Source organism: Lacerta agilis, chromosome 14, assembly GCF_009819535.1.
Source record: "Lacerta agilis isolate rLacAgi1 chromosome 14, rLacAgi1.pri, whole genome shotgun sequence".
In the NCBI taxonomy this organism is placed as follows: domain Eukaryota; kingdom Metazoa; phylum Chordata; class Lepidosauria; order Squamata; family Lacertidae; genus Lacerta; species Lacerta agilis.
Window position 1 is genome coordinate 28,712,181 of NC_046325.1, and position 1,088,684 is coordinate 29,800,864.

At 45.8% G+C, this 1,088,684-nt stretch overlaps 20 protein-coding genes, 2 long non-coding RNA genes and 1 pseudogene across 47 annotated transcripts; 17 read left to right on the forward strand and 6 right to left on the reverse strand.

Annotated features, from left to right (window-relative positions):
* The first annotated feature begins 447 nt into the window (after window positions 1–447).
* LOC117059001 (corticotropin-releasing factor receptor 1) lies at window positions 448–72,493 on the forward strand. Of its 3 annotated transcripts, XM_033170441.1 has the most exons (13): window positions 448–569; window positions 22,997–23,081; window positions 40,399–40,518; window positions 46,695–46,780; window positions 53,278–53,384; window positions 53,702–53,822; window positions 55,186–55,339; window positions 55,956–56,016; window positions 61,129–61,201; window positions 66,875–66,960; window positions 69,248–69,383; window positions 70,438–70,479; window positions 71,387–72,493. In XM_033170441.1, exons 1-13 carry the CDS (start codon window positions 543–545, stop codon window positions 71,525–71,527), a joined length of 1,239 nt encoding a protein of 412 aa, XP_033026332.1. In that variant the 5' UTR covers window positions 448–542; the 3' UTR covers window positions 71,528–72,493. The 3 variants fall into 3 exon arrangements, with proteins under 3 accessions (XP_033026332.1, XP_033026333.1, XP_033026334.1); XM_033170442.1 differs by lacking the exon at window positions 70,438–70,479; XM_033170443.1 differs by lacking the exons at window positions 448–569; window positions 22,997–23,081; window positions 40,399–40,518 and adding exons at window positions 44,283–44,442; window positions 44,482–44,535.
* Window positions 72,494–75,325: 2,832 nt separating this feature from the next.
* Window positions 75,326–87,179, reverse strand: LOC117058375 (zinc finger protein 774-like). 3 transcript variants are annotated; one of them, XM_033169519.1, is made up of 5 exons: window positions 86,853–87,179; window positions 82,178–82,294; window positions 81,619–81,693; window positions 79,386–79,631; window positions 75,326–77,536 (listed from the first exon to the last, which is right to left on the reverse strand). In XM_033169519.1, exons 2-5 carry the CDS (start codon window positions 82,209–82,211, stop codon window positions 76,023–76,025), a joined length of 1,869 nt encoding a protein of 622 aa, XP_033025410.1. In that variant the 5' UTR covers window positions 82,212–82,294; window positions 86,853–87,179; the 3' UTR covers window positions 75,326–76,022. The 3 variants fall into 3 exon arrangements, with proteins under 3 accessions (XP_033025410.1, XP_033025409.1, XP_033025411.1); XM_033169518.1 differs by lacking the exon at window positions 86,853–87,179 and adding an exon at window positions 84,815–85,060; XM_033169520.1 differs by lacking the exon at window positions 86,853–87,179 and adding an exon at window positions 84,815–85,053 and having other exon boundaries at window positions 75,326–77,533.
* Window positions 87,180–90,189: 3,010 nt separating this feature from the next.
* Window positions 90,190–143,395, forward strand: SMARCD2 (SWI/SNF related, matrix associated, actin dependent regulator of chromatin, subfamily d, member 2). 3 transcript variants are annotated; one of them, XM_033171029.1, is made up of 13 exons: window positions 90,190–90,411; window positions 127,819–128,006; window positions 134,070–134,112; window positions 134,698–134,820; window positions 135,053–135,172; window positions 136,185–136,280; window positions 137,213–137,314; window positions 137,955–138,116; window positions 138,221–138,318; window positions 139,242–139,446; window positions 140,816–140,938; window positions 141,941–142,042; window positions 142,432–143,395. In XM_033171029.1, the coding sequence occupies exons 1-13, from the start codon at window positions 90,235–90,237 to the stop codon at window positions 142,483–142,485; spliced, it is 1,593 nt and encodes a 530-aa protein (XP_033026920.1). In that variant the 5' UTR covers window positions 90,190–90,234; the 3' UTR covers window positions 142,486–143,395. The 3 variants fall into 3 exon arrangements, with proteins under 3 accessions (XP_033026920.1, XP_033026921.1, XP_033026922.1); XM_033171030.1 differs by having other exon boundaries at window positions 90,235–90,411; window positions 139,311–139,446; XM_033171031.1 differs by lacking the exon at window positions 90,190–90,411 and adding an exon at window positions 116,169–116,201.
* Window positions 143,396–144,747: 1,352 nt separating this feature from the next.
* On the reverse strand, window positions 144,748–153,617 carry PSMC5 (proteasome 26S subunit, ATPase 5). Its single transcript, XM_033171033.1, has 12 exons — window positions 153,477–153,617; window positions 151,785–151,856; window positions 150,830–150,899; window positions 150,144–150,241; window positions 149,343–149,399; window positions 148,932–149,162; window positions 148,195–148,321; window positions 147,044–147,234; window positions 146,558–146,656; window positions 146,293–146,403; window positions 145,755–145,841; window positions 144,748–144,901 (listed from the first exon to the last, which is right to left on the reverse strand). Exons 1-12 carry the CDS (start codon window positions 153,522–153,524, stop codon window positions 144,848–144,850), a joined length of 1,245 nt encoding a protein of 414 aa, XP_033026924.1. The 5' UTR covers window positions 153,525–153,617; the 3' UTR covers window positions 144,748–144,847.
* A 625-nt stretch (window positions 153,618–154,242) lies between these two features.
* FTSJ3 (FtsJ RNA 2'-O-methyltransferase 3) lies at window positions 154,243–177,296 on the forward strand. The gene is made up of 21 exons (XM_033169202.1): window positions 154,243–154,350; window positions 157,385–157,490; window positions 159,357–159,403; window positions 161,053–161,132; window positions 161,746–161,845; window positions 162,898–163,092; window positions 163,644–163,759; window positions 165,423–165,527; window positions 165,855–165,955; window positions 166,929–167,009; window positions 167,122–167,283; window positions 168,177–168,312; window positions 169,339–169,544; window positions 170,744–170,861; window positions 171,245–171,338; window positions 171,780–171,939; window positions 173,833–173,921; window positions 174,824–174,926; window positions 175,514–175,697; window positions 175,890–175,984; window positions 176,772–177,296. The coding sequence occupies exons 1-21, from the start codon at window positions 154,284–154,286 to the stop codon at window positions 176,968–176,970; spliced, it is 2,544 nt and encodes an 847-aa protein (XP_033025093.1). The 5' UTR covers window positions 154,243–154,283; the 3' UTR covers window positions 176,971–177,296.
* Window positions 177,297–180,623: 3,327 nt separating this feature from the next.
* Window positions 180,624–198,457, reverse strand: LOC117058196 (1-acyl-sn-glycerol-3-phosphate acyltransferase alpha-like). Of its 2 annotated transcripts, XM_033169203.1 has the most exons (8): window positions 198,356–198,457; window positions 197,532–197,722; window positions 195,905–195,975; window positions 186,345–186,478; window positions 185,345–185,520; window positions 184,573–184,668; window positions 181,181–181,262; window positions 180,624–180,830 (listed from the first exon to the last, which is right to left on the reverse strand). In XM_033169203.1, exons 2-8 carry the CDS (start codon window positions 197,613–197,615, stop codon window positions 180,676–180,678), a joined length of 798 nt encoding a protein of 265 aa, XP_033025094.1. In that variant the 5' UTR covers window positions 197,616–197,722; window positions 198,356–198,457; the 3' UTR covers window positions 180,624–180,675. The 2 variants fall into 2 exon arrangements, with proteins under 2 accessions (XP_033025094.1, XP_033025095.1); XM_033169204.1 differs by lacking the exons at window positions 195,905–195,975; window positions 197,532–197,722; window positions 198,356–198,457 and adding an exon at window positions 189,546–189,829.
* A 10,040-nt stretch (window positions 198,458–208,497) lies between these two features.
* Window positions 208,498–595,254, reverse strand: LOC117058281 (acid-sensing ion channel 2). 3 transcript variants are annotated; one of them, XR_004427853.1, is made up of 11 exons: window positions 594,309–595,254; window positions 274,131–274,281; window positions 248,842–248,969; window positions 227,475–227,625; window positions 224,973–225,029; window positions 224,126–224,279; window positions 221,095–221,186; window positions 216,900–216,979; window positions 212,895–212,963; window positions 211,142–211,205; window positions 208,498–208,779 (listed from the first exon to the last, which is right to left on the reverse strand). XR_004427853.1 is itself a non-coding variant. In XM_033169345.1 (10 exons), exons 1-10 carry the CDS (start codon window positions 594,888–594,890, stop codon window positions 210,931–210,933), a joined length of 1,566 nt encoding a protein of 521 aa, XP_033025236.1. In that variant the 5' UTR covers window positions 594,891–595,253; the 3' UTR covers window positions 209,967–210,930. The 3 variants fall into 3 exon arrangements, 1 of the variants encoding a protein (XP_033025236.1); XR_004427852.1 differs by lacking the exon at window positions 208,498–208,779 and adding an exon at window positions 210,924–211,032; XM_033169345.1 differs by lacking the exons at window positions 208,498–208,779; window positions 211,142–211,205 and adding an exon at window positions 209,967–211,032 and having other exon boundaries at window positions 594,309–595,253.
* A 12,845-nt stretch (window positions 595,255–608,099) lies between these two features.
* Window positions 608,100–649,933, reverse strand: ATP6V0A1 (ATPase H+ transporting V0 subunit a1). Of its 8 annotated transcripts, none has more exons than XM_033170763.1 (23): window positions 649,862–649,933; window positions 647,384–647,551; window positions 646,623–646,701; window positions 645,611–645,708; window positions 644,859–644,987; window positions 637,862–637,965; window positions 635,781–635,907; window positions 633,783–633,865; window positions 633,546–633,639; window positions 630,875–631,087; window positions 629,528–629,678; window positions 627,846–627,985; window positions 627,026–627,183; window positions 626,648–626,738; window positions 625,555–625,673; window positions 625,129–625,342; window positions 624,515–624,622; window positions 623,545–623,619; window positions 620,793–620,900; window positions 619,349–619,366; window positions 616,105–616,222; window positions 615,394–615,565; window positions 608,100–608,504 (listed from the first exon to the last, which is right to left on the reverse strand). In XM_033170763.1, exons 2-23 carry the CDS (start codon window positions 647,498–647,500, stop codon window positions 608,411–608,413), a joined length of 2,610 nt encoding a protein of 869 aa, XP_033026654.1. In that variant the 5' UTR covers window positions 647,501–647,551; window positions 649,862–649,933; the 3' UTR covers window positions 608,100–608,410. The 8 variants fall into 8 exon arrangements, with proteins under 8 accessions (XP_033026654.1, XP_033026653.1, XP_033026656.1 ...); XM_033170762.1 differs by having other exon boundaries at window positions 647,384–647,545; window positions 649,830–649,933; XM_033170765.1 differs by having other exon boundaries at window positions 637,862–637,944; window positions 647,384–647,545; window positions 649,830–649,932.
* A 266-nt stretch (window positions 649,934–650,199) lies between these two features.
* Window positions 650,200–685,682, forward strand: CAVIN1 (caveolae associated protein 1). The gene is made up of 3 exons (XM_033170770.1): window positions 650,200–650,315; window positions 657,146–657,616; window positions 683,771–685,682. The coding sequence occupies exons 2-3, from the start codon at window positions 657,191–657,193 to the stop codon at window positions 684,452–684,454; spliced, it is 1,110 nt and encodes a 369-aa protein (XP_033026661.1). The 5' UTR covers window positions 650,200–650,315; window positions 657,146–657,190; the 3' UTR covers window positions 684,455–685,682.
* Window positions 685,683–699,898: 14,216 nt separating this feature from the next.
* On the forward strand, window positions 699,899–743,343 carry STAT3 (signal transducer and activator of transcription 3). 4 transcript variants are annotated; one of them, XM_033168937.1, is made up of 24 exons: window positions 699,899–700,017; window positions 718,531–718,680; window positions 722,769–722,913; window positions 723,613–723,711; window positions 726,386–726,481; window positions 726,617–726,698; window positions 727,704–727,798; window positions 728,245–728,396; window positions 729,103–729,261; window positions 729,455–729,547; window positions 730,597–730,656; window positions 732,298–732,327; window positions 733,000–733,093; window positions 733,213–733,260; window positions 733,732–733,815; window positions 734,934–735,032; window positions 735,171–735,306; window positions 737,884–737,936; window positions 738,038–738,132; window positions 739,102–739,241; window positions 740,236–740,451; window positions 741,089–741,131; window positions 741,621–741,733; window positions 742,698–742,756. In XM_033168937.1, exons 2-24 carry the CDS (start codon window positions 718,553–718,555, stop codon window positions 742,754–742,756), a joined length of 2,319 nt encoding a protein of 772 aa, XP_033024828.1. In that variant the 5' UTR covers window positions 699,899–700,017; window positions 718,531–718,552. The 4 variants fall into 4 exon arrangements, with proteins under 4 accessions (XP_033024828.1, XP_033024830.1, XP_033024829.1 ...); XM_033168939.1 differs by lacking the exon at window positions 699,899–700,017 and adding an exon at window positions 708,419–708,753; XM_033168938.1 differs by lacking the exon at window positions 699,899–700,017 and having other exon boundaries at window positions 718,553–718,680; window positions 742,698–743,343.
* Window positions 743,344–781,011: 37,668 nt separating this feature from the next.
* On the forward strand, window positions 781,012–797,684 carry LOC117057947 (annotated as a pseudogene).
* On the forward strand, window positions 797,341–854,832 carry LOC117059475 (signal transducer and activator of transcription 5B). 3 transcript variants are annotated; one of them, XM_033171246.1, is made up of 18 exons: window positions 797,341–797,557; window positions 831,996–832,091; window positions 838,063–838,200; window positions 840,089–840,245; window positions 840,427–840,516; window positions 840,724–840,898; window positions 841,680–841,810; window positions 841,912–842,063; window positions 844,237–844,392; window positions 845,362–845,541; window positions 846,557–846,644; window positions 847,124–847,546; window positions 848,340–848,434; window positions 848,582–848,712; window positions 850,688–850,843; window positions 852,059–852,110; window positions 852,884–852,991; window positions 853,748–854,832. In XM_033171246.1, exons 3-18 carry the CDS (start codon window positions 838,073–838,075, stop codon window positions 853,872–853,874), a joined length of 2,349 nt encoding a protein of 782 aa, XP_033027137.1. In that variant the 5' UTR covers window positions 797,341–797,557; window positions 831,996–832,091; window positions 838,063–838,072; the 3' UTR covers window positions 853,875–854,832. The 3 variants fall into 3 exon arrangements, with proteins under 3 accessions (XP_033027137.1, XP_033027138.1, XP_033027139.1); XM_033171247.1 differs by lacking the exons at window positions 797,341–797,557; window positions 831,996–832,091 and adding an exon at window positions 803,317–803,373; XM_033171248.1 differs by lacking the exons at window positions 797,341–797,557; window positions 831,996–832,091 and having other exon boundaries at window positions 838,063–838,204.
* Window positions 854,833–869,865: 15,033 nt separating this feature from the next.
* Window positions 869,866–905,664, forward strand: LOC117058201 (inactive phospholipase C-like protein 2). 3 transcript variants are annotated; one of them, XM_033169209.1, is made up of 6 exons: window positions 869,866–870,200; window positions 891,650–894,133; window positions 897,601–897,810; window positions 899,828–899,903; window positions 900,362–900,471; window positions 903,429–905,664. In XM_033169209.1, exons 1-6 carry the CDS (start codon window positions 869,976–869,978, stop codon window positions 903,612–903,614), a joined length of 3,291 nt encoding a protein of 1,096 aa, XP_033025100.1. In that variant the 5' UTR covers window positions 869,866–869,975; the 3' UTR covers window positions 903,615–905,664. The 3 variants fall into 3 exon arrangements, 2 of the variants coding, with proteins under 2 accessions (XP_033025100.1, XP_033025101.1); XR_004427843.1 differs by lacking the exon at window positions 899,828–899,903 and having other exon boundaries at window positions 903,429–903,555; XM_033169210.1 differs by lacking the exons at window positions 899,828–899,903; window positions 900,362–900,471; window positions 903,429–905,664 and having other exon boundaries at window positions 891,650–894,141; window positions 897,601–897,762.
* Window positions 905,665–908,117: 2,453 nt separating this feature from the next.
* HCRT (hypocretin neuropeptide precursor) lies at window positions 908,118–915,294 on the forward strand. Its single transcript, XM_033171035.1, has 2 exons — window positions 908,118–908,178; window positions 914,732–915,294. The coding sequence occupies exons 1-2, from the start codon at window positions 908,119–908,121 to the stop codon at window positions 915,161–915,163; spliced, it is 492 nt and encodes a 163-aa protein (XP_033026926.1). The 5' UTR covers window position 908,118; the 3' UTR covers window positions 915,164–915,294.
* Window positions 915,295–923,007: 7,713 nt separating this feature from the next.
* KCNH4 (potassium voltage-gated channel subfamily H member 4) lies at window positions 923,008–973,687 on the forward strand. Its single transcript, XM_033169903.1, has 16 exons — window positions 923,008–923,176; window positions 936,072–936,305; window positions 941,046–941,177; window positions 944,036–944,163; window positions 948,450–948,693; window positions 951,788–951,945; window positions 955,418–955,619; window positions 956,295–956,489; window positions 958,222–958,421; window positions 958,937–959,186; window positions 960,569–960,783; window positions 968,742–968,780; window positions 969,222–969,586; window positions 970,495–970,601; window positions 971,804–971,880; window positions 973,130–973,687. Exons 1-16 carry the CDS (start codon window positions 923,101–923,103, stop codon window positions 973,661–973,663), a joined length of 3,156 nt encoding a protein of 1,051 aa, XP_033025794.1. The 5' UTR covers window positions 923,008–923,100; the 3' UTR covers window positions 973,664–973,687.
* Window positions 973,688–981,681: 7,994 nt separating this feature from the next.
* RAB5C (RAB5C, member RAS oncogene family) lies at window positions 981,682–993,531 on the forward strand (the record flags this gene model as incomplete). Its single annotated transcript, XM_033169493.1, is given in 8 exon segments — window positions 981,682–981,746; window positions 985,722–985,905; window positions 985,907–985,958; window positions 988,896–989,031; window positions 989,976–990,114; window positions 991,829–991,922; window positions 992,754–992,801; window positions 992,804–993,531. Coding segments are annotated over 8 exon segments (780 nt in total), but the record flags the coding sequence as incomplete, so codon positions are not given.
* A 3,726-nt stretch (window positions 993,532–997,257) lies between these two features.
* On the forward strand, window positions 997,258–1,023,192 carry KAT2A (lysine acetyltransferase 2A). Its single transcript, XM_033169602.1, has 18 exons — window positions 997,258–997,556; window positions 999,475–999,598; window positions 1,001,650–1,001,795; window positions 1,003,721–1,003,810; window positions 1,004,105–1,004,286; window positions 1,005,212–1,005,403; window positions 1,006,395–1,006,501; window positions 1,007,804–1,007,914; window positions 1,008,844–1,008,980; window positions 1,010,201–1,010,409; window positions 1,011,079–1,011,205; window positions 1,012,682–1,012,792; window positions 1,016,062–1,016,205; window positions 1,016,729–1,016,843; window positions 1,018,589–1,018,625; window positions 1,018,768–1,018,831; window positions 1,020,020–1,020,104; window positions 1,022,363–1,023,192. The coding sequence occupies exons 1-18, from the start codon at window positions 997,311–997,313 to the stop codon at window positions 1,022,554–1,022,556; spliced, it is 2,421 nt and encodes an 806-aa protein (XP_033025493.1). The 5' UTR covers window positions 997,258–997,310; the 3' UTR covers window positions 1,022,557–1,023,192.
* Window positions 1,023,193–1,027,779: 4,587 nt separating this feature from the next.
* On the forward strand, window positions 1,027,780–1,041,671 carry NAGLU (N-acetyl-alpha-glucosaminidase). Its single transcript, XM_033170089.1, has 6 exons — window positions 1,027,780–1,028,408; window positions 1,033,442–1,033,589; window positions 1,033,726–1,033,872; window positions 1,036,465–1,036,550; window positions 1,038,073–1,038,329; window positions 1,039,840–1,041,671. Exons 1-6 carry the CDS (start codon window positions 1,027,993–1,027,995, stop codon window positions 1,041,054–1,041,056), a joined length of 2,271 nt encoding a protein of 756 aa, XP_033025980.1. The 5' UTR covers window positions 1,027,780–1,027,992; the 3' UTR covers window positions 1,041,057–1,041,671.
* Window positions 1,041,672–1,046,419: 4,748 nt separating this feature from the next.
* Window positions 1,046,420–1,050,770, forward strand: LOC117059041. The gene is made up of 3 exons (XR_004427887.1): window positions 1,046,420–1,046,709; window positions 1,048,960–1,049,147; window positions 1,050,563–1,050,770. It is a non-coding gene; the product is annotated as an uncharacterized LOC117059041 (long non-coding RNA).
* Window positions 1,050,771–1,052,707: 1,937 nt separating this feature from the next.
* On the forward strand, window positions 1,052,708–1,062,068 carry COASY (Coenzyme A synthase). 3 transcript variants are annotated; one of them, XM_033169490.1, is made up of 5 exons: window positions 1,052,708–1,052,794; window positions 1,055,370–1,056,037; window positions 1,058,655–1,058,869; window positions 1,060,392–1,060,523; window positions 1,061,528–1,062,065. In XM_033169490.1, exons 2-5 carry the CDS (start codon window positions 1,055,371–1,055,373, stop codon window positions 1,061,981–1,061,983), a joined length of 1,470 nt encoding a protein of 489 aa, XP_033025381.1. In that variant the 5' UTR covers window positions 1,052,708–1,052,794; window position 1,055,370; the 3' UTR covers window positions 1,061,984–1,062,065. The 3 variants fall into 3 exon arrangements, with proteins under 3 accessions (XP_033025381.1, XP_033025382.1, XP_033025380.1); XM_033169491.1 differs by lacking the exon at window positions 1,052,708–1,052,794 and adding an exon at window positions 1,052,933–1,053,079 and having other exon boundaries at window positions 1,061,528–1,062,068; XM_033169489.1 differs by lacking the exon at window positions 1,052,708–1,052,794 and adding an exon at window positions 1,054,690–1,055,122 and having other exon boundaries at window positions 1,061,528–1,062,068.
* An 808-nt stretch (window positions 1,062,069–1,062,876) lies between these two features.
* LOC117058359 lies at window positions 1,062,877–1,064,428 on the forward strand. The gene is made up of 3 exons (XR_004427855.1): window positions 1,062,877–1,062,984; window positions 1,063,509–1,063,592; window positions 1,064,345–1,064,428. It is a non-coding gene; the product is annotated as an uncharacterized LOC117058359 (long non-coding RNA).
* Window positions 1,064,429–1,069,081: 4,653 nt separating this feature from the next.
* LOC117058482 (coenzyme Q-binding protein COQ10 homolog, mitochondrial-like) lies at window positions 1,069,082–1,075,854 on the forward strand. Its single transcript, XM_033169669.1, is given in 6 exon segments — window positions 1,069,082–1,069,313; window positions 1,070,800–1,070,982; window positions 1,072,380–1,072,492; window positions 1,072,495–1,072,571; window positions 1,074,571–1,074,675; window positions 1,075,653–1,075,854. Coding segments are annotated over 6 exon segments (717 nt in total). The 5' UTR covers window positions 1,069,082–1,069,233; the 3' UTR covers window positions 1,075,812–1,075,854.
* Window positions 1,075,855–1,076,279: 425 nt separating this feature from the next.
* CISD3 (CDGSH iron sulfur domain 3) lies at window positions 1,076,280–1,080,612 on the reverse strand. Its single transcript, XM_033169670.1, is given in 5 exon segments — window positions 1,076,280–1,076,710; window positions 1,077,874–1,078,103; window positions 1,078,105–1,078,142; window positions 1,078,461–1,078,589; window positions 1,080,434–1,080,612. Coding segments are annotated over 4 exon segments (393 nt in total). The 5' UTR covers window positions 1,080,512–1,080,612; the 3' UTR covers window positions 1,076,280–1,076,710; window positions 1,077,874–1,077,955.
* Window positions 1,080,613–1,088,684: the final 8,072 nt, after the last annotated feature.

A 1,088,684-nucleotide genomic window follows, 5' to 3' on the forward strand; every position in this document is an offset into this window, starting at 1 on the left:
AAGAGCGCCACTGCCCACCAGTTTAGAGACAATGCTCCACTAGATGGGCCAGCGGTCTGACTCAAGCAGCATCCTTTGTTCCTACGCCTGCAGAACAAATGGGTCCAGGTGTGTCAGGTATGAGCTAGAACTTGAGTAGTTTTACTGGGGCACAGTGGGGTGAAATGAGAGAGACGGAGCTCAAGCCCAAATCAGATGGCATTCAAAAGCAGGTGGTCGTGGGTGACCGCAGAGCGGTGTCCCGGGCTATGTGAGCATCCTCGCCTCCAGCTCAGGTGTGCGTAGGAGAGGGGGGAGTGTCCCCGCCTGCTACTTAAACTGCAGGGGCCCTGCAATCTGCTGGGGGCGGGGAGGAGGCCACCCGAGGCTGCCTGTAGGCAGACCCTTCCCAAGACATGAAGTGGAGGCAGGTGGGGGCGGGGCAGGCCGGGGGAGGAGGCTGCCGCGGCGGCGGCGGAGGCTCGCCTGGCTCTTAGCTTAGTTTGGCTCGTCTGCTGCAGGAGATTTCTGGACTGGACGGGGACGACTTGAGCTGCAGAGCGATGGAAGCCCGGAGCAGGGGGCTGCAGGTAAGAGGCTGGGTGCGGTTTGACCTAGAGTGGGCAGAGAGGGGTGGGGGGAAGGTGCTGGATCCCTCCCTCTCCTCCTCTCCTTTCACTCCCCCTCTATTCAACTTTCCACTCCCCGGGGTACGCTGGTGGTGCGTTGAAGGGAAGGGGGGCAGAGGCAAGAGTGGGGACATATACACACCAGACTGGCAAATGTGAGCGTGGGGTGGGGGGGGGGGAGAGAGAAGATCCCCTCTTCCTTCTCCTCTTCTTCCTGCCCCTTCTCTTCCTCATTCAGCCTTCCAAGCCCGGGGTGGGCAGCGAAACCGGGGGTGAGTTAGGGGTGTTCTGATCCGGTATGGGCAGTGGAGACTGGGGGAGGAGGGGGAGTCTTGCCTCTCTCTCTTTTTAAATTTCCCCTCCCCATTCTCCTGGATTCACACACCACCCATCTGTGGGTACGGAGTCTGTGTGTTTTATTGTGTGAAGCCGGGAGTAGAGCCTCTTCCTCCTTTCCCATCACTGTCGTCCCCCCCCCCCCGCTTTTTTTGCCTCTCTGCTGGAGCGCCTAAAAAAAAACGCCAGCCCAGCTTTCGAGTCCAAGACTCCCTGGCCAGCTTGCTTGCTTGCTTATGTGTGAGCAAGTAACCCCAGCCTCTGAGTAACCCATGGAGTGAGCAGGCTGAGGAGTGAAGTGCTGTTCATGATGGGATCTTTAAAATAAATAAATAAATCCTGGTTAATTAATCTGTGATAACTGCTCCATTACTTAATGATCCCTAACACAGATTAGAATCTCCGCTCAGCCCCCCTAAACATGCAATGTCCCTGATTACGAGGAAGCAAGTGTAGTTGAAGATATCAGGGCAACTGATAGCTCTCTCTCTCTCTCTCTCTCTCTCTCTCTCTCTCTGTGTGTGTGTGTGTGTAGCTTTGTTCCACACAGACCAATAAATCTGTGTAGCATTGTAGGAAAGGCAAAACCCACGGCAAACTGAAAATTCAGATACTGTATTTGGAAACCAGCAATATTACTATGTACTTTCAGAATTTTGACCTTCAGGGAATGCCTTTTTTTCTTCCGCACAGCTTCCAAGGAGCCCTTAAGAGCAGGTTTGTGGGGGTGGGGTGGGGGTGGGGGCTCTGGGGGAACCTTGTTTCCAACAGAGGAGACAGCCGCAGTACTCTGAGCAGCACCGGGCAGTTCCATATAGCTGCCCTGTTAATTTCCCACAATGCCCTAGACATAATAGGACTCCAGAGCATTGTGGGAAACTGAAACTGTGGCTACCTGTTTTTTTTTTTTTTTTAAAGAGGTGTTAACCGTGAACCCTGGGGGCCTGGCAATTGTGGAAAGCCGGTGGGAGCTGTTTCCAGCCATTATTAAGTATCTGTTTTATGACCCCTGCACACTGCAGAGGATTTGGGGGGCACATTCTAGCGATTCATAGTCTGGCCAGGTGAGCCTTGCCATGGTTTGTTGGGCCAGAGACTGTTCATAAGTGGTGAACCGAGGGTCTGCCCGTCGGTTGTACGTCGACGGGGAAATTGGCATTGGTGGGCAAGCTGCCTTTCAGCAAAGCATTGCAGGGGGTTGGACTAGATGGCCCTTGGGGTCCCTTCCAACTCCACAATGCTATGATTCTATGAAAGCTCAGCTGCCATTACTGAGCTTCCCATTGGGGAATCCTTGATAGACTTTCGGCAAAGAACGTGAGAGCCACTGCTCTGCTCAGCATTCCATGCAACATAGTTGGTACTGGAATAATGGGATGCGACATTGTGCAACTCTTCAGAAGTATTGGGACGTATTGTACCCAATAAATAAAATAAAAAACACTATGCATTTGCAAAGTCTCCCTAGCTGGCTTTTGTTTGTGCTGACGATTTGAATATTATATTTTTATACTCCTCGGAACAGTCCCCCCTCCAGGTCATTGACTGGTGGTCCCACTTTTCGAAGCCTTCCCCTGTAGCAAGTAGCTCGACTCAGCTCATTCTTCCGAAATTATTTGCTCTCCGGGCAGCTTTGGGCAATGCAACAACTCTCTGCTTGTGGCACAAGGAGGACTAGAGCAGGACCGGTGTGGGGCTTGGGAGGACCCTTGCCAGGGTGCCCCCACCCCACAGTCCAACACTTGCACACACAATGAAGGGCAGGCTCCAGTCCTGCTTGTGATGGTGACAGCACCCCTGTGCTTTTGCTGCTGCCGCTGCTGTTTTAATGGCAGTAGAGGTGCTCCCTGCCTCAACACCAAGCCCCGGGCAGAGGCACTTTTGAATGGGAGATACGCTTCGCTGCCTTCCATGGTGGTCGCCTGTCGTTGTAAGTTACTCCAAATGGAGTGCCCTTTGCGGCTCACAGATCTATGAAATCTGCACGTTTTAGACTACAGATCAATGAAATCCAAATCAGGGGTGCCAACTTGAATAAAATATGGGGGGGTAGATAAGCCCAGCACTGTATAATCGAACACAATACACCATTTGAATGGCAATGCCCATCAATGGCGAGGCAGCCTTCTCAAATATTTTATTGGGAAGGGACCTTGGCCCCTAGGAGTTGGCTCCTGTGACCCATACTATAGGCTGGAGCGTTACCTTTTCGACGACTTAAATTGGCTGTTGGGAGAGGAGTGTGGCTCCTCTTCAAAAGTGCCGCAACTCCATCCGGAGCTGAAGAATATCCTTGTTGAGAGCAGTAACAGTGGCAGAGAAATCTGCAGTTGCCATTGCCACAAGCAAAACTGGACTCTGATGTGGTGGTGGTGGTGGTGGGATTTAGGGGAAGTGAGGGGCCCCATCACCAGCCCTGTGCCAAGGTCCCTGCAAAATCTGGCATTGGCCCTGCCGCAACCCTCCGTTTGCCACTGCCCACTGTTGAAAAGCGCCTGGGGGTTGGATCAGTGGGGAGGGTGGTGAATGACTGGTTCAGGCCAGTGAGGGACCCTTCCAAATTCTTGTGGGCCTTGGCCAGTGACTGATATAGTTGACTGCTGGCACCAGGCATGGACTGATGGTATGCCTTGATAGGGCTGGTCAGATGGGTGCAAAGTGTTCAAAACAGGAGCCTTGCATTTTATTCCACACTCTGTAACGTCTAGGACAGCTTACCCATGTCATGACACAGTGGTGTTGTGGTCTTCCCATCCCATGTCATTAGTGGGAAAATGCACGGCACTGTGACATCCAGTTACAGGTAGATTGTCCTAGGCATTATGGAAAGCAGGGTGGGCAGGGAACTGGACAAATCGTTGTCATTGTTGGCTGCAACTGTGCATTTAAGCTCACTTGTAGTTTTGGCGTGAGGCACCGTCACAAGCTATGTTAAAAATGCAAAGTCTGAATTGAAATCAAACCAATAGTTTTCACAAAAGGAAAGCAAAAGGGCATTCTTGTCGGATGAGCTTAAAACAGATTACCACTGCTGAGATTGGAGCACGTTTCTGCTATGTGATTAGGTATAACTTTAGTGCATGAAAAGGATCTCTCCATCTCTCAGACACATTCATGTTTCCCTGGTGATGGTCGTAGTAGTGGAGGACAATAATAATTGTGGAATAAATACAGGACACAAATTGCAGATGAGGCATTCTAGTAGCCACAATGTCCATGTTCCACCTCCTCTCTTTTTTATATATAAGAACATTTATTAAATTTTCCATTTTAACAATCCAATAAAACCACATTAAAAATATTCCAAATCATAATACAATTTTAAAAACCAAATTTTATGCCAATTTTTATATATTTGGGTGACTTCCCATGCTCTGAAGTTCAGGTGAGGCATGCTAGTAGCCACAATGCCCATGTTCCACCTCCTCTGTCTTTTTGTATTCTTATGCTCTTCTGCAGTATGTTCCCCACCCCCATGCTCAAGAACACACATTTCTCCAGAAAATGATGTGTCCTGGGCATGGTTTGAAGTTAGCCAGGCACCAGGTGCATTTTGCAACCGGGGATTGGCTAAGATTGCAAGCACTTCGAGAAGTCTTGGCACCACATGTGGCGACTTGAGACTCCAGAAGAAAATTGCCACCACTGAGGGCACAGGAGGAGAAATGCCTCTATGCCCTGCATGCAAGTGAGGTCGCTGGCTGCTCCCTTCCCTTTGCTGCTTTGCCTCCCCACCCCCCAAAAGCATGTAAGTTCAAATCTACCACAACACTTTACATAACAATAAAATAAAATAAAATAAAATAAAATAAAATAAAATAAAATGAAATGAAATGAAATGAAATGAAATGAAATGAAATGAAATGATATGATATGATATGATATGATATGATATGATATGATATGATATACAGTGGTACCTTGGTTCTAGAATGTCTCCACTGACAAACTTTTCGAACATGCCTCAGAAGTCAAACGGCTTCCACTGCGTGTCTTTCCATTTTCTCAATTGAATTTGAAGACAGCCCTTTGCACCTCGGTTTTTGAATGTGTTGGAACTCAAACGGTCTTCCGGAACGGATTACGATTGAGAACCGAGGTACCACTGTAATTATAATATAATACAATATAATATAATGGCAGCATTTGTAAATATTAATTATTCAATTTACTTATGGTTTTGGCCACTGTTGCAGGGGCTGAGCCCCATTTACGTCTGTGGTGTCCAATTAAGAATTGCTATTAAAAATGTGATATTAACAATGTGTTGCTGATGTGAACTGTGTATTATTAGTTCATGTGTTGCAAAAATATAAATAAAAAGTGTGGCAGAATTGGGGGGAGGGGAATAATGCGACTACACATTGTGTTGTGGTGCCCGTAACCTAGGTTCCAGAGGCCAATAGCTTTTCAAACACTGGCCTGGGTTATGCCACTGTATTAACATCTGGAATCTGGAAGCAGTAAGGACAGGGCAGATCCCATGAGTTCTTTCCACTTGGTTGTCAGGCACTTTCCAGGCTGAGGCACAATTGGGCAGAAAGGACCCAAATATTTGGCTCTGGCTATATGATTGGGGACGCGGTGGCGCTGTGGTCTAAACCACTGAGCCTAGGGCTTACCGATTGGAAGGTCGGCGGTTCAAATCCCTGCAATGGGGTGAGCTCCCATTGCTCGGTCCCAGCTCCTGTCAACCTAGCAGTTTGAAAGCACATCAAAGTGCAAGTAGATAAATAGGTACCACTCTGGCGGGAAGGTAAATGGTGTTTCCATGCATTGCTCTGGTTTTGCCAGAAGTGGCTTAGTCATGCTGGCCACATGACCCGGAAGCTGTATGCTGGCTCCCACGGCCAATAAAGCGAGATGAACGCCGCAACCCCAGAGTTGTCCACGGCTGCGACTGGACCTAATGGTTAGGAGTCCCTTTACCTTTTATGTGATTGCTGGTATTCGTACATATGTTGTAGCAGCACAAGAAGACTGTTGGGGAAGTGGATCCCACAGCGATGTAAGCATGTGTGAATGGTGTCCCTCTTGTTTGGATGACAACTAAGTATAATATGAACATATGAATTAACAATGTGCAGTCTCCCTCTCCCTCTCCCTCTCCCTCTCCCTCTCCCTCTCCCTCTCCCTCTCCCTCTCCCTCTCCCTCTCCCTCTCCCTCTCCCTCTCCCCCTACCCCCCTGAGTGACCATAGTCTTTGATGTGCCCTGATACTTCTGGGGTTTAGCGGCAACATCATCCAGGTCAGAGGTATAGCTTTCAGGCAGACTGAAGCCCCAGCACCTCTCTCCTTCCTCGAGATGAAAGCAGCAGGCAGCTCCCAATTTCCACAGACGAATTAATACATTTTGTGGTCTGCATAATCTGCACACATCCATTATTCCTTTGAGCAAATATAGTTGGCATAATTTCCCCCAACATATATTCATTCTGAATTCAGACAGGAATTAATGAATGCAAATCAACAATGGCAGTTATTTTTACACCTTGGGAAAGATACCCTTTTCTTAGGAGAACTTCCCATCCGATGCTGTCGAAAGCATGAATATGCGAGAGGATGATTATAGTTTGCAGGCCCCCTTGGCAAAGGAATGTGGCAAAGTGCCTGAAGCAGCCATGAGTTAACTTCAGGTCTTGTGCAGTCAAGTTTTTTTTGTGTGTGTGTGTTTTTAAAAGAATAGAATTCCCCCTGTGCTACCAATGTGCTTTATGTTTGCAAAAGAACAATGCATATTCAGGACCTCTTACTAGTTTATTTGTATTAGGTAAAAGGTAAAAAGATAAAAGACCCCTGGACGGTTAAGTCCAGTCAAAGATGACTATGGGGTTACGGCGCTCATCTCACTTTACTGGCTGAGGGAGCTGGCATTTGTCCACAGACAGCTTTCCGGGTCATGTGCCCAGCATGACTAAACCGCTTCTGGCACAACAGGACACTTTGACGGAAACCAGAGTGCACGGAAACACAGTTTACCTTCCCGCCGCAGCAGTACCTACTGTATTTATCTACTTGCATTGGCATGCTTTCGAACTGCTAGGTTGGCAGGAGCTGGGACAGAGCAACGGGAGCTCACCCCGCCATGGGGATTTGAACCGCCAACCTTCCGATTGGCAAGTCCAAGAGCAGGCATCCCCAAACTCGGCCCTCCAGATGTTTTTGGGACTACAATTCCCATCATCCCTGACCACTGGTCCTGTTAGCTAGGGATGATGGGAGTTGTAGTTCCAAAACATCTGGAGGGCCAAGTTTGGGGGTTCCTGCCCAAGAGGTGCAGTGGTTTAGACCACAGCGCCACCCACATCCCTCATCTGTATTAAGTGATCCCAAGTGTTCACCCTGGCTTAAGAATGTAGGAAGTACTTTCCTTATCAGATCAGAGCAAAATCCAGAATTATTTGCAAGAATACCCCACAAACCGCACACATTAGATAGTCCACCATAAATTAGTCAGTGGTACACCGGTGCATCAAAATCACTCATCACATGTGTGTATGGCTATTATTTGCACACAGACACACATACAAAAAAAACCCCAACAACCCAGCTTTTAAAAACTGGATGTGGATCATGGTTGGGAATAGGGGCTGGGGCATTTTCAAGGGAAGGTATTATAACGGAAACATGGGATGTTGATATTCTTCACGCGTATTATCCCAGAAGTCCTTACCACATCTCTGATAGGTAGATCGATATTTACAAATGCGGCAGATTCAGGGGGCTGAGGCCAACAAAAAAATAATGGCTTCCCTAAGTCCACTGAATGGGTTTTATTCGTGGCTGACAGCACAAGATGCTGATTTTAGTGAGATACTGATTTTCATATATGCACACATACTTAAGTGTGGTGCTGTGTAAGGTTAATGAAGTGTAAAGGGTGTGTGTGTGAAATACAGATGATGGACTCCAGCTCCCAGCATTCCTGACCACTGGCTGATAGAAGCTGGAGTCCAACAGTGTGGTTTTTGCCACTGATGCTCCTTTGGGAACAAGGAGGGGACATAAATTTAATAAATAGAATTAAGATATCTGGAGGGCCACAGGTTAGGCGTTTCTGCCATAGATTCTAAAAGAAATGCTTGAGCTGTAGCTTGCTTGTTTGTGGAATTTGGGGTTAACCCAATACACTTTTTTGTGTCTTGAGGAAGAAATGTCAAACTACGGCCCCTCTCCTGCATGTGAGCAGAATCTGCTGCAAAGTTCTCTGTGGAAATCTAATGGAGAGGAATGAGAGCTGGCCAAGAACGAATGTAGTAGCAGATTCTCCCTCAGGGGTTCAATCTCCCTATCTTTATTAATTTATTGCATAAAATATATTTAAAATGCCCTTCATCCTTATGGATACCAAGCCGGTATGCAATGGGCATTGTTAAATTCACTATGCCAAGATAGAACAACTGGATAGCTCAGTTGGTTAGAGCGTGGTGCTGATAACACCAAGGTTGCGGGTTCGATCCCCATACGGGACAGTTACAGATTCCTGCATTGTAGGGGGTTGGACTAGATGATCCTCAGGGTCCATTCCAAACTCCACAATTCTATGATTCTATGAAATGCACTAGTACAAGGAAAAAACCCACAAATCTGCCAGTAAAACAGATTTTGAAATACCTGTCTTCTCACTCTGCTGACCTTAATGATTCATAGAAAGTCAACTGTGGATAGACTCTGTGGCCTGAGGTCAGTCTCCTTTAGTACCGACATTGCCTGTTCTGGTTGCTGTTTGCCTCTCATTCACTGGCAAGCTGTAACTTACGAGCAAATTGATTTATTATTTCCTTTTTACAAAACTACCGTAAATCTCTAGTGCCCTTTTCCTTTGTTGGAAGAAAACTGACAATTCAAAAATGCTCTGAAGCTAACATCCCCCGAAGAAGCAGAGCGCAGCAGAGCCACATCTCTGCTTTCCATGTTCAAAAAAACTACAGTGGCTTTTCCTCCTGGGTGGTTACTGAATATCCCTCACAGGCTAGTGTAATAATGGCAGTGGGTTGCGAATTACCGGTCTATTCCATCTTAATGCAGGGGAGAAGAGAAGTCTAAAAGATTTATAGTTGTTTTAGAGTCATGGTGATTTGCAGTTAAATGAAACAACTACATCCAATGATTATAAATCCCTATAACTTTAGACCAGGGATGGAGAACCTGGCTGTTGCCATTCAGATGATGATGGACTCTAGATCCTATAAAGTCATTTCCCAGGGTGTGGCTGCTGTCAGCTACTAGGAGCCACAGGTGAGAGCTGAGCACCACATAAATAACATCAACCTACCACTTCCCTCCCAAATCCCTTCTTCTCACTTAAGCATATATTGAGTGGTCTCTCATAACACAGTTAACGCTAACCTGTTCCAAATTGTTCAAGGCACAGTTAAGAAAATGCCACCAGCTGTCTGCTTGTTAGCAAAATTACCTCAGGAAGACTCGTGCCTCGCAGTCGTTCTGCTGCCTGACTTCTGATGGTGGGACTCGAGGCAAAAGCAGATGCCCAGAATTGCTCTGGAAAGCTGAGAACAGTACAGGGTCTTTTGTCAATAAACATCAGAACTCTTGTCTTCCATAGGTAGTATCCAAACATATGTGAAACTGGGAACAGAAATGCACCGTCACTTTTAATATAAGAGCAGACAGGACGACATTTCTATATGTTATGGGTGGGTGTGGGCTTAAGAGATGCCCAGAGCCTACATACATACATACATAGCAGGATTACTGATTATATGGAAAGAAGCCAGCATCTATCAGGAACCCTGCTTCTCAGTTGTCCGTGTACACCAGCTTTTGCCAACTTAACGCACTTCAGATGTTTTGGACTACAACTCCCATCAGCCATTAAGGGATGATGGGAGTTGTAGTCCCTCCATAACTGGAGGACACCCCCTTGCCTACCACTGAACTAGGGCTTGAGTTCACTTGTAGATCTTGCATCATGATGGATAGTGCCCTCTCAAGAACTCTGCATGTGTGCCGAGAGAATTGTCACCAAAAGATAGGCTAGGGAATGTATAATGAGCCGTTCTGAGGTAATTTTAGTCTGTGGGCAGTCAGTGGTACCACCAGACAGCATTCTGTAACTCGTCCCTGAACAGTTTAGAACAGATTAGTGTTAGAAATGTTGTGGGAGATTTTCAATGTGGGTTAAATAAGATCAATGGTTTATTGAGAAACGTGTGCATTTATTTGAGATTGTATATTGGCGTGTTGTGTTCTTTCATCCTGGTGGAATGTTTGATTTGGGTGGGGCGAATTTGAAGTGTGCACTTTGCATAGCACAGTGACAATAAGCCTGTCTTCAATAATCAAAACTGTCCTCATTGTTGGACAGCTGTTTAGCCCAAACATATGGGCTAGCAACCCATACCCCTAAACTGTCCCAATTTAATTGGGACATCCTGTTTTGAGGGGTCGTGCTCTCACGTGAGATTGCAGCCCCAAAATACCTTTTCTTGCACTGTGCTCTTGCATGGGTCCCTTGACTCGCCTGGGAGCACGGCCCCAAAAGACACATGTCTTGGAGAGTGCGGCAAGCATTGGATGCTGCCCCACTGGGGCAAATGGGGCATTGCCCCATCAACCTCTGCCTACTCTCAGCCTGCTGCCACCTGTCTGCTTTCTTATTTACAATGTGGGCAGCCCTGTCTGTCAACTGCCTCCTCTTTCGTTTTCATGTTGCCTTTGTAGAACTCAGCAGGGAGAAGAATGGGGACCAAACTAGAATTGGTTGGTTCTGCCTCTTGTTGGCTCTTTGCCTTCCTTCCTACCCTACCCAGGAAGCACCAGTCACTAGTGCAAGCAAGTAAGCACCAAAGAGATCAGAACTTAACTTCGGTGTGAATATGCATAGGACTGTCAATGTTCAAGGAAATATAACTTTTAAAGCTCATGTGCAGAGTTACAACAGATCTCTGCTGGTCCTATAAAGGCACTGTCACTGTGAATGATGAGAAGTTAATAGGAATTAGCTTCCCTTAGAAGAAGAGATCACTAGAGGGTTTTATAATATTTGGATAAGCCTGCAATTCAATTACTTGGAAGTGCTGTAAGCTCCACGGGCCTCAGTGGGACTACTTTCTGGGTAAAGATGCGTAAGACTGCACTACTGTTCAGTGCCCAAGTGCTGACTGTTGAAGGACAATTTGAAAGCCCCTCCTGTTCTCTCTTTTTAGGGTTTTATTTTTACCTTTAAACCAGATATTGGCTGGACAGCCCTTCAAACAGAGGGGCTATCCTTTGCAACACCTGGCCACCCCAATGCTTTCAGATCCCCAGAGAGTCATTCTTCTCCTCAAGTTGCTTTTATCATTTAGCTCACACTCCGCCTCTCCTCTTCAGTCTGGAGTCCGAAAAATGCTTCTTTAGTTACGTCTCACACAGAGACTTTCCAATCAGCTTCATTCTCTCCATCCATGGGAGTCATCTTCTGGTAGCTCTCTGGTTCAGAATATTTCAGAAAGATCTCCAATAATTTCTCTACCATTAGCACCATTAAGGAGCCATCAGCCACTCATCTCAAGTCATCTTTTGTGCAGTCCTGTAGCTGATTGTGTGTGTGTTTGTTTCTGCGTGAGAGAGAAAGGCTTGCTGGCCCACTATGCTTCCATGTGGTCTAAAGGTAAAGGGACCCCCTGACTGTTAGGTCCAGTCGCAGATGACTCTGGGGTTGCAGCACTCATCTCACTTTACTGGCCGAGGGAGCTGGCATACAGCTTCCGGGTCATGTGGCCGGCATGACTAAGCTGCTTCTGGCGAACCAAAGCAGTGCACGGAAACGCCATTTTCCATCCCACTGGAGCGGTACCTATTTATCTACTTGCACTTTCATGTGCTTTTAAACTGCTAGCTTGGCAGCAGCAGGGACCGAGCAACGGGAGCTCTCCCCATCGCAGGGATTTGAACTGCCGACCTTCTGATCGGCAAGCCCTGGGCTCTGTGGTTTAGACCACAGCGCCACCCGCATCCCTCCATGTGGCCTACAGATCTGCAATTTTGGACGAACGCAGCCCAAGATGTCAAATTATTATAAAAATCTGGAAGCTGGGCATGTATACACTTCTACATCGATTGGGGTCAGGACTGTTAGTGTATGTCATAAAGAAACAGTAGCAAGAAATCTGACTCGCATATAGTCTGAACCACTGAGATTATAAGAAAAAGTGGTACCTGGACTTTTCAAAAAGCTTTCAACAAAGTGTCTCACCAGAGAGTCCTAAGTTTAGCAGTCATGAAATAAGAAGAGAAGTCCTCCTTATTGGGAATTATGTGGATTGGGAATTGGTTAAGTAGCAGGAAGCAGGATTTGGGTGATACTAAATTGTTCAGGACTGTTAAAACAAAAAGAGATGATGAAGATACCCAAAAGGACCTCACCAAACTGAGTGAATGGTCAAGTGATGCATGTCTAGGGCAAAAAGGTTCAGAAAAGGGCAACCAAAATGATCAAGGGGATGAAGACATGTTTGGGACTCTTTAGTTTAAGGAAAAGGTGCAAGGTGACATAACAGAAGTTTATAAAATTATCAGGAATAAGGTGTGGTTAGAACCTTTCCCCAGATACCATTTTCTGTTTGGAGCAATATTATTAGCAGTACCAGGAGCAAAGATAGTACGTTTATATACTGCTTAATGCCAAAATAGGTTCCTAAACAGTTTACAAAGTGAGGAAGAGGTAAATGCACTGAGATCGTCTGGCCCAAGCTCTTTCCCTCTTGATCCTGGAGTTGGTAATGATGGGCTAGGATTTTGGGGAGGGGGGGGGGCAGAAAGGAACAGTAGACACCATGTATCTCTTTCTTTTCTCTCTCTCTGATGCTGGCATGCAGCTTAGAAACAGTGACCTCTTCTGTGAAAGAAATTATCTTCCAGCAGTAGAAAGAGAGATGAAATGTTGTGGTGGAGGAGGGAATGATTAACAGGGTAAAAACAAGTTATTTGCCTCCCCCTCATTCTTTCCTGGAGATTTCTGAACAGTTACAGCTTGCTTACAAGGCAAGCAAGATGCTTAAATGTTGCCTGCACTGCCATCGTGAAAAAAGATCTAACATTTTTGCTTCTGAATGCAACGTTCCCTTGTTTCCCCCATAGAGTATGCTTCTTTGAGTCTCGCCCACAGTTGCATTTGCACATGCTTCTGAGGCATTTCTTTCTGTTTGGGAGCCGAGTTAATCCCCTTTTTGCCTCTGTCCTCCATTTTACTGGGTGGGTGGGGAGAGTTGTTTTAAACTGACTGAAATATACTCGGAGTCAAGTGTGAATTTCATGCTCTTTATTCAGCTCATAGTAGTGAGGAATGCAGTTTCCCCAAAACGTTTGCTTTATATACACTATTTACACAATGGGCCCCACGTGATTGGCTAATTCCGGGATACTCCTGTATGCCAATCGGGTTGCGGATTCACGTCCACCTGGAGCTGGATTGGGTGGCTCCTGCGGACCAATCAGACTGCTGCATTTTGGACCCTATTCAACTCAGTACATAACACTGACACAGGAACAAGTCTTGAAACTGCTCTCAACCACAGACTCACACATGCCGGCATATTGTGTTATGCACCTGAATGGGGTTTATGTGGTGCCTAGGGGTGTGAAAGTTTTTAATAAAGATTGAAAACAGGAACCTAAAAATGTTGCCTTCACGTTTCTCCTGCACCTCTCTGTTCACTGGCTCATAAAACATAGCAGAGTTTCTTCTATCTCAGCAGCCTCTCTGTGTGAAAAGTTCTCAGCAATACAACGTTGACACGGTTTATTCCAAACTGATAACTTTTATTAATAACATAATATACTTTGAGGAGAGCTTTCTGACATTGCTTTCTCCTGGCCAAAAGAAACCAGTAACTGTTTCCAACTGTCAACTGTGAACAGCCCCACCCAGTGGCCAGAGCGTCATAGCAGAGCTGTTAACTCTTTAGGCTCTGTTATCCTTCACAAGGGGTTGGGAGTGGGAAATCTGGCCCTACCCCTGGTATCAGATGGCTGCCCAGGGTTATCTGCTCAGTGACTGCAGGCATTTGAAAAGGAGCTATCTGCACAGGATCAGCTATTCATGCTTAGAAATTCCAGGTCCACACTCAAAACAAGAGTGCAATGGGGCTCTTCTTCATCAGAGGTTTTAAAACAGAGTTTGGATGACCATCTGTCAGGGATGCTTTGGCTGCCCTTCCTGCATTGCAGGGGGTTGGACTAGATGGCCCCTGGGTCCCTTCCAACTCTACAGCTCTATGATTCTATGTTGCAAGTGAGGCTAACTCAGTCATGTGACCCTTCGGGCATGTAATATACATATGAAGAGGGTTGCACTCTGTCTGATTTGTGATTTCCTGAGGCCTCCCTCCTAAGATCACGGTTTCGGTTCCAATTGTTTTTTAAAAGTGAATCACTTCGCAAACTCAGGTCCCATTGGAAAGCTAGAGTCTTCCCCCAAATATGTAGAAGACACTGACTGATTTTGGAGGGCTCTGCTCCACCTCCAGGCTGATGTAAACTCAACCACCTAAGTAACTTAGTAAACAGTATATTGTCCTTTGTCTATTGACCTGCACTTGTAAGATACAATACGCTTTCTTCTTCTTTTTTAACATCTTTATTAAAAGTTCAAAAAGTACATAATTATATGTGCACTAAACATGGTGAGACTTAAATAAAAAAGAGAAAGAGAGAAAGAGAAAAAGAGCCTGAGTAGAAGGAGAAATAAAGGAGGGGGGGACCCAAAACTGTATATTTTACAAGGTTGTTATTATACTTCATCAGATCTTAACCTATTACAGTATTTGTAAGAATGGATTCCAAATATCATTGAATTTGTCCATGGCAAGTTTGTATTTACAGTGGTACCTCGGGTTAAGAACTTAATTCGTTCTGGAGGTCCGTTCTTAACATAAAACTGTTCTTAACCTGAGGTACCACTTTAGCTAATGGGGCCTCCCGCTGCCACTGCGCAATTTCTGTTCTCATCCTGAAGCAAGGTTATTAACCCAAGGCACTATTTCTGGGTTAGTGGAGTCTGTAACCTGCAGCGTCTGTAACCTGAAGCATCTGTAATCCGAGGTACCACTGTATATGCAAGTTGTTCATACGTTGCGAGTTTGTATAAGTCTTTTTTATTTTTCCATTTCATCAGTATCAGTCCTTTTGCTGTGGTATGGGCACGGAGAGTCCACTTATATTGTCCTTTTGTAAGGTTCCATGTACTGGGTATATAATTCAAGAGGATATTTTGCTCGGTAAATGTAAGGTTCTGTTGATGGTTTCAGTTACTTTCTGCCAAAAATCTTTCAACATAGGCATATGTTTTAAAGAAGCATTATCCCTATTGCATCTCCAACAATGGGGTCCAGTATATTCTAAATATTATTATTTTGTTGTATGAGCCTCAATTTAAGATTTAAGCCCAGTGACTCACAACCTGGCCAACCCATCCATGGAAAGAGCTTCAGAAAGGCGGCCTTATCATTCAGGCAGGTTCATGTGGGAGCAAGGATATGGGAAGATTCTTCTTAGAGGTTTTATGTTGCTGGGAGCAGCCTTGGTTAACAACTTGTGACCAGGAACTGCATGCAGATGAGTGAGTGGGCTGGCAGAGGAACGGAACGTTGTGTCCCAACTCCAACATCCTGCTCGGTTTCCATGCTAGCTCTGAAGGCAGGAAAGTCTCTTCTTTCTCCATGACCAATATGGAAATGCAGAGCGGAGGGTGGGGGGTAGGGGGTGGGGGTGGGGAGTGTGGTGACCTGATCCTTCTCTCCCAGCCCATCTGGTGGAAGTCAGCTTTTTTGTTTGTTTGCTTGCTTGCTAGCCTAGTACAGTGGTACCTTGGGTTAAGAACTTAATTCGTTCCTGAGGTCCGTTCTTAACCTGAAACTGTTCTTAACCTGAAGCACCACTTTAGCTAATGGGACCTCCCACTGCCTCTGCGCCACCAGAACACAATTTCTGTTCTTATCCTGAAGCAAAGTTCTTAACCTGAAGCGTTATTTCTGAGTTAGCGGAGTCTGTAACCTGAAGCGTATGTAACCCGAGGTACCACTGTAGATTGCATTTCAGTGCTGGGCATGAAGAAGGAGGAGGCTTCACAGAAGCTAAAATGCTCATGGACACTTCAACAAGTAATAAAACATTCTGATCTCCTCTTCCCTGTACATTTAAGGCAGCCTTATATCACTTTAACCAGTTGTGGCTTCCTTCAAAGAACCCTGGGAACTGTAGTTTGCTGAACTTTGTTGGGAGACTCCTCTTCCCCTCACAGAGCTACAATTCTCAGAGTTCTCTGGGAAGAGGGGTCAATTGTTAAATCACGCTGGGGGGACTGTAGCTCTGTGAGGGCACTAGGGGTCTCCTAGCAACCCTCAGCACCCTTAATAAACTACAGTTCCCAGGATTCTTCAGGGGGGGGGAGCCGTGACTGTTTAAAGATACTGCTTGAAATCTCTAGCACAGACGAGGCCTTAGTGGGAATCACATTTTTGTATGTGGTGCTCTCTGTATTTGTGTGTTATCTCTACTTTTTCTACTAGTCCAGAGCACTATCTTTTTAAAAAGAAAGAAAGAAAAGAAAGCTCTTAGGACTAGGACTAAAAGCCTTAATTGCCACGATTAATTGCAAATTAAAAGTGTAGGCCGTTAATCACAGTAGTACCCCATGAGGTGGGGTGGGGGAAGGAGCTAATGGCAGTGTTGCTAAACAAGCGCTATGCATTGCTTGGCTGAAGGTTTCCCACACAATGAATTATTTTCCTGTGCCACTTAGTAAAGAGAAACTCTTCTCTCCATCCACGCCACTAAATAGCTTGGAAATATCACCTGAACTGAGGCTGCACCACAATACCTTTGAAGCATATTCAAGGCACGTTCTTTACCTCAAAGGATTCTGGGCACTGTAGTTCATTAAGGGTTGCTGGGGATTGTGACTCTGTGAGGGGTAAACTACATTGCCCAGAATTCTATGAGGGAAAGAATGTGCTTTAAAGATATGGTGTGCCTATGGTACCTGAGATAGTTGTTTGGAATCTCAGGTGAGATACCCACACAGTTGCTCCCAGTACCATTCACCACAAGGAAGCAGCTTATGTTCCAAATTAATGTGGCAGAAGATAAAGCTCAATAAAACAGTTCTGGACATAGATACAGACATATACAGATACTTACAAGTGCAAAGTATCTCCGTTGCTCCAAATAAACCGCAGTAATTCAAGATGTAACATGGACAGGTAATACCAACAGAGTGACAAATTGATTTTTAAGCAGATAATTAACTAAATAAATAAGCATTTGTTGTGTACAACTATGGGCCAGTGTAGATGGTACAATAAATATGTGGCTGCTAAGAATGTTTTCTGAATATAGGGACAGCCAAATGTGTCGCTTTCGATTTCTCATATTTCTAATCTTAAATTCATTCTTCCACATTTCCTTGCCAATCCTGGCTCATAAAAGCGAGCCAGGAAGGGCTGGGCGATAGGCTCCGCTGGGTGGTGAATGCCTCCCTCTGGGAGGGAGTCTTCCCAAATCTGCTTAAAGAAGTGGTTATTAAACCGCTTCTTTAAAAACCATCTTTGGACCTGGCCAATATGTCCAACGATCGCCCAGTCTCAAATCTTCCATTCTTGAGCAAGGTGATTGAGCGGGTGGTTGCTGAACAACTCCAGACATGCTTGGAGGATGCGGACCACTTGGATCCCTTCCAATCAGGATTCAGGCCTCATCATGGGACTGAGACTGCTTTGGTCACTCTAGTCGATGATCTCCGGTGGGCCAGGGACTGCGGTAAAAGCTATGTTCTGGTCCTGCTGGATCTCTCAGCAGCCCTTGACACCATTGATTATGAAATCCTTCAGGACCATCTAGAGGAGTTGGGAGTTGGGGGCACTGTTTGTTATACAGTGGTTACACTCCTTCCTCCTGGGCCATGTCCAGAAAGTGGTGGGGGGGGAGTGTTCAGACCCCTGGGCTCTCACTTGTGGGGTGCCTCAGGACTCTCTTCTCTTCCCCATGCTTTTTAACATCTATATGAAGCCACTGGGAGAGATCATCAGGGGGTTTGGGCTGCGTGTTCACCAGTATGCAGATGATATCCAGCTCTACCTCTCCTTCAAATCTGAACCTGTGAAGGCAGTGAAAGTCCTGTGTGAATATCTGGAGGCAATTGGAGGGTGGATGGCAGTTAACAGATTGAGGTTGAATCCTGACAAGACAGAAGTACTGTTTTGGGGAAACAGGTGGCGGGCAGGCATGGGGGACTCCCTGGTCCTGAATGGGGTAACTGTGCCTCTGAAGGACCAGGTACACAGCCTGGGAGTCATTTCGGACTCACAGATGTCTATGGAGGTGCAGGTCAATTCTGTGTCCAGAGCAGCTGATGTTTTAGTATGTTCTGATATATGCTGTGAGCTGCCCAGGGTGGCTGGGGAAACCCAGCCAGATAGGTGGGGTATAAATAAAATCATCATCATCATCATCATCATCATCATCAATGGTTGCTACCAAATACTGACAAATACTAACTGCCATTACATTGTTGTTGTTGTTCAGTCGTTCAGTTGTGTCCGACTCTTCGTGACCCCATGGACCAGAGCACGCCAGGCACGCCTATCCTTCACTGCCTCCCGCAGTTTGGCCAAACTCATGTTAGTGGCTTCGAGAACACTGTCCAACCATCTCATCCTCTGTCGTCCCCTTCTCCTTGTGCCCTCCATCTTTCCCAACATCAGGGTCTTTTCCAGGGAGTCTTCTCTTCTCATGAGGTGGCCAAAGTACTGGAGCCTCAACTTCAGGATCTGTCCTTCTAGTGAGCATTCAGGGCCGATTTCCTTGAGAATGGATAGGTTTGATCTTTTTGCAGTCCATGGGACTCTCAAGAGTCTCCTCCAGCACCATAATTCAAAAGCATCAATTCTTCGGCGATCAGCCTTCTTGATGGTCCAGCTCTCACTTCCGTACATTACTACTGGGAAAACCATAGCTTTAACTATACGGACCTTTGTCGGCAAGGTGACGTCTTTGCTTTTTAAGATGCTGTCTAGGTTTGTCATTGCTTTTCTCCCAAGAAGCAGGCATCTTCTAATTTTGTGACTGCTGTCACCATCTGCAGTGATCATGGAACCCAAGAAAGTGAAATCACTCACTGCCATTACATTGCCACGTATCAAATACTAAAGAAAAGGCATTGCTTGTCAAAGATAGCACATAAGCAGTGTATATATCCAGTAAATATTCAAATAATCAGACAACAGATGGTGAATATTTGACCTTGAAATTTCAAAATGTAGAGTTCTGAAAGCATATTTGATTCAGATCCAGATTTAACCCTTTCGTAATTAGAAGATGTCTACACAGTGCACTTAAATCAACAGTTTGGATATGTGAATACCGTAATAGAATTGTAGGGTTGTAGGGTTGGAAGGGACCCTGAGGGTCATCTAGTCCAACCCCCTGCAATGCAGGAATCTCAACTAAAGCATCCATGACAGATGGCCAACGTCTGCTTACAAACCTCCAAGGAAGGACAGTCCACCACTTCTCATGGTAGTCTGTTCCACTGTCAAACAACTCTGATTATCACCAGGTTGGGCACTGCATCCACCAAACTTACTTCCCCCTCCAGGCTCCTTTAGAACATGAATTAGTAGTTCTCTTTAGGAGGTTAAATTTCAAGGGAGAATGTGTTTCCCCCTGTAATCCCATTTAATCACCCCAAAGGGGCTGTGAAGGCACAAATCCCTTTCAGCTTAAAGGATCCCATAGAGAGGGAGAACCAGACCCATTCCCTGACCTCATCAAGTGTGCAACTTATAACACCAACTTACCTTCTAAAAGTAGAAAGGGAGTTGGCTTTCCCTAAAAGGCTTGCGTGTTTCTGAAGTCTGCCGCCATGCTCTGCCAAGAATACTTCCAGGGAATTTCAGGTTGTACAGTTAAATATGATTTTGAGTTCTTGGAGAACCTGTCTACCCAGAGAAATCTGATTTTCTTTCCTCTCTTTTTTTTTAACTGTAAGGAAAGTGATGGGGAAATGCACTTGAAAGTGTGGAGATAGAAATGTTTGATGTGATGACATATAACCTTCCCACAAACAAAGAACAATGCATAATAAACAGGTTGTCTGGAAGTGAACTAAGGTACCCTGGCAACATGCACATGTTCAACTCTTGGTGTTGCCATGTTGGGTTCCCTCCTCCCTTTTAATTAAGTGTTAAAGGCCAATTTGTCAGCTGTATTAGGTGACCTGCCACCAGCCTTCTACTGATTCCTTTTCCTAAACAAACCCATCATTTTTAATCCCTGTTCATAAGAACAGAAGGTACTCTTCTGCAAAGGCCATTTAAAAAAAGCATTCAGTGAAAGCTCATCATAACTGAGCCATGGATCAGTGAAGAAGCATCATACTGAAGAAGAGGACCTGGGGTGGTGTTCCTTTTTTGTTTCCAAATTGCTCAAATGAGTTAATAACTTTTCAGATTCACCCTACAGTTCGTGCGGCATGTGGACGACACTCCAAAGAAATCAGCTTGCCATTCATGTGTTCAATCAATCAATCAATCTCTCATGTATACCCATTAGTGGTTCTGTCAGATGAAAAAGTGCAGGGGATATAAGTAGGTGATGATTTAACCCATCATTGCCTTGTTTTCTTCAATTGTTTCACCTCCAGAATACGTAAATCTTCATTCTTGGGTTTTATCTGAGCTGGGGCTTGACTCCAGCCCTGGAGTTTATGAAATAGCAACAAGGAGAAGGAAGATGAGCACACAGAGGCTGTATTTGGACATCATGGTTAATGATAGTTTGCTGTAATGGGAATTACCGATAACTAGGATCCTTCCTATGCTTGCATGCGCCTTGCAAGGTGTAGATCAGAAGCTTTCACTTCTTATTTCAGTTCAGCAAAGTTTTGGATTAGTATGAATCCTAAATATGGTTAATGTTGACTATTTTTGGGGTTTTGTTTTTTAAAAAAAGATGGATTCAATAACCATGGTTGGAAGTTGGCTTCTTTCAAACAAACCATAGTTTAGATCAAACCCAATGTATTGGGTTCAGTTAATGGGAAATGGAAGCAAAAAATTCCAAATTTCTCCCTGTGGCCATGCTAAAAGAGGTAAACACCGTAGTTTACTGTGGTGCCTAAACACAGCCTGTATATGCTCAGATACCCTCTTTTTCTTTATTACTGTTTCACATACTCCTGGGCTAAAGCATGTTTAAACCCATAGTTTATCCTGACATCTAAACACAGGCATTATGTGCTCAGTCTCTCCATTTTCATTATTACTATTTAATACACTCCAGGGCTAAACCATGGTTTATTGTGCAGTCCGAATGCAGCCGCATAGACCTCAGAGATTACAAGAGAGGGTCTCCTGGTCAAAGGGCATGCATTTCAGAGAGTCTTGAGCTGGGACATTTTTCCTTCTAGAAATCAAATTCTGCCTTTTTAATTCAAAGTATCTCTCTCCCTCTCTCCCAGAGACATTGTTCTGTTTGGCTGTAAACAGCAGGAAGAATTATTTGCCCAATAAAGTGCGGCAATTATCTTGTAACAGGAGTGTCCAAGCCCTGTTGGCGAATTCTTCCGAAGCTGCAGCCCCATCCATCTTCCTTCTACAGAGCTGTCAGGGCACTTCCTGACACAGCGATCACATCTTGTCGCAGACACTGAAATGTCTGGACCAACAGTGTACCCTCTCATCAGCATATATCTGCATGCGTTTCTTAGGCTGAAGGAAGGCATCCTTCTTTACATTTGCCTTTCAGATGTCATAGCATCTTCAAGGTTTACCCTGAGCAATATAGGTGCCTACTCACTCCACAAGCAGGTAATTACACTATCAGAGGACAGTGCTTTCATTTTTTTTTTTAATACGATGCATTATAAACAGGAGCAAAAAAAAGGGGGGGTGGAAAGATTTCTCCGCCCAGAATCCAGCAGACCTGGCAAACCCTACTTACAGCAGGCTGCTGTCATCTTCTCGCACTGCTTGTGAACCTCACTGCAGTTTTGAAAAGGAATATTCATTGAGGGGAGAGATGGCACTGTACTGGTGATCAGTGGGTGATGAAAGAAAATGGGTAGAGGAATCCCCATGCTGAAAATACTCTGATTAATCAAATATGTCCCAGGTATAACGAAATATTGGACATTTACATGAGCCTTCCTTGTTAAGTGGGGCCTGCCAAAGCAATTAAAATATGCCAGTATATATGAAGCCCATTTAGTACCTTCAGAAACACTAGCTCATTTTTTGTTTTTTTGTTTTAAAGTCACCATTCAGCGTTTAAATTACAAGGTCTCCTTATTGCCAATTTTGAACATTTGTGGATATTTGTTTCAGTTTTTCTCACTGTTCTGCTCTCCAAAGTTTGTGCTGGTGATGTGAAAAACCACATTACTGCAGTCTTTCCTATACTCCACTCAGCCTTTCAGAATGAGCTGCCATAGACTCATAACATTACTGAATTTTAAGAGTTGGAAGCAGCCTCAGAGGTCATCCAGTCCAGTTATCTGTAAGCCACATTTTCCACAAATGCATTGGATTGGCTCCAAATTAAGTTAGTCACACTTCAATTCAATCAATTCAACAAGCTAGTCATGACTTAATTTTAAGACCCATTGATTCCAAAGGGAACAAAGTACAACTAGCTTACAGCACAGTCCTACATGATTACTCCAAAGTGTGCTCCACTGACTTCTATGGGACTTGCTCACAGGTAAGTTGGTTTAGGAATTGCAGCCTTACTCTGGTTCCAATCTATTGCACCCAGAGCAGTTCACAGAAAATAGCAGAAAATGCATAATACATAAAAATAACATTTTAATACCGCTACAACATGACAATTCTAGTTAGCAAATCAAAGATTTGACCATACTAATGTGTCAGTTTAACAACCTACAGAACCCCTCAATAGAATACATCTGGCAAAGGAGACTGCCTCACCTCTGGAGGACCTTGCCCCCAAAACTATCAATTGAGAGAGGGAAGCGGACAGAGAATGGAAGGGTATAGAGACCATTTCCTCCCCGGCAGCCTCACAGCATTAGCCTCTCCTTCTCACGCAGGTTATTCTCTGCTGGATCCACCTTGCTGCAGCTTCCACCCAGGATGAACACTGTGAGAACCTTTCTCTGGCCACCAACATCACTGGTAAGTAGGCTCCTGCTATTTGGCTCTTGTCTCCAGAAAACCACAACATCATCCTGCTTCGGGGGCAGGGGAAATGCAAGCACTCACCAAGGTTTTGAGACTATGAGGTTGATCTCTGTGTTTTGAGACTAAGGTTTGTGCCCAGTGGCCTGGCTTCAGTAAATGTCAGGTTCTGGTTGGCAGTGGGTAACCTGGAGGTCTTACCTGGCTCTTTAAGACCAAGGGTAGGGAATTTCAGGCCTAGAGGCCATGAGTGACATGTTTTCTTCTTCTTCTTCTTCTTCTTCTTCTTCTTTTTTTCTTCTTCTTCTTCATTTTATTTTGACAAAGTAATAATTATAAATAAATAAGAATAAAAATGTGCACCCCACCACTGAGACCATTCCATTATAACTATCCAACCTTCCAAAATTTCAACACCTCTTGCGATGGTTTGACCCTTTTCCGTTTTAACGGTACAAATTCTACAAACACCCTCCATATCTCCTCAAAATAATTGTTCCTGCATATTCCCCGTCTTACCTTAATGGCACATGTTAATTTATCATTAACAGCTATATCCCACATGTTATGTATTGAAGTTCTCACCTTGGCCACCAGGGGTGTGTGTATATACCGTGTTTCTCCTAAAATAAGACACCGTCTTATATATTTTTTCGCTCAACAAAACACAGTATGGCTTATTTTCAGGGGATGTCTTATTTTAACTGCGTCGCATCGGCACGCTGCATAGCCACGCCTCTCCAGGCTGTTTTAATGGGAGGTACCATGTCACTATGGCTTATTTTCGGGGTATGGCTTATTTTTGAGGAATGGCTTATATTTCGCAAATGCATAGAAATCCTGCTATGGCTTATTTTACGGCTATGTCTTATTTTAGGAGAAACAGGGTAGTTTATTCTGCTGCGGTTTTCACTCAGGTCAGCTTATGCAAATGAAGGATTATAAACTGACACTCAGGGATTGGATAGCTGCAGAATATGGTTACTGTTGCGTTGTGGCTGAGTTCTATATAAGCTGGTGGCTGAGGCCTCCAGCTCAGTTCTGTTCCAGTCTGCTAATAAACAAGAGCTGTTTGGAGATCGCTGTGTTGTCTGCTGTGTCCACCCACAACTTAACACCACACCTCTTTATGGGATGTGGGGGGCGCTGTGGTCTAAACCACAGAGCCTAGGGCTTGACATTCAGAAGGTCGGTGGTTCGAATTCCCGCGACGGGATGAGCTCCTGTTGCTCGGTCCCTGCTCCTGCCCACCTAGCAGTTCGAAAGCACGTCAAAGTGCAAGTAGATAAATAGGTACCGTTCCGGTGGGAAGGTAAACGGCATTTCCGTGCGCTGCTCTGGTTTGCCAGAAGCGGCTTAGTCATGCTTGCCACATGACCTGGAAGCTGTACGCTGGCTCCCTCGGCCAGTAAAGCGAGATGAGCGCCGCAACCCCAGAGTTGTCCACGACTGGACCCAACAGTCAGGGGTCCCTTTACTTTTACACCTCTTTATACCATTCTTCCATTTTATATTCTGCTTGTTCTTTCCATTTTCTAGCTACAATAATATGCACACACACCCTTCTTCCGCCCCTGCATCCCGGTCCTGATTAGGTTCTAATCCCCTAAAGAATAGGGAATGGGGCTGATATTGACTCATGAGTGAGGCAGGAGCCATTGTTAGATGAGCCATCTTGGCATCTGAGCATCATGCTTCCTAGCCCTGAGGATAGTTCAGTGATTTGTTTGGAGTGGGGTAGGAGACCCGAAGGACACAGTATGGATAAACTCCCTTCTCCTGCTTGTGTTTGACAACGCTGGGCTTAGAATCATGCTAGTCAAGACTCTCCTCCACCCAATCCAGAAATGCCCAGTGTAAATGGCATTCATTAAATTCATATTAATTAACTTGCAAGTTAATTTCCTGCCTAATTAAGGAGCACGCTTTGCCGCAGCTACTCCTTCGTGTGGATTGCATTTGCCAAGTCATTAAATCATACTGAGTAAATTTATAAAGCATGCTCACATGAAGAGTTTCTGATTTGGGTCATGGGTTAAGTGTAAAGGGAAAGGAGAGAGTTCTAGGCTAGCCAGGAGACAGAAAGCGAGACCTGTTTGGCTAGTTGCTCCTCCCCAGGGCCTTATACACCTGTCAGGGCTCCTTTGATAAGCACCGGACACCTTCCGCTATAACTGGCATTCTATCGGATTTGCAGCTGTGGCTCAGCGCCCTCTCCTTTTCCTCCTGGAGGCCTCACGTGGAAATCCATCGCAGGTAGAATGAATGTTTGATGGTGCCCTCTGTTTGAGGGCTATCCGGTCAGTTTGAAGATAAGGAACTAGAAAAAGGGGAACCAAGTCGCCTGGTGTCTTCGCCGTTATAGTGAGATGTATTGCATTTCTACCGAAATTATAGTAATTATTTCTAAATCCCCCATCTATGCATATGAATTCTCATGTGCAAATTAAATGCAAATTGGTGACATCTCCCCCCCCCCACCATTATGGGAGGGAGCTGATAAAAAGACCTTCTTCTTTGGCTGTGCATTACTGGTCACCCTATTGCTTCTGCTTCAATGGTTCTCTGTCCTGGTATGCAGAGGGGCAAAGGCAGGTGGGTAGGGAAGGAAATGGAGCAGGTGGGTCAAATGCTCTTCACCCAAAGGCAGTATTAAAACCCACAGTTTTCAAGCGTCACCTAATACAGGTTGAGGGGACCCCGCTGAATGCGTCTTGCCTAAGGATCCCCAGATTTTTGGAGCCAGCATTGCGGCCAGGGGTCATTTTCCAGAATCTGAAGAACGCCAGAGCCAGTGTGGTGTAATGGTTAGAGTGTTGGGCTTTGACCTGGGTTTGAATCCCCACTTGGCCATGAAACTCGCTGGGTGACCATGGGCCAGCCCACCATCTCTTAGTCTAACGTACCTCACAGGGTTGTTGTGAGAATGAAATGGAGAGGAGGAGAACTATGTACACCACCTTGAGATCCTTGGGAGATAAAAGTGGTATATAAATGGAATAACTGACTAACACAGGAAGCTAGCTTAGAACGAGTTAGACCATGCACCCCCTTAGCTCAATGTTACCTGCACTGGCTGGCAGCAGGTCTCCAGGGTTTCTGGCTGGCACTTTCCCCCACTCTATCTGGGCACACCAGTGGATTGAAGCTGAGACCTTCTGCATGGAAAGCAGATGTCGTAACTCCAAGCTACAGTCTATCCTGGGATTCCCAGGCCCTCTGTGGATACAGGTTCCAACACACGCATCATAATAAGCACAAACGTTTTCTTGCTTTTCCTCCCTTGGTTTCATATCCATTTTACTCACTTATCTATGAGGAAGTGGGTTGGGTTGGGTTGGGTTTGGTGGGGAGGGCAAGGGCAAGGGCGTTGTTGTTCAGTCGTTCAGTCGTGTCCGACTCTTCGTGACCCCATGGACCAGAGCACGCCAGGCACGCCTATCCTTCACTGCCTCTCGCAGTTTGGCCAAACTCATGTTAGTAGCTTCGAGAACACTGTCCAACCATCTCATCCTCTGTCGTCCCCTTCTCCTTGTGCCCTCCATCTTCCCCAACATCAGGGTCTTTTCTAGGGAGTCTTCTCTTCTCATGAGGTGGCCAAAGTACTGGAGCCTCAACTTCAGGATCTGTCCTTCTAGTGAGCACTCAGGGCTGATTTCTTTGAGAATGGATAGGTTTGATCTTCTTGCAGTCCATGGGACTCTCAAGAGAGAGAGGATAAAACTCCGGACAGTGGCAGCCAACTACATTTTTCTCAGAATAAACTCATTGAAGCAAATGGACCTAACTGACTCCTACTAATTCTTTTGAGTCTGCTGTGAGCAAAACTGAGTTGAAGACCAACCAAGGGCATTGCAGGTATGCAGCCTGCTTAGGCCAGTTCAGTAGAAAGACCAGCGCTGGGGAGGAGAGACAGAGGGAGAAGAGGATGTGTCCTTGCAAACACCTGGCCGAATGCTGCCACTGGCCGAGGAATCCTGGGTTTGTTTTTGGGGTTGATGGATGGGCCTTACGAATTGCGGATGATAGATGTCTCTGCCAAGCTGCTCATTTACACGGCTTTGCAAAACTACTGCCTGAAATTAAGTATTGGCATTTTCAGCAGGTGAGTCAGTCCTGTTTGGAAGAGGCTGCTGGGAGAACTGTAAGGCCACCCTTTCCCTGCCTCCATTTCTCCAGATATAATTTAGCTCTGGCCTGCCAAAGGTCAGCTGGCCTCTCTGTAGACCAACATCATTAGCACTGCCGTGTGGAAGCGAGAGTGTTAGTAACAAATGGCTGGCTAGTAACTTTTCTGTCTTTATTTACAAGGCATGCCATAAGTGAAAACCAGGGCTGTGGGTAAACTGTGATTCTGCAGGTGCACAAGAAAAAAAGGAGCATAAATCCAGCTTCCTAAGCATCTACTTGCTCTATTATTTTCTCCCCTTAAAAAAAACAAAACACTGGATGCCACCCTTAGTAAAAAAATTTAATCCCTCTTTAACTTACAAAGCAAAATACAGCACTTTTTGAAACCCATACATTAAAACTCCATAATACTGCTGGGTCATAAACTGGTGCAGGACCTTATGCTATCTATTCGTTACTTTTTTCCTTTTGTGACTTGATTTGTGTTCTCCTTCACACTTTTCCTTATTTACCCCACACAATAGATTCATTTTATCCGAATTCATGTATCAACCCATTTGTATATATATCCACCGATCAATGATTACCGAGAAGAGGGAGAAATATATCCGTCTGAGAAAAGGCAACGCTTTTTAAACGTGGCTTGCAAACGCTTCAGACGCTGAACACATTATATTAGATTAGTATTAAAGAATGTGATAGGATATCAAGATCTGGATTGATGATGGAGGGAGTCACCGCTGCATGGAGGGTGCCCCTGCACCAGCCACCCGTCACTCACCACTGTTGATGTACACAGTGGGAGTGGGATCAAATTTTAGCATAAAAAGGTGTGCATAAAAAGGTAGCTAGGCTCTCTACCCTCTCATATCTTGCCTCGCTACAATCCGTCACTTGGGTTTCTTCTTCTGTCAGAACCCTGGCACCTCCTTCCCAAAGCCCGAGAAGCTTCTGCCTGGCTAAGGGGTGGAGGCGCGATGCTCACATGCATGGTGCCAGGGCGTCAATATGTCACATGCCCCTTCCCCAATCTTCTGGCCCTAGGGAAAAATTCAGCGCATGCCACTGCTACCAACCTCTCTACCTAATTTATATCATGGCTTTCCTCCGAAGAAGCTTAGGGTGGAATGCACAGTTCCACCGCAACTGGAGGTCTCAGAGCTGTGAATTTATTTCCAGCACATTTTCAGCCAGGCAGACTCAAGAGGAATACCTCTTAGCACGCACAGTAGCGGAAAACCACCTAGACAGAAGATGCTCACAGTCAAGGGATGCAGCTTCCCAGAAAGCTCTAGAGCTTCTAAACTAGAGTCATCTGTCCAGTAAAGATGTGACGAAATGCTCCCCTCCCCTCTTTGGCTGGGGCAGGAACCTGCCTTGTTGTTTCTCATTTGTTTTCCGCCCTAAAGGACCTCTTTCCTTTTGCTTTGGTAGCTGCCGCGTGCCCTTGGGTGCCAGCCGTGATGGATGGCTGCTGCTTTCCGCTGCCATTTGTCATGCCCCAAAGCTGTAGTGCCAGCGGGTTCTTGGGCTCCTCGTCCATTAATATCCTACAGAGTGTCTGGGTGATGCACTGTTTGCTTGCCGCTTGCTACACGCCTGCCAAGATTGATACAGCAAAGAAAGCGGCAAGCAGATGGGAAGATGCGCAAGCAAGCCAACCCATAATCAAACTGTCCGTCACATGGCAGAGTGGTGGTGCTGGTGGGAACTATTAGCAAGATGTTCAGCACTGGGGGTCCTTAGTTAAATCAGTGGTGCTGTTATGTAATTTTAGACTCTGGACTTAATGGTGCCACTGGTTTTTCCAGTCTTAAATTATTTCACAGGAGCATCCCCCCCCATTAGATGATTGTGTGTTTTATTCCACTAACTTCATAATCAGGTATGCCGACCCTGCTGTGTTTAGGGGCCTTCCTGCTCATTCTGCTGAGTCTTGCTGAGTCCCAGTCCTGCTCTTGTGGCACCACTGAGTTCAGTTAATCGTGGAAGCGCTCCATAACATCAATGGAGGGAAAACAAAGGAGTGCAGCTCTTGAACTTTGTTTAGAACAGGAGTGATGGCATTATCTTCTGGAGCGCCAGGGCAAGTGGTTTGACAAGGGAATAAGTTGACCATGAAGCTTTCCACTTTTACTATTATTAAGACAGATTAATCTAGAGAATGAGGGAAACAGCCAAGCAGAGGCTAGGCACTTCTTTCCTTTCCTTTGATGGAATCCCTACTTCAGGCACGGAGTTTTAATGATAACCTTTCTTTACAAAACTGTTTGCGTTTCTAATTAAAAGCTAAATGTTGCATTTCAGCTGCCTTAAAATCTTTTGCTCAATATCAGTGTGTTTTACAAGGTGCATCTGTGCTGTCAGAAGCAAGCACCACTGAGTATGTTGCAGCAGCAGCGTACTCCCAGAAAACTATACAATTACATCCAACTATTTTCCCAGGGTATGTACATTTCATTGTTTGCTTGTTTTGTAACACAAGAAAATCCTTAATAAAAAGGAATTATAAACAAAGCAAAACTATACTCCGAGGAAGCTATATGATTACCTTCATGCTGATCCTAATGAACTGGGTATTGTGCTATGTACTGCTGCTCATGTGTCTGTTTGTAATTGTTATTATTTTGTTATATATTAATTTATGTACCGCTAATATGCCAGAATGGCTTCTAAGGTGTTTACAACTATGAAATCAATACATAACTAAAATACCCAATTACAAATCCATTGGGGCACTAAAACATCCTTAATTTAAATATATGGTAAAGCAAAACATTACAATTAAAACGTCTTTTTAAAGAGTTAAAATAATTTTTGCTGTTTATTTATATACCATATTTATTTATTAATCTGTATACCCATAATGGTATAAAGGATCAAGACAGCAGTCTATATTGAGTGGATGAATGCAGCTGCCTGTATTTTTTTAGTCTCTTTATGGCATGGTTATGGGTTCCAGGGGGGAAGGGGGTATGGGGCCTGTAATCTTATTTCTAGGTTGCTTACTATAAAAACATCTCTAAGTGGTGTAGAGCAGGAATCCCCAAACTCTGCTCTCCAGATGTTTTGGGACTACAACTCCCATCGTCCCTAGCTAACAGGACCAGTGGTCAGGGATTATGGGAATTGTAGTCCCAAAACATCTGGAGGGCCAAGTTTGGGGATGCCTAGTGTAGAGCAAACTGAAGCATATCATAACAACACTGAAAGCCGGTCATGAAATACAAAAATAAAATACAGCCTCTTAAAATACAAAAGGGCAGTCTCCACCTTTAACAATCCAAGGAAGCCTGAGCAAAAAAAAGCACATCTTCAAGAGACTTTGAAGCAGGGAGTGATGGAAATCGCACAAGAGAATGTTTGAGCGGTATTCCCTATTGTTTTAGTCTTCAAACATTATGTCAGTAATTACACTATTTCCCGCCTTCTTTTTGGCATTTCTCTTCCATTGAAATGCATTTGAATCAATTGTGTGATTCTTTATGTAATTAATTTCGTTAGTTTCGGCCATAGTGGATAGGTTTTAGCAGGAGCCGGAGAGAAGCCGAACAGCAGCAGAAGGGAAACAGCACTGATTGTGACAAACACAGGACAGCAGAAGAAACTGCTGCCTCCATACATCTCTAGACACAGGTGACACAATAGCGCATCCCAACTATGAATTCCTGGACTTCAGAATTTACCATCACACCACTACGTTGCATTCTACTGGGGCTCTTCAGCAGCTCCTGTTTATATTGGTGGAGGCTGTGTAGCTGAAGTCTTTGTGGCTTGTGGCTTGCATGAGGTCAGCATAATATCCCTAACTCTGGGTTGTTGTATCAGGTCGTGAAAAGGGCATTTACCGGAAGTGTCAATGGAGTTTTTTGGTTTTTTTAAATAAATAAATAAATAAATAAATGTTTAATTCTCAGGCATTTACCGTATTTTCCGGCGTATAAGACAACTGGGTGTATAAGACGACCCCCAACTTTTCCAGTTAAAATATAGAGTTTGCGATATACTTGACCGCAGATTCTCCACCTGGCATATAAGACGACCCCTGACTTTTGAGAAGATTTTCCTGGATTAAAAAGTAGTCTTATACGCCAGAATATACAGTAATCAATAACTTTATCTGTTAATTGATCCCATTTGAAAAACTGTGATTGACATTAATCAGTATTCCTTTGGAGAGGGCCCAGAAGAAAGGGGACAGTCTTAAGTTGAGGTGACTTGGTACAGTGGTGCCCCGCTAGATGAATGCCTCGCTAGACGAAAAACTCGCTAGACGAACAGCATTCGTCTAGCGGAAGCTGCCCCGCAAGACGAAAAAGTCAATGGGGCTGCTTCGCAAGACGAAAAAATTTCGTCTTTTTTTTCCGTTTAGCGGAGCGGGGCTGTCATTGCCGCTTCGCTAGACGGAAAAATCGCTAGACGAAAAATTCGTAGAACGAATTATTTTCGTCTAGCAGGGCACCACTGTATTTTATAAGCAAAAGCTAGGACCCACTATGGGGGGGGGAGTGGGGGCAAGCAATGAAATGTTGCAATGTGGAATGCTCCTGCTCAAGGGTCCATCCTATCATGTCCTGTTCCAGGATACTCCATTACATTCCTCCTGCCTGCTGTTTTTCCCACCCCCCTCCCTTGCTGCCAGCACTCTGCAGCCAATGAGGCATACTTGGTCCACACTGGGCTGTTTTTATCCCCACACGCAAACACTTTCAGAAGGATTCTAACGGACTTTTTGTACTTCTGCAAATCTTGGGGTTCCTCCAAGCCCGCTGGCTGCCAACCTCTTTCTTGTGCATGCATAGTGCCATTCTGACTACATAAGGATCCACACTCAGAGAACTGCATTTCTTTGATTTTTTTTTTCTCTTTCATTGCGCCTGGGAAATTTTGAATATGGAGTCATTCTCCTGTGGTCGTAAATTGCCAAACGGTGTGACCGACAGGCAAGGATGGAAGAAACTCTTCAATTTCAGTTCCCCATGTTTTTCATCATTCCACTCTTAAATTTGGTTCTCCGCATTTCTGCAGTATGTTATGATTTATTTATTTTAAAACTTGTCTGTATTTTAGTGTGTGTTTCTTCCAATATGCAGCCTTTTTAATGTGACTTTGACATTTTTGCAAGCAGTGTCTCCTAATACAATGCGCTTTGCATGTTATTTTCACTCCCATGTGCATCTTTAGGTTACATTTCCCCCTAATATTATTCATTTTATACTTTCTGTTTGGCTGGAGAACCGCCTTGCAAAATTTGGAGAAATGGAAATTTCAAAGGATGGCTGTGTTTCGATTCTCATATTCGTTCCGGAAATGCAAATAAGGTACCGGTAGTTTCATGTTGCAGGACACAGGTGGCACTGTGGGTTAAACCACAGAGACTAGGGCTTGCTGACCAGAAGGTTGGCGGTTCGAATCCCTGCGACGGGGTGAGCTCCCATTGCTCGGTCCCAGCTCCTGCCCACCTAGCAGTTTGAAAGCACATCAATTGCAAGTAGATAAATAGGTACCGCTCTGGCGGAAAGGTAAATGGCGTTTCCGTGTGCTGCTCTGGTTCGCCAGAAACGGCTTAGTCATGCTGGCCACATGACCTGGAAACTGTATGCCGGCTCCCTCAGCCAGTAAAGCGAGATGAGCGCCGCAACCCAGAGTCGGACACGACTGGACCTAATGGTCAGGGGTCCCTTTACCTTTACCTTAGTTTCACGTTAAAATCAAACAACAACAGTTCTCTCGTCCAGCCCAATGACAAGCTACATGGGTGTGCTGCTGGAAATCAATTAAACTGCTGAGGCTGCAAACAATGTCATGCTTAGCTGAGAGCAAGCCCCAGCAAACTCAGTGGGGCTTGCTTCGGAGTAAACATGCATAGGCTTGCTCTGCAAAAGCTGTTGTCGTTCTCAAGTATCCAGTGGTGCAATTAGTTAATTTTTATCACTCTGGACTTTGTGGACTTAATTTTTTGGGTGGCGGCGGGGGGTGTCTTTAGATGGTAAATGTGCATTGTTTCACTTATTTCAAAATACAGTGGTACTTTGGTTCTCAAACGCCTTGGTACTCGAACAACTTGAAACCCAAACACTGCAAACCTGGAAGTAAGTGTTCCAGTTTGCAAACTTTTTTCGGGAGCTGAACATGCACCATTTTGAGTGTTACACTTCCGATTTGAGTGCCACACTTCCATTTTGTGTGCCACACTTCCAATTTGAGTGCCACACTTCCATTTTGTGTGCCACACTTCCGTTCTGAGTGTTATGGTGAGGTCTGTCTAGTTTTGCTATTTATTTTGCATTTTTGTTTTTGTGACTTTTTTGTTTTTGTGACTGTGTGGAACCCAGTTCAGCTACTGATGGATTGTGTGACTGCAATACATTGTTTATCGCTTTCATTTTATGGATCAATGCTCTTGTTAGATAGTAAAATTCATGTTAAATTGCTGTATTAGGGGCTGTTTTTAAAGTCTGGAACAGATTAATCCATTTTGCATTACTTTATGTGGGAAAGCGCACCTTGGTTTTGGAACGCTTTGGTTTTGGAACGGACTTCCGGAACGGATTAAGTTTGAGAACCAAGGTACCACTGTATGCTAAGCCAACTCTACTGTCCAGCTGTCCAGCTGCCCTAAAGTTCTGTCCTAATGGCACGACTACTAAGTCTCACTGTGCTTTAATGGGGCTTATCCCCAAATAAGGTGCCAAAGTTTGCAGCTTAAATTATACCTGAGACTGGTAGTGCCTGCCTGGACACATAGAGAATCCTTTGCCTACTACAGAAGGTGGTGGTATGGATATAAATGAAATTAGAGTTCAGAATCACTTTTTACAAAGAAAAGTGCTAGAGAAATGGCTACGAATAGGTGTTTTAAAAATACATCAGGGCCCAGAGCTGTGGTTAATGGATATTTTTATTCCTTATCGTCTAGCTTTCTTCCAGCAGGATCAGAATCCAATTTTGACAGGGGCAGGTGCTCAAAAGCTTTCAAAGGGCACAGGTTCTTTTCCTCCCCGCCACAATGGCCAGTAACAAAATAAACACAGCAGGGACTTAACTTAAAAACCACAGCGCCGGTTCCAAGTAAAATATAAATGCTACACCCATACAATCTGCTTAATGGAACTCTAAGTACAATGAAGTTAAAATGATTTCATGCAAGCTTTATTTCATCCTTTAGCCACAAAGCATTTTACCTCTGTTCCTTTTTTGCCTTTTATGGTGTGAAATACAGAAAAGTCGTGGGCATCTGTGACGAGCTGGACAGGATGTGTATGACAGGCCCTGAGAAACATGACATTACTCATGTTTGTTTGTTTTTTAAGTGTGCTTCAGCAGGTCACATTTGCTTTGAAGGAAAAGCACACCTATCTGGAGCATGCTCCTTGTTTCTCAACCTGTGCCAACTTCCGAGTCAAAATTGCGCGCGCACTCCTCCCAGCAGCCATTTGTCATTGAAGGTGATGATTGCAGTAAAAGTTCGGGGCTAAGAGATGTTACCCAAATGGGGTTCTGCCCCATGATTTCTAGGCCCATGAGAGTCTTTTTCCTTTTGTCCCACCTCTTTCCCTAGAAAAACCTGCGGTTTACTGCAGAATTGGAACATATGTCAATCGGGTTTTCTGCGAATTGACATTTGTTCTGATTCAGCAGTACGTCATGAGTTTTCCCAGGGAAAGAGGAGGGACAAAAGAAAGAAAAAACTTCTTGGACCTGTACCTCGAAATCATGGGACAAATGGAATATATCAAGAGATAAAGGGCATGTGTGGATGTGTTGGGTGTTATGTATTCAGTGGCCTGTGTTCGCCTGAGCTTGAGTCTGGACTAAGGATTCTGAGCCCCTGTGTTCTGTTTCGACACATGATATCCAATCACAGAACATTTCAGGATTTGGGCCTCTGCCATTGGCCCTTAAACTCTGAGTCACAATTTGCAGCTTGGAAGTTTAGACAGCCAATCAGGTTGGGAGTGGGAGTGGCCCAGGCCTTCAGAAATGTACCGTATATAAGCAGTTGCTTTGCCCCTGTTGTCTAGTTCAATAAAGGTTTTTGCTGTTATCAATGTGTCTTGTCTCATGGGAACCCACCTACACTTCTTTAAGAGTCTAGGTAAATCCAAAAGTACATGTTTCTGCTGCTCCCTTTCATTTACATCTTGTAATTGCTATGGATTTTTCTCATGCAAGGTGTGGAGGGATGTCCTCTGCTCTTGGGCACAGGGAAGCCTGTCGGATGACAAGGACAATCAAAGTTGATTAAGTGGGCAATTAGTTGCGGAAGGAAGCCCTGCAACAAATCTGTCTCCAGCCACCAAGGCGGCATATTGCTTGCAACATGCTCTTTTAAGTAGGAGCATTTGGTGGAAAGAGAGCCTTTCCCCTAGTGCTGACTTGGTTAGAGGCACCAGTAGCTTTCTGCACCCTCAGGTTTGTGTAGAAGCAGGATTCTTTTAGAGTGTTGCATATATGATTCTTCACAGTGTTGCAAGTGTTTCAGAAGGACCCAGGTATTGAATGCTAAGTGTGTGTCCTCCTGGCCACTGAGCCTCGGAAGCGACATAGAAATTTTCCAAGGAAGCAATTTTGTAGCATGATAATTAAGAAGCAAGCCTGCTATCACACGATAATTGTTCTCTTCCAAACAAATGTGTTTTGGACTGGAAACCAGTTAATTTTGAAAGTTCCCTAAAATCAAAGAGCATGGCAGCAGAACAGATGAAGTATGCATGGGATCTGAAATGAATAACGATTAGATTTTCAACATCCAACAATCCAGCTGTGTATTTGAATATACTCTGGGAGTTGTGTTGCTGTGTTATGAAAAGTGGCTTTCCATAGTGGGTGGGTGGGTGGCTTGCTGCCTAATGAAGGACTAGGTGCATTGGGCTGCTCCAAATATCTTGAGTGTGCCTCACATCTACCTATTTTGGTGAGAACTGAAACTAGTTTTTTGTTTTTTACTTAGGTTGTGCACAAAGAGATCTGAATCCCAGCAGCAGCTGATCTGGCTGGTACCAAAGCATATTGGACTGGGGGTGGGCATGGGCTATAGAATCATAGAATTGTAGAGTTGGAAGGGATCCCAAGAGTCATCTATGCCAGCCCCCTTGCAATGCAGGTTATGTTTATCTATAGGCTGAGTGGCCGTAGCTCAGAAGCAGAGCTCGTGTTGCATGCAGAAATTCTAAATCTCAGTCCCTAGCATTTCCCACTTAAAAATGGATCTCAAGAGGCAGGACTGGGAGCACCCACTCCCTGATTTAAAAAAGTAGACAGTACTGAGACAGCTGAACCCATCTGGTATGAGACGGTTTCAAGTCTTCACTGTACTTGCACGCTTGCACCTGTCTCTCTGTAATATCTGCTCAATTGGTGTGCTACATCCATACAGTCATCCATACAGGGATCTGTGCATTCTGACTCGGATGAATGGAGTGGTAAATCTGATGCCAAAAGAAAAGATCACCTTCTGCCAGTTGGCTCCTTATGCGTACGCCATTTCGACGGTTAGAAGAAGGAAGGCAGGCTCAGAAATAGATGTGCCAGCCTTATGTTAGCAATTTTGGGCACAGATAATTAATCAAGAGCATGAATGGAAACGGGATAAACCGCTTCTGAATTTGATCCTGCCTACGTACAGGCTGTACTTGAACAACACACAGCCACATATCTCTTATAAGTGAATCCATCAAATCATTATCAAACTCCGTCCTCTTTTTTTGCCCCTGTTGCAGTGACCTAGCTGGTCTTCCAAAGAAATGCGCCAAGGGTTTTCCAAGGCTCTGTAATATTATGAAGATATCACCTGGGAGGTACCAAAAGGTTAATTTCAACACTTTGATTGAACACCAAATTCCATACTGGGCAGTTTCACTAATTAGTCTTATCCACAGAACTGCAAAAAAGAAAAAGGCAGAAGCAAGGGTGTCTCCGTCTAGGTCAAGACCATCTAGTTGCGTGTAAGTTATCCCTTGGGGATAAAGCACAGGGTTAATAGGCAGGTATGGTCTTTTCACCCTATGCAGAGCTTTTTCTTATGAATATAATGCAATAGTCATTAGGTGGCTACTCTCCAAATATTTATCAACATCTTTTCCTTTGCATTGCTGAGGGAGAAGATGAATGGTGTACCCCTGTGCTGTTTCCCCCATTTAAATCTGTCCCTAAAGCTGCTATTTCCGTAAAGGAGGAGGGATGAAAGGCAAGGTATATTGAGGTGTATCCAAAAAAACCATCAGAATGTGTGAGCTGCGAAGATAGGCCACACATAGAAGCCAATGAACAAAACCTCTGGTCAGCCTCCTGCTTGAGACCTAGTGTTCCATCCCTACAGTCATCCATACAAGGATCTGTGCGAAAGACTCATTGACCAGTGGTGCAAAGGGGAGGGTTGTGGGAAGAATCTTAGGTCCTGTCAATCAGTGGGTCCAGGGAACCGCCAGCAGGCATTAAGGCAACAATGTTGGGCAGAAGGTAGAAGTCAGGTGTGTAGGATGGCAGGAAGGGCATCAAGACCTTGGACAGTGAAGGCAAGAGCCAGGAAACAGTTTATTTACGTCAGTGCTCCAGAATGGGACACGGGCTTTCTGAGGCCAGCATGTGCAAAGGGAAGGCTCTCCCAATTTGTTTAATTATACACCAGTATCTAGAATTACATAGCTTCTGCTTAGAGATGAAAAATTATGATGAACCAAACCAAAATTGTCATATGACAACCTTGTGTGATGAAATTGCATGCAACAATTTCTAAATATTTCTGTTTTTGGTGCCTCCCCCCCCCCAGATCCGGGGGCTGTCATGCACCACATGTCTTGTGTGCCTGCCACTGTTCTGAGGGCACGCAGGGTTGTCTTGGTCCCACCTCTTTAGAGATCAGCACAGCTGGGTTGCATTCTGGTTTTGAGGAGTGTGCTCCAAATATATTCACTACTTTCCCTTTGGGACCAGTGTGGTGAGGTCTGGAAAGATGCTATAAATATGTGGGGATATCAGCAGGGAGACAGGGAGAAAGCATGGCCTCTGAAGGGTAATTCTCATCTGTGGATATATTGGCAGAAGGAAGCTCTGAAGGCACTTTTTTCTGTGTTGGTCCAGGGAGAGGGTCATAGGGTTATTTATATCTTAGTACTACTCCAATGCATGGACTCCTGATTCCAGGTCATTTTGAGTTATGCATGGCTCAGTCTCTGTAGGGTCCAGGGTGAACATTAAGTGGCCCAGGACCACCCAAGTCAGCATCAAATCATGTTAAACGTGCAAGTCTTGTTGATGCAGCTTAAGGAAATAATATCAAGTTGCTGAACTCTGTAGTTCAAATCCTGTTTTCTAAACTCAACAGCATCACACACAAACACACAATTTGAATGAATATCATGCATCTTTGCAAACAATCTAGGTGTTAGAAACACTTCCCCAAATTAATTTCATCTCAGAGGTCTTCACCTCCCTCTCCTTGCTGCCATCAGGCACAGGGTTTTAGGGAACTATTCTTCCGATTCCTTATCTCTTTCCTTATTATGTCTCTTATGAGAATAAGAAAAATTGTGGTGGCAAAACAAAACAAATGTGGTGGTCCAAATAGAGATAATTATAGTTTTGAATCTCTCCACCCCCAAAGCGGGTGAATGGCTCCATGTGGGATGAAGTTCAGAGATGCAATGTTCTTGGCAATGGATTTTATAATTTTATTTTTTAAATTAACCCCCCCCCTTTTGGAGAACTGCCTGTTCTAGGGCACACCGGAGGAGAGGCTGCTGTTTTCAGCATGGTCTTAAGTAATTTGGAGGAGCTAATTCCAGAAGCATTCAGAAATGACTCACTTAATAACAGAGACCACAGGCTAATTAGGTTCAGCATTCCAGAGGGAGGGAAGGAACCACGAAATGACATTTATTAAACAGTAGGACCAGGGTGCTTTCTGCAAATGTGACAAGCTGCATGCTGCCACCCAACCCCTCCAGATGTCAAACCAAACAAGGGGGAAAACATGCAAGGCACAGAAGTTGCGTGGGAAAGTCATCGGAATTCATAGAATCCTGGAAGAGACCAAAGGCCATGTAGGCCACATTAAACTACCCTCCTCCCTGCTCCAGGTTGCGCCAGCCAGGCTGTGCTGTTCCACAAGCACAGAGCAATTGCCCTTCAGAAATGGTGCTGGCAGCAGAGCAAATTGCTCCCGAGATGTTTCAAGCAAGGGAGTCAAACCGCACACCAGTCAAGTGGCAAACAAACCAAGATTGCCAGTCAATGGACAGAACTTTTCTTCCTAACCCCCAATATGGCAGTCGTCCTGAGCAAGAACAAAACGAAACCTCATCCGCTGAGGGTTGCTTCAAATCCTTCAAACCTTTCTCTGCAGGAGACACTTTCATCTAGGAATTACAGACCCTCCAAGTGTGCGTATTTTCCAGGGACAGTCCCGGGTTTACAGAAGCCATCCCGGTTTCTGATTTGATCCCGGAATATCCCACTTTTCCTTAGAACATCCCTATTTTCATCAGAGAAATGTTGGAGGGTAGGGTCGGCATATGTCAAGGCGGAAATCGCTGAAATGTCCGGGAAAATCTGGCAACGAAAGCTCGACAAATTTGCCAAAAAAAGCTTGACAACTTTTCTGTCTGGATTTTCAGTCTTTGAAATATGGCAACCCTAGTATGTGACCCCTGAGCCAAGGAGATACCTGAGCCAAGGTACAACCTTTAGAAGACATCTGAAGTCAGCCCTGTGTAGGAAAGTTTTTAATGTTTTATTATTTTTTATATACCGTATTTTCCGGCGTATAAGACGACTGGGCGTATAAGACGACCCCCAACTTTTCCAGTTAAAATATAGAGTTTGAGATATAGTCGACCGCAGATTCTCCACGCGGCGTATAAGACGACCCCCGACTTTTGAGAAGATTTTCCTGGATTAAAAAGTAGTCTTATACGCCGGAATATACAGTATGTTGGAAGCTGCCCAGAGTATGGAATGGGACACCCCTGTTTTCATTGGAGAAATGTCAGAGGGTATGTCGTGGTGGTGGTGGTTTCAAATTCTTCTCATTAGATAAGTTCTGCATCCATGCAATTGTCTCAGTTACGCTTCTTTGGCAGTGTAATTCTAGCCTACTGGGCCTCTGGATGGTCTTGTAAAAAAAAAAAATTATGATGTCATTGACTATTTTGCTAATTCCTCTGTGCTTTCTTCCCTGTAGGTCCCCAGTGCTATGCCTTGGTGGATCTGATAGGGACATGTTGGCCTCGCAGTGCAGCAGGGCAGATGGTGGCCCGCCCGTGTCCTGAGTATTTCTTCGGAGTGCGATACAACACTTCAAGTAAGCCGCAAGAGGGTGGGGCTGCAGGGGGGCACCTCGGCATAGACAGATCAGCCTATTTTTATTTGTGGGCTGCAGATTCGACATGTTGCCTTCAGTTCCTTTAAGCAAAAGTTTGCAAAAAGTACTCGGTGGGCTCACATTTTCCCTGCAATTTCTAGGCACAGATCCAATAGGTTTTTTTTCCATTTGTCCCACCACTTTCACTGGGAAAATCTGTGGTTTACTGCAGATTGGCTTTTGTTCCGATTCAGCAGTAAATAGCAGAGGGTTTTCCCGGAGAAAGAGGCAGGACCAGGGGCGGATTTAGGTTTGATGAGGCCCTAAGCTCCTGAAGGTAATGGGGCCCTTTATATGTCCAGCTGTCCTTTGTGTTGAATATATGCTATATAGTAATTTATGGACCTAAAAGGTATCTAAAGCCATTTTCACATGCAGAATGTAGGCACCCTATATATAGAAATGAGCAAACCAGTGATATTTTAGGGAGCAGGCTAGCAGGCAGGGCCCATTACTTACATTATAGGACCCTACACAACACAAAACACTGCTGCTGTGTGTAGTTTTTATTTTATTTGCTTTTTATCTTATATTTTGGAAATGTACATCCAGGGTTTTTTCCTTTAATTTTTTTGGGGCCCCCAAGAGAGTGGGGCCCTAAGCTATAGCTTGTTTAGCTTACTGTATAGGTAAATCCGGCACTGGGCATGACAAAAGAAAAACCTCATGGACCTGTGCCTACAAATGATGGGGCAAAGGGGAGTGTGGGTGAGCCCAATGTTGTCTCTTAACAGAGATGAAGAAAGGGAAGAACCCCAGTTTGCTCAAAGCCAGGTTGACGATAGTGTCAGAAGCTCAAATTTTGCAGTTAAATGTGGAGATGGTTATGAATCCGAATGACATCTTGCCCTTCCTGGATAAGATGCTAATGTCTCTGATGCCCATGGTCTTGGGTGATTTTATCTAATGGTGCTAAAAAGGATATTTTGTCATCTTGGCTATTCCTCATGGGGATTTTTTTTAGTGAGAATCCTTTTTGTGAGGCTGACCGAGTCGAGATTTGCAGAGTTTTGTCCTGGGGGCAATTTTCAAGGCTGGGAAAGATGTCTGGATTTGTTCCACATTACTGAACTAAACGCTACGTACGCATTAGTGGCTTGCAACTCAGAGAGAATGTGGGGATGTCTTCACCTCACGTGCATTACCTGGTTTGTTTTCCCACGCTTGCAAACACACACACCCCTACACAAATCCTATTCAATAAAGCTGTCATCGGCACATGCACAATGGTTGCCTCGAATTGTACACACCTCAGCATAACTGCAAAATGAGCGCGGCAGACGTTTTCGAGTTGGATAGAATCTAGCTTGAGGGAAAGCACATCAAACAGCAGTATTTCTCAAGGAACTACACGATAGATGTGGCTTGTGACTAACATCGTGTGCATGCCCTTTCAAATACAGTCATACCTCTGGATATGTTCGCTGTGGGTTGCGTTCGTCACGGGATACGAACGCGCCAAACCCGGAAGTACCGGAACAGGTTACTTCCGGGTTCGGCGATTCATGCATGCGCAGAAACGCTGAATCGCACCGCACGCATGAGCAGACGCGTCGCTTCATGTTGCATTATACTCATGTTGCGAACAGGGCTCCAGAACGGATCCCGTTCGCAACCAGAGGTACCACTGTACTAGCAGTGAGAGTGCACAGGAGCCAGAATATGTACACAACCGAAGTACTGTATCCAGTCTTCTTTCTTTTTGTTGGTGGTAAACATGTAGCCTTGCAGCTGTTTCAAAAAAGAAAGAGCCATATCTCAGGGGAGAGGGAATAATAATAATAATAATAATAATAATAATAATAATAATAATAATAATAATGAATTTTTATTTATACCCCGCCCTTCCCAGCCAAAAACCGGGCTCAGGGCGGCTAACACTAATTAAAATCACAGCAAAAACATAAAAACAATCAATTTAAAATACAGATTAAAATACAAATTTAAAAATTCAAAATTAAAACTGCAGTCTCATTTCCAAATAGCCCACCAATAAAAGAATGAAGCATAACTATCAAACAGAAACCAACCCAAAGGCCAGGTGGAACAGCTCCGTCTTGCAGGCCCTGCGGAAAGATGCCAAATCCCGCAGGGCCCTGGTCTCTTGTGATATACTGTTCCACCAAGTCGGTGCCAATACCGAGAAAGCCCTGGCCCTAGTTGAGGCCAACCTAGCATCATTGTTGCTCGGGACCTCCAAAATATTATTATTTGAGGACCTTAAGGTCCTACACGGGACATACCAGGAGAGGCGGTGACCAGGAACAGAGAAAATGGGGGTGAAGAGTGGCATGCTTAACTCAAAGGCAGATCTAGGGGAGTGTAACCGCTTCGGTTGCGCTGTGTGCAAAGCTTCTGGGGCGCTGCAACAGGTGTCGCAACCATGATGTCCAATGAAAGGCAAGAGGTGGGGGCGCCGGATTTTGGCACACTGCACAGGGCGCCATTGAAATTTGAGGAGCTAAGGTCCACCACTGCTTAACCCTTTCCACACCTACTCCCCCCCTGCTGCCGCTCATCACTGTAGCAGGGTTCAAATTGCATCTTTGCATTGGGGGTGCCCCTGGTGTGCGTGGGGGTGGGGGTTGTGCACAATTTAGGACAGGGGAACAGCAAGCACAGAAAGGTGCTCCCTTCTTCCACCCTTCCTGCCCCGTACTTCTGTGTTTTAATTTTCCACCTTAAAAAAAAGAGGTCTCTGCGTTACCATTAACACTTAACGTGCAGTTTGAATCGTGGGGATCTTCTATGCTGCCTCCTCAGTGCTTGGCTTATGCTGACGTCTTTGCAGACTTTTCTGCTTGATTTCCAGCTTGTCAGGAAGAGCCATGGTCCTGTCACAACCCTGAACATCATGCTAGGGAAGAAAGCAGGCCATCTTTCTGCTGTCTTTGGATGGTGTCCTATTTTTCCAGTTCGGTTCTTTTGCACTTTGTTGTGTTAAACTCTGCTAGGAATTGGGGTGGCGGTGGAGCGGGAATAAAAATTAGGAGGGACAGGGAGCCTTGGCAAGCCTCAAGGGTCTGAGGGTGCCATGTTGTCCACTGCCACCATCTTGGCCACCAGCATCACATATCCTCCAACATGTTGCGTCCCAAAACCGGGGCACGCGTCTTCCTGTCTGTGCTCCCTTTGCGAGTCACATGGCCCGTGTGAGATCACAGCCCCTCCAAAGCGCTTTTTTGGTGCAAGATCTCGACATGAAATCATGCAATATCATAGCACACAAAATGGCCACCATCCTCTGGTGGGTGGGTGGGATGTCCCTATTTTTCCAGGGCACTTGTGGGATATGCCATCAGGGGTTCAAGTTGGTTGGGTTTAGTGGCAGGAATACTGCCTGCCACACGCTTCCTTTGAGCCCAAGCCCAAGCCCTTGCCAACATTGTAGGAGCTAAATGGCAGAGGCGGCAGGATACCTCACCATCCTGCTTATTTGAAGTCTATCCACATTTTACTTGGCTTGCTCTGCCGAAGCAGCTAGGGCTTATCACCCTTCCAATCTGACCTGACAGCTTTGATTTGAAATGAGTGGGAATAGCTTCATAGTTTCTGAGGGGATGAACAGCCAGCGATGAAGCTGTAATGTGAGGGAAAACGAACCTGTCACACAGTTTCGACAAAGGTTTAGCTATCCCCTTTCCCTCCTTTCTCCTGTCAAGAAGGAAAAGCAGTGCATGTGTGTGTGTGTCCGCCCCCCCCCCCCCCCGCAAATCTCATTCTCCAGGGGCTAAAGCTTATTAAGACCTTGACTTGCCACGGCCATTCCCATCTTTGCTAAGGTTATCTGCAGGACTCCTGAGTAAAATAAAATGGGCCAAGAAGCTCTGAGGAATTCACCAAAGCTGGGAGAAAAGCACAACCTCAAGAGGCTTAACTAGGGGTTAGTGAAACCAGCCCCTGCCAGGAGCGCAGGCCCAGCACAGATACAAGAATCACCTCAGAAATCTGTCTCAGGTTATCTGTCTAAGATTCCCTGTCTAAGATTGTGAGTTTAGACAAGAGCTGAAAGCTGAGGGTAGGAGAAATGGCAAGGTGATGTGAAGATCAAATGCAGGAGAATGCAAGGTGGAGAGTTCAATTGCAGGAGAAACCTCCTGTCCTTCTCTCACTGCAATATAAAGGTTTGCAGTTTTTTCGCCCTTCCTCCTCACCTTCCCCTCACTTGGGACACTTTGAGTACTTAGGTTGTGTAAAATGCAGTGATTTCTAATGTGGCTATTGCAGTAAAGTGTTTTGTTTTTTTCCAGGGGGAGGGGCACCAATACAGTTCCTTGCCATCCCTTTGCTGCCACCACAAGTTCATCCCAAAGTCTGAAAGCAAGGTCAAGGGTGAAGCCAGCAGGCGCAAATCCAATTTTCTCCATCTTATCCATGGTTATGTCACAGGGCAATTGTGTAAGAACTTTGCCCGATTTGAAAACACCCTCTGATTATGTGTAATCCAATTCCGCTGTTGCTCAGACCACCTTTGTCCTAAAGAACGCTAGATTGGGCCAAATTACATGTTCTGTATCAACTGTGTTTTTCAAATTGCGTTCTGAAGGGAGAGGGCGGCACTTTCAGCAGACAATGACTGCCGCAGCATCAAAGACTGACTTGGCTGTGAAAACTCATCAAACATCAGAGGCTGGCCTTTCACATTATCTCAGGAACAATACTTTTCGCTGAGTGCACTGCAGCTGAGTGGCTCAAGTTATGAGACACTCAGGGATACATGCGTGTTTAAAGCCATAAGTCTTCAGCCTGAATTTGTAACATCTTGTTTGATTGTTTGGGGGGTGGGTGGGGAATGATTAAGAAGGAGCTTGATTTGCAAATGGGTGAATGAGATAATCACAAACATGTCATTGTCAGCAATTTTATTTCCTTATTGGGTTTTCCATGGAATGGGTCGATCAGGATTATAGGGCGCAGGGATACGGGCTGGAATTTTGAGGCCAACATTGTTGTGTGGACAGTACAAAAACAACCTTAAAATCATAGACTTGTAGAGTCATCTAGCCCACCCACTTGCAATGCAGGAACCGCAACCAAATAAACAGAATCAAACCTGCATGCATGTGAAGCACTGACCCCATAAACACCCACCTGGAAATACTTAAATACCACAGTTTGACACAGGTGGAGCGTGTCATTCAAAAGCTTAACTTCTGTAACAGGGTGGGGAATCTGTGGCTCTCCAGATGTTGTTGGACCCCAACTCTACAAGTAGCCAGCAACGCCAATGGCCAGGAATGATGGAAGTTGTAATCTGATAACATCTGGAAGGCCAAAGGTTCCCCACCCTTGTTCTATAGACTAACAAGACATTCCTCAGCAATGAGGAACCTGTAGCCCTGAACTACATCTCCCAGCATCCTTCACCATTGGCATCACTGGTTGGGGCTGATGAGAGATGGAGTCCAGCGACTCTGTAGAGCAGAAGACTCTTGATTTCAGGGTTGTGGGTCCAAGCCCCACGTTGGGCAAAAGATTGCTGAATTGCAAGAAGTTGGACCAGATGACCCTCATGGTCCCTTCCAACTCTATGATTCTATGATGATGTTCCCCACCACCTGCTACGCATGTTTATTCATAACAAATCCCACATTGTTCAGTAGGGCTTCCTCTCATTTTAGTGTTTACAGAACTTCAGGCTGGTTCAAATAAGAAACCCAGGGATTGTTTTGCTTGTTCTGTCAGTGTATTTGTTCTAGCCCTCTTACTGGATAGAGAGAGGCAACTGAGGCCTCAGGCAACTGATTCCGAGTGTCACGAAATGGCAGCAAATTATTAGTTGTTTGATTTTATTATCATTGTACTTTGATTGTCAGGGCCAGGGAAAGATTCCTATGGGACTTTATGCCTCAGGTACCAAAATAACTTGACTAACCTTGAGTACTTAAGGTACACGAGTTAGAAATGCTGATGATTAAGCAGTATATAAATGCCATAAATATTATAATAATACCTAATTAAAGGGGTTGGGCAGAGGTGCCATTTGCTGTTGACCTCAAGCAGCCAAATGTCCTGAAGGGCTGGCCACCGCTGCTACTTCAACGAGTCTCTCACATAGCTTGTGTCACACTCCCAGGACGTCTCTCAATCTCTTTGTCTGCATTTTTCTTTTCCAGACAATGTGTACAGAGAATGCTTTGCAAACGGGAGCTGGGCAATCCGTGTGAATTACTCCCAGTGTCAGGAGATCCTCACCGAGGAGGTATGAACTGCCATACGTTTCAAGTAGGGCTATATTTCATTATAAAGCGGCCATACCGTGCCTCACCCCCGGCAGCCTCCCAAATATATGCTGCAAAAATACTACCCTAACTTACATATGGATCCCAGATTTGCAGTTTTAAAAGCTCCGCTCCTTTGGAGGCATTTCAAACCAAATTCTTTCACAGCCTGCTAGGGGTCTCCCCCCCCCCAGTGTATCCAATATAGCAGTCCGCTTAGAAGTTGGACAAATTCCGATTACTGTGCGGCTGTGGATTATGAAGATCTAAATGGAAAGATACTTTGTATGAAAAGTTGAGAAGTTTGGGGTTTTCTCCACAGACCCTGATAGTGGCAGGATATGAGAAAGCTAGAAATATAGTTTGCCAACGTTATTTGGGACGTGGAGTTACAATGCCACATGAGTGAAATGAACAGACATGCAGTAATAAGAGATTATGGAAGAGGGTTCTCTCCTGCAAACCATCTGTCAAAATTACAAAAATCTAAGTATAGACACTCCTTCACCCTTGCCAGATTTAATGTGATACCCTCTGCCCTGTTACAAGGCAGATATGAGGGTAAACCTTATGTGGCACGAGTCTGCCCATGTGGCTCGCCGGAAGTCGAAACAAATTTACATGTGCTGTTACACTGTAGTTTCTATGAGGACTTACGGTTGACCTTCATTACACTGGTCCTACAAAAGTTCAAGAACGAACCTGAATCCCAACGTCTAAGAGCCTTGGTAGATGACAAGGACCCCGAAATCACGATCAATGTAGCTAAATTTTGTGTATCTGCCATTAGACGTAGGAAACAAGAGCTTCTTAACGGCTGGCCCTTTTAACGGCAACCAGTGGGGGGCATGCCAACATTTAATCTTAATTGCTGTTTTACTTGCACTGTAATGCACTTTGTATCCCTCTTATGTTTTGCTATGTGATTTGTTGTATAAGCTGGAGCTGGTCTGAGACCGTTTTAATAAATTATTATTATTATTACCGTGCCTCACCACCACCTGAGTAACACAGTCCCTGGGATTCTCTGTATAAAGGGCCAGATTAACTTTCACAATTTCTCTCAAAGAAATTGCCCTACTCAAATGCTAGTCCTACTCAGACTCATTGAAATCAAGGAGCATGGCGAACTTGGGTCCATTAATTTCAGTGGCCCTACTCCGAGTAGGACTATTATTGGATGCAATCCTCTGAGAGTACCGTATATCTTTCCCTGGGTTCTTATCTTGTGAAGTGCCCTGAGCTCTTCGAATGAAGGGCAGTATATAGACGGAATAAAAATAAATAAATTTCACCCTGGCTTTTGAAAGTTAAGGTATTTTGCTTCCTAGGATCCACCTCTTTTTTTTCCTTTTCCTTTTCCTTTTCCTGTTTGTTTGTTTGTTTAATCTCCACACCAGTGTTTCCCAAACTTGGGTCTACATCTGCTTTCAGACTACAGTTCCCATCATCCCTGACCACTGGTCTTGCTAGCTAAGGATGATGGGAGTTGTAGTCCAAAAACAGCTGGAAACCCAAGTTTGGGAAACACTGCTCTAGACTCTTCCATTTTTGTTCGGAACTGTTATTTGTCTTCATAATTGTATGACTATATTGTTGTAACCTGCCCTGGGACCTCATGATGAAGAACAAGTAAGAGATCTTATAAACAGAATAAAGTTGAAGCAGAGGTTACACCTGCTGGATTTGTTTTAGCTCTGGAGCTGAATGACCCACAAGTTGGGATACTCATTCTGATTTTATTGATGCCTTTTAATCTCCGTGGATATATCAAGTAAGTATGCAAAGGAGACGTTCCCAATGAACTAAGCTCTACAGATCAGATCTGTCGTCTTCTCTCTCTGCTGCTCTTAATAGTACCCAGAATGTACCACCTGGCCACACCTCATAGTGGGGTCAATTCGGGCTTGTGGTCACATTCTAAACCTTCTGATTTGGGTCCCTGCTCTCAAGCCTGGCCCATGGATTCTTCCATGGGGCAGAATGTCACTGCAGCTACATAGCAACAGCCAGTGGCTGGTGCATATATTTCCTGACTATGCAGCTCGTGCGTGCGCATGTGTGTTTAGCGGAGGGGGACAAGAAGGAGCTGTGCAAGGAGTTTTCATGGTGTAGCCATTATCTGGAAAATCCCAGAAGGCTGTCACTTAATTAGAATTTAGCAAAGGTTCCTGGAAACATGATATATCCGCAGCGGCAATTACATTTGACTGTCCCTTGGGGCTTGGGTTGAAGTCGCAGGAGAGGGCGGCTGGATAATTAAATTAGCCAACTGTCTTGCTGTGAAGCTTGCATCCATTCTGTGAATTAGCAATTAATGGGGAGGGTGAGAGAGAGAAATAGCTGTGCCCCCCCCCTTTGTGAGAGGACGGTAACATCTTAAACATCAGAAGGCTGCGAGTTGTTTTTCCCCACGTAGCACTCCGTTCCACATCTCTGAGGATCCTTCCTACAACAGGATGGTCCAACTCACAGCCCAGGCACCACATGTGGCCCTTGAGGCCTGTTTTGGTGGCCCTCAGCAACATTTGCCACCCCTGCCCAGTAGTGCTGGGCTTTGGTAAGTGAGTGCTGGGCTTTGGAAAACAGGCATGAGGCTCTGACAGGGTTGTAGGGCCTTCTTGCCTCCTTCCCAAATCCTAGTTAGCACTTTCCAAGCTTTGGGAAGTAGGTGAAATGGTCTAGGACCCTGCCAGAGTCTTGCACCTCCATCCCAAAGCCCGGCAACCTCACTTAGCCAGCTTTTGAAAGGTGGCACAAAGGCTGGGGGGGCATCCAGTTTTGGCCTTGCTTCCCCTTCCCCTGGGATGCAGGTGGCACTGTGGGTTAAACCACAGAGCCTAGGGCTTGCTGATCAGAAGGTCGGCGGTTCGAATCCCCGCGACGGGGTGAGCTCCCGTTGCTCGGTCCCAGCTCCTGCCCACCTACCGCTCCGGCGGGAAGGAAAACAGCATTTCCATGCACTGCTCTGGTTCGCCAGAAGCAGCTTTGTCATGCTGGCCACATGACCTGGAAGCTGTACGCCGGCTCCCTTGGCCAATAAAGCAAGATGAGTGCCACAACCCCAGAGTCGGACACGACTGGACCTAATGGTCAGGGGTCCCTTTACCTTTTACCTTACCCCTTCCCCTGGTGTGACAAGGCACTGTGTGGCTCTTGCAGCCCACTTGGCATGAAAATGCTGCCCTGTTCTACAACCACTTTCATGTGACAAGACATTATGCCAATAAAGGCTGAATGAATGAATGAATGAATGAATGTTACAGACCAACCCTGCTGACCAGTCAGCTCCTGGGCTGCTTCCTTTCCTATAACTCTCCTATCAAGTCCAAATGCTGCTCTTAGAAAAACATTGCAGACCCTCCAATTGTCCCTATTTTCCAGGGACGTCCCTGATTTAGAGAAGCCATCCCAGTTTCTGATTTGATGTTCCACTTTTCCTTAGGATGTCCCTGTTTTCATTGAAGAAATGTTGGAGGGTATGGAGTTATCCAACCCCCGAGCCACCTGAAGGCAATCCTGTTTCGGGAAGGTTTTTTTATTTAAAAAAATGTTTAATGCTTTATTATGAACAGGAAAAACGGTTGTAGCTCAGTGGTAGAGCACATGTTTTTCATGCAGAAGGTTCCAGATTTCAGTTCTTGGTGTCTCCAAGAGGGCTGGGAAGATGTCTCACCTCTGAAACTATAGAGAGCTGCTGTCAGCCAGTATAGACATTGCTGAGCTACGTGGACCAATGGTTGGGCTCAGTGTAAAGCAGCTTCTTGAACTAACTACCACTTATGCTGCTCCTTATAAAAGATCGTTAGCAAACCCAGAGGAGGAGGAGGAGGAGATCATTTCACAGATGATCTAAAGGTTAACATGACGATAAAGGAGCTAAAGGAACCTGCGGCTTTTAAAAATATATATATATTTTTATTCATTTTATAAGAAAAACAAACAAAACATATATAAAAACAAACAAAACACAAATGAGTCTTATACAATCTTCACATTTTTCCATTAACATCTTGGGGTGACTTCCCCCGATCTCTCCCTTCTGAATTTCATTTCCAATCTTCCTTGAGAGATTCATACATTAACAAAACACCCATTATTATTTACTTAATATATTTTAAATTATATAATCACTTGCACCTTATTTATAACAAAAAAACCTATAGCAACTTCCCTAGGGGATGTAAAATTTAAACATTACAATATTTTTTCAAATAGATTTTAAATTTCTTCCAGTTCTCCTGCACCGTCTCTTCTCCTTGGTCGCGTAGTCTCGCTGTCAGCTCGGCAAGTTCCATAAAGTCTATCATCTTCATTTGCCATTTTTCTGCTGTTGATATCTCTTGGTTCTTCCAGTTCTTGGCAATTACCCGGTAATATTCTTTCAGCTGTTGTGGCATACAGAAAGAAAGTATTGTCCTTTTGGGGGATTTCATCCCCTATAATTCCCAATAGAAAGGCTTCTGGTGTCTTTTAACACCTTTTTCATTTCATTATACATCCTTTCCCAGAAGTCCTTTATCTCGGGGCACGTCCACCACATTGGTAAAAGGTACCTTCTTTCTCTTTACATTTCCAGCATTTTTTTATCTGATGTATGATACATTTTTGCAAGTTTTACAGGAGTTAAATACCATCTATACATCATTTTCATCATATTTTCTCTCAAGGCAGTACATGCGGTAAACTTACAACCTTTTTTCCACAACGTCTCCCAGTCTTTCAACATAATATTGTGCCCCACATCCTTAGCCCAATCAATCATCACCAATTTCACTTGTTCATCTTTCGTATGCCACTCCAGCAATAAATTATACATTCTAGAAAGATTTTTACTCTTTGTATCCAACAATTCCGTCTCCAGTCTGGATTTATCTGTTTGAAAACCTGTGTTTTTATTATCAGCTTTGAACATTTCATTATTCTGATGATATTGCAGCCAGTCACTTAACTTATCTTTAAGTTGTTCATATGACTTTAATTTAAATTTATTCTCAACTACCAACAACAAATCACTATATTTCAACCACTTAGTTTCCATATTTAATTTTTCTGAGCCTTAGCTTCCAAAGGGGAAATCCACCTAGGTGTTTTCCTTTCTAACAAATCCTTGTATCTAATCCAAACATTAAACAATGATTTTCTGATCATATGATTCTTGAATCCTCTGTGGGCCTTTATCTAGTCATACCATAAATAAGCATGCCAACCAAAAACATTGTCGTGGCCTTCCAAGTCTAGCAAGTCGGGTTTTTTCCAGCATGAACCAGTCTCTGAGCCAGCAGAACGCTGCTGCCTCAAAGTATAACTTTAAATCTGGCAGGGAGAAACCACCTCTTTCCTTAACATCCGTTAGTAATTTAAACTTAATTCTCGGCTTTCCCCCCTGCCAGATAAACCTAGGCAATACCTTTTGCCATTCCTGAAAACACTTCACATTATCAATGGAAGGCAATACTTGAAACATAAACAACATCTTTGGCAATACATTCATCTTCACTGCAGAGATTCGGCCCAACAAAGATAACTTTAAATTTGACCATACCTCCAAATCTCTCTTAATTTTATTCCATAACTTTCATAATTATCTTTATATAAATTCAGGTACTTCACCTTTTTAACAAAACTCAAACCAGTGGTAACCTCTAATCTGGCTATCTCATCTGTTGTAAGATTTTTACACAAAATTTTGGTTTTACTCTTATTCCATTTCAGGCCTGCAAACTGACCAAATTCATGTATCAAATCCAGTGCTTTACTTGCACTGGTATCTGGATCCTGAAGTGTCAACACCAAATTGTCCGCAAAGGCGTTTAACTTATACTGCTTTGACTCTACCACAATACCTTTTACCTCATCACTGTTCCTTATCATATTCAGGAGTACCTCCAGGACAGAAATAAAAAACAGGGGGGAAAGAGGGCACCCTTGCCTGGTTCCTTTTTCAATTCTAAATTCTTCTGAAACCACATTATTAACAATAATTTTAGCTTTTTGCTCAGAATAGATCGCATCAATACCATTTAGAAAATTTTGGCCAACCTCCATGTTATGCAAATTCATCTTAATAAAACTCCATGAAACATTATCAAAAGCTTTCTCCACATCTATGAACGTTAAAGGGACCTGTGGCTTTCATGATGTTGCTAAAAGTCCGTTTCCCGCCAATTGCAACCAGCGTTGCCCATGCTTAGGACTGATGGGAGTTGTAGTCCAGCAATGCCTAGAGGGCGCCAGATCCCCCCCCCCAATCTCTGGTTTGAGGAAAGGGAAAGCATTTGATTTGAGGTAATTGCTAAGCAGATTCTGGTTGTCTAATGGAGGCTGCTTCCACTACTGGCTAGTGAAAGAAAGTAAGACTATTGTGGCATTCTCTTTGGAGCATGGTTGAAAAGGTCTGAAGGAATTGGACTACAAATGACAGTTACTATACTATTGTGGCCCAATGCTGAACCTTTTCCTGCCTTTCCCCCTACAGAAGAGAAGCAAGCTGCACTATCATGTTGCTGTCATCATCAACTACCTCGGGCACTGCATCTCCCTGGCAGCACTGATAGCTGCTTTCGTCCTCTTCATGCGCCTGAGGTGAGTCAGGCCAAAGGACCCACAAGATCATTTGAAGCAGCCTTTGCCTGCTTGGCGCTGGCCAGATGTTTTCAGACTACAGCTCTCTCGTCAGACCCTGCCAGCACGGCCATGCTAGCTGGGGCTGATGGGAGTTGTAGTCCCAAAAGCATTTGGAGGGTGTGCCAGGCTGGGGAAGGATGAGCTAAAAGTTAAAGAGAGGTAGGGGCAAGGCAGTAACATGTGAGGGGAGGTGTTCTGCCTTGAGAGTGGGGCAGTTCATCCTTTGGGCCGTGCCTGTGCTGCCATTTTGCACGCTCTTTCCTTTTCTCCTCCAGGAGCATCCGGTGCCTACGAAACATTATCCACTGGAACTTGATCACTGCCTTCATTTTGCGGAACGCCACGTGGTTTGTGGTCCAGCTCACCATGAATCCAGAAGTCCATGAAAGCAACGTGGTAGGTTCTCCTCAGCCTGGCCTCAAATCTGGTGCTAGCAATTTGGCTTGGATGCCTGCTGGACTTTGGAAAAAAAAAAAAAAGCAAGGGGGATTGAGAAACTTTCCCCACGACCTTTGAGGTCAGTGCTTCTTGACCTGTTATATGAAAGTCAAGCCTTGAAAACATACATCTATATCAGGGTCTCCAGCTGTTTGTGGACTACAATTCCCAGCATCCCTGACCACTGGTCCTTCTAGCTAGGGATGATGGGAGTTGTAGTCCAAGAACAGCTGGAGACCCAAGTTTGGGAAACCCTGATCTATAGTGTAAAGCCCTAAGGTATTGTGAGCTGGTGATGATAGGGCTGCCATATTTCAAAAAGTAAAAACCAGGACACCCCAAAAGTTGTTGAGCTTTCCCCCCACAAAAAATGCCAAAAAAAACCCAACGATTTCTCGATTGACTTGCCTAAGATCCAGAACATAATGCTGCCTTTTGGAAATTCCCCCCGGATGTCAATTTGAAATCCCTGCCTTTGAAATCCCAGTAATGTACGGAAAAATCCAGACGTATGGCATGCCTAGGTGATGAGGCCTCTGGCAAGGGACTGGAGCTGAGTGGTAGAGCATTTTGCAACATGCATAAGGTTTCAGGATCACTTCCTGGCTTCTCCAGGTAGGCCTAGGAAGAAATGCTACCAATTGGTATATAGACCAACATGATCGTGGTCACTTTGCTTTAGCGCCTTAAAAAACGTTGGCATGTCTTTAAGAGTTTAAAAGAGCCAGCCGATCAGGCCCATAAACCTGTCAGATATCTGCAAGTTAAACTGCAGGTATTTCACCACGACTGGTCCTAATACCAAAAATGAAATTCTAATCCAGGTATCTCCCTGTTAGACTTGCTCGCAGAAGCTAAGGCAGCCTGGCTGAGGCTGGCTGGAATTGCCACCCCTAATTTCTAGAGGGTGCCATGTTGCTGAAGGCTGAGCTAAGGAACAGTTTCAAGCCTGTTGATCTGAGCTACCTGGCAGCTGAGGTTCAGCCAGCGTCTCCTTAGTGTGAAAAGGAAGCTGAATTTCCATGAGCTCTAGCATCTTGAGTGCGGTGCCGTAGCTTATTTGCAGATGAGCTGAGCTATCTTGCAGTTGGCTTTGCTTCGATCTGAAGGGTTGGGATTTTTAAAGCCAAAGGATGGAGCCTCAGCCTCACTGTTTATGGATGTTCAGCCGTCAGCAGGCAAAAGGGGACGACGCTGGGCTGTTCAGAAGCGGCAGAGTAGCCTTGTCCTCATCGAGGTAGGGTAGGGTTGCTTGTGGCTAGGATTTGGGGGGCTGTTTCCCCTCAATTCATCCATTCTGCCTGTTCCTCACCCCACACAGCCCTGGTGCCGCCTCGTCACAGCTGCCTACAACTACTTCCACGTCACCAATTTCTTCTGGATGTTTGGCGAGGGCTGCTACCTTCACACGGCCATCGTCCTCACCTATTCGACAGACAAGCTGAGGAAATGGATGTTCATCTGCATTGGCTGGTGTGAGTGGCAAGGAGAGGGGTGGCTGTAGCATATCCTGCAGGGTAGCCAGGCGACAAAGGGGTAGCTCAGTCGGTAGAGTACTCTCCACCTCAAGGTCATGGGTTCGAGTCCCATGTTGGCCAAAAGATTCCTGCACCGCAAAGTGGTTGGATTAGACCCGGAACTCCACTGGTGTTCAGGAGCACTTTTTTGTTTATCATGTACGCATTTTCAGAATCTGAAAGCACATTCTGGAGTTAAGCCATAGGGACTGAGTGCGAGTAAGCCCAGTGTGCCTTTGTTATATGCTCAGAGGCACCATCATGCGTTCTAGTATGGGCAACAGGGCCTGAGGCTGAGCTGTGATGATTCCAGGGGCACAAATTAACCTATTCGCTCTGCAGATGCTCAGAAGCACTCTCGTTCTCACTCAGTGTAGGAACACTGAGCAAGAAAAAACAGGCTCTGCGTCTGAGCTTAGGAAATAGCACCGTGATAGTTTCGCTCGGTATGGGTGGGTACCTGAGCTGACGCCAAAATATCCCATTTGCTCCCCCAACTACCACAACCCCTTGCCTTAATGTTAGGTCATTCCTCACTGGATGCCCTGAGACTTGTCTTTGCTTTCATCCACAGGCATCCCTTTCCCCATCATCATTGCTTGGGCCATTGGGAAACTCTACTATGACAACGAGAAGTGAGTCAGCCCTACTCTCTCTCTCTCTCTCTCTCTCTCTCTCTCTCTCCCCCCCCCCCCATCCTGCTTTTCTGCTGCTATGGTAATGGCTTCTAGAGCAGGCTTGCACAGCCTTGGAGTGGGTGCTACTTCGGGATTTGGGGGTGGGAGGAGGGAAGCTCTGCTGGCATTTCTCTGCTCTGCACAAAGGCAATTAGGAGCAGATTTGGGGGAGATTTTAGCAGACTAGCAAGAAATCAGGAGTGGCCTCGCTTACAGGCAAGCAGTGTTCTTCCCCCACTCTGCCAACTACCACCCCAACCGCCCATGAACCAAACTAAAAGCTGTTTACCTGAACCAGAATGTGGATCAGTGGCTCCCAAACTTTTTGGAGGCCACCGCCCCTTTAGTTCCATAAACTCACCCCCAGGGCCCCCTAACCTATAAAAAGCACTACTGATAATAGTGAAATGCACCACCTACTAAGGGAGATGATAATGCAATGAAATTTGAAACGGTGGCAATTAATTGCACGTGCATTCAAAGTCCAATTACTTAGTTTAATTAATTAAGCAAAACTGATGAATTCTTGATCCAGTGATGCCAGCTTTTCAAAGTCTGGTAGTCATTTACATCTCCATCACCCCCTGCTACCTTTTGGTACCCTCCTAAGTAATCCTGCCATTCCCCCTCCGGGGGGGGCAGTACCACCCACTTTTGGGAACCTTGGATGTAGGTGCTTAAATTTCAGGGATATCCTAGCCCCAATGGATAGGATTAGTTCAGGGAATGGAAACCTCTGACCGGTGGGCCAGATTAGGCACTCCCCATTTGGCCCATGAGGCTGTTCTGCCAAGCCCACCTGCCCTAAACCTGATGTCACATGTCAGAGGCGAGGCAGGTAAAGCAACAGCTGGGCCGAAAAGAAGCCCATAGGATCAGTGGCACCTGCAAAGACCTGTGTAGAGTGAGTGCCCTGCTTGGCTCTCTGCTAGCGCCAACAACCAGCTGGTTGTCAAGGCTTCGAGGGCCGTGTATCCACCCAGGGCGAAAGCAACTCACCTGACATGATTATGAGTCACCTAGTTTGGTCGTCCTAGGGGATTTTAACATCCATGCCGACACGACCTTACAAGGGGCCGCTCGGGACTTCGTGGAAAGCATGGCCTCCATGGGGCTGTCCCTGAATAAGTCTGGTCCAACTCATAGCCGAGGACATGCCTTAGACCTGGTATTCATCTCTATGGATGTTGGTGATCTGACATTAAAAAAAAGTGAAACTAAAGAAGTGCCATGGTCAGATCACTTCCTGGTGCAACTGGACTTCTCCGCAACCCTTCCCCTCTGCAGGGAGGTGGGACCAATTCGGATGGTCCGCCCCTGCCACTTAATGGATCCAAATGGTTTCCAGAGAGTGGTAGGGGATACTTTATCCCATGTTGATGGCCTTTCAGCCGATTCCCTGGTGGCCCGCTGGAATGTGGAACTAACCAGGGCTATTGACTGTTTGGCTCCGAAGCGCCCTCTCCGGTTGCATGGAGCCCGGACAGCCCCGTGGTTTTCCCCGGAGCTGAGGGCGATGAAACAATCGTTGAGACGGCTAGAGCGCCGGTGGCAGAAAACCCATTCTGAATCCGACCGAACACAGGTTAGAGCTCAACGTCGAGCCTACCAAGTGGCGATAGCGACGGCAAAGAAGACTTTCTTCACCGCCTCTATTGCATCTGCGGAAAATAGCAGCAGGAGACTCTTTCAGGTGGTTCGGAATCTATCGGAGCCACCTTCGTCATCGGGGCCTGGTAGGGACCCCAAGATCTCCTGCAATGCGTTTGCAAAGTTTTTTGCAGATAAAATCGCTCAGATTCGGAAAGAGATAGACTCCACCGTGGGAGCAGGGCCAGGGCGGGAGAGTGCCAGAGTCCTGTCTAGTCCAGTTGCGTGGGATCAATTTCAGTCTGTTACCTCCGAGGATGTGGACAGGCTGCTTGGACGAGTGAAACCAACCACCTGTCTCCTTGATCCTTGCCCATCCTGGCTTATAAAAGCTAGCCGGGAGGGGCTGGGCGATGGGCTGCGCGGGGTGGTGAATGCTTCCCTCTGTGAGGGAGCCTTCCCAGCCCCGCTGAAAGAGGCGGTCATTAAACCGCTTCTTAAAAAAACATCTTTAGACCCGGCCAATATGGCCAACTATCGCCCAGTCTCAAATCTACCATTCTTGGGCAAGGTGATTGAGCGGGTGGTTGCTGAACAACTCCAGGCACGCCTGGAAGAAGCGGACCATTTGGATCCCTTCCAATCGGGATTCAGGCCTCACCATGGGACTGAAACCGCCTTGGTCGTGCTGGTCGATGATCTCCGGCGGGCTAGGGACAAAGGTGAGAGCTGTTTCCTAGTTCTGCTGGATCTCTCAGCGGCCTTTGACACCATCGACCATAACATCCTTCTAGACCGGCTAGAGGGGTTGGGAGCTGGAGGCACTGTTATACAGTGGTTCCGCTCCTTCCTCCTGGGCCGTGTTCAGAAAGTGGTGGTGGGGGATGAGTGTTCAGACCCCTGGGCTCCCACTTGTGGGGTGCCTCAGGGTTCTGTCCTCTCCCCCATGCTTTTTAATATCTATATGAAGCCGCTGGGAGAGATCATCAGGGGGTTTGGGCTGGGTGTTCATCAGTATGCGGATGATACCCAGCTCTACCTCTCTTTCAAATCAGAACCAGTGAAGGCCGTGAAGGTCCTGTGTGAGTGCCTGGAGGCGGTTGGAGGATGGATGGCGGCTAACAGATTGAGGTTGAATCCTGACAAGACAGAAGTACTGTTTTTGGGGGACAGGAGGAGGGCAGGTGTGGAGGATTCCCTGGTCCTGAATGGGGTAACTGTGCCCCTGAAGGACCAGGTGCGCAGCCTGGGAGTCATTTTGGACTCACAGCTGTCCATGGAAGCGCAGGTTAATTCTGTGTCCAGGGCAGCTGTCTACCAGCTCCATCTGGTACGCAGGCTGAGACCCTACCTGCCCGCGGACTGTCTCACCAGAGTGGTGCATGCTCTGGTTATCTCCCGCTTGGACTACTGCAATGCGCTCTATGTGGGGCTGCCTTTGAAGGTGACCCGGAAACTGCAATTAATCCAAAATGCGGCAGCTAGACTGGTGACTGGGAGTGGCCGCGGAGACCACATAACACCGGTCCTGAGAGATCTGCATTGGCTCCCAGTACGTTTCCGAGCACAATTCAAAGTGTTGGTGCTGACCTTTAAAGCCCTAAACGGCCTCGGTCCTGTATACCTGAAGGAGCGTCTCCACCCCCATCATTCAGCCCGGACACTGAGATCCAGCGCCGAGGGCCTTCTGTCGGTTCCCTCACTGCGAGAAGCAAAACTACAGGGAACCAGGCAGAGGGCCTTCTCGGTAGTGGCGCCCACCCTGTAGAACGCCCTCCCATCACAGGTCAGGGAAATAAACAACTACCTGACATTCAGAAAAAACCTGAAGGCAGCCCTTTTTAGGGAAGTTTTTAATGTTTGATATTTTTGTATTTGGTTTCTGTTGGAAGCCGCCCAGAGTGGCTGGGGAAATCCAGCCAGATGGGCGGGGTACAAATAATAAATATTATTATTATTATTGACAAGTGGGCGGCCCCTTGTGGGAGTGTTGCAAGCAACTTAGAATCAGGAAAACAGGGTGGGAGTGGAAGGGGATTAACGCACCCTCTTCCCAAGCGCTGCATTTCAAACCCAGCTTGCTTCCCCACCCACCCACCCCCTGCAGCTACTTTTATAAGAAATAGAATTTGTGAACAAGCTAGAGTCCCCACCCCAAATTTCCTAACATCTCTGCATCCTCTGGCGCTTTGTAGTGGGTTGAGCAGAGGTGAAGGAACGAATGTTTAGCGCGCTCCCCAATTCTCTGTTCTGTAGCTAGAAAAAGCATTCTAAAATAGAAAATTCAGCAAATCTAGACAAATTTGCAAACTTTATGGAGGTAGCAGAATTAAACTACTTGGTGATTTGTTTTTTTAAAAAGTGTAAACACAGCACTCGGCATTGCTAATGAAACACCATAGTGGGAGGTCCCACCCAGCTAAACCAACCTGGGATTTAATGAGATGGACTTATGGCCTTTCCCTCTGGGCCCTTGATCTTGCTTTCCCAGTGACTTGCTAATGGAGGACATAGCAGCCCCCTGGCAAGTTGCTTCCATGGCCATTAATCACGCAGGCGAGCAGGATTGATTTGGGCTGGCCGCCATTTGCCTTAATTATCAGCCATGGCTTCTCGCTTTCAAGCTAAGTCCTGGCTGTGGCTATGGCTGAAACCAGTCACCCACCCTCTTGTTTGGGATTCCTAGCCACTTAGAAACGTCTTCTTGGCGGGTTTTTTTTTTAAATGTTCTTTTCCCTGACACCTTTCCCTGCCTTTCTCAGCAACTACAGTCTTGAGGGGTGGTGAGTGATGACAGTGACTCAGATGTGACTTAAAGAAAGAAAGAAAGAAAGAAAGAAAGAAAGAAAGAAAGAAAGAAAGAAAGAAAGAAAGAAAGAAAATAAATAGCAGGAACAAGACAGTGGGCCTGATCAGGGTAGGGGTACCATGCATGGGTGGTTTCATTTTCTCTCCCAGCTCCTCCTTCCCAACTGCACTGGTTTCATTTTCTTCCCCAAAGCTGCTATTTCTTTTGACAGGGAAGCCTGACATTGGTGGTAGCAGCTGTTTCCCTCTGGGAATAAACAGCAGTATTGGGATGGGGGGGGTGATTATTTTCATTGGGACCATGGCATGGGAGGAAGGGTTAAAAACTACCCCTTCCCTTGCACCATGTTCCTGATCCTGACACTTACCTATCCCTAAATATGCTGGCTGTTTGTTTTCATCAAATAGATGTGTGGGAAATGGGCGGTACGTTTTTCATTTTATCCAGTTTAGGTCACGGTCTTCCAGTCTTGAAGCTCTTCTTCCTCATCCTACATGTGTTAGGAGGAGGTTTTGGCCAAGGAAAAGCACTCTGCCCATGCCCAGAGATGCTCTTTCTTTATTATATCCTGCGTCAGAAATGGATTTGAGGCCTGGACTCTGGTTCAGCTTCAGCCAGATGAAGTTAAACCCTCACTGTGGTTTCTTTGTGCTCTGCATTCTGAATTACAGGTGCTGGTTTGGAAAACGAGCAGGGATTTATACTGACTACATCTACCAAGGTCCCATGATACTGGTGCTGTTGGTAAGAGCGGAAGTTCCTTCCTTCCCACTCTCAATACTTTTTCGGGGTGCAGTGCGGGGGGTGGAACAAAAGAGGCCAAGACTTCAGTACCTTTTCATAATTGTGCAGGAATGGGAGCGTTGGCAGCAAAAGCTGATCATGGGGGCTGGGCCAATCTGTCAGTGGGAAATTCTGACCTAAAATTTCCTATTCTACCCAAATCTCTCTTGCATCTGGTCCTTCTGGAAGTAACCCCCTTGCAGTTTTGTGGAGTTTTTTTTTGCAGAATGCTTAGGAGGGACACTTTTTTAAAAAAAATTCAGCCAAACTAGATGTGATGCAAGCCGTGCATGAAGTTAAACCAGTCCTGATAGTTTCATCTTCACACATCTTAGATGGGAGGGAACCAGAGGCGTCACCTTGGGCTGAAGATTAGGGGGGCCCAGCAGCGTGGCACACACGTGACATGGCATGCCTGTGACATCACATGCCCAACATGCGCATAGTGGCGAGGAGGCCTTGCCCAGTGCCGCGCAGCTTCAATGGCCACGGTTCCTCCTCTCTCACACTCAGGAGGAGCCTGCCTTTGATGCTGTGCTGGCTCAGCTGTTCAGCCTCCTCCACCCCCTCAACATTTGCATGGCTGAGACCCCTGCAAAGGAATATTGAGGGGCATGACGACAGTCGGCCCCCTAGAGTCGGCGCTCCTGGAGGGGACTCTGTATTTGATCACTGCTTTTTTCATTTTTTGTAATAAAAATTGTCCAGACTCGTAATTATCATTCAAAGCTTTACTAACCAAACTTCTTCAAAAACAGGTACAAAAGAATCAATGGTACACCCAGAAAGTCGTATAAAGCATGTACATATCCAAGCATAGTTTCTTAAATATATAATTGCAACCAAAGCTGAGATCAGTGCTCTGTCTTTCCCATAGCCTGCATTACACTGCATCCAGCCTGGAGAGGCTTCTTATCACATCCTTCTCTCACTATGCCTGGGAACAAAAGGCAACCCCCTTCAAAATGGCAGATTTGCAATTGAATATCATGTGATCTAAAGTTAAACACTCACGTGAGCACTAGCAAAGAACAACAACAGTTAATTATCAACCCAGCTAGAGGCTGAGAGAGAGCTTCCTTCTAGCTGAGTATACGCCAGTGGAATTTTCCGACGTTAAACGCTTACCAACCTGCATACAGGCATTCTGCATTTCAGTGTGCTATTAAACAATTATGCTTAGCACTCCACACCTAGGGTGGCCCAGTGCAAAGAAGGGGACTCTTGCACCTTCAATAAGTTGCATAGCAAAGGGAATTTTCAGCTGATAGAGCCTATGTGACAAGCTCCACCTGCTGAAATAAACAACTATTAAAGGTGCTGGAGCCCGCATCCCTGTTTTGTATTTGACCACCTGATCCGCATCAAATTCAGATATGGTTTTTAAATTTAAAAAATAATAATTCCAAAGGTTTCCTGCATCACATCTAATTGGGCTCTTCCTTCCATCTATCCCCCCACTCTTCCTTTCCTATTGCTTTTGCCATCTTGGCATACTTTCTATCTTTCGTGAGCTCAACACTACTACCGGCACCGCTACCAACTGAACACAGCACAATTCGCACACCTCCCCTACCTCCAGCAAATTTGTTAATGATGTTATTTGATGAGGATAATAGCAGCCGCTATCAGGCAGCCTAGGCTGATGCAGAGGCCTGGGGGGAAAGTCTGAGGTGATTTGTCTAGTTAGAGGGCCTGCCACACCGCCTGAGGAGACTGCTGCCGCCTCTGCCCTCTGGGCAGCCACTTTGTAACCCTTTCTGAAACCTCATGCCTAATTTCCCTCAGGATTAGTGTTTCTGGAGGAGGCCAGAGAGAGTGAAAGAAGGCATGAGGGTTCCTCACGTGTTATCTGTACAAACGTTAAAATCAAAACAGCCTTTCTCTGGGAGAACTTTCGGCCTGAGCTGGACTCGATCCCATTCTTCCAATGTGATCTCATTCTCTCTTTGTCAGAGACAAAGTAAAGTAGAACAAACGAGAAACTCCACGTAGGTGGGGGGGGGCTGAAGCAGGAAGACAGATCCCTCCTTCTCTCCCTCTGCTCGTCTGCTTGATAAACAGGACCGGTGCTAGGGCTTCTTGCGCCCTAGGCGAACCACCTTCTGGCGCCCCCCGCCCCCCCACCAAAGCCTGCTTTAGCGGGAGGGGGGGTGGAGAGGCAAGCAGCAGTTTCTCCGCTGTAGTAGAAAAGCTGCCACTAGCCCGACCCGCCCAAGCGTGGCCAGCGCCCCCTCCATTTTGGCGCCCTAGGCAATTGCCTAGTTCACCTAAATGGACGCGCCGGCCTTGTTGATAGACAGCAACTTTTGAACGAGCCCACTAAGAGGCTAGTTTCCATCTTGGTTGCAGAGGAGGGGCATTCTACTGGCCTCTTAGCTGACTAGTAACTTTGGCTTATTGACAAGGCTGGAGTAATACTACAGTGCTTGCTATAATAAAAAGCAAGCCAAACGCATAAAAACACTCCTGACGGGTTTTGTGGCATTACTATAGAACTCAGAAAGCTCCATTTCATATATACTGTAGGTGTGATCCATTTCACATGCTGATCTCACTCCCAAAACACAAACGTAAAAGTGTCTGTGTGGGGGGGGGGGGTTGTGTGTGTGTATAATCTTGTTATGAAGACATATGGAACATTTTAAGAACTTTCCCAGCAGGGTGTGGCAGCATAACCCTAACCATGTCTACTCAGAAGTAAGTCCTGCTGAATTCAGTGGGACTTACTCCCAGATAAGTGGGTTTGGGATTCTGTAGGGTTTAAACCCCATCGTGTGAACCACACTTGAGAAGTACAAGGTGAATGAAATGATGGAAATGACGGCTGCATCTCAGGTAAAGGAAACCACTTCTCAAATGTTCCTCTCTTCCCATGGAAGGAGGTCCCCCCCCCCTTTTTTTAAGCAAGAGATGCATCTTTCCTGTGACATGCTTCCCCCCCTAAATTTTTTCCAGTGTTTTGAAAACTGGTTTAAAAAGTGCTGCAGGGATTTGTTGGGGGGTAGGGTGGTAACATATGAGTTGGTGATGTTGAGGCAATAGTCATTGGGCGTCCCCCATAACCAGCTTCTCCCCAGTTCTCTCTGGGGATCTGCAAAACCATTTTTATTTATTTATTACTCCTTAAGACAGGAATACACACACACACACACAGCATAGCTGTCAACCTTCCCTTTTTTTGCGGGAAATACCCCTATCAGTACTATACTATAGTAGGCCTACTGTTAGGGGAATTTCCCACAAAAAAGGGAAGGTTGACAGCTATGATACATAGTGGTACCTCAGGTTAAGAACTTAATTCATTCTGGAGGTCCGTTCTTAACCTGAAACTGTTCTTAACCTGAAGCACCACTTTAGCTAATGGGGCCTCCCGCTGCCACTGCGTCACCAGAGCACGATTTCTGTTCTTATCCTGAAGCAAAGTTCTTAACCTGAAGCGTTATTTCTGGGTTAGCGGAGTCTGTAACCTGAAGCGTCTGTAACCTGAGGTACCACTGTATATGATGCTGTCAAGCCCACCCCTGCAACTCTTAAAATGTTAGATCTGTCTTTACTTATAGCTGTGGGCCAAAACAAGAGGGTTCGACATATACAAAACGCTGCAAGTGGAATGAAATGTCATTGACCTAATTTATCAGCAAAACCATCAATCACATTTGCTTTAACAAACTGCTCTGCAACAAGAAGTAATTCAGCATTTGCTGGCAGGCCAATAAAACAACCCAGCTTGGAATGGGAGGAAACCCTCTACATTTCTAATCTTCGCAAACAGTGGACAGCCCAAACTGTAAGGAGAGATGGAGCTTCTGCAGCCAGTGAAACAGATTGCAAATGGCCATATACAAGTTGCTGTGGCCTTGATCAGTAGATAATTTTACTGTACATACCGGTACCTACCTTGCTTTTCGTAAAGGAGCTTGGCATATTTTGGGGAGACAGATCAATTATCTGAGAGGGTTTATTTTGCATCACTTCCAGAATTTGGTTATCACTATCCCCCCCCCCTCCTTATTTCCACTTCTGAAAAGAATTGAATCTGAAGTCCAACTAAGCCCTGAAGACTTTTAAAGCAAGATTAGATTTCAGATTAATGTTATTCTGTCAGATGAAATAATGGCCATTTGTTTTTGCAATAACTGAGAGAGTAGCTCCCCCTAGTGGAAGAGAGAGTAAACCGGACTGCAAATGTTACTTCTGTTGAGATCCACCAGGTGGTTCTCAAGCACAGACTGATTTTGAAAACTTGCCCTAGAGAACAGGTGTGCAGGGGCGTACGAAGGGGGCGTGGGGGTGCGGTCTGCCCTGGTTGCCACCCTGATGGGGGGTGACAAAATGGTGGGCGGCACTCGTCACCGCGGGGCCTGCAGCACGCACGAGCCAGCGTCTTGGCGCCTGCAGGCTCTGCGCTATCTGCCCGCCTCCCCTCCCCCAGCTGAAGGGACGTGGCACCCATAGGGACGTGGCACCCATAGGGATCTGTCCCTATGTGCGCTGCGTGCCCCGCCCCTATGGGTGGTTTGCCCCACCCCAGGGGCCTGAAAGGCTTCCTCTGCTGCTGCAGGTGCGTTTTGCCTCCACCTTAGAATCTTTGTTGTTAGCATGTGTCAGGTTTTCTGGTCATCACAGGGTTAACTGTTCACCAGGAGGCGTTCTGATCCTGGGTGCCTCGCCCACAGCTATTTGAGGCTGGTTATCCCGAAAGTTGGCTGATACCTCGCCCTGCCCCCTAGGACACTTTGCACTCACCATACGGAGCCAATCGTGTGTACAAGTTGTGTTCATCGTGAGCCATCATATAGACGGGGGGGGGGGGGGATGCCCACAACCTGAAGCTTCTTGAACATTTGTACTGGTTTGTTTTTTAATGGAAAAGTGGGATAGAAACATTTTAATAATCAATAAAAGTAATGTATACAAAGGGCTCTAGATACCTGAAATCCAAATAAGTAAGGCAGAGCTACTCCGGGGATGGGGAACCTGTGGCCATCCAGATGTGGGGTTTTTATTACATTTATATCCTACTTTTCTTCCAAGGAGCTTCAGGTGGTGTGTGTGTGGTTTCCCCCCTCCCCTTTTTATCCTCACGGAAACCCTGTAAGGTAGGTTTGGCTGAGAGACGGAGACTGGCCCAAGGTCACCCAGAAAACTTCATGGCTGAGTGAGGATCTGCACCCTGGTTTCCCAAATCCTAATTCAGCACTCTAACCACTACGCCACACTGACTGTCAACACCTTGGACTCCCAACTCCCATAAGCCCCAGTATGGCAAATGGCCAAGCAATTATAGGAGTCCAACCTTATTTGGAGGCCTACATGTTCCCCATCTCTGCCCTACCTCTAGGACTGGGTTAGCCAATTTGGTTGGACACCAGCTCCCATCATCCCTGACCTTCATCCATGATGGTTGGGGCTGATGGGAGTTGCAGTCTGACAGCATCTGCAGAGCAGCACCTTGACTACTTCTGCTTGGCTTCCTAGTGAATGGAACTGGGGGGGGGGCAGGAGGATACACCTGACTTACCGGTAAGCTACAATTCACAAAGCAAGCATAGGGTCATTTTGCATTGGTGATGGAGGCATTTCTTTATACACTTACCCCACCAGTTAATCTTGTTTCTGTGTCTATTCCAGATCAACTTTATCTTTTTATTCAATATTGTCAGAATCCTGATGACGAAGCTTCGGGCCTCGACCACCTCAGAGACGATACAGTACAGGTATCAATGCAAGAGCACTGATGGGGAATGGGTGGCCAGAGTTTATGACAGGGGCTATGCTAAACCACTGTTCTGACTCCTCGACTCAAATATATTGTGCAAATTGAGCAGGTTTCTATTATTGCTTTGCAGAATTTATTGATTCTGTTAACTGTAAGAGTACTGAAGAGAAGGCCCACTTGGCCTCCCTAGCTACAGAAAGCTCTGTTCATCAGCCCTTTTAACTTTTAAAAGGCAGGAGTCTGGTAACCCAGACGCAGGAAGTAAGGCTCAGGGCTTACTCTGAGCCAGGGGTCAATACTAGAATCTGCTCTTAAATTATGTTTTAACCCAGTGGGCATGGCCCCCTTGATACTGAGGGATGACTTCCAATCATCGTGGGGGAAAAGAGACTTTAAACGAAGTGCAGACCTGCGGACTGTCACATCTCTTCCTGGAGTCTATGACATTCAGTCAAGCTAAAGTTGTGATCTCTCAAAGAATGAGGGACGTTGCTAGACAAGAGGATATTGCCCTTGTGAAACCTGGGATGTTTTTTTGGGATCAGATATTCCAGATTTCACCAGCCCCTTATCTGGTGGAAATCCACTATGTGGAATACCGCAGACTCCTCACAGCCGCTAGGTTAAATGTTCTGGAATCGGTGGTTTTGTGGGGAAGTTACAGGGGAGTTCCATGTGCCCAGAGATCCTGTCCCTGTACCCAGGGAGCAGTTGACTCAACTGAACATATACTTTTGACCTGCCCATTTTATGCAGATCTTAGACAAAAACTTATAGCTCCATTCCTAGGCCAATTTAGCCTAGTAGACAGAGAAAGACAGGTTTTGTTTTTGTTGAATAATTTCACTGGTACCACAACTTTCTTGGTGGCCAAATTTCTTTTTTTGGCCCTTATACGCCGTAAGGTTAAAATCGACAGTATTGACATGGGTTTAAATGTATAATCTATTTCTCATTGTATGTTTTAGTGTTAAGCTCCTTGAGATGTTTAGACGTTTTAATCTTTGTATGGATAATGATTGTGTACTGACTGACGGTCAAATAAATTTTATTGATTGATTGAGAATCTGCTCTGAGCCCTCTCCCGCTTGGACTACTGCAATGCTCTCTATGCGGGGCTGCCATTTAAGGTGACTCGGAAACTACAACTAATCCGGAATGCAGCTGCTAGACTGCTGCCTGGATATATCATTATCAAATGTTCTTCTTTGTGGAAGATTCACTGCAAGTGGAAGTCTAAGCACACCAGGAGAAGAGGTTCTACCTATCCTTCTATTTGCTGCTATAGCTTCCCATTTGCAGGAAGTGGCTTTGGAAAATATATACAGTAGTACCTAGGTTTTTGAACAGCTTAGTTCCCGAACAACTCGGAACTCAAACACTGCAAATCCGGAAGTAGGTGTTCCGGTTTTCGAACTTTGCCCCAGAAGCTGAATGTGCTCCTGAGCTTCCGTTTTTACTGTTGCACAGCAAATTTGAGTCCCCCGCATAGTAATTAAGCCTTTTTTCCTCCCGCTTCTGCCCTTGCGCCGCTCGTTTGAGTTCCCCCAATCCTAATTTAAACCTTTCCCCTCCCGCTTCCGCCCTTGCACTGCTTATTTGAGTCCCCCCCCCATCGTAATTAAAGCCTTCTTTTTCTGATTGCAGTGTTCTGAGGTGATATTTGGTGCTTTTGTTTTTGCTAATTTTTTGTGTTTTTGTTTGTGTGGCTTTTTCATTTTTGTGACTGTGGCATGTTTTTCGTTTTATGATTGATTGATTGTGTAACTGCGGAAATGGATAAAAGCCCCCCATTCAAACAATGACTATCATCAGTGTAGGTAAGAAAAAATAATAATTTTAATTTTTATCATCTACAATACTGTCTTATTTATTTTATAGTACAAAACATTGGTTGTTGCTTTCATTTTATGGATCAATGGTCTTGTTAGATAGTAAGATTCATGTGAAATTGCTGTTTTAGGGGTTGTTTTTTAAAGTCTGGAGCGGATTAATCGGTTTTGTATTACTTTCTATGGGAAAGCATGCCTTGGTTTTGGAACGCTTTGGTTTTGGAACGGACTTCCGGAACAGATTACGTTTGAGAAACAAGGTACCACTGTATATATTTCAAGATGAATTCAGGAATGTGATCCTCGCCTCAGTGTCCACCCTTTGGACTCTACCCCCCTCATTCCCACTTCATTCTGCTACATGTGTAGATGCAACCCTAACCTTTGGCGAGGGGACACTGGGGTGCTGGTCTGGAATTGGCTTGGATTTTAACTCCTGTGCTCTTCCTTCAGAAAAGCTGTGAAGGCTACCCTTGTGCTCCTTCCTTTGCTGGGCATTACCTACATGCTTTTCTTCGTCAACCCCGGTGAAGATGAAATATCCCGGGTAGTCTTCATCTACTTCAACTCTGTCTTGGAGTCCTTCCAGGTATGGAAAACCTCGTGGAAAATAGAGCTCAAATGCATTTGGGGTTAGGGGTTATGAAATCCATACAGAATCTTATAACTCGAAATTGCTTGCAATCACTTCAGTGTATTTATGTACTTATTTTAGACGTTAAATCGCATTATCCCCACCCACTGGCGATTCCAAACTAGGGCTTCTGTTGGACATAGATGGGTTTTAGAAGGGGGGGCGGGCGGACCACACTGAGATATCGAAATCGGCAGCATGAAACTGCCTTAAAATTCACTTGCAAGGCTTATCTCCCAAGGCTTGACTTTCATATGGAAAATTTGTAGCAAAAAAATAATAATTCTTAAATCTGATTTGAGAATTTGTTTTGTTTTGGCTCTGGTAGAATCACTGCATGCCAAGCTTCAGGAACCATTTACTAACCTCATAATGTTCCTCCTCCTCTTTCCAGGGCTCTAGGAAACCTGTTTGCATGGTCCAGATCTCAGCATTGTCTTTGCAAAGTACAGTGGTACCTCGACTTACGAGGGACTCGACTTCTCATGTTTTCGACTTCCGAATCAGTTCCGGAAGTGAAAAAATGGCCGCCGCTTCCGAAATTTTCGAGTTATGAAGGGGAAGCGGCAGCATGACACCTCGACTTACGAGGTTTTCAATGTGTTTTTTTCGGCTTGCAAAGTTTTCTTCCGTTCCAAGATGGCGCCTTCGACTTACGAAATTTCAACTTACGAGGGCGCCTTCGGAACGGATTATCTTCGTAAGTCGAGGTACCACTATAATGAGATTGTGCTGTTGAGCATGCAAATATTTCATTATGTGAAGATTGCATCTCATTCCCCACTCTGTGTCTATTCTCTCTTTCTCTCCCCCCCCCCCCAGCCCATCTCCCAAACATCTTGGATTATAAGGCAAGGTTTACAGATCAAAGCGTTGAGCCCTGGCACTTGCCTTTTAAAAATGGAAAATAGCCCCATAGGAAGTGCCCACAGGAAACACGGTGCAAAAGGCTGTGGTTATTTCTCTCTTTCCCAAAGCTTGACTATGCTATTCTTTCTTCTCTAATCAGGGTTTTTTTGTCTCTGTCTTCTACTGCTTCCTGAACAGTGAGGTGAGCCAGGGTTGGGGAATGAGTGGGCAGAGATGGGGAGGCTTGCTGGGTCTCGTCTTGTATGCTGCCCAATCTATCATACAGCCTTTTGAAAAACAGATGAATCGCCAGATCAAGGGGTTGGCACAGGGGCGAGATCAATTACTATGGGCAGAGACAAATCATCCCAAAGCAGAGGATGAAACCTCATGCTCAGGAGAACAGAATGACAGCAGAACTGGTGCTTCTGCATATGAAGCAGTACAAACTGCCTCTTTGTCAAAACATCCCTGCAGGGGAAAACTCAGGAAAATGACCAGGCTACTACATCTCTCCCTTTGAGCAATTTTTCTATGACCAATCCATTTCAAATTGAAGAATTTTTTTGTTGCCCCCTCTCTTGCTGCCTGTAGCACTCAGATGGAATAGCTCCAGGAAAGTTAAGATTTTACACTGCATGGTGACACTCACATTTTTTAATATATTTTTTTACATATTCATCCTTCGTGACCCTATGGAATCAGAGGTGGCCATTAGTCCTGATTAACTCACCAGTAGCCTACTAATATAAAGTGCAAGAAGGCTGCTGGTCCTACAGATTCACAGAGGCACCCCTATGCTGTGAATAACTTTGGAAAAGGATATTTTCAGTGTGTACAGCCTCTTCTACCGCCGGGAACAATGCCCCAAAGTTCTTCCACCTGCTGAAATTTTCCTGTAGATGTACTTGGGACTCGCAACTCCCATCAGCCACAGCCCAATGGTCAGGGATGATGGGAGTTGTAGTCCAGCAGCATTTGAAAGGCTGCTGGTTCCCCCCATCCCTTCACAAGCCTTGTTCTCCATTAAATCTGTCACCCCTTTTTAATTGGCAGGTGACCCCTTTATTTACAGTACATTTATGGGTATCTGTGGCGTGTCTCCCCAGGTTCGCTCTGCAGTCCGGAAGAGATGGCACCGGTGGCAGGACAAGCACTCCATCCGAGCCAGAGTCGCCAGGGCCATGTCCATCCCCACCTCCCCAACGCGCGTCAGCTTCCATAGCATCAAGCAGTCAACGGCTCTCTGAGGCTGCTGCTCTGAACCATGGGGCCAATACCTTTTGCTGAAGTTGTGGGACAGGACAGGACATGACTTGCCAGCTGCAAGAGACAGGATTTTCGTGGTCCCCCCTCCCCTGGAGTTCTGGCTCAGAAAAGTCCCTGGAGATTGTTCCCTGCATTCTGTTGGCTGAAGCCTCATGTTCTACGTGGATAGAATTGCAAGTCTTGGGAGGTTCTGGTGGCTCTGAAGCGACAGGAAGTTGGAGGTGGCAGCCCCAACATTCCGTCCTTCGAAGGTGTGGCTTACTTCACTTTCCCATGCCGCCTGGAGCTCTTTGGTCTCTTCGCTAACAGATCGGGGAAAGGGTTATGAAATCACACAGGTGCTGTGGAAAGAGCAGAAGGATGGGTGGTTCGCTTTCCAACTAAAACAAAACAAAACAAAACCCTCCACTGCAGTTGATAGATAAGCAAAACCAAAGGAAGAGGTTCTTTTTGGGAACTCCCTAGCTACAAGATGCCGAGTTGACCATTGACATATTTTATGGGATCTGAATGGTTCAGGAAGGATACATATGTGGCAATAGCCAAAAAAGAGCCAAAAGCACAAACTCTGAATTCAGGGCTGCCGACTACCTGATCCTGGGGATTGAAAAGAGCAGGTGGACATCCCCATCACACCTGCTTGTCACCTTCCTTCGGACATCTCTTTTAACCATTTGTGAGAATGCTGAGCAGGAGCCAACAGTGCCATTCCAGTGTTCTTCCTCATTCCAGCTGCTGCAGCCGCCGCCAAAACAGGAGCCAATGCCTTGTAAATCCTCTGACCTCAGCAAGGCAACCAATCCAGTATTTCCATAGTCTGCTGAATAGTTGTTTTGGTTTGCACCAAACTTATGCCCATGGGAAGCCCCCTTGAGCTTCAAAGTGGAATGAGGGTATTCATGCGTTTGTTTTGATATCTCTGAATAAAGACCACCACCATCCAAGTCCCTGCTTGCACTTTTCTGATTTTTAAGAACTATATGTTGGAGAATTGCTCTGAGTCAGGCCATTTCTCCCACCCAAGGGAACTGAGCAAGGCCTCTGCATATTCTGTAATAAGCACCACAGACGTGTATATAAAATAGCACTGGACACAAAATCCAGCAACCTGAGAAACTCAGCTTTTTGTTGGTTTTTAATCTCAGCTTTTTGTTAGTTTTGAGTTTTAGAAGCCAGCTTCTAGTCCTTATACATGTCAAGGTAGATCTGAAAATAAACGAGCATGATATAAGAACCAAGTGAGATCTCAGAAGCCAGGGAGCCTGAGAAGGATTCCTGTGCTGAGGAGGAAATGCTTTGTACGCCTTTCCCATGATTAACCAAATACAGGCCAATTTGTATAGCTCATACAGGTCACAGCATCTGAGAATTCAGGTTGTAGCATAATTTGGGTTTACTTGATGTAGGAATCTTATTTTGAACACAACATATGGTCTCGTGTCAAGTTCCTCATCAGAGACACAATTGATTCATCACGAACATTTCAGTTGAGGCTCACTGGTCAAACCCTAGATCTACTCATGCCTTTTGTGGGATGTATTTGCTATGGTGGTTTATCTTGGTGACTGTACTAAGTACCCTTACCAGTGAAGTGCCCAAAACAGCCTTTAGAAATGGCCTGGTTATTTGTCAGTAACTTGGAAGGGTGGAGTGTATGCAAATGAAGCCTTGGTGCTATCAGGAATTGATATTGAATCCCTCCATCAATGGTCCACTACCTATCTAGACTCTTCTAGGTGGCTACCAAGAATACCTACTCTGTATCACCCAACTCTCCAAGTTTAAAGCAGGCCTGTATAACTTATGACTCACCATGCCTAAATCCCAACCTACCAGCAAATCACTAAACTGTTTTTGGTGCCTGTGATTGCAAAAGCAGCTTGGAGCCTAACCTAAGTCATGTTTTAGTCGCACTGAAATCAATGGACCCAAGTAGGACCTTGGGTTTCTCCTCCGCTTCCCCCCCCCCCCCCCGGTTCTTTCACCATGTCACTAATGAGCTAGGTTCAGCTTGGTAGCCACAAGTTGCTTAGACCTGGAACGTTTCTATTACTTTTATCAAACCATTCAAGTACTATCCCAACTGAATGTAAAACTCCTTTGGCAATACCGCCTTGCAGCACCAAAGCCTTGTGTGAATATGTTAAGGAGGGCCGTGAACAATGACCCACACCCAGTATCTTAAAAATAATAATAGTTCCTGTACATACACACAGTTCCAACTGTTTGGAGGTCTTCTCCCTCTCCATAGCTGAAATGAATGCTTTTCCCTCCCCAAGAACCCTGCAAAGCCTAGCTGATCAGCACCACTTTTTTTGCTATATCTGACAAGTTCACACTAAAACGCAAATATAAGTCTGTCAATGCTCTGTCACAGCATTTCCATTTCCCCACTCTTGTAGATCAGTTAAAGGACAGGAGAATTGAGCCTATCAGAATGGCTTTAGCTAATTGGTGCAGACCAACTCAGAAACTCCTATTTGGATCCATTGGGGATTACTCCCTGATAAGTGGGGTTAAGGTTTGCAGCCTAACCTTTTAAACTCTTCCAAAACAATGGAATCCAAGATATGTGAACAGAACCCAAATTTTCACTTTTTATCAAGCTAGCAATGCCATTCTTGTAACTGTGCTTAGGACCACTTGTTTCCCTATTCATGTTTTTAAAACGCACACAGGTCAGAAAGTGCCTGAAGATGTGCATTACAGCTGCAACTGTAATGACAACTTTGACCCCCTCCCTCAAAAAAAAGAATGAAAATTGCACAAATTCAAAAAGTGACACATTTCCCCACATCCAGACACTTGTCAAATGGAGGCAAATGGCCTTGAACCTAGCAAAACCCGGGTTCTGAAGATCTGTCCTCACCAAACCCAAAATACTTGTACAAAATTCACATTTAAGTCTTGAGAGGTGCAAAATATCTTCTTTGGGGGAAGGGAGTTGCAAAATATTCTATTGGATTCATTTACATCTACAGTTTTGGATTCATCGTTTTTCTGTGTTGGTTAAAGACACTCCATGCTAAGATTTGATAAAACAAAGTTCTACTGTATTAGTCCTAAATCAGTTATTATTAACCCCCTCCCTACTCTAGAGCCCTCTGTTCCCACCCCTAGCCATGAAACACCAGTCCAAAAGGTACCAGGAATGTACAAGCAACTGGAGAAGTAACACTGGTCTGGTAAACTACCATAGAGCTGGAAACTGTCCTAGAGAGTGGTGCAGGCCAGGTGGGGTTAAGCCCAACTCAGCATCAACTTTACCATTCTCACTAGAGCTGGAAAACATGAGGCTGTAAAAACCAGACTCCCCAACCCCCCTCCCAACTCTACCATTGTTCTAGTCCATAATTCTGATCAAAGCAGATGCCTCCTGCTTCTCCTCCTCCGTCAGCCTGCTTTCTCAGGAGCTAATGGTGAAGGAAGCACTATAGCCCCTTTTGAAGGCACCAGCCGTTTTGTCCCATATTCAACAAGCAGCAACCGAGTTCAAATCCTGACACAACTCAATGGACCATTCTCTGCTTCTGAATTGCTCTGAAGAATCAGTGAACATCCTCCTTGCTTTTTGGCTTGTTTCTTGCACTGTGGTCCCAGATCTTCCAGAGCTTGGCCTTGCCATGAAACTTCTTTGTAGGCAGAAGAGAGAAGCACGAGCTGTGTTGGGTCCCACAAGCTGCGCACACAACCCACTTCCCAGCTTATGCCACAGTCAGCTTTTTTTTCTGTGAGAGGGACTCAACAGCATGGCCAAGCGTGCCATCTTGTCTCCGCAAAAGGAAACAAAGGCAGTCTGGTCAAGGAGAGACAGTCAGCCAAGAAGACCCAGGGCGAGAGTGTCAGGAGGAGCCCTAATGACATTTACAAAATTATGGGGGTGGGGTGGGGTGGTGGTGAGGATAGGTGACCATGTGCTTGGACGATGTCAGGAGAGCAAGTATCCGTGCGTGTTTGTCTCAGAAGTGCATGCCTGTGATCCTACTGTGACTCGCAAGCAACAATGACAGCTTGCAACGGTTAGCTGAGATCAACCCGGGGTGCTTCCCATCCCAAATCCACAAAGGTAGCCTACCTAACCCCTCTCCCGCAGACTTTAAATAATGTGCCCAACTGGGTCACACTGATTGGTGCTAAAGAGCCCAGTCAAAAGTCCAGGGAACGTAACTGACATCTCACCCAGGGTCTTGGCGTGCCCACCTTACTCCCTCCATCTCACCCACAGAATCGGGGCCCCACGCAGAGCCTAGCAGGCTCCAAGGAGGAGAAAAAAGCAAAAGAAAATCACCAGGCTTCCTAGCAAACAAGGGCTGGGTCCAAAAATACAAGCTACTGCCAGCTGCCTCCCCTGCTCCTTTGGAAACTGGTCTGCCCCTACTGCATCTACCCAGAGCTGGGCCTCTGAGGTTCAACCGAGGAGCCTGCTGGTCGCGAGGGAGTGACAAAGGGCAGGGATACAGGAAAGCTACCGCAAAATCAAAGAGAACTGGAACAGAAGGGGAGGCGGGCGGAGGAGGTCACTGCCCAGGGAAGGCCCAGCGAAGCAGCACCCACAGGACTTCGGCCTGCTGAAAAGACAGGCTCGGATGCTGGTGGGCGTGGGCCTGTAGCATGTGCGTTGGAGCAGGGGCGTGACTCCAAGGCATCGGGCGCCCCTTCGTGTTCAAGAAGGGGTGTGGTATCTGCTGCAGACGGGGCCAGCAGACGGGCACTCTGGTGACGAGAGGCAGTGGTTGTGGCAGGCACGCTGCCATGGGTGCGCTGGTGGCGTTTGAGGTGTGCCCGGCGAGCAAAGCGCTTCCCGCAGGCTGTGCAGGGGTAGGGGCGCTCCCCGGTGTGAGCACGCTGGTGGATGAGGAGCTCGGAGCGCTGCAGGAAGCGCTTGGCGCAGACCGAGCAGGCGTGGGGGCGCTCCCCGCGGTGCATGCGCCTGTGCTTGCTGAGGTTGGAGCTGACGCTGAAGCGGCGGCCACACTCCGTGCACACGTAGGGCTGCTCCCCAGAATGCGAGCGCACGTGGATGGTGAGGTCGGAGCGCTGCAGGAAGCGCTTGCCGCACTCTCCGCAGCCATAAGGCCGCTCCCCTGAGTGCAGCCGCCGGTGCTTGCTGAGCGCCGAGCGCTGTGTGAACCGCCTCCCACATTCGCCGCAGGAATAGGGCCGGTCGGGTTCCGGGGGCGGGGACGGGGGTGGAGGTGGCGTGGCCAGCCCCCCACCACACTCCACACAGCGGCGTGACCGCCGGTGGCGCTCCAGGTGGCAGCCCCAGCGGAAACGGCGCCCGCAGTCACGGCACTGGTGAGGCTTTTCCACTGCGTGGCGCTGCTGGTGCCGCTCTAAGTTGGCAAGGATTCGGAACCGCTTGCCACACTCCTCGCAGCCGTGGGGTTTCCGGGGCTGGGCTGAAACAGAGTTCCCGCCTGGCGGCTGGGTAGTTGCTGCCCCTACAGAGTTCAGAGGCAAAGCAAGAGAAGAGGCAGAGGCAGAATCCAGGACAGGAGCCAAGGCGGAATTTGGAGGTGAGCTGGATCTCTGTGGTGGGACAACAATGGTCCTCCTGCATGGCCCACAGAGGTGGGGTTTCTCTCCTGCAGGTGGGCGCCGGCGTCTCTGGGTGAAGCGTGGTTTCTGCCATGCCGAGAAGAACTGGGCTCTTTCACCGAAAGGCGGCCAGAGTCTCGCGGCATCCTGGGAGTCCCGGCTCATGCTGTGGAGCGGGCTGCAGCCAACGCTCTCCCGGGGCTCAAGGCCTGTCCCCCATCTCGTTCCCAAAGGGCTCTGCTGGTGGACAAGGCTGTTCTTACACCCTCTGGCGTCCCCATGAAAAATCTTCCCTGAAATGGGTTGCTTTTGCCCTGCCACCAGCCCTGAGCACAAGAGGGGCACCTGCAGCTCATTCGCAGCTGGCTTTCTAGACAGGATGGTGGGTGCTTCCAACGTTCCAGCATGTGAGGCCTCTGAGTTGTTCTGCCCACCTGCTTCATCACCTGCTGAGACAGAAAGGTGGATAAATTTCTGCACCTTGGGGCAGGGGGAGAACACAAAAATGTCTACAAGGGGGAGCTGGACTCACTCTTCCATATTCCTGAGAAGGCGCTCGTGGTCACTTTACAGAGTGCGCTGTGTCAGATCGCAAGAGGGGCTCTGCAGCAGAGTGAATGCTTTGCATGTAAAAGGGCACAGGTTCAATTTCTAAGCCCTCCGACAAAATATCTCAGGTAATAAAGATGTCCAGCAGAGACCCTGAAAACCTGGCACCAACAGAAGACAGGCTGGACCAGGGGTAGGGAACCCTTTTCACCCTGAGGGCCATTTTCTCTTCTGGGGAATCCTACAGGGGCCACCTGACAGTGGTTGTCTGGGACAGAGAAAAACTAGGCAGAGCAACAAACACTGATTTTACCTTTGTACAGCAAGTAAGTACCTCTTTACCCTGGCTTCTGACACTAGAGATGCCTGTTTTTAGGACCTACATTATTTCTGTGAAGGTAAGCTGTTTTGAACAGTTTTTAATATTGTATTTTGATTGTAACTCACCCTGGGACCTTGGGGTGAAAAGCAGGTGATAAATTATAGTAATAATAATAGCCTTCTTTCCACGCACATCACACCCAGCTCTATCCTTCGTTATTAGAGTTCAAGGATACTTTCTAGCCAGGCAAACACTCTCACGGAAGGTGAAAAGCAGGGCTAGTGACGTGTGTGGGGATCCCAGGAGGAGGAGGGGTGGGGTCTAAGGAGGGTCCTTTGGGACAGATAGGTCTGTAGGGCTGCATTTGTTCCCATGGCCTGAGGTTCCCCATCATAGCAGAGATGGGGAATGGTTTGGCTTGTTTTAAGACAGCTCCTTCGGAATGTGTGGAGGAAGTTGGTACACTGGACTCACATCATTTAGGCCCCATGGGTTAAAACCAGCCCTTTAAACTGCATTTAACATTAACTGCAACTTTTGCATGGGTGTCCATACCCCTCAGGGCATGAAGCCCTATCAATGAAGGCATTTTTCCACCTTCTCCCCACACTGCAGGAGAAGACAGAAATTAGTGATATTTTTGTTCTGAATTATTATTGTGATTCTGTTTGTTTGCTTAAAAACAAAAACCAAACCAAATCAAAATTTGACCCCAAGGCAGGTTAAAAGTCAACACATTTGCAGTAAATTTGGTGAATCTGAATATATCTGGAAGTTTTCCACTACAGTCGTAGCTTGGTTTTCAAACAGCTTAGTTCTCGAATGCCACAAACCCAGAAGTGACTGTTCCAGTTTGCGAACTATTTTTGGAAGCCGAACATCTGACGGGGCTTCCGATAGGCTGCAGGGGCTTCCTGCAGCCAATCAGAAGCTGCGCTTTGGTTTCTGAACATTTTGGAAGTTGAACGGACTTTCCGGAACAGATTCCATTTGACTTCCAAGGTACATCTAAGTTTTATTTGAGGGCCGAGGTGCTATGCAGAAAAGAAGGGTTTAGGTGGCAGGGAGCGGAAGGATCGGTGTCTTAAGCAGAAAGGCTAAGCCAGAAAAAGCTCACACTGTACACGATGGCAGAGGGTTTTGAGCAATTAGTAGGAAGGCAGAGAGAAAGAGACAACGCCTGAAGACTATGTAAGCCAGGGAGGCCAAGATGACTGGAGGGGTCAGGAGGGTGGCCCTGAATATCACATCGTGGTTTGAAATAAAAGCAGGCAAATCCTTGGGCGCAGATCTTAAAAACAGTTAAGAATTAAATGGTAGCGTCTGATTGCTGCAAAACTCGATCCTGCCTGCCATACCCCTTTTCAGCTGCCCAAAGCAAGGTGGCGAGGCCTCAGCGCTCCACCTGCCCCAGCTGATGCCCTTACCTCCAAGGCGGGGGCTCCGGGTCACCCTTTTGCGCCTCCTGACTCTCCCCTGCTGCTCCTGCTCCTTCACCAGCTCCCTCAGCATCTTTTCCACTTGTGCCTTGCCAACAGTCTGCAGGATCACCCCGAGCTGCCTCCGGAAGTCCGGCAGGATCCCTTCTTCACTCGAGCCGGCTGTAGCTGCTGCTGCTGCCGCCTGCCCCTGCAAAGGTGCCAATTGCCCTTGCTCAGGTTCCATTTCTAGCCCTGGGAAGAGGGAGATAAACAAAGTGAAAGGAATGCCAGATTTCGCTGTGAATGGAGGGCCCATTGCCTATTCTAGGCATGAGCTAATTTACACGGGGGCAAGGCCTGCGAAACGCTGCAGGATTGTGCCCTTGGAACAAATGGCGTGAGTTAAGACAAGACAGCTGTCTTTGTCTGCTCCAGGGTTGCTGCGATGGGACAGACGTTCATGGCAGGGAGGAGACATAGCCAATCAGGAGAGAGTGAGGATGGTAAAGGGAGAATTTGATGGCTTAGCCAGGTAGCTCAGAGGCTCTGCTCTAGGTGCCTTTCTCTGCTCTCGCAGATTACAAAAGGAATAGCAGACTTTGCTGTGAGCGCTTGTCACCACCTGTGTCAGAGTACCTGACAGTTTGTAAATGAGGCTCCATCCTTTTTGCAGCCAATGTTAGAAACTCAAATAAACCAAAGTTACAGTCGCCAAAATGGAATGTCTAGTTGCCATTTTGAGGCAAGACGGCTCTAAAGTCTTATTTTTCCAAAGGATTGACTGACTGTGATTGATTATCAGTTAAACATCTGGCTAGTTCAGATGACAACCTTGAGCTAGATTAACTTTGAGAACTTAAGTCCACATATATTCCTGTCCCTGCCTCTTTTTCTTAACAGTGACATGGACCATTCATAACATAAGAATATTATTCACAACTGTGAGCAGGGCGGTGGGAGTGGGGTAAATGAAGACAAGCTAAAGCGGTTAACTGTAATGATGGTCACTGCTCCTGCTCAGGCTGCACAGAAAAAGCATTTTGGTTCCTGAAATTCATTCTGATTATACAGATAAAATATAACAGGATGGGGTACTAGTTTGTGAAAACAGTCAAGATCCAATGATCCCCAGGCATGCACCTCCAGATGGTGGAGATGTCAGGCACCATCCTGGCACCCAAGCATCTTCACTTGGTCGCTAGTGACCACTTGTTGTTGTTGTTGTTGTTTTGTTGTTTAGTCATGTCTGACTCTTCGTGACCCCATGGACCAGAGCACGCCAGGCACTCCTGTCTTCCACTGCCTCCCGCAGTTTGATCAGACTCATGTTGGTAGCTTCAAGAACACTGCACAACAATCTTGTCCTCTGTCATCCCCTTCTCCTTGTGCCCTCCATCTTTCCCAACACCAGGGTCTTTTCCAGGGAGTCTTCTCTTCTCATGAGGTGGCCAAAGTATTGGAGCCTCAGCTTCAGGATCTTTCCTTCCAGTGAGCACTCAGGCCTGATTTCCTTAAGAATGGATAGATTTGATCTTCTTGCAAATGTACCTGGCACCTGGCTAATTTCAAACACTGTCTACAGCTATTAACAAATTGAAATATTTAGGACTGTGATTGGAAGAAACTCATACAACAGAACACAGGTGGGGAACACCAGGACCCTTGAGCTCTCTCTGGGCTTTCAGGAATTTTCTCAGGCCACACTACCTCTTCGCAGGCCCTCTTTCATGTCCTCTTTGAATGCGTTTGCCTGGCTGGAATGTGCCCGTGACTTTTAATAAGGACTCTTGTTTGCCTGGGTGGAAAGATGGGTGTGGGGGTGTGCTTGTATAAACTCCTGATTTTGTTCTGTCCGCTTCTCCCTGGCCCCCACCCACTACCGGCATGTGGCCCTCAGAAGGTTGCGGCCAAAAGTTCCTGCTGCCCAACAACGTGGGAACAAATTCTAGTTTCCCTTTCAGTGCGGTTTGAGAAGGGAAGGCTTACAGCTCACAAGGGAGAAATGAAACAAAATAGAAAATTCTGTCCAGTAGCACCTTAGAGACCAACTGAGTTTGTTCTTGGTATGAGCTTTCGTGTGCATGCACACTTCTTCAGATACCAACAGACCAACACGGCTACCCACCTGTAAAGGGAGAAATGAGTTCCACTCTTTTAGGTAGTTGAACAGAGGAAGGATTTGTAGCCCGCTCTGTCATCACACACAATTTCTTTAAATCCTCTCGAATAAAGGACTTACCAGGAGCCAAGCCTCGGCGCCCTCGGGTCTCTGTGAAGGCAGTTATCCGGGGCCAGTTAATGGCAATTTCTTCCGCTAAGAGGAGAGGAGCAGAAAACAGGTTGATAAGCCAAACAAGATACTTCTGGAGGATAAAATGTTTGGTTAGGCAATGGCCTTTGGATGCTATAACCCTGACCACTGGTCCTGCTAGCTAGGGATGATGGGAGTTGAGGTCCAAAAACAGCTGGAGACTCAAGTTTGGAAAACCCTGCTATATAGGGGAGAAGGTAATGACTTCTATATGGCCTTAAAAATCAGCAGCTCTCCCCCCCCCCCAGCAAAAAAATGTATATAAACCAACGTGCAGTCCCCACTATTTTGTTGACATCCATCTGTCTTGGGAGACAAGGGAAGAGTGTGCCATTGGAAGTAAAGTCAGTGAGTGAGGCAAACTGGCATCACGACACAATTTCCATGTGATCACTTGAGATGCCACAGGGCTTTTTTTAGTTCTGGGTAGACAAGGTTTGAGTTCAAGTCCAGAGGCACAGACATTTTAAGCAGTGGGGTCCCTTACCCAGCGAGATCACTGTTTCATAGCTCTCCTGCATCTCGGCACAAACGGGTACTCTCTCGCCAGAAATGCCTGGAGTCCTTCTTCTTTCTCTTGGCAAAGGAGGCTCCTGACAAGCACCTAAATAACAGAAAAAAAGAACCGAAGGAGTTTGTGCCACGTCACATTGTAGAAACCTTTCTACAGCAACCCAGTGTTCTTGATAATCATATCCATGTAGCAATGGGGTGAGAGTGGAGGCAGGTGGGGCAGAAAGAGAAAATGATGTTGTGAAAGGGGCAACTCTGTCGTATTATGAGATGGGGACAGGTCTGATGAAGTGGCTTGGGCCTTGCAAAACTTTGGGATTGCATCCTTCTGTACATTTTCTGGGATATGCTGGAAGGGCCCTATTGTGGGTGCTTTCCTCTAGGGAGGTGAATTCTATGGCTGCTTGGTGCCAGGTTTTCTCAAGAGAGGAGTCATAATTATGGAACAGCATTCCCAGTGAGGCCCACCAAGAAGCAACTCCAATGTTAGTCGAACACAAGAGTAGACCCACTGAAATGAATGGGCACCACTTAGCAATCTGTTCTAAGTATGACTAACACTGGATTCAGCCATGCCTTATTTCTGTCCCCAGGTTTAAGGCCTGTTTATTCATTTGAACAATTATATTTTTAATTTTGTTGGACTGGCAGAGCATATTTGCACAGTGTTTCTAAGCTACTCTGTGGCTTTTAGGTTTTTCATTTTATAATCACTATACCATTTAAATGGCTCCTGAAGAGTTTACAGAGCACTTCATTAACCTCTTGGTAATCCATGTAACAATGCGGTAATATAAGATCAGCTTTGTTATCCCCATGTTGCAGATGGGCTGGGGGAAGGACTGAGGCTGAGAGGTAATAGCTTGTTTAAGGGGATCCACTGAGCTAGTGGACAAGGGTAGAGATATAAATTCAAATAAATGACTGCTCAGCATGGGAAACCGGTGACTTTTACTGAGGTGTGTACACCATACAATACACCAAGAGATTTTAAAATGTGAATGGAACTGAACCAACTAATCAACAAGCTATTATTACACATCTTGTATTGTGGCATCCTTGAGGAAGGACTGGGAAGAGCATGTTACACTTCGTGATGTGATTACACATTTGACACACCTACATGTTGTTAGATGCTCTTTGTTATATACACAGTGCACTATCTCACTGTACAGCAGTCAAACACTACAAAAGTCTGTGTTGTCTCTAGCTGCACCAGACTGTAAGGTAGCTGAACCATGAACATGTCCATATATCACTACCGATTATTAGTCCTTAGAAAATCAGACCAAGGGAAAGTTGCAATAAGACACAAAGTAATTGCAGGGAATAAGTTAGTTACCGGTACCTAAGACTTGTTCTCCGTTGTTTACATTTGTTTAAAAAAAATGTCTGTAAAGAAACCTGGGCTACTTTGAACATTATATCCAACCACGTTTTGTTCACAATAGACCCAATAATTAATGGACTAAGTCATGTTAATTAATTTTTATGAGTCTGCTCTGAGTATGACTAAAACAGGATACAACCCTGTGGTTTTTAGGTATACACCTTAAAAAAACACCTAAAAACATCTAAAAATCGAAAGTGTAATGTGATGAACTGTTTAAAAACACACACATCACACACCTTGTTGTTGAAAAGCTTGGACTGGCCACAGCTCCCTATGTGGGGGGGACACACACACCTGGATTTCTGTGTAATGTGCAAAACAGCTCTACATTTCTCTGTACTGTTAGTACTTTGTGTCCCCAAAACTGTTTGCTTAGTTATATTTTAGATCATGGTTCAAAATCCCCTCCAGTCCAGTTGGCCTGTCTGGTGGTGAAAGAACACATGCACATACAAAGGACAAAATATGAGCAAATGCCAGAGGGGCAGCGGAGTTTGTTGTGGCAAACCTAAGTCCTGTTGCATCCTAAAGCCAAAACAATTATATTAAGGTAACACAAGCTTTTGTGGATTATAAACCGTTTCCTCGATTACATGGAGTGTTATCCCAAAGGGCCCAAGCTAGTGTTAAATGTCTTCCAACTCTCTACGGATACTTTAAAAATAATTTTTAAAATGCAGCGTGGAAACAAAACTACCTCACTATGAGAAGAAGCCCATGCAAAAAGCTGTGCGGGTGTTACAGAGGAATCGGGGTAATTCCTGGGGGCGAGGTGGGAGTCGGAGAGAGGGAAAGAACCCATAAATTATGGGGAGGGACGTACTTTGTTGGGAGGTAGCATCTTTTGAAAATCGAGGAAGGGGGACATGGGCAAATGGGTGCAAAGGTTACAAAAGGCAATCGCAATGAACTGGGCCCTCCTTGCCACCCTTCAAGCTGACTCTCTTTCCCACATTGCATGAAACATCGCCCCCCGCCCTCCTAAGTCCGGGATCTTCGTGCAATGTTTTAAGTCCTGGCAGCAAATGGGGAAACGGCTGCATCGAAATGCTGTTACCACCCCGCACCCTCCACCTCGGGGTCCATCTATGTCCTGCACAGCCTCCATTGTTTCCTCCTTGTGAATCGGACCTTGCAAAGGCGGCGACGGGAGGGTGGGGGCAGAGGAGATCGAAAAGGCCGGGTTGATCTTTTGCACCCCGCTCCCCGATCATTTACCTGCACCTAGCCAGGGACTGCAACGTGCGGCCTGCCTGAGAATGGTGAAGGCCGATTACAGAGAAATCCTCGCCCCCTTGCAGGGAGCTGGGATGAGAAGGGGGGGGGGGTCTTAGGGGAAGCAGCTGCAAGCTGCAAAATCCAGGAAGCTCAATTCCACATCCTGGCTAGAGAAAAGAATAAAGAGAGAAAGACCTCCCCTTTCTCCTTCGGCAGCTAAGCAGGCCCTCTTGTGGCTGATGGGGTCTGTCTCCTGCATAAGGGACTAGGTGGCCGGCGCTCTCTCTTTCTGCTTCTCAAAGTTTCTGTCCTTTTTTTTTTTTAAGAAACTGGTGGATTAAGGATTCTACCAAGTCATTTTGTGTTCCACATACTGTATAGATACTCAATGCAAAATGTGGATCCGAGTGATCAGGAGCCGTGCTGTAGCCGCTTAATCCTTCTACAGTACTTCGTAAAAAAACAAATATATCCTCCACAAAAACAAACCCATACCTGCCGTTGTTTTAAGATGTACAATGACTCTTTAACATATAAAGTATGAAAGTATATGAAATATTATTGTTAAAGGACAGTCCCCCATCTTTGGTAAGAATGTCTCATTAATCTGGTCGCAAGTTTATCAAGAAATATCATTATTAATTATTAAGCGTAGCAGCTGGTTAGGAGCATGGTGCTGACAAAGCGAAGGCTGCAGGTTTGATCCCCATATGGGGCAGCTGCATAGTCCCACATTGCAGGGGGTTGGAGTAGATGATACTCAGGGTCCTGTCCAACTCTACGATTCTATGATTCTACCTGTTCAGGTTTCTCCACAACTGTCATTACTGAATATGCGGACTGATATCACAAAAGCTTGGCACTCTAAAGAACCTTTGACATCCATGCTAGCTGCTGCTGGGATTTCAATAGCCCAGCAATGGAAAACTTTGTGGTATAAGAACTTACGGACTTTGGCTATTGTGGGGAAAAAATAACACACCAATTGCAGGTCTCCAGAGGGATTGGAGACCCAGAATGCTTCTACGTCATCTGGCAGGGTTTTATTTCTTATGCTTTGGGCATATATGGCCAACGTGCACCATCTACACCAGCTCAGGAAAAATGAATGTCTTGGTTTATATTATAGAATCATAGAATCATAGAATTGGAAGAGACCACAAGGGCCATCCAGTCCAACCCACTGCCAAGCAGGAAACACCATCAAAGCATTCCTGACAGATGGCTGTCAAGCCTCTGCTTAAAGACCTCCAAAGAAGGAGACTCCACCACACTCCTTGGTAGCAAATTCCACTGCCGAACAGCTCTCACTGTCAGGAAGTTCTTCCTAATGTTTAGGTGGAATCTTCTTTCTTGTAGTTTGAATCCAATGCTCCGTGTCCGCTTCTCTAGAGCAGCAGAAAACAACCTTTCACCCTCCTCTATATGACATCCTTTTATATATTTGAACATGGCTATCATATCACTCCTTAACCTTCTCTTCTCCAGGCTAAACATACCCAGCTCCCTAAGCCGTTCCTCATAAGGCATCGTTTCCAGGCCTTTGACCATTTTGGTTGCCCTCTTCTGGACACGTTCCAGCTTGTCAGTATCCTTCTTGAACTGTGGTGCCCAGAACTGGACACTGTATTCCAGGTGAGGTCTGACCAAAGCAGAATATAGTGGTACTATTACTTCCCTTGATCTAGACGCTATACTCCTATTGATGCAGCCCAGAATTGCATTGGCTTTTTTAGCTGCTGCATCACACTGTTGACTCATGTCAAGTTTGTGGTCTACCAAGACTCCTAGATCCTTTTCACATGTACTGCTCTCAAGCCAGGTGTCACCCATCCTGTATTTGTGCCTTTCATTAGTGTGTTACTATTCCCGACCTCTTTTTTTAATATGGTATGGTATAATACTCTGCTATTGTACTTTTACATTGTCAGTAATGGTCATTACGCTTCAATAAAACTTTTTTTTTAAGGCTATTTTTAATAGGACAGGGATACCAGGGTACAGTGGCAGAGCAGGAGGGGCGGGTAGTATTGCATACCTGTCTTCCCAACGTGGAGGCAACTGGTCAGGGATGGTGTCTTGAGACAGTGATGACTCCTCACTTTCAGTTTCTATGGAGTCTCATAGACACCTGGCAGCTTCAGCTCAAAACCTCCTGAAGGAAGGAATGAAAATACAAATACTGTACGTACTGACTTTGAGCCAACGTCACCATCACATTAGGCCGCTGCTGAAGGAATTGCACTGCCTGCCAATGACCTACTAGGCTAGGTTCAAGATGCCGGTATTGGTGTACAAAACCCTATACAGCCTAGCAGGATACCTAAAAGATTGTCTCATCCTGCACATACCCAGCTGGTCACTGAGTTCTGTAGGAGTGGGCACAGTGTCAGGGTCTCCATTCCACATATCAGACAGCACCTACTCTATTGGCTTTTCAATGCCTGCTAAATATGTGGTTTTGCATGCAATTTTTTTTTTTTTGTGTGTGTGTGTGTGTGTGTGTAGATTTAAAAAAATGTTTTATATATGTCATTATAATGCCAGTTGCTTTGAGGTCCCTCGCAGGAAGTGATTCATAAATTATATAAATAATAATAGCCAACCTAAAGGGTCTGTAATGTAGGCAGCAGAAACATGGAGCACATGTGGGGGTAAATAGAATCAAAAATAATTTTGGAAAGGGAAATTATTTGGACAGGTCAGGAAGGAAAATTAATGGTTTGAGGATGAAATTGATTGAAAGGGACATAAGGGTTTTTTATTTTATTTTTATTTTAAATGCAGTGAGGCTGTTCCCACCTCTGCCTTGGACTCTGTTCATGACTTTGGGCAAGTAACTTCTCTACATCTAGTCCAGTACTCTGTGTACATCTGGCCAGCCTTCCTGTTACCTGCGCTCTGCCATCTGGTAGGTATTCAGATATACAAATATTCCTCAAGGATGAGGCAAAGGGATTCCAATCTACCACTCCCAGTAAAGCCACAACGTGTGGCAATGTCATAAACTTTATTGGCCAGCATCCGGGATGCAGGAATTTGTGAAAGGGAAAGACAAATGTGTGACGCTGTCAACCAGTCACTCTAGCAGTGCCTTATCCTGAGCCTTTGACAATGAGAGAGAAGAATGAGCGGTGCTTGGTGTCTCAGCACACCCACATAAGTGAAGGGAGAGGCTGCAAGAACTGTGATCATACAGAAGAACTTGGTGTGTGCAGGAGCAGCTTATTCTGCTGCCTGTATCTGAGCTGTGACCCCACAAGGCCAAAGTGCTCAGGAGTTTATGGCCAGCAGTGGTTGAAGCAGAGTGCCTGGCATTTGCCAACAGAGAGCTTACCTACCCGTGATGGTGAATGCTTCCTCTCTGTGTAAGAGACATTGCTCCATGCTGTTGGAGGAAAAGAGTGTTACAGCAATACCGTTCAGACAAGACAATCACATACTGTAAGGCAAAGGTGGTCTGGGAGGTAGGGGAGACATTTACATGCAGCTTGCAAGCTTCAGCTCAGCAGGAGCTGACTGCAAATTAGAGCATAGACACTCAGGGTGGCTGGGTGTCCTGCCGCTACCCTCTCCCAATTAACCTCCATCTCCAGGGCCCACCCAACATTATATCACCAGGTGTCACCCTAAGTTTCAGGTTTGGGGCCTGAAATCTTAGAGTTTGGGGTAATCCTGACCTGGCAATCCTAATTAAAATTGCTATTGATATAAACATATACATTAGATATCAGCCAAGGCCACTTTGAGTGGGGATTTAAACCTTGGTCTACCTAGCCCAACACTCTGACCATACACTATATTGGCTCACAGGGTCCTCTGGGTCCTCCAGCCATCTGGGTTGAGGCAGAGAGCAATGACAGAAAGGGCCTGCTGGTGGCATGGTCTCCTCAAAGGTGCTTGCCTGACATCTGCTTTGGCCTTCTTGTTTCCCTAGACAAAAAGAAATGAGTACATGGCAAAACGACAGAATCATATCCATTCTCAAAACTGAAATGGTCATGTAGTATGTGAAAGGCCTACAGTCCTTGTTAGATGCTATTTACCTGTTTTCCAACACCTTATTCAATAAATAATGAAAAGAAACGTGATGAAACACCAGTAGTGGCAATGTTTTGCCTCATTGGCACGTTGGCACAGGTAAGCAGGTGGGCCCTCCGTTAATTTGCTAGGTTGTTTATTTATTAAAAATATAGACTGCCTATTTATGAAAACATCTCAAGGCGGTTAACAGTAAAATTCATTAAAAATACCAAACAAAAAGCACACCAGTAGCCTTAACAGCCAGTACGTTTAACTGCATTACGGCAAATAGCTGGCCTCAGTGGTCACCAAAGGCCTCAGTAAACAAGTACGTTTTCAACATGCGTATAAACCACATCCTAGTTGGCACATCATGCAGCCTCACATGCTACCGTGGGCACCAAAACAGAAAAGGCCCTCTATCCGATTGATGGCCATGAGATGAACTTTCACAGGCTCCCCATGACCTTAGTAACCAGGCAGGTTTGCATGGGAGGTTAAAAAGCAAGTCCCGTTTCTGCCACTGGGAATTTCCAAGTGAAGCCAGATGAGAAAACTGCCTGGGGTGGCTCAGGCTTAGCCAGCCCTTTACCTTTACCCATCTTCCTGTCAAAGGGAGAGGATTCGTTTTCATTTATTTAAATTATTTTACCTCACACCAATTCGATGTGTGGCAGGGTAGGCTGTGTTTAGGTGCATTCTCATGTGTTTAAAATGTTTGAAGTTTTATTCTGTTTTTAATGTTCTGTTGAAAGCCGCCCAAAGTGGCTGGGGGAAACCCAGCCAGATGGGTGGGGTAGAAATAATAAATTGTTGTTGTTGTTGTTTACTTATTCATTTACTCCCCAGGAAATGTGGCAACGTTCATCTCCCCCAGGCAGTGAAGTGCGAGATTGAAAGAGTCGCTTCCGAAAACACACGATGCTCCAGCCAGGGTCGTGCGGTCAGCACACTTGGAACTTGGAAGGCTGTGAGGTGGCACCCTCCCCCGTAGGCGCACTTTCTTGAGGGTGCGATGCCCCTCTGGATGTGGAGTTGGGAGGGGCGGGCTCCCATGTGAGAGAAAGAGGAGAAGCGAGCCCGCCCAGCCCCGCGCGACTGTCTCTCGGGAGGCGGTTGCTCGGTAGTGGCGCCTCGCGCGCAGTGGCCCGAAGGTCCCGAGAGGCGCTTCTCCCGCTCGCTCGCTCGCTCGCTCCCTCCCTCCCAGGCTGGGTTCTGGCGGTTGGTTGAGAGGAGGCGGTCTCGGAGGAGGAGCCGGGCAGCTCGTTGAGAGCCGCCCCGCTTCGTCAGCTAGCCAGCCAGCGAGCGAGCGCCGCTTCCTTTTTTTTTCTGTGGGGCGCGCTCAGAGCGCCTGACGGCCGTTTCCTCCTCTGCAGACTTCCTCACTTCGGCTCCCCATGGCCGGCCGCGGGGGTTTTCCTCTCACGCCGCAGCCGCCGCAGCCCGGGGCCCCCCCTCCGGTTGCTTCGGCGGCGCTGTCCGCCCTTCCTCCACCGGCTCCGGGGCTTTTGCGGGGACCCAGCCCGGCCGGGGCCACCCCGTACCGGGCCATGGGGCACGCGCCTCCGTTCCAGGTAAAGCGGGGGCGGCGGGGCACGTGCTCGCGTGTGTGTTGTGTTGTTGTTGCGGGTCGCTCTCGAAAGTGCCGCGGAAGGAGCGCGAGGTAAAGGGGAAAGCACGTGGGGACCTCGGGATTTCGAGACACGTGAAGGGATCGCGGCAGTTTGTGTGTCAGAGGGAGGGAGCAATGCAGGTGGGGGATACACGTGGAATAGCTAACTCCCTGGAAGGGAGTCGTTGCCGTTCCAGGAGTCGGATATCGGGGTTCAAGGGGGGTGGGGCTTGCGGTGAGGAGAAAAGGAACGTGTGAATGGCTGGGTATGACTGAGGTCGGCGTGGGGAGCAAATAAGAAGAGGTTTTTTTAAAAAAAATCTAAAAGGCCTCCTGGCAGAAGCGAGTTTAGGAGCTGTGCGTGCAGCTACATGGAGAGGGGCTGGACTGTATTTGGCAGGGACGTCCCAGTGTTGGGATGGTTGCTGAGTCCGAGAAGTTGGAGCAATATCAGATAGCGTCTGCTGAGATGGGAAGGCATTTGGGGGTTGTGGGAGAGAAGTAACTGTGAAACTTCCGGCTGGAATCTGAACTTGTATTTTTTTCTTTTCTTCTTCTTTTAAACCCAACATGTTTTGGTCAGGTTTAAGTTGCCTTGTTTAATGTACTTTAAATATGTGCTGTGCTTTTAATTTGATATATTCTAGCCAGTTAGTTTATGATGGCTTAAGTAGTTCATTTTAAAGTGTTACCTACCCTCAAACTCTCATAAAAAGGTAAAGGGACCCCTGACCATTAGGTCCAGTCGTGTCCGACTCTGGGGTTGCAGCGCTCATCTGGAAAAGGGTAAAAGGCGGATCTAGACGGATCCTCATGAATTCATATGATTTTTTCATTCAAATGAAAAAAAACCACCATGATACTGTAGACCACATCTCAGTCTATATGTAGCATCAAAAAAATCATGCACCCACTGTTTTGTGGGGCCACAATGGTGCAAAAACTTGTTTAAAAAACACGGATCCTCATGGATCCTCATGATTTCTGCATTGGGACACCCCAAACTCACCGTCAAATCACATATCATGTCCAGGGGCACAGCCTGCACCACAAAAATCTGGGATCCATGGCTTCCTCGTGACAATATGGCGCAAAAACTTGGTTTTGAAGCACAGATCCTCACGGATCCGCACCCTTTTTGCATTGGGCCACCCCTAACTAACCGTCAAATCACACATAATGTCCAGGGGCACAGCCTGCACCACAAAAAACACGGGTCCACCGCTTCCTGGCGACACCACGGCCCAAAAACGTGGTTCTGAAGCACGGATCCTCACGGATCCGCACCCTTTTTGCACTGCGCCACATCAAACTCACCGGCAAATCACACATCAAAGCCAGGGGCACAGCCTGCACCACAAAAAACACGGATCCAACGCTTCCTGGCGACACCACGGCCCAAAAACGGGGTTCTGCACCACAAAAACATAGATCCGAGGCATGGATCCACATGAATTCATATGATTTTTATATTGAAACAAAATAAAACCACCATGATACTCTACACCAAATACTAATCTATAGGCAGGACCAAAAAAATCACGTTTCCACTATTCCGTGAGGCCGCAATGGCGCAAAAACATGGTTCTGAAGCGCGGATCCTCACGGATCCTCAACCTTTTTGCACTGGGCCACATCAAACTCAACGGCAAATGACACAACATAGCCAGGGGCACAGCCTGCACCACAAAAAACACGGGTCCACCGCTTCCTGGCGACACCACGGCCCAAAAACGGGGTTCTGAAGCACGGATCCTCATGGATCCGCACCCTTTTTGCACTGCGCCACATCAAACTCACCGGCAAATCACACATCATAGCCAGGGGCACAGCTTGCACCACAAAAAACACGGATCCAACGCTTCCTGGCGACACCACGGCCCAAAAACGGGGTTCTGCACCACAAAAATATAGATCTGAGGCATGGATCCACATGAATTCATATGATTTTTATATTGAAACAAAATAAAACCACCATGATACTCTACACCAAATACTAATCTATAGGCAGGACAAAAAAAATCACGTTTCCACTATTCCGTGAGGCTGCAATGGCGCAAAAACATGGTTCTGAAGTGCGGATCCTCACGAATCCGCACCCTTTTGCACTGCGCGACATCAAACTCACCGGCAAATCACACATCATAGCCAGGGGCACAGCCTGCACCACAAAAAACACGGGTCCACCGCTTCCTGGCGACACCACGGCCCAAAAACGGGGTTCTGAAGCGCGGATCCTCACGAATCCGCACCCTTTTGGCACTGGGCCACATCAAACTCACCGGCAAATCACACATCATAGCCAGAGGCACAGCCTGCACCACAAAAAACACGGGTCCACCGCTTCCTGGCGACACCACGGCCCAAAAACGGGGTTCAGAAGCGCGGATCCTCACGAATCCGCACCCTTTTGGCACTGCGCCACATCAAACTCACCGGCAAATCACACATCATAGCCAGAGGCACAGCCTGCACCACAAAAAACACGGGTCCACCGCTTCCTGGCGACACCACGGCCCAAAAACGGGGTTCTGAAGCGCGGATCCTCACGAATCCGCACCCCTTTTGCACTGCGCCACATCAAACTCACCGGCAAGTCACACAACATAGCCAGGGGCACAGCCTGCACCACAAAAAACACGGGTCCACCGCTTCCTGGCGACACCACGGCCCAAAAACGGGGTTCTGAAGCGCGGATCCTCACGAATCCGCACCCTTTTTGCACTGCGCCACATCAAACTCACCGGCAAGTCACACATCATAGCCAGGGGCACAGCCTGCACCACAAAAAACACGGGTCCACCGCTTCCTGGCCGCACCACGGCCCAAAAACAGGGTTCTGAAGCGCGGATCCTCACGAATCCGCACCCTTTTGGCACTGCGCCACATCAAACTCACCGGAAAGTCACACATCATAGCCAGGGGCACAGCCTGCACCACAAAAAACACGGGTCCACCGCTTCCTGGCGACACCACGGCCCAAAAACGGGGTTCTGAAGCGCGGATCCTCACGAATCCGCACCCTTTTGGCACTGCGCCACATCAAACTCACCGGCAAATCACACATCATAGCCAGAGGCACAGCCTGCACCACAAAAAACACGGGTCCACCGCTTCCTGGCGACACCACGGCCCAAAAACGGGGTTCTGAAGCGCGGATCCTCACGAATCCGCACCCCTTTTGCACTGCGCCACATCAAACTCACCTGCAAGTCACACAACATAGCCAGGGGCACAGCCTGCACCACAAAAAACACGGGTCCACCGCTTCCTGGCGACACCACGGCCCAAAAACGGGGTTCTGAAGCGCGGATCCTCACGAATCCGCACCCTTTTTGCACTGCGCCACATCAAACTCACCGGCAAGTCACACATCATAGCCAGGGGCACAGCCTGCACCACAAAAACACGGGTCCACCGCTTCCTGGAGACACCACGGCCCAAAAACAGGGTTCTGAAGCGCGGATCCTCACGAATCCGCACCCTTTTGCACTGCGCCACATCAAACTCAACGGCAAGTCACACATCATAGCCAGGGGCACAGCCTGCACCACAAAAAACACGGGTCCACCGCTTCCTGGCCGCACCACGGCCCAAAAACGGGGTTCTGAAGAGCGGATCCTCACGAATCCGCACCCTTTTGCACTGCGCCACATCAAACTCACCGGCAAGTCACACATCATAGCCAGGGGCACAGCCTGCACCACAAAAAACACGGGTCCACCGCTTCCTGGCCGCACCACGGCCCAAAAACGGGGTTCTGAAGCGCGGATCCTCACGAATCCGCACCCTTTTGCACTGCGCCACATCAAACTCACCGGCAAATCACACATCATAGCCAGAGGCACAGCCTGCACCAAAAAAACACGGGTCCACCGCTTCCTGGCGACACCACGGCCCAAAAACGGGGTTCTGAAGCGCGGATCCTCACGAATCCGCACCCTTTTGGCACTGCGCCACATCAAACTCACCGGCAAATCACACATCATAGCCAGAGGCACAGCCTGCACCACAAAAAAACACGGGTCCACCGCTTCCTGGCGACACCACGGCCCAAAAACGGGGTTCTGAAGCGCGGATCCTCACGAATCCGCACCCCTTTTGCTCTGCGCCACATCAAACTCACCGGCAAGTCACACAACATAGCCAGGGGCACAGCCTGCACCACAAAAAACACGGGTCCACCGCTTCCTGGCGACACCACGGCCCAAAAACGGGGTTCTGAAGCACGGATCCTCACGAATCCGCACCCTTTTTGCACTGCGCCACATCAAACTCACCGGCAAGTCACACATCATAGCCAGGGGCACAGCCTGCACCACAAAAAACACGGGTCCACCGCTTCCTGGAGACACCACGGCCCAAAAACAGGGTTCTGAAGCGCGGATCCTCACGAATCCGCACCCTTTTGCACTGCGCCACATCAAACTCAACGGCAAGTCACACATCATAGCCAGGGGCACAGCCTGCACCACAAAAAACACGGGTCCACCGCTTCCTGGCCGCACCACGGCCCAAAAACGGGGTTCTGAAGAGCGGATCCTCACGAATCCGCACCCTTTTGCACTGCGCCACATCAAACTCACCGGCAAGTCACACATCATAGCCAGGGGCACAGCCTGCACCACAAAAAACACGGGTCCACCGCTTCCTGACCGCACCACGGCCCAAAAACGGGGTTCTGAAGCGCGGATCCTCACGAATCCGCACCCTTTTGCACTGCGCCACATCAAACTCACCGGCAAATCACACATCATAGCCAGAGGCACAGCCTGCACCACAAAAAACACGGGTCCACCGCTTCCTGGCGACACCACGGCCCAAAAACGGGGTTCTGAAGCGCGGATCCTCATGAATCCGCACCCTTTTGGCACTGCGCCACATCAAACTCACCGGCAAATCACACATCATAGCCAGAGGCACAGCCTGCACCACAAAAAACACGGGTCCACCGCTTCCTGGCGACACCACGGCCCAAAAACGGGGTTCTGAAGCGCGGATCCTCACGAATCCGCACCCCTTTTGCACTGCGCCACATCAAACTCACCGGCAAGTCACACAACATAGCCAGGGGCACAGCCTGCACCACAAAAAACACGGGTCCACCGCTTCCTGGCGACACCACGGCCCAAAAACGGGGTTCTGAAGCGCGGATCCTCACGAATCCGCACCCTTTTTGCACTGCGCCACATCAAACTCACCGGCAAGTCACACATCATAGCCAGGGGCACAGCCTGCACCACAAAAAACACGGGTCCACCGCTTCCTGGAGACACCACGGCCCAAAAACAGGGTTCTGAAGCGCGGATCCTCACGAATCCGCACCCTTTTGCACTGCGCCACATCAAACTCACCGGCAAGTCACACATCATAGCCAGGGGCACAGCCTGCACCACAAAAAACACGGGTCCACCGCTTCCTGGCCGCACCACGGCCCAAAAACGGGGTTCTGAAGAGCGGATCCTCACGAATCCGCACCCTTTTGCACTGCGCCACATCAAACTCACCGGCAAGTCACACATCATAGCCAGGGGCACAGCCTGCACCACAAAAAACACGGGTCCACCGCTTCCTGGCCGCACCACGGCCCAAAAACGGGGTTCTGAAGCGCGGATCCTCACGAATCCGCACCCTTTTGCACTGCGCCACATCAGACTCACCGGCAAATCACACATCATAGCCAGAGGCACAGCCTGCACCACAAAAACACGGATCCACCGTTTCGTGGTGATACCACGGCCCCAAAACCTGGTTCTGAAGCACGGATCCTCATTGATCCGCACCCTTTTTGTTTTGGGCCACCCAGAAGTCACCGGAAAATCACACATCATAGCCCGGGGCACAACCTGCACCACAAAAATCATGTTGCACCACATTAAACACAAAAATACCCTCTCCTGCACTGTTAATGTGACCACTGGAACGTTTTTATTAGAGCCAAGAGGAGAATGTACGACTATATATTGTACCAAGATATGGTTCGTCTTCAAGAACAGATCAAATTCATGCTGAAGTATTAAAGAAGAAGAGAAATATGAATCTGCTTGTTGTTGTTGTTGTTGTTGTTGTTGTTGTTCAGTCGTTCAGTCGTGTCCGACTCTTCGTGAACCCATGGACCAGGCCACGCCAGGCACGCCTATCCTTCACTGCCTCTCGCAGTTTGGCCCAACTCATGTTAGTCGCTTCGAGAACACTGTCCAACCATCTCGTCCTCTGTCGTCCCCTTCTCCTTGATCTTTCCCAACATCAGGGTCTCTTCCAGGGAGTCTTCTCTTCTCATGAGGTGGCCAAAGTACTGGAGCCTCAACTTCAGGATCTGTCCTTCCAGTGAGCACTCAGGGCTGATTTCTTTAAGAATGGATAGGTTTGATCTTCTTGCAGTCCATGGGACTCTCAAGAGTCTCCTCCAGCACCATAATTCAAAAGCATCAATTCTTCGGCGATCAGCCTTCTTGATGGTCCAGCTCTCACTTCCGTACATTACTACTGGGAAAACCATAGCTTTAGCTATACGGACCTTTGTCGGCAAGGTGATGTCTCTGCTTTTTAAGATGCTGTCTAGGTTTGTCATTGCTTTTCTTCCAAGAAGCAGGCGTCTTCTAATTTCGTGACTGCTGTCACCATCTGCAGTGATCATGGAACCCAAGAAAGTGAAATCTCTCACTGCCTCCATTTCTTCCCCTTCTATTTGCCAGGAGGTGATGGGACCAGTGGCCATGATCTTAGTTTTTTTGATGTTGAGCTTCAGACCATATTTTGCGCTCTCTTCTTTCACCCTCATTAAAAGGTTCTTTAATTCCTCCTCACTTTCTGCCATCAAGGTAGTATCATCAGCATATCTGAGGTTGTTGATATTTTTTCCGGCAATCTTCATTCCGGTTTGGGATTCATCCAGCCCAACCTTTCGCATGATGAATTCTGCATATAAGTTAAATAAGCAGGGAGACAATATACAGCCTTGTCGTACTCCTTTCCCAATTTTGAACCAATCAGTTATTCCATATCCAGTTCTAACTGTAGCTTCTTGTCCCACATAGAGATTTCTCAGGAGACAGATGAGGTGATCCGGCACTCCCATTTCTTTAAGCACTTGCCATAGTTTGCTGTGGTCGACACAGTCAAATGCTTTTGCGTAGTCAATGAAGCAGAAGTAAATGTTTTTCTGGAACTCTCTAGCTTTCTCCATAATCCAGCGCATGTTTGCAATTTGGTCTCTGGTTCCTCTGCCCCTTCAAAATCCATCTTGCACTTCTGGGAGTTCTCGGTCCACGTACTGCTTAAGCCTGCCTTGTAGAATTTTAAAATTTAAGCCTGCCTTGTAGAATTTTAAAATTGTAAAATTCTACAATGAATCTGCTTGCTTACTCTCAACTTATAACCAGATTCAAGAAAGACAGTTCAATCATTGAAAAGACAAAATTTGAGTCCATCATAATAGAGGTCTACCTTTTGGGTAAAATTTATAAACTATTGGACTTCCGGTGAGCGCCATTACCGATCGGCAGGGTTCCTTCCCAGTCTGGGGGGTGCCAACGTTGCCAGGCTTCTGGGGTACCGTTACTGCGATACGGCCCCGTTTAAACTGCAGATTGAGAGTTCTGCAGACTTGGAGATTCGGCTGATGCCCTTTGCGCCTCCTTTGCCCCCCGGTAAGCTCTAATAAGAGCTGCCGAGAGCGGGTGAGGTGGTAGGCGCGGGCGCTTGAATCAACCGCTTGCCTGACATTGTGAAGCAGCGTTGCCGGCGGATTAAGAGCGCCTCATCCTTCCTTAAATTGGATTTGAAAGTTTTGGACTCTGTAAGTAAGGAGCATTCATTATTTGAAAATTTTAGAAGATTTGGTTCGGAGGGAGACGTAAAAAGGAAGTCCGTCTCCCCCTGCTTGCGATAGGACTGTTGTAACGGGACTTAATGTACAGCCGAGAACTTTTTGAAGTTTATAAAAAGTTTAAAGTTTGGGAAAAGCAAGCCCCCTGAGGGGTAAAACCCAGTGGGGGGGGCAAGAAAGTGGGACTTAAGAGTGTTTTTGAAGGCGAAATTGAAAGAGGAAGCCCCACGCGCCCTCTGGAATACGGAAGCCGGGTCAGTCTGTGGGCAGCCATTGTGATGCAAAGAACTGAGTATACTGTTGGATACATTGTTTCCGACTTGAATTTACTGCTGCTTTGAAACCTGTGGAAGCCCTGGGAGGACTTTGAAGGGTTAGAAGGAGCAGAAAGCCACTTTGAAACACTTTGGATTTGTACAAAAACTTTTGGTAACTCTTTTGACTTTGCCTGAAAGTGAAACAAAATAGAAAATTCTTTCCAGTAGCACCTTAGAGACCAACTGAGTTTGTTCTTGGTATGAGCTTTCGTGTGCATGCACACTTCTTCAGATACCAAGCTCATACCAAGAACAATCTCAGTCGGTCTCTAAGGTGCTACTGGAAAGAATTTTCTATTTTGTTTCGACTATGGCAGACCAGCACGGCTACCCACCTGTAACTGAAAGTGAAACAGTACGACTTCTGTGGTTATCTATTGGGATTACAGACTGAACAGCAAGGGTCCCTCTAGTGGCCATAAAAATAGTGCTTTTGACAGTTTAAAGTGATTTTTGGAGTTCTCAGAGCCTAGGAAACCATCTGCAGCTGGGTGACCTTGAGAATGGATGATGATAAAACAACACCAGCACAGACAGTGAAAAGAAGGGATCAAAGAAAAGGCTCTGTGAAATCTTTTGAGGAGCAAATTTTAGCACAGCTGGCAGTATTGACAGCAAGTGTGAATGCTAACACAGAACAATTGAAGCAAAATTCTCAGGAGGTGCGTCAGAATACACAGACACTTGACAGATTGGGTAAGGAGGTGGGTTCTATGAAAACAGAAATAAAGCAAACTAAGGAACAACTTACAGAAGTGCAAGTACAAGTCAATACTATCAAAAATGTCAAATTAAAGGCAGTGGATCAACAGCAGGAGGAATTGCAGATTCGGATGGCTATGCTGGAGTTGAAGGAGAGACAGACTAATTTGAGGATCAGATCGCTACCAGAACTGGAAAAAGAGGACTTTAAAACTTTTTAAATTGAAGAGCTGGCAGAATTTTGGGATCTGGATGAGGAGGAGCTGAATAAAACGGTGGTGAGAGCATTCAGATTTGGTGGGAAAAGTAAGAAAAGGAAACTGTAAATGACTGTATGATCGAATTTAGAACCAAGGAAGATAGAGATAAAATATTGGAACTCCATTACGCAACGAATTTGGTGATTGGCAACCAGCAATTTATACTTTTTAAAGACATCCCTCAACTCCTCCTTGACCTGAGGAAGAGATATACTGACGTGACCACAGTTTTGAAGAAAAAAGGAATCTTTTTCCGGTGGGAGTTTCCATAAGGCCTTTCCTTCAAGTATAAAGATTGAAAGATAAGAATAAGATCAGTGGAGGAGAAACAAAAGTTTCTGGATACATATTCAGAGGAATTTGACGCAGGAAAAGAACAAGAAGCACTTCTGGGAAGGTTGGGACTACCGTCATCAAGACCACCAGCTAGACCTGAACAGGACGACGACAAAGAGCTATTGGGAGCAACAGCACCGATACCTGACAAAGAGTAAAAATGGCGCTAAGGTTTTTGACGTGGAATGTAAGAGGTCTTAACTCAAAGGCCAAGAGGAACCAGGTAAATCATATATTGATTAAACAAAATTTGGATGTAATCTGTTTGCAAGAGACTCATGTTGTGAGAATCCACAGAAGAGTATTACAGAACAAAAAGCTGGGACAGGACTTTATTTCATCAGACAAAGTTAAAAAAAGAGTGGTGATATACGCAAAGGAAAAGTACAATCCAAAATTACTTTTCAAGGACAATGAGGGAAGATACGTGGCAATAGAAATAAACATGCAAGGAGAAAAATTCTTAATTCTGGGAATCTACGCACCGAATGATGCTAAAGTGGACTTTTTTAAAAGAATCCATGATACTCTATTGGACTATTTGGATTACAAAATTATCTGCATGGGAGATTTGAATGGTGTGGTCTCCACATTAATGGATCGGTCACAAAGAACCAAGTTTTCGAATGAAGGAAGACTACCAAAATCATTTTTTGAGATGACAGATAACTTGGACTTAATCGACTCATGGAGACTGCACAATCCTCTGGAAAGAGAGGCAACTTTCTTTTCAGAGGCGTTGTTGGCTTGGAGCAGACTCGATTATATATGGATTACAAAGGATTTGGCACCAAGAATCACTAAGGTACAGATAGACCCAAAATTCGGTTCAATTGGAATTAAAATTGACTTTGCAAGGTTCATTCAGATGGAGGATGAATGATTCGCTTCTAAGAAATGATAAAATTATTGAGAAGGCCCAAAGAACCCTAAAAGACTATTTTGAAATCAATTTAAATATGAATTTGGAAAAGAGGGTGATTTGGGACGTGAGCAAAGCCGTAATGAGAGGTTTTCTGATTCAGCAAAATGCGATCAGAAGGAAAGAACAAAATGAAAAGAAAGAAAGAATCTTGGCAAAAATTAAAGAGAAAGAAGAAAAATTGAGGAGTAAACCAAAAGACCAGCAGATACAAAAAGAAATCAAAGCGCTAAAAGTTCAATTTTCAAATTTGATAAATTTGGAAATAGAGTGGAAAATTAAATGGCTGAGACAGAGAACCTTTGAGTTGGCGAATAAATGCGGAAAGTTATTGGCTTGGCAATTGAAGAAGCGTCAGAAACAGAACACTATTACAAGTCTAAATTATGAAGGAAAAAGCATCGAGGATCCTAAGGATATTAGGAAATGTTTTCAAAAATTCTATAAGCAATTATATAAGAAAGAAAAACAGGATAGTGATTTGATCCAACAGTTTTTGGAGAAAAATGGAATGCGTAAGATACCAGAGGAAAAGAAAACTATGCTCAATCTCCCCATCACAAAGCAAGAGATAGAAGAAGCAATAAAGGATATGCAGTTGGATAAGGCTCCAGGACCGGATGGACTTACAGCAAAATACTATAAAGTTTTAAAAGATTGGATGATACAACCAATGATGGAGGTTTGCAATGAAATAATACAGGGGAAGAAGGCACCTGAGTCTTGGAAGGAAGCTTATATTACTCTGATACCAAAGCCGGACACAGAAAAAACACAAGTTAAAAATTACCGACCAATCTCCTTATTGAATGTAGACTACAAAATATTTGCAAGTATTTTGGCCAAGGGACTGAGAGGAGTGTTGAAGGAGTACATCCACAATGATCAAGCAGGCTTTTTGCCAGAAAGGCACCTCAATGGAAATATAAAGAATATAGTGGATGTGCTGGAAAGGTTAGAAAAGAGAAGCAATACAAGAGCTATTTTGATGTTTGTAGATGCGGAAAAGGCCTTTGACAACATATCTTGGAACTTTATGAAACAAAACTTTTATAAAATGGAGATGGGAGGTAATTTTTATGAACGGAATAAATGCAATATATCAAGAGCAGAAAGCAAAAATCATTGTTAACAGTGTGGTTTCAGAGGAAATAAGGATTGAGAAGGGAACAAGACAAGGGTGCCCCCTATCCCCATTACTTTTCTTTACGGTCCTGGAAGTCCTTTTAAATATGATCAGGCAGAATGAGAATATTAAAGGAATAAGAGTGGGAGAAAGAGAATACAAAGTGAGAGCGTTTGCCGATGATCTGGTCCTAACCCTACAGGATCCTGAAAATAGTGCAGTGTGTGCACTGGAAACAATTCAACAGTTCGGGCAGGTCGCAGGCTTCAAGTTAAACAAAACCAAGACTAAAGTTTTAACCAAAAATATGAGTAAACAAGAGATTATGAGATTGGAATCACAAACAGGGCTTAGCTTTGTGAAGAAAGTAAAATATCTGGGTGTTAATATGACTGCTAATAACATAAACCTTTATAAAGACAATTATGAGAAAGTCTGGAAAGAGATAAAGAGAGATTTAGAAATATGGACTAGATTGAAATTGTCATTATTAGGAAGGATTTCTGTGATAAAAATGAATATTCTGCCAAAAAAGCTATTTTTGTTTCAGTCGTTGCCAATTATTGATAAGATGGAATGTTTTAAAAGATGGCAAAAAGATTTAACGAAATTTATCTGGCAGGGAAAGAAACCCAGGGTTAAATATAAGATTTTAATAGATGCAAAGAACAGAGGGGGATTTTCCCTGCCAGACTTAAGAACTTATTATGAAGCAGCTGCTTTTTGTTGGTTGAAAGAATGGTTTACATTAGATAATGCTGATGTATTAGATTTGGAAGGTCACGACAATGTTTTTGGTTGGCATGCATATTTATGGTATGATAAATGCAAAGTAAATAGTGGATTTAAGAAACATATAATTAGAAATTCTCTGTTTAAAATTTGGATGAAATATAAGGTTTTCTTAGAAAGCAAAACACCCAGATGGTTATCACCCTTAGAAGCTAAAGCACATAAAAGAGCAAATTTGGACCGACAATGGCCGAAATATAAAGACATTTTGATACAAGAAGGTCAGAATTTTAAATTAAAAACTTATGAACAATTGAAAGAACAAGTCACAAATTGGTTACAATATCATCAGATCAATGAAACATTTAAAGCAGATAAGAAAGTTGGTTTTCAGATAGAAAAATCCAAGTTGGAGACGGAATTAATAGAGCCGAAAAGGAAAAATCTTTCCAGAATGTATAATCTGTTATTGGGGTGGCATACACAAGATGAGTTGGTAAAATCGGCAATGATTGAATGGGCAAAAGACCTGGGGCACAACATCATGATGGAAGATTGGGAGAGGTTGTGGAGTCAAAATATCAAATTCACAGTGTGCAGTTTATTAAGAGAGAACTTTATGAAGATGATTTACAGGTGGTATCTGACACCTGTTAAATTGGCAAAAATTTACCGTGGTTTAAGTAACAAGTGTTGGAGATGTAAGCAATCAGAAGGAACTTTTTTTCATATGTGGTGGTTGTGCCCTAAGGTGAAAGACTTTTGGGAAAAGGTATATAATGAACTGAAAAAAATTCTTAAATATACCTTTAAGAAAAAACCAGAGGCCTTTTTATTAGGCATTTTAGGTAAAGACATTTTGAAATGCGATAGAAATTTAGTTTTGTATGCCACAACAGCAGCGAGAGTATTAATAGCCAAGAACTGGAAGTTGGAGGAATTGCCTACTATTGAACAATGGCAGATGAAGATGTTGGAGTACATGGAGCCTGTAGAAATGACCGGGAGAATCCGTAACCAGAGAGACGACGTGGTGGAGAAGGAATGGGGAAAATTTAAAATGTATCTAAAAAAGTATTGTAAGATTCAAAATTAGATTTTTGTTTGAAGGAAAAGGATAGGCTGTCAAATATATAATGTGAATTAACAATACGAATTTTAGGAGAGTATAGAGTATAGAAATAGATCTGGAAATTGTTTTGCATTTACTAGTGTGTATAGAATATGTGATAAATTTAAATTGGGAAGTTACGTGAAATATTTTTTAAGGGACGCAAATAAGGGGAAACAGGAGGAAGTCCATGTAAAGATGTGAGGAAAGTGGAGCTTTTTTAATACGAAAGTTTGTTTTTTGTTTTTATTTTTTGATAGATGTTTTGTATTGTAGTTTTAGTTTGTTTGTGTATTTTTTTGTATCTATTTTGTTGTTGTTTGTGGCGACGTCACGGCGCATGCGCTATGGAGCACAGTCTGCTCTTTGGCCGCCACACGCTTTTCTTCTCCCTTCCTAAAAAACGAAAAAAGAAAGGGAAGCAGCCGCTTGTGCTGCTTTCCTTTCCTTTTTCTTCTTCTTCAGGATTTTCTTGGCGCTGGCCCATTGCTGAGTGCGACGCACAGCGCATGCGTGCCGCGCCATAGTGGCGCTGGTGGGCGGGTCCCAGGCAGGCCGCGGGGTGGAGCGGCCCCGCTCCGCGGCTTGCTTGCAAAAAAAGAAAACAATGCCCAACCTGAAAAATACGGAGCAGATGATTCAGCAGGGGAAACACAGCCCAGAATAAGTAAGGAGGTAGTACAGGAATACTTGGCTAGTTTAGATGTATTCAAGTCTCCAGGGCCAGATGAACTACATCCAAGAGTATTAATAGAACTGGCAGAGGTGATTTCAGAACCACTGGCAGTAATCTTTGAGAATTCCTGGAGAACAGGCGAAGTCCCAGCAGACTGGAGGAGGGCAAATGTTGTCCCGATTTTCAGAAAGGGGGAAAGAGAGGACCCAAAAAATGACTGCCCAGTCAGCCTGACATCAATACCAGGAAAGATTCTAGAGCAGATCATTAAGCAAATGGTCTGTGAGCACCTAGAAGGGAACGCTGTGAACACTAAAAGTCAGCATGGGTTTCTGAAAAATAAGTCATGTCAGACTCACCTGATCTCATTTTTTGACAGAATTACAAGCCTGGTAGATGAAGGGAACACTGAGGATGTAGCCTATCTTGATTTCAGCAAGGTCTTTGACAAGGTGCCCCATGATATTCTTATAAAGAAGCTGGTAAAATGTGGGCTAGACAATGCTACCATTCAGTGGATTTGTAACTGGCTGGCTGACCGAACCCAAAGGGTGCTCATTAATGGCTCCTCTTCATCCTGGAGAGAAGTGACTAGTGGGGTGCCACAGGGTTCTGTCTTGGGCCCAGTCTATTCAACATCTTTATCAATGACTTGGATGATGGGCTTGAGGGCATCCTGATCAAGTTTGCAGATGACACCAAATTGGGAGGGGTGGCTAATACCCCAGAGGACAGGATCACACATCAAAATGACCTTAACAGATTAGAGAACTGGGCCAAAGCAAACAAGATGAATTTCAACAGGGAAAAATGTAAAGTACTACACTTGGGGGGGGGAATTATAGGTACAAATACAGGATGGGTGACACCTGGCTTGAGAGCAGTACATGTGAAAAGGATCTAGGAGTCTTGGTAGACCATAAACTTGACATGAGTCAACCGTGTGATGCAGAAGCCAAAAAAGCCAATGCAATTCTGGGCTGCATCAATAGGAGTATAGCATCTAGGTCAAGGGAAGTAATAGTACCATTGTATTCTGCTCTGGTCAGACCTCACCTGGAGTACTGTGTCCAGTTCTGGGCACCACAGGTCAAGAAGGATACTGACAAGCTGGAACGTGTTCAGAGGAGGGCAACCAAAATGGTCAAAGGCTTGGAAACGATGCCTTATGAGGAACGGCTTAGGGAGCTGGCCTAGAGAAGATTAGGTTAAGGGGTGATGTGATAGCCATGTTCAAATATATAAAAGGATGTCACATAGAGGAGGGAGAAAGGCTGTTTTCTGCTGCTCCAGAGAAGCGGACACGGGGCAATGGATTCAAAGTGCAAGAAAGAAGATTCCACCTAAACATTAGGAAGAACTTCCTGACAGTAAGAGCTGTTCGACAGTGGAATTCGCTGCCAAGGAGTGTGGTGGAGTCTCCTTCTTTGGAGGTCTTTAAGCAGAGGCTTGACAGCCATCTGTCAGGAATGCTTTGATGGTGTATCCTGCTTGGCAGGGAGTTGGACTGGATGGCCCTTGTCGTCTCTTCCAACCAGGGGCGTAGAGACGGGCGGCGGGGGGCGGTCTGCCCCAGATTCCAGGGGAGGGCAGGGGTGACACTTGGGCCAGCCCCGCCGCGCCGGTGGCCCAGAGAAAGCCGCAGAGTGAAGCCACTCTGCCCTGCGGCCCATCCGGGGTCCACCCGTCACTGCCGCTATGGGGCTGCCCTGCGAGATCGGCGGCTTGTGGGGCTCCCCCACCCGTGCTGCTACAGCACGGACGGGGGAGCTACAGGAGCCAGCACTCGCTTAGCGGGTCGCCCCTGGAGCAGCAGCGCCGGCTGAGATGGACTGCGCATGCCCGGATTTTTAAAGCAGCATAGACAGGGAAGCCCCAGGAGCCAGCGTTCGCTCGGCGGGTCCTGACGCATGCATCATGATGTCATGACGTCATGGCGTCATGATGTCCCGCCCCCAGGGGGTGCCTCCACAGCAATGCCGCCCCTGGATGCTACGCCTCTGCTTCCAACTCTGATTCTATGATTCTATGAATGTCAGCTTGCTGAGTTATTTTGTACCATTGTGATTCAATGTTATATTTGTGCTCAACAAGGGAAACCCACACGACCTGAAGGTGCTGCTGTGCAATGCTAGGACAATGATTCATAAGACCACTGCCATCCCTGACTTGATTGTGGATGGAGGACTTCACCTGGCATGTATAACAGAGATTTGGTTGGATGAAGCAGATGGGCCTGTCTTAGCATCTGGTTGTCCACCAGGTTTCTGTTATGCACAGCAACCCAGGTCATGTGGGTGGGGAGGGGGGGTTGCAGTGATTTTTAGGAAGTCACTAGCTTGCATCAGGTGTCCTACCTGAAATACTCAGTTCTCTGAGTGCATGTTCTGGAAGTTGGGCAATAGGGGCAGTACAGGATTCCTTTTGGTGTACCGACCTCCCCGCTGCACCAAGGATTCCCTGCCCGAGCTGCTTCAGGTCAGGTCGTGGCGGATGTTCTCCTGGAGACACCTAGTTTGGTGGTCCTAGGGGATTTTAACATCCATGCCGACACGACCTTACAAGGGGCTGCTCGGGACTTCGTGGAAAGCATGGCCTCCATGGAGCTGTCCCTGAATAAGTTTGGCCCAACTCATAGTCATGGACATGCCTTAGATCTGGTGCTCACCTCTATGGATGCTGGTGATCTGACATTAAGTAAAAGCAAAACAAAAGAAGTGCCATGGTCGGATCACTTCCTGGTGCAAGTGGACTTCTCCGCAACCCTTCCCCTCTGCAGGGAGGTGGGACCGATTTGGATGGTCCGCCCCTGTCACTTAATGGGTCCAAATGGTTTCCAGAGAGTGGTAGGGGATGCTTTATCCCATGTTGAGGGCTTTTCATCTGATTTCCTGGTGGCTCGCTGGAATGCGGAGTTAACCAGGGCTATCGACTGTCTGGTTCTGAGGCGCCCTCTCCGATTGCATGGAGCCCAGACAGCCCCATGGTGTTCTCCAGAGCTGAGGGTGAGGAAACGGTCGCTGAGACAGCTAGAGCGCCGGTGGCAGAAAACTCATTCTGAATTGGACCGGACACTGGTTAGAGCTCAACGTCAAGCCTACCAAGTGGCGATAGCGACGGTGAAGAAGACTTTCATGCCTCCATGAAGTTTTAAATTTATTTTTCTGTCGAAAGAGTGTGTTGGTAATAACAAGGTTGTGCGCTGCACATATCATCAAAAGTAAAATTCCGTTCTGGTTGCTGTTGCCAACTCCTTCTTTCCCAATAGTCCCAGGCCACAGATCGAAATCTCGCCCAACTCTTGCATTAAAATCACCCAGGAGGATAATTTTATCTTCCTTAGGTGTCTCTGATAGGATGGTATCCAGCTGACAGTAAAAAATTTATTTCACGTCTTCATCAGCATCCAGTGTTGGTGCATGAGCGCTTATAATAGTAGCCTGTTGGTTTTTGGTGAGCTTTATTTGAAGGGTTGAGAGTCGCTCATTAATACCGGTAGGGACTTCTGACAGGAGCTTCACAAGGTCGTTTTTGATAGCGAAGCCTATCCCATGTATTCAATGTTCTTGTTCAGATAGACCTTTCCAGAAGAATGTGTAGCCTCCTTTTTCTTCCTTCAGCTGTTTCTCGCCTGCTCTTCGAATCTCTTGAAGCGCTGCAATATTGATGTTAAAACGCTGCAGCTCTCTTGCAATGATGGCAGTTCTGTATTCAGGACGCTCGTTATCTGTATTATCTGACAAAGTCCGTATGTTCCATGTTCCAAAGTTGGATTGTCTTTTACGACCACTGGGTGGTGACCTCACTGGGTGCAGTAATCCAGACAGGGAAAAGGGGAAGCAGACTATGTTTAGGCCACCTTTCCTAGCCCCTCCCCCTTTTCGGGGTGAGCAGAGTGGATCCTAAAAGGGCTGCTCAGTCATGGATACAGCTGCAGAGCTGCTCAACTGCCTCGTTCCTTGAGTCAGAACAACTGAATCTGTATCTACCGCCCATGTGCCAGTTCATGACTAGGGGCTTCCAGATTTAATGATCCTGCCCCCGTTACCATTTGCCAATCACCATGGGACTTTTGGGGTTTGGGTTGGGTTTTTGGAAGATGCCTGTGCGTGAATTTGTTTTAGGTGTGTAGATCAGTGCACAATGACCAACGCAGTGTCTTTGCAGTAGGGCTCTGTTCCAATGGCATGAGTAGTCATGACAAACTGGTAGATCTTATCTGCTGCAGCCTTCATCTGCCTTCACAGCCGTTGTAACATACCGCTTGTTTACATCCGCCTATTCTGCCAATGAGGACTTCTTGGATCATTCTTTGTCTAGCTCCTTCCCTTTGACCTTACCGCCTTGGGAGGCCCTGCTTCGCTCACAAGGGCCATAGGAATGTGCAAGCCCACTCACCACTGTAAGGTGACGACCCAGCGAGTGAGATAACTGAGATACATTGCGCTGAGCCCTGGTCTCATTAGACAAAGCGTTCCACCAAAAAGGCTCTGGCTCTGGTTGGGACAGCTGGATATGTTTTGGGCCAGGAACCACCAGTAGGTTGCTGTTAGATAAGCATCACCCTCTTTGGGGGATGTATTGGAAGATAATTCCCACAGATAAGAAAGGTGACAGACTGTTTAGGCTTTAAAGGTTAGCACCAAAACCTTGAACCTGATTTGATACTCCACCTGGAGCCAATCCAGCTGATGAACCACCAACTGAATGTGGGCTCTCCACAAAGTCCGAGTAAGAACTCATGCACCTGCATTTTAGACCATTTGGAGTTTCTAGAGTAGTCTCAAGAGTAGCCCTGCGTATCTATCTATCTATCTATCTGTCTCTCTGTCTATCATCTGTCTATCTATCTATCTATCTATCTATCTATCACATTTATACTCCGCCCACCCCAGCTCAGGCGTAGAGCAAGTTAAAGTAGTCTAGACTGCAGGTGACTGCTTCATGGATCACCATGGCTAGGTTGGAAAGAGACAGGTACAGTACCAATTGCCTAACCTGTAAAGATTTTAAAATGCCAGTTTGGCTACATTTGTGACCAGTGCCTCCATAGAGACAAAAGCATCCAGGATCACACCCAGACTCCTGATGGCGGGTACAGGTGACTATTGTGCATCATCAAGAGCTGGGAGCTGGCAAACCGAACCAAAATCATTCCGGCCAAGCCATTGGACCCCCATCTTTAATGGACTGAGATTCAGCCGACTCCATTTCCTGCACCCCAGCACACAGACCTAAATATTGGCCATTATATCCAGGGCAGCATCTGGCCAGGACCACGAAGCAGTAGATCCATGCTTTTTGTGGTCAGATCTGTGGTTATGTACAATATATTTGAATTAAGGGTGAATTTGGGGTCCCAGAATGCAAAAACCATGAGGATTCGCGCTTGAAAACAACATTTTTGGTCCACGGTGTCGCCAGGATGTTGTGGATCCGTGTTTTCTGTGGTGCAGGCTGTGCCCCTGGATATGATATGTGATGTGACAATGAGTTAGGGGTGGCCCAATACAAAAAGGGTGCGGATCCATGAGGACCCGCGCTTCAGAACCCGGTTTTTGGGCCGTGGTGTCGCCAGGAAGCGGTGGATCCGTGTTTTTTGTGGTGCAGGCTGTGCTCCTGGCTATGATGTGTGATTTGCTGGTGAGTTTGATGTGGCGCAGTGCAAAAAGGGTGCGGATTCGTGAGGATCCGCGCTTCAGAACCCCGTTTTTGGGCCGTGGTGTCGCCAGGAAGCGGTGGATCCATGATGTTTGTGGTGCAGGCTGTGCCCCTGGCTTTGATGTGTGATTTGCCGGTGAGTTTGATGTGGCGCAGTGCAAAAAGGGTGCGGATTCGTGAGGATCCGCGCTTCAGAACCCCGTTTTTGGGCCGTGGTGTCGCCAGGAAGCGGTGGACCCGTGTTTTTTGTGGTGCAGGCTGTGCCCCTGGCTTTGATGTGTGATTTGCCGGTGAGTTTGATGTGGCGCAGTGCAAAAAGGGTGCGGATCCATGAGGATCCGTGCTTCAGAACCACGTTTTTGGGCCCTAGTGTTGCCAGGAAGCGGTGAATCCATGATGTTTGTGGTGCAGGCTGTGCCCCTGGCTATGATGTGTGATTTGCCGGTGAGTTTGATGTGGCGCAGTGCAGAAAGGGTGCGGATCCATGAGGATCCGTGCTTCAGAACCACGTTTTTGGGCCCTAGTGTTGCCAGGAAGCGGTGAATCCATGATGTTTGTGGTGCAGGCTGTGCCCCTGGCTATGATGTGTGATTTGCCGGTGAGCTTGATGTGGCGCAGTGCAAAAAGGGTGCGGATCCATGAGGATCCGCGCTTCAGAACCCCGTTTTTGGGCCGTGGTGTCGCCAGGAAGCGGTGGACCCGTGTTTTTTGTGGTGCAGGCTGTGCCCCTGGCTTTGATGTGTGATTTGCCGGTGAGTCTGATGTGGCGCAGTGCAAAAAGGGTGCGGATTCGTGAGGATCCGCACTTCAGAACCCCGTTTTTGGGCCGTGGTGTCGCCAGGAAGCGGTGGACCCGTGTTTTTTGTGGTGCAGGCTGTGCCCCTGGCTTTGATGTGTGATTTGCCGGTGAGTTTGATGTGGCGCAGTGCAAAGAGGGTGCGGATCCATGAGGATCCGTGCTTCAGAACCACGTTTTTGGGCCCTAGTGTTGCCAGGAAGCGGTGAATCCATGATGTTTGTGGTGCAGGCTGTGCCCCTGGCTATGATGTGTGATTTGCCGTTGAGTTTGATGTGGCGCAGTGCAAAAAGGGTGCGGATCCGTGAGGATCCGTGCTTCAGAACCCCGTTTTTGGGCCGTGGTGTCGCCAGGAAGCGGTGGATCCATGATGTTTGTGGTGCAGGCTGTGCCCCTGGCTATGATGTGTGATTTGCCGGTGAGCGTGATGTGGCGCAGTGCAAAAAGGGTGCGGATCCATGAGGATCCGCGCTTCAGAACCCCGTTTTTGGGCCGTGGTGTCGCCAGGAAGCGGTGGACCCGTGTTTTTTGTGGTGCAGGCTGTGCCCCTGGCTTTGATGTGTGATTTGCCGGTGAGTTTGATGTGGCGCAGTGCAAAAAGGGTGCGGATTCGTGAGGATCCGCGCTTCAGAACCCCGTTTTTGGGCCGTGGTGTCGCCAGGAAGCGGTGGACCCGTGTTTTTTGTGGTGCAGGCTGTGCCCCTGGCTTTGATGTGTGATTTGCCGATGAGTTTGATGTGGCGCAGTGCAAAAAGGGTGCGGATCCATGAGGATCCGTGCTTCAGAACCACGTTTTTGGGCCCTAGTGTTGCCAGGAAGTGGTGAATCCATGATGTTTGTGGTGCAGGCTGTGCCCCTGGCTATGATGTGTGATTTGCCGGTGAGTTTGATGTGGCGCAGTGCAAAAAGGGTGCGGATCCATGAGGATCCGTGCTTCAGAACCCCGTTTTTGGGCCGTGGTGTCGCCAGGAAGTGGTGGATCCATGATGTTTGTGGTGCAGGCTGTGCCCCTGGCTATGATGTGTGATTTGCCGGTGAGTTTGATGTGGCGCAGTGTAAAAAGGGTGCGGATCCATGAGGATCCGTGCTTCAGAACCACGTTTTTGGGCCCTAGTGTTGCCAGGAAGCGGTGAATCCATGATGTTTGTGGTGCAGGCTGTGCCCCTGGCTTTGATGTGTGATTTGCCGGTGAGTTTGATGTGGCGCAGTGCAAAAAGGGTGCGGATTCGTGAGGATCCGTGCTTCAGAACCCCGTTTTTGGGCCGTGGTGTCGCCAGGAAGCGGTGGATCCATGATGTTTGTGGTGCAGGCTGTGCCCCTGGCTATGATGTGTGATTTGCCGGTGAGCGTGATGTGGCGCAGTGCAAAAAGGGTGCGGATCCATGAGGATCCGCGCTTCAGAACCCCGTTTTTGGGCCGTGGTGTCGCCAGGAAGCGGTGGACCCGTGTTTTTTGTGGTGCAGGCTGTGCCCCTGGCTTTGATGTGTGATTTGCCGGTGAGTTTGATGTGGCGCAGTGCAAAAAGGGTGCGGATTCGTGAGGATCCGCGCTTCAGAACCCCGTTTTTGGGCCGTGGTGTCGCCAGGAAGCGGTGGACCCGTGTTTTTTGTGGTGCAGGCTGTGCCCCTGGCTTTGATGTGTGATTTGCCGGTGAGTTTGATGTGGCGCAGTGCAAAAAGGGTGCGGATCCATGAGGATCCGTGCTTCAGAACCACGTTTTTGGGCCCTAGTGTTGCCAGGAAGCGGTGAATCCATGATGTTTGTGGTGCAGGCTGTGCCCCTGGCTATGATGTGTGATTTGCCGTTGAGTTTGATGTGGCGCAGTGCAAAAAGGGTGCGGATCCGTGAGGATCCGTGCTTCAGAACCCCGTTTTTGGGCCGTGGTGTCGCCAGGAAGCGGTGGATCCATGATGTTTGTGGTGCAGGCTGTGCCCCTGGCTATGATGTGTGATTTGCCGGTGAGCGTGATGTGGCGCAGTGCAAAAAGGGTGCGGATCCATGAGGATCCGCGCTTCAGAACCCCGTTTTTGGGCCGTGGTGTCGCCAGGAAGCGGTGGACCCGTGTTTTTTGTGGTGCAGGCTGTGCCCCTGGCTTTGATGTGTGATTTGCCGGTGAGTTTGATGTGGCGCAGTGTAAAAAGGGTGCGGATTCGTGAGGATCCGCGCTTCAGAACCCCGTTTTTGGGCCGTGGTGTCGCCAGGAAGCGGTGGACCCGTGTTTTTTGTGGTGCAGGCTGTGCCCCTGGCTTTGATGTGTGATTTGCCGGTGAGTTTGATGTGGCGCAGTGCAAAAAGGGTGCGGATCCATGAGGATCCGTGCTTCAGAACCACGTTTTTGGGCCCTAGTGTTGCCAGGAAGTGGTGAATCCATGATGTTTGTGGTGCAGGCTGTGCCCCTGGCTATGATGTGTGATTTGCCGGTGAGTTTGATGTGGCGCAGTGCAAAAAGGGTGCGGATCCATGAGGATCCGTGCTTCAGAACCCCGTTTTTGGGCCGTGGTGTCGCCAGGAAGTGGTGGATCCATGATGTTTGTGGTGCAGGCTGTGCCCCTGGCTATGATGTGTGATTTGCCGGTGAGTTTGATGTGGCGCAGTGTAAAAAGGGTGCGGATCCATGAGGATCCGTGCTTCAGAACCACGTTTTTGGGCCCTAGTGTTGCCAGGAAGCGGTGAATCCATGATGTTTGTGGTGCAGGCTGTGCCCCTGGCTTTGATGTGTGATTTGCCGGTGAGTTTGATGTGGCGCAGTGCAAAAAGGGTGCGGATTCGTGAGGATCCGTGCTTCAGAACCCCGTTTTTGGGCCGTGGTGTCGCCAGGAAGTGGTGGATCCATGATGTTTGTGGTGCAGGCTGTGCCCCTGGCTATGATGTGTGATTTGCCGGTGAGTTTGATGTGGCGCAGTGCAAAAAGGGTGCGGATCCGTGAGGATCCGTGCTTCAGAACCACGTTTTTGGGCCCTAGTGTTGCCAGGAAGCGGTGAATCCATGATGTTTGTGGTGCAGGCTGTGCCCCTGGCTTTGATGTGTGATTTGCCGGTGAGTTTGATGTGGCGCAGTGCAAAAAGGGTGCGGATTCGTGAGGATCCGCGCTTCAGAACCCCGTTTTTGGGCTGTGGTGTCGCCAGGAAGCGGTGGACCCGTGTTTTTTGTGGTGCAGGCTATGCCCCTGGCTATGATGTGTGATTTGCCGGTGAGTTTGATGTGGCCCAGTGCAAAAAGGGTGAGGATCCGTGAGGATCCGCGCTTCAGAACCATGTTTTTGCGCCATTGCGGCCTCATGGAATAGTGGAAACGTGATTTTTTTGGTGCTGCCTATAGATTAATATTTGGTCTAGAGTATCATGGTGGTTTTGTTTTGTTTCAATATAAAAATCATATGAATTCATGTGGATCCATGCCTCGGATCTATGTTTTTTGTGGTGCAGAACCCCGTTTTTGGGCCGTGGTGTCGCCAGGAAGTGGTGGATCCATGATGTTTGTGGTGCAGGCTGTGCCCCTGGCTATGATGTGTGATTTGCCGGTGAGTTTGATGTGGCGCAGTGCAAAAAGGGTGCGGATCCATGAGGATCCGTGCTTCAGAACCACGTTTTTGGGCCCTAGTGTTGCCAGGAAGCGGTGAATCCATGATGTTTGTGGTGCAGGCTGTGCCCCTGGCTTTGATGTGTGATTTGCCGGTGAGTTTGATGTGGCGCAGTGCAAAAAGGGTGCGGATTCGTGAGGATCCGTGCTTCAGAACCCCGTTTTTGGGCCGTGGTGTCGCCAGGAAGCGGTGGACCCGTGTTTTTTGTGGTGCAGGCTATGCCCCTGGCTATGATGTGTGATTTGCCGGTGAGTTTGATGTGGCCCAGTGCAAAAAGGGTGAGGATCCGTGAGGATCCGCGCTTCAGAACCATGTTTTTGCGCCATTGCGGCCTCATGGAATAGTGGAAACGTGATTTTTTTGGTGCTGCCTATAGATTAATATTTGGTCTAGAGTATCATGGTGGTTTTGTTTTGTTTCAATATAAAAATCATATGAATTCATGTGGATCCATGCCTCGGATCTATGTTTTTTGTGGTGCAGAACCCCGTTTTTGGGCCGTGGTGTCGCCAGGAAGCGGTGGACCCGTGTTTTTTGTGGTGCAGGCTGTGCCCCTTGCTATGATGTCTGATTTGCCGGTGAATTTGGTGTGGCCCAGTGCAAAAAGGGTGAGGATCCGTGAGGATCCACGCTTCAGAACCACGTTTTTGATCCACGGTGTTGCCAGGATGCCGTGGATCCGTGTTTTTTGTGGTGCAGCCTGTGCCCCTGGACATTATGTGTGATTTGACGGTGAGTTAGGGGTGGCCCAATGCAAAAAGGGTGCGGATCCGTGAGGATCCGTGCTTCAAAACCAAGTTTTTGCGCCATATTGTCGTGAGGAAGCCATGGATCCCAGATTTTTGTGGTGGAGGCTGTGCCCCTGGACATGATATGTGATTTGACGGTGAGTTTGGGGTGTCCCAATGCAGAAATCATGAGGATCCATGAGGATCCGTGTTTTTTAAACAAGTTTTTGCACCATTGTGGCCCCACAAAACAGTGGATGCATGATTTTTTTGATGCTACATATAGACTGAGATGTGGTCTACAGTATCATGGTGGTTTTTTTTCATTTGAATGAAAAAATCATATGAATTCATGAGGATCCGTCTAGATCCGCCTTTTACCCTGGACCCGCTCATCTTGCATTACTGGCCAAGGGAGCCAGCGTACAGCTTCCAGGTCATGTGGCCAGTATGACTAAGCCGCTTCTGGCGAACCAGAGCAGTGCACGGAAATGCCGTTTACCTTCCCACCGGAGCGGTACCTATTTATCTACTTGCACTTTGACGTGCTTTCGAACTGCTAGGTGGGCAGGAGCTGGGACCAAGCAACGGGAGCTCACCCCGTCGCAAGGATTCGAACCGCCGACCTTCTGGGTCATTGAAGGAAACTGAAGTCTTAGGTTGTGTGAACAGGACACTCAAAAGTGGGTGTCTCTGAATAGAGGTGGGAAAAGTTTGCGATGCAAACTTAGGGTTTCTCAATGAAATCCTGTGTATGACTCTGTTGGGTGGGTGGGATTAGCCTGTGAAAGTCTTGTAATGGTTTTGTGCAGCTGGAGGCTTGGATTGGGTGGAGATGTAGAAAGCATACAATCAAAATGCTGGTTTTTGTTCTCTAAGCACCAGGTGTCACAACTAGCTATGAAGGCAGAGCTTGTATCTGTTGATTGAGTTTATCAGAACTTGATGTAAAGAGCCACATGGGCTTTCTTAAGCAGGTAAGCAGAAGAGCTTTTTTATTGCATTTATATCACACCCTTTTCTCCAAAAAGTCCACACACCCCTCCATAATCTCCATAACAACCCTGTGAGGTAGGTTAAGCAAGAGGTAGTGACTGGCCCAAGGTCACCCAGTGAGCTTCATGACTGAGTGGTATTTAAACCCTGGTCTCTCAGTTCCTAGTCTGACGCTCTAACCACTACACCATACTGGCTTCCTAGAGTACTTCTGCTATAGGGCAGCTATATAAATTAAGTAGGGAAATAAATATAGGGAAAGCAAAATGTCACTTAGAGAAAGATCTGAAATATTTTCCTTGAAGCTTGAATTTGTACTTTTTGGCTTGTGACTCGGTCTGGAACAGAATTCCCAGCTGCATTCTGCTTTCCCCACCACCCAACCTTTGATTATAAAAGTCTTTGTATATTAGAAGAGCTGTATTCTCAGCAGTTCTTGAAGTAAGGAGATAGTATTACAATCTTAGGTGGCAGACTGGGGAGCGGGGGAGGGAAAAAGGACACACAGCAATAATGACAAAGGCAGAGGGACTTCTGGAGGTTAAAAATATTTTGTTGGTTTAGAGAAGCACACTATGGGTACATCTTCAAGACTGACAGATGTATATCAGTTGTCCTTAATGCAGCTTAAAGCACTCTCCTGTGCTTCCAAATGGGATGAAAAGAGTGCCAAGAGGGATTTTGTCCCATGCTTTAAAAGCATACTGCAAGCATAAAAGTAGGGATTTTAGTACATCAAGCCTATACAATTTCTAAACCACTAATCTAAATGCAGCCCACCAGCCGTGCGTAGCGGCCCTCCAGAGATTTGCCAGAGCACCTTCTCCTACTCCCTGCTTTCAACTGCAAGAACTGGCGTGGTGTAGTGCATACCTGCCCGGCTACAGTTTGGGGGGGATGCATTCAGCTTGGTGGGCCATCAGTTGTGTAGGCCTGTAATATGTGTTAGTTGTTGTTAATACAGAATCAGGAAATGGTAGTTACTGCAGATTAATTTGCCCCAAATACAAAAGTATGGTCCAGGGTGCTTTTTGATGCTTTCCTTTTGGAATTGTGTTAGTCAATTCCATTTTTTAAAAGGCCAGAAAAGATGCCCAAAATCACCCAAGGGAATCAAAATAGCAGCAAATAAAGTAGGAAAACACCATATGGTTCTCTATACAATGTTTTTACATTACAAATGTGTTGAATAAAACACTTTTTAAAAAGGGGAAATTTCTTTACAAATCCTTTCAGTGCTCATGGCTAAAATATTTCTTCCTGTCTGAGATAAGTCAGTAGGACCTGTTCATAAACCACCTAAAAAGGTAAAAACTTGTCATTCAGACAGTCACAGTTTTTGAGGTCGTTTTGATCTGTGCTGCTTTATTTTTTTTGGGGGGGGGGAAATCTGGCTATGATAATAAAAGGGAAATACTGTCTTGTCTTCTATATCAGCACTTCACACACAACCACATAACTGCTTCACAGAGCAATCCTATGCATGTTTAGACAGAATTAAGTCTTACTGATTTTGTCGGGACTTGCTACCTAGAAGGTATGCACAGGATTGCAGCCTTAGTTTGACAGAGTCAGTGTGGGCCACAGGGTCAGTTGGACTTGGATTAAAAGACCCTAATTTCATTATTTGCTTCTTCAATTAATCCATTGTGTGGTTTTGGGCAACACACCCACACACATCCACACTCACACACTGAGCTTTAGTTCCTCTTCTGCAAAATATAAATTGTAGGAGTGAGCACAATACAGTCGATACAGAATTTAGCAAATTAAGGATGCAATATAAATTTGTAGTAGGCCAACTATCATTTGCTCCATTTTGTTTAAATTATTTTCCTATTCTGTAATTACTAGTGGTATTAATAACAAAGGATCTTGTGTCACTTTAAAGACCAACACATTTGTTGTGGTGTAAGGCTAAAAGCTTTCACGTGCCACAGTCTATTTCATAAGATGCATGAAATGCAGTCCTAAAGTGGCAAGCATATCTACCCATGGTTGGCATGGCAGTGAAGTCGAAGGAATAAAATGCAAAGAGAGCAGTGGCAGTTACCTAAAAGCAAAATAATTGTAGTGACCAATTAACTAGGTAGTATTTGTGATAACACAGTCGCCCTGACATTTGTTAGCTAATTAACATATACTGTGTGTTTCTTTTTTTAAAAAAACCCCAATCTTGAGTCAAGCCCCAGGTAGCAGGATTGAATTGCCTGATAACTCAGAATTCAGCAGTTTCACACTGAACCTTGTTCAAGGATAGCCACCTTAAGGTCAGTTAAAGAGTATTCTGATAGGTGAAAATGTTTTCTAACTGGTTGGTGGATATTGCCATTTCTGATGTTGGATTTGTGTCCCTCTATTTTGTTGAATAGAGATTGAACTGTTAGTCCTATGTGGAATGCAAAAGAGCATCTGTTCAGACTCACTTGCAATATGCAGATTTGCATTGAGACTGCAATAATACTCACCCAGTGAAATAATAATTTAAAAAAGATTAATGAAGTTGGACTGGTACCCAGGAATAAGACAACCTAAGGCAGCTATTTACGAGCAGCACCAGTCCACAGACACAATCACAGGGGTCCAGACTGCAGCAAACGTGGCAATTGTGTCCTAATACCTTCCCAGGAAACACTGTTATAGGGCCTAATAATAATCTATAACATAATGGGTTCATTCATTTGCTCAGCCTCTGATGTGATATATGGCACCAGCTTTTTCAAGTAATGCTCCTCTGAATGTTTATTGCAGTCAACGCATTTTGGAGTGGAACTTCCTTCTTCAGGAGCAAACTTAGACTGTTTGAAGCAACTTACACAAATATTGCCGCCTATCTGGCATCAAAGGAACGATTTCCTTATGGTGCCAGATAGACATCAATATCTTTGTGTAAGCTGCTTCTGAATGTCTAAGCTTGCTTCTAAAGAAGGAAGTTCCACTCCAAAATGTGTTCACTTAAGGCAGCTTACAGATAAAAATAAGAACTGCTAAAAGCATAGAAGAAGCAATGATTAAAAAACAATTAAACATGGATAGAATCTAAAACCATATACATATATGAAATATAATAAAACCATAATATATTAAAACCAAAAGAAATAGTAATAGTGCCTAAAAGTCTGCTAGGCACTTCTGCAAAGATAAACAGGTATTTGTTCGAAGCAACTTTCATACAAAAGAAAGAAGGAATGGCAGAAATATGCACACAGTATCCTAGTTCATGCATAATGGTAAGCCATTGTCGGAAATAAGCCATGGTTTACTGTGGACAAGCAGTGCAGGTGCTTGCTGCTCTGTTGTTCCGCTTTGCTCTGCCCTGTCTGCCTCCAGGAGAAACAAACCACAGTGCTTGACTTAGTGTTATGTGTGAACCGACACTCAAGGTTGTTATTTTCCAAACAACCCACAGGTGGAAGCCAAAGTTTGTTCATGGCTCACCACCACTCATGGTTTGTTACTCCTGAACAAACCATAAGTGCCCGGTTCACCTAATGCCAGGTGAAGCCTCGTGGTTTCCTATGATGTGGGGACTAACGGACAACAAAAGTAGATCATCTGAGCCCTTATGGTTGAAAAGATAATTATATTCCAAGGCTGGAAAGATAAATACACACCACCCATTACTCAGTGGTGTGAAGATCTTACTGCCCTTTCTGCCTTTGAGCATATATTGTGCCCATTTATATATTATATTGAATTGTCTATATTTGTACTGCATTTAGGAATGGTGGATTGTTATTGTGGCATTGTGTGTTTTCTTTCTGTTATTACTTTTAAAAAAAGAAAGAAAGAAAAAAGAGCAGCAACTGCCAGCAGACTAGTCCTCATGGTAAGCCATGGTTTATTTCTGACCATGGGATAGTGTTGTGTGCTTTTGAGGCCAGTTATATGCTTCAAACTCTACAAGCTGTTTTCAGTTATTGTTGTTTTTACTTAAAAGAGAGAAACACTTCAAACCATGAAGCAATATTGTTTTAATTTTAAAATAATACAGTGTAGATGAAAAGTATAAAGTGTTTTGATGGAGGAAGAATGACATGGAACGAAAAAAGATAGAATAAGAGTTCTGGGGACTTGTGAGTAGCGTTGGATGACAGAATGAGTTCAAACTAAAGCATTATGGAAGTAAAAAGATAAGGAGTTGCCGAACTTGTGCAGCGCTTGTATAGCAAGATTATTACCACAAAACACTGAAGGTAAGAACCATGGGGTGATATCTAGCCAAATCATACTTGGAGCAGACCCACTGAAATCAATGGACTTGGGTAATTTCCATACCATTGATGTAAATAGTTCTGTGCTGACTGTTGACTTGGTTGGATATCACTAATTAGGAACAGCCTTCAAAATGGGTAATTAGGGAAACAAGACCTGCATTTTCACAAAGGTAGCTCAAAACATTTATGTATGAGTGTTGAGTGGGCCATTTGAGTCTCCAGATGTCCTCTTGTTGATAGGACTGGAGAAAGGTCCATAATGACATTTCTTGACTCCTTGTCTCAACCCTCAAATATATATATGCAATATGGATATATTAGACACCTAGGAATGACAACCCTTCTCTGGAGTTGTCTGCCTCCTAAAAATAAACCATTTTGTGTTGGGGTCCTATTCCTCCCCACTCCCACCGCACATAAGCCCATTCTGCCCCACTCTTCCAGGTCCTAAAGGACCCATGCGTTGGCAGCCGCACATCAATTGGACACACGCAAAATGGTCACCACCTTTGCAGGCAAGTAAGAATAGCTGCCTACACCCCACAAACCTTAAAACCACCTTGTCTTTAAGCCCTTATTCATTTGTAAAAATTGCAGTGCAGTTCCTTTTTTATGTTATTTATTTCATTCAGAAATAAATTTCTGTCTACCATAGATCATGGGTCCTACCCCAAGATCATCTGAATTAACACTGGTTGCTGTTAGCTTAACTCCAAGCAAAATCCTAGATATGTCCCAATAACTTTCTTTTGAGAGTGTTGAATGAATTTAAGATTTGGATTTAACTTCCTCCAAAAAGCATTTTTCTGCATTGTGATGCTGCAGTTAGCATTCGGCTTACCTAGATGGCACTTTTTGTAGTACGCTGTGTGGTCTCTCCTGATTTTATGCTTGCATCCCATCATAATGTGAATTATTGTGCATGGGGTACTGGGGTTAGGGAATGGACTTAATGGCCTGCTGATCCCTTCCAGCCCTATTCTTTTGTAACTGGAACTGGCTTCTCAGCAGTCCCTTCATGCACTTGCTGCTGTGAAAGTATTAGCAAAGACCAGCAGACAGGCAGCCCTAGTGGTTAGAATTTGAGGACATTGGCTTAGTTGTTGCATCAGTTTCAGACAATGGGAGGTACACACTTTGTGAATATTGGGTGCATCCCATGTGAGTCGTCTTTTCAGATGAAGACTGTTTCAAAAGTCTGGTGTGGATTTTTTTTAGCAGTGAGAGAAACTGTGCCTTCAAGTCCCTGCACTTCCTTGGGAGGTGGTAATGCTTCTGTAACAAGGAAGCCGGAAGCAGAAACAGCCAAGTACAGCAGTTACAGCAAGTATCAGCTTGATGAACCTGCTATGTTTTGCTCTGCAAGCCTGTGACTAGAGGGATGGAGCAGGAAATAAATGTACGTGGGATAGGGGAGATGAATTAGTGCATGCATTAGGGGACGTTTCTGAAGGCATGGGTGCTTCTAGAAGCCTTTAACAGAGAGTATTTGCATATTTTCATTATGAGGGCCGGACATATTAAGTCCCAGCTGAAATTCACAAGATGCAGTTTTGTAAGCAGAATCTTGGAAATGCATTTCCTTGGATGAGTTTTAAATATGACTCAAATGTTTGATACCATACACAAGTGTCTAGTAGGCTAACCTTTTAATGTCAAGTATTTTATTTCTCTTCTTTCCTTCGTCTTCCTGCTGTGACTTTGAATTGCATTAAACCTGTGAAAACCGTTAATGGCAACTGAATGCTGACTCACCCATGTTGCTACTTAAGTAAATGCACAGGGTGGCAATTAGATCAGATGGCAATTATCAGATGGCAAGCAGAATCTCTGGCTGTGGTTTTGTGTTGGAGAAGGACTGAGACTTACCTACCATGGGATTGCCTGTTACTGCTGTGTAGATGCACCTTCTAAAGAAACTTGAGCATAAAGCACTTTGTGTGAAGTTTGTGTTCAGTGTCTTTCACACTTTCTAACTACTTGCAGATGAAAACAAGAGTTGTCTTGACTCCCTGTTCTTCTATCAATGATTACATGTTCCAGAAACTAGAGGGAGAAGGGAGCTGAAACCTTAAGGACGCTCTAGAATTTTTTCACAGGCTTCTTCAACATCACTCCCAAAGACAAATGAAGACAGTGCTGTGTGAGAGACGGGTACTGAAAATAGAGATACCGGTAGTCCTCAGTAATCGGGGCAGTACGGTAGTTTTCTTTCTGTGCCTTTTAAATCCTATCTCTTTCCACTTTCCCTCTGATCAGTGTTTTCAATACTGTAGTTCCTCAGTAGCTGTGCTGTCATATCAGATGCTGTGCTTGAGATGGTATTTGTGTGTGTGTGTGTGTGTGTGTGTGTGTGTGTACTTTTACACAGAGAGGAGTGGACGAGTGACTTATGGTCACCTGCAGCCCTATGATTCTGTGGCCAGAAAGGACCACATTCTAAGCCAAGGAAATGGTCCTAAGCATTTGCTGTAATCAGAAATGTGTATAAGAAAGTAGCAGCTCTTTTAAAACTGCAGGTGGTTGTCTTAATTCCTTGGGGGAGATGTGATGGCAATTGAGACCTGCACCTGTTTGAACTGAGTGTTCCTCTTAGGGGTAAGGAAAAACAGGCTGCAGCTGAACACGTAACTAAGACCGTTGTTTCCCAGTGGATGTTTGTGGTTTTGAACAATAACAAGCAGACAAATATATAAATTGCCTATGTACGTATAATAGCCACATCTAAGCTACCTAGGCAGCTGTGCAGAATACTTTCAAGTCCATAGAATTATAGGAGACCACCAGATTCATTTTCTACAGAAAAAGGCAGAATCATCCAAACACATCTTGCTATGTGTCAATTCTCACATTCCATATTACAAGGAGAAAACAGATAAATTGTAAATGGTTCAAGCAAGTGAGCCACACATTGCTGGGAAAGGTACCGGTACATATGCACTGGTACATCCTTTCTCTTACTGTTTCAAGGATTTCATTTGACCTGGGGAGGTTCCCCCTCCAGCAAGTGGTAGCAATTGGTGCCATTTCACACGCTGCACAGTTTGCCACATTATATATTCATTCAGCTTACCTATCCAATGCAGATGTTTGCAAACACATGTTTATCACACTGACACTATACATGTTAAGATGCACACTTAAAATTTATTATTCCACGTGCCCCTAAAATTGAAATATGTGCAGAGCCTTTTTCCTGCCCGTGACAGAAAACCATCTGCAAAGTCTTCCCAAGGAAATTCTCTCATTGGTGTGGAGGTATGGGATGTCAGCAGGATTTCACAGAGCGTGACCCTTGTGTAGCAAATAGGAGAAATCGCTTTTTAAAAGCGTGTGGATGATACAAAAGGCATCTATCATAAATGACCACTTCAAAGGGTCCGGTTGCCTTTAACTATATGTATGTGGGCAGTGATGTAGCTGATAAAAGAGGGAGTGAAGAGAGAATGTTGCATATAAAATGGCACAGCCAAGCAACAGCAGAGTAACGAATATTGCTCCATTTGTTTGAAGAATGCTGGGGATTAACTGCACACCGTCCTTTTCCTCAGCCAAAGTCAACACTGGCCCAGAATATGTAGTAATTGATTAGAGAAAGGAGGGAAGAAATAATTGTGTTGAGGGAGGAGCCTCTTGTTAAGAGGGGCAGTCTGGGAAGTTGTGAGGATGCTGGTTATTTATGAATCTGGTTGCTAGAATTGAACCTCAAAGCTCCTTGGAGGGGTAACCGATGCTTGGTTGTTTGTAGCCTATTAACATGCTTTATAAATCTTTGGTAGTAATTGGAGTTTATTTAACAGCAAAATAACAGTCCAGAGACTGTATACATGCTGCAATTTCTATCTGGGAAATCTGCAAGGAAAGTGATTCCACAATCTCTCTAGGCAACTTATTCCGTTACTGACTTGGTGCTCCTGTAGTTTGGAAGTTTATCTCCAGTTGTAACCCATATCTGCCTTTTGGTGCTTTACAGCCATTGCCATTTGTAGCATCTTCCGTGGATGGCAATAATCAGCATTTATGTAGCATGTTTCACATACATCATCGTCATAATTTTTATGACAACCTTGTTAAGTAGGCTAATATTATTAGCATCGCTTTTTGTAGAGTCTACAATACCCCTGTTGTAGATAGAAGGAGGGAGGGAGCTGAGGCTGAGACTGTGGCTTAATCTGACCCACAGAGCGAATTCATACCCGAGGTGGGATTTAGTTAACTGTGGCTCCCTCCTGCCTGACAACATTTCAGATGCTTGAAAACAGTCAACATATCTCCTTTCATCTTTGTTTCCAAAAGTGAGCATACCCATTTCCTCCAGCAGCCTTTCTATGCATGACTTGTCTCCTGCCTGTTCTCGTGCTCATAATGTTCCCTTTGAATTTGTTTTTCTCCAGTATTCTCTGCTGTGGGCAATCCTTTCACTATTGGACTTGTATGGTGCTGCCCAACCCCCTTTGCCTGAGTTCTCTTTGGGAGTGGCAGTGGACTAGAGGCTCTGCCTGGGCCTGCTGGGGAGGGATGAAATGTTGCCCTGCTGGCTTGGTGGCTTTGGCAGCTGCGTTAGCTCCTTGGCAGCAGACGCTTGTTTCAGATCCCACAGGGCAAGGGAGTGAAATCCCTTCTGAAGCAGGCTCAAGAGGGCAGGTGTGTATGTGTGCGCATACACAATCAAATACCCCTCAAAGGACTTCATAAACAAGCCCTGTGCACAGGTAACCTGAGCTAAGTGCAGCTGTGAATCATGACAGATCCAGCATGTGCTTTTCCAATCAAATTAGCAGTTGCCCCCAGATGTCGGGTTGCTGAATTCAGTCCTACACAAGCCTTTAATAATTACAAGGGCAGGAGAAATGTGAGCAGTGTAGCTTCTTTTGATAATGAGTCCAACAGTTGGCAGAGTCTCCTTTTTATGCAGTTCTGCATAGAACTATTACCGTAAGTGTGGAAGAGCCAAGTTTTGTCTGGTGATCCTGGGCCTAGTCCTTGGAGAAATGGCTCCATGGGGTACTGGTGGGAAAGAGTGGCTCAGAGATTCTGCCATTAAAGCTGTGGATGACAACAGGCAAACTTACCTAAATGTAATTATAAGAGCCAGCATTTTTGCTTCTGCTCCTTAAATCACCTGGCAGTCCTAGATTGCTGCCTTGCAGGACATCTCCGGGAGAAGAAAAGACTAAGGAGTAAACCCAAACAAATCTGGAGTGGAGTCCCTAAGGTTGGATGGTATCTTGTCATCTGGGCAGCCCAGGACCTCCATACACACTGCCTAGGACAGGCATAGGCAAACTCGGCCCTCCAGATGTTTTGAGACTACAATTCTCATAATCCCAGACCACTGGTCCTGTTAGCTAGGGATGATGGGAGTTGTAGTCCCAAAAAATCTGAAGGGCCGAGTTTGCCTATGCCTGGCCTAGGCTGTCCCAGGGAGGTTGCTTCAGTACTGCCAACACAGCAAAAACAACATGGGAGGCAGCAATTATGAGTTACCAGTCCCTGCAGCCGTAGCAGGCGCTGTGATTCTCCAGCAGTTTGACTTCACCCTCAAGGGGCAATCCATTGTCTCTTGAAACAGATGGATGCCAACAAAGTCTTAGACAGGGTACAGCATGCAGACAGTGACCTAATTTGCATATAATGCTAGACTAAACCATAGCATAATGTTATGTGTGAACCCTACCAGGGAGCTATGGTTTGTTTACCACCAGCATACTTTGGTCTGAAGCTATTGCTTGTTGGCTTATGGGACCTTGGTTTGTTTTAATGAAGACTTAAGGTCATGTGCCTTGGTAGAGCAGAAAGTAAAAAAGCTGATCCTCACTAGATGCAAGAAACAAAGGGTGATGATTGAGGCTGGCCAAAATCTGTGATGGTGAATTACTGTACAATGTTTTGCCAAATGGCCCAAGCTTGTTACAAGCACCTGATGTGATTCTGCTGTTTGACTTGTGTAACATACAGAAGATCCTGGTGGTATTGTTATTCTCTGTTAGTATGGTTGGCAGTTTCTATTGTGCAAATGTTTCAGGGGAGTTCAAAAAGCTTTGGAATAAGTCTCTGCAATATTAACTTATAAAGTGCTATAGAAAGTTGAAAGTGCTTTGTGCATGTTCCTGGGATTCCTTAAAGTAGCCATTCAGAGTAGGTCAGTATGACACACATACTGCAGACAGGCTATTGACTTTGTGGTTTGAAATGAGATTTGAACTGGGGTTTTCCTAGTCCACAGCTCAGGCTCTTAGCCAGTATGCTACACCCACAGTGTGTGCATCTCCAGGGGTTCTATGGGAATGTCTAGGCAGTGGAAACCTGTAAAGGAATCTGCAGAGGGACTTCTCTTGTGCAAGAGGAATAATCTCACTTGTTGGGTAGAGGGGAGGGTCTTGCCTGCAGTTTTTGTTTGGCTTTGGTTCCATGGTAATGTTCTTGGGACACTGGAAAGTGTTACGGGTGTGAATGTTTGTGGAGGAAAGTTCATCTGAGTGCATTCAAGAATAGTAAAGCATTTTAGACTTTTCTTCCCAAGTATTACCTGAAATTGGAGCTAGGGGGCTGTAGCCTCTTGCACTCACCTTTCCATACCATCCACTAATCCATCGTTAGACGTAAATTTTGCTTTTATCTGATCAAAACAAGTTAATCTGAGATTCTTAAATGTGGGTTAACGAGCCAACTGATTATTTATGTTCTTATATTTATAACTGTACCAACAGCAGCAGAAAGCCACCAGATGTGCCAGGGGAGCGAGGTTGTTCTTCTCAATAGAAAACTACTTTTTCTCCATTGTCCATGTACGCCACCAACTTAGAATAGAGGTTAAAAGCTTCCTCTATCATGTCATTCTTTTGAGCACAGCAGCTAGGCTTTTCTGCTAAATTCAGGAGAGGGTTCCTATACCTACTCCTATACACAGAAGGATGAATGCTGGAAAGTGCAGCTTCCCATGGCATATCATGGTGATGTGAGAAATATACCTACCTCAAATGTTTGCCACCTGTACAATTTTTAACGGCACAAAGTAAATGTGGCAAAGGTAAGTACAGCTGTTACTTAGCATTCTTGCAGTCTTCCATCATTTCTTCATACTCGTCTTTAGTACAAACTTAAAGCTGGTTTAATTGCCATGGATGCTCTAAGAACTATAGTTTCGTAAGAACTCAGTGAACTATCTTTAAGGTGCCTGTCTTTCCTCACTGTCCGTGATCTACATTCCCAAGCGTTTCTTTGGAATACCATTAAAACAGTTTGAGTTTTTAATGTGCCTCTGCCTGTTGCACTTTGCCCTGCTATAGGAAGTAGAGTGACTTCAGCCAAGCTGCTGTCAATGAACTCTGGTGCGTACAGTGCCTAGTTTCCTAGAATGTCTTTTGTTTTCTCTTGCCAGCGCCCTGGGATTCTGCCTGGTGGCCGGATGCCCATGGCAGGATTGCAAGTGGGGTCCCCCTCAGGGCCTCTGTATGGATCACCTTCTCCAATGAGACCAGGAATGCCACAGTCCATGATGGATCCATTCCGGAAGCGCCTGCTTGTTCCACAGACCCAGCCGCCTCCATCATTATCCCAAAGGCGAGGGTAAGTGCATATGTGTCTAAGTGACTTGAGGGAGGTGGATGTAGAATATAGGGTGAGACTGTATTCTGATTGGTACTATTTGCAAATAAGATCAATTTTCTAGCCATCCTGTCTCTACAACATACGTAAAGTAGCCAGCTCCCATTCTTCATTAGACAACTTCCAGTGTCTCTACACACACACACACGGTACTTTACCACACCACTGCTTAATATTTTGGGCTTGTGTTCAAGAAGAGAGATTGTTTTATGTCCCTGACCACCCTTAATAACCCCTGGTAATTCCCTCTCAGTCCATTTTGGAACTTGATTATATTCCTGGCCATTGTGGTATGCTGTTGCAGTGAGTTCCAGAAAAATCTAAGAAATTCCAGGGTGCAAAAGTGTTTCCTTGTTGTCTTAAACTTGTTAGCTGCAGTACAGAGTTTAGAAAGAGCAAAAATACACTTCTCAGCCAGACGAAACAAGAAGGGAGTGTGCAGTGTGCTGTGTTGGAGCTACCAGACCTTTTGGTATCTAGAACAAAGAGGGTTGTTGCAAACCATAAGATGCTGGTGCATATTAAAACACACACAGTAATGTTATCCACTAGCCATGTGTCAAGATCGTGGTGCAGTTTTGGCTAGCTGTTATGAGGTATATTAATATAATTGTTGGCACCATGGTGGGTCTTAACTGAGGCATTATCAGCATTTATACCAAGTGCAGCTCTAGTGGTAAAAATATAATGCTGATATTACTCTTCACTCCTACATCCTGGTCCTCCAAGCCTGTCTTGCTCTCTGGTCTTGACTTCCGATTTTATTCCTCTGGTCTCTGGCTCTTGATGGCTTGCTCATCTCTGGTTACTGCCTACAGTTCAGCCCTGGCTCTTGCTGACACGCAGCCCAGTTATATATGCATATATGCTTGGAAGTAAATCCCACTTACTGTAGTTCATTGGGACTCTCCCAAATAAGTGTGTGTAGGATTGCAGATTTGACAGCAGAAGTACAAATGATACACAGGAGAACCAACAAAATCAAATCTGATTATTTGGGCACCAAACTAACAACCTTTAGAGAACTCCACACATACCCTCCTCTCCTTCCTTGAACACCTTTTTCTTCTTTATCTTTCCACTTCTTGCCTTACAGCTTGCAGTTGATAATTTATTTTTTAACAGAAGCAGGCTTGGATGTTTTCAGAGAAAGGTGTGTAGGACCCAAAAGGAAAGGATTTAACCCAGGATGTATGGAAAAAAAAATCCTGCAGCTTCTATGTATTATGTTTTATTCAGAACCACTTGGAGAAAATATAAAGATTGAAATAAGAGGCAATAAAACCAGTAAAATACCTTTAACAGTACAAAAATAAGTAATAATGGCAAGGTTTAAAATGGTCTTGCCCAGATCCTCTAGTCATCACCAGTTCTGCTGCTGACAGAGAAGGCAAAAACTACCAGCAGCTGAAAGAAAGCATTTGGGGAAGGAGCAGAGCCGGGGTGGAAAAGAATTTGCTGGATTGGGAGCTGGCTCTACTGCCAGTGCATGACTGCAAAGAGCCATATCCATTATCCAGGCTTCTTTGCTGCGCCAGCTTGGGAGCCAATGTAGCCTACACACTGGGGCAAAACTACCACCTGAAATGGGTTCAGAAAGCCATTCTAAACCAGAGAATCTGAGCTGAACCACCATCACTTGTTCTATAACATTGTTCTAAAAGACATGTCCCAGGCAAGTAGACAATTTCATAGCTCCAAGGAGGGCATCTTTTAGGAGTGATTGTAATATAGCCTTGTGAAGAGGACCAGGAACCACACTTTGCACAAAAAAGTGTAAACCAGAGGTTGGCAGCCTAAGGCCTATGGGCCAGAAGTGGCCCATGAGGGTCGCTTAACTGACCCATGAGCCGCCCCCAAACCGAGCTACCCGCTCGGTGAGCCCCCATGCGCTGCACTAAACCAGTGCAGCATGGGGGCTCTCTTCCATGGCTCCAGAAATCGCTTCTGCGCATGCCCAGACACCAAAAATCACTTCTGCACAGATGTAATTTTCGGCGCCCCGGACATGTGCAGATGTGCTTTCCAGTTGCGCCGGCCTGGCCCACAGAGGATCTCCGCTGGAGTGATCTGGCCCATGCCCGGTAAGCCTTGCTGACCCCTGGTGTAAATGGTCAGTCAGATAGGCACAGCTGGGCTCCCCCAGTTAGCTAGAACTAGCCAAAAACATCAAGGTTCCAAAGCACAGATCATTTGTTGGACTGCTGCAAGGATCTTGACTATGAACTCTGCTTACACCCACTGAAATTCATCCAAGCAAGAACAATAAGACGAGACTGAGGGCAGCTTGGCTAGGGGCATTGTCATTAAAGGGGATTATGGATTGGAGTGGATGTGGGAAATTCTGTCTTCTAAATGCTAAGCAAACATATCAATAGCTTACAGAGCAGTCAAGGGTACAGGATAGAAGCCTAGGACTAATTAAACCACATATTGCTTGGAATGACTCCACTAGACAATACTGAGCCAATGCAATGAAGATGGAGAAGAATGTGTGCTTTGCTGTCCTTGTTGCCACAGAAGGTCCTCATATGGACTGTAATTAGTGCTTTGTCTAACCCAGCCCCAGCCTGTTGTCTTCACCCCTGCTCAACCTTTATCCAGACTCTTAGATTGTCAGTGATACTCAAGAGCAGCATGTTGGGAAAAACAGAGTAACTTTGAGCATCTCCACAAAAAGCAATTTTTTTTTCAATTTTGGGTAGAACAGACCATTTTGATGAAGCAGCCGAGGATTTCCCCCCACAATAAAAAAAAACCTGGTTGCTTCTAGAAACAGCAGCGGAGGAGTCCAGCAGTGTCCCACCTTCATTTTGAACAGATTACCCCAGTAGGAATGATACTGAGACCTAATCCTCTACCTGTTCATGATAGCAGCAACTGAGGTGAACCAAAAGATTTAGGGCAATGTTCTTTGTGTGCAAATTGCTTCTCTCCCTGGATGTCCGCTTCCCCCGTCCCCTGGATACTGTATGTGACTACAAGTCCTCAGCACTGAAGGGTGGGACTTCTGAGACATCATGATGTGGTTGGCCTGGGGGCCTTGAATCCACCCAAGTTCTGTTTTCAGTTAGTTAGAACCAAGGTCACTTGCCAGGCCTTTCCAACCCCTTCTAGGCCCCTGATCTATCTTGGAATTGAAGCATGTTTAAAATGGAATGACTCAAAACGAGAGTGAGAAATGCACTAATGACAATCTGAATTCTCTGTGACCTATCTCAGGAGCTCTGTAGTACAGTATACCCGTTTCCAGCCTAAGCCTAGGGAGACAGCTATGTGCACATTTTCTGCCTTTGTCTTTTAAGCTCAGTGTTACTGTGAATAACGGCAGCCCGGGCTGCCTGCTTTCTTCAAGATAGCCAGCTATTTCTACATACTTGGAAGACTTTTAGGTATGCAGAAGTATGTAAGCTTTGTCAATGAAAGAACATAAAGTTCCCCCTCCCCTGGCAATCAGCCCAGTGTGGACCAAGTATGCTCGTTGGTTTCAAGGAGTCATATAATTTTAGTTTGTCAGTTGGAAAACCAGGGGTGAAGTGAGGGAATTGGCCTTCTTGAACCCTTAACAGCTAACAGTTTTTGGGAGAAAGCTTGGTTTGGTACTTCTCTTAGGGGGTGGGGATACTTTAGCAGTTTCTTTGCAGGTTTTACTTGTCTCCACCAATTTCCTGACCTGCACACAGTTTTCAAAAGCAATAACTGTACTTTCCCAAAAAAAGCTGAAAAACAATATATGTATTTGGTATTTATAGGCTACATTTCCAGTGTTCAAAGTGCTCCTTACAACTTATTTCAGCAATCCTTAAAATAGCCTTGCAAGGTAGCCCAGCATTATCCTCCTGTTACAGAAGGGAGAGTGGAAGAAGAGTGGCTTGCGTAATATTATCAGCTCCTGGTGGGTCCAGATTCTGTGGCTCTTACAGATGTTTTTTTGTTGATGGAAAAGCAGATAGCTAAGATTAAGCAGCAACCCATTCTCCCCCATTCTCATTATGATATGAGTTTTTGACTCCCTTCACTACTATAGCCTCCACTCCCCTTATATAAGCTACTTCTGCTGAGCTTGACTTTCATCTGTTCTTTTCTCATGCTCCTCACAAGTCCTGCTTGGCCTGATTTTACCAGCTGTTTTTAAAAACAAATGGGATGCAAATGACATTCAGTTTCTTGGCAAGTCCTCCTCGGCCAGCTTAATCCAAGGAAGGAGATGCATAGAGAAACAAGCAGCTGCACACATCTGGCATCCAGGCTTCAGGGGCCGTGTTCTGCATGGTAGAAGTGGGGGAGTAAGTCTATTGTCTTGTTGGATTGCCATTTCAGATGCCAGAATTTGATCCCTTTGTTAATTTGAGCTCCGTAGCTGTTCCTTTCCTTCTGTGGTGGGTTAAAGGCGCAGTTCTGTTCTGTGGTGCTGCAGGCAGGGTTTCATTTCCCACTGTATGGGTCTGAAACATGCTCTCTCCTGCCTTTCCTTTCCCCCCTTCTTCACCCTCTTGCAGTAGAGGAGAGGTTAATCATTTCCTTTCGAATAACACAACTCTGACAACAGCCACAAAATAAATTGCACACACCCTGAAGCTATTTGCCCTGGAAGGGAAGTTGCTCTTGGTATCTAGGAGTTCTCCTCTAAAGGAAAAAAATCAACGTTGGGGGCAGTTTTGTTGGAGCTGCAGTGTGGGTGGGTGGGTAGGTTGAAAGCCCAACTGTGCTATGGTTGTGATCCAGATCAGGATGCGGGTGGGAGTAGCAGCAGCTATTTTATTTTTTAAAATATAAATGCACACATGGTGAAATGTGAATGCATTTTTTTAAAAAATAGTTTGGTCTGTTACAAAATAGAGTTTGAAATGTGGCAGTGAGTCTTCAAAGAGTATCTTTCTCACCACAAAAACAATAAATCAGCTGAAATCTGCATACAGCCAAAGCATATGACCCTTGAGGTATTTTTGAGGGAAGGGTAGAATTGGCACCTATTAGGAACATAACAAAAGCCATAAAGTTCTAAGTTAGATGGTTCATAATATGAATTTGAACATCTCATAATACTCAGATATGTTATGACGCAAACCTTTTTTCTGACATTCCACTCCACCAAGGAATGTACAATGAGATTCTGCACATGTGCAAAAAGTATGTTTAATGAAATTGAACATTTCACTGAACATCCAAGCAAATCGCACAACCGTTGATGGTGGTTTCTGTGCTTTTAATTCAAGTGTTGTTGTTCCTTCCAGTCTTAGACACTAATATTAGCTCAGACAGAAGTTTTCAACATGCCATGGCCCCCCCCCCCCATTTTTTAAAAAAGGCAAAGCTATGGGGAATGGTGTATTACGGGTCCACAAAACACAATTTGGGGGGATTGCCAAGTGATGAGAATAGCGAAGCTGTACAGTCCCTGGGTTTATCTGACTAGGCAACAGGAAGCACCTCAAATCTGACTGACCTGCTGCTTAAGCAAAGGACCTTTCTTGGCTTGCTAAATCATCCTTCCTGCCTCTGTTTTCCTGATTTCCCCCCTTATTATGAAGTTTAAAACTATCACTGTTGATGACATAGCTACACATTTTTCTGGAGACAAGCACAGAGATTGGTATCAAGTGTATTCTGTTCCCCACTCCCTGCACAAATGGTCTTTGTCTGAGTTTCAGGGTTAAATCAGATGCTTTTGCTACTAGAGCAACTTATTTTTATTTTTATTTTTACTATTTGTGCTGGTACTGGAGCTAGGAAAGAAGATGCATTGAAAATAATTTCCTTTTATGCCAGTTGTTTTCCTTGCTTTGCAAGCCAACTCTGAATCGAGCTACATGGAGTTTGTTTATCACTATTTTTAAAGCAAGGAAGATGTTTTAGCTGATACAGATGGAGCTATATTATAGAATTCCCTGGGACACACAAGTTATATGTTTGAAATTCATTCCAATTGCATAGTTTGGGCTTTCCATACATGTGGATCTTAGGCACTGGATTCTAGACCGTTTTTGGCCTCTAACAGCTTGCTTTTTTGCACAATTCTTGCAGGCTCAAAAGGAGGAAGATGGCAGACAAGGTCCTGCCACAGAGGGTAAGTGAGACAGTTCTCGGCTTCAATGAAGGATGCAGGCAGTGAGAACATGTGGTGGAAATGGGTAGAAACAGATTGCAGGGCTCAAGGCCATGCCAGCTCTTTCTAGAATAATTGTTCGGGTGTGCAGTTTTTTGGAGTGAGCTGTTCCTATGTAGTTGTGCAATAGGAGGATAATAAACCCAGTATTTTAGAGGTGTTGGAAGATTTTGTTGCATATGTCACAGCTGTTCCCACTGGGCTGGCCAATCTTTCAAGAATTCCAGTCAATCAGTCCATTATTACAATTGTTAATCAACTTTAATTTGCAAAGTAATTCACTGATTATCCTCAAAAAAATCATAGAAAGGGCAATAGTGATTGTGAGATGGAAGGATATTGACCCATTGCTAAGGGGGATAAAGCTTTATTGTACCCTTTTCCCAATGATATGCAGAGCAGGGATAGGTCAGTCTTTGTGCTGGGAATGATGGGGAACATGATACAAATCTTGGATAATTGTACTCATTGAAATTCCCCTTCTGTCTAAGGCAAAGGATGCTTGTCTTGATAGAGATGGCATTCTGATAGACTCTGTTTTCACAGATTCGTGAACTAGTCCCAGAGTCTCAGGCCTACATGGATTTACTGGCCTTTGAGCGCAAGCTGGACCAGACTATTGCCCGCAAGAGGATGGAAATCCAGGAGGCAATCAAGAAACCTTTGACGGTGAGGAGGGATGGAAGGAGACTGAATTAGTCAAGTCCTTCAGGGATGGAGAAAGCGAAAGGATCAAGTCCTTCGGGGTGTTCCTTGGCAGTCTGAGGCTTCAGTTATAGAAGCAACTTACACTGCCAGCTCAGGTTGCCTTGGGAAGAAGGACCGACCTGTGGAAAGGAATTGGTGTGTGGTTGAATTGATCCCATGCTGTCCTTAGTGAATGTTTCTCTCCAAACTTCAGCAAAAGCGGAAGCTTCGCATTTACATCTCCAATACCTTTACGCCTGGCAAGGAAGAATCTGAAGGCAGTGAACGCATAGCTTCGTGGGAACTTCGTGTGGAAGGCAAACTCTTAGATGATGTAAGGCTGAAACATCCCTGCTGATAGGTAGCTTCGTGGAAAGTGGCTAATGAAGGCTTCCCTGGGGATCGGTTCAGGGTAAACCCCCTATATCACTCATATTTGCACACATGGGCGCACTCAATCATCTCAGCTAGCCAGCTCTGCACCCTCAGCTCTTGTCCATACAGGAGAAGACTGATCTTGTGTGTCTTCCCTTCACCTTGTCCTGCTTGTGCAAACCAAAGACCTATCTAGTTCAACATCCTGTTTCCCACTGTGGCCAACCAGATGCCTATAGGAAGCGAACAAGCAGACATGAGGGCAATAGAGCTCTCCTGCTGTTGTTTCTCAGCAGGAGTTTCCTGGAACCTGCCCCCTGCCCAGTCGTCTTTTGTTGACTGCAGTAGCTGATTTCAGGGGCAAGTTAAAGTACTTTTGTTTGATCGTATTTGAGTTCCTTAAGAATTCTTGGGTAGATACTATATGGACCTGATAATTTGCTAATTTTAAATTGTCAGTAAGACCTGGAACGTCATCTCTTGACACAGTTGTTTGTTTTAGTTCTTCTGAGTCCCTTCTGGGAAAAGACAGTTTGATGTTAGCACCATAAATCTCCACCTCCCAGAGTTGGATTGAAAAATCTAATTGAAAGGACCCAAATGATCTCATTGCTGAAGAACATAGCAGAAGTCCATTATTTCAGACTCCACAACAATAAGGACTGTTCCTCATTTAACTGGCAACCTTCATGGAATGTAGACTTTATTAAATTCCCAGTTCTTCCAGAGCTTCTTTCTCCCCAGTCTCATAGAAAGGCCCTCATTTTCTTCAGAAAAGCACAATAATAGTGATGATGTCAGTAGTGGCTGCATCACTCCTAACATTGCGCAAGTTAAATGAAGTCCCTCATTGGCAGAGTTGGCCCCGCTTGTTTGTCCTTCACTTTTAGAGACGTGTTTTTGGCAGCAGTGCTGTCTGTGTGCTTCTGGGAAAGGCGGGGCTCAGTTTCTCCTGTGTCTTTCTATCTCAGCCAAGTAAACAGAAGAGGAAGTTCTCATCCTTTTTCAAGAGCTTGGTCATTGAGCTGGACAAAGAGCTGTATGGCCCAGACAACCACCTGGTGGAGGTAGGTAACTTGGTGCATGTTTTGTGCTAGGAAATGGGAGGCAGCTCAGAGGAGCGGAAATACACAACTGGGGCTGAGAACAGCGCTGTTGACCAAGAGGGATGATTGGCCTCATATGCAGATGATTGGCCAGGTCCTGGAATCATAATTGGTGGAGAGAACAGTTTCCAAGGACAGGTCAGGTGGTGTTCCTGGATTTGGTTTAAGATGAGCTATGTACTGGCATCATGGGGTTGTATCCAGCTAAGTTCTGTTCCCCCCCACCAATAACCAGTATTCATTTCTGCAGAACTTTCCATTGCATACAGAATGCTTCCAATGTTGTCTTGGTTATCTTCACCGCAAACCTGTTTGGTAAACTAGGTTCTGTGCTACCTTGGGAGCTTAATGACTGCATCTCCCATGTCCAAACCAACAGTTTACTCACTGTCTGCATGGAGCCCTGTGCTAGTATTCTTAGAGAAGCCTATGCATATGTTGATTTCCACCACTTCACACAACATAGACACATAACAGCACTCTTACTTTAGTTAAAGTAAAATAAAAAAAGAACTTTCCTTTAGCACAGGTGCTACTGAAGTGTCTTCAGTGCCTTTTTATGCCATTGCTAGAACTGTGATATTTGGCAGTCTCACTGACTTCATTTAAAGTGTTTTTGGATTAATTTAACAGCATTGGAGAGGCTTGCATGGTTCCTTTAGATACTGGGGATGGAGTAAGGGTAGTGGATAAGGCTGGGCTGTTGCCCATCTGTGTTCTGTTGATATTTGAGATGATAATAGTATAAAGACTTCTGTAACCCCGCCTGATTACAAGAGCAAGGATAAAACATGAAAACTAACAATTAAAATATCAGCTACTGCGTGGTAAAATGAACCAGTTTGTTCCCCATGTTTGTCTTGCACTATCTCATAAGGCTTTTTCCCTCTCAGTGGCACCGGATGGCCACAACCCAAGAGACAGATGGCTTCCAAGTAAAGCGCCCGGGCGATGTCAATGTGAAATGCACCCTTCTGCTCATGCTGGATCATCAGGTAATGGAACAAGTGCCAGTAGGTGGTGAGAGCAGGCGAGTTGTAGTGCCCTGAAATTATCAGGTTCCCATTACTTCCATGGCACAATCCAGCTTTGAGATGAGAGGAGATACAGCAGTACTAAATCAGAAGCTTCTTTCTCCATATTTTATTATCACAAATTGTGTGGCTTTACTTCCTCCAGCTATATGTATGGCTCTTCTCCTTCTTGAGGATACCATAGTATTGTGCTGAATTTGGATTCCTATTAATCTCAGTGCTTGTGATTTAAAAAGTAAGTTTCTAGCCCAAGATGAAGATACAACTGAGAATGAGAAGGCACTGGGTTCAGAGGCTGGTACTCTTACAGACTTTCTGTTGACTAATTCATTTGGAATATGAAAACAGACTTCCTTTTCATGAACATTTCTGCTTATGGATTAGAACTGGTGGGTGGGACGGGGGGTTTGGAGGCCTGGGCAGAGTCTGCCTGGGGTGCCCACTTGGCTATAGATGGTCTCTCTCTTGATGGTTATTCAGATGAGTCCCATTAATCATTTCTGATCTGGAGATGCAAGCAGGTTGCAACACTCAGATTGGTCTGAGGTTACAGAGGGCTCTACTTCAAGTGCATGTTAACCAGGCAATATTGCCCTTGCAGCCTCCCCAGTACAAGCTGGATCCCCGTTTGGCTCGCCTTCTGGGCGTTCACACCCAGACTCGGGCCAGCATCATGCAGGCTCTGTGGCTCTACATCAAACACAACAAGCTCCAGGACAGTCATGAGCGAGAGTACATCAACTGCAACCGATACTTTCGCCAGGTCAGTAAATACATGGCTTGCCTCCCTGTCCCATCTCTCCTTCCCTCCCACCCCACCCTTTGCATCAGGGCTTATTCATGGCATGCTCTCTTGATCCATTCTAGATCTTTGGCTGCATCCGCATGCGATTCTCTGAGATCCCCATGAAGCTGGCTGGGCTCCTGCAACATCCAGATCCCATTGTTATCAACCATGTGATCAGGTAGGGCTGGTGTGGCAGGAGCTGAAACTGAGCAAGCTCTTAATTCAGGGGTGGGAACCTGGGGCTTCCAATGTTGGTGGCCTGTAACTCCCATCATTCCTGGGAGTTGATGGCTGGGGCTGATGGGAGATGGAGTCCAGCAACACCTGGAGGGTTTCAGGTCTGAAGAGGCTCCTTATCTGTGCTCTGATTGGTTGCTATCTCTCTGGAATGCAGCTTCCATCAGAGAGAGAAAGGGGAGATAGTATAATCTCAATCATAGTAATATGTGGGGGGCATCCCACCTCTTCTATAGACAATCATATTTGGCCTTGCTTCCTGAGTTACCATCTGTGGAATGGGAATAATGTTGGCTTGCTTCATAGAACTGTTTGAGAAGATAAACAATAAATATTTATAAAAATTAGTATCGGGGTAGGGTGGAGTATTTCTCTGGGGCATCTGAAGGAGATGCTGTTGATGTATCTAGGAAGTGATGGGTGCTTCCTGCCACTGAAGCAGCATATATAAATGTGGCTTTTACGTGTGCGTGTGTGTCAGAACTAGTTTCAAGCCTAAAAAAAGATGAGTTCTTCTGTAGTATCCTTTTGAAAAGACTGAGGTCCATTTATTTTACTTTCTGAGGCTGATGTGTTTTTCTGCTTATGAAATTTGCTATGATGTGGTTTCATTGGCTGCTTTAATTTCTGTATTATAATTCTTCCTTGAGTCCAGGAAAGGCAGTATATGCATACTTCAAATAAATAAAAATATTTCTGGAACATGCTATATTAGTTTTCTTGGATTCATATGTATTTGTGCATCCTAATTTGGGTGTACCCCTGCCATCCAGATTATTCTGTTTCTCCTCTGCTGAAGCCCTCAAGGGCAGTTGGGTATAAGAGTCAATTCCTAATCCTAATATTTGTGGGGTGCTGGTGAAGGAACAGCTCTTGGGGAGATGTAGATTCTCAGCCCTCATCCCAGCCTCCTGTCCCTACCCACCCCTCCAGTGTGGACCCTAATGATCAGAAGAAGACTGCCTGTTACGACATTGATGTGGAAGTGGATGACCCCTTGAAGGCCCAAATGAGCAACTTCTTGGCCTCCACTACCAACCAGCAGGAAATTGCCTCCCTGGATGTCAAGGTAGGTCCCTGGTGACCATTGTGCCAGGAAGCAGAATCAAGCATACCACCTTCCATATTTGGGGGTGCTGTGATGCTCACTTTGCCCTGCAGGGGCACCCAGCTTATCCCAAATATATAAGCAGGAGATGACTACCTGCTTTCAAGGTAGTGTGGCATTTACCGATCCAACCTGGCTTTGGCGATCTAAAATTTTGTATTAATTTCAAATTCTGTACTTGCAATAAACAGTGCAAGTAAAGCAAGGTTGTGCAAGTCGTCCCATTTTTGTTGAGTAGGCTGCATGTCTTGTTTTTCTACATATTGAAGTAGTTTTATATAATCTGAAATTCTGAATTAATTTCTTTTTGGAATTAGAAAAGCATTGACTCCATTAAACAGCAAGTAGGTAGGATTTGGTCTCTTAAGAGCAGGGGGAATAGGGAGGAAACAGTTGGCATGCTGTGAGAAGACTGGCATCTGGAGAGTTGGAAGTCTAGGCAGATGGCTGGCTTTCTTCTTGCTGTCTGTAAACAGGTGGGCTAGGAATCTGCATGCCAAGCAACAGAACCCATGACAGATTGGATTCAGAGTGTTCAGAACATGGAGTTGATTTTGGGAGTGGGATTTAAACAAGGTTGCTAGCCTTTATGATTGTGGAGAGAAGAAAAGGTGACAAGAGGGGGGCTCTGACAAACAGAGACCAGTGACGGCAGCAGAACATCTCACCTCCAAGACCATCCAGTCCTTCCTCTATACATTTTCTTCCCGTATCTTGCTCTCTTCCTCTCACCTTTTTTATACTTTCTCCCATCTGCAAAATTATGCAGACCCATTGCATAATCAGTGCTGACTAAGCATGCTAACCTAATTTGCAAAAGTATTGTACTGCAAAAAAGCAGGGATCCTCATTCTGGAACTCTGGTTGCATAGCTTGCTCTAGCCTAAGGGGTTAGTACAAATTACAGTGAACGCACATAGACCTTGGGGTGGGGAGAGACTGTGCCTGAAGGGCTGGCTATTATGGAGAAACAAAGAAAGGAGGGCAGGCTTGAGTGGAAGTTAAACGATATAGAAAACTAGGCACTTAATCTTTCCAATACTTTGTGTCTATATCTGATACTCCTTTCTCTTTAGGTCTTCCTTCTCTACCCCAAATTGTCAGGCCACATGAAGCCATTGCTTTATGGTGGGAAGTGCTTCCATGCTTTCCATTACTCTTATCTTCAAATGTCATCCTTCTGTCTCTGCTGCTTTCTTCCCTGTTGCCCTCTGCTGGTTTAAACCTGCAGGTCCCTGAATCAGTAGTCAGGACTTATTCTGGCTTATTCAGTACGGGGAGCACTTCCTTTCCTTCATCAAAACTCCCTATATCCTTTATTCACATTTAGATCCATGAAACCATTGAGTCGATCAACCAGCTAAAGACACAGCGAGATTTTATGCTGAGTTTCAGCAACAATCCCCAGGACTTCATCCAGGAGTGGATCAGATCTCAGCAGAGGGACTTGAAGGTAAATGTAGGGACTGGGCTCTGAAGAAACCAGGTAGGGGTGTACAGAAGGACTATCAGCACAATCCTATCATGTCTGCCCAGCAGGAAATCCCAGTGAGTTCAATGGAGCTTACCCCCAGGGATGTGTGTGTGTAGGATTGTAGCGTAAGGGTATCCATGGTAGTGCTGGGGCTCCTCTTGCATGACACAGCTTCAGTGCTACAGCTTCTACAGCTTCACATGCTCCAAGACCACTCGCTACACCCACAGTCATTCATTTATTTGCATCTTGCTTTTCCACAAGATTGTTCCCAGGGCACCTCATGACATAACAAATGAAGAGCAATAAATATAATTCAGATATGAACAGTTGCAAATAATCAGTGTTAATATGTAAGCACACTAATCCATGGAACGGGGGGGGGGGGGATGGCCAAATGCAACAGCAAAAGTAAACACAAAAGCAAATAAATCCTAGCACAGAAATAAAAATAGCACAAATGCAAGGCCAAAGATCTCTCTGTTCCACAAAAGCAACACTGGGTTCCCGTTAACTTATATACATTGATTTGCAGCCACACTTCCCACTTGTGACCCTTGTAGGACAAGACAGTGGGAATGCCCAGGCCTTTGATGTTAGTCTCTCTCCATGCTCAGCCCAATTCCCTATATGTAAGCCATGTCTAACATGTTCTCTGTCTTTTGTCCACCTAGTCTATCCCTTCCTCCTTTGCCAGTTAAAAGAATTCAGGAACGTTTTGATTCTTGGAAATAAATCATTGATGTATTCCAGCTGGAGATGTGGTATTTTGAAAAGGTGCGAGTGCGCCAAACAGATGAAACTAAGAGAGATAACAGTGCCATGTTTGTGAGCATCTCATTGGCCTCTGTCGCACACATTGCTGGGTTATAGTGACACTCAACAAGGCAGTTTTAGTAATCTTGCTACAGTCTGTTTTGAAACTCTCTGAACATTGGCAGCACAGGAAGTAGCTTCCCCTTTCCCCCCATTTTGCTCTAGATCATCACCGACGTGGTTGGGAACCCTGAAGAGGAGAGGCGTGCGGAGTTCTACCAACAACCGTGGATGCAGGAGGCTGTTGGGAGACACATCTTTGCCAAGGTTTGGAGAGGCTATTTCTGCAAAGTGTTTATATGGCATTCCGTTATTTGAAGTCACGCGGCGTCTTCCCAACCTGGACCTGGCCATGGAGGGAGGATGTTATTTTCAGCCCAGCACACCCCCTCAATCGCCTTTCTGGCTTTCTTTTTCCCCTTCCCTGGATTCCTTTTGTACTGCTGCTTAACAGCTGGTCCCAGCAAGTGATCTACAGCCCACACTTGCTCAATTCTCCTCCCAGTTACTTTCCTGTGATTGTACACCTGAGAATCAGGCTCTTGCCCTTGGAGAGCAAGGAAGGCCTCACTGTGCTTCTGGCATGGGAGGCAAAACGTATGCCTGGCTGTGCTTATTTGCTCCTGCTCATCACTGTGACTGTCTTGTATCTCCAGGTTCAGCAGCGCAGACAAGAACTGGAACAAGTGCTTGGCGTTCGCCTTACCTAGTGCTGCCACCTTCAGCACCCCTTCTGCACCTTGTGGTACTTTGGAATGGACCGGCAGCCAGGCAATGCTTGTCCAAAATCCTCTGCCTCTATCAGGGCTGGGGGAGTTCTGCCTCCATTGTCTCATTTGGGGATTGGGATGGGGGGAGCTTATTCAGTATCCACCTGGGTATTATATAAGGCTTAAAACCTCCTTTAGAGAGAAAAGTGAGCTCTCCTTCCTCAGACCCCTTACCCTTCCTATGCGCTTTGCCTCTGGGACACTGGGAATTTTTGAGTTGCCTTCTACCTCTTAGCTGAGTCTCAGCAGCCTCCCTTGCAATGTCAGGTGGCTGCCACTGCTGCTCAATTTTTAACCAAAGCTTCATCCATTCCAAACTGTCAGCCTTGCTTGCTGGCATTTAGTCTTTGCACTATCTCTTTTTTTGGGAGCAGGTTTGGTTTTTTTTTTTAACGGGAAGTTTGTTGTTAATATGTATTGGTGCCCTTCCTCCCTCTGAAACTGTGGTTCTGAAGAGGGGTTTGTTTGTTTTGCTGTTCTGTTAATGACAATCAGTTGATATTTCTTCCGTGGTTCTCCAGCATGAAGTTTAAAAAGTGAATAGTGGAGACCTGTTCCTCTCTGGTCAGGCCACATGTGCTGTAGGAAGCATTTGAGGCCGCCAGCCAAGGAGAGATTTGCTTGAGCCTTCTTGCCGCCCCACCCCCCACCCCAAGTGCCTTCAGTCCCCAAGTTCCTGGCCCCTCGGCACTTAAATCTAGACTATATCCTCCTTGCTCTCTGGTCCTTCTCTTGAGATGTAGTTGGCCAAGTAGGAGCTGATGGGATGTTCACTCACTATGAACAAGAATGTTACCAGTTTCTATGTTGAATGTTTTCTAATAAAAGTACTCTTAAGCAGCAGCTTGAATTAAGCTTGCCTGATTTCTCTTCTGCCCTACAAAAGGAGGCTGTTCTCAAGGAGCAGATGTACCTGTCCGCTGTAGCAGGATGAGGGAACTGTGATACACCAGGTGTTGTTGGGCTACAGCGCCCATCATCTCTGGCCATGATGGTTAGGGCTGATGTGAATTAGGACGCCAGTGATATCCAATGGACCACAGCTGCCACATCCTTGCTTTGCTTATGCGAAGTTCACTTTCATGCTATAAGTGACACACAAGTAACTTATAAGCTCTTACACTCAAGGTCCAGTTGAAAAAGTATTACATGGAATACCAAATTCATTGCAAGAATCTCTACAAAGCAGACAAGTTCTGTTTACCACAGTGATGATTTTTTTCCGTAATTTGAAAATTTCAGACAACCAGTTCTTTAGAGTAGGTCCTCCAGCTAATTGCTGCACCCTTGCCACCCTTCTGCGCTCTGGCTTTTGGAGGTGGAAGACTGGAGAAAAGTAGGCCTGCTGTCTCACGACCAGCTACTTTAAATTTGCCCACTTTGAAGCACTTGGGAACCTAGTATGAATTACTTTTTCCCAATATTTCTTTTACGCAGCTTCATTTTAGCACTCAAAATTATATGTAACAAAATCTAGCTACTGAACGCGCTTTCTTTTTAGCTGTATAGCAGCCTTGTAGTGGTAGCCTGTGGTGCTCCAGATGTTGGACTCCTCCTTTTGAGGCATGCTGGCTGGAGCCAATGAGAACTGCCACTCAACATCTGGAAGGGGACAGATTCCTCACCCTTGCACACATTTGTCTAAAATGACACAGAATTATAGAAATATGTGATCTGAGTAACAGTCCGAGGCCAGCAAATTTAATCAGTTCACTTTAAAATTTCTCCTGGTCTAGGTTTCTAGTTGAGTGCTTCAGAGACAGGCTTCCTTGAACAATAACCCTGTTTCATACAGATCATGATAAATCATCTCTCAGCAGTTCTTTTTTCATACCAACCCTATAAGGGTTCTAGGACAGAGAATTGATATTTGATGGTCGAAAGACTCACAAGCCCACTCATCATGATTTGAGGAAAAGATACAATGGGAAATACCAACACTTAAGGTGTTTAACATAGCATTAAATTAAGAATGGCATTAAAGATGCTTTTTCAAATATAGCTATTTGACCTTGGGCCTTAACAGTGCTTCAACATGTTACCTTCCCACAGTCAGCAGAGTTAAATCTACTGTACCAAACGACGTCTCTGCTATTCATTCATGGCTCTAGGAGCTAATTTTCTGGAGAACTGGAGGAATAGATAAGTCTTTAAGCACAAATTTCTGTGCTTTCTTCTCCTTCCTCTATTTACAAGCACATCTGTTAATATTAAGTTTTATTAAGGGGGGAAAGGACATTGGGGTGTAAAGATTACAGTGGAGAATGAGGTCGGAATTCACTTGCTTGGGGAGGGCAGCAACTTATTTCCACAGCTTCTTGATAGACATATTCTTCTCACTGTCTTTTTGCATAACCTGCCAAACAGAAATAACATTAGAAGTAAAGTCAGAAAGGCAAAAAGGCCAATAGCAGAGATCAAACTTCCAAGCAATTAAATGGCTACCCAAATTCTACACAATTTAGTAACCTTTTTGTATACTACCTGTTGGACAAGATGAAGTCTCAGCTCTAATCCCACCCTGAATATATGCATTAAACTCTCACTATTCCTTCCATATCCCTCCCACGACAAAAATGGATGTGGGCTTTTTTCTTTTTATAAACAAACCACATAGGCTTTCTCTGTAAAAGTACAGTCTTAATGTAACAAGTGACTAAATTATAAGATCCCCACTATTGCCTACGCCTTCATTTAATCTCTGCAGCACCTTAGGAGCAAGGCAGTTACCTGCAAGCAAGCTCTGACACAGACACTGATGACAAGAGCAACAAAATGCAAATCCCCTACATCAGGGGTGGCCAACTCCCAAGAGACTGTGATCTACTAACATAGTTAAAAACTGGTGGTGATCTACCCCCTTTTGGGGGGGGGGGTTCAGGTCAAAGTTGTTGAGCTTTTTTGGGGAGGAGTAAAGCCCTGTTTTTTAGGCATTCAGGACAAAGTTGTTGCTGAGCTTTTTTTAGGGAGAAGGAAAGCCCTGTTTTGGGGGGTACAGGGCAAAAAATTGAGCTTTTTTAGGGGAGCCAAAGTTGTTGAGCTTCTTTGGGGGAGCCAGTGATCTACCAGTGATCTACCACAGACGTCCAGTGATCTACCGGTAGATCACGATCTACCTGTTGGACGTGCCTGCCCTACATCTTGGGCTCTTTCCAGTCTTCCCCACCCTGAAAGAATAGCCTTTCCCTCATAGCCACTACCCACAATACCTTTGCTACAGCCATCTCGAAGTCTTCTTGAGTTACGTGTACCCGCCTCTCCCTCAACGCGTACATTCCAGCTTCTGTGCACACGCCCTGCAAAACAAATCTGTAAGGGACCCACCTGAGCTGCCCCACACAAATGCAAAGAGAATATACAGCTCAGGTAGGCTTGCTTCTGCCCCACCAAGGATAACAAAATGATAGCTGTCAAAGTGGATGTGTGTGAGATTAGTACATATGACTAGGTACTGAACCTCTCCACTGATGGGAAATGGTTGGTCAGGACAACCCAAGAGTATCAAAACAGTATTTGAATGTGCGGGTGCACACACCACCACAAGAGTTACTGAAATCCTTGATTTTTAAAATCTTTGTCTGAAGTCCCTTCTACTCACTGATGCAAACATACAAGCCTCAGAAAGTGTTACCAAGAATTTCTAGCAGGCCTTGATAATAAAATGATCCTTAATGCTGCTTGTGGTAGTTAGAGAAGGGGTGCCAAACTTGGGTAGCAGAATTCTCAGATGCAAATTTGCTACTTTACCTTGACCTCAGCCCCTGAAGCCCCTGGCATCAGCTCCGCAATTTTCCGCAAATTAATTCCCCGGGTCAGGTTCATCTTGCGCGAGTGGATCTTCAGGATGTCAAGTCGAGCCTGTGGAGTGACAGGAAGGAGAGAGGAAGCGGCAGTTAAATGACAATGCAGTTTAGCAAACAGGGACATTGGCTGCCAGGGTAAGAGAAGCTATCGAGGGAAAGCCTACTACAGGGAGAAATACCACGGTTGTCTCCCACCAAGTCTCCATTACCTCTTCATTTGGTGGAGGGAATTCAATTTTTCTGTCGATACGCCCAGGACGAAGCAGGGCTGAATCCAAGATGTCTATGCGGTTGGTCGCCATGATGACCTAAACAGGATATATATAGCATTTCACTAGAAGCCTATATGCAGTGTTTTGGCTAATAAATACCAGCAGATGCTACATCTATCCCCGCTTCCCATCAACAGACCACAGTATACGTTCTTCCCCAAGCCACCCATTCTCTTCCTCCTGCAGCCGGAATCCTCACTGCCTCTTCCTCCATTTCTGCCCCTCTACAGTTATGTACATACGGTTGGTAGCAAGGTTTCATAGCCTAAAGTGCAATCTAGGTTCAAATTAGGTATTTCTTTTAAAAACAATATGCCAAGAAGAGTAACATTCTTCAAACTCCATCAATTATACAAACTACGTTCCTGTGCATAATCCACAGAATGATGAGAAAGTGTGGATTCTGTTCCTTTCACAACATACCTTGATGTTCTTGGTGGCCTCAAAACCATCAAGCTGGTTGAGCAGTTCTAACATGGTGCGCTGAACCTCACTGTCCCCACCAGAGCCACCCTCCAGACGGGAGGAGCCAATGGAATCAATCTCGTCCATGAAGATAATGGAGGGAGCATGCTCCCGGGCCATGACAAAGAGCTCACGCACCATCCGTGCACCTGCCACCAGGAAACAAGTCAAGATCCTTTAGCAATTACTGCAGTGCCCCCCAAGAGCTAGACAAGCTTGTCCCCCAAACATACAGCCCTATCTAAAAATGCTCCCTTACCCCTCTATCAAACACGAACCGTCCCGCCAGCCCCAAGTCAGAGCCTAGTTGCATTTTTAAGAGATGGGTACAATAGTGCTCAACCAACAGGCATACCCTGGAAAAATTATGACAAAGGGCCAACTTGATCACAGAACTGGAATCTTGTGACCAATTTTGTGCTTGGAGGACCGTAGAACTCCCGTTTTCAGGATCTGCGAAATTGTAAACAGTCTTTTTCAAGTCATCCGCCCAACTGTACAGGCAGCTCTTTTTCTAGTGGGAAAAAGAATACATGGATCCCCAGGTATGGTCTAAGGTACATGAGCTGCCACCTTACTGAAGCTAAGGAGGGCTGGGTCTTGTCAGTGCCTGGATGGTTGGGTCTCCTGAGAACAACATGCACACTGCCTAATAAGGTTTGAATGGAATGCCATGGAGAGATGGACTGGAAAGTCCTAAGAGAAGTGACTTGTAATGGTTAATGTTTTATATATGTACAGTGGAACCTCAGTTTTCAATATGTAATCCGTTCTGGAAGACCGTTCGACTTCCAAAACGTTCAAAACCTGAAAGCGGAAGCCTCAATACAGTAGAGAAACTCAAAACGGAAGCTGCGTGGCACATTCAGCTTCTGAAAATCGTTCGGAAACTGAAAGTTACTTCCGGGTTTTCAGTGTTTGAAAGCTGAAACGTTCCGACTTCTGAGATGCTCGAAAACAGAGGTTCCACACTCTATAAAACTTGTGGGAAATGTATAATATTTTTTTTTAAAGCACACTGGCTTAAATTCCAGGCTAGAATAAGGGAAGGATAAAAATGTGATAAATAATAAAAACTTTCTCTCTCCCATCCACCCCGCCTCACTCACCTTCCCCAATGAACTTCTGCACAAGCTCAGAGCCAGAGACACGGATGAACGTGCAATCAGTGTGATGAGCCACTGCTCGGGCCAGCAGAGTTTTCCCAGTCCCAGGAGGTCCATACAGCAGCACACCCTGCAATAAGTGTAACACGAGATTAATATGGGGAGGGAACTAAACCAATTTAGTGGAGAGGAAGAAAAAGGAACTCATGGCAGCACAGCACATCCGACAGCTTCTCTTGCAGACTGTCTAGTACCTTGATGGTGCCAGTTGGGGCGATGAAACAAAAGGTGTAGAAAATTTGCATCCCTTTGCAGGCTTTTAATACAGAGACCTGCTGCTTTCTACCCACCCTCCATTTGTTGTGGGCATGGAGTCCCAGGAATCTGCCTTATAGCATGACAGACCCTTGGTCTGCCTAGCCCTGAACAGTAGTTGTTTTCCATTCTGAGACAGGCTATTTTCCTTGAACTGGAGATGCCAGGGGCTGAACCTTGGCCTTCTGAATCAAGGCATGTGCTATAGCCCCTCATACCTTTCAGATGCACCCCTCCCTAAAGAAGGCCCAGGAAACGGGGGCGATGGCAAACGGGACTGCTTCTCTTCATGGGGGATGAATATTTCAATACTTATTTGTAGTTAATATCAAGTGTGAGTAATCATCTATCCATTTATCTGAAGTCTGGTCTAGTGAGAAAGCGAGGCATGATATGGTGGGGACACCACATCTCTTTTCACTTGCCTTGGGTTGAGCAATGCCCAAAGCTTCAAAAAGCTCTGGATGCTTGACGGGCAGCTCAATCACTTCCTTGATCTCTTTGATCTGCTTGTCAAGGCCACCAATCATCTCATAAGTGGAGTCTGGCACTTTCTCCACCATCATCAATGAGACCAGGGGGTCCACCTTGTTTGGCAAGATCTTGTGGAGTGTGTAGCTGTCATTCCGTAAGGCAACACGGCAGTTCGGGGTTACCTGCATGGTATAGAGGTATGTGAGATGCGTGTTTCACCCTGGGTTTCCCCAGGGGCATTTAAAAGATAGAGCAAACCCAGACACAGGAAAGAAAACAGCACACATGCAAATCCAACAGAGACATAAACACCACTATTCCCATGTCTGTGGAATACCAGACATGGCCCAGCAAATACTCACATCATTGATGTCTATGTTTTTATCCACATCAACAACAAACTTGCCTTCTGGATGAACCTGGAATAGAGGGCCAGTTATTACCGTAAGAATCAAACACTTGCAGCATCAATGGCAAAACAAGTCAAGCCAAAGAAATCAACAGTCAACATGGCTCACAGGAAAAATATAACCACTTTCACCTGTTTGGCAAAACACTTCTAGCTTACAGTGCAAAGCAACTTGAAGATATTATTGAGGAAGATTACCTTTGCAAAAACAGTTAAAATACAGTTTTGGAAGCCACACAGGATACATTAAGCACCTAGATATCCAATCATTTTTGCTACTTCTGTCCAGAAACAGCAAAGTGCCAAGAGAATGAGTTGTGAAGCAGGAAGACTCTGGTTAAAATTCTCACCTCTACCATGAAGTAATTAGGGGCCTTAGACATGCCACTGTCTTCCAATCTCAACATTACAGAGCTGTCCTTTTAATACTGCTCTACCTCCAAGGAGCTCAGAGCAGCACACATGCATCTCTTCTCAACCCCCATTTTCTGCTCACAAATTTGTGGGGCAGAGGCTCAGGTGAGAGATAGCAACTAGCCCAAGATCACCCAATGAACTTCACAGCCAGGTTGGTATTTGAACCCATATTCTTCTCAGTCCTAGTTTTAACACTGTGCTTTGAATATTGAAAAGTGCTGTTTAAATGCCAACAGTTATTATTCCCAACTCACAAACATAGCCTGTTTGAAGAACAACCCCCCTCTACACACAGAGATGTACATATCTGATACACACGTGCAGGGGGTGACCATACCTTGACAAGCACTTTCTTTTTGTCCATAGCCCTCACCACTTCACCCACGTAGGAACCTTGTTCCTGCAGAAGTTGCAACTCCTCGCGAAGCAGGCGCACTAGGGTCAGAGGAAACAAAAAAGCATTAGCATTAGCAGTGGAGAGGAAGTCTCCCAATTCAGCATCATCTTGGACAACTCAGGGACTGCCCCTCCCTAGAGAGGCAACATTTCCAGAAGCAAGGGGGGGGAGGTTCTCGGGGGGGGTTCATAAAAGATAAGGGAAGTAAGAAAATAAGTAGCATATCTATTTCAGAACAGTTCAAAAGCTTAGTTTACCACCTTAAGGAAACAAAATGCTTTATATAGGAAACAAAACAACTTAGTAAACAAAACTCTGCTGCTTTCTATTTTGATAACATTTAAAAGTATTTACATCTCAAGTTATAAATATACCCAGTGTTTTATATTCTACTTATGAGATTACATAAAGTGACCACAGATTCTTAACATAAAAGCATTACACTTTATAAAAATATAATCAGTAAAGCAAAGTTGCTTCAAATTAAGGTAGCAAACATATACTCGTTTTTGCCAGTGGGGAAAATGTGGGTTTAGGGTAGAAACAGAATTTAAAAACAAAAGCCACCAAACCTCTCCCAAAACACAAAAGCAACACTGCAGAGAGCTGAACAATTCCCAACTTACCCTTGGCATTGAGTTCATTCCGCTGTGCCTGCAGCCGTCTGAGATTCTGGCTCTTATCGTTGACTATCAACTTGAAGAAGAAATGGAGAAAGATGACACCTCACCCCAAAATAGCATAGTACCCCATCAACTAAGGGTGTTTGCTCCCCCTACGCCAGCCAGTCATCAGATAATTATTCTCTGGCTACTAGCTGGCAAACATGGGTTGATTGGTAATTGCATTATCTTTTCCTAAGGAGTGGAAAAGCAGCTAGCTCCAAAGAGGATGTAAACACCAGAGGAATTTGGTGGTTAGAGTGTTGGATTAAGGTCAAGGAGACTCAGGCTCAACCCCTAACTTTGCTGTGTAGCTCTCCAAGTAAGCTTTGGTCAGTTACTGTCTCAGCTCACCTACCTCACAGGGCAGGAGTTGGGGGGGGGGGGAGAAGAACCACCATGTAAACTGCCTTAAGCTCCTTGGAGGAAAGGTGTGAGATAAAAGTAGCAAATACGCAACTCTCTCCCCACCCCCACCCCCGCAGTATTGTCCAAGAGATCTCGCTTTGCCTTCCAAACGCCTTCCTTTATGTGTCACGTCTTGTCTTTTACAGTAAAAAAACAGACATACTGTGTGTGTTGAAAGATATTTGAAAACACACACAAACACACCATAGCCCGGCAAACTTTTTGTCAAAAGCACATTATAGTACGCATGCCTATCTTCATCCATTAATTATAAACCTGAGAGGGCCTATATCTTGCGCTGATCTTTTCAATAGCCCTTAACATAGGCACTATAGAAGTAAAAAAGCGAGCCAATAAAGAGACGAGATCATCTAAAGATCCACTAGCCATAGTGTCAAAACAACTTTAACTACCTGTGTGTATGAAAGTTGTGTTGTCTGCCTTTGAGAAAGGATTTAGAAAGTGAGAACTTATATTGATCCTCCCACTCCAGGAAACAAGAATCTCTCACCTGTAGCTCTTCAATCTTGGAGAGGTAATACTGGCGCAGCCCAGTCCCACCTTTGCCTTCATCCAACTCCATCTGCCCAAAAAAAATTGGGACAGAAAAGAGAAGAAGAAAGACAGATAAGCTCAAGGACAAGAGGCACAGCTCACCCCCCCAAGTTAAATTACAGCCCACTACCCAAACCATGGGGACCCAGGTGGCGCACGGAAACACTGTTTACCTTCCCGCTGGAGCAGTACCTATTTATCTACTTGCACTTTGACATGCTTTCGAACTGCTAGGTTCCATGCGTTGCTCTGGTTCGCCAGAAGCGGCTTTGTCATGCTTGCCACATGATCTGGAAGCTGTCTGCGGACAAACGCCGGCTCCCTCGGCCTATAGAGTGAGATGAGCGCCACAACCCCAGAGTCGGACACGACTGGACCTGATGGTCAAGGGTCCCTTTACCTTTACCTTACCCAAACCATGAACTGTCACCCCTACCTTACAATTTGCTGTTTCACTCCTCTCCCCAACCCATAAGCTAGCACACCTACTATTTAGAAACAGGCACACTTTAAATGTTGTAAATAGGTAGTAACAGCCTTTTCCAACACCTAGAAGTGACAGCAAGCAAGAACAGGCCTTTTCTGCGATGGCTGCCGGTTTGTGGAATGCCCTCCCCGGACAGTCCTGTCTGGTGCCATTGTTACATATCTTTAGGCATCAGGCAAAAAAACATCCCTCTAGTCTACACCAAAGGCCTTTAGGGTTGGTTAAACCAGTGTTTTTCAACCTTTTTGGGGCAAAGGCACACTTGTTTCATGAAAAAAATCACGAGGCACACCACCATTAGAAAATGTTAAAAAAAATTAACTCTGTGCCTATATTGACTATATATAAAGTAATTTTCCCACGGCACACCAGGCAACATCTCGTGGCACACTAGTGTGCCGCGGAACAGTGGTTGAAAAACACTGGGTTAAACAATCTATGGGCTTTAAAAAAAATGTGTTTGTGGGAGGAGAAGCTATGGGCAGCAGTCCTTTCGATGTTTTATTGAGCTATATGTTTTGTGTCTTCATTTTGCATTAAACCACCCTGCAATCTTCACGCAAAGAGGGTGGTACGTACATTTAATAAATACCACAATCACTACTAGTGCAGTACTGGTAACCTTTCACATTACATTACAAGCCATCTCTCCACATTTCGTGGACCCTCCCATATTATCATTTTAAGGCCGACAAAGGAGGACACACCTTCCCCACTTTATAACTGTGAACCGCCTTGAAACCCCCGGGTATAGGGCGGTATATAAATTCAAATAATAATAATAATAATAATAACGCAGCTGAGTAGCAACTACACCCACCCAGATTGGCTTCATACCACCAACCGCCTCTTTAGGATCAGGAGCCCTTTAAGGTCAGGCCACCTCCTTCCCCTGTTGCCCCGCCAACATCGCCGTCACTTTCGCCGTTAATTTGAATCCACACACAAATGAACTTCCTCCTCTCTCCCCGTTTATAGCGCCCAAGCCCCATTTTTAACGAAAGCCTCTCCGCCATCCCTTTCCCCTTTGGCCAGGCAAGTGGCAGACGGACCTCCCTTATCTCTCGCCCACTTTTACAAACAAGACACCCCCGTGAGAACAGCCGCCGGTGAGGGAGAGCGGAGGCCGGAGTGACTCAGCACTCGTGGGAACCCGCTTACCTGCTCTGGCCCTTCAACCGCCATTTTACCCCTCGCCGGTATCCACATTCACTGAAAGGCGCATGCGCTCACTCCACGGCGGAAGCTGCGGGAAGGGAAGGCCACTTTCCTCCTTCCGGTTGCTCGCCCTCAATCAACATGGCCGACGCTCGAGCGCCCTTCTTGGGAAAAGGAAACCGTTTCCTTCCCCCCGCCCTTTCCGCTCCAAAGAGATCCGGTCCACAGTAGGTTTAATTGGTATACTTCCGGTTCTAGATTGCCGGGTTCTGTATGTGGCGGAGCAAGAATTGCTCCCCTCCATATGATGAGTTCTACGAATTTACGATCGAGAACCGGAAGCGACGTTTGTGAACACTTATTGTTTTCATATCTTAGTTTTCTTGTGGCGTTTAGCCGCTGCACATGCGTACAGCTGGGGGGGTGTTCCTTTCCCCCTTCCGTCTCAAGTTATTTTTGACATACTTTTGCTGCCATGTTGGTAGGGTCCTTAGTACCTTAGATGGAAAAAGGGCTAATCGAATGACAGTTTGACGTAGTTGTCTTTCGGATTCCCTATGGTCCCTTAGGAGGTAAAACGGGAGCTCTGCATAGCTTCTTGTCCCGTTTGCATTTGGCGGGCGAAGGGGGGGGGGTAGGCGAGGGACTTTGCCACACTCAAGATGGCTGTGATGATTCCGGCCAACGTAATTATACAAACCGGTAGAGGAAGTGCTACGGACTGCAGGAAGGATCAGATCAAGTTCCGAGCACGTGTGCGCGCAGTGGCTGCTTTTCTGCGCCGGAGGGGCTGCGGCTGTTTATTCCAAGATGGGCAAGAAGCCCAAAGTGGGGAAGACCCGAAGGGACAAGTTCTATCACTTGGCCAAGGAGACTGGTGAGAAAACCGGGGTGGAGTTCTGATTTATTTGTTTACTCGCTTAAGTAATAAACGACCCCAATGTATGTCTTGCCCTCATTCCCAGAAACGCGGGGATAGTTGCTCGACAGAGATGAAAAGTCACTCTGTGTGGGTTCAGAGACACTCTCTCCCCGCTCTTTGCCCTGTGAGATAGTTACTGTGGCTTAAGTCTTGGGCCGGGTTTGATTTGTGCATTAACGGGGAGGGGTGGTTGAAGTTGAAACTGTTCCACTCCGGGATAGCTCAGTCGGTGCCTTATGAGACTTATGATAATAAATAAATAAACAAATCTCAGGGTCGTGGGTTCAAGCCCCACTTTAGCTGAAAGATCCATTGCAGGGGGTTGGACTAGATGACCCTCGTGGTCCCTTCCAACTCTGCAATTCTATGATTCCCTGAGGAGGCAGGCAAGACCTAGCTGTAAGGTTCCCAACGGGAAGGAGGTTTTCTGCAAATCCAAGGGCAGAAAGATTTCTCCTTTTCTGCTGAGGATAGGGTAAACAGTAACCGGCTTAAACTAGTGGGATGTAGAATTAGAATGATTAAAGTTTATATTGGGCATCGTCAACCTTTCCAAACCCAGGTTCCACTTTGGGGACCCATTTCTAAATCTTTTACCATATATTAGCAAGGTGGCAGTGTTTCTGTTGTGACACGTCAGATCAGGTTCTGACCCACCTGTTGAAGACCATTGCTTTACATGCCTCTTAAAGGTAAAGGTAAAGGGGCCCCTGACCATCAGGTCCAGTCGTGTCCGACTCTGGGGTTGCGGCGCTCATCTCGCTCTATAGGCCGAGGGAGCCGGTGTTTGTCCGCAGACAGCTTCCAGGTCATGTGGCCAGCATGACTAAGCTGCTTCTGGCGAACCAGGGCAGCGCACGGAAACACCGTTTACCTTCCCGCTGGAGCGGTCCCTATTTATCTACTTGCACTTTGACGTGCTTTCGAACTGCTAGGTGGGCAGGAGCTGGGACCGAGCAACGGGAGCTCACCCCGTGGCAGGGATTCGAACCGCTGACCTTCTGATCAGCAAACCCTAGGCTCTGTGGTTTAACCCACAGCGCCACTTGCATATGGGGGGTTGTGTAATCTTCTTGCAGGGGGCAAAATAACAACAAACAACAAAATAATAATAATAATAATAATAATAATAATAATAGCAGCAACAGTTGACATTTGATGAGTGCTTTCAGGTGTTCGAAGTGTTTAACAGTCCTGTGAGATAAATAAGTGTTATCCCCCATAATGTAAATGGAAGGGACTGAGAGGAAGTGGCTTACCTAAGACCACCTTAGTGACTTTATGACAGAGGAAAGATTTGAACTGGGGGCTTCCCGATTCATAGCTTAGTCTCTTTAACCACTACACTATGCTGCTCTTACGATCAAGATTTGGGTGAGTATCCATTGGGCTTGCTTTAGATATAGGGTGTCCTTCTTCAAGGGAAGGACCATAATTCAGTGGCAGAAAATAGGCTTTCCATGCAAAGGTCTACCCTGACTGACACAAACACTCCCCAGGGTTTCAGAAAAGCATCTTCCCCACTCCTACCTGCAGATGCCTGGTTCCATCCTTGGCATCTTCAGGTAGGGGTAGGAAAGATGTTTGTGTGAACGATGGGCACGGCGGCGCTTTTTCCTCCCACGCCATTGGGCCCACTCTCACTTAGATAAATTGCCCCCACCTCACTGAACAACCCTTTACTCAAAGGTTTCTTTTCCTTTCCTCTTAAAATTCTAGCCCAGAGTATCCTGCGGGGGACCTTTGTGAGGGGATATTTAGTAAGCAGGAGTCTCAGACAGGTTTTCTTTAAATAAACAATAAAGATTTATTTAAGGCAAGATAGTATATAACACGAATGGATTAAACTTAGGTTACTTCAGCATACAGTATGATTACACTTTAATTCGTCCTCAGTTGTTTTGCGTTATAGGTTTGGTTCCGGTGATAACTTTCTTTCAGTTTTCCACCCCCTTTAATAATCCTGCTCCTCAGGTACCTTAAGCAATAGACCCAAGGGCTCTCCACACCCCCTCCCTTCACTGGGTTTGGGAGTTTCTTCTTTTCCTAAGAAGAATCTCTCCCCTCCAGACTAGATTTGAGTGCCAAGCAGGCTGTTTCTTTCCAGCTCCTACTTCTCCTGGCTCAACCTCTGCCTCCCAGTAAAATTCTGGTCTATACAATACACTCAGAGGGGATGTTGTCTTTTTCCAGAACCAACTCTTTCTCAAATTCACTCTTTCTACCTCAACCTGTCTCCCTATCTCCCAACCTACCAACCTCTATTCCAGCCCACTCACCCAACCTCACAACTGGTCCAGCAAAACCAACTTTTTCGTCACACCCCGGATAGCTGGTTTTTTGTCAGTCAGTGTTAATGGAATCAGCCTTTTGAGTCCCAAGACTTTCCTTTTGCACAAACACGCATCTGGAGACCCACTCTTTCAATCTTAACTATTATATTTGTACTGTGGTAGAGCAGCTGGTGTGGCCAACCTTGTTAAGTTACAACCTAGCAGCCAGTCCCTGCCAGCTGGTTGAGGTTGGGCTAATGATGTGCAAAGGCCAGTGCAGGCTGTATAAAGCAGCTTCCTATGTTACCTAGGTTGGGCTAGCTAAATGATATCTGGGCCACATTCTTTTCTGGGTTAAAATTTGAGGCACATTTCACTCTTGCACTAAAGGGTATGTGTATTGGATTGACAGTGAGATAGATAAATTGTTCTTGATCAGCCCCTGGAACAATGAGCAGCCATTCTCCTTACATCTCCAGGATAGCCCATTAAATACTACCGGTACTCCCAAGTGGCCCACCCTCATCTTGGCCAAATAAGACAGTGCTCAAGAATAGGATTTTGCCTTCCAGGGTTGTTCTGGGGATTAATTGGGGAGAAGAACCACCTCAAGTTCCATGGAGGAAAAGGGGGGATATAAATGGATGGATGGATGGATGAATGAATGAATAAGGTCTAACTGGGCATGGCATGGTGTTCATGCATCCCTTTTCCAGGATTCCGTTCCCGTTCGTCTTTCAAGCTCATTCAGTTGAACCGCAAATTCCAGTTCCTTCCAAAGTCTCGGGCGCTGCTGGATCTGTGCGCTGCTCCTGGAGGATGGTGAGTGACTGGCAAGCAGGGCAGGGGGCATGTGGAGGATGTTTTTTTCAGGATTAGAGAAGTCTTGCTACTGACATGTTACTGGTACAGGTCACATATATGAGACTGTGCGGTTCTGACAGCTGGGGAAGAGCTTCCGATAAACAACAGCGAAATATGTTCAGTATAGGCCAGTGAAAATGCTGAAATTTCAAGATACTCAGATTTCAAGATACTCATTTGCTTTGGTCCTGTGACTTGTCCATGAAAGGATCCCCACCGTGGAGATATTTGGGGAAGTCAAGATGAAACGGACTGCCTCTGAGGCTTCAGAACCACCCCAAGTGGACTTGTAAGGTTTGCAGCTGCCCTTGAGCTGTCCATTAATGAAAAAAGCACCACCCAGAGAGGAAGTGGGGCTAATTCTGTGAACGACAACACTGGCTTCCAATCAAGAAATGCCTTCACCAAGGCTCCATTTTTTACTTTGAATCGCTGTGCTTTTGGGAGGGGCAGAGAAAAGACCCCCACAGAAGCAGAAAACATTTTTAAAGAGAAAAAGTATTTGGTCACCAGCAGCAATAATATTTATATATTGCTTAATATGCAAAACCCCTAAGCTGTTTACAGAACATGCAGTAAGATAATCTTAAAAAGAAAAATGTACGCACGACGTTTAAAACAAAAAATGCAATGACATACATTAGTAAAAACAGAGAAGTCATCAATAAAACATTCAGTTCAATTCAATAAATAGCAAAACAGAACAATGTGATGAATGGCAGTCTTTTAGTCATAACTTCCTAATCTCTGCATTTACCCTGCTGTAATTCCGTTGTGGCGACCGTAACCCAGGTTTAAGGTGACATTTGGCAATTAGCTTATATACCTGAGTTTCTAAAACTGGTCTAGGCGTTTCTTGGTCTCTACACACACACACACGCCCACGCCCATTATAATCAGTAGGGAAAACATCCAAAGGCTTTCTTTTGAAACCATAATTTTATTAATCTAGATTTTCAAGATAACCTACAAAACAGAACTATAAAACGGATCAAAAACATCAGAAACAAAAACTATTATCGTAGCAACAGTAAAAATAAAAAAGCAGAAGTTATAAGATCAGTTAACTGATCTTATATCCAAAGGCTTTTGAAAAGGAGGCAAGGGTGCCTTGGATTTGAGGTGAAGCACAACATCTGTCTCAGCCAATACAAATACTTGCTGTTTTTCTTAAGGGCACAAAATATCTTGCATTGGTAGCCTGCCCAACATTTGCTTGCTTTGGTCCAGTACAGAGGAAGGGGCAAGCAGTTGGCTTGATTTCAAGTTGTGCTTTAGATAAAGGGTTCCCGGGAAAAGGGACTCTCTTGCCCGGCTCTCCAGTTCTGAGAAGAGAAGAGAAGAGAAGGGCGAGGACTCCTCCCTGCTGGACTAAGTCTCTTGAGGCTCTCCTCAGGGGCTGCATGCCTGCAGTGGGCCAGAGCCAGAGCCAAAAGTGTTTGGAGCTACCCTTCTTTTATTTCCTTTTCTGCCACCTCTTCCTCTCCTTCCCACCCAGCATGCTGCAGGAGGAGCGATAGATTGCGAGCTGTCAGTTCAGGTTTCTGGGAAGAGCGGAGGGCTTTTGAAGTTAGGCCCAGGCCTGCAGGTTGACCACCCCGTCCTGAAGATTCCCTGACTCTGCCTTTGCAGAGCATATTTTGTAGGCCCGTGTTTGCACAGATTATCAGTAATCTTCGAAACAGCCCTATAGAACAGACCGGAAAGAATATTTTTGTGGGAAGACCCAGTTCTTTTATCAAATGAAGAACCAGCTTTGTTCTCGCTCTTTGGGTGTCATTGTTTACTCGTTCAAAGGTAGACCTGATTCTGTTCTTCCAACAGGTTGCAGGTGGCTTCGAAGTTTATGCCTGTGTCCAGTCTTATAATTGGTAAGTAGCCTTGTTGCGGGGAGAAGAGAGTGAAGATACTTAGAGCAAAGCCCTAATCTAGCCTAGCTTCCCATTTCCCAACCCAGATGTATCTGGGGAGCTCACAAGAAGGGACACGAATCAGAGAATTGTAGAGTTGGAAGGGACCCTGAGGGTCATCTAGTCCAACCCCCTGCAATGCAGGAAACTCGGCTGAAGCATCCAACCTCTCTGCCACTGCTGCTCTCCCAGGTGTTCAGAGACACACTGGCTAGAGCCAAGGTAGGGAGCCCATGATTCACTCGAAATTAATGGACTACAACTCCAGCCAGCGTGACCAATGGCCAGAGATGATGGGAGTTGTAGTTCAGCAGAGCCTGGAGTGCCACAGGTCCCCCACCCATGCAAGAGAGGGAGGATGTGGGGATGATGTACACAAAAGGATCATGACTTTTCATTTACATAGTAGAGAGCATTGTGAACTCCCCACATACATGATCTTTTTGCACATCCTCTGTAAGGTAAGAAATATCCCTGACGAGAGGCTGAGAGCAAGGGGCCTGCCTAAAAGGATCTCCACTACGATTCCTGCATTGCAGGGGGTTGGACTGGATGACCCTTGGGGTCCCAACTCTACAATTCTAGGATTCTATGTACATGGAAGAGAGCACATCTGAAGCAGGTTCATTTCCTGGTTCAGAGCCATTGTTTCTTAATTGCCAGGTCATGCCAGCTCTCCTGAGCAGGCGAAGTAAGCAGTGGGAGGGGGCTGGGTGTGCATTGAGCAAGTTGCCCTACAGCAGGGCTGGGGAGCCAGGCTTTGGTGGACTCCAGATCCCACCATCCCCCAGCCAGCATGGCCAGTGGCCAGGGCTGAGGAGAGTTGTTGCCTTCCTATGACCTGGAGGGCCACAGCGTCTTCATCGCTGCCACAAAGCATAAAAGGGGTTTCCTGATGCTTCACATGTGAAAGCAAAGTACATTGGTAGAGTATGTGCCTCAGGTCCCAGAGTCCATCCTTTGTTCAGAAGGATTTCTAGCTGAAGGAAAGACCACCTGCGGTAGGGCTTGGGAAGCTGCTGCAAGCCAGAGTGGGCAGCACTGGGCTAGGTGCAGTAGCAGCCCTGCGGTAGGGCAGAGCAGCCCTCCCAACGCAGGTGCCACTGCTGCTTCCCTGGATGGGGTGGCAGCAGAATTGGGCGACGTGGCTTCTCCTGGGGGGGGGGGTCTATCTAGAGCAGTGTTTCCCAAACTTGGGTCTCCAGCTGTTTTTGGACTACAACTCCCATCATCCCTAGCTAGCAAGACCAGTGGTCAGGGTTGGGAAACACTGATCTAGAGGCGCTGATTGTTGTCTGCTTAGGCATCTTCCCATGTTGCACTGAAGACATGTACGCCTGTGCTTATTGATCTGTACAGCCCGGCTGCCATGTGCTGAGACTGTGCCCTTGTTGAATGTTTCAGCTGAGTGTATAGCTCAGCTAGGGTGTACACAGATCGCACATTCTTTGAATGCGACGCATTAACATCCTCTGTATATAAGGCAGTTTTGCCTGCAATGGGCTACGCTGCAGAAGTTGGGCAGTGAGATTCCTGGCACTGTTTTTCCCCCTAAAGAAACTTCTTCCCCATATTTCCCTCCCTGCTTCCTCCCATGTCTTTGATTTCAGGGGTTGACCTGGTTCCCATAAAGCCCATTCCCAATGTGGTAACAATGCAGGAAGACATCACCACGGAGAAGTGTCGCCAGGTAACTTGCTCTCTTTTTCCGGTACCCGTGCCCTGATTCCCTGCGCAGCTAATTTTAGTCTTCTGTCTCACCCGCCTTTACCATCCTCATCTCTCATCTGTTTGTTTGTTTGTTTCTTTGTCTGTAGAATTTACATACCGGATTTCAATGAATAAATCCCAGGGCAGGTAGCATTTAAAAATGGCAATAAAAACATAAAACGCAATAAGGTCTAAATACACCAGAACAAAATGCCAAGTTAATAAAGCAGATTGAGACTCTTCTGTGTTCTTTTCTGCTCTCTCTACCTCACTCTCTGTTGCTCTCTCACGCACACCAAGAACATAGCAGAAGAATAGCCCTGCTTTTTCAGGCCCATGGCCCATCTAGTCCAGCATCCTGTTCTCACAGTGGCCAACCAGATGCTCATGAAAACCCTGCAGACAGGATCTGAGTACAATAGCCCTCTTCCCACCTGGCAATTTTGGCTAGGAGCCTTCCTTTCCCAATGACATCCAGTCCTCTGCAATGAGGCAGAGATGATTTGTCTTGGTGAATTCTGTCATGTACTTCTCTGCGTTATACTCAGCTAGGTATTGCCCTAAATTCAGTCTTTTTCTCCCCCCCCCCCCAGGCCCTACGCAAGGAGCTGAAGACGTGGAAAGTGGATGTTGTGCTGAACGATGGGGCTCCCAACATGGGAGCCAGCTGGGTACATGATGCGTTTTCCCAAGGTGTGGGGCTTTTCTTCCAGGGGTGCTGGGAGGGAGTAGGCGGTCTTCTCGCCGGCGGCACATGTGTGCTCTGTCTCCTGAAGGAGAAGCGGGTGGCTGAGCTGTATATCCAGAGCTGCGTGGATAGAGCGCCCGGCCTGTCTTATCACTGTGGGGTTACAGAGCAGCAATGATTCTCGAGCGCACAGGACAGGCCGTGCGATTCCCAATGTGCATGGAGTGTCAATTTTGCAAGAATCCCCTTGGCCACATTGTCCATCTGCTGCAAACAAAGTGATATACACATGTAGCCATCAAATCATATAATACATGGTGGAATTGTGTTCCTGCATTTGACATCAGTGAGAACTCAGCCTCAGATGGGATTGTAAAGTCACATTCTTGTGCTGCCCTTCCTTCCTTCCCCTGATCTTGGCCGTTGAGAAAGAGAGGCCAGCATAAGGGATGTGCCAGAGCCACGGGCCTTTTAATCTTGCAGTAGTTTTAAACCCATGCTCTGGCTGCTTCCAGGTTAGACTACTGCAGTTTTGGAACTCCCCCTGCTACACTGGTCGCTCCCTCCCTGTCAGCACTGTCCTTTTTTTGGCTTCCGTCTAAAGGTGCATTTGTTTATTCAGTCATTTGGAAGTGAGGTTATGGGGCTCTGTAGAAAACTGGAGACCGTGTACGACTTTATTCATCACTGTGTGCTGCCGTGTGGTCATTGGATGAAGGGTGGCTCAGTCGGTAGAGCACGAGACACTTAATCCAAAAAGTTTAGAAAGCCAGTTAATAATGATAATATTTGGGGCTGCTTTTAAAGATTTATTATTGGCCGGCTGAATGCTAGGCATTCGAAGCGTGCTTAAAACAAATTTCTCTTGTAATCTGTACAACCACCCTGTAAGGTACGTATTATTATCCATATGTTGCAAATGATTGCAGGGGGTGGGGCTGAGTGTTTTCGTGTGCAAACGTGCTGGTGGATTGGGCTAAGCGCCAAGTCAGCAGCCCATGCCACCCATTTCCCTGGCACCCGTCTCATTCCCTTCCCCCCTCTGCTCTCCTTTTAGCGAACCTCACGCTGTCGGCGCTGAAGCTGGCCTGCGACTTCTTGTCCAAGGGCGGTTGGTTCATCAGCAAAGTCTTCCGTTCCCGGGACTACCAGCCCCTCCTGTGGATCTTTCAGCAGCTGTTCCGCAAGGTCCAAGCCACCAAGCCCCAGGCCTCGCGTAACGAGTCTGCCGAGATCTTTGTGGTCTGCCAGGGTGAGTCCAGAGAGAGGGGGAAGTGGGCACAAGGCGGACACAGAACAAGATGAGCAGAGGGAGGCTTGGTAGCATCATGGCTTTAGCCTCGCAAACTGCATTGATTGATTGATCATTTCATTTCTGTATTGCTTAATACGTTAAAAACATCTAAGCGGTGTATACAGAAAACCGAAGCGACAACAGACAACTTTAAAAATACTGCAAAAATACACAGTTACGTATAATCATGTTAAGTTAATACAAAGTTACTGATACCTAGAAATCAATATATAGTGGTACCTCGGAAGTCGAAAGGAATCCGTTCCAGAAGTCTGTTTCACTTCCAAAATGTTCAAAAACCAAGGCGTGGCTTCCATTTGGCTGCAGGAAGCTCCTGCAGCCAATTGGAAGCCACATCGGATGTTCGGCTTCCAAAGAACGTTCACAAACTGGAACACTCACTTCAGGGTTTGCGGCATTTGGGAGCCAAAATGGACGAGTACCAAGGCATTTGACAACCAAGGTACGACTGCAAATTCATTTTCTCTCCTACCACTTTCCCCCTCCAGGCTATTTGGCCCCAGATAAAATCGACAACAAGTTCTTCGACCCCAAGTTTGCCTTCAAGGAAGTGGAGGTGCAGGCCAAATCAGTCACTGAGCTGGTGTCCCAGAAGAAGCCCAAGGTTAGTTGACAAGCAAACCTTAAGGAGATCAGTTTATCTTTGTTTTGAAATAGCTAACTGGCCGAAACACTGCCTCCAAAGCAGCTTTCTCCACCACCTTGCCTTCTCTGATTTTGCTCCGGAATTGCCCTTCTCTGACCTTGCAAGGATAAGGAGCTGCAAAGGAAGTGGAGTAAGGCTGGGCCATATCTGGTTTGCAGCATCGCAGTATATTGATATATTGCAATGTCTGAAATTAGGATGGCTTTTCCTGCATGGTGAATTTTGCTGGAGCCTGCTCTTGTGATTCGCTGCCCCCCACAGGAGACAGGGGAGAGCTGGGCCAGCAGTTAACAGGAATCGAGAGGAGTATTGGCTAGCCTTACGGTTTTTCCCACATTGCGATTTTTGCACAGCACAGCACGCACACACACATCGTGATTTGATATATATCGCCAGGTCAAAATTTATAAAACTAGTATCACAATATCAACTGCAAACTGGTTTGGGATGATATATCACCCAGCACTAGCGTGGATTGCTTACGAAGTCTGTCCGTCTTGCTTTAGATTTCTACATTGGATACTGACTGCAAATTTCCACACTTTTGCTTGGGCACAGTGGTAACCTGTGGGAGCAAAAGAATCCCGTAGTTAAACTATGGAACTTATTCCCACAAGAGGCAGTGATGGCCACCAGCTTGGCTGGGTTTAAAAGAGGATTGGACAAATTCATGGAGGATATAGGGTTATGCTCTACTGCTGAAGTCAAGAGGCAGTTATGCCTCTGAATTCCATTTTCTGGAAACAGTAGGAGGGGGTGGTGCTGTTGTGCTCAGTTCCCAATTTTAGGTTTCCTACAGGCATGCAATTGGATGCTGAGAACAGGTTGCTAGACTAGATGGGTCAGTGGCCTCATCCAGCAAGGTTCTGTTAAAATCCTTGGCACCTGTGGTGGACCTGTAAAAGGGTAAAAGAGTATTGGGAAATAATCAATAATGAATTGGACAAAGTGTTTAAAAGTACTTTTCCAAAAAAACAAAAAAAACAGTCTTTTTTGTTGGGGATAATTCAGACGGAAATTCCCAGGTGTCAAAAAAGGTTATTTATGTATGCCACTACTGCAGCCTGTGTTTTGTTAGCCCAAAAATGGAAAATGAGCGAGGTCCCAACCAAAGAAGAATGGCAACTTAAGTTGACAGAATATGCACAGCTTGCAGACTTAACCTATAGAATAAGAGAACAAGAAGAACATACATTTAGAGAAGATTGGAAAATGTTTCTTGAATATACGTGGGGAAATTTGTGTACACTTGAAAAGGTTGGCAGCATTAAGATATACTCAACAGTGTAAATAAATTTTGATGGATGTAATAATGGAATACTGAATGTTTTAGTTTATGTAAAATATGCAGGGATTTTTGATACGCAAAATGAACTATGGAAAGAGAAGAAGGGAAGTTATTGATATTTTATGTTTAAATGAGTATTCTACATTGTAAAACGGAATGTAATAAAAATTATATATAAAAGATAAATAAAATCCTTGGCACCAGGAAAGTCAAGAGAAAAAAGAGGTAGAGGTTGAGGTGAGTGGCATGGAGGCGCACGACTCTAGCCCAAGTCTCTGCTCCATAGTCCCATGGGTTTTCTCTTCACTTTTATCTGCTGTTCCTTCCAACTAGGCAGAGGGATATGAAGATGGCACCACAATTCTTTATAACCGCTGCACACTGACGGACTTCCTGAAGGCTCCCAACCCTGTGGACTTCCTGGCAAAGGCCAGTGAGGTGAGTACCCAGGTGGCCGTGACCAGAGAGTTGCATAGCATAGGGTGGGGAGGGCTGAATGTTGGCAGCAGCAGCTGATTCATCAGGAGGGCGGTAGCAGCATTAGACACCGGAGAACCTGGAGGTTTTGAGTTGGAGGGGTTACTAGCTGCAAGAACCTGAAAGGTGCTGCAATCCTGCCATTGCTTATGATATCTTACTATGACTTCAGTTTGGTCTTCCTGTGCAGGGTAAGCAGGTTCTACTGAGGAGGCTCATTAACATAGGGCAAAGTCCTTTGGATGGATAAAGCAATTGGTGCCTCTCTCATCCCCTTGCCTTTCCTAGATTGTCTTTGACAGTGAAGAGCTGGAACGCCACAGCGCTACCACCGAGGAAGTGCGTCACTGTTGTCGGGACATCCGTGTTCTGGGCCGTAAGGAGCTCAGGTATGGTCCTCCTTTTAAGGGTAGGATTTGGGGTGCAGGGAATGAAGGAGGAACAAGGCCCACCTTTCATTGGAGAGAGAGGTTTTGAAGAGAGATTCCTACTCTCTAGCAGAAGAGTGAAAAACAATGGCAGTTGCTCCAAAGCACATTAAAACTCGGTTAGATTTGCATCTGCCTTCATCCACCTGTAAACAAATATTCTCCATGAGAAAACTTAGGCTAGAATAAATCACAGACACTTAGCTTTGCAAATAAGTGAATGTTTTACTCACAATAGTTTCTCAACATTACAGCAAACATCTCCATCCAATGGCAGTGAAGTGAAGATGAAAAAAGTTTCCAAACAATCTTTCAGTTAACAAAGATGCGGGCTTTAAAATCTCATTTTATTTGCAGAGAGCCATGGCTGCATGGCTTCTTGCTTGTTCCAGAAAACTGAAAGAGAGAAGGGAGGGGGGTGAACCAGCTGAGAGCCTGCTAAGCCACGCCCACTTGCAACCTGAGCTCAGGGCTCAGGTTAACTCTTTCATGTGTGCAAGTGTGAGTCAGTATATATTATGGCACCTTTCACGTCCCAGCCACAGAAGCAGCCTCCCCCGAAACCATGGGCAGCAAGAGCATGCAAGCGACTATGCTACATCACCCCACCTCTAGTTTTCCAAGACATTGCCAGGCATTGCCCACATACTTCCAGTTCACATTCATAGGAAACTGTTTTGAAAAATCAAAATTGAACTCTGCATCCTGTGTCCCATTATGTGCTGCTTCTGCACTCCAGCTGAATCGTGGCACAAACACACACTCAGCCCTGCAAACTAGGACAAAAGTAAGCAGAGGGGACCTTCTAAATCTCTCACTAAAAGTCCCAGCTCCATAGTAGCTACTGGTCAAGGCCCTGCGATCATCATTGACTGTGCCAGAAAACAGGTGGGCAGGCATAGAGTCTGACTGTCGTCTTCTTTGCGTTGCTCAGGGGCCTGCTGAACTGGAGGACGAGGCTGAGGCGCTTCCTTGTCAAGAAGCTGAAAGAGCAAGCCAAGGAAATAGATATCAAGTAAGAGGGGCGGGGAGGGGGCCGGCGACGTTCAGCTTGCGGGGCAGCCAGCTATATAGGCTGGGGGAGGAAAGCGGTCTGGATTTGCATAGCCTCTTTTCCCTGTTTTCAGCTTGAGCTCTGGCGAGGAGGGCGAAGGGGAGGACGAACCGCAGCCTGAGCGGGCGAGTCCAGAGACCCCGAGCAGAGAGGAGCCAGACGAGAAAGAAGAGGAGGAGGAGCTGGAGCTCAAACTGGCAGAACTCAAGGCCCAAGAGATGGCCGAACTGAAGAGGTGGGTGGTTTTTGCAGCCCCAAATTGCCAGCTCCATTTGTGCCTGGTGATAAAGGGCTGCAAGGAGAGACCGCATGGCGTTCCGGAACTTCTAGGGGAAGCCATTTGACAGGTGGGCGGGGGCTGTGGGAAGCCTGGAACGGAAGAGATGGCACTCATGCACAGGCCACCGGAGAGCGGTGTTAGAAACTCGGATATATAAGCTGGGCACCCTTATGGCTTCTTAAACCAGGGTTACAGTCGCCTAGTTGCCATTTTGGGGCCAGACAGCTCAAAAGTACTATTTTTCAATATGACTTATTGGTGCCTGAAATTCATTCTGGTTGTGCAGATAAAATATCATGGATATGATTCCATGGGATGTGTTGCTACTGTATGAAAACAGTCAAGATCCAAGGGTCCCCAGGCATGCACCTCCAAATGGTGGAGACATCAGGCGCCATCATGGTGCCCAGGCATCTTCACTTTTTCGCAAGTGACCGATAGCCAGGTGCCAAGTGCGCCTAGGGAATTTCAAACGTTGGCCCAGGGGGTGGGCAGGCTATCCATCTTCCTCTGTCTCACTGTTGCCCTTGTAGAACTCCTTGTCAGCCTGGATAGCTCACTTGGTTAGAGCATGGTGCTGATAACACCAAGGTTGCAGATTCAATCCCCGTAGGGGACAGCTGCAAATTCCTGCATTGCAGGGGGTGGGACTAGATGATCCTAAGGGTCCCTTCCAACTCTTCATTTCTATGATTCTATGAACTCAGCAGGGGATGAAAATGGCATTAGTTGGCTCTGCCTGCCATTGGCTCCTGCTCCAACTATTACTTGGGCCCTCTGCCTTCCGTCCCACCCATTCCAGCGGTCTCCATCCACCACGTCACCATCTTTTTCTTCGCCAACACCAGGAAGAAACGCAAGATCCTACGTGAGCGACGGCGGCAGCGAGAGCGCGTTGAGCTCAAGATGGATCTTCCCGGTGTTTCTGTCGCCGATGACTGTGACACCAGCATGTTCTCCCTCCGGGCCATCAGCAAAAGTCAGGTAAGCAGGAAGCGTTGCAAACATGCATTCAAAGTGCGGGCCCTGGAGGATCCGTCTTAGTCCATCTTTCCACCACCTGGTGCCCTCCACATATTGTTTGCCTGCCACTGCCCCCCAGCCAGAATGGGTGATTGCCCGTTCATTGTTACTAGCAGGTGAGGCCCACTCGGTGGCTCCTGCTCTGAAGAAGGTGGGTGGCGCGGGGGCCTGTGGAAGAGCCTTTTTGGTGGCGGCTCCACAGCTGTTGTGCCTTTACAGTGTCTTTGTTTTGGCAGCGGATGGAGACGCACCTCTTTCATCGAGCTTCTAGAGGTGGAGAGGTGTGATGAGTAAAGCCAGTTCTAAGTATGATACAAGTTCCTCCTAATTCACATATCCTGTTGAACCTATATGATGCTTGACCCACCCATGTGCTTGGAGGGAATACCATAATTTAGGAGCTGCCATGGGGAATGCCCACTTCTGAGAGCGGTGGGACTACCAAGAGTCCCTCTCCCCCATTTATAACACACAAAAGGGTCTGTAAGGATGGAAGTGATCCTTCAGATATTTGGGTCCTAAGTTTTAATGATTTTGCTATGTATTCTGTTTTGTTGCGTCTTGTTTTGTTGCACATCGCCCTGTGCCTGTTGCAATGAAGGGCAGTATAAAAACGCCTTAATAAACAAGGAGAACTTCTGTCATTCATATTTGTCTATTTAGTACATTTATACGCCACCAAGGAGCTCCAAGTGGTACACATGGTTCTTTCTCACCCTACCAAAAAAAAAAATACCCTCTCAACAGCCCTGGGGCCCAAGGTCACCTGAGTGGGGGTTCGAACCCGCATCTCCCACATCTTAGTCTGACGCTCTAACCATTGCACTACACTGCTTAGGGTGAGCAACATCCAGAGGGCACCAGGTTGGGTAAAGTTGCTTGGAAGAGTGGCGGCAGCTCCCAGCGGTAAGGAGAACTGCCCTCTAAGACGGTCCTGCCTTCCTTTGACACATCCTGTACACACACCTGTGCCTCTTCCACTTCCAGTTGCTGAATGAGGTGTTCCAGGGAGACATGGCGGCAGCAGATACCTTTGTGGCGACAGCAGCAAGTGCAGATGACGACCTCTCGCTTTCGGAAGGGGGAGACTCCGACGATGACATGTCTCTGGCCAGCGAGCTGGACGAGGAGGAGATGGCGGAGGTTGAGGAGCGGTCAAGGCAGATGAAGCGGGCCGAGGCCCCACAGCGGAGGTACTAAAGGGAGTGGGAGGATGCAAGGCGGGTTGGCTCCAGTAATGAGGTTGGCTTGGTGTTCTGGAGGGAGGTGGAGAGAGACGGTCTCCTCACCGCCTCTCTCCACCTCAGCAGCACTAAACCTGGGGGTGAAAATTACTTGAAGATCCCTTCCGTGGAAAAGAAGGATCCAAATGGAGAGAGAGAGAGTGCAGGACCCTGGAGGGCTGGAAAATCAGGTGGAATTACTACCTTGAGGGTCTGAAGACACCACAAAATTGCTCACCTCGAAAGCTGTTATCTATTTGTGATTTTTTTAAAAATGCCTCACACAAATAGTTGAAGATAAAACTCTTTACTTGTCAGGTTGGCAACATTTGAACAATAAGTGTTGTTTACAAGTTCCTCCAAGCAGCATCTGCATGAAGTCCCCGCACCTCTCACCTCATGTAACCAAGTAACTGTCAACTCCCAACTGTCAACTCCCAACTGCCACCTCCTTTTCGCAATATCATTTATTGAACATGAATGCAATGTAGTGGAAGATCATGTATCCTCCTTCTGTAGAAAAGAAGGATCTGAACTCAGAGAGGGAGAAAGAGAAAGGGGGGGCGGAGGAGCAGGACAGGAGCTGGGGGGCTGGACAGTCAGGTGGAGTTATTACCTTGAGGGTTTGCTTTCTAGAACGATTGCTAGAAACAGGGAAAATAGACACCATAAAAACACTGACCTAGAAAGCCCAGCTTGCCTTTATTCTGCTCCCATCACTGGAGATAAAGAAATTGTTGTTTGTTTGTTTTTAAAGCTGCTTTAAACAGTGTCAGACCATTGCTCCATCTAGCTCAGTATTGTCTACACTGACTGGCAGCAGCTCTGTGGGATTTCAAGCAGGGGACGCCCCATCCCCACCTGCCGATGCCAGGGACTGAATCTGGAACCTTTTGCGTGCAAATCAAAAGCTCTTGTCAACGAGCTACAACCCTTTCCCTCCCCCCAAGTGCTCAAGGCAATAGGGTGTGGGCAGATGTTCTTCATTCGCCCGTTAACCCTCAATATGCCTCTTAGGTGGGATTTCATTATCCCTCCCAAGTGGGAGTTCCTAGTCCTCCAACAGCAGTAGGAATACACCTGCGAGTCCAATCTCCCTCCCATCCATTGTCGGTGGGCTACAAGTGGGTCTGCTGTCCACCTGGGATTTCTGGCCAATGTGTTTACAGGGTTGCCAGGGAAGAGGAAGAGGAAGAGGAGAGCGCCGAGGCAGAGAACCCACTTTTGGTGGAGCTGGAGAGCAAGGAGGAGCGGCAGGAACATCAAGCGAGTCTGTGGTTTGGCAAGGTGAGCATCTCCCGATACGCTTCTTTGGCCTCCTCCATGACCAATGATGGCATAGCTCAGGACTAGGTGACCTCTGGCTCTGCCCAGTGTTGCTGAACTGCAGCTCCGATAGATCCCTGACAACTGGCCAGGCTTGCTGGGGCTGATGGGAGTTGGGAGTTCAACAACAACATCCAGAGGGTGGCAGCTTCCCCACCCCTTGGTCTAGTGGGAACGCTAAGAGCATCATTGTTTGAGTGTCATGTTAGATTGGCTCAGCTTTCCAGACGGGTGCCCTGCAGCTAGATTAGGCAGCTAGCTATTCCAGGAAGCAGCACCTTGTTTGGGCAAGGGATGCTTCCAGCTGTGCCCTTGACTTTTGTTTTGTGTTTTCTGCTGGCCAGGAAGCTTTTGCTGGGATTGACGACGATGCTGACGAGGCACTAGAGATTGGGCAGGCGCAAGTCCTGTCCCAGAACCAGGCAGAACCTCCCCCAGGTAAGCCACATATTTGAGCCTGAAGGATGACAAAATCTATCCGTTCTTCGAGCGACTAAATGCAGACTTCCATTGTCTGCCGATTCCAGGGGTGACAGCAGAGCTAGCATCTTCTTGAACAGTGGTAGGATTTACATTGCCTTCAGTAACCAGAAGAGGTAATATTGAATCCAGGATTGAAGACTGATTTGCAATCGCAGAAAAGCCTGTGAATATAGACTGCCGATAAGCTGTTGGTTTTTTCACACTCCCACCATATATGAAGGGATTTCGTATACCGAGCTTGGCATCCATGTATGAGAATCTTGACTCTCTGGGGCTGAGCCTCCTCCTTCATTCCCTTCCCCCACTCACGTTTGCCCCAGGCCTGTTAGTTCAGGATGACTGATGGAAGGCGAGGGATAGATTTTCTCACCCTGTCTATGGTTTTCTCTTACACAGCCTCCAAAAATACAAAGAGGAAAAAGATGCAGCCCCGATCTGGTGCTGCGCTAGAGACAACACTCGAGGTAGGCCCAAAGCCTGAAGGTCCTAGAGGTACAGCTGAGGGGAAGAGTTCTGACACGGGGGAGAGCGACAGCAGCGACAGCGATGACGAAAGGTGAAGTCCTTTTTAAAATAAATGCATAATTTTTAAAATTAATTTTCAAATTTTACGTCCCACGTGAACATCTTTCAAAATACCAACCACACTGCTCTAGAAGATGAAGTCACATTCCTGTGTTTTAGTCCAGAAAGTCCTTCTGCATATTGCCACAAGATTTCGGTGGATTGCACATACTGTCCTCTATTTCTCTTGTGCTGCTGCTCTAGGTTTCTTTAAAAAAAAATATCTGTTTTTAAGCACTCTCTTTCCATTGCACTCTCTTCCTTAATCCCTGTTGCCTCACTTACACAAATCCCTCTTAGGATCGCCTTCATCGCCTCCCACAATGTTGCAACTGAGATCAAAGTAGGATTTTAGTTTTGATGAAATGCATCCAGCTATTAAACCATGCTGTGGTCAAGGATCAGTGGGGTTGCTGCTGTTCCCAACTGTCTTCATCTGCTGCTATATTGTTGTTTGGTTTTGGTATTATTGTGTATTGTGTTTTGAGCTGCCTCAGGTTTTTTTTTTTTACAAGTAAAGGTGAAGTATAAATATTTTCAGTTAAATTGAAAATATAGCCAGGGAGTGCTGTCTGTTTAATTTGGTCAGTGAGACTTAACCGCTCTATTCATTATTTCATTATTGTTTTGTTTTGTTTTTTTAATGCTGCCTTACCTCTGAAGAGGGTTAAACATTGTGCAATGGCGCAGCTGCTAAACATTTAGTTCTCTTAGGTCACAAAGCTCTTTCTCCCCTGGAAGCTCTGAGTGTATGTGCTGCTTGTCAACCACCATATGCAGCATGTAATGAGATCAGTTACAAAACAGCACAACAGACAGCGAGTTTTAAAACAATACAATACAAAAAGGGGGACACCTACTTCAGAGACCTACTGCTCCAGCCCGGAAAGCTTGTTGGAACAAAATTGTCTTCAGTTATTTCTGGAAAGTGCCGATCGTGGGGACCTGTCATATCTCAGCAGCCATGCTGCTCCATGGAACAGCCACACCGAAAGTTTCTGTGGAGCAGGCTGCTGATAACCTTGGAGCTGGAAGGAGAGGCTCTCCGGCAGAACACAGTGGCCCACTGGGTAAATAAGGGATGCAGTATTCTCTCAAGGTCCCTTGTCCTAAGCTGTACAGGGCTTTACGTGTTAGTACCAAAACCATTTTGACTAGGGGTCAGCAACCTTTTTCAGCTGTGCACCGGTCCACCATCCCTTAGACTATGTGGGGGGCTAGACTATATTTTTTGGGGGAAAGAATGAATTCCTATGCCCCACAAACAACCCTGAGATGCATTTTAAATAAAAGTACACATTCTACTCATGTAAAAACACGTTGATTCCCGGACCATCCGCGAGCCAGATTGAGAAGGCAATTGGGCCGCATCTAGCCCACGGGCCTTAGGTTGTCTCCCCCTGATCTTGACTGGATCAGCTGCCAGTGCGAATCGCACAAGCGAGGTGTATTATGTGTCGGCAGTAGTTTGTCCCCACAAGCAACCTAGCCACCATATTCTTCACCAGCTGCAGCCTCCGGACCAACCTCAAGGGTAGCCCCACACGGAGTGCATTGCAGTAATCCAGCCTTGAGATTAGCAATGCATTTGCAGCTATGTTCAAAGGATCCCAATCCAGCAACAGTGACAGGTCATTAAAACACTCCTAGCCTCCAAGGACACTTTAGCCTCCACCTAACACAGCTGGATTCAGGAGCAGGAGCGTTGGTGGAGATCCCAGAGAAGTAAACCCCAGAGTTCCTGGGAGTTCCTTTCCAGCTGTCCATGTTTAGATTTTGGTGAGCAGTATGCCTAATGTGACATATTTAAGGTTTATTTTGGAAGACTTGGATGGGACGTGGGAGCGGAGGCGTCTCATAACTCCCTTCTCTTTCCATGTTTCAGGGAGCTGCCAGCCTCGCGCACCGGATCAAAACGGCTCCGGTCAGAGGAAGAGCCAAGAGGCATTGAGGTGGTCCCCATTGACGATCCAGGTGAGGATGAGCCAAGAATTGGGGGCTTTCGTATCCTGGTTGCTTCTGCTTCCTCTCTGAACCTCGGAGCTGGAGAAGCTGCCTGGAAGACAGTCTGAAATGTTGTTGTTGTTGCAGCTGCTCTCACACGGCTGTTTGTTTTCTTTCCCCTACGGTTCCCCGAGTGTTAATTTTTGCAGTATACTCGAGCTTTCACACAACTTCTGTAAAAAAAAAATTGTGGACTGTAGCACATGTTTAGCACCTATTTCTATGCTGTCAGATTTTTTTAAATAAAAAAAATCCATTTGCAGCCTACTTAACCCAGAAAAATTCAGGAGTAAAATGATGAGATTTAGAGCAGTATACAGCAGTTCTTTCCTGCTGTTTTCATGTGGGGATCTTAGAGGAACAGAAGCCCGCATATGCAGAAAGTGCATAGTGACAATGTCCAGTGATCTGAATGAAATTTAGGTATGTTTAGCCTGTGGAAAAGGAAGTTTGAGAAGGTGATATCACAGCCATCTTCAAATATGTGAAGATGGACCCTGCTTGTTTTCTGCTGCTCCAGAGGGTAAGACCCAGACCAGTGGATTCAAATTGCAGGAAAGGAAATTCCAGTTAAGCATTAGGAAGAACTTCTGTGGCAATAATTCAACAGTAGAACAGACTGTTTCAGAATGTGATAAACTTTCCTTCACTGGAAGTTGTTAAACGGAGGTTGTGTCACCATCTGTTAGGGATTCTTTAGTTGCGATTCTTGCATTGCACGGGGTTGGACTAGATGAGCATAGGGGGTCCCTTCCAACTCTACAGTTCTCTGATTCTAGTGCTGCGTGGTGGTTTATCGGTCCCAAAGCCACAGGGAGGACTTAACACAATATTCCCCACGTCTTAATGCACCCTTTGTGCATTCACTGCAGTGAAGCGAGCTAGGATTCTGGACCCCGAGGGCCTGGCACTGGGATCCGTCATTGCCGCCTCCAAAAAGGCCAAGAGGGATTTGATTGATGACTCTTTCAACAGGTAATGGAGAGTGGGAGGTGTTGGCAAGCTTCTGTGTGTCCCTCATCACCTTTTAACACAGAGATTTGCATGTGAGCATGTGTCACCGCAGAAGTGTGATACTTCAAGACCTTGCACCCAGAGCTGCAGCCTGACGCACAGATGCTCTGCTACACTTTAATTACCAAGGGAGATCACCAGTACATCAGAGCCCCAACTGGAGTGAAAAAGCAGATAGTTTATTGATACTAAAAGCCAAGTAGAAGGTGGACAGTAAAGCCTGCAATTTGTGGGGGTAGGGGGGGGGCGCCAACTGCAGTTTTAACTGGAGCCGGCTGATTTGATCTTGACATATTTCAGCTACTTTCACCTGTGAGCAGGTAATCCTGCTGCGATGGGGTGCTCCAGTCATCCCCAATGAGGCAAAGCTGCAAAGAGTCCCCGCAAGAGTGGTTGTTCTGGGAGTGTGCCTCCTTTGAGCTAGGAAGCACACTTGAAACGTTCCCCTATCCTAAAAAGTGAATTGTGCCTCCAGTTTCAATTTTAGGGAGGGGAGGGAAGCAGACGCTTGTTTTGATCTGCCTGCTTACTGCTCTTCCTGCCCCCAGATACACCTTCAACGAGGAAGAAGGCGAGCTCCCTGAGTGGTTTGTTCAGGAAGAGCACCAGCACCGGCGCAAACCGCTGCCCTTGGATCGGCAGACGGTGGAAGAGTACCGCCAGCGCTGGCGCGAGATCAATGCCCGGCCCATCAAGAAAGTGGCAGAGGCCAAGGCCCGCAAGAAGCGGCGGGTAAGCAAGAGAGCAAGCTGCCCGTTCACGCACACAGAGTGGGAAACAGCCCTTTTCCAGATCAGAGGATCTGTTCATCCTTATTGCCTTCTCTGACTGGCAGCAGCTCTCCAGGTTTATTCCAAACGCCACAGGAACCCTGCTTGCCGGCCCTCTCCCTCAGTGCCCTGACTGCTCTGTCCCTCTCCACAGATGCTGAAGAAACTGGAGCAGATGAAGAAGAAAGCAGAGTCGGTGGTGAACACCGTGGACATCTCTGAGCGCGAGAAAGCTGCTCAGCTGCGCAGGTAGGTCTTCAGCTTTGGGGGGGCGTGGGGGTGCTTCCTGTGGAGAACAGCAGGGTTGCTACATGAACCGCACAGGACTCACAGAGGGAGATTCTGCTTCCTCTTGAGGTCTGCAGTGTGTAGTTATCCCAATATTCTTCCAACTGCAGGGAGGGATGGGGAACCTGTGGCACTTCTAGATGTTACTAGGTTACAACTCCCATCAGGCCATGCTGGTGGGGCATGATGGGAGTTGCAGTCCCACAGCAGGGCGGCTAGAGCCACTGTTCCTAACCAATCACAGAGCGGCTTCTGTAGCGTTCCCAAACGAATGAACCACCCAGGCTCTGGGAAAAGCCTGGCCTGCTGTGCTTCAGATGTAGCTAAATTAGTCCCCTTTGAACCTGATAAACTAGTTATCTTGTGCTGATAACGGTCTTTGTTGGGGCCAGGCTTCTAGGGTCTGATTTACAAAGATTGGAAAGCTAGCATGGTGCAATGTCAGCAGTCTGGGAACTCGGAGACCATGGTTCAAATCTCTACTCTGCCATGAAGGTTGCTGGGTGACCCTGGGACACTCGCTGTCTCACAGCCCAAACTTACCTCACAGGATTGTTGTGAGGAGAAGAAAGGGAGATGCAACAACCTCCCTGTTTCAGAGGAAAGGTGGGATATGAACTGAATAAGTAAAATAGCAACTAAATAAACACAAGAGACACTGGGGCAGTTGGACAGGGTTCCGAAGAGAAGCCTTTCGCTTGTAACCCCCCACTTTCCCTGTGTGTCCCCCCCCCTTCTCCAATAACAGCATTTACAAGAAGGCAGGCATAGGCAAGGAGAAACGGCAGGTGACCTACCTTGTGGCCAAAAAGGGCGCTGGGCGGAAGGTCAGGCGCCCTGCTGGAGTCAAGGGCCACTTCAAAGTGGTGGACAGCCGCCTCAAGAAAGACATGCGAGCCCAGAAACGCAAGGAGCAGAAGCCAAAACACCGGCAGCGGAAGAAGTAAACCATTTTGTCCTGCCGCTTCGTGGTTGCTAAGCGAGCAGATCTCTTGCCACCCTTGAACATGTCAGAATCTCGTAACTGCGCCCCAGGAGTCTCCAAGCAGCAGCTGACCAGGTTTGTTGAAATGTCACATGGAATTTCAGAATTCCTGGCGCTTGGTTTGGTGGCGTGAGCTGTATGTGCATTGGGACAACGTTGCCTGGGCTTATTTTCATGCTATCCTGGCCCACTTGCAACTCACCAGGCATGTCCATGGAGAGGACTCTTCATGAGTTACCTCCCTTCAAGGTGTCTGCCCTTGGTTATTAAACATTGTTTTCTCATGAACTATTCTCTGGCTGCTTTTATTTTTCTTGTCAGCAGCGCTGACACTCTTAAGAGTGGTAGGGTGTTCCTTGTATTGCATCAGAGACAAACACCCCTCTCCCCTTTGTTCATAGCCCTGATTGACATTCCCCTGATTACAGACATGTGGCACAAGATCCCACGCATGTTGGGCGTAGGTGATCCTTAATGGATCAAGTTGTTTAGGGCTTTAAAGCAGGCGTGGGGAAACCTGTGACCCATTATTATCATAAATCTTTGTTTACATGTGTTTCACCAGCAGGTCCCTGGTCAGGTTATAGCAATCAAAAACCAATTACCGTCCCTGGAATAGGGTGTGCCAGGAAAACAAATGTTTCCAGTGTCAAAGGCCAAGGTAAAGAGGCATGTCTTCAGCACTGTCTGAAACCTATATAATAAAGAAGTCAGATTCACCTCTTTGGGGAAAGAATTAACAAAATTCTGAGGGAGGTGGAAATGCCAAGTGGGCCGCCTCTACCACACTTAGCATCAGGATGACCTGTATGCTGTCTTTCAGGTATTTGGGGCCTCCCCCCAGAGTTCCCTGAAAAATAGAGTTGATTTGCTAAACCACTGTAGCTCTATGAAGGGAACAGGGGCCTGCTAACAACTCTCAGCAACCTTAACGAACTACAGATCCCATAATTCTTTGGAGGAAGTTATACGGTAAATTTTTAAGCGTCATGCTCCTTTAAATGCATACTCCTCCACCAATTAAATTGGAGCATCCAGTTTTTGGGGGCCCAGAACGATGCACATCCCTGTTTCTTCCTGGAACATGTTGGAGGTTATGGAAATGAATGGCGTGAGTGTAGCCTCAGCCTGACACACAGACAGCATGGATTGGCACTTGCATATTTTGAAGCCTTTGGCTGTGCTTCCCAAATTCTCACATTTGCTCTGCATTTGTAGAATAGTTTCACAGCTTTCCCTAGCCAGGACGGTCTTAATTGCCACTTCCAGCTTGCACTCACTTCATTGGCACCAGGCTGATAGCTCCATTGGCATGCAAAGTTGGGCCATCTCCTGCCCGTTTGCTTCAGGTTCAAATCCAGATGCCACCTTCCACGCTCAGCTATGAGATCTTCCGATGAGGGCGAAGCAGGCTTAACTGCTAAGTTAACCTTGCAGAAAGTTTCAGCTTATGTTATTCAGGCACCTTGGACTGCTGCAACATCTGGACAGATGAGTGGATGTGGCAAATCTCAAAACAGGTTGTGTTCACCTGATGCATTCAGGTCAAGTCCATAAATAAAGATGGTAGAGTCCATTTGTTAGGGCTTTGAAATAAAATCTGGAGAGAGAAGGACCCCCACATCTTGCTCTTTGAAGGTACAGGGCAACAGCAGTTCTTGAATATAGGAGAAGCATTAGGGTGTTGGACTAGGATGTGGATGACCAGGGTTCAAATCCCAACTTAGTCATGAAGCTCCATGGCTGATCTTGGGCTAGTCACCCGTCTCCCAGCCTAACCTACACCACAGGTTTCTTGTGGGGATAAAATGGTCATGAACTGGCAGGACACCAAGGAAGGAGAAGAGGATCCCAGCAATAGGTGCAGACACGATTAGTACACACCAGGATAAGCAGAAGATGGGGAAGGGGAGGTTGGTGCTTTAGGAGGTTCACAGGAGCCAAGAGAAGGGGACACATCACCAGAAGCAGAGTTGCCCCCGTCTCTGCAAAGAGGGTGAGCTCTGAGGCGTTAGGAACAGTGGGAAGTGCATGAGAATGAGGTGGGCAAGTGACCACAGCCCAGCTTACTAGATGATCAGGTGAAGATCATGGGACTTGTTAGGTCTGTGGGGGACGGGGGATGGCTGTGGTCACTCAGCTTGATTAAGCTCAGGGCAGGTGAAGATCACATGCTTTGTTAAGTGGAGAAACACAGGTACAGTGGACCTTTGACTTATGTACCGCTCTGGATACGTAACTTTCCGGTTGCGAACATGGCAAACCCGGAAGTGTATACTTCTGGGATTCGCCATGTGTGTGCGCGCAGAAGCAGCACCTCCAGTTACAGACTTTTCAGGTTAAGTACAGACCCCCAGAATGAACTTAATTCGTATCCGGAGGGTCCACTGTACTCAGCTGGAGCAAGCTCAGCTGCATAAATAAGATTGGAAGGAATAAGAGAAGGCAGACACACTGTGTCTGATCAGCTTTCACTGTAGGTGGAACATGGCTGCTCTGGGAACTCCTCTGGACTGTGGTTTTGGGACTGACCTGAGGATTCCAACTGTGGATCTTGTGCAGAGCTCGAAACCTGGCATTACATGTGAACCTTTCTCATTGCATTGGACCAACCCTGTATTTGCATTGCCTGACTCCTCTCTAGTGTTGCCCTTGGGACTGTGTGTACTATTAGGACTTACCTCAGAGTACACCGGGGTATCACCTTGAGCTCTTTAGAGGAAAGGTGAGATATAAATGAGAGCTAACAATAATTGCAGAATTGCTGGGCGACAAATCAGAGCAACCTTTCCAACTCTAGGAAACTCAGCCCAAGGTAGCACCTGCCAATGGCCAGGCTAAGGGAGGTTATGCTTCTATAAGCAGTACACTTCAGTGTGAGAACTACCACATTTAGAGCTGACAGAAAGCGTTTATCTCAGACTTGCTGGAGTAAAGACAGGGCCAATTCCAACAACAGTACAAGGAGAAAATGAAACACTCAGGTCATATTCTGTTGAGATCAAATGCAGGAACCAAAATGTTCCCCTAGACAGTACAATCACCAAATGCACAAATAGTGCCTGAAAAACCATGCTTATCCTCTGAGCCTTGTAAGACCGACAGCGATCTTACTATTCATATCATCGGGAACAGCTCTAAAGATTCAGAGATGAGTGACTGAATAGCAGAACTATCAAGATGTTTCAATAGTGCTGCTATATAGAATTGTCGTTCCTTTAAATCAGGGGTGGCCAACTTCCAAGAGTCTGCGATCTACTCACAGAGTTAAAAACTGGCAGTGATCTACCCCCTTGGGGGGCAGGTTCAGGCCGAGGTTGTTGAGCTTTTTTTTAGGAAGGAAAGCCCTTTTGGAGGGGCTTCAGGGCAAAGATGTAGAGCTTTTTTAGGGGAGCCAAAGTTGCTGAGCTTCTTTGTGGGGAGCCAGTGATCTACCACAGACGTCCAGTGATCTACCAGTAGATCGCGATCTACCTGTTGGACATGCCTGCTTTAAATAAAAGAGGTGTGGGCTGGAGAGATGCATGGGTCATGTCATCATATAGCTGAGCCACTAGGTGGCCCTGGTCTTGGTTGTGTCTGGGTGGAGTGAGGCGTTTCTTCTGTCCTCTTCTTGTCTAGCTCCCTGGTTGGTGGGTCCTCCCAGGCTTCCATGATAAGGAGGCACTCACTCTCTGGTCTCTTTCTCTAAAACTATATGCCCATTGATCTCATTGAAAGTATCCAGCATCAGTTTCTGTGTGCTGTCAGCAAGTGCAGGAACATCTTCTGGGCCAAGGCCTCGTGTTTCTATCTTGGGCAAAATCTGGATGGTCCACTTATCTGAAGGTGGCAGGGAGCAGCAGAGAGAAAGAGAGACAGTGCAACTTAACTCTATGCAGAAATTGCCTTGTAAAGCCTATGCCTTAAACAGTGGTCTATACATGGGTATATAAAGGAATAATATATAAATAAATTTCAGAACAGGTCCAAAATGGCAGTATTTTATGGAGGAGGAGAAAGGAGTGGCTAAACACACGCACCCCGAAATAAGACATAAGTGATTAAGGTAATCATTTTTATACAGCATTCAAATTCAAATTAAAGCAAGGCTTTCATGCCACATAAGTATTCACACTTCACATTGAAGTGTATAAACCAAATAAGCAAGACTGTCATTTAGACTCACTCACCTCTACAAAAAAAAGGCCTCTGGCCATCTTTGAGGTTGGGGGGTTGTTGATAATAGGAGGTCACAACAGGGATTATGGGGATCTGTGTAGCAAAAGACAGTAGGAAATTAAGAGACCCAGAAGGCGCTAAGCAACGTTTTAACAGGGAAGGTGAACTTTCAGGGATGGTCTTGCCTTTCAGAGTTTGACTCTTACCTGAGGTGGAACAAGGGTTCTATTTGGGGCTGACCCAACCAGAGCCAGCCCAAGACATTTTGGTGCATGAGGCAAACCACAAACTGGCGCCCTCAGCCCCCCAGGGAAGAAGGGATGAGTGAAGATCAGGAGCAGGAGAGGGGTGCATTGGAGCTAACTTTGAGAGGCCGATGTCCCTTATTCTCCCAATAAAATATTTGAGGGGGCTGCCCCCCCAGTTGACAGGCATTGCCATTCAAATGGTGTGTGTGTGTGTGTGTGTGTGTGTGTGTGAGAAATTTGGCCCCAACTTCCTACAAACCCTTATTCCCTCTCCTCAGCAAAATGCAGAATTAACAATATAGACTCAAATACCATAGGAATCCAAAGAGGCACAAAACATGGGTGCCCACTGTCTCTATTCATCTTGGCCCTGGAACCCCTAGCAATCCAACTCCAAGCAGCTCCAGATATCAAGGGTGTGGTGAGAAGAGGTGAAACCTACAAACTAGGGCTCTTCGCAGACGACCTGATGATCACAACACCAGACCCCATAAACAGCACAGCAACCACGCTAACTAAATAACACATTTGCAATGGTGTGGGGCCTACAAGTAAACTTTGCAAAATCTGAGGCTATATGCTTCAACCCCCCCCCCCCCCAATCCAAAAGGTACTCACCAACCACAAAGATAAAACTGCTGCACCAAATTCAGGTACCTAGAGGTTCAAATAACCAGAAACCTCAACAAACTATACTTCCACAATTACAAGCCCCTGTGGTGACAAATCAACAGAGACTTCACCTTCTCGGACAAAATAACCATGATCAAAATGATCACCCTCCCAAAACTAACCTATTTATTCCAAACCCTCCGAATCTGGATTTCCCCAACCAAACTCCCAAAGTGGCAGAAAAAACAACACTTGTTGATTTCCACACACAAAAAGCCAAGAATAAGCCCCAAATACCTGCACCTCCCCTCCTCAGGAGGAGGATGTGGAATCCCCAAAATAGAATCATATTATATTGCCAACCCATGTACATCACATAATCCCGTATATTCTAGAAGACGAGTCAAAACAATGGGTCCATTTGGAGAGAGAAACCATTGAAAAACATACCCATAACAACATACCCATTTCTCCCAAACAAAGTAAAGAAAATCCCCACAGCACTGAACAAGTTCACGCAGTCCATGCTTAAAGCATAGAAGGGAAAAGTAGGCAAACTATCACCATCCCCACTAACCCCCCTGTCCTACCACCCACAAAACCTCCAGATAAAAACCTGGCAAGCCAAAGGCCTGCACTGTTTAAAAGACTTCTACAAAAAAAAAAAAACCCCATACCAACACAAGAAATACAAGACAAACTAGGATACACCCAAATACCTTGGCTAGCACACCATCAACTACATGCCTTCTTAAACAATCTAGCAGTAAAATCAGCAGCCACTAGGCCCTTGACCACCTTCGAAAACCCCCTGACAACAAAGGACATGGCAAAAGGATGGTATCCACAATACACAAAATACTGCTCCAAAATTCCACACACACACCCCCCAGGACACAATCAAAGAACAATGGGAGCACAACATAGGCTATGAAATTAACCCCACCCAATGGACTAGAATGTGGTCTAAACCTCCCTTTAAATCCATCTTAGCCAAAAGAAGGGAACTTGCTTTGAAACTCATCTGCAGATGGCACTTAACACCATGGAAACTGGTGCTGATACTCCCAGGAACCTCAAAGATGTTGAAGAGGCTGCACCTCACAGGCACATACCTCCACATGTGGTGGGAATGCCCCCAAATCCAACCCTTCTGGACAGCAGTCCTACAAGAGATATGCAAAATAACTAAACAGGTTTTAGAATTCACCCCAGAACTGGCCCTACTGAACATCCTCCAATATCATATTGGCCACTCACATTATACAGTGGTACCTCAGGTTACAGACGCTTCAGGTTACAGACTCCGCTAACCCAGAAATAATGCTTCAGGTTAAGAACTTTGCTTCAGGATGAGAACAGAAATCGGGCAGCGGCAGCACGGCAGCAGCGGGAGGCCCCATTAGCTAAAGTGGTGCTTCAGGTTAAGAACGATTTCAGGTTAAGAACGGACCTCCAGAACGAATTAAGTATGTAACCAGAGGTACCACTGTACATAGTTTATGCCCCACCTACTCTCATACCAGACGCCTCATAGCCAGACCCTGGGAGGACGTGTCAGGACTAAACATGGACCAATGGTATCAAATTGTATGAGAAACAGCCTTCCTAGAAAAGCTAACCAATAAACTGAAACTGACACAGGGACAAATAGAAGAGGACACACAGCCCAACAAGAGAACAAGAATCCACCAACAGTACAGTATACAAATCAATCTGACTTACCTGACCCAACAAGCCCCCCCGCAATGCACACAAACCCCACTGCAGACAACCAACCACGCCTTGCCCCCCCATACCTCTCACTACCAAGGAAATGTAATAAACGAATAGAAAGAGAACCTACCCAGTTGACGCTGACACAAAACCCCACACATACACTATGTAAAAGAATATAAGCCTCACCAAACCACCCCCCTCTTCCCTCTCTTCTTCCCCAGCCTTACTTATACTGTACTCAACACCAATGTCTCACAACAAATGTAACTGACAGTACAACTTGAAAAAAGAGATAAGGCATGTACTTTTGTAAACCAATATATATATATATAGAGAGAGAGAGAGAGAGACGATGGATAGGCTGCACTGTGGTGACATGAGGGGGAGATGTCAGCAGCAGGGTTCAAAATTAGCAGCTTGCCAGGCTCATTTTCCACCTAAAGATTCTCCATTTGTGAGCACCTCAAAAAGTCTGGATTACTGAAATATATGTGCTTTGAAGTCTCAAAGTATATGTTAAGGATAGACAATATGTTAAGGAGTTTAACAATAAAGGGTAGAGTGCTTTGAAAACTGGAAAAAGGTGTGTGTGCCATGTCTTGTGATCAGTTCCGTAGGGCAAGGCTCATCTGGGCCTCCCCCAATACCCAATATTTTATTCAAGTTGGCACCCCTGGTTGGGCAGGGGGTGGGATCAATTTGATCTGAGCGATTAATCAAGTTTTGGCACCAAAAATGTAGCATTGATTGACTCATGGAAGCCCATGAGTCAATGAAATCCACCAGCATGAGACAAATAACTATTTCACAATTCACATGTTTACCTGAGCCTTCACAGCCACACTGAAGACTCCTCGCTTGAAGGGAAGCATGGTGGCCATCCGGTTCCTGGTGCCTTCTGGGTAAACCCAGACCCTCAGCTGCATAAGAAAGGGGGAGAGAAAAACGGCCACAGATTAAAATGTGTACACAGACCACATCTTTGGAAATCACAGTGAAATGTTACTATTTCCTCACTCTTTCTGGTGTATTTCGGCCTGACACTCAAGCTGCTAACGGTCTAGCTAAGAAAGCAGTTAGAAAATAGGAGACTGCATCAGGACGGAGGATATGCATACCCCTGGGTGCCCCCAGGAATGGCTGCAGTAGGGCAGACTCTTCTCTCATCTGTTTCCTGGGGCGGATGGCTCTAAAGCCGCATTCTCCTTATAGTCATGCATGGCACACATCCTTTCTTTACTCACCCACCTGGCAAAATCCTCTTCCAAGTATATGGTGCGCAGAGCACAATATTTCACCGCCCCAGAGCCCAGGAAGCTGCCTTCTACCAGGTGAGGATCTCTCCAAGGGCTTGGGTACAGAAACTTCCCCACCACATGCTGCTACTTAAATTAATATTTCTCAGCTGGAGATGCCAGCGGCTGGAGCCATCCTGTTTACAAAGCATGCACTCTACCCCCACCCCAAGCGATGGCCCCTCCCAGGGGCTGCTGCGGTCTCTCATAGGGTCCCTTTTTACTCCTCTCCCACCAGCCATCCTTTCCAGGCTACTCCCCTCCCAGAGCTGCATCCCTCTCAGCATGTGTTTACTCTCACGTTCTGCTGCAGCAGGGTCCGTGTGATGTGATCCATAGTGTCTCTGGCTGAGCGCTTATTATTGCGATCGATAAAAATGAATTTGGAAATCCACAGGGTGAGGCCCAGTAGGCCCATGTACATCAACTCCTTTTTGGCAAGTACCACACAGTGGTCGGGACATAACTCCGCTATCACTTGGGAAGGAAGGAAGGAAGACTTTGTTAATGGGGCTTTTGGGTCATTTGCATTCTGACACTTCCCGGGTGGAGAAGGCTTTGTGGCTAGAAATTATTCTTCCTGAATCTTCCCTGCTCCCTAGAAAAACAGATGCGGATCTCGCCATGAACACCTCCATTGTTCTCCTAGAATGGCAATTATCTTTTAGTTAGGAAATATCCACCAGCACCCTGGCACCAATTTGATTTTGAGCTGTAAGCTCACATCTTTTGCCTCCTCTCAAATGCATGCTGTGCTTCTATCTTGCCTCCTCCCTGAGGCTGGAGATGGAGCACAGCAGTGCCAGATCTACAAATTTTGCCACAATGGGCAAAAGTCCACGCTGCCACCTTCCTCTCCTGCGGGTGGGTCAGAGACAACCATTCTGTTGCAAACATACAGACCTTGGGCAGAGCCCTAAGCAGCCGTGGGCAGGGCCAGGACAGAAGGATGAGCAACCAATGCCCCTAGAGGACCAGTAGAGGGATAAATCTGTGGTTAAGATGGTGAGGCATTGAGGGAGGTGTCCATGAGGGCCTGTCCACATCTCAGTGATGAAGGAGGAGACAGGGCAGCCCTGAGGGGTCCTGGGCTTAGATAAGCGGATGGAGGGGGTGTATGTCCTGCAGCGCACCCTCCTTTTCCTTCTCCCACACCTCATCTGCATCATAGTCAGGAAGCAGAGCAGGATGTTGACACCTGCCCCTTTGATCTGGGCCTGGATTATGCTCCTAATAAAAGTCACATCTTTTCCAAATAAGTTTCAACGCAAAATTCTGAAAGCAACAAGCTAGCAACATACCCAGAATATCAAGAACGGACTGATGGTTGGCAACAACCATATACGGCCCCTTCGTATTCAGATTCTCGGAGCCTTGAGCTGTGATCTTGATGCCAAGGAAATATTTCATTTGCCGCATCATGAAGCAAAGAATCCTGCAGGGGGCAGAAAATAGGCAGGCAGGCTGGTCAGTGTGAACAAGGAAGACCACGGAACTGCATTTATTTCAATGTTTATACCTTGCCTCCTAAGCAAAATTCTTGAGGAAGCTTACACTGTGTAGAAAATACAATAAAAGAGACGAATTAATGGGAAGAAGGAAAAGGGAATGCAATCCCCTCCCTGCTCTAGGTCACCCAGCGGGTCTCTGATGAAACAGTCCCAGCCCAGAAATGGCTGCTAAAGCTGCCGGTTGTTAGTTTCTCATAGACTAAGATAGAGATGGAGACCCTGCAGCTTTTCCTTGTCGCTGGACTCTGACTGCCATCAATCCCAGGGATGCTGGGAGCTGTAGTCCAGGCAGATCTGAAGGGTTTCAGCTTCCTCACTCCATGTTGTAAGCCACATTCAAGCTCACATTTTGAGGGAGGGGATAGGATTGTCCCCCACCCCCCATTGCCCCTGCATATAACCAGTATGCATATTGTTGCACCCCAGCCCAATCTTACAGCAGAGTGAGATTTCAGGAGTCTCTGCACTTACCCAGGGTTTGTGTTTCCTTTTGGGATTGAGGTAAAGTGGAGACTGTGGTGTCTTTATGACATATAGTTTATTTACACATATATACAACCTGAGTTTGGGGAATGGGATTCCCAGCATTTACAGCCCAAGAGAATCTCACGCGTCTCCCATATGTGCAAAGTCTGTCTCAGACTTAAAAGAAACGGCGGCCATGGCTCTGCGTCTCTCCCTCGCACTTGCAGACTCGAGAGGACGTTTCTTCCCTATCCCCCACAATGTGCTCTGATCCCACCACATTCTCAAGCTTGCAAAACTTTTCCCACCCCACCCCAACTGTTCACTTAACATCAGCCCCATGGCAATTCAGAAACTGTATTGTCTTTGCTAACAAATCCCTATTTGCGGCTGGCACAGCTTCTGCTTTGCGGAAGTCCGGTCTTTGTTTCTTAATGGCTTATCTCCCGGGGGTTCCCTGGTCGGGGGGGGGGGGGACGACGACGACAAAGCATCCAATGGTTCACCTTAATACTCAAAGCACTGGCTGAAACCCAGAACCCAAGAATTTAAGGGAGGATCTGTTGGGAGAGCGCTACGGGCAGCCCCCCAGATCTCCAAGCGTCCTCTGGTGAGCATAGCTCTGGAAAAGGCATCCCCTTCTTCTCCCGGGCCACATAAACCAGCGACATAAACCAACTTGATTTATGGACACTAGCCTTCTCTCTTGACACATCAAAAGGAAAGCGGCATCGTAGTTCTAAACTACTATTTATTTACAGAATATTTACAGACAACAGCATTGTGGCGTCTGTTCTCTCCAGCTCCGAGAACAAACAGGGCAATGTAAAAGTGAAAGCACAGTTTCACAGACACACGCCGGAAGAGAGGTAAGACAGTCTTCCTTTCTCAGGCTCTACTCAGACAGGCGTGTGAAATATACCAATCATAAAATCAGCATCAGGGAGCTTGAAATCCTAACAGGATCTGGCACCCAGGAATTCAGGGGACTCATGGCACCCCACACAACCACAGAAGTATGTATGTCAAGGGTGCAAAGGACTCTCAGGTGCATAGAACTCTTTTGTGGGAGGGGGATCCTGGGCCAGTTGGGACTACATTTGTGTTTAGGATTTCCATGCACATATGTCTTTACATGTGCCTGCCTCCACCTCACATCAGGAGTGTGGGGGTGACGAAGGGCAGGACACTCCACCCAGGCCTCTGACTCCCTTACTTATAATTACAGGGAGGGTGGCTGATATCTGCCCATGGCTTTCTATGCCTTAGGCTGCTGTTCGTGGTCCAGGAACAAGGCTGTAAACAAAGGTGATGGCACCAATCCTACATGTGGAACACTGAAGTATTGCAATGGGTTTGTAATACTGATTTCTAAATCAGAGTAGTTGCTTGGACGAGGGTGTGTGTCTGTTCTGGAGAGGCAACAAGGTACAGGCGACAGGGAGAGAATGGTGAACCAATAGCAACACAGAAAGAACAACGAACACACTTAAATAGCATTAACACATAAGTCCAGACCACAGAAGCAGTTATGACCAATAAAATATTTATAATTTTTGCTGCAATAGAAAAGAATACACTGAAATAAATATAATGTGAAGCCACATGACGAGACGCCAGAACAGCAACAAAAATCCACACAAATCTGTCACAGTGGACATTGAGATGAATAGCACGGAACTGGTAAGAAACAAACTTCTGTGAAATGGAATCAGTCCAGGTTATGATGAATATATGTTGCAATGGACTTTCCTAGCTTCATATATCCCTACCTGACATTGGCATTTTTTAAGTGCCCTCCTGCATCTGTTGTTATTTTTTTAACGTTTAAACGTTTAATTTGTTTACTTTTTTGCAGCAGCTGTTAGCAGTGTTTTACTTTCTATATCTTTCCTAATTATCCCTGGCATGGAATTCATGAGTATGACCAAACTGAGGGAGGCAGTGGAAGACAGGAGTGCCTGGCATGCTCTGGTGCATGGGGTCACAAAGAGTCGGACATGACTAAACAACAACAATGGAATTCAACCTCAACTGTATTGGCCGTTTGGCTATGAGATTGTTTTTCATAAAGTCATATTTTAAATTGCTTTACACATGGTTCAGATTTGTTTTTTATTCATGGGCCATCTTGACTTTGCTTTGCATGTACATTATTAATATTATACAAGTGAGCATGCCCAATATAAAGAGACTTTTCCGTGTGCAAACTGATCAAGAGTTCTACAATTTTCATTTGAGTAGGCTACATTCTGTTATCAAGTATGATTAATGGCTTAATTTTCCTGAATTCGTTGATCAGGGAATCTGGAAACACCTGGAGGGGGTAATGCAGCCTATAGTGAAGAATACATTGTACTGTACTGAAGAACTAAATCCTTATGTTATTCCTGAAGCTAGTGCCAATTAATTTAATCAAGTTCCCAAGCAACTTTAGAAGGGAAAACCCTGTCTCTTAGGCTCAATAAGTTGGCAATCCCTAGCCTGTTTCAAGAGGAGGTGAATGTGCCTGGTACCAAGACTCACCGTGCTCCCAAAGATGTGACCATCCCCAAAAGTTGCAGATAAAAAGCCAAGGCTGCCTACTCACTTCATGTTTTCCACTCTCTGCCCCCAGATTAGAGCTGCCCAAGGGGACAGTAGAGTAATTACTGTAATCCAGCCATAGAAAAACACCATCTTGCAGTAGACATTGCAGGTGGCACTCCTTTGGGAAGAGAAAAGGACCCCAGTTAGCAAGACGATGAGTAAAAACAGGGTCCATTCGAACAGCTCCATGATGGTGCCAGATGAAAGCAGAGCAAATGTGGAGATTTACTGTATAGCCCTGAAGAAGAAGGAGGAGTGATTTTATATTCTTAGTGGTGCAACATATAAAGGCAGCTGAACCTATCAAGGTGAAGATATCCTGAAGCGCAATTCGAACAGCTCCCTTGATGATCAAGGGCACTAATAGCAGGATTAAACATGTGCAATGGCATGGCTGCTAAACATTTTGTTCTCTCAGCGCTTTGTCCCCATTTCCAAAAATATTGGAAACTTGCCCTGGAAGATGCTCAAGTTCTGAGTGTATGTGCTGTTTGTCAATCACCATATGAAACATGTAATGAGATCAGTTACAAAACAGCACAACAGACAGCAGAAAATGAGTTTTAAAACAATACAAAAAGAGGGACACCTACTTCAGAGACCTACTGCTCCAGCCTGGAAAGCTTGTTGGAACAAAATTGTCTTCAGTTATTTCTGGCAAGTGCCGATTGTGGGGACCTGTCATATCTCAGCAGCGATGCTGCTCCACAGAACAGCCACACTGAAAGTTACTGTGGAGCAGGCTGCTGATAACCCTGGAAAAGAAGAAGAAGAAGAAGAAGAAGAAGAAGAAGAAGAAGAAGAAGAAGAAGAAGAAGAAGAGGAGGAGGAGGAGGAGGAGTTTGGATTTGATATCCCGCTTTATCACTACCCGAAGGAGTCTCAAAGCGGCTAACATTCTCCTTTCCCTTCCTCCCCCACAACAAACACTCTGTGAGGTGAGTGAGGCTGACAGACTTCAGAGAAGTGTGACTAGCCCAAGGTCACCCAGCAGCTGCATGTGGAGGAGCGGGGACACGAACCCAGTTCCCCAGATTACGAGTCTATCGCTCTTAACCACTACACCACACTGGAGCTGGAAGGAGAAGCTCTCCGGCAGAACGCAGTGGCCCACTGGATAAATAAGGGATGCAGTATTCTCTCAAGGTCCCTTGTCCTAAGCTGTACAGGGTTTATGTGTTAGTACCAAAACCTTCATCCAGAGGCGTAGCAAGGTCAGGTGGTACCCGGTGCAGATTTTTTTTTTTATAACCCCACCCCACACACATTGAAATTATTCAAAGAAGGAAAAATAAGATACTTACAGTTGCAGGTGTTATTTTCTGGTTTATTTACTTAACGCTGTGAGCATAAGCAATTAAAACTCCCCCCCCCCAACTTTGTTCTCACACCCCACCTCTCCTGTGCGTTCCAGGGTTTGGGTCCTGAGTTGAGGGAGCTTTTGCTTCTCTCCTTCCTTCCCCCCTCCGCTTGTTTGTTCGCCTGCCTCCTTCCCATCCTCTCCCTGCTTGCTTGCCTGCTTGCCTCCTCCAGCAGCCCGGGAGTGCAAGGCAACGGCGCGCCGTGCACCTGCAACTCCCAAGCCTCCCCCAAACTGTCAAAACAAAGGGGCAAGGCCGCTGGCAAAGCGGCACAGCTCCCCCCGTTCCCCCGACGGCTTGGGGTAGGCTTGGCAGTCACGGGCGGGCGGTGCACTGAATGTCACCCCCCTCAGTGATGACACCTGGGGCGGACCACCTCCACTACACACCCCTTCCTATGCTTCTGGTGAACTCCAAATCTTCAGATCTTGCTAAGTTTCATCTAGGTCAGCCTGGTCCCCATTGCCCACTAGTGGGCATTTCAGGATTCTAGGTTGGTGGTAGGGGGTTTTATGGCACAAGCTGAATCCTCTTTCCATCGATCACTGGTGGGCGGTAAGGAAATTTTACCATCAAGAAAGATGCATATGTGGAATAGTTTCACAGCTTTGCCTAGCCTGGCCGGTCTTAATTGCCACTTCCACCTTGCACTCACTTCATCTCCATTGGCATGCAAAGTTGGGCAATCTCCTGCCAGTTTGCTTCACGTTCAAATCCAGTTAACACCTTCCACGCTGACACTCTTTTAACTGCGGGAGGCAGTGGAGGGTAGGGGTGCCTGGCGTGCTCTGGTCCATGGGGTCATGAAGAGTCGGACATGACTGAACGACTGAACAACAACAAAGGGTGTTCCTTGTATTGCATCAAAGAAAAACACCCCTCTCCCCATTATTCATAGCTTTGATTGACATTCCCCTGATTCCAGACATGTGGAGCAAGATCCCACGCATGTTGAGCATAGGTGATCCTTAATGGATCAAGCTGTTTAGGGTTTTAAAGCAGGCGTGGGGAACCTGTGACCCATTATTATCACAGATCTTTGTTTACATGTATTTCACCAGCAGGCCCCAGGTCACGTTTTAGCAATTAAAAAAAGGGTGTGCCTGGAAAACAAACGTTTCCGGTGTCAAAGGTCAAGATAAAAAGGCATGTCTTCAGCACTGTCTGAAAGCTGTATAATGAAGCCAGATTCACCTCTTTGGGGAGGGAATTAATGCAATTCTGAGGGGGTTAGAAATGCAAGTGGGCCCTCTCTACCACACTTAGCACTCAGGACGACCTGTAGGCTGTCTTTCAAGTATTTGGGGCCTCCTCCCCTCCCAGAGTTCCCTGCAAAATAGAGTTAATTTGCTAAACCACTGTAGCTCTATGAAGGGAACAGGGGCCTGCTAACAACTCTCAGCAACCTTAACAAACTACAGATCCCATAATTCTTTGGAGGAAGTTATACGGTAAATTTTTAAGTGTCTTGCTGCTTTAAATGCATACTCCTCCACCGATTAAAATGGAGCATCCAGTTTTGGGGGCCCCAGAAAGATGCACGTCCCTGTTTCTTCCTGGAACACGCTGGAGGTTATGGAAATGAATGGTTACAGGAAAGTTTGCCCATATTGGAACTCTTTTTACAAATAACATGCAAATGACTATGAATTCACCTGATGAAAAGGTTGTAAAATCGTGCAAAATTACTGAAGGAAAGCAGGGCTACAAGGATGAACAATCAGCAAAACAAGAAGGGCTCTTTAAGTGTGAGAGGCTTGGAGCCCAGAAAGTTGAAAGATTAAAGAGCTCTTGGAGTGAGAGACCAAGAGTTCAAGGACAACAACAAGGAAAAATGCAACAAGCAACAGAGCACAAAGAGGAAATTTTTTATAGCTATTATAGATTACTAGCCAATAAAGAAGAAAAGAGATACAACCCGGACAAGAAGAATTCACAAATAAAAATGCCATTTTTGCGGGGGGGACAGGACAAGAAATTTTCTGCACTGGGTACCACCTGACCTTCCTACGCCTCTGAGTACAGTGGTACCTCTGGTTACGTACTTAATTCGTTCCGGAGGTCCATTTTTAACCTGAAATCGTTCTTAACCTGAAGCACCACTTTAGCTAATAGGGCCTCCCGCTGCCGCTGCGCTGCCGCCGCCCAATTTCTATTCTCATCCTGAAGCAAAGTTCTTAACCCGAGGTACTATTTCTGGGTTAGCGGAGTCTGTAACCTGAAGTGTCTGTAACCCGAGGTACCACTGTATGGAGGCAAAGGCTCTGGTCAGTCATCGTACTTATCCAAAACTACATGTGAAGAGTATGTGAAGTGGTATCTGAAGAAGTGTGCATGCACACAAAAGCTCATACCAAGAACAAACTTAGTTGGTCTCTAAGGTGCTACTGGAAGGATTTTTTTAATTATTATTTTGTTTTGACTACATGTGAAGAGGTTATGCAGCTGATGGCTAACACAGTTTGAGAAGCAATACTGAGTGACATCAGACAGGCAGGTTATTTTAGATTATCACTTGATTCAACGTCTAATATTTCCCATGATGATCAACTTGCTGTCATTGTTAGCTATGTTTATCTTAGTGATGGATTGCCAGTTGAATGCTTTTGGAGTTTTTTTGAACTGAAAGATCACACCGGTGAAAGCACGACTGAGATGATACTGAACTACTTCAGTGAACTTGAAATAGTTGCCAGTAAATGTAGAGGACAATCATATGACAATGCAGCCAATATGATCGGAAAGTATAACAGTGTTAAACAAAAAAATCTGGAAAGGAACACGTTTGTAAAGTTTATTCCATGTGGTGGACGTTCCTTAAATGAGGCCGAGAGGGGTAGGCTGCCATACGTCTGGAATTTCCCGGACGTAGTTGGCATTTGTCTGTTGAAAATAGTCAGAATGTTCAAAAATTGGTTAAAATGTCCGGGGAAACCCAGGGAGGTATCCCCCCCCCTTTTTTTACAAGATGTAGTCCATTGGTCCTCAGTTGGTGAGCTGGGACTCACTATAGCAGAAGTGGCTAAACTTTTTTTTGAGCAGAGGGAATGTGGCCACCCCACATTCTGCATGCACATTCACTTGCACACATAACACACACACACACACACACACACACACACACACAAATACACAGAAGCTGGATACAAATGCACCATACACACAGCCCCCACTTCAGCTGATCCTTATTTTCACCCCTCCTTAATCACCATTTCTTTTTTTGCTGCCGCCAAAATCAGCGCTACCACTTAAAACAGTTATGGATCTCCCCCCCCCCAAAAAAATAATAATTCTGGAAACAATAGTTTGTGAAGAGTGCTGAGAATTGTTCGGAGATCCCTATTCGCCCGGCAGAGCTATAATTCCCAGAGTGGTTTAACTGTCTGTCCCTCTTCCCAGGGAACCCTGGGAATTGTAGCTCTGTGACGGGAACTGGGCAGATTCTCCCATCTCCACATAAGGCATTGGTAGGAACATGGCACCCTCCCATTGGTGATGGACTCCATTTTCCATCAGCCCCAGCCAGCATGGCCAATGAACAGGGATGATGGGAGCTGTAGTTCAACAACATCTGAGGGCACCAGGTTGGCTACCCCTGCCTTAAGTTTTGAGGAAGGATGGTTATATAAGTTATTCAGATAACTGGCACTGATCTACAGAGGGCTGTTGCTTGTGGGTTTCCCACAGAGCTTCTGGTTGGCTGCTGTGAGAACAGTCCAGGACTAACTGGGCCTTTGGCATGACCCAGCAGACTATTCTTATGTTCTTATGATTGACTGCAACTCAGACAAATTGATAAAGTTTATTCCAAATGCACACACTCAGAGGTCTCGATCGAACAAGGGGAGGAATATGCCACCAAGTTATCCACGTCACAGCAGTGCTGTTTGCTCAGTCTCTGATGCTGAAGGGACAGCCAGGCAGAGTTTGAGGCCTGCGTCTTGTTCTGTAAATGCTCAAGCAGGTTAGACTTTCACCTCACCTTCGTGCCTCAGTGTAGTCATAGTATTCTGGAAGGAGGAACCACTTATGTCAGCCTTGCCGGTGCATAAAGGCAGCCCCAGATCTCCTCGCCCCCCCCCCCCCCAGCACTGTCTATCTTAGATATATTTAATAGCATTGTGAGTTGAGCCATCTTAATCGAGGTCCTTAAACGAAAGAATTGCAATGGACTTTAATGGCCAGTAATGTCTCTGGCAGGGAATCTCTCTACATCCCTGGATTGTAGACACCCACCAGAGTTTAGGAAGGTAGCATCCTGCTGGTGGGAGGAGGAAGAGCCAATTTAGAAAACAATTTGGCAGGGCTGTTTTTGTATTGCTTTAAAAAAAAAAACTGAAGACAGAATGCTGAGTGAGCTGTGAATAAGCCAAATGGAGAAGCAGGGCTGATGGATTTGCCACCTGCTGTGGAAGTGCCTGTTTGCCTCCACATCCTTCTAGGCTCTCCTTGTATATCTGTAGATGAAGCAAATATTATGAAAGTAATGTATTTCCAGTGTTCTAAATCCTGTAGTGCTGCTCCAGGACTTTGGGGGAAGCAGGGAATGTGTAGTAGTAGTAGTAATGAACAGGTGGAGGTGGTGGGAATATGTTAGTGTAGAGCAGCTGCCCCCAAGCTGGTTTCCTCCAGGCTTTTAAGACTACAACTCCCATCATCCTGTTGGCTATGATGACTGGGGCTGATGGGAGTTGTAGTCACAAAACAAAACAAAACAAAACATGGACAGCACCAGGCTGGGAAAGGGTTGGCGCAGTAGACTAAAATGACACAGGACATTAAGTAGGTGGCAAAGGTGCCATGGTGTCAGCATTAGGAGGTCTGGGACAAAGAGATACCAAAAGCCCACTTGTTTGGAAAGGCTTGGGGAAATAATAGCATTGCCTGGAGATTTAGGGAAAGAGCTGCTTCAAAGCCTGCAGCACCCACCCTTACCTGAAGCTGGTGGGACATCGGCCATCACAGTTCCAGTGGCGCTTGGTGGTGGGGGTGGAGGGACTGGTTCCCTATTGGGACAAGTCAAGATGGGAGAATTAGTAAAAACTGGGGTGCGGAAATCTCCACTGGAAATTCTGTGTGCCTCACAGGACTGCTCAGTGCAAGTAGGAGAATCGGCTTAGCTAATGCAGATGCCTGCACCCCAAAGTATCATATTTCATGTCTTGCTCCCCACCCCCAGTCACTTTTCTAGGCTTTATTATGATGGCAGCAAAAATTAAGTTTGGACATGCTTACCCTGTTTCTCCTAAAATAAGACATAGCCATAAAATAAGCCATAGCAGGATTTCTATGCATTTGCGAAATATAAGCCGTTCCCCAAAAATAAGCCATACCCCAAAAATAAGCCATAGTGACGTGGTACCTCCCATTAAAACAGCCTGGAGAGGCGTGGCTATGCAGCGTACGGTTAAAATAAGACATCCCCTGAAAATAAGCCATACTGTGTTTTGTTGAGCGAAAAAAAATATAAGACGGTGTCTTATTTTAGGAGAAACACGGTACTAGTGTGGTGAAAATGCTGGAGGCCAAAGGAAGGCCTGCACAGTGCAGAGGTTTCAAGGCTCTACAGACCTCCCTGTCCTTCTCCAGAACTGAAAGAAGGGGGCTAGATCATGAACAAAAGGCCCCATATCCATATCTGTGCCATTTATTCAGGCAGCAGAACTTTGGATGGGCAGGGTCCTGGCTGTACCATTAGGTGGCCACCGCAGGCAGCTGATTTTAAAGCAGCAAATGGTTAGTTATTAAATTTATTGTCTGTGTGATTTTACTGCTAGGTAGGGAGAGATGTTCCTAGTGGGATTTTCTGCCTGACGTGCCAGAATAACTTGGCTGGCCTTGGTACTATGCTTACCTTGACTTTGAGGTGTCAGGGGCAAAGCGCTATTCGCTGCAAAATCCCTTGGGCTGGCTCTGCCCTGCCTGGTGAGAAGTTGGAGATATTGGCTGCAAACACACGACTCCCCCAAACAACAAAAAGAATCCTGGGAACTGTAGTTGCTGTTGGGAATTACAACTCTGTGAGGGGTAAGCTACCGTTCTCAGGTTTCTTTGGAGAAAGTCATGTGCTTTAAATGTATGGTGTGTACATAGCCACTGAGTCTAGGAATGCCACAGAGCAAGAAGCCATAGCCATGACACTGCTGGGGGGTGGGCGATCCACACAGCTATGTTTCACTTGTTACCTTTTCCTCCTGGTGATTATTCTTGTGAGGGCTCCATGAAGCGGCTCATCTTTGTCCTGGAAGTCTTGTGGCGAGTGTCTATTATTATCTCACTACTTGTGCTAGTGCAGGCATAGGCAAACTCCGGCCCTCCAGGTGTTTGGGACTACAATTCCCACCACCCCTGACCACTGGTCATGTTAGCTAGGGATGATGGGAATTGTAGTCCCAAACATCTGGAGGGCCAGAGTTTGCCTATGCCTGTGCTGGTGTTATATTTTTGAATGCAACGTTTGGAGTGTTGAGTTGCAGATATGAACATCTAAGTGAAGTTCTGTGCCCCTCCACATTTGATTGTGTTATCCCTTCCTCCTAAACCCACCTCCAGCTATACTCACCTGTCTTGCCTCCCTGCCACCTGAGGGTCTGGGCCTACATGGCGAATGGCAGGTTGTTGCTGAACCTGAGATGGAGACTGCCATCCCATGAACGGAATAATGCTTGGGTAGGGGGCATAATGATGGTGGAACACAAGGGGGGCTGGGTCATCCTCTTCCTCTTCTTCTATCTGCCAAGGGATGTGGGACACCTGCAGGAAAGAGAGGGTGAAAGGCTTGAGAAATGTCCACTGGAATACATCGACCCCACCTGCTTCTTCCAGGGGGACCTGGTATATTTTATCTCTTATGGAGAAGAGTCGTTGGGGCAGGGTTGAAGCAGCTAACCCTCCACTCTGCTAGGCCTCTGCTCCCAAACCCTGCTTTGATCTCAAGTCCTCCAACCCCATGCTAGATTGCGATAGGCTGTGCAAGGCAGAAGGATTATTTAGGAAAGGAGAAAATGTCAACCTCTTTTCCCACTTAAAATACGAATGTATGTATCACATATGTTTGTTCATAATTTCCACATTAATCTGCATTTTTTTAAAAGTGCAGATGAAAATTCATATTTAAATATTACGTAAATGCATATTTTAGCTCATTGTATGCAGTTCTAAACTTATTTTACCCTAAAACAAACAGGTTAAACACAGTATGGTTCTTTTATGAACTGAATTGCAAAATTCAGAGAAGTGTAAAATCCAAATTAGATTCCAACCTACATATTAGTCTGGTGCAAATTAAATGGGGTGTAAATTAGGTTCCTTTGCTTAAAAACATGGACCAACCAAAATTTTCCTCCTCCATCCGTGAAACAGAGCATTTCCCTTCCAGTTACCTACCTGTGCCAGAGACTGGGCCGGGCTGTTTTCAAAGTGTGCCACTGCTGACATGGCCAAGTTGTTCATTATGACTTGGTGCATCTGAGCATTCTGTATCATCATGAGATCCATTAAATCTGCCAGAAAGAAAGGGTGCAATGAATGTTCTGGGCCATAGATGACACTTTGCAAGGATAAATGGCAGACAGAAGCCTTGTAAATTAGCTGGGTAGAAAAATACTCTCTCCACTTTCAGTGCAGTGAAGTGCTGGACAGCCAGCTAATCAAGTGAAATTCTACAAACAAGAGAAGCAGCTTAGTTAAGAAGATGCCAATGCTTAGATTATGTGAACTAAGTTAGGAGCTAATATATGGGAATACAATTTCCCTGCAGTTGAAATAATAAGGGAAGTTGACATCACTCCTTTTTAAGTTTCTCAAACAAGGATTGGGTATATCACAATGACAGACATCTATGCACATGGCAGTCTAAGCCACAACTCTTACCCCTGTAAAGTCATAATCAAACTTCAGGTTTTCAGAAAGGCCTTGAAAACCCGGTTGAGGCAGGTAGGTGCAGTCTGTGGGGCGATATTTCATCGTGATATTGTGCTCCTTTTGGCTGGTGGATTTGTAAAACCTGTTTCCTTTCTGGGCTACAGGACCAGCAACAGGCTTCCCTCAGCACAGGCCACCAATGCTGCGGCCCCGAATACACTCTGGCTGCTGCCCCCACCACCAATGATGTGTCCACATAGTATTTCTGCTGCTGCTGCTGCTGCTATTACGCTGGTGGTATCAGCAACTCTACTCACCACCTTCACTGCAAATTTAGTTGTAGATCTTTGCCCACAGAACGAAATTTCAGCCAACATTTAAATTGCACATTTAAAGGTCTGAGTATTTAGAAAGGGTGGGTAGGTGGAGAGGTTGGTGCATTTATTTTTTGCCTTCCAATCTGCAGTAAAGCCTGATTTGGGATGCAGATGATTTACATTCAGCCCTACCTTTCCGGATCCTTGGGGTGGGGTTTCAGCGCAGAATTTTAAACACTCCTGCTAATGGCAGGCATGGCTTTCTTGTGCTGGGCTTCCTACCTTCCCTGATGTGTCCTGCCTTGCTGGATGTAGGAGGAACAGATGTAGCCCAGGGCAACTGCTGGAGAATTGTCACCTCCGGCTGTTGCGGAATCTGAGAATTAATGTCAGAGAAAAGAATCAGTCTGCGCAAATAAATCCTGTCTCTTCTTGAGGAGGTCATTTCCCCACTCCCTCTTGGGCCAAGATTTCCTCTTTTCTTTTCTTTTATACATTCAAGTTTAATGAAAAGTCTGATGCAAGAGCCAAACTGGATATAGCAGCAAGACAGACATTTTCCTGCAACCAAACGGAGGATGATCTCCAAATGTGATGAGGGGCAGCAGTGGGCAGGTGGGGTGCTTAAACCTTTCCTCATGGACTGTGTGCTCACTCAATGGCAGAGCACATGCTTTGCATGCAATAGGTCCCTAGTTCAATCCCTGACATCTCCGGGTAGGTCTGGGAGAGACCCCTCCCTGAAATTCTGGAGGGTTGCTGCTAGTCTGTGTATAGTGAGTTTGATGGGCTAGTCGTTTGACTCAATATAAGGAAGCTTCCTATTTTTCTTTCCTAGTAATCCCCCCCGCTGATTTTCTCCTAGCCGGGGAGGGGGGGGGGCTTACCATGGACCCAACATTGTTTCCCCTCTGCGTGGGGAAGCACAACAAGGTGGGTTTTTTAATTAGAAAATCAGCCTTGGGAATGGATTAAGCATGCCATTTCCAGTTGAATTCCTTTTGGAGCATTTGGCGACAGCACCAACATTTATAAGCGCGCTTGTGTGTGTGTGCGTGCACACACAAAACATCAGGAGACACTTCGTGTGTCCCCTACATCACCTGCCCCCCTAGCTTTGTGTGTGAGAGGGCCCCCTTTTGCCAAGTACTGGTCTGACTGTGCAAGCAACTCAAGCAGCTGTCTGGGGAGGCAACATATCTATTGGCACTAAGTGCAGGAGGCTGTGACTCCGAGAGTTGTACTCTGTGCAAGAACACCTTTTACAAAGATTCTGGCCTTGGTTTGCCCTTGGATTCCTCATCCATTCATATAGAAGAGCCTATGGAATGAAGCACAGGCTCTGCTCTGCAACATTTGGGGTGGCTCCAAGCCATACTTTTATGTATCACACACACACACATATCCCAGAAACTGTAATTTGTCAAGGTTCTGGGAACTGCAGCTCTGTTAGAGTGAAAACCACACTTCCCAGGGTTGTTTGGACAAAGTCATGTGCTTTAAATGTGTGTTGAATGAGCTTTAAAATGTACTGTGTGGCTCTCCCCTTTGCCTAAGGAGAATGTGTCATCCTATTCCTTGGGGGGTTTTCAAGGCAAGGGTGGTGGTGGTGGAACCATTTTCCCCAACCCATAATTGCTGTGTGGGGTCAGTTCCCACATGTGAAGTCCAGGGCGGAAGGAGGGAAATTATTTGACAGGATCCAATGAGGCAGTTTGTGGACTGGCTCCCAACAGGGTCACAGGGTTTATCTCTGAGACAGAAGAAGGCAGGAGGATTTAACTGCTAGATGATCCTGCAGAATCCCCTCCAAAGGTAATTAATTAACAACAACTACTACTACTACTACTACTACTACTACTACTACTACTACTACTAATTATTATTATTATTATTATTATTATTATTATTATTATTATTATTATTATTATTTCATTAATTTCCTTAGCACAGGGCAACTGACCCAAATGTTTCAATGCCCCAGAAGCACCAGCTCCCCAACCCTCTCTGGTTATTCTTCCAACCTCCATGTGGAACTGTGGGGATTATTACAGATTTAGCAATGACACACAGCATAAAATAGTCTGTTCCAGATATTTTTAAAAAGTTTTTGCAACCCCCCCCCTGCAGCCAGCATCCTACTGCAACCTAGGGATTATTTTGTGGGGTGTGGGAAGGATAAATCAGATCTTTCAGAGTTCCAAGGGATTCTCCTCTCTGCTGCTCATGCAGGGGTGCAACTCTGGCTCCCTCTCGACTCCCCCAGCCCGCAACAATGACTTACTGGTTGCTGAATGAGATGCACTGGTGGGGAGGCGGTCCCTTGGCCCCTCCGATCCATTGCAAGGCCCTGACTGCTTGGTGGCAGCCAAAACAAGCAAGAGAACAAAGCAAGCTGGTTGCTAAGGGAGCTATGCTCAAACACACTGGCCCTGCCTGCCTGACAGGTGGCTTTTAGTTGTTCAAAAAGTGCCTTGTCAACACAAGCACCACGGGGCTTGGGGTGGGCAGGGGTTGCCCAACAACAAAATTAATGTAGTAATAACCCCACAGTATTACCACATACATAAAGATTCTAACACCTCTCTGAGGCACATACTTTTGGTGACTCAGCAACAGTACCAGCTTGAGTGGTCACTTTTGCAGTTAGGAAAGTGATGGAGAAACGTGCTGAAAAGAACAGTGGGATTTGTACCCCAGTGAGCTTCGTGGCCTGGTTCTAGCCTGACACTCTATTCACTACACCTTTCTCTCTGTGTCTCTGGTAGCCCTGTATTGGGAAGGAAAGCAAGCACGTAACTACATACTCTCCCAACATTTTTGTCCCCAAACTTGGCGTCATGCCAGAGCACCTTCCGGTCTGGGTCTTTGGTGTGGCCCTGCTGACTCGCGCCAGACCAAAATACAGGACATTCTGGGATGCAAACAGAAGCAGGAATTGGCTTCTGTGATTTCAGGATGTCCCGCTTAAATTGGGACAGTTGTGGGACATGTGAGTGTGACCTCTCATTTCCATGAATATTCATCTCCCTCGTTATCACAAACTTCCACGGGAAACAAATCATTCTGTTATGTCCAATGCTATCAACCTCATCAAATGAGGCTCCTGTCACTCTCTTTAGAAGACTGAATGGAAGGAGGGTGGAACAAGCCTCACATGCTGAGAAAATTGATGTTTTGTAAGTCCAGGGGCTTTTAGTTGCAGCAGCTGCTGCTGTTGCTGCTGTCAAGAAGGATGGGAATGCGACATTTAGGCCATGATGAGGTCAACCCGGAACGCGATGTTGTTCTCTTTTCTCAACCTCACATCACACAAGGCTTTCCTTTGATTATCTGTGGTTTTCATAGGAACAATGAAGAGGTGTGGGAGAGGAATCTGCAGTGTCAGGCAGCCTTGGGCACTTCATAACAGAGGATTGCCAAGCAACTGAAAACAAATCAGCTTAGCCAGACAGCAAAACAAGAGAGCAAGGAGACGAGATACGGAAGGAGAGAAGACTGCTGAGTGTTGCAGTATGGAGCAGACTAGGCATAGGTGAAACTCACAACCCAGGTCCATCCCCATCTGGCTCCAACATAGAGCCCACAAAGATAACCACCCTGTACACTTCAGGTGCCTTCTCCCATGTGAACCTAGGGGCACAGCCTCCTCATACAGTTAAAGCACCTCTAGACCACGGCTTCCCCCAAAGAATTCTGGGAACTGTGGTTTGTTAAGGGTCTTGGGAATTGGAACTTTGCAAGGGGTCTCCTAATCAGGGGCAGAGGAAGGGGGTGGTCCGCACCGTGTGTCACCGCCAAGGGGGTGACAAAATGCTGGGCAGCACTCACCACAGGGCCTGCAGTGTGCCCCCAGTCTCCGCCCTGCCCCAAACGGTCCACCCGCCACCTCCCCCTCAGCTGTAGGCCGGCTACGTGGGAGGAGCAAGCAGACTCCTTGAAGGCTCCGCGGAGTGTCCTGTCCTGGCTCGCCCCACCCTGCGGGTGGCTGGCCCAGGCGCCAATCAGCTTGCTCCGCCACTGCTCCTAATGACTCTCGGTACCCTTAACAAACAGTTAAGCAATGGGTGTGACTCGTCTTTAAGCAATAGTCTGCATTAAAGGCCCACAAAAGCTGCTATCTGCAGGAACTGGCTCTGTGATCGAGTTCATTGAGCCTGATCTCTACCTGCGCCACACCTGACGTCACATGTCAGGGGTGGGGCAGGTGGGCATGGTCTGGGGGAAAACTGTCTTGCAGGCCCCAGCTGGGACTTGTGCAGGGCCATGAGCTGGAGGCTCTGTTTACTACATCCTATGGCAGAAGGGGCTAAAATGGTGCCCTCCAGATATTGCTGGACTCCACCTCCCACCAACCTCAATGGTCACAGATTATAGGAATCACAGTCTAAAGCAGGCATAGGCAACCTCGGCCCTCCAGATGTTTTGGGACTACAATTCCCACCACCCCTCTCCACTGGTCCGGTTAGCTAGGGATCATGGGAGTTGTAGGCCAAAAACATCTGGAGGGCAGAGGTTGCCTATGCCTGGTCTAAAGGGTACCATTATGGCTACACCTTCTTCTTCCCCTGTTGCACCATCTGCTTACCTGGTGAAGTGACCTACCTAGATGCTCTCTAAGCCTTTGATTTGAAGGAGATGGACTAAGAAGCTCTTCCTTCTGCTTCAGAGTTCCCAGTATGAGCAAGGTGTCCACACATCACCACCTTCCATCTCACTCTGCTCACTTCCAGGTCATGTAGTGATCCCACCTTTCCAACCTAAGAGGCTCACCCCACAACAAGAACCCAGGCAAAAGCATTGTGATAGCTGCTGACAAGTATAAAAATAATAATATGGGGAGAAGAAGCAGATCATCCTAATCCAAAACTGTGGATAGCTCAATTGGTAGAGCACGTTACTCTTAATCTCAGGGTTGTAGGTTTGAGCCCCACGTTGGGCAAAATATTCCTACATTGCAGGGGGTTGGATTAGATGACCCTTTGGGGTACCCACCAACTCTGTAATTCTATGAAAAAAGCTAAAATTGCCTGTACAAATTGTTCTGGACCACCAGGGGGAGCTGTAAGCTTTTGATTTGTAGGCCTAAGTCATTTTCTTTTTAAAATTCCAGGTTGGGATTGTTCGGCCTTTCAAACATACCAAGAGCATCATAGGAACACAGGAAGTTGCCTCGTACCAAGTCAGACCATTGGCCTACCTAGCTCATTATTGTCTACATGTATATTCAACCTTTTCAGACCCAGGGCTCACTTTTAACCCAAACAGCATTTGGGGACCAATTTCTTCATCTTCCACCATATACTTTCAGGGCGGTATTGCTCCTGTTGTGACCAACCTTCGATTAGGCCATCAGCTGATGACCAGGGGTCTACATACACAGGCTAGCGGCAGCTCTCCGGGGTCCCTCTGGGCCCTACCTGGAGAAGCTCAAGGTACAAAAGGAACCTGCCCATTTTAGCCTCTGACCCCACACGCTGCTGGCATGTGTCTGCCTTCCTGAAGGGAATGTGGCCCTCAGGTTGAAAACAGTGCCCCACCATGGCTCTCCATACTGATCTAAAGGACAGGAATCGAGCCTCTCCACCTCAAGAGCCTGCCTGCCAGCTCCCAGCACCTGAGAGCTAGTGTGGTGGTTATAGAGTGTCAGAGAAAGGTGAGGGGAGGCCAGGGTTCAAATCTTGACATGGCCATGAAGCTCACTGGGTGACTTTGGCCCAGTCACAGCCTCTCTGCCTAAGTTGACTCACAGGGTTGTCACGAGGAGTAAATGATGAGAGGAGAACCACGCACCCTACCTTGAGCTCACTGGAGAAAAGGTGGGATATAAACGGAATAAATAATAAATAAATAAATATTAGGGAGAAAGGAGGCTCCCCGGTTGCCACTGCAGTCAATGACTTGAGAGACACACACCCCACCCCAGGTTGGAGAACCTAGGGCAGAAGTGAGGAATCTGTGGTGCACCAGATGTAGCTGGACTCCAACTTCCCTCAGTCTCAAGCAGTGTGGCTCAATGGTCAGGGATGATGGGAGCTGGAGTCCATCACCATTGGGATGGCTACAGGTTATTAGGCATTAGGGCATTAAATCCTTTGCTGCCAAGGGGAGGTGAACGGAGTCACCTGTTCTGGCCACCAATTCCTGAAAGGCTTGTCTCAACAGGAAAGCTTTACAAAGAGTTAATCAATCCACCCACCCACTCACTCACCCTAGGCTCTGGAACCAGACCAAGAAACCTCACAACCCCTACGGCGGGCTTGTAACTTACCTAGAGAGTTACTTTGTCTTCTCTGAAAATGAAATGTCTCCCTGAGACAGAGAAAAATGTCCTTGTAACGTTGAATGATTGGGCACAGAGATGGGTCCTGTTGTTGAAAAGGGGCAGGAGATTAATCCAGCCCCAATGGTACTTCGTTTGCTTTATGATGTCCCATACATCAGTGTCACAAAAGAGCGAGCCGATTAGCTGGACCTCACAGCTTCCTTGAAGCCTAAAGCCTCTTGAAAGACGCAGCAAGAGGCTGGCAGAGGGAGGGGGAGGCAAGTGGGAGCCTTAGATCATGCGTGGCCATTGGAAACACACTGGGCACAGAAACACACAGCCAGTCCTACCATGAAATAGGCCAGGGGTCAGCAAACTTACCACACCTTAGGCCGGTGTCTCCAGCGCCGATCATGCAGCGGGCCGGAGGGCGGGGGAGCGCGTGCCCATACGCGTGTGCACACGCTATTTCCGGTGCACTTCCGTGTCGGAGGAGCACCGGAAATAGATTGTGTGCATTTGCACAGGGCTCCTCTGACCCAGATGTGCACCGGAAATAACCTTTGCGCATGTGCACAAGCTATTTCCGGTGCTCCTCCGACCCGGAAGTGGGCAGCCGCACAGTGCAGCACCAGTAAGAACGGGTGGCAGCAGTGGGTGGCAGGGGTCACCGCAGGCCGGATAAACAAGTCCCTCGGGCCTTATCCAGCCCACGGACCTTAGTTTGGGGACCCCTGAAATAGGCAGATTCACACCACACACTGTCCAACCATCTCGTCCTCGGTTGCCTCCTTCTCCTTGTGCCCTCCATCTTCCCCAACATCAGGATCTTTTCCAGGGAGTCTTCTCTTCTCATGAGGTGGCCAAAGTACTGGAGCCTCAGCTTCAGGATCTGCCTTTCCAGTGAGCACTCAGGGCTGATTTCTTTAAGGATGGATAAGTTTGATCTTTTTGCAGTCCATGGGATAACAAGTTAGCCACCCCTGATTTAGATGGCACATCACCCCATGAAGACTAAGTTGAGCCTATCTCAAAATCTATGACACATATTCGGCACTGCAATGCAATTAGAGCAGATGCAAACTAAATTTATCGGGCGTGCCAAAAGATACAGTAATTAATCTCCAAAAGTTCTGCATCTAATAAATCCCTAATTAATTCCTAACATAGAGAAAATGACATAATTATAATCTTCCCTTTGACCAGGGGCGAGGAACCTTTCTGGCCAGGCAGATCTGCCCCCACTTTTGACAGGTGAGGTGGGCAACCCACCTGTCAAAAGCCCTCTATACAGCACCAACCGCTAGCGGATTGTCGGGCACATGGGAACTGCAGTCCAAGAGGCTCTGTAAAGCAGTAAAATGCTGAGCATAGAACTGGCGAAGATGCTTTCTGCGGGGATCAGCTGCACAACTGACTTCTCCATTGTGCATCAACTGATGGGTGAGGATTTCAGCCTTGCTTTTGGAATGGATGGCTATGAGAGAAAGCTCCCCGTGAGGAACTTGAGTCTTGTAGCCGATCCACCCACCTGATGCCACATGTCAGGTGGGTACGGTTTGGGGAGGCACCCTTTCCTTAGGCCCTCAAGTTGTACTTTTTTTGTCAAGTGAGATCAGCAGCTCCCATGCAATTTTGGAATAGGATTAAAGGTGAATGCTGATAGAATGCCTGTTAGTTATAAATAGGAAAGGAAAAAAAGATACAGTGGCTAATGAGTATCTGGGATATAGCGTGTTATGATCAATTTAACTCGTTTTGTCTAGGTCAGGGAGGGAAGGTTGATGACATACTCAATGATGAGTGGAGCACTTTTCTTATGTATTGGAACTCAAATGTACAGGATCATACGCATGTTAGGTGCAATTAAATAATTTTAGGGTTTCTTTTTGTTATATATTCATTGTTTTAGACAGGGTGAAATGATAATAATAAAAATTTGGATGTATAAATGTGAATGTCAACAGTAAAGGCAGAGAACAATAAATGCAAAAAATGCAATATAAAATAAGGCAGGCACCAGGACACAGGTATACGCGGAACACATCTGCCAAAGGAAGTAACTCCTGATGCTTTTAATCTGTGAACTGCCTCGAGGCCTGTGGGTATAGGGCAGTATATAAATTCAATAATAATTCCAAGTGCAGTTGCATAGCCACAAGGGAAAAGCACTTATATGTGCAGAGGTTCTTCATTATATATTGCTATGTTGCATCCGGGTTTTTTTAAAAGGAGCAAGAAATGGCAATTCATCACTCTTTGGCAAAATCCTACATACCTGTACCTTCAATGGAGATAAGCAGATGAAGTCCTCTTGGTGGCACCACAGCGTCAATGTTCCACTTTGAATCCACTTGTAAGAGGCCTTTTCCAGAAATGACACACCTACCCTTTGGAACAGCCTCCCCCAGGGAGACGAGGCATGAGAAAGACGTACTACATTTTCGCCACGTGCTGGAAATATGTTTTGTTCATACAGGCATGTGCTTACTTGCACACAACACAGCCCATCAGCTGGGATTGCATATGTATTCCTGCTTTGCTTTGTGTCTTTATACGGATCTATTGTTTTGATTGCGCTTCACTGTTTTGTGTTGCACACAGCTTTAAAACATAAAGTAGTATTTACAGAGTTTTCAAATAAATAAATGGAGGTGGTGGGGAGCATTCTTGGTGAAAGGGTGTTTCAGCTTTGCTGAAGCTGCAGGACACTCTGTAAGGCATGTTGTGTGTAGTTCTTGGGCATGTTTTACTGAGATTTAGGGCTTAAGACCTGGAAGCTAATTGTAGCTTGAAAAAAGACTGACTAGATACAGAAATGCTATCCACTTAGGCTGCAAATCCTATTCCCTTGTATAGGGGAGAGAGCCTCATTGAACTCAGTGGGGCTTTTGAGTAGACAGGGATGGAATTGCACTGTTCATTTCCTTACTAGCCCTTTTGCAATTGTTAAATTAACTGCATTAGAGAAGCTTGCTCTTTCCACAGCTGGTTAGGCACAATGCACAAAATCCCTTCTCTTCCACTTTCCCCATATTCTTCTGGGCACTCTATGAGGAATATGTGTCATATTTACTAGGAAATTAACTGTAGACAATCTACCCACCTTAGCTGCTTCCTGCTGCAATCCTTCCCCCACAATCCGTAAAAGCTGTTCAGGCCAGAGGTCTCTTTGGAAATAGATCAAATAGCATTTTATTCCTGGAACTGCTCCCTGATACATTGTGCATCTTCCAATGAGTATTTATAATGTGCTAGCACACCTTGTCCCACAATGGCACATTATCTGTAGACTTTCTAGCTTAAGCAACATGAGAGGCAAGCAGTTTTCATTTTGTCCAGACATTCCCTCCTAAACAACTGACCTAAAAGGAAAAGGAAAAAAGGGGTTTCCTGCATTACTGTGTTGCTTTCTTACTGAAATTCAAACTTCTAATGGAAGCCAGAAAAGGAGCTTTAATGTGTGTGTGTGTGTGTGTGTGTGTGTGTGTGTGTGTGTTGAACTATTGTTTGGGTTGAAATTGGATGCTGTCTTTCCACAGCAAATCCTATCATGTTCTGTTTTTTGTTCAAAGACATCAGATTGGAATGCTCACAAAAAACTTCAGAAGCAAGAGCTCATGGGACCACAGAGTTAATCAAAACATCACACATTTAGAAGGGATGCTGTGACACTGGATGCCATCAAAGTTCAGTAAGGAAAATGACACTGATCAACACACTAAGATATCACACAGCCAAATGATGCCATTCCTAAACAATGGTTGGTGTGGTGGTTTGACTGGTTGTGTTAACACATAACACTAAGCCATGGTTTGTTTCAGCCATGGAAGAAATCACATGATTTCAAGAAACCACATGATCCCACAGACAAGCAAACAGGCCACAGCTTGTTGATACAAACTGTGGTTTATTTTCCAGACACTATTGCCTAGTGCCCCTGTATTTTGGCAAGTATCTGCAATGCAGTGGCGAAACAAACCACAGTTATGCAGCGTTAATGGGTCAAGACGAAAAGTCAAGCTACTGTTAAAACAGGCCATGGTTTGCAAGCCAACAACAAACCATGGCAGTTTCTTATCAGAAAACAAACCCTGGTGAGTTTGCTGGACTGGGTCTGGACATTCCAACAAACTACAACTTAGCTAAACGAAACTAAGCAATGTAGCTACGACTGCAGGTAGTTCAGTTGGCAGGTAGAGCACGAGACACTTAATCTCAGGTTCATGCCCAACGTTGGGCAAAAGATTCCTGCATTGCAGGGGCTTCGACTAGATGACCCTCGTGGTCCCTTCCAACTCTCTAGTTCTATGAAACAGGAACAAAGCAGGCCACTGCGTCCAAGTGTAGGACTGCTCACTTGGTCAGCAATGGATTAAACCCAATTAAAATGTTAAGAGCATTTTGACTAATAGTCTGAACAGAGGACCATGCTTCTCTTTTTGGTATTAAGAAAAACAAAGAATGTCTGCACCCCTCCCCCTTTCTGCAGGTTCCAAGCTCCGGTCAAACATCCGCGACGGTGCAAATAAACAGATGCAGCACAAACTGGCCCCTTCCACAAGACCACCTTTAATAGAATGAGGAAGCAGGGTAGGTCAGAATGTCGATTGAACACAGCCTCCCCCACGCCCACCCTCAATCCTGAGACACACATGTTGTATTACACACCATTCTGAACAAGACGGTAGCTGTGGCTTACGAGTGCCAACGGGGCTGGTGTGTTTGTGGGTGCCTGTGTGTAGGGGGGTAGGGGGGCAGTCTGCAGCGGTAAGATGAGGGGAGTCATTTTGCAGCTGAGCCTGTTCACCTTGGTGGCCAGTGGCCGGGTCCAAATAAAGGATCTCAAGCAGGGCTCCGAGACCCTTTCACAGATTGAGACGAAGACAAAAGGAACAGTGGCTTTTCGAAAGTCGGCCAGGCCTTTGATTGTTCCTAACTCAGCCTGTGGTGTCATGTAATTGTGAACTCTTGGGCGGGGGGGGACGGGACAGAAGGGGAGGGGTAGGGGATGTCTTCTGCCATGGCCTCCTCTTTTGTCGTGGAAAAAAAAGTAACAGCTGTTAAGACACGGCTTGTAAAGAAAGAAGAAAGTGGGGGAGATATTGCCATCAAAAAGACTGGCATGCAGGCTTCTTTTGTACAGTCATTGGCAGTTTATGAAATGATGGTTCCTTGGTTGTCGGATTTGTACAGTTCAAAAAATAAAACCACAAAAAACTGAGACGCGGCGTCCGCTAGCGAAGACGACCCTGCCCTGCCCCTTCGCACACCCTCCTCCTCCTCCTCCTCCCCTCCCTACGTGGACAGAGGGACATGACTGAGTCCAAAGCGCCTCTCGCTGGATTTTGGCAAGAAGAGAAAGAGAAGAGTTGGATGCATAGCAAATTCCTCCGTGGTCGTCCACACCCCAACCCACCCTGTGCGGCGAACCTGAGCAAGATTCCCTGGCTTCTGGGGGTGGGGGGGATAAGAGTTTCTGCCATCTGGATATCCATGGTGCCGAGGGGCTGCTGTCAGCACGCAATCTCATCCAGCGTGCCCAGGGTCGTCTGGAGGGGGACCGTCACAGTGTGGCTGATGGGATCGGAGTGGTTTGGCAAGGGCTCACATGTGCTCTGGGGAAGGAGAGAAAGAGAAAGAGAAAGAGAGAGAGAGAAAGAAAGGAAGCATGGTGTGCAGTGTAGGGGCTAAAGTAAGCGTAGAAGGGCTTTGTTCAAATCTCACCTCACTCATGAACTCACTAGGTGGCCTTAGGCAACCAATTCTTCCTTCAGTCTCAGCTCTCCATCTGCAATATGGGGATAACACATTGGCCTACCTTCCAGGGGCATTGTAAGGACTGCTGAGACAATGCATGGGAAGTGCTTGGACCCGACTGAGAAGCGATATACAAATGCAAGGTTTTATTTTAGTATCTGCCCTGGGGGCTGGGAGGATCCAATTCCTCATACTATTAAGGCACCTAGAACTGATGCAGATTAGGAAAAGAAACTTGGAGCGGAGGGAGCTTATGTAAGATTAGCTTCCACTTTAGATGAAACAGCTGCACTTGTGATTTTCAAACACTGAATCCTGAGATTCCAAAGCAGCACTGTGGCTTTCAGGAAGGCAGTCAAAACCCAAAAAACAAATCTAGCGGTAATGGTCATGGCAACCATGTGTGTGTGTGTCGTGTTTGTGTGTGTTGTATATGTATAAATGTATTTGTTTGTTTGTGTCTGCAACAAATATCATACTATTAGTGTCAAAATGTACATTAATATTGGCCACGAGTCACAAACATGCTTAAAGCCTGTTCATTCCACTAGAGGTGAGTTAAGCACTTCTTTCAATTTCTCCATTAAAATGAACAGAACCTCAAAGTAATCAGCTTGTGAGTCTTGACGTTTGCACCTTGAAACCATCATGCTTTGAAATCTGAAACAATCAGTTTTGAAATGTGCATTTTGTGTGGGCGTTTGTGTGGTGTCAAATTTGGAAAAGCAAATGTCTTTGGGGGTTTCAACAGCTACAATCTGAAAATATGCAAGTAAGTCTTACTGAACTCAGAAATATCTCACACTGGGTAAACATGTTCAGGATTCTGCTTTAAACCTGACAGCTCGAACTGAATCACTGGCAAAATTTTAAATCTGAGGGAGCGGAGAATCTATAAAAATATGGAACACCATCCAAGTTTAAGTGTTGTGCAATAAGAAGCCAAAGAATGTTTATTCCAGGGTTAAGTTCCACTTTGTTCTGTGGGTCTTATTGTCAGCTAATATGTACAGGATTGCAGATTTAAAGACCCACTGATTTCAGTGGGATGGATTTAAGAACATAGTTCTTAACACTCCATAGAAATATGTGCTTAACTCTGGCTGGATCATGTCTGTGATTGATTGATTGATTGATTGATTGATTGATTTACTATATTGGGACCTGCCTTGAGGTAGGTGATGATATAAAATCCATACGCACAAACACATGTATTTAGCTATCATCTGCTTTTTAAAAAATGTCAACAAACCAAGATTCTTTTGAATTGTGGGAAGGGTCTAAAATAATAACAATCTAAATAAACAATGCACACAGGGCTCTGATGCAAACAGTCCCATCCTCCAGTGTGTCCCTTAAAAGGTCTAATCTATCTTTTATTTCTGTGGCTAACAACTATTTTGCTCTTGACACAGCATGATGGATGTGTCTGTCTGTCTGTCTGTTTGTTTGAGCTCACAAGGACCTGAAATACCTCAAAGCTTTTGCTCTTTACTTTTCTTGAAAGCCGACAAACTTTTAAAACCCCATCAGGACCAATGAGTCCGTGTCAGGTAAACTCGAGCCTCAAATGCCTCATATTGCAGAAATGAATCACAGCTTCAGTTCTTACCCACCCATGGAAAGTGAGCATTGCAGGGTAATGAACCAGTCTGGTTTGCAATGGCTTCTTGTATACCCTACACCTGCTTTAGGCCCAGGAAATCTCATGCTTACTTACCACATTCTCATCGTGGCTTCCTTCCTCCTCTTCCTGGCCAAGAAGATCTAACAACTTCTCCTTGATCAGCTAAAAGAAATGGGAGAAAAGGGGAAGCTCTTAGTCCCAACAGAACCTTGGCAGAGCCCAACCATCTGCAGATGCAGGGAAACTGGTCCTGTTTGCTTTATATGAGACTAATGATTTATCCTGCTTCTGCTAGTCCACGCAGATAGTTCATGTCATATTGCGGATATGGAACTGAGGCTGAAAAAGTAGTTGCTCACCAATGGCCACCCAATAAACTTATCAAGGAGGTGAGATCAAAAACACCCCTGTGCTACATATATACTTCCAGCCTATATCTCCTTCTACTTTATTTTTTTTAGATGACTCTCTTTCTACACCCCCCCCCCCCCGGGTGCTGAAATTTTGCTGATTTGCTACGGTTTCTAAGACCCCAGCATGTGTGCTGGAATGAGCAAGCTTGCCCCCCTTTCTTTGCCTTCTCAGGAGCACATGTTCCAGGTCAGAGGACCACTGATAAATATCTGGTGGTATTTTTTACAAGTGGCCACTATGGATGGGAGATGGAATAACTTTTGCTGAATTAAGCAGTGGGTGCCTGAGGAGGGAAGGAATTCAGAGGCCACATTAACCCCATTGTTCAATGCTGTCAGCACTGTAAAACTTGCATCACCTCTAAGAGGAGTAGCTCTGGCACTAGAAGCAAATTTTCAAAAGTGAGGCATGGAGTGAAACCACAGGAATCTGATCTATGCTTTAGAAATTGTAGACATGGGAGAGAAAGGAAGAGAGATGAGAAGGTGCAGGGTCATCACGGTAAGGAGAAGGTTGGTTTTCCCTTCCAACCTTGTTGCCACACAGGCCTTTGAATTAAAGAGTGGATGCCATTCTTTTGCTTAATTTTATGTAGAATCTAGATTGCCAACCCATTTCATTCCAGCATCTGTTTCTAGACCTCATTTGGGGAACTGTATTTTTTTTGTTAAAAAAAAAACCAGTTGCAGTGCCAACTTTCTCAGGAGGGACTGGCAAAATGTCATTGAGGCTTCTCAGGGTGTATGTCCCTTTAATCTCCCCCTTTACATGTTAAAGCTGCTTCTGCCCCTTTAATTAGCGGCTTTCTGTTTACTCACATGGTTGACATTCACCACTTCAATAGCCGGTTCTTGTTCCCTTTTGGGGGGGAGAGGGGCAGAAGGGCATTAATGATAGGTTTCTTCTTAACAGCCAGAGCAATTTCACTTTTATTTCTCCCCTTGTTTTATAATTGCAATTACACACACAAGCTGCAAATAAGAAAGCAGTAAAGCAGATCCCCTCACTTGAAAGGGGACAGGAACCAGCTAATCAAAAGATGATTCAGGAATTCAGTCATATGAGTGAACAGGAAAAGTTTAATTAAAGGGGCAGAAGCAGAGAGGTAGAAGCCATTTTAAAAGAAAGGGGCAAGGAGGGAGCTACTAATAAAAGAGACTGTTGCAGGATTTTTATAAGGAATGCAGGGCTGTTTTAACTGTTTCAATTATGCTTCCAGCTGAAAGGTCCCTACTGTGAAAGCAACCCTTTTCTCAGTTGCTAACAACTCTGAGTAAATGCCTTTCTCATTTTCCCATCAACATCAGGACTAGACACTTGCCCCATTTTTTATTTTTATTTTTTACAGAAGACAGGTTATCAGACAGCAGTGGAGGGCACCAAGCTGTGTGCAGAAGGACCATAATCCACGTTCTGTGGCACGACAATGGCTACCCAGACCTGACTGCCTGGGGAACTGGGAAGCAAGCGCTGGAGGAGCTGAAAGGTGGCATGCATGGTGGTTGCAGAGCTCATATTTGGCGTGTTTTACTTTAGGTTTTGACACTCGCTCGACCCGAAAGGAATCCCAAAACGTAGCCAGCAGTTTTACACTTAAAATTAGGGTCCCTGGGGGAAGAGAAGGAAAAGGATGGTTGCTGTTGGTGTGCATGTGTGAGAGAAGCTTCCATGAAGCATGCCTGCTTCTATCTTTAGCATCTGTGAAAGCTGCTCTATTAGGGCAACTGGGGCACTACCCCACCAGCCTCAGTGTGCCCCCCCCCCAAAATCACAGAACTGTGCAGTTGGAAGGGACCCCAAGGATTCACCCAGTCCAGCCCCCCTGCAGGGTAGGAATCACAGCTAAAGAATCCCTGTCAGATGTCCACCCAAATGCTATTAAAAAACCTCCAGTGAAGAAGAGGCAGACCCCTCTTATCTGCCTACTTATTTACACCTAGTCCAGATGCTGTCCCTGGCTGTCAGAGTCCTCTTCCTCCTCCATAGTCTCCCTGTTGCCCTTGTAGAACTCAACAGGGAGGGTAATGGGGACAAAACTAGAATTTGTTGGCCCTGCCTGGCTCCTCCTCCTACTGCTGGCTGACCCTACCAGTCCCAATGAGCACCAGCCGCTGCTGTTCCCAATCCACCCCTCGGAAAAAGCTGCTTTAAGAGAGAGGCCTGCTTCTTCCAGAGCACCTAGCCGCACGTGCCGAACTCATGAGCTGGCATCCAGCTGAGCTGAACGAGGCCCCTGGCTAAGTGGCTCTGACAGAACTAGCACACAGCAAAGGTAGCTGGGCAGAGCGTATTTTAAGACAGGGGCCTCGCAGGTGATCCTGCATGCCCAAATTTATCTACATGCAGTTCCCTGTATTTGGAGTTGCGGCACAGCAGGGTAGGCCTTATTTAATTTCAATATGTATTATTAAATTCTAATAGGTTATTGGATATTCCTTTATTTGATATAAGTTGTTTATTTTAAAGTTATATTTTTATCACAACTTTTTTGTATTGGATCAGATTGTTATAAGGTGTGCGTTCTTTGCTGTTTCTTCAGCTTGTAAACTGCCTTGCATATAGTTATATAGAAAAGCGATATACAAATTAAAAGTACTCTTATTATGCTCACTTTCTCTCCCCCCCCATTTTTTTTTAAATTAAAACAAAGATAAAACAACTACAGTGGGGGGGGGGGGTCCATATCCCTCTTCTCTCCTGTTGTGATCCAAAGGGAAATTGTTCACTGAAGCTGCTATTTTCATTGGCCAAAAATCCCCCCATTGGTGGCAGCTGTGCTTTCTTATTATCTTATTATCTTTGCTATAAGACTGGGACCAGGGGGTGGAGGTGGGAGTTCCTTCCAATACAAATAGCAGCTTTGAAGAAGCATTTTCCATTAGGGCTGTGGTAGGGGAAGAAAGGGTTAAATCTCCCCATCACGCCTATTGCAGTCCTGATAATTATCACACACACCCCACACACATGGAGGCTCATATTTGCATTTAATAAAACATGCAAATATGCATAATGCAAATATGCATTTAAACAGCACATCTATTTGGGTCATACAATTTTTAAAAAATTGTAAATCTGACATTTGAGGGAGCCTAATTTAAGTTTGGGGGCTATTGTCCTGCAGCCCAGATTTATTACACAATTTGGTCTTGGTAGCACACAAGACCCAGGCTTTACACTTCTCTAACCTGGTTCACCATTTCTGAGTTTATGGCAGAAACCTGAAATGTGGGTTTGGATTTTGTGCTTCAAGTTTTCCAAACCTGCATTCAGGAAATCCCAAGAAATGCAGACATCAGAATTTCAAATGCATTTTGTCTTGGAAGGAGAAGGCTGGGGAATTCAGGGAATGCATTTTGTAGACAGCTGGGAGGGAATCAAAGGCCAGGAGAGGCAGAGAGAATGAAATGGGGCACTTCACCCCAGTCATTTATTACGTTTACAAGCTGTTCTCTCTTTTTGTTAGCCAGAAAAAACCCTCAAGGCAGCTTCAAAAGAAAAAGAAAATACAAGTGAGCCAAAGGAAGCTTAAGTATCTGGGCGCCTGATGGGGTCAGAGAGGAGGGGCTGGATGGCAACTGTCAATGGATGGGGGCCCACGTCCTCTCTTTCATCCTGCTAAGGTGCACAGCACCTGGATGCTAGGGTTACATAAGTCACCACAACAGAGGGAGGGCCACAACTTACCTCATAGATGTAGTCAAATATTTCCAGAATGGTGAGGATACTAGCACCAATAAATAGGCCCATCTGACCTCCAATATCACCTGCAGAAGAAAAGGGAAAGGAAACCAAAGCAGGCGTTTTATCCACACACTATTTAAGGGTGTGTAGAGAATAACACAGTTTGGACCTATTGCGGATCTGTGCTCACCAGCTTTTGGGGCAAAACATGCTACCCTCCTTCAAGCTGTCCGGTTCAGGAGCAACAGGCTTCCCTGGTTTCCAGCAAAAGCTTTGCAGAATGTGGATTGGCTGGGCTTTGCCACTATCACAAAACCAGGCTTTGCAGGCACCAAAGCATGTTCAAAGCAGTTCCCCACAAAATCCTGGGAACTGTAGTTTCCTCCTCATAGAGCTATGGTTCCCAGCATCCTTTTTTTTTTTAAATGCATTTAACGTAATTCTTTTTTGGAGGAAGGCAGGTGTGTGCTTTGAAAATGCTTTAAAGGTCTTGTGTGGTGTTGTCTCAGGGAGCTACTGGGAACTGTGTGTACTTGGGCCTCAGAGTCCTCTTTAGGCACCAAACAGAAGGGCATTTGCAGTATCAGCTCCTGTGGTTAGCAGGCAGTAGCCTCTGAATTGGTCAAAACTAGCATCACTCCTGGGATCTTGGGCTCCTGGCTGTATGTGATCAGCAGAGCAATACAAGTTGCCTATTACAGTTCAAGAACCCTTCCTCTCTCTCCCTTTCTTTTACAGTGAAATAAACTTATTTCAAGAAATCTGGCAATTAAATCTTCCCCATTGCCAGTACTGTGGAAACATAAACTGATGATGGAACAAGTAGGAGAGGTTACTCAAGGAGGAATTAGTACACCATTGATGGCTAACCTCCATTCACACTCATCAGGAAGTAATAAAATGGGTTCCACCTGCACACAGGAAGTGTCTAATTAAAAGCACAGCAGCACTTTAAAGACTCTCAGTAGCACTTCATCTGTCCACACTAAAAGGGGAAATTCTACAATTGTGCTTTATTATCACACACACACACACAGCCCAAATCCCTCCACTAAAACTCTGGTCTTGGGGGGTGGGGAAAATCTGAGGACCACACAGAAAACACCAGAATGCAGCAGAATGACAGGGGCACCTGTATCCTCCATGAAAAGTGAATGAGTAAAGAATGACCACTCTGTGTGTGTTCGGTGGGTGGGTGGGAAGTCCTGATGCAGAAGCTATGTTTGTGGTTGAGGTGAAATTTGAATGAGGCTTCCCAGCTCAGTTTTGATAGTAGTGGATATCATAGTGAGGTGGTGGCGATTACCTGATCCCCCAGCAGATGAGTTACTGCTGCCACTGAGAGTTGGTGGGGAGGTCGGCACAGGGCAAGTGCACTGGTGCAATCAGGTCAGCACTGCCACTGCACTCACCACCCACTGTCCCTAAGCCAGCAGGCCGCACCCACCCTCTCAGATAAAATTAGATTTGGCAAGGGTGATCAGTGGCGTACCGAGGAGGGGTGATGGGGGCGGAGCGCCCCGGGTGCCAGCCTGGGGGGAGGGTGACACCCCCCCACTCCCAAGCCGCCGCCCGACGCCTGTCTGTGCTGCTGCTTGCGCGCTGCAGCCTTAAAAGTTGCTGCTGCTGCATGGAAGGGGTGCCAGCCGCTCGCGCCACTGAGGGTGATATGGACTGTCACTCCTGTAAGCTAAAGCACCCCTACCCTTCACTCAGTTCTGATGGCTGAGCTGCTTAGAGAAGAGTTATCAACTTCTCCCAAAACCTACCCTCTGCCTGGAGTTTCCTTTCATACTGTCAGTAAACATGTTAAGCACCCGTGAGGTGCCTTCTTCCTCTCACAGCTTTCTGATGCTAATTTAAATGCAACTTAAAATGGCATTGGCCATTTCAGCTGTAGCACCAGACTGCTGGTTGGTAAGTACCTCTTACTGAATTCAACAGAGTTTATTTCCAGGAAATCATACACAGGTTTATAGCTTTAATTCTGTTGCTATTTGCTATCTGCCCTACCTCTCTGATTCCTTGGTTCTTGGGAACTTTTAGCCTATACCTCAGAGTATTTGCAATCTCCCACAGCTGTTGCTATTGTTATTAATGATTATTGATTATAATAATTATATTTCTTGTATCCAATCCTTCTTCATAGAGATCCTAGGGTGGAAAACAATGTTTATAAAATACAGCATAAAAAAATTAAAACCACAATTTACATTAGAGAGGCCATTGGAGCAGCACTGGGAAGGGAGTGCCATAGACCTGGTGCCATCACCAAGAAGTCCCTGCTGTGTACTGTTATATGCCATCTATGAAGATGATACAAGGATCAAATTCCTTTTGAAGTTGCAACCTGCCTCATAGTTATTGTGCTCTTGCAAATCTGGAGTCTCTCTTCTATTGGCATTTTTTTAAAAATGCAATTGTTATATTTGCTTACTTCTGCTACTCTGATTCAGGTTCTTGTTCAACGTCCATGAAGCATCTAGGGATGAATATGTTATTGAACAGATTATCCTTTCCCTGCCAGTAAAAATCATAGTTGTTCTCTATATAAACTGGTAAGAATCTCTCTGCTTATTGTTCAGAAAGAAAGAAAAGGCTTACATCTCCATGACAACAGGGTATATGCTTAAATGCTGCTTACAAAGGCCTTGAGACAAACAGACAGACATTAAACTCTCCTTCCTTTCATCTAAATAACAGACGGGCTGGATTCTGACTTTGACAAGTCAGGCGAGCCAATAATTCTTCATTGTGATGGATAGAAAGGCAAACTCCTGTCGACAGGGTAGGGGCGGGAGCAGGAGACAAACTGAGGCTACTGGTCTACAGCCGAATGGAAATTAACAACCAGGCATACGTGGAGGAAATAAACTCTAATTTAAATTGTCCTAGCTTGCTTTCAGATATACATTTTTCACCTTTTTAAATATTTCTAATTACTGGTGGTAATTCTACACACTAAAGATTTGTTGGCAGAGTGTGAGGAGAATGACACATAGGATTGGGTAGAAGCCTCACTATGCTGGAAAAACAGCAGCTAAGCCACTGTCATGACAGCTACACCTCTGGTGGAACATGCCAGGTAGGCTGGCAGTAAACAACATTGCTGGAGCTGTTCTACTGGCAAAGATATGCCAGCAGAGTGACTGAAACAGGGCTTGGGTGGCACAAGGAAACACAGGAAGCTGTCTTATACAGAATCAGACCATTTGTCCACACTGACCAGGGATTGAACCTGGGGCCTTGTGCGGCAAAAGGAGACGCCCATATATGTTGGGCCCTATAAACCTTTTGATCCATGGGCAGGCCACATCAACAGCCCAACTTTACACCAGTCCACGGACATGGCACAAAGCGTTTCCCTCCCGTTGACTTTGATGAGAGAATGGAAAGATGGAAACCTGCAAATCGAAGGCTACCACAGCAGAGCATACAGGATATAGGATGACTCAATGCTAAATCACACAGTACGCCACCAGTGGCAGAATATAGATGCCACATAGGGAGGTGATAACTCAGGTGGCGACGGGAAGCAGCACGGGACTGCATCTCTCTGGGTAAAGGGTCTTGCATGTGTAATGGGGGGGGGGGAGAAGAAGAAGAGTTTGGATTTGATATCCCACTTTATCACTACCCGAAGGAGTCTCAAAGCGGCTAACATTCTCCTTTCCCTTCCTCCCCCACAACAAACACTCTGTGAGATGAGTGGGGCTGAGAGACTTCAAAGAAGTGTGAGTAGCCCAAGGTCACCCAGCAGCTGCATGTGGAGGAGCGGAGACATGAACCGGATTCACCAGATTACAAGTCTACTGCTCTTAACCACTACACCACACTGGCTCTGCTGATGGGAAACAGAGAGAGAACAGCGCTTTGCACACAAAGGAGGAGATTTACACAAAACTGATTGGCCTTGCAACCCATGCTCTCAGCTGCTCCTTGTTGAGGTTGGCAACGTTATTCTTCTAAGCATGCTGTGGACATGCCTGCAATTGGCATTCAGAGGAAGAGTGCCTTTGACCCTGGAGGTAGGATATAGCCATTGTGACTAGTTGCTGGGTGATCTCCCTGCCACCGTTAACCTCATTTCCTCTCTGCCTCAAATTGCCCACCACCACTGGAAGGGAGCTGGGCCAAAACCCCCAAATTCCATTCATTTTACACCACACACACACACACACACAGGATTCTTACTTACCAAGTAAAGCTGCCACTTCATATGCTTTCTTCTGCTCAATGGTCTCATAGTTGAGGGCTTCGAAGAATATATCGAGCACAAGAATATTCTCCCTGAGGAGAAAACAAAACAAAACAACACGGGCAGCCAAGAGACAGAATCAAAAGGAAGGAGCTGCATCCGTGAAAACAAATAAGCTTTCTGCTGCCATGGCACGTTTTTGAGTGAGCGGCGATGAGAGAAAACTCATATTCCAAATGGGTAGCCTGAGGGATGTGTTATGCCTGAGCAGGGGGTCAGGCCATCCCAAGGGAAAGAGATATTATGTAATCGGTAGGGAGTCTGTCATTGCGCCTTGCGGCTTCTAGACAACCGCAGCGTACTGCTTTTACTTACACCTCCTCCATCCTCAAGGCTCTTCCCCACCGCCCACCCAAAAATAAATAACAATATTCGGTTCATTAAAAACATAAGCTGCTTGTAAGCTGCTACGCTGCCAGCTCCTTCGGGACTTGAAAACCAAGGCACCAAATATTCCAGAGACGTTAACATACACAAGAGCCCCACCAGATCTGACCAGAGGTCCCTCTATAATCCTTTTTTCCACAGCAGCCAACCAGGCACTTCTAGAAGTCTTCCAAGCAGAGCTTGAAGGCAATAACACCCCTCAGCTGTTTGCTTCCTTCCTTCCTTCCACCCACCCACTGGAATTCAGTGTTGCAGTATCTCTGAAACAGAAGGATCCATATGGCCGTCGTGACTTTTAGCTCCTGACAGACCTCTCCTCCTCCGCAAATTGATCCAATATGGTTTGCGGGTTGTAGTTCTTTGGGTCTTTTTATTACTCTTTTTTTATCTTGTATTTTTATGCTTGTGAACTGCCCTGAGATCTATGGATGAAGGGTGGTATACAAATTTAATAAATAATAACATAAAGTCTACAGAGATCTCACGGCAGCGTGTCCCAAAAAGAAAGATGTGTGTTTTGTGAAGCGGTAAAAAAGGTAAAGGTAAAAGACCCCTGACAGTTAAGTTCAGTCACGAACGAATCTGGGGTTGCGGCGCTCATCTTGCTTTACTGGCTGAGGGAGCCGACGTTTGTCTGCAGACAGTTTTCTGGGTCATGTGGCCAGCATGACTAAGCCGCTTCTGGCGAAACCAGAGCAGCGCACGGAAAAGCCGTTTACCTTCCCGCCGGAGCAGTAACTATTTATCTACTTGCACTTTGATGTGCTTTCGAACTGCTAGGTTGGCAGGAGCTGGGACCGAGCAACGGGAGCTCACCCCGTCGCGGGGATTCAAACCGCCGACTTTCCGATCGGCAAGCCCTAGGCTCTGTGGTTTAGAACACACCTTAAAAAAAAACCCAAAACAGACCTGTCCTGACAATCTATTAGGAGAAATGTTTCTCTCTAAATTTTCTCCACACCTTGCATAATTTTGTAAGCCCCTGTCAAGCACCCCACCGCCAAAATGTATTCATGGGTCCGTCCATCCCCCGCCACTACACTGACTCCTCCAGCTCACTCCCAATTTCCAAGTCTTTTCTCATAAGGAAAGTGTTCCAATCCTACGAATATCTTGGTTTCCGTTTTCTGCCCCTTGTCTAACTAGTTTGAGTCGGGAGACACCAGTTGCTCGCAGCTAGGACACACCATACATTTAACCCCTCTCTCCCCACCCTGCCCAAGAATCCTGGAAACTGTCATTTACCCCTCACAGAGCTACAATTCCCAGCACCCTGAACAGACTACAGTTCCCAGAATTCTTTGTGGTAAGGATGTGCTTTAAGTGTATGGCATGTACACAGCCATAGTGCAGATTTCTCTTTAGGCCACCTAAGGTTGGCAGTATTCTCCCTTCCACTCTCCGGCTGCTCATCTGCCCCATGATAAACTAACAGGGCACAATTCCAGGGGGGCAACATGCATGTAGGTGTGTGTGTAGCTCTAGAACTCCCAGATGTCAGTGCCATTGGCGCTCAGTCCCTATGGTGAGCATGCAATACCAGCATCCAGTTGGCTGGCTGAGCAGACCACACCTGAAGAAGCTCAGAGCTCAGAGCTAGCTCCTCAGCCTCAGCAACTTGCTCCGAGTGTAACGACTGCACTTAGCTTCTGTGCCGCTTGCCTCGTCGTTGCCTTGAATATTGTGGCCTCCGCCTGCCTTTTGACAATGCAACTGCTTCACCAGAAGCTTTCTTATTAGGAATTATAGGTACCGAGATTCCAAAGGACCAGAAAAGACTGCTCATGTACGCGACAATGGCCACACGGATACTACTAGCCCAGAGATGGAAGGAAGAGACAACCCCGACCAGAGAAGAATGGCAAACCAAGTTGATGGACTATGCCGAAACGGCAAAACTAACTGGGAAACTCAGAAATCAAGAAGACAAGAACTTTAAAAAAGAATGGGAAATGTTTATAATTTATATACGAGATCATTGTAAGCAGGTTAAGACAATGGCAGGATTTTAACCACACTTGTAATGTAACGGAATGTATGGATAATTTAGAAAGACAAAAAATCGGAGAAGTATTGATATGCAATTGAAAATATTATCAATAGGACCTGTGGAAGGGATGGGGGGAAGGTAGGAGATTCAGAGTAATTTTGATATTTGGATTTTGAATTTGTTTTTGTTGTATGTTTATATTAAAAAAAAAAAATAACAAAAAAAGACAATGCAACTGCTTCCGGACCCTTCTGTTGCTACGTTGGATCTTGACTACTGCCAGCCTTTGACTAGGCACCCTGCCTGGGCCACTGGAGTGGATGGGCAGCCAGCTCCCTGACTTTCCAAACCCGACAGCCTAGAGACTGACCTAGTTGAGGCCTGGGAATCAATCATCATGTACATGGAGTTCCATGTGGAGGAGACCCATTAAAATTACTGGACGCAAGGCAGTCACGTCCATTAGCTTCAACGGGTCTACTCTGAGTAGGACTAACACTGGCTACAACCCTGTGTGTTGGGACACCACAAGCAAGAGCCTCTCATTGGGCTGTGTAGCATCATTCTAGCCCCGACCGGAATGGGCCTACTTACGATATGTATTTCTCTGACTTGTTGAACTTTTTTTCAAGGTACTTGGCCGAGGTCTTGCTGGGGATCTTCACCATGGAGAGTTCCTTGTTGTAGCGCGTCAAATTGCATGGCATTTGGCACACACAATAACTGCTGTCCTTTTCACCAAGAACCACTGCAAGGCAAAGTGGAGACCAGATAGATGGGTTATCTGTGGAACTACCAGCTCAGAGATGCAAGCGTAAGGGGAGTTTTTGCTTTGCTTGTCATCATCAAGGGTGCATTCTAGGCTGGTGTGGGGGAACCTTTTAGACCCAATGGGCCAAATTGCTGTCTGTTCCCCTTCTCACAGGCCAACTCTTGACACGTGGGCAGGACAAGTCATCTGTCAGAGTCCCTTCGGCAAGTGGCTGCTGGGCGCTTCGGAACCGCAGCACAAGGGGCTTTTCGACAGCCCTGTGCTTGGCATGCTTCTTCACCAGCCGGATTCATCTCCTCTCCTGCTTCAGCTTCTGCCTCTAATTCTTGACCTTCCTCTGCCACAGACTCTCCCAAGCTCACTAAGCCCTGCTACCTCTTCAGCTTCCTCCGCCTCCTCCAACCAGTCTTCTCCCTCTGACCACTCATCCGTCGTTCCACCACCACCAATCCCCAGGCTCTGAGCCTTCTTCCCGGAGGGTTCCCCCCACCCTTCCTTTGCGTCCAACAAGTCCATGACAAGTTGTGCTTTTTATCCCACTGTTACTAGAACACAGGCCCCTGAAAACGCATTCCTGGCTTGAAATGAGATCCTTGGAGGTGGTGGTGGGGAATAATAATAATTCTGAGAAACTGACAGTGAGAGAATCCTTTGTCCTTCAGAACTTACCTAGCGCAGGCTCTGCACACTCTTTATACTGCTCCGGCGTGCAGAACGGAGCATCCCCTGCACACAAAGAAAATAAACAACACACAGGGACATTATTTATGCAAGCTTTGCAACAGTGAGTTTCTTTCTGACTAGTTTAGGAAACTAGTCCTTGCTTTACAGGGACTGGAATAAGGATTACTGGCTGGGGTTGCCTTTAGAACTCGTATAACCGAAAAAGCTTCGTTGCCTGCCAGTTCATTTCTGGACCAAATTCAAGGTTCTCACAGTAGTGTTTAAAGCCCCAAACAACTTAGGTCACAAAGATCTGAAAGACCACCTCCTTCCCAGGTGTTAAGATCAGCATAGGGGGCCTCTTGGTAGTTCCATCTCTCTCAGAAGTCTTTTTTTGGGGGGGGGGGTCCTAGGAGAAGGCATTCTCGATGGCAGCCCCTAGGTTTTGGAATTTCCTCTCCATAGGTACATATGACACCTTTACTATACAGCTTTCACTATACAGCAGATGCTGAAGATGCACTTTTTCACCCTGGCCTTACACATCTGAGATGTGTGTTTTCGGGTTGTTGTCCCGTCTCCCCTATTCTTGTGATGGTAATCTGCTTTGGCTGATTTTAATCTTGAATTAGAAATTGTTGTGACCTGTCCACCTGCCCCTGCCTGATGAAGGGCAGGTAATAAATCTGATACGAATAATATAGTAAGACTGAGCAGTTACAACAATATATCAGGAAACCAAATCCAGTTTTTGATAGTTGGTTAGGACCTGAGAGTTACTACTCCCAGGAACGCCCTCCTTTCACATGTCAAGGAGATAAAGAATTACACAACTTTTAGAAGACACCTGAAGGCAGCCCTGTATCTGGAGGTTTTTAATGTTTAATTATGTTTTTAGATATGCTGTAAGCTGCCCAGAGCAGCTGGGGAAACCCAGCCAGATGGATGGGGTATAAATAATAAAATTATTATTTATTATTATCACTAGGATCTGAGAAAACCAAATGACATAACAAGTTTACTGAGTGATCCTATGCATGCCTACTCAGATGTCATTCCCATTGACTTCAATGGGGCTTACTTCCAGGTAAATGGGCATAGGATCTTACAGCTGAAAGCACACAGATTTTCACCAAAACAGTGATTTTGCCAATTTGCCTCCAAAAGTCAAATAAACTGATAAACCAAAAGAGGACTCCCGCTATCAGGAATAAAGGTTCTGTAGCTCCTGGGTGCAAGAGCCTTGGCTTCGATTTATTGAAAGCAGGCTTCTCTCAGTTTAGTGTAACAGAATGTTTACTTTCATTCAAATTGTTTGGGTTTGGGTTTGTTTGTTTGTTTTTTTAACTCCTAAGCAATCTATCAGCGCACTAGACCAAGGGACCAGATGGAAGGAGGTAGAACTATCACATCAGTAGCCATCTGTTTGGCAATGTGCGAAATGTTATGTGTGTGAGAGAGTGGTACATGAATTAGTGGTTGAGTATGAGTAGGGTTATTTGTGAGGGAGTGAATGGGGAACAGGCACAGGAAGCAATATCCATGTGTAATAGCATATTTTTAAGTGATCATCATATGCATTATCTCAGCAGTTTCTACTGTCTTATCTCAGTGCCCAAAGGCAGGATGCTGAACCCAGTACATTTCTTTTCCCCCAGATGAGTCTTAGTAGATAGAAACACAGCACTGGATATCTATAGTAAGTTATGCACAGAAGGTGATAGAACAGTATAACTGCAGGCCACACTCATTAATTACCTATGGCAGTGATGGAAAGTGTGGTGGCGACCACAAGTGGCTTCTTTCACATATACATTCATCCCAGAAACGGAACATCTTCTTCAAAAGGCTGGTTTAAACCAGGACATGATCCAAAATGACACCAAAGCATTAAAAAAGGGCTAGTTCAAAATAAAACCTGAGCAACTTCTGCTGAAAGAGCTCGTCTTCATAAAAGGATAGTGTAAACTGAGGTTTGTAGTAGGGGACAGGTGTCAGGACTTGAGTCCACATGTTGTCCACAATCTGGAGATGCCAAGGCAGAGATTCAGCCTGTACACCACCATCAAAGTGAGAACAAAAAACATGCTTGGCCTGGCCATGAAAGAGGTTTCTTGAGCATCCATGGGCTAGAGATGAGCATGCAGTAAAGAAGAGGGTGGCATGTGATTGTGTCAGGCCCCGCCCACTCCCAAAATGCAGCCCCTGGGGGATTTCTACACGGGTGATCTGGGCCATCAGGCTGCACAAGGTTCTTCGCCCCTGAACTAACCCAATCATGTCTCAATGACTGGCAGCAGATCTGCAGGGGTTCATACAGGGATCTTCCTCAGCCTTACCTGGCAATGACAGGGACTGAACCTGAGGCCTGTTTGTGTGCTCTGCCCCTGACCTATGGCCCTCCTCTTTGCTCCACACCCAGGACTTGGCCCCTTGACAAGAGCCAGCCCTGACACCAGGGAAGAAGCACCTGGGGAGGCTGTTTCAACTCACCCCTGAATACCTTACCTGGCATGTGGACCATTCTGCAGTTGCAATTTTCCACCACATAGCGGGTCTCACAATCTATCCTGCACGCAGTGATGCTGTAGATGGGAAAGAAGTCCAGGCCAAAGTCTGAGGAGCGGCACTCACCCCATGGAGGCGGAAGGTATGTCAGCTGCAAGAGACAGAATATAGAAGGCTGTCTTTATTTCTTTTTTTTTAAAAAAAAACTATGAGGTGTAGAGGAGTGTTTTGAAATTGCGTTTTTCTATTAGACCAATACAGCTACCTTTGATTTTTGTGTGTCCCAGAGAATGATGAATCAAGCCATTCAGGAGCAGGGAGCAGATGTTTTATTACCTGAAGGTAGGATTTTGCTTTTTGAGAGTTACACTCCATCCAACCTGTGCAGACCTTTGGCTATATAGAATCAGTGCTCCCCCCCTCAAAAAATGTTTAGGGGGTACTCTCCTTTTCCTTCTCATATTGAAATACTGCCCCTCAATGAGGCCAAACTTAGATTCACAAAATGTTTAGGGGTATGCGTACCCCTGTATTCCCCCCCCAAAAGCACTGTATAGAATAAACTGAATTGAACATTGAACCTTCCATGATGACATCAACTGCATCCAACCATTAGGCAGTCCTCCCCACTTTGGCTTTTATTATTTTTTATGTCCTAAAATTAGTCTCCAGTTTTGCAAACATAAACCCTCCATGTTTCTCTACCTAGATACCTACCTAACAAGGAACATGCTAGGAGTACAGTATTGCCTAAGGTAGGAGACTGATCCAGGTAACTTCTGGGATTTATACTTTCCAAAATGGTGGATCTCTGCCCCAGCAATCTACAACCTGGCACAATGTTAAACTTGCATGATACCTACTAGAGCCTAAACCATGTCAAAGGTAAGTCCCACTTTCAGTAAGCTTACTCCCAGGAAACCTGCTGTAGGAGTGCAGCCCTAGCCTGTGATCTGTGATCTTTACACTCTGTCTAAAGATTGTGACTATTATTATTATTATTATTATTTCCTTCTAAAGCACTGCTTTAAGGTGATTTACACTTAAGATAATTATCAACAATTAAAAACCCATAAACGACGCTAAACACCTAACAAGTGGACACTCGTAGTCAAGATCCGTTTTTCCAGCTGGGAAAGCCTATCAGAACAAAAATGTCTTTGACTGCTTCCAGAAAGTGCAGGTTGTAGATGCCTGTCATATCTTGACAGGATTGCTATTCCACAGGCAGCCTTGCTAAAAGCCTTACTCTGAGTCACTGGGGAGTGTGGGGGCTTCTGAGATCTTTGGAAGCTGCAGGAGAAACTCTCCCACAGACCACAGTGTTCTACTGGGTGTATAGGGGATAAGGTGTTACCTGAAGTAACCTGTTCCGAGTTCTATGTAACACCCACAAGCAGGGTGATATATGGCAACCAGTCTGGGGTAGTGGTTAGAGTGTTGGGCTAGGACCTGGGAGATCAGGGCTCAAATCCCCATTCAGCCATGAAGCTTGCTGGGTGACCTTGGGCCAGTCACTGCCCCTCAGCCTAGCCTACCCCCTCAGGGTTGTTGTTGGGATTAAATAAAGAGGGGAGAACCATGTACGCCACTTGTTTTGAGAAAAAGGTGGGATATAAATGCAATAAACAAACAAATAAATGAAATCATTTACCCCCCACAAGCAACCTAACCACCACCTTCTGCACTGGCTGTAGCCTCCTGACCAACTCAACAGGAAGCTCCACAATGTGTTATTTGTGACTTCAATATCAAGCTGGATTTTTAAAAATCTCTCTCCCTCCCTCCCCACACCTTACAATGCTTAAACAGTGAGCCTGATGAAAGAGAATTTGCTCACTTTTTTTGCAACATATTGGTTTAACCCATATTAATGGTGTTGCCTGATGGTAGGATTTGAAAAGGACATAAATTATATAATGTAATCCTCATAAGCTACTATATCAACGTGGATCCTGGATTTCAAACGAAGCGTTGTTTTTAAAACACACACTCTCTCACACAAAACTCACGAGGTAGTGCTGAAGTGAGCATTTACACAAACTTGGATTCAGACTGGACCCAATGCATTTTGCTGCCTGAAGTGGAACAGGAAATGGCACCCCCCCCCCCAAAAGGTCAGGGTGCATACTAAAGATCAGGCAAATTAGTTTGGTATTTGATGCAAGAAAAGATCCAGCCCTGGGATTTTTTGATAAATGGTGGTGGTGGTGGTGGTGGTGGTGATAGCAACAAAATCCCATATGCGCTTCTCTCCACAGAAGTAAAAATATGCACAAAAAATGTGGCAAAGGCCACATCCACACCATACATTAAAAGAACATGTAGACTACTTTTAACAGTCATGGCTTCCCCCAAACGATCCTGGGAATCTAAGTTGGTTAAGGGTGCTGACCTCACAGACCTACTGTGCCCAGTACCCTTGTCAAATTATGCTTCCCAAGAGTCTCCATGACTGTTATATTGGTGGAAGTGCACTTTCAATGCATGGTGTGGATGTGAACTCAAAATCTACTACCTGAGGCAACTGCCTCACTCTGTCTAACAGTTGGGTCAGCATCATCCCAATTCCTCTCAGCTCCATAAATATGAGAGTTACTTCACCCCCAATTTCTTAAGGGCTAGAATGGCAGCCCTGGGCCTGTAATGAGACACCCCGACACCCCACACTTCTGGTTGGCTCAAGGCTCAAAGCCTGAATGTTTCTGGGGAGTCTCTTCAAGATAGAAGAATCAAGATTTTCTTTACGACAGTGACAAAACACCACCGGAGGGCCTCCACACCTCATTTGCGTTTTTCCACCAAGCTAATAGTGTGGCATCTGCCGTCGTTTAGTCATCTGGAGTGTGGAGCGACACCCATATGTTGCAGACAGCATGATAAAGGAGAATAAATAATTGCCATCTCTCCTGACCTCAGCGTCTGCACCAGCCCTGCTTCCACACAAATCTTCTAAGTTGTTTAAATTGCGCTCACAACATAGGTGATGGGATCGGAAATGATGGAATGATCACATATTCAGTTTCTGTGTTTCTCGCTTAGCCAGCCTTGGCTTTGAGCCACATCGCTTCCGAGCCGGCCCAATGTCTGTGGGGAAGGCGTAGATTGAATGCTTAATTACACGCCTTGATTGACAGAGGTGGGAAGAACAAGGTGTTTGCTTTGCTCTTGTAGCGAATGCACTGATGCACATGGTTCCTGGCGTTAGGCTGTGCCCAGGCCTGCACTTGAAGTGTGTATCCTTGATGTCCCTGAGGTCAGTTGCTCCCTGAGCTGGAGTAACAACCTGTCAATCAGGCAAAGGTAAAAGGCCCAGCCAATCCAAATGTTTCACACTGGCTGCCAATCAGAGGAGTTGGTACTGCAAAGCCCTGCTTCCTTCTACTCTATCCTCTACCTGGGCAAGCAAGAGGTCTTAAGAACATTCTAGTCATTCAATGACGATCTAGGAGGATGCAAATTAAGGGTGGTGAGGAGACATGGGCTGGGGAGAGTCCTGAGGTTTGGAGGGCCATTTAGTCCCCAGGCACAAGGTTCCCTCACCCTGTTACAGTGGGCCAAACTATGTGTCTCCCCTGACTGGCAGTGAATCTTCAAGGTCTCAGGCAATGAGAGGCCCTTCCTATCACCAACCTACCTACCACTTGGTAGGTAGCTTTCTGTATGAAACAAAGCATTAGCCTCTACTACTGCTGAGCTACAATTCTGAATATGTTGGTGGCCAAGCCTCACTGCCTTGGCCCAGCATTTTGGCCAGCCCTACCATTAGGTAGAGTTAGGCGGCCACATCAGATGGCATACACAGTGGGGTAGGGAGTGGCAACAAGGCAATGGAGGATAGAGTGTATATATCACATGGCCTGTCCTGGGTTCACCTGCTGCATCCAGGCAACATGAAAGACTCTGCTCCAACCCCAATATTGAAGGATGATTCAAATGGTCAGCTTCAGTGCATGGAAGGGGAGGGCTGCCAACTTGTCCTTTGCAAACTGTGTTGGCAAAATATCTTATCCTTGCTGCTAATGGCACTGTGGGTTGGATCAAGGGCTGTAGCTGGAAAGCATCTGCTTTGCATGCAGAAGGTCACAAATTTAATCCAAGGTATCTCCACTCAGTGCTGGGAAAGGTACCTTGCCTGAAACCTGGAGAGGTGCTGCCAGTCTGTGTAGTCTACAAGGGCCAGTGGCCACACATAAGGCAGCTTCTTGTTCTTATCAACCGAATTTGGAAACTTGCTATGGTGGCATTGTGCAAGTGGGATAAAGTAAGTAATCCTCTCTGCAGAGATAAGCCATTGAGAGGAAGGGGAGCATCACATCTCAGTTCTCACAGCCTCCAAGGTAGGCAACTTTTCCTCTGCTGACGGCTATCTACTCAGCTGCTTGCACGGGGAGGGAATCACACTGCCAAGCCCCCAAATAATTACTTTGCTTTTGCCATTGTGCTCCGATCAATGGGCCTCGCCATCTCCCTTGTCGTGTCTCAAGCAATCGCATTATCACCCGAGCGTGTCTCCATTAGCAGCATCTTAAACAAGCTTCGCGGAAAGAGAGATGAGAACAGAGACACACTTCATTTCCCTCAAAGCCGCTAGCTGGGGCTGAAGTGCTCTGTTCAGGTGGCATTTCAGGTGGTGAGGGGTGTGAGAGAGACCAAAGCCCTAATATGCTGGCTGGGGCTCATGGGAGATGCGGTTCAAAACATCTGGGGGGCACCAGGTTGGAAAAAGGCTGCCCATTTCCCAAGGCCCTTTCATTCTCCCTTCTGAAGAATTACACATTCCCATGGCTGGGCTGGACGACAGCTCAGTGGGGTCCTTAAAATAATAAGCAGTAATAACAAGCTAAATGGGACCTGCAACAAAATGTTGCAGCGCAGAGTGCTGCTGTTCAGGATTGTTAGCCACTTTGTTGCAGTCACCCTTCCCCATGCTCTGTTCTCCACAAATAGCCAGAGAGCGGGCCTTCTAGGGCCATTGAGCACACTCAGTTGTCGTGGGACAGTTGTTGAGGGTCATCAGATTGTGAATCTCTTTTAATATTTTTTTGTGCTTCTGCAAACCTTGAGGCTGCCCGAAGTCTGCTATTATATGTGGGCAGAGCCATTTTGGTTACACAAGCAATGGCACTCACAGCCTGAACATCAGCTGCAGCGGGGAAGACAAGAAACTGCCTTATACTGAGTCAGACTCATTATATCTACCTTAGTGCTGCCAACAGCAGGAGCACAGAACCTTTGCCCCTCCAGATGTTGCTGAACTACAACTCCCATCAGCTCCGCCATGCATGGCTGATGGCCAGGGATGATGGGGGTTGTCCTTCAACAACCTCCAAAGGGTCAAAGTTTCTCCATGTCTGGTTCATGTTGACTGGCATCAGTTCTTCAGGGCTTCCAGCAGGGGTCTCTCCCAGCCACTCCTGGAGATGCCAGAGAATGAGAACCTGGGGCCTTCCGCATGCAAAGCAGAAGCTCTGCCACTAAGCTATGAATAATAAAATTATAATTATACAATTATAATTACTTAGCATTTATATGGCTTATCTTAACACGTTCAAAGTGCTTTGCATATGATAAAAAGTAGGTGATAACCAGTTTGTGGGCCATTGACCAGCCTTGCCGCTTTCTCTGTGGGATCTGGCATCAGACCAGAATGTGACACCCACTGCCCAAAAGGCATTTCCAACACCTATCAATTCCCCATCACACCAAGTGTCAACCTACTAAATCCAGGACTCACACACACTGTGGAGACATGGCCTGCAAAGCAAACTACCGGTAACTTCAGATGACTTAAGAGAGACTCTGAAAACACTGCAGCACCTCTATACATCTGTCACTTATTTGGCTTCCCTGGGGGTGAGTTGAGGCAATGAATAAATAATTTATTTATTTTTGAATACCGACTGGCGAACAGCAGCCCCTTACTCTGCCCACAATGGCCCAAGTCCCTGCCTCCTTGGCTACCCAAATCTTTCTCGAGATTATCATCCAATCCTATTCCAAAGTCTCTGAGCGGTTTAACATTTAAAAGCAAATTTCAGGAGAGAATAATACAGGACTTCTAGTGCGTTTACATCCTACGTTTTAATTACTGTGTTGTTTTAACAGGACTGTTTTGGTGTGCATTTTAATTACGGAGGCTTATATTTTAACACTTCTGCAACTGGGTTTTTATTCTTGCAAACCGCTTAGAAGCCTAACTGCATATTAAGCAGCACATAAATAAATAACTAAAGCAACAACAACCCACAGATAAATAAGGCAAAATTTCCCTGTAGAAATAATCCAGTATTAACGTCCCAACTCTTCCCAAGTACAACCCCACACTATCTTCTGAGCCCACATTAACATGGACCTTCTCTCACAGTCCTGGAGTCGTATCTCTATCTCATAACACCCCACCCATTTCTGCCCCTCCAGAGTTGAGGCCCTCTCTCTCTCCTTATCAAGTTATCTTAACTGCATGCTGTCCACAAACCTGTATAATGTGCCTCAATTCTTTTTTTTTCTTTTAATAAGGATGTTCAGCTTTGGGAGAGGGCTACTGGGTTAGGTCTCAGTCCCTGAGTTAGGCTGGGACAAGACCACACAACATGGTCCACTGCAGGCTCAGGTTCACAACATGATCACACCAGCGGGTGGCGCTTTGGTCTAAACCACCGAGCCTCTTGAGCTTGCTGATCCTAAGGTCAGCAGTTTGAATCCACACAACAGGGTGAGCTCCTGTTGCTTTGTCCCAGCTCCTGCCAACCTAGCAGTTTGAAAGCATACCAGCGTGAGTCGATAAACAGGTACCGCTGGTGGGAAGGTAAATGGTGTTTCTGTGCGCTCTGGCTACTGTCACAGTGTTCCATTGCGCCAGATGCGGTTTTGTCATGCTGGCCACATGACCCAGAAAGTTGTCTGAGAACAAATGGCCTGAAAGCGGAGATGAGCGCTGCACCTTTACTTTTTACCTAGCACCAGACAGTAACAAGGGTAGTCCCAAGTCAAAGTAAAATTTAAGGCAGATGTCAGCAGTAGGAAGATCTGTCAGAAGACAGGGCAAAGTCAGACTGAAGGAGTAAGGAGCTGTACCCTGCTGACCTCAACTGAAGGTTTATAAGGCCTGGGCTCCCAGATCCCACCCCAATTCAGCTGCAGGTGTTTTGCAATAATCTTTTACTGTTGATGAATGCATTTACTCCCAAGGAACCCAAGTAGAGTGGTAAATAATAAAATAAAATAAAATAAAATAAGAATAAGAATAAACAACACTGTGCTCTTTCACCAAGCAGCTGCCTGAAACTGGACCTTCTGTAGCTGATTCTCTCCCTCTGGCTTGATCAGAGGCTCCTCTGCCAACAGGTGAGATAGGAAATAGCTTGAGAATGCTTCTGGGGCATCTCCTGGAGCCAGGCCTGGTCATGTCTTCCCCTGGAAAAACCTGGGGTTTTCTGGATCAGTGCTGTAGTTTGGGGGCTCGGTCTGCTCTCCTAGGTCCTCTGGCTCTGGGCAGTCTGTCTCTCCAATGAAGTATTTGTTGTCTTGGGCTGGGTCAGGAAAGCTTTCAATTAACAACAACCGCGCCTTGGATTAACCTCATTGGCTACCATGGGGCTCAGCATGGCAACTCTTTTGAGTTGAGAAGTGGTAGTGATGAGGTGGTACTTAACCCTTTCCCCAGCCACATTTCTCTGCATGAAGCTACCTTCCACAAGTGACTTCTCCCACCCCTGTGCTCCGGGATATTTCATATGAGCACCTGCACATAGTGTGCAATAAGCTCCACATCCATACCACCCCCATGAAGAGTGTTCTCATCACTTTCCCACACCCATTCACAGCACAATCTCGGCTCATTCACAGCACATTAGCTTTTCACTGAGAGCGCTACTTCTCACCCTCTTCATTACATGCCACCTTTTGTCATGATTTCAGGGTGGTTCAAAAACAACCTCTGTCCTATACATTATATGCAAACGTGTGTGTTACAGCCCAGAATTCAATTTTTTTGAAAAAGGAAAGAAAGAAAATAAGCTTCAGGAGGGAGCAAGTGAGAGCGGAAGAGTGATGCTGCTCTTTCCATGCTCCAAATAGCTTCTGTCTTGCTGCTCCTCTCTCCAACATTTCTACTGCAGCACATCCACAGAACAAATTTAAAGCACAAGCCTTCCCCCAAGGAATCCTGGGAACTGCAGTTTAAGGGTACTGGGAATTGTAGGTCTGTAAGGGGTAAATTACAGTACCCAGGACTATTTGGAGGAAGCCATGTGTTTTAAATGTGTAGCGTGGATGCCAGGGGCGGAGCAAGGGGGGCGGTTGGGGCAGGCCACCCCGGATACCGCCCTGGGTGGGTGACACTGTCAGGGCGGGCCTCACCCCCGCGATCGGCGCTGGCGCGGGAACTTTTAAAAGGCTGCAATGCGTGAACTGTTCACACACTGCAGCCTTAAAAGTTGCCATGCCACTGGTTGGAAGGGGTGCTGGCTGCTCGCGCCCGCCATCTTGGGTGGACTGCGCATGTCCACCCAAGATGGCAGGCGCGAGCAGCCAGCACCCCTTCCAACCGGCGCCGCGGCAACTTTTAAGGCAGTACACTGCCGGCGGGCCAGCTCCAGACGGGCTTGCTTGGGGCTCTCCTGCTGGCGGCCTGCTGCTGGCAGGCCCTGAGCAAGCCCATCCGGGGCTCACCCTCCGGCAGCGAGCCGCTCCCAGCACGCAGGCTCACGATGCATGCGTTGTACGCTGCGCCTGCGCACTGGGAGTGGCGCCCTGCCAGTGGGCCAGCCCCGGACGGTCTTGCTCGGGGCTTTCCTGCCGATGGCGCGCCACTATGGAGCGCTGCGTGCTGATGACGGGCTCTGAGCAAGCCTGTCCGGGGCTCACCCGCTGGCAGCAAGCCACTCCCAACGTGCAGGCGTAGCGTGCGCACGCCACATGAGTCGTATGCTGCACCTCCACACTGGGAGCGGCGCTCTGCCGGCGGGCCAGCCCTGGACGGGCTTGCTTGGGGCTTTCCTGCTGGCAGCGTGCCGCTACGGAGCGCTGCGCACCACTGGCGGGCCCCGAGCAAGCCTGCCCGGGGCCCACCTGCCTGGGGCTCACCCCCGGGTGCTTCCGGGTTTGCCGCCCCGGGTAGCCGGGTGCCTTCCTCCGCCCCTGGTGGATGCAACCTGTATGTTTTCAAGCTGGTGGGTGGAGGGGGGAACTTGGAACAAGAAAATGATAGGCAAGGAATGGGTTAATCACCCTTCCTCCCTGCTTCTCCACTTTCAATTGCCCACCCCCTCCTGAAGCTATTTTTTCCAAAAACAGTAACAAGCATAAAGGATCTAATATGCATGTTCTGCATACCACTGTGCAATTAGCTCCTTCACAAGTGGCATGTTTCTGCTGTAGCCCATCATTCTTCACCCCCATAGAGAGTTATGATTCTGATGCCTCTGAACACCAATTGTTGGGAACTGCAGGTGTTGTTGCACTCATGTCCTGCTTGTGGGCTTCCTATAGGCATCTGGTCAGCCACTGTGAGAGCAGGATGCTGAACCAGGCAGGCCATTGGCCCAATCCAGCAGGAGCTTCTCTTATGTTGTTGGCTTCTGCACGCTGCCATGCCTGGACCACAGAAGGGAGCTGTTTGCTTGTCACTCCCTTCCCTCAAAGTTGCGAGCAGACAGCCTTTGCCTTTTGCTCAGAAGTGAAATAATGGTGAGAAAATTGTGTTCGTTAATGAGACACTGGATGGGATCACACAAGAAGCGTTGCTTCTGCGCTTGTTAAGGCATTCAAAAGCATCCTTCGCACACCTCTCAGCATGCCGTTCAGGCTGTCATTCTCTGTGGCACAGAGCTATTGGAAGCAAAGCAAGTTCCCTCTTCCTCTCTTCTAAGCATCTCCCAAGGAAGGCAGCTCACGAGGTTCTTTTGAATTTGCTCCCTTCACACCTCCTTCTCTATGGGGAATTTAACATAATGTGTCTTGCCAAAATCAGCTTTGCTGCACAGACCAGAGACGGCCGGTTTATACAAGTTGCAGAATCAAAGTGGTGACCGGTTCTTGAATTGAATCACTGCAGGATGCAATGGGGGGTTGTGTGCCTGAATGTTCCCCCAACCCAAAATATCTCCCCACAGATGTAAATATAGCATGTCAGAGAATAGATTCATGCCCAAGATGTTATTTTTCCATGTACAGATACATTTTTTCTTTCTTTCTTCTTTGCAGGATGCCATTCAAACCTGCCCCAACCTAGTACACACCTTGAGATGATATAGTGTGAGAAAACAATATGATATTCTGCCGAGGGTCTAAACCAGGCATAGGCAAACTCGCCCTCCAGATGTTTTGGGACTACAACTCCCATCATCCCTAGCTAACAGGACCAATGGTCAGGGATGATGGGAGTTGTAGTCCCAAAACATCTGGAGGGCCAATTTTGCCTATGCCTGTTGGAGATGATGGATAATGGAGATGAGGATCACAAAGGAGCTTGAGGTAGATGAAAGGCTCTCTGCCCCTGATGCTGATGCAACACCTGTGGCCTGGCAGATGCTGTTGGACTCCAACTCCCATCAGCCCCAGCCAACATGGCCAATGCTCAGTAATGATGGGAGTTGGAGTCCAGCAATACCTGGAGGGCTACAGCTTCTCTAAAGCTGCCTTGCTAAGAACACAGGAAGACCCCACTGGACCAAGCCAGTGGCCCGTCTACCCCAGCATGTGGTTCTCACAGTGGCCAACCAGATGCCTGTGAGAAGCCTGCAAGCAGGACTCAAGCACGAGAGCACTGTCCCCTCCCGTGTTTTCCAGAAACTGGTATTCAGAAACACTGCTGCCTCCAAATGTGACTGGCTGGTAACACCACTCATTTTACCCAGTCCTTCCATTGCTGCTGCTTTCCCCAATCCCTGCTTCTCTGCCCTTCATTATGGTTTGTCCTGTGCCCCACAGCATCCTAGTGAACTGACAGGCAGCTGCTGCTGTCATTCACTCCTCTTCCACCACCGCTGCCCTTGAGCCAATGTGGCAGCAGCAATGGCAGCTTCTCCTCCTTCTCTTTTTCTCACTGTGAGGAAGGGGGTCATTCCTCAAAGTGTGGAATGAGGGTGCAGGTGCCCTGGGGAGCCCTGCAGGAGCTGGGGCGGTGGAAGCCATTGAGTTAATGGGCTAGTGAGTGGGTGTCTTGCACCACCCCCATTATAATCCACCACCCTACTGTTTGAGGCAATTGCCTCAGTTTGCCTAATGGCCCTAGCCTCCCTCCCTCTATTCATCTACCGTCTTTGTTCTTTTCTTTCAAGTCCCTCCTCTCAAAGGACAATGCACACATTATGTAAGGGAGGGGTGATGTCATGACCCCAGTGTCAAGACACAGAGTCGGAAGCTGCAGAGTCCCGGGCTAAAGAGCCAGACCAAGTATCTAACCCTGAGCCTGGTGCTGGTGAGCAGAGGTCACCCGGCATGCTGAGTGAGGCTTTGAACCAGGGATTAGCAAACTTTTTCAGCAGCGGGCCGGTCCACTGTCCCTCAGACCTTGTGGGGGGGCAAGAGTATATTTTTTGGGGGGAAATGAATGAATTCCTATGCCCACAAATAACCCAGAGATGCATTGTAAATAAAAGCACACATTCTACTCATGCAAATACACCAGGCAGGCCTCACAACTACTCTTGTAAAAACAGGCTGATTTTTGGACTGTCTGCAGGCCAGATTTAGAAAGCAATTGGGTCAGATCTGGCCCCTGGGCCTTAGTTTGCCTACCCATGCTTTGAACCCTGGTCTACCCAGGTCCTGGTCTGGCCCTCTATAACCACTGCCCCACACCAGCTCTCGTCTGCCCAGTGTAGGCCTTCTGGGCCAGAATCCCAATTTCCACTTCTCTCTCTCCACCCCACCCCCAAGAAATCAGCCCGCAGCATCCCAGGATCTTTTCCTTTTTTCCTCAGGACCTGAACATTCACCAGGATGAGTCTCTGAGGCACACTTCAGCCATCCTCCCCAATATTGCCACAGCATCTCTAACCTGTTGCTTAATTGAAGCCTCTTAAATTTTTATGGCCAAATTGGCAGAAATGGCTGCTTTAGGGAACATTTCATCTTCTTTAACATGCCTGCCTTTGGCGGAATAACGAGGAGCAATAGAAGAAAGGTTTCCCGAGCCCAGGCGTTCGTTCCTTTTGTAACTGGTGTGGACAGTTTGCACCCCCAACAACGTATTTGTTTTGTTTTTGAGCAGGAGGCTTTTATCAGCATTCTTCCTTAGTTGCTTTTATCAGGCAAGCCCCGTGGGCTGCTTTGCTCTGGTTTGTGGGTGGTGGAGTAGGAGCACTTAGCGAGGTTTACACACACACACACACACACACACACACACACTGCTCCTCCTGTGTGGAAATTGTTTTGTCCTTTTCTGCCCCCCTCTCCCCCTTGTTAGAAGTAATGAGGACAAGCTGTGCCAGGGACAGAAGAAAACAACAGCCTCACACAGCATGCCAGACGCAGCCCAGACACGACTTGCTCCTCGTTCTGCATGTCCCTGAGCTGGCCATGAGAAGACAGAGGAAGCCAGAAGCTCTTCAACGTGATATACAGGTAGGTGCTGGAGAGAGAGTACACTGGAAACTTGGGGATATTTTCACATGAAGGTTACAGCAGTCTGCACCTACATTTCTTGAATTCATCATCATCATCATCATCTTCTTCATCATCATCATCATTAATACTTCAAATCTGAAAATCTCTTTATAACAAAAATGGATTGGTCAGAACACTCGTTCTGCCGCAGGTGCCTCTCTTGTGCTTCCTTCCTCCGTGTGATCACATGAACATAAATAATGAGAGGCTCAAAGGCAGGGATGGGGAACCTGTGGCCCTCCGTAGGTGTCAGTGGACTCCAGCTCCCATCATCCCAGACCACCCTGGCTGGGGCTGATGGGAGCTGGAGTCCAACAACATATGGAGCAGGATGGTGCAACACATGGCCTCAATTTTTTGGTGGTCCCTGGCAACATTTGATGCCCCCGCCTCAGGCTGCTTTCCCAAATCTGGGTAAGTGAAGCGCTGGGCTTTGGGACAGAGGTATGAAAGCTCTGACAAGGTCCTAGAGTCCTCCCTTTCTCCTTCCCAAAGCCTAATTAGTGCTTTCTCAGCTTTGGAAAGAAAGTGGGAGGGCTCTAAGACCCTGCCAGAGCCTTGTGTCTCCTTCACAAAGCCCAGTGCGTTGCCTTAAGCTGGCTTTGGGAAGGCAGCACAAGGGCTGGGGCTGGGGGTGTCAATATTTGCCCTCCTGCACCCCCACCAAACTAGGCAGTGTGGGTTACGTGCCAAAGAGCAGGAAGCTCTTGGGAACTGCAGCTCTGTGAGGGGACTAGGGCTCACAGAAGAATTCTCAGTACCCTTAACCAACTGCAGTTTCCAGGATTTTTTGGGGGGGGGGTGGTGGAGTTGTGGCTGTTCAAAGTGGTATGATGCTGCTTTAAATGTATAATGAAGAAGGGGTTTGGTCATTTCCTGCAACAGAGTACAGCTTAAAGCTTTTCTCGAACATTCATAGCCTCATCTGCCATTGTCTTTTCCTGGTGCCTCTTTCTTCCTTCTCTGCTCTCTTTGCCTGGGAAGCCTCCCCGCTTCTCATATCACCCAGCCCCTGCACTGCCCCCTGTTGTGCTGGCCCCAAGGGTTTGTCCATGAAGCGAGGTCCACGTCCAGTCCTGGGTCTAGGGGTCCAAAGGAGGTCAATCCGGCGGGGAGCAAGGCAGGGAGCAGGTCAAGGTCCAAGGCAGGTTCAGGCACAAGGTTGCAGGTTGAGCACACGCTTGCAACTAAGTTGCTCACGCAACTTGGGCTGGGTCTGGCTGGCTTTTATCTGGCCCTATGCTTAGGGCCGCCCCGATCCTCTGGAGACTCGCCTCTCCTCCGGGCCTGGAGGCGAGCACTCCTCCTGCAGACACTTAACTCCCTTCGCCTCTCTGCCCTGAGCCTCTGTAGCTCAGGAGAGGCTGGTGGGTTACTGGACCCAGGGGATGCCTCAGCTTCCTCTGAAGAGGCTGGGAGTGGAGCACCTGCAGGCAATGGGTCCTCCCTCCCATCAGGAGCCAGAGCAGACTCTGCTGATGCCTGCACCTGGGGATCCAGCACAGGTGGGGATCCTTCAGGCTCAAGCCCTGGCCCCGGCTCAGCTGGTTCTGGAGGCGGGGAATCCTGTGCAGGCTGGGATCCCTCAGGTTCAGCATCAGAGTCTGACTCCCAGGCCATCACACCATCCCCCCTCCCAGGCCTCCCCCTCAACTGAGGGGCCGGACCAGGCTTGCTGGGGTAAGCTGCATGGAAATCACGGAGGCAGGCAGGTGCGTGGACGTTTTCCACTGGTTCCCATGAACGATCCTCAGGCCCATACCCCTTCCAGTCGATGAGGTATTGGAGCTTCCCCCTGCGGTATCGTGAGTCGAGAATGCGCTCCACCTCGTACTCAGGCTCCCCCTCAACCAAAACTGGCTGCGGTCGTGGATTGTCTGGGTGGAACTCGTCGGGCGGGGCGACTGGACTAAGTAGGGACCGGTGGAATACTGGGTGAACCTTGAGTGATGGAGGTAACTGGAGGCGAAACGCCACCGGTGACACCTGCGCAGTGATGGTGAATGGGCCGGCAAACCGTGCATCCAGCTTTCGTGAGGGCCGAGAAGGATGCAGGTGACGGGTAGAGAGCCACACCCGATCGCCAACATGGAGTTCTGGCCCCTCCTGACGATGTCGGTCAGCTTGGGCCTTGTATGCGTCCTTGGCCTGGCGCAGTTGCTCCATCAATAATTGTTGCTGGGACTGAAGCTCCTGAAGCCAGTCTGTCACTGCGGGGACCGCGGAAGCTGGCAGCACGTCCGGGAACAAACGTGGATGGTAGCCGTAGGAGGCCTGGAACGGGGTCTGCTGGGTGGAGGCGTTCACTGCATTGTTGTAGGCGAACTCCGCCAATGGCAAGTGATCGACCCAGTCATCCTGCTGGAAGCTGCAGTAACACCGGAGGTACTGCTCCAGCACCGCATTTGCCCGTTCCGTCTGGCCATCGGTCTGCGGGTGGTGGGCCGAAGATAGACAGACCTCCGTCCCAAGGGTCTGGTGCAGGGCTCGCCAGAAGTGGGATGTGAACTGGACGCCGCGGTCAGAAACCACACGCTCGGGAAGGCCATGCAGGCGGAAGATGTGCTGCATGTACAGTTGAGCCGTCTCCTTAGCTGTGGGTATGGACGGGCAGGGGGCACAGTGCACCATCTTAGTGAAATGGTCCGTGAAAACCAGGAGGCAGGTACAGTGACGAGATGGGGGCAAGTCTACCACAAAGTCCAGTGAGACCGTGTGCCAGGGACGTGGTGGGACTGGTAATGGCTGGAGCAGACCGGGGGGTCGCCCAGTAGGACCCTTGGCCCGCCGGCAGACATCGCAACCAGCAACATAGCGTGCCACATCAGCCTTCAGGCGGGGCCACCAGAACTCCCGGCTTACCAGATGAGTGGTCCGGTACCGCCCAAAGTGCCCTGCTGCTGGGGCATCGTGGGACATCTGGAGAACCTCAGCCCGCAATGGTCCTGGTGGGATGTATAGACGACCCTGGTGCAGCAGTAGGCCCTGGTGCAGGGCCAGCCCTGGATATCGAGGGCATGACCCGTCAGACAGTTCCCGGAGCCGTTCCTGAGCCCAAGCGTCGACCCGTTGCTGTTCTCGCACCCGAGCCTGCAGTGGCTTGGCCTCCTGAGTGGCCAGGAATGTGGCTGGTGGTAAGATAGTCGTCGGTACTGCCTGCTGTACAGTGTCTGCGACGTCCTCGGGTTTCCGGGACAGGGCATCCGCTTTCCGGTTTTGGGAGCTAGGGATGTAGCGGATCCGGAACTGGAACCGGGAGAAAAACAGCGCCCACCGGATCTGCCTTTGGTTTAACTTGCGGGTGGTCTGGAGGTACTCCAGATTCCGGTGGTCCGTTCTCACTTCCACCGGGTGTCGTGCCCCCTCAAGATGATGGCGCCAGACCTCAAAGGCCACCTTGATGGCCAGTAGTTCCCGCTCCCACACGGTATAGTTACGCTCCGCCGGAAGGAGCTGCCGGGAGTAGTAGGCGCAGGGTAACAGCGGCGCATCGGGTCCGTGTTGCTGAGACAGGATGGCACCGAGAGCCGTACTGGAGGCATCAGTCTCCACCACGAAGGGACGAGAGGGATCAGGATGCTGTAAAATCGGCGCCCTCTGGAAACAGGCTTTCAACCCCTGAAATGCCACTTCAGCCTCCTCATCCCAGGAGAAGGGTGTCTTGGGGCGCAGCAGTCGGGTTAATGGGGTGGTGCGATGAGCATAATCTGCAATGAAGGTCCGGTAATAGTTGGCGAACCCTAGGAACCGCTGTAAGTCCTTGCGGTTCCGGGGCGCTGCCCACTCTCGAACCGCAGCCACCTTCCCAGGGTCCATCTGCACCCCGTCAGGGGAGAGTCGGTGTCCAAGGAAGTCCACTGACCGCTGGTGGAACTCGCACTTGCTGAGCTTGGCATACAGGCGGTGCTCCCGCAAGCGCTGCAACACGGACCGAACATGACTCTCGTGACGGGCTGGGTCACGGGAATAAATCAGAATATCATCTAGGTACACCACCACGTATTTGTCTAGCAAGTCCTGGAACACGTGGTTGATGTACCGTTGAAACACGGCGGGTGCGTTGCATAATCCGAACGGCATAACCAGGTATTCAAACTGCCCATACCGGGTCCCGAATGCCGTCTTCCACTCGTCCCCGGCACGGATCCGAATCAAGTTGTAGGCCCCTCGGAGGTCCAGTTTGGTGAACATCTGCGCCCCCTGCACCCGCTCCAGCAATTCTGCAATAAGGGGCAAGGGGTACCGGTCTGGGATGGTGATCTTGTTCAGGGCCCGGTAGTCATGGCAGAGGCGAAGCTCCCCACACTTCTTCTTAACGAAGAGTACAGGAGCGGCAGTGGGTGAGGTAGAGGGCCTAATGAACCCGCGTTCCAGGTTCTTGCGAAGGAAGTCCTGCAAGGCTTCACGCTCTGGCTCCGAAAGAGAATATAGGCGGCTTACAGGCAGGGGCGCCCCAGGCTGGAGGTCTATGCCGCAGTCGAAGGACCGATGAGGTGGCAGCTGGTCTGCTCCCTGTTCCTCGAACACGTCTAAATAGTCCTGGTACACGGCAGGGAGCGTTGACACAGCCTGCCCCATGGGGGCAGCTGCTACTAACTCGGACTGAGCATGGGAACCCGGGTCTGGGAAGCGTACAGTCCGATTGACCCAGTCGATCTGAACATTGTGCGACTCCAGCCAGTCCATCCCAAGCACCAGGGGAAACCGGGGCATGGTGGCAATGTCCAGGGTTCGCACCTCCCGGTGCTGCTGGTAGCACAGGACCAAGGGCTGGGTCTCCCGAGTAACCGCGCCCGAGCGTAGGAGCCGTCCGTCAATTGCCTCCACCTGTACTGGTTCCGGCTTGTTCTGAAGCGGCACCTGATGCTGAGTGGCGAAGGCAGAATCCATATAGGAGCGGGTTGCCCCCGAATCCACCAGAGCGTGGGTGAGAATCCAGGGCCCACCGGGGGGGTATAGACGCACCGGTATCATGAGGTGTTGCAATTCCACTGGTGAGGGCCCATCATGCGATGCTTGGGGCCCCAGGTAGCCTGGGCCATCGGCTACTGGGGTTGGCCGTTTCACCTGCGGCTGGCGTTTCTCAGGGCAGGTTCGGGCGTAGTGTCCACTCCCACCGCAGTAGAGACACAGGTTCCCCTCCCGACGCCGAGTCTTTTCCGAGGGGGAGAGGCGAGGCCGCGCTGCCCCGAGCTGCATCGGCTCCTCCAATGACTCAGCTCTGGCCACGGAACTGCAGGGAAGCACCGGCGCTGGGAGCCCGGAGTGCCGGCGGCCCCGGGCCTGGCGACGGTCCTCCAACCGATCATCTATCTGCAGACTCCGTTGGATGAGGGCATCCAGTGTGGCAGGGCGATCCAACGTGGCCAGCTGATCCAGTACCTCGTCTGAAAGTCCCTCGAGATACTGGTCCCGCAGTGCAGAGTCGTTCCAGGTCAAGTCCTGCGCCAGCAGCCGAAATTCTGTGGCGTAGATGGCCACTGTGGACTTGCCCTGTTTCAACCGCCGAATTGCCCGATTGGCTTGACTCCCCTTCTGAGGGTTGGCAAACGTGGTTTCCAGAAGATTGCAAAACCCCGTATAGTCTGTCAGCAAGGGGGAGTCTTGCCGGAGCAGCGGCAACGCCCACTTGGCCGCCTGGTCCTTCAGCAAGCTGATCAGGAAGTGCACCTTGGTGCGGTCGTCGGGGAAATCCCGAGCTCGCCCCTGAATATACAGCTTGGCCTGGGCGAGAAACATGGGAAAGCTGGCTGGGGACCCATCAAATTTCTCTGGCAGGGCCACGGGGTACTTGCCAGGAGCTGGGGCGGCGGCCCCAGGAGCCGGTAAGGCATCCAAACGCTGCTGAAGCGCCGTAACCACATTGCTTAGCTGCTGCACGGTGTGGGTCAAGGCCTGGTTCTCCTGGGCCAATGCCACCAGCGCAGCCGCCTGGTCAGCCATGGCTATTAGTTCCTCCCAAACGCACCCCAGCGAAGGGGGAGTGCGGGTGTGGCGTGAGCAAACTGTGCTGGCCCCAAGGGTTTGTCCATGAAGCGAGGTCCACGTCCAGTCCTGGGTCTAGGGGTCCAAAGGAGGTCAATCCGGCGGGGAGCAAGGCAGGGAGCAGGTCAAGGTCCAAGGCAGGTTCAGGCACAAGGTTGCAGGTTGAGCACACGCTTGCAACTAAGTTGCTCACGCAACTTGGGCTGGGTCTGGCTGGCTTTTATCTGGCCCTATGCTTAGGGCCGCCCCGATCCTCTGGAGACTCGCCTCTCCTCCGGGCCTGGAGGCGAGCACTCCTCCTGCAGACACTTAACTCCCTTCGCCTCTCTGCCCTGAGCCTCTGTAGCTCAGGAGAGGCTGGTGGGTTACTGGACCCAGGGGATGCCTCAGCTTCCTCTGAAGAGGCTGGGAGTGGAGCACCTGCAGGCAATGGGTCCTCCCTCCCATCAGGAGCCAGAGCAGACTCTGCTGATGCCTGCACCTGGGGATCCAGCACAGGTGGGGATCCTTCAGGCTCAAGCCCTGGCCCCGGCTCAGCTGGTTCTGGAGGCGGGGAATCCTGTGCAGGCTGGGATCCCTCAGGTTCAGCATCAGAGTCTGACTCCCAGGCCATCACACCTGTCCTTGTCCTGCTGTTTTCTTCTTCTCCTTCAAGTCCTGTGCCAAAGCCTTTCATTCATCATCTCAGCCCTCCTGCAATCTGCCTCTCCAGCTGCCCTGTGATCCCCACCCCTTTTCCTGTCTTGCAGATGTGCAGTTTTCATCAATATGGCCATAAAGGTTTCCTCCAAGGCGGAGAGGGACGCAACATTTCAACTTGACAGTTTTCATGGTGAATGTAATTGGTCCTAATTGGGACCAGAGTGATCTTACCTGCCCCCCAGACACATATATCCAAATGCTTATTATTAAAAATTTGCATGTGGATGAATGAATAAATGGTGTAGAATTCAACAGAGTCGGTTTCTCTCCCTCCCTCTCTGTCTCTATGTGTGGCTGGTAAAACAAGTTTAGTGAAGAGGTGGTAACATTACATTCACAGGTCTTGAGACTCAGAGGTTGGCTGTGGGCTCACAGCACCTAATACTGAGTGCATAGGGATAATTATGGGTCAAAAGCCCCACTGTTTGCAGGGGAGGGCCCTGGTAATATGGCGCCCTGTGCGGGCAAGACTCTGAAAAGATCCTAGGCTCTGGAAGGATCCTAGTAAGGGCTTGGTTCCCAAAGCTGAGCAAGCCCTTACTAGGTTTTGGGAAGGAGGCTGGAAGGCACCCCCTTGGTTTGGCACCCTGTGCAAGGGAACCTGCTGCGCTGCCCTCAACCCGCATCTGCTGTTTGTAATTGCACACCTGCTTCCGACAATGCACACAGTGGTTGCAAAATTTGTTAACACTTCTAAGTAATTTCATTTCACTGTACTGAATGCTCCACGGTAAGGATTGGACCATTCCTTATCCTCCACTTGAATTGCTGAGCTCTTCTGATGGGGCATGTTTGGTGGTCCCACATGTTCCTCAGGCTCGGCTGGCATTTACCTGGGATTGACCCTTAAGTGTGCTGCAACTGCCCTGCAGTAGAATTCCTTGCCACCCTGCTCGCTTTCAGGCATCTTCTGAAAAGTGTGTTATTTAGGCAGGCCTCTCAAAGCCAAGATCCTCTGCCAACCAGCTTTTGCTAACGTGTCAGATGCTTTTATTGTTCCAACTGTAGTGTTGTGGGTTTTTTTTAAAAAAAAATCGGATGTATACTGCCTTGTGATATTTTATATGACAGCGTGATCTATAAACATGTAAATAAAATTTTAAAATAAACAAAACGGTTAAACATTTTGCCATCTGAGATGGGAACTCCAAATGACATCCCCTGCTGTTTGAAGGGAGTCGTGCAGAACTTCCTAAAGGATTGTAGTGACTCCCGGTCTGCCTGTTTTATTAAGCATTCACCCTGATTTATTCGCACCAAATTTACAGGGAAGTTAGATGACAGTTGGCTATTTATCCATTCTGTCTGCAGGGTGGGTAGATGACATTGTATCAATCAAAAGTTATCCCACACTTTCAAGTGCATTTCCTGTCATTTTCCTTATTGCGAAAAAAGGTCAAATTTGTGTTTGTGTGTTGCACCAGACCTTCATTTAAAATGTTAATTTTGTTATTGAAACCAGGTTAGCTTATTTCTACTCTTTTACACAGTTTTGCATGGACTGGGTTTTTTCTGTTGTCTTTTTACTTATTGATATGCGATTATTACTTTCTTAAAAAAAAAGAAAAAGTATTCAAAAGTTACAATACAGCATTTTCAATGAATATATCCCCTCCATAGACACCTCTGTGGTGGTGATGATGATGATAGCATTAAAATATCCTGTTCTTTCTATGTAATTGTTTCTCATTTGCTTTGAATTGTTATTGTACATTTGATACACTGTGAGTCGCTTTGGGCACAATTGAGTGGAAAAGTGGCATACAAATAAACTGAGGATGATGAGGAAGGACGATGAATTGCACAACCTGAATTTGTGGTTGAATGCCACCCGAAAACAGCAACAGTTTGGAAGCATTCTAAGTCTCATCAGCCAGACCTCTCCCCCATTCTGCCACTGTCCATGGTACTAAAAGACCTCCCACTTCAAGTGGCCACATCACCTTGCCTTATGGATAGTATTCTCTCAAATGGCATCTAACCAAGGCAGCCTCAGCCTCTCCTCTCTTTGCAGCCTTAGAAGGAATAACTACAGAATGCAGAAATGTATGAGAAAAGCGGGACTCACTCTTTGCTCTTGCGTGGCTACAAAAGTCTGGAACCCAGGCGCCACGCCAAACCCAAGTTCCTGAACAAATGGCGGCTCAGACTGACTGTGGATCTGGACTTTGACTCCTGCTTCAAATGTTGTTTCATCTGCAAAGAGAACAATTTTTTTAATTAGTCAGTGACGATCTTGTGCTTTCAACACTCAGAAAGGCGATAAGCTTAATCACTACCATAATCAGCACCCCTGCCATCAGAAATGGCAATATCCAAAATTGTCCAAACAGCAATTTTCCAATCTAAGGAACTTCTTTGTAGCTGCTGGCTACATTTCTCTCTAGCTAGAGTCCACATATTCTTGTCCTGTAATGTCTTCCATTTCTGGGCCAGATAAGTTCTATTTGGCCCAGAAATGGAAGACATTACAGAACAAGAATGTGTGGACTCTGGCTATCACAGAGGAAATAACTCAAAATTACACTTTTCTAAGGGTAAGGAATCATTGAATCATTTCTGTACCATACTGCGGTGGGATTTCATCTCTTAGGTCTCAAATTCAGATATACAAAACTCTCTTCCCCCATCAAATTGTGAAATCTGGTTTCCATCATGTGTTTTGCTGCTTTTATTCTTCTATACCATCTGCTCTTTATTTATTTGGAAACACAACCTCTGTATTGCTCCTATGTTTTGCAACTTTAGGTTTTGTCATTTATTTGCATTTATTATTTTTTGTTAATAAAATGATTCCCCCCCAAAAAAAAACTGAAACAAAAAACCACACTCAAAATGTTGTGAGTTAATCAATACCATTATTATCCCTGACATCAGAAATGTTAATATCCAAAATCAGGTAGGGGGTATGTTTCAGGCCTCTAGGACACTCAAGTGTTACTGACCTTAAAGCTACTATCCTTGAATAAAGGCAAGTCAAAGGGAAGCTGCAGCATGAAACTGTTGAATTACAATTCAATCAACAGGTTCCATGCTGAAATTTGTGAACTGAATCGGAACAGAGGTTTTCTTTCACATCACGTGTCAATACAACCTGGGGTTTCCCCAGCTTACCTTGCAAGTAGCAGAAAGTGAAGCGGAGGAAACCCTGGACAACTTCACACCATGCATCTTTTTCGCTAGACATTACCAAGGAAACATGGTTATTAGCCTTCATTCACACATCCTTTCTCCACTGCACCACCAACACCAATTTGTCTGGTCGGAGCATTAGTCATTCTTCTCAAAACTCACTAAGCTGTGATTTGTACATAAAACTTCCCAAAATTGGTCTCAGCCTTAGCTGAGTGTGTGTGTGTGTGTTAGTGTAGATTTCATGTTGTGCTTTTGGATTTGGAGGAAGACTTTTTTAATGCCTGCGTTCACCTCTTGCAGTCCCCCAAGTTGCTCAGCTGTCTCCCTGCATCGCAGATGGCAGAGTTGTGCAAGCGATTCCACAGTTTCTATTTCACATTCTGGCAACAAGGATCCATGTTTTTTTTAAAAAAAAACCTCTTCCAGATCAATGTTTGTTCAAACCCCCTTGACACCCAGCCTGTTTCTCATTTGGATAATTCCAGCAGTGTGCTCACGAAATGCAGCAATGAGCTGGCTGTAGTGGTGGGTGTCCGCCACTAAACTTCCTTCTAAAAAGGCTTTTACAGATGTGTCACAGAGGACAGCCTATTAAAACATAACCTTTTCAGACTCTGCCTTTCTGTTTCAAAAGCACAAAAACAGCTCAAAGATAAATAGGACACACACAAAATAACAATAACACTCCCTTATGTAATGCTAAACAGCCTCTCCAGGAACCTGTTGCTTCTGTGAACAGGATCTGCCAGCTGGTGGGATTTCTTTGGGGGGGGGAGGTTTTCAGCCAGTCAGGGTGGTCAAGCTGATCGGTGACAGCTGGCTTGAAAACTAAGCCCCGTCGGAGCAATACTTTTTGCAACTAGGCCGCTCCTTCTGTTGAGAGTCTCACTCTGCGTGCATTTGTAAAAGGCGATACACCTTTTCACTCAGGTTGGCAAAAGCCTGACTGTTAAGACGCATGGATTTATCATTACAGCTTGCCATCATTATTTTTTCATGGTGTTATTATGGCTCTCCAGTGTGCAAACATATAAATATTAAAGCCTGAGCCCATCCGTTAGCCAGCCGAGGAAAACAGTTGTGAGACATAAGGATGAAGCATAGGAGAGGTCCAAGTAAGGGAAAGGAGAAAACCGGGATGAATGAATGCAGCTGCGAGTGCTTTCCTTCAAATCTAGGATGTGTCAAGGCTTCAGTAAGGGGTATGTTTTCCCCCTCTGCCACACCAGGATTCAGCCCTGGCACATTTAACAAGATAAAATTAGCTAACATTCAGAGTGCATTCACCCCACAGAACTGTGAAATTACACCTTAACTCCAAACATTTTTGGAAATGGGGAGGGGCTTTCACATCACACTGAAATGAGGGTGGCCAACCCCATACTTCCAAGGAAGGTGAAGGGGAGAAGCCAAAAGCAATGCCACCAAGCCTCACTCCAACTGCATTTCAATGCTTCCCTTTCCATCTTTGAGTTGGCAACTGCGGGAAGAAGTCCAGAACTAGGAGAGGGCTCATTTAGATTGTGAGCTTGCAGACAGCAGCCTGGTTATTTTTATTTATGTATGGTGTCTAATAAACACGGGGATCGTTGCAAATGATAAATGACAAAGATGACAATGACAACTTAGTTAACGTCCCAGAAAGACAAAGTGCCAAGTCCCTCGTGAATCTTCCACGCTCTGTTGCTCCCATTTCCTTTCAATGCTGCTGGTGCAGGAGGAAGAACTTTCCCAAAGGATTGTGCTCTCTTGGGTCAAATCTGCCTCTTGCTCCACTGCCCTTAGGAGAAGATGTGAGCTGAAATGGAGAGGGCATGTTTCAAGCACACAAAATGTGCCCTCTCCTGTGACAGGTTTTTTTTTTTTTTTGCACTCCTTTGTGAAAGGAATCAAAGCTGTTCACAAGCGGGCATCCTGTCGGTGGAGAGAACTGGGCTGGCGCTCTGTCAACCTGATGCCTAGCTGAGGCAGAAGGTGACTGGGGCGTGCATTTGGATGCAGTGATGGCACCAACCTAGATGGCTTTAAAAGAGGATTAGATGAATTCATGGAGAATTAGACCATCAGTGGCTACTAGCCATGACAGCTATGCTCTGCCTCCACATTTCAGGGCAGCAATGCTTCTGAATACCAGTTGCTGGAAACCACAGGAGAGGCAGAATGCTCTTGTGCTTGAATCCTGCTTGCAGGTTTCCCATAGGCATCTGGTCAGCTGCTGTGAGAACAGGATGCTGGACTAGATGGGCCACTGTCCTGATCCAGCAGGGCTCTTCTTATGATCTTAACACATGCATGCATATCTAAATGTGGATGCCACCCATCCTCATAACATTACTTGCCTAATAGGATTCACACCTTTACCCCCCATCGAGCCCCTGCTGAAAGGATTCCCAATCAATGCTGGAAGCCATCAGCACAGCATGACAAAACAAGGAGAACTGGCCTGGTTGCCTGGGCAATGGGGAGGCATTCAACAGGAGGGAAAGGCAACAGGTAGGTTTTCTTTGCTATCAATAATATAACCACACAACTAAATACGTGGCCCTTTGAGACATCGTGCTCACTACGGGAGTCCTGATTGGCTGGGATCACATGGTCCAGAAATCCTTTCACGCACAGCCAAAAATGACACTGAAGTAACAGCAGATACAGTGAATACAGGGGCTGTTTAAATATGGGCACAAAAATATGCAAAAGGGTAGAGGGCAGTGTTCTTGTCCAGGCAGTGATCTCAGTTGGGTGAGGTTCTAGCATGGGAAGAGAGGGGGCTGCAAGGAATGAGTTCAAGTCCTAAGATAGGGAGCAATGTACAGTCAAGCAACTCCAAGTTCCGGTTCTGGTAAGCCTGTCAGGTTCCAATAAAGCCAAAACAAAATAAAAAAATAAAAAAATCCTTCCAGTAGCACCTTAGAGACCAACTAAGTTTGTTCTTGGTATGGAAGGATTTTTTTTATTTTTTATTTTGACTATGGCAGACCAACACAGCTACCTACCTGTAACTGTCAATAAAGCCAAGTTAAGCAAAGAGGAGGTCAGCATCTAATGAGGCAATATCCAAGCAAAACTGGTAGCATCGTGGATAGCTGCACAAGAAGCCCAGGCTGAAGAGTCACATGAGCAGAGATAAGTTGGGTAAAATGTCAATGAGGCCTTGTAGGGCTTCCAAGACAGAGGACCAGACAGCCATGGGCTGCAGAATCTCTCTTTTTAGAAAATTAGGTACGGCAAGGGATAGACTCAAAGATATCCATTGGAGACCAATTGGAGACCAATTTGATGTTCACTTAGAAAGAACATATTGGCTTGTGGCAAGGCAGCTGATTTGGGCACATGTGCTACTATCATGGTGGGGAGGATCTGCCACCCCTTTACATCCTTATTTGCAGCTGGCTGGTCAGCAACTGGGGTGGCAGTAAGGCAACACTGAAAAAACAGGTGATAGTTGGGGAGATCAAGGATAAAGGTAATAGCATCACTGGACTGCTAGTGTACATAACACACACACACACACAAGTGGCCCCATCTGCTGTAAGCTAAGAAATTGAAGGCAAGGCCAGCCTTCATCTTCTCTGCTTCAAGCCACTTTGTAAAGTGAAGCTGTGATTCCTGACTCCCTGAGTAACAGAAGGTGTCGCAACTAACTGCATTACGCATGCCAGCTATTTTTAGCTGAGCAGATTGCTCTCACAGCCAAAATCCAGAGGCCATATGCCTCGAGGTGTATTATTAAAAAGCACATTATGTAATATCTAGGACAGGAAAGGTGCTGTCCCTGGAGCCTTATGGAGAACTCAAAAACCTCAGTAAAAAAAAAAGTCAACCTTGTGGCATCACACCCATCTTGCCAGAAACCAACATGGCAATTATGGAGACATACAGGGGGGACAGATGGATACCATCTCCCTGAAGTCCTTGACTTGGTGCTGTTGTCCATGAGTGTGGGAAGTGTGCTGGGGAAAGGCTTGCCGTCTTTCCATGGGAACACCCCAAGCTCACTGAGAGAAGGCTGATGTGTGAAATGCAACTATGTGATTTTGCATTCTCTTTGCTTCCTGCAAGCCTGGAACTCCCTCCCAGAATGCTCCTTTCAAATCCCCGCCTTAAGACCTACCTCTTCTGTGCAAAATCTTTGGCTTAGCCCCTTAACCCCTATCCCCAAATGAAATCCAAGCAAAGTGTAACTGCACAAGCTCTCAAGTGCCCCGGGCCACCTGCTTCTCTCCCAGTCTCCTTGCCCCGTTGAAATTTGGATTGTAAGCTCCTCAGCGCAGGGAGAGTGCTGTGCCTTTTCATGGAGGCCAGTTGTGTTGAACACCTAGTTGTTGAAAGTGTAGTGTCTCAAAGTGCTGAGGTTCAATACAGTGGGTATAATTCAGCCAAAGTTAAGAACTGTGGAGCATCACTGATTTCAACTGGAAAACTAAGCATGGGCTTAAACTTGCTAAGTTGAAATCAATGGTGCTTGATTTTGCCTGAATTGTGCACAATGTATAGATAAACAAATACTGGATTTCATTTCACAGCTCCTTCAGTGCAGGCACCGGATCTACCAAAAGGTATATGTCCCGATAGCTCTTTTGTGTAAACAGGTGCACCATCTAGTCCTTGAATTACAAGGCAACACCACTCAAATGGGCTCCTACTGACTTTTTATGTAGCGTGCATCCTAAAACAAATAATCTTTGCCAATATAAGGACTACTTCGCTTGAATTTTGGCTCTCCAACAGATTTGCAAGTCACAAGCAGACGTGGATCTTAAGGCTGTATGGTTTTTCTACAGTTAAGAAGGTGTCCTCTCTAACAACAACAACAACAACAACAACAACAACAACAACAACAACAGGTACTTAACCAGGGATAGGCAATAAGGTGCCCTCCCGAGGCTGCTGGATTTCAAACTACCATTGGTCCCAACAGGGGTGGCAACTTGAATATTTTTTTGGAGGGGGAGTCCAGGCAGGACTCTTCCCGCATAATCAATCACAAGATGCAGCGTACACACACCGTTTGAATGGTAATGCCTATCAACTTGGGGTGGTGGTGGTGGTCTGCTCAAATGTTTTATTGGGGGGCTGAAGGGACCTTGGCCCCTAGCAGTTGGCTCCTATGGTCCCAGCCAGCATGGCCAATGGCCAGGCATGATGGGAGTTAGAGTCCAGCAACTTCTGGAAGGCACCATGTTGGCTGTCCTTGATACAGAGCATTTCAAGTATATTTCATATGCATATTCTCCCGCCAACCCTGTTAGTTAAGCCAACCTTAGTGTCCATGTACTGCAAACAGATGGTTGAGGGAGAAAGGCTAAGTGGCTGGATTAAGGCCACTTGGTGAAATTTGAATTTCTAGCTCACAGCCTTAGCTGCTACTCCACACCAGCTCTCATTCCTCAGTGCTGCTTTTCTGAGAGTAGTCAAAACCACAGCACTTGGCTGAGCCTTACCCTAAACATGTCTGCAAGTTCTGCTACTTCTTCCATCTTATTGCCCCCTTATTCTTTTTTTTTTAAAAGTAAACTGGTGGAAATCCAGCCTAAAATAAGAATTCTGAAAAGCTCATGTGCTGCAATTTGAATGCTGGTTGGTGCTAAAAACAGAGCGTTTTTCGGTTCATTGAATCTCAGATTTTATTGTGTTGTTTTGCATTTTATAGTTCAATAAATACTGTACTGTATCAATATTTGATTTTTTTATGTACAATGCCCTGGAATCCATGTCTGGATGAAGGAATAGAAATTAAGTTCAGATTAGAAAATTTGAAAAATAAAATAAATAGTTCACTGACTTATTTAGGGGAGAGAGTGAACCCCACTGTGTAGATGGCTTCGATCTACATTGGACCCCTGCCAGTCTCTACACATTTGGCTTCTCTCAGCTGGGTCTGTAATGTCTTGGAGCTTTGCGTAGAGATCCTGCACAGTGGTCAGACAGCAGATTAAGGAGACAGATGGGCTGTCACATATTTTGCGCCTAAAGGGCTAATGTATAACAGAATTTCAATGGACTACACAAAAATGTGGATTTTAACGAGCAATGCAAGAATGAAAAACTACATTGTCCAAAACTCACAGGAGAAAATAAAAAGCACATGATATGTACTATACACACAAAAATAACATACGCTGCAAATATATGCATATTTACGCAGGAGTCCTATTGAGGTCAATGGTGCTTACTCTCATTGTAACTGCAGAGACTGCAGCTTACAAGGTGTTATGTTACAAACATGTTTTCATTAAAACTGAGCATAATATAGCCACTTACTTCACAGACAAATTGCATCAAAGGGCAGGGATTATGGTAATCACTTACTGTTCAGTTTTGGCCCTTTGGGACACTTCAGCTGCCTGCTGCCCAGATAATTTTGGGATCTTTGTAACGCAAACAACATAAAACGGGGCAGGCAGGGGAGGAGAGAGGGCAGTGGCACCTTTATTAGGACCAATCAAAGTGTTATAGGAGCAAGATTCTGAGTTCTCCAGTACCCTTCATCAGGCCAGAGGCTAAATAAACTGGCAGAGAAACAGCAGGGACAAAAGACAGATGAGACTGATACTTGTCACACCCAATGCAGGCATAACTGGAATACAGTGGTGCCTAGCAAGATGAAATTAATTCGTTCCGCAAGACTATTTGTCTTGCGAAAATTTCGTCTTGCGACTGCTGTTCGCTCTCTGCAGCCTTAAAACGCGCTGCCACGTGCCTCCGGTGCCAGTCGGGAGGGGAGCCGTCGGATCGTGCCCGGCCACCCAAGATGGTGGGCGCGATCCGACAGCCCCCTCCCGACCGGCACCGGAGCTGTGCGGCTCCGGTGCCGGCTTACAGTGGTACCTCGCCAGATGAATTTGTCTTGCGAAAAACAGCCATAGACGAATTCATCTCGCGAGTCAACTAAAAACTCGCAAAACCCTTTCGTTTTGCGAGTTTTTCATTGTGTGAGGCATTCGTCTTGCGGGGTACCATTGTAGTCTCACCAGGTACAAACCAGACTGCAGTTGCACCCAGGACTATAGGAACCAACTAGCAATCACAGCAATTCCCCCATTTTTGAAAATACAAAACCTTGGGAGTCACTCACAACTTTGTGACATTGTAGTTAAGACTAATAAAGGGGGTTGTGGGTTTGAATTCAGCCCCACCCTCCAATAATGGACCAGAAGAGCCACCAATGATATGCTCAGTATTTCCTTAGCTGTCTGTTAAAAGAATTCAAAATGAAATACTGCACTGTATTGCTTTGCTTTTTACCTAACTTGGAAGATCACCTCCCTCTCTAAAATGCTTAGGTGTGATTCATAGCTTATTTTGTAGAGAACTGGCCTCTTAGTTTTTGAGTAGGACAGGCTGCACTTTGCCAGCCAGTCAGTTAACATTTGGAAACATGACACAGACTGCCCTGCCAACCATCTGTACACATAAACAAAAAACGAGACACATGTTACCTACTGTACTAGGTACGGTTGGAGATGACGAATCAGGGCTTTAAGCTTTTCTAAACCCAACCGCCACAATCCTGCATTTGTCTGCGACAAAGGCTTGGACAGAGAAAACCATCTACCAGCTTTCATTCAGCTTCGAAAAGTGGATTCCTTGATGCACAACCTTCACTGCAGCAGCTCTGAAAGTCTTGAAATATTCAACAGTCAAAGACTGATGGGCAACCCAGACTCATTAAGAAGCCAGCTGGAGGTAAATGTCATGCTCAAATGCTGCCCTGCTGTCATTGCTCCTCGGCCCCCTTCCCAAATCTTTCTTGTATTAAAAAACGTTTGTTTTAAAGGTTTTATTGATTTTGTCTTTGTTTTTAATGATGATGGCTTCATGTATGTTTGTTTTGAATTGGTTTGTGGCCTTTAGCCATGTTGTACCTATAATTTTATTTGTACAACACTTGGAGAACTTGTGGTTTATACTTTTTCTAAAGAAAGAAAGAAAGAAAGAAAGAAAGAAAGAAAGAAAGAAAGAAAGAAAGAAAATCTCTTCTGATTCACTGCTCAGATGCACACCTGAGGTTGTAGGAACTGTATCAGGAAAAAAGCAGGTACTGCTCTCTCCAAAGACACTTGCATGTTCAAAGGTTGGGTGCGTTTTAATTCAATTAACATAGCATGGTGGTGTGTTCTGCTTTTCTTGGCACCAAAATTTTAATGTTTTACACACAAGGTACATGCAAGCCTGACACTCACCTGTGTTAGGGGTGGGAAACATTTTTAACCCAGGAGCTGCATTCTCTTGTTGCCTACCCTTTGAGGGTCACACAGCAGTGGCGGGCAGGGCCAAATGGTGGGTAGAGCCACAGCTGGCAGTAGGAAGGATCACATTGTCCCACACATACATGCACCACACCTGCATGCAGGATGCAGGTTGTATATTGCAGGAGATTTTGGTCAAGCCATCCGCTCTCAGGCTTCTTATCTAGGAGTGGGAGGCCTACACACGGCAGACTTAAATAATTTCCTCTCTCCTGGGAGTCATAGTTCAGTGAGAGCCTAGGGATGTCTAACGGAGAACTTTCATCACCCTGCCAAGATACATTAAAGTGGTGTAAAAATGATGTTTAAGCTATGCCTTGGGAATAATAGGTACCTGTCTTGCAGGATTCTTCCAAGGATGAATGAGTTAATTACTGTAATAGCAGCAGCTCCAAAGCTCTCTGCTTTCAGAGATCCCTTTCAACACTGAAATTTGTCTGCTGAGAAACTCATGCACACCGTAGAAAATTCTGGGTGGTTTAAGTCCTTTCAGGTGGAGCACTGGCCAGGGCCGTTGAACCTCATTACTCCCTCAGCTGAACCATGAAATCACACATTACTTCTTGGCAAATGATCTGCCCACCCACAACCATTCAAGTGTCCCCAGCAGTCACCCGTTGTGGCGAATGCCAATGCTACCACTTCATGACGTGAGAATACCTCTGATGGAGCCAACCAAAGGCCGATCTAGTCCAGCATTCTGCTTCCCACGGTGGTCAAGCAGATGCCTATGGGAAACCCACAAACAGTAGGTCTCTCCTCCTGCTGTTCCTCCCCCTGGCATATGGCATTCAGAGGCATACAACTTGAAATATATCCAGGTAGAAAACTGGGATGAAAAATCTCCATGCCAAAATGATGGGATAGCCATTAATCTATGGCTGTCTTCCCCAACCTGTAGCCCTCCAGATGTTGTTGGACTCCCAACAGCCCCAGCCAGAGTGACCAATAATCGGGGGTGATCATTACAGCCACAGCCCAAGGTAAGTTAGAAAGTGGAAGCTATTTCCAGTGATATTTGGAGCGAGCTCTCTATCCAACTCCAAGAGTGATTCCTCGGCATACTCAATAGCCTCCTGCAGCTGTACACTGCTGGGGAAGATAAGCAGTAGTGAGCAAGTTGTCTTTTGGGAAATGGTCATGGCTCAGTGGTAAAGAGCATGCTCTGCATGCAAAAAGGTGCAGGCAGGGCTGGGAAAGATTCTAGCCTGAAACTGCAGAAAGCTATTGCCTGGCAGTGTTGGCAAAACTGAGCTAGATGAGCCAGTGAACGCAGCTTCCTATGTACAGTTACTGATTTTCTCACAGATTATTCCAAGGAACCCCCATAATACAGCTGAGCAATCAAATTATGCAGGGACTTTTCTTGGGCTGGCGGTACCAACTACAAGGGAACTTTTCACTTGCTAAGAAACTCCCTAAGCTGTTGCATGAGATATCCCAAAGTATCAGAGGCATGCTCTTTAAAATGGCTATCCCTTCATTATGAGTATTTGCAGAGGACAGTAGCCACCAGCCACTCGTGGAAAATTTTCAGCCACTCATGGCAGCTATGTGGCAGCTATGTGGAAATATATTCTGGGTTGATAGCTAAAGTAACGGGACTGACAGGTACTTGAAAGGAAATGATCCATAACAAATTGAAATAGATGTTTAAAAGTACTTCTGCTCCCCCCAAAACAGAGTCCTTTCTGTTGGGGATAATTCAGATGGAAATTCCCAGGTGTCAAAAAAAGGTCATTTATGTATGCCACTACTGTGGCCCGTGTTTCGTTAGCCCAAAAATGGAAAACAAGCAAGGTCTCAACCAAAGAAGAATGGCAGCTCAAGTTGACAGAATATGCGCAGCTTGCAGACTTAACATATAAAGTAAGAGAACAAGAACATACGTTTAGAGAAGATTGGAAAATGTTTACTGAATATATGGGAAATAACTGTGTACAGCTGAAAACGCTGGCAGCATTAAGATAAATTCAACAGTGTAAATAAAATTTGATGGATGCAATAATGGAATATCGAATGGTATAGTTTTTGTAAAATATGCAGGGATTTATGATATGTAAAATGAACCATGGAAAGAGAAGAAGGGAAGTCATAGATATCTCAAGGATGTAAAAAGGAGTACTTTAAATTGTAAAACAGAAAATTCAATAGAAATATATAGAAAAGAAAAAAGAAAAAGAAAGGGAAGATGTAGTGTGCTTCATGGAAGGGGCTCATGGCACTGTTGTTTTTATTGTAGTTGTGGTTTATTATTAATTTTAAAAGTTACCCAAAAATGAGAACAACCAGTGACCAAAGGAGCAGAGCCGCACCAGCCATTAGGCCAGATGACACTGCAGCCCAAGGATACCCCATGTGCCCTGCTACCTCTGCCATTGGTGGAGAAGCGCCGCTGCCATTGGTGCTGATTTTGGGCAGGATCAGTGCGATCGTGTCTGAAACTGGCACCAGTGGCAGTGCTGCTTCTCTGCCAGCAACAGATGTGCCAGGGTAAGCAATGATGGAAGAGCAGGCGGCAGCAGCAGCAGGAGCAGGTAGGTAATAGTGGGATGGCAGCAAAGGCAGGCAAGGTGGCGCTTCCCATTTTGCCTCAAGCAGCAGCACACGATGTGCTGCCCCTGATAAGGAGTTATAGGATTGTAGAGTTGGAAGGGACCCTGAGGGTCTTCTAGTCCAACCCCCTGCAATGCAGAAATCTCAACTAGCTCATGCATGACAGATGGCCACCCGACCTCTGCAGAAAGTAACCTGTGTCCATACACTTAGGTGTTCCATTGCTGCTTGAAGCAAGGCATGTCAATGAATGGGTAAAAAGGTTTTCTTGCTTACGGAACAATCTCCTGTTTAGGGAAGTTCACCAGCAGCCTGCTCTAATGTCCTTTCGGCTCCTAGCAAAGAGCTTTTAATTTCCGCAGATTTAAAAACCTGCGGTGGAAACTGTTTTAATTGCTCCTGTTTTTCTTCTGCTGTCTCACTTGGTGCAGTCTCAATCTTATTTATTATTGGTAATTTGTTGCTGTAGTTTTAGAATTTGCAGCTACAGTACGATTTTGCAGGCCACCCTGGAAACGTTTCATGCTGAAGGGCAAAGTTAATACGTTTATAAATTAATTCATAAGAACAGAACTGCATCTTGGACAGTGCTGCTCAGCAGATGGAACTGAACTCATACCAGGGAACTTTCAGCCAGTGATCTGGCTATTTTGATCATCAAAGTCAGTTCTTCTTGTTCCTCAAAACCCCTTCCCCCCAGCAACATATTGCTATTCCTGCTCACAGCCTCTGTGTTAGGTTTTTCCCCACTATCACTGAGTGCTCTCCCTGTCACGTTCCCCAGAACACTCCTCCTTTCTGTATTCTGCACCTCCCAACAACTCTACTTTTTCTCGCAAACAATCCCACACTTCTGCTTAGGAAATACTGGGGAATGGTGGAGGTGGGGGATATTGTGCAGGAGAGCATCTATGCCCCAGGGTTGGATTGCAGCAGAGAGGCGGACAAGCTGGGGGATGGGGAGCCACCCACTCTAGCATGTAGCTCCTGGCACTTCCCATTACTCTCCCCTGTCGTTTGCGTCGCGGCAACAATGCTTAATTATTCTTGCAGCAAGCTGAATATTTATAGAAGCTCGTATAATATCCATGTAAATAACCAAATCAGCCGGTTATGATTGTTACGGATATAAATACCCGCTGCTGGCGGCTTTCAAGATGAGACAGAGAAGATGGATTGCCGCCGGCACGTTAGAAGCTTGTTTGGATAAACATTGACATTTGTCAATCTCTCCCTGGGGTCTGAGATACGTGAAGGGCTTGTGCGGGATGGAACACCACGGAGGAAGAACCTCAGCAGGCGTTTGAGCCAGTAGCCAGACCCTCAGCCTCAGTTTTGCTGTCACGCTTCTTGTTCCTAGTCCCTACAAACCCATGGTAACCGGATGATGCTTTAGGGTGCTTTCATGTATTATGACCCAAAGACTGCCATCCCTAAGCTCATGTACACAAAACTCAATGGAATTTGCTTCTAAGCAAATATGCTAAGGATCAAAGTATAAAAGCATGTTTGAGCATATCCAGTGCTATAAAGAGGTGTGTGGGTGTGGGTGGGTAGGTTGTTAAAGTTGGACAGAAAGTAGAAGAGACGCATTTTTAAACTAAGTGTACCATGTAGCCAAATGCACATTACACATTAGAATTACAGATACAGGAAAAGCTAAGGGCAACGTGAGCACCAGTGTCCCAAACTGTGAGATTCGTTAATGTAATTAATTTGCACAAAGGGAGGCAATGGGGGCTTGTGACTTCTTGGAAACCACACACAGTTATCTGAATTTCCTGATCTCAGATGCCATGGGTACCAGCTGTGGTTACTCCATGCTGAAGGGAATGCACTCTCGACATGCATAAATACCCTCTCTTCATTATCACTCTACGGATCCAAGGTTTGAATCCTGGTGCAGAAAACAGATTGTGGGGCTTAAGATTTGGTGACCCTCTATATCAAATTAAGCTACGGATGCCACCTTCCCCATCACCACTCCTGCACAACTGACAATGGCTCCTGAAATTTTAATATACCCCCCTCAGGCAACCCAGAATGAAGCAGCAGAATTCCAGTTGCTAGATCCAGGAGGAAAAGTAACAGAAAATGTACATCATCATGCTAGGCTTGCAAAGACCTCAAAGGCACCTGGCTGGCTGATGTTGGAGACCAGAATGCTGGACCAGATGAGCCTTTGATTTGATCCAGCAATTCTTGGGACAATAAGGAGCCTGTTATTCAAGGATGTTGCTTCCTGCACAGTTCTCTCTATTCCGCTCCTCTTTCTCTGCCCCAACCCTTCCTCCCTCTCCCTCCCCCCTCTTTCTGCCACATTGATTTTCCCCTCTCCTTTTTAGTTAGCTGTTCTTTCAGAGCCCCGAAGCACCTTTTCAGAACTTCAGCCGCCTGCCTCTGCGGCTTCTTGCCCTAATGCTGCTGTATGGAACATTTCCCTGGGCTGTAGGTTACATTTCCTTGGAGCCTGATCATTTCCTCCCTGCTCCTGCCTCCTCAAAGCCTTTTCCCCAGGCCCCTTTCTTGCTGCACCTCAATCCAGTGCAGTGTTAGCTCCAGCTCCCCCCTGTTGGTTTCCTTTCGTAAGACCGAACAAGATTTTAAGTGATGCAAACAGCCGTCTCCATGGCAGCCCTGTCAGACTCACTCCCCTTACCCCTTTGGGCCAAGAGCCACGGCTGTTCATCACTTGTGTCTTGTGCGCATGCACCAAACAGCAGATCCCATCCAGGTTCTCGCCACTTGCCCGCAAGGCACCCTGGGTGAGCTGTCTAGGGCCCCTTTCCCTGCTGCTCCACAGATCCATCACTGTCGCCAAGCTTGCTCTCAGCGGCTCAAGCTGGGGGGAAAAACACTATCAAGAGTCGCAAGCCTTGGCGCTGCTGAATGTACCAGGAATGTGGCTCCCAACCTCTATTAAGCATCGTTCAACAAAACAAGCCTGGGAACAGAGATTAAAATTTCTGGGAAGAGAGGTGCCAGGGGCCAGGCTCAATTTCGCCAGAGAGACATGGCAGCTGCCACAACAGCTCTGTTTCCAGAGACTATCTGAGGCACTGGCAGGCTGTGGTTATGCTAGTAGTGTGGATGGGTGTCACAGAACGAGAACACAATTTGGCCTGGTTCGCACATGCTTGCTTCGCCATCTGATGACACTATTAAAGGCATGCCTTGTGTATGTGAACGGGCCATATCGCAGATAGGATTTTCATCAAATGCAAAGCTTTTCAATGGAATCATATTCGCAAACATACACACACACATTCAGCCTCAAGTAATAAAGGGTCCAGTAAGGCAGGCCTCGTCTATGCATGAAGAATTTGATATAGCCGAGACAGTCCCGAGGTGGCAAAATGGGACTGTACCACTTCACACCATAGGAGGGTGATCACATTTCAGAATGTTCCCCTGCAACAAAAATTCCTTGACTGCTGTGCTTATTTTCTATTTGCAGTGAGCAAAGATAACCCCTCTCTCCCTCATTTTTTTTAAAAGTGCAGCAGTTTTTGTACATGGAATAGCATTCACAGTCAAAAGCGGGATCCACAGTCATCCTACCACCTGATTCCCCTGCATCCCCTGCATGTGTAAGACCAGGTCCAAGTGCAGAGCAAACAAGAGAGGGGCATGCATATGCCAAGTCAGAAGGGTTGCTGATCCACTCTGTGGATTCATGGTGACATACCCAACACTTCAGCTCAAAACAGGTTTTGAGGCTAAGCCCCAATAAGCCTTGGCTGAAATGAGATCCTGCCTCTCACACAAGTGCTACTCATAGCAATGTATTCCTTCCCATCCCCTGCACTTGGAAAAAGCAACTTGTAGGGAAGCAGGCATAAAAGTGCTTCAGGCATATATGCCTTTGTAACACTGAAAAGACCAGGCATAAGTATTCGACCTACAACCATTCCAAAAATCCCTGAATCATTGGGAGATGTAGCCCTCACTCTGAGTCCTCTGACATGACAAAGGCAGGGTGATTCTAGATACTCTCTGAATGTGTCCCTTCTACATCCAGTTATGCAATATGAGGTCAAACGGTACCCCAACTACTGTATTTATTTATCTGAAAAGCAGCATCAGAGGCTGCAGTCAAGAACAGAGGAGTGATACTTGGGAGGGTGCTTAAACCTTTTTCTTCACCCTGTTTATCTCCTCAGATTGCCCTCCCCAAACTGCTTTTCTCTCAGGAGAAAAATAACACAGGAGCCATATATTTTACCCTCTCAGAGAAAAGCAGCTTGGGGGAGGTTGCTTGCAAGTGGATAAGCAGCAGGTAGGGAAAGGGGTTAAGCAGTTTCACTCCTAGTGCTCTCCAACTCATAAATGTGGCTTTCCAAGACTGCCTAGTTGTTGTTTAAATAGAAACTCCTATATGAAACAAAACCCTACCATCCACCTCCAACATAACATCTAGTTTGCACACATTTAGAGAATGTACATGGTTAGCGGGATCTGTCCAGGGTTCTGATCTGGAGCATGGCAAATCTGGAGGAGGATGATAGGTTAGTCGTTCTCAATGCTCGTTGGTCAGGGTATACCAAATATATTGTGAGCTATGAACCCTAAAGTATCCACCCACAGATCTGCCCCCCTGCATCTCTGCACTGTTTGATGGGAAAGCAGAATGCAAATTTAATAAATGCATAACTAAATAGCAGTGAACCATGCAATCAGCTCTAGGAAACTGCATCTGACATACAGCAAAGTTATCATCAGAGAAAGCACATCCAGTTCAGTAACATCTAGCAGTTCCCAAACTTATTTTTCCTCATGGACCACTTGAAAATTGCTGAGGGTCTAGGCAGACCACAGAATAATTTTCTTCTGCCTATTGTAGCAACTGTAATACACTGTGCTAAGTGCTGTATGGTTTTTAATTATAGTTTTAATGCTTCTTTTATTTCTTATATATTGTATTCAATTGTATTACAGTTTGAATCCCGTAGAAATAAAACTGCAATACAATAAAACACAATATAAGAAATAAAAGAAGCAATAAAACTACAACTAAAAATCTATATGAATATTCAGTGCGATGGATCATCTCCTATCTTCAAGCACAACTCCACAGGCATGCTGTAGTCCACATGAATGCTTGTGGGCAATAGGTAGCATGCAGACAACAGTTTGGGAACCCTAGTTCTAGAGAGATTAAGAAGGTAGGTGAGGATGTACTAAAACTATTTAGGTTTATAAGGCTGGGCAAGAATTAAACATCAAGTTTTGGTTGCAACAAACCCATTAGTATAAATCTGTGTTCTTTGAACCTGGGTCCCCAGATATTGTTGGACTACAATGCTCATCTTCCCCAGCCAGCTTTATCAATGATCAGGGATGATGGGAGTTGTAGTCCAATGAAATCTGGTGCCCTCAGGTTGAAGATCACTGGTATAAATTGTATCATCATTGTAAGGCAGAGACAAGGCTTTTCTGGAAAGTGTGGGCACGAGTTCAAGTCCTCTGAGGATGAAATACTGCCACTTTTAATTCATGTTGCAATAGAGATGTAGCCCTGACTTAAGCCTTGAACAGTTATCTACTTAGACAGGTAAGCAGGCATTTATGCAATACTGCAGCGGCAGGTGGGCTTTAACTTTGCATTCCTGGTCAGCAACTAGTATGGCAATTTTGAACCACTGTCTTAGTACCCACAACCTGAAGTGGCCTGCCTGCAAATCCTGTTGCCATAAATGCCAATTTCTTCACACCTCTTTTGCCACTAGGTCTGAAATGTTGTAGAGGAGAGACAGGGAACATCTCTAAGCATGATGGATCTGACCTATGACCTTACATGTTAAGCTTAGCCATTCATGCTGGGGTTCCCCAGGAAAAATTCAAGTGGGTGCTGCCACTCATCTCATCTCATCCCTCCCTCCCTTCCTTCTTTTTTTAAAAGAAAACTTCTCTAGGAAACCACAGGGGACTTTCCGAATAGCTTTTTTTTCTGCTGGGTCTGCTGAAGGAAGTTCCACTGCTCTCCAGAAAATATTGTGGTGTCCCAAAGACAACGTGCCCATAATTGAAACTGAGTGCCACGGCCTGTGGCCTGTGTGGCAGAATGTATGGGAGTATTTGGCCTGGAATATCCGGTGCTCCAAAATGTTTCTGACACTCACACTCAGCCGAGCAGAGCAGAGCAGGCAGCAAAATGGAATCAATGCATGGAAACGCAACTGGCAGGAAAGAAAACAACATTGAAAAATCAAACAGCCCAGGGGAGTTTTCATGCAGAACCCTTTTCTGCTGGGTTTGGCTGCCTCTGGTGAATCGCTAGCTGGCACATCAAGCAGCACCTTTCAATTAGGGATGTGCAGGGAAAGGAAAGAGTGGGAAAGTGAGAGAGAGGGAGAAGAAAGAAATCTTTCATGTCTGGCATCGTGATGCTGTAAATTCCACTTTCATGCTTAATAATAGGAGCACAGAAATGTGAGCTGCAGGAGGTAAATGAGCCTCTCCGTTTAGCACTGATATCACCTGGCCATACCTTTCCTCTATCTATGAAGCCACTTTTTTACTGCAAGTCCTTCTCTCTAGTGTGGTGTAGTGCTTAAGAGCGGTAGACTCGTTATCTGGGGAACCGGGTTCGCGTCTCCACTCCTCCACATGCAGCTGCTGGGTGACTTTGGGCTAGTCACACTTCTCCGAAGTCTCTCAGCCCCACTCACCTCACACGAGTGTTTGTTGTGGGGGAGGAAGGGAAAGGAGAATGTTAGCCGCTTTGAGACTCCTTCGGGCAGTGATAAAGCGGGATATCAAATCCAAACTCTTCTTCTTCTCTCTAGGCTTGAGTTCTCAGCAGAGGCATTTCCGAACCACTTTGTTGCCTGACTCTGCCCTGACCCCACCCCAGCTACTCTTTTGCCAGCCCCCGATCTGCCCTATGTATGCTGATGGTGCTAAGTAAGTGCTCTGGCTACCATCCTGCAAATCCTATTGCAGCATGATTTCTCCAAAACTTCCCTCATCCCGTTAACACTGCGCAGCTATAATGTACACAGAAAGGTAGGGAAATCATGGCTGCTTGGCAGCCACTAGCTGAGCAGCTGCGATGTCACAGAATGTTTGCAAACATTCCAAATGCAGACTTGGGAGTTCTGGAAGCCTTCTTATAAAATATTAAGGTTGCACTCTTAAGTGAACACCACAACTCATACCTGTGCATAGTCATCATGTAGGAGAGAGCTGCCATCTAATCTGGTAAGAATCCAGTCAGATGCCAAATATTCTCATCACCAGAAATGAAATGCACTCTCCACTCCATTTGAGCTCCACTGCTTCTTCCTAGGACCCATGAGAGTGATACAGAGCTGCATTATGTTTTTTTAAAAAAATTCTTATTTAGATTACCGGTACCTTTTCCTGCCCTGGAATAAGGAAGGATACCTGCTGCTCCCAAGGGAAGCGGAGGGATTCTGAGGCCATAAGAGAAGATTGGTAGGAGAAGGAGTGCCAAGCCAAAGCATGACTCAGTGGGAAGAGGAATCGGCTAAAGGGCAAAACAGCTTTAGCAATGGCTGCATTTGCTCAAGTACACAGGAGAGGCCGCCCCTTGCAGCTGGAACAAATCATTTTCACCGTAATACAATCAAGACAGCTGAAACCCAACTGACCTTTGCAGAACCCTTTGTTCCTAGAGAGATGGCTTTCAGAAGAGGATTAGACAAATTCGTAGAAGAGAGGTCTATCAGTGACCACTATCTGTCATAGCTAAAATAGGCTTCTGTGTTTAGCAGCAGGGCACCTCAAAACACCAGATTGTAGGCGCAAAGTATAACAAAAAGGGAAAGACTCAGGAGAGCCTGCTTAAGCCCCTTCCTTGGAACCTGTCTCACAGAGTAGGCCAATTGTGCTTCCCAAGTATAAAGTAGAGCTGCCACCACTTCCTACAGCCCTTCCCGCCCCCTCAAGACATGAAGAATTTGGAGAAGGCTCAAAGCAGTTGCTTTCAAAGGGGCTCTGAGTCAGTCCACCCTGCACTTCTTGGGCCAAACTTGCCGCTCCTTTCTGGGGTATGTAGGGCTAGATTCCAGCTGTTTATCTCACCCTGGAGGTCAAAACATCTTCCTCATTTCCCTGTCAGACGTATCCAGTCTCTCATGTAGAATAGAACTATGTGCTGGTCTTTCGCAACCCTGATCCTAAACTCCAGCAGCATGAAACCGAATTGATCTAGACAAGTGGGGGTTGCAAGAACCCTGAGGTTGGCAAACACACACACACTCCAGACCCCAATGGCCAAGATTTAAATAAACTTTATTTAGAATAGAATCATAGAGTTAGAAGGGACCCTGAGGATCATCTAGTCCAACCCCCTGCAATGCAGGAATATGCAGCTGTCCCATAAGGGATTCAGACTTGCAACCTTGGCATTATCAGCACCATGCAATAGAAGGAAAGAAAGAAGGCAATGAACAAGGAGAAGACTGAAATCCATTGGAGTTCTGTGGATCCTTATCTACACTAATAACTTTTTGGCATCCACCTGTCTGGAGATACCTGACAGAACATGGGATGTTTTGCACACAAAACATGTGCTCTAACGCTGAGTTATGGTTCTTTTCCTGCTGATCACCCCCTCCTCTGTGATTTGTAATCCCCCTTTAAAGGCCATCTAAGCCAGGTACCATTACCACATCTTCCAGAACCAGCAGGGAATTCTTTAAGTCAATTATAAACTGGGTAATGCATTTTCTTTTGGTCTGTCTCGAACCTACCAATGATCAATTTCATTGGGTGACTGACCCCAGCTCTTATGAAAGCAGGAAGAAACAATTCCCTCTGCCCACTTTCTCCAAACTGCACACACTTTCATAAAACCCTGCTGCGACCTGAGTTTTCTTTATGCTGTGCTTGTGAGCAACGAGACGCATGCAACTGGCTAACACTGGACTCGACAGATTTAAAAGCAAGTCTCTGAAAGGTCTTCCGTTTGCGGGGAGCCTTGGATAAACCCTTTGCTCAGGGTTGTTTAGTGGGTAGTTCCCTATAGGAGGTTGCCTGCTCTTGATGGGGCTACACTCCCTCTGAATGAGCGGGTACATAGCTTGGGGGTACTTCTGGCTCATTTGCTGAGGCTCAGTTGGCCTTGGTGCCACAGAATGCCTTCCTTCAGCTTCGGCTGATGGCCCAGCTACACCCGTATCTGGACAGGGATAGCCTACCGGTAACTTTTGTCACCTATGCTCTAGTAACCTCTATCTTAGATTGCTGCAACGTGTTAGGTGTAGGGCTGCATCTGAAAACAGTTCTGAAACTTCAACTGGTGCAGAATTCAGCAGCCAGGTTACTCACCAGGGCAAAATGGTTTAAGCATATTTCACCAATCCTGGCCTGATTGCACTGGCTGCCAATTAGATTCAGGAACCACTTTGATTCTCAGCTACCACCCCTAAGTCTCCATCACTGTGGGGTGCTTGCCTCACAGCTCAGTGTTCTGCAACCCTGGGCCCTTAGACTTTGTTAGACAACAACAGACCATTGGCTATGTTGGCTCGGGATAGTCACAGTTGCAATCCAACATCTGGGCAGCCAAGGTTGAAGAAGACTGGAAGTAGAGTGTGCATTGGAGGATCATTGGTTGGATACGTGTGGGGGCCGCATAATGAGGGATAGCCAATGGGGTGCCCTCCAGATGTTGTTGGACTCCACCTCCTATAATCCCTAACCATTGTCCCATGGTAGCTGGGTCTGATAAGAGTTCAACGACATCTGGGGGACAGCTTATTACCCCTGCCTTAAGTTTTGTGTGGGAGGGGTGGGCCCACCAGTTCCTCTCCTGTATCGAAAGGCCATCAGCAGGGCAAGTCTTGAACCAGCCCGAAGTGTCTCATTTCTGTGGTTGCTGGGCTATTGACAGAAGAGGGGGAACATCCCTGACCTTTTCTCTTTGTGAAAACACAGCTAATTGCCTGTGTTTCTCCATTCATTAGGAAAAGGTCCAAGATGCAAGGAGATGAGAAAACATTTGCATGCTCTCCTCTGGGTGACATCTCTTCTTGTCCTCAGTGAAGGTCAAGGGCAACCAGGGTTGGCTTGGAGACAAGCTTTCAAGCTAACACGTTCCTCCCCCTCCTCCCCCCAGGGTTTATTTATCCTTCTGGCTGCTGGCACTTTTAAGGATGTTATTCATCCAGTAGGACTTTTTATGTTCCCAGAAACATAAATCAGGAACCTTGTCACTTTTTTACGGCCACGACTAAATATTGCTACCTGGTAATGCAGCCTCTTAACAGCATTTAGAAGAGAACCACGTCCTTCCTTTTGTAAGGGCTGCTGGCACCTTGGCTGAGGTTGTTTTATGGAGGAGTTTAATAGAGGAGCCAAACATGAAGTCCTACTTAGAAAGGAGGGAGCTGCCACAGAGATTTACAAGCTAAAGGACCAGCTTCTACTGGCAGAGAGAGGTGGAGGACTCCACCACTCAGTTTACGCAGCAGAGGAGTATTCTGGCAAAGCTATGTGTCTCATATCCACACTAACATACACACACTACCCCAATAAAAATGCTGCATGAAGAAAACACGGATTCTCTGTAATGGATTAGTTATGGAAATTTAGCATCTGTGAACCACTTATCGTTGCAAGTTTTGGTCAAGCAAATTGAGGCCCTTGGCTTTCCTCACCTTTCTGGCAATCTCTATATCCTTGCTCATTACACATTACCTTCTTTGAACACCTGAGATGTGTTCACAGCACAGTTCTGTAGGCACACAACAGAAGAACGCCTGAAAAGCCGCAACACTTGTTATGCAAAGTCCCCCTTGAACATTGATCTTTTGCAATGATACCTGATACCTGCAGTTATATATACACTTCTTTGATTAGAAGGTTGAGTATCATCTTGATCTCCCCATGCCTAGTTTTAAGAGGAGGTGGAAATATGCAAAATACATTGCCATACAATAGCTGAAGCCAAATCAACTAGTCTTTGCATTACTTTTTTTCTAATTTTGCCTGTCATGGGAGGAAGTAATGTCCTCATAAGGCAACAAAGGGATACTCCAAACACTGGAAACAGCATCAGCTGCACTTCTGAGATTTTAGCAGGCATTGCTTACACACTTCTTAGCATATCTGTGCAACCACAGGACTAGAAACTTATGTGTCTTTTTAAGGAAGCAGAAAGCCTTGGGAAACATAATTCTGCTCGATATATTTGTTGAGGGGGAGATTCACTACTTCAGGGAGGCAAGGTACCCTTTTCAGCAGGAGGGTCACATTTCCCCAAGGGCAACCTTCCAGAGGTGGGTGAGGCAAACCAGGCAGAGTAACAGATAGGACTGTTACCTTTGCATAGTAGGCTACATTTCAGATGAGCTAAAGTCAAGAGATTTCTACAAACACACATATTTCTAAAGCAGTCCTTAGCATTCTTTATCAACAACCCATAAAGCGGACAAATATTATTCTCTCCATTTTGCAGACAGAGGTGGAACATGGGCTGCGACTGAGAAAATAGCCCTAAGATGGGTTAATGGCAGAGGTAAGATTTCAACTGGGACGTTCAAGCCATAAGGGGCTAGTAGACAGTGAGGTTTTTTTGTCACCCCAAAGCCCCAGTAATTTCATTTTTATTCTTTTTTAAAAAACTTTTATTCTTTTTTAAACAAAAAAGGGGCTGTATCTAACTAGGTTCTACTCATGACTAACTTTTGGTAGATATGTCCATTAATTTCAATGAGTTTACACCAGGGAGGTCCTGATGGGGAACATCTTAGTGCTGCCAATCGTAGTTGGGCTCACTGTCAGTACCGGTCAGTGAGCCCTGCTTGCAAAACAGGAATTGGGAGCTCACCTGAAGCTCCCAATTATTTCTCTGGAGCCACACCCTTACCTATTCCACAAATGACATCACATATGACATCAGGTGTACGGCAGGTGGTTGTGGTTGAGAGAAAATGGCCTCATGGGTCAAATTGGGAGCCATGCCGTGCCTGATTAGGCATGGAGGTCAGAGGTTCCCTTCCCCTGAACTACAATTCCCATCGGCCCCAGGCAGCATAGCCAATGCTTAGGGATAACAGGCGTTATAGCCCAAACCCAGAAGGCACGAGGCTGCGGAGGCCTGCTGTCACCTATGCTTCAGGGAGAGTTTAAATCTCCAGCCTTGACCCCTGCTTTCTATCTAATGTTTTTTGGGTGTGGGTGGGTGAGGAAGGCCTTAGTTTTTAGATACCAGCCCCTGCCTGAGTGGATTTCATACCAAAAATCCACTTCGGTATTTTTATGCTAATATTTGGACATCCTCAACTCCTTTTTATCTTGTGCGCCAAGAGCCAAATTAAGTGTTGCTATGGCAACCAATATAGCTGATCCTCATTACGTTTGTGTGTGTTTGGATAGTACCCAACAGTGTTTCAAAGCTTTGCTATGCTGTTCAGAAGCGGGGCAGGCGGGCTGCCCTGAGATATAGATTTGCCTCAGCTGTGGCAATTCTGGCCCTTTAACCTGGCAGGATTCTTTTACTAAGCTGCGTTCGGAGAATGCTCTCAGGAGAGTCACATGCTGGGACTGAGTGCTGGGAAAAGTTCATCGCCTCAACCTCAAAAATGTGGCAAGTGCCTGGAGCCGCGGGGGGAAGGCAGTTCAGAAGCAAGGAGGGCCTCGCTCAACAGCAAGCTGCTCAGGCTGAGGGGGTGATGCAGATCTTGGAGAGCCAGAAGCATGCACTCGCATGGGATTGGTCCTGACTCCCAGGAGCCATAGGATCAGTCTCCTCCAAGTTGCAGATCTCTCCTCCAACCTAGGTGCCAAGGCAGGGGTAACCAACACAGAGCCTTCTAGAATACAACTCCTATCACCCTTGACCACTCACTGGCCTAGCTAGCTGAAGCTGATGGGAAATGGAGTCCAGCAACACCTGGAGAGCAGCACATAAGGAATAGGGGATTGGTGCTTTTGCTGCAGAGCTTCTGGTGTGAGTCCCATTGTCAAATCTTGGTTTGAGCAGTAAAGCCTGCTCTAAAGCAACAGAAGACATGGGAGGGGGCTACCCAAGGAGTTGAACGGCGGCTTAGAAATAAGTGTCTGACAGCCTTGGGACGAATTTGGCAATGAAAGTCTGCTGAATGTGCTTTGGATCTGATAAAAAGGCTACCGGCAGGAAGTTAATACAGCAGGGTATGCAGAGGCCCAATAATAAATCCACAAAATTTGATCTTTGTACTGATATAGATGAAGATGTTCCGGAGCTGTCAGACAAGGCCGAGGAGCATGTCATGGCCAGGGGCAGTTCTTTAGGCCGAAAGGGCACAAAATTGACATGCCTAATTGATGAAGATGGGGACTCATACCAGTATGTAGATAAAATCCTGTTTCTGATCTTGGTGAGCCACACATGCTATAAATGAATAAATGGGTAGATGAAGAACCTGGCAATCAGACAGGCAAACACAATGAGTTTTCTCCTTACCTGTTTCTCCCCATATTGGCAAGTACTCATCCTGCTGAATGTCCAGCATTATCTCCAGGCCATTGCCTGTCCCACCCTTGAATGTGGTCAACAGAGGATGCCCATCATCTCCTGAGTTAAACATGTAGCACTTCCCATATTTCGTAAACACCTAAGAAAACAGAGAGGAAGAAAGAGATTCAGTGACACTGTTGGTGGCCTATAGGTCCTAAAAAACCTGATTCTACAAAGAACCGTCTCAGCAATTGGTTTGCAGGGGAGGCACCTGTGTAGCCCCCTTCCGACTCTACAGTTACAGTGGTACCTAGGTTGTCGAATGGCTTGGCTTCCGAACAAATATTTTTTGGAAGCCAAATGTCCAACATGGCTTCCGTGGCTTCCGACTTAGTGCAGGAAGCTCCTGCAGCCAATCGGAAGCCGTGCCTTGGTTTTCGAACGGTTCTGGGAGTTGAATGGACTCCCGGAACAGATTTAGTTCAACAACCAAGGTACCAATGTATATGAAAACTGGCTTTAGCCTTGAACAGGAGCACTCTGTGGGTGTGTTACACACAACAACATTTTATCGCGAGTCCCATTTGTGGAGCTTTTACATTCAAGACAGTTTTGCTACACAGTACAGGCATATCTCTGTATTTTTCCATCGCTGCTTATTTCTAGCTTCTCCTAAATGTACCACCTCTTAAGCATTTCTAAAATCCACACCTTCCACTGGGGCTTCCACATGTTATTTTCCTTTGTGGAAGGCACTTGACTGAGGTAAACTAATTACTCATGCGTTTCCTCAGCACCATTGATCTGACAAATCCCTTGTGTTTCTGGCGGATCTGTGAACACCTCAGTTACTTTGTGAGAAACATCTTGCAAATGTTTGGGGGGTTAAAGGTAAAGGGACACCTGACCGTTAGGTCCAGTCGCGGACGACTCTGGGGTTGCAGCGCTCATCTCGCTTTACTGGCCGAGGGAGCCGGCATACAGCTTCCGGGTCATGTGACCAGCATGACTAATCGCAGTGCTATTTTCCTAGAAAAAGAGGTGCTGGAATTCACCATAAATGGCGCCCACCTAAGAGGTTCCAGAATTGAGTTCTGGGTGAAAAAAAAGCCCTGGGGTTAGGGTTTCTAAAGGAGAGACAAAAAGCAGCAACAGCAGCGACCAGATCTCTCTACATGGAGGTGCCACTCATACTTGAGTAAAAGGGAGTCTGTCACATAGCACCCTAAAAGACCTCTGGAAGCAGAGAAATCCATCAAATAAGGAGAGATATGATGTGGCAGCTGCTGCAAGGAGGGGGGGGGGGGCTGAGCTGCTGTAGATACTCTCAGGTCTTTGACCCTGACCCTGCTTCCATCTCAAAAAGGACACACCAGAAACGTGGGAAGCGTCTCAAGCCTGGATGTCATTGTCACATTTCCACCAGGCTATTGTTTACCTCCCAAAAAACAAAACAGTGGCTTATGCCACTGAACTCCAGAAGCATTCTCCATATCAACACATAACTCTTAATATCCTTTTCAATTGCTGCCTCACCACGCTGCGGAGAAGAGGGTCTGGGGAAGAAGGGAAAGATTTCACAGCACTAAGGGTTGGGTCCTCCTTAACGAGGCTGTTTGCGATTTCCCTCAGCCACTGAGACAAAAAAAGGCTGTTTAATAAGTCTCTTGGCTTCCCTGGTTCCACACCCCAACCAAGCCAAGCCAGAAAGATCCTCTTTGCACACTTTACGTAGCAATTGAGCCCTGCTGCAGCTGCAGCGTTGTTTCCTGCAGTAAATGCATAAAGCGTGAAGGGTAGACTTGTGCCTGAACACTTGGCGGGGGGGGGGGAAGATGCGCTACAGAGCCCCAATTGGCCATGGCTCTTCGGCGCGTGTCCACTATGTGTTTAGCAACGCATGCCTGCCCTTCACGCACAAGTTTCCCTTGCAGGTTTTTCTCTCAATCTGTTTCTTGTCTGTCAGGGCCATGTGTGATTAAAAAGGAACACCAAAGACCAAAATCCCGCACCAAATATGTTGGATTTTGCCAGCCTGCACTTAGTATGCAAATCAGGCATATCTGCATATTTTTCTTTTTTGGTTTGAAAACATGATTCTACGGTCCTTCACAGTACAGTGGTACCTCTGGTTAAGAACTTAATTCATTCCAGAGGTCCGTTCTTAACCTGAAAGTGTTCTTAACCTGAGGTACCACTTTAAACATAATTTATTCTGCTTCACCTAGTGACTGGGCAGGACTGTTAGGATTCTTGCTCTGTGCTTGCAGTCATGGGATTATTGTCTATCACATGATGTTGTATGTTTTCATTCCACATAGTGGGAAGTAATGGAGACAGGATGTTTGGTATTAGTGTGTTTCTGTGATGTAGGACTATTGTCCTTTGTTCTTTCTCTTTGCTGTCTGATGAGAAAGAGGAAGGAGCTAAGTCAAAATGCTCCAAGTGTATTATATGTATATAAATGTAGTTTAGCCAAAATGCTGTGCTACTGAGTTCTGTTACGCAAACTGCTAACACTTTGCAGGATCCTAAGCGTGCTAATGCCACTTGGTATCAGTCGCTGTGATGTTCAAGCTGGAGAAAGCGTTTGAAGCTCACGAATGACCGACCAGGAGGGAGAGAACATGCCAGTCGGGCATGTGTCTCTACCAGGGTCATACACACAAGTAGGACGATCCTAACAGGGACAATGAGTTGTGGGGGGTAGGCACTGAAACTTTATCCCTTGGCCACTGGAATCTTGTTCAGCTTTAATGAGAGTATGGGTTTAGGATTGCACACTTACCTTCAAGCACACACACACATATATGTACTTGAAAGCTGCTTAAATAAATAATGGCAAACAGAGAAAAGCTGAGATTCTCAAGAAGTCACATTTTATGGTTCCCTGCCTCTCATCCAAAAAGCTGCTGCTTTAGCAAAAAATACATAACAAGGGAGTTGTACTTATTATATTCTGATGTATGCTTGTTTTTTTTTTAACAGAATTTATTAGCATTTTCATAATATAACACAAACCCAACCCCACACCTACAAATACAAAAACAAATACAAATACACATAATGTCAGGATTCTTCTTCTTATCTATATACCTTGCAAAAAAAAAAATTTCTAGTTCTGAATCTTGACGTTTGACTTCCCCCGCCTATACACCTTCGGTTTTAAATCAATATACTATTTCCTTAACAACTTTTCTCTGTAAAAAATTTAACTTTACTTAAAAAGAAAAAACACAATTGTCTTAATCTTTGCATTATAACCTAGATCTTAACCAAGTATTCTTATAGCTAAACTTATTTCTTCTATCCTTTATCATGCTGCTTTTGACTTAAGATTCAATATCTCCTTACTTATTTAAAATAAACTTGTAATTAACAGACTTCACACTCCGATTTCGGATACCATGGCAGACCATTTGGATTATACATTTAATATTTCAACCCACTCCCCCTCTGTCCATTGTCTTTTTCTGTCTTTCACCAGAACCAAATCTCCAATTGTCTTCCTCTAAGTGTCCACAGGTCCAGGCTGCATCCACAACAAACCCCGCATCGAGCCTCAGGGTGTTCATCCCCTCCATTCTGGGTTTCTCCGTTTCTTTTTCTTCTTCTTCTTCTTCTTGTAGAAATCTTAATTCCTTGTCCCTTGCCCCCGAGCTGCCACCTCGGAGTCTGGATATTGTAAATTTTCCCGTTCCAGGGCTGCCACCCCCAGAAACCGGCCCCCCTTCCTTTCGGAGTTGCCCAGCCATCTCAAACCATCCTTCAAGCGCCCCTCCCAGCTCTTTGCCAAGGTTTGTTTCCATTGTGTAAAACTTTTGAAAAGCCTCTTCTGTGGAAAGTAAGTCCTTTTCATTTATAATTCCACTCAAAACTTGTAGTTTTCGATTAAGCAGTTCCAGTTGCAAGACAGTAAGCATTTCCTCATCCTCCAAACCAGAGTTCAATACCAGTGCAAGCGCAAAGTCCAGCATTTTAGGAGGGAGGGTGAGTATCAAGTTTCAGTTCCTGTCTCTTCCTTCCTTTGTTTCAGTTTTTTCCCACGAAAGTCCAAGTCGTCGCCATTTCTCCGATGCCGGAGTATAAAGACCAAAACTTCAAATGGGGATATTTTTTCCCCAGTTAACCCCCGAAGGGAAATCTCAACAGTCTCAGTTTTCAAATTCCAGATACTTTCTATCGATTGTTGTAGCAGCAGTCACTTAAAGAGTTAATTCCTTTCATCTCCCGAAGGGAGGGAGGCGGGCTGCCTTTCTTCTTTCCCCCAGATCGTTCCAGGAATACAAAGAGTCAATCAATTACTCACCGCCTCTGGGTTCTTAACAGCTCATTAAGGACAGGTAGAACTTAGACGCTCATCACAGGCTTTGTCGCCGCATTTACATCCCGGTTGGGGCATGTCCCCTATAGCCCGGCTCCGTCGTCCCTTCACCCCCACTCCCCCTTTACAGGGGGAGCGGGGGAAGGGTTCGGAGCCACAACGGGCACAGCCGGGGAGCCCAGGGTGCGGGACGCTCTTCCCGCACCCCAACCGGAGCCCCGCTTTGCGGTAGCAGGGCTCCTAACCCCCGGGATGGACTGGGTGCTTCGCAGCCGAAGCAGCCCACGACCACCCGCAATGGCGTCAGCCGCCGGAAGTATATTCTGATGTATGCTTGATCCAGGAAACCCCATATATTCCTAGAGAACCCTTTCCAACTTGACTTGTCCTACAGCTCTTATAAATCAGTCACAATGTTTTTCTATATATTGCAGAAGATTCTGAGGTCACATACTGGGTCTCAGTCTCAATGTGAGTCCCTGCTGGCCAGGCCTGTTGAACCTAAATGCTGCATTCCACAAACAGAGAACAAGCAAGAACATACCCAACACCCCTGTCCCTCCCACCCCTTGGAAGGACAAATGTGGAATTTGTCCCCCTACGAGGGGAATAAGGGTCTTTAAACAACTCTCAGCACCCTTAACAAAAGATATTTCCCAGGATTCTTTGAGGGGAAGCCATGACTGTTTAAAGTGGTATCAAAGCACTTTACATGTTTGGTGCAGGTGGAGCCTGTTTTTGTATTATGAGACCACTTGTCGACATATGTCCAATCCACATTTGTCCATCCACGGGGTGGGAGGGACAGGGGTGTTGGGTATGTTCTGGCTTGTTCTCCGTTTGTGGAATGCAGCATTTAGGTTCAACAGGCCTGGCCAGCAGGGACCCACAATGAGACTGAGACTCCTATTCCCCTCATAGAGCTACAGTTACTTGAGTGGCTTAATTATCCATCCCTCTTCCCAGGGAGCTCTGAGAAGTGAAGCTCTGTGAGAGGGATATGGGCTTAAGGACATCTTTTGTCATGGTCTTTGCTCAAAGGCAATAAGGGGATTGAAGATGGCAATTATGAGCATCGGCACTGGATGCTGTGGTGGCACTGAGGATGCTTCCCTCTCTGAAGTGAAAGTGTTACCACAACTCCAGGCTGAGATCTTGAGAAAAAAGCCCACCCCTGATTTTCCTAACATAGGTTTAGTCTTCATTCTAGGCAATTAGCACTTTGGGGAAACATCCATGACTACAGCGATTTGTTTAATTTACAACCTCATGCATGTCTTAGCTGTTCAGAGCCTGACCGCTAGCATTTCTTCAACTGCTGCCTGAATATTAGCTCCGTATTTCTTTTTAAATACCCACTCAAGCAATGCTAAATTGTGCTGATGGTAGGAGAGGTGATTTAGCACATCTCTAAAGGGCCCTCTATAGCAATCAGCAGTCAAACAAAGCCTTCTGCTGATTTGCTGTTGTTTTCCCAGACATCCCAAGTAGGTGAATGCAAGGCTCCTTGTTTTCCAGCCATCCCTTGTTTTCCAGCCATGGGGTGGAGGACGGAGGCTCAACCACTTCTGTTCAGGGCCAACCTCACTAGGTTCATTCTTTCTTTTCTATTTCCCTCTCCACTCAGGGAATAGGAAGTGCAAACATACCCTGAAAGCACACATCCAGACCAACAGCTCCCTCTGAAGGAGTGGGTATGTCGTTTGAGGGCACTTCTGGATCCTTTGCTGTCACTTGAGGCTCTGGTGGCCTGAGTGGCACAGAGTACCTTCCATCAGCTTTGGCTGGTGTCCCAGCTGCGCCCCTATCTGGACAGGGATAGCCTAACTTCTGTCATCTATGCTCTGCTAACCAATAGGTTAGTTTACTGCAATGCGTTATATGTAGGGTTGCCTCTGAAGACGGTTCAGAAATTGCAGCTGGTGCAGAATTTGGTAACCAGGTTGCTCACCAGGGTATGATGGTTTGAGCATGTTACACCAATCCTGGCCTGACTGGCTGCCAATTAGTTTCCAGGCCTATATCAAAGTGTTGGTTTTGGCCTATAAAGCCTTAAATGAATTGGGAATACAGTGCATCAATAACCACCTCTCCCCATATGAACCAACTCAGATCCTGCAATTATCACCTGTCCTGAGGCCTTTCTTTGTGTGCCTCCTCCACAAAATGTCCAGAGGATGGCAATACAAGAACGGGCTTTTTCTGTGTTGGCTCCCTGTTTGTTGAATGCTCTCCCCAAGGAGACTCACCTGGCTCCATTATTATATATCTTTAGATGCCAGGCAAAAAAGTTTCTCTATAACCAGGCCTTTGGCCGATTAATCATTCTCTGGCATTTTAACTGTATTTGTGGGAGGCAGGTGGTTTGTTTTTGCTCTTGTTTCTCTATGACATTTTGTGTTTTCTCGTTTTGTATTTTGATGTTGTGAACTGCCCTGTGATCTTCAAATGAAGGCCAGTATACTTACTTACTTACTTACTAAATAAATAGATAGATAGATAAGATAAGACGATGTCCCCCCCCTTTCAATTCCAGATGTTTGGTCACTGATTATTATTACTCAGAGGAAGAAAATGCACTCTAATTTTTTATTTATTAAAATTTATATGACTTGACTTTAGGGGGGGAAAGCCCCCTTTCTCTCTTCACCACAAATGGCTAGACAGAAGGTGGGACATGGCAACAGACTAGCAGCCCCCGCTATTCAAGAAGTAGTCGGGGGTCCTGTTTCCTTCTGCTCCAGAAAACCACTGGAGAGCTGGCAGAAAATGGCCCTTCTGGCAGTGGAAAAGGCTCTTTTATCCCTCATGAAAGAGTCTGTATTTTACAACCACTTGTCTGGAGTGCTGGACTAGGTTTCAGGCAAAACAATCTTAATGGGAGCCCACGCCTCTCTTTGCCTCAGGCACTGTCTGAGGCCTTGATGAGCTCTTACTTAAACAAAGCTCGCTTCGTTGGCAACAACATCCTTCCCGACAAAACCCAAAAAAGTATCTATAATTGATTCAGACACAACATCCCATAGTTCCTTGACAAGTCCCCCCAAGGGACGGCTCAGTCACAAACACAAACACACACACACCCTGTAAACACACCCACTTCCACAACTTTATGGGCTCTGCTGCTCTCCACATCTCTGACCTCATCATTTCTGTCATGTTCTGGAGATTAAACCTGCCATTTTGAATCCTTGATAATATTGGGCTTGGCAGACATCCCACCCGGCTAGGTCAAAGATAAATACAAACCCAAGCACCGCACTGTGGGGAAATTGACAACTGCACTTCCTAGAAAAGTCTGTTTTGTGGGGTGAGGGAAAAGACTTTATTACTCCAAATCAGCACTTTCTAGCTTTTATGATTGTCAAAGCCAGCCAGCGAAAAAAGGGCACTGAACAAGGAATAGAGCTGCATAAAACCCCTAAACAACTCTCTACTAGGAAATTAAACTAGATATATTGAACTGTGGCAAAACAGGTCGGACACACGTGCTAAACCACTTGTACCCAGAAGACCACGTTAACTTTGTTCTCATAAAAGTTCTCTTTCACAAGCCCAGTGCTAGTACAGTGCATTGGCCACTATTCAAGGTGCTACTTTTAATCCACAAAGCTATAAATTTTGTGACACAAAGGAAGAGCAAAAACACATTGGGGACACAAAGATTACCCTAACCGAGGTTTTCTGGAAGAAACCTGAACACTATACTGCAGCTAGAATGCTACTGTATGATGCTGTTGAGTGAAGTGATAACCGTTTGTAGGTTTATACAGAACTAAGAGCCAGAGGTGTTTCATCAATGACTTCTGGTGGCTGGTGACTACTGGCTACCATATTTATTCCACCTAGGAACGTGAGAACAGTTCTGCCTATGGAAAGCCACAAGACTCCAGCCTTATCCCCTCCTGTGGTTTCCAGCAGGTGTTTTTCAGAAGCATACTGCCTCCAACTGTGGAGGCAGAGTATAGCATTCATTGCTAGTAGCTATTGATAGCCTTATCCTCCATTAAGTTTGTCTAATCCTCTTTTAAAGCTATCGAAGCTGGTGGTCATCACTGCCAATTCCACAGTTTAACCAGGCACTATGTAAAAAAGTACTTTCTTCTGTCTGTCCTCAATCTTCCAGCATCCAACCGCATTGAATGCCCACAAGTTCCAGTGTTATATGAGAGGGAGAACAACTATTCTCTATCCACTTTCTCCATGCCATGCACAGTTTCATAACACTTCTATCATGTTGCCTCTTACCTTTTCTCTAAACTAAAAAGCCCCAAATACTGCAGCCTTTCTTCACTTTCTTCACAGGGGAATTTATTCACTCCCTTCATCATTTTGGTTGCCATTTTTTGAACCTTTTCCCAACTCTACAATATCCTTTCTGTCAGGAGTGCGTGCAGGAGCCAGGCCCCATGACCAGAAGGGCTTTGCAGGGCTGGGGCCTTCCTAAGTTTGTTCTGGAGAGGCAATGCGTGGCCGCACAGGTGAGGCCACTTCGTAACTCACTGCACCTGGTGGCAAGAGCCGGGAAGGGATCACAACATGCTTCCTGCCTTGCTGCGTCTGGCCTCCTGATTCCTGCCTCCTGCTTCCTGATCCCTGGACCTCGGCTTCTGGACTCCTTGCTTCTCGACCCTCGCCTTCATGACTCCTTGCTTCTTGACCCCCGGACCTTTGACTTTGTGACTTTCTGCTTCCTGACCCTCAGACCCCTGGTTTCTAGACTCACATTCCTGCTCCCACCTCACCATCTTGCCCCCGGTCGTGACGTCCTCTGCTGGGACTTTGTTCACCCGTAGACCGGACCGTGACACTTTCTGAGGTGAGGCAACCAGAATGGTACACAGTATTCGGGGCGCCATCTGCTAGGGGCTGAGCCCTCCCCCCATACTTTTGAGGAGAGTGCTGCTTCTCCCCCCCCCCCAAAAAAAAGTCCAAAGCCTTCCTGAGGAGGCCAAGCATGCAGCCGAGTGTGGCACGGCTTCAATCTTCTCCTCCTGCCATGAAGGAGGCTGGAAGCAGCTCCAGGCCAACAGTGGCAGAAGCAGCAGGAGAAGGTACGACCATTGAAGCTGTGCTGCTGCTGCTGCTGCACTTCCGCTGATCTCAGCTCTGCCTCTGACATCCCAATGTCACTTGTACCACGTGACATCACACATGCGATATCATGTGCTGCATGCCACCAGCCCCCCATTCTTATTTGCCAGCTGGCATGTGTGACTGCTTTCCAAATGCAGTTGCACAATAGATTCGTATAATGGCGTTACGGTATCGGCAGAAAACGCAAGGTGAACTGTGACAGCACTACCATCTCCAGCTTCTGCTGCTAATGCTTTGCACAGTGTCCCTCCTTCTCACCTCAGAAGGATTTAAGGACAGACTATACAGTATACAAAGTGAGATCTTTCTATATATGCCCATTCTGGAGCAGAACTGGGGCAGAATAATAAAACTTAAAAGTATATTGGAAACATAGGTGCACTTTGGAAGAGGAGGCATGAAAGGCATGTTTAATTAACTGGTTTGGTTTCGTTGCTTGCTTGCATGCCCTCCTTTGTTTCCTAAAAGGATTTATGATCTTTGGTAAATTAGATTATGAGTCCTTTGGGGATAGTAAGGACAAGTCCTTGATGACATTATAGCATCCTGCCCTGAACTAGAGAAGAAGGTAGGCTGCAAGTATAATAAATATACAAGGAGATGTTTAATAGCTGCTCAGATCTTCAGACAGAGACCTGGACTACCTCACATCTGAGGAATAGGAGGATGCTCAGAAGTCTATGCCACCAATCTATTATTTCCAGGCATAAGTGGTGCTGTGTTAGGTCTCTGGCTTGACATTTTTGCAGGCTCTTCCTCACAGCAGAGAAGGGAATTGGATTCCTCCTGAGAGAAGACCTCAGCAGGAGGCAGTGCCTGTAACCTATTTGCTAATTGGGGAACCCAGGCCTGGGTCATGGTGCCATTCTCAGCAAGCTACACTTAATTTAACAAGGCGACCTTCTATGGGACTATTGTTTTCTGCCTTCACAAAATGTCAGAGGTCAGAGTGACGGACATTTGCTTAAGGGTTTCTTACAGCAGCCTCTGCTGATCCTCTGCTTTGAGGCTCTTTGCAAACCTGATTGATGGCAAAGACCTTCAAGGGAAAGAGGTTTAACATTTTAAAGAGCAGTTTTATAAACGGATTCAATTATACATGGCCCAGCGTGTGGATGAAAGCAAAGCATGCCCACCACACAGGTCAGTTTTAATCCAGAAATGTGAGATGGGGAGGGTGCACCCTGCTTTTCATAAGTTCAAAGATGTCTTGGTTTGGATGAAAACATAGAAGCTATCCAAGAACCAGAGATGGGCTATTGAGAGATCATCCAACCCACGGCCACCACTGATGGTCAGCAAGATTCTGAAGACTTAAAATCAAGTGGATTTCTAAGGGCTGGCTCATACACAATACACACACTTATATCAAATGAGTACTGTTCATATGATGACTGGCAGCTGAATGAGTGAACTGATCCCATTTGAAAAACACTATGTTGAAATGATGTGAAAAGTTATCTGTGTCATTATTCCTGCTATACTGTATTTACACATACATAAAAGTTAGGTTATATCGTTTCCATCTAGTTGATATGTGTTCATGTGTGAAACAGTCCCAAGACGGGACTTTGTAAGCCTGTTTCTTCTCCTCTGTTTGGCACAGCTGCTTTGCTAGGCTCTTCCAACATTCGTGTTAGGACCACAGCTACATACTGTGCACTACAAAGTAAAAGAATCAAGGTTCAACATTAAGGCAGTTCAAGCTTGCCCCAAGAAACGCTGAATTTTCTATAACCTGTGTGTGTTAAACTGCCAGAAAATGTATTTATCAGCACCAATAACTGGGAAGATTTGAGATATTATAGTCAAATGAGGACAAATGTACCGTACATTTTGCAAGGAAATAAGAAAGTAGGATTTTTTTCTTTCCGAGAAAGTAATTTCAGTTCTAGAGGAAACCGAAGTGGGGTGGGTTAAGGATTATCAGGAATAACACAATCTTGCTTTTAAGGAGCTTTAGTCAACAACAGAAGCGACTGGGAAGTCAGAGAAAACACCTAGTGAGGTACGTAGGGTAAAAATTCAACTCTGCAAAGATGCTTAAAGAATCTAATTGGGAAGCCATTTTCTTACCTAGCTATCTAAAGAGTTCTAGCAGCTACCTTGCTGAAATTCAAACCAAAGTCTGAGACATCAATAGGTATCAGCAACTCTCCCAATTTTGGTTTCTCAATTTTCCATGCTTTCCATTTCTCCACATTTCCACATCAGTTTGTGAATTATTTTAAAAAGCAAGTCCTCTTGAAGATTCAGCAGCATTTCAGTGTTAATTTCTACACATATGCATATATTTCTGCAAAATATACACATTTTTGCAAAGCAATTTCCCTGTTTTTAATGCATTTTTGTATGATATTTTCAGTAATATAACATTTTTAATCCACACTTTCCCCAAATATATGCACTTTTGTACACATTCCTTGACAGGAGAACTGCACTGCATATTTTTTTATCAGAAGTGCAAATTAGGTAGGGTCGCCTATAAATGTGAACTGAATGAAATTTCTCTCCCATCCCAAGAGATAACCAATCATAACTCAGATGGACTCTGCTCGATTTGAAAAGTCCACTAAGAAAGGGGTTTCTCATTTACAAGTAGTTCACATCATCCCAGATTATGAGGCCAAATAGCAATAATTTGAAATGGTACTATATAAATAAATCCAGTTTCTAAGTTATGATTTCTATCAGAGCCAAAAAAGTACTCTTGAGAGTAGATTAAGGTGGGGGAAATTATACCCAACCTGCTTTATTCAGTCAGTTAAAAGTCAGAATGAAAGAGGAATGACTTGACAAAGATTCCAAAAGTCACAGGAGGCAACTGGTTGGAGTGTTCTATTTCATAACCTCAAGCTGCCAGTGACCAGCTCGCATGCTCCTGCAAAGTGCCAACTTATTAGCCCCATGCTACAAGTAGCTGCTTGCATTTTGGCATTCTCAATTGGAACCTTCCAAAGCCCAGCTGCCAGTGTTCTCCAAGCTGCCACACAGACAACTGTCACACCAAAGGTGATGACGATAGCAGACTGTCATCCTTGGAGTTTGGACTTGGTTAGAATTCAACATTTGGGGCCCCAGATCTGAACACCGAGAAGTGCTTTCTACAGCCAAGGCATTGCAAAACGGTAAATCGCCCAAATCCAAAATGTAGATTTTCATGGCCTATGTCAGTGGTTTTCAACCAGTGTGCCATGGCACCCTGGGGTGCCTTGAATGGTGATTAGGGATGCCCACAGGCAGCACTGGCCTATGTCACTCTTTCCTTCCATCCCTCCTCTGATGCCCTCTTGCATCTCTGCCTCCCAAAGGTTTGCATAGCTGCATGTTGCAGTGGCCCTGGCCACAAGACCGGCAGGCAAATTGTGCTTCTGGGGTTGGCCGGGGGTACTGATTGCCAGGAGCTGAGGCAGCCTTGGAGTAAACAAGCAAGCGGGCAAGGGAGTCCAGCCAGCCAGTCCACAAGCCTGCTGGGAATGGACAGACAAGTCCCAGCCCCTGTGGGGCAGTGTAAGGAGGACCTCTCTTTGGGGAAGGGAGGGCAGCTCAGAGATCAGTGGTGGCAACAGCAGCTGCCCAAAGGACTCCCGAGGGGAGAGGAGGCTGAAAGAACCCTCCACAAGGGAGGGTGTTCGAGAAAGGGCGAGAGGCTGCTAACTCTGCAGGCAAGGGGTGATGTATCTGGGCTCCTGAGCCCCACAAGGGTGCTGCAGAAAAAAATGTAGTTGGTCAAGGGAGCCGTGGGCTCAAAAAGGTTGAAAACCTCTGGCCTATGTCTGCATCAATTTCCCTCAAATGTTTCAAAATCTGTAGTTGGCACATGACCTCTGATTATCTTTTGATTCTAATCGGCTTCTTTGGCAACCAATCATCTTATCAGGGTAGGCGCTCAGCAACAAACTTTCTTCTGCTAACCCCCTGAATGTGATGGGTGTTGAGAGCTGAGAACGCTGCCCTGAATAGCAAACACCTTGAGATTAATCCTTTAAAATGGAGATCAAGTCCATTCTCTTTTTTCAGTGAGCTATTTTCTATGCAAATGAAGTTCCAAGGATCCTGAGTTTGTTCTGTAATTAGTGTCAAGTTAATTAAAAAATAAAGCCTTTAACAGGTGTTCATTTCACATTTGGTGAAGGGACGTTGAAGCCTGCCCATCACTGCTGCCTGTCTGCCGTACAGATTTGGAAGTGAAAAATGTGGGATGTATTATTACTAGAGCAGTCAAGTACAACATTTTCCTGTTGCCTAGAATGGACACACAGGGGAATGTGGCTCCACGACAGCGAGGACTTCATGTCCTACCTGCTCTGGAGCTTCCTCCCTCTGTGTGTGACCAGGTAGATGGGCGTGACCCTAGCTGACCAGATAAAAGGGCTGGCCACGCAACCATCTCTCTGTTAAAAAATTATAACTAAAATTGGTCCTCCGAAAGATAAGCAGCGCAGTCCTGTGGCTGGCTTGGGGCCTCCTGCTAACCTGGACAGAATGAAGGACCAGTGGGGAAAGATCAGTCTCACACAAACCAAAAGTGAATTCCAGAAACCCAGGCAAAAGAGCAAAGGATTCTGGGACACTCTCAGCATGTGCATGATGCTTGGTGATGGCATGAATGTGCATGCTTCTTTTAACCAGAAACCAGATTGAATGTTGCTGCCCTAGATAGCTGCTTAGTTTGCAAGTATGATTCTGTGAGTCCTGTCAAAAGTCTGGGGCAGGACACCCTTTACCTATAGAAAAAAAAATATTTGACACTGGCATACCAAGACTCTTATTTCTTTATCACTATACAAAAACAGTGCCAGATGCCAGGAACTGCTGTACAAAACACCGTGGGAGCCAGTGACAAATGGCTGCCATGTGGGCATAGCAAGATTCAAAATGGCTGCCATCCAGGTGTGGCGTAACACAAAATGGCTGCCCTATCTAAGAGCAGGAAAAAGGGCAAGGTCATGAAAAGTGGTGTAAATTCCCACCCCTCCCCATAAATGAGAAAAAGACACCGACATAAGTCACCACTGTGCTCACTTCACACAGAGAAAGTATTTGTGCCTCTACTCTGTTCAGAACAGAAGAAGAAGAGAAGAAGAAGAGTTTGGATTTGATATCCCGCTTTTCACTACCCGAAGGAGTCTCAAAGCGGCTAACATTCTTCTTTCCCTTCCTCCCCCACAACAAACACTCTGTGAGGTGAGTGGGGCTGAGAGACTTCAAAGAAGTGTGACTAGCCCAAGGTCACCCAGCAGCTGCATGTGGAGGAGCGGAGACGCGAACCCGGTTCACCAGATTACGAGTCTACCACTCTTAACCACTACACCACACTGGCGTGCCTAATTCTGCCATTCAGTGAAATGTGGACATGTCTGGGGTGGGGTGGAGACTTCTTTAATGTAGAAGAAGCCAAGTCATTAAAAACAGGAACCAAGCAGGAAGAGTTAACAGTCTCTTGTGCATTGTGGATTGTAGAAGGGGTACTGGCAGGGGCGTCGCAGGGTGGGGGCGGGGGGGGCGGGCCGCCCCTAGGTCAAGGGGAGGTGGGGTGACACTTTGGCCGGCCCCTCTCACCCCGCCCCGCCCCGCCGAAAGGAAGCAGAACAGGCGCATTGAAGCGCTTGCTCTGCTTCTTTTTGCCCTTTCCTCCGCTTTTTTTCGACGGGGGGGGGCGACCAGCGAGGGGGGGTGTCAAACCTGTCACCCCTTCCTCGCTAGCCACCCCCCCCCCGGCTGAAAAAAACCGCTGGGGGGGCCGGGAAAAGGAAGCAGAACAGGCGCATTCAAGCGCTTGCTCTGCTTCTTTTTGCCCTTTCCGCCGCTTTTTCCGGCGGGGGGGGGGGGCGACCAGCGAGGAGGGGGTGTCACGCTTGCCACCCCCTCCTAGCTGGCCACCACCCCCCGCCGAAAAAAGCCTCGGGAAGGGGGAAATTCCCCCTTTCTGCATATACGTGCATCGTGACGTCATGATGACGTCACGACGCACACGTCGTGCCCCTCCCCCAGGGGGGTGCCTCTGCGCTGCCGCCACCCCCAGCAGCACTGAGGCTAGCTACGCCACTGGGTACTGGCAGGCATGCTGGAGCTCAAGGGCTTCAAATTGGCAGCGCCGTGTATCCTACAATCACGCGGTGCTTGACCTGAGGAGCTTACAATCCTCATTTCCACAGTGAGGGAGACAATAGGCAAATCGGAGGGATGGGAGGAAAGAAAGAGAAGAGAGCACCTGTCTGAACAGCAACAAGGACACTGACTTTTATACACTATGCTTTCATCCCCCAAAAAATAAAACCTAAGGGGTTTAGTCAAAGGCTCCAAAGAATAGAGGAGTTTAGAGGACAGGCTTTAGAAGAAAGAGGGAGGGAGGGAGAGGTGGTGGTGGTCATGGAAAGTGTTGGCAGGTAAGGGCAAAAGGGTAAGAGTAAGACAAACCCACAGTGAGCTTTGAAGGGAAAGACAAAGAGGAGTTTCTACTGGATTCTTCCCACCCAGTGCGTTCCCCCCCAAGAAAAACAGGTGCCAGAAATCACCATGAAGTTGTTACAATACGTTGCAGGGTGACTTGGGGCAGCCCTGAACAGATGCCAGTTTGACAACAGCCGAATTCACCGCCCGTGGAGGTGCTAAAAACTACAGCAAAATTGTGTGAGATCTTCTGCGCTCTGCAAGATCTCGGGTGAAATCTTCCTGAAAATGGATGCAATATTCCCCTAAATCAGTGCCGCTGCTGGCAGATGGGGCGGGGTGCCTGCAGAAGTGCTGCATGGGAGTTTCTGCCACTTGAGGCAGCAGCCTCACCCTGCCTAATGGCCCAGCCCCAAATTCACACACCCAGGTATGTATCATTCTGCCTTTATCTTCACAGCAACCCTGTGAGGTAGCCGAGGGTGGCAGGTGGTGACTTGCCCAAAGCTTCATGAGAATGTCACTCTGGCCTTTCTGTGTTAGGCCTAGGGCTTTTTCTCAGCTAGAAATCACCGGAACTCAGTTCTGGCACCTCTCTGGTGGGCGCCATTACCATTCTAAGAGAACAAGGGAGGCATTCATGGTGAGTTCTGTCACCTCTTTTTCTAGAAAAATAGCACCTGTTAGGTCAAACTCTCTCCCTACTGCCACAGCTCAAGCCTTTTGTGTCTCCTATAACCCATTCCCTCCCACTCTCCCAGCAGAGGGGAAGGTTTCGGTTAAAGGGTTTGTATGACTGCCTTGATAAAGCGCACCTTGATAAATTGGCACTCTAGGCTGCAAGCAGGAAAATGAAATTCAGCAAAGACAAATGTAAAGTATTACATGCTGGAAAAAGCAGACCAAATATATAAATAGGAAACTGGGGGATAGGACGGGTAGGACAGCAAGGAACTGGCTAGGCTCCAGAATAAGTGAGAAGGATTCAAAGGTTTAGGATTATTCACAAGTTCAGTGTGAGAATCTTGCATTGTAATGCTGCTATGAAAAATACTGTTGGGGTTTTGAGGGACAGGGAAGGGAGAAGCTTGGTTGTATGAAACCTGCCTGTCATACCATTTGGCCCATCCAGCCCAGCATGATCTTCTACTCTGCCTGACAGTGGCTCTTCCAAGTTCCCACACAGAAGCCCTTCCCAGCCAAGCTACTTGAGATCATTTTTAGTTGGAAATGCCAAGAATGAAACCTGGGACCTTCTGCATGCACTAAGCCAGGGGTCAGCGAAATTTTTCAGCAGGGGGCCGGTACACTGTCCCTCAGACCTTGTGGAGGGCTGCACTGTATTTTGAAAAAAATAATGAACGAATTCCAATGCCCCACAAATAACCCAGAGATGCATTTTAAATAAAAGGACACATTCTTCTTATGTAAAAACACGCTGATTCCCGGACTGTCCGCGTGCTGGATTTAGAAGGCGATTGGGCCAGATCCGGCCCCTAGGCATTAGTTTGCCTACCCATGCACTAAGCTATGTCCAGCAGGCAGCAGCCAAGGATGCCAGCAGTAAAATCGTTTTTGATGAACTAGACTAAAAACTTTTAGTCTGTTTCCTTATGAGATAAGTAGTCCAGGTAGCAAAATACGCAGGTTAGGAATCTCCATTCTCCTTCAGATTAGAAAAACTCATAACCATTCACTGGAGTAAAAAAAAACTGAGAAGCAGCATGCTTAAATTCTGCAGCGCATATGAAACTTATGGAACTCATCACCCACAGTATGTTATTACAGGTCCTAGCAGAAGTGGCTTTTTAAAGGAGTAATAGATACATGGAATGCGGGTCTACTAGAAAGCTACAAGCCTTGATAGCGCCTAAAAGCGTCATCTCTATTTCTGCAGTTTTTTTGCCCCAGCAGGTGCTGGCAGAAAACAACAGAGAACAGATATTACCATCATGCACCATTCTCTTTTATGAATTTTCCTTTCCCATCTGGCTGGCCGCTGTCAAACCTGAAGAGGGGCTGCTTTCTCTGACTCAATACTGCAATTCTCATGTTCAAACCAGCCTAATCTCAACTATGGCTGAAGCACAGCTGGGGTGTGTCATCTGCACTAGGGATATTTTGACCACTGATGGTCCCAGGTGCTGGATCTGGCCCACAAAACAATTTTATCCTAGGCCACCTTACTATGTTTTACTTGGAACATGAAAAAAGATTTTCCCACAGTTTCAAGGTGAGAAAAGTGTTTTGTTTTCAGAGACAATTCCGTTTCAACATTCTCTCTATGGCTCAAGTTGTATTGCTGCCTGAGGCAAAGATGGCGTCTCCTCTCTGTTCCACATACAGAAGCTGACTAGACTGGCAGCTGACCATTACTTCAATAGTTACGAAATAGCATCTTGAGGCAGAGGGCTAGCTTGCACAGGAGGGGCAGGACAGATCATGTAGCATACATAGCTCCGTTCTCCAGTAAGGGGGCAGGAATAGCTGACAGGGGGTTAGGAGGAACAACCAGGGGGTGGCCACCACTGCTCCCAGCATCTGCCTGAGGTGGTAGCCTCTCTTTACTCAGTGGTGGAGTCAGCTCTGCCCCCTCTCTCTGGGCCTTGTATAGAAATCCTAATTGCTAGGTGGTGTCATCCCTATTACATATACAGCTTATCCATTTCTGATGGGGTCTGGCTGTGTGGCAAAATAACATCATTGTTTGGAAAACAAAGTTATCCCCTTCCCTTCCCTACCACAGGTTCACCTAGAAGGCCAGGAACAAGAATACAACCTTTTAATGTTTAAATATTAGCGAGGCTATAAACTTTTAAAAGGCTATTTGTTGCCTTTTATAGCTGAAATAATGTGTTTCTTAAAATCTGGGCCTGTACAAAGCAGTCAGGATTTATTAAAGGTATATTGTAAATACCAGCAAAGCAATGCTACCTCAGCCAAAAGATCGAATATATGCTATATCTTTCTGTCTGCAACATATGTTCTGTTGTCAGTGACTATTATTAAAGAGGAATAATGACGCTTCAGTTCAATCCAGTGCAAAGGCAATTCTTTTTTAAATCAATGGAACTTAAGCACGGGTTAACAATGCTTTCAACTGCACCTTTTAATTACACTTTGAAATGCACAAAATGCAATAAATGTGCATTGCCTCCCTTAGTCATTAAAATCATAGGGCTGGATAGAATTCCTTTAAGCCCAGCTCTGTACCCAATTGGGGGGTGGGGATCCTAGGGGGAAATTCTACAAGTTGGTCTCTTGCTGTCTTCTATCCTTCTTGTTTCCCGGTCAGCTCACCTGCTGAAATACTCGGACCACATTATGTAATATCATTTCCTATCTGCATGATATTTCACTTCCTTCTTCGGAGAAGCTAGACACTCTGTGGGGTCCCCCCCCCCCCCCGCCACCAAATAAACCTCACTCTTTCCTCACTGAAACTGCACTTAGCGTTCATTACTCCAGCCCCTCAAGACCAAAACATAAAAGTGTTCATAAACATTCTGTGACATCAGAGGAACTCAGCCAATAGGAAAGGTAGACTACACATATATTCAGATTTTGGAGCTATTTCTCCCTCACAATTCTTGAGAATGCCAGAGTCAAAATATAGAGAGTGAATGCTTGCCTTCATTAGCTTTAAAAATTCAGAAGTCACTCCCTCTCCCTTCTCCTTGGGCTGTCTTATTAATATTTAAGAGCTGGCATGAACAGTTCCTGCTGAACAGGCTTTTTCCATAGCTGAACTTTGCTTAGGTTTTTACAGCTCAAATACATCTTGCCAAACAGAAAAGCTTGCCAATTGACAGTGGCACCAACAGCCATACCACAGCCTTCCTGAATCACTGCTTGCAATGGCCATTTCCGGCCTCCCCTAGTGATGTTGCCCAATCCTTGCTGAGTCAACCAACCACTGCCGCATCTTGTGGCAATGTACTCTGAGCGTTAATTACCGGGTATGCAGAAAGAAGTAATACTTCTTCCTTTGCCTTTGACGAGTCCTGAGCCTGCTGCCAATCAATTTTGCCAGATGACCCTGAGTTGAGTTCTCACGCTGAGAGAAAATAGTCTAGGTAATGTTCATAATTTTACAAACTTCAAACAACCTTTGCCTCTAATCACCTTTCCTATTATTATAATAAACTGAAAGTCTCAACTTATAAAGCACACAGCCTGAGGCTCTCCACACTCGTCAGGGCAGGGTGGAAATTGTGGACCTAGTTCCTGAGAAACAGCAGCCTCTCTCAAGGGAAGGCGTGAAGAAGGCAGTGGTGTTGCATGTGCAAGCAGGAGACCTTCAGCTGAACACAATCAGGAGCCTTCATACAACTGGGAACCCTGAGTTGTTAGGGTTCCTGATCATGTGGGCGTCCTGATCATGTGGTTCATCTGACCACACTGAGAAGCCCCATTCAGCCGTTGCTGTTGGGATGGTGCATGTAGGACAGGAACAATGGAAATGAAGCTGGGACATACACATCTTAGGGAAGGTGTCTATAAATGTGAATGAATGTCATTTTTGGTTTCAATCCTGGAACACTGGATAATGAATAATGCCAATGGATAACATTTTTAAAAAGTAACAAATAAAACCGGGGCGGGGAGCAAAGCAATATTGCAAACAATAAAAAGACAGTTTGTAAAGAGAGCAATGCTAAGTAGGCGGCAGCCCATTCTCCAAGCATCATCAGCTTTATGGCTTCATGGAATATTTGATAATATTTAGTCAGTCAATTGACAAAACTGACCAACCAATAGACCTATAAGCTTATCCTTGTTTGCACCCAGACTTCCTGAGATCGTCGTGAATTCAGATTGAAGATAGTGATATTTAAAAAAAAACAACAACTGTGAATAATGCTGCGATTTGCACAGTGTTGTGGTTTTATATACACTTTGCTATCTTGGGAGTGAGTGAACTCGTTTAAAGTGACTTCAAGCAGCACATATATGCAAGAATAGCCCAACACACACACTCAAGATGTGAAAATAAATCTATAAAAAATACTCAGTTTTTCATTCCCTATAATTCAAACAGAAGCTGTAAATCTAAACAGTATCTGAAGGGTTTTTTTTAAAGAGATGATCTTGCACAGCTCTTTCTAATTTTGGAATAGGTCGTAGAGGATTGCTCAGCAATAGATTGTGCCACGTATCAATCAGTAAGGATGTGGATGGATTGGTGCCATTCTGGATTTTATATCTCAGACACTACTATCTCTTTGGCCAGGAATGTATGACCTAGAAAAAAATCATTCCTTGATCTCTAGGAACATGGGAATAAGCTGCCTTATACTAAGCTGGACAACTGATCAGACAAGCTCAATACTGTGTACACCGGCTGGTAGCAGCTCTCCAGGGTTTTGCATAGGAGTTATTCCCAGATCTGCTTGGAGATGTTTAGGATTGAACCAGCATAAACAGCATGTGCTCTACCACTGAGTTATGGCCCTTCTTGTAAATAATAGCAACCCCACAGAGAAAAAGACTAAAGTCAGGAACCATCATAGTCCTTAAAAATACAACTGGTCTAAAACAGACCTATTTTTTGGTACTCTAATCTCCAATGCAAAGTAGATAGGGATTTCACCATAGAGTGGTCAAGTGACAGAGTGATGCCCCTTCAAAGAAAAAGAAATCATAGTCAATGGTAGCTTTCAATTTTTACCAGATGTTTGGGCCGTAAGTCATTCTTTTTTGACTAAATCTCTGTGGAGCAATCAGTCAAACTGTGATCGCAAAACCTCTCCATCAAGTCATTCAAAGGGAAAATTGCTTGAGGGATGCCTAATCCATGGGACCCAACATCCCATGTGCAGTTCTAGCAGTCATCAACCACCAGAAGAAAGCTGAGTGGTGTGTGTGTGTGTGTTTTATCCTCAGTGGTCCATTAGAATAAAGAAAGGGGGTGGAAAATAACAATTCTCCTTGAAATGATTTCATGTTTTTCATTCATTCAAAATCAACCCAAAGAAGACCAACTGGGAAAGCAAATTCATACACACACATGAGCACATGCACAAGGCAGAATACTTACAATGCACTTAAATTAAATTGAGCGAGAAGGGACCAATTTGTAGGAAACAGAAATGCAGTGTTACCACTATGAAGCGAGCTTACGGCTGAAGCCTTTGCAATAGCCAATAAAGCATAGAGGGGTTTTTTTTCCCTTCCTCTTTCCTTCCTGAAGACTTTCCCCCTTTATTAGTGAATAAGAGAGCCAGGAACTGAATATCTCCCCAAGGGCCAATAAAGCTGCTCTTCTTGGAAGACCTGAAGACTGACTGCGAATTAAAGACTTTGCACGATGTATTACAAGCCTGTGGGTAACATATGGAATCTACTTGGCCTAATCCGCTCTCAAGCTGAGCACAGCATTGATCTAGAAATTTAACAGGCGATCAATAATTAAGGAGATTGGCTTTCCATTTCCTTTCTTCTCCCCCAGAGCATTTCCTACCTGAGGATTTTTGGGAAGCCTTGGCAGCATTTTCAGAATGGGGGGGGGGGCTTCCATCTCATCTAAGGACTCACCCACACTTCTGCTTGTCCCGTGCCTAGAAAGCACAGGGCTGAGTGGTTTTCCACTCATCACACACTTTCTAGGTATAGAGCTGAGTGGTTTTCTATTTGCCCAGATGCTTTCCCTGAGAAAACCTGGCCTTTAGAGCTGAACTGGAACAAGCACCAAACCATGGAAACCCTAATCAACATTTACCTTGATTCAGTGGTAAAGTGAGTTTCTCCGGGGGAAAGTGTTGGGGCAAGCAGAATTCTGGATGAGCCCTAAGTTGATCGTTCTAAATAGGAAGCACTCAAGCTCTCTAAAACCTGACCTCTCAACCTTGTTCTGCTTGGGTTCCCTTAGTATCAGCCATCCTCACCTGCAGATATAAAAGCCAGTTCCCGACACCCTGCCCTATTCTAACATGGCCAAGCCCCAAGATGGTTTATGTAGAGAGAGATTGGCTGATTTCTCAGTGGCTCCCACTGAATCCTAAGGGAATAAAAAAGTCATACCATTGGCAGAGAACTTGCAGCCCTCCAGATGTTGGATTCCAGCTCCCACCAGCACCAGTCACACTAGCCAGCATGAACAATGGTCAGAGATGTTGGGAATTGTATTTTCTCATATCAACCCTCCTAATAACAAACTCAGATGGTGTGTGCTGACAGGAATGGTGCCAAAAGAACCACAAAGAAACAGAAGGTATCAGCATGCTGAGGAAACCCTGAGTTTGGTGTCATGGTCCCAGATCAAGAATCCTCTGATATAGCATCTCCATAAGGGGGTGGGGGGAGAATGCACACCCTAATCATTCTAGCATTCACCTGCAGACATTAATGCCTGCATCTTGCCCCTGAACCCAAAGCAGAAATCTCTGCCCGAGGTCTTCATTAGGCCCTTGGAAGTTCAACAGGGGTGTGGGGGCTGCTGACACAGATCCCATGGTGTGTAAACAGAGGTGTACAAAATGCCAGAGTTGTGTTCAGACTGCACACATTTATTCAAGGACAGGCAAACACAATAGAGCTTACCCCTCTTCGTAGGTTAGTGAAACTTGAGCGGTACAAACACAGAACTAAACTTTGCCTGTCAATGCAAACCACTTACAGCCACAGTTCAAATATTGGCATTTGTTTCATATTTCCATTTTTTAATAATAACAAAATGTGTTTCATCCACTGCCAGTCCTACTCAGAGTAGATCCATCAACATTAATGAACCTCAGTCAATCATGTCCGCTAACTTCAATAGGTTTCCTTTGAGGAGGCTTAGCATTGGGCACAGTCTTATTTTACTTTTTATACCTAAAGTAAGGCCACTTTACACTTTATTGTAGAGTACCGATAGTTGTTTTTACTGGTTGTACACAATCTCTTGCAATCTATCTATCTATCTATCTGCCTGCCTGCCTACCTACCTATCTAATCACCAATCTCAAAAATTAGAACTGGATCCCAAATGAATTGAGGGGTGGGTGAGGCAGGTTTGAGCCCTAAAAAGCTGTGAGGACAAACTAAAATTATAAAGTATAGGCTAATTTTCCTGCTTTGCATAATTCATCCCAAATTGAGAATGAAGATTTGCAGCTCCAAGAGGAGGAGGATTCAACCCTGCAAAAACCTCCTCGACAGTCGTTTTTCTTGTCAGCTATGCTCCCGATTATGGCTCAGCTTCTTAATCCCAAATCTCCCATCAATTTATGCTAAAAATAAATCAGCTCTAAGTACTGACCCAACAAGTTACTGCGAGTCAATTATGTTTTCGCTGATGACAGATTGAGTCTCCCTCTCTTCTCCGTTCTGGCTCCTGTGCCGGCAAGCGATTGCTTTGCCCGCTCCAGCTCCCTTTACAAGAAGCGGGGGAGAGAAGTGGGACTCCATTAGCCACCAAGCGATGTACCAGGGAAGCATTACGCTGATTAAATAATTGCAATAATAATAGCTCCTGCACGTAAGGCAATGTTTAAGATGGCAAAAGGTTGCTACGTTTCACCCTCGTTGCTTTCCCCAAGTTGCGACAAGCCTTCAAGGAACCACATCTTCACCATCAAAGCTTAATTTGACCCAGGTTGCCTTTATTGTAGTGTTAAGGGCTCAGCCGGTTGGGATGCATGTATATATGTTGGTGGAGCCGGGCGTGGATTTGCATAAAAGGGCCAGGAAAAGTAAGACAGAAAGAGCTTGGGCCTACAGGCTATACACTGGATGGGTCCCGCAGGAAATAATAAAACACAATAATTATGCACAGACCTCACTTCCTTCAAAAGCCACCATTTGGGCGTCAGGACCATGGCGTTAGAGGGCAGAAGTTGCTTTACTCCACCTTCTCTATGGAACAATGGCCTATTCGCCAGATAATGGCTGCCACCCAAATGGTCCAAATTGAAACAGGAAGCACCAAACTGCACAGCGACTGGGTTCCCTGTGGGCTTGGACCTGCCAATCTCCACCACCAGGATAGCACCCAAAGTAGGATATAGCATGGGGGGGGGGGGACAACCAGCCCACACATCCCTGTGACAAGACACACAAACGCTTCAAGATTAAAATCAGTATGTGTTGTGTCCTTGGTCTATAAAAAGATGTCACTAATTGTTGTGTTCTTGTTTTTAAATAAAGGTTTAAGTGGTTTAACCGTGTGTCTTCATCTGTGAATCAGTATTCTAATTAATTAGTGAATCGGGATTCTAATTAATGGAGACAGCGGTCGCATCCCCACAATACATTTGAAGTGCAATTTTACCACTTTAACAGACATGGAGAACCCTGGGAACTGTAGTTTGTTAAGGGTGCTGAGCTACAGTTCCCAGCACCCTTAACAAGCCACAGTTTCCAGGGTTCTGCATTACTATTAAAGCAGTATAATAGTGCCTTAAATGTAAGGTGTGGGTATTACCAGTGTCCAAGCTGAACGAAGTGCCTTAAAGCAGCCACGAGGAACCAGTATCCCCTCTAGATGTTGCTGTGCTACAACACCCTGGGGCTGAGTTGGAGTCCAACAGGTTCATGATCGGAGGGAGGGGCCATAGCTCAGCGGCTCTGCATCTGCTTTGCATGCAGAAAGACCTAAATTAAATCCTTGACATCCCCAGTGATCCAGATCTGGTAGCAGGTGAGGGAAGACCTTGAAAGGGACACTGCCAACCTGAATAGATTATAATTGGCTAGACTGATGAATAGTCGAACCTGACAGGCGGCTCCTGTGTTAATGAAAGACATTCTGACTTTAAAGTGAAGTGAGGAAAGACTCCATTACTTTAAAGGAGAGTTCTGTTCCAAAACACACAAATATTTCCAACATTAAGTGGACTGAAATGGGTTTTGAACCAGTTTAAATGCCATGGCTCATAACACCATGTAGTATTTATGAGAATTTTCTTCAGTACCAGTTGAGTTGAGAGCCTGCAGGGGCACCGAGAAAAGCTTGAACACGACTCAGCTTGGAGCTGGGGTTTAGCAGTTTGAGCTGGGGTTTAATATGGATTAGGAGCTTTCAAGTACTGTAGCTACTATCAGATTTTGAGGAGCTGTCTGAGCTCAACAGAGCACCTAAGTAGCAACAAAGCAGGCCTACTGAAGGTTCAGCCCCTTAGCTAAGTACCTAAAGGAATTTAAAGGGTCAGAGCCATGCCTTCTTGAAGGTTCCTACTCTGGCCTGTCAGGCAAAGAAGCATCAGACAAAAAAGAGAGAGGGTGTATCTGGTGTGCCAAATCTTGGTTACTCCACACAGGTTACAAAACATGTCTTCACATCTCCATGTCTGGGCCATTAATGCAGGCCTACAGTTGAGTCCAGAGATGGGGAGCCTGTGGCCATCCACTAAAGTTGGAGTAGGATTCCCATCACCCCCAGCCAGCATGGTCAGAAGTCACGGTTGATGGGAGCTGTAGTGAAACAACATCTGGTGGGCCACAGATTCTCTACTCCTGGTCCTAGTTTAGCGAAAGGAAGGAAAGTGGGAAGACAGGAGGCTGAGATGTTCGCAGTTAATTCACTGTGCTTAAACAGAGTACACCTGGATGTGGAATCTGATTTCCTGTTTCCAGAGAGACCTGAAGACCCAGCCTTAGCAGAGACAGGTGGTCTCTCTTGGACTGGACCCTTAGGTCCTCCCTGAAGCAGCTTAATTGCTTACCCACATCTGCAGATGCTCCATTTGCCTCAGAATTATTCCCTGAGGTGAGGAGTGGGCCATGGCAGGTATTCAGAGCTTTCTTATTGAACCATTGTTGAGTTTCCCTGGAGGGCAAGGGGCAAAGCCCATGGAAGCCAAGGCTGTTTCAAGCCAGTCTCCTTTTGCAGCCAAGTCAGGCAAAGTTTGAAGCCCTTGTTGTTTACTAAGCAAGGCTGTGTTGACGCTGCAGAATTTGCAGCTAATTCCTTTATTTCGCAAACAATTTCATCCGAGCAGAGAGGCTGCTGGTGGGGGGATGAGCATGAAATTTGATTTCTCTGCCTGAGCTGCAAGCCCATCAGCAAAGGCATCCAGCAGGCAGGTGAGGGAAGTTCAGGATCAACAGGCGGGCAGCTGCCCATCAAAATGCTGATGGGATTGGCTTGTCCCTAAAAACACAGATGAAGTAACTGTATGCCTTGGCACTTAAAGAAACCCAGGTTGCAGGAGGTAGAAACTCCACAGACATCCAGCCTTCAGCCTCACCCTGAAGCTCGTTTGCAATCCCCCAGATGTGAGCAAGGCAACCTTAAAGGGGCTCCATTCTCAGAGGCTTGAACCCTATTAGGGATGCTTGAAGAATGCTGCAGGCCCAAACTCCAAAGCAGACTTGCCTGAAAATAGAGCTGCAACCGCTGCTGGGAGTGATGGGACTAATAGAGGCTGGTGAAGCAGAAGGCATGGAGACCAAACAGTAGGTGGTGCCAGAGTCAATGACAGGCAGAGACAACTAATCCTGGTTTTGTCCGCATCTTCCTCCCTGCTGAGCTGTACATGGGCGACAAAGAGACAAAGGCAGAGAAGGAAGCTGACAGTGTCACCCTCCTTGGACTGGTTATTAGTAAGAAGGCAGGCAGGTTGAGAGCAGACAGAGTCCCATTTTATAGACCAGTATCTATTGGATGGGACAATTGAGACATGTTTTCTCTACCTTCCCAATGGCCAAGGGCTGATGGGAGCTGCAGGCCAAGAAAATGTGGAGGGCCAAAGGTTTGCCACCCCTGTCCTTGGAATATCAATCACAAGCAGAGTCTTCCTCTCTTTATTTTAGAGGGTTTGTAGGGTCTTTATTGTCCTGCGTAAATGTGGGTGACAGGGTGATGAGCTGGGAGCATGGTCTTCAAAACAAAATGCAAAAATGACCCTTATACTCATGACAGGCTCACTGTTTTCCTGAAGATTGGAGGCAGGACTTTCTTGTGGAAGTGCTGGGTGGAAAGGGGTCTGCGCCTGCCAGACCAGCTGACTGGAAGGGACTGAGAATTTCTCCCCTTCCTGAGCTTGCAAGGCAGGTGTGACCTTTCTAGGGCAGCGCCCTGGCACCACATCAAGTTGAAGAATTTGTTCAGTATCTTATCAGCTCCAGTGTTGCTTCATACACACTGTGTATGATGGGGTGTGGGGGGGCATACGAGTGTCCATCTTTGGTAACAATGTAGTACCATCTTTGGTAACTCTTTGTTACATAAAAGTGCTGATTGATACTGAATAAAAATTATACATACATTAAAAAAAATTTTTTAAGATGAGCAGGGTTCAGGTGTGCCTTTGCTTCCAACATGCAGGTGCAGAGAAGCCTTGTATGTTTAAGAGGAGGTCAGTGATTCATTCAGTTTTCTCTCTGATGTAACCAATTAGTGGTCTCATTACCCAGAGCATCACAATGCACCCTCTGTGCTCCCAGCCTCAGCCGAGTACTGAATTCACCACCACAACAGCAGCGAATAAAACAGAAAGGTATTCCCAGTCCAAGCGCAGTTGTATGGAAAATGTTTTACACCTCAACTGAAGCGGCTGCATTTTTGATCAATTAGTTACACATCCGAGAACGATGCTGCTTTCCTTGGCACCAAGGTGCTTGAGGCTCATTAAAATGGCACCTGCTTTGACAGGAACTCCCAGCTTAGTGAAAGGGGGGCACACACAGACTGCCGTCTCTCCCCGCCCTTCACTCTTTAAAACTCTTCCCCATAGCCCCTCTTCTCTGAAGCTGGAGACTGAGAAAAGTGCATGCGCAGAAAACATTGCTGTTACCTGATCGCCTCTATGAGGACTCTCAGACAAATATTAAACATGTCATGGGAACTTAAGAGACTCATTCATGTATCACACCTTCCACTGGCAACAGCCTTCTTCATTGGACGCATCAGAGATAGAGACAAACACACACACATACGCATGGACTAGAGACTCATCAAAGATCACTCATCAGCCTACAGCATTCACTTTTATCTATGACTTGGGGATAAGGAGATTAAAGGGAAAGGAACGGGACATACTCTTTACACATGCTTTGCAACCTGCTCCAAGTTTCTAGGGATGAAAAGGAAAAGATTTAATACTGCTGCCATTTATCTCATTCATTATTGTGGTTTTTTATTTTATTTTGCAGAGTGCAAAATAAATCATTTGTCAAGCAGCCTAACTATACGGTGTACAGTTAAATACTAAATTCTCCCATTTTACAGACAGGAACATGAGGCTGAAAGGGGGCTAGGGTAGGGCTGTAGGTTAAAGTTAGTCTATGTAGTTCAGGCATAAGCAAACTCCGGCCCTCCAGATGTTTTTGTGACTACAATTCCCATCATCCCTGACCACTGGTCTTGTTAGCTAGGGATGATGGGAATTGTAGTTCTAAAACATCTGGAGGGCCAGAGTTTGCCTATGCCTGATGTAGTTGATGGTGGTGGGTGGGATTTTAACCCAGATCTAAGCCCATTTTCTGGACCACCAGGATCAGAGTGCCTTGTTGCCTACAGTGCACGGAGGAAGGAAGAGAGCCAAAAGAGGTACCAGAGCAGTGAAAACAAATGCCTACTTTCCTCAGCAATCAACCGCACACTATATATTGTGGGATGTAAACACAGAGCAGTCAAAACACAACATCACTAGAGTGGACATGAAGGTGTCTCAGTCCTCCAGCCTTAACTTCCTGTTTACCTGGACTGAGACAACTTCCTCCATCTAACTGGAGATGGGTGTGGCTTCACCTAGGCAGGTTTACACAAAACCACAGGAAGCAGACTCCATCTTCCTCTTTTTGCATCGTCTTGTGAACAAGCAATATCTTAGGAGAAGATGCTCTCTCGGCTCCCAGCCAAGAGAGCACAAAGAGGCTTTCCTCCCTTATGGAGTTAGCCTCTACATGTAAATACATTTATCTAAGCCTGTCTGCTTCTCTGAGCCTGTACTGTAACTCATGGATGACTGTAAGTAAACTCTTTTATATCTTATAAATAGTACTGTGTTGTGTCTTTACTTTTAAGAAAGAACAAGGGGAATATACCAGGAATATATACTTCTTCTAGAGGCTTTAGCAAGCCTATGCAACCGTTTTCTGCTGTGTTTTAAAAGGGAATGTAACTCTGCTAAGTTTGGAGCTTGTTAATTCAAACGGGGATGAGATATATGAAGTAATATATCATCATCCACACTCCTAAACATTCCCACCAATAACAGCAAAGAACTTCAGCCCTTCTTGGTACACAAGGGTCCATTGTAAGGGTACCATGGCCTGTGTAGCCATAAGAATATATGAGCCTGCTGGATCATGTGAATGGTCCAAATAGTCCATCATCCTGTTCTCACAGTGGCCAACCAGAAGCCTGTGGGAAACCAACAAGCAGGGTTTGAGTGAAAGAGCACTCTCCCCTCTTGTGGCGTCCATAAATTGGCATTGCTGCCTCTGACTGTGGAGTTACAGCATAGAAGAGGGACAAAATGGACATTTCCTGAAAAGTCAGGTTGCACTTTGTGGGGATAGTTCATGGAAATCTGCACGGCGCTGCTCTCTCAAGTCCAAACCAGTTGCAAGCACAATTTGGAGATACAACAATTGAAAACTTTCCTGTGGCACAGTTCCCTGCACACAGAAAACTAGCACCGTCAGGGAGAAGACTAGGATGGAAAAGAATGCCTGAGGCAGGGAGTTTTTGAATCCTCCACCATCAGCTGCACTCTGAAGCTATACAGTCCCAGGATGCCTGTGACACATTACTCCTTTGGAACATGAAGAGGAGCTATAAGCATACAGGGAATTGCTTTCACTCTTCATTTTGAAAATTTATCTTCCCTTTAGCTTTATTATTATATTTGTTCCCTTGCTTGCTTGCTATAAACAAGATATATAATATCAATCGATCTTGATCTCCCGGTGAGGGCAGCTGCGGCTGCTGAATTGTGCAGCCTGGGATATGGGGAGCCGATTGCTGGGCCCTGGAGAGTTTGCATATTTGCTTGAGGCGGGGGGAACTGCAAATGAAATAAAAAAAACTTAAAAAGAATATCCCATATTTCTACAGAATACTAGAATGCAGGCATGTTAGGAAGAGGCTGGAACTCAGTGGAAAGCACATGCATTTGCATGCAGAAGGTGCCGGGTTCAAATCCATGGACATCTCCAGGTAAAAAGGTTAGGTTGCAGGTGATGCGCAAGACCTGTGGCCAATATCTTGGATAGCTATGCCAGTCAAAATAGACCAGAGATGGGAAGCCTGTGGCACTTCAGGTTTTAGACTGAATCTACCCCATTCCTGGCTACTGGTGATGCTGGCTGGGGCTGATGGGAGTTGAACAATATCTGGGAGGGCCACAGGTTGACCATCCACAGAGGAGGCAACACAGGGGCACCTATCCCTGTTCCTATGTAATAAGAGCATATACGGGTATATGGAACTGTGGAACTGGCATGCTCTTGCAGCACATTAGAGCTAAAATTTGTGTGTGTGTGTGTGTTGTACCGTAACTTTAGCATCTGGAAACATTTCCAAAACTGGCATTTTTATTTGCAACAAGTTTCATATTTTGCTTTTGAAACTCACTGTTGAGAGAAATACTGTCAGAAGAACTGAGGGCTGGAGGCTGAGACCTACCTTAGGACTCTGTACACACAGAAGGGAATAGGGAGATGAAGAGGGAGCTTCCGTACCCATCGGTACTCCTCTAATTAACTCACAATGAGGAGTGGTCCAATGGGCCCCAGTCTTGGGGCAGGGAATCACCCTATAGTTATGCTGGACTTCTTTTATATTCCATGTGCTGGACCACCATGACAACCTAAAGACCTCCAAAGCCCAGTACATCTCCAAGAACAATCCTGCCCTGCTCTCCTGCTGCAACTCAAGGGGATGTGATGGGCTCTTTTTCTGCTGCTGGGTTGGAGAGTCATTCAAATGGTTTTGACAGCTCAACATAATTACAGACACAGTTTCCAAGCTTGGAGCTGGAGGGCAAGCCAAGGGAGATTTTCTTAGATAAGAGGTCAAGGCTAAGATGCCAGCTTCTAAGGCCAGCCATTATTTGTGGGATAGGCCCATCCATCCCATGATTGGCAGGCATCTGCAGACTTTTTGATTGGCTCCTGTTGTGGCCACCCGTGATGCTCGTTACTGCTTTCCTAAAATTTAAATCTTAAGTCTTTTTTTAAAGCCACTATGTAATAGTAAAGTATCATATTTGCCAACTTGTTTATTGTAACCTCTCTCTCTTCCTAAATGCATCATCACCCACAAACCAGGAAATATTGTGTTTGGGAAGGAGGGGAAATCTCAATAAAAAGAAGGGGGTTAGAATCAAACTGTTCGCAAGCAAATTCTTATCAGTAGATTTTCCACAAGAATCTTGCCCCCTCATTCATCTCCCGTCTCTTATCAAGTGTCCTCCAACAGTTTTCTCCGTGAAGCACTTGCTAAGTGTGAGTTGTCATACCACATATACATTGTCCGCCTGAAGCTGCCAGAGAGCTGCCTTGCTTCTGCTGATTGGAAGAGGCAAAACTGACAAGCTGGTTGGTTTCAGGCTCCAAGGTTGTTTTAATCTGGCTCAGTAATAACTTGGACCTGACCACTTTGTCAGTTTTGCTCTATAGCACAGCCTTCTGCTGGGAGCTCTGCCTTCCTCCAACATGTGTTCTGGCAGCTTAGCCTCGCTGACTCCCATGGGGCCTAGTGGGCATGGGCTTACATGGGGCTCCCCATGCTGCACATACCCACCCACCCACCCACCCACCCCTCCATTGCGCAATGCACAGTAGAGTGCATATGAGATGCCTGTTGAACGGCTGGGAGCCACACACTCAGCAAAGCTTAAGCATATGATGTGGTTCTTGGATCCAGGGCAGGGTGGTGACTGCCTGGCCAGAGACTACCTGGATCTACTCTAATGACTGACCCCTCTCCACCCCTTTTCAGTGTGTGCACAGGCCAGCAGTAAGCCAGAACTTACAAGAAGATAACTACCTTCAAAATATCGCAAAACTAAAATTTCTAGTAATAATGATCGAACGAGCAACGTTCAACAGAATCAATAAAACAACAACTGACGTAATGGAGCCTGGAATGAAGTAGGAGACCTAGAGAAGGAGGTAAACAGATGATCGAAAGGAGGGAATAAACAAGGAACAGATGGTCCCTTTCCTGCCTGGATCCAAGAACTCGGCACCACACATTCTTAACCTTTGTTATGTATTAAAGAAAAGGCCCACACCTCAGTGGTACAGCACATGGTCTGAAAGCAGAAGATCCCCAGTTCAAATCCAGGACATTTCCATATAGGGTTAGGGAAGATTCTTGCCTGAAAAAGTGGAGAGTTGATGCCAGTCAGCACTGACCAGGGATGGGGAACCTGGGGCACTGTGGATGCTGTGGGACTACAATTCCCATCATCCATGACCACTGGCCATGTTGGCTGGGGCTGATGGCAGTTGGAGTCCAACAACAACTAAAGGAACACAGGTTCCCCATTTCTGACATTGACAGTCCTAAGATAGATGGACCAGTGGTCTGACTTCTTCCATTCTTAAGGTTCCTTCACAGTCTTTTCAGCCCTGGGCTTGTGAGCAAATAGGAATGGTGACTATTTTCAGAGTGGAGATCTTGAATCCTAAAGGATGAGGAGGAAGATCATCTACTAGCTCCACAAGTCAGATGCTGATCAGCTGCATTACTTAAAGTATCTCCCTCAGACGGGATGGATGTGGCTCAAGAGCCAAGTCTCTCAGGTCTCAGTTCAAAGCCACAGCAGGCTCCTCTATAAAAAGTCGCCAAAGCCCAGAAGGACTGAAATGGGGAAACTGCCTTGAGAGGAAACCCTAGTGAGATGTCAGGAACCACGGGGACTATATTTCCCATGATTCTTAGCACCCAGGGTGTGTGACATGGCCACTGCAGAAGCATCTAGGGCAGGGATGGGGAACCTGTGGTCCTTTAGAGGTTGTTGGACTCCAACACCCATCAGCCCCAGCCACCAGGGATGGTGGAAGCTGCAGTCCAGTAGCATCCAGAGGGCTACCAGATCTCTAGCCCTGATTGAAAGCAGCAATTTTCAACCTTTCCAGCTTTTAGCGCAACCATATGTTTGAGGAACCCACTTCTTAAACGTTCAACCATATGTTTGTGTGGAGGTAGTACTGGTTTGTGACCTATCCTAGATTAGACTGTGATGAACTATGTCCTGACTAATGTTGGACCAATGATCTAGGCCAGAGTTCCCAAGTTGGCACCTCCTAACTCCATTAGCCTACAATTCCCATTGCCCCAGCCAGCCTAGAAAATGGTCAGGGATGGTGGGAGTTAGAATGCAAACATACTGAGGATGCCAGGTTGGGGAAGGCTGATCTAATGGAGGCCCTGGTCATGAGCCCCCTTCTGCTGCTGCCAGGAGGTACGTTTGGGTGGGAAAGGAAAGAGGGCAAATGTCTGGAAAGCTCAAGGGAGGGTCAGCCTGTTACAAATCAGGCTTGAACCCTGAAGGCCCATTTACTGATATCCTTTAAAGTGCCATGCATTTTCCTGGAGCTAAATAAACAATGTTGAGCCTCTTTGTTTTCATTTGTCAAAGCCTCTCATGCATTTTTAATTAATTACAGATTTACTGCAGTGCTTCTGGATGTACTGAATATGTAAGCCACCAGGATTTCTTTTGTAAAAGGGTTGGGATGATATGAAACTTTTAAAAATACAATGAATTAAAACCGAGGCGGGCAACCAGAGCAAGCACAGGCAACCTTGGATTGGGGGAACTCTGTGGAAAAGGACTGGAGCACAGCACATAGCAGCTTCCACCAATATTTAGCCCGAATGCAATCCTTTGCTTCCTGCCTGGGCTGGTTGTGTATCCCAAATCAGGGCTAGCATTTCCCCTCCTGCTTCCCACCTCACCCATCAATCAAAGCAGAAGTCGATAAAAGGGGAGGAAGAGGAGCTGTGGGAGGATGAGGCTTGGCAACCACAGGCCGCAAAAGCCAGGTCAGTGGCCACAGTCTGGTAGAGTCTGCATTCTGCCTAGAAACACAGGAAGCTGTCTTATACAGTCAGACCATTAGGCCACCTAGCTCAGTATTCTTGACACTGAGCATCAGAGGCTCTCCAGCATTTCAGGCAGGGGACACTCCCAGCCCTACCAAAACTGAACCTGGGGCCTTCTGCAAGTGAGTCAGATGCTTTGCCACTGAGCTATGGCCCTTCTGCTGCCAAGGAGAGGGGCAGCTATGGACGGGCCACTGCAAATCACAGCAACAGCAGCTGTACCACCTCTTTACTAGGAAGGTGCAGCTGGCAACGTCCCGAATGCAGGCTCCCCTCTCTCCACCAGGCGCATGGAGGAGGGTGGCTTGGCAGAGGCCCCTCGTTGGCAGAGATGCTATGAGTCGCTGCCCACCCTGCCAGATCCAGCTATTTGGAGGCAGCTTCTGTGCCAGGGCTCTGATGAGCAAAGCAAGCATTGACAATGGAATCACTGAGCAGCCAGGGATTAATAGGCAGGCTGCCACATCGGAGGGAAGGGCTTCAAGCTAAGTCCCAGGTTTTGTGGGCCATCAAGCATGTCGGATACAACCAATGGGGTGGCAGTCATGCTTTGAGAAAGGTCTGGCCCTGGGGTGTCTCCTGGCTGACATACAGCAGAATCTTAGGTACACTCTCATTCTGAGTCTCTCTCTCTCTGTGTGTGTGTCATTCTCAGCTTATCATCAGCACCACTGTTTTATTTTGTGTAGAAGATGCTTACACTGCCCTTCATCAAAACATATTGATTTTTAAAACACTTTTGTGCACAGTCCAATATTAATAACAATATATAATATTAATAACAAAGAATGTTTGCATAGCAAGCAGAGTATTTTGACAATATATTCAGAACCTAAGCTTCTTTCCTTAGCTGTTTGCCCATTTCTCTATGGCAGGCTTCTCCCACCAGCACAGCCATGCTTAGATGCCCTCTAAATGCTTTGGACTGCGATTCCCATCATCCCTTACCATTTACCTGGTTGGCTGGGGCTGATGGGAGTTGGTGTCCAAAACATCTGAAGGGCACCATGCTGGGGACAACCCAGTGTCCCAGTTCTTCAATGTAACGTGTGTCAGTGGGCAAATTTTCCTTGGCTTGCCTCAAATGCCACCCACTTTTGCAATATTTCCTTGCAAGAGCTCACCCCCAACCACCCTCCACCAAACTACCTTTGAGTCTTTTCGGGCATTTGCAAGAGAAAGAGGAACAACTGCAAAAGCTAGTGAATTGGATGATTTCCAAATATGCCATTTATCTCTGCCCCATGAACCCCTTAACACACATTCCCCACCACCCCTCTCCTTCTCTCACACTTAACTAGAGACAACGGTTGCAGTAAATGCACCCTCTGCCTTGCAACACATTTCACCTAAAATACATGTTTTTGCACACACTCCCCCTCATAAAATATGCACTTTTGTGTTCTTGGTCTAAAACAAAAACCTGAAACTGCATTGCAAAATTTGGAGAATGTGGGCTCTAACAGAAAGCCAAGTTCTGGTCTGCATAAAAATCCAGGAGTGGTGGATTTGATTGGTTTGCTTAAAAATGTGGTCCAAACAAATCTCCCCGTCATCCGTACTTCTGTCCTATGTGGGTTTCTGTATTCGCCAGCTTCAGGTGGCACTTCCCCATTTCAGAATTCAATCTCTGCCTTGTAAATGTTTCATAGTGCTTGAAAAACACACACCCTGGCTCATGGCACTTGGGAACTAAAAAACTCCGGTGGCAGCAACACGAGACTGCACTAAAAATATCTGTAAAAGCAGACTTGGTTTCCCCACCCATCCCAATTCACTCCCACAGTCTGACTTTGTGTTACAACTCAATCCACAGTTAAAATACAACCATACATTTTGACTGTGCTGAAGATTTAATGCAAACCTTTGGAGGAAACCTCTCATTCCTCTCCCTTAGTTCAGGGCAAATCTTTCACTCAGGGTATTTGGGGTGGTGCTCTTCCTTGCGAGAGCCCGCATCGGCGCTCCGAGAAAAACAGAAAATCTGCCTTTAATTATGCAAATCCAACACAACACATGCAAATGCATTCTTTTACATATGCAATGTAAATGAATAGTTTGGGCTATATGTGCAATTAGGAGAAAGTGGGCAAATCCATCCCAAACAAATTGTCTCTGCTCTTTTGCAGAAGATATAAGGAGAGACCTCATAAATGAATCAAAGCCTTTGTCCAGAGCAGTGGAGGCTGGTCCATTTAAACAAATGGGGCACTGCCTCACCAACCTCAGTTTGCCTTCCCCTGACCCCTTCTGCCTTCTTTACTCATAACTAGTCCAGAGGGTGGTGCTGCCTGTCTGTTTCCTTCTCCTTAGCCTCAGTTTTGCCCTAGCAAAACCCACTAGCTCCATCTACTCTTGGCCTCCCTTGTCTTCTGCCCCACCAGTCCCAATGGGCACCAGCCCCTAGTGCTCTAGTGGTGGGGGACCTTTTTCAGCCCGAGGGCCTTGTTCCATCATGGACAAGCTTGGGGCACAACAGATGAAATTCCAGCCACATACATCTCTTTCCGGGCAAACAAGAGGCATGGTCATAGTTCCATGACACACTCCAGTCAGGCTCAGGGCTCGTCCAGACTTCCGCTTGTCCCGTGCCTAGAAAGCATGGGTCGAGCGGTTTCCTGTTTGCTCTGCTGCTTTCCCCAGGAAAACCCGCTCTTTAGTGGGGATTTGAACCTGGGCCTTAGCAGTTGTAGCCAAGCAATCTAACCTCTTTACCACACTGCCTCTTATGAAACTCCAGTTTTGCCTGGCACCAAGCAAGGATATGACCTTGATGACTACAAATATCAAATAATCATCTGTATGTATGAATAGGCCACCATTCTTGAGCAGTCTCTGTTCATTTCAAGGGGGCATGTGCAGGAGAACTTCCCAGTGGAACATGCTCCATATTGATTTAAAACAGAGGTTTCCCTGACCTTTGACATACCATTCCCTTGGAGTCACTATGACACCAGGAGGCCCATTCTACTTGGTAGCTGCTATACTAAAAAAGGAAAATCCAAGGGGTGGGGTAGTGGGTGGGGCTTGACAGCCAATAAGCTGATATGCAACAAGAGACAGACAGGAAAAGAGGAGAGATTTTTAAAAGCTGAGTGGCTCTTGCATCTTTATTCCCTCTACAACCAGGGATCTGGGCAGGATGTTCCATACCATCTGGAAGCTGACCATGGCAGCCTACTTGTAAGTAGACTAAAAGCATTATATTGTAGTGGATAGGCTAGGATCAGCCCAGTTTTAGAGCCAGAGTCCTCTGGCTTATTTTGACCTCCTGACTGCTTTCCTTTTACTTCTTATTCCTAATCAAGTTTCACAATCTGACTCCTGAAGTACACTATGTGCAATTGCCGGCCTTAGTATTCTAGAATCCCCAAGTGTCCAGACTACAGATGCTTAGAATTCATGTTACTGAAAGTTTAGGTTCAAAGTAGTAAGAGACCAGCATATTTTACCAAACCCTGAAAGAGACTTGGGAAGTGGGGGCTGCCTTTACACTGGAAGGGGGCTGTCTGGAAAACACAGGGTATGTTGAGCTCAAGAGTTCCTGGTCTTTAGATTTTTATTTTTATTTTTTGGAGGGGGGGCTGCCAGGGAAATGAGCAAACTGCTTTGATATTGGGGTAGGATAAGGCAGCTGCACACCAGCCCTGCTTTCCCCAGCAAGTTGTGTGCAGGTTGAGCCAAGGAGTGCATCTCTCCTGGTTCTTCGGCTACAATTTTGTCTGGGTTTGCCATGTGACATTTTTGGACTGGAGATATCAGGAATCAGCCGCCGGTGGTAGACCATGGACAGAACGTGCCTCACAACACTCCGCAATGGGAGGTATTCCTTCCCGAGCTTCGGTGGCTATTCAGTGCCCATTAAGTGTAATTTGAGTTATTAGTTCTACAACACACACCCTGAAAACAAATTGATCTAGGAACTATAAAACATTTAGAATGATGAAAAGCTCTGAAAGAAGCAGAAGATCGCATTTGCATGAAGTGGTGTACTTTGTATAATGAAGCTATTTTCTCTGCTTGTGGTGAATTTGTAGGTATTAATTTTCATTTCTGGCTTATAGTAAATCGGAGTCCCCCAAGCACAAAAGAAACAGAAAATTCACCCAAACACACCTGCAGCTGCTGCTAAGAACCAGAAAAATGATTCAGATGTAGCAGCCATGTGCACCTGCCTCTTTAAGCATGTGCTGGGGCAGGAGGGGCAGGAGAGATTTTGTGCTGGGACCATTAAATGTTGGTAGCTTAATCGACAAAAGCTGTAGCTTATTCAGTCAGTAGGGACAAATGTTGCCTTGCTGGAGCAAAGACCTTAGAACACAGGCCACATTTATACCATACAAATAAAGTTCTATGGCAGGGGTCAGCAAACTTTTTCAGCAGGGGGCCAGTTCACTGTCCCTCAGACCTTGTGGGGGGCCAGACTATATTTTGGGGGGGAAATATGAACAAATTCCTATGCCCCACAAATAACCCAGAGATGCATTTTAAATAAAAGCACACATTCTACTCATGTAAAAACACGCTGATTCCCAGACCATCCATGGGCCGCATTTAGAAAGTGACTGGGCCGCATCCGGCCCCCGGACCTTAGTTTGGGGACCCCTGTTCTATGGTATCACTTTAAACAGTCATAGTTTCCCTCAAAGAATTCTTCCGAGTTGTGGTGTGTTATGGGTGCTGAGAGTTTTAGGACACCCTTATTTTCCTCCTGAAGTGCTTTAACAATCAATTCCTCTTCACAGGGAGCTTTGGGAACTGTAGCTCAGTGAGGGGAATACGGGTCTCATCTTCAACGAACTATAACTCCTGAAATTCTTTGGGAAAAGCCATGACTGTTTCATGTGGTATTATATACGCAGTGATATCATTGAGGTTTGGGTGTATGTGACTGCGTTCTGATGTTATCGTGGCTTTGTTGCTGACGCCTCCCCCCCCCAATCCATTACTGTTCTTTTTTAATTATGGCTTCTTGGGATATTTGGGGGAAAGCCACCTCAAGCATATGGAGAGGCAACATGGAAATGCTTTACGAATGGCAAATAAACATGAAGCCACGGCCAATTCTTGGTGAACAGGTGTGCACCTGTATAATAAGCACTCCTGCAAATACGGTTTTGTTGTAATCGCACTGTGGTTCCAGGTGTGCATTGAAAAACATTTGGAAGAGGTTATGCGTGAAGCATCTCTCAGAGGAGGTCAAGGCAAAAGGAAGAGGACAGTGATTGTTCTGAGTGATAATCGCTGTCTTTCTATACACTGAGTGGAAAGGATTTTGACATAATAACGTCTCTCTCTCTCTCTCTCTCATGCACACACACTCAAATGGGAGGTCAAACACAACAGACATCAACCATGCTGCAGAGTCTATAAGTTTAACAGAATCAGCAAAATGGTATGTGATGGATGACAGACAGGTGGGACCTTTTCCTTTCTTTCGGCTGCTTGAGAGATGGTACAAAAAAAAAAGTAAAAAGCAAATGTATACTAGGGTAAGTTGGTATGCAGATCACTAAGTGGAAAAAATAAGATTATGGGAGAGACCATAAGTATTGTGGATTGCTCCTCAACATCTCAGAGACTCATGGGTTTTTTGGGGGGGAGGAGCTGCTGACCACAAGAAGGCAGCTTGCTGTTGTACACTTTACCGCCAGGCATGGCCAAACTTGCCCCCCCCAGCTGTTTTGGGACTACAATTCCCATCATCCCTGACCACTGGTTCTGTTAGCTAGGGATGATGGGAGTTGCAGTCCCAAAACAGCTGGAGGGCCAAGTTTGGCCATGCCTGCTTTATCGCCCACAATCCCAGGGGATTGAGATAGACTGGAAATCTCCTTAGGAGCAAAACTAATTGGAGAGAAGCACACCACACCTCTTCAGCTGCCGCTGCCTGCTGCTTTTAATAGAACTGTTAACTTCCCTTGCTAAAGTAGGATTGAATATTTTTAATCACGGAGGTCTGACTTTATTATTTTTTTTAAAATGTGACACTTAATAATCTGTAATTTATTTATGGATGCTACTGGGCTTATCAGAGAGCTGCAGAGATAGGTTACCAGATGGACACCAAACGTAATGTAAGCAAGCCACTCCATCCAACTTTCTTCTGACCCTTGAAGGGTCAGGAAGTCCTTCAACCTTACCCACAATTTCATGTTACATTCAGGGCTGTGAGTATTCTGAGATTGCATTAATGCATGAAGAGCATTAACACAAATAGAAAGAAGGAAGGAAGGAAGGAAGGAAGGAAGGAAGGAAGTTTCTAACCCTGTAAGCTGTAAACACAGACAGACTTGGAAGTGTGTGGGCAGGATCTTCAAGGGCAGGCTTCTTCAACCTTGGCCCTCCAGATGTTTTGAGACTACAATTCCCATCATCCCTGACCACTGGTCCTGCTAGCTAGGGATCATGGGAGTTGTAGGCCAAAAACATCTGGAGGGCCAAGGTTGAGGAAGCCTGTTCTAGGGTATGTGCAGATCTTTGCCTCTTTCCAAGATTCCCTCCCTATGGAATTTACTCATGAAAAAGTACTGTATGATCTGCCCATTGCAAAATCTTCCCTTCCGAAGGTCTTTGGAATGGCACACTGGAGCTTTAGCAAGTATCAAGTATACCGATACCGTTGTATGGCTGGGGGTGCTGACTCCTCCATTTGTTTCAGCTCAGGTTTGTAAATACTTTATTTATTTATAGATTTTTTATTTTAAAAGAAACCCAACACATCCTACCCATCCATTGTTAAACACTGTGCTCAGAGCGGCTTGCAGTAGGTTAAGAGCCATCACAACTCCATATTAAAAATTAACAAAGCCATTAAACACTAAAACCAAAGGCAGGCGCAACAAGCAAAACTCACATAAAAACAAGGCATCAGCTGCTGAAATCTTTAACTTGGGAGGCCAAATGTCTTGAATAGATGGTGGAAGGCTAAGAAGAGAGAGGTGGCCAGGATTAGGGAAATTTTAAAAAAACAAAACGGTCTTGGCACAACCACATCACTCACTTGGTCACCTGTGGTAAGCATGAATTACCACCAGGTGATGAGACAGAAAACAATTTATATGGTTTTGAAAACCATTTAGCTGTTTCGGTGTTTTTATCTGTCCTATTAGGGCAAAAATGAGTAACGCAGGTACATGCAAACAAGCAGTTTTCAAAACATTTGTACGCTAGAACTATTTGCAAGACACAGTTGCAGGCTGTTTTTTAGCTATTAAGGTCTCAAATTAGTTTTACTTGGTTTTAAATGCCTTACACTGTATCGTGGCCTGTATTTAAATGAAACTCTAGTAAGCTGCCTTGGAGGTCCAATGTTGGTCTGAATGGTTATGAATTCAGGGGGGAAAACAAATAGCAGAAGCAAAATAAATGGCACAAAATATAGGAGCTTCAGTTGTCAAATTTCAGCAGGTTCCAGAATTAAGCCTGCAATGCCACGGAATATGGATCACTGGAGGAATTTAGGATACGCCTTTCTTCCCCACCCCCTCAAGCTCTCTATACCAAGGTAGCTTACAACACAGGAAAATGCACAACTCCTCCAGGACCATTTCAAAGGGACCTAAACCAACAAAAGCAGCCATAATTAAAAAGAGCAGTACAAGAACAGCTTACCAAAGAGAGAGAAAGAGAGATAGCTCAGCCATTCATTTCCTAGAAAAGCCTACTGAAACGATACACCTTCTACTCCCCTCCTCCCACATCACTAAAAGCCAGCAAAAAATATGACAGATGTTTTCAGACATCACAAGAAAGCAAATCCCACAGCCTCCATCCCTATAGCTCCTCATATTTCTTTTACAGATAGGCCTTTTAACCAGGGCATCTCCAAGAGATCTTAGTAATAAAAAATATGCGGCATTTGTATTGCACTTTCGAGTTCTCAAAGCACTTCATATACATGATTTATTGGTTTAAAACATTTAGATCCCACCTATTACCACAGTATTCAAAATCTGTAATGAATAATTGAAGGTGTGTGTATGTGTGTGTGTCTAACAACAATCCAGAGATTCTTAACGGAGTCCGTTAAAAAACACCAGCTTCCTCATTTACCAAAAGCCTGAATAAAAGAAAGCAAATTCCACTTTGGCTTGGGGAAGATTAAAAGGAAGGATGCAGCACACCACCTGCCTGGGGAGGGTGAACTGAGGTGAACTTAAAAAGAATATCCCATATTTCTACAGAATACTAGAATGCAGGCATGTTAGGAAGAGGCTGGTACTCAGTGGAAAGCACATGCATTTGCATGCAGAAGGTCCCGGGTTCAAATCCATGGACATCTCCAGGTAAAAAGGTTAGGTTGCAGGTGATGCGCAAGACCTGTGGCCAATACCATGGATAGCTATGCCAGTCAAAATAGACCAGAGATGGGAAGCCTGTGGCACTTCAGGTTTTAGACTGAATCGAAAAGGCTCTGCCTCATCAGACACTGAGGCAGTTGGCACAAGGCCTCATTTGAAGAAAGAAGCATGCGGACACATACGGGTGCAAGTTGCCACACACACACACACACACTGGATAATCCCCAAATTATATACGTATATTTTAAAAGTTTGTTTCTAGCATTTGTAGAACCTGAGATATGAGGTAAACTGTGTATAGGCACCATTCCTCTCATTTCTCATTGCTGCAAAACTAGCCCCCCCCCCCCAAAAAAAACCTGGAAAAGTCCCTGTGGACATCCTTGCAAATGGGCAGGACAGTTCCGTCTCTTCAGTCATTTGACCACATATTTCCTCATCTTTTCAAGTAGGAAATTCCTAGTCAGCACACAGAACAGACACAGAGCCTTATACCCACTTAGGCCCCCATCACAGTACTGAGGCAAACTAAATGCACTTGGGAGAAGCTTGAAACAGTTCCAATCTCCCACATTGTAAAGCCCATCTACACCAATCATACAAATAAGATTGTAAAAGTTACGAACCCCAACCTGCCTATGCTAGTCATTTGCGGTCCTATCAATGACTAAAGAAGAAAATCAGAAAACTGGCAGACTTTCTAATGTACAAAACGTTTCTCTGCCAGGCCACCTGGAGATAATTCCTGCTCACGCCACCAGCATTCAAGCAGCAGCTATTGAAGCGCTTGACCTAAACAAGCCTCTGGGTGCCTCTCCAATGTACGTTCGCTCTCTGCTTGTGGGGCACAACAGTCTGAATCATATGGGGTCAAGGGGGAGCTTGAAGGTGTTGATGGAAGGCAAGGAACCTTCTGGTCCCTTCTGTAATGTCGAGTGTGCGTACACACACACACACACACACACACACAGCCTCAAAAGAGAAGCTGATATTTTGGAGCAGAGAGAGGGCCGATTCAAAAGGGCCGCTGACTGCTCTTGCGGGCAAGGAGAGGGCAACCAGAGCAAAGCGGCTGTCAGATCATTTCCCCTGCATTTCCCTCTCCCTTGTTTATCTGCAGGATGTTGCCGCTAGTAGGAAGCAGGTGCACCAATGCTCATTGGGTGCACCTGTGGCAGATTCTCCCATCTGCTCTTCCTGCCGCCCGCACCCCCACCCTGGTCGCTTCCAGTGGTCTGTTGAGAAGTCATGAAGAAAATAATTGCAGTCCCGGGTGGGGAATCCGGGGGATGGCAAAAAGACCGAGCCAAGTATTAAGGCTGAGTGCAAAATTTAGTAGTACTATGTACAGGGTGTGGCAATGTGGAGGCAGTATGTTTAGTGCTGGCATAACCTCAGCTTTATTTAGTTTCATTACTTACTCGCAGTCCAAAAGCTCAGGTGAAATAGCATCTTTATTTTTATTTAGAAATGCCCATTAAAAAAAACAACCAACCTAGAAACAGCTAACATTAAAACTGATAAGGCAAACTACCCTTGTATAAACCTAACCCTGCAGACTCAGAATGAGCTCATGTCTTACATGTTTCTCCAAAAGATGTCCAGCCTCTGGCAAGTGTCCGATGGGAAGGGGCTTTATGGTTGATAGGCATCCCCAGAGAAAGTCCCTTTGTTTCCTTTCCCAAGAAGAGACACATACTGCCTCCAGCTGCTTTGGAGCCTCCAGTCCAGACCCAGGACTGGCAGAATCAGCAAAATGGGAAGTAAAACCCCATTTGTATTCCCCTTATTCCTAGGCAAGCATCTATACAGCCTCAGTCAGCCTAGGCAAATTGAAAAGAGCAGGTTGAACGAATGGGTTTGCTCCAACAACATTAACAAGCTGGCGTGTTTAAAAGAAGGCCTGCCACCTTTTTCTGGCAGGGATTATCTGCCATTACTAACAGCTGCATGACAGGTAGAAGGTACGGATGCAGACAAACTGTAACAGGCTGAATTTCTTTGTGCTGATCACAATAGCTCCCCCGGAAACAGAAGAGGGAGGATGGGAGTTGGAATCCAGCAACATCTGGGAGCCACAAGTTTCCTCAACCCCTGCTATGCACACTTACCTTGGGATCAATGGGATCTCATACATGACTAGGACTGCAGTGTTAATCAACAGGGCAAACGCCAAATAGTTTAACTGGCTAAAAGATCTTTAAATCAGGTGACAGATAAGCTCCTACAGCCCTGGAGAACGAAGGCAGAGAAATCTATCGCAACAGCCTCCATTGAAGCACCACGAGGAACTATTTATGAAGAGAACACTTCTCCCAGAGAGTCAAGGGGCCTTTTAGATCTTCAGCCACAACAGAGACAATCAATCCTGCCTCTCACAGACGCTCTGCTTGCATCCTTGTTCTGCTCAGCTCTGGCAGGGAACTTGCTCAGGCAAGACTCGTAAAGGCAACTTGCCCCGCAACCCGAGTGGAAGCAGACAAAAGACAAAATCCTCAGTGGCACCTCTCTAAGGAGTCACATTTCTTTTTGGTCTGGAAATGCAACTCGCTCATGTGTGGAAAACTTGGAATTGACAAAAATGAAGCCTGCCTTGATGCCTTTTGCAAGTCAGCTGCAGAACTTCCTGCTCCCTCGCCCAACCAACATGAGCAAAAACTGAAAGATAATTATTTAGACAGGACTTTGAGGGTCCCACAAGTCTTTTTACAGTAAAAATAATAATAATGAAGTATTGGATGCAGAAATCAGCTTCCTGGAAACCTAATCTTTCTTTCCTCTCTCTCCCTTTATTATTAGAAAGCAACTTTCTAGACCATATGATTGAAAATATAGACATGAGAGTGTTTGGGTAATGCTTGAAACAATGGCAGAAGTCTAAAGGATTTGCCCTTAAGCACTACTTCCCTTTCGAAAGGAATCTCTGCTATATTAATAAATAATAATAATAATAATAATAATAATAATAATAATAATAATAATAATAATTTTTATATATACCCCACCCTCCCTGGTCAGAACTGGGCTCAGGGCAGCTAACACCAATAAAATTACAATAAAATGTAAAAGAAAAAAAACAGTTAATTAAAATACAGGTTAAAATACAATTTAAAATGCAGCCTTATTTTAGTAGTAGCCCATAAATCAAAACCATAAGGGGAGGGAAACATAAGGGTCAGACTGAGTCCAAACCAAAGGCCAGGCGGAACAGCTCCATCTCGCAGGCCCTGCGGAAAGATGTCAAATCCCGCAGAGCCCTGGTCTTGGTTCCACCAAGACGGGCAAGTACTGAAAAGGCCCCGGCCCTAGTTGAGACTAATCTAACCACCTTGTGGCTCAGGACCTCCAAAGTGTTGTTATTTGTGGACCTTAAGGTCCTCCGCGGGGCATATTACCACTCACTTGGTCTAGCCTTAAGTATTTAACATAACTATTGTTAAACATTTAAATAAATGTTTAATAGATTAATCTCATATCCCCAAATGTTTATTAATAAATAACATCTGGCCTTTCTGAGAGAATGGCAAACCTCTCTTTTAGTTCTGCTCTAGATGAGTAATTTTAAGTGCTACTAATTTGCATCTGATCTCTTGCAGAGTTTACCCTCTTGAACCTTTTTGGCAAACTGTTCAAAGAACAAACTGCATGCCTGAGAAGCTTTTGTTGCTTATCTTCATAGTTGCAGGGGGGGGGTGACTTTTCCAGCAGCTCTTGCAAGGAGCTTAGGTGTGATACAATTCATATTTCGCAGCTATAGCAATGCATGCCTGGTTTTATTCATTTTCATCCTTGGTAAGCATGAGGAAACTTCTGGAAAGTTCAATGATAAGTATTCTTTAAATATCTTAAGATAGCTTCTGATGGAAGCGGTAGCCCAACAACATCTGTGGGGGCCACAGGTCCCACAACTCTGTGTAGAGGATGTTATGTGCCATACTTTTAACACAAGAATACAATATGGGAAAATATTTCATTTAAAGAGATTATATAAAGGGAATGTACGATCAAGACAAGGTTGGAAATGAAGAAGAAGAAGAAGAGGTGGAGGAGGAGTAGTTTGGATTTGATATCCCGCTTTTCACTACCCGAAGGAGTCTCAAAGCAGCTAACATTCTCCTTTCCCTTCCTCCCCCACAACAAACACTCTGTGGGGTGAGTGAGGCTGAGAGACCTCAAAGAAGTGTGACTAGCCCAAGGTCACCCAGCAGCTGCATGTGGAGGAGCGGAGACGCGAACCCAGTTCCCCAGATTACGAGACTACCACTTTTAACCACTACACCACACTGGGACATATTGAGAGGTTAAATTTGTATAATCCACAACTAAAACACTGACTCAAAATATTAGAGAAATGTGACACTACCCAGACATAAAATGTGTACTAAAGATGGGAGGAAGTGAAAATATGAAGTAGAGGTTAGGGGAAGGGCTGTTGCTCATTGGTAGATCATATCTTCCTTGCATGCTGGAGGTCCCAGGGTCAATGTCTTGCATCTCCAGGGAGGGTTGGGAAGAACTTCCTGAAAGCCCATAGAGCCTCTGCCCTTAGTGCAGACAATACTGAGCTATATGAACCAGTGGTTTGACTCAGTGTAAGGCAGCTTCCGACATTCCTATGAACTTGGGAGACATTTGGTAGCCCTATTTCAGGCTTTCCCAACCTGGTGCCGTCCAGATATTTTGACCCACATTTCTTGTTTTTATGCTATCTGATGAGGAGTTGAAGTATCAAAACAGCTGGAGACTGCCACGTTGCCCTATTCAGTCACTGATGGTGCATTCCCATACATCAGGGTGGGGGATGTGAGGCCCTTTGGATGCTGTTAGAGCCTAATGTGGAGCCTAACTGTTGGAGCCTAATCAGCCCCATTGTGGCCATAGTCCAGCAACATCAGGACAAGTCCTATATATGTCTATGGAGATCTAAGCTCCACTAAGTTCAAATGCGTAGATATGTAAAGGGACCATAGCCTGAGGAACATGCTTAATTTCAGGAATATAAAATAAAAGCCTATTATTTAAATCGTGACCCAGCCACAACTTCATTAGGACGTGTTAAGCAAAGCATGCAAATAAACAGATTGTGATTTTGTTTTATATCTAATGACAGCTGGTAGGCTGGCAATTGTTTGTAATTAAGGGGAAGGTGGTTCTAGAATTAGCAGAACGGTGCATAAGGGAAATAGTTAAAAAGGAAAAGTGTCTTCATGAGCAGAGACAACATGTAGGAGCTACTGAGAAATGGTCTCTTGTCCATTAGTTGAATAAGTGGACTTGTACGCACTTTTTTCATAGATTTTTTTGGTATGATTTTTTTTAAAAAAAACACACACCATCAAACATTTGGTAGCAATTAAAAGATGAAACTGAGCAGAACAAATGCAAATTAGGAGATATTAGTTGGTCCTCTGGGCCACTTTCCAATGCAATTTTATTATTCCAGCAGCCTGATCCTATGTGTGTGTACTCAGAAATAAGCCCTGCTGTGTTCAATGGGATTTACACCCAAATAAATGAGCACAGAATTCAAGCCTGTATTTTCTTTTTAAACAACCATTTTTCTGTAGTTAGTACTTGGACAAATCCCCAAATCAGAAGACAGCAGGAATTTTGTAGTAGGTGAAAGTCACGCCTCTCCTTCATCACATGGAGTAAAAGAACCTCAGTAAGAGATTATACCCTATGCTGTATGCATGTAAGTACAGAAGCAGAGCTTTGTGTATTGTGATTCTGTGGAAGATGCAAAATAAGACACTGGTCAGAAAATCACTTCCCAAGATCCCAGCTTTCATTTTATAAAAAGCAGGTTTTGGACTACATTTCCCAACAGTCCCAGCAAGCATCCAAAAAATCTGGAGGGCACTAGGTTAATGTAGAGTGATCTACAGTCCATTCTGGCACCAATAGGTGGTACCAGTTATCTCCCAATGACAGGAGATGACTGAACTCAAGATCACCTAGAAGTGCTTTAATACTGTGCTATGATTATTTGCATGATCACTGCAGATGGTGACAGCAGTCACGAAATTACCAGTAAAAGATGCCTGCTTCTTGGGAGGAAAGCAATGACAAACCTAGACAGCATCTTAAAGCTATGGTTTTCCCAGTAGTAATGTATGGAAGTGAGAGCTGGACCATAAAGAAGACTGATCGCCAAAGAATTGATGCTTTTGAATTATGATACTGGAGGAGACTCTTGAGAGTCCCATGGACTGCAAGAAGATCAAACTTATCCATCCTTAAAAAAATCAGCCCTGAGTGCTCACTGGAAGGACAGATCCTGAAGTTGAGGCTCCAGTACTTTGGCCACCTCATGAGAAGAGAAGACTCCCTAAAAAAAGACACTGATGTTGGGAAAGATGGAGGGCAGAAGGAGAAGGGGACGACAGAGGATGAGATGGTTGGACAGTGTTCTCGAAGCGACTAGCATGAGTTTGGCCAAACTGCGAGAGGCAGTGAAAGATAGGTGTGCCTGGCGTGCTCTGGTCCATGGGGTCATGAAGAGTCAGACACGACTGAACGACTGAACAACAACAAAGCTATACAGTATAAGGGAAAGCATTGCATATAAAAGTTTTAGGTAAAGAAAATGATGGCTTAGAAATAAAATAAAGGGATCCTAGTCCAACCTCCTGCAATGTAGGAATCTTTTGCCCAACGTGGGGCTCAAACCTACAACCCTGATATTAAGAGTCTCATGCTCTACAGACTGAGCCTTGCACATCCCTGCAGGTGGCACCCCTGAGCTCCCTGACTTGAAACCACATTTCCCAACCTGCTGTCCTCCATACCTTTTTGGGACTCTCAACTGATGGGGAATTGGGAGGCAAACAATACCTGGAGGACACCAGACTGGAGGAAGGCTGTCTTGGAGCATTTGTCCACCAAACTTGTACCTTTTAACACTTCTGGTGGCAGGCAAAGATTCAACAGGCAAAGCCCCCACCCAAATCTGTGAGACATGGTCATGGGAATATTTTCATCCAGCAAATTTCCGTCTGACATGGGCCTGTTCAAAGGCACTGGAGCCCTGCTAGGAAACAAATTGATAGCAGCCCTACAGCAGACAAAACCCGGCGGCCACTCCCTGCTGGGAAAATTGGCTGGTTTTGACCTCTCTGCCTGCGGATAATTGTCTCTTCCCTGCTGCTTCACACTTCCTCATGGATCTCCCTCTTTCTGGCTGTTCACTTTTTGTCTAGTTAAGCTTCCCAATTAGGAAGCCATCAAACTCTCCCATGTTGTTAAGTGAATAATATAGACACACACTTACATCATGTTAAGGCTAATATTCTTCTCTTCCCCGCATCTCCCCACAACTACACTGATGGTCCCTAAACAAACTCCAATAGCTGAGTTGGGCAAGACACACCAAAGAGAGGAGGAGTAATGCAGTGTGGATACAGTGCTGAAGTGCAACCACGCAAGGAATGAGGCATAAATATTCTAATAAACATATCATGTTTATAAATACATTGTGCTGCATTTGGGGAATGGCTGTAACTCGGTGGTAGAGCATCTGCTTTACATGCAGAAGTTTGTAGATTCCGTCCCCAGCATCTCCAGGAAGGACTGGGAGAGCCCCCTGTCTGTGATCCCTAAAAGCCGCTGACAGTCAGTGCAGGCAGTTTTGAGCTAGATGGACCAGTGGTTTGAATTGGTATATAAGGCAGGTCCCTATGTCATGGATTTAGTTGAGATTCCTGCATAACAAGAGGTTGGACTAGATGAGCCTCAGGGTCCCTTCCAACTCTTTGATTCTGTGTTCCTAGCCTGCAGACTGGAAGGAGCCTAGGTGTATGCATGCACAATAAATCTGTATACAAACACACAATACATCCCCACTGTACACTGTTGGTGGGTCTGGGTCACCAGGGGTTGTGGGCAGGTTTCACTTACAGATTTGTGCACTCAGACTCAGCACTTTTTTCTCCTATAAGCAAATATTCATAATTTACTAATGTGGATGAAAGTAAGGACTCAAAACCTGCTACTTGCCACTGAGTCGGAGAAAACATCAGCCAGGTTTTCCATGGATTGGTGTTTGCTCCAGTTGAGCAGTAAAGAGCAGGTTTTTCTGGGGAAAGCAGCAGGGCAAACAGAAAACCTGCCTATTTGTAAAGTGTGGATGAGCTCTAAGATGTGGACAACGATGGGCTCAACCTGCCCCCTGCTCCTAGTGAGTGACGCAGCAGACAGGCTCCAGCTGTGTTCCAAATGGAAAATCCCGCCTACTCTGTCCAAAATTACTTCCATGGAAACCCTTCAGAATTGAGTCTCAGCATATCTTCCTGGAATTCAGATTCTTGCTCAAGCTAGCAGGTAGCATATGACTGGAGAAGGAGCCATGTTACGCATTGGTTACAATACCATCAGTTACATGAAATGTTTAAATTAGATACCGTATATTCTGGCGTATAAGACTACTTTTTAATCCAGGAAAATCTTCTCAAAAGTCAGGGGTCGTCTTATACGCCGGGTGGAGAATCTGCAGTCGAGTATATCTCAAACTCTATATTTTAACTGGAAAAGTTGGGGGTCGTCTTATACGCCCAGTCATCTTATACGCTGGAAAATACGGTGTATATATATATAAAAGTTTTTTGGACCAAAGCTCACAATTCAAAAAAAGACCTTCTACAAAACAAAGAGAAACTTTTGTCTAAGATGTATAATCTGTTATTAGATTGAGAAACAAAAGATGAGCTTGTTTAAACCTCAATGATACACTGGGCAATAGATATAGGACACAATACAGTATATGAAATGAAATTTATTACGGCCCCAGACCAGATTCACATACCGTACTAAGCGAACATAAAACACAATAGAATTAAGTTTGAATTAACAATCAATATAACAATAAACAATATGAATATGAGGACACAATATGCAGGTAGATTTTACCCTCTGGGAAAATTCTGGGAAAGTGACTTGGAAGTTTACAGTATGTTATTCTTTGAAGGAGAACTATCTGAAAATGATTCACAGATGGTATTTAACTCCAAGTAAGCTTGCTAATGTGTATAAAACTGAATCAGATAAGTGCTGGAGATGCAAAGAGGTGGAGGGAACGTTCTTTCATATGAGGTGAACTTGTAAAAGGGTAAAAGAAATGATCCATAATGAATTGAAAAAAATGTTTAAAAGTACCTTCCCCAAAAAACCAGAGTCCTTCCTGTTGGGGATAATTCAGACTGAAATTCCTAGGTGTCAAAAAAAAAATGTTATTTATGTTTGCTACTACTGCAGCCCATGTTTCGTTAGCCCAAAAATGGAAAACGATGAGGTCCCAACCAAAGAAGAATGGCAACTCAAGTTGACGCAATATGCACTTGCAGACTTAACATATAGAATAAGAGAAGAAGAACATACTTTTAGAGAAGATTGGAAAACATTATTGAATATATGGGAAATAACTGTGTACAGCTGAAAACGGTAGCAGCATTAAGATAAATTCAACAGTGTAAATAAGTTTTGATGGATGCAATAATGGAATACTGAAAGGTATAATTTTTGTAAAATATGCAGGGATTTATGATATGTAAAATGAACCATGGAAAGAAAAGAAGGGAAGTTATTGATATCTTAAGGATGTAAATGAGTATTTTAAATTGTAAAAGAGAAAATCTAATAAAAATTTTTATATATGGATGGAGTATTGTCTAACAGTGTTATGTACACAATGTGCCCCAGTAACTGGCTCAAATTAAGCTCTGGCTCAAATTAAGAACAGGGGATTCTTCTTCTTTGGCGATCACCCGTAACTGAGTAAGATGGTCTTCCATGAACACGGTCTTAATGGTGTGTCCATAGGTGACTATGGAGGCGAATTCTGGATCCAAACATCCTTCCACTGTGGGGACATACCTGTAGGTTTCCAGGCAGGAGTTGATCATGGTGAGGGTTCGCCAAATATGCCTTCCTCTTAGCTCATTTCTCCCTTTCATCCTGAGTTCGAGCATTTTCAAAGTCCTTTGGTGAAGGCTGTTCTCCAATTGGAACGCTCCCAGGCCAGTGTTTCCCAGTTGTTGGTGTTTATGCTACATTTTTTTTTTAGATTTGCCTTGAGAGAGTCTTTAAACCTCTTTTGTTGACCACCAGCATTACACTTTTCCTTTTTAAGTTCGCAACAGAGTAGTTGCTTTGGGAGACGATAATCAGGCATCCAAACAACATGACCAGTCCAAGAAATTTGATGTTGAATAAACATTGCTTTGACACTGGTGATCTTTGCTTCTTCCAGTACACTAACATTAGTTCGCCTGTCTTCTCAAGTGATATGTAATTTTTTTTTGAGACACCGTTGATGGAATCTTTCAAGGAGTTGGAGATGGCATTTAGAAGTGGCCCATGTTTCACAAACATACAGTAAGGTTGGTAGTACAATAGCTTTGTAAACAAGCATTTTCATTTCCTGCGAATGTCTTGGTCCTCAAACACTCTGCACTTCAATTGGGAGAAAGCTGCACTTGCAGAGTTCAGGCAATGCTGGATTTCGGGATTAATGTCAGCTCTTGTGGAAAGATAACTGCCCAAGTAGGAAAAGTGATTGACAATTTCCAATGTTACACCGTTAAGTTGAATTTGTGGCACTGCAGAGGGGTTGTTTTGTGCTTGTTGGTACAACACTTTGGTTTTTTTGGATGTTGAGCGATAGGCCAAGCTTTTCGTAAGCTTCTGTGAAGATATTTAGGATGGTTTGGAGGTCATCCTCTGAGTGTGCACACACTACATTGTCATCAGCATGAATGCAGTATTGTCTAACAGTGTTACGTACAAAATGTGCCCAAGTAAAGGTAAAAGTAAAGGGACCCCTGACCGTTAAGTCCAGTCGCGGACGATTCTGGGGTTGCGGCACTCATCTCGCTCTGTGGGCCGAGGGAGCCGGCATTTGTCTGCAGGCAGCTTCCGGGTCATGTGGCCAGCATGACTAAGCCACTTCTGGCAAACCAGAGCAGCGCACAGAAACGCCATTTACCTTTCCGCCGGAATGGTACCTATTTATCTACTTGAACTTGACGTGCTTTTGAACTGCTAGGTTGGCAGGAGCAGGGACCGAACAACGGGAGCTCACCCCCGCCGCGATTCGAACCACTGATCTTCTGATCAGCAAGCCCTAGGTTTTGTGGTTTAGACCAGTGTTTTTCAACCTTTTTTGGGCAAAGGCACATTTGTTTCATGAAAAAAATCACGAGGCAACACCACCATTAGAAAATGTTTTAAAAAAATAACTCTGTGCCTATATTGACTATATAAAGTAATTTTTCAATTTTTCCCCACGGCACACCAGGCAACATCTCGCGGCACACTAGTGTGCCGCGGAACAGTGGTTGAAAAACACTGGTTTAGACCACAGCGCCACCCGCGTCCCAAATTAAGCTCTGGCTCAAATTAAGAACAGGGGGTACAGACTGCAGATGCTGTTGGACTCCAAATTTATAGTTGCCCCAGCTGGCAGGCCAGCAGTCAGGGATGGTGGGAGTTGTAGTCTGGTGGGGCACCACGCTGCCTGTCCCTGGCATAGGTCTACAAAAATGAAAGGTAGCCGGGACAATCCACTCACTGCTGGAAGCCCTCTTCAGCTCAAGGATTGATAGGCATGACACTAAGATAATGCAAATGCAAATCTTGCAAAGAGTTCTAGGTTTGGACTTCAGGCGAGACAGATGTTCCTGCTACTCCAGGACAAATGACTCCTGATTGTGTGCAAAGTTCAAAGGTGGTACCATCCCAGGGCATGATAAGTTGGCCTTTACCCATGGGAGGTTTCTAAGGCAGGAGAGCTTCCCTGGGGTGGATGCTGTTAGAAACGGAGTGACAGGCACTCTTGGGAAATGTGGAAAGCTTTCATTTATCAACTTATTTACCAAAAAGAAAAAGAAAAAGGAAGAAGCCCTCTACATGTCATTCCACGGTAAATAATGCTGAGCTGGATGTTAGTTAGAAAATTTATTCCAGAGAGGCAGAGAGAGACTGTTTTCATAATCTGCTTGTTTTTTCTGATTTGTATAAAGTCTGTGTGCAGAAGAAAAAACTGGGAGTGGATGAGAAACACGCCCCCTGCCTGCACACATCCCCCCTCAGAGTCTGAATCTGGGGGATTAACAAATCACTCTGGTTACAATCAGCAAATCAATATAAAGGAGAACATTTGCAGTGGAAGGGGTGAGTGGGAGATTTGAATGCAGGTCTTTTCCGGCACACCTGTCCATTATGGCAATCCAAATCGTTTTCTTAATCCTGCAGGGCCAAATGGTGGCTGTTATGTCCTACTGAAAGGATGGGCAACCTGAGGCACTCCAGATACTGCTGGACTACAACTCCCATAATCCCTGACCATTGATCATGCTGGCTGTGGGGAGCGATTAGGGGAGTGAGAGCCCAACAACCTCTGCAGTGCTGCATTAATCTTTATTTTGTTTGGTGCAGCGGGGGAACTGGTGCAATTTGCTCTCCAGGAGCATTTGTACCCAGCCAAGGGCCTTATGAGCATCTCCAATTAGCACACAGTGACCAGAGATCAGCCTCGGTACAAATGTTCATGTTAAAGGCCAGTGGCAGCGATGGCCTGTAAACCTGGCCGCAGGGCTCCAGGGCAGTGCTAAAGAGGCATTTAATTCTGGCTGCGTTGCGCTTGGCACAAGGTCACATCCAGCTCTTGATGAATCAGAGCTGAGACCCAGACTGCTCCCTGCCCCTCGGCAGTTGTCTCTATCGTTTGGTTAATCAAATGGAGCCAACAATGGAGGGGCAAAGCAGCGGTTATCACCTCTGCTTCCAGGTTGCCACACGCTCACACTCTGCCCTGGAGTGTAGATCACAGAAGTTTCTCAGATAGCCTCAAAAAGCCTTCTTTTAATCTTAGGACTCTGATCTGCCTAGGAAGTGTACACTTTTAATAATCTTTGTAAAAGGTTTAAAAGGTTCTGAAAATGGCAGGGGATTGCTGCAGGGAAAGGGTATGCTTATTTTCTTACTCTTTCCCTTAAAAAATGAAACAACTACATACATGCTTATATGGAAGAATAAGGAAGTCTTTAACTTCTATTATTTGATTGATTTAATATCTGTGTTCCAACAAACAAGCTGAACTCAAAGCACCTCACAACAATAACAAATAAGTATATGAGAAGGGCCCTGCTGGATGAGGCCAGTGGCCCATCTAGTCCGCATACTGTTCACAGTGATTTACCAGATGTCCATGGGAAGCTCACAAGCAGAACCTGAGCGGAACAAACATTTCCTGCAGATCCCAGCAACTGGCATTCAGAGGCAAAATGCCTCTGGACCATGAGGTAGAACATAGTCGTCATGGCTACTGGCCATTGATAGCATTGTCTAATCCTCTTTTAAAGCCATCCACATGCTAGCTATCAGTGCCTCCTGTGGGAGCAAGTTCCATAACAATGCAGTGTATAAATAATAATAATAATAATAAATAATAATAATAATAATAATAATAATAATAATAGAAGTACTTTCTTTGGTCTGTCCCCAATCTTCCAGCATCCAACCTCATTGAATGCCCACAAGTTCCAGTGCTATGAGAGAGGGAGAACAACTCTTCTCTATCCACTTTCTCCATGACACGCACAATTTTATAAACACTTATATCATGTCACCTCTTACTCACCTTTCCCCTAACTAAAAAGCCCCAAATACTGCAACCTTTCTTAGGGGAATTTATTCACCCCCTTCATCCTTTTGGTGGCAATTTCTGAACCTTTTCCCCAGCTCTACAATATCCTTTTTGAGGTGAGGCAACTAGGGCTGGATCTAGACATATCAAAGAAGCGTTTCAGTTAAAGCATTGTGAACTTTGTATGGGGAATCAGGTTAGCAAAACAGAACTCCATGGCACCATCTGGTGTCAGTGTTAGAATGCATAAACAACGCATCTAAAGTATTTTCTTTGCCAATGTCCCAGAACTGTACAGAGGATTCCAAATGGGTTGCACCATAGATGTGTATGTCTTTCCATAATGTGTAAAATAGCCAAAGGGCAGATTTTCCAATCAGTTCCCTTGCTATGAATAGATGCTGCTGCATGCTCCCTGTTGTCATCAAATATCTGGATCAAGGGTCCCTAAAGTGGTGCCATCGAGGTGTTGCTGAACTACAATTCCCACAGTGCTGCACCCGCATTTTGATCCGCCTACACCCAATTGACTGTGAAAGAGTTAAGAACTCACTTTGCTACCATAAGGCCTCTTAGGCATCACAGCTGGATATGTCACAACCGCCCTGTTACTCTGATGTGAGGCAGTCAGGAAATCTGCGATTGCAAACTCTGAAAGGCGGGGAGGAGAGAGAAATTATCAGCTCCACCAAAGACTAATGTAACTGCAGGGCACAGTTATTTACTCATGCCCAATGGCATATGTAGGTGCATCTGAAGATTTGCAGGCTGCAATATGGAGATTTTGAATCGTTATATTAATTTATTACAAAGCAGCTAATGAATTCCCTATTGCTTTCCTACTCCAGCAGCTGAAGCAAAGTTGGGGGGAGGGGAAGACGATTTTAAAAAAGAGACAAAAGTGAAGCAAAATTGTGTTTCCCGGTTTTCCCCCTCCTTCCCAAGCTGTAAATCCTGTTTGAGAACTGTAGCTCATTATATCATAATATGCAGCTCTTCCTAATTGAATAGTGTATGAAAATCAGTGCGCCTGAGAAAGTGTTTGTGAGAGTGTGTTTTCAGGAGATTAGCAACTGCTTTAATTTTTAATTTGTACCTTCTTTCTATTATTATTTGAAAACTCCAAGAATCAAGGGCACTAAATAGGATTTTTGGAGGTTGAATTTCTATTATTCGGAAAGTAAATTATTAAGAGGTCGGGGGGGGGGGGGTGACCCAAACCAGATTTGGGAGCAGAGGGGCGAGGGAAGAGAGAGAGAGAAAGAGAAATTGCGAGTTTCCAAAGCCAAAGCATGAAATTGTATTCTCTGGAGTGGATGATTAAAACAATGTTTTCTCCCCCCTGAACTGTGACAGATAAATAAATGACTAGACCATGTTTGCTGAATTTTCACACAGAAAATGGGTTCTTACCATCTTCAAAAACAAAGGTGGAAATGGGGAGCCATAAGCAATGATGCTTCAAGAGCCTACATTCAGCCCTGTTGCAAAGTCGCTACTTTAAAGCCCAAGCTTCAGGAACCAAGCCCATTTTATTAGTTTAAGTTTCTAGCCCTCTTCGGTAATGAGAAAAGCAGCAGGAACTGCTTTCAAGTGCCTCCCCACAAACATGCTTTTTCAGCAGTGCCTTTCAGACACCACCCTGGCCTCTCCTCCCCTAATGCTTTACTGCAGGGATAGTCAACATGGTGCCCTCCAAACTCCCACCAGCCCCAGCTTGCATGGCCAATGGGTGGTGGGACTTGCAGCCCAACAACTTCTGGAGAAGAGGACCCAATTTTGGCTACCCCTGCCTGCTCTACTCCCATCTTGACTCTCCTTATCTGACCTTTGTGTCTCACTTGGACCACCCCAGACCCATTCCCCAACTGAGTCTTGCCTATCAACACACAGACTGAACTTCCTGCAGGCAGCACCCACATGGCTTCTGTATCAGCATAAAGCCTTTCTCACACACGCTCATTCCTTGTCAATTCTTGAAATGCAGAGCCAGTACAAAGAGCTCAAAAGCTGGCAATGTGTCAGGGGTTTTGGAGGCTCGAACCAGCAACCTCAGAGACTGGGGCCTGGCCTTGTGAGTTATGGGGCTTTGTGGACTGAGAAATCAGAGCCTTTTTCAGGTACAGAATGGAAATGATGCACACAAAATTGGTCCCTCTGATTTTGGTAGGCAGTAGGGAGCTTCTGAGCCTATCATAAATACTAGAAGAGCATCTACTCTGGTCAGCAGCCTGCTGCATCTCAATTGCCTAGCTCCTACACCCAGCTGCAGCTCCTAGGGCACAGCCATAGCTCCACAGTAAGGTGCATGATTTGCATCCAAAAGGCCCCAGGTTCAATCCCTGGCATCTCTGGGTAGGGCTGGGAAAGCTTCCTGCCTGAAGCCCTGGAGAGCCATTTCCGGTCGGTGGACTGTAGACAATTCTGAGCTTCAGTGACCAACTGGCTTGGAATTAGGCAGCTTCCTATGATTCCCCTACCCCTTCCAAAATCCCTTCAGGGATTCCTGAATAAAATAATAATTACTTGGCTTGATCGGGTCAATCAAGCCCATCATTATCTCTCAAACACTGACCAGACAGAAGCCCGACAGAAGCACAGCAAACCAGAGATTGTCTATTACATGCGTCTAGAATTCAGTCATCAAACATAGGTACCCATTCCCTGAAGCCATCTTCTCCAACCTTATCCCCACCCCCACCCAGATACATAGAATTATAGAACTGGAAGGGAACATGAGGCTCATCTAGTCCAACCCCTTGCAATGCAGGAATCTTTTTGCCCAACATGGGCCCCCAAACACACACATATTTGTTTTTCCTATTGGATGTTAAACTTTTTTTACTTGCCCTAATATCATTCAAGTTAAAGGGTGGGATAGAAATTTTATAAAATGAATAAAAACTTTCTGGAGGGCACCAGATTGGGGAAGGCTACCCTGAACAATAGCAGCCTATTTCATTGTTTTTGTAAGAATGAGGAAGAATGGGTGGGAAGGCCTGCTCACAGAAAACAAAAGAAAAACACTAGCAAAGCCACACAAGAAATCACAAATCAATTGGATTTGATGGGGAAATACAACTTATTAATATGCAGTGGGGAAGTCATAAATCCTTTCCTTCGGTGGCTCTGGAGCCTTCATGTGTGTTCACATACACAGGAGGAGTTTGCATTGACTTACAAATATTAATTAAGACTCACTACATCCCTGAGCGGATGCAAGTGGTATTATACACCCCTAATCACAACCATTATGCTCCAGGGCTGTAAATCATTATTTGTAATCTATTCTGGGACCAAAACAAACCTACATAAATTGCACATTCAAAAAACAATGATGAACTCTTCGGTAGTTTTGTTTTTCCACACTTCTTCCTGACAAGTGTGAGAAAATTGGGAAGGATGTCTTCTTTTCTTGTGTCATAAAAAACCCCTGCAATTCTATCTTTAGAAACTCCCGGGCAGCACATAACCGTTCAGGGCCATTTAGTGAAAACACAGCAAGCCCCCCCCCCCCCAAATCCTAGCAGTGGGAGATAAAGTCCATAATTGGTTAGCCAGGAAATCAATAGACCAGATATCAGCTCAGTCACGGAACTCACAGGTGGCTTTAACAAACACATTATTGTCCCAGCCTTAACCTTTCATTAGAAATTGGGGGGGGGCATTATATCGGTCTACCTTCTAAGATTGTTGCACTGACACAAACTTGTCCTTAGTACTGTATTTACTATTCATTTAGCACCTTTTCAGAGTACTGCCTGTCCTGTACCACATATCTAAAGCAACAGTGGGCAGATCATATTCTCTTGGTGCACCATGGGTCAATTCCTGGTGGTCTGCCTCTTAGTGGCTGGGATTCTTGCAAAATAATAGTAATAATGTTGTGCTGAGTATGTTTGATCTGATCCAGCAAAGGGCTTTGGAAGTCCTTGCTCTTGAGTGCATGCTCCAGGTCACGTAACAGAGATTAGTTACGCCTTCTTTGTTAAAGAGATCCTATCGGCATCATTTATCTACACTTGCACAAGCTGGTGGATCATTTCTAGTGTTGAGCAGCAGGGGAGAGGAGAGAAAAGGAGCTGGCTAATCCAGAGACTTCGTACTATCTACCAATCTTAAGAATCAATGTTGCCCACCCCTACTAGCTCTTAGGTCTGAAGCAAGCCTCTGAGCACGCTCCTGTATGTGCATAAGTTAGTTTTGCTTCCTAGACCATGAAGCTCCGGGTTCAAGGTAGCCTCCCACCCGCCACTGGCCAGGCCAAAAGTGGGGCATTCTCCCATTTTGAGCTGAAGCTGCCTGAGTTTGCAGCAGTGTCGTGGCTGGACCTGGACCACCCTCAGCTTAAGATGGGAAGAGTCTGACCCCTGCACAGTTGAAGAAGCCCCTATCCCAGCACTGAGGCACAGTCCCAAGAAGAGCCTCATGTAGTGGAAATATCAACCCCCCCCCACCCCTTTGCTATTACCTGCAAGGAGGGAGGAAGAACACCGCCACCTGCAATACTTCACCCTGCAGCAAATTAACACAGAAGGTTTCCATCCGATTATTGTTGAACGATCTCCTTACTTGGGAAGTGGATGAAGATGGCATAAAAACAAAAAACCACTTTAGTAGTTATTGACTCTGGAGTCTCAGAAGCTGCCCCATTAATCACGTCTTTTCGCCATGCTTTGCTTCACAAACGGGTAATAAGAAAACAGTGCGACGCCTCCCCAGCCCCCCAATGCAATTTGCGCCTCTTTTCCTGTGCCACCAAGTTCATTTCTGGTTGTAATTTTCCCTGCCCTGGGTTGTCACAGGCTAACTTCCCTCACACAGGTCCCTTTAATCGGGGCAACAGAATGGGGGCTTCCAAGAATGCTGCACAAGTTAAAACAGAATGTTTTGTTTTGTTTTGAACAACAGATCAAAAAAAAAAAACAAAATCAATGAATCCAGGAAAAGGACAGACACACCAAAAATATATCAGAGAGGAGAGCAGCCAAAAGTTACATGAAAGAATTCAGAACTTAACTCTGGTGGCAGCACAGTATACGCAAGAACTTTGAGAACTCAGTGTTAAAAATAAAATAAACTTCTGCAACAAGGCCTGAAAAGTTGAATTCTGCAAGCTGAATATAAGTTAAGCAAAAGTGCACATTCTCTCTCTGGCTTGCATGTTTTGTTTTGTTTTGTTTTGCTTCTGCTAATCATGGGCAGAAGCAAAGCACAGTAATACAAAACACCGAAGCCCTATTCTCAATCACTTAAAGCATTAGTCAGCAAGCACTATGCACATCCAAGCAGATCTTTATGATTTTAAGGACTAGAAACTTGCTTTTTAAAAAATAGAAAGCAGAGATTTCTCAGGAGCCCAATCTATGCTCATTTAATGTGCTTCTACAAAACATATGTGTATGATGCCAGTCTCGATTATGGGTAAAAAACTGTGGCAGGGGTGGGTGGGAATAACCTTGGGACAGAAGAGGAGGCTTACATTATTAGATATAGTTTGGTGCTTGTAATACAACACTGTAAGCAGTCTGGAGAATCTTGTACAGAAAAGAAGAACAGAGAGGTGGAAAGGAAGGTTAGTATGTCTTTATCTTGGCTCCTGGTCTGATTAAAGTACTCAGACTTAGATTATGGTTTCCGCCAGAAACTTTAATGATCAAAGCAGTACAGTACATAGGCAGAGCAGAGATCAAAGACATAACAGGTGCAAGGCATGGCTGCACCAGCTAAGAAATGGATGAAGCAATGGGATGAACTTGCATGAAGCATCTCTGGAGTTGGGAAGCAAATGGAAACTCCTTCTGGTGCATTGACTAGGAGGAGACAAAAAGTGATCAGGGAGGAGACAACAGGAGGAGAGGGGAGGGCTGACTCATGCAGTGGCAGTGCTGAGGCTGTGGGCTAGAGCTACTGGGTGACAACCCAAGAGATCCCTACCTAGTACCAGGCTCTTCATCATCCACATCCTTTCCAGGCTTCTTGGGCATCCCAAGGGGATCTGACATGACCACCCCAGGACATTGGGTCCCTCCCCAAGGTGGTCAACCTCCATCCCACATCCTGATCCAACCAGGCCCTCAAAGTCATCTCCTCAGGGCTCATAACTGCCTTCACAATATAAAAAAATAAAAAATCATATCCTTTGAAGATACTTCTGAAGGATTATTAAGTTGTGTTCTGAAAGGTTACTATCACATTTCAATCTCTCGCTCCCTCTCTCACATACAATGTCCATTCTTTGCTGAAAACGCAGGTTGTTTTTTAATAACTTCTGGAACTTTCACATCTCAGCACGATTGAGGCAAAAACTCATCCTCAACCTCCAAGGCAACCCTAAAAGGTTATTGAAAAGCAAGAGCTACTGAGCTGGAAAGAAGTCGATGATGGAATTCTTCCGGGATCATTCTTAGGAGACTTTGCCTCTCCTGCCGTCATTATAGTCTTTGGCTTTTTTAAAAAAGAAAAATTGAAGCAGGCAACGCTAATGCAATTTTGCTGATGACAGGGCTGGGAAACATTGTCAATAAAAGCAGAGGACTGGATTTTTTTTAAGGGAAAAAAACACACAGGAAGAACCAAACGACCTTGTGGATGAGGCTAGAAGCAAAGGGATGAAAATCAATAGTACGAGGTTTAAGGTTCTGCACTCTGAAGCTAATAAAAGCAATAACAACTAAGATGATGAAGGGGTCGGAATGTAAGTCATCAGGAGAAGAGCCTAAAAGAAACAAGCGTGCTTTATTTAAGAGGCCACCGCAAGCAGCACTGAATCCCCATATTCCCATCTCTCTTCCCCATTGAATGGGCAGAATCAGCTAATGCACATTAATGCAAAGCTGGAGCGGGGTGCTAGGCAGAGAGAGAGAGAGAGAGAGCAGTCTTTAAATTATAATCTATATCAGGGGTGTCAAACTCAAATTCATCGAGGGCCGCATCAGCAGTTTGGTCACCCTCAAAGGGCCGGTTGTATCGTAGGACTATGTGTCCACTCTTTATTATCATAAATTATTGTCACTGCATTCAATTATGACTGTTTTTGTAATAATGTAAGTAATAATGTCGCGCCTGCGCACTCCGCTTCCGCAGCGACTTTGTGAGCCCGCCGGATGAAAAGGCGGCTTGGGGGCAGCTGCCGATCGCGCACGGCAGCCCCCCCAAGCCGCTTTTTCACTCAGAGGGCTCGCAAAGTCGCTGCAGAAGCGCAGCAGCAGCGGGAGCCCAGCAACGGAGTGCGCACGTGCAACATTTGCGCGCGCGCACTCAGCCCTGACGTTGCGTCGTGACGTTGCGTCGTGACATCACACACAACGTCACGACGCCCCGCCCCCAGGGGGGGTGCCTCCTCCGCGCTGCCGCCCCAGGCGGCGCGGAGCCTCCCTCTGCCCCTGCGGCGGCTACACGGGCTACATGATGAGGTCTGGCGGGCCGGATTCGGCCCGCGGGCCTTGTGTTTGACACCCGTGATCTATATTGTGATAACCTAAATGAATTTGTGGTGTTTGACAGTGAAGTCTTTGCCAGTGATTGCTTATTTATTTATTTGCTGCTAGCGTGCATATCCTATATTTTTCTCCATAGAGCTCAAGGTGGCTTACCTGGTTCTCTCCCTGCTCATTTATATAATCCCCACAACCACCCTGTGAGGTACCGGTAGGTTAGGCAAAGAGGCAGTAACTGGCCCAAGGTCACCCAATGGGCTTCATGGCCAAGTCTGGTTTTCAAACCTGGTCTCCCAGGTCCTAGTCTGACACTCTAAACACAACACCACACTGGCTAGGGCAACCCTAATGTTACACAGAAGATTGGCAGGCAGAAGAGGCTGCCCCCAAATAGTCAAAAGCAGCGGAGGCCCCACTCAACTCACTCCACCCTCAGTCAATCCCCACATTAATCTATCTCCTTCTTTACATCCAGTCCAGGTGGGGTGGCCCTGCCTGTCCAAATGTTGCCAGTCTGATCCAAATGATGCTGGTGCGCTGAACTGGTGTTTTATTTTTGGTATATTTTTTAATTCTAAACTCTGGCCTGCTTTCTTCGTAATTCCCCCTTGTATAAGGAGGCTTCCAAATGGAATTTTATTGTGGGATTGGTGCTTCTCGTGCACATAAGGGTTTTTTGTTTTGTTTTGTTTTGTTTTTTCAGTGTCTATAGATCATCATAATCCAAACGCCAACCAAAAATGCCAACCTGGTAAGAGCTGTTCAGCAGTGGAACAAACTACATCAGAAGCTGGTGGTTCTCCTTTTTGAACAGAGGTTGAATGACCATCTGTCAGGTATTCTTTAGCTGTGATTCCTGGATTGCAAGGGGTTGGACTAGAAGACCACTGGGACCCCTTCCAACTCTACAATTCTATGATTCATGTTTTTTTAAATAATATATACATTTAATCTAGATTTCCTCTTACTGGGGAAAAGCTAATTGTACATCTACAGTCACACTCTGCTGGAGTGGAAGCTTGTGTTTTGGTATTCTGTTGGGAGCTGCCCAGACTGGCTGGGGAAATAATAATAATAAATTATTATTGCTATGTATCATCATCAGTCATCATCATCATATGCACTTTCCTTCTCTCCTTTTAGTTGGTGGTTTTTCATGCCTCTAACCCCCACTTTGGCTTCCACTGGCTCCCCACCCAAGTAAAACCTAGCTGTTTAGTTTCCCCAGGTGTGCAGACATTACGCCATGATTCTTCTGCAATATGCATTCTACCTCTCTCCTATTTCATAGGTTCTTTGAATGAATTCCTACCAGCACTGAAAACAAGAGCAAGGCCTAGGGTTGGAAACCCTGGTGCAAAGTGGGTGATACATTCATTGGAGGCCAGACGGATGCCTCTGACTGATGCCACCTGAGGCAGTTGTCTCACCTTGCCTCATGGGTGGGCCGACCCTGGAGGGAACAATCCAATGGCCACAAGTTATTACAGACGTCCATCTCAAAAAGAACATCCCTGCTGGATCAGGCCAAAGGTCCATCTACTCCAACATCCTGTTTTCACAATGACCAACCAAATGCCTGTGAGAAGTTCACAAGCAGGACCAGAGTGCAAAGCACCCTGTCCACTGGCCCACTTTTGATTCCCAGCAACTGGTATTCAGAGGCATAGTGCCTCTGAAAGCAGAGGTATAACATACCTATACTGTGACTAGTAGTCATTGATAGTCTGTGGTCTCCAGGAATTTATCTCATCCTATTTTAAAGCTATCCAAGCTGGTGGTGATGCCTTGGAGTTGAGGGCCTTCTCCACAGGCAGAGGAGATCTGTTCCTAGAGGCCTCCTCATTGTGACTGTAGAGATGCCCAACAGAGGTAGAGGTAGAAAAATGATGTGTCAGGTGAGGGCTAAGGGAGGGCTTAGATCTACAGCCATCCCGATCTCCCCAAAGAGAGGAGAATCATGGAACTGGTTCTCCCTCCAGCTGCCCACAACCACCTTTCACTCTATAGGTTCCAGGAGGGTTTGGATGTGGCAGTTCCTCCACCATGGATTCTCCTTCTCTCTTCTGTGGAAAACTCCTCCCTCAAAAATAATTGGCTCAGCACAAACATTCCTTTCTTTTGGGCACTAGTTAAAGGCATTTTTAGTTTACAGCAGTGCTTTTTTCTTTAAAAAAATGTTTAGGGGTATTCTCATTTTCCTGCTCATATTGAAATACTGTCCCTCAATGAGGCCAAACTTAGATTCACAAAATGTTTAGGGCTCTGCGTACCCCTGTGTCCCCCCAGAAAAAAGCACTGGTTTACAATAACACTATTTGAAGTTACGTTTTGACTTGATTCCTGTATTTTATCTTGTTCTGTAAACTGCCCTGGAATCGATGCTTAAGGGTGGTATATCAGTTTTTAAAAATAAAATAAAATGGGAGAGAGAAACTTGCTATATAGAAAAGGCCTTCTCTCTCTCTCTCTTCTTGTGAAATATTTTAAAACACCAAAATATGTTAGCAATTAAGCTGCAGTAAAAGGTAAAGCTAAAGGGACCCCTGACCATTAGGTCCAGTCGTGTCCGACTCTGGGGTTGCGATGCTCATCTCGCGTTACTGACCAAGGGAGCCGGCGTACATCTTCCGGGTCATGTGGCCAGCATGACTAAGCCGTTTCTGGCGAACCAGAGCAGTGCACGGAAATGCCGTTTACCTTCCCGCCGGAGCGGTACCTATTTATCTACTTGCACTTTTGACGGGCTTTCGAACTGCTAGGTGGGCAGGAGCTGGGACCGAGCAACGGCAGCTCACCCCATCACGGGGATTCGAACCACCACCTTCTGACCAGCAAGCCCTAGGCTCTGTGGCTTAACCCACAGCTCCACCCGCGTCTGCAGTAGGAGTAAACCATTACTTCATATTAAAAAAATCTTAATGAGTGATTATGCATTCTATGTTTTTGTGGTGGAAGATGCTTTGTGAGGGTCTGGCCTTAAAATGGCATAAAAATCCTTAAATAAATGCAAAAGCTTAAGAAATTTGTCTTTAAGTGGAAGGTAAATGTTGGAGGTGGAGAGGAATAAATTGCTTCAGAATGCTTATTTCTTTTTAAAAAGAGGCACATGTATGCTAAAGAATCCATGTTAATTCTTCAGTTTTCAAAACGCCCCCCACAAAAAATTCCACAACTTTTTCAAAACCACAGCAGGAATGCAAGGGGTATTCCTGCACCATGGAGATGATAAGGTGCTAGCCAATAGATGCCCACAAGCCATACACAACTTGTTGACTCAGCATTCGCTCTCACTTTTTAGGAGGAAGAAATGGCATTCTTCCAGTTCATCTTGGAAGACTCTGCCAAATATCTACAGAACCTGTCTGATTAAAGCCTGCAGGAGGGGGAGGGGAGGAAAGGAGGGGAAATGAAACATTCATGTATATTTCAGGCAGTGATGGGGTTATCAAATCACTCCCACTGCTCCAAACATGTTGCATCTCTTTGCTACTGGACTGTGTTGACCCCATCACACCGAATCTCTCTCCTCCTTCACAATTCAGATAGGTAAGGGGGCAGAGGGAAATGTCTCTTTCTTCTCTAGCTGGGGTGGGGGTGGGAAGTCTGCTGCAATCATCTCAAAGGAAAGGTCACCTCTGCCCCCCCCCTACAATTCTGGAATCCCATTTTACTTGAGGGCTTTCTGCTCCAGATTTCTCAGGACTGCAATCTGCAACAGCAGCTTTCCCCTGCTCTCCAGCACTTCAATAAGGCCTCCTTTGAAGCAACAACCAGGTATGACGGCAGAGTAAATTTCAAAGCAACCCAGCTAAATGGAGCCCGATCAAATGAAATTTTCACAAAGAGAAACGCTAAACTATTACATGCTAAGTGGAAACCAAATGCATAAATGCAAGATAGGGGAGAAAACTGGCTAGGCTCCAATGCCACCACCGGCTAGGGCTGTTGATGTCGTAGGGATTCAAAGAAAAACCACCATGAGAAACAAGGAACCCCACAAGTTTCAGCAAGACAGAACTGGCAGCTGTCCTGGAACATTTCCTGGTTGTTGGAGAGGCAGGTGTGTTTTCCTCTCCCACTTGTAACTGGATGCCCAAATTAGAACACTGAGGCTTGGAGCCAAGTTTTGCTTTGACCTTTTAAACTCAGGTACAAAAAGATATCACAGGAGACAGAGCAGTAGGCACATCAGGAGAGCTGGGTCCATCCATGTCCATCTTGAATAGCACACCACTCAGAATAAGCCTGGAAGCTGATCTTCTTCAGGGACAGAGGGCCAGTAAGACCCATGCACTGCAGTCCCCCACCAGGTAGGCATGGAGCAGAAATACAATTCGGTTTCCATTTAAAGATGTATTAGCACAAACGGAAGCACATCCTTCAAGAGAGGCAGGGAGGGAGGGAGGGGGGAAGCCGAAACTTCTCCAAATTTTGTAATCAGTTCTCCCCACCCAGCCAAGTATTGTGTATAAGAATATGTGTACTATCATCAAGTGTGCATAAAACAGCATATGCTGGTACAAATAACATACAGCAATGCATTTTAATAGGGATCATTGCTTTGCAAAAATGTATACTAGGGGAAACGGCACACAAACATGTGTCTATTAGGAAAACTTTGCACTAAAATGCTGGTGAATTTTCATGAGGACTACACACACAAACAACACAACTGATTTGTTCTGAAAAAAATGAGAAACTTAGAAAACCTAAATTGATATATTCAACAGGCCATGAGATCAGCCCAGGAGCAGCACCGAAGGGTCAAATCAGCCATGACATGAGAGTTCTGTCCCCATTTCCCTGTTGTTGCTGTTTTTTCAATGAAAGGGTGCCACCAGAAACGAAAGACCAGGAAGGAGGTTGTCAAACCCTTCCACTCCTGCAGTTTGCGGGGGGGGGGATCACATTGAAACTGCTTTTCTCCTTAAAGGCAGGGAGGCTGACTTTTAGCAAAAGAAACAGCAGGAAAAGGGATAAGAAGTTCCTTCCTACCATTTCTGATCAAATGATCACAAACTTCCAAAGGTTGGTTCTCATTTTTTAAAATAAAAAAGAGGGAGAATTGAAACTCCATGTCATGTTTTACTTTCACCTTAAGGGCCAAATCAGATGTATAGGGACAACCACCTCTTTAACACTAATTATGTGGCTGTCCCCCTGATTTTAAAGCAAATAACGTTGTGTGTGTCAATTTTTGCAACAAAATGTTTTAAAAAACCACATGAAAACTATTCTCTGCAGCTTCCAAATTCAGAGCTAGGCTGGGTGAGAAAAGCGCTTGGAGCAAAGAAGCATTAATGAGGCAAGGCAAGGTTCAGCAGAACTCACCTTACCTGTGTTTTGTTGTAAACACTGGGTTTGCCATTATATTTCAGACATGAATGATTGAACAAGCGGGTTGCCCTATCTTGTCCCTTTATGTCTGTTTAGCTCCTAAGAGTATCTGAGTTGAGAGATCTGCTTGCAGGTGATTTGCACTTATCTTAGTCTTAACACCTTGTCTTCCCTTCCGGCTCTGTGTCCTTGGAACATAGGAAGCTGTACTGTACTATTTCAAGTAAGACCATTGGTCTGTCTAGTCTCTAGTTCAACTATGTCTTCAATGGCCATCACTGGCTCTCCAGGGTTCGGGACCTTCTGCACACAAAGCAGGTGCTCTACCACCAAGTTACAGCCCTTTACCTAACATACCAATCCTTGTTCCCTACCTATGTATAACAGCAATACAACACTTTGCCTCTCCACTGAGTCACAGCTTGGCTTTGACTTGGAAAGGCTGCATAAATGAAAGTATCAGTGTGACCATGGACACAGACCTTTGAATGCTCAATGTGTTTAACAGCCGTTCTACTGCTCTCTCACAAATGGCCTGCTTTGTACGTCACACCAACCCAAATCATGGCTTAAGGCAAATGTGCAGACTCTAAGAAAGGAGATCACAGTAGGTACTTTGCTCCTCTCTTTTCATCCCACTGCTTTACTTCACTAATTTGTACCTTGCCTTAGTACTTGGTGGGAAACCTCTGGCCTGTGGGACAAGCAGGACTCCTCAAGAGAGTTCATTTTGGCCCATGAGGCCATTTCCCCCTCACCACACCCACCTGCCAATCAGTTGATGCCACTTTCCCTGGCAGGTAACGTTAGCTGATGGGTGGGGTTCATTTCTGCTATGGCTTCACCCATCAAGGGAACTGATGTACACAGCCAAAGCAATAGGATTTGCATGTGGTTGGATCCTGCTCAGACCCCTGCAGAGACCAGGACAAAAGTCTAGACTCATCAGCTTATGAGCTGAAAGTTCAGGCCTGCTTGGGGCTGCTTCCCATGGGGAACGCACTGGTGAAGCAGACCCTTCCCCTCCCTGCAGGCCAACTTTAACAGGTGAATGAAAGCCCCCCCCATTAGCCACCTGGTGTCATAATGACACCAGGTGACTGACAGGTATGTGTCCCCCACTCCCCTGTCAAAGTTGGCTCATGGTAGTGAGGGGAGATGAAGATCTGGGCAACCATGCCAAAAATGTTCCCTACTCCTGGCTTACTGTGCTGTTTGAACCTGTGCTCATGATTTAGATCTTTCCTGACTAGCCACAAACTGTAACCAAAGTTTGCTCTATGGTTTATGGCTCATGGCTGAACTGAGCCAATTCAGATGACACACTGGCCAATAGCAACAGAGCAACCAAGGAAAGCCAAAACCTGGGAAAACCACACATCCCGGCAAAGTCATGGTTTGGTTTAGCATAATATGCACACCAAGCCAATGATTGATAAGGTACACAACACCCCCCTTTTTTACAGGCAGGAAGTGTGCCTGGCTCAGTGAGTGAGGACAGGGCTTAAATAGGGATGTGAAGCCAGGTCATCACTCGCTCTGCTTGTTCCGCCATTGTGGCAGAGCAATGTCTGATACAAGAGCTGCCTCCCATCTTGATCACTGTGTTGCAAGAAAGTTGAAAGCCACCAAGGCTTCAAGCAAGAACACCAACGGTTACGGAAATGCAGAGAAAAGCAGATGGAACAAGGCACACCGCCAGTCACCACTGCCCTCCAACAGATCAACCCACACAATCCAGGCCTGACCATGCCACAAGCAGCAGCAGGCGGGCTGCAGGAAAAACAGCACCTGCAGAGCAAACAGTGCCAGGTGACTCAAGGAAGCTATCAGTCACGGCTCTTTTTCATTAAGAGACAAAGCTCTCGGGTTTCCGAAAGGGGAGGAAGAAACAGCAAAAACCCAACGCTTATCATTCTCCATCTCTCTCTCTTTCTGTTCTTTTAATGAACGCTGGAAGACATTTTGCAGGGAAAGCAAAGGAGCTGAGCTGCAGACTTGGAGCAGCTGAAAAAGTGGAAGCTGAGCATTCCCTCACCCTGGCCTCTCCAGGGTTACTATAACATCATCATAGCCCTGAGGCATAATGGCTACCGCCAAGTTGAGAGTTATGGCTCCCCCTTGAAAGGGAAGAGGGTGGAATTAACAAGCAGGTGCGAAGAAATTGCTTCATTATTCGTTGACCTTGCAAGTGCAGCCTCGCTTGCACCAAATGCTCTCTCCAATAAAACCTGTCGGTATCTAGATTTAGCTACACACAAAGGGGGGGGGGAATCACAACCTCGCCATGACTGAGAACTGAGGGAAGGTAGCAGGTAGATGTGTGGAATTATCACCAGGAACCAGTTACTTTTGTGCCAGGTTCTACCCAACCCCAGGCCTTGCTCCTGTTTTCAGCACTGGTAGGAATTCATTCAAAGAACATGTGAAAGAAAATAGGAGAGAGGCAGCCTCTGAGTATATGCAGAGAGCATATCAAAGAAGAACCACGGCCCAACTCCCGCACACCTGGGAACAGGGAGGAGGGGCCTTCAGCTCAGATGACAGGAGGACTTCCAGGCAGGCTCAAATCTCTGCACTTCTCGTGTTCAAAGCTAACCAGGCCTCACTTTGGTTCTGCCTTTTCTTCCACTCAGGAGCAGCCACCAAGAACACCTCTTCATGTATTACCTGCAGGATTTTTATCCCACTCTTTAAAAAAATCAGCATTAAGACAGTTCCTGCCCTCACACTTACAATCTAAAAGGCATAAAGAAAAGGGAGAAAACAAACAAACTCAGGCACTTATTTTAATAATGGCTGGCTGGAATGGAAAACAGTTCAAGGAGGAGCCAAAACTTGATGGTTCCTCAGCTGATGTGATGGAGAGGCTCTGCTTCCCTTCTCACCTTTTGCTGCAGCATGATGGAATGGAAGAAGGCATTAACTAACCAGTGGCTGCTCTTAGCAGATGCTTCCACAATCAAAATGGACGCAATGAAGGAGGTGGACCATGGTGCTTTGAACTTGAAGGTATGTTATCAAGCTAATGATGTAGCATTCTGTGTAACTGTAAAGGTTGCATACTTTCACTGATAGCGGGTTCTCTCAAAAGGACCATCTTTGCCTACTTTCTTTTTCTCAGTCTCTGGAGCTAAAATATGCAAGCTGCAAACACTCACCAAGCAAAGTCACCGCCCTTTCATACAACTGCGGGAGACAGAAAGATAAGGACTTGCAATGGGGCTCACTGCTTGCTACTGGCATGTTTGGAGACGAAAGAACAGTGGTCTAACATAGAGGCCTTGAGGCCAGAGCAATAGCTCCCCTTGCCTGGTTGGTGATCTGGGAACAGAGCCGGTCTGTTTCAGAGCCTCCTTACTCCTCACAATGCTGACCAGAAAGATTGTGCTGGCCACACCCCTTCTCGTGAATCTTAATACTGATCAGCCACAACTACACATAACTTCCTCATCAGGCACTTTTCCTCATTCCTTGTCTTCTGCACCCATTACCAGTCAATTCACCCTGACCTACAAATGTGGGTGGATGGGTGTACTTCACACACTGCAGTTTTAGGTGTACATCCAAGATTTTTGAAGCATGCTCTTAAAAATGCAGACATGTGTGAACGCAGCTAACAAAAAAATCCCATAGGTACACTTCCCAGAAAGCAACAATTGAGTACAGTTCCCTGTTGAGCATTTACTGGATTGGCAAACCCTGGTTTTAGGCTACGGAATGTATGAAATGGCTCCCAGGGGCTCCTTTTATTTTCACATTTCTCTGCTTGCATTTTAAAAAGCCTCTCAGCCAAAGCTCTGAGACTCTGACCTCCTCCTAGTCCCTGTCACAAAGTCTCATTGTTTTCCTGATCTCACAGGCAGGCCCACTGAACCACTTCCGAAACCTGGCTTATCCCCATGTGTGATCTTCACATAGGATTTTGTGAAGCAACTTCCAAGCTTGGGACTCCAGCTGAGCTTAACCTGTATTTCATATGAACAAACTTAAAGCACTACTTGGGAAAAGCAAGATATTGCCTCACTAACAGGAAAGGGGGACCTGCTGCCTTCTAGATGTTGCTAGACTACAACTCCCATCATCCTTGATCATTAGCTATGCTATCCGGGGCTGAAGGGAGCTGCAGTCCAATAGCATCTGGAGGGCCACAGGTTCCCTGCCCCGGCCTAGTCTGTACCATTCACAGTACTGCACTTAGACACAATCTCCAGATTTCATGCCTAAAAAAGGATTTTCCGTGATATCCCATGAGAACTCACCAGTTATCCTTGGCTTTCATTTTTATGTAGGAAGCTTCAGGTGGCACAGAGTATGTTAAGAAGGGGTGAAAAAGGCATTACGCTGATAACCCTCTCATCAACAGAAATACTGTGTAGTCTTCCTTAAAGACTTTTAATCCTGCTTCTACCTCACTGCAATCAGAACAGCAGTTATTATGGAAGAACAGAAATTCCCCAGTCTCTTTATAACCAGCATGCAGAGAGGCTAGTGTAACTAAAACTGCAGTCCTATAACAAACTGTTACCTGGGAGTAAATCCCTTTGGAAAACAATGTGGCTTAATTCTGAGTAGATATTGCATTGCACTGATAACAGCGGATAAAAAGACAGAGCTGTGAACCAGTTTAAATCTTGTCTCTGTGGTCTTAGGGAAGTCACTTTCTCTTAGCCTCGGCTATCCTGCCCCTCATCCCACCAAATCTCCAATGTGGGAATAATAACCATCCAATGAGGTGGGCAATTAAGGAACACTTAAAATAATATGCGCGAAGGTTTCTGATTATGCCTCCATTGCTGGACTGCCATTCATAGACTCACACACGCTAACATCTTCATTGAGTGATGCTAAGGATTTGACAAGCGACCACCTCTGAACCACCTGCTGCTGTGGGGCATTGCAGCTGGCATTAAGAACACACACATCCTCCACAGTTTGCCTTAAGAAGCACACTTGCTTTACGCAAGGTGAACAAGGAAGGTTTTAAAATGTCAAAGTTAGCAAGCCACCCTAGACAGAAAGAAGCATCCACCGTTGGCAGCATGCCTGCCAAATAATTTTTGAAATACGACTCTCCAAGCATAAACATATCCCTACGTTCCAGAAAGCACATCATAAAGCATTAAGTGCCCATTGTTGAAAAGTGATCTTACTCCTAAAATAACCATGTTTCCCTAACTGCTGCAACTACAGCCCAGAAGAGAGCAGACCTATCCAGATTCACACCTAGCACAGCTTCTATTTCGCAGCTGGTTTCAGGTCTCCCTCCACCCACTTGTTGGGGAAAGCCATTTATTCCAACTGCTACCCTGTTCTGACTGACAGCAATCCTAACCCCTCTGAACTGGGAACAAGTCCCACTGAACTTACTTTTGCGTAGGCAGGGTTACATCTGCTGTTAGTTTCTTTTCTCCAGGACTGCTCTTTCCCCATTACAAACCTACACAGCCTCTCTATATATAGCCTTGTCTCGCCTTCACACATTTCAAGGAATTGAAAGCCCCTCTAACTTCAGGCACTTGTGCACCAAAAGGAAATAAAGAAGAGGTGAGAGTAAGGATGAGTCTTTCCTCACCCCATCCCCCCAAAAACTCCCAGGAACTTAAAAAGGGCGTTTCTCTGCCACACATCTGAACAGAAGCTTATTTCACAAGTCACCACCTCTCTGCAGACACAGTCAGCACCTGTGAACTCCAGCACTAGGTGAAGGGGTGTAACACACCCACAACCTACTTCCAGAAAAGGTCAGGATTAGGGTGCTTTCCCCACCTCCTCCCCATCTAAACAGAACCACCCACCCGTAGTTCATTCCCTTAGGGCTACTGTTTTGTTTTCACACTGGCAGGGCAATTAATTGCCCCTCTAAGACCAAAATTTTGTGACAGGAATAAGTTCAACAGGCATTGTTTTTCCTGGTATGAAGTCACAGTGTACAGAGAAAGCTTCACCAGATAAATATCAGGTGTTGTCACACAGCTGTTTAAGACACAGGAACCATGCTAGATAAATACGACTGGAATCCTCACATAGTGTCATTGGAAGTGCAGTACATGTGCCAGACAGCTGCCCTGCGTCCAACTTTCCCCCTTACTTTTAATAACCACTGTCCATGCAGAAATTCAGCAGGTGCTGCACTGGCGGGAGAAGAGTATGCTTTCACCTGCCGGTTTCCTGCTTCTTTCAGCCCTTAAGGAGGAGAGAAGAGGCAACAATCTTCTTCCCAGTTCCTCCAAGTAGAATGATGAACGTGTACTTTCAAGAGTTCCCTGCCCCACAGAAAGAGGTAGGGTTAGGACCCCCCCCCCCCCAAAAAAAACGGTTTTCAACTTTATGTGTGGGTCAGTTTCAAACTGCACAAAGAAGGCTCTGGAGAACTGACAACTGCATGAAACTCAACAGGTGCCGCATATCCTCGCATAACTGTGGTACAGGAGTCTGGAGCCACACCTGTTGAATTTCTGCCTGCAACGCCGCTTCTAAAGTTTTTTCCTGGCGGAGAGCCGCACACGAGGGCAGGATGCTTCCATTGCCGCCCCTGTGGAGCCCACCCGCGCCGCTGCCCCCCTCCCCCTTTACTCACGGCAGAGAAGTTGTGCGGGCCGCACTGTTCGCCGCGGAACTTGCAGGAGAGCAGCATATCGTCGAGGCGGTGGCCGAGGCGGTCGACGAAGTCCTCGCTGATGCCTCCGAAGTGGCGCGGCGGCAGGAAGAGCCGGAAGTCGGCCAGCTTGGCGAACCAACGCAGGCGCTCGGGCTCGGCGCGCAGCAGCTCGGCCAGCAGCGGCCGCGCCGTCCGGTTGGGGAGCAGGAGGCCGAGCCAGTTGCCCGCGTAGTAGAGGTCGCCCTTGGAGAGGCGCGGGAAGCGCAGCGGGTTGTTGTTGCACAGCGTGACGGCCGGGAAGGCCAGCTGGCGGCTCCACTCGGTGCGCACCGTCGTGTGCGACGGGAAGGCCAGCCAGTGCAGGAGCCGGTTGGACGACCACGCCAGCAGCAAGCCCAGCGAGGCGCCCACGGCCAGCAGCCACAGCGCCCTCCGAGCCGGCGCCGCCCGACGCCAGCGCACCGCCCGCAGTCCCGGCAGCCGCGGCCGCAGCGGGCGCTGCCTGGGCCGCCCCCTCGAGCCCCGCCGCCGCTGCTGCGCCGCCGCCATGCGCGCTCCCCGCCTCCCGAGCCCTCGCAGGGGGGCCAGCCGCGGAGCAGCAGCAGCGGCAGCATCCAGAGGAGGGGCGGCGGGAGCGCCTGGCCGAAGGGGCGGCCGCTCCACTCACTTCAGACTGGCGCCGGCATCGGGGGAGTCCTCGCGACGGCTCAAGGAAGACCGGCGCTCCGGCGCCTTCTCTCCCACCAGCCTTGCCGAGCCGGGCGTCGCTCCCCAGCGCGGATCATCTCCGCAGATCCAGGCGAGGAGGAGGAGGAGGAGGGAAACGCGGGCGGTGAGGGGGGGGGAGAGAAGAGAGAAAGGGGGCGGCGCTCAGCTCCGCAGCCGCTGCCCTGGCCACCCCTCCAGCGTCCTGCTCGGATCTCCGAGGTGGGTTGGGGAGAGAGAGAAACAGAATCAAAAGATGGACCGGCAGAAAAAGCAGGGAGAGACGCCAGCCGCGCGCTCCGCCGACGGAGCTGCACCTTGCGCCTGCAGCAGATCCAACACCGTAGTTGGCCCGCAAATATCAGCCTCCCTCCGAGAGGCGACCGAGGATGCGCTACGGCTCCTCCTTCTGGAAGCGGAGGGAGGGAGCGCAGCGGAGGGAGATGCAAGGCGGGGGTGGGGAGGGAGTCCGCGCGATTAAATAGGCGCAAAGGCACGATTTTTCGTTGCAACTGCCTTCCGGGTTGCACCCTTGAGATGAGGCGAGGTGAGCATCGGCTCTGAAAAGGCAAAACACCAATCCTTTTCGCCTTTAAACTCTGTGGTGCATCTCGTCAAAATCGCACCCACCTCCAGCCTCCGTGGGTGGCAAGGCTGGTAGCGCCTTTCCTAAAAGTTTGTAAAAGGAGTGGGAACCAGGATTCAGAAAGGATAGTCTTGCAATCACAACTCGGGCCCTCCACAGCCATTATCCCAGGTGTATAACTGCAGGTTCAGGATAAGTCATTCTATGGAACCGTCAAGGAATTTTGCACATGCTCATAGATGCAATTAGTTTGCATGTTTCTGATACCAGAAATGTGTTTGGGATGCGATTCAAATTAAGCAATTCCCTGTGGAGCACAACATAAAAATAATAAAATCCCAGAGACTGAACGTTCTGAATGCATAAAACTCCCCTGATGAAGGGCCATCTGTGCCCTAATAAGAGTCTAGTCCTTTGAATATCTCTGCCAGTTTCTTGAATATTTGAACACATCTGTCTCTGCACCCCCACCCCCGTGGTCTGTTTTTGCATGGTGTTCATTTTGAGAGTTTGCCTTTTGCTGGACAGGGATTAGATTAAGCCCTGCATTCTGCAAATGCTTAAAAACGCACTCTTTGTTTCCTTGAAGGGTTGTGTGCGTGTGTGTGTGCACCCATTGCAGATGAGCCACACAGGAAGGTGCTTTATATCCGATCAGGCAATTTGACCATCCAACCCAGCAAGGTGTTCTCAGACCAGCACCTGCTCTTCAAGATCTCTAACCTAAGGTTACCAGATGTCTCCGTTTCCCGGGGACAGTCCCTGGATTTACAAATCAGCCCCCATACAAAATCCATTGAAGTTGAAAAGTGTCCCCGAGTTCATTGAAAAATATCTGGTAACCTTACTCTAACCAAGAGCCTTCAATCCTTATTAAACCAAAGGTAGCATGGATTTCACCTGGGAGCTTTTGCATGCAAAACCTGTGCTATGCCACTGAGCTGGGTTCCCTGATTACTTATTGTGCGAGCGCCATACTCCTGCTGAGACACTTCCTTTTCTTTATTTTATGATTCCATATGTTTGAGGGTGGAGTTGTGGCACTGAAAATAGCTGCCGGAGATCAGCTGTGGGTGAGTGCGCTGGTTCAACTTCTTAGCACATTAAAAAATAATGATGACAATAAGGGCGCACCTGAGCTTTATAAAATGAGCGGGGGGGGCGGAATTCTCTCATAACACTAGAATTTGGGGTCATCAGCAGCTTCAGGACAAAGAAAATTAGGCATTCCTTTCATGCAACACATGCAAGGATAGCTCATTGCAAGCACATGGCTTCCCCAAAAGGATACTGGGAACTGTAGTTTGCACACACAGCTACAATTCCCAGCAGGGGTGCCAATTTGAATAAAAGATTGGGGGGCAGGTAAGCCCCATCCCACATGCTCTGGTAAAGAAGGCCCAGCAGAGACTTTATTTCCTCAGACTTTTAAAGAAGAACAATCTGAGTGAGAAACTGCTGGTGTCCTTCTATCGAGGCAGCATAGAGAGCATTCTTACATACTGTATCTGTGCTTGGTTTGCCAGTTGCACAGTCACCAATTGGAAAATGCTCCAGAAGGTCATAACCACAGCCCAAAAGATTATCGGTCATCCTCTCCCATCTTTGGACGAACTATATAGCTCCCGTTGTCTCAAAAAAGCAAACAACATTTTACAGGATTCATCTCATCCTGGATGTAGTCTGTTTGCACGGTTGCCTTTGGGCAAGAGATACAGAACAATTAAATCAAGAACGAATAGACTAAAAAAACAGTTTTTATCCAAGAGCTATAACTATTTTAAATGCTGTAACTAAATGATATGATCTTGGGGAGTCGTGATGGATGGTATGTATGTGTATGTGTGGCTGTAAATGTATAAATGCGTATATGTGGCTGTAAATGCAGGATGGCATTCAATTTCGTTGTACTATGTACAATGACAATAAAGTATCTATCTATCTATCAATCATCGATCACAAGATGAAGCACATGCACACCATTTGAATGGTAATGCCCATCAACTTTGGTGGCACCGACCCTCTCAAATATTTTATGTGGGGGGCCTGAAGAGACCTCAGCCCCTAGGAGTTGGCTCCTATGATTCCCACTATCTTTAGCAAAGTACATTTCCCAGCATTCTTTGAGTGATGCCATATGTTTTCAATTTGTTTTAAATGTATGGTGTGGATGTGACCTGTGTCAGCCCCTCATAAAATGGCTCTCTTCTGGGCTCTTTCTTGTATCAAAGGCTACTGGCAAGTTTACCTGGTGATGGTGATAGCAACAGCAGGAAACCACAGCAAAACTATGAATCAGTGCTGGGTGGATAAGAGCCACCAACTTAAATTTCCCACAATGCCTCAGAGTGACTCTACATGAAGTGGATTGCGGGAAACCTAAATAGCACTTCTTGAAAGGATTGGCCAGGACAGTTGACAGCTGTGGCCCATGGTATTGACAGCCACCCAAGGATGCCACATGCTTTTGCCTGTTCTGCACTGTTGCCTGATGCAACAAGGGCCACTAATTTACAGCTTTAAAAATAAGATTAGACAGATTTATGTAGGAGAAGTGTATCATTCCCTCTAGTTCTGATATTCCGACTATGACTGAGTACTTCTTCAGCCTAACACTTGCACACAACAGGGAGATATTAACAGACGAGATATAGATATATATCTAGAGAGAGATATATATATAGTATTACAAGCCTTAGGGGCCTTCTGCCCCAAGTCTATTAATATCTCCCTGTTGTATGTAGGTGTTAGGCTGAAGAAGTAACATCACTCAGTCACAGTTGGAATATCAAAACTAGAGGGAATGATAAGCTTCTACATAAATCTGTCTAATCCCATATATATATATGGAGTTGAAAACAGTGGGAGCCTCGAAAACAGCCCAGAAAGTGGCCCAGTGAGAACTAAGCATGCTCAGTGGCCACAGAATATTGACTAACTTGGGGAGAGAGGAAGGAGAGAAAGGGGGGGAAGAGATCGGTGGAATACAATGCAGTGACTGGAATCCTGAATGGAACATTTCATACTGCAACATTTGGTTGCAGATCCCACTGGTCACTGGCTGTTACACATGATCACTAAAATGGGAACATTCACCTTTAGGATGACCGAATAGTGCAGAGATAAGGAACCCGTGTCCCTCTGGATGTTGCTAGACTACAACTCCCATTATTGCTAGACTACAACATCCCAGCCATTGGCAAGGATGGCTGATGCTGTTGGGTGTTGCAGTCCAATGACATCTGAAGGGACATAGTTTTTTCCCACCCCTGGTATTGTTGAACCTGGGGACAATCAACAGAGGCCAGCTCTCTCCATATTCATCATGTGAATTTCCTGGGGGCATCTATAGAAGTGAGATGGTCCAAGTATGCCTGAGCATCGTAATTGTTCTTTCTAGAAGGTTATAAAACTTTGTCTATGAAAGCTTCTAAAGATAAACTGCATGTGGATGGTAATACTATTCTGCTGTAAGAAAAAGAAGGATAATAAATAATCTACTTACCTACTTATCTAAAACCACCCAACATATTTGTTTTCCAAATTAATCTGAAATGCTTGGGTTTAGGTGGGCTTCACTGCCACATGCCCAGTATGTGGAAGTGTGCCCCCATTCCCTAAGTGGAATTTGCTTTGTGTCGTACCTTCAGTAGGCTATGTTAATCTAGTCTGCAATCCTATATGCACAGCACTTGGGACTAAAACTCATTTACCCTATCAGGACTTTAGTTTCTTCCTGACATCCTGTCTCTTGAGCATTCATCTTGATTTGCTTGCACAACAATACTTGTGGGGAGGTTAGACACCAGCTATTTATGGATGGTTAATTTGGATTTGTTTGTGAGGAGGTTAGATGATGTCAGGCATTCATTCATTCATTCATTCTGATAGATTTGCAGGGAGGCTAGATGATGTTGCATCAAGCAAATGTTACCCCACACTTTCCAGTATATTTCTAATCACTTTCTTATCATACAAAGGTTCAATTTGGGAGGGAAGTGTGGAGGAATGGGTTTGTTGCAGAAGAGCTCCAAATCAACTTTAATTATGCAACCTAAATTTGCCAGAATGTGATGGAATCCCACTCAAAAACATCGACCCTTAAAGCATCCTTACATTTAAGTAACTCTGTCCAGGGCCGTACTGCCAGCTGACTTCCTACTTCTCAGCCATAAGCCACTTAGGGCACACATTGGGACTGTTGTTATTTTTGGGAGGTGGTAGTAGGGGACACTGACATACTGGCAAATTCAGGTGCTCTTGTGCAAGAAACCTGATTCCTCATGAGATCGGAGGAACAGGTAAATGCACTGGAAAGCATGGGGTGACACTTGTTTTGACAAATAAGGATGAATGGTCAATAAACAGGCCATGTGTATGTGTCCTTACCTTGCAATTTTCTCACTGACCATTCTCAACTAAATGAATTCCATCCATGGATAGCAACCTCTTCATAGCAGGTCTCTTCCAGTGCTTTGAGCAGCCACAGGAAAGACAGAAGCTTAGCAGTAGAAGCTTTCCGCATCACTTCATCTGCATGTGTGTACACACACACACACACCATACTAAGAAATGCTATGCTCTCAGAATTTCTACCTATTCTGCAGCACAGGCTCTGTGCCAGAAAATTTTTTGGCAATTGTAGGTTCCCCAGTAACCTATGGCATCTTCTGCCTAGATATAATACCTGGCAAATGGCTAGCCTTTGGTTTTAGTCATTCCAGTAGTAAAACGGGGACTGATACTGTTACCGGTAATTCATTATTTTGAATTAATGGTGGGGTTTTAAAAAAAAAAATAAAGGAGTTCACATAATAAAAGCAGGAATACTGAGGGCAAAAAAGGAAGTGATATACGATGGACAAATCTTAGAAACACAGGAAGCTGCCTCACATTGTGTCAGACCACTGGTCCACCTCAGCTCAGGATTGTCAACACTGATGGACAGCCACTCTCCAGGGTTTCAGACCAGGAGATTTTCCCAGCTCTAGCTGGAGATGGCAAGGATTGAACTTGGGATCTTCTGTGTCCAAGCAGATGCTCTACCAGCGAGCTATAGCCCTTTCTCTCTGTAGCACTTTAGACTAAGGAGTTTTGCAAATAAATTCTAGCTTCATTATGTACTCATTTGATGGCTTTGGGAAAAGCTCCCCTTGTTTCTCAGCCTCATAAACCCTGCATTTAAAATGGGTGCATTATTAATCTATCTCACAAGAGAAGTCATTTGTTATGTTACAAATGATATAAAAATGATACAAGAGAACAGAAGGATATGCATATATGAGTTTACTGACGATGGATATGCATAGAAGAATTTACTGACGAACTGAAAGGTTCATAGCAAAATTTGAGGACAAAGTTCTGGTTCACACATGCTTATTTTCCCCTTGATGGCTACATCATCGGGTAGGAGCTTGCATAATGTGTGACACCCAGTGAAAAATCCAACAGCACAGATAGAATTTTCATGCCAACTATCATCAATCCTAATGCAACACTTTTCAGAAGAGTCAATTCAATTTCACACATTCAGCTGCTAGCAATCAAAAGGATTGAAATGCACATGTGAACGGGCCAATGTCTCTTCTTCCACCTCTCCTCCCCTTTCCTTTCTGTGCAAAGACCATGATGCACATTTACTATCTTTCCCCCTGCCAATATAATGGATTCTGCTGTATACAGCCCTCTAGTTCAGCTAACCATCTGCTTTGTATGCTCTTTCCCCACGGGGTTTTTTTTTTTTTGATCAATGAGACTGTATTGAGCATCATTTCATTGTCTAGTAATCATGTACCAAGGCTTTTCACATCGCTCTCCAGGATTTGCAACACTGGGTAGGTATCTTCCCAGCCTTCCTACTCATTAAAGCTTTTGTCGTAAGGTTTTGTGTGTTTTTTTCTATGAGGTTTTGCCGATCCTAAAAATAACAAAGATGAAAACCCTGGAATTTAGAGCATATGTTGGGGTGCCACTGTTCCTGAATACTTATTCACAAATTCAGGAGGGCATCACAAAATTTGTCATGCTTTTAATTAAACTACCAGTAAGTCAAGCTTGCCGTGGAGCATGTGTGAGAACAGTTATTTGGGCAGCCTTAAGACTTCAAAGCCCAGGATGCAGTGTGATTGTAAGGGGGGAGGGGATGGCAGATGGTACCCCCGTGCATTCAACCAACATGTAGGGGGGTGGGTTGCAGGACCTCACAGGCTAGCTCCTCCGCCATACCCCACTGTTGATTGCATAAAAAGCCAATGAATAGTGTGGCAACTGAAAGACAAAGCTGGATACACCCTTATTAGGAAGTGCTTTTACCTGCGATAGAAGCAGTGATAACAAGGCCAGGCTGAAAGTGGATTAAGTACCGGTAAAATGTCCAGGAAGAGCAAATGAGCCATTTAGTTTAACACTACCGTTGCTCCCTCTGACTCAAAGGGAGCTCAGGGAAAGCCAAGAACAACCTGAAGGGCTTCCTGACTCTCTTGTCTTTCAATCCAGGGCTGTGACCATTCAAAGAAAACCAGAGCTGTGAGCTCCTATTGGCAGAGCCCACAGTTCCTTGATTGACCCAGGGCAGCCATCAAATAAATGACCTGAAGGTCCTTGCCTGTACAGGTGGGGTTTGCTTCCCAAGATAAACACTTGGGAAAAGGGGGGAAGGGGTCTTCTGAATCACGCTTGTGCAACCAAGCCCCTGCGTGATCCACTTGCTGATATTCCCTTCTCCTCTTCTGTGACTCCCCACTTGTGAGGCAGGAAGACCGCGAGATGGCTTTTTGCTCCGCAAAGCAGAAACTCTTAAGTAGGTTGCTGCAAACACTGTGATTGTGCCCGAGGCCTAGGAAAATGTGTGCAAAAGCTGTTATTTCAGCAGTTTCGTAGCAGACACACGGGGCTTGTCCCCGGAGAAAAGATTGCAGCAGAACAATCAGAGACAGCAGGTGCCACTTAACTTCCCCACTGGACTACCCAAACATTATCCAAGAGCAGGACATGGGAGGAGTAGAGGCGGACAATGGAGGACACTGTGCCCTGTAGGATAGGAAGAGAAGGCTGCTGGCAGCCCCAGCCACAAAGCTCGAAGGGGTGCTTTTGAAAACAAGGGGAGAGGGGTTTTAGAAAATGACTGCCTGTTAGACCTGACCAACATTCCCTCTGTTGCAAAGGTCACATCTAGGGTTTAATCTGAACATGACAGCCTGAGGCTCTACTCTGAAAGGTGAGACGCAGTCAGAAAGGTGTGTGCTTCTGAGTATGTGCAGAGTGTTTCTCCTCCAGCACAGGATGCTTTCCTGCCACCCACATGTTGATTTACAGCTAGCCAGGAGTTTTAGTACAAAGGAAAAATGGGAGTCTCCCCCTCCAGGCTGATCCCAAACATGCCACATTCCTTGGCTCCTTCCCCCAACCCCCACCACCACCACCCACCCTTTGGCATCTTCCCCATTGCCCAGATTTAGATCTTCAGGCTCCTTGAGCAGGAGGAATATGTCATTTTAATTTTTCTTTCCTGATGTTCCTGTGCAAAATATGATGTAAACCAATGGCTCTGCATAAAGAAGAACATCTGTAGCATTCTAAGCCCAAGGTGACTGAGTGAGCATCCTCTTTAGGCAGATTCATGGGCTGAGTTTTGGGATGAGTGAATCAGTCTATGGCTAATCCATGTTACTTTCACATCTGTTCATTCATAAGTCTTCCCATCCTGGTTCTCTATTGGGGGGGGAATATATTTTTCACCTCACAAAATATGTATTTTAAATGTATTGTGACACTTTTCCAGCAACAATTGGAAGCTTTTTTAAAAAAATGTATTAAAAAACTTTTTTTAAAACATCATCCTGCCCCTTCAAAAAATTCACATTTAAGAAGTGGAGTTTGGTGTACATACTTTTTGAGCCACCAGCATTTGAACTCTCTAAATGTTCTATGTTCCATTCTGCCTATTAGCACTGGAGGTGCAGACCAGGACAGTTCACAAAGACTGAATTCCTTCAGTGCCCCTAGCTGAGTCTCAAAAGCCCTCAAGAGTGGAGCCCCTCCACAGATTTATAGATTGAGCCATTCAGGAAGGCAGGGTGTGTGAAGAACGGCAGGGTGGACCTGGGGCTTAATCTGAGCCAGGATAGAATCCATTTTCAGGGACGTGCCTGGTAATAATATAGATGAATGCCCTTGAGCATGCTCAGAGTCCATCTCTCATTTCTCAGAATGGCATTGTCAGGAGGAAAAGCTTCCAAGTTTGACTGTAGCACTTTTTGTTTTTAACTAACAGTGCGATTCTATACATGCCTATTGAGAAATAAATTCCATTAAGTTCAATGGAGCTTACTCGCAGGTAAAAGGGTATGGGATTGCTGCCCAGCAGCATAATCCAATACATGTCTACCCAGAACTAAGTTCAATGGGGCCTGCTCCAAGAGAAGTTGTTACAGGTTTGCAGCCTTTGTGTGTGCCTGTGGATCCTTTCATTGGGAACCTTTGGGCCTCCTGTTGTTGCTGAACTACAATTCTGATCAGACCCAGCAAGTATGACCAGGAATGATGGGAGTTGTAGTCTAGCAACATCTGGAGGCCAAAGGTTTCCTATATCTGTCTTAAGAAACGGAGAAATGTGGCTGTGTATTTGTGCTATCCATGCCACCTGCAATCTCATAATGTTGACTATGGAATTTTGGAATGTAATGCAGATTGATCTTTGTTCCTGCCTGCCGGCCACAAAGGAAGACTCAGAATGTGTAAACAACATCACCTTAAATTTCTGCAGAATTGCAAGGTAGTGGATGCACACACTTTCCCGGTGTATTGTTGTGAGCGTTATGAGACTCTTTTTCTCATAACCCAGCGCCAATTTTCCCTTGTCCCATTCCTGCCTGTGAAGCCCACATTCATCCCCAGCATTTATGCCCTTCCGTCTTCTTTCCTTGGCCCTATAATTAATCCAGATTTGTTGTAGATTTGGCTTTTGAGGGGAGCATAATGTGTTTACTTGGCAATATAAAACCGGTATATGCAAATGTGATTTATTTTACCATTTATCCTGGTGGCAGAATTGGATCCTTTGGGCATTAAATCTGGAGTTTTAGCAGCTGAGTACTTATTATTTATTACTGTCGTTATCATCATCACCATCTCCCTTTCTGTTCGGTTCATGGGACCCTCCGCAGCCAGCGTCACAGGAAAGCCACAAAATAAAATCACTACAATAAAAGCCACCCGTAAAATCATAAACACACAATAAAAATCCCAAAGTTATAAAATCAAAAAGGCCAGCTATATAACCCACAAGGTTCCTGAAAGCAAAAGGTCTTTACCATCTTTCTGAAAGGGAAAAAAAAACCCACCTGGAGGGAATTGAGCCTTGCGGCCTCAAACTGCTCTAGGTTCAGCATTTGTGGCCAAATATTTCCAATTCTAGTCACCCCATTCAGAAGAAACGACAAAGCATCAAGTGATTGAGATGAGATTGAAGGTTCCGCTGCAGCTTTCCTCCTAGTGCTGCAACTCAGAGAGCCCTATAATAATGCCATTTTGGTCAGAAAGGTAATTGGATAGCAACCACACACCGCTGGGGTCTGTCAGGGGGGCTGTTTCAGATCTCCCAAAGCCCTGACTTTATTAGAAAACATTTTCACCCTTTCTGTATGTGGAGTTGGCTTCCCCTCCTTCCCTCTCTCTGTTTCTGTGTGTGATTGTGTAGATGTTGTCAAAATGGCAGCAGGAAAACTCTCCTGTTTCATTTGCTATTCTTAAAGCAGACAGCCCGCAGCACTAAAAGAGCATTATCCATACTACAGGGAATTGATGTTTTCATTTCCTTTTCTCTGTTTCTCCCACCTCTGCTTTTCTTTTCTGCCTGTATATTTGTTTTCAATGCGTGGCCGTGAACTGAGGGGAGGGGAGAAACAGGTGGAAAGCTTGTTGATATGTGTGTGTGCACATAAATAATCCACTCACGCCCATTGTCAGAAGAAGTGGGGCAAGACTTTGGGCCTTTGATCCTTCCAGGACTGGCACAGGGCTGCCAGCCAACCAGGACTTTTACAAGCTGGACTAGTAAAAAATGTGCTGTTTTGTCAGGTAACCAACCGTGTTGAGAATCTGAAGAGGAAGGAAGGAGAACTCCAGGTGTGCAAGAGAAAATTGTATTGAGCCCAACTTTTCTTCAGGCTGACCCTGCCAATAGTCAGCAACCTTTTTCAGACATGGGCCAGCCTACCATCCCTCAGACCATGTTGTGGGCCGGACTATATATTTTTTTGGGGGGTGAAATGAACTAATTCCTATGCCCCAGAAATAACCCTCAGGTGCATTTTAAATAAAAGCACACATTCTACTCATGTAAAAACACCAGGCAGGTCCCACAAATAACCCAGAGATGCATTTTAAATAAAAGGACACATTCTACTCATGTAAAAACACGCTGTTTCCCAGACCAACTGCGGGCCAGACTGAGAAAGTGATTGGGCCACATCCAGCCCATGGGCCTTAGGTTGCCTACCCCTGGATTAGACTGAGTGAGGCAACTGTCTTGGGCAGAAGATATATAGTGGGTGGGTAGAAGGGCAATGGCAGCCAACCCCCTAACCATTCCTCCTGAACCTTTCCCTCCCACTCCACGCCCCCCCCCCAAGAGGCATTCCTATACTATTGACCTGGCTCTCCAGTGCCAGTGATGTGTATTGCTGTGCTGGTGGATTGTCTCACCTAGCCACTTTCTCCCTGCACAACACAGACAAATGAAAAAGCCCATTGACTGAGGGAATAAGCAGAGAATCTGTCAGCCCAGGCAGCAGACACTGCACGTCTGCAGCTCTGCTCCCATGACACATAGACGCATGCTGCTGTATGAAAGCATTTTGAAGGGGGAGCAAGAATCTACCAGAATGAGGTGGGCCTTTTCACTGGTGGCTGGAGTGCTATGGAGCATGCTCCCTGCTGCAGTACAACAGGCATCATCTCTCATAACTTTCAGGGATAGGAGAGATTATAACCTCCCTTCTTGGGTCAACAGAGTTTCAGCAGAGTCACAAATTTGAAAAATGAAAGAAATGTGGCCTGGCAGCTGCTTCTCTATGCTGGCCACTGAGTTAACAACAACAATAAATGTCAGGATAGGTGGCTGACGGGAATTTTAAACTGCAGTCCTTCTAGGAGATGGGAGGGAAACCTGTGGTCCTCCTAGCATGTCTGACCACTGCTGGCTGGAAATGACAGGAGTTGAGAGTCCCAACGACTTGTGGATGGTCAGTTTCCACTTTTCTATTCTAGAAGGGCTGGACCACTGTATTTCCTTTCAGATGCATGAATGAAATGAGCCCCATGTAGCTCCATTAAGTCACTTCCTTTGCCCCACAGCTCATGAACAGTCACTACATCTCTACAGCTCTGTTTATTTAGCTGTCCCGTCCTTGCAACATGGATCGCTCCTACATATTTTTCCTCTACTCCTGCCTTTCTTCCCTGGTTAACCTATTGCTCTCCATCTTAGCTGCCCCACAGCTCATTTAATCCTTACTACTACCCTTTGGACGGATCCCTCAGATCTGAATTTGGACTGCCTATCTGTCCTCGAGACCAACACAGTCCCCGTTTCCCACCAACCTCAGCCAGCTCCCACCTATGTGCCTTCTTACTTCCAACCAGACCAGTAGGTTACATTGCCTGCCAGCCTCCTCCTCTTCTGCAGTCTCATGGTTGTCCTTTTAGAACTCAGCAGGGATGAGGAGGTTGGGGACAAAAGTAGAAGTACCTGTAGTTGGCTCTGCCTGTCATTGATTTTGTCGCCACCTACTGTTGGGCTCCCTGCATTCTGCCCTACCACTCTCAGTGGCCACTGGCCACTACTGCCCATAGGAAGCCTGTACTGCATATTACCTATCTTTCTTTCCAATACACAACTTCCATAAGCTCCAACTCTGCAGAGTTTAAAATATCCTCAGGCTGCACCCATGATCTTGCAGGGAGATGTCAGATCCACTGAGGACATGACAGCCACGTTTACAGGCTCCAGTGAATAATAAAACACAAGCTAATGCAAGGGCTAAAACCCTCCACAATCCCAAATGACAACAGATGTACATTCATCAAAATAAAAATGTCACAGCGCTTAAGGAAAGGAGAATACATTGCCATTTCTAGGAGCATTGGTTCTATATTTCCCGTTCTGATATGATACAAATGGTGACCATTTATTTTGAAGCTGGTATTCTAATTGCCTGATGAGCCATAGCTCAGGAGTAGAGCACCGCTTTGCATGCAGAAGATCCTGGGTTCAATCTCTGACACCTCTGGGTAAGTTAAGAAGGGGGGGGAGACCCCTGCCTGAGACCCTGGAGAGCTTTTGCTTGTCAGTATAGTCTAGGGATAGGAAATCTGCTGTCATGAGTCCAGTGGAGATGTCTTCGAGAAGGTGGTCTAATGCTGAGAAGGAATGGGAGAAGATCAGGGAGTTGGAGCTGGATAACTCCAAGGAGAGTCCTAGTGAGATGGAGAAGAAGGAACTGGGACCCCAAGAGTAGTCCTACCCAGAGGAAGGGCCAAGCAGGCCGGGAAGTGGAGATCTGGATGCCAGAGAAGGACTGACAGGGCTGTCAGAAGAACACGTCACTTCTCTGATGCTGGATACCCCAAGCCCAATGTCACCAGTCAAAGAGCAGTGTTTGGGGCCCTCTAAACCACAGAGCCTAGGGCTTGCTGATCAGAAGGTCGGCGGTTCGAATCCCCACGACGGAGTGAGCTCCCGTTGTTCGGTCCTAGCTCCTGCCCACCTAGCAGTTTGAAAGCATATCAAAGTGTAAGTAGATAAATAGGTACTGCTCTGGCGGGAAGGTAAACAACATTTCCATGCGCTGCTCTGGTTCGCCAGAAGTGGCTTAGTCATGCTGGCCACATGACCCGGAAGCTGTCTGCGGACAAACGCCAGCTCCCTTGGCCTATAGAGCGAGATGAGCGCGCAACCCCAGAGTCGTCCGTGACTGGACCTAACGGTCAGGGGTACCTTTACGTTTATCTAAGCAGGGAACAGCCATCCCCTTCTGTCAGATGTTGAGCTGGCTCTGGCTCTGAGGATGCATTGAGGATGGACACTGTTTTAATGTCATAACCCAACCTGGAACCTTAGAGTGAACGGCAGGTAATAAATGATATAATATAATATATTAAAAAGTGGATTTTTCACTCATAGTTTAAGCCCGACATCTTCCCAGCTATGGAAAATGCACAATTGGCTTACATACAAACGAATAAAGTACTGATTCAGCCATACAGAATGATCTTTCCCCCATAGGTTGATTTTTATCTACTGATCTTAAATTTGTGCAAGCGGCCTCGCAAAGAGTTCCAAAAGGCAGGTTATAGATATAAAAAAATAGATACATATGCTTGTTCATTCTTCACCTTAAATTTTTATTTAATTTTTTTTGAATTCCTAGTTCTTTTAAGCATCATAAAGCAACCACAGAGATAAATTTTTGGGAGCTAGCCAGTTGGTGTCAACCATGGGTGGACTTTCTTCACTCAAGCTGCACGACACTGAAAACTGATGTGATTTCCTTAAAGATACTGCTGCTGAATAGACACAACAGTTGCTTGCTTATAAAGCAGTGAAACTACCTCTGCCACCCTCACAGCAGTATGTTTAAAAGTACCCTCAGAGAATGAATTCTAGTTTTAAAAAAGTCAGCTTCATTTGGGGGTTTGGGGTGTGTGTGTTTGCAGTTCACTTGACATATCTCGATAAAGTTTATTTGGTATTGTATATATAGGACTTTGACAAAAGCAATCCTATGCATGCCTACTCAAAAGTAAGTTGCACTGTGTTCAGTTGGGTATACTACTAGGTACAGAATTGCAGCCTAAATAATATGCAGCACCTTACCTCTGAAGTCCTTCATTATGGGGCACAACTACATGTCTCTGTATCCCCCCCCCCCAAAAAAATATTCCTATCTAGCTTGTAAATGCTTTTATGATTCTTTGGAGTCTGGTACCCAACAGTGCAATATTATATAGCATGATTGCTTAACCATTCGATTGAATACTTCTATTCTGACTTGGAAATGCATTGTCATGTCTTCTTCCCCCCACCAGCCCCACAATACTTCATAAAACTTGTTGTTGTTCAGTCGTTCAGTCGTGTCCGACTCTTCGTGACCCCATGGACCAGAGCACGCCAGGCACGCCTATCCTTCACTGCCTCCCGCAGTTTGGCCAAACTCATGTTAGTAGCTTCGAGAATACTGTCCAACCATCTCATCCTTTGTCGTCCCCTTCTCCTTGTGCCCTCCATCTTTCCCAACATCAGGGTCTTTTCCAGGGAGTCTTCTCTTCTCATGAGGTGGCCAAAGTACTGGAGCCTCAACTTCAGGATCTGTCCTTCTAGTGAGCACTCAGGGCCGATTTCCTTGAGAATGGATAGGTTTGATCTTCTTGCAGTCCATGGGACTCTCAAGAGTCTCCTCCAGCACCATAATTCAAAAGCATCAATTCTTCGGCGATCAGCCTTCTTGATGGTCCAGCTCTCACTTCCGTACATTACTACTGGGAAAACCATAGCTTTAACTATACGGACCTTTGTTGGCAAGGTGATGTCTTTGCTTTTTAAGATGCTGTCTAGGTTTGTCATTGCTTTTCTCCCAAGAAGCAGGCGTCTTCTAATTTCGTGACTGCTGTCACCATCTGCAGTGATCATGGAACCCAAGAAAGTGAAATCTCTTACTGCCTCCATTTCTTCCCCTTCTATTTGCCAGGAGGTGATGGGACCAGTGGCCATGATCTTAGTTTTTTTGATGTTGAGCTTCAGACCATATTTTGATGTTTTTTTGATGTTGAGCTTCATAAAACTAGTACCCTATTTAGACTGAAAGTCCATATGAATATAATAATACATCTCTAGAAGAGTGCTAAAGGAAGGCACAAGGCAAATGAAGCATTGGGGATGTTCATTTGATTTGTAACTAATTAAACTGAATGGAATGGGGCCCATTTGGTTCAACTTTCACTCATTATGAAACTAATACCAAGAGTAATGAAGTGTGTGGGGGAAGGCAGGTATTTTTGTCTGGAAGCAGCAGCTGATATGGGTGACCACCCCTTGGTTCTTCCAGAATGTCTCAAACATTGCATTGTTCCAGGGCATTCCAATGAGAAAATGGCTGTTGTTTTTTTTCCATCCTCTATTTCCTTCCTCTCAGAGAGCCCGGGAACAATACAGTGTCTGAGGCATTCTGGGAAAAGAAAATGGCAGCCAATTGGAGATGGCAGTCAAAACAAAACAGTAAAAGAAGAGGGGAACTACAGTGAAAGCTAATGTAACAAAAATAAATTTACTTTTAAGCAAATGAATAATTAAGGAAATGGGTTATTTTTTTTTAAAACAAAACAAACAGAATAACAACAGAAAATATGCACAGCAGCACTAAATAAAGCTGCTTTCACAGATTGTTGAGACTGAAAATTAGACGACCCTAGACAGGTCACTGTGATGAAAAAACTACAGTCCACTGTGGCTGCCAGCCAACTATTCTTTTATGGCAAAACCACACATTATGCAACTATCATTGGATCTCCTTACTTACTTTCTTCCTTTCGTTTTACTGAATTGCTGCTACAAGAAGCTGTCAGTTTGCTCTCAGAAACAATGCAGGGAAATGGCATGTTTCCCAATTAAAGGCGGCATCCACACTATACCTTTAAAGCACATTCAAAGCACATACTTTCCCTCGGGAGAATTCTGGGAACTGTAGTTTACCCCCACAGAGTAATTCCCAGCAAACACGTTAGGCCACCTCAATTCTGGTTGGTTTGTTAAGGGTTTGCTGGGAATGTGGGGGTAAACTACGATGCCTAGAATTCTCCCGAGGGAAAGTATGTGCTTTGAATGTGCTTTAAAGGTATAGTGTGGAAAAGCAGTCGGGAAGCCCCCTGCCCCTCAAAATGTGGGGGCTGAGTCACACACTGCAGTTTTAGGTAAGCCAGGAACCAGAAGCCATTGGACAAGTCAGAAGTCAGGACCAAAAAGCAAATTAAAAACTGATAGGCAAACCAGGAGGCAGGCTCAAGGAGCAAGCCACAACTCACAGCCAAAGGGTAACCAAGGACACAGAGAACATGTCCAAACTCGTGAAGACCATGTTGCTTAAGCACAGCTCAGTTAGAACAGGAAGCTCTTCACAGTGTTGGCTGATGCCTGCTTGGGACTTGTAAGGTGGAAGGCAGGGAGACCAACAGTAGGTAGAGCTAGAGCCAATGACAAGTAGAACCAACTACTTCTGCTTATGTTCATCTTCCTTCCTACTCAGTTCTACAAAAGCAACACTGAGATTAGGAGGGAGCAAACCGGCAGCCAGGGCCATCCCCGTGACTAGTTGTAAGTAAGCGGGTAGGCTGGTGGGGTAGTTCTCTGTTCACCCTAATGACCACACATTTATATACTCCTTCCAGGTGATCTAGTGGCCAGACTCAATCTAGATCCTGAAGGCACTTCTTTAAGGAAAGCTGCCGGCTGCAGTTTGATGGTTCCAACCAACATTTGGCAATCTAAGCACCCATCTGCCAGGTAACGTATAGAATCCCTATAAGGAAGAAATGGGCAACCTGGAACCCTCCACATGTCAGACACTAACTCCTATCAGCACCAGCCAGCATAGTCAGGGATAATGGGAATTGTAGTCCAATAAGATATGGAGGGCTTCCATCCCTATTCTATGGCAACATCTGTTCATCCTTTGGGAAGGCCTAAAATATAAGCACTTCCCCCTAGTAATTCTGACAGAGTTCAAATGATGCCAAGGGAGATATTTTGGGACTCAAGTAATATTTAAATTTATTCCAAGTGTTCAAACTGGCTAATCTGTATGGATTATAAAGTTTTTGGGGTCATTTTTGTCAAATTACTCTGAATATTTATACAGTCGTACCTCGGGTTACGTACTTTTTGGTTTATGAACTGCACTACCCCAGAAGCGCAACCCGATGCGCGCACAATCTGTTCATGCGCAGAGTGTTTTTCGTGTTTTTTTCCGGGGTTTTTCGGGTTTTGCACAGACCGAATTGTTCGGGTTACGTCCTTTTCGGGTTACATACTGTAACCCAGAACGGATTAAGTACATAACCCGGGGTACCACTGTAGATTATATAATTGCTTTAACTTTTTAAAATTCTTTGCTATCTCCACGGCATTTGCCTTCTCAGCAATGTGCTGGAGCAGATTGCCCTACCTTATTTGACAGTCTGGGCAAGTGAGACATTTCACAGATGAGACCTGAACCCAGGACTCCCAGATTCAAGCCCAATAGTGTGCTGCCCAGAGTGTGCTGGCTCCCTCACACACACACTCTCCATACCTCGGCAAACCACTGTTCCCAAGCTTCTTTTGAGGAAGCCTTGATAGTTAAAAGTTGCATAGCAATTATCTTTGTAGTATATAGATGTGTGCTGCTGGTGAGGGTTCATAGAGATATTCTTGGTGATTGTGTTTCAGAGATCTAACGAAGTCTGAGCCCATTTATCTCCCTTGAGCAACGTAAGACCTTTTTTCATTCAGGAAAGCATTCTGGGGCTGGGGTTGATCAAACAACTGTTAGTAAAAATATCTGTGCATATGTTTAAGAAAGAAGGAAGGAAGGAAATAAAGAAATTTTAAAAAACCTGGTATGATGGAGCTTTCTGCTCATCAGCTGCTGAATGGTGGGCCAAAAGTTCACCACCCCTGCTGTAGCCCTCTCTCTCTCTCTCTCTCTCTCTCTCTCTCTCTCTCTCTCTGTGTGTGTGTGTGTGTGTGTGTTTCCTTCACATAGGCAGCAATCTGACTGTTGTAAGTTCTGATGTTTACCTGTGTAGAAGAGAGTTCCCCCAGTACAACTTGATCAGGGGCATTTGTAGTTTTTGAAGGACTCAGCTCACAAGCTCATGCTCTGCTGGGCCAGAGAGGCAGAGTCCTTGGTCAGCTGCAGCTCTGAGGAAGCAGTAGATCAGTGCCTTAGTCCAGCCGATGTGGGTCCATGGGCAGACTTGAACCTATCTCCATTGAGCTCCAAAGAGACCCCTCTGCTGCCACAGTCTAATGGCTGGTCTGGGGCATATGTGCGTGTAAATGATTTCCCAAAACTCAACCAGCAGGCTCAGAATCCTGGAGATGCTGATTCAGCTGGAGGAGCGCTATCTGTGGTCCTGAACCTTGATTCCTTCCATGGTGTTTATTTTTGCCTAGAAGCTCTATACACTCAGCAAAAACAAGACCTGGAGCTGACTGTGGCTCTGATCATCAGCTTCTTATAGCAAAATTCCAGCTTAAACTGAAGAAAGTAGGAAAAACCACTGGGCCAGTAAGATACAATCTAAATCAAATTCCTTATGAATACACAGTTGAAGTGAAAAACAGGTTTAAGGACTTAGATTTGGTGGATAGAGTGCCTGAAGAACTGTGGATGGAGGCTCGTAACATTATACAGGAGGCAGCAACGAAAACCATCCCAATGAAAAAGAAATGCAAGAAAGCAAAGTGGCTGTCCAATGAGGCCTTAAAAATAGCGGGGGAGAGAAGGCAAGCAAAATGCGAGGGAGATAGTGAAAGATACAGGAAATTGAATGCAGATTTCCAAAGAATAGCAAGGAGAGACAAGAGGGCCTTTCTAAACGAACAATGCAAAGAAATAGAGGAAAATAACAGAATGGGAAAAACCAGAGATCTGTTCAAGAAAATTGGAGATATGAAAGGAACATTTCGTACAAAGATTACCACAATTAAGGACAAAAGTGGAAAGGACCTAACAGAAGCAGAAGACATCAAGAAGAGGTGGCAAGAATACACAGAGGAACTATACCAGAAAGATATAGAGGTCTCATACACCCCAGGTAGTGTGGTTGCTGACCTTGAGCCAGACATCCTGGAGAGTGAAGTCAAATGGGCCTTAGAAAGCCTTGCTAACAACAAGGCCAGTGGAAGTGATGATATTCCAGCTGAACTATTTAAAATCCTAAAAGATGATGCTGCTAAGGTGCTACACTCAATATGCCAACAAGTTTGGAAAACTCAGCAGTGGCCAGAGGATTGGAGAAGATCAGTTTACATCCCAATCCCAAAGAAGGGCAGTGCCAAAGAATGCTCTAACTACCGCACAATTGCACTCATTTCACACGCTAGCAAGGTTATGCTTAAAATTCTACAAGGCAGGCTTAAGCAGTACGTGGACCGAGAACTCCCAGAAGTGCAAGCTGGATTTCGAAGGGGCAGAGGAACCAGAGACCAAATTGCAAACATGCGCTGGATTATGGAGAAAGCTAGAGAGTTCCAGAAAAACATCTACTTCTGCTTCATTGACTACGCAAAAGCATTTGACTGTGTCGACCACAGCAAACTATGGAAAGTTCTTAAAGAAATGGGAGTGCCTGATCACCTCATCCGTCTCCTGAGAAATCTCTATGTGGGACAAGAAGCTACAGTTAGAACTGGATATGGAACAACTGATTGGTTCAAAATTGGGAAAGGAGTACGACAGGGCTGTATATTGTCTCCCTGCTTATTTAACTTATATGCAGAATTCATCATGCGAAAGGCTGGGCTGGATGAATCCCAAACCGGAATTAAGATTGCCGGAAAAAATATCAACAACCTCAGATATGCTGATGATACAACCTTGATGGCAGAAAGTGAGGAGGAATTGAAGAACCTTTTAATGAGGGTGAAAGAGGAAAGCGCAAAATATGGTCTGAAGCTCAACATCAAAAAAACTAAGATCATGGCCACTGGTCCCATCACCTCCTAGCAAATAGAAGGGGAAGAAATGGAGGCAGTGAGAGATTTCACTTTCTTGGGTTCCATGATCACTGCAGATGGTGACAGCAGTCACGAAATTAGAAGACGCCTGCTTCTTGGGAGAAAAGCAATGACAAACCTAGACAGCATCTTAAAAAGCAAAGACATCACCTTGCCAACAAAGGTCCGTATAGTTAAAGCTATGGTTTTCCCAGTAGTAATGTACGGAAGTGAGAGCTGGACCATCAAGAAGGCTGATCGCCGAAGAATTGATGCTTTTGAATTATGGTGCTGGAGGAGACTCTTGAGAGTCCCATGGACTGCAAGAAGATCAAACCTATCCATTCTCAAGGAAATCGGCCCTGAGTGCTCACTAGAAGGACAGATCCTGAAGTTGAGGCTCCAGTACTTTGGCCACCTCATGAGAAGAGAAGACTCCCTGGAAAAGACCCTGATGTTGGGAAAGATGGAGGGCACAAGGAGAAGGGGACGACAAAGGATGAGATGGTTGGACAGTATTCTCGAAGCTACTAACATGAGTTTGGCCAAACTGCGGGAGGCAGTGAAGGATAGGCGTGCCTGGCGTGCTCTGGTCCATGGGGTCACGAAGAGTCGGACACGACTGAACGACTGAACAACAACAACATCCTTCAGCACTCCCTGGAAGCTGTATAATAAAGGTGCCAGACACACCTCTGTAGGGAGGGAGTCATTCCTGCCTGGAGAATAAGGAACATAAGCCCTCCTTGGTGGTAGACACTCCTGTGATTCATGACATACACACAAATTTGCTTCAGCTAATTTATTTAAATAGTTATTTATATAATGGCAGTTGGCTGTGGTCCCACCAGCACTGTGCTTTCCTTACAGGGTGGCTGGGTGCACTGCAGAGTTAAAACAAAGGTTGAAAGGGGGAAGGAACAGGAGAGGGAATTCATAGCTCAGCACAGAAGACTTGGCATTTGGACCCCTTTGTGCAGCCCCTAACAAAATCCCAGGACTTGACCCATCTTCCTGAGGAATCTGTGGGTTGTCATTGCCTGCCTCCTCTTGATTGAGCCATGGAGCTGTTACAATAAGAGCAGCTGTCCTTCCTTTCATATGGAGTGGTATGTGTTCCATGACAAAAGAGTGGTTGCTTGCAGGCTTTCTCTCTATTTCTGCTACAAGGAGATTCAGATCTGTAGGGAACCTTGGAATCTGAAGCTATAGGTGTTGGTTGCTGAACACCTGTTCACTGCACCACAGGAATTGGGGAAAGTGGCTTTGTGGCTGCTGGTTTTGTTCTGCATGCGTACTTGATTTGGGATCATTTGTCTGCTGCTGTCCATTAATTGGTTCTTTCTGTCCATGGTAAATGGGGGCATCATTGGCAGACGAAGAGGTGATTGATGGGTGGTTGTGGAGTTGCCATGAATGCTGAGAGTCTGTTGGAGCTTTCTGCTTTATCTCTTGTTTGAAGTTGCATCATTTTGCTGCCCATGTACGTATAACTACACCACACTCATATTATGCCGATCTCAGCAGCTAAAAGCACAGCAGCAGCATAAGGCCCACTATGACTATATCTTCTGGAGAAAAATGTCTTTGTAATAAGCTATTTTAAAATCCTGTGAGCACTATAGGAGGGCAGATGCAAGCACACAGGATAGTGTTGGTTCCAAAGCAGCCTTGGCCTCAACAGAACAACAGCAACAACAATAAATCTTCTTCCCCAAAACTTCTTGGCAGTTTTTCCCAGATCAGGTGAAAAATCCAATTAGGCACCCACTTTGTGTGTGACTCAAATTTCAAACTGAAATTAAGGCAAGAACAGTCAAATTGCCCATGAGTGACCCTCATCCTCTCTCAATGACTATAAGCTCTACTAAAGCTCAGGAAATGAGCCATTTCTCTGCTCTGCATGGTCAAGTTACAGCATAGGTTATTTAAGCACCCTGAAGTTGTTTTCCTCATTGTTAACCCACACAACTTTCAGGGAGAAGGCAAGCTAAAAAAATGTAGTGAAGCTGGAGTCCGAGAACAAAAAGCTCTCATTTTGGCTCGGTTTGTAAATGAACTCATATGTCTGCATCCTGCCATGTGCTGAGAAGGTTTCCAGCAGAGAAATCTCTCTGCATTGTCAAATTAACAAATAAAGAATTGCAAACCGTTTGTTACTGTCTGCTATTCCTCCGCACAAGATTTTGCTGTTCTAGCTCATCTCTTTATTATTTTGAAGAGGCTGCGTTTGCGAGAGGGCTCTGCTTGTTTAATCAACCTCCAAAGCTTTTTTATGGCTCTATAGACACTGTCATAGGAGAAATCCAGGCTTAATTAAAAAGCGCCTGCAAAATTGTGGGCCTGTTTTTCATTGTAGAAGTCCATGTAATTCCATCTTTCTTGCCTGCTGGTTCAAAGGTGCCTTGAGTGGAGATGAGACATAAAATCCTGGGGATGGTGTTCATGCAGTAATGCAAAGAAACAGTCACGGGAGGGAGGAAAACTTCAGGATGAACAGATTACATGTTTTTGGGGATTGGAGAGGGCTCCACCCTAGAATGTCTTTCCAGTGATGCATGAAATATCAGGTGCATCTGAGTATGAGAAAAGTGTGACCCTCAGCCCCAGCTGCTGCTTTCAAATCCACTGATGTCTTAAATAATAGTACAGATGAGTGCCTCTGAGCATGAGGAAACTTAATTTGGAACCAACACAGTAATGCACATGCATGTATGAAATCAGCCTAAAGAGTAATGAATGAATCAGCCTTGAGCTGCTGCTGTCGGGTGGTGTTAACTGGCTAATTCCCCAGAAGCCACCAAAAATGAGTTGGGGAGGCAGTTTCCCCCTCCTTTGTGGACTAAATACCCCTCCAAATCCTCTCCTCCCCACCACACACATATACACATCAGTATCCCTCCATGCAGGCTCCATGCAAATCAAATCAGCAAGCAGATTATGAAAACAGACTCACTCTCTCACTGCCCTTCTCCCCGAGGAATAAATTTTCCAGCTAACATCCAGCACAGGATTATTTACCATGGAATGACACATAGAATTTTTGTTAAATAAGGTGATAAACAGAATCTTTCAACACTCCCTAAAATGCCTCAAAAGACTAGAATGTCCCCACACTGCATAACATCAACTGCCAATCATACCCAACAGCATCTGCCCACCCACCCCATGAAGTTGAAACCTCCTGTGTGAGAAAAAAGGCTTAATATGCCCTGGGGTGCACGACTTGCCTTATGAACTCTGCATGCAGTCTCAAAACAGTGACCATGCTTTCTCTGGTGTAGCAGGGATCTTAGTTCACCCTAAGATGAAACCCAGAATTCTTGCAATATTTTGCTTTCCCTAAAGAAAAATAAGTGTTTCAGATTATGATGAGAAATCTCTGCATCATTTTATTTTATCCATCTGCTGTCCAGCAGTCATCATGGAAAAAATCTGTGCACAGGACATATTCAGTGATGAAAGGTGGAAATGTTTCCAGTGTTAATTATTCAGTGATTTTTTTGTTTTGTTTGTACGTTCCTTAGTAGCAGTGAATGTATGCCAAACAAATATTAGGCCAGCTTGGCAGTTTCAAATTTTTTAGATTGTTTATTAAACACAAGTAAAACAAACATGCTAAATCAGATCATTCTCTCTAGGGTATCGGGGAAATTCAATGCAAACTAAATCTTTCCATTCCAGATTTTCTAGAAAACCCACACCACCAAATATCCAGGGTCTAATCTGGGCCAGATTTTCTCCGTCTTAAACTATTTATAGTTTCTGGGGCTCCATAAAGTTCAGGGCACCTTCTACAGCAGGGGTAGGCAACCTAAGGCCCAGGGGTCGGATGCAGCCCAATCGCCTTCTCAATCCGGCCCATGGATGGTCCAGGAATCAGTGTGTTTTTCCGTGAGTAGAATGTGTCCATTTATTTAAAATGCATCTCTGGGTTATTTGTGGGGCATAAGAATTCGTTCATAATTATTTTTTTCAAAATATAGTCCGGCCCACCACATGGTCTGAGGGACGGTGGACCAGCCCATGGCTAAAAAAAGGTTGCTGACCCCTGTTCTAGAGGGCAACCAGAGCATTGCAAAAGGCAAAGCTTGCAATCTGAGGCCAACTACAGTTGCAACTACATGCAAAGAGCTGGTGCTACACATCGACATGCGAAGTGCAAGCAGCTCTAGTTTTTATTCAAGCCAGATGCTACAAGGAACACACGTACACAGACTTCTGGCAATATTTGGAAAGAAGGCCAAGGAGGGCAGGAGCTAAGGGTCAGGGAGCAGAGGTCAGGCAAGTCAACAAGTCGGTAATTCATAGCTAACCACCAGCAAATATTTAAGATTAAGGTAAACTGTAGCAGAAGAGGGGGAATAGCAGAGCAGATGCTTTGCATGTGTTGAGATCCCTGCTTCAGTCCCTTGTATATGGGGAACTAGCAGTACTCTAGTTTGGGCATGCTCCTAGACTCAGCCCTGAAGATGGATGCCCAGGTCTCTGTGGTGGCCAGGAGTACATTTGCACAGTTTAATCTTTTGTTTATGTTTTCAAGACCAGGCCAGGCCAAGGACATCTGTAACTTTTTATCTGTAAGCCGCCTGAGTTCCTTTCAAGGGAAAAGGTGAGGTATAAATCAATATGATAATGATAACAAAGCTAGTGCACCAGCTGTGCCCATTCTTTGAAACTGTCTGATTTGGCCACAGTTACACACACCTTTGTTACATCCTGTTTGAATTACTGTAATGGGCTCTACATGGGACTGCCTTTGAAAAGTGCTCAGAAACTTCAACTGGCTCAAACAGCTTTCTTGTTCCAACAGGCTTTTGGGAACTGACTGCTTTTAAAGAAAGGGCTGGTGCTGTTTTTATTGTAATTATTGGTTTGGTTTTAACAGATTTTATATATTTATATAGTTTTAATTCTATCAATGTTTAATTGTTTTTAAATTATTGTTTCCCCCGTGTTTTTAGCAGTTCGTATTTGTATCTGTAAGCTGTCTTGAGTCCTGTCGGGGGTGGGGGGGAAGGTAAAGGTAAAGGGACCCCTGACCATTAGGTCCAGTGGTGGACAACTCTGGGGTTGCGGCGCTCACCTCGCTTTGGGAAAAGTGGGGTGTAAAAATTTTATAGATTTCGTTGCACTCAAGCTCCCATCAGCTCCAGGCAACATAGCCAGTGGTCAGGAACAAGGAGAGTTATAGTTGCAACGATACCTGAATTGCCATGAATTGTCTATTTCTGCCCAGCACTTCTAGCCCAAAGGGAAAGGGGGGAGCAGAGGAACAGACCTGTGTCAAAGGCATTAGAAAGCCGCTTACACTCAGAGACAGTCCTAGCTTAGATGGACCCAAACGTCTGACTCCATCTCAAACTGCTTCATCCAGGAAGCATCAGGAAGGAAAGCTCAAGTGTATGTGCTTTCTCTTTCTGCACTATTTGATGATACATTCAGAAAGGGAGCTTGCAAGACAGGAAGGATGAAGACATTTCCACATCTGAAGCCAGCACATTCCACACAAGTTTCTTTTGAATGCTACACTGGAAGTCTGATAAAAGGGAGCGCCGCTTGTGTGTGCTTTCTCTCCTGCTGCTTCTTTACAGCAATGAACTTCACATTGTGTTCCAGGGGTCTCTGGGGTTTTTTGGATCTGCTGATCGGGGGTTGATCAATGAGAAGATCAGCAGCAGCAGGCAAACTTCCCTGAAAGGCAGAGTGCAAGAACCACTCCTCAGCTCCCTCTGCAGTGAGCAGCAGTCAGAGAACAGACAGAGTGTTCTAGGTAGTGCTCTCATTTCAGGCCAGGCAACTGTGTGGATTCACAAGTGTGTGTCATAAAATACACCCCCATAATCCTCTGCAACACATGGTTTGGGGAAGTGTCTCGGAAAGCGATTCAGTTATAGAAAAGGTGTCCCAGAGAGAGAACATTTGATCACCTCTTCTTTAGAGAACCTGGTGGCATTCTGAGAGTGATGTAACAAGGAACAGTCCCTCTGCCACACACACATTCCATGCACAAACGTTGACCCGACTGACAGCTGAATCTGAGTTTTGCATGGGTGAAAGGACAGCATCCTCCACCACACCTGAGGGCAGGAGGCTAGCTTAGGCAGTGCAGGGCAAGTCACGTGGTGCACGCAGACACAACTCTGCCCTCCAGCCCCTCACTGCCACTCCCCAACATCTGCTGCCTGAGGCAGCCACATCACTCTTGCCATCCCCGATTCCGCTGCCAAGGACAGCAGAGAAATTTCCAATGTTTGCTAGCCAATGTTGTGAGGTTCCTGCCTGCAAATGCAAAGGCTGACACCAGTGATGCAGTGCATCTGACCTATGCAGAGCAGAAATCAGAGCCGGGTACAGGGAGGAATGACTGCAAAGAAGCACCGAGAAAGAAAAGGAAGCAGAGCAAAGCTCCATAGTCCGCCTGGAGCACTTTACTTGCCTGTGTGTAATTTAAGATGACATTGGGTTGTTTGTTTGTTTTTAAGTGACTACTTAGGACTGAATTTTGCTTTCTCCAGTTTAGATGCAATTGCCCAGATTCCACCGACCTCATTCTCACTTGCTTCTCGATCTACATCTGAGCAAAAAGGAGGCCAGGATCTGGCCCATTTCCTCTCTTGCATATTTCAATCAGATTGTAGAGAGAATAATTCCTTAAGAACATGAACTGTTGTCACTCTTTTAAAAAAGTATATCCAACATTAGGGGCAAAGCAGCCTTCTTTTAAGCCCAGTTACTATGGCGACAGTATGGTGTATATTTGCATACCCTCCAACATTTTTGCAAGAAAAGAAAAGAAAAGAAATAGGGCTACTTATGGATACACCTAACACCCCTGTTCCTGTGAATACCTCTATCACCCCTGCTCTCCTCTGCCTGCCAGGTGCCGAATTCATTGATTCTGCATTTATATCCCACCTTTCCTCTAAGAAGCTTGAGGTGGTTCACATGGTTCTCTCCTCCCCATGTTATCCTTACAATTAGCCTGTGATGTAGATTAGGCTGAAGGACAGTAACTGGCCCAAGGTCACCCAGTGACTGGCAGAGTGGAGATTTGAACCTTGGTCTCCCAGGTTCTAGTCCAACACCCTAACCACTTACACCCACATTAGCAGCCCATTGGTTCTTACTGACTTGGCCTGGCCCTGCATACAACCAGGCAGTGCTTGGGGCTTTTGCCTTAGCTACAACCTTGTTGTGGCTTTCTGGTCTTGCTCAGAGTACTGATGTTTGTCAGTTCTACTATCTCCTTGCCTGCCTCTCAGTTTACCAGCATCAGGGGATGGTCCAAGGTATTGTGCCACCCAAGGATAGGACAACACTCCACCACCCATTCACATACAGGAGCTGACTGGAACAGCAGTCAAATCTTACTGCCAAACACTGGTGATGAGAGATTGTCCTGTCTACCACAAGCTAGATTAGGGAGCTCAGGCAGGTGCTCTGTTCTCCAATACTACTCTCAGTTCCCACACAGAATTTGCCAACAAAGACCTAAGAGCAAAGCTGGCCCTAACCAGTTTCTTTATCCACTCACCAACCCTTCTCCATGCTCTCTGCTTTCATTCCCATTCTAGATCCACTGTGATGGAAATAACCTATATTGGCTGGAATTCTATAGTCTGGCCAACTTAACTTGGCCACCTTCACCTTTTCTAAAGATCCAAACCTCTCACTTCCATCCTAAGCAGCCTGTATCTGCTGGGTGTCTGTGTTCAAAATCCCAGGTAGGAAACCACCAACGAGTGTAGGAAACCATTGACAAGGCTATCAGTGGTGACTAGCCATAATGACCATGTTCTCTCTCTACTGTAGGAGGCAGTATGAATACCAGTGGTTGGGAAGAATCACAAGTGGGGAGAGTGCTGTTGAACTCAAGACTTGCTTGTGTGTTTCCCATAGGCATCTGGCTGGCCACTGTGAGAACAGGATGCTGGACTAGATGCCCCACTGGCCAAATCCAGTAGAGCTCTTCTTACAGTACGTCCCATGCAAAGAGGCAGGTGTGGATTCTCTGCCTGCCATTCAGGTAGCAGCAACCACTCCCCCTGCGTGGTTTTGAAGACTGTCTATTCTTTTAGCCAGAGACCTTGCTGCCAATCCCAATGCTAGCAAAGAGGCTACACAAGACTTAGATCTGCCAAGAGCCTCCTCCAGTGTCTTGCAGGTCCCTGCCTTGAAAGCTTACCTAGCCAGCAAGAAACAGAAGGAGTCTCTTGGCAGATCTGAGTTCTGTCTAGCTACTTCAGGCATATAGTTGCCTAGCACATGGCAGCCCCAGGTAACCATGTGGCTGACACAATTCTGAAATTACTTCAAAGCAAAGGACTCTTGGGATCAAGTCAGTTTTGAGGAAACTGCTGGGCCAAACATCTTGTGCCATACAGTAAAGAGAAATAGTATTTGCCTAAGGAATCTTCCACTTGTCTGAGGTTTTTTGGCAGGTTATAAGCATTTCCCTCCTTTTTATAGTAGCATGCCAAGGAAATTCCCAGTTTCACAGGGACACCCAGGAAGCTGTCTTCAACCAAATCAGACTATTGGGACATCTTGCTCAGTGTTCACCGCCCTGACTGGTGGAAGTTTACCAAGATTGCAGATGGGATCTCTTCCAGCTCTACCTGGAGATGCTGGGGGTGGGGGTGGGTGGGCTGGGGATTTCCTTAAATAAAATCAATCGCCTTCTGTGCCTTGATTCCCCCCCCACCAGCTGGCTGCCTACTCACACTGCCACTACAGCACAAGTACCAGACTAATATGACACCCAGTTAATTTGCGGGCTTTCTTTTTATAGGAGAATGTTAAGGCGTTCTCTGCTGTCCTCATGAACAGCACAGGTGGGTGGCAGGCTACAAAAGGCTTTAAAAATGATTTGTTTGGGGAAACACATGGGGGCACACAGGCAGAATGTTGGGGGGAAGCTAGAAACCTAAAACAGCTAAAAACACGAGAAGCTGCCTTATGGCAAGTTGTAGCAGCTGGGGTGGGGACGGGCAGAGCCACAGAGTTGCCCTCCCATCACAGGCATTGTTGCAGCTTACCTGAGCTGGGGTTGGGTGGGGGTAAGGCAGCATCAAGGTCAGGACTGTGTGGATGCACCAAGTTGGTCCAGCTCTTGCATCTGCATGCCCCCAATATCATAGAATCATAGAGTTGGAAGAGACCACAAGGGCCATCCAGTCCAACCCCCTGCCAAGCATTCTTGCCCTAGCCTGCCCCAGCCCTGCTCAAGTTGGCTGCAGCAACGCTGGTGACAGGAGAGCTGCTCTTTGGCTTTGCCCCGCCACACCGGCCACTGCTGATGCTGAATTAGATCTCTGGTCTCTCTAGCTCAAGTCTGTCTACACTAAAATGCAATTGCACTTTCCCAGCTCCACTTAGAAATGCTAAATACTGAACCCAGGACATATTTGCATGCAAAGCCCATGGTCTGCTGCTCAGCTATGGCCTAGCCCCCCTTCATGCCCCTCCCTATTGTTCGAACACCCCCTCAATTCGTGTGGGTATCACAATCCAGGCTTTTGCCCCTTGGCTGACCTTTACTTGGGCCGGCCCCAGCACTCACTCCAGATTTCATCCAAATCCTGCAAAGACTCCAGCTCCATTGAGCTTGGTTGCCTGCACCCCAGCACGAATGGTAACAAATGCACCACAAATGTTAATTAGTGGTCATGGTGGGTTTCTGGATTCTGTAACGGATGAATTGCCTCTTTGCCTGAAATTATTTTTAATGAAGTTGGGGGAAACACGTAAGCATTTTGCTGTGTTGTGAAAACATTGCCCACTCACCACCACAGCTACTTACAATTGTTGTTCCATTCTTATTTGCATAAACACTTTTTGGGGCTGTTTGTCTGAAGCACTGTGTTCAAAGGATTGATCGAGGCACGTGACTTGCAGTTCTGCTAGCAGAGAGCTGGCAGCTGCAGGTTTCGTTTAGCGATAATCCTTTCCCTCTGTTAACATAATTGTCTCTTTAAAAGAGCTCCCAGTGTGACCCTGAATTAAAGATTATCATCCTAGATTCAGCAAGAGTGGTTTTATTTTATTTTGTTTAGAAGTTTACCAATTATTTAAAAAACAGAAACGAGGGGGAACCTCACAAAGGCGATGCACAATAAGCAAGTAGTTATCACCCTCTCCTCAATTCTTTTTCATCAACATTATCATCTAAGCCCACTGACCAGGCACAAAGCTTTGTCTTTGTCTTCGACTTCTTCCCTCATCTTATTTACTTTGCTACCAAGGCATGCTGCTCCTCCCAACATTACAAAAATCAGACTTCTTCCTCCTGGATGTGCCTTCTCTCGCCTCATCTCAGTCTTCGCATCTCCAAAATAGTTTACTTCTGCTGTGTGACATTCCTCCTTAGGTCTCTATGCTGACTTCCTTTTCTGCATCCAGTTCAAACTCCTTAATATATATTCTTAATTTTAAGCCCTTCTGAACATAGCACCTCCTCCAGCCTCTCTCTGTACCTTTACTTCCCATCATGTCCTTACTGGGACCATAGCTCCTCTAATTCTGTCACCCCCGGCCTCTCAAATCCCTCCTGCTTCCATAAATGAGTTTGGTCACATTCAACTGATATCTGGCACTCTCTTCCAAAATAAAGGAAAATGGGCTCTCTCAGAAGACCTAGTCAATGAGCATTCACCCTGATTTGTTTTCAGGGGTGTTACATCAAAGCAAGTGCTATTCCACACTTTCCACCAATGCATTATCGTATCCTTTCCTTATTGCAAAAATAAGGAGTGGGGTGGGGGGCTTATTGTGTAACACCTTCCAAGGAATTACAACAGACCTCCAAACAAGGGACAGCCCACCAGCCCTCTAGACAATCAATTACACTGTCAAACTGCTCTTACCATTATCTTCCTATATACATAAAAAGGCAAGGCTGTTGTCATGCAGCAGTCTACATGGCTACTGATTAGGTGTTCTTAAACTTTAAAATATATTCAGTAAAACTAACAAAAGCAAAAAAAGAAAGAATAAAATTATACTAATATTCAACTGGAATGTATGCCCCAACTTCCCTATAACTTAAGCCCATTCAATTTAGGCCTGTCCTCCAGGGAAGCAGGGGATAATTGTACACTCCCTGTTACCCCTGCCTCAGTATCCCTTCCCCCTCGTTGTCTCCATATCCAAATTAAGCTTTTAAGATCTGTGGGGCAGGGATCTGCCTTTTGCCTATGTTACTCTGTAAAGTACCAGGTATGCTGCAGATGTAGTGATAATCAAAATTATCTTCACTAAAAATCATTACGTTCATCTCTGTCAGCACTGCTAATATAGTGGATAATGGTTTAATTTATGCCCCACTTCCCCTTTCAACCTTCTAAGGAATGACTGGTGTTGTCAAAACTCACAGCACCAGGCCACTGTTGGGTGAGTGTGGGTGTGCAGACATCTGTATACATGTCTGTATCTATATACACAGAAGGCTCCGCTGCACATGAGGATCCATATGCCAGGGTCTATCTGATCACCATGAACTTGGATTTCACATTTGACAAGCCTTTCAATAAACTAAAACAAGCTAGAAAATCCATTGTTAAGGTACACTGCATTCCATTTGCTCAATAATAAACAGGTAATGAACAAATTGACAAACACAGCACAATACAATGAGGCATATATCAGCATTTTGCTCCAATTGCCATGGATTTCATCTATCAATTCTGTTCATTTCACTTACCGGTTTTGCCCCTACAAAGACATATGTTTCCTCCGCTATCTAAGCCCTTCCAAGTTTCAATGCTAAGCATGCCTTTGTTCTCTAGGCATTCTAGGCTTTTCACTAGAATGAGATCTAGAAACTTAATGGTGAAATAAGGCTCAACATTTTGGGTTCATGTTCTGGTTGCAATTACTGGACATATGGTAAGATTGGACCCCTGTAATGTCTTATTGAATAACTTGGACAAATAAGTTCATTTTTCTCTTAGATTGTTTATTTTGAACCAGCTGGCTACAGAAAAAAATGTTTTTGCTAGACTTTGGAAATGGTCCTTGCCACCGCCTATAATAGAATGTCTTGTTAAAACTCCTGAGCTGGGTGAGATGGATAAATTAATAGATTGTGCTTGAAGGAGAAATTAAATACGTTCACCTGTTTCATTATTTGAAAAATGGAGGCCATTTATAGCTTATTGGATTGTGCATTCTAACTTTTTCTTTAGACAGAGAAAGTTACTTGTAATCTTTTCTATTTCACTCCTATTTTTGTTGAAAGTATTTTTTAAAAGAAAATAAGCTTGGAGATGTAAATGGGCCAAGGTGCACAGGGTTTTCCTTTAAACTCCTCTGCGGCATTTTTTTACCCTGCTTATCTGTTCACACCAGTTCTGGCATCTCTGTGTTCTGGAAGACAGAGATGAAGTCATTGCTGGCTTAGCATCCTATTTACTCTGAAGCAGGCTCTTCACTTACAGGGGAAGGCACCAGGGGCAGCTCCACAACAGGAGAGCTCTGACTAGGGGTGTCCAGTGTTACCAGAGAATAACACCCTTCTGCTAACCTGTTTGCCCTCTCCCCTGGATCTAGCTCTTCCTCCTCAAAGCTACCAACCCCTTCCTTGGAATACTGACACTTCTTGGGTTCCTACCAACACTTCCCCCATCCCACAAGGACCCTCCCCAGGTTCATCCAGCCCCAGCTGTCTGAGCTCCTTCATTCTCCCTCTGGTTTCGCAGTGGCCCCATTTTGGCTCCATATTTATTGGAGCCAAATACTCCCCTCTTGAGTTTGCTGTTAAAGGGAATGGTATTGAATTGATCAAGAGAGAAATCTAGATATACATAGCAGTTTGAAATAGAAGGAAGAAAATAATTCAAAACAAGGGAGGAGAGCATAAAAAGTAGCAAAATCCAGCTTTCAGTTGTCAAAACAGTAGACCCATACTGTGTGGCCCTGAGTGTTATGGTCAAAAACCTAAGGAGTCATTTGTTTAAGTCATAACAAAATGTTGTCTGTCACGTGTTATCTGCGCTGCTGGGCAGACCTTGGTGGTCTTGGGCTTTGTTTAGGCTTTATTTTTAGTAAACTAATTGAATGCCTTTTGAAAGAACCAGAAACAACTTACACCAAAGGACCCAAGGACCTTCTAAGAGAACAACTCCTGTAGGTTCTTTTCTTAACCTTCAAAGCTCACCCAATTAGGATTGGCAGCTGTGGAGGCTGGTGCTTTCTGGGGCTGGTATGGGTGGAAAGCAAGGAAGCAGTTGGCAGAGCAATGACAGGCGGAGCCAATGAATTCTAGTTTTGTTTCCTTCCTGAGGGCAACACCAAGACTATGGAAAAGGAAGCTGACAGCAAGACCACTCCTAGATTGGTTGTGAATAAGCAGGCAAGCAGAAGGCAGCTGGTGGAGGGCAAGCTGAGGTTGGTGGGGCAGTGCCCTCATTCATCCTAATGGACAGGAGCGCTGATTGACAGGGCTTTTTAGCCAATGAAGCAAAAAAAAAAAAAATCAACAATCTTAGAAGATAAGGCTAACCTGACCTAGGGAGAAGTGACTACATCTGTTCTAAATATATTTGAAAAGTTAACAGTAGTTGCATTGGCCTATAAGAAAAAAGAAATAAAAAAAATCAGCACTAGGGTTATGAGGGTGGCAACTAAAATGTCACAAAATAGTGTGCAGGTTTTCAAGTTCTGATCTGGGGACATCTCAAGAGGCCTTTTTGGGTGTTATGCATGTCACACCAAGGACTGCTGGGAAGGAGGAATGTAGAATGGTTCATACCCTCCCCCCTCCATCTTTGGGAATATAAAATCCAGCTGTTAGTCGTTTGATTTCATAGAATCATAGAATCATAGAGTTGGAAGAGACCACAAGGGCCATCCAGTCCAACCCCCTGCCAAGCAGGAAACACCATCAAAGCATTCCTGACAGATGGCTGTCAAGCCTCTGCTTAAAGACCTCCAAAGAAGGAGACTCCACCACACTCCTTGGTAGCAAATCTGCTACCATTATGTGACTGCCTGTTTGAGATGGATTTCCTACACAGGGAACTGAACATACACTTGTGATGGAGAGATCTTGGGTCATCCTCCTGGAGATCTTGCAGCCAATCATGGCAGTGTGGAGTTACAACCAATCAAGAGGAAGGGTTAGAAACTGCCAGGTGGAGCCTGGATGGGGAAGTAGCTACATGGTTAGGAGTTTGTTAGGCAGGACAAATCAGTTCCTTACAGAAAGGAAGACATACCAGAAAGGGGCCAGAGACATTTTACAGGAAGGATAAAACATACAGCCATTCTAGGAAGATTATAAATAGTCTTATAGAGGAGAGTTATAAGTAAAGTTCTTTATTACATCTGTAATGAAGTTTTGACTGAAACTAAGTACTGTGCCTTTATTAGTGAAACCGCTAAGCTTTATCCCTTGTTAATAAACTGCCATTGTGCCTCATCTTTAATTCATTCCCAGTTCAAGAAATAAGTGGTCAAAGGACCCCCCCCCACACACACACACACAACAGTAAGAGCCAAGCCTTCAGAAAAGATGGATACGGAGAACAGCCTGAGTGGCTGTTTCTTTTAGAGATCCCCAAAACTTTCATGATCTTCCTACTCCATTTCCCCAAGCTAGTGCAATCACATCAAGGCACACAGCCATGGGCACCCAAGTTCAAACTAGCAGGCAGCATAGAGAAATCATCCTTTCTGCTGTCACCTGTTACCTTTACCCCCTTGTATGCTAATCAAGGGTCACATTTCTTGCATCTTGGTTTGACAAGTGTTGAGCTGCATATGGGGGGGGGATTTTTTGACACAAATCATTTTTGCTGACTCCTGAATGTGACATTTCCCAGACCTGTCAAGCTTTTCCTCTCCTGTTCGCACTGGATAAAAGGGGAGAGGGCCGTTTCCTGTCTTAGGTCAGCTCATTTGTTGCTTCTGGCAACAAAGATGGTATTTTGTAAACCTGTCTAGAAGAGAATAATTTTGAACTGTTTTATTTCTTCCTTATGGCTACCTCTTATCTCTCCTGCTTTCTTATATTCATCTTAAATCAACCTTTCCATTTAGATTCCATGGTTGACCAAGCCCTTTGTCTATCCCAAATTCACCTCAATATGCCTAGCTGAATGGTTCTTGCTAAAGGGAAAGTTAAAGCATATTCACAGATTGGCCGCTCAACCTCCAACCTGGTGACAGTGACCAGCAGGGCTTGCTAACTGTATGCCTCCTCTTAGGAGGCATAAGCAAATTTGTCACATTTCAGCTTCTCTGTTTCTCAAATTTCCACTCTTAAGTTCATTTCTCCATATTTCTACATTAGTCTGCAATGTTGTTGTTTTTTTTAACCAAGCAGCATTTTAGTGCAAATGTATCCATACATCTATGTCTTATCTGTATCCAATTATGTACACTTTTTTTTTGCAGAACCCCTTTTAAAACATTTTTTGTCTGCTGTTTTCACTAATATATGCATTTTTATGCACACTTTACCCTAGCATGTGCATTTTTGTATGTGTTACTTGGCTGGAGTACTGCACTGCAAAATTCTGAGAAGTGCAAAGTAGGTAAAGGGTAAAGGGTAAAGGGGACCCCTGACCATCAGGTCCAGTCGTGTCCGACTCTGGGGTTGCGGTGCTCATCTCGCTCTATAGGCCAAGGGAGCCGGCGTTTGTCTGCAGACAGCTTCCGGGTCATGTGGCCAGCATGACAAAGCCGCTTCTGGCAAACCAGAGCAGCGCACGGAAACGCCGTTTACCTTCCCGCCGGAGCGGTCCCTATTTATCTACTTGCACTTTGACGTGCTTTCGAACTGCTAGGTGGGCAGGAGCTGGGACCGAGCAACGGGAGCTCACCCCGTGACAGGGATTCGAACCGCCGACCTTCTGATCAGCAAGCCCTAGACTCTGTGGTTTAACCCACAGCGCCACCTGGGTCCCTGCAAAGTAGGTAGGTTCATCTAAAAATATGAACTTATCACATTTCTCTCCCTCCATCCTCATCTCAGGTAATTAAAACAAGTTCACTTCACCAAACTTTAGAAATCCAGCTGATTTCCATCACAGGTAGTTTTTTAAAAGATGAAAATGAAAAATGGATGTTCTCAGGATTCTGTAGGGGACCATGTACCCCAGTTTACAGAGGCAGGGGCAGAGGAAGGCTCTGTGTTACCCGGGGCAGCAAAACTAGGCGCCCCTAGACGGAGTGTGCCTGCATGAAATGTTGCACAGGTGCACTCCATTGGCGGGCCGCCGCTTCCACAGCTCCCCGCCGATCGCGCATGGCAGCCCCATGAGCTGCCTTTTCGCTCTGCGGCTCAAAAGGGGGCTGCGGAAACAGCGGCGGCCTGCCAATGGAGTGCACCTGCGTGACATTTCGCGCAGGCGCACTCCGTCGTGACGTCACGACGTGTAGGTGCACTCCATCGTCGGGCCGTGTGCTCCCGGGGTGACGGAGCTGCCGCTTGTCACCCCCACGTGCCGCCGTTCGCTCCGTCGCCCCGGGAGCAGCACCATCACACACGCCATGCGCTGCTGCTCCCGGGGCGATGGAGCGAGCGGCTGTGCGTGGGGGTGACAAGTGGCAGCTCCTCCCGCCACTCCCCACACACCGCTGGTCGCTCCGTCGCCCCGGGAGCAGCAGCACTGCACAGACAGGGTGCCGGGCGGCAGGGCTCCCCTTGGGGAGTGGCGGGAGGGGCCGCCACTTGTCACCCCCCTCCCCTGGCACCCGGGGCATACCGCCCCCTCCCCCCCCAGCGATGCCCCTGTACAGAGGGTTAATTCTCTGTTGGAAGGGCTATCCAGTCCAGGTCAGATTAAAGAACCCTAAGTAGAGAGAGCAGCAGGGGCCCTGAAGCTGCTCATCAACATTGAGTACCTGGACCGCAAACTGAGCAGGCACACAGCAAGCCACCTGGTAATGGTCTTCCCCCCTACTGTAGTGAGATGCATTGTGCTGCTATTTAAATTATAGTAGTTATTTCTAACTTTCCTCTGTGTGTGTTAGCATAACAAATGTTATGCAAATATGTGCCCTTGGTGTTGTTGTTTTTCAAAGATACATCAATGGCCACCTTTGGATACAACACCATCTACTGGACAGGTTTTAATAACCAGTTGGAACATAGCCTGGGTCAGACTTACTAGGCATTCATAGTGATGCTCAACACGCAAGAGATCATAATAGTACTTTGCCTTTGCTCTCTGCAGTGAGATAATATTTTTGTTTGCAGACTGTTGCTGTGTGTTTGCTTAGAGCCCCGAGACTCAGGAGGAGAGCACCAAAGACATCCGTTAAATGCTCAGGCACTTGGATGAAGCTTCTTAGTTAAACACTTGAAATAGAGAGAAGCAAATCCTCTAAAAGAAAGCACTCTCTATTTGGGGTGGGGGGAAACTCATTGCCTTTGAATTCTGCTGAGGAATGTGAACAGCCCAACAAATGTTTCAAAGGGGGAAGCTGGCGTTTGAATCTCAGGATACGTGCATGAAACACCCCCTGTTGTATCCTGGTCTGGTGACCTAAGCAACTCTGAAGCAGTGGTCTGTGCACATCCAGATTTGTAAGCGTCTGCCTTGGGGATTGGACATTTCTCTGTGGGGCCTGAAGTAGGGGCTTGGACACTTCAGACTCATTAGGAAAGGGTCCCAACTCCACAGCTGTGCTGGCTGAATAGATACCTAAAGAGTCTTCTTCCTCTGCAGTGGCCTTCCAGATGTTGTTTCACCACAGCTCCCATCAGCCTTAGCCAGCATGGCCAATGGTCAGGGATGGTGGGAGTTGGAGGCCAACAACATCTGGAGGGCCACAGGCATCGTCATCCCTGCTCTATTCTAAGTTGCCAGCTGAGAATGCACAGCTGGGGAGGAGCATCCAGTGGCCCCATGTGTACAGCTTCAAACAAGGCTCCTTCTCCTTTTTTCCAGTCTTGCTAATTCTCAGCAGGAGGGTGCTACAACTCCTCAGTTTTAGTACTTAGGTGCTTGGCTGAGTCCTCCTGGCTGTTTCTGGAGCAATACCTCCTTTGACTGGGAGCTCTCCCATGTTCTGATAAAACCAGATTTGTTTTGCTACCTGGAATCTACTACTTGCAACCTGCTGCCAGACTAATCCCTCTCCACTTGGCCCCATGCAATCTTTGCTCAGTGCCTTATGGGCTCTCTGCCCACTCCAGAATAGGACAGCCATCTTGATGAGTTTTCTGGCAAAGGAATCCTCGCCTTGCAAGTTCTCCTTGCGGAACTTTACATTTTAGCTAAGGTGCTGATGTGGTTCAGCAAACTTAATTTCAATTAACTTGGAAGGGGGCTATAGTCTGTTTACAGAATCTTTATCTTAGCCATGCGTCAACTAAGGTTAATTCATTTGGAAAGTACAGCCTGTTTGCAAGACTTTAGATATAACCTACTTAGCAGGCCAGTTTCACCAAAGGTACCATGATTTTCTTGCAATGGATCTGAATTATTGCAAAGTGATTTCTTTTCATCGAGAAAGCTCTGCTTTTGTTTAGCTTCTCCTAATTCCCACTAAGATTTGCTTAGGAAATCTCTGAGATGGTGGAACTGACCTGGATGAAGTCAGGAAATCATGGGTTGCTTTTAGCTGGGAGAGGGGGGAGTCTTAGGGCAGATCCACACATTTTAAACACATTCGGTGCACATTTAAAGCACAGTATTTCCCTCCAAAGAATCATGGGAACTACAGTTTATTAGGAGTGCTAGAAATTGTAGCCCCTCAAGGAGGAAACTACAATGGGAAGACACCATGTACACTGAATATGCTTTAAATGTGTGGTGTGGATCTGCCTTTAAAATGAAGGCTGCTCTACACAGTGTGGATGAGCTGGCACAACTTCACCAATTTAAGCTTGCTGAAGCATGCCAGTAAAATGGGATGCATATGGATCAGGGCCTCTTCGTGCCTATTTGTTCGATTCAACAGCTTGATATGGATTAAAAGTTGGATTTACATTCTGTTCCATTTGGCACAAGTCATGTAAATGCCAGCAGCATCTGGAACAGGCTGCAATTAGCAAGAAATTATGCACAGGGAGGAGATGTTTCCAAAATCCGGGCAGAGAATGTATCTGTTTCTCCCGGAATGGCACGGTAGTATCCGCTCTTTGGGCTGGCAAAAGACTAATGATACTCCCCCCAAAAAAGATGTAGGAATAACTCAGGGCAGAAGGCAAACAGGCAGGTTGTCAGTGTGATTCTCCAAGTAATTATAGAATAATACATCTTGAACTATTAGAAGATAATAATATCATGTCAGTCTAAGATGTACATTCATAAGATTCTGGGCAAGCGTGGATCATTAGGACAATTTACATGATCCTCCTGCTTCGGGTCAAGTCACTGTTTTGTTTTGTTTTTGCACTGCTGTACTTGATCAAAGGTAGAACAGTGGACAGAGTATTACACTTGGACTTGGGAGATCCGGATTCAAATTCGCTCCCTTAACTTCAATGCTCACTACTAAGCCTTTGCCAAGTTACCAGCTCCCAACCTAACATACCTCACTTGATGAAAGGGCCATAGTTCAATGGTAAGAGCATCTGCTTTGCATGTAGCAGGCCCCAGGTTCAATCCCCAACGTCTCCAGCTATGGTTGAGGGAATCCCCTACTTGAAACCCTGAAGAGCTCAGTGTAGACAATACCCACCTCATTCTTTCTGTCTGATATGAATAAATATGGCACTTATAATGAAGTGCATGGTCATTGCTAATTTCTCCTAGGCAAATTAGATATAATATTGGCAGTAATTGTTTATTGATAATTCCTCAACAGGTAGGGTTGCCATATGTCCTCTTTCTCCAGGACACACCGTCTTTTTCATGGGTATGTAAAATGAGAGTCGTCTTAGCGAACCACAGTTAAAAGCAGAAGTTGGCAAATGTGTCCTCTTTTTTTTTGCTCTTCGAAATATGGCAACGCTAAGTACAATTATGTCTCTGGCACATGATTGTCTCCAGCAAAGACCCCAAAATCAACAGTTTGGTGAAGAAATGTGTAAGATAAGAGGCCATGAGAATGGACATGTGAGCAGATCAGGTATCATCCTGCTTGGGATATTCATCAATCTATTGTGATCCACTCCAGTCCTTCAAGATGGGGCAGTCTATACATTGAACTGCAAATGTAAAATATAACTTTTGTCTGCTCGGAGCAAATGGGATGGGATGGTGGGGAGGGGAGCAATTGCGTGATATTGCAAGTCAGGCCATTTGTTAGGAAGCAAATTGCAACAATTCCGGCGTTTGAGTCATTAACTTGGGAGGCAGCCCACAGCAGGGGGTGCATTTTAAGCAGGCAAACCAAGTCATTTCGGGAGACGTCTCTCTGCAAAGGTTAATATCCTAAATGGACCTTAAATAGCGAATACATAATCAGATGGCATCAAAATGGAAATGCAACCAATGATGAATTTTTAAGACAAAACTGGATGTGTTTCATGCAGCCACAGAATGCTTGTTGCACTATGATCATTTGGAAGGCTAAGAGCAGATTCCAAGGGGTTTCCAGAGATCTCTCGCATCCAGATGCTGATCAAGTTCATGTACCTTAGATTCACGAGTGTTACCGGTGTTTCCAGAATGGTGACAGGGTTTATGCAATGTACCGAACACTAATAAATCTGGTTTGACATGCCAAAATACACCGAAAAGGTGAACTCATTGTCATAACATCATAGTGTTGGAACAGACCCAAAGACCACTTAATCCTACTGCTACTGTACGACAGGGCTAGGCAGACGTCAATTTCCCACCTAAATAAATATAAATCTTTGAGAGAGAGAACAAGCAAGCGACACTCAAATCAAGAAAAGGGAATGATACCAAAATAGCTTGCAGAACTCACAGTTCCAAATGATCCAAGTAAGAGAGATTGGTGGACCAGTGCTCTGACTCAATACAAGTTCTTATGTTCTATGTCCTTTGCTTTCAATGGGAAGGGCTGTAGCTCAATGGCGAAGCATCTGCCTTACATCCGGAAGGTGACAGGTTCAATCCCTTGCAACTCCAGCTAGAGCTGTGAATGCAACCTTTCTGAAATCCTGGAGAACTGATACCAGGCACTATGAGCAGTACTGGGCAAGATGATTCAGCATGAGGCAGCTTCCTCTGTTCCTAAAACACTGTTGGAGTAGACGTGGGTTTTAAGCAGATGGGTATGCCGGCTGTCATTTGAACCAGCAGTGTCAAACCAAGCAGCCTAGCAGTGGGTCTTCCTCTCTGAAACACCTACCTGACATAGGAAGAAGTTGCCAGCCTTCTCTCTACCTGACTTCTTGCCTCCTGACTACGACACCTGACAGTGTTACCCACTCACTACTACTACTACTACTAAACACACACACACACACACACAGAGAGAGAGAGAGAGAGAGAGAGAGAGAGAGAGAGAGAGAGAGAGAGAGAGAAATTTGAGGTATGCATTGAGGTTCATGCAAAATTTTGTTTGAGTTCTGTGCTGTATCAATTTCCTTTGGGGGGGGGGGGGAATTATACAATTTTGAGACATCAGAGCCTTTTAATGCCTTTAAATAAAAGGGCCATTCCCTATGCATTAGCAACAGGCACACGAGAGCAAGAGAATTAAACGAAAAACCCTAACGTTAAATTAGTCAGGACTAACTTATAATTAATTTAAGATGAATGGGAACCACTGGGTTAAAGATCTTTTCAAATCATTAGCTGGCAAATTACAGTAAAAAAGAAAGAAAGGCGCAACCGAAGGTAATTATATGGAGAACACGCATCTGGATCTGAAACTGCCATCCCATTTGGCAAAACACCAGCTGCGTATTGATATAGATCTCGTTCTGTACAATGAGAGAGGGCTTGGGGAAGGTGGCGAAGGCAGAACAGAGCTCATGGTTGGGGGGAAGGACTCCTTCAGCATTGCACTGATTCACCAAATCCCTGCTTTTAATGTTTGATTGCATTATTATTATTATTATTATTATTATTATTATTATTATTATTATGGGAGCTGCCAAATGGGCGGGGTATAAATAATAAATTATTATTATTACATCAAGAGAGTGAGAGCTAGATCACGGCAACAAAAACAGCACTCCTGGTGTTGGCTGTGGGGAGCTAAGGTTGCAACCTGGAGGACTGTGTTGTACTTGTTAAGCTTCCAATGCAGCTGGAGATGAAGCAGCACCCATGTTCTCCTGCTTGTTCCTCTGGTCCTACCGTCTCATCCTGGTGTCCATGCCACAGTCCAGGAGTTTCACTTGCTCCAGCCAAAACTGAGCGCAAATGGCCTTTGGAAATTCCCCACCACATTTAAAGGCAGGGGATTTGGGGAAACTCTTTCACCAATTTGTTGGGGAAACTCTGTCAGCTTCATCTCTTACTGCATTGGGGAATTTAAAGGTGCACTCTGTTCTCTTGGTTGCAGTGTAAGGAGAGGATATGCCCATTTCACTCTCTGCAGTTCAAATGCTTATGCTTTTTATCGCTGATTTACTATGATGACAGTTACAGTGCCATCAGCTTGCAGAACGTTTGGCAGAGCACAAGAGGACAGCCCACCGCCCCAAGGAGTTTACAATCTAACATTTGAAATACCGTATTTTTCCGTGTATAAGACAATGGTTTTTTTATTTAAAAAATAGGTTAAAAATACGGGCTCATCTTATACATAGGTAGTGCAGTGAGGTGTTGGGCGATTGGTTGCAGCCGTGAGCAGGATAATCTCAGCGGTGAAAGTACAGGCTATTGGTGGGGCTGTGTTAAGGGTGGTTGGTTGCCACTGCAGCAACAGGGTGCGGGACTTCTGCGACACGTGCGATTACCAGTAGCGGGTGAGCAATTTCTGGCACCCCCCAAAAAAGCTCAACAACTCTGGGCAACCCTCCCCCCATTTTCTTAATTTGTAGTCCCCCAAAATAGGGGGTGTTTTATACATGGGGGTGTGTTACACACGGAAAAATATGGTAGGTAAAAGAACAGAAGAAGGGGAGGGAGTTTGAGGTGGAGTAAACAGGGAAGCAACAGGGACATGTTTCAGACACATGTAATTTAACTTGGTTACAAGGTTGGTTGTTTTAGAGCAGGGATTGGGGAACATCTGGCTCTCCCAGTGTTGTTGGACTATAACTCCCATCATCCCTGACTATGGACCATGCCAGCTGGGACTGATGGGAGTTGAGAGTCTAACAACATATGCAGGGCCACAGGTTTCTAATCCCTGGAGTAGTGCATGGTAACTAGGAGACCATGCCAAAGGTTATATAAACCACATTTCTATCCTGCCTTTTCTCCCCTGCCCCCATGATTCCCACACTGGCATCCACCTCGCCAAAGTATTATTAAGCATTGAGCCAAGTCTGGTGAGCTTTCTTTGCAGTATCAGAGTGGATAAAACCAGCACAGAAATCGTATACAGCAGAATAGGTCGTAACACAGTCCACAGAGGCCAGGTTCAAATCCAATAGGATCAGGCCAGTCAAAAATGTCTAATTGGAAAAAGCGATTGATTATTCAAAACCAGAGCCAGACCAGACAGAAGTCAAAACTCAGGCACAACACAGCAGTCCAAGGAGATGTGGGCAAAGCAGCAGAGCAAATGATATTGCTGACTAGCCTGATAATAGCCTTGCCTTCTGCTGACGCTCCCAGATGACCTATTTAGTGAGCCTTCATTCTGATAAGTTTGCAGGGAGGTTATATGCCATTGCACTGAGCAAGTGTCACCCCACATTTCCCAGTGCATTTTCTCATCTCTGCTTATAGAAAAAGGTCAGGTCTTGGGGGGTGGGGTGGGTTTGTTGCACAAGACCGCTTGAACAACTATAATTGTGCAATCTGAGTTTGTTGGTATGTGACTGGATCCCACTTCCTGCCACCTCAACATTTGCCACCTGAGGCAGCCGCCTCACTCTGTCTCATAGTATAGCTGGCCCTGCCAGAAAGCTTCTAGCTAGCCATTTTTTGAAACAGGATACTGGGCTAGATGGAGCTTTGTTTTGATCGAGTAGGGCTCTTTTGTTGTTATGAGAAAGAGGGAAACTTGTCCCACATGGAAGTAAAAATTCATTTTTCTCAGCATCCTGAAATTGCTCCACTGTAACTTCCTTGCCTTGCATTTTAATGAACACACTTCTTCCCCCAACCTACCCAAGCTCATACAAAAAAAAGTTTTATTGTTGAAACTCCCTGGGTTCATATTCTGAATTTAATTGCATTGGGTGTTTGTTTTTTTCCTGACGGGAAAAGGAGTCCCCAGAATAACAAAACACTGATTGCACTTTCTGCTTCAAAACTCCTCCACACTGTATTCCCCCCCACACACACACACACCCAAAAAATGTGGGGGCTTTGCTGATCAAGTTGGCCAGCTGGGAGAGTGGAAGGGGTGAGACTTAATTTCTAAAAGTAGAAATAAGAAGTCTCAAGCAAGCAAGAAAAGTACCCGGTATCTTAACTAAGAATGGGCAAATATGTCCATTTCGTTTTCTCTTGTTCCTTATTTTTCCAGTCGTGGATACCAGTTTTCCACATTTCCATATCTGTTCACGATAATTTTTTAAAAACACAGGAAATTCCATCAGTACTAATTTCTCCTATACATTTTCTCAAAACAATTTCCCCTAATATAATGCATCTTTGTGTGCTAGTTCAACTGCTTTATGCACTTGCACAGAAACTCTAGACCAGCACAGGCCTAGAGTAGACATGCATTTTTGTACACACTGCTTGGCTTGAGAAATGCACTGCAAAATTCAGAAATGTGCAGTTTTGTTTTGTTTCTTAAAAAGATGTCTGCTTTGGTTTATGTATCATTTCAGAAAGTGTGGATTAGGTAAATTCACCTTTAGCTGCAAACTGAATTGATTTCTCCCCCAACCCTAGTTTTAACTATCAACCCCTGCTTTCAGATTCCAGATACATGGTTACCATCAGTGGAGGCATTCTGCACATGTGCAAAGGCACCATGTTTTTATTTATTTTTGAAAACCAAGTTCACCTTACATAAAATAAAATATATTGGACTGCAAAAGTTGCAATGCAACGCAAGAACAAAGAAAATAGAATTACCAATAGGGGGTCCCTATTCTTCTGTAAGTAAAGGTCACAAATTGCAGCCTCAGACTGTGACAATTTGCTATAATAATTATAAGATATCACTGTGAGTTCATTCTGTCAAAAAATCCAGAACCTTAGTTCTATTCTGAACAAACAGGATGGAGGAGATGTATTAATTGTTATAAATTACAGCATTTCTAATGTTTTAGGTCGCTCAGAGTACTTATTCAAAGGAGCATCTTTCTGAAACCTGTTTTGGCTTATTGTGCATTTCACTGCACACATTCAGCTTTGCAAAAGTCTGAAAATTGAGCTATACTGTGATTACTTGGCATTATACCACTTACCCAAGCATAAACCCACTGAACTCTGAGAAGATATGTATAGGATTTTCTGCTTGTTGGACACTCCTGCCAGATGAAGAGGGGGCAGCTTCTGGGGCTTAGTTCTAGATCAAATGAAGCCTTGATGGAGAGCACCAAAGCCCTCCTTTTAGAGCATGGCTTTGCAAATGACAAGATCCCCCTGCTGAAATTTCCTCTTCTGTGCAGCTATTAAGGTGATGTTTGACAATCCTTGTAGGCAAAAAGTAATATACAAGGCATAACTGAAACCACCACCATCAAGTACACATATCACAGCACTGTAAGATAAACAAAATTTTGCACAAGTACACATTTTGATTAATTCACACACTCCAAAACTAAACATTTACAAATCAGAAGTCAGGGATGTGCCGAATGTTTGGAGAGAAATATATTTTGGCACAAAGCCCATGAGCAAACATTGCACATTACAGTCCCTCCAGCAGGTCACACAGTCTTCCTCATCTTATGCAATGGTTCAGAGTGTCTTCACAATTCCAATCATATTCTGCTGCAACATTTAAGAACATTTACCCTAATAAAATACAAATAGGGTCCTCCTGCACCCAGGAACAAGTGAGTTGTCATATACCTAATCAGATTTTGCTATATTAGGACATGACTGAAGGCAAACAAAGACAAAAGCCATTAATTCATATTCTTTAGCTCATGTCACCATTATTTGAGTATGTCTGTCACTCCCCTTTTGAATCAGGCAAGCTATTCCTAAATTTCTGGAGACCCCACCATCTCTCTTTTGCACCTGGCCACTCTAATTACAGTGCACTCCTTTAATCAACAATTTAAACAGATCACTGAATAAAATGGATCTAAATAGTTTGTTGGAATTTTTCTTCTTCTTTTTGAGAGAGTGTTCTATTATTCAGAACACTGAAGACATTTTCCATCTTCTTCAGATGTTTTCATAAATGAAGATAAAGCTACAGTTCTATGTACAGATGCACCACTGTAAGAGAGGTGGAGCAGGCATATTTATTTATTCTCTCCCTGAGGTGAATTCTAAAACAACCAAGCAAAATGATTCTGTGTTTTTGTTTACCTGGTTCAGACTTAACAATATAGCTCCAAGAGATTAAGAATGTGTAATGTGCCCAAGCACTCTCTTGCATATCTAAATGCAATACTTCCAGTGTTCATTAAATAACCATACCCTGTTAAGTCTTGACTGGGAAACTGTTGTTTAAGCTCTGGCTGCAAACCAATATTGCAAACCATGGTTTGATCTTGAACAGCAAGCTCAGATTGTACCCACTACTTAAACCACGGTTTCCAAAGTAAATCTAACAGGAAACCATGGCTTAACAAACCAATGCATTAAGTTGCACAAGAGGAGGAAAGGAAAGGAATAAGAGTGTGGACACAGTATTTGTTCTTAGTATAAAGACCATGTTCATTGTATCCAAATTAAGTGCATTGAAAACAGGTAATTCCGATGGAACTCAAAAGGACAGGATCTGCCTTTGGGAGGGCACTTAGTGGGTGGCAGCTGTGGCTACACAAGCGTCTCCCTCCTCCAATGGAAATGCTTATGAAGCCCACTCCCTCAAGAGAAAAAAAAGGTCCCCGGGATTGAAAATGCAGTTGGGAGCCTTAAATCTACTTATTTGACATTAATGGTGACAAGACTTGGCATTTGGATGTTTCTGCTTCTAATATACCATTGGAAAGAAGATTCCAATGAATGCAAATATTGAAGTATCTGTTTTAATCATGTTCACATAATGGGAACAAGGGGTGGGATTTCAGAAACCTTAATCTCTTTCTAGTGGGTTTTCTAAAGTTGGTAAGCGAGCACATCATGTGGTTGCTAGGAAACTACAATATTTCTCTTGTCCTGGAGTGGGAGAAACAGGTGTCTTGTGAGCTGAGGGTCATCTGTGCTGGAACAGGGCAGCCATAGGGGCAGCTTTTGGCCACACAGTATTCTATCTGTAGCTCTGAAATCCCAGACAAATGTCCATGTTGTCCATCGCTTGACACAGATCATAGCACTATTAAGAAATGGCCCTTTCATTTCAGCTACTCTTCTCACTAATTATTGCTGCTTTCTTTCAGAAGTTTTTCCCCCTATCAAAAGCCAAGGATAAGCATACCTTTGTAGAAATTAGTGCATTCCATTTTTATTTTTTTATAAAAGTGGATAGCCTGCCTGATTCAGAAGAACAGTGGCAGACATATTCAAGTTATGATGCTAAGTGTAGGATAGGCTCACGCATCAGGTGAAGAATATGAATTCATCTCTCTTTAAATGGTACGTGTGCCTACTTGGCAGCAAGCCACACAGAACCCAGAATAAATAAGGATAGCACTGAGTTGCACGAGGTGTCTTTGGAACACTCTCAAATGCATTTTGAATGCATGTGTGAATTTTGTGATTGTGGGACAGGATGCAGGAGTGATTAAAAACCCACTGTTGGTTTTATTCAATGTGGGGTTTGCAATTCAAATGACACATTCAGAAATTCCCGATTCATTTCCAGGCACAATTCAAGGTGCTCATAATCACCTTTAAAGTCCTTCAATACTTAGAAGTGGCACCCCCAAAATGGGACCCATGGGCACCACGTTGCTTTCAGACAAACCTCCTTAGCACCTGCCAAGACCCCAGGTCCTTTTTTAAAAAATGATGGGGAGGTTGGCTCTGTGGGGATGTATTCTCCTGGTGCCAGTTTTGGGGGAAAGTGTTGCCTGATTGATTTTGCCTATGTTTGGAGGGGGAAGACACCACCAGTTGTTGTTTTTTATGTGAAATGGGCATTTTGTGGTGCCCATGACAGCTCCTTGGATTTCCAAATGTGCTCAAAAAGGTTCAGGATCCCTGGCTTAGGCAGCCCTTCAGGTGTTCTGGACTCCAGCTTCTATCAACCCCAGCTAACATGGCCAATGGCTATGGATGATGGAAGCTGAAATTCAAAACATTTAAAGGGCCCCAGGTTGTGAAAGGCTGGCTTAGGACAGCTTCAAGGACAGCCTCCCTGCATATGAGTCTACCTGCTCTAGTTCATATTGGAAGGCCATTTTGTGCATCCTTCTGCCTTCTCAGGTACAGCTGGTGGGGAAGCAGGAGAAGGCCTTCCCACTTTTGGTACTCAGTAGGTGGAACATCCTGAGCCTGGAGGTCCAGTTACCACTCTGCCAGAGTGTTCCATCACTGCTTGAAGATGCTTAATTTGTCTGCTGGATAAGGTATCCTTTGTTTAGCCCTTGATCCATATAGTTTGACATTATAAAGTTGCTGCTATTTACCCTTTATGTATTTATTTGATTGACATGGATTTATTCTTGTTTTTATGGGTATTATTGGGTTTATGGGTTTTGTTGCATAAGCCACTTTGAGTACATTTAGCAGGGAAAAAGTTTTGAGTGTAAGTCTTTTAATAAACAACCTTACATAACGTATAGGGAAGCTTTGGCCCTTCAGATGTTGTTGGACTCCAAATCCCCACAGTCCCAGCTAGCAAAGTCAATGGTCAGGGATGATGGGAGATGTAGTCCAGTGACTTATGGAAGGCCAGAGGTTCATTTTTTTCTTGACATAGTTCTTCTCCCCACCCCCACCCCTGCCTTACATTTCAGGGTTGCTTAAAGTATATGCAGTTTACACCACAATGATAATAGGTTCTAGAATCAGCATCTGTTGGGAAACAAACACACAGGCCTTCCTGTTAAAACTCTTTGTCAGGTAGTGTGGAAAAGGTAGCTAAATTCTCTGCAGTGTGCAGAATCATACTGCAAACACATTACTGTAGTTAATTCACTAGAAGATGCTCTCAAGCCACAGGCAGTCAAGTATTTAGGAAGCCGCAGAGGGAGGCAATCTTAAAATTGGTGCCGAATGAAGAATTTATTGGAATAAATAAAAATGTCCAGTGTGTTTCAGCATAAGCTTTCCTCAGTGCAGAGAATTCTACATCTTCTGTTTCAGAAAACTACATTGTCTCAAAGTACTGCTTCTCAAAGGGAGACATGCTCTGCCAGGTGTTTAACCAAGTAGGAGAGGAGTGTGGAACCCACAGTTTTCCAGATGCCATTGGACTCCAGCTCCCATCATCCCCAACCACTGGCCATGCTAGCTGGGGCTGAGGGGAGTTGGAGTCCAGCAACACCTGGAGGTCCACAAGTTCTCCAACTCTACTGATATAGTTTAGTAACTAAGAATGCTTTTTAGCAGTCATTGAAGACCAAGAGATGCTTCTTTCAATAAGCATTGATGGTGTTCAGTGTCTGGTGCTTACTAGTCATGGCACACACACCACCTTCCAGTAAGGGCTGGAGAGAAGTTGTTTGACAAGTAAAATGTAGCTAGGGAAGGAGAACAGCTTGAGGCATTGCCGACTGGCTGGTAAGGAGGAGAGGAGCTCTAAAGAATGGCTGATACATTTTGAACGATAATGGCAGCAGCAAGGCAAGGCTACCAAAGTACCATGGACAGCTCCACGCAAGGCTCAGGCTGGTGCCTCCATACAAGTAAAGCTCAGTTGTTGCTTTAGCAGCAGCGCCTGAAGAGGGTAGATTTCAATTGAACATTAGAACATCAGAAGGGCCTTGCTGGATCAGACCAAAGGACCACCCAGTCCAGTATCTTCTTCCTGAATTGGCCAACCAGATCTCTATGGGAAACCCACAAGCAAGACCTGAGTGCAATAGCACTCTCCCTGCTTTTGATTCCGAGCAACTGATATTCTGAGCCATGTAATGCTAAGGAAGCCAATTATACCCCTTAAGATACTGAAGCTCAAGCTCCGGATTTCCTGAACTGAGGATGAGCTAGATGGCCTACAAGTCCCACTCCACCTCCAGAATTCTATGTTTAGGCTGAGATTGCAGCTAGATTTGATCAGCTTCAGCAAAAGGAACAGCTTGAAGGCAAAACTGGCCAGCAGAAAGCTTGCATTCTGCAACAGCTACCACACCTCCAAAAACAGATCCAGGTACAAGCAGCTGGTTACTTTGCCTTGCATGTAAACAGCTCATAAGTATTCAGGAAAGAGACCCAGAGTGGCGGTTAGCGAAGGTCAGCTTTGAGCTTTCATCCACAAGGCACTCAGAGAAACTGAATGCATATGATTTGTTCAATATGTTCTGGATCTGAGGAATGCTACTTTAATGGTACAATATTTATGATAATCCACTTGTGAAATGAAAGGCTGCCTGCATGGGGGTGGGGAGGCAGGCTGGGAAATATTTTTTTTCCAGCAACAGCTCCGCTGTGCTGGCTTTTCCTAATAGAGTTTAGCTTTGAAAAGTTCAATCTTTCTATAACAAGAAGATTAATGCCCCTGAAACTTGCACCGGTAGAATGCCAATTCCACCAGAACTGAGGCTAGCAGGTCAGAGCCCTGAGGGAAATGCTAAGGGTCAGCTTATACATTCAGTAGAATAAATGGTAAAGCTTTTTCCAGTACCATTGTAGGCAACAAGTGGACACACACACACACACACACACACACACACACACACACTTTTTGGGAAGCTCTTTCTGGAAATTAACACTCCACACATTGGGAGATGGCACACTAGGAGGAGACTAGGCTAATCCATTGTCTCTGCCATGCAGGAATTTCTACCTATGGAGAGGTTTCAAAAACCCACAGAGGACATTGAAGCGTTCAGCCCCTACCCTTTCAGCCTGAAATGGTGAAGTCCAGGGAAAACTTTACTGCAAAATTCTGTAGTTGCCCACATAGGTGCAGACAATGAGCATAAGAAGATGAATTCATTCCATGGTAGTTCTGAATTAAAATGGGGTGGTAGTAGTAAAAGATGTAGCTATAGTTTTGTATGATCCACACACGAGAGAGGGGGGAGAGAGAGAGCGCCGGCATGTGTAGATAGACTCTGTGCCAGAGAAAGCCAAATTCTGCATCAAGGAAAGCCAAAGGCTCTTCCCAATGACCTGTTTATTCAGCATACATCCTGATTTGCTTGTACAAGGCTTATGTGGCGCATTTCCCTGTCATTTTTCTAACTACAAAGATTATAGAAGAAGAAGAAGAAGAAGAAGAAGAAGAAGAAGAAGAAGAAGAAGAAGAAGAAGACCTAAGATTCCACTTGGATCTCTCCCATAGAACAGTGACAGCCCTGAGGGACCTTAATTCTGTAAGTTGTATATAAATAGGTTGGGTAATTGAAGCAAACATGCACGTGCGGGCTGATTTTGCAGACTTTATTCTGCATCTGCTTCACATGCAGATGTAGTGTGATCACCTAAGACACACACAGAGCCCATAGGCCGTATTCCCAGGTTGATGGGAGCTGTTGCTCAGTAGGAGAAAGAGCTCGTGGTTTGTATGTGGAAGGCCCCAGGTTAAATCTATGGCATCTCCAGATAGGGTAGGGAAAGACCCCTCCTTAAAACCCTGGATATTGGCTGCCAATCAGTGTAGACAATGCTGAGTTAGATGGGCCAATAGTCTGACATGGAATAGGGCAGTTTCCTACCTTCCTAAAAGTCTAGTTCGGGCAACAAGTGGATCCAAAAAGAATGGATTTCAGCTGCAGGTGGGGAAATCCATGGGAGATGCTTGCAAGGAATTGGAAAGCGGCATCCAGGGACTGTGACAAGCACATGAAAGTCCCAGCCATTGTTATCCCACTGTGTGTTCCTTGCCTTGCATACATAGCCTTAAGGCAGATCAGCAACTCCTCCTGCCCTTGCTGTAGCAGCAGAGATGACAAACCTGTCACAAACAGTCCCAGCCGTCAGCTGAAGCACATGAGAAAAAATCTGTACACAAAGAGTCCGTTAATAAATCTGCCTCTGAAATCAGAAGATGGCTTCTAGGTGTGAGAGGAGTGACCATGCAGAACAGCCTCCCTAGAACGATCACAAGATGAAAGAATCTCCCTTGATTTAAAGCAGAGCCGGGTGCTTTGCTTTCTTGAAGAGAACTGTGTAAATCTGAAGCCTACAGCATAAATGTTTCCCTCTCTCTACAGTGTGTGTGTTTAAATTCTCTGCAGTGATTAGGGCTCTGCTTCAGAGAGCTTTCTTACATGCATGTGTGATGTACATGTGAGCGTAAAATTGAGTAACACCGCTTTTGCACTTGCCCAAATTCATCACTGTCTGCTTTTAGGGTTGAGAGATACAGCATCTGGGCAGATGACATGAGCCTGTGCTGTGTGCTAGCTGGGTCAGGCCCCAATGGCTGGAGACTCCTCAGCCCCTTCCAGACACCTCTCTTCTGGTACATTCATGATTATTTGTGGTCATGATATAATCAAGATGATTATACACAGTCCCACTTTTAATACTTTTGTGCCTGCAGACTTTTGGGATGGAACATGCTGTTTTGTTTCCAATCACTGCATGTCCTGTAACATCCTGCTGAAACCCTCTAACTTTTTATACCATGAATGAGCTGGTTTATTGTTTGTCCCACTTTTATTGCTATAGTGCAAGAGGACCCTTCTAAGATGGCAATAACGTGGTGATGTTGAGAAAGCATTGCATAACAACTAATAAAGCAGAATGATGTGTGGATGGCCCACTATAAACCCAGCAGTAATGCATCAATGGCCTGTTGCAGAACACACCCCAGGGGGAAAGCATCACCAGACTAGAGGGGCCTCTGGAAGCAGAGGAGGTAGGATGGAGCTGGGATCCTGGAAAGGGTTGCTAGATCTCACTGTCAGATCTGAAGTATCAGGGTTACAAGGCCTCTCAGGGAGGACTAATCTCAGAATATAGGGCCAGAATAAACAGAGGAAGGTTAATTTTACACCACTTGCAAACACCATTCTAGGGGGTAACTGAACATGTGAGGAGCTGCTGTAAACAATTGCTACTCCCTGCTGATGGTTCAAAGACTACCAGACTCCAATCTTCCTCAGCACTACCTAGTTGACAAAAGGTCCTGGCATTGGCAAACTTTAAAGAACTTGTAGGGGATACCAACTTGATTCAAGAATGATGGATCAGGCCAATGATCTTGCTTGTCAAGGAGTGGAGAACTATTTTTTCTGCTGAGAACCACATTCCCTCAGGGGTAATGTCTTAGAGGCCACACAATGGTGGCTTTCTCTCTCTCTGTCTCGTCACCACCCCGTACTTTCTCATGCACAGAGAATCAGAGCTGCCCCACACTTATTCTTTCTTGCACACACAAACACTCCATCCATCCATTCATACACACAGATCCATTCATTCATCCACACCAATTCACACTCCACAGCCGATGGGCAACACTCCACTGCAAACAGAAATCCAAGCCTCTGGAAAACTTCTAATGGGGCATCAGAGTGAGGCTCTTCTCCTGTTTGTCTCCAGCATCTAGTATTGAGGTCTTAGTACATGAAAATCCTATTGAGCTAGCACAGTTAATAGCCACTGACAGACCTATAATTTCCATGAATGTGCATAATCCTTTTTTCTCTTTTTAAAGCCATCCAAGATAATGGACATCAATATATCTTGCAGTGGTGAATCCCATTAATTTAAACCATGTATTGTGTGACTTCCTTTTGTTAGCTCTGAACCTACTGCAAATCAATTACTTTGGGTGATCCTGATTTCTGAAAGAAAGGGGGAAAGTTTCTTCTATCCCTCCCCCCCCCACCGCCCCAAGAAACCAAGAAACCCAGCCAGGACTCTCTCTTGCATACACGTGTACACACAGCAATCTTTTTTTCTAAACAGAAAGGTTCAATCTCTCTTTATTCAGAAGGTGTTTCAATACCCTGATTGTTTTGGTTGCCCAAATGATCAGGGTGTTGGAGCATCTTCCACTGCTACTCTCAAGGCTGTGAAATGGGTGCTTCTGTGTCATTGCTAGGTGGTGACATTATTTTGGGGAGTTAGTTAAGTATGGGGTGTATGGGGAGGGGTAGTGCCTCTGGTGGAAGACAGAATGTGCTCCTGCTGGGGTAGTTTGTCCACCTTTGGTCCCCACGCTGCACTCAGTTCTCACCTGTGGCCACTAGAAGCTGTCAGGGAATGGCTTTAACTGGCAGCAAAATCAGGCGAGAGTAGACAATGGGTCTCAAACCCTTGGTGACTTAGGGATTTCCCGTGCATACAAAGACAGGCTCCACCAGATTGAGTGGATGAGACCAATAGTAGGTGCAATGGTTAAGAATGATTTCTGCATGTGGCAGAGAGGGAAGTGGGGGTCAGATGGGGCGCATCAACCTGGGAAGGTAGCCCATTTAGGAGAAGGAAAACTCTGATCCTAAACCTCCACTGCCTTGTGGGATATCTTCAGGAGATGTAAAGGCTAAGGAGTAATCCCTACACAAATCTGGAGTCCCTAAGAAAGTTGGATGGTGCCTTGTATGCCTCCTTCGGGCAACTCCTGCAGTCAAGATGGTGCCAAACATATTGCTCTGCTTTCCTTTGGACTACATCAGTGAGGCCAAGATGAGAGTCCAGCCCAGGACCTCCTTACACACTGCTCAGTCTTGTGCCCTGGGGAGGTCACTTTGGTGTGGTTTGAAATCATTGCTGGAGGTGCACTTCATTGTCTTTCGAGACGAATGCTAACAGGGAGTGAACTTAGGGAGGGGGTGCAGAAGTACCCCTCCCTGTTGCTCCACTGAAGCTCTGCAATGAGGGGTGGTGCCATCAGGGCAGGACTTTGGCGCAGAGGTCCAGGGTCCCACTCAGCTGAATGAGCAGGAGGGACCAACAAACACAGCAGGGCTGTGCATTACTATCCATGCTGGAGTCTGCTCAGAGGTGGTTTACAAGACCTCTTTGAGGAATGAGGGACAGCCACTGGCCCATAAAGCAATGGTCTTATGGGGATGGCTGCATTCAGTGACATGTAACACACATTACCATCTAGAGGCCCCCCAATATGACCATTAAGTCCAGGATTTAAAATTACCTCACTACACAATTGTGTGTATTTCCTGAATGACAACACCTTGACTGCCCCTCTCTACCGCAGAGAATGAGGCCCAATGATTGTCCTTCATTCTCCAAAGAGGTCCTGTAAACCTTCCATGATCAGACTCCAGCAGAGTCCCATTCCCAGCACAACTGGAGTTCTAAGCCCATTATCGTAGTAACCAGCTCAGCTGGCGTCTCTGTGAGGATGTTTGTAGAAACGGGACTGCAGGAAACGAGGAAACAGTCATAGGCATGTCCTCTTATTCTTTATTGATGATTTGCAGGCATGGGAGCGGGGAAAGAGGAGAATCTGAAAATGGACAAAACCCAGAACTGTAGGCAAATGAATTAATGATAGATGGATTTGTGCTTTGTGAGGTTGGGCACATATGTGGAAAGAGAGTCACAGGGAGCAGGAGTGGGTGAGGGGCAAGGACCTGGAACCAAGCCATTCCTTCCAGCAGCCCAAAAGCTGTCACAGTGAGCTGAATGAAACCACCTTCCTGTTCCCAGAACATACATAATGAAGTGTGTGTGTGCGTGTGTGTGTGTGTGTGTGAGAGAGAGAGAGAGAGAGAGAGAGAGAGAGAGAGAGAGCGCAAGCATGAATACCTGTGTGTGTACATGCTTGTATATATGGGTGTGTGTGATAGCCAGATGGCAGAGGAAGGGATGCAGAGGAGAAAATATTTATTGGCATACTGTTAAAGAATCAGTTGCTCATGGGTGGCCAAGCAAGAAGAGGACCATGTAGGTCACCTCCAATAGAAGCCAAAGACGCCAAAAATGCCATTGCATCCCTCTCCCTCTCCCTCTCGCCCTCCCCCACCCTACTCTGCACTCTTTTGGTCTGCAGACTGGAGAACAAATCAGCATTTATGGCATTTGGCTGCAACCTGGATTCAATCAATCTGCTTTAGCCAGGGCTTAAATCTGCACCAAGACCCAGCCTGGAAAATGTTTTCAGCTCCAGAGAAATGCAGAACAATAATAATAATAATAATGGCAAACGTACCCTGTGAGTGCATGCATGGTGCAGGACTCAATGGGGATGGTGGTCAACCTCGGGATCATTGCCCCAACCATTAAATACAGAGGCAGAGGAGCTAGGTAGGTTAGGAAGATCAAGAGTACACTCTGTGGGGGTGCTTAGCTCAGAACTGAGCCCCAGCACTAAGCCTGAGCACAGCCAGTCGGCCAAGAGCTCCTTGGGAAACAAACCCCCTAAACTGGGACTCCCAGAGACAGCACCTCCTAAGCAAGATACTTCTGAAGAACCAAACCACTTTACAATTTTGGGGGAGGGGAAGAAGCTCATGCTCCCCAGTGCCTGCTCACAGGTGGGCGCTGGTTGCGAGGCCATACAGTTCTAGGCTCCAGGGCACAGGAGAACCCTTTAAAGTTCTCTATTTTTCTGGAGCAGTCTGGTAGGGACTGTCTGGCCTAGGGTTGCCACTTTCAGTGGGTCTCTAAACTGGTCTGTGGTCTGTGCCCAGCAATGCCAGCTACGCAAACACATAGAGTGGAGTAATGGAGAGTTTCATTTATTTTCTAATGCCACACAGAGGTAGAAATTTCAGGATGAGCAACACAATCCCCTCTGGAACTTGCCACTCCAAACAACTGCTTCATGGTAAAATCTGACCTTGGTTTTTTAATCCCTCCCAACACTTAGGACTCTCATCTGCTTGCCCTGTGCCTAGAAAGCAGGGGTCTGAGAGGTTTTCTGCTTGTCCCGTGCTTTCTAGGCATGGGTCTGAGTGATTTTGCCTTTGCCCCACTGCTTTCCCTGGGCAAAAACTGCTCTTTAGTGCTGAATCAGAACAAAAAGCAATCCACAAAAACCTGATTGTCATTTGCTCTGATTCAGCGGCAAACCATGGGTTTCCCCAGGGGGGGGGGGAGTGGTGGTACAAACAGAAGTGTGGATAAGCCCTTAGAAGCACAGCAGGAACATAGGGTGGATGCTGTCTAATAGTATCAGACCATTGGGTGATCTAACTCAGTATTGCCTACACAGACTGGCAGCAGCTCTCCAGGGTTCCAATGGGATTGAACCTGGGACCTTCTGCATGCAATGCAGGTGCTCTACCACTGAGCCACGGCTTGTCCCTAATAGCACATCTTTGGTCACCGCAACATAAAAAACAGATGCGATTCTGCATTTTTGGCAGTGCTGTTAACAAACATGTTATCACACTATTCCACACATTTGCCTCTTGCTGTGCAGCAGGAGCCCCGTGCAGAGACAAACCCATCATGGAAATGTACATGCAGAGTTGCCCCAATTTAAGGTGTGATCAATGCATCTTTCTGCCAGTACTTTAATTGCCTAAACTCAGCTGTATTCTTGGGCTTTGCTGTGGCTCAGTGTCCTAATGAAGGGGGGAAACCTCAGTTGCAAAGTGAGTATTTGCAGATGCTAATTGCAAGTGTGTCTTTTTCAGATGTCACTTTGGGGATCCCACAGTGATGGGTTTGCTTTTATGCTAGCAAAGGCTGATTGTGAGAACAAGTCTTTTTGCTTAAATTGTAAAGGGGGGGGAGGTTAAGTGCTGTTCGGAGCCACCTCCAGGGCAGAGTACACAACTGTAATTATTTAGTAATTGTGACTGGCCAGATGTCTGTGTGGGAAGGAAAGAGCTTTCTCTTTGCTCAGAGACAGCCAGGTAAGTATGCATACAATGCAGAGTTTATTGTCTGTGGGGGCTGGAAGATACCCCTACCCCAACTTGCACTGAGGCCCTAGGATGCAGAAAAAGGAACCATGCCAGAATAAAGGTGAAGGAGACAGAGGGGAAAACTGAAGGGGTGCAATGCAACCTGTAGAGACAGCAACAGCCTGACTATGGCAGGCAGCCATGTCTTCCCAACAGCAGACATCGGAGGAGGGAAGCACAAATCTACTGCACTGGAAATGATCCACCCAGCAAGGAGCAAAAGCTACACTCTGTTTGGGATCAGGAGTGTAGTGGCAAATTCAGAAGTGCAAGCTCCCTTTATGAGAGCCACAGCTACGCATTCTGACACACATTTGCCCTCACATCCACACCCTCTTCTAAGATTATACAAACTTCTATAGCAATCTTATATAAGTGTACAAAAATAATAATTAGGGGTGCGTTGTAATGATCAAAGCATGTATTGCCTTTCAGCTAGATCTACTATTTCCTGTGCCACATACATGGACAAATGATTTGGGGGGTGCTTTAGTATCCTCTTTTGCAATGACTTAGGTTTTGCTTGAAGTCTCATTGTATGCAACATAACTTGCAAACCGTTACTTTGAAACTGAAGCACCTTGTGTTTTGAGTGTTCCTAAACACAGCACAACTCCTCCTCAATGATCTTCCTATGTGCCTTCTCCAGAGTGAACCCAGGAGCCAATTCTCAGTGGTTGACTCATCTCCTTTCTTCTCAATGGCTAAAAATCTCCCCATTTCATGCTGATTGTGTGGTTCTAAGATGCTGGAGACAGGGACCCTGCTGCAGAAATAGTAGCTATGTGAACTCACATCACTGCACCTCTATTTGGGATTGAAGACTTAATTGTATAGAAGAGGAGATGGAATAGGACTTAAGTGGGGCTTGGCAAGCTGCCTATAAGGAGCAAAAGGAAGGAATGGCTAAGGAGGATTTCCTGAGTGCCATTCAGACTAGAGGATTACCAACTTCCTTCTATTTCAGGCAACCACTTGGGGAGGGAAGTTTTAAGAATCCCTGTGAAGGAGCAAATGAGGCACACCTGCCGCCCTCCCCCTTGCACATTGCCACAGTGAAGGATCACACAACTTCGTAATCCGACATATTTTGCATACATCCACAAGTGCTGTGCCAGGCCGCAAGTGAAATTTAAAGGCATTTGGAGTTTAAATGCATCAGTAGAAGTTGAACTTAATCCTGAATCACTGTTGGAGGAGCACTGCTGGATGAGTGCACTGTACCCTTTATAAAATCACACTCAGTGTGTAGGAAAATAAGAAAGCTGCAGCCCCACACAGAGGGCATTATGGTAGTCCAGTCTTGAGTTTACCAGAGTGTGGAGTACTACAACTGAGCTATCTCTGTTCAGGAAGGGACACAGGTGGGAAGCCAGCCAGTTGAAAATAGGCTCCTCTAGCCACTCAAGTCACCAGGGCCTCAGCTGGCAATGCAGGGACAAGGAGCACCACCAACCTATGAACCTGACCTCTCCAGAGGAGTACCACCCAACCCAGAACATGTCATCTAGCCACTCCCCATACCCAAGAGATTGCAACACAGAGCACTTGTACCTTGTCTGGATTCAATTTCAATTTATTCGGCCTATTACCACCTCCAGGCAGTGGTCCAACCCTTGAAACTGCCAGTCTCTCTTCAGCATGGAGAGAAAGATGTGTGTATCATCTGCTTACTGATAGTACCTCACTCCAAAACCCCTTATGACTCTCCCCAATGGCTTCACATAGATGTTGACTAGCTCAGGGGTCAAGATCAACCCCTATGGGATACCACAATTAATTCATATGGTTTTCGAGTAATAGTTCCTCATTGCTACTTTCAGAAAATGGCACTGAAAGTAGAAGCAAAACCACTGCCATGCAGTGCTTGCCACCCAACCCACAGAGCTGCTCCAGGAGGATGCCACATCCATGGTGTCAATAGACACCAAAAGATCAAGGAGAATCAACAGAGTTGCACCCCCCCTGTCACTCTTTCCAACAAAGGTGGTAAACATGCATATCAAGCAGAAATTTTAGCACACTACTCTTGCTGATTTACCTGTTTACAACATGAAAGGAGCTTTTTGATAGGGAGAAGGTCTCAGCAATTGACTCCCTATTATGTGCACCTGCAGTCCAGCATTTTGCAGCCTCATCCTGCACAACATTCAGCACAATGGACAGAAGCTTGAGGTCACATTGGACACAATGCTAATGCACTGAATAGACACACTGATCACGCTATATAAATAATAAATAGTCATTTTCAGCTGTGAGTCACCAAGCTTGGAGAGCTCCAGTTATGTGATGCACACGCATGTGTGAAATGGCTCTTAAGTCTCTAGGCTGCCACCGCACACTTTGTCTTTGGCTGCTCATGCAGTTAGTTGTATGCTGGGAATTTAATGTCAATTATAATAGGTGACCTCTTTCCAACTTGGAGATCCTTCACCCAAGGACAAAAAAAATCAAGAGGAATGAAAGTTATTCAACTTTTCGCCAAAAGCAGAAAAGGCGTTGAGGATATGAAACAACCTTCTAGCCAGGGTTAGAGACCAAAAAAGGGACTGCCAGCTATCAATAGACAACCCCAGGAAGACGTGTGCAAAGGGACAAGTCCCAGCAGGCAAAGGGGTTACTTCCCAGGCACGCTCTTGAGCAGGTGCTAAAAAAGAAAGTGACTGTGAAATATATTGTCTGGTGGCATTAGGGGGATGTCTGGTGACATGGCTTGCATAACAAAGAGGAGGAAGAAAGGGCCAAAGTGCTCAGTGATGCCTGAAGACAAGGATGGTTCTCAGGGATGTGGAAGGCAAGCAGATTGGAGGGGCCACATTTAAATGCAAGACTTACATTGGACTGCCTGTTTCTTTGAATGTTGACAGTGCAGGAACTCCAGTGCTGCCCAGGAAGACTTGGTGGCCCTGCTTCCATTAACTCCCAGAAAACCTAAGGCCGTCCTTGCTGCAGTCTATCTAACTGGCTTGTTTCCAGTTGCCTAGCAAACACTGGATGGTTAAGTAAGGAAACCACTACCCCATCAGGATCAGCTAGCAATAGCTGGGAAGTACAGTGGTACCTCGGGTTAAGAACTTAATTCATTCCGGAGGTCTGTTCTTAACCTGAAACTGTTCTTAACCTGAGGTACCACTATAGCTAATGGGGCTTCCCGCTGCCGCCGCACGATTTCTGTTCTCATCCTGAAGCAAAGTTCTTAACCCGAGGTACTATTTCTGGGTTAGCAGAGTCTGTAACCTGAAGCGTCTGTAACCCGAGTTACCACTGTACTTGTAACTTTATCCCCTATCCCTTCCCAGCAACTGGGACTAGTGCAACACCCATGAGGCCCCCTGTTGAATTGTGGCAAGCAGGAGGGGGAGGATATGGTGACTGCGGACTGCAGACAGATGGTCCATTTGCCCAAAGGGTGGCTCAGCCACAGATTTACTACTAACTTGTGTAAGCCATAAACTAGCTATGAGGGTGCTTTGGTTTGCAGTGCAGATGGGTGTTTTATCACAGCAACATAAAGTCGTGGAAATTCTTAGAGCAACAAGCCTTACTGTTTTATATCTTGCCAAGGTTTCTTTGTGCGCAAAGAGGGGAGAGGGAGATAAAAGTATGCTCCAGTTGCTCTTTGAAGATGTGTTTGCAAAGAATTCAGGGTTCCATTCACAGACCCTCCTGTGCCGACAAGGGACAGGGGACATGGAGTTGGACTCAGATCCAAAACCCATAGTGATAACCCCTGTGTGTATTACCTCCTAACTTTTCTGTGGCTTCGCCCACTTTGTCATGCTGGTTACAAATGACACATATGAAGTGTACAAAAGCCAGGTTTTAAAGACTGTAAGCTGTTCCCACAATCTGTCTTGGCTCTCGCTGGATGAAGCACTTGAACTCAGATTTCGGTTTCTGCCAAAATCTTTCATGCTCAAGTCAGTGCGGTACATGGGAAAGACACCTCCACTGGACTCCTAACACAATCCTTTGCCTGGCCAAACTGACTGATGCTCCCACACCTGGCTGAGCCAAAGCATTAGTAAGTAATATCCCATTAAGGTCTTTCTGCAAACTCAGCCCCTCAGCCTGGAGAGGGCATCTCCAGGTATCTTTCTTATTGTGCATTCATGAGGATTTGCCCTCATGTTGGTAGAAGGGGTAGCTATATGCAGTCCTGCTTTCAACACAGTTTGCACCAAGCATTTTGGGGCAGATAAGACTGCTTTGATTCTAACCAGTGCATATCCTGTAACTTTCTGCTGAAATCCTATAACTTATCATAACCACAAATGTTCCAGTTTATTTTTATTTTTTTAAATCCCACTTTTGTTGTGCTGTAGTGCAAGGATGCCCCCTCCAGACAGCAACAATGTGGGGACATTGAGAACATATAAGCAACCCTGCTGGATCTGGCTAATGGCCCCTTGAGCCCTGCATCCTCCTCTCACTGTGGCCAGCCAGAGTCCTGTGGGAAACCCGTAAGCAGGACCTATGAAAAACAGCACTCTCCCCTCCTGTGGTTTTCAGCAACTGATATTCAGAAGCATTTCTGGCTCTAAACAAGGAGGCAATAGCATAACCATCATGGCTAGCAGCTATCGATCATCTTGGAAGCATTAAGGAAGCATTGTAAAGCAACTCATAAAGCAGAGTGATGTGTGGACGGTCCAGTATGAATCCTTCATTGCTGCACTATTATTGTACTAATAACATGTTGCAGCATTCACTCAGCAAAAAAACCAAACAACAACCTACCTGTCACGAGGGACCCTAAGAACAGCCTCTTATAGCAGCACTCTCAGCTCTGACTACAGTCATATGAGCTGATACAGGGAGGGAGAGAAGCTGACACAGGGAATTTGTCCAAGCCAGGAGTCAGCAAACTTTTTCAGCAGGGGGCCGGTCCACTGTCCCTCAGACCTTGTGGGGGGGCCGGACTATATTTTGAAAAAAATATATGAACGAATTCCTATGCCCCACAAATAACCCAGAGATGCATTTTAAATAAAAGGACACATTCTACTCATGTAAAAACACGCTGATTCCCGGACCATCCGCGGGCCGGATTTAGAAGGCGATTGGGCCGCATCCGGCCCTTGGGCCTTAGTTTGGTGACCCCTGGTCCAAGCTTTAATTCAGTTTGAGAGGAAAGAGGAGGCAGATTATCCCCACATGTGATTGGTCAAGTTGAGGGACTGCACAGCTCTCTTGCCCCAAGAGTCAAGAACTTCTATGAGCCTGAGGACAGCTTTACTAAATCTGTTTATAGATAGCCACTGTTTAAGGACCTACTATTTTTTTCATGTTTGCAGCTAGAAATTTATTAACACAATAATGGAAAACGGGCTAAAGGCATGATGGGACAGGCTATGGAACATAGCTCTTGGGAGAAGCTAACAAAGCATCTTGGAGCATTAGAAACACAAAGGCCAAAGGCAATTTTGAAACAATATGGTATTGTGTCTATTCAATACACTGGAAAGGACGTTGTAATCCTCCAGCTACCCACGACTCACTCTGGGACAATCTGTTAAAATGGGGAACAGGAGACACTTACGGTAACTGGTACAATCAACTCTATAAACTATTACATAAGTCTGCTTAATATTTGACTGTATAAATCACATTTCATATGCATGGAATATTTCGGGGGAGGGGGAGGTAGGTATATACAGAGATTCTTTGTCATAGGTGTTTTCACAAACAGAAAAATAAAATGTGATGGGTTGTTTTTTTTAAAAAAAGAACTATACTCTGTGGGCTAGCTCTGGGATTGGATAATTCCCTGGTGGGGTGTTAAAAATCTGCCTTTTGGTAACTTTTGCCTGTCTTGAGTTGTGCCTATGGAGTTGTACAAGCAACAGAGAAATGTTTTCCGTTTTCTTACAATGTGCTCAGCTTACAGAACAATCCTATTCTCAATGGAACTTGCTCCTGCATATAGACATGCCTAGGATTGTGCTCCTCATGTGCTCCCAGAGAACTACTAGTGAAAACTGAAATATCGTACATGAGCACTGAAATGAAAACTGAAGCAGAGTGAATCAGATGAAAAAGGAATCCAAATGAAAACCAAAATCCACGGAAATGTAGCTTGTCCCTAGGAAGTGCCAGCCCATGAAGTGTCCATGGGCCAAGTTACTTATTGTTATAGGCAGTGCTATGTGCCTCATCACAAGGTAGCTCTGGGCAAGCTGCTCTTTTTCTCCTTCAGCTCCCATGAATCTTGGTGGAGGGATGATAGCTCAGCGGCAGAGTGCTCGATTTGCAGGCAGGAGACTCTGAGAAAGCTCAGTTCCCCTAGTGCCAAAAGTATTTCAGGTAGCAGGTAATGGGAGAGGCTTCTGCCTGAGTCCTCAGAGCTTCTGCCAGTCAGAGAAGACTGCACTGGGGTAGATAGCACATATGAATAAAACACATTTAGTTAAAAGGCACCCTACCTGTTGTATTAACATATTCACAAGCAGGCCAGCAGAAACGCCATTGTTAGATGTTCTCAGCATCAGCATTGACAGTTTCCTGGGATGAACCTAAATTGCACTGTCAGTCCATGCAAATGTCGGATATTTAGCAAATTCCAGATGCTAGTGGATATCTGCAATGTCTCCTTCACTCCTTTTACTGCTTTTGTTGCTGCGCGCATATTCCTCTTTTTAGCTGCAGAAATCTCATTTTTGTTTCCCAGCGATAATGCAAGCTTTAAAAACGACCTCATCAAGCTGACTCTGTGCAGTTTCCTATTCCCTTCTCGTTTCTCTATCATTAAGATGTCACTCGCCTAGTCTTCCGTGATGTGTATGAGGAAATTAACTTGCTATTTTGCCTTACAGTTTGCCAGTCCAAGTGTCACTCAAACCTGCTCAGGTTGAGATACTTCGGCTGACTCGAGTTCATCAGCAAAGCTACATCCATGGCTAAGTCTGCTTTGTGCTGAAGCATAACATAAAATTTTAACAAGAAAATTTTGTGCCAGGCAAAATGAAAAAAAATTCACATAACCAAGAAAATAAAGTTAATGTACACGCTTACTTTTGTGTTTTGCATTATCACACACCCATTTCAGGGAGAAAGGGTGGGGAACTGTAGGGCACTGAAGCTCTCCTGTCTACCCAAAACCAAATTGTGAGCTCAACTTTTCATCCGGTTCCTGAAATAGAGGGCTAGAGATTCACTTGTGTGCTAAGGGCTGAAACAAGCATGACATGCAAGATTGTTTTGACTATGGCAGACCAACATGGCTACCCACCTGTAAATGCAAGATCCATGATAAGACTTCCTGATGTTTCCCCCCTGCTAACTTTGTAGCACCCACAGAAAGCCCAGTTGGAGCAAGCAGGAGGGACCTGACAAAGCCTTTTCTTTTGCCACACAATGTTGCCCTGATTTAAATAGAAAGTGGAAAGGAGACAAGCACAATACAAGAATTTGTATACGCCCCCCCTTTTCTTCTGCTGCAGTTGCAATAGCAGCTTTGGCAGGCTAATTCTGTCAAGGAACTAGCAAAGGGCCAAACCACGGGTGGGGAACCTCAGGTCTGAGGGCCAAATGCAGTCTCCGCCCCACCTCCCTAACTGCCCCTTGGGTTTCTGTCCAGCCCGTATCCTTCCTCCCTAGGCCACATTTCTCACCAGCCTTGCTCCATACTAGTGGAAGCAGGTCCATTAGGGCTAATGGAGCACTGCTGCCACCAGCCAGTCTGCTGTCACCCATCCCTTACTTACCTTTCTATAGAATTGTAGAGTTGGAAGGGACCACAAGGGTCATTTACTCCAATCCCCTGTAATGTCCAAAGTAGGGCTCAAACCCATAGTTCTGAGATTAAGAGCCTCATGCTCTACTGTCTGCCTACTTACTTAAAGCCAGTCCAGGGGGAGGCACTGCCTGGCAGCTTCCTACTCCTTAATCTCAGTGTGGCCCTCGCCTCACTCAACAGGGATGAGGATGGGGGCAAAGACAAAATTACTTGGCTCTGCCTCTCATTGGCTCTAGCTCCCCTTTCTGTGAGGCTCTCTGACTTCCACCCTGCTAGCCCCAACCAGCCGCCACCGCTCCCAGCCCTCCTGAGATGCTTTTGCATGCTCTTGAACTGTGATCAGGCGCCTCGCTAGCCTGCATGGAGAGATGTATGCATGAGTGTGCAGATAAGAATGTCTGTTTGAAAACCCTGGTATCGAAGAGTGTGGTGTACAGACCTCACTGAAAAGCTAACACACAAGTTACGACTGGCAAGAGGAATAAAACATAAGGACGCTTTTGCTGGAGACTGGCGGAACTTTACTGCCTTTACAAATACAACAGAAAGTGGAAGACTAGTCCCCAGGGTTTATACTAACATATGAATTTCATGACAAATGATTTGCAGTTAGATAGATACTCCTGCTTGTACAAATGCCTGCTATTATTGTATGGGAATTGTTATTATCACAAGGGTGAAGATATCTCCAGAGTTGCAACCTTGGCTCTGCTCACTTTTGCCTCTGTCCCCACCCATCACTGTCCCTAAAGGTTGCCCATGAGGGAATGTGGCCCCTAGGCTAAACAATTCTCTCCCTGCCCCATTACTCTTATAAAAATTGTGACCTGCCAGGCCAGACACAGCCTCTCAAGCTTTGATTAGCCTCTATCTATATGGGGATTCAGAAACAAGAGTTGGGGTGTACGGTTTGCAAGGCCCCTGGCAGGCCACCACAACATAGTGCTGGAATGTGTGTATGAGTTGTGCAGATGCAGCTTAATTTGCCTTGGATCCAAGAACACTGACTGACTTAGGTGTCTCATAGATCAGAGCAACAAAAAGAGGGGGGAAAGTACATTTGGAGAATCTAATTTTAAGGAATGGCGGATGCTGATAACTGTGCAAGGCGGCCCCGGAGCCTCCTGCTGCAAGTGCAGAGCGGTTCTCTTATGCGATTCACTCTGGCACTTTGTCTTGGAGTATTTCAGGAGCCTCTGGTGATGGAGCTTTCAGTGCTTCATGGAAGAGATAACTTCACAGCAATAGATCTTACTGCTGAGGAACTCTCTTGGCTGTTCGCCCTCAATTTTCCTTTGTTATCTCCTTCCCATTATTCTTCACTCTACCGTGGCTGCACAATCCTCCCCTCGATCCCTTTCCTTCCTCGGGTGCTGTGCTCCATGCCTTGCAATGTAGCCAGAACCCGCAAGCATTCTAATTACTCTCCCATCTGTCAGGTGGCAGCAGGATGGGGCAGAGGGAGGGAGGGGCAAGGCTGTGGGCTTTCATTTCATCTGGGAGAAGGAGGAGGGCAATGGCTAGTTTCAAAGAGAGGTGTTCAAAGGATTCAAGCCTGCCCTTCAGCATGGATGCAGGGTATCAGACTTCTGATCGGCTCCTGTGAGAATAGGATCCTAGACCAGATGGGCCATTGACTTGATCCAGCAAGCTCATCTTATGTTTTTAAACTTTAGAGGTGAGAATGGGCTGTGGCTACCCATTGTTGAGAGAGACACTGCATGTTTTTCAGAGGGATTCTTCTGAACATTGTACCATCCAGGACTGAGCCCTGAAATTCAGCCCAGGCCTCTGGAATGAGACTTTCCTCAAATAAAGACTGGGATCTAAATCTGGCTCTCTTAACTCTAGATACATCATGACCCTAAATATGCCAGCGAAACACTTTCAAAAACAACAATAACCAAAGCCTCACATTTTAAAGGCTCCTCTTGCACAAACCCCCACACCTATCTGTCTTAAATTTGTCAGGTTCCACCGCCCTCTGAAAAGGCAACTAAATCTGCAAATTTAATCCAATTCTGAAAATAAATAAAAAGACAAAAGGCTGTAGCCTATTTGTCACTCTCCATTTTAGTCAATGGACTGACCTGTGAAATGTTGGGCTTTCCAAAGTGGGGCTATGTGTGCTTGGAATGCATTTCTGATCCAAACCAAAGTGAGAGGACAGCCTGAACTAGGAAATCACCTATTAAAACAGTGAGATGCTTCTTGCTACAATTTTTATGTCTGTGTCTCTTCCTTTGACCTTTTTTTACCAACTATTCAATCTCTCTCTCTCTCTCTCTCTCTCTCTCTCTCTCTCTCTCTCTCACACACACACACACACACACACACACACACTTTCCAGGCCCCCTACTCTTAATCAATCAGCAAACCATGGCCACTGATTCTTCAATGGACATCATCAGACCTTTTTCTTGGTTACCCCAAGTCTGCTGCTACTTCCCACATGTGGGCAATGCCAATTGGGCTACATTTGCACAAGAAGACTTCAATCAGAAACAGAGGAATAAGATACATAAAAGGAGAAAATAGAGACTGAATATGGATAAAGGGGATCTCTTAGGGACTAGATAAGCCCTCCCCAACCTAGCGCTCTCCACATATTTTGGACTACAACTCCCATTAGGCCTGGCTAGTGTGGCCAATGATGAGGGATTATGGAAGATGTAACATCTGGCAACATCTGGAAGGCACCAGATTGGAGAGGCTGGGCTAGAAGGGGAAGAGAGTAGAGAGAGAATCTTTTCTCGCTCATCATCAGCTTCTTTGTATGTCGTTTCTCAATGCTCAAAGCAGCTCACAACTTCAGAAGGAATGACATAATAAAATATAGCAACCTTTCAAAATAATTCACCAACAATTACAAGACAATTACAATACTTAAATAGCCATATGAATGTTTACAGTTTAATCAAAACATCTCATATTAATAAATAGACGCTAAGATTACACAGTCTGCTAATACTCCATCTGTCCCTCTGCCTTGGGCATCAGCAGCTTTTTCAAAACTTCTGAGAAGATGGAATGTTAATGAACACACCACCACCACACCTGAGCCAATGGCTAGGGAAATTTCCTTTTAAACAACCAAAGCCATAGTATCAGAACTGCAAGTCCAAGATGAATCTGACTGTCAGCAGAGCCTCACAGGTCGGAAGCACTTGTTCACACACTGTCTAATTAACTTAAGGAATTCACTGTTGTAAGAGGTGATGATGGCTATTAGCTCAGATGGCTTTTTATAGAGTTATTAGAGACACTCATGGCGGAGAGATTTGTCAAACACTAAGCAGTGATGACTGTTTAATGGAACCTCCACAAGCAAAGGAAGTATGTCTGTTATTGGGGCTAGGATTACCAACACCATCATGTTCTGCCTGGGATCTCCTAGAGGTATTTGATGAGCTGCAGACAAAATATCAAACTGATCTTGGCCTGATCCAGCAAAGCAAATGTTCATGTTTCGATAAAGGTTTTAAGTACCCAAGAGCCCTAGTAAAGGCCTCTTTGCTATTGCTGCCAGGGCATTAAGTGGTATAAATAAAGTGTTTCTCTTTGTTCTCTTTCATAGTTAGTTGGAAATACACAAGGAAAACCAGGAAATGAACTGAAAATAAAACTGTGTATACTTCTGGTCACCTCACTCCCTGAAAGGATATTATAGAGCTGGAAAGGGTTCAGAAAAGGGCAAGCAAAATGATCAGGGGGGTGGAGTGACTTGCCTATGTGGAAAGGTTACAGCATTTGGGACTTTTTAGTTCAGAGAAAAGGCAAGTAAGAAGCGAAATGGCAAGAGGTGTATAAAATTAGGACCCCTGGATGGTTAAGTCCAGTCAAATGCGACTATGGGGTTGCAGCGCTCATCTTGCTTTCAGGCCGAGGGAGTCGGCGTTTGTCCACAGACAGCTTTCCGGGTCATGAGGCCAACATGACTAAACCGCTTCTGGCGTAATGGGACACCGTGACGGAAACCATAGTGCACGGAAATGCCATTTACCTTCCCGCTGCAGCAGTATCTATTTATCTACTTGCACTGGCGTGCTTTCGAACTGCTAGGTTGGCAGGAGCTGGGGCAGAGCAACAGGAGCTCACCCCGTCACAGGGATTCAAACTGCCAACCTTCTGATCGGCAAGCCCAAGAGGCTTAGTGGTTTAGAGCACAGAGCCACCGGCGTCCCTCAAAATTATGCATAGTGTGGAGAAAGTGGATAGAGAAATGATTTTCTCCATCTCTCATAACACCAGCACCTGCGGACGCTCCATGAAGCTGAATGTTGGAAGGTGCTGCACAATCAAAAGAAAGCAGTCCGTCACACAGTGCATAGCTAAACGATGGAATTTGCTCCCACAGGAGGCAGTATTGGCTACCAACTTGGATGGCTTTAAAAGATTAGGCAAATTCATGGATGATAAGGTTATCAATGGCTACTAACCCTGATGACTGTGCTCAGCCTCCACTGTTGGAGGCTTCACTCAGGTCCTGCGAGCTTCCCATAGGCATCTGGTAGGCCCCTGTTGAGGGAAGGTTGATGGACTAGACGAGCCTTTAGCCAGACCAAGCAGGACTCTTATGTTCTTATTTATGAGTGATTGCCCCACCATTGTGAGCAGTCACAGCCAGCCTGCACTGCACTCACATCTCTAAGCACCAGTTCCAGGCAGTCCTGAACCTCTCTTGCTATAAATTAAGCATTCTCTTCTCAACTTCTAGGAGCCAAGCAACATCTTACACATGTAACTCTAGACCAGGGGTGCCTTTGTGCAAAGCCACTTCCAGAAAGGGTGATACAAAGCAGAGATGGCTGTGGGGAGGGGATTCTTAACCCTTTCCCTGCTCCAAATTATAACAAACAAAACTCCTTAACAAGGTTTTCCATCCATGGAGTTCAAAGCCTTCTGTGGAGACAGGATTTTGAGTGAGGAAAGGGATATTCACCCCCCTCCATACACTCCACTAGTCCACACGCCAAGCTTCCTCCTTATAGAAGCAGCTCTTCTCTTCAGAAGGGGCTGCTAGGCTGCAGCGCAACCGATAGCTTGGCCCTAGTTTATCAGTGTCCTACAGCGTGACCATTTCTCCCTATCATCCTTCCAGCAAGCCGAATCCTTTCCAGGGGGACAAAACACTCTTAGCCTTCTTAAAATCAGGAATCTCTAAGAGGCTGAAATCTTATCACCCGTATCATCCTCGCACTCGACATCCTGAGAACATGTGATAGGCAGAAAAGCTTCTCACTTCCACCTGGCATTGGAGGCCATCTTATTTTGTTTGTTTCAGAAACACGGCAAGGTTATCAGCCAAAAGCTAGAGAGCTGTGCTGATAACCTCTCTCAGATTTATCTCTGTTCCTGAAATAGCAGGCCGGCGGGGTGATGACGGTGCCAGCTGTCATTTTCAATGAAGCACCTGATGACTAGAGAAACCTCACTGTGAAGGAGGCAGCCAATTGCTCCCTGGCTGGGCGTGGAAGTAGGAGAGCAAGCCACATCCTGGAACTGTTAGCCATCTGAACTTTTGGCAAAGCTTCAGATGCCCTGTAGGGAATACAGTCTGCTGTGTGTATACACGTACACACACACACACACACACACACACACACATATTTCTGATGTATTTTTATAACAACAGATTGTGGGGTTTATTTATTTCGCTTCTCTTTCCTCCCCCCCCCCCACCATATGCTCAACTATTCTGAGTTAGCTGATAAAATATGACTGCCTCCAGAATTCACTTACTGTATATTTACTGCCTGCCCTCGATGTATGTACGGCAGCATGAATGGAAGGGAATTAGAACTAATCTAGTTAAGTGGCAGGGGGACGGGTTCAGTGCGATGTTCACAAGATTTGATGCTACATAAAGGCATGTCGCCCTGAGGTTGAGGCACAGGGCAAAGTGTGACCACCATAAAGGCTACTGATTGATAGAGGCTGGCCAGTGGTCTCAAACTCACCAGGATTTTTCTAAAACAACCACCACCACCCTTTGGCTTCAAAGAAGAGTTAAGATACTTACACATTCACTCATGCACCGAAAAGCATGGGAATGATAAATTCAGGTGCTCACTTTACATTCTGCACCATTTACTGTAAATGGCAAATGTGTTCTACTGTCTAAAATAACGCTCTGCACTGACTGCCAGTTGCCCCAGGACCACAGAGTGGAAAGGAAGCACACTCTTGTCCTAGTGAGTAGATTGGAGGTTGTGTGTGCAAGACACCTTGAGGGTTGTTCGATGAAAAGAAGGAATAAAAATATTCTAAATTAATCATTCAATGAATGTTTTAAAAATACTTCCTCACATGTTGTGCTTGCTTTACCACTTAGGCTGTGTCCACGCTCGTGTTTACTCTGCATCCACTGCAATTCCTGGTACTGGTTTGGGAAGTGAATGTCAAAGAATCATAGACTCAAAGAGTTGGAAGGGACCACGAGGAACATCTGGTCCAACCCCCTGCAATGGTATTTTGACCAACGTGTGGCTTAAGCGCAAACCCTGAGATTAAGAGTCTCATGCTCATTTGTAATATTTGCCACAATCCATATTTGTCCTCCATGATGTATCCACCCTGTTGTTTCTTATGAAATAAATCTTCTGGTGCATCTTTCCCTCCCACACTCTGCCGGGCACCAGCTTGGATCTGAATTGAGAAAAATAATGACCTAGCTTGGTTTTAAGCAAGTATTGTGCACACAGTCATAGCCTCCACACTTCCCTGAGTCACTTGGTCCCTTTCCTTCTGCAGCACAAAGATGCACAACATCACAACACTGTGCAGACATGTGCAGCAGCATCTCATGCAAAAGGACATGCCACTCACGTGCACATACAGCAATATGCCATCTACAGATATTGGTAGCAGCATGTCTCATGCAAATACACACAGATGCGACAATTCCTTTCTCCCCCACTCAGATATGCAGCGCTGCAACCTGCTTGCTCTGGCAATAATCATTTTTCTTTTGGGATGCAGGCTCCCCCAAGGAAGCGTCAGCATGACAAATGCACCATGTTGCACTGACTGCCCTTAATTTGGGGGTGCAGAAGCTGTGGCTCTCTGGATGCTGTTGGACTCCAATTCCTATGAGCCCCAGCCAGCATGGTCAATAGTCTGGGATGATGGAAGTTGTAGTTCAGCACCCTTGCCTTAGTTGAATGACTAGTCTAAGGGTTTATCCACACTTAGCTTTCCTCCACACTTTCCAGGCACGGTCCATGCTTTAAAGCCCAGCGTCCAAGCACTCCCTCTTTTTGCTCCAGAGCTTTTGCACTTTTCCACTAAATCAGAGCAAATGGCAATCCTTGAAAACCCCAAATTGCTCTTTGATGTGGCTTCAGCTTTAAAGAGCGGGTTTTGGTGGGGAAAGCTCTGGAACGGAAAAAAAGAGTGTTTGGACACAGAGCTTTAAAGTACAGACCTGCGTCTGGAAAGCACAGGGCAAAAGTTCAGTGTAGATAAGCCCTAAATGACGAAAAGCTAAAATTTAAGATACATTTTAAGTGAGCAGAGAAAAACAGTTACAAACATGGGGTGCTGGCTTTTCAATACAATACAATACAATACAATACAATACAATACATAAATACTGGTATAACTTTGTTATTCTTCTGCAAAATTTACTCAGATTTGGTCACTGTACCCTCCTCATAGGATAAAGCCTTTGCATGGATACAGCAAATCCTCCTGATATAAAATAGTCATCAATCATGTATGATTTAGCTGAGATTCCTGCATTGCAGGGGTTGAAATAGATGGCCCTCGTGGTCACTTCCAACTCAACAATTCTATGATTCTATCATTCTATGTGTGGGATTTATAATAACAGAATACTGAAAAGGCTACTGGCCTTAACTCAGGGGTCTGCAACCTTTAAGACAAAAAGAGCCACTTAGACCCGTTTCCGAAGGAAAAAAAAAACTGGGAGCCGCAAAACCATTGCGACATTTAAAACAAATATAACACTGCATTTTATTTTTAAAAATATTATATTTTTTTTAAAACCATTCATTTTTATCCACCCTGGGGACCACTACCAGGTCACAGCCTGATCCAAGGTGGGTTGCAACAGCATACAAATATTTGATTCGTTGTTTTTTTTTTAAAAAAAATGAGTCCTCAACTGCACACTTGTGTTAAATGTTTGTCCCATGTCTAATTGAAGACTGCTGGCTTTTGCAATAATCTTAGTGTCTTTTACCCTTAATATTCCAGACCAGAGGCTATGCTCACCTCTTCCAACCTCCTCTCTTGCTAAATAAAGCACAGAATTGCACCAGAGAAGCCTGTGATGTTTGTGCTGACTTGCATACAGGTGGCTGTAGTAGTTCATAGTGTTCAAACCTTTTTAGGGGAGTTCCCTGTCCCCTTAATGACAATGGTGATAGATTTTGCACATGAACACAGATCCAAGTTAGGACTCCTCTCTTCCACGCCAACAGGTGCTTTGTCAAGGCTCCCCTAACACACACTCAGGACAGAGGAAAAACTGCAACCTTTTGGGGCGTCCCGGCCTTGCTCCGGGGCGGAGAGAGACGCGCACCCACGAGAGCGCGGTCTGAGGCTGCGAGCGGAACCAGGAGCGAAGGAGGCAGCGGCAGGGAAACAGGCGCCGCTTCCTTGACCATTTTTAAAAAGAGGGCTTCCCCCCTCGCCCGCCGCCCCTGGCCCAGCCCGCAGCTGCCTACCTCGTCGTCGCCTTGACGCAGCAGCCAGCAGCAGCTCCACGCCAGCAGCAGCAGCCACACCTCCAGAGGGAAACTGCTGCTGTCTGCTGCTGCGCCTGCGCTGGCAGAAATGAGGCACGACGCATGAGCACAGCAGCACAGCAGCAGCGCCCTCAGCCTCCGGAGGACGGGCCGCCGGCCAGCTGGAGGGCAGCTGCTGACACTGGCCAGCTGGAGAAGTGGATGGGTGTATCTGCCCTGGAGCCCCGGAGCCGCGGCAAAGGTGTAAAAGAGCCGCATGCGGCTCCGGAGCCGCGGGTTGCTGACCCCTGCCTTAACTGCAGAAGTGTAATTACAGTGTGATTAAAACAATAACAGTTTACACCAATAAGAGCACCACTAAAGTGCATTATAAAAACAGTCATGGAGCCTCCCACATCAACCAATCACAGTAATGGTTAATATCACAAAAATATCTGGGCAAACAGACCAGTTTCTGCCTGGTGTTGGAATGCCAAAAGCGCCAGCGTATTGTGGATTGGCTGCATGCAGAGGAGTGGGGGGGGGGGGACCAGCTAAAGAACTCCCAAGGGAACTCCCAGGGAAAGAAGGCTCAGAACCAGGGGATTGGTGATGGGACAATGATGAGTGGTCAGAGGGAGAAGGAGCAGAATGGGAGAAGGAATGGTCAGAAGCAAAAGAGGTAACAGGGTTTAGTGAGCAGGAAGAGGCTGTTGCAGAGAGCAGTCCAGGGTCAGAGACAGAAGTGGAGGCTGGAATGGAGTGGGGCAGGCTGCTGAAGAAGCCAGGGAGTTTCCCATTCCTGCTGCAACCAGCTTCCCTCCTGCCTGGTCTCCCAGAACACACAGAGCAATGCAGAGGGTAGAACAAAGAGAGACAAGACGAAGGAGTCTCAGGTTGCTGGGGAAGGACCTGAGGGAGGAGTCTTAGAGAGTGGTGGAAAGGCAAGGACCTTCAGTCCTTGCAACAGTCTCATTGGGGCAAGGCCTACTGGAAAGAGCTGCTGTGATCACTAGGTTGCACTGTTTTGGTTTCTTTGAATAAAGAATTAACTTCACTGACACCGGGTGTTTTATTGCTGACCTGCTCCTGACTCTGGCTCCTGACACAGTGCTTTCAGATGGAGGGCATGTCACAGTGCCACCACAAGAGAAGTACTGCACCTGCAATTCTAAAATAAGAGATAACTTGCTGGAGTCCAGCACTCTTTGCATTCATAGTGGCTGACTCAATGATGAAGAAGAAGCAGATAAAGAATAAATTGCTTAATAAGCATCCACCAAAATTCAGGTGAAATATAATTTGCAGTCAGATTTTGCCAGGGAAATTCACCCTGAGAAATTTGTTTCTGCTGCATCAGAAATAAATAATAGAGCATCTAGCGGAAAAACCTTCTACGGCCTGAGGAGTTAACCCTTCATTCTCCGGCAGCAAAGCCCCCTCTCCAGATGAGGACTGCTGGAGGATGGTCACGAGAGAGCTTGTCTTGCTTTCAGACCTGTCACATTCAGTTGAATAAGAATGCAAAGTTTGTTCTTTCTTCCCCCTGCCTCGCCTGTGCGAGGTCAGCAAAGGCCTCTCCATGTTCTCACAGCCTTAAACAGAATTGATTGGCACTGCTGCCAAAACAGGCGGGAGAGTCTTAGCCAGAGATGGATGGTGCATATCAAAGCAACGGCCTGCAAAAAAAATATCACTGCGCTGGATCTGTGTCACGCTGCAGAATGACAATGCATGGTTATGACTGCTTTCTAAGCAGAGGATTTGCAAATGTTAGGGCATGCTATTCTTCTGCTGCTGATTCACACCTGCAAACACCAAAATGAAGGTTTTCTGCAGGCTCCCTCATGGCTTCTGACTTGTCCAACACTCTGAGCTTGTCTTCTCCCACCCCTCCCTCCCCACCCCACCCCTCTCTCTTTCTCTCTCTCTCTTTTTTTTACTTCTCATTAGAGGAAGCCATAAAACACAGATGCAGATTTCCCTCCAAGGAATTGTTCAGGGTTTCAGCATTTGTGAAAGGAAGGCCTTGATGGTGTTAATGAGAGCAAATATAGGCCCCAAGGCACATGACTCAAAGCTACAGTAAGCCACTGTGATAACACAACAAATAAATGTGAGGTTTGAGTGAACAGTGTCTCAGCTGTCAACACACAAGTTACATCATTCCAGAGCACAGTCTTCCCATCTAGTAGGAATGGGCAAACTTTGGAAGATTCAGGACGGATTGATGAAAATACTTTTTTCACACTTTGCCCCCACAAGAAGTAGTGATGGCCACCAACGTGGATGGCATTCAAAGCAGCTTAGATACATTCACGAAGGATAAGGCTCTCAGTGGCTACTAGCCACAATGGATGTGTACCACTGCCACTGTCAGAGGCATTAAGCCTCTGAATGCCACTTGGCCACTGTGAGAACAGGGTGCTGGGCTTGATGGGCCTTTGGTCTGTTCTTACGAAAGGTGGAAATAGAATGAGGCCAGGATGTGTTGGGAGAGGAATGCCTGGTGGATCTATTGTGACAGATAAGGAAATATTTTGGTCAAGAAGTAGGTAGCTGGGTATCCACTTCTGGATACTAGCAAAGTCCAACACTAAGGCAGAAGGCAGTGGAGAAAAGTAACAGCATGGCAGAGCTGGCACAAGAGATTTTGCTAACTGGGGCAAAGGACATAATGGCACCCTCTCAGCATTCAATAAAAGAGGCTGACTGGACCGGAAGAGGAATATAAATGTCAACACAAGCAATGGGACATTATCCAGCGCCACTCCTGAGGACAGCAGGTTTAGGGGGCATACTGCACCCACAACAGAGGGGAACGTCTGGTTACAACTCTGAGGTGTTGGTTTTCTGTGCCCTAGGAGGGTTTTCATTTACTGGTATTTACTTATTTTAAAGTAGGAAGCCATTCAGACATGCAATACTTCACCCCATCTGCAGCCTGAGGTAATCTAGCCGAGCAACAAGCATATCATGTGAGGCTGCTGATAGTGTAGCTTGGCCCTCTATTATATGGGAACACTTTGTGGGAAATGGAGTCCCGAAGTCAGTGTACATAAATTTTTACAACATGGTAAGGTAGCAGTGGTGGATTTCTAGCAGAGAGAAAGAAGGGAAGGCGAGGGAGAGAATGTATACATTCATTTCTTTGCCATTTATTACTTTTTCATCAAAATGTAAATCGAGACCCAGGCAAAGGAATCAGATAGATAAGGCTGCAGCAAAGGAGAGACTAAAAGAGAAGATAATTACAAAGTGCCTCTGGGAGGGGGGGGGCCTTCCTAATTCTTATTTAATGGCAAAGGGGACCATCCACAGATGTCAATTATACAGAAATGAAAAACTGTCTAGCTTCACGATCAATCTGCTTCCAGAAGAGGCAAGCAAAACAATTTGCTTCTCGTAGACAAACGCAATAAAATTAAAAGGGGTGGTGGTGGTTAAATCTTTTGAAATAACTGTGTGCATGTGTGTGCACGCAGTTACACATATATACATACACAAGAACAGACAAATCCAATAGTTATATTTACTGAGTAACTGAAAAGAAGCAAGATAATGTGTTAATTTATCAGTCAACCTGATTTGCCTGAAAGGAGGCAAATTCAATTTAAGATAAAGTGGCACTTTTATCAGCTCTGTTCCCAACCCCCACGTGAAAAAGCATTTAGAAAGCTAGGAAGGCCGGTGCTTACATTGATCCTCTTCCATGGAAAAAGACTGAACATATGACATTGCAGATTGCTTTGCCCTGAGCTAGACCATCAATCCATCTGGCCCAGGGCTGCCCACTCCAGCTGGCAATGAGGTTTCTTTTAAGCCATGCTACTTGAGACCCTTTCAAGTGGAGAAGCCAGAGGTTGATCCTGAAGCACCCTTCACACAAAGCCAAGCTAGGATCTGGCCCTGAAGGTATATCCCTCTGGTGCCAGGGGCCAGGGGCCTGGGTGGGCATGCTCTGAACCCACAGCCCCATGAGCACACCATGCAAAAAGGCACAGTGCTCTGTCACTGTGCAACATCACCAGGCATGTATTCACTGCAATAAGGACTGGTGGATGAATGATCAAAGTGTTGGCATGGAAATATCACCCTAGCCTATACCTATACAGTATTTAAAGATCCCATGGGTTGTATTCAGCTAAGTCCTACTCATAGTAAATCCACTGAAATGAATAGACCGAATTTTAGTCATGTCTATCAACTTCAATGTGTCCACTCTGAGTAGAGCCAGTAGGTAAAAGGTAAAGGACCCTTGGTCGGTTAAGTCCAGTCAAAGGTAACTATGGGGTTGCAGCGCTTGTCTCGCTTTCAGGCCGAGGGAGCCAGCGTTTCTCCACAGACAACTTTCTGGGTCATGTGGCCAGCATGACTTAACCGCTTATGATGCAACGGGACACCGTGACGGCACAGCGGTAACTATTTATCTACTTTGTACTGGCATGTTTTGACCTGCTAGGTTGGCAGGAGCTAGGACAGAGCAATGGGAGCTCACTCTGTCACGGGGATTTGAACCGCCATACTTCTGATCGGCAAGCCATAGGCCCAGTGGTTTAGACCACAGCACCACCCACCCACTTTCACTACAATACATTTATGTTGATGTCATTCTTGTGGCAGTTCCAGAATGATGAGGTGCAGTCACTCTATACATGCCCATAAATACTGGGGCAATGATCAGTGCATGGCTAAAGGAAGAAGGGAATGGGAAGCCATGTCTGTTTAAAGTGGTATCATGGTGCTTTAAATGCATGGAGTGAATGTTGCCGCTGTGTCTCAGCACAGCTGCCTTCTGATGGCAAGCACCTAGCATTGGAAGGTGTTGCTTTGCTGGAAGGGGACAAGACCTCTCAATTGGTCCCTTACTGCAACAGAGTAGGAGAGTCTCTGGTTGGACTGGGTCTTCCAAGAAGCCCCCAAGTCCAATGATGGCAGTGCCAAATCCTCAATGGGGGTGATGGGGACAATACTGGTCCCACAGTCCCATTGGGTAGCAGGGCTTCTAGGGCTGGCCCAGCATCCCCTTCTCCTTCTGTTTCTGAGTCCTCTGCATCATCACCTGATGAGGAATCTGACCCCTGGTCCCTGACACCCAACACATTAGCCATGCTGGCTGGGGGCTGATGGAGAGGGGAATAATAAGGGGAAAGAAGCCCCCATGAGCAAAAGGTCACACACAAAGCAAACACAGGCTAGTAATTCTTTTTCCTATGAGCTTCACAAGCCAGGGCTGGCAAAGTGATTCAGGTGAAGAAGTGGAATGACACCATGTATAACTGTCTTTCCCAGCCTGGTGCCCACCAGATGTTTTGGACTGCATCCCCCATCATCCCTAGCTGCTGGCCATGCTGGCTGAGGCTGATGGAAGTTGTAGTTTATAAGTGCTGTAAGGCACCAAGTTGGGGAAAGTTGATGAAAATATCAGGCAACATTAGAAAGGAGAAATTTGAGAGTCAGATGCAACTGCTCTGGGGGAAAGGGGAACCTGGTTAGAACAGAATGCATGCTGAATTCACGTGAGCAAAAGATAGTTCCCATTTTGACTACTGTGCCAGAAACAGAAAGCAAATATACCTTCTGTCTCTGCAATGGACTGGCAAAGTTACAATCTACTGCAAACGGGGACCGATTATACTTTGGAGAGGAAGCAGGGGAGATGAGCCTACAACCATCTCCTTTATGAGCCTGTGTTATTAACTTCTGTCCCCATCACAGCCTGCTGGTTTCCTTCATATTGCAAATAATCATTTGTGCATTTTAACGATGCTGTTTTGTTTTTGTCTTTGCAATTTCTCATTTTCAGTATTTGGCCAGAGGAGGGGAGGGAGACACGGGAAGGAACATATCCTCCACAATGTCATAATTATAAAATTGGTTTATTAGGCAGCAAGGTACTGATCCTGGGAAATGTGCGGGGAGAGATACTTACTGGGATGAAGGCTATTCTCGAAACAGCTCTCTCAATTTATAGAATTTGTTAAGCACTTGAATGCAGAAATGCAGGTGCCTTATAGAGATTAAAAGGAGACAGTTACTACCTGGAGGCTTACCATTTAAGAAGAGGGAAGGGGCATCAAAACAGAAGGGGTAGAGGAAGCAAATCAGCTGAGAAGCAGATGTGTCTTTAAATACCCCTGAAAATGATGTTGGGTGATAAGGGGCAGTAAAGGAAAATGCAGATAAGCAGCACTAAGGTGGAAATTGTGAAATTAAAGGGAAGATGGTTGGCAGAGGAACAAAGAGGATGAGGAGGCAGAGACAGCAAACCGAGAGAAGGCAGGTAGGATGCAACAAGAGAATGGAGATACTTGAAAGGTAATCAGGAGAAGCTTGAGATGAGCACCGTAGCAGAGTAGACAAAGCCAGCACTGGGAAGTGAGATAATTAACATGATATGCAAAGAAAATGAGATGCCAACAGAACTCAGATTAAAGGATCTTGAGAAAAGAAATAGGGAGGTTAACAAGCAAGCAAAAAGGTCTGTTTCCAGATAGTATTTCGTGGAGGTCAGTGCAGCCTCCTGCTCATTTTTGGTGTCTAGCCAGGGGAGGGAGGAAGAAACAGGAAGGAAGTCTGTGACTTCCCAACTTCACAGACACACAGAGCTGGAAGAGGTCTTGAGGGTAATCTAATTAAAGTGGTACCTTGGTTTTCAAACGTAATCCATTCCGGAAGACCGTTCCAGTTCTGAAACATTCAAAAACTGAAAACTCAATAGCCGACAGCTAGGCCTCAGGATCTTGCACTCAGCGGAAGCCGCGTGGCATGTTCGACTTCCAAGGCGTGTTCGAAAACTGAAGCATTTACTTCTGGGTTTACGGCATTCAAAAACCAAAATGTCAACGGAGACATCTGAAAACCGAGGTACCACTATATCTAGTCCATAATCTAGATACACTAGATACACTGTTTGATGGTAGTTGTTGTCTAAAACATGGAGCCCACCAGGTTGTCAAAGGCTGATATAGATTTCCTAGTCCAGCCTTTCCCAACTTGGGGTCACAAGATGTTGTTGGACTACAATTCCCTTTGTTCCTTACCACTGGCCATGTTGGCTGGGGCTGATGGGAGTGGTTGTTTAACCACATCTGGGGTTGGGAAAGGCTGATCTACTCTATCCCCTAAAATCACTGGCAGATGGCATTCCGGATCTTTTTAAATACCTACAGGCGAAGAAGACATTCACTCGCTCCTGAGACAGTCAGTTCCATGGTTAATCCGCTCCTACCATTAGGATGTTTCCCCTAATGTTTAGCTGAAATCAGCTTCCTTGCACTTTCCTCCCATTGGTTTTAGTCCCGACGACTGGAGCAACAGAGAATGAGCCTGCTCCATCTTGTTGAGTGGGTCATCTTAATGATTCATCACAACTCCAAACTATATTTTATGCATACCGTGATTAGGCTTCCTAGCTCAACACGAGGAGTTGCAATTTGGGTGCTGTTCAGACCAGGTGCTCACTGCAAGCAAACATAGCCATTGGTCTGCAGCTAGGTCTGTGAATGGCAACTTTGCCATGATAGCTAAATGGAACCAGCATGCACAAAGGCAGCGTACCTGAATGTCAGGCACTGGGGGACAAGCAACAGGGGAGACTGCCACTTTCAAACCCCAGCCATGCTTGGCAGCATCTGGCTGACAACTGTTGGAAAAGGGATGTGGGACTAGATGGTCCTGTGTTCTGACCCTGCAGGGTTCTTTTATGCCCTTGGGGTCTAGCTGCATGTCATGTTAATGGTGTGATTAGCAATCCTGACACAGGTTTTAAAAAGAATACATTAAAATAATAAAATTAAATGATGTGATGATCATGATCATGTCATGATGAGTTTTTTAAAAATTAAATACTGGGGTGGTGGATGGGTGGGAATGTAATTGGCATTGCAGGAAGGGAAATTTGAGTCTCTTCGTAAAAATCATCCCCCTCCCCTTACATAGCAATTAGCATTACGGGGGGGGGGGACTTCCCATTGGTGCCAATTAACTCCAATAACAAACTCCAGATTCACTTCTGCAACCAAATACTAATTTTTGTGGGGATGGGTTAGCCACAGTGGGGGGAGGTAGCAAGGGAAAGGGGGTGCTTATAGTAATGCATGAATTGTTCCACTCACCCTCAAATGATCTGCACTTAAGAGGTTTTACCCTGCTACACAGCTGGTCTGCTATGGGTAGCTGCAAGTGAGAATGAGCTGCCAATTTGAGTTAAAAATCCCTGTTTCCTCTCATCCTGCCCTCTGTCTGAGAGCTGATCAAAGTTTGCTGCCCACCACCAACTGCTCTGCAGAACCCAACAGGGTGCATAACTTTCTGCGATCCACCATTGTCTGGATTGGAGCCAGGAAATATAAGCTGTTTAACACACTAAACTGGGAGAATGTTGTGGCTTTGCAAGCAAGTTTGAGTTGGGAGTGTTTAAGAAGTTTCGTTTCCCACAACAGCTTCACAGCTGTACGACACACACTAGCAGTATGAACCTCTCCTGAGTTCTTTGGGGTTGAACAAGGTTGCAAGTCTCATGGCAGTGAGTGGAGAACACAGCTCCAAGGGCAGTGGGCTGGTTGCCTTGGTTAGGTGTGGCTGAGATCTGTCCTCTCCGATTCATCAGGTCTCCTTGTATCTCCCGAGAGAAACTATACATAATGACATGCCTGGATTATCCACCTTAAACTGGCCAAGCTGCTGAAATTCTGATCTAGTCAGGGAGAGCATGGAGTTTAACAAGGATGATTTTAAAAGGTCAAGCAACACATAGAAGAATCAAACACACAGGTCCAGATTATTTAGGGGTGGGGCTGACTAGGTATTGACATTTCGGAGAGAAAAAATTAAGTGCCACGCAGGGGAAAAAACCTCTGCATGTGATCAGAGAAAGTCTTTTTCATTGGCTCTTCTTCTAGTCCCAGTGCCAAGCTTTGTCTCAAACTTAACCCTACACTTGCATCTGATCTGGATAGGGTTCCTGCATGGCTGTCATAAGGCTTCTTGGAACAGAGTGTGGCTTCCTTGGATTGGACTGGGGAAAATAGAGTGAAAACCCAAACAAGCTCAATAAACTGGGCAGCTGAGCACATAAGCACAGAATTAAATTCAGCAAGGGAGCATGAGAGGGACTGCGGCATTTTCTCGCTTGCCATTAAAATAGTGGTGTGTCTTTTTTGCCTCTGTAATATCATTTGAATACAAACATTATTTGAGCCAGGCTTCATGCCTGCTGGGCATAGTCCCATCTTAAGCCATGGTACTGGCTACAGCATTTGATAGGGGCAATGCAACTGCCCTGTAGGTGTCCTGTGGTTTGCTCAGGGAAGGCGAAAAGCTCCCCATGGTACATGTAGAGGCTCACAACCCATCTAGAAGAAGAAGAGTTTGGACTTGATATTCCGCCTTTCACTCCCCTTAAGGAGTCTCAAAGTGGCTAACAATCTCCTTTCCCTTCCTCCCCCACAACAAACACTCTGTGAGGTGAGTGAGGCTGACAGACTTCAGAGAAGTGTGACTAGCCCAAGGTCACCCAGCAGTTGCATGTGGAGGAGCAGGGAAGCGAACCTGGATCACCAGATTACGAGTCCATTGCTCTTAACCACTACATCATGCTGGCTCTCTCTACCTATTGGAGTTTTAAGCAGGAAGCGCCAAAAGAGCTGGCCTCAGGGATGTGCCAGTCAAGTGCTGCGGAAACATCACATTCTGATTCTTCCATGCATAAAATGCACGTTTTGTTTCAAAACAGCCTTCTTCTGCTTTCTGTCCTGATTCAAAACCCATTTCTTCACACATGGGCACAAATAACTAGTGAAAGACTCAAAGATTCTTTTAGTGTCATGGGTGCAAATAACCTTGCACCAGGAAAAGGACAGAATGGGTGGAGAATAACTGACAGGTGGCAGCAAACCATCAGAGCAAGGTTTAGGATAGGGCTGGGGAAACCAGAGGCCCTGAAGCCTCATGCGGCCCTCCAAGCCTATCTGGCCTTTGGGACCGTCTCTGAGCTACACTGCTGCCAAGACCACAGATGTCACTGCCCATGTTTACTTGAACAGTAAAAAATGCTTCTTGCTTGCCTGGTTAGAAATGAAGAGAACAGGGTGGTGTGAAATGCATGGAGACCTCTGACTTCTGTATGCTGAAATGTAGATAGTTCATCGTTTTTCCTGGATCCATAACAGCCCAAGGCAGAACACAGCAACAAATCACAGGGCTTGGCAGAGGGGGTGTGGGCAGTCAGCTAATTCATAAAGGGTTTGATTATCAGGCTTGCTATATTGTGTGTGTGTGTGTGTCTGCCTCTTCCAACCAGCCAAAGTAAAATCTATCTAAAAGATTCCAAGGCTTGTCAATTTCCAGATAGTTGAAATATGAGCAGTGACTAGGTCAATTGTGGAATAAATGAAAATGTAATATATGTGCCGTTGAATTTCTTTGTGAAAATGAGTCGCTCGCTCAGTTTTAGCCCGTTTAACATAATTGCCCAATTTAGTTCATTAGCCCTGTTTCTACCTAATTGAGGTGGAACAGTATGGAGCTTTCTGAAGCGATTTAGACTCTGCTCCCTGCCCCCTAATTTCAGCAGAATTAGTCCAAGTGCTTATTAAAATGAGACGGTGGTAACGTCATGTCCAGAAGGCACTTTCCTGCAGCATTTGTGGGGCCAATCGCTACTCCCTACCAAGGAGTCTGTGGCTTTAATCAGAGACCTTATGGACAGAGGCTAGTGAGCTACTTGGGGCTGCATCAGCTCAAGCCTCTAAGCCCCCTTCAAGGAACAGAGTGGGTGTGAGTGTGACTAGATTCAGATTACATGTCTAGATTATATGCCTAGATTCAGGGAGACTGAGTCTAGCCCAACCACTTTCTTGGCATGCTAGCTTTCTAAATGCAGGGCTTTCTCCACCATGTGGAAACACCCCACCCACAGAGCCCCCACCTATAGTCTGAAATTGTACCATCCATTTCACAGGTTTACCTCATCAGCTGTTTCAAAACATCCAGACCTTGCACAGGACAATTTCCAATTGATGAATACATCCTGCTGCAACCCGCTTACAGCAAAGGGGAAATAAGGCAAAATCATTTGCTGCTGGGTGATTCACCCAGTTCTGTTAATTAAATGACTCATCCAATTCCCCTTGCTTTTATTGCCCCAATGGCTCATGCCTTGGACATGGGAGGTTAATACTAGCCCTAATCATCCAGAGGAAATAATAGATTTTGTAATGATGGCCGGCAACCTCGAGCAGCAGTTTTCTGAAATGAAATGGTGTGCATGTGTATATGTTAGGAAGAGAGTGCTATTCAAAGGAACTCAAAGACAGGAGAGCACACACACTGTCTTTTCAGTAGAAAATCTTTGTGGGGAGGAAGAAAAAGAGATTGTATCAATGACAAATTTTCCTGAAGACATCAAAGTGATCTTCCCACTTCTCTCCCCCACCTCCTTATCACAACAGGGGCTGCTTCTCCACTTCAACTTCAGTCCAGGGGCAGCTCATTCTGGCCAGCAAGCAAGCTACCTCCTTGCTACTTGCTGTTTCGCAGAAAACTAGGTGGCTGAAAGATGAATTGCCAAAAGGTCCCAGTGGTCAGAGGGGGCAGGTTGATACTGTACTGTCAAAGCAAGAAAGGGACATTCTCAGGAGGAGCAGGGCCTGGTTGAGCTTTTCACCTCCACAAAGTCATGTTGGATGAAAGGCAGTGTTCAGAACTTGATATAGGCCACAGAATATGAAGGTAAGCCGGTTTTGTTAAAAGTAGAATTCAATACAATTTCAGCCTGCCTTCTCTCTCTCTCTCTCTCTTCCTCTCTGGGCGAAAAAATGTGTCCAGTCTTAACTTGGGGGGACGGGGGACTGGAGACTTCAAAAGCATTTATTGCACAGCCTGAATACATATTTTGCCTGGTGAAGAATTATATGGAACTGTAAGAGAGTGGGTGCAAGTTCTACCTCTGCTGCACTGGAACCTGGGATACAAGGGAGTGATGCTTCAGCAAAAAAAAGAAGGGGGGGAAGCTAATGCTATTCTAGACTGCATCAACAGAAGTTTAATGTCCAGATGAAGTGAAGTAATAGTCCCGCTCTACTCTGCCTTGGTCAGACCACACCTGGAATACTGTGTCCAGTTCTGGGTGCCACAATTTAAGAAGGATATTGACAAGTTGGAACGTGTGCAGAGGAATGCAACCAAGATGATCAAGGGTCTGGAAAACAAAGCCTTATGAGGAATGGTTGAGGGAGTTATGATAGCCATTTTCAAATATCTACAGGCCTGTCACATGGAGGATGGGTAAGCTTGTTTTTTCCTGCTTCAGAGGGTAGGACCAGAACCAATGCATTCAAGTCACAAGACAGTAGATTCCAACTAAACAGCAGGAAGAACTTTCTGACAGGAAGAGTTGTTTGACAGTGGAATGGTCTCCCTTGGAAGGTGACTGACTCTTATTCCTTGGAGGCTTTTAGGTGGAGGTTGGATGATCACCTGTCATGTATGCTTTAGTTGAGATTCCTGCACTGCAGGGGGTTGGACTAGATCAGTGGTCGGCAAGGTTTACCTCACCTGGGCTGGTTCACTCCCGTGGAGATTGCTCCGTGGGCCGGATCGCATCTGTGCAGACGTGATTTCCGGTGTCGGCTTCTGTGCAGACGCGATTTCTGGCACCGTGGAAGCGAGTCTCCATGCTGCATCGGTTTAGCACAGTGCATGGAGACTTGCCAAGCAGGCGGCTCGGTTTGGGGGTGGCTAGTGGGCTGTTTAAATGACCCCCATCGGCCGCTTGTGGCCCATGGGACACAGGTTGCTGACCCCTGGGCTAGATTATCCTTGGGGTCCCTTCCAACTCCACAATTCTATGATTCTAAGGTGTCAGGAAAGGGCTTTCACTCCGGGCCTGTAGCAGGCAACCTCCAGGCCCCTTATCTCCTGCATCAGTGTTACTCCAGACAAACAGACAGACAGGTTTCCAAAGGTCAATGGTGCATTCTAGTTCTGAGTGCTGTCAGTTGCTCAATGGAGAGACACAAAGACCTTAAAAAAAACCCTCTTTCTCTGAGGCTAGTTTGAACAACTGACCTATTATGTAACAATACAGGCTCTGGCTGCATTCACATGGGAGTTTATTCCATTTTCCTGACGTTTCCCTAACTGTTAATTTCTGAATTACACCTGAGCTTTCGCACAACATAAAATCCACTTCAGATAAACTAATGGAATGCTGTGCATATTTAGTGCTCATTTCTGTGTTATTTATTTCCAGAAAAAAACAACTGTCTACAGCCTCCATAACACCAAAAAATGGTAGAGTAAAGTGATAAATTTTGGGATGAAATATCAGCATTCAGTTCTTTCCTGCTGCTTTCATGGGGGAACAGAAGCACACATTTTTGGAAGGGGTGAGGGAGTAGCAATGTTGTCCAATGACATCTGTTTTTTGTTTTTGTTTTTTTGCAAATCTTTATTACTAATTTAAAATACTTACATATATACATATACATACACAAATATCGATTTAAAACATCACCAGCATCCACAAGAAAAGGACAAAGAAAATACATAGAAAGAATCACAGAAGCACACATTTTTGGAAGGGGTGAGGGAGTAGCAATGTTGTCCAATGACATCTGTTGTTGTGTCACACCATGCCCATTGCTGTGAATGAAATTTAGCATGCCATGGCAGTATATTGATCAGAAAGCCGCAGTTCCATAATGTTATCAGGTTAGTAAATGGGACAGATGTGCTAGCATTATAACAAACTAACATAATATTCCCCATGGCTGAATGTACTCTGCCTGAGACCCACTGCATCTATCCTGTCCGATATTTGCCCTCTAACTTGTCTGTGACTTTATCTCCTGCTTCTGATTCTGTTTCCCTGATCTGATACCTAATCTCCAGCTTCTGCATGACCCAAGCCTCCTGTCACTGGACCCCAAACCAGAGGCTACAGTGTCACCAGGTGAGGTGCCAAATCAGATTCCCAGCTCTGAGTCTGATGCTGGTTTTTCAGGGTCCTCTGAGCCCAAGGCTGACAGGTGAGAACCCACTGAATTAGACGCTCCAGCACCAGTGTTTGAAATGAATATTTTAAGCTGTCTTCTAAACCAGTGATGTATCCTTTCCTCTAGTACCGGTAAGTGGCATATAAGGTAAACTTTGCTAAATAAATAAAATTAAAAATTAAGGGGAGGAAGTGCGGTGAAAAAGAAGACACGTTTAATAACTATTTTTAATAACTATTAAACATGTCTTCTTTTTCACCACACTGCCTCCCCTCTCTTCCCTAAATCCCTTTTGGGGGCTCCCTGTCCACTCCCACAGCCTGCACAAACTTCTTGCCCTTGCTTTCAACTCACCCACAGCCTTGCCCCTCATTGTCTCACTGTCCTTATTTCCTCAAAACATCCCTTCCTGAAACCTTCTCTAGTCCAGTTCCACCACTGTGGCCATCCAATGTACTCTTGCTACCTGAAGTGACTCTGCCCATTTCCCTTTGCTTCTCCTTATACATGAAATTGCCTCCAATCATACTTCTGTGCGACCACCTCCCTCATTGCCTTTCCTTTCCACAAAAGGTAAAAAAAAAAATCTTGTGATCATCCCTTATTAGTGCAGCTCCCATCATTTACCTAAGAGCAAAAGGTCCATGGGTTTTGTTTTGTTTAGTTTGTTTGTTTTTTGGTTTTTTAAGTGGATTTGCTGTATCAGAGCAACAGAGTGCTTTAATCCACTTTAATTGTGCAAATCTAAATGCCTGGTATGCAACTGAATCCCTCCTGGAAAATACTGAGAACCAGAAGGCAACCAAAGTATGTTTACTTGACATCCTAAAGTATTCATTCCTGGCTTACCTATGCCTCCAGTTTCTACCTTCCTGTGTTGTTCCCTTGTGTCTATTTTAGACTGGAAGCCTGTTGGGGGAAGGGATCTGCCATACCTCCTCTTTGTAATGCTCCATCGACATGGCTAGTTCTCTATTAATAATGATAAAAAATAACGATCTAAATATACTGTTAAGACATCCATCCATAGTATTGACAGAACGTTTTCTACAAGTTCCTGGTTCTTTTAAATAAATTATCCCTATGACTGCTCTCATATGGGAGTCTTCTGTATTCTATTGTTATTGTTACCATTTATACATGCCAACAATGTACACAATGTAACAACAATTGGACAAGTCCCTGCCCCAAGGAGTATGCAATATAAAAAATGACACAGAGGAGATGAGGAGAACAGATGGGATGGTAAACAGGGGAGAAAGATACATTTAGTTCAGGTATGTACTTAGGCTGCAATTCAGGGGTGCCAGAGGTGGCTCCCCGCTTGTGGAACGCTTTCCCCAGGAAAGCTCATCTGGTGCCTCTGTTAAATATCTTCAGGTGCCAGGCAAAATTGTTTCTCTTCTACCAAGCCTTTGGCTAAACTTCTGAGTATAGGATTGCACTGTTCTACTTCTGTACAGGAGTACACTGTTAGAATTAGTTTCAGTTGAGGAAGGCTAACCAGTACTTGAGGGCCCTTCTGTAAATTATGTATCAGGTGGAAAATGAACAGACCTGAATTTTTCATGCTGCTCGCCCCTTTAAGAGCAAAGGCTTGATCCGTCCTCCCCAAAACACTGGGATCCTAAAATTTGCTGGATTGGAAACAATTTGTATAGCAATTTTTGAAATCTAAATTCAAAATATCAAATTTTAAAATTTATATTTCAAAAATTCCACATCCCAAACAGCTAAATCTTAAATCTAAAACCACCCAACGTCCATGAGCAGGAATGTTTGCTTAAAACTGGAGAGAATGTTAACTCTAATTGGAATGTTTTGCCCAAGAATATTGAATCTGCTGGCAAAACTCCCCCTCTCTTAAATTTAATCACTGCAATGCGTTGCGCCAAGGCAAGCCTCTCTCCTTCCTGGGCTCTGCACTCACAGCACGGTGCCACGCGATAAGCATGTTGCATATCCCGTTTGCCTGGCTTTTAATTAAGCTGTCAGGCTGAAACAGAAATATCTCCTGGGAGGTGAGCAAGCGCTTCATGGCCATTTAATTTTTGTTTAGGATTTAAAACTCAAGCCTGTCCTGGTTGAAATTAACAAGAAGATTCCTGCTCACTGTCACTCTCAGTGATGAGATACTAATCACACGCCTTAATGAGAATGAAGAGTGTGGGGAGGCGGGGGGAAGAGAGAGAATCAAAGAGCTACATTTCACAGTATGATGTGGTTTCATTTCATTTCTTAGAGTTGTGAGGTTGCAGCAGGACTTGGCACCAAACTAGCAACACTCCACTTGAAGATATGTTCTGTGTTGGGCTTAATCTGGGGCAAATTTACCAGTGAAACCCATTTTTAGTGATGGAGCTCAGCGCTAAAACCTGAGGATTTTTCATCAGGGTAACTGCTGTTTGGAGCATGTGCATAATTTAATATGATTCCAGGGCCCATGGCTGCTCAACGTAGGAACACTATTTTAACGCTTTAATTGAAATGTGTGTAACAACAACAACAACAACAACAACAACAACAACAACAACAAATGCATGTGTAGAGAGCAGCTCCTTTCCACTTAGGGAATCAGGGAGGATGGTCACATCCACATCATACATTTAAAGTACTCTGACACCACTTTAACAGTTGTGGAGAATCCTGGGAACAGTAATTCAGGGAATTCTAGGTCTGTGAGGTCAGCAGCTTTAAGAAACTACAATTCCCAAGATTTTGGGGGGAACTCACAACTGTTAAAGTGGTGTAAGAGTGATTTAGATGTGACCAGTGACTTGCAGGCAGACACCTCTGAAATGAAGCAATGTTCCTTCTTGGATGGCCAAATGTGCTACGCTACTGAGGATAGTCCTCTATTTGAAGGACCTTCAAACAACAATCCTCTGTCTAGTCTAAGTCTGCCTTAAAGATAAAAAGGAAGTCTGAATCTATTGAAGCGGCATTTCAACAATTAAAACCTGGGCGGCAGACTGAGCAGAAACACAGCAAGACATCTGATCACAGCTTCCCACGTCATGGCAAGATATATTGCATTTCAATTTAAATTGTTCCAACTCCTTCTAAATTTGCATCTATACATATAAGCTTGAATGTGCAAAACTTATGCAGATCTGTATCCTCTGTTCCTTTTGGGGGTGTGGCAAAAAGGTTAAGTGGTCACCCTACCACCTTCCCTTGCTAGTTATTATTAAAGCACCAAGCTTGCTGCAGTTTTTGTTATCAGTGTCCTGCAGGTTACATGACGCATTGACAGGCTACAAATTGATGAGTCGACAAATGGGAGTGAGGAGATCATACACCACAAGGACACAAATCATGCCATGAGAAGTTTACTTTCTTCCTCCCTGCAACTTCACTTCATGAGCACATGGGCTGAGGGATTCATCTGAGGAAGAAATGTCTGCCAAACACTAGAATTCTGGGAAAGATTATGTTACTCGCAAATATGTGTTTAAAAGCCCTAATTTGTCTGTTTATTAAATGAAAAGCAGTCTCTGGGGAAGCCAGCAACCCGTTTACTAAGCATTCATCCTGATTTGTGTACAGGGAGGTGAGACAGCACCAGCTTTTCCTGTTTCCTGCTTGGCAGGGGGTTGGACGATGGCCCTTGTGGTCTCTTCCAACTCTATAATTCTATGATTCTATGATTTATTGCACATTTGTCCTGATTTGGTTGTGGGGAGGTTAGATTATGTGGCATTGAGCAAGTGTTATTCCACACTTTCCATAGCATTTTCCATCACTTTCCTTATTACAAAAATTCTGTTCTTTGGGGGAAGTAGACCTGTTGCACTCCCAAACAATGCAATTGTGCAACTGGAATTTGCCTGTAAGAGCTCATCCACACTTCTGTTTGCCCTGCAGCTTTCCTCTGGGAAAACCCGTGGATTGGTGATGAATCAGAACAAATGGCAACTGGGTTTTCTGCAGATTGCCATTTGTTCAATTTAGTGCTAAATAGAGGGTTTTCCAAGGGAAAGCAGTGGTGCAAAGGCAAAATTGCTAGGACATGTGTCTGGGAAGAATGGGATAAGCAGAGTTATGGATGTGCACTTACAGGCAAATTCAGGTTGCATAATTATAATTGTATGAGAGTGAAATAAATCTACTTCCTCAAAACACTGAACATTTTGTGGTAAGGAAAGTGATGGAAAATGAAAAAATCCCAGTCAAAAGTGTCCTATGACTGTGAATGAAGAATTATTGGGGGGGAGGTGATACTTAACCTTTTCCCTACCACAATTTACTTAATTGCCTTATTTCTGATGGGTGAGAATGTGGGGAATGGAGAAGATTCCCTTTCTTAGGTATGACTACTCACAAGGCCCAGAATTCTACTAGTGCATTCCTTTCCCCCTCTGTCTAGATCTTGGCAGCTCAAAGCCTGAGTTCTGATTGAATAACTGCATCTTTTTGTTTACATGGCCAATTAGGGCCAAATTAATGAAGCATCAAGTGGGAAGAACACAACTTGCTCTCTCGCCGTAGTAGCAGCTCAATGCGCTCAGACTGCATATTTCTTTGGATTTTAGCCCCATTAAAAGTCAGTGGGACTCGCTTCAGGTAAACATGCTTATGACTGAGATGTTAGTTGAGTGTCTATCTGAATTGGGCTCAGGTAAGTCACAAACTCCATGCCTCTCCTAGGCAGCCCCAAAGAAGTCAAGAAATGGCCACCTCTGAATATAAACAGCCACAAAGCCCAACTAGGTGCCCTCCAGCAGAGGTGGATTTAGGGGAGTGTGGCTGCTTCAGTCGCACTGGGTGCTGAGCCGCAGGGGTGCCGCAGGGGGCACCATAACTATGATGTAGAATGGAAGGCGAGAGGCAGGGAGTGCCAGATTTTGGTGTTGCATAGGGCACTGCTGAAATTTGAGACCCCAAGGTCCGCCACCGCATCCAGATTTTACTGGATTACAACTCCGACCATCCCTGACCGTTGGTTGGAGAGTTGGCACAGTATGGGGCTGAGCAGGGTTTTTTGGAGGTTAATGGGTGGCCCTCCTTGAGCACACTCACCTCCTCTTCCCTGCCACTGTTACCACTCTCCATTCCCTTTCTCCCTCTCTGGGTGCAATCCGCACTACCACTTAGATAAAGGGAGAGAGAACAAGGCATGCAGAAGTTACTGCTCCTCTCCCCACTCACTGCTTGCTCACGCAGAGAAGCCGGGTGAACAGGCAATAATACTGACAGGGAAGAAGAGCAACAACAACAACAGGGGAAAAGGCTCCACGGATTGGCAGAGCCCTTGGCCCCATAATGGGGTTTGGTCCTCGGCAGCTGCCCAATGATGCCAACCTCTGACACCAGCCCCAGTTTAAAGGCCACGGTGGGGGAAATCTCTGAAAGAGTCTGAACTCCCTGCTGGCTGCCTTTTGGAACTTCTGATGTGAATTCAATACCTGACAGTTGGCAAAGAAGTGCCTGCAAATCCAATGCATCTGGCTTTGTGTGTTCTGCAGGCTTTTCATGCCTCCTTCCGATTAAGTTCCCCGTTAATCTACTGAGCCATTATTATGTTCAGAAAAGAAAAGCGCAATTAAGGTGGTTTAAACAATGCAAACGAAAGGGGGGGGGGGAGATCCCCCAGCCCTTGCAGCAGGGAAGCGAGGGAAAATGCCTAGGGTGATGCCACAATGGCAAGCCATGACATACATTACACCGCAGTTAAATAACGCCTTTAAATAGGTGTGTATGGGAACTGTAGCTGAAGGATTCTGCCCTCTTGTTGACAGCTACCCAACCCAAGCCACCATGACAAATCATACATCATGGTGGAACTCAACATCCATTAATAGCAATATTAAACAATAGTAGTAGTAATAATAACTATCATTATTAAATTTGTATACTTCTTACATGCCAAAATGCCTTCTAAGCAGTTTACAAGTCTAATCACACCACATCACCAAACCCCACAAAGTGAGACTCACAGGGCACGTGGCTTATGGGACTTTGCCCTCAGGGTCTACACACAAAGGAGGAACTTTGATGGTGGGAGATAGAGAGGAAAGACCCGTTTCCTCTCCCCCACCCCATCCTCCATTTCAGGGTGGCCATTTGTTTCCCCCGCTATTAGGAGATATACTGTATTTTTATGTGAATTCTAGAAATTATTTGTATGCCTCTGTCTATACATATAAATTAGCATGTGCAGATTTCATTCAAATCGTCTCAACTTTTGATTGAGAAGATTTCATTCAAATCTTCTCAACTACCTCCCCCCCCCCCAATTCCAGCATCCCTGGCAGCTCTCCTTTCCAGCATTCTGGACCAGCCTGTTCCTAGGGCAAATTAAGCGCTGCCCCATCAACCTCAGTCTGCCCACAGTCAGCCCTCACCTGCCTGCCTTTCTAATTAACAACCAGTCCAGGTGGACTGATCCTGCTTGTCAGCTTCCCCCTCTGCTTTAGTCTCAGTGTTGCCCTTTGAGAACTCAGCAAGGAGGAGGAGAGGGACAAAACCAGAATGAGTTGGTTCTGCCTGCCATTGGCTCTGGCTCTACCTGATGTTGGAGTCCCTGCCTTCTGCCCCACCAGTCTCAGTGAGCACCAGCCCCCACTGCTCTGGAGTCTGGAAGGTCCCCGGAGTACCTGACCCCACCGCAGGCAATTAGGCATTGAGTTTATATAGTCTGCATAACTTACTTTGTTGTCTGAAAGATTTGCAAGTGGCTTTTTTTTAAGGGGTTGGGGGAACCAGTAGCCCTCCAGCTGTAGTTGAACTACCTCTCCCACCATCCCTGATTACTGACCATGATAGGTGGGGCAGATGAGAGCTGGAGTGCAACAACATCTGAAGGGCGGCAAGCTCTCCATTCTGCTTGTTAAAAGTAACCTTATACTGAGTCAGACACAATGATTTATCTTGGCTACTCCTGTCAACAGGCCTTGCTACTCAAACCTCAGCAGTGGAACGGCTTGAAGGTGAAAGCCGTCCTCACCACACCACCCGCACTGAAGCATGCCAGGTGTTTTAATTCATTAAACTCTAAGGAAGTCCAGGACAAAACATGCATGGAAGAGTCTGCATCATTAGCAGCGAAAGAAGAGCTTCGCTCAGGGTGTTTTATCTCCCTGGCGAAACACTCTGAGACTGGGCTAATGAGGCAGTGACATGCCGACAGAGCAATGGGAAAGGTGACATGCAGAGAGCCAGGGAGATAAAACAGGTCAGCAGAAGACAGGGAAGGACCACAAGTTCATCTGACGCACACTCTTTGCCCAGAAGCAAGACAACCCACCCGCTACTTATCTCCCTGCACAGATTAAGCTGTATTGATAATCCAATTACCCAAAATGCCACAGGCACAGAGTGGGTATATTGAAAAAAAGTTGTGGTGTTTGTATGTATGTATAGATAGATAGATAGATGATAGGTAGATAGATATAGATGATAGATAGATGGATTCCTCCCTCCAAGTTTTGAAAAAGTTTGGATGTCCAAGGCTATTCACCCAAGAAGTGGCAAAACTTTCCATCCCTCTAGGCCAGGGATAGGGAACCTGATGCCTGACAGAGGTTGCCAGACTCTAATTCCCATCAACCTCAAACAGCATGGCTAGTGGTCCAGGATGGTGGCCTTTGTAGTCCAATAACACCTGGAAGGCCACAGGTTCTGCACCACAGCTCTAGACAGTGGTAGTCACAGAATCTCATTCAGGGTGCCTTCCCTGCAGGTTGCTTTCACCATTTCTTGGTGGTCAAACAGTCGGTTATTTATTATATTTATTGAAATATGTTAAATTTGTATCTCTGCATGCATTTTGTATTTCTATATGCATTGAATTGTAGTAGCCTGCTGCTCTAAGCAATAAAGATTTGGCTGGCCCTCCACCGTGAATCAAGCCCCACCCTTAGCAAACAAAATAGAGCATTACGAAGAGCACAGTGGATCAGCCTCTCTCTATATATTCATCCTCCTCTGTTGGTCTTGGAAACCTGCCTGGAAGGAAGGGGGGGGGGAGAGACAACCCCAAACATTTCTACCATGTAAGCTGAGGCCGCAAACCTGGTAACATCCACTGGATTGAGGTGTCATGGTATAAAACTTAATCTACCAACAAGAAACGTAGTCTACCATAAAAGCAACAGCGCCGGTGGCAGATATACAAAACCACGGGCGCCCCGTGGGATGATTTAATGTTCTACAAACAAGGAAGCGGCAAGCCTGTGCTCTGCCACAATGCGCGGGGTGACAAGGGCCATGATTACACTGCAGCCAGCCAGGCGGAGAAACACACAAAATGCACGTCCAACTGCAACAAGCAAGGCCCCTTGTTTTCTAAAGAGCTAAATGCAGTCCTTGGAACTAATACGAGGAGGTTGTGTTTCTGATGTGGGGGCTATGAGGACGCAGGAAGGAAATCCAGCACTAGGCTGGATTCGCTGAACCCAGTGCAAAACTGTACCGTGATGACTACCCAATCTCAACCAATATTTCCATGTTTCTCAATATATTTTCTTAAGGCCAGAACATTTTTCCTTAAATTGGGGGACATTTTTCAGTGCAAGGGCCTCACTCTCTTGTGAGCAGCCTTCTGAGGGCATATGTGTGCATGCCAGTGGTGGGTGGAGCCGAGGACCACATTCACACCATACATTTAAAGTGCAGATACCACTTAAAGCAGCCATGGCTTTCCCCAAAGGGTTCTGGGAGCTGTAGCATATTAAGGGTTTTGAGAGTTGTTAGGAGACCCGCCCCCTATTCCCCTCCCAGAACTGCAGTTTCCAGAGGGGTTTAACACTCAATCCCTCGTCATAGGGAACTCTGGGAATTGTAGCTCTGGGAGGGGAATAGAGGGTCTCCTGAGCTCCTTGGGGGAACCAATAGAAAATGTGTACTGCTTCTGCACAAGAAAGTTGCACAGAATTCCCCATTCATGACATATTTACTTCCACTTGGTAAAACTAGGGCAGGGTGTGAATTTTTATTAAGGCTAGTAAATTATTGCTATTATTGTTATTACCACTATGTTCTGGTAAAAAGCCCTCCCAGGGAAGCTTGCATAAGAATGCAACAGGAATACATAGGAAGAGTCTGACTAATGGTCCATTTAGCTCAATATTGTCTACACTGATTGGCAGCAGCTTCCCAGGGTTTCAGGTAGGAAGCATTCCCAGCCCGACCTGGAGATGCCAGGGATCGATCGAACCTGGGACCTTCTGCATGCAAAGCAAATGCTCTACCACTGAGCTACAATCCTTAGGTATCATCAGACTATAAAAATACAATATCAGTAACGTGCTGTCACTTAGGACAGTAGTTAGAAACATCTCAAACAGTCCACAAAATTTCCATAAGGGTGGTCCTGCTAGTCTGCTTCAGCAAAAATAAGACTCCTTAAAGGTAAATGCTACAATTCTGCACATTTTTGCCTGGGAGCAAATGCTGCTGAACTTGGGAGCTTACTTCTGAGCAGACATACAGGATTGCGCTGTAACAAATTTATTATGGCATAATAATTTTTTGTGGACAGTATCTGACCACATGTATTGCCCACTTACTACATCTGATTAAATGGATTGCGGTCCACAAATGTGGATGCCATAATAAACTGCAGTCCATAAAATGTCTCCGTGTGGCCATCTTTTACCCAGAGGATGAGACTGAATGAAAGGAGAACTTATTTATGATGAGGACAGCTGCTGTGGTTTATATGAAATAGAAACTGCATTTATGAGCGAAATACCAATATTGATGTTTCCAGAGACATTTCTAAAGTGCGAGATCAATAGGAATATATGCAGTGTCGGGGCTTTGCTCTGTTGAGTTGTGGTGTGTGGATTTGAAAGCAAACAGGAAAAGTGGCCAGATATATTTGCCCTCGTTTCTCGCACCTCCCACTTCCAGAACAGTTAAAGAGCTTAGCCATGTTACCCCTGCAAAGCACACCCCCAGCCACATTCTCTCTCATCTTCCACACAGATGCAGCTCTATATCAGACACATTTGTGGAATAGGCTGCATATTCACCATACTTTTAAAGCACAGCCTCAAAGAATACAAGGAATTGTAGTTTGTTAAGTGTGCTGGAAACTGTAGGTTTGTGGTGGGTAAACTACACTTCACAAGATTCTTTTTTGGGGGAGTGCTGTGCTTTAGATGTATGTCGTGTACACAACCACAGGTGGAGAAGGATCCTTGTATGTGGGCGGGGAAACGTAGGCTTCCTAATAACAGAAAGCAGGAGAATTAATATATCATGTAATGTAAAAACTATACAAAGATCACAATATACTGTTATCAAATACAGTTCATTTATGGGGGGACGGGGCCCAAAACCTTGTACTCCTTCATAGTTTATTAGCCCTCACAATACCACATCAAGGCTGGTAACATGAGCTGGACATCAGATCTGCTTTTATGCTCTGTAGTTTTCCATGATTAATTCTTTCTCAAAAACCATGTCAGGCTATTAATGGGCTGTGTTCCAAATCTGCTTTTGATATTCCATACATCTACTTTCCTGTGGCTCCCCTTCAAAATAGAAAACTTTGTTATATTAATTAGTCTCCTATTTATTGCCAGCTAGCTCCCTGCTTTGTTAATTCTGGTTTATAGCCTAGGGAACCCTATTTTTCGCTACCGTTATTTCCTTTCAAAGGAAAGGGAATGCCTCGCCTCTGAAGTCTGTCAAGGAAAACAGGATGTGGATCAAGACAGATTAAGGATGAAGACAAACAGACATGGCTCCAGTGGTGCACTCATTGTGGTTCCATGCTCACCCTTTACGGACAGATGTGCAAATTTCCAAACTGAATCAAACTGTTTACCCCAGGTTCTAGGAGAAACTGGCTGCACAGTGCGCCTATTGATTGGCCCGTGTAGCAATCACAAATCCAACCCACCCACCCAACAAAACAATGTTTTTAAGGGCTCGTCCATGCTTTACTTGCCCCATGCCTAGAAAGCACAGGGCCAAGTGGTTTTCTGTTTATCACACTACTTTCTCAGGGAAAACCCAATCTTTACCACTGAACTGGGTCAAACATCAGTCTGCATGACACCCAATTGATGCTTGCTCTGATTCAGTGGTGAAGAGCAGGTTTTCTAGGGGGAAAGCAGTGGGCAAATGGAAGCGTGGATGAGCCTAATTCACCCACCCCTAATGGACTGGCTTAAAAAAAAAATTAATGCATGTTCAAGTGGGTGAACATTCCAACGCCAATTAAAACAAGGCTCATGAAAGCCAAAAGCCTACCCAAATATTAGGGATGGAGTGGAAAACCATGCCTGAGTCACAAGCAAGTACATACAGTGGAATCTTGGGTTACGTACCGTCCTCCTTACGAACGCTTCGGGTAACGAGCTCCGCTAACCCAGAAGTAGATGCTCCTGGTTCTGAACTTTGCCCCAGAAGCGAGCGGAAGTTGCGCGCTGGCAGTGCAGCGGCAGCGGGAGGCCCCATTAGCAAAAGTGCGTCTCATGTTAAGAACGGTTTTGGGTTAAGAACGGACCTCCGGAACGAATTAAGTTCGTAACCGGAGGTACCACTGTATGTGAAACAGCCACAGAAGTCAGAGCCAAGCAGAGCTTGCCCCACAGCCAAAAACCTGCAGCAGTTCCTGGGGGAAAGTACATTTGTCTTTATCCTAAGGCAGATAAGCACTCACAGTCAGCAGGGAAATCAAGGAAATATAAAGCACAAACCAATTCCTACAACCTCACTGAGCGAAATTTCCCCCTAGTAGAAATGAGTACATTTGTTATATTTTACAGCAGGGTGTGGGGGGAGGGCAACATTTTTGGCCATCCTTGGCCAACCCTCCAGGAGACAGAATGCCGGCGGTGGGTGTGCCCACTCACAATGCTGGGTACACACACAATGGACATTGGCACAAACCTCCCTTCCCACTCCAGCACTGGGCCTACTTTATGTATTTTGTTTCATTTTGTTTTCTACTGCCACCAGCAAAATCGGTGAGGTCTTAGGTGGGTAGGGGTTTAGGAAAAAATGCTGCGAAGACCAGATTGAGCACTTAAAGTGGTGGTTGGTTATCCCTAGTGCTTTTTTCAGGGGGTATTCAAGGGTTCCAGCACCTCTTTTTTGTTGTTGTTAAAAAGTGTGGCACTTACTGTAACAACTTCATGGTGAGTATCGGCACCTATTTTTTTTGGGGGGGGGGAGCACTGGTTACCCCTTGCTCTAGATTTAAATGCCTGGCTTTGAGGGGAACAGAGAAGGGCCTATTCACCCCTAAGACTGATGCATTCTCCAATAAATCAATAAATTTTGTGATTACTTGGTAATAGCACTCTGCAGATGTTCAGCGACACTCTTCCCTTTATTATTATTTCCCAGGATCCAGTGTTGGGCCTTGCATTGGAAATAACTTCTATAAGAAAGCTATTGCAAGAACTGGCTCAGATCCAGTCCTCTGGGGACAAGACTTAAGCCCGGATGTGAAGGGGCTGATCTTGCTTAATGGAGATGGACAAATACAGTTGGACATAACTCAGGGGTGGAGCATCTGCTTCACATGGAAATGGAAATGGTCCCTAATGCAATTCCCGATACCCCCAGTTAGGTCTGGGAAAGGCTCCTGCCTCAAACCATGGAGCACTACTGTCTGTACTGAATTAGATGGACCAATGTTCTGACTTGGTGCTACAAAGCTTTCTATGTTCCTAATAATGCACTAGAAAGCTTTCTATGTTCCTAATAATGAACTGTCCCACCAACCCCAGTCTACATTCCCATATTCCTGCTTACCACCAGCCCAAGGAGTGGCACTGCCTGCCAGCGTCTGCCTCCTTATTCTCTGTGTTGCTGTTTCAGAACACAGCAGGGAGAAGGATGGGGGCTAAACTAGAACCAGTTGGCTTCCACCTGTCATTACTCTGGCTCCACCTACTGTTGACCTCCCTATCTTACACCTGACTAACCCCAACAGGTACCAGCAACTACTACAATGCACATTGGGGTTTCCCCGTTTCCTGCCGTTTGTAATTTGTTTGTACCAGGCACCATATATTGCACTTATTCGTATTCATGTTTGATAGCAGCACCTATCCCTTTTCCTTCTTCCAACCCCTCTCCACCGGGTCTCCAACTGTGTCCTCCTCTGTAAAACTGCAGTTAGTAAACACAGTAATATAAACATAAAGACAGTGTGTAGATTTGGGAGGTGGGCTAGATAGGTTTTTTGATCTTGTCTAGCTTTATGATTCTGCATTTGAGGGCTTGAGCCCTGGCATTGGGGTGGGTGAGTGGGTGGGGAGAAGGATTACAGCCTTGGTGAGATCCCTGATCAAATTAAGCCCTCTGGAGAAAGGCATCCTGATTCACAAAGAATCAAGAAGGAATGAAGATCAACATTTTCTCTTCTGGCTTTCCCCGAACTGACACCACAAGGGAGGGAGGGAAGGAGTGGGGAAGAAGAAAAAGAGGAGGAGGAGCTGAATTCATTTTCTTATGTCTCAGAGATGGGCCTGTGGGTAAGACTGACAGCTTTAATCTTCTCTTTTCTCTTCACTGCCTTCGTTTTCTTGCCCTCTTTTTCACTGGGGATAAAATAGGATTAGAAGTTGCTGTGAAATCTCGCAAAAAAGGGGAAGAAAAGGGCTGTTGGCAGGATGGACCAGGAAAGCACAAGCAAGCTCCACATTGTTGATTGCAACAACATCTGCAGAATGGATAATGTGGGTGAGGGTGGTTGGCTCCTTAATATTCAGGTTTCTCTAGTGGGGAGGGAGGGGTCCACTACCACCCTACTACTGTGCCAAGTAGGGTGCAAGCAGATCCACTACATTAGTTAGGATGCTTGGCATTTTTGTGCATGTTTAATTGTTTCCAACCTAGCAGTAAAGTGCCTGGGTTAAGTTTAAACCCTGGACTGAACCATCTGATGGGGGAAACCCATTCTGTAGATGGTTAGGTACTGTATTTCGCTTCCTTCAAATGGCCTTACAAGGATCCCCACTCCACAAAGGTTCACAGCCACACCATACTTGTAAAGCACTTGAACAGCCCAAAGAATCCTGGGAACTGTAGTTTGTTAAGAGTGCTGGGAATTGTAGCTCTGTGAGGGGTCTCAGCTGCATTTTCTTATCAAGCGTCTCCAGGGCTCCATCTAAGTCACTGTCCATAACCTCCAAAGCCCTATACAGCTTAAACTCTGACCAGATGAGTCTTTTTTCTTCCCTTTCTCCAGTCGCAGCCTTAGAGATTGATTATGTATTCCTTACTATAATGCAGGCATCCCCAAACTCGGCCCTCCAGCTGTTTTGGGACTACAACTCCCATCTCTCCTGACCACTGGTCCTATTAGCTAGGGATGATGGGAGTTGTAGTCCCAAAACAGCTGGAGGGCCGAGTTTGGGGATGCCTGCTATAATGGTATTTATATATTTGTTTTGATTTTTCACATTGTATATGTATTGTGTTATGGAGTACATAGGTGTTGTATGTTATAAACAACCCTAGGTCTTCCGACAAAGGATGATATACATACAACATTACAATCGCCCCAGCTCACCCCCAAAACTGTGGCACCCTGCCATTTTAAACAATAAGCACCTATCTGGCTCTCAGTCTACATGGATAGATAGACAGATAGGCAGGCAGGCATCAATTTGATGGATGAGAGAGGAGTACTTTTGGCAGGAAGGAAGGGGTCCCTCTTCTCATCCTCTACATTCCAGCTGTGCATTCCTTGCCCCCGTGCTCAGAATTTTTTCTCTCCTGCTCCCATGAGCAGCTCGCATCCTGCATTGAGGAGTATATTCCTGTTAGCACCAAGGGCAGTGAATTATGTCACCACATAAGGTGACTGAGTAGGAGGGAAATGGCAGCAACAGCACCTCTAGCAGGGACACCCTTAGGGCGTAGTCAGCAACTGATTCGTAGGAAGGGTAGTCTAAGGAGAGGAGGAGGGCATTTTCAGTCAGTCCAACTGCTGCAGACACTACTACTTTCCTACAATTCTCTTGCTTGCTTGCTTGCTTGCTTGCCTATTTGTTTCTCTATTTGGAGGTAAGTTGTTTTTTTTACCCAGATCTTCAGCCAAAAAAAAGGGGAGGGGCGCTGCCAGATATATACTTTTTTGCAAATAAGATCACATCCACACCATGTGTTGAAAGCAGTCTTATTCACGTTAGCAGTCATGGAGAATCCTGGGAACTGTTATTTGTTAAAGGTGCTGGGAATGGTAGGTCTGTGAGTTCAGCACCCTTAACAAAGTACAGTTCCCAGGATTCTTGGGGAGTGGGGATCCATGCCTATTAAAGTGGTATAAAAGTGAATCGTAGAATTGTAGATTTGGAAGAGACCCCAAGGGTCATGTAGTTCAACCCCCTGCAATGCAGGTATGTCAACTAACGCATCCATGACAGATGGCCATCCAATCTCTGCTTAATATAGGCTTTCAAAATGTGGTATAGATGTGACCTATTATGCAATATATATTGCATCACTGAATTCAAAACGTGTTCTGCCAGCCCTGCTGCATTTGGAGCAACACTTGCTCATTTTGCTGAGTGTGGCCATCGATGTCTGTCTCAAAGCCGGCTACCCTGAAGGCACCACGGCTACCTAGACCATTTTCATCAGTGATGCCCTGAATGACTTCTGGTCTCTGGCACACCCATCTCGTAAGCTTAAAAGGGGGAGATTTGCACTTACTTGTCCTGACTCCTGGCCCTGAAGTCCTTCCCCTCTCCCTATTGACCTTGCTACTTGATCCAGGGTGAAATCTAAAGCCACAAAACCCAGGATAGAGACTGTTAACATCTTCACTCATGCCAGGCACATCCACAAATATATGCTAAAAGCAACCTCATTACAATGCTTCATAATAACTACCATGCTCGAAGGTTTGTGCTTGTAGATGCATATCTTTATCATACTGCGTTGTGCTTGTAGATTTATATCTTTCTTATGTTAGGGTGTTTGTAAATTCTTAATCCAGCAATCTTCTATTTTGCTTAGCTTGCTGGCACAGGAGTTGGCATCCTGGAAGGTCTTGCTTGGGAAAATATTGCTTAGGTTTTGAAAAGCTGCCCTGAAGTTGCTGGCAAAGGAGGAGCCAAAGTATTTCAAGGAGCTTGGATTTGCTACATAGCCGCTCAGGCTTTTGAAAGCTTACCTTAATTAATTAATGACCTAGCTTAGAAAACTTTTGTGAACATGAAACCCATTGAAAGGAACATCTCCATCTCTGAGATCAGATGCTAAAGTGGAAAGGAAGGAGAGTGGCCTTCTTGTGAATATAGGTAACTTTAATATGCAACATGGCAAAGAGCCATTTCTCACTTGCAGGATAGCCCCTGCGATCTACCAAGTGTGCTTTATGCAGCTCCTGAAAATGAATGCAGAATTAGAGCCTTTCTCAATGAAGTCTCTCTAAATGATCAGTGTATAGGTTAAGAAATGTGTAGCTGTTGCTCCTTTGTGATGTGAGCTGCATGCATCTTCGCATACTTTTGCTTCAAGGATACTGCAAGGATTCCTTAGCCCTCAAAAGGCAACATATTGTTCTGAGGGGAATTCAATTATTTCCCTAACTAGTGGGGACATTGCAACATGGGATGCTGTGTTGAATACTGGGGTTTGCACACATGTCACAGGCACCTATTGAACAGTGCCTGTGGCATTGCCAGTGACATAACTCTCCATGCCTTGTGCCAGTGACTGGCTTGAAAAGAAGTAGGTCTGAAGCTGACTAGAGCCCTATTCCCACTTTACTCATGTGTGGGGTATTACTGTGTATACTTTGAAGTAGGACCACACTTTTAGACCCACCACTGACACCATGTCTTCTCTTGCTACAACCATGTGTTATGTGCAGTTGTCTGTAGAGAACCCTCAGGGCACAATCTCCTGCTGACAGCCTGAAACAGGATTAGCCAACTTGGAGACCTCTAGATGTTGGTGGTCCACAACTTACATCATCCTTGATCATTGGTTATGCTTGCAGGAGTTGATGGGAACTAAGGCCTGATCTACACACACAACAGAATGAGGCGGTAACTGCTTAAAATAAGCATGCTAAGCTAAGGCTCAAGCTTACCTAGAAGTTGTACTCCTGAAATTAAGATCTATAGAGGCTGCACAGTAGCGGCACAGGACACTGTACATTCTTAGACACACACTCTACATATTATCTCTACATGTGTTCCTGAGCTAGAAAGGTTTGGGTGCTAAACATCACTGAAGCTCAAATTATTACCTCATACATTTCCCCCCTCACCCAAAAACAAAATTTTAAAAATCATTTGATCATCCTCTCTTCTCCCCAGACATGGTGAGGAGAGATTAATATTCCAATTAGAAATGCAATAGCAATGGAGGAGATTCACATATACATGTGGAAGTGGAAGTTTTCAGCAGTATGGACTGACTAGCACCTGCCTACAAGCCTCTAACATGCCCTACCAAAGGACCTTTCAGTTTTCATCCAGATCAGATGGGTTCAAACCATTCACCCACAGGACAGTTCCTGGCATTTCAAAATTGATCGCCTGCTGTTTTCAGACAAATTAGAAGGGTAATCGACGAGCAAAAGGAATGCCAATGAGCTCAGCATAAACACTCAGCTCTTTTCGGGCCTGGATAGATCCGTTCACAACCCATTTCTGCTGAAATATTTTAAAGCCAAGGTGGTTCCATTCACTTCAATGGAATGCTGGTGTTTTAAAGATCAAGAGTTTTGGCTCAACTGTGTTGTGGATGGGCTGGATGGGTGTTAATCAGGACCAGCAAAAGATGTTTTGGTGCCTGTCAAATGGCCCCACCCATGCATCTGATAATTCCCCCCCCCCTGCAAGCCTCCAAGTTCTATTATCCTCATTTGCAGCTCCCAGGAAAACTGTTTCCAGAAGGAAGTGCTCTACAGGCCAGAACTGTCTCCTGTCTCACTGTCAATAACGGTCTTTAAAACCTCCAAATGGGTGGATCATGGTACCCTCCCTCATGGTAGGGGCTGCTTCAAGAATGGAAGTGGGTCTCTTATTTGTATAACCAATGGACTTTAGGGCTGGGATTTGGACAGGAAGATCATCAGGCAACATTGTCTTTGTAGACCTTGCTTAACTTTTCTTCCCTAAGTAGCATTACACCTCCATACTGATTTGTTTGCTGATTTGGAATCCCTCCCATCACTGCATCTGCCAAAACGGAAGAGTGAAATTCAGTCCCAGACTCTTCAGAGGCAGATATCAGAAGCAGAATTTAGTTCCACACCACCTGTATTCCATAGAGGTATGCAGAGGTTAAGACACGGACGCTTAGCAATGAGAACTGAAATGGACAGCATCTTCTTAGCCCTTCATCCATAGTATTCCTTCTCTCCCACCAATAGTTCTGTGAATATATTAATGCCAAAATAAATCTTTCACCTGCTCTAATCCTCCCCAGAATCCACCACTGTTGATTGTGCTGTCAGTCACATGTTATAAGTTTTGTATTTGATATCTGGCATTCTCCATTCAAGAACTGACATTTGACAGAAGGTAGCTGTGCTGTCATTTCGATACACCTCTATCAAACTGCTTCCCTAATTGGCAGGTGAAAGCTGAGTTTTAGGAGGCTAAAAGACTGAGGCCTGGAGGAACTCCAATTCCCCCACACCTTTGCTGTATGAAAACTCACAATTCTAAAGTAACACATTAAGGGGGGGGGGAGACATAAGCCTTTCTAGGATGTCTGAGCATTGGGGCAAAGTACAATAAAACACAGTTCTACGACACTGAGAAATTAGCCAGTCTAGGAATCCTGTGAGGCCCATGCTCTACAGCAAAAGCCTCAGGTATGTGCAGTGCATGTGGTGCCTGCATTTGTTTTTCTCATTATGCACTCTGGGTGCCATTTATCCCTAAAGTGTAAGGTCTGGAGCAGAGAAGAGTCTTCCATGAGTGGCACATATTATAAGAATTCTAAGGTGTCAGACATAAAATGAATGTTCATAAGTGCACAAGGTAAAGATACATACTTAAGTACCTAAACCACATGTCTGAAATAGTACAGGAGGGCAATCCTCAAAAGGTTTCAACAGATAATTGGACACTGCTATCCCAATAGCCATCCCTGAGCAACCAGACTCCATTCCCTAAGGGCCAAACTACCTATGAAATTATTCTTACAATCAGCAGCTGTGTGAATAGTTTTCAAACAAGTAAATAGCAAGGGAGGGGTGCAAGTGGGCATGTGGGTGTGGGTGGCTGTGCATTCTGGATCTTGACCATAGTCCAGGGCAGAAGGGGGGAGCATTGCCACCGTTGTCATGATACCAGTCCAGTGCTGGGCATTGTACATTATCCTGCCTGCTATTTATATCAGGAGCAAAGACCCCCATTGAGCCTCAGGAAAGCAGGCAGTCCTACTACCTCTGTACTTTCAATAGCTAACATGGCAGTAAACAAAGTTCAACAGGAACAGGTTTTTCTATGCATGGAGAGGCAGCCACCCCTACTGAATTTCTGCCTGTTACTGAGCTATAAATGAGACAGAAGCCCTACTGACGGGAAAGATGGCAACCTGCCTGAGTACGCTTTGACCAATCAGTCTCTCACAACAGCCATATCCCACTTTGCAAAGTTGTTAATGAAAGTAAAAAACAGAACGGCACTTTGTGTGTGGAAGAATGCCGAGGAACTTGTAAAAACAATTTATTATATGTTCCTCATTTCTGTTGCTTCTATCCCATAGCCACAGCAGGAGGCTCTTTAATTACAGGGATTAAAGTCATCGCTGAGAACGCAACTGCTAATCAAACACTAAACAATATTAATGAGCCTGGCAAGATGCCCAGAATGCGGTTTAAACTGAAGGGTAGTGGGGCAGTTTCTACCAGGGGGCCTGGAATCAAACATGGCAGCTGAATGAACTGGCTTCCTGTCTCTGTGAGTATTCTGTTTGGGAAACTGTAGTCAAATATAACTAGCAAGGTTAAGGCTAGTTAATGGATGAAGGGGTTAAGACCACAGAATTGTAATCCTAGACTCAGGTCATGACCCCTCACTTCTGATGAAGAAGGAAGTGAAGCTTCTTTCTTCATTTTCTTCCACCATATGAAACTACTCAGGCAACATGCCTGGGCTTGACTGCTTCAAACCCAGACTGTGTGCTCAAAAATATTTTTCTGTATTTTATAAACTCATTATTTCTACCTGTTTTCTTCTTGCTGCTACATGGAATAATGCATCAACCGGACCTTTGAAGTTTGTAAGTAAAGTACAGTATTTAAACTCACTAAATGGTGTGGTCTATTCATTGCAGGAGGGATAGAAGGGAAGTGGTTAACTAGACTGGAATGAGATATTTAAAAGGTCTAACAGCCTATTAATCGCATACTTCTAGGGACCCTCTTTTGCAGGGGAGTGTGTTTAGCCCCAAGCTTTGGATCTAGGGATCCAGCCAATTCTTTTATTAATTACCCCACATGGGTGATCTATATCTGTTTTTCTCCCCACACTCCATTCATCAACTCTTATAGATGTATTGTAAATCTAAGACTGACCTGCCCAATGGTGTTGCATTCCTGCGATTGTGATACTTCAGAACCCAGGAGTGTGTATTTGGAATGTTCTCTCATGTTTAAAAAACAACAGCAAACCCAGTCCTTCACACATATGAAAAATTAGCATGTGGGAAGGCTAACCTACAACCCTTATTTCTGAAATGTTAGCATTATGTGGGCAGGGAATTTTTACTGTGTGGAGGAGCCAAATGTGCAGAACCCATTCATTCTCTGAAATGGTATCACCCCAGTAGAAAGATTGTACCATGTGCTCTTTCTGAACATGTAGCTTGACCTTAAGACTTGCTGTGCCAGGGAATAGAAACAGGGGCTTGATTTTCCACAAATGCATCTCTTTGATTTTGAAATTAAATGTACCGGTATAATATTTGCTTTACTTTTATCATGGGTCAAACAATGGGGACTTGTGGGCTAATAGGAAGAGGTCAAGAAATCAAATCCCCCCTTTTAATATTAACAAATGTTGGCAGACAAGCAGGATCTTTGATCAGGTCTCCTGGTATCAACAAGGTCTTGCTCCTTGCATCTGTAGTTTTGCCTGTTTCATTCTACCTTGAATTGTGCAGGCAAAGGAAGCAGGGGTCAGGGGATGAAAGCTGTAAGGCAGATCTTAACACGAACCTGGGCTTCTCTTTCCCCTAAAACCCGTTCATGTTGCAACTCAATCCTAGAAACATGAAAACATTCTACAGACCAGAGTGTCTCTAAACATGTTCTGTCTTTCTTTCATTGTGGTCAACCATATGACCAATTTGCCTACTGTACTTAGGGAAGATGCATCCAATCCAGGGCTGGCTAACCTGTGGCCCTCTAGATGTCGTTGGACTACAACTCCCATCATCCCTGACCACTGGCTATGCTGGCTGGGGCTAATGGAGTCTGACACCTGTTCTAGCTCCAGGAAAGAGAGAGAGAGAGAGAGAGAGAGAGAGAGAGAGAGAGAGAGAGAGAGAGAGTCTGAATCAGGACTGAACCCCATCACCCCCTTTAGAAATTAAATAGTGCTGTGCGGTAGGAAAGAGTGATCGGGCTGTTTAAGAACTGTGCAGCACATTCTCTCCTTGCTGTGCAATCAGGAGGCATCTTGTTCAAGCCCTGAGGTGCCTACAATTCACAGCAAACCCTAAAACTTCTTCAACCAAGTGCCAGAATTTCAGATTCGCAGCACAGACCATGCCAGGTTCTTACATGTCCCTCTGCAACACTTGGGCCTTCTGACCACAAACATCCTTTAGTTCGCTTGTAGAGCTGGGAGGGATTAAAGGAGATAAGAATGTAAGAACTGCTATGCTGGAGGAATCAAAAACTCCATCTAACCCAGCACGCAGTCCCCAGCAATGGCCAGTCACGAGCCAATGAGAAGTTCACAAGAAAAGCCTGATGGAGAAAACCACTCTCTTTCCCACCCCCGTTTATCCTGAGCATCTGTTCATCAGAAGTATTCAGCCTCTGAGCCTGGACAGTCTATTCTTAGCTATTATGGCTAATAGCTATTACTAGACATATCCTACATGAATCTGTCCAATCCTTTTAAAAGCCATCTGTGCTTGTGGCAATGAATGCTGCAACTTTGTTGTGTGTTGTGGGGGGGGGTATTGCCTTTTGTTTGTCCTGTACCTGCTGCCAATGCATATCACTGGAAGACTTTGAGTTTTAGCACTTTAAGAGAGACTTTCACTTTTGAGGACAGAGTGGCCAGACTCTAAATGAGGCCGCACCACAGACTTACATAATCACACCTAATACTTGCCTCTTTATTTTGAGTCCCTTCCCTAATCTTTCATACTGAAATGGATTTGCCTTTTGAACTACTGCAGCGTCCAGAGCTAATGTTCCTGGTAAGATTTTTACAGTGGCCACCTCTGCTCCCACACTGCCTCTGCTCTGCTTGAATATTTATGCCACCAGGGGTGCATTCAGACATGGCGAATATTATGTTAGTCTTCCTGATTTTAATGCCAGTGGTTCTGTCCTGTTCCTTTAACACTGCCCGTACCTGTTGCATTATGGAGCTGTGGCTTTCTGACCAACATATTGGCATGTCACACTAAATTTAATTCATACCAAAGGACATCGTTGGGCAACACCTTTACTCCCTCACCCTTTCCACTTCTGTTTCCCCATGATTCACCCATGAAAACAGAATCATATGCTGGAATACCACATCATATTTCATCAATTTACTTCTAAAATTTTCTGGGTGGATAGGGTTGCAAGCAGATTTTTTTCTGGAAACAATTAACACGGAATGAGTGCTAAGCTCCAACTATATTCCACTATATTTCCAGCTTTTACATTGTGTGAAAGCTAAAATATAATACTGGATTTTTTTCTTTTTTATATAATACAGAAATTATCAGTTAGAAAAACAGAATAAATTACCATGCGAATGCAGCTGAAGGATCTTTAAATATATGGTGTGGACACTGGCAAATTGGGTGAGATTTTGCAGAACCCAGGTACAAATTGCACAGTTCAGCTTTCTGGGAATTTATCATTTTTTAAATCAGAGGCTCTGCACACACCAGGAACATTCAAAGTACACACAGCCAAGAATTCTGGGAACTGCACTTTACAGACTTACAATTCCCAGAATCCTTAGCAAGCTAAATTCCCTGGATTCATGGCGGCGGCAGGGGGGGGGGGCTTGAATGTGCTTTCAAAGTATGGTGTATATGTGGCCAAAGAGGGGCCCAATAAGATTTCAGGGGGTTTGGGCAGGGGGGGGGATATTTCAATGCTCTGAAAAGCTCCTTCTGTGGCAAGCAGATGCAGATCAAATTTTGAAACCACGTGAGCTGTTGTGCAAATTTGCGTAATTGCAGGAATTAGCTTTGCTGTAACCATATTTGGACTAAAGGTAAAGGTAAAGGGACCCCTGACCATTAGGTCCAGTCATGTCCGACTCTGGAGTTGCGGTGCTCATCTCACATTACTGGCTGAGGGATCCGGCATACAGCTTCCGGGACATGTGGCCAGCATGACTAAGCCACTTCTGGCGAACCAGAGCAGTGCACGGAAACACCGTTTACCTTCCCGCCGGAGCGGTACCCATTTATCTACTTGCACTCGACGTGCTTTCAAACTGCTAGGTGGGCAGGAGCTGGGACCGTGCAACGGGAGCTCACCCCGTCATGGGGATTCGAACCGCTGACCTTCTGATCGGCAAGCCCTAGGCTCTGTGGTTTAACCCACAGCGCCACCTACATCCCATATTTGGACTACCTTGTTGCAAAACCATGATTTATTTAAAAATCCACCATATTGTATATTTACAAGGATTTGCAATGGTTTAAAGCAGCAACTTCAGCACCCCTGCATCCTGCACAACACTTAGCACATATTCGGCACAGTATGAATGCTAACTAGGCACATCGGAAACCTAATGAATAATGCTATTCTGCAGGTCCCTTTGCTTATTCTGAGCAGTGGGTTTCAACAGAAAAAATCCAGTTACCATTCTGAAGTTGTACAAGGTTTGGCTTGCAAGTCAGCTTATTAATTATCAATTTCTCACTGTGAAATGACCCCTTTTCACACATGTGCGTTTTGTCCGCAGTTGCAGCACATCATGGGTTTTGTTGTTCTGAGGCTGCATAAGCAGTCAGCTGTCCTCAGACTTGTGTGTTTTGGTGATGACAAGATCACCCTGTGAGAAGAAACAGGAGAGGAAGGCAGGCAAAGAGTACCTCCTGCTTCAGTGGAACTGTCCTGTCCCTGTGGGAAAGAGCAGGGAATTGAGGGAGGCGAGTGAAGAAGACAAAAGAGCCAGCAGAGGGGACATCACAGCCTGCTCTTGCTTCAGCTGACTGTCCCCTTTCCCCACAGGACCATATCCCAGCAACTGCCCTGTGCAAAGGAATATCAGATGTGGGCTTCTGCTCCACTGGCACTAATTTTTTTTGGAAAGTGTGTGGTTCTTGGTTTATCCATTTTATTTAATAAATCTTCCAAGTCTGAGAGTCAAAACAAAATAAAAAATAAAAAAAAAATTCCTTCTAGTAGCACCTTAGAGACCCACTAAGTTTGTTCTTGGTATGAGCTTTCGTGTGCATGCACATTTCTTCTGAAGAAGGTATCTGAAGGTATCTGAAGAAGTGTGCATGCACACGAAAGCTCATACCAAGAACAAACTTAGTTGGTCTCTAAGGTGCTACTGGAAGGAATTTTTTTATTTTTTATTTTGTTTTTTACTACAGCAGACCAACACGGCTGCCTACCTTTAACTGGAAGTCTGAGAGTGGGATAAAATAGCTTTCACGAGAATGTAGATGGTTAGGCACAAGAGGGTTGGAATATCACGAGTTCACTGCAGATTTCTTAGGAATACATAATTCATGTTTATGTAAGTGTGATTCATCGAAAGCACTGTGGAATTGAGGCATGAATATCAGAATTTTTGGATCAGCATTCAGAAGTGAAGAGTTTCAGTATTCAACCAGGCAGGTGTGAGGGTGGAAGGTTCTGAATTACGGGAGCAAACTAAAAGAAGTAATAGGAAGAGAGAAGTCTTGACATGAAATTGCAATGGCTTTTTACCAATGTATAGTTGAACAATGGGGTTAGGGAACAAAGTTGCCCAGCATCTCTTTCCAACCACTGAGACAAGTCCCAATAAACATTATACCCAAAATGGGACTTTTGAGAAATACGAAGAAAGCACCAGCATATTTGGAAGAACCCCAAAGTTTGCATAAACAGAAAAAGTACTGAAGAGACAAAAATCCCACCCATTCTCCAAACAAGAATGGAGTATCCTGAAAGAAGGTGTGACTAGCTGGCTTGAACACCCAAAATAACTCCATACTGCAACCATTTGTTCCAGGTCCCATTAGTAATTGTTCCTATATTGCAGATGGAGGCTGAGAGAACAGCAACTTGAACAAGGTCACTTCATGTTGGTAGGATCCACACTAGCTGATTTCAGTGGGACCACAGCATGACTTAACACAGTCAGAAGTAGGTATACCTGTAAGTGTGGTCTGTGGAGATGAGCATAGATAGCTTTGCTCCCTCTTTGCCATTGCTGTAGGCCTCCATTAATTGTAGGGTGAACTTGTGAACTGTATTCCTGGAGACTCCCTAACCATTTTAGAACCCTAGAAAATCAGGATTCTAAAATGTGCATAAGTATAGGATGCACCCTCTAAACTCACGGAGTGGGAAGGAGATGGTGACTGGGGTGGTGTGGGAGCTATTGCACTTGTCCCCCCAAGGTTACCCCTCCCCTTGCATATTTAACTCCATTTCAAAACAACTGAAGGTTGTTGTTGTTGTTGTTGTTTTAAGGGATTCAACCCTATGTGAAATTCAAACCAGATACTTTCTAGCTATCAGATCACAGCCCTTATAGGCTCCTCCAGACAACTTCATTATTGAGCATTCATCCTGATTTGCTTGTACAAAGCTTACGTGGAAGTTAGACTATGTCCTGTCTTTATTGAGCATTTGTTCTGATTTATTTGTGGGTGGTTATACAACAATGAGCATTCATCCTGATTGGCTTGTGTGGTGGCTATACATCTTCTTGTTAATCATTCATTGATCTCACCTTTTTCAATACCCTATCACTTTCCTAACCATGAAAAGTCAGTTTTGTGTATGCATAATGTGGATTTGTTTTTCAAGGGCAACACAGCACTTTAATCCACTTTAACTGCACAAAGCCAAATTTACAGAATGCCCATCAATTTCTCCTGCAAAATATTGACAGTCTGGATGCAACCTATTGACAGCTGTCAAGCATGTCTTCTGAGGATAATATTGAGCGAGACCTGAGCATAGCTGAACCTTCTTCCTTGACATGCTCTTCAACCTCATAGCTGAGCAGGGATCCCTTCAATCAAAATCCAGGCCCTCCCTGTCCACTTCCTCAGTCTAAACCACTGAGCCCCTTGGGTTTGCTGATCGGAAGGTCAGTGGTTCAAATCTGTGTGACAGGGTGAGCTCCTGTTGCTCTCTCCCAGCTCCTGCCAACCTAGCAGTTCAAAAGCACACCAGTGCAAGTAGATAAACAGGTACCGCTGCAGTGGGAAGATAAACGGTGTTTCCTTGCACTCTGGCTTCTGTCACGGCATTCTGTTGCGCCAGAGGCTGTTTAGTCATGCTGGCCACATGACCCAGACAAACAGCAGCTCCCTGTTTGTTTGTTTGTTTGTTTGTTTGTTTAAAAACAAAAAACAAAACAGCAGCTCCCTCGGCCTGAAGTGAGATGAGCGCCACACCCCATAGTCACCTTTGACTGGACTTAACTGTCCAGGGGTGCTATACCTTTACCTTACCCTTTCCTTAGTTTCAGTGTAGAACTCATTGGTTCTGGCTCCACCTACTGTTAGCCTCCCTATCTTACACTCTTCCAGCCACTACTGCTGCCTCTCCCCTACAAGGGAGTTTTGATGCTAAGTGGCGTACAGAACTGCCATCATCTAAAAGCACAAGACAAACATTGTACCATATCAGGCCAGGCCCCTTATGCCTTCAAGCCTTTCCTTCAATTTGTTGCAAAATTAAAGAAGTGCCAAAACTAACATTCCCAACCTCGTAGAATTGTGGACACAAAAAGTCCATTAATCCTGGAGTACTCCAAAAGACATTATTTTTAGAAAATCATTTTCTTTTCTTTTCTTTTTTTGTTCCCTTCATTCCCAGCAGGCAGTGAGAGGAAAGTCTTGTTCAGGCTGATAGCTTGTGTCAGCTGTAGTGACTCAGGAAGGCAGGCGGATGTCTGCTAAATGCTGCAGGGCTTGGGGTTTGCTCCAAGCAGAGGCAAGGACTGTGGAATGCAGGAGGTGAATAAATAATTCAGGGCTTAAGAAAACAGGATTTGCCATGTTCCTCCAGACCAAAGAGCCATCTAAGCTCAGCAGTCCATCTCTGACACTGGCAAGCCAGGTACCTGAGGCTGAGCAAAGTAAACAAGCAAGGCTTGATGGATGGTGAGATCTATCCCTTGTTAGTAGCATCTGTTAGTCAAAGGCCTCAGAACATGGTGGTTCTGACTCTGTATGGCTTCCTGGGAAACCTTCTGCGGGCCACATGCAAATGGTGAGTGGAGATACAGGGGGAAGCGGACAGGACAATGAATGTAAAGTTTACTTGTGTACAATAAACTAGATTTGATCACACCTCTCTAGCCTCCATCCAGACAAACAAGAAGCACTGTTAGAGTTCAAGGGCACATCCAAACAAGGTAAAACGTTCAAAGAGGGTGCAAAGCAGGGTCAGTGAGGGGTATGGCCTGGAAAAAAATCCAAAGGGCCAGACAGAGAGGCCTGAAGGGCCACATTTGCACACACACCCAAACTGAGGTTCCCCACCCCTGCTAAAACAGAGCTTTTTCTAACCATTTCCTCTAGGGGTTGCTAATGGAAAGGGTGATTTGGAGGGTCTCTACAACCTCTCCCCTTACTGTTCCTTAGTCACTCATTAAAGAGATAGAGAACTCCATTTGGGGCAAAGATGTAGCTCAGTGGTAGAGTTCAATCCCTAGCATCTCCAAGGCAAGGCAGAGAAAGCAGGTCCTCTGCCTGAAATCCTGGAGCGTCCCACCCATTAATGTGCAGACAAGATTGAGCTAGATGAGCCTAACAGTCTGAATTGGTATTATGCAGCTTCCTGTGTTCCTATTCATTTCCCAGTTCTCTTAGGACGGTGTGGGGAGGCACACTGCACAGGTTCAGAGGCACTCTCATTTTTAAAAGTTGGCAGGCATATTGCTATCATGGAGTGAATAAATAAGAGCAGTTTGCAGTTGCTGCCCTCTGAGTCTCCCTTCCGTACCAGATTCTCTATTCCAATTTTTCCCTTAATGTCTTCCATGATGGCTTAACTAATCTTGCAGGCTGCTTTGCTGCACACAGCTTGGAACAATCGAGCTAATCGCTTCACTGCTGCACATGATATTTTCCCAATCTGATTTCAAAGGAAATGCTATTGATCACTCCTGTCCCGCCAAGACCTCTGGGTGCACTGCTGTACCAGAGAGCTGCTTTGCATTCTGCATGGGCTTGTGCTGCACAGAATCAGCAAGGAGGGAGAATTAATCCCACCGCGTACAGAAAAAGTACTGTGGGTTAGCCTGGGTTAAGTCACAGAGCCAAGACAGGTATTATATTTGAAGATAAGTCATAGCAGGTTGCTTCTTCACCAGCATTAGGAGCTCCTGGCTCCCAATAATTTACACAACAGATGTAAACATAGGGGTAGCTGTCAGTCTTGTTCCTGCCCACCACCACCCCGTGCTTAAGGTAGACTGTTCCCATCCCTTTTCCACTCTCCCAGTGCATTAAGATACTCAGGTGAAGCTGCAAGAGAGGTGCATTATGCATCCACAAAACACAGGGTCTTTCCAGTGGTGGTGCCATAGGTTTGAAACACCCTCTTGGGGAAAAAAGTCTGGTGCCAACATTATATACTCTTCAGCTTCAGGTTAAGACATAGGCTTTCTGAATTCACCATAATGCCATAGCTGGTTGAATATGTTCTTGTTTATTATTTCAAAGATTGTATTAATGTTGTTTTGATTTCCCCCACCACTACACTGTGTTAATATTAGGTTACAATTTTGTTGCTCTTCTGCCTCTGGCCCTGCCTACCACTGGCATGTGGCCCCCAGAAGGCTGTCCAGGAGGGGCTTTGGCCCTCAGGCTGAAAAAGATTTCCCAGCCCTGACTTACAACTCTGAAAGCCGAGGCAGGGACTGGGGGCCTGAACACTGCTCCAGTGGTACACCTGGAGATGTTTGGAACTTGGAGGTCTAGTCCAAGTTCACCTCAAACTCAAGCTAAACAGCCAGAGGACTGATCTGAACTGTATCTACAGGGGATACAGGTGGGCTTCCCAGATCCAGGTTAAAAGGGGTGTGTGCATTTCAGTTCTAAGATTCTGTGAATAAACCCTGTAGAAAAGACCTAGCTGGAAGCCTACCCATGCAGAAGAAGGAAGCCTTAAATCTACTACTCTGTGACAAAACACTGCATCCTAATGTTCTTGTTACAAATATGATTTGAATGAAGGCAAATATTAAAGTATCTATTCTGGCTCTATTGTGTTCACATAATGGGGACAAGGGGTGGGGATTTCAGCAACCTTAATCTCTTTCTTATGGGTTTGGCAGGTAAAAACATGCTGTGGTTGCTAGGATACTTATCTCCTGCGCTGAAGTGGGAGAAACAGGTGGCTATGAGCTGAAGGTCATCTGTGCTGAAGGAGGGCAGCTGTGGGGGCAGCCTCCACACAGGCTCCCCTTTACAGGCCTGGCATCCTGGACAAATGTCCGTGTTGTCCAACGACCTAGCCAAGAGCTATGTTCTAAATTGCTTGTTCCCCCTTGATAGCAATCATGGCCCTGTTAAGAGTCAGTCCTTTCATTTCAGCTCTTCTTCTATCAGATTAATTAAGTTTTATTCAAACACTATCTGCTCCGTGCCTTCATTATGGAAGAAATGGCTATCTGGTGGGTCCCCTCGCAATCAATGGCCTTCGGGTAATGTTGCTTAATGGCACTGTGGCCAAAAGAAAATCAATAGCAGACTAATATCTGTTGGGTCCATGATGAAAGGGAGCAGATGTGAAATTCCAAAGAGCTGAGAAGAGATTTGTAAAAGGAAAGTTTATATGGCTGGGAGAAGATTTCAAATACACTAACATAAGGTTCTAATGGAGTCTGATAAGCAAAGGAGAATAGGTTGCATGTTAGGAAAATTAAGGTTGACTTCAAGAAATGTGCCTTAAAGTCAGGATTAGTCAGACTCAGGCATAGGCAAACTCGGCCTTCCAGATGTTTTGGGACGACAACTCCCATCATCCCTAGCTAACAGGACCAGTGGTCAGGGAGGGGGGAATTGTAGTCCCAAAACATCTGGAGAGCTGAGTTTGCCTATGCCTGGTCAAACTCAATCACCATCATCCATATGGTTTTTTTTTTTTTTAAATCACTTTCACAGAGTTCCATCTCACTTTAGTGCAGCCTTCCCCAACCTGGTGCCCTCCAGATGTTGTCAAGACATCTGGAGGGCACCCAGTTGGGGGAGACTGCTTTAGTGTTGTACCAAGAAACAGAACCCAGGATCGTGCTGTGCCTTTGGGTGCAGCAGCATCCTTGAGGACTTATCATGCCATCAATGAAGCCTCTGAAATCATGCCCCCTTAGGACATGAGGTGGTGAGGGTAGCTACATCTCCCCTTCCTTGAAGGGGAATGCTCTTCCCCCACTTCTTCTTACAGCTCTAAGTGGTTTTCAAGGCTCAGATCGGCACCCAAGCTGAAGATCAGATTCTTGAAAAGAACATGGAGGTGAAAGAAGAAATGCAAAAACGTGATGCTTCCTCGTACTTCAACTCTGTTGATCACAGCTGAACAGAAATCAGACCTATCAAGAGGGAGAGAGGAGAGAAAGAAGAGCCACCTGGGAGGAAAGCAGATAAAATAGGGTGCTGCAGGAGGTGGGGTAAAGAGAGGGGAAGAACAGAGTGCCAGGCGGAGGAGAATGGGAACGTGTGAATGAGTTGCCGGAGTGAGAGAAAGTGTGTGTGTGTGTGTGTGTGTGCACGCACGCATGAATGAATGAATGAATGCACACATACACACACACACACACACACACACACACACACAGAGTGGAGAAAGTAAAATGGATCCTCCTGAAATTGCTTAGTTTTTTTTCATGGTTTCCACCCCTGCCAATTGCCAACAGATCAGAGATCACATCTATCTCCATTGACTGACCCATCAAAATTATGGAGACAATGGTTTACTTCAGTATCACAAAAAACATGGACTGTTGGGGATCATTCTTTTTAATAGTTTTTTTTGGGGGGGTTATAAAAAAATAGCAACCCCCCTTTAAACAGAAATCCCAAGATATACAATGAAAAGACAGCATAAGATTACAAAGTCATATGTCTAAAGCATAGGATATGATTTAACCTAGAACAAACAACATCTAGATGTCTATGAAAGTTCTGTGGGAGATTTTAACAGCCAGACCTTACAAATGCATATTCTTGCTAGTTAGCATGAAAAGGGGCTAACACCACAGAGCTATATTGCTGATAGTCAGACACTCAGCCCACAGAAATACGATTGGTAGAGAGGGCTCTGTGTGATGTCATTTCTCCCTCCACTCCTGGAAAGGATGGAACATAGAGTAGTTCCTGTTCTTCTCTCTCTTCCATTGATCAGCATTGGATGCAGATATGCCTCTGCTTGTTTCAACTCAGGCAGGTGCCTGAAGTTGGTTATACTGTAAATATACCGGTAAGTATTTTGCCTGCATAGTTTTTACCGCTGCCTTTGCTGTGACCCATACATGATTATAAAGTAAGTAAATTTTATTTTTAAATTTGCTTTGCAAGTTGTTGCCTGATTCTTTAAGTGGGATAAGAAGGCAGAAGCCAGCATACTTTGTAGCTAGACTTGCTCAAAAGGAGGCTTTGCAGCCTAATTGCTATGCATTAATTTTGCTGCAAAGGATGGGACTTTGAAACTCTGTTCAACCCACAAATGTGGGAGAGACTAGAGGGATAAATTTCAATTAATACATCCTCTCTTACCCATTAAAGCCCATCCCACAAATTCAGAATTGTTTTTCTTATTTGTGTACAAAGAAAATACAACTAGCTAAAGGTCAGAGACACAAAGGCTCATGTACAACTGGCTGGTACTGTTAATAAAGCAAAACATAGATCCTCATTTTTTTTACATGATATTCTCTGGTTCCAGGGACTACAGATGTGTTCTTGTGAGTAGTTAGCAGTTTTGTTATTGTCCTATGTAAAAATAACAAAGATCCATAAGGATCTGCAACTTGGATTGATGTTTTTTCTGGTGCTGACAAGCATTGCATCTTTAATTTTTACTGAGCAGTGTACCAATGTAAAATTCAATTTGATTATGGTTTTAGGAGACTCTATGTAAAACCATGCAAATTCAAGAAGATCCATTTTAATTCTACTGGATTTGGAGGGGAGAGGCCCGAAGAGGAAGAGAGAAGCTGCATACACACCACACATTGAAAGCGCATGAGTTCCCCCAAAGAACCCAGGATACCGTAGTTTGGTTACAATTCCAAACACCCTTAACAAACCAGTTTCCAGGATTCTTTGGGGGAAGCCATGTGCTTTAAATGTGTGGTGTGTGTGCAGATGGGGGAAAGCTATGTAATCTCGCACTGTTGAAAAGCCCACCCACAACTGGGTCTGGCCTTGTCCACTACACCTAAAGGGAATACGACCCTCAACAACTCTGTATTAGGGCTTTCTCTGCTGCTGCTGCAGCATGTCTGCAAAATTCCCTCCCCAGGGATGCCTGCCTGCCCACCTTGTTGCTTGAGCATCAGTGAGCTGTGGAGCAGTTTAAATTGCTAGTCGTGTTTCAGATATTTTTTGCTAGTTGTTGTTTTTCAAGGGAGAGTGGGTGCTTTTATTGTATATATCATCCATTCTAGAATTGTGAGCTACTTTGAAGGGGTAGGCATCAGGGCTGAGAAAAGTGGGATATATATGGCACTTGACTATCTACACCTGCCAAGGCAAAGTCAGAATTTCTTCCCAAACTGCTGCCAAGCCACACTGTGGAGTTTAGCGTCCCTCCATCGATCCATAGCTCACAAAGTCAAATGAAGTCTGGCCTCAATTGAGTTGTGCTGCCCTCTGAGCAGAATCAAATCTCTCACCTGTCTGTGAGTGTCATTCATCTCTATAGAAATGGGGCAGTGACCGTGAGCCCCTTCAAAAGCACATTCCTCACCCTTCCCTTTGAATGGTCCTTATGGCCCAGGGTGCACCTCTCATCTTAAAAAGGAAAAGCCCAAGAAAGGGCCTCCCAAGTATTTAGGGGAGGTAGAACAGAAGAGAGCAGGAATTCACAGTTTCTTCCCTTCTTCTGTCTTAGTGAGAGAAACCGAGATGGAACATCCTGCTTTGACAGCTGCTGTGATGATAATTAGTTAATGTGTCTTAAGTGCTTTGAAGTTCTAAATTGTCATGTGAGTAATTCTTTACTTTATTAGTTCAGCAAAGAGGCATGGAGGAGCGAATACTATTTACAAACATACATGAGGTTTTTTCCTCCTCTGTAGAAATCGGGGAGGGAGGCCATGAAATGGGAGGCATCTTTTGTGGGATGGGGGGAAACAACCCTGGCTTGAAAGTGTGGCCCCAATGCTGATGTTACAATATAACAAAAACATACAAAATAGTTACACATATAAAATGTTATATACGGATATAAAAACAGTTAAGACAACTGCATGTGTAAAAAATAGTTTTAAAAGACCAATTATCTATCTATATATTTGTACTCATCGGTCGTCATGCAGTAGTTTGCATGGCTGCCAGCAGATGGCACTTGCCTGCAAACTACAGGTGACAATAAGAGGATGAAGTGGTGGTGATTATGATGAAGTGCTGCTGAAGAAGGAGAAGCTTTAGAGCTGCCACTGTTCAATGGGGAGGAGGAAGGGAGGGTACCTGGGCCAACTCTTCATCCTAATCAGCCATGATGGCACTAGCAGCACCAGCAGATTCCACCATCACTTTCTCCTCACTATGCTACTTCTCCTGCTAGGCCATAGCAGTAGGCAGCAGCAGCGACCACTCAGGAATAAGAGTCAGCCCAAGCAATGTGGCAGCAATGGAAAACAAGAGAGGCTGTGTGTGGAGAAGGGGAAAGGGGAGTTATATTTGTAGGATTAGGGTGATATACAAATACCTTAAGTGTATAAATAAATAATAGAGCAATCACCATGCAATTGGATACTGGTCAAGAGGAGGAGATATTTAAATATTTAAGAAAGGGGTGAAGCAGGTTTTCCAGCCCAATGGCAACAGGTGGGCAGAGCAATAGATATGACTTTGATGTTTATAAAACAGATTACATTCCAGCTGTAGAAAACTCAAGAGGTTTCTACTACTTACACATACTCTTCTCTCCATCAGCCAAGCAACAGGCATTCTCACATAGGTCAAGGATATGTTCCAGCCAGGCAAAAGCACTTGAGGAGAGCATGGAGCAGGACAAATGAGAGGCATGGCCTGGGGAGACGGGTTATGGCCTGGGGAGAGTCATGAGAGCTGGGGAGAGAATCATAGCTGTCAACCCTCCCTGCTGTTCCCCACTGCTATTTTAAGGGCTGCATTTGACCCAGGGTCTAAGACTGCCAACCTATAAGGCTTAAAAATGGGCAAGCCAATTAATATTTTTCCAGAGCTCAACTGGTTGCTTTGCAATTTGAGCCCAGGCAGGAGAAGGGGGGGAAGGGTGCTGTTTAACCCCCTTCCCTCAGTCAGTCTGAGGCCTAAGTGGGAGCACCAAACCAGAAATCTTGTATTGTCTTCAACACCCTTCTACATTCCCCAGAATTCCCTTTAAGAAAAATGCTTAGCTCGACTGACACGTATAATTATCTGATTAAAATATCTGCTTACTAATTGTAAGTCTGGCTTACAGCTAGCAGCAGGATGTGTATATGTGGAAGCGCCTCTACTTGAGCACTCATGTTTTCCAAACTTCAGAAAGCTAAGGCAAACTCCCCCCCCCTCCAATAAATGTGGAGGCATGCTAGTGGATTACTTCTGAATAGCTTTTATTACTCACAGAATGTTTAAGAATAAAAATTACCTGCCCACAGAGGAGGTCCCCACCTCCATTTTCCTGCATGAATCAGTGTTCTTCCTGTTTGCAAAGCAGGCAACACCAGAGCAATGACTAATGCAGAGAATCAACAGGCAAACTCCTCTGGGAGAAGGTAATTTGCTAGGGCTGAGATAGTGCAGTGGTACAGCACAGGTTTAGAATGAAAAAGATCCCAGGGGCAATCCCCATTGTCTTCAGGTAAGGTTGTGAAATACCCCCATAAGAAACACTGGAGAACTGTGCAGATAATGCTGAGTGCTGCTGAAGTCTGACTTGCAATAAGGCGACTTCCCTCCGCCCACTGGAGATTTATTCGAAGGAGACAAAACCACAAGAGTGTGAAATGCACAAAGACTGCAGTGGGCAGCCTCCTCCTATTGGTGGTTACTTTGATCTCATGGGAGGCTTCCTTCCTTTCATTCATTTATTTATTGTGGCACACCAGCAGTTCTCTTGTGGCATGTCAGTTGTGATGAGACACACAGTTTGGGAATTTTTGACAGAGGTAAATAAATGACAAAGCAGAGAATCAGGATAAAATTGTTGTCAAATATTTCAGCTTCTGCCTTTGGGATTTCCATACTTGGAAATAATTCCAGCAAAAGAACACTCACATTCTAAAACATTACAAACAGGACAAAACAGGTATGCCTGGTGCCAGTAAGGAACTTATGCATTGCCCACCTCCAGTACTCTGACAAAATGGAAATACATCACCAAAGGCAGGGGGGGGGGAGAGAGAGAGATTTACATAAAATTTGCATGTGCTAATGTATGTGTGTGCATATTACAAATTCAGAAATAATTACAGTGGTACCTCGGGTAAAGATCGTAATTCGTTCCGGAGGTCCGTTCTTAACCTGAAACTGTTCTTAACCTGAGGTATCACTTTAGCTAATGGGGCCTCCCACTGCCGCTCTGCCGCCAGAGCACAATTTCTGTTCTTATCTTGAAACAAAGTTCTTAACCTGAAGCATTATTTCTGGGTTAGCGGAGTCTGTAACCTGAAGCGTATGTAACCTGAGGTACCACTGTACTATAATTTAAATAGAAATCTAATGCATCTCACTATTGTGGAGAAGGCTGTGACTAGTGATGTCAGAGAATTCTGATGGAAACAGAAGTTTCCGATGGAAACAGAAATTGCCAGTGTTCACTTAATTGTCTCATGTTCAGAGAGACAATACCCCATTTGGTATTTGCTGCTACTGTTGTTCTCAGCCTGCAAACTGTGCATAATTGATGATGCCCCCCCAATTTAAATTGCATTTCCATTGCATTGTAATGAATGGTGTGGAAATAATTACATCATTAATTAAATTAAACATGTAACTTACATAAATTATACAGGTACAAGTAATTATATAAACTACATTAAATAGAGGACTGTGGGGTGAATAACATGGTATATGGTGGCAACCAAAGTGCAACAGAACAGAAACAGTGCTGATTATGATGAAGACAAGCTTGGAATGGAAACCACTGCCTTCTAACATCTATAGCTGTAACTTGGCAAGCTGCTGTATGCCAGCTGCTGACTGCTGACTCTAGGGCCCCTGCTGCTCTCCCTTCTAGGCTTGGACTGAGCAATCCTTCAAACAGAGGACTCCTTCCAACAAAGGACCATCCTCTCTAAAGTAGGACAAATGGCTACCCTAGGTGTCAGGTGCCATGGTCCTGAGCAGCTGCCAGAACTCTTGACACCATCGGGGAGGAACCAGCTGGATCAGGAAGACAAAAGGTGCAAGCAACAGAGGGGCCGAACCCAAAACTCGGTCCTGACACTGAGTGAGAGCTTGTCAGCCTGGATTCCCTTGAGCCAAACTGAGACCTTTGGAGATGGCACCCCTTAGGCAGAGTCCCTTGAGGAACCACCATTCCCTTAACAACAAGGTCCTCATGCTTCCTAGTGCCTGATTACCAGTGCAGGCAATGCAGCTAGTGGAATCTGGCTGAAGTGTGATGGAGTGCTGAGGCCCCAGGCCAACAGACTACCTCTTTAAGTCTCTCTGCTGTTTCTGGCCTAGTTGCATACATGCATACTTCATTTTATTTGTATGCTTTTTTCCTTAGTTCAAACCATATTCAAGGCAGCTTACAACATGAAAAAACCCCATAATTATATACATAACAAAAGTAGTCATAAAGAATAAATAAGACATCAAAAAGTACACGACCAAATTAAACAATATTAAACAAGAAGACAGCCTAGTTCTCCCTTGAAGTGGCAAACCTGTGTCTGAGTCATAACACTTCAAAGTGCATTGGGGGCAAGGGTTTCCAAAAGCAGGGAAAGTTTTCCCCCTCCCCAGGTGAAAGGTGAATCCCCCAGCTCCCAGATTTACTTTTAAAATGAAGAGTACCTTTCTAACATTTGTAGATCTTGAGAGATGAGGTAAAATGTACAGTGGACAATGTCTCTCTCTCCCTCTCTCTTGGTGAGAAACCAGCCCACTTCCCCCCGCCCCCCCCCTCAAAAAAGGTTCCTGCAAACAGACATGAATTGGCAGGGCTTACAGAATAGGGCAAAAGAAGAACCCTGGTGGACGAGACCAGTCAGGCCTCCAACCCAGCATCCTGTTTGCATCTGAGAAGCCCACAAGAAGGAAAGAAAAGGAATATCCCTTTTCAATTACTATGGCTTTTAAGCAGCTATATTCAGTGGTTCCTCTGGACCTGAAGATTGTATGTATATCCATATTTTTGTATCGAAGAGCATGAGCAAATGCTTCTCCAAACAACCTCCCTGCCCACCCACTGCAAAGTCTCTAGATAAAAACTAGCATGCTGGGAAGAATCATGCCTCCTCCTTAGGTAAGGTAAAGGTACCCCTGACTGTTAGGTCCAGTTGTGTCCAACTCTGGGGTTGCAGCGCTCATCTTGCGTTACTGGCCGAGGGAGCCGGCGTACAGCTTCCGGGTCATATGGCCAGCATGACAAAGCCGCTTCTGGCGAACCAGAGCAGTGCACGGAAACACCGTTTACCTTCCCGCTGGAGCGGTACCTATTTATCTACTTGCACTGGCATGCTTTCGAACCGCTAGGTTGGCAGGGGGCCTTCTCCTTACATACTAGCATTTTCAGTGCAGGGATCATGTTTTCTCAGTGTAGGGAGCAACATTCACTCTTTCAGTTCTCTGAAATGCTCCAGCCCAGACACTGGAATGCTGCCTCTGTGAAAAATGGGACCTCAGAAAGAGAGGACTTATGGCCTCACTTAATTGAAACTCTTGCAAAATCCCCTAAAGCCAGATTTGCAGCATTCCTCCCAGATCCCCACACCTACAACAAGCCTTCTACCTTTACAGACTGCTTTCCTAGTTAGCCACTCCAAAGCTTGCCTACTGCTAAGACTGGTCCTAATAACATGCCAACAGTGGGAGGTTACTCACTACAGCTGCATTTCATTAAAATGGACAACTCCAGGCCCCGTTCCAGCTATGTCTGTCTAGAGTACATATCTGGCAGTCAACGCACGCATTCTGGACTTACTTCTGGACAAATGACTGAGCGAAATGTGTCCCTTGGACACTAAAGGACAATTGGAAAATAACAGCAGCAACAATAATAAATATTAATAATCAACAGTCAAAGCTAAGAGCTAATGGACCGCTAGCTCAATGTAGCAATAAAAGAAGCGACGGTGCCATTAAGTCAAATTACACCTGCTATAAATAATTCCAGCACTACTGCTCAAATGGGGGGGGGAGAGGAACCTTTATGGAATATCACTGCTGTTTTAATTAAGAAGAACAGCTCTTCTACAGCAGGACAATCTTCGACAGGTTAATTAAAATGTTATTTGTTAAAAAGCCCGTTTATGGTCTCCTCCTGAAATTGCTTGGCTCACTTCCTTTTTCCACAATGCACAGTATGCAATGCCAGTTTTTCTTCTGATCAGTTGTACAGCAAATCTGTCCACCTCTCTGATAGCTCAGTAGGAATCAAGTAGCACACAGTTGCACTATATATCAAGGCATGTACCAAATTATGGGAGAGGGGGAGGAGACATGTTTTGTAAACGTTTTCATGACCCCAGAAAAAACAACTCCCATCTTAAGCTATTGGAGTGAGTGCTTCCAATGGCATTAAAGTATTCACATGACAGAGAGAGGGAACATGTCCACCTTTCATCAAATCACAGCATGCACATGCACACACCCAAAGTGGAAAGTAGAAGAAGCAGGGTTAGAAATGGTGATAAATCTATTGAAGACAGCCAAAGTAACTGCTGATCCTTGTTGGAAAATTGCCTTTATTGGAACAGGTTTTCTTTCTCCAAGGTACACATTGTAGCTAAATAACTAATTTTATAAAAGACAGAGGAGGGCATCTTAAAGAGAATCTTTGCTCAGAGATGATCTGCATTCATTATGTTTTGGAACAATACAGTTCAGAGCAATAACTGCACAACAAATTTTGAGGTGCTGAGCATTAATATTATGACAATGAAAACACAAAATTGACTACTGTTTCTTAGTGATCCACAATAGTTTATTATATAATTGAAGAAAATATACATATGACATGTACCAGTAAAAACCAGCTTCTACATCCGACACCGCTTTGCCTGTTGCTTGTATAGCTGCTGTGGATCATCTCTGGCAAACATCTAACAGTATTCGGCCAACAGGGAAGTGGATTGCTTTCCCTGGAATTGTTTCAATATCCTGATGAAAACGTTCACCATGCTCATCACTAACCATACCACAGTTGTCATGGAAGAAATCCAAGTGGGAATGGAGAAACTGGATCTTTAACAACATGTTCCTTGTAGCTTTCTGCCCTGACATTCCTGAGGAAATCAGTTGACACCAGACAAAATGCATCCCAAGATTATTTCTCGTCACCCTGAATCAGGTTGTCAGACATCTTGTCTTTGAAGAGCTCGTGGATCTGAGGACCCACACAAACTCCCTATTTAATTTTCACTTCACTGAGTCAAGGGAATTTGTCAGCCAGGTACTTGAAAGCTGATCCAGTCCGGTCCATGGCTTTTACAAAGTTTTCCACTAGACTGAGTTTGAGGTGTTGGATAGCAGCAGGGCAGTAGTGGGATATTGTGTGTTTCTGCCAGTGCTGGGTGTTACACATTCTTCTCTCTGACCTTCAGAAATTTCCTCTGAGGCCAGTCTCTTTTCACGTAGTGCAAAGTCTTTGCTCGGCTGTCCTATTCATATAAAAAAAGCAGTACTGCATATATTCCAGCTGCAGACCCATCAACACTGTCACTGCCTTCAAGTCACTACAGAGATGTCAGCCATACTTGCTGGATTGAGGACAGACAGCTGTTTTCGGTTGTCTTAGGTTTCTTTCATGTAGACAGTATGTCTGACTGGAATGGAAGGAAGTCTGTTTCCATTATGCAGCAACACCACCTTGAGACTGAATTTCAAGGAATCTGTGAATAGTTGCCATTCTTGCTGGTTATGTGTGATTCTGAGGACATTCATCAGGCCATCTACATTGTAGCAGAACACAAAGTCATCTTCCTTTCTGAAATAAGGTGCAAACTGCTCATGACAGGCGTGAAATGAAGTCACCCAGACACTTTCCTTAAGAAGATTCCATTGTTGAAGTCTTGATTCCAGTAACTCCTCTTTGGCCTTGGACAGCTCTAGATCATGAACAAGATCATTTGGTTCTTCTTCTGTAAGAATGTCTGGTGCAGATGACTCACTGTGGCAGACGTATGGATCATCATCAGACACCGAAGGCAGAGAAGAACCCAACATCAGTTTGCAGTGCAGGCACAAGTTTACCACCTCAATGAGAAGTAGGCATGGGGAGACATCTATGCCTTAGACATCTATGCCTTATGTAGAAACACACAGGATCTAGACTACTAAAAGTTCTTCCCACCTCTCCCTAACCTCAGCCACTGCTGTGTAGGACTGTGGGCCCTGCTATCCATTTCAAATTGTTCCCCCCTCCTCTTCTTATAATTATTGGTTTGGGAAGGAAGGGAGGCATCCCAAACCACCCTAAGAAAACCCTGAGTCTCAAGGCCCCAACTAACCATTCGCCTTCTCATCTGGGTCTCCATGCTCCCCATTGCTGGATGACCAGCATAAACAATAAGGCAAGAGGGCAATGATGGGGGAAAGATGGAGCACTGGACTCCAAGTTACTCTCACCACTTCCAATGAAAGAGGCAGGAGCTAAAGCAATAGCCTGGGCATGAAGGCATGGAAAGCCTCATTTGCTCCCCAGAGCTTCAAAACAAATTGCTCACCTGGATCTCTCCAAGGCCCTGCAACTCCAACCTTAGCTACTAGACTGCATTGTCCTTGGGTCAGGAGCAGGAGAGCTCTGGGGGCTCCTGCTGGAAGTCAGAATGGAACAGAGACTCATGCAAATGTATGCATGTGCATTTGTTCATACTCTGTGTCCATCTTCTCTTCTCTCTCATACACTTGTCTGGGCCCATGCAATGCTCACTGCAAAGATCAGAAGGGGTATCCATAGCCAGAATTACCACACAAACAGTGGAGTTTAAAAGACTGCGGTCCATGCTCTCTCTCTCTCTCTCTCTCTCTCTCTCTCTCTCTCTCAGGACACTTACCATCATGATAAGTTGGGGAGGGGGTGAATGAAGGGGAGGGAATCAAATTAAGTCATGGAATTTCTCTCTCTCTCTGTGTGTGTGTGTGTGTGTGTGTGTGAGAGAGAGAGAGAGAGAGAGAGAGAGAGAGAGAGAGAGAGAGAGAAATTCCATGACTTAATTTGATTCCCTCCCCTTCATTCACCCCCTCCCCAACTTATCATGATACTAAGTGTCCTAAAAGGTTGTCCAAAGCTGGCTTTCAATTTGCAAATAAAATAAAGAAGTAATTATCTGTGAATAATTTGCTTCGGGTGGGTGCAGCCACCACAAAGCTCCTCATGGAAGAAAGCTTGGGGGAAATTGGGCGTGAGGATGTCAATTCCTGCACCACCAACACTCCCCCAGGATAACTTCAGCCATGAAGGAACAGTCTCACTTTTCACAGAAGGATCTGGGGAGATGGGGGTAGGGTGGGACTCTGGGTTGCAGCTTGTGTTGTGCTGTCTGTCACTTTGGTTCCCTGAGATAATAAAAAAGGCAAAGAGTATGCACTGCCCTATGCCTCTATCATTTGGGGGGGGGGCAGATTGGAGGGGAGGATGAGGTTATTCTGACACCCAGGTTTTTGCAAAGGCAGGGGATCTCTGTCTTCCAAAGAACCACTTTCTTACTGTGTCTCTCCCTCCCCCACCATTTAGGCTTCTTAGATATCTGCATACAGGGCCACACTTCACAAATAGTGGGGGTGAGAGGTGTCTGTATGAAAGCGGGGTAGGGAAGAGTGGGGTGCTGGGGAGCTAGGGAGGAAGCCTAGAAATAATATGTGGTTGTTAAAACAATTAAATCCTAAACATCTGCCTGGCTGTGAACCACCATAGACACGCATGCTTTGCTTTGTGTTTTTTCTCATATAACCAAGGCACAAGCACCCATCAGTAAGATAGAGTGTTTATACAAGGCCCATAAATAAATAAGCAGGACAAATCCTAATAATACTTTTATTTCTCTGTTTCAACAACTAATTGTTGAGAGGGGAGAATCATCTTAGGTCTCTGTTGTGCAAGCAACATGCTTTAATGAATCTCTCTTTGTTTTCCGAAGATTAATAATTAAAACCATGAATACTTGTGTTATGTTCCTAAGGAGGATGCTCGAGTGGGAGGCTTAGCCAGGAATCAGATGCTGTAGCTGGGGGCAGAGGTCAGAGAGGAGGAAAACATTTGGAAGAGGCAGCCTGGTCTCCTGCCAGTCCTACCCTGAGACCTCCTTGGGCTGGAATGGATATTGGGTACTGATGGGGTCAATTGATGGACAAACGAGTAGATTATGTGGGCAGGTATCTGAACAGTTTTCAGACCTTTCATGATTGACTGATTGTAACAGAAAAATGAGCCATGAGAAGGATGGCAGGAAGGAGGGACTACTTAACCCCTTTCCTTCCTGTGGTTTATCCTCTCAAAATTGCCCTCCTCAAGCTTCGCTTCTCATCACAGCAAACAAGTTATGAGGGAAGTAGATGGGGAGAGACATTTTGAGTGAGAAAGGGGTTAAGCAGCCTTGGCCTCCCACTGCTCTTCAGCTCCTGATCACAACCTTCAGTGCTGCTTTTCAGATTAAACAACATCAAACAACAGCAACAGCAGGCTTTTCCACAAGCTTCCCCTATAATCAGGCCCTGAGGCTTTTGCTGTATGTTGCATGTTTGCATCATGTCTCTGCTCCAAGGGAGAAAAGAGATGGGCTGAGAGATCACATACAAGATAGCTTGAAAACGATGCAGACAGACTGCAATCTATTTTTTAAACCATTTATTCTGCCTTTTTTGAGTTTTTGAGCATTATGTTCACTTTCTAAAAATTCTGTGCGTTTGGTTAGATCTGTAACTTTTTTTTAAGCTATATGGTTGCAAAGCCTAAGAACCTGCATGATTGCCACGGGCCACCATTGTCATATTCTTGTATAAATCAATGGACCAAACCAAAGCCTCCGTGGCCATCTTGATAGCCTCTAGTGGCGAAATTCAAGGCACCTGGGGTTAGACCTAGGGACTGACTGGCAAGTTTGCTTATTTGCATGCCTGCCTTGTTCCTTGATAAAGTGGTGTGGGTGGGTGACAAAGAGAGGGGGTTACGGGTAAGGAGAAGTGAACCTTCCCCTCCCATTCTGCAGTCCATTCTCCCAGCCTGGCTCCAATACTAGAACAGAACAATAGAGTTAATGGAATCTTCTAGGAAATTCATAACTGGAGCATTCCCAACAGATGGCTGCCCACAAGCCTTTGTTAAACAGAGCCTATTTGACCTCCAGTGAAAGAGAGACCGCCATTTCACTAGGAAATTGATTCTATTGTTGAGCTGGCACTATATGCAAAGGGGGCAGGCAAAAGCAACAACAGGGCCCTGCCCCAGTCAGACTCTCCCCTCCCTTCACAGGGCCAACATTACATTATTGTAGTATTTTAGAACTAACTCTCTCTCTCACTCTCACTCTCTCTCCTGTTCCCAAAGTGACCAGCCCAGCCAGATGGCTATGGGAAGCACTCAAACAGGATCTGAGCGCAACAGCACTCTCCCCTCCTGCTGCTTCCAGCCACTGTATTTCAGAAGCATTACTGCCTCCAACTGTGGAAGCAGACCATATCCATCGAGGCTAGTAGCCACTGATAACCATATCCTCCATTAATTTGTCTAATCCTCTTTTGAAGCTACCCAACTTGGTGGCCATCACTACTTCTCGAAGGAGCAAATTCCAGAGTTCTGCTATATACTGTCAGGGGTTCAAGTCAGGTGTAGGTCTCTAAGGCTCTTCCCTCAGGCCCTTCCCTACAGCAGCCTAAGGCTTTGTCATCTTGCCTCTCATTGCTCTGCCCTCTTCATTTCTCTCTGTGTTCTGGGAGACCAGGAGGGAGGGAAGCTGCTTGCAGCAGCAGGAGGAGGCACCATGGATTCTTCAGCAGCCTGCCTCAACTCTGTCTCCTAACTCCCCTCCTCTCCTGCTTCTGGTGCCTCTCACCATTCCTCTGTGTCTAGCCAGTCCATGACATACTAGGGTGTGTGTAGAATTTTCTTTTATTTGTCCTGAATCTTCAAACATACAGCTTCATTGGATGTCCATGAGTTCTAATGTTATCCATTTTCTTCATGCCATGCCTGATTTTATAAACCTCTACCACGTCACCTCTTACTCGCCATTTCTCTAAACTGTCAAACCTGTTGTTACCTTTCCTCATAGGGGAGTTGTTCCAGTCCCTTGATCATTCTGGTTGCCATTTCCTGAACCTTTCCCAGCTCTACAATATCTCATTTGAGGGAGTTGCGCATTAGACTATTATCTTCGGAACCAAAGAATTACAGGGGCTACTGGCCTAAATATATTTGGTTAGAAAGCTAAGAGAGAGTTCAAGGAGAATAAAATAAAATAAAAAACGTGACAGAAATCTGAAAGTATTAAAGGATTAGCACACTTTGACCCTATGCAGATTTCTTAGTCAAAATAATGGCAAAATTAAAAAGTGGAGTAATGAGGAGAGGATCACAAAGCAGGCAGCAGGGGGGCAACAGGGAACAAATTGTTAGGAAATTTAAACATTAATGATTATCGCAGAGTCTCAGAGGAGAAGCTTGAGGAGAGATTGAGAGAAAGACTGAGCCAAACAATCAGAGCAGGCATCATCTCTTTTCAACAGGAATCTCAGACTATAGGTCCCCACAAATCTATTCACCAGAGATCTCTCATCTGTGCAGTTTATGCTTTGGGACTCAGTTTCTCACAATATACACACACATGCTGCACCCCAACCAGGGTCTCTAATACACATGGTTTCTGGTGTAAAAACAATTTTTTTTCCCAGGGGCAAGATCAATCTGTGCTGTTCTTATAAAAGCCGATTAATTCTGCGGGCAGGAAACTCACTGCTTGCTCCCCAGCAAGGATAATGACAGCAAACTGAAGAGCATAATGGAAAGAAGGGGCACTTTTCTCCAGGCCACACTGCTTGTTGGTGATTAACTTGATGGTCCATTACCACGAGGAAAGGTCTCACTGGGTCAGACAGTCTCATTCCTCATGCAACAGAGCAGCAACAAGACAGTACAGTATTGAGAGATTGGTATTCTGGGTTAAAAAGTAGGGGCTGGGAGTGGGGAATACCATTGTCAGTAATTAGTTCAAAGTTCACCCTCCAGTCTAGAAACTCTCCTTAATTTATCCCAGATATGCATAAAGGCTAGCAGTTCCCAGTACTCTGCACATGCTCAGCTGACCTTTCATGCACATTTACTTTTTGGAGAGAGGCAATCCTTGAGGTATTGAGGTCCTGAGCCATTTAAGGCTTTACAGGTCAAAACCAGCACTTTGAATTGGGTCTTGAAACTAATTGGCAGCCATTGCAGCCTGGCCAGGATCGGTGTAATATGCTCAAACCTTCTTGTCCCAGTGAGCAACTGGCTGCTGAATTCTGCACCAGTGATTTGGCTTCATGGCCCACGCCCGGCCCACTATCAGTCCTAGTGCTGCTCCTCTTCCTAGCTATGCCTTCCAGATCCACACCATCTTTTTAAAGCAGAATAAATGCCCATTTAAAGTGCATGGCTTCCTGCAAAGAATCCTGGGAATGGTAGCTTGTTAAGGGTACTGGGAAATGAAGCTTTGTGAAGGTGGAAAGTACAGTTCCCAGGATTCTTTGCAGGAAGCCATGCATTTTAAATAGGTGTTGACAAGTAAGGAAGTAATGAGAAGAGCACCAACCACTGCATACCTTGTCCAATCTCTCTCCTAGGGCAGTGGCAGTAAGTACTGGGCCTAGAGAGGGAGAAAGGGAGGCAAATGAATAGACTGCATCAACAGTGCCAAGGAAGATGAAGTGGGTGCATGCAGAGAGAGGGACCCGCTAAAATCAACTGTTCAAGAGTCCTGGAAACAGCACCGATGCCAATGTTCACAGTGACAATTTAATCTCTTTAAATCTTGTCAACAAGGAAAGACCAATGGGTTATCCCAGCATTGGGACAAAGGAGCTGCCCCAGGTTGAGAGTGATCAAGAGTGTGTGTTGGGGAGGGAGAGAGGTGAGGGGGGCTCTGGCTGAGAGGTGCGTCTCACAATCATGTAAGAAGAAAGATGCTCACGGTGACAATTTAATCTCTTTATTATGTATTCAAAGACCCAAACAAAATAAAAACAATTACCATACAGGTAAAAATATCAGAACATACAATGTACATTAAAATGGCTGTAACACATTTTTGAGATGTCTGGAATATCTGAAACATATCTAAAATATGCCATGCAATCCAATACCTTCCAATATGAAAGGTAAATGTAGGTTAAAATGAATAAATAAACAGGTTGAAATTAGTAACAACAGCCGGACAGGATAGGTTTAATCAGGGGAGACTTCCTTTTGTGTTTTTGCAGCCAGGAGGATAAATCTAGCCACCACTCACAGAAACCTCTGTGAAGTGTGACAGGGCAGACAGGCATGCCCATAAGCATACAATGGGTCCGTGCTGCATCCAGGCATGCCCCCCTGATGGGAGCCCGCTATCCCCATGTGCTTACAGAACAGTCTCTCTCCAGCACACGAGGGGAGCATGCCTGCCGCAAGAACTGGTTCTCATTTCAATTCATTTCAATTCCCTCCCCTTTTTGAACCAGGCATTTCAACAAAGGATGCCGTCTGATTGGTTCCCCCCCCCCTTTTCTTTCTACACTGCAAGGCTTTCTGCAGTCCCCGAGCAACAAGTCCCTTGATTATCAGCTCCGCAGAAAGGCCATGTTTCCAGGAGCTTTTCATGCAGAGCATGAGGCGCAACTGTTAAGTGGTGCTTTGTATTCCGTGCAGACACGCGGCTGTAGGATGTTGGCGCTGAAGGGAAGCATTTGATCTCTACAGAGGGCCCAGCAGGCAAGGAGCTTATAATTATAAAGGTGGTGTTTGCAGGAAGGCCAGGAAATATTGGGGTGGTGCAGGGGGCATTCAGAGCTTGCCAAGCCAACTCCTCCCAGAGCACATTTTCCTCCTCAGCACAAACCTGCTGGGGACCAGCTGTCTCCATTGGGTTTGTTCTTCTTGAATCATACACTTGGAAAGTAGAAAAACTACTCTTTCATGCATGGGGTGGGTGGATCCCAGAGTGTGGCGCACAGGCCAGTGGGGAACAGGTGTAAATGCCACCCTCTACATCTCCTTGATTACACTAAGGCAGGGCAGACAACAGGCAATGTGGGCAAAACCCAACAAACATCACAGAGCACTTTTAAATCCCATTGACTTGAAATGGTGATTTAAAGTAACAAGTTTAAATGTGTCTTCTTTAAATGCATGAGGCTTAAAGGGGCTTAACTTTGGCTCGTAGTCATTCCATTTATAAAATTACTTGTGGGCATGTGGAGGGAGGGGATTGTGTGTTGCAATGATTTCTGGGAGTTTTACACACAGTTGCATTGCACCATGTTGTGAATCTCTGCCAGGGAGGGCCAGGCCACTGTGCATCAAAGGTGACAGAAAGGATTTGGCCTCAATGCTAGAGAGCCCCAAAATGCTGGGCTTCATTTTCTCCAATGGGAGTGAAAGGCTGCCATGCACTGATGTGGGAGAATATAAAGAGGAAGCATTTGGAGCAATGTTAGAAACTGAGATATGAAAACTAGGAGCTAAATGGCACCTTAAACCTAGGTTATGGGCACAACAATGAAATGTCTAGGCACACTTTTTTAAATAACAAGGACACAAAGCTGAAAATGAATGAACTGCAGCCAAAATATTATGTTCATTTTTCACATGGTCTAGTCCTTCCCCTGCCCACCCCCATAATATTCTTAAGAGGGTCTCTTCTCCAGTCTTCAGATAGTAGCTGGAAGTGGGGAGGCAGAAAAAGGTCCTCCTTTCTTTCCACTTTGCAGTATTAATCTGAAATCTTAGGCACAGTACTACGTCCAGAGCTCAGAAACTGCTTGCACTAATGAAATTCCCTGTCACACAGTGCGCCTAGAACAATGGGAGTTTCAAACATTTATTTGGAGATGTCACTGGGATGGTAGTTAAGCTTGTTCTCTGCACCCAGTGGCCCAATCCCACAGGGCTTATACCTTTTCTCACATCTGCTTATATAAGCTTCTGTTATATAAGCTTCTGCCTCCTATCTCTGCATATGTTTATCCTCCATTTAGTTTCTTGGTCACAGTAACGTGTCACAGAACTTCAGGAACTGTTGCATCCATCCCTCCACCTCTCTCTTGCCGCCAATCTGTTAATGCATCTTTCCCAGTGCAATCCTCAAAGAATCCAATACAGGCTTGGACACAAGGCAATACTAAAACAGTCAGTCTAAACCTTTCATGGCTTTGAGCAGGAAGGATGTGCACTCGTGTTCACAATGATCAACTATAAAGTGAAGCTTCATCAACTAGATTGAGGGGGAGGGCAGTGTTTTCTGTGATGGTTTACCTTATGTATTCATTTTTACGATATTTATATACAGCTTTTCAGGCCAATTTTACAAAATGACTTACATAAAAGGATTAAAGTGATAGGCATACAATGAAATTATATAACAGGTCAGCAAATACAACATCTGGACGGGTAACCCTGCAAAGGGTTGTGTTCAATAAGCCCTACTCAATAATAGACACACCAAAATTAAGTACCATCACTTAGTCATGTATATTAATTTTAATGGATCTACTCTGAGTGGAGCTAACATTAACTAGCACCCAGAGCCTGTAGTTTGGAACCAGAATATGAAATGTGTAGTGCTGTCCAAGGTGCTGCAGAGAACATAGAAAGAGACCAGCTGCCCATCTGAATGGTTTAATCATCTCTCCTTTGGCTTCAGGTTGCAACTGGGAGTTGAGCTGGTATTTTTGATCATAGTTTGAGATGTATCACACCTCCCTTGCCTGCCCACTATAGCCTCTATCACCCTCTTGTGCCCCCAACTGCTGCATGCCAAGAGCCAGAGAGTACTTAATAGCAGGCAAATTACAGATAGGCTAACGATGCAGTTGAGGTGAAGGGTAACTGTTGTATATTGATCTGGCTAATGAGGCAGAAATGCAAAATTACAGTCATTCAGACTATTTATGCATTAAGTACCTTCTGCCCTAAAGGGAGTCCAGCTTTGCCCACAGTTCACCCTTCCCATGCTCTTCAAGGTGGTAGTGCTCCTCTGAGGAGTTCTTTATCTACTGGTTTTATTGGAGCACAGTGAGATCAGGAACGCTTTCCCTCTTAAATAGTGGCGTATGCTTTGAGACTGAAGGCAGGTGGTTGAGGAGGGAGTTATTCAGTGGCAGTGAAAAATTACTCTGCACATGATCAGAAGACCTCTCAAACTATTGCTTACAGTACAGAGCTTTGACGATTAAAACAGTTTATGTGTCCAAGCCATGAAGAAGCACAGGTTCCCCATCTTTGATCTCCTAGGACATGAACAGAGAATTCCCAGTAGCAGGTCAATTCCTTTATCTTGAAGGTTTGCCAACATTCATCTGAACATCTTCTCTAGAAAAGCTGTAAGGCTTTCTTGTTTGGACTAGGTTAATGTCTTGAGTTAAACAGGAGCCAGGTTTTATTTATCACTGCCCCTCTTTCAAGTAGCTCAAGCCGTACAGTTATGCCATGTTATTCTCACAACATTCCTGTGAGGTAGATTATGCTGAGAGTTATGCTGAGACTTTTTGAAAAATGTACCAGAAAAAAAGAAATAAAAATGTACCAACAACTGGTTATTTTAGCTTGACAGGGTTTTTTTTTAATGTTGTAGCAGCCTTAGAGATGAAGTAGATCAAAAATTTAGACAGGAAACAAGAGGTTCTGCAGTAAAGGCTCAGTGCATCTTGGCTCAAATTCATCCCTGTGCTCCCAATCAGCATATAACAGCATGGTGCTTCTACAAAGAAACTCTGCTTGGGTTTTTCTCAAGAGCCCTTTGCACTCGCAATCCAGGATTGCATCTTACAGTTTATTTGGAGCAATAAAATGATCATCTGGGAAATGCAACAATTTTTAGAATGAGCGCAAAACCTCTTGGAGAAGCATTCTTGTACAATGACAGCAAATTATCTATCTATCTATCTATCTAATCTATCATCTTCAAAACTGTATTAGTTTTAAAACAGAGATGGAGAGCCTGTGTCCCTCCAGATGTTTCTGAACTACAACTCCCATCATCCCCAATCGGCCATGCTGGCTAGAGCTGATAGGACTTGGAGATCAATAAGAGCTACCCAATCCTAGGTTTAAAATGTGACACTGCAATACAGCCTAGTGAGCCATGAGCCAGGAAATCCTAGATCAAAATTGACATCATTCAGGAACATACTAGGTAAGCTGGGACAAGGAACCATTTCAGCCATAGCATCTCCAATACATTAGGGTAATACTAACGTGAGGGTAATAGTAATACTAATTTAACATCGTCTTTGCGAGAATTACTAATTATTATAAATATTAAGAACTGATCATTTGTTTATTTCCCAAGGGAATCTGTGTCTTCTCTGTAGTAGCAAGATAAATATCCCTTATTTGCATTGACCATATTTAGCATTGCTGTGGTGACTAATGCAGTTAATAAACCTAAAGGGATCATAAATAAATGGAAAGAGGCCATCGCCTAGCAAAGCACATGTTCTGTATTCAGAAGGTCACAGGTCGAATCTCTAACATCTGCAGTTTCAAAAAAGAAAAGGTTATCTGGTAGCATGGCTGGAAAAGACCCCTGCCTGAAACCCTGGCCAGCTAGGAGTTGATAGCATTGGACTAGGAACAGGGATGGGATACCTGTGGCCTTCCAGATGTTGCTGCACTCTAGCTCCCATCAGCCCTAGCCACTGTGATCAATTATTGAGGGTTAGTGGGAGTTGTATGGGTTGTTAGGGGAGGGGTGGTATCTGATGGGGAACACATTGTGCTCCTTCTGGTGTGGTTTGTCCACTTTTGGTCTCCACCATGTACTCAGTTCTCATTTGTGGCTCCTAGAAGCTGTCCACACGTAACAGTGGCTACACACTGGGAACAGCTTCAACTGGCTGGCTAAACCAGGTGAGGGTAGTCGATGGGTCTCAAATCCTTGGTGAGTTAGGGACTTCCCCCGCATGTGAAGACAGGCTCAGTAGACTGAGGGGATGAGAATAATGGTGGGTCCAATGGTCAAGAAGGCAGTTACTGCATATGCTGTAGAAGGAAGTGAGGGACAGGTAGGGTTCACCAACTTGGGAAGGTAGCCCATCTAAGAGAAAGAACACTGATGCTAAACCTCCACTGCCTTGTGGGACATCTTCAGGTGATACCCTGACTCTCCTCTGGCAAGATGAAGGATACCCATGTGGTGCCCTCAATACATTTGTACTACAACTCCCACCAATCACCATCAGCATGGGCAACGGTCAAGAATTATAGGTGTTGTAGTCTAGCAACATCTGGAGGTCATCACGTTGACTATGCCTGCACTGGATGCTGCTGCCTGGCCGCTGATCTCATTGTCCTCCCCCCACTCAATAAAATGAGCAAATATAGTCATGCTATTTAAATAGACCCTTATCAAGTGTTCAGGCAGCACCCTCGTGTGGCTAAAAGGAACAAGAGGTAAGCCTCTTGCAACAAGCTCAATGGCACTGAGACGTGAAGCTCTAGTCACCCCCCATCTCAGAAAAGACAGCACTGAGTTTGAAAAGGTGCAGAAAGGAGCAGCCACAATAATGAAAGGGTTGGATAATCTTTCCCTTCCAGAAAATACTAAAGCTTCAGGAGCTATAGATCAGAATAAATTTTTAAAAGACAAGCAAGAGGGAGGCATGTTATGGAGAAAGTGGATGGGGAGAGAATTATTCTCCCCCTTTCCATGATTGAAATTAGGTCCACCTCATTAAGGTGCTTGGCGGTAGGTTCAAGCAAGGCATAAGCAACAAATAACAAAGGAGATTTGGCTGGTTTGCCAGCTACACCCCCATCTGGAAAAAAGAAGGATGGTTTAGATGGGTCTTTGGTTTGGATAAAATGCAATATACTCCATTTCTTGATTCACTGTCACTATACCATACTGTTAAACTGGTCACTTCTCTGTCCATTTCAAGAATGGGGAATTGAGGCTAAGGGGGCCACTGACTGGATCCCTTCCTCACCCCAAAGCAACAGCAGACTGGCGATCAATAAAGCCAAAGCCTCCACCTTGCAGCCCATAATTTAGGCAGCTGCTGTGGTGCAAGCAAGTGAATGCCTGGGGTTGCCCTACTCTTCCCTCAGTCTGAGGCAGCAGTGGCTATAAGGGAGTAGGGTGGTGAGAGGCAGGGAAGTAGTAATTTTGGCAGGTCCTACTTGTCATAAAAAGGTGAGAAAATCTGCACTTTCCAAACTCTCACTTTCTACACAACACTTAAGATTCAGGAGACCTGTCCCCTGCTAATTTGCATCTGCAGGGCTGGGACCTGCCTGCCTCTCCTTATAGAAAGCATTACAAAAAGCTGAGGCCATCACTGAGAAAGCCCTTTTATAACCACAACCAACTGCATCTCCAAAGCCATTTTCTAGCTGGTACTTCCCATGGCTTGTAATCAGAAAGGAGGACTCATATAGGAGCTGACCTTGAATCTTGCACCTGTGAACTCAGAACCTGATCAACAGTATCCTGCCGGGAATTCCAAAAGTGTGAAATCTATTATCTTTATTTATTTATATCCCACCTTTTCCCCTGATGTGATTCAAAGCAGCTTGATGGGACTCAATCTTGTTGGCATGGGATCTTGCCTTAATTTTAAAATTATTAACACCTTGCATTTTTTACCATTTTAATATAATTATTTTATATTTCTCATTTTTAAAAATTGCATTGTTTTTAATTCTTTATTTAATAGTATACTTAACATACTGTGTTGTGTTTTATGTGGTCTGTTTTCTTCCTACCTTCTCTACTGGTTATTACACACACACACACACACACACACACACGGGAATCTAAAGTTTGTATCAAACTTTATATCATTTATCATTGGATTTTAAGCTTTGTCACCTACATCCTGCTGGACAGCAGTCTGAGTTCAAAGCCCTGCTCAGCCACTGATTTACATAGATTAATTATTTTATATGATCTCTCTGACCCACTTCGTCACCTGTAAACCAGGTGAGCAATGATTGGGCTAAAGAAGCAATAGAGACATCAGTGATGTCATAAAACACCTGCCAGTGTGACAAAAGAGGAGGCTCTGAATAACAGAATCTAATAGACAAGAAGATAACATGCATAGAGAGAGCACAGGTAAGTGTCAGGGGGGTGGGACAGGGCGAAAGATTAAGAGTTTAAAATAAAAGAATTGCTGGGCCTCAAATCTTTGTAGAAGCTGTGTCTGATGGTCTGGAGGTCCTTCCCCTAATCCCAGGAATATGGCGCCCAGTTGTGATTATTCAGAGGTTAACAAAGGCCCTTTGCATTTTCACAGAGGCACTCTGTTCTATTCTCAAGGTTCTAGGTCTGAGCCCAGGTATTTAAAACAGATTCCAAGGTGAACCCCCAGTGAAGCTAGACTCTAAGAAAGGAGAAGCTTATGTCAGGCAATGGTTTCAGATGCTGCTGGTTACAACAACAGTGCTGTGTAGTGGTTAGTGTGTTGGACTAGTGTGGTTCAAATCCCCACTTGGCTATGAGGCTCACTGGATGACCTTGGGCCCATCTAACCTACCCTCCGTCTAACCTACCTCACAGGGCTGATGTGAGGATAAAATGGGGAGAACTATTTATACTACCTTGAGTGCCTTGGAGGAAAGGTTGGATATAAATGCTGGTGATGATGATGATGATGATACAACTTCCATCATCCCTGGCCACTGGCCATGCTTGCCATAGCTAATGAGAGCATAAGTTCAACAGCATCTGGGGGTGTTAGCTGTCCCTGGCCTACCAGATTCCAGAGTCTGCAGTAAAAAATGAACTTTTAAACCCACTAAAATGAAGCTTTTTTTAGTGCCAGCAAAGGGTTTGTAATCTATACCCACTGCTCTCAAAGATCCTATTAGTACTAGAGCCAAATAACAGGCAAAAGGTTCAGACTCTTCCATGAAGACAAAAAGGATAATGGTATAGTGGTGTTAGCTTTGAACCAGGTTCAAATCCCAGTTCAGCCATGGATCTCACTGGATAGCCCTAGGCAAACTGGTCTCTCTCTCTCTCTCTCTCTCTCTCTCTCTCTCTCTCTCTCTCTCTCTCTCTCTCTGTGTGTGTGTGTGTGTGTGTGTCTGTGTGTCCCCTCCCCCCTAGCCTTCCCCACCTACTATAATTAACAGGCTGTATTTATAAAGCAATCTTGAACTCTAATGGTCATTCCTTCTAGCCAGAGAATCCTAGAGTTTCTAGTTATTTGGAGAAGGTCTAGAGATTTCTGACCATAAAGAACATTGAGAACTAGAACTACAACCCCTATGATTCTGGGGGTGGGGTTAGAATGGCATGCAATGTAGATATGCTCATTATGTTGCTATTAGGATAAAATATGTCCTGTCTTTCAGTCAAAGACATCTCAATCTGGATAACATTAAAAGCAATCACGTAATCGTTAAAAGGACAGCAGCATAAAATCACAAGGGGCACAGTAAAAAGACCGTCAGTAATAATAAAATTAGCAGCACAGCCAACAAAAAACAGTTTCCCTTCTATTAGTAGCAGCAGCAGCAGCAGCAGTAGTAGTAGTAGTATACAGCCCTTCATCCATAGATCTCATGGCAGTTCACAGCATAAAAATACAGAATAAGACAAAATACATAATAAAAACAAAACAAAACAATAACCCCCTCCCTTTCTAGCCCAAGTGTGTGTTGGAAGAATCAGGTCTTTGCAGCTAGCTGAAAGCAGGCCCAGTGTGTCAGCAGGCGACATCCTTGGGCAGCTACTAAGAGCCTGATGATGATGATGCCACTCTCCAGGACCCCCTTTTTCCAGCTCTCAAACTAGCACTGAGTGGTAATTAGTGTAATTGCCCTCAATGCTGTGGAGGGATGTGACATGACCTCAGAGCATTGTGGGCAATTATGGCAGCTGCCTGTGGTCAGGTCTCCTACCTTACAGAGGGACAGCCGTCTATTCAAAGGGCTGTCAGAGGAAATATCTGGCCTAAGTCCTGTTTAAAGCTAGAGGAGGAGGAGCTGGCAGGGAGGGGCACCATTGTATCCCTGACCTCTCAGCAGCAGTCACTGCCTGTTTTCAGGAGAGAGCGGAGGGCAATCTGGCACTCTGCCCTCATTTGTTGTCTGTTTTGAAGATACATAAATGGCCACCCCAGTGTGTCTGGTGGGAAATCATGTGGGGGGGGGGAGGTTGCTGACTGTAAAGAAGAGGAGGGAGGGTGTACACTAGACCCCACCACCACCACTTCTGTGAAGCAGCTCTGAAGAGAGGCAGAGTGCTCCAGGGAGGGCTACCTAGGCAAACTTAAAGGGCTCGTCATTCTTCTGTTTGTGGATTTCTAGTCACAGGTTCAAAAGTTTCTTTTTTTTTGTCCTGCCATTTTCTCCAGGAAACCCCACGGTTTAGTGCTGAATCACCAAAAAGGTCAGGTTTCTGCAGATTGACATTTGTTCCAATTCATCGGTAAACAGTGGGGTTTTCCAGGGCAAGTTGCACGACAAACAACAACAACACCACACTATTGGACCCATGACTAGAAATCATGGGAAAAACTGAAGTGTGAGTGAGTCCTGAGAAGGCCCTGTATCACATACCTGTCATTGTGTACCTCCAATGGAAGTATGGTACAGCTTTCAGCATTAATGTGACTGCCTTGGCAGGTTTGCATGGAAGGAGGTGGTCCTGAAGGTATGCTGCCTGGTCCCAAACAGTTTAGTGCTGGAGTGAGGAAACTTTTGCAACCTCAGGGCCAAACTCCCTTATGGGCAACCTCCTGGGGGCCACATGGCAGGGATGGGCAGGGCCAGAGGAAGAAGCGGGCAGAGCAACAGGTGTGACTCTTAGCTTTGTACAGTCAGAGCCAAAGGTTTCTACCTACAACCACATCCTGCACATCTCTCTCCATCAATGCAAGTACATAGTCCAGCCGGGGTGTGTGTGTGTGTGTGGCACAACTAAAGCAGGTGTGGGGAACCTTTGTCCCTCCAGGGCCCACCATCCCTGGCCATTTGCTGGCACTGATGGGAGCTGCAGTTTAGCAATATTTGGGAGAGTGACAGGTTCCACATCTCCACACTAATGGAAGGCACAGAGCAGAGCCATTTAAGGGTGCAGCCTGGAAAGGGGTGTGGTTGGATAAGAGTCCCAAGGGACAAACAGAGAGGCCTAGAGGCTGAGGTTCCAAATCCCTGGTTTAGCGTCCTAAAGGTTTGAAGCTAGCCCTGGATTTGGCCGGGAATTCAAATAGTATGTTGGTTTAATATTCAATTTACACTGCTTCTGAGCTCTGTTGTATCCCTCTGAAACAAGATAGGCTTGGGGGAAGGGGGGTGGTTTTGATTCCTACCTACCATAACAACAACAGGGTAATAAACACCCCTCCCATAAAACTTTGCTCTTTTCTTTGATTTTGAATATGAAGCATTCACCACCCTAACAAGAGTAAAAGGCCACATTTTGAAGCTGAAAAGCTTTCATCGCCTCTACAAATACCAAACTTTGCACGGGAAAACTTGAATCTGAAAACCAGGGGTGGTAGGCACATTGAAATGAATGAGCATGACCAAGTGGGGGACCTTCAATTTCAATGGGCCTACGCCAAGTAAAACTTAGTTGACTACCACTGCAGATGCTTAGAAAAGTTGGCCCCATTTCTCAGTTTAATCTTTGCTGTTTTCCAAGATGCCAGGCACAGAAGCAAGCCATGGGAAAACTTTTTTCACCAGGAAAATGGGGCCCCTCCAGCGCCAGCTGCGCCAGGGGGAATACGGAATGTTCCAGTTTTCCCCCATGTTTGAAAGTGACTTTATCCAGGTAAGCCCCTGGGAGGTTTGGTGCAGGTATAGGAGGCAGGAATCTAAACAGGTACAAATGAGAAGTGCAGGCCAGCAAGGCTAGGTACATGGTTTCATTCCTAAAATGATAGGTTCCTGGGCCTTAAAGTTCTGATCTTGGTTAGTTTATCTTTATTCCAAGGGGAGCCAACGTGGCACCCTGAAGAGGTGTTGGACTACAACTCCCCTCAGTTCCAGCCAGCATGGCTGATGATGATGGGTGTTGTGCTCCAACATCTGGAGGGCACCAGGTTGGCTACCCCTGAATTATTACCCACACTTCACAGATTAGTTGTGATTGGTTGTTTGGGATTAGTTCAAGCCTGCATGATTTGTGACGCATCAGGCAAATGCAGCTCACCAGCTATAGGCACTTGGTAACGTTCTACCATTTTTCCTGTTCCAAGCCAGCAGCACATGTCTGTTAATGGATTTTGAGGCAATTATGTTAAATACCAAATAATAATAATATTAATAATAATAATAATTTATTTATACCCCGCCCATCTGGCTGGGTTCCCCCAGCCACTCTGGGCAGCTTCCAACAGAATATTAAAATGAAATAATCTATTAAATATTAAAAGCTTCCCTAAACAGGACTGCCTTCAGATGTCTTCTAATAGTCTGGTAGTTGTTTTTCTCTTCGACATCTGGTGGGAGGGCGTTCCACAGGGCAGGTGCTACTACCGAGAAGGCCCTCTGCCTGGTTTCCTGTAACTTGTCTTTCAATCCGGACTTAGTTGCACTTAGGTCCCACTGAAATCTCATATGAAATACATATGATACTGTAAGGGTGGTATTTAACTAACTTTTAATCAGAGTACACCCACTGAAATGAATGGATTTAAGTTAGTCATGCTCATTAATTTCAATGGATAAGAACCTAAGAAGAGCCTACTGGATTAGGCCAGTGGCCCATCTAGCACAATATCCTGTTCTCACAGTGGCCAACCAGTTGCCTGTGGGAAGCCTGCAAGCAAGACCTGAGCTCAAGAGCACTCTCCCCTCCTGTGGTTTCCAGCAACTGGTATTCAGAAGCATTTACTGTCTCCAACTGAAGAGCATAGACAACATAGCTAGTAGCCATTGATAGTCTTATCCTCTGTGAATTTATTTAATCCTCTTTTTAAAACCATCTAAGCTGCTGGCCATCACTACCTCCTGTGGGAGCAAATTCTATAGTTTTAACTATACGTTGCATGAAGAAGTGCTTTTTTTGTCTGCCCTGAATCTATACTGGTTAAAAATTAGTTGAATATCACCCAATGAAAATAAAATTTTAAAAGGTAGGCAGCAAAGGAAAGTACATGTAATTTCCACTGTAGGTTAGTCCCTCTCCAAACACAAACACTAGCAATAAGGATTCATCCAGCTTTCCCCAACCCAGTGCCCTCTAGATGTTTTTCTACTGCAACTCCCATCAGCCCCACCAACAGCACGGCCAACCATCTGAGATTATTGCAATTGTGTTACAAAACATCTAGACCAAGTTGGAGGAGGCTGGTTGAGATACTGTACATTTTTAGAAGGTGGTAAACTGTGCATTAAGTCTATCTTGTACCCTCAGATCAGCAAACAAGGTGGCCCAGTTGAGATCCACAACCAGGAGCATATTGTGACTCTTGGCATTACCTCTACAAGCCCTGTCCTGCTGATCCCAAACATCCTGCTCCTGGCACGGCCCATTGCCCCATCTGAAGAGCACACTACAAAGGCGAAAGGCATCTTCCACCGTCACCCACCACCAAGATATGAGCTAACCAGGTGAGTCTTTCTGCAGTGGCATCAGGGGCATGACGCCCAGGTGAAAACATTCCATGCTCAGTGAATTTCCATAGCACATAGCAAGAAGCAAGGGAAGTGGGGCTTAATTTGAGTCACAGGTCTCTATGGCTCAGCCCAGGAACCTATATTCACCTGTTCTGGTTGTTCTGTATTTGCCCAAATGGCTTTAGTGGGAACTGTGTGTCCTCATCACCAGCAAACCTGTGGCTGAACTGAAGGATATTGTGGGAATGCCTCCCTGCTTGAAACGCCAACAGCCATGTGGTTTGAGGGTGATTGTTTTTGTAAAAGGTTGATGGCAAAAGTTATCATTGTACTAGCATGACTTCAACATGAAAAGGATGGTGGCGAAAGCAGACACTTTTTCTCCCTATACAGTTCAAGCACTGGAGGTTTGTTGTTCCTAGTACTTTTGCTTCATTGGTGAAATCACAGATGAGTGAAGAGTAAGCCCCAGGTTCCTCCCTATCCTTTTAGCATCTGAGAAACCAACCCCGGAGTAAGGCTAACTTGAGGGGGGGAATCGGCATTTGCATCCTAATGCAAATTCTGTGAAGACAACTCCATGAAATCGCACAGCACTGGGCTTTTCGAAATGTGTATGAGCAAGCTTATAACAAGTATTTCAAATTACTAGTCCACATGATTCATCCACCCATGCTATTAAAGATACAAATGAATAAATTATCTTGGATTGCAAAGAGTACACATAGAAACATAGGAAGTCGCTTTGTTCAGATTCACATCAACAGTCCATCTAGCCCAATGTTGTTGATATTGACTGGCACCAGCTCTCCGGGGTTTCAGACAGAAAACACTCCCAGCCCTGCCTGGAGATGACCCAGGATTGAACCTGGGGCCTTCTGCAAGCCAAGCAGATGCTCTGCTGCTGAGCTACTGAGACAGAGCATCTGCTTTCTTACAGATTAACTTTCATTGCTTTCTTCCTTACAGATGATCATTTCAGTGGTGCAGAACAGTAAGCTGCAGTTTTTAAAGCCTTAACTGTTCCCAATCTCACTTCCTCAACACACACACCTATGCAGGTTATTCCCTTTGCGTTACGTCAAGATCAGCATCCACAATGCAGAGAAAAAGCAGCTGCGGTTCAAGCTGGTGAGTGGCCGCACCTTCTACCTCCAGCTGTGTGAGTCAGACAAGCGAGGTGATCTCTTTGATGCCTGGGTCAGGATTGTCCAAATGCTGCGGCCACCCTCCGAAGAAAACCTTGATGAGCATCCGAAGAAGAAGAAAGGCAAGAAGCCTAAAAGCCTGAAACACAGTTCGTCAGCTCCATCACTGCCTGTCAAAGGCAAAGTGAAGAACGCTCTCAAGGTCAGTAAGCTCTGGCCCCTGGGAATTGGTGGGGAACAGAATGGGAAGAAGAGGGAAATGGAGCAGGCCTTATATATCTGGGTTTGCATCCTGGGGAAGAGTGGGTTAAGGATGAGCCCTGTACCTGTGTCTGAGGTGGGACATCAAGGGCTTCAAAGCCTAGCCTCCTGCTGCCTAGCTGGTGGTTTAGAGAACTAGAGCAATATCTGTACATGGAGGGTGGGAGAGGTTTGGAGCTGAAAGTCATGACTCTTTGGTTATCTTTCTCCCTGGCTGAATGCCCCATTCTCCATTTCCCCAGAGCTCATCTCCTAAACATGCATCTTCAGGAAAGCGCAATTGGAATATTCACACTGCTACCAAAATGGCCAGTGCCCAGGAATTTGAGACCAAGAAAACAAGTGAGCCAACCATATCTTCAGACAGCTCGGGCAGCCTCCAGCCTCTAACACCAGCACTGCCTTCCAGATCAGAGAACACACTCACGAAGGATGCTCAACTGCCCCTAGAGGCCCAGGAGCTGGCTGAGAAGTCAGAAAAGGAGGCCGCTGAAGTGAGCCCCAACCAGAAGAGCTACACTGGCGAGAAAAGTGGCTCCCAGACTAAGAGGTATCAAGAGGGATAGCTTGCATGCCCCCAGGTGGGAGTGCATAGCTGGGAAAGTTTTGCAATCTCTCGTCTTTCTCCTACCATTGGGAAGAGTAAGGCAGTGGCTTCTGAGGGCCGGGAGGTGGGATCAGCTGCATCAGCCCCCTGGCCATTACAATCTGATGGAAGACAGAGCTGTGTAAGCTAGCCTGTCAATCTCAACAGTGGTGGAGGATACTGTTACAAAGTGTTGAAGAAAGATTCAACCTGCATGGGGAATTGGGCATGGGCTGCACAACTTTGTCCTTTGTCTCAGTCGGAAAAATGTCTTGCACTTACCCTGCTCAGAAAATACTGGGCAGGATTCTGGGGAAGTTGCTATTGTTGCATGGGGGATATACTACTTCCATGGTCTCCCTTCCTCAATCATGAACATGATGATTGGAGTCATTCCATTAGAACAAGGATGGGCATACTGATGGCCTCCAGATGACAGTAGACTCCATCCCCCAGCCCAGATTGTCTGAAACCACAGAGCATCAGGATTCCCAGAGGAATTCCCAGGATCCCCAGTCCATACCCTGCCTGAGGAGGCTGAAATTTTGGAGGACCCAGCAACCTCCCCAAAAACCCACCCTAGCTCTGGACCTGCCACTATCACCCTTGAGGTGCCAGAAACAGAGGACACACTGAAGCTCAGCATGTACACTATTTAACTACAAGGGAGAGGGCTTTCCCCTACCCTCCTCAATTACAGAATCCCCTCCAAAAAGATGCTCCCCAGGTGCCTATGTTGCAACCATTTCAGCAGAAACTTCCAAGTTTTACCTTATCCTTAACCTTGCTCAACTTAAAAATGTTAAGGAAAAGAACTGTATCAAGTTTATGTAACAAAAAATAATAATTTTATCCCACTCATAAAAGTAAGGGTAAAAATATTAAAGCAAGCATTCATATCACCTTTATAAAGGCAAAATGCCCATTAAAAACATATGGAAACGAGTGTTCCTTAATAACAATTTGGCCAAAAGCTTTTCAACAGAGCCTTCTTCAGTGGCCTGATATTTGCTTAGGCTTTGATGTAGATGAACTTCATTCCTGAAATGAGAACAAGTTGAATCTAAACACAAAACACTTACCTCCCCTCAATTTCTCGTTTTAGCGTTATCATCAGGAAATAATAATAATGTTGGGAGACATCAATAAGCCATAAAAGAGCAGAGCTATGTGCTCTTTTCAGAGCCAGGCAAAAGCATTTCTGTTCACCCAGGGATTATAAATTGTTACAGCTTGGTCTTGTTTTTGTCACTTAAAAAAAAAGAGGATTGCATTCTTATATTGCTGCTGATTATGTTATGATAGAAATGGATTGGTGATATTTAAATGTTTCAAACAAACAAACAAAGGGCTCATCCACACTTCCATTTGCGCTGTGCTTTCTAGGCACAGGTCTTCACCTTAAAGAGCACTTTTTCTCTTGCTCCACCACTGCCCCTTTGAAAACCTGCTCTTTAACGCCGAATATGAAAAAACAGCAATTCAGGTTTTCTGCAGATTGCTGGGGTTTTTTTTTTCAATTCAGAGGTAAAGAGCAAGTTTTCAAGAGGAAAGCATCAAGGCAAAAAAAAAGAGAGCAAGCACTCGGACATGGTGCTTTTTATAGCTTTATAGCATGAGACTGTGCCTAACCAAAAGAAGTCTGGATGAGCCCAAATACTCCAGAGGAAGAGGCAAGCAGTGGTATGAACTGCAGATCAGGATCCTGCTGAGTTACCAGGAAGAAGCATGCTAGCCAAGTCTAATATAAAGCTCTTCAGTCTCCAATGGATAGCTCCTGGTACAGTATCTTTGATTGAACAGCTCCTTCACCAGGCCCTTGCAAACTCAGCAAATTCAGATGGACAGTTCCCTAACTGCTCCAGCTCACCACACACTCGACCTGCTTTCACAGCTCAGATACTGCTGGACAGCTCCCTGGCTAATCCTGGTCTTGCTCAAATATCTAGTCATGCTGCTTGGGTCTTCCCCTCAGAGTTTAGGGTTGGTGAAGTTGGACATAGGAGTGGTGGGATGCAGGATAGGATGGTGCCCTGACACAGGTGAGTGTCCTGAAACACTTAAAGGTGAAGCGATGTAGAGCTTGGCAGCTCAGCGGTAGCAGCTGGAGTAGTTCTGGCCGCAAATCTTTTTTAGCTTGAATAAGGCCGCAACCCCAGAGTCGTCTGCAACTGGACCTAATGGTCAGGGCTACCTTTACCTTTTAAAGTGCAGTACAAATAGAAAACCAACAGAAAGTTCATTTATTTTCTCTTTCTATCTCAGGTTAACATGGAGACGTGTCTCAATGGCATTTTTATTTTATTTTTTACTGTCACGTGCATATGTTAAATATTTGTGGCAGAGAGAGGAGAGAGCACACTTTGGGCAACTGTACAGGAGTGCATGCATATTTGTGCATCTTATTTCACTATGCAGACAGTTAGAAATTGGGGGGTGGTGTTATGGAGTCAAATAACATGGGTTTCTAATGAGGGGCACTATTTTTATTTCAGGAAATCTGACACAAAAACCCATCGAAGCAGCTCAAGAGAGAAAGGTAGGAAAGATATCAGCACCACTGAACAAAATCTCACTTCTCTGTGACTTCCCCACCTACCCAACCCCAGTGCAAACACATAAACCTGGGCAACAACCACCACATATGGCCAGAGCGAAGAGAGGACCAGGCTTTGGGAAGGAGGTGTGAGGCTCTGGCAGGGTCCTAGAGTCCTCACATCTCCTTCACAAAGCTGGGAAAGGACAAACTAGGCTTTAGGAATGAGGCAGAATGATTCTAGAACCCCATCAGAGCTCTTACGCCTCCTTCCCAAAGCCCAGCACCTTGCTCACCTGGCTTTGGGAAGACAGTGCAAGGGCTGAGAGGGTGGCATCAAATGATGCTGAGGGCTGCCAAAAAAAAAAAAAGGCCTTGAGGGCCACATGCAGCTCACATTTTGCTCAGTTTCAGCTGATGTGCCAATTGCAGCCTCTTCTAGAGAAAGCTCATCTTGCCACAGTTTCTATTTTATTTTTTAATTCATTTAGAGCATTTGCACCCCACTCTTCAGCCAAAAAGGCTCCCAGGGTGGCTCCTATACAGTCATTTAAATGGCTTAGTCATTGCCTGCAAGCTTACACTCTTAGGTATTTTTTTTAAAAAAAACCAACAACAACAACAACCTGACAGGGAGAGGAGGAGGAGGAGAAGAAAAATTCAGGCACCATTTCTTAACTAGTAGTTCTTTTAACACAGAAACAGTGCAGGGGCAGGAGGTTTCTGCTGGTCTTTCAGCAGAGCTGATGGGATGAGTCCTACTTCCCATCTCTTCCGCTGATGGAATGGCTGCTGCCAGCTGACAACTAAGGGAGAAAGGAGGCCTGACAGAGCTGGTATTCCAGCACGTACTTTGGTTGCTTTAAGACTAGAGTTCTGTAATGTGCTTTATGTGGAGCTGCCCTTGAAACACATTCAGAAAATGCATAGGCACATAGGAAGCTGCTGTATACCAAGGCAGTCTATTGATTCATCTAGCTCAATCTCTCCAGGGTTACTTTCCCAGTCCTACCTGGAGATACTATGGACTGAACCAGGGACATTTCACATGTGTGGAAATGTGCTCTGTCACTGAGCTACATTCATTTAAGCAGTGCAAGTTTTTTTAAAACAAAAACAAAAACCAATAACCAGCTTGTGAAAGAAATCTCTGCCCATTAGGTAACACACTAGATTCCAGAAGCACCCTGTTTGTCCACTATGCTATACAAATGCAATACTGCAGCAGCATTTTAAACATATATTTAAACTCGCTCTCTGAATGCCCTACCCACTCTGAAAAGACTGCATTAACCCCTCTGCTCTGTCATGGGCTTCTAGTCCTGCAACAATCCGTCTGTTTCTCCCTGAGCCGTATATTCATTCTTCCTTTCCTCCATTTATCCTCTGCCTCCGTGCCTCTCTCTTCCATATTTGTTCCTTTTTTTAGCAGAAATGGCCCAAGGCATTTTGGTGTCTGAGGCAGAAAATCAAAATGGCACCTCTCGTAATGAAAATAATTGGCAATTTTCTCCCCCTTAATGGTGCTCCAAAAGCTGCTGCCTCGCCCTGCCTAATGGGAGAGCTAGCCCCGCTTCATAGCAGCCTTCATCTTTCCTGCCTCCCCTCCACATGCCTCCCTCCCTTCACGTGTAAAGATCAGCACTTCTCACCCAAGTATCATTTGCTTCCAGACCCAAACGAAGGATCTGTGCACTACCACGAAAAGCTCTCGATGGCCTGGGCCCTGCCTGCATTAAATAAATTCTTCTTCCATGGGTCCATCCTGCCCCTGAACATGAGAACCTTCCCAGTCCCACCCCCCCACCCCCATTTTCTGAAATAAAGCCTGTGAGGAAGCAGAAAGTTACTTTGCAGGAGGAGAACCTCCACTTTGGAACTTCCCAACCAGAGGAGCATGCCCAGGCTGGGCTTTCAGAGATGTGTGCATCTCGGCAACTTTTAAAATACACTGTGGTAGCTCTTACTGGGTTGGCCCTCTGCAATTTTATTATTTATATATTTTATTTATCACATTGATAACTGTTTTTCCTCCAAGGAACTCAAGGTGGCATGCATAGTTCTCTTCCCCACAACAACCCTGTAACGTAGGTTAGGCTGAGAGACTATGACTGGGACAAGGCCACCCAGTGAGCTTCATGGCTTAGTGGGGATTTGAACGCTGGTCTCCTAGGTCCTAGTCCAACACTCTAAGCACTACACCATTCTGGATCTCTTTTAAGTGTACTTCTAGGCTGCATGTTTTCTAAAATAAAAATAAAAATTCAAGGCTCTGATTACAATTACTTACTTAATAACTACACACACACACACACACACACACACACACACCACCACCACCACCACCAATAGCTAGCATTCCCTAAGTGGTGCACAATGCAGTTTAAATGCCATAACCCATTAAAGCAACAACAAGCAAAACAAAAGCAATCACAATTGAAAGAAGTGTTAAAAACCAGCAGTGGCAAGTCATAAAAACAGAATTATAAAAAAAAACCTAGAATAATTTTTAAGAATTTCTAAACACCTGGGGAAATAATAATTTTTAAAAGACCTTCGTGTAGCATTAAAAGAAACCACCATAATGAGGGCATTAAGCCCAGCCTTTCCTTGAATGACTGGGAGCAAGATAACCTACAAATGGTTAGTACCCATCCCTCCCGTCCTCCATTTAGTCTTTACCTTAATGAAGAAAAGCAACACAGTGGCAGAGCACAGGCCTCCCCCTCCACACACACACCCCACCCCATTTTTTTTTGCACACAAGGTACCAGGCTCAATCTAGGGCAGTTTTGGCTAAAGCTCTTGAATGTGAATGGGTCCTTCCTTGCAAACAGAGAAAGAGCCCTTGCCAGTCAGAGAGAATCAGAGCAAGCTTCTCCTCATTCTTTGTCTCAGGGGCTCAATGCTAGTCATGGGCAGGGTCAGAGCAAAAAATAAGTAGGGTACAGCCAAAGGTGGATGGAGTCATCCCCTTCCCCCCCTCTCTCTTTGCCATCACCTTTACTCTCTCTCTTTAAACTCCTTGTGTGTGCCCCCCCCTGCCCTTCCTCTCTCTCTTTTGCCCCCCCTCCCATTTTTCCTCTTTGCCACACATTCAAAATTAAGCCAAGGACCATATGAAAACAGACCCAGACACTGGCGCAGGAAGGGGGTGCAGGGGTGCGGTCCGCCCCAGGTGTTATCCCTGGGGGGGGTGACATCGCCACACTGCCCCCCTGGGATGCTTGCCATGGGTGGTGCCCCCCTGGGACGCTCACCCCGCCCCCGTGGTACAACATGTGGGCCACTCAGGGTGCTGGAGCAGCTACAATTTGCTATGCGGCAGCTTTGTGCACCACATACTCCTCTCCTTCACGCTATCAGGCTGCAGGGCAGAGGGAGAGAAAGTGAACAATAGGGCTCTTCCACCATCTCTGATGAGAGGCCAGCTGCCTTTGGTCCTCCCTCAGCTGCCACCTACCAGCAGCCAGTCCATCAGGTTACCTGAACTATAATATTTATTCATTTGTTCTTTTACACCCCACCTTTCTTCCAATGAGCTCAAGTTGGCATGCATGGCTCTCCGACCCCCCGTATTATCTCCCATAAAGTAGATTAAGCTGAGAGATGGTGGTTGGACAAGGTCACCTAGTGAGCTTCATAGCCAAGTGGCGATTTGAACCCTTGTCTCCCAGGTCCTAGTCCAACACCCTAACCACTATGCCATACTGTCATTTATTATCAGTCGTTAATTCCTGCTGGTAATTAAAAGAACTGTAGCTTTAAAAACTGGTGCCTGAGACTGTTTCTAGACAGCCTAGAATCATCCTGATTTGTTTGCAGGGAGATTAGACAATGTTGACTATTTAATGAGCATTTATTATCATTTGTTTGTGGGGAGGTTAGATGGCATTGCATAAATAATAATTTAAGTTATCTTGCCCTTACACTTTTCGGTACATTTTCCTATCACTTTCCTTATCGCAAAGAAATCTGAACTTTTGGGGAAGTGGGTTTATTCCACAAGACCCCCCAATCAACTAAAATGGCACAATCCAATTTTGCTGGTACCCGTGTTTCTCCGAAAATAAGACACTGTCTTATATTTATTTTCCCTCAAAAAAACCCACTATGGCTTATTTTCAGGGGATGTCTTATTTTTATTACCACAGATTTATAAACGGACTAAGTGAGAGCCATGAGAAGTACTAAATGTGGGTGCAGGCTGCCAAGACTGCACAGCTTATGTACGTTCTTTGCTAAACTTTTTTTTTTCTTTTAACACAAAGGAAATTCAAATACAATGGCAAGTATTTTTTTGGGGGGAGGAGTAATTTAGTCCCAATCCCAATAGTTTAACCTCTTGGGTTCTCTGCTGGGTCCCGCTGGCTCGGGGCTCCACATGGCGCTGCTAGGTGTCTCTCTCACACTGCAGCAGCAGCCGGTTGTTGGTGCCGTGCCGGCAGACCTCGGCTGAGCCAAGCGGAGGCGAGGCCGCTGGCTCGGGGCGCTCCACACAGCGCTGCTCGGCATCCCACGCGGCGCTGCAGCAACAGCTGGTTCCGGGTGCCGAGCTGGCAGGCGGAGGTGAGGCCAGGCGGAGGCGAGGTCACTGGCTCATGGCGCTCCGCGCAGCGCTGCCGGGCGTTATGCTCGGCGCTGCAGCAGCAGCTGGTTCCAGGCGCCGAGCTGGCAGGCGGAGGCCAGGCCGCTGGCTCAGAGCGCTCCGCACGGCGCTGCTGAACGTCCCTTGCAGTGCTGCAGCAGCAGCAGCCGGTTCCGGGCGCCGAGCTGGCAGGCCTCGGCCGGGCCAGGCAGAGGCGAGGCTGCTGGTTGTTCCGCTCGGTGCAGCGCTGCGGTAAAGAAGATGGGCAGCAGCTGGAGGGCAGCTCCTCCAGCAGGAAGGAGGCTTTAAGGTGCGGGCAGCCTCGCCTCTTCCTTGGTGCCCCCCAGAACTGCGCCCAGCACTACGGCTTATTTTCGGGGTATGTCTTACATTTCGTAAATGCTTGAAAATCCTGCCATGGCTTATTTTATAGGGACGTCTTATTTTATGAGAAACAGGGTATGTGATTGAATATCACCCAAAAATAGCCACAGTCTAGAAGCACCCTGAGCTTGCATTTCTCCTCTCCTGCGCACCCTTTGCCCTCCCCATCCCTTTTTCCTTATGTGTCTCACTTCTGGTTTTGTAAGTGACTGTGAGAAACCTATTTGACTAAATGATCATGGTATAAAAACACTTTACATGCATAAGTATATCACTTCCCTCCTCTTCCACATGTATCCATCTCTCACAAAATATGTTTTTGTCCACCCAGACATCATCTCCCTGCAATCAGTCCTATCCATTCACCCCTCATTCTCCTCTGGCTCAGTCCCATCTTCCTGGACCTGACTTTCAGTACTTTGGTTTTTCATCAGGGAGGAAGCCAAGCAAAATTGTCTCCCTCATCAGATCCTGCTCCTGGGGAAGCACAAAGAAGGACAAGCGGAGTGCCAGAGCCCGGGCCAGAGCAAGGAAACGCAGGGGGGAGTGAAACCAGAAGCTAGAACTAAGAGGTGACAAGAAGAACTATAGAGGTTGGAGACTGAACAAGATGTTACTGAATGATGAGAAAATAAAACAAAAGGCTCAAGTATTGCTAAAGGAATTCTTTGAAATTAATATGGCACAAAATACGGATATTAGAATAATATGGGACGCCAGTAAGGCCTTCATATGAGGATTTTATATCCAACAAAATATATTACAAAAAAAGAATCAGAGAAGCTAAGTTAAATCAAATTAGACAAGAAATTGAAAGGAATGAGAAAACATTAGCGAAATCTCCCAAAGATAAAATAGCAAACCGAAATATTAAATTATTACAATTACAACTCTCAGCATTATTAAATAAAGAAATAGAGAACAATGTTTTATGGATGAGGCAAAAAAAAATTGAATTATCCATTAAGCTCGGGAAATTGCTGGCATGGCAGCTAAAAAAGAAACAGAAGGAAATGCAAATTAATAAACTATTACAAAATGGGAAATTAATAGATACTGAAGAGGCTATAACCAAATCTTTCCTAGATTATTTTAGAAACCTCTATAAGGCAGGGCCGGAGGCTGAGCATGAAATTATAAAATATTTGCAAGGGAAAGAAATCCCTAAAATCAATGAAGAAAAAGTAGACCAACTTAATGCACCAATTACTAGAATGGAATTGCATCAAGTAATTTCAGATCTGAAATTGGGCAAATCGCCAGGCCCAATAGTTATACCATTCCAAAATATGATGAATACAATAATGCAGTACGGAAAGACCCCAGAGAGTTGGCAGGATGCAAACATAGTGCTGATCCATAAACAAGGTTCCCCCCATAAGCCAGTAAGGAGTTATATACCAATATCATTGTTAAACAATGATTACAAAAATTTTATGGGAATCTTGACCAATAGATTAAAATTACATCTAAAAGATATGATAAATCAAGATCAAGCAGGGTTCTTACCAAATAGACATATGAAAACCAATAAGAGAGCTGTAATTGATTTAATTGAGTATCTGGAATTAAAACCTAGCAAAAAAGCTGCTTTCATGCTAATAGACGCAAAGAAAGCTTTTGACAACCTCTCTTGGGGTTTTTTACAGAAAGTTTTGGATGAATCTAAGATGGAAAAAAGGTACATCAGAGGTATAAAAGTGGTATATCAGAAACAACAAGCCTGTCTCATAATTAACGGAGGGAAGTCAAAACATTTCTCAATCGAAAAAGGGACGAGACAAGGCTGCCCCCTAACTCCTCTTCTATTTATATTAACCCTGGAGGTTCTAAATTTGGAACTGAGAAGAGAACAAGAAATAAGAGGAATTACAATTGGCAAAAAGGAATTTAAGCTGAGGGCCTTTGCAGATGACATGATTTTAACATTGGAAGATCCTGGAAAAAGTATTCCTAAAGCCATAGAGAAAATAGCAGAATTTGGTAAGGTCTCTGGTTTCAAGTTAAATAAAACTAAAACTAAAATCATGGTAAAAAATATGCTGGAACAAGAGCAAAAGGATTTACAAACTGAGTCAGGTCTACAAATTGTGAAAAAGCAAAGTATTTAGGTATTGATATAACAATGAGAAATCTTAATCTATTTGAAAATAATTATAATTTTTTGGAAAGAAGTAAAGAGAAATTTAAAGACATGGAATAGGTTGAAACTATCATTTTTAGGTAGAATCTCTATAATCAAAATGAATATTTTACCTAAGATGTATCTTTTTCAAATGTTACCAATAATTAATTGAAAGGGTATCATGTTTTGAAGATTGGAGGGAGGATTTGTAAAGATTCATTTGCCAGGGCAAGAAACCACGTATAATATAATTTATTAACGGACAAGAAAGAAAGAGGGGGCCTTGCCCTGCCAAATCTGAAACTATATTATGAGGCGGAATGCCTAATTTGGATAAAAGATTGGAAAACATTGGAGAGAACAGACATCTTAGAACTAGAGAGCCACTGTAACAGATTCAGATAGCATGCCTATCTCAGTTATAATAAAGCTAAAGTACACAGTGGGTTCACCAGTCACATTCTTAGAAATGCTTTAATTAAAGTCTGGACCATTCCAACCATTATTGGAGCCACAAACTCCTTGATGGTTATCCCTGCTGGAAGCACATGCTGTGAAAAAACTGAACATGGAAAGACACTGGCCCTCGTATAGACAGTTGATAACAGAAGACCAGGTATCAAAAGAAGTTTTGGTAAAGAAGATTCAAAATTCCAATTGATATTATTAAAAAAATAAATATCAAAAATGTATGATTTCCTATTGGAGTGGGACCTGAAGGATGAATTTGTAAAGGAGGTGCAGATAAAATGGGCCCAAGACATCGGCAGGACTATCTATTTAGAACAGTGGAGGAGGCTATGGCAAGTAGATATTAACGTTACAGCCTGCTACTCTATTAAAGGAAACTTCTTTATAATATATAAAAATATACTTTTATATAATTTTTATAATGTTCTTTAGGTGGTACATTACACCAACCAAACTCGCAAAAAATTACAAACTAAAGTCTAACTTATGTTGGAAATGCGGAAAAGCTGAAGGAACAATGATCCAGGCTTGGTGGAGATGTGAAAAGATTAAAACCTTCTGGCGTATAGTACATGATGAGTTAAAAAAAAATGCTCCGGACTTCCATAGAAAAAAAAACAGAGGCATATCTATTTGGCATAATAGGGAATGATATCCCACAGAATAAGAAAATAATTTTTTTATATGCCACAGCAGCAGCTAGAATAGTTCCAGCTAGCAAATGGAAAAGTGAGGCAATACCCTCTAAAGAAGAATGGATTTATAAACTAAGTGAATAAACAGAGTTGGCAAAACTAACAGCAGCCATAAGATCCCAAACAAATCAAAATTTAAAACTAGAATGGAATTGTTTTGAAGAATACATGGAAAAATACTGTTCTTTTAAAAAAATGTTAATATGCATAGATTAAATATGTAAAGTAGATGTGAGAATATGAATATATGCCTAGTAAGTATGGATTAAGTAAGTAGGTAAAGCAAAGATGAAAATGAAATCAGGAATAGTTGTAAGAGATGAAGATTCTTAGAAATGCAATGAAAGAAATTAAAATTTAAGGAAGTCGAGCTGTGGTGGAGGGAGGTCACTGGGGTGGGTAAGGTGTCTTGTTTGAGTTTGTAGGGACTATATGTATTATATGTATATTTTTGTTATTAGTTTTGAGGTGTATTGGTGTTACTTGCATGTATTATTAGTATTATTATTTTTCTCAAAAAAAATTAAAAATAATAATAATATTTTTTCCCCCAAAAAAGGAAGGACAAGCGGAGTGCCAGAGCCCGGGCCAGAGGGAGGAAACGCAGGGGGGAGTGAAACCAGGAGCCTATTGGTGTCTCTGCCCCACATGAAATTCTAAATGTAATAAAGATGTTGGTTGGTTATAGACAGTGTCTTCATCTGACATTTGTGCATGCCTGAAATGTCTCTACTCACCACAGATGTGGTACAGTACCGTGTTATTCATTAGCCTTCTGTATCATGACGAACCATCACCCTGACAATGTAAACTACACCCTTACTAGTATCAGGCCCATATATTGAGGTTACAACTCACACTTTGCCCTTTCCAAGGCCTCTGGTTGTTAGGTCAGGACAATCTCACCCTCTGTCACCACCACACACTCCCCTTTGCAAGGCCTCTGGTTAATGAGTCAATTACACTCTTACCCATGCCTGCAACATAACTGATTTTCCTGGCGGCTGGGTTCCCCCCCCCCCACCTTCCTCTCATTGCTTCAGGCCCACAGTTCAAAGACATGCCTTCCGATCAGCTCTAATCTGAACCTACTGCACAGTGACGCACACACCCTCTGTTAAATGGTATTATTAGATTAATGCTTATAAGAAGAGAAAGGGCAAAAAGGGGTCCACATGTTGTAGCCAACAAATTATTTCTAGTAGACTTCAAGAAAGCTTTTGGGGTTTTTCACATCCTGCTCTGAAGAGGCAAAGTGTTGTTTATCTAAGATGTATTCAAGAGGAGACCCACTGAAATGAATGGACCTAAGCAGTGTGATTTTTCTAGAAAAAATGGTGCTGGAACTCACCATGAACCTTGTTCTCTTATAATGACAATGGCGCCACCTGAGAGGTGCCAGAACTGAGTTCCAGCAAGTTCCAGCTGAAAAAAAGCCCTGATTGCCATATTTGTGAACCCCTGTTGGAGAATGCTGACAGTGGTAAGGATTTTCATCAGTATAACTGGATGTATATTTCTGTGCTCTACGTCCTGGCAGCTAGTGTTTTAAAATGGCCAAAACATGACCTCTTGCCTAGAAGTCCTGCCCCCATAACCTTGGTTATGTATGGCTGACTATGGCTACAGTACTCGCCAATAGGGAAGGGAGACATTCTGCACATGCTCAAAAGCACTCTTTTATTTATTGGTGGGTTCTTGTTGTCTTGTTGGGCTGTGTATGTAATAAAGGGGAGCCAAGGCATACTCTTTTATCTGTCCCCGTGTCAGTTTCAGTTTGTTGGTTAGCTTTTCTCTTTACTTTCTTTATTGCTTCACTTGCTCCAGCTACTGGGAAAAGGCTCCAAGGCCTGGTGTATCCAAGCTAAGGAATACTTTCTGTGCATGTGATCAGAAGCACTTCACTTTATCATTCCTTTCCAGACCCTTGCAGCACACACCCTCTCCTATTCCTAGGCTCAGTTTGAGATTCCACACCAACCCACCAGCCAAACCAAATTTCCATTTATTCCAGAGCAGTGTCATCACAGCACAGAGGTCTGTTGCTGCTCATCCATTGGAATGTCTGTCAAAAATGCATGATGTCACAGATGCTCAGCCCGTGGGATACAAATGTGGGGGTTGACAGAAGATTTTAGCCGTTTTATGTGCTCAAAGTCAAAGTAGGATAATGGTGTACCACGACAGGAGCTTAGAAACAAAATTAGTAACTCACCATGTTACCTAAAGGTAACTGACATTTTCAGGTTTCTGAGCACCACTTCAAATCTTACACATTTCAGACAGAAAGCACTTGTTTTGCTTAAGGCATGAAAATTACATCATACATAATAATTACACCTGTGTTTCCATTAATTATATTGTAAACTGCCCTGTGATCTTTGGATAAAGAATGGAAAATAATTTAATAAATAACAATAATAACTGTCCAGATTTACAGATGTACTTCATGCATCCTCCCTTACCCTCTCCATAAAAAATCCCCACTGCTTTGAACACAAATTGAAACAAATTGAACACAGAAAATGCAAATATTTCGTGCTTCAGTGAATGATAAACATATCTGCATGCTTTACTGTGTAACTAGTAATGAAATCTCCTGACAGGTTAGTGTATTGATCAATTTTCAATCAATCCACCACTCTGCTTAAAAAACAGACAAAAATGTGCCGTACAGACCTAAACTTTATTTAATGCATTTATAATGCACTCTTCCATCAAGGAGTTATAGGTTATTTCACAACAACCCTGTGCAGTGCCTTAGACCAAGACCACCAATATCTCCTGGTAAACTTCACAGCTGAGTATGAACAGTGTTTACCCTAAAGGTTAGGAAGAAAGTAAAATAACTTTCATTGACCCAGCTGAGGCAGTCTTCTTGAGTTTCATACTCATGCAACAGAATGGAAGCAGCAGTCTGGTACAAACAGAACAAGGGAGTGAGAAGAACATTGTCACTGCTGATCATGGGCTAGTTAAAAAGCTGGAACAATAATGGGCTTTGTACAAAGTGATCAAATATGTTACTGACAAACAGCATTTAACTAAACATTCGACAGCCGCAATCTGCATTCTTGACCCAACTTCCATCCTCTGCTACTCTGTGCTGGATATTGCACTTCCAGACCCACATTTGGGCTTCTCTCTGTATAGGGTTCCCCATGCTGAGGCATATAGTCTACCCTCCCAAGCTCACAGCAATGCCATGGTTGGCTCTGCAAAAGGAGACCTTTGCTAAAACCTGTAAAATCCTCCCCTTTACAAATATACTTGTGGATAATGAAAATAAGCCAAGAGAAGACATGCAAAACTGCCACCCTAGGAGGGCTTTCTGTTAGCATTGCCATTTACATCACATATGACATGTCCCAGGTTCTCTCTCTCCACAATTCTGTATGTGCACACACTATAGGTTTAAAGCATATTCGAAACACAAGCTACCCCTCAAAAAATTCTGAGCACTATAGTTGAACCCTAAAATAATTACAGTTCCCAGCAACTCTTAGCAAACTTTTATAAACTTCTTCGGTTGTTCTCTGGTCCCTTTCTGCCATCTAGTGGAAGACAGAAGTAAAACATAGCTCTCCCCCGCCTCCCGCACAAACACACACAAAAATCTGGTGCACTGAGTGATGCTGTTTATTTCCTGCTGGTAAGTCCTTGGGATAACCTCTCCCCCGCCATCTGCTCAGTCCTAAGGAAGGACTAGATATGGGATGTTTGGACTGACAGCTACCTCAGACCAAATCTGGAAGCTGCCAAGAAAAGGAACAGCTGATAATGCCCACATAAACTTATGTTGGGCAGGGAGGACTGCAGCAATAAATAGGAATTGTTATAGAAAGCACATCTGTCACTGGAATCTGTGCCTTGCTGCTGCAGACTTAGATTTGTAATAACATAAATCCTGAGGCCCAAGAAATGGAATAGGAGCCTTGTAAACTCATAGCTGAGTTCAAATTCAGTGCTGGCACTGGAGTTTAGGTTTTGAACAAAGGGTGTGAGTGTCCTGATTTTGCAGGAACTGAGTTGTAACAAATTCAAACTTTGGCTCCAAACTATGAGTTCTATCAGATATTTCTATTTTTAAAAAATCAATTGTGACTTTTAGATTTGGAAAATTCGTTCTGATTTTGATATTTTGCTTTGTCTCTACTGACTGGATAGTAAAATCTCTCTCTGTGGATTTGCACAGGAATTGGATTGCTTGGATTGCTAGTGAAAGAAAAAACATGATACACACTGTGTGTGTGTGTGTGTGTGTGTGCGCGCGCACCTTCCAAATTGCTGCTCAATCACCTTCTCCAATAGGATGTTTCAAGATCCTGATTCCTGATGGAGCCAGAGTTTTCTAAAGACCCTTTAAGAAAAGAATAAGCAGCAAGGTAGCAATGGTAGCAACAGTTTAGGTGCTCTGTGTTGTTTCATGTTTCACAGCAATTGCCTTGAAATAACAATCCCTTAACTCAGCTGGAAGCTAAAATAAAATGGAAAGTGAGGATAAGTGCCCCTGGATATTTGGTCAACCTTAGAAGATAAGCCACTATAGAAAAAACAGGAATTATTATCTTGGAGAAGCAGAGGAGAAAATTTATTATTCGCTGCAAGTACACAGTGTCATGAGAATGATCCCAGCAAGGAGATATAACCAAAATACTCCAGGATTTCCAGCTCATGTAAAGAATTCCAGATGACTTGTATTGAATCAACAATGTTGAATAGCCCTGCTTTTTTGCATATATGCCTGCATGTGCAGATCATGATAAGGTTCAGGCTCTCAACCTCATTCGCTTGCTGCATTTCTTATTGGCCAAGCAGTGGCATACGTGGAGTGAAATGGGGAGGGGGGCACACTGGATCGGCAAAAGGAGCTGGGCTGTCGCATCTCCTCAGTCTGGCTCGCTGACTGTGCCACGGGCAAACAAGCAAGGCTGTCACTGTGGATCACCATCAGCCCTGCTCCACAGATGTGCGAGATCTTCTCAGCAGCTGACCTGAAAACTGCCCGATGTTCAAGACAATCCTCACCCCACGCTCCTTTAAGGTACCACGTTCTTGGTCTACATCACCCCTCGCGTACCACTGCTGCCGTTGCCATGTCACACAACTCTGCAACACACGTAGGCTGTGGCTTTCTGCTGCTGTCACCAAAGCTGTGCTCATGTGGCAATTCCCAACCAGAGGCGTTCAATTGGCTGGTTTTTATAGACGTCCTACCTGCTACCTCTTTCTCCCTCTCCATTCTCCCTTCCTTGAACCCAAGATGACCAAGGGATGCTTTTTCCAAGACCCAACTAGAGAGTAATGCATCTCCCATTTGAAAGGCTGTTGGGCAAGTTTTTGAGGGGGTGGGGGTGGAGAGACATGATATGCTACCAACCTTGGCCATTCTGGCACAAAAGGAGCCCTCTTGCAAAGACAGCCGTCCCTTCTCCTAGGATCAGAATGGCAGAATTCAGCAAACTGCCTGGTACTATCACGTGGGCAAGGGCTACATCCTACCTCCAGTGGCAGAGGATGTATGGCTGTGTGTACCAGTTGTTGGGAACTGCAAGTGGGGAAAGTGCTACTGTGCTCAGGTCATCTGCTGTGTCATGGGCACCTGATTGGCCACTGTGAGAACAAGATGCTGGACCAGATGGGCCACTGGCCTGATCCAGCAGGGCCCTCCTTAAAGGAGCAGGAGTCATAAAGAAAGTTTAACCCTTTCAATATCTGGGAAAGCAACTGCTACATGTCCCCATCCCTTAAATTAAGAACTGAAGATCAGTCAACGCTGTTTGCAGATCAGAGATGATGTTTGCAGATGACGCAGTCCTGATAGTGCAAGGAAGCTCTACAGAGTCTCATCAACCATTTTGCCCAAGCCTGCATGGAGATTCATCTTATCAGCCTGACGAAAACAAACATCCCGGGTCAGGATGTCAGTCAGCACTCCACGCATTAGCATTGGTGACCACATGCTTGAGGTGACGATTTCGTCTACCTGGGCTCCACCATAATCAGCAACCTCTCCATCAACGCTGAGCTGGACTAGCATATTGCCAAGGCAGTTACAGCAATGGCCTGCCTCTCCAATAGGGTGTCTGGAAATGTGATGCTAACAACCAATACCAAGATGAAGGTCTTCCAGGCTTGTGTGCTGAGCATGCTGCTTTATGGTAGTGAGAAAAGAACGACTTACGTTCTCCAGTAGTGACACCTCCATGTTTTCCACAAGCGCCCTAGATCAGGCCCTCCCCTAAGTTGGAGGAGACAGATGAGTAACCTTCCCAAAGCTGATGGCTTTCAAGTTCCAGAGAGATCTCCCACAGCCCCTGAGAAAACATCAGCTACCCATCTTGACCGATTAGCTAGTCATCTGTTTAAAACAAAAAGTGGCCAATAAGAATGGGAAGACTGCCTTGTTGGATGAAACCAAAGGTCCACCTAGTCCAGTATTTCGTGGCCAACTGTGGCAAGCTGCTGGGAAGCTCACAAACAGGCCTCCTCATTTGTTTGCGGCATCGGATACTCAGGGGTATATTGCCTCTTTACATGGAGCTTCCTTTCAGCTAGCATGCCTGATTCAAGCAGGCAAGCCAAAATGCAGAATAAATGCAAAGAGTGTGAGGAACCACCAACCCTTCTGATGAAGTCTAGGCACTCAAACTGCATCCTGATGCATTCCTCAGCAAGATGTTCTGCATACAAAAGCTGACTGCTGCATTTCAAGAACATAAATATGAACAGCTTCAGCAAGTGAGCCAAGCTACACTCAGAAAGGTTGTTGAACAGTTTTTTTCTAATTTGCTTACTCAAAGTTTATGCAATGGTTAGACTATGCTCTATCTTTGTCTGATTTGTTTACAGAGAGGTTATTCAGCAATGAGTATTCTTCCTGATTTACTTGAGGGGTGCCAATGCGTCTTCTTGTTATTCATTCCAGTCACCCCAAACATTTCAGTGCATTTCCCCGTAACATTCCAAGCTGCATAAAATCTGGGATTTCTTTTCTTAAGTAGGTTTGTTGTGCTTGGGTGACACAGCACTTTAATCCATTTTAATTGTGCATATCTAAATTACTGGTGTGTACTTGAATCCCTTCTGCAAAATACTAACAGTCTGGAGGCACCCTCCCCATTTTGACCATGCGGCTTATTTACATTACGTTTTGCTACTTGCTCGCCTAAGACAGTACATATAAACAAAATATTTGAAAACACATAAATCATACAGGTTCACTCTTCATAGATTTGGGAAAGGCTGCATCGCTCAGTATATACACTCCCAAGTTTGCTGCACTGCAATGTGTGAAAATCCCCTTAGTGTAAAGCGAAAAACTATTCAGAGTTTTCTAATGCTATGTGGGGGAACCAGCCACCCCTCAAGCCATGTCTGGAACTGGTGGGAACCATAGCGCTCTGAAGGCCTAGTGAATTAGCTAATCCTGTTTTCAATCAAAACCCAATTGTTAAGCTGCTCCAGTTCTGTATCCCTGGTCAGCATCCCTGATCTGTCACCATGGAAACCAAGCATCCCTGTATCTGAGCCACCAAAAACTCATTCCACGCTAAGACTTAAAAATGGAGTGGTGGTGAGGACTTTTAAATTCCCTCCATCTAAGTGCCCAGCTAAAACGGTTTCCCAGGGCACTTTAGCCCTATCACACACACCTGCTCCCGGCTCCTGCTGAGGCTGTGCTTAGAATTAAAACCCATCACCTTTTTAAATCCAACTGACATGAATTTAAATCAAGATCATGTGTTACTGCAGCCATCTCAAACACCTGCTTGGGAATGACGAATGTCTGGGGAAATGCCCTTTGTCAGCAGTGCAAATGTTTTCAGTCGCTCTGCAAAAAGCCCATTATAAACTAAATAAACATTTCCAGCTTTGTAACTATCCCATTATCATCAATGAAAATGCTCTTCTCAACACAGCTTGCTCTGTGTACACTGGGGAACTGCTGCCTTTCCACCCTGTGAAATTAAGAGTTCTGCAGAAATCCAGTGCCTGTGTATTCCTATGCCAGAGTTGGGGAACCTCAGGCCTGGGGCTTAAATGCAGCTCTCGAAAGTCTGGGGACTTCCCCCACCCCACACTCTCTCCCCACTGGCCCTGTTTCACACCTTCTTCTTTTTTTTTGGACTGGCTGGAATGTTTCCTTGACCCCTGACAAATGCCTCCTGCTTGCCTGGTTGGAGAATAGAGAGGGGTGTGTGAGCATGTGTAGGAACCAGCCTCCTGCGCAAAGATAAAACCTGCATCTGTTGCCTGCCCCCTTTAGTCGCATGTCCATCACTGCCACATGGCCCATGAAGGTTGCCTGGTATGGAATGTGGCCCTTGGCCTGAAAAGGGTTCACTAATCATGTCCTACATCGGCTAATGTTGATCCAATAATAAAAATATGGTCACAGATCAGTGCAGCACCTTCAGCTACCATCTTTTGAGCTATTGTCAATGGATATGCTAGCAGGAGCAACAGCTGGAGCAAAACAAAATCAGAGCCAGGCTTTAAGGTAGGGCTGGGGAAACTGTGGCCCTCCAGATGTTTCTGAACTGAGCTCCCACCAGTGCCACCCAACATGGCCAATGGTGAGGGATGAAGGAAGCTGTAGTCTAGCAACATCTCAAGGGTCACAGGTTCCCCAGACCTGCTTGAAGGACTGAGAGTCCTGTCAGAAAAACCCGTCCTAAAAAATTCACAGAATTATGGATGGTGGAAAACACTAAATGCTCTTAACTCTTCTCACAGAGAAGCATAAAATGCACTAGGAGCCAGCCAGCCAGCCAGGATGCTTTAGGGTACCTTCAGGTTCACATTCTGCTATTGAGGCACAATATGGGCCATGGGTAAATCATTCTCTCATTCTTGGACCATCTGCTGGAAAAATGCCATGATATTGACTGACCAAACTAGGTTTATTCATTAATTAATGTGTTTCTAGTCCATCCTTCCCCAAAGTGATTAGCAGTTAAGATAATAAAGATCCACACTATACATTGATACGGTTCTTGTAAAACGAATAAGAGAAAGATTACTACAGCTTAAAAATACAAAATAGCAGTCATAATAAATTAAGCAGCAGAAAACTAGCAGAACCACTGAACATAAATTTGTCTTGCATATCCTCATAAGCTAGCTGAATTAAAACAAGCCTTGCCTGATGCTGAAATCATAGAATCATGGAATTGCAGAGTTGGAAGGGACCCCCAAGGCTCATCTAGTCTAACTCCCTGCAATACAGGAATCACAGCTAAATAACCCCTAACAGATTGCCATCCAACCTCAGTTTAAAAACCTCCAATGAAGGAGAATCCATCACCTTCTGAGGTAGTCCATTCCACTGTCAAACAGCTCTTATCATCAGAAAGTTCTTCCCAATGTTTAGTAGTAATCTCCTTTCATGAATTTTGAATCTATTGGTTCAAGTCCTATCCTCCAGAGCAGCAGAAAATAATCTAGCTCCATCTTCCATGTGACAGCCCTTCAGTTATTTGAATAAGGTTACCATATTACCTCTTAGTTCTCTCTTCTCCAGGCTAAACATGCCCAATCCCTCAACCATCAGCCAGACGGAAACAGAGCAAAAGTCCCAGTGAAGAGAGTCCCACAATCCAATCTCGGTACCACAACTGAAAATGCTCTGCCCTCAGTTAACTACCCATTCATCATATGTCAGATAATAGGGGTGAGTTTAGGGAGAGAGATTGAAGCATGGAGTTAGGCCTCTGAGGAAGATCTTAATATGCAAGCAGGTTAATATGGGACAAAGCAGTCCTTATAGCATCCCCTTTGTAAAGGTAAAAAGGTAAAGGACCCCTGGACGGTTAAGTCCAGTCAAAGGCAACTATGGGGTTGCGGTGCTCATCTCACTTTCAGGCCAAGAGAGCCAGCGTTTGTCCACAGACAGCTTTCCGGATCATGTAGCCAGCATGACTAAACCGCTTCTGGCGCAATGGAACACCGTGACGGAAACCAGAGCACACGGAAACACCATTTACCTTCCTGCCACAGTGGTAACTGTGGTATCTACTTGCACTGGTGTGCTTTCAAACTGCTAGGTTGGCAGGAGCTGGGACAGAGCAATGGGAGCTCACTCCGTCAAGAGGATTCAAACCGCCGACCTACTGATCAGTAAGCCCAAGAGGTTCAGTGGTTTAGACCACAGCGCCACCCGCGTCCCTTTGCATCTCCTTTGTATTCACCCCTTCATCGATAAGAAACAGATTCTAGTAATTCTCAGAGAGCTTTAATTATAATCTCCAGTCACATTCTCAGCATATTCATATTGACTCTTTATTCTTCCTCTGCCCCTCTTTCTCCTCCACTACTGGATGCTGCCAAAAACAAACATCTAAAATCCCAAACTCGTAATTAACAGAATGCAATGAACTCCTAGGCCTAGCCTACTTAGAGCAATTATGGTTGCAGCCAGAACTCTGAATCAGAAACTAATTGAAAGCCAGCAAAGGATTGTTGTGATTTCAACAAGACACAAAGCATAAACTGTTGCAAAATACCCACATGTAACTCCACTGTATGTTCTGTAAGCATGGATATATTCCTGCCTGCCATTGGAGACCCCCATATTCTCTATTTGGGGGTGTCTTTGAAAACAACTGGGAAACTTCAATTGGCTCAGAATGCAGCCCTAAAGAGGTAGGCTCTGGGGACTCTTCCCTGCCTCTCTTGCCCACTCAGCCACTTCAGTTAGCTTAGATGGTTTAACTGGGCACCTGGAGAAGACAGCGTCTTTGAGCATGTCCCAACATGCATGACCCTCTCATCCCAGGGATGTAGTAGGTCTCTCTCTTACAGAACCATGAAGAGCCAGGCACACTGCCTGAAGCGTTGTTCCCCGCCTACAGCCGCTTCCAAAACAGCTTGCTGCAACTTGTCAATTTCAAAGCAGCGCTTCATGCTATTAATCTCCAACGGCATTATAGCGCGCGGCACATTGTTTGTCTCGCCCAAGCTATCCTTTGGAGAGAGATGTGCTGGGTAATTGCTGCCCTCATCGATCAATGTGGAGATCTTTAAATATGCAGGAGGTTAGTTTATGCATTCAGACTTCAATTTCTGCAGAGCGCAAAGATGATGATAATAATAATATTTAAAAAGCTGAAGGGATTCTTGTCATGCATTTAAGCTTTCCTCCAACTTTGCAGGTTTCAGCCAATTGCATGGGCAAAAAAAAAAGCTTTTACTTTGGACAACTCTCTGGACCACAGAACTATGCCAAATCACACCCTGGGTCTTGAACCAGAAGCCTTGAACAGGGCCAGCCCTCCCATAAGGCTTGGTGAGGCAGTTGCCGCAGGCAGCAGGCTCAGAACAGATGGGAGGGGTGGCAGATCCAGGCCTGCAAGGAGTGTGTCACTTGACATCTCCTGTGCTTGTTGCCTGTTGTCTCCTCCTCCACCCCCCTGCCACCAACTCCTCCTCTACCACTGGAGACGACTCCTCTGCCTCCTTCTCCATCACCCCCACAGCCTCCTTTTTCCTCTCCTGCCCCCTTCAACACACTGGGGCTTCCTTGGGTATCCTCAGGTGGCAGAAGTTGTAGTGGCAGCGGGGCGAAGAGGAACTGTAATCAGTGGCGGTGGCAAGGGGCCACAGAGGTGGAGGAATCTGCTTTGTCCTGGGCCAGCCCTAGCCTTGAGACTCTAGTCTAGGACCTAGCCTGGACAGCTACCCCCAGCTCACTCTTTAGGGATGGGAAACCTGTGCCTCTCCGGCTTTTGCTGGACTCCAACCATATCAGCCCAAGCTAGCATGGTCATTGGTGAGAGAAGATGGGAGCTGCAGTACAACAACATCTGGAGGAGAGCATAAGCCCCTGCAAATGGAAGGCAGAATGAAGCCTGATCTGGAACAAGCATAAAGTTCATGGTGAGGGGGGTCAGTATCCAGTGCAAAACAAACAGATCTTAAACATAGGCAGCCCTCAGTGTGTTAATGTTATTTTGTAAAAAAAAGGGGGGGATATAACATAAACAGTAATTTTAGCACAATTAAGTTACTACTAATAACATAAAATTTATTCTATAGTATTTTTAAAACCCTGTTAGTAATCTCAGGGGTTTTGCTGTTGAGGAGGAACATTCTGCTCTTTCCTCAAAAGAAAGCCAAGGCTGCAATCCTGTAACCACTTCCCTGGGAGTAAACCCCACTAAACACAGAGACTTACTGCTGAGTAGACGTGTAGACCATCCTATTGTAAATTAACTACAGAGTGAATTCTTAATTACTCCATGGACTTCAGATACTTGTTGTATAGTAGCATTTGCAGAAAATAGCTTGAAGGGAGTTACTTGATCTCAGATGAAATCACCAGAAGAAAGATGCATCTTGGTTGTTAGGAACAAAGAGAGGGCAAAAGAGGAATCCAGTGGGTCTTTAGAACTAAAGAAAAGTGCACTAAAGAGTAGGGGAGAAAGCAGCTCTTTAGGGCCCCAAGGATTTCTAAAGCCTTGTGTCCAAATAGCTCATTCATTCATCCATTCTGGCTCCACTTACTGGCTAAAAACATTGAAAGGTGAAAGAAGTCTGGGTACCTTAGAAGGGTATGTTCACATTTTGCTTCATAACTTTAATTCTAGTAGGGCTTGTCAATATGTCAATCCTATGCCCACTTACTTTCCCCCTTTTTTTAAATGAAAGCTCAGAGTCTGCCCCACTTTGCAGCCATGGGTCCTGATACTATTGCAGTACCTGCCCTGTTCTGAATCCAGCCATGTGCTGAAGAACCCCAGAGTTTGAGACTCATTTGCTTTGCTGCTTTCTGCTCATTCCAGCTGCAGCCAGCAGAGGCTTTTTGCACAGCCAGACCAAAAGCAGAACAGCAGACTTGTCTGTGCAAAGCCCCAATAATCTTTATTGTTATTTAAATCAGCATCAAATCAGCTTTGGCCACCCCCTTTGCCTGCCCTGCTGCTGGAGCACGGCTAATGGTATTACAACAGATTGGGCACCCTGGTAAAAAGCAGCAGCAGCCGCCACTGCTGGAAGCTAGCAGACGAGGAGATGTCAAATGGAATAATGCAATTTCCTGGCACGAACGCACACTGGAGTCTTGTTCTTCTGTTTATTGTGCGAGGAAAGGCAGCAGCAGTGCTGGGAGGGAACTAGCATTTGCACCTGATGGAATCCCAGCATCCACCTTAGCATAATTGATCAAATTGTTGCTCCTTCCCTGTTGGACTTTTTGTCGTTTCCATCCCAGCATTGCCTGTTCAGTCATTCTGAGATCAGCAGGACAAAATTCTGTCTTATTACATGAAACATATGCAGCAACCAGAAAACCAAATAGGCTGGTTTTGTTGCTTCATTACTGTAAACCTGGGTCTGATTTACACACACACACAATAGCTGAAATATTTGCATGTGTGAACGGACAGTTAAAGATATAACACCACAGACAGAACTTTCAAATCAAAGGGTGCTGTTTGATGGAGGCAGTTCACACATTCAGTTGTTGGTAATCAAGGCTGGCAATGAATGAACATGATTTGATTTCTCTGTGCTTGGTAACTGGCGCCAAATCTGTGAACTGACTCTTGATGATTAGCAGCTCAACACATGACAAGGAACATAGTCTGACTTGATACATGACAGTTTGCTTCCTATTTGATATCTATCTCACTGTACAATTGACAGGCAGCAGCTCTCCAGAGATTCGTGTGGGGAGCCACTCCCAGTCCCATCTAGAGGTGCCAGGTATTTAACCAGGGACCTTTTGAATTTGAAGTATGTCTGCTGAGCCAGGGCCCTCCCCTGTGTGGTCCTGGGCCGGTCCCCGGAGTGCACTCAGTTAATATCCATGTCCACACAACTAATTTAAAGCTAGTTTCAAACCTGTTTCACTGTTGCAACACCCAATCACAGAAGAATGGCTAATTCCTACCAAAGGGGGTGGGAGGGAAGAGAAAGTCTGCTGGAAAACTTTGCCACCTGCCCAGGAAGCCCTGCTCCATAATAACCACATAGGCAAAGGCTGGACTAACTTAGTGGCAAGGTAAAACACCATACACGTGACCAGAGGCATTTTCCCTTATTGGTTCACATATTGCGTTATACAATTATGTACTGTATCATACATAGTTCTATCCATTTTGAAACAACAAACTTATTGAAATCACAAAAATGGAAAAAGAAACTAGACAGCTTAAGCCACAAATCCTTCCATTAGGAAGCTCGATCTGAAGGCCAAACAGCACCTTCGGGGGCAAACAGCAGCCAAGTCGGGAGTTGAGGCCCTGTGGCTGTTCCCCCCCCCCCCCCCGTAAAACAAAAGCAGCAAGACACATTCAGACCATGCATGAAAAGCACATGGCCTCTCCCAAAGAATCCTGGGAATTGAACTCTGGTCTCCCAAATCCTAAGCACTATACACCACTGTTGTTGTAATTCAGCAGCATCCCAAAACTCATGCCTGCCGTTAGCTTCTGCTTTATTAGAGTCTAGCTCCCCCAGGGAGGTCCATCATGGCCAGCTAGGGATATAAATGTGCTTTAAATGTACAGTGTCAGTGTGATGTGCAACTGATGCCAGGGATCGTTTGGACATACATTTCGTGGAAGGGGCTGTAATAAAACCTTAGGATGGAGGTGACTATGTCCTGGAATACGTCCTCTCTTTAAGGTCAGCCTTAATACCCATTGCAAATTCACTCAACAGGCTTTGACTCACCAGCTGATGTGCTGGATGTGAGGAGCTGTGTGCAAAAGAATGAAAGATTATTATAGCCAGAAATATGTTTGTAAAGGAAGATACATTTAAGATAAGTTAGGTCATTTATCTTTCTTTCCCAGCAGAGGTGCATCTCTGTGCAAAATGCTGAATAAGAAGCAAGATGAGAATGACACTAAGCTCGTGCCGTATTGTGCCTGGGAGGAAAGGGGACTGTGCTGGAGACAGGGGGGCACAAATACATCATACATAATTGATTCAACAAATGTCGCCTCTTTCTATCTCACAGCCACTCCATATAAGACACATGAAGGGAAAGCATGAAGGGGTGGGGGGAGAAAAGAACAGTAAAGGCATGTTTAGCTTAGGAAAAGAAGATCAAACTAGGCCAGTTTACAAAGGCACAAAAGGCTTTGAAAACTTGGGGGAGGGGTATTTGCTAGGGCTGCTGAGGAAGGACTACAAAGCAAATGAATCCCTTTCTTCTTCTTCTTCTTTTCTCTCTCTCTTTTAGTAACCCCTGTCCCTCAATTCTTCAAAAAAATGCAACAAATACACAACAACAACAACAAAACTTTTTTTAAAAAAAAGAAGAACATGTTGCTATTGCACATGCAAAATGTGTAGGAGCTCAAGAGAAATTAGTGTAAGAGCATAAAAGTTAGCAGAGTCATATGTCGAAGGTATCTATGCCACCATCGGGGGCCACTCTCCACTTGTGCCATAAACAAATAATTAGAAAGCATTAGGTCAAGACAGATTGTGCCAATTTCAGCCGCTATGTTTTGTGTTTTTTCCTATGCAAAAAGCAACCTCACATTCCAGACCCCAGCCACCATACCAGTCTTCTCTAGCCTGGAGCCCTTCAGATGTTTGGGGCTACAATCCCTATCAGCATGACCCATGGGCAGAGATTATGGGAGTCACAGTCCAAAGCAACTAGAAAGCACACAGATCCACACCATACATTCACTGCACATTTAAAGCACCTAGCTTCCCCCAAAGAACCATGGGAACTTCAGTTTTCCTCCTTGGCAAGCTACAATTCCCAGCACCCTTAACAAACTACAGTTCCCAGGATTAGGGAAAACTAGGTGTGTTGAATGTGTTTTAATGGCATGGTGCATATATGCCCTATTGAGGAAGGCCACCTCAGGCAGTGATTCAGAGGCAAAGGGGTCATAGGGATTATGGGTCAGGTCCCAAGCAGGCCCATATGAGGAAGACTACCTGCAGATCACTACTATAAATCAATAGATCTAGGGCTTCATTCTACCCTGAGGCTGGGGGTTCACTACCCTCCAAATTCCAACATCTCAGCACACACGCAAAGTTCATTGCAAGCTCCCAGCACAGAATACAAAGTGCGACTCTAGACAGGGGTGGTGTGTCCCATTTCACTGCTTGAAGCAAGACAGGAAATGGCATTCTGCCCTGCCACCCCTGCCAAAGCATCCCTTATCTACGTTGCGTGGCATCAGCGTGAAGTGGCAGCTGTGACAGTAGGTTCCAGCAAAATGTGGCCAGAGGCCATACAGTGAAGCTGGTGTCCACAGTTCTACAGACCTTTACATTTCTGTTCACTCCCAGCTAAAAGGCAGGAATTGGGTATTCTGTAAACCAACTGTGCTGTTTAGCTCCTCAGGCTCTTACTGATACAATAACATTCCCCTATGGGTGCTGCATCTGGTTCTGCATAGCCTGACTCAACCCTGACTTTCTGGAATTCTACTCGGGACTGGATCCCAGGATTAGTCTTCTTCAGGCCTTATTCAGTGCCCCACAGACTCACTGCTTGGGCAGAATGGAACACCAGCACAAGGCAAGGCCAAAGGAACTCATCCAGGAATTGAAGTTTGAGTGCCATGAATGGATGGCAGTTGGCACAGAGAAAGGCAAGCTGATCTGACTCATGGAGGATGATGGTCGCGGATGATCTCCAGTGCAACCTGTGCAGAAAAACTGCTGTGCCTGGCACTAATTACTGACCATGGATTGTGATTTGGATTTCTCGTCTCAAGTCCTCCAAATGTTTTCTGACAATATAACAGCCTTTTCGCTTGCTCACTTTATTTTTGCCATCTTCTCTCGCTCAGCCAAAATATGCATGAATGAGAACATTTGAACCTTTTAATTGAAACTATCAATTGAGAACAAGCAGCGCAGTCATAACCATCCAAAATGCAAATAGGCAGATGGATTTTCGATGGAAATCATCTGCTTGAGGCTAGGAAAAGATAACCGAGAATAGAATTTTGCCTGGGGTTTTGCAGACCCCAGAAAGGCCCATACAACTACTCCATCCAGCCCCTTAACATAGGCATTACCATCCAGCCCTCTCTGTCAACTCACACAATCCAAATAAGAACACAAGAAGAGCTGAATCAAACCAAAGGCCCATTTAATCCAGCATTCTTCCCTAGGATTGCCAGACCTCCAGGGCTGACCTGAAATCTTCAGGCCTGCATGCCATCCTCCAGGTGGCAGGTGGAGTGCTTAATTCTGCAAGAGTGACTTAAAAAAATTAATAAGGTGGCTGTGCATGCAGTTTTCAAGCTTCAGTCTGGCAGAAGCCAACTGCAAATTTTAGCAGACTCTTTGGGGGGGGTGTCTCCCTCCTCCCCTCCCAATTATCCTCCACATCCAGGACACAGTGTTGGAAGGAGAACTGAAGAAGAAAAAGAGTTTGGTTGGGCTTGGGGAGGAGAAGGTTACGAGACGGTTATGAGTATGTGTACATGTCTGGCTGTGAGATGAAGAGCTGCAGAAACAATGTGTCATGTTTGCTGACATCACTAGGGCTCACCCCCCGTGACATCACCAAGAGTCTCTTCCAGGTCTCAGGTTTTGGCCCTGATATCTTAGGATCTGGGATGTTCCTGATCTGGCAACCGTAGTCTTCCCTCACTGTCCATCCAAATGCCTATGGGAAGCCTACCAGGAGGATATGAGCTCAATAGCTCTTTCCCACTGTTATTCCTCAGCACCTAATAGTCAGAGGTACACTGCAAATGCTATAGTTCTGTGTAAAGAATTATTCCATTCATCTGTCCTGAATCTCCCGTCATTCAGCTTCACTGGATGACCCCATATTCAAGCATTAACATTGAGAGAGAAACTTCTCCCTGCCCACTGTCACTATACGTAATCTTGTATGCACACCTCTATCATGGTCCCCCCCTGCTTTTTTTCTAAACTTAATACCCCCAAACATTCATACTTTCTTCATAAGAGAGTTGCTTCAGCATGTTGATTATGTTGCTTGCCCTTTTCTGCACCTTTTCCAGCTCTATGGTGTCCTTTTTGGGGTGTGCTGACCTCAACTGTTCCTGCCATTGCAAATGTGGCAGCACCATGGACTTTTATGATATTGATTATTATTATATTGGCATCAGTGTGTCCCTAGGAGAAAGCCATGGACAAGCCATCCACAGATCAAACATTTTTTATTATTGCAGTGGTACCTCAGTTTACAAACTTAATCCGTTCCGGAAGTCTGTTCTTAAACCAAAACCGTTCTTAATTTTTTTTTTTATAAAGAGTTTATTGGTATTTTTCATAACAAAGAATAATCCCACACCCACACCTACATCTACCCACACAATTACCCACCCACATTTATACAAAACAAATACAAACATAACCAAGATTCTTCTTCTTGTTTACACATTAAAAAAAAAAATTCTAGTTCCGAATCTTTACAAATGACTTCCCCTGCCTTCTCTCCTTCGGTTCCAAATCCAAATTCTACTTTAATAACTTCACCTCTCTATTAATTGAATTCATTTAAAGAAAATTCCAATCTAAACAATCATCTTAATCTATAATAATTAGTAACAGAACTTTATATCTTAACATATTATTCTTAAATCAAATCTAAGCAGACTTCTTCTTTCCCTTAAACTGCTGCTAATAACAAAAAATTCAAAATATCCCTTTTCTTGTTAAAAAATAAAATAAAACTTAATGTCTTAACTTTCCGATTTCAGATTACCATAACAAACCATTTATATTTTACACTTAATGCAATTCATCCTATGCCCCCTCTATCCATTGTCCTTCTCCATCTTACACCGGATCCACTCCTCAAATTGTCCTCTTTTCTTGTGCGTCCACAGATCCCGACATAGTCCCCAACAGTCCTTGCATCAAGCATCAGGGTATACTGTTCCTCTTCTTTCAGCTTCTCCGATTCAGTGTTGCATTCTTCTTCAATTTGTAGATATCTTAATTTTTTGTCCCTCACTCCCGTGCTCTCACCTCGGGGGCTGGATATAACAGTCTTCACCGTCCCGGGGCTGCCACCCCCGAAGGACGTTTCTTTTTCCCGGAGTCGCCAAGCCGTCTCTCTCAGTTCTTCAAACATCCCCTTCAGCTCTTTGCCAAGGCTCTCTTCCATAGTATCGATAACCTGAAAGGTCTCCTCTGTGGGAAGCAATTTTTTCTTCATGTCCCCACTCAAAACCTTCAATTTCTGATTAAGCAGTTCCAGTTTCAGAATAGTAATCCTTTGTTCATCAGTTAGTCCAGAGTTCAACACAAGTTCAAAAACAAAGCCCAACATGGTAAGAACGGGCATAGGTATCAAATTTCAGTTTCTATTTCGATGTTTTCCATCTTATACCAGTAGTTTTCCACTCCGATTCAAACTTTTCGCAGCCATTTTCCCTGAAACCAGGGAGCAAAGACAATACCTTTAAAAAGAGATATTCTCCATCCTCTTCCTCCCCAAAGGGAGATCAAAATAGCCTCACTTGTGAAAAAATCCAAACATTGTAACCATCTTGGTAGCAACAGTCTATCATAAACCGTTATTTTCTTGCCCCCGAAGGGAGGGAGGGAGGCTTCCTTTCCCTGAAACCTCCCGGATCGTTAAGTCCACAAATTAATCCAATCAAGTACTCACAACCACCGGGCTTCATTTCCTTTCATCTTCTGCAGGGAGAACGTTGTCGCTCGTCACGGCCAGCACTCGCCGCTTTTCCGCCCGGTTGGGGCATGTCCCCTAATGGCCCAGCTCCGCGCTCCCTTCACCCCCACTCCCCCTTTACAGGGGGAACGAGGGAAGGGTACGGAGCTTAGCGGGCCCGCCGGGGAGCCCGAGGCGCGGGACGCTCTTCCCGCGCCTCACCGGAGCCCCGCTTAGCGGTAGCGGGGCTCCAACCCCCGGGCAGGACTGGGTCGCCTCGCTGCCGAGGCAACCCACGACCGCCCGTGATGGCGACCTCACCGGAAGACCAAAACTGTTCTTAAACCAAGGTGCGCTTTCCCTAATGAGGCCTCCCACCGCCAGTGCCCTTCCACTGTTCGGATTCCGTTCTTAGACCGAGGTAAAGTTCTCAAACCAGGACACTATTTCCGGTTTTACGGAGTTTGTAAACCAAATCGTTCTTAAACCGACTGTTCTTAAACTGAGGACCACTGTATTACTACTACTACTACTACTACTACTACTACATTTATGTCCCATCTTTCCTTCAAGGAGCTCAAGGTGGTGTCCATGTTTTTCCCTCTCTCCATTTCACAGCCCTGTGAGGTAGGCTAGACTAGGTGCTTACTGGCCCAAAGTCACCCTGTGAGCTTTATGGCTGAGTGAAGAATTGAACCCCAGCCTCTCAGGTCCTAGTCCAACACTCTGACCACTGCATCACAGGATTTAACAGGATAAGGATTCAAGCAAGCAAGACTTGCCACATACCAAATGGGACAAACACAACCCACTACCATTGCTCAAGCAGTCTGTGGACAAAATTCCTTTCAGGCCTCCACTGTGGAGACCACCAATGCTATTGTGATAGCCATCTCTTATCTTGATTGCTTGCTGATTGGCACTGATGGTCAACTGATGTCAACAGCTGCCTAAAGATGTTTCCTCAAATATTGTCAGTGGCTAGAAAATGTTTCTTGAATATGCACAGATACATGGTAGCTAGCTACAGAATAACTGGTTGTGTTTTATATCATTTGAAAAATTATGTAACTTGTTATTGATGCTTGCTTTTATTAGCATTTTTAATGAATAATTCATATTGCTTTCTGTAAACCACTTAGAGATCATTTGTTTAAATGTGTTATTTTTTTATTAAATCACATTAATTAATTAATTAGCTGTTGTTACAGTAATATCCCACCTTTATTTCAACAAGATCCCCATTTTATCTCCACAACCCTTTGAGGTAGAGTTCATGTCCACCAGGAGCCAAGTGCATTCAGTATGCCAAGCCCAATTTTGTGCAACTCTCTTCTGGTTGAAATCACAGGCCTCTCACGTGTTGAATATCTGGCACCTACAAAAAACCTTTTAAAATTATAGTTCCAGCAGGCATTTTATAGGTTGTGGTTTTTTACCTTTTCTGTATTTTATTTCTTGTAATCTGCTTTGAGATTAGTGTAGCTAAGTGGTATATAATTTTTTTAGAGAAATACGCAAGTTAGGCCAATATATGGTTAGTGGCTCAAAGTTTCCCAGAGCTCTCAAAGGTCTCTCAGTCCAACTCTCTAACCACTATACCCTAAGGCCTTCGTAGGAGACTGAGAAATAGCAGTTTGGAAGTTAAGCTGTAGCCGGTAAAGGGGGAACGACTCTAAGTTTTTAAGCTGGGTTGGAATCTTTCGAGGGTTCACACTGGATACTCCTTGATTTTGGGGGAAGTGATGCAGCTTTTTACTGACTGGCACTAGACAGTGTACCAGACTGTGTGGGTGTCTGCCTGCTCAACACATGTGTTTATGAATAAATAGATTGGAAGAGCACCGTAAGGCTCCAGTGCTCTCTCTCCTCCCAAACGAACACACACTGTGCAGGGTCTGCTGCTGGAATAATCACCTACTACTGGGTGAAATGGGAAGCTACCCCCTCAACACACACACACACACACACACACACACACACACATGAAGGAACAATAAAGACCATGCCTATCTGAGATTTCGACAAGGACTAGAACCTCCAGACACTTTTTATATGAGTTGGCATTCCTTTATGACTGAGCATGTGCAGGGGAGCCAATCCAATCCCCATTGAGTTTAAGGGAAAGGCCTTCTAGGTTAGCCTGTGCAGTTTCTGTGCAGATCAGATCCTCAGCCCAACAAACTACTGTAGCCTTTTGTCACTCACACTCTGATGTAAAAAAAAAAAAATCAAGTAGAGGAAGAATAAGATGAAGTTATTGTTCTTCAGGAACAAAATTTGCCTCACATTTATATTCATGGGAGCTCCCACCTTGCAGTGTCTGGCCAATATCGGAACATTATGGCTCCAGCTTCAGTGAAGCCATAAATAGAGCACAATTTTTAGCAGCTTTGGATGAAAGGGCCATTTGCTAGGAGTGTCTCCTTTTGAAACAACTCCTCCGCACTATGAGGGTGCAGGGCAATCGTGAAAGTGAGCAAGTAAAGGACAGAAAACTGGAGTAAAGTTGAGAGGGGGGAGAGGGAGGGAGGGAGAGAAAACAGACCATCAAGGGAGGTGGTGGGAGTGCTAGAAAGAGAAAGGAAACCCTGCCCTCTGTCCTGAAGCAGGGATAGGGAGCCAGGTAGAGTTGAACTACAGCTCCCATCATCCCTTGCCACTGGCCATGTTGGCCAACCTGGTGCTTCCCCCAGTACGTCTTCACCGCACTAACCTTGCCACTACCCTTCTACCTCCCAGTAAGCAGCAGTGATGCAACTGACTGGAGATCAGGTGAGTACTGCTGACCAAGCACACCATCTGTTTCACAGGGCAACACCACCAATGGGGGATGGAGAAACATGTGGGTGTCAAAACTTCTGACAAAAGCTGGCGCTTGGGCTGAGAGAGGTCCCCCACTCTGGGTCCTAGATGGAAGCCATGTTTCTTCATTCTAAGGGCTTATCCACACTTCCTCTTGTCCCACTCTTTAGCGCTCGATGGGGCAAATGGCAATAGGTGTGTGTTCTGATTTAGAGATAAAGAGCAGGTTTTCCCTAAGAAAGGAGCAGGCCAAGAGGAAGAGCACTTAGACCTGTGGTTTTCTAGGCACGGGACAAGTGAAAGTGCAGACGAGCCCTTAGTATGGGTAGAGACAGGCTGCAGTTGCTCACTGGTGATAAAAATACACACTGCATATGTTCAGATTTAAGGCTCTACCACTCCATGTAGTAGCACCAGCTTTCCTCAGAAATATCAGCCATCCTTCTCCATTTCTCACATCTCAGCATACTGCAAACAGAACTTTTAGAAGCTTTGCTGAATAAGAAGATGAATTTGTCTGCGGCATAGTTAAGCCATAATAATTACGTGAGTATAAACATATGCAGATTACCTCCCTCTCCTCATTATTGCTGAATGAATGCTTGGGGCCATAAGTACTATTTAAAAACTAGATAGCTAATCATATTCATTCACACACACATAAATATACACACATATACACACACACATTCTCTATACATTAGCCTGGATGATCATCATTGCCCTTAAACAAACTGATTCTCAAGAAATAGTCTGTGCATGGGAATGGAGAAGGCAGGCAGAGTATATTAATAAAAAAATTGGTTATACACTGATTGCTTGTGTGATGCTCTGCTAATTGCACTGAGGCAAGATTTATCTTAGAGAAAGGTACTCAATCTTCACTAGCCAAACAGATTCAGAAAGTATTTTATTGAGTCCTGTGTTCACAGCTGTCAGAGTCAATTAATTTTTGCCAGGGGCATTGCTCATAGAGAGGTCTTTCTGCATGTCAGAGGAGGGACAGAGGCCTGTGAACAGAGAATCCTTAAAAGTAGAAAGTGTGTCAAACTGGGTTCTTCTCCTGTTAGCCTCTGCACTAGTGTGGAAGCCACTGCAGTGCCACTCTTTCCCAAGCCACTTGGTTAATATGAGAATCCCTGTACCACAAGAAGAGCCCCATACCATGAGAGGAGCCCCACACCAACATCCACTCCTAGAAAAATGGGTTAAAACAGATTCCTCCTACAAAGTCTTCTCAAATTAACCAAGTGACATGGAAAGGAATGGTGCTGCTGCGGTTCCCCCCATTCCACCGTGGCCAATACAAGGCCAGTCTCACAATATCAGTGGTGGCTGGTGCCCATTGGGGCTGGTAAGGCAGAAGGCAGTGATACCAATAGTAGGTGGAGTCAGAGCCAATGACAGGCAGAGCCACCCCCTGATTCAGTAAAGAGAGAATCAAGTAGGAGCAGGCTGAGTTTAATGCAGCAGTGTCCCATTCAGCCTAATGGACCAGCCTCAACTGCAGGAATATCACACACCAGCACCCCACAAGCATCACAGGGTGGGAGTAGCACTAACAGGGTGCTCCCTGCCAATCATAACAACCAGGCAGGCTTGTATGGGAGGACATGCTACTTCAGATATTTGGGGACCAAGTCATTTCAGGCTCTGTATATCAATGTATAGGACATAGTGGGGCACATAATATGCCATGACCCATATAAAAAGCATTACTTAACAAAAGCCCCTGCTACTCTGCAGATATGCTTCCTGTGACACCAGCTGCCTTGCTTCAGCATCACACCCTGACACACAAGCTGGGTCTAGCAGAAACTTAGATTCCTGCACTATCTCCTCTTCTACAATGTCAGTGTGAGGACTTGGACATTTCCCACCAAATTATCCTATATTTCCCATCTCCAAAAGGTGAATACTCTTAAGAGGAACAAAATAAAATTTAAGCACTTTGCTAGTGATCTGGAAATAATGAGTGCCATAAAAATGGCTGAGTGATACAGTCAGCAGGACCTAGATGAAGGTGAATACAGTTTGATTTTAAAATCCACAATGCAACAACTATGGCATGGTTTATTGCCCAAGTTCCTCTTACAGATCAGAACAGGTTAGCAGATAAGTACCCAAGGATTAGTGCAAATGGACATTTTCATGATTGAAAAGGCACGCTACACAGGGAAGGATACTAGGGTGTTTCCAACACACCAATTCTAGGGGAAAGCATGTTGGAATTTGCAGGTGCGGCTCAGTTATTTTGAAAAGAGGAGTTTAAAGTTCAGTGCCAAGAGCAAAAATTACAACCATGTATTTACAGTATGTATATTCCATGATAATGCATTAGCTTTACTGTTGGGTACAGAATTCAGCATCCTTATAATCTCAGCATTAATGTCGAGCACCTCCAGACTGGTGGTTTTTATTTTGCAACATGTCACTGAAGCAATATTAATGCATTAGTATTGGATTTATACTGGAGCATCCACACGTCATTCCTCTTTATTAGTTGTTCTGCAATGTTTCCCCAGGGCCACCACATGACTGCCATCTGCAGGGACACACTTGCCCTAATCTAGAGTTGCCATATTTTGAAGAGCAAAACAGAGGAAACATTTGCTGACTTCTACTTTTAACTATGGACCGCTACAACGACTCTCATTTTACATACCCATGAAAGAGAGGACGTGTCCTGGAAAAAGAGGGCATATGGCAACCCTACAAGTTGGCCAAAAGCTCGAAACAAAGCCCATAACATTTGTGGTTAAAAAAAAAAAAAGTTACAGGATTTCAGCAGGGAGCTACAGGACATGCAACCAACAGGAAATGAAGTACATATTATATCCACCCCAAAAATTTTGCAGGCACAAACTTTACTGAAAGCAGTAGGGCTAGGCAATATCAACTTTTCAACATCGCAAATTAACACACACCATACTTTATACGCTAAGTGACATACTAATAGCATATTCACCGTTTTTTATGCTATTGGGTAAGGCTTGAACAAGATACTGATTTTTCCCATTTTCCTCTTGCTATCTATACTCTATTCCTCCCTCCTCTTTACAGCTGGGTCTACAGTATATCCCAGGGTGATGGAAAGATCAGAAGGTTCTCAATCTGTGCCCCTGGAATACAAAGGATATTATCAACGCAGCCAAGCTGTCTCCATGAATTTCCTCCAAAAGTGGCACACTCAGTTCAATATATTTTCATAGCAGAGGCAGACACTCCTCGAATTTGAAAAACATAAATCCACCTGTGAGAGTCTCATAAGAACAGCCTGTAGAAGAAATGACAGCTAAATTATATCCAAATAGTATCAGTATTGTACTAACATAAGTTTTCAACCAGATACAAAAAGAGCAATAAATACTGCAGATCACTGGGCAAACCATCTGTTTCAATGAAAAGTATTTTTTAAAGATCCTACAAATGAATCAAAACTTCTAATTCCTTGGGGGGTCTGGGGAGTTTCTTATCAGATTCCAGCTTGTAATGTTATTATAACTCCACTGGCCCAAGGAAACTATATAACGGAGTTGTAATAGTATTTCAGAAAAGCTTGTTTTGTATACTGAAGCACAGATGGAAATGAGAAGTAGTTTTCCTATAAAAGAAGATTCATCAAGGTGGAAGGATTACAATACACAATGATCTTGGAAAGACTAGCACACTTCATCATTCAAGCTGGAATCTGGTAGGATGCCTCACACACCTACCCCCACATACCCAAAGAATTAGAAGCTGTTGTTCATCTACTGGAATTAACAAAAGACTATTGGTTGAAACAGATGTTTTACAGGCATCCCATGCTATTCATTGTTATTTCTGTATATGGTTGAGAACTTGTATTAGTACAATACAATACATTTAGCCATAATATGAGTCTCTCTATCTGTGGCAGAGAATTTTGGATTTTTGGCAGTCCAGGAAGTTGCATTATTTGCCCTCTATGAATGGGCCAGGAAAAAAAGATAATCCCAGTGGACAAGGGGTGACATTTTGGTGCTTGCATGAAACCTTACCCCTTTGACCCTCTCCCTTCAGTAGGAAAGGTGGAATAAAATGGGGGAAGGAGACAAATTTGAGTAATTCTGTATATATATTTTAGCCTGCCCTTCATGAAACATGTCTCCATTACTTTCCCTACACTTCCAACAGTTGTTTGCTATGTTTTTGTACATCTTTGAGAGCTTTGATGGGGTTAGATACCACCTATATTGCATCTTTACCATGTTTACCTTTACCATGTTTAATGTTATAACATGCCGTAAACTTCAACCTGCCCTTCATGAAACAAATGATCCCAGGGCAGAGTACATTGAATATAAAATCAAACTATCAAAACAATAATTTCAATAAACACAGTAATGTAATTCCAATAAAGGCAGTGAGTAAAACAATATAAATCAATCAGTATAACCTATACTCAAATATCAGTGACTCAATACATCAATAAAAGCCTGAATAAAGAGGGATTTTTTTAGCTGCTGATAAAATGTTGGTGCCAACCAGATTTCAAGAGTAAGGGCTTATCAAAGCTGGGGAGCTACCACTAAGAAGGCCCTTTCATGAGCTGTAGTGATACAAATGTTAATCAGAAATGGTCTAATAAGTATAGCATCCTTAGCACATCTTAACGGCTGAGATTATCTTTTCCCCAGGCATTTAATTCTGATTTTAAACAAAACATGGAATAGTTTAACTGAGCAGAATGTCAAGTATACTCTTGCAGCATGAAGCTTCAAATTGTTGCTTCTTGGACTCTGGCACCTTCCTGTCCCTTGGGCACAACGGGTGTTCTGTGCACAAGGCAGGAGAGCTGGACTAGGTGGCCGCCCTGAGGATTCTGCAGCTGCTAAAATTCTATGATAAAATTCTATCTCTTTGCTTCAGCAAAGCCGCTCCTTGTCTATCAAGGGCAATTAAGCAGAGCTCTCTGAGGTTCTTTTGGAAGGATTTCATTGTTAACAAGCAGATAATAATTCCTTTGTTCATTCCTCCAAGTCTTTGAATATTTGTTCTCGGCTCATCCTTTGCATAGCAGAGAAATGAGAGTTCTTTGCTCTGCTGGAGGATGAGAGCTCTGGGGGGTGGGGAGGAAGGCGGAGGGAGGACAACGTGGAAGCTTAGATTAAAGAGAGCAGCACTGGCTCTTGATTAGGAAAATGCTTTCAAACAGGCCTGACTCACCAAGCTCAAAAAAGCCCATCAGGTAAGCATGGCATAGGAAACTGCCATATAAGACCACTGGCCCACCTTGCTCAGTACTGTCTACACTGACTGGCAGCAGCTCTTCAGGGTTTCAGGCAGGAGTCTCTCCTTAGCCCTACATGGAAATGCCAGGGGACTTGTACATGCAAGGCAGGTGCTCTACCACTGAATTATGACCCTTCCCTCAACACAGCAGCTTCACAGGACTCAAGACACCTCATTTTTTTTTCTTACCCGGAACTACAAACGGATGCATTTGTTTGTTAAGCCCTGGGCAGATCACAGTGGCCTGCTTCGCAATTACTACTAAACCAGGGGTGGGGAACCTCCAGCCTGCAAGCCAGTCTTGGCCTGCCAATTTGGTCTGTGAGGCCTTTTCCTCCAAACCACGCCCACTCCCCTTTCAGCTGACAGTGGTGTCAGGTGATGGGCAGGATGACAGGTTTTAATCCTGCATTGGCGGGAACAGGGTCACAGAGCCAAAACAGCAGGATTTCATTCCGCACTCATCAGCTAATTAATGGGGCTTAAAGCACTTCTCAAGAAGCAGCCTAGACCCTGTGATCATCATCTGAGGCGCTTCTTCGTGTCCACAAGAAGACCAGAAGGCAGCAACACAAAAAAAGACCTTTTCTGAAGTGGCTCTCCACTTGTGAAAAAAAGAGAAAATGCATCACCAAAGAAAGAGAGCAAAGTCACAAATTTGCAAAATATGTTCATTTATATGCATATGTGCAAATTTAGAAATCAGCACTATAATTTGAATAGAAACACAATACACCTGTGAAGCAATGGGTCAGTGCATCTGGCTGTTAAGCAGAAGGTTGGTGGTTGAAGCCCACCCAGGGACACACTGCACAGGATTCCTGTATTGCAGGGGGTTGGACTAGGTGACCCTCAAAGTGCCTTCTAACTCTACAATTCTATGATCTCATAATAATGGTGAAGACTGTGACCAGGTGACCTGCTCTGTGCCTGCTCAGCCTGCTGCCAGGACTATGCTAACTGTGGTGGGCAAAGTAAAGGCTCCAGCTTGCTCTCCCAGCTTACGGTTATCTTTAAACCAAGGAGGACTCCTTCAAAGAGAGGGCTGTCCTTTGGCAGCCTTGCAGATAAGAAGGCCGCTCTATGCTCCTTTCTCGTCCCTTTCCTCCTCCTCCACTCAAGTTAAGTGAAGCTATCTTTGTTTCACAAATCAGTTTCTCACTAATGTCAGAACTTGGAGAGTGAGTTTTCAGAAACTAGGAGACTAAAGATAGGTGCACAAAAGGAAGAAGGGAGCTGACAATAAACCATGGCTCATAGGAGGTGTGTGGAACCTTTGGCCCTCCAGCTCACATCATCCCTCACCCCTGGTCTTGCTTGCTGAGGGTGATGGGAGCTGTGGTTCAGCAACATCTGGAGGGCCAAAGGTTCCCTACTCCTGGTTTATTGGATCAGGATCATTACATCTAAACAAGGCCTCTGTGTGCTTCAGGCACAGAAAGGAACAAGGGTATGCAACACCAGCACTGATGACTGACAGAAAGAGGCCTAGATTTTGTTACAGACACCCACATTTCCAGGCCTGTATGCACCTCATTACATGCGATCACTGAAATGACAGCTGCATGCAATGTGACCTTAAGAGAACATGCCTATGCAGCAGAACACAAACACTTAAATATGCAAGAACAGATCACTGATGGTTCTTCCCCAGATCACTTGTAATTTTCATTTCTTTTTAAGTAAATATTTTGGGAGAAAATGTCAGGAGGGGTGACATGGAGAAGCCAGGAAGTGAAAAATAAATCTAATGGGGGACCATATGAAACGTTCCAAACTGCCAAGAAGTATTTCTGTCTCTTCCCCTGTTAGAGGATTGTACAAGCAGCACAGAGAACACAGATCAGTCCAACCTAGGGTTAAATTAAAATCAGCAGAAAATCAGCAGGCATGGAAAGGACTGAACACACACACACACCCCTTCTGTTTTTTCTATATTCCCCCTCCTAAAGCTGCTTTGCCATAAACAAAAGGGCCATAAGGTCCTGGCAGAAGGTAAATTGTGATCCCCTTGGTAGATCTTGGGGTGATTTGTAGGAGATCAGTAACTTCCAGCGGTTTAACAACGGCATGAACAAAAAGGGCTCCCATGCCTACCTGTTCCATGAAAATTAGGTAGCTGAAATAAAGAAAGTTTGCAGATAAAGGACAAACCAGGATGTCATTTGTGCATGGGAGGGCTGTGAGATAGTTCTGGTCCCCAAAACAAATTCCAGCACTTAGTGTGTGTTCAGAGGCATCTTGGTCATTAATTCTAAGTATGGAGGTCCCCCTGTGCCAAGGTTCTGCATCTGGCTCTGGCTGGTGGATCTCAAGGTTCTAGTAAGAACATAAGAAGAGCCTCGCTGGATCAGGCCACTGGCCCATCTCGTCCAGCATTACTGTTCTCACAGTGGCCGACCTGATGCCCATGGGAAGCTCACAAGCATGACCTGAGCGCAACAGCACTCTCCCCTCCTGCTGGGAACCACAGCATAGAGGAAGAGCACAGCATAACAAAAAAGAAGAAGTAGGTTCATTGAGCCTGAAGTCTGACCACCCTTGTTACAGGGATTTTACAAAACACAGTTTGGCCCTGAGAGGGCCTGCTGTGAGCCCTACAAACTTCAGGGGAGCCTCTGGCTGTATAAACCAGCCTATTAACTACCTTAACTGCCCATTGATCAGTAGGCCACTAAACAGGACAGCATTTTGTTTATGAAAATATTCTATCAGATACTTTGATATATTTTTTCAAGCCACTCCTGCTTATCTCTCCCTCATCTCCCTCCTCCACATCCCTCAGTCACATGCAATCACTCCCCCCAAAAACAAAATTGCATCCTGAGCCGATTTGTTCAGGTCCTTTTCACTAATTTGCATTCCCTCCTTTGGCACAGGGAGCTGAACTCATCACAGCCTTCCCTCCTACTTTACAAACGCATCCCCCATAGTGACAAAGCAGTCAGATATGTTCAAGGGATTGCAGGCTATAAAGGCAACCCTGTTAGAAAGGCCAAGGACAGCTCCTGCAAATTATACGGCAGAGGCTTGCTACAAATCAATGGCTGATTAGGTCTGGGATTTGGATCCGGAAAGCTCCTATTTGAACACTGATGAGAAATGGCCCGTGCGACATGAGAAACAACCATCCTTTCTCCCCAGCTCTGAATAGCTTTGGAGGCATGAGGATGCACTAACAGCTTGGCTAAATCAGCCTAGCATAGCGTGGAAAAATCATTTGATACACACTGGGTGGAACTGACTCATTAACGGGGAGCTCGTCAGGTTACGTCCCCATGTAGCTGCACGAGGGAGGCTTTGTATCCTAATTACAAGGAAGCTGCAGCCAGTGTAATTAAGTAGAGATAAGCCCATGAAGATAGAAAACCGCTAGAATAACACACAATTCTGTACTTCTAATTCCCACTTGAAAGCTGCCACTTCCATAGGCTGTAGATCTAGAAGATAGATTTAAGGTATATAACTGTTTGAATAATTGATAAGGATATTAGATAAGAAGAGATGTTAAGCCAACTTGGCGAAACAAGGATTTTAATCTGGATAACCTTGTCTACTGTTGGGAGTGGTGAAACTACTCTCTATCGCCAGACTCCTTAGTGTTTTGTACACCTGTCGAGACAGCGACATCCCTACATATTTGATTGGCACGACCACAGCAACCATCTCCTTCTACTTGAAGATCCCAAAGACCGACAGTGCTGGATATGAGTTCAGCAAGTTATGGACTTCTAGTAGAAGAAGTATCCTCCTGCATGTTTTGCAGATTCATTTTGTTTCATTCTAGATTATATTATTGGTGTGAGTAAAATATATGTAGGTTACGATAAAAATGATGCAATATTGATACTATTTTCAGCCAGTTACGTTTGGTGTATGGTTATTATGCATGATACGTAACTTAGGTTTTTTTGGTGTTTGATACTAATGTATTTTATAAGGCTGGTTCACAGCAAGAACCTAACAGGCTGCAACAAAGTCTTGTTCACAGTCTGTATCTGTAGACTGTGCCCACAGTTCTGGATACCACAATTTAAGAAGGGCAAGCTGAAACATGTGCAGATGAGGGCAACCATGATGATCCAGGGTCTGGAAACCAATAATAATAATAATAATAATAATAATAATAATAATAATAATAATAATTTATTTATACCCCGACCATCTGGCTGGGGTTCCCCAGCCACTCTGGGCGGCTTCCAACAGAATGTTAAAATACAATAATCTATTAAACATTAAAAGCTTCCTTAAACCAAGCCTTATGAGGAACGGTTGAGGGAGTTGAATAGGTTTAGCATTTGAATGAGGAGACTGAGAGGAGATATGATAGCCATCTTCAAATATTTAAAGGGCTATCACAAAGAGGATGGAGTAAAATTGTTTTCTCCTGTTCCAGAGGCTAGGACCTGAGCCAATGGCTTTATACAAGAAAGGAGATTCCAGCTACATATCAGGAAGACCTTTCTGACAGTAAGAGCTGTTTGACAGTGGAACAGACTCCCATGAGAGGTGATGAACTTTCATTCCTTGGAGGTTTTTAAGTTGAGGTTGGGTGGCCACCTGTCATGTATGATCTAGCTAAAATTCCTGCATTGCAAGGGGCTAGACTCTCAAAGTTCCTTCCAACTCTACATTTTATTTTGTTTTTTGTTTGAAAGATTTTCATGAATAACAATGGTAAAGACAATGTCTCTATTTGCAATTCATAGAGTCCTTTCTACAGGTCAATTATATTCAGTGTGAGACACTGCTGTCATAGGCATTGTGAGGTTGTGGGAAGGGAGAAGGGGGAGAAAGAAGGGGAGGATAATAATACGTGTAGCGTTTTGTGTCTGTATCATGTGGGTAGGTTTTGTTTATTTGTTTTTGTTGGTGGTGTGAGAGAGCCCAGAGCATGGTTGATTGCATTCAGTTGATTGCAGTGAGTTTAGTTTGAGTGACCAAATCTACAATTCTATACTATGATTCTAACCCTGCAAAGGAACATCCAAGGTACATCTTGGTCACTGGACTGGTTAGGGGGTAGGCCTCCTTCCATTAGCCTTTCTGGCTTAGTACTGTCTACATTGACTCCTAGTGACTCTCCAGACAGGGGTCTCCTCTCCCAGCCCTACCTGCAGATGCCTAACAATGAACTTGGGACCTTCCGCGTGCAAAGAAGATGCTCTACCAATGAGCTATGTCACTTTCCCAGTGGTAGTGGCATCATCAGGGGGTGCATATGGATATGGAGTAAGTGTACTTCTCCCCTGTGCCACCCATATCCAACCCACAACTGGTATGTTCGGACAGTGTATGTGAAATGGTGAAAGAGTAGTGAGGCATCCAACATCTGCTGCTGCTCCTCAGCAGATATAACCTGAGCACAATATTGCTTATTATACAACTTTTCCTCTTTCTTTTAATAGAATTTTCCTTCCATGCAACCACTTTCTTAATACATCTTATTCCAAAATTCTTTTTGTCTCAAGATCTTAATTTATTCTCATTTGCTGCGACAGGGTTCTTAAAGAGCAGCCACATAGCTTGCACTTTTTTTTTTTACTTAAGGTACTCATTTTTAATTTTCTTTTCAGCCAGCTTCATCAGTTTTGCTGTGTTCCTGTTTTGAAGGGAATTAAAATGAGAAATAAAGCAGCAGGTGTGTGTGTGTGTAAGTAAGTAAGTAAGTACCGGTAAGTAAGTAAAGGAAACAACTCTACACAGCAGGAGACCATGAAATAGGCAAACTCTTTTCAGAACCTCAATATTTCAGCAAAACAGCACAAAATCCAGCAAGAAATTTCTCTTACACAAGCCCTCTGAAATTCAATGATGCTTGAGCAAGAGAACTTCTCTCTGGATTGTCTCCAAGGTCTGCACCTTCTTCCACACTTTATGCGATACTAACAGCAATTAATACAGTCCCCTTCTTATTAATAGCCACAGGCGTCATCTCCAATTCTCTGAAGCAAAAGAATTTAAAAATCACATATCAAAATCTACATATCGTAATTGAGAGCACTGCAACAGATTGCAATCTTGGAGAATTATTGCATAGCATAGCTGATCCTAAAGCTGCCTGGGGTATCAGAACTCCATCTCCTTCCTGAGCAAGCACTGGAACTCTCAAGAAGAAGGAAAACAGCAATACTTAATATTTATTTACCATATTTTATCATAATCCTTACAACAGCCCTATAAGGCAGGACAGTATTGTTGTCCCCATAATGCCTGCCTGGAAAGCCAGCTGTTTTACATTCCTTTGCCTGAGCAGCACTTGGAAACGTTTAACTCTAAATTAGCAACTTCACTTCTAAATAAGGGATGTCTCCTGAACCAGTGTTTTTCAACCTTTTTTGGGCAAAGGCACACTTGTTTCATGAAAAAAATCACGAGGCACACCACCATTAGAAAATGTTAAAAAATTTAACTCTGTGCCTATATTGACTATATATAAAGTAATTATCTTGAATTTTTTAATTTTTCCCACGGCACACCAGGCAACATCTCGCGGCACACTAGTGTGCCACGGAACAGTGGTTGAAAAACACTGTCCTGAACAACCCCAGCTCTCAAAACTCAGTCTTTGTAGCCACCATACAACAGTAGTGCTAATCAGAAGTGCTTTCCCTGTAGGAAGTCCTAAGAAACATAAAATGTCTGCTCCTTAAACAATGCAACCCAATACACAAGGTGAGTCACTTTGCTGGGGATTCTGACATACACTTCACTGGGGCAGAGGGAAAAGGTGGATATTTTGGTGATGCTATTAAAAATGGCATTCGCATGGAGGGCTTTTCTCAGAAACTGGATGCGCCATAAAAACTCAACAAAAATTAATTTCACTGTTGGTCTCAGCTGTGCATCAGCTGAAGTATTGAAAGTATATATCTGAGCAGGTGCAGAGTGCAGCTATTTATCTGAGGCAGTGCATACCCCAGCAACCTCCTTTTAATGGCAGGACTCATGCTAGGAACATATGAAGCAATAAGAAAGGAGTGCCTTTGAGCATGTGCAAACTATCTTTTCCTATATTTTCTGAGGAAAGCCCCTTGCTAGACTTGAGATAAGGGAACAAATTCTTCTGAGTGTGAAACATCTTTTTGGGCTTGACTCATAAAGCCTCACAGTTTTAAAAATGCAGGTGGTGTTCTAACTCCCAGGAGCACAAAACCCAACACACAGAGCAGTAAAAAAAAACCCCCAGCATTCTATCCAAAGCAAAGGGAAATGGCACCAAGCTTAAATCTCTACAATGCAAAGGTTGAATTGCAAAATGTATTTTAAAGTGTAAGGCTTTGATCCTGGTACATGTGGGAGTAATTATAGGGCATGTGCCCCTGAGCATGCTCAAAGTGCACTAATCGCTAAGAAACCAGCAGAATGCCAAACACACTTAGAATTAGGAGGTAAGATTTGCAGGAGAAAGCAGGTGGTTTCAGACAGACTCCAGTCCCAGCACCTCCCATTTCAAAAAACTATGTGCTGATTACAGAAAAAGCCAGTTTCCTGAGCCTCCTGCTAAGTTCAAGGATGTTCCTGCAACACAGAAATCCAGCTGTTTCTGTACCGTGTGTTCTTTGCTATCATGTTATCCAAAGCTGCCCAGTATCATGAGAGGTGAAGCATACAAAGTGACACGAGAAATACCATGTGGTTCTTATTACCACAAAGACAGAGCAATACCCCCTCCCCCTGGAATGTGGGGTGCAACATTCCTACTGGGGTGTAGGCACCAAGCAGCACACACACACTAAGGAAAATGTTCTATTCAGACTAGCATGCTTTTCATCCCTTGGTAGCTGCCAGGGACATTTCCTGGAGGTCAGCAGTTAAGGCAAGCTTCATTTGTGCTCAGCAACTAGTGGTTCCTATTAAGAGGGATGTTCATTTCCTTCAGCCAACTTTGATCCATCTTCCTTCCTTTCCCCCACTCAGATCCTCCTGTAAAAGAAATGCACTGAGAGAACCGGCAACACTAACAACAAGCCTTCTGAGAGGAAGGCTAAAAACTCTACACACAGTAAGAGGCACTCTCTTATTTCCTATTTCATGCAGGTTCCTAAGTTTTATAGTTACCTAGTGAGTTAAATTAAGGGACCCAGGTGGCGCTGTGGGTTAAACCACAGAGTCTAGGGCTTGCTGATCAGAAGGTCAGCGGTTCGAATCCCTGCCACGGGGTGAGCTCCTGTTGCTCGGTCCCAGCTCCTGCCCAACTAGCAGTTCAAAAGCACGTCAAAGTGCAAGTAGATAAATAGGGACCGCTCCAGCGGGAAGGTAAACAGTGTTTCCATGCGCTGCTCTGGTTCACCAGAAGCAGCTTTGTCATGCTGGCCACATGACCTTGAAGCTGTCTGCAGACAAACGCTGGCTCCCTCGGCCTATAGAATGAGATGAGCGCCACAACCCCAGAGTTGGACACGACTAGACCTGATGGTCAGGGGCCCCTTTAGCTTTTTTAGTGAGTTAAATTATAGTTGGAAACCAATTATTGATCTTACATTAGAGTTTCCAGCAATGGCTGGCTCATTAAGGGAAATAGGGTTCTGCCTCACCAACCCTCAGCAACTCTGTCTACCCTCAGCCAGCGTCCAACTGCCTGCCTTCTTATTTACAACCAGGCCAGGTGGGGTGGCCCTGGCTGTCATCTTCCTCTTCCTTAGTCTCAGTGGTGCCCCTTCTAGAACTCAGCAGAGAGGAGGATGGAGACAAAATTAGAATTAGTTAACCCCTGCCACTCATTGGTTCTAGCTCCTCCTACTGTTCATCTCACTGCATTCTGCACTACCAGTCTCAATTGGCACCATCCACCATTGGTTTCTAGTGTTGCCACTGAAATTCACCAAAAGCAAAATTCAGGCTGAGTCATGGGGGGGGGGTCCTTAAAATTCAGTATGTTGTCTAGCATTCTTCCCCACCCCCACCCCCAACTCTGAAATCTGTAACGATTTTGACAAATCCTGCTAGGGATCACAAGTGGGAAAAGTGATGCTACGTTCATGTCCTGCTGGTGGACTTCCCACAGGAATCTTGTTGGTCTCTGGGTGAACAGGATGCTGGACTAGTTGGGCCACTGATCCAGCAAGGCATATTCTTAAACTGGCTAGGACTTTTTTAAAAAGAAAAAAAGCAGGAGGGGGAGGGCTCAGCCCTGAAATTGTTTTCAGTGTTTCATCCGCTTAGAACATACGCAGAGCACATTTCTCCCTTAAGTGTAGGAGCTGCCACTTCACTCAGGTTTTGAAAACCTGGTACAAAAACAGGCAGGTGATTAGTTTCCTGGCAGCAGTTCCTTCTCTCCCTTTCTTTTCAGCACTTTCTGTACCTCTGTCATCCTTCCGCATCTTAAAAGCGAGGGCTTGTTTTTAAGCAACATGCTTGATATGAGGAAGTTTTGTTGCTAGGAGATCTTCACAAATTCAGGGTTTACTTTTATGTGCGCATGTGAGTGTGTGTTTCTTTCCTGCTCAGCCTGAAACAAGCACACACAGAGGAAATGTTGCGGCTGGCTGTGAAATTGGATCTGAGGTTTGAAATTGCAGGAGAGAAACATCCATGCGAGTCTGCTACGGATTTTGGCAGGCAGTGAACCAAGCATGCTCCATAAAAATAGAAGAAGACGCAAAGAGAATGGGATCAGTTTACCTCGGAGTTGACTGCCAGAGCACGTTACTTGGGGCGCAACAGTCCCATTTGCGGTGCCTGGAACCATTTGTGAGGATTATTAGCAGCACACAGGGGTACTTAGTCTACCAGGAGGGATGTATTTGCTTCGTATAGTGCGTTTGCAAGGTGTTTACCAGCTCTGTCAATGGGGAAATGGACATTGGTTTGCATGCATGTCCATGGGGACAGAATGTCTCATCAGTTGTTTAACCACCAAGACATAACGGATGGTCACAGGATGCCTAAGCTCATAGCATTCCTCCCTCCCCTCAATTAATTATACCTGGTTTAGAATTCAATAAAATCTAATGTTACAGATGGAGCTTGATATAAACCAATGCTCATCAGAGATGTGCTCCCAGACCATTTTCAATACTAGAAGAACAAGAAGAAGAAGAAGAAGAAGAAGAAGAAGAAGAAGAAGAAGAAGAAGAAGAAGAGGAGGAGGAGGAGGAGGAGGAGGAGGAGGAGGAGGAGGAGGAGGAGGAGGAGGAGTTTGGATTTGATATCCCGCTTTATCACTACCTGAAGGAGTCTCAAAGCGGCTAACATTCTCCTTCCCCTTCCTCCCCCACAACAAACACTCTGGCTTAGCTGGAAAATAAGACGAGAATATCTCAGAGCATCCTCTGTCCCTGCATGCTGAGCAATTGCAGCTGCCCCTTGAACAACTGAGATTATTTATTTATTTCCAATATCTTTAAACTTCCCCAAAACGGGGCAATAAACAAATACGAACATACCAAAAATACAATACAATAAACATCGAAGTATCATTCATAGCATCATAGGCATGTGAAGGTCAGTGAAAACAAGCCAAGCAGACTGTGAAACCAATTTCAAACTTTTAAGTGCCTGAGCAAATGAGCATGTTTGTAAATGGTACTGAAACAACTGCAGTGTCACCATCAATCTTACTACCAAAGGGGTGTTCCATAAATGAGGCACCACCACAAAGAAAGCACTTTTTCAAGGATCATGAAAAAGACACCCCCCAGAAAAAAAATCAGAAATTGACAAGTTGATACAGGGAGAGGTGGTCTTTCAGATACTTGGGTCTCAAGCTGTTTAAAGCTTCAAATATCAGAACCAGCACCTTGAACTGAGTTCAAAAGGGAATAGGCAACTAACACAAATCTTTCAAAATTGGTGTACTATATTCTGGCAGCTGTATTTTGTACTAATTTAATTTGTTGGGTCATCTGCAAGGCAGCCCACATAAACACATTACAGTAATCAAATTGGGAAATTACCAGATCATAGATCACTGTGGCACGACAATCCCTGTCCAGGAACAGTTGTAGCTGGCAACCCAGCTGAAGCTAATAAAAGGCACTCCACTCTACCAAAACCATTTGGGCTTCCACTGACACTACTGGATCCAGGAGTATCTCCCGAGATATATATCTGTTTTTTGAGGGGGGGTGAAACTCCTGCCAGAACAGACTGTACACCCAATTCCTGGACATGGGAACCGCCTGCACACAGTGCCTCTGCCTTGTCAAGATTCATCCTCAACTTACTGGCCTCCATCCAGTCCATTATTGAATCCAGGCACTGGTTCAGCCTCACCTTATTCTGATGACACAGAGAAACAGAGCTGAATGACCCCACCCCAAACACTCTGATGTCGTCGCCCAGCAGGTTCAAATAGATATTAAAGAACATGAAAGACAAGATGAAATGTTCCAGGGCTCCATGTCACAAGTGTCATGGAAATATGCCAAACTCTTCCCTCCCCACCCCACACTTAATTCATACTACTTTCTGGATCTCACTCTGCAGGTAGGAGAACCACCATGCCCCCAATTCCTATCCTACAGAGTCAATCCAGCACAATATCATGTTCACCAACACCAACAGTTATACCAGCAGCTATTAGCCATGATATCCATATCTACAGGTGAAACTCGAAAAATTAGAATATCGTGGAAAAGTCCATTTATGTAAGCAATTGTTTTCATTAGCTACTGGAGTTGAATATATGAGATAGACTCATGACATGCAAAGCGAGATATGTCCAGCCTTTGCTTGTTATAATTGTGATAATTATGGCGTACAGCTGGTGAAAACCCCCAAGTTGAGATTGTGAATTTGGGGTTCTCATCAGCTGGACGCCATAATCATCACAATTATAACAAGCGAAGGCTTGACATACCTCGCTTTGCATGCCATGAGTCGATCTCATCTATTAGTTTCACCTTTTAAGTTGAATTACTGAAAGAAACGAACCTTTCCACGATATTCTAATTTTTCGAGTTTCACCTGTATATCCAATCCTGCTTGCTACAGCAAATATTAACAGAAGAGGGCTGTTGCTTTCATGTCCAGTTTGTGATCTTCCCAAAGGCAACTCTGCTGGAAATGGAATGATGGACTATGAAGGATCTTCAGACTGATCTTGCGCAGCTTTCCCTATATTCTAAGTATAAAACAGGGGTATAGTGGTGGGGGAAGATAGAGGAGCACTGCTTTGGGATTTGTTTTCAGAGCTTTGGGATTTTTTTTCAGAGCAGAAATTATGATGTCATCTGCAGGAGTGTCACTGTAATTTCCAGGCAAGTGAATGAGCAAGAGGCTTTCAGGCTTGTTTACAACAAATTAACATAAGAAAAGTCAAAATAATTGATGAAATGATCACACAGAGGCTTGATGCTTCTTTCTTTTTCTTGAAATGGTTCCTATTTCCAGCTATTTAAATGGTGACCTTTCTTTGTAAGATTGTTTGTGCTGCTAATTAAAAAGTATGCATTTAAGCTGGATGAATGTGTTTTGCGAAAGCTCAGAATATTTTCCAAGCTGAATCTATGCAGTCTAAGTAGCACCCAGTTCAATGGAGCTTAATCTCCTAGGGAAACTATATGCCTAGGATTGCAGTCATGCTGATCCTAATAAATTAGGCATTATGCCTTGCTCTTTGGTCAATGAGCATATGTGTGTATAACAATGGATTAACATAGCAGCCTGCATTTTGGGGCTCTCCTTGGGGACATGGCATTGGGATGAGCTCCTGCACTGCGAGATTAACCACTACACAACTGATGTGAAATTGATAGAGAGCAACACAGAGCAGGGATCAGATAAAGCTTCTCAGGTTTCCCCTGTCCCTCTCAGAATCTGCCTTACTGCAGAAGCCAGACTTGGCCCAAGCAACTTTGGGTTTTCTTAAACGCTCACAGCAGGGACATAGAATCTCAGGCTCAGGGTCCAAATGCAGCCCTCCACACCTCCCTAACTGGTCCTTAGGACTCTCCCTAGGCCACACCATCCCTTTCCCAGCTACACCTGCTACTGGCCCTGCTTCATGACCTCCTTGAGTACTTTTGCTTGTCTGGGAATGACTCTTGCTTTTCTTGATGGGGGACAGAGAGGGCTATGTGAGAGTGGGTAATGCTAAGAACACTCCACAGCCACACGAATGCACAAGGCAGATAGTTACTGGTAACTCTTTATTGTCAAAGCTGACAGTCATTTTCATGACTCTGAATACCCATGCATACCAGCCTAGCATCCTAGGCAGCTATTCCCAGGTCCTCACTCTATGGAGCACTTGCAGCAACGGGAGGGTGGGGGTTTGCAGCCGAAGTCTTGGAAATTATTTGCCGTGGGGCTATCAGGCTTCTTCTGATCCGTACCAGATGGAGGCAGTTGCTACGACAACCGCTAGAATCTATCCTCTCTGCAGCAGCCTATATTCCTTTCAATGGAATGGCTTTGAGGCTCCACAGGCCAAGCCCAGAGGGCAGAGGTGAGACATGTTGGCTGCCTGTATCTCTCGACTGTCTTCTCAGTCTCCAGTGTGGAGTATGACGTGAGGTGTTTCATCATGTTGTCATCAGAGTCTTAAACAGTTTAGCCAATGATTACAGCAGAGGAATAGCAGACTCCTGGCTATCACAGAAACACAGCTGGAAATTCCCTAGCACAAACATACCCTCCAACGTTTCCTAGATAAAAATAGGTAGTCAGTGTTTTCCATGAAGGAATCTCTGCACATTAGGTTAACACTGTTCTCAAACTGCTTCTTTCTTCCGTTTTTCATTTCTTTACAAACTGTTTCGGCACCACTGGTGCAGCACGGAGCATTTATCACTCCTCAAGATACAGTACTGCCTTATACCATGTCAGACAACAGGTCCAGTGACTCTCCAGGGCGTCAGTTAAGAGGCCATTCCCTGTTCTACTGCCTGAGATCTTTTTTTTGGCACCTTTGGCAGGCAAAAAGATGTCTCTACCCACTGAATGATGGCATCTCTGCTTGCTTCAAAACACGCCTGCCCACATGCCCTGTGCCCAAATAGATGTTGCTAGCTCAATACATTTTGCAGCCATGAACAGCGGTATCTGAAAGGCAAGCCCCAGGATCTATAGCAGAGGATGTTTGGTGGAGGGGCTCACCTCTCAAATCACATGCTATTTTAGCACTCTTAAAAATACTATAACCCCCCCCCAAAAAAAAACCAAATTGCCACTCATACTGCAATAGTAACTGCTGCTTTTTGTACTACCAGAGATAGTGCCTCTGCTTTTTGTACTACCAGAGATAGTGCCTCTGCCTCTTTTTGTACATACTTCAAGTAACTGCTGCTTTTTGTACTACCAGAGATAGTGCCTCTGTGGCTTCTACATCCCAACATGCCTGTCACCTTTATTTTTTGCAGAAAGTCTAATTAGCCAGCAAAGGAATTCCTCCATTATCATCTTAAGACTGAAAACAAATAGCAGCATGAGCTCTGTACCATGCCCGCTCCTAGAAACACTGTGGGTTGTTGTTGTTTTTTTAACATCCAGTGAAAGAAAGAATTCTATGCAACTTGAACACACATTGCATATAACCATCAGGAAATGATGAAGAATATGGGCCAAATTATAGACACATTTCTCATTTGTTAATTTTTTAAAAGAGGAATTGCGAGGGGAGGGTAATCAACCAGTGCATGATAATGGTTAAGCTTTTTTCTACACTCTCACTGAAAATCCGCTCCCAGCTGCTATTTGCTCTCCCATGTTAAATTTATGCTTTTGAATTATGGTGCTGGAGGAGACTCTTGAGAGCCCCATGGACTGCAAAAAGATCAAACCTATCCATTCTTAAGGAAATCAGCCCTGAGTGCTCACTAGAAGGACAGATCCTGAAGCTGAAGCTCCAATACTTTGGCCACCTCATGAGAAGAGAAGACTCCCTGGAAAAGTCCCTGATGTTGGGAAAGACTGAGGGCACAAGGAGAAGGGGACGACAGAGGATGAGATGGTTGGACAGTGTTCTCGAAGCTACCAACATGAGTTTGACCAAACTGCGGGAGGCAGTAGAAGACAGGAGTCCCTGGCATGCTCTGGTCGATGGGGTAACGAAGAGTCAGACACGACTAAACAACAACAACCCATGTTAAAATGCTCATGCAGTTTAGATTCTAGCCTGTAATGGAAACAGCAAGAGCCACCATTTTGTGGCAATTGTTAGTTTCATTATTCACTTTTCAAATGTATTGCACTGTGCAAGGGGCTCTACAAATCCCAACATATTCTTACAGTCAAGGACTGTAGTTAGCCTCTCAGCAACTTTCACATAACTGCACTGAAATCTGCAGTGAACTGGGGGTCCCTGAGAAGTCTGAATTTACATCTGATTCCACTTTTAATTACAGAAATCGAACTATTCAAGTATGAGTGTGTACAAAATCAGGCATCCTAGTTATGTTATATTTATTTTGGTAAAAAAAGAAGAAGCAAGTTTCTGGTTCTAATGGTTCTAAAGACAGGCCTGAAAATATGCGGGCAAAATCCTGATAAAATTAGAGTAGCTCAATAAGCTAGAGATGTTGGGAGCAGGAAGCTGAGTAGTTATGAGATTGGGCTTCTGCACCTTACATAGCTCCTTCCCTATGACTAGCAGGAGGAGAATCAATTATGCAAAGTAAGCAAAAATGTGTGCACATTTGCTAAGATTATCATTTACACAGTTGCAGATTCCAGTTTTTCTTGGCACATCATGGTTTTTTCCTGGAGCACTGAGCACACACAACCCTGTTTATATTACAGCCAACTGGTAATATAATTTCTGTATTTACAAACTGAAACAAGATTGAGGAGGCTCTTTGATGATTGCCAGTGCAATAAGCTTCCCCCGCAGTCTCTTTCAAGCGACTCAAAGCTCTGTTATGGAACTGAGCTGCCAAGGCTATCCCCATCCCTGCCACTTGCCAAACAATCCCACACAGAGTTTGGCTCTGTGGTACACAACAAAACCAGTTCAGATAATTGAGGGCAGGCAGGCTAGTGAATCTTCAGTTGGGCACATGCACATCCATGTTTAAACATGACACTGTGGTCATGGAAACCACCTGTCATGTTAGGATTCTTGTAGAGTTGAAATAATGTTGGACCGTGGAAATTTTCCAAGTGGAACTTGCATGTAAAAATATGACTATATATCCTCCTACTTTGATTCATCCATGCCCTCCCCACTCCCAGCATTCCCATTCATGCATTGTGCAAACTGGATTTGGGAGGTAAGAATGCAGTTCAAAAGCTAGGGCTTGTGTTACAAAAAAGGGGGGGAGGGGAGCTTAAAATTAATCAGTGAGAACTTGGGTGCTATTAGTATCCCTCAGAGCAAAATTTAAAATCCTATTGGAATTCTGGAATTTTGCCCAGTTTGAAATTTGTGTGGAAACTTTATTGCAGCTGCAGTAGCTCAGCGGCATTTTGCACATCAGCTGAAATGCCAGTGTCTAAGGCTTTCTTGGCTGCGTATACACCATACACCATACATTGCTTCCCACCCTGCCAAAAAAGAAAGAAAGAATACCATGCACTGTAGTTTATCCCTCACACAGCTACAATTCCCAGCAACCATTAACAAACTACAGTTCCAAGGATTTTTCAGGGTGAGGGAATGCGCTTTAAATGTATGTTGGGTACATAGCCTCTGTCAAGTTAATTCACGCCATCATTTTGACACAGTGTCTGGATTATCTGGGATTTGGCCTAGAAAACATCCGGTCTGAGGAAGAACATCTGGCCTGTGGCCCATTGCCCCTTCTGTTGAAGAACATGAAGCTACAGAGTGGACGAGGAAGCACTGTGAGGGGAAAGAGAGTGTAACGACTTTTCTCCCACCCTAGGAGCGTTCATAAAGGAGCTGTTTCCAGAGGAAGAACTGTGAGGGGAGAGAGACTCTGTTTGCCATCAAGGGGTGCTGGGTTTCACATGTGCTGCCCCACCTCCAAGCTCAAGGAGCCTTCAGAAGGCAGTTGCTGCTATGGGCATTGTGTTTATGTGTACTTTAATGAGCTGAATAGAGTGAAAGATTGAATGGGGGGGGTGAAGAACTTAACAGTGTATAGTTTAACACTGTTAAGTTCATACAAACACACTCCACACCCCCATCACTCAATCATTCACTCTATTTGTTGGTTGCTACTTTGTTAATATTAATATTGGTCTATAGAATATAAATGTTGTGTTGATTTGTTAATAATACAACATGACTTTTGCATTTATTGTGATGTTTAGCATATTTTTAAAACAAAATAAAAAATAAAAAATTCCTTCCAGTAGCACCTTAGAGACCAACTAGAATGATTTTTTTTTTTTTTGACTATGGCAGACCAACACGGCTACCTACCTGTAACTGGAGCATATTTTTAGTTATTGCTTGGTTAACGATGTTTTATAGGTTGTAATTGTTTCACTGATGATTTGTTAATTGTTTTATGTAATTTATGATGTATTTGTGATGTTCTATTATCTGTATTGTTTATAAGCCGCTTTGGGATTCATTTGAATAAAAAGCGGCATAGAAATGTAATAAATCAAATCAAATGAGGAAGGAGCAGTAATCGTTCTCCCAGATCCCTGCATAGTTGCATCACTCCTCTTCCATCAGCACCTCCAGGCAATACCACTAGTTCCTCCTGACCTGGTCTGGCTAGAAATACTTCAGGGTTAAGGCCTGATTCTTTGCCCAGCCGCAGCCATTATTTACTGTGGCTTTCTAATTTTGACACGGGCATCAATATTAATCACCTGCCTTCCCCGTTCCCCATCCCGGACTGCCCAGTGTGGTAAAGTGAATAGTGTTGAGACTTGGAGTGGGGGGAGGTAGGTTCAAATCCTCATTCCATCATGAACAGGGTGACATTAGGTCAACCCCTATGCCAAAATACCAGCACACTTTCTCATCAGATGGAAAAAGGGCCCTAAGCTTTCAAATGGGCACAGAGCACAATGCATGCCAATATGCCACCTTACAGCTCACAGTTTTCAGCTTCTGGGTTTAGGCAGCTGCAGACAGATTTTTTTCCAGAATCAAGTAACATGGAAATGAGCTCTAGATTTGCACTATATTGTGGGCTACAATAAGACTCAGCCCATTAACCAGTTTTCTTTTTATTTACTATATTCCACCAATAAATGGCATCATATCCCACAATACAGTCTCATTTATATTGTTACATGTGGCCATCCGATAACAAGGTATTCGTATTAAAAAAATAGGTGGGTTTAAAAAAACAAACAAACATATAAACAAACCACTAATGCTTAAAAAAACTGCAAATATTCACATCATTCAAAATGTATGAACAATTAAATTTTAAAATTGAACAGGCCATTGAGAAAAATGCAGGGAATGCAAGCTGTTTGCTAAAAGATAAAGCTAGACATAAAACTCTATAGCTTAATAGGGAAGTACCTTCCCCACTCAATGAGTTCTGTCATCCATGGTAGTGACAACCAATTCAGCAAGTCCTTACTGTGGTGAAACTGTATTGCTTGGTAAAGCATCCCAGGGCCCCTCCAGACTGTTGTTTTATTGTGGGTGTATTCAGCAACATGTTCTAGACACAATAACAGTGCATTAGTGGGGGATTTTATTCTGCTTTTGTTCGTTCTGCAAAGGCATCCCCGGTGTTACCACATGATTGCTGTCCAGAGATGCCATAGTATAGCAAAAGCAGGATAAAAATAAAGCAAAAGATTTGTGGCATAAAAAATAACGGGATTCCAGCAGGAAGTTATAGAATACATGCACTGACTGGCAATGCAAATGCCCCCAAAACTTTTGCAGGTAAAAACAATATTGAAAACAGAATTGTGTGTGACCACCCTGAGAGCGTAAGGAGCACAAATCATCAGGAACAATAAAAAGAATGTCTGGAGGGTGCCACACTTTAAAATCCGTGGCAGGAGAAAAATCTTAACACTTTCATCAACACAGAGAATGAAACAAATCCAATGTAGCAAACCTTACCACCCAATGACATCTTCTCTCCCACAAATATATTTTAATCACTGCCTATCACTAAAAATGACATTTGCATTCATGGTGTCCAGATTAGTGAGACTCAACACCCAGTTGGAAAAAGTGGCTCTCTTCTGCTTTCTGTTCCTCACAAACAACCTTCATACATGGTTGCAAATAACAAAGGAGAAACTCAAAGGCATTTGTATTTCTGACAACATCATTAATCATCCAAAAACTAAGTGACAGGAAGAAGGTTTTGCTCGATGGGCCTTGAACTTGCAGCGTTCTCTAGGCTCACATCCAAGAACCAGTCCAAGCCCTCTTCACCTTCAGCCTTTTCATGTCTGGCAAGCTGAAACACTGGCCTCCAAGCGGCAACACAGAAACCTAGCCAGCAGCTGATGTGTCTGAATCAGCAAAAGCAAACATAACATAAAGCCACATGTTGAAAGACATTTATTAATCTGATTTCCCCCTTTATCCAGACCCAAGAATTTGGAGAGCATCCCTTGAAATTCCAATGATGGAGCTCTGTGTTGAAGAAAATGAAGCATTTCTTATTACAATAAAATAAAACTCATAGAACATATTGCCACAACATATTGAATGGCCACTAGCACAAATAAGCAACGGATTAATACATTTTGTGATTTTCAGCTACAGTCATAATAACCAAAAGAATAATCTTCATGGTCATAAACAGGATATCTCTGATAGCCAAAAGTTGGGAGAGCATCTGGTATACAGGAGTATCTCTCTCTCTCTCTCTTTCTGCAAGATGGCAGAGGATGGAAACTATTATCATGAACTAACATCCCTTTGGAATATGATTGCCTAAAGTTGGGACAAGGGATGTATGAGGGGATAGACTACTAGCCTGACCCAGCAAGCAACACATACTGCGGGTGGAGGATACCATATGTTGATTCTCCACTATGTTAAAAATTCATTGAGAATAAAAACATCAACATAGTGAGCAAAGGACTACGCTAGACCATACCTCCCTGATGTGTTTGTTTTCTGCTCAAAGGAAGATTTTTTTCCATGTCATTTAAAAATGGCAACACCCCACCCACCACAGTCTGAATTGGTTTGCTCTACCAGCTCAATTATTGTCCCATCTTATTACACTGCATGTGTAGCCTAGGCCTCTAAAACAAAACAAGGAGTGTGTCTCTGTAACTTGGTGCTGACTCAGTTTGATGCATATAGAGACCTACATTTTGGCTAACAAACCAGGCTAGGCCTCTCTGATTGCGTTTGAGCAGCAGCCTTGTCCCTATTGTTTCTATAAAGTGCTTTGCCTTGTGAAAGCAGGTTCCAAAGTGTCTGCATAAGAACGGGATGATTTCCTGTCTCCACACTCTAAGAGGTGCCTTTATTCTTATTGTACCATGAACGGCCTTGCTCTATCTTGTTGATACACACTCCTGGAGCCCCTGTTCTCTCAGGCATACCCATATATAGAAAGGAATGCAAAGAGATCACGTGTCCGACTCTTCATGACCCCATGGACCAGAGCATGCCAGGCACGCCTATCTTTCACTGCCTCCCGCAGTTTGGCCAAACTCATGCTAGTCACTTCGATAACACTGTCCAACCATCTCATCCTCTGTCGTCCCCTTCTCCTTGTGCCCTCCATCTTTCCCAACATCAGGGTCTTTTCTAGGGAGTCTTCTCTTCTCATGAGGTGGCCAAAGTACTGGAGCCTCAACTTCAGGATCTGTCCTTCCAGTGAGCACTCAGGGCTGATTTAAGGATGGATAAGTTTGATCCTTTTGCAGTCCATGGGACTCTCAAGAGTCTCCTCCAGCACCATAATTCAAAAGCATCAATACTTCGGCGATCAGTCTTCTTTATGGTCCAGCTCTCACTTCCATACATCACTACTGGGAAAACCATAGCTTTAACTATACGGACCTTTGTCGGCAAGGTGATGTCTCTGCTTTTTAAGATGCTGTCTAGGTTTGTCATTGCTTTCCTACCAAGAAGCAGGCGTCTTTTAATTTCGTGACTGCTGTCACCATCTGCAGTGATCATGAAGCCCAAGAAAGTAAAATCTCTCACTGCCTCCATTTCTTCCCCTTCTATTTGCCAGGAGGTGGTGGAACCAGTGGCCATGATCTTAGTTTTTTATGTTGAGCTTCAGACCATATTTTGCGCTCTCCTCTTTAACCCTCATTAAAAGTTTCTTTAATTCCTCCTCACTTTCTGCCATCAAGGTTGTGTCATCAGCATATCTGAGGTTGTTGATATTTCTTCCGGCAATCTTAATTCCAGTTTGGGATTCATCCAGTCCAGCCTTTCGCATGATGAATTCTGCATATAAGTTAAATAAGCAGGGAGACAATATACAGCCTTGTCGTACTCCTTTCCCAATTTTGAACCAAGCAGTTGTTCCATATCCAGTTCTAACTGTAGCTTCTTGTCCCACATAGAGATTTCTCAGGAGACAAATGAGGTGATCCGGCACTCCCATTTCTTTAAGAACTTGCCATAGTTTGCTGTGGTCGACACAGTCAAATGCTTTTGCGTAGTCAATGAAGCAGAAGTAGATGTTTTTCTGGAACTCTCTAGCTTTCTCCATAATCCAGCTCATGTTTGCAATTTGGTCTCTGGTTCCTCTGCCCCTTCGAAATCCAGCTTGCACTTCTGGGAGTTCTCGGTCCACATACTGCTTAAGCCTGCCTTGTAGAATTTTAAGCATAACCTTGCTAGCGTGTGAAATGAGTGCAATTGTGCGGTAGTTGGAGCATTCTTTGGCACTGCCCTTCTTTGGGATTGGGATGTAGACTGATCTTCTCCAATCCTCTGGCCACTGCTGAGTTTTCCAAACTTGCTGGCATATTGAGTGTAGCACCTTAACAGCATCATCCTTTAAAATTTTAAATTCAGTTGGAATATCATCACTTCCACTGGCGTAGCCTAGGATAGGAGGAACTTATACCTCAGTTTATACATATGTAGTACTTTAACTGATAAGACAAATGTACAGTGGTACCTCTGGTTGCGAACGGGATCCGTTCCAGAGCCCCATTCGCAACATGAGCAACATGTAACATGAAGCACCAAATCTGCGCATGTGCGCAACGCAATTCGGCACTTCTGTGCAAGCGCGAAGTGTGATTTAGCACTTCTGTGCATGCATGATGTGCCGAACCCGGAAGTAACTCGTTCCGGTACTTCCGGGTTCGGCACGTTCGTAACCCGTGCCGAACGCAAACCTGCAGCTATTGTAACCCGAGGTATGACTGTAGGCCCCTCACTTTTGGGGCTCACTTAGACTTTGGAGAACAGCCAAGCAATAAAAGCCTTTTGTTTTTCCTCAAATTTGCGTGGAGTCTTTTCCTTTCAGCCCAGACGCTATTGTTTTGCAACAAGTTCTCAATAGTTACTACTGAGTCCCATGGAACAAAATTAACAGACAGCACTGTGAGACACAGCAGTCACTGAAGCCACACCTCATCCAAAACATGAGGGTCTCCCAGAGTAGGGGGAAGCTTTAGCCATCCCCTCAGTAATTTCTCTATGTACACCATGCAGGACTTTCTCCCATGGCTGGGGAGGTCTTCAACCACATCACTTTAAATATTCATATTGCTTTTTTTTAATTGTATGCTATTGCTTCTTTCATTTTTACTATTGTGTTTCAATGTATTGCAATCTGAACTGCATGAACTTTAAACTGTAATGCAAGAAAATACAGTACATGTATATAAAAGAAGCAATAAAAATACGTACTATCAAAACCTCGACAGCATGTAGCACAGCACATTACAGTTGCCACTACAGTGCAATTCACTTGCCACAGTAGGCAGAAAAATCATTAAGTGGTCCGCCAAGACTCTTCGCAATTTTCAAATGGATCTGGGTGTGTGGAGAGTTTGGGAAACACTGATAGAGTATTGCCCTTGAGGGCAATATAATGGCTGGGACAAATAATAACTACAATCCCCTGTCAGCCTGTGGTGAAACGCACTCCACACCCACAAGGTCTCTGCAATAAACATAACCATCCCCTCCACATCATTATTATGGGTATGTCTAATAACCACAAACTGCAATGGAAAAGGTGAGATATACATGGAACAAACAAATAAATAACCACAATTTTTAAAGACTCCTTTGGGTTTTCCCCCCCTGAAACATTAGTCCCTTGTACACTATATTTCATTATCCACAATAAATCCACACCCCTGAACATATTAATGATGGAGGGATTTATTCTCAAAGACCCAAACAAAATCTAAACCATGACATTTATGTGCAAAATGGGAGACTCACTCTTCAAACAACAGCAGCCTCCGTTCCAGTCATAAAGCCCAAACACTCAACACTGGTGCTAGCAGAGTGATGTTGTGGCCATAAATCTCCCATCATTAGAGACTCTTTGCTTCTCATTTACAGCAGCAAGTGCTCAAGGGCCATAAATCCCCACCCTCTTTTCTGAAAAGGCCCATTTGAGATGCTTCAGTGAGGCCGGGATTATTCAGCAACAACTTGGCTTCCTTAGAGAAAATGTGATGGTCAATCTTGAAAAGGGAATAAGAGCAGTTAGTTACTACCAGCCATTCCCCTACACAAGATCAGTATGAGAACAGACAACCTCATTTTTCCAACAGAATCACTGGGTTGGGTGAAAACAAGTCACTGGAGTGGGGGGTTATAGCTCAGTTGCTGAGCGTGTGAGTTGCATGCAGATGATCCCAGGTTTCAACCTCTGGCATTTCTAAGTAGGTATAGGAAAAAGACCTGTCTGAAATGCTGGAGAACTGCTGCAAGCCAGTGTAGCCAATACTAAGCTAGATGGACCAACAGTCTTGCTTTGTACAGGTATAACTCAGTATAAGGGATAAGGTACCTTCCTAAGCGTGGGTTACCAGATAAAAAGTACCAGCATTATTGAAACTAAGCCAGTGTGGGCTTGATAAGTTTCTCAGATAGAAACAAACTGGAGCCTCACATAAGTATTCTGTGCTTTCCAAGGAAGAACAAGCTATAAATACAATGCATCACCTGAAGCTGTGTTACTGGATTTATTTTTAAAACATGTAAATAGCAGGTGCTATTTAACACACTATATTGAAAATAAAACTGCCAATATCATCTTCCCTAAGCACCTCCCCCCATACCCTGCCACTACCAGACTATGGCATTCCTATACATAATATTGTATATATCTTGCTATATAATAAAGTTGGAAGGTTGTCATTACACTGCAATAGGCAGCCATGGCAACTCTGTGACAACAGAACAACAGACAGGCAAACAGTACAGGTGGCAGACAACCCAGGCAAGTTGTTTAAAGGAGCGGGGAGGTGCTCAAAACCTTTGGTGAGACAATACTGGGAATTCTGTGTACAGTTCTGGCCACCTCACCTCAAAAAGGAAATTGTAGAGCTGGAAAAGGTTCAGAAAATGGCAACCAAAATAATCAAGAAGTTGAAAGAAGTCCTCCTATGAGGAAAAGTTACAACATTTAAGGCTTTTTAGTTTACACAAAAAGTGAGTGGGGGGCATGATACATTTATACATGCATGCTGTGGAGAAGCAGATATGTTTTTCTCCCTCTCTCAAATAATACTAGAACACAGAGCCATCCAATGAAGCTGATTGTTGGAAGATTCAGGACAAAATACTTCTTCACTTAGGCAGTGCTGGGCACCAGCTTCTCTGTCCACTTTCTCCATCCTTGTTCCTCTCCCAGTTAGTCTGAGTTAGCTTTAGTACTTCAAACAAACTGTTTGTTACTTGGTAAAAGGGGGTAGGAAAGGGGAATGGTGGAAAGGCAGGTTTAGCCTTATATTTTATTAAGAATTTGTTATATGTATAGACTGATGAGGAAACAATAGAAATTGGATTTAAAAGGGGGGAGGGAGCTTCTCCTGACTGGCAGCAAGCTCCCCCTCCCCACAAGTGCTGCTACTCCCAAACTGCTATTTTCTACCATGAAGAATCATTCAAGAAAGAAAACATGACTTCAGGAAGAGGACTTCACTGTCAGAAGTTTGTCCTCCTTCTGTAAAAAATTTGCAAGTTACCCCTGAAGGTAACTAGAGTGCAGGCAACATTGCATTGAGTCAGCTTCCCCAAAACAGAATCATAGAATTGTGGAGTTGGAAGGGATCATGAGGTCAACTAGTCCAACCCCCTGCAATGCAGGACTCTTTTGCCCAGAACCCATGACCCTGGGACGAAGAATCTTATGCTCTACCGACTGAGCTATCAAGGGGATAGTAATAACCCTGACAGAAGTACCTGATGCCAGTAGCCTTTAGTTAAGTCAGCATAGGGAAGGTACAAAACTGGGCTATGGAGCACAGTAGATTTATCGTTTTATTATTTATTTTTACATTATAATAAAAATCTTAGCATGATTTTCAGGAACTGCTTGTCATTCCTCTGGCATAAACAAACACCCACCTTGATCTAAATCAGGCTGACACCCAGGAAACTGCCTCAAGCCTTACTCACTGACAAAGCAACTTTGTGGAGAGGCGGGAGAAACACGGGAACAGAATGTGGAGGTGTAAAAACTAGGGGAAAGGGTTGTGACCTCAGCAATAGGAGGATGAAGTTGGAAATATATCTAGACACCAAGAGAGGGTCCTCCTCAAAGAAGCCCCAGGCATTTGCTTTGCCAGCTCACAACACTTGGGCTCAAAAGATCCCATTAATTCACTGTTTCCTTACATTCGCTTAACTGCCTTAGGTGTTTCCCCTAAAGATATTAAATTGTTGCTGCAGGGGGAAAGAATACTGGCTTTCCCCTTTGGGAAGCAGAGAATGCCAGCTGGAATAATAAAAGCAAGACAAAGGAAGGGAACTTTAAATTAATCTTGGGACTAATTACTGAAGCATTTGAAAGGCACATTCCAAAAGTTATCTGGGCTGCAATTAAGAGCTGCTCTGAGCTGCTTCCCGCTTCAGACTACGCTGTCAGGCTGCACAATAGGAATAATAATAGCATTTACCATTTGTATGACACTTTGAACTCTCTAAACTTTAGTCTAAAGTGAATCACATATATTATCTCAGTAATCCTTACAATGGAGCTATAAGGAAGGCCTGCATTACTATATTATTATTCCCATACTGTGCATAAGAGTCTGAGGCAGAGAGATCTTTGTTTGCCTAAGGCAACCTAGTGAGTTCATGGCAGAGGCAGGATTCAGCTTCCCATTTTAATGGGTGCTTCCTGGTTTCTAGTTGTGCTTGTCAGTCACTAGTGCAGTAAGAACACACTCCCTCCTCCCTTCTCTCATGCATCTGAATGGGAAACTTCCAGGTTTCATAAACAACAATTTCCCATGATGTTCAAATCCAGGAAACTGTGGTTTAAACTATTGATTACAAGCTAGAACAGTTTAATCCGAGTTTTCAAGCCAAGATGATAGCCAGAGTTTAAAGCATAGTTCAATAAAGAGATTGTGGTTTAACAGACCCTAGATGGAAGAGAAAAGAGAAGAGGAGGAAGTTATGTGGGCAGAATTCATCAGACTGATATTATGAAATCTGAATTGGGTCTAACAGGAGTTATTCCAAGGCTCTTCTCCAAAGACAGAAGGAACCTCCATGCCTGCCCAAATACTGAAAAGGAAGGGAAATTTTAAGGGCTGCCACTATACATTTAAAGCACACAACTCCTGCCAGAGGATCATGGGAACTATATTTTGTTAAGTGTGCTGGGAACTGTACATTACTATTTCCAGAACTATCCCCATGTGCTTTAAACGTACTTTAAATGCACAGCGTAGATGTAATGAAGTATGCACATTAGAGCTAGTACCAAACAAAGACCTCCACCCATGTATGGTGCCTCACAAGGGACTTCACATATCACCTGTTTTTGCTGCCTACCTGGGACTGGATTGGGGGAAAGGGAGTAGTGAGTAACTGGCAGGCCACAATGTATGACTGCTGGGCTGTGTTCTACTTGGGGGGGGGGGGCAGTCACAAATTCTGCATGTCTGAGTAAACACAGCTGAGCAGTTTGGTCCACAAGGCTGCACAATGTGTGTGGGGACAACAAGGCCCAGCTCCCTGGAAGTTTGTATCCACAAGGTGGGATTGCATTGGTCCCTGTTCCACACATCCTTGCAAGCAGTTAGCAAAGCTTCACAACCTTCTCATGACAGCAGTTCCTTTAGGAAGCCTGTATTGTCAAAGGGTAGGAAATGTTTCAACAGCAAGAGGCCAAACTGAAGGCAAATCAGGACTTCCCTTGCCTGCAAAGATGCTTCTGCAGCCTGCCTCTGAGCTTTGGGGAGCTTTAAAATCCATCTTTAGTTTTTTTCCTTGACTGAACATATGCCAAGGAAAAAAACACCCAAAAAACACTTTTCAGCCTTGAGATACAGAATGAAAAATTAATCCCCAATAGAAGACAAATTTCCCTCACTGCTCTCTCTCCCTCTCTTCCTTTCTCTCTTCTAGGTTTAACAAGGGTTTGAAAGTTTTCTCTCCCCCATGCCCCCGCATTGCTGATGCTCAGCCTGAGTGAAGCATTTAATATCCTGCATCCTGCAGTTGTTCAGCAATTCCATGAACCTGAGTTGTAATGTAATCTTGTGGACCTTAATTGTTGAGCTGTGAAACACAGATTAATAGCATCTTAAGGGAGTTCTCCTCAAGGGTAGAGGTGGAGGGGGGAGGGCAGATGTCAAGCTCTTGTATTTGGAATTCCAAGCATTTTGCCACAGCGAAGGCAGCAAGATACCAGACACATTTTATTTTTACATGGGCCAGTTCATGGATAATACCAAGGACTGACACTGAATTGTGATAGCAATGTTGAAAGCAATGGCTGCTTCATGAATTTATAGTGGGTTGCTCATAACCTCAAAAATTATTAGAATTTTGGCTGGCAACTTCAGATCAATGTGAAATTCATTTGAACCTGGGTAGCTCACTTTCCTGGCCTTGTGCTGCTCCGTTTCCCTATCCAGCCCCCTTCTTACCCATAACAACTGATCCTTCTTCACCTTACAACTCAGTGATACTGTATTTCCTTGAACTCCAGGCTTCCACCATCACACACATCCTTCCAAATCAGGGTGGAAGCAAGTAAATAAAAGGATGGATCCCTAGAAGAAAGTCACAGCAAGTTTATTACACAGAGAAACCTAGAGGAGTAGACACTGCATTCTCCAGAGAAAAGCACTAAAAGGACCTGGGGACGGAGCCAACTGTGCCACTTGTTTGCAATGTACTTGTTTGCAATGTACACAGCTGAAATGCAGCAAGTCCAAGGCCCGTGTGTTCTTGTCCATGATGACAGCCACCATTAAGGGGAAATTCTGCCACAAGAAAGGCAGTGATCAGTATGCCCATATTTCTGGGAAAGACTGGAAAGCAGGGCAAGGACATTGGATAAGGACCAAGGTGTTGGCTTCAGGTGCTGCAATTGATGCCTAAAATAATAATTGTCTCAAGGGTGTCTTTGAGCAACCTGCAAAGTTTTGTAGTCTGGACTAGGGTGCCAAGTTGGAAGCCCCACACTCCGATTGTTGTATTTGGCCATTAAAAGGACTATTGGCTTTTTCTAGACAGTGGGGTTTCCAACTGTGGGGATAGCTCTGCAGAAAGCTCCTCAAGACACTCCTGATCTTCGAGGAGTCTACAGTCATCAGAAGCTGGTGGCAGAGGTGTTTCCTCAGCATTCAATGTTGAGATGAGGGCTCCAGTGCTAGCAGTGGATGGGAAGTGGATCTGCTGTTGTTGGTGCACTTGGCTTCTAAGGATTTCTGGTCCAGAGCCATAACACCAAGCAGCCTGATACAAAATGTGATCTTTCCATCTTATGCAATAATTCAGCACCACAGACAGCAGCATTTCATACACCCAGCCTGCCTTGTGAGGCCATGTCCCCTCTTCCAAGTTCATTTTGCAAGCTGAATCCTGAGCTGGGTTGGGCGACTATGACTCAGTTGCAGGAGATCCAAATATTTTCTCTCTTGCTAGCTTGACTATTACCTTTTGTGGGGAAATCACATTCGCTAAGCATTCATACCACAATATTTGGTCACTGGGAAAATGCAATTTTTCTGTTTCCCCAGCATTCAAGGCATGCTTTGTTGCTGCAAATTTAGATCTGACAGTTTGTTCCACCCTCTTTTCCAAACCAGTACAGCTGCACGTTGTGCTGTTTTCCAATATAAGCTTATCAACCAGCTAGGATTTTACTAGTTCATTACGATATATGCTTTATCAGGCAATGGGGTCTGAAAAGCTTATAAATCTCAGATCCTGACAGATGCTGCCCTAACTTCTCCTCAAACCCTCCTGGTTTTGCACCACTTTCACCTGCCTTGCTGCTCATACCCACCTAGGCGACTCAGAGAGCCAGTATCAAACCAAAGGATGCTGCCTAATACTGAGTCAGACCAATATACCATCTTGCTTAGCATTGTTGATACTTACTACCAGCAGTTCTCCATGATTTCAGACAGGTTGCATTCCCAGCCCTACCTAGATATCCTGGGGATCGTCTGCCTGCAAAGCAGATGCTCTACCACTGAGTTAAAGCCCTTCCCCAATAACTGGAAACCCTATTCTGAGCATCGGTTTAGGAGAGTTATTAACAAGTTACCAAACCAGTAAGACCAGCACTAGCAACCTGAACCTCTGGGAGGCTAAGGAAGAGAAGTCACCATCAGCATCCTCCCTGGGACTTCCCTTTTTCTACTGCCAGCCTCCTTTGGAGGACAGATGAGGAGACCAACACTGATTTATCTAGTGGCCTGGTAAGAAGACTTTACTCCCTCTGTTTACTGTCAGTTAAGTCCAGAGCAAAATGAAAGCTATGCATTAAGTGTAGGTTATTTATTTGTTATATATAATTTATTCTGTGTTTGTTGAATTGTTGGTTTTTTTCCTATTTGAAAACATTGGTGTCTCCCCCCCAAAAAAGTATTTTGATGGTAAGTGTGAATGTGGTAAGCTGCTGTGGGCACAGCACACTGTGGGAAAGCAGCATGTGAATAGAAAAAAATAAATAAACCTAAGTAGTTTCAGCAGGAACTAAGTAGTTTCAAACCGGAATTAAGATTGCCGGAAAAAATATCAACAACCTCAGATATGCTGATGATACTACCTTGATGGCAGAAAGTGAGGAGGAATTAAAGAACCTTTTAATGAGGGTGAAAGAGGAAAGCGCAAGATATGGTCTGAAGCTCAACATCAAAAAAACTAAGATCATGGCCACTGGTCCCATCACCTCCTGGCAAATAGAAGGGGAAGAAATGGAGGCAGCGAGAGATTTCACTTTCTTGGGTTCCATGATCACTGCAGATGGTGACAGCAGTCACGAAATTAGAAGACGCCTGCTTCTTGGGAGAAAAGCAATGAAAAACCTAGACAGCATCTTAAAAAGCAAAGACATCACCTTGCTATGGTCTTCCCAGTAGTAATGTACGGAAGTGAGAGCTGGACCATCAAGAAGGCTGATCGCCGAAGAATTGATGCTTTTGAATTATGGTGATGGAGGAGACTCTTGAGAGTCCCGTGGACTGCAAGAAGATCAAACCTATCCATTCTCAAATAAATCAGCCCTGAATGCTCACTAGAAGGACAGATCCTGAAGTTGAGGCTCCAGTACTTTGGCCACCTCATGAGAAGAGAAGACTCCCTAGAAAAGACCCTGATGTTGGGAAAGATGGAGGGCACAAGGAGAAGGGGATGACAGAGGATGAGATGGTTGGACAGTGTTCTCGAAGCTACTAACATGAGTTTGGCCAAACTGCGAGAGGTAGTGAAGGATAGGCGTGCCTGGCGTGCTCTGGTCCATGGGGTCACAAAGAGTCGGACACGACTGAACGACTGAACAACAACAAGTTTCAGCAGAAAAGGAGAAGAGAATTGAAGTGAACTAGAAAAATCAGCACAGCAGCCAACTCAAACCCAGTAGGGAAGTTGCTTGGGTATTGGTCAGTGCTTGGAACGATCTCATTTGGTTCAATGAATTTCACTAAATTATCAGTAGTTCAAAAATATCTGAACTACCCCTGAAAGTAGTTCCCATAACTGCTGCATGAACTGAATGTGAATTAAGTTTTGGGGTAAAATGATGAACAATTTCTTATTCATCTTCAAATTAATTCTCTTGCATGTGCTTTTTTGGGTATGCTTTTAGACTCTTTGGGCATTTACAGCTGAAAGATCATAATTGTTGGGGGGACTAAATTAAGCAACCCACATCCCCCCCCCCGGCGCGTGTGTGTGTGTTTTAATGTTCTCTTACTTTATACTCCAGGATAGCTGCTTGTAACATTCTAAATGCTGAGAAAAATATTGGCAAAGATCATTTGGATAAACATTTTAATTGAAATGTGAGCCAAACCAGTTTGTTTTCTAAAGGGTTGAACTATTATTCTATGAGTCTACAAACTGGAATTAGTTGAGGGGTTTTTCATATTGAAATAGAACCAGTTCCTTTAAAAAAGAAGAAGAGCTTCCCAAGTTCTGGTACTGGTGGTGCTGGCCAAAGATGCAGACCCACTTTAGTGGCAGCACTCTTTCCTGCCTCTGCTGGCTGGTTGAAGGGGCAGCTGCATTTCGTGACATGCCAGATGCCTCATTTAGATCTTCCTCCTGCTTCCAGGCCATCAGCCTGATAAGTACAGGCTGGGACACAACACTTGGAAGAGCCTGTCAGTGGGGTTGATGTGGTGGAGAAGGGGCGTCTCAGGCTGCATTAGAGAGAAGACTCCCTCCCGGGCATGCCATCCTTTCTGCTGCAAACCCACCTCCTTCGGCTCCCTGTCAAGGAGACAGCAACTTAGATTTCAGAAATAGCCTTGCTGTTTTGCTTATGGGTAGCACTATATAGAGAGGGGGGGGGAGGGAGAGAGAGAAAGGTTGTGGGTATCCCCTGTCCCAGTGGTCCAAGAGATCCTGCCCCCTGCAGCTCCCTCCAATTCCATCAGGGTGTTCAAATGTCAGGACTGCCTTCAAGCCATTAAGACATAAAGCAGTTAATAATACTCACTTATGTATTCAAGCTTCGCAAGCCCAAGAACATACAAATTCAGGCAGCCAGGAGGACTAATAGCTATGACACCCACCCATCAACATGCACACTGACAGGGAACAGAAACAATATTTCAGCCCCACAGCGCCAAGCTGCCTGGAAGCTGTACATCAACCTTTTGGCATAAGTCTGCTTGGGGAGGGGTTGTTATGTTTTCGTTAAGTGGTTTTGTATAGCTCCTAAGCAGCCAAGAGCCTAGATAGAAGTTGGCTTTATCTATACAAAGGTATAATCAGGGGCGTAGCAAGGTAAATGGTACCCGGGGGGGGGGAATTTTTGTCGTCCCCCCCGGAGGCATGGGAAGGTCAGGTGGTACCCGGTGCGGAAAATTTCTTGTCAACCCCCCCATTTATTCCCCCCCCACAAAAATGGTTTTACGTTACTTCATATTTTCTTACAAAGGAATAATAACAAGTAATAATATTAATAAACTTTTATTTACATCCCACCCTCCCCGGCCGAAGTCGGGCTCAGGGTGGCTAACATCAGATACATAACATTGGTATAAAATCAAACAATAATTAAATTACCTCCTAAAGACATCTCAAAATCAAATTAAAGTCTAATTAGATGGCTTTCCACAGGGTTAGGGTTGGGAACAGTAAGTGCTCCACTGAACTGAAATTTCAGCCTTCATGACATAGGAAAACAGCCAAGTAAACAGCTATTTTGGTGGAGCAGGATCAAGATATTAACTGATATGCATGAAATTTCATATATAGCTATATAATCCCTAGTATAGTAAGATAAGACCTTCGGAGCAGGCATTTTCAAAAAAATTTTTCAAAAAAATAAAAAATAATTGTTCCTTGCTAATTTGTCACCCTCTCCATTATGGAACATGGGGCGGCCTGCCCCCCCCGCCCCCCTTGCTACGCCCCTGGGTATAATGAAATGATAGTACACAGAGACAGAGCGTAAGGTGAGGCAAATGGGCTCCCTAACAGAGTGTCTGCATGGAGACTTCGTGGATGGGTTTCATTTGACACTCAGAACCTTCTTATATTCATGGAGGATAAACTATCAATGGCAATTAGTCATGACTGCTATATACTACCTCCAGGATCAGAGGCAGCATTCCTCTTAATGTCGGTTACCAGGGAGAGGACAGGATGCTGTGCTAGACAGACCTTTTGACTCATGCAGCTGGGTTCTTATGTACTTATAGTAATAATTACACGAGAGCATAATAATACATGATGCTATTAAAATGCATAATATCATACATAATCTCTTATGTACTTAAAAGGCATAATTACTGTTCTGTACTTATTGTGCTCTTATGCACTGATTATGCTGTTATGCACATATGGTCTTAGGTGCTTAAGACCACCTAAGGCTGATTGTTAAAAACACAGAATGTTTAGGGATAAGAAACTCATAGGGTGGTTAATGAGTAGGAAAACCAAATTACATTAATGTCTGTGAGTGAACTGGGGATTTTAATGTACATTAACACTTGTGGCCACAGAACCAATAAAACTTTTCTGCACAAATGAATGTGAGGTACCTGATATCTTGCGTAGAATCAAGATGCAGGCAAGTGTCCAATAATACACCAACCACAATTGTTCTGGGCAAACGCTGTGGTCTCTTGATTCATGCTTGAGGCATGGAAACCCTGGCATTACAGCTGTGGAAGAGAGCTCATGGTGAAAGGACACCAATTTTTGTTTTATTTTTTGGGAGGGGGGGGAGAAGAGCTGTGAAATGTCACTGCCTTGGGCCCATGCACATTGCCTAGCCTTCTCCTCGCAAAGGTTGCCATGGAAACACACCTCACCCATATCTAGGCCTGAACTTGTGCTCCCGGCATCCTATTAAGCCTTCCCTTGGGGTTTGGTAGCCTGGGAAATTAATTCCTGCATCTGAGGGGAAGCTCGGGGCTGCCGAAAAGGTTACAGTAACCAGCTGAGATTGGTTGGTAGTGTGGTGCCCATTTGCTTGATTTCTAAAATGAAAGGTCCACAAATCTAAATTCCACAAAGAAATTGGTTTCTTTTCACATTAGAAGCACAGGAAGCTGTTTTACACTGAGTCGCATCATTGGTCTATGTAGCATACTACTGCCTACACTGACTGGCAGCATCTCTACAGGGTTTCAAGCAAGGAACTCTCCCAGCCCTGCATACAAAGCAGATGCTCTATCACTGAGTTGCAGACCTACATCTTCACATCTTATTCCAAATTTGAAGGGGGTTGGCTGTGCTTACTTAGTAATGAAAACAAGGTACACTGAGCGTATACCAGAAAGGCCCTATTTGTTGCATTATGAAGTTGCAGGCTGAGCTCTGGGATCAAAAACAAAAGCATGGAGGAAGCTCAGGAGTTGTTTTCTGCAACTCTGTCCAGGAAACATGCTCATACCAGGAAGAGGGGAAAATAGGTGGAAATTGAATGCTTTAAAAACAGCCTGAAACTGCATCATGCCAGGGCCTTGATGGAGCAAATTATGACAGTAACAGAGGCAAGAAGAGACAATAGTTCAGGGTGAGTGGACCAGCTGGCACCAAATGGATCAGATGTTATTAGTATATGTAAACACCAGTTAGCGCAGGAATATTTGCATATGCCAACTCCCCCAACCCAACCCAAGAGAGGATTAAGCTGTATGATCATTTAGATGGAAATGACTTGTAAAGTAAACAGATCTTGGTCCATGTGGATTTGAAGCATCTTGATACTCCATAGTTAAGCTGTATGAAGCTGTGCCATAATTGCTAGCTCAAAGTAAATGGATTCGGCTTTGAACTGTGGGTGCTAATCCATCCAGGGCAAGTGACCTCTCTGAGCTTCTCTCTTTTTAAGGATCACAGTGCTGAAAGGGACCAAAAGATAATCAAGTACAAACCCCTAGCATGAATATTCACCCACTATCCACACCCACACCCACACCCAAGGCAGAGGCTTCAGGATGCCACCAGCAGAGAACAGTTGCACCACACAGAACTCGAGTGAATGAACCAATCTATGTAGTACTAGGAAAAGTAAAAGTAAGGCAGAGCCATTTAAGTCAAAGCAAATAAGCTAAACCACATTGTATACAAGAAGTTAACTCCCCCACAAAAAAACTGTTCCTCTTCACATACCCTCTCTCATTATATAATGGCTAGTTCTATGGAAACTTGTTGTGATCAAAACTGCATCTATGTGCTCAGTGGCACACTTCTCTCCAGCTGACCAGCATGTGCTGAGAAAACTGCCCCACAAAATTATTGCAAAAAGGTTTTATTAGATGTTGGTTTCTTTGGGGAGGCATTTTTGTGAATGGATATTCTTGAGTTCTGCTGCCTGGCTGGCAGCAAAGTAAATTCAGAGTATGGGGTCAAACTCCTTATTCATCTAAATAAAAGTTACACAATCTGTATTCCACCCTCTACCCTCCCCAAATCTAGCCACTACTTTCCCCATCATTGTTCCATTGGGGGGGGGGCAGGCACCACCCTAGAGAAGGACATTCTCTCTCTGCCCTCAGCCTGGGATACAGTGTGGAAAAGAAATTAATGGTCTATAGTGCCCTTTGGGCAGGTGATAGGAGATGAGAATAGCAGACTGTTAATTCATGACTATTGAACCTTACTGTAATGCAACCTTCTCTTTGGCTTCTTGCAAATGTCAAGAGAAGGGTGACACAAGAACCAATCTGTGGGCACTGTGCTGAGGCAGAGCACACAAGGGTCCTTCAGCCAAATCAAAGCCTTTCTGTGAGATGCAAGGGAGGAGCCCATATTCATGTCCAGATCCTGTCAGAATAGAACATTCTTTTAAAATCTCTTCTCTAGCACTTGCAAAAAAAATAATGCTTTGCAATCCTTGTATCAATGATGCTCACTATGAACCTGTTATCACATCCATCTAGAATAGCTCAGTTGGTAGAGCATGAGACTCTTAATCTCGGGGTTGTGGGTTCAAGCCCCAGGTTGGGCAAAAGATTCCTTCATTGTAGGGTGTTGGGTTAGATGACCCTCATGGTCCCTTCCAACTATATGAGTCTATGATAGATGGGAAATCAAGTCCAAGAAAGAATCTGACTTGCATAGGTAATGCCTGATTAAATATCAGAAGGTGAAGATGAACTATTCATATTTGTCAAGCTGAGAACGAGCCCATGAGGTAAGAAGAACTACTATCCACAAAGAGACCATGCTAGTTCTAGCGTATATATATTATTTTTTGCTTAAGTCTTGACCCAGTTGACCCTGGTGACTGAGAAGAGAAATATTTTGCTGCTGAAGTGATCATGGGAAGGAGAAATGTCACCTCCAGACAACTATTCTATACTGCCACATTATCCACTCTACTCTGTCCTCGTTTGACGCCACCTAGTCCTTTGTTTCTGTTCTTGCCATCTGTCTTCCTCTCCATATTTCTTTTAATGGAAATTAGTTGCACTACGATGGACTACCACCCTGCATGCTCTTTAGAATGAGCCATAGTGCTATATCACCCTGGCTGAGATTCAGCAAGATTAAGCCCCAATTTGTAAAGTTTCCGAAAGTTATAAGGAAACCCCCCTGCTTCCAGAAAAAAATATGTTTGTTTTATTTGTAGTTTGTGATGTCTTCCTGCCTTGTCCCCCACCCCATGCAGCATTCACACAAGAAGCATTCACACAATTACTGCACACTCCCCCTCTTTTTTCAAGCTGGAAGCTAGCTGTACTATGGTGCAATGCCTGCTCCCAGAGAACTTGAACCACAGAATGGCTCCCAGAGCATACTGGAGAGAGGAGGAAAGCACGTGAATGATGAGAGCGAGAGTGAATTAGTCAGCATGGACAAGAGAGATGAAAAAGCAACTAGCGGGAAGGACCAATGGAGCATGTTTGTGTGTGTGTGTGTGTGTGTGTGCGCACGTACGTACGCACGTGAACCTACTCCTGCCTCTTTTAAAAAAGCAATTTTAACTGAGTAAATTGCCAGGATGCGGTAGCACAAACTTCTCTCCCTTCCCCACTCCTTCAAGTGTAGTCAGCTGTGCACCACCATTACACTTTTAAACAGCTTTAAGGGCTATGATTACTGTGCTAAACCTTTGCATGTTTCCACCCCTAAAAAAAGAATGGCAGTATTCAGCATCACCGTGAAGTACACCACGAAGAAGCAAAATTAGTTCAGCAAATTGCCAGGGCTATAGCACAACAAAAGCTGAACCCACACCCTCCAAAAAAATAATAAATCAGAATGTTTGTGGTACAAAATCTTACAGGTTTCCTGTAAAAAGCTACAGACCATACATGGCTTGTGACAGATGCCACGAGACCACCCAGAAAGGTATTGGCGGTGCAAATTGACCTGGAACATACGAGCACATATGACCATCCTGATACCGTGAAGAGTCATCTTGTGCATTAACAGTCCTATCCAGAAGGACCCTGTTACTGTTTGCAGAGTCCGCTGTGGTCATTAAAGGGCAAGAACACTTCATTATGTTAGAAAATAGTGGTTTCCTCTTTCCACCCTGACAGCCTCCATCTTCCAGCACTACTGTGATCCAGAAACAATTTTAACCAGCAGCCAGCAATCTGAAATCTACTCTGCACTAGCCAGATTTAATGTGATTGTGGCTCCTGTTCAATAGCAGAGCTGGAGAATAATGCTAGTCAAATTTGACAACTGAGGAACGGTTTTCAAGTTTGACTTGCCTGGAATTCCAAAGATTTTCCAAATTCTGCTTCTGAAATTTAAGTAGCTCTGGCAAACGGATGTTTGCCTTTGATTATTTATGTTTTCTAGTAGTATCCCTACAATGATTTTACATCTTATTTCTTTCTTTTTCTTTAGATATTATTGAAAATAACTTGAAAAGTGGCACTCTAGTGTACTTTACTTTAATACAAAAGGTCACAGTCATTTGGCATGGTGCACAAGACTGCAGGAGGATACCATGAAAACCAAAACCTACAACCCCCATCCCGCAATACCTGTATTTAATAGCTTACCCTAATAACTGTTCACTTCCCCTACAATGGTAGGTATAAATAAAACATTTGTGTCCTACATCTGTTACTTAACAGAATCCATAGAAGGAAAGGTTGAAAAGGATTATCTAGTTAAGAAAATATAAATTAAGACTTTTTGCAATGTGATTCTCAAGCAAATTCTTTTCCCCAAACCCCGTTCAGCTCAATTTAATGACTTCAAGAGTGCTAATGCTGCAAGCACTGGTCCTGCTGTGAGTTGCAAACTAGGGAGTTTCCTGGCTACTACTATTTTGTGGGTGGGATTCAATCACATATCAGCAAATTCAGGTTGCACAATAAAAGTGGATTTGGTGCTGTTGTGCAACAAACCCACTTCCCTCCCCCAGCCCAAAAAACCCTGAACTTTTTGCAGCAAGGAAAGAGACAGGAAAGTGCACTGGAAAGTGTTGGATAGCAATTGCTTGTTGAAATATATAACCTCCTCACAAACAAATCTCAATGAATGCTGCATAAACAGACAACGTATAAACTCCCACAAACGTCGTGCAAACTAATCAGAATGAATGCTCAACAGGCAGTTAGTTTGGAAGCTGGTGGTGGTTTCAGGGTGGAATAGTGGAAGCACACATACTTCTCAAAATTGAGTATTAACTAGTTAGTTAACTAGTTTTCACACAGTTGTATTAGTTGATGTCACTGGCACCTCACAGTCTGAAGGGCTGACACAGTCCTAGAGGTAAATCAGGGAACTGCCTGGGGCACCATAAATGGCAGGGGCTCTTGCCTCTGCTATGTTAATGTCTTGGAGAAAGAACTAGATTGATCAAGTTTTCTAATGCATGCTTATATGTGAAGTGAATTGTCTAAAGTATGTTAGCTGATGGTGCCTAGAATTTAATCCAAATGTGTGGAGTAGAGTGGTATGATCAGTGCTATTTTTCTAGAAAAAGAGGTGCCGGAACTCATCATGAATGCCTTCCTTGCAATGCCTGAGAGGTGCTGGAACTGAATTCCAGTGAGTTCTGGCTGAAAAAAAAGCCCTGGGTATGATGGTCCATAAACAAAAATAACATCCCAGTCAACTCATGCCCATTTGATGCTTTACTGTTATGCTGCTCAGCCTAAAGTAAGTCGCAGGGGAAGGGAGGATTTTAATTGACCTAGGGTTAAAAAAAACCCTTCAGCTGTCCCTGTTAGTCTATACTCAATAATGCAGCACAGCCTAGCATGATCTTTATGTCTGGTAGTTCCAGCACATAAAAACAACCACCTCACATCTTGCTTCCGAGTCCCTTAGCAACAGTTATTTAGACAAACAATTTGCAACACCTTCTGTCCTGTCCCATCTTGTGAGCCAGATTTCTCTCCCCCACCCCTCTAAGTCTGCACATGTTGGCACATTTGAGCATCTTCAAAAAGCCCAGTATTCCTCCACATTAAAAACAAAACAAAACAGCATGCAGGCTGTGGGTACAGAGCAATTGTACCATAGCGCACACACACCCTGGTTTTTGTTCAGCAGGCACACATACAGTGAAAACTGTACATACATCAAAAAACCTGAGTGTCCTCTGAAAGCCCTGCTCCTTATACCAAAGTGGCAGCTCTGTATGCATCTTTGTTTGTACACTGACATCAGAAGCCACAAATACCATAAAGTGTGACTTAGAAATGTTTGCAGACACACACAGAGGGACATGCACTAGACACGCACAAAGGAGCCCTGATTGCATTCAGCCCCCTTCCCTGTGTACACTTATGTGTCTCTTATCAACATTTTTCTGAGTTTTACATCTAATGAGTTTCACACTGAACATCAGCATGCATGTGGCAAATTCTCTCAGTGCATTATTTATCAAATAGCCGCAAATGCTACAGATTGTTTTGGACTGCAGGGGTGCAGAACCAGCATATAGGCACAATGAGTCTCTGACGACCTGAAGCAAATCTACCTGATAAATAGCTGAACTAGTTCATAAGACAAGGAAAAGATCCTCTGGACCTGCTAGAAAACGTCCCTTGAGGAGGGCTCCCGCCTGCCTGACGCCATAGCTGGCATTATCTGCAGCCTGCATTTAAATGCACTGCAGCAGATCTGCAGTCTTGCCCTCTAATACAGCAAAAGATGAAATCCCAAAGTATTTTCAAAGAAATCTAGCTGTTAGAGACCAGTTTCGCTCGTTTGGATCTGTTACGTTCCAGTGCTTAATTTGATACCATGCTCAAGGATGGACAATCGCATATCATGATATAGACAACAGCTGTAATTTTCCTCATGACTATATATCACAGCTGGTGATGCCACCTTTCTCCTGTAGCATGTAGCTGGGCTCACTTGCCAGAGTCACTTACTTTGCAGACTGTACCTGCTCTCCCTGTTTGAGGTACACTTTGGTCTCCATAAGCTGTTATGTGGATGGATACTCCTGTTTTTGTGTGCTAGGGGTTAGCTAAATAACATCCTGAGGCCTTAAAGTTTCTGCACTGCATTTCACGCAGCTCCACAGTAACACTTTAATTCACCAAAGAGCAAAAAGATCTTAAATCCATCATTCCTCCCCTTGTTTCAGTCCATGTGCTTATTCCTTTAGAAGAACCTATACTCCAAGCCATGTTATCAGTTCTACACAGTGAGCGGCTATTGTTACATGTGCTTGATATATGGCAAAGGCACAAATATCTTGACTTAAAAGGAAAGGGCGACTGCTTGATTTCATTGCTATAGTTACTATGAAGTATATATATAAAAAACACACAACAAACAGTCTTAAAATACACTGATTTTCATTTTCTCCCACTTTTTTGAAATTTAGTCTGCAATATAGCTAAAAGGAGACCATTGAAGTTTGCTGAGAATCTTGTCACATTCATCAAAATCTCTTCCTCACCCACCTCAACCTGAAGTCTGATCTGACATGTCTAAATCTCAATTGAAACGTTCGGTTTGAAATTGTGTCACAGAAAAGTACTTTTTATTTAACATATTTGATCCAATATACAGAACTACAAGAATATTCCAATACTCTCCAGGCACATACTACTCATCTTCCAAGCCACACTGCAATTACTTTACAATCAATGTTCCCATCACTGATCGCAAATAATCCTGCTTGTACCTTGTACTTTTTTCTTCACTACTAAGAATTCACTTACCCAACACAAGACTACGTGATCAGGCTTCACAATAAAAGGGCATGGATCACAAACATTTAGTATCTACCTGAACATGCTGAAAACAAAGACTTGTTTTTACGCCACCTAAAACAAGGACTGGCAGGAACTGAGGCTGCTTATGTAGGAAATAGAAGTGTGGCTACTCCTCCCTAAGGATGGACAAACCCATCAGTTTCAGTTTCTCATTTTTCCAACCTTAAGTTCAGTTTGCCCTGTTTCCACACACTTTTTGCTCCTGGCCCCAATCATCACTGGCATGTGGCCCCCAGAAGGGAATGTGGCCTTCAGGCTGGAAAAGGCTCCTCAGCCCTAGCTGATTGGTTCAGGAAATGTGAATTAGGTAGGTTTGCATTAAAACGTGAACTGAATGAATTTCTTCCTCAATCCCTATTCTAGATGGGAGGAGCTGCAGCAGATCTAGCTTCTAAGAGCTGAGTTATAGCGCAGCTCCAAACTTTAAATGTATGGTGTGGAGGTGACCTTTATCTGGTCCTTACTTCAGCTTGACAGGAGACGGGAACTGACACAGCCCCCGCAAATCAATCCAAGCCAGATGAAAGGAAAGTGTGCTGCCCACAGAAAGAGTCTGCAAAGCAAACAGTCCCCAGTGTCACCAACTAGGAAGCCTAGCCACAGAGGACACTCATAACTAAACAGATTCGAAGTCACTAATCTGAACAGGGGTGGTGGTAGTAGACTATTTTCTGACACCATATAAATGTATGATCCATCAGATCCTGAATGGGAAAGAAAAAAACAATATGCAAGGCTACATTATATGAGGCTGTGTACACACCATACCTTTAAAGCATATTCAAAGCTCATTCTTTCCTTCAAATAATTTTGGGCACTGTGGGTTGCTAAAAGTTGCTGGGAGTTGTAACTTTGCTACCTATATTGGATGCAAGGGTCAAGGGTCAATGCAAATCAACCTTAGAAAAACCCGAACACCAGTGGGTTTGTTCCCGTGACAGGCTTTCTGGGTCCTCCTACATGAGGAGGGCAATCCTCACCTAGGAGCTCACACGCAAAAGGCACCTGCCTTTCTGTTCGACACCTTCAAGGACATGCTACTGCTGCTGCCAGGAATAGAGTCCATCAAATATTCATAAAGCCCAGCTCCACTCCCAAGCCAACTTCGGCAATCAGGATTGACCCAGAATAGATTCACAGGCAGCAACCTTGTCTTCCTCTCAGCAAATAAACTACACACACTTTCTCAAACCAGTGCCAGGTTTGACTGCCAGGTGATTATTTTGAAGACAGCTCCAATCCACAAGAAAAGGTTTAGGACATCATATCACCTGGACTGGGAACTGTGGTTAATCTGAAATATGATTAAGTCCAAACAAGCTAACTTCAAACCACAATTGCTGAAGCTGTTATACAGACAACTTACATTTTGCATGCGTTTAAAGCACACATGGTCACGCATGTGTGTGCCGTTTGCAGTGTACACTGTACATGGTTCTCCCTTCCTCATTTTATCCTCACATTGTGAGGTAGACTAGGCTAAAAACCAGTGACAAGACCCAGTGAGTTCCATGGTTGTGGGGATTCAAACCCTAGTCTCCCAGGTCCTAATCTCACACGCTAACCATTACACCACACTGAGTTCCTCCCTGGAGCAAATAGAAGCATGGTGGACAGTAATCAGGATCAGCACCCCCACTCACCCAAGGTTGCTATTTACCAAAAAGAAGAAACAAAGACACAACTGCCTATCACATTATTAACGTATCTAATTTGTCCTTTAATACCTTATTTTATAGTTCAGGCAAAATTTAGCTCTGGGGTACATCCTAATGGGAGGGGCTCATTTAAAGGATATGTTTCTCTTTGGAGCGTGGAAGAAATAAGATTCATGGCCTTGAAGGCACATCAGGCAGCAGGGCTGATCAACATCAGGGACCCAGTGTATGTTGCCCTGAGCCCCATCATAGAAGAAGAGTGTGATATAAATTAAATAAATAGGTTGCTCTTTCAGACAACCTGTTAATTGAGCAGTTACAGCATTCACCCTAATTCACTTGCTGAGAGGTCTGACAACCTGATATCGAATGAGCATTCATCCTGATTTGCCCTTGTGTCAAGAAAGTGTTATCTCACACTTTCCAATGCTCCCCCCCACCACTTCCCTTATCACAAAAAGCCTGTTGTTTTTTTTTAGGGAAGCAGGTTTGTTGCACAAGGGTTCCAAATCAGATTTATTTGCAAGACCTGTATTTGCCAGGATATAACTGAATCCCACCCCAAAATAGTGACAGCCTGGAAGCACCCCATATTAAGCCAGTAAATTAAATAAAGTCACTAGGCTTTGAGTGTGTTGTCGCTTGCGCAAGACTTACTTCATAATAAGCATGTTTAGGATTTACTGTGTCCATTAAGTAGATATGAGTGTTGTTTTTTTATATGCATTGGAGGGCAAAACTGTCCCCAGTCCACCTATACCAGGCTTCCTCTACCTCAGCCCTCCAGATGTTTTGAGACTACAATTCCCATCATCCCTGACTAGCTAGCTAGGGATCCTGCTAGCTAGGGATCATGGGAGTTGTAGGCCAAAAACATCTGGAGGGCTGAGGTTGAGGAAGCCTGACCTATACTCACCTATATCCAATGGACACTGGGAAACACAAGCCAGCAGGATGTTCTCCTGCACAAGCCCTACTGCAAGTGCAAACCATCATTCATTTCATCCCAAATATGGTTAGTGCAGGATAACATCCTGAGATGCACTGTGCCCTTGGTGGCTTTCTTTGAATGGCCTCTGTGTAAAATTGCAGGAAAACCCAACGTGAATCAGCTGGGAAGAATGGCAAATTGTAAAGCATGCTCATGTTTATTCAGTTGCAATTCATCCTCATTGTTTTGACGGGACACAAATTCATTTGTTATTCACGGGAATGGCACAAATGCTCCATCAGCATTCGCCGTTAGTTAATAGCCACTTAGGGTACCGATTTTCATGTAAGCTCTTCTAGCAGACACTATGAAAGGCTTCATTTGTACATCACAGGACACTTCCTTCCCCCATCAAGAACTGGACAAGCTCTTTGAGGCACTGCATCTCTACCTGCTCACAAAGAATCATGGGTGCTTTGATTTTGTGATCACCCTTAAAAAAAATGCATGTGTCTGCAGTTTGGGTTGCCAACTTTTTTTAAGCTCCTGTGTTTTAACAGAAACTTGATATGCAGGATTTACCAGGTGATGGGTGCTCATCTCTATACTGTGAAAAGCTTTACCAGGTGACTTTTTGGAAGATCAAGTTGCCATTAAATGCACAGGAGCAAGCCTATTCATTTCCCCACCCTAATCAGTTGGCAATCATGGGAGTTCATATTTAGGATTTTCTTTGGCCTTCTAATATATCCCAAGGCATGGCGGGGGGGGGGGGAGACAGAGACTCAGTTTGATGGCCTACAAACAGCACAACTGCAATGCAAAGCACCACCAGACCCCAATAGGCTGTGTCTCAGCATGGTCCATCTCATCCACTTCTCTCTTATTCTAAATTTTTCAGCTCTGAGCAATAATCCTGCTAGGGAGAGGCTTCCTTTAACTACCACATCTCCCCATTCTAGGTCTACTCACACCAGCTATCGGCAGAGAAATACAGGCAAGCTGTCTGACAGTGACACCAGTATGAGGAAGTTACACAGTAAGTGCCTGGCTGTGGCCTAAGCTCCCAACGCCCCATAGTTCCCTTATTGTTTATTTATTAGTAGTACATTTATATTCCACCTTTTGTCCAAAGAGCTCTAGGTGGCACACACTCTTCGCCCATTTTATTCCCACAACCACCCTGTAAGGCAGGTTAGGCTGAGTCACAGTGACTGGTCACCCAGTGGGACTGAGTAGGGATTTGAACCCTGGTCTTCCAAGTCCTAGTCCAGCACTCTAACCACTACATCACATGGGCTGCATGTTATGGGGGAGCCATTAAAACAGAAGAACAGGGTGCAGTAGAGGCTTTTAAGAGATGTTATCATATTTGCCTCCTTCATGGATCACTGCCTTGTCGTGGCGAAGGGGCTTGAATTACTCAGGGAAGCTATGAGCTATGCCGTGCAGGGCCACCCAAGATGGACAGGTCATAGTGGAGAGTTTGGACCAAACGTGATCCACCTGGAGGAGGAACTGGCAACCCACTCCAGTATCCCTGGCAAGAAAACTCCATGGACAAAGACAACAGGCATATAAAAGATATGACGCTGGAAGATGAGCCCCTCAGGTCGGAAGGCGTCCAACATGCTACTGGGGAAGAGCGGAGGACAAGTACAAGTAGATTCAGAGCTGATGAAGCGGCTGGGCCAAAGCCGAAAGGACGCTCAGTTGTGGATATGCCTGGAAGCGAAAGGAAAGTCCAATGCTGTAAAGAAAAGTATTGCATAGGAACCTGGAATGTAAGAACCATGAACCTTGGTAAGCTGGATGTGGTCAAAAATGAGATGGCAAGAATAAACATTGACATCCTAGGCATCAGTGAACTAAAATGGACGGGAATGGGCGAATTCAGTTCAGATGACTATCATATCTACTACTGCGGGCAGGAATCCCGTAAAAGAAATGGAGTGGCCCTCATAGTCAACAAAAGAGTGGCGAAAGCTGTACTGGGATGCAATTTCAAAAATGATAGATTGATCTCGATACGAATCCAAGGCAGTCCTTTTAACATCACAGTAATCCAAGTTTATGCACCAACTTCCAGTGCTGAAGAAACTGAAATTGACCAATTCTATGAAGACTTACAACACCTTATAGAAATGACACCAAAGAAGGATGTTCTTCTCATTATAGGGGATTGGAATGCTAAAGTAGGGAGTCAAGAGATAAAAGGAACAACTGGCAAGTTTGGCCTTGGAGTTCAAAATGAAGCAGGGCAAAGGCTAATAGAGTTCTGTCAGGAGAACAAGCTGGTCATCACAAACACTCTTTTCCAACAACACAAGAGACGACTCTACACATGGACATCACCAGATGGGCAACATCGAAATCAGATTGATTATATTCTCTGCAGCCAAAGATGGAGAAGCTCTATACACTCAGCAAAAACAAGACCTGAAGCTGACTGTGGCTCTGATCATCAGCTTCTTATAGCAAAATTCCAGCTTAAACTGAAGAAAGGAGGAAAAACCACTGGGCCAGTAAGATACAATCTAAATCAGATTCCTTATGAATACACAGTTGAAGTGAAAAACAGGTTTAAGGACTTAGATTTGGTGGATAGAGTGCCTGAAGAACTGTGGATGGAGGCTCGTAACATTATACAGGAGGCAGCAACGAAAACCATCCCAATGAAAAAGAAATGCAAGAAAGCAAAGTGGCTGTCCAATGAGGCCTTAAAAATAGCGGGGGAGAGAAGGCAAGCAAAATGCGAGGGAGATAGTGAAAGATACAGGAAATTGAATGCAGATTTCCAAAGAATAGCAAGGAGAGACAAGAGGGCCTTTCTAAACGAGCAATGCAAAGAAATAGAGGAAAATAACAGAATGGGAAAAACCAGAGATCTGTTCAAGAAAATTGGAGATATGAAAGGAACATTTCGTACAAAGATTACCACAATTAAGGACAAAAGTGGAAAGGACCTAACAGAAGCAGAAGACATCAAGAAGAGGTGGCAAGAATACACAGAGGAACTATACCAGAAAGACATGGAGGTCTCATACACCCCAGGTAGTGTGGTTGCTGACCTTGAGCCAGACATCCTGGAGAGTGAAGTCAAATGGGCCTTAGAAAGCCTTGCTAACAACAAGGCCAGTGGAAGTGATGATATTCCAGCTGAACTATTTAAAATCCTAAAAGATGATGCTGTTAAGGTGCTACACTCAATATGCCAACAAGTTTGGAAAACTCAGCAGTGGCCAGAGGATTGGAGAAGATCAGTTTACATCCCAATCCCAAAGAAGGGCAGTGCCAAAGAATGCTCTAACTACCGCACAATTGCACTCATTTCACACTCTAGCAAGGTTATGCTTAAAATTCTACAAGGCAGGCTTAAGCAGTACGTGGACCGAGAACTCCCAGAAGTGCAAGCTGGATTTCGACGGGGCAGAGGAACCAGAGACCAAATTGCAAACATGCGCTGGATTATGGAGAAAGCTAGAGAGTTCCAGAAAAACATCTACTTCTGCTTCATTGACTACGCAAAAGCATTTGACTGTGTCGACCACAGCAAACTATGGAAAGTTCTTAAAGAAATGGGAGTGCCTGATCACCTCATCCGTCTCCTGAGAAATCTGTATGTGGGACAAGAAGCTACAGTTAGAACTGGATATGGAATAACTGATTGGTTCAAAATTGGGAAAGGAGTACGACAAGGCTGTATATTGTCTCCCTGCTTATTTAACTTATATGCAGAATTCATCATGCGAAAGGCTGGGCTGGATGAATCCCAAACCGGAATTAAGATTGCCGGAAAAAATATCAACAACCTCAGATATGCTGATGATACAACCTTGATGGCAGAAAGTGAGGAGGAATTGAAGAACCTTTTAATGAGGGTGAAAGAGGAAAGCGCAAGATATGGTCTGAAGCTCAACATCAAAAAAACTATCCTGGCAAATAGAAGGGGAAGAAATGGAGGCAGTGAGAGATTTCACTTTCTTGGGTTCCATGATCACTGCAGATGGTGACAGCAGTCACGAAATTAGAAGACGCCTGCTTCTTGGGAGAAAAGCAATGACAAACCTAGACAGCATCTTAAAAAGCAAAGACATCACCTTGCCAACAAAGGTCCGTATAGTTAAAGCTATGGTTTTCCCAGTAGTAATGTACGGAAGTGAAAGCTGGACCATCAAGAAGGCTGATCGCCGAAGAATTGATGCTTTTGAATTGTGGTGCTGGAGGAGACTCTTGAGAGTCCCATGGACTGCAAGAAGATCAAACCTATCCATTCTCAAGGAAATCAGCCCTGAGTGCTCACTAGAAGGACAGATCCTGAAGTTGAGGCTCCAGTACTTTGGCCACCTCATGAGAAGAGAAGACTCCCTGGAAAAGACACTGATGTTGGGAAAGATGGAGGGCACAAGGAGAAGGGGACGACAAAGGATGAGATGGTTGGACAGTATTCTCGAAGCTACTAGCATGAGTTTGGCCAAACTGCGGGAGGCGGTGAAGGATAGGCGTGCCTGGCGTGCTCTGGTCCATGGGGTCACGAAGAGTCGGACACGACTGAACGACTGAACAACAACAAATCATATTTGCAGGCAGACAAAAGCACCTTGTGGACAATTCAGAACAGGGCTCCAGGAAGGGTATGGACTGGAAGCAGGGGAAGGGAAGGGTCTTGAAGTCTGGATAAAGAAGAGTTTGGAAGAGTTTGGATTTGATATCCCGCTTTATCACTACCCAAAGGAGTCTCGAAGCGGCTAACATTCTCCTTTCCCTTCCTTCCCCACAACAAACACTCTGTGAGGTGAGTGGGGCTGAGAGACTTCAAAGAAGTGTGACTAGCCCAAGGTAACCCAGCAGCTGCATGTGGAGGAGCAGAGACACGAACTCAGTTCACCAGATTACGAGTCTACCGCTCTTAACCACTACACCACACTGGCACTCAATAAAGTGTGTGGAGGACCGCATTTGGTCCCCAAGTTTGAGGTTTGTCCACTTCTGAAGGGATGTGGGGCCATCAACAGTTAATAGCCACTACAACAGTGACCTGCAACACAATTTTGCAGAGGTGTGGCGTGTTCTTCTTCAGGGTTCCAGCCAGCTAGCCATGTTCTTTTCCAGTATTCTCCATTCCACCCACCCTGTTTCTCTATCTATTTTCTAGTTCCCATTCCCCCAACAGTCAATGAGAATTTCTTGCCCACTGTTATTGGGTTCTTTTGGATTCCTCCCCACCTCCCATTTAAGATTTCCCCTGTAAAGGTTTTTTGTACTTCTATCAAGGTTCCCTCAACGCAAACCATTCCACCCACCCTGTTTCTCTATCTATTTTCTAGTTCCCGTTCCCCCAACAGTCAATGAGAATTTCTTGCCCACTGTTATTGGGTTCTTTTGGATTCCTCCCCACCTCCCATTTAAGATTTCCCCTGTAAAGGTTTTTTGTACTTCTATCAAGGTTCCCTCAACGCAAACCTATTGACATGCATGGATTGGTACTGTTCTGGCTGCCTGGGAATTCAGGAAACAGAGGAAATGGCAGCTAAACGCAACTTCCATGTTCAGAGTCAATATATCTCCAAGTACCAGGTGTAATATGAGCAGAAAACGGGGTGAGCCATCACCTTCATGTCCCTTCTTACAGGTATCCAGAAGCATTTCGCAGTTGCTATTGGAAGCAGAATGCTGGACTCAGTCTGATCCAGCAAGGCCATTATTCTGAAATAACCTCTCGCTGATTAGTTGAGTCTTATTGAGATGGCTTATTAAGGCAGCTTCCCATCTGTTTTTGTTGTTGCTTCCACAGCAAATTAACACCAATTTGCACAGAAAGCTATGGTGGGCGGCAGCACATTGAACGGCAAAAGGGCTGTGCACATAAGTTCCTCTCCTAAACCAGTTCCATTGCAGATCTTTGTAAACACGCTCAGCACCTCAATGGGAGAGTTTCCTGGCGCAGAGACTGAGAGATTGCAGAAGAAACCTCACCCACCCACTCAAAATCAATTGGGTATAGAGCACACTTGAGTGGAAGGACAGTCACAATTACTGTTTCTTTCCAAGAAGGCTCCCAGCCCATGAGCACCCATGAAAAGTAGAGCAGAGCATTCACCACACCAACCTCAACATCCTCCTCCCCTCCAAGGCCCAGCTCCTGCCCCATCCCTGTCAGTTCAAAACAATCCCTCCCACATACAGACGTATACACCCTGCAATTTAGCTTTCGTAGGATAGCCTTGCAAGTGTTGATTCCCAGGCAATCACACTGCATCCTGTCCATATGTTACAGCAGACAATTAGTATGCATGCTTATTCTGGAAATCCATGAGATATAAAGTTTGGAGACCAGACTGAAACCTATGGTTTAAACTGGCCTTTCTCCTTGGTGATATAAAAGAAAAATTCAAATCCGAAACATAAAACCACCACCTTGATTTACATCAATCTATTTACCTTGGTTTGTTTGGGCTGATGGGGGGGCAGAATCGGGGTTAAATTGTAAAAGGTTGGATATACAGTACATACTTAAAGGGAACATGATAAAATTAAATTCTGTTTTCCACCAAGTTGTTTTTGTGTGTGCTACTTTTGGTTCACTCTCTAGAGGGGCTATTCACACTCAGGCACACCTCTCAGAAGCTCTTTGTTTTAAGATGCTACAGCTGAAGCAAAATTTGTGCTTCCAACACCCTTTTAACACCCTGTCATATTCAAGATCAGCATAAATGTGGACAGCTGTTGAGGGTCATGAATAAAAATGCTGGTATTTTTCATATGCATATTTGAAGAGGTTGCTTTGTGCCTATCCTCCTTTCACTATTTGTTCACACACACACACACACACACACACACACACACACACACCTCTACCCCTCCTCTTTCCAGGAGGCAAGATCTCATTTACCTCCACTAAGACCCAGAGAGGCACAGGCATGCACTTTCGTGTTAGGGAAAGCAGCCCTATACTATAGAAAGCAACAATGGATTAGGGGCAGGAGAAGCAGGATCAGACAGGCAGAAAACAAGCTAAGTTTAAGGAGCAAGACTTAGATTCACTGCAAGCAGCAATCCAAGACTGGAAAAGCAGTGAGATGCAATCAAGTAGTTCTAAACAGCACCTGTTGATCTGCTGGTTAGCAGCCTCTTCCTCCTAGTATACAGTGCATAATGCTTGAGCATGTATAATGCTTCCTCCTAGTATGTATAATGCTTGAGCATGTGCTGTACAATTCCTCTGTTATGCTGGCCTCTCTATGCTTGCAAGCTCTTTGGGGGCAGAGGCCTATTTTCATCACTAGCAGCGCTGTTCAGGTAATCTTGGTCTCTGAACCTACCCTTACCCCCAGACCCTACTTAATGCAGTCTCACATATAAGCCAACAAAAGTCACTAGCCTACAGATATTTGAGAGCTACACTGCCTACACACGTAATCATTGATAGCAGAGAAAAAGAAAACTTCTACAAAGCTACCTTATTATTAAATCAGATCATTGGTGCATCTAACAGCATTGTCTACATCGAATGGCAGTTGTTTTCTCAGACCTCAGCCCTGCTGCATAAGATCCTTTTAATTGGTGATGCTGAGGGTTGAACCTGGGATTTTCTGCATGCAAAACATGTGCTCAACCACTGAACCACAGGCTCTCTCTCTCTCTAAAGCAGCCTTCCCCAACCTGATGCCCTCTAGATGCTTTTGACTACAACTCCCATCAGCCCCAGCCAGCTTCCCTGCCTACTGGTGTTTTGTACTCACCAGGGGCAAGCAGGCACCTCACTATTTGCAAGGTAACCCTAACACAGAAACACACACTGATCCAGAAAGATTCTTGGAAATTTGCCAGAATAGTTTCTTAAAGGGAAAATGCTGTGTATGCTAATTCTCCCAAATACACACACCCCTACACAACTACTCCACAAATGTAAAAGCTTCTGCAACCACCCCCTCCAAACAAGCTTTGGGAGTGGGGGGTAGGAATGCTATAGAATGTGTGAATTCTATGGAGCATCATGAATGAGGAACCCTTCCCCCTTTCTGGATGACAATCAAGGTTCTCACAAATTCTTTCATCAGGTTTAGAGTGGTTTCCTTCAGCGAGTTCCCGTCAATCAGACCAAACTTTCAATCCTGGGAGTCTGCTCCTAGCACACATCCAATATCTGTGGTTTAGCATTCCCAGGCATCAGGAAAGTTTAACATTCTTTTTCTATGAAAAGAATCAGTGTGTGTGTGTGTGTGTGTGTGTGTGTGTGTGTACGTACATACCACCACCACCATCCCAAACATCAATAACAATTGAGAGCTGGTGTAGTGCAGAAGCTAAAAGCCTAAGTTAGAGACCAAGAAGTTTCCAGTTTGAATCTCCCTTCTGTCATTATCGTACTACATGACCTTCCAGTGTTTCTCAAACAAAGGTCCCTAGCTGTTGTTGGACTACAACTCCCATCATCCAGCTAGCTAGGTATGATGGCAGTTGTTGTCCAACAAAAGCTGGGGCCCCAAGTTTGAGAAACAAGCAAAGGGATGGACCTGCCACGCAGAAGCATGAAGAGACTTGCTTTAGGTGGCTTGGTGGGGTGGGTGGGTAGAGAAAAATGAAGGCAGGAACTGTGTCTGAACAGTGCAACAAGACTTTGTAAAATATTGCCCATGCGGGGGAGATGGACTTTTGGAGTCAACCTCCAACAGCAAAATGCTTTTGCCTGGTACTACATGGCTACCCATGGGGATCATAAAACTGACCTACCATACAGGATTGTTGCAAGGATCAGTGGCGTAGGAAGGGTGGGGCGTAGGGGGCGCTTCACCCCGTGTTCCAGGGGAGGGGGGGTGACACTTGGTGGCCCCTCCCGCCACCCCGTCTATGCTGCTCCACGGACGGACGGGGCAGCCTCACGAGCCACCGCTCGCCTGGTGGCTCCCCTGGTCGCCGTGAGAGCAGCAGCGCCGGGCGGGATGCACTGTAGTGGCTCGTGGGGCTGCCCTGTCCATAAAGCAGCACAGGCGGGGCAGCCCACAAGCCGCCCATCTGCCCGGTCGTCACAGGAGCAGCAGCGCTGGGCCCATGGACTGCGCATGCACAGCATTTCCGCGCAGGAGCAGCCCATCATGACGTTGTGACGCCCCGCCCCCAGAGGGGTGCCTCCGTGCGCCGCCCCGGGTGGCGCAGAGGCTTCCTCTGCCACTGGCAATGATTCTAAACAATATAATGTACACGAAGTGCTTATGGCTGTGCTCACTATACATTTAAAGGCCCATGGCTTCCCCCCAAAAAAATCCTGGAAAGTGTAACTCACACCTCTCAGCAACCTACAATTCCCAGTACCCTTAACAAATTACAGATCCCAGGATTCTTTGGGGTAAGTAATATGCAGGTGTGTACACATTTTTGAAAGTGAAATGAATTGTAATTAATTGATGCCCCCAATCCCTAGCCTCGTTGCAATCCACCAGCACCCACTTGAGTGCAACACTCTAACCTGCAACTTCCCTCAGAGGAAACTCGTTCCTTTCCATGTGAGCCCTCATCCAGGTCCCAACCAAGAGGAGAAGAAAGGTTTGGTAGGTAAATAAACTTACCTCCCCCCCCCAGTCCTACTCCTGGGGGTGGGCATCATAATAGTTTGATAAAGAGAAAGGAAGTGGGTGAAGCTTCTCCCACCCTGCAATGCCACCCCAGCATTTCCCCACCTTGGGCTGCTGCTGCTGAAGACAGAGAAGCAGGTTGGGGTGAAGCAGTCTCCCTAGAGGACAAGAAGTTTGCTGAACAGTAGCATACAGGAGGATATTATGCTACACACATTCAAACTCCCACCCACTTCTATGCCCTGATGTTGTCATCTTATCTTTCTGGCCTGGCTCCAGAGTCTTTAATGGCAACTAGTAACAAAGACACAATAAAGTAAGTCAATTCACACCACTCTCCTTTCCAAGCTGGGAAAAGCTTAACTGAGACTGATGTCTATGTTTCCAGTTGCTGTTCAAAGCATACAAGCAGGGTAATAAAACTGGTTCACACATGCATGTTGCTCCCTTGATGACACTGCACCCGGTGGCTTAGCATGGGAACGTGTGAACCAACTCCACTGAAAAGCACTGTGTTGGATGAGATAGATGGGAACATGAATCTTCTATCTGCTGTGACTCATGCATGCACATGCACACAAGCCACAGTCATCAAATGAGAAACATGCATGTGTGAACGGTTCCGGGAAAAATCAGGCAATCCTACTGTCCACCACACAACAGTCACAGAAGAAAAGCTGGAACAGCCAGAACCACCAGAAAGTGACAGTCTTCCTTATCTCACTGCGCCCCTTGCCACCCATCAGCCATACATCTCTCTGTTTCTCCTAGGGCCAGGAGCAGCTCAGCGGTAGGACGCATGCTTGGTTCAATCCTCAGTCACTCCAGTAGAAGCATCTCATGCAGGTGGGCTGAGAAAGACCAGTGCTGTGGAACTTGTGGCCCTCCGGCCATTGCTGTCTCCCAGCTCCCATAAGTCTCAACCACTAAGGCCAGTGATTATAGGAGCTGGAATCCAACAGCATCTGGAGGACCACATGCTCCCATTCCTACTGGAACATGAAATCTTGGATGACTGTTACCAGCATAGAAAGCATTTAGATTAGATGGACCAACAGGCTGACTCTGTCCAATGCAGTTTTGTACGTTGATCTGAACCATTATCAGCAAGAATGCACAATGTCATGTCAACACTTATTTGCTGTCACGCACCATCCACGCACTGATCTCTACATCTTCCATTAAGCCATGAATATAATCCTCCTCCCCACCCCTCCTGTCCTGTACTTCCAGGAACTGCAACAACCAACTGTGCCCTTCCAAAGGTTTGATGAACTCCCATTCCCATCAGCCCCAGCAAGCATCGTCAGAGGTCAGGGATAATGCGAGTTGCAGTCCAGAAACATTTGGAGGGCCACAGGTCCCCCAACCCTGCACTAGAGAAAGTAGAAACCTTAACAGGCCTTACACTCTTCACAACCCAAAAAGCCCATTGGCCACAAGAATAGCAGACAAACCTGCTTCAGTTCAAGACAGCCGGGTCACCAAGATATATCAGCCAGGGTCTCCCACCCAATTTTCACTTCTTGGGTAGTCCCCATTGTTACCACCATCACAAAAAGGAAGACAAAACTCTTGCTTGTACTCACAGTTGTGAAGTTCTTCTCGCCGCACTCCTGCCCCCGGAACTTGCAGTATAACAACATCTCCTTCATGTCATGGCCCACACGCCCCATGAACTCACTCATGCTGAAGACTTTGGCTCGGTGATGCTGGAAGTTGGCCTTCTCTCGTAGGATGGCCAGGACTGCTGGGTCAGCGAGATGAGGGTGAAGGATCTGGAGGTTGACGTCCAACAAGGCCAATAGGTCGCCAGCGTGGTACAGGTCATTGGTAGTGAGGCGGGAGAAGCGGAACCCGTTGAGGTTGCAGATGGTGACAGCTGGGAAGACCAGGCTGTGGGCAACGACCTCATCCACCCTGGTGACATGCTGGTAGGAGAAGTAGTAGACCAGCCGCTCGGAGCTCTCCACCAGGAGGAGGCCCAGGGAAGCCACAAACACCAGAGCCCACAGGGCCCGCCGCACAGTCATAGGTCCATAGACAAAGATGTGGCGGATTCCATGGAGGGTTGAGGTGTTGGCAAAGATCTGGAGGCTGGAGGGCTGGAGGCTCCCCAGGCTTCCCTCGCTGGTGCTCTCCTTTAAATCCATGGAGAAAGGATTGGTCATGAAGGTGCCACTTCCCTCCTCTGACTGCAGCCAGTTTCTCGTGCACTCCAGCTTTCCCTCATGGGGTGAAAGAGGCAACAGAAGCAGCCAGCAAGCAGGGCAGCTGCATGTGAGTGTTTGGGTGGCAGTGGGGAAGGTGCTTGCTGCGTGCTCTCCCCAGCAGCCTGGCAGGGACAGTGTGTGTGGGGAGGGGGAGTAAAATGTTTATTTAAAATCCATTGCAACTCTACCGCTTGATTTCCTCGCTGCGATAAGGAGGGCTGGTTTTATTTAGGGAGACACCAAGGTGATGTGGAAGAGATGTGGGTGGGAAGGCAAGGAGCAGCCAATGGAAACAAAGCCCTCCCCTTTCCCTTTCTCTCTCTCTCTCTCTCTCTCACACACACACACACACACACACACACAGCTAGTGATGAGATTACCAGTGTGTATGAGTGTGTGTGTGTGTGTGTGTGTGTGTGGTGTGCGCATTTAAAGGGGAGCAGTTCAAGCTGCTTGCAACCCATCTGCTAAATAAGTCCAAGCTGCTTGCAACCTATCAGCTAATGTTTTATGTGGAAAGATGCTGCTGCCTGCCTCTGGAGCCAACACACTGCAGAACAGAGCAAGGTTCCTGAAGGAGCGGGAGGACTAATACCACCACCGCCCCCACCCCCTGCTGATGATTTTCCAGGCTGCTGGATTCCAGCATCCATCTCCTCTCTTCCCTTCTCAGGCTGTGTCCCCTACCCATGTCTTTTAGTCTGGGAGCTCCTCAGAGATGAAGCCAAGAGGACGACAGACAAAACTCGCAGGACAAAGGGCTGAACATGACCAGGCCTTCGTGTCACAGCAGAGCATCTGGCAAAGATTCGACAGCTGTACCCCCAGTAGTTGCTGGTGCAAATGAAGGAAAAACAGCCAGGGCTGAGCTCCAATGATGCCTGCCAAGAAGGATTCGCCGGAGAACGCACTGGCAGCAGCAAATAAGTTTGCCTCTTTTTTTGCCCTTTAATGTTTGCCATCTGTCTTGACAGGGTACCATCGGCTCCATGAACCACCACACTTCCCTCCTTCCTCATCTGATCCCAGGCTGACAAGCTGCAGGAAAGAAGAGTTTATCATCAGGGTATGTTACAATGCCAGCCAGATTCATTCTAATTTCTTATAAAGCTAATTCTATGTTACAGGGAAAAGGAGTAAGTGTCCAGAATTTAATGAAAGCTTAGCCACATTTTTGTCAATGTCTTAAAACTCAGAGATAGACAAGTAAATGGCAGCAGCATTTTAAATGTGTTTATCAGTATACACTTGTGTGTGTGTGTGTGTGTGTGTGTGTGTGCCGGCGGGGGGGGGGAGAGAGAAAGAGATTTACCACATTGATTAGAGACTGAGAGCATCCATATGTGAATGCCAATATTTGGCAACCTTCACTGTAATATGTGTACACACACAGTTTTAGCCAAAGTTAAGCACTGTAGGGCTGCAGTCTTTGGTGCACTTACCTTCAAGTAAGTCCCATTGAATTAATTGGTACTTCTGAGCAGAAATCGTTAGGATATCTCTGTAAGCAGTCCCACCGAATACAGTGAGGGTTAACGTCTGAGAAAACATGCACAGGATTGTGCTGTTATTCCCATTCATTTCAATGGGAGGATTAGGCACATAATTAAGCCTTGCCTGCAGGAATGAATGAGACATCGAAATGCTTAGCTTTAACTGGATCATGCTCTGCTCATGAAATACCCCAGACTTAATCCAAGGACCTCAAAGCAGCATATGTGGGGTTCTTCTACAACAGGGGTCAGCAACCTTTTTCAGCCGTGAGCTGGTCCACCGTCCCTCAGACCATGTGGTGGGCTGGGCTATATTTTTTGCGGGGGGGGGGGATGAACAAATTCCTATGCCCCACATAATAACCCAGAGATGCATTTTTATTAAAGCACACATTCTACTCATGTAAAAACACCAGGCAGGCCCCACAAATAACCCAGAGATGCATTTTAAATAAAAGGGCACATTATACTCATGTAAATACACAATGATTCCCGGACCATCCATGGGCCGGATTGAGAAGGCAATTGGGCCGCATCCGGCCCACAGGCCTTAGGTTGCCTACCCCTGTTCTACAACCACAACAATCACGTGAGGTAGGTTTTAGGATGACAGAAGGTGACTAGCCCTAGGTCAATCCTGTGAGCTTTGTGGCTGAACAGGGATTTGAACCTAGGACTTTTCCGCTCAAAGCCTAACACTTGATTCACTACACCAGTGTTTTTCAACCACTGTTCCACGGCACACTAGTGTGCCGCGAGATGTTGCCTGGTGTGCCGTGGGAAAAATTGTGTTTATTTGATTCCTATTCAAGAGTATTACTTTATATATAGTCAATATAGGCACAGAGTTAAATTTTTTAACATTTTCTAATGGTGGTGTGCCTCGTGATTTTTTTCATAAAACAAGTGTGCCCTTGCCCAAAAAAGGTTGAAAAACACTGCACTACACCATGGCTGCAATCCTAACCATGCTACTTGGAAGTAAATCTCATTGAGGTCAATGGGACTTGTTTCTAGGTAAGTGGGGTTAGGATTGCAGCCTTGCTCCTCTATGAAAATGCAGAATAAGCACCTGTGGGTGAGTGAGTATATTTTAAATGAGTGTCCAGTTATGTGGACAAAAGAACTACTTCCAACCTCCACAGTCAGTGGCGGTTTAACTCATTATTACTTATCTGCTGCAGATACTGATACCTATTTTCAACTTTCCCTCCACCCTCTCAGGTCTGCAAAACGTTTATCAATTTTTACAATTCCTTGCAGAAGTATTTTATCAAACACTTTTTTCTCTCATTTTATTTCATGCACTTGTACACACACATAGCAGCGAATAAAGGGGTCACGTAAGCAGATTTTACATGTCTTGTAGTCCACTTTTATGCATGTCAACTTGAAAATAAATTTCACTTAGATAATGTGGCTTATTTATTTATTTATTTATTTAATATACTGCCCTATAGCCTGATGTCTCAGGGCGGTTCACAGAATGAAATCAGTTCTTGGCTTAGTCCCAAGTGTGCACAGGATACCAACTTTAAAATAAATTTTTAAAAAACATCAGCAGGACACACCATGGGGTGGGAGGTGAAAAGCTAGACTGATCATCTGAGGAGGAGGTGGTAGGCCTTTCATGGGATATAATGCTTACATGCATGCATACTGAAACAAAACATATTCAGGGTTGCGCCAGATGTGGAAGAAGATTCAAAGCAAGAAGCCAAAGTATTACCATAAGTATTCCCGCAATTTTTATTTTTATTTTATTGTGAGCACAGGAGGAACAAGATTTACCACCACAGCAGGTTAGTCTGTGTGTTCCAGTAGTGGCTGTCACCTGTTGGGAGTGATAGGGTGGAAGGGGGGGAGCCCAGGAGCAGGTGGCACCAGAGCAAATGACAGGCAGAGCCAACTAATTCTACCTTTGCCTCCATCCTCCTCCCTGCTGAGTTTTACAAGAGACTAACAAGAGGAAGCTGGCACAACTAAGGCCACCCCCTGCACTGGATATTAGTAAGAAGGCAGGTGAGTGGGTGCTGGCTGATGTTGGTTGAGCACTGACCCATTCACCCTGATACACCAACTTCCATTGCCAGTGTGTACTTGGTCTCCAGCAAACAGAAGACCAGCTGAATGTTCCTCTTCCGCTCCCTCCCCCTCCCCACCACTCCATTTTGTCTGAATGGCAGCAGAGATGAATCTGCTGGCAAGAGATGCCTATGTGTTCTATGGCACAAAGCCACTTCCTTTGCTACCCTAACAACTCATACTTAGGGGGTCATTAGTTTACCAAGAAGCTGGCCTGGCTATTCCAACAACTGAATCCTCCATTTGATCTTAAGTCAGGCATAGGCAAACTCCGGCCCTCCAGATGTTTTGAAACTACAATTCCCATCATCCCTGACCACTGACCCTGTTAGCTAGGGATCATGGGAATTGTAGTTCCAAAACATCTGGAGGGCTGGAGTTTGCCTATGCCTGTCTTAAGTATTGCTGGATCCAGGAATTACAGCAATATTGATTCTGCTAAGAGCATGCATAGGTGCTGCTTCTGACCCTATTCAGTAACCCCTGCTTTCCAGGGCTCAGTTTATGCAAGAAAATCCAAATGAAACAAAAAAGCAAGGGGGACCTAGAAAATCCTGCCCCCTCCCCTTCATTGGCTAATGCAATGGGGAAGCATGGTCTTCACTTCTTCTTACACCTAGCCATCATGCCACTATTGTTGCTTTAATTGGCAGAAATTGTTCCTAGAAAGGTAGAGGGCTTGAATTCTTGCTCAATAATATTTGGTCTTATATTGTTTTATTTCTTCATTACTACTTGCATATATGATGTGATTATCATACTTATTATATATTCTCTTTAATAAAATATTTTGTGTTAAAAACGCTTTTTCAAAAAGAACAGTGCTCACATAATGTTAAGGAAAAGAGAAGGTTACGGAGAGGCTTACTAGAAATGGAATTCACAAGCCTCAGTCTCTCCAATCTTAGCCAAATCACGATGCCTCCTGCAACCTCCACCTCCCTTAATTCAAACATTAAGACTAGGAGCTGCAAGTCTCTAGTTCAAATCTCATCCCAACTAGGCTGCTGCTACTGCCCAGACCTGACATCTATAACACAGGGGAAATAACCACTCTAGTCTCCTTAAAGTGATATTGCAAGGCTGTGACGCTCTATACCTTTGAGTACAGCACACACACCCCTCAAATAATTCTGGGTACAGTAGTTTGCTAAGGGTTGCTGGGAATTGTAACTGTAAGAGGTAAACTACAAGGACCAGATTTTTTTTGAGGGAAATAAATGTGTATCTTTCTCATAGCAGAGCTTGTGAGGATAAGCAGCTTTTGAAATTTGGGCCCAGTGTAGGGCAGCCAGATGTAAATGAACAACAAAGTCACAGGAACCAATTAATAAATATATCGGCAAACAGTAGAAACAAAAACAGGCAAATATGATAGGCTAACCGATAAGATTCACCATTGACAAGAAACTGAAATCATTCAAACAATACAATACAAGCAAACAACAAATCAATCCTCCGATAATTATAGGACAAGTTTTCCAGGACTAAAATGCATTTCATACTTTTTTTAATCAACTAAAAATGCATATGAATAGCAAATGACTCCTTGGTGTCTCAGATTTCTTGCAATTTTCTCTTCATTCAGGAGAGCACCAATATACTATAAACTTTGAAAACAGCTTTTTAAAGTCACTGAAAGATCACCCACTATATGAAGTAGAACATATAATGCAAGACCACCAGGCATAATATACTGTAGTTAAAGATGCCTGTTGATTGATTTCTGTTAGGTGCTATCATGCATCTGAATACAAACACCAGAGATATAATTTTGAATTAATGCAATATACCCGGTACAAAATTAGAACATACTGTACAGTCATGGGAAAAAGAAAGTGCGCCCTATTTGAATTCTGTGGTTTACATATAAGGACATAATAGCAATCATTTGTTCCTTAAAATGCATAACTAATTAGTATTTAATTTTTCACACATGGCTTCTCCATTTTGGCTTTATTTCTGTTAAATAAATCATGACATAGTGTATTATGCCATGCGTCATTGTTCACCTGAGGTTGTATTTACCTAATTTTAAGACCTGCTACAAAAACAGAGGGTTGTTATTATGTCTTCATATGTAAAACCACACAATTCTAAGAGGGTGCACTTTCTTTTTCCCCATGAGAGTATGAAATTACATTATGGCAAAAAAAAAAAACCCAACTCACATGCTTACCTTCAAGATGAAATCTTAAGCTGTGGCACATTTTCTTTCCTCAACATAAGTGAATGCATAAACGGTACTAACTCCAAAAACCCCAAACTGAGGCCTTCTGTGGGAGTGAAATTACCTACTCATGGGTTAACACAGCTTAACAGGTGACTCCTCAGCTTTAATGAGGAACTGGCCTTAAAATACAATTAAAGAAACATGTGATAACCTGCCTAACAAGGTCCTGGTAGCAGCTACTGTTATGGTCTTGGGACATGCCTGAACCCACCTACACTTTAGCTACAATTCCCAGAGTAGCTAAATAATCAATCCCCCTTGCCAGGAAACTTTAGCAATTGACACTGTTGAGGGGAATAGGGGTCTCCTAAAAACTCTCAGCACCCTTAGCAAGCTACCGTTCCCAGGATTATTTGGGGAAAGTCATGCCTGTTTAAAGCGGCATGTTTCTGCTTTAAATATATTGCAAAGATGGGGCCTGAGGCCTTCCTGGAATCTGAGGCACAAGAGGGCAGGGCCTTTTTCCTCAGAGGCACTAGAGAAATTTACCTGTTGCTTGTATTCCAAAAGGCACTTAAACCCTCTTTCTTTCAGAAGGTTTTTTAAAAATGGGATTTGCTGCCACTGCTCTGAAATGTTTTATAATTCTTTCAGAGCCTCAGTTTTAGTTTGACTTGGACCGTTCAGGATAAATTGTTTTAATTTCTGCCTGTCACTGTAATGCAAAATCCCGCCTTCGGCATTTTTTACAAGAAGTCAGGATACAAATGCTGTGAATAAACAGACGAACAAACAGACGGTAATGAAGAGATTATACTAAAGAAGCTACGTGAAAGAATATGTATCTTGTTCTGGAAGCCTGGAGCCGGTGACCACAATCTGACACCCACACAATAAATGCCCTCCCTTCACAGGCCTGGTTTACATAGCTAGGAATTATGTTTGGGGGAATAAATAGGAAATTCAAATAGGGGGAGAGTGGAGGGTTGCTACTGCAGAACGTGATCACAAGATGGCGGCAAAGAATTAGAACTGGGAAATACATATGCCTTTGCGAAATGTCTGGGGCCTGTGTTTTATTAGTTTAAATGTGAAGTCTGGGTTGTGACCAGTTGCTATGCTGGAGGAGGAGGAACAGTAGACAAAGTGCCCAGTTGCCGAAAAGCTCTGACCGGTTGAGAGAGGAAGAAGCTCAAGGTATTAATTTACAGGACGGGGGGGGGGGATTTAGTTGACTAGCCTTGTTAGAATTCAATTGGGCAGGCTTTCCCCCCTTCAATACAGACTTTAAATCCCTGAAGCAAGAGAGCATAGGGCTATACTAACAGGGCTCCTCTACGTGGCCCTCACAAATGCTTGTTTGCTGTGCCCACCACCAGGGAATGATTTAGGCCATGCCATCTTCCCCAGTTTTTATCTTGCATTCGTAATATTCCAATACACAGTTGACATTCAGCCAAAATTTTGTGTAGGCCTCTGAATGTTATTTTCTCAATAGGAGATTCTTCTAGCCGGAATTCGCCAAAACTCAGTTCCGGCACCTCTCGGGTGCGCGCCATTGCCATTATAAGAGAACAAGGGAGGTGTTCGTGGTGAGTTCCGGCACCACTTTTTCTAGAAAAATAGCATTGCTCTCGATAAATAAATATACAGCTCAAGTGTCAAAAGCCAGGATAAAGAGGTACGTCTTCAGCATTCTCCATAGGCTGTTGTAGTGAAGGTGACGGGCACACCTCTAATATGAGCACCATAGGTGCCAATTCCCTGGGTGCCCAAGTACCCACAAAATTCCACATGAAGGGGCTAGGCACCCACAAATTTCGGTGCCAGGGCCATGCACACTGCATGGCACCCATGGCCCCAGGCACCCATGGTCATGGGGCCAAGTTGGCACTCCTGATAAGCACTTTGAGTTGGGCCCAGAAACAAAATGGCAACCAGCACAGCTGTTTTAAGACAGGGGCTATGTGAGATCTAAACAGAACCCATACCAGTAATCTGACTGCTGCAATTTGGACCAGTCGAAGTTCCTGAGTCGTTTTCAAGGGCAGCCCCGCATAGAGCCCATTGAAACAATCCATTCTGGAAGTTACCAGAGCATAGAGTACAGTGGCCAAATCATCTCTGTCCAAAAGTTGTCATAGCTGCAGAATCAGCCACAGCTGGAAAGAAGAACTCCCAGCCACCTAGGCCATCTGAGACTCCAGGGCCAGTGTTGAATTCAGAAGCAGCTCCAAGCTGCGAACCTGCTCCTTGCAGGAGAGTGCAACCCATCCAGGAGAGGCCATCTCCCCACGTCCCAAGATGTGAGAATTCAGGATGCATAACACCTCTGTCTTCATTTTTTATTTCATTCCACAAAACTGAAATTGTAATTATTTAAATATAGAACATAGAAAATAAAAATACAATTAAAAACCCAGCATGAATGTTTAATGTGATGTATCTCCTGTCTTCAATCATAAATCCACAGATGTGCCATGGATCACCTGCATGAAGTTCATTACCACTGGGGGTCCATGGACCACAGTTTGGGAACTCCTGCATTAGCAGGTTCGGACACTGTTTGCTTTTATGGTTTGCTAGAAACATTGTTTGGTTTGTGATTGTTACTTTGCAAATGCTACCCAATATTTGAGGTGGCAGTCTTACATTCCATCAGTGTTATTTATGAATGTACTGTACTGTGTTTTTATCCAGCTTTTCAGACAATTATCATCTCCCGAAACAGCTCACATCAGTTAAAAAGAGAGAGGCACATCAGGCATGCAAACAAAAAAAGACCACACGGATGGACAAGGAAAGGGATCTGGAAGGAAAAGGCAGAGGAGCCATCAAGGCCCCCTCCAGATATCATTTTTATCACCAGCAAATTTATTACCTACCCTTCACTAGCAGGTTCCAGGGCAGGTTACAACAATATAAAATAGCAAACAGTACAAACCGATTACAATCACAGGACTAGGGCAGGCCCTAAAAACAGACATCTCAGGTGCCAAAGGCCAGTTTTCTTGGTGCATTATTATTCATGCTCATTATGGTATCAGGGCAAGTTATTCATGGTTCCACTTTCAGTACTGTTTGTCATCGTCGTCGTCATCATCATCATCATCATAGACTTTTATTGCGCTAGCCATAGGCCATGGCATCATTCAGAAAAATAACAAAAGGAAAAACAGCAATAACCATAAAAATAATCAGGCACCACACATACAATATAAACCACAGTCACAACTACTAAGATTGTTTGTTGCATAAAATAGAATAGCAGAAGATTCTCTAGTAAAATGTGCCAAATTAAATATCCGAATCCCCTTTGCAGTTGACCGCTATTTTATCTAGTTCTTTCCTCCTGATCTTCTTAGCAGTACTGTTTGTACAGACAAACCTTTTTGGAGCGGACACACTGCTTTGTTTCAAATCAGTGCATGCCCCTGAAACGCCTTGGTGACACCCTGTGATTTTTGTATAACACAAATTTCCTGGTTTATTTTTTGACCCACTTTTGGTGCTCTGTAGTCCCCTTCTACTCTGCAATAATACAGCAACACTGGGAAAGCATCCCAGACCAACTAACAAGGCAGAAGGATGTGCGGACTGTCCGGTCTAAATCTACCACTAATGCACTATCACTGCATCAATGCCATGTTGCAGAATACATGCCTCATTTAAATAATAATAATCATCATCATCAGCCAGTTCTTTATTCTCAGAATTTGCTCCAAATTTACAGCAAGTAAGTGGCCCGTAAGGGAGTGCTGTCCACTCTGACTGCAAACGTTGCCAGGGGAGAAAGTAAATAAAGTGTTGTTGCTTTGACTTACCAGCAGAGACAGTGAAGCACCAGGATCCTGAGCAGTGGAGGGCAGGGTGAAGAGACAATAGTACAGACTGGAGTGTGCCAATTCAATGTTAAAGCAGAAATGAGGAACCTGTGTTGTCAGACTCCTAACTCCCATCAGCCCCAGCCAGCACAGCTAATAAATCAGGGATTATGGGAACTGAAGTCCAGGAACATTTGAAGGGCTGCAGGGTCCACCATCCTGGCTTTAAAGGAACACAGAAAAAAAGGGGGGGGGGTGTACAGCAAACTCATAAGAGCCTTTGTCCAAAGGAAGTTGCATAATACATCTATTCCAAAAGAGGATGGGTCAAGTCTGACCACCAAATAAATTTGGGGGTGGGATGACAGTGTGTGGAAAACTGAGCAAAGCCTGGCTCAAAGGAGTCTTTTCCAGCTCTCAACAAAAATGCCAGAGTATTCAACCATCTTGTCTCCTATCCCTTCCCACCCACACTCTCTTGATTGTGCCAGCTGCCACACAGATATTTATACCCACTGCCCCCCAGCTGTGACTTTCTTCTCTAAAAAGTGCTAAGAGTTTGAACTTTCACGGAAACCTTGCTTCCTCTTTCTGCTACCAAAAGCGGAAGTGCACATCACTGTGGTTAGGCATTAAGAGATGTTCTGATTTGGTGCATTTTCAAGCATTAATAGCTCACTTTCCTTATAGTGACAAAGCTGGTTCATCACCAGCCTTAGAAGGGATTTGCATTCTATGATTTCCAACCAGTGCCCTTTCTCCACCCTCACCCCCACCCCAAGGGAGAGTCTCTCCATCACACTTAAAATCCCAGCATGCACATGTGTAACTTGAGATGTTATCCGCAAAGCATCTTGCTCATCTTTTATTTATTTAGGACCATCAGTGTGCATTGTTTTTCACAGAGTGGCCGAAGAGTCCCCTGGTACACTAAAAGAACATGCAAATTTAATGGTAGCAGAAGTCACATAAGGGAAGGAGGAGCATGCAAACCTGAGGTTTGCTGCTGCTCATTTGCAGCTATTACAAACAGTATGAACCATTGTGATTGAACTGCAACATCATTTGCACTGAAAAATGAAGAATCATGTGCACGTTTGGCATGCCTGGAAGAGGCTAGGCAAAAACTTATCCCAGATGTGCTAGTTTTCAATGCACAAGGGAGTTTTGTTTGCCTGGAAGGAACATAGGTCTGTGCCAACACCATCGACCCGCTCCTCTCATATCCCACGTGGCTCTTCTCCCCAGGCACCGTGTAACAGATCCAGAACTTTTGCAGAGAGAAAAGGATAGCACATGATGCTCCACCCCTCTCCCAGCCCACTTAGTGTTTCTTCTCATAATAAGGATGGATCCATTGACAACAGGAAGCTCCCTGCCCTGAATTCTGAGTGAGCATGGTTAGGATTGTGCTGTAAAGACACTAAACATCCGATCCTTTGCAGGCTGCGTGCAATTTTAGGGAAGAAGTGAGCAATTCTGGACCAACCATAGCCATGCACTGCAAAACACAGAAGGGAAAACTTCCTCACAAGAAGCTGACGTGATACAGCTGTCAAGGGTGGTTTATAGTGCTGGCTGCAATGTAAAAGGTAATGGACATTTCAAGTATCAGCACAAGTTTTGCAGCAGCTGTGAGAAAGGATAACTTGCTTCCTTCACCTCTCCAAGGAAGCTTGTGCTGTTGAGGAATTACCCTAAACCCAGTTATGCCGGCGGGAGGGCAAGGGCATATCTTCCACCTGCATCACGGAGAAGGCAGCAAGCTCTGGAGTTTCTCTGGTATAAAACAGGGTGTAGAGCCTTTTTTGTGGTCTTAGGCCTAGCTGAAAGACCACCCACAGGAGACAGCAAGCCCAGCTGTGTGGATTCTGGGATTCCTTGGAAACCATGTGGTATTGAGCAAACATTCAACTTTTTGCAAATCAGAGGGTGTTCCCCTCCATATTTTTTTTAAATGAAGTTTGTGGCTGCAAATATTTGTTGGACTTGCACAAGCCAAGGGGGAGGCTGAAAAAGCTTGCCCATGCAGTCGCTGGCTGGAGGCAGAACTTTGCTTCTCCCATCGGCAACACAACCGGAAGCATGCAAAGTGGCAGAAATGTGGAACACACCCTGCAAATTATGAAAGGCAATCCCATCTGCATCATTCATACCAATCCCAGAATTCAGTTTTTAGACTGCATGGGTGCAGAGTTAATATTTATTACTTCGCACAGCCTAGCCAACCCCCTTCCATTAATCCTCCCCACTCCAGGCACAGTCAAAGAAGACCAGGACACACAGCAGATGAGATGAACTAGTTTAATAGACACAGTGACTGACTGTTGAGGACCAGCAAGGGGGGGGGGGAAACTTCACTTGTCCAAAACAGCAACAGTAAACACAATGACCGATTGCTCTCTATTTCACACATACACATGGCAGCACCTGATATTTCAGAGTCTCTACTCAAGAGCAAATAAGGGATTAGCACCTGCCCATAAAGTTGCCACACCAGTTCCAGTGCTCTTGCCTTTAGTGCTCAACACAGGTGGCCTTATACCGAGACACTTCTAGAACAGTGCATGCTTAAGTCACACAAATACACGTGAATCATATAAATACTCAGCATACAGAGGCACAGAAAGCCCAGCCTCTTTCCTATGCCAAAGGGAAAGCAGATGCTGCCCGCCCTTGGGAGATTCCTATTTTTCTAGGGAAGCCCACCCTAAAATACACAAGGGCTGCTGTGGATGGCTTTTACAAATGCTCAGTAGTAATTGGGGCGTGCAGGTTTCCCCACCCTGCTTCTTCTTTCCATCTAGTAATGTCAGGGTTACATAGGAGCTTCCTGGAGGTGAAAGACCCTCAGTTTCCTTGGAACAAAACAAGCCATTCAGAGTTGCAGGCAGGGTGAGTCAAAGTTTCCTTATTAACTAATCCTGCAGAGCCAGGCACAGGTCGGCTCTGCAATGGGGCAGGCAAACAAACACCCCCCCCCTCGCCGGCCTGCTCTTGTCCAGGGAAGGGCAGTTCCAAAAACATCCAGTTGTAATGCCATGTGGGGGGTCACCTTTCCCAAAGAATCCTTTGCTTTCAGTCAGAGTTTCCTAGAGGATTACGCCCACACACAGGGGCGAGGCAGAGAAGAGGGGACAAAATGTAGCTTACAAGTAGTGGAGCAAGAGCAATGAGAGGGGGAGGGAATAGCAGCCAATGCTCTGCTCAGAGGTCAAGCTAGGACGTGTGGCAGGCGCAGGTGGGATGGGAGCTCTCTTGCCTGTCATGTGTGTTGCCTTTTAAGCAATTTTATGATGGCAATTTAACTGAGGGTATGGCAGAGCAAAAGTGCCAGTAAAAGAGGAAAATCTGCCCCCAGCAAATCGCTGGATAGGCATAAAGCTGGAATACAACTTTTGCACAGGGCAAATATGGGACTTGTTGCAAGTAGTCCAGTGTGCTGCTCTAGAGGTCAGGAGAGATAAGTGTGTGTGGTTGGACTGAGGAATAATGGCCCCTCTGGCAAGACAATTTGCCAGAAGAAGCTTATACAAGTTTCTAGTCCTGTGTGTTTTTGAACTGCACTTCACTTTCTGGTACCAAACTGGCTGCAGGTGGTTAGGATGTGCTCCTCCGCGGTAGTCTCTGTACAACTTGAAGGACACTGCCCCACCCCAGGACCTGCCAAGGTGATTACAGGAGCAATATTTTCTTATGATTCTTATGTTTTTCCTATTATTCCCTTTCTCTTTTGAGTGGGGTTCTCATGAGAAAAGCAAGATATTGTCACACTAGCAGCTCGACTACACAACAGGAGAGCTATACAACTTCAGATTTATCACACACACAGGCAAACACAAACACATGCAGGAGGGAGCCAAGGTTTACTGCCACACATCCGTCCAACTGGCCTCAAGAGGATCATTCATCAAATCCCCCATCACGGATGGTGTCAAATGAGAAAGGGAGGAACTTGAACCCGGCGCCCATGTAGAACTTGTTCTGAAATTCCACCCTAGTGAGAAACAAAAAAGGAAAACAAGAAGCAAACAACCATCAGCTCAGGAGGCATGTCGAAGAATTTCAAGATACAAAAGCGGCAGTGACCTTATCCTTTCTATGGCATTCATGTTTTACTACTGCAATGTACCGTTTCAGATATCCCAATTCCCTGTCCAAGTTTAAACCCTCAGCCCCCCTCTGGTTGCCTTTGCAGGAGGTTCAAATTGCAGCAAATGCAAGTGGGTATCAGTGCAAGGACTCAGGCATACAAGCGATAACAGTGCTCTATGCCCAAACGTAGGAATGGGAAACCTCAGGTCTGGTGGCTGAATACAGGCCCCTCTATCCATCCCTCTGGACTCTCACTGGCCCTGCTCCACGCCTCTCAAGCACTTCTGGGTGGCTGGGATGTGTCCTTAAAGTGTGACAATTCATATACAGGTAAATGTAGAAACCTTCGCCTTTGCATGGCCCCGCTGCTCCACCCACTGTTGCCTCTGGCCCTGCCCACCACTACTATGTGGCCACTGGAAGGTTATCCATCACAGCATGTGGCCCACCCATACCCTAACACTTAGAACAACCTTGTAAGACTATCTCTGGACCTTTTAACTTTGCACTGCTCTGACTTTTCCTTTTAGTAAGTACAGGACAGCAGCCTCTTCTCTATTACCAAGAGGGCCAGGAATGTGCTTTTTTAGAAAGAAAAAAAAATACAGGTTAATATGTAGCAGGGCATTGTGTCTATGTGCGGGTGAAGTATGTACTTGACTTGGTGTCAGCTGCTCTTATCAACTGAAAAGATTTAAGAAAGACACACTTTCTCAATTCTCCATTCCCCCGTTTTCAAGAAGGAATCAGCATGGATCTGGCTCCCTGGCTGGATGAAACTAACACCATTTACAGCACACACAGGGTGCTTCTTAAGGGATGGTGTTATAGCACAAGCAAGAGAACACCCTGCTGGATTCGGCCAAAGGCCCATCTAGTCCAGCCCCCTGTTCTCACAGAGGTTAACCCCATGCCCATGGGGAGCCCCAAAGCAGGACCTGAGCGCAACAGCACTCTATCCACTCGTGAGTCCGAGAAGCGGGCATTCAGGGGGCGCACTATCTCTGACAATGGAGGAAAAACACAATCATTGTGGTTATGTCTCTCTGTGCTAAACCATGTGTCTAGGAGGCTCAGGGCAAGGGGCACACCTGGACTGAATACCCAACACAGCAGTACTTAATAATAATAATAATAATAATAATAATAATAATAATAATAATTTTATTTATACCCCGCCCTTCCCAGCCAGAAAACCGGGCTCAGGGCGGCTAACATCAATTCAAATCACAGCAAGAAAACATAAAAACGATCAATTTAAAATAACAGATTAAAATACAAATTTAAAAATTCAATTCACTTTAGACTCTCTTCCGCACCTAGTTTAGCATCACATCAGGAAACCAGGCACCGAGGCAGCTTCCATGGATATACCCCAGAAGAACCATGAGTGAAGACCCCTGCAATAACAGTCTCTTTAGAATTCTGGACTGTCAGCCTGACCTCAGAGATGAGGAAGATGATTCTGCATGACTCATATGATGCATCGTTTGAGCGATGCAGAATCCTATTCCTCATCTTTGAGGTCAGGATGATTTGATGGTCCAGAATTCCAAAGGGCATTCTGCATCCTCCCACAAATGATGTTTTTCCCACCTCAGATCCAGCCAAGATTCTAACACACACACACACACACACAGAGAGAGAGAGAGAGAACGCTTCATGTGGGGTATACTGTATTTGTATTCCACCTTCCTTCAAATTGTTCAGGGCAATACGTAGAGGTTATCACATTTTATCCTCGCCATCCTCTGTGAGGCAGGCTAGGCTGAAATACAGTCACTGATCCTAACGCATCATGGCCGAGAGGGGTTTGAACCGAGGTCTCCCATACAAAAAGCAAGATCACAGTTTGTTTCAGATCTGTGTAGCTCACCTCAGCTGCACTCCAAAAACTATTCTAAATGCCCATCTAAGCCATGGCAAGAGAGACGTCTTCCTTTTGAACCAAAGCAGTCTGGAGCCCCTCTTCTTCCATCACCAACTTCAGGGTGCCACAGGGAAACACAGGAGAAAGGAACAGAGGCCTGCATTCCAGGATCGGTTTGTTTCTTTTGCTGTTTTGCTGTTTCCACTAATGAACTCAAAATGTAAAGGGAATGGTACTGGAAGCCTGCCCAATCATAAACAGGCACCAAACATGGAAAGAAAAACCCCATGATTCATTAAGAAAACAAACCCCGTGCTCTTCTCTTGGCTCTGTGGTGAGAAACATTTTCCATCCCCTTCATATGCCAGATACAGAGAAAAACGGAGTACGAGTTGATTTGCTGCCGCTGCTCCTCTAGGGTGGAATGTTTCAAGTGCAGGATTCTTTTTAAAGACTAACATCCATCTTGCAAACCCAAACACACCAGAAAACACAGAGAGAAACTGCATTTAACTCAGGGGCAGAGCTAAGTGAGAAGGCATAATGGATCAAGCAAACTCTCGTACACTTTTGCAAGCAAATGCAATGCCTTCCCCCAAAAGGCAAAAGGCGCAGATGGAATTTGTCAGCTACCAATATGAACTGGCCTTCTCTCCCTTTGCAAAATCTCCAATTTCATGATTTGCCTGCCAAACCCACACGAGCAAAATCCCTGCACACAGAAGACTAGTGCATCAGGGCAAAGGTGATGCTAGAGCTCTTCTTCCCGATACACCACCTTTCTACAAGCAGAGATTTGTGCGTGTTAAGGAGGAGCGCTCAGTCACGTGAACCCCCCCCCACCCGGTAGCCTGAAGCGATATACCCCAGAAGCAAGCAAAATGCAGCCTCTGATAAGCTAAGAAGGGAAAACCATTGCAGAGCGAAAGGGCAGAGGATTGCAACAGCCTACCACCACCACCTCCGCTCTCTTCGCTCCCACCAGCATGCCCATGTCCCTTGGAAAGCCAACAGCTCCCCCCTCACTGAGAATACCAGTTGCACTGCCAGACCGCCAAGCATTCCCAGCATATCCAGGGTGTGCCAGCTGCACTTACAGACTGGAAACAGCTGCGCACTCTGCTCCTCTCCACTTGTTTCACTAATTGGCAGGGACATGGGGGCCAGCAGGAGGGAGGGGTGGCCATATTTCAAGCCTTTTTAAAAAGAAGTTAGCAAGATTCAAGACCCATGTCTCTGGCAACAGGCATTGCGTGATCAAGAGGCAGGCAAGAAATTTGTGGTTCACATCCAAAGGGGTGGGGTGGGGGAGCTCCTTGGTCTCAGTTTCACTGTTCTCCAATGGACACACAGCAATTCAGCCCAGGAACTTTATGAATTGGCAGCCGCCGGGTCCAGGGAACACAGTGTCTGGAAACATTACCTTCCACATGCCCCCAAGCAGCGGCGTGGAAAGCGGTTGGAAGGGACTCCCATTTGCAGGATTAGATGGTGGATGGAGAAATTGCAGGTGGTCAGCAACAAAAAAGTCCCACATCTCCACCCCCGCCCCCGCCGGCAAGAGGAGGAGGAGATGGGTAGCAGTGCACCGAGTCAAAAGATTGTAACCCCAGAAAGCCTTGCATGATTTCAAGAGAGGAGCTGGTGATAGTATCCTACTGCTAGACAGGAGCACATACTTGGAGGTCACCTCCCTTCTTTGAAGACTGCAGGAGCAGAGGAACACAATCCCTCTCCCCTTCTGAGTTCAGTTCAGATTCTACTAAGGCCTGTATCAAATTAAGTATATACACAGAGACACACACAGTTCCACAGAACATCCTCCCTCAATGGAATGTTCCGCTCCTTCCAGCCATGGAATGTGTTGCTCCCCATTGCCACCTAATTACCTGAGCCTCCCCCCCCCACCTCCTGGCCCAGCCATCTGGAGCTAAGGTGGTTCCTTGCTTTTAGCCAAAGATCTCGCCCTCTCCAACTGGAACAAGTCTCACCTCCTGTGGATCACGCAGCGCCGGCCAACTGGATAACTTTCATTCTGTTTTCCTGGCCCCAGTTATCTTTTTTGGAACTCAGTTCCCTAAGGCTGAAGGGTTCTACTGCATGCCAGTTATTAAGACGCAGAAAGGCAGAGAGAGGAGGACTGCATTGCCATCGCTCTCTTTTCCATTCCATTAATTTTACGTCCAAGGTGTAGGGAAACTCCCATTCCAGCTGTGAAACCCTCCCCGGAGAACATCTCCATCCTGCCCTCCATCTCAGCCCTCTTAAGGTCTCAAGTGACAAGACAATGAACCCCGACATTCCTTTGGCTGCAAGCTAAATGTCAAAAGGGCCCTTTGTGCAGCTAAGGAGGTAGAGTGTGATCAGCCAATGTACTGGCAGCGAGATACACACTTGCTTCCCACACAGCCGCGGAGATAAGGAAGCCCCCACTTTGCAAAACTATTTGTTTTTCAGCCCAGGCAACCATCTGCTTGGAATGTATTGCTGCCTGAAAAGTTACGAGATAAACCCATCCCAGCTGGGAGAGGCCGGGCTGAGGAAGGAGAGATAGAAAGCATTTTTCCAGCAAGAAAGAAGATTCACTATTCTTCCTCCCCAGCGAAGGCTGACACACCCTCAGCTTTTGAATTCTAAGAGGAAGCAACAAGGCTCTGTTGTAAAGCAAATCGTTTGCATGCAGATGGTTCAAGGTGCAATCCCTGGCATCACCAAATCAGATGGGTTCCAGGTTAACAGAGCTTGACAAGGTAACTTGTGAGGGTTGGTGCCAACTGGGCTGGATGAACCAATGGTCTGACTCGGTATAAAGACCATTTGCTGAGGCCAACAAAATCTGCCAAGTCTCCTCCCTCCACTCTACCTTCCATATGTCTGCGTCACCACCTTGCAGATTCCACTGCTAAAGGGAAGAGATGCAGGAGCTGCAAGTTCCACATCTTAGCACTGAATTTAGTCACCTCAGCAGTCAAACTCCCTAATTTATTCCCTCCTTAAAGAACTTTGCCATATGCCTTTTTTTAAAAAATGCACATGCACAACAAATCGAATATATATCATAATAATTATCTAATTGAGTCATCCCCCAATGGAAGTGAATTTTGCAATCTGGAAAGGTATTTATATTTGAGGAGCAGAAGGTTCATTATTTAGCACCTCTGAATAACCTATGTGCAATTTTTCACCCTTTGCGAAAACCTCGCTGAGAATGGTTTAGCCGCAGCTTATCACCGGCTATCCAAAGTATGATCAGTTGATGCAACAGGGAACCTCCCCCTCCACTTGCTCTGTATTGATAGAAAACAGCACCCTGAAAGAACTCCAAAGCCCAGTCTTTCTGGCTTTCTCCTCAAAGTTTTCAGTCAAGAGTCACTCAAATCAGCAGTGGGGATTCCTGTACACTCCCAGATATTGACAGCAACTCCTGCCCTACAGCAGAATGACTCAACCGCTCCTATCTCCAGACACAGCTGGCCCTTGCTGGAAGCTTATTTGTTTTGAACTTGGCACAGAGAAGAAAAGGCTGGGCCAGGACAGCAATCCCTGGCCCCTAGCACAAGATCAAGATAACAGCTGATGTCATGATTGCTTGGGGTGCAGCTGCTATTGTTCTGCTAAGATGGGCTTTCCTGACAAGGAACGGAGCCCAGTCAAACCAGCCACATGAAACTTAAGTAGGGTCATGAAAACAAACGTCACAAGCTGGGCCTGGTTAGGAAAAACCAAGCTGGATTCTGGAGGGAGCCTATAGCTCTAAAGTGTAAGAAAACTGTTACTGCACATGGAAGTGTAGACACAACATGGTCATCATCATCATTCATCAACAGCATACAAACTTACTATATCTGTCCATTCATTTAAGGTTACACTATTCTACTTCTACAGCAAAATGATCCTAGAAGCTGATGTGCCTTCTGCAAGAACTGGGAATTTTTTGTTTAGAAAAAGGGACAGGGTGGTACAAGTTTATGAAATCATGGTGTATAGATAGTGAATATTCTTTTTATAATGTTGAGATATACCAGGCACCTTTTAGTTGTACTTTCCAGAAACAAACTGAAGACATTTTTTTTCTGACAAGCTTTTCCAGCTACATGTAAAAATATCTGCCTTGGGTTTAAAGAACAAAACAAGATGAACTGCCATCTTCAGTTTTGTCTATTGTACTGTCCTTAAAACTATTTTAGCTGTTTGCATGATTCTGCAAATGGATCTTCGTTCTGATCCAGTAGTGCTATGTCTATAAGCTTAGTGAACAGCATGGAAGACTTTGCATGTCATCCTTTTTGCAAACTACAGAGGTTTTCTATGGGCAGCTGGCTAGGTTTATGCAAGGGCCTTGCTGGTTAATTGACCAAAAAGGGACTCCTTCATATTTGGTTTGAGACCAGCCAGTTTCAACCCCCAATTGAACCTATCTGCAGGTAAAGAACTCTCTCACTCATTCATGCTTCACAATGCACATTGACCACTCTTTAAGATGATGATGTTGGCAGCACAGCTAACCCCAGCCTCAATCTATTCTATATGCACTAGCTATTGCACTAGATATTTGAATGCAGGAGGGACACCCTCTTTGAACTTAATGCCTAGAAAAGCCCCCAGAAAGTAAGCTGATGCTTGCCAAGGAAAGAGCACAATCACAACAAATAACCATACATCTGAGAAATATGGATATTAGCTTGACTAGACCTGAACAAATAAAGCTGTCCTCTTCTCCAGCCTAAACCTGAGTTCCTCTGGCCCAGCAATGTCTACTCTGACTGCCAACAGCTCTCTCGGGGCTCAGGCAGGAGCACTTCCCAGCCATGCTTCTTGAGATACTTTAAGTAGAGATGACAGAGATCAAACATGATGCAAACTTTGTACCCACTGTGCTTTTGTTTGTTTACAGTGCAGAGCTGTACCAGATGACACTTACCAGTGCAAGCGGAGGGCATGCAGGAAAGCAGAGAGGCCCTCCATGATCAGCAAGATGGCCACTGTCAGGGTGGCAAAAGCAGCAAACACGAAGAACATGCCGAAGCCACCAGCCAAGCTCTTTGCACTGAGCCCCACGCGCATCACCATGGACCAGAGGACCTCAGAAAGCTCTGTAAAGAGAAAGACAGGAAGAATAATCACCGATCAGCAAGGGCCACAGCTCTGGAGGAGAGGGGATTGCATGCCTGCCTTCATTCTAGCTGCTATTCTTTAGTGCCCACTGGTCTAATAAGAGTGAGATTTCAGAAGCTGGATGAGTTCCCAAAGTGAGCTGTGCCCCTAAACCACATCCCAGACCAATTTTCCATTTAAGAAAAAACAAAGCCTCCTCCTGCTTAGGATCCAAATTCTGCACTCTGTGGACATTTTTAACTCATTATCACAAGCTACCCAATGCTCCCCTTCAGAGAATTCAGAAGATTTCAGTAAGAATTTGGGTGGGCAAAGAAAGATATTGGGCACAGAGGAGACTGCTACACAGTCTTCTAGCCCTCTCTACATGACATGACCTGGAATGTGAGTACACAAAAGTCATTGGCTACTACCACAGGAAAAAGGGCTTGTGACACCTTCCCCCTGTTCTCACAGCTCCGATTTCCCCTTCCCCATCCCTGGGCTCAAAAGAGCCAGCCATGGTGAAGCTACTCACGTGCATGTGCCAGGCTAAGTGCCCAGAGGCGAAGGTATGACGCTGTGTTGGAGACGCACCCCAGGCAGTATTCGATAGTATGGATGGCCTGGTGTACGGCCGTGTCCCCAAAGTCAAACTGCAAGAGGAAGTAATAAAGCCAGTTCTGAGCAGTGGGCAGAGCGTGCAGCAATGACTAGGCAGCTAGAAAGCAGGAACAGCAGCAGTAGCAGCAGCAACAGCAACTAACTATTGCAAGGGCACTCAAAGCTCACAGCTAGAACGCTGGCCGGACTATTTCCCTCTCTGGTCACCAGGACTTGCCCAACACAACTCAAAACTGCAGGACACTCAATGTACAAGTTTTCAATGGCTTGTTCAGATCTAAGACTCAACTTTAATGTTCCTCAGCCCTGCCTTCCTTGGTGGCAAACTGAAAGCTAAGATTTGGTAGCTGGATCAGGCACAGACAGCAGGAGTCACTCTATCCATGCATCTATGACAAAATCCTTATTTGCCTGGCATTAACAGGCACTCGTGGCCTTGGAAACCAGAAGTGATAGACTGCAAGGGAACTGGACTTAATTAGGAACAACTAATGTCGGCATACAATCAGGCGAGGCTCACATTTCCATTACAAAACTGGGTGCCGGACAGGACCTTGCTTGCCTCTGCTGAGATTTGGTTATGCCTGCTGTCCCCTCTTGCTTGCCACCCTGTTGTCCTCCCCCACCCCACCCCACACCCCCAAATCCTCTTAGGAAATGTTGCTTAAGTCACTGAGGCAAAGGTTTTAATGACAACTAGGAGGAGGAGAAGCGACCAGAGAGAGATTAAGTGTTGCAAAATCAAAGTTGTGAAAAATCCCATCTTAGTATTTTGTCTGCCACATCTCAGAATCTCTGGAGTCTTCTAGCAATCAAACTGACTACACCCAGCTAAAGCTGCCAAGTTCCAAAACTGTTCCAGGATAAAGGTGAACCGAGTGCTCTCTCATTCCCCTCCAGTATCCAGCACAGCAAACATTTCAGGGTGAGGAAGGCAAGCTACTTGTTAACATTTAGGCCTCAAGCTTTGGAACCAAGAAACAAAAATTCTTAGCAAAAGCTGCCCTGATGAGAGTGTGCCAAGCAAGCTATGAAATTACTAGACTCCAGGGATGCACATGCTCTGCATCAAAATGATCCGAATTTGCTTGGCCTCCTTTTGGCATAATCGAGTCTGCTGGGTTCCCACCCCCACCCCCACTACATTATATAACTGATCCTGGTTTTGCTAGTCATGCGGGGGGGGGGGCAGGGCAGGATGACAAGAAATGGTAGCAGGCAATGAATCCCCACCTGCAATAAGCAGGGCAGTTTATTCAGCCACATCCCCTGTCCCTCCGGCTTCTGACATTTCAGTAGGCATTTGCCCATAAACGTTCAGGCATACCATCACAGTGAAGAGGGCTAGGAATGTGTTAGGGGGCGGGGGGAGAAGCGGAGTGCAAGTGAAAACTGACTTTTTCAGGTGGCTGAATTCTGTGCCCAAAACCTCATTCTGCACTCCATCAGAACTGCAGGACACTGTGCCCTGCCAATTTCCAGTATGTATTTGAAGGGCAAGCAACAAAGCACAATGCTGTAAGAGCTGGCAGGTGACTGAAAGGATGGCTGCAGCAGCAGAAGATAGATAAACCAACATTAAAATTATAAGCAATATTCCAGTTCTTTCAATGCACGGCTTACTCTGCTCATTTTCGTACTTTTGCAGCCTGGCAACAGAGCCCTCAGGACGGCACCGCTCAGCATTTCCATGGTTATTGTACAAAGGCAATGGGGGCAATTCAAGCGTTGCTCTTTTCCTATGCAGAACCTTCTGGGCCCATCCAGCATTTCCCATCACTGCATTGATATCCATTATCAGAGCCTCTTATCAACTGACTGTGATGTGGAGGTTGCTGCATTTTCTCTTGGCAGAGGCACAAAGATAAAATGTCTATTTTTAACTTCTGCTATCGTTTGCTGCCAGGGAGGTGGCTCTCCACAAAAGCTAAATGAAGTGACGGGTCATTCATAAAGAAGTCAACGCAAGGAGCAAATATGCTGGAATCCCAATCCACCAACTCCCCCTTTTACTGGTGGATTGTGTCCAGACCTGTTGACTTTGAGTAGGTGGCTAGCGAACATTGACACCCCACCTAATCTGAATGTTTATCAACTGATTGGCTCAATTTGCACAGAACAATAAACCAACTTGGGGAGAACGCAGCTGGAGAGGCGAGCACTGTCATTTTGCACCTTCTCTGCACTGCTGTGAGCTAAGCCACAGTTTGGCTCAGTGTGTCATCTGAACCCAGGCTCGTGGTTTGTCTTCTCTAGAAAAACCACAAGCTGTAAAACCAACAAACCTTGATGATAGCTTGCGGCTTGTCTAGAATGGCATGAACCAAAAGTCCAGGCTCTGATGACACTCAGGCCAAACCGTGGCTTAGCCCACAGCACTGCAGTAACAAGAGGATGGGAGCAGAAGCAAATTGACTGTGATCTCCTCTTCTGGAACCTGCACGCTCAAGTGTTCATGCTAAGCCATGGTTCAGCTTAGCTCAACCATAGGTCAATGCCAGGTGGGGTTGGTTCCCCCCCCCCCCAGCAACTGTAACAAAACTAACCTCAGTGTGTCTGCAGTCAGCTCTCTCAGTGAAGCTGTTGCATGAACAGTCCAATGAGTGATCCTGTTGTAAAGTCTTGCCAGAATTTTCAGGAAACGGCCATGGGAATAAACAAAAGACCCAGGAGAGCAGAGAAAGGCCCCAGGGATATTGGCAATTTGGCAATGAAGGGGCACGCCGGAGTTCAGGGGATGGAGGAAGTTAGCTTTTAAAAATAAAGGTACAAACATGTCCACGTCCCGTTCCAAAGGCCTCTGCTACTTTGGGATTCTAATCTACTAATTACTGAGGTGCACAGGCTGTGCATGTAACACTGACAAATATGCAACCCACACCACAAAGGTAAGCAGCAGGCCCCAATTAAGCACATGCAGCTGTTCAAACAAACATTCTTTTGTTTTTAAATGAATATGAAGCTGTTTTCTATGGAAATGGGTATTAATGACCTCTGATTACAAGAAGAAGGAGCCATCACAAAATGAGATGCTATGAAAAGTTGAAGAAAGAATTTCAAGTCACAGATGCAAATATGCCTAATTCTACAAAATGGTTTATACTGATGGGAGCAATGATATGGATAAAGACAGACAGAGAAACTGGCTACAGGCTTACCACCTCCTCCACGGCAGGCTTGAAAACACAAGGGAATATTTGGTTTGGTCATGCATCATTTGATAACACAAGAGCATATCCTCTTTCAGTGCAATATCCTAAAATGCAACTGTGCTCAATCATTGCTGTTGCTGCATTCCACTTCATGTTGCATTGATAACAACTGTGACTTCTCCCCAAGGGAGAGAAGGCCAAGACTGATTTGCAAAACCATCAGCTCTCAGTTTCAGCCCTATCATCACAATTTGAGGGATATTAGTCTAGTTTGCAGTGCTTGTTGTGTACCAGTTGTGAAAAACTCTGAAAGCTTGTAGTGTACCAAGCATTGTAGGAAGGGTGTGTGTTAAAGCTCAAAGTTAAGAGCACATATTCTGCATGCATTAAGGACCCACATTTAATCCCTGGCATCTCCAAGGGATTCTCCAAAGGATCTCAGGAAGTAGAGCTAGGAAAGACTTCTTAACACTCTGGAGAGACACTGTCAGTCAAAAGTAGACAGCACTAAGGCTAGGTGGAACAACAGTCTGATTCAAGATATGGCAGGTTCATACATTTGCACCAATGGCAATGCCTATTCTCTGAACTTAAAACTGCTTTCCAGCAAGAAACCCTGAGAATGCTCATTTTATATTGAGGCCAAAACCTCTGTTAGGACAGCAGCCCTCAGGACAGGCCAAGACCCAATACACTGTTCAACTGGCTTAAATTTTGAACTGCCACATCACCAACTATAACCAGAGGTCCTGTATGCTTGAGTTTATATTAATGTTTCAGGGGTCTAAGCCCATCTCAGTAAGATTGCCTTGTACACAAAGGTAGTGTACAAGGCTGCCCTCTTCAAACAGCAGATAACAAGAGCCTGCACAGCTAAGATGCACCTCCCACCACCCTGAGACATAGTGGTCTGCCTGGAAAAATCGGAAGACCTTCTCCCATGCAGACAAGCAAACTGAATGGAAGATCCCTTGTTCAGCTCTCTTTGAAACAAGGGCAGCGGTGATGTAGCCCATTCAGAGATTTCCCATGGGGAAGTGAGGAGATTGTAACAGACCCTCAAATCTGACCTGAAGTCTTTAATACCCGCCTTGAAAGGGACCCCCATCCACCACAAACTATTGAGAACTTAAGACACAGCCTCAGCTTATTACAACCACCTTTTGAAGGGGGCTGCCCACAGATTTTTCCAAGTGCCAGAACAAAGACACTACAGGAAGTGTTCCCAAGTGTCAAAATGAGCTTCCCTAGTCTTAAGAAAAACAGTTACTGGGGCAACACAGTTTCCAAGCAGTCTGCTTTGGCTAGTTTGAGTAAATGCCAGCTGCAAGAGAGGGTAAATGGATACAGGACTGGTTTGATCTGGTAATATATGCAAGGAGAGTCATAAAAGGTCCACCCCTTCTTGTAACATCTCCCACATTAAAGTACAAAGAACGGGAGGTCTTACCTCCTCCCCCTCCTCTGAATGGGTTGAGAGCTGGTCGTGCTGGATTATCTCTGCATCTTCTTCAGTTGGGCCATTGCCCACACGGATCCCACCAAAATTGAGTGTCCCCTAAAGGAGGAGAAACAGAGGAGAAAACAAAAGGAGATACACAATCGGTTTGTGTTTTAGTATGGAATTGGCATGCAGGGCCATTAGCAGAACTGGCCCTACCATATGAGAGAGAGAGAGAGAGAGAGAGAGAGAGAGAGAGAGAGAGAGAGAGAGACTTGCCTCAGGCAACAAATTATGGGTTCCGATAACAGTAGTGGCACAGGAGACAGATCTGACCCATGGGGCACAACCCACTGAGAAGTTCTCCATTGAGTTAAACAAGAGTTGCATGATAGCACTTCAAGCAACACAATGTTTTGGGATTGAGAGACTGCCATTTAGATCCACCTCGAGTCTAGCACAAAACACTGCATTCCCTGATCATAAGCACATGCTTCATTTTCTGCTGCTTTTGAGCATCAAGAACTGAGTAATTTGTTAAAGTGTTTTGGCTACTAAAGCATGCTTTGGTCTTGTTTTCCAGGGCTCCTCCTCCTTCGGAACAGCCTAAGCTTATTCTGTTATGAATCCAAAGGCAGCAAAAGCTGGCACAACAACATTGGTCTAAAGTAGAGAGCTTACCAGACACTGGACCTCTCAAAATGGGAAACTAGGGGTTAGGGGCTGGAGGGGTGGGGAGAGAGGAGAAGTGAGAGAAGGAGAGCCAGGAATTAAGAATCTCAAATGCTTTAAAAAAAAAAAGCTATATGTTTGCCACATCAGCAAGAACTCTCACAATACTCCCTAGAGAAAGATGCAATCAGTGGCCTATGAAATAAATAATCTGTTAGCAAGTGAAGAAATGGACGCAAAGCCTCCTGAACTCTGCTGCTGGGTATGGTTGACACTGTCTGGCTCTTTCACAACACAAGCAGGGAAGACTAGACCTGCCCTTACATGGGGAGCCTGGCCTGGCCAAGCCACTCCTTTTTGGGGCATACATTCAGCCATTTGAGACTCTCCAATGTCTGCAGCCTTCATCAGATGCTAGGAAGGAATACATTAACAACTAGATAGTTCTTAAAGGCAACTTACTTTGATAAGTCCGTAAGGGATTCTTTGTAATGTAGATTAATCAGTGTTTATTTATTTTTTAAAAGAACATAGATCTGCCTGTGTGTACACCCTTTAAGAAATAGATTTGATATGTTCTGTAAAAATTCGGCAAAAAGGAAACCCATGTTGTTTCTAAGTCTAACGGGACATACTGTGGAATCTGCAGGCTGCAGAGCACCTGACCACTAGAAACCCACACCCTAGCGATATTCCCATACCACTGGCTTCCGATTTCACAGATAGTTACTTGAAAGTCAAATGGGACACCCATACTCAGTGGCAGTATACCTCTGAATACCAGATGTTGAGAAGGTTATCAGCTTCAGGTTCAAGCATGCCAGCTCCAAGAGGCATCTGGAAAGAATGCCGGGCTAGATGGGCTTTCTGGTCCTAAGTTCTTCAACCCACCTTCATAGCCTTGAGGGTTAAAACCATTTCCCACATGAAAGCAAAAAATTCTCACGTTACCAGATTTTGCATGAGCAGCAAATTCCATGTTCTCGCAGCAAGACTGTAGAACACACAACTTTTTTTGCCGGGTTAACTGCTAAATAGCACGCCCAATTTCACAGCACTAATCACGTTCTTTGTTCCAAAAACCTGGCATGCCATTCAACTGACAGCAGAAGACTTTCTGGAGTGCAACAGCATCCAGAAATGCAAACAGCTGTTTAGCTCTCCAGCAATCGTCGGTAGGCTACAACTGTCACAACAGCACAGAGAGTTGTGGGCGCAACTAAGAACAGCACTGAAGTGGGCGGCCAGCAACTCAGTGCACTGCCACAAGGATTCCCAAAGTGACCATTAGCTAGCAGGCAGCAAGAAACTGGTGAAGGCCATAGACGTGAACTCAGAAGGGATGGGATTGCTGAGGAGACACCACCAATTATGGCACTCTGAAAACATGGGATGCAAATTAAAAACGTACTCGAGAGACAAAAATCCTGGGGAGGACTGTGAAGAAAGGGAGGGGAGGAAAGCCACAGAAGTGGCAGCTATGCAAAAGCCAAGGGCCTTGGCATCTGGAAAGAGGGGGCTTCCCCCGGCATACACACACTAGGGCGAAGAATCTCTTTGTGCTGCAACCATGGTTTTCAAACTGTGTGCCCCAGGAACTCTAAGGTTCCTTAGGCACTTAGCAGGAGTTCCACAATAACATTTATAATGACAAGGAAGCTGCCCATAAGGCAGCTTTGTCTATCCTTGCCAATTTCCCCTGCAGTGTGCATCTACAGAGGAGAGACATGCGCACATACAACTCAGTTTGTGAAGAACGGCAGCTGGCCCCAACAAACCTGGACAGCACTCCAAGGAAACGAGGGCAGCACACCCTTGAGCACTGCCTAGAGTCCTCTGCCAAGCACAACTGCAGGAGACCCTTGGCATACACACCAAAGTTTGAAATCCAGCCACATTATACGGTTGCGTTGTGTCCCCTGAGCACGTGAGTGTAGGGTTTGGAAAGAATGAGATTTCTTGGAACGTATCTTTCCGAGGAAAGGGCTGCTGTGCCGTTCCTTCTCCTCGGGGCAGATACTTTCCAAGGCCCCTGGGCACCTCCCGTTCTCGCCATGTGCATCCTTTTGGCATCTTTTAATCCACTCACTGTTGCAGCCGCCGCTGCTTCTACTGCCTGCGGACTCTGGGCTGGGCTGACAGGGGGTTCCACGGGCTGCCCTTCCTGATAGCGAATGGAAGGAAAGAAAAGGGGAAAAGGAGGAGAAAAACAAAGAGAAAAGAAGGGAGACGAATGGAGGGGTCATGGGGAGATGAGATGGTCAGAGAAGGAAGAGGGAGCGTCTTTAACCGAGCTGCAATTTGAAGGGCTGTTGCATCTTTAACAGCTTGCCACAAGAACACCACAGCCGCCAAGTCTCTGGAGAATCACGGCAGCAGGTTGGTGTCCTTAAAAGCTAAACGTCACCAGCTGCACGACGGGTTTTAGGACTAAACCATTCTGAATGTCTCTGCTGAAGTGTTTAGGTTGCTTAAAGCACCAATTCAGCAACATCCAAGGAAGGCTATTTGCCTCCAGTAGAACCACATCAGTTCCGTACTCCCAAGTGGCTGCTTGAGCTCATGCTCCCTTGACCAGCAACGTCTCACTCTACATGGGCAAGCTTCTTCCAAAACCAAATGGGAGATTCAAAAGCCTCTTGGTGAAATAGGGGCCGGCTGGTCAAAAGAAAGGTTTTTTTTTTAAAGAAAAAATCCCAGTGGGTTGGGGCACACTTAAAGCAGCTCTGTGGATCCCAGCCATGGGTGTCAAATGTATGCGTATGAACCAGGATTTTGGATGGATCCAGAAAGCGACCAGTGGTCATGAGAGATGCTGCCTGTTTGCTAAATTACAGCTGTGCCTCTGCCTGCAAGCGGGATTTAAACTGCAATCCTAAACCTGAAAGTAAGTCGCAATGATTCCAGTACGTTTTCATTATAAGAAAGTATGCTTAGGACTGAAGTGCTAACATAGCTTCACCTGGATGCAGATCTCCGTCGCAGAAATCCAGACTAAGCCTCTAGTATTTGAACAAATAAGACCTACAAAGGAAAGAGGGCAAAACAGATTCACCCACCAAGTGCTTTCTTCGCAAGTACTGCTGGCGAAGGACCAGAGGTTTGGCAACCAGCATCCACGGCACACACAGCAATGCTACCACAACCAGGAAGCACTGGAGCCCTTTCTGTGGGGGAAAAGAGATGAGGGAGTGACGTTATCACCAACAGGCAAGCACATCCAGTTCCCTAAGCCCTCCTGCCTGCATTTGAGTGAAGAACCCTTTCAGATTCTTTCAGGAGAACTTGCCCACACTTCCCTCTTGCCACAGGGTCTAGAAACTTGCTCTTAAATCAAAACCCATATTCTAAATAATTGCATAAATGCTAGCAGATACAGATGTGTGTGCTCCTGCACAAACTTCACAACAAATGGGAACTTCTGCATGTTTTCATGTGGTTTGCACAGGAGTAGTTCTTGCTGAAATGCCATGGTTGCAGGTTCGATCCCCATACGGGACAGCTGCATATTTCTGCTCTGAAGGGGGTTGGACTAGATGATCCTCAGGATCCTTTCCAATTCTATGACTCTTGCCCCTCCCAGCTCAGCAGTAGATTCTCCCCATGCTTAAAGCCAGAACAAGGAAGGCGCTGCTCTCTGCAAAACAGCTCTTGCCCTCACCAAACCACCTACCTGTCCCTTATAAAGCATCTTTTCTTTGGGATCATAGGAGAAGAGAAACATGTTGATGAAGTGGATGAGAAGACTTGGTGCATCCATGGAGTTCTTAGCATCGTACGCTATCCACTTATAGAAAATGAGGATGACCAGATAGCCAAACAGCGATGTCATGAAGATTATTTCAGGGATAAACCCGAGGTAGATGTTCAGAGGTTTCTTAAAGTAGCTAAAGGATATGCAAAGAAGGAATTTAAGACCCTGCCTTCAATCAATGGATACAAGAGATATGTCTCTAACCCTGGAGAGCTGCTGCCAGTCATTGCAGACTGTACTGTGCTAGGCACACCAAAGGCCTGGGCTCAGTATAAGGCAGCTTTCTATGGTCCTGCATTTTCTCAGCCTGTCTACTGACTACTAAACTAAAATGAGCACACTCACATGTGATTGAGCAGACTGAGAGAGACGCCAAAGACCATGTGGATGATGCCCAGAATGACAGACATCTTCATCTTGAAGGAGTTGAGGAAGGTCAGCTTGTTGGTGGCGATATTCCAGATCTAGTGCAAAGTTAAGACCCAAGGGCGTTTAGAACCAAGGAAGAGGACAAACAGTGAAACAGCTAACTAAGTACAGCCAGACCCATAATATCCTCAGTAACACCCCAAATAATCTGCTCTCTGTAGGAACATTCCTTTTACTTTATAAAGCATCCTTGAGACCAAGCATGACGTGGTGTGTCTTTTAGTTTAAAAAATGTTAATTGTGTGTTCAAGGCTACAGGAACAACTTTAAGACGGTTTCTGTGAAAGGCTTTGAGTGTAACTCTTTGAGGATACTCCAAGGATCTGGGTGGATCTCCCTCCCCTGTGTTCTCCACATAATTGAAGGCCTGCCTGTCCCCACTGTGAACTTTGGTCTCAACCTTACTGCCCACTAATATACCCTGATGTCAGACTACACAATTTGCACTTTAGGGGTGAGTAACTTCGAGGGCATTTCCGTTCCACAGCAGTAGCATGCCACATTTGACTCTAGCGAATCTGCCTTTCATGCAGAAGGTCCCAGGTTCTCAACCCGCAGCTTCTCTAGGTAGGGCTAGGAGAAATTCCTGCCTGAAACCCTGGAGAGCTGCTGCCAGTCAGTGTACGCAGTACTAAGATAGACCGACCAATGGTCTGACTCTGCATGAGGCAGCTTCCTATGTACTTAATTTGCGAGGCAGAGCTGTTCTATAGAAAGAGGTACTAGAGTAATTCAGGACTGTAGCGCTTCAGCCTTTTTAAAAAAATACTCTCCTACGTAAAGAGCTCCCTTCATAAACCAACATCAGAAGGGGAATGGTTCAGCACAGCCTCCTCTCTGGTTTACTAAGCTTACTGTATATGCAGGCAGTTCTTTACACAGTGGCTTCCCAAAAAGAGACTTAAGAGGAAGTGGCACAGTTCAGAACTCTACCACCTTGATCAGCTCTTGCTGTTCAAGAAACAAATAGCTCTACTCATGTACAGAAGCTGCAAGCAGGTGCTCTTACCGGATCTATGCCAAAGGGGTATGCCCCGCCGAAGACACCCTCGATGGCAGGATTTAGCTGAAGGCTAGGATATTCCTTGAGAAGATCGTCTCTGTGGGCAAGAGAGCAGAAAGCTATAAACAAAGAATGACTGGAGGAGTACAACACAGGCACAATAGTGGAGCGATCTTTGGCACAGCTGGGGGGCAGAGGAGGCAGGGCGGGAAACAGCTCTGGTTCTTTAGTTCCACATAGAGAATGCGCTAGTCACACAGGAGGTGCTGCTGCATCCCTGCCGTGTCCTCGTCTTCCCACCCACCCATCCCGCATTAGCACACTGCTCAGAGCGAGCATTTCACAGGCCTTCCTTGTGCCTTTGTGAGCATCTCATCAACTTACGTCCAGTTGGATTTTATGAACATTGGCCGGACGCTCCAGGATGAACCAAACATATTGAGAGACTTTGAGAAGCAGTCGTTATAGATCAGGCCGGTATAAATGGAGAAAGTACCCATCAGGAGAATGATGTACCGGCCGCAGAAAACGGTGCTGAACATCTGGCCAGTAAACAAGTTAAGAGAAGGAGAATTTGGGGGCGGAGGCGCGGTGGGTGGAGAGGGAGAGGGAGAGAGGGAGAGAGAGAGAGAGAGAGAATGAGTTGCATAATCAAGACATTGTTGTCTCCCCACTGCCGTCACCCCTCGGAGAAGGACATTACGACCAAAGACAAGGGAAATCTCTGTCCACCTTATTCCAGGACTTGAGAGGCCACAGGCCTGATCCAGGAGGACAGAGAACGTACTGAAAACGCCTGCCTGCTCTGCCCAGGGAAAGGAGGCAGAAAAACACCAGAAAGTGCAAAGCTTCCTTCCTCAAATTTGAATGCCAAACAAGTTCCCAGTAGATGTGACTAAATTAAGTGAAGCTTATTTGCACCCCTGCCATTCTCCAGAACAAATTCTAGTACCTCTCAAAGCTTACTAGCCTTATGGCAGCATGTGAAGCTTTTCTCTGGTCGCTTATTAAAGGCTGCAAAAGTCGCAACTCTGCCAGGAAAGGACCTTGCTCATTCTTGCTATTCTCTAGATTGCAATGAATTCTTCATATTGAAGATGGAATCAAATACTTCGCAAGGAGCTGAAGACTTATCTTCCACTTTCGCTTTCATTCCCAACCCCACACCCTGCCCAAATTTGGGGGGGGGGGTTGCCGTCAATACCTCGTTGTCACCCTTCTGTGACAGGATACGGCTCTCCCGGATCACCATCCACACACCAAACAGCGTCATGAGAATTCCGTGGCCGACATCCCCAAACATCACAGCAAACAGGAACGGGAAGGTGATGATAGTGTATGGAGCTAGGAGGGATGCAAGTGAAGGTAAGTGCATGATGGACAACGCAGCCCAGTTCTGGACCGCTAGCCCTATGGACTCCTTACATGAGCTGGCTTAGCGCATTCTGAAAATCTACTGCCTCACTGGCCATTTGTTTAGGCGATGAATGCAATGAATACTTGAAATCTGGGCAAATATCAACCATATCCTTAGATATATCAAAGTGGATAATATTATACTGTGTAGTAGACTGCTACATGTACCTAACTAAATAGCCTTAATACAGTTGTTCTGCTCGGGCTACTACTCTATCTTCTTTTCATACCACTCAGGGCTGTAGGATGCTACTTGGCCATTCTGCTGAACTCTGCACAACTGACTCGGAAGACTACACGTTCTCTCTTTCACAAGCCTATGCTGCCCTGAATAAAAAAGCCACCACACATCCAGCTTTACAATATTTCACAGAAGTCCTTGTGTAAGGAAATGAGCTTCACGCTCATTTAAATTGGATTAAAAAGTAAGCCGACCTATCAGCTCACTTGTTTCCCCTTCTCGGTGCTCAGATCCCTCTCTTAACAGAGCCTTCTTTCTCTCTTGACCAACCCCCCCCCCCAACCCTTGTCCTTCTGCTCTAGAGAAGTTGCTTAGTTTTCATGAAGGAGATGCTGTGTTAAGCTAGCAAAGGAGAAATTCTGCTTCTGAGGTAAGGGAAATTAACTAGCTTGGGATAAGACAATGTATTTCAAACCTAATTATTTTTCAAATGCTAACGTATCCTGTATGAACTAGTACAACTGCCTATTTCCCCAAGAAAGGATTTAATAACTTCATGGAGATGTCGTTTAACAATGAATGTTAGACATGGCAAGTGAGAGCTACAACAAAATATTGCAGTGTGGAGTGTTCCTATTCAGGGTTCCAGCCATCCACATCCTTTTCCAATTCTCTGTTTTACCCTGCCAGCCAGCATTATGTACCTATTGTGCAGGCTCAGCCCTTAATTAACTGTGGGATTTTTTTTGTAGGGATCCCCTAAATATTTTTCCAACTTTTACAAATCTCGACTTTCCCATGAGCCTGCTGATACCTCCCTTTCTATTTTATGTATTAATTTATGAATCACCTTCTACACGTGCCTCAAGAAGATTGACAAGCATACCTTAAAAGCCATAAAGTTTTGTGTCTTTTTTATTATTCATTATACTTCCCATTCTTCCTCTGAAGGAAGCTGAGAAGCAGCTTACATGGGGTTCCCGGCGGCCTCCCACCCAGACACAGAATAAGTCCCATGCCTCCTTGGCTTCCTTAGTTCTATATGGTTTTGGTTCACTATGTTCATAAATTTGTTGAGTTTCTGAGGGTGGTGGTGAAGAGATCTATGCTGCAGTCGTATTTGCTAAGAGTCAACCCTCCCCCACCCCAAGCAACATCAGTTCCTCTCCACATAGGTTTATGCAGATGCACAAGCCAGAGAGAACAAACAGATCAAGCTTCTTCAACAAGCTTCTTCTTTATCAGGTGCTAGAAGGAAAGGCTGCTTTTAGTAGGCCAAACGCCATTACCTGGATTGATCTCACGATAGGTTCCAATGCCATAGGCATCCACGAGGTTCTGAAACCCAGCCGTGAACTTGTTTGTCTTGTTGTATGTGGGTGGCGTCTGGTTGGTCTGCATCCTATTCAGGATGGAGGGGACAGTGGATCCGCTGTGCTCCTGTTACACACAAACACACTGGAGGTTAGAGAGACTGGCTTGTTGTGGAGCAGAAACCAAGATCAACTTATCACCACACACTTTTCCTAATCGTTTAGAAAGCTCTTGTAGGTTGCCACTCTGCAGGCTCCCTGCACAGCTACGTTTTGTTTCTGACGGATGCAAATTACATGATCAGGCATGTTTCCGAAAGTAAGAGAGATCGCACTGGATTAGCTCCTGAGCCTCTAACAGTAAATCATCCCAGTCAAGTGCCTTAAGGCAGGAAGGTGTGTGTGTATTAAAATGTCCTGTGCATTATGTGAAAACATACAGCGTCAGACAATCTTTTAAAACCCAGTGGAAATAATAATAATAATAGTAATAATAATAGTAATAATAATAATAATAATAATAATAATAATAATAATAATAATAATAATTTATTCGTACCCCGCCCATCTGGCTGGGTCTCCCCAACCACTCTGGGCAGCTTCCATCAAATATTAAAATACATTTAAATATCACGGATTAAAAACTTCCCTAAACAGGGCTGCCTTCAGGTATTTTCTGAATGTCAGGTAGTTGTTTATTCCCTTGACCTGTGATGGGAGGGTGGGCGCCACTACCGAGAAGGCCCTCTGCCTGGTTCCCTGTAGCTTTGCTTCTCGCAGTGAGGGAACCGACAGAAGGCCCTCGGCGCTGGATCTCAGTGTCTGGGCTGAATGATGGACGAGTCCAGAACTAGAAGAATTCAGTTGTTCTGACGCTACAGAGTCAGAAAGGGGATCCAAGCTGTGGGTGTATCTTTGTTATAGGCTAAAAATTCTAGGAGAGTCTCTTCCCTTCAGAAAGAAGTGAGGAATGTGGGCCAAAGGCCATGTTTGTTTTCAAAGTCAGACAGATTTCAAATGAATGCACTGTGCTCTTCTCCCATTTTGAGGGTGGAGACAAAAAGGGAAAGAAATAGATTGCCACTGAAATATCCACACAAGTATCAGGGTTGGAGAAGAAGCACATTTGTCAAGGCCAAAACAGTACTTTGTGTCCACACACGAAACTAGCCACGGCTATTCTGCAGTCCTGTTTAGACTCAGGACACCTGTATCCAAAAACCAAGCGTCTTTTGGGAAAAGCAGCAGATTTCACTGGAAGTGTGCACCAGCAGCGTTTTCAGGGCATAGCAGTAGAGTCAGAGTGGTATGAATTGTACTTACCGTGCCCCGCCTGAGGGCGAACTGGATGGAGTCAAGGTCAGCAACGGGACACCAGACTTCGGCAATGAGACATTTCTGGGTCACATCAATGTTGCAGAGGTTCAGGGTGTGGTAGATGGCCTTCATCTTGCGCACCTTTATGAACCAGACACGGACGTTCTTGGCAGCAGCCTGCAGGACCCTCTGTCGGTGATCCTCAGTTTGGTTCAGCACCTGAAGGGGAAGAGGGACTGTGTCACATAAGGCCAAGCTCGAAGATGCTGAACTGCATTCCAACACTGTCTAATTCTGAGATGTTCTGCTGTAACAGAAGATATAGGAAGCCTGGAACAAAGACCGTGGTTGTGTATATTACAGATTTTGCATCCAGAAAACAGGGAATTACGTGCTCCAATTAAAATAAATGCAATTACCCATAGTCTTAACATGCAATGTTTATTCTGCTTTGCATTAACCAAGGAAAGATGAGACTCAAATGGGGCGTTCATCATTCTCTCCCCTATCATCTATGGAAATTTTACTTAGCCCACTCTAGCTTGAGACTTCACATATTTTCAGATCCTATTTTTGCAGCCATACAGGCTACAAACTTTGTATCTTCCCTCCCCCCCCCCGGCCTTCTCCGGATGTTTTTTGTTGTGCAGCAGACAACCATGTCCAAGCCTCCATGGTGCAATCCCACAAATCCCTTCCATCCCAAGAACACCAAGATATTTAGCTGAAGGCAGAGGGAGGGAATGGTAACTACGCAGTGGTGAGGAAGACTGAAAAACGGGGGTGGATAGGACCACCCCTGCTCACGAACTCTGCAGTTCCAACCGTGTTGTTGCAGTTACATATGGTACATATCCCACAGCATCCCTGCCAAGTACGCCAAAAGAACAAATTGCTTGCATTCCCAGTAAGAGAATGTTCACCCCTGCCCCACCTCTGCTGGCATTTGATAGAAAAATGCAGCATGGGGGGTGGGGGGTGGAAAGACTGAGTGGGGAGTTTCTCAACTTCGGCAGATTTCTTGTGAAAAAGACCAGATTGCTTCAAAACTTTACATCTGAAAAATGACCATATACACAGAATAAGTCTACGAAAATGACTAAAACAATATAACCACTCTGGAAGCTATAGCAAAGCCGCCTTCTGACAGTACCCAAAAACCAACAAATGACCCACAATTAGTGCTTTACAGAGGGCTAAGCAGAGCTGCATTTGTTACCTCCACAAGAAGTGCAGCCCATTGCCTCAGGGCAATGGCTGAGCCCAACGTACTGTGTAAAATTCCACCTTTTTTTATTTCATGGAAAGGATCTTCAGTAGGGCCTTTGCTTAAAGAAAAATATGTCGAGGCAGAAGAGGGGCTCTGCAAGACTAGGATATCTCAGGCTAAGTTAGCTCCTTGAATTGGGCCAAGAAGCTAGCCAGCAGAGTTAATGGCTAGAGACAAATGCAGCCCCTGAATGCAAAATAGCCAGTAAGCAGATGGCCTGGCATTCTTCGAAGGTTACTTTCTGAAATCATTCAGAGAAACCAAAAGCAACTCAAGGCTGGCATTGAACACCCGCTAGAAGCTCCAAATCAAGTAACAAGATGTGGTAGCTTACAGTGCCAAAAACGTCCAAGGTCTAAGAGAATCAGCAAGTAGAAATTCGCCCTGCCAATTCCCAGGAGGAGAGAGTCTACAAAGGCTACCGAAGTTGCATACCCAGCCAGGGAAGCAGATTGAAATGACTTAGGAAAGGATGTCTCATTCAGGGAAGCTTAGTCAGGTGTCACAAGGAACACTGGAAAAGTATTGGGACCAGGTTACCTAAAGGACCTTCTTCATCCATATGATCTTGCCTGTGTATTGAGATCAAGTATTTTCAGTGACCCCACCTCTATGCATTCTTTACCCACTAAGATAGGTATTAACGTTTTTAAGCAGGATTTTAAAAAACCATCTATACCACCTTGCTTTTTTCCTGTTGAGTGGTACCGGTATTGCAGTGCTGAAATTTAAATTGTTTTGAATCATGTATACTATTACCCAGAGCTCCTTAAATAGTTGTTTTTATTTTATCTATTTTCATTATTGTTTACCATTGTAAGCAGCCTTGTGAGGGTGTCTACCCTGAGATATGGCCTAAAAATACTTCATTAAGAAAATAGTTATAGCCTATGGGGTTGTTGTTGTTGTGGACCAGAGCCAACATGTCAAAAGCAGGGAATGGTTGCTTAACTGGACCGTTACTGGGAAGAAGGAATGGTGTGTGTTCTCTGGTTTGCTTGATGCCCAACACTCATATATAATTCCTGAGATGCTACTTGAGCATGTGAACTTCACAAGTGCAGCACAGAAGCTTGCCAACAGAAGGAGGGACAGTTTGCCCCTCTTGTCCAGTAAAGAAATGTGCATTGACAGCAACCGCAGCCTAAAAAGACACTGGAAAACAGGCGCAACAGGAGGGTGCTTAAAGCCACATCTGATTCTAGGGACACCTGGCAGTTAGCTTTCACAGCCAAATTATCTGTCCGCTTAGATCAATGAACACCACACCCCCTATTAGAGTATACAAGTGAAGATAAACATCCCCAAGGGAAGGAAACCACAATAGAGAACAATTCAAAGCTCAGGAGGAGCACCAAGAGGAAAAAACCTGATCATTCCCCACCCCCACTCGTGCATCTTTCATACCATCTGAAGGTCATCGATTCTGGTGTTGACTCCAGCAGCCATTTCCTTCCTTTCCTGTGGAGTTTCTGGACAGGGGTAGAGAGAAGCCCGGAATCTGAAAGGCACAGAGTCTGCTCAGTGACAAAGTGACAACACAGCTAATATGATGGAGTGCTCACCACTTGAAAGCCAGCTCTACATGAATTTAGAATGAGCTGCCTGAACTCCAAGAACCTCCCATATTTCCAACTTGCTTACCCTTCACAGATCTTCTTGACTCGGTTTTTCAGCTGGTCACCTTGGAAGAAAATAATGAACACCGACTTGTGCACATAGTCCCCCTAGAAGAGAGGGGGGAAACCAATGCAGGGAGAAGCCTTCAAAAAACAGTGGAATAAGCTTCTAGGGTTAGCCCTTCAAAACCTTTAACACTAATATGGAGCCATTTCCTGGGTCTCAACTACACACACACACCCAGCAGCCTGCCAACATCTTTAGCATTAGGGAGCCTTTCAAAATGTATCCAGTTCCACCTCAGACCCAGCAAGGCTCTCATACGTGTTCCAGGGAGAGGCTACCGAGTAAACTCATTGTGCTTTTGCAGAATAATTGAGGGGGGCAGGGGAGGAGGAGAAGCAGCAGAGATTAATAACCCTATCTAATTAAGTTTGGCTGGTATAAAGAGGAATTGCAATGTAACCAGAGAACCCAGGCAGATAAGCCTAGCAGCTGACCAAGGACACGATCTGCAGTAAACAAGCAGAAGGAAAAGGAGTGAATGGAAAGGAACTGATGTATGCGGTGGACTTTAGAGTCCAAACCCTTGAACTCTCCGGGGAGGCCAGCAGTGCATTCTTCAGGCAGCTGGCTGGGCTCAGATAGCGACTTCCCCCCCTTCCTGCATTTGTTCAAGAATAAGACACCGGGCTACCTCCATTAGGAAACTTTTGTGCAGCCTTGATATGAGAATAGGGGCATTGGGTGGGTGCAACCTTGTTGTCCATTACACTTTCCTCTGCTAAGGATGAAGGCGGCTGATTGCTATGATTCCGACTGCCTTCTCTAAGACAAAGACATTCTGAATCCTAAGCTGGGGTTGTGCTTTAAAAATATATATCCCACCCCACAAACAGCTAGTTTCTGTAGCATATACAGACATGCAAATGAAGGAAAAATGAGAAGATTTGCTTGTCTTGGACATTAGTAGACAGGTGGTAGGAACAAAAAAAAACTTCGACTGGGGGCTTTAAACTGTGTTGTGGGAGGAAGAGAGACCTCTTTTCTGCCTCTCACACACCCATCTGAACTTTTCACAAATCCTAATTTCACCTTCACTGTAACTGATGTTTGGTTTCTCAAACAAGACACCCAAGAGTCAAGCCTGCCTGGAAGCATTTCCCAAGACAGGGTAACCCCCAAGCCCAAATTCTAGAGTAGCTGGCATTATTCAAGCTCCATGCTACTTACTACCTTGTATAATAATACTAATACTAATACTAATAATAACAACAACAACAACAACAACAACAACAATAATAATAATAATAATAATACTGTAATAATAATTTATTTTTTCTACCCCATCTGGCTGGGTTTCCCCAGCCACTCTGGGCAGCTTCCGACACTCAAATTAAGATTAATACCATTATTTGTCCTCATTACTAACCCTGTTAATACCGTTAGTTGTTTAAGTTAACAAAAGCCGGTCTATGTGTGTCATTTAACAGTTCATTTCAGGATCCGTTTTGATTACATTTTAAAAATGTGACAAATTTAATTATTATAGCACACCTATATTAGAATATGGAAATCAAGTCTATCCAATATTTAGAGAGCATTTGGTTTTTGAGCTCATTCAGCTAGCTTAATGTTCTTCTTGAGTGGAATAAAACCATACATAGCCAAAACTTCAACTGAGAATATATATTTTAAGGATATTGACATAGAACTCTTTTGAGGATGTCTTTGAGGGTACTGAGATAAAAGGTAACTTCTATAAGTGAATTGTACAGCTGTCAAAAGAAAAGACCACTTTTAAAATTTCACGATCCTACACCTCCACATAATGAGCGCGTTATCAAATGGCTTCAAAGCAAGCGGGCAGTTATGTTTCAGATCCAATTAAAATATGACTTCTCCCTGATCCACAATAGAAGTCAAGCTTTTGTTAAGAAGAATACACTGTAAGAAGTTAGGCTGCAAGCTTTCATCTCGACAGCCCACAGCAGCCTGCGGCTGCAAAAGCAGTCCTTATACCGTCACAGGGTCCTCCAGCGGATTTTCAATTTCAGCCTGACGCAAGAAGACATTTCCACGACACACCCTCCACAGCATCCGCTCAAAGGTAGGGATCCGCTCACGACTGATCACACCAGCCACAAATCTGAACACAATGGAAGTCATAAAAAAAGAAAGAAATTAGTACGCATTCAGCAATGTTCCGTTCAGTGCAGGGCCTAGAAGACACACAGACAGATACTGTAAAAACAACAGAAAGCAAGAGAGGGCCCCAACACGAATGGTTTGGTGAATGTGAAAGGGAAACAAGCCACTGTCTATGCAATTTTAGTTAAAAAAAAAAAAAAAGAGGTAGGATTCAAACTCTGTTTCTTCCAGCGTTAAAAACTATGTGACTTCTAGAAAACATCTGAAGGCAGCCCTGTTTAGGGAAGTTTTAAATGTTTGATTCTATTTTTAATATTCTGTTGGGAGCCGCCCAGAGTGGCTGGGGAAAAATATATTATGATTATGATTATTAAGAAGCCACTTTTGCTCTTTTGTGCTACACCTACAGAAACGCTTGACACACTGTGGCTAAGGAAGCAGAACTATGGTTTGGCATGAGATATAAACTGGCAATCCTTGTTTTGCAACTGACCAGCAAAGCAAGATGGGAAACTGTGCTTTGAGGTGGATTTGCGAATCGGTGTCTGAATTGACCAGCTATACGTTACAGTCTACTCCCAGAGACTGCTCCACCAAGGATGCTGAGTGTTGAGACAAAGGAAAAACAAGGCAGCCAAGCAATGTACACACCACATATTATACCTACTGTATGTTCGGAACCTCAAACCATTATGTGTTCTAGATAGTTAGTTCAAAGCGTGGTTGGCATTAACATCTGAGCTGAGGCAAAAATTAGCAAATGTTATAGAAATAAGACCTAAAGAAGCTACATTCTCAAAGAGCTGGAAATTTGCTGCAGGACACTATTTGTTAAAATGGTCCATATAACATGATTCATTCTTCAGCAATTATATAAAAAAAAAACTAAGATGCACTACATAAAATAAGACAAGTGAATATCAAGTACAATACTACGTGAAATCAAACATGAGAATGGAAGCTGAACCAAATTAATGCAGGCAGAAAAACACATAGGATTTTCATTTGGCCTGATTTTTGCACGCTAATATAAGGACAAATTTTAAAAGGTAAAGGTAAAGGGACCCCTAACCATTAGGTCCAGACGCGGACGACTCTGGGGTTGCGTCGCTCATCTCGCTTTACTGGCTGAGGGAGCCGGTGTACAGCGTCCGGGTCATGTGGTCAGCATGACCAAACCACTTCTGGCGAACCAGAGCAATGCACGGAAATGCCATTTACCTTCCCGCTGGAGCGCTACCTATTTATCTACTTGCACTTGATGTGCTTTCGAACTGCTAGGTGGGCAGGAGCTGGGACCAAACAATGGGAGCTCACCCCGTCGCGGGGATTCAAACCACCAACCTTCCAAACGGCAAGCCCTAGGCTCTGTAGTTTAGACCACAGCGCCACCCACGTCCCTAAGGACAAATTTAGTAGATCTTTAACTGAAAATCATTATTTCCATGTCAGCCTTTCGGAATCTGAACAAAATCCACTTTTGTGTAAATCTAGAACTCTGTTTATCAATTGTTGGTGCACATAAAAGGCATCCATAGCAGCTGTCAAGACTATCCAAATATCAAAGCAACACTACAAGGAGATAGAGTGAAGAGTGAAAACTGATAAGCTACAGAAATTCTACATTATCTGCACCGCTTGGGGCCAATATTTATTTGGTTCTTTACATTTCCAAAAACACAAAAGTGGAACTGCTGTCGGTTAACTGCTTTTCTGTCAACAATCTGGCACGAGATGCATCCTGTTCAATCAGATCTAGTACTGAGCAACTTAATTCAAATTCAGCTAAATAATATTAACACCAAGAAATAGCTTGCTCTCCTCAAAGGAATCAAGAATAGTACGGAAGAACGCAAACCCAAGTCCTACGGCCTTAACCAATCGTGCCTGACATGCAGAAGAGATCCTACAGAACACAACTGATGCTGCTGAAAAGTGAAAGTTGCACGTACCCTAATCGTAGTGGGGTTCCTCTTCCCAGTTCACTCGGCTCCAGCAGAGACGAAGACTCCTCCAACAGGTCGGGATCCGCCATCTGCTGATGATGCAATTCAGCCTGAATTCACAAATCAATTAACATCTAATGAAACTAGTTAGTGGCATGCAGGGGGATGAGGAACCAGGAGATGGATGGAGAGAAGCAAAGAAATACCAAAGGAGGAAAAAATGAAAGAAGAGAAGGCTCTAGGAGGATGTGAAGAAAAGGTGAGCAAGGCATCTCCACAAAGCCAACAGAGGGAGAGTGACAGGATGCTTGCGAAACACAGACCTTCCAAGCTGGACATAAAAACTGCAAGTTAAGCTCCGAAGAAATATGGTGGGAAATGGGCAATCCCTCATTCAAGCCTCTGCAGACTTTTGAAAAAGGAGTCTCCGCCCCCCCTTTTAAATGCCACCGTGCAACTATGCAGCTGGTCTGTACTGTGGTGCATGCGATCAGCCTCAGCAAAGATGCTCCAGGCTCAATAGAGAGAAGCAAACATGTACATAGAAGCTGGAAGAAAGGCAAGAGGTTGTCTGGCCAAGAACTGGATGAAATATATACCAGCTTCCTCAAACTTGGGTCTCCAGCTCTTGTTGGACTTCAATTCCCATCACCCTAGCTCGCAGGACCAGTGGTCAGGGATGATGGGAGTTGTAGTCCAACTGGAGACTGAAGTTTGGAAAACACTGCTATATACCCAGGGCTATGTATACTGTGAAACTTAGGGAGAGGATAACAAAATATCAAAATTCAGCCAAAAAGTAAACCATGTTCTACACTAAACAAAGTTAGGTGTCAGTAGGTTATGATCAAGCAAACTAAAGTGTCTACCTACTTGTAATTTATTCTGCTTCTGTTACTAACGGGGAATAGCAAGAGTTATGTAGGCACTGAAGCTCAGCCCTGGAAAGCCTCCCAGCGCCTATTCCATTTTCTGTGATTTCAGCAGGCATTTCCTATGTATTTTTCCTGCCTAGTTTCACAGCCAGAGGAGTCTAAACCTTTGCTTTACTTACTTACTTACTTAATAAAATGTATATACTGCTTGATTGGAAAAAGAAACCTCAAAGTGGTTTATGAAAGATGAAACAGTAAAGTCAAGAAAACTTTACAACCCTACTTCAAAACATACAAAAGTTTAAAGTACTAAAACAGATTAAAGATTGCTTTAAGAATTTTAAATGTGGATTTTAGGGTGCTTATACCCAACACCAGGGCCTAAAAATTTGAAACAGAATTCTGCAAGCTGAATCAGAACTTAGGCAAGTCATCATAATATCCTATTATGAATGATTTATTATGAAATGTGATTGCTCTGTCCAATTTATTCTGCTTTTGCAAAGAACATGGAGGACCCAGCTACAAATAATAGAAATCTCATTAGCAATCCTCACTGGCTTCCGAGATTTCAGCAGGGTTCGCCCACACACTTCCAAGAATACTCTGCCATAATGGCTAGGAAAGGGCTTTTATTATTTCTTCTTATTTCAATATGATCAAGAAGCCAGGTTCTAAAGTTACAGCATAATCTTGTCTTATACCAAGTTCTGTGCTTGCACAGAATATACACAGCCCCGATTTATTTGAACAGATTGACCTTGCAGAAAGATTTGGAGAGGAACAAGGTAATTTTATATCCCCCAAATGCTAATAACTTGCTATTTCTGCACCTTGGGTGAACCCCACAAAGGGGACTTTTGACACCCTTTCCCCCCAGCATGCTTTATTTCAAACAAAGCATGCATGACTTAGAACACTTGCACACATTTGTTTATTATTTAATTTCTTTTATGAATTGTTTCCCCTAAAACATCTTTTTAGCTGGAATTCACGACTTAATCATTTCCCCCTGTAACTTGCTGGCTAAGACTTAATGGAAACTTAACTTGCGCAAGCGCTCATGATATAGCTCAGGAAGGATGTTGATGCTACACCCTCAGAGGCAGCATTAACATGACAAAACAGTTTAAATCATTTCCACCTTGACACAGCCCATTCGGTAAAGAAAACACTTGGAGAAAAGAAGCAGATGTAGCTTTAAAATAAGACATCGCCTTCCAACACGCATGCAAGGGGCTCCTGCAAATGAGGGGCATGAGAATCTGAAGACACACATATCAAACCAAGCAACTGGCCATGAGAACAGACCACAGTCTAGCAGCACAGGCAGACTGATTTGCTATTCAGAACACAAAGGGGCTCCTAAGATATCCCTGAAATTGTAAAATGCACAAGCTTTCAGCAACAGGGTAATAAGGTGGGAGCGTGCTGAAATATGCTCCCCTGGTCTTCCAATTCCTTCTCCGATCTATAGCAGGAATGTTGAACTTGTGACCTCTCCCGATGATATTGGATGACAACTCTCATCATCCATGCCCATTGACCATGCTGACTTGGGCTGATGCGAGTACAACAGCATCTGAAGGGCCACAGGTTCCCCATCCAATCCACAGTTACAATACTTCAAGGAGGAGAGGACAGAGAGTGAAGAAAGAGCAGTGAGTGGAGGGGCCCCCTGTTCCCCATCCTTTGGACCTCCTGGGAAACTCAACAAACTTGCTGCACCTGGAACTGGGTGTGGAGAGGACAGCTGAATGGGTCACAGCTGTGGGCAGCCTGAGGAAGTACTATCCACCTTGGCTCTGCCCATTAAGAGTCTAGAGTGAGAGACTAGGGTAATATCTTCACCTATCTATTTCATTCTACATGTAGCAAAACAGATGTGTGGGGTAAGTCCCACGTAAGAAATGCGTTGGCAGGATTCACATGATATCCTGGCAGAAAGCAGTATCATGCAAACTAGCCCTAATTCTTCCATTTTCAACTCTCCTATTCATGATACCATTTCACAAAGATAATCTGCTTTCAATGCCTCTTTGCTCCCTCCTAAATCTCCCCTTGTTGTGCCTACCACCATGCTGAAGTCCCCTGCCTGACTGTTCAAGGAATGCAACAAAGAAAGCAGGAAATTAAATGCCAGCATACTCTATAAAACACAGCTCCTCCAACATACGTACGTGGAGAACACAAATGGCTGGGGTTTTTTTAAAGCCAAAGATCTTGAACTGCATTTTCAAGTACAAAAATGTTTATTTCTGTTGCAAAAGGTAAAGGGACCGCTGACTATTAGGTCCAGTCGTGGACGACTCTGGGGTTACGGCGCTCATCTCGCTTTACTGGCCGAGGTAGCCAGCGTACAGCTTTCCGGGTCATGTGGTCAGCATGACTAAGCCGCTTCTGGAGAACCAGAGCACTGCATGGAAACGCCGTTTACCTTCCCACCGGAACGGTACCTATTTATCTATTGTACAAGTCCTCAAATTATGTTATAGGGAGCCTCCCCGTGCAAAGGAAGGAAAATGGAAGTCAGCAAGGGGCAGGGAGGTAAAGACTTGCTTCAAACCTTGTGTCACTTCTGCCTTCAACTTGATGACAATGTCTTAGCTTTGGTTTGTTGTTTGGGATGGCCAAGCTCAGACCCAGTGATAGTTCCTGCTAAAGAGGACTGAATTTTATCAGCATCTCTTATACCAGCAAGCAGCAACCACCCCACAACTTGAAGAAGAAAGGCACAATCAGAAAGCTCTCCTACAAGAGCATCCTTTTTATGGCATTTTATGTTTTATTGTACTTGCATATTACTTTTACACCACCTTAGATTTTTTTTTTTTAATATGAGAGGCACTCTATAAATACTTTAGCTATTGTCCAGGGTGTGCAGCTCAAGGTCTTTCTGCAATGGATACACAAAACATCACACACACACACACACACACACACACACACACACAAGCTCTTGAGCGAATGGCAAGAGTAAACACAGATACAGTTTTCACAGTCCGCAACAACTGCAGCAGGGACCACCAAAAGGAGGAACAGATGACAGACGGAGAATGAGAACTAAGGACTGAAGATGATGACAGAAAAGAAAGAAACCAGAGGAAAGAGATGGAAACTGCATGCCATTAACCATTACTTTTCCAGTCTTCTTCCAGTCTATTCTGGGGCACTTATGGTTAATAGATCCAGAGATATTTCTCCAGCTCTTACTGTTCTTCACAAAGCAAAAATATGAAGACCGAGAAAAGAATCATCACCATTTTAGCAGAATCAAAACCATTGCATCCTTTTTCATTGGCAAGAAATGGCTACGCTGGCATTGTGGTCCCATTCATTAATTGTCAGGCCCCATCTTCCCTCCTGCAGCTCCCACAACTGAATTCAGGGTCCACAGATCAAAGACTTGCCTCGCAAACCATTTCTTGCTGTCAAGTTATGAATATTTCACAAACTCCCCCAAAGTTTTACAAAGTCTTCAAATGTTGAACTGCAGCAGCAAGTTTCTCAGTGGTTTAGGGGGGGGGGGAAGATGATTGAGCAACAGTTCTGTTGTGCCATCTTAAAAACCGCTCCCTAAATTAGAATCACTGACAGGACCATCATCTATTTATGTGAAGCTCTTTCAAAGAACAAACATGAAGCAACTCATGACTCTGAGGAAACTACATTTCAGTGGAAAGTTACACAGTACATACTATTCACCATGGCCTGTTTAGTCTAAACAGTTGCTCAGATGGGCCCTCAATCCTAAAAACATTAAAAAGAGACTTTGTAGAGGCAACTGCACCATTCAGCAAGCACTACTATTCATTATACCCTGTTTAGATTTTGAAGTTGAAAAGCAGTGAAGGCCTAGCTCTCTTAAGCAGCAGAAGACGTGGCCAAACCTGTGTCTGGAATGTACTACTTCAGACCACAGGTGGAGTTCCAGTGATGGGATGTTCCACCACACAAAATATCCTGTATGCAGAAAACAGGCATGCTGCTTAGAAGGGATTGTTCTTTTATATGAAGAAGCTCGCCATCATGTGATCCTGCTGTAAATGTTCACATTTACACTACGTATTTAGTACAAGTAAGCACTTGGAAGAACTACAACTGCAGCAATGCCCAAGTGGGAAAACCTGGAAAAAACATTTGCTGGACAATGCGCTGAAAACAAAAGTTCAGCTGTCATTAAGGGCAAAAATCAAAATCATCACATAACTGACCTAAACTCAATGTTAGGTAGCTGGTGTTGTGCAGTCCAACATAAGGTTGCTCTTCTGCTGGTATGACACTTAAGTTGGCCATCAAACAACACACAAAGCTCAACATTTACACACATAGATGCAGGTTGCCGAGCCAAAGTAAAATTAACCAGCACTTGTTGCACCAAGATTGGACACTTCCCCAAACACTACATGTTCAAGTGTTTTTCCACAACTGTGAAGGGTCAGGAACTTCATTTTTATTTCAAAGGTGGAAGTTGAGCATATATCCACCTAATCCTAGCTGTCACATTTCTAAGTGCTCCAGCTGCTTCAAGTATTTCTTGAGGACCAGTTGAGCACTGCACCTCAGACAGAACAAGCTGTCCATGCAGCCCCCTGCCTTAGTGTTAGGTGGATGGTTAACAGCAAAGGATCATATCAGAAATGTTAGAAAGGCCCTTTCACCATGGTCAGCAATTAATTTTTACCAGAGGCCACATTTGTAACTAAGCTAGGTTATGGCTATCGATGCTCCTGACAAAAAAGCAAATTTTTGCTTATATATTTGTTTATCCTGTAACATTTACTCTCAACATTCTGAGATTTCACCAGACACTGCCTTCAATCCTACCTTGGCACCCTTAACAGGCAGACACTCAGTTTAAAATATACACATGCCAAGATTCCTCAGGATGCTGAATGTCACATCCAATACCAAATTCCACACTTAGATGGCAGCTGCAAAACCCAAAGCACAACTCATGTGTGTGATGTGTCCAGGAGGCACCACCCCAACCGACCACAGCTTACAAACTGCTTTTCAACACTTGAAGACAAGGAGCTTAGACCCATTATTGATTATATTCCCCAAGCACCCACATTATCATCCACAAAGCAAGAGCAGAGGCAGCAAAAAAGTGTTGTTGTTTTTCAAAGAAGGAAAGCAAGATCCCATTTTGTTTACCTAACTCCATTTTTCTCTGAGTGCTGAATTAGAGGGAGGGTAGCACTACTGGACCATAGGCTTCAGGCCTCTACCAGGGCTCCAACTATCCAAGTTGAACATGAAATATCATGATCTGTTGCAAAAAGCCCCTTAATTGAGTCAATAACTCTAGAGTCTTGGAAACATAAATCTAAACATGTTCAGTACCATCATATCACCACCTGGAAGCACAGACTTTTTGAAAGCATTTGTTTGGATTTGCTAGTGACATTATTTTAATGGTGTGTCAAAAATAGTTGCTGATCCAGATTTTTTTAATTTCTGCCACTTTCTCTACTACCCTTCCTAAATGACTAACAGGACTAGAAAAATCCTAGCCAACTGGCTGCCCAGGTGCCTAGAAATCTGAAGGGCATGAGCAGCAAGTCCGAAACACATCAGGGCCTCCCAGCCTGACACCTAGGTAAGGCTTAGATTGTGCAAAGCTCTTGTTGACCTGCTCTAACATTGTGCTATTCAAGAGAGGGAGACAGATCACTTGCATCCATACTTTTCTTTCTTGTCTAGCTAGCAGAAACGAGGCTGGAAATATCCTAGCATCCAGTTTTCCTTATTACTGAAACTTTGATCCTAGCAACTGGGAATCTGGATAGGTGCTCTGCTTTCCAAGCCCTTTTCCATCATGCCCCCAGGAATCTTTTGGGAGTTCTACATGATCAAAGGTTTATACACCCTTCTGACAAGTGTCGGAGGAATATTTTACCTAGACATGAACACTCAGCAATTGCACATAATGTAAGCCATGGGGTGGCTAGCTCATATGTTTGCATGAATGATGGAAAACAACTTGTAGAAGTTTCTTGAAATCAAGGGGAGGCACTGCTGCCCAAAACTGCAACTTAAACAAGCGTTCTCAAGAAGAAAAGTGGAAGGTTGTGATGAGCTGGCCCAGCTGCATAAGAAGCAAAAACATCCGATATTCTGACCTCATCAAAAAACTGCTGAGTTTTGCGCAGTATAAATTTTAATTCCGTCAGCTCCAGGAAGTTCCTTTTCAGGGCTTCCTGGTTGGTATTAATCTCTTTGAGCTCATTTTCAATCTTCTCAAAGTTTGCCTGCAGAGAAAAAGAGAAGAGAGCGAGTTGATTATTAGCTATCAATATGCTGTAGCAGAGGCATCTTTTCCTCGATGTATGAACTGTCAGCTCCTTTAATCTCTCTATAGCCAAATTCAAATCCTATGCTATAATAGAGATAATCTTCTACATTAAAGAACTATTATTTTTACCTTTTACAGCCAGAGATGCCCTTGAACAAATTATATAAATCAGTAACTAAACTGTCATTGGCTGATGCATTTATGATTCCCTTTATTGGTAAACTAGAGACCTATAAAAGCTGGGCTCCCATCAAGGCTGCTTGGATGATTGCTTATGAAGTCATGAACAACTGCTGGAGCAAAACACTTTATTCCCTCATCCCCTATTGTGCACCACCTTCAGAACAAAGACCATGGCTAGTATTAAACCAAAGTTCTTTGTTGATGTCTGTACTAAGGAACTCTGGCTGAACAATGGTTAACAAACCAGGAAAATATGTCAGGGTACTCCCCCAGACTTTTCTGTAAAACTCTATTCAGCATCCAGTTCTAGCTATTTCCTCTGCAATCTGATTTTCCCACTCAATATTCACTTTTCACAGCCCTGTATCAAGAGAAATAAGCCGCAGTGTTATTTACCTCCAAATCAATCATGTCTCTGGGGAACGGCACCTCTGGATTCTCGCCAGTGTCTGTGATGGGAATATTGGCCTTCTTAATCTCCTTTTCCACAAACCCTAAAAAGGGGGAGAACTGTAATGAGGGGATGATTTAAGAAGAGCATGTAATATCATATATGTGAGAGAAGGCCTCATGGATCTGCATAATTCCCTTGTGCAACTGATCATCTGATGCCCCATTCCACTAGACCACACAAACACCTCCACTATGAACATCTCTTCTCACTTAAATAATCTACAAAATGATAGTTTAAAAGAAAATAGATTACTACCATATATATATTTTTGTTCTGATTTCATGATACCGGTAGTACAATGGATGCAGCATGCCTTAATAAATTACAATTGCAGGAGGACTAGATAATCACATGTCACTCTCCCCAGATCTATACTAAGGAATTTTGACCTTATGGGTTCATTTGCACACAATAAGGATATCTTAGACTTTTGCTAGTTGCTATTGGCATCTATTTTCCTTCTATATTATCTGTTATGCTGCTAACTATCATGTCACGTTCTATATCAGGCATAGGCAAACTCCGGCCCTCCAGATGTTTTGGAACTACAATTCCCATGATCCCTAGCTAACAGGATTAGTGGTCAGGGATGATGGGAATTGTAGTCTTGAAACATCTGGGGGCCCGGAGTTTGCCTATGCCTTTTCTATATCATATTCTTGTGGTTTGGATCCTGTTCTAATTTCTGCAACAATGTACAACATGCAGATTATTTAGCATAGCCACAGAAATCTGGGGATAGGTTTAATGGATCCCAGACTGATTTAGCCCCATCAGCCTATGCCAGGCATAGGCAAACTCGGTCCTCCAGAAGTTTTGGGACTACAACTCCCATCATCCCTAGCTAACAGGAACAGTGGTCAGGGATGATGGGAATTGTAGTCCCAAAACATCTGGAGGACCGAGTTTGCCTATGCCTGGCCTATGCACATGCAAGAGAAAGCAATGACATACTAAGTTTCCTGTCCATCTCTTCACACCTCCGGACTTCATTGACAAATTTACGCTGGAACACATTCACATCAGGGTTTAGCTGTCAAGAAGAAGAAAACATAATTTCTCACATGTGTGCAGTGACTGAAAACCAGTTGTTGCCCATCTCCAAACCCTTCTGTACCATTAACTATATTGGTGTGATGTCACAGAAAGCTCATGAACATTTTAACTGTTCAAAGAGAAAATGCAAAGGGTTGCTTCCTGATCAATAAAAGATCTATAAAGAGCCCATTTTTAGTTCCACCACCCTCAGAAGTTCAGAGAGCAGTGGCAGCCCAGGAGAGGGCATTCTCTGCAGCAGCCCCTTTGTTATAGAACTACCTATCTACAGTGGTGCACCTCGAACCTTCACTGTATGATTTCTGTTGTATGCTGAAGACATACCTCTTTCGTCTGGCCTTTGACATTTGAGATATCTTTTCAGGACCCATCCTATTCTTGCGATTGTCATTTGTTTCATACTGTTTTAATATTTTATTTTTAAATTTCTGTAACCTGTACAGGGACCTTATGATGAAGTCAAGTATGAAATTGAATACTTGATCATTGGAGGGCACAGAACAATCACCCACAACAAAAGGCAGCAACACTGATAGTCACAGAATATAAAGATGCTTCAGTTATATCCTAGTATGGGGGGGGACGACCCTTGAGCATAGGTAAGTTGTCACAAACAACAACGCAATAGATTGTGTGGACCAATAGGGCCAGATACATACATCTCGAAACTGGACCTTCCCAAGTTCTCCCAGTTCACTGACACAGCAATACGCTGCTTCAGACTGAAGGAAAAGTTGCGCAAGGGTCATTTCTTCACTCCGGAAGAGCTCCCCCATAGTGAGAGGGAAGAGCGAGACAAACTAGGGTGAGAATCCTTTTGCCTTTAAGAGAAAGAAAAAGGAGGATAAATGTAACTCACCAGAAAGGTATCAATTCTGTTATCTACCTTTTGGGGTACATGGAAGGCATATATTGTAGATTAATTTATATCTCTCTCATGAAGATTGAAAACTAGGACTGGAACACCTCAAATTGAATAAGAGAAGAGCATAAAAATTCTGAAAATATTACTTAAGGATTGTAAAAAAGGAAAGGCTATTCCATGGTGTCTCATTTTTATGTGCCACACACAACTAACTGCTACATTGCAGCACTCAAAGAATGCTGTTGCCTCTGAATTTCACCTCTCAGCTCAAGCTTCATGACCAGCTGCCCATCATGTGGCACTTCTGCAAGCTACTGCCCCAGAAACACAAGCAGCAGCCTATCAGCTGACAGCCATCTCCAGGGAAAAACTGTTACATAGCACTGCAGCAGATTTAGCTGGTTGCATAGGGATTCAGAGCTTATTTTCACTAAGGGATGGGAGAACATCCGGATGTCATAGTCCACAGGGATTATCCAGTGAAAGTAAAGTCTGGCTGGTTTTGCAGTCTCCTCAATCATGCTGATAGAAAGTGAGCCACTGTCAGGCTTGAGACATAAGAAATGCCACATCAGAATATGGGCCTAATCAGAGTCCAGAAATATTTCAACTTATTAACATATAAATGCAGATTTATTTATTTTTTTAAAAAAAGTGAATCATTTTTTGTTCTGCTTGGAAAGTCTCTTTCAAACAGTTGAGGCAAAACACTATGTAGAGATTTATCCAGTCCATACTTTTGTCTTGCTTACTACTGATGCTGTAAGTATTAATGTATCAATGATTGGAATGGTGTTCCTACTGCCCACTTGGTTTTTGATCAGTGGGCAAAAGAGAGAGGTACTTGGGAAATACATGTGAAAAGGGGTTAGTTTAATCTCCAGTTTGCTAGTAAAACTGAATTACTGTGTTGTGAAATGATGCATGTCTAAAAAGTGTGTCACCAACATGAAAAGTTTTGAAAGCTCTGACATAATTAATTCAATGAAAATAACGCACGGACATTGCTGCTCACTGGTTAAAAAGCAACACACATTATCCATGCTGAATGCTAACAATTACTGAGACTAGGAGCCTTTCCAAAAGATAAACTACAAATTAACTCTAGCATCTTACTCCAATAAGCCACTCAACAAGAGATGGGGGCATTGCAAGGGCACCACAGCAGCAGTATGACTGAACTTTGAGCTTATCTGCCCAAATGCCTGACAAATTTGTAAGGCCCAGCTCCAAGAAAAGTTGCAATTAATATTTTATACAAGCTAAGGTGCAACAACTGAATCAAATGTCATGTTCGATCACATGCTTTCACGTCAGAAGGATAGCATTAATGCATTAATAAAGTTAATAAGTGCTGGACGACAGGCGTCTGAAGAATCTTTAAGACTAGAATTCCCATTTCAGTTTATTGTCTGTTGAGCTCCCCCACCTCAGTTTTTTTTTAAGTGAAGTACATTCTTTCCCCTTCACAGAATTCTCCATGAAGGGGAAGGTGACCTCTCCATTATTGTAACTGACTTTAATGCATCTCCTCGCTGTGTACCAGAGCCCAAAACTGGGGCAATTTCTCATTATTTCACCCCCTTGGCAAGCAGGAAAGTGCCTTCCTTCTTATACCTAACACAAAGGCAGGAAGCTGCTGTCACCCCACATTACAACACGAACAGCAGCCCCCACCCCACCCCAAAGAGGGAACAGATGACAAGCAGCAGGAGACATCTACTTCTCAGAGACAAATGGGTTAGCAAGTGGCTCCTCCATCACCATCCTATCATCTTATCCATCCAGCGCCGCCTACCCACAAGACAGCAACGCCCCAGGTATCACTCCCAACATGAAACCGGCCTCCTCCCCACACTCTTAAACGTCCCCATAGGTGCTGGAGAGATCCCTCTCCTCCTCCTTTCCAAAGGCACCCATGGGAGAAACCAGCTCGCCCCCTGGGGCGCCCCTGAAACCCAATGACACCCCCCCCCACATTCAAATATAATACCTTCTGCTTTCTCCTCCCACCTGAGGACCTTGGATTAGGCGTCCTACCGACGCAGTCCCTTGTCTCCTCTCACTGGCCCTAAGCGGAGTATCACGCGCCCCACTCCCACAACCGCAGAGGACAGGGCAGACCCTTTCCCTCCTCGACTAGGCCCCGTGCTCTCCCATGACGCATTGCGTTGCTTCCCCGTATTAACCGTCTTTCAATGCCCCTTGCCCCGCCAAGCCGCCTTCCCCCCCCCCCGCACCTTGAAAAGGGCTTCGCCGCCGCAGACCTTAAACGCCGCACCAAAAACAAGCCGCGGCACCTGCTCCGACAAAGCGGCAACCAACACCCCCCTCAGCTTCCGCTGATGACGCCACTGCGTAGGTGCGCAGCGCCCGCCTTCCCTTCTTCCGCCCGGCCGGGTGGCGCTGCTTAGCAACAGGAACCGCGCCGGCGTGGTGCGTTCGGGCAAGGTTCGCTGGATTGCTTGCCTTAAGTGGCCGCCATTTTGGCGACCGCTTTCGTAAGTCGCGGCGGCGGCGTGCCATGGCCGGTGACGTCATGCCCTGGTGTGTTTTTTTGTGATCGTGGCGGTTGAAAGGGTTCGCCTCAGAAAATGGTTTCTTTACCCCCACCCCCTGCTCCAGTGACTGATGTATCTCGAAGGGTGTGTGCCTGGAAGAACACAAATGGATTCAAGTTACAAGAAAGGAGATTCCGAGTCAGCATCAGGACGTGCTTTCTGAGAGTAAGAGCTGTTCGACAGTGGAACAGACTCCCACGAGAGACGACACTCCTTCCTTCCTTCCTTCCTTCCTTCCTTCCTTCATGGGAGATTTTAAAGCAGAGGCTGGATGGCCGTCTGTCATGTATGATCTAGTTGAGATTCCTGCATTGCAGGGAGTTAGACCTGCAGGATCCTTCCCAACTCTACAATCCTATGATTCTCATTGATTCATAATTATCAGGGCTGTTACCTGATAAGAGATTAGTTGTACTGAGTTTCAGCTGATTAATTAGAGAGCCAACCTTTTTTGCGTTAACTAAGTGGCCAATTCACTAAACATTGCCGTCCTACTAAATTCTTTATAGCGTAAAGAAATGTAGGAAAGTCCCAGAAACATGTGCATCTTTTTAAATCGCACTGGGGCTCTGAGGTGGGGGGAGAAAGGAGGATAGTGTAAGAACTTGAAAGGGCACGGGAAAACGGCTGCCAAAATGTTTAGGGAGATCTGGTCTCGAGTAATTTCCCTGTGAGGAAAAGCTACAATGTTCGGGAGTTTTTTTGGTTTAGAAAATAGCAGATTAGAAGGGTGGTTTATGCTGTGGAGAAAGTGTTCAGGGAGAAAATCTCCTCATAGTAGAATGTAGAGTTTTAACAACAGAAACCAATGAAACGGAGCGGTGGGAGCTTCGGGACAGAGAAAGGCACACTTCTTGACCGCAAGGTATAGTGATTGCTGCTGACTTGGGCGGTTTTAAAGGAGGGACTGGACAAGATAAGGCTATTATACATTGCCTACTAGTCATGATGGCTATATTGCTCCCAGAATTGGAGGCAGTGTTCCACTAAACATCAGTTACTGGGAAGAATTCATAACCTTGTGGATTTCCCACTCATGAGGCAAGGTGAGGTGACCACCTCTGGCAGCAGGATTCACTGGAGCAGCAGATCCCACTGTTAATCTTTCTCCTTCCTGCCCTTCTTCTTGATACAGTATATGGCCCTTCTTCCCTCCTTCCTTGGCAGGGAAGGGGGTGCCATTTTGGGATCTGCCTTGGGTGCCAAAATGTATTGAGTCAGCCGTGCCCATAGGTATACAGTGGTTCCTTGGTTCTCGAATGGCTTAGTTGTCGAACAAATCGGCTCCTGACCTCCGCAAACCCAGAATTAAGTGTTCCAGTTTGCAAACGTTTTTCGGAAGCTAAACATCCACTTGAGTGCAGGAAGCTACTGCAGCCAATCAGAAGTCGCCCCTTGGTTCTCAAACGGTTTCAGGAGTCGAACCGACTCCCGGAACGGATTAAGTTCAAGAACCAAGGTACCACTGTATTTGTAGTTTTACGATAAGCGAAGAGAGCAATAAACACGATAAAGTGTTTGATCTGCTGCATCTTCCTAATGATAAGTTTAACTCTGTCTCTTGATACTGTACAGCTCAGGTTATAATCCCCGCCCCCCCATTTTGCCACCATTTTCCTTCAGTCTTATCAATCATTTGGCATCAAAAGGAGGCCATGTCCTTCTCCTGGTGAGTCCGTACAGGCCCCCAACCTGAAATAATAATATTTATATAGCATGGCTCAGATGCAAAGCTACTGCACAATCATCCAGTTAGTCTCCTTCATGAAAAGCTCGTGTTTCCTGTGGGGAATTGGGTAGCATAGGCCTTGTTAAGGTGCAGGACAAAAATCCCCCCAGGAGAAACTATGGAAGCTGTAAAAGTGAGGGAAGTCCACAGAGACGGAACACGATACAGAAAGGAACAAAAGATCACTTCATCTTCTGTGCATTTGGAGATGCCTGAAGACCTGTAGGCAAAAGGACTTCTTTGTGCTGTGAGTAGAATTTATTTTTATTACTCTTTTTGTCCTCATGGTTACTTTTGTTAATTGGGGGCACTGTGCCTAACAGCAGTATATTGAGGAGAAATTAGTAGGTGCAGCTTCTCCAGCCCTTCCTCGTTAGCAAAGCTTTGTAGGTTGAATTTCTGCCTGTCATGAACCTGTAAAGAGTATAGAGTTTCTGTCAAGGAAAAACCTTAAATATTTTTTTGTATCTTAGATTTTTATCCAGCTGCTTCTCAGAGGAGTTTAGGGCAATAATGTGCACCGTGTGTGCGTTTCTCCCCAAACCTGTGAAATAGGTTAGGTTGAAAGTATTACGAGGTCAAGATTACTCAATGAGCTTTGGGGTTTAGCAGACTTTAAACTCAATTCTCTCCAGACCTAGTTGTATACTTATTACACTATAACCTTTGGAGAAGGAAGATTTTTATTTTTTTTAATGCTTGCACATTAAGGCATAAACATCTCACCCAACAGTGTTTTGTGGTGTGTGTGTGTGTGTGTGTTTTGTAAAAAATACTTCAGCCTTCTAATCAGAAATGAGACTTCTAGAGCTTTTTGTAAACATTCTGTACTTTAACAAACATTTTAAAGTCCATACATCTTGGCTCACGTCCAAAACAGCACAAAACTTTAACTGTTTTGGAGCATCTCTGAAGCAGATGTCATATGAGTAATAAGGGCAAATGCCCTTGCTTTGCTCCTGCTTGAAATAGAGACTTTTCATGCAAAACTGACTCATCACCCTCAAACACTGGGAACATTTGCTTTTCCTCTGCTTAGGCGTGCCTTAGGAAATATTTTTCTATAAAATTGTCTGCTATTTTCGACATATGGCAAAAAAAACCCCAAACAAACAGGAGGGGCTATTGTTTCCACTTTATGAACGATGTGTGGTGGGATAACCTGATAAAAATATAATTGTTCACTTGAGGGTGGGGGATGCTGGTCAATTGACTGCCAGCAAATCTCCTGTGTAGTTAAGAATGCTCTTGGGTATGGAAGCAGCTCTCCTGGCTCAGGGAGGTTTTAATTGGAGTTTCCGAGGACTGAATTTGAGATTGCCTGCTTGCAAATGCAACTGAAGTACCCATGAGCTGTGGCCAGAAGGTTGGAGAATGCTGCTGAGTTATCTGGGTACATGAGGATAGCGACTGAATTTCTAATGTATTCCACTGCATACTTGATGAAAGCATTGTGATGGAAAATGCAAAGGCATGCAGACTATGCTGCTCCCTACGTCTCCACCCCTTAATAAGAATAATCCAGGAAGTTTTGACAAATGCACCTTGCAAAATGTTGGTGTGTTTTTGCACATGCTTTTCTGTTTGTCTCCAATGTCATGCCAGTCAGGCAATCTTTATTTGTATACAACCATAGGTCATTAAAAAGCAAAGCTTGAATTAGACAACAAGCAACAGAGATATATAAATAACCTTCCTAAAAATATTCATTCGTTGACGGTTCAAGAAAACAGGGCATCATTGTTAGAAATATGAACAGATTTGCCAAAGAGCAGCAAAATGATCAGCTTATATTCAGTGACCTTGCTTACATTGGTATCACAATAGATGTGACAGTGGGAAAAATGGGGGGGGGGTGTTCCACTGGGTGGTTTCTGGGCCTTCACATCTCTAGGCCTGGCTACTCAAATAATGCTAACTTATAGGTAACTTATTTGTCTAGTTCTGATACCAAAAACAACTTTTTAAAAGCTTCTGTTAATCTAGGTGTGCTTTTTAATGATCTACCTGTATAATTTTATCCAGTAATGGATAATTCAGGGATAGAGCCCATGTTTCACATTCAGAAGGTTCTAGAGTCTGTCCCTGGCATTTTCAGGTGGCACTGTCCCTGCCAATCAGTGCAAACAATATTGAGCTAGATGGATCAATAAACTTACTCCATATTAGGCAGTATTCTCTGTTCACAAAGGATATATGGAACAATGTTCACCTAAACTGTAGTTAGGCCATGTACACATAACTGCTGATTGATTAAGGCTTGAGAATCTTCTATCAAGATGTGCCACTGCTTGAAAACACAATTGCATGAGAACAGAAAACTGCCTAGTATTAATACATGAAACTACCTTTACTGAATGATTTTATGCAAGCAGATAATACCATTTGGCAATGCAAATAGTTGGAATGGTTCTCAGTTTTAAACAGGAGCATTTACCAGAAGGATTTTATTTTCTTAGCACTTTAGTCCACAGTTTTCTACACCTCAGGAGACAATCGTACTCCAAAATTAATGCTGTTGGAGTTCGATCTATTTCTTGAAATGCTGACAACTGCAGCATATGAAAGCTGTTTATGTCAACTTCAAGCAAGTAAACGTTCCACTGAGAATTTGAGGGAGGGGGTAATTATCTGGCAATTTCTGTAATTGCAGCCAATAAAGAATGAATGCCAGACCTGCCTCCATTCTCAGTATAGCAGCTGGTGCACTGCCTGGTAAACATAACGGGTTCGAAATTTATTCTGGATTACGTCTAGAGTACATAGAGTCTGTAGACGCAACATCTGTAGCATATATAATTGGAACTGTAGTCTATCTCAGAAATCTCAATACTTGAGAGCACCAAATTTCTTCCATTTCCTTTTGAAAAAGCCATATGCCATGTAAGCAAACCAGCAAGCTCAAATGAAAGCTCAGATTTCTCTCCTGTCAAATGACTGCACACCATGTGATTCCCTCAGGCCTCATCATTGCCACCCCCGTGCAGGGCACCAGATTGCAGGGCACAGGACAGTTGAGGAGGCATTGGATCAGGCATAGGCAAACTCCGGCCCTCCAGATGTTTGGGACTACAATTCCCATCACCCCTGGCTACTGGTCCTGTTAGCTAGGGATGATGGGAATTGTAGTTCCAAAAATCTGGAGGGCCAGATTTTGCCTATGCCAGCATTGGATGCACAAAGGAAAAGCACTCTATATGTGAGGTTTTGGAAAGTATTTTTTCCTTGTGAGAGGGTGCAGGAGAAGAGTACATACTTGGAGCTACTCGGACCTACATGCCAGAATATTTATAAAGAAAAGGTCACAAGTATTCAGCAGTTACGACTTGTAGTTTACATTTTCTGTGGGGGGAGTGGGAGAGTGGGCATGGAGTTCTGTAAAACTTCAAGGACCTAGAGCCAGTAATTTCTGCAAATAGCATAACTTCCTCTGACTTTAATTACCATCCCAAAGTGTGTGTGGGTATTTGGTCAGATGCCAGCTATAGGTGAGGTACATCATTCTGCTGAGATGTGCAGCAGAAACAGTGATTCTGAAGTTCTTTGCTTTGAACACGGTGCCTCGGGTGTTTTGTCCAGATTTAAAATCAAACGAGGCTGTGTTAAGATGTTCCCTAGTAGGGTTGTTCTCACCATTGTGGTGGCCAGAGGACTGACCCATGCTAGGGTTTGTTGACAGCAGCAGTTCATTCTCTCTTATATCCGTTGTGGAGCTGGGATGCGGACCTGGAGCCAGATGTGCAGTGGGTAGGTGCTTGCTATATTGTGCTTATGCTGTCCTATGCTGCTACACTGACTGTGCACATAGCAGTTTACATAAGGGAACCCAGCAAGCTTCATAGCAGCTGACTAGGGATGTGAATTTCGGATTCCCCACATCCAAGCCCTATGCTGTGACACTGCACTGCTAACAGCTCTCACATTTTATTGTCTCTTAAGGAGAGGCTAAGGTGCAGAACACCAAGGTACGTAGACAGAACCAAAAAAACCCCCCAGCTTTATCAGACTCGCTTGCGAAACAACTAATATTGTTATTTTGCTTCACAATGGGAGACTATTATATGCTAAAAGATAGGTTTTCCCCCTTTCTTGATTATTTGGAACAGACATTGGTATTTTCTTCCCTATGGTTATACCACAGAAAAGCAAAATTAGCTGATGCCGGGAAGATGTCGCCCTTCCATCAAGCATGTGCCTACTGCTGTTCCTTTAAAAAAAATTACTTTGCTGATATATTTTTATTATTTTATTTTATGCCTCTTCGGAACAAAGGTGGTTTAGTAATTAATGCATAATAATCTACATTTAAAAATAAAAACAGGGCATGCCGCCTTCATTGACAGCACCAGAAAACAGCCAGAATCATCCTCAGATAGGCCCTTTGCATCTGTTTCACAATCAGGATTTGATTTTTCACACTGCAGAATATGACAACTGTTGGTTGCCACCTGCAGCAGATAGTGTGCTCATGATCTTCCCTTGCCTACTCCCTCCACATTATATACCAAATAACTCTCCTTTTAATTCAGATTGGGTTTCTGAAGTGCATCTGAACTGAATGTGCCTGCTCTTGTGATCACATCTCTGCAGTATAAATGTGCTCACTAACACAGCCAGTTGCGCTTGGTGAGTGATCCAAGCCACACGTGCCCTAAACTGTCACTCTGTGACTTTAAAAGGAAATGCTCAACTTTGTGCAGACCTGGCTGAAGGCAGGCATCCCTTTGGGTTTGTCCCAGCCACACTTAAACATTTGCAGTTCTGTTCAGGGCTGTCAATTTCTCATCAGCAGCTTTGCACAGAGCTTGTTTTGTTTTGTCTCCTGTCACCGCCGCCCTGGATTCCCCAGAAATCTTGCTAGGAATCCCTGCCTTCGTCCTGTCTATTAAAATCAGAGGCTGTTGAAGTTTGGAGCGCTGCATTCCTCTGTGAGTGAGTGAGCGAGCGAGCAAGCGAACCCTGCCTGTGCTCGCATGCTAAAGCTGTTGCCTCCTCTCCAACTATTTTAATCATTTCAGAAAAAAGGGGTGGGTCTGCCAGGCATTTGGCAAGAGGCTCCTTTCCTCCAGTTGAGGTGGAGTCAGCCAATGGCCTGGAAGCTTGGAAAATTTTGCAGGACAGTTTCTCCGGACAGCTTTGCAAGGGTTGTGCCATTTCAATTGAAGCACACATCCACGCACTGCGCTCTTGGCTTCTGGCTCGCCTCCCAGATCTGAGAGATCTCAGATTCAGTCTCCCCTTCTCTCTCGCTCTCTTGTCCCTGCAGTGTCAAACTTCTCCAGGCTCTGCTAGTTAGGACTCCTGAGCAACCATGGCAGACACCACCCTCCAGATCGTTGAGCAGCCAGCAGTCTCTGAGGCTTCGGAGGAGCCAGCAGGTGAGACCGAAGAACCCATCAAATCTGACCAGATCAATGGCGTTATGGTTCTTACCCTTCTGGACAAGATCATCGGAGCTGTTGATCAGATTCAGCTGACCCAGAGTCAGCTGGAAGAAAGGCAGCAGGAGATGGATGGGGTGGTGTCCAGCATCCAAGGGGAACTTACCAAGCTCACGAAGGCCCACTCCACCACCAGTAATACGGTCAACAAGATGTTGGAAAAGGTTCGCAAGGTCAGTGTCAACGTCAAAACTGTCCGGCAGAACCTGGAGAAGCAAGCTGGCCAAATCAAGAAGCTGGAATCTAATGAGGCAGAGCTGCTGAAGCGCAGGAACTTCAAAGTCATGATCTACCAGGTAAGGCACCTTTTGATCTCTTCTGCTCGTGTCTTTTTCGGTTGGTGCATAAGACCGTCCAGCATGATGGCGCCTCTTGCCTTCTATATGGAGCTTCCCAAGATTCCCATGCTACAGCATGCCATATATAGGATATTCAGGACTTGTGTCATCACTGGAATCCTAAAGAGAATAAATGTATTGCCCAATATATTGTGAAGATTCCAGAGTTCGCCTTAAATGCTACACCAGTGCAAACTTTGCAGGAATTTGCCAAAGAACCGTAGAGGGAGTCAGGGGCAGGAGAAGAGGGGAATAATCTGTTGTCTCATGGCAGTAGAAAGCCAACCAGTGTCCTTAAAGCTACAAAGCCTGGAAATCCTTTTTTCGGTTTGTAAAATGTGCTTATTGGGGCAATCATTTGGGAAAGCAATCTGCACATTTTCACTGTTGTCTGTTAGAGAAGTAGCATTGCAGGGAGCACACTCCTACTCTGTGGGTTTGGTGCTAAGTCAGAGCTCTCTGTCCCATGGGTTTGTGCTTGCTACTTTCCCTGCAAAACTAAATCTGATGCAGTGTGGGTTACAGATTCTTTTGGCCCTGACTTTTCAGGCCCTGGAGCTTTTTCACTACTTCAGTGAGAGGTTGCTTTGTTCTGCTGTTTGCAGTCCTCTTTCTAACACATTTGCTGGCTAGCCTTACAGATCTCCTAATATCAAACAGTTCAAAATAGGCAGTTCTGAACCATGCTTCCTATTCTGTGGTGGTCTGGCCTTTAATACCTGTGTTGGAGGAGAAGTGGGACATCATGAGATAGGTTGCCCAGTTCTGTAAGGACAAACACACACACACACACACACACACACAGCTTAGAACAGAAAACCTACAAAAATGTAGCTGCGTTTCTTACTATCGCAACATGAAAGGGGATCTAGTTATGTCTGGTTGAGGAATCTGGCAAGTATCTGACAGATATAGCCCTCTGATTCACAGCTTGAGCATTCTCAATTATATCATGCCTCAAAGGCGGGAATACTCCAGTATATAAGGGTTATGAACACCACCAAACCAGATTTATAAATACACTTTATCAGAAGCCTTGTAGATTATGTTGAGGGAGTTTCAGGCCCCACCAGTAGGAAAATTGTGCAGGAGTGAGGAGAGAGAAATGGAACATGCAGCAGCCAACGGAGGAGGGAATAGAAAGGAAAATCTGTGCTGTTTTATTTTGCAGGGCATTTTACAAATATGAACACAGATACTATTTTGGTTGAGATATTTCCTCTCCCCTTTCACTGGAGTCTAAACAGTTATGAGGTGGTGGCAAAATGCTCTTGGGATTTTGTGGAAACCAGATCAGCAACCTGATCTTGAATAGGTTCTTGAACAATGGAGCCTGGGGTTCCAAGTTGTGCAGGTGCAGGGATAGTAAACCTTGGAATTCGTAAAGCACTCTCAGGGTCTGGTTCCCCTAGAATGAACTCAGTAGGGAACATGGAGGTGGTTCTGTTAGATGTTGGATTACTGTGGTGCAGTATAGTGGTTAAGGGAATGAGCCAGGAGCTAGTTCTAATTGCAGCTCATCCCTGGGGGAACTAGGTGACAATGCACAGGTAACAAACCTTCAGACCTGCCTCTGTCATATTGGAATAATATTAGCTTGTAGTACAGGATGGTTCTTAAGAATTTCTCAGAGAGTCCTGTGTGCAATAGAGAACGCTATCAAAAGTGCTATATAAATACTAAGGCTGCAGCACTATGTGTCCTTACCTGGAACTTGAAGTGAATTACCTTAAACTCAGTGGCAGTTGTTTCTGACTAATCTGCATAGAATTGGTTTAGCATTAGCATTATAATGTTATTTTCTCAGTGAATACCAGATATTGATCAGATATACAGGAGGTAAATTTCTCAGACCATGCAGATCATGGGTTTTCCACCCACCTTGCCATTTTTCCTTTGGCCATTCAAGATATTTAAGGACATCCCAGTAAGCTGACATGTCTTGAACCACAAAAAAGATAAATAAGATGGAAGGGGTCCTACCCATGTTGGCCCATAAGAAAAATCCCAAAATCCACACTTACTGAAGTGATTATTCAGTGATCCTGGTATCACACCACTAGACCAAATGGTATCTTCATTTTTTATGATGATCATGTTATTTTCTCATTTCTACCTCATGGTTGGAGACAACAGGGATTTTCTTGTGTTTGGGGACAATGGGAGGCATGATAAGGATAGAAGCACTGGAAAGACATAAGCCATGCAGATGGAAGCCATTAGTGCCTTTCCTTGTACCTCCACGAAGCAGCATTCCTTATATGCAGTTGCAATGCTGCCTGCTATTTCTATTTGATATGTATTAGATTTTATATCTCACTTTTCCTTCAATGAGTTCAAAGCAACATGTTAACCTCACAACAATCTTGTGTAAGAGAGGCTGGCAGTGGAAACCTGCTGGCATACTCTGAAGTCTCATTGAGTTCCACAGGGCTTACTCCGAGGACAGCTTGTATAGGATTGCAGCCTGAGGGATGGTGACTTGCTGCAGCCACTCAGAGAGCTTCATGACTGAGCTAAGGACCTGAATCTAGGATTTCCATTTCCAGATATCACAATCTAGCCAGTGCCCCACCATGTTGGCTATTAGTAGGAGTAGACACCTCATAGTTGCACATTGTGGAGTGTTGGCATCTTCCAGCGGCTGAACCGTTGGCTGAAATATTGTGAGTCTGGAGTTCGTATCCCAGCATTGTGCTTAAGACACATGCATATTGTCTCACGTAAACATCCTTTGTTAACTTATCTTTGAAATGGGAATAACGATGTCCAACTCTGCAGGCCTATAGTAATAATGAAGGAAATGTAGTGATGGCACAGGGTTGTGGTAGTGCGAAAATGAAATTAGAATCATGAAGGACTTCTGTACGGCACAAAGGGCTGCAGAAACAATGATTAAATGCTGCCCTTTGGAGCAAATAGAGAGCAAGCGCTTCCCTCACACATAGCCCCATAACACAGTGATTAATCACAATGGACTGTAGGGAGCCCAGGAAAAGCTGGCAGTGTATATACCAGAACCTTGCCCTGTTGCAACAACTTTTCAAACAATGGGAGAAAATAGATTTGCTTTCAAAGGGGGATTTTTTCTCACTGAGGTCAGCCCGTACTGTTGCTGTGGATGCTTCTGGCACTGTTTGTTTTGTTTCAGAATTACTCTTGTCTTGCACACTGAACAGAGCTTGCCATCTGGGGCGAGAATTGGGTTGCGCTGCTAAAATACTAACATTCCCTGTCCTGCAGCTATAGGACTAACACTCTGAAAACCCTCTGGGCAGCAGAGTTTTCAGCCTTCAATCTATGCTTTTTGATTCGAGCTTTCAGAGAATTCCGTCTAGGTTGACTGACTGGGGTGGAGGTGGGGCACTATATGAATATTGGGGAGTGGGGTGGCTGAGCAAGTTTGGCGCCATGATCTGGATGAATTATTACAATCAGCCACATCAGAGGTGAATGATTTCCTCAGAACTTATTAAAGCAGCTGCTTGCACGGGTGTGACTGTGAACACTGCAGGACGCACTTTCATTGTTGCTTCATGCCCTCATCAGATTTAGCAGATCAACATGCACCAAGCTCATGTGTCCTGAGTATGGCCTGGTGTTTGCTAAGGCTACTTGAGTACAGTGAGGACTGGCAGGTAGGAGTGCCAAGGTCTGGCCCTCTACTTCTACTGTGTTCTGTCACCATCACTTTGGTTGTCTCTAAGGCCCAGGCCACCTGACCTTGCCTACACAACTCACACTGCAGCTGACAATGATTCTGTTAAAAAAAAAAAAAAGAGTCTGAAGCATTAGGCAATACCTAGAGCACAGTAGACAGTCCTGAGGATCCTTTGTTTACGGTAAAAACTTTGAAATAACTGCTGTCTGCATTTGGGCATTTTAATGCATTACACACTCAGGCCTGAGAGTCAAATGCTGGCTGATTCTCCTTAGGCCACAGCCCTCACTGGCTCTGTTTTGCACCCCAAATATTTTTGCCTGGCTGTAACATGCCCTACAACTCTGCTAATGCCTCTTGCTGGCCTGGATGGAGGATAGAGAAGATTGTGTGATGGTGTGTAGAAACTAGCCTAGCATACAAAGGTGAAATGTAAATTTGTTCCCTTGCCACATTTGATCCCACCCACCATTGCCATCTGGCCCTTGTTCAGAAGGGAATGTGGCCCTCATGCTGAAAGTGCAATTACACAATAGCAAACTGGTTTATCACTGAACGCAGGTTTGGCATTCATGTTTTTGGCACGATACATCTTTGCAGAGTCTTTTCAATTTGAAGGGTGCACACTTAAAACATTGTAGATAATACTCCAAAATGCAATGTGTGAATTGCTCTTTGTGAAAATAGAATCAGGGTGTGGTATTTGTTCTGGATTTATTCAATCTGGAATGAGTGGGTGGTGTTATGAGTACCTCTTCTGCTGACTCCTTGGAAATGCTGCTTGTTTTCCTGCCTGAATCATTTGGAATTCCAGATCATTCACAGTCCTTGACTCCTGTTTTTAGTAGTGCTGTTTAGATGCCAATGAGACAGAATTATTTTTCCACATCTTTCCATTATCCCTTGCTTCTCCCCCCTCTGCATGTGGTGGTGGTGGTAGCATCCTTGGCTTACAGTAAAACAGAGGGGCCAACCCTTTCTCATTTTCAAAGGCAGTGGTAGGAGATTGAGGCAAGTGGGAGAAAGAGTTTGTCTTTCTAGATCTCTGTCTACATGTCCTCCTTGTTCCGGCCACATGTAATCCGACAGTCGTACTTACAAACACTCCTATGATTTTGGCAAGAATGCCAAAGAAGCTTTCTTTGGTGTAAACACAAAAGTGTAGGTGGGTGAGGGGATGACTTTTTCTGCAAGGCGATTGCCATGAATCAAGAGGAAGAGAGAACGATAGGGGCTGCCGAAAACCCATCCTTGATCACCAGAAGCTGCACCCCAAGTCTTGCTTGGGCTGTGAACTACTGTCGGGCTGCCGGCACCTCTTCAAACTTTCCAGCAGAACCACAAGGCAGACAAAATTCTTGGAGATTTTCAGGGTTTTCTTATCTACACCGTGTATTGAGTTCACGCACACAACCTTGGTGACAGTCATTCTTTACTCCTGTATGCAAGCCCTTCATCTGTTCTGATATATTTACTTCCACACCAATTCCACATGAGAAGGTGGTTCTTCATATGTCCTATATGCAACAGGAGCAAAACTGCAGAAAGAATCCATGATTTGGCCCAACCTGCATATGGACTCTGTGGTATACATGTGCACCCATGCTCACACGCTCGGGCATGTGGTTTGCAGTGTCAAAGGCTACTTCACCCCACCTATTCTCCCCTCCTCACTTTGGAGTTTACTGTAACACAGCAGCCTCTCTTTGTCAGAAGAACAACTGCAACTCCTGGATGCTGCAACGTGCTTTTGACGAATGAGTTTTTGTCCTTCGGTCGTAAAAATCCATCCCAGTTAGAGCCGCAGAAGGCCCTATAAGGCCATGGCTGCACCCTCTCCTGGGAGCCAGCTGTGGGATTGTTCTATCTATTTTCGGACTCACTCGTGGCCTCAAAGCTGCAGTTCCCCAGTGACACCCAGAGAATTCAGCTTCATGGTTCCCATCGGCACCATTTAAACAGCAGTATCTCATGTTAATCATTGGCTGCTAGCAAAAAAGGTTATTTTTTCAAATTTCTAAATGAAGAAAATGCTCTGTATCTAGATGCATAGCGTTGTTTCTCTGCCCACATAGAATGCAGAATCTGAAGGATTTATTATTAACATGTTGCTGCTTTTGTTGTTTATTTTAAAGTAACTGAGGCTGGAAACATGGCCTTGTTGGAATGCTGTTTGCATTGTTGAAACAGATTGTGCGGTGCAGCAATAAATTGGCTCAGAACAAGGCAGCTTGATGGAAGGAAGCAACATTTCCCATTGGTATTCGAGATAAGATAAAGTTGGGAAGAGGATAAAAGTGGGGCATGGTGCCATAGTGGTACCTAAGTTGTAATGACAGCTACAACAATAATAGTACTTGTGGGCCCACAGAAATAAATGCAGCACACTTTTCAGTTGGAAGTAATTACATCTCATTCCCGCCATGAATAAAGTTGTATCCTTTGCCAAACTTTAGACATCAAAAGGGCTTGCTATCAATCTCTTACCCATAAATGAAATATTTATAGAGCCATTTTATTTCTATCCCCTCAATCTGCATTGTTTATCAAGTTGCAAACTCAGCAGCCCTTTCTTGGGAACAGGGCAAGTCGGAAGCCTTTACATGAAGGATGGGGGCACTGTGGCCCTCCAGATGTTGTTTGCCAACATCTCCCATAATCCCTGACAACTGTCCATGGTGCCTGAGGCTGATGGGACCTGGAGTCTAGCAACATCTTGAGGGCCACATGCCATGCCTTTTTGCAACCACTGCCATGCCAAACTGATTTTCAGCCCCACCACAATTTTATAATTGAGTGTGACATGACTTTAGACAAAGAGCAGCTGCATTATCTATTAAGCAGGCACCTATTGTTTGACATCAACTGACAGGTTATAACAAGAGAAAGAGGAGCAAGAGACAGCACGCACATGCACACACTCTTCGCTGTGCTCTCTGGCTATAATACAGTTTGGGACAGTGAGAATTCATCACACTGAGGCTGTACTCATGGGTTTAGCTCCATGATTTATGTGAGATGGAGAAATGAGAAAGCAAAATGCACCAGAAGTAGAGAAAAGAAACAGGGAAGAAAAGCCATTTGGGGAAGAGATTTGTTACCGGAGGAAATGGGCAGTCCAAAAAGTACTTTTGCATAAAAACAGACTGTCCTGAAAAGTTTTATTCTAGGTGCATTTGTTACAAAAGGGAACCAAGCCTACCTGTGGTCCCTTCTCAGGCTCCTGGAATAAATTCCAGAGCTGACAATGCCTGCAATACAGAACAAAGACCAGAGCAGGAGGCTTTTGTTGATTTTGTATCTGGGGGGGGGGGGCAGAATAAACATTTAGAACAGAATGCCACAGGATGTTTAGTCTGCACCTTGAGGCAGATATGGCTTAGGTTGGGGAATATGTGTGTCTCACTCCACCTTCTGCAGGCTGTCTGGTTGTGAGTTATGGATAACTTCAGGGAGAAGGAGAAAGAAACTCTGGAATCAGTCAATTGGCCCGTTTGCATTGAAAGATGGGGTAGACATTTGAAGCAGAAAGTGCATTAATTTTCAGAAGGAAAGATAAGTTATTTTTAGGGTTGCAAGTTTTTAGGGTTGCAGCACAACCTCTTTACTTTTTATCCCCAAGACCCTCCCTGCCCCTCCAAGCTGAGAAGGTCTGATCGAATGTCCAACCTTCAGTATCTGACAGATAAAAGCAGGCACAAATGTGGTCAGGTGAAATGAGAAAAAGACTAGCATATACTTCAGTAATGAGGAAGGAAGGCACTTAATAGTGGAACATAGGAAATTCTGAAAAATATCAAATCACAGGAAGGGAAGCCTCTTGTTTTTGCACCCTGCAAAAATCAGGGTGGGGTTCTTAAGCACCCGACAGGCCATAACTCATGGGTGGTGTGTTTGTGGTTACCTTGGGTGAATCACAAGTTGTTCAGACCTGGAATAGCAAGTCACCTGTGGCGAGTAAGAACGGTCCACAGCGAGACAAGAAAGGAAGCTTTCATTTCTTTGTGGGCTGAAAATGCCTATTAACATAGGTGTGTGAGAGCAGGGGGCCTGTTACTTTTTTGGGGGATGAGGGAATTCTTTGCCCGGCTGCTATGGGCGCCTTTGCTTACGCAACATCCTTGCTGCTGTGATATTGACTTGGCCTGCGCCTGGCGGCTGTGGCTGTGCTTACCAAGAAGCCTTTGGATCCCTCGATGGTGCCCACTGATCATTCCTTTTCCTCATCTTAGCCTAAGAGCATCCATGGACCGTCGCCGGAGAGCATGCCCTTTGGCCTTTCACCGGAGAGCATGCCCTTTTTGGAAGACAGTGAGCCTTCTGAGCCTTCGGAAGAGACTTTCCCTTCTGAGAATGGGCCCTGGCCCCAACCAGCACAGGATGAGAAGGGAGGCAGCCACTCTGGCCCAATGGAGGCAAAGCCATCCACGGATCATACTGAGCCCCCCTCCTCCTGAGACTCTGAAAGTAGCTGACCAGGCCCCTGTGTAACGGCTGCTGGCCTCATTGAGACCCAGGGCCCTGCTCCTTCTGCTTGCAGAGAGGCCTAGCTTCTTGGTAGACCAGAGGGTGGGGTGGAAGGCTTCTGCTGTAACCATTGTGTGCCTTTTTGCTGTGTTTGCCTAGCCGCTTCCGGAAGGGAAGGAGAAAAGGAGAGCAGGATACTCAGAGCTCTTGGGTGCTATGCACTGTTCAGTTTGTAATGCAGCTTATTAGGAGAAAGGGGGAAAGAGAGGAGGGCCAAAAGCCCCACCATTGTCACCCACCAACTTTAGTCAAATCATGGCTTCCCATAGCCTTCTCTTAACAATTACAGGGCTCTCACAAAAGATCCCTCTGGTACTCCCCCCCCCCATTTTTCTTACTATAAAGCAGTATAAATATTAATTATTAATTATTAATAATAATTTTGAGCACTGTTTGATAGTCATGAACAAAGTGCAGCTTCTCCTGGTGCTTTAGCTTATCTTTCCATGAAAGTGGGAGTCTGCAGCCATTTTGAAGCTCAGTGGGAGCGGATTTCGGGAGTGAGGAATTCAGAGTAAGATCCAAAGGGCTGCTCAGGGATACAATCAAGATTGCATTGCTCCCTCTTTTTATGATGATTATTTTTATTCCTCATACTCACTGTAGAAATGATAATGATCAAAACAATGCAACTAAAGAACTAGGTTTCAATCCACAAAAGCTGACACACCCTCTTTCCTCAAATGAATATGTGCTTTTTCTTGCATGCCTAGCCTATAGTTGGCTACAAATGTAGATGCTCCTGAGAAATAATTCTATGTGGTCTAAAACCCAGCGGGGAGACTCCTCTCTCTCCACGCCACCTGACTGGCACCATTCCTTTGATGAATTGTTGTGCTTTTCATCCCACTGAGCTTAACACAAGGATGTATTATATCTTCTTGTACTCCAGAAAGACCCTTTCAGGTCCTCTAGAGCTTCTTTTCTCCTTTCCCCCCATACATGTTCCTGAATATCACCATCTGCTTTACTGCTTGGTTTGGCTACTGCAATCTTAGGAAGCTGGCAGAAGATGAACTAACATGTACAAGCAGTTTGAGAATGGCCACAAGCTCTGGACACTCCAAGTAGACAGGGCACATTTCCCTGAGGTCAGTGCATGGGAAGGGGTCCGAGTGTTGGTGCCGCCTTGCTTCATGTGTGCTTTGAGCCTGGCAACAGGATCTACCTGCTGTATGTTAGCTGGCAAGTGACGTTTTCAAATCTGCCTCACTGTCGTGCAAACTAGCTCGCCCTGGCAAGGTGGCACATCTTGGCAGAGTCCTGCCCAAAGCAATGTGTGTGCCAAGGGGTCACATAAATGGAAATCAGCTCCTCTAAGTTTTTGGACAGCATCAAATTCAAGAGGTAGCAAAATTAAAACTGGACAAATCATGGGTCATCTGAAAATCTTAGGTGCATTCTTCATCAGGGATTGTTTTGGGTCCTCAGTATGAAGTAACAATGTATATTTGGCAGCATTTGTACTTGGGCAAAAGGTTTGAATGAAAGTAATGCTCCTCTTTAACTCAGCTCCACAAAATAAATATTCCATGGGATTTTGAGAGACATCTCTAAAAGATTTTTTTTTCCTAATCCACTGTTGGGTAACCCCACCCCAGAACTATTCTGGTTCCCTAAAAATAACCATATTTGAAATACTGTGGGTTGGAGTTGGACTGTTGGTTCCTATTGAAATCATTGGGACAGATTGGGCATGTCTTAATGTAAGACTATTGACTTCAGTGGGAACTAAGCTAACAAACTTTATCAGGAGCCTGGTGTTTGTGCGTGTGTGTGTGTGCGCGCGCGTGCGCACCAGCCTTCCCTACCTTGGTGCCCACCAGAAATTTTGGACTTCAAAGGTGAGCCATCCAGCTGTCAAAATTTAAATGTTGGCTCCTAAGAGCAGAGGCTTGTCTCCTATAGCTTAGGTTGCCTTGCACAATAACAGTGACTGGAACCATAATAGTAATCCAGCAGGAAGTTCTCCTGAGCAAGCTCTTGTGAAGCTTCTGAGCTTATGCAGGAGAATATTCTGCATTGTACCTTTTATCTTTGCTGCGCAGAAGTCAGCTACTATAAGATTTTGCTTTTGTTTGTCTTTTTTTAAAAAAGAATGCTCTGTTGAAAGCTCAAAATAGGCCCAGCTTCTTGTCCGAAGAAAAGTTTGGGGGCCCTAGATCTCTTGCAGCATTTTAACGAACTCCTATTACTAAATCAGCTTTGTAAACAAACCCACAAAAAGTTACTAGCCTGTTTTTTTTAATTTTAAAAACCCCTTACTAGCCTGCTGGGGACTCACAGAGAAAGCTGAAAAGAGCCCTGCCCCTCCCGCAGCTGTCCACTGCATTTTTATGGGGTGTAGGGAAGAGGAGGGCATCTCCCCTTTGCCAGCCTGCTTGGTTTCTGTGCTGCAAAACATTAAACCTAGGTTACGTGGAAGCATTCACAAATACTGTACACCACAAAGACGTAACTGGCTGTAACAAAATAGTATTCATGCAATATATTTCTCTCTGTATCCAAAGTTCTTCACAGACATAGTCTACATGTAGAGATCAACAAAGTTCAGCAAAGTGACGTAATAGCAAAATGAATGAAAGTCCCAATGAACGATATCGATCACAAAGTCCCAGATATGAACTTATCCACATATGTCTGTGTTTGTGTGGTCCAAACAAAAGCTATATAATGTGTATCAAAATATATACGACTCTCATGACATAGTGGTTTCTTGCAAGTCGTATATATTTTGATACACATTATATGAACCATGCACCTCTGATGAAGTGAAACAGGGTTACTATTCTGGAAAACCTTGTCTGTGAACTGTGCAAGCTCTTCTTGGGAATTGTGCAAGCTTTTGTTTGGACCACACAAACACAGAGACATAGGTGGATAAGTTCATATCTGGGACTTTGTGATCGATATCGTTCATTGGGACTTTTATTCATTTTGCTATTACGTCACTTTGCTGAACTTTGTTGATCTCTACATGTAGACTATGTCTGTGAAGAACATTTGATACAGAGAGAAATACATTGCATTAATATTATTTTGTTACAGCCGGTTACGTCTTTGTGGTGTTTTGTGAATGGTTTCTGTGCTGAGCACAGAGGAGGGAAAGGGTGGGCCATTCTGCCTCAGCCAGCCCACTCATTGTGCTTCATCGAATTCCATGCCTTTGTCTGCATGCAGCTCCTTGTCACTTATCGCAGCCGGCAAGTGTTTAAACACAAGGCTGTATTAAACGTAGGTGTGTCCTGCTCTTTTCACACTCAACGACTAGGAATCCTTGCGTTAGCATTTGCGTCCCCTGAAAGCAGGGCCCAGACTGAGGCTGACCCCATACAGGTAAATGAGTGGGCTGTTCTTCAGGGGCATGACACCACTGTGACTTTTGACAGATGCATATCAAGCAGAAATTCACCCGGATAGGGCTCTTTTTAGCCTTGAGGTCTAGCAATGGGAAAAGGAGGATCCTGTTGAACCTCAAGCCTGCTGTGCAGCTGTTAAAGGCATATAGAGCCCACGTCAGGTGCAGCAAAGCTGGCAACTGTGTGCTGGATGGACATCCCACATTCCATTTGGCGAAAAGAATGAGCAACCTCATATATGCTGTTTCTGGGCAGATCATCTTGGTAAACTGGAGCGTTTCCTGACCTACGGCTACATTTGCTGCTAGGAAATAAATTTATCATCTGCCTGATCCCAGTTGTATGCTTGTTCCAGTTTGGAATTTTAGCTGTTCAACCACACCCTCACTGAGATAGGAACGCAGATTTCAGATGCTTCTGTAGAGTGAAGAGCTTCATTATTTTTCCTGGCTGGGCATAGGAGGCCCCCTCCTGGTGTATATGTTTCAAATTCCTGCCTTAATCTCTCCCTCCTGAAGCCGCACCCACCTAGCGGGCAAGGCCAGGGAGAGAGGAGGGAACATGTGGAACAATGAAGTGCTTTGCTGTGACTAAGAAGTACAGAATTCACACTCTGTTCCTTTGGAGGCTAGAGAGGAGCCAGGCTCCCAAGCAGATTTCTGTTGCTTCCAAATGCACATTTAAGAAGTCTCCCATACTCTGCTGGTCTGGGATTGGCAAGAGTAGAGTTAGGCAGATGAATAGCTAGATTGTACAGGTGATGAGATCTGTGTCTGTCTAATCTTCATCAATATTTTAATCTGGAGAAGAGATTGGCCAATGAGCTTGCTTTAGTCCCAGAAATTTTTTGTGTAGTATTCACCCTTGGGTTGGATTTTAAAAATGCCTAGTATTCATCACTGTTGTTGTTCTTGTAGAGAATTTATGGGCTGCCCAAGCTTCCAGGGCAGCACATAGATAAAAGAATAAAACATTACAATAACATTATCTCTCCAGGATGTGTTTCTGTTTCTAGGGGTGATACCTTTCCCCTGTACTGCACGTGCTATATTTTCTTTCTGGGAAAATCAACTTTCCATTTGGATGAAAGAATGCATGACAAACTATAAATAAATTGGTTTTCTTTCCTGCACCCTCCAGAGAACAGCACATCTGTTGCTGCTGTGATTGTAGTAGAGAACCTGGTTGTATCAAATGTCACAGGCATAAGTTTGATATTTGTGGCAGCAAGCAATGTCACTCTCCCACAGTCCCATCTGCAAACCTTGTGCCATTTTTTTTTTAAAGTTTGTATTTTCATTCATTCATAATGCAATTAGGGATGCAGTCATATGCCTACTAATTTAGTAGGCATTACCCAACAGCATTTCTGAGTAAACATGGAGAGAATTGAACTACAATACTGTGCATGCTTACTTGGAGTAAGCCCAAGTGAGCTCTATGTAACTTGATTAAAAAACTACGTAAAGAAAAGTAATGCAGCCGAGGTGGAATCCTAAACATGCTTCCTAGGAAGTAAAAGCCAAAGTTGAATTTGCACAGTAGATATAACAGTGCACTGATTTTCTTTTTAAAATTAAAAGCATCTATAGAAAGTTACAAATTTGATCTGAGTAATATAGGATGGGAAAAGGTACATGACATTTAACCCTCCAGCTGTTTTTGCACTCAGAATACCCTCTCCCCCAGCTGCTGTTCCCACACAGATTATATTTGGCATACCAATTTACATTTTGTATAGTTTTGGTTTACTAATGAAATAGGGATGAAAGTAGTGAAAGGTTGGTTTTTCATTGGAAAAATGGATAGTAGCTTTTGCTTATTAAATTTTAAGTTATCCTAAACTTCAGGTTTTGGGAAATGCATACTGATTTATTAATTGGGTTAAAGTCAAGCAATGGGTGGCATTCAACTAAGTTTCATTCTGAGTAGACCCATTGAAATTAGTCATATTCATTAATTTCAGAGCAAAACCTGGTTGAATACCATCCAATAAATAAAACCCTTTCGATCAGCTGACAGCTCATTTTACAGGTCAAGCAGTACAACAATGCACCAGTCCAGTATAGGAGCTTTTCTTTAAAAAAACAACAACGGGGGGGGGGGGAAGATGGTGAACACAAGCAATGTTACTTCTCCACCAAATCTGTGCCATGCCATTCTTTGACCCTTTTCTTTCCCATCCATTATTATTATTTGGAAGCTGAACACTCCCCCTCTTCAGTGCCAGAGTGCACAACAACCCTGGTTCTTTATTTTACTTTCTTTCTTTCCCTCTCTGTCTCTCTCTCTCATAATAAATGGCAATACAACCATTCTCCCCCTCTCAGCTCCACACAACAACTATTATAGGTAGATTTGGTATCACACTGTCGTCCTTGAATGGAGACTTAGGATACCATCACTCAAAGGATGGAGAGAGACAAAAAACAGCACCCCACAGCTGTGGTACAAGTCTGGATTTGCAACCCAAATGACAGATGTGAATACAGTCGAACCTCCATTTATGTAACCCTCTGGTTACATAAACTTCAGGATGTGCGCGTGGCAAACTTGCAAGTATTTTAGCGGGTTTCGCCTGCACATGGATGCACAGAAGCGCTCCTCAGGTTGCAGAAACCTCGGGATCTGAACGGACCTCCAGAACAGATCCCATCCACAACCGGAGGTACCACTGTATACAGTTCAGGCAACTCTTTGCATGAACTTTAAATGTAAAATAAAAAGCATTTACATATTCATTCATTACATTTAATCTTTTTTATTTTACAAAAAGGAAACTTCTTTTTAAAGTACAAAAAACGGGTGGCGGGGGAGTTTATTGGTGGCATCATTGGAGGTTCAGGTTTGCAGAGCTGTGTCATTGCCCACCCCACCCCAACAAAACCACGGTACTGTAGGAGAATATGCACGTTTGGCTCGATCTCATTGAGCCAAGTGCTTTGAAAACATCATTTTCTTGACCCAAATATTAAAATATGGTAGTGACGTAAGTTCACTGGCTGTCTGGATAAGCCCTTATTTATTTGGAGCTTGAAACCATGCCCCTTCCCTTCTCTTGAAGCCTGAATTGGGCTGACGGTGCTGTTGTTTTTGCTTCTTTCATGCAACTGCACTCTCAGGCCTTTAGCTGTTCCCTATGCCTCCGCCACACCACCCCCAGTTTCATAACGCCAGGCCCCACCAGGCTGGGAACATCACTCGTCTTTGTGTCTTGTTGGCCTTTTATACATGAAGGGGAGTGTTTATATGTGTTGTAGCAACCAGGCGGTTTGAGTGTGCCCATAAAGACTGCTGGATCAGTGACTCACTGCTCAGGAACGTGGACTTGGATGGGGAACACATGGAGGGGGAAGCAGGAAGGAAAGCTGTCCTGTGGAGTTCGCAAGCTGGGAGGGAGCGATACACAGCTGAGCCCTTCTACTTTGCCTCCTTGCACCTCCCATAAAGATGTACCCAGCCTTCCCAGGACCTGGAAATCAAGGATTTTGGAGTGCACACGCCAGACTCCCCTCTTTCCTTTCTGTGTGCGGCAGAAAGCAGAGGTGGGGTAGTGAGGGTCGGCAACAGCACTCCCTTTTGAGTCTCTATTGCTTCCAGGACAAAGGAGCCAATTTGCTCTTCCTTGTTCCTCCCAGTAAATTCCAGTCCCCTTTCGTGCCTTTGGTTGTGTACGCACACAAACAGCAGCCGAGGAATTCATGGTGGACTAGCATCCTTGCTTGCTAATTTTTAAAGTATGCTCTTGCCAGGGAATCCTGCATTCCTCATCCTCAGGAGCAAGTAAGTTTCCTCAGTGGGGACATTGTTATGAAAACTTCCCGCGGGGGCAAGTTGAGAGACTGACCCCAAGGCGGACGAAGCTTCTGTGCCCTCTGGCTTCTGGAGTCCAGGGGCACAATGTAATATGCGGTTGTTCCCAGCTTGAAAACAACACACACAACAGCCATTTGGCTAAGATCTACTTTATTGTAGAATTAGAGCAGAATGTCTCTGCGTAGCAGCTCATAATTCAGAGCTGTGTCTTAATGCGTCTTGCATCTCCTGATGCAAAACAGAAAGGAGGCAGTACAATAGTAAAATACAATGACATCACATGTGTGGGAGCTGGTATGCCCAGTGTAATTCCCACAGAGAGGAAACATGACTCTTGAGTCTTGTGACCTTGCTGCAGCGTTCGCAGCTCGTCATGTCATAATATCACAACATCCTCCCCCGATATTAGACAATGTAAGAGCGGCGAAAAGTAAGGCATCATTAAGAGAAGCAAACAAACAGTTATCATATACACAGTATGAATCTGTTGTCTTTGTTCCATCCTTGGAACTCTCTGAGACTGGTTCTACCAGTTGAAGCCTTTGATAACCAACTCTCCAGGGGACCAGAGCACTTGCTCTGTGTGTGTTGGTAGGAACAGTGTTGAACTTTGCAACCTGTTGATGTGGCTTTTTCACACCTGTGAAATGAGCCTGAGTGCAAACTACAGCTACATTTGCAACAGCTGAGATTGCAAACTCATTGGAGTAACGTTTGGGCGCCTGACCCTTTGTCACTCTCTCAGATCTACGCACAAGATGTAGATCTTCTTTGCTGAGTTTCTCCTGAACAGGACTTTTTGGAGAAACTTTACCAATTGTAAACAGTGGCTCTAAAGATTCTAGCACATCATCATCTGTAGATGGCCTGGTCATAGCATGAGTTCTCTCAATGACAGTGTCACCTGTGTCGGAACTAGCCGTGGTTGAGCTTGCACTGCTACTGCTGGTGTCAGTGTCCTCATATGTATTGACATCAATGGGAAAGCTTTGGAGAATCTTTGTCTCCGGCTTTACAGTAGGTTCTACCTCCTGAGTAAGAATTACTGTGTTTGAGGAAGGCAATAGAATTCTGTATTGACCTTTCTCATAGCCCATAAAGATGCCTTGGATGGTTGCACCTTCAAGTGATTCCACCCACATCCGAGAACCAAAAACCTTAAGATGCTTAACAGAAGGCTTTCTGTTAAACAGTATCTCATAAGGTGAGCATTCCATTCCTTTTGGAATACTCCTGACCCATGCATATGTGAAGGCAGATAGGCTTTCAGCCCAATTCTGTTCAGACAGCTTTGCACTTAGCAATTGCGCCTGCATACCCTCACGTAGTATTGTGTTAATTTTAACACACAAATCTTTGTTCCATGATGATTGGCTGACGGCAACTTTGTGCCGAATGCAATGTTGACTTAGGAAGTCCTTGAACTCCTGTGAATCAAACACTGGTAATTGATTAGTATACAAACATTCAATTTTGCCATCATGCATGAAATCTATCTTAGCACAAAATTCTGTGAACTTGGCCAAGACTTGCTGCGGACTTTTCATAGTATAAATCCAAGAGAATTTAGAGAAATGATCAGACAGCAATAAATAACAGGTAGCTCCGCCTCTAGATTTTGGCAGAAGTCCTATTACATCAGCAGAGACCTGCTGGAAACATTTTGTGACCTTTTCTCTGCGTGGCTGTTTGGTAGTCTCCTTGGACTTAGCAGCACCTGCAAAATAAGAGTCAACAACATCATAACAACAGTCAGTAGAATCAAAAGACAGCAAAAACAGTCCATCTTTGTTCTTCTGAGCTGTAAAGATCACCTGTCCATCTTTAAAAATTGTGCATTGTCCTTTGCGCAGTCTGAGCTCGCAGTCCTTCTCGGTGAGCTGCGGTACACTTAGCAGGTTGTAGGCAATTTCTGGCACATAGAGAACGTTGCTTATAGATAGCTGGAGACTCTGAAGATAAACAGTTCCAACTCCAGTCGATTTCAGGTGTGTTCCACTCACCTGCGACACGGTGGATTCCAGCTTCTTAAAAGTCTTAAACAAACGTTTGTTTGCGGTCATGTGGTGCGAACAAGCTGAGTCAATAACCCAGGCTAAGTCAGTATGCTGCTCCTGCACGCCTTGTGTAAGCAATGCCACTGTGCGCCCTTTGCAGACTTTGGCTTGCGTTTTGCCTGTAGATCCACCTGCTTGTTGAGTAGATCCTTTCTTGGGCTTTCTGCAGGTCTGGAAACTGTGTCCTCTCATTCCACAGTTTGTGCAGCGTATGACTTTAAGAGCTTGCACATGCTCAGTTGGACCACTAGGTGGGGTTGAGGACGCTCTTGCTTCACTCCCCCTTCCATTAGCCTCATTTTGAGCAGCACAACGATCTTGCTCATTTAGCAAAGTTGAGAAGACTCTGGCAACGGTTAAGTTTTGAGCATCCTGGGCACCTAGCTGTGATGCAATAGCACTATAACCGGCATGGAGGCTATTCAAAACCATGAAACAAAACACATCTTCGTTCAATTGAACGTTGCGTTGTGCGAGTTCACTTCTTAATTCTTTCATATGGTTAAGATGCGAACGCAAATTGTCTCCCTCCTTTAACCTTAGGTTGGTGAGACGTTGGAAATGCAGCATGGAACTTCCTGCCGCAATCCTTAAATGTTCATTTTGCAAAACAACCCAATAATCATTAGCGTGGACCAAATCTCTGACGTGTATTAACTGAGATTGGTCAAGATGCAAAACAATGGTCGCCTTCGCCTGATTATCCCTGTTCAGCCATCGAGGGCCAGGGAGCAGTGGAGGGGCATTAGTGACCACATCAAGCAAATTCTGCCTGGTAAGCACAGCTTCCATTTTAATACGCCATGTCTGATAATTTTCATCAGTGAGAAGTGGACAAAGGGAGCTGCTGCTCTGCTTGCTATCCTTTGCCATATTGGCGAAAAAGCAGGCTTTTCACTCTCTGTCTTCAGAAAGCAATTTAAGCAAACAAACCTAGCCTTCTGAGGTTTATTGCCTCGTAAATCAGTCCGGCTACTCACAGTCCAATTAACGCGTCTTCTTCTCACAGCGGGAAACGGCCGTCTTCAGCACGAAATAACTCCCCCGGAACGAAGCACACAGTTTAAGGCTGCTTTCTTTGCCGGCAGATAAACATCAGGCAGAAGTCAATCAGAGGTCCGATGTTCGGAAACCAGCCAACTGCTACCAATGTTATGAAAACTTCCCGCGGGGGCAAGTTGAGAGACTGACCCCAAGGCGGACGAAGCTTCTGTGCCCTCTGGCTTCTGGAGTCCAGGGGCACAATGTAATATGCGGTTGTTCCCAGCTTGAAAACAACACACACAACAGCCATTTGGCTAAGATCTACTTTATTGTAGAATTAGAGCAGAATGTCTCTGCGTAGCAGCTCATAATTCAGAGCTGTGTCTTAATGCGTCTTGCATCTCCTGATGCAAAACAGAAAGGAGGCAGTACAATAGTAAAATACAATGACATCACATGTGTGGGAGCTGGTATGCCCAGTGTAATTCCCACAGAGAGGAAACATGACTCTTGAGTCTTGTGACCTTGCTGCAGCGTTCGCAGCTCGTCATGTCATAATATCACAACAGACATCACTATCGGCAGGTAAGCTTCCCTAAAAGGCAGTCGGCCCATCTACTCCCTAGCTTCATCTTAATGCACAGCCACAGGGGGAATGTTGGATGCATTCCAGGGCACAGTCTCAGGTCACACAAGGTAACAGCTATGAGACCCAATCCAGGCCCCGTGTGAACTAAGTACAAGACCTGGAACAGGCCCCAATTTCCTTCTGCAGTGCACTGGGGGTTTCATGGCATACATGCAGAGGTTCCTCAGCAGATGGGTCTATGTGGAAAGGGTACCCTGATGGCAAAACATTTATTGTTTCCGAGTGGCAGGCTGTGGGGCTTACTCACAAGTTGTTGGTGGACTGACTGGGAGGGTTCCAGGCTGCCACTTTACAGGCCAGGCCAGGCCATGCTAGACCCTTTGCCTGGCAAGCCCATCCTTTGTTTGGTCAATTTCACTGCTAAAGAACAAGGAGTCGTTTTGAAATCACTTCAGAACTGAAATGGACTATGCCAGGAATTGCTTGACCAAAACGAGCTCGAGTCTCTTCAACAGATCTGCTTGCCATTTGTAACATCATCATCATCATTAAATTTGCACCCTTAGATCTCAGGGTGGTTCACAGCATAAAAATACAAGATAAAACACAGTCTAGGATGCTCATGGATGTGCTCATGTCAAATGTGCCTTAGCTCAGCAGTTTCAGTCACAAATGCCTCCACTCAGAATCCAGTGTGAAATGTACCAACTGTTCCCAGAGCATATCGGGGGGGAGGCATGGGGGGCAGATTATTTCAAACATACCATCCAGTCATCCACCCCTTTTCCTCCCACTTCCACCACAAATTTAAATGTGGTAGTACAGTAAGCCCCACCTGTCCATGCCAGTTTTGAGAATACTTCCGTTGCGTTATTGTGTTAGAATCATAGAATTGTAGAGTTGGAAGGGACGATGAGGATCATCTAATCCAACCCCCTGCAATGGAAATATTTTGTCCAACATGGGGCTTGAACCCATGACCCTGAGATTAAGAGTCGTGCTCTGCTGGCTAAGTGCCCTCTCCAGCGTTTGTTTGTATGCACACTGTCAGTGGGATAAGTCTATATTCTTGCATACTTTGTTGAATGCTGAGTATTGTAGCTGCTGTTGGTCATAGCTCACTTCCATTTAAGTTTAAACAGTAGAGCTTGACAGCTGGATGGTCTTGAAACTTGCAGGTTTGAAACCTTTAGGACTTGAAACCTACAGCTCTTTAAAAGAACAAAAGCTCAGAATCAGGATTCTGCTCTGCATGGCAGACCATGTTCCATGATTTGTGGTGTAGTAGTTCATCATGTGTGCCATAACCTGGGGGCAGTCAAGACGGGACCTACGTGCAATAGAGGGGGTGTTTGTAACTCGCCCTTCCTTGCACAAATGTTGTGAAGCCAAGAAGGAGCTGATAAGGATCAGAGCCGTCCGGATATGGCCGGCTTCCAGGTGTAGCTATGCCACTCTGGAGAGGGGGGCAGCTTTTGTTCAGGCTGTCATTGTGTGACTTCCGGGGGAAGGAAGTGATTCCTGGTGTTGCTGGTCCACCAGTGGCAAGAGTCTCTGGGAGATGAGGAATTGCCCTTGCAGGTGTTGTTGTGGAGAAAATGACTGCCCTTGCTGGATTTGGGGGCTGGGGTGGTGGGATATCCTGATTCCGAAGAACCACCCTTTCCCCCCAGAGGCCACATGTGAAGTTTGTCCCAGATTTGCAGACTTTATTACTAAAGCAGATGTTGGCCCTACGTATCCAGTAAAAGACTGGAAAACCAGCACAGCAAGGCAGCTTGTGTGAGTAAACAGCAGAAGGTTTGGGTTAGAAAAATCACTTCTGCTTTGTTTGATTGCAGAATGGGTGCTCTCAGTGCCAGAAACTGAGAATCCAAGATTCACAATCCCACTAAATAACTATTTCTAAAGTTTCAGTTGTTGTTGTATGATGGGGTTTTTCTTTACAAGCCTTTGCTAACCTGGTACTCTCTGGTGTTGGAATACAACTCCCATCAGCCACAGCCAGCACAGCCATTCTGTACAGTTCAGCACTGGACCTGGTTTTTCTCAGGCGTTGCACTGCTTGTCTGGCAAACACGGGTCACCTGCAAACCTTAAAATAGCAATATCTGCCTGATACCTGACAAGGACAACACCAGAAGTATCACCAAAAACAGTTTGTCAGAGCATGTTGACCTGGGTAAGAAGGACTGCTGTAGCCATTTTATTACATGCCAAATAGATAGATTATTTGAGATGTCTACCTCATAGGGCTGTTGTTATTGCGATAAGTGTTTTTATCACTGTGTTAGGGCTGAAAGTTCATGGTTTAGCCATCAGCTAAACCCACACATAAGAGAAAAAAGGTCTGAACTACAAGTTCAGCACATACTGTTATTGCTATGCTACTTAAATAGCCAAAGTCCGTGTTAGAACCAAATTCTGTTCTCATTGGGAAAGCAACCAGCCCAGTCCTCTGGATGTTTGTAAAATGGGTGTCACTGTAGCCACATATACACTGCTGAAAGCTACTTGTTGAAAGTTACTCTAGGTCTAGAATATTTGACCAGTGATGCTAATGCCCCACCATGCCTCCTTTCTTCCAGCAAAGACCCTCAGGGGATTGCCTTGTGCAGAATGGCTTCTACCATGACTGCCCCTTTAAGGAGGCCCCAGTCCTCCTTTCCAAGAGACAGTCAGGCCAGCCCAAAAGAAGAGCAGAGTAGGGAGCAGCTGGCACCACCAAGACTTAATGAAGGGCTCTTGGAGCTCAGAAATTTAAATAGCCAAGAGGTAGTAATTAGGAGAGGAAGAAGTCTGGCTTGATGGAGAAGGAAAGAGAGAAACAGAGGCCTGAGGGACAGCCATCTCTTGTATCTAGTGCAATTTCTTTCTCAGCCAGGGCATGGGGGACCTGACAAGAGGCTCTCCCTACCACCCTAGTACTCTTGGTAGCGGATATTGGGGAACCTGGACATTTGAGTGCCCATTGGGTGTCCTTAGAAGACACCAACAAGAGGACTGATCCCTCCCTATATCCCATAGCTGTGGGGAAGGGGCTATTGGTGTGCCCCATGCCCCACAAGCTAGAAATGCCCCAATGTGAACCACCCAAGATGATTGGGACTGGAGTGAACTCCTGGTTTCTACAGCAGATATCATTGGAGAGGACTCAGGCATGGAGAAATGTGAGAGAACTTTCTGAGAAGGTATTGCTATTGCTTTGATAGTTAGTAAAAAAATGGGACTGTATTACCCAGGAAAAGGTGTGTGAGATTGGGGGCCTTTGCTTGCAGCAAGGGCCGCAGCTCAGTGCATCTGGAGCTGCTGCACTTTGCCTGCCTTGCCTTGAGTTAGGTGAGCATATTCACCCAAAGATTGTGGGACAGTCAGTGTGCCAGTCCCTTTGGGCAATGTAGCTCTGTCCCAGCTTAACACCTCCATGCAGCACCTCAGTTGCATTGCCTGCCACACCAGTGCAGCTCTCTGGACATTTTGCTGTATTGGTGCAACCACACAAATTGTAAGCTTTTCTTTGTCATGTTTGGACCCTGTCCTTCCTCTGAGGAGCTATTCTCTAGGGCTAACTCATTTTATTATTGTAACCAACGTGTGAGGTTGTGAGACTATGACTTGCCCCATGCAAGCCAGTGGTCTTCAGATGCATGGGGATTTTCAGCTTGGTCTTTTTCTCACATGTCAAGCCTGCATTCTAGCTACTGCTGCAAAACAAGAAGCCCAAACCAGTCTGTTGAAACACTGCCGTTAGCCACATTGCTTGAAAGGGTGGTGACCAGAAATGACTTCTTTAAAAAAATCATTTATAAAGCAATCATAGCAGTATTATGGTGTAATAGCACTATACTTCTCTTTCATTTAAAAACAGTATAGCTGGGAAAGCATTTTTGCACTGATTAAAAGATTGATTAAAAAATAAATGGGGTCATAAAGTGGCATAAACCACAAGGGCTATAGTGGATGTGTGCTGAACTTCAATTGTGAACCACCCTGTGATCTTTTGATGAAGGGTAGTATACAAATTAAATAAATATAAATAAATAAAATGGTCTCACCCACCACTGCTAGAGTGTACCCACTGTGTTCCAAATAGCATGGCAACTGAAAACTCAGTTGCAGTTCTGATAGTAGCTTACAGCAAAGGAGAAGTTTGGGGTGAGTATGCAGGAGTCATAACACCCTTCAACTGCTTGAATTATGTTGACAGAGAAGACCATAATACATAAGTTTTTAAAATTTGTAATATCCTAATTCATTATTTTCGGCATTATAGCAATCAGATAGTGTGAATGCCTGATGGCTTAAAGAATGAAACAGACAAATTACCAGCGCCTAACTAGGAATTCCAAGCAGGATAGAGTTTGCTTCGTTCAGGAATTCCCTCTGCAAAAGGCAGGGACAAAGGACAGTTTGGGCTTTTGCTGGACGGACTTGAGGAGGATCTTAAAATGTTCAAGTTTTCCCAAATCACAAGATTCTTCATCAGGCAGAAAATTTTTCTGCGTGGGAAGCTGGAATAGTCAGTGTTCTGTCGCCTTTCCTCCTGTGCCTCGTTCCCCATTTTCCCTTGGGCTTGGCTCGTGACTTTTCCCAGCAATTCCCTGCCTTCCCCACCCCCCTCTACTTTTCAAATAGTACCATTCCAGGAGTCATAAATCTGCCTATCTTTCAGCCCCAGTCCCAATGCTGTGTACAGCAGTGGCTATTTCCAGCGTGTCCCAAGAATGCCAAGCGGGGGATGCACGCTATGTGCTGCTTGGGTGAAAACCAATATCAGTTCCAATCTGCCCCCTCCTCACCCACATGCCTGCCTGCACGCTTTCCTTCTGCATGTAGGCACATCATGGCTGGGCCGGGCTCTGTTCAGAGTGGAACAAGAAGTTGAATTAACAGCAGAAGGCTTGGTCTAATTCTGATCTGAGGTGGCCAATGTCTAGGAGGCACCACTTCAAACTGCCTTGTGGAGGGTGGGGGCAGCAGAGGATAACATAATTGTGAGTTGCTTCATACAAAAAAATCTTCCCATCTAGAAGATCGGCATGTCCAGGAGACCAAGCTAGAACCTTTCCCCCTGAGTTTACTGCATAAAGGGATTATTATTTTTTCATGGTAGAGTGTACATGTCATGGAAGCCCCCACCCTGAAATGGTACAGTCCTGACTTAGGATGACCAATGCAGTGAGAACTAGGTCTGTCTGCAGCTAGAAAAGTGATGGGGAAATGCATGGATTGAACAAATGGTTAATGGGAAGATGTGTATACTCCACAACAAGCATATCAGGGTGAATGCTCATTGTCATATAAATGTCCCGCAAACAAATCAGAATGAGTGCAAGCAAATCAGAGTGAATGCCCAATAAACAGGTTGTCTGGAGGAGCCCATTACTATTCAGGGCCTATTACTGAATTATTTACTAATCATAGCATCCAACTTTCATTTTTTGCTGTTCTGGGCAAGTGCCATATCAGACTATATGCACCAGAGGGCAGCCTTGACTTTCAGCATTTTTTTCAGGCAAGTGCCTGAGAAACTTATTATATTAGTCATGGTGTCATTCTCCACTATGAACATCTTTTCTGACAATAACAATAACTTACTGTAACTTAAAGCAAAGTACATATGCTTTGAAATAGTCACATACTCTTCTTTGGCATAGGCCTGCCTCTATTTCACCTCCTTTCTCTGTTGTTTCCCTGTGCTTATTATGGATTGTAACTTCCATTATGCAGGGACCTGTCATGCCGGTTTCCTTAAAGTGTCAAGGACATAGATGGTGGCAGAGAGATGTAACAAAAATGCAGGGGAGGTGGAAGAGGCTTATGGGGGGGGGGTAGTTTTGCTGCTCTTAGCCACTCTCAAAAGTTGATTATAGTTCCTTATTTTAACAATTTCCCCCTATCTTTACTGCACCTTAGTAACTCATAATCCAATTACAGGCTGACTAGATCATGTCTGCTCACACTGTGAACTATCAGTCCTCATGAATTAGTGTCCAATCAGGATTAGCAAAGTGTCTGCTTTTGCAGCATGCCTAGGACGACAACAACAAACTGGTGAGGGTTTATGTCTAGCGGGGCACACAATGCAATATAAATTGGCTTGTGCCCCCGAAAATTGTACATCGGAAATAAAGGAAGCTCTAAAAAATGTTCACAAAATGTCACATGATGAGATGGACATTTTCCCAAACGGTGCCACAAACAATAAGTAGTAAGTACCCACAAAACTTGTGCAATCCCATTCTTCACAGCTCTTAACAGTAACAATTTATGCAGGAAGGATAATTATAGTTTTGCCAGGGTCAAAATACTGCATTGGACTGCTCTGAAAATGTGTCTTAAAGGGAGAATGTCCTTTAGTGGTGGGGCCAGTGCTGGGTTGGAGAAGGTTTCTGCAAGGTAGGCTTCTTTCACATAGGCAGGCCCTATAATTAGGCAGTGAGAAACAGTCTCAGGCAGCAGCAGTCCCTCCACTATTCTCAGTGAATCTCCTAAACCAGGTTTAGGGGACTATTGACCTTCCAGATGTTGCTGAACTAAAAGTCCCGTCTGCCCCAACAAGCATGGCCAACAGCCAAGAATGATGGGAGTTGTAAGTTCAACAACATCTGGAGGGCCAAAGATTCCCCACATCTGTCCTAAACTAGCCTGCCACCATTAGGTTCAGTGGAGGCTGTTGTCCCATCACCAGTGTTGAAATAAGATTCAATTGCCAGTGCAGGATGTGGAATGAGGGGTAACACCGTCTCCTTTGCCCCATTCAAGGTGTGGGCCCTGCAGCCCAAGAAAGCAACAGTTGCCCTGGCCACCTGCCAGAATTGGCCCACATCAACTTCTGGTCACAGGAGCTAAACCGTTTCCCTACCCCTGGTCTACACTGACTGGCAATAGCTCTCCAGAGTTTCAGGTAGGGGATGTTTCCAGCTTTAGCTGGAGATGCTGGGAATTGAACCTAGGACCTTCTGAGTTCCAGCTCTTCCTCAAGAGAGAAGAGACCCTGGTTAGTTGATGTAGGGAAGAATTAAAGACTCCTTCAGTGGGGATTGCTTTCTCCCCACAGCACAGGGAACAGGGCAGCCAGCATTAAAAATCTCATGATTTCATCCTTGTGTCTTGCAGGACGAGGTGAAGCTACCAACCAAGCTAAGCATTAGTAAGTCTTTGAAAGAGACAGAAAAAGAAGGGGAAGAGGTTGTGGTGGATGAGGAGCACCCTGAAGACGAACATATTGAGCTCTCCTCAGATGAAGAGGTGGAGGTGGAGGAGATTATTGAGGAGTCACGGGCAGAACGCATTAAGAGGAGCGGTATGAGGAAAGTGGATGACTTCAAGAAGGCCTTCTCCAAAGAGAAGATGGAGAAGACCAAGCTGAAGACCAGAGAGAACCTGGAAAAGACCAAGGTGAGGACCAGAGAGAACCTGGAGAAGACCAAGCAGAACCTGGAAAAGACCCGACACAACCTGGAGAAGAGGATGAACAAGTTGGGCACCAAGATTGTCACCAATGAGCGCAGGGAGAAGATGAAGACCTCCCGGGAGAAGCTGAAGAAGTCCTTCACCCCCGACCACGTGGTCTATGCACGCTCCAAGACAGCTGTCTACAAAGTACCACCTTTCACGTTCCATGTCAAGAAGATCCGAGAGGGGGAGGTGGAAGTGAAGGCCACTGAGATGGTGGAGGTTGGTGGGGATGAGGCAGAGAACACAGATCTGCTGAGGGGAGAAAGCCCTGAGATGAGCACCCTCTTGCATATTAAAGAAGAGGCAGACACGATGCTGGCAGACAAGAGTGACAGCGAGTGAGGCTAGAGTGGCATTGGAAGACCATCAAGAGCTGACCATGTAATCTTTCACGTTTCCCCTTTTTGGCCTCACATGGGTGTGCACACACACACAATATATATATATAGATCTTGCAGCCCCGCCCCCCAAATGTGGCACCAAGGTGCATTTTTGTATATTTCTGTTTCAGCATATAGAGCACAGGACTTCATAGCAATCCATCAAACACCATTCCTACGACTGAGAGCTTGCTTTGCCTGCCAGCCTGCTGTGGCAACACCCCCCCCCCCCGCCCACCCAGCCCAAGGTGCTATCAGCAAAGTAATCTATTTGCATGCCAAATAAGCATGCTGCCTCTTAACTATTCTCCTTGGGGTTCAAGAATGCTTCCAGGGACCAGAAGACAAGATTGGACAGACAGAAGGAAGAGCAGCGTGATGCAGAACTGAAAGAAAGGGGGGTTTGGCACAGTACTTTACTGAACTGGGGGAGGAAAAGTGACTGGGGAGGGGTGCAAATGTGATGCCATGCGATGGTACAAGAGGGAGGTCTGTGCACCCCGCAAACCATTTTTCAAGAGATTATTTTTTTATGCAGTCACACTCAAAGGGCCTTATATTTGCACACATGAAAGAACAGCAGCTGCCGCTGTGCATGCTGGAAGGAGGAGAGGAGAGGAAAGGAAAGGTGTCCAGGCAGGGTCCCCTCCAAGCTATTTGTACTGTTTGCTGGGCCTGGCCAGGAGCCACCCTTGCAACATGGCTCCAGTGGTCAGTGCTCATTTCCTGGGTTAGGGCATGGTGGGGAGTAGCAGACCAGTAGGTGTGGCTGTGAAAGAGGACAGAGAGCACAGAGAAAAGGTGGATTGTGAGTCTTTGGCTGCCAGCAAAGTGTTAATAGCAAGAGCCAAAACGAAACTCTTGTCCAGTCAACCAGCCACCTCAACCCCAGTCCCTGAGCTAGATCCTGTGCACTGAAGGTGGCTTTCTGCAGTGCCTGGGTTCCAGGTCAACATCTGTGCCATCCTGCTAGGCTGACTTGCGGCAGCTCATTTTTAACTCGGGCACTGATATTTGGGTGCTCTCCAGTGGGGTACCCATATGGGTTTGCTGTCGCTATATTGACTGAACTTGCTAATTGGGGAGGGCTGTGGGGAGTGGCGTTCAGTGACCCAAGACGTCTTCGTTGTGTGGGTAAGGTGCTTCTCAGCAAACTCCCCACACTTCCTTATAGCTACCTCTTTGGGCTTTTTTTATTATTTGTGGGTGAGCCTGAAACCTCTTTTTTTCCCAAGCACCACCAAAAAGAGGCTTCTTTCCATGGTGTTCAACACATGCAGCTCCCTACACACAAACATCTCTGGTCCACCAATTCCCCCTCTTCCCCACCTCCTGCTGCGATTCTCCCAAGCTCCCCTGTGGGATCAAGGAGGTAAAATGCAGCATGCTCAGTCCCAGCAGCAAACTCTGCCAGGGTTCCCTTGGCAATGATGCCAACAGGGCAAGATTTTGGGGCAGACATCTCAGCAGATTGAGCAGGTGGGCCCCCAAACCTAGCAAAGGCAGCTTTATTGTATTTTGAAACAAGTAATGCACATTGCCACCTGCAGCAATGAAGTAGTAATGCATTGCCATATAAGCTAAAAGGCCAAAAAAGGCCATTAAGTCCAGAGCCTAAAACAACCTACCAGTGGTATCTGAAGAAGTGTGCATGCACACGAAAGCTCATACCAAGAACAAACTCAGTTGGTCTCTAAGGTGCTACTGGAAAGAATTTTCTATTTTGTTTCTACCAGTGACACTGTACCTCCACCATTCCATGCCCAGCATTTCCACCACAATGTATACCAATGCTGCCTGCTCCAGCAATTCAGCCAGTAGCTTGGCTGAGCCATCCATAGCCCGGTAAGGAGGTAGAGGGGTGTGTGTGTATAGGGATGTTCTTAATCATGGAGTGTGCAAGCTGCCATCACACTACAGTTTCCAGGGAGCCTTTCTGTTCTTGTTATGTTGCTGTGGATCTTGCATCTGGGAGAAGACAGGAGTTCCCAGAGTACCAGATATGCTTGGACTTTTCACACATAGGGCAGAGACCACACACCACTCTGGGGAGAGCAAGGGGCAGGGGGAGGGTTGTGCCAAGCTGCTGCATTGTTCCTTTTCTAAGACTGCATCCTGGTGAGCAGCATGACTAATAAACTTCCTTTTCTAAAAGAACAGGTGTGAGGTGTTTGCAAGGGGCAGGGGGAGAGCTGCATCAGGCAGGTCACTTAGGCAGGTGCAGCGCAGCACTAAGCCACACACATTAAGGGGACTTCGAGGCTTGCTTTGTTTCAGGTGGGATTCAGTCACCGCCAAATTCAGGTTGTGCACCAAAAGCCGATCTGGTGCTCTTGCTAATCATACTTTCTGTGCTGTCAGGAAAGCGACAGGAAAACACACTGGAAAGTGGGGTAGTGGTTTCTTGACACAGTATTGTATAAAGTCACTGCAAACAAATTAGAATGAATGCTCAATAAATAGCCAACATCATCTAACCTCCCTGCAGACTTTGTGCACACAAATCGGAACAAATGCTCAATAATTGGGGTATCTGAAAGAAAGCATGATTATTATTTTTTATTCTTTACTTAAAGGCTACATTAAGGCAATACCTTTAACAGGCCAAACTCACAAAGTAGGTGTGCAAGGTTTAAAGTTCTCCAGAACTCTTCATAGCAAGCAAAACGGGGGTGGGCACTATTGCTGAAACCATGGAACCTGTATTTAGCACATGAATTGGGGTGGGTAGGGTCAAGTGTCCTTAACAGTGCCATTTTTTTATTTTGAAGGGAAAGCAGCCAGTTGGAAGCTGTTGCTAGGGAGGAGAGGCTGGATGGGGAAAGAGGCCTTCTAGGTAAGAAGACACAGAGGGTGGTGCTGCTTTCCAGCTTCCTCCTCGTTCCTCTTAGCATCACCCTTTGGGAACTTTGGTTGGGAGGAGAATGGAGACAAAACTAGAATTAGCTGGCTCTGACTCTACTTCTTGTTGTCTCTGCCTTCTGCCCTACCTGTCCCAATGGACACCTATAAGCGCTGGATGAGAGCTGTAGTCCAGCAACACCTGGAGGGCACCACGTTGACTAACCTTGCCCTGGGGCAGTGCAGCGTAGATAACTGGTTGCAGATGGAGCAGCCATGTTGTTCTCTCACTTGCTCACCTGCATTCTCCTAGGTGAAGCAATGGTGGAAATTCACCACGGTGAGCTGAACACCTGTTATGCCACTCCAAGGAAGGAGTATAGGTAAGAGGAGAAAGTTATTCCCACCTCAGCATGATGGCACCAAGGTTGGTTGCTACCACCCCACTGCCTGTGATTGCAACGCTTTACCTGTTTGTGCACATTCTCTTTGGGTGGCACAGCAGGGTCATGAAGAGGGAGCAGGCAAAAGGAGCAGCCTCTGCATGCTCGCTTACCCTCTCTCGCTCCATGGCATGATGGAGACAATTAAATTCACTGGGCCCAGTCCCTGTGCCACCTAGTAAGGTAAAGGACCCCTGGGCAGTTAAGTCCAGTCAAAGGCAACTATGGGGTGTGGCGCTCATCTCGCTTCAGGCCGAGGGAGCCGGCATTTGTCCACAGACGGCTTTCTAGGTCGTGGCCAGCAGGACTAAACCGCTTCTGGCACGATGGGACACAGTGATGAGTGCCAGAGCGCACGGAAATGCCATTTACCTTCCCAGTACAGCGGTATTTGCACTGGTGTGCTTTCAAACTGCTAGTAGAGGAGTGGCAGCCTCTTTTCTAGGCTCTGTTGCAGGGCATAGAATGGCCGGGGACTATCTGAGCACCTCTCTTTACACCACCACCAACTGCAGATTGGCTGCTTTTATTTCAAACAAAAAGCATCACTTTAAAGTATACCCCTTTTAAAATAGTGTCGTTTGTCCCTCCACAAGACAAGTCAGGAGACATCACTCAGAACTATTTCCACCCAAGTAGTTCATTAGCCAGGATGTGGAAGTGTGACTTCCATTTTCCCCTCCAGGTGGCAGCAGCTCCCCTTCAGGTAGGAGCATTAAAAAAAACACACACACACACACACACACACAGAAGGGCCATTACTGGAGCACTGACCCAGTCCATGCTTGTCAGCCTAGTTTCTTAGAGCCCCCAGACATCAGCGGAAGATTAAGGCCTCTGCTTACAAATTGGATAGGAAAGAAGCCTAGCTGGATGTCATCAGCACCATTCTTCCCCTCCTATGGAATCTTCACCCACCCATTTGATCCCATTGGGGAGCATCCAATGCTAATCCTACTCAGAGTAGACCCGCTGAAATGAGCACGACCAACTTAGGGCCATTCTTTCCAATGGGTCTACTTTGAGTAAGACTGGCACTGGATATGCTTTGCACAGAAGAGGTCGGGTTTAATACCAGGTAAGTTTGAAACATCCCACAGGTTTGTTCAGTAAGAGTTGCACAGCTGCCTCCTTCAACAACCAGGGGGGTTATGTACACCCTTTCGAGGTGATAATGCTTTGACCTGTGAGGCATAGTACCTCGGGGTGTGGCAGTTTCAATCAGGAGAATGGCAGAGGGGAAAGGGTTAAACTACTCATCCATTAGCACCACACCAGCAGTTCAAATTTGAGAGGTGGGGAACCAGCATTTAGCTCTTTAAAAATTGCAATCAGATTATGGATCGCCTATTCTGCCTAGTTGCACCTTTATTTGTTCCAGTGGTGCAGCCTTAAACTCACCCTCACCCCTCCTATCACCCCCCAACCAGCTGGCCTTGGCTTAGACCTAGCTGAATCTTGGGAAGTAGCAGGGCCGGCCCAGGACATTCTGCCACTTGAGGCAAAACAGAAAAAAAGCACGCTGTACCCTCCTCCTCTGCCCCCAACCCCACAGTCGCTGAATGGAGGCAACTTATGGAAGCCCTGGCAGGCTGAAGGTGGCAGGAGAGGAAAAAGTAAGAGGCCGGAGAGGCACAGGTAGAGGCAGAGATGGGCACCAAGCACAGGAGGTGGTTGGCATGCTCCCCAGGGCCTGGATCTGCTGCCCCCCCCCAGCTGTCCCCAGCCTGCCACCCAAGATGATTGCCTCTTCAAACCTCCTGATTGGGCCAGTCCTGGGAAGTAGCTGCTGGATGCAACATTCAACAGGAGGTTCTTGGCAAAGCCATCACTGATACCACAGCACATCATCGTCTGTTGCAACTTGCTGGGAAGAGGGACTTGCTTTTCCAGAGTTGGCCCCTCCTCACTCTGTAAGTGGCCCCCGTGACATGGAACACAGATGATGGTGACAGAATGAGTGGGTGGGTAATTGATACATTACTTTGGAACTCCAGAATGGAATCCTCCGTTGAGCAATGAATAAGGACAAAATGATAATGCCAAAATTCCACAGCTGCTCGCCCATCTGTAAATACGGATTTCCCATTCTTCTGACTTTGTGCATTTCACTTCCTTCAAAAAAGAAAGCAAGATAGTGGTGTCCTTATCCTGGAGTTTCCTTTGATGTTACTGAACATGATGGGAAATGCTAAGGGACTGGGCTGATCTACTCACCCATATCAAGGCTGAGTCAGAAGTACCACAATAATATCTTTGGCAGCTGGAAAGGACATAACTACAAGCAAATCTTCACTGGAACAGAGAGAAAGAGAAAGGAAAGGAAAGGGAAGGAAAGGAAAATCTTCTGGGTGGTATACAACCAACTTTTACTCAGAGTAGACTCAATGAAACATGTCCACAACTAACTTAAGTCTATCAGTTTAAGTGGGTCTGCTTTCAGGGAAAATTAGTTGAATACAGCCCTCTGCACAGATAAGCATTTGCGTGGGATTCACAGGGGAGAAGACAAAAGGGCAAGACAGACCACAGCAGAAGACCTTTTATAAGATCAAAGCCAAGGCACAATAACCAGAAGTTTCAGTTGTCACTGCGGCATTTATTGACTTGAAAGCAAAGGTCATCATTGCCCAGTGACATCACAGCATATGTGGGTAACTCCGAAAAGATTTCAGATTAGGATAAAAGGCATGTTAAGAAATAAAGACATTTCACAAAATTGTTTGCTCAAAATAGGTGGGTACCACAACAAGGTGTTGCAACAAGACCATACACACTTGCTTTCCCCCACACAAACACTCCCCAGCCACAACACCCAACAATGCTGTCATATCGTTTACATATCTAAGCCAACCCCAGGAGCACCAGATCTTACCCAAGTCTGTAAAGCCTCTGAAACCACTAACAAGGTCTGACCGGAATCTCTCTTGGGATGGCTCATTAAGTGCAACTGGGGGAAAATGTTGCAGGGCAGAGTGAGCCTGATCCAAATTTCTGCCAGCCAGTCAGCTAGTCATGCTCTTTCCCAGGAAACTACATTCCATCCCCCTCTGCCACCCAAAAAAGCAAGTTGGAATTTCCTGGCTATAGAGCACGCTCAGTCTTCATTGATCTGTTTTGGGTCCCCCTCCCTTTTAAGGGTTTTGTCCCCAATTGTTTTTTTGGGGGGGGGGTAGTTCTGCAAATCTTCGGCTTTTCTTTGAACCTGCTGATACCTCCCCTCGTGTGCAGATGGAGCCATTTTGACCACACAGGGATCCATAAATGATAATAAAACATATTGGCTGCCCACAACTGTGAGTCTCCCGGAATTCTACTCTACCTGTCATTCAGATATGCCATAGGCATGAACTTAAAGCATAGTTGCATAAAAGCATTACTCAATGAGTGGCAAGTTAAGGTTTTTGAAAAGATCACTGCTGGCTGTGGGTTGTTTTCATACGATTAACGCTGCAAGCTTGCCAAAAATGATACAACAGCCATGTCCAACTGAGAATACTTGCCACAGGTGGTCTCTATCAAGACATTTCACAGTCTGGCTTGTCCACATTCAGTTGTTAATCCACTTTCCCCACATTCACATTTAGACTGGAATTGTCCATGCCTGCAGCTATTTGAATTTGCATATGTGAAGCAGCTTCAGTACCCATCCCCTTTTGTGTTTGTCCCTGCCTTCTAATTTATTAACTCTGTTATGCCAGTTAAGTACTGTACCCAGGGCCGGATTTAGGTTTGATGAGGCCCTAGGCTACTGAAAGTAATGGGGCCCTTTATATGTCCAGCTGTCCTTTGTCAACAACAAATTGTCACTGTTTTTTATGTTGAATCTATGCTATATACTTCTGTTTCAGTGTATCTGAAGAAGTGTGCATGCACACGAAAGCTCATACCAAGAACAAACTTAGTTGGTCTCTAAGGTGCTACTGGAAAGAATTTTTTGTTTTGTTTTGACTATGCTATATGGTAATTTATGGACCTAATAGGTATCTAAAGCCATTTGCACATGTTGCCATGCAACCAGTCGATGCAGAATGTAGGCACCCTATATATAGAAATGAGCAAACCAGTGATATTTTAGGGAGCAGGCTAGCAGGCAGGGCCCATTACTGTACTTACATCATAGGAGCCTACACAACACACAACACAGTTGCAGTATATAAGATTTATTTTATTTATTTGTCTTATATTTTACAAATGTACATCCAGTTCCCCCCCCCTTAGTTTCTTTGGGAGGCCCCCAAGAGAGTGGGGCCCTAAGCTATGGCTTGTTCAGCTTATACGTAAATCCGGCACTGGCTACCAACAGGGCATGCACACAGATACCTTAAAAAAAAAAAAAAACACGAAATCCTCACCAAAGAAGTGTACAAAAGCGCAGTCAGCCAACTGTAAATTTGCTTGTGCAGTTTTCTGGTTTCATGCAAATCTGAGGATCAAAGGAAAGCTGGATAAGAAATGAACACACTGATGAAGCAGTGGGTGTAGAAAGCAAAGTAGCAGAAAGTGGTAATTTATCCAACCACCCCCCCAAAAAACAAAACAAATTGTATGCAACCCTGGGTAGAGCGGTTTGGAGCCCCATCTCCCCCAACTTATTGGATTAGAATTGACGGGGGTCTGGATTCAGATGGGTGTTGCTTGATGGTAATGTCATTTAGACAATGCAAATTAAATGGGAATGCAAACAGCTGCCAACACACAGTAAACTCCAGTGTGGACAAGCCCTTGGACTCAACTCTGGTTAACATGTCTACATTCACTTCATATTAATCAGGTCTTAAATTGCACAACCTAGCTGAGTAGCCCACCAGGAAAAAACTAGCTTAGCCAGTGCACTTCATGGTTTTAAAAAGATTTCTTCCAAGGTCTGCTACTACATATAGGATTGTGCCCCACTCACCCATGCAACAGAGTCACTGTGTCTCCAACAGCTGCAGGAGTTGCAGCACTTCAAAAAAGTGCCACTTTGCAGCATGAAGGTGCCACAATGGTGAATACATTTATTCCTATATACATACACGTAAGGCTGTCATCATGCAGCCCACATTGGAATACTTGCATCACAGTCCTGGAATTGTATGAAGCTAGACTGCATGAATTGTATGAAGCTACTAACATGAGTTTGGCCAAACTGCGAGAGGCAGTGAAGGATAGGCGTGCCTGGCGTGCTCTGGTCCATGGGGTCACGAAGAGTCGGACACAACTGAACGACTGAACAACAAGAAGACTGCACATATGATCTGGATGTTGGAACCAGCTGTGAACTATTTTGACCAACTGTCACAGCCAAACTATACAGGATACTGGAAAATGAGTTATCAAATCTTGCACCGTTTTTTTTTGTCGTCAGAACAAAGCAGCTGTGTGGTGTGCGAGTGTTTGTGTGTGCATGAGAGAATTGAATCAAATAATCCAGTTGGGGCAGCAGCACCCAGCCCTTTCCATCATGTTGTTTTCCTGATGTTAAAGAGCCTCTTCCCCCACCTTGGATACCTGTCCAATTGGTACCTGTGCAGTTGCCAGTAGTTTGTGGGAGATTTAGAGCAGGGAAGCAGCACAGTGGAATGCGTTGATTTCTCCATCCCTCAGCATCATGTCCTAATCCAATTCACTCTTCACTGCAAAACTTCTTCTAAAACTTTTGTTCCTGGATTTCCCAGCATCTCACTTGTTTATCTCTCAGTGGGGCTGCTAAACCCTGGCCTGTGGATTCTTATATACAAAATAATAATAATCCTGCACATTGATTAGTAGCATGTCAGGGAGAAGGCTAGGCTGACAGTTAACCCAGTTAGTTTTGTCACAGCCTGATCATTGACTTGAGGTAACATGGAGTTAGTTATTTTCACTGGAGGTACCAGTGTTATGGGATGCCCTCCCTGATGAAATACTAGAGGCTCCATAAGTATTGGCATTCTGCTGGCTCCGGAAAACATGCCTGTTGAGATAATCCTTCCCCTGATTTCCTGGTATGTTGTTTTAACAGACTTGTTTAGGATATATTTTAATTAGGTATGTTTTTGTACTTTGATGTTACCGTTTTACTATGTATTTTAATGATTGGCAGCTGCATCATTATCTGTTTTATACTTGTTATTTTGCTGTTGGCTTTTTCTGCTTGGGAAATGCATTGACACTTCTTCTCAAGATGAAAGGTGGTGCATGTAAGAGGAAAATTGACCTGACCTGTGTGTGAGTAATTAACAAAAGAATCAGCTGGGCACCTAGATTCCAAATATGGGGCTTTGCACAACCCTCCAGCAGGGGAGAAACCCCAGCAGGATTAAAAACAACCTCAGAATTAAACAGCATTATTGCTAGTAGGTTGCTCAACTTTTTTGCATATCCCGTTTAATCTACTTTAAATCACCTGCCCCCTCTCTCTACCCCTGTAGCAATGAACAGACCGTGTTCTGCCAAGGGCAGGGTTCTTTCTGGATCTGGAGCCAATAAGCTCGCTGGTGGGTGAAGGAAAAGCAATGCTTTAGTTGTGCAAGGGCAATAAATAACAGCAGGCATACAAAGCACAAATTATAACATACCAGACAGGAGTTACACACAATCTCCCCTTCAGCTATCCGGAGCCCCAGGTAGAGCAGCGAGAAAGACCCCGGCCAACAATCTCACAGCATCAGGTACCTCAATCTGTGAAGAAGTTCACAGTTCCTTCAGCCTACAGCTTTTATAGCCAACTTTGATGTAATTGAGTGCACCTGGTTAACAGGCATTACTCATGGTCAGCCCAGGACACTGGGTGCGACTAATGCAGAGCAGTTGAGAGTCTCCCACTCACTGGATATCCAATCAGCATTTAGAACACAGGAGACCCAGGAAACCCCTGCCACAGGTGTGTGAAACACAAATTATACCAAATTATATTAAAAAAGGGGGGATGTTAAAGGGAAAGAGACATATCACCTAACTCCTCGAAATTACAATGGTCTTCCGCATTTCTTCTACAGACCACAGTTAAGTAAGTTTTAATTGCTTAACTTACTAAATCCAAAGGTCCGGTTCATGTGTTATTTCATGCAGCAGCAAAAAGAACATAGGTAGATTACTTTTGGGTGCAAAATACAGCATATAGTTTCAAACATTCGTCCTGGTTGATTACATGGCACGGAGAGAGGTGAGGAACAGAAAGAGAAGCAGCTTCACTCCCTCCCTCATGGGGGTAAGGGGCATGACCTAGCTGAGTCTAGGAACTCTGTTGTCTTAAACCCTTCATGCACCAACTAGTATGTATGCATAGTTATGTTTGACTGCAATTTCCCGAAGTGTATAAATTATTTTAACAACAACAATCCAGTTTCCTTTTGTTTTTTGTTTTTGTGTCATGTATGAAAAGAATTCAGTACATGTAACAAAAACGGGTTTCAGAAATTGTTGGTTTGTAAGCCAATCAAGAAAATGAGTTACACGAAACAGAGAAACACACAAAAAAGAGGAAATTGGCACAACAGGGACAAAGGTGAACAAGTGAGCTTTCCAACAACCTTTGCTACGCAACGCAGAACTCATTAATCCAGACCAAATGTGTTTTTCCTTCTGGTGTACACACCACCTGTGCACTAACAGCACTCATCCCTTCCCAGGGTCAGCTGCAGAGGTCACATAGCACCTTAGGAGGACCGGCTAATGCCAACCACCAACACACCTCAAGGAGGTTTGGGACTTTCTGCTTCGTAGCATACTCAGCAGTAGCAATGCTGCCACCTTCAACTCATACAGAGACAGACTCAAAGGGCAGAAGCTAGACACTCATTTTCCCATGAAAGTCAAAGGGTGATTATTGTTACACAACAACAACAACAACAAATTACCGAGCCCAGTTCAAATTGCTGGTTTTGACTTTTAAGTTTGGGCCCGAGCTATTTACTGGATCACCCACACCTATACCAACCAGCCCACACCTTAAGATCTGCTTCAGAGGCTGTCCTGGTATGCCCACTACATAGATCAGTAATGAAGGTAGCCATTAGAAGTCCTTTTGGTGGCCTGCCTCATCTCTATGGAACAATGTCCTATAGGACTGACACCAAACTTCCATGCTGCAGGCTTTTCAGGAGCACTGATGACTTACCTGATTGGTTTCCAGGAATGATATTCAATATGCAGATGACACCGAGCTCCATCTCTGTGTCCCATTTGACTTAGGAAGGGCTATAGAGGTGTTAGACCAACACCTGGAGGTGGCAATGGGCTGGAAAGAAAACCTAGGAGGGGAATAAAAATTTCCCCATAACAGCCCAATGAGTGCTGCAGACAGGACAGAGCCTTCCACTGCACCTGAGGGCAGCAGGTTAGCTTAAAGCACGTTTGGTCAATATGGTATCCTCCAGATGATGTGGGACTGCAACTCCCATCAACCCCAACCAGTATGGCTAATAGTAAGGAAAGATGGTAAACGGAGTGCAACATCTGAGGACACCACACTGACAACTCCTGGTAGATGCATTCACTGTATTCTTTCTGGTGCCTGCTGAAGACATTATTATTTAGGCAAGCCTTACTCAGATGTTTGGAAAGTTTATATGGGTTTTAATTTGTTTTCGGTCTATTATGGTTTTAACTTTGTGTATCGCGTAAATTATAGCTGTAAAAGTTTTAGTGATTTTTTTTGTTTTCTATTTTTTTGTAAGCCACTTTGTTTTTTCCGACAATCAAGAGGTATATAAAATTTATGAAATAAAAATGAATATATAAGGAAGGCCGCAGAGAACACCACAGCTGTGTCCTCTCACCACCTCACTGCCACTTCCTGCCTCCCAGGATCTGCTGCCTAAGGCAACCACCTCACTCTGTCTGTAGTGTCTCTCAGGGAAACTCTGGACCTCGGCAATGAGGAGGAGTAGTCTTCACTGGGCAGCAGCAATAGTTTATTAAACAAATACACAAAGCAGCGACATTGCGCCACAAGGAGGATGAGAGGGAGTAAAGAGAGAGTCCTGGGGAGGGGAATAGAGTACAGCTTAAATACCTGTATCCCAGCTAATGGGATACAGGTGTGCACAATGAGATTCTCCACTCATTCCCCACTTAAAGATACATACATCACATCTCCCTTTTACACAGAAATTAAAACAAATCAAAATTACAATGATAAACAGACATATTAAAATTACAATGATAAACAGACATATTAAAACCAAGGTCATGACATATATCTTTGAGGCATATACACACACCTGCCATATGAGGTCACATACCTGGGTTGCCTTGCATCTATTTGCGCATCAGGTATTCTCCCAATTCCTTCTCCATTATTATCTCTTTGCCTTTCTTTACTATTCTCAATCAGTCTACCTCTTCCCTCCTCAGTTTGTACACTCCTAGGCCTTATTCTTCGCCTGTTACGCCTATACACCCGTCCTGATGAAGTGACTACCCGGTATGTACGTGGCTGATCACACTTTCTTGTGACTACCGCTGGGGACCACCCTTCTGTTGACTCAAACCATACTGGATCTCCCTCTTCCAATGGCCTAAGTGGCCTCGCAGTGCTATCATAAAAATACTTTTGCCGTTCTTGGTTCCTTTTGAGGCTCTCCCTCGCCCCCACAGGTATTTTAGGCCGTAACACTTCCTCAGTCACTGGCAACTTACTCCTCAGAACTCTACCCATCAACAACTGAGCAGGAGAGTATTCCAATCCAGTCACCGGTGTGTTACGATACTCCAATAATGCTAATTGGGGTTCTTTGTGTGTTTGCTCTGCCTTTTTTAGGAGTAGTTTTATGGACTGTATTGCCCTTTCCACCATTCCATTTGACTGTGGGTATCCTGGACTACTGAAGCGCTGTTCAAACCCCCAGCCTTGGGCAAATTGCTGGAACTCCTGACTTGCAAATGGCATGTTATCAGTGATAACTATCCTTGGAATACCATGCCTCGCAAACACTGCTTTCAGTCTACTAATTACTGCTCCTGCTGTTTTATCTGGGAGACCCACCAGTTCCGGGTATTTTGAGAAATAATCTATTACCAGCAGAAACGGTTGCATCCTGTACTCAAAAATATCTACTCCCAACTTTTCCCAGGGCAGTTCTGGAATTTCATGTGGTATGAGAGGTTCTTTTTGATTTTTTGGTGCACATCTCGCGCATATTGAACAATTTTCTATGAATGTTTCTATCTCCTTGCCCATACCTGGCCAGTACATTATTGTCTTTGCTCTCATTTTTGTTCTTTGCATGCCCTGATGTGACTCATGAAGCTGCTCCAAGACTGTCCGTCTTTGAGATACGGGAATAACCACCCTTTCATCAACATATAGCACACCATCCTGACAGCGCAGCAAGTCCTTTACAGCCCAAAATGCTTTTGCTGCTGATGGTACATCTCTCAAATGCAGTGGCCATCCACGTGATATTAAAGATGCCACCTCCTGTAACTGTATGTCTTGTTTTGTTGCTTCCTGTATAGCTCTTACCCCTGTAGGGTGCATTACTATTTCACCTATTTCATATATTACTTTCTCATCATCTATGGGTTCCACATCACTCTCTGGAGGATCTACCGTGGCCCGAGATAATGTGTCTGCCAAGTACATTTCTTTCCCTGGCACATACTTCACCTCCATCTGATATCTCTGCAATTGTAACAGCATCCTCTGCAGGCGAGCAGGTGCACTGCCTAAAGCTTTCTTACATCCTCCACTTCTCTGCCAGGTTTCCTTGGAGCACAAGAGGACACGGGGGTCGAAAAGAATCCCACTTCTGACACCATGTAGTGTCTCTCAGGGAAACTCTGGACCTCGGCAATGAGGAGGAGTAGTCTTCACTGGGCAGCAGCAATAGTTTATTAAACAAATACACAAAGCAGCGACATTGCGCCACAAGGAGGATGAGAGGGAGTAAAGAGAGAGTCCTGGGGAGGGGAATAGAGTACAGCTTAAATACCTGTATCCCAGCTAATGGGATACAGGTGTGCACAATGAGATTCTCCACTCATTCCCCACTTAAAGATACATACATCACACTGTCCAATGGTAGAACCAGCTGTGGCAGCTACTCATGCAAATTGTTGTTGTTGTTCAGTCGTTCAGTCATGTCCAACTCTTCGTGACCCCATGGACCAGAGCACGCCAGGCACGCCTATCCTTCACTGCCTCTCGCAGTTTGGCCAAACTCATGTTAGTAGCTTCGAGAACACTGTCCAACCATCTCATCCTCTGTCGTCCCCTTCTCCTTGTGCCCTCCATCTTTCCCAACATCAGGGTCTTTTCCAGGGAGTCTTCCCTTCTCATGAGGTGGCCAAAGTACTGGAGCCTCAACTTCAGGATATGTCCTTCTAGTGAGCACTCAAGGCTGATTTCTTTAAGAATGGATAGGTTTGATCTTCTTGCAGTCCATGGGACTCTCAAGAGTCTCCTCCAGTGCCATGCAAATACCAGCCTCCTAATCTTCCTCCTTGCTCACTTGCCATTTTCTTCTGGGTGGCACACACAGCGGAGGGGCTGGGTCCCAGTAACTCCTATCTCTCCCCCCCCCCCATACCTACTGCTTCACCAAGAGAGAAGGCAAGCAAAGAGGTAGGGGAGAGTCTGGGCCAAACGACCAGCTGATGGAGGCTCCTTGCAACTAGGCAGTCGCCCTCCTGGCAGGAGTAGGCAGAGATAGCAGCTGCTGTGGCTTCCTCCTGTCAAGACTCTCTGTCAGCACTGGGAGAGGAAAGGCGGGCTCGACTTCTCTTTGCTGAGCAGGGCAGGGCAGGGGAGAGGGCTGAGCCCACTAGGGGAAGGTGACCCAGCAATCCCCCACTTCACCCTGCCTACAAGCAAGCAGCCCTGCAGCATCCCCGCTGAGAGCTCCCGCCCCCGCCCCCGCCCACTGGGAGAAGCGCAAGAGCTGGGGCTGAAGCGAACACTCCCTCCCGCTCAGGAGAAAGACAACAGCGGCGGCGGCGGCGGCGGCGGCGACGTCACGCGCTGCCCGGAACTCAGCTGGGTTTCCAGCAGAGCGGCGGGAGGAGGAAGCCAAGCGTGGAACAGCCGGATGAATAATGAAAGCAGAGTCCCGCGCTGATTGGCTAACAGAGGCGCCTCCCGGCGAAGGGACTCGCGGAGCTCGCCGGCGATTGGTCGGCGGCGGAAAGTGTCGACAACTAGGGGCGCGCGGGCGAGAGGGAGGGGGCGGGGTCAGGCTCGCAGCCAGCAGCTGGGGCAGGGCTAAGAGCGCGGCGACGGGAAGAGGCCGGATCGGTCCCAGCAGTGGGCAAGGGGCGCAGGGCGGTCTGCAAGGTAGGCCGGGAGGCACCGGGGGGGGGGGGCGAGCCGGACGTGCCGGAGCCTCGCTTTGGGGCGGAAGGGCTCCGCCGCGGCTCAGGTAGAGGTTACCTCTAAGCATGTGCAGAGTGTCCGCTCCATCCGCCGCTTGAAGGGTGACAGCTGGGGGCGAGGCGCTGCTCCGAGGAACAAATGCTTCCCTTGGGGAATCAAAGGCCGAGTAGGCAGAAATGCTTTAGTCAGGATGGGGTCGGCGAGCGGCTAGGAAAGAGCAAGTAGGTGGGAGGAAGAGGCTGAGAAGTGGCTCATCTTGGTTGCGGGGAAGAGGTGGCTTCGTGCGTGCTGGTGGAGGTCTGCTTTATCGTGCCAGCTCTATGAGCCTTGGAAGGAGTGGTGGGTCATGGGAGCGAAAGTTGCCTCTTGAAGGAGCCGGGAAGTCTGCCGTCATGTATAGAAGGGGTGTGTGTGTGTGTGTGTGTGTTAATGCGTGTTCGGTTTCCTGGACTTCGGATTAACTCAAGGTGTTGGGTCTGTTTGCTCTCCGTGCTCCCTCCAAAAAGTGTGAGGACTAGTCTGCGCGCGCCCCTGATATAGGTTATTGCCCCTGAAGTATTTATTAGGTACACTTTGCAGGCCCTGCCCCAGTGGCGGGGAGCGTCTGGAGAGATGCGGGGAGCGTCTGGAGAGATGCGGGAAACGGAATAATTGTAGGGCTGTTGCAGGTGGGTTGGAAACCCATGCTGTTCCCTCAACTACAAGGAAAACGGCTGCTGAAAGCTAGGGTCCCATCTGCACTATGAATTTAAAGCGGTTTTGTACCGATTTAAACAGTCCTGGTCCCCTCCCCCTTCCGCCCAAGCATCCTGGGAAGTGTAAGAGGACTTGAGAGGACTGAAAGTTGTGAGGAGAGTTGAGCGTCAATTCCGGGAATTTTCTGGGAAGAAGGATTGATTGTTAAACCTCTCTGAGATTGTGAGCCGAATGTGTATGTGAGGGGGGAGGGGTGTCTCATGACAACTCTCAGCACTCTTATAAACTACAGTTCCCAGGATGCTTTGGGGGGGAACGCACAATGGTTTAAGGCATTCTTTAAAAACTGCTTTGAGGTTTTTTGGTTTTTTTTTAATCAAGCGGTGTATGGCAGCTGTCACCTATGCAGAGCTAGCTGATACGGTGTTATCTGGGGTGCATTGTTCTTGGTTCTTCCTATCATTCAACAAACAAGGAAGGGTTGGGGCATGGCTTGACATCCACATGCCTCTTTTTTGTGGGGGTGGTATCCCTGTTGCTGGAAGTTATAAATTGGGAAATCCCCATTTTTATTTCTCTCTTCTCTCACCCCCCCCCTCCCCGCATCATTTCTTTATCTGGCAATACAAACACAGTGTCCCTGAACTTGAGTCTTCATAAAAATCAGATTTAAAAACAAAGTAGAACTGGAGCCAGCCTCCCAATGGGCTGTGGGAGATTCTGACCTGGTTTTGTAGTGAAGTGATGTTTTGCGAGGTTGACCCCCCCCCCCCTTCTCACTGACTTATTCTGTTGCTAGCTAAATTGGGCGCTGTTGTGTAGCAAAAAAACAAACAAAAAAAAAACACCACTAAACTTTTAAAAAGGCTGACAGGAAGCTTCTGTTTGCACAAGTGTCTCAGTAGGCCAAGTGTGGGGGAGGTTGCGTTATGGTGCAAAAGCAGCTCTGCTGCAAAGCTGGCCAGTCCAAGGGTTACGATCTGGCAGTGAGGCCTTGAAACTTCTGTCGATGTTTACCTTTCTGTTTCAGAAGGAAGGCCTTCACTACTTTCGAGGTACTTCGGCTTTTGCTCTGGATTGCATTGCCAGGTTTTGATGGGGACAGGAGGTGCTTGGCTGCAGGGGCGAAGCAAGGGGGTGGGGGCAGCTCGGCCCAGGTTCCAGGGGAGGGGGGTGACACTTTGGCCGCTCCTCTGTACCCCGCCCCACTGGGCGGGCCCCGAATTGGGGCATGCTGCCTTTCCCCCCTTCCAGTGGCTTTTTTTCAGTGCGAGGGGTGGGCCAGCAAGGAGGGAGCGTCATGCCAGCGACAAGCGTGACGCCCCCTCCTCGTTGGCTCGCGCCGAAAGAAGCAGCCGAAAGGGGAGAAAAAAGGAAGCAAAGTGGGCGCGTTCTCCCCTTTCGGTTGCTTCTTTTGGCGCGAGCCAGCGTTCAAGCGCCCGCTATGCTTCCCTTTTTTTCCCCTGCGGAGGCATGAGCAGCCGCGGCACGAAGGGGTGCCGGGTGGCGGCTTCGGGAGTCTCTGTAGCCTGCAGAGACTCCCGAAGCCACCACCCGGCATCCCCGGGGTGGGGTGTCGCGCTGTGCACGTGCGTCATGATGTCATGACGCACGGCCATGCCGCGATGCCCCGCCCCCAGGGGTGCCTCTTGGCTTCCCGCCCTGGGCAGCCAAGGGGCTAGAAACGCCCCTGCTTGGCTGCTTCCAAGGTTGCCTGGGATGCCTGCTGGAACTTGCAAATTCCCAAATTGTCTTTAAGAAGCTTCTAGCAATAATTTAAGAATGTGCTCCTTCCCCAGAGCATTCAGATCTCTCAGGGGGGTTCTTGCATGGCTAGGGAAGTGGCTGAAGAAGGAGCTTGCTCTTTTGACTGTGGGTTGCACAGGCAGGTTCCCCCCCCCCAATTAGTTTATCTGACCCAAGTATCCCCTGTATAGACATTACAATGGCTATTTAATTGAGGGGGCAGGTTAAGCGATGATCACTTTCTCCTGCCTACGGCAAGGTGCTTGCTTTCTTAAAAAGGGATGGGGAACCTGTGGCCTTTAAGAAGTCTGTTGGCTCCAAGCTTTATCATCATCCTGTACCATTGACCATGCTAGCTGGGGTTGATGGGAGTTGTAGTGCAACAGACCCTGGAGGGCCACTGTCCCTGGTTTAGGCATTGGGGCATATTTCTTGTTCTGTCCTCCAGGATAACCACAGGGAAATGGAAGTGAAGAGCAGAAGCATAGGCTAAGATCTTGCAAAGAAGCAGGAATGTCCTGCTGTTTTCAACTTATCTGGGCACTTAAAAGATGCAGTAATGTCGCATACACTCCAATGTTTTCCCGATGAAAATGGGAACATCCTATTCCATAATAATAGTAATAATTTATTATTTATACCCCACCCATCTGACTGGGTTCCCCAGCCACTCTGGGCGGCTTCCAACATATATATAAATGTTTTAAAACTTCCCTATACAGGCCTGCCTTCAGATGTCTTGTAAATAGGTTGTACAGTTACTTATCTCCTTGGCTTAGAGATCGCATACCCTCCAACATTTCTCCTATGAAAATAGGGACGTCCTAAGGAAAAGTGGGACATTCCAGGATCAAATCAGAAACTGGGTTGGCTTCTGTAAATCTGGGACTGTCCCCGGAAAAAAGGGACACCTAGAAGGTCTGATATTGATGTTCCAGTGCCCTGACTTCCATGTTGTTGACTGTGAGGTGTTTGCTGCGAACCAGTATTCTTTCTCTGTCTCTTTCTCCCTCGCTTCCCCACCCCCTTCTGGTTTGCAGTAAGTCAGTTTTATGATTCCTGGCTGACTCCTGTTGCTGCTGTTCTCCCAGCTGGCGTCTCCAATGTCAAAACCACAGTGCAGTGTTTGTCTCTGGACTGAGTTTATAGAACCCAAGGTGCGAAAGAAGCGACATCTTATACAGGAGCTTGGTTATAAAGATCAGGACAGCTATTCTGTAAGCGTAATAATCCATCATGATCCAGCACAAAGCCCTTGGCTATGTGGAACAAATTGAAACTTGTTAAAGGTCACACATGCAAAACAACTTTGCTTTCATTTTAATTCTTTCCCCAAAATAAATGGAAATGAGAGCATTTATTTGACCGGTGGGGGGGCACTCAGTGTGTCAAATCTGGCTTTTAAAAGTCTGACACAGTGCCAGCTATTAAGAACTGGTCCTGCTTGGAAGTCAGGATTTCTGATGAGTCCTTTGTCAGAGGCATGTCTGTTGTAGTAAAGAATTTTGGCCAGTTGAAGTGAGGCCCTTGAGTTAAACCAAAAGCTTTTGCCCCATACGTCATGTGATAATCCTGCAAACAGATATCTGTTAGGTCTTCTTTAAAATGCACATGTATAAAATGCAGCAAAATAACATATCTTTACAATAATTAAATTTATCTTAGCCCAGTGGTTCCTAATTAGGGGTCCAGTGACCCATGGAATGCACCCAGGGAGTCCGTGCCCCCATCCCTTACCTACCCCCAACTAATTTTTTTGTATTTTTTGCATAGTAATATCACAAATTTTATTGTCTGTTTTGGTGCTGTATGGTTTTTCTTTTTCTTTTGTAATACATTTTTATTAGTTTTCAATTAAAGTCCAATAATAGCCTCATTATAACAATGCCAATTTATTATACATTTATTAATACCAATCATTCTAATACTGGGTACCGAATTATATAATTTAGTTAAAGTGGCCCCTGGGTGATAGATTTGATGGTTTGATGATTTTCTTTATTTCTGCGTTCCAAAATCTTATTAGTTTCAATTACATTCCAGTCATAATGATAATCCCTTATACAACAACAGCAATATTAATAACTTTTATTTGTGTTGGCACATTAAATGATTTATAAAACGGCAAGTGAGGAACTCAAGCTATATCCTTATTCTTGCTTTGTGTGGCAATTATTTTGTCCATGGTGTTTCTTCCTGTCCTTGTAAGATGTTATGTCTTTCTTTCCTCTGAATGTTGCTGTTATCCGTCATGCCATTGGCAGAGCTGATATTCCATTGTTGTTTCAGAAATTTCTCCATTGCTCCGTCCCATGCTTCGTTGTTTTCCACCGAGAACTTTTAACAACAGCTGCAAAAGTGACTCTGTCCCAGTAAATAAATTGTTGTCACCATTTTTCTTCTTAGCCTGTGAAGAAGAGCAGTCTGTCGAACTGCAGATGATTCAATAAAGAACCTTAGCAGCCACTTGGCAGTTCACAGATTCCTTTCATCCTTCCTTCCTGCTGAAGATATATGAGCAATTATACTTCCAATAAAATAAAATTCCATGTCCTCTTAGCATTATTCACTTCATAAATAATAAAGGATGGGGAAGAGTCAGCTCTAAGTTTCCATCGTAAACCTTTTACAAAGTAGAGCTTCCCTCCCTTTCCCCCTTTTTTTACACACACAGTTACATTTGGTGTTATATTCCATGTTTATACAGTAATCCTATTTCTTCCATCCTTGCTTGAACAAATATAATTTGAACTAACATTCAGAGGACAGTTGCCAAATCATAAATGTGGAGAAGAAAACTTTAAATAAAGAAACTGTAAGCTCCCCCCACCCCCAGTCTTTTGCCCCAAATGAAGTCTTATCTCAAACCTTAAATCCTTGCAGTTGGTTTGTTCCGCCATTTGTGATCTTATCTCTTCTAGCACGCGCCTGTACTTTAGTCCAAATTAAGCTCTAATTAACAGGAGAACCTCTGCTTCTTAATGGCGGCAGCGGAGGGTTTTCGGCAGGTGAAGTGCTTTTGCACTCAGTGTCTCCCTGCCCCTCGCATTCCATGCACTGCTTTATTCTACCTAACTCGTAGAGTTGGAGAGTGCCTTCAAGTCCACACACACCCTGCACCCTACAGGATGTTCAGAGCTAGAGTGTCCTGTATCTCAGGTGGCGCAGTGGGTCAGTATGCTTGGCTCTTAACCAGAAGGTTGGTGGTTCGAGCCCACCCAGGGACATCTGTGGGCAGGATTCCTGCATCGCAGGGTGTTGGGCTTGGTAAATCTATGGGTACCTTCCAATCATACAGTTCTATTATTCTATGAATAGGTGACTGCCAAGCCGCTGATTGAAGAACTCAGGCTGACAGGCCAGGAGAGGGCATTTTCTGTGGCAGCTCCTCATTTGTAGAACTTCCTTCCCCACAGGTGTGTGTCTGGCACCTTCAGTATGGAGCTTTTGGTGAATGCTGAAGACATGCCTCTTCACTGTGGCTTTTGACACTCGACATGTCTTATTTTTAGGGACGCGGATGGCACTGTGGTCTAAACCACTGAGCCTGGGGCTTGCCGATCAGAAGATCGGCTGTTCGAATCCCCGTGACGGGGTGAGCTCCCGTTGCTTGGTCCCAGCTCCTGCCAACCTAGCAGCTCAAAAGCACGTCAAAGTGCAAGTAGATAAATAGGTACCACTCTGGCGGGAAGGTAAATGGCATTTCCGTGCCCTGCTCTGGTTTCGCCAGAAGAGGCTTAGTCATGCTGGCCACATGACCCGGAAAAACTGTCTGCAGACAAATGTCGGCTCCCTCCGCCAGTAAAGCAAGATGAGCACTGCAACCCCAGAGTCGTTTGTGACTGGAATTAACTGTCAGGGGTCCTTTACCTTTACCTTTTTATGTCTTATTTTTTAGGACCCAGCTTGTTTCTGTGATTGTAGGTGGTTTCGAACTGCTTTTAATGTTGTGCAATACTTTGTTTTAATATCAGTATTGCATTTTAATTGTTGCACCATGGCCTGACCCCTTAGGGTGAAGGGTGGGTAATAAATTGTAATATTTATGATAATATCTCCAGAGAGAGAGAGAGAGAGAGAGAGAGAGAGAGAGAGCCAGCCCACCTGCCAGGCAACAGTTTCCAGCATCAGACTGATCTAATCATGAAGAACTTTTTAATGTTAATCCAAAATCTAATCCTGCCCTCTGGGGCGGAGAGAACAAGGCTTTGTCATGGCACTCCTTCATTACCTGAAGCGATTTCACGATGCAGCCACCACACCCCTCAAGTCTTGGCTTCTCCAGAATAGATATCCAAGTCTGTAGCATCTTCTTTGACAAAATGTCAGTATTTAGTTTGCATTCTGAGTTTCCCAGGGTGCTCAGAAAGGTGTGTCATAATGTTTCTCGTAGAAACGGTGAGAATCCCAGAGTCCATCCCTTCAAATGAGTGGAGAAGTGTCACTCAACTAGGAGAGGCAGAAAGTTCAGTGGCCGTCTTTATTTCGAAACAAATGCTTTCAGTTTTCTTTGCTTGTTGTGGCTCTCCCAGCACTTTGCTTTTAGTGGTTCCCTAGCCATGTGCACAGGAAATGTTTCTCAAAGTGAGAAGTGGCCAGTGCATTCAAAGCTGCATTATTTTCCTCCACGTGCAGAAGTGCTTTCAATTGTTTCTTGGTGTATCTGGTTTCTGTTCTCTCTCTCTCTCTTTTAAGCCTATGAAGAGTCCTGCTGCAGCAGGCCAATGGCCCATCTCGTCCAGCAGCCTATTGTATCTCACATTTATCAGCACCCTCCCTCATCCTGCTCCTTCAACCGCTTGAAGAAAAGCATGGGGCAAGTTGACAGATGGGACCCCTGCAGATTCAGATTATTAACAACCACGTGCAGAAAGCTCACACGGCCTGTAGCCACTGTTAGAGGTGGTGTTTGTCTTGGGGATCCCATCTTTGTGGACACCTTCTAGCTCACTGGCCTCGTTTGCTTATACAGTGGTACCTCAGAAGTTGAACGGAATGCGTTCCGGAGGTCTGTTTGACTTCCAAAACGTTCGGAAGCCCCGTCGGATGTTTGGGTTCCAAATAACATTTGCAAACCGGAACACTCACTTCCGGTTTTGCAGCATTCGGGAGCCGAAACGTTCAACTCGCAAGGCGTTTGGGATCCAAAGTACGGCTGTAATGCTAAGCCCAAACCATAGCTTAGTGAGCAATTGCAACCACTTCACTACCCTCCACCCCACAGTCCTGCCGCTGAACTACCTGGCTGGACTAAGCCATTGTTTGGCTCAGTGTGTCATCCAAACCAGCACTCATGGTTTGTCTCCTCCAAACAAACCATGGGCAGTTAACTAAGTACCTTGGAGCCACTTGGATTCACATGCAGCACTGAGCCAAATCACGGCTTTGCTCTGGGTAGCCTGACAGCATCAGAACCAGGGGAGTAATGAAGCAGTCAGTTTTTTCCCCTAGGCACCTGTACCTATGCATGTTCTTGCTGTGTTACATCCAAACCAGACAAGGGACAAATTTCATGCATATATATATATTTAAAACAAAATAAAACATGGCAAGTGAAGTGTCTTAATTGCGCTTTTAGATTTTAATCGTTTTTGTTTGATACGGTATTTTAATAGTTGTATTTGTTTTGTGAGCCACTCAAGAGAATTTATATTATGGATTGGCTATGTGCCACCAGCCTTTCCCCAGCCTCCCAGTACTTTGCACTACAAATCCCATCAGCCTCAGCCGGCTGGGGAAGTCCTGCTTCTTTAAAATCTTTCTCTCGGCCCAGCTTGGCTTTCGTGCAAACATGATGAGTCTGCTGCTTGCAATGTGGAATCAAAAGCATTTCCGGATCCACTGTGCAGACTGCTGGCTTCTTTCAGTTTCCATTCATGGTTTGAAAAAAGAAGACCGCTCTGAATTGTGCCGTGGTGGTGGTTGTTCTTTGAGACTGAAATGTCTACCCTCTCCCTTCCCTGCTGCCGACTTATTTCAAATGATTCTTGACCCTCAGGAAACTGAAAGATTGGAACAGACAAGTAACAGTTCTTTCCTCCTGGGCTTCATTGCTAGCTTCCAAATGACTTGTGCGTGGAACAAATCCGAAGGCAACTTCCTTGTCTCTGGGGCAGTTCCCAGCAGAGTCTGCCTCCTGCATTTCCCGTAAGCCCCTTTCCTGCTTTCCAAGGGAGTTGCTGGAGGCTGGCTTTGGGGGCGAATGAGTACAGAGATTGAGAATTCATCCCGTGCTTACCGGTCAGGACTGTAAAGGTACAGTGTTGTTGTGGGAGGGGTGTCCTGTGAGTTTCGTTTTGTTTCATGCTCCGAGGGGGCTTTTTGAATGTGGGTGAAAGTAAACGTGACTCGGTGAATATGGTAGGTTTGCCAAAAGTCCTTCAGGTCTGTTCTGCAGATGTGATGGAATGAGGTGCTGGCGTGAATCGCACCACAGCAAAGAGCTGGTGGGGAATTTCTTTTCTTTTTTAAAAAAAGAACAGCTATCTCATTTTAATTCTGGACGACCTGTCGTCCATTGTAAAAGCCTTTGGCTATACAGTATACAAGAAATTTATTTAAATGGAAATATTTTAATTCCGTAACTAGAAAACTAGAACTGAAAAATGGATGTGCTAGTTTGTTTACTTCCTAGGAGGTATGTGTGGAGGAGCGTCTGTTTGGTGTAATGGTGAGAGTGTCTGATTAAGACTTGGGAGACCAGGGTTCGAACCTCCACTCAGTTATGAAGCTCACTGGGGAACCTTGGGCCAAACACTCACTTTTAGTCTAAACTACCTCAAAGGGTTGTTGTGCGGTTTAAATGAAGAGGATGAAAACTTAGGGTTGCCATATGTCCGGAATATCCCGGAAATATCCAGAATACTGCAGTCGAAAGCAGTGTCTTTATAAGCCACTTAATCAAAGAGCTCCCTAAAGTGGTGTACAAATAAAATTCAGCTAACCCAGCTAAAATCTGCAGAACAATTAAAAAAACAAACACACAAAAAATAATTATTAAAGCACAGATAAAGCCAGACAAACTTTTAAAACAAATACATTATGGGTAACTGAAATAATGTATCTTGTTAAGCAGCCAAGGCCAGCCAAAATCTGTTGGCATCTTAATACAAACAAACAAATGAAGTTACTTGTTATTTGCATAGCATCTTTTTTGCAATTCAGCAGATTAATTAGTTTATGGGGGTTGACTATGGCTTCTGTCCAGAACAGATGCAAGCAATTTACTCTGTGGCTGATAACTTGCAAATTAGGCAAGAATTATTTTGTCACTCCAGACCCACAAATGCAAAATATGGCCTTCCATGGGCGTTTGAGAATAGCGGCTCTTTTTAAGTCAGTTACCTGCATAAATTGAAACCAGAGGACACTTACCGAAACCATGACCTGTCAAATAATTTTCCAAGCAATGCTGCCATTTTACGAATGTGGTTGTGTTAAGGGCATTTTGTCACTTGAATACGTGCCAAGTGATCCTGTATCTTCTTACCTTGTCACCTCTGCTCGTTTTAATTTGTAACTTGACAGGAGGAGCAGGCTAGCCAAAATGAAATCATCATTGCAAAAAACTGCTGTACTGGAGGAAGTAATTGCATAATTGCCTTATGTTGCGCTTTTTTACAAGTATTCAAAATGCCACACACGCACATTATTTCTATACAATCCTGTGGGGTTTTTTAAAATGTATATCAGCCTCTCTCTTTTTTCTTTTCTTCCTTGTGTAACTCTGAAAAGCAAGAGGCAAAGGTGTTGGGTCAGTCCCAAATGCTATTTATTTGAGCCAATAATGGTTAGTGCTACTATGAACTCTTAATGGCACCTTAAAACTCCTCCCTGTTCTTGTAACTCTGGACTTTTTGCTTATATTCCATAATTAGTAATTCCTGGGGTTTGGGTTTTTTTCCGCCTGAGAATGAAGGCTACAACCACACACAGGCTGCGTTTTTCAGATTTTTTGATGCTACAGAGAGAGAAAGAGAACAGGAATCGAGACTTTTCTATGAAAGAAAAATATTTACGTATATGTTTATGTATATAAGATAGGATGTGTGTCTGTGTGTATTTATTTGTTTATATGTGTGCTTGTATATGTCTCTGTACACACACACACACACACACACTGTCCTCTCAGTTGCTCTCTCACATTCTCTATATCTGTGACACTATATTCCTGTATTTACTCAAAGTCAGAGCTTGTAATCTCAGGAAGGACCACAAACCAACGGCACCAGACCCACTGCCCCTGTTTGTTAGCCTGGCATCACTCAAGCTGGAGTGGTGCAATTGTTAGTGTTGGACTAGGACCTGGGAGACCAGGGTTCAAATCCCCACAAAGTCATAGAACTCACTGGGTGACCTTGGGTCAATTACCGCCTCTCCCCTTGTGTCCCCTTGAGCTCCTTGGAGAGAAAAAGTGGCATGTAAACGTAACACCAAAACAAATAAGGGGGCTCACAACCATTTCTGATTGCAACAATAAAATATGGTAAATATATGCCGTGCTCGAAGCGTGGGTTATAAATTCATAAATCAATTTAAAATAAATTTTAAAAAACTACATTGGGCAGCTGAGATTTCCTCCCCTCCCCCAACTACTAATTTAGGAAGGAATATCTGATGGAACAAAATATCAGAAGAACAGACTTTAAAATGATCTCAGAATTCTCAGCTTTTTTAAAAGCCCTTTGCATGCCAGCTCTTTTGTGACTGTCCCCTACACATTCTCCAACCCAACCACAGGTGTGTGTGTGGGGGGGTGATGCTCAGGCTTTTGTGAACCAGGTGGTTCATTATACTTCATTGCCACCTCTTTAAAAACATTTTTAAGAGTGTCACAGCAGTATATTTTCCCCTTATTTCCCCATATGGTTCTGCCCTAACCCAGGACTTCCAGCATGTAGCCTCCATGCATCTCTCCCCCCACCACCACCCACAAACTTCTATCATGTCCTGCGTTTACCATGCTCCTCTGCCTGTTTCCACAGTTGGCTGTTGCAACAACATACAGCTGCACAATGGGGCATTGCCCTCCCCCCACTTCTCAGCTGGCCCTCACCTGCCTGTCTTCTTACTTGCAAGCAGTCAGTGGGTGGCTGTGCTTGACATGGGCTATGTCAGGCATAGGCAAACTCTGGCCCTCCAGATGTTCGGGACTGCAATTCCCATCATCCCTAGCTAACAGGACCAGTGGTCAGGGATGATGGGAATTGTAGTCCCAAATATCTGGAGGGCTGGAGTTTGCCCATGCCTGGGCTATGTCTACTGCTGGTCTCCCTGCCTTCCAGCCTACCAGTCCCAATGGGCAGTAATACCTACCACGGGACCCAGACTTCGTGGGAGTGTTACCAGGACGGGGTCCACCTCCAGGCTGACTTTAGCTGCCACAGAGGAGAAAGACATCTTTAGAAATCTGAACTCGAGAGAACTCTGGCTGGCATCCTCTCGTGAGATTCTCCGTGTGGGGAATGTAAATGGTACAGAGACTATATATATATATATATATATATATATATATATATATATATATATATATATATATTCCTGGGGAGGAAGGGTTGTGGCTTCCTCGGTAGTGCATCTGCTTGGCCTTTACAAGGTGTCAGGTTGAATCCCTGGCATTTCCAGTTAAAAGGGGGGAAACAGGTGCCCTGGAAAGCTGCTGCCAGTCAGAGTGGACAATACCAGGCTAGATCCACAGGTATTCTGAACTAAAATTAGGCACAGAAAACCCTGCCCCCTCCTGTTTCTCTTCTTTCATGGAACTCAAGGCGGCATACGTGAGGCTCCTCAGTTGTCTCCCATCCAGGCACAGGCCAAATGCTCAAAATATGGTTAGCTTCAGCAAGGCAGCAGTATCATTTGCCCTCAAGCCATGCCCTGAGACCTGCCTATGTTTACCTTCTTCAGAGAAGCCTCAGTATGGGATGCCCACCTAATGCCGCCTCCCTTTGAAAACAAGACTAGGTTTGTTACCTCACCGAATTTCGTGCCGTTGTTCTGAAGTGTGAGGTAAAAAGAGTTAAATACACACACTTGGAACATTTTATGTCTTTTTGGGTAAGGAGCACAAGCCTGTTTGCTTAGCTCCTGGGAAATCTCCGGTTCAGATTCCACCTCGACACCATCTAGCTTTCAGAAATAATAACGCTGACCTAACTTGTTGAGAAACTGAGAGAAAATATGTTGGGCTGTTTGAACACTTGAAGTGAGCTCCATAAATGCTAAATATAGAGCGTAGTGGTTAAGAGTGTAGCACTTGGACCTGGGGGACTTGGGTTCAAATCCCCTGAGTGACCTTGGGCCAGTCACTGCCTCTCAGCTTCACCTACCTCACAGGGTTGTTGTGGGGTTTAAATGAGGAGAGGGCAAGTTGAGCCTTGAACAACGCTTCAGTTTGTCATCACTTATAATGGGGGTGGCTGTCAGGCACCTTTTCCAACAGTGTTCTCTCTTGTGTTATGAAACAGAGTGCCCCACCCCCACCCCGTTACACTCTGATTTCCCATTTATTTTTCAAACTGACACCCTTGACATTTTGCAGCTACAGTACTGGCTTTGGTTTCCCCTTCAATTTAAAAGAACAGCCTCAAAAATAGATAAACTTCTGCAAACCTCTGTGTGCCCACAAACATTATATTTCTCTCTTGCTTTCTAGTGGCCCCATTTTGGCTCCATCCACCATGGTATGATTCCTGATTAGTATCCTGGGGCAGCTGTTTGGTCACTCACTTTTTGTGTTGATTGACAATGCTGGCAGTCGATGAGGCAGTGCCATTTAGGAATACACACACTCATTTCTGCATATATCTTTTCAGTACCTATACACATACACCTGTCTCCTCCCCCCCCCAGTGTTTCTCTAAACTCTTTTCATTGTTGTCTGGCTATGTGTGTCGGTCAACAATTAGTTTTGTCTTTGATTTGTTTTATTTGCCCTTTTGGTGATGGCAGTGGGCGGCTTCCTTAATCAGCTTGCAGAAGAGAAGCGGAAAGTTGTAGCAGGACTACTTGAGCTGCCTGCCATGCAAAGCGGAAGAGAGAACTGCGTTGCCTATGTTTCTTGATGACAAAATTATTTCCAGGCCTCAGACCTGGGGGGGTTTGGTGCTGTGTCTTTTACTTGACCCTTAACAATTAATTAATTAATTGTGCTTCACCCATCTGGCTGGGTTTCACCAGCCACTCTGGGTGGCTCCCAACAGAATTAAAAGCGCAATAAAAAATCAAACATTAAAAACTTCCCCAAACAGGGCTGCCTTCAGATGTCTTCTAAAAGTCAGGTAGTTGTTTCATTTCCTTGACATCTGATGGGAGGGCGTTCCACAGGGCGGGCGCCACTACCGAAAAGGCCCTCTGCCTGGTTCCCTGTAAACTCACATCTCGCAGGGAGGGAACTGCCAGAAGGCCTTTAGAGCTAGACCTCAGTTTCCGGCCTGAATTATGGGGGTGGAGACACTCCTTCAGGTATATACTGGGCTGAGGCTGTTTAGGGCTTTAAAGGTCATCACCAACACTTTGAATTGTGCTCAGAAACATACTGGGAGCCAATGTAGGTATTTCAGGACCGGTGTTATGTGGTCTCGGCAGCCGCTCCCAGTCACCAGTTTAGCTGGTGGTTGGCATGGCTTGCTGATGGTTGTGGCATGGCTTGCTTTGAGGAATCCTCTCTGCTGCTTACTTTCTGCAGCATGTGTGTCTTTTTAGGGTACATGGAGACGAGTCTAGATAGTATTCTGATCGTGGAGTTTGGGTGAGAGAGTGAATGGGACCACATGAGCTCCCTTGCTCTCAGTCAGTTGTGATTCCAGTTTAAAAGCTATGGCGACTACCAGGCATATAAAAGTTGAGCATATGTTGTGCACTTAAAAACTGACACACAAAAACCTGCCAAGAGTCAGAGGACAATGTGTGGTATAAATGTTATTTTTATTTTCACACATACAAGAAGGAGGCAGGAGGGAACGCCACCGGTGACATACCACAAATATTAAAAATAGCTCTGGGTGAAAAATGTTCTGCTACCAAAACAGGGGTGGAACAGAAAGCTGTCCAAAATGGAACATATATTGACAGCTTCCATGAAACTTTGTAGCACCAGTCAAAGGAATTAGGGGAAAAAATGTTATAGAGGCCACCTAAACAATTTGATAACACTTTAACATGGTTTCCAAATCTGGTGCCTTCCAAGGATGGTATTCAGTTTTACTCAGAGTAGACCTGTTGTAATTAATGCAACTAACAGTCATGTTCCATCAGTTTCGGTGGGTAATTTGAATGAAATTAGTTGAATACCACCCTGTAAATTTTGGATTACCAACTCCAATCCTTCCTAAGCGTTGGCCATTCTGAGTGGGTTTGGTAATAGTTGGGAGTCTGGAGATTGGAGGAAAGGCTATGTTAGGCTGAGATCTCTATCAGGCCTAGCAGTTCAGACTCACCTTGAATTACTCCAGTAATTCCAGAGGTCAAGCATTTGGGATTTCCCTAGTGGAGTTCACGCAACTCTGCTCTTTATCACAGTTGGTTTGGCAAATATTTGCTTGTTCCGCATGTGTCATGATCTTGGTTTTCTTCTACACCAAGTTCTGCTTTCTGAAGCAATTGCGATCATTCCGCGTTGCCTTGCCACAAGTCCCCAATTTGTTCTTTGAAGCAAAACGGGGTTTCCTGTGTGCTGCCTTGGCTTGTTTCCTTCGTTAGAGGGAAGTGGCCGCTGGATGCAGCAAATCTGATTTGCGTCGGGAGGAAGGGAACCTGCTTGCTGCATCAGGGCAAGGGGACAGTCCCTGATCACTAAGAAACCACTAAAAACAAAAGTCCCAATTTATGAAAGAGAGGCCTGTGAGTAAGTATTAGCCTTGGTAAACCAAATGGAGACTCCATGAATAGAGGCAATGTACTGTATATTCTGGCGTATAAGACTACTTTTTAATCCAGGAAAATCTTCTCAAAAGTCGGGGGTCGTCTTATACACCGGGTGGAAAATCTGCGGTCAAGTATATCTCAAACTCTATATTTTAACTGGAAAAGTTGGGGGTCGTCTTATACGCCCAGTCGTCTTATATGCCGGAAAATACGGTACCTCTTGATTGTTGGCAGCCAGGAACAGGGCATGGCTGTTACATTCTGCTCAACCCATGCGCTTCCTATGGGATCTGGCTGGTCACTCTTGAAAATGAGTGTTGAGCTAAGTGGCCTAACCCAGCAAAGGAATTTTTGCAGTGCACATCTGTATATCTGTATTCAGAAGTATGTCCACTTTAAATTCAGTGGGGATTACTCCCAGGAAAGTGGATATGAGATTGCAGCCTTAGTCATCTTGCATGCAGGAAAGCAGGAGGGGTAGAGAGAATCAAGATTATTCGTGCATCTGGCTATGGATTATTGTTAGTGTTTCCCACCTCATATGTCTTCTTCTTCTTCTTCTTCTTCTTCTTCTTCTTCTTCTTCTTCTTCTTCTTCTTCTTCTTCTTCTTATCATTATTTATATACCACCCTATACCTGGAGGTCTAAGGGCAGTTCACAGAAAAGATCAACATAAAAACCACCATATATACAGGGTGAGTCCTTTAAAAGAGGCCCCAAGGATACAGAGTACACATGTTCCACGAGGCCTCTTTTAAAAGACTCACCCTGTATAAACAAAATAAAAACAACCCAATAACACCCCCTGCTTTATACATTGTATAAACAGAGCAACATGCAGAGACAGCCTCCAAAATTCTGCACTGATAATTCTGTGCTAAAGAAAGTGAATTCTGGGATGCAAATAATCAAATGTGTTTATTATTATCTAGTCAGACACTTCTTGAAGGCATACAGTAATTTTCCATTTCTCGGAGGCTCGCGTGGCTTCTTTCTGTTGTTTTCAGATTTGCGCACCAGATAGCTGTATCAGATACAATGTAGTACAAATTAACCTCTTACGATGCTTCTGGGGAAACGTACACCATATCTGTGGTAATTACTTCACAGACATTAGCACCGAGAAGAATAGGAAAGGAAGGAGAATGCAACAATGTATAAATTGGCACACTCCCACCACCACTAAGAAACCCCCTACCAAGTAAAGATTAAGCAGGACGTCATGCTGATGTGTTAAGAAGCCACGGTTTGGTTTCATACTTTCCTTGAACTAATCATTCTGAGCCACTAGGACAGGGGAGGGGCATCTTTTTCCACCTGAGAGTTTTTGCAGAACCTTCCAGGAGCCACAAGCCAGCACTGGGTGATTCTAAGACAAAAGTGGTTAGAAACAATGGAAGGGACATTTATCTAGATACAGTAGAGCAGGGGTCAGCAACCTAAGGCCCATGGGCCGGAAGTGGCCCACGGAGGCCATTTAACCGGCCCACGAGCCTCCCCTGAACTGAGCCACCCACTCGGTGAGTCCCCGCGCACTGTGGCAAACCAGCACAGCACAGCACAGCACAGCGGAGGGACTCTCTTCCGCAGCTCCAGAAATCGCTTCTCCGCATGCCCAGATGCCTGAAATTGTGTCTGCACAGGCGCGATTTTCGGCGTCTGGGCATGCGCAGAAGCAATTTCCAGCACCGCGGACATGCGCAGACGTGATTTTCGGCGGCATCCTGCACCAGTTCAGCCTATGGAGGATCTCTGCGGGAGTGTTCTGGCCCAAGTCTTACACACATCTCCCTTTCCATCCTCCATCAAAACAAGGAAAATATATTGTCATAGTGCAAGGACCCATTCTGGCAGGGGAAGCACTCTGTACAGAGCAGGGCTACTGAGGGGGCGTGGCCAGGAAGAGTCCCAAGGACCAGTGAGAGGGGCTACATTTAGCCCCCCAGGCCCAAGTTTCCCCACACCTAAACTCTGAGAGAAAGAACTGGATGTAGTTTAACTTGACATGAAAAATGCATTTATGAATCACTAATAGGAATGTCTGTCTATTTCTTTATTTCTTTATTTATTTAGAAACCCTTTCTGTTTTAAGTTTAGGTTGGTTTGCAATTGCAGTTTATGGATCTTAAAGGAAGTGTCCCATCTTGGTGGAAATAACATGGTGCACCAATGTCGGGGTTTGGGTGCTGGAGCTCCTCGTGCACAAACTTGGACTGCTCATGCACGAGGTACCAGTAGCGGGGAAAGCGGCCAGCGTTCCGCGTGCTTTTGAGCACGGGCGCCGGCCAAGTCTCACAATCCGAAGGAAACTGAGTAAGCCGGGTAATGACTCCGAAGGTGCATGAGTTCTTAGTTGCCTTCTAACCAAAATATTGCCTCGAGAAATAGAAGATACCCTGAATCTGAATAGGTAGATTAACTCAAGGAAAATTAAAAATTTTACCTTAAACCTTTTACTCCCCTTTTGCCCCAAAGAAAGACAGACACCGGTTATATCTTTAGTGGCTTTGGCAGAACCCGCGTAGGCTCGTCCCCTAAGCTAAGTTCTCCTAAGCTCAAAGTCCCTGCGCGCCCAATCTTCCGCGAGGCTAACTAAATAAACTAAAACCGAAATATCTTCCGCAAACCTAGCCCTAGGCTAAACCTAAAAGAAACCTAACTAAAGCTAAACCGAATGATCTTCCGCGATCTAACTCTAACTAAAGGAAAAACCCATCCAACCCATCCAGCCCGCTCCTAATACCCTTAAACTAAACTTGACTTCAACTAAAACAGAACGGAAAGAACGTCGTCGACTAACCCAAACTGAACGTGCCTAAGCGGGGAGCCTCAGCCTTTTATTTAGGAACAAAGGTGACATCATGATCAATGCCTCAACCAATAAAATCACTGTTGCTGCCCTCTAAAAAGGCGGGAAGCAAGTTTAACGCTCATTAATAACTTTGAACATGACCGGAACTACAAAATAAAGGCGGATTAATCTCATTGGTGAACCAAACTATTCATTCTTACTTTCGCGCGTAGTAATACCAAAAGTAGTTCCCGAAAACTTCATTAAACAATTAAATAAATGTGGGTCCTATGGCGGATCCGTGCAACGTATTCCGACACACCAACTTGCTTGTAAAATATATACCAGTATATATATATATTCTGTTTGTTCCTAGGTTTCCAGAGTCAGTGGCCAAGATGGCACAGTGGAACCAGCTGCAGCAGCTGGACACCCGGTATTTGGAGCAGCTCCACCAGCTCTACAGCGACAGCTTTCCGATGGAGCTGCGGCAGTTCCTTGCACCCTGGATAGAGAGCCAGGACTGGTGAGCCTTTGTACTTTTCTCAGTATTTGTGCCTGTGTACACCCACACAGAGAAATTGACTGGCTGGCTTTGAGTGAGATCCTTTCCTAATGCCAGAGCTCTGCAAATCGACATAGGAAAAACTAAAAGGGGGTGTTCTGATGAAAATGATTTTTGTTGCACAGGGAAAATTCCATTCTTTAGTTGGTTGGTCCAGGGGTGCTCAACCTCTCTCTTCTTGGAGACCCAGAACGTGGCCATGCACGTATTGCACTATGCAAATTGACCCCCATATGCATGATCAAGCTAAGAGGTTTTTTAGTGGTGGAGGGTCACCACTGAAGCAAGGTCCCCATCTCTATAGAGTCCTAATGCTACCCCATCAGCATGAAAGAGGGAGCTTTTCAGCCACTGAGAAGTGCTAGATTGTGAAATTGGGTGTTCCACAATCTGTAGCGTTTACCAGGGTCTGGCAGGCTTGCGTTGCGTTGCTTTGCTTTCTGTGCCTGCCCACTCCTGGCTATTAGCAGAGTTCAAAGCCCCACAGCAAAAGCTTGTGTGTAACTGCCAAGGCAGCACAGCAATAATTCACAGAAGCATTGTCTTCTTAAGTAGCTGAGTTTATTTACAAAAACAATAAATCTTTTCCCGGAGTGCTCAGTTCCATGACTGCTCCAGTCGGTGAAAACGAAACCAAGAAAACAGCACACACAGACAAAGACCAAAAACCCATATGTGTACTACCCACACAGTGACCAGTGCATCACAGCAGAGCACTTAACTCTTTAGGCTCTGATACTCTCCACACCCCCTCTCGCGCTGGCTCACTGTGGAAAACAAGTACGTCAACTTATACAAGAGATAATCCTTTACAAAACTCCTCATGTCTTTGAAAGGTTAACGGTTTTGTGAAACCATCAGCTAAATTTGCAGTACTCGGACAATAGCTGAGTTTCACCAATCCTAATTGAACACTTTGGCACACATTTTAAAACCTGATATCCAAATGCTTTGTTCTGGCCTTAAATTGCGCTGACTCCGCCAATTTTAGACAAGGTTAATTGTCTTCCCAGATGACAATGGGTAAATCACAAACACCGTAGATTTCTTGTACTAAACATTTGTAGAACTCTACCTCTCTGCACAAATTGGATAGAGCACTAAACTCGGCTTCGGTGGAGGAGAGTGCGATTAGACTCTGTTTTTTCGACCTCCAACCAATCAGAGAATTTCCAAATTTTACCACTGAACCAGATATAGATTTCCGATCTTCCAAATTGGCCCAATCACTGTCTGTGTAGCACGTAAGTTTTGGCTCACCCTATGCTGACAGCTTGAGACGGAAATCTTTAGTGTCATGCAGGTATCTTAACGCTCTTTTCATACCGTTCCAGGCATGGACACTAGGTTCTGAAGCTTCTCTGCTCAGCAAATTGACTGCAAAAGCTATGTCTGGTCGAGTCCACTGGGATAAGTATAACAAACTTCCCAAAGCAGACTGGAAGACTTCGGGGCTTTCAAAAACAGCTTTATCCCCGACTTGGGAATCTTTTATGAAACTTGCTTCCATGGGTGTTCTAGCACCCTTGCAATCAGACACCCTAAATTTTCCTAGTATCTGCTCAATTTTGCCTTCCTGCGTTTCTTTGCGTCTTGCTGCAGCAGCTGCATTTAGCTCTGCCTGGGTGGCTCCATCAGGAGCAGGCACTGGGGGGGCTAATGTACAATCCCAAAGATCCTTCCCCAAAAGCCAAAACCTTGCACGTTGATGCCATTCCTCCCAATTTTGGCCATTCAAGGGTGCAAAAGGTGGAGCAAAGCTGTCCTTATTGCCATCCATCTCCCAGCTCCTTTGGGGCTCTTAGCATACTCACTCAGTAGCTCTCCTGGCTCCCTTCCTGGGCTGGAACGATGGCTGCTTTCACTTCTGTGTCCGTCTTCTGCCAGCGAGTTTCACTGCCTTATGCCAACTGCATCAAAGCAGGCTTCTCCAGCTGGCTGCGTGGGCACCTTGCAGCTAACACTGTGTTATAAATCAATTCCATAACCTGCTAGATTGTGAAATTGGGTGTTCCACAATCTGTAGCGTTTACCAGGGTCCGGCAGGCTTGCGTTGCGTTGCTTTGCTTTCTGTGCCTGCCCACTCCTGGTTATTAGCAGAGTTCAAAGCCACAGCGAAAGCTTGTGTGTAACTGCCAAGGCAGCACAGCAATAATTCACAGAAGCGTTGTCTTCTTAACTAGCTGAGTTTATTTACAAAAACAATAAATCTTCTCCCGGAGTGCTCAGTTCCATGACTGCTCCGGTCGGTGAAAACGAAATCAAGAAAACAGCACACACAGACAAAGACCAAAAACCCATATGTGTACTGCCCACACAGTGACCAGTGCGTCACAGCAGAGCACTTAACTCTTTAGGCTCTGATACTCTCCACAAGAAGAAGTCCTCTCACACTTTGTGCTGATTGGAGCAAATCAAAGTGAAAGGAGAGGAGTCAGCCACTGAGGATTGGCTCCTAGGGTCACTCTGGAGAAAGCTGAGGTCACTAAGGAGGAGTTGCGCTGTTTCCTCCTAAGGTAACATGATGTAACATGAAAGTGTGGAGTTATTTCTTCCCTGCAAACTTTCTTTCTTTCTTGCATTTTTTTTAACACCAACTTGAACAATATTTTTGCAGAGAGACATTGAGGTCCAGGCAAAACTGCTCTGAGGATTGAACCTAACCTACAGGCTGTTGGTTTAATGATCTAGATCAAGGGTGGGGAATCTTTGGCCCTCCAGATGTTGTTGGGACTCCCCAATTCCCATCAAGCACAGCCAGCACAATCAATGGGCAGGGATGATGGGAGTTGGAATCCAACAATATCATGGGGGGGGGGGCACACACACAAGCTCCTAATCCCTGACGTACTGGTAAATGCGCAAAACATCATGACCTTCCAACTGGCATCCTGTAAATTCTTCATTATTATAAAGCGATGTGGCTTGTAGCTGAAATCGTGAGATTTCCAAGAACCTTCACTTTGTGGGCGTATTCTCTTGAGCGAGAGTTTGCTCTTGATTACGTTCTTGCAAAACTCGCTAGAAATTCCCAGAAACCTTTTTCCCTCTTGAAAAACATACAAAAGCTTCCTGGTATTAATTGTACTTCCTGCTTCTAATGGAAGAAGCGGCATTCGTGGAATGAAACCGAGAGGGAATTCTTGGCCTCGGAATCGCCTCCGTTTCCAACATTATGGCTGAGAGGTTCTGTTGCTTATGAAGCCAAAATGGCACTACCCAGGCACAAGAGGGGAAGTATTGGCTTGGGGAGGGGGAGAATATAAAGTTGTGGGTTTTGATACCCCAAACCAGCCCGATGAGGACCTGAGAATGCTGGCTTGTTGGGGCATAGGAGGATGGGAAGCCCACTCTGATGCCATTTTAGACAGTCATGACTTCTCCTAAATAATTATGGGAGCTGTAGTTCGTTAGAGAGTTGTTAGTAGCCCCTATTCTCCACCCAGAACTACAATTTCCAGGGTTCCCTGTGAAGTGGGACTGACTGCTAAACCATTCTGAGAATCCTATAGAACTGTAGAGCTGGAAGGAGCCCTGAGGATCGTTTCGTCCACCCCCTGCAATCCAGAAATATGCAGCTGTCCCATACGGGGATCGAACCTGCAACTTTGACATTATCGGAACCAATGGAAATATCCAGAACTGTAGCTCTGTGAGGGTAATAGGCATGGCTGTGTTAAAGTGGTGTAATAGTGCTTTAAAATTGTCTTCATCTTTCTTCTTTGGCATAGCCGAGTAAGAAATGTCTTCCATAAACACGGTTTTAAAAGTGAGTTTGTAAGTGACTGTGGAGGCCAATTCTGGATCCACGCATACTTCCACAATGGGGACATAGCTTTCTGGGCAGGAGCTGATCATGGTGAGGGTTTGCCAAGCGTGCCTTCCTCTTAGCGCGTTTCTCCCTTTCGTCCCGAGTTCGACATGGCCTGGTGTGACTGGAATCCTGAAGAGGGAGCACTTGGCACTGCAGTGTTGTTGTTGTTTTCACACCCTGGGAGGGGGGCGGCGGCTGTTTTTGTTTAAGTCTCTTTTCTTTCCGATCTGTACAGGGCCTATGCTGCCAGCAAGGAATCCCACGCCACATTGGTGTTCCACAACCTCCTGGGTGAAATTGACCAGCAGTACAGCCGCTTCCTACAGGAATCCAATGTCCTTTACCAGCACAACCTGCGCCGGATCAAGCAGTTCCTGCAGGTGGGAGGAGCTGATAGGTCCTGCGCTTCGGAGAGTCTTGTGCTTTGTGGGCACCCGCACGCACGCACACACACACACCCAAAAAGTGCCAACCCAAGTCATAAAACTCAGGGGATATCTGGGAATGAAGGTGTTCAATCCACTCTTGACAGGAGGCAGTGATGAAGGTCACCAACTTAGATGGCTTCAAAAGAGTTTATGGCAGATCCATAGAGGAGAGAGAGCAATCGACGGCTGCTACTCTGGATTTATAGGAATTAATACAAACTATTTGAAAGAGTAGGAAGATGGGAGAGCGTTGAATTTTGTCCTCACAGACTGCTGCTGAAATTTGCAAGGCCAGATTTGATGGAATAGTTTGATGGTTTAGGGAACTCTTAATAGCACAGATTAAAGAGAGATGTTGAGCCCTGAGCTTGGGAGCTGTGCTCACGACAGGCTTATTTTAGCTTTTACGGTGGACATAAATTCCCGGCTGCTCATGTTGGGCGCCCAGCATATATTTTCACCTGCTGCCCTGAATCTGAAACCAGCACGCAATACTTTTTTTTACGTGCTCCCATAGAAGTGCCCAGCTGCCGCATCGCTGCATTCCTCCAAACCAAGGCTGGGTTTCTTAAGAAAAGCTTGGCGTCTTCACCTAGGTTTTGCTCTCTCTGTGTGGCGGTCATTCATTCCATTCCTCTTCCTCTCTTACAGAGCAGGTACCTGGAGAAGCCCATGGAGATTGCCCGCATCGTGGCCCGCTGCCTCTGGGAGGAGAACCGGCTGCTGCAGACGGCAGCCACGGCAGCCCAGGTGAGAGGATGCTGACGGGAGCGGCTTGTCCCACTGTCGCCATCGGTTCCCATGAGGGACTGGCCGGCCATGTGGGTGTTTAGAACACGAGCCAAGCAGTGAATCACATTGACAGCTCTTGGTGCAAATACACCGTGATCAGTGCATCCTCCTGTGTCCATATGCTGCTACTGCTGTTTGCAGCAGGGAGGGAGAAACCTGGGACCCTTCAAATGTTGTTGGGAGTACTGCGCGCACACCATCCATTGAACACGCTGGCGGGGGCTGACGGGAATTGGGAGTCCCAACCTGTTCCCTTCCTTGGGTTATAAGGGGCAAAAAGCTTGACAACAGGCATTTCCTTTGATGTTTCTTCCAAAGCCTACATCTTTGCTTGCCAGGAAGCAGTGCCTCGCAGCTTTGCTTGCCAGGAAGCAGTGCCTCACACCACCCAAAACGGGTCCCTGCACGCTTCTGCCTCGGTTGCCGCAACACGCCTTGAGCTTTTCCCTTGTCAATATTTCTTTTCTGCGTTCAGGTTTCAAATGCAGCCATTTTTTAATTCTGTGGCTGGAACGGTTGAAAGACAGCGTGGTTTTGCAGGTGTTGCCCCCCCCCCCCAGGGTGGATCATTCAACACAATATTTCCTTTTGCCACAAGACAAGCCTGCGCAGCTGTATGCTACCGAGTAGAGCAAATGGCTCGCTGGCCTGTGCCAGCTTGGAGCTTAACCAGGGGGGGCGGGAGGAAGCAGCACCGAAAGAGCTCCTGCGCTGACATTATCCTCTTTCTTTGAGTGAGCACACTCAGAGGTAAGTGAGTGCAAGCAACTAATGCTAGGCAGCCCTGGGTGTTCAGTCAACACACACACACACACACCGTGGCTTCTTGTCCACCCTTTTTTTTATTATGCAACTCAGCTGCTTTCTCCTAAGCAAAGTCAAAGAGGTCTTTAAATGCCACCCCCAGCACTCATCAGGATTTTCCCTGTGGACACCTCAGGGCTTACTCTGATTTGCTAATGTCTCAGTCTGGATCAGAATGTATTTACCATGTGATAGTCTCTCCCAGGTTTGCTCTTCTTAAAAAGAATGAAAGAAATTGCAGCCGTGAGGGGGCTCAGTCTGGATCAAGGCAGCAGGAGGCTGGCTTTCCCTCCTTCTCATTTGCTGTTTTCTCCAGAAGGTGTAATTTGCTGCAATGGCCCCTTCAGAAGCAAATAGCAGGGGTTTTATTGGGGGAGGGAGGGTGCTTACAGTATGAAAACGGCACAGGCGGAAATGTCAGGTGTTCCTTTGCTGTGTGTTGTCGTCCCAATCTGTGTTGGGGAACAGAACTCCCTGCAGATGCAGGTTGAAAAATGCATGAAAAGGTAGGATAGATGCTTAATAAAAGGAACCCCCTGCCTGCCTCACACCATGGGTCAGACAGAAGCCCTTTGCCTTCATCTCAACGGATACAGGGACAAGTTGGTGGAACCAACACTGCTGGCACTTCCACCTCTGCTTAACTCCCAGCGTGTCCCCTGTTTTGACAAGACGTGACAAAACGCTGGCTAGACAATTCTATGGACCCCGCCAGGGGAAAACGCTGCCTCCTCTAAACTGGCTGGCTTGCTGCGGTGTTCAGGAATGAGGCGGGTGCCAAGGCATGCTAGGACCCTCGTACCTACGGGACCGCCTCTCCTGGTATGCCCCGCGGAGGACCTTAAGGTCCACAAATAACAACACTTTGGAGGTTCCGAGCCACAAGGTGGTTAGATTGGTCTCAACTAGGGCCAGGGCCTTTTCAGTACTGGCCCCGACTTGGTGGAACGCTCTGTCACAAGAGACCAGGGCCCTGCGGGATTTGACATGTTTCTGCAGGGCCTGCAAGACGGAGCTGTTCCGCCTGGCCTTTGGGTTGAACTCAGTCTGACCCTTATGTTTCCCTCCCCTTATGGTTTTGATTTATGGGCTACTACTAAAATGAGGCTGCATTTTAAAATTTAAATTGTATTTTAACCCATATTTTAATCAACTGTTTTTTCTTTTACATTTTATTGTAATTTTATTGGTGTTAGCCACCCTGAGCCCGGTTCTGCCCAGGGAGGACGGGGTATAAATAAAAATTTATTTATTATTTACCTATTTATTATGCTGCTTGATAGCTCCTGCTTTGCACCTTCCCGGCAGGAACTGGGATAGGCGAGCCAGGATGCTTCCTGCTAATGCCCAAATGTTTTGTTTGGTTTGATTACCCGAAGCCATGTTCACTTGTTGATTTGTGGCTTGTGTGGGAACAAAAATTCAACCAGTCCCAGATTCGGATGTAGCAGGAAACCACAGATCCTCCGGGGTTTTTTTTTTATCCTGTTCACTGGGGAGGAGCAAGGGAGGAACAACCTGACAGCGTGTACTCGGTAAAGGGACACACAGCTCATTGGAAGAGTAGGCAGTCCAAGCTCTGGCGGGGCTGGGAATGTTCCTTGCCTGAAATTCAGGAGAGCCATTGCCAGTCAGGCAGACGATACCGAGACAGGTGGACCGGCGACCAGAGCTCAATGTTCATGTGTGTGTTCCTGATAAGTCGCAGTAAGCCGGAAAGTCTGGTTTATTACATTTACACTCGGCCAAAACTGATTTATGAACTTCTTTTATATGGCTTAAAATCTCTTAATGTCTTACCTCTCTCCTCCTCCCCGCTTTAATACAGCAAGGTGGGCAGGCAAACCACCCTACAGCTGCCGTGGTGACGGAGAAGCAGCAGATGCTGGAGCAACACTTACAAGATGTCAGGAAAAGGGTGCAGGTGGGTGGGAGAGCTGCTCTCTCTCTCTCTCTCTCTCTCTCTCTCTCTCTCTCTCTCTCTCTGCTCCCAAGTTTCAAGCTTGCCTAGAGTTTGTGACTGCTCCCCAACCTCCTATTCCTTGGCATTTTCTTGCAGGACTTGGAGCAAAAGATGAAAGTGGTGGAAAACCTCCAGGATGACTTTGACTTCAACTACAAGACCTTGAAGAGTCAAGGCGGTAGGTGGGAGCTTGCTGGGAAAAAGGGGATAACAACTTTTCCATCATGGCAAATTCATGGATGGGGAGATGCCCTTCTGTCCTCATCCTTTGGGGAGCAAGGGAGCTCATACAGCCCAGGTGCTTAACTTTCCTTTTAAATCAGGGGAGCTTCTGGCCTGCAGACTTCACGAGGCACGCCTGGCCTCAGCATTGGGTCTGCCAAGGCATTTCTCCCAAGCCACACCGGCCTGCGTCACTCCCGATGTCATGTACGATGTCAGGTTGCGGGGCAGGTAAGGATGCGCTGAGCCAAAAGGGGCTTGCAAAGCCCTCTATGCAGCGCTCCAAAATACGTGCCAGCGAACTGATAGCCCGGTCATCACACTTTCATGTGAGCTCTGCAACTTTGTGTGGGCAAATGCCATTCACCTGACACCATTGCACACCTGTCACACTTGGCATGCAGAGGGTGGGTGGGTGAAGATCTGCTGGCCAGATCCAGTTCACCAGCCCTGTTTTAAATAAAAGGAATGGGAACCTTGCTTGTACACTGGTTGCAGATCTCACCAGAAACCTGATGCCCATCTTCTCCCGAATCTGTCCTACACAGGGCTGCTAAAGAGGAACAGGATGCCCAACTGCCTGAAAGATGAATTAGGCCAGCCTTTCTTAATCTGGTGCCCCTCCATCTGTTGCTTTAGACCAGGCATAGGCAAACTCAGCCCTCCAGATGTCTTCAGACTACAATTCCCATCATCCCTGACCACTGGTCCTGTTAGCTAGGGATCATGGGAGTTGTAGTCCCAAAACACCTGGAGGGCCAAGTTTGCCTATGCCTGCTTTAGGCTATAGCTCCTACAATCCCTGGCCATTGGGCCATGTTGGCGGGGACAGGTGGGAGTTGGGAGTCGCCAACAGCATCTGAGTTAGGCTGACCAGAACAGGTGTGCAGAGGGGAAGAACTAAGAAACTCCAGGAGCCTCTGACATGTTTCCCTGCCCCTCTCCTGCTGATTTTCTTTAGACATGCAGGACCTGAACGGGAACAACCAGTCGGTGACGCGGCAGAAGATGCAGCAGCTGGAGCAGATGCTGACAGCCCTGGATCAGATGCGGAGGGTAAGTAAGGCCGGCTCCTTCCCAACCCCACCTGAACTGCTAACGAGTAAGGCAGAATGATGCGGGATATGCCTGGTTTTGCAGCATGTGGCCCGGGAGAAAAGCATCCAGCTTTAGCATGGAGCTTCCTCCATGCTGAACATTGATGCTTATAGCAAGCCAAGGGGGCAATGCCCTATGGGCATTGGCTTTCTGTCTCTAATAGGGACGAGTCACACACCCATGATTATTTAACTCCACGTCTCTTGGTCAGGTGACTTGCTGCTGGATGTGTGAGCTGGCTCCATTTCAGACAACGACATTTCAGATTTCCTTACTTGATGCAAAAGTCTCCGCCTCTGGTGTTCGCCTCTATCATACTTGAAAACCACAGAGAGGCAAGTTTGCATGTAAACAGGGGAAGCGGAATGGAGTCCTGAACGTTGCCTATTTCCTTCCTCCCCTAGGGGATTGTGAGCGAGCTGGCTGGGCTCTTGTCGGCCATGGAGTACGTGCAGAAGACGCTGGTCGACGACGAGTTGGCTGACTGGAAGAGGAGGCAGCAGATTGCATGCATCGGTGGCCCACCCAACATCTGCCTTGACCGCCTAGAGAACTGGTAAGAACCGAGAGCCCTTGGCTGCCCACTTACCTTTCCAATGCTTACAAAGCGAGAATCTGGTTGAGAGTGGATTGCCCTTACTTTAATACACCTCAAAGCAGAGGAGGGTGTTGGGAGCCACAGAGCTTAGAGCAGCATCAACCTAATGTGGAGGACAGAACAGGCAGGGCAAAGACCAAATTCGACCCTCCAGCTCTCTCTGCCTGGCCCTTGGACAGGCTGCTGCCTGTCAGAGCAACTACTGGGCTTAGCTGAGCCACAGTGGTTCCCGCTTGCATAGATTTGGATGGAACGTGGCACCGGTGAGGTTTCCCAAAGGGGAGGGCACAGCTGTTCAAAAGCATTATCAAGACAATGTCCAGTTAGAAGAAGAAGAAGAGTTTGGATTTGATATCCCGCTTTATCACTACCCGAAGGAGTCTCAAAGCGGCTAACATTCTCCTTTCCCTTCCTCCCCCACAACAAACACTCTGTGAGGTGAGTGGGGTTGAGAGACTTCAGAGAAGTGTGACTAGCCCAAGGTCACCCAGCAGCTGCATGTGGAGGAGTTGAGATGCGAACCCGGTTCCCCAGATAACGAGTCTACCGCTCTTAACCACTACACCACACTGGCTCTGAGTAGTGTTGTTTTCTTTTTAAGACACGTGTTTGTGTGTGTATGTGTGTGTGTGTGTTCAGCTCACTTTCTTCTCCCTCGCCGCAGGATCACGTCCCTTGCCGAGTCACAGCTTCAGACCCGCCAGCAGATCAAGAAGCTCGAGGAGCTCCAGCAGAAGGTCTCCTACAAGGGCGACCCCATCGTTCAGCACCGGCCCTTGTTGGAGGAGCGCATCGTGGAGCTATTCAGGAACCTCATGAAGAGGTATGTTGGCCTGCTGCCCTTGCGTGTATGGGAGAGGTGCCATCCCGTGAGGCTGCGGACTGGGATGCTGCTACTGAGAGCATGTTCATCTGGGAACCTTCTACTGAGTCTGGAAGTTTGGACCAGCACCCAATTCCCACCACTGACCCCCCCCTCTCTCTCTCTCCCACCACCACCACCACCCCACCCACAGTGCATTTGTGGTGGAGCGGCAGCCCTGTATGCCAATGCACCCGGATCGCCCACTGGTTATCAAAACTGGAGTACAGTTCACGACAAAAGTGCGGTGAGTTGTTGGTTTTGTGTGTGTGTGCATGCATTGTATGGGGAGGAGGGTCAGCTATATGTTGCTGAGTGTTGCAAAGCTTAGGGCAGATAAAATAAAGTAGTTCTAAACGTGGCCCATAGTCAAACTGTGGAACTCACTCTTGCAGGAAGCAGTGATTATGCCACCAACCTGGATGGCTTTAACAGAGGGTTGGGCAAAGTCATGGAGGAGGAGAGGGCTGCCAATCTAGCTAGGGTGGCTGCGCTCTGCTTTCCACAGTTGGAGGCAGCAATACTTCTGAATACCAGTTGCTGGAAACTACAGGAGGGGAGAGTGGCTCTTGTGCTCGAGTTCTCCGTGCGGGTTTCCTCTCGGGGTATCTTGTCGGCCACTGTGAGAACGGGATGCTGGACTAGATGGGCCATTGACCTGATCCAGCATGCTGTTCTGATGTTCTGCGTACCTTCTACACTTAAAATCCTGTGCCAGAAAAGAGGCATTCTGCGACAGTATAAATTATACAGATTTTGCATATATGTGCTTGACTTTTCAAATTTTATTCCACTTCTGCTAGGCTTGGGGAGAGGGGCAAAGAGGAAAAAGACTGGGAACCCCACGTGCTGTCGGGAATCCTTCTCAGCCTCTCTTTCCTCCCTACCCACAACCACATCCCATTCTAGCTTCTGAGGCTTAAACTGGGCATTACCCACATATTTTCAAGTTTGTTGGTAGAGCCTACAAACTTTTTTTTTTTTTGTCTCCTCTTCCCACAGAAAGGTGTAGATGGGATTCTCAAGCACAGTGCAATTGAGCATCACAGTGGTGACATAATGAAGCTCTCTTGTCTGAGGGGCATCTGCACACAGTGAAACTAGTTTCAGTGGACATGGACTATGTTCTACTTGTTAACCTGGTGCCCCTTCTCAGGGGCAGCAGCTGCCCAGCTGGTTCCCCCTCCCCCCCCCAAAAAGTAACAACATATGAATAGTATATGAGGGATAGGGGTGCATGGAGAAAGGGTGAGATTTGTGTCTTTGGAAGCTAATGTGAACTTTTGACTTCTGCAGGTTACTGGTTAAATTTCCTGAGCTGAACTACCAGCTGAAAATCAAAGTCTGCATTGACAAGTAGGTCCCGGACCCTTTTCGTGAACAAATTTGAGGGCAGGGATTGTGGGCAGAGGTTCCTTTAAATGTATATAACAGACTTTCTGGTTCACATTGGTCAAACCATGGCTTAGTGCTGGCTCCTGAGGGTTGGGTAGATCATGATTGCTTTGCTCCACCTCTGATCCTGCTGTGCTGCTGTGAGCTAAGCCTTGGTTTGCCTGAGTGTGTCACCTGGATCCATTCTTATGGTTTGTCCCGTTTCAGACAAACCATGAGCTGTAACAAAGGTTTGTCCTTGGATCTTTTGCAGCTCATGATTTGCCCCTGGGCTCTTTATAGCTCGGAGTTTATCTAGAGGAGAGAAACCACCAGTCCCGGTTTGAACAGCGCTCTTATGACAAAACTATGTCTTAATTCATAGCATTGCCAGAGGAAGAGCACAGTGACCACAGCGTCCTATGTAGGAATGCCTTGGTACTGAGCCAGCTCTCCCTGCCCCTCCTTCTGATCCCAAAGTGTGGCAATGATCTTTCCTGGAAGGGGAGGAGAGGCACAGCCCAAACCTGTCTGGTGCTGCAGCTTGAGAAGCCTTTGCAAATATTATTCCTTTAATTATTAATATTGATTTGGCTCAGGTTTTAGGTTTGGAGCCTAACCTTCAGCTGTCTTCAGCCTGCCTACCCACATTCCCTAAAAAGTAGAGAGGAAGGCCCTTTCTTTGCACCTCTGCCCCACAGAGCCCCAAGACCTTCCCCCCCCAAATACAGGGGTGAAGAAACCTCTGGCCCCTCCACTTGGACCCCAGAGCCTGCAAGCTTGGCCAGTAATCGGGGTGGGGGGACGACAGGAATTTGTAGTCCAGCAGCAAGCGGAGAGGGCCTCAGGCTAGCCACCCCTGCTCTAATACTTTCCAGTGATGGCATAGTTATGATGATGACGACGCTGACTTCTCTGCCAATTGAGGAAATTGGAGTTCTTGGTAGAATAATGCAGGAAAAAAAGCGAAAAGGACACCAAGGACTCAGGCCAAAATAACAATTTGATAATAATTTGGTACACTTTGACCTGAAAACTGTAAGACACTAGTAGCTGAGGAAGAATACCGAAACCAGGCCTTGTCCTGGCGTTGTCATCTCATTCGTATTACAAACCTCAAGGAATAAAACTTACAAGAGACTTGTATAATTTATATCTTATTGAATCGTTATTTTGGCCTGAGTCCTTGGTGACTTCTCTGCCAAACCACACCCTGCCCCTCCTGCTGCAGGGGGTGGGTAGAATTTAGGGCTGTTCAAGCGGTGTGCACACACTGGGTGCTGGGCCAAGGGGGGCAGCCATCTCAAAGTCCAATAAGCCGGGCACTGGGCATTGGGCCTCCCACCTCCATCCCAAAGCCTAGTTAGCACTTTCCCAGTTTGGGGAAGGAGATCAGAGGGCTCTCGGAACCTGTCAGAGCCTCACACCTCCTTCCCAAAGCTGGAAGCCTCCTTACTTGCCTTTGGGAAGACAGTTGTGCCAAAGGTGTGTGGGTGTGCCAAATTTTTGCCTGGCACAGGGCCCCCTAGTACCCAAGTTGGGCGCTGCTGCAAGCCCTTTCTGATTACTGCGTACAGCAACCTAATCTGAACCTGCCAACTCTTGCTCTTTTTCCTGTAACAGGGATTCCGGTGAAGTTGCTGCCCTCCGGGGGTAAGTTAAAGGCACTGCGCCCTGTGGCTTCCTCTCTGCTGAGATGCATCTCGTGCGTTTGCAGGCAGCTGTACTTTGTTGGGGGGGGTTGTTTCATTAGTAGTAAGATAATTTAATTTTAAATAAATTATATTCAGTTGCTCAATCGCCTTTTGGGGCACAATGGCTCCCCATCACGACCGCGTTCAAGGCAATAGCTGTAAAACGCAGAGCAAAACAATCATCCGGTTAAAACCCATTAAAACCGAGCCCCTAATAAAAAGCAGACTGAAAAAAAATCAATTTCCAAAGGCTTGCAAAGAAGGAGACCACTTGTGTTTTCTGGGGTGGGCTACAGCTATGGGATCTGCTTCCGCAAAATGACCACAAACTTGGATGGCTTTTTAAAAGGGGGTGGGGGGTTTAGGCAAAATCAGGGAAGATGAGGACGGTCAGGGGCTTTTATGTGCCAGAGGCTGGGAATTGCATTTCGGGAAGAGTGCTCTAGTGCTTGAAAGCTGTTGCAGCATCTGGCTGGCTGCAGTGAGTACGGGTCACTAGTCTGATCCAGGGCTGCTGCTATTAACATTCTCAACGATGGGTTTGGTTATGGTTAATAATGGTATTTTAAATGCTAAAACACTCTCAAGGCATTCCTCCCATTTCCCCCCCCCTCCCACTTTGCCCATCAAGGTCCCGGAAGTTTAACATCCTGGGCACAAATACCAAAGTGATGAATATGGAGGAGTCCAACAATGGGAGCCTCTCTGCAGAGTTCAAGCACCTGGTGAGCGGCACAGCATCTCTCCCCTCCCTTGCTCCCCAAAACACTCCCTGGAAGCACAGTGTGTCTAATTTATCCCTTTTTTATCTCTCTCTCTTCCCCACCCCTACCCCCCATCACAGACACTGCGGGAACAGAGGTGTGGTAATGGCGGAAGAGCAAACTGCGATGTGAGTGACCCAACACAGCACTGCTGATGTAAAATGAAATGTTTGAGAGCAGGAGTAGTTACTTCTCTTGCTCCACTGGGAAGTGCTAGTGGCAGAAATCTCTGTTCCGGGGATGTCCCTTCTCTCTCCCTCTCCCCCTCCCTACTCATCACCCCCATTCCGCTAGGTTTTCTAAACCATGCCCCTAAATTGTTTACAGCCAAGTATCTCCTGCAAAAGAAAAAAGACCAACCCTTGGGAATGGGGAAGTGGTCTCTTTTAGGTTTGACTTTCTGGAAGATCAGTCCTGTAAGTGCCTTTTCAAAGGCTGATTGCTTTGTTTGTCTCTCCGCTTTAAGCCTAACTCAACAGAACTAAAAACGAAACCAAAATTGCAAGTTGCTGCTGTGTTTTTTTCCAAAGGGACAAAGAAAAATATACCCTAGAGAAATATTTATCTTCCCCCGCATTTACTCTCCACTTCCTCCTCAGGCCTCCCTCATCGTCACAGAAGAGCTCCATCTCATCACCTTTGAGACAGAAGTTTACCACCAAGGCCTGAAGATTGACCTAGAGGTGAGCCCTGGTTGTGCTGATTCCCCACAGTCCACCCACTTTACCGGGGGGGGGGGGGGTGTTGCAGCTGCACTGGGAATCTACCCTGCCAGAAATCCTCTTTTGTAGTACTGGTGTGGGCGTCTTGTTGGGAGTTTGCATTGAGCAGAATGCGGGGAATTTACCATGTCAGTAAAGTACAACCTACAATTTGCATCCGCAACTATGCTCAAGGGCAGCAGCTTCCAGAAAAATGGAGAGGGGAGGAAACTGACAACTCCTATTTTGATGGAGGATGCAGAGCTGTTTGCATATTTCCTTTCCTGCTCCCTCTTTCGAAATAAGTGGAACAGCCCGTTCATGAGCTGCCATTGACCAGAATCAGAGCATTCGCCCAGTTAGCTCAGCATTCCCTGCACTAGGAGTGGTCAGTGTGATGTTCTCCAGATGGTTGTTGAACCACAACTTCCATCACCACCAGGTGGCATGGGATCATGGGAGTTCAAGTGTGAAGCATCTGGAGAGTTGGCTGCCCCTGGTCTACACCGACTGGCAGTGTCTCCCCAGGGTTTCAGGCAAGGAGTCCTTCTCAACCCTATCAAGAGATGCCAGGAATTGATCCTGGGACCTGCATGCAGTGCAACTGCCACACCACTGAGCTGTTGGCCATTGCACTATGCATTGGAATACTTGTGATGGCTCCAAATTATGGTGTTGCCTTGTATCCAAAACGTGGACCCCAAATCTTGAAAACCTAGACTGACATCCATGAAAAAGAACTCAGAAGAACCGAACAGACCAAAACAACGATGACAAACTCTAGAGATAAAGACTCTTGTTAAGTCCCTTAAACCTAACTAATTGTTGCATGCCTTCATCCACCTCCCTTTTCCCTTATGGACATACCAGCATTTCCAGCTTGCTTCACCACAAGAGAGTTGGAAAGGGGTCCCACAAGTCTCCCTACCTGAAGACAATTAACTTCATAACGATGCATAAGGACTAGAAACTTGGTGGTTTGGTTAACTGTGGAGCAGGAGCCGGGGGGGGGGGGTTTGTTTCTTGTTGCCCAGCAGAGACCTGAAAAAGAGAGGGGCTAGTCTGTGTGCTCAAGAGCTGCTGTCTTTCCTTCCCTGTAGACCCATTCCCTCCCTGTGGTGGTGATCTCCAACATTTGCCAGATGCCCAACGCCTGGGCATCCATCTTGTGGTACAACATGCTGACAAACAACCCCAAGGTACGCCGAGTTTCCCAAACCTTGCATGGACGAAAGAGAGGGAGAGAGAGAGAGAGAGAGAGCAGGAGGGTGTTTTATTTGTTTTTCGTCTGGGTGTGTTGTTTGTTCCTGATTGTGACCGAGTCCCTCTCTTGGCAGAACGTCAACTTCTTCACCAAACCTCCCATTGGCACTTGGGACCAGGTGGCCGAAGTGCTCAGCTGGCAGTTCTCCTCCACCACCAAGCGAGGGCTCAGCATAGAGCAGCTGACGACACTGGCAGAGAAACTGCTTGGTAACTTAACAAGCTCCTCCCCTTCTTATACGTGGGCCAACAGCAGGGAACCTTGGTCAGCAGCGCAAGGGCCACATGCCCTTCCAGGCAACTTTCCGGGGGCCACATTGCCAGGGGTGGACAGGGCCGGAAGCAGAAACAAATGTGGATGTTTCCTTTGTGCCGTAAGCTTTCACCTCGGAACAAGCCCATCTCTATCCTCCTGTCCAGGCAGCCAGCAAACATTATCAAACTTTGGTGGCACATTCTCGTCAGGCAAAAACACTCAAGGAGTGTGAAGCAGATCCTGTGAGGGTTGTGGCCTTGGGGGAAGTCCAGAGAGGCCTGGAGGGGCAGCATTCAGGCCCTCAGCCTGAGGTTCCCCATCCCTGATGTGGGTCACAAGGAGTTGCTGTCTTCCCATCTGGGCTACCCAGCCTAGGGGTATTGGCTCTTAACTGGGAGAGAAGCCTTGCCCAGTACACAACCAGAAATCCTTTTTTAGCTCAAGTTACAGGTAGGTAGGCAGGCATGTTGGTCTGCCGTAGTCAAAACAAAATAAAAAATAATAATAAATCCTTCCAGTAGCACCTTAGAGACCAACTACCCATTCCCACCACCCTTCTGAGTCATACCCCTCCCCACTCTCTCACTATATATAAGGGTCTGGTGACTCCTGTTTCAGTGTATCTGAAGAAGTGTGCATGTACACGAAAACTCATACCGAGAACAAACTTGGTTGGTCTCTAAGGTGCTACTGGAAGGAATTATTTTTTTATTTCCTTTTTTAGCTGTGGGATTCAAACTTGGGACCAAAGCATGTGCAAAAAGTGTTGGCGTGTTGAATGCCTGGAAGCCAAAATACCAAATATTCAAGTTGGCGTCAGTTTAGAAATGCCCGGGCAAGCCTTTTAAGAATAGCGTGTCTGTTAAACTTTGCCCCCCAGTGTGCTTCCTTTTAAAAATGCCTTTCCTCCAAGGAACATGAGGTGACAGACATGTGGATGTGTGTACACACACACATACACACACACACACACACACACACACACACACACTTATGCTCACAACAACCTTACGAAGTAGGTTAGGCTGAGAAGCAGCAACTGGCCCAAGATCCCCATTGTACTTTGTGGCTGACAGGGGTGCCAACTTGAAGAAAATATGGGGGGGCAGGTAGGCCCCCTCCCCATAATCAATCACATGATGTGGTGCACGCATACCATTTGAATGGCAATTCCCAACAACTTTGGGGGCAGCCCCCTCAAATGGGGGCCTTGGGGCCTTGGCCTTGGCCTCTAGGTGTTGGCTCCTATGGTGGCTGAGGGGTGGGAATGAGTGGGATTTGAACCTGGCGCTCCTAGGCCCTTGCTTGAGGCTCTAACCACTACACCAGCTCTCTTTAACGACTTTTCTTTTCTTTTCTTTTTTTATAAGATTTTTATTATTTTCCATTAAAACATAAGAAAAACATAACATAAACACCAACATTAATACTATAAAAACACAATACATAAACACAATCAAACAATAACAATAAAAAGAAAAACACATACAAACCTTAAACTAACACTTATCTTCTTACTTTCCTTGTTACTATCTTCTCTATTTTGGGGACTTCCCCCATTCCCTCCACTGTCTTCAAAATCATATATATCTTCTAGGTAGCTTTGTATCTTATTCCATTAACATTTGCCCAAATTTTGAGATGCTTAACTTTACTTAATCAATTGCCTAGTCAACTATAAATCTTATCTTAACATCAAATCTTAACACATTTCTAACAAATAAGTCATTTACCCAAAAATTTCGTCTTAACAATATTAGCAAACATAAACCTACTAAAGCCGATCATCTATTTGCTTCTGCTCAAATATTCAATTTAACTGTTTTGACTAAATAGTCTTTAAATTTTTTCCAATCCTGTGACACCATCTCCTCCCTCTGGTCCTGGATTCTGGCGGTCAGTTCTGCGAGTTCCATGTATTCCATCATCTTCATCTGCCATTCTTCCACCGTTGGTATCTCTTCACCTTTCCATGTTCTTGCCAATAAGATTCTGGCTGCTGTTGTGGCATACATAAAAAACACTCTATCCTGACTGGGTATCTCTTCATTAGTTATGCTCAGAAGAAATGCCTCTGGTTTCTTGCAAAAGGTAACTTTCATTACCTTCTTAAGTTCATTATAAATCTTGTCCCAGAAAGCATTTACCGCTGGGCACAACCACCACATATGAAAAAAGGTACCTTTCGCATGTTTGCATTTCCAACATACATCTGACGTTTTGGTATTCATCTTAGCTATCTTAACTGGTGTCAAATACCATCTATATACCATTTTCATTATGTTTTCTCTTAAACTATGACAAGCAGTAAATTTGATACCTTTCTGCCATAATCTCTCCCAGTCATCCATCATGATATTATGTCCTACATCTTTCGCCCAATCTATCATTGACGATTTAACCAGTTCATCTTTCGTATGCCACTCTAGCAGAAGATTATACATTTTGGAAAGGTTCTTAAAGTTCGATTCTATCAGTTCTGTTTCCAGTTTTGATCTCTTTAATGACTTTTCTTCCCTCTCACTCTACAGGCCCTGGTGTCAATTACTCCGGATGTCAGATAACATGGGCAAAGTTCTGCAAGGTAAGGGCTTTTGGAAAGCTTAGGTGCAGCGTTGGGTGGGGCCCCAGGTGCGTCTGCTGTTTTGTTCATGCGTTGGGGAACCTTTGCTTTTATTGCTGCAGGAGAACATGGCAGGCAAAGGATTCTCTTTCTGGGTCTGGCTGGACAACATCATCGACCTGGTGAAGAAGTACATCTTGGCCCTGTGGAATGAAGGGTGAGCATCTGCCAGAGACATCTTCACAATCGCCAGCATCTCTCTCCCCCCAAGAGGCCACTCTGCCTATCCAGTAAAAAAAGAAGCCCTAACAAGTTGGAGAGCAGGGATAGTGGCTGTTGAGCTCGTAGCTCCCATTATTCCTGATGGGAACATAGGAAGCTGCCTTTTACAGTTGTACCTCGGAAGTCAAATGGAATCCGTTCCGGAATTCCGTTTGACTTCCAAAATGTTCAGAAACCAAGGTGCGGCTTCTGATTGGCTACAGGAAGCTCCTGTAGCCAATTGGAAGCCGCGGAAGGCCCGTCGGACGTTCGGCTTCCCAAAATAGTTCGCAAACCGGAACACTCACTTCTGGGTTTGTGGCATTCAGGAGCCAAAATGTTTGAGAACTAAGCTGTTTGAAAACCAAGGTACGACTGTACTGAGTCAGACCATTGGTTCTGTGTTGTGTTGTGTTGTGTTGTGTTGTGTTGTGTTGTGTTGTGTTGTTTTGTGTTGTTTTGCTCAGTGTTGTCTATACACGGAGAGGTAGTGGATTTCCAGGAAGGGGCCTCTCTTCCAAGTTCTACCTGGAGATGCTGGGGATTGAACCTGGGACCTTCTGCATGCAAGACAGATGCTGTGCCCACAGCCCTGTAGATCAGGGTTTCCCAAACTTGGGTCTCCGGCTGCTTTTGGACTACAACCCCCATCATCCCTAGCTAGCAGGACCTGTGGTCAGGGATGATGGGAACTGTAGTCCGAAAACAGCTGGAGACCCAAATTTGGGAAACCCTGCTGTATCTGATGCTGATTAAGGCTGATAGGAATCCATCCTTACCTGGAGGGATGCAGACTCTCCATCTCTGTGCTAACCTTCCAGTGGAACTTCTTGGTGGTTCTTGACGTTGGGGGCTAGGCTTGGTGGGCCAAGGAAAAGGAAAGGAAGCCAATAAAAACCTCATATTTCCATTTCTTCCTCCTCAGATATATCATGGGATTCATCAGCAAGGAGCGGGAGAGAGCGATCCTGAGCACAAAGCCCCCTGGCACCTTCCTGTTACGATTCAGTGAGAGCAGCAAGGAGGGTGGGATCACCTTCACCTGGGTGGAGAAGGACATCAGCGGTAAGGAATGCCACTGCAGCTGCCTTATGCTTAGGGCTGGAGCCAGATCTTCCTTTTTATCTATTAATTATGTTTGCCTGTGTATAAAAGCTGCGTTCTTCTCAAGCCCATTGTCCTTTTTTTGATGATGCACGCACATATCGTAGCAGGCAAGAAAAGGACACATTCTTCCTTGGAAAGAAAGGCCTCTGTGCTACCAGCAGTTTTTGTTAGCGCTCGTATTAAAAATTGTGTTTTTAACAAGATCTGCCCTGTTGATTGGGTGCAGTTTTTTAGCCAATTAAACATTTTTAGAACCTGGTTAATTGCTCACACGTTGCAGCCCTGCTTATACTAAATCAGGGTAAATCTCAGAGTACTTGGTCCAGACTGTTGCGTCAGTCAACGAAGGAATGGAGAACGCTGCCTTATACAGAGTCAGAGCTGTGGTCCATCTAGCTCAGTAATGTCTACACTGACCAGCAATGGCGCTCCAGGTACGTCAGGTGGAGGACGTTCCCAGCCCTACCTGGAGATGCCAAGAATTGGACCTGGGACCTTCTGCACAAAAAGGAGGTGCTCTACCGCTGAGCTAGGGCCCTTCCCTCTTACACAAAGGTCTTTCTCAGCCCTGCAGAGATCCTTTAATCATTGGGACAGCATAGATTGAGCCTACATCGTTCTGCAGGCAAAGCATATGCTCTGCTCCTAAATTACCCCATACTGACACCTCACTTCTTGCAGAAGTTGTACCAGTCATCAGTTGCACACTCTTAAGTAGCATTATTGAACATTCACTGACACCACAGCAGCGCAGCCAATGGCTAAGGGACAGGCCCATCAATGATGGTCAGTTTTTAGTCTTGCCTCGTGATTTTTTTTTTTAAAAAAATTCAACTACCTTAATTTGGTGAAGCTTTGCTGTTGATGTGACTCTGGCTGATGTGACTCATGCTATCCTTGCAAATAAAAACCGTCCCCTTTGATCAGATCTCTTGTTTACCCTTTCCCACAGGGAAGACACAAATCCAGTCAGTGGAGCCATACACGAAGCAACAGCTCAACAGCATGTCATTTGCTGAGATTATCATGGGCTATAAGATCATGGATGCCACCAACATCCTGGTCTCCCCACTTGTCTACTTGTATCCTGATATCCCCAAGGAGGAGGCTTTCGGAAAATACTGCCGCCCTGAGAGCCAGGAGCATCCCGAAGCCACTGACCCAGGTAGTTGTTGGCTTTCCGCGCTTGCTCCAGCCCTTTGGTTCTCCACTCTACAGGGACTTTTTTGGATTTTGGCTTTCTCCACCAAAAGGTCTCACACAGCTAATAAATGTGACTAGCATCCTCCACCACCCTCTCCAAAATGCAGGGGGCTTGGCTTGTTTATTTTGATTACGTTCCCAGCTCTTCCTTTTGTGACCATAATGGGTTGGTTAAAAAAAAGCGAACAGATGGGAAGCCAGGAAAAAAGCCCATATGAATTGTTGCCAATTGTCATTGTTGGCTAAAGTCTGACTCGCAGCTTGTTAAAAACTAAAGAGAAGTGAAGGCAAGAACTTTTTCAAATTGAAGTTTGGCATGGCCACTGTGAGTTTTGTATTGTTTGCTGATGCTTCTGGAAACAATATGCATGTTGCTAGCAGTTAAGAAGGCAAAAACAAAAACACCAGCAGCACCCCTTTGGCTCCTACCATAGTTTTGGGGCAGTTCTCAGTTCTCCTCTTTTCCCCCTCTCCCACCTTCAAATCCTCTCTATGGGGAGGGTTTCAGAGTCATAGCATATTGAAGAGGAGATGCCCCTGCTGCTCTTCGGCACACACCAGCTTATCAAATACCTTCTCCTCTTTCTCCACCCCAAAAACAGGTGCTGCTCCATATCTGAAGACCAAGTTCATCTGTGTGACCCCGTGAGTATTTCCCTCTTTGAAAGGGTTGGGTGGGACTCCAGAGGTCCTGCACAGCAATTAGCTGGGGCTTGCTGAGAAGCCGAGCTCCCTCCCTTACCTGTGCTTTGGAAACAAGAGGTCTCTCTTCATAAACAGCTGAAGCACAGGTAGAAAAGTGCCCAGAGAGGAAGTGGTTCAGTGCACCGACCACCACGCCACTGCACCCGGTGCACAAGTGAGGAACAAAATCCCGCAGGCACCTCCTGTTAAAGACATAAGGCATAGAGAGAGAAGGAGGGATCAAAGTTTCTAACACACACAGCCACACACGTATGCATAAAGATATAGGTTGGGTTTTATTTCGTTGAGAATCAAAGCTCAGTACTCCATGGTGCACAGCAGAGTTTGGTGGTTCTGGAAACCTTGGGGCTTTTACAACTTATAACTTGTACTTCCTTTCTGTACCCTCTCCTCTTTTTCTCCACCCCCCTCCCCACGTGCCTTTCCCAGAACCACTTGCAGTAGTACTATTGAACTGCCTATGTCACCCCGCACCCTCGAATCTCTGATCCATTTTGGCAGTAATGGTGAGGGAGCAGAGGGGAACGCCAGTGGCCAGTTTGGTGAGTGTGTGGTCTGCAGTGCTGTTTTGTTTGCTGGAAGTGGGCGGGCTCTGCTCTCGTGCATCTCATTATGGAAAAGACAGGCCGAGGCTGCATCCAGACTGCCCTCTAGAAGCAGGTTACTGAAACTTGAGCTTTCAACCCTTGTCAATGTAGATTCCACAAGTCCGAGCGCCTCTGATTTCAGTGGATCATGAACAAGCAACTTTCTCACACACACCCTCCTCCTTCTCCTCCTCCTCCTCCTGCTCCTGCAGCTTAATTCATTGCCTTCCTGTTTTAATCAAGCCACAGTTTCTTATTGCGTCCAACCCAGAGAACTATTGTCTCAGTGCTCCATTTGAACTAGAATTGCAAACCCCAATTTGATCCCGGCCAGAAAGGATTCCTCCAATGGTCGTGTTGTTGTTGGGGGCTGCACTGCCTTCTGTGCTGCCACCCAAGAGCTCAACAGCAGTGGTTGGTGGGAGAAGACAAAGCGACGAGTGCGGATTTTTACCTTTGTGGAGTAGGCTAGTTCCTACACCGACTCCATCCAGGCCAGCAAGTGGCGTTATTAGAGTTCAAGGACATGTTACAGTCATGCAAAAATATTTGGGGTGCAAAGCATAGCCATCAAGGGGTATGTCCTGTGGAAAGGGGAGACGGGGAGAGATAAGAGAGGCCATATCTGACCCTCAGGCCCAAGGTTCTCCAGCCCGGCTTTAAAGACAGTCCTTGCAACCATAAGGGCTAGAAACTTGGAGATCTCAAGGAGTGGAATTCTACAGCCATATCCTGTTCTGAAAGGGTTTGTTTTGCTTATGCACGTTATTGACGAATATGCAGAACCTTGAGTGTGCTGCAGGCTGTGAATCTGTCCTCTGTCCAGGAGATGTTGAACCATCTCAGACATCGGCAGGGACCCCTGCTGCTGCAGCAACTGGATCACAGCCATTCAACTGTCTTTCCGTATCTCCCGCAGAGTCCTTGCAAGTCTTCGACATGGAGATGACCGCTGAGAGCGCCAACTCTCCCATGTGATTGGATTCCTCCCGGTCAGCTGATCGGTTCTGCATTTCCCTGGCACAAGAAACACCATCTTCCTCTTCTTGCATTGTCGGACGAGCCTGATCGACCCCCCAGGCTCTGCCTCGGCAGGAGATGTTTGATTGTGGGTCCGTCATGAGCCGCTTTCGAAAACACCGTCGCCGGCAGCTCCTTGCCTGAGCTCGCGTGACTGGAGGGAAAGCCCTGCTTAATTTTAGATGGGCTTTTTCCCCTCCAGAAGAAAAAAAAAATAGTTCTCCCTCATGTATAAAAGCTACTTGTATAAGGGGTGTTTCTGTTTGTCTTCGCTAGACCAAGTGCCTCTTCATGTCCACATAGCTGGCCTCCTGTACATGTTTGCTGCATGCCGCAAAAGGCTGCTTGTGCAGCTCATGCCAACTTCCAAGGTTTTTACCCAGTCTATTCGACAAGCCGTGTTGTCAAGTCTAGGCAGGAGGGCAAGGAAGAAGAAATTGTGGGGGTATCGTTCTTAGATATCAGTGCAATTTTTTCTCTTTCATTGCCCACATTAAAGCTCCATTTCCCGCCCCCCTCCTCTCTCGCTGGCCCACCTCGGTTTTTTTTTTTTTTAAACTTGCCAAATGCTGTGAAGGTGAACATAGGCCTAGCACAGCAACCCTTCAAGGTAAGATACCTGTGTAGAAATGCCAGGGGCATTGGACACCTGTGCACACTTTGCACTTGGTTGCCAGCTCTGGGAATTTCTATTTTTAAAATACTTTTTTTCCACCAGCACTTGGCTAATTCCAATTTCACAGATAGGGAACGAAGGTTGTTAGAATTATGTGCTCACCATTAATGGAGCAATCCGTGGCGGAAGTGGGGATTTTGACCCAGGTCACCCAAATTAGCGCTCAGTTCCCTCTCCTCTCTCTCTTAGGCAGGGCTTCAGGTCATTGGGGACGGCAGAGAGCTCTTCTCTTCAGCCCTTAAGCCCAGATGAGGCAACTGAGCTGAGTTAAGAGCTCAACTGCTAGATTCACACTTGGAGATCTGTTCACTCCAGTTATCTTTTAAAAAAAACAAAAAAAAATTATTTATTGCACTTTTATCCTGCCCTTCCTTGTAGGAGCCCCGGGCAGCATGCACACCTCCACCCCTTCCTTTCTCCTCATCCTTTTATCCTCTCAACAACCTTGCAGTGTAGGTTAGGGATGAGAAGAATTCCTCCTGTGAGGTAGATTAGTGGCAGCAATAGGCCTGAGCTTTCTGGCTATGTCAGGCTTTGAACCCGGGTCTCCTGGTTCTAGCCACTGCACTCTCATCTTAGCTGTTGCGTTAGGAGCAAAGAGGCAAAAAACGTTCCTGCCAGCGTCTCTCCTCTCCTCCCACCCCAAACCGGGCTTTGTCTGGCTTTCCCATTTTTTTAATATTCTCAGCTGTAATATTTTTTACTATCTGCCCAATCATGCTCTCCACCTTCTGGGGCTTAAACCTGAGCTGTACCTGATGCTAGTCGGCTGTTGCTTGCCTGAGATAACAATTGGCAGTCTGGCATAGGAAAACTAGAACTCAGATGCTGATAATCTAGTTGTAAATCTCAGCTGCTGGGCTTGTGTGAGTTCATAGAATTGTAGCCTTGTAGAGATGGAGGAATCACAGCTACAGATTCCTGCTTTGCAGGGGGTTTGGATTAGGTGACCCTTAGAGTCCCTTTCAGCTCTGCATTTGCCCAGTGGGCTCTCCCGGCACTGAGAGAGAATGATGCAACAAGTATTTTCCAGTATTACTTAGAGGTGTTGGCTAAACAGGAGGCAGTTCGTGGTCAGAGCTGTCGGACTGATCTCTTTCCCTACACCAGACTTCCTCAACCCGGAGTGCTGGCTGGGGCTCCTGGGAGTTGTAGTTCAGCAACCTTTGGAGGGAAAAGCAGGCCATTGCTGTTAAGAAGAGAACTTGCCTCCTTCAGAAATGCCAAGCCTTAGGAAGCGTTCCAACTAGTGCAAAGCTGCCCTCATTCCAAAACAGCTTATATACCCCAAATTCTTAGTACCAAGCTACTCCCCCATGATCACCGCCAAAAGTTTCCTATTTTTTCCTTCTGTAGCTAACTGCTCCCCGGAGCGTAAATATCTTAATAGTATGTTTTGTATATTTTATTGCTGTATCTACAGGCTTAAAATTTCTCTTAAATAAATAAATGTCCTTAACACCACATTTCTCTGCTGGAGATGAAGCATTGGATACTTGGTGTGTTTGTTGAGCTGAGAAAGCAGAGTGGCTTGTGTGTGTGTGAGAGAGAGAGAGAGAGTCTGTTTGAAATAAATTTGACTTGGAGATGAGATGAGTCTGATCTTTTGTCCAAATGCATAGATGAGAGGCTGGGTTTTTTTTTCTGTGCTGTGGGGCCAAAACTGTATTCAAGTGATGAGTGGAACCTGTCCGCAGTTACCCGGACGTAAGTCCCATTGAAATTGCCAGGGTTTACTTCAGAGTAGTCGTATAAACAAGATTGAACTATTTGGTGCAGGTGTTAAGTTTTGTTCGTTAACTATGTTTCTTGTTGTTGTTTGGTCGTCTTAGTTGTGTTTGACTCTCTGTGACCCCATGAACCAGAGCATGCCTTGGAAATTCTCACTTTTTTCTCAAAGCTTCTCCTTTTTTATGTCCATGGAGTTTTCTTGGCAAAATACTGGAGTGGTTTGCCAGTTCCTTCTCCAGGTGGATCGCATTTAGTCTAAACTCTTGGCTATGACCTGTCCATCTTGGGTGGCCCTGCACAGCATAGTTCATAGCTTCTTGGAGTTATTCAAGCCCCTTCGCCACGACAAGGCAGTGATCCATGAAGGGGAACTATGTTTCTATCTCACTCCATTAACTTTTTACTTTTTAAAGGTGGTGGGTTTGTTTGTTTTTTTGGAAGAAGTATAAATAAGGTAGAGGTGTGTGTGTGTGTGTGTGTGTGTGTGCGTGCGCACATGTGTGCAGAAGATTTGGGGCACATCCACACCACAGACTTAAACTGGTTTAACAGCCAATCCCTCTTCCCGGGGAACTCTGGCAATTTTAGTTCTGTGAAGGAGATCAGAGATGAGGGGAGATTAGGAGGCCTCCCCAACAACTAAACTGTGCAGCCTGTATTTGTTGCTATGGGACTGAATCCCTCCTGAAAATAGCATCGGTCTGGAAGCACCCAGGATCCCACCCTTGTGTTCGTTGCATCATATTTGAAAAAGATGCCTCAAGTTTTTCATGCTGAAGCTGTTCATGCATCCTGCCAGGTAGGGTCTGAAGTACTAGTCCATAAATAAGCAAACATAGGTTACTAACTTTTAGGGGGGACGCTGTTGGCACATTTGAAATTGTGAGACAGTGCTATGGGTACCACTCCCTCTGGTTATTTCTCTTTTCCTAATCCTATCCCTGGGTCATGCTGTCCCAGGTAGATTGATGAAATACACGCGCATGCACACACACACAGAGTTTTTCCTTCGGGGGGGGGGGCAGGTAAAAGATGAATCCAGCAGAACAGTAGTGAGGAACCTTCTTTGGCCCAGGTCTTTATCTCCCCTCCACCACCATGGACCAGCTTTGATATTTGAGGCTGCACAGGTCTGAATACAGCACCGTAGCGTGGGGCAAGCTTGGTACATGGGTTCTTGGGGGCAGTTTGCAGGTGTTTGTGTTTGCTTGTCTGAAAAATTGCAGGTGTCCACTACTGGGGCAGGGGGAGAGTAGAGAACCTGTAATAGGGTAGTCACACAGTTGTTTGGTGGCTATGATGCAAAAAATAGAAAAGGCTTTGTAGATTCATCATCAACATCATCATTTGTTATTTGTACTCTGCCCATTGGACTGGGTTGCCCCAACCACACTGGGCGGCTTGCAACAGAATATAAAAATACAACAAATAGAAAGGATGTCCGGGCCCCCCCCCTTAGGTGTGATCTGATAAGGGGCGTAGCCCCAGTCTGGTTTATTATAAGTGTCTTCTTATAATAAACCAGTTTCCCATCCTGATTTCCCAAGCTGTCATTGCCCACCAATTTTGTAATAACCACTATTTTTGGATGAGGTGAAGTGCTGCTCCCGTGTGGAGAGCTGGAATCACTGCAGCTATAATTCTTCGGTTGCTTCCAGGCAGACTGTCAAGCTTTAAGGACAGACAAATCTCTTCTGTTTTCAGTTCCTCATTTTTTCAACCTTAACATTCAGTTCTTCACATTTGCATATCAGTCTGTGATTTACTTATTTTTAAAGAAAAGCCCTTGTGGAAATTCTTCAGCATTTCATTTCCCAATCATTTTCCTTATTCCCCCAAAACCTGATTTTCTGGGGAAGTGAGCTTGTTGCTGCATAAGAGCCCATAAATCAGCTTTAGTTGTGCTACCCAAAGTTGCCAGCATGTAATTGACTCTTGAAAATACACACACACACACACACACACACACACACACACACACACATGCAATAATGTATCTTATCTATCTCGCTGGCTGTGCACCCAGTCCCTAGTTGTCAATGTGATGTGTATCCTGTCTGTCAAGAGCGGGTGTCATAAATACATAAAGTAAACTCTTCATTAGAAGAAACAAGGTCAGTTCAAGAGCGCCGGTTCCAATGGGCACAGCAGCTCTTCTCAGTAGGTCTTGCCCCTATGAGGCATGTGTGGGGGCTGAAGGTCCCTGCCTTCCCACAGCTGCCTAAATCACCCCCTTCCCAGGTTCTTCCCAAGCAACCTGAGACAAGGCCTGCAAGTCTGTGTCTGTTCCTCCCTCTTCATACCTCTTCTGGTCTTGGGAGCCCAGTGGGGAGGGGAGCTTGTTGCTGCAGGAGGGGGAAACTCCCTGGCTTCTTCAGCAGCCTGACTCATCTCTGCCTTTTGGCCCTTCTGCCTCTGATTCTGGACTTCTTTCTGCCACAGACTCCCCCTGCTCACCAAGCCCTGTTACCTCTTCAGCTTCTGACACCTGCTCCTCTCAGTCTTCTTCCTCTGACCACTCATTGTTGTCCCACCACCAACTCCCTGGCTCTGAGCCTTCTTACCTTGGAGGTTCCCCAGCTGGTGTCTCCCGCCTTTCCTCTGTGTCTAGCCAGTCCATGACATCACCCCCTGCAAACCAGTCTGGTCTCCTTTTCCCTGAAGCAGGGTGGGAGCTCTGTTCTGGGGAAAGATGAAGCATTCTCCTTCCTCGTGACGAATGGGATTAATACAACCACTATTGCAATGGAGCTTCAGCTACAAATGTGACTCGCACACCTAATACAGTAGGAGGATGCAAGGCAAGGCAAGGAGCCCTTATCACTGCATACATGCAGCTCCCCAGATAAACCCTCAGGCACCTGGGTTAGATGCAGAAAGGATAAGTAGCACAGATGTCTAAGGTGCAGCTAGTGCAGACTGCTGCAGCAAAATTGCTGAAGGAGGTGCCCTGTCTATGCTGAAAGAGCTGCATTGGCTGCTGACCACTAGGCCAAGTTTAAGGTATTCCTATGGGCATGTAAAGGCATGATCAACTTAGGGCTTCCGGGATCCCCTTGCCTTGCATACCACTGCCTGATCACTTTGATCCTCAGGAGTGACATTTATTGTCTTATGCTACTGAGGTTCATCTTGTATCCACTCAGACCAGGGCCTTTAGTGTGGTGGTACCTGCCTTTTGGAATGCAGTTCCAATAAATATCAGGAAGGCACCTACTGGCATTTTGACACCTGCTTAGAACTCACCCTTGTTAGTGTAGTCTAAAGATAGACTTGAAATGATCCTTGCATAGTTTTGCCCCTAGCAACAAGTTTTCTCCCAGCAACAGGTCTTCCCCCAGCAACAGGGTTTCCTTAGCAACAGACTTCTTTATTAGATAGACTCCAAAGGGGAGAGAAGTGATGTGGCTGTTACTTTGCCCAGATGGCTAAAGAGCAAAGAGGGGAAATAATTATCTGTTACATAGTTTTACTTTATTTTCCTTAGACCAGTAGTTGTATAAGTTGTAGTAATTATTCAATAAATAATTTAAGCCTGTGGTTTTCAATCAGTGTGCTATGGCACCCTGGGGTGCCTTGAAGGATGGTCAGGGGTGCCGTGGGCAACACTGGTGTCGGAATACGTTTCACGGATCCGCCATGGATTCATAATTAATTGGTTATTTTATGGGTTTTTCAAGGTCTACTTTTGGTATAATTGCGCGCAAAAGTGAAAGTGAAAGCATGAATGAATAGTGTGATTCACTTACAAGATTAATCCGCCTTTATTTTGTAGATCCGGTCATGTTCAAAGTTGTTAATGAGCGTTAAACTTGCTTCCCGCCCTTTTGGAGGGCAGCAACAGTGATTTTATTGGTTAAAGTACTAATGATGATGTCACGTTTGTTCCCTAATAAAAGGCAGAGGCACCCCGCTTAGGCAGGAGGAGTAGCACGAGACCGCACGTTCTTCTTATGTTCTTTTAGTTGGGTTTTAGTTGAAGTCAAGTTTAGTTTAAGGGGCTAGGAGCGGGCTGGACGGGTTGGATGGGTTTTTCTTTAGTTAGAGTTAGATCGCGGAAGATCATTCGGTTTAGCCTTAGTTAGGTTTTCTTTAGGTTTAGCCTAGGGCTAGAATTGCGGAAGATATTTCGGTTTTAGTTTTATTTAGCTAGCCTCGCGGAAGATTGGGCGCGCAGGGTCTTTAAGCTTAGGAGAACTTAGCTTAGGGGACGAGCCTATGCGGGTTCTGCCGAAGCCACTAAAGATACAACCGGTGTCTGTCTTCCTTTGGGGTTAAAGGGGGGAGTAAAGTAAAATTTTTATTTTCTGTAAATTGGTCCGTCTATTCAGAGTCAGGGTATATATTTTATTTCACGAGGCAACTGTTCATTAAAGAAGGCAATTAGAAACTCACACTTCATCGGAGTCGTCAATTGGCTTACTCATCATCCTTCAGACTGTGAGGCTTGGCCGGCGACCGTGCTCAAAAGCACGCGGAACGCTGGCCACTTTCCCCGCAACTGGTACCTCGTGCATAACCAATCCAAGGCCGTGCACGAGGAGCTCCAGCACCCAAACCCCGACAAGTGGTGCCCTCTCTGAGGCAAAGCGTAGTCAAAAATCGCTTCCACGAAGACTCCGGTTAAAGGCAACATATCGGAAGTGGCTCGGAAACAGACATTGAGAGGTGAGGTATAACGGCCCGGTTTATCCAGGATTTCGCTGCAGTAGCGCGAATCCACCGCTTGCCCAAAGTAGTGTAAATAGAAGTCGCGCGCGTATATTTTGCCCCAAGGGGTCCCCGGGTAGAGCGGCAAGGAGTTTAGTGTAAGCCTACGGGCAGAGTAAGGTCTTCCCTAAAGCCTACGGGTGGGAAGGGTTCTGGCAAAAGCCTACGGGTGCCAGGGTCTGGCAAAAGCCTACGGGTGCCAGGGTTTTCGGTCAAAGCCTACGGGTAGGGCCGGTGTCTCCCGAAAAAGCCTACGGGTGGGAGGGAAAGGTTTTCTGGCTAAAGCCTACGGGTGCCAGGTTTTTCGGTCAAAGCCTACGGGTAGGGCCGGTAGCCCCTAGTAGAAGCCCACGGGTGGGGGTGGAGGTTTTCTGGCTAAAGCCTACGGGTGCCAGGTTTTTCGGTTAAAGCCTACGGGTAGAACCGGTGTCCCCTAGTAGAAGCCTACGGGTGGGGGAGGAAAAGTTTTGGAAAAGTGTAAAAAAAATGGGCTCCTCACTCTCAACTGCTCAAGTAAAATTTTGTGAAGATTTATTGTACCTTTTGAAAAGAAATGGTCACCCTGTCTCTGAATCAGAAGTAGAGCTTTTAGTTAAAACCATTGGGGAAATTTGTCCCTGGGTCCCTAAGGAGGGAACGAAAGATTTAGCCTCATGGGAAAGGATCGGGTTAGAATTTATGGCCAACCCGAAAATCGGAATTCCTGTACAATTAGTATGGAGCAAAGTAAGAAACTGCTTTCAACAAATCGCTCCAAGAAATGTTTTGCTTAATGGAACAGTGAATTTAGGAAATACTGCTTTTAATAGTGCCCCTGTGCTGCCGCTTGCGGTTGTGCCATTTTCGGCCCCCTCGCAGCAGCCAGTTCAGGCCCCGTTGTCGTACACGCACTCGCCCTTGTCCAATTTGTCATTGCCAGATTCATTGCCGCCTGTGCCGGTGCAGCAGACGCCGTCGGCCTTTCAAGCCCCGCCGCGGACTGCCCCACCGCCAGTCGCTCAGCAGTCATCGCAGGCCTTTTACCAGCCAGCGATTTCAAGTCAGCAGCAGCCGCGGACCTCGCTCCAAGCAACGGTCCCGCTTCCTCCATCGCAAGCCGCGCTTTTGCCAGCGATCCAGCAGCAGCAGCAGCAAGCAGCCTTTTTGCCAGCAAACCCTGCTGCCCTGCAGGCCGCGCTCAAGCCAGCAGCTCCAGTTTTGCAGCAAGCTGATTTCCAATCAACAGCAATCCAAGCTTCAATGCAAGCAGCACAACAGCAATTTACCAACCCTTCAGCACCTCCAATGCCAATGCAGATTCCAAGACAAGAGCAAAGCCAAACAATGATGATCCAGATGCCAGGACTTGCAGTACAGAGCCAACAACCTTATGCTCCAACTTCAAGTCAGCCATCTTGTCTTCATCCAACTTCAAGTCAGCCATCTTGTCTTCATAGTCAGCCATCTTCAAGGCATCCAGATGTCAAAGACTCTTTAGCACCATCTAGTGGCTCATCATTTGGAAAGCATCAAGAAGATTTAAACTCACTGATGCCACCTACAGATCCAACAGCAATGCAGCCCATCTGCAGAACCCAAGCTTTGGAAGCAGCTTTGGGACAAATAGACTTTAGTGCTGATCCAATGCACATCTTTCCAGTGATTCGTGCTAATGGAGGACAACCTGCAAGATATCAAGCCATTCCTTTTGAAACACTACGTGAACTGCGAAAAGCCATACGCGAAAATGGACTTCAAGCTCCTTATACTAGAAGTTTACTTGAAGGACTGTCCACTAGTAGACTTCTGCCATCTGATTGGAAGTTGATTCTTCGCACCTTCCTGTCGCCTACAGATGCTCTTCTGTGCCTGCAAGAGTGGAAAGAAGTAGCAGCCAGACGTGCAACGCCACTTGCCACAGAAGATATGCTCACAGGATCAGGACATTACTCCAATCTCAATCAACAGCTAGCCATACCTGATGCTGCACTTGTCACCATAGCAGACATTGTAGTCAAAGCTTGGCGCAGACTACCCAATCGCACAGATGCTAGCTCAGTATCAGGATTCGCTGCAGTTAGGCAAGGTCCAAAAGAACCTTATGGGGACTTCGTGGATCGCCTGATTGTTGCAGTGGAACGCCAGATAGAAGATCGTCATGCCAGAAACATGCTGACAAAACAACTTGCCTTTGAAAATGCCAATGATGACTGCAAGAATGCCCTAACAGCAGTTGCAGCTCGTCCAGATGCCACATTGACTGAGATGCTACGCGTCTGCCAGAATGTCGGTACCCACTCCTACAAAGCACAGCTCTTGGCAGCTGCGGTACAGATGCCACGTCAAGACAGCTCTACGCCAGTCAAGAAGTGCTATGGGTGTGGAGGCGATGGGCATTTCCGGTCGCAGTGCACAACAACGCCAAGGCCTTCTGCCAAGCCGCCAGAGAGATGTCCCATCTGTCAGAAAGGATTTCATTGGGCGAATGATTGTCGCTTGAATCCACAAAACACATCACCTACCTCATCTCCAGTTCAGGGAAACGGTTCTGCGGGCCGCGCCCCGGCCCCGGTAAAACAATAGGGTGCAAGTTCAAGAACATCATGAAGGTCAACCATCCCAGAAAGGTGAACAACGCTACTCCTTATCCAGGTCATCAGGAAAAAAGAGTGATCCAGAGAGATATCTACTCTTCAGATGTCCAGAGAAAAGATGTGACCTCATCAAGCATTCAGGTTCCAGAGGTTTCATCATCTGCCTTACCTATTCAAAGGGTTCCAGTAGAGAACACAGCATTCAGTTCACCTTCTGCTGACCGCCCTTCAGTTCCTGCTGATGTTGATCCTGCTTCACAGCAAGCAATCACAGTCAAGCCTCTGATCGCAGAATTGCCTTCAACGTTGAGAAGACATCCTACTGAGATCAATCTCGCAACTCCTGAGCTTTATTCATCTTCAAATCAAGGTCAATCTGTCATTGAAGGACATTTGCCCTTGATGAAACAGCAGTGTTCAAGTTGCAACCCAGCTGATGATCACTTTCCATGTGGCCAAAGAATGCAAGTGGGTGGGCCAGCTCCCTCTTGTGGAAGCTTAAGCATCACTCCAGTTAACAATGTCCACACCTTTGTGTCACCTCCAGCTTTTAAGCTCAGCCCGCCACAACCAAACAACTATCAGGAACAACAACTTCTACTGCCTCGTGTCAAAGAAGAAGTTCCATCCTGCCAGTTTGATGCACAACTGACTGAATGCCAGCAGGTTCAACAGCATCAGCAACTTTTACCAACAGAGGAACCTCAAGTTTGCCAACTCAACGCCAAGCAGCTTCAGAGTTGCCAACTTCAGCAGTGCAAAAAACCCGAAGCCAAAAAGATATCTTCAAACACTGCCAACGAAGAACAAGAAGAATCTTCTGTCCCAGGTATACCACTCTTCTTAACAGAGGACTGTTACTTTTCAAATCCATGGTTTGCTCAGCAATTGCCAACATCCATTCGTGGTCCATTCCCAGACACCTCAATTTGCCTTATCCTGCCTAGGATGGATCGCCTCCCTGCCACAGTCACATTGACTGCAGGCCTAGTTCGAATCACAGATTCATCGCAGTTGCTGATTCCAGGATTTTCAACTGTTCCTTGTGTCCTAACAAAAGGTTTGGAAATTGCCAGACTCTATTTGCTTACTTCTACGCCTACAGCTCCTGTAGACTCTTTGCCTCCTCAGACAGCAATGGCGCTAATCAAGATTACAGAAGAACGCCCTCATCTCGTCTTAGAAATGGGTGGACGAAAGATCAAGGGTCTTCTTGATACAGGCGCAGATGTCACAGTGATCGCCAGAAAGGATTGGCCTGACCAGTGGGCAACGACTGTCACCCAGGAAGTCTTCGGAGTCGGAGGTTTCGAACCCGCCCACCAGAGTGTGCATCCGATTACCTTCCAGTCAGACTCAGGCTCCATGGTGCAGCTCCGTCCACTTGTTATGGATGTGCCTATCACCCTTTGGGGTAGAGACTTATTGTCTAAAGCAAGAACTGTTGTCCATACACATTTTTGATGTGGGCCTTTGCATCAGCGCCAGTACATGCTCTTCCACTCACATGGAAGGAAGGACCCCCTGTATGGGTCGACCAATGGGCGCTGACGTCAGAAAAGCTCGCTGCAGCAGAGGCCCTAATCAAAGAGCTGCTACACCAGAATCACATGCAACTCTTTACTCTCCATCAGTACCTCATGGATAAAGCTCCACAGTCATTGACTTTAGAGTGTTCCCTTGATAGTCTTCAAACTGTCCCTTGCAGAAAACCTATTGCAAAGTTCTCCTGGAGAATTTCACTGCTTGGTAAGGTGAATTCTCCTGTCTACAAGTTCTGTTCAGCAGCATCTTCAAGCACTCTCACGCCGTTGAAACTTTCCTTTGTCTCAGTGATCCAATCGTCAACCATGGGACGCTCCTTGCTATGTTCCGTGCTGTCTTTTGCATGGGCATTCTGTTGGCTGGTTTTGAATGGTACTCACCGTGCCTACAGATTGCTGCCATCACTTCTTGCAGCATACCTGTTTCCAACCAAAACCGCAAACCCTTTTCACCTGCTTTCTGTTGCTCTCTACCTGGTTGCAAATATGCTCCGCATCTCCCCAGGTATTCTTCTGGAGTATCTTTTCCTGCATCAACCAAGTTGAGAATATCCACCTCGTTGTTTGACTGCACTAGTTTCCAGTGTCAAATGCAGCAATTCTTCAAAAGTGCTCAACTAACAGCACCAGTTGAGTTCTGGGCAGTTTGCCTTACCCTCCTACTGCCTAGGCCTTTTGTTTGCCTCTGGGCGGCCTCTGGTTCCTGGCTGCCTGGATTTGTTCCAGTTACTCTCATACCTGCATTCACTAGCAGATCACCTTGATTTGCTTGCTTAACCTCCTTTCTTCTACAGGTATCGTTGTTTCTTCAGAACTCGATGTTTCAGTACTTTCCTGAGCTCCATGAACTTTTCCTGAGTTCCAGGACTATTTCTTCTACATGGTCATGTGTAGTCGGAGAAGAAGACGACCGGCAACTCATTCATCGTCTTCATCCTCCTCTCCAACACCATTTTGCAGTTCTAAACCTGTCTTGTATTTGTAAAAATTGCATATTTACCTTTGTATGCTTCTTGAAATATCCGCCTCGCATATTACATGTGTTTTCCATATAGCTTGGTAATTAATGATATGGGTGTTTATATATATGATAATTTTTCTGAAATGGTTTCCATTTAGAGCGTCACAATTTTGATGATATGGAAATGTTTATGTAAGGTCAAAGCATCGTCTTTGTGCAGTTCTAGTCATAGACATATTTATACATATATGTTTTATTTCAATAATCCTAAATCTCCACGTTGTGCTTGCAAAAGTTGTAGTTCAAAATGTGGTAACACTTATATGCCTTATTTGAAATATTTCCTTTGGTCAAAGAATTGGTCATTCTCGGATTTGTTCAAGATATATGTGTCAAGTCTGGTGGCGTCCTACCCTTTTGGTACCCCTATTTTCTTTGAAGAATACCCCTCTATATGCTACCTTTGGCAGTAAACCAGGTTCCCAGCTTTTCCCTTCACTCTGTTTCCTGCTGTTGATGGGAGACCCTTATGTAGTTGGTTTAAATCCCATCTCGTTTCGCTGGAAACCCTTGCGTAGATGGTTTAAATCCTCATCCTGGCTGGGACACCTTTATGTAGGTAGCTTAAATCCCCTCTCTGGAATCGGACCCTAGTTCCCCGTTACCTGTGGTCGCTGTGGTAAGTCCAGAATCTAAAGTTCCCTCGATTCTGTAGCCTCAGAGCCACAACCCTTTTATGTTTCCTTATCCATTTTCCTTAGTTTCCAAATAAAAAATTTAAAAAAAATGGGGGAGGGGTCTGGGTAGGCCATGTAGCCCCAGCTCTAGTTATACTTTAATTTTGGGTCCCGGATCGGGACCTCTCTTATGTTTGGGCAGTCGTTATCCGTTATTCTTAATTTTGGACCTGTATCAGGTCCTCTCTTGTGTTTGGGGAGTAATTTGTTGTTTTACGCTGCACGCGAAAGTATACATGCTTATGAGGTGATTTGTTGTGTTATACTACATATTGAAGTATTTATATATGCCTAGAAGGTTTACAGTGTATCGGATCGATCATTTTTTATGTTCGGCTAGTGGTTTGTTATTTTCATGACTTTATTGCTACATTATTGTACAAGTATTTCCTCCTATGAAAGGGGTGGATGTTGATGGTTTTGCTGGTGTTTATATCACAGTCTTGATGTGGACACTGTCAGCACTGTTGACGCTTTGCCCTTTCATGTCGAGTTCTATATCAAAACAAATGGTAATGTTTATGTCAGATAAATGCTTATGATATCTCTAATTTTTTTTTATATAACTAAATCAAAATTAATTTAATTTAAAACAAAAAAAGAAAGATGATATGTCGGAATACGTTTCACGGATCCGCCATGGATTCATAATTAATTGGTTATTTTATGGGTTTTTCAAGGTCTACTTTTGGTATAATTGCGCGCAAAAGTGAAAGTGAAAGCATGAATGAATAGTGTGATTCACTTACAAGATTAATCCGCCTTTATTTTGTAGATCCGGTCATGTTCAAAGTTGTTAATGAGCGTTAAACTTGCTTCCCGCCCTTTTGGAGGGCAGCAACAGTGATTTTATTGGTTAAAGTACTAATGATGATGTCACGTTTGTTCCCTAATAAAAGGCAGAGGCACCCCGCTTAGGCAGGAGGAGTAGCACGAGACCGCACGTTCTTCTTATGTTCTTTTAGTTGGGTTTTAGTTGAAGTCAAGTTTAGTTTAAGGGGCTAGGAGCGGGCTGGACGGGTTGGATGGGTTTTTCTTTAGTTAGAGTTAGATCGCGGAAGATCATTCGGTTTAGCCTTAGTTAGGTTTTCTTTAGGTTTAGCCTAGGGCTAGAATTGCGGAAGATATTTCGGTTTTAGTTTATTTAGTTAGCCTCGCGGAAGATTGGGCGCGCAGGGTCTTTAAGCTTAGGAGAACTTAGCTTAGGGGACGAGCCTATGCGGGTTCTGCCGAAGCCACTAAAGATACAACCGGTGTCTGTCTTCCTTTGGGGTTAAAGGGGGGAGTAAAGTAAAAATTTTATTTTCTGTAAATTGGTCCGTCTATTCAGAGTCAGGGTATATATTTTATTTCACGAGGCAACTGTTCATTAAAGAAGGCAATTAGAAACTCACACTTCATCGGAGTCGTCAATTGGCTTACTCATCATCCTTCAGACTGTGAGGCTTGGCCGGCGACCGTGCTCAAAAGCACGCGGAACGCTGGCCACTTTCCCCGCAACTGGTACCTCGTGCATAACCAATCCAAGGCCGTGCACGAGGAGCTCCAGCACCCAAACCCCGACACACTGGCCTCTGTCCCTCTTTCCTTCCTTCCCTTCCTCTGATGCCCTCTCATGTCTCTGCCTCCCAGAGGCTTGCACAACTGTTTGTTGCAGCTGCTCCCGCTACAAGCTCCCCATGTAAATGGTAACTCTGGGGCTGGTCAGGGGGTGCTGGTTGCCAGGAGCTGAGGCGGCCTCGGAGTAAGCAAGCAAGTGGGTGAGGGAGCCCAGCCAGCCAGCCCACCAGCTCTTGCTGTTGGGAATGGACAGACAAGTCCTAGGCCACTGTGGGTCAGTGTGAGGAGGCACCTCTCTTTGGGGCAGGGAGGGCAGCTCAGAGACCAGGGGTGGCAACAGCAGCAGCTGCCCAAAGGAGGGGAGAGGAGGCTGAGGGAACAATTCACAATGGAAGATATTCAAAAAAGGGTGAGATGCTGCCAGCTCTGCAAGCAAGGGGTGACATAACTGGACTCCTGAGCCCCACAAGGGTGTCACAGAAAAAAACCTCTGCTGGAATGGGTGAAGAGTTTATTCCCATGTGAGAATTCACCAACAGATGAGCTGAACTGAGACAGAAGATTCTGGAAGACTTTCTGGGTGACTGCTGACTGAAAAAAGAACCCCCAAATGATAGACATAGTGCCCTGGCAACCCTGCTCACCCATGCTTCCCCCCGAGGGGTGATCTAGCTAATTAAATCTGATTTTTCTGGTGCATTTTGTATTTGTTTTGTGGGTGTAATTTTATTGCTGTTCGCTGCCATGATATTATTATTTTTCTTAATCTGAGAATTTTGATTGATTGATTGAATGAGGGCGCTACTCCCTCAGTAGTGCGCAATTTGCTGGGGTACAGGCCATTTACTTCCTGGGGTGTTGTGGTAATGTCTGACAAAAAGCCATCCTCTCAAGGGCCCAACTCATAGGAGCCAGAGGAGAAGAGGCCACTTCACTCCACACAATTCACCAGTTGCTGCATTTCCCATATCACCAGAATAGCATGCAGAGATGGACAGCAGCCCAGCTGCAGTGAATCCCACTCAAGTCGTGTGTAAAGTCTTAGGCCATGGCCATCTCTGGCTATCTGAGGGAGCCATTTTGGAAAACAGTTCTCAGAAGAAAACACCCTGGGGCTCACGGTGGTCCTTCCCACATCCAGGTTTCCTGCTCTGAGCTGCTCCCAGGCATTATGGTTGGTGCCTGAGGTAGAAAATGCACAAACGGCAGCTTTCCTCAACTAATTAACGCAGGGCCCAATCCACTAGGGCATTCCCACCCACCCACCACATTGGAATGAAAAAGAGCCATGCGAAAGCTCCTTAGTGCCCTTGTGCAGACTTAGGCCACATTCACACCATAGTTTTAAGGCACCACGGTACTACTTTGAACAGCGAAAGCTTCCCACACAGAATTCTGGGAACTGTAGTTTAAGGGTACCGAGAGTTCTTAGGAGGGAGACCTGCTATTCCCCTGCCAGGACTACAATTATCGGGGGTGGGGGTGTAACAATCAATCCCTCTTTACAGGGAGCTCTAGGAATGGCAGTTCTGTGAGGGGAATAGGCCTTTCCTAACAACTCTCAGTACCTTTAACAAACTACAGCTCTTGGGATGCTTTGGCAGAAGCCATGGCTGTTTAAAGTTGCATGGGAGTGCTTTACATGTGAATGTGGGCTTAATTCCTTTCGATGGGGCTTGCTCAGGAAGAACGCCCCAGCTCATTGCATCCCGCAGGTCCAAACTGTCTGGATCCCGCTACAATGCCCTCACCTGAGGCCACCTGAGGGAGAAGCTGCCTTGTTTCACTGCTGCCTTTGCCTTCCTGCTACAGTGGGCAAGGTGGCTTAGTTCACAGAGGGCAGTCCTCTATGTAAAGGAGCCCTCTATGAAAGGGCTGCCCTGGTTCACGTCCAGCTTAATGATAAAGAACGCTAAGAAGGGAAGAGCAAGCAGGAGCTTTGAAGCTGACCATCATTCGTTAGCATCTGGCGAGTAGAGTAGGTCACCAGCTCACCAGCTCACAGTCTTCCCCACTACGGTAAGATGTATTGTATTTCTATTTTTATTATACTAATGATTTCAAAGTTGGCATCTATACATGTAAATTAACACACACAAATGCTAGGCACGTCTCTGTCCTCTTTTGTGGCTTTTGTTCTTCTCTTTGTTCATGTATTTGTTCTGTTCGGCAGATAGGTAAATGGTCTTTTGATTAGATACCAGATCAGCTTGTTCTAGCTGATCTGGACAAGGACAACCACCTCTGTTCCCAGAGACAGCAGCCCTGTTTCCAAGTAAAGCTGCCCGAGTATATCCAAACCGGTAAGCACAAAATGGCATGGAGAAGGCAGGCAGAGAAAGTCTGGTCTTCCTCTCTCGTAACACTGGAACTTGTGGACATCCAGGGAAGCTGAATGTTGGGAGATTGAGGACAGATAAAATATAATAACTTTTCATGCAGTGCATGGTTAAACTCAGGGTCGGGTTAAACCCCTGTGGATCCCCCTAGGCAGCTGAAATTTCAGGGGCCTCCCCTCATAAATTATCTCCTAATATGTTTTTGTAATTTTCTTTCAAGATCAAATCAATATGATTTTGATCTGTTGTCACGGAGCCCCTAAAAGGCGTGAGGGCTCCTAGGCCAGTGCTGACTCTTGCCTGTGTGGTAATCCGACACTGGTTAAACTGTGGAACTTGCTGCCACTGGAGGCAGTGATGACCACCAACTTGAATGGCTTTAAAAGAGGATGAGACAAATTCATGTGGGATAATGCTTATCATTCCTATATGGAGAAAGGTGGCAACCCAGTTTAGCCAACAAATAGAGCACCACCGCTTAGCAACAGCTTTAAAAACAAAACAAGCAAGTCTTTGCTTTTGCTTCTTTTCTTCTTCTTCTTCCTTGTTATTCCCACATGCAAAACCCATCTGGCCAGGGCCGTCTTAAGCCCAGTTGGTGCCCCGGTGCGAAGATCCCTCCGGTGCCCCTCACACTCCGCTGGGCAGGGCTAGGTGTGGTGGGCAGCCGGAGGGCATGGCGCAGCAGGCGGGGACACCGGGCAGGGCCAGGCTGAGGACGCGGGGAGGCCGTCGGCGAGCCTCCTGTCAGCGCGGCAGCCAGGGCGCACGCGCAAGAGTGCGCAAGTGAAGCCCACGCGCAGTGCAGCACCCTGGAGCAGCGCAGCAGCCGCCGCCGCTGCTATCAGCTGGGTCCGGATTGGCCGAGCTGCCCGGAGAACGGCGTGTCCGGGGCTGAGAAACGGGAATTGCTGCTCCAGGGTGACTGGGTGGGGAAGGAGTGTGGGGGCGGGGAAGGAGGAGGCAGCAGCAGTGGGTGCAAAGTGTGAAGCCGGAGGTGGAGGCACGGCAGGGGCGCATTCAGGCAGGGCGAAGGCAGCAGTGGGGCGGAGCTCAGAGGAGCTGAGGCGGAGGCGGGGGAGGGAGCCAGCCTCTGCCCTTGCGCGCGCCTCCGAAAGAAAGAGGGTCTCTTCTGGACTTGGAAGGAGAGAGGAGGGCTCCCTCTTTCTCATACCGGAGCGCCCCTGAAGTACTAGTAGTTCAAGGGAAGAGAGGACGGGTTTTCCAAGCCCCTTTTCTCTCCCCGCGAGGGCGGCGCTGCCGGCGGGGCTGGGGGGCGGAGGCTGCTGGCGGGGCTGGAGGGCAGAGGCGCCCTCCAGGCCCTGGCGCCCTGGCGCATTGCGCCAGTAGCCTCAATGGCTAAGACGGCCCTGCATCTGGTGACTCCACTTTGCATCTCAGAGTATTTAAGATGTTTCTGGTTACAACTCTTCTCAACTAAATCTAGGCGGTAAATGCTAAATGAGTCTGGGGCTCTGCCAAAAACAAGCAAACAAACAAACAAAGAAAGAAAAAAGAAACCACCTTCCAAAACCAGCTTTTCCCAAACAGCCCCACCTTGGCTGTGCTAACCAGTCACCCACGCTCTTGGATCTTCTCCATGACCCAGCTGAGGAAAGAGGATGGATTTCTCAGGACTAGACCTAAATGGCTTGGAAACTCACCAAGCCCACTTCCTTGGACACTTGAATTGTATTATGCAATTTCCTAGGGCATTATGCAATTTCTGCACTGCTGTTTGCCCAGATTTACATGGATGGTTTAGATTTCAGACAGTGAAAGAGCCAAAGGCCAGGGGAAAGGGTGAGCTGTTCTGTTTCCATTTTCTTGGGACCCTCCTGTCCCCATCTCATGAGTTCCTGGTTGCCATGGACCTCAGCCTTCCGAGAGATGGGCTGGAGTCTTGCTTTCAGGCACAAATAGTAGCACACTAGCTAGGGAAGGGCTGTAGCTCAGTGGCATAGTGCTTTTCTATGCTGAAAGTCCCAAATTCAATCCCTGGCATCTCCAGGAAGGGCTGGGAAAGACTGCCCACAGTCAGCGTAGACTGCTCGGAACATAGGAAGCTGCCTTATAACCACCTGTGATGGGTACATGGTACATGTGTCCATTAAAATATTCCTGCATTGCAGGGGGTTGGATTAGATTACCCTTGTGGTCCCTTCCAACTTTGCAATTCTATGAAATGTATGCAGCTTGTAGTAGATCCCACAGCTTGTCTGCATCTCTCTTTGACTGGAACGTCAGCTGTTATATGGTCACCTAAGTCCTTCCCATTAATGTTAGTGGTTCTCTTCTTTGCCAATCACTCGTAGCCAAGTAACATTGTCTTCCATGAACATGATCTCAACAGTGAGTCTGTAAGTGACTGTGATGGGCCAATTCTAGATCTACACATCCTTCCACAGTAGGGACATAGATTTCCAGGTGGGAGTTGATCACAGTGAGGATTTGCCAAACGTGCCTTCCTCTTAGCTCATTTTTCCTTTTCGTCCTGAGTTTGTGCTTCTTCAAAGTCCATGACACCTTTGGTAAAAACAAAATTAAAAATTAAAAAATTCCTTCCAGTGTTACCTTAGAGACCAACGAAGTTTGTTCTTGGTATGAGCTTTCGTGTGCATGCACACTTCTTCAGATACCAAGAACAAACTTAGTTGGTCTCTAAGGTGCTACTGGAAGGATTTTTTTATTTTTTTATTTTGTTTTGATTATGGCAGACCAACACGGCTACCTACCTGTAACTGGAACCTTTGGTAAAGACTGTTCTCCAGTTGGAGCGCTCGCAGGACAGTGTTTCCCAGTCACCAGTGCTTAAGTTACATTTGTTTAGATTTGCCTTGAGACCGTCTTTAAACCTCTTTTGTTGTCCACTGGTATTTCGCTTTCCGTTCTTGAGTTGGGAATAGTGTAGTTGCTTTGGAAGACGATAATCAGGCATCCGTACAACATGACCAGTCCAATGAAGTTGATGTTGAAGAATCATTGCTTTGACACTAGTGATCTTTGCTTCTTCCAGTACACTGACATTAGTTCGCCTGTCTTCCCAAGTGATGTGCAAAAAATTTCGGACACTGTTGATGGAATCTTCCAAGGAGTTGGAGATGGCATTTATAAGTGGTACTATAGCTTTGGAAAGAAGTATTTTGGTTTCCCTGTGAATGTTCTGGTCCTCAAATACTCTGCACTTCCATCGGGAGGAAGGTGCACTCGCAGAGCTCAGACGATCTCCTTTCCCCTTCTTCTTCAGCTGTACAGGATTAGTATTGGAGTTTTATTGACCTTCACACAGAGCTTCTTAAAGCACATTATATGCCTGCTAAAAACAATCACTCATACACCCACCCACCCACACTGTTTCTCTCGTGAACTGGTGCGGATCTCCTCATCAGCGGAGTCCCACACAAGGTCTTTCATACAGACAACAGCAATAATCTTTCTTGTAGCTATTTTATCGAGCTAACTCTGTCCCGCTCAACCCCTTTTATCATCCCCATTTCCCCGTCCTAGAGCATTGTTTTCAGCCTTGTTATAATAACTGGCTTTGATAGTTGTTATTCAATGTCGTTTCTGTGTTTTTTTATTTATAGGAATTTATTAAGTTTTTGATAATACAACAAAAACAAAACACTACAAAAATTTTCAAAAAACAAACAAAAATAAAATACAATTAATACGAATACAAAAATACAAAAGAGAAACAAAAATAACAACAAAAACAAAAACACTTATTTAATTATAATCATACTATTACTTAGCATTGTTAAGTGACCTCCTCACGTCCTCTCTTTCTGCATTCATTGCATATCATCTTTAGTAATTTCGACACATTATATAATCATCATTCTCTTTTAATCTTATTTCAAATTATAAAAAATTCAATTACCTAATTCTTATCTTCTATGTTAAAACTAACTAGCTTCCCAACTGTAACCTAATATATCTTCTGATTTCATTCTCAGATAACAATCTTTGCGTAATATTTCAAATAGTCTTTAAATTTCTTCCAATCTTCCTGCACCACTTCTTCCCTCTGGTCTCGGAGTTTCCTGGTCAGTTCTGCGAGTTCCATATATTCAATCATTTTCATTTGCCAGTCTTCCACCGTTCATTTGCCAGTCTTCCACAATGTCGTTTCTGTGTTTTAATCCTCCGGGTTGTTTATTGTTAAAGTCTCTGTAAGTGGCTGCTAGATTGCTCCCTCTTCCAGATTGCCTACTCCATTCTAGGGCTGCCATACACCTGTAATTTCCCGGACATATTTGGGACAAAAGCTCAACAACTTTTGTGTCTGGATTTTCACTTTTTGAAATATGTCAACCCTATTCAAGCCTATATGAAACGCCTTTAGCCTACTGTTGGCTGCTAACATCTTGCTCAATGAAATCAGGTTTTACACGGTTTCTAGAAATGGCATTTAAAATTTCACAGAAAAATGCAAATAGCTTACCAGTCGCTCAGGAGTGCTGTGTGGATACTTCCAGACTGTTGCTATTTAGCGGGTAGGAGTCAGTCACATCCCAGCAAATTCAGGGTGTAGATTTGGTGATTTTGTGCAACAAACTTGCTTCCCCTTTTTGCAATAAGGAAAGGGAATGGGAAAATCCATTGGGAAGTGCAGGATAATACATGGTGGTAGGGCAAGGCTGACCCCAGAATAGGGGAAGGACAAGATATACAACACAGTCCATATTCCATCTCCTCCTCCTCCTCTGAGGAGCTCAAGGTGACACACAATGTTCTCTCCCTTCTTATCTAATCCCCACAACACCCCTGTGTGGTAGGTTAGGCTGAGAGAGAGTGACTGTCCTGAAAGTCACTCACTGAGCTTCATGGCCAAGTAGGGATTTGAACCTGGGTCTCCCAGGTCCTAGTCTGACACTCTAACCACTATGCCAGACTGGCCCCAAGCAGGCTCCTGCACCCTTGCAAGCTCCATGACAGTCATTCAACAGGTAAAAGTGTTCTTAACTTGGACCTGATGCCCTAAGAGTTATAGTACCTGCTGCCCTGTTGGTTAGCATCCTCACCTATAAAGAAAGAAAGAACCAAAGGCTTATTGCTTTTGCAATAGTAAAAGTAGTCTTGCAAGTGCACCTTTGGCGGTCAGTTTTAGTCAATTTGCTTGCGTTGCAAAAAGGAAGTTTATTCTTTAAAAGGTTGCCGTCTGTGGCTTTATTATTATTACAATCTTTCCGATAGAAAAGAACCTTGAAGTTCAAACCCATGATCAGAAGTACAATGACCAAAAGGCTACAGTAATCATTCCAATGCAGCCAAGTACCAGGCAGAAATATAATAACCCAAGTTGTTGTCTTCTTTTTAACAGCTGTGTCTCAGCTGCTGCCCATTGGGGCTGGTAGGGTGGAACACAAGGAGGCCAGCAGTGTCACGATGTGATGGGACTCGCAACATGGCGGGTCATGATGTCAGGATATGACATTGTGATGTGACTGTGTGGTGTGTCGTGTTACGACATCACGTGCTGTGTCACAACTTGGCGTGTCATGCCATGGCGGGTGTCACACCGTGGTGGGTCGTGATGTGACGCGTCATGACATCATGACATGGTGTGCTGTGGCATTGTGACGTGATGTGTTGTGTCGTCGTGACGGGACGTTACATTTTCTTTTTTTTAAAAAAAAAGCAAAATCTAGCATAAAACAATAACGGAAAGCAGGTGTGAAATATCTGCACCACCAGCCTGCCCAGTGTGGACAAGCAAAACACTATTGAGGCCTTTCAGGGCTCTTTCGCCTTTAACAAAGAGAATCCTGTTTGCCAGTGTGGCCTCTTTTGTAGCTTTCTGTGGGTTTAAGCTGAGTGATGAATAGCAGTGAATACCCTCTTGCCTCCTGAATTGCTCCTGCTAATTTCCCCAATTTCAGTTTCTGTTACCGTGGGAGGATGAAAGGCTTTAATTGCTGAGCTTCTCTTCCTCTTACTCTCTGCCCCCCTTTTTTCTGAAGAAATGCCATTTTTCTGTTAAATAATGGAATGGAAAGAAAAGAAAAGGCAATGCAAATAAATTAGTAATTGAAGTCACCCCCACAGAACAAAAGCGGACTGGGAGGCAATTAAGAGAGGTTATTCAAGGGGCAATTAAGGGGCAATTCTTCATGCATCCCTGACCATTGCTCAATATATTAATATAAAACATAAGAGCAGCTCTGCTGGATGAGTCCAAAAGCCCTTCTAGTGCAGGATCCCACTGTGGCCAGCAAGATGCCTGTGGGAAAGCCTGCAAGTCGGGCATGAGCACAAGAACACTCTCCCCTCCATACTTTTTTTGATCAGAAGCATAGGTGCCAGCTCCTAGGGGGCGAAACACTTTGGGCCCCCTCAATGTTGTTTTTGAGGGGGGCCGCACATAATTTGTCAGGGCAAATATGGAGACAGGCCTGGAGTGGTGTCCGTGTTTTTCAGAAGATGGAGCCTTTGCTCAGAAGTAAGCCCTTCTGGGTTCAATAGGGCTTTCTCTCAGGTAACTGGATATAGGACTGCAGCATCAGTCTATCCTGAGGCAATTTTTGAAAATAGTTCTTCTTCTTCTTCTTCTTCTTCTTCTTCTTCTTCTTCTTCTTCTTCTTCTTCTTCTTCTTCTTCTTGTTTTGTTGTTGTTGTTGTTGTTGTTGTTGTTGTTGTTGTTGTTGTTGTTTTTAAAGGCTCAGAAACAGCTTCTAGTGTGGGTTCAGCTATTTGCAAAGGCTTCACCACAACCATTGTTTTCGACCTTCAACCTCCTTATTTTCTCTGAGCAGATAAAAAATGAAGAACTAAAGTTGTGATTATGTTATAAGCTGTGTTTATGTTAAAGATAGTAAATATATACCAAATATATATCAAAGTGCAGTAGAAGAAGAGTATATTAAGGAATATGTCGACATCAGAGAAGAACTCAGAGTCATATGGGTGGGAAATAATTATATGTTAAATAAAGAAAGCTCATTGTTCTATAAATCTCTCTCGTTGATTATTTGATGTTTGCCTCTAATATGTCAATGTACTCACTAGAGCAATTTCCCATATTTTCTGTAACCTTTCTTATAAAGATGAAGTTCTTCTTTCTTTCCAAACTTGGCCTCGTTCCTGTTAAGAAACTGGGAATAAATTGTATACCTGCTTTTAATATACAAGAGCAGTTTTAGGACTTACTTAAGGTATTGTATCCTGTCATTTCCTGTCGTATGTTTACGACCAATGTCTGATTTTCATTTTTACACTTCCACAAAAATGTGTAGATAATCCGCTCTTCATCTCCTACGCTTCCAACAAAACAAAACAAAACAAACTGGTATATCTTGTTTAATTGATAAGATGTAAGGGACCCAGGTGGTGCTGTGGGTTAAACCACAGAGCCTAGGGCTTGCTGATCAGAAGGTCGGTGGTTCGAATCCCTGCGACGGGGTGAGCTCCCGTTGCTCGGGTCCCAGCTCCTGCCCACCTAGCAGTTCAAAAGCGCGTCAAAGTGCAAGTAGATAAATAGGTAGCGCTCCAGCGGAAAGGTAAACGGTGTTTCCGTGCGCTGCTCTGGTTCACCAGAAGCGGCTTATCATGCTGGCCACATGACCCGGAAGCTGTACGCCGGCTCCCTTGGCCAGTAACGCGAGATGAGCGCCGCAACCCCAGAGCCGGACACGACTGGACCTAATGGTCAGGGGTCCCTTTACCTTTTAAGGACCACTGATAAACAGACTTGAAAAAAAAAATCTCACTTAGATTTGTGCTTATTTCTATTTTCGGTATTTATCTTCAAAAAAACTAAGTCCATTCTGTTTGTATTATAGTCATGTTACTGTATCCCCCTGCATTTTGTTTTATATAGGGTTGTCAGCTGATCAGTCTTGATATTGGAAAAGAGGAGGCATATTCTTCACTTACCGCCCCGCCCCCCGTCACCTTGGATTATCACTAAATATTATGTTTTCAAATGTGGTCTTTTGCAGTCCATAGCTTTCATTTGTTCTATGCCAAAATCGAAGATATTGGAAGAGTGGAGGTCTTATTTTAATTAATAAAATGGTAGCTTGGTCTAGTGAAACTATATAGCCATGTTTTAGCCAGTTGACTAAATGCATCATCTTTAGTTGAGGCCAAATTGATTAATTTACCATTGAATGTTGTTGATTGTATGTGAAGTGATTTGTTAATCTGGAGATCAAGGGGTTATGGCAGAGACGGTTTCTTGTATTATTCCATAGTTTTCAAAACAAGATTTCGTTGAGGAAAGGCATGTGGGTGGAGAAATGAGCAGAGAAATCTGTATCATTTAGTAAAATCCATTTCATGCTTGGATTTTCTTTCCTTAACTAACACTTTTGCCAGTGGCCCCTGGTGTTGTTCAGGCAGAGATTGGAAGCAAACTAATCTGAACTTAGTACAAGGCCACAGTCAAACAGAAAAAAAAACTTGGCAGTCTCTGAGTTGGCTGCCTATCACTCTTGGTACAGAAAGCAAAATGTGGGGTGGGGTGAGGGAAAGATGCTCCTCACCTTTCCCACATTTCTTGGAAGAATGCTAGTAAATTGAAAAAGTTCATCACATGAGCTAGCCAGGGATTCATCATGTTCACACTGTAGGTATACATTATACAGTTGTACCTTGGAAGTTGAATGGAATTCTGTTCAGAAAGCAACACGCGGCTTCTGGTTGGCTTGCAGAACCCGTCGGACGTTCGGGTTCCAAAAAACGTTCGCAAACCGGAACAGTTACTTCCAGGTTTGCGGCATTTGGGAGCCAAAATGTCCAAGTACCAAGGCGTTCGGGATCCATGGTACAACTGTATCTGTGTGTGCTTTCACCAAGGCTTTGTGCAAATTATTTGTGGGGTGGGTGGGTTGGAGGGGAGCATACACTTTGGAATTCCCTGCCAATTGACATCAGGAAGGCACCTGCACTCAGTCTTTTTGGGGCCTGCTAAAAACATTTTTGTTCAGGCAAGCATAGATGGGCTTATAGAATTTGGATATGTGTTTTAATCTGGTTTTTAACTTTCCAGTGATTTTTAATTAATTTTTGAAGGTTTTCGAACATAGTTTTTAACTCTCTCTCTCTTTTCTTTTTACTGGTAATTTCATTGTTGTATTCATTTTGTATGTTGCTTCGAGGTTTTTCCACAATTAAGTGGTGTATACAATTTTATGGCAGTGGGGGCAGGGAGACATACAGGACTCTCAAGTAACTCTTCAACCCAACCTAACCCATTTTAGCCAGAGCCTGCCCTGCTGTGATCTTCTAAAATATTGGCTACATGGACCACTCAGGCCACATTGAAATCCAACACTGGACCCAGGGTCTTTGTGCTAGTCTATAAACTCCCCACTGACAATCTTATGGGATAACTAGCCTCATATAACCAACATGCTTAAGTCTACTTAAAGCGTGAAGGGGTTAATACCATAGAGTCAGCTGTCCTGCCAAGCTTAGCTATATCCACTTCCCCTCATCTTGGGAGGAACTAGGTAATCAAGCCTTTGTTCTTCCAGTCCACATGTGAACTCTGGCATATGAGGAACTCTGAGCTGCTGCCTCCAGCTGCATGGCTTTAGCAAGCCTCTGTTGAGTCCCAATGCCAGCAATCTAGGTAGGAACAATTAATGCTTTCTGGCAAAGCCAAGTTATATTGGCTGTGCAACATTCTGACTGATTTATGGAAAAGCACGTGAACCTGACTTTTGAAGAGTTTGAAAGTAACCAATTTTTAACTTGCCAACACATGGTTTTTTTTTCCTATGCTGGGGGAAGATGGATGTTTTGGAACTCACAAGAGCATATTTTGAAAGGTCTAGCAGCCTGTATTTCCATGCTTTACTTGCTGCATATTTTGTTATTTTAAATATCTACTGAGGTTTTTTCACCACAGAGTACTGGACCAAGCTTGAATCTTGGCATCCAGAAATTTTCCTTTCTGTGTGTATATACCTGTTTTTCATTTGCACCAACAAATCTCACAAATATTCTTTCCCATGTTATCTTTGCTAGTGAAGCTCCTGAATGACTGGGTCTGGGGGGGGGGGGGAGAGGGATTGGCAAAGGTTACCCTGGCAACTGGTCACATCAGCCAGCGGGTGACAAGTACACTGAGCCTCAGGCAGGCTGTGCTTTCTGCATAGCAGGAATGAGGAGCTGGGCGAAGGGGGGGGGAGGCAGCTGTTCAGTTAGTCACCATTTGCATATAACCTACAGCCAGAAAACCATAAATTCCCTTTGTTAGCGACTGCTTTCCCCCCAATCGATTAACTGTGGGAAGAGGTGCAAAATGGTCTCACTTCCTCCAAAGTAGCCTGCAGGAAGGTTTAGCTAAGGCAGAGCCCATCCTGTCAGTACCTCAGCCTAATGGGATTGTGAATCCTATGCAACTGAGATTTCAGTTCAGTTCATATGCAATTGATATGTAGCTCTCCTGTTTGTAGCTGAAGGGGTTTCTCCAGATTTAGAGAGGAGAAAGTGTCTGTGGGAGGGCAGTGATAGTTGGAGGAGGACGTGGGTGGTGCTGTGATCTACACCACTGAGCCTCTTGAGCTTGCTGATTGGAAGGTTGGCAGTTCGAATCCCGTGACAGGGTGAGCTCCTGTTGCTCTGCCCCAGCTCTGCCAACCTAGCAGTTCGAAAGCATACCAGTGCAAGTAGATAAATAGGTACTGTTGCAGCAGGAAGGTAAACAGCGTTTCCGTGCGCTCTGGCACTCGTCACGGTCCTCCGGGCACCAGTAGAGGTTTAATCATGCTGACCACATGACCCAGAAAAACTGTGGACAATGCCGGCTCCCTCAGCCTGAAAGCAAGATGAGTGCCGCAACCCCATAGTTGCCTTTGACTGGACTTAACCATCCAGGTGTCCTTTACTTTTACCTTTACCTTAGTTGGAGGAGAACACTGCATGGACAAACCCACTCACCCTTTTCGTGCAACAGCATTGCAGGAGGAGGCTTCACTGGGGCCCTGATGAGAGAATTCAAACTGGCTCTGGACTGCTCCCTGCTTTGGCAAATGGGGCTGCAGGCCAGGGCTTGGGCTATGCTGTGCTGGGGGCAGAGCCAATGGAGCTAATGGTGGGCTTCCCTCAGATCCACCCCCTTGCTCGTTTAAGCAGCCAGCACCTGGGGCTCAACCTGTTTGTTTCTGTGCCGGGTATCCCTGCCCACCTACCCTCGGTTTAAGCTGATAGTCAATGACGTTGCTGTGGCTACGGTGGTCGCCGTCCTTTAAGGGGTGTTATGTACTGAGATGAATAGGATCCAAAATGCACCAGTCTGATTGGTCCTAGAACAATAGGATTGAGATTGCAGCAGTCTGACCGGTCCCAGAACAATAGGATTGAGATTGCAGCAGTCTGATTGGTCCCAGAACAATAGGATTGAGATTGCAGCAGTCTGATTGGTCCGCAGGAGCCACCCAATCCAGCTCCAGGTGGAAGTGAATCCGCATTCCGATTGGCATACAGGAGTATCCCGGAATTAGCCAATCACGTGGGGCCCATTGTGTAAATAGTGTATATAAAGCAAACGTTTTGGGGGGAACAGTATTCCTCACTACTATGAGCTGAATAAAGAGCATGAAAGTCATCTGGACTCCGAGTATATTTCAAGGGGCCTGATAGGAATTTGCCCATCAGACTAATTGGCACTGACCCAGTGGTTTTGCCTGCCTCATAGCAATTGTCACAACTGGTTGGGCATTGGGGCAATACTTTGTTTAGATGGAGGGGTGGTTGTAGTCTTCACCTGCCCCTCCAAACACTGGGGTATCCCATTAAAGGGATCGGGGGAATGGCCATGTCCATGTCCATGTGCCCAGGTGGGGCCAGGGCGAAGGTACTCCCCCAAGCATGCGGTCCCTGCGAGGGTCACCCTATTGAATATAAGTCTTAGGAACCCCCGCCTGAATTGACCACGCATCACTTCCGGCGGGCAGTATTTAGATTGCCCCTTGCCCAAGCCAAACCTCTTTCATCTGTATTCAATAAAGTTGTGGCTTGTTTTGACCCAAAAGCAGTTTCACTTTGGTCTCTTATTATTCAAGTTGGGGTATGGGAAGTCGATGCCTGGTCCTGCAAGTGGGAATTAAAGGAGGTCCATCCCTCTCTTGCTCCCAATCCTGAACCACCAGGGAAGCTTGCAAGCCAAGGGTCTCCCAGCCTGGTCGCTGCTGCTCTTCACCATCTCTAGCATCATAATATGGGCTGAGGTGACAGTGAGTCCTTTTGAGTCTAGTATAACTGCTGGCTCCTCCTAGTTTCACTGCCCAATGCAACTAACAGCTTCTGCTGGCTCTTCTTTCTGGTCAGCCTTTTTTTTACTTGGTGCAGGTGCAACTGGTACAGACTGCCTGAACCCAGTGAGCTGCTGGACTTCATTGCTAGAAAGGCGCACAGAGGAGGACAGGGGCCTGGTGTTGGGTATCATAAGCTGTTTGCCTTTTTCCAAAGTCTGATTCCCCTCCCTGCCTTTTCTTCAGATGAAGTGAGCACTTAAGAAAAGCTCTTTATAAATACAGTGGAACCTCGGTTGTTGAACGCACTCTGTTCCGAAAGACCGTTTGACTTCTGAAACGTTCAACAACCGAGGTACAAAGGGCCGCCAGCAATTTCCATTGAGAAAACCGAAAAACATGCAGCGGAAGCCATTTTACTTCCGAAGCACATTCAAAAACAGAAACAAATAGGTACTTCGGGTTTGGAAACGTTCAGATTCTGAGAATGCTTGAGAACCGAGGTTCCACTGTAATGCGACGTAGAAAAGCTAAAGTATCACTCTTACTGTTACTGCACATGCAGCCCACGGCCTCACCAATACCTTATTCCCATTTTACAGATTGTGAGGAATAAGACTGAGGGGGATACAACTTGCCCCCAAAGCCATACGATGCAACTCAGTACTGCGAGGGTACATCTTTTCACCCTCTTAATTTGGCCAGACTGATTCTGCTGGTTTAGACTTGGTGATTGGCAGGGGTCCACAGATTCCTTGTCATGATGGGAAGCCAGAAAGTAAAAAGAATGGAAAGGACACGTTGTTGTCTTTGCAATCCGGGGCATTCCAACAATGCAGCAAAACAGGCCCTATAACAGGGTGGTGGTGAAACAAGGACATGGGTGTGCCATGTCTGGGAAAGCTCATGTAACTGTCTTTGTTCTCCAATACTCTGTTTTTCCCAAGTCCAAAACAATATGATGTGGGAGAGATCAATGACCGGAGCTCTGAGTTTTTATTTTGTAAATAACCAAAATGTAATTGAGTAAAAATCGGTTGTGCCTCCCACATTCAGGTGCAAAATAAGAATGCATTTGTTTATTCAGGCTTTGGGAACATAACTACTTTAATTGTTTGTGGTGTCATATTTAATCCTTGATTCAAATCATAGGTTTTGCTGATGCTAACTGTTTTATTATGTTTGTATTCGCTGGTTAAACACCTTGGGCTTCTGCAGGAGGAAGGGTGTGTTGGTAAAGTGCATTATACAAATGGACACTAGACGGCGATGATGAGCTATGGCAATTCAATATTTTTTTTTTCAAACGTTTCTTAAAAGAGCATTTTCCACATTTTTTAATATGTGTCTAGATTCCACCTAACTTAACATGTTCAGTGCTTTTTTTTTTTAGTTATATAATCGGCAGAAAGATTGCACAGATAACACTGCATTTCCTTGGTTTCTAAAAAGCAAACAGCCACCGCTGGGCCATCCGGCTCCAAACAAGAATTGTGCAGCAGCTGGAGTCTCGAAAACTGAATTGCACTTGATGGAAGCAGCAACAGGCATGGTAACAGCAGTGTTTGTGGCATGACCCCTATTCCAGATTCCCACCCAGGGGGGCCTATGCAATAATAAGAGCAGCGGGGCGCTGGAAGAGAAAGCATATGACCCAGGCTTGGGAAATAAACGGCTTAGTGCATTCACAAAACGTGTTTGGCAGCAGGAAGAAGTGGGAGCATTCAAGGAGCCTCATTCTCTTTCTCTCTCCCTCTCCCCCCCCCCCGCCCCACTGTCTCATCTCTTGGCTAAAGAGGTGCTTGTGCTTTAGAAGGTAATTGCAGGGTACCGTTTAGAGGGAGAAGGGTTACCATGAAAACTGTCCACTTTAGTGCTTCTCACGCGGAATGAGGAGGGGACAGCTTTCTTGGGAAAACAATTAGAGATCACCACCACCCTACTGGTCATCTGCATTCAAGAGCCTTTCAGGAGTGTTTGCCTTGGCATGGCGGGGTTAGCACCAGCATTTATGGTAAAGGGTAGTTTGAAAAACAGAGCAAGGGGTGGGAGGCTATGGTTTTTGCCACCAGAATGAGAGGAGTTGTGGCAAACATCTGCCTGAGCCACACATATGGTAGGCTACTTTCAAAGGTTCTCTTATGACATATCCCATCAAATAACATTTTCTCTATTCCAGACCCTCCAAGTGTCCCTATTTTCCAGGGACGTCCCTGATTTAGAGAAACCATCCCGATTTCTGATTTGATCCTGGAATGTCCCACTTTTCCTTAGGATGTCCCTATTTTCATTGGAGAAATGTGGGAGCTATGGAAGTTATCCTACCTACCTGGTCATCTGAAGGCAATCCTGTATAGGAAATTTTATTTAATGTTTTATTTTATTTTATTATCATTGTGGGAAGCTGCCAGAATGTCTGGGGCAACCCGTAAGATCGTGAGGTATAAATAGTAAAATTATACTATGGAATGGGAGTTCCCTATTTCATGTGAGAAATGTTGGAGGTATGTTTTTCTACTGCAATTAAAATGCATTTGGTTACTGGTATTTTGCCAGTCGCTGTACAGAGCCACACAAACAAGTGCAATGCAGGTATTGTGCAGAAATGGTCACCGGCTCCTTACATTTCAGGAAATGCATTTTCCATATTCAGGTGTTCCTAAAATGTATGCACTATATTTATACTGCCATTTCTGCTTACCTATTTGTTCTGCCATTTCTAGACATGGGCGTGAGAGGTTTTTCTTTCATTCCTCCACTTTCCCTGGGGAAAGCCGCTGTGTGCCGCTGAATCAGAACAAATGTCAATTGGGTTTTCTGCAGATTGGTGTTTTTCCAGTTCAGCAGTAAACAACAGGTTTTCCTAGGGGAAAGGACAAAAGAAAAATCTCTTAGACCCATGCTTGGAAATCACAGGACAAAACGGAACAAATCATGGGACAAATGGAAGTTTGGCTGAGCCCTGATTTGTGTGGCTTCCTCAGTTCTGTGGAACAGCATTCCCACTGAGATATGACAGGTGTCCACTACCTGCACACTTTCCGGAAACTAACATAGACATGTTTCACACAAGCTTTCCCAGCTGGGTGACTAGGTCTCTACTATGGGTGTCTCATTTTAATTATTTTTCCAATTCATTTGTTGTTATTTTCTGTGTTGTTTTGAATGTCTTATTCTTAGCTGTCTTGTTACACAGTGTTCACACTATGTCTTTAAGCACATTAAACACCCCCCCCCATTCTTTCCCTCAAAGAATTATGGGCACTGTAGTTTACCCCATTACAGAGGTACAATTCCCAGCAACACTTTAGCAAACCACAGTGCACAGGATTATTTCAGGGTGGAAGATGTGCTTTTAATGTATAATATGTACACAGCCATTGTGTGTACATCATCGTGAGCGGTATCTGTGGAAGGTGATGAATAAGCAACACTAACAATAACAGACCAAACAGTATCGGCACATTGCCAACACTGTAAACTGCAGCCTAGCAGGATTAGATTGATTCAATACAACAGGAGAGTGACTGTGTTGAGAAGAAGGACTGCTCTTCAGGGATCTTTTCCTTTATGTACCTCATTCATCCACTTCAGTGCTGTGTTGGCCATGCAAGAACCTGCTGCCTGGATGCAGATGTAGCTTTGAGCTATGCCAGCAACTAGTCCTCGAAATGCAGGAAATGTTGCACTGCTGCTATATTAAAACAAAACAAAACACATGCATGCATGCAGCTGGAGGAATATGTGTTAGGGCAGCAGATTGTGCTCCAGGAACCAGGCCAAAGGGGGCCAAAGGTTCCCGGTCTAATAAGGAAGGGGGTGAGTCCCTGAGACAATCCCATCCAGTGACTACGCAGGGACAGAATGTACTGGAGGTTTAGTAACAGGAGCTTCCCAGTTCTCTCCCCCCCCCTGCCCCCGCAGAGTACTGCACTTAGCAAAGGATGGGGAAGTGACACAAGTGATTTTCTGGCTCATTAGCAGGTTGAAGGGCCAAAGGCCCAGCCAGACTCTCACATCACATGTTCATCGGTTCATTATTTGCAGATTAACCTTTTCTGAACTGCCTTGGTGCATCTAGCAGCCAGAGGCATATCTAGGCTGGCCAGGTGGGTGAAATTATTATTATTATTATTATTATTATTATATTATTATTATTATATTATTATCATCATCATCATCATCATTATCATTATTATTATTATTATTAATACCCCACCCATCTGGCTGGGTTTCCCCAGCCACTCTGGGCAGCTTACAACACATATAAAAACACAATAAAAACATCAATCCTTAAAAACTTCCCTAAACAGGGCTGCCTTCAGATGTCTTCTAAAAGTCAGATAGTTGTTTATTTCCTTTACATTTGATGGGGGGGGTAGTTTCACAGGGTGGGTGCCACTACCGAGAAGGCCCTCTGCCTTGTTCCCTGTAACTTCGCTTCTCACAGTGAGGGAACCAGCAGAAGACCCTCAGAGGAGGACTTCAGTGTCTAGGCTGAGCGATGAGGGTGGAGACAAAAATTGCATCTCTCCACTCTGGCTTGGAGTGCAGATACAGCTCCTTGCTAGGTATGCCTCTGCCAGCAAGCCCCTTGTATTCACAGTTGGGTGACAGCCCCAGAGCCTGTCTAGATGCTGGAAAGGGCATGTGGAGGAGAGACATAGCAATTCTGCCTCAGTGTTGCACTAGCATTAGTCGCATCAGCCTTGCCAACCTGGTGCCCAGCCACTTAGGGCTGATGGGAGTTGTACTCCAAAATATTTAGAGGCCACCAGGTGGCCAAAGACTACATGAAATGGTATCTCCATCCACATAATGGTGGAGGCAGATGAGGGCCTGGGTAACCAAGGTTGAGAAAGACTGAAACACACACACACACACACACACACACTTTGGAATTCCAACTGATCCTTCGTGGGATCTTGAAGGATTCCTTCAAATCTGGAAAATAATTATGAGGTGGGATTTTAAAAAGACGCTGTTCCGTGAAAAATCATTGTTTTTGCAGTTGTGTCCCCCCTCCCCCAAGGACGCAGGTGGCACTGTGGGTTAAACCACAGAGCTTAGGGCTTGCCGATCAGAAGGTTGGCGGTTCGAATCCCTGCTATGGGGTGAGCTCCCATTGCTCGGTCTCTTTACCTTTACCTTTACCCCCCCCCATTTTCCCCAAAGCATCTGGTATCACATGCATCACTTTTCTACTGCTGTTTCTGTCTTTCCATAGGTACGCATAAGTCCTCTGACCTGTGCAGAAGTCAGTCCAGAATAATGACAGCAGCTCCTGTGAGTTCTGGCCAAGCTTCTCCCATTTCTCTGTGTTCTGATCCAAGGGAAACTGAATACTGTGGCAAGGTGTCTATGTTTCAAATGCATGACATGAAATTGTGTCCGTCCTCCTCACCCTTCCTTCCCACAGAGGAATGCAGTTTCTGTACGTAGGATGCAAAAAAAGCAATTGTATCATTACTGTAGGTATTATTGGTAGTAATCCTTTCTCTACCACACACACTTTTTCAAACTGCTTCTCAGCACTTTTGTCATTTTGACAATAATTGCTGCTACTAATAGTGAAAGTCCTTACCATATTATTTATAATTCTGTAATGCGCTAAAAAAAAACAAAAAAACAGGTGATGAAATGGCCATCACTTTCATCTATTTCCACACACACAAAGCTCCTGGTATACAATTGGTGGGTGCTCCACAACAGTGATGGGGAACATGCAGCCTCCAACAGCATCTGGGTTGGCCACAGGTACCCCATTAGTGAAGATGGGTACAGAGTCAGCCCTGTCTCTGCAGGTTGAGGGTTATAGCTAACCCATGAAGCTTCTTACTTGACCCACAGAATAACACATGCACACTGTGTGTTCTAATGATCGATGTTTTGGTTTACACCCAAAACAGATGTGTGCATTTGCTGCATTGTAGTCATGTACAGAGTCGACCCCCTTCCCCTCCCCAATCTACTTCTCCTTCAAAACGTAAACAGGTACTGCTGCAACACTGCCAAAGGGGGCACAAGCATTTTTGGAGAACATATAACACATTTTGACAAAGGAGCGCAAGACAGATTGGACGTTTGGTGTGCCTGAGGTGTTCCTGCAGCAGTTAAAGGAGGAATCTTTGAGAACAGTTACTGATCATAGGAAAAAATGGAAGAGTCCCTCCAATGTGTGGACAGAGTTAGTTCAGGCTTGCGGGAGTTTCTTCCAGTGTTGGAGGAAGATGCTTTAGAATGCAGGGAGGATAGAAAAAAAGTATCAATCCTGTGGGTGAAAATGATGTCGTGCTTCATACTCTTGTTAAAGGGGGCGTCAGGGTTAACTCAGGCCCCCCAAAAACCAAAAAAGTGGCCAGCTGCCATTATAAGTGCAGACATACTTGCAGCTAGTACAGGATCACAACCAACCAGGTTGTGAGCCATGACATGCAGTGCAGTCTCCATCCAAATGACAAGAGACTTGCCGATATAAAAGATAGCGGTGAGAATATTCCTGCAATAATAACAGTTGCCAACCCATTTGTGTGCCAAAAGAGGGTAATTACAGTGGCAGCAATGCTATGAGTGTCGATAAGATAAAGAAAATTATTCTAAATACTATGTGTTCTTGGGCCAATAAAAGAAGGCAAGCATGGGGGAGTTTTACAGTGTGAAACTGTAAGAGTGTGAGACCTGCAGAACTCCACCTTGCATCCTCAACGTTGCTGCAATGTACCGCTCATGCACTTAAGCCTCCTGCAAGATGCAGACTGTAAGTACAGTAGTCGTGTTCAGACAGTCACCTAGAAGGTGCTGCTGTCTTGTTAAAAACACAAGTAGACTAGGACAAAGTATGCTTTTCCAGTGCACTCTGAGAACTTGAGTGATGTCCACAGTTCTGCTGGTGGTGTTGATTTTAGCTGTGGCAAACTCATAATGAAAGAGATGTTTCAACATAAGATGTTGCTTTTTTTTTTTTTTTTTTTTATTTTTTTTTTGTTTGTTTTTTTTTATTATTGGTTTCATTTCCCCCCCTCTTGGTTGCATTTAGTACCAAAAAAAAAGGATATTTGCAGACAAAAAATAAACTGATACTAAAATGTAAATTTCCATAAGAGTTGAAGCTTTCCATTCTAAAACTAAGGTCTCTGTTTCAGCACAGAAATCCACAAAATCTCGTGTTTGTTTATTATTTATTTGTAAAAGGAAAGGAAAATTTAAAAGGGAATTTCAGGTATACACCTTTGCTGTTCCTTTGCAAACTGAGAGTTGGCAGGCTTCCCGTGCTCAGTGAATTGTACTGCAAAGGAACAGCAAAAGTTGGCTGTGATTCAGCACAGAAAATAATACAATCTCTGTTCAATGCACACCTTTTAAATATTGATGCTTGCTAACATGACAAAGAGCTAGTAAGCAGTTCCTACATTTTTAAATTAAAGCCTCTGTTACTTGGCACCACCTGCGGAACATGTTTAAATAAAAAGTGACATTATTAACACTGCAGTACATTGTCAAGCTTGAGACAAGACAAGTAACATTAAATAATTCCTGCATCTGCCGAAATTATCTGTCCTTCTTGAACATAACCTTGAATCTTCAAGATTTCCAGCTCTTTGCACAGATCCAGTATGTCCTTATTGCAGAGTCCATGAATTCAAATGCCTTCATCACTACATTACAAGAAAAGTCAGTTAATGGCTATTGTTTGTAAACTATAGCACAGCTTGTAAAGTTACATCTCTGGTGATTCCCACAGTTTCCCACTTTATTCATTTTCCTCTCTATCCCCACCACACTTGCAAGAACCCCTTCGATTGTCCACGTTTGACTTTGGCTGCCTGTGACGGGTCCTGCCGCACCGCTATGTCGAGTGATCTGTTCTGTAGCCCATGGTTTTGAGAATCTAACATTAAAATAGAATACATAGCACTTTATGTGTCTTACACTGTGACATACATGTGAAAGGCCCACGTGCAGTGAATTACCGTAGTACTCTTTGCAGAACATAAAATCCCCAACTGCCTCTTAGAGGGCAATCACATACAAACCTGCATTTCCATTCAGTTCAGCATCCTCTTCACCCAAATCAGAATTGTTCTCCTCCTCTTCCTTGCCTGCTTCCTCTGCCTCATCATTTTCCTGTTCTTCCTCTAGAAGATCCTCCTTATCTTCCTGCTGTTCATGGATGGTAATGTCTGAAACAAGTTGTGTGGGTGAAAGAACAGAGCAAAACTTAAGGCTGGCCAATTGAGTCTTATTTGTGGATTACGAAACCCAGATAGCACAAATACTGCAGGAAAGTAAATGCAAAGCTCTTGTTATAAAGCTTGTGTCTGATTGAAAGAGTTTTGTGGCACCATAAAAAGACCAATAGATTTATTATGGCAGGAGCACCTACGTCATTCATGTGTTATGGGTATAGTGTTAGTAGGTATATGAGTATGAATTATACAAGTTACTCATACATGACGTATATGAGCTGCATGTGGTTGGAGACAGGGGGAGATCAGATGGAAATTATTGTTCTTGCTGCTGTTGAATGGTTGACTGGTGTATTTTAAGGATGGGTTTTTCCCTCTTTTCCCAGTACAGTTCAGCTAGCTAAATAGCCTATGTTCCAAAGGCTGATGGTTCCCTGCAGCAGGAGAAGTAGAATTTCTCCTCAACCCTGCCCTCTCAACAATGGTGATTTCCAAAGACAATTTATATCAATAGCTACTTGTTGCACTCTTTTGTTAATGGAACCTATGTGACAAAGTTCACAACTTTTGCTAGTTCAGACTGACGCATGGTTACTTCCCTTGGTTGGGTTGAACTCAGCAAGGTTTACTTCTGTGTTTTTGTTTTTTACTCTTGCCCACTCAATTACCAAATTTTAATTTTTGTAGACTTGCTGTGCCAAGTGCACACTCCTGGAAGTCATTTCATGGTACTTTAAAAAACAAACAACAACCCACCAGATGTGTTATGCTTTATTGAATCAAAAAAGCAGTTCTGAAACTGCAGAGTCTTGAAATCGTAGCAGTTGTTTTATGAATAATCATTTTCAAGGACAGTTCTCCCCTCTCTAAAATGAATGTTTCGGTTGTCTGTTCCTAACAGCTGCATTCTTGAACCCTTTGAGCTTGAGCTTTGAGCTTGTTCTCAGAGTACCGTATATGGCTGTGGTGGGTTCTGATTCCAATTCCGAAATGGCAGACTTGCTGCAAGGACCCCGGGATCGTGTAGCCACAAATCAGTTGGCGCAGTACATTGGGAAGCCCGTTTGCTTTGTGGGGCACCTGGAAAAGATTCATCTATCTGGGAAAATTTTCTTCCTATCTGATGGAGAAGGGGGGGGATGCAACCATGGAACTGAACATACCTCTTGAAGAAGAGATCTCGGAATCACTGAAGCAGTAGGAAGAGTTACAAATCAAGTAAAAACATGTGTGCGTCATATATCAGTTCAGAGAAGATAAAAAGCATTGATTTAGCACTATATAATGAAGCTCTGAAAATTATCCATGAATTCCTGTCTACTACCCTTTTTAGTACTAATGCATGATTGGTACTTTTCATTACAATTTCAGAGTGGACAATTTGGTGATCCTTACTGAACAGAACTATTCAAGAATTCAGTGTGAAAACAATATTGCTTAAAGTGAACTTGGGACAGTCTGGTCACAGGTAGGTAGCCATGTGGTCTGCCATAGTCAAACATAATAATAATAAAAAATTCCTTCCAGTAGCACCTTAAGAGACCCAACTAAGTTTGTTCTTGGTATGAGCTTTTGTGTCTGAATCTGAAGAAGTGTGCATGCACACAAAGCTCATACTAAGAACAAACTTAGTTGGTCTCTAAAAGTGCTACTGGAAGGATTGTTTTGTTTGTTTTGTTGGGACAGTCTGCTATGCCTGAACATAATACAGAATCCAGAAGTTCATGCATTTGTATCCTAACTGGTGATTCTATCCTGAGGGGGGGAAAACCTGTGTTCTAGTGAGATACAATATTCTCAATAGATAAGCGTTTTAATATTAAGCTGTCACTTGGGTAACCACCTTATAATAGGTAAATACACAACACAGCGCTTATGCTTTTATTTATATTTAGGTGATCTTTTGCACAAGTATCAGAGAAATCAGTGTATGATAATAAATGCAAACTATCCTAATACTGATGACACCTAAAGTAAAAAGTGTTTGGTTTTATTCGAAGACTTAATTGGAGCGTGTAGTCACCTTACCCAACCAACATATTATAGCAGTTCAAGAATAACACCATTTATCTACCATATATGATATATATGATTGTGGTGATCAGCAGATGGCTGCTTTGTAACACAGTGCTGGAAGGGCTATTTTTGTGAAAAAATATAATAGAATCGTAGAATTGTAGAGTTGAAGGGGACACAGGGTCATCTAGTCCAGCCCCCCTGCAAATGCAGGAATCTTTTGCCCAATGTGGGGCTCAATCCCACGACCCTGAGATCAAGAGTCTCATGCTTTACCAACCGATAATCCATCAACCTTGCCCATCTTGGCTGCTCCCAGTACTGTATTATCGTAAAGCTCTCTGAAAACTTCAGATCACAACAGTTCTGTAAGATTTGTCAACTTTAAAAAACAACAGCAACGAAAAAATAATTTTGATCAATGCACGTTACAAAAGGGTTACGTTACGCCACAGATATTGGGTAACTGATACACTCGGCAGGGATAGAGCGCAGCCCAACTTCAGTCCCACCCAAAAGTGTGCTGCATTCTCGGAAGTGGTTGCGCCGGAGTCTGAGCTACGACCTGAAAGTGAAAGTACAGGAGGAAACTCCCAAGAGGCAGCCCAAAAGCACTGAAGCGCAGGCAACTGCTCTGAATATTGTTTCCTGCGAAGAGTCTGCCTCAGAGCACACAGGATTCATGGAAGCTGCTTTCAGAAAGAGAAAAGGTGCAGGCTGCCCCCTTGATGTAGGCCCCGCTGCCTTTCTCTCCAGAGACAGAGGTGCAGCCACCGTTTTCATGATTCCGCTCACGCTATCGTTCTATCGGCTGTGGTTTTCAGAGAAGTTCTAAGGCGCACTCTCTGAACATTCCAATAGTAATAGTAGAACTTTCTGTTTGTTAATCATTTCGGTAGCAGCTCTCAGTCTGCAAAGTGCTTTCAACACTTTTCTTTCAAGCCTCCTTGCGGGGGGGGGGGAGGGAAGGGGGGCAGGGATCGCTCAGAGTTTCAGCAACACCACCAATGGCAGAAAACCAGTCCAGGAAAGTACTTAGTAATTTTCTCTCTCTCTCTCTCCAGCAAGTGTCATTGACTGCTGGTTAGTATTTGCCCTCCCGACTTCCCTTTCATGAGGTGGGCAGAAGAAGACCTACGAAAACTGCAAAAAGGATTGCCGTGAACTTGTTTAAGGGCCTGACAGAGTCCATAATGGTCCAGGAATTCATGGAAGGTCAAAGGTCAGGATGGGCCCATCCAGTGTTGCTCCTGCTAGACTTACTAGCTGCTTGTTGCCTAAAAATTCCACAGCTGAATTAAATTTAAAAACATAAACATAAATACATCATGCCATAGAAAGGTTCCTGTAAAATGTTAGTATTTTCATATGCCTATGTCATTAATACACATACATACACAACACATACACACGTCCATGCATACCCACATTTATATGTACAACAAACAAGCACACACAAACACCCTCATAACAGCCCACAGGAAGCCTTGGCAGCATGTGAACAGTAGAATCATAGAATTGTAGAGTTGGAAGGGATCCAGGGCCATCTAGTCCAACCCCCTGCATTGCAGGAATCTTTTTGTCCAATGTGAGGCTCGAGCCCACAGCTTTGAGATTTAAGAGTCTTGTGCTCTACCAACCGAACTATGTAGAACAAAATCAGGTGCAGGGGAGGCAAGTATTTACCTGGCCCTGAAAAGATGGTAACAATGGTCTCAGGTGGACCTCACTGGGGGAGAGCATTCTGCAGATGTAGAAACACAACTGAAAAGGCCCAAGGGAGAGGCATGGGCAATGGCCAGGGGCAATGGGAGTTGTGGTTCAGCAGCATCTGGAAGGTCACAAGACTACAGTGGTACCTCGGGTTACAGACGCTTCAGGTTACAGACTCCACTAACCAGAAATGGTACCTCAGGTTAAGAACTTTGCTTCAGGATGAGAACAGAAATCGCGTGGTGGCGCAGCAGCAGCAGCGGGAGGCCCCATTAGCTAAAGTGGTACCTCAGGTTAAGAACGGACCTCCAGAACGAATTAAGTTCTTAGCCCCAGGTACCACTATATAGCTCTCTCATTAGATAAAGGTAAAGGTACCCCTGACTGTTAGCTCCAGTCGCGGACGACACTGGGGTTGCAGCGCTCATCTTGCTCTGTAGGCCGAGGGAGCCAGCATTCGTCTGCAGACAGATTCCAGGTCATGTGGCCAGCATGACTAAGCCGCTTCTGGCGAACCAGAGCAGCGCACGGAAACACAGTTTTCCTTCCCGCCGGAGCGGTACCTATTTATCTACTTGCACTTGACATGCTTTCGAACTGCTAGGTGGGCAGGAGCTGGGACCGAGCAACGGGAGCTCACCCCGTCACAGGGATTCAAACTCTGATCGGCAAGCCCTAGGCTTTGTGGTTTAGACCACAGCGCCACCCACGTCCGAGCTCTCCCATTATCCCCTTTCTATTTTACAAGGGTAGGGCAAGAAGAGTAGCCCATCATATTTAAGACACCAGAATGAAACCCTTGTCCTGACCCACAACAGAAAATATTACCAGGGGGAAATGTAAACTCCCCCCTACCCCCCAAAATCTAGTTATCTGTGCTTCTGTTGCAGGAATAGCACATATTCCCAATGCAATATTTTGTCAGGGAAATATGTTTCCCCAGAGCTGTTTGGGTAGTTGTTATGTATACAGAGGGTGGGTCATGAGTCTTGGGCAACTATTGGGTAATACCTGTGACATCACTAGCAAAGGAACAACAGCATACTGACTTGGAACCTTTCCACTCCCTGTGCAAACATGTGGGGCTGTTTATGGGTAATAAAGGGTGATAGCAAACCATTCTGCACATACTCAGAGGCACTCTTCCCACCATTACTTCGCTTGTTCCATAAGTTGTCCCTAAGGAATTCCTTTTGTGCCAGACTTCTAGGCACAGGTCTGAGCTTTAAAGCTTTGTGCCCAAGTGGGGCATTTTTAATGTTTTACTGCTGAGTCGGCACAAATAGGGTTTTTCATGTGGACATGTTAGGACACATAGTGCTACAGTGCAGTCTGCATAGCCACCCAAGACAGAACATTATAGTAATGGGTCTGGGGGCAAAATGGATTGGAGAAAAGATATATTGGCCTTCCTACTGACCATTCAGATCCTCTGTATCTAGCCAGCTTCCTAGCTGCCATCCTATCTATTAAAAAGCGGTGAGCCAGATCCCATATGGTTGATTGCTGATACAGTTTTTAGAGCAATGAAAGAAGAGCAATGAGAGAAGAAAAGAGAAGAGAAAAAGTTGTTTGCCAGTTTTGTGTTAGAAGTACCAAGTCAAATTACAAATTTATATAGGAATACTGTATGTTTCCTTTTTGTAATGAGCTATTGGCTATTAGTATTGTTGAACTGCAGAAGGCTGGGTGTGATGTGCTTTCAAAGTTCTTTGTATGTGTTTTGGGTGTGTGTGTGTGTGTGTGTGTGTGTGTACAGTTGGTGGCTCTTGGCTAAGTAATAAAGCCTTTGACTTTATTCCAGAGCTGAACTCTAGTACTGAAAATAGGGGTGAACTCTAGTGATCCCAGGCTGAGATTAAATCCTGAAGTTATCCCCATGGGCAGAAGGAAAGCAGCTTGCTGATCTCAGGGAAAACAGAAGCATCTGTCTTCATTATTCATCTGCATCATCCTGGCAGCATAAGCATTATTTACCATTATAATAGTTATTGCAATGTTTGCCACTGAGTACTTTCCCAAAACTGACAATGATTTTAACTTGTTAAAATGGGAAACCTTACAGCAGTGAGTTCTACAGATGAGTAAGCCTCTTCCCCCTAGCTATGTCTGCTGTGGGCGTTATATTTCTTAGAAGGGCTCCTTGCTCTCGCAAGTTGGAGAGAAACTGATACACAAGCTATAACAAACCAAATTATTACATAGTTCCTTTGTGTGAGGGGTGGGACAAGTGACACATTCTGCAGCCATGAAACATTTGGTGCTTACCCTGTTCTCAACCAGAAACCAATATATCAGAAATAGGGAGGGCAGGAAGAATTCGAAACATGGCCAAAATTATTGAAAATGTAGTTCATCAGCTAACTGCCAGATGCTTTGGGTTCCTTCAGCATTAACAAGACTTTGGTACAGCATGCAAGTAGGGCCTTGATTTTGTTATACAAAGTGCAGGTGAATTTTCTTCTTGCCTCCAAAAACTCTGTGTGCCTTAAGGAGGCTCCACAAATCATGGCAACCTCCCTTCTTCTTCTTCTTCTTCTTCTTCTTCTTCTTCTTCTTCTTCTTCTTCTTCTTCTTCTTCTAGCTTACGAAAAGCTTGGCCTGTTGCTCAACATCCAAAAAACCAAAGTGCTGCACCAACAAGTACAAAATAACCCCACTGCAGCGCCACAAATCCAACTCAATGGTGTAACGTTGGAAAATGTCGATCACTTCTCCTACCTAGGCAGTTAGTGTATCTTTCCACAAGGGCCAACATTGATGGTGAAATCCAGCATCACCTGAGCTGTGCGAGTGTGGCTTTCTCCCCAACTGAAGTGCAGACTGTTTGAGGACCGGGACATTCGCAGGGAAACCAAAATGCTTGTTTACAAAGCTATTGTACTACCAACCTTACTGTATGTTTGTGAAACAACCTCCCTTAAGATACTACAGTCATACCAATATGATTCTGAGCCAAGTTAAGTGGGTGGCGTTCAACTAAGTTTTATGTGGAGTAGACCCATTTGAATTAATGGACGTAACTAAGGCCCGTTAATTTCAATATACCTGCTCGAAAACTTAGTTGATTACCACCAGACGTCTGCTGTTAGCATACAAAGCCCTAAACAATTTGGTACCAGGGTATCTAAGCTATCACATTTTCCACATCTTTGCCAAGTTGCTATGGTCATCTGTGGGAGACAGCTGCCTTGTCTTTGCCACATGATGTGCCAGAGGTTTGCTCTGTGGCTGTTTGGAACATAGTCTTTAGTGTAGCAGTGCCAGTGCTGTGGAACATGTTTCCCTTCAAAATCAGACAAACACCGACAATCTGTACTTTTAATTATGTTCTAAAAAAGAAAGAAAAAAACAACAACATTTCATTGCTGCAGGTCTTTCACCAAGCATGAACCTGCTCACTTCTAGGAATTTGTTGGCAGTTTTTGATTAAAATGATTTCATCTGTTTTATGATATTTTATTATTGCGTTTCTTGCAATACTTAATTTTTTATAGTTTTTGATTGTATCTCTGGCGAGTTTAATGTTGCAAGCTGCTCTGTGAATACTTCTTCTTCTTCTTCTTCTTCTTCTTCTTAGTGCTTAAGTTCCCAAATAAACAAATAAAGAACCAAAAGCACTACAGAAAAATATACTTCTCTACTTCTAGCTTTCCTAAACCTCTGTATCCTTCAAATAAGCAAACTAATCTCAGCAGCTAACAAATCTGATAATATAGAGAGGCATGTGGAAGTAAAATAAAAACTGGCAATAAACCTGGCTGTTGCTGATATTTGGAACAAATGCTTTTAGAAGCATGGTATTTCGTGCCCGTGAAAAGTGCAAGGCTATAGCAAACTCCAAGAAAGCAGTGTCAATGAAGACAAAAATACAGGGAGCTCAAATTCAGAGAAAACACATTGTGCAGGAAATGGGAGATGTGCAAAAGACCACTATTTTCATTATCACTTCATTTATCCCATACAGTAGTTGAATCCAGTCATTAAGTACATGTTCCAAGCCTGACCCCCTTAGCTCAAATTATCCCTGGCCCACAGTTGAGAACATAAAAGCACTTGCCTTTAACACAAGAGTTCGCTGTGCTTCCACTGCAATGTCCAGCTTTCTGGTGGCGTGTGACACTTTGGGTAAGGGAACTAAGGGAAGTCTGGCAGGCTCCTGCTATCTGAGTGTCATTTGGATTCTCTGAGGGTTGTGCAACAGCGGAACAGAATAGCAATGATCCATATGGTCAGTCAAATGTTGTAATGGATGAGGCTGTGTTTTAATTGCTGTTCCCTGCTTTGGTGGCCCTTTGGGCTGTAATGTGGTACATGAATAGACTTTCACAGCAGCAGCAATAATTTTGCACAGGATGAGGCTAAAAGCATTACTACAGCATGGGTAGGGACTAGTATGAAAACTAATCAAGGGATATTGAGGCAGTAGCTCACCTCTGGGTCTCTTGTTGGTCATCTTGTTGTAATATACAGTTACTGACTCACACTTGCGTGCATTAAAATGGTTAACCCGAGCCCTGAGTTCATGTTACCAGTGGGTGTGGTTGAGCAGGCTCCTAGCAGTGTAGTGTCTGGTCCCCCATTTTTCTCAGTCTTCTCTCTTCATGCTTCCTGGAAAAAAGCAAGGAGCTACATGGCCAATGGCTCCCAGCTGCAAGGAAAGCCAAGTGAAGTGAATCTCTCCAAAAGGGATATTTTGAAGCCTGCATCTTTGCTAACCCACAGATTGCATTATCCTTTTGCAAGGAAATAAACTACTTGTTTTGGAACCTTTTAACTTCTTTGTTTTACTGCCAATGAATGGAGGCTTGTTTGATGTAAGTCCTGGATTGTTGTGAGTAAAATATTTGCTGATTTGTGGAAAGCTAAGTGTCTGCTATTGATTCTAGCTGAAGTATTTTTGTTTGGGCTGATTTTAAAAGGTGGATGAGGGTAAATGCAAAATCTAACCAAGTTTAAGTGTGCTTGGAGCAATCACCATTGTGCCAACTCAGCTACTAGAGAGTAAGAATCTCTCCTCCAAACCTCGTATCTCCAACATAGCTCACATCCACTTGCAGGGTAGGAAGAGGCTGCAGAACTGGTTTTACTCCTCTGAGAGCTTGGCAGAGTCCCCCCCCCCCCCGGCGCCCAAGGTATCTTCAGTGTTTTAGAACCCCTACAGAAGACCTGATTATTGAGCAGTAGAAATATATATTAAAAAAATAAAATAATTGTCCAGTAGCACCTTAGAGACCAACTAAGTATGTTCTTGGCATGAGCGTTTGTGTGCATGCACACGAGCATTCATCCTGATTTGCTTGTAGGGAGGTTAGATCAGTGTTTTTCAACCACTGTTCCGTGGCACACTAGTGTGCCGCGAGATGTTGCCTGGTGTGCCGTGGGGAAAATTGAAAAATTACTTTATATATAGTCAATATAGGCACAGAGTTAAATTTTTTAACATTTTCTAATGGTGGTGTGCCTCGTGATTTTTTTCATGAAACAAGTGTGCCTTTGCCCAAAAAAGGTTGAAAAACACTGGGTTAGATTATGTCAGGTCTTTATTGAGCATTATTACTTCTGTTGTGCCCATATATAAGACATTGAATGTTATAAGACAATGAACATTCATCCTGATTTGCTGGTGGGGTGTTTATACATCTTCTTGTTGTTAATTTATTGCACACTTTTCAATGCCTTTCCCCCCCATCAATTTCCAGATCGCAAAAGTCCATATTATTATTATTTATTGGTTTTGTGTGTACAAAGCTCTTTAATCCACTTCAGATGTGTAAATCTAAAGTTAAAGTATGCACTTGAATCTCCCCTGCAAAATATGGACAGTCTGGAGGCACCATGAGCTGATGCATCTCTGTGAGTGGGTTACTTTACAAGTATCCAACCTACTGTGAGAGCAACGAAACAGAATAAGCAATCATGCTGGTAATAGGGCTTCAAGACCAATAGAGCTGGCAAGCAATGCAGTAATGCCAGGGAGGAGAGAGAGTGCTCCTGTTTTGTTTTATTAAACTGACTGGAAGACGCTGCAGGGGTGCTGCTGTCTGCCTGCTTTCTGCCCTTCGATAATCCCTGCTTAATTATATATATCTGTTTTCTTTTATTGAATGTTTTTCTCTCCTTCTTCCTTTCCAAATGTTGGTAAATTGGAAGACTTCTCCCTCCCCTGCTTTTCGAGGAAGATGCCATTTGAATGCTACTGCCGCAAATAGAGACAATTCAGATTGCACAATTAAAGTTGGTTTGAAACTCTTGCACACTGAACCCACTTCCCAAAACAATCAGGCTGTGTACACATTCCTGTTTACTCTTGCATCCAGTGTGCTCCCACTACAGATTTGGAAAACACATGACATTAGCAACAGTCTGTATCTATCCTGTATCTGTCCTGTTGTTTCTTATGAAGTACTATGCATTGGTGCATTTCCCTCGCAAACCAGCTTCAATTCAAAATGAGAAAAAGAATGAACTAGGTGAATTTTAAGCCAGCAATGTGTGTGCACAGCTACCGGCTTTTTTATATATATATAATAAGGGAAGTGACAGGAACATGCACTAAAAGGTTTGGGGGAAAGCTTGCTTGCCACATCATATAACCTCACCACAAACAAAGAATAAATAATGCTCATTATGTAGCCAACATTGTCTAATCTCCCTGCAAACGTTGCACAAACAAATCAGGATGATTCTAAATAGGTCGTCTGCAAACCACCCGGGTGGAGTGAAACAGAATAGCAGATGGTTGGCTTGGCTTTTAATGCATAGGAGGCAAGGATGAGAGGATTCAAAGGGGGCCTATGGATGACAGAAGGGGCCAGTGCCAAATAAATAAGGTGTGTGTTAAGAGACAATTTGTACTGGTAACTGAAGTTGGGGTGATTTGGGCTCAGTTCCTGTATTTGAGCAAGTTGACCGCTTGTGGAGGCAGTTCTGCTTGATAGACCATTAGTGTGGTGGCATATTGGTGATTCGGATGACAGCACCGCTACCCATTTACCGTATTTTTCCGTGTATAAGACAGTGCTTTTTGCTAAAAAAAATTAGGCAAGAATTGGGTGTCGTCTTATACACGGATAGTGAATGCAGAGGGGGGACGTGCGATTAATAGCAGCAAGCAGGAGATTGGCAGCGGTGATTGGGTGGGTGATTGGTGGCTATGGCAAGTGGGCGGGTGGGCTATTGGTGGCAGCGAGCGGACAGACAATTGGTGGCTGTGGCAAGTGATCGGCAGTGGCGGGCAGGCAGGTGGTGATTCATAGAAGTGAACTCCCCCCCCCCAAAAAAGTTAAACAACTTAATTTCTTAATTTTGGGTTTTAAAAAATGGGATCGTCTTATACATGGGGGCGTCTTATACACGGAAAAATATGGTATTCACCTGAGTGCTCTTAAAATAGCATCCGCATGCTATATTGAAATAAATATTGCCAGAGGTTGAAGAGCGATGTGGGTTACATGGGTTGCATACACATCATACCTTGAGAATGTAAATCCCCCACCCCAAGAATCCTGGGAACTGTAATTTACCCTCCGACAGAACTATAGTTCTTAGCACTCTTAATAAACCACAGTTCCTAGGATTCTTTGGGAAAACTCATATGCTTTGAATGTGCTTTATATGTGTGATGTGTAATGTAGCCAAAAAGACTCACCAGCAGGACACTTTATTGAGTGGGAGGTTGGGGTTCTTTGGTCAACCATCTCCTTCTCAAAGAAGTCATCCAGAAAAACCAGGGCTCCACAATCATTGTAATGACATTTACTGTGCAACAATAAAAGTTTGAAGGAGGTACACAAAGCCTGAGAAACTGGAGTGTGTGAGAAGAGTAATTGCTATGTAGATTTGAAAAAAGGGGGGAGTAGAGGAATCTATGGCTGTGTACACATTACTGTTTACCCCAGCTCCACAATGCTCCCTCTGCTGGTGTTTGAATCTATGCACACATGACATTAGCCACAATCCATATCTATCTTGTATTGTCTCAAGAAATATCATACCCTCCAAGATTTCTCCGATGAAAATAGGGGCGTCCCATTCCACAATGATAATTTCAGTATATTAGGTTGCCCCAGACACTCTGGGCAGCTTCAAGCATCTATTTTTAAAAAAACACAATAAAACATTAAATATTATTTTTAAAAAACTTCCCTATACAGGATTGCCTTCAGACGACTTGGGGGTTGGATAACTCCATACCCTCCCACATTTCTCCAGTTAAAACAGGGACATCCTAAAAAAGTGGGGCATTCCAGGATCAAATCAGAAACCTGGATAGCTACTCTAAATCAGGGACATCCCTGGGAAATAGGGACACTTGGAGAATCTGAAATATTGCTGTTTGATCTGTTTCCCCTCAAAGCAGCTTCCATCCAGTTTCAATCCACATTCACTATGCGGTTAAACTAAGGTGTGTACATTGAGATAGCCATGAGTTGCAGGCTTGTGGAAACCAAACAGGTAATGCCCCATCTTGGTTGTGTGTAGCAACATGCAAATGTGACTTGAAGCACAGCAGAGAGCGAAATGACTTTTCTGAGATCTAAGCCACTAATATGCACATAGCCAATGCTGCATGTGGAAATCGGTGAAGATATGAGGTGACCCAAACATGGGGTGAATTCTTTTTTACAGATGGGGTGGGGAAGAATAACGTAAAATGTTCACCAAAGGAGGGTTTTTGTATTAGGATAATTTGTTCAGGTTCTGGAAGAGTTCGTGTAACAGTTGGAACCGGAGATATCCTCATGTTCCTATTCAGATGGATGACTAATTGTCTCATAATCCCTGATCTTGCTGTCTGTGGCTGATGTAAGTTGGAGTCCAACAACATCTGGAGGGCCAGAGGTTCCTGACTCCTGTGCTAAAGGGTTGGAGAATGATTACCAGTAAGTTAGGTGTGGCGAACAGCAGGCATATCTAAGGTTGCTTCTTCCTGACTTGTGAAGGAGGAAACCCTGGAGAGTGTGGCATTTCCAAGTCCCCTTTCCGAAATAAAGTGGGTTATGGGATGCAGGGGGATAAGGAAGCTGAAAGTTAAGGCTAAAGTATATGTTACAGAAGAACTTTCACACTTTTTTTCTAATGGGGGACTGACTTAGACTTTAGTTCAGAGCTTTCCAAACTGTGTCGCGACACATTAATGTGTCAGCTGCAGTGTCGCACGCTTCTCCCAGGGCTGGAAAGGGATTAGTTTAACCTCCAGTTTGCTAGTAAAACTGAATTAGTGTGTCATGAAATGATGCATGTCTAAAAAGTGTGTCACCAACACGAAAACTTTGAAAAGCTCTGCCTTAGTGTGTTAAACCTTTTACCCTTGCACCATTTCCCCCATGAACCAGTTTGCATGTAATGCAAAGCAGAAACCATGGCTGAGTGTGAATAAGTATGCAGATAATGCAAAAATTGCAACCGACTGTTCTGTTGCCAATGTATTAACCAAAGCTGGGTGTGATGTGCTTTGAAAGTTCTTTGTATGTGTTTTGGGTGTGTGTGTGTGTGTGTGTGTGTGTGTGTGTACAGTTGGTGGCTCTTGGCTAAGTAATAAAGCCTTTGACTTTATTCCAGAGCTGAACTCTAGTACTGAAAATAGGGGTGAACTCTAGTGATCCCAGGCTGAGATTTTTGCCATTTGTGTGTTTGTGTGTGTGTAATTAATGGAGTGAAGAGTGAGATCCAATTAATGGAGTGAAGAGTGAGATCCAATTAGGATGTAGTAGGAAATTTACATTGCAAAAATGGTGCAAAGGTAATAGATTAGCCCCTATCTGCCGATTCACCAATATTTGCAAAAACTTTATAGAGATGGAGATGTCCTTGTTGTAATTTATGGTTTATCCAGAAGCATAATTTCTAGTTCTGAAGAAAGCCCAAGAAACTTGACACTCGAGAATGAAGATTTAGAATTGACAATCTGCTTCCTTTCTTACTGTTCTTTTGAGAAGCAGAGTCTGTACTATCACCCACCCTTTCTGCTATTTGTTTATTGGTCTTGTTTTTATGCTTTCTATTTTTGATAGTTTAATGTTATTTTAATTTTTATTTATAATTATAAATTGTAACACATTGGAGGTTTTTTATACTCAGGCAACAACATAAACCAGGAAGATAATTGGGGGTAGAGCTGTAAGATTTAAAGGAAAGTCTGAGGTGTGTGCCCATGTCCCCAGTTTGTTGTTATTAATAATGGTACCATGTGTAATGTTTCAACAGAGTAACTAGGCAGTCCCCGATGACAGGAATTTACAATCTAAAATGTGCTACAGGGGAGGCAATTCATGGAAACGAGAAAAAATACAAGAAAAAATGTGTTCCATTGTTCATTTACATTAGGATGAGGAATCTGTGGTGCAGTTTGCATGTAATGCAAAGCAGAAACCATGGCTGAGTGTGAATAAGTATGCAGATAATGCAAAAATTGCAACCGGCTGTTCTGTTGCCAATGTATTAACCAAAGCCAAGCCATGGTTTGGCTTAACATTACATCTGAACCTAGGCTTGTGGTTTCTTTCTCCAAGCAAACCATGAGCTGTAGTCAATGCTTGTTCTTCGCTTTCTGCTTATGGTTTGTTTAGGGCGGGGGTCAGCAACCTGCGGCTCCGGAGCCGCATGCGGCTCTCTGACAGGTCTCCCGCGGCTCCGGCATGCCCCCTTTCAATGCCCTTTCAATAATAATTAAATGGTTATCGGCAAAAAAAGGGCCAAAAAAACCATGAATAATCCGCATCAACGTTGAACAGCTGGGCGGTCTTTCTCAGCCCTCTCGGGGTTCCCGAGGACAGACCCAAGATTGATGTCCACCTTGACCACTCCCAGAGAGAGGAAGCGACTTCTTCACACCAATAAGCGTGTGGGGAGGGCTGAGCTTTTACCACCTCGGTGTGCCGATTGGCAGGACAGATCGCCCGCCTTGGCGCATAGGCTCGGAGCCGGGGCCTTACCACCGAGGTAGCCACTGAGGATGAAGGCGGGAGGCGGGCACGGGAGAGCGACGTTTCATCCGGCCAATGAGCCGCCGGGATGCCTGTTCCTGTTTGAGGGGAACGTGCCAATGAGGGTGGCGTTAGGGCGGGGAGAAGAAGGAGCTGGGCTTTGCGAGTTATCGAGAGAGAGAGAGAGAGAGAAAAGAGTCGGGATAATAAAGGCGGCGGGAGGTGGCGGCGGCGATTGGAGCGGCCCCTGTTCTGAGCGGCCCCTGTCGGGCGGAATCCTTTTCAAAGCCGCCGCGCGGAGGGCGGAGCAGGCGGGCCAGGCGTCGCCGTGACGGGAGGGCGGTAATGGTCGCCGACAGGATGAAGTAGAGCTGCTTTGGGGCGGCGGCGGCGAAAATCTCCAGGCTTCTTCTGAAACCTCCGCCAACCGGTGCTTCGCCAGCGCTCGCTGCGGGCGGTGTACATGCTCAACGACGGCCCCAAGGGCGGCTCGGGGGCCCGGAGCCCCGAGGCCAGCGTGCTGCAGTGCCTGGCGCGATTCCCCCCCCAAACCTGTTTTTTGCTTTTTGGCTTTTTGCCTTGCTGTCCCACCCCCCCTCTCTTTTTCTTCCTCCCCTCCTTTTTTAATCCAAGGGGAGAAATCCCATTTTTAAAACAAACAAACAAACAAACGAAAAACAAACAAACACCCCCCACAGCTGCTGCAGCCACTCTATTTGAATTTTTATTATTACCCTTTTCTCCCTCTATCTCCCCTTTTTCTTTTCTCTTCCCCTTTTGTTTTTGTTTTCAAAAAAAGGAAAAAGAAGAAAAAGATTTCCCCCCTTTATTTTTATTTTTTAAACTACTACATATTTTTAATAGCTATTCTCCCCACCCCACCCCAATTTATATTTTTCCACCCCACTTTTCCATTCCCACCCCCCCTTTTTCTTTCTTTATTAGTTCGCTTGCCAACCTATCTTAGAGGGGGAAGCCCTCTCTCCCACCCACCACACCCCCCCAAAACAACTTTGAGCTGAACCCCAAAAAACGGGGGTAGATCACTGCTGAAAGTAGATCACAGTTTCTTGGGAGTTGGCCACCCCTGGTATAAGACATGTAACTAGAATAAAAAAAATTTAAAAAACCAAGCAAATAATTATAATAACTACTGTAATAAAGCACTGCTATAATTATATATAATTTCCCTAAAATTTTGGTTTCATTCGCCTTTCCGTGCTGAAATGTCACAACCTGAACGACCATGGCTTGCCCCCCCCCCCAGTTTTGATACTGGGTACGCCCCTGAGTCAATGCAAAAAAGTAAGAACTTATTCTTGTTGTTTTTACTAATTATACTTTGCATTGGCTCCTATACGTTATTTATTATTATTGCATTAAGGTAAGAAACAATATATGCAGCGTTATATTTGTTTTAAATGTCGCAATGGTTTTGCGGCTCCCAGTTTGTTTGTTTTCCTTTGGAAACGGGTCCAAGTGGCTCTTTGTGTCTTAAAGGTTGCAGACCCCTGGTTTAGGGGAAACAAACCACAATCCCGGATTTGGACATGAAACCAAACCACTGCTTAGCTTTGGGTAGTGCAGCAGTAGCAAGACCAGGAGCTGAGCGAAGTGACAACAGTCTTTGAGCACCTGCATGGCTACTCATTCATGTTCAGCCATGGTTTATCTTGGCATTATGCACGAACCATTGTTCGATCACAGTTCCCATCATCCTTGACAATTGGCCATGCTGGCTAGGTCTGCTGAGAGTTGGAAACGTGGCCTGAGTTATATGTTCCAGATGAAGAATAAGGGTGTGTGTGTGTGTGTGTGTGTGTGTTGTGTCAAAGGCTTCATGGAAAATGTCACTTTTGAGGAAAGCTGTACAAGGAGAGGGAGGCAAGGGTATCCTCACTCAAGTGTTTGGGGTGGGAATTCCAGCTTACAAGGGAACAGCAAGGGAGAGAGGAGGGAAAGAGGGTGCAAGAAGAGCCACAGCATTTTGCAGTAGTTGCGCTGTTGTGCCTTGCAATGAAAAACCGCTTTTGATAATTGCAGAGGGATGGAAGCTGCAATAACTAGCATAGACTCTTTGTATCTGTGAGGAGAGCATGGGTGTAGACAGGATTTTTGTTAAAGGGGGAGCAAAAAGTTGTTGAGCTTGTTTTGGAAGATTGCCCAAAAACTTGTTGAGTTTTTTGGGGGGGGCGGGGGAGGATCATGGATAATAATCCCCCCCCCCACACCGAAAGACGGACATTACCGGGGCAGGCTTCTATTTCACCGAATTAATGTTTTTCAATTCATTTTTGAGGATTTAGGGGGAGAGTGGAGGACAGTGAACAAGGGTCACCTCGCCTCTGGACCAGTGGGTCAAACTACATGGTCATAGCGCAGGAGCTCTGGTCTAAGGCGGCTTCTTGTTGTTTTTGGCGCGCTTTTGAGGGAGCTCAGAGAAGGAAGCGCCCCGCTTCTGTGGAGAACCGTGTGTGTATGTGTGACGATGACACGCGCCTATGGCGGGAGGGACGAGGAGGCGGCGGCGGAGAGGCGACCCCAGGCTCCTCTTCTGTACATAACGCGGTGGGAGGGGTGGGGAAGGCCGAGGGGCGTTTCGCCTGGCAGCTCCGCGGCGCCTGCCCCCGCTTTCGGGCGGGAAGGGAGGCGGGTCTGGCGAGGAGCGAGCGAGCGAGGGACGGAGCGCAGGAGGCGGGCCCCGCCGAAGCAGGAAGGGCTGTGGCTGGAGCTGGGGCTGTGACGGGGCTGGCAGGGCTGTGCGGGGCCGAGCGAAGGCCTGGAGTCGACGCACGGAAAGGGAGGAAGGAGACGAGGGGACTTTGCGCGCACAGCAGCGAGCCCGGGAAGCCGAGCCGGGCTGGGCCGCGGCGGCCCAGGTAAGGAGCTGGGAGGGCCACCGGGGCAGGAGGGAAGCGCGTGCGAAACACACGCGCACGCCGTTTCACACGTTCACCTCCCCTCCCTCTTTACGCAGGTGGTGGTGGGGAGAGAGGCGACGTGTGACGGGTGTTTCTTTTTTTGAGTTAAAAGCTCCTGGGACCCGCCGTTCTGTACAGTTTCACACACATTATGGGTTGTTTAGATTAGGCAGCCTTGCATCGGGAAGTTTTTTTTTAATGCTCGGCATTTCGTTGTGCTTTTTATATGTGCTGGAAGCCGCCCAGAGTAGCTGGCGGGGTATGAATAATAATAATAATAATAATAATAATAATAATAATAATAATTTATATTGTGTTTGTGTTTAAGCAGGGACATGCAAAGCGTGTCACGTGTACGCCGTGGAACTGAGAATAAACGCGCGCGCCGTGAACCCGTGTTCCTTGCCCTGTTTGTGTGCCCGCTGGGTGGCGTCCGTTCAGATGCGCGTGTTGTTGTAATGTGGGATGGCACATGGGTCCAACAACCCAGTCTCTCCTTGTTGGGTATACAGTATACATTTCGGTAAATAAATACTTGCGGCTGTGTGACACGTGCCGTTGTTGAAACCCACCCCCACCCTCTCCTCTCCCCGCGGCAGTGGGTGGGTGTGTTTGTGTTGCGAAGAAGATAAGGACTGCAGGGTATTTTGCTACCAGCGGCTGTTAAGAAATGGCAGCAAGGGCAAGGATAGTATTAAAAAGTTGTGAGTGCATCAGATCCTGCATATATGAGTGGCAGCTTGAGGAGAGAGAGGTGCAGGGAATGCCTTTTTCCCTTGCTTCTGTGCAAGGTAGATTTCCTGTGTTTTCATTGCTATATAAGAGGTGCTAGGAACTTGAACCCGAGTTGAAATTGTACCGCCTGCCCAGGTCCTCCTTCCTCAAACTTTCAGAGCGACAACAAAGCACTCTGCGTATGCTCAGAAGTATTATCTTGCTCACAAGTGCCATGATAGATCTTTGCCCTGAAAATAGGTTTCCAGGCTAAGCTCCCGATTCAAAATAAAATCCTGGGTATATTGGTTTGCTTTATTATTATTTAACCAACCCTAGATGGCAACTAGCCTGCCTTTAACACAGGCACTTCACATGGATGACCACGACTACCCAGGGCTGTTAGTTTAAGTGGCCTATTTTGCTTTTTTGCTTTCCCTGCTGAGCTGTAAACAGCATGTGCTGGAGGTGGGGTGTGTGTTTACTTTCTAGCAGAAGAAGCAATAAATCTGCCATGCAGTTTCCCCTCCCTGCCGTTGCAGCACGCAGTTTCAAAGCAATGTCATTGGTGCCTGTGTATTGCTTCATGTTTGCCACAGGTTGTTGATGCTGAAAGCATTGCCTTCTGGAGAAAATGGAGTGGGGGGGGGGGTCCCTGTGAGTCAAGGTCCTAATTCAAGAAGCCCAAATTCCCTCTGTAGCAGAGCTGTTTTTCTGGTGGAATGGTTGTCATGGTGCACATAGACGTTTTCTGTGCCATAATCATGAGATGACTCCACTGGTGAATCAAATGCTTAAACTATGTGCATCATATTGACCCGCTCGCAACTTTCTTGACGAAACTAGCTGAACAGAAATGCATAACTTCCTCAGCGTCCTTACAAAATTTCTTTTCTATTGGACAACTTCTGTTATGTGAGTGTTGAGAGCACTGCACCACATTTCGTTCGCTGTAATAATATATTTTGAATTTATTTAATTTAGAGCATTTGTACTCTGCAAAAAAGGCTCCCAGAGTGGCTTGCAGTGCGGGGGAAAAATATTTGATCCCCTGCTAAATTTGCCCGTTTGCCCTCTGACGAAGAAATGACCAGTCCATAGTTTTAATGGTAGGTTTATTGTAGCTGCAAGAGACAGAATATCAGGGGTCAGCAAACCTTTTCAGCAGGGGACCAGTCCACTGCCCCTCAGACCTTGTGGGGGGCCGGACTATATGGGGGGGGAATGAATGAATTCCTATGCCCCACAAATAACCCAGAGATGCATTTTAAATAAAAGCACACATTCTGCTCATTTAAAAACACCAGACAGGCCCCACAAATAACCTGGAGATTTTAAAGAAAATGACACATTCTACTCATGTAAAAACACGCTGATTCCTGGACCGTCTGTGGGCCGGATTTAGAAGGCGATTGGGCCAGATCTGGCCCCCAGGCCTTAGTTTGCCTACCCATGCAGAATAACAACAGGAAAACCCCAAAATACATCCTGAGATGTGTGCAAACCTGGTGGTCACCTACAAGAAACGTCTGACCTCTGTAATTGCCACAAAGGGTTTTGCCACCAAGTCATCTTTTGCAAAGGGATCAAATACTTATTTCACTCATTATAATGCACATCAATCTCTGACTTTTGTCTTCTGGGTTTCTGGGGGTTTTCTGTTGTTATTCTGTCTCTCGCAGCTACAATACACCTACCATTAAAATTATAGACTGGTCATTTCTTCATCAGAGGGCAGACGGGCAAATTTAGCGGGGGATCTAATACTTCTTTCCCGCACTGTACATGCAAACAAAACAAGCTTAACAATCTGAAAAACACACACAACATGTAAGAGATTTTCTCAGCCATGTATCTAATATTTATTTACAAAACTCAAAACAAACTTATAAATTACAACACATTGAAATAAATGTCAGTTTAGAAGCCTGGACAAATAAAAATAACTTTGTCTGGTGCAGAAAACATAATAATTTTGGGGAGAGGATCCTATCATAAATGAGGCACTACAATTGAAAAGGGTGTCTGTCGCTTATCTCAGATGGTGGAGATGCCTGGTGGTGTGAGTCTCCAAAGGTCAACTCAGTACATGGACAGGTTGAACCAGGGACAAGCATTACTCCAGGCACCTAGGTCCCAAAATATGCAAGGATTTAAAACAGTTTTGCATTTCATAGAATCATAGAGTTGGAAGAGACCACAAGGGCCATCCACTCCAACCCCCTGCCAAGTAGGAAACATTTGAGCCATAGGTGACCAGAAATTCTATGGAGGTGAGTAAGGGAGCTAGTGGACGAGGGACAAATTGCTCCATCCCGCTTTTGATGCCCTGCTTGGTTTCTTTGCCAGCTGTGAAAGAAGGGAAGCCCTTTTCTACGAGATCAGCATGGAACTACAGAGGGCTGGTGAAGAAGGGATGGATCATTTTGACCATCCAGCTGTCCATTTCATTGAAGGCTTCATTATTATTAATATGTTAAGAAGCTAGAAGCCTGCTTTTCCATGGAGAAATAGGACTTCCCGTCTTCCATGGAAATGCTTCATGCTAGTCTTTATTGCAGGCTAGTAAAAGAGTTTGCTGGCTAGTAATTTTTGTTGGGTTATTTCCAAGACTACTCTGGTTAGCAGTTAGTTTCCAGGCTCAATTTTAATTGCTGTTTTTGACCTTTTTATGCATCTCAGGATCTCACATGATCCAACCCAGACCCTGTGTTTAGTATCTGAGACTCTTTTCTGTGTGCCTCCTGGTTACATGAGAATGGGCCTTTTCAGTTGTGGCTCTTCTAGAATGCTTTCCCAGGGGGCGGGGCGGGGGGAGGGCGTGCTTGGCACCATCACTATCTAGTTCAGATGCCTGGCAAAAAAACTTTCATTGGGTTATTTACAAAACTGAGTTAAGGGAAATCACCAGCACCTTGGAAGCATACTGTAATTAGCAATCTAGTAACTGTAACAAGGAGAAGGGGACGACAGAGGATGAGATGGTTGGACAGTGTTCTCGAAGTGACTAGCATGAGTTTGGCCAAACTGCGGGAGGCAGTGAAAGATAGGCGTGCCTGGTGTGTCCATGGGGTCACGAAGAGTCGGACACGACTGAACGACTGAACAACAACAAAAACTGTATTCCGAAACAACAGCAGTTTCTGAACAGCCTTTAATGGCAGTCCTGCGTGCAGTTAATTGCAGTAGCCAATCTACGGTATTTAGCAGAGTATAACTACCTGTAATACAGTACAGCTAAAATAATTGTGGCCAGACTACAAGAACTAATTTATTGGGTTAATTCTGTTCCATGTGTTTGGCGTTAAAACGATTACTGTATTATGTATTTCTGCGGTACTTTTCTGTGAACGAATTGTATTTAGCTTTGCAGCAGCCTCTTGAGACAAGTTTAGGCTGTAAGAAAATGACACTGATGTTCTGTGGATTGGTTCTGCTCTTGATAGATTCGCAGTAAGGAATGGATTTTGCCTCAAGCCAGATTGCATGGTGACCTTGGAAGTTTCCTCTGCTGTATTCGACTTGACTGCCTCTTGTGAATCACCTTCACCTATTACTGGTAGTTCTCTGTAAGCTGCTACTGCAGTGTAGCGTCACAGAAGGTTCCTTACTACATTGAGAAGCAGTGTGATGTCAAGGCTAGAGTGGTTGGGCTTTGATGTTGAAGCCCAGTTCATGTCTATACTCAGCTGTGAGCCTCCCATCCCAAACAATTGATTGGTGCTATATCTTATTATCTTACTGGGATGACGCACGCTAGCATAGCTGAAATGTGGCAACAATCTCTCAAGCTAACCTACTGGACAGGATTGTTGTAATAAGGTGAGGTATCACTTGGCATCTACCCATGTACACCTCTTTTGAGTTCGTTTGATGGAGGGACAAGATGCAAATATGACTAATCACGTATAGGTTATAGATATGCATAGATAATGTGTGGGTATGATAAAAATGAATAACTTATCAATAGTTTGATGGGTGCATTGTCTACTCTTTGCTGCATCTTGCATGACAAACAAACAGAAGCAGGAGTGGGTGATGACATTGGGGATTTGCTTTGCTCTCTGCAGCAGCTCTTATTGCTTATTGATATAGAGAACAAAGGATTTAAATTTACAGAGGGCCAATACTTGCTCCATATCATAGATACTAGGACAGTCTCATGTGGGGTACCTGGAATTCTTTCCCTAGTCCAACTGCATTCTCGTATAAAGCAGAGCACACATGCATGAATTGTGCTTGCCTGTGTGGGATAAGCACTTCCATCAGATCAGGTATCTAGGATGAATAAACTGTAGTTCTCTACCAGAGCGCAGAAAAAAATAGAAAGCTAGACACCCTGGACATTTGCCTACTGCCTGCATTGTGTGGTTTGATTTGTTTGCACGAGACGTATGGAGATGTTTGTTCCACAGGTTCCTTTTTCAGTGCTAACACATGTTCTCGGCTTGAAGCCTTTGTAATGGGCTGTTTACCTCTACTGCATGGTTGATCTTCTAAATAGCTGGTAGGAGAATAACTTGCAGATGACTTTCAGTCCCTTCCCATTTAACGATTCCACAGTTCTAGCATAGAAATGATGTGGGGCTGATAAAAGTTTTTATGGCTGCTATTACTTCATTTATATGCCCCTTTTCTTAAAGCAGCACACAGTGTTAGTTACACAGGGCCATCTTTTCATTATGTTAATAGTATGGTTTTTGAAGCCCCCCCTGAAGTGTTAGGTAGCTATAACTTGGCCTCATGAAAGAGTCTAGCAGGGTTAGATTGCCTTGCCCTTCGCAGAGAGGAAGGGAGCTCAACTTGCAATGGGAAGTATTCACAAGGCCAAACTCCATCTGCCTGCTGTCTGCAGGGGCTCTGGGAAATTTGCCATGCTGTTTTGTGTGTGTGTGAATCAAAGAGCTGTAGGCATGCTGAATAAATCTAGAGCTAAGTTTTATTTAGAGTACACTATGTGCCTACAAGAGTTCACATATTTTTTATTTTGTAGTAATTTTGTTTCCTATCTTTTGCAGTGTTTTTCAGGAGCTCCAGTTGAGGGCGAGGAACCAGTGGAGGTAGGTCTTATAGAAATCCAAAGTTTCATAATCGATAATTTCTGTTGTGCTGCTTCTGCTTCTCCCATTTTTTTTTTAAAAAAAACACACATTCCCCTGGTTTTGTTTCATTCTTTATCCAAGATCTATGCGACACCAAGTGAGAGTAAAGTTTGTCCAAGTGCGGAGCATGACCACATAGAGAAATGCAAGACAAGTGGCATGCCAAGAGTGGGGGTGAGATATAGTAGCCTGGAGACATAACTGAGGGATGTTGCTTTGGTCTGCAGTTTCTGCACATCACAGATCTGACAAAATTCATATATGGGTTGGGAAGAAGTATAAACGTGAGATGAGCAAGCCTTTATAAAGTGTTTGACCAAGCACTTATGAAAACAAAGTAAACCGTTTATATGCTTGTGGACCCTTTCAAAATAATTCTGATATAAACTAGAAACATTCGGCCAGTGCCACATGTTAGATCAAAGAGCGATGTGAAATTCAGCCCCCTATTTCTCCACCTCTTTGGACTGTAGTCTCAAAATTTTCCAAATTCCTTAGCCTCGCCATTCTCTTCCCGCCAACACTGTCCAAGCCCCTCCTATATATAGGTTGTTCTCTCTTCCTCCTTTTTCTGTGGGCATTGGTCTCCTCCTCCATCTGATCTTCCCTAAAGTTCCTGCTTCTCACCCACTACGTTCTGGAACTTTCCGTCTCAGAAGCTGCACTACTTTCCCTTCCTTGCTTGAAGACACATTCTCATTCTGAGCAGTTAGAATGAGTGAATAGAAACCACCAGCTTACTGAGCAGTGAATGTGGGAAAGTTTGCCCATTTCTTATGTGCAGCAACACATACAACCGTGGCTGGCTTTGTCTTATTCTGTGGTTGCTGTTGCTCTGCCCGTAGTTACGGACTAGTTCTGTTCTGTTGCCATGGAGTGGAAGGCCTGCCCCTCCATGCATTGCTACTGTGTTTTATCACTATTTATTGGGTCTTTGTTTAAGGAAGTAGGTAGGCTATTTGTTCTTACAGTCTTAAAACTTTATTCACACTGGTAATTGTGTTGTTTCAAAGAGGTCAGTAAGATTTTTCCACTCTCTTTGGAGTGGTTCTCTCTCAGGGAAAAAAACCACACAGACTTTTTACAAATTTTCTGTCTGTGAAGCCCATTGTTGTGTAGCTTTTAATCCTGTGGAACTGCCTATTGAGTGTAACATCACACCTTAAAATCAAGATTAATCATTTATGGATTGTACACATTTCACCCCAGTCCCTTGTCATACAACTCACACAGAACTATGACTTCTGAGATATATAGGTGAAACTCGAAAAATTAGAATGTCATGGAAAAGTTCATTTATGTAAGCAATTGTTTTCATTAGCTACTGGAGTTTAATATATGAGATAGACTCATGACATGCAAAGCAAGATATGTCAAGCCTTTGCTTGTTATAATTGTGATGATTATGGCACACAGCTGATGAAAACCCCAAAGTCGAGATTGTGAATTTGGGGTTCTCATCAGCTGGACACCATAATCATCACAACTATAACAGATAAAGGATTGACATATCTCGCTTTGCATGTCATGAGTCTATCTCATATATTAGTTTCACCTTTTAAATTGAATTACTGAAAGAAATGAACCTTGCACGATATTCTAATTTCTCGAGTTTCACCTGTAACTAAAAGAACCCTAAGATCTGACTATTATGGGGTTAGATTTGGAACCTCTCATTATGTACAGGAGTAAGACCTTTCTTTCCTGATCCTTTTTAGCTTTTGCCCAGGATATTCCAGCAATAAACAACCTGCAAATGAGTAGGAGTAGAAGTTTTATTTATATATTAAAAAGCGTTCTTACACAAAACACACAAAACTAAAAGAGATTATTATATAAAGATGAGTCACAGAACTAAACATAAGTATTTCAAAATATATAAACAACACTTGGAAAAAGAATTTTGAAGTCTCAAGGGCAAATTACACACAGTGATAAAGACATAGTTTGGCATTGTATGAATCTTTTTAAAAACTTATATATAGCAGCTGTAGGAGGTGATATGGCTCCCAACATTTACCAAGTATTACGTAGCAGAGAAAGGTTGCTCTTTATTTTGCTTAATAAAGACAACCATGAAATGCCATGATAGAAAAACCTCATTGTTTGGTAAATTGTCTGTCTGTAGTCTTCTCTGACATTGCACATAAACTTAGCAAATGATTTGGGGGACTTGCAGGCTGGAAACTGCTGCTAGCCATGTTTTGGGCTCTCAAATCAATTAATACACACATACATACCTATCTGTTTCATGAGACAGTCTTCTCTTTCAGAGGGCATACTGTATGGCTTCTAATAAGGAATGGCCATCCTCCATGTATTTCCATTTCTATCTTTCACAACAGTTTCTGCCAATCTCATCAGGTTTGTTGTATTTCCCAGGGAGTTCACGTGAGGAGAGGAAGCTGGTATTCTTGCAAGTGGAGATGCCAGCCAGGGAGGAGAGTCAGAACATAAAGCATAGTGGGGTATTTTATGAGTGATGAATAATAAAAGGAATAGTGCTGCAAAAACCTGCTCTTTGGGTGGGAAGCTTTAGTCTTTGCTTTTAGCCAGAGATCTCCCTGCTCACATACAGCTCCTAAACATATTTACAAAATTCTGTTTAAAAAAAAGGTATGTTCCCCATACTTTTCAGTTAGGGTAGACCAAACTGAAAATGTTCTTAGGTTTTAGAATCAAAACCAGAAATTTGCCCTCCCCACAGAATCATGTGCTTATTTGAACCCTGGTCTTCCACTACACCAAACTGGTGTTGTGTATGATTTTGTAGTCAGCTGTACAAGCTATGAGTCTGGTCCAGGAATAAAGCAGGATGAAGACTGTGTTTCGAGAAACAGAGTGTGGGATGCAACTTGCATACATTGTCCCTAGCAATAACAGTGGTAGTGCTGCTGTCAGACACCCAGCTCAGTGGCTTGCCAACCTTTCTACTTTGGTGTAGCTGTTTTTACATCGTTCTTCACCCAGGACGCAGGTGGCACTGTGGGTTAGGGCTTGCTGATCAGAAGGTCGGTGGTTTGAGTCCCTGCGACGGGGTGAGCTCCCATTGTTTGGTCCCTGCTCCTGCCCACCTAGCAGTTCGAAAGCACGTCGAAAGTGCAAGTAGATAAATAGGGAAGGTAAACGGCGTTTCCGTGCGCTGCTCTGGTTCACCAGAAGCAGCTTAGTCATGCTGGCCACATGACCCGGAAGCTGTACGCTGGCTCCCTCAGCCAGTAATGTGAGATGAGTGCTGCAACCCCAGAGTCGGACACGACTGGACCTAATGGTCAGGGGTCCCTTTACCTTTACCTTTACCTTTACCTTTACCACTGAGGAACCCTTCTAAAGCTTTTCTACAACACAGTTTGAAAACCAATAGCTTAGTCCAACAAGCTAGGACCACCCCTTTAACTGCAGCCTTCAACAATGAGACCCATTTCCCCCATTTTTTTTTAAAGCAGCACATGGCTGTTGTTCTGCATCTTCCTCTAGGGCAGGGGTGGGGAACATGTGGCCCTTTAGATGGTGATGGACTTCAACTCCCATTTTGGCCATGCTTGCTGGGGCTAATGGGAGTTGGAGTCCAACAACATCTGGAAGACCACAGGTTCCCCATATTTGCTTTAGGGTAACCAGATAGAATGGAGACCAGGACTCCTATCTCTTTAATATTATGCAGAAGAGGGGGCTTTAAGGCGCCGCTTGTCATGTAGAGATAAGAAAAATTATCAGAACAGCTATACAGCTATTTGTTGTTGTTTAGTCGTTTAGTTGTGTCCGACTCTTCATGACCCCATGGACCAGAGCATGCCAGGCACTCCTGTCTTCCACTGCCTCTCGCAGTTTGGTCAAGCTCATGTTGGTAGCTTCGAGAACACTGTCCAACCATCTCGTCCTCTGTCGTCCCCTTCTCCTTGTGCCCTCCATCTTTCCCAGCATCAGAGTCTTTTCCAGGGAGTCTTCTCTTCTCATGAGGTGGCCAAAGTATTGGAGCCTCAGGTTCAGGATCTGTCCTTCCAGTGAGCACTCAGGGCTGATTTCCTTCAGAATGGATAGGTTTGATCTTCTTGCAGTCCATGGGACTCTCAAGAGTCTCTTCCAGCACCATAATTCAAAAGCATCAGTTCTTCAACGATCAGCCATCTTTATGGTCCAGCTCTCACTTCCATACATCACTACTGGGAAAACCATAGCTTTAACTATATGGACCTTTGTCGGCAAGGTGATGTCTCTGCTTTTTAAGATGCTGTCTAGGTTTGTCATTGCTTTTCTCTCAAGAAGCAGGCGTCTTTTAATTTCGTGACTGCTGTCACCATCTGCAGTGATCATGGAGCCCAAGAAAGTAAAATCTCTCACTGCCTCCATTTCATCCCCTTCTATTTGCCAGGAGGTGATGGGACCAGTGGCCATGATCTTAGTTTTTTTAATGTTGAGCTTCACACCATATTTTGCGCTTTCCTCTTTCACTCTCATTAAAAGGTTCTTTAATTCCTCTTCACTTTCTGCCATCAAGGTTGTGGCATCAGCATATCTGAGGTTGTTGATATTTCTTCCGGCAATACAGGTGCCATTTTCCTTATTTAAATACCCACCCACCCCCAGATCCTAAAGATAACCCAGATTTGAGAGTGCAGCCAAGAATGTAAATTGGGAAAACAGCACAGAATAATTAAATGCCCCACAGCTCCACTGCTCTCACGAAATTCTGACACACACCTCTTGAATGTGGTTGCTTTTCAGTAAAAATGCAAATGTTGGGAGACCAAGTTGCAGATGCCTTGCGCAGTGTAGCTTTGCCCTCAGACTTAAAGTTTGCAAAGTTGTTTTACATTCTTTGTCACTCTCTCATTCATCTTTATTGAATTTGATTGGAACCTACAAGTGGAACTTGCAGCAAAAGATGACTCAGAAACTTCAACCGATCCAAAATGCAACAGCCTTCTTACTGGCTGGCGTTCCATTTAGAACTCGCATAAGCAAGCTCTGTGTTAAAACAAACTGCATTGTTTGCAGTTTCGTTTCTTGGCCCAATTCAAGGTACTTACTTCGATGTTTAAAGCCATTCTCTAACTTTTGGAACCTTTTCAGAGTTTGGGGTTTACTTCGATGTTTAAAGCCATTCTCTAACTTTTGGAACCTTTTCAGAGTTTGGGGTTTTTTTTGGTGGTGTGTGGGTTCCTTTTCCTTTTCTTTTACATTGGCTGTTGGTTATATGTTCTAGGGTGTCTTAGGTTATTGTTAAGGAAAGACACTTGTGTCTTCCTTAGAACAAATATTTTGTGTTTGGTACTTAACTGCTCTATTATTGAAAAAATTAATAGAAATTAGGCCATTCAGTATGACAGGAAAATCTTCTCAAAAGTTGGGGATCGTCTTATATGCCGCTGGGTGGAGAATCTGCGGTCGAGTATATCTCAAACTCTATATTTTAACTGGAAAAGTTGGGGGTCGTCTTATACACCCAGTCTTATATGCTGGAAAATACGGTACTTTCTTCACCTTATAGCTGTCATTGGGTGTTGAAGTCACACATCCCTTACTGTATTTTCTTATTTAAACTGCATTGGTTTCTTACTTAAATTATTCTATCTCATTTTAAATTGTGTCACTGTATTGTTTTAACCTGCCCTGGGACCTTGTGGTGAAAAGCGGGTTAGAAATCCTGTTTACAGATAATATTATTTATTCCATTTGCTATCCTGCCCTTCCTCCAGAAGTCCAGGACAGCAACAGAAAATGATGCAGTGTACTGCTGTTGAGGATTCCTGCCATTTCATTCTCCCTGCTCCCAAACAACCAGTCACCATTTCATGCCCATTGTCAGTTTGGGTTTTATCCCACCTAAAAATATTTTGTATCTCTGCAAACCTTGGTGTTTTTTACCAAACTTGAATGGGATGTGCCTTTTGTGGCTACATAAGCAAATTATACACAGTCTGAACTTTGGAAATGGAAGGAATTATGATGCATAGTGTAGGCAGAGATGGATATGCTTTGCAGTTCTCTAATTGTTTATATCTTGTAGTCTTGCTGCTGTGTATTTCTGGAGAGAGTGGGTGGTACTCAGCTATGCATTACTCAAGAGTAGACCCCTGAAATTTATGCAGATCTGGGGTATGAGTATGTGTGTTGAACTGACATTAGGGTCCCATACCTCACATCTATAACAGCTAGCAATGTTCTCTAACACAAGTACGGTAGTACCTTGGTTTTTGAACAGCTTAGTTCTCCAACATTTTGTCTCCCGAAAATTCTTTCCAGTAGCACCTTAGAGACCAAATAAGTTTGTTCTTGGTATGAGCTTTTGTGTGCATGCACACTTCTTCAGATATTTTTGGAAGTCGAACGGGGCTTCCTGCAGCCAGTCAGAAGTTGCGCTTTGGTTTCCGAATGTTTCAGAACTTGAATGGACTTCTGGAACAGATTCTGTTCAACTTCCAAGGTACGACTGTAATGTTTCTAGATGCTGTGTAGAGCACAGAACTAGCACTATTTTTGCTTAGAAAGCTCCCAGTCTACATTTGATGGGCAGCACAAGGTTTAGGTGGAAAGATTATAAAGTGAGAGATGTATCCACTTGCCTTATACTGAGCCAGAACACTGGACTATCCAGTCCAGTATTTTTTCCTCTGACAGTCAACAACTCCCCAGCGTCTTTGGTAGATTTCCCCCCCCCCTGCCTCTTGTGCCAGAGAGCCTTTAATGATAAAATTGTATGTAAATGACACAAACACAGTCAGAGATGAGTAATCTGCAGCTCTCCAGATGTTGTTGGACACAGTTTATCTCTCTCTCTTGGCCATGAAAGTTGGAGGCCACAAGCTCCTCATCCCTGCTTTTACTGGAGATGGCAGGGATTCTGAACTTTTGTTCTTATGAATGTAAAGCATGTTTTCTGCTACCAGAGGCAGGTTAAGTATACAATGGCTCAGGAGCAGCGTTCAAAACTCCCATTATTCTAGACGCATTTTGCGTCAGGGAATTTCATTAGCGCAACCCGTTTCTGAGATCTGGGTGCAGTATTGCACCGAAGATTTCAGATTAAAACTGCAAAGTGGAAGAAAAGGAGGAACTTTTTCTGCCTCCCCACTTCCAGCTACTCCCTGAAGACTGGAGAAGAGACCCTTTTGATAATATTAGGGAGGTGGGCAGGGGAAGGACTAGACCATGTGAAAAATGAACATAACATTTTAGCTGCAGTTTATTCATTTTCAGCTTTGTATTCATGTTATATAAAAAAGTGTGCCCAGACATTGAGTTGTTGTGCCCATAACCTAGGTTTAAGGTACCATTTAGCTCCTAGCTTTCATGTCTCAGTTTCTAACACTGCTCAGGAAAGTTTTTACCTGAAGGAAGAAACTTACTGGGCCAACATTAGGAAACTGTACTGCTTAAGGCATAGAAGAGTCATATATCATAAGGCATGGAGGTGGTGGGGGGAAAGGAATGTATCATATTAGCCTTCCCCAATCTGGTGCCCTTCAGGTGTTGCTGAACACCCAATCAGCATCAGCCTTATCTAGCATGGCCAGTGATCTGGGATGCTGGGACTGGTGGGAGCAACAGGTAGGATGGAAGGTCACAGGTTCCCCATCCCTGCCATAGATAATTCTGTTTTGCAGGTAGGGGGAGCTACTATTATTTTAAAATTCCCTGTCATTGGAAATATGGTTACTGCTCTTCTGTGAGTGTTAAAATGATGAGGGAATTGTTGTCCTTGCCTGTTCAAACTCCGCGTAGGAAATAGAACAACACAGCCTCCCAGATTATTATATCGCAGTGTGGGGCCTAATTTGACTTGGCTTGAGAAGGCAATAGGCATTTTCTGTTGTAATTGTATGTTCTTTGAAAAAATGTTCTCATTATAAAAAACTATACATGGTAATAATATGTTTGTATTTTAATACTTTCTTTCATTATTTCCTAGCTTGCTTCTGGGTTTAAAATAGCTAAAGAAACTAATTCTAAGTACCTTAGAAACCTGCAGCTGAACACTTGTTTGGTTATTTCCGTTTGATATGTGACCTTCAGCCTTTGTCTTTTCCCTTTTCCACAGCTCCTAGCTTAAAAAGTTTTTTGTCCTTATACTTTTCCCTTTTGCCAACAACTTGGAGCCCCTCTTGTGCTTAGGCTGCACAAGCTATTTCACCCTAGCCCCTCACTCTGCTTAGCTGTTCTTTATCTCAGTCTTCTGTCTCCACACTTTCAAATGTTTTCAATGTCTTTTGCTCAGCCTGCTGCCCTTTTTTTCTTCAGTTGTGTGGCTTCTGGCCTCCTTGTGTCTTCCCAGAATTCTGTCTCCTTCCTTCCTGCTGACAGCACATAGTTCCACCTGTCCTTTGGCCCTTCATTATCTTTTTCCCACACAAGCTAACTTTTCACTTCCATCCACAGCAAGCCTTATTATTTGTCAGCATTCTGTTTCCGACACTCACTGAACCGTTAGAAGAATGCTTGTGAACATCTCATGACAGTGCAGAACCATTGGCCAGGGGAAGAAATCCTGTAGGTGACAGGACAGGAGACAGACAAAGGACCATTTTTTGCCTATTTATAGTTACCAATCTATCTGTAACAAGCTCAAGATTTGAGGACTGATAGGTGGAGAGGGAAACTAGGGTATAAGAGCTCAAATGAGGCAGATAATGGATCTCATTGTCAAGGTTATAAATGCAAACAATAACCTGAGGTGACCAAGGGAAGGGTATGTCTAGGGGGGGAATGACTCTAGGATGCTGGCTAGATGGGTATTTAGAGGCATGGGTATTTAGAGAGACAGGGACTTGGAGGAAGGCTGACTAGCTGGAGCGGAGATGGGGCGCCTGTGTACAACCCGCGCCAGTCCTAGCCATCATGCCCAGTGGTCAGCGATGAAGGAAGTTGTAGTCCAACAATGTATTGTAACCCACAGGTCCCCTCCCCTAACCTTGAGGGTGGAAATGACTTACTGCAACTGATTTATGAGCTGTACTAATGTGCAAGACATTTTAGAAGGGAAGCATTACTAAACATATAAAGGGCTTGAAGACAGAAAAGGCTTCGTTTCGTTGGTGCAGGGGGCTGGATTCAGGATAAAACAGTAAGAATAAATCTTTCTGCAAACCTTGGTAGATTTCTGCTGAAACAGACACTTTAAAAATTGTTGTTGAAATCTTTTTCTTTCCCCTCCTCCTTTCTGAATACACAATGTATTCAGCTATGTTTTTCATGCAATAATGTCTTCCTTCAGTTTTTGACCAATATTTAACTAGTCAAATTTTCTGTGCCTGCTTATTGTAATGAATTTGGACCTTGACAGCACTTAGCCCAATCCCTTTACTTTGCTAGAGAGGGTGTGGATATGAGGCTTTAAAATGTACCTACTTGAGATCAGTTTTGTTTCTCATTTTAACGAGGAGGAGCCTGTTCATAAAGTATGGAGAAACAGTGGCTTTGTTTATGTTTTTGGACTCTTAACTCCTTTCAGCCAGCTTCAGCCAACATAGTCAATGGTCAAGGGTGTTGGAAGTTGTAGTTTAGCAACATCTGGAGGGCCCCAGGTTCCCCAGGACTTCTCTAGTTTGTGACCTCATTTGTATGGGGTTTTTTCCCTGTATAGAGGTAGTCTCAGTGGTGTGCCCCTGATTTATTGTTTTCCTTAATAGTCTACTATCTTAATTCAGGGATGGGGGACCTGTGGCCTTCCAGATGTTGGACCTACAACTTCCACCAACTCCCAAACCATTGTCTATGCTGGCTGGAGCTGATGGTAGTGATTCCAGCAACATATGGAGGGCCACAGATACTCCTTTCTTATGCACAGTGAAATCCTATGCGTGTCTACTTGGATGTAAGCTCCGTTGAACTCACTGGAGCTTTACTGCCAGGAAAATGATATTTGGTTTCAACTTTAATTGCCATTTGCAAATGGTATGATGTGAAGGAAATGTATTAGAAGTGTGGGAATCGCACTGGTGTGTGTGTGTGTGGGTGTATGTATAGTGTGTGGGTGTCAGTGAATTAAATTTCAGTTGTTTGTGGTTTTAAGAGCATGGGGCAGAAAAGCTCAGAAATCCAGACACATGAGAAGTTGTTCCATTCCTGCTTGGTATTGTTTTTGTTAGAAGAATCTACTCTGGCTAATACTTGAAGCTTCAAAAACACATTGCTCAGCTACCAGTGTGAACAGTAAGCAAAGTGATAGGGCAATATGGAAAGAAGGCAGAGTACAGGAATGTTGGTTTGTGCCTCTGGCCTGCCACTTGCCAGATCTTAGTCTTGTCTACACAGATGGATTTCTGTGTATTTTCTACAACGTTGCTCCTCAGAAAGACTCTCCACTAACCACTCTGTGGCTTTTACATGATTTGCCCTTGCTAATCTTTCTATCCAGGTACAGGCATTCCCCTGTTTACGCGCAGGGGTTACGCCCAGAGGCACCACTCGTGTCGGTGAAATCGTGTGTAATTTAGAACCCATTGAAAATGCCTGCAAACACCCCATCCTGCCCTTTTAGTGACGTTTCATTGATGACTTTATGACAGTTCTGGATCACTCCTGGGATCAGAGCGGTGCATGTATACACGATTGTACATAAATGGGGGGCGGGGGCGGCTGCCTGTATGATTTTCCTGCATCTGATCAAATTAACCCTTGCTCCAGGAATACTCAGCAAGAAACTTTGTTGCCTTAGCTGGAGTAGGAAATGGTTCTCCCAGCCAAGGAATATAGCAGCAAAGGACAGCTGAGTTATTTTGGCACCTGAGGCAGCAGATCCCACAAGTGCCTCTTCCACCTCATTGGCAGTAAAAATGCAACAGGAGTGGGGAACCTGTGGATCTTCAGATGTGGTTGGACTCCAACTCTCATCATTCCCAGCCAGCAAGACCAGTTGTCAAGGGTGATTGGGAGTTGGGAGTCCAGCAACGTTTGGAGGGCCAAAGGTGTTTCACTCCTGAGACATGGCAATTAAAGATTCCTGGGTTGCAGGAGGTTGGGCTGGATAATCCTCTTGGTCTCTTCCAACTTTACAGTGCTATGATTCTATGAGTCTAATAATTTGATGCCCATTTTTGACACACCGAATCAGCTGCCTAAGGTGGTCATATGACTCTGCCCAATAGTAGGAAGCTTCCAGTATGTACACTATTTTGTGTGCACAGAACTCAAGTTTTGCCCAAAGCAGTTCTCCAGGCAGAGGTAAATTGCATTTGTTGTAAATGAGCAATGAAGAATTTGTGTATGCCAGGGATTTCCCATGTGTGTGTCTCTGTGTAATAACAAAACTTGAACTGTTTTTATCAGGAAATTTTTCACTTCCATGTCCGGGGCTTGACTGTCATCGTCATAGCGTGGGTGGGAGGGTATTTCTCGTAACTGAGTTCTGCTCAGTACAGAAATATTCATTTGACTCTGTGGCTTCCGAGCTGGGCAGTAATTCCTTGTGATTTTTAGTTGCCTCCAGAGATGGCCTGAGTAATGTATTGTGTTGAAACCAAATGCAGGAAAATGAAATTAATGAGAAAACCAGACACTTTCAGCCTTTGCTCCAGAAGTTTCCATTAAGACAACATTCTTGAGTGGGAATATGCAGGAATGAATGGTTTTCCTCTTTTCCAATGTTGTTTAATCAGTATTAATGTTGTTTTACAGAAAGCGATTTTTCAAATTGTTTCCTTGAAAATTAACAATACTGACATTTAGTTTATGCTTCTTTAACTTTTCTAAAAACCCCCATACTTTCCCCCAATCCATTTATAGCCCTTGGGAGGGAAATAAAATGTGTGCAGGTGTGTTTGAGGGTGTCTAAGGGAGTGCTGCTTAGCAAGAGAGAGTAAGTATTGTGGTGTGCTTTCACGAAAAGCTTGGTTACTTGTGCCAGGGCAGCCATGAACATCTGCTAGTTGATAGAAGGTGCGTTGCCTTTAACTGTGCTTCCCTGCTGTGCTTGGGGTGGCTCTTTGTGAGCACCACTTCCTGGATGATATGGCTGGGCTCAAGCTTCTGATAAAACAGGATTCACCCATCTGAGTGGCCTAGACAGTGGAACAGCAAGTGCCCCCTGTTTGTTTGCAAAGCCCCAAAGGAGCTATTTAATTTGCTACCTTGGCTGTGCATATTCCCCAGTTGTATGTACAGCCTACTCTTTGACGTTTGTGTCTTTGGCAAAGTAGGTCGGTTTCCCAACTCAGTGATAACAGTTTCCCACTCTGCAATGTTGTAATCTTGCTGTAACATGGTCACGGATTGGTCTTGCCTCATACAATTGTCGGTAAGTTTGGCAGACACTCTTTTTCTCCTCTCCCTCTCTCTGTGTGTCTCTTTCTCTCTCTCTCAACATTCTCAGATTCATGCTTGTTAGTAGCAAAGTTGCTTTAGGTGATCTCTTGTGACGTCTTGGATGGTAGAGAGCATTTGCTCCTTTTTTGAAAACTGTACGTTGCTTTCATGTTTAGCACCCTATTGCTGATTTGGAGAGCTGGGTGTTTTTCATGCTTGCCCAGTGCTATCTGTTGAATGGCATACGGAAAGCCAATGAAATGTTTGCCTATTTTTGTATCTTACACAAACAAGCAGTATGCTCCAAACCCAATTCAGAATAGCTGTGCTGTTTTTGAAAATTAAATAAAGCTGTGACCTTCCCTGACTGCCAAGCTTGCGTGTTTGGTGACGTCTCAGGCTGCAGGCTCCGGCTGCGCTCATTATGTTCTCCTTTTGCGTCTCTTCATCATCAGCAGTCCTTTTGTGCTCATGAGAACGGTGAGGGGTGCTTTCAGATGGCAGCAAAGGTCACCATTTGTTTTGGGGCGTGCAGATTTTGACAGCCCTGTCTTCGCGGCTCTCCTTTCCTTTTTGCACAAGAAGCCAAGAGGGCTTGAAAGAGGACAACACAAGGGTGTTTTTGATTACTTTAACTGCTGTTTCCTCCCCTTCAGAACCCTACCTATGTTAACTCTTTTCTCCCCCCCCCCCCAGCACTGAAAGTGCATTTGTTGCAAACTGAATTTTGCTGTGGGTGGAACAGGTTGCCAAAGGAGTCCCATTTACCGAGCAGTTGTGCTACATGACTGCGAGGATAGGAAAAGTGTCCCTGGGGAAAGCCAAATACCGGTACCTTTCTGCACACCCACTCACCAGGACACTCCCACACTCAAAGCAGGATGCCGCCCTGCAGACTACACAAGCCACATACTGATTGTGCAACGATTCCTGTCAGATGGGGGGTGGGGTGGGCAGCAATGTGGGCTGAAACAGTCATGTTGCCTTGCTGGGATCCAGAGGACAGAGAAAAAACTTGCGAGCTCCTCCCTCCCTCCCTGCTGGGTTAAAAAAGGCTGAATCACACACCGATCTAGTGATTTCTTTTCTGTATGCAAGAAAAGAACGTTAACCATCTTACTATTATTGCAGATATGCATGTACACATGTTATGTGCCCCAACTGCTTTTATTATCAACATTTAATGTCCACAAATCCTCCCCCCCCCCATGACAACATCACTGGGGAAGGTTGTTTCCTTTTTTGTGACTTTGCTCTGTGCAAATTAGCAGCAGTCTTGACGTTTGCTTAGTTAGCGAAATGTTTGCTAAAGAAGGAGCCACATGGATGACCATTTCTTCCTTCCATTGCTCCATGCCTCCAACTCTCCACCTTTGGGCTTCACTTTTCACTTCTGTTTATTGGATTTCTGACTGATGCACCCATTGATACGGGAGCTCCTGCAGTGTGGGCCCCTCCCCTCACCACCAAGGGTAACATGAGAGACCTTCACCTCTGTGAATGGAGCCTACAGTGCAGCTTCTCACCATGCCAACATCCTAGAAACTGAGTCAAGGCTGAAGTGGTTAGGAGTTACTATAAGCCTTTCCCACATGGCCTGGGAGTTTTCGCAGTATGCTTTTGGCATATGAAGGAACAACACTTCCATACTGCGAGGAAGCAGGCTTTAGCGGCTCCCACAGAGAGGTGAGGAAGGACCACAAATTATGGATATTCGAAATGTTCCCTGAAAGCCACAAACTGTCAGGGAGAAGGCCCCAATGGACCCTTGGTCTAATATTGCAGAGGCTTGGTCTAGGAACTATTTTTTTGGTGGTTACCTGCCTATATGGCAAGCAGGTTTTCTTTGATCAGGTTGTGCTTGTGGGCCTTCCCAGAGGCATCCGGTGAGCCACTGTTAGGAAATGGCTGAGCATCTTGTTTGCCTAGTAGTCATAAAATAATTTTTTTTAAAAATTCCCACATGCATTTGTCATATAAAACAAATATTTGAAGACCTTCTTAAGATCTGCAGTGGACTAGCTTAGTGGACGTCAGCTGGCAATGTATTCCAGAGTCATGGGGCTACCATGGGAAAAGATTCTGCTGCAGGTCTGGAAAATAACGTTTTTGTTCCCTGCGTGTTGCTTTTCATTTTATTTTAGGAGCTGGTGCCCCTGCACATTCTGGATAGGTTTTACACATTTCTAAACACTGACATCAGACGTCAAGGAAGCAAGGTGCCTGGGATTTTCCCAGCTCTCTTGCACTGTTTCCCAGACCTCCTACGCAAAAGCCAGGTAGCTTTGAAATTGCACTAGCACTAGCCCATTAGTGTGACCTTACGGGGTTTAAATTGTCTGCATCAAGTGTTGCTGGTTTTTTAAAAGAGTGTTCAACTTGCACTTGCTCTGTTTTTTTTTTAAAGAGTTGCATGATACAGAAAACATTTGTCATTTGCTGAGAGAAGGCCTTCCAAGTTTGTTTGAACCTGGAATGCTCCTCCCGCCTTGCACTTACTAAATATTCGGAAACGCTGGGATCTTTGCCTTCTGTCAGTATTTGCAAAATGACACATTTTTTAAGTGTATGTGTGCAGACAGATGCTGCTTTATCCAGAGTGATTTGTTCTTATGTTAGAGATTAAGGGCAGGTTTAACCTGGAATCTCCCAGTCGGATTAAGGTTTCGTTAGCCTCTCATCACGGGAGATAGCAAAAATACCTTTCCCCTTCTGAGGCTTGAGCCCTGGAGTTTAGTAAAGCAGCTGCTCTAGCTGGCAGCATTTGGAATTGTAAACATCTCTTTTTGATGCTGTTTGGCCCAAGAGCATTTGCAGAAGTGACACTGTTTTCAGATGTGAGGGGATAGCTCATAACATTGTCTTTGAAGGCCAGTAATTTCCTAGGGTTGGAAGGGAGTATATGGGCCATCAAGCCCAGTAACTTGACACAAGGAGGAATCCCACCTAAAACAAATCTCAATGCACAATTTTTCCTCTTTTGTTTATGGGTGTAAGGGGCAGACAGGTGGTTTTTCCTTGAGTTTCAGTTTCAATTGAGTAGGTATGTAGTTTCCCCCCAAGGCACTGAAAATGCTGTCTTTTATTTATAATTTGCAGCTTTCCCCTTCTGCTAGCACTTCAGGTACAATTATTAGCCCTGTCTGGAATGTGATGGTCTGGGTGCATTGGGCATCTGTTGGTGTATCCTACCCAGGTCCATGGCATTTTGTGCCAGTTTTAGGATTTTCGTTGTTTCCCCCCCGGTCACTTGGCAACACATTGCTGCTTTGCTATACCTCTCAAGGATGGTAAAACTCAAAACAGCCGCTAATAAACTTAAACATTGCAAACAGCACAATACTTCTGCTTTCTACCCCCAATATGGAGAAAAGGGCTGGTAGATCAGTGGTTAGAGCCACCTGTTTTGGATGAAGAAGGTTGCAAAGTGGCTTCCTGGCATCTCCATTTTAAATGTACAGGTAGCAAGTGATGGGAGAAATCTCTGCCAGAGAGCCACTGTCAAAGTAGACAATTCTGGGCTAGATGGATCAGTCTGAAATTCACCTTCATATGTTCATAAGGCCCCTTTGTTTTATGAGCCTTTTGCTTTTAAGTTTTATTTTCAGAAAGTTCTGAAAACTCTGTGCTCCCTGTTCCCCCCGCCGGCCCAGTTTCTTCAGGTATATACTGTTTCCTTGAGACATGTAGATTGACTTGTTTGCATGAATCATGCAGAAGTATTGCACTGCAGACATCTATTGGATCTTTCAGGGCAAGCAATAATGACTGAGGAACAGTTCTGGGGGAAAAAATTGTGAGCCACTTGAGAATAGCTGGTAGTGCTTTTGGATCATTTAATAAAACATTTCTTCCTCTGCATATGAAGCAGACCTGTAATTCATGGTTTTAATAGCCATATGAATGTGCTTCTGAGTTACTGGTACATGTGCAGAAAAATAAAATAATGTTTTCTTCTGCACCAGCATCAGTGTCAAGGAAAATGTTGACTCCTAGACCATGGCCTTGTTAGCCTGTTTGATAATTTGACCCTGGTTAAAACAGCCTCAGTCAGCACCATCAGGGACAGTGGGGGGGGGGGAATCAGTCAGGTACAAATATTTCCAGCTGTTCCTTAACCATTCTGTTGACTGCCTGAGTGGAGCTTTCAAACCGCAGTTTGAGATTCCCTTGTCTAGATTAAGGTGGTTGTTGTTTTTTAACCGAAATACATTTTGTTTGTTCAAAGTAAGTTGCCTTGAGAGAGCTTTGCCCTAAAAGGCCTCCTAAAATAAATAGAAACAAAAAAACTTATAGGATCTCTGTCCTCTCTAGGGCTGGGTGATACCTGATTTTCAACATCACAATATATCATGAGCTAAATACCATGATATCTTGATATATCGCAATATATATCTGCTCTGGCAGAGAACCTTGCCGGGCCTCCCTGCGGTGGTGGAGGGGCTTAAAATTTAAAGAAGTAGTAGATTTAATAAAAATATTAAATAAACTTCCATATAATATTGTTAATATATTTTCAACTAATTTAAGGGTAGTTTAAGTGATTTACTAGTCAAGTTGCATCTGCTTCCCCACTCAGAGATCTAAGTGGAATTTGTACACGCATAAGCCCCACTGAGTTCAACTAAACTTAACTTCTACTTTCCTGGGAGTAAGCCTCATTGAATTCAGTAGTACTTGCTTATGAGTAGACACACATTTGCTTGCACTGCTTACCGAAAAACACCCTCCCCATCATTTTTACATAGTACCTTGGGTTAAACCACAGAGCCTAGGACGTGCTGATCAGAAGGTTGGCGGTTCGAATCCCCGCGATGGGGTGAGCTCCCGTTGCTCGGTCCCTGCTCCTGCCCACCTAGCAGTTCGAAAGCACGTCAAAGTGCAAATAGATAAATAGTTACCGCTCCGGCGGGAAGGTAAACAGTGTTTCTGTGCGCTGCTCTGGTTCGCCAGAAGCGGCTTAGTCATGCTGGCCACATGACCCGGAAGCTTTATGCTGGCTCCCTCAGCCAGAAACGCGAGATGAGCATCGCAACCCCAGAGTTGGACATGACTGGACCTAATGGTCAGGGGTCCCTTTACCTTTACCTAACCTCCCATTGTTCAGCATTAGGCAGCCAGCTAAATCTTCTCCCCTCCACCCCCCCAAACCCTCATCCCACCAATCTCTCCCTTTTTATCAAAGAGGGAGGGAGGGCAAGCAAGCAAAAAGAGAGCAAACAAAGCTGGAAACACTGGTGCCTGCAAAATATCTGCAAAGTATTCATTCAGCTGTGCTACCCCCCTGGGAAGCTGTTAAATATTCACCTTTTGTTCACATGTATACAGTCCTACCTCCACTTACATATCCCTCCGGTTATGCGTAAGCTGCAAACCCGGAAGTATATTTCCGGGTTTTTGCCACGTGCACATGCGCAGAAGCGCTCTACCGCTGTGCGTGTGTGCACCGAAGCGGTTCCTCTGGTTGTGGAAACCTCAGGATCTGACCAGCGCTCTGGAGCAGATCCTGTCCTCAACTGGAGGTACCACTGTAATACTTTGTTGAAACTGCTTATCACAATATTTCAATGCCAGTTTATTACACGGCCCTAGTCTTCTAGGAGAGCATCTGGAAAACACATCCCTTGGCCATTCACTAGGCATGGTTCAAAACATGCACTTGCCATTCAGCTTCCCAGAAGGTTGTTGAATATGTGTATATGAGAAACATGTGGATTGTGAATACCCTGAAGCAAAGGTCCAAATGTAATGGCTACTTCTCCATATACTCATTTTGAGAACATTTGTAACGGGTGGAAAACAGAGATCTGAGAAATTAGCGTTGCTATGAACTCCCCTGCTCTTCTGAAGGCAGGCCTTATCTAATACCCTGATATATCTCTTCAGTTGATTGTTGGTGTCTAGTGGCTCTTATTTCACAATCTTTCATGTTGCTAGTTGCTCTTGTTTAGAGGGCATCTATCACTCCATTGTAAAGCTTAAAGATTGACAGGGTGTGGATTCTACAATCTATCATTCTCCAAGCTTCTCTCTCCTGTTCTGTCTTGCATTTTATTTATTGCTGTGGATTGGAAGAAAGAGTTTTTGAACTTGCATAGTTGCACAGGGGGAGAAAAGCTATAAGTAAAACTCATGTAAACCTGATGAAGATTTTTGGTTCCTTCTGTTAAAAAATACCTGAGAAGGTATGGCTCTGTACAATCTTTCAGCAGGCTATTCCAGTAAGAAGTTTTCCTTGCTGTTAAGAATTAGAATTCAGAATTTATCTTTGTTGCTTATTGTCAGCATACTGTTGCTGGAGAGCCTAGGCTGTTCCTGAGGCCTTCTCTTCCTCGGCCTCATAAATGAAAAAAAATAAAATATACTGTATGTTTCCTTTGGAACCTTCTCTCCCCCTGAAATGTGTCGCTTTCTTTCAAGTTCTTTCTGTCTGGTCCAAGCTTGTGGTAGGCTGCACTCTGATAGAGCTTGGTGCCCTCTTTATTTAGCAGGAGCTATTATGGGCTACGTATTGGCTACTAATCCTCCAGGTTATGACTGTCTTAAGTCCTCTTAATTTTTGAAGGATGGTGCAGCGCGCAGATAACAACTGGGTCAGGACAGCTGGAGAGAGATTTTCATAGTCTGGGGCTGTGCTGTGGGAAGGAGCAAATCTCTGCCAAAAATTAAATATGAATATATTTGTAGTCTGTGTTGTGTACAGATGTACAAGCGTTGTGGCTTAGTGCTTTTCCACAACGTTCTTATGATGAAGGGCTTAAGGGCTTGGTGTATGTTAGTTGTTTTGTTATTAAGACTAAAAGGTGGGGATATAATTGGTTTATTGACATGAATGAAGAGAGCCATTCTTTTTCCCGCTGTCTCGTAATACTGGAGCAACTAATGAAGTTGATTGTCAGAAAGTTGAGGACTGGCAAAAGGGAATAATTCACCCTTCACGCAAAACTCTGGCAAACTTATTGAAATTGTTCACTTCTGGAGGGTAATGGACTCTAGAGGATACTTGAGGCTCCTTAGGAGTTTCCACTTGGTATGGCTGGCTCTCTTATTTGAACCCTACTTAAAGGGGTATCCAGTATGATGCCCTTCAGATGTTGTTGGCTCCAACTCCCATTATTCCTGACTACTTGCCATGTTGACTAATGGAAGTTGCAGTCTAGAACATATGGAGGGCACTACACAGGCTATCCCTGCCCTAGCCAAACGGTTGGATGAAGAGGTGGCCTGGGCATTTGATGCAATAGAACCTAAACTTTCTTGCAGGGTCCAATTGGCACCTTGTTTTACCAGAGAGCTAGGGACGATGAAACAGGAAGGTTGATAGCATGAGGCATTAAACTTAACGTGAATACAGTTGAACATAGCTAAGAGAGTATGATTTTGCCTACTGTATTGTGAACTACCCTGAGATCTGTGGATAAAACAAACAAACAAACAAACTCTGGGGAAATGATGGCAGTGTACAACAATACTTTGCCACCATTGCATTCTTAGTGTGTTACCCACAGGAGTCTTTCTAAGACATTTGGGGCATACTTGGTCTTAGCCCACAGCTCTCACAAGCATGCTATTTTTTGCAAGACACTTCACTTGAAAAATTGCTTGAATCCAATTGAAAACTGCAAATGCAATACTGTATATCGTGCAGTAAAGTTAATAAACACATCAAGGGCATACAGTAATCTGATCCTGCTTGAAAGGGAATGAATGATATTGGCCTGAGGATATGGGCCACATGGAGGGGGTGTCTATTCAACCCATCATGGCTGATGATGCCAGAGAGGGTATGATTAATGCCTCCCTTGAACAAGGCTGCTCCTGAAAAAATTCTTCTGCATTTCAGGAGTGTAATAAGCTGGTCACATATACTCCCTTTTGGGGCAAGGGTGGTAGCAGGCAACTCCAGGAATTATTGATTGACTGATTTTCTGGACACATGCCAGTATGGCTTCAGGTTTCAGGCTTGGTTTTGGCCTTTGTTACCTTGCTGGATGCTGGGAGAAGGAGTGCAGCCCTGATAATTCCCCTGCACCTCTCAATTGCTTTTGATGCCATTGACCCACAGTGCCCTTCTCGGTAGATTCTCAAAGAGTTGGTGGCATGGAGTTTTGATGATCCCTCCCCTATTCGGTTGGAGTAATTGCTTATTATTGGTTCTTTCGTAGCCACATTGGTTGTGCCGGGCCTTGTGGCATTTATGTTGTGTGGTCCCACAGAGTTCCATCTTCTTCTCCCATGCCCTGTAACATCTGCATGAAACCGTTGAATGCAGTGGGGTGAGGTGACATCGATATTCACAATACACGCAACTCTGCATTTCTCATTTGTATCTGAATCAAGAGGTAGTGGAAGTGCTGAACCTGGAGCCTGGAATTTGTAGTGGGCTGGATCAGGGCTAATAAACTGAAGCTCAGTCCTGAGAAGATGGGTGGGTTATGGACAGAGGTGCTTCATTTGTTTAAGGAAATGGTGTTCAGGCATTTCTGGGCAGGACCGCACTCCCCTGGAAGACTATGGTTTCTAGTTTGGGGGACACTTCCGCATCCAGCTTTGTCACCAGAAGTCCAGCTGGTGGGTCTTTCATCAACTGAGACTGCTGGGCCAGCTGCATTCTGTCTTGGACACGAGATCCTCTTGAACACTGTAATGCATTCATTATACCTGAGGCTACCATTTTGGGAACCTGCTGGAAACTTCAGTTAGTATAAAATACAGGTGCTAAGTTGCTGGCTGAGCTTTGGGAGCACATTATTCTAGTGCTTATAAAACTCTACCAGCTTCCAGTTTGTGCTGATAGTTGTTTGCCACATCCAGTAGGGAGCCTTCTCTACATCAGGCCTGGGTACATCTTTAATTGAAGATGTTTATACTGACAGGGGAGCACACATAGAGATTAGGGTCCCCCATGGGTTTCTACCAAAGCAGCTTGCTGCTGTTTTTCCTGGCAAAATTACTATAAGCAAAGTTACTTATATTCAGAGTACTTGTCAAGTTGTTACTACCTTATTAACCCCTGGCTGTTTCCTGCTGTCCCGTCCGTCCCCCCCCATCAAGTTATGACCTAGTAAGTTGTAGAAATCCACTATGGGCTGCATAAAATGCTATTCTCCAGTCTGTAGCTGCGCTTCATAGCCTACATACAGATGGACAGATTGTGCCTTCAGCAAATTCATGCACATTTGCAAACAGTTATTTTGCTTCTGCAAATCATATAGAAAAGTAAGGGGCTGCAGGGCACTGAAGCTCCACTTCATGAATGCTCAATATCCTGTTCTGCATCCCTGTTCTGGCTCTCAGATTTCACTAGGCATTGGGGCTTTACACAGGCATTTGAAGCCTGTTCTGACAGTCATAAGGGTCAGAAACACACACACACACACACACAGAGAGAGAGAGAGAGAGAGAGAGAGAGAGAGAGCGCTCAGGTTCCCAGGGTGCTGAATTCTGCACCCGTTACCCAATTCTGTGTTTTTGTTCAGTTTGTGTGGAATTGCAGAATATTCATAAAATGGACTACCAGTTTGCTTATGAAGAAAAGGAAGAATGCCATGTACTGGGAGCTTACCTGTCCAATCTCTTCTTATTCTTTTTTGGCGATCACTTGTAGCTGAGTAAGATTTTCTTCCGTGAACACGTTCTTAACGGTGTGTCTGTGGAAGCCAATTCTGGATCCATACGCCCTTTCACAGTGGGAACATAGGTTTCTGGGCAAGAGTTGATCACTGTGAAGATTCGCCAAACGTGCCTTCCTCTTAGCTCGTTTCTCCCTTTCATCCTGAGTTCATGCTTCTTCAAAGTCCAAGACACCTTTGGTAAAGGCTGTTCTCCAATTGGTGCGCTCGCAGGCCAGTGTTTCCCAATTTTCTGTGCTTATACTTCATTTTTTAAAGATTTGCCTTGAGAGTGTCTTTAAACCTCTTTTATTTCGCTTTCCATTCTTAAGTTGGGAATAGAATAGTTGCTTTGGAAGACAGTAATCAGGCATCTGAACCACATGACCAGTCCAACGAAGTTTATGTCCAATAAGCTTAATCAAGGAGGCTTTCATTTATCCTGCCTGCATGAGAGGAATGTGCAGCTGGAATACAGAAGAGAGTTTTCTCTAGGGTGAAATCCAGATTAATTACTTAATTTTTTTAAATAATACCTCATCTTTCCTCCAAGGAGGCACACACGGTTCTACCCCAACCCACCCAACCCATTTTAATCCTCTAGTAAGGCTGAGAAACAGTAACTGGCCCAAGACCACCCAGTGAGCTTTTATGTGGCTGAAGTTGAGACTTGAACACAGGTCTACCAAGTCCTAGAGACCTAGACTGATACTCTTAACCACCTTGGCTCTCATTTACATAGCTGCTCAGAGATTTCTGTCTGGTGCCCTTCTTAATCATCTTAACATCTGTTATATTATCAGTCACTCTGTTTCCATTATTATTATTATTTTTTTATAAGAATTTATTGACCTTTTTCTTATAACAACATATACCCACACCCACACCTACAATTAAACAAATACAAAACAAATACATTAATAAAACAAATACAAACAGTGTCAAGTTTTCTTGTTGCATCTTTTCTTTAAAAAGAAAATTTCTATTTCCATATCTTGACCATTGACTTCCCCTGCCCTTTCTCCTTCGAGTTCATATCCTTAATCTATTTTATAACCATTTCTCCTGAAATTCAAATTCAATTATGTAATTACACACAATTATATATTCAACATTTAACTAACAATGCATCATCGTAGTAATATCTCATCATAATTCTTCTTCCATTGAAATCTTCACCAGTCATTTATATCATATCTATCTCTTCTATCCTTTAAACTGCTGCTAATAACATAGTAACTCAAAATATCTCCTTTCATATTCAAACAAAAAATAAAACAGAAAGATTGTTGACAGTATTCACCCTCCGATTTCAAAATTCCATGACAGGCTACTTCAAATTTTACTTAGTGTTTCACCCCACACCCCCTCTGTCCATTATTCTTCTCCTGGTGGCCTCAACACTGAATTTCCCTGTGGCTTCCCTCTCCAAGCGTCCACAGATCCAGGCACAGTCCAAAGCTCTCCTTGCCACGAGCTCCAGGATGTCCATCTCGTCGTCTCTCAGCTTCTCCGGTTCTTTGTAGCATTCCTTTTCTTCTTGTAAAAACCATAATTCTCTGTCCCTGGCCCCCGAGCTCACACCTCGGGGACTGGATATAACAAATCTTACCGTCGCCTTGGGACTGCCACCCCCAAAAGGCGAGTTTCTTCTCCGAAGTAGCTCACTCATTTCTCTCCATCTTCCCAGACATCCTCTCAGCTCTTTGGCAAGACTTTCTTCCAAAGTGTTAAAAGTTTTAAAAGCCTCCTCTGTGGGCAATTGGTTCTCTTTCAGACCCCCACACAAGACTTTGACTTTCCTGTACAGCAGTTCCACCTTCAAAGCAGTGAGCCTCTGTTCGTCCGTTAGTCCAGAGTTCAGTACCAGTTCAAGGACGAAGCCCAGCATACTGGTAGAGGGGGAGGAAGTGGGTATCAAATTTCTACTCCTGCCTCTCTGTTCATCGCCATTTTCCTAAACTGGAGCGCAGATACCGCAACTTTAAATGGAGATATTTTCCACTAATTTACTTCCCAAGAAAAAAGTTTGCCAGTCTCATGTATCAATTTTAAGCACATTGTAGCAGTCCTGTAGCAGCAGTTGCTCAAATTGGTTAGCTTCTTTAACTCGAAGGGAAGAAGGCAGGCTGCCTTTCTCCTTCCCCCCGGATCGTTCCAAAAGCTCGATTTCTGGTCAAATTAGTTACTCACGACCACCGGGTCCTTTGGCTCCATTCTTCAAAGGTAGAACTAAGACGCTCACCGCGGGCTTTGTCGCCGCATTTGCATCCCGGTTGGGGCATATCCCCGTAAGCCCGGCTCCGTTGTCCCTTCACCCCCACTCCCCCTTTACAGGGGGGGCAAGGGAAGGGTTCGGAGCCTCCGTGGGCGCAGCCGGGGAGCCCAGGGTGCGGGACGCTCTTCCCGCACCCCAACCGGAGCCCCGCTTTGCGGTTGCGGGGCTCCTAACCCCCGGGATGTATCGGGCGCCTCGCAGCCGAAGCAGCCCCGACCACCCGCTATGGCGTCGCCAGCCGGAAGTCCCATTATTATTTTTTAATGTGTGTGTTTCATTTTAAATTGTTCAACGTTTTCTGCTTTGAACATCTCGGATAGAAAGGTGGTGGATACATTTGCTAAAATACAGTGGTACCTCGGGTTACATACGCTTCAGGTTACAGACGCTTCAGGTTACAGACTCCGCAAACCCAGAAATAACGCTTCAGGTTAAGAACTTTGCTTCAGGATAAGAACAGAAATCGTGCTCTGGTGGCGCAGCGGCAGTGGGAGGTCCCATTAGCTAAAGTGGTGCTTCAGGTTAAGAACAGTTTCAGGTTAAGAACGGACCTCCAGAACCAATTAAGTACGTAACCAGAGGTACCACTGTATATAAACAAACAACAAAGATTTGCATTCCTCTTTCCGGTTCATTTGCAAACCTTCCAGGTTGTGGTGATCATTCAAGTCATATTGTTAAAACTTTGTGGGGAAATGAAATTGCATAGCTGGAATCGTATCTCGGCTAAGTTAGTCTGCTTAAGTTACCCAGTGGAATCATGTCTTTTGTGTACAGATGAACTGACTAATAAGGATGAAGTTCACAACTTCCAGAGATGTGACCAAGTGCCCTCCAGCTTTGTTGGAACTGAGCCCTGATCCTTAGGGACTGGTGGTTTGAAAAACCTCTTCAGGGTTTGCTTTCGGAAAAAGACTCTTCAGATACACTGGGCCTTTTGCCTTTCTTCAAAACGAAAACAAAAGAACTTTACAAATTGTGCAGCAATGGGTTTGTAGACCCCGTGCATGTTTCTCCTATGGATAACCGCCTTTGTATGTCCATATTAGTCACCTAAAGTAGGTACTTCAGAGTATGGTGTCCTTCATTTTTAATTATCTAAGCAGGGGTAGCAAACATGAGTGCCCTTCATTGTGGTTGTACACGCTGACTAGGGGAGATGAGAGTCCAGTAACCTCATCGGCTACATCAATAGTAATTGGCTTTTAGAGAAAGGATGCTGAAAGGAGACCTATCCAGCCCCTCTGAAAATTCTCTTAATGGGGTTGGCTGTTCTGTGGGGAAATGAGACGCAGGTGAATGCCAAAAATCATGCAGAACTATCACCCGTAAAGGAGAGCTCCACTCGAGTTATTTATTTATCTGTAACACACACACAAAACCCTCTTGCCACAACCCACCCAATTCAGGTGAGTTCCCCCAACTGTCAGAAGAGTCTTTTACCGGATTCGGAAGGCTGCCAGGGGACACAGGAGACAGGAAAAGTAATCTGCCGACCACCTCCCACCTGCACACCTCTGGATCCAAGCCCAGGTCCATTTCTCTTGAACCAAAGGGCATCCCTGCTCACCAGGATGGCTATGTGAAGTACAAAATCTGCATTTTCTTGTGTTTGTTTTGGGGGCGGGTTTCCCTTGGGTGCACAATACCCAGGGTAACTTTTGTTTATCCCTACGTTTCGAAGTTGCTCTGTATTTGAACTGAATCCAGTCTTTTGTTACAACGAATCCAGAAGTTCCTAGTACAAGTATGGTTCATTTGTCTCCCAGGCAGCACAAGCATGTGGGTGAATGTTTCTGTTAAACGTTGAGTGGGAGGAAGCTGGTTTACTAGAGGCAGCTGATTTTCTGGAAGGAAATTGCGTCTTCCTGTCAGGGGGCAGCTGGAGAAGCGGCGGCAGCAGCAGCAGCAGCAGCAAGAACTGGGGCCCAGGTTGCTTCTATGAGGCTAGTTTCTCACAGCCATCTGCCACAGGCTTGCAAACTTAAAAGACCCACTAATGTAACCCACTATCCTTCCTGGTGCTCAAGAAATCTTCGGTTTTTCCAGTCCTAGACAGCCATAGAACCAGGAGAGGGTAGCATTGGGGTGTGTGTGTGTGTGTGTGCGCGCGTGCGTGCGCAGCAGTTTGAACCAGGGAGGCTTCACATTTCACCCGTGCCCAATTTCAGAGACAGGGCTTCCAATCAACTGGGGGTTCTTCTGTGCCTTAAAAGGGTAGATCTTCGCTAGCTTAGATCAATGTCTTTGCACTGTTTTCCTCCCACTCCAAATCACCACACAACACACATTGTCTGCCTGTGTGCAACTTAAGGCTGGCGCACCTTCTTATCTTTTGTCACCCCCAGCTCCATGCAGGAGGGCTGTTCTGCTGCTTTGCGTAGAAAAAACATGCCTGTGGTTCTGGCATTGTTGTGGCTTTAAAAAAAAGTGATTAGAAATATACTTGTTTGTGTGCAGGTTGGTTCTGAATTAACTGGATTCAGGCAAAAATTGTGGCAAACCACTGGGGCACAGAGGGCTAGCTATATGACAACAGTTGTAGATGAACTAATGGCATATAATGTATACCTTATTAGCTATTAGGGCTGTGACAGTTCTCCCTGTGTAAAAGTGGCTTTTAATCATGTATTAGTCTTGTTGGGGTTTCTAAACCCTGACAGGTTTTCATTATAGAACTATAGATCACATTGACACACCCTTCCCTATACATGGGCCGATTGCTGAGTTCTCTACGGGGTAATGAGGACTTTCCTTTGGTGTAGGTGGTTGTTTTCGGTAATGCTCCAATATTAAAAGCTTTGTTTGGTTTTCCTGTTTTTTTTGCACTTTGGAGTCACTTTGTGGCTCGTGACTTTTGCTTTCAGTGACTGCTGTGAATTGGTGTAACTGAACAACTTGGTGTGTGTGTGTTTTCCCCCAGCACAGCGTTCCCAGAGAGTTTCCAGCCCAGACTCACATTTGCTTCCGCAGCATATTAGGCATGGGTTTCCCCTATGACAGTAGCAGTATGAGAGGGCTAACAATTACGTTGTACATGTGAAAGGTGGAGAAACCTGTGGCTGAGGAGACTGGGAAGGAAGGTTATCAGAATGGCCTGTCCCCATGGCTCAGTCACTGGTACTCCAGGGGGCAAACTTGTGGGCAAGATACAGTTGCTAAGCAAGGTAAAGAGCCTCCTTGCTACCCTTTTTGGGTGTCCCCAATTGTCAAGCTGTGCGTGGTGACTGACAAGGAGGGGCGGGGAGACTGTATATCTAGTAAGCGTCGAAAGAGCTGAGCCAGAACTGAAACAATTACTACCGTTATCTAACAATATCACTTGTGGATTAAGTTCTGATGGTATCATATAGAAATGGAATCGGATGGCAAGGCAGCAGTGGTGTAGGTGCAACCATATCTCAACTCTGGGTTTATCTGCATGTGCCACATTTTTTGGGGGGGGGGGCAAACACACCGTTTAAAGGCACAGCAGTCATGGGAGGGTAGCAGTGGTATAACCATGTGGATTTGGTTGGTCAAGCACAGAAAACCCAAGAGGGTTCTTTCAGTTCTCCTTCACTTGTGGCCTTCGTATAATTAATGGGCTGGGTATCACACTTCACTGAGTGTGTTTTCCTTCACATCACTACGAAAGTACTAAACCTGTCAGAAGCTGAGAAGCGCTATAATGGCCCAGAAGATTTATTTTTCTTCTCCAAGGGTCAGGACGATGGCAAGCTCAGTCTTGATCCTGCAACAGCTGAGTGGATTTTACTTCTTTCTTAACCTTGCTTTGGAATCGCTTCTTAATTTGAACATGGTTTTTTTTATAAAAAAAAACCATTTGTTTGTTTTTTTACTGATCTCGCACTCCTTCTTTCAGACCCTACTGCAGCCCCTCTTCCTCCTTGAGAGTAGCTCTCTTCCTTCCCCTTTGCCTTGCGGTTATGATGCTCCCTCTAATGCAGAGCTTTCCAAACTGTGTGTCGCGACATGTTAGTGTAAACAAAAATATTTAAAAAAATTCCTTCCAGTAGCACCTTAAGAGACCAACTAAGTTTGTTCTTGGTATGAGCTTTCGTGTGCATGCACACTCCTTCAGATACTGTACACACGTTATCTGAAGAAGTGTGCATGCACACGAAAGCTCATACCAAGAACAAACTTAGTTGGTCTCTTAAGGTGCTACTGGAAGGAATTTTTTAATTTTTTATTTTGTTTTGACTATGGCAGACCAACACGGCTACCTACCTGTAACTGGACACGTTAGTGTGTTAGCTGTAGTGTGTAGGTGTGTCGTGCAAATGCTCCTGGCTCTGGAAAGCGGTTAATTTAACCTCCGGTTTGCTAGTTAAACTGAATTACTGTGTTGCAAAATGATGCATGTCTAAAAAAAAAGGTGTATCACCAATATGAAAACTTTGGAAAGCTCTGCTCTAATGCTTTGCTCTCTTCCATCTCTGCAGGGCGTTGGACTAGATGACCCTCGAGGTCCCTTCCAACTCTACAATTCTATGATCTTGTCAATTCCCCGTTCTCCAGCCTTCACATCAAGAGGCAAGGTGGGAACACTACTGTTGCTATCGTAGGCCTTGCTTAATAGAGTGCATGGGATTTGATTCTGTAATTAGTGGGGGGTTGGCTGTGTGGAGGCAAGAAGAACGAGGTGATGGTGATGCGTGAAAAAAATGTGACATGCTGAAGTTAGCAGCACATCGTGCAAATCGGCTGGTGATCCGCAATAGTGACTATCAAAAGTATGAGCTGTCTGTCCTTTTCAGTTCCTGTGCCATCTCTGTTGGATTCTGGGGCATTTTTTTATATGGTGAAATTGCATATAATAAAAGGTCTGTCTTTCCAAGGCAGGCAATAGGTCCTTTACCAGATATTTCCTTATCCCCCCCCCCAATGAAGTTAGAATCTGACATTTTTAAAAGGGGGGGAGGTGGGCAGAGCATTCCTACAAAGCTGAAAGGGGAGGAAAAGGCTATGGCATTGGAAGTACCACTTTCTAAGCCTTGCCAGGCTCATAACTTGCTAGGGAAAAACTTGGAATAAGTCGCTTTTTGCATTTCATCAAATGATGCCTGTTCCTGGGTTAGTGTAGATTCTCTCATATTGGGGCATTTCAGAGCAATGGGAAGCCTTGGAGTTTCCATCTCTTCCATCCATACCTACACAGATCTATTATGTGGTCTTCAATCATAGCTTTCATAGCGGTATATATGTAACATAAAATACGATAGATAAAATAAAACATGTATCAAGAAATTGCACCAAGCAGTTAGTAAAATTAGAATAAAATGATCCCAGAAATAGCATTCCTGAGCAGATAAAAAGATGTTTAGCTAAGGCTGGAGTAGGGGGGGTGATAATAGCATAAGGCAGACTTCTCTGGGAGTTTTCTGGGGTGCCACAACTGGAAAGGCCTTGTCTCTTGTCATTGCCCACCTCACTTTAGATGGTTGGTGAGCATGGAGCAGGGTCTCAAAGGGAAATATAAACAGCCAGGCAGTTCCATGTAGGAACTAGGAACATGGATAAATTTATTTTCCAGGGGGCTGTATGTCATGCACAACGGAGAGTAAAGTTCAGAGTTCATCTTCTGTTGGGCAGAATACGTTCACAGCACTGGAGCTAAGCTATGGCATGCAAAGTATTATTAAAGAAGGCAGTGATTCCACTACAGAGAAACATTTGCTTCGTTTACCATTTGCACCCTGTTGATACAGTGGAAGCAGAGGTGTGTCACACTAGTTAGTCGTGCATTTCACATTTGTCAGTCCAGCTTGTTCTATCCCAGGCTGCCCTTTGGCATGAAAGGCGCTTGCATTTTTAAAATTTCTGAACTAGCAGTAGTATGTCGTGTGCTTTTGTGGCCAGTAATTGCCCAGTCTGTTCTCTCTCACTCTCTTACACAAACACACACACTGCACCTCCTTTTCAGTTACCATTGCATCATCACCTAGGATTCCAGCCACTGAATCTGGCCTGTCAGGCTTTGGATCCGAACGAGACAGAGCAGAGCTTTGCTTTAAAAAAGTAAAAATAAAAAAATAGGCCTTCCCTCCCCACCTGTCCTTCCTATGCTTGCATTTGTTATTCCTGCTATAAAGTGCGCACACCAACTTGAATACCCAACAGCCCAAAATAAACTGCCATGCTTGAGTGCTGCCCAGGGCTGAAATAGAAGCTGGCACTAACTTGTAGTGGTTGGGAAGTCTCACCGCCCAAAATAGCACCCATGGATCCAGTGGTAGGACTCAGTCTATCATCACACTCTTGTTCTTGTGGGTTAGGTGTCTGACTGTAAGTGAGCTCCCAGAATCCGCAGAAGAATGGGGTTGTTGGAGTAGACCAAACAGCTCATTCCCCCAGCATTATTATTCTAACACCAGCCAAGCCATAAGCCCCTGGAAAGTCCGTAACTTTGCTCTGCCCTTCCTCCCCCACTCCCCACTCTGGCACCTGATATTGATGCACACTGCCTTTGTACATGGGTGTTTCATTTAGCTGTCACAACTTCATAGCTTACTGATAAACTTGACCCCTGTGAATTTGCATGATCCCATTTCTTAAAATCTCAGGGCATTCAAAGAACACATGGGAGGAAAAAAAGTGTTGTGGCGCCATGCACATCAGCCCTGTTCTCTCCCCCCCCCCAAACTTCCTCATTGGTTCCACCTCCAGCCATCATGCATTGTGTGGGGAAATCTGAAGGGGCTTTTTTTGCATGTTTGGCTGAACACTCTTCAAATCCTCTCTGCGATTGGGAACCCCGATAGTGCACAGGGGAGAGGATTCTACTAAGTGTGTTCAGCTGAAAACGCGAAGAATCCTCCTTCGGATTATCATCTTCTATACAGACCATAGCTCAGTGATAGAGCATCATCTTTCCATTTGAAAGGTATCGGGTTCAATCCCCAGCATCTCCCGGCGCAGCTGGGAAACTCCCTTGTCTGAAACCCTTGACAGCCACTGCTGGTCGGCTTAGGTGTTACTGAGCCAGTTGGACCAGTGGTCTGACTTTGTGTAAGGCAGTGTTCTGTGTTCGTTCATTCATTCTCTAGCCAGTGCTCCCATGAAGGGTAGCGGTGGAGCTGGAGGGGGGACAAGGCAGAGCAGCTTGACACAAGTGGCTCCACAGCCTCTCCACACTTTATTCCTCCAGATGTCCTTCAAACGCCCAAGTAAGGCTCTTGTGGTAGCGAATTCCATTAAAGTTGATTATGAGTTTTATGAAGGAGTACTTCTTTTTCAATCCAATCGATCAATGTCAAGATGACATCCCAAGTGTTAGAGAGAAAGAGATTTTCCTCCATCTGTTCCCCCCAACCCCCAGTGTTCAGAATTTTGTAAACCTCTTATAATGTCATTGCTAAACTACACTAGTATTAATCAGCTTTAAACTGGTATGAGTTTTATTTATTTATTTGTACTTGTTCATAATATTGCAAGGGCACAAACCCAATTCCCCTTTGTGCCAGATTGCGCATAGGTCTCCCCCTGCCCAGACCTGCTGGCCTCTGCCTGTGGGAGCGATGCCAGGGCCACTTTTCTGGCACACGGCTCCCCCTTCCTCCTGTTGAACATGGCGAGAAGGTATAGAAATACTGTCATCAGGACTCCCGCAGCTAGCAGAGGGACCCAGGATGGGTTGTTGTAGTGAGGGCCTGAGCTCGATGGCCCTACAGGCATCATGTGATGGCACTGGGCCCAATTCAGGCCCAGTCACTGCACCAGGTCCAGGCAGCTGCAGTGATTTGCCTACCCACTTCCCCACATACCTTCCACCCCAGCTGGTGTGTGCGGAAGGCTGCAAATGCAGAGGTGACTCAGCCACTCTGTTAAGCCATGCTGAGCAGCCTCTGGGGTTTGCATAAGAAGAGCCCTGCTGAATCCAGCCAATGGCCCATCTAGCCCAGCATTTTGTTCTCGTAGTGCCTAGCCAGGTGCCTGTGGGAAACCTTGCAAACAGGACTGAAGCACCAGATCACTCTCGCATCCTAGAGTTTTCAGCAAACTGGTATTCAGAAGCATTACTGCCTCCCAACCACGGAGGCAGAACTTGACTTTGCGAAGTCTCTTTGCGAAGGCTCCTTGCTTTGAAAAGTGAGGTATAAGTACCCTGAATGAGGAAATGCAACAGGAGAACTATAATTCCCCCCCCCCCCACTGTACGGGGTTCTTTTTGCTAAGTGCGACAACAGTGGGGGTGGTAATTTGTTTGGGAAAGTTTTTCCATTCCATAGAATGAACAGTGGGCAAAAATAACAACTTGGCGGGGGTGGTGGTGGTTTAGATCAATAAATGGTGAAAGGAAAGCTTAACACATATCCTTGCCCAATCATATTAGCAGGCTCTCCATGCCTGCATTTATTAAAAACCACACAGGTGTTCCCATTAAGAGATTGCTGATGCGTGAATCTCCAAAAGAAATGTGTTGTTTGTCCTTCAGTTGCCTTCCTACCCACCCCCAAGCTAAAAAGCCTCAAAACGCTTCGTTTGCTGCCCACTAGCTCAGGGGTCCCCAATCTAGCCAGGGGCCACATTGGGACATCTAAAAATCTGTTACAAGCACTGCAAAGTGCCCATTTCATAGAAGAAAAGTTGGTGATGGACAGAACCTATCCCTCCTAACAGGATAAACACACACATCCCATATCAATAGAAAACAGACCAAAAAAAGCAGGCAGACAAACAAGGCAAAAATAAAAATCCTCAGTTAAGAGTAAACATAAAATTGGGCAGGACAGGGGTCATTGGCAAGCAACATGGGGGTGTCTGATAGTGGTGTAAGTACCCACAAGTGCCACATTGGGGACCCCAGCACTGGGTCCTACATATCATTGTTCCTTCCTGTTTCCTGAGTGCTGGAGAAAGAAGAAAATTCCCATTGTTGGCATGAGTACAATGACAATGCCACCAGTCAGGCAGACACTTCTGCCACAAGCAAATTCAGTGGGTTCCTCTGGGGCCACAAAAGAAAGTGCTTAGAGAGTGGTGATTCTGGCCCATGGGCCCATTCTAAGAGGAGGTGCCCTTACTGTTCTTTTAGAAGTCAATAGAGATTTTTAAAACACAAATCAAGGTGAATGCAAATTGCCAGCTTCATTTGCCTTAGCTTCAGAGTTCAGCCCTGGAATATGAAAAGTCATAACAAACAGAGTGGTTGTGTATGAGTCATACACACATATACCACTTGCCCCATTGAGGAGCCACAATAACCTTCCACAGATCTCAGATTAGGGAGAAGGAATTTTCACACCAGAGGTCTCATAGCTTCAAAGTAGCCTTGATTCCTGCATTGCAGGGGGTTGGACTAGATGATCCGCAGCATGCCCTCCAACTCTGCAGTTATATGACCTCTGGCACATTTTTGTTTTCGGAATTTGAGTGAGCCACTCGCTTTTTGAGGAAGTTATTTCTCACCCTCTGGTTTCCCTCTTTAGCTCTCTCCAAACTTGCAAGCAGTGGGTGTTTCCACTTCCTTTCCACCAACTTTCAATGGCGGAAGGATTTCCCCAGCAAAACGTGTTAAGAAACACCAGCAATTATCTTTTCTGGCTGTAAAAACTAATTCATGGCCCTTGTCAGATATTTCCCTGCCCCACTCATTGCCAGTGCTCGGTATGGGGCGATGTGAAATAAGAATAAAGGAAGGTGTATCTGGTATGTGCAAAGTGCTTTTAATCGCCACAACCTGCTTCCTCCCCTTAGGCGCAACCTAATTCTACATCCTGACCTACCTTGCAAGGTCACCTGCCATATGCTACTGGACAGTACCTCCTAGCTTCAACGATCTACCCACTGAGGGCCAAGCTACACATTACATACACTGTTCAAAAGTGGGCGTAATGCTGCTGCTTTTACTTGGAAGGAAGTGCATTTGAAGTGTGGGGCCCTGAACGGGAGATGTGCAGGCAGCTGGTTTTCTGCCATAAAGTCTTGTCTCCTGGCTGCTATTTGTGCCCAAAGGTGGTGTTTGGAAGTTTGAGCCTCAGGAGACCTAAGTAGAGCTTCTGGCCAGGCTTGTGTCCCAGCACTTTATACTGTGTTGAGGTCCTTTGCCGCACTGATCCCAGTAAACCTGGTAGGAGGAGAATAGTTTATAATTCCCATTTTACAGATAAGGAAGGAGGTAGGAAGGTCTTGTTTCCCAAGCCACTTTATAAGGTTGCTCATTTTAAGCCTGGAATTTCATTGCTGCAATCCTCTTAATTAAAGCTTACCCTACTACACCCATACCCCCTCTCATCTCTTCTTAATCCGTCCTTTGGAAAGAAGGGTAGTGGATTAAGATACTTACAACAAACAGTGCAATATTTCCAAAAGAATCCAGGTATGTCAAGTGTTTGCTCTTGAGTTATATGAGGAAGACGTCCTTGATGTGTCTGGCTTTGTTACTATAATTGGAAGTTCTCCAGCCACTGGAAGTTGGGGTGATTTGAGTATATGCAGGCTTGAGTGTGCGTGAGTCAGAAGCTCTATGCATGGCGTCCCCTTCTTTTAACAAGTCTCTCTCCCTGTCAGGTCCTGAGCCATGGCGGTGTGGATTCAAGCGCAGCAACTCCAGGGGGATGCCCTGCGGCAGATGCAGGCCCTGTATGGGCAGCACTTTCCCATTGAGGTCCGCCATTACCTCTCGCAGTGGATTGAGAGCCAGCCATGGTAGGTGAGCGCGACGCCTGGCTGTCCAGGACCATCTTCAGCCTTGCAGAGGAATATGGTGGGATGGGATACTGGCAAAACTTGGAGTTCACACCACTGGCTACATGCCTTGGCTTTCCAGGCCTGATCCATGTGCCTCCCAAGTGTCCCTGATTCGTCCCAACTTATAAAGCACTTTACACATTCTTCCTTCAGTCACCAGTTTTTCCTTCTGGATCTGCTTGAAGTAGTATCTCACAGCTGCTGGAGATGGTTGTTGGTACCTACCTAACCAGCTGCTGGGTGACCTTGGGCTAGTCACACTTCTCTGAAGTCTCTCAGCCCCACTCACCTCACAGAGTGTTTGTTGTGGGGGAGGAAGGGAAAGGAGATTGTTAGCTGCTTTGAGACTCCTTTGGATAGTGATAAAGCGGGACATCAAATCCAAACTCCTCCTCCTCCTCCTCCTCCTCTTCTGTAATTGCCACTAGTACCCCTCTTTCAATTTTCCCGTTCTTTTTGCAAGGGTGCCATTGTTGGATGGTCAGCTTCCTTTCAGAACATTTCTTTACCCTAGAGCAGGCCTTTTGAGTGCCATAGAGCTAGGCCTCTCCAGGCATCCATTTTCTTGTGCATTCACGGTGCTCATGATGGTATCAGGGCAGTTGTACACAACCCCGTTTCTATTACTGTTTGTGCCTCCAGCAAAAGTTTTAGTGCGGACATCCTGCTTCGTTTTCCAATCAGTGCATGACCTGTGACATCCTACTGAAGTCCTGTTACTGTTTAGACCAAAGGTGTTCCAGTTTATTTTATTGTTCTGCTTTTGCAGTTCTGTAGCACAAAGGTGGCCCTCTAGACAGCAATAATGTGGTAACATTGGAGAAGCATTAGGGAACAACTAATAAAGCAGAATTATGCATGGGGAGTCCAGTATAAATTCTCCACTGGTGCAGTATTATTGTATCCATGACATATTACAGGACACAGCCACACACACACACACACACACACACACACAAACACCCCATGAATTTGGAGGGGCCCTAACTAATAACTGCTACTTCCACCTTGTAATCACAGCTTTCCATAGCATACAGTTTCCTTTCACTGCTTCTGAGTTTCTGTTTCTTCATCCATTTAGCATGTGAAAAGACATAGCATTGTTTCAGTGTGTGAGACTGCTCCAGAAAGGCACTTGCCATCTCTGTTCCAACAATTTTCTCTCTATGGATGGAGCTGATTGGCCAGTGTGTGTTGCATCACCAACCCACTTCTTCCCCACCACAGAGCAGTTCTGCAACTATTTTAAAATGGATTGTGCCTTTTGTTTTAATTGATGCATATTTAAAATAAACAGATGTACTTGCAGCATTAAAAAATAATAGGTTAAAAAAAAAACCCCAGACAGTCTGGTGGAAGTATTCAAGGAAGGATAAGACTGATGGCTAAACCAGCATTCAGTTTGATTACATATGTGTGCCATGTACATTTCAAAGGTGGGAGGATGCTGAGAATGCCTTGCAGGAGGAAAAATAACTTACTGTTCCTTTTTAGTGTTGTATTTTTATATACGTTGACTTGGCCTTTTTATCAGAGTGATAAGTGGACAAACTTTTATATGCTTTCAAATCCCTTCCTTTGAATGACACATGAATTTAAATTTAGTTCAGTGATTGTAAGAAATCAAGGGGGTTGTAGCTCTTTCAAATAAATTAACACAATGTACAAATTCATGGTTTTGCTGTTTGACAGAGGATTTCTGTCCTCGTTTGAAAGTCTGGAGGTGGTGCGGTTTTCTCCCTCTTACCTTCTGATGTTTGGATAAGGCAGATAATGGTTGGCAGGCGTGCAGGGGCTGCTCTCTGGGATTGACAAATGTACACCTGATCTGTACCCCAACTGGTAGGGACTCCATCGACCCGGAAAACCCCCAGGAGGGTGCCAAGGCCACGCAGTTGTTGGAGGGACTGATCCAGGAGCTGCAGAAGAAAGCGGACCACCAGGTGGGCGAGGACGGCTTCCTTCTGAAGATCAAACTGGGCCACTATGCCACTCAGCTGCAGGTGGGTTCCAGTGGCTTGTCTGTCAGTGATGGGAAGGGAGGGCAATATGGAGGGCAGCAGAGAGAGGCTGCACTCAGGATTCCTCATGGGTGAATGGGCTGTGGAGCTACTAGTTGATCCTCCCGACTTGTTCTACCCCCCAACACCTCAGCATGTTTGTTCTCTTTCTCTCTCTTTACAGAATACGTACGAACGCTGCCCTATGGAACTGGTGCGCTGCATCAGGCACATCCTTTACCATGAGCAGCGTCTGGTGCGAGAGGCCACAGATGTGAGTAGGACAAAAGGCTGTATCCAATGCTGTTCTACTCAGGGCAGAGGAATAACTTGGGTTCATGGTTTGCAAAGGGTGTGCTCTTGAGTAGAGCTAAGTTGGGTGTTGCGACTCATAGTCTTGGGAAGGGTGCCTGTGTCCCATGCCCTGCTCTGTCAGTTCTGCTCTGCCTGTGGCAATAGCCTTCTCTCCTTTCATCTGTAGAGTCCCTCGCCAGCTAGCAATCTGGCCGATGCCCTGTCTCAGAAGCACCTGCAGATCAACCAGACCTTTGAGGAGCTGCGCCTTGTTACTCAGGACACTGAGAACCAGCTGAAGAGGCTTCAGCAGACGCAGGAGTACTTCATCATCCAGTACCAAGAAAGCCATCGCGTACAAGGTGTGTGTATGTGGAAGAGGAGGCAAGTAGTAGGTCACGCTGCAAAGCCGAAGGAAGGGCTGTAATGTCCTCTACATGCAGAAGGTCCCATGTTCAATCCCTGGCAACTCAAGATACTGTTCTGAAACACTGGAGTATAAGGTTCCCCAGTCCTGAGCTGGATGGACCAATAGTCTGACTTGGGATCTTCTTCTTCTTCTTTGACAATCACTCGTAGCTGAGTAAGATTGTCTTCCATGAACATGGTTTTAACAGTGAGTCCGTAAGGGACTGTGAAGGCCAATTCTAGATCCACATGTCCTTCCACAGTGGGGACATACCGGTAGGTTTACGGGTGGGAGTTGATCATGGTGAGGGTTTGTCAATCGTGCTTTCCTCTTAGCACACTTCTCCCTTTCGCCCTGAGTTCGAGCATCTTCAAAACCCATGACACCTTTGGTAAAGGCTGTTCTCCAATTGGAGCACTCGCAGGCCAGTGTTTCCCTGTTGTCGGTGTTTATACTACATTTTTAAAGGTTTGCCTTGAGAGTCTTTGAACCTCTTTTTGTTGCCCACCAGCATTACGCTTTCCATTTTTAAGTTCAGAATAGAGTTGTTGCTTTGGAAGACAATAATTAGGCATCTGCACAACATGACCCATGTCCCTAGGCTTATCTGTTGAAGCACAGAGCGATAAGCAGCTGAGGAGACAGGGCTGGATTTGAGGCACCCCTGTCTGGCAGGTGGGGATTATGAGGGAGACCCAGGAGGGAGCCTAATACTCTCTCCTTTCCCTTCCCAGCCCAGTTTGCTCAGCTAGCCCAGCTAAACCCCCAGGAGCGCATGGCCCGCGAGTCTACTTTGCAGCAGAGGAAGGTATCGCTGGAAGCTTGGCTGACCCGTGAGGCACAGACACTGCAGCAGTATCGTGTGGTGAGCTCTACCATCTTCAGCCCTGGCCAAACTTCCTTCTGTATACACCGGCGTTGCTCTAGGCAACTCCTCTATGCATGTCTCCTCTTCTTCCTTCACAGGAGCTGGCTGAAAAGCACCAGCAGACACTTTCACTGCTCCGCAAGCAGCAAACCATTATCCTGGACGACGAACTGATTCAGTGGAAGAGGAGGCAACAGTTAGCGGGGAATGGCGGGCCCCCTGAGGGCCCTTTGGATGGATTGCAGGCTTGGTAGGTGATGGGTGAGGAGGGAACCGGGGGGGGGGGGGTGAGACGGGGAACGGGGCTTCCCAACTAGTTCCGCACTTAGTGAATGGTATGGGGGAAGGCTTAATGTAAGATGCAGGCTTTTTAAGTGCCAGGGGTCCAGTCTTAGGAATGCAAAGTAAAAACCGAGAAGAGAGCTTCCTTGAGCTGTGTGCAGAGGGCTCAGAGTTACAGTAGACAAGGCTGTGGGTAGTCCGCGCCAGAATAAATGGAAACTCAGTCCCGAGGTAATACAAATTATTTAACATTGAAAGCTGAAATATGCAAGTTTTAAGCAAGGCAAGCAAAATGCTATGCTGCCCCCTGACCTTTGCCACTTCTCTGACATCTTGAGGGTCACTTGACACGTTTCGAGAAAATCTTTAAAGCCACAAGGGCTGGAAACATACTTTTTAAAAATAAGAAAGGAAAGCTTGAGATGTTTAGCAATTTATATGCTGCAGCTTTTCTGTGCTTCTGCAGAATTGCTGCGTATACACAGCCCTGATCATAGCCTGAATATGTGCAACTCTGAGATAAGGGTGGGAGACTTACAGGTTACATCAGATGGAGTGATTTCAGGCAGAGCAGAACTACTGCATGTGCTATTTAGCAAACCAAGAATTGGATCTAGGGTGAAGGGCATGGCCAATTCTGGAAATGTACGTAGGCAGGCATTGAACTAACTCTCTTTTCCCATGTGAGGCTTTCCCCCCAGTAAATTGCCCCCTCCTAATGCCACAATGGAGGAATTTCAAGGAATGAGGTGGAATATGTAATCCCTTCCCAAGTGACTCTCTAAATACACCAAGAAGATTGCAGCATTAATCATTTTTTTAAAACAACAACAACAACACAGTATTGCAGCACTGGCAGCAGCAACAAAATGCTGCCAACTGTGCTACTCTAGTTGCTGAATCCGTAACAACTCTGACCAGGGACTGAACTTTCACATCCTGATAGTGACAAGAGCTACTACTTACATTGCAAACGAAGCACTTTTTTCAGCTGAACTTGGGAGCTGCTAAATGCAGCCCCTTACTCCCCAAATATTTATTGGAAAGTTCTGCAAGATTACAACTTCTTCCCCTCTTTGTGTTCAGCATATGTATGAGACAGCAGGTTGAGATCACCTGGAGACATGTTGGTGCTGTTCATATGCTAATGACATTTATCTTTGTCCCGTTGCATCCTGCAGTCTCAGTTTCAGCTCAGATGTATTGTTGATACAGTGGTTAGCCTTTACAAGGCCACACAACAACAAAAATTATAGTCATGTCATATCAAATAAACGTCACTATTAAAATTGCATACGGTTAGTAAAACAATTTGGCATCACAAGTTTATATGGATATCATTTGAAATCCAGTACATCACTAATGCAAAGCTTACTCAATATGCTACCATAGTTGAAGGCTGGATATGAGTGAACTGGCCGAAACCTAAATCCAGACAACATCAAAGCAATTATAGGTGGGGCTGTAACTTTGGTGGGGAAGGAGCATGGAATAGTTGCACCTTTTCACTGGGGAATCTGTTCCCTTCCCAGTGTCATTGGACTGCAACTCCCATCAGCCCCAGGCAGCATAGCCAATGGTCAAGGATGATGGGAGTTGTAGCTGAGCCACAGATTACTTACACACACACACACACTGACTAATCTTAAATTACTGCAGCACTATGAGTGTTATTTGACCAAGTCCTACTCTGAGTACACTCGTGGAAATTAATGAACCTAAGTGAGTCATCATGTCCATTAACTTCAATAGCTCTACTATGCATAGCACTAGTGTTGAATACCACCCTATGCCTGGATGTCTATATTGTTGTACAGCTGAGTGGGATGGTTTTTATCCATTGTAGTGCGTTCTCTCTCTCTCTCTCTCTCTCTCTCTCTCACACACACACACACACACACACACACACACACATTCATTTACTTGCTCACTTACATTCATTCATTCAGCCTTTTTTGGAATAATACTCACTTTCTCACTTTTAGGAACCTGCATGTGCTGAAGTGTGCTAAGCAAAGGCGTAGGTAGGATGTATTGGTAGTGATCTAGATATCATCTGGAAGTGCTATCTGGATTGAGCCCATCTCACTTCTGGCATCCTGCCACCCCTATGCTCCTAAACCAGTTTCTTCTTTCTGTAGGTGTGAGAAGCTAGCTGAGATCATCTGCCAGAACCGCCAGCAAGTGCGCCGTGTTGAACATCTGTGTCAGCAGCTGCCCATTCCAGGGCCCAATGAAGAGATGTTGGCTGACATCAACACCACGGTCACAGACATAATTTCTGCCCTGGTGACTAGGTAATTTGAGCGGTGGTGGGGACATTCTTGCTGAAAGAAGGGAGAATCTTCTGTGGGAGAGTCATTGAGGTGTGGATGGGCTTTTGTTTGTTCAGAGATGTGGGGTCATTCCATCTAATAATACGCAGCAAGGTATAGTAATTGAAATTTATTTAAAATAGAACGGTACGTACAGTGATACCTCTGGTTACAAACACTTCGGGTTACACATTTTCAGGTTGCAGACCGCGGGAAACCCAGAAGTATTGGAAAGGGTTACTTCCGGGTTTCGCCGCTCACGCATGCGCAGAAGTGCTAAATTGCACTTCGCGCATGCGCCAAATTGTGTGCACAGGCGCAGTGCTGCAGGTTACGAACACTGCGGGTTGCGGATGTGCCTCCATCACGGATTATTTCCGCAACCCGAGGTTCCACTGTACACCAAATCAGAACCAGTTGCATAAGCAATATTTGTTCATTTTAAACACATTTATAGCCCACCTTTCCACAACAGAGTGCAAGGTAGCTAATGTAAATTTATAAACTGTGATTCAGATAAAAAAATAAAAGCATGCTATAAACACATTTAAAAAATTGAAATAGATTGCAGTGACAACTAAAAAGTAAGCAGCAGCATATAATCATGCACATATGCAGTTTATACACTCACATTAAAAAAAAATGGCATGCCAGATAGTTCAAACCAGTGTGAGTTTTCTCCTCTTGTATTTATGGTGTGGGTTTCTCATTTTATTTGCAAAAAATGTATGGTGTTCACTGTGGGCTTGAACTGCAAATACTTACTTTCCTGTATCATGCAAATGTGCCCTCACTGCTTTCTCCACATCTGGAATTTCAACTTTTTACAACCATGGTGGAAAGAGCATGGACATAAATGAGTAATAGCAGCTAGTTATGTAAATGATTTCCTTTATAACGTCCTGTCTTTTGCAAATAGTTCCTCCTTCTATTTCTCCCTTCCCTCCACAGTACTTTTATTATTGAAAAGCAGCCTCCCCAGGTGCTGAAGACCCAGACCAAGTTTGCAGCCACGGTGAGGCTGCTGGTTGGTGGAAAGTTAAATGTCCACATGAACCCCCCACAGGTGAAGGCCACCATCATCAGCGAGCAGCAGGCCAAAGCCCTCCTGAAGAATGAGAGCACCCGCAAGTATGTGTAACCTTCACACACCTCATGTGGCAGGGGCTCTAGGAGTGATTTTGCAAGGTTAGGACAGACACTTGTGCTCATCCTAAGCCATGGAGTGTGAAGGGTGGGAGCTGTATTTCAGTACACAGAGTTTAATTCTGTTAAGAAAGTAGAAGAAGTGGAAAATACTAGCAGGGGAGTTAGTAGAAGGAATGTTTTCACTCTTTCCATACAAGAGTGGGGGGGGGGGTCCTTAGGCCCTTGCCCTTGCCAGACTTGCTCCATATCCTTGAAAGGTGTTTTTTTGCCTGGCTGGAATGCGTCATTGTACTCTGGTATTGCATCTTGCTTGCCTGGAGGGAGGCTAGAGAGGAGAGTATGTGCAGGAACTAGGCAGAATTTGCATTTTTTGCCCTGCCCATTTTTTGCATCTGGCCTTGCCCACCACTGGCATGTGGCCCCCCCCAGAACGTTGCCCAGAAGGAAATATGGTCCCTGGGCTAAAAAAAAGTGGGTGTCTCGCACATGTGCAAGATGTTCAGGAACTAAGAGATGTAAATCATGGCCAGCGTGTGAAATTCATCCTACCCCTCAGTCCATAGAACTTTTGAAGCTTCCTTTCCTGGCTGCTCCCTTGCTGCCCTTGTGTGTTGTTTTTCTTTTAATCAAGCAGACTTTTCACGTCCTCTACCATTGTGTTGCAAAAGGCTTTCTTCTTGGAAGCTGACATGCTGGCAAACTTTTTGTGTGGCATGACAGCAGCCTTCCCCCAAGGCTGGCAATGAAAGGTCACAAGGCAAAAAGTGACACTTCCATTTAAGCCCGTTCAGTATACATGTGTACGTTTGCATGCATTCGTTTGTAAAATTTCGCCTAATGTTAAATAAATAAATAAATAAATAAAGATTTTTGTTGAAGCAATGAAAAGCTACGTCAGCAGGGTCGTCCTGGTGCAGAACTGTAGATAGGAAGATATTAAACTGCCTGTGGTGCACTGGCTTATATTCTGCTAACTGCCATTGGTTTATTTTGGCAGTGAGAGCAGCGGTGATATCTTGAACAACTGCTGTGTGATGGAATATCACCAGGCGACTGGTACTCTGAGCGCTCATTTCCGCAACATGGTAAGACAAAGATGCCTGCACTGATTCCCACCTACCCTGCTTTTATTTTTCCTACCAAGGGTCTGTTATTAATCCTCCTGATTCTGAGAGAGAAAAATGAGCCATACATGGAGCCAAAAGCCAGGGGCCAAGATGGAGCTTTTAATGGGGGGGACTACCTCGCATCTGTCCTCCCTGTCCCTGCTCTCTGGTTCTCTGGCTTTTTGCCAGTGTTATAAAGTGGCCCCATCCAATTTCCACTTCCAGTGTGACGACCTTTGGTAAAAATGCCAAAATCTGCATCTGAAACTCTCCAAGTAGACCGAAATACGCTGTGCATATTTCCCTCCACAAATATGTCTCGATATATGGCATAGCTTTCTCCTACCACTATCTGCAAGCGATGGCTATCACTTCTAGGGCCTTGACAGCCTGTGCTCTTGTTTTTCTCCGCCTCCCCCCGCTGCTGTGCTTGCCTCTCCCACGGCACCTCTCCACAGTCCTTGAAGCGGATCAAGCGCTCTGACCGACGCGGCGCCGAGTCAGTGACCGAGGAGAAGTTCACCATCCTCTTTGAATCCCAGTTCAGCGTTGGCGGCAACGAGTTGGTCTTCCAGGTGAAGACGCTGTCCCTGCCTGTGGTGGTGATTGTGCACGGCAGCCAGGACAACAACGCCACGGCCACGGTGCTGTGGGACAACGCTTTCGCAGAGCCGGGCCGTGTCCCCTTCGCCGTGCCCGACAAGGTGATGTGGTCGCAGCTCTGCGAGGCCCTCAACATGAAGTTCAAATCGGAGGTCCAGAGCAGCCGAGGTCTCACCAAGGAAAACCTGCTCTTCTTGGCCCAGAAACTGTTCAATAGCAACATGAACCTCTTAGAAGACTACAACGGCATGGCTGTTTCCTGGGCCCAGTTCAACAGGGTAAGGGTGTGTGAGTGTGTGCTCTACAGTCATACCTTGGGAGTCGAACGGAATCCGTTCCGGAAGTCTGTTCGACTTCCAAAACGTTCGAAAACCAAATCACGGCTTCTGATTGGCTGTAGGAAGCTGTGTCTTTATACACTGTATCTTTATACAGATTCCACATTTCACTCTAGGCATCTATGCAGGTAGGGCTTTCTGTGCACAGCCATAAAGTGTGCCAGAGGTTTTGGGGACTTCTGATCCTGGATCCTGGTCAGAAGTCTTTAGGACATGCTCTGGGCTACGCCAGGATGTTTCCTCACTTGCTCTGTGTGTAAACTGACTTGACTTGAGATTGTGGTTTAGAAGGCAATTAAGAAATGTTTTTTTTAAAAAAAAGCAACAACCACAAAAACAAGTTTGGTCCAAAAGAATCCTGCTCAGCCTTGGGTTCTCTTGGCAACACTGGGCAAGTCATTCTTTCTCTAACCCTAATCTGTGAAAGGAGCTCATGATGACCTTTTGGGTGAAAAAATGAGTTGAGATTGTGCTGTCTTTTGACAATGAAGTGCTATAGTAACGGCTGATCATCATCAAGTTACTTAACAAAGACAAAAGTGTCTCTCAACTGATGGCTTGTTCTCCCCATAACTTGTGATAGTGGCAAGCCTTACTTGGATAAGGATTTACTTTACTTTCTGTAAACCATTAGTTTAGGATTCAAGGACACATAAAGGCTTCCAGCTGTTTTACAAGACCCCAGGGTGACAGAAACAGGCAGGAATGTTGGTCTTTCTTTCTCTTTAACCAGGAGAACCTCCCAGGACGAAATTACACATTCTGGCAGTGGTTTGATGGGGTGATGGAAGTCCTGAAGAAACACTTGAAACCTCACTGGAATGATGGGTGAGATTCCCCCCCATTCTTTTGCTGCATTTACTGGCTTTTACAGGCTGCAATAGCCACACCTTACCTTTTTGTAGTCTGACTTCTCTCTCTCTCTCTCTCTCTCTCTCTCTCTCTCTCTCTCTCTCTCTCTCCCTCTCTCTCCAGGGCTATTCTAGGTTTTGTCAACAAGCAGCAAGCCCACAACCTGCTAATCAACAAGCCAGATGGAACTTTCCTTTTGAGGTTTAGTGACTCTGAGATTGGAGGTATCACAATTGCCTGGAGGTTTGACAACAGTGAGTTCGGTTTTTTTGGCAGAAAAAATACTGCATTATGTCCTTGCCTGCTCTGAGAGTGTTGAATCAAAAATCGTTGCAGACAATAGTTACTGTTTACCATTAACAGCACACTATTATTAATTGTCGCTGGGGTTCTAGGTAATATTGGCTAATATAGCTTTAGTTTATAGCTGAAGTTTATTGCATTCCATTTGTCATGTTGTGCGTTAACTTGGCCCTTCTGGTCAAAATTGCTGGCTTATAATTGCATCTAGTTTCACTTCCTGTCCTGTATGTTCCTATTAGTTGGGTTAGATGTGACTATGTTATGTGTGAAATCTTATTTACTTTCTTTGCTATTTATATTTGTATTCTGCCGTTCATCGAATGGAGCCAGGGCAGGTTACATAAAATACCACAATTTAAAACAAGATACAATTCATTATAACCACGTGTTAAAACCACAAAACTAAACAAAATCACAAGCACTGCAAAACAAGAGTGCAGCAATTCAGCAGGACGGGGTGGGGAGGAATCCACTCACTTAAAAGCCTGGGTAAAATGATGCAGCTTGACCTCAGATCAAAAACTGTACAACAGTAATGCAAGATGCACCAGGAGGGGCATTCCATAACTTTGGGGACACCACAGAAAAGGCCCTCTCACATGCCCAAACCACACAAAGTGGTGTTATTGCTTACAGAATCTCCCCTGTCAATGTTAGCATCTCAACAGATTGATATAGGAGGAGGTGGTTCTTCAGGTATTTGTGGCCCAAGTCATTTTGGGTTTTGTACGTCAATACCAACACCTTAAATTGGGCTTGGTAGGGAGCTGGCAACCATTGCAGGTTCTTTCAAGACTGGTGTAATATGCGTCCGACTAGAAGCTTATCTGCTGTGTTATATACCACTTGTAGCTTCTGAACCATCATCAAGGGCTGCACCACATAGAGTGCACTGTCATAGCTGTCAACTTTCCCTTTTTTTGCAGGAAATTCCCTTATTCCAGTGCCGTTTCCCAATGCAAAAAAGGAAGGTTGACAGCTCTGCACTGTAGTAGACTAATTTGTAAGCTACCAGAGCATGCATCACTGTGGGTGACTTACCTATATCAGGAAGGCCAGTAACTGAGGGACCAGGCAGAGCTGGAAATAGGCACTCATATGTGGTCTAAACCACAGAGCCTAGGGCTTGCCGATCAGAAGGTCGGCGGTTGGAATCCCCGTGATGGGGTGAGCTCCCGTTGCTCGGTCCCTGCTCCTGCCAACCTAGCAGTTCGAAAGCACGTCAAAGTGCAAGTAGATAAAGACGTACTGCTCCAGCAGGAAGGTAAACGGCGTTTCCATGTGCTGCTCTGGTTCACCAGAAGCGGCTTAGTCATGCTGGCCACATGACCCAGAAGCTGTACGCTGGCTCCCTCGGCCAGTAAAGGGAGTTGAGTGCCGCAACCCTAGAGTCGTCCGCGACTGGACCTAACAGTCAGGGGTACCTTTACCTTTACCTGATTTGCTGAAGCAGTAGTGTTTTGTAGTAGTAATAAATGTGGCTATTTATTTATAAGATTTCTGACCTGCCCTTCACCATAAGGTCCCAGGGCAGCTCACCACAATATAATATATCATTATTATTTTTAAAAAAGATGAAACCATTACAATGATAAGACAAGTGAAATGGTTACAGATAGTATGAAGCAGTATAGATTCAGCAAAAGAAGAGGTCCCACAGAATAAACTTACCTAAAGTGTCACAGGCCCAGGGTAAAAAGGTGCCTCTACCAGCATATGGTGAAAGCTATACAGATGCACCTCTGTGGGAAGGGAACTCTGCAATTTAGGGGTTGCCATACAGAAAGCCCTCTGCCAGGCTTCCTCTCCGTGCGATTCTGTGTAGGTGTTTTGCTTTTATTTGGGGATTTGTCTCTGTTTCTGATTGGTCAGCAGAGCTGCTTGTTTGTTTCCGCTGCTGAGTTATGATGCTCTTGGGTCTTACAGCTGATAGAATGTTCTGGAACCTGATGCCCTTCACCACTCGTGACTTCTCCATCCGCACCCTGGCAGACCGTCTCGGGGACCTCCCATACCTCCTCTATGTGTATCCTGACCGTCCCAAAGAAGAGGTCTTCTCCAAATACTACATGCCAGTCCTTTGTAGGTTTTGCAGCACCAAGAGAAAACTGACCTGATCTCTTCAGGCATGGTCTATTCCCACTCCCACGTCTAATCACAGACAGACTTCTTCTGCATGCCTCTGACAAGGGGGCCTAAGCAATGGTTACATTCAGCTGCAAGTCTCTTGTTTCCCCCCCGCTCTGGAATTTGTGTGATCTGTGTTGCACTGTTGTATGTGCAACATTTTTTCTTTTCTTTAGTTCAGCCTTTCTCAACCTTGGATCCCCAGATGTTGCCTGACTACCAAATCCCATCATCCCTGCTAGCTAGGGATGATGGGAGTTGTAGTCCAACAACATCTGGGAACCCGAGGTTGAGAGAGGCTACTTCAGGGAGATATATAGACATGATTGTAATGTTTAGCCAGGTACATAGCATAGATCAGAAATGGCTCTGATAAGAAGCAAAGGGAAAGGGAGAGGAAAGTGGGTGTCGCTAAAATTGGATTGTGTAGAGGCTGAGAATTTGGAATTGCAGGTGAAAATGATTTATTGGGGAAATATCTTTGTGATGAATGGGGCTCCAGGAGAGAACAAGGTGTCTGGGGGGGGGGACATGATCGGCAGCTGTTCTTGCAGACAGAATAGCCAAGTCGCTAGAAATTAGAAAAGCTCAAAAACAGATAGGATAATGCCAGGAGAAGGGGTTTAGGTGAGGTTTAATCCTGCCTTGTCTATGGGCCAAAGGAGTTCCCCCTGGTCTGCATGACCAAGTGTATGATAGCCTTTTCAGTATATTCCTCCCTGCAAACTGCATTTCCCTTGACTTTGGGATACAAGATGGGTGGCAGCTTAGGGATGGGGGGTACATTTTCCTTTGTGGCACCTTCCCTATGGAATGCTTTGCCAGCCGAGGTCCATCAGGTGCCATCACTATTCAGCTTCAAGGCAGTTGATGCAAAACTGTACAATAGTTTTAATTTTTGCTGTCGCAGTTCTGCGTTCTGTTTACGCTGCTGGGATTTGTTAAACGAGTTGGATATTGTTAATTTGAAAGCATATTTACTGTTTGTTAGCCACGTTTAGTCTCTTTGGAGAAATAGGCATGATAGGAAGACAATAAAACAAATAAAGCAAAACAAGGAATACCAAACGGTTTCAAGGTGCTCATCTATTTGCATAGAGCTGGTAGGACAAGATGCTTGCATGCCCTGTGTAATAACTCAGTGCCTCCCCCTCTTTTTTTCTTTTGCAGCAAAGACGGGGGATGGGTATGTGAAGCCACTGATCAAGCAAGTTGTGCCAGAGTGAGTACCATGGCTCTTTAAAGGCTCTTTTAAAATATATATATATATGGAAATGTAAATAATTGGGGTGGGAAGCTCTCCTTTGGCTGCCATCTCTCGTCATTACCCCTCGACCAAGAGTTCTGGCCACTGCCCCATCTCCAGACATGGGGGTGATAGCTTCTTCATTCGGATCCGTGTTTTTAGAAACCTGAAGCAAGCTAAATGTGTCTGGGTCTATATCTTGTTAGCACTATCCCCAGGGGAAGGAATGGGTAGGAAATGGACACGGTTGAAGACTTGTGGCTTTTACAATAAGGGTTGTCTTTCTCTCCACAAACCCCCTCCCACTGCGACGGGCCTTTCCTTTCTTGGCAGCTACGTCTGCTCCCTGTTTGACCAGCTTCCAGTTATGATGCGAGGGAGGGATTTTGACTGCTTCAGATACTGACAGTCATTGGGGGGGGGTCCTTAATACACAGGGCATGGAAGGCATGCAGGGAACAGGAAACTGAACTCCTGGAATGAATGAATGAAAGAATGAATGAATGAATGGAAGTGGACAGAAGGCAGGAGAGCATAAGCTAATTGGGGCAGATAGGCCTTTGCTGCTGAGGGGAGGGTGAAGGATTGCTAACAAAGCAGGATGGAGGCTGGGAAGACTGCTAAGACAGAGGTGATCCTCGTTTGTCTATATCAAGTCCCCTTTTGGTAGATTTAGGTGCCCAGTGCAATGGGCAAAAGGTCCCTTGGGCATATGAGATTATTACCAATGCGGACCCCATCTGTTGCAGGTTTGCCACTACATCTGGAGACTCTACAGCTGGAGGGCCTACCTACATGGATCAAGCTTCATCCCCAGCTGTCTGCCACCAGTCCCTGTACAACACTTACCCAACAAAGTAAGTAAGGCTGGGTGGGTGGGATATTCGGGAGGGGGCTCTCCATTGCAAGTGGGTTCTGCTTCATGGGCCTTCACCCTGCTCTTCAGCAAACCTGTTATTATTCAGCGTTGTATTTAATAACTTGCTTGGTAACTATGGGCAACCAGAAATTCCATACAGGAGAGTGAGTGGGCCGGCAGGTTTCTCTGTTCTTCCTCTCCCAGGCCACTTGGTTTCTACACTGGCAACAGAGGAAGGAAAGCCTGTCCCTCAAATCTGTCCCTCCTTCACCAGTAGAGGGCATTTAAAAGAATCTCCCAAAAACCAGGCTACTAAGAGGCTAATTGCTAGCCGCGAAAGAAGAGGCTTCTCCTTCTCCTTGGCCAACATAGAAACATGGGTTACTAGCTTCTTACCAAACCAGTAAGTAAGTAAGAAAGAAAGAAGGAGAAATAAATAGATAGATAGATAGCAAGCTAGCAGGCTGGTAATTTTTGTTGGCTTATTTACAGGGCAGCTGCCATTAATGCAAGTTCTGCATAATCTTCTGTTTAAACCCAAGTTAACTCTTCTGGCTTACTCCAAACAAGCCAGAGGACTAATTTTCTGAGGGTGTTGAAAAGTTGGCTTGAAAACCACAGCTCCTTCACAGATAGTTTCCTGCATTTTCAGAAGCGGAGAAGCTTCTCTCCCAACCCATCTCCACACACACACACACACACACACACACCTGCAGCCCACCTGACCTATACTTCTCCTTCCTCTCCATCTCAGCCCCGACTCCGTGCTGGACCCAGAAGCGGACTATGACCTGGATGACTCGATGGACGTGGCGCGGCACGTGGAAGAGCTGCTGAGGCGCCCCATGGACAGCCAGTGGATCTCGCACGCCCAGTCATGACCATGCCGCCTCCCCTGGAGAGACCGTGTAGAGACTGTGAAAAAATGGGGGGCGCTGCCGTTAGGGAGTACAGCTGCTGTGTGTGTGTGTTTGGAGGGGGGGTGCATTTCCTCACCCCGTAGTGAGGGCAAGCCTGCCCTGCCCTGACTGGGGTGTGGGGGCTGTGCCTGAGAGGCAGTGGATCTTGTCTCTCCCCTTTCACACGTGCAAAAGGCAGTGGAGTGTATCGCTTGGCTTTCCCATCTGCTCGGCTTTTCTCGGGCCTTCCGCTTTGGCGCAGTGCCTCCTTCTGCCAAGCTGCCATATGATTTGCGTTGGGGATCATTCCCTCCCCTCCTCCCAGGATTCCACACACTGCCACGTCCTTTGCCCAGGAGCCTTTGGGGTGGGGTTGCTGAGCTGTGGAGGAGAGTAGGCCTTATTTGAAGTATTTGTCTTTTGTAATCTTTTTATGTGTCTGACATTTCTTTTCTCAGCTGCACCCAGGATAAACGGGTGTGTGTGCGCGCCTGGCTGGCTGGCTGCCTCTGACCTGTGTTTCCCTAGGTGCACACATGTGTGGGCAGCAGCATTCTGTGCAAGAGACCCTGACTCAGTGGGAGTGCTGCTTCTATTCGGACCCCTCTGTAGTAGCCCACTCCTACCATGCCCCCCCTTGGTTGACAGAACCCTCTGGAGTCGCTATCTGTCGCCTTACCCCAACGCCTTTCTTTTTGCCTTGTCGCAAGATAGTCGCTTACCCCTTGGCTCCTGCATCATCTAGTACCTTTTGGCTTTTGATGTGCCCGACATTTTGCTCCCAGGCATCACAAGTTCAGCAGATCGCTGAGGGGTGGTGGTGGTGTTTTTAAATAAGTTGAAAGTGCAGGAATTAGAATCAGAAACAGTGTTTCCCCTGTTAGGATTAGGGGTGGCATGGGAAGAAGGCCCCCTGGATTTCATTGCTGGGTTCTGAGGGGGGAAAAGGGATGCCTTGAGTGGAGATTTCTAGATGCATGGACAAAGCCTGCCCAATCTGTTCCTCTTTTCTTCTGATCCCCCAGCTTCCCACCCTCTCATTTGGCTGAACAACTGGGAAGAACAGCTCCCTCCAAACGTTATTTTATTACTAACTGATAAAGCTCAGACTAACTTCAACACTGAAGTTATAGCTTTCTCACATACTTATCTGCAGATCAGGTAATTTGTTAGGAGGAAGGATTCAGTCTCCGATCTAACAGCTACCATATTTTTCCTGGCATCGACAAAACAAGTGTGCAGTGAGAGGTTGTCCTGTTCACTTTTTAAAATCCAGACTTTCCTTTGGGGTGACCCCTGGGGAGGGTGACACATCTCGATGGTGCTCAAATGGTTAGAATGCATCTCCCATCAACAGCAGGCAAATGGAAAAGCCAAATCTTATTCAAGCTCCCAGGGATACAGCCTAAATTCGCTGTGAGGACTCTGCTAAAGAATTTTAAAGACTGCTTATATTAAAAGCTGAAAAGTACAGGGGTGTGTGTGTGTGTTTCCACCATTTTCAGGTGGCAGGATCAGCTAGCATTAAGAGCTGCCTTACACCAGCTCAGCCCATTCGTCAATCTAGCACAGCATCGGCATCTCTGATTGGCAGCAGCTCTCAGGGTCTCCAGCAGAGGTCTCTCCCATTAAATGGCAGGGATTGAATCTGGAACTTGGTACAGGCTGTGCACATGCTCTGCCACCAAATTATGGACTGACCCTGATCATATTCCAGATTCCAGAAACCTTTTTTAAACCTTTTGTATTGTAGTGTGTGGGTGTGAGGGGGTGGCGGCAGGGGGGATACCCTAATGTCCATAGTGGAAGGGGAAACATTGGATGGGTAGGGGAAGATAGAAGACTCCTTTTGCCACCATTCTGAAAATGTGGATTTTTGTTGAACCTTCTGCTCAGTAGCCCTTCCAGAGAGGAAGGGTGTGGAAGCTACCTCCTGTGGCAGATTAAGGGTATCATCAGTATCAGTGGGAGACTGGCAGTTCTCAATCCATGGGGCTTATCCATTAGAAAGTTCTGTGGGTGCCTCATCAATATGAACAGGAGTTGCAGCCATCAGCATTACCCATTCATTGCAAGTATACTTGTGCAGGAGAACTTGCACAATGGGTGGTTCTCCCTATTGGTCAGTGTGGGGGTGCCATGTAAATTTTCTACACTGAGACACAAACATGTCCTGGGCCTGACACATTTCCTGGAGCTGTCGCTTAGCGGTAGAGCAGATTCTGTGCACACAGAAGGCTGCAGGTCCAATTTCCTTGCGTCTTCAGGTGAAGACAACCCCACACACCCACTTGAAACCCTGACAAGCCACTGCCAATCCGTGTAGATGTTAATGAGCTAGATGAACCCAATGGTCTACGATTCGGAATAAATAAGCTTTCTGTGTTCCTAAATTGTACGTGACACGAAGCAAGGTATCACGTTTAAGTAAGGTGACAGTGCTTATGTGAAATGAGTACATATGCTTTAAAATCCTTGTAATAGACTGAAGGCTGGCAAAAAAAAAGTTACAGGAGCTTTGTATGTCAATCCAGCTTCAGGTTGGAACGTAAACGGGTGAACAGCCTAGCACAGAACAGGGTTGTGATAACTTTCTGTTTCTTTTTCCCTTTGCACAGGGCACTGTGATCCGCTAGGCAGTTGTCCTGTTGGGCTTGCACAGGAGAGAGAGCACGGTGTTTCCATTCATTTCCGTGGAAACTGCACACAAATTCCCTGGTAGATTGTGCCTGTCCCATTTTCTCTAGTGAGGCCAGGGCTGTCCAAGCAACAGCTGCAAATGTTGCTAGTATTTTTGGGGTGGGGTGGGGGGAAAGCACCCTAAAAAACACAACTATTGCACTATTTTAAATAGTTATTTTGCCAAAACTATGAAGAGTTTTGATGGAAAATATATATAAAAATATTTTTTTTCTGCTAATATATCACTCTCTAAAAAGTGAAGTCATAGGAGCAACTGGTTTTTTTATTATTGTTAAATTTGGGGGGAACGGGAGAACTCAAGGGATATAGATTTAAATGCCTTTTAGGTTTCATTTGGAACAAAAGACACTTTTTATGTGGAAAATACATATTTTGATGAAATATTAATGTTTTGAAAGATGTTCTCTAGCCCTGTGCTACTAATAAAGTGTTGTCTGCAATTTTGCAGGGGAATTAATGGCCAGTGTGTGTTTTTTGGTTAACAATGGCCACTGTGGTCAGGGGAGTAAGGTTTGTGAGTGCGTAGGGAGTTTTTACATTTTTAACAGCGAGTAGATGGAAGAAAAATCTCTGTTTTCGGGAACGGAGAACAAGAATGTAACAAATCGGGGGTTTGATTGCACAGGGATGCAGAGCAGTCGCTTCCGTTTTTACCACCCAATGCTTGGACACTGGAGTAGGGTGGAGCCAGTGAAGTTAATTGCACAAGTAAGGAAATCTCTGGAAAGGGCTAAAATGTAAGGTATTTTATTCAGACCAGATGGTTCCTAGGTTTTAGTTTGTTTGTTTTTTGAATCATTACTTAGCAAGGCATCTATGAATTTCAAAAAGTGCTAGAGGCTGATTCAAATAAATGTACTGTCTTTTATGTGTTGAAAAGGAGACTGTTCATTGTGTCGTCATCCCAGTGTATTTTGCTACAACCTTTAACCTTTTGAACTGGGAGCACAAAATTAATCTTAACTGATCTGCATAGTGCTTCCTGACTCTTCATTTTAAGGCTCTCCCATACTGCAGGCATGCCTCATTACCACTGACTGATGATGATGATGATGATGTACCTCTGGTGGGGGGGGGGGGAACATGCTGTGCTCCAGTCCATTTTTGGTCCCTACCCTTCACTCAGCTCTCACCTGTGGCTCCTAGAAGCTGTCAGCACGTGGCAGCTTCTTGTATTCAATAAAAGACAAAGGTGTGGAAGGATACAACGAACAAAGAAATCCAATCCGGCTAGCAATCCGTGTGAAAGGGGACACGGGTATCTGAAAGCAGTTGAGGTGCTTCCAGGGTGGATGATGGCATTTACCCAGGAAATCTCCAAAGTAACCAAATCACATTGCTCCTACAGGTACTCCATGACACCCTGCTTTCTTTTGCCCCATGCAAGTGAATGGAAGAAGATGCTGTAAAACACACTTAGGACACGGGAAGCTGCCTTATGCTTGGTCAGTCCTGTGGTCCACCTAGCTCAGTATTATTGACACCGGCGATGCCAAACAGCTCTCCAGTGTTTCAGGCAAAGGACATTCCCAGCCCTGCCTGAAGATGCCAGAGATTGAACCAGGAAACATGCTTGCAAAGCAGATGCTCTCCCACAGAGCCATGCTGCTTGTTGCCATGCCCATCCCTGGCCCTAATGATTTGCAGTGAGACAGTTATGCCTGTCTTCTCCTTGAGGGCGAGTAGCTGAGTCCCTCGATTTTTTCCATCCCAGGCAGCTGCCTATCCTCCAAACTGAGCTGGTCCTGGCCCTACTTGCATATGTAGGTGAGAGTGTTGGATCACTCCAAGGAAAGGAGTAACCTATGGGAAGGATCTTGCAAGCTTTGCAACTCCACTTAATAAGGCAGCGTGGCAGGTGATGGTAAAACTCACTCTGTCGCTGACCCCCGCTGCCTGGGTTACTTGGACAAGTAGTTTGCCCTACGACCGTATAAGGCAGCTTATCTCCCACAGAAGACAATCTGCATCCTAGTGCTCCAAAAAGTAGCGGTGCTGTCAGGGCAGGCCTTTAGAAGCAGAGGTCCATGGCCTCACTCAGCAGAAAGGGCCTAAGCGTAGCAGAGCTGTCTTACTGCATTTTGGAATAAGCAGGATTATGCATGCCATCAAAAGCACCCTCATCTCCAAGACCATTTACCGTAATTCCAAGGTCTAAAATGACCAAGTTACACAACTGCAAAACAAACAAGGGCCCATACATATTTTGGCTTAATGTAGATTGTGAACCCCTTGTGCATCCTTTTAATTCCTCCCTTCATCAATGGGGAATTCTCCAACAACTGCTGTCCCACACTTCCTCCTCCCTGAATACAGAGATTCCTTGTGCTTTGAAAATATGAGTGAGAGAGCTACACTAGTTGAATCTCCAGATTTCCAGTTAGGAAAGAAGCAGTAAGTCCTCAAAGCATCGACAGATGCAAACGTGGGATTGCGTATGACTGCCCTGTTAGCATCATGAGCACTAATAATCATAAGTGTGCTATGATAAGGGTATATGGAGGGCTCTATTCCCACTCCATCCTGGACACTTTGCTGTTACCTGTTCTTTCCTTCTGGATTAAGCACAACGCAGCCACCAGAGGGTGCTCTGAAATCGAGTTTTTCAGCTTGGAAAAGGTGAATGTGGCCAAATTGCACCTAAGCTCTTCCCTTGGCTCTTACATTCAGAAAGGATATTGCCATCCAGTTCCGCTGTTCTGCGAATAGGAGCCAACTCCTAGGGGCCAAGGGGGCTTCGACCCCCCCATTAACATATTTGAGTGGGCTGCCCCCTCCCCCCAAAGTTGATGGGCACTGCCTTTCAAGTGGTGTGTGTGCTCAATGTGCTCAGTTATATGGTGCAGGGCTTACCTGGTCGTCCCCCCCCCCCAATATTTTTATTCATGTTGGTACCCCTGATTCTGCGTGAGTAAAAAGCCCACATTAAACCCCATCTGAAATCGTTCCACTGGAGAGTGTAAAGTATGCCTGCATACTCCAAAAAGAGGTTAGGATGGATTTGCAGGAGAAGGAGCAGGAGCCAACTCTGGCTCTTTGGCAGGATTCCACCCACCCATTACCCCTTTGTTAACAGCTGTGGAACAGACAGCAATTCAACAGATGGAAGTTTCCACATCACTGCAGGGGAAAGGCTCATCTGTTCAACTGTCGCCTTTCCTACAACTGTTTAAGGTAGGGGTGGTGGGAAACCTGTAGCCCATGTGTTGCTGGACTACAACTCCCATCATTCCTGGCCAAACCTGCAGGGGCTGGTGGGGTTTGAGTCCCACACAGTCTGGAGGGCCACATCTGGTTTAAAGTCAGGAAATGTGCCCTGGGTGAGGAATGTTAATCCTCTTCTTTAGTCTATTTGCCTAGGAACTTGGGGGCCATCTCCCAATAAACATAACCTCTTTTCCCGACCTCTTCCCCACTCTTCCTTCTCTTGCACAGCATTCATTTTGCTCTCTTATCATTTGAACGCGTCCGTCAGCGTTGCAGAGAAGCAGGGCCACCTGCAGCAGTGTTTTGAGAGATCTGATCCTTTGCATATAGAAGCAAGAATCAGCCTATGGCTTTATATGGCTCAATTCCCAAACTTGACTCACATTCACACCAGACATTTAAAGCAGTATCCTACCACTTTATAACAGTCATGGCTTCCCCCAAATAGTAGTTTCTTAAAGGTGCGGGATGTGGGTGGCGCTGGGTTCTAAACCACAGAGACTAGGGCTTGCCGATCAGAAGGTCGGCAGTTCGAATCCCCGCGATGGGGTGAGCTTCCGTCGCTTGGTCCCAGCTCCTGCCAACCTAGCAGTTTGAAAGCATGTCAAAGTGCAAGAAGATAAATAGGTACCGCTCTGGCGGGAAGGTAAATGGCGTTTCTGTGCGCTGCTCTGGTTCGCCAGAAGCGGCTTAGTCATGCTGGTCACATGACCCGGAAGCTGCGGACAAACGCTGGCTCCCTCAACGAGTAAAGCGAGATAAGCGCCGCAACCCCAGAGTCGTCCGCAACTGAACTTAACGTTCAGGGGTCCCTTTATCTTTAAGGGTGCAGGCCTATAATTTCCAGTACCCTTACCAACTACAGTTCCCAAGATTCTCCTTGACTGTATAAGAGTGCTTTAAACATATGGTGTGGGTGTGATTTTACTTTTCAACTTTTAAGTCTGATCCAGAGAATGTATATGAAGCAATGAGACAGAGCCCTGGGAAAGCACAGTGCCTTTTCTCTGCACAATGGAACCATAACCTTACCCCATAGGTGTGGGGGCTTTCCAGCTCAAAGTCTGTGGCTTTCGGGCTGATCTGAGACTTGGGACTTCTCCTTTTAGAACTGCCCATTCCAAAATGCCTCTTAAGCTGACTGTGTTCTGCTTTGGTTTAGGAGAAATAGGAACGATTGTGTATCTGCGTGTGTGTTTAAAAGATGAAGCACAAGGAAGCGGGATTATCTCTTTTGCTTTGTGGCTACGAATGAATCTCCTTTAATCCCCATTAAGAGATTTGTGTGTGTGATTGGAGACCGACTTTCCGTTTTGATTTTTTTAAAAAAAAATCTTTTGCAGTATAACTTTGGTTCCTGGCAAAGCCTCTTTGAATATGGAGTCACTTCCACGGCTGGCTGGGGCCAGCTGGTTTCTGTGGACACATGCAGGCTTCAAGCGAAGAGGCTAGGCCTTCCTGTGGAGGGAACCTACTGTGGGGACAGCTGCTGCCCAGAGATGGGGAAGACGGGGGCTGCTAGCATTTGGAGCTGAATGCTGGAAGAAGCTGAACCAAGGCAGAATCCCCGTTGAAGGAGCACAGTTTCCCCTGTTACAGTCACACGGAAGGTCTGCATTTGAGTAAACCAGAAAGCTAATACTCACTACAGGAGATACACACATTGATAGGAAAGATCCCTGAGGTGGAGATGATTTTGCATCACAAGAGAAGAGAAAGCCAAAGTATGCCTGCTCTCAAGAGAGGAATGAAGGAATAGGAAGCAGGAAGTGAGGAAGCAACCCTGAGAGTATCATTCTAAGACTGAATTAAGGGCCATGCAGGTAGGCACAAGAAGGGCAGTCTAGGAAGCTTGGAGGTACCCTTTCTCGTGCAGATGCGTCACGCTGCCGTGCAATCTGAGTTGTGCAAGGACAGCATCCAGTGCTTTAGCAGTTTTCTTCCACTTGTCAGCTTCTTCCCTGGCCAAGGTTTCAACTTATCCCCATGGTGTTGGTTTGGGAATGTCATCTCCCCTTGCAAGGTAATGCTGGCATGCTTCTGGGCGGGCTGAGCATCCTAGTACAAGCTCTGCTGCCCCTTCTGGCAGTGCATCTTCCTCTGCAACTGCACCCACCTCGCCTCCCAGCATTGCAATGGCCTTTGTTGCCCTCCATGCTGCAAACCAGCACATCTGGTTCACCTTTGATAGCCTCTTGCTGAAAGGGTGTTCCTTCCTGCTGGTATGAGCTCTCACTGATTTTCTTCATCTTGGGATAGAGAACTCAGTAACCCATTGGTGGGGTTTTTTTTGTGGAGTATCCTGCTGGCGTTCCTTCTAATCCAGAAACATCAACCTATAGTGGAAGCTGAGTTGCATCCTGACACTTCCAACAGGGGCAATCACAGTGCAGCCAGGAATCCTAGATCAGAAAGTGCCTCTCAGTCTAGGTGGGCAGACTTCAGGCTTCTCAGATCTACTCTGAGTTGTTGCTGTTTTACAAGAACCTCAAAAATCTACCAAGCGGAGCAAAGTGCAAAAGACATATAGACTGCGTACACTCCATACGTTTAAAGCACATCCACAGGGAATCTTAGGTACCATAGGTTGCTAAGAATTGTAGCGCTCAGTTGAGTTCTCCATAAATCCCTCTGCAGGGGTCTGTCTACCTTTATAAAAAATCTCTCAAATTGTAGGTACTGAATTGTTTAAAAGCTGCACTATCAAACTGCCTATCTGTGCTGATAAATTCAGGGTGTGGCTGCAGGGGTATGATGAGTGGGCAAGACCTGGCATCACACTTCCGTTATGCCTCTTCCATACCTGGAGGGTTGCCAGCAGTGAAGTATGAGTCCACTTATCCTTGATACAGGAAAATTAGGGGTGGTTGGCTTTTGCTGCCCAACTCCCCAAGGGACTCAGTCCCCTAAGTCCATGATCAGTCAGAGATGAATGGATGGAGGCAGGGTGCAGTGAAAGCAAGGCACTTTATTATCCTGTTACAACAGAGTTCCCTCCCCTCCTAGCAAGGAGGCAGGAGAGACCCAGAACCAAGAAGAATAATCTCTCTTAAGGGTTTGCATTTTGGTGTGGAGAAGAAGGAGGACACCCCCTCTACAAACATCACACATAAGGTGGGGTTACTGTAGCTCAGGCAGGCCGAGGTGTGATATTCCTGAGGATTTGGCAAGTTTTACATAGTTCCAGACACAGTTTACACAAAACCTTAGCATTTGATAAAACAATCAGGATGCCCTGTCAGACATTCCTCCATGCAGAGCATCTGGGCAAACAATGACAATTGATACAAAGGAGGTTGATAGATATAGGAGAGGAATCTTTTCTGGTACTTCCCCTGATTGCTATCTGCCTGCCTGTTCTCAGCCAAGGGGGATTAAGGAGGCAGAGGAAATATTTAGAGTCTTTAGGGAGAGCCAAGATGGCTTTGGGATTGCTCTCCTGTAGTATTTTAGACATGTGGTTTATATGTTTATGTATGTGTGTTTACCTTGTGCAATTATCAACATTTATTCTATATTTGAGACCTTAGAATTCCTATAACATCCTCAACATATTTTTCACGTATGGTAACGCAGCCATTTTGTGACTGGTGCCTCTGGCACTCTCAAAATTCAAAAGGTCCGAAAAGGCTGACAGCCCCTGTTTTTGTTTGGAGGACAGATAAATTTGCTACTCATTTGGGTACACAGGATTAGGACTGCAACACCTTAGTTTCTAAATCCATATTCAACACCTGAGAAGCATGGGAACAACCAGTGGCGGAGGAAGCCGCCTGGCCACCCGGGGCGCCAAACCCGAAGGCACCCCCCCCCCAGCACAGGGTGTTGCTCTGTAGTGCGCATGCGTCGTGCATCATGATGCACGACGCATGCGTCATGATGCTCGGCTGGCGGCTGCTTTCCTTCCCCCCCCTTTTAAAAGGGGTTTATTTGGCGCTGGGCCGGGCAGAGGTGAGGGGTGGAGAAGCGAAGAGGGGCGTCACGCCAGCCACAAGTGTGACGCCTTGCTGGCCCACCCCTCAACTCCGCGCCGCAGCTTTGCAGCCCAAAGTCATTTTTTAAAAAGGGAAGGAAAGCAGGCGCCGGCCGGCCAAGCGAGCAAGCAAGCCAGCCAGCCGCTGTGCGCCAACCAAAGTTTTGGGCTTGGCTTTGGAGTCACTGATTGCGGGGTACACGGGGCAGACCGCCCCCAACGCCCCACCCTTGCTCCGCCTCTGGGAACAACCACCACCACCACAACAACAATTATTTCCTTAAGATTAGGTACCAGGGCAGAGGGGTGGGAGTAGTTTAGTAAAACAAACTGCAGCACACAATCACTACCCCAAATAAGAAGTAAATACAAACACAGCTTTCAAAACAACAAAAAGTGACCCCCCCCCTTTTAAAAAGTATTTTAAAAGCCTCTGGAAAAACAGATGCCGTTTCCAGAGCACGTGAAACATAGCCCCATGATATTTACAAAGAAAGAAGGATCCCTCCTACCTACAATAGAAAGCAAACAACAAACAATCTTTCCAAACGCTGCTTTCTCCGATTGACCAGTGAAAGGAGAGGAAAGGAGGAACGAAGGAGTTACTTAGTTGGAAATAAAGTCATTTGCTGGTTGCCTAAAGAGCCCTTGGTGCTCTTACCTTAGTGACAGTCTGGATCTTCGACTCTGCCCATGCAACAATGGAAAGATAGAGGACTTTATTCACTTCTTCCTCTACTGCCCACTATATGCCTCAATAAGATCCAGGCTTCTCTCTCTAATCCCGCCGACTATCGCCAGGGACGATGACCGCATGAAATATCTACTGGTGGATGCCAACCCCTTGGTTTCACGTGGAGTGGCCATCTACATATTACAGGTCCTGAAACTCAGGACCACCTTTTTGGCCAACTTCCCTTAGCCTTAGTCTTATGTATATTCCCAACATGGACACTGTCGTCACGCCTGCTAGTGCTTTTTATTTTTATTTTATTTGTTTTAACCTGTTCGATTTTACTTCCAATTGTTTTAACTGTTGTATTCTCTGCATAATCGTGCCAGGCTACTGCCTGGTCTTTTACTATGTGCTATGGCCATAGGGCTAATGCAATAAATAAATAGATTGATTGACAGGCTGTCTGGCAGGAGTTTCAAAGGTGCCTTCTGGCACAGTCCCTCTCCCAGGCACAATTAGGCTTGATTGTTAGCCTGGGGAGGGGGCTATGGCTCAGGTGATTGACAGGTGACTTCGGGTGATGCCCGAAGCGGGCGTGGTTTAGAGAAAGGCCAAACTAGAACCCAAGATTCACCCACATATCTCAGATGCAAATGATGGTCATGTGCAAAGTGTGTTTCTCCAACTTGCCTGCCCCATCCAGCTCTACGTGCATCTGGAATTAGGGGGCAGGCATCGTTTTAGGGTCATGCAGGGCCACACCACTTATTCAAAGTCCAGGGCTTAGGTTTCAAACAGCTGGGTCATTTTAGATTCTGGCCTTAATGGTCTCAAATGGCAATGTATATTCATTTTACTTAAAATGGTCTTTAGATGATGCCATGTATTGTTTTGCTTCAAATTGTAGAAAGCCAGCAGCCCTGCTTGCATTTGGGGGGGGGGGGGCTCCTGCTCATTCTGCTGGATTCAGACTGGATTTCTGCCCCAAAGCCCTGCCTCACTGCCGGGGCCAGTAGATTTAAGGCGGAATTGGAGGCAGGCGTCTCTAAGCACTTTCCTTCGGGCCTTCCAGCACCTCGTCAGAAATTCATCACTCCCATCTGTTCCTAGTCATCATTTCACATCTCTAGTGTGCTAGGTTCTGTACAAAATGTATCATTGTTTAGGACCATCTTGTTGCCAGCAGAGAATCGTGCAGGATGTGCACAGCTTCGGTGCTGTTTTCGAAAGAATGTTGTGGACGTACTGCTGTGCTGTTGTGTGCCAAAGCAGAGAAATAGCTTTCGTCCTAGCTAGCCTGTTGTTGGGGACAACGGGCATTTAAGGGGCAAGTAGGGTGTCCTTCTGGCCCAAGCCGCATCAAAACATTCCTGGAGTTCACACTCACCTGCAGGATGAAAGAAGGATGACAGAACGAAGACCAGTTTTCTTGGCAAGGAGTGCTCCAAGGAGAGCTAAAGGGCAACAGCTGAAGAGTTGGTTCAAGCATCCTGCTGAACTGATGATGTCACTTTAAGACTAGACTGTCTACCTCAGTCTGAACCCTGGTAAGGCCTGTTCTAGGCTGCCCATTTGCAAATAAACAAATTATTACAAAACAAAAACCTTCCTGCAAACAAAAAAAATCATCTTGCAAATGCTACCATGAACTTAATCATTAATGCAATGGATACTGAAAACAACAATAATAAATGTACTGTGGTGCGTTTAAAAGGCTACTTAATCATCATCATAATGATATTATTATTATTACTGAGAATGATAACAATGCCATTGTGGCACACAAGGAGATTTATCTTGTATAGGCAACCATGAATTTTAACAATTGTTGTTTAATATTTTATCGCATAAACCTTTAAAAAGACAAAAGTCTTTCTGCGAAGGAAACTTTTTGATGAAAAGACTACCAGGAACTTAATTGATTTCCATACCAACATCCCTTCCCTCTGCTCAAATAAATGGGGACCAGAAAACAATATGGAAAATGGGCAATAATCTCTTCCCTGCCACCTCTTCTCTACCAACAGTACCATCCCATCTTCTGCCCTTTTCTGCATGGACATGCAAGTAGACTCTGGCCTTCCTGCTTTGATGCCAGCAGCTGGCGCTCAGCAGGGCCAGGTAGGGGGTTCCTTCTGCTCCACACTAATTGCTACCCTACTACTAAGGCCAGCATCTTTCACTAGTGCTGGCCTGGGTAGCTGGAGCCTTGCAAAGCTGCACTGCCAATTATAGAGTGCCCAACCTCCAGGATCTCATTAACACTACTCTAGCTCTCTGAATGATCAATGGAGAGTCAGGGATAGCAGCCCTTCTAAGCCAGGTGCAGAGAGGATGTGTGTGTGTGGGGGGAAGGCGTGTTAGCTGCAGCAGGCAATTTTTCCAGCCTGAAATTGCTGGGAACCAGCTGCTCTGGAAAAACAATTGGATCATTCTGGATTATATGAGACAGTTATTGGGAGATGATCACAGCAGCTTCTGACATCCAGTCTAGGAGTCAGTCAGTGCTGAGTTCTAACATGTTGACAACAAAACAATGTCCCCTTGCTCTGAACTAGAGTGGGTTTTTTTAATAATAAAATTTACACCATTTTGCTGTAATTGCAGGCAATAACATGGCACCAGATTTGGTCTCTCTTGTCCCAATCAGCTATTTTGAGTTGGTTCATTGTGAGCTTGCCTCTGCCACGTACTTTTGACCTCTAAGCTAGTTGCCTGAGAGCTTGATTTGGCACCCCAACTTTCCTCCAAAGAGCTCTATGCAGCATATGAAGGGTTAATTTAATTTATCATCACAACAGCCCAGCGATGTAGGTTAGGTTGAGAGGGATTAACTTTTTTAACCTTTACAGGATTTGAACTGAGGTCTTCCCACTCCCAATCAAACACTCAATATTATCCTACTATAGATTCTTGTAGAGAGTTGTCTCTGTTACACTGGGCTGCCTGTTTACCTGTGGTAAGTAAGAACCATCTCAAGGCGAACAATATAAGAAGTTTAGGGGGGTTTTGCACACTGCAAAATAATTTGTTGATGGTCTTTTTTTTCTTGTAGGTCACTGGTGCATTCTAAATGGCTGACGTTAGGATGTCTCAGTAAGTAGACCGCTAACATTTTATGGTCTAGTAACTGGGTTTATTTGCAAGTTTGTTCCCTCAGGTAAAGATTACCGGTATGTGATTTATCACCTTGGAGTGCTTATTATAAAAGAGTGTGTTTCTCACAAATGGTATGTAGTGTATAAACACACACACACACACACACACACACACACACACACACACACAAATAAACTACCAGAATCAACAAGTGCATAAAACCCTAACAGCAAATTTCCATGTCACACAGAATTCTTTCTCAGTCTTGACCCGATGGATGGATTGGAGATGGAATGGAAACACAGACACGTTGGTATGAAAAGGGTCGGAGAGAATCAATAGTTATGTTTAGTTTCAGTGGTTGAGTTAGGTAAATGTGGATGCTGGACTTACCCATGGTCTCACAGGTGGTGGTGAGGAGGTCCTTAAGATAGCGAGATGTTTTGCTTCACCTACTTCAGAATATAGCAAAACCGGGGGGGGGGGGGGCTTCCTGTTCATTCTGCTGGACACCTGCCCCAAATCCTGCTCTTAAGGTGCCAATGTTGGAATGCCGCTTCTCGGCACAGAGAACAAAATCCAGTAGCAGCCACGGTCAGTTTACTTATTATCAACAGTTAAAAACAACCAGCTACGACAAAGCAGTGAGTATATATATATATATATATGTATTTAAAAGGCGTGGAGAACAGAAAATTATTAGCCTGGCACTGAAAAGGGTAATGGAAGCACCTGACAAGCTTTTCTAGAGAGAGCATTGCACTACCAGGGGGCCACCACTGAAGAGGCTTTCTCCCTTGTTGAAGGGTCAAGTGCAAAAGGGCCTCCACTGACAATCCCAAAGGGATATTTTTAATCCTCCAACTGTTGTCATATTCTCAATATAATGCCCCCAACAAATAAATTGCTATTTGCCCCAAAGGGGGAAAAGTGAAGGCATAGCTGTCAACTTTTCCCTTTTCTTGCAAGGAATCCTATTCGGAATAAGGGAATTTCCCTTTTTTAAAAAAGGGAAAAGTTGACAGCTATGAAGTGAAGGTACCCATCCCCTCTTCTGCTATTAGGTAGTTAGCTGCTCTGGGTGTAATGGCATGAAAGGGCCATTAAAAACACACACAAGAAAAAAACACACCCACATAAACCTTTCTCCAGTACCACCATTCTAATCTGATTCACAACCTATTGCAGTAAATAACTTTTTTTTTTAAATAAAAAAAGCATGGTGGATACTGATCACAGATTTCCCACATCTCATCTTGTTTGACCCTCAGCCTAATTTACATCACAGGGTTGTGGTAAGCACAGGGAAGGAAAAATCAGGCACATTCCCGGTCCAGTAAGGGTGGGATAGATGTATAATATATAAACAGGGTCTCAAAGCCTGCTTGGTAACAGTCGTGTAACCAGGAGGACCTGATGTTTAGATAGGAGTCAAATGCATAATGGGTTGGGGTGGCTGGATTCAGCTAGGTAATGTTAGGCTCTGGACTTCATGGCATTGGGTGAGGGGAATCTTACGGTGCTAATTACTTCAGTGCACGCACACACACCATACATTTAAAGCATATTCCCCGCCTTCAACAAATCCTGGGAACTGTAGTTTGCCCCCTCACAGAGCTACAATTCCCAACGCTCTCTGCAAACTACAGTTCCCTGGATTCTTTGGGCGGTGGCGGGCTTTAACTGTGTGCTGTGTTGATACAGCCGTATTTGAAAACGTGGCGACTGGCGAGGTCCTGCTGAGTGGGTGGGAGAGCTGCCTTTCTCCCGCCAAGCCCCGTTTTGATGGCAACCTGGGGGGGTGTCCGGCTGCGCGTTCGAGGCGGCTTATCCACGCAGGCACTGGCTGAAACGCCCCGACTTGGCCATAACAATCACGGGCACGCGGCTGGACGTGTGAACGGAGAAAATCCCTGCATTTGCGTCCCTTGCATTAACCCTGCCGCCGGGGGCGGGTGTGTGCCGAGCAGCCCTCCGGGGTGAGCTCCATCCAGGCCCTCCCGAGCTCAGCACGCGCAGGGGGCGAATTCTCTCCTTTGATTGCAGCGCCGGCAAGAGGAAAAAAAGGTTCCGGGGCTCCAAAGAGCGCCTTAGTGGGAGGAGGGGCGCGGGGGAGGAGGAGCCAGCGGGGCGCGCGGTTACGCGGGTCTCTCGCTCGTGGGGCCGCGCCGCGGTTTGGGGTAGGGGCTGTGCTGCGCCTAGCCCCGCCCCGGCCGTCCCACCATCCCTCCACCCCCGGCGGCAGCGGCAACGTCTGCTCGCTCGCTCGCTGTGTCCCTCCTTCCTTCCCCGGCAAAGGGGAGCCGGCATTGCAAAGCCGGGGGGTCAGGGGCGCGCGCCAAAAGGCGGGCAAGCGCCGCTGGGGCAGGAGCTGAGGACCCCGTCTGGGCCGGGCCGGTGCGGCTGCTGGGAGCCCCGCGGGGGGATGGCGGACGGAACCCCCGGTGGTCCCCCCTCGGGCTCGCCCCGGCCCGGGCCCCCCCGCGCCCCGCAGAAAGAAGGACCTGCAGCCGCCGCCGCAGGAGCCCCCGGCGACCTGAGTCCGCTGCGCTCCTGTTCTGGAGGCTCCGCTTGCAGCAGCCGCGACAACTCGGCCGAGAGGGACCCCCCCGGCCTGGCCAGGACCGCCCCCGCCGCCGGCATCATGAAGGTGGGTGCTCCTCGCTCGGCTTCATCCTGTACCGCCCTCCGACTCCTTTGGCACGTGTGTGTAAGGTTCGTTCCCCCCACCCCATTTAATCTGGAATCCCCGCAGGGATTTCCCAGCTTCCCCTCCTTAAGGACATCCTTACTGAGCCCCCTAACAGCGGCAGCTAATCACCTCCTTTCCCCTGTCGTCGCCACCGCCGCCACCACCGCGTGCCACCATTTCTGTCCTCATCTGACCTTCTAAATCTAACCTAGGGATCCAGGAGAGATTCCAAAAGCAGCAGCTTTGCCTTGCCCTCTCCCTGCCCAGAGCGCCCCCGCAAGGAGCACCAGTACCCACCCCCTTCCAACTTCATTCCTTTTCAGAAACAACAGGTGCTGGGGTTCCTGCTTCGGTTTTTTTGACTGGCAACAGAGAAAGACACTCTGCATATGCCCAGAGGTGCTCTGATCTTCATCCTAGTTTGAGACCTTCAAGGCTGGGATGTGTGATGTTGAAAACTTAATTCTGGGGTTCTGAGTAAGCTGCTCTCCTCTGGAGAAAACCCCCCCCCCCCAATACTCCAGATCACCAGCCTGGTCAGCCTTCACCTTTGTAAATCCACACACTGTCCCCTGAAGTTGGAGTTTCTGCCCTCTGTCAACGGCTCCCGCTAAAGGAAACATTTGAGCCCCTATACCAGCAACAACAAAAACAGCGTTCCAACTCCATACATGCGAATCTCTCCCCCCCCCTTTTCTTGTGCTTTCTTAAAGAGGCATATTCAAAACTCACTTTATGCAGACCCACTTGGTACATAGCGCTAAGACAAACCAAGGATTAGTGTGAATGAGTGAACATGCAGGTTCTCAGAGCAAAGAGCACAGCTGCTGCCACTGTGCTACCTGGGTATGCGTGGGTATTTCTGGAATGTGTGACCTGGTTCCACAGAATAACTTCATGTCTGTATCAACATGCAGGTTGCATCTACAATGTCCGCATAGGCAGTGTTCCATCTGCACAGGCAGGTCTTTTCTAAAATGTTGCAGCCATAAAATGTATATGGATGAGGGAGGGCCGAAAGTGGTACAAATGGTAGATTTTCTCCCAACTTTGGTCTGCTTCATGCATTCCCCTGCATCACTTGGTTACAGCATACTTGTATTTAACAACTTGCTCAGTAGCCGTACGCCAGCCTTCCCCAATCCGGTGCTCTCCAGATGATGTGGACTACAACTCCCTTCAGTCCCAGTGGGAACTATAGTGATAACAGCTATGGGAGGTCAATCTTATGGGGTACCCAGGGCAGCTAGTCATCCTGCTTGTGGATGGCAGTCTCTCTTTCCTCATCTGCAGGGGGGCTCCTGGCTGGGTTTCCAAATGCAGGCAACAAAAGGGGCAGTGTTAGAAACTCAGATATACTATATAAGCTAATAGTGGTTTGCAACACATTAAAACCTCAAATAAAGCAATCCAGAGTAAAAACAAAATTCAAGTTAAAAAAAACTTAGGTCCTTCTCTAAGTGACATTTTGCTTTCCTCATAGAAGAACTCTGGGAAGCCAGTGTGGTGTAGTGGTTAGAGTGTCAGGTGAGGACCTGGGAGAACAAGGTTCAAATCCCCACTCAGTCATGAATCTCACTGGGTGACCTTGGGCCAGTCACTGCCTGTTAGCTTAACCTACCTCACAGGGTCATTGTAGGGATTAACTGAGAAGGGGGGGGGTAAACTATGTACGTACTCCATGGAGAAAAAGGTGAAATATAAATGCAATATATTACTCACTTAAGAAAGCTGGAGAAGCTAGCCAGATGGAGACGTCAAGTCGCCAACCTGGCATCCAGAGATCTCCACGTGGTCGCATTTGAACCCGTGCCAGTCACAAAATGCTCCTGGTGCCTGGCTAATTTCTAACACTGAAAAAGGGGTGCCTAATCAGTATTTCTAAGCAGAGCCTCTTCCAACTGGAACATAGGAACCTGCCTTATTCTGAGTCAGACCACTAACCCACCCAGCTCTGCACTGTCTGGCAGTGGCTCTCTAAGGTGTCAGGCAGGATTCTCTCCCAGCCCTACCTGAGATGGCAGGCTTTGAACCAGGGACCTTCTGCATGCAAGGCAGACGCCTTACCTTTAAGCTATGGCCTTTCTCTAAAGAGCCTGCAGTAGTAACACACACACACCCCATTCTGCTTGAAGTTCGTATGAAAATCCTAGGAGGGTGCCTCTGACATTTTCCACAACGGGCATAAAGGTCCAGTCCAGGCATAGGCAGACTCGGCCCTCCAGATGTTTTGGGACTACAACTCCCACCATCCCTAGCTAACAGGACCAGTGGTCAGGGATGAAGGGAGCTGTAGTCCCAAAACATCTGGAGGGCCGAGTTTGCCTATGCCTGGCCCAGTCCCTGTTGCAAACCAAGGCTGGCCAGATCACTGTGTCACATTGGCCGCAACATTTGCCTGTAAACGAAGCTCCCACTTGTCAGTTGAGCCAGGTTGTTATCTATCTACTGTTGGCTGTGCCTGTCCAAAACAAAAGAAGAACCCTGGGAAATGGAAGCTTGTCAAAGGTCCTGGGGATGCCAACTCTTTTTGAAGGGTAATTTACAGTTCCTACGATTCTTTGGAAGCAGGGAGGGAATATGCTTTAAGTTCATGGTGCATACGCAGCCACAAGTGGTGCCCGCTCTTTCACTCCATTCCCCATCTGAGTTCCTTCACCAGGCTGAGATCCTTGAACTGGAAGTGCCAGGGAGCAAGCAGAAAGGTACACACACAGCAGATAGTTGCTGACCTGCAAATGAGCCAAGCCTCAATGCCGCAGGGGGTGGGGCGAGGGGAGAGCCAATAAGTTGTTAGTGCGTGTATCCTTGGAAGGATGTTGCTGTCATCTCCCCCACCCCTCCACTATCGCCTGCTGTGAAGGGGTTCTCGGGTTCCCTTGGGTTATTTATGTCTTGTTTACCAGAATCCAAACGGCCAAGGCCATTCCTTGGCCTGGAGGATCTAAGGAAGCAGAATTACGTGGTCAGTTGTTTGGCTGTGATGTGACCTTCCTTTGTGCTGCTGCTTTCGTGACAAAAGTATTTGGGGGCCCTCTGGAAACGGCAACTTCCTTGGGCGTTAGAGAAGGCAAGGGGTAGGAAGATTAAGGGCGGTAGGGCCACAGATGCCATGTGGATTGGTTTTTTGTTTTTTGTTTAAATAGCCAGTTGGGCCGCTCCATATGAAAAGCTGAATTTGAGGTGGCTGCCCACGGTGGCTACGTTCTACCCTCCTGTCGGAGTGTGCCTCTGAATGCCTGTTGCTGGGAATCCTGGGTGGAGGCAGCGCTCCCCTGCCGGTTGCATTTGCAGGGTTATGAACAGTTGAATCCAGTTATAGCTTTATAGCCAGTGTGGTGTAGTGGTTAAGAGTGATAGACTCGTAATCTGGGGAACCGGGTTCGCGTCTCCGCTCCTCCACATGCAGCTGCTGGGTGACCTTGGGCTAGTCACACTTCTCTGAAGTCTCTCAGCCCCACTCGCCTCACAGAGTGTTAGTTGTGGTGGGGAGGAAGGGAAAGGAGAATGTTGGCCGCTTTGAGACACCTTCAGGTAGTGATAAAGCGAGGTATCAAATCCAAACTCTTCTTCTTATTAAATTTGTATACCACCCTTCATCCGAAGACCACATCGTGGTTCACAGCATGGAAGTACAAAATGAGAACATAAATAGCAAAACAAAAACAAACCAATCACCTTCTCCGCGAGAGGTCCGGAGGGTGGCAACACGAGAACGGGACCTTTTCTGCAGTGGCTCCCTGTTTGTGGAATGCTCTCCCCAGGGAGGTTTGGCTGGTGCCTTCATTATATACCTTTTAAATGAGTTGTGGGAGGAGGGGGCATTACTGATTTGTTTTTGTTCTTATTTTTATCATGTACTTTGTGTAGTGAACTGCCCTACGGATGCAGGGCAGTATACAAATTTAATTAATTAACAATACTAATCCCTCTTCCACAAACACATTTAAAGCCTGGTCATAGAGAAATGTTTTCACTTGGCGCCTACAGTTTTGTAATGAAGGCACCAGGCAAGCTTCTCTAAAGGTAAAGGCAAAGGGACCCCTGACCATTAGGTCCAGTTGCAGACGACTCTGGGGTTGCGGTGCTCATCTCGCTTTATTGGCCGAGGGAGCCGGCGTACAGATTCCGGGTCATGTGGCCAGCATGACTAAGCCGCTTCTGGTGAACCAGAGCAGCGCACGGAAACGCCGTTTACCTTCCCGCTGGAGCGGTACCTATTTATCTACTTGCACTTTGACGTGCTTTCGAACTGCTAGGTTGGCAGGAGCAGGGAGCTCACCCCGTTGCGGGAATTCATAGAATCATAGAAGAGTTGGAAAAGACCACAAGGGCCATCCAGTCCAACCCCCTGCCAAGCAGGAAACACCATCAAAGCATTCCTGACAGATGGCTGTTAAGCCTCCGCTTAAAGACCTCCAAAGAAGGGGACTCCACCACACTCCTTGGTAGCAAATTCCACTGTCTCACTGTCAGGAAGTTCTTCCTAATGTTTAGGTGGAATCTTCTTTCCTGTAGTTTGAATCCGTTGCCCCGTGTCTGCTTCTCTGGAGCTTCTCAAACCGCCGACCTTCTGATCGGCAAGCCCTAGGCTCTGTGGTTTAACCCACAGCGCCACCCGCGTCCCAAGCTTCTCTAGGGAGAGCATTTTTAAATTCAGCGTTGCTCTTGGGCATTGTGGGAAATTTGGAAGGCATCTCGTTGCAGCTGTGCGCTAGCACTGCTTGGAGTTCTGGGTTGGACTTTCCTCCCACCTAAATGGATCCCCGATGCAGTTGTCAATTATGGGCTCCTCCCTAATGCCAGCCTACATGCACCTGAGATTGGTGCGAGAACTTTGAAGTCAAGCAGCGGGTGACTTTCAGGCACACTTGAGCCCCAACACCTCTCATCTTAGGGTGGGGCAGAAGCGCTCCGTGTTAAATTGTGGTGCCAGTCCTCACACAGCTAAAACTCATGCCTGAGGGGGAAGTGCCAGCAGGCTTGGGGTGGGGTGGGGTGGGGGGGACAGACCTCAAGTTATGCAGAAACTCATACAAAATATTTAGGGAGAAAAACTCTTGAGTGGTGGTGAGACCCCAAAGCAGCTAAGCCCCTTTTTATGGGAAAAAGGGGAGAAGGGCACAGCTGGCTTGAAGGTCAGGAGAATGTTACCCCATAATGTTTTGTTGCAGGACTCGCCTGACATTATTTTTTCACATGTTCACAGGGTTTTGGCTCTGAAAATGGGTTCCGAGAATGAGTTTTTCGGGAGGTGGGATCCTGGCTGCACCCCATATCCCCTTAGTAGTGTGCCTATGCCTATGGAAGGGAATGCATAAGGTCTGTGTCTTTAATCCTCAACGATGAGATGCTGTTGGTGTGAGCAAGTCTAATGGTATGGCTGTCTACTGAGTCGGATGGTTCTACGTATATAGTGTTGTATTTCCTTGCTCAACATTTTGGTGGCCTAGACCAAAAAGCTGCATAGAAATAAACTGTTGGTGATGGTTCATGTAGCCCAGTCTTGAAACTGAAATAAATGGGGTGTGAGGTTGAGAACGTTCTCAAGCAAACTTTCTTTATTCAGGCTTTTTTTGTGGGGTGGGGGAGCAGGAAGGGGAAGAAAACAAGTATATATGTTCTAATCGAAGATGTATGCATTGCAACATTTACAATTATGCTTTTGAGAAGTCTTGTGGCAGGGAAGAAAAAAATAATTTGTGCAAAATATTAAAATTGCCTAAGGTAAGCAGGACTCCCCCACCCCACCCCAGTCAGGATTCAGTTCTGGCACCATTGCCATTATAAGAGAAGAAGGGATGTGTTCATGGGGAGTTCTGGCACCTCTTTTTCTAGAAGATAGCACTGCAGTTACAAGGGTGGCCCAATGTATAAGGGCAGGTATGTCCAAAATCCGTTTTCTCGGCCTAATCCGGCCCACCGGTCGATTTAATCCGGCCCCCGTGGCAGTATGTGGCCTGGGGTAAAATCCTAAAAACAACTTCAATCCCCAAAAAAGCTCAACAACTTCGGGCTAAAATTGTTTTTAAAAAGGCCAACAACTCTGGTTGGCTCTTTGGTCGGCCCCCACGGCCGTGTGGTATAGTGGTTAAGAGTGGTAGACTCGTAATCTGGGGACCGGGTTCGTGTCTCCACTCCTCCACATGCAGCTGCTGGGTGACCTTGGGCTATTCACACTTCTTTGAAGTCTCTCAGCCCCACTCACCTCACAGAGTGTTAGTTGTGGGGGGAGGAAGGGAAAGGAGAATGTTAGCCGCTTTGAGACTCCTTCAGGTAGTGAAAAGCGGGATATCAAATCCAAACTCCTCCTCTTCTTCTTCTTCTTCTTCTTCTTCTTCTTCTTCTTCTTCTTCTTCACATCATGAAATCAAATCCAAACTCTTCTTCTTCTTCTTCTTCTTCTTCTTCTTCTTCACATCTGGCCCTCTTTGAAAAAAGTTTGGACACCACTGCATAAGGGGGACAGGGTTCCTACTACTTCAACAGTTGCATACACTGGCTAAAATTTCCTCTTCTGCGCAACTCTTAAAGGCACAGGAGTCCTGTTCCCCTTTGCAGCTGGCCACCCTAATACTAAAATACCTAAAAATGCATTGACAATATTTAAGTTTGAATAGAGCCAGGTAAAGTGGCCACCGGTCCGTCTAACCAGCAGCTGTGTACTCTGACTGGTAGTGACTTTCCCAGGTCTCAAGCGGAGATCCCTGCTTCACGGTATCATTTAAACTAGTGATCTTGTCAGATTTCATGCATGCACAGTGTGAGCTGTGTTTCTTGAGTGTCACTCAAATTACTATTTCAAAATGAAATTTGGAATGCTAGCACTCAAAACTGCTGCACTTGGGTGGAGCTTGGGGTTCTGCATCTGCTTAGGGCAGCCAGATTTTTTTTAAAAAGAAAGGACTGGGTACATGGGGGGCTCCTGTGCCTTTAATATTTGTATGGAATAGGGAATTTCAGCAGGTGGAGCATTTCGACTGTTAAAGATGCAAGAGCCCAGCCTTCTTTTGCATCTGACCAGAGATTTGCTGCTTACCCTGACCGGCAGCAGCTGTTTGCCAGCGTGTGCAAAGTATCACCCCCAGCCTGTGAAATAAACTTCGAAAGTGACCTTATTCCCAAGACTGGATAGTTCTCTCATGTGTCCCAACGTTCATGGAATCGTAGAGTTGGAAGGGACCACAAGGGCCATCCATTCTAACCCTTTGTAATAATGCAGGAATCTTTTGCCCAACGTGGGACTCGAACCCGTGACCCTGAGATGAAGAGTCTCAGAAGCAGTACCAACTGAGCTATGTTGGTGACGTCTGCTCTTGACGGGCAGCAGCTCTCCTAGGGAACTGGGTGGAAAGTCGTTCCCGTCACCCGCTCTCTTGATCCTTTTCACCGAGGGTCAAATCTGGCGGCTTCTGCCTGCAGAACACCTCCTCTGCCGCTGAAGCTCAGGCCCCTCCCAGAATCCTTTGCACTGGAGGCTTTCCTGCCGGGCAGCGGTAGGGCCGAGCCGTAGCAAACACCATGTGCCAAACCCTCGAGGTGTGGCTCTGCTCCAGGTGTCCCATCTTGATATTACTGACTCCCCCCGCTTCCCCCCCCATTTATTTCCCTCACCTATAGGGCGTGAACCTCAGTGTGGGCGTTTACTGCGGGGGTTCAGATGGAGGTGCCCTTGGTAGGTGTGTTTTTTGTGTGTTTCTAAAAGCGGCCTTTTAAATGTTCTTGCGTCACAGTGGCTCATCTCCAGAATAGGTTGCTGTCACCCGAGACCCGCCTCCTTGCTCCTCGCAGCCTATTTTAAGCGCTGATTGCTCCGGTGCTATTAATACAGGGCGTGTGGGCTGCGTTCCAGCCCCTCTGCCACCCCACCCCCTTTCTCATGCACCTTGGAGGAGAAGGAATTCGCTTGCCCTGCAGCCTGGAGCGTGTTTTTTGAAAAGGCTAAATGGATCTCGTGCACAGAGTGCAGGTGATGGAACAGGCTTACCATTCCTCCAGTGGCCTTTCTAAAGAAAAAAAAAATCACCTGGGGGTTTGGGACCGTGTGGATGGAGGTGCACTCCCTGGGATGTGCCCATGGCGGTGAAAGAATATGTTATTTTTTGCAAGTGCACAGCTAGAAGTGCCAAAGCCCTGTTACCTTGGCAGCTAAACTCATGGAATCCTGAGACCTGGTATGGGGTAAGGGCATGGCTAGGGAAATAAAATCTCTGTTTGGCTATGCAGCCCACTATTCAACCTTGAGATGGCTTCCCGCCAGCTTTAACATGGTTGTTGTGATGATGGAGTGGGTTAATTCCCTCTGTATGTGGTCTGAGTACTGCGGAGGATGGCTTGGGTACAAATTTGACCAATCTGGACGGGGTGAGAAAAAATCTGGAAAGCCCACTCACTGGGCTATGTGATCCAAGCATAGAGCAAAGGCTCCCTCCCTGCCGCATCTTTGAGCTGTACAACGAGCTCTTAGCCTTTCCATTTCGCAGATAGGAAAACTGAGGCTGAAAGATAGCGCCCTCCCTTGAGGTCACCCGGTGAGACTTGAACAGAGCTGGGCTTTGAACTCTGGTCTCCAGGTTTCATCCCGCGTTTTCAGAGAGTGTAAGAGGACGTGTCTCTGCCCAGAGGAACGTACAATCTAAAATTTGACACGGGGGGAAAACAGCAGGGCAGTAGAAGGGGAATGGAGGCAAGGTAAACAGGGGAGAAGTGTGCACTTAGACTTAAGTTGCGAGCTTAGTTGCATGGTAGGGCACGGGAACGGAAAGGTCTTCTAGATAAGGTAGTTCAGGATACTTTTGAAAGGCTGCACACAAAGGCCATCTTTGTCAAGTCCTGGAGTGGGAAAGTGTTGCCCATTTATGGGCAGTCCCCCCTCCCTCCATGAGCACTTGTCTGTGTACCTCCCTTATTCAGGTGTGATGCATGGTTGGAACTAATTAAACAAATGGCCAAAAATAAATCCAAAATGCTTCCTTTTCATTGTCGTCACCACACCGACTGACTGACGCAGGTTACATCTGCCTCTAAGTGACAGCTGAAGAAGTCCTGGTGCAGAAGTCCCACCCCCCCCACCCATCCACCCCCTTCATCTGTTGCAGAGGAAACACAGACCATGTGTCCACTGCTAAAGGATGCAGCTTTCTGGGACAGGGGACTGACCCCAATCCAATGCCCTCCAGATGTTTGGACTTCAAGCTTCCATCAGCAGTAGCTATAGCCCAAAACATCTGGAGAGTCCCAGATTGGAGAAAGCTAGAACGGGCAGAGGTTGCACTTCAGAGAGAATTCGCAGGTGCCTGAAAAAAAAGTGTTTCGGGTATCTAACATGAACGCAGCTCCTCCAGTCTCTGGCTGAGCCCTCAATCCATTTCCAAATGAGCCTTTGGCATGGGATACATTCTGCCAAGGGAGAGAAGGTTTCCCCCGGCGGATCTGAGAGGCTGCAGTGGGATGTGGGGAGGAGGCGATGCCTGGTGCAATGCTGCGATTCCTTTTTTCTGCTTTCCACCTGCCCGGCTAGAGATGCAGTTGGCTGCCCATCTGTTGTTCAGCTATTTATTGGTAATTTTTTTTGCTTGGGTTTTTGGTACCCTGACCAGGCTGCCCGGGAGGAGGAATGCAGATGGGGATGAGAAGGAGCTTTTAGCAAGGAAGGTGCAAATTCCACCCCCTCCCCCCCCAAAAAAAAATTCGTTAGCAAATTAATTCCACTTGGACAGCAAAGCAGCTCATTGGGACTTTTGAGATTAGGGCCTGGCAGGACACGTTTTAATCACTGGAGGTTAATGGACCAAGAAAGCAAATAATCTTCTGGTGCCAGAGGGCTATTCTCTCAGTGGGAGGGGGGACAGAGTCTGCCCAGTTTGGCAACCGGATCCACCACAGCAACTGGGCAAGGCTGGAAAGCTTTCTTCAGAATCTTAGTTCATTCTGTGCTCCAGTCTTTGCTGGTGTCGTTTTGGTCTTGCTGCCGTGGTACTAATAGGATCCTCCTAGTGGGGCAGCAATAAAACTGCTAGCACATTTGCAAAGCTAAGCAGGGTCCGGTATGGTTTCAAATTGGATGGGGAACCGTGCGTTGAGATTCCTGTATTGCAAGGGGGTTGGGCTACATGACCCTCAAGGTCCCTTCCAGCTCTACAAGTCTATGATTCTGTGAACATGCAGAGCTGCCTAAGACTGACCTTCTCCAACGTGGACCCCATCTGCACTATAAAGCGCTATCATACCACTTTAAGCAGATATGGTTTCCCCCAAAGCTTCCTGGGTACTGCGGTTAGTTAAGGGTGCTGAGAGTTGTTGGAAGGCCCTTATTTCCAATCCCCAGAATTCCTTGGGAAGAGGGATGGATTGTTCAACCACTTTGAGAAATTCTGGACATTCACTTTGTACATGCTCAGAGCCATTCTCTCCCTTCCTTTGGAGGTTCTGGCTTGAGGTCTGGTGCTCTCATGAGCCAAGGAATGCAGACGTGACTTTTGGCCAACAAGGCAGTGCTTAAGAGTCGCCTGTGCAAAGGGAGCATTTCACACTCTGAAACGAGAAGAGCCTAAATTAAGCCCTGCCTAGCTGGCGCTGGGCAGCCCTACAGCCTGCTTTATTAAGGGTCCCTAGTCATTCCTTCTTTCCTTCCTTCCTGGCTTTGCATTCCTATTTTATTCTCCCTGTCCCCAAGCCAGCCCAAGCCAAAACACCTGTTCGGATTCCAAAGGCAGGAAAAGTTATTCTTCTAGTACAAACTTCCTGAGGAGGTCCAGATCCGGCCCTTCAGCTGTGCCTTATAGGGAGGAAGTGCATCTCATGCTGGGAAGAGGTTTAGTCAGTTTCTGAGTCCCTTCCCTCATGCGCTCCCCCCCCCCCCCGCTGCAGCCTGGTGTCCATCTGCTTACCGCATTAAAGAGAGAGAAGCAGAGCCTCTTGCAAACATTTGCGCCATTCAAAGCAACCTGAGACACCATCTGGGACTGCTTTTTTTTGGGGGGGGCATTCAAAGATATTCATAGCTGTTGATCCCACAGCGAGATAGCTAGAGGGAGAAGCGCTTTATATGGCTGTTGGTCCACCAGCACTAGATGTGACACTTTGCAGAGCAACACAAGCAAACACACACGCACACACACACACACACACACACACACGTGTACTTGTGCTAAGGTGAGGGGTAGACCTATGACCTGAATGCGGCCCTCACAGTCTCTCTGGCCGGCCCTTGGGACTCTTCCTAGGCCATACCCCTACCTGACCTTGCTTGACCCTCTCCTTGAGTGTCGTCATCAGCTGATGAGCAGGGATTAAAGCGCTTCTTAAAAGTGCTGTTTGAAGCAGCTTGTGGGCTTCTGCCAGCAGGCATGATGCTGTTTAAAGTGGTGTGGTACTGCTTTAAATGCATAATTTGTGTTGGGTAGTGGTTTTGGTCCAGGACTAGGGAGAACTCAGGTTAAACCCACAGTTGCCCATAAATCTCCCGGGGGGAGGGGGCCCAAGCCCCAGCCCCCACGCTGCAAAAATGGAGGTTGCTTCTCAGTGAGGTAGACAAGCTACCCAATAATACTACCTTTTTATTGTCTAAATTCAGTGTCAAGTTTACCCAGTTCATTACAGTGCCCAGGCATTGATTCAGATTACACAATGCCTCACCTTGATTTCATGAAAAGGAGAGGTATCTGCAGAATGGCACAGTAGTCCATAGCTCCAGATAGCATCTGTCCGTGGTTTCATACAGATGTTAAACAGCATAGGGCAGAGCTTGCCAACCTAGGCCACGGGCACATTTTGATTTTGAGTAAATGCTGTGTGTGTTGGTGCCGCCACCCTTTCTGGTCGCTTTTCTCCCCCCCCCCCCTGGATCAGTCCCCCATCCTCAAAGAAAGTGCTTATGCACAGACCTCACTTTCCCGAGGAGCTGACAGAGCAGAATTAAGCTGAGCCGCGAAAAGGACATAGAGTTGAAAGAAGTAGGCAAGAACATCATTCTTCCAACTTCCTCCTCCTATTTTGTGTACTTCTCGAGGGAGGAAAAAAGTAACTACCCCTGCTCACGGCCAAGGATGCGATAGGAGGGAGGCCTCAATGGCCTTGTGAGTGCCAGGGGAAGACTTCAAGGGTGCCAGGGGATCCTGGGCACTGCTTTGGTGGCCCATGAAATAGGGGATATATAGGGAACCCAATTGCCTAGCTGCAAAGGAGCAGAGCACTGACCTTGCCAGCACCACAATCTAATAGGAGCAGAATCACTGAGGTCACTCCAACCCCCAGCCCAGACACCCTAACCAGTAGGATACCACGTGGTACAGAAAGGCTCTAAGACAGCCTTTCTCAACCTTGGGTCCCCAGATGTTTTTGGCCTACATCCCTAGGTAGCAGGACCAGTGGTCGGGGATGATGGGAGTTGTAGGCCAAAAACATCTGGGGACCCAAGGTTGAGGAAACGCTGCTCTAAGAGATACAGGAGAATCAATATGATCACTGTCCTTCTCCTCTCAGCAAAGGTCATCCCCCAGGGCAACAGAGGCAGTTTCCATTCCAAAACCAGGCCTGAAGACCAGTTGAAATGGATCTAGAAAGTCAGTTTCATCCAAGAGTACCTGGAGCTGGCCGGTGACAATCTTGCTGAAGCACTGTGCCCAGAAAGGGGATGTTGGCAACTGGTCTGCAAGTTTTTATTTTCTGGGTCCAGGCTAGGTTTATTCATAGCTCCTGGCCCTTCTTCAAGCAATCTGGATTGAAGCATGCAAAATAAGATATTATGGAAATAGTTCCGATTTGCATAATTATGCAGGTTGCAGAACCTAGCTTTTCTTGCTGCAGAATTGGGATTTCCTAGGCAGAGATTTTTCTTTGGGTTTGTTTTTTTTAGTGTAGAGTACCCAAAGCTCTAAATATAACTTAATGCATGTCTAGCCAAAACCAAACACCACTTCTTACTGCAAATCTATGAGGCACTGTTTGCTTGTTTATTGCAGAACCCAGGCTGTTGTGACAGCTTAGGCTAAGGAAGAAGGGAAGCATTGAGCTGGGGTATTAGTTGTAGGGGGAAGGAGGCAGAGGACTGAGAACCATGCATGGGACAGAAAAAAGCTCTTTTCTCCAGCAATGGTGCTTTCCCCCTCCCTGTTTCCTCCTCTGGTTTCTAAAACCTCAGCGTCCTCAGCCTCTGTGTTTTCATAACCTTGCTTAAGATGAAGAACAGTGAGCTACATGGTAACCTTGGACTCTGCAATGTTACAGAACTCTCTGAATGTTACAGAACCTTTGGGCAGACACACAATCCTCTGGGAAGTTCTCCCGTGCAAAAACCCCCCTTGGAACAAACAAGCAGCTCTCGTTCATTTTGGTGGGGCTCAGATAGGACAGCCTGGCCACAATACAACTCGTCATTTATGTACAAAAGGCGCCTTTTTAATTTACAGGGTTTCATTCATTAGATTTTGAATATTTCGTGTACGAAAAGAAAAGAGACAAACCACAAGAGACAAACGCATACATGTGCAAATGCAGTAAACAACGATTAAGGAAATAATTCTTTTTGCAACAAACAATTGTGGATAGAGGAGCACAAAGTGGGATTTGACTATTGGTCGAAACTTGTCTGCTGCCCATTGCTTATGCAAACAAGACTGTGCAGGGGCCCCATATCTCCGAAAATATTCTATTCTTTTCCCACTTGTGGAAGGTAACTTTCTCACAAGTGGCTGGGTTGGGTCATACCTTCCGTCCATTGTTTGCTTGGGGGAAAGAGTATCTTCCCTTCCTTGTTGAAGTGCTAAGTGTTTATCCACCGTGAGTGCCAGCAATAGGCAGTCACCATTCCAAAGGGTTGGTACCCTATTCAACAAGTTGTTGACATTTTTGAAACTTGTGTGTGTGTGTGTCCAAAACCACCTTTATGTGGTTGGTTGCCCCTGAACAATATTTTCCTGTGCTTGACATCCTTTTCTGGAAGAGGAATGGTTGGGTCCAGTACACTGGCATCGGGTCCAGTACACTCTAAAGGCAGCTTTATTGTTGTACTTCAGTCGGACTTACTTCAGAGTAAACATGCATAAGACATGCTCCAAGATTCATTCATTTAGAATGCAGATTCCAAATGCTTGTAGGAGTTGAACCGAGATATTATTTATTATAATCATGAACATAAGAAGAGCCAACCAAATGATTCTTATGATTATAATATAATACGTATCGTAATAAATAATAATTCCTTCTCCTACTAAATGTACCCTAAGTGGATACTGCGTAACCACGAGTCTCCTGTTTTAACGGCTGCGTCATTTTAATTGGATTATTCTCTTGTGCATTTTAATTACGGATATTCTTATTTTAACGTCTGTGTAATTGGCTTTTTATATTTTGTAAACCACTTATTGGCACTAAGCAGCATATAAACAAATTAATAAGAGTATTTCCCGGAAGATCTTGCTCCTTCTCTCATTAAGACGGAGCTGCCTGACGTGCATTCCCCCCCCCCTTCTTTCTTTCTTCAAAATCCATTGCTTTTTTAACCAGGTCAAGGCCCTCTCTATTTTGCTTAAAGAAGGATGGTGCACAAGCTGTGAGGTCTTGTATTTTCATACACGGGTGAACCATAAGGAAGGCCACTAAGGTCCGGCCGAACCCAAAGAGTACTCACTAGTGGTTCCTCATCCTTTTTGGGGAAAGTGACAAGTGGGGTGGCGCAGAGTTCTTTCCTGGGCCCATTATTGTTCAACGTCTTTATAAACGTGGATGAAGGGATTGAGGGCACGCTCATCAAATTTTCTGATGGCCTCAAACTGGGAGGGGTAGCCAGTGCTACTGAAGTCGGAATAGAACTGGGCCTCCACTAACAAAACCCCACAGAAATCTACTACCGTCGTACCTTGGATCTCAAACTGCTTAGTTGCTGAACGTTTCGGCTCCCGAACGATCGAAAACCGGAAGTGGGTGTTCCGGTTTGCGAACTATTTTTGGAAGCCGAACGTCCGACGGGGCTTCCGATTGGCTGCCGGAGCTTCCTGCAGCCAATCAGAAGCTGCGCTTTGGTTTCCGAATGTTTTGGAAGTCGAACGGACTTCCGGAACGGAATTCCGTTTGACTTCCAAGGTATGACTGTACAGTGTCCCTGACAGGTGGCACTGGCAGGCAATCCACCTTCTACTTTAAAAACCTCTTAGTGAAGGGGAGGTCAGCTCCCTTCCAAGGCAATCTCTTCCACTGTAGGAAAGCTCAAGTCACCAGGACTCAGTCTGGATCCTTTTTCTTTTAATTTGAGCCCACAGGTCAGCTACTACCCTCTAGAGCAGGCATGGCCAAACTTGGCCCTCCAGCTGTTTTGAGACTACAGTTCCCATCATCCCTTACCACTGGTCCTGTTAGCTAGGGATGATGGGAGTTGTAGTCCCAAAATAGCTGTTTGGCCATGCCTGCTCTAGAGTGACAGGGCACAAAAGGGCTCATTGCCATCCATCCATCTGTCCTCTGTAAACTTGTCGTTGAAAGGTTGACAGAACATGCCTATTTGCTTTAGATCGGGGCAGGCAACCTAAGGCTTGTGGGCCGGATGCTGCCCAATCGCCTTCTCAATCCGGCCCGCGGACGGCCTGGGAATCAGTGTGTTTTTACATGAGTAGAATGTGTCCTTTTATTTAAAATGCATCTCTGGGTTATTTGTGGGGCATAGGAATTCGTTCATCCCCTCCCCCCCAAAAAAAATATATATACTCCGGCCCAAGGTTGCTGACCACTGCTTTAGATTTAGCACGAGCCAGATTCATATAAGACCATGTCATAGGAAGAAGCTGCCTTCATCCTGCTATTCCGGCCACATATGCAACATAAAGCACTAGGATTGCATTTTGAACTGCCATGGTTTCCCCCGAAGAATCCTATGGCTGTTGCAGACATCGCCTCAGGTGCCTTTCCCAGACACACCAGGAGACAGCAGGCATTGAACCTGGGGCCTTCTGCATTCAAAGCATGTGCTCTGCCGTTGAGTTATGCACTCTACCTTATCCTTAGCTTGTAATGAAGGGGTTGCCTGAGATCTTGGATGCCGTTAATAAAATTAGGTTGAGAGACCAGCAGGTGAGACTCAGGTGTGTGAGATCTGGCTGTCAATACTCACTTAGGGATGGTGTTCTCCTGGCAAGGAGAGAGTTCTGGACTTTTATGCATGCTCCAAGAATGACCCGCTGGCACTGAGAACAGGTTCTGGTGTCTAAAATCTATTGGACTCATTTTTTGTGTGTTCAGGCCAGGAACTTTGACCCACGTTTGCCCCCAAAGGTCCGCATCTCACCTTTTCTCTCCCACGTCCTCCTGCAGCTGCCAAAACCCAATAACGACTTTGAATAAACATCTCCCGCTCCATCCCAATCTTCTGATCTGTGTCAATTTAGGAACCATCAATTTCCCCTCCTTCCTGTGGTAACCGTAGAGACGGTACATTATGTAACTTTGATGTCTGACTCATCTCCACCCCCTCGCTGTCGATTTTTGTCTCTGCCCATCTCAGGGTGGTAACCATCCTCCCCTACGTTCCTCGGATCTGGGACCCGCCTGCATCTCCGCGTGGCCCAGGAAAGTAAAAAGGAGACTTCAGCCTCTGTAGAGTTCCCATGGCAGGGCGTGGAAACGTCTCAGGGGCAGCCAGGTCCCGAGAACCCCATGCCTTCCTGCTCAGGTGTTTTCTGTTGCTCTTGCCAAGGGAGTGGCATGCAAGGAAAAGGTCCCTACAGGCGGGGTGGGCGATGGGTGGGCTCAAAGTCCTCAAGTTCCAAGGTCAGACCTTATAACCTGGAACTGCTTCTCTGCACCAAAGCACCGCCCAGCGATATGTGTCCTATCAGGATTGTCAAGATTGCCTCTGATCCCGTGCAGAGTTAGTTTCCCTTGCTGCTGAGCTGACAGCTCTGCCCACAGTGCATTTATGACTGTGCTTCTCCTCCACATTTATTTTGCCTCCAGGTTGGCAGCTGTGGTGGTGGTGGTGGTGGTGATACTTCGCAGGTTACCTTTCCTGTCCTGGCTCTCGGCCTACACACAGCCTTTCAGGCATGTCTTCACAACCGTAAGGGCCGGTGAAAGGAGAGAGGGGGTGTCAGCTATGGTTCTGGTTTGGAAAAACCCCAATTGTATCCGTCCAAGGCAAGGACAAAACTGCAGTGGTACCTTGGGTTACAAACACCTCGGGTTACAAACACTTCAGGTTACAGACTCTGCTGACCCGAAAGTAGTACCTCGGGTTAAGAACTTTACCTCAGGATGAGAACCGAAATCGTGCGGCGGCAGCAGGAGGCCCCATTAGCTAAAGTGGTACCTCAGGTTAAGAACGGTTTCAGGTTAAGAATGGACCTCCGGAACAAATTAAGCTTGTAACCAGAGGTACCACTGTACAAATTCCTAAGGTGTTTCTGGTACCTGGATTAAGCTTCATAAGTCTGACCGTGTGCTTTCAGAAGACATAGGGTGGCATCAGTTCACTGCATTTAAACCCTGCCTTTCCCCGTAACAGAGCTCAAGGGTCGTACACATGGTTCACACCCATTCATCCCCACGACAGCCCTGAAAAGTAGGTGAGGGAGAGGGAGTGGTCCAAAGTCACCCAGTGAGCTGATGGGCATTTGAGCCCAGTCTAAAAGTCTTACTTGTTGCATTGTACTGTTAGGCTGACATTTTTCCAGCTGCCCATTCTAGGCGTTGGGAGGGAAGAGGGCACTAGCTTAGGGTGTGTGGGGGAGGCTTGGGGTTGAATCCCTAGGCAAGAGGAGGAGATGGCTACACCCAGCAGCAATTTTATGCCAGCAAAGCCAACGGAGCAGAGCTGGCAGAGGTTTAACCCCTGGGGTGCAAGTTACTTGACTTTCCAGCACAGATGCCCTTTCTGTTTCCAGATGCACAGGCAAGCTTCACCCACCCACCAGCCCAGGACCCAGAAAGGGCACATTTCCCTGGCCCATCAGAGAGGCGGCCTCCAAAAGCTAGCTGCAGTCACAGTGGCTTGGCAAAATGAGGGAGGGTGGCAATCTTCAAAAATAACATGGGAATCCCTTCTGGGACCCTTGAAATGTTGACACTCCCCCACAAGGGGAGTTCAGCTGTTTGTGAACATCCCTACCCTGCTTCCTGCAGTCTCCTGGCAGTGAGCTTATCATTTTTCATTGTGCCCAGGAGATGGAGTGCTGATGTTGGCAGGGTTTCCTGGTCAGCCGGCAGATTTGTCCTTCGGCCTGCTGATAGTAACTGAAGGCTGATTGTTTGTTTGTGGCACTTTGCATTGGTAGAGTTCTTCACAAGTTTTATTATTGCATTAGGCCTTTGCACCAGTCCTACAAGGCATGCATCACTTAACTGTTCCCATTTTGCAGATGGGGAAAACTGAGGCTTAGAGAGAAAGTTGCTTGAGGCCTGCAAAACAATAAATGTGGCGCAGGAACCCTGGGAACTATAATTTGTTAAGGGTGCTGGGAATTGTAGCTCTATGGAGGGTATTCTGCAGTTTCAGGGACCCTTCCTGGAAAGCTGTGTGCTTTGAATGTATGGTGTGCATGCAGCCTTCATAAGGCGCCTGGTTTGCCATTCTAACATTTGGCTTAGTGTTCCCAGCTACAAATCTTTGCCCATAGCAGCAGATTTGCACACACGTGATAGTACATGGGTGAGAAATTATGTTCAGCTTGCATTTCAAGACAATCCCACTTAAACTAGAACTCTTTGAAACAAGATGCAAACCAAAACACAACCATCATTTGAAATACAAAAGTATTGGAACTGCACAGTGCAATTCTCCAGGCAAGTAATGTGTGCCTCCCTCTCACAAAAAACCCAAAATATTCTGGAGTAAAGTGTGCATAAAAGTGCATATATATGTTGGTGGAAAAAACATACAAAAATGCATTATATTAAGAGAAAGTTTTCTTCAAAAATGTATATATTAGATTACCGTACACTGCTCCCTTTCTCCGTCTTATCCTCACAACAACCCTGTGAGGTAGGTTAGGCTGAGACAGTGGCTGGCCCATGGTCACCTAGTGAGCTTCATGGCTGAGTGGTGATTTGAACCCTGGCCGTCCAGGTCCTAGCCCAACACTCTAACCATTACACCACAATGGGTTTCCTTGTTTACAGTGCAAGCCCAGGAAGAACCTGAAAAGGTTTTTGCCTTGAAACTGTACTAGGACCAGTAAGAGTTTCTGTGGTCCTAACCATGGTATACTTCACCTCATCCCTGGGAATGAATTTATAAAATTGCTAAGCGTAAGCTATTCCTATTTGTGTCGTTTCTTTTTGATGATCATTGCGAGGAGCTGGAAGCTTCACCAGGGCTCAGTTCACAATCCTGGAATACATAAAGTCAACTGAGTAGCTCTGAGCTTGCACAGAGAGGAATTACTTTTAAAAATTAAAAATAACTTCTTGATTATTATTTTTAGTTCTGTGCAGCTTACAGAATAACAATACTGTCCCAATAATACCCAACTGTATATTTACCAAGCAATAAAACACTACCAGCTCTGGGACTAACACCAACACACAGGTGGCACTGTGGTCTAAACCTTCGGGCTTGCTGACCGGAAGGTCGGCAGTTTGAATCCCCGCAACGGAGTGAGCTCCCATTGCTCTGCCCCAGCTCCTGCCAACCTAGCAGTTTGAAAGCACACCAGCGCAAGTAGATAAATAGGTACTGCTGTGCGGGGGGGGGGGTAAACGATGTTTCCGTGCGCTCTGGTTTCCGTCACGGTGTTCCGTTGTGCCAGAAGTGGTTTAGTCATGCTGGCCACGTGACCCCGAAAACTGTCTGCAGACAAACGCCGGCTCCCTCGGCCTGAAAGCAAGATGAGCGCCGCAACCCTGTAATTGCCTTTGACTGAACTTAACCGTCCAGGGGTCATTTACCTTTAAAACAAACAAACAAACAAACAAAAACATATGGGCACAATCCTTCTATGTATTTGTTTGGAAGCAAATCACACTAAATTTAATGGGAATTGTTCACCAGCAAGTGTGTTTGGGGTTGCAGCTTTTAACCCTGTTGATAAATTAACTTGGGGGGGGGGATGCTGTTGAGATCCCTGTAGTTTTTGCCATTTTGTAGACCCAAGGTAGCCAACTGGGGCGCAGAGGGTGATGTGTTAGCAAGTAATTGGTCAAGGCCTTCAGAACATGGTTTAAGCAAGCATCTTCATGGGAAATAGATTTAAACATTTTTGCATTGTACCTCCAGTTAATTGCATTTCTGAATTCCCAGTATGTTTGCCTGCCTCTTCCCTCTCCTGTTCTTCCCTCTTTCTTATCCCACCCCCCACCCCCATCAGGAAGCATTGTGGGTGGGGGTGTGGGTGAGGGAACAGGGGAAGGAAAGAATCAACAGAATGGTCGGATGTAACTATTTTTAGCATTGGGGGTTTGGCTCTGAGTTCCTGGAGCCATTTTGGTCTTATCTGGGCCCTGCACCGGGGCTGGAGGATGGGGAGTGGAGAGCTACATTTTCAGAGTTCAGGTCAAGCCTGATCATTTTAGGAGAATGGTTCATCCCCCACCTTCCAGCTGCGACTGGTTGGTCTTTGGTTCCTTGAAGCTGAGCGAAATAGTTCAATAATAATAATGACGACGACGACAACAACAACAACAACAACAACACCTACCTAGGTGCCAAGAGTCCTGCCATCCCCTGTTGTGTAGATTCAGCCCAAAGCTTTTTTTCATTCAGTGTCCCGGCCCTTGTTTCTTCAACGTCTCCCATCTTACAAACCCTTCACAGTTTTCCTTCAGGTCCTCCACACCATCCTTCCTCAGGACACAAGCCTGGGCAGTGTGTATGGAGGTCCTGGGCTGCCTAGATGACAAGACCCGCCTCCCACTCTCTCGGTCTCACTGGTCTAAAGCAAAGCAGAGCAATACGCTTAGCACCAGCTTGACTGCAGGAGGTGAACAAGGCGCCATCCAGCCATCTTAGGGACTCTGCTTCGGATTTGTGTAGGGTTTACTCCTGAGCCTTTTCTTCTCCCCAAAGGCAGTGGAGCTTTAGGATCAGGGTTTTCCTTCTCCTAGATGGGCTGCCTTCCCAGGTTCACAAGCCCCATCTGCCCCTAAATGCAGTGAATACAAATAAAACAAAACAACAAGTGGCCTTGCCGTGGGCAAACAGGATTCAGGCCTGGGCTGCCACAGCCATTTTAGCTGAGGCTCAGCAACAGCAACAGCTGGAAGGCACCTGGTTAGGAAAGGTTGTTCTGGGCTGTGGACTTTATGGTCTTCTTCACATACTTCCCTATCTGGTAAGCCAGCCCTGCTATGTTTCCGAGTGAGTGGGGCGCCCTCCATTCTGCGGAGTGGGGGCCCTGTATGTATGCCCTAACTCAAAAGCCCTGGCCTGAATCCCGCTGCACCCCTGACCGCTTTTGTCTTATTCCTCCTTCCCCTTCTCCTAGGACGGGTCCCGCCAGCGCCCCCTGCAACACAAGAAGAAGACGGTCTCCTTCAGCACCATGCCCAGCAACCGCAAGCTCAGCAGCACCGCCGCCTGCATCTCCTTCATGCTGGAGGGCTGCGAGATGAAGAAAGTGCGCTCCAACTCCCGCATGTACAGCCGGTTCTTTGTGCTGGACCCGGACTTGCGCTTCATGCACTGGGAGCCTTCCAAGAAAGACTCTGAGAAGGCCAAGATTGAAATCAAGTCGGTCAAGGAGGTGCGCGTCGGGAAGAAGACGCCGGTGCTGCGCTCCAACGGCCTCTCGGACCAGTTCCCGGATGAATGCGCCTTCTCGATCATCTACGGGGACAACTACGAGTCCCTGGACCTGGTGGCCGGCTCTGCCGACGTGGTGAATGCCTGGGTGATGGGGCTGCGGTACTTGGCCTCCTACGGGAAGCACACCCTAGAGGGGGCTCCCGAGACCAGCCACCCGAACCCCCGCACTTCCTGGATTGCCTCCGTCTTCGACATCGCAGACCTGGAGAAGGAAGGCCGGATCCCGGTTTCCCGTGCCGTCCAGCTCATCCGGGCCCTCAACCCCGGCATGAAGACGTCCACCATAGAGCTGAAGTTCAAGGAGCTCCAGAAAGCAGCCAGTGAGCGGCTCGGGGAGGAGGTGGGCTGTGAAGTCTTCGTAGAGGCCTACTGCGAGCTGTGCACCAGGCCGGAGGTCTTCTTCCTCTTGGTCCAGTTCTCCAGCAACAAGGAGTACATGGGCCTGAAGGACCTCATGAGCTTCTTGGAGGCCGAGCAGGGCATGGAGGGTGTGACAGAGGAGATGTGCCTGGAGATCGTCCGGAAGTACGAGCCCTCCAAGGAAGGGCGGGAAAGGGGCTACTTGGCCATTGACGGCTTCACTCGCTACCTCCTCTCTGCTGACTGCGACATCTTTGACCCCCAGCACCGCAAGGTGTGCCAGGACATGACCCAGCCATTGTCCCACTACTTCATTAGCTCCGCACACGGAGCATGCCTGGCTGAGGACAGCTGTTTTTGGGGCGGCTCCACTTCGGACATTGGAGGCTATGTGGCGGCACTCAAGGCCGGCTGCCGCAGCCTGGAGCTCGTGGTCTGCGATGGCTCTTCTGGGGAGCCAGTAGTCGGTGCTGGCACCCGCTTGGCCTTCTCTAGAGTGGTGGGTGCAGTTGCCGAACATGCCTTTGAGGCCTCGGACTTCCCACTCATCCTGTGCCTCTCGGTGCGCTGCTGCATCGTCCAGCAGCACCTGGTGGCCGAGCACCTGAGGAAGACATTTGGGGACAAGCTGTACCTGGTGCCTCCGAACCCCAGCGAGTCATACCTCCCCTCCCCGGAAAAGCTCAAGAACTGCATCCTCGTCAAGAGCCGGAAGCTGCTCCCCAGCTGCCAGGCCAGCGAGGGGGACGTGTCAGATGATGAGGAGACCCTGGAGCTCAGCCTGCCTCTCAGCGAGGAGGACCGAGAGCGGCCGCGTTGCCGGCGGGCCTTGTGCCGCGAGCTCTCGGACCTGGTGAGCCTGTGCCAGGCCGTGTCCTTCCAGGGCTTCGAGGCCTCTCGGCGGAACCAGTGCTATTGGGAGACCTGCTCCTTCAGCGAGGTGGAGGCTGGGCGGTATGCCAATGAAGAACCGGAGGATTTTGTGGAGTACAACAAGCGCTTCCTCTCCCGGGTCTACCCTAGCCCCATGCGCATCGACGCCAGCAACATGAACCCTCAGGACTTCTGGAAGTGCGGCTGCCAGATGGTGGCCATGAACTACCAGACGCCAGGCCTCATGATGGACTTGAACGCTGGCTGGTTCCGCCAGAACGGGGGCTGCGGCTATGTCCTCCGGCCGGCCATCATGCGCGAGGAAGTGTCCTACTTCAGCGCAAACACCCGGGATACCTTGCCGGGCATCTCAGCCCAGCTCTTGCACCTCAAGGTGATCAGTGGCCAGAATCTGCCCAAACCCAAGGGCTCTGGGGCCAAGGGCGACGTGGTGGAGCCGTACGTTTGTGCCGAGATGCACGGCATCCCCGCCGACTGTGCCGAGAAACGCACCAAGACAGTGCTGCAGAGTGGAGACAACCCTGTCTTTGAGGAGACCCTGGAGTTCCAGGTGAACCTTCCAGAGCTGGCGATTCTGAGGTTCATGGTGCTGGACGACGACTACATCGGGGACGAGTTCATCGCACAGTACACAATCCCTTTTGAGTGCCTCCAGGTGGGGTACCGCCATGTGCCCCTCCAGTCCCTGTCCGGCGAGCCCCTCGCTAACACCACCTTGTTTGTCCACGTTGCCATCACCAACCGTCGAGGCGGAGGCAGAGCGCACCGGAGGGGGCTCTCGGGACGCAAGGGCCGGCGCATGCGGGAGTACACCTCCACCAAGGCCACGGGCATTAAGGCTATTGACGAGGTGTTCCGCACTGCCACTCAGCCACTGCGGGAGGCCACAGACCTGCGGGAGAACATGCAGGTACCCAGGTAGTGGGAAATGGGGGATGGGGCCTTCTGAGCTTGGCTTGCAGGTCTTGGGGATGGGGAGGAGGAGGGTGTCCTCTGGGTCTTTGAATTGTCTGAATCCCTATCTACTTTTAAAATATGGAGTACAGTCGTACCTTGGCTCCTGAATGCTTCCTGCAGCCAATCAGAAGCTGCGCTTTGAAAGTCGAACGTTTTGGAAGTCGAACGGACTTCCGGAACAGATTCTGTTCAACTTCCGAGATTCTTAGAAACAGGGGTTTGGAGCCTGTTTAATGCTCATGGCTTTGTAGGAATGGGTTTAGGCACAAGAATATTATTTAGTTATTATCCTTGCTCTTGTGAGTGAGATGAGCAGAGTACCATCATTTGCAACCTTAAATTTGGAAGCTAAGACAAAGTTGATTTAACCTTCTAGAAACAATAATCCAGGATGCTTTAAGGCAGACTAGATTTTCCCTGATACTAACTCTCTTCTCCACCTTAAAAATAACAATGGCACACACATTGTTTTGTGAAGAAGTACAAGTAGTATTTACTTACATAATCTATTCTAGGTCTTGAAGCAGCAGCTACCGTAGCAAAATGAAGGCAGGTTTATAACTACTTATCTAAGTTACAAAAATACAAAATCTAAGTTCAAAATGGTGTCTGAGCTGCAGAGCTCAGACACACATGTGGAGTTGGCTTGGAAGCATGATGAAGAAAAAGAGAGATGCCCTGGCAGGAGGGAATTGTCATGTTACAGCTTCCTGCCCTGGCAGGAAAAAGAAGTGATCTCACAGAGTTCTCTCTAGCAAATTTTACAGGAAAGCTCTGTGAGCCTCAGCTTCTTCATGCACTTATGACTTGTTGGTTTGATTACAATAATGTCCCACAGGCCGCCACTTCCACACCAGCAGGAGATCACCATTTTGTAGGGGGTGCTAGGAATTATTGGAAGAGTCCTGTAAACCCTAGTGTCAGGGCTGGTTCAAATGCAGGTCTGCACTCAAGACACAGAGACAATCAGAAAAGTTAATCAGTAGTATCCTCTGCCTGAAAGCCTGGAGAGCTGCTTCCAGTCAGTGTAGGCAATGCTAAGCTAGAGAGACCAGTGGTCTAATTCAGCATAAGGCAACTTCCTGTGTCCCTATGATATAACGTATCTCGCTTCCACCTGCCTTCGCTTTGTAGCCGTCACAGCCATGAACAGCTGGAGAGCCCTCTGGGCTCTCTAATCCCCCAATTGCCTTCCCTGCCAAGGGCAGAGCTGCCACCCTCACCCTCCCATTTGCAACAGAAAAAGCTGGCTTGATTCAACAAAGCAGCACCTCCCCATCCCGGCTGTGTTTTCCTCTGTGCTGCTACAGCCAAGCACAAACAAGCAGCAATAGTTTTCTCCTTCCCGGAGCATTGGAGAAGGTAAGGGAGAATGGGATGTGAGCGCTTGGAGATGCAGAGTGGCCATGTGTCTTGCTTTACAGAGGGCAGTCCTCTATTTCAGGGCTGGCCATTTATTTATTTATTTAGCTAGCTAGAGGGCCGCACCCAGCTTTAGCCAATCCTCTGGGGGCCACACACACACACACACTATGCATACAGACACTCACAGCTCACACAGGTTGTGCAGATCAGCTGGTGGAAGTGAGGTTTATTCCCCCCCCCCCCGCTCTTCCAAGTGTTGCTCTGGGGAGAAGGTTATTTGCAATTTCATCAGGGTTCTGAACTCCCCTCACCTCGTGCTCTGTCTGCCTTTTTTCCCATATTGTTTCCTCTTCCAAAATCAATGGATTAGAATTTGCTTGGATTAGAATTTACTTGGAGACCTGGATCAGGCCTGCAAATTGAGGTTTTCCTCTCTTGCTTCGTCTGAAGGGCTGGCAGAGGACACTCCTCTCTGGTCCTGCTGGATGATAAAGGAACCCTAAGAAGGGAGAACCAGTAGAGGTGGGGGCGCTTGGCATTGCCCATCAACAGTTGGCAGCACCTGGGCAGCAGACCGAGGGGACACACAGCACATCACCTGGGCACAGTCTCCTCCAATACAGTGAGATGTATCATATTTTTGTTTTGCGTCTACACAATATAAATTAGCATGTGCAAATTTGATGCAAACCTGCAATCCTCTTTTTTGAGGGTGGGGATGTGTTGGAGAGGCTGTCCAGCTATCTCTGACTCAGCATTCCTCCTGAAGAGGAGAACGTGGATGCAGTCCTCTGCGGTTAAAATAATGAGCTGTAAGCCTCTTCCCGTCCCTCACCTAACCACCATTCACACTCAATCTCCACCCAGAGTTCCCTCGTTCAAGACTGGTATGAGGGGCAATTAAGACAACTTAGCCGGAGTGCTTTGAGCAGTTCGGAAATCTCCGCAAAGTAAAATGCTAAGTATCCTTCTGATTGCTGCTACCCACGTGTCCACAGCCTCGCCCATATATTCTTAGAATCATAGAACTGAAAAGTTGGAAGGGACCCCAAGGACCATCTAGTCCAGCCCCTGGCAATACAGGAATCCTGCTCACAGCCATCCCTGGGTGGGCTTGAACCAGCAGCCTTCTGGTCAACAGCCAGGCGCACTGCCCCACTGTGCCGCCTGAGATCTTATGCCCATTTTAAAGGCTGTGAGAAATGCGACCGAGGGAAAGCAACAAACCCAAAGCCATAGGATGAAACTCAGTGCGGCTAGGTACATCTTTAACTCCCAGCTACAGGATTGCCCCCTGTGCCTGCTGGCTTAGAACGGGATTGGCAGGAAATTCCCACATTCCCATAATGAATAGTTCCCCATGCCGTGCTTACGGTGAGCCTCTGCCCTTCTCCAAAGCTAGGAGCTGGGGAGGAAAGTGAGGGGCAGGCCCCACAGTTGCTCAGAGTGCCTCCGAAGCTTTTTGCTACCACATCCATGTCAGGTCGGAGGGGGGTGAATGGCGATCCTCCAAGCATAACGCAGGAATGTTTCCAGCCTGTCTCCCCATCAGCTATGAGGGGCAGCTCTCCAGCCTTCCCGGTGATTTCCATGTTTCCCATGCCGTTCAGACTCCGGGCACATATTCAGAGATCTTGCAGAGTAGATAACGCGGACGGACTGAGACAGAGGTGTGTGCTACAAACTACTTTTATTGCTAAGTATAAGGCAAAGAAAACATGTCTTCTTTGGCTGAGAGAAGTCCGAAGAAGAATGACAACAACCGGAAACAGAGTACAGCAACATCCGTTCCCCGTGATTCCAACAATCTGTGTGGAATGTATAAACACAGTCTTGTGACTGCACAGTGAGAGGAATAGAAACTGACAATTCACCCCCAGAAAAGAGCCAAGGACCACCAAAGGTTTTGCTCCCTCTGGGTTGTTTTTTGGGGGGGCGGGCGGGGCGGACCTGTAGTCCAAGGCGAGCAGCCAGAAACGTATGGGGCGGGGGGGGGGGCATGGCATCCTGGCATGTTGGCATTCCCCATCCCTCACCCTCTTTTCCTTCCCCTAGAATGCTCTGGTCTCCTTCAAGGAATTGTGTGGCCTGACACCGGCAGCCAACATCAAGCAGTGCATCTTGAAGCTGGCCACATGGCTGCAGCCCAGCGAGAAGGAGAGCCCCCCAGCCGTCACTCTCAACCTGAGCGAGGAATACCCTTCTATGGAGGCCCAGGGGCCGGTCCCGGAGCTCCTGCGGAAAGTGCTTGCTGCCTACGACACCGTGAGTGTAAACTGGTGGGTGGGTGGGTTGGGGGGGGACCCTGGGCCTTTGCCAGGGGTATCAGCTGCTGTTTCCTTTCCATAACAGGGTTGGTCCCTCTTTTCTGATCTCCCGGTTTTGTTTCGAGGCCCAGCAAAAATATCAATTTGGCACACATTTGTGGTGCAAATCTTAACCAAGGGCTCCTGCCCCCGCCACCCCCATTCTCTCAGTGCAGCACACATTCACCTTGAGACTCAGATGGAGGATAGATTCAGTAATACACAGCTCATTAGGCAGCAGCCAAGACTAGGCCCAGTTATGGGGCCTGCACCATAGAGATACAGGGGTAGAGCGGCCATCCCTGCACCTGCACCCGGGTCGTGCCTGTTAACAGGCCTCTTTTCCACGTATAAAGCTTACGTGGAATTTTAGGTTCTCCTGTGCTGTTTCCCCTCCAAATGCATGATCAAAATGGAAGAGAGTCACTTCTCTAATGGGTATGAGGATCTCTTCCCCACCCTGCCCCATGTAGGTTTTGCATTCACATTACAATCCTGCCTGGAGCAAGAGCCGCTTTAGCATTGTGTGAAAACTCCCTTCCTATTCTGTCCTCAAGGGGAATTTAGTACAGTCGTACATTGGATCTCAAACGCCTTGGCTCCCGAAAAAATTGCCCTCTGAACGATCAAAACCCAGAAGTGAGTGTTCCGGTTTTGGAACGTTATTTTGCAAGCCGAACATCCGACAGGGTTTCCGTGGCTTCCAATTGGCTGCAGGAGCTTCCTACAGCCAATCAGAAGCCACACTTTTGTTTCCAAATGTTTTGGATGTCGAATGGACTTTGGGAACAGATTCTGTTTGACTTCCAAGGTATGACTGTACCAGACCTGGTGCCAGCACATAGCATCATCAGCCAGCTGCTGGGGCCCTGGCAGCAGGGCCAGCCCTACTGTTAGGCATGCCGAGCCTCTTGCCTTGAGTGGCAGATTGTCTGTGCTACTCAAGCCAATGCCATATGCAGCTGCACCATTCAGGTGCTCTGTGGCCAAGCTGGTACTGTGCTTCACTGCTTGAGCCCCTGCCTCCAGCAGCTTCCTGGATAGCTGATTACTGGTAGATTCATAGAGTCATAGAGTCCAACACCCTGCAATGCAGGGATGTTTTGCCTGATGTGGGACTCAAATCCATGACTCTAAGATGGAGAGTCTCATGCTGTACCAACTGAGCTATCTGCCAGGCTCTTTTGTTTGAAGTGCAGCAACCCATAGATCTTTTCTTGGGCAATGCTCATGATAGGCATAGGACCCCCTGATGTGGATTGGGCCTACAGCAGAGGACAAAGGGCTAAAAACACTCCCCACACTAGACTCCAGGTCTGGATCAGCGCTTAAAGGCAGAGGCATGTGACTAACATAACGTGCTCTTTGGCCCTAGTAGCTAGAACTGCAAAGACTTTGTCGCAGTGAGAAAGAGTAGTGCATAGAGAAGCCCTGGAATCTGTGCAATTGGCGACAACAACAACAACAACAACAACAACAACAACAATTTATTATTTATACCCCGCCCATCTGGCTGGGCTTCTCCAGCCACTCTGGGCGGCTCCTAACAGAATATTAAAAACACTGTTAAACATCAAACATTAAAAACTTCACAAAACAGGGCTGCCTTCAGATGTCTTCTAAAAGTCAGATAGTTGTTTGTTTATTTATTTGACATCTGATGGGAAGGCATTCCTTGGCTGTGGAATCTGTGGCCTTCCAGTTTTTGTTGGACTCTAAATCCCATCAGCCCCAGCCAGCCTGGGATGATGGGAGTTGTAAACCAACCATATTTGGTGACTTCAGGTTCCCCATTGCTGCAGTAAAGGATCTAAAAATTCAGCCGTTGATTAGGCCTAGGTTCTCCACAGGTGCTGAGACATAGCAAGGGGGCAGTGGGGCCAAGGGCCTCCTGTAAGGTGGGGTGCTTTGCTGGCTTGCTCAGCCCCCACCCCACTAATCACACCTTCTCTCTCTTTTACTTTCCCCGCCATCAGATGATCCAAACAGGCCGCACGCTAATTGAGTCAGCCGATGCTGTTCATGCCAAGATTATTCAGGTGCAACAAGCAGGTAGGCAGCAGAGGATCTGCTATGAAACTAACGAAGCTTAAAGCTTCAGGGGCCCTAATCTCAGAGGGGCCCCAAAAGCAAGCTTAGTCCACATGGCTTTTTTTAATGGGTCTAGTCTATGTGATTTGAGTCACATAAATCATTTGATTTATTGTGGTATATATTTCAATATTCGCAAAGTTTTGAGAGTCAGCCGCACTGTTTGCTGTGCACATAGATGGGCAATGAATTTGGAGTGCTCCAAAAGGGTTTTTCGAACCGCTTCGAAAAACCCGCAAAAGCTGATGACCAGGTGCCATAGTGGGGTGAATGCACAGCCGCTTTCATGCTACCTTTGACCCTTTGGGTGGGGGTGGGGTGTGCTCTTCCAGCCTTCAGGAGCGCAGTCCTACTTTGTCCAGAAGGCAGCAGGCCTGTGACAGGTTGTCTCTTTTGCCTCCCTCTCCACATATCTCCAGGGATGGGGTTTCACAAGGAGCTGCACCGTTTGGAGGCCAAGGAAGGCCTGAAAGGGCGGAAGCTGCAGAAAGCTCTGGAGAGTTTTGCCTGGAACATCACCGTCCTGAAGGTAATTAGGAGCAGCACTTGCTGCGAGGTAGGATTTTCTGGGACAAGATCTCAGGGCCAGGACTTCAGCCGTTTGAGCATGCACAAATCCCGTAAGCCAAAAAGCTCTCTGGGGGACCTTGGGGCAGCCATTACCTCTCAGCCTAACCTATTATTATTAATATTATTATTATTATTATTATTATTATTATTATTATTATTACCCTGCCCATCTCTGGGTTGTCCCAGCCACTCTGGGCAGCTTCCAACATAATATAAAAACACAAAACATCGAGCATAAAAAACTTCCCAATACAGGGCTGCCTTCAGGTGTCTTCAGAAAGTGACATCTGATAGGAGGGCGTTCCACAGGGGCAGGTGCAGTTACACAGAATGCCCTCTACTTGGTTCCCTGTAACTTCTCTCGCAGTGAGGGAACTGCCAAAAGGCCCTCGGAGCTGGAGCTCAGTGTCTGAGCTGAACACTGGGGGTGGAGATGCTCCTTCAGGTATACAGGCCCGAGGCTGTTAAGGGCATTAAAGTCAGCACCAAAACTTTGAATTGTGCTTGGAAACTTACTGGGAGCCAGTGGATTAGATGTAGTTTCTGAGTCACTTTCAAGTTAGCCCCACGTAGAGCACAGTGGTCCAAGTGGGTGATAAACCAGAGCATGGACCTACCTCCCTGGGTTGTTCTAAGGATAAAATGGGGAAAGGGAGAACCATGTACAGTATCCCACTCTAAGCTTTTTGAAGGAAAGGTGGGCCATAACAAATAAGTAAACAAAATACTATTGCCCTGCAGACATTTTCTTCCTGGGAGATTTTCGCTGGGCTCGCAGCATTCAGGAAACAGAATGATCTCTCCCTCCCCATGCATTTCAAGCTGCAGCTCTAGTATTTTTGGGGGGGAGGGTGTCAAAAGCATTTGTGCATTGAATGCTGGGTTTTGTTTGGGCCACAGTCTTTGTAAAGAATCTAAAGTGGCCGTGGTCCAGTGGTGAGCAGCCACTGCCCCCTGGTGGGCGCTGCATGTTCCATGTCCTTGCATCTTGATCGGCTGTTGCTGTTTTGAAAAACACGAGGGCTGCTTAGAGCTGTGCTTTGCTTCAGTTGCTTTGGTTAACAGGGGGTGCTGATGGCTTGTCTCCAGACTGCTTCCTTGCTGCTGATTTCCCCGAGTGCATGACATCGCTGCTTAAAATCCAGTGGTTCAGTGGTAGAGCAATCTGCTCTGCGCACCAACGTTATTATTTATTTATTTATAAAAGTTTTTCCAGAGCTTTAATACATCTTTGATTTCCGCCATCCTTTGTAATACATATGAACTTGCCCTCCATCCCTCCATGGTGTCCTTATTTCCCCTTATCTTGCTGCATATCATACCTAAAACCCTTCTTCAGCTTAGCTTAATATCTAGACAAAACAAAATCGAAAATTCTTTCTAGTAGCACCTTAGAGACCAACTGAGTTTGTTCCTGGTATGAGCTTTCGTGTGCATGCACACTTCTTCAGATACGTATCTGAAGAAGTGTGCATGCACACGAAAGCTCATACCAGGAACAAACTCAGTTGGTCTCTAAGGTGCTACTAGAAAGAATTTTCGATTTTGTTTTGACTATGGCAGACCAACACGGCTACCCACCTGTAACTGGAACTATGCAAGGCACCACATTGAGCCGCATGAAATGGAAGTCCATAAATCTCACAAAGAAACTGGCACAGATACAGACAGACATCTCCTTTCTAACCAAATGCAAAAACCTGGACATCATACCCAAGGGTCTTAGAATTAAGAACCCTCTACAATCAACTTATCATGGTATCTGAAGAAGTGTGCATGCACACGAAAGCTCATACCAGGAACAAACTCAGTTGGTCTCTAAGGTGCTACTAGAAAGAATTTTCGATTTTGTTTTGACTATGGCAGACCAACACGGCTACCCACCTGTAACTTAATATCTAGATCATTCTTCACTGCCGTTCACAGTTCAAATCCTACTTGCAAACTTAGCTATTGTATTTCTTCAAATATTCTGCGAAAGGGCTCCACTCCGCCCTTAACACTGACGTCTCCTGGTCTCTTAATTTTTGTTAGAGACTGACAGTCGTAGAATCATAGAATTGTAGAGTCGGAAGGGACCCTGAGGATCATCTAGCCCAACCCCCTGCAAGGCAGGAATATGCAGCTGTCCCATTTGGGGATCGAACCTGCAACCTTGGCATTATCAACAGTATACTCGTAACCAACCGAGCTATTATCCAGGTCCCACAATCGATCCCTGGCATCTCCAGGTGGAACAGGGAATATCCCCCTGTCTGATACCCTGGAGAGGCACGGCCAGTCAGTGTAGACAGTACTAACCGAGGTGGACCAATGTTCTGACTTGGTATAAGGAAACTTCCTATACCACTAGGTTGGTCTTAAGCTCTGATTTCTGCTAATGTTATGACTGTGCATGCATGTGTTGCAACTATAATGGGCAGCTTTTTGTTTAAGTTTATTTGCACTATTCTCATTAAGGCAGCGTAAGAAAAACAAAAGCAGTGAACTAAGTCTCTGTTGTGATGGCTGAAGTCTTTGTTGTGTCAGAATGGGAGGAAAGATTTGCCCCTTTACCAAAATGTGTCAACAAAGGAAAATACTGTTTTAAAGAAACAGGTTGAGATAAACTTCGATACAACTTCAGTTTGCATCACATATAGAACCAGTATGTTTCCTTCTCTTCATGCATATTATTTTATAACAACTCCTTCTGCATACAATGGGCACCTTTTGTGTTTATTTCAGTGACGTTGCCCACCGATAATACATTGTAGGAAAGTTAGCTTCCTCCCTCCCTCCCCAAAAGGAGAATTATTAAGCAGCTGGATTTGTCAGGTTACCTTCCACACCGTAGTTCGCTGTTGGACCTTCTTTTTCTTTCCTTGACTCTGTGACCACCTTTCATCACCTCTTCAACTCTTCCTTCGCCCACAGGGCCAGGCTGACCTACTGAAACACTCTAAGGCGGAGGCACTTGACACACTCTGGCAGATCCACAACGCCGCACAGTCCTGTGGCATCGGCCGGAATGGCGCCGCCTCCCCCGACCTCTTCCGCGGCCGAGCTCTCCTCGATCCCATCCCGGAAACCGAAGGAGGCAGTGACACCGGATCTTGCTGACTCGGAGTGGCCCCGACACCTAGGGAGGGCAGTGGACTTATGGACACACACAGAGACTCGGGATGAAGCGTGGCGGATTTCTATTTTTATTTTTATTTTTAAAAAATCGACACGAAGCACAGTTTTGTCTCCAGCGCGGGGAAGGAGCTTGAGGTTCTCACCAGTCAACTTCCAAGTCGCTATGTGTGTAACAACCGGGCCTCTCTTTTCGTAAACAGGGTGACCGACCCCAGACAGCAGATTTCAGATGGCAGTGACAAACAGATTTGACAGTAACCTGTGGGAAAACCTCTCCTTCACCAGCCTCTTTGGTCATGTCCACATTGAAGACGTGCGGCTTCCCCCAAAGAATTCTGGGAACTCTAGTTTGTTAAGGGTGCTGGCAATTGCAGCTCTGGTAGGGGCAAACTACAGTCCCCAAGACTTTGAGGGAAGCCACATGCTCTAAATGTATGGTGTTGATGTGATCACTGAAACAAACAGGAGCCTCCATGTTCCTTAGGGTGCTCCCATTCAGTTTACTGAGGCTCCAGTGTCAGCAGAGGTCTCTTCATTCATTGGACCAATAACCAAGCCTGGCCCAGAAGCTTTTCTATAGGGGCTCAGATAGGTGTCAGCTGACCTGCTGTGGCCTATCAGTGTAAAGAGCCAGAAATTCCCACATGAGTCTCTCCCCCACCCTGTCAGTAAAAACACAACCACCATAAATCAATCTGCTGTCCTTTTCCTGACACCTGAAATCAGCTCAGTTTGCTGCTCAATGGTAGGGCCGGCCCTGCTGGAATTTCTTCCTTTTGGACGGAGGCTGGTGGCTTCTCAGAGGCTGAATCTCCTGCCTGACATTTCTTGAGGTCTTGCGTCAAGGTCTGCTAGAAGCACAAGGCACTAAGAGCTGTGCATAGGATCACCTCTGATCCTATGTAGCGCCCCCTGTTGGTGAGTGGGAGGAGGCTGCCATTGGCATGTTATTTGGGCTGGGACTAAAATAAAAACAGCTTCTCTTTCTCTCCACCCTTGGAACTAAATTCACTAGCAAGAGGAAGGCCAAACTCAGATTTTGGGTACAGAACCCCCTGGGAATTGAGTGGCTCACAGGTGCAGAGCAAGGCTTGTAGCTGTGGGGTGCTGGAAGAGACTCCCTCAGGAGGTGTGGTGGGCTCCCTGCTGGTAGTATTTAAGCAGAGGGCCAACTGTCAGGGATGCTGTGCCACTGAGATTCCAGGATTGCTGGGGTGGTCTGAATGACCTCCAGGTTGCCTCCTTCCAACTTGGAATATTATACAGTTCTGTTGTCTGCTGGACACAGATCTTCCTCAGGGCAAGGTGGCAGTGGGGAGAGGGCTAGAAGACATCTCGGTATGTCTTGTTCTCCCCCACCATGTTTTGAGGCTCCTAGTTAGAGCTGAAATGACAGGGAGGAATACATCTCGAATTTTCCTCTCTAGAATCTGGTTTTAAAACTTCAAATGGTTGCATCAAGTTAAGTCACACTCAGAGTGGATCCACAGAAATGAACAGAATTAATTGAAGTGTGCCAGTTGATTTCTGTGGGTCTATTTTGAGAATGATATAGCTGGATGCAACCAAAATTTTATCCTCTCCTGACTCGATTCCCCCCACCCCACCCCATTGTTCCCAAGTTATAGAATATTGGATTCAGGGTTGTGGGGTTTGTTTGTTTGTTGGCCAAAAAGAAAGCAAGGCTGTAAGACTGTAAATCTAACAAGAAGATCATACCATCTTGAAAAATAACATGCAGACCTTAAAGCTTGAGTTTTCAAAGTGTCCCTTAAATTCACATTTGAAAATGTTGAAATTTGAAATATTTTGCCAGTCTCACAGATATTTGTGCAATGGTGTCTTCTGGTTCCTTACATTGATCTCTTTCTCACTTTTCCTTGTTTTTGGGGTGTTGCTGAGTGGGGGGGGGGGCATAGACTGACGATTCCCCAGCTGGGCCCTGTCCCCCTCATGCCAGACCTGGATGGCTTCCTCTAGGATTGTGAGGGATGGATTCTCTTGACAATAAAACCTGAGCTTCTCTTCTCTTCTTTCTGTCTCTTTTAATCATGCCCTCACACCACTTGGAGAAAAGCAGCGGGGGCAAGGAAAATGGTGAGAGGAAAGGGCTCAGCATTCCCTCCTCACCCACCACTTCCCTCTCGTCAAAATTTCTGCCCCATACATAAACACTTGCCTCCTGGTAACCCAGGTGTCTACCAAGCAGAACCTGTGTCCTCTAGTACATGGGTCAGGCATGCTGCCAATGTGCCTGGATATACCCCCCGTTTCCATACTATCTCATCAGGATCAGTGCCCTTTTTGGATCTCTTTTTGAGGGGCATCTCTCCTCACATCTCCCCATTGATGAATTTGCAACTTCGAATGTACGTGAATCTTGCTCAGTGTGGGTATGGCTTCTAGTACAATAAGACTTAGAGTGGGTGTGGGGATAGCCAGCAGATGGGACGGCCAGTAATCCCGGAGTTCCTGCTCCCACTGCGTCGTGAAAGGGTCCGCTGGCTATGATCTGAAGGTAGTTGTCGTGAGTTCTGAAGGTTACTGAAGGTTTCCGAAGGTTTCTGCAGGTATCTGAAGGTTCCGGAGATTCTGGGGGTCTCCGGATAGAAAGATAGGCTAAACTAGGTAGCGGCCAAAACTTAGAAGGCCAAATAAACGCTTTTGAAATAAAAGAAATAAAAACTAAGAGACTGCAGTCAATGGTGAAGAAGCTCTCAACTGCTCTGTGCGGCTGGTTTTGCTTTCGGTTTCTCTCTGTCTTGTCTCGCACTGATGTTCTCTCTGGCTTGTCTCGCGCGTTCTCCACACACGCTACAAGAGAGCGGAGGCTATTTATTAGGAAATCAAACATCGTCACAACATTTACAAGAACCAATCACAACCTTGTCTCTAAGCTAGTTTCTGGGCGGGAAACTATCAACTGACTGTTACATTGGCTAAATTGGCGCGCTTTGCCCCAAACGCGGAGGGATCCATGCAGCAAACTCTCTGCTGGATCCTTTGCCCTTCCTAGCGCGGAAGGTTACCTTAAAATAAACATAAACAAACAGGTGCAGGAGTACCTTAAAAACGTATTCCCACAAGTGGGGGGCAGGCGAGATTGGATCTGGCCAGTGGGCCAGATTCCTGATTCCACACGGGTCAACTATGATGGGTGGGTGAGACTGCCCACCAGAGCTTGCCAGAACTACCCGTCTGCTGATCGGCACTGACAGCAAGCCCTGCTAGCTACAGTGCAACTGATCCCAGTTGTTGCTACAAATCCCATTCACACAAAGGAACAACCGAGAGCTCGCTTTAAGCGCCCAATAGTTTCCCTGAGGTCTCCCCTTTCCCTGCTCCACACCTGATATTATGTATGAGTTCTGATGTGGGGCAGTTGGACATGGTTTGGGAGAAACAGTTGTGTGGTCGAAACTGGGGCCTGTGCTAGGCTTCATGAGGCCTGTAGGCCGGAGGTTCCCCACCTCTGCCTTAAACAGTTGCAGAAAGTTAATGGGGCTACCTGAACTGGAGAGGAACGTAGAATGGGATTGCCAGCTTTTTCCCCTGAGAGGATTCCTGTACCGTTAAGAGCAGCCTGAGACACAATCATTTAGTCCACAAATCTCACTTTGACTTAATGTTCCCTGAAAGTCCCATGTGAGGCCTCTCCTTTCGAAGGCTTTCCTACTTCATTTTGGGATCTGAGAGGTATGCATAGATCTGGTGGGGGGTGGCAGGTGGGATCCTGCAACCCCCAGGCCAAATTTGGCCTCCCCATTTGCTCTGTGAGGCTGCTTCAGGCATGCCTCCCCACCTGCCCTACACCTGACGTCATACAGGTAAGGGTGGAGTTTAGCTGAAAGGGACTTTGGTGCCTGTGCATCACTTCCAAGCCGCCCACCAGCCGGGAATGGATTCCTCACCTCTGGGCTAGGAGGACGGGTGACATTGGGGTGCTGCACCCCCCTGAAACTCAAGTACTGATGCTGTGTATGTGTGCGGATTGAGGGTGCCACTCTCTCTGAGGGATGTGCCACCTGTGGAAGGAAGTGTGCCAATGCCACGTGCCAGCGAAAAGGGCACCGCTAGCTTCTGGCTCCATGTTTTTGAGGTAATTAGCCTAATGGGCCCGTGCTAACAAGTGCGGCTCCTCTCATTATCTCGGCCTAGCCGTCGGCTGCTTTTGTGGCTCATAAGCGGCTGTCCGGTTCCTCAGACGGCCGTGGGTTCATTACCGGAGGGAAAACGACAAAGGCGGGTGGATGTCTTGGCCGGTCTCCAAGAGACGGGGTACAAAAGGATCCTTCCTCTCTTTTCTGATCGTCTCTGAGGGTTCGGTGGGGAGATGGTTATTTTTGGCATCGCCATTGGAGAGGATGTGTGTGTCTGTGTCACGTTTCATGGGAGCAAGTGAGGTACCTAGTGTCTACGTAGAACGTGGCCCTATAAATTGACCGCTTCCTCCAGTTTTTCCTTACAGCACCACCCTTGGAAGGTCATGACAAGCCCACTTGTCGCCTTGAAGACAACCAAGATTATGGAGAGCCGGAAGATTAAGGTAACTTCCCTATCCCTCTCTCTAGATGGGAAAACCTGGGGGTGGGGGTGGCATAATGTTGAGCTGGAGATGCAGATCTGGGGTGTCATGTTCCTCTCTAGTTGGTCCAAGCCTTGGAAGATGACGTGAATCTGGGGTGAAGCTAGGAAATGCTCTTAGAAGGAAGCCAGTGGCAATGGTCAATAAAACATTGTTATATAGATAGATTTACAAAACCGGTTAAAAATAGAGGACTCAATTTCAAACGCGAGTATCACGGAAGAGTGCTGTGGAGCCTAAAAGCTTCCATCAAGCTAATGATGCAATAGAAGACACCATCTTGTCACCAATGTGAGGTTTCCTCCTCATGATTTTCTACTTCTGCTGTTGCAGAGTATTAGGAGCTGCATGGAAAATGAAAGAAAAACAATGCTACTTTTCCCAGAGGGCTTCAGACTAGTTTAAAGGGACGGGATGGAGAGGAGGTCCAGGTTAGGAAAATGGGTAAAAGGGACAAGTTAGAAGTGGTAGTGGAGTTAAAAAAAAAAAGTCAGGGGAAGTTTGGATGATTTCAGGAAGGACTTTGTGAGGTGGAGGGTGGTGGTCTCTGGTAGCTTGCACTATGGGACAGAGAAGGGGGAAATGCCCTGGGTGTAGAGAGCGGAAGCAGCAGGGGTAGTGGGATGGAAGTAAAGCAACAAAGTGGAAACCAGTGTGCTTGAGTGGAACAGGTGTGAGAGAACAAGGATGTGCTGTAAATAAGAATCACTGGTCCACTGGTCGAGCACTTCATCTCTCAACAGCGGCTGATACAATGCACCTACAGTATGAAGTTCACAAATGGTCATGAAGACAAAAGCTCTGTTGACTGTCGTCAGCATCTGATTCAGTGACGTTTACTGGTTCTGAGCATGAGAGCTGTTGACAGACCTCTCGTCCATGGGGAGAGGGGGGGGGAGCTAGCTGTAGCATATATTTTGTCATGCAAAAGGTCCCAAGTTCGGTTTAAAAAGAACCCCTTTTGGTGATAAAATTCCATCAGTGGCTTACACATCGTTCTGTGTGATTTGTTTCATTTCATCTTTCCCGAATGGCTGCCAATCAGATTTACTAGGTGAGCTTGTGTTTTCATATTGTGTGGAAGGGATAATGGACACTTTCTCACACTGTCTGTAATTTTATCGTATGTTTGTCTGCAGTTGGTTTATTTAGTATTAACAAGCCCCAAACAGGTTACAGTGAGACCAAATCTGTGCTTGTTCATAGGTAAGCCCTGTCGATTTATTGGATTTAACCCTTTCCTCCCTCTGGTTGTCCTGAGGAAGGGATAAATCCTCTATTGCTGTGTGCACACGGCTGGCTGTGTGTGTGTGTGCACGCACGCACGCGCACACACATTTTCAATGCAAATCCAACCTTCAGAGGAGGCATTTTCCTCTGATCTGCAAAGGGGCAAGGGAGGGCTGCATTCTCTTGATATGCCTGCTGAAATCCCAATAATTATTTTCTCGGGCAGCTGATGCAATTTGCATTAAAAAACCTGCATGACGTTGATAAATTCAAAGACACATTGGACATCATGTTTAGCTTGGCCCTGAATGACTTAAGACATGCCCCCCCCCAAGGTCTGAAGGACAATGGACCGGCCTCCTGCTGAAAAAGTTTGCTGACCCCTGACTTAAGATCAGTCCACCTACACTGCCAGAGGCAATATGACTCCGAATGCCATTTCCTGGGAATTGGGGGGGGGGGAGTGCGGTTGAGCTCAGGCACTGCTTTCGGACTTCCCCTAAGTACTTGGTTGGCAATTGTGAGAACAGGATGCTGGACCTTTGACCTGGCTCAGCAGTCAGCAGTGACATTATGTTACAATGCTCTCAAAACCAACGTTTAAAATTGGACAGCAGGGCTGCCCAATGATCTGATTTAAAAATATTCGTAATTTGTACGTGGGGAACACTGCGGCTGAAAGCGATGACATACAGTGAGGGGGGAAATTATTTGATCCCCTGCTAAATTTGCCCGTTTGCCCACTGACGAAGAAATGACCAGTCCATAATTTTAATGGTAGGTTTATTGTAGCTGTGAGAGACAGAATAACAACAGGAAAACCCTCAGAAACCCAGAAGACAAAAGTCAGAGATTGATGTGCATTATAATGAGTGAAATAAATATTTGATCCCTTTGCAAAAGATGACTTAGGACTTGGCGGCAAAACTCTTGTTGGCAATTACAGAGGTCAGACGTTTCTTGTAGGTGGCCACCAGGTTTGCACACATCTCAAGGAGGTATTTTGTCCCACTCCCATTTGCAGATCTTCTCCAAGTCAGTAAGATTTCGAGGTTGATGTGTAGCTACTCAAACCTTCAGCTCCCTCCACAGATTTTCGATGGGATTAAGGTCTGGAGACTGGCTAGGCAACTCCAGGACCTTAATGTGCTGCTGCTTCTTGAGTCACTCCTTTGTTGCCTTGGCCGTGTGTTTTGGGTCACTGTCATGCTGGAATACCCATCCTCAACCCATTTTCAATGCCCTGGCTGAGGGAAGGAGGTGCTCACTCAAGATTTGATGATACATGGTCCCATCCATCATCCCTTCGATGCGGTGAAGGTGTTCTGTCCCCTTAGCAGAAAAACACCCCCAAAACATAATATGTCCCTCCTCCATGTTTTACGGTGGGGATGGTGTTCTTGGGGTCATAGGCAGCATTCCTCCTCCTCCAAACATGGCGAGTTGAGTTGATGCCAAATAGCTTGATTTTGGTCTCATCTGACCACAAACACTTTCAACCAGTTCTCTGGGTCATTCAGATGTGCAATGCAAACTGCAGACAGGCCTGTACATGTGCTGTCTTGAGCAAGGGGACCTTGCAGGCTCTGCAAGATCTCAGTCCTTCACGGCGTGGTGTGTTACCAACTGTTTTCATGGTGACTGGTCCCAGCTGCCCTGAGATCATTGACAAGTTCCCCCCGTGTAGTTCTGGGCTGCTTCATCACTGTTCTCCTGATCATTGCAACTCTACAAAATGAGATCTTGCATGGAGCCCCAGACTGAGGGAGGTTGACAATTATTTTATGTTTCTTCCATTTGCGAATTATTGCACCAACTGTTGTCACCTTCTCACCAAGCTGCTTGGCAATAGTCTTGTGGCCCAGTCCAGCCTTGTGCAGGCCTGCAATCTTGTCCCTGACATCCTTGGACAACTCTTTGGTCTTGGTCATGGTGGCTACTTTGGAATCTGCTGGATTGATTGCTTCTGTCAACAGATGTCTTTTGTACAGGTTCTGTAATGAGCTGGGATTACAGGTAAGACCTCTCCCTTAGAGCAGGTGCTTCTAATCTCAGGTTGTTACATACAGTGAAGATACTAGGTAGCCTGACATCTGGCTGATTGATAGGGGATCAAATACTTATTTCACTCATTATAATGCACATCAATCTCTGACTTTTGTCTTTTGGGTTTCTGGGGTTTTTTCTGTTGTTATTCTGTCTCTCGCAGCTGCAATAAACCTACCATTAAAATTATGGACTGGTCATTTCTTTGTCAGAGGGCAAACAGGCAAATTTAGCAGGGGATCAAATACTTTACCCCCTCACTGTACTTAGTTACTTAAATAATATATAACCCACTTATAATTGTTCATTTTTTTCACTGAGTGGGCGAAGGTCAGTGCAGCGTAGTGGTCAGAGGGTTGGACCAGGACCTGGAAGACCAAGGTTCAAATCCCCACTTGGCCATGAAGCCCACTGGGTGACCTTGGGCCTAGTCACTGCCTCTCAGCCTAACCTACCTCACAGGGTCGTTGTGAGGATTAAATGAAGAGAGGAAGATGAACCATGGAGGAAAAGGTGGATATAAATGCAATAAAGAAAAAAAATATTTCAATACGATTTATGAGTAAAAATATGATAGGCTACCAACGTAACTGCATCAGAGCTCTCACGTCGATTCAAGTGGCTGGTGGCCCGTGGGGCTGGTAGGGTGCAAGATAGGGAGGCCGACAATAGGGGGAGCCAGAGCCAAGGGCAGTCACAATCAGCTCCTTTTAGTTTTATCCCCATCCTCTTCTTCCCAGCTGATTTCTACAAAGGCAACACTGAGACTAAAGGGGGGGGGGAGGAGATGTCAGGGCAGTGCTACCCCCTGGTAAGAAGGCAGGCAGGTGGGTACTGGATGAGGGCAGACTGAGGCTGGTGGGGCAGTGCCCCATTTGCCCTAATAAGTCCTGCCTCCACTGCTCGATCTGTTGCCTCTTTGCTAAATGTATGTTTCCCCAGACAAACTTTGGATAATTGAAGTGACCCATTATGACAACGTTTTCATCTCTGGCTGCCTCCTTGCTGTCTTTCTGCATCTCAAAGATCACCATCAAGAGTTTGCATCCAGACAGGAGGGAGGATTATAATAGCATCCCCACCACTCTACTGCTTATGTTTGCTTGTTATTTCTGCAGAGACTGACTCTCTGAAGAGGTTTGTTTCCTTAAAAGATTTCTGGTTTATTGGACTCTGTGCCCTCTTTTACGAACAGAGCACTACTACTCCTACCTGCAAGCACGACTTGCCTTGCCCTCTCTGTAACACATGATATGGAGGGGTAATTGCAGTCTACTGATTCCGCTTGGTAGACCGGGATCCTGATATGCTCATTATATCTGCATTCTCTTTTAGTGCAAGGCAAAAAAATCCCTGCTCTGAAGCTTGTATTTGCATTGGGAGGAACTCTCCCATTGGCACCAAGATGATACTATTTGCATTTGAAAACAGCATCAGCAACCACCCCGACCATTAAATGCAAAGACACGTTTTCACTTAGTTTGGCCCTCAGATGTTAATTTGTAGCTGCCTATGAAAGTTATCCCAGTTGATGGCTCAGTGCATGCAGTAGAATCTACTGAGAAGATAACTTGGTGCTAATTCACCTAATCTTTGCTTTCAGGCTTTTCGCATTAGAATCTAAACCTTATATATTGATTCCCTTTTTAAATGCCGCATGTGTATAATATTTTCTGTGACCCTTGTTGGACTTTCTGATTTGCATTCATTCATTTTTATGTTTTGTTACCAGCTTCTATTCAGCCCCCCCCCCTCCCGCTTTGAGGGTATTTGAATATTTAGAGCATCATCTCAGAGGGATGAGTCCTCAAGAAAAGCAGAGTGCCTCTTAATTTCCCCTAGTTCTAAAGCCGCTCTGAAATCTTGTTCTGTTTTGAAATGCCAAAAGCCTTGTTCAGCTTTAGTTCAAGTGATGTCTTTCTCTTCAGTACAGGATCCCCTTGTCCAGTGACTACCAAATCCATATTTCAGAGGGCTTCTCTGGGCCTTTTTATTCAGAGTTTGCTCTGATTTGCTTGCCCAAAGCTTGCAGAGAGATTAAACTATGCCTGGTCTTCATTTAGCTTTGTTCTGATGTGTCTGTGGGGTGGTTATATGACAATGAGCATTCATCCTGATTTGTTTCTGTGTGGGGATGTTCCTACGTCTTCCCATTAATCGTTAATCCATCCTGCACTTTTTTCAGGGCAGTAATCTCACGCAGCGCCCTAAAATGCATGGTTTTGGGCACCATGAGGGTGCCCCCCCCGAAAAAGTGTCTTTGGGCTCTGTGATTTCACATGGGTCATGTGATTTGTGCAGGAGCACAGACAGGAAGACACATGTCTCAGTTTTGGGATTCAGCATGTTGGAGGATATGGTTTAGGAAGCTGACTTGTACCAAGTCAGACCATTGGGCCACCTAGTTCAGTACTGTCCTCACTGACTGGCAGCAGCAGCTCTCCAGGATTTAAGATGGGATGGTGCTGGGTATTGAACCTGGGGACTTTAGGGTGCAAAGTTGATGCTCTACCAATGAACTTATAGAAGTGCAGCTGAGACAGGGGATTTAAAGAAAGTTAAAGAAACTTTCATACATGTTTGCAGTAAGGTGGATTTTTTTGGGGGGGGTACCCTCATTTCTGACATTTTAAAATGTATTTAATTTCATTAAGAGGATAGGGTTGCTATTTTTTATACACGTTTACAGTCATGTTAACCTCCCAAAAGATATAGCACTGTTATTCTAAAACTCTCGATCGTCACAGACCAGAAAAAAGTTTAATTAGGAGAACCCTAATAAAAATGTGGCAAATTCCAATGCATGGGTTTTTTTTTTTTTTTAAAAAAGCCAAAGTATAATTTAAACTTATTTGGCTATTCCTACCCACCTCATAGTTCTGGTTTGGTGATTAAGCTGCCTTCTGGGAAGGGGGCATGACTGGCTCAAGACATTTCGCAAAGCTGTACCGGAGACCACCCAAGTTATTTTGACACCTGAGGCAGAAAAATCCTACAAGCACTTCTTCTTCCTTGCCCCTGGCAATAAAAATATAATAATTAATTATAATTATGATGCATGAAGTTGCTAACAATTTGCTGCCTTTTCACGGCATGCCAAAATCTGCTGCTCAAGGCTGCTGCCTCACTCGGCCTAATGTTAGAGCCTGCCTTGCTGCGGCTGCTGTTAAGTTTATCCTGGAGGTTCAAATCTTCCTCTCATGCTGAAAATTGCTGACTCAGCTTTATACCCCTCCAGGTCCAGAGAGCCACCTTGCTGCTCCTCTTCTCCTTGCTCTGCTCCTCCGCCGTGACCAAGCAAGCCGTGCCAGACTGCTGCCGTCAAAAGAGCTGCCCGTGCCACCTCTTTAAGCTGCTGCATGGCACGGGCAACCATGCCGCCGGCATCCTCACCCTTGGCAAGCGGAGCAGCGCCACGGCCACCAAGGCCTTCCAGAGCCGGCTCTATCAACTCCTGCACAGTTCGGAAAACCAGGCCGCCGGGATCCTCACCATGGGCAAACGAGCAAGCGGGTCGTGGCTGGGAAAGGCAGAGGATGTGCCTGGCAGCACCCAACTAACACCAGCACCATACTCTGTGGGGCCTGATCCAGCCGTGGGCTGCCTAGCACCCCTTGAGAGGGACTTGCCACCCGGCCCAAAGATGGGTGCTTCAGATACCATTTACTAAGGTTGCACGTATGTCTCAGCAGGGGGGTGAAATTGCAAGAAACAACCTGAGCACCTTCTGCTTTCTGTCATCGCCACTGTCACCTGTCCTCTAATGCCAGGCAGCTGCTAGGCGCTGTCCCGCAGGTGGCAGTAGTGCGGTCCTTCCCCTTGTGTAAATAGCTCTTTTCAAACTTCTGTCAACCTCACGCTCTTGTGTTCTGTTCCAAATAAAGCCAGCTATCGTGTTCGTAGCCGCTCTGTCGGTTTCCGTGTGAGAGAGATGTTGCCGGCGTGAAGAACGGAAGGATGCCCTTTTCAGATCAAACTGAGCATCTATCTAGTCCAGGAGTAGGAAACATTCAGGACAGGGGCGGGGGTTGAGCTGAATGTGGCCCTCCAGATGTTGCTGAACTCCCAACTCCTGTCATCCCTGGCCACTGGTCATGCTTGCTGGGAATGATGAGAGTTGTAGTTCTGTAACGTGGTTGCCAAAGGTTCCTCACAGCAGAGCTATAAATCTGAAAAGCTGTGACTGAAACCTTGCCTGTCAAAAACTCACTAGCTCATCCTAGAGAAGCCTCATTGTTCCCCCCCCCAACCTCCCCAATCTGCATTGTTTATAATAACCCTGACCCACCTTGCAGGGTTGTTGTAATGATTGCTGCAAGATAATACCTATGAAATGCTTTGAACATTTTGAAGAGCTACCTCCATGCTGAATCATATTGTTTGTTATTATCAAAGGACTCTGCTCGCCAACTGATTTCCACCTGAGATCAGACATGCAAAGTACTGTATGCTTTGAACTCTCCCTTCCCAAATGTGAACAGCATCAAAGGTACTTGCCAGAGCTCTCCTCTTATCAGGCACCTCATCAGCATCTCGGTTTGCAAAGCTGCTGTTGGCTGCTCACACTGGCAGAGAAAGTGCTGGTGATTCCTTTGCCTTCCTGTGTGAGAGAAAAATGATGTGTGGCTCATCTCAGTGGTAGAACATCTGCTTTGCTTGCAGAAGGTCTCAGGTTTAGTCCCTGGCATCCCTGGGCTAGAGAGACAAATAGCCTGACTCTGTATGAGGCAGGTGTGTGTAGCCTATGGCCCTCTGGATGTTGCTGAACTAAAATGCCCATCATCCCTGGCCATTGGCCATGCTTGCTGGGGCTGATGGGAGTTGGAGTTCAGCAACATCCGGAGGATCAAAGTTTCCTCACTCCTGATTTAAGGCATCACCTTCCTATAGGACCTAGGACCTGATGACCTTCATCTGGACAAGTTACAAAGATTATCATGGCACAACAGAAGGGGAAAGTAGTAGCATGTATATATACCTCATCTAATTTGGGGCAGGCCTGTATTCTCCTGAGCTAGAGCATTATTGCCTATCTAGACAATGGTCTGGGGGCTGGAACTGCATTTTACCAAATGACTAAAGGGTTGCCATGCGTCTAGGGGGGCTCTTCACTAAACCCACAAGCCCCAGCCCTGACTCCTCTCAATTTTAGTCAATTTAGCCCCACTCCCCATCTTCTAAAAACCTAAGAGGAGTCATCACCAAAAAAGTAAAGAGGGTCACGAGACTCTCTAATACCTAATAATAATTCAAGCATCAAACATGGGTGGATCTGAATAGACCAAGAACAGGGAAGCTAAGCCCTGTCCCCATATGTTAGACTACAATTCCCATCATGCCTGAACATTGGTCATGCTGGCTGGGGCTGATGGGATCTGAACAGCAAATGGAAGGCCACAGGTTCCCCGTTGCTGGGATAAGACGACATGAATAAACAAGGCCATGCACAGCTGGAGACCACTGGGCCGCCCTCCTCAGCCAGGCACAGAGACACAACTGGAGAGGTTCGGGCAAGGGGCGCTATGAGGGCGTCTGAATTAGGGGTAGGGGGTCTCAAACCATATCACGTAGCCTCCTGGAATGGTAGCTAAGGAGCTATCACAAAAAGTTGGCTGCAGGTCAGGGACTGGGGCGACATTCTGGACTCGGGCAACAGTGTTTGCTTCACTCGAGAGCCAGAACGGCAATCTGGACTTTTAAATCCCTTATTTTAAAAGCCTTCTTTCATAGCACGCGAGGGCTGTGAGAAGCTGAGTGTGCTTTGAGGAGTGTGCAAGGCTTCAAACTGAAGGGAAAGTGGCAGGAAAGCTGTGATTTAAACGAGCTCAGGAGTAAATTACTTGAGGCGACTTTTCCAGCCAGATTCGATCTCAAGACCTGTACTTGCCTACCCCTTTATTAAAGTCTATAGTCAGAGGCAGTTCTGGGGGGGGGCAAATTGGGACAGTTCCTCTTCTAACTGCTTATTTCCTTGGCTGCTGGGAACCTGCCTAGGACCATAAGAGTTCTTCCATCACCAGTGGCAGAGGAACCCTCTCCGGCACCCGGGGCGGCGCAGCCTGTACGGACTGCACATGTGCAGCGACCATGCACCCTCGGCCGCTCTACAGCTGGGGGGAGGCAGGGGCCATTTTGTCCCCCCTCCCAGAGTGGAACAAGAAGCACTTGCCAAAGGTTTTTTTTGTTTTGTTTTGTTTAAAGCCAATGTCATTTTCTTAGCAAGTACTACTTTAATCACCTTTGGTGCTCCATAATAGGCCGCTCTGCCCTAACGGGCCAGGAACATAACCTCATCTCAGATAACCTATCTATTAAACAGATGCTTCTATCCGTCCATCACTTTCTGGCCCTGTGTCCACGCTGCTTGGGCAAATTCACTGGCTTGGCATTGGTCGGCAGCCAGGGGGCAGTGTTGGCAAAGAAAGCTGGCAGCTCTGGCTGCAACAAATCTCTTTGTTTGGGCGATTCTTTTGTGTGTTGTGTTAGGACTTCATCTCTCAAAAAAGGAAAGGTTAGGCGCTCTTTGTTTGTACACAGCCTGACCTCTGGAACTTGTGACCCCCTACCTTTTAGGGGCTCTTTGTGTTTAGCAGTAAGGGGAGGACACTTTGCATGTGCTCAGCGGTACTCTGTTCTTTACTGCTTCACACATTGCACGACTGAGCCCTGACACAAATTAAGTTCTGGGTGAATCTAAATTGCCCCACCTGGAATTATTCTCTTTCTCTGCCTCCCCCCATTACAAGCAAAGCTTTGCACATGCTCAGAGATAGTCTCTTCTTTATTTTTCCACACATTACCGAGCTGAGCCCTGACACAAATTAAGCTCTGTGTGAATCTCAATCAAGACACCTGAAATTCTTCTCTGTCTTCCTCCAAAACACCTCCCCTGTCCTCAATGTTGCTAATTAAGAAGTTGATCGTTTTAACAAGAGTTAAACACTGGAGTTCAACACTACTTGAAAGCCATTCCTTTGATCCTGGAACAGCTGCTGCACAAATCTCAGCTTCATTAAAGCAAGTTCCCCTTTATGAGGGCCAGGAATTATTATGATTAATATTGTTTATTAAATGTATATTCTGCCCTTCATCAAAAGATCTCAAGGTGGTTCACAGAATTAAATACAAGATAAAACACAAATAAATAATCAAGACAACAAAATAAAAGGCTGCAGCAAAAGAAAGGAATTTGTTTGCGTCCAGACATACTTTCATATGCATTACAGAATTTGGGGCTGAATCCCAACAAGAAAAAATAGCTAGGGCGGCCATATATCAAGCTAAACACTGATTCTTCTTGGGCTTATTAATCTGTTTAGGTCCAACTCCACCTCATTGCCAATTTTCACCTCGATTTTGCCTTCTGAACCAATTAATATAAAAAATTGGGGACTCTCCTTTGACCAAATGCTGTACACAAAGGTAGTGTAATGGGGTCACTCTTCAGCATGTAAGGTTGGGCATTTGAAACAGGTTCAGAATTAAGCCCTGGCTCAGAGTGCCCTCTGAATTCTGCATGTGGCCAAAGGCACACTCTTCTTAACTGTAGCCCCTCACCCGTGTTTGAGAAAGGCAGTTCTTCAGGGGAGGGAGGAAAAAGGCAGCTTTTCAGGGTGGGGAGGTTGTTGGACTCTTGACTTGGATCAGCCCCAGCCAGCTTGGGCAATGGACAGGGATAACAGGAGTTGTAGTCCAGTGGCATCCAGAAGCTGGTAGGTTCCCAATCCCTGCTACTGGGAAGGAGACAAACGGAAAGGAGAGGGCAAGTATCCTTTCAGTTTAGCAGGTATACAAGAACATGACTACAATTGCAAAGATCCAGAGCGCTGGCAACCTCTGTTGCAGCAAAATCATAGACTCAACAGCGGAAAGGTGCTTTAAAGGACACACATTTCAGCCCCTTGTTCAGGGAAATCTGCTGCTACAGCATCCCTGAGAAGTGACCCTCCAGCTTCTGCGTGAAAACCCCTATCCAAGAGTCTGATAGCACATTAAAGGTGGACAGATTTTATGGTGATATAAGGATAGCTGTCAAGTTTCGGATTTGAAAATAAGGGATCACATGGAGTATAACACATGACTGGAAAGGTTTGCAGTTCCACAAACATAGGTGTGCACCGCCTCAAAATAAAAAGAAGTAAACAAAAGAAGGCTCACTAGGGGGGGCATTGCTAAAAAAAAATTCAACTTTGTAATCAGAGGTTCAACTGAATAGAATCTGAATAGAATCTGAATCACATGCACCACAAGGCGTATGCAGCCTCAACTTAAGGTGGCTCCCGGCCTGGCTTTTTACAGGCCCCAGCTGACTGCACAACCTGGCCTTTGGAAAGGCCATATAGACAGATACCTTTAGCTTCTGCACCCCTGCTTTGCACACCTGTCAACACAACCACATAGGCATTTTCCACAACATAGCTCCGCAGCACAAATCCCTTCTGCAGGCAGGCAGGCAACCCATGCGCAAGAAATGCACTCCGCTCCCCACAGTGGACCCATGCTCCCTCGCCCTCTCAGATTTAACCTCTGCAAGCTGCATCCATGGATAGAACATCACACCTAAATATACCCCCTCCTGACAGCACCACACACGGAGGGATACTTCCCACACACAGCTTGATGGGCACATGTGCAAACCCCCCCACCCCCAATATATATATATCAGATCTGCATCAGAGGGAACGGCACGTGCCTCTTTGTCAATTTGAGCATAGTTGTGCTCCGTGGGCAACGACGTACGGGAATAGAAAGAGATGGGCTTGGCCTGGGCAGGCCGGGTCGTCCTCTTATATACCTGCTGGGATTGACAAGTCCTCTGACCCTCACCCTCACCTGAATCTCATAGCTTGTCCTCTCATATACCTGCTGGGATTGACAAGTCATCTGACCCTCACCCTCACCTGAATCTCATAGCTCTCCGGTAGCTGCCTTTGTTCAGTTATCATTTAACTCTTGGGGGAAATAATTAGCATCACACATCATGTGCCTAGAAGTTGCCAAACCAATTAACCAACCAGATGGATTACTGTTAATAGCACCAGTTTTCCTATAACTTGATATTGCTGGATAGTTTTGATCAACTGCAAAAGCATTTTTAGTTTGCTTTCTGTTGCCACACTGGAACGTTTCTTTATTAGTGCCACTTTGTTTTGTATGATTCCTTGCAAATGAAGGAAAACAACTTTTTTGCTTGTATACGTTGATAATATAATTTTTGTTACTGAGGACAAACAAGATTGTACAAAAACAACATTGGGTGCAGGCCATGCTGTAGTGTAGTGCTTATGCGACTGTGAATAAAAGGTGGCTGGGCTAATTGTCTCAGGGTTTGGTGGGAAGAGGTGACAAAACTGATTTCCAATAAGCAATCTAGATGGATTTTATTTATATCTATAAGATTTTGCAGACTTTGGGTGTGAACTGAGGCGCTATAAAAAAAATAAAATCAAGTTACGCCCCACTGCTTCAAATTGGGCCCCACTTAATAGCCCTGAGTCTAATAGTTGCTGGACCTGAATGTGTGAGCTAGGGGCTGAGTGGGGAAGGGCATCATGAGGGCATTGCTAAATAAACAGAGACATAAGCAACTTTAAATTCCCATTAAACTCCAGTGTGGACAACCCCTCAGAGAAGAACATTGAGTTGCAAACACTCTGGGACAACAAAGTCCCTCACCACTCCTTTTTAGGCAGGCCTCTGGTCTTCTGCCTACTACGTAGACCAAACAATATGATGCTTAATGTCCTCCCAGTGCTATTTTTCTAGAGAAAGAGGTGCCAGAACTCACCAGGAACAAATCTAGGGTTGGGGGGGGGGTTAGAGACCCACCGGAGGAAGGAGAGAAAGCTCTCTACGTCACCCCCATCAAAAAAAAGTCTCCCTCGCCGTCTCCTCCTGTCTCTGCCTGCTTTGCCCCCCCTCCTTCCCCGGATAAGCCACGCAGCTCTTGCTGTCCCTGAGAAGATGATGGGGGGTGATGGAGCAAGAAAGAGGTGCGCGGGGGTGGGGTAGGGTGGTAGTTAAAGGTCCAGGCGGCTTCACGGGCAACCCACGGAGCCCACCTCTCAGTGTTTTTCTCCTGTGCTGCACTATAGCTCGCTTTCAGATCCAGGAGAACTTTTAAGGGTCTCTGACCCGGCTCTCTCCTCGCTCCTCACACTTGGCGCACGCTTTGCAGCCAGATGTTGGGGAACGTGGGGCAGGAAGTTTGGGAAGTGTGGCCTCTTTCCCTAGCATGGTTCTCCAGCTGCGCGGGCAGGGAGGTGGGTGGGTGGTGGACTCTCCTCCTCCTCCGGCTCCTCCTCCTCCCTCAGCGGCACTCTAGGGTTGCAGAGGGGGAGCAGCTCTGCTCTCCCCGGAATCCAACTCTCCTTCCCGGACACTCAGCTTGCTGCCCGACCCTGGTTCCCCATGCCACTGGTGCCACAGGGTAGAGACGTGCCTGGGGAGAGGAATATTCCCTTTGAAATAAGGGAAATTTAAGGGATATAAAAAATCAGGGATAGCAGCGGGAAACAGCTTGGAATAAGGGAGTTTCCTGCAAAAAAAGGGAGACTTGACAGCTATGGATATAAGCCATTTGCTGATCGGCTGACTCCACTCGGTTAGGAAGGGCTTAGGACTAAAGTACCAGAAGGAGCACCTGCTCGCACACCAACCTGCCTAAGGTGCAGCCTCAACAAAAGGAGGGAGAAACTTCTTCTCTAAGCCATGGCTCCCCAGTGGCGACATTCCTTCCCCAGAGAGACCCACCTGGAGCCAACACCTGTACTCTTTCAGCCCCAGGCAAAGACATTATTTGAATTCTCCCAGCCATTAAAAAGGATTTTTTTTTAAAAAAAAAAAGTACATTTTTTCTGTTTGCTATAGTTTTATGTATGCATCATTTTGCTTTCCTGAATTGTCCTAGGCATAGCAGCCAACTCCTAGAAACCTAGGTGCCTTCGTTCCCCCCACAAAATATTTGAGGGAGTCCCCCCCCCATGTTCATAGGCATTGCCATTCAAATAGTTGCGTGCACTTTGTCTTGTGATCAATTATATGAGGTGGGGCTTACCTGCCCCCTCTCCAATATTTTATTCAAGTTGGAAGAGGGAGGGAGAGCTCACATTTGTGTGTGTCTGTGGAGTACAGAAGTTTAAGAGTCTCCTATCAGCTTTTTCACGCGTCCCTCACACTAGGCCTCGGATTGTGCCCGTTCGGATAAGGCTGGGGCTTGTTAGGCGCCAATTGTGTGTGTGCGCGCGCGTGCGCGCGCGTCTGCGATCTGGGCGGGATCCCTCCGGATCCCTCCTCTCCCCTCTCCCCAGCGCCGCTCGGCGCTAATTGTACGGCTGGGATTAGCAGGAGGGAGCTGACAGCCGGGAGAGAGGGAGGGAGACAGCGAGGGAGGCTCGGGCAGCTGCCTCGCCTCGCCTTGCGCCGCCAGCCCCGGCCGGGATGCCGCGCAGCAGCGCCCTGCCTGAGCCGCGCGGCGGTGACGGCGGCGGAGCCGGAGCCGGAGCCGGAGGAGGATACGCCTAGGCGCCCCGCGCCCGCTCCGCCGCCACCTTCACACGCGCACCCTCCCCGCGGGGGCAGCGGGGGGGCTCCCATGGTGCCGCCGCCATGCCGGTGATGAAAGGCTTGCTGGCGCCGCAGAACACCTTCCTGGACAACATCGCCAACAGGTTCGATGGGACACGTAAGTGGCCTCGGGGACACCGCGGGGGGAAGAGTCCCGTGGACATGAATCCACGCCCGGTCCGTGGGACTGAACGGGGTATGTTGTGTGTGTGGTTTTTTTGGGGGGGGGTCGTGCCAGCCTCTCCTCCACCCTCTCTCCTCACCAACAGCCCCCCACTTCTCTTCTCCTCTCCTTCCACCTAAAAGTTCTTTGCCCCCGAGGATGGAGGCGCCCTGACGTCCCAGGGATGGGCGCTTGATTCTTGGGGCGTCAGAGAAAGGGGTCGCCTTGGGCGCTGGCTCGCCCTTTCCTTCTGCCTTGTTTCTCTTTCTGCCCCACGGTCCCTAAATCCGGGTTGGAGGTGGGCTACAGAGTCAGTATTATCTGCCCCAAGTCCCTGGACAGTAACGAAAACCACCCCGCACCTTCCCTGCCTGCCTCTCTCCCCCCAACCCCCTGCCCCAAGCCCGCTTTGTGTTGGGTCTCTCGAGCCCCCCCCCCCCTTGTATCTCCAGAGTTAACAAAGAGAGACGCTCTTTGTCTCTGCACAGACAGCACCCACTGGAGATCGAGAAGATCGGGCTGGGTGGGTTGATCTCTCTCGTTTCCCGATCGCCCATGGACTGAGACCTCCCCCCACTTTATTATTTAAAGGGAATCCACTGTTTGGGTCTCTTCTGCTGCTGCCCACCCCCTCTCCCCATCTTCTGATGTTTAGCTGCGCCACCAACTCCGGTCTTGTTCAGCCCTCGCAGGTTTCCTTAGGAGAGTTAGCAGACTTTCCTGTGTGCACGTGTGAAAAGAGACCGGGTGCGGCGGAACAGCTTCACCAAGGGTGTCTGTAGGCTAGGCAGCCGGGGGAAGAGTCGCCTGTCCGCAAGTGCTCAGTCTTGGGCATGCCTCACTGGGCTCCGCAACATGCCGTACTAGGGATACCTAGAGAAGAGTTCCTCTGAGCATGTGCGAAAGGGGTTTTCTCTCCCTTTCTCACCCTTAGGGAGACTCCTCACGCGTCTGGGATTAGAAGTTTTCTTCCCCCCTCCTTTTTCTCCTTCCTTCATTTTCTCCTCTGAGATATCTGCATTTAGATTGGAAGCTCCTCGCGGCAGGCGCCTGTCTTGGTTGCTTTTGCGGGTGTGGGGACGACGACGACGACACTATTTATATTGATGGTGAGACCACAACAGCGAGGAGGAAGTCAGGGCTGTACATAAGGGAGCATGAGTTGCATGCATTGCTACTTTTCGGAAACTTTTTCGACACGGTGCCTCTCTATTCGTGTGGATAGGAAAACCTTTCCTTTCCCTATCTCCTAGAGGCAAAGTGAAGCGATGGATGTGGAATTTGGGGTGTTTTTAAGGGCATCCGACGAGGGGGGGGTAGGCAAGGCAGTTTTCTTTCGCGAAGCCCACTGAGCAATAGCTGCGCGATCCCTGTTCAACTTTGGTGAGCCCGTCCCTGGGCACGTCCCGATTTCGACTTGAACACATTTATTCGTTTATTACATTTGAGCTCCATCATTCTTCCAAAGAGCTGAGGGTGATGCAAATGGCCTTTCCATAGTATCTTCACAACAACCCTGTGAGTTAGGTTGAGCTGAACGTGTCCGTGTAACTGGCCCGGGGTGGGTCACCCCGTGAGCATCGTGTCTGCAGTGGTGCAGAAGGAGTGGAAATCGGGGGGCCCCCATTCAGCGCAATGAGCGGAAGGACCGCACTCTTTAGACTGGATTACCATTCAAAGTGAGTGGCATCGCGATGCCTTTAAGTCTAGAGTTTTAAATTCACTACCTAACTGCATCACTGTTTGCTCCAGGACTAACCCAGACCCAGTCAGAAGCTCTCTGGGATGCCAGGCGAACTAAGCCTATGGAACCATAAGGAGGAGCAACCCTGAGCATGTGCAAAGAGCATTTCCCCCTTTACCATTACCAAACAACCACAGTGTGCCCACCCTCCTGTGTGCGAGGAAGGAGCCCCAGCATTTCTCGTTTTAGAAAAGAAGCTAGACTAGGTCAGAAGGAAGGCGTGCTTGCTGCAGCAAGCTGTGACTCTCTGCCCACATGCAGAGTTCTTTTTCACCTTCACCCGTGAGATAAAACCCCACACCCAGCTAGGTAGTTAAAAGGGAGAAAAGGCTGGGGGCATCTGTCAGGGATTCTTTAGCTGTGATTCCCTGCATTACAGGGGGTTGGACTAAATGATCCTTGGGTTCTCCTCCAGCTCTACGATTCTATGGCACTTTCCAGGCGAGACCGAAAAGGGAAGAGCGAGCGAGCCAGAGGATGGGAAAGTCCTCCTTCTCAATCCCAGAGAAAAGTTTGCGGATTGAAGGAGGCTGCGTGCTCTCGGCGCAATCTGAAATGCATTCTTCCCGCGCTCGAAGCGCCCTATCTGACTGTCGGTTCCTGATTTATTTTATTATAGAATTGTAGAGTTAGAGAAGGGACACCCCCCCACCGGGATCACCTTAGACATTCAGCCTAGTTTCCGGGGCTGGAGACGCAGTGGTGCCGTCAGGGCAGGACTTGTAAGGCAGACGTCCAGAGCCTCACTCAGCAGAATGAGGTTGGGGTGGCCCCCCAACGCAGCACGGCTTGGATTACCGTCTAAAGAGGGGCAGTTGGATAAGACCATTAAGCCCGGAATCTAAAATTACCTAACTGCACTACGGCTGGGGGTGTCGGTGCCAATTAAACTGGGCTCATCTCTCTCCCCCCCCTCCCTCTCTTAGACACACGCGCCACACTCGCTTTCACTCTCTCACTCTCACTACCTGCTTATCCCTGCGGGAGGGAAAAGGATACATGGGTGGGGACGGAAGGTGTAGTAATCGTTTGTGTGTGTATTTAAAAAAACAACAACCCACAAACAACAACTAAAATGCCATATTGTGGCTCGAGGATTTTCTCTTTAAGAGGATTCCGGTCGTGGGGGGGGGGGAGGATTTAAATGCTTCCAGAAAGATCAATGAAAACTAATTTAGCATTTTCCTTTGGGGATGTCCGGGGGAAGCTTTCGTAATGAGCGCCCCCCCCCCCCGCGCACCTGGCAGCGCTCCCCTTATTCCCAGGGGAGCCACAGCGAGCTGGCGCACAATACCTGAAAATATAAGTTTTTGCTGAACGCTTGAGGAAGGGGGAAGGAAAAGAAGGGAACGCCCTTTCCTTGTACGCCCATCTCAACCCATGTTCCCGGGAATTTAAAACGGATTAAACCCAATATCGTTCTCCTGAGCCTGAGGACACGCGCTTCTCTGAGATTTAAGCGAGTCTCCAATATCAGCCAATTCCCCCCGCCCCTCCTCCCAGTTTTGTTTACCATCTAGTCCGATGAAGCCTTCTGGAAAACTGGAAAGCTTGCATACCATTTTGTAACATTTTGGCTGGCCTATTTCTTTTTTCTTTTTTAAGCCCTGTTGTGGATTTAGGAATCTCGTTTGCGAGCCCCTTAGTTATCCGGGTCGTTGTTGTTTTAAGCGCTCCACACGTCAAGGAATTCCGCGTTGCTCTCGGTAGGCAGGACGCTAGATCAGCACTTCGGACAGCTCCTGAACTCCTCCTAGGGGGCTTATACCACGGCTGCTTCTGACGCCCTTGTGGCGCAAGGAAAAAGAGCCAAATCAGTGGCTGTCCAGCTCTCCTTACTAGATAGGCGCTTGCTAGAAGCAGCTGGTTATATTGGAGGCAGGGAATCCGCTTCAAAGCTGTGAAGACACAAGGCTCACGCTCCTTTTGAAATTGCACCCCTTTTTCGGTCTTGAAGCCCCTTATGCCCAAATCTCAGAATTGTGGGCTTTTTGTGGTGATTGCTCAGCTGTGAGAGAAAGCACTCTGCAAGTGCTCAGAGGCACCTATCTATCTTACATCGTCACACGTCCTCTTGGCTAACTTCACGCCAAGCACAAAAAGCAATCATCAAGAGCACCCCTGAGCATGTACAGGATGTAATGAAGTCACAGCAGCCAGTCCCCCACACATCTAAGCTTAGACGGGGAGGAGTGTGGTAGGGTTATCCAATTTTGGAAGCAAGCATGTTGTGGGAGCCAGGACTCTTGGGTTCCTTCCTCTTCCAGGAGGGGTCTGGTGTCTGAGAACCAGTGGTGGTGCAATGGTGTGTTGGACTAGGACCTGAGAGACCAGGGTTTGATTCCTGGGTGACCATGGGTGGCCAGTCGTTACCTCTCAGCCTAACCTACATTACAGGGTTGTTGCAGGGATTAATTGAGGGGGAAACAATGTAAATCACTATTAAGCTTCCTGAAGAAAAAGTTGGACTATAAATGCAATAAATACATAAAATAAAATAAATATTGGCATACCACAAGGGGAGCTGGGAAGCAGGACTCTCAGTTTCCGTCACCAGCTTGTGCAAGCTGTGCTGCTCAGTGGTTACAGCAGAAGATGCAGGAAGTCACTCCGGAGTTCCCTCTTCAGCTGTAATCGGGGAACCCTCTCATGGATCATGCTTGGCTGCAGCATGTTCCACGAGGTTTTTAACTGGGAGATTAACATCAAATCTACAGAGCCACAATTCTCCATCGCTTGCAAAGCTCATTCATCCTTTGGCTCAATTGCTTTGGATTTTCAATTCACATCCTTCCTTGCCTCCCACATGAATGGCTGAAGGTGGATTATCCCCATCGCAGCAACCTCATGTCCTCACGTCTGTCCCTGTGTGTTTTGGAGGCAGACTGGCTTGCCTGCATCTCTGAGCCCCATTCTGAACAGGGCTCTGTCTTTCTGATGGAGTTCGGCTGATGGTAGCAAGCAGGCATGTGAGTCCTAGTGCAAAGGAGGCGGAGGAAATGCTATACTGGAAGATACCTAGGTCGGTGTGAGTGTAGGCAAGCTTCTGAGTTCCACAAAACTGTTCTTCACTCTGAACGGGAAAGGCAACAGAATCCACAGGAGTATGCACCAAAAGCTCTTTGAAGGAGGTGTGGTGTACAAGTATAAAAAGTAAATTCAGCTGGCAAAGAACATTTCATTGTGGGTGGACCCCTAGCATCTAAAATGAAGAGAGAAAACAAGTGGCTGTTATGCGTAAGAATGGAAGTGTGATGTGCTGGTATGTATGAGTGCGTGTATGCAGGTGGGTGTCTGTGTATTGGCCTTGCACTGACGTGCAGCCCCCCAAAGAAAGCCCCCAAAGAACGCAGACCTTGGGCTGAAAAAGAGTTATCTTAATCTGTTCTAAGCCCACCCAACCTGTTTCTCCAGCCTCCTTCTCCCCGTTTTTCTCAATCCTTAATCTGCAGCCTGCTGTTAACTGGACCCCAAGCACATGCAAACTCATATGCCCACTCCTCCTTCTCAGTAGCCCTTTTCAGCAACCTCAACAGGGTCAAAACCCCACACTTTGGGGAAATCCTGAGCTGTGACTGCTTATAGACCTGCTGCCAATGAGATATGCAATACAAGCAAAAAAAAAGGGAAGAAAATTAATGACTAATGAGCCTGCTGGCTCCATTAATGGAACTTTACAGCCTTAATTTAGCAGTGCCTAGTCTACATCTTTGCTTTCAAATTAACTGGCACAGGAGTAGCGTCGATTACATTATTGATAGTATTTTGCATGCATATCTTAGATTTTTGTGGTGTCTTGCAGACACTCTGATTTTTGTTTTATTTTTAGGTTTGCTGTTGTTTCTGTTTAATTTATTGTTTGTTGTTTTGAAAATTAAATCAAAAGCAAATGTGTGTGTGTGTGTGTGTGTGTGTGTGTGTGTGTATATGCACATTTATTCGGACCTTTGCTGCTGGTCTCCCACAACCTTCCAGTATGAAATAATTACTTTATGCAGCGTTGGGGAAACTGTTGCCTTCAGATATGGCTGAACTCAAACACCCATCATCCCTGACCATTGCCTATCCTGGCTGGGGCTGATGGGAGTTGGAGATCAACAAACTCCAAAGCACCATAGGTTTCCTGCCACTGCTGTAGAGGGGCTTGATTTTATGAAGTTCTAATATCTCATGCATTTCCTCCCCTTACTAACCGACAAGACTGAATTTGGCTTCTCCTGCATTTGCCCTTCCCAGTCCCTTAGTAAAATCAGAGCTTCCTAGTAAAATCTGAGCTGAAAAGGCAGCCTGCGTAAGTATTTGAATAGATCTGTGCTGGTAAAACAACTTTTGGACTGCTCCCAAATCATACTTCCAGGCTGGTGGGAGGTGCCTCTCCTGAGCTTCTCTTCTCCTGATGCTCCATCTGAAAGTTCATTTGTGTCCTCTCAGGGTGGGCAGCTTACAGGATGTGGTTCCAACCAGCCAGCCGGCCAGCCTCTCAGGCTAGAGGGAGAGCTGCTCAGAACCGCGGAGAGTGCACATTTTAATACACAGCCCTTCTAAGCAGCCCCCTAATCCTGCATCCTAGAAGCCAAAAACTGGACTTAGCTACAGATGCAAACTATTTTTCACACACACACACAAGCCCCTCCCAAGTTAATCCAAGCAGTGACCTGAGGTGACCGAGAGTTAAACAATTGGGTTGGGGTAGGGGGGATGAGAAAGCTTTCAAGCCAGCGATGGGAGGGGGGGGAGGCCACAAACTGAAGTCTTGGTCAACTGGGCCATTATCCCGTTGTCTCCAAAGGCAATTCTGGTTCATAATGGAAAAGAGATCAAGGCTCAGTGATGCTTGTAAGTCATACTCACCCACCCCAGCTCTCGGTTGTAAAGCTTGGATGTTCAGCAAGGAGGACAAAGCACTCTGCGTATGTGCAGAGGCACGTCAACCCTTATTTTGATAGGCCACGGCTAGGCTGATGTTGGGGGCTGAAAGCCCTGAACAACTTGGGTCCAGGTTACCTTGAGGACTGCCTGAGCCCTTATATCACAGCTTGATCGGGGTTTCCTCAAACTTGGGTCCCCAGCTGTTGCTGGACTACAATTCCCATCGTCCCTAGCTAGCAGGACCAGTGGTCAAGGTTGATAGGAATTGTAGTCCAAAAACTTCTGGTGACCCAAGTTTAGGAAACCCTGTATTAGATCATCTGGAGGAGCACTGCTAGCTGTTCCCCGTCATACAGAGGCCTGACTGGCTTCAGCTAGAAGTTGGGCATTTTGTTTTACTGGTCCCATTCTGTGGAATGGCGTTCCAGCAGAGGTGCACCAGGCACCCTCGTTTTTGACAGACCTATTCTGTTGTTAAAGTTTTTCAAGGCGAGCCAGTCATTTTCACGACTATTTTGTATTGTTATTCGGCTATCTTATGTTTTATTATACTTGCACCTAATTTTGTACACTGCTTTTTCATATGTTATATGAGTTGGCAGTATATATATATATATATATATATATATATATATATATATATATATATATACACCATGTCCCAAAGCTGAATACCAGTATAGGAAACGGGACGGAGAGCTGTGTCCTGCTCAAATTAAGCCCTGGTGTGATAGTAGCAGGACTGTATTTCTTCCATTAACGCCATAACAGCATTAAGCATTTATGTGCCACTGGTTCCAGACACTTTCCAGCTCTGAGCTGCTTCAAGGCATTTTAATGTCTGATGCAGAAAATTAAAGTCTCTTCCCCCCCCCCCCCGCTCTCACACACCCACCACAAAATCTACAGGCAAGATCTTCTGCAGAAGCTTCATTGAAATGAACTGTGCAGGACTGCCCACCATGTCCTTGTTTGGCTCCTATTCATTCTAGTGCTGCTTGTGCAAGAATACTTCTGGTGGATTGATCACCACGGGTCATATATGCCTGTTTCCTACTCGGTTGCCCTGAATGCTGTCCCAGATCCACCGCTTGAGGACACCACCTCATCTTGATTCAGATCACCTGGAGATATTTGCTTCGTAGGCAATATGCGCAGCATGGCCAGGATTGATCCAGAGGGAAGGGGACATGGGGACCTTATGCATTAGGGTTGGGCTTCATAGCTTTTCCACGGTTCTTGGCCCTCTCCGAGGACACATACTTGGGTGCCATTTGAGGGGTAACACTTTGACCTTGCTAGATGGAAATCCGTAGCCCAAATGTCCAATTTGGCACCTTCTCCACCGAGGGCCATCTGTCTGCTTTGGGGCCATGCCAAGGAGCAAGGTGGTAACATCCTGATCAACACTCTGCAAAGCATCTAATCAAGCAGTCAGGGAGAGCCGGTCGGAAGGCAGGATGTGCTGCCAATTCAGTATCCTCCACTGGCAATTCCTTGTGCAAGGATCAGGAAAGCCATGCAGCGAAGGAAGCAAAAATAGATTGCGCCATGCAGGGGCTGATAAGCCTTCCTTTCTCAAGAGCACCCCAGGAAATACAGGCCTGTGGCAGTCTCAGGAAAATGTTACAGTTCTGGCAGCAGTGCAAAAAAATAAAATAAAAATAAAAAATAATCCAAGGGTGTGGGTGAGGAGACTTAGGCACATCCCTCCACCTAGTTTTTATCTTTTACTAGAGATGCTTTTTATGGTCTTGCCCATCCTCAGCTGACTCAGCCATGGCCCCCTCCCACAATTTGTCTCCCTCCACCTCACCCTCTTTATCTCCCAACTCTCCTGCTGTACTCTCTTGGACAAGGCTGTGTGTGTTTGTGTGTGTGTGTATTCCATGCATCTGCAATCATACCATACGGTTTGGTTTTGCTTCTTCAAAAAAGCAAGTTTCTAGCCCCTTTTGATGCCCAATAAACTATGCATCGAAACAAGTGAGCAGTGCCTGGTGAGTTCTCAGAAACGGAGAGGGTTGCAGCTGAGCAAAACTCCCATTTTCTGTAGGGAAGGTGCCTCGGTTATTTGTATAATCTCCTGTTCCAGATGCAAACTATACGTTATTTAAAATAGATGCACATTTGCCTGACTAAGCATGGCAGCTTCCCCTTTGGCAAATTTTGCCTCATAGCCTTAACATTTAACCCTCATGTTCAGGGAGGGAGGGGGGGAAAGGGAAAGGATCTCCGCCAGAACTCCCCCCACCCCACATGCAATAACACGAGTTCACTCATTATCCCGATTTCTCTTCAAGGCTTCTGACAGGGATCAAGTCAGCTTAGGGCAGATCTCTTCCCACCATCAGCACCTCAGGGGACAGGTGTGTCTTTGGTCCTAGCGGTTGCCGAGTCTCTGGGAAGCAAAGTACATCATCAGCCTTCAGATCCAGAGTGATTTGTGTTAGGAGGAGGGGTGGGGAGTGAGCACACAGTGTCTGGTTTTGGAGATTGAAAAGGGAATCGTCAGGAAGGAGAACTTAAGGGTAGCTCTACCATGAGGTCCCCACCCAAATTGCATATTTCCCCAGGAGGGAACCTGCCAGTGGTGCAAGAGAACTTCCCATGCGATTGTGTTCCATGGGTCAAATTTGCTACCCCTGAACAGTGTTGGAAGTCTTATTCTCTGCTCCACCTTTGCCTGTTTGTAGCACCACATCTGCTACAAATCAAAGTGACTTTGCAACATCTCTGCTGAAAATTTTAACAGCGATAAAGCCTGTCTCTAACAGGGCGAATGGCCGTTGCAATAAAACCATAGCCCTTCCTCTGTTGCAGCCTCCGTTTTTTCGCTTGTAAGCTCTTTGCAGCATGGAGCTGTCCTCTTGTACTTTGCAGCACCCACCCTGCATATTGAGGACACTACGTCAAGGAACAGCAGCTTGGTGGCCCTTAGCAAAGACCTCCCCCATGTGCATTTTGCCATGTTGGTGGTGCCCAGGTGGGATTCTCAGGCAGTGGGTGGCGGTGGTGTATGCATGGCAGTTGCAGTATTCCAATCAGAGTGGGGCAAATGTCATTTTATTTTATTTTTTAATATCATTTTTTATTAATTTTATATGCAAACATTACAAAAGAAAAAGAAAAATTCTCACATTAACTTCCATACTTTTCACATTTTGGCTTTCGTAGCCATGACTTCCCTCAAACCCTCCACATGGTTATCCTACTTCTATCTCTTTAATCTATACTTCTTTAATCTATCATTGCTTAAACTATCATATTCAAATTAATCACTAAAGTTCATAATTACAACAATATTCCTTCATTTTATCTACAAAGCTTCTTGTAATCCTATCAACATATTCAGTTGAGTATCATTATCTTTCAAATAGTTCTTAAATTTAGTCCAGTCTATGATGAATTTCTGGTCCCGCTGTTCTCAGATTCTTCCCGTCATTTTATCCAGTTCCGCATACTCCGATAGTTTCACTATCCACTCTTCATTTGTCGGTATTTCTTCTTGTTTCCACTTTTGTGCTATCAATATACTTGCCGCAGTCACTGCGTATTAGAAAAGTTTAGTATCTTGTTTTTTTAATATCTGTACCTATAATACCTAATAAGAAAGCTTCTGGTTTTTTTTAACAAATGTATATTTCAACATTTTCCTCATTTCATTATATATCATATCCCAGAAGTTTCTCACCTTCTTACACTCCCACCACATATCATAAAAGGTACGGGGCAAATGCCGTTTTAATTTCCCACAATGCCTCTGGTGCAACACCCTCCCAAGGCATTGTGGGAAATTACAACTGCAGCCAGGGGGCAGTGCTGAGAGTGCCTTTTTAAAAGAGGATCTAGGGTGGGTTTCAGCAGTGGGCCCTGCAGGATGCTGGGGGTCCTGGTGGCTGCCCAAGGGTCCTGCATGATGGTGCCAGGCCTGGAGCACAACATCACGACAAAGCAGAGATACTGAAGGCCCAGGGTAAACAAAGGAGATTTAGCCAGCGTTCAGAAGGCCCTCAGAGACAGAAGTGCACACGCACACACAAGCAAACCTCCCTAGACAAGGAGTTCCTTCCACTTGGTCGGTGGCATAACAACAACAGCCCTGATTCTCACCTTGCAACAGGGAAACACAAAGCAAGAGGGTTTTTTTTGCCTTCTGCCTCTGATCTTCCTATGGAAAGAGGCCCACAGTGAAACTACAGGGTTGGGCATCATGTCTAGTGATTTGGCACCTTGTCTAGTGAAGGATAGGCGTGCCTGGCGTGCTCTGGTCCATGGGGTCACGAAGAGTCGGACACGACTGAACGACTGAACAACAACAACTAGTGTTGCAATGGGCTTTGACGGGTGTTCACAGGTTAGCTTGTACCTGTGTACAAGTTGTCTCTACCTTCATGAGGAAGAAGGCTTGTTTGCAAGTTGTACTGAACACAGGCACAAACTGCCTGTGCACTTGTGCAGGTGTTTGTGGGAAAGTAGGGTGCCTGCTTTGTATAGCTCTGCTATTGGGTACACAGGCGGTACATGCATTGAACATTGAACACTGTTATGTGACTAACTGTATGAGCATATAGCTCAGCTATTTGTGTACCCATATACAGTGGTACCTCGGGTTAAGAACTTAATTCGTTCCAGAGGTCTGTTCTTAACCTGAAACTGTTCTTAACTAGAGGCGTGCTTTCGCTAATGGGGCCTCCCGCTGCCGCCACGCCATCGGCCGCGATTTCCATTCTCATCCTGGGGCAAAGTTCGCAACCCAAGGTACTACTTCCGGGTTAGCAGAGTTTGTAACCCGAAGTGTTTGTAACCCGAGGTACCACTGTACTCAGTTTGTACGCCGAATGTAATGTGTGAACACACCTAAAGTCCGAAGGCAGTGCTTATCTTATTTTTAGAAAGAGAAGTCATGTATGGGAGCCCTGACATGTGCCCTGGAGAGATGTTCAGCTCTTTAATACTAACGTTGTGGGAAGCGGGTTGCAGTGGCTCAAAGGCACTTTTCTCAATTATGTAATATTACTTCATATTGACTTGAGGACAGGCAATCATTCTTTAAAAGCTTGACAGTGGTTTGAAAGAGACTTCACTCTGTATGTGTGTACCAGGAATGGGGAAAATGTGGCCCTCCATATATTGTCAGGCTGTAATTCCTATCAGCCCCAACCGACATGGCCAACAGCCAGAGATGATAGGAGTTGTAGTCCAAAACAACACCTGGAGGACCACAAGTTCTCCACCCTGTGTGTGTGCGTGTGTGTGTGCGTGCGCTCTCTCTCTCTCTCTCTCTCTCTCTCTCTCTCTCTCTCCTTTGATGGAACTGTCTCTTCTGCTCAGTCAGACAGCTTTTTCAGGCTTTGAAAAAGTACAAAAACCTGACAAGCCTAGAGCAGGGTTTCCCAAACTTGGGTCTCCAGCTTTTTTGGGGGGACTACAGTTCCCATCATCCCTGACCACTGGTCCTGCTAGCTAGGGATGATGGGAGTTGTAGTCCAAGAACAGCTGGAAACCCAAGTTTGGGAAGCCCACCTAAAGGCAAAAGTGGGAGAAGCATAGATTCCATAAGCAGGAATCTCAAAGTTACCTTCAACCACCAAGGAATAAAAAGCCTATTGTCTGCCTCCAGCTTCTGTTACTTGAAAGAAGAGGCTTGGCCAATGATGGGGTGCTCAAGGGGCTTGCTCAAAGGAAGAGAGCTGGGCTGCAGAATCAACAACATCTGCATGAATTCTTTGTCCTGGTTATACCACTGAAGGAGGCATTCCCTAAATCGGGCTTGGCCCAGACCGTTCAGGCCAGCCTTCACCCAGCTGGTGTCTTCCAGTTGGACTAAATCTCCCATCGACTCCCGTCAACATGATTGCCTGGTTGGTGGGAGCTGTAGCCCACCAGCTGGAGAGCACCAGCTTGACAGAAATCTGGAGGAGAGGGCTGTCAAGGGTTACTAGCCATGATGGCTATGCTCTGCTTCCACAGCACAAAGGAAGCAATGCTTCTGAAAACCAGTTGCTGGGAACCAACAGAGAGGAGAGTGCTCTTGTGTTTGAATCCTGCTTGCAGGCTTCCCATGGGCATCTGGTTGACTGCTGTGAGAAAAGGATGCTGGGCTAGCTGGGCCGCTGGCCTGACCCAGCAGGCTCTTCTTAAGGCTGTGAAATCAGCACCCAAATTCCTTCTCCCCTGCCCACCTGCCAATGCTGGCGTAACAACTCAAGGTCTCCCTTCTCCACCCACTCACAGATAGCAACTTCCTGCTGGCCAACGCTCAGGTGCATCGCGGCTTCCCCATCGTCTACTGCTCTGACGGATTCTGTGACCTTACTGGCTTTGCCCGGACAGAAGTCATGCAGAAGAACTGCAGCTGCCGCTTCCTCTACGGCAGCGAGACCTGCGAAGCCGTCCTGCAGCGCATCGAGAAAGTGCTGGAGGGGAAGCAGGAGTACCAGGCTGAAGTCTGCTTTTACAAGAAGAGTGGTGAGTTTGGGGGAGCCCCCTGGGGGGATTCCCTTCCCCTCCGGGCACTGCAGGCTGTTTGTATGCTGCTGGGCCTAATTCAAGGTGCTAACTTTAACATATTAGCAGCTTGGGAGATAGTCATTTGCTGGAGCACCTCTATCCATGTGAGCCAGCTTGGATCTGGAGATTGGCCAGCAACTGGGATGTGGGAAGCTTGCTTACAGCCCTGTGGATGAATGGAAGTGACTCCACAGGGACATGGAGCAGGACCCCAGTTAGGGACCTCCTCCCTGCTTTTCACCCTCCTGGAGTGTTTTTGCCTGGCTGCAATGCGTGCCCTGGGGCTCTGACTGTGCATCTACCTTGCCTGGTTAGAGGATAGAGAGGGTTGTGTGAGTGTGAAGAAACTAGAAGCCTGCTGTGCAAAGGAAAAAATTACTTTACTGCTCCGCTGTCAGAAGCTGAAGAGGAAGAGTCTGTGGCAGTGAGCAGTCCAGAATCAGAGGCTGGAGAGGAGCAGGGCCAAGAGGTAGCGATGAGTCAGGCTGGTAAAGAAACTAGAGGGTCTCTCCCTCCTGCTGCAACCAGCTTATCTCCCTCCTGGTTTCCCAGGACCAGAAGAGGTATGAAGAAGGAGGAGCAGAGACAGGCATGATGACTTAGTCTCATATTGCTTGGAAAGGACCCAGGGGAGGAAGACTCTTAGGGAACTGTGGTTATGGGGGCGGGGACTTCAGTCCCCACAACTGCTTTATTGGGGCAAGATCTACTTGGAAGAGTTGCTGTGCTCACTAGGCCTGGCCTCCTGAGTTGCTTGTTTCTTTGAATACAGTGGTACCTTGGTTCTCAAATGCCTTGGTTCTCAAATGCCGATAACCCGAAAGTAAGTGTTCTGGTTTCCGAATGTTTTTCCGAAGCCGAACGTCCGCTGCGGCTGTTGGCTATTGTTTCCGGGGCACCTGTACCAATCAGAAGCTGTGCCTTGGTTTTCAAACATTTCAGAAGTCAAATGAACTTCTGGAATGGATTACCATAAGTTTGGCGCTTTTGTTTTTGCTATTTATTATGCGTTTTTGTTTTTGAGGCTTTTTCGGTTAATTTGTTTTTGTGACTGTGTGGAACCCAGTTTAGCTACTGATTGATTGTGTCACTGCGGAAATGGATCAAAGCCCCCCATCCAAGCAATAACTATCATCAGTGCAAATAAGAAAAAATAATAATTTTAATTTTTATAATCTACAATAGCCAGTGTGGTGTAGTGGTTCAGAGCGGTAGACTCGTAATCTGGGGAACCGGGTTCGCGTCTCCGCTCCTCCACATGCAGCTGCTGGGTGACCTTGGGCTAGTCACACTTCTCTGAAGTCTCTCAGCCCCACTCACCTCACAGAGTGTTTGTTGTGGGGGAGGAAGGGAAAGGAGAATGTTAGCCGCTTTGAGACTCCTTAGGGTAGTGAAAAGCGGGATATCAAATCCAAACTCCTCCTCCTCCTCCTCCTCCTCCTCTTCTTCTTCTTCATTTTATAGTACAGTACATTGATTATTGCTTTCATTTTATATATCAATGGTCTTGTTAGATAGTAAAATTCATGTTCAATTGCTGTTTTAGGGGTTGTTTTTAAAAGTCTGGAACGGATTAATCCGTTTTGCATTACTTTCTATGGGAAAGCATGCCTTGGTTTTGGAATGCTTTGGTTTTGGAACAGACTTCTGGAACGGATTAAGTTTGAGAACCAAGGTACCACTGTAAAGAGCTAAGTGCACTGACGCTGTGTGAGGCATTGCCGACCTGTTCCTGACAACTGCTCCTGGCATCAGCTCTCTGGCCCTGCCCATCACTGGCATGTGGAAGGTTGTCCAAAAGGAAATGTGGCCCCTGGTGTGAAAATTGCTCCCCGCCCTAGAGGCATGGGCTGCTTGGACACTGTCAGGATTTTGCTTTGTGGTTAGGACACTTCACATCCTGAACCATTGGTGACTCTGCTGAGGTTGCATCAGTGCTGGTCCTTTTTTTTATAGTGCTTGGTTGACGGCAATTGTTTTTTGTTGTTGTTGTTGTTTTTAATTGCTGTGCCCATAATGTCTTGGGCCAGCCCTGGTCAGGCTTAAAAGAGTCTGAAATCTAAAAAAAAGCCAGAGTTGGGCTAAGCACAATTTAAGCTCAGGGGCTGAGGATTGCTGGGTATCACTGGTGGGGAAGAGTGCCGCTGCATTCAGATCCTACACACCGGCTTCCCATAGGCAGGCTGCTGGACTAGCTGGGTTTTTCTAAGGTTGTTAATTTATTCTTAGAATAGGCTGGCTTGTGTCATTTATACACATTGTAGAATTTGGGTTTCTTCGGTACACACTGATGAAGTGTTGTTGGCACATAGCAGACAATGCTAGGGTCCTGGGTTCTCTGGAGAGCCCAAGGGAAATAATGTGTCCAGAGAAACACTCGCTTCCTCAGTGAGGGGCGGATGTCTCATATCTCCAGAGTTCCACTGGCATTCCTCCCCCCCCCCCCGGACATGGTTTAAGATGCTGGGCTGTTGTTGTTTTTAAGCAACAAACCCCTTAACACAGGTGCTGCCCGTCCTGTTTCAGCGACCGAAGCGAAATGGGAAGGTTCTGCCCAGCTGCCATAGCCTTGTTTACCGGGGTTGTATGGCTGCTGCGGCAGCGGCTTCTGGTTTCCAGCGAGATCTTGTGGAACTCTCATGAGATCTTGCTGGAAGCCACTGCCACTTCTTCAATGGCGGTGCCAGCAGGGGGTTGAGGGGGCACCCGTGGCAGCTCCAGGGAAGTGGCTTCTGGGTAGATGTGGCAAGAGCCTCACAAGATATCATGAGAGCTCTGCGAGATCTTGCCAGGACCCGGAACCCACCGCCATAGCTTCTTCTCCTGTGGCGCTGGCAGCAGGCGATCTGTTGGGAGTCAGATCTTCCACCGTCGTGGATCTTGCCGCTGAAGCAGACTGCTTCATATTGCCTGGTTGAAACAGCTTGAGCTTGGCAAACTTCTGAAACTACCTCCACAATTAGCTCTTCCAAATCTTTCAGGTGCGAAGAGTGTGGTGCTTGTTCTAGATGCTACATTTGGAGTGCGTGGGGATACGGAGAGACAGAGTTGTTTTTTCATGAGCCCTTTTCTCTCCCTAAACCTGGGTTCTGTGAGGTTGTCAGCTGCCCGCCACCAGATAATAAATAACAGCTTTCTCAGCTGCTGAAGGCTAGAGGCTAGGCCATCACGTAACCTATCACTTGCAGTGTTATGGCTAGACGTCAAATACCAATGGACAAATAGCAGCGTACAAGAACCGTACCTCCATTCTAGAAAAGATGTGAGTCGCACTCACAAGGAAATATTAATATTACTATCACGTTTTACCTATATTTACTTAAGCAAATAAGGCTTAGCTGCTGCTGCATTTTAAAAAACAAACAACGGTCCTCCTAAAATAGCCCAAACAGAAGAAAAGAGAGGTCATTCTCAAGCAGCTGCCAAAGGATGTATTTATAAAAATTAATCATCCAGCACATTTCAACAAATGTCCTCATGAGAGGAATATCAAAAAGTAAAACCAGTGGTAAGAACCATATCACCAGGCTAGAAAAATATCTGAATAGTGCTGATGAAATGGCTATTATTAGAAGTTTCTAGTTTTATCCCTCTTGCACTCTGATGGTTTCTTGTACAAATGCTATTCTAATCTGCTAGAATGGTGCTGCTGTTTTTACGCTGGTCGTACAGCTTTTTGCCTATTGATATTTACTGTCACTTCTTGGAAGCATTTGTTCAGATGTGTTGTGCCGTTCACTGATTCTCTTTCAACATCAGCTTGAGACTTGAGTGTTAACTTTTAAAAGCTGCTACTGCACCATATAGTCCATGGGTAGGCAAACTAAACCCTGGGGGCTGGATCCAGCCCAATTGCCTCCTAAATCCGGCCCGCGGACGGTCCAGGGATCAGCTTGTTTTTACATGAGTAGAATGTGTGCTTTTATTTAAAATGCATCTCTGGGTTATTTGTGGGGCATAGAAATTTGTTCATTATTTTTTTCCCAAAATATAGTCTGGCCCCCCACAAGGTCTGAGGGACAGTGGACTGGCCCCCTGCTGAAAAAGTTTCCCTCTCAAGTCCAGGCACCAGATATGCGATTGCTACACCTTCCTCCTCAACCTCATTTGGATCAGATCATAGCAGCTGTGATCAAGCCAATACGAGGGCATTTCTATAGGGTTGGTGTCCTTTTTTTGTTTTAGAAAGCGCCTTTGAGCATGTGCAAAGTATCTTCCTGCGCCCACTGCCAAGAAAGATACAATTCATTCCCCCTCCTCCCCCCCCCAAAAAAACTTGGACAGAGTGCCTTTGAGCATGTGCAGGCTGCTTTTTCCTTGTAAGAAGAAGCATCCAAAACGTAGAGCCATTCTAAGCTGATCACGGGCAGTTTAAGCATGAAGGCACATTTGAAGGAAACCACCAGGAAGAAATTCATAGAACCGTAGAGTTGGAAGGGTCCCTGCAATGCCAGAATCTGTAGCTGTCCCATACGGGGATCGAACCTGCAACCTTGGCATTATCAACACCACACTCTAACCAACTGAGCTATCCAGGCGAAATTCCCTGGGGTTGATTCTGGTTGAAGCTGCCAAAGCTTCAGATACTCCTGAGGAAGCAAGGGAGGCGTTTGTGGGGGCTGCAGATGAGCGTGGCAGGGGCTGCTGCTCCTCGCTGCAGATGGTGATGCTGCTCTTTCCCTTTTCTCCCTGGTGCAGGAACAGCCTTCTGGTGCCTGCTGGACATCGTACCTATCAAGAACGAGAAAGGCGAGGTGGTCCTTTTTCTCTTCTCCTTCAAGGACATCACCGAGAGCCATGGAAAGAGCCAGTCGAGTGAAAAGAAGGAGGGTGAGGCCTCGGTGGGGGAGGCAGGCGGGGCTCCGGAAACAGGGTCACGAGACCCAGGATAGAGCATATGGGTGGGGTGGCAGTGCTCCTTGGCGGAAGAACACACCGAGCGAGGGGTACGCCTTAAGAGAGCAGCTGTTGGCTCCAAGCTGGTTTGGGCATCTCCTTCCCCACTCTGCAAGGCTTCGTCTGCGATGTGTGAGTGCATCTCTTTCTCTCAAAGGGAAAGGCATAGTCTATGCCTGCACCAGGAGATGCCCACCCCCTTTCAGCAAGAACCTGCAGCCTTCCCAGTATTGTTGGAACTCCAGCTGCCAGCAGTCTAGCTGCATGGCCCTTGGTGATGGGTGATGGGAGCTGCAGTCTCCGTCCTCGTTCCAGGTTCTGCCTCCGCTTTGAGAGGCAACTGTCGCTGGGAATCGCAAGTGGGGAAAGAGTTGCTGTTGCAGTCAGGGTCCCCCCAGGCATCCGGCTGGCCATTGCTCAAACTGCTGCCGGAAAGACTTCCCATGAATGGGAGTAGGGAGAGCCAGTGTGGTGTAGTGGTTAAGAGCAGTGGACTCGTAATCTGGTGAACCGGGTTCGATTCCCCTCTCCTCCACATGCAGCTGCTGGGTGACCTTGGGCTAGTCACACTTCTCTGAAGTCTCTCAGCCTCGCTCATGTTTGTTGTGGGGGAGGAAGGGAAAGGAGATGGTTAGCCGCTTTGAGACTCCTTGGGGTAGTGATAAAGCAGGGTATCAAATCCAAACTCTTCTTTTGGAAGGCTGCTTGAGGTTCCTGTGAGGTTTTCCTTCATCACTGTCGGACTGAAAGCAAGCTGTAGAAGCGTTTGTTTGGATTAGCTGAGGAAGACAACCATGGGGTTAGAAGAGCAGCTGTTCTTAGATTAAGGTCACCACTATCCTTACATCCAGAGATGTTCCATCACTACAGAACAGGGCGGGTAATTCTTTGACCGAAATAGCTTCGGGAAAGATTTTTTTTTTTATAATTATTATCATTCTATTTAGACCATTTCAGTACTGCTTAATATGAAAACGTATTTCCAAGCAATGTGCGGAAACAACAATGAATTTAGAAAAAGGACACGATAAAATCATCCATACTGGTGTCAGTTCCTTCTTCTTGTAAACGCACCTCCCTGTACAACAACTTTCGACCTCCACTCTCAGCCAGAGCCCAAACAAACTCACAGGTCACATGCACCCTCCCCCCAAATAAAAGAAATCTCACAGTGAAGAGGGTGTTCCTGGAACGTTCTCTTATCACTCTAGGCTTGATGGAGCTTCTTCAGGTTACCCATATCTGCATCCTATTCAGGTGCATCCACACACCTGGTTCCAGGCTACAGAAGGCTTGGTGAGCTTCCCAGGAGGGGGGGCAAGGGATGACAAACAGGGCACCCCTCCATTCGCAGGCCTTTGTCTGGCCTCTCCGCACCTCTCCTCTTCCACCTGCTTTACTGTGTCATCATGACAGGGCTCTGTGTCCCAACAGAATGAGCTGATATCACATGTTGACTCACTGCTTGTTGCATCTAGCATGTTGCAGGGTATAGGAATATGATAGGAATAGGAAAAATTTTATTGGCCAAGTACCAACATACTTGGAATTTTGCTTTGGCTACATTGCAGTATAAACGTACCTTATACAACACGATTCCACTCACAATACAATAACACTGCAAAGGAACCCTACCCATAACTGCCTCCCCTTCCGCTACATAACTACGAATATAACAATTTAATGGCGCAAAGGAAGAAACTGTTCCTGTGCCTAGCCATTTTTGTATATAAAGCCCTGTAGCGACATCCAGATGGAAGTAAATCAAACAGATGATTTACTTCATCTGTATTCAGAGTGATGTAATTAGACTTTCTGTCATTAACAGCCTGTTGGACGGAATCAACCCCAGTGCTGTCAAGTATCCCGTTTTCCCCGGGATTCTCCCTTATTTCAAGCAGTTTCCCGCTGCTCTCCCTTATTTTTAATTTCCCTTAAATTTCCCGTTTTTAATGGAAGCAGCTCCTCCCCTGCTGGCCAGGGACTGGGTGGGAAGACCTCGCCTACTTGGAGAGAAAAGCCTCAGCCCTCAAAGCAAGTGGGAGCCGTTTCCCGTGCTTACAGGGGGGTGTATTCCTCCCCCTGCATCAGCCCCTATCTGCTGCCGCCGAGCCCCTCAGCCGGCCAATAGGGTTAGCTGGCGGGCGGAGCCTGGCTGCCTTTGAGCAGCTGCTGCTTCCTGTCCTGTTTTGATGGGATCAGACAAGAAGACGATGGGGCTCCATTGCGTGGAGCACATGGCTGCCCTCCTCTTTGCTCCGCTCTGAGCCTGAGCCCGCTTGGAGTTTACATTGCTGCTCCACCCACTTTTGCTTCTGGCTCCGCCTGCCACTGACATGTGACTGTCCCCGGGATAGGTGAGACTACTGATCCCTTATTTTCAAATCTGAAACTTGACAGCTTTGATCAACCCACAAGGTTCCATCTAGCTCTTTTCCTATGGTTAGAGACCTGCAGCCAACCTAGCACTTTGCTTTCAAAACTGCCTTGTTTATGAGTACCCTATAGCTGACAGGTTTGTCAACACTCCACAGAATCACATCCATGGCTAGCAGAGTTTGCCCCAAAGAGGCAACTAACTGCCACTTTTGGTTTTTTCCCCCCCAACCACACATATGATTCTGAGGTCAGCATTTTAGGTTGGAGGTACGGAGCCTGAGAAGCAGGAACAGGAAGGAAAGCCAAGAGGGATGGATACAGCACGGCAATGTCAGAATCCACATAAAACAAGGTGTTCCCCTCTAAGATCAGAATTTTGAGCCTGACCCGTCCCACTCTTTCTCTTCTTCCAGAAAAGCACCGCTGTAAGAAGGCAGGGAGCTCCCATCTGCGGGCAGCCAGGAAACAAGGCCGCACAGCCTTGCACCACCTTGCCAGCCAATTCACCAAGAAGGAGCGGACAGAGATGAAGATCAACAGTGTAAAGATGATTTGCTTGTTCTGCCCTTTGAGGAGGGGGTTGTGGTGGCTGGTTGATCCTTGTGACCCTAACTATGCAACTGTCTGCATACTGGCAGGCGTACACCTCTGTCCCTGCTCTCCACAAACAGCTTGTTCTGAGAGGTCATTGTTCCGTTCTGAATGAGGGACCTTTTAAGGATGGGTGTGCACGGAAAAGACTGGGGCCACAACGCCATACATTTAAAGCACTATGTTGCCGCGGCTTCCCCCAGAGTATTATGGGAGCTGTAGTTTGCTAAAGGAGCTGAGAGTTTCTTAGGAGACTCCCTAATTCTCCTCACGGGGCAACCTTTCCCAGTGTTCTCTGTGAAGATGGACTGACTGCTAAACTATGGTACTCTGAAAATTGTTAACTCTGGGAAGGGAATAGCTTCCCCCCCCCTCCATGTTCTCCTCAGAACAACCCTTTGAGGTAGGTTAGGCTGAGAGGCAGTGCCTGGCCCAAGGTCATCCAGTGAGCTTCATGGCTGAGTGGGAATTTGAACTCTGGTCTCCCAGGCCCTAGTCTGACACTCTAACCTCTACACCATGGTGTACTCTATAGTGCAAGGCTGCCCCTCCAGGCGGCAATGCTGCAGTTGCATTGATGAAGCATTGCACAATAGTCGCTGTTATTATTGTGTCGATTGCAATAGTGCACTCTCACGAAAAACGGCATTCCGGAGGGGCCCTTAGAGGCTTAAAAAAAAAATTCTGTGGATTAACTGATGGTGTTGTGGGGTCATTCACATGCTCTCTCTTAGCAGAGAAAAAAAACCCCAGAGATGTGCAGCCCACAGATATGATTTTGGGCAGCCGCCAGTGGCTTGCAGTGTTAATAGCATTAAGCCCATCACTTTGAAGGCCATTAATGCCACGGCCTTTGCTGAGGGTCACCCTGCGAGGCAGCTCTGCGATTTCTCCCAGCAGTGAGTGCAACCCAACAGGCACGTGTCCTCAAGACCGAGAGGAGCAAAGAGTAGCCCAGGCAGAGCAAAACGAGGCAAGGACTGCCCACCGCCTGATTTGGGGCCTTGTGGAGTTTTGTTAGAGATTCCAACTAAACATCAGGAAGAACTTCCTGGCAGTAAGAGCTGTTCCACAGTGGAACAGACTCCCATGATTGGGGGTGGACTCTCCTTCCATGGAGGTTTTTAAGCAGAGGTTGGATGGCCACCTGCCATGGATGCTTTAGCTGAGATTCCTGTATTGCAGGGGGTTGGACTAGATGGCCCTTGAGGTCCCTTCCAACTCTATGGTTGTATGGTAATGCAAGAGGCGTAGAGTTCAAGGACACTTTCTAGCCAGTTTAAAGCACCTGGGGGGAGTGAATTAAGGGCAGTGAGAGGGGTGTGGTCTGGAGAGAGTTTCAAGCACCAGATAGAGAGGCTGGAAGGGCCCCTGAGTCTGAGGTTACTCACCCTGGATTTAAGTGTGTGGTATTGCATCATAATAGAAATATGCAGGGACTCAGATCTATCAGGAAGTCTATAAACCCAGGAGCTGGATTGGCTGCAGCAGAGGTGGGGCTGGGCTGGGGACCAAATGAGTTCCTCCATGCCTCTCTCTAAGGCCCTTGCGACTCTCCTCAGGCCACACCCCCTCACCTGCATTGCTTCATGCCCTCCTTGAGTGTTCTTGCCTGGCTGGAATATGTCCTTGAATTCTGATAGTGCATAATGTTTTCCTGGATGAAGGGGTGTGTGTGTGTGTGTGTGTAGAAACTATCCTACTTAGGTAGAATATACACACATATTAAAAAAAAAAACATTGTGTAAATGCTTTTTTAAAAAAAGTTTTGAAAAATATATATTGAATTTGCCATAGCTCACCATCGCCATCTAGTGCCACATTTGTATAATGCACCTTACAACACACTTAAAATGTTTTATTTGCAGCTGTATAGCTGAGTGCTTAACAAAGGTAAAATTAAATTGCTTCATCCATTTTTGCCTATGTCACCAGCCACTACTGCCATCCAAGCTATTTCTGTACCATAGCAGTTGGGTAATCTGCGGCCCTCCAAATATTGTTGGAGTCCCAACTTCCGCCGCCCCACCCCCCCGTCAGCATGGCCAATGACCGGGGATGATGTGAGCTGTAGTCACCTAGCAACCCCTGGAAGGCCACAGTTTCCTCACCCCTGAGACGACGAGAAAGAGCTCTAGGCATGCTCAGAGATGCTCTGTTCTGCAGTGTAAAACCACGAGGTCTAGCACAAAGTCTTGTTAGGGTGAAGGGTAACAGGTGGGACCCGATCTTGAGACTCAACATAGATTCCTTGTTTCCTAGCAGGGAGAGAGTGAGTGTGAACCCACATCTCGTAGGGTCACTTACTTGGTTGACCAAGGGCTAAGGTTGGGTCTGATGTCTTTATTGCTGGGTTGCAAAAGGCAAAGAGAGAATTGGCTTGTTTTATTACTGCTGCTCTTGGTGCTGCCTAACCCATTGTTACACTGGGGAGCAGTAAGGCAGTTCTACATAAGGTTTTGCACACACCTTACATTTAAAGCACATTCTTACCACCAGTTTATCCCCCAATAGAACTACAGTTCCCAGTATTGGCGGGGGGCATATTTTAAATGTATGGCATCTGCTCAGTCTTAGTCTATTTCAAGACTCTTCCTTTCATTGCATAAGCAGTGCGGGCAATGGTCTTCTGCTTTGGGGAGAGAGGCTTGTTCTGATTTTGAAACCAGTCGTCGGGTTTTTAAGCTCGTTCCTAGATTGTTTATGCGAGAGCTGTTTGCTTGATTTTGCTGTAGGACTTGGTGAAGTTTGTTACCTGTGCATATTGGGGGTGGTTTAGGGTGGGGGTGGGGGTGGGGGGTTGGAAGTAGCTGCAAAAGCCAACCCTATTGTGAGCCCACCCCTTACCAGCCAAGACCTCTGTTCTTTTCCTCTGGTGCTCTTCATGCCTTGACAGCTGTTCCCCGTGCCCCCTCCCGCCAATGACCCAATGCCAGTGCAGATTAAAGGGCTTTGGTCTGTTTGAGGGAAGGAGGGTGGTAGTGGTTGGGGGCTGGCGGTCTGCAGGGGAGACACGGTTGAACAGCAGCCACAGCAGCTGCTCTTGCAAACCATACAATCCAGATACAGGCTGGGTACAAAACAAACCCCTTCCCTGCCATGAGCAAATCCAGAGACTTTACTTAACACAAAGCTGATAATGGTTGCCAAGCCTTGCAGGAGTCTGGCTTCCTATTCCTCATCCACACTTGGGATGGAGTGTGTGTGTGTGTTCTAAGGAGCTTTTTTTCGGGGGTGGGGTGGGAGATATGCCTACAAACCAAGTGATCCCAAAGGGATCGCAGAGGATTATCCCAATGGGTAAAGACAGTGCAAAGTACTGTATAGGGAGAAGGCACAAAGCCCCCTGCCTTCTGATTTCCAGAACTGGCTACTATTTGGAAAACAAAGCAGTAAGAGAAGATAGAATTTTGTACAATACAGTCGTACCTTGGAGGCTGAACAGAATCCGTTCCGGAAGTCTGTTCGACTTCCAAAACATTTGGAAACCCAAGCGAAGCACCGTCGGAGGTTCGGCTTCCAAAGAACGTTAGCAAACCAGAACACTCACTTCCGGGTTTGCGGCGTTCGGGAGCCAAAATGTACGAGTACAAAGGCGTTTGGCATCCAAGGTACGACTGTAGCTTGCAATCTGCACTGCTGGCATTATTTTGGCGTTCCTCAAGGCTTCTCTCTGTCTCTCTGATGCAGTCATAGATCACTGGTGGGTCCTGACCCACAAGCCCCAACTGAGGGTGGGGACCCATCATCATTTTCTTCTTTTGTCTCAAGGTTGTAGGGTTGTTGTTGTTGTTTTAAGAGGGGGAGGAGTTGGGAAGGGAACACACAGAGGAGGAGGAGAAAGACATAGATGGTTGTGAATTTGGTGCTGGTGATAATATGGGTCCCGCATTCCAAGTTGGGATTAAAGGCAGGCCCTGAGTTTCCAAACCACATTCATAGATTCCACCACACCTCCCACAGCTATTTAGCTGATCGGAATTTCCAGGATAGCTAAATGAAGCCTCCACATGCAGAGGCAGTGTATCAGCCATTGTCCAAACCGCAGGGCTCACGGCCTTGATGAGTTGCACTGATTCTGGAGCCCGTGTCCACTACTAGCACACAGCCCCCAAAGAGATGCCTGCAAGGGGAATGCGACCCTTTGGTGATGAAGGTCTTGTCACCACCCCTGTGGCGCCAAGGTCTAAGGTGCAGGGAGCTCAAAAGGGGTTTCTTGTTTCCTTTGCCCTCCAGGACGTCTTTGAGAACAAGCCCTCCGTGCCAGAGTACAAAGTAGCCTCGGTGCAGAAATCGCGCTTCATCCTCCTCCACTACAGTATCTTCAAGGCCCTGTGGGACTGGCTCATCCTCCTGGCCACTTTCTATGTGGCCGTGACCGTTCCGTACAACGTCTGCTTCACTGACACAGAGGATAGCTTGGCGGCCGCCCGCAGCACCATCGTCAGCGACATTGTTGTCGAGATGCTCTTCATCGTTGGTGAGGATTGCAAAGCTGTGCTTTACCCGGGTGCCATTGGGTTGGGGCTGCTGCTTGTGGGCAATAGGGGCGATCTAGCTCGCTGAAACCTGCACAGGGATGTGCAGTGGGTATCAAACAACGCTGCAGTGGAGGTGCCCTTCATTGCAGTCTGTGTTAGCCACACTGCCTTTCTAAGGCAGTGCATACACACCATACATTTAAACACCCCGCCCCGAATCATGGGAACTGTAGTTTGCTACAGGTGCTGGGCATTGTAGATCTGTGAGAGGTGAACTACAGTTCCCAGGATTCTCGGGGGGGGGGTGAATGTAAGATGTGAGCACAGGGCTATACAGTGGTACCTCTGGTTACGAATGGCATCCATTCTGGAGCCCCATTCGTAACCTGTGACGTGCGTAACCTGAACTGACACATCTGCGCATGTGCATGACACGATTCAGCGCTTCTGCGCATGTGCGTGATGTCATTTGGCGCGCATGCGCGAAGCGCCGCGCGTTCCATTATTTCTGGGTTCGGCACGTTCGTAATCCGTGTTGTACACATCCTGAAGCATTCGTAACAAGAGGTACAACTGTACAACAAAGATGAACTTTTCACCGTTGACGGTATTGAGGCTTCAGTGCCAAGCCAGGTTTTTTTTTACTCCTTCTGTACCTGCTTTAACATCCAGCCTGATTAAGAGTTCTGTTGAACACAAAAGCTTGCTTGCAGTTTTCTGACATTTTGGTTGGTCTAAGAAAGGGACTCTGGGAATTTTCTAGATGACAGTTTCGGTTTATTATGATTACGATTATTATCCATAGGTTATATATATTTCTGTCTGAGCCATATGTGATTCTTCCCCTCTCCATTTTACCCACACGGCAACTGTGTGAGGTAGGTTAGGCCTAGAGACAGTGTCTAGCCGAAGGTCTAGCTGAGTGAGGATTTGAACTCTGGTCTCCCATGTTTTGTCCCAGTACCCTAACCACTGCACCACACTTCCATTTGTTCTGTGCCTAGAAAACATGGGTCTGAGCAGTTTTCCACTTGACCTGCACTTTCTAGGCATGTGTCCAAGTGGTTTTGCCCTTGCTTCACTTTTTCCCCAGGGAAAACCACTCTTTAAGTGCTAAATTCCAAATTGCTCTGATTGAACGTCAAAAAGCGGTTTTCCCTTGGGGAAAGCAGCAGAACAAGTGTGGATAAGCCCCGGGCCTCAACTCTTTGCCATGCATGCTAGCATAACATACCTCTTCCTCCATTTAGCTGATTTGGGGGGTTTCACTCTGAGAAAAGCTTATTAATTTGGCATGCAGAGAATGCCCAGATTATGACGTCATTGACGCTGCTGTGAAATGAAGTGCTGGTGTTTTGCCCCAGCTCTACTAAACTACCACCGGTGTCAAAGTTCATGTAACAAATATGATGCAAAATAAAGAAAATGCTTAATTTTCAAGGACCCTCAATTGTTATTAAATTATGCCACGTTTCCTCTTCCGTTTACAACAGTTACAGGGCAGTTACAGTCATGTCTGTTCAGAAGTGATTCCCCACTGAATTAAATGGGGCTCACTCCATTTATAGCCAGGATTGGGAACATGTGGCCTTCCAGATATTGCTGGGCTACAATTCCTATTATTAGTCCTACAGTCATACCTCGGGTTGCGAACGTGATCTGTGCAGGAGGCATGTTCGCAACCCAGTGTTCACAGCCTGAAGCACCGTTTCTGAGCATGCATGTGATGTCATTTTGCATTTCTGCGAGTGCCAAAACCTGGAAGTAACCTGTTCTGGTACTTCCGGGTTCGGCGTGGTCCGCAACCCGAAAACGCGCAACCCGCAGCGTTTGTAATCCAAGGTATGATTGTATAACTATTACTACTACTACTACTATTACTACTATTTCTATACCACCCTTCATCCGAAGATCACAAGGCAGTTTATAAAATAAACAAAAAAGTACATATAATAATAATAATAATAATAATAATAATAATAATAATAATAAATCAGCTGAACAAATGCTCTTGCCTACTAATATCCTTTTTGCAACTTCCAGGTTGTCAAAGAACAGCCCTGACCATTGGTCATGCTGGATGGGGATTCTGAGAACATCCACAAGGAGTTCCCTTCCCTGGGGTGTGGGGTTGCATTAGACTTCCCTTTGAGGTGTTAGATGAGATGCCACATATCTACATGGGTTTAGTGAGTGGGTAGGTCAGGAACAGCAGCCTCCTTACAGCTTTTCATTGGCTCCATATCGGCAGCATAACACAGTAGAATACATTCAGCTATACTGGATACTGATGGGCAGGAAAGGAGAAAATTGGGACTGTGCGACTCTTAGATTTCTACTAATCACACCTGGTACATGCCTGGCTTCCCCCAGTGAATTCTGGGAATCATAGTTCGTGGTGCTACTGCAAATACTGTGTTAGAGATTCTCAGGCACCTTCACAAATCTGCAAGTTTCCAAAGTGACCTGATGGGGAGAGATAGAGGGTGACTCAAAATGGATTTCGACGTGCAGCAGAATTGAAATTCCAACGTTTCCTCAGGTATTATTAATGGTGATTAATAGATGGTGGAGAACTGCTATCCCTCCAGAGGTTGCTAAACTACAACTTCCATCATCCCTTGGTCATTGGGTACTGTAGTTTAGCAGAATCTAGAGGTAGTACACCTGTACTAGATGCTAGGGAGAAGAAACTGTGTAGGACTATCTCCAGCTTCCTTTGGAGGCAGAGCCTGGGGCTGGGTGGCCCTTTCGCTTGATGCAGGACAGGTATGGGGAACCTTTCGCCTGCCAGATGTTCCTAAACTACAACTCTCACCAGCCAGTGGCCAGGGATGATGGGAGTTGTAGTTCAGGAACATCTGGCAGGCAAAAGGTTCCCTACACCTGAACTAGGAAGTGATCTATGTATGCCTTTGCGTTGTTGTTGTTTGTTGTTAAGGTGTGACGTTGTGCTTGCACATTTGATTTGACATAAGGCTTCCACATGTCCCTCTTCATGTGGAAGAAGTGGCCTTGGCACTGCTTGGGTTGGGGGACGTGCCCAGGAGCACACATATAGTTTATGAACCTACTGCCTCTTTTTTCTGATAGACATTATTCTGAACTTTCGCACCACGTATGTCAGCCAGTCGGGCCAAGTGGTCTATGACACCCGTTCGATCTGCCTCCACTATGTGGCAACTTGGTTCTTTGTGGACTTGATTGCAGCCTTGCCCTTTGACCTCCTCTATGCCTTCAACGTCCCTGTGGTGAGTCTGCCTTTAAATCTGCCCCTCTGAATCGGGAAGAGGTGAATGCTGAGAAGGGCCTCAGGCCTTTTCAGCTGGAATTGCTGAGCAGCCTCTTTCTAAAAAGAGATGCCTGCCTGGAGGTGCCACCCTCTGAACTGCCTGATCTGAAGCAGGCCCCTTCTGCTCTTGCAAGGAGGAATGTGCTCATTACAAGAAGTGATTTGCACATGATGAAGCGCCACAGAAATGATAAGCAACTTCGAGAAATACCTCACGCATCATCACCCCTAATGGGTGCAAGGTGACTTGGCTACGAAGTTGTAACAGAAGATAACTTTGCACATCCTCGGGGGGGCACAGTTATTATAACAACAATGGGAAAAAACATAATTTTATAGCACTTTATTATCTCAACAGACCTCACAGTGATTTTATAGGGTAGGTCAGTATTAGTTTCATCACACACACATACACACACACACACACACGCCAGTAGCTGATTTCAGAGTGGCTCCAAATTTTGTTTTTAAATCAACTAAATCAGGGGTGTAGAAGAGCCCGTAGCACTCCACATGTTGTTGCACTGCAGTTCCCATCATTCCTGACCATTGGCCCTGCAGGCTGGGGCTGATGGGAGTTGGAGTCCAGTACCACCTTGAGCGCTACAGGCTCTCCATCCCTGAACTAAATGAAGCCTGTTCTCTCTCTGCCATGCTGCAAGGCTCCTCCTCCTGTAGCTAATCCCATACCCTGTCTCTGCTGCTGCTTGCTATTGGATGCACCTTTATTTCTTAGCCTCGGTTTCCCAGGGGGCTCATTAAGCAGCTTGACGAAGTGTCTCATGCTAACATGAGGCCTTTGACTAATGAGGAAACTTATGCAGTTGCTAGCCAGCCATTGCTTTCTCCTGGCAGCGTGCTAAGCAAATGGAGGTCACTAGGTTTGAACTCCTTGCTTCCTAATTTAATCTTGTCAGATTCCACCTGCTTTTCAAAGTAACAGTGACTTCACCTCAGTCCTGCAACAGTGGGAGTTTGAACCAAGACCTCCAGAGACCTGGCAAACGGCAACTCCTCCATTCTCAGAACTGCAGTAATCGGCTTCTGAAATAAGAATGAACTGCAGAACCCAAGGGTGTGTGCACTCTATATATTTAAAGCACATTTGAATCACATTCTTTCCCTCAAAGAATTCTGGGCACTTTAGTCTACCCTCACAGAGTTACAATTCCCAGAAACCCTTAACAAACTACAATGCCCAGAATTCTTTGAGGGATCAAATATGCTTCGAATGTGCTTTAAAGTCATAGTATGTGTACGCAGCCTTAGCCTGCTTTGAAGTCACAAAATCTAAATTCTGGAAGTGCAATGGGGCCTTGCTGCGGCTACTCAGTTGTGATGGGGATCCACTCTGCATGTGCACAAAGGAACTTTGTCTTGGTACAACCATTCTTCATGTGGTTTAAGCTCTGGAAAAGTTGCACAATTTGGGTGTGAGATGAGGTGAAGGGCATCTTTCTCAGGCCCCTCCTGTAAACCCCAGTTACCTTAATCTTTGTTCTCAAGCTCCAATCACAGCCATAGCTCAATGGCAGAATAAGATTTCAGATTTAATGCCAACTACCAGCACCTCTTAATTTAAAGGACTAAGAAGAATAAGACTAGGGAAAGACCCTTGTCGTGGGTGTTGGGAAAGAGTCGAACTTCAGACTATGATTTATTTATTTATTCCATTTATAGCCCCCAAGAAAAAAAAAACCTTTCTTCCCCACCCATTTATCCTCATATTAGCCCTATGATGTAAGCCAGGCTGAGATGTAGCAATTGGCCCATGATCATGCATTCAGCTTCAGGTATAAATGCATGGTATGTTAATGCAGTGATGAGCAATCACATTGCAGGCTTTCTAAAATAAAATATCAGGTGGGATAGTCAATGTCACTGCAGTACAAGAGCAAGTTGAATCCTTTCTTCCCCACCCAGCCATAATCATCAGAGAGAGGAGGAGAAGTACTGCAGAAATCAGTATTGGCACTGATGGAGTCCTGCCCTCCTAATACTAATTTCCATTGGAGTGGTGTGATACTTGCCAAGATCATAGCTGAGGAGGAAAGGGTTAAACCTCCCTCCCCTGTGTGCTGTGCTGTTGATGACTACCCCCACCTCCAGCCACTTGCCTTGTCTGTCTGTCTATCTATCTATCTATCTATCTATCTATCTATTTGTTACCAGATGTCCCCATTTCCCGGGGACAGTCCCTGGATTTACAAATCAGTCCCCATACAAAATCCATTGAAGTTGAAAAGTGTCCCTGTATTCATTGAAAAAAATCTGGTAACCATAATCTATCTATCATCTATCTATCTGTTAAAAAGAAAAAAGAAAACTCTAACCATGTTGTTACTATGAAGTACAATTAAGCCCTGAGATGAGATTTGAACCTAGGTCTTTGCAGTTCTAGTCTAACACTGTTACCCACACTTGCCCACACAAGAATTGCCCAATGCAGGAACAATCTGATAAATAGTGGAAAATTGGGTTCCACTCAGGGTCACAGATGAGTTGTTTTGGTGTTTTTAGGCGGGTGGATCAATCGTCACTTTCTGCTACTCCCCTTTCCACACCCACTGCTTCCTCAATGCTCTCGGGTCCCCCTCCCCCCGCCCCCAGCCATGCTCGTAATTATTTGTGGTGCACTCCTAAACGGAGTGTGGCTTTATATATATATATATATATATTCCTTTCAATCCCTCAGATTTGCAACACCCACCCAGAAAACTGCATGTTAAAAATTGCATGCTGAAATTTTGCAGTTGCCTGAGTGTGTGCATTTGCACACTTCTTGGATGGGATTTAAAAACGAAAAGGAAAAGGAAACATTCCTGTGAAGCTGAGTGCATGCCCTGTCAGTACTTAGTTGGCCTAATAGAATAAACGAATTAGAAGGCAAAGACAAACACAAAAGGGAGCACCTGGTATAATCAGCAGGAAAGATCAAATTTGCTCCTTGTATACAAATCCAGGTTCCTTCCAGTTGTGGACTACTCCATTGGATAAGTCCACTCTTGCTTAATAGTCTAACAGACAAAAAGCCAGGTTTTATTTAGTTAGTAGCTAAGTTTATATCCCACCCTTGCTCCCAAAGGATGCCTGTGTGGCAAACATAGCAGTGGTCAAACAATAGAATTAAAAATAAAATATATTTTGAACAATTAAATACATCTAAAAGCACATAAAACCATCTCAAACTAATTATTTCAAGGATGTCATGGACAGTATCTTTCAGTCATCAAATGCCTGGGTAAACAGGGAAGTTTTTTAATTCCTCCTGAAAGTTAATAGTGAGGGAAGGAGACACACCTCACCAGGGAGAGCATTCTGCAAACAGGGAGCCACCACTGAGAAGACCTTGTCACAAGTCAATGCCAACCAGGGAGCATGTAATATCCATGACCCACTCTGATTTATTTTTCTCCCTTCTCCTTCCCCAGACCTATCTGGTGCACCTGCTGAAGACAGTGCGCCTCCTGCGCCTGCTCCGTCTCCTCCAAAAGTTGGACCGCTATTCTCAGTACAGTGCTATGGTCCTGACTTTGCTCATGTCCATGTTCGCCCTCCTGGCCCATTGGATGGCTTGCATCTGGTATGTCATCGGTCGGCAGGAGAGCAACGACCCAGTGACCTGGGACATTGGTGAGCTTAAGGAACGACTGGGCAGCCCTCCTCATGGAAACCCCGGGTGTGTGGCTCTGAACGGAGCTACACGCGTCTCCTTGTGGGAACCCATAACAAGGCTGCTGTGCATCCTGGGAAGGGAGTGGGCACTGAGCAAGAGGGCTTAAACAAACACACTTTCTTTTCTATTCCTTGGGCAAGTTTTGAAGAAGAAGAAAATAACATAATTCTGCATGTTTACAGCATGGTTCAGTTTGACCCAGCAGAAAGTGGATGCTGGAAGGGACAGAAGGGCTAGTGCCTGTAACATCACCAACACCACCTCCTCCCCAAATCTCTGGAGCAGTTTCCTAACTTTTAAGCAAATATTTACATTTTCAAACATGAATGCGTAAGCTGGGGGAATGGAACCTATGGCCCTCCATATTTTGTTGGACTCCAACTGCCATCATCCCTGACCACTGGCTATACTGACTGGGTCTGATGGGAGTTGGAGTCCAGCAAAACATGGAGGGCCACATATTCCCTGTTTTGGCAGACCGGTGAGGGCAATGCTGGCTTCTGGGATTCCCCTTTTGTGGGAGCATTTTCTGAGAAACTGGCCCTGGTATCTGCATCATCTGCTCCTTTCTCTGATAGCGGGATGCAGTCTGACCTGCTGCAGCAGGATTAACCCTTCCCTGTGCCCTGCAGGCTGGCTCCACGAACTGGGCAAGCGGATCGAGGCCCCATACATCAACAGCTCTGTGGGAGGACCCTCCATCCGCAGTGCCTACATAGCTTCCCTTTACTTCACCCTCAGCAGCCTGACCAGCGTGGGCTTTGGCAACGTCTGTGCCAACACGGACGCCGAGAAAATCTTCTCCATCTGCACCATGCTCATTGGCGGTAAGTCCATCACAGGCAGGGCTACATATCTCTCGTAACAACAAGCGCACCGTGGAAAAAATAAGCATAGGGTTTTGGTTTCTAGCATTCAGAGAAACTTGGTTTCCATTTTACCAGAAAGCAAATTTCTAGTCCTTATCATTCGCAAATGTGGGCAGAGCCTAGCGAAGTCTTGAAAGACAAGGTTGAGATGGGGGACTACTAGGCAGGATTTTTTCACATGCTAAAAGTAGGGCATGCGTTTGGTGCAGAGTGCTTTGCCCCTCCTAAAGATAAGCAGATGGAGAGGCATCCCCAGAAGGAAGCGCTGTAGTCATAAAGTGACTTTCGTTATGGTCCCATAGACTGGATTAATGCATGTTCAGGTCACATCAAAGGCACAAATATTTTAGATATCCTAAACAGGAGGAGAGGAGATGACTCTCCTTTGAGAGTAAAGCAGGAAGAGTGAAAAATAGAGGGGGTGGATGGTTTATTACTTTTGTCTAATTTAAAATTTTTGTTTCTAAATTTATCATAATGCTCTCATAGGGCAGTCTGGGGAGGGGGAATCCCAGGCTCAGAAAGAATTGGCCCATCTCAGCTTTATTAGCAGTGATAAAACCTCCAGGCTCAGAAGCAGTCTACTTTGGAATACTAGCCATTCCTGGATAAGCAACAGAGGAAAAACTGCTGCTTTCATGCCCTGCTTTAAAATATATATATATAGTTTAGATTAGTTTAGTTTAGTTTACATTTATATCCTGCCTTTTTCTCTGGAGAACTCAAAATGGCATACAGACTTATCACCATCTCTGTTTTATCCCCACAACAACCCTGTTAGGTAGGTTAGGCTGAGAGACAGTGACTTGCCCAAAGTCACCAGTGAGCATCATGGCTGAGCTGGGATTTGAACCCTCATCTCTCAAGTTTCTGAGCACAATTCAAAGTGTTGTTGCTAACTTTTAAAGCCATAAACGGCCTTGGCCTTATATACCTGAAGGAGTGTCTCCACCCGTCGTTCAGCCTGGATACTGATGTCCAGCTCTGATAGTCTTTTGGTAGTTCCCTCACTGCGAGAAGTGAGGTTTCAGGGAACGAGGCAGAGGGCCTTCTCGGTAGTGGCACCTGCCCTGTGGAACGCCCTCACATTAGATGTCAAAGAGATAAACAATTATATGACTTTCTAAAGACATCTGAAGGCAGCTCCAAATAGGGAAGTTTTTAATGTTTAATGTTTTACCGTATTGGCCTGAATGTAAGCCTCACTTTTTTTTTTTTTCAAAATTCTGACTGTGAAAAGTTAAAGTGCGGCTTAATTTCGCAACCTTACAAAAATTGGCTTTTACGATATTGCTGCTGAAACAGATGTATGGTAAAGTGTGAGTGCCTGCAGAATTTGAAGGGCGCGGCTTATATTCTGGTATTGTCTTTTTTGTTTTTTCGTCTTGAATTGTAAAGGTGCAGGTTATATTCAGGTGCAGCTTTTATTCGGGCCAATGCGGTATTATGTTTTTATTTTATGTTGGAAGCCGCCCAGAGTCGCTGAGGCAACCCAGTCAGCTGGGTGGGGTATGAATAAAATAATAATAATAATAATAATAATAATAATAATAATAATTAGTCCTTGTCCAGCACCCTAACCACTACTCCACACTGGCTTGTGTTCCATCTGTTGGGAATAGGATGCCAATCTAGATAGGCCTAAGAGGGCTCTTCTTCTCTCACGCCCCTTTTCTCCTCTCTGCCCCAGCTTTGATGCATGCAGTGGTCTTTGGCAATGTGACAGCTATCATCCAGCGCATGTACTCGAGGCGCTCCCTCTATCATACCCGCATGAAGGATCTCAAGGACTTCATCCGCGTCCACCGCCTGCCCCAGCAGCTCAAGCAGCGCATGCTGGAGTACTTTCAGACCACATGGTCTGTCAACAACGGCATTGATGCCAATGAGGTAAGGGCGGCTTGCTCTCTGTCAGTTTTAGACTGGATTCCTATGCCCCCTTACTATAGAATAAGCACAACTGAACTGAATGAAACTGACTTCTGACCAGATGTTCATAGGACTGAATACTATTAACCCCCTTCTAAGGGTCACGATGATTTGGGAGATTCCCCCCCCCCAAAAAAATCTGACTTTTTGCAGTAAGGAAAGTGATGGGGAAATATACTAGGAAAGTGTGAGATAAGGAATATTTGAGATGAAGTTGTCTAACCTCCCCACAAACAAAACAGAATGGATAATTAGCCAATCTTGTCTAAATTTTCTGCAAACTTTGTGAATACAAATCAGGAAGGATGCTCAATGGAACAGGTCATCTGGACACGGTCTTAGGAGGATAAAATGGAACAGGCTATGAGAGGAGCCTGGGGGTCACACCCTAGCCCATTTGTGGGTTTTGGCGACATAGTGGACTCCAGTTGCACCAAACCCCATGCTGATGCTCCCTGCTCCTCCTTTCCCTTCAGCTCCTGCGGGACTTCCCGGATGAACTACGAGCGGACATTGCCATGCACTTGAACAAGGACATTTTGCAGCTGCCGCTCTTTGAGAGTGCCAGCCGCGGCTGCCTGCGTGCCCTTTCCCTGCACATCAAGACATCCTTCTGTGCCCCTGGGGAATATCTCCTCCGCCAGGGAGACGCCCTGCAAGCAAATTACTTTGTCTGCTCAGGCTCCCTTGAAGTCCTCAAGGACAACATTGTACTGGCCATTTTAGGTAAGACTCTGGGAGAGCTGCACAGTACAATCTGTGTCTCTTTGGGGATGTGGGGGTGGTTTCTGTATTAGGGCCAGGCTGGGGCCACAAGTAGGCTCTGTGTCGGGGCTAGGGCAAAATTCAGTTTTGTTTGCATTTTAATGAAAAACTATCTGATCTGTGCTTCTCAAACTAATACATGAAATCTGCACTTCTCCAAATTTTGCGACACAGTTCTTTGGTCAAGCAGTTTGTAAAACAATGTGTATGTTAGGGGTAAATGTGCACAGAAATGCATATACTGGTTAAACTAACTGCAAAAATTCATTATGTTAGAGGAACTTGCTGGCAAGAATGTGTGCATTAGACAAAACTGCATACAAAAATACATTTATTATAAGAAATTTGCACTAAAATGCTGACTGATTTTCTTGAGGATTTCTGTTAAATCTGCAAATTGCTGAGGAAATGTGGAAAACTGAATTTAAGATATGAAAACTGAGAAACTGAGGGCAGATCCACACCAGGAAGTACAGTGGTACTTCGGTTTAAGAACAGTCCTGTTTACAAACGATTTGGTTTATGAACTCCGCAAAACCGGAAGTAGTGTCCCGGTTTGCGAACTTTACCTCGGTCTAAGAACAGAATCTGAACGGTGGATGGGCACTGGCGGCAGGAGGCCTCATTAGGGAAAGCATGCCTCGGTTTAAGAACGGTTTCGGTTTAAGAATAGACCTCCGGAACGGATTAAGTTCGTAAACCAAGGTACCACTGTACATTAACAGATATTTAAAGTGCATGGCTTCTCCCAAAGAATCATGGGAAGTGTAGTTTCACCCTCAAAGAGATGCAATTCCCAGCAAACTACGGCTCCCATGATTCTTTGGGGGAGGCCACATGCATTAAATGTGCTTTAAGTGTATAGCATGGATCTGCCCCGAGACAAACCAAAACTGTCAAATTATTCCATTCCTGACCATTAGCAGTGCTGGCCAGGGCTGATGGAGAGTTGGAGACAAACAATACCTGGAGGTCCACAAATTCCCTGCTCTATATTAATCCTGCTCTGGAATACACCATTGACATAAAGAGCTGGGCAGCTGAGGGCTAAAGCCCAGCAGGCAACAGCTCTTGATTTGATGACAGGGAAATCCAGGTCCCTGTTGTCCAGTCCAGAAACATGATGCTGACTGGTGATGGACACCCCTTGTGAGCCTAGAAAAGGCTCCGAGACCTGAAAGCATGCACAGCTCACTAGGCTAGTCCCAGCCTCAACCCCAGCTCATGGGACTCCCAGTTCGAGCCCCTCCATCAGAAGATGGGGGGAATGGGGGGACACATGAGTGGTCTCCCTGCTTCTAATCCATTCAGGCGCTCCCAAAATCCTGACTCGTCTTCCTTAGGTAAAGGGGACCTCATTGGGGCTGACCTGCCCAATAAAGACCAAGTAATCAAGACCAATGCAGACGTCAAGGCGCTGACCTACTGCGACCTCCAGTACATCAGCCTGCGCGGGCTCTTTGAGGTGCTGGAGCTGTACCCCGAATATTCTGCCAAATTCATGGCTGATATCCACCAGGACCTCACCTTCAACTTGCGGGAGGGCAGCGAGATTGAGGTAGGGGTATTTGTGTGCTGCAGGTGACCCTGATCCCCACCTATCCTGCCCCCTTTCTACCTGTACTTCTAGCCATTTGACCACACAGGGCCAGTTCCCACCAAGACCAGACCCTTCCCCTTCCCCAGGAATCATTCACATCCCCTGCTAAAGACACCACATCTACCATCATCCATCATCGCTCCCAGACCATGAGAATCCGTTTCCAGTGCTTCTGACTCCATCGGCACCCTTTCGCCATTTGCATCTTGCTGCTTTCCCTGAGCAGGCAGAGGGAGAGAGAGAGAGAGAGAGAGAGAGAGAGACTAGGGACTAGAACCACATTTATCATGTGGCTTGTCCTGGATGAAAAGCTCTTTAAAAAAAATTGCCAGCCTGGGAAGGAGGCCCCATCTGGATTAAGAGCACAGCAGGAAGCAAAGGGTTAAATCTGCCCTAGCCCCTGCCATCATGCAATAGGAGTGTGTGTGCTGTCAATCTGTGAAAGAAACAGCAGTCAAGGGCAAACGATGTGGTCCCAATCCAGTCTGACCTATTTCCCCCACCTGTTCCCCAGATCCAGATAGCCTTCATAGGAACATAGGAAACTGCCTTATACTAAGCCAGACCGACAATCCATTGAGCTCAGTGTTGTCTACACTGACTGGCAGCAACTCTGCAGGGTTTCAGACAGGGTTCTCCACCAGACCTACCTGGAGGAGCCACAGATCAAATGTGGGAACTGAGCAATGCAGGTGCTCAACCATTGAGCTGTGGCTTTTCAGATAGAGACAGGCAACTGTTTTAAGCATCTGTTCCCAGAATCTCTGCACACTCATGCCTTTTGCGCCGCTGTTGCCTCTCGTCAAACGTATCTTGCACGTTTCTGAAATGCTATACACAGCACAGACAATGGCATCCTCATTTCTGCAAAACGAAAAAAAATGTCTCTTCTGGGTGTGTGTTTCTTCAGAGGGGAGAGTGCCGGAGGCATTTGTGGGGCTGTCTCCCTGGGTAACTCTTATTTACGGATGTTCAGGTGGAGAAGGGGTTATGGCAGGGCCTACACAGCTTGACTGCCCCTCTCTCCCATCCCCACTTGAATGCAGCCTTGCATCATACCTTGCTAGGTCCTCAACATGGCTGCTGGCCCAGGCAGGCAAAGGGTTCAGGAGGTTAACAATGACCCTAGCGGGCCACCATACATGACTGGCGGCAGGCCAGCACTACCATGCAAGGAAGGAAGGGGAAGGAAGGGGAAGTAGTCTTCATCATTCAGTCAGTAGACCGTGAGACTCTTAATTTCAGGGTCATGGGTTCAAGCCCTGCATTTGGCATCACACAATGTTCCACCTGCGTTGCAGGGGGTTGGACTAGATGACCCTTGTGGTACCTTCCAACTCTACCATTCTATGATTCTATAAGGCACTGTGGTGGTGGGCGACAAAAGCAGGAATTGGGGTTTGAATGGTGCAGCAAGATTTTTTAAAGCAGGGATGGTCAACCTGTGTCTCCTCAGATATTCTTGAACTCCAGCTCTAATCAGCCCCAGCCAGCAAGGCCAATGGTCAGTGGTGATGGGGTTTTTAATCAAACAACATCTGGAGGGCCGCAGATTACCCAGGCCTGTTTTAAAGTGTTAGCTGCAACAGTGTGTGTGTTTGTGAGTCCTTCTTTTGGGCAGCAAAATGCCACAGGTTGGCACTGGCTGGCTTCATAAGTCTAGGTTACGCAATTAGCAACCTATACAGTGATAGCAACCCCAAACAAGGCTTTCCCCAAGTGGGGCTGATGTATTCAGTGATTCTATTTAAGCACATGAATTCGTATATAGACACAGAAATCAACGTTCTATGAACAATAGCCTGCTTCTTTTCAAATGGCAAATTTCAGCCTGTTGTCACTGCAAAGAGAAGCTTAAAAGTGTGTGAGCAATGGTAAAATCTCAGAAACTGGGAGGGGGGGAAGAGGTGGGACTTCAGAGCCCTGAAGAGCTACGTGCTTAGCCATAATAGAAGCAGAATAAATGCTGCAAACTCATCAAATACATGCCAATATATGCACAACTGAAGCAGGTGGTAGAATTTTACCTGCAAGGTTTATTGCACACAGCCCAAAGCCAAATCTAACTGTCCCTCTCATTGGAGCACCTCATGCCGCTAGAACAGAGCTCAAAACTCAGTTATTTGCAGGACACATTTAAAGTATGGCATGCTGAGGTCTGAAAAGACTCCTTTGCAGAAGGAGAATGGTCCAGTCATTCAATCATGCTCATTGAACACTGCAGAAGAGAACAAGAGCCCTGGTGGATCAAAGCAAATGCCTAGCCAGTCCTGCATCCCATTTCCCACAGTGGCCAATCAGATGCCTCTAGGACAAGCAGGGCAAGAGCACCATAGTTGTCTCCTGCCCTTGTTCCCTAGCAACTGGCATTTGGAGGCATGGCGCCTCTGATCCCAGAGGTAGCATAAAGCCAGCATGAGGGGTGCAATATAAATTCATTTCAGTTTGTATTATTTCACCCTGCATGAATTAATATGCACACTCCTCTGAAATTGCACTTGCCTAAAGTTTGCGCTGCAGTCCTCCAGCCAAATAACGCACAGAAAAATGGGCCTGTTAATGAAAAGTGCACACACAAATGCACATTGGTGAAAAAATGTACCAAAGTGTGTCCTTTAATGGGGAAAGTGCTTGCAAAAATGCGGTGCACACCCCAGTGACGGAGCTTCATGCTCTGGCATCGGGGAGAGGGGCGGAGAGCAGGTGGGGGCAGGGCTGACATGCGTCCTGGGGTTGTGGCGCACCATCCTGGGGGCCCAGCATGTGGGGGGCAGTCGTGATGGCTTGCGCTCCCCCTGCACTCCTCTTCCTCCCCCAGTGGCATACCCACCCCACCCTTGGGTGTTAAGAAGACTTTTGCCTCTTCTTAAATGCAGGGAGGTTCGACAAGTTGGATCGTTCCTTCTGCTGACTCCTTGTTATCAAGCTTGCAGAAAATAGCAGCAGTTATTTTTGCCAAGCTTTCTCCCCACACATTAAAAAAAACAAAAACAGGTTGAGGATTTTCAAAAACTGCCTTCAATTTTAATGGATGAAACAATATCTTTTCTGCTCTCGATATCTCTTATATTGATATCTTGATATAAGATTCCCCATCCCTGGCCTCTCCCAAATGTGCTTCTCCTGAGGTGTCACCAAAGCTCAAGAGTCCTATATGGAACAGTGATATCTTGGATGTGTTGTATTGGCAGTGAGGTTGAGAAAGGAGAGTGAGGACAGTGGAGCCATGAGACAGAATATGACCGCTACCTCAGGCAGTAGATATTGGAGGCAGTTGGAGCTTCAGTGAGGGGTTGAAGGCCAAAACTATACACATGGCTAGCCATGAATCCCTGCCTGCCAACCTTCTGCCCTCAGTGTAGAAGTATGCTTCATCTGCCAGCCCAGTTGACCTCTATATAGGAATAGGAATAATTTATTATTGGCCAAGTACATTTTCCAACATACTTGGAATTTGTTTCGGCTACATTGGAATGTAAACATACAGACACTGTTCCTCTCACAATACAAAGAAGCAAAGAAACCCCACCCATATTTTACCTCCCCTTAAGCTATACAACTACGAGTTTAACAATTTAATGGCACAAGGGAAAAAACTATTCTTGTGCCTGGCCGATTTTGTATATGAAGTCCTGTAGCGACGTCCAGATGGAAGTAAATCAAGCAGATGATGACCGGGATGTAAAGGATCTGCTACAATTCTCTCTGCTCTCTTCCTTACTCGGGTAGCATAAATTGTCTCTATTGAAGGCAAGCTAACACCAATTACCCTTTCTGCAATTCTTACAGCTCGTTGGAGCTTTTTCTTGTCTCTCTTAGAGGCTGTACCGTACCAAGCTGTTATAGAATTACAGAGAACAGTTTCAATGATGCCTCTGTAGAATTGAATCAACACTTCCTGGGACAATTTAAATTTCCTTAGTTGACGCAGGAAATACAGCCTCTGGTGGACCTTTTTAATAATACTATTGATGTTGCTTGACCAATTTAAGTTATAAGAAATTATGGAGCCCAGGAACTTAAAGGACTCTACTATTACAACCATGTTACCAAGAATGGAAAGTGGTGGCAGAACAGAAGAGTGCCTTCTGAAATCAATTACCATTTCTACTGTCTTTTGGATATTTAGTACCAAATTATTTTCGGTGCACCACGAAACAAGATGGTCTACTTCCCGCCTATACACAGATTCATCGTCCTCCTGGATAAGCCCAATAACTGTTGTGTCATCAGCAAATTTCAAGATCTTAACCGATGGATCAGTTGAGGTACATTCATTTGTGTATAGAGAGAAAAGAAGTGGGGAAAGGACACACCCCTGGGGAGCACCGATATTGATGGTATTGTTGCTCGATATAATTTTCCCCAACCTCACCTGCTGCCTCCTGTCCGTTAAAAAGCTGTATATCCATCGGCAAACAGGGGCAGGTAAATTGAGATGAATTAATTTAGAAAACAATTTAGATGGTACAATAGTATTAAAAGCTGAGCTAAAGTCCACAAACAGAACTCGTACATAGGTCCGCAAGGAATCCAGGTGTTGCAGGATGTAGTGCAATGCCATGTTGATTGTATCATCTACTGACCTATTAGCTCGATAAGCAAATTGCAGAGGATCCAGCAAGGGATCAGTAACGTCTTTCAAGTAGGCCAGCACTAGTCTCTCAAATACTTTCATTACCACAGATGTTAAAGCAACTGGTCTATAATCGTTCATCACACTGATGGAAGGCTTCTTAGGTACAGGAATGATGACAGAATGTTTAAAGCATGAAGGGACTCTACACAACTCCAAAGAACGATTAAATATCTGTGTGAGGATCGGAGCCAATTGTGCTGCACACACTTTCAAGCAAAGAGGAGTCACACCGTCTGCGCCTGGAGCTTTTCTGGTCTTCTGTTTCTGTAAAAGGCTCAGTACATCTTTTTCCCAGATTACCAGTGGGGTGGTTTCAGAACATGTTGAGTTGCTTATTGATGCCTCTGGCGCCAACTGAATGACACTAGTTGGCAATGCTTGACTTTCGAACCTGCTATAAAACTGATTCAGGTCATTTGCCAATTTTTGACTCTCCGGAGCAGAAGAAGATGTTCTCTTATATCCAGTAATATTCTGTAAATTCTTCCAAAGAGTAGCCGAGTCACTATTTGAGAATTGAATCTGCAGTTTTTCACCATAAGTTCGTTTTGCCACTTTGATCTCCTTGGCCAGTGCATTCCTAGCTTGGTTGTACAAAATTCTATCTCCTTTCTTATGTGCCTCCTCTTTAGCATATCGGAGTTGCTTGAGTTTTCCTGTAAACCACGGTTTATTATTATTGTATATGCGCAAGGTTTTAGTAGGCACGCATAAGTCTTCACAAAAGCTAATATATGATGTCACAGTGTCCGTAAATTCATCCAGGTTGTTTGAGGCCATTTCAAAAATGTTCCAATCAGTGCAATCAAAGCAGGCCTGAAGCTTAAGCTTTGCCTCCTCTGTCCACCTTTTCACTGTTCTGACCCTAGGCTTCACAGCTTTTAGTTTTTTCTTATAAGTTGGAATGAGAAAAATCATACATATATGTGAAGGTGGGGTCCCTTGCCTCAGGCAACAAAATGTCTTAGACAGACCTTGGGAGCTTCCCCACCACCACCAAATATTGGTCACTAACTGAAGCCCACCACCAGCAGTCTAAAACTTGAAAGACCTATTGTAATGCAACACTATGAGTCCTGGTACACATGATTTGAAGTTGCCATTTAAGTCCCGGCCACAGCTTCCTTCTCTTCTGCCTGAGGGCCAAAGCAGACATCTTTTCTTTGCCTGAAAAATAGCTCTCTCAATATATGCATATATAAACTGATTTGGACCAGGGCTGGGCAGCTGGGCAGGGGCATTTGTGGGAATTAGACTCTAGTTCCCATTTGCAGAGTGTGTGGAAGACAGCCCTGGGTGGTTAGACCCTTTAATTTGTTCTCTTTCTTTCCCTCCTATAAAAATTATGCAAGACGCTCCCTTTTAAAGTTTAAAAGAACATGCTGTATAACTTAGTGTGCTTTGCAGTTGCAGATCAAATGTACAATGCAGGTGGGTGTTTCTTAAGTAGCTAAAACATCCTACATAGATTAAACTGTTACAGACTAGCTAACGTTTACAGACTCAGAAGCAGACAGCAGCACAACAAAGATGCTGCTCTGTTAAGACTGTTCAACTAACTGCCATAACTGAACCAACTGCCATAACTGCCACAGAGCGTATGTTGTCATAGAGTTCTACAGCTCTTACAATTAACCCTTTAATATGCAATTTGGATGCTAACATCCCATAGAATTAAACCCCTCTTTTCCACTGTTCCCAAATGGAAACCACTCATCACTCCAACGTTGCTGTTAGCTACAAGCAGTGTGTGTGTGGGGGGGGGGAGGCAGGTGCAGTACAAGTTCCTGTCTCTCGCTCCCCCTCTTCCCCATGGTTAATAATATCTTCAGTGAGAGGGTGGAGAGGATTTAAATAAGTAAACAGTGCTGAAGAATAGGTTGACCACCCTCCCCTCTGTACCATGGCTCTGATCCCACTTGCCCACCTGTTTACTAAGCCGCAAGCCCAATGGAGGTTTATTTTTAAGAGCTGTTAAACATGAACAACTGCTGACTGCATCACTCAATAATTCATTTTAGGCCGAGGCCACATTGCCTCCCCTTACTTTCCGTTTCCTCTGCTGTTAGACTTCACACCTCCTGGGAAGCAGTGTTTCAACTCTTGTCGTATATGGACATTGCTGTAACTAAGAACAGAATGTAGCATCCCCCATAAGGTGTTTTCAAGCAAGAGAAAATACGCCTAGAGGCAACAGCGGCTGGTGCCCATTGTACCCATTGCAAGCAGAACCAACAACAGGCAGAGCCAACTCATTCCAGTTTTACCCCCATCCTCTCCCTTGGTTCAATGCAGCAGGTCAATTCCTCCCTGCTGCATTTCTCCTCCTGTTTGTGTCCTCCTCTGTCTACAGTTTCCCCTCAGCTGAACTTACCCACCTACCCACCCTGCTGATTGTGATGGTAGTTTTTGTCCACTAGGACCAAGACCGTGACCAGCCAGTAAACGCCCGTAGGCTCTCCAACAGCCGTCGGATGGTAACATGCTTTGGGCTACATTCGAACCAGTGACCTAGAGGTGAAAGGTCGTGTGCCCACCCCGCCTCCTGATACAATCCTGCCCTCCCTCGCCCACCGCCACACCTCATTGCACCCATCTGTCATCACAATGCCCCCCTTACCCTGAACTTTCTCCCCCTATCCCTGCCTGCCCTCCTGACACTTTGCTGTAGCACATAGAAGTTTGTCCATCCCTAGAATGGTGTGGGTGGTGGAGTGCAAACAGACAGAAAGGGCACGTCATGAGCAGAAGAGGAAAATATAGATAGAATGAAGACGGGTAGAATGAATGAGCATGGGAATAAGAGGAGAGGTGGACTCTAATCCACCTTGTGTGTATTCAGTAGAGCACGGGGGTTCTCTGCATATGTTGTAATGGGCACACATAAGGAGGGAGGCAGAGCCTTCCATCGCAAGCTTCATTCTGCCCAAGTCTGTCAAATAGCTACTTGCCATGATGGCTGGAGGTTGTGCCCTGTCTCCAGGGACTATGGGCACAGCAAATACCAGTTGCTGGCACCCACAGGAGAGGAGTGTGCTCTAGCTCCTGCTAAAAACAATGGATGGTTGTCAGTTTGTGCCAAGATGGTGCAGGAGAGGCTTCCTAGAGGGGCCAGAACCAAGGTGAAATGGCATCTGTCTCTTCAGCTTTTGGTTGGGTGGTCGTCAGTCTGGCAACCAAGAATGGTCAGCTTTGAGGCAACAACCCTGATAGACTCTGAAAGAGCTACCCAGTCTTTATTGTTTGATTGTGTTGTTGTTGCTGTTTTCCTTTCTAGGGACTTCTCCGATTCTCCAGGTCCCCACGTTTATCCCAGGTAAACTTTTTTTTTTGCTGCAGGAACAGAAGGGTACAGGTGTGGGAAAAACTGCATTGACTACAGCCAACATGAATTTGGCTGGGTGGATGAGATCTCAGGAAGCAAGGCATGGCATGGCATGCATAAATAAATAAATAAATAAATAAATAAATAAATATCTTAACTTTGTTCATAAGTTGCTTGCACTCTCCTAAATTATTTTCCCTACACCTGAAGGCCTGAGGGCTAAGAGCATTTTTACCCTGGCTTGCAGTGCAAATATGAACTAGATTGAAATGCTTATTTGCATGACAAATTGATACCCTCCACCTAAACAATGATCAGATGGTCGCACATCTAGGTTTATTAAATGTGATTTAAGCCTCTTAGCCTCACCTATAAAAAAGCTGCCTTTCCATCTTCTGAATCTTCTTCCTTCCTTCCTCCCCTCTTGTTTAGCCTCACCTCGAAAGTGGTGCTGCCCCCGAGAAGCCCCTGCCCTCCATCCAGGAGTATGGCGAAGACTCTGAGGACTTCTTCCAGCCCTCGCCAGCCACCATCACCCGCCGCAAACTCCTCTTGCCCAACCTCAACAGCCCCGTGAGGCGCGGCTCCTTCAGCAGCCTGCTAGGAGATGACTTGCGCCAGTTCTCTGCCCTTCGGCGAAATTGTCGCTCCCCAGCCCACTACAACCGAGGCCGTAGCCCCTCTCCGCGGTGTCGCCGGGAGATGCAGCTCTCCGATGAGGGCAGCAATGGCCGGAAACCTGGCAAGCTCCTCATTCCCTCCCTCATGAACTACGGAACCCCAGACCTCAGCCCCAGGTAAGGGTCCTCACTGCATTCCTGAATGGCCATAGCAGGCAAACAGATTTGGCTCGTGGGGTATGATCCACTGGGAAGTTCTCCTGCAAAAGCCTCAATAAAATGAATAGGATATGTTCAAGAATGAAGCAGTGGTTTTCTTTAGCTTCTTTCCATTTAACTTAGATTTAGGTTGAAGAACTTCCTAGCACTGGGGTGTAGGGTGGGTGCCAGGGAGTGGTCAGCAAGCCAGGTCATCCACAGGGCAGGCACACACACAGAAGGCATGGAATGTGATTAGCTTTTTATTAGCAGAAAAACAACAACACAGCAACGTCCTTGGTTCTAACGAAGGCTTTGCTGAAACTAAGCTCTAGCCATGCTCCTCCCCTCTAGTCTCTCTCTCTGGATCGCTCCCAAGCAGATGAAGGGTGCATCGAGGGGGTGAGCTCCTCCTGCAGGCCTGTCTGGCACTCCTCAAGCAGGGGGTCAGAGTGGGAGAGGAGTCAGCAGGACTGGGACTGTCTGCATGCACGCTGGGACTCTCAGCTTCTAATCTTGTCCCAGAAGGCCCTCCTTCTCCTGACCCCCCTTGATCTCTCAAGTCTCCTGCTTCTATCAGCTCCCAGCTTATCCTTTCTGCTAACTGCTCCTCAGTGTCCCACCACCAGGCTCCAGTCCAGGCTCTAAGGTGTCATCTTCAGGGCCCTCCCTTCTTGGGAGTCAGGCTCCCACCACTCCTCCTCATCCATCCGGCCGCTGACCATGGGGGTCTGTTTTCTATCCAGTGCTCTATTTCCTTGGAGGGATATACTGCCTCTGAAAATGGAGGTTCTAAATTCGATATTCTATCACCACTGCTTGACCCTGTCTTACCACTTTTTGACTCCACCCCGCCGCATAAACTAATCTGTCTCTCACCTCCCTAGAGTCGTGGATGGAATTGAAGATGACGGTGGCGCATCAGAGACACAAACCTTTAGTTTCAATGTGGATCAGCCCACACAGAGCTCAGCGCAGGAGCCTCCAGTGTCAGGTAGCGATGGCAACGGAGGAGATGGGTCCTTCCACCTGCCTTAGAGAGCAAGAAGCCTCTTAGCCGTCAACCATTCAATGCTCATTAAAGAAATCCCTCACACACCATTGAGCAAGCAGATTCAGCCCTCTGTTGAGCATCAAGGCTCATTAGTGAGCCATCAAGTTAAGACTGGTCATCTCTTCAGTTGACCCGCCATGATTGTATTTCTCTTAAAATAGTTAACATGCGACAGCTCACTCAGAGAATGAGTTGGGAACCATGAGATGTTGCAGAATGGCTGGGTCTAAGGTCCCTCCAGTTTTGTGGCTGGATTTCCTACCAGGCCAAAGTGGGGAGGGTAAAAGGAGCCAGGGGGAGGGGAAGCCCACATGGCAATCTCTGGTTGTTATTGGACTCCAACTCCCATCATCCCCAATTGTGGACCATGGTGCCTGAGGATGATGGGAGCTGTAGTTCAACGACATCTGGAAGGCCCCATGTTAGCTGCCCCTGAGCTAACTGCTTCTGTGGGGGCTTCATTTCTATATGGCTAGATCTTGACCCCCTCCCCCCATCTTGTGACTAGATGACCCCCCATCTTTCTCCGCAACATCCACTTATTTATGAATGACTTCTGCCCACATTGTAATATGTAATATCCGATGCACCCCCAAAATCTATATCTGACATGGGTATAGTCCAAATGCAGGCTTACCACTTTGGTGAGAAGTAGTCCTTTGTTCTAGCAGTACGGAAGCTTCATTATTTAAAAATAACTATTTTGGAACGAAATATGCACAGTTTAGGTTTTAGGGCGACAGTGGGGATCCTCAGGTCCAGGAGTCTGATGTGGACCTCAGTACCTCTCTGTGTGGCCCTCACTCCTCAGTGGCCTTGCTTTGCACCCTCCTTGAATATTTTTGCCCAGCTGGAATGTGTCCTTAGATAATGCCTCTTGCCTGCCTGGATAGAGAGGAGGCTGTGGAGAAACTAGCCTGTTGCAAAAAGCTAACATTTCTATTCATTGCTCTGCCCACTTTTGCCTCTGGCTCCGCCCACCACCTTTGGGCTACAAAAGGTCACCCTCCCATTTTAGGGGTTTGCTCCAATGTGATGACCCCTTGCTCATACAAGTGGAGGACTGGGCACAAGGCAAATTTCTGCAAGTATTTTCTCTAACCCTCTCATCTCCCCCTCCCACCCCTTGAATTTCCTTGCAGGAATGGAGCAAGCCAACCCTGTGTCAACTGCAGAAGCTGATGAGGTAAAGCAGAACATCCGAAGGCTGAATCAAGAGGTAGGAAGCAGCAGGGCTTTAATTTGTGAGTCACTAGGGCACAGTCCTGGCATCAGTTTTCCCTGCCAGGGCTGTGCCCTAGAAAATACAAAGTTGAGTTTAAAATGCCTCTGAGCATGGGCAAAGTGCATTTGCCTTGCCACCAAGTAAGCACAGCACGCACTCATACATCAAGGACTAGGGGAAACACTAGATTAGGAGGTGATGTTTGCAGATGTTTCTTTCACCCTGAAAACTAAGCGGGGTGGGGTGGGGAGATGCAGAGCTGCCAAAACATCACCACTAGCTGCAAATGCCGGGTTAGTTTAGTTTAGTTTGTTTGTTTGTTTGGCTCAACTGCATTTATTTCTGCCCCCACCCCCCACCCATGGGGGAAGGAAAGGGATGAGGGGGTTGATTTTTCTGTGCATCCGTGGTGTTGGCGTTTCTGACTCAGGGTGTCAGGGTTTAAAATTAGCACTGGGTTGGTGACAATTTCATAGCAACAAAGCCAGCCTTCTCTTTCTTCTTCTCCTCTCTCTCCCCTCACCCTCACCCCACAAAACAAGTTGCCTGTGTGTTCTGCTCCTCATTCTTCATAGGAGCCCATCTCAGGCAGAGCTTTTTTACACACACACACACACACACACACACACACACACACACACACTCCCCGCCCCAATGTCCTGGCTCCTCCCCTTTTCCCAGCAGGCTACATAAAAGCCTCAAAGACGTTGAAACGGATCGGATCAGAAATAAGAGGCCCACAGCCAGTAGCCATGTCCTTCTGTGTGAACACATGGAGGCATCAGGCCCTTGTAGAGGGCATTCTCAGCACCAAATGGATTATAGTCATTGCAGCAGAATGAACTTCAGATAAGCAAATAGTGTGGGACAGGGGCAGCATGGGGATTATGTTGCTGTGTGTGTGGACCAACTCAGAAAGCTGCCTGCATTGATGCACATTATCACACAGTGCATACATGCTCGTCATGAGGATGTAGTGGTTAGTGTGCAGGACTAGGACGTGGCGAGACCAGGGTTCAAATACCCACTTAGCCATAAAGCTCACTGGGTGACCTTGGGCCAGTCACTTTCTCACAGCTTGCCGGTAATTTGCCTCACAGTGTTTATGTAGGGATAAAATGAGGACGATGTATGTCACCTTGGAAGAAAGGTGGGATATAAATCAAATAAATAAGCAGGCATAACACTCTCAATGTGCTCTATATAAATGCTAGGTATTGATTCTTTTTCTGGTTTCCCCCAGATCAACAACCTGAACCGGGAAGTCTCCCAACTCAGTCGAGAGCTGCAGCATCTGATGAGCCTCCTTCAGAGTCAGCTTGCCATCCAGCCTTCCTACACCCCTGCAACGAGCTGCCCCCACAACTGTGGCCAGACCTCACCTTCCCCGCCTCCCACCAGCAGGCTGCCTTCGTCCCAGAGCATGCCGCCCCTCGGCCTCCCGGCCTCCTCAAGCACAGACTTTTTAGCCTTCACCAACTCCCTGCCTTCTTCTGCCTCGTGCATAGAGCACTTGGGACCCGGGGAGCAGAAGGGTTCCACTTCCTGTGGCCCCACCAGCCCCACATACCAATACCACTCTCTATGGGCGGACACGGGACACGGAAGCCACCACTGTGGCCAGGCAGCCAAGGGGACTTCTTCCCGGTCGAGCTCGCCCACGCTGTGCCCCCTTAGCTCTCTCTCCCCAAGGAACTCTTTCTCCACTTGTTCGGGGCAGGGCTGCCCATCACCAGCACGCTTCCACTTCCGGTCAAGCTCAGAGACCTTTCACTGATGCCAAGTAGCCTCCTGCCACCACACCTTCCTGATGTTTGCTGGGGGCTCAGGACTCTGCAGTGAAGCCGAGCAAGCCCCAAGATTTGGCTTGTTGGTTGTTTATTTTTTTTCTTTTGTAACCAGTAGATATATTTTTTAAAATTTCTCCATGCGGGAGGCAACTATTCCCATGAGAGCCGAAATGAAGAGAAATTTTGAATTCCAGATTTAAGTGAACATTTGGGTTTTCAACGTTGTTTTTAAAAGGCATTTTTTTAAAGAAAAAACACAGGCAGCTGAATCGTGAATCTTGCTGGTGCATTTTGAAGGCAGCAGCTGTGTTTGCATACAGTGCTTTGCATTGTCCCAAGAAGCTGAACACATTATGATTCAGCACTTAATCCATAGCTTCCTGCTACGTGCAAACTTGGAAATTCTGGCCAATGGCTTTGAAGCAAGCCAGTATATTAAACCAGCTTCAAATCATGGCTTCAAGTCCAGCTTGCTTTGAAGCTATGAACCAGGGATGGGGAAGATGTGGCTGGACTATAACTCCCATCATCCCCAAGCACTGGCTATGCTATCTGGGGCTGATGGAAGTTGGAGTCCAACAACACTAACAGGGTCGCAGGTTTGGCCCCTGTCAGCATGGGATGATGGGAATTGTAGTCCAAAACAACTGGAAGGCAGCAGGTTGGGGAAGTCTGCCTAAATCTAACAGTATCAAATGGCATGTTGCAATATATTGTTGCACGCCACCTTAATCTCCAAGCAGTGCGAGATTCCAGGGATTCTAGGTGCTCACCCAGAGTTCGTGTTTCCTTTTGGGAATGAGGCACAGTGGAGACTGCGGTGTCATAACTCTTAATGACCCATCACCCAGGCAATGATTACCTGATCACAGGAAACTAGCCTGGTTTATATTTTAACACTTGCTGGTCCAAGGGTTAGAATGGCTCTGGCACCCAGTTTAGCTTTCCAAGCTTTGATTAAATTCTAACACTTACTGGATCCAGGGACACAGAGGAGTCTGGCACCTGCAAACTCATAACACTAAATACGCAGATGCACAAGGCTGGTTCAAATCATTTTGGTGCTACAGAGGGAAAGTAGGCAGGGTACCTTTCGTCCTGTGGGTTAATATGAGCACAATCTACCAGGAAGTTCATATGTGCAAGCCTCATTGAAATGAATGGGAGCTATGCAAGAGCAATAGTTCTGAATAACACCCTTGCTTGGTGATAGAGCACATGCTTGCATGCAAAAGGTCCCCGCTTCAATTTCTGGCATCTCCAGGTGGGTCCGGGAAAGGCTCCTGGAGACCTGCTGCCGGCCAGTGTAGACAATACTGGACTAATGGTCTGATTTGGGATAAGGGAGCTTCCTATCTTCCTGTTTCAGTTAAGCTTGCAAATGAGAATTTCCAGTAGATGTTATCCTATAGGTTGGCTGTGCCCATCTCCCACTCTGCCACATTTAATGAGGCTCAGATTCCATTATTTGTAGCAGACACCCCATGACAGAGTTCTTTCTGGAGCAGAATATATGTGCATATTTCTTCAAGCAGGAGCATGTTAGGAGCAAACGACTAGGGAATTTTTCTTCAAAATTATTTCATCTTTACTTTTTTCTTTCCTCCCCCTAAAACCTTCAGAATCAGTGTACACACTGTACTTTTAATGCACACTGGAAGCACATTTCATTTCGCCCCTCCGAGAATTCCTCCTCCAAGCTTACCCCTCTCAGAGTTACAATTCCTAGCAACCCTTAACAAACTACAGTGTGTACACAGCCTTTCCTCTGACCACTGATTGCTTTTCAATCCTGCCGCAGGGCCAACCCCCTCTACTAAATTATTGTTTTATTTCTTTTAATATTTATGATGAAAAGGGGTGCAGGAGGGGGATATGTTATCCTTCCGTGAAATGTCTGACAAATTAAAGAATTTGTTTTTCTATTCTGTTCTAACAGTTCCTGATGGCTGGGGGTGGGGGTAACCTTAAAAAAGAAGAAGAGGGGCGAGACCTCTGGGTAAAAGCTGCAGCATTTGTCCTCTTTTTCCAATCTAAAGAACGTAGATTGACTGACTTTCCCTAATTAGTCAATCTCTTTCTTGTCCTCCCTGGAGGCTAATATACCCTGACAGCTTGAACCATTTCTGGCTGCAAAACCTGGTTCTTGATTTCTAAGCCCAAAGGTTTCAGAGCTCAAGCAGCGCCTGCAAAAAAGGATACTCCGATACAGAACTTTAAAGCATGCAGGGACTGTGGCTGGAAAGAGCTATAAGTGTGGATCAATCCTGCTGTGTTTTTCCTCAGATGGCCTTCGATCCGAAAGTGCAACTTTAGCCAGATTCATTTGACTGAGGTGTGTACATTTGAGACAGCCATTGCACATGTGCGGATGACAGTGCATGAACAGGAGTTAGAAGGGGGGTTTGGTGATGGTGGGGAACCAAACAGGTAATGCACATCGGGTGAATACATCCTCTGATGTGTAGCACACCATGCAAATGGAACATGAAATGCAGCCAGGATGAGGGATGACCTATAGCAGGGGACCCCAAACTAAGGCCCGGGGGCCGGATGTGGCCCAATCGCCTTCTCAATCCAGCCCGCAGACGGTCCAGGAATGAGTGTGTTTTTACATGAGTAAAATGTGTCCTTTTATTTAAAATGCATCTCTGGGTTATTTGTGGGGCATAGGAATTTGTTCATTTTTTTTTTCCAAAATATAGTCCGGCCCCCCACAAGGTCTGAGAGACAGTTGAAAAAGTTTGCTGATCCCTGACCTATAGCTTCAGTCTGCATGCATGTGCTATGACAGCACACACATTGGATCAGACTGATATCCCATTCCATTCAACTGCTTGCAACAGGGCTCTGTTGAGACTAATTTTTATTCGGTTGTGTCCCAATGGTTGATTATAATTCATCACTGCTTACTTTTCAGAAGCGCTTGACGCAAATTACCATGAATTAACTAAATGCAACCAATCGTTTTTTAAAAAAACAACAATAATAAAAGCACAATAAAATTTTAAAACCACCTTTTAAAAAAAATGATAGGCTGACTTAAACTATCAGAATTGATGCAATCTAGTCTCCAAGAGAGCTATGAGTCAGGAAGGTTGCGGTTTAATCCTTACCTTCTGCCTACCTGGAACTCTCTAGATGGTCTTCGGCAGGGCCGTCTTTAGCATATGTGCCGCCGGGGTGCAAAGATCCGCCCAGCGTCCCTTCACCCCAATTTTTTTGGGGGGGGCAGGTCAAAGTTGTTGAGTTCTTTTAGGGGCGCAAGTTGTTGAGCTTCTAAGGAGGGGAACAGCGATAAATGCTAACATGAAGGGGGGAAAGCGACAGTGATAACTCTGTCTTCCTTTCTTGCGATCATGCGAAAATGAAAGACACCACTAGGGGGTGCCGCTTGATACATCCCGGTTGGACATCTCTGAGGTAGACAGTTAAGAGCTTAGGCGGCTTCAGTAGCAGGCACTTGGCACCCCCCAGAATTCCGCACCCGGGTGCCCCGCACCCCTTGCACCCCCGGGTAAAGACATCCATGGTCTTTGGCAAGCTGCTCCAGCTCATGCTCAGCACCCTCTCCCTAATCTGCAACATGGGGGTGATAAAACTGATCATAGGTTCCCAATATTTGGGGGCCCTTGGGCACATTTGCAAACTGGAGAAACTGGTGGACACCACATATACACCACGATCAAGCACAAAGCACAACCTATTCTATCAGCCACAAGAATACTTCTTTCAAACCTAAATTCAGCTTGTGGACGGTTGGAAGAATGGCGCACTATGGCATTTGGGAAGGCCTATGTGGGTGCCCATGGGCAGCATGTTGGTGACCTCTTAAGGCTATTGTGAGGATTGCAACAATAGAATGCATGTTCTGAACATTCAGGAAACACTGTATATGTTAAGTATTACTACTAAGTGCTTCAGGGTACAGCCAAATAGCAAAAGCTTAACAATGTGACAGGTTTTTTTTTTTTATGAAATCCTTGAAGGCCTTCAGTACACGGTAAAAACCCTGATCTTCCATGATTCTTAATTGCACACAGAGCCTGCTTGAGCAGGACAGGCTCCTGCTGCAAAATTCAGTTCCTTGTAAATGATAATTTTGTGTAGGGGACGGAGGAGGAGAAGCGAATAGTGCTTCAGCCTCACCCCACAATGCTTTACAGTAGTATTGGCTCACCCAGTCAGCTGCCAGTCTGATATAGAGAAGAAGTGATGTACACTGATGTATGAGCCAAGGTCTGGCATGAAAAAGCTCCCCACCCACAATTGGTATTGGCCAATTGGATTCTTCATTCACTCACACAAATACACACTCCTGAACTGCTTGGGATTGCGCCACAGGGAAGCAGCGGATGGAAGCTGAGGAAGTCTTTCTTTACATTAGCAAAACAGGGAATCAATTTTAGAAAACACCTTTGGCACACAAATCAATAGAAGCCCAACAGAGTGGTGTCAACAAACTGAAAGTCCCACTCTCTCTAGCATCACAAAGCTGAAAGTCTGGATTGATTGATTTAAAACTCATAACCGTAGGTCTTTTCACACCATAGGTTTCAAAGTGGCTTACAAACAATAAAATATACGGTGCCATATTCTCCCTCCCTCTTGTGGAATCCCACTCTTGGGTGAGTCTTCTCAGAAGTAAGCCCCATTAGGCCCAGTGGGACTTACTCCCACGTATGTGTGTATGTGGCAAACCCTCCAACATTTCTGTGATGAAAATAGGGTCATCATAATCCATAATAATAATAATTTTAATATTTATACCCCAGCCATCTGACTGGGTTGCCCCAGCCACTCTGGGCAGCTTCCAATATATATAAAAACATAATAAAACATCAAACATTTAAAAACTTCCCTATACAGGGCTGCTTTCAGAGGTCTTCTAAAGTTTGTGTAGTTACTTATCTCTTTGGCTCGGGGTTGCATAACTCCATACCCTCCAACATTTCTCCAATGAAAATAGGGACATCCTAAGGAAAAGCAGGACATTCTGGGATATCAAATCAGAAACTAGGGCGGCTTCTGCAAATCTGGGACTGTCCCTGGAAAAAAGGGAGACTTGGAGGGTCTGATGTGGTATTCTTCAGAACAAAACTTCAAGGACATAGCTACACAAAGCTCCACATTGTTCCACCCAATCTCTTCTCAGTTCCTCAAAACAATATGTTTTGCTGCAGCATCTCAGTTAAACTTGCATTTATCTAGAAGATAAGCCCCTGGATTCCAATGGGACTCATTTCCAAGTGGGTTTGCTTAAGGGCTTAATGTACCCTTTGAGTTCCGCTTGTTTAAACCAATTGCCATCCTGAGAAAAGTCTTCACATCATTCGTTCTATGGAGCAAATGTCAACTGCTATGTTACATAGAATGTAAGGCCTGGCCTGCTCTGGATCAATAAATTAGTATGGTCTCCATTTCTGTGAACCAATCCAAAATGCCTTCACATGAAGCCTTATGTGCAGTGCTAAGACCTCCAGCTAGCTAGCAGTATGAAACTGGGTGCTGATTTTCAGAAAGAGGAACTGAAATGTGCTTTGGAATACACAACTGGCCATTGCAAATGTTCTAACATGTGAGATGACGGTGATGGTACGCATGTGATGTCCTACCTGCTAAATCCTCGATGTCAGGGAGTAAGTTTTTTGTGATCATTTCCTAGCAAAGGAAATAACCCTCTGCCTGCTTTTCAGTAAGTGTGTGCGCTCTCACTGAAGATAGTGTATTCTGCCTATGCACAGAGTCACTTCTTTTCCAGGACTCTGAAAACAGATCCCACCTCTCTTACCTGCAGACTGGTGATCTGAAGGGTGGCAGGCTGTTCTTTTGCATACTCTTGTGCATGGCAGACTCTAGCTTATTTTGTCTCAGATCTGAGGGTTTATATATGACATCACACAGGGATATCACAAGATATAAATCCTGGGTTCAACTATTTTGAAGGAGGAACTAGCAGCATCTGCTAAACAGAAACTCCCAACATCTCCACACTCATCCCTCTTTCTTCCTTGTTTGAGTAGGTACCATTGTAACCCTGCCTTGCTGAGCATCTTGGATTGCAGGTTTGTTGCTACGGCAACTGTTGCCACTGCTTTGGTGGTCACTACTGCGTTGCATAGAGACTAGGTCGGAAGTGAGGGTGGGGTGGTAGGGCAAATGTCCCACTGCAGCCTTCCTTCCTCATGTTCTTCATGCCAGGCCCCTTGATTACCTCTTCCCTGGGATTCGGTCCTGTTGTCATGATGGGGCCCATGTCTCCTAGCAACCAGCAGCACAGCTGCCTCCACCTTGACAACACTGCCCTGCTTTCTTTCCTAACAAGACCTGAAGGGGCATTTCATCACCTACCCCGGAGAATGGACACTGCGCAGTTAGGTGACGACAACAGCCTGCTATGACCCAACCCACCAGCAGTTTTCCAAAGGGATTATAAGCTGGATGTAAACACATATTTGTTTGTTTGTTTGGAAAAAACTAGCTCCTTCCTTCCTTAGAAAGGAGAGAATGGTCCAAAGTTATATTTAAATCTTTTTTTTTTAAAAAAAGCAACAACTGGAAAAGAACAAAAACTATATGAAATAGGTTGTACCATACACATAAGTTAATTTCCTTGCATTTTGTTTGCATTTTGTTAATTTCCTTGCATTAATTTAGAACATCTACTCTCCTAGTGTATCTGTATGCTTTTGTTTTGTTTTGTTTTTAAATCAAGAGGAAATCATGCCTCTGATTATGTGCAAAGGACCTTTTATCTCTCAGCGGGTAGTCACTACATCCTTGGAAAGGGACAGGGAGTGGGAGTTGGGGCATGGGAGGGAGAGCTTCTAGGTCAGACGGTATGGCAAGCTGGCTAAAGCCTCAGCACCTCCTAGTCTGGATATAATAGAGAGGGAAATGTGTTTGCGTGCCAGCTTTTCCTTGGCCTGAGGCGTCCTCTACTGGTACGTTACAACCTAGCACCCATGAGGGCTCTGTAAACGCTTACTAATAATCCTTTTTCGTGGGTGATGTAAACTCATGTGAGCACTGCCCTCTAATAATAATAATAATAATAATAATAATAATAAAAATAAAAATAAAAATTTATTTATATCCTGCCCTCTCCGGCCAAAGCCAGGCTCACAGCGGCTAACATCATACAAATAATACAATGCATAAAACAAGCGATCAATAAATTAAGATATACTTAACCGTCATGGGGTCCTTTATCTTTTTTTACCTGTGGGAGCAAGTTTGCACTAAGGGGGCCAGAATTGTTAAAGAAAAAAACATTTTGATTAATTATAGAAACAATTTACTCAAGTAAAATAACAAAAAACAACGACCCAACACCAGTGTGTGTGTGTGAAATTAAAAGTGACGTCTTCAAGGAATCTGAAAATGTGTGAGAATGTCTTCAAATAATAATTGCGTTTGCAGCCCGATCCTGTGCAAGTTTACTCCTTCGATGTATGACCCTCAAAGGCTTTAGCTATTGTTACTACTGCTGAATTTCTGGTTCTGTCACTAACCCTTTGGAAAGTTAAGGTGATTTTTTTAAAATCCGTTTCTGTATGTTAACTTTTGTATGTTTAAAAACAGGGTTGCGTTTTCAAATTGACTTTACTTTCGTAAACTGCTTTGTGTTTGACGTAGCTTTTTTCTTGTTCTTTAAGCAATCGAGCGGCGTATAACTTTTATGAAATACATATATATAAAGCAACAAATAAACCCCGGGGTAACTAACGGAGAGAACGAGAACAGCCCTTTGGGGGTTACCACACACCATTTTACCCTCCCTCCTTGTGCCCTGAAACGAAGCTACGGCGAAATAAGAAGGCGGAGCTACTGCCGCTGTTCCCACCCCCCCCCTCGGTTGGTAGAAGGAGCAGCCTGTCACAAGGAGAGCGGAAGTAGAAAAGCAACCCCCCCGCCAGGAGGAGCCTTTAGTGGAAGCGGAAGAAGCTGGAAAGGAGCCGAGGGCGGAAGTGGCACCGTTTGAGATTTTTGGAGTGGTGGGTAAAGGGGGATACCGAAGAGCGGGAGGACTGGTGGCGGCGGCGGCGGCGGTCCCGCAGGCGGGAGCGGGTGAGTGATGGGGATCGGGTCCGAAGGAGGCTGGCCTGGGCTTGGGGAAGCGCAAGCTGTCCTGCCTCCGGAGAAGGAGCCCCGCGGCTTCGCCTCCCTCGCAGATGGGCGTTGCTGGCCATAGCGGGGCTGCCCCAGCCGTGGCGAACAAGGATAGAGCCTCCATGGCTAGGGGCAGTGCACCTCTCTCGAGCACCTGTTGTCTTCGAGCCCCGCCTCCGGGCTTCCTGGAGGCATGCCGTGTGCCGCTCTTGGAAACAGGATGCTGGACTAGGAGGACCGCTCTGGCCGACCCAGCAGGGTTGTTGTTTGCTCCGCCCTGCACGGCGCTTTGTAGAAACGCCATAAGCAGAAACAGTTCTCCTTGCCCTGTGAGATTTGCAGTCTAAGAGCGGTAGTAGTCACAATTCGTATGCAAGGCCCCCAGAGGATTGGGTGTTCACGAAAAACATTGAATATTTGCGTTTGGACAGAGGAGCTCTTTACTGGTGCGCTGCTAACTGGAGATGCCAGTTAATCTCCTCTTAAAGGGATGAGTGCACGTTTATCAGCTTTGTCGGGCAGAAGTTCAACAGGTGTGATATTTCCTGTATAAGATATCCTATCCCTAAAGCTATGATATCCAACCTAGGGTGTGGATTCTAGCAGAGGGGGTCCTCAGACTCTCTTCTGTCCTACTGTATCCTGATCTGCTTTGGACTATGAGTATACATATTCTATCTGTGATCATAGTTTATGCAAATAAAGGCTGCATTTAAAACAATCAGCCTGAAGGATTGTAATAAAAATGACTTGGTTATGGGCCTTTTTTCAGGGAGCCATCTTGGAAGTCAATAATTTGTGAACTTTGTATGAACTTAACGGATACAGTACTTTCCTCATCAGACGAAACCAACATGATAATAACCAGCAGTTTTATTACAGCAAATCCCTTTTCTTACTACCATTATGTTGCATGGATTGACATTCTTTGAAAGACTTATCCAAAGTTAGTGTAGTGATTAAGAAAGTGGACTGTGACTCAAATTTTCACTCTTATATGAGTCCATCGGTGTTTGGCAGTACATGTAAGGATAATAACACTGGTCTGCCTCTTGAAGCCTGTAAAAATGCTGGTGCGTTATATGTGAATGAAAGTTCATCTTATTGTTACAAAAGGGAACAGGCCCCTCCTTTGTGTAGCAATTTCCCTATTACCTTTCTTGCTCCACCTTTTGCCATTTGGCTTCTCCCCACTCCCACCATTTTTATCTCAATCCCTGGTCATCACTGCAACCCTGCCCCACCCCCTCCCCTTGCAGATTCTCTTAAGCCTGTATGCAGGAACAATGTTGCCTGAACATTCTGCATTGCTTGAATGTAAAAGACTTACTTGTAAAAGTTATGTTTGCTGTCCCCAAACTTAAGGCACCCTTCCTTTTCCTGTGCCTGCCCTTCTATATCGGGCGTTGAGAACATTTGACCCTCCAGATGTTACAGAACTACAACTCCCATCAGCCCCAGCAAGTATGGCCAATGGCCACAGAGGATGGAAGTTGTAGTTCAGCAATATCTTTCTCCCCCATGCTCTAAATCCTTGTTAAATGTTAGTTGTGCCACAGTTCAGGAAGGTGATGTATAGTGGAAATTGCTTTGACCATTTTCCTGAATATATGGACATGTCTCTTTAAAGGTCTACCCTTCTACATGGCCAGATGGGTGGGGTAGTCAGCTCCCAGCTATCTGTTGCACTCCAGCATGCCAAGAAACAAACTATGCAGATGGGGGCATGCTTAATTCTTAATATTGGAGTGTGAGTGCAATTCTTCTCTCTCTTGTGTAAGTGAATGGTGGGCATTCACTTTCATGAAATAAAGTGCTGTGTTTAGGGACACTGACATAGCGATGAAACACAGGAAACTGCTTTATATCTTCGGTCAGTGTTGTCTATGCTAACTGGTAGTAGGTCTCTAGGGTTTCAGATAGGGAAGCCTTCCCAGCCCTAGCTGGAGATGCCAGGGATTCAACCTTCTGTATGCAGAGCAGATGCTACATTTGGCTTTCTCAAAGCAAAACCTGTGCTCCACCCCTGCTGCAAGTCGCCAGTCCGTCACTGATAGAGATTCTGTAGGGGAGGGATGGGGAAAACCATTCGACTCCAATTCCCATCAGCCCCAGCTAGCATGGTCAATGGTCAAGGATCACAGGAGAAGTTTCCTATTTCAGGTGCAACGTTGGGGTCATGCATCCCCATGAGATTCTTTTCATTCACAAGCCCTCCTTCCATGAACATCATACTGGTGGGGCCTGTGCTAGTATTGTAGCAAGGCACCAGAAGCTTTTCTCTGGCAAAGGTTTAGGGCAAATGAAGTGGAGTACATGTTGAAGTTAGATCATAGCCACCAGACCTCAGTGCCTTAAGAAGACTCTTGTATGTCTGTAAAATGCTACATGGTTTCTCACATTCTATATCCAGGCTGAGGAAGGTCCCCCTGTCTGGTTGTTGTGCTGTTGGTTGTGACCTGAGAAGTTGCCGGTAACAATTTCTGTTTATATTTATCCAGGGTTAGCCTGTGCAGTATTTAGTAAAAACACCACATGCCACAGTCAAACCCTAAATAAGACTGTGTGCAGTCAGTACACAAAGTAACCTGACAGACCATGTTATTGCTTTAAACCTGTAGAAGCGAAAAGAAGTAGCTTAACTCGATAAATGCAGTAACCAAGTCAGGTTGGTTGTTCCCAGATACTGTATATTGGGAACTACTGATTAACAGTACCGGTAACTCATTTCTCTTTCACTTTTGAGTTACTGCTCAGTAGGCTATACTCAGTATAAATTGTAAAATGCTGAGTGCCTTGTCTAAAGGTCAGCTGGTTTGAATATTTAGCATCCTTAGGCAGAGAAAGTTTGAAGGCTATCACCACTCCCTGCCCTACACAATCCAAGCAAACAATTCTCACTGCAGTCAACTAAAGACAACCAACCAAGCCCTGCACACACACACACCCCGCCAACCTCTCTCACTGCCTAAGAAAAACAACAAATGAATAGAAACCGAACATACCCACAGTGACGCTGACACAAAAGCTCCACGCATACACTAACTAAAAGATATAAGTTTAACCACTCACCCCCTCTCCCACTTTCTCCTCCCCAACCTTATACTGTATTCCAATACTTAATGTCTCACATCCAGTGTAACTGCTCTGTAAAAAACAAAGACTCTACGACCTGAAAAAAGAGATAGCACACCTACTTTTGTAACCAAAGAAAGTGCTTAATAAAATTATGTTTAAAAAGAAAGTAAATTGAGCACCCGAGAGTGTAGTGTGGAAGGCTAATGTAACTTTTACCCTAAGTAAAAAAAACGTAAGATGAGGTCCCAGTCTATTTTGCTCTGGGCATACTGAGCCTTGATGCCTAAATGTAGTATAGCATATTACATCTCTATTCAACATAGAGCTACCTTGTTATAATCCTTACTACAGCCCCGCAAATTGGATTCAGTATTGTGCCCTGTTAGTAGAACACGAAGAATAAACTATTTTCCTAAGGCCACCCAGTGAGTATGGAATATTGAGATCGAGATGTCCTAATTTATAGCTTGATATTTTATCCACTGGGCTGGAGCATCCCTCATCCCAGCTGATCATGTTAGAAGTTTTAATGCGCAGACTAATGCTGTTGTAATGGTAAAAATGGTGGTGAACAATACAGTGCATGTGCTTATTAGAAGGGCTAAGAGCCACTCAGGTAAGATGCTCTGTACATTGGAACGACAGGGGAGCAGTTCACCTGAAACCATCCAGGAGAGCTTGTGGCAGGGATGAAGCTTCCAGTTCCACGTTGAGCTGCTAGATCAGGGGCAAGGCTCCTGTGCCAGCTGGGACTGACAGGAGGTGGAGTTCAAGAATACCCGGAGGGCCACAGGTTTCCCTACCTCTGTGCTAGCTCAAAAGCCGGTTTCACATCACTGAAATGTCTTCTTTCAGTTGGAGAATTTTGTCCTCGCCAACAGTCCCACCTCCTTCTCATCAGAGCCTGTGCCCTTGGAACAGGCCATGGCAAGCCGCGGTGGAGCTGGCACGGCCAAACGGGCCAGCTGCCGGGAACAAGATCTGTCAGTTCAAATTGGTTCTTCTGGGCGAGTCAGCTGTTGGGAAGTCCAGCCTAGTCTTTGCGCTTCGTGAAAGGGACAGTTCCTGAGTACCAGGAGAGCACAATTGGAGGTGAGTATTGGTGGGCTCCCAGCTGTGGGTTAAGTTACAGAAGAGTATTGGCCTTTGCAGGATTTCCCCCCCGCTAGCTTGCAAACTTTCTGTGATTAGGGAACTCTTTCCACACCGATATGGTGCAAAGAATTCTCAGTGAGCCTAACAAGGCACCGTTCCATTTCACAGTGAAGCACTAGCCAGGCCTGTTGGTCGGCCCTGTTTTTCCCACCTAGGACATTATGTATTCCCTACATATCTCAACAATCACTTACAGCTGTAAACTATTATAATTACTAAACCGATTTATAGACATTACATGGCACAAAAACGGAATAAAGCACAAGCTCAAAGACTAATAAATCAGTTCGGTGATGTCTAAAACAATGAAACCATTTATACTCTGAAACAACAATAGGATTTAAATCAGGTGTATAATTAATCTTCCATTAATGACTGGGGTAAAGCCCTTCCTAAACAAAAATGTCTTCATTAGCTGCTTGTCTGGTTTCAGCTGGTAATTCATTCCAGAGAGCTGGGTCTGCAACACTAAAAGCCTGGTTTAACTACCGGAGGAAGTTGGTAGCAGAGAGCAAGCTGTCGTTAAAGAAGCTCGTCTGCCATTGCTAATTCTTACTGCACTTCTGAAAGTGTTCTCCTACCCAACAATATTTTCAAACAGAGGCAACTTGGCAGAAGGATGTAGTTGTCTGTAGGGGGTAATGGGGGTTATCTTTTTCAACAGTTCCTACTAGACTTTTTTTTAGAGCCGCGATGCCACTTCTGGCTGAAACTTGCAGACGAAATGGCAAAAGGAAGAGAAGGCAGTGCATTTGTCTATCCTTGCAAAAATGTCAGTTTGGGAAAAAAGCGTCTTCTTTGCCCTGAGCAGATTACCCAGCCTGACGCCAAGTTCTTGCTTCACCTCTACAATGCCCTCTGTCAAGATTGACCTTGGCAGTTCGTGTGCAAATTTTGCAAAGTGGGGACTTCTGGCTGGTTGGAGTCAGTGATGTCAGTCCTATTTGGTTTCATCAGGGTACAGAATCTGAACAGAGCAGTGGCTGCTTAGGAGCTGGTTTGCCCACAGCCTGCCAGGTACATGTTGTATATATGCTGTGGGGCATCAGACTGAGTGTGGACTGACCTGACCCTCTGCCTTGTGGTGGGGTGTGTGTGCTTTGTAGACCCGCTCCACTTCATGCTGCAAAAGGTATGCACAGGTAGAGCCTATTTGAATACAGATAGAAGACCTGGTTCACCTTACATTCTTAGTTCATATTCTGCTTTGCCTGTTTTGCAGGCTTGGGTGGGTAGAACAAACAGGAGAATGCAGGTGCCACAACAAAATTCTCTGCCAGGTAACCCACACTTGGCTTTACCCCAGCTGTCAAATGCCAGTCCGAAAACAGAAAGCTTGCAGTTCTTCCAGAAAGCATTTGGGGTTCTGAACCTGGCATCTAGAAGAAGAGGGCAGTTGCACAACTGTGAGGGCAGTTGTCCTTTGCCCTTCCTGTTTGAACTTGGCATGCATCCCTTGGTGCAGATCACATCAAGCCCAAAGCTTACCTCCATGCACACAAGCCAAAGGGATGTGTGAACTGATCTTCTGTCCCAGCTCTGCACAAAAGGAGGGCTTCTACTTAACAAATCCCCCTGCCCTCAAATGGTTAACATTGCTCTTTTTGCAGCCAAGTCCCATAGTATCTTAATCACTGGCAGCAGGGCTAATCTGTGGCCTTCAGATGTTTGGTTGGACTACAACTCCATTATCCTTAACTGTTACCTATGCTGCTGGAGACTGATGGACGTTCTATTCCAGTAGCATCTGGAAAACCACATATTGCAACCCCAGCAGCAACCTTACTGTGGCATATGCTCCCATAGGCTGTTGCGTTTACTACAAGGGGTTACTCTACAACCCTAGCAAACAGTATAGAACGGTGTGAAGTTGCTGTGCTGCAGAAAAGTCAGAACAGTGCAAATTAGCTCCTGGTTTCTGTGTGTGTGTGTGTCAGCGAATGAGCCAGATCACACTGCATCTTCTGCCTGTATGCCACCTTCCCAGAGGTAGCTCAGAAGGGCTGACAACATCAGTGTCATTTGCAGGAGCCAGTATGGTGTAGTGGTAGCATGTCAGACTAGGACCCGAGTTCAAATCCCCACTCAACATGTTACCACCGAGTGGCCTTTGGCAAGTCACTCACTCTAAGCCGAACCATCTCACAGGGTTATTGTGATGATAAAATGAGGAGGAGGAGAACTATTTACACTACCTGAGCTCTTTGGAGGAAAGGTGGGGTAAAAGCGTAATAATTTTTTATATATTTACAAAAAATAACAGAATTTAAATTATTATTCAGTTTTACATTTAACATTTGCATTTATATATACATAATCATATACAAATAGGATTCTCTGAATCCCTAGACTTCTCTCCACCCCTGCATGGGGTCCATAATTACTCTTTTTTCAGCTGCATTGTATAATGTTCTCTATATTTCGTTAAAACTTATTAACACAGTCCTTGTTACATAGCAAGTGGTGTTAAAATCCTGCCATTGTTTTTAATTATTTACAGTATTCTTCTAAATAGCATATAAATTTTCCCCATTCTTATTAATTTTATTTATCTTCTTGGTTTCTGATCTTCCCAGTCATTTTGCCATAATCTTTCAATTAAATTAAAAAGCCATAAACAACAATATCTCTAAAAGTATATACAATAAAATTAAACAATCCACAGATAATCGATAGTAATGTTTAACAATAAAGAGATAAAAACATAATACCAATCATAGAAAAAATTAATCATCTCCAAAACTACAAGTAAACTTGTACTTGAATGTGCAAGTAAAGTAACGGTATCTAGGAAATGTATCAGAACATGTGCAGAGTTCAAACCAAGATTTTGTTGCCCTTCCTGTAACTCTGACCCTAATGTTTCTTTTCCAGCTGCTTTCCTCACACAGACCATTTGCCTAGATGACACAACGGTCAAGTTTGAGATTTGGGATACAGCTGGGCAGGAGCGCTACCACAGTCTGGCACCCATGTATTACCGGGGTGCCCAAGCAGCCATTGTTGTCTAGACATCACCAACATGGTAAGGATTTTTGACTCTGTCTTGTCAGCTTACACCCAAGAGGGCTTCTTCTCTTGTTCCAATAATATTGAATGCCTGAAGTCCTGGATGTGTGTGAATCCATTGATGAATGCCTTATGGCCCAGGGTATAACTTTCAAGGAAAACCAAGCCCCTTGGGCTTGCTTTAAGAATAAAAAGCTTGCTTTACCTTGCTGGTATGAAAACAGGCTGAGCTCTTTAGACCTTAGTTGCAATTGAAATTTACTGTTGGGTCTAGTAAGTAGGGTTGTAAATCTGTTGTCTGGGCTTCACCACTTTGGATTGCATTGTCTCCATGATGCAACATTATTCCATAAAAAAAAAAAATCTGTGCATCTGGAAAAGTAGCATGTTGGGGAAAGGGGGAAGCTAGAAGCCCTGGCCTGCAGCCTGTAGTAGTACAGCAGACTCAACTACTGCCTTCTGTTGGAACACTTCCGTGCTTACTGTTCTCGTGTCAATTTCATTTCATTTCCATATAGTAAGGCATGTGACGATAGCCCCAAAAGACACAATTCTGTGAGCTCCTGAACCTTAGCCAAATCCTAACATTTTTGGTATTTAATTTGGACGTTGAGGAATTTTGAAGTCTGGTCTTATACAGCAGTTTAATGTCCCCATGGCAATGTTTGTTAAGCATAAACCTGTCCAACACACTCATTTACATGTAAAATACAGCAGCACCCATAACTCTGAATGTTATAAAAATGTCATTTTTGCTAGCAATTTTCCTCGCCTGCTGTCAGTCTTTGCCCAGCCTTGGATATGCAAAACTAAGATGAAGTGACAGGCCAGTGAACTGTTGTTCTGCTTGTTGTGAAGTGTGTGTGGCATTCCAGTGAGAAAGAACTGGTATTCCTCTTGCACTGAACTGACTGCTGAGCTGACTTCCCTCTTTTCTTTCCTTGCCTGCTTCCTTCTTGTAGGACCCTTTGTACGAGCCAAGAACTGGGTGAAGGAACTGCAGCGGCAAGCCAGCTCTAACATAGTCATTGCCCTGGCAGGGAACAAGGCTGACTTGGCCAGCAAGCGAGCTGTTGACTTCCAGGTGAGTGGCATTCATTGACTTGGGAAGTAAACCTCCTTGCAGTCGTCCTGTGATTGCAGGAAGCTGCTGTCATGAGCTTGCTAACATGGCTAGGCAAACAGCTTTCCTCTCCTGCTCATCCAGTATATATGTAACTAGTGAGAAGTGCTTGGCACAGCATGGGAATGTAAAGAAACCAATAAATATTGTGATTTTAAAATTGATAGTTTAATTGGTGAATTTCAGGGCTGCACGTGCTCACACACACCAACCTAGGGATTGATTCAATGTGACCTGGCCCTGAATCAACTGGAGGGGGGCGAAGTCATGCCAAAGTCATGTTTCTGTCCACCATCTTGATTCAAAATGGCGGAACTCACACCTCATGAACCCCCATGCTGATACCTTGAGAGGTGGCCAAAACCTATAGAGAACAGGCAGATAGGCAGACATACAATTTTACAATATATATAGCAGATGCTGAACTATCTTACAGTTGCTTGCTAATCTGTACAACTACTTTGTATAGCTTTGAAAGTCTTAGGAATGTGCTATAAATGCTAAGTGATCATGACAGTGTGAGCAAAATTCTGGGAATTGTCAAGTATCTTGTACGGTAACATGCTACTATGTATTGTTATTTTTTTTAAATACTTGTTTATTTAGGTTAACATCCTGTTTGTTCGCTAAAGTGGCCAATGACATTTGTAAAACACAACAGATACCCCCCAAAACAACCAGCCCACTCAAACAAGAACCAGCATCATATGTTCTTCCCACAGGACGGATGGTGTCATATTAGACAGTCATTCATTCAAGTTCCATAGTGTGTTACTGTAGAGGCAACAATTAGAAAAACTGAAGACAGTGCTGTCATCAAAATAAAACAGGGCAGAGTATAGTTAATTCTCAAAGACCAACTGAAACAGCCAGGTTTACTTGACTGTATAAAGCAGAGAGGGGGCTGTTATAATCTCCTTTGGAAGGGGGATCTAGAGGTATTGGGGTGCTGACAGAAAAGATCCTGGTAGAGAATAATAGTTCTCCAATATTGTGGAGTTCTGGAGAAAGGGCCTCATGAGTAGATCTTAAGCGTGTTTGTGGCGGTGGCATCAATGGCTGCCCCACAGCTGTCATGCCAGGTTCAGTTACCATTGAGTCATGCCGTTCTGGGAGACTGGAGTGTCTCCACAATGCCACCCCCTGGGATGATGCTGGCAGTGGCCAAGGCTGTTGTCATTCCTCCATTAGTGAATTCTGTTTTTCAAGCACAGCTGAGACATCCAACGAACACGACGCCCCTTGCTAGGCCTGCTCCAATCATAGCTCTTTTCTCATGCTGAGCCTCTTGTCCGCACTAGTTTGGAATCCACATCATCTTCCCATCCTGGGAGCCAAACGCCATGTGGTGGCCAGAACTAGGTGAGGGTGCAAGGCGCTGACAGCAGTATTGAACTGAACTGGAAGCCTGGAGACTGCCATGCAGCTGTGGTGGCTACCCATTCACTGATGAGTTTTAGTTGTCTTCTCTTTACCATCTCTCTGTTTATAGGCGTTTGGTGACAGAGGTTGAAGGCAGTGTTTATACTGGTTATAAAGGGTAGCACTTCTGCCATATCCCTTCCTTCTGTTAACTGAGTTGTGGTTCTAGGAAGCACCAGATCAGGCCGCCAAAAGGTTGGCTGAGTGCATGTCTCTGCACAGATTCTGATTTGGCTCGACACATTTCTTGCAGGAAGCTCAGTCCTATGCAGAGGACAACAGCTTGCTGTTTATGGAGACATCCGCAAAGACGGCAATGAATGTGAATGAGACCTTCATGGCGATAGGTTAGTAAAGTGGTGGGGAGACGCAGGGTGGCGAGTCACCCTCCACACTGCCATATATTGGGGACAAAGTGATGTTAAATAAATAGACACACACACACACACACCATCTTGGGTCCTTAACAGCTTGGGGGGTAGTTAGCTGCAGAATTGGCCAGTTCAGACTTGAGGAAACTTGCAGGCCTAGATCCAGGAAAGGCCATGTGGGGATTCATTCATGCATTCGGTTTCTATCCCACCTTTTTCTCCAAGGAGCTCAAGGTGGTGTGCATGATTCTTCCCCCACTCCCGGTCATTTAATCCTCCAAGCCTGTGAGTAGGGTAGACTGAGAGGCAGTGACTGGCCCAGGGTCACCCAGTGAGCTTTATGTCCAAGGTGGTATTTGGCCTCTCAGGTCCTAGTCTGGCACTCTGACCACTACAGCACATTGACTCTCTGTTGCCAAAAGTAATGGGTAGGAGGAATACAGGGTTCCGGAAGATCGGGTGGAATGAGCTACAGAGTGGGTAGTGTGCTGAGAAATTGGGAGGCGGGGGGAGAGAGATGTGAGAAAGAAGTAGGTAGAAAGGCCAGGAGGCAGTGGTTAAGCAAGGCAGCTGGGGGCAAGGGGTGTGTGGAGTAGAAAGGCACGAGAGTCTAGAGACAGACAAGCTGAATATACCCATCTTGACTGACCAGCTGAATATTGCGGTGCCAGCAGGAAATTGAGAGGAATGCTAGCTTCCAGGAGCTGGGATGGGCATGATCTTAATCCCCTGCTCCCGCCACAGGGTGAATCTTACAAACCAGTTCACTTGGATGTGCCTCTTCCTTTCCCCCCCCCCCCCCCTCAGCCAAGAAGCTCCCCAAAAACGAACCGCAGTGCCCAACGGGAACAGCAGGCAGAACCGAGGTGTCGACCTCCAGGAGGGTAGCCAACCCAGCAAGGGGTCGTGTTGCAACTGAAGGGGCCACACTGCCTGCCCCTCTGGGCGGCCCCAACTGGAATGCGCCTGAACCAATCGCACTTACGGAAGAACAGCTGCCAGGATCCCTCTTCTTCCCACCTCTTCCCAATCCCCCCCTTTTTGCTGCTGTGTCTCCTCCCCTCTTCTTTCCCTCTGGTTGCAGAATGGAGGGAGCAAGAATCACCTCCCCCTCTTCTGTACAAATGATGAATTCATCTTTTAAAAAATAGTCTTAGTCACCTTTTTTTAAAAAAAAAAGAAGAGGAGCAAAAACACACAAAGGAACTGTGGCACAACCTCTTTGACCACTCTTCATGGGTAGGTGATGTGCATTTCCAGAGCTTTGGCCTCTCCTATCTCTGCCTTTCCTTTCCTTTTTCTGAAGGGTTCTTACAGCCTCGTATTTGCTCACAGCCGCTTGGAAGGAAGACCTGCCTTACTTCAACCAGAAGTGACTTTTGGAACACCTGCTTGGTGATTCTAAGCCACTTCCACCTGTAGGGCTTAACCCTAAAGAAAATGTGGTTGCCGTAGGCCGGGGAAGGCACTCAAGAGTTGTATGCTGGCAGATCGACAACTCCCCGGGCTTCCTTGGTATAGATACGGTATAGACTTGCTCTATAAAAAGCAAGTACTGTAACGAAACACACAGGTAACCACTAAATGAAACGGTAGCAGTAATGCTAGATTGAGGAAGAACTTCTGGCCTTTAAGACTTGTTTTGACCAAATCACAATTATGAGTATTGCCAGGGGTTGCCGGCGGGGGTGTGGGGTGGGTGGGGCAGGGATCTGATTTTCTTCTGTATTTTGTATTCTAGTTTTCAACATATAACCAATCAGTATCTCTTTAATCACATATACCAACTAGCCTTGCACCACCTAAGTTTGCATTGGCTTTGGGTATACCAACTCTGCATTAATATTTTTTTTCTATTTACATTTTGGATATAATGCACTAATTCAGCCTGTTGAAGAAAAATTGTATTAAAATTATCACTTCTTTTGAGCAATGTGATGCCATTGTTAATAACCCTATAGTATGATGTTGTTGGGTGTATAGATGCAGGGGGGTGGGGTGGATGGACATCATGTGGGGAGGGGGGCAATAATATGTATTCACATGCAGATGAAATATTGGTAATTCCACTAAATAAAACTGCGGAAGGGAGACCTCAGATTTTGTTTCTGATCTAGTGCCTGAGGCAATTTTGTCTTAACTCATATTGGTATTTAAGGGGAGGAGTCTGTCAGTCTCTTCAATGCAAAGCTCCAGTTGTGTATGATTTGAAAAATAAATTTTTTATAAATCAGATACTGACCAGAAAAGCAGCTTCTGTCTTTGTATAAATCAGCCACATTAATGTCTGGCATCTCCACTAAACTTACCTGGGAGTAAGATAACTCTACTCTGAAATTTGGAGGACATTTTACAAGTTGCTCGATGAATTCAGATGGTTACACTCTCAATTGTTGGGCTTACACTGCTAATATTCTTAGATTTTCAAGTATTGTAGTTCTTTATCCTTGGATCACAAATATTCTTCCAAGAATGAATCTGTATCTGGAAAAGGAAACAAGGGACTATAGTGTGTGTGTGTGGGGGGGGGTGAAACATGGCTTGTTGCCTGCAGGTGCCCTTGAATTGTGGACTGAGCTGCTGTGATATCATGGAATGTTTGTGAGCATCCAGATTGTCCAGGAGAAAGCTTCTGTAAAGAAAACGTTAGTAGTGCCATTTCTGTAAGAGAAGTAAAAGGTCAGTTTGCCTGGTAAAGAATCTTCACATAATGCCGAATGAAGTTTTTGATGTTAGGAATGGAATCCTCCTCCCCTTGGAATTGGTTGCATCAAGTGTTTGCGGGGCTAGAGGATATTTCAAAGAAAGAAAATATTGTTTACAATTAAAATAGATCTGTGACTTATCAGTCAGCAATCCAAAACTAGTTTTTGATGGTACAACAGAATTCAAATATAGATGTATAGACTATTTCCAGAACTAAACACCCAGGTTGGTTAATATGGCCTTGCATTGGGATGGCATGCCTACCTCCAGTATGTATAGGTCAAAAACATGGGATGGTGTTCACACTCTATTAAATCTTATGTGCCATTGAGGTCAGTAAAAGAGCATATGCCTGTGAAGGCTCCAGCAGCCTTGATCTCTTATTAAAATGATCTCTGGTAAAAGACCTGAAACTTACTACCTGACAGCATTGGGTTAGTGCTGATTTAGTAAAGGCAACTTCATTTGCCTTCCTTGAATAGTGTTGCCACCTACCCCGAGATCTTGATCAGTTTCCAGAACTGAGAGCCAAAATGTCAGCTAAACTGTTAATCTCATTTTTACTCCCTCTTTGTTCTCTAGGAAGTCAGTAGATCCAGCAAGTCAGTTTCCACAAAGAGTCCTTCTGTGCTTTTGCAGTCCTGTATCTAGTTTTGCAGTCCTGTATCGTCCGACTGAAGGCATTCTTTCATTCACTGTATATTTGTACTTTTAAGAGCCAGGTGGGAGTGGTTCAGTTTATGTGTATTTGTACAGGGGTGAGGCATTCTTTGAAGGCTTTACTCCTGGGCAGCATTGTACAAAAGAATCAATGTTTGGTTCTTTTCATGAGAAGCAGCATTTGGCATGTATTCTGAGGCATTTTGTCCTTTGCAGGTAACTTAAAAAAAGAAAAAAAAGGAATTCTAGGTCACTCAACACAAGTTCAGAGCCATCCCAAAATACAAAAGGATTGTCACTTTCTATAAGCATATTTTCCTGTGATTTGTAATATAAGTTTTATTGTAACAAAACATTCAAGATGGTAATAGTGATGATCCCATTAATAAAACAAAGCTGATTCTTGGGACTCTCACTCCCATCAGCCCCAAACTATTGCCTGTTTGTGTGAGATGGGAGCTGCAGTAAGCCTGTGGAGGTTCTCTGCCCTGCCACATAAAAGTACCCCATTTCAATAACAGTTTTTTTCACCTGGTCATTTCAAAGCTATTAGCAGTCCTCTTAAACTTATTCTCCTGAGAGGAAAACCCCTTTCCTTCAACCTGCAATATTCATCGTGGTATGTATTTTACATATTACATATATATTTTAAACATAATTGTTGTTGTTCAGCCGTTCAGTCGTGTCCGCCTCTTCGTGACCCCATGGACCAGAGCACGCCAGGCACGCCTATCCTTCACTGCCTCTCGCAGTTTGGCCAAACTCATACCAGTCGCTTCGAGAACACTGTCCAACCATCTCATCCTCTGTCGTGCCCTTCTCCTTGTCTTTCCCAACATCAGGGTCTTTTCCAGGGAGTCTTCTCTTCTCATGAGGTGGCCAAAGTACTGGAGCCTCAACTTCAGGATCTGTCCTTCTAGTGAGCACTCAGGGCTGATTTCTTTGAGAATGGATAGGTTTGATCTTCTTGCAGTCCATGGGACTCTCAAGAGTCTCCTCCAGCACCATAATTCAAAAGCATCAATTCTTCGGCGATCAGCCTTCTTTATGGTCCAGCTCTCACTTCCGTACATTACTACTGGGAAAACCATTGCTTTAACTATACGGACCTTTGTCGGCAAGGTGATGTCTTTGCTTTTTAAGATGCTGTCTAGGTTTGTCATTGCTTTTCCTCCAAGAAGCAGGCGTCTTCTAATTTCGTGACTGCTGTCACCATCTGCAGTGATCATGGAACCCAAGAAAGTGAAATCTCTCACTGCCTCCATTTCTTCCCCTTCTATTTGCCAGGAGGTGATGGGACCAGTGGCCATGATCTTAGTTTTTTGATGTTGAGCTTCAGACCATATTTTGCGCTCTCCTCTTTCACCCTCATTAAAAGGTTCTTTAATTCCTCCTCACTTTCTGCCATCAAGGTAGTATCATCAGCATATCTGAGGTTGTTGATATTTCTTCCCGCAATCTTAATTCCGGTTTGGGATTCATCCAGTCCAGCCTTTCGCATGATGAATTCTGAATATAAGTTAAATAAGCAGGGAGACAATATACAGCCTTGTCGTACTCCTTTCCCAATTTTGAACCAATCAGTTGTTCCATATCCAGTTCCAACTGTAGCTTCCTGTCCCGCACAGAGACTTCTCAGGAGACAAATGAGGTGATCCGGCACATAATTAAACATAATTAAGTTGCATGTTTTCACTCCTGTGAACCTAGCCCATACTTCTACACGAGTAAACAGCATTCATCTTTTCTTTTTTCAATCTTTGTTTCAGTAAGAACAGAGGTCACGTTTTCCCTTTCCCCACCGCACCTTGATTCTCCTTTTCCAAGTACAGTACTTGTAGCCCATACCTGCGGAACTACATCACCCAGCATGCAACTGGTGGCAAGGGGGAGCCGCTGCGTAGCAGCATCCAGCCAATAGCCGCAACAGAACCCCTATTCTGCACATGCGCAGTGGCGCCCACGCGCCCACGCCGCCTCGGAGGGATCCCGGGCATCATGGCGGAGCCGGAGGTCTCATCGCAGGCTAGCCGGGCCCCGCAGGCTAGCGCTCCTTCCGTCTCCACAGTGTCTGCAGCCACGGCTCCGCCGGTAGTTGGAGGAGGCGGAGCCGGAGGAAGCAGCAGCGATCCGGTTCGCCCGGGGTTGAGCCAGCAGCAGCGCGCGAGCCAGCGTAAGGCGCATGCGCGGAGCTTCCCGCGGGCAAAGAAGCTGGAAAAGCTAGGGGTGTTCTCAGCCTGCAAGGTACGGGGGCCCGGAGGGATCAAAAGACTGGGAATTCCTCCCGTGTACGTGGTCCAGCCATAGCTGCATCCTTTCTCTAGACCAGAAAAGATGTGGCAGACATAGAAGCTGTATTTGTTTGTCCGGGATGTTCGTTCGTTTTTAAACGCCCATACCCCAGAATTCTGTGGGCAAATGGCAACAGTTGGAAATGAAATGTTTTTGGATGTGAGGAGCTGTCTAACAAACCATGTGCCCCACACTGTCTGCTCTGATTTTCTGGTAATGGGCCTCCATGGTTTAAGGCAAGCAAGGTCTTTCGGATGGTGCCAGCCTGAAATCTATTGCCTGTTGGTGCCAGGGTGTGAACATGGAATCTTCTGTTTATTATATTTTGCTCAGCTATATCCCCATTTTTAAAATAATAATACAATAATTATTATAATATGCATGTTTAGAAAACAATCATAAAATAAATCCTGAAATATGTAGTATCTCTAGCTCAGTTGGTAGAGCATGATACTCTTAATCTCAGGGTTATGAGTTCGAGCCCCACGTTGGGCCAAAGATTCCTGCGTTGCAAGGGGTTGGATTAAATGATTCTTGTTTTCCCTTCCAACTCTTCTAAAGCCTTGTATCTGCCCCACCTGAAAGAGCAGTAATGAGCTTTATGGCAGGAAGGTCAGAGCTGTTAATTCTAATCATGAAATTCATTTCCACAAAAAGTGAAGCTATTGCAGCACTTCCAATTGTGGTCAGTTCCAAATCATGAGTGGCCCCACTGAAGTTAATGGGCATGACTGACTAAGATTCATTAATTTCAGTAGGTCAACTCTTGAGTAGGAATAGCATTGGATACAACCCATTATGCCTGATCTAGTACTAAATATGTGGATGAATCAAAGGAAATCAGTATCTGGAGCTTAGTAATTGTGAGTGATGAAATGGAACTTGGCTTTTTCAGCTTCCCACTTCTGGTAGTTGTGTATCTCTGCCCAAGGATTCCTGTGTCCCTTTTCTGCAGTCAGGCAGATGAAGTCATTCCCACTGTATCTTTGCAAACCTATTGCAGCCATTTGCAGCAACATAGTGATATGTGTGGGAAGTGACTGTGCATTCAGTAACAGGCACCACATAGAATGGCTCTGTTCTGCCTTAAAACAATGAGGGAACAGGTTAAGTTGCATGGACATTTTTGCAACCCCCCCTCCCCATTTTTAGTGGCTGTGATTTTATGGGAAGCAAAAATTGACACAGGAAGAGGGAGGAAGCACATTCCCATTGCCTTGGCCACCTGAGCCAACTCTGCTTTGTGCTGCGGCAGTTCAGCACACTGAAGCGGCACGTGTCTGCTCAGACGCTCATCCAAGTATAGGTACTGCCTGTCTGCACTGTGTTTTCTGTCTGTGGGGTGCATGCTGCACCTGTCAAAGCACATTCTGGCACAACTGGAGTCTGATAGGGGCTTCAGAGAGATGCCATTGCATCTCTGTTTACTCACACTGGTCTCAATAAATAGTCAAATCTTACTAGCTCTATGTTATGTCATCATGTCTGCTGCAATAAATTTCTAATTGGATGGGATCTCGCAGTGAAGGGAAAAGAGGTAGCTCTGTACGTTAAATTTTTAAAAAACGGTGCAGAAGCAGATCAGAAGAACAATGGCTGTAAACAGCCAGGAAAAATGAAGCCAAAAGGGGATGAAGTTTGGTGTGTTTTCCCCGAAACCCACTCCAGGGTACATTTCACATCCCTTGAAAGCACCTTTTCTTTTTGCCTTAAACATGTCTGGGTGAAAATTCAGCTTGGCTCTGCTTTTTACCTGTAGCATGTTGGTTACGGTGTTCATGGATGTGAGCATTGCCCTAGTTTTTTCTACACATAGCAGCCTTGCTCTCTCTCTCTCTCTCTCTCTTTCTCTTTCTCCCCACTCCTCCAGGCTAATGACTCTTGCAAATGCAATGGGTGGAAGAACCCAAACCCTCCCACAGCCCCCCGTATGGACCTGCAGCAGACGGTCACCAACCTCAGCGAGCCCTGCCGTAGCTGTGGGCACACACTAGGTAACTCAGGAAGCCTCTCTTTCTCAGGCTGTTTTATTCCCAGCCCAGGTGAAGGCACCTGCGAGTCGGGGAGGGGATTTCCCCATCAAGTCTACCACCAGCAAAAGTGATGCTGTACTGTGAAAAATGCCCTTCTCCTCTGCCATATGTGAAGCATCCTTTATTAGTTGCTTCAGACATCTGGTGGAAACATCTTTTTGCCCGGGCTTTCCCTGACCCGTAAGATTGGACCCCGTTACTTCTGAATGCCTTCTCTTGGCTGTTCCTACTATTACTTATTTATTAGTATTTATTTTGACAGTTTATATACAGTACTGCTTAGTTGTGATTGTCTCTCTAAGCAGTGTACAAAAAACCTTCTCTTTAAAAGAAAGGGTAGGGGCCGTGTCCCTGCTTGCTTTCTCCACCAATCCCACTTACTTTCCCCATAGTGTGCAAAATCCCCACTCCCCCACCATCACCCCACTATCCTTATGATGAACTGCTACATGACAGCATCCTTACACCTGTATTATATATGAAGGCAAAAAAAGAAAGAGCTCCTGCTCTTTGGATGCCAAATTCCATATTGGATATCAGCCATATTTGGTGGTTACTTAATTTTTTTAAAAAGTTTCTTTCATTTTTATCTCAGCCTGTCTCCAGCAAACTCAGGCCAGTGGACGTGGTTCCCCCTTTCATTTTATCTTCACGACAACCCTATGAAGTAGGCTAGGATGAGAGGCAGTGACTGGCTCAAAAGTCATCCAATGTGTTTTGTGACTGAACTCTGTCCTACTTCAATACTCTGACCACTGTACTGTACAGCAGGGGTGGACAGTGAGTGGTGTTCAAATGTTTGTGTCATCTATTTATGACAGTTATACCCTGTTCTTTAGGGACGCGGGTGGCGCTGTGGGTTAAACCACTGAGCCTAGGGCTTGCCGATCGGAAGGTCAGCGGTTCAAATCCCCGCGACGGGGTGAGCTCCTGTTGCATGGTCCCTGCTGCTGCCCACCTAGCAGTTCGAAAGCATGCAGTGCAAGTAGATAAATAGGTACCGCTCTGGCGGGAAGGTAAACGGCGTTTCCGTGCACTGCTCTGGTTTGCCAGAAACGGCTTAGTCATGCTGACCACATGACCCGGAAGCTGTATGCCGGCTCCCTCGACCAATAAAGCGAGATGAGCGCTGCAGCCCCAGAGTCATCCGTGACTGGACCTAACAGTCAGGGGTCCCTTTACCTTTACCTTTGCCCTGTTCTTTAGCCAAAAGAAGTCTCTCACAGTAGCTTATAAAAATCCTTACTATTATGGTCCTGGCACTGCTGACAGTTTAAAACAGGACCAAAAACTTCTAGGGTGGCCAGGTGTGGTTTTCCAGGCCCTTAGGTCACACCCCTCACCAGTCCTGCTCTACACCCTCCTTGTCTGCTTTGCTTCTCTGAAATGTGGCCTTGAATTCTTGAATTCCCTGAGTGGAAGTGTGTGAGTTGAAATCTCTGATTGCTGGCATGTATTGTACTGTACAAAGGTAAGAGTTGCATCCGTTGCTTAGATTTCATTTGCCTTTAGGCACACCCACCGCTGGCACGTGGCCCCCAGAATGTTGCCTGCAACGGAATGTGGCCCTCAGGCTGGAGAAGTTTCTAAAACTGAATTTCCTAAACTTGGGTCTCCAGCTATTTTTGAACTACAGTTCCCATCATCCCTGACCACTGGTCCTGCTAGCTAGGGATGATGGGAGTTGTAGTCCCCCAAAAACCCAGCTGGAGACCCAAGCTTGGGAAACCCTGTTCTAAAAAGACATGACACATGAAGAAAAAGGAATGTGGGTAGAAGGAGGCCAAAAGGAGTTGTAGTCCAGCAACAGCTGGAGGGCCACAGGTCCCCCTTCCCTCCCGGACAGAATCTTGCACACAGCAGACCTATATAATGTAGATAGCCCCACCAGTTGCTAGATAAAGAGAGTCTCTGGATGGTGGCGGGGTGGGAGGTTGATGGATGATGAGCCTTTGTTGTGCTCCATCCCATTTGTGTTAGACCATGACCTGATTTCTCTCACCTGTCCTCAGCTGACCATGTGTCTCACCTGGAGAATGTCTCCGAGGAAGAGATCAATCGGCTTCTGGGGATGGTAGTAGATGTGGAGAACCTTTTCATGTCAGTGCACAAGGAAGAGGACACAGACACCAAGCAAGTTTATTTCTACCTGTTTAAGGTGAGCTCAAAGAGGTATAGTGCATTGCAAAATGTCCACAGTGGTGGTTGGGGGTTTTCTGGGAGGGGGGCGGGGGGGAGCAGAAACTCAGCTGACTACAAGGAAGTTCTCAGGATCTTTTAAGTGGCTATTTCACATCAATGCTTTTGTTGTTGGTTTTTTAACTACATTTTTTATTAGTTTTCAAGAAGTACACACAGAAACAAACATTGTACATATAAGCTTGGAGTAAGCTGATTTTTAGGGATCTGTTGTTGATTTTATCCTTATATGTTGTACTACGCCTTGCTGTTTTTTTATGAAAATGCAGATTATAAATTCGTAAATGAAACAATAGCAAGAGTGCTCCCAGAATACATAAAGTATAGAAAGGAGACTGCAGCCACCACCCTTGCAATGTGTCCATGCAGTTCTGCCGATCAGCACGGGCGAGTGCTGCTTTTATTTCAGAGGGTGTGGACTTCTGAAGATGGTTGCATGAGCTTTTTGTCTTGATGCCATTTAACATTTGCTCAAGATCCTATGCCTTCCACTCCCCGGCCCCCAACTTTGTGGCTGTTTTGTTTTCCTTGTAATATTAATTCCCATATTTCCTTGTCTGCTTAATTGTGACAATAGTTGGTTCTGAAATACTAATACAGAAATAACTAGAGACCAGTGGGGGAAAGTGTGGGAGCATAGGAAGATACTGTATTTTCCGGCGTATAAGACGACTGGGCGTATAAGACGACCCCCAACTTTCCCAGTTAAAATATAGAGTTTGAGATATACTCGACTACAGATCCTCCACCCGGCGTAAAAGACGACCCCCGACTTTTGAGAAGATTTCACTGGATTAAAAAGTAGTCTTATACGCCAGAATATACAGTACCTTGCGTTGAGCCAGACCACCGGTCCCTTGAGAGAGAGCCAGTGTGGTGTAGTGGTTAAGAGCGGTAGACTTGTAATCTGAGGAACCGGGTTCGCGTCTCCGCTCCTCCACTTGCAGCTGCTGGGTGACCTTGGGCTAGTCACACTTCTCTGAAGTCTCTCAGCCCCACTCACCTCACAGAGTGTTTGTTGTGGGGGAAGGAGGGAAAGGAGAATGTTAGCCGCTTTGAGACTCCTTCGGGTAGTGATAAAGCGGGATATCAAATCCAAACTCTTCTTCTTCTTCTTCTTGAGTTTAGTATTGTCTATGCCAAGGCTGGGGAGCCTATGGCTTGCCAGTTGATGTTGGGCTACCACCCAGTCATCTCTGACCATTGGACATGCTAGTTGGGGCTGCTAGGAGTTGGAGCCCAGCAGCACCTGGAGACCACAGGTTCCCTAGCACTGGCTGACAGCAGCTCTCCAGTCTTTCCCGGGCCTACCAGGAGATGCCAGGGTTTGAACTTGTGATGCGCTGGTATGGGCTCGTTGTGCATCTTAGAAGGAAGCCATTCTGGAAGATTGTGGGCATCCCACATACCTTGGAACATCTTAGACTAAGGTTACCAGACGTCCCCGTTTCCCAGGGACAGCCCCTGGTTTTACAGATCAGTCCCCATGCAAAATCCATTGAAGTAGAAAAGTGTCCCCGGATTCATTGAAAAAAAATCTGGTAACCGTATCTTAGGCAGAACTAGTAAAACCATCTGAAGGAGCTCACGAGCAGGATTTGAAATATGAACGATGGAAGGAATAGAATAATATAGTATCAACATGTTGGTATAAGAGGGAGAAGGTATTGTACAGCAGGGGGGAGGAATTAAAACACCATGGGAAATGGAGTGGGGAGTCGAGAAAAAATAAATCTATTAGGTATTGAAATATATATGTCAAAATTTTGAAAATTCAATAAAAGTTTATTACCAAAAAAAACACAACCTCACAAGGAAAAAACAGGTGATTCTTCCTCCCTTATTTCTTGACGTTGAAACGATTTCTTTTCCCCCTCTCCACAGCTCCTAAGGAAATGCATCCTACAGATGAGCCGTCCAGTTGTTGAGGGCTCACTTGGAAGTCCCCCTTTTGAGAAACCAAATATTGAACAGGTAAAAAGATGCCTTGAGAAATGTAAAATGCCAGGGTGCATCTAAAACCCATGTTTGGCTCCCTGTGCCTAGAGGAAAAAAAGGCCACATTCCCCTCACAGAGCTACAATTCTCAGAGTAGTTTAATTAATCCCTCTTCACTGGGAACTGTGGAAATGGTTGCTCTGTGAGGGAACTAGGGGGCCTCCTAACAACTTTATAAATTTGGGGGGTAGGGCTCAGATGGCAACCCAATATGCTGGTAGACCCCCACAGAAGTGTAAAGCTCACGTGGCCTTCTGTTCTCCCTCTCAGGGCGTCTTAAACTTTGTGCAGTACAAGTTCAGCCACCTGCCTCCTAAGGAGCGACAAACCATGTTTGAGTTGTCCAAGATGTTCCTTCTGTGCCTAAACTACTGGAAGCTGGAAACGCCGTCTCAGTTCCGCCAGCGCTCACAAAATGATGATGTGGCAACGTACAAGGTTAACTACACCCGGTGAGCTGGGGGAAAGCGAGGAAAGCAGAGCCCAAGTCTTATGTCAGGAAGTTTTTAACGTCTGACGTTTTATTATGTTTTTATATGTGCTGGAAGCCACACAGAATGGCTGGGAAAACCCAGCTAGATATAATAATAATAATAATAATAATAATAATAATAATAATAATAATAATAATAATAATATAATAATAATAATAATAATAATAACAACAACAACAACAACTACTACTACTACTACTACTACTACTATTTGCAGCAGCAGCAGCAGCAGGGCTAATCTCCAGTGACTCATTTGCATTGTCAAGTGTGGTTCGGTGACTTATTGATAAAGATGATTGCCTCTGGGTAATTGCATTTCCCTATTTCCTGAATAACTACAGCAAAACAAAACAAAAACAAAAAAAAAACCTCAGTGCTTTTTAGATGGGAGCCAGAGGTGATGGGGCTGATCCTGCAGCAAGCAAAGTCACTTTCCACTCATCAGTGGAAGAAGTCATAGCGGCCGCCCAAACTGCATGTGTCCTAATCATGAAAGCTGCAGGGAAGGAAGGGTGTATATGAAAAGTTCTGGCCTCAGCAAATTCCCCCCCCCTCTTGCTCCCTACCCTTGTTGGCTGGTTTTTAAGAGGGCGTCTGAGATGGCCTGTACTCGTTCTCCACACGTGACGGTGCTGGATTGGTCCCCTAGTCCACACAGGCAGAGAGTGAATGGAGGGCTGCATTGATTCAGTTGTATGTCAGGATTCTGCCCATTCACCTGGAGCCATGTGCACTTGGGGAGGTAGAGGAGTGTTTCGAGGAAACCCAAGTTCAGAAAGAAGATGTTGGGAAACGCTGCAGTGACCTAATAATCCCATTTCCCCCTGTTGTGCTAATAAGTCCGCGCTGTCTGTGATACTTCTCTGGCCTTCCCTCACCCTAGGTGGCTGTGCTATTGCCACGTCCCCCAGAGCTGCGACAGCCTCCCACGCTACGAAACCACCCAAGTGTTTGGACGCAACCTCCTCAAGTCCACTTTCACAGTAACTCGCCGGCAGCTGCTGGAGAAGTTCCGCGTGGAGAAGGACAAGCTTGTACCGGAGAAGCGGACCCTCATCCTCACCCACTTCCCCAAGTAAGGCCGGTTCCATGAAGCTACAGGAAAGGGCCATGCACCTGCAGCGGGCGGTTACCCAACTCAAAATAGTCCCATTGGAATTAATAGACTTGGCTAGCGTAGGGTCTACTCTGAGTAAAATTTAGTTGGATGCAACACTTTGGGTGCAAAATGGCAGCTCTGAGGAGCATATTTCCCTCACAGAGTTACAATTCCCAGAGTTCCTTGGGAAGAGGGGTTGATGGTTAAACCGCTCTGAGAATTGGAGCTCTGTTTAAAGTGGTGTGACACTGACAGGGTGCCAACTATAGGGGGCTCTGGGTGCCCGAGCACCCACAAAATTGTTGTGAGTGCTCACCACCCACACTGCAGGACCCCCCAACACAACGTCTGGTGCCTCGGAAAGCACCGGATGTCATGTCCAAGGTCTCGGAACCTGACTTCTGGTGCCACCGGAAGTCAGGTTCCAAGGCCAGGGGGCGCACATGATGTCAAGTCGCAGCATGACATCATGGGCACCCATAACCTGGGGACTAAGTCAGCTCCCTTGGGGACTAATATAAATGTACACCACAGATGAGGCCTAAATCTGGTGCAGGATTGGCCAGTCCCAATTTCTCATTCACTTTCGTGATACTTTGGCTCCAGCTCATCCATGGGATTATACTTCGGTGACTTGGTGTCCTGCTGGGTTAGCCATCTCTTTAGCCCTCTTTAGCTTCCTGGGGAGTGAGGCAATTCTGGGGGCCAGTAAATTGCATTTTTCCCAGTGACCTCTTTTGACCTGTTTTCAAAAAAGGTGTGAGAATGGAGGCTTGAGGGAGACTCAGTCACAGCTGCATAAGGTTGAGCATTTTTAAAAGGTGGGGGTTTTAACCCAGGTGGGATTTTAACCCAGGGCTAAAGCTTGAAAACTCTGCCCCCGCTGCATTGACACTGGGGTTCATGAGACTCTCCTGTTGTTGTTGTTTTTTACCCTGCTGATTCTCCTCCATTTCTCCATTCCCAGGTTTCTATCAATGCTCGAGGAAGAAATCTATGGGGAGAGCTCTCCAATCTGGGAGGCCGATTTTACTATGCCAGCGTCAGAAGGAACCCCACTCGTTCCCCGGCCAGGTATGTATCTCTTGCAACCCTTTTTTGGCAGCCATCTGTACTCATGCAAATCTGTGACACAGCCTTCAGCTCTGACTTGCAGGAGCTCTCCAAAGTGTCAGGCTGGGGTCTTGCCCAGTTGTGCTACCCAAGGTTGTTTTAACTGGTGGTTTTTACATGGGGCCTGCTGCAATAAAAAAGTGGGGGGACGACGACCCTGTAGGTCTGCTCTGAGTAGGACTGGCATTGGCTACAACCCACAAATTCCAAAGCAACTTTCTACTGATTGGGCTGTGTGGATTGGGCTCTCTGTTCCCTACTCCTTTTGTCTCCAGATCCTGAACACCCACATTACAGCAGACCAGTAAGCATTTATAAACGACCATTGTGGGTTTAGCTTTCTTTAAAGATCCAGTCATATCCACCAGCACTGTAGGAGATCCTGAAGCACTCAAAGCTGTTGGTTAGCGTCTAGATCAAGGGAAGTAATAGTACCACTATATTCTGCTCTGGTCAGACCTCACCTGGAATACTGTGTCCAGTTCTGGGCACCACAGTTCAAGAAGGATCCTGACAAGCTGGAACGTGTCCAGAAGAGGGCAACCAAAATGGTCAAAGGCCTGGAAACAATGCCTTATGAGGAACGGCTTAGGGAGCTGGGTATGTTTAGCCTGGAGAAGAGAAGGTTAAGGGGTGATATGATAGCCATGCTCAAATATATAAAAGGATGTCATATAGAGGAGGGTGAAAGGTTGTTTTCTGCTGCTCCAGAGAAGCGGACACGGAGCAATGGATTCAAACTACAAGAAAGAAGATTCCACCTAAACATTAGGAGGAACTTCCTGACAGTGAGAGCTGTTCGGCAGTGGAATTTGCTACCAAGGAGTGTGGTGGAGTCTCCTTCTTTGGAGGTCTTTAAATAGAGGCTTGACAGCCATCTGTCAGGAATGCTTTGATGGTATTTCCTGCTTGGCAGGGGGTTAGACTGGATGGCCCTTGTGGTCTGTTCCAACTCTGTTTCTATGTTTCTATTCTATGTTAAACAGACAACCAAAGGTAGCATAACTGGAGATCGTTGCAATTCAGCACTCGTGGGTGGGTGCTATCTAAACCTCAGTAAAAAGGGGTAACCCATGCATGCCACCCTGAGCCCCTTAAAATGGGATAAAAATAAAGGTATTATGGTGTGAGTTGGCTGCTTGTTGTGGCTATACATTATGTACCTGAGGCAGGTGTGGGTGGGTCAGACGATTCCTCCTGCATTTTCTGTTGCAGCTGCTTCATGTCTTAATAGGGCTGTGTGTTCTTGTTTTTTCTGTGCAGCAATCAGCACTGTTCCTGCAGCCAGCACTCCCCTCTTCAGCAAATCTCTGAGCTGCAGTTCCTCCTTGTCTTCCATTAACCTGGATGGCAGCTCATTGGATTCTGTGCCAGGTAAAGCCTGTAGTGTAGAGGTATCTGGAGAATATCCAAGCCAGACATCTTCAGTGAAGGGCTTAATAATAAGCCCTTGCCAAGAGACATCTGTTTTTCCCTTTGCAAAAGTGTTTCTTGAACAACCAGCCAAGAGTTTTGCGAACTCAGAAGGTTTCGTACTGAATTGAAAGCCATTGGTTCATCCCTAGCCTCCTTGAGCCAGGGGGCACAGCTGGAAATCCAAGAAACATGAAAATAAATCCTGCTAGATCAGGAAAATGGCCCATCTGGTCCAGCATTCTGTTCTCACAGTGGCCGACCAAGATGCCTTTGGGAAGCCTCCATGGACAACTTGATTGCAACAGCACTCCACACTTGAAGATTCCCAGTAACCGGCATTCAGAAGCATACTGCCTCCAGCTAGTTGTGAAAACTGTGAAATGCCCATTTCGCAGAAGAAAAACGGGGGATGCTCGGAAGCCAGCCAGCCACCCACTGTCCATTGAGAGGCAAACCACCAACACGCTCCAAATGAATAAAACACAGACAAAAGAAAACAGGCAACAGATAACACCCCCAACCAAAAAACCCTCCTTTTTATAAATAAAGATAAGGAAACATTGGGAAGGGGGCCTTGGTAGGCCTCATCTAAGGGAGCTGTGGTGCCCATGAGGGCCAGGTTTTGGAACCCAGCTCCACAAGTATTGTTTCACTCACAATCCATTCCTAAGCTATATTTAACCGTGTCTTAAATTTGACCCTGCAGCTCAAAGCCACCTGTCATGTAGGAGTAAAATCCAGAATCAGATTTATGCCTATGCTGTATGTTAAAAGAGCGAGAAGTTAACGTTTCTGGGAGTTACATCAATCACTTCAGGCTACTATAATTTTTTTGGGCATAGGCATAGATAGAGCCTGAGGCCTCTTTCCTTTTCCCTGTCACACAGGTGAGAAGAGGAAGCTTCCAGAGAGCCTGACGCTGGAGGATGCGAAGCGGATTCGCGTGCTGGGTGATATCCCGATGGAGCTCGTAAACGAAGTGATGTTGACTATCACAGATCCAGCAGCCATGCTGGGACCTGAGGTATGGCAAGCAGGAGGCCACCATAAAGGAGTGGATATTCACCAACTTTTGGGGAATCAATTATTAGTCTTGAGGGACACGTTCTTTTTTGGGCAACATTTCAGGTTTCATAGGCCGCTGCTGGCCAGGACCAAAGGCAAAAGTGAGCAGATCAGCGAATGTAAATTTTACCTTTGTGCAACAGGCTAGTCTTTGCCCGCACTCAACTCCTTTTTATCCTCCATGCCAGAAAGCTAAGGGGCATTCATTGACACATTCCAGCCCCACAAAAGACATTCGAGAAGAGTGCAGGCCCCTCAGCAAGGGGTGTGGCCTGGGGAGAGTTTGTGGGGCTAATAGAAAGGCTTAGTGAGGCACATTTGGCACAGAATACAGCAAACCAATCTCAGCAGTTGTCACGCTAATTGTATGGTTCAGTTCCGGCCCGTTGCGTGAACCCAAGCAGATCTTCAGCCCCAAGTACTCATGGAACTTTAGGGAGAGACTTCCTGGGTTGGGACACATGAAATAACATTATCTTGAACTAGTGTTTTTTGTGTTGTTGTTTTTTGTTAAAAACAAGAGGTGCTGGTCAACGTACACCAGTGTGAACCAGGTTCGATTCCCCGCTACTCCACATGCAGCTGCTGGGTGACCTTGGGCTAGTCACACTTCTCTGAAGTCTCTCAGCCCCACTCACCTCACAGAGTGTTTGTTGTGGGGAAGGAAGGGAAAGGAGAATGTTAGCCGCTTTGAGACTCCTTCGGGTAGTGATAAAGCAGGATATCAAATCCAAACTCCTCCTCCTCCTCCTCCTCCTCCTCTTCTTCTTCTTCTTCTTCTTCTTCTTCTTCATATGTGGAGGAAAGTGCCTAAACCTAAGAATGATAATACACACACAAAGCAAAGAGTATAGCATAATGAAACAAAATAAACATATCAAGCATTCCTTGGCTAATTAAAGCTTGGTGTTGCCTTCGATTTGCATTCCAGTCCACATACACTTCCCAAAGATTCAAGGAAAACAATTTTCTCTGACCTTATCTTCCCTTAATTAGTTTGTGATGCCTTCCAAGGCGCCCCCCCCCACCAGGTAGGCAAAGCCATGAGTCAGGTCACAGGTTAACCCCATCATCCACAGACCACATACAGGTTTTAATATAATGGTCCATAATGTTCCATTTCCTTCCATGTTAGCATTAACGAGTTCCACCAGTGTCCTGTTTTTCCTTCGCTCCCAGACCAGCCTGCTCTCCGCCAACGCAGCCCGGGATGAGACGGCCCGCCTAGAGGAGCGCCGCGGCATCATCGAATTCCATGTCATCGGCAACTCGCTCTCGCAGAAATCCAACAAGAAGATTCTCATGTGGCTGGTTGGGCTGCAGAACGTATTTTCGCACCAGCTGCCTCGAATGCCCAAGGAGTACATTACCCGTCTGGTTTTTGATCCGTAGGTTGAGCAACGGCCCTGGTTCATCAGTGGTTGGGGGTAGGAATGGGTGTGTCATAAGACAGGTGCTGTATTAACACCACGACACCAACCCCCCACCCTAACCCTGAGTCTTTCGAATTGGGAAAACTTTAAAATCAGTGCAGATTTATCGAGGAAAGACTAAAAAAATATGAATGTAGGGACTTGTTTCCAGAACTTTCAACATTAGGATGTGAGCTGAGCGTCTGTTCAACAGCTTAGTCCACTGGTTTTCAACCAGTGTGCCATGGCATTCTGGGGTGCCTTGAATGATGCGGTCAGGGGTGCCGCGGGCAACACTGGCCTCTGTGCCTCTTTCCTTCCCTCCCTCCCTTTATTCAGTTCAGTCCAGGAAAGGCATAGAGTGGGATGAGAGAATAATGATGCTCAGCACTCACCTCATAGGAATATAGGAAGCTGCCTTATACGGTACTGAATCGGTCTGTAGGCCCATTTTGCCCAGAATTAGCTATGCTGACTGGCAGCAGTTCTCCCAATATTTCAGACAAGAAATCTTTCCTAGCCCTACCTGGTGATGCTAGGGTTTGAACCTGGGGCCTTCTGCATGCAGAGCAGATGCCGTGCCTCTGAGCTACGGGTCTTCTGCAGCCCAGACACTTCCATTCGTTGCTCTGCTTTTCTTCACAGCAAACACAAGACTCTGGCACTGATCAAGGATGGCCGAGTGATCGGCGGCATCTGCTTCCGAATGTTCCCTACCCAGGGGTTCACAGAGATTGTCTTCTGTGCTGTGACGTCCAATGAGCAAGTCAAGGTAGGGTTGCTGGAGGTGGATTGTGTTACAATGTGGGGTGGGTGTGTTTGTGTTATGTGTATGTGTGAGTCTACCTGGCCAGGAAGGGCAATAGCCCAAGGCAAGGGGTGGAATTGAGCTCTATGGTAGCATTTGAGATCCTGCAGTCTATCTATCTATCTATCTAACTTTTAGAAGACATCCTTGTCTAGGGAAGCTTTTTAATGTTTAATGTTTTATTATGTTTTTATATATGCTGGAAGCCACTCAGAGTGGCTGGGGCAAACTCAGTCAGGTGGGCGGGGTACAAATAATAAAGTTATTATTATTATGATTACATTCCAGGGGACTCGTGAATTATCAAAAAAAAAAAATGGTTGGGGTGTGTGTGTTTAAATGTCCCTCTCAAGTAAACCACACTACACTTATAATGCATGTTGCGTCTACATACCCGTACATCTGGGACCTGCAACTTATTATGTGGCATTCTGCTGTTCAGGATTCCACTCCTTATCCCTTCCTGGTTTTCTTTCCCCAATGGAAAGCATTACCATATATCACGGCATATAAGACGACTTTTTAATCCCGAAAAATCTTCTCTAAAGTCAGGGGTCGTCTTGTTCGCCGGCAACATCATGCAACCTGACCCGCATTTCCGCCCCGCCACTGGCTGCGTGCGCACGCCGTCTCAGCCGCCATGGAGCCTCTCCCCGGCGCTCCAGCCGCTGCCTCAGCCGCCATGGAGCCCGGGCTGGGTGTGGGCGGCAAGCGCGGAGGGCTCCTGTGCGGCGAGGGGGAGGCTCTCCCCGCCGCTCCAGCCGCCGCTGCCGCCGCCTCAGCCACCATGGAGGCCGTTGTGCGCTTGGGCGGCAAGCGCGGAGGGCTCCTGTGCGGCGAGGGGGAGGCTCTCCCCGCCGCTGCCGCCGCCTCAGCCGCCATGGAGGCCGTTCTGCACTTGGGTGAGTATACCCCAAACTCTGTTTTTTAACTTGAAAAGTTGGGGGGTCGTCTTATACGCCCAGTCGTCTTATACGCCGCGATATACGGTACTCAGATTATTGCTCAGAAGTATTGCTTTTAGCATGCTCAGTCCACACTGAACTGTTTCCTATCCCGTTCAAGTTTGATAGGTATGTACCTACCTATTATATTGATACCTCCCTTTAAAAAAAAAAAGATTCTTAATGCCAGAAGAATAGTAATTTAATTTCCTCAGAATTTTTTTTTTAAAAATTCCCCTCAGAATTAATTAAAAATCAATGGTGATTTAATGTGCCCATGCTTATGGCATTCATTGTTCCATATTTATTACCTCAGAATTTCTTTACTGGTCATTACTTACCTCAGAATCAATTTTAAATGGAACTCATTTAAGTTTTGCCATGCTTAATGATATTCTGCGTTTTCCTGCATGAATCCTCAAGTAATCAGATTCTTTCCCCTCCAGCGGTTTGCCACGCTCATTATTTCCTCATTCCCTCTTATGTCTCCTTGCAGGGTTATGGGACCCACCTGATGAATCACCTGAAAGAATACCACATCAAGCACAGCATCCTGTACTTCCTTACCTATGCTGATGAATATGCCATTGGCTATTTCAAGAAGCAGGTACTACAGCATCGCTGATGAAGATTTATTTAGAACCAGCTTTTTCCTTCATGGTTCCATAAATAACTCAGAAGTGCCTCTCCAATGGTCTCTGTGACAGGACTTGCAGTGAATTTATAATGGTTATTGAAATCTTGTTCATTCTGTTGTTGAACTGAGGCACTGTCAAGCAATTCCTCATGAACGTTACGAGGTATATTGTCACATGGTACTGCTTTGAAACTCAATTTTGTTTGCCTATTGAATTTATTACCGCCTGGAGTTTGATATACTGTACAGGTATTAGGTTGTATTAATCAGTTGTCTCTTTGGTTCATGTTAATGGGGCTAATTTGCCCCATTGGTTTCAGTAGGGCAAAAGTGTTGTGCAACTGACTCAGGCCCCATCTGTACTATACATTTAGAGCAGCCACAACTTCCTGGGAACTGTAGTTTGTTAAAGGTGAGAGTTGTTGGAAGACCTCTGTTCCCCCTCACAGAGCTACAATCTCTGGAGTTTCTTGGGAAGAGGGATTGAATGTTAACACCAGTCTGAGAATGGTGGCTTTGTGAGGGGAATAGGGGGTATCCTAACAAATCTAAACATCCTTAACAAGCTATAGTTCCCAGGATTCTTAGGGGGCAGCCATGACAGTTTAAAAGTGATGTCATACTGCTTTAAATGCATAGTGCAGATGGGGCCTTATCCTGGTTCCAAGCTGTTGTTATGTTTTTTTTTTTTATAAAGAATTTATTGTTTTTTTCCATAACAAAAAATACCATCACCCACCCACATTTATACAAAACAAAAACAAACATAACCACAATTCTTTTTCTTTTTTACACACACAATGAAAAAAGTTCTAGTTTCAAATCTTTACAATTGATTTCCCCTGCCTTCTCTCCTTCAGTTCCAGATCCAAATTCTACTTTAATAACTTCATCTCTCAAAAAAAAATTAAATTCAAATTTAAACAAACATCTTAATCCATAATAGTTGGTAACATAACTTTGTATCTTAACATATTATTCTTATATCAAATCTAAACTATTCTTCTTTCCCTTAAACTGCTGCTAGTAACATAGAAATTTAAAATATCCTTTTTCTTGTTAAAAAATAAACTAAAACTTAATGTCTCATCCCTCCGATTTCAGATTACCATAGCAAACCATTTATATTCTGCACTTAACACATTTCACCCTATCCCCCCTCTGTCCAATGTCCTTCTCCATCTTGCACCGGAACCACTCCTCAAATTGTCCTCTTTTCTTGAACATCCACAGAACCAGACACAGTCTCCAACAGACCTTGCATCGAACATCAGGGTGCACTGCTCATCTTCTTTCGGCTTCTCCCATTCAATGCTGCATTCTTCTTCTATTTGTAAAAATCTTAATTTCTTGCCTTTCGCTCCCGAGCTCTCACCTCGGGGGCTGGATATAACATTCCTCGCCGTCCCCGGGCTGCCACCACCGAAGGACGTTTCTTTTTCCGGGAGTCGCCAAACCATCTCTCTCAGTATTCCAATCATCCCCTTCAGCTCTTTGCCAAGGCTCTCTTCCATAGTATCGAATACCTGAAAGGTCTCCTCTGTGGGAAATAGATTTTTCTTCATATCCCCACTCAAAACCTTCAATTTCTGATTAAGCAGTTCCAGTTTCAGAATAGTAATCCTTTGTTCGTCAGTTAGTCCAGAGTTCAAAACAATTTCAAAAACAAAGCCCAACATGGTGAGGACGGGCATAGGTATCAAATTTCAGTTTCTATTTCAATGTTGTCCATCTTGTAACAGTAATTTTCCACTTCGGCTCAGACTTTTCGCAGCCATTTTCTCTGAAACCGGGGTGCTAAGACCATAACTTTCAAAAGGAATATTCTCCATCCTCTTCCTCCCCAAAGGGAGATCTATAAGGTCTCACTTATGAGAAAATCTTAACAATGCAGCCATCCAGTAGCAACAGTATCACAAACCGTTATTTTCTTGCGACCGAAGGGAGGGAGGCAGACTTCCTTTATCTAAAGCCTCCCGGATCGTTAAGTCTTTAAGCTCAGCAACTAATCCAATCAAGTACTCACGACCTCCGGGCTTCTTTTCCTTTCATCTCTCAGGGAGAACGTCGTCGCTCGTCACGGCCAGTACTCGCCGCTTTTCCGCCCGGTTGGGGCATTTCCCCTAATGGCCCAGCTCCGCGCTCCCTTCACCCCCACTCCCCCTTTACAGGGGGAACGAGGGAAGGGTGCGTAGCCTAGCGGGCCCGCCGGGGAGCCCGAGGCGCGGGACGCTCTTCCCGTGCCTCACCGGAGCCCCGCGTAGCGGTGGCGGGGCTCCAACCCCCGGGCTGGATGGGTCGCCTCGCTGCCGAGGCAACCCACGACCGCCCGTGATGGCGACCTCGCCGGAAGTCCCAAGCTGTTGTTATGTTGGCTGCATTGACAGTCTTTTCTGTTAGCTGCTTTTTTTGGTTTCCTTTTGAGAAAGAGAAGTGGGTGGTTAATATTAAGTGAAATGAGAAACTGCCACCTGCACCGTTTCATGGCTGGCCTGTGGGATTGGGAAGCTCTTCACAGTTCTGTGTGGAAAGAAAGATCACAGTTGCTCCCCAGAGGACTTTCAACCTGGCGCAAGTCAGGGCTGGCGATTGGGAGGACCTAGTGCTTTTTTTGCTAGAAAAAAATATTTATTAGGTGCCGGTACTCGTGGTGTTAAAGTGCTGTGGGTACCAACACAAAATGGCTGCCAAGGGCAACAAAAAAAAAAGAGGTGCTGATCCTCCATACCAGTGAGTTCTTCCACATAAAAGAGCCCGGGTATGTCTGTGGGGAGACGAGGCATTTGCTTTTGGGCAGGAGAAGTCCGCGAGTCTCATACATATAGATGTGAGCTTTGACGTGCTCAACATGTACCAGACTAGGTATGACTTCCTCGGTTCTCGATGCCAAAGGCAGCATGCGTACATTTAAAAAGTGCATGTGCGAGAGACATTTTCAGTGGTGCAATGCAGAAGGTGGCTGTTTTGCACAGAGCTAATTGAGTATGCTGGAGCCTTGGCTTTTGAGTCAGCATTCCATCCCCGTGAGGACTAGAAACTTCCATTGCGTTGGGGAGGGAAAGAGGGAGCTTGGGTCAAAAGTTTTCAGGCGAGAGAAGGGCACCATCTCAGTGCATGAATAGGTTCGTGCTTCTCTTTGCTAAGGTGGTATTATTATTATTATTATTATTATTATTATTATTATTATTATTATTAATTTGTTCTGAAAAATGAATGGGCCTTTCATCTCCGGCCTCCAGGGCTTCTCCAAAGACATCAAAGTCCCCAAGAGCCGATACCTCGGCTATATCAAGGACTATGAGGGAGCCACCTTGATGGAGTGCGAACTGAATCCCCGGATCCCTTACACAGAGCTCTCTCATATCATCAAGAAGCAGAAGGAGGTGAGGAAGTAGAAAAGGAGGAAGGTGAAATGTGCATCCTGCAATTGTGCCCAGAATTCAGTATTCAGAAGGTTACCAGTGGCCGCTTTGAGGAGGGGCTGTAGCTCAATGGTAGAGCATCTGCCGATGATCTCAGGCTCAGTCCCCAGGTGTAGGGCTGGGAAGGACCTCTACAGGAGCCACTACCTGCCAGTGTAGACAGTTCTGAGCTGGATGGACCCAATGCCCTCACCCTGTAGAAGTCAGTTTCCTGCGTACCCCATCCTGAAGTAGAAATTATTCTGAAACAAAAAAACATCACGCGCTGTATTTGTGTCGAATTCGGAATGTCGGCAACCCAGAGAAACGTGCCTTTTTGATTATTCTGGCCTGTCGCCCGCTCTCTGCTCTGCAAATACACAAGTTTAACCAGCCCTTAGTTGGGTGATCCATTATGGCCTTTCCCCCTGGAGCTGGTCCTGCAGGGGTGTGCTGTGGGGATTGCAGTCCAAGGTGCATCACCTGCTCTCTCTTCTCCTTACAGATCATCAAGAAGTTGATAGAGAGGAAGCAGGCCCAGATCCGCAAAGTCTACCCCGGCCTCACTTGCTTCAAGGAAGGTGTTCGGCATATCCCTATCGAAAGCATACCAGGCATCCGTGAGTGCAGCTGGGTGGTATTTGGGAGAGTGAGCATGGCTTGTGGTGATGTGTCAAGTAAACGTAAATAGTGCTGGGGTGGGAGCAGCTTCTTGCATGATCTCTGGCAGCTTCCCCCCAACCTGTGGCCTTCCAGGTATTTTGGACCCCAGCTCCCATCAAGGCCCAGCCGATGTCTCTAGTTGTCAAGGATGATGGGAGTTGTAGTCCAGCAACAGCCATCTGGAGCACACCAGGTTGGGGAAGGTTGAACTTGGGCGTGTCTTTTTCTCACTTTGCACCCCTTCACTGCTTTCAGGCATCAGGGATTGCCGCCACGACAAGCTTGTTGAAAGGGTTCGGACTTGGGCCAAAACAAGATGCCCTCGTTAGGTTCTTATAAGAGGATTAGACCAGTGTTTCCTGAACTTGGCTCTCCAGCCATTTTTGGACTACAACTCCCATCATCCCTAGCTAGCAGGACCAGTGTTCAGGGTTGATAGGAATTGTAGTCCAAAAAGAGTTGGAGACCCAAGTTTGGGAAACACAATGGATTAGAGTCAGCACGTCCAACAGGTAGATCATGATCTACCGGTAGATCACTGGACGTCTGCGGTAGATCACTGGTAGATCACTGACTCCCCCAAAGAAGCTCAACAAGTTTGTCTCCCCTAAGAAAAGCTCAACATTTTTGCCCTGAACCCCTAAAAAACTGGGCTTTCCTCCTCCCAAAAAATACCTCAACAACTTTGACCAAAACAGGGGGTAGATCACTGCCAGTTTTTAACTCTGGGAGTAGATCACAGTCTCTTGGGAGTTGGCCACCCCTGGATTAGACAAATCCATGGAGGACAAGGCTGCCAATGGCTAGTAGCCACAACGGCAATGTTCTGTGCCACTGTCAGAAGCAGTATTCCTCTGAATACCAATTGTTGGGAATTGCAGGTGGGCAGGGTGCTGTTGCACTCATGCCCTGCTTGTGGGGTCCCCACAGGTATCTGGCTGGCCACTGTGAGAACAGGACGTTGAACTAGATAGGTCATTGGCCTCATCCAGCAGGGCCCTTTGTACATCCTTGTGAAGGCATGGTGGCAAATCTCTAGCAGAAGAGGCCAACAATCTCCTCCCCGTTGCCACCGCCATGACGGTGCCATACTCCCCTGTTCTAAAGAGGTACCTATTTCAGAGGCTTCATTGCTACTCTCCTCCAGAGAAGACCAACCAAAGTCGCAGGGGAATATGAAGCCCAACGCTTAACCATCTTTTTCCTTGTATAACACGCCCTCATGTATAAGACGACCCCTATTTTTCGAACCCCAAATTAAGAAATCAATATGGGTGTGGGGGAGATCGCCCTGAGTTGTTGAGGTTTTTGGAGGAAGGTCGCCCTTCTGTTGTTGGGGAGGTCGCTGCGACCAATCATCCGCATGCCTTGCTGCAAGCGCCAGTCGCATGCCACAGCCCCTGCTGATCGTCCACATGCCTCACTGCAGCCGCAAACAAATTGCACATCCGCTATCTGCAGCTGAAGCCGATCGCCTGCATGCCCCCAACCCCCTCTCTGCATTCACTATCCATATATAAGACGGCCCCCAATTTTTGCCTAATTTTTTTAAAAGCAAAATGCATTATCTTATATGTGGAAAAATGTGGTGTTTTTACAAATTGACTCCAGCACTGTGGGGACTGCTGCTTGCCTGTTTCTGAGCTGGTCCTGGGTCATTTGTTACTTTTGCAATGATATGGGGACTCTCCTTCTTTTCCAGGAGAGACAGGATGGAAGCCCTTGGGGAAGGAGAAAGGGTAAGACGTGTGGCAATTTTCATGTTCTCCCCCTCCCAATGCTTCCTCCCTTTTGCAGCAGCAAGATCTTGGCCCTACCTTAAGAGAGTCATTCAGACCTCTCTTATTAGCTGATGTTGTAGACTATGAATTTCTCTTGCAGGAAGGAGCTCAGGGATCCTGACCAGCTGTATACAACCTTGAAAAACCTCCTAGCACAAATCAAGGTGACTTGTCTGAATGACAGCTTGGGGGGGGCGGTGCAGGGAGTTGGTGGTGCAAGCAAGAAGATTTCTCCAGCTGATGTAGCGGAGAAATAGTTGCATGTTACAGTCCTAGTTTCTCAGTACAGTATTGCCCAACCCACAATCAACTGGGGAAAGAGATCCTTGCCCAGCCCATCTTCAGAATATGTTTGGGGCATTTTTGGTTTGTGTGTAACAGGGGTGACAAACTGTATCTGGTTCAGAGAACTGAATCCCTAATTCCCCTGCCCACCAGCAGGCTAGCTTTGAAAAGGTGGGTGGGAGTGCTCACCTGTCAATCGCCTGACATCAGGTGATTGACACACCTTCCCGAAGTTCAAAGGGCATCACTGTAAGTGTCGGTAGTTACAGCAACTGCCTTTGAAGATACACTAGGAGCGTACCTTCAGAGGTGCTCACAGCCTGTAGAGGAAAGAAGGAAGCAGTCTGAATCAAAACCACTTCCTCTGAGGGCTGGGATGGGAGCAAATTGGGCTTGATAATTAGGCTCGTGTGCTGGAGGTTTTCCACAGCTCATGGTGTGAATGGAGGCATTGTGGGTGGTGTGGTCTTTTGTTTTACGCTCATACAAGTTATGCAAGATGCACAAAGTTAAAAAAAAAAAAAGCTGCTTTGTTGTAAACGCAATCTGAAAACTTCCAGGCTCCAGCCCACTTACTGTTTTTCCTAGCTGTTTCTCTGGCCTTAAAAAAAATCAACCTTCTTGTTTAGCCCCCACACACAAATATTCACAACAACAACAACAACATTTTATGAACTGGAGACCATTTCCAAAATAGATTAAAAGCCGTTTTTAAAAAAGATCTAAACAGGGAGAATAAAGCTATTCCATTTATTAAAACCAATGTTCATAATGTGTGCATGCTTTTGAGTTACACAGAACTCTTCCTCTGGGTGGATGTTTAACAGGGTAAAAAAGGATAAGAGGGTTTTTTAAAATGTTTCTGGCTGAGGCTTGCCCTCTGCCAATATCACCATTTCTCTTTTTAATTTTCTTTTAACTTCTAGCCAGAGGACTGTGTTACTTGAAAAGCTTGCACACTATGTTGTGAATCTCAGTTAGTTCTAATAAACGTCTTTACTCTCCCTGTTTTGGAAAGGTGGTATTACTGTTCTAGCTAACTGGCTCTATTTCTCCCTTCTGGCCAGACCCATCCCAGCGCTTGGCCGTTCATGGAACCGGTGAAGAAATCTGAGGCTCCTGATTACTATGAGATCATCCGTTTCCCCATTGGTAGGTAGTTTGACTTGGCCTTTGGTTGGAGGATTGATCAAAGTAAGGTGGAGTCAGTATGGCTGTTGTGAAAATATTTCAGATGGCACAATTGATGGAGATTAGTTCATGGATCATGCCACAGGGGTGAGGGGTGTGGATTTCGAATTCCTGAGACTTGCCGCTTTTCTGCTCAATGCATTAAAAGAGTTCCTAATTCTGCTGAGGGCAGAAATGAGCTTAGAAAGGTAAATTCAGTGTGATCTTGACATTTTTGGCTGCATTCGCTTGTGTATCTGTGGTTAGGAAGAGGTGGAAACTGTTGTTCATTACAAACTGCATTGCCCCCTGTATAATCCTCCTACGGATAGATTTCTCCCCCAAAAAATATTCAGAGAGTTTCCTTCTTGACTAACAGGAATACAAATTGTCATTTGCTGGTGGAAAGGGATAAACACACTACATAACGTATTTATTGCTGTAAATATTTGCACTATACATTTAAAGCATTATCATACCACTTGAAACAGTTACGGCTCCACCCCCAATGCATCCTGGGAACTGTAGTTAGTAAGGGTTTTAAGAGTTGGTAGGATACCTCTATTCCCCTCATAGAGCTTGCCACTCTCAGAGTGGTTTAACAATCAACCCCTCTTCCCAGGGAACTCTGGGAGCTGTAGTTCTCTGAGGGGAATGGAGTCTCGTAACAACTCCCTTAACTAACTACAGTCCCCAGGATGCCTTGGGGGAAGCTGTTTATTGTTGTATGATACGGCATGGAGTCCAGTGTGCTCGGGACACCTGTTCTGAAGTGTACTTCTTTGTGTTTTTGTGATGACTAGTGGTTTTAGCAAATAAATCTGACTGGCACCTGAACTCAGAGCAAACAGCCAGAGTCATCCCTTAAACAGCCCTGCTGTTCTTGCTATACTTTAATTTGCTTTTGTGTCTTTTTCCTCTTGTGCCCCCTGCTACTTCTCATATGAGCTGTTGCCCATTTCTGTTGATGATGAACAGAGTTTCATGAGCAATGAAGCCATGCATTATCCACTTTCTTTCTTTTTTACTATACCCTGCAGAAGTTTCAGAAGGCTAGCTTCGTTAATCTGTTGCCACAAACCCAACAGAGGGTCTCGTGGCACCTTTATGGTGGCATACAGCGAAATAGCGTGCAAGGATTTCCACTGGCAATACAGAATTTTCTCTTCCCTCTTCACTGTCCCCAAATCTGTTCCAGGGGTTGGGAGAAACCCTAGAACAGATTTAGGGGGCTCCTGGGCGGGGGAGTTTCATTGCACAAGCAGAAATCCTTGCGCTGACAGAACTATTTCATTACTGCTCTGTTGAATAAAGCTCAAGTCACATTTATTACTGAAAAGGCTTTGTGAACCATTTCATCAAATATCTCAACTGCAGTCCTAAACTGGTAGACATGTATGTATGTATGTATGTATGTATGAATATGAATGAATGTGGCTGCTGAGTTTGGAGAGGAGTGAGATCAAAGTACAGTGGTACCTTGGTATTCGAACGGCTTGGCTACCGAACGCCGCAAACCCAGAAGTAAGTGTTCCATTTTGTGAACGTGTTTCAGAAGCCAAACGTCAGGCGCAGCTTCCGCTTGAGTGCAGGAAGCTCCCGCAGCCAATAGAAAGCCGCACCTTGGTTTTCGAACGGTTTTGGGAGTCGAACGGATTCAGTTCGAGAACCAAGGTACCACTGTACCAAAACAACAACAACCCTCAGTGGCAATTTTATATATAAAAGCAAAATGGTTCCAGTGATAAATGACAAAAGCAGTGTTGATGACACACAAACATCCTGGTGTACTGGTAAGCTAATTGTGATTAAAAAAAACCCACTATCTTGATTCAATATGAATTGTGATTAGCAGTTTCCAGCTAGAATCTTCCCCACTTTTTAAAAATAATAATAATTATTATCCTTTGCACTGGTGATGCTTCCTACACAAATGACCTTCTCCCCTCCAACCCCCTTCCTTCCAGAGAGCCAGTGTGGTGTAGTGGTTAAGAGTGGTAGACTCGTAATCTGGGGAACCGGGTTCGCGTCTCCACTCCTCCACATGCAGCTGCTGGGTGACCTTGGGCCAGTCACACTTCTCTGAAGTCTCTCAGCCTCACTCACCTCACAAAGTGTTTGTTGTGGGGGAGGAAGGGAAAGGAGAATGTTAGCCGCTTTGAGACTCCTTCGGGTAGTGATAAAGCGGGATATCAAATCCAAACTCTTCTTCTTCTCTTCTTCCTCCCCTGCCTCGTCAGACCTCAAGACGATGACGGAGCGGCTCAAGAACCGCTACTACGTCACCAAGAAGCTGTTCATCGCCGACTTGCAGCGCATAATCACCAACTGCCGTGAGTACAACCCCCCCGAGAGCGATTACTGCAAGTGCGCCAACACCCTGGAGAAGTTCTTCTACTTCAAGCTCAAGGAAGGGGGCCTCATCGACAAGTAGTAGCATCTGGGCTTATTCCCCCACACACACACACACTTCCGTCCTTCCATCTTGTGGGGACTCTCTTCTGGCTTGTGGAGAACAGCTGGCCGCTTCTCTGATGCCTTCTGCCGCGTCTCACGCACAAACCACATGTGGGGTTGGCTGGATAAAAGAGCTTTTCCTTTTACGTGAGGGGGCGTGGGATGTGCACGGGTGCCACCTCTGTTGCATGCTTCTCCTTGCCCCTGAACAGACTGGGATCTGCCATCGGCCCTCTTGAATTTCCGAGCCTTATCACTCCGTCCGTTGGGTCTTCCTTCTTAGAAGAGAGTCGTGTGGGAGTAGTCTGGGAGATCACCCGAGGAAGAAGATTCTGAATCCTTGCATTATGCATCCGAAACATGTAACGAGGGACGTGAGAAGCCCTCTTCCCCGCCCCGATTTTTTCTGTATATGTCTGTGGGTTTTCTTGTGCTTCCATGTGTTGGGAGAGTTTTTTCACCTGCTTGCACTTCATCCTTGCTTTAAGATCCAGCCATTTCTTCTTGACGTATGAATGTAGAAAAGGAGCACTTGAGGGGTAGAAGAGGACCAGGAGAGTGGGGGAGACTTTATTACAGACTCGAGCAATAAAGAGGTTTCTTTCCCCCCCCCCTCTAAAAGCCGTTGATGGGACCATGAAAAACAGAAGCTCTTCTTTTTGCTTTTTGCTAGCTCACAACTTCCCACTGTCCTGTTTGAATGCTGTTGGCCTGTCCTGTAGAGCAGTGTTTCCCAGCTGTTTTTGGACTGCAGTTCCCTTCATCCCTGACCACTGGTCCTGCCAGCTAGGGATGTCCAAAAATACCCACGTTTCGGAAAAGCCCTGCTGTAGAGGAAAGGACCCCCTTTTGAACCTTGGGCTAAATTGTGACTGCCTTCACCAGGCAGCTCATTCCGTTTTCATGACTTTCCCCTAATAGTGGTAAGTTCCACTTTATATCCGAATTTTCACCTGACTTAAAAGCCACTTCCGGAACTTTGGTGCAAAGTTTAGTGCTCATTTATGTGTAATTTGCTTTGCGGGGAGGGGAGAGAATCTATTTGCAAATAATGCGGAAATGAGTGCTAAACTTGCCCTATAGTTCCCATTGTGGTTCCGGAAGTGGATATTACATTGTGTGACAGCGCAAATACAATGTGGAAAGTAAACTTTTAGGTAAACGTCATGAAAATGGAATGAACTGCCAGGTGAATGCAGCCAGTATATAGCTGCATGAGGCGGACAAACAAGTAAAGGGTACCGGGGGGAGGCGCCTCAGTTGCCAGATTTTGCCCTCTCAACGTTTATTGCCCTCTCAACGTTTACCAAAAGCCTGATGCTGGGTTGGAACTTTACACCCTGCTGCTTGGTGGTGGTAGTAGTAAATTCTCCACATACCAGACCAGAATTAGCAGGTCTGTGACCCCTCCCCACTGCTGGACACCCCTGCTTTGCTGTCTGATTTCTCTATCCACAACGTATGACCCATTCCTGATTATTTTTTTGTCCTGCACTTACATCCACACGCCTATTTGATCCACTGCATCCGACTTTAGTGTTCACCTCTGCACTTACAACTTTTGCACACAGACACTCTCCCACACCCTCTGTCAAGACTAGCCAAGCTTTGCTGGGGGGGGGGAAATAATCAGGAACACATCTCTGACTCGGTATCAGTGGTGTCAGTGATTCCTTCCCTCTCACTGGAGCTCCACCCACCCGCCTGCCTGTCTTCAACACGCACTTTCCTACGCATATATCTGTGAGTGTCTGCCGTATTTGCTGTTTCTCATGCCTTGGTTTAAAGGAGGTATAGAGAGGGCCTTTGTTTTCTTCTTCTAAAATAGAGGCAGCCAGTTTTGCTGTTAACCAGATACTTTAAAATGATCATGGTGTTCTGATGTCTTTCGGTAGGTTGCCAAGTTGGCACAGCCGCACTCCTCAGGCGCCCTATAAATTTTGTGATGCTTAATATCTGTGCCACCATGTGGTGCAACAAAATTATAACCCAGTTGTTTTTCTCTTGGCCATGAGAGTACAATTGTGAGGACATTAAACGCCCTGAGCCAGGCATGGTGAACCAGGGCCCTCAAGACTTTATTGGACTCCAGTTCCCATCAGCCCTAGTCAGCGAAGCCCAAAGGTCAGGGAGTGATGGGAGTTTTAGTTAAACAGCATCTGGAAGCCCCACTCACCCACCCCGTACTAAGAATTGCAGGCCTTTGTTGCAATAATTTCTGGGGTCTTGTGGTGAGAAAAACAAATGTGTAACACCCTAGATCAGCTTTTCTCAACCTTGGGTCCCTAGATATTGATGGACTGCAACTCCCATCATTCCTAGCCAGGATGACCAGTGGTCAGGGATAATGAGAGCATCTGGGAACCCCAAGTTGAGAGGGGCTGCCCCAGATAATAGTGGCATTTTATTGGTGGCCTGTATATTTAATACAGGGAGTGTGAGCTGCCCACCCACACTCACTTTTCCCTTCCTGCACAGGTGTGGGGAACATTTAGCCCCCTCCCATCATCCCTGGCCATTGACTATACTTGCTAGGGCTGATGGGAGTTGTAGTTCAGCAACATCCGAAGGTTCCCCGAACATTTCAGTAGGTATGGAGTAATGGGAAAGGAGGGTTGGAAAGTTGGGGGGTGGGTGGACAACTAGATTGTGCTCAGTTGTCCAACCTGCTTCTGGGTGATTTGCCCAGGTGGAATATACTCTGTTTTAAGTGCTTGCTGTCAGTGTCATCGTTTTGTTGGGGCTGTGTGTGTCTGGTTAACACTTTGCCTGGAGTATTCGGTGTAAAATGTAGCCCCCTCAGCTGCAAATTTGAATAAGAAAAGAAGGTTGCTGTGGGAAAGTAAGTCAAAGATCTTCCACGTCATCCAGGTCTTTTCCTCCAACCTTGTGCATGCTCATCACCCTTCCTCCTCTCAATTACAGAGGAGTTGTTTGTCCTTTAAGCCTCTGAGGAACCTTATAAAAGAGGAGTGGAGAGAGGGAGGGAAGCATTTGAGTGACGATCCACTTGCCTTCTCTTAAGTGACTGTTGCCTTATGTCCACATTTGTGTGCTTAACCTGTACAATTGCAGGGCCTGATTCTACCACTCTGGGCCTTTCGATAATGTTGCCATTCCATTTTTTAAATACATAAAAGGAAAAATAATAAATATGTCTGAAATATCAAAGGTGTGTTGCTTTCTTTTTTGACCAACTATTGTAGGTTTTGTTGGGAACTTTACACTTAATAGCGAAGTGACTGCATATGTTTCAGTAGCTCTGGCTTTTTGGACAGCAGGCTTGGTTAAATACCCATATTATTTAATAAGCCAGGGTTTGTTCTTTCTTTTCTAGGTCATCTGTTCATAATTTGTATCCTCCATAGATCTCAGGGCGGTTCACAACATAAATTGCAATGCTAAGAAGGAGAGTCTGCCTGGTCTTTTCCCAGTGCTGACCATGAAATGGCTTATGGAAACTTGCCTGTCACAGCTAGGGCCAATTTGCATATGTAGTTTGCTAAAGTAGAACAGATAGCTTTTTAAAATGTTGCTCAAAGAAACAAACAATTCTGGCACTGATAATGTTTAATATTTACGTAATGCTGGGGAGGGGACACACGTTCTCTATTATATTCTATACTTAATACAATAATGTTAGTGTTTTCACACAGCTACTCTAGATGAGGAAACCTACAGAGGACATGGCTTGTGAGCATTTAGGGCAAATAAATCCCATCGTCCACACCATGCAAAGCATTTGGGATTGGTTCATATCCTGAAATAGCCAGTGTCACAGAATTTGGATTAAATGGCAGTAAACATGCAGAGGACAGTACTAGTAAAGCCAAGTCTAGCAGTATATTGTGTTTGGGGGGGGAGCTTTAAAACTATTTATGCATACATACAGGTACATACATTGCATAAGTGAATACAGAAAGTATTTATTATATCCAAAGTAAAGCTTGATTCTGACACCTGTGTAGATACCACACATTTGTTTATTTTGTATTGTTTTGTCACTTAGAATATATAGAAATTTTACCTTTGCTGTGACCTGAAGATGCATTTACATAGTCTATGTGATGGTGACTGAAACCACTTATTACTACAGCACTTCTTGGGGTGCCTTCCTGATTTCTGTTTCCTCTTCATGATCACAGCATTTTGCATACTGTGATGATAGCAAGTTCCCAGGCCTAAATTCCTTTTCAGATCCGGTATCTTGGCCAGCCCTATCATTAGACAGATGGGGAAGGCCTGTACCTCAGTGGCATGCTTTGCATGCGGACCCTGGTTCAATCCCCAGCAGAGTGAGACTCCTGTCAGCAATCCCTGAAGGCTGCTGCTAGTCAGTGTAAACCAAACTTCACCAATCGGGTGCCCTGCAGATGTTAAGACTACGGCTCCAACAATACCTGTCGGGCACCCAGTCGGTGAAAGCTGGCACAGGCAATATTGAGCTAGATAGATCAATAGTCTGACTCGGTATTGGGCAGTTTCCCATCTTCCTAAGATAGGTCCCTACCCCTAAACATCCTGAAATCTAAATTTCTACAATAGGGTAGGCATGAAGGAAGGGAAATCAAAAAGCCATACCAGAACTGACTGGTGCCAAGTCTGAGTTCATGCCACATCCCTATACAGATGCCGATTCCGTTTTTCAGAGCGATGGGGAACTTCTCTCTCTGGTTCTTTCCACTTTCTCTGTGATCAGCATCCAGTGACTGCATTCCAAGAGCATTTACTCATATGTTTTCTGATGGAAAATTGCCACGAGCTAATCCTGGGGAAGCCCAAAATGAGGAACACAATGTGGGGAGCAGTAAAAAAAAGGGGGGGAGGGGAGTAGCAACTGACCACTTGCAAAGTACATTTGCTATCTAAATTTCTAGTCATTAATCACAGAATTGTGCAGGTGGAAGGAACCATAAGGGTCATCATCTTCTCGTCCAACCCCCTGCAATGTAGGAATATTTTGCCCAACGTGGGGCTTGAACACACTGCCTTGAGATTAAGAGTTTCATGCTCTACTGACTGAGTTTTCCTACAGACCCAGTATCAGTTTTTACTAAAGTGTGTGATAGCAATTACTCCAGTGGTGAGAGAAACGTAGTTTGTAAATGTTCAGAAGCACCTCCTCCTTTATCCCTCGCGTCCAGAACTGGAGTTCACGTCCTGCCCTCACATAAAAGGAAGCCGAGCTGCCCTTTCCACAGAGAGCTGAAGAACTCTGTGTAGTTCGAACGTGGGCACTTTCGTTTACACAGGTCTGCCTACGGCTTGGTGTCTAGGGGCGTGGCCTGGCTCCCGATTGGCTCATAAGAAGGACGCCCAGCAGCTGCTGGGCCGGCGATTGGCTAAAGCGCGCGGGAGAGGACGGTTCTTTGGAACGTTGGCTCCGTTTTTGCTTCCCAGCGGGGGCCTTGCGATGGCGCTACCCCGGTTGTTGTTTCTTTGGGCGACGGTGGCGGCAGTTGCTGCTGCATCCCGTCCCCCGTGGGACTCGGTTGCCCGTTTGCAGCCGGGGACGGACGATGCACGGCAGGCAGTGGCGGTACGGGAGCTGCTGGAGCGGCTGCTGGGCCCGAGGGCTGCCTCCGCCTTCTCGGTGTCGGTCAACCGGTCTTTGGCCGGGCCCGGCGGGCTTGACACCTACCGGCTGAGCTCGAGGGCGCCGGGCGTTGTAAACGTAGCTGGATCCAGCGGCGTGGCCGCCGCCTCGGGAATCTACAAGTACCTAAAGGACTACTGCGGTTGCCATGTCTCCTGGTCTGGGAAGCAGCTCCGACTGCCGGATAGCCTGCCGCCGGTACCCACTGAGATAATCGTCACCAGCCCCAACAGGTGATTCGATGGCGAAGGAGGAGAGCAAATGATTTTGTGTTCCCTGTTTGCACGTGGGAAGTTTTTTTTTTTTTTTTTTTTTAAAGTCTCTGAGCATGTCCAGAAAACAGAGCTCTGTTCCAATTAAATTTGCCCCTGGTCTTATTGGACTTGAAACTTTGAGCCTTTGAACAGCTTCAGGTAAAAATGAAATCCAACAGGTGCAACTTTCCCTGATGCAGTGACTGGGAAAGATGTACTTGTTGAATTTCTGACTGTTAAGTAGTTGTTTAAGGCAGAGGGTGTCTTGTCATCCACAACATGGCAATCCTAGTTCCAGCTTTGGTTGAAGTGAGGGAGGGGAGAGAACTACTTCTGAGCATGCACAAAGTGACTTCTCCCTCCGCTAGTATATCTTTGCTACATAAATACTAGTATGCTTTCCAAGGTCTGCTTCACAGGGACATTGGAGTTTCAGGTTCTGCTTTTTCTGCTGGGGGTTTTTTCTTTTAAAGAAATAGAAATATGGCATAGCTGCCTTGTACTTCACCAGACCATTGGTCTTTCAAATTCAGCATTATCAACATAGATTGGCTGAAGCTTTCCAGGCTCCCAGATGCTCTACCAAGCTACCACTGAGCTACAACTTGATTTTCTACACCTTGTCCCATCTGCTAAACCTCTTTTTAGAGGCAATGTTTACAGTTGGCAAATACTGCAACGTAGATATAAAAGTGATCTGTTAGAAAACCTACATTTTTTAAAAAAAGGGGAGGAACACACAACCCTCCCCCCAGCTGTTCCCATTATGAAAGAGAACCTTGCTTGCCACTTGCAGAAAATATTTGGGAGGTGCTAATTAAACATTTTAGAAAGAAAAGCATGTGTGGCCCAGTTCTCCTTGGGGCCATACCCAGGCTGTGTGTGTTTGAATTGTTTTGCTCTGACATTAAAAAGAAAAGAAGTCCTTCCCTGGGAAAGTGCTCTCTTCCTTCTAATCCTAGCTCAATTTCCATAATTTTCCTCCTTTAGTCTCCATCCACAACGGGGCGGGGTGCAGGGTGGGAAGGAAGCCTAAATATGTGTAGTTATGTTTGCTTGTGCTCCTTCTTTGTTCTCTCATTTTCCTTCCTGTCTTGTCTTCCCATTGCATGCGCTCGCCTAAATTTTAATAATACTTAGCAATTATAAAGCACTAATGACAAAAGTGCTTCACGTACATGATCTTAGCAATTACAACAAACCAGTAAGGTGGGTCAGGATTAGCATCCCCTGAGAGCAGGTGTGGGGAGCTCTGGTCTCCCAAAAGTTGTTGAACTACGACTCTCATCATCCTTTGGCCATGCTTGCTAAGGGCTGCTGCAGTTCATCTGGAGGGCCTCAGGTTCTCCACACCTACCTTTGAGAAAAATGCTGGAGCTATGAAAGAGTGGTTTGACTAAGCTTCTTAATGGATTTCTGGAGGAAGTGAGTTTTTTTTTTAATTAAAAAAAAAAACACCTGATGACTTTCGGTTCACTTTTCTCAGCCACCACCCTACACTAGGTCTTGATAGGACAGTTCACACAACACCCCTCATGTGTTGAAAACACACGTCAGGGAGTCATAGCATGGTACCACCTGGTTCTGCCCGAGTGATTACACACTGGTTAACTGTGTGAAGGGGTTGTCACCAGTGCATGTGTTGTGTTTGGGGGGGCGTAGCCATCACAACTGTACGGACCCCTCGTGTGTGCTTTCAGTATCATTGACTTAAAATCTGCAGTTCTCTGCGTGTTGCTAGACTACAGCTCCCATCATTCCTCACCCAATAACCATGCTGGCTGAGGCTGTTGGGAGTTGGGTGTGCAACATCTGGATTTATTAGGTTGTAATTCACTGGGATCTCTCCCTCCCTCTCTCTCTCTCTTTTAATGTTGCTGTCTCCAGCGCAATGCACACTGATGTCTCAAAACATTAGAGAGGAGGAAAGAACAGTCATAAGTCACGCTCAAGCCGCGAGTTGTCAAAAGAGAAGTTAACGATCATCTTTCTGGTTTCTAATGGAGTGGCTATTAAAACATAACTACAGGGAACATGGAAAACTGCCTTTTACTGAGTCAGACCATTGGGCCATGTAGGTCAGTGTTGTCTGCCCTGGCTGGCAGAGTTTCAGACATTCCGGAACATTCTCAGCCCTCTCCGAAGACGCTGGGGATTGAGCCTGGGGACATTCTACATGCAGAGCAGCTACAGCTCTTCTACATTTTCATGGACTGCTCAGAAATTTTACAGTGCCTTGACCATACCTAATCCAGATACAACCTTGGGGTGCGTGCACCCTAAGTCTGGGACATGTTTTGTAAAGAAGGCAGCAGCATCAGTTCTGTTTGTAGCGCGTTAGCTTACTCTTAGCTGTGGATGTTTGTAGTGTTTCTGAATTAGCAAATCTAAAATTAGAGAGGGGAGGAACTGTTTCCCCCCATTTGTAGGGCATCCTGTGTCCATTACCTTGCCTGCTTTGAATAGCAGTGGTAAGCAAATGGATTTGGGGAGGGGGATGCTTTTGCCCTTCCCTTTCTTCACCGCTCGACTGGATCCAGCAGTTCCATCTGTGCAGTTGTGCTCCTTTGCGTGTTGGATGTCACGTCAGTTGGACTATGGGTCCCGCTATTTCAAAGATCAGCTCAATTAATCTTGACACTCTTGTGGGTGGAAGGGGGAGGAATGACCCGGGGCCTCGTTAGAGGAGCTGTCCCTTGGCTTGTAGGCGGACAAAGGTCCTGGCGAGGACACAGAGAGGTTGGCAGGGTGAGGAGAGTCTTTGCGTGACTCAATTGTTTGTGCCGCTTGAAAAGGAAGAACAACCTGGGGACTTGGCCCCTGAGCCAAGGCAGCTAATCTCAAGCACTTGGACCGATCATAAATGTGTTGTTTACATAACACACATCGCAGTGTGGACTACAACTGCGTAGTTAGCATCACTCTAGTACTCCTGCCACCCAGTTTCTCAACCTGCGCCGGGTGAAAGTAAATTCGGAACAGAGTTCTTGTGCAGTGGTACCTTTGGGTGTTGCGGCATTAGCGTGCTTGCAAGTGCAACTGACCTGTGTAAGGCCTTGTGCCACTAGGTAAAGGTAAAGGTACCCCTGACTGTTAAGTCCAGCTGCGGACAACTCTGGGGTTGCGCCGCTCATCTCGCTTTACTGGCCGAGGGAGCCGGCATTTGTCCGCAGACAGCTTCCGGGTCATGTGGCCAGCATGACTAAGTCGCTTCTGGCGAAACCAGAGCAGCTCACAGAAACGCCGTTTACCTTCCCGCTGGAGCAGTACCTATTTATCTACTTGCACTTTGACGTGCTTTTGAACTGCTAGTTTGGCAGGAGCTGGGACCGAACAATGGGAGCTCGCCCCGTCACGGGGATTCGAACCACCAACCTTATGATCGGCAAGCCCTAGTCTCAGTGGTTTAAACCACAGCGCCACCCATGTCCCCTCTTGTGCCACTAAGGGTAGACAAATGTGTCCATTTCAGCTTGCTTACTTTTCCCCCCCAAACTTGAGTCCAGGCAGCTCACCCCCATTTCTGGATCGGTGTACAATTTTTTTCTTTCTTTTAAATCTGTGCCTGGAAATTCCTTACACATTTCTGAGGTACCTTTCTCCTAACGTGTCTGCATATTTGTGTGCGGTGTGCACGTTTTTGCAAGCACTTTCCTCTCATGTCATGTAGTTCTAGATGCAATTTTCACTAACACATTACTTTTTTTGCACACTCTTTTTGGTTGGAAAACACAAAATGTGGGGAAGTGCAGGTTTCAAAGGATTGCTGGTTCTCAGGAAGTGAGTTAGGACCATCAGCATGAAAATGCAAACTGAGCAAATTTATTTCCCTCACCTATCAGTACTATGAGTACTATTAACACTTAAGCACAACCTTACCTACAGCTCCTCCTCACTGGCCTTGTACTATTGCAATTGCCAACCATGGCTATTTGGGAGACAAAACTACAACAGTGGCTATAGAATAACCAAAGTACAAACAAAAGCTGCTAAAAGGTGGGGGAGGTGTATAAAAAAGCATTCTGCAACCTGTATAAATTATGCAACTTTGCTGTTTATTTATTTTCCTAGATTTTTAAAATAATATTTATTAGTAGCACTTTTCAGCTTCTGCTAATTTGCTTTCCCTGACTGCTGGCAATCTGCCTTTAAGATATCCCTCCCAGTTTCTGGTATTTTATTTTAGCAAGTGCTGCCTAGTGAGACTTGCCTTGACTTTGAGTCCATTGTACCGCTTCCTTTGTTGACCCCTCCTTTGTGGACCTGCTTGTGTGCATCTTGTTGTTCTCCTTCCTTCTCCCTCAACCCAGAACAGGATTTTCTGGCCCCAGTACATTATATGGCCCTCTGACTCATAAAAGAGGACACAGGTTTATATCTGTGCTGTATTATATGCAAATACAGTGGTACCTTGGGTTACATACGCTTCAGGTTACATACTCCGCTAACCCAGAAATAACGCTTCAGGTTAAGAACTTTGCTTCAGGATAAGAACAGAAATCGTGCTCTGGCGGTTAAGAACAGACCTCTGGAACAAATTAAGCACGTAACCAGAGGTACCACTGTATGTGTCATTGTTTGAAGGCGGGGGGTAAGGCCCAAAAAGTAAATCGGTGGCCACATATGTAATAAAATGTTTGACAGAATGCAAAGTGGCAATGCTTTCCCCATAATTGTAGTTGCATACTATAAAATACTGAACCTATTAAGTTCTGCCTGCTGCATAACTGTTAAAGGCAAAATAACTGTGCTTTTCCCCAGTGCAGGCCCTAAACCAAAGCCTGGGATGCAAAGCTGCACCTACTTACCTGGGGGTAAAGGTAAAGGGACTCCTGACCATTAGTATATTACCTGGGGGTAAACCCCATTAAACATAAAGAGGCTTGCTTGTAGAAAAATGACTTCTAAGGAGTCCCTGATTTCAGACAAGCCCAAGACAAGAAAGACGAACGAATGGATAGATAATGAACAGCTTGCAAGTGCTTAAGAGTTCCGTTGTTCTTTCTTCCAAGATTCCGCTTCTACCAGAATGTCTGCACCCAGAGCTACTCCTACGTGTGGTGGAACTGGGACCGCTGGGAACAGGAGATCGACTGGATGGCACTTCACGGCATCAACATGGCGCTGGCATTCACCGGGCAGGAGGCCGTCTGGCAGCGGGTGGAGTATCTCGTTTAAACAGAAAAACAATGAACCGTGATAATATTTTAGAAGCACTTTTCATACCAGGGGGGAAAAGCCTGCCAAAGCAGCTGATGGCAACTGAAGTTCAACATCCCCCTTCTCTTCTTTCCAGGTATATTTTTCCCTGGGCCTGAACCAGTCAGAAATTGATGAGTATTTCACTGGACCAGCATTTCTGGCTTGGAACCGGATGGGGAACTTGCACACCTGGGCGGGGCCACTGCCCCTCTCGTGGCAACTGAAGCAGCTCTACCTGCAGGTACCTGGGCCTGATTGTTGTGGTTGTGGCGGCGGCGCTAGGCCTATGTTTATCGTGGAGGATAAGGCTACTAGCTATGATGGCTGAGTCCTACCTCCACCATTTTGTGGGAATCTCAGGTGGGGAGAGTACTATGGCACACAGGTCCTGCTCTTTCAGGCATCCTGTAGGCATCTGGTTGGCCACTGTGAGAACAGGTTGCTGGACTACCAGGGAGCTGGACTATGTGATTCTCAAGGTCCCTTCCAGCTTTTATTATTCTGTTATAAGAAAAAAACCCTGCTCCTTTTCCCTTATGGGGTATTCCAGAGCCCGTATAGCAGGCTTCCTCAAACTCGGCCCTCCAGATGTTTTGAGACTACAATTCCCATCATCCCTCACCACTGGTCCTGCTAGCTAGGGATTGTGGGAGTTGTAGGCCAAAAGCACCTGGAGGGCCGAGTTTGAGGAAGCCTGTCGTTTAAAGTCCTTAAGTGGGTTCCCTATTGGTAGGAGAAAATAACAGAGGCCAACCAGAGTATATTGAGAAGCAAAGCGGCTAGTAAACGTGATCTTTATTAAAGGAACTATTGCAACAGGGTCCCCACCCACCACATGCAAGAGGGGGGAGAACCCTGAACAATGGTGCACAAGCCCTTATATAGACTTTTGAAACTGCCCATCCTGTAGCCCAAGACCACCCCCCCCCAAAAAAAATCATACATACAACACAGAAGGATACCTGATAATGGTCACTGATTGTTTTACCTGGGCAGCCTGGCCATTCTGTTGTGACGTTAATACTTTAGTTCCTGAATCCAGGTCACAGGCTCACCCTATTCATACACAAATACGCCCTTAAGACAGGATCTGCAAGCAAAAAGACAATGGGGAGGCTTTCCCTATTTGCCTCCCTTAATGCAGAGGAATATTTGAGGTCAACGGGAGAGTCAAAATGGCTTCAGGATTGCTCTCCCATGCTATTTCAGACACATGGTTCATATATTTAGATATGTATGCATTTATGAATATTTATTCTATGTTTTAGAACTTAAAATTCTTACAACAATTCTATGATTTTATGTCTCCATGGACCTTTTCTTGTTTTCCAGCAGGGTTTTTCTTATATTCTTACATTCTGTTTCCTTTTCTAGTTCTTACCTTTGGAGCTTGTTTCCCCCCCCCCCTTCAGTGTTCCCCCATCATTATTTGTAGAAAGATCCACTGCTGTCTCAGCCCAAGGTGGCAGAAGCATGATGTAATGTGCTAATAAAGAGACAAACTTGACCCAAGGGCAGCCATGTTTGTTTAATCACCTATCTGCCCCATTCACTTATAAAGCAGGGTATGTGGGGGTCTAAAATCTATATATTATTTTGCCTGCGGGGCTATCAACCGTTTCAGAAGAGGAATTGGGGTCGGGGTGGTGGTCGAGTCTGAGTTTCAGAAAACTACAAGGGGAAACGTTTAAACCAGGAATGAGGGACTATGGCCCTCCAGATGTTGTTGGACTGTAATTCCCATCAGCCCCAGCTAACATGGCAGTTGGTCAAGGATGATGGGAATTGTAGTCCAATAGCATTTGGAGGGCCACAGGTTCCCAATTCCTGGTTTAAGCGCGCGCGCACACACACACACACACCCTTCTCTAGTGCGCGAGCTAATTTGTGGCACCAATAGCTTCACTTGGGTAAAAAGAAAATTCAGGTAACCAAATCATCAATCTTTTTGGGGTTTTTTTTTAAAGCTGTCGTCATTATTGTATATTTGTATAACACTTTTTAGCCCAAAGGCCAGTTGCCTTTTCATTAATACAGTTCCAATATTTTTGAATTTTGAAACACCTGATAATTATTATTATTATTTTTAAAACAAAACCCTTATTTGTTGATACTTGTTCATAGATATACAAAATTCACACCCATTGCGAAGTATCTTTTTATAATATATGAAGAGGAAACAGCTACCTAGAAAAGAACAAAGACCGAAAGAAGAAAAGATGAGAAAAGGAGAGACCTAAAGAAAGAGAGGGGGGGAAGGGACGCGGGTGGCGCTGTGGGTTAAACCACAGAGCCTAGGGCTTGCTGATCAGAAGGTCGGCGGTTCGAATCCCCGCGATGGGGTGAGCTCCCGTTGCTCGGTCCCAGCTCCTGCCCACCTAGCAGTTTGAAAGCACGTCAAAAGTGCAAGTAGATAAATAGGTACTGCTCCAGCGGGAAGGTAAACAGCGTTTCCGTGCGCTGCTCTAGTTCGCCAGAAGCGGCTTTGTCATGCTAGCCACATGACCCAGAAGCTGTACGCCGGCTCCCTCGGCCAGTAAAGCGAGATGAGCGCCGCAACCCCAGAGTCGTCCACGACTGGACCTAATGGTCAGGGGTCCCTTTATCTTTACTAAAGAAAGAGAAAGTGAGAGAGAAGGGAAAGAAATGAAAAAAACCCCCAGCAAATATTCAATCTTTGGCACCACGTGTAGCTGAGCCAACAGAATCGACAGAGGCCTACCTAAAATGTGGGCGTTCTTCTGGGACTAGTGGGTGGGAATATCGGGGCACAGTATGAATCCTTCCCCAGGCCTCATTGCACTGCTCCATCCTGCCCTCTTTGCCTTCCCAGTACAGGATCCTGGAGAGAATGCGGAGCCTGGGGATGCTGACAGTGCTGCCTGCCTTCTCAGGATACGTCCCTCGCGGCATCTTAAGGTAAAGGTCGGTCATGCATCACAAGCAGGAATGCAATGCAGGCGGCAAAGGGACATAGGAAACCACATTATACCAAATCAAACCATCATCTAGCTGCAGGGACACACAGGCCAAATTAGGCCCTCCATGGGAAGTGGAAAGAGGCTGTGGCCCAGAGACATTTGAGAGGCCTCTGAGCCTGTGCAAGTGTGTATTGCTCCTCACTTCTGCAGCCAGTTCTCTCACACCCGTGATCAGAATGCATGGGGGGTATGGCTGAATGCACAATCATTATGAAAGAGATGAAGGAGGGCTTGCAGTTGTGGGGGGGGGGGTAGAGGCCAGAAGGTTGGGACACAGGAAGCCGCTTTACACAGATTCAGGCCGTCGATCCATCTAGCTCGGCATTTCCTACGCTGATCGGCAGCAGCTCTCCAGTGAGAGCCAGTGTGGTGTAGTGGTTAAGAGCGGTAGACTCGTAATCTGGGGAACCGGGTTCGTGTCTCCGCTCCTCCACATGCAGCTGCTGGGTGACCTTGGGCTAGTCACACTTCTCTGAAGTCTCTCAGCCCCACTCACCTCACAGAGTGTTTGTTGTGGGGGAGGAAGGGAAAGGAGAATGTTAGCCGCTTTGAGACTCCTTTAGGTAGTGAAAAGTGGGATATCAAATACAAACTCTTCTTCTTCTTCTTCTCCATAATTTCAGACATGGGACATTCCCAGCATTGCAGCGGAACCTCAGTTTTTGAACTTAATCCGTTCCGGAAGACCGTTCGGCTTCCGAAAAGTTCGAAAACCTAGGATCGATGGGCTAGTGGCAAAATCAATGGGGTAAAAATGAAAAACGAGGCTCAGAAGCCGTTCAGAAATTGTTTGAAAAAGGAAGCATTCACTTCCGGGTTGTCGGCATTCAGGTTCTGAATCGTTCGGCTTCCAAAGCATTCGACAACCAAGGTTCCACTGTATCGGGAGATGCTGGGAACTTGTGCATGCAAAGCAGAAGCTCGGCCATTCAACTACGGCCCTTCCCAAATACAGCAGTGATTTTGGCACAGCCCTGAAAGATTGGGGAGGGGGGGGTTTCCCTCCCTTCCCTTCCCTTCCCTTCCCTTCCCTTCCCTTCCCTTCCCTTCCCATCTTTTTAAATGTGTGATGCTTTACTGTGTTTGATGTTTTAATTTGCTGGAAGCTGCCCAGGGGGCTGGGGCAACCCTGGCAGATGGGCAGCATAAAACTCTGTTATCATTATCATCATCATTTATTTCCCCTTCAAAGCAGAGAGAGCTATTGCATTCCCCTTTGGATATCAGTGGACTCCAACTCCCAGCATGCTCACTGATGAGGGATGATGGGAGTTGTAGTCCAGCTGTGTCAGAAAGGCACCCAATGTTGGCTGTCCCCTGCTTTAGAGTTTCTTCTTTTAGTCTTGCCTCTGAGCTCTCTGGCGGAAACTGTTTAGCTGTGCAGCGTTTAGCGCACAATCAAATGTGAAACAGCGGTTGGTGCCACAATTCCTTCCTGGATTTCTTTCCCGTGCTTTAAGGGTTTTCCCCCGGGCCAACGCCACACGAATGGGGAGCTGGAGTCACTTTGACTGCACCTACTCCTGCTCCTACCTCCTGTCGCCCGAAGACCCCATGTTCCAGGTCATCGGGACCCTCTTCCTGAAAGAACTGACCAGGGAGTTTGGTACGGATCACGTGTACAGCGCCGACACCTTCAACGAGATGCGCCCGCTCTCATCGGATCCCGCCTACCTGTCCCAGGTCAGCGCAGCTGTCTTCCGCTCCATGACGGGAGGTAGGATGTGACGGGTTCTCTTGGTTCCCCTCCGTACATGCACACATGCACAAGTTTCTCCTCCAGTCGCCTCATCTTTTATGACATTTATATACTATGCTTATCTTCCACAGAGCTCAGGGTGGGTGGTGTATGGGGTTCTCCTCCCCTTTTCATCTTCACGCCAACCCTGGGAGGTAGGTCAAGCTAAGGGAGACTGGCCTAAAGTCACCCAGAGAGCTTCATGGCTGAGTGGAGATTTGAACCCTGGTCTCCCAGGTCATAGTCCAACACTCTAACTGTGATGCCACACTGGCTCTCACTTTAGCCCACATTTGGGTAGCTGTGTAACTTGGAGAGGATGCAGGTGGCGCTGTAGTCTAAACCACTGAGCCTCTTGGGCTTGCCGATCAGGAGGTCAGCAGTTCGAATCCCCGCAATGGGGTGATCTCCCATTGCTCTGTCCCAGCTTCTGCCAACCTAGCAGTTTGAAAGCACACCAGTGCAAGTAGATAAATAGGCACCGCTGCGGTGGGAAGGCAAACGGTGTTTCCGTGCGCTCTGGTTTCTGTCACGGTGTTCTGTTGCGCCAGAAGCGGTTTAGTCATGCTGGCCACATGACCCGGAAAGCTGTCTGTGGACAAACTCTGGCTCCCTCGGCCTGAAAGCGAGATGAGCACCACAACACCATAGTTGCCTTTGACTGGATTTAACTGTCCAGGTGTCCTTTACTTTTACCTTTACCTAGTAGGCTGAAGAAGCCTTTCTGTCTTGCAGAGAATTTTCACATTGTGGCTAAGACCCCCCCCCCCTTTTATAGACTTTGCTAGGCACTCGCTACACATTTTCTGAGCCTTAAAAATCTATTATTATTTTTAACATGCTATTTTTCAAAACTCGGGAACTGCATCGTTGCAAACTCCACGTTTGTGCCATCCACTGTTGATATCATCCTGATCATACCATGGCTAGCTTATCTCCCGTTTTTTATGCAGATCTTGGCTGCATTTATTTGTTTTCTTTATAACCACATTCTTATATCATCCTTCTTCCAAGTTGCTCGGAGCAGCATGCCTACCATTTTCATGTTACTGTATATCCTTCCAACAACCCTCTGCAGTAGTCTAGGCCGAGAGAAGGTGACTTGCTGTTGGCCACCAAATTTCATAGCCTGAACCCTGGTCTTCTCAGGCAAGCCCTTCTATGGCAGCATTGTAGCCTCTCAGATGATGTTTATGGGATGTACTAGATAAGGCATAGCTTTCCACTGCAGAATTACTGTCTCCTAGACATTGTTGTTCTGCAAGTATTTGCTCTCCTGCGGAGAATTTGGCACCAAAGAGCTAACCATATTTTGCAGGCATTTTGCAGCAGGAAGCCAGGATGCTGACCTATATAATTTTAATTGAAATCGATGTCCTCAATGAATGAATGAAAGGAGTCCAGGGTGGAAGTACATTAGAGGTTCCCCAAGCAGAAGCAACTGTCAGCCCCTCTGCCTTGCGCTAATTGCCAATGTCTTTCTCCACAGCTGACCCCCGTGCCATATGGCTGATGCAAGGCTGGCTTTTCCAACACCAGCCCGACTTCTGGCAGCCGGCCCAAGTCCGCGCCCTCCTCCAGGGCGTGCCCCTTGGCAGGATGGTGGTGCTGGACCTCTTTGCCGAATCCAAGCCCGTCTACCCCTGGACAGAGTCCTTCTACGGGCAGCCGTTTATCTGGTGCATGCTGCACAACTTCGGCGGCAACCACGGCCTTTTCGGCACGGCGGAGAGCGTCAACCGGGGCCCCTTTGCTGCCCGGGGCTTCCCCAACTCCACCATGGTGGGCATCGGCCTGACCCCCGAAGGCATCGAGCAGAACGACGTGATGTATGAGCTCATGACCGACCTGGGCTGGTGCAAGGAGCCCCTGGACCTCCGGCGGTGGGTGTCCGATTACGCCACGCAGCGCTACGGGGCCAGCAACGCCCAGGCAGCCGCGGCCTGGCAGCTGCTTCTCCAAAGCGCCTACAATTCCTCGGGGCCGTACACCAACCACAACCGCAGCCCGCTAGTGCACCGCCCTTCCTTCCGGATGACCACGGAGCTCTGGTACAACGAGAGCGACGTCTACGAGGCCTGGCGGCTGCTGCAAAGCTCTGTCGACGTGCTCGGTGCCAGCAGCACCTTCTGCTACGACCTGGTTGACGTGACGCGCCAGGCCATGCAGCAGCTGGTGAGCCGGTATTACTTGGAAATCAAGCAGGCTTTCCAGAGCCGCATGCTCTCCCGCCTGCTGACGGCGGGCGGCATTCTGGTCTACGACCTCCTCCCGGAGCTGGACAGCCTCCTGTCGAGCGACAGGCGGTTTCTGCTCGGGCGGTGGCTGGAAGCCGCCCGCTTGTCGGCCACCAGCGACCAGGAGGCGGGCCTCTACGACCTGAACGCACGCAACCAGCTGACGCTCTGGGGGCCCAACGGCAACATCTTGGACTACGCCAACAAGCAGTTCGGAGGGCTGGTGCTGGACTATTACGGGGTGCGCTGGAGTCTGTTTGTGTCCACCCTGGTGGAGTGCCTCAACACTGGAACCCCCTTCCACCAGAACCACTTCAACCAAGCCGTCTTCCAGGTGGAGAGGGGCTTTATTTACAACGGGAAGCGGTACCCAGCCAAGGCCACGGGCAACACGCTGGACATAGCCAGGAAGATATTTCTCAAGTATTACCCTTCTGCAGTGCAGCACAACCGCTTGAGGGCTGTGTGAGAAGAGACTCGCTATTGGCAGGCCCCCTTCTCTGCTTGCTGTCAGTCCCAACCACGGCACTCGTCCTGTGTTGGGTGTTCTGAGCCAGACCTGACTACTGAACAGCTTCTTCTTAAATGCACATTTTCCCAGTGTTCGAGTGGCACAGGAACTGGTGGTGGTGGTTAATGGGAATGACTTCTGGTCAGACAGAGAGGTGGCAGAGTTTATAAAGCCTGCCTGGAAGCCTTTAACCCTGTCTCCAAATGGGTGCAAAGGCTAGTTGTGGTTGAGGGATCATTGTCAGGGACTCAGGACATGGTTCTCGGGGGGGGGCACTTTTCCTTGTTTTTCACATGTTCCAGAGTTGGCTCAAATTGAGCTCTAAAAAGGTTAGTGATGTGGTGGAAATGGACTCTACTGCCTTAATTTGGAGACGGAAGTGTGCGGTCACGAGGCTTTGCAACGCAGCTCCCTTCCGAAAGACCACCCACATCGCAGCCCTCTTTCTTCCACACAGGCAAGGGGAGGCTAACCTGTGGCTTGTCGGCCCCCCAGGTTTTTTTGTGTAGCCTCTGCAACTCGCAACATTTATCATTTTAAAAATAATAATTTCATTTAAAAATCTGAGATGCCATAAGATTCTATTTGGGGTGGGGGTGGGCTTTCCATTTAAAAAACAAAACAAACAAACTTTAAAATAATTATAAAGTGGTAGTCTGATGACAAAATGTTTTAAGGCCCCTCCGAGCTCCCCTGCCCCAATTTTATCAAAAACTGGCCGCACCCACCTTGACATGAGGCCCCTGAAGTGGTTAGCCACCCCTGCTAGATCGTATTCAGCTGTGGTCCGTGTTTTCTCCTGCTCACCCCCAAGCAGAAGCGCTACAGAAGAGATTGCTCCAGCTGCCTTCTGCAAGCAAGCATTTGAACCATTGAAGAGACCAGACGAAGTGACAGGGAACCTGTAGCCCCCCAGACATTGTTAGGACTCCCAACTCCCAGCACCCCTGACTATTCCTGAAGAGCCACAGGTTCCTCGCAGTTGGGATAGAGGATCGTTAGGGATCTTCCCGCCAAAAAAGCTAGGCTTTGGCTACATTCAGACAACACCTTTAGTCCATTTTCCTCTTTACTGGGCAATTTCCGCGTTTCCAAGGGATAATCTCGCAAGAGGCAAAAGACACTTGTGGGAATACGTTGCGGCCTAGTGGCAATTTAGTGCTCATTTCCATGTTAATTGTTTCCAGGAAAATTCTGGCTTGCAGCCCCATTAACCAGGAGACTTGTGGGAGTGTGTTGTGTTGCAATTTCAGGTGAAGGAATTTGGGGCGGCATCCTTAGCATACAGGTATTTCCTGTTGTTTGAAATTTAGCTTGGCACGGCGGCACTATCTATCGATCAAAGAGCCACAGCAGCCGGTAAAAGGAACATTAGAAATCCCTAGTAAACAGAAGCCCTAGTAAAATTAATGCAATAAACCCCACCTCAAAGTGCAGCCATAGTTTCTCACCCTCCCCATAGGGATAAATACTGAAACGGGAAGGCGCTAGCTACACTGATTGCAGTTTGGTTTATTTAGCCTATTGAATTTATTAGGTGCCTTTTTCTACACATAAAAAATACACATGGCATCTTTGACAACAAATCCATTGCTCATTGGGGTTCATTTAACAGCCCAAATGAGGTGATTGGGCGCCTTCTTCCAGAAACGCTTGGGTAGGGAGGGGAAAGGTTGATTTATCCTTGGGAAAGGGAACAGGCCTCATCAGTAACATTGTCATTTTGGAATCATGGGGATGTGGTGAGCATGAAGTGAGGTTTGAGGAATAGCATTGAAGGGTTGCCTTGCTTCTTCCTCAGAAATTTATGGCTTGTAGGGTTAGAAAGCCCAGGTAGCAATGAAAGAGGGAAGGTGAGCCCCTTCTGGTAAGCTATGTAGGAGGAAGGCCAAGCCGGCCAGGGCAGATTTCCCTCCGGGGTTCTTTGCCTCCTGTCTTTCCCTGCATTACATTTATACCCCAACATGGAAGCCGAGGCTCCCATGTGGCCTCCCTTCCAGGCACCAATCAGACCCAGACCTGCTTAGCTTCAGCAAGGCGATAGCCTCACGTGCCTTAAGACCAGTGCTACTTTTCTAGAAAAAGAGGTGCCGGAACTCACCCCGAACACCTCCCTTGTTCTCTTAGAATGGCAGTGGCGCCCACCTGAGAGGTGCCACCTGAGTTCTGCCTGAAAAAAGCCCTGCTTCAGACCATTCCCTTTTCCCTCAGGAGAATTCCCTTCCTCCGCCTGTCTTAACTTTGCTCAGTGCCTTTAATGTCCCTGAGTGACTCAGGGGTAAGTTTACATGCGTATGTATATATATATATATATTGTTCACAAAGATGTCTGATCTCCGAATAATTATTTCTGGTTTAATACCTGTATAAAAATGTGCCCTCTTGTGCCAGAAGAGAGGCCGTCATGAGGGGTCGGTGTACTTTATTATGCTTTATTAAAAAGACAACCTGAGTTCCGGATAAATCGTGCTGATTAGCTGTTTCGGGGTTTGGGGCTTTGCAAATAAAACGTTTTAAGTGTGTTATAAAGTGCATTTTACAAATGTGACACTAGATGGCGATGGCGAGCTATGACATTCAATATATATTTTTCAAAACAATTTTTTTTAAAGCATCTTCATGACGTTTTTTATATGTGTCTAGATTCCATACAAGTTACACCCTTCACTGGCACTGTTCCACCCCATCAACCACTTAATTGCAACTGGGGTGTGTTTAAGTCAGTAGTTGCATTGATGCAAGGATCATTGCTTGTACCACAGATCTTTCAGCCTCCCCCCTGTGTGCACTGCTCCCCTAAATCTAGGGGTTACCATGATCCTCTGGAGCACATGGTGGAGACACGGGGAATCCTGTAGTGCTAGCAATAATCCTTGCACTGATGGGCCGGCTTAATTGAATGCTGCTTCTTGCGATGTTGAAAAGCTGATATCGCCCAGCCCTATTGAGTGATGTGGAATTGCACCCAGTACAATCATCCTATGGACAAGTTGGCATTGCTTAAGTTCAAGGAGCTGCATTGCACCATGATCTCTTAGTTTGCAGACACCTTTGGGAATTTCTGTATAATAAATAAATATAAACCTCACGATCAAGAGCTAATGCATCTTGTGGGGGGGGTGTCTTGGAAGGAAACTCTCCCACCCACAGTCAGAGGCAGTGACTGGGACTGTTTCACCCTCTCTATTCAGTATGGGGCTTGGCTCATTGGCTTGAGCCATCTGCTGTGTGCTGGCCTCCCTTTATATTGGGCCTCTGTTCTCAACAAGCCAAAATGGCCCCGCTGCCTGAATATGCCAGGCAGAAGCCAGCCCAGACTTGGCAGGATGCAAACAGACATTTTCTCTAACATGGGAGGACCTCATCCAGTCATCCTACCATGGCACCAATCAACTACAGTGGTGCCTCTGGTTACGTACTTAATTCGTTCTGGAGGTCCGTTCTTAACCTGAAACTGTTCTTAACTTTAGCTAATGGGACCATAGTTGTCACCTGTAGCACATCGTCCTTCCCGCTGCCTGCAGATGCTACAGTTGCAGATGCCACGGCAAGGTGGGCAATGCCAGTCCTAAAAGAGGGAGAAAGAAGAGAGGGGAAGGAATGTCAACTTTCCCTTTTTTTGCGGGAAATTCCCTTATTCCAGCGCCGTTTCCCAATGCAAAAAAAGGGAAAGTTGACAGCTCTGAATGGGACCTCCTACTGTTGCTGTGCTGCCAGAGCACGATTTCTGTTCCTATCCTGAAGCAAAGTTCTTAACCTGAAGCGTTATTTCTGGGTTAGCGGAGTATGTAACCTGAAGTGTATGTAACCCGAGGTACCACTGTATCTGGCTCTCCCTGACACTTTTTTCACTTTTCCAATTTCTAGCTATTAATATTCTTGCTGCCGTTGTAGCATATATAGAGAATATGCGCTCTTTGTTTACAAGGCAGCAGGTGGGGTGGTCTGTGATGGGGAGGGTCGTGGCTGTGACGCCAGCCTACGCAGAGCAGCTTGGCAAGAGCCCTTCAAGGGTTGCATCTTTAAAAAGTAAAAATAAAATAAAAATGCATTAGCATTGCTCTGAGATTAGACGTGAAGTGCCATCGAAGGCCTTAGGAACGAAGGGAAGCTTTTAAGAAGTATTGAGGGGGCTACAGAATCACCGGGGATGGGGGGCAGCAGTGGTACAGCACGTACTTCCAAACACAGGGAATGCCAGCTGGAACAGGCAGCGATTCCTTTGCTCTTTCGCTCCCCTCCCACTCTAGCTGCAGAACTACATAAAAAGAGTGGGGGGAAAGGTGTTTGCTCCATACTTCGCAGACTTTGCATCCTGAAACACAAAACGGGAGAAAGAGGTACGGATTCCCTGTCTCTTTTTGCAAGGATCCCTTCATTGAGAGTTGTCAGTTAGCACAACGGGAATCCTAATGGCAAAGCAGAGCAGAGTAGAAATGATTTTGGGGGGGGGGAGATATCAAGCAAGGTCACCTAAAATTGATTTTGTTTGCAGTAAATTCAAATTCATACTTATTGCATTGGGAGGGGGTGTTGGAAGCTGACGAAACATTTAAGGAAAATGTGGAGTTTGAACTATTGCTTTGGTAAATGAGTGCTTCTCTCTAACAGTTGCCCTAAAATGTTACCAGCAAGGCTCCAAATTCATTTATTTTTAAAAGCAAGCAGCAACTTCCATCAATGGAAATAATCGTCGTGATTTCATTTAAATTGCTAAAACTCCTGATTAGATTATGATGCTGCCATCAGTGTACACAATACTTTGCTGTGTGTACTAGAGGCTAGGTCAAAATTGCTTAAAATCTAAAATTCAACACAAGGGAAACCAAGGAAGGGGACAGAGATGGAGGCAGGAGTAAGCAGGGAGGCAATGATTGGTTGTTTAAGCTTGGACGTATTTAGACTTAATTTGAGTTGATTGAGGATTGCCCCTTCCCCCATAATGGTTCTTAGTTTAAGAACAGAACCTAGACTGCAGGCTGATTCTTATTTAACAAGTCCTGCGCTGAGGCTGTAGCAGACCTTTGTTGTTATCAAATGGGTGTGAGAGAGAAATGCACTCTTCACATGTAGATTAACTAATTACTAAAACCCCACATGCTTCAAGTGCAAGACTTGGCGTTAAGAAATGTAAAAGAATAGATATTGGACTGGATATTATGCCATAGTCTTGTGCTATTCTCGGTATTTGTGTGTTAGAGTGGGGGAGTTGTACTCTTCACATGCTCAGAGACATTATGATTTACTTGGCACTTTTAAATGACTGAACATGTTCTGCGGGTCAGCCCCAGCTCAGATTTGAAAGCTTGGCTGCATCTTCTCCTTTGCCACAAACCCAACTGTGAGCTGGCCCACTGGGACCTTCCTGTTGCCAGTTCCAACTGGTGATGTGGCATCTTCTACTTCTCCTGCCTCTCTGGCTGTGACTTGCCATGTTTTATTTCCCAGCTACTCCTTCTCAAAGGCAGCTATTGCAAGAAGAGGGATGCACTTGCTTCTGCTATTCACCTTCCTCAGTCTCCTGTGTCTGCCGGTGCAGGGCTGGGTCCTTAAGAAACCCACCCAGCATGAGCAGTGGAAGATGCTGGACCGTTTGCAGAACAGAGAGCTGGTAAGAGGGCTCTTGTTGGGGAATGGGGAGCAAGGTTTTATTTGGAATTTGCTCTGAAACACCCAGAGAGTTAACAGAAAAAGAGTGCCTTTGAAAAAATGGGCAGAGCACAGCATAACCCCAGCCCACTCCGGAAAACAAGCTTCCCCCCCCCCAAAAATGCCTCTAATTATTTACAATTTAATACATTTTTGGCATCTGTATGTCTTGAGAGACAATTTAATACATTTAATGCATAAAAAGCTTGTAAGCTGCTGTGGGTTGCCTTGGATATGATGAAAGTGCTTAACAAATTTAATAAATAATAAGAAGAAAACACCAAAAGCTACCACTTGTAAGCAGAAAGGCCGATGTTTGTATTTTCTTCAACATTCCCTGTTGAAGCAACATACCAAACCCAGTATGTGGTGATGCAACACTTGATAAAGTGGCCTGAGGTCCCCGAAAGCTTAAATTGGTCAGGATTATCGTGACCCAACGTGAGTTTTACTCCGAGTGAACCAATTGAAATTACGGTAATGGACCTAAATTAGTCATGCCCAAATTAATTTCAGTGGGTCTGCTCTGAGTCCAACCAACATACAATCCGTAGCCTTTAAGCAGAGAGGTGGTCAGCCACCGCAGGTGGTTTTGTGGGCCAGGCCATATAGATTTGACACCCCCTGTTTTAAGGCACCGCAATACTTCTCATTCACTTTGCTGCAAAAGATTCACGTGGCTGTCCTTCTGGAAATAACAGTCTCAAGCAGTGTTTTTTTTTCCCCTAGGAAAAACATGGTGCAGGAACGCTGCCCTTTCCCTCCTGCTTCCGCGCACAAGCAGGAAAGACAGGGCAGCTCCATGGATGGGCAGAACTGAAGCGCGGAGAAGCTTATTCCCTGCCTGTCAGCTCTGCAAACTGCCCTGTCCCTTCTGCTTGCTTGCAAAAGCCAGAGAAACAGGGCGGCTTGCAGAGCTGAGGCAGGGAAGACTTCTTTCCATGTGTCCACTGTTAGCCTGGGAGGCTGAAGAGCCCAATCAAAGCCCCGCTGCACCTCTGGCTCATGAAAAGACCCTCTCCAGTGTCCATAGAGGATGTCCTCTTTGCGCTCCAGGGAGATTCTTCTCGTGAGCCAGAGGCATGGTGTGGGGAGAGGTACCGGAACACACTAGTGCATTCCAGATTGGGTGGGGGGGAGCCCTGGTCTCAAGGGATAAAGGCAGGCGCCCTTAACTTACAGCAACACTGGTTTAAAAATTGCAAAATAAAAATTGTCCCTTAATATGTAATCTGAATAACCTAGCATTAAAAAAAAGAGTTAAAGCAGGCCAGCCCGATTCTGTGCCAAATGCAGCCCGCTGAGGAGTCACAAACTGACAAAATCTACTGGATTTGACAAAAGCAGGTTTGTTCGTTCTCTGTTGGACTGCCGTACAAGTCACCAGTCAATGTCTTCACCACATTTTGAACAGCCCTAGATTAAGATCTGCACGTCTTACTCCAAATAGTGCCCGAAAGGGTGGGGGTGAGGTGAGCAGGTCATACCCGCGGTGAAGATGCTGGCTGCTGCATCTGTAGTGATGGAGGATTTGTGGTTTGCTGTGCTTGTGCACTCACACATACACACACATGCACCCCTGTACGTGCACTCACAGGGTCCATTTTTACCACAAAGTTCCATTAGGTAATTGACTCTCAAACGTAAGAGTGCCACTCTCCTTTCACTATCCTGCTTTCCCCTTTTGCTCTTCCTCTGATCTCTCAAGAGATACTCAAGTTAAAAGTCAAGAGCTTTCTGAGCTTGGCATGCTGTCTGTCAAGACTCCACTTCCCCAGAGCCCTTCTTATTGCTTGCCGGTTGACTTTGAGGACTCTACACAGTGCCTAGCCAACAAGAAGGCTTTGTTTCTTCAAAGTGAGGAATAAGTGACATGCCCCAGCGATGCCATCTAGTTCAAGGACAGGCAGGAATAATAGAATTGTAGCATTGGAAGGAACCAATGGGTTCTAGGCTAGGAATCTCCCCGCCTGAAACCCTGGAGAGTGGCTGCCAGTCAGAGTAGACAACACTAGACTGGATGGACTTAATATAAGGCAGCTTGCTATATTCCCTGATCTTTTATCTGGTACTCCCCACAGTTGCAAGAGGAAATACAAACTGGAGTGAGATTGTGAAGGGAACAAAGGGACCCTTAAAAACTAGGTTCCAGTCAGGGGTGACCAATAAATTTACATTATTCGTCTGTTTTTGTGTGTGTGTCCCCCCACAGTTTCTCAGTGCCCTGCAGTCGTACCTCAGCACCAAGGGTATCCAAGTGGAGAGAACTGCTCCGCCATTTGTCCTTCTCTCAAAGGATCACAACACTGGGACACATGGGGAGCTGGAAGGGCAAGAGCTGGTGATCATGGAGCCTGACATGGATGGGTGGCTGAATAAATAAATAGGCATGAACAGCAGGTGAGCATCTCAACACAGAACTACAACCAACAGTCCTGTTGCCCCACAGGCTTGCTATGGTAGTAATCAGGTTGCCCCCATCTCTTTCTGTTTTTAATAGCTGGCATCATTTCCACACTTCTGTCTTACCATTTGCTAGGTTCAACACTGTGCACTGTTTGTTGGTTGAAGCATGGCACAAATCCAAAATTCAGATCCTGAGTGTTAGATGCAAATTTGTAGATCTAACAGCACACAACATTTTAGCTTTTTAAGAAACTTGCTTAACTTTGGATGCAATGGTATAAAAGACTGTTAATTAATCCAATCCATATTGACCTGCCTTAGCTTTTAAAACCATCGTCAGAAGCCTTGCTCTCCAGCCTGTTGCTACATGAGATCAGACGGGGCCTTCTCAGTGGTGGTGTCAATTCTTTGGAATTCTCTCCAATGGGGTTCCCCCCTCCCCGCTTTTAGGCGCCTGTTTAAAAAGACCTCTTCTGCCCAGCTTACAAACACTTCTTTTATCCACCAGACCACTTCCTGAATCAACTGAAAACCATACAATTAATTAATCAACTAAGATTTGTTTAATTGGGTTAGAGTTGTAAGATTTAACACATTAAAATATCATAAAGTCGTCCTTTAGGGGTGATGCTGGGAGATTGGCAATGATAAATGGGGGGATTTATATTACGGTATATATTTATACAAAAAAAATCTAGAGGTTTTATTTTCACCCTCTGAACGCAGCACCAGCCGAATTGTTGATTACTGGGGCCGGATGTCAGATGTTCAAGGCCATGTTAGGGAGGAATGTGTGCATGTTGTCTGGGAGGAAGCAAAGTTTTACTCAAGAGGTATCAGAAGGAAATGTTTCAAAATTGATGAATGATTGATACAGATAGATAAAAGAGAGGATTTACTCTGCCTGACTATTCTGAGGACAGGTTATAACAATGTATAAAAGCCGTAGCAGAAATTGGTAATTGAACAAGTGATGTGTAGGGAGAAGGGATGAAGGTATTTTGAAATGATGGTTGGAAAAGTTATTTTATTGGGAGCAGCAAAGGAGGGTGGGAGATAGAGGGGGCACCTGGGGTGGGTGGGAAGTTAGTTTTTAAATTTGTATTGATTTTGTATTAATTTGGTGATAATTTCTTAAAAATTATGGCAAAAAATAGCAGTCCTTAGGGTGCAACATTGGGTTGAAGTGGGAGAAGCAGAAAGGTTTGGGAGTTCATTGTAGACCACCCTGTGATCCTCGGGTGAAGGGCAGTATAGAGAGATTTACTACTACTTATAATAATACAGCCTACTAAAATCAAGTACAAATGATTCTGGTTCCCATCCTTTCTCTTCTCTGTTAACTGTAAGTTATACATTTTAATGCTAATTAAATGCTAATACTTTGTCATTTCTTTTTATCCATTCAGGTGAAATACTGTCTTTAAACAGCTGGTCATCCCCTGAACATCTCTGATTTGCTGCTTTTGATGTTGCATTCTTCTTACATTTGCCAGGGAATTGCTTTTTGATGGTTAGATAAATTTCATCATATGTATTGGCACATCCTCAGTAGATTTTGCCTAAGCTGAATTTGAGGGCCAATGTGGTGTAGTGATCAGAGTGGCACATTGAAAATGGAGAGCGACAGGTTCAAATCCCAGCTCAGCCATGGTCACCTTGGGCCAATGACTGTTCTTTGTAGCCTTAAACTATCTCACAGGTTTACTGTGCCAATAAACAAGAGACAAGGTGGGAACACCATATGCTTGAGCTTTTTGCAGGAAAGGCAAGATATAAATGTTAAACAAACTGCCTTCTTTGTCACCAGTACTAAACACCATGTACTTTTGGCTGAGAGGGGCTTGCCCTTCCCACTATGTTTGATCCATCTAGCTCAGTATTTTCAGCACTGACTTATAAGGCTCTCCATCATTTCAGACAGTGGACATTCTCACTCCTACCAGGAGATGCCAGCGGATTGAACCTGGGATCTTCCGTATGCAATGCAGATGCTGTTCCACTGAACTATGGCCCTTCCCCTGAGGGGAGGGGACTGACACAGAACAATCACATAAGTAGTTTTGCTGGGTTCAAGAGAGTTTGGAAACTATACCTTGTGAAAAGTTATGTAGTGGTAGTCTGCACATTAATAGTGGCTATAAAATGCATTCTGTCTAGTCTCAGAGGTAATGTTTTCTTTATTTCACATATCATCTGGGTTTGATCTCTCTCTGGCATTTTATGAATGAGCCCCCACAGGACGAACACAGGCATCACAGTCGTCACACTTTTTTCTTTGGGAGAAAGAGGAAATTATTTCCCCCAACTGTTGCAGGGTTGGGGGCAGAGGGTTAAATCTGCTGACATGCTTTACTTCTGGATCCAAAGGGTGAGGGAATGTTTGGGAATTATTAGGGATGGATGCTCAGTGGTGAGAAAACTTTCTACATGTTTGGAAGCATTCCCATTAGTATATTGGCACCAAGCATTTCAGGGCCAGTATTAGGACCCGTATTATTTAAGTTGTTCATAAATGAACCTGAATTATGAGTGAGTGGTGAGATGGGCAGGTCTTCGGAACAAGCAACTTGTTCAAGGTAGTAAGAACAAAAAGGGATTGTGTGGAGCACCAAAAATATCATGCCAACATTCCCTCCAACATTTCTCCGGCAAAAATTGAGATGAGGCAAAATATGGTAAATTTGCACACAACAGCTTATAGAATCTGAGCTGTTGGAGACCAAGTGGGAAAGAAAGTTGTGGTGGAATGAAAATATAGACATATTGTGCAGCAGTTGAAAAACAAAAAACAAATCCTCAATTCCGTATTAGGGATCTTTATGAAAGTGTCTGAAAATAAAACTGCCAATATGACGATGTTATGCAAACTATGGAACATGAGGCCACGTTTAGAATACTTTGGGTAATGCACATCAAAAAGGATATAGAATTTGGGGGGGGGGGAAGGCAACCAAAATAATCCTGGGGCTCGAACAACTCCCTTATGAGGAAATGTTACAACATTGGGGGCCTTTTAGTTTAGAAAAAAGGCGGCTAATAAGTGGGAACACGAGAAACATACACAATTATGCATGGTTTGGAGAAAGTAGGCAGGGATAAGTTTCACTCCTTTATCGCAATATCAGACCACATGAAGCTGAATGTGGGAAGAGGGAGGACAAAAGGAAACAATTCTGCACGCAATGCATTGTTTAAAAACTCCGGAACTCGCCTCCACAAACGCGCCTCGCATTCTTCCCCCCCTCAGAAACAAGGAAGTACTATACAGTACTACAGTATACTGAATCGAACGTGGGGGTGGGGAAAACCCTCTTCCTCTGTGGCTCCTCCCACATGCAAACCAGCTCCTCCCACTCTCCCTAAATCCCACCATTCTCCGGTTAGCTCCGCCCCCTTCAAGAATTCCGGGCTCGCTGTGCTGTCTTTAGCCACTTTTAAACGTTTTCGGGTCACAGAAATGAAACCCAGTCTCGCCTAAACCTATCTATTCCTTTTAAAATACAGTGTTATTTTTGCGGTTTTAATTATTATTATTATTAATTATTAATTTATTCCCTCTGTCAGTGAGGGAGGCACTTCCGGTTGGGGGAGGAAACGCTTCCGGATCACGCGGCGCCTCAGCTGGGGCTTCCCAGCAGGTGGGTGAGAGACCCCGGACCCTCGCCGTTCCTTCTTCCCTGCTTGCCAGCGAGGGGAGACGAGAGGGGGGGGGGTGGGGGATATGGGGCGGGGCCGGCCTGCGGTTCGGGGAGCCGTGGGGCGGGGAGGGAGTGCTTGGGTAATGGAGGGAGCGAGCAAACCCGGGGGAAGGAAATAACCGCCGCACACTCTCCTTTTGCAGAGGTGGCAGCAGCCTCTCTCTAATTGACAGGTCGCCCGTAGATTGTGCCCCCACCTCACAGAGCAGAGGCCTATTGTGTTTGGTATTTTTGAAAATATGTTTCTTACGTTTCCGAAACATAGATGCTGGGCTGGGGAAAAGGACAGGATCTTTGAAATTGGGGTGTTTCAGCCAAGTGAGAATATGGAGGTCAGAGGGAGTGAAAGGCGAGAGGTGGTGGTGGTGGATCTGGGAGGCAACCAGAGGGCAACGGAGAGGCAGAGTCCACGAAGCAGCTAGAAATTTGGGGCTTGTGGCATAAGAGTCGGAAGGGACCACAAGGATCATCCAGTCCAACCCCCTGCAATGCAGGCATCTTTTTGCCCAAATGTGCGGCTGGAATAATCCCATGAACTCTTGAGATGAAGTGTCTACCAGCTGAGCCAATGGTTGGGCAGTGGTCCAGGGTGATAACTGGTCCAAATCTCCAGGCTGCCATAAAGGTTTCTTAGCAATTTGTGGCCAGTCGCTATATTTCAGCCCGACTTACCTCATAGAGTTGTTTTCAGGATAAAATAGGCAAGGAGGAGAACTGCCTATGCCATCTTGAGGCCCCTGGAAGAAAGAGGGGCCAATAAATATATGGGGTTTTATCCAATGCTAGTCTGAGTCTCAGATTTGAGAGGCTGCTGAGTGTTGACCAGAGCTGACCCATTGAGATTAATGAATCTAAGTCTGCAGATTTGCTAGGATAGAAAATAAATAACATCAAATTCTTATACATGTCTACTAGGAAATAAGCCCCACTATATTCACTGGATCTTACTCCTGGGTAAGATTCATAGGATTGCTGCCTGAGTCATATAAATTAAAATGGACAGGGTAGGTGATAGCTATACTGTATCTTGTTTGTTTGGGAGCAGGAAACAGTTTGAGAGGAGAGACACCCAGGTAGTAAAGATCTCCTCAAAGAACTGTCTGAAATGTTAATGCCCCATTGCAAAGTACCGTAACTTGGAAATTAGTAAACAACATAACAGTACATCCCAGTAACATTATATATACTGTACTAAAATACTAAGGATTTCAGTTCTTACTGTATGTGAATAGTTTATTTTTAGTTGGCATGTCTATTGAAATCTTTATTACTATTATGTTTAGATCTCAGTCCAAGTGGAATTAAATAGGAGTAAGCCCTGGTGGTGCTGTGGGTTAAACCACAGAGCCTGGGGCTTGCAGATCAGAAGGTCGGCGGTTCGAATCCCCTCGATGGGGTGAGCTCCCGTTGCTCGGTCTCAGCTCCTGCCCACCTAGCAGTTCAAAAGCACGTCATAGTGCAAGTAGATAAATAGGTACCACTCCAGCAGGAAGGTAAACGGTGTTTCCGTGCGCTGCTCTGGTTTGCCAGAAGTGGCTTTGTCATGCTGGCCACATGACCCAGAAGCTGTACGCTGGCTCCCTTGGACAGTAACACGAGATGAGCGCCGCAACCCCAGATTCGGTCACGACTGGACCTAATGGTCAGGGGTCCCTTTACCTTTACCTAAGCCCTTTTAACTTAGTTGTGTTGCAGCGAGGGTATTCGGGAAGAATAGCAGGGTACAAATGTTTTATGTGAGTAAATAAAACCACTGGACCTTACTTCCAAACAAACATGGGATTGGGCTGCACATCAAAAAATTTAAGTAATAAATGCAAAACAAATTTTCATTTTTGTCTTGGGGAACTGTATGTAGTCTTCCTTGCTTGGGCTGTTGAAAAAATATGTGATATAGTCAACACATTAGTACTGCAACACTGCTGCTGGGAAGAGGAGGCAGAAGTATTTACTTGTTAAGACACCTTCCCCTTCCACTTCTCTGTCTTTCACCACTTTCCTCCCAGCCAGCTGAGAGTTAATACACACAGAGGAATTGAGAAAGAAATGTTGGCTGTTACTCATTTGCACATGCTGTATTGCCTATTAACTAAATGTAAACGTTGAAGTTAAAAACCAAGCAAAAAAAGTAGGACAGGGGAGAAGGAAATTAAAACAGGGATTGGCATTTCTTTGGCAGTAGTGAAGGTTATTGTATATGCATGCTAATCCAACCTTTCCTCTTCATAAACTCAGAGCAGGACTGCAGCCTCACAACAACCCTGTGAGGTAAGTTAGGCTGTGAGAGACTGTGTGACTTGCCCGATGCTAGTGATTTCAATTTGGGAGCCCCAATTCCACCCTGCTAGTGGGAAAGTACTTCCGGGGTACAGGATCTGATTTTTCATTTTGGGATGGTGACTCTGGTAGCATTATTGCATAAAGTCTCCCTATATATAACATGCTGCCTCCCACTTAACTTTGCCTCTCTTCTCTTTTGCACCCCCCTCTGCCTGTGCCTGTGTTTGCTGGACAGCATGTCGGTTTTCCGCTCAGGCCTGCTGGTTCTGACATCGCCACTGTCAGCACTTTCCTTGCGCCTGGTACCCATTCTCGCCTCAGCTGCCCGGCTGGTACAAGACACGCTCTATATTCACCTGCAGCCAGGCCTCAGCTTGACCGGCTCCACACAGCCCCGTTCCACGTATGTCCCTGCTACATCTGAAGTGTACACCCTTATCAGCAAGTTATATGCCAACGCTGACATCCATCGCCACCTCAATGTCCGGGTGCTGCTTACCAACATCCTCAATCAGGGAGCTGCTCCTCCGGCACTTGGATCTGTGCAGAACCTCTCCCAACCTCCTGAAGTGGTGCTTACTGACTTTGAAACCGGAGATGGAGGGCAATCCAACCCAGTCAAGCAGCGGCTGGAGCGTTACGCTACCAGCTGCTACAGCTGTCGCCCCAATCTCATCTCTGTTTTGTTATACCCTGAGTATGAGCTAGAAGTCAGCGATGAGGAGCTGTCCGCACAGCATGAGACCAACTCAACTGAGGAGCCACTGCAGAGCTACAGTGATGTCGTCGTAGGGGGCACTTTCGATAGACTTCACAACGGTCACAAGATCCTTCTGAGTGTGAGCTGCATGTTGGCAGAAAATCGACTTCTGGTGGGCGTCTCCGACAGAGATCTCCTGGAAAGTGGGTCCCTTTGAACCATGTATGCCCTTTCTCCAAGGTCCCATAAAGCTATTGATGGCTACTAGCCATGATGGCTATGCTGTGTCTCCACGGTTGGAGGTGGTAATGCTACTGAAACTGTAGAAGGGCAGAGCACTCTTGTCACGATTGCAAGTTTCCCACATGTATCTGATTGGCCATTGTGAGAAAAGGATGCTGGACTAGATGGGCTAGTGGCCTGATCCAGCAGGCTCTTCGTAGGTTCTTACGTAATGCCATTTAAACAAACCAACAGCACTGAATGAGCGCATGCTGTGACTAGAATCAGGGCTGGAAAACCCCAGAATTGGGTGAGAGAGTGAGCGGGATAATTCCCTTGTTGCCTAAACATTTATTTTGGTCCTTAGGAACTTAAAACATTTTCTAGCCCTGACTGGAACTATTTCTTACCAGCTAGTTACATTTTCAGGCCTTGAAAAAAGAATATAGATTATCTAAACATTAAGAACAAATGTTTAAGAATTGGTCCAACAGGAAGAAGAAATATTCCAAATCCTAAAATACTACCCAGAGACTTTCATATGCCTGGGATATTTTTGACCCTACAACATCTTTTCTGTTTTGATATGACCTGGATAGTTTTGGTTTTCTCTCTTTTTGTAGATCAGAAATTTAATCCTCCTGTTTTTTCAGAGGCTAGAATGTGAATATGGAAATGAGGCTGTTGAGCCACAAGATAAAGGCCCAGTTCACACACTGCATTAAACCAAGGCATGGATAAATGTGAACATGCAGGTAGTGACACTCACAGGAAAAATCACAGTTGCTTAGCTCCTCCTCTGGTCCTGCTGTGCTCCCCAGAGCTAGTTTGGCTTAGTGGTACATCTAAACACAAGCTCAACCACAAGCAGTAAACCAAGAAAATGGATAGGCTTGTTTTTAAAAATAGGACTTGAACATCCTACACACATGATTGCCTGGGCGTACAAAGCTTACAGCTGATATCTAGGAATCTGAAATATTTTTTCAGACTTGTTAAAACTAATGTCTTAAAAAGTGAACTTGGATCCTTGGGTTTGTTGCTCTTTTTTACCCACACTTGGCTACGGTTTATAAAGGTGAAGGGATAAAAGTCCAGTGATGCTTAAAAATATGTTTGGCACTCTGCCAAACATAATTTATCAGGGTGATTATTCTAAAGCTTCTAATAGCTTTGCATAATTTGTTTTGGTGACGTTTGCAACTGTTGAGTGTCCCTGTGCCCAAAAGCTCCAGGTTTGCTTTGGTTTGGTTGGAATAGCAAGCAGATCTGAAAAGGATTTTGGTAGAACGGGGTAGAAGCCTCTTGAGGAAACCACAGCACAAACGGCTCAGCCTCCCTGTCTCTGCTGCACAGGACAGGAACTGTAGGTAGGAAGCTGCCTTATAGCAAGTGGAACTATTTGTTTGTCTACTCTAGACCAACATTATCTATTAGGAATGACACCAGCTCCTCAGGGTCTCAAGCGGAGGCCTTTCACGTCACCTACTGCCTGATCTTTCTTAAACTGAAGATGCTAAGGATTGAACTTGGGATCTTCTGCATTGCCATACATGTGCTCTGTCACTGAACTATAGAAAGAACCACCTCCAATCCTGCATGTCCCCTTTCTGTGGCCACACACAAACCGGAAAAGACAGAGCGTGCAAAGGTGATGCTGCCAAAGCCCCTGTCGAGATCTTGCACTTTAGTTCTCATTTGTTTGTCCCAAGCCCTGCGCACATATAGGCAACAAGACAGGAAAAGGAAAAGCAAGCACTGGAGAACTGTAAGTGGGAGCTATAACAGAGCTCACATACTTCTTTGGATTCATCACAGATGCACCTATGTTACTCTGATGTGGAAAAGCTCTTATGAGCAAGACAAACCTTTTAATTGCTAGCTGAGCAAAACAAGCAACCCCTCAAACTTACAGGTGAAACATGAAAAATTAGAATATCGTGGAAAAGTCCATTTATGTAAGCAATTGTTTTCATTAGCTACTGGAGTTTAATATATGAGACAGACTCACGACATGCAAAGCGAGATATGTCAAGCCTTTGTTTGTTATAATTGTGAAGATTACGGCGTACAGCTGATGAAAACCCCAAAGTTGAAATTGTTAATTTGGGGTTCTCATCAGCTGTACGCCATAATCATCACAATGATAACAAACAAAGGCTTGACTTATCTTGCTTTGCATGTCATGAGTCTATCTCATATATTAGTTTCACCTTTTAAGTTGAATTACTGAAAGAAATGAACCTTTCCACGATATTCTAATTTTTGAGTTTCACCTGTACATATTTTTAACAAGCCTGAGATTTTGTTTTTCCAGTATTGCTTTGGGTGCCTCTTACACACAGCAGCAGACACAGTGAGGTGGCAGGACTTATCAGGATCAAAATATGTCTGTCTGTGATGGACAGTTTGCCCTTTTCTGTAAGCCGCTTGGTGTGATAGCATCCTTGTGCCTGACAGATACTATGTTGGATGTTGGCAGCTAGATTAACTGGTGTGTGAGAGGCATCTTTGCAGCACATGTGGGAGAACTTACTGGGCTCTTTGCGCATTCCTAAAAATGTCATCTTTTCCTCTTCCTTCTTTCGCCACCTGCAGCCAAGATGCTGAAAGAGCTGATCTTGCCCTTTGAGCAGCGTGTGGCTCAGCTCAGTGAATTCCTGGTGGATATCAAGCCCTCCTTGCGGTATGAAATCTCCCCCCTGTTTGACTACTTTGGCCCATCCATCACTGACTGCAAACTGAAGTGCATCATAGTCAGCGAAGAGACCCTCAAGGGTGGTCTTGCCGTCAACAGGAGGAGGGTGGAAAATGTAAGTGTGCTGGGAGCCCCTGCCTTGTAAACAAATCTGATCATCGAGAAGTTTAGGGGTGCATGAAATAAACAGAGGCTTTTCTGCCATGGACAGGCAGAGGCTCCATATATTTATGTCATCTCTTTTTAAATCCATTCTTGCTAGCATCCTGCAATGGTGAGTGCCATCTGCTAATTTTGACCTCCATTCCTAACACGTAGTCTCTCAGTCAGCCCAGTGTTCTGGCACTGCTTGTGTTTATTTTCCTTTGAATCACAATGATTTTTGCTCAGAGATTTGTTCTTGGGGCATACGAATGGTCCAGCTGGGTCAGGCAAACAAGCGATGTGGCTTGGCTGCCTGTTTATCAAGAGTGGCCATGTATATGCCTCGGCATATCTGCTCAGAAATATTTCCAGTTTGGAATTTAATCCCCTTAATCCAAGTGGCTACTGTAGGAAACTTTTGGCCTTCTTTTTTCAGTACGTAGCCTGGCTCACTTTCTTGAGACAAATCTCAAACTGCTCTGTATAAGGGCCTCTTTCAGCTCTATGCTCGTAGCAATCTGAACTGAGAACATAGATATCCCTGCCAGAGTTGGACTAGATGTCCTTTTAGACTTTTTCAACCCTGATTTGATAAATGCAACAGAGGGCATAAAGCAACACCCATCCCTATGTTTACTGCAACTGGTAGTTGGCTGTATATTGCCTCTGAAAATGGAAGTTCTGTTTCTAACGATGTGGGTTTAGTAACCACCAATCGGCTGCTCTTGCATTTACTTAATTCTCTTAAGAACCCCTGTCTTTTAGCGGGCACTGCATCATCCTGGGCAATGAATTCCATAAGGTCAAAGGTGCATTGGGTGAAGAAGTATTTTTCATTCTGTATGTAAAAGAGCTTAAGGTCTCTAAAGTTGCACAACTATACATATCTCAAGCATTTGGTGGGGTGTTGATTTTATTTTTTTTAAGTCTCCTGTCCTAGTTTGTTGTCTTAGACATTTCAAAATATTGAACATAATTTCGCTACCCATTTCTCACCACTGGGGCAGAGAAACCAGTCCCCAGTCACCGGGGAGAGGCAGTATAGTGTGGTGGGTGGGAGTGTCAAGACTGGGACTGATGGGACCCGGGCTCTAATCCTTATTCCATCATGAAATACACTTGGGCGACCTTGGGCCAGTCATGATCCCTACCTCATAGGACTGTTGTAATAAATGTAGGATGTAAATACAATAACTAAGCAATGGGTCAAAGGAGGGATTCTCACCTCTTTTCAAAACCTGCTTATAGGTGAACTTCAGATTCACATCCGTGTTAGTCGCTGGGAATGATGGAGCCAGGAAGTTAACTAGCGATCTGCTAATGTGCAGCAGACAAGCCTGATTTTGTTTGAGTAAGTTTAGGTGCAGGCTGTGTTTCAAGGAGCAGCAGAACCCACCCTGCGGCTGGTTGCCAAACTGCAGTAGAGAAAAGGCCCTCTGGTTTCCTTTCTCACTGTTGCTTCTCCTTCCTCACTGACCCATGCTCTGTTGCAGGGTCTCCCTGAGCTGGCTGTCCACATCATCAAGCTGGCTCTTGACCCCCAGCATGGCAGGAATGAGGAAGAGAAGATCAGCTCTTCTAGCCTGCGGTACAGACTGCTTGGGACTCTGTTACGCTGCCCACATGTGAGTAATATCTTGTGGCAATGAACTGGATACGTTATGGGTTGGCTAGATGGGGGAGTTGTTGGATCTCCAGGAGAAGGCTTACTTGCAAGAATAACGAGGTGTAGGGAGAAAAGATGACACATATAGGGTAAGGAGCAAATTCAGATTTTCAGCCAGGAAGGCCGCTTTTTGTCTGGCCTGCTAAGTGGGCAGAGACTGGAGGTGAGTTAGTTTAACATCCTCCCTTCCCCAGCTTATGAACTCTCGCCACTGTTTCTTTCTCTCTGTCTTTCCCTTTCCACCTTTCCTCCTCTGTGTGCTGCTTGAAAGGGATTAGAGGACTCAAGGGTGGGGAGCATACATGCAAGATCAGGGTCCTCATGTGTCATCAAGTGTGGTCAGGGGCGTAGGAAGGGGGGAGCGGTGGGGCAGGGCCACTCTGTGTGTCATTATTGGAGGGGGGTGACATTCGGCACGCCGCCCAACCGTGACTCCAAGCCTACCCCGAGCCATCAGGGTAAGGGGGGGAGCTGTGCCGCTTTGCCAGCGCTATTCCCCCCTTCCTCCTTTGTTTTGACAGCTTGGGGGAGGCTTGGGAGTCGCGGGCGGGTGGCTCGCCAAATGTCCGCCATGGGCGGCTCGCTCTGTGCCCGTGAACAGCTTGCTGCACCCTGGCAGCAGGATGCGCGCGCCGCTCTGGGCTATGCTCCGCCACTGAGTGTGGTACTTGAGTAACACAGGCAGCGACAGACAAACTCCTCAGATAAGAGGATGCTGCCCACAGAAGAGAGTGCAGAACTTGAAATGTCCGTCTGAGTCAACATGAGCAGAAGTTTGTCTGGTGACAGGCCTTTCGGGTTATAGCAGTGCCTTAGGATGTGCCCACGGAACAATGGCTGCCACGTCTCTGCTGTAACGTCTTAGAGTGGCTCAGAGTGAGCAGCAACAGCTATAACAACAAAACTCGGGATGTGCATAATTGTGTCTGTTTCCCCAAACAACTCTCTCCTTCACCAACCCAGAAAGATCCAGGTGTCCCTTGCCACCCCTACGTTATTGGGCTGACAGGAGGGTCTGGTAGTGGCAAGAGTTCCATTGCGCAACATCTGTTCGCCTCGGTGCTTTTCCATTTGGATATGGACAGTCTTGGACACAACATCTACCATCCAGGAGGTCCTGTGTATGCACAGGTGGTAGAAGCATTTGGAACAGGTATTTCAGACTTCCTGGGAGGTTGTGTTTCAGGAATTACTCCTAAACAATGTTTGGTTATCTCTCCCTCTTGGTCCCCTAGCCCACAGCCTGGCTGCTTTTTGTCTCTAGACACTATGTATGCCCCAATCCCAATTCCAGACCTAGTTTTCCCTTTTCTATTTGTCTTTTTGTTTTTAACAAAGTTGCATTGTTCATCACATGTTATTGCTGACAGTTTCCCCCGAGCAGTTAGAAAGTTTGTGAACATGCAAACTATGGTTTGATGTGAATGATTTCTGTAGCACTCCTTTCCTACTGCTGCTGTGCTGCAGACAAAACAAGATAGAGTCTGGCTTGTTACGTTGTCTGAACCAGGACTCACAGTTTGTTCCCACAAACAAACTACAAGTAGAAAGTTAGCAGCAAACCTTGGAGTTCGGATAATACAAGTTGGGCTCTGACTTGTTTGTTTGCGGCACAGCAGGAGTGGGAGAGGATCACAGGAATTTTCTAGGTCACATTAAACCATGGTTTGTTTTAAACTATGGTTTCATGTTACATGCAGACTGAACCACTGTAGGTAAAATGTTAATAATTGTATAGCAGTGTTTCTAAAATGGTGGGCCAGGGAAAAGAAAGGAATAGTGGGAGGAAGCTGCAGTAAGAGGAAGAGTTTGAGTGTGAAAGGATCTAGAAGGAGGGGTGAAAAGCACTGGCAGGTTGGGACGGGGAATAAGGGCCAATGAAAAGAGAACAGGAGAAGAAATTACAGAAGATGAGTAAAAATACTTGAGATGCCAGGGGATGGGGGGAGGGAAGGGAAGGGAAAAATATAAAATATAAATATTTTCTATTTATTACATCTGGGTTAGCAAATTCTGCCTGAAATATGGAGGCTGAGTCACAGTACCTCTTGATCAAATGCCTGCATTTAGTTCTAGGAAAGCTGAGCTATGGAACCCCTTGCCACCAGAAAAATGCTGAGACATTTCCAAAGAGAGTTTTAGATACCAATAAAATTGATGCCCATAATTGCCAGCTGATTAGGCCAAACTCTGCTTCTATTGTCACCATGCTGTGACTAAATTCACTCTTGCGCCACTCTTTTTGACTTGCGGGCCTCAGTAATTTTTCAGTCCCGGTAAAGTGGGGCCTTGGGTAGAAAGTTTGAGATCCCCTGCTGTATGGAACAAGAACAAGTAGCACCGTTTCTTCTTTGCAGATATTTGAAAGAAGATGGACCATCAACAGACAAATCCTGGGGGCCAAAGTGTTTAGAGACCAGGTAAAAAAAGCCCTCTGGGTTTGGGATCAATGTTAACTTCAGCCACCACACCCCTCCCTCTCCCAATTGGCCATCATTTAGTTCTGTTGCCCTTTGTGCCTCTGACGCTAGCTTGCTTCTTCAGTGCACAAAACTAACAGAAACCTTCACCTCTGTTCTCAGAATGTTTTCTTCTTTGTGGGTGAAAGGTACTCACTGGGGAGTAGTGCATGCTGGAACAATTTCTCATTGTACAGTATGCACAGTTTGACCCTTAGGCTGGGCAATGCAGTGCTAGAAATAGTGCAAGTGCATGCTGGGATACCTCTTCTCTTTTACCATGTATCACAGCCCACTGATCTGTTAGCCAAAGGTGCTCTGCTCTGGGATTTTTGCACTGATGTATGTTTTTCTCTAGCCCCCTACCCACCCGTGTCCTATCTCGGGCTGTTAACCACACACACAACCCAGATTAGTTTCTTGACCAACAGCCCCCCTTTGCCTCGGGATCCTTACTTGCAGCCTCTTTTGTTCCCTCTCCCCAGGAGCAGTTGACGCGGCTCAACAATATCATGTGGCCAGTGATGGCTCGAATAGCAAAAGAAAGATAGACGAGGCAGCTGCACAGGGTGAGGAGGGATTTGGGTTCCTGGCAAGAGTCGTGGGTGGGGATTCGGGGATAAATGGGTGCATGAAGGGGCTGCTATCTTGGCTTTTTCAAACAGGTGTTGGTATCTACAAGAGCTATTTCCAATCATTTAACATGAGCCCAGACACCAAGCAGCTTGTCCTGGCATATCTTTTTCAAATACTCTCCTCCAGTTAGTTGGAAATGGCTTAAAAACAATAATGGCGCAAATATAGGAATGGTACCTCACACCCAGTCAGGGCACTGGCTCATCTAATTCAGTACTGCCTACATTGACTGGCAGCAGTTATCCTGGTAGGGTTTCAGACATCATCATCGTCGTCGTCATAATTTATTATTTTGTACCCCGCCCATCTGACTGGGTCTCCCCAGGTAGTTGTTTATCTCCTTGACCTCTGATGGGAGGGTGTTCCACAGGGCGCCACTACCGAGAAGGCCCTCTGCCTGGTTCCCTGTAGCTTTGCTTCTCGCAGTGAGGGAACCGCCAGAAGGCCCTTGGCCCTGGACCTTCAGTATCCGGGCTGAACAGGGAAATTCTCTACCTGGAAATGCCTGGGATTGAACCAAGGACCAAGGACCTTTTGCATGAAAAGCAAGTTCTCTACCACTGAGCTATTGCCTTTCCCACATAAGGTGAGGCAAACCCGAGTCCTGTGTCCCTTCTGTCATTGGAAGGAATTCTTTTCCTGCCTGCCCTTGAAGTTTCTCAAGCTGCCCCTGTCTGTTCTGCAGGAAACGTCGTGTGTGTGCTGGATGCAGCCTTGTTGTTGGAGGCAGGCTGGGCAGACTTGGTGCACGAGGTCTGGACGGTTATCATCCCGGAGGGATGAGGTACGTACTGTTTTCTCTGTGTCATTTCTGCAGCTGAAGCAAAACGATTCCACCTCTGTCTCTCATTGATTTAGTACATGGCATTTTTAACGCTGGACCAAATCATAGCAGACATGCACCGTTTTTTGAGTGATTTATTATTATTATTATTTTGCTTGGACAAACTTGCTGAGTATGCAGGAACCAGCTAGGCAAAGGCTGTCTAAAACTCAAAAGCTTATTGTGTGTCTACTTTGGTTGTAAATCGTTTTGAGACTTATAAATGTAATAAACCTGAACCTCAAAGCTTATATAATCCACAAGGGCTGCATCAATATTGTGGCTTTCTTATGCGGAAAGCACTTCTAAGCAGGGAAAACATGGAAACTGTCTCTAGATTGTAGGTTGGGGAACCTTTTATCTATTTATTTTACAACACACACTGAATAATAAATAGTAATAATACCCTGGCCCATCTGACTGGCTTGCCTCAGCCACTCTAGGGAGCTGCCAACATAAATAAAACATAATAAAACATTAAACTTCCCTATCCAGGGCTGCCTTCAGATGTCTTCTTAAAGGTTATATAGTTAATCGTCTCCTTGACCTCTGATGGGAGGGCATTCCGGGGGTAGGCGCCACTACCGAGAAGGCCTTCTGCCTGGGTCCCTGTAGAAAGATATGCTTCTAATCAGTTTCTGTCTTCTGTTTCAGGCCCTAAGACGCATTGTAGCCAGAGACAGGCTCAGTGAGGAATCTGCCAGGTTGCGTCTGCAAAACCAAATGTCCAACAGCCAGCGCGTGAAACATTCCACGTGTTCTCTCCACATTGTGGGAGCCAGCAGTTACCTGTGAGCTGGTAAGAGTGTGCCACTGCCGAGAACCACCCCGCAGCTTCCCTATAAGCAATCCTTTCTGGGCTCCTTCCTCGTCAACCTTATTGATAATCACCTGTCTGTTCTTCACAGTAGAAAAGGCTTGGCCCTGCTCCAGAAACGCCTCAAAGAGGAATAGAGCTTTGAACCGAGATGGAATCACTTCTTCACTCTGCTCCTTCGGTGCTGCCGGTGTGGAAAAGTCTACGGCAGGTGGGCCCCACCCCGACGAGGGGCCACAGATGAGGGTGGAGGGTAGGGGAGAAAGGGGAGTTCAAAATGCTTGATGGCGAGAGGACAGAGCTGACCTCCCTCTCCTTCCCCCGGTTGCAAAAAGGCTGAGGGAGAGGCATGAACAAGTGAGGGGTGAGGGGGTGCCTGATGGAGTAAGAAGGAGCAGCTTTTAGCATCCAAAGCCATTGATGGGTTTCATGATTCTGATGGAGACCAACCTTTCAGCAGCACGACTGACCAACAAGGACACTCAGAGGTCACAGGGGCGGGGAGGGGCTGCTCTGCTTTAGCCCACCACTGCTCTGTTCTGTGTGCCCTGTGCATAAGCTACACATAAAGACGACATCTCTCGACAGCTCCGTCTCTGCGTGGTCGTGCCCGATACCTTAACTCCTGGTGGGGATATCTGTTCCACAGCGGTTGGCGAACAAGTTCTTCTCTTTTGCAGCCATCAAAACATTTGTGGCAGAGGGGGGGAAAGCTAAAGCCGCATTTTCTTAATCTGAGCTTGCGCCAGATTCTGTAGCCCCAGTAAATTCCTTTGACAACCCTCCCACGTATGCAAAGCTTTTGAAAACAAAACTTGCCATCCTGTGTTTGTCATGATTATAACTTCAGTCGCTTTAACCTTTTCCTCAATAACTCAGTATTTAATTTTTTTTATAAAAAACCCTCTAAAAATGAGTGTTGTCTCAGGAGCTCTTACCTTTGCCCTGAAGACTAGTTCTTTCAAGCCAATTGAATGTAATTTCTACATTTCCCGACAGCCAATTCCTGCTTCTCTCTCCATGCGCACACCTTTGTGATGGCCCTTCTTCACTATGTGGGTCCTTAGTCTTCCTCTTTCTTATTAGAATTCAAAAGTGAGGGAGATATACCCACCACCACCTCCAGCGGCCCTGGCAGCCTTTGGCCTTTCTGTGCAGCATGTCTACTTGTTTGAGGCTATTTACTGGGCAAGCACATTTTGTCTGTGTCCATAGCTGCTGTCCACTTGTGCCACACTGTAGGAAGGGCAATGGCTTGGTGGTAGAACATCTGCTTTGCCTGCAAAAGATCCTGTGTTCAATCCCCGGCATCCTGGACAGCCGCTGCCAATCAGTGCAGACAATACTGAACCAGATGAGCCGATGGTCTGACTGGGTTTGATGTAACTTCCTATGTGGTGAAGTTGCTACCAGTTGGTTTCGGGGGCTCTGGTCTGTTGTGGTATCTGACTATGTCAATTACTGGCATTGGCATAAAAGACATGGGACTTCTGATTTCCAGTGGGTATAAAATATTGGATGCCTCAAACATGGTGGCTTAATTTTCCAAGGCATTCTTCAGCTATTCTTAGATCGCCCAATATCTTGGCACAGGCATTTGGGAATCATTATGATAGGGGAGAAATGGAGTGTGGTCAGGCCCTTGTAGAAGATGTTGAATTAAATTGCTTTTTCCAATATTATATATTTCTCTTTAATAATAATAATAATAATTTATTATTTATGCCACCCATCTGACTGGGTTGCCCCAGCCACTCTGAGCGGCTCCCAACAAAAACAGTAAAAGCACAATACAACACCACAAACTGAAAACCTTCCTGAGCAGGGCTGCCTTCATATGTCTGTTAAAAATCACATAGCTGTTTATCTGTTTGACATCTGCTGGGAGGACGTTCCACGGGGTTGGCACAACTACTGAAAATAGCCTCTGCCTGGTTCCCTGTAAGTTCACCTCTCGCAATGAGGGAAACCACCAGAAGGCCTTCGGAGCTGGATCTTCAAGCAAGCCATCTCCGCCCCATGATCCTTCTGACTTTGCTAATGGTGGAGCATTGCCTCCCATAATTCTCTCTCTGGCCACCCCATAGCAGCTGCAGTGAGCAAGGGGTGGGGTCATTTGTGGCCCTTTCTGGCATCACCAAACCAGTTTGGAAAGCCTGCCAACATGCTTTGCATTTTGCCTGCCTGTGGCTGTCATGGCAGTGGCCGACCGCTCAAAGAAATGGTGCCCAGCAGCTGTTAGGACTAGGCACCCACCCAGAAGTGCCCTCCATTGGGAGATTAGTATCCTAGCACCTGAAGGCAAAGAACAGTGGAGCTGCCAGACCCCCAAACCAGTCTCCCCACCCTGCTGCTCATTAACAGAGGATACCAAGAGAACCTAATGACCATCCAGTGTGTTACAGTGTGTTTTGCCTCGGCACTTCTGACCCTTTTTGTTTCCCATTACAAGATTTGCAGAATACACCCCTGTCTTTTGTTTGCCTTCAGATCCTATGTGGAGTGGGTTTCCAAATGCAGTCCTACTGCTTTTGGCAGCTATTTTTCCAAGTCCCTCTGGAAGCTCTGGGCTGCATGCCCATCTTTTGCCTTTAACAGCTGCACGAGTTCTCTCAGGGAGAACATCCTCCTGTTGAAGTTTTGCCTGTCGTGCACATTTTAAGGGTACGGGAGCCTTGGCTGATGTAAAGGTGAATAATCCCACCTGGCTCCTATATAACACGCTTGAGGCCAAGGAACAATTATAAAATAAATTTCTAGAGGAGTAACCATGTGCACCTGCAGCGCAAATGCAGCACACAGTCATTTGGCGTCAGATTTATTGTGCCAAAAGCTTTCATGGGGTAGAGTCCACTTTATCTAATGCATCTGGATCCACAAAAGCTTGTGCTACAATAAAGTCTGTTCGTTTTAAAGGAACTACAAGACACTGCTGCATGAAAGCCAAAGACACTCCAGTTATGCAAAACATTCCCTCTGAACAGTTGGGGGATTGACAGGGCTTAATTAAAGCCAAAGATCAACCCTGGAATCTGAAAGCTATAAATCTCTGGTGATGCGGAAGTTGGATCTGAGTCCAGCAGCAGCATTATGACAAGTACTCCGCATGTGCTCAGAAGCACTTTTTTTCCAAATATTGTAGGGCTGCCACTGCTAGCTCAGCCTTTAAGGGTTCCAAAGCTGAACCAAAATAATAGACACCATCTGCTTTGTGTGTATACATTAGGACTAATTTCTTCTTTGTTAAATATACACACATTTTGTTAATAAAGACATAAAGGAGGGGCTTAATGGCAAACAAACCAGGCTCTACCCTCTTTCCATGTTCAGTCTCAGAGTGCCAAACACAAATTGTTTCATGTCTGCTTTAATCCAAAGCAGTAGCTATAGCAGTTCCAGCAAAGGCACTTTCCCTTAGCTCAATGATAGAGCATCTGCCTTGCATGAAAAAGTCCCAGGTTCTATTCTTGATCTCTCCAAGCAGAGCTGGGTGAAGCCACTGTCTGAAATCCTGGAAAGCCACCGTCTGTCAAGTGTGTTGAATGCTGAACTGGCGCAAGAGACGGGGTGCCAACAGGTGTCCTAACCCAGGTGCGCTTCTGCGTAGAGGGGCTCCTCTCCGAACGCAACAAGGCTGGCTTACACCACATTTTGACGCGGTTACACATGACCGTCTAAAAAGCGGGAAGCGGGGGCACCCCATAAGGCCACCGAGTCCAGAGTCCGGCATTACCTAACTCTGCCCCCCCACCCCGCCGCCGCCCCCCCCAATCACGGGCGCACACGAGGAGGCGGGGAAGGGGCTGGCCCTTCCGCAGACGCACAGGCAGACGCGCGCCCACCCTCCCCGGCGGTGACGCACTTGGATCTGGGCAACTTTTTAGGCGAGTCGCCGGTCCGTCCCGAGCACTCGGTTCTCGGTCAGCGTGAAGCGATGGCAGGAAGAAGCGGCCGCCTCGCCGTCCGGGGGTTGATGGAGATGGGCTCCCGCCCGCGATGCTCGAAAGGAGCCGGGTAAGAGAGGGGGCTGGTCGGAGAAGGGAGAGCAGGGGATCCGGCTTTTTCCCCGCGGTTTCTGCCTTCTCCCTTAAATGCTTGCGCCCGCCTTCGGGGTGACAAGCCACTTGCCCAAAGGCGCAAACTTTCTGCCCGGAGAGCTTTTGGGCTGCTGAGCGCCCGTCACTTCTGAATTACAGAATCCTAGAAGGGACCACGAGGGAATCTTTTGCCCAAAGTGGGGCTCTAAGCACAGCCTTGAGATTAAGAGTCTCATCATGCTCTACTGACTGAACTATTTGAATAGTAGTTCTAATGTTAATAGCAATATTCGAGTATTTGTCTGTAGTTTCTTTAAAACATGGATACTCTGCCTTTCCCTATCAAGAAGCTGCAGGTGGCTAACGGTGGAATTTAACTTTTTAAAATATAAATTACAGCAGACAAAAATAAAATAGAAGTTAAACACTAAAAGCAGCAGCTGAAGTATATATGGCATGGAACAGACCTAACTGGGAATAAGCTGAACTGAACTCATTGGGGTTTCCTTCTGTGTATATAATATAGGTTCTAAGCATAGGTTTCAGCTGCTAAGGTCCCATTTAAGTGAATGGACCTTACCATAACATTTTAGCAGAGATGTTTTAAATCGGTCCAACTATCATTCAATGAATAATTATTAAAGTGAATTGTGTAATATCAAAAAATAATGCATTCTCCTTGATTGTGTTTTTTATTAGCGATTGATTAATTAATTAAAATAGGGTGCAATCCTGCCAAAATATAACATCCTGAATTCCCATGGATTTCAGTGGGAGAGTGATATTATAGTCAGTCACAACTGTCCCATTAAGAACAATAGGTTGTGCCGCCAGTTTAATTCGGAAGTAGCAAGTCCAATTGAGTTTCATGGGACTTAACACCTAGATAGATATGCAGGGGTATCGTGTCTTGTCCCGCTGCTGGAGGCAAACTGGGAAGTGCCACTTTGCCCTACCCTGCCCCTGCCACCATACCTGTGCTGCTTTTCCTCCTGCCTTGCTGCTTCTGCTGCTGGCAGAGAAGTGGTGCCAACACATCGGCAACAATTTTGGTCATTTTGGGCAAAAATCAGTGCTTCTGTGCCAGTGGAGGAGTGAGTGGGGCAGGCAAGGTGCCCCTTAGTTGTTTGTGCTGCCTGAGGCAGCCGTCTCTGGCTACCTAATAGCAGAGCCAGCTCCATAGCTAAGCATGCCTGGGATTGCAGCCTTAATATGTTTCACTTGGGATGGCCTGTCCCCATATTAGAACGTGCCTTACTAATTAATAACAAAAGATCAGCACGAGAAGAAAACTGAATGTAAGTAGTGTGACCATTTCCCACCTTCCCCTTCTAGGTACTTCTAAGAAATTGCTCATTTCTCAATAGTGGTAGCTTCCAATTTCCCCCTCTGGCTGAGAAATGGACACTCCCTTCGCCTTACATATTCCCTTATTTGGTGCTTGCTTTCCTCTTTCCGTGCAGATTGCATTTGCCTCCTTGCAGGCACTTCAGCTCCAAAGGGGTTCTTGCCCCTTGCATCCTGAAGACCTGCTCCTCCCTGGCTTCAAGGTCAACCACCAAACAGCAGAGCCGGCCCTTCCTGAGTCTGGCAGCCCCCCTCCTTGGTGCCAAGCGGATGGAGTATGCAGAAGTCTGTCAGCTCCCGTGAGTATGCCAAAAGAATGAGAGAAACGCCCACCCAGCTTAGTTCTTACTGAGAGTTGTAAAACTTTATCCAAGCTAAATTGCCAATATGGGTTTGCATGATGGAAGCTATCCTCCTTTAAAAAATAAATAAATTTAAATTTCATGCTATAGAACAGGGATGGCTAACTTCCAAGAGACTGTGATCTACTCCCACAATAAAAAAATTGGAAGTGATCTACCCATTGGATTGACCAAAGTTGTTAAGCTTTTTTGGGGTAGACCCAAAGTTGTTGAGCTTTTTTGGGGGGAGGGGGCGGTCGCTCAGGATCACGTGATTGATCAGGATCTACCTGCTATAGAAGCCAGAAAACAACAACCAGTGATCTCTCCAATTATAAGAACAAACAGTTTGCATATAGACAACAGGCATGTCAGAGAACTCATCCCCCTGGCATAATAAAATCATACAGAGAAGAACCAAAAGGACATCTAGTCTAACCCGCCCCTCAAAGTGCAGGTTCTTCAGTGCTGGATGCTACTACAGTTCATTACCATAGCTCAGTAAGAGCATCTGCTTTGCATGCAGAAGGTCCCAGGTTCCATCCCCAGCATCTTCTGGTAGAGCTGGGAATGTGTTCTGCCTGAAATCTTGGATAGTCGCTGTCAGTCAGTGTCTGCAATGCTGAGCTAGATGAGCAAATTGTCTGACTTGACATAAGGTAGCTTCCCTGACAGATAAACATCCAGATTCTGCTTAAATATTTCTAGCAAAGGTGAGCCCAGCTTCTCCTGCAGCAGCTTGTTCCACTGTCAAACAGCTTTTACTGTTACGAAGTTTCGCCTAACGTTTAGGCAAAATCTGCCTCCCTGTCATTTTCACCCATTGTTCCTAGCCTTGCACTCTGCAGCAACACTTTTCTATTTGATGGGAGTTATGCATTTTGTTGTGTTTTTTGCATGACTGGGGCACTACAGTCGGACTTGTAGTTCAGCAGAGAGGATTGCATTCAATGTTACTCCTTTGCGGAGTGGGACCCATTGAAATAGCTCTTCTCTGAGAACTTAGCTGACACTACTGCCTCAGGCCTCTGCTTGCTGCACTCTGCACATGACTCAGAAACACCCTCTTATTTTTAGTTCACACATTCCAGAGATCAGAAACAGGCTCCGTGGTGATGCTTAGCTCAAGAAGAGTAGCTCCCATATATATAGATTTGTGTGTGTGTGTGTGAGAGAGAGAGAGAGAGAGAGAGAGAGAGAGAGAGGAAGGAAGGAAGGAAGGAAGGAAGGAAGGAAGGAAGGAAGGAAGGAAGGAAGGAAGCCACGTTCCTTATACAGCCTTTGTGCTTTGCCGCTTCCCCCCACCCCAGGCCGATCATTCTCACTCATTGCCTTTGCACCTCTTTCTCCTGCAGGTATTCCATTGAGCAGATCTACAATACGGTGGCAGATGTGGGCAGCTACCAGTTGTTTGTGCCCTGGTGCACCGGCTCCCGCATCATTTCCCACCGCAACGGGTTCCTGCAGGCTGACTGGAAGTGGGATTCCCTCCTGTGGTACAGCGCTACGTCTCCGAAATATCCTTGGTGCCTCACCATCAGATCCGGGTAAGGAAGCATTGGAGGATTGGGCTTATGCTTTGGGTGTTTCCTTGGATGACCTGCTGGTGAGGTTTTGTGCGCTCTTGTTTTGTCACAGGCCACTTTATAAACCGAGGGATTGAAATATATCCCCTCGCAGAAGCCACACTCACCCAACTGGAAGATTTTATCCCAGGATCCCAGCCATTTGTGAGGTGGCGGTGCTTACCAGGGTGGGGGGAGCCTTTAGCCATCCAATTCTGCTGAACCACAACCGCCATTCTCCCTGACCATTAGCAGAAATCTGAGAAAGGCTTACAATTTCCATTTCTTTGGGCTAAGGGCTCATCTGTGTCAAGTGGGGTTGTTTTAGTTGTCGAGGCTACCTGCGCTGAACTCTTGAAAACTGTCAATCCAAGCAAACACACTGAGTTATTCTTAGTAACTTGTGGTCTAGGATTATGATTTCCGGAATTTGCCAGGTGAAAGCTATTGCCATCAAACCAGTTTTAATCTTGTTTCAGTTTTATGATGTAGCAGCTCCTTGACTCACTTCCCCTCTCTGGCACATGCCTTCCTTCATATGGCGATAAATAACACCTAGGGAGAAATGATGTCAGTGGACACTGGAAACTTCAAAAAGTTTAATTCACCAGACCAAAGAGTCCTGTTGCTCCCAACACAAGGCCTTTTGGAACTCGCTGGTATGAGGGCCAACAATGTTGAAACTACAGATGGAGATTTCTGTTATCTCCACCTATGTGACCTGGGATTGCCAAAGAGTGTTTCAAGGAGAGGCAGACAGACCTAGCTGGGTTTGTGTTCTCATCAGTGGAAAGACCCCTAGAGATGTATAGTGTTCTTGTAATTTTATTTACAGATATATTGGTTGATTATAAAGAAAGCAAGGAGCATATACACTCCTAGAGAGCAGCAGATCCACTAACTCAAGTCACATTTCCAGAAAGGGGGAGAGATGGGCACCCATTGTGCTGTGCTTTTATCCCACAAGACTGCTTTCTCAGCTGACTCTGGCTATGTACACACCATACACTTAAAGCCCAAAGTGCATGGCTTCCTGCAAAGAATTCTGGGAACTGCAATTTGGTAAGGGTGCTGGGAATTGTAGCACAGTGGCAAATTCCCAGGACTCATAGTGGTGCAGAATGTGATTTAATTGTATGGTGTGCATGTGGCCAGAGGTTCATTACAAACTGCAAAGCTGTGTTGTTTTTAAAAATGTGTACACACCCACTCCCACCAAGCATGGGCACTGGCAGGGTGGGAAAATGTGCCCCTCCAGAGATTGATGGACTCCTACTCCCATCAGCCATACCCAGTATGGGCAGCTGTTCTTAACCTGAAGCACCACTTTAGCTAATGGGACCTCCTCTGGCGGCGCAGAGCACAATTTCTGTTCTTATCCTGAAGCAAAGTTCTTAACCTGAAGTGTTATTTCTGGGTTAGCGGAGTATGTAACCTAAAGTGTATGTAACCTGAGGTACCACTGTATCAAATTCTGTGCTCAGGTTGAATCGTAGTAAACTGCATATAACTCTGGTTGTTTGAGAGGGACAGAGAGGCTTCTGTTTAGGGAAGTTTTTACTATTTAATGCTGTATTGTTTTAACACTCGATTGGGAGCTGCCCTGAGTGGCTGGGGAAACTCAGGCAGATGGGTGGGGTACAAATAAATTATTTATTATTATTATTATTATTATTATTATTATTATTATGCTTGGAGTTTCTGATCTAGCATCACTCTTTCTATAATATTTCAAATTAGTGTAATTACTACATACTAAAGCCATGGATGAGGCTCATGCACTGCACTTTGGGTGTGCTGACCCCTGTGATTTCCCCAAATGCGGAAAACGCCTCAGTGTTTGTCCCAATTCCTATCTGTCTAGGGTAAATGAAAACTTGCAACAGTGGGTTTGTTGAACTCACCGCAGTGCTTTTTGGGGTATTTGAACCAATTTCAAAACTGTGAGCACTAACCCTGTGCTGTTTTCTCTACCCTTCAGGTTGTGAGTAATGATGGACAGTTGTTTCACCATCTGGAAACACTGTGGCAGTTTGAACCAGGACGTCCAGGGCAGCTGGACAGCAGCTGCAAGCTCAAGTTTTACGTAAGTGCCCTTCGTATGCCAGCTCCTGGCGAGGGTGTGATTTGCCAGGCCAATAGGATGTGTGCTAAGAGCTGCATGTTGGCAAAGTCCCGTTTCATCATAGGTTCAAAGATTACGTTGGAGGATCTATTGCAGCTTTGTCAATATGTGTCATTAATTGATTAGGTACTTCCACAGTTGCCTTTTTTAAAGTACTGATTGCCTTTCATAAGCAGAGATGTGTTAGCCGCTAGGAGTCTTATTCAGCTACTTGTGCAACTTTCAGTATTTGGGCCTACACATTCACCAACGTATCTTCACAGCCACAAGAAGTAGAAACCTGGTTAAAAACAACAACTCCTCCTTTTGATGTTCTCATTCATTTGAATTCTGCATGCAGAAATGCAAAATACAGCCCTAAATCTGCAGAATCAAATTCCACTCATTTGCCACATAAATTGTCTCCAATGCTCAAGAGTGATGCTGCATTGAGGGGGAAATTAAAATAGCAGACCTAGCTGCCTATTGGAGCACTAGGCCAATTTCCCTCCTCCCAAGTAGACCCCAAGGCAGGTATTGGGCCCTGACACCTGCCCAAGGTTGCCAGATGTGACTGCTCACCTTGGCAAAGGAATACCGCCGTACCCTGCAAGTGTTCCAGAAAAAATGGGACACCCCCTGTTTCTCGAAATAGAACAGCAGCCATTTTGGATGCCACAATCTTGCACGATTTCACTCCACAATTCCACCCTGAAGCACTTGTTTTGGGGCACTGTCCCCCCAAAAGCACTTATTTCAGGGGAAAATAATGGCGTGAAATTGTGTGAGATCACGGCGTCCAAAATGGCCACCATTCTCTCAAAAGAAAAATGGGAGCATGGCACCCCTGAAGATTGTGTGCCGGATTTTGCTGTCAAGGTGTTGGAGGGCATGTAATACTCTTCTCCCCTCTCTTCTCCCAATGTATCAGTGTATTAATTGTTTTTATCTCCTCCCAGGTCTCCTTTGAATTCAAGTCAGTTCTGCATTCCCAACTGGCTAACCTTTTCTTTGATGAGGTAGCCAAGCGGATGGTGTCAGCCTTTGAGCAACGGTTAAAGAAACTGTACAGTCCACAGGCTGCAGTCCAACCACACAAGGCAGTTTGCTGCACGTGACGAATAGCCTCATATGTACTGAAGTATGGGGCATCTTTCCTGGTCTACAGAAGAACATTCCTCTTTAACATCATGCCTGGATCTCTTACTTTTTAAGGACATTGCTTTGTGTTTTTAATTTTAAAATATACATATATATTTATTTATTAACACTATACCATGATTCCCATATCTCATAGCAGTTGTATACAACAAAGTTGCCAACATAAATATATATAGTTTAGCAATGCATATTCAGTGACAAGATAATATGGAAGGATATTGCTTTATTTATGCCTATTTAACTCGCAAAACCCTTGGAATACATTATTTCATTAATGATATTTTTGAGAGTTTTATCCTAAGTTAATTTATTTTATATTTAATTCTGCTGGTCTTGAGTCGTTACCTCAAAGGAGACTTCTGGCAATGATTGATAAAAGCAAATGTATGGAATTTTGTTTATATATATATGTAGGCAATTCTAAAAAAAAAAAATCCCACTGGGTTTTTTTAAAAAACCGTGGTGCTTTATTTATTTATTTTTAAATGCCAATAAAACTTGAATACTTACAAACTTCCCAAGTCCCCAATTCTTTTACTTTCTGAAAACCTTTTAGTACAATCCACTGAAACATTTTTTTTCATCCTAAGCCTTCCTGATACAACACAAGTTCTCCAGGGCTCTGTGAGGAACAGTTCTAGGATAGGTCAAAAGCTCCTGGGAAAAGCAAGCTTCTAGGAAGTGGGTCAAGGAACAGCAGGGACGTGAGTTTTGCTTCCTGCATTAGCACACAGTGGGAACATGCTGGAATGTGTGAGCTGACCAGGAAGCTGAGTAACCGTACAAAAATCTCGATGACAGAAGAGCTCTTGCCTTTTCCTGTTTTCTTCCTCAGCCTTGATGCCCTTTGACTATCCTGTAAAGACATGCAAGTTTGTTACTGCATTAAGAACTGGAAAAGAATACTGAGAATAAGAGCACTTATAATTTCTAATAAGCTGAAGAAACTCAAGTTCCATTGGAATCCCTTGCACCAGGGGTAGGGAACCTTTGTCCCTCTAGATGTTGCTGAACAAATTTAATAAGCAATAATAAGACCTAAAACTCCCATCAGGCCCAGTCAAGCGTGGCAATGGCCAGGGAGGGTGGGAGTTAATAGTTCAGCAACAGCTGGAGGGGTGAAGGTTCCCTACATCTGCCTTACTCCTAGGACTGTGAGAATATAAAGATGTCTGGAAACAAGACTTGACGGCTGGCAACATGAACCTCACTGGGTGGGAATCCCTTGCAGACAATCACAGTGCTAGCAGAGAGGCGGTCAGGTCATGCATCCATAGCAGTGCGCATAGGAGGAATGACCGCTGGTAGGAACACAGAAGAAACGTCATGGTACATTTGCAACAGGGCAACTGGATGCCTTCATCTGCCCCAGCTGCAACAAACCAAGTCTCTCCCATATCTGTCTCTACAGCTATAGCAGGCACTGTAACCTTCCAACAGTTTGACTTTACTCCAGACAGCCAGATGCCAACAAGATGTCACTAAGCAGTTAAAATAAGTAGCTAGGATTGACAGCCAGAAAGCAGCCTGGCATGATGAAATCTGACTTGCCTCTTCTGCACTCTGCCCCGTCACAGGTCTTTGTACCTGATGCAGCTGGAACACTGAATTGCTGACAGGGATGGCTTCTTAATCAACAGAGATGACGCCCAGGAAGCTGGCGTTCCGCCGAGTGGCAGAACTGTTCTAAGGACATCAAAAGCTGTGCCTTTGGACAGCAAGCCCTCTGGACTTTGATGCCAGCAAACCTCATTATGCTCATGCACAAATTTAGCTATGGAACAAACCTAGCTATTCCCTCTATTTCTCAAATCTAGTGGTGAGTGCCAAGCATGATATAACTAAAATGGCACCACCCAAGAAGACGGAGGTCACTGCATGCTTGGGTGGGGGTAGAATCTCAAAGGTATTCAGAATTACAAAACATAATAGTATTTAATTTCTATTTTCAAAAAATAAGAATAAAGAAATGGGGGTGGAGGGACAGAAAGCGGCAAATTCCCAGCCATTGAAACATACCTGCACATACATGTACCGCATGCTTGATTTGTCCAGTCGGTTTCTGTATATGAAACCCTGTATATGAAGATCTCTCCTTCCTTCAGCACAACTGTGGGTGGGAATGGAGATCAGCTTTCTGCACAAAATCTTCTTTGTGGGTGCCATCACAGTATGGAGGGTTCTTGGTGTATTTGCAGCCACAAAGCCAGGCCTCTTTTGCCTCCTCCAGTTTGAATCTCAGGGGAGATTTCCGGGGCACATCTATTATGGGACCCGTCACAGAATGGCTGTTACAGCAAAACAAAAGCAAGTTTTAAAAAAACACAGAACACCCCCCTCGCTCACACCCCATCACACTGCCAATGGAGTTTCCATTACAGTTTTGGTGTTGATCCATCAGAGTCCTAGCAGATCAGTTGGGACTGTGTAAATAAAACCAGCACCACTTTTTGAGTGGTACTTTGGTCGGGCTGAGGCAAGGGTTTCTGCAACCTCTCTGTTCTTGGAAACCATGTTCCCATAGACGCAAGAACTGCAGCATTTTATTTATTTATTTCACAAGATTTTTATACAGAGGGAAATCTGGAAGGACTACAGAGGGTTACCTGCTTTTGGCTGTGACCGCAGGCACACCATGCATAACGCTTCCCTGCTGCTAGGTCCACCTGAAAGGGTTGTTTGGCTGCGATCACGGGCCGGACTGAAGATGCTGAAGCAGTTGAACGGATCCTTATCTGCAATGTGATCAGGGTGGGAGTGGTGGAAAGAATGAAGATTATTAAAGGGAAAGGGCAGCAGGCTATCTAGTGTACAGGCTTGCTGCAGTCAGCAGTTGGCCACCAGCAAACACCCCTGCAGCCTTATTTCCCAGGGCAAAGGAGGACTTAAAGGCATTGCGGGGAGCTTCCTGGTTGCAGCCCAGCAACCCTATCTTGGCATGCAGAAGATGTCAGAAGCAGGAAGAAGGTCAAACTCTTCCTGTATCTGAACCCCAATCAACTCCACGAGGTGGAGATGCACAAGTTTCGTTTCTGCACAAAACATGCTGCAGAAAGCAGGGCACACACTTGTCTCGTTTTGCTACAGCTCTTAAAATGATCAGCTAGGAAGGTAATGGTTCAGTAAGCCTAATGGAAGAGTTACCACCAGGTGGCAGTTCAGAGAAGGCCAAAGGCTACTGGTCATTTAGCAGAGCAGATGGGTTAATCCCAAGTGCATTTCAGTCATCTGGTTTTTGCTATATACAAGTCCACCTTCTGGAACACACAGGTTTCAAGTGATCAACATATTTGAGTTTCCCGGGTCAAAAGGACTAATGGAAATGTGACCAGGGTGGGAGTGGGAGTGGTGATGAGTTTTGGCTTATCCTATGGCTCACTTCCTTGAGTCATAAGAATTATTTGATCAGCAGTTTGGGCTTTCTGCTCTTGATGTGCCATTGTGAAGGCTGATCACTGTGGGCGCTTCTGTGGTTGATGGGTGAACACGAGAAAGCCCTGCTGGAACAAGCCAAAGGCCCTTCTAGTCCAAGATACTGCTTTCACAGGGGCCAACCATATGCCTATGGGAAGCCCAGAAGCAGCACAATAGTACAACAGGTATTCACAGGCATGTTGCCTTTGCCATTGGAGGTAGAAGATATACCCATCATGGTTAGTAGCCACTGGCCAGGCTTGTAGGAAGAAGTCAGAACTCATCAGTTTGTGGGTTCGCTGCCTCCAACTCTATTATACAAATAATGTTATCTATACTCATAAGTAGTTTAATACTAGTCATGGCTTTTGTTTTATTTCATAAATGTATACACCGCTTGATTGTAGAAAAATAAAACCCTCAAAGCCGATGATAAAAAGACAGTATTTTTAAAAAAATTACAACTCTACTTCAAAACATACAAAAGTTAAAATACTAAAATAGATTAAAATTAGTTCAACTTTCTAACCAAAGAATACAGTGAAAGCGCCTGCTTGATTTCAACAGGAGGCAGGGAGCTCTTTTTTTTAAGGGGAATTCCTTTATTCCAAATAGGATTCCTCGCAAGAAAAGGGAAAAGTTGACAGCTATGTAAGTGTAGGTGCTGCCACAGTAAAGACTGTATTCTTACAAACGCGGAATGGGTCGAGCCACCACATGTTGGGGTAAGGTTTTTGCCCAAAGAATAATAGAAACTGTAGATTGGATTCCCTGGTGAGGGGCATGAAAAACTGCTTAAAATCTTTGCCGCAAATACGCACATAAGCGTGATCCCGCCCCCTCTAAACTCAGTTGCGTCCATCATCAGGAGTACTTCCCAATGCGAGCAGAGACTCAACCCGTGTCTCAACTGAAGCACGTGCGAATTCGGGAGCAGAAGTTGCTCGGGCTACGGGCTCAATCGACCCCACGCCCAGAGGTCAAGGTGCCGCTGGCTTCTGCGGGGCTTTGACACCGAGCAAGTGTGACTCGGGCTGCAGCCTCCACGGAATCGCCCTTGGGTGCAAAAGCAACGCGCGTGCAAACGACGCTCAGACTCCACCGGCTCGGCGCGCTTGTGAAACCGCCTGCCGACTCCCGAGGCTCCCGCGGCGGCGGCGCTCACCTGGGGCGAGGCGAGCCGGCGGAAGAAGGAACCAGCCGCGCTCGAGAGGGCAGCGCCGGCTCCTCGCAGCGCAGGCATCGCTCGCAGCTGAGAGGCGCCAGCGGAACTCCGCCCCCGTGGAAGGGGTCACCTTCTTTCGCGGTCCCCCGCGCAAAGGCACCAGCCCTACCGGAAGCCGCAGGAATTTATGTTTCCGCCCCGCCGGCAGCCCCTGAACCGGCGACGAAAGGTTCCTAGCTGGCTCTTGCGGGAGTTCGAAGCCCGAGGAGGGAGGGGCGAGGCGGGTAACCTTTTGCCCTGGGGTTGAGCTTTGAGAAAGAGAGAGATAGAGACCCAAACCGCCGCCGAGCTTGTCGACCATTGCATTTGCTCAGGCACCTTCCTTGCAGGGAGGAGTGCCGGTTGCTAAAATATAAAAATAAATAAAAGAAGAAGAAGCAATGAATGACCATATTTTGTGGGATGTTAGCATCCAAATTCATACGTAAAAGGAACAAAATAGAAAATTCTTTCCAGTAGCACCTTAGAGACCAACTGAGTTTGTTCTTGGTATGAGCTTTCGTGTGCATGCACACTTCTTCAGATACGTAAAAGGGTTAATTGCAAGAGCTCTATGACGTCATACGCTCTGTGGCAGTTATGGCAGTTGGTTCAGTTGTGGCAGTTAGCAGTTACGTTGTGTTATGCAGGCATGGCCGCCAAGAATGGGGTGTGTGTGTGGATGCCAAGCACCCTCCCAATTCCAAATGAGAGGGCTGGGTCCCCCCAAACTTCTGCACCCACAGGGTGTCCACACACACGTCCATGCTCTGCAGTGTGCATGCTGATGTCAGCACACTGACATCATGCAGCCCTGAGGCAAGGCAGCACATGTGTGTGCTGCTGTCTGCCTCAGAGTTAGTCTGGAGTCCTATTAACAACTTAAGTCCCGCCCACCTGCATTTATATTTTATGATTGTATATTGTATAATCTGCAAGTGCAAGCACACAAAGTAAACGTTATATGTCATTTAAACTTTAAAAAAGAGTTGTCTTGGGTAGTTTTTATAGGAGGGGAAAGAGAACTAATTAAAGGGTCAAACGACCCAGGACTGTCTTCCACAAAACTCTGCTAAATGGGAACTAGAGTTTAATTTCCACATATTTAGCATCTATAGGCGGCAAAGCCCTTCGCAGAACAAATGGGAGCTGCTGGCTTGACGCAGGCCTCATGGTTTTAAAACGGGCAGGGAACACTTCTCTGCCTTGTGGGGCTGCATGCTGTTTAGCCGGGAGCAGGAGCAAAACTGAGGAGCCTCGAGGGAGAAGATTCAGGTTTACCAGAAGCAAGTTTCTTAGGACTTGCTGGATTTTGCAAGAATTGGATACCAGAAATTAGGGGGAAAGCAAAACTCCTTTACAACACAAAAGCCCTAGCTATGCCACAGGCAGCAGAATCCCAAGGAATGCCTCCATGGGTGCCTCTCTCCCAGAGTGAGAATAAGAAGAAGCTGCAGTGGCTTACAGTGAGATCTTGTGGAGGCCTCCAGGGGCCTCTGCATGATTTTGAGGGGCTTTCCTGAGATCTCACCAGAAGCTGCAGTCACATGACCCTGATAAGCAGTGCTTTGGCGGAGCAACAAGGGGGGAAATAGTAAATGTTTTACGTTTAAACTCATGCTCTCCCCCCCCCCCCCAGTTTGAAGTGTCTCTTTGTTAAAACGCCATAAAAGAAACTGAACGCATCTGGCCTGCCCCCCTCACTCAGTACAGATTTCTTTTATATATACTGTACTGTAATAGAAAAAGTACACACACCTGCTTGTTTTACTATGCTGCTTTCCCCCACAGCTAAATATTAATAGGAATGTTCCAAATTCAAATGTTGGCCAACATTTCAAATTCAGCTTAACATCCATCCCTGATGTTTTGCAGAGAGGGGATTTGCCCCCAACTAATTTGCAAATCTGCCACCTGTTCTTTGTGCCTCTTTGGCACCTGCATATTCATGATTTTGTAACTTCTGCAACTGCATCACACACTACAATCTCAGCTGCAATAAAGCATATTTTTGAAGTGTGGCTGTCAACATCAGTTCTGGTGTAGTCTGCAATTACCAAAACCCAAAGGCAGAAACAAAAACTTTATGGGAAAATGTGCTAATTAAAATTCAGAATTCTTTTTTTTTTTTTTAGGCTCAAAGTTATTTGCAATTTAGAAAGCTCTCCTTTGTCATCATATCCAGCCAAACCATGCCTATAACATGCATGTGCTCTGATTTAGATTGGCTTTTTCAAACCCCATTGCCTTGGAATACCATTGCACCTGTTTAGGTAAACCAGCTCAAATCCTGTGCAGACACATCAAACATTATTCCCAGGGAAAGGCACGTCTGGGATTTTTTGCTGCAGGTGCCCAAATACTTGACCAGCCTTGACTTGCAGGGGATTTGCTGTTATGCCTCAGGCAGCAAATCTCTTGGGCCAGCCGTGCTCTAGCTGTCTGCCCAACAAACAGCTTGGTCATATACTGCTTTTGTGCTATTTCCAGCAAAATCCTATGATTTCTCCATAGCATTCCACGTTCTCTTGCTTAACAATCTAATGGAGATTTGGGCTGCGTACACATTATTGGCTTGAAACACAGCTAGGTTGTTGTAGTTTTTTTACTTCAATTCAGATTGAAGCTGGTTTCACAAGAAAAGACAGGATACAGATATGGATTGTGGTGAACGTGGTATATATATATATATATATATATATATATATATATATACCGGTATATTGCTTCCCAAACTTACAGTGGGAGCGCATTGGATGCAGAGTAAACGGTGAGTGTACGCAGCCTAGAAATATCTGATCTCACTCTCTTCAAAGCTGAGCAACAGAAGCCAAGCAAGCGAACCGAGATGGAGCCAGCATGAGGAGGAAAAGCAACACAACCCCACAAAAGTGGATGTTCAGACAGGAAGCCTGTGTCTTCTTGTGTTCTCTTCTTACTGGGCAGTTATATGATGTATTATATTGCGTATGTCATTTACCTTTATTTTACTTATATTACGTAAGTTTTCTGCTACCCTTTGGACTCTACGCTTAGCCTGGGTTCAAGGTCCAAAGTCATTACTGCTGCTTGAATGAGATGAGGCAGTGCTCTCAGCCTCCCTTACAAATCCAGAGGGCATGTTTTCTCTTACATTTTATTTGGCTGTCTGAGGGTATGCAGGGAAGGAAATTGACAGAAAAAGGAGCCATCTGTACTCTTACTTTCCACACAATCTTCCTATGTGTAGCAAATTTCTCCCAATCGCCATCTGATTCAAATCATGCTCCTCCAAGCGACCCCTTCACACACACCTGGTGCTACATGGAAGCCCCTTGGAGCATTTTTACATGTTTGTGCAGTGTATGAATATGACAACAATATACGTGGTGGAGAACCATGAGCAGAATTACAGGGAAGAGGCTACCATATGACTGTGTGTGTGTGTGTGTGTGTGTGTGTGTGTGTGTGTTCAAAAGCAGGGGCAGGTTTTTTAGTTGTTTTCTCACAACCTAATTACATTTTCTGGAGGAAATGATCAAATTGCCACAGGAGTGGGATCTTCCAATTCCCCCACTCTGGAGTCTCTGTTGCAAATGCAACAATGCATGGAAGATGCCTGTCTGAAGAAATGCAGTAAGCACATCTGGGGATTGGGCGACCTGCTGCAATTCCAGTGTGCATGGAATTCCCCATTTCATCAGACATCTTCCATGCATTTCTGTATGTTGCTTCTGTGTTACATGCCAGTAATCACCTTCACCAGTGTGTGTGTGTGTAGCCTCTCCTGAAGAGAACCACCACATGCCAGGGCATTGGGTACATAATCTGTTGCGGGCTATGTGCTGTTGGTGGGTGGGGTTGAAGCCAGCAGTGGGTAAGGCAGAGCCTTTCCATCTCCTCCCTGCCCAGAGGCTGCCAAAGGGTGGACAGACCAGTCTTAGAATTGTGGAGTTGGAAGAGGCCATCTAGTCCAACCCCTTGCCTTCATCTGCCAAGCTACAACAAAACATGTCTCTCCTGCAGTGGTCTCTACAGCCATAGCAGGTGCCACAACCTCACCCACAAACTCCTCCATTGTCTCCCAAGACAGATGGATGACAACAATACAGTAGTTTGTCTATCTGCCTGGCTTTCTTCTTTCTTTCTTTCTTTCTTTTCTTTCTTTCTTTCTTTCTTTCTTTCAGCAAGCAAACATATTGTATTTTACCAGACCACAGAAGGTAGAAGGGACAACCCTCAAAGGTGTATTGAAAAAGAATCTTTTATTTTAAAAAGGTATCCAAAAGTCATCTACCATTTCCAGTTGGCAAGGCTGGAAATTATTTATTTGTAGAAGAATTTATATCCTGCCCTCCCAGACCTCCCCCCACCTCCTTCTATCAGGGCAGTGTGACACCACATAAATACAACAGAATACAATCAATAAAAGTACAGCACCATCGGAATGAATAAACAGACAACAGTGTTATAGAAGCAGCACAGAAGCAATTTAAATAGGAACTCCCAATTGTTAAAAGGGTTTTGCCTGGCCCTGAAAGATAACTAAGTAGGAAGCTCAGAAGAACCTCCTGCTTCGGGTAACATCTTGCCTGATGAAGCATTCTGGAGAGCTTGTTACTATTTTGTGACATTTTAGTATGGGCCTTATAAAAGCATTTGCCAACTGCGGATTTTGGCAGTTTATGGACCAACAACACAGCCATTTTTGCTTCCTATGTCTCCTGGGAGAGTATTCCATAGCTGGGAGAAAAGGCTGTCTCCTGGAAGTGGACTCAATGTCTACATAGCAAGAAGCACATCACAACTATCCAGAATGACCGATACCCCCAAACTATAACATCTCTTTATTTCTTAATGATTTTTTCTTCCTTCTTTGGTTAGCAATGGGTACAACCTTTAATTTTAAACTTCACAGAGGTGTACATAGTTTTAAAGTTGTAAATGCGCCTTTCCACCTGGAAGATTGTATCTGCTAGCAGAAAAGAAATACAAATGGATTATTTAAAAAAGGACTGCTTATATGGAGGACCTTTTAAAAATATAAAGTAAATTTATAGTTCCCTTGTGAAAAGCCTTGCCAGCTCAAAATGCACTGGAATAACTTTTGGTCATTATTTATTTATTTTAAAATGTCACTTCTGCTTTCCACGGCTCAACGCAAGAAAAGACAACCTGTGGCTCCCCAGATGTTGCCAGCTCCAAGAGCCCCAGTTGCAACACCTGGAGGCCCACATGTCCCACTCCTGCTTTAGCACACTGCCCTCTACTGAGGGACTCCAGAAATGCTCTTGTTCCATTTATTTATTCCCTTTCTTCTCTAAGCGCACATTCTACTGACATTTTCTCACATGGGCCATTCTGGCCTGGTTGGCGAAACCCAACGCCTTGATCAGTGCTTGCATTACAATGGGGGTGGCTGCCCTGTGTCCCCTCCAGATGTCGTTTGTCTCTCACTCCCATCTTCCCCAGCAATGTGGCCAACAGTCAGGAAATGATGGGAGTTGTGTTCCAAGAACACCTGAAAGACACCCAGTGTGGGGAGGGGGGAAGGGGAAAATTGCCCACCCATGATATCACTCTATGCTAAGTTAAATTTGAAGGAGGAAAGCCCCAATTGTTTTAGTTTCTTAAAGTCTTTGATATTATTATTATTTATTATAAATAAGAACAGTGAAGCAGCATGGAAAAATATATCTTAGCTAATTACCTTAATTGCCAAAATATATATATATATACATCTTTTCCTCTTTAATTAAAAATAACAACTACCAAGGAGGGAAGGGGTGTTAGGCACAGGCAAGGTACTAAAACGAGACATTAGCATCAAAAGATGGGTATAAAGAAATATACCCCAGTGCAACCAAATGTGGAGATTACTCCTTTTCCTCCTCCCAATTTTTATTTTTGTCCTCTTCCTGTGAAGGAAGAGACTCCAGTGCTCTTGCCCCGGTGCTTTTCAAAGCACCACAACTAGTCTGCCTTACGTACAGATTTTTTGCGTTGACCTTAATGCCTGTGTTAGAATCAGGGAGCCATGGAATTGTAGAGTTGGAAGGACCCTGAGGGTCATCTAGTCCAACTCCTTGCAAAGCAGGAATTTAAATTAAAACATACAGATAGCCACGCAACCTTTGCTTTAAAAACCCCAATAGTTAGGATTTCAAGTCAGTTTCATTCCTGGGACACTGTTCCTGAACTCCCAAGTTTGTTGGACAGGTGCTTTGGCTGGAAAAGGTGCAGTAAGGACAACCCAAATGACTGATCGGCTGCAGGAGCACCTTCCCTATGAGGAAAGGCTGAAGCATTTTTGTTTCTTTAAAAAATGGATGAATTTCACAGCCAAACTTAACAAACTGCCAAACTACATGAAATGCTGGAGATCTGTGATGAGATGGACTGAGAGCCACCAACTTGGATGACTTTAAAAGAGGGCTAGGGAAACTTATGGAAGATGAGGTTATCAATGACTACCATGATGGCTGTGTTCTCCAACCACTGTCAGAATGCCCTCATAACTCTTGATAGAAAGTCATGTCCCAAACTGGTAAGCTTTGTAGGAGGAAACATTGTGGCTAAAACAGACAGGATGGAGGTGATAGCTGCCATTTTTAAAAGGGAGCAGGTGCATTTGAATGATTCCAGAAATAAGTGCTTCCTCCATACCCCACAAGCCTTTGCACCTACACATTCTCTCTCTACTGAATGTCTGAATTTTAACTTGAGATCTATTCCGATCCAAACGTTTGGTGAAGCCAGAAAGCATTTTTCTAGTCAGATTTCCAGATCTACCCACACTTCCAAGATGTGTGATTTCCCTAGATAAAAGAGTCTGGCCAGCATAACCCTGCAACTTAAATATATGCAAGATGAGAAACGGGAAAGTATTTTTTCACAACCAAGGGTGAGAGCAGACGGACTTTAAAATGAGGAGTCAAGATGGTGTTTCCCCCCCAAAGTGAGCCGCCCAACTCTGCACCCCTCTTCTAATTCTTTTGGCAGACCCATTGAACAACAAATTAAACTGATTGAATAACTCACCTTGCATTTCCCTCTATGTTCAGGTGAGCTCTCTGCCTCTCCTCCATATTTAAGTTCATCTGATCTACCATCTGCTTAGTGACTTAATGCCCTAAATTCTTTAAGAGACTGCCACAACTATTTGCCAGATCATAGATGTGTGGAATATACACCCTAAGTACACCCTTCACCATCTCTTAGGTTGGGTATGTGCTCCTATGAACTCATAGGAGCATCCTAGGACAAGTAAGCAAGCTGCTACATTTGCACAGGGTTGTGTGCATCATTCAGGCATTGTCGTTTGACCTGAACATGCTATTGCCAGTTCTTTTCTTTGGGACTCGGGAGGGAGGCTGCATGATTTGTGGTGGCCTAATGGACAGAACTGGCATACTTGAATGCATGTCCTCCTTCCCCACAAAATTTCATGCATTAGATAAATCTTTTGCCTGGCAGGACAAGCTCACTACTACTTGAACCACAGCATCCCAAACTGAATGCCAGCTGCCCAAACCATCTTTACACTCACTAGCTCCTTTCAGATGTAATCCAGAGCATAGATTAATGTTTTTCAGGGCATTATTCCAGATGACCAGATATATGGCGGCCCACCTAAGACGTGATAACCCCCCCCCCACTTCCTTACTTCCAGGTGAGTCTTTGAAGCCACAAAGCATGCCTGGTGGGTTGGACTGGGCACATAGCATTCCTTAAGTCAAGGAGACCAGACAGGGCTGGGACTGGATTTTGAGAACAAATATATCCCCACAAAACTGCTAGTGGGCAGCAAGGAGATAGTGGGGGGGGGGATGAGATTTCAGAACGCAACCCTTGAAAGTGTAACGGAGTGAATGTGGGATTCTCTCCCCCACTGCACACGCGTGTGATGATGTATGAACCCCAAATCTACCTACCCATGAAATGGGTCAGTCTCCAGCCATTCTGCTGGCATGCATTCCCCAAGCATGTGGCTGCCAGTTAACACAAATGCAGGGGTAGGTGGGGGAGGCATATGCAATGCAGGGCAGGGTGGACAAGCGGGAGAGGGCTGCTTAAGCCAACTCACCCATTCATATGCTATGCTACACACACACACCGATTTTCTCTGCAGTCGGGCTTCTTTTGGCCTCAGAGCCCAACTGGGAGAAAAGCACTAAAAAGAAAGAGAAAAAAACTCATGTTTCTGCTTGGTTGTTTTTGAATATGCCCCTCC

Coding starts and splice junctions, on each gene's coding strand:
- LOC117059001 (XM_033170441.1), top strand. CDS start 543: ATGGAAGCCCGGAGCAGGGGGCTGCAG. Junction 56,017..61,128: donor CTCTACTATGACAACGAGAA/GTGAGTCAGCCC, acceptor TCTGAATTACAG/GTGCTGGTTTGGAAAACGAG. Junction 70,480..71,386: donor ACTGCTTCCTGAACAGTGAG/GTGAGCCAGGGT, acceptor GTGTCTCCCCAG/GTTCGCTCTGCAGTCCGGAA.
- LOC117058375 (XM_033169519.1), bottom strand. CDS start 82,211: ATGCAGGAGAGCTATGAAACAGTGATCTCGCTGG. Junction 79,632..81,618: donor GCGCCGAGGCTTGGCTCCTG/GTAAGTCCTTTA, acceptor CCCTCTTCCCAG/GGCTAGAAATGGAACCTGAG. Junction 77,537..79,385: donor CCGGAGCCCCCGCCTTGGAG/GTAAGGGCATCA, acceptor TTTCTGTCTCAG/CAGGTGATGAAGCAGGTGGG.
- SMARCD2 (XM_033171029.1), top strand. CDS start 90,235: ATGGCCGGCCGCGGGGGTTTTCCTCTCACGCCGCAGCCGCCGCAGCCC. Junction 138,117..138,220: donor GCAACCGATACTTTCGCCAG/GTCAGTAAATAC, acceptor GATCCATTCTAG/ATCTTTGGCTGCATCCGCAT. Junction 142,043..142,431: donor GGAGACACATCTTTGCCAAG/GTTTGGAGAGGC, acceptor TTGTATCTCCAG/GTTCAGCAGCGCAGACAAGA.
- PSMC5 (XM_033171033.1), bottom strand. CDS start 153,524: ATGTGGATACCGGCGAGGGGTAAAATGGCGGTTGAAGGGCCAGAGCAG. Junction 149,400..150,143: donor AAAAGAAAGTGCTTGTCAAG/GTATGGTCACCC, acceptor CCTCTATTCCAG/GTTCATCCAGAAGGCAAGTT. Junction 146,404..146,557: donor TCCCTCCACCAAATGAAGAG/GTAATGGAGACT, acceptor GTCACTCCACAG/GCTCGACTTGACATCCTGAA.
- FTSJ3 (XM_033169202.1), top strand. CDS start 154,284: ATGGGCAAGAAGCCCAAAGTGGGGAAGACCCGAAGGGACAAGTTCTAT. Junction 163,093..163,643: donor GATCTTTGTGGTCTGCCAGG/GTGAGTCCAGAG, acceptor TTCCCCCTCCAG/GCTATTTGGCCCCAGATAAA. Junction 175,985..176,771: donor AAAGCTGCTCAGCTGCGCAG/GTAGGTCTTCAG, acceptor CTCCAATAACAG/CATTTACAAGAAGGCAGGCA.
- LOC117058196 (XM_033169203.1), bottom strand. CDS start 197,615: ATGGCAGTCTCCATCTCAGGTTCAGCAACAACCTGCCATTCGCCATGT. Junction 185,521..186,344: donor GTCCGTTCTTGATATTCTGG/GTATGTTGCTAG, acceptor TTCCTTCCCAAG/TGATAGCGGAGTTATGTCCC. Junction 181,263..184,572: donor GTGTGGCTGTGAAGGCTCAG/GTAAACATGTGA, acceptor TTTGCTACACAG/ATCCCCATAATCCCTGTTGT.
- LOC117058281 (XM_033169345.1), bottom strand. CDS start 594,890: ATGACCAATCCTTTCTCCATGGATTTAAAGGAGAGCACCAGCGAGGGA. Junction 216,980..221,094: donor TGAAGTGGCAGCTTTACTTG/GTAAGTAAGAAT, acceptor TTTCTTCTGCAG/GTGATATTGGAGGTCAGATG. Junction 211,033..212,894: donor GAAGCCACGATGAGAATGTG/GTAAGTAAGCAT, acceptor CTCCTTCCCCAG/AGCACATGTGAGCCCTTGCC.
- ATP6V0A1 (XM_033170763.1), bottom strand. CDS start 647,500: ATGGGGGAGCTCTTCCGGAGTGAAGAAATGACCCTTGCGCAACTTTTC. Junction 633,866..635,780: donor CGCTGGAGGACCCTGTGACG/GTATAAGGACTG, acceptor CCTCTCTTCTAG/GGGGACTATGTGCACAAGTC. Junction 629,679..630,874: donor TCGCCCTCAGGCGGGGCACG/GTAAGTACAATT, acceptor TGTGTGTAACAG/GAGCACAGCGGATCCACTGT.
- CAVIN1 (XM_033170770.1), top strand. CDS start 657,191: ATGGCAGACACCACCCTCCAGATCGTTGAGCAGCCAGCAGTCTCTGAG. Junction 657,617..683,770: donor TCAAAGTCATGATCTACCAG/GTAAGGCACCTT, acceptor TGTGTCTTGCAG/GACGAGGTGAAGCTACCAAC.
- STAT3 (XM_033168937.1), top strand. CDS start 718,553: ATGGCACAGTGGAACCAGCTGCAGCAGCTGGACACCCGGTATTTGGAG. Junction 723,712..726,385: donor CGGCAGCCACGGCAGCCCAG/GTGAGAGGATGC, acceptor GCTTTAATACAG/CAAGGTGGGCAGGCAAACCA. Junction 726,699..727,703: donor GACCTTGAAGAGTCAAGGCG/GTAGGTGGGAGC, acceptor GATTTTCTTTAG/ACATGCAGGACCTGAACGGG.
- LOC117059475 (XM_033171246.1), top strand. CDS start 838,073: ATGGCGGTGTGGATTCAAGCGCAGCAACTCCAGGGGGATGCCCTGCGG. Junction 841,811..841,911: donor CACTGCAGCAGTATCGTGTG/GTGAGCTCTACC, acceptor CTTCCTTCACAG/GAGCTGGCTGAAAAGCACCA. Junction 842,064..844,236: donor TTGGATGGATTGCAGGCTTG/GTAGGTGATGGG, acceptor TTCTTTCTGTAG/GTGTGAGAAGCTAGCTGAGA.
- LOC117058201 (XM_033169209.1), top strand. CDS start 869,976: ATGGCGGACGGAACCCCCGGTGGTCCCCCCTCGGGCTCGCCCCGGCCC. Junction 894,134..897,600: donor ACCTGCGGGAGAACATGCAG/GTACCCAGGTAG, acceptor TCCTTCCCCTAG/AATGCTCTGGTCTCCTTCAA. Junction 900,472..903,428: donor GGAACATCACCGTCCTGAAG/GTAATTAGGAGC, acceptor CTTCGCCCACAG/GGCCAGGCTGACCTACTGAA.
- HCRT (XM_033171035.1), top strand. CDS start 908,119: ATGACAAGCCCACTTGTCGCCTTGAAGACAACCAAGATTATGGAGAGC. Junction 908,179..914,731: donor TGGAGAGCCGGAAGATTAAG/GTAACTTCCCTA, acceptor ATACCCCTCCAG/GTCCAGAGAGCCACCTTGCT.
- KCNH4 (XM_033169903.1), top strand. CDS start 923,101: ATGCCGGTGATGAAAGGCTTGCTGGCGCCGCAGAACACCTTCCTGGAC. Junction 969,587..970,494: donor ACCCCAGACCTCAGCCCCAG/GTAAGGGTCCTC, acceptor TCACCTCCCTAG/AGTCGTGGATGGAATTGAAG. Junction 971,881..973,129: donor TCCGAAGGCTGAATCAAGAG/GTAGGAAGCAGC, acceptor GGTTTCCCCCAG/ATCAACAACCTGAACCGGGA.
- KAT2A (XM_033169602.1), top strand. CDS start 997,311: ATGGCGGAGCCGGAGGTCTCATCGCAGGCTAGCCGGGCCCCGCAGGCT. Junction 1,001,796..1,003,720: donor TTTATTTCTACCTGTTTAAG/GTGAGCTCAAAG, acceptor CCCTCTCCACAG/CTCCTAAGGAAATGCATCCT. Junction 1,018,832..1,020,019: donor ACCTCCTAGCACAAATCAAG/GTGACTTGTCTG, acceptor CCTTCTGGCCAG/ACCCATCCCAGCGCTTGGCC.
- NAGLU (XM_033170089.1), top strand. CDS start 1,027,993: ATGGCGCTACCCCGGTTGTTGTTTCTTTGGGCGACGGTGGCGGCAGTT. Junction 1,028,409..1,033,441: donor ATCGTCACCAGCCCCAACAG/GTGATTCGATGG, acceptor CTTTCTTCCAAG/ATTCCGCTTCTACCAGAATG. Junction 1,033,590..1,033,725: donor AGGAGGCCGTCTGGCAGCGG/GTGGAGTATCTC, acceptor TCTTCTTTCCAG/GTATATTTTTCCCTGGGCCT.
- COASY (XM_033169489.1), top strand. CDS start 1,055,052: ATGCATGCTAATCCAACCTTTCCTCTTCATAAACTCAGAGCAGGACTG. Junction 1,055,123..1,055,369: donor CCTCACAACAACCCTGTGAG/GTAAGTTAGGCT, acceptor TTTGCTGGACAG/CATGTCGGTTTTCCGCTCAG. Junction 1,058,870..1,060,391: donor ACAGGAGGAGGGTGGAAAAT/GTAAGTGTGCTG, acceptor GCTCTGTTGCAG/GGTCTCCCTGAGCTGGCTGT.